Here is a 1,101,501-nt window from a genome sequence, read left to right as displayed (position 1 = left end):
TAATTAAAATCCAGCAAGTTTATTTTCCAATAACTACATTTCTATTGACTGTGATTTTTCTTTTTTTTTTTTTTTTTAAAGATTTTTAAGAAGTTGGAAAAGGAGATCCCTTCATAGTTGGGTCTTGAGAATAAGGTTACAAAAATGAATGGACAGAGGTCATTCGGGGAGTGATTGTACCTATGGGTTCCATCAGCATTGGTGGATGTGGGTAGCTGAATCACGTGTGCCTTCTTGAGAGCAGAGCCTTCAGCTTTCTTAGTAAGGTGCTGTACAGTAATGCTGGTCTGCTGCAAACTGATTTTCATTAGTTAATTCCAAATTTCTTTCTTAGGCTTTGCTTATAAAATACCCTAGAGATCTTCTTAGCTTTATTTTGAGAGAAAAACGAAACATCCTCTTCCTGCTCCCACTTCCTGTGGTACCAGAAAAACATAACCAGCAAGTTAAGGATAATTTGGGCCAGACACAAATGGATGTTCTTTACTCATATGACTAGAAGCCATAGCTATCAGAGCCAGTTTTGTGTTATTTTGTATAAACGGGTCTTGTTTAGAATGCAGATGTTAAATATTTTTTTCTTCAATAGCTGTTCGGTTTGGTCGTATTCCTAAGCGTGAGAAACAGAGGATGCTAATTGAGATGCAGAGTGCGATGAAGACCATGATGAACAGCCAGTTCAGTGGTCATCTGCAGAATGACCCATCAGTAGAGCATCAGGAGCAGACAGCTTTACCAGCCCAGGAACAGCTGCGACCCAGGCCCCAGCTGGAGCAAGAGAACATCAAAAGCTCTGCTCCCTCTTCGGATTTTGCCAAGGAAGAAGTGATTGGCATGGTAACCAGGGCGCACAAGGATACCTTTATGTATAATCAGGAGCAGCGAGAAAACTCGGCAGAGACCGCGCAGCCGCCGAGAGAACGGATTCCTAAGAGCGTGGAGCAGTATAACTTGAATGATGACCGTTGTGGCAGTGGGCTTAGCAGCCACTTTCCTTGTAGTGAGAGCCAGCAGCATCTCGGTGGACAGTACAGAGGGAGGAGCGTGATGCCTTACGCCAACGGGCGTGCCATTTGTGTTACAAACGGACATTGTGTGAACTTCTCCAATGCTTACGCTCAGAGAGTATGTGATAGAGTGTCCGTAGATGGATGTTCTCGGAATGAGAACAAGAATAGTTACCTGTGCAGCGCTGGAGGGAGAATGCATCTGGTATAGTGAAATCACTTTTTTTGCTCACTTTGTATCAAGGAAAGCTTTGAAGGCTTTCTTCTATTCAGAGGACAGGGGCGGGGGTGTCAGAAAACCTAAGAGATTTACAGAATCAATTTTGCGCAGTACTTTAGGTCAAATATTTTTAATAAACATCATTTGCTGAATGAGCTGATTTCATACAGAGCTAGGTACAGGCATGCTATTTGATTGGTACTATGATTGGGATTAGGATTTTATGTAAAATATGGATCATGAAGAATTGGTCCTTTAATTCTTAGAAATCCTTTTCAAACTTGAAGCGTTCAGGTTAATCATTGCCTCACTAGCTTTGGGATTTTCTCAGAGGGCTGATCTTTTAGCTTGCCATGGTCAGTAATTCCTTGATTTAGAAGGAAAGTGTTTTCTTTAACCATTATAATGCAAAAAGGTCTTTGGATATAGAACATGGATGTTTTGTTGTTTGAAAATTTAGGCATAGTTTAATATAATTCACTGGTTTCTAAGGATTTTCTCAGACTTCATCCTATGGAATGAGTTAATGTTACTCATATCATTTAAGTGTTTTCATCAAATACAATAGTCTACATGAAAGTACATTGTTTATATTCAGTCCAAATTTCATCCAAAACAGCAGTACCACGGCACTTCCAGTTTACACAATGAGATCCTTTGATAGTGCTTGGTATTTTCTATAGCCAGGTAATTAAAATCTTCTTTTTTCATTTTCAAGATAGTTGACTCTACCCCAATCCTAATGTTAGATTTTTTGGGGTCGCTTACAAGTATTTGATTCCATGGATCTGGAAGGTGGCCTCATTTTTTTTTAGGCTTAGTGGCTCTGTTAGGGAGGGAAAAAACGTGTAAGCATTTAGGTTCTGCTCTGTGATATTCTCCATGGCTATAGAATCATCCCATTCCTCGATCTCCTATGGATTTAATGAAAATTTAAAGGCCGATTTTACCAATAGAGTATACAGTGTATGTTTCATAATCTTTGTAGTGTCCTAATACTTTCTTTGGCTTCCTATTTTTTTCCTCCCCAATCCTCGTTTAGAAGGTCCATCTTGTATGTCCAGTCATTGTGTCCTAATTGAACAAGTGGAGGCCAGTGGTCACACCATTGTATATGAAATAAGTGGTCAGTGACCTTTTTTAAAAAAGTGAGGCATCTCACTGTCTTTTCCTGTTTGAAATTACAACAGTGTAATTGTGCCTATTTAGAAAAAAGTGAGTTTTGAAATACTAAGGGCGGGTTGCACTCTAGGCCTGTGACTTCTAGGTGTATTTGGATAAATCACTAAACCTCTTAAAGTCCCATTTCCTTATCTAAGAAATGGTAATTATAATGTCTGCCATGACTAAGTAGTAAGGTTGAGAATCAAGTGAATGAATATGTATGAATTTGTTTGAAAACCATAAAACCCAGTGCAAGATGGCAGCAATATTACAAAATGAACTCTCAAACCTGTGCAACAGGTTTTTGAACTAGCTTGTGATAGATGTACTTTTTCTTAGGCTCCCTCTTTTATGATAAGTTAACTGCTGTTTAAGTTAGGCTGCTCTGAGGCTCTCTGTCACAAGGCAAGTAGCAAATGGAGAAAGCGCTAATATTAGTAGATTTTACTCGTGTCGGAGGGTATGTTCATGGGGTTTCCACTGATTGATACGCTACCTTTGAAATGTCTTTACCACCTCTCACAATTCAGTAGCTCTTCTGTTTTGCGTGTATTAGGTTTGTCCAATGAATAAGTCTCCGTATGTGGATCCTCATAAATCGGGGCATGAAATCTGGGAAGAATTTTCGATGAGCTTCACCCCAGCAGTGAAGGAAGTGGTGGAGTTTGCAAAGCGTATTCCCGGGTTCAGAGATCTCTCTCAACATGACCAGGTCAACCTTTTAAAGGCTGGGACTTTCGAGGTAGGTTTGATTTATCCTGAATATTGATACAGGGCAAGGTAGTATTTTATTTTATTTTATTATTATTATTTTTAAATAAATTTATTTATTTATTTTGGCTGCATTGGGTCTTCGTTGCTGCACGCGGGCTTTCTCTAGTTGCGGCGCGCAGGCTTCTCATTGCAGTGGTTTCTCTTGTGGAGCACAGGCTCTAGGTGCGTGGGCTTCAGCAATTGTGGCACACGGGCTCAGTAGTTGTGGCTCGCGGGCTCTAGAGCGCAGGCTCAGTAGTTATGGCACACGGGCTTAGTTGCCCCGCGGCATGTGGGGTCTTCCCGGACCAGGGATCGAACCCGTGTCCCCTGCATTGGCAGGCGGATTCTTAACCACTGTGCCACCAGGGAAGTCGAAGGTAGTATTTTACTTTGATTCTTTTCTCAACAAGTATTTATAGTCCAGAGGCTGAAAATTTCAACAAAAGATTGACCATCTCAGGATCTTGGGAAAAGACAAGGTAAACGCCGAGTTACTTAGGACTTGAGATACAAACGGACTGTGTTTGCAGCACATGAACTCCGAGTTCTAGAATCGCTTTCAGGTGTGGACTTGGTGGGTTCCCCGAGTTAGACAGCTCCTGAAAGGCTAACCCAGCGTTTACTGTGTTCAGTACTGGACACGAAGGGTAAATAGATCGTGGTTTTTGTCTCCTAGGAGATGGTAGCATATTTGGGAGGTGTTGCAGACATCTCTTGTGTACCACTGTGGATCCTCATGGCCTCGCCTCACTCCAGGATCCTTGGCTACTTGTGCTACTCCACCTTCTCTTGCTCTGGTGCCTTCTGCCTCGGCCTGGGGCAGCCCCTGTTGCCAATTTGAGTAGGATGCAGACAGAGGCTCTCGCTGTGCTTGCTTTGGTACCTCTCCCCTGTCTGCCCCGGGGCTTCCCTGCTGCTGCTGAGGTGGGAGAAGTCTCAGCACTTGCTCAGCACTCACGTAGGCATTATCCTGAAATGCAGGGGGTGGGTGGGACGCTGATGCCGGGTGGGCCCAGTCTTTGATCAGCAGGGGAAGGGAGCTGGGGGAAGATCTTCACTTCCTCGGATGTTCCCACAGGATCCGGCTCTCAGTTGTTCTTGATGTCAGGTGGTGTCCAGCTTAGCAGTATGTCCTCTGATACTGACTCTCTTTCCTTTCCATCTCATTTCCTTTTTCTTAACTCCTGTTGTTTTCACATGTGCCAGTGCACATCCCACATAAACCCTTGCCTTCGGTTCTGTGCTCTGGGGCACCTGAGCTAGAACAGAGAAGATGTTTTTGTAAATAAAATAGCTGTGATAGAATTCCAAAGAAGCACCTGTAGGTTAGGGTTTTCAGTTCAAAGGAAAACATTAGACTTAAGGTTTAAAGTCAGAAGGGATGTCAGAGATCGAGTTCAATTCACCCAGTTTTGAGGTTAGATAACTACAGCCCAGAGAGGTGAAGAGACTTTTCTTTCCTGGGTTACCAGTAAATTCATAACACAGTCAGGGCTAGAACACGAATCTCATGCTCCAGGACTTGTGTTCTTTTCACCTTGTGATTTGTCTGAAGATTGCTGTGTTGCAGAGCTAGCACCATCTCCTTAGAAGGCTCACTCTCTTTCGGGTTGTCTTGGGTAAAACAAGTCTTTGCTTGGGAGCATTGCAAAGGGCAGGTGTTTGTTCAGTGTTCCTCTGGTTATGAGAGAAATATGTGACCTAGATGCTACCGTTTACTATAGTGGAGGGAGTGCTGCAGGTTAGCAGTTGTTGACTGGTTTGGTCTGGATTTCTATTATAACTTGATGTCTGGAGCACCTACTATCATAGTTTTCTTTGTGTATTGTCTCTTTGGGTTATGCTTTCTTAAAATAGACTAATTAGAGTTCGTCTGCTGCATTTGCCTTGGTTGCATTTGGTGTTTGGGTGATTCCAAGTGTTGTTGCATTGAAATACTGCTCTTTTTACTTAGGGCTTAGAGACCATATGATACACTTGGTAGCTTAAAGAGTTTGTTAAATGCCTTTGGCCAAGGCCCAGTTTCAAATTTCTTGGCATTATTGCCTGCTTTAATTTCGGTTTTTGGGCTTTTTTTTTTTGCCTGCTTTAATTTTGAATTTACATTTCAGAATCTTTATTAATAGTTTCAGAGGATCACAGGACTTGAGTATTTTGCCACCGGTGGCTGGAATTTTTTTAATGCTCTTCCTAGAGTATTTATCGCTTTGGTGGAGATTTTGTCTTAAGCAAATGGTTCTGGGTAAAAATAAACTCAGTTTTTCTTCTACAACTCTTTCTTTATGTGTAGGATGTCTCTTAACTGACTTGAATACTGAGTTATTTTTTAGTATTACTATTGAACTTCCCCAGATACATTGAAGTCTTTTTCTTTTTCCAGGTTTTAATGGTACGGTTTGCATCATTATTTGACGCAAAGGAACGTACTGTCACCTTTTTAAGTGGAAAGAAGTATAGTGTGGATGACTTACACTCAATGGGAGCAGGGGATCTGCTAAACTCTATGTTTGAATTTAGTGAGAAGCTGAATGCCCTCCGACTTAGTGGTGAAGAGATGAGCCTGTTTACAGCAGTTGTCCTGGTCTCTGCAGGTAAGGGAGCTGCTGGCCACCGTGCGGCACCTGGAGTGCGGTGGCCCAGTGGGGAGAGGGTGGCAGGCGGCCAGCTTCCGGCAAGCTGTGTAGAGGGGAGACGGCCTCCGGAAAGATGCTAAACTAGAAATCTGGTATTTTCGCATAATTAATTTTTTTTTTTTTATCATGACAGTAGAAGTCAAAAGTGCTGTATAGGGATAAAAGGATGTTTAGATCTGGGCCTCACATATACCACTCTTAGTCTTTAGCTTTTGTTCATGATTTTTTACGAGTCTAAAGCATTATTTCATGCATTTATTTTTTGGAACATTGTGTATTTCTAGGTAGGTGGTTATAATATGAATCTAAGTTTTAGTTAAAATATTATGTGGGTTACTTGAAAATGTTACAAGTATCAAGATGTATTACTGTGTTTTGTTAACAACAATCAGAGAATTATGAGTTGTAGGCTTTCACCAGCTTTGCTACTGAATTTTCTGTGTGACTTGGTAAGTAATTTTCTCTCTTTGGGTCTCGGTTTCCTTATCCTGTGAAAGGAAGGGATTGTACCATGGGAGCCTCCAAGATTGTTGAGTCCTATCATTTAATGTTTATTTATATGAGTCATTGATGGTGTTTCCCAGTTTCCCTGCCACCTTGCATTATACTGCAGTTATTTCTGACCAAAGTATTTCAACTCAGACAGTAGTTAGTAAGGCAGAGATTATTCCCAATAGCAAATTGGAAATTGAGACAGTGACTTTCTTGGGGACATGTAAGAAAGTGCCAGCCATTTTTAGGTATCGCTAACTTTATTTTAAACCATTTGTTGAGCATTAGACAGTATTTTGATATGACTTACTTTAAGTTTCCCATTTGCTTCCTACTGCGTAAAAGACCTTGTGCTGAGCACTGTGAGGGTTGTAAAGTATAAGTTGTGGCCCCTGGTTATGTGGCTGGACTGTAAGTCAGTAACTCTTACATCAGCGATCCTTAAGGAGAGGAAGCTCTTTGTATATCTTAAAGGGCCTGTTGCACGGCAGTGGTATAAAAAACTTATGCCATTTGCAAGCATTATTTGGCTACCTTTTCTGATCAGCTCTACCTGGGTAGCTAAAAATGCACACTTATGGGAATAGTTTGGATGGACTGTGTCAGTGAGGGATGCCTGTTTTCTCAGTAACCTTGTAATGCCTCTTGCACTTACCTACCATTTCGCAGTCTCTTCATGAGGAATTAGTAATGGTTTGAGTTGTCATCCGATTACTAAATCTGTAATTGTGCCATAAAGGTAATCCATACTTGTTAACTTCTTTATCTGATGAATATGCCTTAAGTGCTAGGTGCTCGGGGGAGACAGAACAAGCGTTAAGACACAAGCTTTGTGTTCCATTTGGAGAGACAGAACCAACACAGAAAGCTTTGTGTTACTAAACTGCTTGGTTCTGACTGAGGTAGGTAGGAGTTTAGGAAGGAAGATGAAGTCATCTGAGAAGGCTTTGTGGGGAGGATGGGGTATTAGGTTTTCCCAGCCAGAGGTGAGGGAGGGCACGGGGCGGGGCCAAAGCCTGGGGTGCACAGAAGGCTTGGGGTGAGGGGAGCAGGGGGTTACAGAGTGACAGCTGTGCGAGCTAAACAGAAGAGCTGTAACTGAAATAAGTCAGTGTAACGTCGTAAGTAGGGGAATGATCTGGCATGAACAAAGCGGTGCTTTAACCTTAGTTCTGCATTTTTGTCCTGGGTGGATTAGACAGGTGAGTCATCAGAGCTGGAGAGTCAGGTTGAGAGGCTGTTGAAATGACTCCAGGTATGAGGCAGTGGAGTGAACTCTCCTGAAATAGGTTGTGGCAGAGGAGGGGGGATGGAGGGACTATGTCCCCGAGGTAGTTCAGGGGAAGAAAAGAAGGCCAAGGGGTAAAGGGGAGCTCTCTGCCAGAATCGTGCTACTTCAGTTGTGTTTTCCACCAGGAACGTGATTTTTATGTTTCAAATTTTAATTTTGAAAAAGCCTTCTTTTGTTATCATAAGAATAATATGGGTTCTTTGAGAAATTAGAAAACATTAAAATGAAAATAAAGATGATAATATCACTGCCAAGAAAGACCACTGTTAGCATTAGGGGGTCTGCCTCTCTCCATTCACCCGTCCATCCGTTTGTCCATTTGCCTGCTTATTGATAGATGGTACCAAAGGGGAGAGACTGACTGTAAAAGATGGTAAGGCATTCTTGTTTGTGTTGTGTTTATATATGAAGATACACAGGCAACACAGCATGCATGCATTTTAAAATTTGTTGTTTCACTTAAATATATGATAGTGTTCATGTCGAATTTAAAGCTTTGTCACTTAAAAAGAACTATTGTTGTTTTTAAAGCAGGAAAATAAAATTCCATAACTATAGAAGAGTATAAAATGGAAAGCCTTCCTTCTTCTATTCCTAGCCTTTTCTTCAGAGAACTAGATTTCTAACCATCTTTCTTTTTAATTGTTCTGATGGTTGCTGACCCAACTCTAAATACTATGCTTGTACCTCTTTTTATTTAGTAGATGTAACTGATAAATAAAAGTTCCTTCTCAGGGCTTCCCTGGTGGCGCAGTGGTTAAGAATCCGCCTGCCAATGCAGGGGACACGGGTTCGAGCCCTGGGCCGGGAAGATCTCACATGCCGCAGAGCAGCTAAGCCCACGCGCCACAACTACGGAGCCTGTGCTCTAGAGCCCGCGAGCCACAACTACTCAGCCCACGTGCCACAGCTACTGAGCCTGCGCTCTAGAGCCCCTGTGCCGCAACTATTGAAGCCTGTGCGCCTAGAGCCTGTGCTCCACAACAAGAGAAGCCACCTCAGTGGGAAGCCCATGCACCACAACGCAGAGTAGCCCCCGCTCGCCGCAACTAGAGAAAGCCCGCGTGCAGCAACAAAGACCCAATGCAGCCAAAAATAAATTAAAAAAAAAAAAACAAGGTCCCTCTCACTTTTCCCCCTCAATTTTTATGTTTTATTTTTTCTGCTACTTTATTGGTTTTATTTATAAATTTAACATGCTCGCAGTCTTTGCTCACTCACTCTTTCATAACCTCTCAGATAGTTTAGATAGAATATTCTCACCATCCAGGGACACAGGGCCCTCCTTTCTCCACATCCCGGCTTCTTCTGCGCTAACATTTCTTCTACATTGTCAAGAATGAAAATATTTACGTTCTGTTCTATAATGTGACTATTTTCCATGCTTTATTTATCAGTTGATGTTAAAAGTTGAACAGTAAAACATCAGCATTTGTCGTAGCATGATCACGTGAATAGTGCTCATAGCGTTCACACGGTGGGGCTGAAAGGGTAACAAGGCAACAGAGACTCTCCCCTAAACCTGCCCTTCCTGAAGGGCGTGTTCCAGGGTCAGATAACGAATGGGTTATTTATTTATATTCTCTGTTAACTGTTTAGAATTAAGCAACATTATAGTTTGCTTTATATTCAAAATAGCTTTTGTTTTTCTTGGAATCTACACTTGCCTTCTGGTTCTTGTTCTGTTCTGGTGGTGGTTGTCCGAAGAAATGCTAGTTAATGATCTCATTATATAATTTCGTCTTCACAACAGACCTTGGATGTGAGCTAGGACATGTTATCCTCAGTTACGACAGGCAAGGAATTTGAGGAACAGGGGGCTTGAATAATTTGCCCAGGGTCACATTTTTCATAATGGGCTGATCAGGCATTTGAACTCCTGTTAGTCTAGCTTCAGAAGCCTTCCCACTCTACCGCTTGTTAACAGAATAGCTCTAGCTGCTAAGGGAGTCTCAAACATGGTATTTATTTGCCTGTGAGATTGGAAGACTCTTGATACCATGGAGAGAAGAGGAATTATACCTGGAAGGTAAATTCTTTTTCAGGTTGTGTGTAATGGCCGCAGTCACTCCAGTTGAAGATTAGAGACTGGCCTGTGGGTGTGAGACCAGGGCTCACCTGGATGTGGGTTTCAGCTGTCCTCATGGAGACTTCGTTGAAGGAATTTAGCTTCCATCGTGTAGGAAGTGACTATGCATCAGGAGCACAGTTGGTGAGGAGGACAAGCTTGGGAGATAATTAAGGAAGTAGAAAGCTGTATCATGAATTAACTTACGCAGGTAGTAGTATAGCACTTAGGGCATCATTTGGAAGGTGATTTTCCGTTTCAGTCTGTGCATTCTAGTGTTGCAGTTTCTAGAGGATCGTTGTTCTGTGATCCAGCTAGATTTGTAGTTAGGTCCTCTGGCCTTCAAATCATGAAAGCATGGTTTTAGAAAAATTTAATATGATTAACATTTTTAGGTACAGTATAGGCATCTGTTTCCCCGAAGGGGGTTGACTACATAAGCATAGGTCACCGAAACACAAGATATTCACTGGAGGACCAACCACGTGTAATACCAACTCAAATGTCCTTTCCCACTTCCTGTCTGTTTCTTTCTTTGCCATCTAGATTATTTTGTTTGTGGGGATCACCGTCATTCTTTCCCAGTTGTTATTGTAAATTACTGATGATACAGTGTAAACCTATTACTTTCTTCTGTCCAAATATGAGCTCTCTAAAGGAAGGAGAGGTTTGTTTGTTATGTTCACTGCTAATTCCCTAGCACCCATCACAGAATAAGTGTTTGGTGAATGAATTAGTAAATGCAAGGCTGTTAAAGAAAAGAATTACTTGAACATTAAAGGCAAGGAGAGTCTTGGAAGCATGATTGAAAGCTTTAAGTAGTTTTGCAGAGATGACCCTTAGGATTGTATGGCCAGAGTCAAGTGTCAAAAGAGATCTTTTGTCCATCTCACAATTTTGTGTGATAAATCATGACTCCCTCCGCCCCCCAGCCAGTAGTCAACATTCAGTTTGTTTCTTTTCCTATAAGAATTAGCACACAGTTGTAGTCATAATCCAAATTTTATTAAATGTAATATAAAACTATTTTCATCATCTTTTCCTGCATTTAAGTTAGTGAAACTTCCCCCCCTTTACTATTAAATTTTAGTCCTTGTTCTGAATGTTTGCATTGCAAGTAACGTTTTTCAGCTATCAGTTATAATGTAAGACCTCCTTGATTTCCTTGTAAAAAAAATGAAAAAAGGGTGTAAATGGCCAGAGAATTTTGCTTCCTTAGAGAAGTCCTTTTCTTGTTAATTACAACCCCCTATACTTGGAGCCATTGAATATTTCTTGTGCACTACGGTCTCCTATTGTAAACGGAAGAAATAGCCCATGCTGATGAAAAAAGTCCATGGCAAACAACATAAGTTTGGCTCATTTAAGGATACTTTCCTTTATTGCTGGTTTATGCTGAATCACTAATTTATTAACATTTTTGTATGATGAGTTTAATAAACACAGTTTGTTGCTAAGTGAAAGTGAATGCAAGTTAATATAACTAGGTAATAAAGTTGCATACTATGTTAGTTATCTACTACTGCATAACAAATCACCCGAAAACTCAGTGGCTTAAAAATGCACACATTTATTATCTCTGAGGGTTAGGATATGGGTGCCTCTGGCTCAGGGTTTCTTAGGAGGTTGCAGTTGAGCTGTGGGCAGGCTGTGGTCTCACATGAAGGCTCCACGAGGGCAGGATCCGCTTCCAGGCTTATTCACGTGGTGGTTGGCAGGAGTCATTCCCTGCAGTCGTTGGACTGAGCACCTCAGTTCCTGGCTGGCTGGCGGCTGGGGACCACCCTCAATTCCCTTGCACTCAGGCCACTTCATAGGGCATCTCACATGGCATCCGGCTTTCCTCAGGGCAAGCGAGTGAGAGCTTGCCTAAGGTGGAAGCCACCGCTTTTTCTACAATGTTTTATTCATTAGTAGTGAGTGAGTCTGGCCCGCCCAAGGGAAGAGGGATCCACTCGTGGGTCCCAGGTGCCTGCCACCTATGGTGACGTGCAGGTGTGGTATGTTCCACATGAGAGGAAAATACACTGCTAAACCACATGACTCATTTCGTTTCGCCAATCAGAAGCAGCTGAAATTAGATAGCATCTAATTTTAAAAATCAGAACCTCTAGATTTTTGTGAGCAGATACCTAATCACTATAAAGAATTTTGATTTATCAAATGAACTATGTGATATATATTTTGATAATAAATAGCTATAAAAATTTGCCATTGGGATTTAAAAAATTCTGTCAGTTATCTTTTGCCTCTGTTCCAGTGTGTAAAACCTTGTTTTGAATTCATTAATGAGACCGACGAGCACGGATTATATTTGTATTTAATGTTAATAACACGTCCTCTCCTCTATCTCGCCCTCTTCCTCACTCTCCCTCAGATCGATCCGGGATAGAAAACGTCAACTCTGTGGAGGCTTTGCAGGAAACGCTCATCCGCGCCCTAAGGACCTTAATAATGAAAAACCATCCAAACGAGGCCTCTATTTTTACAAAACTTCTTCTAAAGTTGCCAGATCTTCGATCTTTAAACAACATGCACTCCGAGGAGCTCTTGGCCTTTAAAGTTCACCCCTAAGGCCTTTGTTTATTTAAACATGGACTGATTCATGCTGACTGTATATTTTGTGCTGAAATGCTTATTTACGTGTGTACCGTACGTGGAGGTAGGAGAGACCTCTAAGACAACATGAGACTGCAGGCCGCCTCTGTGACCAGGCAGCAGCTGTTTGTTTGAGATTTCTTCAGCCATGCTTAGACATTGACCGCAATCCCCCCGTAGACCAGTCAGCGGTGTTGCACTTAAACTGGAGAAGTTACACTGAATTATAGTCACACTGAATGTTAGACTTTTTCATCTGCCAAAACCAAAAACCATTTTGATCTCCCTGTGGTACAAATATAATGCACAATCACAAGTATATGAGGACTTATAAATTAATCCTTTGTGGTGGAAGTTCTCTTGTAAGATGGAAACTTGATTTCACCCCAAGACTGTTTGATCTGGTGATTGGAGCCTTTGCAAGTTAGGGAACCTCTTTGTCTGTGCTCCACTCTGCCACCGTGAAAGTGCGTGGTCCTGGACAGGCTCGCTGGTTGTGGAAGATGAGACTTGATCGTGCTCCCAATGCCCCACCTCACAGAGATGCTGACGAATGTCTAGAAAGCATATTTACCTCCTGGGAGATAGGCACTATGTAAATACGGTAAAAGTTTTGTTATTATAATTATTCACAATAATACTCTTTTTATTTCTATGCATTTCTGAGAAATCATTTCACAGTCCACACCAATTCAGGGTTCCTGCGTATGTGTGGGTTATCCTTCTGGCACACACATATTCAAAGTTTATGGGTACATTAAACACATAGTATGTGTACATATTATCTATGTGAATATAGTTATATATAAATATATTTCTTCACAATATTTTAAACTGTGAAGAACTTTATCATACAATAAACTTAAAACAAGAGGTGTCAAAAGACCCAAATTAGGTGCATTTTACCTGTTGATGACATAACCATTGCTTTAAATCTTTAGATAGTAGAGTAATGAATTTATGCTCTATTTTTGTTTATCTAAGCAACACTTAATGTACAAGTGCAACAGGCAGTTGAGTCCAGATTTCAAAAAACATGTATTTCAGAGTTCATCTTTGGCAAAATCTTTGGTTCAGGTACTAGTTGTTTAAAAGTTCATTCAGATCCTTACTTTGTGCTAAGGAAGTTGCATTGCTGCCCCTTACGCACGTGCTGTAGCTTGATGATAAATATTTGGAGTCTTTCTGGAGAACCAACCAATGTGTAAGAAAACTGTTCAATATGTTGATGTTGTGCCTGTGTGTGTGAGTGTGGGTGTGCAAGTGTGTTCTGAATCCACTTGTTTTTTTCCCCCTAAATAACACTACAGGGATTTTGTCAAATTAGATTTAATCTGTGATTTGAAAAATCATTTAGTGTGTGACCTACAGGCTTAGAAATGGTATAGTCAGAGACGTTTCATCCATATTTCTGATACTGGGCTTTATTAAATAGATAAGATCAGCCTCTTTATGGCAGTTGGAGAAAATTGCCAAAAAGTTGAGGATTTTATGTATGTTTTTCTGTTGCCCTGGAAGATAGCAATTAATTGGATTTTTGGGTAAAGTTGCCTTCTATATAATTTTTGGATTGTATAAAATTACAAAAATGAAAAGATCCCATTTTACTATACTCAGCCTGTTACTTTAATGACATGTGAGCAGAATGCCTTATTTTGTAACCTTGTTTAACTTGTTGCTACTGGGACTTGAATTTCTGTGGCACTAGTTAAGTTAAAACAGAGTTAAACCCTCTCATTATTAAAGAGGAAAGGTGATGGTGATGTCTGTAATACAATATAAACCATAATCGTGATTTACCTTAAATAGGTATGACTTTTATGGGATATACAGTATAGTTTTTGTGAACTCTTTACATGATAGCATTATCTTTTTATAATTTTTTTTTTCTAAGATAAATGCACAGTTTTCTTCTATGGGGAATAGAAACAGCTTTTTTGAAGTAATACTGAAAACCTCAAAGATCATGTTGTTTCTTAATTTTTGCCTTTTGCATAAGCCTCTTTATAACATATATCTTTAAAACAGTTACTAAGTCTTTAGGAATGTGTAACCAGAACTATGTTAGTATTGCTTATAAAACTTTAGTTAGGTTCAATATATACATGTATACATCTATATATAGGTATAGAGATTTGCATTTTGTCTTGTAAAATTTTATTTGAACAAATTCTTCCTGTAGGTAATGGGAAACAAAATTAATAGTTCATATGCCACTCATAGCATTTCTGTATTTGAAAATAGCCCAAGATTGAAACTTCTAATTCTAGAATTAAACCAGCAGCCTATTACAAGCACATTCTTTGATGTGAGTCATTGGTCCTAAACCTACTAAATGCGGAGAAGACAACCAGTTTAGGGAACTTCTGAGTTGGTGGGACACTGTTGATTAATGAACAATGTACTGTATGAATTAAGTGATGCTTTAACTCTGATTTTACATTTTAAAGTTAAAATATGGGCATTATGTCAGCAAACTTAAGGGCATTATGTCAGCGAGCTAAAACATTTTTTTCCTGTGCTTTTAATGTATCTCTTTACATGATCTGAGAGAGGGTTCAAGCCTTTAGAGAGAAATAGCTGAGGAAAAGGGGGAACATCTTCTTGGGATGAAGCTTTTCCTTATGGCGATGGTTTAATTACAGATTCAGAAATTAGAAGGAAATTTCAGTGGATTAAGTGTATAGCTTTCGTAACTACATTTCAAGAAATTACCATTGTAACTTGATAAGATATGATTTATTTTATGTAAACATCATTGCAAAGCAAGGTGTAGAAGCTCAGCTAGATTTATTACTGTGCACGAGAGTAAGTACCTATCTCAGTTATTCTTTTCCAATATAAAGTTTGCTGAATGTACAAGAGGAGTTTATCACTTAGGATATAGAATTTTTTAGGGGCTGGGGGGAGGGGCTCTGTCAGGAAATTACCTAGAAACAAAGATTGTCTTGATTTGATCTGAAACATAAAACTTGAAGCTATTCTTGAACTAACATGGAAAAATAAAATGGCTATTGTTTTAAAAAAAATGATAGAACTATATTGTTGACAAGATAGGAATTACGTTTATTTTCTACAAACTGTTATTGATGAAGACATGGATAATATCTTCCTGTTTCTGAAAAGTAATCTGTACATGGGGGGAGGGAATAATAAATATTATTTCTAACCAGCTGTGGTTTTTGGTATCTTTCTCTCCTGACTTTTTGGTAAGACCATCTATAATTTAACTGACTACTTTTCCCTGGGGCAGAGCAGGGTCTCCTATGCATTGAACAGATCTCTGATTCAGTGTGGGGAGGGGGCATGTCTGTATGCAGGGCTGTTTTAAAAAGAAGACTGTTGTAGAGTTTGTTTAGAGATTCCAGCAAGGATCGTTACTGTTTTCTGTAATGCCAGCTGAATAGTGGTTTGCCGTATTTGGTAAGGTGGTCTTCTGGGAAGGAGATGGTGAGAGAGGAAGGGGTAGGGTACCTGGTGTAGCTGAGACTCAGCCTTGGCCGTGGATGGGGTAAGGAGCCTGAGCAGGACCACGACCTCCTTTTCCCTTTCCCAGTGGTTGCAGCCAGGCGGGCAGAGTTACGGTAGTTACTGAAATCAGCATTCCCTGCAGTTGTTTCCAAGACCAGTAATATCCACTACTTCTCTGTGAATATTGATCGATGTTAGGTGGGAGAAATGGGCTTCTTGATTAAACAAATGCGGCAATACTGGGTTAACCAGGGTTACTGAGATGTCTTTATGGCATTCCTGTTCTCTAATGAGCAGATGTGCATCGTGGATCCTAAGGAAGGGTTTAGTGGGATGTAGTTCTTCCCAAACTTTCTCCACCAAATAACCCCCCCCCCCCTTTTGTTTTTCTGTGCTGAGCTCTTCTGAGGGCTCCTTGGAAAGTGTGCTCTCTGGAGAAAAAATCCCTGTTAACCCACTTTGGGTTTTCCTCAGGATGTTGATCATATTCTGTTGATTACAAATTTGCATTGTATTTTGCTCCTTTTTTGCACAGTGTAAGAAACATTGAGCTCTAAATAAATGTGTGGTTGATGGAAAACAAAAGAGCTTAAAGTCCTTCCAAATTTTGGGAATGCTACAGCTGAGTAAATGAGTGAAGACAGCCAGTTCACGGATCTGGTTTTAGTTTTTACACGCATTTCCGGCCTGTTAAAATTTGTCACATTTGCTTTTCTTAACTCTTACTCTCTCTTACTCTTTTCTAGACTTAAGAAAGTGATGGAGAAAATGTTAATAATACAGGTTGAAAGTCTGTTGCCATTAACCATTGCAAAAGGCACAGAGAAGTGAAGAAATTGTCCAGTACTTGAAAACTATTATCTGATTTAGCAAAGAAGTTTCTCATATCACTGATAAACAAGTCAAGTTCTAACATAGTTCTTATTGTTTGTTTTGTTGTATTAATATACTTAAAATATCAATCAACATTCATGGCAGAACTATACTTGTCTGTCAGTTGCAACTCTGGCAAAAATAAAGGAATGCATTCTGTGAGAATTAATTGTTCATATGGAATTTACAGTAAAGAGTATTGTATGGTTTATATATTGTGTGCTGCATAGCCTTTCAGTAAGAATAGTACATACTTACACAGTCATACATATGTTTTTCCTTCCCAGGGGGCTGGTTGTTAAACATTAGCAGCAGACCACTATCGCTTAACCCCAAGAGGTGATTCTGAAACCAGGGTTCAGAGTTTCAGTAACTTATTGAAGGTCGCACAGCTACTGAGTGGAGAGTCGGATTGCAAAACCCAGATATTTGGGCCTTAGAATCCGTTCTCAGCTGTTATGTGTAACAGAGAGGCACTGGGCTTGGGGTCTCCTTGGCAGAGTGGTTTTTAGTAGGTCTACTTTGATCTCTGCAGTTGTGGGTTGTTTGGGAAGGGGTAAAGGGGAAGCTCTTAGGCAAGGATTCAATACATAATAGTCTAATGTTATCCCCCCAACCCCTAAGTAAAATTTTCTCTCATCTGTAGAAAGGGTGAACTCAAGTGGCTGCAAGACTAAATGAGGTGTATTGAAAACTTGCAGACGGTGAAGCCTATACAGACCCTAGGTCCCTGCCATTAAGTAGAAAGAGGAGAAAGCAGGCGTCATCCCCGGGGCAGTGAGGCGCCCTGGAGGGTCCTCTCCCCGCTCAGCCTGGGTGGTGGGTCTCTCACAAGCCCTCTGGCTGAAGTCACTGAGGGGGTGGTCCTTGATTTAGGCCTTCTCAGCTAGAAACTGCCCTGTCAGTAAAGACTGACTCAGTGATGACCTCAGCCTTCAGACACTGCTTCCTCAGGAGAATCTAAAACAAGGGACAGAAGATGACCGAGACCGTGTCTCATCACCAGTCCCCCAGGCGAGAACATACAGGGAGGATCCTTAGTGTTCTAGTTGGTGCCGGCATCGTCCAAGGTGAACTCCTACCTCAGAGGGCAGGAATCATTGGCTTAATGCTTCTTGACAGTAAAAATAACTTCCGTATCCTCAATGGCCTCTAGAGGTTCCCTTTCCCGTCCTGGGTTCAGCGCTCCTCTGCGAAGTGAGGGGATTGAACTACGCCCTCCAGCATCCCTTCCAGGGCCGACCTCTGTGATGTGATGGTACGCAAACAACACAGTTAAAAGAGAAAGAAGGGCCAGAGTGGAGAATGTGTTGGGGATTGGGGTGGGCAGAGACCCCGCAGCTAAAGGGTGACACCTCACCTGCCTTAACCCGGGCTGAACTTGCGCCCTGCCGGCCGGCCGTCTGTCCATGGTCCTCCCTCGCCCGCCATTAGCTCCGAGTCACCTCTCAAGGCTCAGGGACAGAAGTGTGCCGGGGAGGGGCTTGTGTCGAGGAGTTTCCCTTCCCCCAGGGTTCCTGCGAAGCTGGAGGGGGGCCCAGAGCAGGAGCAATGCCAGGAGCGCCCGGCAGGGGGCGCCGGGCTGACCTGACTGTTCCAGGCGGTCCTCAAGTGCTAGGGGAGCGCGGGCTGCTCAAGACCAGACCTCTCCTGCACAGCAGCGCTTTCCAGTTTTCGATCCTAACAGAAATGTAGGTTTTTGTAGTAAAAGTGTAAAAGAGTGTGAAGTTGTTTGTAGTTGATTCTCTTATCTATTCCCCTAAATCCTTTTTTATTTTCAAGGCAAAACCAGACCAAGATTTATTTCCTCATTTTGGAATACCATTCATTATGGCAATGACATCTGTGGTATTTGAATTACAATACAAGACACCTGTGTCAGTTCAATGATGTAGCTGCTAGGAGTCTACATATGGGTTTAAGCAAGTAAGCATTTCATTGTGTCATCTAGTATAGTCAATAACACATTAAAATTTATACTATATCATTGTAATTTATTTATATTATTTGTGGCAATCATAACTATGTAGTTAAAATTATTAGAAACTACTTTTTTTTAATGTGGCATTGCATTTTATTTTATTTATTTATTTATTATTTTTTATTTTATTTTTTAAACATCTTTATTGGAGTATAATTGCTTTACAATGGTGTGTTAGTTTGTGCTTTATAACAAAGTGAATCAGTTATACATATCCATATATCCCCATATCTCTTCCCTCTTGCATCTTCCTCCCTCCCATCCTCCCTATCCCACCCCTCTAGGGGGTCACAAAGCACCGAGCTGATCTCCCTGTGCTATGTGACTGCTTCCCACTAGCTATCTATTTTACATTTGGTAGTGTATATATGTCCATGCCACTCTCTCACTTTGTCCCAGCTTACCCTTCCCCCTCCCCGTGTCCTCAAGTCCATTCTCTAGTAGGTCTGTGTCTTTATTCCCGTCCTGCCCCTAGGTTCTTCATGACCATTTTTTTTTTTTTTTTTTTAGATTCCATATATATGTGTTAGCATACGGTATTTGTATTTCTCTTTCTGACTTACTTCACTCTGTATGACAGACTCTAGGTCCATCCACCTCACTACAAATAACTCAATTTCGTTTCTTTTTATGGCTGAGTAATATTCCATTCTATATATGTGCCACATCTTCTTTATCCATTCATCTGTCGATGGACACTTAGGTTGCTTCCATGTTCTGGCTATTGTAAATAGAGCTGCAATGAACATTGTGGTACATGACTCTTTTTGATTTATGGTTTTCTCAGGGTATATGCCCAGTAGTGGGATTGCTGGGTCATATGGTAGCTCTATTTTTAGCTTTTTAAGGAACCTCCATACTGTTCTCCATAGTGGCTGTATCCATTTACATTCCCACCAACAGTGTATGAGGGTTCCCCTAAATCCTTTTAATTTTACTCCAGACCTCAAGGAAATCAGGGAACTCTTTACCATGTGAAACCAAAATTTCACCTACTGTCACTTTCCAACACCCTTAACTGGTGAACTCAAAAGAATTTTACAGGGAACACCCAGACACCTACCACCTGTATTTTACCACTATTTTGTACTTGTTTATTGCATATCTATCCATCCTTCCATCCATCAGTCCATCTCAGGTTTTTAAAAAATACTTTAATAAAGTAAATTGCAGTCATCAGGAAACTGCCCCCTAAACTTTTCAGCTTGCATATAGTTTGCTAGAGTTGAATATTAATGTACAGTTTGTTCTTTTGATGTAAAATTTATAGACAATGAAATGCACACGTCTTTAGGTATATTCATCACTCTGTTTGACAAATGCAGTCTCCCTCTGCAACCCCAAACCCAACTGAGATATAGAACATTACTGTCACCCCATAAAGTCCCCTCATACCCCTTTCCAGGCAATCCTCACCTCTACGGAGACAGTAACTAAGCTCTGATTTCTTCTACTATAGATTACATTAACCTGTTCTAAAACTATATGTTCCTTTTTATTGCTGAGTAGTATTCCTTTGTATAGATGTACCACAGTTTATTTTTGCTATTGATGAATATCTGGGCTGTTTCCAGTTTTGGGTTATTGTGGATAAAGGTTTTATGAGCACTCCTTTGTATTTGTAGTAGCTCTATAGCACAACTTGACCCTGGGGTAGAAGTAGTGTTAGGTTCCAAGAGTGCAGAAAGCAGCACATAATGGAAAGCATGAGAAACAGAATTAAATCATGAATTAATCCCTTTTGTCTGAGGTCTCATAGAAAGAGCAGTGCATCAATTAGAAGATGCTTAAGACCTATCAAAAAGGGAGTAAAACAATAAGGATATTTATTACTTATTTCCTGCTAAAGACCTCTGGAGGCAGGGCAATTCCAGGCTGGTTCAGTGGCTCCAAGTGCCATCAAGAACTCCTCAAGAGTACCCCTCACACCCATTAGATTGGCTGTCATCAAACAAACGGGAAAACAAGAAAAGAAAAGAAGTGTTGGTGAGGATGTGGAAGCATTGGGACCATTGTGCACGGTTGGTGGGAATGTAAACTGGTGCAGTTGCTGTGGAAACAATATGGCAGTCCTAAAAACAGAATTGCCATATGATCCAACAATGCCACTTCTGGGATTATACCCCAAAGAATTGAAAGCAGCGTCTTAAAAAGGTATTTGTACATCCACATTATAGCAGCATTATTCATGGTAGCCAATATGGTGGAAGCAACCCAAGTGTTCACTAACGTCTGAATGGATACACAACATGTGGCACATGTACATGCAATGGGAATATTATTCAGTCTTAAAAAAGAAAAATTCTGACACATGCCACAACTAGGATGAACCTTACGCTGAGTGAAATAAGCCAGTCACAAAACGACAAATACTGTATAATTCCACTTATATGAAGTACTTTAGAGTGGCCACATTCATAGTGATAGAAAGTAGAATGGTGGTTGCCTGGAGATGAAGGAGGGGCAGGATGGAGAGGCATTTCAGAGTTTCAGTTTTGCAAGATGAAAAAAGTTCTGGAGACAAAACTATAATTCAAAAAGATACATGTACCCCTATGTTCATAGCAGCACTATTCACAATAGGCAAGACATGGAAGCAACCTAAATGTCCATTGACAGATGAATGGATAAAGAAGATTTGGCACATATATACAATGGAATATTACTCAGCCATAAAAAAGAATTCATGCCATTTGCAGCAACATGGATGTACCTAGAGATTATCATGATAAGTGAAGTAAGTCAGAAGGAGAAAGACAAATATCATATGATATCACTTATATGTGGCATCTAAAATATGACACAAATGAACCTATCTATGAAAAAGAAACAGAATCAAGGACATAGAGAACAGACTAGTGGTTGCCAAGGGGTGGGGGGTGGGAGAGGGATGGAGTGGGAGTTTGGGATTAGCAGATGCAAACTATTATATATAGAATGGATAAACAACAAGGCCCTACTCTATAGCACAGGGAGCTATATTCAATATCCTGTAATAAACCATAATGGAAAGGAATATTAAAAAATAATGTATATATATGTATAACTGAATTACTTTGCTGTACAGCAGTAATTAACACAACATTGTAAATCAACTATACTTCAAAACATATTGATAAGAAAAAAGTTCTGGAGATTGGTTGCACAACAATGTGATTGTACTTAACACTACTGAACTATACACTTAAAAATGGTTAATTTTATGATATGTGTATTTTATCACAATTAATAAAAACAAAACAAAACCCAGGAACTTCTGATCCTTCTTTGTCATCTTGTGCATGTTTGTAACATTGCGAGAGGGCACCACCATCAGGCATCACAGCAGAAGCACTGTGTCCAGAGAAGAAGAGACCTTCCTCTTGATTATTAGGGGGGAACCTTTCTCAGGAGGCCCCAGCAGACTTCACGTCTCAGCTGCCACTGGCCAGTTGGGTCTCATGTGGCAAAGGAGCCTGGAAAGCTGGTATGTAGTGTCTTTCACCCTCTGTAGAGAGCAGCAGTCTCTCCCAGAAAGAACAAGGGGTTGGAGAATGGCTGTCCGGCAGGCAACCAACAGTATTGTCTTCTGCGTGGAATCCTGTTAGGGAGGAAGGGTCCTCCTTTGTGAGCGCATCACTGATAGCTACAATCAGTCATGCCCAGAGCAGCATCCTTGATGCAGAAATGATGCTCTTGGCTTACCTCTAATATACGCAGGGCTGGGACAAAAATACAAACGAAGGCCACTAGCCTGTCCCTGTCCTTTTCCTACTCCTGCCTTTGCCCATAGCAAGGGGAGCTATTTTTTCAGGAATTTTGTGAGCCTGTTGACTTCACATTGGTATCTTGAAATTGTCCCCAGTGGGAGTGTTGATACTGTGGAAATCAGTAAATGCTACAGTTTAGGGCTCCTTACACCCCAGGTACCAATGCACTGCTCAGCCTCTCACACACCCTGGCTCCTAGGTCCAAGCTCTGTTAATCCCCCTTCACCATCCCTGGGGCCCAGAGCTTTGGATTCTGGCAGTGTAGTTTGGCTGTGACATCCAAGGAAAGAGGCTTGTGCAGGCCTGGGAAGCAGCCCAGGGCCATTCGGGCAGGGGGTTCAGATCTGGGGCTGATCTAGAAGCTAGGATGGGTTCTGGGCATACTTGGCCGAGGAGAGGGGCACAGCCAGAGGAGGGACAGGCTTGAGACTTTAAAGTGTGACTCGGGGGCAGGGGCCCAGTAAGTAGCTTGGGTTGTAGGGAGGGCAAGAGAGGAATTCTTTTGTCCCCTCCCTCCAGTCTTCAGCCTCTGGCTGGATAGGAGAGAACACCTCTGTCCCACATCTACTCTCCTGACGACCTTCTCAAGGCAGGTGTAATAGCGAAGAAGAAATCTGACTCCATATTAGATCTGTTTCTTTTACTTTAACTTTTGTATTCTATTGCTTCTACTTTGAGTTAAGAATGTTGCCTAGGGACTTCCCTGGCGGTGGTCCAGTGGTTAGGGCTCCACGCTTCCACTGCAGGGAGCACGGGTTTGATCCCTGGTCGGGGAACTAAAATCCCGCATGCCACGCAGCGCAGCCAAAAAAAAAAAAGAAAGAAAGAATAAAAGAATGTTGCCTAGAGCCTGAAATATAGAGCCCATTCTCAAGGCTCTGACCTTTAAGGGTATAATGCTTTTCCATTCATACAGAGATAAAAAGCAGACTAGAGAATAACATTTGTCTTGGAGGTTTACAGGAACATCGTGACCTGACCTACACGGACAGCTGCAAGAACAAAGGATTCTGACGCCAAGAAGTTTGCACCAACCAACCACGCCCCTTCCTCACCGGGCCTTTAAAAATGCTTTGCTGAAACCCTTCCGGGAGTTTGGGGTTTTTTGGGCACAAGCCACCCCTTCTCCTTCCTTGGCCCTACGATAAACCTTTCTCTGCTCCAGACTCTGACGTTTCAGTTTGTTTGGCCTCACTCTGTGTTGGGCACACGAACTTGGGTTTGGTAACACAGGGAGGATTGAACTGCATCCCCCATCTACCCTCCTGACGACCTTCTCAGTGCAGGGAGGATTGCCGGTCTTATTGATCAGAACCCGGGACTCATTCATGGCCGTGTTTTAGTAGTGGACAGGGTTACTGTGTCCTAAGGTTTGGGATTGCTACAAGGTACAGCTTTTTGACTGCGTCCTCCAGCGGGGTGAGCATACCTGGGCAGCTCACCTCCTGTTACTGCACCTTGGTGTGAAGCTCAGGTTTGAAACCTTCCCGTTTTAGTCTCAGCAGGGGAGGGAGCAAGAGGTCTCCCGTCTTGATTCTGCCAGATTAGATATAGCCTTTATCTTGAACTTGTACCCCTAAAACAGTGGTTCTTAGGGAGTAGTGCTCAAACCGGCAGCACCAGCATCACCTGAGAACATGTTAGAAATGCAGGTTCTAGGGAATTCCCTGGTGGTCCAGTGGTTAGGACTTCTCGCTCTCACTGCTGAAAGCCTGGGTTCGATCCCTGGTTGGGGAACTAAAATCCCACAAGCCGTGTGGTGTGGCAAAAAAAAAAAAAAATGCAGGTTCTAGAGTTCCCCCAGAACTCCTGGATCAGAAACTCTGTAGCTGGAGCCTAACAGTCTGTTTTAATAAATCCTCCAGGCGACTCTGATTCAGCAAAACAATTGCGCATCACTACTCTAGGACAGGGGTCCCTAACCCCCAGGCCGTGGACCGTTAGCGGTCCACAGCCTGTTAGGCACTGGGCCGCAGAGCAGGAGGTGAGTGGCGGGTGAGTGAGCGAAGCTGTGGCATGCGGGCTCAGTAGTTGTGGCTCGTGGGTTCTAGAGCACAGGCTCAGTAGTTGTGGTGCACGGGCTTCAGTAGTTGTGGCGTGCGGGCTCAGTAGCTGTGGCTCACGGGCTCTAGAGCACAGGCACAGTAGTTGTGGTGCACGGGCTTAGTTGCTCCGCAGCATGTGGGATCTTCCTGGACCAGGGATTGAACCCGTGTCCCCTGCATTGGCAGGCGGATTCTTAACCACTGCGCCACCAGGGAAGTCCCCTGGGGTTATAATCTTAAAATCTCATTTTGGTGTGCAAAGCACACATGTCGAAGCTTAGTAGGGTCTTAGGCCTTTTTTCAAGCAAGTCTGATGTAGCACACTTACTGGCTGAGGTCTTACCCCTTCCTGTTGACATAGATTTCTGAATTGCCTAATCTGGCTTGCTTCTTTTGTGCAGTGTGTGTGTACACTGGGAACATTCTTCTGGGGCCACAGCAGAGGCTTGACATCTAAACTCTCTCAGAAACTTTTTGTTTGTTTTCTTCTTTTCTGTCTGAGAGCTTTTGAAAGAAAAAAGAAAAAAAAATAGCCTGCTTCATTCACACATGGCAAAGGATTCTAGGTGTTTGTATTTTTCAGCACTCAAAGCCAGACTGTAATAAACAGATAATTGTCATTGAGAGGTAGCACACTTTGTTTGCTAGGGATTTTCTATTGTTGCTTTTCAATTTAGTTGACAGTAGAATTACAGGTTGCCACGGCAACCTATCTATTGCCCGGACTGCCTGGGCTTTAAAGACACAGACACCACATTTGGTTTTATTCCATAGAGCTGACATTGTTATAAAACAGAGCAGAGCAAATCGAATGCGGAATTAGGGCAGACATCCTGCTCCGGTCTCTCTTTCCTTCCCTTCCCTCTTGTGGTTTCTGTGTTTACCAGGCCCCTGAATAGCCCAGTGTTAGAAATTGTATAATTTGGTCTCTGGAGTTCTTTCAGGAAAACAACCAGGTTGCTGTCTCCCAGGCAGTTTTGTTACTTCTGTTGGTAACAGTCTGTGGGAGTTAAGAAGTTTTGGGGGTGGCTGGCATGGATGTATTAAACTCCCGCTCCAATCCAAGGCTGGACACATGAGAAACTTCTGTCACTTCTGTGACCACACTTCTTTCACTCAGGTAGGACATAAGAGAAGGCTCCAGAGAAATGGAATATTCTCGAGACATTTCCAACCTAAGGGGAGCCAGAAAGGCCTGGCGGATCTGGGGACCCATTCTTGATTATGCCAAGAAATTGAATTAGCCAACTAAGCTTGAGAAAACGCTGGAACTTCTGGCAACTGCTCTAGATGGATTTTCTCACTCTTCTGAGCTTTGCGCACAGCCACTTCTGCATTATGTTACAAAGCTAGTTATAAGAGATCCTGAGAGACCAGGGAAGGCTGATTCATCTGATAAGCTAATTCCAGAGCATAGCTTTCCAGGAGGCAAGGATGAGGAGCGAAAGAATAAAACAAAATCCATCCATAAAACCCACCCTTCAAGGCAGAAATTGTAATTGCCTGCAGTGTGCTGGCTATGAAAGGTTAGACTTTACTGGGATCTATTTATTTTCAATCCTGCTTAATTTCTTTTCAGGCTTTAGACCATTGTTCAGTGCTGACTTCTATGGCTGCTTTCAGGCAGGACCGGCTTTTTGGTGCAACAAGTGCCTTCTTTCATTGGGAAAGTGGGATCCGCTAAGGGAAACTTGGTTTCCCCCCACCCCGGGGAGGGACGCGAGGAAGCAGAAGCGACCAGGAAGAGCCGGAGAGGGACAGGAGGGGAGCCTGTACAGGCTGTGCTCGTGAGCTGGCCGCCACACCGTTGTGTTGGGGACCACCTGAAAGTGCCTGGGAACTGTCCCCCCAGAAGGACAGGAAGTTGGGTATTTACCCGCCGACTCTGTCTCTTCTTGGTTGGGGGTTACCTGAGGGCTGAGCTCCTTCCCGCACCCCAGAGAAAGCCCTCAGGCTGTGAGACAGAGCGGCCTGAGCCCCTGCAGTGGGTCACGGTCAGCAACCCCGGAACTGCCCTCTGTCTGCACTTGGAGGTGGACCCAGACTTGGACCAGGGCGACAGCAGTGTTGGCCTCAGGGGTAACTTTTGGTTACGTAACAGATTTCCGTGGGAGTATCCGTAGTTATTGGGGTGGTTTTAAAGTCTCATTTGCAAATTTTCGACACGCCTCCCATTGAGACGTGGGGATCTATGTATTCTTCCCCTAGAATCTAGGCAGGTTTGTGACTGCTTTCACCAATAGAATAGGAGAAAAGTGATCCTGTTGCCGGAACTTGGCCTCTGTTCACTGGTGCCGAATAGAAACACGGAGACAGAGTTTTGGGTGAAGTAGAAAGAGCTTGATTGCTTTGCCATCGGGCTCATGCCCTCAAGACGGTGTGCCCCGCCCTGGAGGGGGTAGTGAGGAGTCTTATGGTGTTCAAGGAGCAGGGCGTGGTCAGCCAGAGGACATTCTCCTGATTGGCTGGTGGTGAGGTAATGGGGAGTCGGCATCGTCAACCTTCTGCTTCCAACCGGTCTGCGGTCTACATGCCTGTGGGCAGCAGACAGTTAACTTCCTCCACCTGGTGGGGCTTTCAGTACCTGCAAAACAGCTCAAAGGACACGGCTCAGAATATTCTCTATATTCCTGGAGGAAGAACTAAAGGTCCTTGACTTTGTTCAATGGCTAAACTATTATTATTTTGTCTTGCTTGACTGTTTTTCCTTTCTGTCTGCATTTGCTCACTTCTCGGATTAAATTTATTCTTTGACTAAAGTTTTTCTACAGACAAAAGGCAGGCGGAGGACATGGGTGGGGAGGGTCTATTCTGGGAAGGCCTCCTAGGGTCCTGCTCTGTTATAATCTCTGTCACTTCCAAGGTTAGGTCATCGAAAGCCATGCAACTTCCACCTTGGCTGCTGGGATGCCTGCATTTGGAGCTTTGATCTGTATAAGGAGTCCAGCTACCCTGGGACTGCCACAGTGGAGGGGCCATGGGGAAGCTCTTTGGTCAATAGCCCCCCGCTGAGCTCCCATCCGACAGCTAGCGTCAGCTGCCGGCTGTGTGAGTGAACCATCTTGGACCTGTAGCCCAGTTGAACTTGCAGATACCTGCAGTTTCAGCCAGTATCTGACTGCAGCCTCTTGCATGACCCCCAGTGGGACCGTCTGTCCCAGTCAAGCGCTGCCTGAATTCCTGACCCACGGAATCTGGGAGCAAAATAAAATGATAGTTGTTTTACATGTTGACATTTGAAGTACATTGTCATGCAATAATAGTAACTGGAGTAATGCGCACATAGCACCTTTGGGGGCAAGGGCAGCCGTCATTTCTCAGAGAGGCCGTGGAAGCCAAGGGCGGTGGAGACACTCCCTTGAGTGCACACTGGCAGGTGTTTCCAGCCGTACCGTTAGCAGTTCCTCATCTGCCTTCCGGGGAGATAATATTTTGAAATGGGCTTTGTGAACAGTCTGGTAGCACCTTGCACTCATATGGTGCCTTTTCTTTCCTTACTATGGAATTCCCCAATGGCACCCTGTTTCATTCAGTTGCTGAGAGGGTTGCAAGATTGTACCAACCCCTGCTTCATAGAGAAACAATTTCATTTGCTTTATCCAGAGCAGCTAGAATCAAGGACAAAAGAGAGAGGGGGAAGGACTGGTTTCCCTAATCTGGAGATCTTTCCATCAGATGAATATTAAACTTGGACAAACCTTTTTAAGAATCGGATGTTCCTTGTGGTTGCCAAGGGGGAGGGGGGATGGGGGAGTGATGGCCTGGGAGTTTGGGATTAGTAGATGCAAACTATATATATATATACAATGGATAAACAAGGACCTACTGTATAGCACAGGGAACTATATTCAATATCCTGTAATAAACCATAATGGGAAAGAATATATAAAAAAAGAATGTATATATATATATATATATATATATATATATATATATATGTGTGTAATGGAATCACTTTGCTGTGCAGCAGTAATTAACACATTGTAAATCAACTATACTTCAATTAAAAAAAAAAAAAGAATCTGATGTTCCAGTGAGGAGTCAAGAGTATGGTCTACAAATTCTGGGACTCTTTGAGGGGCTGGGAGAAGACAGTTCTAAAATTTTAGCCTCAGAATCATTTGAGCCCTGAAATAACTCCTACAGAAGAGAATGTCAGTGTCATATAATGTAACGCCTATAATGAACGGGGTGTAAATACATTCAACAGTACATGGGTTCCATTTTCCTTGTTAAGACATGTGGGCTTAGAAATGAAGGAGAAAATCCTTAAGAAAATATGTTATGGGTTTAAAAAAAATGTATAATATTAGTTAAAAAAAATTTCAGAACTCCCAACCACTCCTGATACCAGATGGACCCACATTCTGGTCATACTTATCCATTTCTAGTTCAAACTCCTAAGGCTGATTTATTACCTGCATCTTGCAGAAGCTGACAATAGATCCTTCCTTGTGTCAATGAGAATAAAAATTTTGAGATGAAAAATGGCCAGTCTGATGGTTTTCCTTCACTCTGTGAGTCACAGACACTGTACAGCTGGGCTTCAGAAGCTGGGTGTTAAAATGGTCCTAAAAAAGATTTAACTGAGAAGTAGTCAATTCAGAGACTGTATATAGATGAACTTTTGTCACAGCTTCTAAAGTGGCTAGACTTCAACTTTCTTCAGGGTCCCTGAAATGCAACTGCACATCTTCGGTCTACAGAACCCTGTAAACAGTGCTGCCGGGACACTGGTATGATTTTTTTTTTTTTTTTCTTAAGACTAATTTAGGTTTTAGGCACAAGAAAGGAGAAGTGCTGGGAAAATGTCCCCCAAAAGTTCTCAGGGAGTTCTCTAACGTAAAACACTACAGCAAGAGTGTAAAGTGATGTGCATAGAGTATGCATATGTGTGTGTTTATTTATGTATACCTGCCTCATCCCCAAACAGAAGTTAGCTTGTTCCTTTATCCTGTATATTTCCTGTAAATTGGAAATTAGATCTCAAGACTTGATTAGATGTAAGTTAATTATTTATGTCTACAATACACTGTAGGTAACATTGCAGCTTCACATAGTATGGTAGCTAGTTATTTAGCCCATGATTCTGAATCAGTCTTCTGTTTGGGCTGAGTTCCGCTGGGAAGATCTGGTCTTGGCTGGGCTTGGTTAATCTTGGCTGGGTTCACTCATGTATCTCTGGTCAGCTGGTGGTTCGGATGGGTTGCCTGGCTTATTGATGGGTTCAGCTTGGGGGTGCGGTTAACTGTGATCCATGTGATGCTGGTTTGGGCTCACTCACCTGGCAGCCAAGGTTCCAAGAGCGAGAGTGAAAGCACACGAGGCCTCAGGTTCTGAACTAGTACAATATCACTCTGTCAAAGAAAGTCTCAAGACCAGTCCAGGGTGGAGAAAAAGAATCTACTTCCTGATTTAAGGAGCTACTGTGTCACCTTGCTAGGGTGTAGGTATAAGGAAGGAAAGAATGTGTGGCCACCTTTTCAGTCTACCACACTGGGTTTGTAATTTTGGTCAGTGCATATTTTTCCCAACTTGCATATGGGCACCAGCAGGAAAATGTCCAAGGCTACTGTTGAAAATGTAAGTTCCTGAGAAAGCAGGTATATCAATGTGTCAGAGTAACAGAGAAGCCCTGAAAATAAGGATTTTGAGTTCAGTTGAGATGGCAAGTCAGCAGTCGGTGAAGAGCTTTTTCAAAAACCATTATGGCAAAAACTTGCTGTGGCATGAGCCTTGGTGAGATTATAAATAAATAGAGCATTTGCCTTGAAGATACCATCTTCATTATCTCAGCTATAGAATAGGGACATCTAGTTAGCTCACTTGAAAAAGTCACTACCTTGATAAGTTCCATGCCTCCATTTGTCATCTGTTAAATAAGAGGATTAAATGAGATGAGCTTTAGTATTTACTCTTTATGATCTAAAACAGATTCTTAACCTGAGATCTACCAAATTTAGATGATCTATAAATGAGCTCCAGGAAATGCACGAAACATCGTATCCAACATTGCATGAATCAACTTATGCGCCTTTTTTTTCTTGGGAGACGATCTGTAGATTGTATCCAGTACTTCAACTCCGGTTCTCCAATAAATTTAAGAGCATCTAATAATACAAAACATGTAACTACCAGGAAATAAAACCCATAGGGTACAGAATATGCTATGGACGATTACAAGACATAATAGTGCTATGCAGAGTAGGATCACTGTATAACAAAATACCACAGACTGGCTTAAACAACAGACATTTATTTCTCGCCGTCCGGAGGCTGGGAGGTCTGCGATCAGGGTGCCTGCGTGGCTGGGTTCTGGTGAGGGCCCTCTTCCTGGCTTGCAGACACAGGTTTATATTTACTGGGGAGTGAGCAGTATTTTGAATGTCTAGGGGGATATGGTAGCACATTTCAAATATTTAAAGGGCTCACCTGTGGAAAAGTAAGTAAACCTTGTAGTATCTCAGAAGAGGAATGGGAAATTACAGATAAAAGCTATGAAAACTATATTAAGCTGAGTTCAATTTATTATAAGAAAGAACTTCGGAATCATCTGGGCTCCCTGTTATACGAGGTCACATGTCCCATATCATTAGCTGGTTCAGAGAAGGGCCTCACCCCCCTTGTTGGCCATTCTATTCTATGGGGGGCATTTTGCTGAGTATCTAGTAGATGGTGGTAAAAAAATATAGTTTTATCATACAGTAGTGTGATTTTATTGGAGAGCATATGGCTTCTGCAGGACAGTTAGAGGAGGGACCATATCAAGAATAGTACACCGGTCATTTCTGAAGAATTTGTACCCAGGATGAGAACATGGCCACTCAAGTTCAAGTATTTCACCCTCCGCTGGACCAGAGGCGGAAGACCTGCTAATTCTCATTTACCCAGCAGGGGGCGCTCTAGCACCAGGGATGGCATAGAAAATACCACTAGCAAAACAAGGACTTCTTGGTTAATGTTTGTTTTTCAGACAAAAAAGGAAAGCTGTTAGGAAAAATAAACAGTTTATCAGTCATTGCGACAAAGACACTTGAGGAGAAAGACAAGCTGTCACTTCATAGGAAGAAAACATAGGAAGAAAAATCCCCTTATTTATAGAGGCATCAGATGCTGTGTGAGTGCCTTGCAAGGAAAAAAAATCATGAAATGAGGAAGGAAAGAAAAACAGCAGAGATAAAAGAATAAGAAAATAGAAAACAACTGAAATCATCTGCAAGCAAGGATGTATGAGTACAGCCTTGGGAGGGGGTTGCGGAGGAAGATTCTACAATTGAAAAAATGAAAATTACTGAAATATAATCGAGAATCATTCTAAGTATTCAGATGTACCATTTACTTCAGATGCCAAATTTCCTGCGTAATTGGTTTCAGCTGCCCAGCCCACATCCAGGTTTTGTTTTGCAGCTTTCAATATTTTGAGGTCTTCAGCACATAAACTTTTGCACCTAATGACAAGTGCCTGATTTCTGGATCAAAACTGCTTCACTGGTTTCCAAATTTTCAAGTTAGGAAAACAAAACAGCTGAATTAGGAACTAAGTTTTAGTTAAGAGGATTGGGGCAGGAATAGCTAAATTAAAGGAAAAGCGTATTCACTGTGAAAATGGCTGGGGTTTTGAAGTGTCATGTGTGCTAACCTCTTCTGGGAGTTAGGGAAGATGCTCCCAATTTAGTCACTTCCTCCCCCGGGCCATTAAAATGACTTTTCTCAAGGACAACTTCTCTACGTTTATCTTTTTGTATCAAATCAATAGTTTTGCGAATCTCTTTTTATAAGGTTTTTCATGTAACATCATTTCACTTGGTTTACTCTTTCCTATACAGAGATTCAATCAGCAGAATACATTAAAATAATCTGAAAACAATCCATAAAAGACAAAAGGATGAACAACTGTTAGATGGGTTATTAGGTTCTAAACACAGTCTATGCAGTATTTTAATTAAACTAATGCAAAGGTAAAACTATTGTACACGTGGTTCTGAAAATGTAGCGTGCATCAGACTCACCCGAGGGCTCCTGAAAATGGATTGCTCGGCTCATTCCCAGAGTTTCTGATTCAGGAGCTGTGGGGGTGGGGTCAGAAAATGTGCATTTCTAGCACATTCCAGGTGACCTTGATGCTCCTGGTCCAGGGACCTCCCTCTGAGAACCACTGACATATATGTTTGCTGAAAAACCTTCTCTATGATTTAGCTGTGGCTTTGCTATTCACCCTCCTACCAATGATATAAGATCTACCAGAGGTGTAGGATATTTACTGAACAGATATTTATTGAACACCTACTGTGTGCCTGGCTCTATTCTGGGCTCTTCACATTCTTCATCTTCTCACTTAATCTTCCCTATGATCTACTCTTCCCACTGAACGTGTGTAGAACCCGAGTTTTCAAGAGCTGGGGAACTTTCCAAAGGCAAGGCTGGCAAGTGACTGAACAGGATTTGGACCCAGGTGTGCCTGACTGCAAAGGCTACCCACCACAAGAAGACTTCAAAACACTCGACACAGTTTATTGAATTTTCCCAGATTTCAGTTCAAACTGACCTTACATGTATGACCACAAGCAAACTCCTTAATTTCTGGATGTAAGTGTTTCCATTTCTAAGGAGATAAGTAGCTGTCTCTCAGGCTAGTAGAAGAATTAAGTGAAACAATGTATGTCAGAGTGCCTGTATAGTGCCTGGCACATAGTATGTGCTCCTTAAAGCTTAACTCCCTTTTCTTTCCTTAGAAATGCAAGTATTTAATCCAAGTTCATCTTACACATAAGTGAGAAGCTGTAACGAGAAGAGAGACACTCAGATTCTGGCTGAGTCCCAGGGAACTTGGTACCTTAGTGGGAAGGAAGGCAGTCATTCTGTCAGTCGACAAGACCTACACGAGCCTTCGACATTATTTTAATGGAGTTGCCCACTACATGTGCCTCATGTCACCCAGCCCCTCTGATGATAGTGGGTGTCTGCCCCGAACAGTTCTCACCAGAGCAACCAAAAGAAACTGGACACTCTCCAGGCGAGCTGTCCAGAAGCCCTGTGTATTCTAGCTACTCTCTTGGCTTGGTATTCCACCTCCTTCCTACACACCTTCACTTGGTAACTCCATCATCTCTGTTATTTCTGAGTCAGTTTTTTTTGGGTTTTTGGACTGATCTTTCTCCTAGATGTGCGTCACATCTTCCTGTTTCTTTGCATGTCCAGTGATTTTTTTAGATGTTGACCTTATAAATGATATTTTGTTGTGTGCTTGGATTTTGTTGTCTAAGCAGAATGTTGACATTTGTTTTGGTAGGCGGTAAACTTACTCTGCAGATCACCTTGATCCTTTCTAGGCTTGTTTTCAAGCTTTGTTAGGTCTGGTCTACTCTCCTACGAAGTCATGACAATTTCGGGGTCGCACTGAATGCCCTTGTATTCAATGAGTCCTCTCAACTCCGGCTGGGGGAACTCAAAATATCTCCCAGCCCTAAACTTGCTCTGGGAATTGTTCAACTTTTAGCTACCTGGCAGTTATCCTATCTCTGGCTTTGTGGAGCTTTACCTAAGTGTTTACAGATAAATATTCAGTCAAAGACTTGAGAAGACTCCTATGCAGATTTCTGGAAAACTTTCTCTGCATAGCTCCCTCCCCTCCAATGCCAGCTCTGCCCCATAAATTCCAGCTACCTCAGCCTCCCCAAGTGGATCTTTGTCTCCTCTCGCGAGTCTCCCAGGTTCTGTCTGGGCTCATTTCCCTGCGCCAAAGTCCAGAAATTGCCTCCAGGCAGAAAACCAGGGCAATTGTAGGGAGGCCTCACCTTGTTTACTTACTTTCTTTCAGAGATTACAGACCTGACCTATTTGCCCCACTTCGAAGGTTCAGCCTCAGCCAGCAATTCCCCTGGGAAACCTTTCGGGGTTCCACCAGTTTGAGTTCTGGGCTACACTGGCATCTGCTCCTTTACGCCCATTTATGCTCCTTTTACCCCACCCGCATCCCTACCCTGGACTGCGACGTTTTTAGGGCGAGGACCGCAATACCCCAGGGTCTTCCGCGTCTGGCACGGCCCTGGGGACACAGCAGGTGCTCAATAAATACTCACTGACGAAATGGGTACACTGCACAGAATTGTGTTTTCTGACTTTAAGGTTTGCCAAGAGCGCTCCGCGCTCATCCTCTATTTCTAAGTCTCCGGCTCCCTAGTCTCTCAAACCCAGGAACAACTTACTGCAAACCTCCCCTCTTCCCCCTGCACCGTATCCGCAGCAACACTAGGCGGAGGCGGTTGCGCAGCCGCAGTCCTGGGCTCTCCGCCCCTATGTAACTTGGTGACCTGCAGAGCGTGTTGCGTCACTTCCGGCGACGGCGTCCGGGGGTGTGTTCCGCACCCTCTCCTTCCGCTTCTGCCTGGACGGGAGGGCCCCGGATGCACATGGACCCGAGCTGCTCGCGGCCGCCGCCTTCGAGGCTCCACGAGGACCCAACCCACTTCGGGGAGGTAAGTCAGCACAGCCGAGGGGCGCGCTTGTGCGAGCAGCTAGTATTGCGCCGTCTCATGTCTGTTGGAAAAGTGAGGTGTATTTCCCCTCAGCTTCCGTACTGCCCACTTGATACCCACAGTGGGCATATCGGGATGCCCCAGACCCTACTTGTCCGAGCATGAGCTCGTGGTTTCCTCAGCGCGAACCTGGGCCTGTGCTCCTCATCTCTGCAAAGGGGAGACCCATCCATCCATCCATTCTTTTTTTTTTTTCCTTCAATTTTTATTTTGTATTGGACCATAGTTGATTTACATCCGTCCATTCTTGACACCTTCCTTTCTGTCACCCTCAGCATCCGGTCCACTATCAACTCATGTCCATCTTACCTTCCAAATACACCTTTTATCAGCCTCCTCTTTATTTTCATTGTGACCGCTCTAGACCAAGCTATTTACAGCTTTTGTGAGGACTACACTGCCACTGCCCACATTCTGTTTATCCGCTGACCCAAGACTGCTTTTTTTAAAATAATTAATTAATTAATTAATTTTTGGCTGCATTGGGTCTCTGTTGCTGCACACGGGCTTTCTTTAGTTGTGGTGAGCAGGGGCTACTCTTCGTTGCGGTGCGCGGGCTTCTCATTGCGGTGGCTTCTCTTATTGCGGAGCACAGGCTCTAGGCGCCTGGGCTTCAGTAGTTGTGGCTCGCAGGCTCTAGAGCGCAGGCTCAGTAGTTGTGGTGCACGGGCTTAGTTGCTCCACGGCATGTGGGATCTTCCCGGACCAGGGATCAAACCCGTGTCCCCTGCATTGGCAGGCGGATTCTTAACTACTGTGCCACCAGGGAAGTCCCCAAGACTGCTTTTTAACCAATCCATTTTTCTGCCTTGCAGCCACACTTGATCTATCCAAAGCCAACATTTCCTCCTAAACCAATGCCCACTCTGAGTTCTCGTAACAGAGAGTAGCACTGTTTAGTAGCTTTTGCCATAGTAGTAATTTTTATTTATCTGTGTGATTCTTTTTTAAAAAAATTTTTTATTGGGGTATAGTTGATTTACAATGTTGTGTTAGCTTCAGGTGTACAGCAAAGTGAATTCAGTTATACATATACATCTATCCACTCTTTTTTTAGATTCTTTTCCCATATAGGTCATTACAGAGTATTGAGTTCCCTGTGTTATACAGTAAGTCCTTATTAGTTATCTGTCTTATATATAGTAATGTGTATGTGTCAATCCCAGTCTCCCAGTTTATCCCTTCCCGCCTGGTAACCATAAGTTTGTTTTCTACATCTGTGACTCTATTTCTGTTTTGTAAGTAAGTTCATTTTTACCATTTTTTAGTAGTCCACGTATGTGATATCTTATGATTTTTGTCTTTCTGACTTCTATCTCTGTGATTCTTTGATTTAATTTCTGTTTTCTCACCTGTTAGCTCTATGAGAACAGGAAATGTCTTTTTTTTTTGATGCTTATCACTAGATCTCCAATAAGTATTTGTGTCCAACTTAGATGTTTCCTGAATGAGTACCCAGTTGTCCCTGAAATATTTCTTGAATAATCCTTTTCTCTATTGACTTTAAATACTTTTTTCCCTCATCCAGAGGATATTTATAATCAGTTTGTCAAATTTCATTAAAAAAATCATATTGGGACTTTGGGTGAATTTGCACTGAGAATTTTTGGGTGAATTTGGAAAGGAAATGACATCTTTACAAGAATGAGCGTTCACATCCAGGGACATGGAATGTATTTCTCTTTATTCAGGCTACTTTTTAAATTCTGGACTACATTTGTATAGTTTTATTCATATAAGTCTTGTATATTTCTTTTCAAGTAAACTCTTAGACATTTAGTAATTTCTGTTGCTACAGTGAATGGAATTTTTAAAAATTACAGTTTCTAATTGCTTATTGCTGTTATATAAGAACGTGTTGTTTAAATTTATTTTTTATTGAAGTATAATTGATTTACAATTTGTGTTAGTTTCTGGTGTACAGCAAAATGATTCAGTTATACATATATATATATATATTCTTTTTCATATTCTTTTCCATTATGGCTTATAACAGGATATTGAACATAGTTCCCTGTGCTATAGAGTAGGACCTTGTTGTTTATCCATTCTATATGTAATAGTTTGCATCTGCTAATACCGAACTCCCAGTCCATCCCTCCCCTACCCAGCCCTCCCCTGTGGCAACCACAGTCTGTTCTCTATGTCTTTGAGTCTGTTTCTGTTTCGTAGATAAGTTCATTTGTGTCATATTTTAGATTCCACATGTAAGTGCCATCATATGGTATTTGTTTTTCTCTTTCTGACTTACTTCACTTAGTCTGATAATCTCCAAGTCCAACCATGTTGCTGCAAATGGCATTATTTCATTCTTTTTTATGGCTGAGTAGTATTTCATTGTATATATGTACCACGTCTTCTTTATCCATTCATCTGTCATTGGTCATTTAGGTTGTTTCCATGTCTTGGCTATTGTAAATAGTGCTGCTGTGAACACGGGGGTGTGTGTATCTTTTAGAATTAAGTTTTGTCCAGATATATGCCCAGGAGTGGGATTGCTGGATCATACGGCAATTCTATTTTTAGTTTTTTGAAGAACCTTCTTACTGTTTTCCATAGCGGCTGCACCAATTTACATTCCCACCAACAGTGTAGGAGGGTTCCCTTTTCTCCAAGAACATGTTTGTTTTTTTTTATATGTTTTCTATTTAACTGGCTAAATTACTGAATTCTTTTTTCATAGTTTTTTAGTTGCTGTGTTTATGTTTTCTAGGTTGCTTTCTGGAATATTTTCTTCTAGATTTTCTGTCATTGCCTCTTTCTTTCCATTGTTTGTACATTTTGTGTTATTTCTTGTCTTGTTAAATTGGCTACCACCTCCATCCACAGAATGTTTAAAAATAGTGTGGGTAAGGGAAGCCAGCTACAGCATGGCAGATATTTCTTGATGTAGTGAAGCTTATAGTGTAGACAATGGAGAGATACTGTCCCCTTTTCACCTCTTTCTTTTTTTCAACTTCTCTGATATCTCTTCCTTTTTGTTGTCTTACTAGTGTGACTTTTTCCTGGTTTGCCAGGGATTTCCCCAGTTTTAGCACTAAAAGTTCCATGATCTGGGAAATCCCTCAGTCCCAGGCAAACGTTTGATCTTCCTAGCTCTTAGCTTGTGTCATTTCTAAACCTTAGCCTGAGACAGAGACTTGTGCAGGTAGTTTATTTGGGAGATACTGCCAAGAGGCAGAGGTGAAGGGCCGGGGTGAGCAAGGGAAGAAGGGAAGAGGTGCATTAATGAGGTCAGTGGTGAGAGCAGCTGGGATGTGGTCCTACCTGGAGCGTTCTGACTAGCGTTTCAAATGCCCCTCCGAAGGGTCTGCCTGAGGAGTGGCTGGAAGAGTGTTTCTCTGTCGGCTCCTGTCCCCATTAGTTGAGGCTTGCCTGGGGGTTGGTAACGGCCCCATGGGAGTGCTTGATGAAGCCTCTGGGGTTTGGAATGTTGGGGTCCCAGAGCTTGCTTGAGGCCAGGCACTCTCTGTGTGAGGTGGGGAGGAGCGCACAAAGGTCTGAAATGAAAGGGGGGCCGAGCGGCGTGAGCTGGGGTGCTGGAGGTTCCTGTACATGCACTGACCTCGGGGTGTGTCCTGTGTGTGAGAGATGGGCCCCAAGATGTCCTCTGAAAGTGGAGCACAGAAAAATAGTCGTCTGACTTGCCCACTCCAGCCTGTCGGCGTCCCGTTAATCAAAGTGTGATTTAGATAGACGAGGTCCTCACCTTGAGGCTTCTCGTAGGCTGATGCATTGCTTCCTTTCCTCTTCTTTGCAGGATGCAAGTAAATGTGTACAAGTATGTTGAGAGGCAAAGAGTAAATTTTTGTCCAGAGAGGGCAAACTAAATAATTGTGAAAGATGAGATGTGTGAAATTCAAGTGCAATAGACAGTGTCATTAATTAACTTGAGATTGAACCTGAAGGAATGACGTGAATGCAGGTGTGTGCCAGCGTAGCCACTGATCGGAGCCTGGGCTTGTTTTATAGGGAAGGTAATGATGTTCCAGCTGGCCCAGAAGAAGAGCAGTTCATAGTTGGGTTCCCTTGATGCTACCCTCCAGGCTCTGTTGCGTTGAAAAAAGGCAGTGGTACCTTTTTTTTTTTTTTTTTTAAATAAAGAACTCTTTCTTTATTCCATTCATTATTAAAAATTAACTTTATTTCATTACCAAAGTTAAGTCAAATAGGACACAAAGTCTTAAATAACGATTCCCTGTCTTATCCAACCCCCTGCTCCTGTTCCCGGGAGGGAGCCGCTTTCTGTGGTTGCTTCTGGGATTCCTAGATATTCATGTTCCTAAGTACTCTCTTGATTCATTTGTCTCTTGATTAGTCAGTTGTGGTCATTCACTTATTGATTTACTGATTCCCTCTTAGGGTAGATGAGCATTTAGCTTGGGGAGCTAATTACTCCCATCCCATCCTGTCGTCCATCTACTCTGCTTTCCTGTTCTCCAGACCCAGTCTAGGCAGCATTTCTGGTTATAGTAATATCAGTGTTTACATGCCTGTGCAAGTACTGTTTACATGTACATATTGTTTACCGCTACACCAAGTACTGCACTAAGATTACACTTCCTTTCGTTTTACTTTTTCCAGAGTTGTTAATTGCATCAGTTTATTTTGCTCAGTTTTCTCTATCTGTTGCTAATCTGTCCCACACCCTGCAGCAGATAACCCACTAATCCCAGCCCTCCCTCCTGGAGCCCTCCACCTTTCTGCTCGAGCCTGGACTCTGTCCTCCTGGGACTTCTTTTTGTTCTGGAAGTTTCCCCGTTCTCTTCTCTCTTGGGTCCTCTGTTTCCCAGATTCTGTTCCTTCCTCTGCCTGGACTGTTTTCTTCCATTTCTCTCTAGAAGCTTTTATAATCTCTTCATTATTCCTGGTGTTCTGAAATTCCACACTGATGTCTTGTGGGGTGTATCTTTTTTCATTTATTGGGCTGGGTTATAAATAGCAGTTTTCTATCGGAAGATTCACATGTTCCAGTTCTGGAAGTTTTCTTTTTCTTCTTTTTTAATTTCTTTCTCCCATTTTTTCCCTTGTCTTCATCTCTGGAACTCCGTATATTTGGGTGGTGAGCCTCACAGATTAAGCCTGTAATTATTTTACTCCTTTCTTTCCTTTTTGCTCATTTTATTTCCTTTCCTTTTGTTTATCATCTAGGCAATCTCCCTGGTGGACTTTTCTAACGCTCCTATCAAATTTTCAGTTTTGACTATTGTAGTTTCAGTTTCCAAGGGCCCTTTCTCTTTCCTTTTCTTTGTTGCTCTTTAAAAATCGCGGCCTGCCTTTGGTTTATGGAGGTGACAGTGTCTCTTCTGACTCGGCGTGTATCATTTTACGTTTTCTTTTTTACAAGTTGCTTTTCTAATGTCCTGCGTAGCTCAGTTTCTTCCACTTTCTTTCTCTATATCTTTGCTTTGCTCTCTGCATTGTATGTTCGGGGCTTCCTTTAAATGTTAGGCACTGTGGAGCCAGGGATCTGTTAGAAAGAAGAGCAAGGCACTGAAAACTGGGAGGGAGACCTGTGTGCCGGGGGAAGCTTGTTCCTTGGTGGCCTCCTTTGTAGGGTGATGGGGGTGAGCTGGCTTTCCCACGAGGAGATGCTGAGATTGTCCTATCTGTATGGCTTTTCTCTGGAGGTGTTTAGTTTCTCCTGAGAAGGCTCTTTCTACCCTGGCTTTGGACGCTCCCCTCCTTGGCTGTGAGAGTTCTGGGCGCTGGTCTGGGAAGGGGAGCTGGGGTGGGGGGAGCTCTCATCATTCAGGACACAGAATTTCACTGCATCCTCCAGTGCAAACCCAGCGCCTCACCCAGCTCACCCACTGTTTCTGGTCTTCCCGAGTCTGAGCCTCCCTGGGGCATTTCTCCAGAGGGTAGAACATTCTCCCCGCCCAGGTCATGGAAGGGTAGGACCCTGAGGTCTTAGCATCACCTGTGTAGCCTTTCAGTCAAGACCTTTCTTTCGGTCTGTATGGGCCTGGTGATGTACCACCCAGATCCCCTTCAGGGAGGGCTTGTTGCCCCAGCTGCTGGCAGCAGGCAGCCTTCCGCCTCCATCCCCCTTACGGCTTGCCTCAGCTCAAGGTCATGCCCTTCCCTGGTGGCCCACATCCAGTGGTGGATGGAGGATGGAGGTGAGACGTGAGGCTGGCTCCCCCTGGGGCGGCTCTCGTGGGCCGTCTTAGCTCCTCCTGGGGCAGCTCTTGTGGGCCATCCTGGCTCCAGAGCTCACTGGGGTGGGCAGGCCTGCACCTCGGACTTGACATCCCCCCCTGCCCATCCCTTCCACTGCTGTCGATCCCATAGGTGCTCCTAGTGTACATCCTGCCCTCTGACTCCACCTCGGACTCTGCTTCCTGTGGGCGCAAACCAGGCTCCTGCGTTTCCTGCTCGGTGACCCTCTGCTGCAGCTCCGGCTGTCCCTCAAGGGCTGCAGCTCGAGGCACCCCTGGCAGCCAGGCAGCAAGTCCTTCCTTGAGAGGCACCTGGAGGCACGTCCTCCCGTCCATGCAGCTGCATTCGGTTCTTCCTACCCAGATGACATCCATCGGCCTGGGGGCAGTTTAACCGGGATCTTTGTTCTCAGTGGTAGAGCAGGAAGTAGCCTATTACAGGGGGAGTGGAACAGGCTTTGGAAATCAAAGAGCCAAATCTGAATAATGCTGATGGGCCACTTAAAAACTGTGATTTTAACCAAGTTACTTCACCTTTCTGGGTTTCATCTTTCTCACGTGTGAAATGTAAAAAATAATGCCCATGTCTCAGTCCTGTTGTGCCCTTAGAGTCAATAACTTATGAAAAGTTCCTAGAACGGTGCCTGGCACATAATAAAAGGCTCTCTTTCCTCCTGGAGGGGCTTCTAGCAGTCAGTGATTCTAGAATCTTCCTGAGAAAGTAGGAGGACTAGAAGCATGGTGACATATCAGGCTCAAAGCAGGTCTCATCATTTGAAAAACATTTATGGACCAATTTGTAGGAAGGTTTCTGACAGTGTGTCATAGAGTCTATCCTTGTCCTTAGGACATTTTTTATTTGTTAGTTTTCCTTTTAAAAAGTTTTTTTTTCTTAATTACACAAGCTATAGAAGAATATATTCTCAATATAATGTATTCCATCAGATAAAGCTACAGTTACTCTTGACAGTCCCCTTGGAGGTGATGGCTGTTACTGGTTTCGAGTCTCATTTATCTATCTATCTATTATCTATCATCTATCTATCTATCTATTATCTATCTAGCTACCTATCTATCTACTGTCTGTTATCTATCTATGTATCTGTCTTTGTATCTATCTGTTATCTATCTATCATCATCTATTTTACCTAAAATTTCTTTAGTTAAGGACATGTTCCACTGGTGGTGTGGGACATAATTTTAGGTGGTACATCAACCCAACATAAAATAACTTTGAATCAGGGTGAGATAGTTATTCTCTTTTTTAAAAATCTTTTTTTTTTTTGGTGAGAACATTTGAGTTCTTAGTAAACTTCAATTATTCAATACAGTTAACAATTATAGCCACCGTATTCCACATTAGATTCTCAGCCCTTATTCATCTTATAGCTGAAAGTTTGTACCCTTTTACTAACCTCTCCCTATTTACTCCGTCCTCCAGCCCCTGGCAACCTTTTTTTAGATTCCACATACTGGCGATACCATGCAGTATTTGTCTTTCTCTGTCTGGCTTAATGCCCTCAAGGTCCATCCACGTTGTCAAAAATGGCAGGATTTCTTTCTTTCTCATGGCTGAATAATATTCCATTATATATGGTGTGTTTTTTACAGCTCTTTTAAAGATGCATTTACATAATAGATGGACATATAGAAATGTATAGTTTTTGCTTTTACAAACATGGTATCACACTTTATATGTTCTGAAAATTGTTTTTTGCTCTTAACTGGGCCTCATATTAAAAAAAAAAAATCTCCTCCCTCCGTCCCTCCCTCCTTCCCTTCCTTCCTTCCTTCCTTCCTTCCTTCCTTCACTACTGAACTGTTTCCCCAGCAGGGGGGGCAATGGAGTGGGTCACGCCCAGTGTTTCCTGCATCACCAAGAGTGCTGTGAGGATTCTCCTCATCCCTGTCGTCTTGGGGACACAGGCCAGTGCTCCTCTGGTGTAGATACTGAGTAATGGAATTGCTGCACCAGAAGATAAGCACATCTCAAACGTGAACACATTTTGCAAAGTGATCTCACCAAGATTCCGTAATTTCACGGGAGTGGGGAGTTTTGCCCCATCTTCTCCGACACTTGATGTTGTAAAACTTCAAATTTCACTTATCAAATAGGCCTCAAATGGTTTTCCATTGTTATTTAATTTGCATTTTACTGATTACTAGTGAAATTCAGTGCCTTTTCATGTGTTTATTGCTCATTTGTTTTTCTGCTTCTATGAATCATTGATGCGTTTTCATTTTCCATTTAGGTTGTCTGTGTTATTTATCTGTAGAAGTCCTTGGTATATTCTGGATATTGCTCTTTTGTTATAAACATTATAGTTTCGGTAGTCTGTCTCCTTTTAAACTCAATTATGGTGCCTTTGTGGTATAGAAATTTAAAATTTTTGTTGTCAGATTTATCAATATTTTACTTTCCAGATTATTATTATTATTGAGGTATAATTGACACATACCATTATAACATCAATAGTTTTATGTGTACAACATAATGAATTGATATTTGTATATATTGTGAAATGATCACCACGATAAGTCTAGTTAACATCTGTCACCATACATAGTTTCAAAATTTTTTTTCTCGTGATAAGGACTTTTAAGATCTACTCTTTTAGCAACATTCAGACACACGGTACGGTATTATTGACTGTACATTACATCCCTATGACTTCTTATTTTATAACTGGAAGTTTGTACCTTTTCACCCCCTTCACCCATTTCACCCACCCCCTCACCCTCTGCCTCTGCTCTGGAAACCACCAGTCTGTTCACTCTATCTGTGAGCTTGTTTTTTTTGTTTTTTGTTTTCCTCTTGTTTTGTTTGTTTTGTTTTTAAAATTCCACATGTAAGTGAGCTCGTATGGTATTTGACTTTCTCTGTCTGACTTATTTTACTTAGCATTCCGATTTAGTATTTATCTAAAAATCATGTTCCAAAGAGACTTTTTGAACTCAAGGTTATAAACACATTCTAGATTTTTTCTTTTTCATTTTTTTAAACTTTAAATCTTCAATTCACATGGAATTTATTTTTGTGGGTGGCAGGAAACCTAATTATTTTTTTCCAAATTGATAGTTGTTCTCAGAATTATTTATTGCATAATTCATCTTTTTGCCAATGATTTTATGTACAACATTTAAAAGAATCATATACTAAATTCCTGTCACACATGGAGGTATGTTTAGGGTTTCTCTTTTTTTCTATTTCTGCTCCAATGCCCCATTTAAAAAAATTTACCGAAATCTTTAAAGTATGTATTTGACAATTAGTATGGCAAATCCCCTTCCAATGCTGTTTTTCAAAATTACCTATTCTTGGACATTTTCTTATAAATTTTAAAAACAGCATGGCCTTCTCTGTGAAAATCTTTTGGGGATTTTAACTGAGATTTCTTTGAATTTGTAAATTATTTTGGGGAGATATATTGAGGACTGCTTTTATACAATAAATTCAGTAAATTTTTTAGATTTCTTTATGTAGGTATTATATATTTCTTGTTTATTTATAGTGGTAATAGTTTTTTTTTTTTTTTTTGGCTGTGTTGGGTCTTTGTTGCTGCGGGCTTTCTCTAGTTGTGGCGAGCAGGGGCTACTCTTCATTGTGGTGCATGGGCTTCTCATTGCAGTGGCTTCTCTCATTGCAGAGCACAGGCTCTAGGTGCATGGGCTTCAGTAGTTGTGGCATGCGGGTTCAGTACTTGTGGCTTGCGGGCTCTAGAGCGCAGGCTCAGTAGTTGTGGTGCACGGGCTTAGCTGCTCTGCGGCATGTGGGATCTTCCTGGACCAGGGCTCGAACCCGTGTCCCCTGCATTGGCAGGTGGATTCTTAACCACTGCGCCACCAGGGAAGCCCAATAGTAGTAATAGTTTTAATTGCTAGTGTAAATGGGATATTTCTTTTTTCCCCCCACAATTGGTAATTATTAGTTTATAGTAGAGCTATGGATTTTTGTATTTTGTAACTAGCTACCTTGTTGTGACTTTCTGTCAGTTAGTTCTCATGGTTTCTTCATGCTACACAATTATAGTACCTACAGAGCTTTTTTCTTTTACTTTATTTATTGAATTGGCTAGGTCTTCCAGTATGATTTTTAATAGTAGCAGTGTTAGAAGGCATCCTTGAGTTGGACCTGATCTGAGTGGGAAAGGTTCTAATTTTCACCATTAAGTACAATCTTTGTTTTGGTTTTTGATGTTTTTTTCGACTCAAATTGTTGAGTTTTGTTTTTGTTTTTTTTTTTAAGAAATAGGTATTAACTTTTATCTTGTACTTTCCTGTCATCTATTGAAATGTTTATACACGTTTTCTTCTCTGATTTGTTAATATAATTCAATGTATAATAGATTTTTAAAATGTGATCTAACATTGCATTCCTGGAATCAGTCATATTTTTTTCATTATTTAAATATTCTAGTATGTATACATTCTGCATGTAGGTTCATACATGAGATTGGCCTGTGGTTTTTTCCTTGTATATTCTTTATCTGGTTTTGATGTCACTGTTATGCTAACTTCATAATATCAATGAAAAATCTTTCACCCTTTTCTGTGATTTGGACTTGTTTGTGTAACATGGAAATGCTAAACTTCAAGGTTTGACAGAACCCACCTATCGTACGGACCTGATGCAGTTTCAGGGAGGAGACATTTGATTATCTTTTGTGGTTAGTGTTCTATTTAGATTTACAATTTCTATTTTACTTTTTCTTTCACCTAGGCATTTTTTAAGAGTTTGCATTTTTGTGGCTATCCCCATTCTTTGGCTGGAGGAGGGGGGGAGGCACTGTCCATCTTTTTGTTTTGTGAATTTTAAATTGTGTTATGATAATGATCTGCCTTTTTGCTTTTTGGAGTGTTTGAGGTTTTCTTTGTGGCTTGATACATAGTTTTTATAAATGTGCCATGTGTGTTTGCACACAAATTGTTGGCTACAAAATTCTTTTTTTGCATCTTTAGTTCAAGTCTGATGGCTATGTGGTTTAAATCTGCCATGTTATTATGTTTTGTTTACTTTATTTGTAGATTTCTGAGTGGAGTGTGTAAAAGGCTTCTGTTGGATTACGTTTTCCTTGTCTCCTTTTCTCCTAACGTCTTGGAACTTATATGTACTACTTCAGTTCTTCTGGAGGTTACCTTTACATTGAAAACAATTAATTTAATTTTAATTTTGTTTTAGAGATACAACCCAGACGGTCCAGAACTATCTTTAGAGCCAGGTTCCCTGATTCTGTGTGCTCTGGATGATTGCAACAGGGATAATTTAATTCTATAAACATTTAGCAAGCACCTGCTATATGCTGGACCCTGAGCCAACCCTTGTGGATACGGACGATGAGTGAGATAGGTCTTGCCCCCATGAGGTTTAGAGTCTAGGCGGGAGGCTGACAAGTAAACAGATGATAACATCGCATGGGAGGTGATAATAGAGGTACGCACGGAGTAACGGGGGAGTGTGGAAGGGTGGATGTCACAAGGATGCCCCCCGTGGGTCATCCCTCCCAGTCTTGTGTGGTCCCCTCCCCTTTACTCTGGGCTCAGTAACTAACCTGTGACTCATTTCTTACCAGTAGAATGCAGCATAAATAACACTGTAACTTTCATTTCATATTTTTGATCTCTTTGAAAATTTGGGCTGCATTCTGAGAGAATGTCTTGATTTATTAATCGCTCCTCAGCGGTATCCATTGTGCTGTTTATGTTTTTCCAAGATCTCTAGTTGGTTCTTTTTTTTTTTTTTTTTTTTTTTAAATTTATTTATTTAATTTATTTATTTTTGGCTGCATTGGGTCTTTGTTGCGGTGCGCGGGCTTCTCATTGCGGTGGCTTCTCTTGTTGCAGAACACAGGCTCTAGGCGCCCGGGCTTCAGGAGTTGTGCCTCGCGGGCTCTGGAGCACAGGCTCAGTAGTTGTGGCGCACGGGCTTAGTTGCTCCGAGGCATGTGGGATCTTCCCGGACCAGGGCTCGAACCCATGTCCCCTGCATCGGCAGGCAGATTCTTAACCACTGCGCCACGAGGGAAGCCCTCTAGTTGGTTCTTTTCCCAGTACTTCTTTCAGTGCTTCTGTTTGTTTCATTAACTCTGTTTCCTTAGGTATTACTTCTGTCTGTTGAATTTAGTACCTCTTTTTCCTGATGTTCACTTCCTTCAAATATTAGAAAATTATTGCTTCTGTACTCATCTAGATATTTGAGACTTCCTGTCTTATGTCATATTGTCTTTAAGGAGAGGTAAGATATGATGCTGGTGGGATGCTGGTACACAGTTATCTGGTGGTGAGAGTTTGTGTTACTTCTGGGTCTCTCCAGGTACCCCAGGCACTATGTGGTCTCTTTCATCCAAGCGTCCATCCCTGTTTCACTCTTTTGGCACAGGTGGTGTGTGATGAACCACCTGGCTGCCTTATCTGTTAACCTCACTAGGCATGTGGTCATTTGCCCCCTCCAAATCCCAACTTTGCTCACCTTTTTTTTGGTCACCTCCAAGCTTGGGCCTCTCCTGTGGCAGCTCCCACCTTGACAGAAGCCCTCTCCCATGCATGAATTGTGCTGGGGTTTCCATCTTTGATCTGACTGCATTTGCTTTCTGTCTTTGTTCCTGAGATGTTCATCATTAAGAAAAATGACTTGGGATAAAAATATAACGTGGAATCGAGAGCTGGCATGACAGATAGGAAACATTGATTGTTAATTTCAGCCCAGAATTCAGACCTGTTCAGATCATTTGGAAATTTGAGTGTAATAGAAATAAATGTAGGCCCTGGAATTCAGCTTCTTTTTTTTTCTATTCACAACCATTTTATTTTATTTTTTAAATTTATTTTTAGACGTCTTTATTGGAGTATAATTGCTTTACAATGTTGTGTTAGTTTCTGCTTTATAACAAAGTGAATCAGCTATGTGCATACAATATCTCCATATCCCTGTATCTCCTCCCTCTTGCGTCTCCCTCCCATCCTCCCTATCCCACCCCTCTAGGTGGTCACAAAGCACCGAGCTGATCTCCCTGTGCTATGTGGCTGCTTCCCACTAGCTATCTGTTTTACATTTGGTAGTGTATGTATGTCCATGCCACTCTCTCACTTCGTCCCAGCTTACCCTTCCCCCTCCCCATGTCCTCAAGTCCATTCTCTACGTCTGTGTCTTTATTCCTGTCCTGCTCCTAGGTTCTTCAGAAACTTTTTTTTTTTTTTTTTTTAGATTCCATATATATGTGTTAGCATATGGTATTTGTTTTTCTCTTTCTGACTTACTTCACTCTGTATGACAGACTCTAGGTCTATCTGCCTCACTACAAATAACTCAATTTTGTTTCTTTTTATGGCTGAGTAATATTCCATTATATATATGTGCCACATCTTCTTTATCCATTCATCTGTCGATGGACACTTAGATTGCTTCCTGGCTATTGTAAATAGAGCTGCAATGAACATTGTGGTACATGACTCTTTTTGAATTACTGTTTTCTCAGGGTATATATGCCCAGGAGTGGGATTGCTGGGTTGTATGGTAGTTCTATTTTTAGTTTTTAAGGACCCTCCATACTGTTCTCCATAGTGGCTGTATCAATTTACATTCCCACCAACAGTGCAAGCGGGTTCCCTTTTCTCCACACCCTCTCCAGCATGTGTTGTTTGTAGATTTTCTGATGATGCCCATTCTAACTGGTGTGAGGTGATACCTCATTGTAGTTTTGATTTGTATTTCTCTAATAATCAGTGATGTTGAGCAGCTTTTCATGTGCTTCTTGGCCATCTCTGTGTCTTCTTTGGAGAAATGTCTATTTAGGTCTTCTGCCCATTTTTGGATTGGGGTGTTTGTTTTTTTGATATTGAGCTTCATGAGCTGCTTGTATATTTTGGAGATTAATCCTTTGTCAGTTGCTTCGTTTGAAAATATTTTCTCCCATTCTGAGGGTTGTCTTTTGGTCTTGTTTATGGTTTCCTTTGCTGTGCAAGAGCTTTTAAGTTTCATTAGGTCCCATTTGTTTATTTTTGTTTTTATTTCCATTTCTCTAGGAGGTGTGTCAAAAGGATCTTGCTGTGATTTATGTCATAGAGTGTTCTGCCTATGTTTTCCTCTAAGAGTTTTAATAGTGTCTGGTCTTACATTTAGGTCTTTAATCCATTTTGAGTTTATTTTTGTGTATGGTGTGAGGGAGTGTTATAATTTCATTCTTTTACATGTAGCTGTCCAGTTTTCCCAGCACCACTTACTGAAGAGACTGTCTTTTCTCCAATGCATATTCATGCCTCCTTTGTCATAGGTTAGTTGACCATAGGTGTGTGGGTTTATCTCTGGGCTTTCTATCCTGTTCCACTGATCTATATTTCTGTTTTTGTGCCAGTACCATACTGTCTTGATTACTGTAGCTTTGCAGTATAGTCTGAAGTCAGGGAGCCTGATTCCTCCAGCTCCATTTTCCTTTCTCAAGATTGGCTCTTTGGGGTCTTTTGTGTTTCCATGCAAATTGTAAAATTTTTTGTTCTAGTTCTGTGAAAAATGCCATTGGTAGTTTGATAGGGATTTCATTGAATCTGTAGATTGCTTTGGATAGTATAGTCATTTTCACAATGTTGATTCTTCCAATCCAAGAACTTGGTGTATCCCTCCATCTGTTTGTAGCCTCTTTAATTTCTTTCATCAGGGTCTTATAGTTTTCTGCATACAGGTCTTTTGTCTCTTTAGGTAGGTTTATTCCTAGGTATTTTATTCTTTTTGTTGCAGTGGTAAATGGGAGTGTTTCCTTAATTTCTCTTTCAGATTTTTCATTGTTAATGTATAGGAATGCAAGAGATTTACACCAGCATAGAATGAAGAAAACCAAGATTGGTAGTAAATCATTAAAAAAAAAATTGTAGAGCATTTAGTTTATTGCAAGTGTTGCAAGTTGTGATTACTGAAAGAGGCAGTGCAGGGCATCATCAAGATGGTGAAGTGGGGACCCCAGGCTGTGTCCCACAGCAAAGGTTAGACAGCTACCCACCAACAGAGATAGCTCTAGGAGAGATCCGGAGTCCACTGAAGAAACTTAAGCAACGCGGTGGAGCAAAAACCGTGGGAAAAACTGCACCAAAAGGGAAAGGAGAGCAGCTCACTCTGCCTGCATCATCCCATTCCCCTCTGCTCAGTGCTGAGAGATAACGTCCCACCCAGAAAGAGTTGCCCTTGCCTGGAGAGGGAGGTGGGGTGAGCCACTAGCTTCCCAGCCTTTTGGGGCACCATGTGAAGGACCCACTTTAGTTTCATCCTGATCAGAGACTGGCAAAGCTGAGACATGTCGGGATGGCTGGGAACAAGGAAGAAGAGCAGGGGCCACCAGAATCAGCCACACCTTGGGAGCCACTGAGGTTCCCAGTGCCCTCCTCTACAGAGGACACCACAAGCTTTGACGCCGAGGAAACCAGTGGCCAGCACGGCCACCGTGGGCCCTGAAGATTTCACCAGTTTTCTGCCATCAGCTGCGTGATGTCTTCCACTGCCCCTTCTTCACCTCCCCACTGCCACTGGAGCCTGGCGTCTGCACTGACAGCCTGCCCAGGCCTCTGTGGTGGCACGAGTGCAAGGTGCCAGCCTAAACCCTGCAGCTGACCCTCACTGCTGCATGCACACGTGGGGCTAGCCCCTTTAGCTGTGCACCTGCACCTGCTAGCCTGACTCCCGTCACCAGCCTCCGTGCCATGTGTGTGTCCATAGTGTGAACCTGCAGCCACGGAAATGGCTGTTAGCATGGCTGTTGTCAGAAAGACAGAGATGAGGGACTTCCCTGGTGGTGCAGTGGTTAAGAATCCTCCTGCCAGTGCAGGGGACACGGGTTCAATCCCTGATCTGGGAGGATCCCACATGCCGCAGAGCAACTAAGCCTCTGTGCCACAACTACTGAGCCTGCGCTCTAGAGCCCACGAGCCACAACTACTGAGCCCACATGCCACAACTACTGAGCCCACATGCCACAACTACTGAAGCTTTTGTGCTTGGAGCCCGTGCTCTGCAACAAGAGAAGCCACCGCAATGAGAAGCCCGCACACCACAACAAGGAGTAGCCCCTGCTCGCTGCAGCTAGAGAAAGGCCATGCACAGCAATGAAGACCTGACACGGCCAAAAAAAAAAAGAAAGACAGAGATGAGAAATGGTGGGTAGGATGGGTAGAAAAGGGAACCCTAGTGCTCTGTTGGTGGGAATGTAAGTTGGTGCAGCCACTGTGGAAAACAGTATGGAGGTTCCTCAAAAAACTGAAAATAGAACTACCATATGATCCAGCAGTCCCACTTGTAAGTATATAACCAAAGGAAGTGAAATTGCTGCCTCAAAGAGATACATGCATCCCCATGTTGCAGCATTATTCACAACAGCCAAGCCATGGAAACAGCCTGAGTGTCTATCACTGGATGAATGGATAAATAAAATGTGATTGATATATACGTATATAATATAAAAAAGAAAAGGAATATTATTCAGCCATAAAAAAGAGTGAAATCCTATCTTGAGGACATTATGCTAAGTGAAATAAGTCAGAGAAAGACAAGTACTGTATGATCTCACGTATACGTGGAATCTAAAAACATTGAACTCACAGAAACAAAGAGGAGAGTGGTGGTTGCTAAGGGCTGAGGGTGGGGGAAGTGGGAGGATGTTGGTGAGAGGGATAAGCTTTTACTTATAGGGTAAGTTCCAGGAATCTAATGTACAGCATGGGGACTGTAGTTAGCAATACTATATTGCATACTTGAAAGGTGCTGTGAGAGTAGAGCTTTAATCTTCTCACCATAACAACAATAACCACAACGAATGGTCATTATGTGAAGTCAAGGATGTGCTAACTAACCTTATTGTGGTAAACATTTGCGATATATACATGTATCAAATCATCACATTGTAAACCTTAAACTTATACAGTGTTATATGTTAAGTATATCTCAATAAAGCTGGAAGGAAAGAGAATGAATAAAAATGCTGATGCAATTTTAGGTTCCATTTTTAAAGATGAAACATCTTTTTTTAGATTTAATAACATTGATTTGTGTGTTTTTTACTGAGAAACGTTTGTTCATATCCTTTGCCTTTATTTTATTGCGCCATTAATCTTTTTCATGTTGATTTGTGAGAATTTTGTACGCATTGCCCCTTTATTGTCACGTATGTTGTATATGTTTTCCTTTTTGTGATCTGAAATATTGTGTATGGTCACTTTTGCCCCTTGGATGCTTAAAATTTTGACCAGAAGTCAAATATATGAATATTTTGTGTCACATTTTAAAATATCTTCCCCCTCCAGGATTATAAAAAATATATTTTCTTCTAGTGTTTTTATAGTCTTATTTTTATATTGAAATCTTATATTCAATTTGAACTTTATTTTCACTGATGTGTGATGTAAGGTTCCATATGTATTATTTTCTGAATGGGTGACCAACTGCTCCAATGTCATTAGGGTTTTTGTGCCTGTATTCCTATTGAGGTTCTTTGGTACTTCCTGTTTGTATGCTCCTTTGTCAGATATACTAAGAGGATTGTGCCAGCCTTGAAAAAATGAATGGGGAGGATTTTTATGGAAAAAGCAAAAGAAAATATGCTCTGGAACAGAGTGATAAGATGTAAATGTCTCATGCCTCTCCTCTGCTTAAAATCCTTCAGTGAAATTCCCATGTTCTCAAGATAAGCCATACTTTCCTGGCTGTGCTTCAAGGCCCTTCCTCCCTGGCCCCCTTTTCTCGGAAGCTTCAGGTTCCTCTGCGCCCTGCCTTGCCTCCCTGCTTCCACCAACACAGTAAGCGTCGTGAGGGTCAGGGTTTTTGTGGTGTCTTGCTTTCTGCTGTCCCTCCAGACTTAGAACCATGCCTGGCACATCGTAGGTGCTGGTGAATATTTGTTGTAGGAAAAACTTGCAGTTCCTGGAAAAAACCGCTCTATCCTCCAGACTTCCACATGACCTTTTCTCTGTCTTTGGCACCTTCTCCTTACACTCTGTGCTTAGGTAAACCTGCGTGTCCTTTAGGAGTCAACTCAGATCTCATCTGCTCTGGGGAAACCCTCTTGTGCCTGGGTTAGGTCCCCACAGAACAGGCCTATTGTGGAGCTATTAGTGTTTCCCTGTGTAACAGGGGAACTCAGAGGGACTTCCTGTCTAGAGCTATCAACAGGGGCCAACCTGGGCTTTAAAGTGACGCTCATTCTTTCACAGCACTAGGAGAACTGCCAACAGCTGGGCCTAATAGCCACTGCAGGGCTTGCTGAGGGATTGGTGGCTGGAAATGCTACCACCAGCCAGGTGTTCGGGGCGCCGAATGGCCCGCAAGGGCAGCGGGCACTCACTTGTAGACTCACAGGTTGGGAGCCGGCCAGGAGTGCTGTGGCTCTGCCCATCTTCCCCCGTGGTCGCTCTCTTCCCGCCCCGCCCTCGTCGAGATGCCGCTCCCGGGAATCCCAGCCCAGAGAGTGGAGGCATCTGCAGGCACCGGAGCCTGGCACCCATTCCCCAGACGGAACGCCGCTAAGGCGGCGGGTTAGGATTGGGTCCAGGCCGGGCTCCCCGAGCAGGGGAAAGGAGACCTGGAGAGAGACGATTGTGTGGCTTGAAGCCGCTTGCTGGTGTCTCGGGCAGGAGGAGTGCCTGCTGGGCAGTGGGACTCCAGCAGGAAGCGGGGTACCTTCAGGGGGAGGGCCAAGAGGGGGTCTGAGAGAGGGCGAGATGGGGCCTGACCCCCGTCGGGAGCCCCGCAGAGCAGAGGCCCTCCCACCCAAGAGGGTGGGCTCCCTGAGACATGGGGCGTCAGTAATAGGAGACGCTTTTCTTCCTTCGTTCTCCCTGTCCTGGCACATAGGCAGGAGGGAGAGCAGGTGCTCCAGAGGCTCACCTTCCCACCCTCTACTCCGCCAGCCAAGGAGAGGAGAGACACCGTTCATGTTGGAGTTTTAAAATGGAATTTTAATCGCTGAAATGACCAGAAAGCTATACGATCTGCCTGAGACGTTGCGATGGAAAAGAGTAATGCAGCACAACGCAGTGGGGGAGAGAATTTGGAAAAAAGAAAACCATTTTATTCACCTCTGTACTCCACTTGGTCTCATACTTGTGTCTATCTTGCTTTGGTTTGTAAGCTCCTGGAGGGCAAGACCTTGTAGGCCCAGTACCTACTACATAGTAAGTGTTCAGTGAATATTTGTTGAATGAGTGGATAAATGAATGCATGAATGAATATAGCAGCATGACTAAGGGAAGTCAGTAATCCCATATAATGAATTATTTTACACAGTGATATACTAAAACTTACTGAGGGATGAATTGGTCTGCGTCCAATCAAGAGAGAGGAACCGTACAGCAATTTGAACAGGGAGACCGTAGTATAAAGACGTGCCAGTACAGCAGAGGCTTGTGGAATGAGGGATTGGGTAGTCAGAAGTAAAGAGATCTCTAAACAATACAGGATGAGCAGATACAAGGAGCGGCCACCGCCCCTTGGGCTGAGGTCCTAGGAAGAGCTCCACCCCTCCCCTCCCCCAGGTCTGAGCTCCAGACCTTCTGGGGAGGCTGTGGCTGAGTTTCACTGACCGGTTGAGAGGTTGCTGTGGGGCCTCCCTGGTGGAACCTGCTGGAAATCCGCCCTCCAGGTGGCAGGGGAAGTTGCGCAGGGGAGCTTCACAGAAGGCACACAGCTCCAGAAGCCCTTCGGGGGTGCCGGGGGTATCTGGCTGCTGGGTCCTGCAGGTTGTCATTCGCTGTAGGAGTTGGGTGCTGGGGGAGTCATTTGTACTGCAGGAGCTGGAGGTGGGAAAAGCTGCCCCTGCAGCAGGAGTCTCTCCAGAACCAGGAAGCAGAACCTCTTCCTCCTGCCATCTCTCCAGTGTCCTCCACAGACAAAACTTAATTTCCAGCCAGCAGCCAAAGGGAAATATTTAAAGGGCCCAGATTCATTCTCACAGAGCAGGAAGGAAAGAGTGAATTTTGCTCAGAGAGGCAACAAATTGATAAAAGGTACAAGGGGGAATATACGCACACACACACGCACGCGTACACACACACACACACACTTCTGCTGGCTTGCTCTCTGAAGCAGAAGCTTGTGAGCCTTACTTTTTTTTTTTTTTTCCTGTAGCTGAGATCATTGACAGTACTTTTTTGCAATGTCTGCACTTGCTAATTTCCTGAATTCTAAAGGCAACTTTCTCTTATGTTCATTTCCTCAGCCCCTCCAATGTTTTTGTAAGCTTGTAATCTCTAGTATTAAATCCCTTCCTGTTCAAAATACCTAGAGTGATTTCCGTTTTCCTGAATGAAGTCATTACTGACAAATGTGTAACTTTATTTTTGTTAGTTACGTAAGACCTGTGGCCAGGAATGTACACTTTGAGGCAGTAGTAAGTTCTGTAGTTACATTTAAAATTTTACATCTTTCCTTTAAGGTCAGGCTATCAGCCATCTCTTTTCCTGCCTTGAAAAGCACTTCCCAGCCTCTTCCTGTAGACTGAGAAAACTAAGACAGTTCATTGAGCTCTTTTGAAACACTATATAACTTCCCAGGCATGTTCACATGTTATCTCTGACCCTCAGAACAGCCCTACGACAGAGGCAGGAAGGCAGTAATTCGTGTGTTCATCCATCTTGTTAACTGAAAAAAAAAAGCACAACATGAGAGCTGTGAGTTAAGTTTTGTTTGGGGCAAATTGAGGACTGTAGCCCAGGAGACAGTGCTTCACATAGCTCTGGGGAACTGCTCCAAAGACGTAGCGGGTGAGGTCAGCATGTATGTGATAGTGGTGAAGGGGGTATGTGTGTAGTGGAACACACATGTTGGCAGAGGCTGGCTGCTAGTCATGAGGAGCAGAGATATGAGAAGATGTAAGAATTTGGGCTCATCAAATCTTCTCCTGAAAATATCTGACTATCTGAAGGCCTGTTCTGCCAGTTTCCCCAGAGCACGGAGGGCCTCCTTCCTGATCTCCACTCTGAACTCCTTTCAGCGGGTGTTGAAGGTCAGCGACTGTGGTGGCTCATGATTTAATCCTTGTAGGGGTAGATGGCAAGTGCCAGTGTTTAGTTGGCAATCTGTTTATCTGTTCAATAAATACTTATTGAACACTATGGATGTCCCAACTCCCAAGCTCCGTGTTGGGATTATGGAAGTAAAAGATAACATCTTTGCCCTCCAGAACGTACAGTCTAAGGGGCAACTAGACAGACAAATATGATACAGTAATGGTGAGAGGGATTCTGGAAGCCTGTAGAACAAAGAGACTACCTTTGTTTCCATCTTCAATTACAAACGAACCTTCATAATGCAGTGGAAGTTCTGTGTTTTGGTGCCATCTTAAGTTTTTTCTGGAGGTGTTCTTCGACGCCCTCAAGTACATTTTCAGTGGTGTTTACAGAACCTGACTTAGGCAAAGTTGAGCTTAGAGGAAATTGAGCTTATTTGTAAAGATTTGGGTTGGTTAAAAAAAAAAAAAGGCAGGAAATCTCATGTAACTCTCACAATCACCCTGTTATCTGGGCATTGTGACCCCCATAATATAGTTGGATAAACTGAGGCTCCAGAGAGATGAATTTGCTTAGTGGCACACAGCCAGGGCTAAGTGGCAAGGCCTGGTTAGAACCTGTCCTGTTTCTACAGGCTTTGAAGACATGTTCTATGATGATACCACAGTGTCTCTTAGATGGTGCAAAGCTTTGCTTTTTTTTGAGACAGCAGCTTTGAAACAGGCAAATAAGTGACAAGTGACTTTGGTTTTCTGGTCTTACTTTTTGGGCTCACATTGTCCCACCTTTTCTTATTTCTGGCATGGTTACCTGCGCTTGGCTTCTCATCTGTCTACACGGAGGTGGCAGAAAAGGGGTAATCCCATTCTTCAGGTTTGACTCAGTTGAGCTGAGATGCTTCTTTGTCAGCCTGTAGTGCCTGCCCTCGTGGCCTGCTAAATACCTTTCTGCTTAGGATCTTCTCTGTGGCAGAATTAAAAAAGCTCCGAGCTTGCCTTGAAATATACGCCTATAGAAATACAGAAATCCATGGAGATACTTGCTATGAGTGTGAAAAGGAATCAGGCATAAATTAGCCTTCACTGGTTTATGAGAACAGGAAAACACTTGAGAACAGAATAAACTGTTGTTAATCTAGTGAAACACACAGAGAGTGTTATGCTTTCTGAACTAGGCTTTCTCCTTGGTGTCAAGTAGCTACCAAATGCATTCCTTTTCGAAAAAGTTGCTAAGGAAAGACAAGAACCCTCCCCTTGCCCACTGATGTAAAGTCTGCAGGATGGAATTTTGCCTAATCAGCCTTGCTCTCTAAGCTTTCACACAATCAGTGATGTTGGCTTCTCCTGAGGCCTCATTTTAATCTTCATAGATTTCTGAAAACGGAAGCTTTGCCCAGGCTGAGACAAGCGATTCTCCCCTTTCAAACGTTAATTTATTTCTTATTTTGGGTGACTGTTTCCAAACATAGACCACTTTCTGTACTGCTTGTCCTCATACAAGGGTTTATAATTCTCTCATAGAGGGTTTTACATGAAAATGTCCATATGCTGTAGTTCTAGAAAAAAATATTTTGAGCAGTGAGATGAGAATGGGTTATAGCCAAGTCCTTGTGCAGTCTGAGAATCCCACTTTTAAAATATAACTGTTACAGGCAGTAATCAGAGTGGCTAAAAGTGTGGGCCCTGTTGTCAAGCAGACTTGGGTCTGAATCTTATTTTTGTAGATTATTTTTTTATTAATCTTTACTGAGTTACTTTTCCTCCCAGATACATAGTTCAACTGTCTGAAAAAAAGAATACAAGTGGTATCTCCTGTTGAGCTCCTTGATCCATGTTTTACCATGGGGTAAAAATTATTTTACAAATTAAATGGCTTTGAGCACCTTCTCCCCACCCCTGTGAAAAGTATCCTGTTTGCCTTTCTAGAATAACTCTAAATTCTTCTTCTCCCTGCTCTGCCCTGCAAGGCTGATCATTATGAACTTTAAGGAGTCCGGGCTTTGGTTGGGATCAGCTGATGGGAAGTGTCAGGGAGATTTGCAGGGTGGAGGGAAGTGAGCTCAGGATATTTTTTTCTGTCCTCTCCGGATTCCGATAGCTGCTTTTCCCTCGCCTCTCTAGGGGTGGCAAAGGTAAATATCCCTAGCTAATCTAGGCTACTTCATCTGTCTTGGTTTCCCTTAAGCCCACCTCCATCTTTGAAAACAGTGCCTCTATTAAACTCTGCTCAGGTATCGCATTTGAAGGGCTGTCAGTTTCCTGTTGGGAGCCTGAACTGGAGAAGGCTCTCTCCCTGCAGTTCCTTAAGGACGACAGGGCCTGCTTTCTCAATTCAGGGTGGGGGTCCTGCATGGTATTGCTCAGCGGGCCAGTTTGGGTTGTTGCGGCCATCAGGTGTTGCTGCTGAAATGGGCCTCGTGCCTGCCTTCTCTGTTCCTCCCTGATGATCTGGAGTGAACCCCATCAGTCCATTTCTGGTGCCTGATCCTGTGCTGTTATCTAGTATCATAAAAATCATAAATACCTTAGGTTCTCCATCTTATTCAAAGCAATAATCTGCTTCAAATGTCAGAAAATGGGGAAAAAGGTCCTTCTCTTTCTCCATTTTTCCCAACCTCCTTCCCCACCCCCACTGATTTACACTAGCTAGGGAGTTCCTCTGTTTCCGGGAGTGGGGTGATACTTTCCTCTCCTTTCCCCATCCCCAGCCTCCACTCCTGCCCCGCCTTCCCAGACTCGAGTGCACATCTGCCACAAACCAAATTAGTCAGACGCCTGCCGATAGTAATGGGTTTGCAAGTTAATTTTGCTGTCATTGGTTGGTGCCTGCTTTGTCCTAGGCCCTGTGCTTAATATGAGATGAAACACCTGATCTGGGTTTAATTATTGAACCATTTCATCCAACGGGGTTAAGCTGCCGTGGAATGCATTGTATTTCTGGCTTCTTTCTTCAAGCCAGAATGATATTCTAAAAGGTTGATGAAATATACTTGGAAGAGAATTAATTGCTGGTTTAGGGGAGATTATGACAAATTAATAAAAGGAGACAAAGGAGAGGAGAGGAAACTGATTTCAGTTTGAGTTAGACAAGGGATAGAAAAAACATTTTGAACCTTGAGTAAGTTTGCTTAGAATATTTAATGTTGTTTTTATAGTAATTATTTTCTTGAGTTTTATTTCCTAGAAGTTGAAGGGTGGATTGAATGATGTATTGTGAATCAAGAAATTGTAAACTGGGTATTGTTTGGACAGTTGATACTTAAGAAGCTGGTTTTTGTTGTTTTAAACTTTGTCCGAAGCACAATTTTACAACTGAATAAGATACCTGTGGGGATTGGTGGAAGAATATTTGCAAAGTGTTTTGTCCTTAGAGCAAAGCCTTTTACTGGTGGAGGGATTAGCATTAACGTTCCTTTGTGTAAGATTTTAGTTTGGACCTGTTATCTTAATATTGACCTCAGAATCCACCATGCTAGAATCTCCAGTAGCTTTTACATTAGGTATATTGAGCTTAATGAACTTGGAACAAGCCAGGCAGCATTCAGAGGTCAGGCTGTACCTCTTGGCTCTTTGGAATCTGGGCAGCCCTGAGCACACCCATTCAGAGAATTTCCAGCCTGCGATGACATCTTTCGTGCCATACTTTGAGCTCCAAAGTATAGTGGCACATGTGTGGACTTTGGAATTAACACACTTGGGTTCAGATGCTGGTTCTGCCACTTGCTAGCTGTGTGATCTTAGAGGTTTACTTAACCTCTCTGAGGCTTGGTTTACTCATTTGCAATAAAGGGATAATAATGGCAACCTTGAAGCCTTGTTTTAAGGATTAGAATTAGTGAAAATCAAGCTTTTCTTAATGATGCCAGGCACAGAGTCAGCGCTAAATATATGGTAGAAGTTGTTAGGATTATCTTTATCTCCTATTTCTCTACAATTTTTTTTAATGTTTAAATGTAGGGTCTCTAAAAGACACAAACACTGTAAGGACCAGACTCTTAGGTGCACGGCTGGCACAGAATGAATAATTGTTGAATTAATTGGATGAGCTCCTTCCATTTTCAGGTGATCGCTAACATCCCATCTAATATCAATTTCTTTTTAAAAATTTTTTATTGAAGTATAGTTGATTTACAGTGTTGTGTTAGTTTCAGGTGTACAGCAAAGTGAATCAGTTATATATATACATCTATCCACTCTTTTTCAGATTCGTTTCCCATATAGGTCATTACAGGGTACTGCATAGAGTTCCCTGTGTTACACAGTAGGTCCTTATTAGTTATCTATTTTATATACAGTCGTGTGTATGTGTCAATTTCAATCTCCCACTTTATCCCTCCCCCCCTTAGCCCCTGGTAACCGTAAGTTTGTTTCCTATGTCTGTGACTCTGTTTCTGTTTTGTAGGTAGGTTCATTTTAGTGTCAGTTTCTACGAGTCTGTGAACGACCCTTATGGACAAGTGGTGTCACTGCTGGGAGGGGGAGTGTTGTGTGTGCAGCGACGTTTCTGAGTAAAGATCCGCCTGCAAGTGTCTAGGGGAGAGGAGGTGGGCAGCGTGGACAGGGTGAGGTTGTCTTTCAGGAGAGTGGCTCACCCTGGGCACTCCTCTCTGTGCCTCTGACACTGTCCCTCTGAGCAGGACCTGAGGAGGCTGCTGGGAGAGGCCCTGGAAGGTATCTTGAAGGCACTTCTGCCTCTGAACAGAAAATGTGTTTCACAAAGGGGATAGATTTGTTCTTTCTTTTTTTTTTAATTGAAGTATAGTTGACTTACAATATTATATTAGTTTCAGCAGCGTGATTTGACATTTTTGTGTATTATGCCCCATACAAAGTTATTACACCATTATTGAGTATTTTCTCTGTGCTGTACATTATATCCTCGTGACTTATTTATTTTATAACTGGCAGTTTGTACCTCTTAATCTCCTCAACTATGTCACCCATCCCCCCAACCCCTTCCCCCGGCAACTAATAATTCACTGTGTCTATGAATATGTCTCTGTTTTGTTATATTTGTTTTGTTTTTTAGGTTCTACATATAAGTGAAAACATACAGTATTTGTCTTTCTCTGTCTGACTTATTTCACTTAGCATAATACCCTCTAGGTTCATCCATGTTGTCACAAATGGCAAGATTTCATATATATGTATATATCATATCTTCTTTATCCATTTTTCTATTGATGGACGCTTAGGTTACTTCCATATCTTGACTATTGTAAATAATGCTGCAATGAACATTAATGTGCATATATCTTTTCAAATTAGTGTTTTCATTTTCTTTATAAATACCCAAAAGTGGAAATGCTGGATTGTATGGTGGTTCTATTTTTAATTTTTTGAGGAATCTCCATACTGTTTTCCATAGTGGCTGCATTCAATTTACATTCCCACCAACAGTGTACGAGGGCTCCCTTTTCTCCATATCCTCACCAGCACTTGTTATTTGCAGTCTTTGTGTGTGTGTGTGTGTGTGTGTGTGTGTGTGTGTTTTATTTTTTTTAACATCTTTATTGGAGTATAATTGCTTTACAATGGTGTGTTAGTTTCTGCTTTATAACAAAGTGAATCAGCTATACGTATACATATATCCCCATATCTCCTCCCTCTTGTGTCTCCCTCCCATTCTCCCTATCCCACCCCTCTAGGTGGTCACAAAGCACTGAGCTAATCTCCCTGTGCTATATTTGCAATCTTTTTGATGATGGCCATTCTAACAGGTGTGAGGTGATATCTCATTATGGTTTTGATTTGCATCTCTCTGATGATTAGTGATGTTGAGCATCTTTCATGTGCCTGTTGGCCATTCGTATGCCTTCTTTGGAAAAATGGCTATTCAGATCCTCTGCCCATTTTTTAATCGAGTTTTTAAAAAAAATTTATTTATTTAATTTATTTTTGGCTGCACTGGGTCTTGTTGCTGTGTGCGGGCTTTCTCTAGCAGTGGGGAGTGCGGGCTACTCTTCATTGTGGAGAGCGGGCTCTAGGCACGTGGGCTTCAGTAGTTGTGGCATGTGGGCTCAGTAGTTGTGGCTCATGGGCTGTAGAGCTCAGGCTCAATAGTTGTGCTGCACGGGCTTAGTTGCTCCGTGGCATGTGGGATCTTCCTGCACCAGGGCTCGAACCTGCGTCCCCTGCATTGGCAGGTGGATTCTTAACCACTGCACCACCAGGGAAGCCCCCCCTTTCTAAAAATAAATTTATTTATTTATTTTTGGCTGCGTTGGGTCTTCGTTGCTGTGCGTGGGATTTCTCTAGTTGCAGAGAGCAGGGGCTACTCTTTGTCATGGTGCGTGGGCTTCTCATTGAGGTGGCTTCTCTTGTTGCGGAGCACAGGCTCTTGGCACGTGGGCGCAGTAGTTGTGGCTCACGGGCTCTAGAGCGCAGGCTCAGTAGTTGTGGCGCACAGGCTTAGTTGCTCTGTGGCATGTGGGATCTTCCTGGACCAGGGCTCTAACTCATGTCCCCTGCATTGACAGGCGTATTCTTAACCACTGCGCCACCAGGGAAGCCCCGAGTTGTTGTTTTTTTGTTGTTGAGTTGTCTGGGTTCTTGTGTATTTTGGATATTAACCCCTTATTGAATATATATTTTGCAAATATTTTCACCCATTCAGTAGGTTGCCTTTTCATTTTGTTGATAGTTTCCTGTGCTATACAAAAGCTTTTTAGTTTGATGTAGTCCCATTTGTTTATTTTTGCTTTTGTTTCCCTTGCCTGAGGAGACAGATCCAAAAAAATATTGCTTAAACTGAATAAAAGAGCATGCTGCCTATGTTTTCATCTAAAAGTTTTATTGTTTCAGCTCTTACATTTAAGTCTTTAATTGCTTTTGAGTTTATTTTTGTATGTGGTGTCGGCAGGTAGTCCAGTTTCATTCTTTTACATGTAGCTGTCCAGTTTTCCCAACACCATTTATTGAAGAGGCTGTCTTTCCCCCATTGTATATTCTTGTCTCCTTTGTCGTAGATTCATTGACCAAATAAACGTGGGTTTATTTCTGGGCTCTCTGTTCCATTCCATTGATCTATGTGTCTGTGTTTGTGCCAGTACTGTACTGTTTTGATTACTGTAGCTTTGTAGTATAGTCTGAAGTCAGGGGGCATGATACCTCCAGCTCTCTCCTTTCTCAAGATTGCCTTGGCTATTCAGAGTGTATTTTTCATTTCAGTTGTTGTATTTTTCAGCTCTGATTGGTTCTTTTTAATATTTTCTAACACTTCGTTGAAGTTTTCACTGTGTTGCTGTATTCTTCTGCTGGGTTTGGTGAGCATTTTTATTACTGTTGCTTTGAACTCTTTATCAGGTAAATTATTTACAACCATTTCATTAGGATTTTCTCCTGGGGTTTTATTTTGTTCTTTCATTTGGAACAAATTACTTTTTTTTAAAAAAATTTTTATTGTAGTATAGTTGATTTACAACGTTGTATTAGTTTCAGGTGTACAGCAAAGTGAATCAGTTATACATATGTCCACTTTTTTTAGATTCTTTTCCCATATAGGCCATTACAGAGTGTTGAGTAGAGTTCCCTGTGCTATACAGTAGGTCCTTATTAGTTATCTATTTTATATATAGTAGTGTGTATATGTCAATCCCAGTCTTGCAGTTTATCCCTCCCACCCCCCCCATCCCTTGGTAACCATGTTTGTTTTCTACATCTGTGACTCTACTTCTGGAACAAATTACTTTGTCATCTCGTTTTGCCTGGTTTTCTCTGTTTGTTTCTATAAGGTAGGTGAAACAGTTACCTCTCCTGGTCTTGAAGGCATGGCCTTGAGTAGGCACGTCCCTATGCAGACTGTGTGCGCCTGCAGCTTTGGTGGGAGGGCTGGATCTGGAGCTGGGTGTGTGCTGGGGTTTTTCCCAAGGCAGGCGGGGGGTGCTGCTGCCTTGTCAGGAGGGCTGGAGCTTGATCTGGGCATGGGTTGGGGGCTTCTGAGGCAGTCTTGGCAGGATGGCTAAAGCTCCAGGCTCTTTTTAATCTGCTGCTTTGTGCCGATGAGCTTGTGTGTGACCCTTTTAACCGCTTTAAGAGTGGAGTCTCGGTTTCCTACAGCCCTCAGGCTCTCCTGGATGTAAACCCTGCTGGTTTTCAAAGCCAGTTATGGGGGTTCGTCTTCCCTGTGCTGGACCCTGGGCCTGGGGTGCCCAGTGTGGAGCCCAAACCCCTCATCCTTAGGGGGGACCTCTGAGCTTGTGATATCCCCTCCTGTTTGTGGGTTGCTGCTCTGGGGGTGTGGGTCCTGACTAGATTATGTCTCTGCCCCTCCTTCCTGTCTCAATATGGTTTATGCTTAATATCCCTATAAGGGCTGTCCTGCTAATCTTCCGGTCGTTCTCGGGGAGACTTGTTCTACATGTAGCTGTGGTTTTGGTGTGTCCACGGGAGGAGGTGTGCTCAGGACCTTCATATGTATTATAAATAATTTTATGCCAATAAATTTGAAATTTGAAATGATTACATGACTAAAATAAAACTTACCAAAATTAATCCAACAAGAACTAAAACCCCTATAAACCTTTTTTTTTTTCTTTTAAAGAACTTCTTGTGAAGAAATATCAGGCCCCCCAAACTTTTTTGACAAATTCTTTTACATTTCAAGGAATAGATCCTTGAAATTTTACACAAAATCTTCCAGAAAGAAGAAAAAGAGGGAATTCTCCACACTCATTTTTAGAGACTGGCATAACCTTTGTTTTTAATTTTTTTGCAAGTTGTCTTATTTACAATGTCAACTTTCAAAAGTCACTAAAGTTAACTGGACAATAAACTAGGCAGAAATTGCTTTACAAAAAGAGGGAAAGCCCAAAATGCCACTTTCTATAGAGAATCAACAGTTCAGTTTTATTCAGAGCAAAGAAAAAATAAACTTTTGATCATACTAGAAGAAACTCAGCCATAGGTTTGGAATCTGTACTGAAACTACACATGCAATGAGGACAACATTCTGCTAATACAACTGCTTTGCTGCTGCATTTGTGGACTGTTTTTCTAATATTAACAATTATAAACAGAGCATTGCAACTAGTCTTTGGAACAATTCTTACAGTGTTACAGCGTCAGGCACAAAATTTCACTTCTCCTCACACCACTGGTTCTCTTTGGGTACCTGGGCTTCCTCTTCTTCCTTAAAATCATTTTTGATATTGAATGTCTTTCGAATCTCCTCAGGAGTTTTCCTCTTGATCATAATGGCAACCGTCTTGCAGATAACATCAAGCAAACCTTTAATGTCTAAGTAGTTTGCAGCCAGGATCAGCTCAAAAAGTGCTCCTTGGTCAACTTTCAGGGATTCTTGATCCCAAGCAGGGATGTCATCTGTTCGCTTTTCTTTGTCCTCACCATCGTCAGGAGGAGGAGGTTCATCTTGTGGTGGGTGCACCACTGAATGACCTGTTTAATATTGCTGCATTAACACTTGGCAAAGGGACTGGGCCATCATCTCCTTCATCATCCATTCCCAGATCTTCCAACATGGTCTTGATAGTCACAGACTGTTTGGCAATTTCCACATCAGCTTGCGAATATCTCTCCATTAGAACTCTGCAACTTAATTGAAGGCATGGTGTGAGGTCTCAAGGAGACTGTGGGCTGGAGGCTGATGAGAGCAGGGCGGCGTCTGCAAACAGAAAAACAGAAAGGTGGAGAACAAGGCCAACACCTGTTCTGTTTCATTCTTGACATGATTTATCTGTGGTGCTTTTTTATCAGTGCCTGCTTTTTTCTTGGCTAGGGTTGACAGACATTTGTCTATTTTAGTATCTTTCCAAAGGACTGATTTTTAGCTTTGTTGATTCTGTCTCTTTATATATCCTTATTTTATTTTATTATTATTTTTTAGAGCATAGTTGATTTGCAATGTTGTGTTAGTTTCAGGTGTACAGCAAAGTGAATCAGTTATACATATACATATATCCACTCTTTTTTAGATTCTTTTCCCATATAGGTCATTACAGAGTATTGAGTAGAGTTCCCTGTGCTGTACAGTAGGTCCTTATTATTATCTATCTATTTATCTACTTTATAGATAGTAGTGTGTATATGTCAATCCCAATCTCCCAGTTTATATAGAGAGATCTATATGGATATAGAACAAAGTGGAAAAATCATATATCATTACCTTTATATTATGTATACATATGTATAAGATATATGTTCCCTTTTATCTCATTCCATTTTTCTCCTCTGTTTAGAAGTTTTATGTTTTATGTATATTATTTTGGTGGTAACCGTTTATATTTTAACATGCCTATTTAACAAAGTCTAAAGTTTGTATATATTTTTGCCTTTTTCCTGACAATACATTGATCATAGAATATTATAATTCTCATCATCCTCTCTCAGTTTATGTGTTATTCTTTTTCAGCATTCTAGTTCTGTCCTGCCTTCTCTCTCATTATCCATTATTATTATTGTTTTAAACAGTTCATATTTGTTTAGATTTCCTCACATGTTTACTAACATCTTTTTCTTTTTTTTAAATCTGGGTATACTTTATTTATTTATTTATTTATTTATTTTTGGCTGTGTTGGGTCTTTGTTTCTGTGTGAGGGCTTTCTCTAGTTGCGGCAAGCGGGGGCCACTCTTCATCGCGGTGCGCGGGCCTCTCACTATCACGGCCTCTCTTGTTGCGGAGCACAGGCTCCAGACGCGCAGGCTCAGTAGTTGTGGCTTATGGGCCTAGTTGCTCCGCGGCATGTGGGATCTTCCCAGACGAGGGCTCGAACCCGTGTCCCCTGCATTAGCAGGCAGACTCTCAACCACTGCGCCACCAGGGAAGCCCCTACTAACATCTTTGACCACCGTCTTTCTTGAGTCTCAGATCTTTGATCAGGGATATGTTTCCTTAGGCCTGAAGTACATCCTTTAGAATTTTCTTTACCAAAGGACTATTGGTGGTAAACTCCTTCAGTTTTTGACCTAAATTCTTTCAAGAAACTGACTTTAATTCTTCCTTGTTCTTGAAAGAAGTTTCTTTGGGTATAAAAATCTAGGCTGACATTTATTTTCTTTATGTACATTAAATATTGTTTCACTGTCTTTCAGCTTTCATTTTTGCTTCTCTGAGTTCAACTATATTTGCCATTCCTAAGTGGATGATATTTTTTTCTCCCTTTTTATGATCTTCTCTTTTTCTTTGGTGTTCGGAAGCTTCACTGCTTTGTCTCAGTGAGAATTTCTAAAAAACCCCTTGATGTGACGATTGCTGTCTTTCACCAATTCTGTAAATTCCCTTCATGGTTTCCCTGAATAGTGCTTCCACTCAATGCCTCTATTATTTCCACCTGAAACTCCAAGTGGACATAAGTTGGACCCTTTTGTATTCTCTGTGCCTTCAGACCTCTATTTTATATTTCTCTCTCTTTGTCTCTGTGAGGTGCATCCTGGTGCCTATTTTCAAAGTCGTCATTTTCCTTAAACATGTAAAATATTGTTATTTTTCATTTTGTATTGTAGGGTTCCAGTATCTGAAGTCTTTGTGGGATTGACTGTATGGTTTGTTGTTTTTCTTGGCTCTCACTTGCGGTGTGTTGTTTCTCCGTGTTTAGTACTTTTATACCGTGAGCTGTTTGTTTTCCTTGGAACTTAATCTATGAGAATTTTTTGAGGCCTGGGATGATGGTGTTACTCCAGTGAGGGTTTGTGTTTGCTTCTGCCATTTACCTGGGCGTATTGCTACCCCAGGGCTGACTTTATTTTTTTATTTATTTACTTTTTAATTAATTAATTTTTATTTATTTATTTTGGCTGCATTGGGTCTTTGTTGCTGTGCGCGAGCTTTCTCTAGTTGCGGCGAGCGGGGGCTACTCTTTGTTGTGGTGCGCAGGCTTCTCATTGGGGTGGATTCTCTTGTTGTGGAGCAGGGGCTCTAGGCGTGCAGGCTTCAGTAGTTGCAGCACGTGGGCTCAGTAGTTGTGGCTCGCGGGCTCTAGAGCACAGGCTCAGTAGTTGTGGTGCACGGGATTAGTTGCTCCCCGGCATGTGGGATCTTCCTGGACCAGGGCTCGAACCCGTGTCCCCTGCATTGACAAGTGGACTCTTAACCACTGCGCCACCAGAGAAGTCCCACCAGGGCTAACTTTAAATGAAATTCTGTACTTGAGGTGTGTGTGTGAGTGTGTGTGTGTTTATCACATAATTAGTGTGTATTTGGACCACAAACCTATGTGAGAGCTGGTTTGTGGTAGTGAATTTTTTTAAAAAAACTAAAAAATTTTAGTCAGTGCTAAGGATGAAACAGGCAAGTTTATGTTATTCTCTTTGTGTGTTTCCACTGAAGGGTATAGTTAGACTCTTTACTTGGGTGGCCCTAGAATTTTCCTCTCTTGTCTGCATCCCTGTAGCTTTGAGCACCAAGGCTTTCTTTCCATTTAGGCCGTTGCTTCAATTCAAACATTTATTACCTTTTTCTGGCACTGCTGCAGTAGCTGCTTTGTTTCATGGTCCAAGGATTTCCCCCTCTCTCTCATTTTTAAACTGCTGTCAGAGCGATCTTTCTAAAAAATCAAATGGATAATCTGATTGTCATACAGACAGAGAAGAAACATCCGACGTGAAAAGAATTTCACAACTGTCCGTAGGCTGCAGTTGGACCCTCCCCTCAGCCACAGCAGACTCTCCATCCACTCCGCTACCCTGTGCGTTCTGTACTCAAGCCGCGCTAGATTCTTCATCATTTTCTGAATAATCTTCAGCATCTTCTTGCCTTTGCACATGCTGGGATCCCACCTGGGACACCTCTGAACCTCACGACTGGGACCAGGGCAAAGGCAAGTGAGTGTCTGGGCTGCAGAATTTAAGGAGACACTCGCTGTCAGGCTCGTACAGGTGCTGTCTTGCTTCTGCCGAATGAACTGCCTAATGCAGTTGTCAAAGTCAAACTCATGTGTTACCTGTTTACCTTCCTACAGAAGGAAAGTAGCCCGTGCTAAATACCATATCCCGGGAGGACGGGAACCATGTCTGTTAGGTATTGTTTCACCAGTGTCTGGAACAGTACCCAGCACAGAGCAGGTGCTCAGTAAATACTTGGTGAATGAATGAATGAATAAGTAGATTCTGAGTTTCTTGGTGGCAGAGAATAAGTCATGTTCCTCTGTTCCCTGCTGTCTTATAATTCATTCTTTCTAGATCCTTGAAAGATGTTTGTTTGTTAGTTGCACAGGTGGAAGGAGGAGGCTCTATTTGGTCCTGTCCAGGCCGGGGAGCTTTCTGGGTGAACCGCAGTCCTGTGACTCACTTGCTGTCTGCTTGCTTACAGCTCCTTCCTCTTGATGTTTTATGCAGGGTGTGGGTGCAGGTGGGTGAGGCTTTCGAAGCTGGCTGGCCATCGAATCACTGGGAAGATTTTAGGGTACACATGAATTCTCGAACCCCTTTCCCAGAGTCTCTTTTTCCATTTTTCTGAGGCAGAATCCAGGAGTCTGCACTTTTACAAAATCACTCTGTGGTTCTGGTAATCAGTCAAGTGTGGGCACCAGGACACCACAGCACCAACTGTCTAATTTTAACTTTCCAAATATTCGCGTGCATTTTAAAAGAATAGTGATTGCCACAACGATCTCAGAATCCTGCGTGTTTTAAAAAGACTTACACGTCTGCAAAATGTTTCTTAAACACGCCACGAGATATCCTGAGGGCATGGAGTAGGAGGAGAAGGCATGGCCACGGATATGATGTTCACACGGTTCAAATTTGACCTCTATTTATTATCCATCTTCAGGAAGATTCTAATGCCATCCCAGATGACACCGTGCTAAATGGATGGACTGGAAAGTGTTGGCAGTGAAGAAAGCAGAAAGGAGCAAAAAGGTGGAATGTAAAATAATTCCAGTTTCTACAGAAAATAACTTCCTCATCAGAGAAGGAATTCCATAAATAACTGAGAAAGCTGATGGAACATTTAAAATAGCTGAAGGAAAAACACGCACATTCAATGTGAGCCTCGACCCTGCAGTGATGGTTAGATCTGAGAAGTACGTTGCAGGCGTTTGGGAGTAATGGGTGTCGTGGAGGCGTCATATTCAAAGCCGTTAAAAATAACCCGCTCCCTGAGAAATAAACACCTAGCCTAAGCCCTTAGGAATTCTCAGTGAGAGACAGAAATAGCTCCTGTAGTTCCCATTGCTCTTTAATTTCTACTCCTACTATTTCATTATTCATCATTTCTGTGCAGTTTGCTTCGTCTATTTATTTAAAATGCGATTCCAGACCACAGGCAGCAGTCCCAGTGTTCTGTGTCTTGCATAGCCCTTTCCACCCTGGGAAACAGAAATTATATAACTTGTTTTCAGTTGTGCAGACGGGGGAGGATTCACATGTTTGGTTTGGTGAGCTTCCAGGAAATAATTTTAAGTGTTTATCTAAAGTTTATTCAGACTGTCTTGATCTAGAAGTTAGACAGGAAACCTAGCAGCGAACTGAAAGAAACCAGGCTCTGAAGAGGGGGAGCTCTAAGTGTAGCCAGAAGGGTTGAACTGTGACAGCCTGGGGTATTCACACCATGGAAAGCGGGAGGCTCGATTCTAGGGCTTATGTGATTTAGAAGCTGCGTCAGTACTAATATTTGCTGCCACTTCCTGTTGCTCGTTGTTCTGGGTGCTGTTGCTATATAATAACCTGCCCTAACACTTCATAAACTGGCATAAACTGGTATAAACTGCTTCACTTCGCTCATGGTCTTGTGGGTGAGGAATCTGGAAAGGGCTCAGCTGGGTGGCTCTTGCGGAGGTTGCAGTCAGGTGCTTGTGGTCTGCAGGATTGACTGGGCTAGGTGTCCACGCAGGCTCTGTTACGTGGCTGACTGCTGGCCGTCCGCTGGGAGCACTGAGAGCTTCGCCGGGTTGTTCCCTGGAACATCTACGTGTGGACTCTCCGTCCTGCGGAGCTGGGTTAGTCAGACTCCCTGCGTGGGAGCCGACCTCTCCCAGAGCAGGCCTCCCACGAGGGGAGGCAGAACCTGGATGGCCTTCCCTGAGCTAGCCACGGAGAGCACTTCCATGGCACTCCATTGGCCGAAGTGGCCACAAGTCCGCCCAGACTCAATGGGAGAAGACATGTCCTTCACCTCTTCACAGGAGGAGTGGGAAGGAGTTTGTGGCCATTAGAAAAATTCATAGTCACATAAAAACCAGACTTACATAAAATATTGGGTCGGCCAAAAAGTTCATTTGGGTTTTTCTGTAAAATCTTGAGAAAAACACGAACGAACTTCTTAGCCAGCCCAATATATAGCTTACTTAATCCTCACAAAACCCTATGAGGTAGGTGCTATTATTGTTCATGTTTTACAGATAGGAAATCGAGGTTCAGAGAGGTTAAGTCATTTGCCCTAGGTTGCACAGCTAGTAAGAGGTTGAGTGGTACATGAACCTACAACTGTCTGTCTCCAAACGTTTACTGTCTGTGTTGAGTTGCACAGTGTTTTAAAGGCTCAAACGTTGTTTCAGATCTCAATCATTGCAGCTATTCTAGGCAACTGGATAATTCCACCCAGTCTAGAATGCCAACACATGAAGTGCCAGTTTGGGTATCTTGTCAGTCCGTTTGAAGCAAGGAGCATTCATTTGAGGATGTGGTCCTTTGCCCTGAGGTAGAGAGCTGCTCAGTCCCTTATCCAGAGACGGAATCTGGCCTGTATCACTCAAGTAGCCCGAGACAAAAGTAGGATCTTGTGTGATACTGGGGGAGGGGAGGGGAGGTTACAGTGGCTTCCCTGAGGTGGGTGGGTGCATGTGAAGCAGATGTGGTAATTATAGGGGAGGACCCTGCAGCAGGGGTGTCAGCTGGTCATTGGCCTGTCCAAGGTGAACCATGCCAAGTGCCCGTGTGGACAGACGGACAGATAGAACCACAGAGCGTGTTCGGGGGCCTGCCTGGCTGAGAGCAGAGGCTGCCCTGAAGGGCCCAGAGACAGGCAGGCCCAGGCTGAGAGGGGACGAGAGCAGAGCTTGACAGTCAGAGGAGGGCAGTGAGAAGACCCCAGGGGAGGGCCCTACAGAGCGCCTGCGGCAGGAAGCACACAGGTACGATTATCCTCCCGTTTGTGGGTCGCCTGCCCCAGGGTGTGGGTCTTCGCTGGAGGGCAAAGACCTTGGGCGGTAATTCTCCTTTTCTTCCTCAATCTTTTCCTCGCTTCTAATATTTAATAAATATTTGTGGATAGCATCCTGGGCCCCTGGAAATAGAGTGACAAGCAAGTTAGACATCTTTGCCCTCATGGAGCTTACAATCTAGGTGGAGGAGCAGAGCCATTAGATTAATAATTACACACGTAATACCTGATGACCAAGTGATACGTTCTGACAGAGACTTCTAACTGTCCCCTCCCCATCCACTCTGCTCTTTTTAACAGTGGAGTCGCCTAGAATAGTAGCAGGGTATGTGGCTATAAACTATCGATAAATTTCCCAGCCTGCCATGCGGCTAGGAGTGGTCATGTGAGTTGGTTCAGGCTAATAAAAGTGATGGGTGTCACTTCCATGTCCTGTCCTTAAAATGAAGACTGGTTGCCCTGTATCTTTCCCCTGTTCCTTCCCACTAGCAGGTAAATAGTAGCAATTTGAGCAGATACCTTGGACCTAGAGATGGAAGTTTTCTGTGGAGGATGGTCTTGCCAGTTTTTTTCCCCTATTGTTATAATGACAGATTAGCTTTTACCCTAAACGAATACCATGAATAGTTGTATGAAAAAGTATAGTGTGAAACAACAATGAGATACCGCTACACGCCTATTAGAATGGCCAAAATCCAGAACGCTGACAACACCAAATGCTGGCAAGGATGTGAAGCAACGGGAACCTTCATCACTGCTGGTGGGAATGCAACATGGTGCAGCCACTTTGGGAGACAGTTTGGTGGTTTCTGACAAAATCAAGCATACTCTACCGTATGATCCGACAATCACACTCCTTGGCGTTTATACAAAGGAGTTGAAAACTTATGACACTCCTTGGTGTTTATACAAAGGAGTTGAAAACTTATGTCCACGCATAAACCTGCACATGAATGTTTATAGCAGCTTTATTTATAGTTGCCAAAACTTGGAAGCGACCAAGATACCCTTCCAGGGGTGAATGGATACATGAACTGTGGTTCATCCAGACAATGGAGTATTATTCGTTGCTGAAAAAGAAACAAGTTATGAGGCCAGGAAAAGACACGGAAGAAACTTAAATGCATGTTACTAAGGGAGAGAAGCCAATAGGAAAAGGCTACGTGCTACATGATTCCCACTATATGACACTCTGGAAAAGGCAGAACTATGGAGACAGTAAAAGGATCAGTGGTTGCCAGAGGTTGAAGGGGTGGGGAGAGTTGAACAGGTGGAGCGCAGGGGATTTTCAGGGCGGCAGAACTGTTCCGTATGACGCTATAATGATGGATACGTGTCATTATACATCTGCCCAAATCCATAGAACGTACAACACCAAGAGTGATCTGTAACGTAAACTTGGACCTTGGGTGATAATGGTGTGTTTGTGTACGTTCATCACTTGTAACAAATGTGTCACTTTGGTGAGGGTTGTTGATAACAGGGAGGTGATTTGGTGGGAAGGGGCAGAAGGTATTATATGGGAAATCTGTACCTTCTCGGTTTTGCTGTGAACCTAAAACTGCTCTAAAAAAAAAAGTGCCGTGTGCTATATGGCCAAATGGCTCATGAGGCTACCTGATTAAGGGTTAGTTAGGATAAGCAGTTTCTGTCTTCTGACTGAAACAAATAAAGAGTTGACAAAATAAGCAGAATGACAAAATAACAGTTTGTGGTTGTTCCTTTTACTGCTTGCTTTGAAGATGGTCTCTGGGCTAACGCCCTTTTCTTGCAGACCGAAGAAAAACCTGGATTAGGGTTGCTTTCCAAAAAAACCCAAAAAAACAAAAAACCCCACAGGGGGCCCAGTTAAATTTGAATTTCAGACAGACAGTGAATACTTTTAAGTATAAATGTTCCATGCAATATTTGGGACATACTTATACTAAATTTTTTTCTTTTGTTTACTTGAGTTCAAATTTAACTGAGCCTCGTGTTATTTTTATTGGCCGAGTCTGACAACTTCAGCCTGGACTCAAGTCCCTGTCGGACTCAAGGAGCTCAATCCTTTCTTCTTAAGGTTTGTTTGTCTTAAGGTTTGTTTGTCTTTATATCCACAATGCCTGGCACATAGTAGGAACCCAGTAAATGATCAGTTTAGCCTCCGAGATGAACAGTGATAAATCACTAAGAATCGTCTGAAATGTGAAACCCATAGGGGGTCAAAACTGTGCATTCTTTCAATGGTCTTAATTTGCCATGACCAAAAATGCTTAGAGTTTTGGTTTGTCCACACATTGTCTGAGATTATCTGTCCATTTAGATGATCTTTGAAAAATGGATTAAGAGGAGTGGGCAAGACAGCACAGCAGCTCACTTTCTCCTGTGGGCGCACAACTATTGACAAAGCAACTATTTTTTTTCTTTCTTTTTTTTTTTATAAAGTTATTTATTTATTTATCTACTTTTGGCTGTGTTGGGTCTTCGTTTCTGTGCGAGGGCTTTCTCCAGTTGCGGCAAGTGGGGGTCACTCCTCGTCGCGGTGCACGGGCCTCTCACCATCGCGGCCTCTCTTGTTGCGGAGCACAGGCTCCAGACGCGCAGGCTCAGTAGTTGTGGCTCACGGGCCTAGTTGTTCCGTGGCATGTGGGATCTTCCCAGACCAGGGCTCGAACCCGTGTCCCCTGCCTTGGCAGGCAGATTCTCAACCACTGCGCCACCACGGAAGCCCAACAAAGCAACTATTGATGAGAAAGACTGGAAGAGCAGCCGAAAAGATCCTCTCCGACTAAAGATACAAAGAAGGAACCACAGCGAGACAGGTAGGAGGGCTGGAGACATGGTAGAGTCAAGACCCACACCCTCGGGCTGGTGACCCACAAACGGGAGGATAATTATAATTGCGGAGGTTCTCCCCAAGGAGTGAAGGGTCTGAGCCCCACATTGGGCTCCACAGCCCGAGGGTCCTGCACCAGGAAGGTGAGCCCCCAGAACGTTTGGCTTTAAGGCCAGTGGGGTTTACTTCTGGGAGAGCCAGAGGACTGTGGGAAACAGAGACTCCACTCTTAAAGGGCACACACAAAATCTCACACACTCCGGGACCCAGGGCAGAAGCAGTAATTTGAAAGGAGCCTGGGTCAGACCCACATGCTGATCTTGGAGAGCCTCTTGGAGGGTCAGGAGGCATCTGGGACTCCCCCTGGGGACACAGACACAGGCGGCAGGCATCTGTGGAGCTCGTTCTACCACGTGGACACTGGTGCAGGCAGGTGCCCCTGTGGAATCCTCCCTCCAGCTCATTAACACCGGGGCCCGGCCCTGATCACCAACCTGCCGGCACTGGTACTGGGACACCTCCTGGGTGGGTAGGGACACAGACCCACCCACCAGCAGGCCTGCTGCCTTAAGATCCACTGAGCCCACAGCTGCCCCAGGACCTGGCCCTGTCCACCAGAGGGCCAAGGACCTGGCCTCGTCCACCAGTGCACCAGCACTAGCCCTGGGACCCCCTGAGCCTCGGCCCTGGCCACCAGTGGGCTCACACCAGCTCTGGGACCGCTGGGCCCTGCAGCCAGAGACCCCAGGACCAGGCTCTGCCCACCAATGGGCCAGCGCTAGCCCCAGGACCTGGCTTCACCCACCAGTGGGCAAGCATCAGTCCCAGGACCTCCCAGGACCACCACAGCCCTGTAGCCTTCTGTGTCAGGACCCAGCCCACCCGCCGTCCAGCGGGCACCAGCCCCAGCACCCCATGGGTCCTGGCCCTGCCCACCAGCAGGCCAGCACCAGCTGCAAGACGCCTTGGGCCCCTTAGCCACGGCCCCAGGATCTGCCCCCACCTATCAGTGTGCCAACCCCCCAAGGACCTGCAGCCAGAGACCCCAGCCCCCAGCCCCACCCGCCAGTGAGCCTGTACTAGCCCTGTGACCCACTGGGCCCTGGCCTTGCCCACCAGCAGGCCTACACTAGCTCTGAGACACCTTGGACCCCCCCGCCAGCCACCCCAGGATCCAGCTCCACTCACCAGCACGCCAGCACCAGCTTTGGGACCTCCCAGATGCTACAGCCACCCACCTGAGAACCCAGCTCTGCCCCCCAGTGGGTCAGCATTAGCCTCGGGACTGCCCGGGGTTCTGCAGCCAGCCGCCTCATGACCTGGCCCTGCCCACCAGCACCTGGCAGCCTCTGCACAAGGCAGGGCCTGGCAAACAACCCGACCGGGCACCAGCCACGCCTACTGGACTGCCCACAGAAGTCAGCCTGCCACAACAGAAGGACCCACGCGGTCCACACAGGGGCAGCCCTGGAGCTTATAGCTCTTGTGGCCAGAGGGGCATGCTGCTGCGGTGTCTCCTACAGAACGCCACTTCTCCAAGGCTGGGCAATGTAACCCACCTACTAAATACCTGGAAATAAACCCAGCAAATCAGGCAAAGCAAAGCAACAGAAAAATATGTTTCAAATGAAGGAAGAAGATAAAACCCCACAAGAGCTAAGTGACGTGGAGATAGGCAGTCTACCCAATAAAGAGTGCAAAGTAATGATCATAAAGATGTTCAAAGAACTCTGGTGACAACTGGATGAGCAGAGTGAAAAGTTAGAAGCTTTTAACAAAGAGTTAGGAAATAGAAGAACCAGACAGAGATGAAGAATACAATAACTGAAGGAAAAAATATGCTAGAAGAAATCAACAGTAGATTAGATGATACAGAGGAATAGATCAGTGAACCGGAAGACAGAGTAGCGGAGATCAATGAAGCAGGACAGAGAGAAGAAAAAGAAACGAGAGCAGTTTTAGAGACCACATCAAGTGCGCTAACATTCTCATTATGTTAACATTCCCAATATAACCTTCCCAGAAGGAGAAGAGTGAGAGAGGGACAGAGAACATATTTGGAGACATAATAGCTGTAAACCTGGGAAAGGAAACAGACATCCAGGTCCAAGAAGCACAGAGAGTCCCAAGCAGGATCTCACCAAGACTCGTTGTAGTTAAAATGGCAAAAATTAAAGAGAATATTAAAGGGGAGCAAGGGAAAAGCAACAAGTTATGTGCACGGGAACTCCCATAAGGCAATCAGCTGACTTTTCAGCAGAAACTCTGCAAGCCAGAAGGGCATGAGATGTTTAATGTGATAAAAGGGAAAAACCTGCAACCAAGAGTACTGCACCCAGCAAGGCTTTCATTCAGATTTGATGGAGAGATCAAAAGTTTTATAGACAAGCAAAAGTCAAAAGAGTTCAGCACCACCAAACCAGCTTTACAAGAAATGTTCAAGGGACTTCTCTAAGTGAAAAAGAAAAGGCCACAACTAGAAACATGAAAATTGTGAAAGGAAAAATCTCATTGGTAAAGGCAAATATACAGGAAAGGTAGTAAATCAGCTATGTTTAAAGCTAGTAAGGTTAAAAGATAAAAGTAAAATCATCTATAGCCGCAATAAGTAGTTAAGGGATACACAAAACAAAAAGATGTGAAATATGATGTCAAAATGGTAAATGCGGGGGAGAGGAGTAAAAATGCAAGGTTGTTAATATGCATTCATATATATATATAGGTTGCTATATATACTTTTAAGTTTCTGGTGGGGGAGTGCAGAGATCTACTCATCTTGTGGTGCCCAAGACAAGCCCCTTTGTAAGTTCCCTTGCTTATTACACCTGCCACCTGCCCATCTGGAGTGTCTGCCTCTTTCTTCGGTCTCCCCCTGCCCTCCATGTACAAGAGGCCAGTTTACAAACCAAACATGGTATTTCTCCTTGCCCCACCTCCTGACATAACATTGGCGATTTTGGCATTCGTTTTGGTGGCTCTTTTTCACCCACGAAGCTTCAGTTTTATATTCTGTGTCCCTATACCCTCCAGGCCAATCTCATCATCACTTGAAATGGATTTACCCCCAGGATTTAAAACTTAAGTTGCCTATTTTTCACTTCTCTCACACCCTCACTTCTGCTGGTTTTCCTTTGCATCCTCACTGTGACTCCTTCACCTTTAATTCTTTGATTCTTTCCTGCTTTACTAGCCCATGACCTTTCCTACCACTGTACCACGTCGGCTGTTTCACTGATGTCACAGTGCTTAGGCCTGGCTGCCTCCGTTACTGCTTTGCTGGAAAGAGACATGAGACCACATGGGTTGGTGGTCCCACAAATGACTATTCCCGTGCTCAGGGGAAACTGCTGGTCCCGCAGTCTTCCATCAACCTCTTCTTCTTTTTTTTTTCCTTAAAGTGACTTATTACAGCTGAACAAATGAAATATCTTAAGGGTCTTCTCCCACATCCCATCCTGATCCGCTCCCCAAGTTCCGACCATTTAGAGATGGTCTTGTCAGGCGTGTTTTGGGGTATCCTTCTCAAGAAGCCTAATGCAGTCGCAGAGGCTTGGGAGAATAGAGCAGCATCTCAGACCCCAGCGTGCTCAGCAGTCACCTGGTTAAAATGCAGAGCCAGGGCTGGAGGTCTGGGGTTGGGGGGCGGTGAGAGTCTGCATTTCCCACAGACTCCCGACGAGGCTGATGATACTGTCTGTGGAGCCCACTCGGAGCGGCAAGGGTGAACAGCACTTACTTTAGAGAAAGCTACACGCACTTGCCTAGATGGAGAAGCAGGGGTCGGGCAGAGAGTCCTCTGACTCGTCCCAAGCTGCCAACCACAGCCAGAGTGAGGGAAGCGTGGGCCGGAGCTCTCGGCTCCCGAGCTGGCGGCGTCCATGTCTCGTCTGTGCTGTTTTCCTCATTCCAAGTAGAAGCGGCCGCAGAAGGGGCAGCAGCTGGACTGTACCTTCCTCGTGGGACAGTTAAAGGCTTTCACCCAACGCTGCACATCCTCAGCTCGCGCTGCATCCCGCCTGCCGTCCGTGACCCTCCTTTAACACAGTCGAGTGCCAAGGAGGGAAGTGACTGCCCCCATACTAGGTCAGAAACAGGCCAGCCGTCCAGCCCCAGGCTGGCCCGAAGACCCCTGTCCACAGCTCAGCCCTGAATCACCGAGCCAGAGCTGTTCAGTGTCCTGACTTCCCGCTGCCTGGGCCACCAGCATCTTCTTGATGTCGTGGTGCATCACGCCCAGTGGCTTTCCCGGGCCTTTTCTGTTTTCTGTAATTATCAATCGAAATTTTGTCCCGACCCTCTTCTCTCTCTCTTCTCCCTCCAAGACCTATGACTCCTCAGCACCAACTTCCACTTCTGAGCAGATGACCCTGCTCATTGGTCTCAGTCTCTCTTCTAAGATGCAAACTCACTTCCAGAATCTTTTTTTTTTTTCCCCCACTCCTGAAGTCAGCCACTTATCTTTACTTCCCAATTTTTGTTAACCGATATGTTGAATGGGCTACACATGTAGCGTATAAACCCAAGACTTATTTTTTGTCACTTACTGTTTCTTTTAACCCTTTCTGAAGGGGTGTCCATGCCCTGCCACGGGGTAAGGGAGGTCCATGACTCTTCTACTCATTCTTAGGTAATAGAAAGCCCTAAGTCACAAAGCACAGTCTTGATACAGAAATGAGAACATCTAGTTATTAGCATGGAGGGCCGGCTCTAGGCGGGCCGTGTGCCATTCAGTCGGGGTTATGACCAGCTTCTCCTTTTCTCACTTCCCTCCTCCTGGACGTGCCAGCTGCTGTTCCTGACTTCACCAGGATGGAGGGGGGTGGAACGGAGAAGTAAAGGAACATGCGCTGGCGTGAGATGGCTTCACGCTTCCTGGGTGGACAGATGTTTACATTTGGCTCTTCTTCTTGTGGGCGCTCTGTGGGCTCTTGCAAAACCCATTCTGGGCCCCTCTGTTAGCCTGTGATGTGAATGGTGCTTCTCCATCGGGAGCTGCTGGTTCCATCTTGACTTCTGCCTCTGTGCTGCATTCTCCAGCCTCGGATTTCTGGGCCCCTTTGGCCTAGAAAGCCACCCTCTAGGGCAAGATCCCTTTAAAAAAAGAAAAAAAATTATTTTATTTATTTATTTACTTTTGGCTGCGTTGGGTCTTTGTTGCTGCGTTTTATAAATTTATTGGGGAGCTTAAGGGAGAATTAGTGATAGGTATATAGAGAATGTAAAAATGAGTCAGTTATTAACTGTTGGAAAACTATAAGTTGTACATGAAAGGAACTACTGAACAATAAATGGCTCAGTAGAAATCAGTATTCGTATAACCCTAATAAATTAAACCCTGAATGTTGATTTCACCATATATTCATTGTAACTGTGTTCTGTGAGAGGAGGGGAAGGAATGAGGTATATAAGGGAGATTTGCAAGGCAGGAAAGTGGAAAGAGAGCTAAAATCTTATCAACTGCGATAGGAAGTCAGTAGATAATAACTGAAACGTATGAATTCAGAGATAGCAACATGAGCTTGTCATTTGTGAAAGTGGAAGTAAATATTAGAGGAGTTGAAAGTGTGTGAAGTATTTCTTTGGAATGCAGGATTCAAGGGTGGATGGAGTGAAACAGATGTCTCTGATATAATACTCAGATGTATTTTTATTTTTATTTGAGAGTCCGTGTCTGATAACTCTGATATCTGGATCATCTGTTGGTCTGTTTGTATTGTCTATATTTTTCTCGTGGGCCTGTGTGTTGGCATACATGAAAATTTTCAATTAATTGCCAGACATTATATAGGAAAAGTAATAGCTGCTTGAGTGGTGTTATCTTTGTCAAAAGGTGTTCTGTTTTGTTCTTTGTTTTTTCTCCAGTTTTTGTCAGGCAGTTAATATAGTCATACATTGCTTTCAGTCATTAGTTGATTTGAGGTTGGATTACGGTGTTTGTAAAGGCCTTGTCTATTTAAGCTCTATTTTACTTTCAGGGTGTAATCCTTTAGTGGTACTAATTAAATCTGGGGACGTTTATGCAACAGCTGTGAATTCCAGGTTTTATCCCCCAGTTTTGTGAGATTGTAGGCAGCTTGTTTTCCCCACTGTCTTACAGGTTTCTCCTGGGAGAATTTTCTGAATAAATAACTTGCACCTAAATTCTTGGCTTGGATTCTACCTCTGGGATAATGCAAGCTAGGACAACATCTATTAATAAAGCACAATTAGATGGGCAGACAAAAGTAAGACTTAGGGATAAGTAAACCCATCTCTCCATTACACTCGGGCCAAAACCAGCCCATGTATTTCTGTGTTCCATCCTGAGGACCATGAAAAATGAACCTTTATTTTATTTTCCTTTTATGATTTATTTTAGAGCTGCTCATTTATTTCTGAATAAGGCAGAAATTGGGAAAGAAATAAAGGAAGACATGTAGACTTAGATCCACTGTCAGATACTTGGGTTTTTGTTTGGCTCAGCTTAACTCTGTTACGAGAAGCCACAGTTCAGGCCTTCCATCTAAGTGTTTTTCTAAAGATACTGACTCCAAGATATTTGAACTTCTTTTTTTTTTTTTAACATCTTTTTTGGAGTATAATTGCTTTACAATGGTGTGTTAGTTTCTGCTTTATAACAAAGTGAGTCAGCTGTACATATACATATATCCCCATGTCTCCTCCCTCTCACCCTCCCTATCTCACCCATCTAGGTGGTCACAAAGCACCAAGCTGATCTCCCTGTGCCATGTGGCTGCTTCCCACTAGCTATCTATTTGACATTTGGTAGTGTATATATGTCCATGCCACTCTCTCACTTCGTCCCAGCTTACCCTTCCCCCTCCCCGTGTCCTCAAGTCCATTCTCTACGTCTGCGTCTTTATTCCTGTCCTGCCCCTAGGTTCTGAAGAACCTTTTTTTTTCTTTTTTTTTTTTTTAGATTCCATATATATGTGTTAGCATACGGTATTTGTTTTTCTCTTTCTCACTTCACTCTGTATGACAGACTCTAGATCCATCCACCTCACTACAAATAACTCAATTTCGTTTCTTTTTATGGCTGAGTAATATTCCATTGTATATATGTGCCACATCTTCTTTATCCATTCATCTGTCGATGGACACTTAGATTGCTTCCATGTCCTGTCTATTGTAAATAGTGCTGCAGTGAACATTGTGGTACATGACTCTTTTTGAATTATGGTTTTCTCAGGGTATATGCCCAGTAGTGGGATTGCTGGGTCGTATGGTAGTTCTATTTTTAGTTTTTAAAGGAACCTCCATACTGTTCTCCATAGTGGCTGTATCAATTTACATTCCCACCAACAGTGCAAGAGGGTTCCCTTTTCTCCACACCCTCTCCAACATTTATTGTTTGTAGATTTTTTGATGATGGCCATTCTGACCGGTGTGAGGTGATATCTCATTGTAGTTTTGATTTGCATTTCTCTAATGATTAGTGATGTTGAGCATCCTTTCATGTGTTTGTTGGCAATCTGTATATCTTCTTTGGAGAAATGTCTATTTAGGTCTTCTGCCCATTTTTGGATTGGGTTGTTTGTTCTTTTGATATTGAGCTGCATGAACTGCTTGTAAATTTTGGAGATTAATCCTTTGTCAGTTGCTTCATTTGCAGATATTTTCTCCCATTCTGAGGGTTGTCTTTCCATCTGGTTTATGGTTTCCTTTGCTGTGCAAAAGCTTTTAAGTTTCATTAGGTCCCATTTGTTTATTTTTGTTTTTATTTCCATTTCTCTAGAAGGTGGGTCAAAAAGGACCTTGCTGTGATTTATGTCATAGAGTGTTCTGCCTATGTTTTCCTCTAAGAGTTTTATAGTGTCTGGCCTTACATTAGGTCTTTAATCCATTTTGAGTTTATTTTTGTGTATGGTGTTACGGTGTGTTATAATTTCATTCTTTTACATGTAGCTGTTCAGTTTTCCCAGCACCACTTATTGAAGCGGCTGTCTTTTCTCCATTGTGTATTCTTGCCTCCTTTATCAAAAATAAGGTGACCGTATGTGGTGGGTTTATCTCTGGGCTTTCTATCCTGTTCCATTGATCTATATTTCTGTTATTGTGCCAGTACCATACTGTCTTGATTACTGTAGCTTTGTAGTATAGTCTGAAGTCAGGGAGTCTGATTCCTCTAGCTCCGTTTTTCTTTCTCAAGATTGCTTTGGCTATTTGGTGTCTTTTGTGTTTCCATACAAATTGTGAAATTTTTTGTTCTAGCTCTGTGAAAAATGCAAGTGATAGTTTGATAGGTATTGCATTGAATCTGTAGATGGCTTTGGGTAGTATAGTCATTTTCACATTGTTGATTCTTCCAATCCAAGAACATGATATATCTCTCCATCTGTTTGTAGCCTCTTTAATTTCTTTCATCAGTGTCTTATAATTTTCTGCATACAGGTCTTTTGTCTCCTTAGGTAGGTTTATTCCTAGGTATTTTATTCTTTTTGTTGCAGTGGTAAATGTGAGTGCTTCCTTAATTTCTCTTTCAGATTTTTCATCAATGTATAGGAATGCAAGCGATTTCTGTGCATTAATTTTGTATCCTGCTACTTTACCAAATTCATTGATTAGCTCTAGTAGTTTTCTGGTAGCATCTTTATGATTCTCTATGTATAGTATCATGTCATCTGCAAACAGTGACAGCTTTACTTCTTTTCTGATTTGGATTCCTTTTATTTCTTTTTCTTCTCTGATTGCTGTGGCTAAAACTTCCAAAACAATGTTGAATAATAGTGGTGAGAGTGGACAACCTTGTCTTGTTCCTGATCTTAGTGGAAATGGTTTCAGTTTTTCACCATTGAGGATGACGTTGGCTGTGGGTTTGTCATATATGGCCTTTATTATGTTGAGAAAAGTTCCCTCTATGCCTACTTTCTGGAGGGTTTTTAACATAAATGGGTGTTGAATTTTGTCAAAAGCTTTTTCTGCATCTATTGAGATGATCATATGGTTTTTATTTTTCAATTTGTTAATATGGTGTATCACATTGATTGATTTGCGTATATTGAAGAATCCTTGCATTCCTGAGATAAACCCCACTTGATCATGGTGTATGATCCTTTTAATGTGTTGCTGGATTTTGTTTGCTAGTATTTTGTTGAGGATTTTTGCCACTATGTTCATCAGTGATACTGGCCTGTAGTTTTCTTTTTTTGTGACATCTTTGTCTGGTTTTGGTATCAGCAAGATGGTGGCCTCGTAGAATGAGTTTGGGAGTGTTCCTCTCTCTGCTATATTTTGGAAGAGTTTGACAAGGGTAGGTGTTAGCTCTTCTCTAAATGTTTGATAGAATTCTCCTGTGAAGAAGCCATCTGGTCCTGGGCTTTTGTTTTTTGGAAGATTTTTTTTTTTTTAAAGATTTATTTATTGATTGATTGATTGCTATGTTGGGTCTTCGTTTCTGTGCTAGGGCTTCCTGTAGTTGCGGCAAGCGGGGGCTACTCTTCATCGCGGTGCGCGGGCCTCTCACTATTGTGGCCTCTCTTGTTGCGGAGCACAGGCTCCAGACGCGCAGGCTCAGTAGTTGTGGCTCACGGGCCTAGTTGCTCCGCGGCATGTGGGATCCTCCCAGACCAGGGCGCGAACCCGTGTCCCCTGCATTAGCAGGCAGATTCTCAACCACTGCGCCACCAGGGAAGCCCCTTTTGGAAGATTTTTAATCACAGTTTCAATTTCAGTGCTTGTAATTAGTCTGTTTATATTTTCTATTTCTTCCTGGTTCAGTCTCCGTTGGTTGTGCTTTTCTAAGAATTTGTCCATTTCTTCCAGGTTGTCCATTTTATTGGCATATGGTTGCTTGTAGTAATCTCTCATGATCCTTTGTATTTCTGCAGTGTCAGGTGTTACTTCTTGTTTTTCATTTCTAATTCTATTGATTTGAGTCTTCTCCCTTTTTTTCTTGATGAGTCTGGCTAATGGTTTACCAATTTTGTTTATCTTCTCAAAGTACCAGCTTTTAGGTTTATTGATCTTTGCTATTGTTTCCTTCATTTCTTTTTCATTTATTTCTGATCTGATCTTTATGATTTCTTTCCTTCTGCTAACTTTGGGGTGTTTTTGTTCTTCTTTCTCTAATTGCTTTAGGTGTACGGTTAGGTTGTTTATTTGAGATGTTTCTTGTTTCTTAAGGTAGGATTGTATTGCTATAAACTTCCCTCTTAGAACTGCTTTTGCTGCATCCCATAGGTTTTGGGTCGTCGTGTTTTCATTGTCATTTGTTTCTAGGTATTTTTTGATTTCCTCTTTGATTTCTTCAGTGATCTCTTGGTTATTAAGTAGTGTATTGTTTAGCCTCCATGTGTTTGTTTTTTTTACAGATTTTTTCCTGTAATTGATATCTAGTCTCGTAGCGTTGTGATCAAAAAGATACTTGATATGATTTCAATTTTCTTAAATTTACCAAGGCTTGATTTGTGACCCAAGATATGATCTATCCTGGAGAATGTTCCATGAGCACTTGAGAAGAAAGTGTATTTTGTTGGTTTTGGATGGAATATCCTATAAATATCAATTAAGTCCATCTTGTTTAATGCATCATTTAAAGCTCGTGTTTCCTTATTTATTTTCATTTTGGATGATCTGTCCATTGGTGAAAGTGGGGTGTTAATGTCCCCTACTATGAGTGTGTTGCTGTCGATTTCTCCTTTTATGGCTGTTAGCATTTGCCTTATGTATTGAGGTGCTCCTATGTTGGGTGCAAAACTATTTACAATTGTTATATCTTCTTCTTGGATTGATCCCTTGATCATTATGTAGTGTCCTTCTTTGTCTCTTGTAATAGTCTTTATTTTAAAGTCTATTTTGTGTGATATGAGAATTGCTACTCCAGCTTTCTTTCGATTTCCATTTGCATGGAATATCTTCTTTCCTTCCCCTCACTTTCAGTCTGTATGTGTCCCTAGGTCTGAAGTGGGTCTCTTGTAGACAGCATATGTATGGGTCTTGTTTTGTATCCATTCAGCCAGTCTATGTCTTTTGGTTGGAGCATTTAATCCATTTACATTTAAGGTAATTATCAATATGTATGTTCCTATTACCATTTTCTTAATTGTTTGGGGTTTGTTATTGTAGGTCTTTTCCTTCTCTTGTGTTTCTTGCCTAGAGAAGTTCCTTTAGCATTTGTTGCAAAGCTGGTTTGGTGATGCTGTATTCTCTTAGCTTTTGCTTCTCTGTAAAGGTTTTCTTTCTCTGTCGAATCTGAATGAGATCCTTGCTGGGTAGAGTAATCTTGGTTGTAGGTTTTCCCTTTCTTCACTTTAAATATGTCTTGCCACTCCCTTCTGGCTTGCAGAGTTTCTGCTAAAAGATCAGCTGTTAACCTTATGGGAATTCCCTTGTATGTTATTTGTTGTTTTTCCTTTGCTGCTTTTAATATTCTTTCTTTGTATTTAATTTTTGATGGTTTGATTAATATGTGTCTTGGCATGTTTCTCCTTGGATTTATCCTGTACGGGACTCTCTGTGCTTCCTGCACTTGATTAACTATTTCCTTTCCCATATTAGGGAAGTTTTCAACTATAATCTCTTCAAATATTTTCTCACTCCCCTTCTTTTTCTCTTCTTCTTCTGGGACCCCTATAATTCAAATGTTGGTGTGTTTAATGTTGTCCCAGAGGTCTCTGAGACTGTCCTCAATTCTTTTCATCCTTTTTTCTTTATTCTGCTCTGCGGTAGTTATTTCCACTATTTTATCTTCCAGGTCACTTATCCGTTCTTCTGCCTCAGTTATTCTGCTATTGATTCCTTCTAGAGAATTTTTAATTTCATTTGTTGTGTTGTTCATCACTATTTGTTTGTTCTTTAGTTCTTCTAGGTCCTTGTTAAACATTTCTTGTATTTTCTCCATCTAATTCCAAGATTTTGGATCATCTTTACTATCATTACTCTGAATTCTTTTTCAGGTAGACTGCCTATTTCCTCTTCATTTGTTTGCTCTGGTGGGTTTTTACCTTTCTCCTTCATCTGCTGCATATTTCTGTGTCTTCTCATTTTGTTTAACTTACTGTGTTTGGGGTCTCCTTCTCACAGGCAGCAGGTTTGTAGTTCCCATTGTTTTTGGTGTCTGCCCCCACTGGGTAAGGTTGGTTCAGTGGGTTGTGTAGGCTTCCTGGTGGAGGGGACTAGTGCCTGTGTTCTGGTGGATGAGGCTGGATCTTGTCTTTCTGGTGGGCAGGTCCACGTCTGGTGGTGTGTTTTGGGGTGTCTGTGGCCTTATTATGATTTTAGGCAGCCTCTCTGCTAATGGATGGGACTGTGTTCCTGTCTTGCTAGTTGTTTGGCATAGGGTGTCCAGCACTGTAGCTTGCTGGTCTTTGAGTGGAGCTGGGTCTTGGCGTTGAGATGGAAATCTCTGGGAGATTTTTGCCGTTTGATATTACGTGGAGCTGGGAGGTCTCTGGTGGACCAATGTCCCGAACTCGGCTCTCCCACCTCAGAGGCACTGGCCTGACACCCAGTCGGAGCACCAAGATCCTGTCGTCTGCATGGCTCAGAATAAAGGGGAGAAATTGGAAATTGAATTTTGGTCTGAGAGTTATTGAGTTATTGCTAATTTTATTAGGTATGATAATTATATTTCAAAAATGTCCATTTTTATTCCACTTTTATTGAGATATATTTGACATAAGGCACTGTATAAGTTTAAGGTGTATAGAGTAATGATTCAACTTATATACATCGTGAAATGATGACCACAATACGTTTAGTGAACATCCATCATCCCATATAAATACAAAATGAATGAAGTAAAAAAAATGTTTTGCTTTTGTGTTGAGAACTCAGGATTTGCTCTCTTAACAACTTTCGTATATAACATGTAGCAGTGTTAGTTATATCTATCATATTATACATTACATCCTAGTACTTATTTATCTTATAACTGGCAGTTTGTACATTTTGACCACCTTCATCCAATTCCCCCTCCCCCAAACCCTGCCTTTGGTAACCACAAATCTGATATCTTTTTCTATGAGTTTGGTTGTATGTTTGTTTGTTTTCAAAGTATAATTGAACCACAACACTATGTTATTTCCTGTCATACAACGTAGTGATTTGATATTTCTATAGATTTCAAAATGATCACCATGATAATTGTAGTTACAATATGTCACCATACAAAGATATTACCTAGTTATTGGCTATATTCCCCGCTCTGTACATTTCATACCTGTGACTCATTTATTTTGTAACTGAAAGTTTGGACCTCTTAATCTCCCTCACCACCTATTTCTTTCTTCCTTCCACTCCCTCCCCTCTGTAAACCACTTGTTTGTTCTCTGTGTCTATAACTCTGTTTCTGTTTTGTTTTGGTTGTTCATTTGTTTTAGTCCAGTTTTGTTCTTTTGCATGTAGCTGTCCAGTTATTTTTTAGATTCCACATATAAGCAAAATCACACATTATTTGTCTTTCTGTGTGACTTATTTCACTTAGCATGATACCCTCTAGGTCCATCCATATAGTTGCAAATGGCAAGATTTCATCCTTTTTCATGGCTGAGTAATATTCCATTGTGTAGGGACTTCCCTGGTGGCACAGTGGTTAAGAATCTGCCTGCCAATGTAGGGGACACAGGTTTGAGCCCTGGTCCGGGAAGATCCCACATGCCACGGAGCAACTAAGCCCATGCGCAGCAACTACTGAGACTGTGCTCTAGAGCCTGTGAGCCACAATTACTGAAGGCCACGTGCCTTGAGCCCATGCTCCATAGCAAAGACAAGCCACCGCAATGAGAAGCCCGCACAGCACAACAAAGAGTAGCCCCTGCTCGCCGCAACTAGAGAAAGCCTGTGCATGGCAACGAAGACCCAACACAGCCAAAAATAAATAAATAAATAGATAAATATTCCATTGTATATGTGTATACCACGTTTTCTTCATATATTAATCTATTGATTGGCACTTGGATTGCTTCCATGTTATGGCTATGGTAAATAATGCTGCAATGAATCTAGGGGGTGCACATTTTTTTTTTCTAATTAGTGTTTTTGTTTTCTTTGGGTAAGTACCCAGAAGTGGAATTGCTGGGTCATACATTAGTTCTATTTTTAATTTCTTGAGGAATCTCCATACTGTTTTCCATAGTGGCTGCACCAGTTTACATTTCTACCAATAGTACATGAGGGATCCCTTCTCTCCACATCCTCGCCAACACTTGTTATTTGTTGTCTTTTTGATGACAGCCATTCTTTTTGATGACAAATGTGAGGTGATATCCCATTGTGGTTTTGGTTTGTATTTCCCTAATGATTAGTGATGTTGAGCATCTTTTCATGTGCTTGTTGGCCATTTGTATATCTTCTTTGGAAAAATGTCCATTCAGATCATCTGCCCATTTTTTAATTGGGTTGTTTGTTTTTTTGATATTGAATTGTATGAGTTCTTATATATTTTGGATATGAACCCCTTATTGGATATATTGTTTGCAAATATCTTCTCCCATTCATTAAGCGGCCTTTTTGTTTGTTGATAGTTTCCTTCACGGTGCAAGAGCTTTTAAGCTTGAAGTAGTCCCCTTTGTTTATTTTTGCTTTCGTTTTCTTTGGCTGAGGACACAGATCCAAAAAAATACTACTGAGACTGATGTCAAAGAGCTTTACTGCCTGCTTTCTTCTAGGAGTTTTATAGTTTCAGGCCTTACATTTAAGTCTTTAATCCATTTGAATTTATTCTTGTGTATGGTGTGAGAGAGTAGTCCAGTTTTGGTCTTTTGCATGTAGCTGTCCAGTTTTCCCAACACCATTTATTGAAGAGGCTATCTTTTCCCATTGTATATTCTTCCTCCTTTGTCATAGATTAATTGCCCATAAGTACATGAGTTTATTTCTGGACTCTCTATTCATTGATGTATGTGTCTCTTTTTGTGCCAGTACTGTACTGTTTTGATTACTTTAGCTTTGTAATATAGCCTGAAATCAGGGAGCATGATACCTCCAGCTTTGTTCTTTCTCAAAATTGTTTTGACTATTTAGGGTCTTTTAGTTTTCTGCACAAATTTTTAGAATTATTTGTTCTAATTCTGTGAAGAATGCCATTGGTATTTTGATAGGGGTTGCATTGAATCTGCAGATGGCCTTGGATAGTATGGTAATTTTAACAATATTAATTCCTCCAGTCCACGAAGACAGTATATCTTGCCGTATGTTTATGTCATCTTCAATTTTTTTTTATTGGAGTATAGCTACTTTACAATGTTGTTATTTTCTGCTGTACAAACTGAATCAGTTATATAAAGTGAATCAGTTATACATACATATATCCACTCTTTTTTAGATATCCATCCCATTTAGGTCACCAGAGAGCATTGAGCAGAGTTTTCTGTGCTATACAGTATGTTCTGGTTCGTTATCTATTTTATACATAGTAGTGTATATATGTCATTCTCAATCTCCCAATCCGTCCTACTCCCTCCTTCCCCCCTTGTTATCCATATGTTTATTCTCCATGTCTGTATCTCTATTTCTGCTTTGTGAATAAGTTCATCTGTACCATTTTTTTAGATTCCACATATATGCATTTATATACAATATTTTTCTCTTTCTGACTTAACTTCACTCTGTATGACAGTCTCTAGGTCCATCCACGTCTCTGCAAATGGCACAGTTTTGTTCCTTTTAATGGCTAATATTCCACTGTGTATATGTACCACATCTTCTTTATCCATTCCTCTGTTGGTGGACATTTAGGTTGCTTCCATGTCCTGGCAGTTGTAAATAGTGCTGCAATAAACATTGGGGTGCATGTCATCTTCAATTTCTTTCATCAGTGTCTTGTAGTTTTCCAGGAGCAAATCATTTAACTCCTTGGTTAGATTTATTCCTAGATATTTCGTTCTTTTTGATATGATTGTGAATAGGATTATTTTCTTTCTCTCTCTTTCTGATAGTTCATTGTCAGTGTGTAAAAACACAACAGATTTCTGTATATTAATTTTGTATCTTGCAGCCTTACCGAATTTATTGATGGGTCCTAATAGTTTTTTTTTGGTGACATATTTTGGATTTTCTCTATATACTATTATGTCATCTGCAAACAGTAACAGTTCTTTTCCGATTTGGATTCCTTTTACTTCCTTTTCTTGTCTGATTGCTGTGGCTCTGACTTCAATACTATGTTGAATAAAAGTGGTGACAGTGGGCTGCTGAATAAAGTGGTGAGAGTGGGCATCCTTGTCTTTTTCCTTATCTTGCTTTCAGCTTTTCACTGTTGATGATGTAAGCTGTGGGCTTTTCATATATGGCCTTTATTATGTTGAGGTATGTTCCTCTAGGCCAATTTCCAGAGAGTTTTTTTTTTATCATAAATGGATGTTGGATTTTGTAAAAAGCTTTTTCTGTGTCTATTAAGATGATCATATATGTATTTTTCAATTTCTTAATATGGGTGTTACCACCTTGATTGATTTGCAGATATTGAGCCATCCTTGAACCCCTGGGATAAATCCCACTTGATCATGGTGTATGAACCTTTTCATGTATTGTTGGATTCGGTTTGCTGGTGTTTGGTTGAGGACTTTTGCATCTGGGTTTATCAGTGATATTGGACTGTAATTTTCTTCTTTGTGTGGTATCTTTTTCTGGTTTTGGTATCTGGGTGATGCTGGCCTCATAGAATGAGTTAGGAAGCATTCCTTCCTCTGCATTTTTTGGGAATAGTTTGAGAAGGATAGGGATTAACTCTTCTCCCAGTGTTTGATAGAATTCACCTGGTAAGTCAGCATCAGTGTCCACGTGGTAGAACCAGCTCCCCAGAATGGTTGCCACCAGTGTCTGTGTCCCCACGGGGAGCTCCAGTTACCTCCTGACTCTCCAGGAGACTCTTCAGGATCAGCATGTGAGTCTGACCCAGGCTCCTTTCAAATGACTGCTTCTGCCCTGGGTCTTGGAGCGTGTGAGATTTTGTGTGTGCCCTTTAAGAGTGGAGTCTCTGTTTCCCACAGCCCTCTGGCTCTCTCAGACGTAAGCCCCAGTGGCCTTCAAAGGAAAGTGTTTTGGGAACTTGTCTTCCTAGAGCAGGACCCCCAGCTGGGGAGCCCAGTGTGGGGGCTGGACCCCTCATTCCTTGGGAGGAACCTCCGCAATTATTCTCCTGTTTGTGAATCACCCACTCGGGATATGGGTCTTGACTATACCACGACTCTGTCCCTCCTCCCATCTTGTTATGGTTCCTTCTTTATATCCTTAGTTAGAAGATCTTTTCTGCTAGTATTCTGTGCTTTCTCATCAATAGCTGCACTGTCAGTAGTTATAATTGTGGTGTGCCCATGGGAAGAGGTGAGCTCAGGGTCTTTCTACTCTGCCATCTTGGCCACACCCCTGAAATATTCATATTTTTAAAGATATGTGTATTGCATAGAATATGTAGCAGTGAACTGATAACGATGTATGCAATTTAGAATACTTAAGCCAAAAAAAAAAAAGCTGATTAAGCAAATGTGGCAAAATCTTGAAAATTACTGAATCTGAGTGATGGATTTATGGGGATTTTCTGTATCACTCTCCCTGCTTTTACAATGTTTGAAAATTTTCATAATAAAATAGGATCTCTCCAAAATTTGGTCACTTTCTCCCTCCTTGCACTGCTGTTATCCTGGTCCAAGCCACCATCCTCTTTCTCTTGCAATAGTCCCCTGACACGTTTCCCTGCTTCTACCCTTTCCTCCCTATCATCTAACCTTAGTACAGCAGCCAGAGCGAGCCTTTGAAACAGAAGTCAAACCATGACATTCCTCTGCACAAAACCTTCCAGTGGCTCTCATCCTTTTGAAGTCCTGCCCACTCTTCACTGTCTGGCCACCAGCGCTCTCCTGCAGTGCTTCTCTGCCTTCATCCCATCATCCCCTCTCCTGGCTCACTCCGCATCCACCTCACTGGCCTCCTTGTTATTCTTTGGACCAATCAGCATGCTCTCACTTCAGGGCCTCTCCACTTCCCATTTCCTTTTTCTGGATTGCTCTCCCCAGGTGTCCGTCTGCCTTCTTCTCTCACCTCCCCAGATCTTCACTCAAGGGTCACTTTTCTCAGTGAGGCCAACCCAGGTCATCATCTCTAAAACTGTACTCTGTCCTCTAATCCTGGGCACACCCCTTCTCCCTTTCCCAAGCTAACTTTCTTCATACTGCTCCCCTTCATTTGACATACTATGTATTTCACCCATTTAGTCTCTTATTGACTGTCTTCACCCTCAAGGATGAGAACAGAGATTTTTGTCTATTTTGCTCCTGTTTTTAGCCTCAATGTTTAGAACAGTGCCTGGCATCTATGAGGTGCTCAATATTTTAAAAATACTGTTGATTGAATCTCATTTATTTTTCATCATTAATGCAAGGTAGTATGCATTACCTTGGGGCATTACCATGGGGCAAGAGAAGGGTCTTGATTCAGAGTGGGTTGGTCTGAATTTCAGGTCTGCCATTTCTGAGCTAGAAATGTGACCTTGGAACAAGCATTTATCCCCTCTGCACCTCAATTTGCTGATCTTTGAAGTGAGGAGAACACTACTCACTTCTACTCTCTATTAGGATCAAAATGAAAATTGTTATTCAAGTGTTAGGAATCATTCCTAACAATTATATAGTAATACTTATCATTTATGGAACACATAATATGCTCCAGGCACTGTGATGATAGCTTAATATGTAGAGTATAAATATAAAATTTCACTTAATTACCACAATAACCATATGAACTGAGTTTTTTTATTTTTGAAGTTTACAGGTGGGGAAACTGAGACAGGGGAGTTAAAAGGGGTTTGTCCAAGGTCACGTGCAATTAAGTGGTAGATCAGATATTTTATATAGAAAGACACTGTGTTGCCTGGATCTTTCACAAGTGTGTGTCCACGTACTACATACATAATAAAAGCAAACAGAATAAAGCCCAGAGCTCCCCCAAGGGACCGATTGAGCTGGGATGGAATTTCTCTAGGTTCCTGACGGTCTCATTTAGAACCTTGTGCATCTCTTACGGATTGTATCTCATCTCACTCAGTTTAGGGCAGAGGTCCCTGATCAGGAGGTCTTATGAAACACCCATGCCCCGATCCCTTCTAAATATCTATTCCATTCATAGATACATGTCGCAGATGCCATATGAAAAATGTTTGTCAAGGGTCTTTGTTTTCAAAGAGTGTATAATTGGGAAGGCAAAATATATAATGCAAAGTAAATATTAATATACTCGGGTGAGGTCTTAGCTCAGGAACTTTACCAGCCTTTCTTTTTCACTGTGTAAAATGTAGAAGTTGGACTAGACAATCTCTAAGGGGCCTTTAGTTCAGGTATTTTGGAATTCTGTGATTTTGTTGTAGGCTGTTCAAGATTTTAAAAAAGTTATGAAGGGCCATGGCTGGTATTAGACTCCAAGCCATAGGAACCTAGGAGAGAATTCAATATACCTTTGGGTCACTTGGGAAATATTTCGGTAAATACAAAAGACACATGTGTTCTTCTTGAATATAAGATTAAGGAAGGCAACGGGATAATTACATTTTTGTATAATTCTCAGCTTAAAAGCAGGAAGTACCAATGGAAAAAGAAAAGGAACAAAAACCAAGCAGTGAACTCTGGAAAGCTTACACACAATCAAGGCAAATGGACTCTGCCCACAATGGACTCTCAATCCTTGACTGAATAGTCAGACGAACACTTAACGAGAACCTTATAGCCAGTTGCAAGGTAAGTGGTGGCGAAGGCTTTTTGCCTACTCAGTTGGGCTAAAAGCTTCTGGACAAGTGCTCAGGGCTTACAGATGAGAGAAAAGCAACAGAGGGAGCTGTGTTGGGGAATAGTTAAAAGCAGAGGCATGGAGTAAACAGGTTTTTCAACAAGACACTCTTCTTTTTGAAAAGTCACTCTAAGCAAACCCTGCTTTTTACTTCCAAATCACCGTAGCGGGAAGCTTTAGAAAATGAGCAGGGCCAGCAAAAGTAAACACTGAACCACAGTGCCCTTCACATGTCTCACCTCCCTGTTCCTTTCTTGCCATGATGTTAAAAAGGGCTATGTTAAAAAAATGAAAATAACATACTCCTTCCCCATTATAAAGGGGCACAAACTTGAACAAATATCTTTGGAAGAGGCAGGACAGCAAAGGAGTTCAGCTCTGATATCAGGCAGGCTTAGTGTGTACTCTTGGGCATGTAACTTCACCTCTCTGAGCCTGTTTTCTCATCTGTAAAGTGGAGATAATAATGGTAACTACCTTTTAGGACTGTCGTGAGGATTGAAGGTAATACATTTCAAGTGTTTAGTACGAGACCTGGAGCACTGTAGTAAGCTCTGAGTCAACAGTAGGTATAATTACCATTGTTATTTATTATTTTTATTTTGAAAATTGCGTTGGTGTAGAAATACAAGACAACTCTGCTTCAGCAGTTGTAGAGAGTAATTTTCGGTTACCTTCCTCTGTGGCTTTGGGGATCTTTAGATGTAGTCAGTAGATTACCCTAGGAAGGACCAACTTGTGGATGGCTTTTCCCTGCCCGCATGTCTCCTGGAAGTGCAGCCAGCCTCCAGGCCTCCGTTTAAGCACCATTTCCTCCAGAACCCCTCGATCCATGACAGGTCACCCCCATTTCCTTCAGAGCCCTTACCACAGTTGTAATTGGGTGGTGATTTGTGTCATTATTTGTTTAACGTATAAGCAGTATAATTTTTCAAAAGTTGAAAACATGACTTTCATCTAAATGTAGAGTGAGTATATGTCAACGATTTACCTAACCCAGGAGACCAGCAACATGATGGGGCTGATTCTCAGAGCATTTGTCAGTTGGGAAAGGCGTGCTGAAGCTAGTTGGCTACCTCACAGGCAAAACAGTTAGTGCCGTACACGGCAATAAAACTATAAGCTTTTGGGTTATCTTTAGTACTAGACAAAAATCATTTGCTTCTTCACTGGACAAAAGTCTAAGCATACAAGTTAACATACAGCTTCACAGGGGCTTGGCTTGTATCCGTGGTAAATAGTAAATAAAAGTACATTCTGCTAGAGAATGAAATAACCCCTGGGTGGGGGGGCAGCGGCTGTTAAATAAAGCTTCGGTATGACTTTGAAAAGACGTGCAGTCATCTTTATGCCTTATTGCCAATATTTGGCTTAGCAGTTGGTCTATCTCCTCATTTTCATTGTTTAAAGCAATATACTTATTACTTTTAATGGTAAAGCATTTATCATTAAAACCAAGAACAAGACCGGGACTTCCCTGGCAGTCCAGTGGTTAAGACTCTGTGCTTCCACTGCAGGGGGCATGGGTTCGATCCCTGGTTAGGGAACCAAGATCCCACATGCCATCCAGTGTGGCCCCAAAAACAACAACAAGAGCAACAAAAACCCTGAGAACAAGAAAGCCCATTTACATATCATTATTTAGGAGTTCTGACCAATGCAATAAAGTTAAAAATAAATGCAACTGGCAGGAAGGCAAAGAGTTTCCATAGTGGTACTAAATAAAAATTAAATAAAATTAAAAATATGCCATGTTACTGGTGAAAAGACAGTATAGGAAAAATGTGTTTTCAAAAAACCGTTTTATTACCATAATTGCTATTTTATTTATAATTTTATCTGAAAGAATAAGCAGGCAACATAGACAAGAAAATTCACAAAGGGTAATAACAAAATAGTATTCTTGACAGATATTCAATATATTTGTAGATAAAACAGAGTGATGTTGCCTTAAAAACATAGAGCTATCAATAGAAAGACAGAGAAAGCTCCTGAAAGGACTCGAGTCCAGCAGCAGGTGAGTCCCTGGTGCTTCCCTGGCGGCGCAGTGGTTAAGAATCCGCCTGCTAGCGCAGGGGACACGGGTTCGAGCCCTGGCTGGGAAGATCCCACATGCCACGGAGCAACTAAGTCCGTGCGCCACAACTACTGAGCCTGCGCTCTAGAGCCTGCGAGCCACAACTACTGAGCCCGCGTGCCGCAACTACTGAAGCCTGCGTGCCTAGAGCCCGTGCTCCGCAACAAGAGAAGCCACCGCAGTGAGACTATGTGGGACTCTGTGGTCCTGTATCCTCAGCCTGGCACAGTGCCTGGTGTCTACACCAAGCCTCTGGGTTTGGGGGAGGCCTGTGGTGTCTTTGCCGTAATGTCTTATTGGCTGTGCCCTCTGGGGTGTGCCCTAGCCCTCTGACTGGAGCCAATCCCCATGGTAGAGTTGGTTCCCTAAACTCACACCTGGTGTCCTAGATTTTATTTTGGATTTTTGTGTTTAAGTTCAGAAGATTAAGCTATCATTTAATTTTCTTCATGGTGCCTTTAGGTTTTATGATCAAAACCACATTTACTTTATAAAAACAAAATGAGTTATATGCTGTTCTCTATATTTTGGAATAGTTTTGGTAGCAAGAAAGGAGTCAATTGTTTTCTGAAATTTAAGACAATAATCTAGTGACTCCAGTAGTGCCATTTGTTTTTTGGGGCCATGAACTTTTTATAACTGTTTCTACTTCTGTAATTAGTCTGTTGACCTATTTACGTTCTTTCTTTTGTGATATCTAATTTATTATTTCATACTTAGCAGCTACCTACAGAGTATTAGTAATCATACTTATGAATGCATAGCTTAGAATATCATCCCTACTTTAAAATAGTCATTTCTATTCATTGCCAATATGTTTTTTTCACCCCACATTTAAAAATTTTTAATAAATTTGCTAATTAGGGATTAGCAATTTGGGGGAAGAATTGGGATTTGCTTTTATTTATTTTTTCTTCCTTATTAATCTTATTAAGAGAAAAATAAGTGCTCTTCTAAGCACTGCTTTGGGAGAAGTCCACACTTTTAATATGGAAATATTCTTTCAAAATATTCTGTTATATAAGGAATTTTCTTCTTGATGTAGGAAGTACTGAAGCACTTAAAATTTTTATATGGTGCCGAGCTTTTAAATTCTGCATGCATTTAAAAACTCTGGTTCATTGAGATGTGATTTATATACAATAAAATTTATGCCTTTTAACCAGAGAATTTAATGAGCTTTGACAAATGTATATAACTGTGCGACAACCAGCACAGTCATGGTCTAGAACATTTCTATCAATCACTCTAAAAAGTTTTCAATGCTCCTTTATAACCAAATTCCATATCCTACCCCCGGTTCCTGGCAACCACTGATCTGTTCCCTCTTCCGGTAGTTTTGCCTCTTAGAAAATGTCATGTAGATGCCATCATACAGTGTTAGTAATTTGTGTCTGGCTTCTTTTGCTCTGAATAATATTTTTTAGATTCGTCCATGTGTTGCACACATCAACAGAATGCTCATGTTCATTGCTGAATGGTATCTGTTATGTAGATGCACCACGGTTTGCTTGTCCACTCACCAATTAGTGCACACTTGGGCTGTTTTCAGTTTTTGGCTATTATGAATGAAGCTGATAGGAATTTTGCCTGCACTTTCAATTTCTACTTTTATCGTTTTTAATATTGTGGAATATTAGATGTTCTGGCTTCGTTTTATCTCCTTTCACATGTAATATGAATTTTTATGAGATCCTTATATTCTTAAAAACAAAGTGTATTCTTTTCTTCTGTCTTTTGCGTCTCTCCCTTGTCTGTCCAATTGATGCTGTTGATCAGCTCTGCAATTTCTTTTATTAATTTGTTATTTATCGATTACCCACATTCTGTTAGTTCATACTGAGAGGCAACATAATGTCGTGGTTAAGAGCATGGGCCCTGGAGCTCGACAGACTCAAGTCTGAGTCACGGGTTCACCTCTGATTAGCTGAGTCTTCATGGCAAAGACACTTAACCTCTTTGCATCCCAGGCTCCTCATTGGTAAAACAAGGAGAACAGTTTTAGCAGCTGCCTTATAGGGCTGTGGGGACTGAGATAATGTATGTAAGGTGCCCAGCACAGTTTCAGGCACTTAGAAAAGTCTCAATAAATGGTAGCTTTGGCTGCTTTTATAGTGGAACAGTTAGGTTTCTAATGTCGATTTATCTCTTACTTTTTCTTGAATTTCAGTTATTTTTATTGTATGTGTTATGTTCAGCTGTTGTTTGGGACATAGCAATTCAGTTTTGTTGGACTTTCGTTCTTTAACCTGTAGTTTCCAACTTTCACTGAATGACTGGCTCGTCTCTCAATGCTTTTACCACGCTACTGGTGTTAACAAGTACTTTTTATGGCTGTGATGATTGTTTTTATGATTGTTACCATTATGCTTTTGTAACTCTGCTCTTACAGTGTTCTCACGGGGTTGAGTGGCCTCCAAGTCAAATGCCTACGAAGGCCACACAGACGGCATAATCGTGAGAAGCAGGCCAAGACTACGGCAATCAGGGCTCAGCTACTACCTGACTGTTTTCATCACCTTTGAAGACAACATGCATTTGTCACAACCTGCCCGTCTCAGCACCTGCCTGGAATCTCACCTAAGTTCTGTCTGTCAGTTAAAAGAATTCTTTTAGTTGTATCTGCTTCAGGCAGCCAGTTATAGGATTTATGTTCTCCTAAAGCCCACATTCTGTGCAGGAATATTCTTGCTTATACTCACTGTGATATTGAACCCATTCGTAGTAGTCGTAGTATCTGCCACTAAGTTTAGCTGAACTGTTGTTAGAGTCTAGTTTTATTTCTACTGTATGTGTTTTCTTCAGTGTAAAAAAACCTCTTTGACATATTCTTTGACATTTTTTAAATGGCACGGATAATACACGAATATACTATCATTGTAAAAGGTTTTGTCCAGAAACTCTACAGAGGCGTAGAGCATGAAACGTAAGAATCCCTTTCAATTTTTCCCTCCCCCAGTCTCACTCCCTTCCCAAGGGAAAATCCCGGTAGCAGTCTAGAGTAACTTTCTGCTCCTCTTTTCTATACACTTAAAAAAAATTGCTGTACATCATTCTTCCTACATATATAAATATCTTTTAAAAGTAAATTATGTATTTTATACCGTTCCATGATATCCTTTTAAAAGTACTTAAGACTACGTCTTGTGTTGATACACAGCTCATTATTTTTATTTTTATTTATTTATTTTTTAACTTTTTGATTCTTTATTTACATTTCCATTAAACATCTGTATGTTTATATGAGTCATAAACACATAGCCATGGAATCTCCTCTGAGATCACTACTGTTACAGGGTAAACAGTCCAGAGGAAGTGGATGGCTTTCAGTAACACCTCCAACAATGACGCCTCTATTGAAATGTTTATTGACTACATAGCATGTGCTAGGTCTCTTGTCCCTTGACCTGCTCCACTCTATCCTTATAACTAAATAACCAAGACAGCCGAGCCAATCAGGCAGCTTTTAAATTACTTTCAGTGGGGAAAGAAATAGACTGATGGTCACACAGCCACAGGTATACAGCTGGCATCCTGGGCTCATGTATCGCCATTCAGCTCATTACTTTTAGAGATGTTCCAAAATTCATTTTCCTTGGATAGGAACTTGCATTGTTTCCAATTTTCTGGTTTTACAAATGATGATGCAGTAGACAGCCTTGTGCATGCCTCTTTATGCAGGAAGAACAGATATCTATATGAGTGGAAATGCTTGGTCACATGGTGTGCACACTGAAACACATGAATAGATAAACTTCCAGATTACTCTGCAAAAGGCTGAGCCCATTGGTGCAATCATCAATACATACATGGAAGTACCCATTTTTCACACCCTCCTAAAATATTTATATTTTTATCTTCATGATTTTTGCCACTCTGATGGATAAAACTGGTGTGTCACCAGTGCTTTAGTTTATATTCCCCTAAATAGTCGTAGATTAATCCTTTTACATGTTTATTGGGTATTTGGGGGCCTACATTATGTATTTTCTTATTTAAAAAATGTTCAAGTGTAATATATTGTAGGAAAGGGCATAGATCATAAGTACACAACTTGGTAAATTTTCAACAACTGAACATACCCCTATAACCATCACCCAGATTAAGAAACAAAATATTACCAGCATCTGACTTGTGTACTCTCCCGGTCTGCATTCCCTTCGAGCGTTGCTCCTTTTGTACTTTGTATAAATGACAGCATACAAGATGTGCCCTATCATGTCTGGCTTCTTTTGCTCAATGTGGTGTTGACAGATATTTCCATGTCACTGAGTGTGGGCACAGATCTTTCTCTCTTTATGGTCTGGTATTCCCCTGTATATCACCATTTGCTCATCCATTCTATTATTTTATTTATTTATTTATTTTTGACTAACCATTCCTCTTCTCCTAATCACAAGTTATTTTCTTTTTTTTTTTAAACTTTAGGTTTCATTTATTTATCTATTCATGGCTGTGTTGGGTCTTCGTTTCTGTGCGAGGGCTTTCTCTAGTTGTGGCAAGTGGGGACCACTCTTCATCGCGGTGCGCGGGCCTCTCACTATCGTGGCCTCTCTTGTTGCGGAGCACAGGCTCCAGACGCGCAGGCTCAGTAGTTGTGGCTCACGGGCCTAGTTGCTCCGCGGCATGTGGGATCCTCCCAGACCAGGGCTCGAACCCGTGTCCCCTGCATTGGCAGGCGGATTCTCAACCACTGCGCCACCAGGGAAGCCCCCATCCATTCTATTATTGATGGACGTTTGTGTTGTGTCCAGTTTTTGGCTGACTAGTGCTGCTGTAAACAATCATGTACAGGTTGTAGAGCAAACTAAGTTTTCATTTCTTATGGGGAAATATCTAGGTGTGAACTTGCTGGGTCATGTGTTAAGTGTATGTCTAACAGTGTAAGGAATCATCAATCTGTTTTCCCAAGTGGCTTTACCATTTGCATTTCCATCATCAGTGCATGAGAGTTCCAACTGCATTGCATCTGCTCAGCATTTGGTGTTGTATTTTTTATTTTATCCACTCTAATGCATGTGACATGGTGTCTTGTTGTGTTTAATGTGCATTTTCCTAATGCCCAGTGATGTAGAGTATCTGTACATGTGTCTATTTGCCTTCTGCATATCCTCTTTGGTCAAGTGACTATTCTGTAGTTTTCTCACCAAAAACCTGGGTTTTTTGGTTTCTTACTGTTGATTTCTGAGAGTTCTTGATATATTCTGGATGCAAATCCTTTGTTAGACATATGATTTGCAAATATTTTCTCCAGTATGAAGCTTGTCTGTTCCTTGCTATTTTAACACCGTTCACAGTTTCTCTGGCCCACGCGAGTTTTACGTTTTTATGTAGACAAATTTGCCAGTCTGTTTTTTTAGCTTCTTTTGTTAGTGTATTGCTTAAGAGGGATTATTAAAGTTATACACACCTTCCTTTCTACTGTTGAAAAACTAACATTAAAAACCATCAATAGACATATTAAAACTTACATTTTTTCCTGTCCAGTATCTTCTTCCTTCTCTCAAAAACAGGAGAAACTTCTCGTACCTCTTCTTCTTTTCCTTCTTTCCTTCCTCGCAGTCTCATATTGTGATATAATTCCAAACTGCTATTAGCCTGTATCATCATTTAGCTTAATTTTTTGTTCTTGCTTTTGTTTTCCTCTAAGCATGTTGTCTAGGCATTTCTTTCAGAGAGAGTTCACAGGTTACAAACTTTTAAATTCTTGAATATTAGAAAACATTTATTTTCTCCTCATTCTTAAAGGACTAGGTAATAATTACAAGTTGAAAATAGTTTCAAGGTACTGTTTCATTGTCTTCCTGCCCCCAGGTATGACAGTGAGAAATGCAGTACCATCCGATTGCCATGGATTTTTTTGTCTACTTATTTATTTTCTTTGGAAGTTTTAGGATTTTCTTTTTACCTTTGGTTTTCTGAAGTAGCACCACAATGTTCTAGGTGTTAGTCTTCTTAACATATTTTTAAAATTTATCCTTCTTGACACTTTGTGTGCCCTTTCAGTTTGAAAACCCATATATTCTTTCAAAAAAATTTGTGATAGCAAAACATATGTGATTCTTTATTTACACATTATAATGTGTAAAGTATATATTATATATGTTATATATAACAAGATCTAGCAGCAAGTCTAATAACTACCATAATTTCAAGGTTATGATGAGCTTACACAATATCCTAAGATATGAAAATATCTGTGATTTCTATTGGTGACAAAGTCACACTGTTAATGCATTGAAAACCCATACATTCTTTTTTTTTAAACTTTTTACTTTATTTTGGAGCATAGTTGATTAACAATGTTGTGTTAGTTTCAGGTGTACAACAAAGCGATTCAGTTATACATATACATGTATCTATTCTTTTTCAAATTCTTTTCCCAATTAGGTTGTTACAGAATACTGAGCAGAGTTCCCTGTGCTGTACAGTAGGTCCTTGTTGGTTATCCATTTTAAATATAGCTGTGTGTACACGGCTAGAATGAGATGAGAGGAGGGGAGAAAAGAGAATGGGGGGGGGGAGAAAGGAGGGGAGAATGAGAGAGGGGAGAATGAGAGGAGGGGAGAAAGGAGGGGAGAATGAGAGAGGGGAGAATGAGAGGAGGGGAGAAAGGAGGGGAGAATGAGAGAGGGGAGAATGAGAGGAGGGGAGAAAGGAGGGGAGAATGAGAGGAGGGGAGAAAGGAGGGGAGAATGAGAGGAGGGGAGAAAGGAGGGGAGAATGAGAGGAGGGGAGAAAGGAGGGGAGAATGAGAGGAGGGGAGAAAGGAGGAGAAAGAGAGAGAGGAAGAGGGAGAGGGAGGGAGGGAGGGAGTGGAGGGATGTGGGGAGAGCCAGACTTCATCCGTGCACACCCACCACATGCAGACCGGGTGCAGCAGCAGTGGTGGCAGGCTCATGGCTGGCAGTGATTGGTCACGTTCTTCCGGCCGAGGAATATTCTGGTTTTCTTTCTTGGTCTCTTCACCTGTGTCTGTTAAGTTTAGAAGCTGAGGCGCGGGGCATGGGCTCTTGGATTGGCCCCGGTCTGTCAGACTTGGATCCGTCCTCTCTGCGCAGGGGCTCTTATCTCTGTGCTCACCCCTTCCACCCGCCTTACTCCCCATTTTGTGCTGTTGAATGTACATTTGAACTGGAGACATGCAGGCATGTTAAAGTTTGAGAAGCACTGCTCTACAGAACTCCTGTTCACCCCCGATGCTCTCAGAATAATTTGTTTCTCACCTTCAATGGTAGAGTGCAAATTCCTTAAGGATAGGCTTCTTGACTAATTCATCCTCAAGGCTGGAGCACCTAGCACAGGGCTTTTTGTTTTTGTTTGTGTACAGAGCTGCTCATAAATATTTTTGAATAAATGACTTTTCCTGTGGGTGTGAATTTGATCCTTAGCTACAAGGTGCACACACACTCTCTTTCTTCCTACTCCTGCCAATGCTCTCATCTCTCAGATAAGGGACCTCACATGATATGATTGTCACATCACTTTAATTGCCCCCGAATCTCACACTGTTAAGAAAGTCTCACGGACAGGAGTCATTTCAGACGTTCCTGTTGTTTCAAGAAAAGGCAATTTGGATGCTTCAAACTCCACTCTTCTATAACACATTCCTTCCCAGAGGTCCTCTGTGTGGCCAAGGCTTTGGTTTCATCTGCTCTCACATACACATTCTTCTTGGAACTTCCGTCACCACGGTTACTGGCACCCGGCAGCTTCCCTTAAATCCCAGGAGGATTCCTTTGATCATTTTTTTTTCTGATAATGTGTAGAAATTGGAAGAAATTTAAAGACACCCTGTCACTCGGCCCTGTTCATTCTCCTCACTGTGGCAGAGACTTTCACCTTTAGAAAAATTGTAACCTTTCTGGGAAATGGTCAAGTTGAACAATTTTGAGAATTAGCAAATCTTAAGAGGCTTCTAGAAGTAGAGCGTGGTCAGAAGAATAATGTCCTTCCCCAAAGTCTTAACTAGTCTAGATCCCAATCCCCACCCCCCAGACAAGTGAGTACGTTCCTTTATGTGGCAGATGTGATTGAGGACCTTGAGGTGGGGAGATGGCCCTGGGTTATCCCAGTGGAGCCAAGGGGATCACATGAGTCCTTAAAAGCAGAGAACATTTCTGGCTGCAGAGAACCAGAGAGATGGCAGTGTGAGAACTTGACCTGCCAAGAATGAGGAAGAATTGTTTCTTCTTTAGTTGTGGAGAATTGTCTCTCCCAACACAAAATACATGCTAGTATTCCCATCTCACAAACAAGACATTTGGGGCAAAAGAAAGTCAAACAACTTGTCCAAGGGCACAAGAGGTAGTAAAGCCTCAAATTTATATATATGCTCAGAAACCCATGATCTTCCTACCGTATGCTGCTGTCTACTGGGAAGGCTGTTGGCAAAATAATTACACACATTGCTTTTTACTATGAATCAATAAGATAACAAATGCAAACTTGATATTAAAAAATTTACCAGGAGGTAGTGGGATTTCTGATGGACATGTAGAGATACTTATTCATCCGTTCATTTATAACTTTTAGTACAAACCTTCTCTGTATCTACTCTGTGGTAGGAATAGGTGCAGAGCATGAAGAGAAAGGGGGAGAAAAAGTTTAGAAAGGAACATGCTGGTAGGGGGATGCCTCCATGCCCCTTAGCACAATGGTGTTCTAAATCTCCAAAGTCAAGATTTGAGAGTCTGGACAACTTTGACATCCAGAAGGGTTGCTTTTCCTGAACCTCTAATCGCTTTAAATTGAAAGTCACTTCAGTCTCTTCCTTGTAATCTCTCTGGATCTTTGGTTTCATTGAAGTATAATCTGGGCAGCTTCTGTGGAAATTTATCATTGCATTAAGCAAGAAGATACATTTTGATTCAGAAAAAACCTTCATCTCTTATTTAAGGTCCAAAAGCGAAAAGACATTTGGAGTAAATTTTTTTTTTTTGAAAGTGCCTTTCCTTTATTTTTTATTTTTTTCACAAATTAAGTCCAAGACTAAAAATGCAAGACCCAGAGACCAGCTGTGTCACACCAAGACCACCACTGCAGTGGGTACTTCTCAGATATTTCATCTTCCAGCGCAGTCCTCCAGCGGATCCAATTTTGTTTGACAAGTGTAATCTTTTCAACAACAGGGCCATTCAGAGTCACTTCATTTATTCCCAAGCTCTTCAGAGAGCACCTCTGCTTGACTGCCTCAAGGATCTCTCTGCTGGTGACGGCTCTTCTGTGGACGTAGAGGGACAGTCTAACCGCCTCTAGGCTAACCCGTTCCAGCCACCAAATCCTCCAGAGCTCCCGGTGCATCCAAGATCCAGGAGCACCCACTGAAGTCCGGGTGGGTTTGCTTTAGGATTTTCCCCGTGCAACTAAAATATGCCTCCTTCTTCTTCTTCCTCCTCTTCTTCCCAAAGGCGGAGCTGGCCCGCTGCTCCTCCTCTCTCGCTGGGGTATAAGTTGTGGGCTTCTTCTTAGGGAATCGTAGGCCATGTAAGCAAATGAAGTGCACGTGGAAGACTTGTCTTTACTCTTCTAGCTCAGAGCGCTGGCCGTCTGGAGTAAATTTTAATGTGATTCGTCGGAAAGATTCTCTCAGTTTGAACTCTCTCCTGGTGTAAAAGGACGAACTCATTAAGTTCTCAAAGGTCTCCAGGAAGACGGTGACAATTGAGTGCCACATTGTGGCACTTCGTGTTTCTGATAAACGTTGAGAATGAAAACATGATTGACCCTTTTGACATCACTTACTTAAACACAACACTTAACCAAAACAATTATGTTTGTTGACCTTGGAGCAGAGAAACTCTCAGCTTCCGGAAAGCTTAGGGAAGCTATTGTTCAAGTGTAAGCCTCTCCACCTGCCCTCTGCCCGTCTCTTCTGTTGAGCTGATCTTTGGATTTTACAGTCCTTTGGGATTAACCCCTAGAGATCTTTGTCTGGAGTCAAGTCTACCCTGAAAGTTGAAAAGTGATTAATATGCTTGCGTATCTCTGCACATATGAACGTCTGGAAGGACGTTTATGCACCAGATGTGGACAGTGCTTGTCCCTGGGCCACAGGATCACAGGCCGTTCTTGCATCTTCACCCGAGGGGGTTACCTGGCGTGGAGAAGGAGGGCTTCTCTCCTTGCCCCTGGCTTTCCCTGTGCCTCTCCCTTGCCTTGTTGCCTCCTTTGCTCCTGCAGATAGCAACTACGTACCTCTTCTTAGTGCTGGTGGGTAAGGCATGGGGGTGAGAGGAGGGGAAGTTGGGCGTGCAGAGGGAACTGGTGGGGTGTATCCTGGGGTGGACAATTTCCCTCCTGCCTCTTTGGGCATTTGTGGCAGAAGGGTTCTTGGTCCCGTTGGTCTGCTGGGCCTTTCTGTTCATTCATTTGACAGTCATTGACTGAGTGATGTTACTTGTCAGGCGCTTCCTAGGCCCTGGGGATCTAGCAGTCAACAAAGCAGATTTCCTTCTTTCGTGGTGTTTACATTCTAGTAGACAATTCAAACAAGAAGAAGAAAAAAAACTAAAATATATATGTCGGGTCATGATAAGTGAAGAAAAAGACATTGGAATAGGGACTTTCCTGGAGGTCCAGTGGTTAAGACTTTCCGCTTCCATTGCAGGGGGGTGTGCTTCGATCCCTTGTCGGGGAACTAAGATCCCACGTGCTGCACACAGTGCAGCCAAAAAAAAAAAAAAAAAAAAGGACCAAAGTAGAAAGAGAGTGAAGGGAAATGAAGGGGAAGGGAGCTCCTTTTTATCGGTTAAGAAGAAGGCGTCCCTGAGAAGGTGATAATATTTGAGTAGAGACCTGGAGGAGGAGTGGGTGGGGCAGAGGGATGTGCACGCAGGTCCTGCGGTGTGGACGGCCTCCAGCTTTGCCAGGAACAGGAGATGGGTCAGTGTAGCTGGGCAGCGTGAGTGAGCTGGGGTGCAGAGAGGATGGGGGGGCGGGGGGCCCTGAGCCATGGAGAGCCTTGCAGGCCACCGTGGGGTGGCCTGAACTTGAGTGACACGGGAGCCACTGGGGAATTTTGACCAGGGAGGTAACTTGATACGATGTATTTTAAAAGAATCATTGCTGAGTGGGAAGACGTGGAGTTCGTGTCTCCCCACAACTAGGGCACCTGCTGGACGCTGGTGGGGGACCCCGGCATCCAAGGAGATGGGAAGAACCCCCGAGCAAACCGGTAGGATGTGGGGGGACTGAAGGGGGAGCAGAAATGGATGCCAGACAGGACCAGCGCCCTGAGGGGTGGCTGAGAGGGGGGAGGGGTTCCCACACCTGGAGGGACCCTGGGGGCTCGGATCTGGGGGGAGCACGCCCAGCATTTCCCCTGCCCAGTTGGCTGGGGAAGTCTGCCTGGCTCTCATGCCAGGTCCTACACCCTCAGAGGCCTACAAACTCCAGTGTCAGAAGCCTCAGGCCAAACAACCAGTAAGACAAGAACACAATCCCACTCATAAAAAAAAAAAGAAAATAAAAATGAGACAGCAAAAAAATATGTCACAGTTGAAGGAGCAAAATAAAAACCTACAAGACCAGATAAATGAAGAGGAAATAGGCAATCTACCTGAAAAAGAATTCAGAGTAATGATAATAAAGATGATCCAGAATCTCGGAAATAGAATGGAGGCACGGATTGAGAAAATACAAGAAATGTTTAACAAAGATCTAGAAGAACTAAAGAACAAACAAACAGAGTTGAACAACACAATAACTGAAATTAAAAATACACTAGAAGGAATCAGAAACAGAATAACAGGCAGAAGAACGAATAAGTGAGCTGGAAGACAAAATGGTGGAAATAACTGCTGAGGAACAGAAAAAAGAATGAAAAGAATTGAAGACAATCTCAGAGACCTCTGGGACAACACTAAATGCACCAACATTTGAATTATAGGGGTCCCAGAAGAAGAAGAGAAAAAGAAAGGGACTGAGAAAATATTTGAAGAGATTATAGTGGAAAACTTTCTTAACATGGGAAAGGAAATAGTCACCCAAGTCCAGGAAGCACAGAGTCCCATACAGGATAAACCCTAGGAGAAACACACCAAGACACATATTAATCAAACTAACAAAAATTAAATTCAAAGAAAAAATATTAAAAACAGCAAGGGAAAAACAAAAAATAACATACAAAGGAATCCCCATAAAGTTATCAGCTGATTTTTCAGTGGAAACTCTGTAGGCCAGAAGGGAGTGGCAGGATATACTTAAAGTGATGAGAGAGAAAAACCTACAACCAAGATTACTCTACCCAGCAAGGATCTCATTCAGATTTGACGGAGAAAGCAAAAGCTTTTCAGACAAGCAAAAGCTAAGAGAATTCAACACCACCAAACCAGCTTTACAACAAATACTAAAGAAACTTCTCTAGGTGAGAAACACAGGAGAAGAAAAAGACCCACAAAAACAAATCCAAAACAATTAAGAAAATGGTAATAGGAACATACATATCAATAATAACCTTGAATGTAAACGGACTAAATGCCCCAACCAAAGACACAGACTGGCTGAATGGATACAAAAGACCCATATATATGCTGTCTACAAGAGATCCACTTCAGACCTAGGGACACATACAGACTGAAAGGGAGGGGATGGAAAAAGATACTCCATGCAAATGGAAATCAAAAGACAGCTGGAGTAGCAATACTCGTATCAGATAAAATAGACTTTAAAATAAAGACTGTTACAAGAGATAAGGAAGGACACTACATAATGATCAAGGGATCAACCATAGAAGAAGATATAACAATTATAAATGTTTATGCGCCCAACATAGGAGCACCTCAATACATAAGGCAAGTGCTAACAACCATAGAAGGGGAAATCGACAGTAACACAATAATAGTAGTGGACTTTAACACCCCACTTACACCAATGGACAGATCATCCAGACAGAAAATAGATAAGGAAACACAGGCTTTAAATGACACAATAGACCAGATAGATTATTTTTAACATCTTTATTGGAGTATAATTGCTTTACAATGGTGTATTAGTTTCTGCTTTATAACAAAGTGAATCAGCTATACATATACATAGATTCCCATCTCTCCTCCTTCTTGCGTCTCCCTCCCACCCTCCCTATCCCGCCCTTCTAGGTGGACACAAAGCACTGAGCTGATCTCCCTGTGCCATGTGGCTTCTTCCCATTAGCTATCTATTTTATATTTGGTAGTGTATGTATGTCCATGCCACTCTCTCACTTCGTCCCAGCTTACCTTTCCCCCTCCCCGTGTCCTCAAGTCCATTCTCTACATCTGCGTCTTTATTCCTGTCCTGCCGCTAGGTTCTGAAGAACCTTTTTTTTTTTTTAGATTCCATATATATGTGTTAGCATATGGTATTTGTTTTTCTCTTTCTGACTTCACTCTGTAGGAGAGTCTCTAGGTCTATCCACCTCACTGCAAATAACTCAATTTCATTTCTTTTTATGGCTGAGTAATATTCCATTGCATATATGTATCACATCTTCTTTATCCATTCATCTGTATATGGACACTTAATGTTGCTTCCATGTCCTGGCTATTGTAAATAGTGCTGCAATGAACATTGTTAGACCAGATAGATTTAATTGATATTTATAGAACATTCCACCCAAAAGTGGCAGAATACACTTTCTTCTCAAGTGCACACAACATTCTCCAGGAGAGATCACATCTTGGGTCACAAATCAATCCTCGGAAAATTTAAGAAAATTGAAATTGTATCAAGCATCTTTTCTGACCACAACACTATGAGATTGGAAATCAGTTACAGGAAGAAAACTGTAAAAACCACAAATACATGGAGGCTAAACAGTGTGCTACTAAATAACCAAGAGATCACTGAAGAAATCAAAGAAGAAATAAAAAAATACATAGAAACAAATGGCAATGAAAACACAATGACCCAAAACCTATAGGATGCAGCAAAATCAGTTCTAAGAGGGAAATTTATAGCAATTCAATCTCACCTAAAGAAACAAAAATCTCAAATAAACAATCTAACCCTACACCTAAAGCAACTAGAGAAAGAAGAACAAAGAAAACCCAAGTCCGTAGAAGGAAAGAAATCATAAAGATCAGAGCAGAAATAAATAGAGACAAAGAAAACAATAACAAAGATCAGGAAAACTAAAAGCTTATTCTTTGAGAAGATAAAAAATATTGATAAACCCTTAGCCAGACTCATCACGAAAAAAAAGGGAGAGGACAGAAATCAATAAAATTAGAAATAAAAAAGGAGAAATCACAACTGATACTCTGATACTGCAGAAATTCAAAGGATTGTAAGAGACTGCTGCAAACAACCATATGCCAGTAAAATGGACAACCATGAAGAAATGGACAAATTCTTGGAAAGATCCAATTTTCCAAGACTGAACCAGGAAGAATTAGAAAATATAAACAGACCTATCACAAGTAATGAAATTGAAACTGTAATAAAAAATCTTTCAACAGAAGTCCAGGACCAGATGGCTTCACAGGTGAATTCTATCAAACGTTTAGAGAAGAGCTAACACTGATCCTTCTCAAACTCTTCCAAAAAATTGCAGAGGAAGGAACACTCCCAAACTCATTCTACAAAGCCACCACCACCCTGATACCAAAACCAGAAAAAGATACCACAAAAAAGAAAATTATAGACCAATATCACTGATGAACATAGATGCAAAAATCCTCAACAAAATACTAGCAAACAGAATCCAACAACATATTAAAAGGACCATACACCATGATCAAGGGGGATTTATCCCAGGGATGCAAGGATTCTTCAATATGCATAAATCAATTGATGTGATACACCATATTAACATATTAAGGAATAAAAACCATGTGATCATCTCAATAGATGCAGAAAAAGCTTTTGACAAAATTCAACACCCATTTATGATAAAAACTCTCCAGAAAATGGGCATAGAGGGAGCCTACCTCAACATAAAAAAGGCCATATATGACAGACCTACAGCAAACATCATACTCAATGGTGAAAAACTGAAAGCATTTCCACTAAGATCAGGAACAAGACAAGGATGTCCACTCTTGCCACTCTTATTCAACATAGTTTTGGAAGTCCTAGCCACGGCAATCAGAGAAGAAAAAGAAATAAAAGGAATACACATTGGAAAAGAAAAAGTAAAACTGTCACTGTTTGCAGATGACATGATACTATACATAGAAAATCCTAAAGATGCCACCAGAAAGCTATTAGAACTAATCAATGAATTTGGTAAGGTTGCAGGATACAAAATTAATGCACAGAAATCTTTGGCATTCCTATACACTAACAACGAAAAATCAGAAAGAGAAATTAAGGAAACCATCCCATTTACCATCACAACAAAAAGAATAAAATACCTAGGAATAAACCTACCTAAAGAGATGAAAGACTAAAGAGATGAAAAACTATAAAACACTGATGAAAGAAATCAAAGATGACATAAACAGATGGAGAAATGTACCATGTTCTTGGATTAGAAGAATCAATATTGTGAAAATGACTATACTACCCAAAGTAATCTACAGATTTAGTGCAATCCCTATCAAACTACCAATGGCATTCTTCACAGAATTAGAACAAAAAATTTTACAATTCGTATGGAAACACAAAAGACCCTGAATAGCCAAAGCAATCTTGAGAAAGAAAGATGGAGCTGGAGGAATCAGGCTCCCAGACTATACTACAAAGCTACAGTAATCAAGACAGTATGGTACTGCCACAAAAACAGAAATATAGATCAATGGTACAGGATAGAAAGCCCAGAGATAAATCCACCCACATATGGCCACCTAATTTATGACAAAGGAGGCAAGAACATACAATGGAGAAAAGACAGCCTCTTCGATAAGTGGTGCTGGGAAAACTGGACAGCTACCTGTAAAAGAATGAAATTAGAACACTCCCTAACACCATACACAAAAATAAACTCGAAATGGATTAAAGACCTAAATGTAAGACCAGACACTATAAAACTCTTAGAGGAAAACATAGGAAAAACACTCTTTGACATAAACCACAGCAAGTCTTTTTTGACTCCTAGAGTAATGGAAATAAAAACAAAAATAAGCAAACCGGACCTAATGAAACTTAAAAACTTTTGCACAGCAAAGGAAACCATAAACAAGACAAAAAGACAACCCTCTGAATGGGAGAAAATATTTGCAAGTGAAACAACGGACAGAGGATTAATCTCCAAAATATACAAACAGCTCATGGAACTCAATATCAAAAAAAACAAACAATCCAGTTAAAAAATGGGTGGAAGACCTAAATAGACATTTCACCAAAGAAGACATACAGATGGCTAAGAGGTACATGAAAAGATGCTCAACATCACTAATTATTAGAGAAATGCAAATCAAAACTACAATGAGCTATCACCTCACACCGGTCATAATGGCCATCATTAAAAATCTAGAACCAATAAATGCTGGAAAGGGTGTGGTGAAAAGGGAACCCTCCTGCACTGTTGGGGGTATGTAAACTGATACAACCACTATAGAGAACAGTATGGAGGTTCCTTAAGAAACTAAAAATAGAACTACCGTATGACCCAGCAATCCCACTACTGGGCATATACCCTCAGAAAACCGTAATTCAAAAAGAGACATGTACCACAATGTTCATTGCAGCACTATTTACAATAGCCAGGACATGGAAGCAACCTAAGTGTCCATTGACAGATGAATGCATAAAGAAGATGTGGCATATATCACATACATACAATAGAATATTACTCAGCCATAAAAAGGAATGAAATTGAGTTATTTGTAGTGAAGGGAATGGACCTAGAGTCTGTCACACAGAGTGAAGTAAGTCAGAAAGAGAAAAACAAATACCGTATGCTAACACATATATATGGAATCCTAAAAAAAAAAAAAATGGTACTGATGAACCTAGTGGCAGGGCAGGAATAAAGACATAGACATAGAGAATGGACTTGTGGACCCAGGGGGTGGAGGGGGAAGCTGGGGTGAAGTGAGAGTAGCATCGACATATATACACTACCAAATGTAAAATAGTTAGCTAGTGGGAAGAAGCAGAATAGCACAGGGAGATAAGCTCGATGTTTTACGATGACCTAGACGGGTGGGATAGGGAGGGTGGGAAGAGGCTCAAGAGGGAGGGGATATGGGGATATATGTATGCATACGGCTGATTCACTTTGTTGTACAACAGAAACTAACACAGTATTGTGAAGAAATTATACTCCAATAAAGATCTATTAAAAGATATAATCATTGCTATCCTGTCTATAATTTATTTAGAATACTTTAGACAGTGGGTTCCAACACCAATGACCTTGATTTCATTAAGTGTTGAAGAAATAAATCACTAACATATTACTGGGTATATTTAAGAATTCTATTCAGTGCTGCAATAGAATAGGAAGTGATGCTTTCCAGAGGAGAAAATAACCAAGTAGAGATTTAGGAAACTATTTGCCCGTATCTCTGTGATGGATACAAATCTTAGTTCCCATGTGCAGGTGTATGAGAAATGTCAGTATCTTCCTATACGTATACACATTGTATGAGCTCTGGGAGTTCCCACTTATATCTGGGTTTCACATAAGTTAGGGGGTTCGGGTGCATCCTAGCAGTGATTTTCCAAGTGTGGTCCCGAGGCCACATCAGTGTGACCTGAGAACGTGTTAGAAACGCGGATTCTCAGTCCCCATCCCAGACCTGCTGAATCAGGAACTCTGGGGGCGGGGCCCCTAAATGTGTGCATTAGCAGGCTCTCTGGGTAATCCCGACGCCCGGTAACACTGGAGAATAACTCCATTATGGTGTCAAGTCCCGGGTGGGGCAGCTGGTGTGTGTTGCCCTCGGTCCACAGTCAGCTGAGGTCTCCAGTGCTCCATTGCTGGTCCACGCAGGCCCAGCAGGGACCCTCATTCCAAGCTGTTTCCAGTCAATCTCTCTCCCTCACTCTCAGCTGGTTTCTGTGCCATTCTTAGGTACACTGTGCCAGTGATAATTCTACTGCTCCTATGTCACATCGGGCTACGGGAAATTTTGTGGCGGCATTATTTAAACTCAGGCTACTTTGGGGCCTCTCTCAACCTTACAAAATTGTCCAGACACTTCTTTGTTACTTTTAGGCTTGGGGAACTCGTCCACACACATCCATTTCTCCTGTGGGGTCTTGCTGACTTCATCGCCTTCGTTCAAGAATGGGAGGCCAAGTCCTCTCTGCTCTGATCGCCCCAAACTTAACTGCAGTTTCTGTTCCTACTTTGGGCTCCTAGATGGGACAGGTGCAGGATTTCTTCCCAGGATCCATCAGTGTCTGAACGCATTTCATTTCTGGTCTCCCTTCAACAATCAAGGAAATGTTTTTTAGCCTCAGGCAAGAAAATCTGCCTTGTTTTAGATTACCTCACCTATGGCACAAGCTATCCATCATCAAGGTGGAATAAAGACACCTCGGGGAAATGATTGCAAATATCTTCCATCCCTTCACTGACAAAGCAACCACTTTGCTTTTAATAATTAATGGAAAAATACAATTAAGACTGCGATGCATTTTCTTTTAAGAAATTTACCTGTATATGTGCCAAATACCTCTCTGATCCTTCTCATCTGCCCCAGATCTGGGAAGCCTGGACTTTATCCTCAATTGCAGTAACTGACATTGCCCACTACTTTTTTTTCCTTGACCACTGCCAAACCCTTCACAGGCCGGTAAGCCACGAAGCTATGGGTTTTGTTGTGACTGCATCATTTACGTAGTAAGTCTGCTCTTTTTTGGTTCTAATTATCTTGCAACAATTAAAGTATTATTATCTGACATCAAAGGTATTATAAACATGAATGCAAATGAATAATTGAAACCTCTTATTTGGTTTTGAGCTGACCTGGATGATCAAAACTATGCTTTATGAGAAGTTTTCTTTTTTTAGATTTATTTATTTATTTATTTCTGGCTGCATTGGGTCTTCATTGCTTTGCGCAGGCTTTCTCTAGTTGCGGCGAGCGGGGGCTACTCTTCGTTGCGGTGCGTGGGCTTTTCATTGCGGTGGCTTCTCTTGTTGCGGAGCACGGGCTCTAGGCACGTGGGCTCAGTAGTTGTGGTGCACGGGCTCAGTAGTTGTGGCTCGTGGGCTCTAGAGTGCAGGCTCAGTAGTTGTGGCTCATGGGCTCAGTAGTTGTGGCTCATGGGCTCTAGAGTGCAGGCCAGTAGTTGTGGCTTGTGGGCTTGGTAGTTGTGGTTCATGGGCTCTAGAGCGCAGGCTCAGTAGTTGTGGCTCACGGGCTTAGTTGCTCCGTGGCATGTGGGATCTTCCTGGACCAGGGCTCGAACCCGTGTCCCCTGCATTGGCAGGCGGGTTCTGGTTCTTAATCACTGCGCCACCAGGGAAACCCCTATGAGAAGTTTTAAAATTACTTTTGGGATGAAACCAGAAATGAAAACTTTTTAAAATAAAAATTTGTTTACTTCTGAAACTATGTCCTCAGCAACCCCAGGGATACTTGGGTTCAAGTTAAGAATAGACTTTCTTTTCTTCTTTTTTTTTTTTTTGGCTGCACCCTGCGGCATGCGGGATCTTCCCCGACCAGGGATCGAACCGCGCCCCCTGCAGTGGAAGCGTGGAGTCTTGACCACTGGACCGCCAGGGAAGTCTAGAATAGACATTCTTTGAATGTCTGGGGTCAGCAGTTTTATATTTATATGCCACAGACACCATACTTTTGGAATTGTGGTGCTGCTTGTTCGCTTTTCCTGCCCCAGTTTCCCCGTCTGTGTGAGATATATCTGTGCATGTTTTCAGGGAGAGAGTGTGGTCTCATTTCTGGAGACAAAGAAGCCAGCCCTTGGATGTGAAATGAAGGGATTCCTGGGAAAGATGAGGCTGATTGCAATTGAAATGTTTTTGTGACAAACTAGATGTCACCCATCCTTGTAAACATGCGACTCGTAATTGCTTTTTTGAAGGAAAAAGTTGCACCAGCACATTTTTAGTCTTGCTTGTAATCCACCGTGATTTGGAGTGGTCAGACTCTAATTATGACCGCTTTTGACAGACGTTTAAAATAAGCCATCTTCTTAGCTCTGAATCTCACAAGGCAGCACGCAGAAGGAACAGTGCCAACAGCAGACCTTCAACATAGTCCAGACCTCCTGCCCTGACTCTGTCTGTCGTGCACTCTTCACTCCCTGGAAACCTTTCCGCAGGGGACAACCATGGCTTTTGCTAACACTGCTTGGACTGAGTCATGGTGTTCTGAGATTCAGGAGAGGTGTCAACTCCTTGCAAAGTGATTTTTCAAAGTTCTGCTCTTCTCTAATCTATGAATTGCTGGAGAAGCCTCTCAAGCTGTCTACTGGCTATGGTTTTTGGCCACATTATCACTCAAGCCAAGCTGATTAAGACTAATTTTGGTCAAGATAAATTCGTGCCTGGGCAAACAACCAATGTGCAGAGTCTCAACCAGATGCAGTTAAATCAAGATTTATGTTTTGACGGAGATGCTTAATAATGACTGTTGTATTCAACATAATTATGATGAACCCCTGGCAACATAATGTTCCCAGTGTGTCAGGCGATCCTAGAATTTATTCGCTGTATTTTTTCTCACTTTAGAGTTGCTCTTTGATTCTGGCACATTATTCTCTCTGGTGATCGTTTCAAATCAGCCTGACTGATTCGTGGCTGCACAGAAAAGGTTTTCTCCGGAGCTAGTAGGATGATTGTTGAAAAAAAACGTGGAGAGACAGATGGTAGACTTTATTTTACTGGCTCATCTGCTTTTGCAGGGGATGATTATACATTCAAAGTAAGTGGCACCAGAAGTCACGTCTAACTGAGGTTCATCCCACGTGTTTCCTTGCGGAGAACCTAAAATATAGTTTTAAGGACAGCTTAAAAACTGAGCAGGTGTGAGGAGCAGGGCCTCTAGGACGCGGTCATGATGTGGCCTGGGGCTGGAGCAGAGGTCTGAGAGGTCACTGGCTTTGACCCCTCTAGTCTTCGTGCTGCCTCATTATCAGATGAGAGTGTAGTTTTGGCTTGAACCCCTTGAGTGATGGGGTCCTCTCCATTTCTACTTTAGACAGTTCAACTGTGACATCATTCTTTCTTCTTCTGGGCCAATATTAACTTCTGAGTAATTTCTATTCATTCATTCTGGCTGCGCTCTTTGGAAGCAACGCGGAACAAGTTGATTTCCTGTTCTACCTGGCAGGTGTCTTGCACGCGAGCTACAATGCTGTCTCAAGTCTTCTGCAGGCTAACTGTTCTCCGTTTGGATCATTTCCCCGTTTGAAATGGTTTGGTTCCCGGCTCATAAGCCCTCCGAATTAGAGGAACTCAAAAGAAACAGAAATAGTTTAGTTTAAATTTGCTTAACCTGCTTACGTGGCACAAACAAATAGAATATTCAGTTCCAGACTCATAAAAATTAAAGAGGTGTGTTAGTTTTGGTTTAAAAGGATAGAACAGAAGCAGTGGCCACAAGAGACCATCTCTCAGGTTTCCCATTCCTGTCCCAGGAGGCTTATCCTTAGGTCCAGGCCTGTCTTTCTGTAGCCTGTTGCTTCATGTTAAGGAGAATTAGTGGCTCTACCCTGGCCCTTTAAATAAAGTTGACCCTGCCATTCGTCACTCCAGACTTGGCTTATGAATGCAAGGGTTTCTAGATCAGAGGTTTCCGGAAATTTGATGCAGATTTAGGGAATCCTTAGAGACAGATTTGCTTTGGGGATTTGGGATGGCTGAACGGACAGAACTGTTTAACCAGAGCCTTGTCTCTTTCTCACGTTTTGGAGTTTCACATGAGAGTTCGCTGGAAAATAGGCTTGGCAGCTGGAAGACCATTTATTAAGCAGGACCTTTACCCCTTTCTCTCTTTTCTTCCCCTAGTCGTCTCCAGGCTAGCTCTGCTTTCATCCCCCGGGTTCCGAAGCCGTGGGTTGTGTGCCTCACCAGGATTCATCATTTAATGCCCATCAGCACCTAGGAAATACTGTAAGAGGGGTGACTCAGGGAAGAGATAGGGAAGAGATAAGTAAAGCCTGGCAGTTTCGGGGAGGGGGACCTCAGGTGCAGGACTTGAGATTAGCATCCTTCTCATTTCATGATGGTTGGAATCACCAGCCTGTTGCGACCCTTCTCCTGCTTTATTTCTTTTTCTCTCCTCATGTCTTCCACGTAGGCACCCAGTCTAATGTGCTTGATATATGTCCTTGGTTACATATGATTCCCCGTAAAAATACGGAGTTCCTTTGCATGTGTTTGTAGTTTACCCCAGTGGTATGGTGCTGTCTTGTTTCATACGGGTTTCTGTCTGCAGGCCTGGTTCAGTGTTGCTGATGCTATGGTGATTTCCACGGTAGGAAGGCCTCCACCCAGTATTCGTCTCCTCTTCCCGAGCCTGAACTCCCTGGTACTGCAAAGTCTGGGATGCTCGGCTGACAATGCCTGTAGATCCGTGTGAGAGTGTGGGGTGTGTTCCCAGGAGTGGAATTATGGGTAGAGTCACTGGCCACAGGAAAAATGGACACTTTCCGCAGGAGATGAGGTCCTCCTCTCCTCATATTCTTATTAACACTTGGTATTTTCTGTGGGTCAAGTGGTGTCGATTTTCCTATTTCCGATTACTAGTGAGGTAGGGGATCTCTTTGTATACTTGTTAGCCAGTTGGGCTTCTCCTTCTGTGACTATTCTATTTTTCCGTTGCATTTCATATCTTTTTCTTATTGATTTGGAAAACCTACCTGTATATTCCTGATACTAATCCCATGACATTTCAGACGTTGCCAATATATATATTTGTTTAATTAATTAATTAATTTATTTATTTTTGGCTGCGTTGGGTCTTCGTTGCTGCACGCGGGTTTTCTCAAGTTGCGGTGAGCGGGGGCCACTCTTCATTGCGGTGCGCGGACTTCTCATTGCGGTGGCTCGTCTTTGTTGCGGAGCACCGGCTCTAGGCGCCCAGGCTCAGTAGTTGTGGCTCGCGGGCTCAGTAGTTGTGGCATGCAGGCTCTAGAGTGCAGGCTCAGTAGTTGTGGCGCATAGGCTTAGTTGCTCTGCAGCATGTGGGATCTTCCTAGACCAGGGCTCGAACCCGTGTCCCCGGCATTGGCAGGCAGATTCTTAACCAGTGCACCACCAGGGAAGCCCCAGATGTTGCCAGTATTGTAAAAATTTTCTCCCTGATGTATCTGGGTTAGCTTGCTAATATTTGGTTTAAGACTTTTGCTGTCTTCCTTTAATTGCAGGTAAGAGTGAAAGTTGGATAAAAGAGGCTTTTATTGCTTTCCTGTGGAAAGTTCCACAAGGACCTTCAATTTAGTGACTTATCCTCCTGTGTATGTGCAGCCTTAAATAAATGTATCTTCCAGATGTCAGCTAGAGCCCTGTCTTCGGAGCTAGGTGAAATTGCATTGAAAAACTGTTCTTTCAATTTTTTTGAAACTAGATAAAGGATCCCCCATGAATTCTGGGATAATGTGTTATCAAGATCCCCTTTGATCTGGGGTTCCGTTGTTTCATATCAAGGTGGTAACTGAATGTCCGTTTTCATTTGTTTCTAAAAGAAATTCACCCGCACCATGCATTTGACAATTTTAAGTTGATTATCTAAAGCTGAGGGAGTTGTCGCATGATGTCCCATCTTGAATCTTAAGTGTTTCTCTGTGTCCTCTCTGTAGCCCCTCAACCTCCATTGCTGTAAATCCTCCTTTCATTATGCAGAGCACTTTGGCTCTCCCCAAACTTAACTGGTCACTCGGACCCCCAAATGCTTAGCCAAACAAAATGTCCTCCTGTTAGACTGACACCTCTAGAAGTCAGCTGGGTTATAAACAGGTCCTGCCGAGAGAAATTACTCTTCAGTGTTGCAACGCCAATGAGTGATTTTGCAATAGACAACACCTAATGCGAAGCCAGGTGGCCGTTCTTCAGGATGCGCGTGCTTTTTGCATTAGGGTAGGGGAGCTTCTTTGGAAGGGGAATGGTAAACATTTCCAGAGCAGAGTTGCCTTTGCTCTTTCTTCAGGAGCTAAGTCTATGCTGGTCTTAATAGTGCACGTTGTAAAAAGGATGCGGATCTTGGGACCCTATGTGCTCTGACGCTTGTCCACTGTGTGATGTTGGTTGAGTTGCTTATTCACACTGAGCCTCCATTTCCTCGTTGTCAAATAAGGATACTAACACCTACTTTGTGCGTTTACTCGGAGGATTAAAGGTATAATACAGAGGGTCTAGTATGATTCCTGACTTTGAGTAGGTGTTCATTACGTGGTGGGCTGTTATTATATACTCCATTGTGGCAGTGGAGAATTCCGGAAGGCAGCACCAACACCCAGCCCATCCTCTGGGAAGGCTGCTGGGATTCTGGAGTGGAGAGTAAATGATGAGTGCTATTTGTACCAAAGTACTGGAGAAAATGAAGGTGAACTTCCTGAAACGTGCAATTGGATTCTCACGAAGCAGCTCACGTACCGATGAATGATCCTTGGTTTTGGGTTCTTCATCTTTTGAAATAATTTATTGTTATAAAGACCCTATTAGGCTTTGATTCCAGATAATGGAAAGAAATCCTCAAAGCTCTCTTCGAGGCTAAAGATGCCCATACAGAAAGTTATAAAATCCTTAGAATTCAAATAAACCTGCATATCTACAACACAAAAAACTGCAGCATCTTTGTGGGATTCAGGGTAAAACTGAGGGGTGTTTTTCATGTCTCTATATCTGTTGGGATTTGTGGGCACAAGAATTTTCAAACTTGCTAACTTGAAGATGGTTTACTCTATATGCATCTGCCCTCCCTCGTTGCAATTAGTGCAAACAAGTCAAATGAAAATAAAGATGATGGTTTCAGTCTATCCTAAAAAAGAAGAGTTTTCATGCCACATCATCTGACTTCACTTTTCATATGTATTGATTCCAAACATGTGTGCACCAAAGTGAGGTTTTGTATGGAAAAAATAAAAATTTCTCTTGGCTTCTACAAAATTTTCAGCTAGATATTTATATGGAAAAAAAAATTTGGCCTTGTAAGAACAACTAATATCATTTAATTAAATCAATGGTCTATTGAGTTCTTTCAGCTACTCTTAGGAAATGTAGCCAAGTGGACAATTTACATGATCAGTTTATATCAAATTAAAAGCCTGTATGCATCCAAATTCATGGTACAGTGAAATATAGGTTTGGCTGTTTGTGGAGCTTCCTGATTCTCTTTGGAATTGGTGCCCCTTCTCCAGACAGCCATAGAACTTGTTGGCTGGAGGAGCCCCGTATCAGATCGTTGCAGATCCTCTAACCCCGGTTGTCTGCCCAGGGCCTGGGCCATGTGTTTCACCCCACTCGCCACCTGGTCGGTCACCCAGTCTAGATGGGCTGTGCCCAGCTGTGGGAGTGGAGAGAACTTTCTCCACTTGGGGCATTGCCTTTGCTCCCGAAGCAAGAGACACCCCCAGAGCTGCTCTGTGGCCAGGCGTGTACAACCTGGCAGAGGGGCGTCCATCCCATTTTGATAGTGGGAGGAGACAGCTGGTAGATGAATTATTTCTCCAGTCCCACGGGAACCATCCGGAGATGCAGTGGTTCATCTGGCCCCTCAGAAGATGGTCTGGCACGACCTGGCCAAATCGTGCTGAGCTTCCTCTCTGTTCAGGAGACCTGTTGCTGAATCAAAAATGGATGTGCTTTCAGACTGAACCGTTGCTGTGGGCATTTGTTCTTTGGCTTGCTTGCTGTTCCTCCCACTTCTTATAGTAGCAAGACTTAGAATATTCTTTGAGGAACCATTCCTGACTCAACCCTTGGTCCAGTTTAGATGGGGCTCGTTATCCCTCTGTCCTCCACCCAGTTCCAGGATTTCAGAGGATTAAGCTAATTAGCATATCCGTCCTCCCTGGCACCGTGACTGGCTCAGGAATGGGCACATGACTCAATTTGGGCCAGTGGGGAGTAGGCTCAGGATTTTCACTGGAACTGTTGGGGAAGAGAAACTCTCTTTCCACTGGTTTGGAGCTAGAAGGCTAATCTTGGAGCTACCAGGGGCCACCATAGGAGGAAAGGTTATGTGAGCATGAAGTCCACCTGAAGGAAATTTGTACAAAGGGAAATCTGCACAGAGGGGTGAAAAGAGGTGCATCCTGATGTACTAAGTGCCCAGATCCAGCCACGCCTGAAGCCATCTCACTCCTGGACTTTCCAGATATTATGGACAATATATTCCCATTAGGTGCTTTTTTATTGCCACTCATCACAGCAAGAGTCCTAACTCACATGTGTTCAGAGAATTGGGGATTGAGACATATATTGATAGCTGATGGTAGTATAATTCCATTAATAATATTCTAGAACATTTTGAGATAAAAAGATGAATGTAGTCCTTTAGCTGCAGAAACTTCACTCTTCCCTCCTCACCCCATTTCTGTGGCCCCTTCCAAAGAGGATATCTCCCACTAGCCTTTTACTTCCCTCCATCCCCCCATGCCCTCCTCCCAAGAAAATTTGCTAATTCTAGTGGATGTTTATGAAACAAATGCCCTTACATCCCTGTTTTCCTTCCTTTGGAAGCAGCGAGATGAGAAGAGTAGGCAACCCCGTGCTTATGTAGAAAATAATATTTAAAGAAAGAGACAGGAAATTATATCCGTTATAAGCTTTTTCTTTTTTTTCTTTTTTAGAATTGTAGCTTATGAGTTTATCTATGCCCGCTATAGTCATAATTACAATTTAATATCTGCATACAAAAGCTATGTAAAAATCCATTTTTCCCAAATATACAAATTTTCGTTTTGGATAGTTTAAAACATTTTGATCACAGATTTCAATAGAGTTTTAGGCTGAAAAAAATATTACCGATCTAGCAATATCACTTAACACCGTTTGCGAAACAAATCTTCCGATGACTGTAAATCTTCTCCTATTCTGTTGAATTTTTCTGATTCTCAGGACATGAAAACATGATGGGGGAAAAAAGGTGTTTTCTCTGAAGAAAGGCTTCATAACTAATTTGGCTCTATAATCAAATGAAAAATGCCAATTAGGAAGAACCAAAAGAAAGGAGTGGCATAATGTCAACTCATGCATGCCCCGATATCTTCTATGTCAGCAATACACATGTAATCAAAGTGTCTTGCATTGTGCTCCGTAACGTACATGGGTATTATCTGCGTCCTGAGGAGGACAGAGTTATGTCTGATTGTCTTGTGCATAAGGTGGGTCAGCTTTAACTGTGCAACAGAAAGCCACAAACAGCATTTTACCTGCACGATATTGCTCTTGAAGGCAGCATTAATGAATGTAGAAACACACTAGAAATGCACACTTTTTGCATTTGCAAACATTTGTACAGCACAGTAAAACTTCTGTGATAAGGCCAAACCTTTTTTCCCCTTAGTCTGTTTTTGTGTGTGTGTGTGTGTGTGTGTGTGTGTGTGTGTTTAAAGTTTTTATTTTTCTTTTAAAGATGAAAGTAAAATGTTTCAATTGTAAAAAATACACACCGGGCAAATCCTTACCTGGATAATAAATATCTACATCACAGTACAATAAAATTTCTTCTCTATAAAATTTAAATATGGATTATAGTCTGTCCCTATTAAAAGAAACACTATGCTAATATTTCCATATTATTAAAATAACAGGAAAAATTACGAGCTTATTTTAGAACCTTGATGCCGTAGCCATTGGAAAGGACAACGAGATTCAAATGTCTGTAAGCGTTCTCCTTTTGAAGAGGAACTGTGGCCTGGTTATTCACTTCAATTCAGTTTATGAAAAAGGTTTAGCCTTACAAATGCTGGCTACGTTTCAAAAACCATAAGACCAGTTTCATATTTTATGACTCATGCAGCAAAAAGGTCAACATGACACGAGTGGGTTAGAGGTCCATAGAATAAAAATGTTATCACGGACAGTGACATGCTTTGAGGGCATCCGCAGTTCGTGGAGGCTGGGTCTGAGGGGGGGTTAGGGTTGAGGAGAGCCAAGCCTGCACCCCTGTTCACTCAGAGGCGACGCGGGGGTGGAGCCGGGCTGGGCGGTCCACCCCGATGACCGCGCTGCAGGAGGAAGAGGCGTCTCTCGGGGCACAGGTGAGAGGCATCACAGGGCTGAGGCAGCAACACGGCAAGTGTGCCATTGAGGACCGAGGCTCATGTGGCTAGAAAAAGCTCGGAGGCGGCACGTGGTGTTTTGAGCAGAATCGTAAAGAAGAAAAGATCTTAACTTTTGTCACTATTTCTAGAAACGCTTCACGTCTAATTGAAGAGCAAAGTACACTTGAGGGTTACACACACACACACACACACACACACACATACACACACCGGACACCCCAAATTTAAGTGATTTATAAATAGGAATCCCAGTTTTACGGTGTGTTCTCCTCTACTGGGATGTCTCCCCACTGGGAAGGGTTTCAGTCAGTCCACATTTGATTTGAAAGTCTGGACAACATAAGAAAAAAATGTTTAAAATAATCCAGAGCAGATCCCTCCTAATCGAGTTTTATAGGATGGAGTCTTGAGGTGCACTAAGTACCTCAATCAGTTACAGAAGGAATGAGTCACCTTGACCACTGGGGTTGTGCTTTCAGTCCTTACGGCCTTTCCTTTCAACCTGAAGTACCTGAAGCCTTGTCCTACTCAGCATAAAGTAGTCAGCCTTCGACAAGATTTTTAGATCGGGGTTTGCCTGTTTAAGGCAATCATTAGGGAGCCAAGGGTCAAACATACTTACTTGGGGCTGGTTGGGTCGCTGTAGATCTACCAAACTGCTGGGCCAATGGCCAATCATGTTAATCCCTAAAGTATTCCATTGCAGCTTTAGATCCGGCTCTGTACCTACACTGAATCTGGGGGTGTCTGATGCACTGGGGAATCTCTGTCAAACAAACTGAGGGGACTTTCCTGGGGAGCTTTGCTGACCGAGGAGAACCTCCAGGATCCCCCTGCTTGCTTTTCTCTCCTTCCCTTCGGAGGGAAAAATTGCCCCACCCTGAAAAGCTTCTCAGAGTTGCCCCGGAGCAGAGAAGGTGATGAAGCGCTTATGTTTCAAAGAGTAGTTCTCCAAGGAGAGTCAACGGAGGGAGCTGAGATGTTAACATGAGGGGGTTTGAGGAGACTGGCTAGAGGCTGCCTAAGAAAACAGAACCAAAACACTGTAGATAAGTCAAAGCCAGTAGTCTGCCCGTGAACTTCATGTTCATAATTTCAACCTCTCCACCTGTTTCCTTCCTCTGGTTAGCAAGTTCCATAGTGCTGTTCTTGTTTTCTTTCCTCCCCAGAAGCCAGTATAATTGCTTTAGCACGTTAAGCAAATCATTTTCCTCCCAGATTATTTCTGGTCACACTTGGGATTTTTAATGCTGTTCTTCCTCCTTTCCCAAAGCCATCATGCCTTTCTCTAAATAACTGATGAGAAGTATGTCAAATTCCTATTTTGAATCAACACCAAATATACTTTCCTTAACTGTTAAGAGGGCCATAATTTCTGTCTAATAAAGTTAGAAGTTTGAATGTGAAAGAAACCATCAAAAGAACCTGATCCCCCCTTCTCCCGTCCCCCAAACTAGTACAATGTTAAGGATGGGAAGGATTTTAGAGTTCATGACCTATTCATCAGGTGAGAAAACCAAGACTCAAGGTCACAAATCTACCACTTGACAGCACACACTAGAACTCAGGCACCCTGACTTCTGGGCCAGTTAAAAAAAGAATTAATCCACGTGGTTTTTAGGCAAGTTTCACTGATATGGCTTATTTTCCCAAATACCTCCAGGATAAGGCAGTACAAGGCAGGCAGAGGAATAGTTTATGTCTATCTACCATGCCAGTGAAGAATGAGATACATTCGATTGCATGGGTATATCCTTTGCCCATCTTCTGACGTTGAAGCGACCAGGGGCACCATTTGCCGTCTGGGCACACCCTACTCCAGCGTTCGTCACTGGGGAGGCTGGTTGGGCAGGGAAGGCGAGTGAGGGTTCGTGTGCGTGGTCTACAGGTGTTTTCTGTTGAGTGTCTTTCAGGGCAAGGCTATCAGAGGGACAGAGAGGGTCAGTGGCCGCACCAGGCTTTGTTTGGTGAGAGCCAAGCCTCAGAGTCAGAGGGAAAAGGGGGCCTAGGACACACTTGTGAGTAAAGCAAAGAGCTTCAGGATCTAAGACCAGAAGGAAGCAACCTCAGAGCATCGGGATGAGAGGAGGCTCTAAGAGCGCTGCCTTTCCTTCAACTTAGCACGTAACCGCACTAATCTCTCCTCGGCATCCCTCCAGAACAAGACTTAGATTTCAGCTTGTTATCGCTCCTCGGTTAGAAGGGTTGATCCATAGGGACATCTGTTGTCGGCTCAGCAGAGATGCAGTCAGGCGGAATAACTTCAGGAGTTTGGGAGGTGAGGGGTCAGATGTCACTGAACGGCGACAACACTGTAAAATAGGTTGGATTTTTGTGGGAATTTTCTCTGAGCCTAAACTGTAAGAAGCCTTCTTACTATGAGGTAACACTAGGTGAATTTTTGGAAACTGTTGAGTCACTGACATTCGTGAAGACTTCGAATTTCTTTGGGCTTACTGAAAGAAATGATTTTCCTAGTTGGCCTCAATCAGTCAAACACCTGCACGTCTTTGAGTCATGCCCTTGTATAACTCGAATTAAATCATAGGACTGTAACAATTACAGTGAAAGGACAGCTAATTGTTGGGAAACAGATATTCCTATACATTCCAGGTTAGGCTGCTAAGAGAGAATAAAGAGTGCTGAAAACAGCATGCTCTTGAATAGATAAAAATTGGTTCAGACCTTTCCCTAGGAAGCTGAAAGCCACATCTAACCAAAGGCGGTCTGCAATGTGCTAATCTGAGCGCTGCAAAAATCAGGATCGGTTCAAGATGACGATATTGTCTTGGTTTTAAGTCTTCTTCAGTCTTCTGCCGCACCATTCTGCTTGCTCCAGTCTCTGACTGGGACAGATGGGAGCTGGTGATGGCTTGGTGCTGGTGAATTAATGATTGTCCCCTGCCACCTCCACAACTGTAAAACCTCCAAAGCATTCACATCAAAGGACTGGAGAACAAAATGCAGTAGTTACAAGTACCCGCATTCAAGGGGCAATTTCATCCATGTCTAGGCCAAGGACTACCTCCCCTTTCCCCCAAACAATCCCTCCCAACACAAAGAAATAAAGGAACAAACAAAAAAGAGCTAGGCAATGGAATGAAATGACACCCAGCAGTGCTGTTGGAATTATGAGAATGAGTCAGTCTAATCCTCAAACACTTCCAAGAACAATGGGGGAAAGAGTTCCGTGGGGCATTCCACTTTCATGTGCAGGAAGCGGCTGGCATGGCAGGCTCCAATCATCCGCAGATCTGTCACCTTCATCAGGAGTTTTGGCCAAAAGTGAGTCACGTGGTGTTTTCGGTAATTGATATAGTGTTCAAAGGCCAGCAGGAAACTATCTTGGTATTTTTCTATTCTCTCAACACAGGCAAGCCCTGGGCGGTCTGAGGGGAAGAAAGAAGATGGAGGTTAATTTGGAGGCAGAAATGAGAAGGCTTGCCTGGTCCAGTTCAAGCCCTTTAGTGTGAAGTGGGCCGATCTGGGGACTTTCAACTCCTAGGAATGGGCATGGAGGCTATAGGAACTCTGGGGCATCAGGGACCAAGATACCAGGGAGTGGTGTAACTTACATGAAGCGAGTCAATGCTTTGTTCAGATAAATGTCTCTAGTTTAGACAAATCACCTCCTTGGGTGTGAAGGGCGATACCTCCCTCCTAGCGTACAGAAAGAGAAGCCTTGCCTAGAGAGCTGAAATACTCCGCATAATGAGGAAGGGTTTTGACAAGCATGGACATGCAGAGAAGAGAGAGGTGTGAAAAGAGATTGCGAAGGTCTCAGGAGGCCTGGATGCCAGAGGAGGACTGTCCGATGGGAAGAAACGCTGGTGAAGACAAAGCAGCACAATATCAAATTTTAGTTGTTTACCTTCCCGTCCCTTATACCTTTGGTTGCTACCGTTGCAGCCCTGGGTTGGTGGTGTCTTGGGAAATTAAAATGAAGAGAAAAGGGGACGTGAGCCACGCTAGGGTCACCCTGTGCAGAGAAGAGTCACAGTGGGAAGCTGGAGCTAGAGGAGACCATGACCATGTACAGCCCAGGAAGCCTTCCCAAGTCTTGGGAGGACCACTGGTCTTCCCACAATATGTAGGAGAGGAATCAAGGCAGTTTCAAAAAAATGATAAAAGGATGTCAAAAGAAGGCTGGATGATGGGGGAATATCTAGGCTGCAAACAACTGGGTTGCAAAAGTGGGTACAGAGGGACTGTACCTCAACATAATAAAGGCCATATATGACAAGTCCACAGCTAACATCATACTAAATGGTGAAAAGCTGAAAACTTTTCTTCTAAGATAGAGGACAAGACAAGGATGCCCACTCTTGCCACTTTTATTCAGCATAGCATTACAAGTCCTATCCAGAGCAATTAGGCCAGAAAAAGAAATAAAAGGCATCCAAATCCAAAGGAAAAAGTAAAACTGTCACTATTTGCAGATAACATTCCCAACTGCATCAAAAAGAATAAAATACCTAGGAATAAATTCAACCAAGGAGGTGAAAGACCTATACACTGAAAACTACAAGACACTGATGAAAGAAATTGAAGAAGACACAAAAAGTGGAATAACATCCCACACTCATGGATTGGAAGAATTAATATTGTTAAAACGTCTATGCTACTCAAAGCAATCTGCAGATTCAATGCAATCCCTATCAAAATTCAATGGCATTTTTCACAGAAATAGATTAAACAATGCTAAAATTTGTATGGAGCCATAAAAGACCCCGAATAGCCAAAGCAATCTTGAGAAAGGAAAACGGAGCTGGAGGCGTCACACTCTCTGATTTACAATAATATTACAAAGCTATAGTAATCAAAACAGTATGGTATTAGCATAAAAATGGACACATAGATCAATGGAACAGAATAGAAGGCCTAGAAATAAACCCATGCATATGTGGTCAATTAGTTCACGACAAAGGAGCCAAGAATATACAACAGGGAAAGGACAGTCTCTTCAATAAATGGTGTTGGGAAAACTGGATAGCCACATGCAAAAGTATGAGACTGGACCCCTGTCTCATGTCATATACAAAAATTAGCTCAAAATGGATTAAAGACTTGAATGTAAGACCTGAAACCATAAAACTCCTAGAAAAACATAGGTGGTAAGCTACCTGGCCTAGGTCTTGGTAACGATTTTTTGGATTTGACTCCAAGAGCAAAAATAAGCAAGGGGAGCTATGTAAAACTAAAAATCTTCTGCATAGCAGAGGAAACCATCAACAAAATGAAAAGGCAACTTACTGAATGGGAGAAGATATTTTCAAATCATATATCCGATAAGGGGTTAATATCCAAAATATATAAAGAACTCATACAACTCAATAGCAAAAAGCCAACTTGAAACATGGGCAGAGGATCTGAATAGACATTTTTCCAAAGAAGACATACAAATGGCCTACAGGGACATGAAAAGATGCCCAGATGATCACTAATCATCAAGGAAATGCAAATCAAAACCACAATTAGATATCACCTCATAGCTGTCAGAATGGCTATTATCAAAAAGAAAAGAAATAACAAGGGAACACTTATGCACTATTTTTGGGAATGTAAGTTGGTACAGCCACGGTGGAAAGAAGTATGCAGGTTCCTCAAAAAATTAAAATAGAGCTACCATATGATCCAGCAATCCCACTTCTGGGTATTTATCTGAAGAAAACAAAATCACTAAGTCAAAGACATATCTGCACCCCCCCCCACCATGTTCTCTGAAGCATTATTACAATAGCGAAAGTATGGAAACAACCGAAGTGTCCATTGATGGATGGATGGATAAAGAAGACGTGATTCACACACACACACACACACACACACACACACACACACACACACAAACACACACACCCCACCCTGGAATACTATTTAGTCTTAAAGAATGGAATCTTGCTATTTGCAACAATATGGATGGATCTTGAGGTTATTACGCTAAGTGAAATAAATCAGAGAAAGACAAATACCGTATGATCGCACTTATTTGTGGAATCTAAAAAACAAACAAAACCCCAGCAAGCTCATAGACACAGCAGACTGGTGGTTGCCAGAGGGTGGGGGGTGGGTGGGTGAGATGGGTGAAGGGGGTCAAAAGGTACAAACTTCCAGTTATAAAATAAATAAGTCATAGGGATGTAATGTACAGGTGACTATAGCTAATAATACTGTAATTGTATATTTGAAAGTTGCTAAGAGCATAAAAGTCCTCATCACAAGAAAAAAATGTGCAACTATATATGGGGATGGATGTTAGCTAGACTTATTGTGGCAATCTTTTTGAAATATATACAAATATCCAATCATTATGTTGTATAACTGAAACTAATGCAATGTTATATGTCAATTATACCTCAACAAAAATTAAAAAAAAAAAGAAATGCATAAACCTGAATGAACTCCTCATACAGCTCCAGGGAGCCCTACCATCCCCCTGCCCAGTTCTCCTCAGGTTGTGGCTCTGATCAGATACATTCATGCTTCACGTGTCTAGTTATTGAAATATCTGTATTAGTAAAACTCTAAGTAGGGTTCTGCTTAATCTGAAAGGAAGAATCAGGGCTATTGTCTCAATGCACCCTTCTGAGTTTAAACAAAATATGCTGGCTTTTGGAATCTGCTATCCAGCTCAAATTGCAATTAGTGCAGTTTAATTTCGTGTTTTCCTTCATATTTAAGGCTGCTGCTCTGAGGCTCTGCTGAACCTCCCTTCTGTTCCCTGTCTCCTCTCTCTCTTTGCACGTGCCAGATAAATTCTCCACAGGATCCTGTAACTTTTGATCCAAACAGAAAATCAACATGATGTTGCTCTGCACTTACTTTGTTCAATTTCTTCATTTTAAAGGACACTGAAGGCCAGAGACCCTAGAAGCTTCACTCGAGGTCACACAGGGAGGCCTTAGATGAGTTACACATTTTATTTCTTTAAGGATAATTCTACTGATGGGCCGAGGGCCCCGGCTTCTTACTGGCTATCGATCGACTGGAGACTGCCCTTGGCTTCCAGGGGCCACAAGCAGCTCCCTGTCACCTGAGCAAGGAGAGTTGTCAGAGCACATCTCCTCCCAAGAGGGACTCGCGTATAATATAATGTAACGCAGTCACGTGGGTGACAATGAATTCCCCAGATTCTAAGTGGAGCAAGTCATGGGCTCTCACACACTCAACAGGAGGGGGTGAACATCAGAAGAGGAGGAAAAGGGAAGGCCGTGCTAGAGCCTGTCCACCACACAGGATAAGGGTATGAGTGACACCAGCATCCTGTGCGAAGTCCGGTACACACAAAACCAGAAGGGGGCGGGGTTGGCCAACTGCCCCAGGCAGGCCGGGCAGTGTCTACTGAAGGTGGACCATTTCATCGAGTCTTTAGCATGGCTCCTCTTTTCCCTCCCCACTACGTGGGGAGACTGCAGGAAGCATCAGAAGCCTGACACCCTCCTTCAGGTCCCAGGCCGTCGGCAAACCCCCCGCTCCCTCGCTCGCTTGCTGGAGGGGAGCGAGACGTGATTCTGAAGCTACGGCGGGGGACTGGAAACTCATCAAGTGATCTGAATGCACACCAGACAAGCGCGAGCTCTCTGGTTGCCCAGTCTGGGCACACTCACCTGAAGACATCAGCAGGACGGCCTGAAGGAGAGCGACTTCAGTGTCATCCAGGTTGAAAGAAGACAGCGACATGCCCAGGTCGAAGATGGCGTCTGACACCACCCCGAGACCCCCGTTTTTCAGCTGGCCCCGAGTCACCGCCATCTCCCCGTTCAAGGTTAAAGTCTCACTTTCTGGATCGTAGCGCACGGCAGCGCGAAGGGACATGATCTCCATGCAGCAGCCTTTGAGGAGGATTATCTGGTCTTCGCATGGCAGCTGAAAAGAACCAGGGCACGTCAGCAAGTTGCAGGCGGAGAAATGCCAGTGAGGAAGCGCACGCGGGACCTTCAGGGCCACGGGAGCAGTCCCCCGCAAGCAGCACCCGTCCTGCCCTCTGTGAGCCCGTGGCCTTCCCTTCCTGCTCGGCTGCAGACGTCCACAGCCATGTTTCATACTCCAAACTGCTCGTAATCTTCACCAACTTTAATCTTGGTCGTTTGCATTATATTCCAGTCACACGTGGAACTGTGCTAGTCATGGGGGTGTCTATTACAACACCAACTGAGACCTGCCTAAATGCACCCCCATTTTGGTCTGGTAGCTCTAACAGTCAACAGCTGACTCCACCGTTTAGCTGGCAACTGCCCTGCTCTGTTTTTTGAAGCAAGTTTGCTCCCCGAATCTCTTAAAAGACCAAGAACGAGGAGGTCGCTTACAGATGCATGTCACCCACAGGACCCAGAGATGTCCCAGCCTTGCTCAGTCACCGAGTGAGCCAGAGGTAGAGGTGGGACCAGAATCCAGACCTCCTGCCTCCTAGGTTGTTACGTTCTCCTCAGCGCCTCGGGCACCAGAATTACTCCACACGCTGGATCTTTCCGCCAGTGTGGTAATCTCATTTTAAGCTCATTTGGTTGCCCTGGTAATTAGGATTTGTGATAATGTGATGACAACATTAATAATAAACTTAAAAAAAAAACTTTGCGAAAAGAAATAATAAAAAATGAGAGTTTGATTTTCTGGAGGGGGAAAATGTTTAATTAAGTGCTATTATCAAAGTAGTTTGAAAGACTATTAGTTAATGGGTGTTTTTGATGAATTGGGCATCGTGCTAAGACTTAGACGCATCACCTTGTTTAATGTTCGCAGCAATGCAGTGAGGTAAATATTCTAATTCCAATTTTACTGACAGGTGTGGAAATTCAGGCACTGAGAGACTGAGCGACATGCTAGGGAGTCCCATGAGTGTTTGTGGGTGAGGCGAGGGGTGGAAGCCAGCTCTGTCAGAATCCAAGGCCAGGAGAAGAGGAGAGCTCGCTCTCTGAAGGGCGTTGGGTGTGCGTTTCCGTAAACAATGAACATGTAATGACACGTAATTTCTAACTCTTCATTAAAGCAGGTACCAGTTCTCTTTTGGGAAATACTCTTGGCAACACTTGACTAGTTCAATTTAGGATATTATGTCAGACTGAAAGTAATACTACTGAATTACCTTGAAAATACGGGATATTTCATATTTTTTACTAACTCAACCTACCCACCTTACTGTTTAATTTCGAATTGCTCTGCTTTCTCTACAGAATAAAAGGCATTTTGTATTTGGTTCTGGAATCCATTCATGTGAATTCTCTCCTTCTACTCATTAAAAAAAAAAATGACTGTGATTTGCTTTTAATTAGGCTCTAATTTGTACTCCTCAGTTACATCCTTGGATTCCTGGCCCTGGGGCCTGGTAGGAAACAGGAGACCAGAGCTTAGCTAGATCCTCCACAGGCAAGTGTACAGTTGGCGGAAGTGGGTGGACGCTGGCCTTCCTGCCGAGGGCAGCGGTCCTGTCTGCAGCCCTATCACTGTCCCCAAGGGCTCGTTAATCACACACTGCTGGCCCTGCCCTCTCGGTGTCTGCATTCTCCGAGTTCCTAGGTGATGCCCACGCACCTGGTTCAGGGACCCCACTCTTGAGAACCACGGACATAGAGTAGCAAAGAGAAATGACTACTCAGATAAAACCATTGTTTTGTTTTTTTTTTAAGCTGTCACAAAGTATGCAGACTCGGGCAGGCCCCATCTTGGTAGCCAAGTCTGATTATAGATGAAGTAGAAGTTTTCGTTTGAAAACTTAGTGTCTAAGAGTTAAAATTTCAATAAAAGCAGAATAAGGATTTGTCAAGGATCACCAACGGCTTAAAAACTAGGCCAGATGCCTTTTCCTTTAAGAGGGGTTTGCAGGATCCTGCTGAGGCCTGTTTCCGCATGTGGGCAAACAATCTCTTAGTCACCTGCCAAAATACTTCCATTGTGAGAACGCTCCAGAGAGGGCCTGCCAGGCAGGGAGGCAGGGGCCTCCCATAGCCTCTGCCTGGCTCCAGGGAGAGTGTCACTCGGGTTGATTGGCAGGGATGCCAGTACCCTGCACTCTTAACGAGTGATTCTTATGTGCGCTTTTGGCAGCTCTGCCCGCAGTGACGTTAGATCTTTCGAAGCCCTCGGTTGGCAGGCTGGCATGGATCTTAGCAGAAAACTATTGCGAGTGCGATTTGCACAGCAGACGCGTCAGATTGCCTCTGGCACGAAACTCCTGGTCTTTGAGGCCACCTGGGGTCTCCAGCCCACTCCACAGGTAGCTCAGGGCCTCCACAGTTCACTTCCCTCTTTGGCGTTGCAAAGAGGGTGTCAAAGGGTAAAGGCCCTCAGGAGGCCACAAACACCAGAAACGTACGCATCTCTGCTGTCAAAGTAGCCGCCCACCCACTTTTTTTTTCAGTTTGGAGGCTACAAAATATCAGGGTTGAAAGACAGATGAAATCATGACTTTGAAGCAGATGTAAATTCCTAAGGGAAACTTGAAGGGAGAAGCTCGCCACAACTCGTGCTTGAAAAGTTGCGTGCTGAGCCCTCAGCCTTGCCAAGGACATAAGTGCATGATGTGTTTGTGGCTGGTGGTGGCGAAGGCTTCTTTTCTTTCTTTAACTGACATATCTCTCAGAGGCTGGTTTCCATGAGCTTTGCATTTTCTGAAAAACATTTTCTGGTGGTTATTCAAAGGGGAACCCAGGACTGATAGGCTAGCTCAAGTTGTAGAGCTAGCAAACTCAACGGAGTTCTTTCCAGACACCAGGGACTGAGAAAAGAGGGCACAGCCTGGAGAGAGAGGACAAGAGAGTTCCAGGGAAACAAACTCAACCCAGGGCACAGAAACGAAAGATGGTACCTGGAGTCAGAGGAAGCCGGTGTCCTTGGCACAGCCATGAGAGGGTACACACTTTCTAGAGGGCAACTTGGCAACACGTATCGAGAGCCCTAAAAGGTGTAGCCAAGGTCCTTAAATTCCACTTCTAGGATTTGCCCTTAGGAAATAGGCAGCTTTGTGAACTGGGCATAGGTACCAGGATGCTCGCTGTAGGATATTTATATTAGTGAAAAACTGGATGTGAGCTAAACATCCTGTAACAGCAGGTAACCTAAATTATGGGAGACCTATTCCTTAGCATACTATGTGGTCATTAAATATTATTTTGTCCAGTGGTTACCAGTAGGGGGGAGGGGAGGGGGTAGTGCAACCTATTGAGTATAAGATGGCTCAAGGGTGTATTGTACAACACGGGGAATAGAGCCCTATTTTGTAATAACTGTAAATGGAAAGTAACCTTTAAAAATTGTATAAAAATTTAAAAATTAAGTAATTAACTGTAGAGTTAAGCAATATTATTTCATGAGAGAATACTTAGATGTTATGTTCTACAGTTGAGGGTAGAAAGTTAAGGCATTAGACACCAGGGTTCTGGCAGTGATCTGTTTCTTTATCTTGGTGCTGGTTACGTGGGTGTGTTCGGTCTGTGACAATTCATTGACCTGCACCCTTATGTGCCCCTTACTCTTTAGTAAAAAGTTTGAAAAGGTAGTTTCATAAGTAGAACGTTCATTATGGTACAAACTAGATTAATATATTCCATATATGTACGTGTGTGTATATACGTACGTGTGTATACACACATAGGTTTGAGAAAAGGAACTACGCTCCAAAATGTCAGCAGTTTATCTCCTGGTGGTGTTACCATGAATCGTTAACCTTTATCGTGCCGTGTCGGTCTCCAGTGAATACGTATGATTTCTGTAACAGCCTCCAAAACTTTAATAGATGTTAATTTAAAAAAATGGTCAGAGGCATGGAAAAGCACACCAGATACAGATACAAGTCCCAGTTCCTCGGGCTCACCGGCTCCTCTGGGGTGGGTACGAGTGGTCCCCACCATGGGGCCGCTGGCCGGCCCGCGTGGCACCTGGCCCCCAGCACCCTGCAGCAGGAAGCATACACTCTGTCTCAGCGAGGCCTACGACCAGATCCCCGCGTCCCGAAGCCCACTGCTCTGTCCTTGCGGGTATGACTTCTGTGGAGGCTCAGAGGTGGCCACGAGAAGGGTCCCTGTCAGGGTCTCAGGTCTCTCGGGATCCTAGCGGGCTCCCACGACTGCAAACTCAGACGCACGTGAAGTGGAGGCCACGGTGGGGTGGGATGGTTCCAGCTGAGGACACTAAGCCTCCTGCTGGGGGGGACTAGGTTCCCTGGCACTCAGGTAGCGTCACATAAGGGGCCCGGGGTAGGACGTGGCCCTCTCTGTTCGAGATCTTTCTGGGACCTCTTGGAGGTCCGAAGAGCAACAGATTGGCCCTCGGTGGGGTTCTTCGAAGGGGAAGATTCTCCGGAAAACATAATCAACCCCATTTGATTAAAAAAAAGGGAAGGTTAGAGACAGAATGGTAATGTAATAGATGAAAGAACAGCAGAATTAACAGCTGAAATTAACGGAACATTTATGACCCAGGCACTACCCATAAATTATCCCATTGAAACCTCCTAATAGTTCTAAGAGGTAGATCCTACTATGACTCCTATTTTAAAGATGAGATAACCAAGGTTTGAAGACATCTGATAACTCAGCTAGGACGCTTGCCCCTGCAGAGCCCGTGTCCTCAGCTCCCCCATGGTAGGACGGCTACAGTTGGGATGAAGCGTCCTGAGGAAAGTCTATGAGCTCTGGTGGGTGAGCTCTTCAGTGTGCCCTGAAGGTGGGGCAAGAAAGGGTGAGCTTCTAAGAGGGAAGACTTAAGGAGATTTTAAGATCCTTGCTCTGTGAGGGTCATTTCACCTATCCTTGAGGATGAAGAAACCAGCACACAGCCATCTTGCTGGGATACGTAGTGGAAATAATACAGCTGGAGACTCAAAGGAACCACGGCCTCACCTTGAGCGGGTGAAATTCATCTCTTTGATCTTAATTTTCCCCATCTGTGAAATGGGGTTAATTAGAGCTACCCTGCTGATCTGTTAGCAGGACTGGATTTAATGTGGCAAACCTGGGCGTGGCAACCGGGACATCACAGGTGCTGACGGATGGAGTGATGGCTGTCGTGTTTTCCTGCGCCTGGAGCCAGGCAGGTCGAGGGGCTCTTTGTCGACCTCATGTGGACAAGCTAATGGATGACGACCTAACACAGAAGGTGGGGAGGCCCACGAAACAGTGCATATTGCCATTCTGTACTGCCATGGCTTTCATATGACTAAGCCCCGGCTAATTAGTATTAAATTACACGTCATAGTCAGTATTCCTGGAGAGGGAGGAAACTACAATGAAAAAGAATGCAGAAGGAAAAGCAATCTCCTCACCTCACAAAACATAGGCAACTTTTTGGCAAAATCCACCACTCTGGTAATTGCTGGTGTGATGATTTTTGTAAAATGGCTGAAGGCTTCCAAGTCGACCTTTCCACCTTCTGGGGCGTTTACTATTGGTGCTTGTCCAATGTCTTCTGGCTGAGGAGGCGAGACAAGGAAAATTTAAATGAAGACATTGAAGGGATCCCGGATCACGGTTCTCACGTGGCAGAAAACCTCTTCTGAACTGACATACTGTACAGTTTCCGCATCTTTTATTAACAGAGCCTACAGTTTTCGCGTCCTTTAGTTCTCTGAGCAAAGATACCTGTCTTGGCCATTGCTTTCAAAGGCCCTCAGTGATCATGGTCACAGGATTGTTGCTGCAGAAAGAAAGAGAAAGTGAGAGAGAGAGAAAGAGGGAGAGAGGGAGGAACAGCAGGAACTTGGGTTCTGCTTCTGAGCGCACAAAGGTGACCTAGGTTCTGGGGGCTCTGGGTGCCGTTTTCAGAGCACGGCACACTCTGGAGGGTGCCTTTCTGCGGGAGGTGGGCACGGCGTGGGCAGGGATGGGGAGCCCTGGCCAACAGCACCCGGGGGGCTCCGTTCTCGCTTCTGATGCCTTTTGCTGGGCTCGAGCCCTCCGCACGCCAGCTGGAGGAGGCCTCCGCAGGCTGGGGGAAGCCCTCTGCTTTGGGTCGCCTCCAGGCACTAGGCTGTGTGCGCTGGGCAAACTTGAGGGCAGAGTGGAGAATGTACTAGTACGACTTCTCTGCCCTTGTTCGCAACCATCCATCGCCTTGCTGCTCACAGGGTGGGTGTCAGCAGCTTGGGCGTCATCTGGAGACTTACTTGTCGGAAATGCAGGATCCCAGCCCCCTCCCCAGACCTACTGGTGCAGAAGCATCACGCGCGCAAGCCCTCAGGCGCTGCGCACACGCCAGGCCCCCACGTCCACTGGGGCCTTCTAGCACCTCGGCCTGCTGTCCAGTGACCGCCATGCCGTGGCCTCTCCACTATCTGCTGTTGTCAGCAGTGCTCCCTGCCAGGAGCAGTCCTCCCGGTCACCCTTACTGGTCCTCGTGATGACAGTGACCGGCCCAGGGGGTTCTCACCCAATTCCCGACAGGCAGGTGGGCAGAGGAGCACCCAGGGAGGTTAAAGAGGGTCCCCTGAGGCCAGGACTGATTGCTGGCCTTCCAGGAAGTTGTGATGGGATCAGAGGATCCTACACTGCCCGACGGTGACCCTCTTTGCCTAGGGTCACGGTGGCCAGGCAGGAACCGGGCAGCCAGGGTGGGAGGCGCGGGAAGCGGGGCAGAGAGGGCAGGGGGTACTGGCTCTGGGAGCTTGCTGAGCCGCCACCGCTGAATGGCTGGCGAGTGCACCGCGGTGACAAGACCGTGGCCTGCCTCCAAGGTCCGCAGACTTTCCTGTGCATCAGTAAATGACCCCCAGACTTTCCAATTTAGTAGGTCTCTGTTAGAGAGAGAATCTGATCTCCTGACAGCTTCCCAGGGCATCGATGCTTCTGGTCTGAGCCCACACTTTGAGAACCACTGGGCTAGCACTGAGGAATCCACTTCCCATTTTTCTTCCTCCATCTCCCCTGTTACTGCTCACGTCTAAGTTTTAGCACGAAGAAAAGCAAGGATGATTCTTTCACTCTCTTGTTGCCAGGTCACCAGGGTCAACAGGAGCAGCCCAGGCCCTCCAAAGTGTGGTCAAAGTTGTGGGTACAGCCTGGGGAAGGATTTTTAAATCTATTACATAACAAACGCTGGCAGCATTGACCTTTTTGGAATTATCCAGGAGGTTCTTCTGTTTATTTTATTTTACTTTTTTTATTGTTTGTTTTGGGGGCAGTGAGTGGATGGGAAAGAAAGCTGGTTTCTGTCTTGTTTCAGAATCAATGACGATATTTTGGGGCAACTGCTGGCATGGCAAAGCCTAGGAAGGCTACTGGTTCTCCGGGTGCAGGCGGAATTGATGGAATAATCAATCACATGTACAGCTTCTCTCTCTCTCTCTCTCTCTTTCTGTCCTTCTCACATAGACTGAGCTAAGGGAAAAGGTACACAGAAAGTCTGGGCGTGATTCTGATGCACAGTGAAGTTTGGTCACTGCTACTTCCGGCATCCTTCAGACCTCCTTGCTGGTCTTTCTAATCCCTGCCACCCCAAAATGCGGCCTGTCTCACCTGCATGTCTACTTTACAGCTCTCTTATGAAGATCAACTGATAAAAGGAACATGGTCACACATTAAAAAGGTAGGGAGGTGTACACACACACACACATAGGGTGAACTTTTTAAGAAATAAAAATATTTTAATAACATAGCTTTGGCCTGGAATGGTCTTCAGTGGCTTACTATGGATGTTAATAATTTCCATTTAATCTGTGAGTCTGTGGGGCATTTGAGTCACCGTCTGTGATACCTCTAAAGGTTTGAAAAATAGGAGGGAAATTATACAAGGAAATATGACAATTTTACCTAAAATTAAATGCCCAAATGTAACAACCTCACAAGCTTTCCCGTTGATAAATATCAGAGTAGGAAAAAAATTTACTTTTAAGCCTTTGGGTATTTAATGGAAAATACAATTGCTAGAAGTAAAACCACATACAAAGTAAAAGCCTTCTATTACATTATTAAGCTTTATATCCATAATAGGTCTCGGATACTAGAAAAAAACATATGTATGAATTGACCCAAGTTAACACATCAGGAATACAATTAAAGTTGAGCTTGTTTGTGACTTCCCTGAAGATTTTTTACCCATAAGGACAACACATTATTTGCTAAAATATTTGGAAGATGTTAAAAATAAGAGTACAAATATTTGGCACAATTGAATCTACTGGATAGCTTCTTACAGCTAGTAGCCTACAGTCCACTCCCTGAACACGTGTGCTCACACACACGTGTGTGTTTGTGCACACGAGATCAAACTCGCAGACTGAGGATAGGTGAGGCTTGCAGGCTCACCACTGGGGACTGTGGGGAAGGCTGCTTTTTGCCTCTGTGGATCTAAGTGTTTGAGCTGCTCAAAGGGGCGGGCAGGGGGCCCTAATGGACTTCCGGAGCCTGCCCTGCCTACCTCTTCCCATCTCTGCCACAACTTGCTTCATGCTTTTCCATCTCGGGGCAGCCTTCCTTCTGGACTTTTGCTTTCTTCCAAGTCCTCACTTCTGTCTCATCTCTGCCAATTCCACATCCCACCCACTTCCAATTCTATCTTCTCCTCGAAGCCCTCTCAGATGGCCTCAGTGGGAAATGATTCTACCTCATTTGAATACACCTGGTGGTCCATGTAACCACTCATCTGGCATCTAGGCACTTATTACTATTACTTTTACTGTAGTTATGCAGGTATAGATCTAAGATATGAACTTCTCAAGGTGGGGGGATATGCCTTGAGTATCTTTGTCTACTGTGTAGACGGCACTGGGCCAAATGGTGGAGGATTGAGGGAGTGAATAAACCTGTGTTTATACATGCACTCAGCCAATGTTTATTGAGCAACTACTATGGGGTCAGGCCTTGTTCGAGATGCTGAGGTGACAGCAATGAACAATGTATCCTCAAGGAACCTTCATACAGTGAAGGAAGACAGACAATAAATGAAAAGAATACTCTCATGGAAGAATTTCAGTTTGTGTTAAGACTGGAGATGACCTAATAATACACGGGGCTCAGGAGGTAGGGTGGTCAGCCAGGACCCTTTGAGAAGTGATGTGTGAGCTTTAACTTGCAGAATGTCAAGAAGGCCTTCCACAGATGCAGAGGACATTTTAGGCAGAGGGCAAACCCAGTGCAAAGTCCCAAGGTCAGAAAGGAGGCCCGTGTGGTTAGGCCCAGAGGTGGCATGAGATAAAGGATGGAAGGCCGGCAAGGGTCCCATCACGATGGGCCTTCAGGGCCATGGAAGGAAGACGGGCAAATTTTAAATGCCATGGGGCACCGTTGAAGGGCTTTCAACAGGGGAGCAGCATGACGAAATTTATGGTTCTATGTGGAGAAGGGATGTGGGTGCCAAGGAAGAGGCGGGAGAACAGCAGCAGTGGTTTGGGCAGGAGAAGAAGTGGGCTGGACCACGGGGGCAGCAGGAGAGATGGAGAAAAGTGGGACTTGGAGACATATCTAGGGAGCCCAGGGCAGGGGTTTCTGATGGACTGGAGATGGGGTGGAGGTCAATAAGGAATCCAGTGCGTATCCTCTGGGGCAGTGGAGGGGGGGACCTATAGAAGGAGAGATTCAGGGGTGTGTGCAGGTGTGGGCTTCAACCCTAGCTCAGCACTACAGGTGGCTGGTATGACACAAATCGAGACGAACTGGGGCTTTGTGCTTTGGCTGTTGCATCAGAATTGTTCAAGGTGAGTAGGAAGTGCTACCGGTTGACCTCTTTGCAAGTGGCTGTCTCAGCTGGGGCTTCTTGGCTGGGGTCTCTGGCACATGCAGAGGGGATGGGGCCAGACGGGACTCTTCTCTTCCTCTGAGTGATCTCCGTGTGTCTCCCTGCACCTTTGTGATGGCGAACAAATGGTGATGAGAGGTCCCTGGGCCTCGGGCCTTTTCCTGGGATGAGCAGGGACGGGATGGTACGGGTGGTTGTGCAGGGATGATGCGTATTGTAACTCCGTAGGAGGTTGTTAACGACTTGCCAAGCACTTATTACTTTTACACCATTGATAAGGGCATCAAGGCAACCGAGACTTAGAGATGGGAAGTAACTTACCCAAAGTCACATAATTAAAAAGCAACAGAGGCAAGCAACAAACTCAGGCTGTCTGGTTCCAATTTCTATGCACATAACTACTAGACTACGCTGCCTTCTTCTGATGTAATTATAATCATTTTGGGTGACAGAAGCCTTCCTGGCTTGATTGCACTTGTTTTATGACCACACGTGGTCAAATCACCCATCCTGCATCACCCTTCTGCTTATGCCCCTTTTCTGAGGCTATTCCCATTGAGAATTTGTGTCATCAGACAGTAGCTCTGCCAGGGGAAAAGTAGGGCAGGCCCACCCTGGTTCTGATGGTCACATTTTATACCTGGTGGAAAATCCACCCAAAGCCATACCTTTGCATGTGAACTAAGGGAGCAAAGTAATAAGGAGACAGGCTGGGACCTGGGACCCTTTGCTGCAGGGCTTGCACCTGGACAAACGTCTCCTCCAGCAAGAAAATACAAAGAAACTATAAGGGACTAAAAATAACTGCGTGCATGCGCAGTTGGAGCAAATTATGGACAACAAGACACAAAAAGACCAAAAAAAAACCCAAAAAAACCCACCTGCCACTTCTGAGGAGTGCAGAGCAAAAGCACAATACTGGGCATGCCCCCTGCACTCAGTGCCACCAAGGGGTGGGCAGACCACCTAGGACATCCCTCTGGCCCGACCCCTGGCTCCGCCCCTACACTCACCCCATGTAAGGAAGCTGCTTGCCCCCCACGCCCCCCAGGGAGCTAGCAAGGGCACCTGCTACTTGTTCCTGCTCCCCCTCTGCTGCAGCAGGGGTCCCAATAAAGCCTTGCCTGAACTCCTCATCTGGCCTCTGGTCAATTTCTATTGGTTAGGGAGTCCAGGAACTCTAGTGGGTAAAAACAACACAGTGTTCAGCAGACAATACTGTCGCTGTACGGAGTTTACTCCAATCCAATGTCTTCCACATCTGGGAGTGCAGATGTGAGCTGCCTTGCTGGAGAGACTCCGTTTTCCCTTGTTTGCCACCACCGGCCTCTTGCCCCCTCTCAGTCCACATCGACTTTTCATCATCACTGTCACCACACAGGAATCGGCACTTCTGCACCATCAGAGATCTGAGTGGATTGGAGAATGACTTAAATGTTTTCGGAAGTAGTTTTAAAGAGTGGCTGTAGAATTACTGTGAAAATCTGCATGGCTTTTGCAAAAGTTCCTGACTTGCCAATGACTCATTTTCACAGGCGTATCGATTTGAAACCCAGGTTCAACCACCCATCTCTGTTTATGACTTGAGTCCTGGTCTCAGGGTAAGAAACGATGAAGAAGCTCCGTTTGGGAAGTAAGTTACTTTCCCATTCCAGATAAATGAATACATCTAGCTTTTATGACAACATATAATTTTTAATCCCTTATGACATTGCCACACTATTATTAACATAATAGGCCTCCTCAAATTCTTTTCCAGAACAAGATGCGCAATCATCACATAAAAATAAATGAAATAATATACGTAGCAGTGTTGTAAGCAAAAAAAGTATTGGCCACACAAGAAATGCAAATCTGAATGTGCAGAAGCCAGTTCAGGACATAGATACTATGTAGCAAAGCTGTCTTTAATGAAGGATTCTTTTTTTTTTTTTTTTAGAGATTTTTTTTTGGTGTGGACCATTTTTAAAGTCTTTATTGAATTGGTTACGATATTGTTTCTGTTTTATGTTTTGCTGTTTTGGCCGTGGGGCATGTGGGATCTTAGCTCCCCGACCAGGGATTGAACCCACACACCCTGCTTTGGAAGGTGCAGTCTTAACAACTGGACCACCAGGAAAGTCCCTAATGAAGGATTCTTAATGTCCTTGCAGGAATAATTCACCCCTCAAAAGCGTGAACTTTTTATCCTGAGCATAAATACTCAGAGTCACCCTGCTGCAGGGGGTGTGCGTAAATGTGTCAAGTGGCTAAGACACAGGGCTTAGCTGTGCTGTTTCTGAGGATGGGCCCGTGGAACTGGATGATTTGTTACACAGATATGTACTGGGCTCTGTTCTGGTTATCTACTGCTGTGTAACAAACTCCCCCAAAACTTAGTGGCTGAAAACAACAAATTTTCACTATCTCTCAGAGTTCTGTGGATTGATGGGCTCAGCTGGGTGGTTCTCACTTGGGGTCCCTCATGAAATGGCAGCAGAGTCTGGTGTCACCTGCAGGCTTTCTTACTCACATTTCTGGTGCCTGGGCTGGTTGGGAGTCTCTCCAAATGGCTGGCTTGAGCTTCCTCACAGCCTGGTGGTCTCAAGGTAGTTGGACTTTTTTTTTTAAACATGGCAGTTGGCTGCCCTCAGAGAGACCAGATGGCGTCCCTCTCCAAGATAACCAGTGCGGAACTGCAAGCCTTCTTATAACTCAGCCTTAGAAGTCACTCTGCCCAAATCCATTGCTTCAAGGAATCACAGCCCAGCCCAGCCTCAAGGGAAGAGAGGAATAGACTCCACCTCTCCATGGGAGAGAATGGGCAGTGAAGACAGGGAGGAAAGAATTTATTGGCAGTCAGCTTGGTGAAAAGATACCACACGTTTCGACCACGTTGCATAGTGTGGTGGTTAAGAGCGTGGATCCTGGAGCTGGGCTGTGTCCATCACCACTGCTTACTAGCTGGGGGATTGAGGGTAAATCTCCTCTTTGTCTCCGTTTGTAAAATGGAGATATGAACCACATCTACCTACATAGGTTGGTTGACATAGGGAGTTAATATCTGGAAAGCACTTACACTGGTACCTGTCACTTGGCCAGGGCCATCCAAGTGTCTCCTAAACTTAACTGTTAGTGGCTGCCATCAACAGAGTGTGTTAGAACCTGCTTGTTAGCAACAATGAAGGTAATTGTTGGAGGGCAGGTGGATTATGGGTAAGCTTTTTCTTTCCAAAAATTTCCTTTAAGGTTGTTGTTATACCGTCTTCATGAAACAAACCAAACCAAACCAAACAAAAAACTAGCCCATTATAATGGTGATGTTGAGGCGTGAAGAGGATGATAGCACTATATCTCCTCGTTCAGATGAGGAGTGCCCTCACCTACCCGGGAGATACAAACAGACCCACAGAATATCCGACGCTGGGACTGAGTGAGGTCCTCATAAAGCTTCATGTCATAAACTAAGAGCTGGGTCAGTCTCTGAGACGGCCAAACAGCAGCCGGTGGCGGGACCGGTAGTCCATCTGGGAACTTGGGACAACAGACCTGAGTTGGCCTCTGGGCCTGGCCCAGCCACTTTCCGGCATTGTGATCTTCGGGCGAGACACTGAAGGCTTGGTTTGTGTACCTATAAAACGGGGATAGTGATTCCAGCCTACCTACCCCAAAGCGTTGTGAAGTCCAAAGAAGAAACAGAAGGAAGGACTTTCACGATGGTTAGTTTTTATAAAAACATCAAACATTGATATTCCAAGGGTCTGGAAAGGCCTGTTTTTCTTTACACTCCCCTCCCCCATCCCTTCTCCCCATTCCCATTGTCCTCCCGGACACGAGATAATTTATTTTAAACTCAACATTCTGACTTCTATTGGCATAAAAATACGTTTGAGATATGAGTCACTTCATTCTAGGGGTGATTCTAAAGGGGATATTTTGGAGTGAGTTTAGGGGACTAGGTATGTATATAAATGGGCATCTGAATGAAGAAATAGGTATAAAAAGGGAAAGCTAGCAGGTAAAGAATTTTGCTAATTAGTTGATCCAGGGCTGCCCTTACAGCCAAAGCAAAGAGGTAAGTGCATTAGAATTCAGTGACTCACAGGCAGGAGACGGTCAGACAGACCTGGGTTTATAGCCCGGCTCTGCACTCTGCTCCAGCCAATAAGATGCAGCGAGGACACCAGCATCCCGGATTCTGAGGACCAAACGGAGCGCGCAGAGGTGGAAGCGGAAGGGGCGGGGCCTTACCAGGAACTTCCGCTTCTGCTTCCAGTGGCTGCCTTGGGCGTTGGTGGCCACGTGGGCCTCGGTGACGGTCTTGATGAGCTCCCACTCCTGGTCGGTGGGCTCGGGCTTGTGACCGATGGATCTCTGCAGCTCCTCCCGCCGCCTCTTCTCCCGGTTCTCCTCGATCAGCTTCCTCTTGGCCAGACGCTTGCTGTCGTCCAGGACCACTGGGGGCGGGGAGGGACACAGAACAGATACTCCCCAGACACCTGGCAGACCCGCGGGGGCTCGGGCCGGTGCATAGCCGGCTCAGGGGGCCTGCGGGGGTCACCCTGGGCCATTTCTCCCTTGGCAGCAAACTGCTATGGACGAGCCAATCTTCCACCACTAGCCCCAGCACCAAACTCCCGATGCCTAGCCAGCTTTCTAGAACAAAGATGGGGGCGGGGTGATGGGGGCTGGACCCTGGGCATCTCAGCCCCACAGAGGGGGAGCCCCTAGATAAGAATGAACCAGAGACAGGTAAAGCCCATCCTACCTATAGGTTCACAGGTGTGTCTGTCTAGCCAATCATCTGAATTCACTCTTAGGGTTTCTGTTCCTTCCCTCCACCCCCAAATGGCTCTTACTAAGAAGAACTTCAGGTTCAAAAAGTTCTTGAGCAGTAAACACAGGCTGGCGATCCCTTCCTCAAAGGAAAAAGGAGTCTAACTCTTCATTCGTTTCCTGAAGGCTGATTGGAGTGTGGCGGGGCCTAGCTCAGGCCTCACAGGCACTCACTTTGCGTTTCTCTCTACCTGGTCAACCCTCAAAGGTGATTAAAGAGCCCAGGCTTTGGAATCTAGAAAGACTCGGGTTTGAATCCCGATACTACCACATTCTAGCTGTGTGACCTTTGGCAGGATACTGAGGCTCTCTGAGCTTTCATTTCTTCCCATATAAAATCTGATCAAGGGACTTCCCTGGCGGTCTAGTGGTTAAGACTTCTCTTTCCAATGCAGGGGTTTCAGGTTCCATCCCTGGTTGGGGAGCTAACATCCCACATGCCTCGCGGCCAAAAATCCAAAACATAAAACAGAAGCAATATTGTAACAAATTCAATAAAGACTTTAAAAATGATCTACATCAAAAAAAATCTTTTAAAAAATTGGATCAGTAATACCTACTTTGCAGGGTATCAATGTGATAATGCACTACACGTGCTCAGGAAGTAGAGCCATGACTTTTTTCATTTATGCAAAAGGGAAATAAGAAAGGCAGGTAACAAGAAACCTATATTTCTGTGGTTAATTTCCAAAATGAAACCATTTCACCAGACTCTCAGTAGCTCTCAGTGGCACGGAAAGACTCAGGTTTCGTACTACAGAGTCGTAGGGTTTTACCACTGGAGGGTCCTCAGCTCTTATCTAGTGCAACTCCCTCTTTCACAGAGGAGGAAGGAGATCATGACTTCCTTAAAGTCACACAGTAAGTTCATGGCAGAGCCAAGGCAAGACCCAGGACCACTGACTGTGGTCCTACAATATCACTGTCCTAGGGCCATTTCTTGAGGAAGCTGCGACCTGGTAGGGAAAGAAAAAAAAAGCAAACGTAGCAGAGGAAGAGAACCAGAGGTGCCTGGCAAATCCAGAAACAGAAGAATGAAACCCCGATCGTGGAGATGTGATTGGCTCATCAGAGTCAGGGGAGCACCTAGACATGTGGGCAGGATGGGTGAGCCCCGTGAAGTCATCATGATTCACTCCTTAAGGGAGACGAGGAATGGGCCACACTCATAACCTCACTCCCCAAATGCTTCCCTGGTGCCAGGGATCGTGGCATTGGATGTGCATTATCTAATTTATTCCTGAAAACCACCTGTGAGGCTGGCGATAACTTCACACAAGGAAACCAGAAGTTAAGTCCAATGGGCACACAGCTAGTAAGTGGCAGGCCTGGGACTCCAACAGCTTTTCTGATTATAAAACCTGAGCTCTTGTAATGCTTCGCAAGCAAGCAAGGTGCACTCAAATTTCCACCCAGTGTAGATCAACACTGAGTTTTTAAACTTCATCAACATTCATATCTTTAACTTCTTAATAAATCAGTGCAATGGACGTTCAACAGGTCACTCATTTCCATAGAACCTTAGCAGGCATTTTGTTGGCAACTGCTAAAAGCCTTTCAAAGATCAAGACAAAGATCTCAGCCAGAGGTGAAGGATTAAACCAGGGTTTCCAGCCTCATGCCCAGACACAACCCTCCTCTTTTTTTTTTTTTTTTTTAAAAAAAAGATTCCTCTTTCTGTCTTCTTTAATGGGCAAACCAGGACGTCCCAGAGATTTTTTGTTGTCGTTCTAGCTGAGAGGACCCTGTATATCGCATAAATGTAGCTGTTACTATTTCCTCTTCACAAGGAAGAATCCTCATTGCGTTCTTTTTGCTTTCCTTTTTTCTTTTCTTTCTTTTACTTTAAACTGAAAGCTGGACTCCTTCATTGATGTGCAAAAAAATTTATGCCAGTGGAAACCAGAAACCCTGATGCCTGGCAAAAGGGAGGTCACATGTTGTGAATGACACGATTCTTATCTCATAATTAGATTAATTAAAGTGACTGGTGTAAATCCCTTGCACAGTGTGGGGAGAAGAGACCCCAACGGCTAATCTCACCACCATATGCTGTGGCACTTTGAAAACTGGGTAGGATGACTTCAGCTTGGAATGTTTTTGTGGCTAAAAATATAACAAAAAAACCAACTGCAGAATGAGTCATGCAATAGCACTCAAGTTCACATTCTTTAGAAATTTCTGAACACGATGTTTTCTACCAGCGCCCTGACTCCAAAAATGTCCACAAAATAAATTCCTGCCTCTGCTTTTGAAAAAATATTAGTCCTTGTGGTTCTCACCGCATGAATGTTGTGTGGAAAATTACACCTTATCGAGGTGGAAGGACAAGACCTCTCATCTGTAACCTCTGTGCAGACAGAGTACTGCTGACTGTCCTGCAAGCATGTTGGGGACAATTTAACCTCTGTCCCTCACCCATCACCTGGATGCCTTCGGAGTCAGGAGTTGATGGGGAGGGGAGGGTGGAAACCGCCCAGCCATGGCTGGGAGTGAGGGTCCCTGAGAACGCTGGGTGATCTCTCTCTGTCCACCTGCGTTCCTGCTTTCTTTCCTGCCTGGTTGATTTCCTTGAGCCAACCTCTTCCCCAGTCAACACTCCTTGAATATGAAGCAAAGGAAGAAGGTTACTTACAATCTGTTGCCATGCCAACGTAGATGCATTTTTTAAAGCGACATTCCTGGCACTGATTTCTTGTAACTTTGTCTATGACACATTTTCCTTCATATTTACAGGAGTAGGATGGATGGAGATTTTTCTGAATGGTTCTTCTAAAGAAACCCTACGTGAAAAAGAAAGACCCAAGACAACCATTTCATATTTTCTAGAAGTAAGTGACTCCAGCATTTTGTATCTTCCTGACTGCGATGGACGGTTTTAGACCTTACCTCTGTACGGGCCTATAAGCTCTACCTATTCAAATATAGGGCAGTTGGCCCAAAGTGAATCTAATTAATTCTAAATCTGAGGGAGATGTCAGAGGCTACGGAGTCTCTTCTTATCTTGTTTGGCATTTACTCAAGGCTAACGGGAAAATCTCATGTTCGCGTTTACGTTTTCTAAACGATGAGTCATATAAATAAATTATATTATTTCATGCCATAATTGTGTTGCTACATGAAGCTCTGAAGAGGTTTGCTACACTTTATACTGGAGAAATAAGAGCTGGATACTTGTGATGCTTTATTAATTAATTAATTTAATCATTTAGTATTTAAAGGGATGCATTAATTGCCTTTAGAGATTTAGTTTAATTCTGGTTTTCGGCTCTTGAGATGGCCATGACCAGCTCAGATAGCCCTTGAAACAACAGTCCTTGGGGAGGAGAAAATTCCAAGTTCTTTACCAAATTTTTCCCATAGCTCATGGCACTGGAGTTCTCCTTCCCTAGCACCCTTTTTCTCCAATATCTGTAGACATGCGCCCTAAAGTTCAATGTTTCTTCTTCTCTCAAGGTATGGGAGAGGGCCACCTGAGAATACAATGCAGTTCCAGGCTTCGGTGACTTACATAACATCCTCAAGGCTGTGTCATATGAGAACCTTTCTGGACATGATACTCAAGTCTGGCAGGAATTTAGAACGGCAGAAAGCACGTATCGTGAGGGGCGCATTGCAAAGTGCTGCAGACAAGTATCATGGCCTCTGTCTCTCCCACAACCTTCTGAGGTCAGTATTCTTAATGTCTCCACCGTGGGGATGAAAAAACTAAGCTTTAGACAGGTTAAATCACTTGCCCCAAATCACATGGCAAGTACATGCTGGAACTCGACCTGGAACCCAGGAGTTGGCTTACATGATATAGATTGAGTCCAATTTTACCGTATTATTTAAATGTTTTAGATGAACATATTATAAACAGTGCCCTCTCACCCGCCCCTCAAAATAACCACATCGTTTTATGGTTTAGTAGAAATAGCAAGGCACAACAAATTTTGAAGGATGTTGTCCACTAAACCTTAAAGGGACCTCCAACTTTGTTGCATAAATTGGACGGAAATGCCAGTTCATCTAGGCTAACCCAAATGGTAATTATCCCGTTTAACTTGCCCTGGCTTTATGTATTTATACCACTTGCATATTCCTCACTCAGACACAGGAGCTCTTCCTTGTAATGAAGAGGTCCAAGGTAGGATTTTCTACTGGGCATAGCAGAATAAAATGGAAAAATGACAGCAGTAACTGAAGCTCATGGACTTGGTTTCGGGGCATGTTTGCAAACCCCTGATATCACTATTGCTCAATTCCTAACGGAAGAACTGTCATGTTGTATTTGGCTTTGCATCCTTAAACACTGAGTCTATTAGTTTGAATGACATCGATGAACTGTCCTAAGATTCCCGAAAGCACACACGGGGCAGCTGCTGACATGTGTCTCCCGGGTGTTCAAGGTGGGCGGTCCTGCCAAAGCTTGGAAGTCAGGGCCTGCACAGAACGAAAAACAAGCTGCCCCCGCTCCTCCACCCCATCCCCCTCCCTCCAATCCCCCCTTCAAGGGTTACACTTGCTTGAAAGACAGAAGAAACTCAGAGATTCTGGCAAGGAGACATATGTCACAGACAGGGAGGAGGGAGGACTGGCTGGCATCCTCTTTCTGGAGGACGCAAAGCGACCTAAGTCCGGGGCCTCCAGTGAGCATGCCGGCTGCTGCTCTGAAGATGGGAAATCGTTACTGTGGAGTTGGGAGACCCTTTCTCCCCCATCTGCTCACGCTGGCTTGTGTTCTGGGTGGCGGAAGCCTACTGGGGAGTAAGCCAACAGGAAGGTGGGAACAGGTGATACACCAGATGCAGAGGTAACGTCCATTTCTCCAAAAAAGGCTACTCTGAGCTTTTACAAGGAATGAATGAAATAACTTATACTTGGCTTATTTGGAAAAAATGTTGAGGTCGCAGGCTTCGCTATTCATAGTGCCATCGTTTCTGTGGCTTATCTTGCTGACGCTTCTCGGACACTTCATGGACCAGATCCCTTTTAAGATGTTGGGCTTCCCTAAGCTATGCTAAAAGCATATTTTCCCACATGAAGGGACCACTTTATATGAGTAAATGTTAAAGATGGTAGGTCTCTTAATTTTAAAAAGGGACAAAAATTAAGTTTTGGATGTGAACTTGGATAGAAAATACTTAACAGAATCTACTTATAAAAAGCTCTTTTTAGCAGTGAGCTGACAAAAGAGATGTCCCAGGGACTGAATAAGAACATATCTTTCATTGATGATTTGTGGGTGAGTGGAGGTTTTCCTTTATAAATCGACATCAGACTCGTTTCTCTGCATTTTGAGAAGAACTGGATCCATTCCTTAGTGGTCCAAAATGATGCACTAATCAGTGCTACAAGGAACTGTCACCCTCCTAGTTCAATATTTGGGCAACTGTTAAAAAAGCTTAGAGTCTTTCTTTTTAAAAAGTGATTTACTAGGGGCAGTATCAACATCCTTTCTACAAAAGATGCATGAAAACTGGCCCATCACAACAGACGAAACATCTCCAAAAGATTTCCACTGTCTTCAGGGCAGAAACAGGCAAAAAGGATTCTCCCTCTATACACTACGAGTTTGGGGTAGAAATACTTGCAAATTACAGGCTTGAGTAAACAAGATGTGAAGCGCAACTTTTTTCATCTTTGGCCATTTTTCAAAACTGTGTTTCATTTGACCACCTCTTTTGTCTTTTTCCAAGACACTCTGTCCTTACATTAAATGATCTGTGTAACCGCCCTAGGAAGGCTTTCTGATTTTATGATTGGGGCTATCCTGGAAACAGGATTCTGATCCGAGACAAAGGCACCAGGGCTGAGAAATCTAGCTTTCTGCTACATGATTGATTCTTTTAAGTAAACCTCAGTTGAATCAGGCCCCAAACATCCTGTGATCTTGGGAGAAGAGGGTAGTGGTTTTCTTGATCATCATGAAGACATACGTGAGTCAGAGACATGTATTAATAGATTAATAGGCTTGGTTCTCCTTTGTTTAAGTCAATCGCTAACGATCATTAAGTCCTATGTAAGGCACATTTGGTCTTTAGAGTCACTTTGGGAGTTGAGTAATAAATGGAATTGTCATTACAGTCTCCCCCAGAATTCAAAATTTGTCATTAAAAACTGATTTGAGAGACTCTCAAAACGCTGCATAATCAGGTAGGTAAAAGCCTTATGAATTGGGGCTAATTTAGAAAAAAGACCCATTTGAATTAGTGAGCTTTTGGAATGAGAGAAAGTATCTAAACTCATGCAGCTTTATTACTTTCAAAGCAAGCCCATAGAATTGGGCTTTCAAGAGACAGTCTGCAAGTGTCCCAGTTAATAAACAGCTGCAACTTATTTGTAATTAACTCCATTAAACTCCTTAAGACATTACTTCCACAGATGTAATAACAACCTTTAGCTCAGTCTTTGTTAAAAGGTAACAAATTCTAGATCAAAGGGTCCTGGATGAATAAGAACATATTACATCACATTCCAAAATAACAGTCTTGCCTTGAGATCTTAAAAATGACCTCTTTTCAATGGATAGATCATCTCAACACATCAGTAGGCTACATGTTTCCTAATTTTGTGCACAAAAAGTAGGGAGTTTGCATGGAAAATCTTCCACCAGGGAAATGAGACAGGTTAGTATGAAACCGAGCTAACTGTTGATTTTGGTGGTTTAGGGTCAAAGGTTAGGAGAAAAGAGGGTAGTAGGAGGGAGGAAAGGAGAGGAGGGGGTGAGGTGGGTGACGGAGGGGGAAAGACGGACTTGTTTTATAAGCATTAATACGATTTTTTGCTCTAGGGTTCATATCTTCTGATAATTTAGTTTAAAATATAGAAGGTAAATAAAACATTCAACAAAAAATTAAAGCCTTTCTCTGACTTACTACCTCCTTTATAAAACATTAGCTGAAAGCACTGGGTTCAGCTTTGTTTACCTTTACAGTGGACTTTATTTTCTAGGCTAGGCTGTTGGACCAAAAGGTGTTTGCCAGAAACTCATCTTCACTTTGTTAACAAATATGTAAGTAGGCAAATTCAGGTTCACCTTCGGGAGGTAAACTGACTGTTGATCACTGGTGTCTTCTTGTCAAGTGTCTCCTGAAGATGGGTCTGGAGAGCGTGTAATTAGCTGATGGACGACCAGAATTTACTTATTGCAGGCTGTGCCCTAAGCCAGTTTGGATAATTTCAGAATATAATTGAACCTGAGTAGCCTCAAAGATATTCCCAGTGGAACCCTTAAAAGTGAGCAGATTCTCTCAGATTCACACTGGCAAATAGCTTGTGGTTGGAGTGAACTGTGTCTCCTTAAACAGTGGAGATAAAACAGGAGGAGAAATGCTTATTTCTTGGGGTGATAGCACGTTATGAAATATCTATGCATTTTTAAACTCAAAGGGAGGCTTTTATTAACTTCTTTTCATTTTATCAATTTTCTCCCCGTCTAAAACACCACACCTCACACTGTCACAAAACTTCATCTAGTTATTTTTGATTTGGGAAAAAAAAAAAATTCAGTTCTTGAATACGGCCCCCGAAATGAAGAGGATGAACACAGGCCATGAATGTCGGGATTTGGCTCTAACAGGAACTTAAACTTCAGGGTGCATTCTGGAGGACTTCTGGAAGGGGCAGGATCGGGGCTCACTGGCCCCAGGGCAGTTACCTTGCAGCCTTCACACGTGATGCAGCGGTAGTGGTAGCCGGTGGCTTTGTCACCACACACGACACATAGCTCGTCCTTGTCTAAGTAACTGGGGATGTAGCCTGTGAAGAAGGAAAGGAGAAGCGTGTGAGAAAACAAGAGCATGTGAAAGACACACACCATAGCCCGGAGAGGACCAGGAGAGGAGAGGAGGGAGGTGGATGAGGAGGCAAGGCTGACTTGTTTGGTACGTTTTAATACAATTTTTGCTTTACAGTTTACATCTTGTGATCGCTTAGTTTTAAATATACAAGGTAAGGGAAACATTGAACAAGAAAACATTTTAAAAAGTGACTTAGGGCTTCCCTGGTGGCGCAGTGGTTGAGAGTCTGCCTGCCGATGCAGGGGACACGGGTTCGAGCCCTGGTCCGGGAAGATCCCACATGCCGCGAAGCAACTAAGCCTGTGCGCCACAACTACTGAGCCTGCGCGACTGGAGCCTGTGCTCCGCAACAAGAGAGGCCGCGATAGTGAGAGGCCCGCGCACCGCGATGGAGTGGCTCCCACTTGCCACAACTAGAGAAAGCCCTCGCACAGAAACGAAGACCCAACACAGCCAAAAATAAATTAATAAATAAAATAATAAATTTATTAAAAAAAAAAAGTGACCTAATACACTTTCTCAGTATCTTATATTTCCCTAGGACCTCAGTTCACATTTACAGAGTTAACGTTAGGCCCGGGATTTCTGAATGCCTTAGAAACAGGTGTCCTCACTCTTGCTGTGGAGATGGGAACAGGCCCGGAGGCTCTTGCAGCCAATGGATGTGGCAGAGAGGCCGGGATTTTTAAAAAAATTTATTTATAAGTGGATTTATCATTTTTGTTATACATAACATTATGGGTAATTATTAAAAAGAAAATATAAGATCTTTCAACAGAAACCTGGTCTTTGCTCCTGAAAGGATTTGTACCCATTTTCACACCCCAATCACTAACTTAGATTACTGAACCGGGGAAACAGTTTCTTTTCTTCTTCCTAACACTGTGATACAATAGATTCCTGATTAGACCTTAGAATCACCCTGTTTAAAATGATTGAATCCTAGAATCAACTGTTTAAAAATACTGAATCTGAGAGACCAATCCCCAGAGAATCTTATTTCAATGGCTTTAGGGTGTGGAAACATCATAGGCATTGAATTTCCTAAAAGCTCTCTGGGTGATTCTAATGTACATCTAGAACTGAGAATCCCTGGGCCTGGGCTTATATGGAGAGATCCAGAGAGGCTGGGATTTGAGACACCTGGGGTGCTCTGGATAACACAGCCTCTTTCGAAAGGCTTATTTCTGAGCTTGTTCTTAGGGGACTTGATCCACTTTGGAACCAAGGCAGCATGCAATAAATTCAGAAAACTTTATAGCTGGAAAGGTCCTGGGAGAGCAGGTAGTTTTGAGGTGAACAGGCCTTAAGAGGTCTGGCCTTCCTCAGGCTCACACTAGAAATTAACAGCAGAGACTAAAATCCAGATCTCCTGACTTCCAGCCCTCCAGTATAAGTTATGTTGGTCTTTTTCTAAAAATAGACAGTTAACTTCAGGTAGAATGAATAAGGCCATCTAAAAAAAAATATTCTGCAAACTTGTGATATTACGATAGCACAACCAAACAACACTGGCAGTTCCTCAAAAGGTTAAACACAAAATGACATATGACCCAGCAATTCCACTCTGAGGTATATACCCAAGAGAACTGAAAACATGTATCCATACAAAAACTCATACATGAAGGTTCAAAGCAGCATTATTCATAAAATTCAAAATGTAGAAACAACTGAAATGTCCATCAGATCATGAATGGATAAACAAAATGTGGTATATTTGCACAATGGAGTATTATTCAGCCAGGAAAAGGAAAGAAGTACTGTTACATGGTACAACAAGGATGAACCTTGAAAACATGCAGTGAAAGAAGCTAGATACTTCCATTTGTGTGAAATATCTAGAAGAGGCACATTCCTAGAGACAGAAATTAGATTAGTGGTTGCCAAGGCCTGGAGGGAGGGGAGAATGGGGGATGACCACCAAAGGGTACAAAGTTTCTTTTCAAGGTAATGAAAATGTTCTGGAATTTCATAGTGTTGAAGGTTGTATACAACTCTGTGAATATATTGAAAACCACTGAGTGAAAAACCATTGCTTTGAATGAACATATTTTGTACACTTGAAATGTGTGAATTTTATAGTATGTGAAATATGTCTCCATAAAGCTCTTAATAAAAAACAAAGAAACGAGGAGATAAAAGAGGATGGTTCCGTTCGATCAACATATATATGGGGGTGCTATGTGCCAGGCAACAACATGCCAAGGATCTAAAGATGACTAAGTCTTAATTCTTGGGGCAGCTCTCAGTGTTTTGGGGGAAACAGACAATAACAGATCATCTGCATATAATGAGGTCAGTACTGGGACAGGGCAGTGTCCAAATCACAAGGGGGAAAGTCTTTGAGATGCCTTCCCGCCCACCCCCCAGCCCGAGTCCAGGTTGGGCGCTCCCATTCCTCCCCAGGGGCAGCCCTTTTCTTATCTGCATCTTAACAACCTGTGAACTTTTTCCTCCCTTTAGACCATGATCTCTGGTTCACTGCAGGCTTTACAGTTCCAGCTAGACGGCAGGGATCGTATCGTTCACGCTGAAACCCCAGTGTTTGGCACCTGCTTCCTCTGATGGATAGAATCACAGTTTCTCAAGATCGCTGCTGTCAGCCAGTGGTGAAGAGCGCAAGGGAAGAGGCTTATATCTGGACCATGCAGACGGGCAGGCTGAAGTCTGGAGGCGTGCCTGAGAAGGCTCAGGATCTCGGCAAGGGTTTCTGAGAGAGCTGGCAATGCAGACACAGGAGCCCAAACTTCCAGCCTCGTGAAAACTGCCTTAGAAAGTTTGAACTTCGGTAAAAAAAAAAAAAAAAAAAAAAAAAAAGCAACCAAAATTCCACTGAGATTAACACTAAGACATCCAGATTCAAGCTCATCTAAGACTTAGTGATCTGGGGACACGCATGCTCACCAATCAACTAGATTCGGTCCCGCTTTCTTTGATGGCTCTCATCACTGGGTTTACTAGAGTGACATGGGGCTAAGGACAGCTTAAGGGAGATGCCATGCTCCCACAACAGAGAAATGAAAATCACTACGTCCAGGCCAGTTTGGTTGAGGTGCCATCACCAAAAGGGGAGATTTGAAGTCTGAATTTTATACACCTTGCTCAGCTTGCTTGTCTACATTGGTCTATAAAAACCACTATTCATTACACTCAAAGAGAGTCTTTGCTTGCTGGTTAGGTCTCCTCTTTACGTGATCAAAAAACCCCAAATCCCAAGCTGGTATGCCACTATCTGCTAGGTAACAGATGGCGCTCAAATTTAAGGAGAAATACTAATAAAATCTACAGGAAAACTCACGAGGCATTGATTTATTCCAAATACAGTTCTGGGAATAAAGAAATCCATAAAAAGAAACAACATAAAAATTCCAACAGGGCTATGTGTCTAGAGAACCAACTAGTTATCAAGCGTGTAGAATTGGGGGGAGAATCATAGTGAAAATGGTCAGAAATACTCTGGACCTAACTAACATCTTCCAGTGGTCAGTCTTTAGGAATCAAAAACAATGTGTATATGAGTTCCTTATAAAGTCCAGAGTTTTTAAATAAAAAATTACACGAGTAATACAATTCATTGTAGAAAAACTGAGAGACATAAATTAGCAAAAAACAGACTAACCTATCAACTTTCTACCAGAGAGATAACCACTGTAGCATTTTGGTTTCTACATCGTAGATTAGTATGTTTGACTGTGTGTGCACATGTGCTCGTGTGTGCATTGAAACACATGCTCATAAAACACAAAGTAACTTTTATTTTTAATTTATTTTTTAATTAAAAACTTTTTTTATTTTTTGGCTGCGCCACGTGGCCTGTGGTATCTTAGTTCCCCCACCAGGGATTGAACCCATGCCCCCTGATTTGGCAGTGCGGAGTCTTAACCACTGGACCACCAGGGAAGTCCCACAGAGTAACTTAAATAACAAAGTAATCCAATGATTAAAGCATGCACCTCCTGTTAAAGGCAGATGGAATATACATATCCATGTTGTCAGGAAACTACATTTTTTTAAATTAAATTTTCTTATTGAAGTATAGTTTCTGTACAATATTATATAAATTACAGGGGTACAATATAGTGATTCACAATTTTTAAAGGTTATACTCCATTTATAGTTATAAAATATTGGCTATATTCCCCATGTTGTACATTATATCCCTGTAACTTATTTTATACCTAATAGTTTGTTCCTCTTACTCCCCGACCTCTATCATGCCCCTACCCCTTCCCTCTCCCCACTGGTAACCACTAGTTTGTTCTCTATATCTGTGAGTCTGCTTCTTTTTTGTTATATTCACTACTTTGTTGTATTTTTTGGATTCCACAGGTAAGTGATCTCATACAATTTTTGTCTTTCTCTGTCTGACTTATTTCACTTAGCATAATGCCCTTCAAGTCCATCCATGTTGTTACAAATGGCAAATTTTCGTTCTTTTTTACGGCTGAGTAGTAATCCATTGTATATATATACCACATCTTCTTTACCCATTCATCTGTTGATGGACACTTAGGTTGCTTCCATGTCTTGGCTATTGTAAATAGAGCTGCAATGAACATTGTGGTGCATGTATCTTTTCGAATTAGTGTTTTTGTTTTATTCTGGTATATACCCAGGAGTGGAATTGCTGGGTCATATGGTAGCTCTATTTTTAGTTTTTTAAAGGGATCTCCATACTGTTCTCCATAATGGTTGTACCAATTTACATTCCTACCAGCAGTGTAGAAAGGTTCCCTTTTCTCTACATCCTCACCAACATTTGTTATTTGTGTTCTTTTTCATGATGGCCATTCTGACAGGTGTGAGGTGATATCTCATTGTGGTTTTGATTTGCATTTCCCCGATGATTAGTGATGTTGAGCATCTTTTCACGTGCCTGTTCACCATCTGCACAGGAAAGCTGCATCTTGATCTCTTAACACCTAGAGGTTATGTACAGTTGAGCAGAGTAAAGACTTTTGAGTTCTTGGTATCAGGTGCAGATGGCAGAGAGAAGGGAGAGAGAACTGCAGGTCTTTTCCTTCTAACCTCATGTTTGGGAACAAACTGTACTGCAGTTGGACACTGTGTTGCTTGAGGGACATGCCTTGGGAGGGCCGGAGAATATCCACTAGAGTTAGGAAGAAGCAGGACCCTTGCCGTCTTTCTCCCTACCTCACCACTACCAGCCTGCTTTACTCTTTGGTGTTGGCAGTAGGACACTGAAGGTTTCTCTTCTCTGTAGCTTAACAATTTATGTAGATGGTTGAACTGTTTGGCCTTTAAAGTTCCTGTGAACCCTGGAATCCAGTGATAATTCAATGTACGAGTGGAATGGGCTCCTTCTGTTTTCTTTTTTTTAATATAAATTTATTTATTTATTTATTATTTGTTTTTGTCTGCGTTGGGTCTTCATTGCTGCATGCAGGCTTTCTCTAGTTGCGGCGGGTGGGGCTACTCTGTTGCGGTGCGTGGGCTTCTCACTGCGGTGGCTTCTCTTGTTGTGGAGCACGGGCTCTAGGTGTGCGGGCTTCAGTAGTTGTGGCACAGGGGCTCAGTAGCTGTGGCTCGTGGGTTCAGTAGTTGTGGCTCGTGGGCTCAGTAGTTGTGGCACACAGGCTTAGTTGCTCTGCGGCACGTGGGATCTTCCCGGACCAGGGCTCGAACCCGTGTCTCCTGCGTTGGCAGGCGGATTCTTAACCACTGCGCCACCAGGGAAGTCCCTCCTTCTGTTTTCTGACTGCTAGTCTGAAGGGTGGTTTGCTTTGTTCTCTTATTTCTCCTACATTATTTTCTTGGTGGGTGGATGAATAGGTGATTAACTATGTCTTTAGTTAAACCATCAAAACGTCTACAGAAACATCTACTTAAGTTGGTAGCAGTTGCTTACGTGATCTCACTAGTGCACCCCACCCATCTCTTTCTTTTCTCTAAAATATTAACTCGGAAGCATCTTATTTACCCAAAACAGTCACCACAAGCAATGATACATCAGTCATTACACCTAAGTCCATTATCCATCATTAAATAACTGTCACCAGCGAGTAAAATCCCACACATAGTGAATAGGTAGGTGGGGATTCTCTTAAGGTTACAGAATGTCCTTGACAACATCACATGGTAACCAGTTCTCCTAGAGAACTTAACCCCTGCTTGCTCTTCTGTCTCAGGGTCTCCATCCTTTTGCTTTTTCATGCTCCCCAAATGAGTCACATGCCGGCCAATACGCCCAGCCAAGGAAGATGCGTGCTGCCAGGAGAGCACACTCATTGAATGTCAGTATTGTGTTCTGCCTGGAAACAAATATGAGAAGCACATCCCGGAGGCCCGGCTGCTCACCTGAGAATTGCATCTGCGAGCTGCCCCAGGTGACTGTTAAAGAAGCGTGGTTGATCACGCCCGAAAACAGGTAAGGCCCATGACTATATGTGATAGTGCAAGGATGATGTATTTTGCCCAGCTTTTATATTCTCAGATGCATTATTTCTTAGACTAATAAACCATGCTGTCACTTTATCAAGCCTATTATTATGAAAGCAAACTCCATCTGTTTGTTCAACCAAGGGCTTGGAGATTTTTTAATGGACACTTGGAAATGTCTGATTAATTGCTAAGTATTACCCTGCGTGTAAAATGGGTTGACATGATAAAAAATTACTAACATTATTTTTTAACCTTTTTTGCTAGGAGCTTTATCAAGACCTAATTCACATACCATACAATTCAATGGCTTTTAATATAGTCACAGAGTTGTGAAATCATCACCACAATCAATTTTAGAACATTTTCATCATCTCCCTAAGAAACCTTGTACCTTTAGAAGTCACTGCCTATCCCTCCCATCTCCTCCATCTGCCCTGCCCTAAGCAACCACTAATCTATTTTCTGTTTCTACAGATTTGCCTATTCTCGACATTTCATACAAATGGAATGGTACAATGTGTATTCTTTTGTGACTGGCTTTTCACTTAGCACAATGTTTTCAAGGTTTATCCGTGTCATCGGCAACATTAATTTTTAAAAATTTGATCCTCAGAGGGACTTGGTATGTGGAAGGAAAGTTGTGAGCATTTGCGCTAGAAATCATGCAACAGGGAGCAAGCTTGGCTTCTTGGTTTGCACTGAATGCAATTCACTTGGTTTCCCATGAATGGGTAAAATCAGAAGACTGGCTAGTTTAACTCTTTTGAGTGAATTATAACAGCATCTCAGGTCCTAGGAGAAGAAACACTGGGCCCTCCCTTGTCACGTTGGCAGACACACAGTCCTTAGGAATAGAACATAAGGCAGATCTTGGTGGCAGGTGTAAAGGAGAAGGAGCTGCCTAGGCAGGTCAATCCAGCAGAAGTGGAGAGGAGCCGAGCTCAGAGACCATTTCCAACCTGGCTAATCTTTCCTTCTGTGTCAGACCACTTGCCTAGCACAACCAGTCCTGGCATCTAAAAGGAGCAGTGGTTATTATTGGTGGTGGGGAATCCTTTGGGCAGTTCAGAAAGGTACTGATTCATGGTGAAGTTAGTGCTAAGGACCCTGAGGGGTTTGGGTCAGGCTATCGGATGAGAATATATTTTCACACCCTGCAGGAAGCTAAACCATTAGCAAGTTTAGTCTTTTTTCCAATTTTAATGGAACTTCTTCAAATCATCCCACAGCTCAGGCCCTTCTGATTTAAGCTTTTTTCCCCACTGCCACCTTCTTCCTGATGTCATTTCTTTATGTAGTTAAAAAATCTTGAACAGTTCATTGCTTAGCTTTTTCCTAAGATACTAATCCTGACTCTTTTTACATCTAATTCTTGGTACTAGATAACGTTTTGCATCACATTAATATTTAACTCTCTGATAAACACTATATTCATCCATCCATCCATCCATCCATCCATCCATCCATCCATCTCCATCCATCCATTTGTCTGTCCATAGATGTGTCCATCTGTCCATCCATCCATCCATCCATCCATCCATCCATCCATCCATCCACCCATCCATCCATCCATCCATTTACTTAACAACCATGTACGGCCCAGTGTGTAAGAAATGGGGTTCAAACTTGAAGCACTGTTAACTTTAAAGGTGTTCTTTCATTACTGTCTGCAAATTCCCAGCAGAGCTACCCAGAGGCTCCCATTCATGAAATCTTTCTTCAGAAAAGCACCGTCTCTCCGCTCTCCCCCCATGGCATCACTGAGCATCTTTGCTCTATACCTTGCCCTCTGGCTGGCTGAGGGGGTGAAGATACCCGAGTTCCAAGTCTTCAAACTCTAGAGCTCTGCGGGGTGTGGGCAGAGGAGGGAAAGGGAAGCAGAAGGAGGGCTGGGTCAGAGTTGTTAATCCAGAAAAGGGGAGAGGACATGATGACAAAGGACTCTGGATTTCCTTCATCTTGGAAGTCTTAGGGCAGAAAAGGGGGGCAAAGCAAGTTTTAGATTATTTCTTCTGACTCAAGAATTCCTGAAACCAAAATATTTCATTTTTAGGGCTAACCTTGGGCATAATACAGTTTCACACACAAGAAGTCCCTAACTAACCTTCCTTCTCCCCGTCCCCATAGACTCCAACCCTCCGGAGCTGACAAAGCCTTTCAATCCACAATTAGAGCTAAAACCACTTGAAGATGCAAGTCACTAAGATGGGGAAAAGACTGGTATAACTAGCCAGTCAAAATTTTAATCAAAAGGATACACACACTGGCCGTCTGCAGTGTTTGGCTTTCAGAGTGTTTAAAAATCTCAGCCAATTTTTAAAACCAGGATTTCACATAAAATCCAGATTTCTTGCTTCGTGTGAAAAATGAGAAGATCTGGGAATATTGAGCCCAAATTCTCCCAGGGCAACAATCAATTGAACAGAGAAGGGCAGCCCACCTGCTAATAATGAGAGAGACTTCCTAGTTCTCTGCAGTCAGCACCCCTCCCTAAGGTGCCCCAACTCTGAGGCCAAATGTCAGTTGCCATTTATGTTTATTCTTGCATCGTCTTTTGATAAGTAAAGAAATATTTCACAGAATTTTTTATCTTTGTCAAAAGTGGGAAGACAAAAGTAATTCAAGAAAAATGAAATGATGTATGTCTTTATGGAAGTGAAAAATCTTATCCTGTGACATATAAACAATGTGTGTGATGGTTGAAAAATTTAAATTAAGTAGTCCTTATGGAACAACTGTGCCTCTCTGTTATTAACGTCAGCTCTCTGGTGCTTATAATCATTGGAGTTTTGGAACTCTGGTACTGATGAGATCATTTCCTGTTTTATTTATTTACTATTTATTATTTTTATTTTTGGCCGTGCTGCTTGGCTTGTGGGATCTTTTTTTTTTTTAATTATTTTATTTAATGTATTTTATTTTTTTTTGGCTGTGTTGGGTCTTTGTTGCTGTGTGCGGGCTTTTCTCCAGTTGCGGCGAGCAGGGGCCACTCGTCCTTGTGGTGTGCGGGCTTCTCATTGTGGTGGCCTCTCCCGCTGCGGAGCACAGGCTCTAGGCGTGTGGGCCTCAGTAGTTGCGGTACGCGGGCTCAGTAGTTGTGGCTCGCGGCTCTAGAGTGCAGGCTCAGTAGTTGTGGTGCACGGGCTTAGTTGCTCCGCGGCATGTGGGATCTTCCCGGACCAGGGCTTGAACCCGTGTCCCCTGCATTGGCAGGTGGATTCCCAACCACTGAGCCACCAGGGAAGCCCCAGCTTGTGGGATCTTAGTTCCCTGACCAAGGATTGAACCTGGGCCATGGCAGTGGAAGCACCGAGTCCTAACCACTGGACCGCCAGGGAATTCCCAATCAGTTCCTGTTTTTTAACCTGTTTAGGTTTAGAAAGCAGGAAGGTAAAGTGTATTAGAAGAACGAGGAGGGACTTCCCTGGTGGCGCAGTGGTTAAGAATTCGCCTGCCAATGCAGGGGACACGGGTTCGAGCCCTGGTCTGGGAAGATGCCACATGCCACGGAGCAACTAAGCCCATGCGCCACAACTACTGAGCCTGCGCTCTAGAGCCCACTAGCCATAACTACTGAAGCCTACGCGCCTAGAGCCCGTGCTCTGCAACAAGAGAAGCCACCGCAATGAGAAGCCCGCACACCGCAACTAGAGAAAGCCTGAGTACAGCAACAAAGACCCAATGCAGCCAAAAAAAAAAAAGAATGGGGAAAGGGGGAGAGCAGACAGGGTCATCAGAAACAGGCACCGTGGCTCCCTCTGATTTTGCTTTGAGAGTCAATTTACGGCATCAGGCTTACACAGAAGCATCCACAGTTATTTCATGCCCTGCATGTTTGAGAAAAATGGGTGCCTTTTTAAAATCTGAATATCCATTCAGAATGAGACTCAAGGCTCTAGATCTAAAAATGTGGGCTACCAGCTCTTCAGCATGATGTCATGAAGGGAAGGAGCAAGTGGGTTTGTCATCAGGATGACGTCACTGTTGGTCTAAGCGGCACTGGGCTCCTGAAGGCATCCCTGCAGCTTCACAGAGTGGGAAGTACAGGAGGTTACCGCCTTCGTGTGCTTACGATCTACACAGAGTTGACGTCAACGCGCCTATAAGATGAAAAGCACCCGATGCAGACCATGGGAACTATCTCTAACGCATATATGTAAGTAGCAACGTTTCAGGTGTATATGTATATGTATGTTCAAGTGAACTCCATTTTGAAACGATTCAATGTACAAAGATCTAAACTCTTGAATTTGAAAGCCAAGGAGGGATTTTTCACATGACAAAAAGAACCTTTACAAAAGATCCTTTATTTCAGATGTTCTCCAAATATTAAGTGCTTTTAATGCAGTGGTTCTCAACTGAGGGTGATTTCGCCCCAAGGGGACACTTGGCAGTATCTGGAGACACTGCTGGTTGTCACAGCTGGGTGAGGGGTGAGGCTTGGGTGCTACTGGCATGTAGTGTCCAGAGGCCGGGGCTGCTGCTGAACGTTCTACAAGGCGCAGTTCAGCCCCACGACAGAGAATATCTGGCCTCAAAAGTCATTCGTGCCAAGATGGAGAAACTCTGGTTTAATACACATTGTATATATTTCATCTTCCTCAAAAAGAGGTGATTTACACAAATGATTCAGCACTATTATATTACGCAAGGGATACTTATCTTTGAAGTCAGGGCTGGTCAGGAGCAGGGCTTTTGGAGAGAATAGGGTGCTGGTTAAATAGAAAAGGCTGATGAGCTGAGAGCTGAATCAGTGACCTGAAGGCTGAGAAGGGCAGGGCACACACTGGGGTGTGGCTGGGAAAAAAGTATCATTGGTTCAGGGATGGGGGGCAGTATGGCTGAGAGAGGAGACTGGCTGAGATTTCTGGAACAGAGTGTATGGGAGGAAGCACGAAACCAGAATCCAGACGGAACTCTCTGGGGCAGGGAAGAGGTGGTGGAGTTCGTGTTTGATCCAACAGGTCATGGAAAGGGTCTGAACGTCTGAGGGTGGGTGGAGAGGGCAGGGAGGAACTGCCACTGAGCAGCCGGAAGCAGAGGCTCTGGGGGAGAAGAGGGGGGACAGGCAGAGAAGAGGACATGATGGCATGGCGGGCAGTTTCTGCAGACAAAGAACGGGGGTGGGTGCAGTGACCGACCACTCTGGGCGTCTCCTGGAGAACGGAGGAGATTCTCTAAAGCAGCTGGTAGAGAGGGCGCTGAGATGAGCCTGGTACCAAGGACAGCGCACGGAGGCGCCTTGGTCATGAGGGTGTGGAAAAGGGAGAATGCAGAGCCTGAGCGAGCACTGGGTGGTATCAGGACAAGGAAGGGGGTCCTAAAAGCTGGCCCAGAACAGATGGTAGAGCGGGAAGCAACTGGACCTCAGGCTGAATGCACCTGAATGCTGGGAGCTGAGAAAAAAGCTTTGAGTTTGTGGAGGGATGTGAGGTGGTGGACGTGAACCCCATAGGCAGGAAATAAACAGCTCCAACATTCCTTCCCAAGCCTGCCGGCACCTGACTTCAGTTTCTCATAAGACCTTGGATTCTTGCTGTTAGCTTTCATCTCGAGGAGTGGCAACGGATGCCTGAGGATGGGCATACAATGAAATCTCTGAAGGACATGCCTTGACTAGACAGGTACCTGATTCTCAGGAAAGAGAAGAAAGAAGAGTCAGCTCATGCTTTGTCTGCACTTGGACTTGGTTTGGAAGCGACTATTGTTCCTTCCTCTGCTTGCATTTCTGGGTGCTGAGAGGCACTTTCATGCAACAAATGTGTTTTGTATTTTTAAAAAACGGTTCTGTTATTTTCTGGAGTGGTGTTGACTCTTCATAGTATATGGGTGGCAATGCCCAATTTGAAATCCTACATTTACATCAGCATCCTTACAATTACAAAAGCGTTGCAGAAAAGTCTGCAGTTGCATTAACCTCTTAAGTATTACATTGTAAAGACATGATGCCTACAACACTTGGTTCATTGGGCAGACTGATCATATATGTGTTTAAATTAAACAAATCCAACTAGGGAGGAAGAGTAGGGGTGGGAGAGACTGGGGAAGAAAGAGGAAGACTGAGAGAGAGAGAGAGGTAGAGGGGAAATAGTAGGGGAAAGAGACAAAAGGGAGGGAGAAGGCGAGAAGGAAGGGTTGAGAAAGAGAAGTTGAGATAGTGTGCCATCATTTCATATTCAAGTTCATGGCAATGGGACTCATGAATCTTCCCTTTTTTGGTCTCCTTTTCTGCCTGCCTCTCACTGGACTGAATGTGATTCTAGGGTTTAAGGGTACTTGTTTCTCCTGTAACATTTTTTTCAGGGCAGCCCATGGAAACGTCCTATCCCCAAATCTACTGTATAGCAATCCTTCTTTAACTTTAAAAGAGGCTAAGGAAATTCTAATTAGAGATCGTATTTCTTTGGGGCTTAACTCTTGTTTTTAATCCATTTCTCATGTCTACACAATTATTCACATACAGTCAACAGAGCTGCAGAACATGAAAAAAAGACTTCGATTCCTGACCTGAGACAGAGGGGCAATGAAAACAGATACAGAAAGGACAGCTCTATGTGGAGTTTCTGCTTCAGGTATGAATATTTCTTTCTGCACTAGTAAGAACGCAGCTGTAAAACAAGCACACGTGCAGTCAAAACCCCAAACGGAACAGGACAAACACACGCCATCTCCTTGATCCTGGCTCAAAACCAGGAAATTCTTACCCCCTTGGACATGATAACCAACTTGGATACAAACACACTAGCTACATTTTTGGACATGCCATTCCTGTAAAGATGGCACGGAGAATGTTGAGCGAAGAATCCTGTGGAGGAGGGTTGCACAGGACAGACACTCCAAGGAAGGATTCTGTTGAAGCAGACCCAGAGGCGAATTGGCCAAGCTGCCCGCAGAGCGGCCAGACTCAAGCTCTTTGGGGACTTTGGAATGTAACTGGAATTTCTGGTGGAAACAGCTAGCATCTCCCGCCAAAAAAAAAAAAAAAAAAAAAAAGATATCGACTTTTAGTTCTGCTGAAACCTCTGCCACGAAGGAGAAGTCGCGGCACCCTGGCTGCCAATTCCCTTTCCCTCCGTCTGATTTCTAAACTTAACTCTCCCTTCCTCCCTAGCTGGGGCCAGGAAGAAAGTGTGAAGCAGAACTGGCTGTGTTGGCTGATTTTAACATAACAAACCATGGCTAGGTTACTTGAAAGATTAAAAACTAAGGAGCTCGTATCTTCTTAGTGATTGCTCGAGTTCTTTTTATTTGTCCCTAACTTTTAAAAATTAAAAATGTCTTTTCTCGTATACTGTAGGAAAATTTGACAGACATCACAGTGTTCATTTCAGCCCCTCTCATTGTGAAAATTATACTGCCCCCCCTTCTTAAGGTTTTATTCTAAGTTTGATTCAATGAACTGCATTCTGACTCTTCCTTAATTCAGGTTCTCAGAGCTTCAGGAGCCTGATAACTTTTTCTCCTCTTGGTTATAAATGTAAAAACAGAGACAAACAACACAAAGAGAACTAAATCATTCTGAAGACTGTTATTGAGATAACCAGTCTTGTCACTGGGTTCTGTAGCCTTCCTTTACTTTATCTATGTGTACTTATACACACTTTTTTTTTTTAACAAGCTGATGATCATTCTCTACATACTGGAAAACTCCGACTAAAGGCTAGAGAATAAGCCATCCTTAAAAAAATAATGAAAAAGTTAAGACAGCTGCATTATTGAAGAGTGTCTAGAGTTGTGACAGCGACAAGCACAGATGAAGCAATTATGAATTTCATGAAAATAGATAAAAATCCAATTGGAATAATGAGGCCTGCCGCACTGAACACCTGTTTATTGTCTTAATTTTGCCTTAAGGAGATACTACTGATGTTCTCCAACAACAGCAAAAATCAATAATGGATCAATATGGATAAACGCGTTGGGTCCGACCTTTTGTCTTAAGAGACAGTTGACAGCTGGGTTTAGTTTTACTGGGATTTACTTAAAGACTTGTAACAGTAAATAATGGCGCATTTAAGAATATTTGCCTGCTCTGATTGAGTGAGTTTGGCAGGTGGCAGTGGCCTTTCAATGGCATATGGCTTTGAGAAATTACATCAATATATGCATACAATGTGTCTTAGCCTCTGGTTCATGAGTCAAGTTGATTAGTAAAGAATCGCTGGTTTAGCATTTTATAAGCAAATATTCTCCAGCACAGGTGGAAGAAAATACAGTGAAAAGACAAAAGAAGAAAGAGTAAAAGCCTGTAAAGTTTTGCAAGAACTTTTAAGAATAGTGGAATGCCCCAATACAGAGAGAGACCAATATTTTCTTGAGATCCTACAACATTAGGAAAGGCATATCCAGGCATGTCTAATGAGGCAGTGTTAAATGCTTTTCAAAGACAAATTACTTTTAAGTATAATATTAAATGAAACAGAAAGCACACAATCTACCTCAAACATTCGCATTAGGGTGTCCCTTATAGTAAATGAGAATTTCTGATGCCTTTCAAGAGGAGGTGAAGCTAAATGAAAATCAGATGAACGACTCTGAATATGTTTTATGCTGTAATTCCCTTCATATTTCATATCTAGAAGTTACGGAATAGCACAGAAAATACAAATACAGGATATGGTAAAAACTAAAAGGGGTTTTAGTTTTAGTTTGTTTTTTAAAATTTTGTTTAATAGTTTTCAAAACAGGCTACTTTTAATTGTGGAGTTGCATTAAGAAAAGCAAATGATAATTTTTATAGGAGTCACAATCAAATAAACCACATTATGTTTTAAGCTAATTTCATAGAGAAATTCATCTCTGAAGCTCAGAGGGCATTATATTCTTGCAAATTATGGAAACCTGTACATTTGGTCTCCTCTGCAATATCCAGTGGATTGTTCACAGGAAAAATGAGTTTCTGGGATATTTGCACTAGAATTTAAGCTATTTTCAAAAGCATTTCTATCTGGCAGTTGCTATTAAGTTCCTTGAGTATTACCAGTTTGCCTCTTTTATTTTAGTTTTTGGTAATACAAGACAGATTCTACCGATAGAAAATTAAACAGCATTGGAGAGCCACAGTGTCTATTAAAAGAAGTGGATATTGCACTTGTTTGAATATTGGATATTTTGAAGTCTATATCACTTTGTTTCGTACAGAGTTCATTTGACTTGATTGCAGACGTGTCCAACTTTAGGGGCACAATGGCAAGATAAAGTGTATCAGTTTCTTTATGAGTTTTATATTCTTACAGCTTGTTATGATTACAAGTAGATTCCTTACAGTTTACATGGATAAGTAAATATATTAAAAAGAACATTTACAAATGCCAACATATCAACATTATAGTACTGTCAAAAAAATCACGGAAATATTTTGCTAGTTACCTAAAATAAACTTGCACTATGAAGTGCCAAGAAAAAGTCAAATGAGTTTTTAAATCTGAACCTCAGCCGAGGAGAATGATCCCACTTCAAATGCCTCAGTGTCTGTCCACCAAGGGGAAGCCTTTACGTATTTTCTTTAGCAAAGAAGCTGACAGTATTCCCTACGGGTAGCATACATCCACACGCGCGCGCGCACCCACGCTTTAGAGGTAACATACACACAGCCTCGAGAAACCAACTCCATCCAGCTTTCATATAGGAAGAAAAAAGTGCTTGGAAATCTCTGTTGTTCAAGGACCCCTTTCGATCACTTAGCAACCTCTCTTTCCTGCTCTTTTTAATTTCAAACATTCAGCGTTCGAAGTCGAAGATTTGACGAAGCGGATGCAAAGTGTCCCTTTCAAACACCCCAGAGACAGACACGGAGACTTGGATCAAATGGAAGTAAGATGGTCCCTACCTTTTTTCTGAGAGTACGATGGCGACTGCAGTTGAGAAAAAGTAGGCTTTTCTTCGGTGAAATATTCAGGTTGGCTGTATTGATTCAGGGCCATGTCCAAGTGAGAGTCCTTGCTTTTCAGCATGTTTCCAGGGTAACTACAGGTATAAGGCTGATTCCCTGCCCAGGCCTGTTCCATATATATGTTGTTACTGGGCACAGCCTGAGCGTTGCAACCACTGTAACCTGGACTGTCTTTGAAATACGCGTAATAATCAGTGGCCTGCATGTAGCAGTTGCTGCCGGCAGCTGGGTGTACTTCATAGAGTTCTTGCACACAGAAGTTCATTTTGCTGCCCGGGTTCCGCTTCTACTTTACATATACACACACTCTATGCATGCGATCCCCAGCCCATACGCCCCGAGAGCTGGGCATATACGGCAAGCATCGTCCCTCCATACACATGAAAGGAGAAGAGAAGATGAATAAACACCACCCAGCACACGGCAACCCAGCCTGCCGTACTTTGCAATAGCACCTGATGTGCTGAAATCCTATTTAGGTGGAGGTGTCTTTGGAGCTGGCCTGCCATTCAAACATATTGGAAAGCAGATTTCTGACTATCAAAGGTCTTAAGCTGTGAATTCAGCTAATTCCTGGGGAAGATGGCAGGCAGGTAGGGATGACTTCCACCCAGCCAGAGGAGTGACGGCAACGATGTTTCTGTGGCTCCGAGGCCGGGAAGATCCACTTTATATGCTGTTTTTGAACCTCTTTCGACGTGATTAGAAAATGATTCCTCATTGTTATGTCATTTTGGTTGACAACTGAAGCATGAAACATTATAAAGACATCTTAGAGACTATCCTTGGATACACAGAAAATCCGAAAATCAATAATCTAGTTTATTAGCACGGACCAGAGAAAATCCAGTAGTAACGAGCCTGATGACTGACTCCAGAACATTAATCTAGTCACACAAACGTTAGAGGTTACATCTGTTGTCGAATGTGACCGACGGGCTTTTCAAGCAGGATCCAACCATCTTCCTAATGACACACAGGGCCCTCGAGTTTTGAAAACACGCCACGGAGGGCACGTCTGAAAATACCTCTGGTGCTTGTGAGTTCTCTTCTGCTGCTGGCTCCTGGTGATTTTCTACACCATTAGCCTAATCGACATGAAACCTCCAGTTAACTTCACTTTGCTCATTCTGTCTTGGTTGTGTTTGTAAGTGCATGAGGGGGGAGAGAGTACCGACACCCTAAATGCAGAGCACGCCTCTGTAAACGCAGTGTCCCTGTTCTGATTGTGGGTAACAGCATTCTTAACAGTCGTCTGTGGAAGCTGTGTGCAACTATCTTTTTTTTTTTTAATAGTATGCTACCTCTTTCTCTCTTTTTTTAATTTAATTTTTATTTTATATTAGAGTATAGTTGATACACAATGTTGTGTTAGTTAAGAATGTAACAGAATTCTTTTTTAAAAAAATATTTATTTATTTATTTATTTATTTATTTTTGGCTGTGTTGGGTCTTCGTTGCTGTGCAAGGGCTTTCTCTAGTTGAGGCACGCGGGGGCCACTGTTCATCGCGGTGCGTGGGCCTCTCACTATCGCGGCCTCTCTTGTTACGGAGCACAGGCTCCAGACGTGTACGCTCAGTAGTTGTGGCTCACGGGCTTAGTTGCTCCGCGGCATGTGGGATCTTCCCAGACCAGGGCTCGAACCCATGTCCCCTGCATTGGCAGGCAGATTCTCAACCACTGCACCACCAGGGAAGCCCTGTAACAGCGTTCTTAACAGTCGTCTGTGGAAACTGTGTGCAACTATCATTTTTTGTTTTATAGTATGCTACCTCTTTCTCTGTTTTTAAATTTTTTATTTTATATTGGAGTATAGTTGATTTACAATGTTGTGTTAGTTTCAGGCGTACAGCTAAGTGATTCAGTTGTACATATACATATATCCATCCTTTTTCAGATCGTACAACTATCAGTTTATTCCCATTCAATTCTGCTTTTGAGATGATCTTTGAGCTTAATTTAAGTGGTATTCACGCACTTGACATTTAAAGATAGTGATCCGAAAGGGAAAAGCATTTTCTAGGAGAATCACCATATAAGACGTGAACAAATACCAAGTTAGAGCTTAAAAGCTTGCTAAGATGATGACCAGTGGTGTTTTCTCCATGTGGATGGTGGTGAGTATGTGTGTTCTAGATCATGATTCAGGAAGGGTGGGCACTGCTTTCTTTTCTTTCTTTCTTTTTTTTTTATTAAGGAATTTAAAAAAAAAAAAAAAATATATATATATATATATATATATTTATTTATTTGACTGTGCCGGGACTTAGTTGTAGCACGCGGGATCTAGTTCCCTGTGCACGGATCGAACCTGGGCCCCCTGAATTGGGAGCGCGGGAGTCTTAACTGCTGGACCACCAGGGAAGTCCCGGAAGCTGATTTCTTTGAAGCTGGAGGTTCTTTCTCTTTCTTCTGGAGACTTAGTTGGCAGGGTTGGCCTAGGGAGGTAACACGTACATTCGGGTTCCTGTGAAATACCTCTTGGTATTTCCTTCCTAAGGGACCACAGACAATGTGATGTTGTAATATTCAAGAGTGATACCTCCGCTTTGGACACAAAGCTCCAGTCAATTGCAACGTACAATTTTGGGCAGGCACATGGGACTGGAGAAAGGAGGGTATTACAGCCATTCAACAAACATCTATAGGGCATCTGTTCGGTACAAAGCAGGGAGGTGGTGGGAGCAGAGGTGGCGATTCAGAAAGTCAATCACGGTCCCTGCCACCAAGCAGCTTAATAGCAGGTGTTTTCAACACACAGAGTCAAGTGGACCATTGTCGTGAGTCTGTAAGTGCTGATGATTTTATAAAGGAGCCATGGATTCAAGGGAAGAAGGCTAAGAATTAGAGAACAAACAACAGATGAGACAAGATGAGAGACTAAACCCAGGCAGACCCCTGGGTGGGTGTTTAGTCATAAGACTCCTCGAAAAACTGCAACTGAACTATAAGACAAGGAAAGGAATGGTCTCCAAATTGGTACATTTGAACCCTGAAAATGAACTGCAACATCTTAGAAGGCATAAAAGTTACCATAAGGAATGAAGAACACAGCTAACATTTTAACAGTGTTTTTACTCTCTGGTTACTCTTAAAACAAATAAAAGATTTATTCGCAAGTGTTTTTAAGAACACATACACATAACATTACAATTAACATTTTCTCCCTACTGTATATGTCAAAACATTTCACTGGAAGCAATGACTATTTTCTGAAAACCCCAGGAAAAAGGATCCAGGCCTTATGTTTTTTGTCTGATCTCATTTATTTATCTCAAATTTCCCAAAACTAATCTGAAAATTAACCTTTCAATAAAGCAGTTTTCTTTCCTGGCAAACACATATGTTCCAAGGCCTCTTTTTCTGGTTAGATGCTGCATGTCAAATCCATCCAATTTTGCAGTTTTGCCCAGTGAATTTCCTGGCTCCCTTTCTATTTCACTGAAGGCACAAATCCAAGCCATTTTTTGCTTTCCACCAGGAAGAGTACCAACTCAAGCCAGAATCTCAAATTTCATTACAAAGGAACACTTCAAAACAATTTTCCGAAATTGCTTGAAAAATCAGAGCTTTCTTCTGACCCAGAACTGTATCTACATACTGCAGCGAAGAAAGACAGAACAACTCCTGCAAAACTCTTTTTTTCTCTCTCAATTTTCACTAAACATTTGGAAGACCCCTGAGAGTCAAGAGCATTTTGATTGAATTAAAACAATCCTGAATTCTCCCAGAAATTTTTGAAGAGGAAAAAAGTTTCAAAACACGTTTAAGAGAACCCACTTCCTCACTCACTTTGATCTTCTGGAAAAAACAGAACCAAACTTTCTGAAATGCACTCTTCTTGTACCAAGTGGGGTTACTCTTAAGAGTAAACGTGTGAGACTCTGATGACTGTTAGCTGGAAATGAAGTTCAAGTTGAAATACGGCCCCTCACACCCTGACGGAGGCAATCTCAGTGCTGCCACTCATGAACGATCTGGCCTGCTTCTTTGTGAAACCAATAAAGCAATTTAAACGCATCACATGTCACAAACGAGGTGAGTTTCAGTAAGACTGTTTTCTTATATCTCTGGCTGATGACCCTAATTTAGTTACTGAGAGAGAAGCTTAGGAGTTATTTGACCCACAGAGCGTCAAAGGAACTGAAATAAACTCAGCAGGGCTTTCACAATTCTCATTAGAAGCGCTTCAGGGCTTCCCTGGTGGCGCAGTGGTTGAGAATCTGCCTGCCAATGCAGGGGACACGGGTTCGAGCCCTGGTCTGGGAAGATCCCACATGCCGCGGAGCAACTGGGCCCGTGAGCCACAACTACTGAGCCTGCGCGTCTGGAGCCTGTGCTCCGCAACAAGAGAGGCCGCGATGGTGAGAGGCCCGCACACCGCGATGAAGAGTGGCCCCCGCTCACCGCAACTAGAGAAAGCCCTCGCACAGAAACGAAGACCCAACACAGCCAAAAATAAAGAAATAAAAATTAAAAATGTGAAGAAAAAAAAAAAGAAGTGCTTCAGTCGGACTTCCCTGGTGGCGCAGTGGTTAAGAATCCCCCTGCCAATGCAGGGGACACGGGTTCGAGCCCTGCTCCGGGAAAATTCCACATGCCGCAGAGTAACTAAGCCCGTGTGCCACAACTACTGAAGCCCACGCACCTAGAGCCTGTGCTCCGCAACAAGAGAAGCCACCACAGTAAGAAGCCTGCACACCATAACGCAGAGTAGCCCCCGCTCGCCGCAACTAGAGAAAGCCCGCGTGCAGCAATGAAGACCCAACACAGCCAAAAATAAAAATAAATAAAATAAAATAAATTTTAAAAAAAGAAAAAAGTGCTTCAATCAATAATAGTTTATTATCTAAATACACCTTTGTCCTTGACAGGAAGGAAATAACCTAAAAAGATAAGACTAACGATCTTGCTGGGGAAACTGGTAGATAAACAACAAACCCTCAAGGTCTCTGAAGGAGGAGAATTGTTTCTCTCTTTTCTTCTATTTTCAACTGTGTTGATTCTCAAATAAGGCTGCACATTGGAATCACCCACAAACTTTAAAAACACCAGTGCCTAGGGGTCGCCCTCAGAAATTCTGATTTAATCGATACGGGGGTGGAACCTGAGTGTGAGGACTTTTTCTAGTTCCCCAGGTTATTTCACAGGCAGTGAACTTGGAGAACTACTGTTCTACTGGGCGTCCAGACCCAGCCCCTCACCAGACACCAGGGCGTCCTGAGACACTCCTTTTTCTTCCGTTGCAGCTTCACTGCCTATTTCCTTTTGTTTTTCAAAGTTTACCTTCCATATGTCAATCTGGCCTCACTGCCCTTGAGTCATCTGGTCAATTAGAGGAAATGGGTCAAGGAGACCCACCAGGACGAACTAAATCCAAGGAAGCGTGATGACCGTGACATGAGAACACAGGAAGATTCTGCCTTGGGAGCTGGGGACGGCTTTGCAGAAGGGGTGACCTGTGAGCTGGCATTTGGAGAGTACGTAGGACTTCAGCAGTGGAGGTAGGGAGACTTCTAGCGTCTACTCTAGTGATTGTTCTTCCTCTGCTTTAGTAATAGAACCTCTAAATGTTATTCAGGCACATGGCCCTTGTTTCTCCGTCTCCCTTGCACCTGGGGGTGTCTGTGTGACTAACTTCTGGCCAATGAGATGTAATAGAAGAAATATTGTAAGGCAGATTCCAGGGAACTTAAAAAGACAATTTAAACTGACATCTGGTGCATGCCTTTTGCTTCTTCTCCTTTGTTACTTCTTCCTGCTGCCTGCAATGTATATGGGGTGGCTGGAGCCCCAGCCACCATTTTGGTCCACGAGGATGAGAGTCATACTCTAGAGCTGGCAGAAGAATGAACTGGAAGGAGGTTAGGTTGCTGAGGTCCACAGGATTGTCACGCTAGCCTAAACTGCTAACCTCTGGGTTTTTGTTTTTGTTTTTGTTTTCCTCAAGAAGCAGAAATCAACTTTTTATTTAGCCCATAGTTTTTTCATTTGTAAGATAGAAATAACAGTGCCCACCTCATTGGTTATTGTAAAGATTAAGTGAGTTAAATATAAGTAAAGCACTTAGAACAGTGACTGGTGTAGTAAGTGATGTAATTATGTATACATAGTATATTTAGCTCTGTCTTGGAATATATTCTCTTCTCAGTCTACATTTTCACTAGGTCAGGAGTCAGCTTTGGTCTGCAGGCCAAGTATGGCCTCGTACCTGTTTTGTAAATAAAGTTTTATTGGAACCCAGCCATGCTCATTTGTTTACATCTCGTCTGGTTCTAAATCTACTATGTGCTACAATGGCAGAGTGGAGTCCTTGTGACTGAGACCATGTGGCCTGCTGAAAATGTTTAGTATGTGGCACTTTACACAGAAAGTTTGCCATCTCTGTTCTAAGTGATCTCATCCTGTCGCATAAGTTTATTTTTTAAAAATTTATTTATTTAAAAATTTTTATTGAAGTACAGTTGATTGACAATCCTGTGTTAGTTGCAGGTGTACAACAAAGTGATTCAGTTATACATGCACATGTATCCTTTTCCAGATTCTTTTCCTTTATAGGTTATTACAAAATGTTGAATATAGTTCCCTGTGCTATACTGTAGATTCCTGTTGATTATGTATTTTATATACAGGAGTGTGTTATATGTTAACCCCAAACTCCTAATTTATCCCTCCCCACCCTTTGGTAACCGTAGGTTTGTTTCCTATGTCTGTGGGTCTGTTTTCTCGTCGTTTTTGAATAATAGTTAAATGCGGAAGACAGTCCTAACGTGTATCTCTAGCCCAAATGTCTCCTCTAAAATCTCATGTCCTGAATCATGTCCTGCTGTCCACTGACACTCCTCTTTGCAACAAGTGGACATCTTCAACTCCATGCTTTCTAACGCCAGTTCCTCCTGCGGTTCTCCCGTCTCTGGACCACCACCACCTGGGGGCTTTAGCCAAAAACCTTGGAGCCCTCCTGGACCCTCACTTTCCCTTCCTACCTACACCCAATCCATTAGCAAGCTCATGGGTTCTTCCTCCAAAATATATTTTTAATCCAACCACTTCCCCGTCCCAACTGCCGTCGCCCTAGACCAAGCTGTCACCACCTCTTCACTGGACTCCCCAGACGGCCTCCTAACGGGACTTGCCCCATGGTAATTTTTTCCTGATACAGCAACCAGTTGTGTTTGAAAAACAGCGCACGTGATCATGTCGCTTCCCTGCTTAAAACCTTCAGTGACTTTTCACTGCATTTAGAATAAAATTCAAACTCTTCACCAGAAGGTGTCCCTTCTCCACCTGCCATCAACCCCCTCCTCCGCCCCAGCTTCCTCTCATACACTTGACTTCAGCCCAAACGTTCTGCCTGCCGCTCCTGGAACAGCCCTGCTCTTGCGTGACTCAGGGGCACTCACTGCACGTGTTCTTCTCTGTCTGAAATGCCTCCCCGTTCGGCTCTCTCCAGGGCAGGGCCCTTCTCGTCCTTCAGGATTTAGCTGCCATGTCACTTTCTCTGCGTTTCAGGGGCCTCTTGACCCCATCACAGGCAGAAGGCCCCTGCCACTCATCACCTATGTGACAGCAGTTGTTCAACCTCGCAGAAAAAAGGTGGAGGGCTCTCAGCGCGCCCAAAGCTCTGTGCATTTTAAAAGAACAAGATACAAGTTGACATGTTGCAATAAATGGACTCGCTTAGGCTTGGAAATTTCCAGTGAGATGTCTGTCTGTCTCACGTTGAGCCAGTTTGCTCTGTTATATTTTGCTGCTAGAGACAGACCTGTTTATGAAACCTACCTTCATGGAGGTTTGGAATTAGGAATGGGTGTCATCACTGCCAAACACCTCTGCTCCAAGAGAGGTTGTGAAATGGGTAGAAACATCGCCTGCCCTCGGAAGGAGCCACCCAGATTGAGGAAAGATCCCTTTGTAGATAGAAGGGGGTGGGCGTCTAGGTCTCACCATTTGAGTGCTGAAAGCGTAGCTAAATGTTAGGGGACCTATTGGCGGGGGGGAAACGAAAGGGGTGCAGAATGACTTTTTGAGCGTGCTCTGTTCGTCTTTTGGTGTCTGGAATCTTCTGACTTGTTCCTCTTTTTTTTTAAAAAAAAAAACAAATAAGATATTGTTTTTTTAAATTAATTTTAAAAAATTTTATACGTTTTTATTTATTTATTTTTCCTTTTATTTTGTTTTGGCCTCACCCCTCAGCTTCTGGGATCTTAGTTCCCCGACCAGGGATCGAACCCAGGCCCCAGCAGTGAAAGCACCGAGTGCTAACCACTGGACCACCAGGGAATTCCCTGACTTGTTCCTCTTTAAAAAAGATTCCAAATTAGTTCAACTCCAGAGATCAGAGCAGGGCAAGCTCTGGGCACTTTGGGACCACTCTATCTTCAAGTGCACCCCCCTCCCCAAGACAGCTGGGAAATGATGGAGGCTTATACAGAGGATCATACGGGATCCTAGGAAACTGCAACTAGAACTTCTGAGCTTTGTATTCCATGCGTATTTTATCTGACTTTTGAGGAAACGAAGTCCCAGAAGGAGAAAGTGACTTTTGTCACACAGTAGGCAGTAGTTATTGGGACCAGAACCCACTCCTGCTTTGCGTGTATCAGGCCTCCTATGCCAGCTGGGGCCTTTATTTTCCCAACTGACTCTAGTGCTTTAGGCTTAAAAGAACTGCCTTGGAGGGAGGGAAGGAATTAGGGGGATTTGACCCAGGCCTGGGCATTGACTCTCCCTCCTCAGAACTTCTACTAAATTATATAAAACCTTGAGTCGATAGGATCATGTCGAACTAACCATTTTGGAACTTTTTACTTCCTCATTTCTAGATATGTTCATTGGCGTGAATCACTTTCCCCTTGGTTACTGTACTTTTGTGATCCTTATTAAATGAACGCCGTGGCTGCTGGATTAACATTCAGATGGTGTTCCCAAAGTGGTCCAAAATATCAGTTCCAAGAGATGCTTTGAAGAAAAAGCAGTTCAAAGAGGTTCTGTGGTCAAGCGAGTTTGGGAAATTGTATATCCTTCTCTTAGAGATGCACCAAAGAAAATGGTTGAACTTTGTATGACTCTGTATAACTCACCATTTCCTGAACACACCCAATACTAGAACCCGGTTTATTGTGTAATGCTAGTTACAAGTGTTCCTCGAAATATACTTTGAGAAACACCGAAGTCTGTTCTGTTGAAGATAAGCAGGAGATAACGTTGTTAGTAAGGATGTGTCACCTGCAAGAATGGCGTTTTTTCTCAGATTACAGACCAAAGACAGAGAGGAGGAGCCTGGGAAACTACCAAGGGCGGGTGTCTTTTTCTTTCGTTTTTACCAAAGAAGAAAACTACTGGCCAGACAAAACTGGACGGACCCATGAAGTGCAAATCCTCAGGGGCCACAAGCCTTTGGGCTTTGGGATGCAGTCTGCTTTGGCATTTTGAGGAAGAGAACTCAAAGCCCTTCTCTTTTAAAACATCTTGTGCTCTGAATTCCTTTCTAATTTTTCTCCTTTAATAATTAATCAAAACTTTTCAGGCTTCCCTGGTGGCTCAGTGGTTAAGAATCTGCCTGTCAATGCAGGGGACACGGGTTCGAGCCCTGGTCCGGGAAGATCCCACATGCCGCGGAGCAACTGGGCCCGTGAGCCACAATTACTGAGCCTGCGCTCTAGAGCCCGCGAGCCACAGCTACTGAGCCCACGTGCCACAACTACTGAAGCCTGCGTTCCTAGAGCCCGTGCTCCGCAACAAGAGAAGCCACCGCAATGAGAAGCCCGCGCACTGCAACGAAGAGTAGCCCCCGCTCGCCGCAACTAAGGAAAGCCCGCGCGCAGCAACAAAGACCCAAGGCAGCCAAAAATAAAAATTAATTAATTAATTTAAAAAACCCCCAAAACCAAAAACTTTTCCAGAGTTCTAACCCGGGAGGGCTCTACTGAAGGATACTAAGGAGGGGGGGAGCTCTTGGGCACACTCCATCACCAAGCAGAATTTGCTTTTACAGAAGTGTGCTTGCAAAAGTGGCAACATGGTTTCGTAGCACAAAGGGAATGGGTTCTGATCTGGTGCAGTGGGAAAGAGACGGCTCCGATGAGAACATTGAAGGGGGAACCAGACACCCTTGGGGCCCAAGCTGACGGAAACAGCCCCAGTAATTGAACTGAGAGATTCTCAAGGAGATAGAGGCTCTCATTAAGGCAGTCCTGGTGGCTTTCTTGACTTGGACACTCTTTCCAGGTCTAAGGTTTGGTGGTTGTATGTTTTGTTTCACGCAGATGGAACGGTTGCCCAATACATTTGTGCCAAAGACACCACCAGCCCTGTTACAGCAGCGTTTTACTAGATGAAATAGGCCAATTTATAAGGATGAATGAGTTAAAGAAAACAGTCCTTTGAAGTTCCACAAAGAAGAAAAAATAGACTCCAAAATCCTTAGGTCAGTGGTTCTTAAAATACGGTTCCTGAACCAGCAGCATTACCGTCTCCTGGAACTTCTTAGAAATGCAAATTCTCCACCTCCACCCCAGGCCCACCGAACACAAACACCGGGGGTGAGGCCAGCAGTGCGTGTGTAGACAAGCCCTCCTGGGGATTCTGATCCACGCTGAAGTCTGAAAACCACTGCCCTCCAGGAAGGCTCCGGTGGCCCATAAGCTTGTTCTCTGCCAGCTTCCCCAGGCTCTCTGGCTGTCACCCGGAGCCCTGGATTCTCAGAGCTCCTTTCTTCTGCTTCTGTTTCCTGATGCCCTGGCAGGTGCACTGGCTTTGTCCTTGATCTGAAACCTTTTAGGCCTAATTAACCCAGGAGAAACCAGGTGCTCTGTATGGCCAGCCTAACTCCACTTTCCCGGCCTCTACTTTGGGTCTTGTTGACCAATCACTACGAGCATGACAGCACGTAGCACACTTTATCATTGCCACTCGGGACTCTTGTACGGAGCATGACTTCCAAGATCTCCGGGTCTCTGTGTAACCAAAAGTGAGGGTCCGGCTGCTCGCCGCTCAAAAGCCAATAAAGAGGCAAGGTTGGTGGAAGGGAAAGTTTGCTTTATTTTGGAGGCCGGCAACCTGGGAAGGTGCGCAGATTCCTGTCCAAAGGCCAACTCCCCCCCCCACCTCCCCACTGACAGTCAGTGGGCAAGAGCTTTTATAGACGGAAGGAGGGGGCTACATGCAGAAACAGCGCCCTCTGACGGTCATCTTGAAATTGGTCATCGGTGGTCTGATTAGCGTCATCTCGATTGTTTTAAGTACAGTTAGTCTTTAGTTCCAGGGTCGGTTGGTTCCCATTTCCTTGAGGCCAGCTCTCGGAATTATGGCAGCTTATGTCGTGGCTACAGTCTGGTCATCATGTCGTTAACGTCTTCCACCTGATGGAGGTTTTAGTATCTACAAGACAGCTCACAGGATACGGCTCAGAATATTATCTATAGCCCCTGAGGAGGGACTAAAGGTCCTTGACTTTGCTTAATGACTAAACTATTATTATTTGGTCTCCTCTGACTGTTTTCCTTTGTTTCTGCATTTTCTCACTTGTCTCAGTAAACTTATTCCTTGGCTAAATTGTTTCTACAGACAAAAGGCAGGCTGAGGACATGGAGGGGAAGGGCCATAGCGTCCTGCTCCGTTTCATCTGGACCCAATAGTATCGTACCTGCTTTCACTTATCCCCATGGCCACACCTGCTGATGGTGTTCCAGAAACTTCTACATCATACGCCTCCTCCATCTCTGGTCAATTCTTTCCAGTCTTCTTCAAGACATTGCTCCTCTGCCTGCCTTTAAAATCGGCTTTCCCTTTGGTTTATCCGGAACCTTCTAACCACGCGGTTCTCACCACGTGACCTCATCAAGGTCCACATCTCTGACTACTGCCCCGTGCACTGGTGGTGCTTCATTGTGGCCCCCAGGCCTGCGTGTCCAGCCACCTACCCTCTCCCCAGATGCCTCCACGGTACCCCACGCACCGGGACTGAACTTCTCTAAGAGTCTTATTTAATCCTTATGATGGTCCTTCAGGGCAGCCATGGCTATCCACGTTTTTCTTTTAATAGATTAAAAAACCCCATCTATTATTTGTCCAAAGTGGCACAGCTGGTTATTTGAAGAGGCGGGATTCAAACCCAGATCTGTTCTAGTAGAAACTGCCCGCTTATACGTTTCCTTGCAGCTTATTCATCTCTCTCTGGCTTCTCCCCGACATCTGATCACAAAGGTCGGGCGAGTCCAGGCTGCCACTGTCTTCAGGAAACTCCCCACCGCTTCTCTTTAAGAGAAAAGTCGGCGAACCCAACAGGTTTCTATGTCTTTAATGTTACTCTGACCTTCCAATTCAATCCCAGGGGGATTGGCTGTCCAGGAGAATCGAAAACGTGTCACCTCTTCCCTCTCCCACCCTCATCCCGGCTTGAAATCACATTCACTTTTCAGGAAAAAGCTTAAAGCCTTAGAGGTCCTTCGTAACATGCCCCTGGACTGTTTTTTATTCCTCTCTCTTGCCGTTCACTCAGACAACCTGAACTCTGGCATTTCTAGTTTTGCTGAATAGCACCTCTCCGGATGCCTTGGCCACACCCTGTGCCCTTCCCCTACCTTACCTCTATTCCATACAGCGAGCCAAGCCCTGTGAAATGCCTTGCATAGAGGTGCTATCATTTAAGCCTCACGACACTTTTGTAGGTACATATCATCGTTCCTATTTTAGAGATGCGGAAACCGAGACCTGGAGAGGTTAGGTACTTGCCCAAGGTCATAGGGCTGATCAGGGGTGATTTCAATGCAGGTTTCTTGGGCTGCAAACCCCGTGTTCATTTCCAAAATACTGTGCCTGCACTAAGAATATTTCCTTTCCATGCACTAAAGCCGAAATAATTATTTACATTAATGTTTCTACCTTTGTTCTTTTAAAGTCAATGCATAAATTACAGATAAAAGGATAGTGCTTATCTCCTGGATATTTAAGTTAATTTAGGGGTTCACAATAAGCATATAATAATTGCTTAACACATGAACGAATGGATGGGAGTGGACAATGGCTGAATGACCTAAAAATTATAATCCTGCAGATGGTGAGTTATGATGCATTTTCTCCATGTAAACAGGATGACGTGTTGGAATATGGTATGTGGATATAAAATATGCCTCCTGTTTCCTGCCTCTATGCCGTCAGTAGTTTACATTGGGGTCCATACTGTAGGACAATGATAACCCGACAGGCAGTGATTTTTCACAGCTTGTTAATTGTCCTCCTTCAGGGGCCTAGAAACTTAACCATGTCAGACAAGGGCATTTATATGCTCAAAATATTTCTTGATGGATGCTTAGTTCATGAAATTCTCTCTCGCATATTGGAAAATAATGTATCATCTGATTTTAGCCTGAAGTCAAGATTTGTTCCATTTAAGTTTTCGAGTCATGCGTTGTAGTGCTCAAAATTCCCAGACATTTGTGCAATGTCAAAGCCTCTCTTCCACAGCATTTCCAATGGATGGAAGAGTGATGATGAATGATGGACATTCCAGCACAATGTCTGGCATCTAAGAGTTCCCAGCATGAAGATCAAGGGTTTTATTCTGACTGCTGTTTCCTAAGACCACAGACAAATCATAAAGTCTCCTTGTGCTTTGAAGGAATGAGATAATATTCAAAAGGAGATCGGCATCCAGACCAAAGGACAAATGCATGTACACAAAAGTGAATACAGAATGGCACCCTTAAGGCTGGAGATGATTGAAGAAAAAAAGCAAGGCTTTTAAAATATATGTTAGGCCATGGTTATTAGCATTGAATTCTTCTCTTTTCTAAACCAACAGTGGAACCTCTGCTCTTTTTCGTGAATGAGCATTGGATTCAAAAGCAAATCTTCCCTGACTGTAGTCTGAGGAAGCTTGGGCATCATAATCTAGAAAACATACCATAAAATTTCCGTTTTGGTATAACTTCAATTAGAGCCCTGGCTAAATAATGCTGATAACATCTACTGTGTGTTGTCTTCATAACCAAACAACCAGACTGGTGGGGGAGGTATTTCCATTCATTTGACAGAGTGGAAAACTGAAGAGATGGTTTTCTCACTATGATGTAGTTACTAAGGGAAGATGTTAGTATTGAAATTTCAGCTCTTGAATTGCTATTCTAGAACTTGCTTGTCTCACTGTCCCACACTGCTTTTCTAAGTAGAGAATTATTTTACGTTTTGAAAGTTCTGGGCAACTAAGTATGTGTTTCAACACAAATTCTAAGATCACTGTGATGATTTAGCTGTTTTTCCAAAGATGTGCCTAATTTAATGCTACTTCATATATTTATATTAATATGTTTGTTTCCCTCTATCCTGAGAAGAAAAAAATGTCCTTTAACATTTTACGAATATCATTTATGCTTTGCATGAATATCACATAGCCGCTTATTTTATGTATGCTTTAATTTAATCACCCACAGTGCGTAGATTCATTTCCCCTTAATTGAATGTGTTAAGATGATTATTTCATTGTAATTCACACTGATAGACTTGGTTTGAGAAGTTGAGTGCTTGTTTGAGTGGAATGGTTTTGACATTTAACAGCTATAGTATACTTTCTTTATTCTAGAGTAACATATCAGAGATTAATTTTATAACAAATTTCCCTAACAATAGGAATAATGAATGAGTGATTGAGTCATTTGCATTTACTTTGCTTTTTCACCTTGAAGAACAACTCATGCAAAATCTAGATGCTGCCACAATTGATGTCGATTTCAAAAGGTGCATTCCTTGTTCATTAAAGGCTCCAGTTCTTCACTTGTGCTTGAAAGTATTATGAAGAATGATTAAAGGTAAAAAGTTCAGATAAAGTACTGATACATGCAATAACATGGATGAACCTCAAAAACAGTATGTTAACTGAAAGGTGTCAATCTTATTGTATGATTCCACTCTCGGGCAGTGTCCAGTAAAGGCAAATCAGTACGGACAGAAGGTAGCTGAGTTGTTGCCAGGGGCTGGGTCCAGGAATGAAGAGTAGCTATAAATCAGCTCAAAGTTTCTCTGAGGGTGATGGGAACATTCTAAAATAAGATTGTGGTCATGGTTGCACAACTCTGTAAATAGACTAACGATTATGGAACTGCACACTTAAAACAGAGGAATTTTATGATACACAAAATATATCTCAACAAAGCTTTGACAAAATAGATGTGAGATTATAAATAAGTAGCTTGAGGTAATTAAAATTTGTGTCAACGGATAGAAAATTAATAAGTTCACATCATCTATTTATCGATACTATTTATATAACATACTGTGTATGTTATTTTCCTAGACCTAATGAAGGATACACCATAGGAGGAAGACATGATTTTCCTCTGAAGTTTGCAACCCAACTAAAAGAACATATCAATAAGCAGAAGACAGTATCTGACACCCTAGTACCACCAGTGTTAGGTGAACAGGGGGGAAAATGGAATTATTATTTCCAAAACAATGTAGGTTAGATTCTTTTCTATTTTTCTCTAAGATAAATGCCAGCCAATAGAATTTTCATCATTGCTTGGTCATAAACAGGGTTGCTGCTCATTTCAGGTCTAAACTCAAAGCTCTTCCAACATTTCTATTTGGAAATCCCATGCAGGAAGCAGGGTGTCTCATCAAACTTCTTATTCTCAGCACACAGTACAGTACTAGGCACAGAGAACACATTAAAAACATTTCTGATGTAAATCAAGATAAAATCACAGTCACTGGAAGATCAAACAGGCATGTTTAAAGCCACAATATGATACGGCAGAGCACAGGAAGTACTTTAATTAAATTTCATGACAGCATGAGAAAGAAATGATTCATTGTGATGGGGAGTGGAGGATCCCAGAGGAAGTGATATTTGAACTGGGCCTTGAAGGATGAGGGGAATAAAAGAGGATTTGTAAACGTTTTCAAAAATAGGATCTACTTCATGCTGGCACCCTGAGACCCAGATCTAGAACTGGTGAATCGAAATTCTTCATTCTATTTCAAATGTCAAAGTAGTCTAGGAAGATACACTACAGGTATCAAGATTAACCTAAAATATACCCCGATCTTAGTTGTTTTCTAATTTACTATGGTTTGAATCGTGGAAAGGAAAGAAAGTCCAGTTAAACATGAGAAGAGACCGAGGAGGCAGCATCTATTTGCTATCCTCAGAACAGCCTTCAGACGGCAGAGAATCTGCTTTCTGTCCCAGTACCAAGAGAGGTGACCCCCAGGTAAGCATCACCCTGTCATTCCAACCTTAAAAAGGTCACTGGTAACAAGGAAACAAATAACTTTTATTCTTGAGACATTCACCCTTAGAACACTGAACGGATGCCTCACAAGAAGACTCAGGCATAGGGCACAGACTGGTGGTTGCCAAGGGGGAGGGGGTTGGGGGGAGGGTTGGATTGGGAGGTTGGGATTAGCAGATGCAAACTATTATATATAGGATGGATACACACCAAGGTCCTATCGTATAGCGCGGGGAACGATATTCAATATCCTGTAATAAACCATAATGGAAAAGAAAAAGGGGGGAAAAAAACCACAAAAGGAGTCACACAAAGATGTAGGTGGTTTGGAAGACTGGAAACTATTTCTGAATCACATACTTAAATTTAAATTTTTATAGGAGCAAACATCAGGTGATACAACAATTTTTATTTTCATTTTTTGTATTTTTGCCCAACATGCATAATCCGATTCTAATCATGAGGAAACACCAGTCAAACAGAGGGACATTCTAGAAAATAATCAGCCTGCATTCTTCACAGATGTCAAGTGCCATGAAAGACAAAGAAAGGTTTTGAACAGATTAAAGCAGACCAGGCAGACAAAAACTAAATGAAAGGCACACTCCTGGCCTGGTCCTGGCCCGGAAAACAAGCTGGTTTAAGGAACAGCAGTGGCAAGCCCTGTCGGGAATGAAGTCAGGATCCAGAGACACGTCCCCTCTCAGTCCTGCTCTCAGCCTCGACCTCTCCTCTGTGGGGAGAGAGGGGTGAGGAGTGACAGTTTGTGAAATTTAAATAAAGTCCGTAGGTTAGATAATAGTACGCATCAGTGTTCAATTTCCTGGTTTTGATCATTGTACCACGGTTTTCTAAGAGAATTTCTTTGCTTTCAGGAGACACACTGAAGTATTTAAAGGGGCATGATGTCTGCAACTTAGTCTCAAATGGTTCTGAAAAATAATAATATGTATATATGCAAACAAACACATAGTATTCACACACACAGAATGATAAAGCAGATGTGGCACCATGTTAAGAGTTGGTGAATCTGGGTGAAGGGTGTATGGGAGTTCTCTGCACCACTTCCACTTTTTGGTAAAGCTGAGATTAAAATCAAATAAAAAGGAATTTATAGGTTTGCCTTAGCAGATCTCCCAAGAAAGCACACAACTCACTCAAACTTGAAGACATGATGGTCTCCTGCCACCAATTTTCTTTTTCCAATTCACCGCTTAAAAACAGAAACCAGGCCTTGGAGTAACTAAGCCCGTGCGCCACAACTACTGAGCCTGCGCTCTAGAGCCCACGAGCCACAACTACTGAGCCCGTGTGCCACAACTACTGAAGCCTGTGCGCCTAGAACCCATGCTCCACAACAAGAGAAGCCACCACAATGAGAGGCCCGGGCACCGCAAGGAAGAGCAGCCCCCGCTCGGTGCAACTAGAGAGAGCCTGTGCAGAGCAACAAAGACCCAATGCAACCAAAAATGAATAATTAATTAATTAATTAATTAAAAAAAAAAAGAAAAACAAGACTTCCCTGGTGGTGCAGTTGTTGAGAATCTGCCTGCCAATGCAGGAGATATGGGCTCCATCCCTGGTCCGGGAAGATCCCACATGCCGCGGAGCAACTTAGCCCGTGAGCCACAACTACTGAGCCCACGTGCCTAGATCCCGAGCTCTGCAACAAGAAAAGCCCCCGCTTGCGGCAACTAAGGCCCGCGTCCAGCAACGAAGACCCAACGCAGCCAAAAATAAATAAAATAAAATAAAAAAATATATAAAAAAACAAAACAAAAAACAGAAACCAACCCCAAAACTAAGCAGACTTGGTGGTGATCATTTTGACATGTATAGAAATATTGAATCACTAAGCTGTACACCAGGAACTGACATAGTGTTGTAGGTCAATTATACTTCAAAAACAAACCAAAAACTCATAGAAAAAGAGATCGGATTTTCTGTTACCAGATGCGGGGTGTGGGGGGAAGGGGGAGGGGGAATTGAATGAAGGTGGTCAAAAGGTATAAACTTCCAGTTATAAGATAAATAAGCACTAGGGACGTAATGTACAACATGGTAAATATAATTAACACTGCTGTACGTTATGGAGAGCAAATCCTGAGTTCTCATCACAAAGAAAAATATTTTTTCTATTTCTTTAATTTTGTCTCTGTAAGGGATGATGGATATTCACTAAACTTATTGTGGTCATCCTTTCACAATGAATGTAAGTCAAAATGTTATGCCTTAAACTTATACAGTGCTGTATGTCAATTATATCTCAATAAAACTGGAAGAACAAAAATTGAAAAGTAAGCCAATTTGCCAATAAAACAAGAAGCCAAGCTCAATAGCCTTTGATTCGTCTGGGAAAAGTATGTCAGATTGATTAGTGTTACTTTCTTACTTTTTAGTGGTGATCACCACTATTCTTAATATTCTTCACTCTTAAAGGCTTATATTCTTAATATTGCAAAGTACTTTAAAACATCATAAGACTAAGCATTTATTTCCTTTATTTGTGGAAGAAATGAGACTCAAACATAGAATGATCACTTCCAAAGAAAGTTAAGAATGAGCATATCATGTGTAACCAGAAAGGGATAAGCAGAAAGGACTATCCCTATGTCCGGCCATAAATATTAAATGAGATGAACCCATTTCAGATACCTGTTTCCTTGGAAACGCAGTCAATTGAAACTCCTGCAAAAATTAACATGTATTTTTTTCTTCCCTTAAAGGGCAGGAGCTTCTTTTACTTACATAGTTTTGACCTTTAGTTTTATATCTTAGGCTTTTTATAAGACGTTTTTTCCAGAGCTGGGCAAACAGAGCCAAATAAGTATCTTTTCATTAGTTCTGAGGCTTGGCTTCTGATCGTATGGCCTTTGTAGCTGCAAATTATGCGGCAACTGCGAGTAGGGTAGTTGGGGTAAAACCTGCCACTCACTGAATACTGCCATCTGGACTAATAAACCATCAACCCACATGCAATATTCTAACTCATGCTGAGTGAGTTCACAGTATAGCTAATTGAGTTAAGTAGTCATATTGGCAGTACAGTTCTGTATTTTATTTATTTTTTTGATGTGGATCATTTTTAAAACCTTTATTGAATTGGTTACAATATCGCTTCTGTTTTATGTTTTGGTTTTTTGGTCTCGAGGCATGTGGGATCTTAGCTCACCCACCAGGGATCGAACCCCCGTCCCCTGCATTGGGAGGCAAAGTCTTAACCACTGGACCACCAGGGAAGTCCCCAGTTCTATATTTTAAGAGGCAATAAAGTTGAACGAAGTCAAGTCTCTTGTATAAGCCAATACTGACAAATGCCCTGAGGATAGTGGTGCACCAGAGGCAATGGTTCTGATGCCATGGAGGATGGCTCTGGACCATGAAGGATTCCCGACTCTCTTTCCCAAAGCCTGGCTGGTTCTGGATTTCTGGTATCTTTGCAGTGTGGGTAGAGAAACAATTCAAGTCAAAGAGGCTGGATTGGTCCAGAACCGAGACTCATCTCTAAAGACATTTCATCATGAGCATCACACAGGTGATAAGTGCAGGTGAAATGGTCCCCAGGAGACCTGTCTCGTCTGCGACGGTGCTACCAGAGGTTGCTCTTGGCATGGATTTTCTGCTTCTCTGGGGTTTTCAAAACCCAAAGCCTCTGCCCTGCAGAGGTAAGGATAGAGGGTAGAACTGGTCACCAACACCTTCGGGAAGAGAAGTTTATGATGGAGCATGGGTACGTTTTCAGAAACTGAAGGGGGAAGAAGCCTAGACTTTCTAAAGAACTGAGAATAACCTGAAGCCTCTTCTGTTCCTGGGGATAGCTGGCCCAGGGTTCAGTAAGAACGCTGAAAGAGGCAGTAGAAGACGACTGATTTTGCAATTTATCCTGGAGCTGGTGCTATGTTTTCATGATGATCATAGTTTAGGCTTTGGGGGCCAGTACTGATTTAATGTATTTTGCTCTATTTATTGTATTGGAGAAATAATTATTTTATTTTTGCCATTATTTTCTATTTATTTCTATTTACTTTTTTTTTTTTTTTTTTTTGTCTGTGCCCTTGGTTTGTGGGATCTTAGTTCCCCAACCAGGGATTGAACCCAGGCCACGGCAGTGAAAGCCTGGAATCCTAACCACTAGGCAAACAGGGAACTCCCTACTTTTTTTCATTTTAATTTTTAAAAATTTTATTGGATTATAGTTGATTTACAATGTTGAGTTAGTTTCAGGTGTACAGCAAAGTGATTCAGTTATACATATACATATATTCATTCTTTTTCAGATTCTTTTCCCATATACATGATTACAAAATATTGAGCAGAGTTTCCTGTGCTATACAGTAGGGCCTTGTTGGTTACCTATTTTATATATAGTAGTGTGTGTGTGTTAATGCCAAACTCCCAATTTAACCATCCCCGCACGTTTCCCCTTTGGTAACAAGTTTGTTTTTGAAATCTGTGAGTCTGTTTCTGTTTTGTAAACGTGTTCGTTTATATCATTAATTTGTGTTTGTCTGTCTGACTTACTTCACTTAGTATGATAATCTCTAGGTCCATCCATGTTGCTGCAAATGGCATTATTTCATTCTTTTTTACGACTGAGTAATATTCCATTGTATATATGTACCACATCTTCTTTATCTATTCTTCTGTGGATGGACATTTAGGATGGAATGTAGGTTGATGTCCTTGGTTTCTTTGCGGCCAACTAATCTCTGATTACAGTATTTGTTGGAGAGAATTAGGGATTTGTCCATAGTTAAATAACTGGAAAGTGTCAGAGCCAAGAGCCAAACCATGGTCTTCTGTTCTAAACAGTCCCTATGTGCCTACCACGTGCTGAGTGACATTCCCTAAGACTCAGTGCAGTAGGCCAGCTGTGTCACAGGAGGATTCTCAGAATGGGTTTTTTTTTTCAGCTTTACTGAGGTATAAGTGACAAATAAAATTGCAAGATATTTAAAACATACGTTGTGATGACTTGATACATTTATCCAATCATATGTATATTTGTGTGTATGTGTGAACATCAGTCTTGGAATATCTTGAGAGCCAATGATCAATATGCCATTCACACATCTGCCTAAATGCGACTGGAACGTCTTTGTATTTTCATCCTGTGTTCCGGGTCAGCTCCTGGCCAGCAGTGAGGTGGTGACGTTTGTTTTCAGGGCGCCATGTCTGTGGGGAATACCACTCCTACTGTGCAGTGCACAACCTGAGAACCTGTACAGTGCCGCATGGGAGTCCTGCTCCTTATTTTCTCTCTCTCACCCGTTTCCCTGTGACCCTCACCCCTCTCATGGCCTCCTCCCGTTCCTACTCCTTCTATTGCCTTTATTGGACCCTGTTGAGGAGGAAAGGAATCTGACCCAATTCTCCACTTGGAGCTACTAGTGACTTGATAAGATATCCGGCCAGGAGGTTTGCATTTTGAAAGACCGCAGACAAAGGGCCATGATGGAATTACAGGCATTCAGGGCAACCCGAGGGAGAAGGGAAGGGCTCTGAGTTCCAGTGGTCACCTCTGATAATTTTGTACGGCTGACTCTTCCAAGACTATCTTTTCAACTTCAATGCAAGGTCAGTAAGTTAACCTCCCATGTTGTCCCGGATTTCGTCTGAAAACTACCTGTTGGGATTACCACAGGATTCGGCTGTTGTGTCTGTTCCCCCTGCTTCCGTTATACTCCTGGCTTTCAAAACTTCAATCCCGTTAGCATCAACTTAGTGGTTATTCTCACCTGGGCCTTCTATATCCCTAATATCCTATCTGCTTCTCATAATGTTTCTAAACTTCATGATGAGAAAATAACTCTTATTTATTGAGCACTCACGGTGTTCTGTGAAATCACCTAAGCTTCTTTCTTTCCACCATTCGATGAGAGAGGCAAGACCTCATTTTACAGACGAGGAAACAGCCTCAGGTGGGCTAAGTGACTTGCTCAAGGTTAAACGGCTGGTAAGTGGCTGTGCGAGAATTTGACCTTAGACTGTAAAACTAAGTATGTGCTGAGTCGCACTGCTCCGTCCTGGCAGGTCTAACTGCCCCACGTGTTCGCCTCGTGTAGACCAGCATCTTCTCCAAGGTTTTAGATTTCTTCCTTAGGGTTCCTGGAATCCTCTCGCCCTTTTGTGCTATAAAAGTATGATGGTTAAGAGCTCTGATGTCTGAGCCAGGCTGCCTGGTGCAAATTTCATTTCAGCTCCTTCATACTTTTCTTGGTTTCTTGTTTAATTTTTTAAACTTTTTTAAAAGAGTCTGAAAAATACCTTTGTTGTTGCTATGGATTCTTTTCTCGGTTGTTTATGCCTCTACTCCAGCTGTGTACGTGATAGTTTGTTCTGCTTTTCTTCATTTACGTTTATCTAGTTCGCCAATGCATTTCAAGGTCCAAAAGGGTAACAAAAACTGGAGAAGGAGGGCTCCAGGCTTTCCTGTAACAGACGCTGCAAAATCGGCCTCGAAAAGCCGGTGGTCTCCCACCGCTCCACGCTGCATCTCAATGAAAACTGCAGTTGGGTGGAACAGAGCTTTGAATTTCTGAGGTTTGTCTTCCTTTGACATTGCTGTTCCCAGTTTCCCTCCCCTCCAGTCGAGCAGATGACTTCTCTTTCTTTCCTTTTCTTTGTTTTTCACATTATAATGTGTTTTTATGATCTCAAAGGGCGAGTGATATAGGTCCCACTGCAAAAAGTCTAGGCAATCAACAAGAAATCCTTATACAATCATGTGAGTTTTACTCTGCATTATATACCTTATTACACTTCAGAAAACACCAAGAGGTCACCGGAGTTGTTTTGTCACCCTCACAAAGTGAGTGAGCGGATTCTCCACAGATGAAGTGGTCTGGGCTTTCTTTTCTAGCCCTTCTCTTTCTGTCTGCCCTGGGCTACTGATGGGTGGCTTCCCTGCCTTTGAAGTATCACATCTCAGAGCTCTCTGGCACGTGCCAGAAGCTGGTGGAGAGCACCTATTCTCATGCTGATGACTGAGGCTCCCCGATGCCCTTGACGTGTGTGAATTACACTGGTGCTGTCAGCTGGAACCACGCTTCCCGATGGATGGGGAGAAGGGGCAGAGAGGAGAGTGGAAATGGACGGAGCAGATGGTCTACGGGTGGGAGGGCTAAAGCTTTTTAATCCCCGACCTTCTGAAACACTCAATTACCTGAAGATGTCCTTGTATTTTACTTAAGAACAAAGATAGCCATCACGTGTTTGAAAATGTGACTAACTTGAAGGGTTATAATGCACACCATAACTTGACTTCACGTCTCTCATTTTTGGAACACTTTGTTATTTGGGTAAATGAGGATTATACATCATTTAAAATGGCCATCATTGATTTGGTTCACTTCTTTCCTCCTTCTGAAGGGCTTGTGTTGATAGTCTGCCCCTTTGCGGACATAAGAAAGTGCTTTAAAAAGTGCTTTAACTTGTCTACATCTTGGGGACTGGTTTAACAAATTGTATCTATAAGCAAGAATAATCTATAGCCAATAAAAGTCAGGATTCAGGAGAATATTTAATGACAAGGGAACATGTTCATGATATATTGTTAAGCCTTAACAGCTGGTTAAAAATGGCATGCCTAGTATGATTCCAAGTTCGTAAAAAATAGATATGCACAGAAAAAAAGACTGAACTATAATAAAGATTCTAAGATCCTTGGAGGATGGAATTACAAACGATCTCTAAAAGTCATTTTTGTTGAACTTTTGGGAAATTTTTACTTTTCGTACATGGGAGGCTTTTACAGTGAGAGAAAGTAACTTCCTAGTAAAATTATTTTGACTATGCTTTCTTGCCTTTCTGGGTATCTGAGATTCAATTCTCTTGATACTAAACACAGAACGGACCTACAGAGAAAATTCAGTGAGATCACCAGATTGCTACCTTTTTTCTGATGCAACCCCGGAAATGGGTCATTCCCTGCCTTGTTTCTCCCACCAGGTTCCAGTGTTTCAGCAAAGTCCCTGATTGACATCAAGGGCAAACATCCAGGTTGGAGGTCTGACTGTCTGGGTTCAGCAGGGCTGGCAAGATCCAGCTACAGGGGTGCGTGCATCTGTCCAGGACCCATCCTTGTGGGGCTGGTGGGACCTGTGGTTCCCAGAGAGAAGCTCGGGAGGGTGTGAGAGGGCTGAGCGGAGAAGCCTTGTAAGAACTTGGAGGAGGAGCCGGGCTCCGGCCAAACAGAGCGGGACTCTCAGAAGGGTTCAAGTCCCAGACGGATGTTACTGGGCAGAGTGATTGAGCAGAACACCCAGTTGGCAATTAAGAGAAGCCAGGCCTAAAGGGAGGACCCAACAAGAATGGAGAGACTCAGGTGGCTCCCCAGGTGCGCTCAAGGAAAGGAATTAAAATGCACATTCCCCGAGTGTCCACTAGGTGGCAGACCCTTTCCTTTACTGGTTCTAAGAGCTTGTCCGTATTCTCAGGCACTTCCTGATGCTCAAGTCTTAAGAATGGCTCAGAGGGCTGGTTAAAATACAGATTCCTGGGCCCCTGTCCAGAGCTTCCAGTTCAGTAGTCTGGGGCCCGAGATTCTGCATTTCTAAGAGGTTCAGGTGCTGCTAGTGCCACTGGTTGGAGAGCTGGGAGTTTCATCTCAGACTCCGGGAAGGGAGGAGGTGGGCGGGAGTAGGGTGTGGTCCTCACCGTTGGGCAATTAGCTCACATGGTGACAAAAACTCTAAGGTGCGCAGCGTGGCTGGGGGAGGGGAACAGGGTCACTTGCTTCAGGCTGGAAATAGCCTCTGGCACTAGAGCAGATTTGAATTGTGGGATATGCAGCAGAATGTCAGGGCTCCAGGGCTCTCATTTCATTTAAATGTGTTACCAATTAATTTCCTTACAATGGTTGTAGCACCTAGGAGCACACGTACATGCAGATTAAAATAAAAGCAGTATTCAGATCAAAATGAAAAAGGCATTCAGTACCTACCAAAAATAAGCCTAGAGAAAAACATTAAGAATACTACAAAGGGACTTCCTTGGGGGCGCAGTGGTTAAGAATCCGGTTGCCAGTGCAGGGGACACGGGTTCGAGCCCTGGTCCGGAAAGATCCCACATGCCGCGGAGCAACTAGGCCCGTGTGCCACAACTACTGAGCCTGCGCTCTAGAGCCCGCGTGCCACAACTACTGAAGCCCGTGCGCCTAGAGCCCGTGCTCCGCAACAAGAGAAGCCCCCGCTCGCCGCAGCTAGAGAAAGCCTGCGCGCAGCAACAAAGACCCAACACAGCCAAAAATAGATTTAAAAAAAAAAAAGAAAAGAAAAAGAATACTGCAAAGCATAAATCAGTAAATCTCAAATAATTTACAAAATATCCAGTCCACGATGGCCCAACCCTTGGTTCTGCTGCACAAGATTTTTATACAGAGCTCTGGCCCTGCGTGACCCACCAAGCGAGTCTGACAATATCCAACCAGACTCTACCCTGTTCAGTGAGATGGATCCACTGATCATGCCTTTGAAGGCCAGTGGCGATGCTATTTGGCTATGACTGTTTCTAAAGCTTTTTCTCGGTTTCTGTACTTGCATCAATAGAACCAGGTAGGAAGTAATAGTTTGCAGAAGGGTACCCAACCACAAACCATTTTGCTGTACAGTAGAAGCTAACACAACATTGTAAAGCAACTATACTCCAACAAAAATTAATTAAAAAAAAAAATACCACACTCAGAGGCGCATTGGTCTAGACTGGCTAGATCACTGATTTGGGAGATGGGCTTTTGCAGAACTTCAAGCAGCCCATTTGTTCTTATGGCTCCTTCACTGCACACTCTTTCTGTATCTTTAAGGGTCACTTGGTTCTCATCAATTCCATCTGGAGTCCTTGAAATGGGGGTACCTGGATGGACTTTTGGCCCTGCTGCTATTTCTTCAAGGATATGAAGGACAATCTCCTGCACATAGTAGGTGCTTAATAAACAGAGATGGGACGCAGGCATGGAATGGTAGCCCAGGAAAGAGATACCAAGCACGCTTGCAGGCTAGACAGAGAGAGCCAGGAAATCAATGCCCAGCCTGGATGGCTGTCAAAATAGAGCTCTTCTCACAGATCCTGTGAGGAAGTGGCTGGCGAGCTGAGTAGATGGAGAGGACCCAACTGGGAGAAGAAAAGCAACCACTCCAGTTGTTTCCCCGGCCTCACCACCACCTCATCAAGTACAGGTGTCCATTGGGAACGAGTGAAATGCAGTTTACAGTTTTGGCCACGACAGTAGGCTTCCTCAGCATCTTCACGCTGAACCAAGGCATTGCTTCATGTCCATGCCAGTGTGAACCCTGGCTGTTGCTCTGGAAACGACGGGAGCGTTCACCTTAGTTGCGTTCCTTTTAAAACTAGAATCTGGAGGAAGGACTTTCATTTACTAATTTAATTATATTTTCCTAGTACACAATTCTCAGTCTTGCAGCAAAAGAGAGCTGAATGGATGCGAAATGGATGATCAAGTCTAACCCCCCCCTGCGACGTCACGCCGCACCCCACACCCACCTGTACTGGTGTCCTTCTTCATCCCTCACCAGGCACTCAGCGCAGCCCAAGGAGTTTATGTGATTTAATGATGCAGAGCTGATCATAATGATCCCAGCAAGAATGAATCCGCTACTTAGAGAGCGCTATGGGAGGTACTGTGCTAAAGCGCTTAAATGCATTATCTTCTTCAGTTCTATCAACAGTCACATAGGTTTGCTCAAGGACAGAAAGTGGAAAGGCTGAGATTCTAGCCCAAATATGGCAGACTCAAAAATCTGTGATCTTAATCACTGTATTTACAACACTGAGGGTCTTGGATCCAAATAGAAACTCTTTCCTTTTGCTTTCAAGGTTTACCAACAAACTGGAAACTGGACAGCGTCACAAACTCTGCATATTCAAGGCCAAGATTTCTCACAAATGATGGGGATGGACCCATGAATGAATGAATGAGTGAATGAATATGGGTACCAATTAGGAATAAGTCACATTTAGTTTGTGAGGTCCTTAGATCATGAGGACACTGCAGTTTCCTGTAAACCAAGGCATTTCACTATGAACCAAGGACTGATGTGGTCTTGACACCAGCTCCTAAAATCTGAAGATACAACCTGGTTACAAATTCTAAGACTAACTCTCAATTGCATTTCAAACAAGTGTGCACATACACACAGAGACATCTGTTTTATATCCTGACTTTTCTGGAAAAACTTATTTTGCTCTTTTTCTAAATATCCCTTTCAATTTCTCAAATCTCCTAAATAATAAAGATGAGAGACAGTTCAAACACAAATCTTCCCCAAGAGAACATGTATGGTTTTGACTGCATTCAAATCAGAGCTCATACCTCTATTTTATTATTTGTTTAGATAATCCTATTTTCATCTGAAACAATCCGCACACCCAACTTCACAGGTCAACTAGTGGTTCCAAGGAGCTTCTGAAGTGTTTTCAGAAAAGTTAAAGGACCAGCAGTTTTTTGAGAGGGGTGAATATAATCATGTTTTATGTTCAAGTTAGAACACTTTGCAAAAGTCCTTCATGGCTCATATATAGGAGTCTTTACAAACTTTCATTAATATATCTTGGTATGTGATTGGCAGATTTTCAAATACACCATTTAAAACTTTATCATGCTAACACAACACTGTAAATCAACTACACTTCCATAAAAAAATAACTTGATCATGAGTCAAAGTCCTTAAAGAAAATGGAAAAAGACCTTATTTTTAAAAATGCTAAATTGAAAAAGAGTGGGAGGTCACATGAACTTGGACATTTAAAGACACAAATTGATTTAAGAAGCAAAGATTTTGGGAAGCCCTAAGACCATAAAGCGATCAACACAAAGACATCTGTCAGGGTGGAGGCGACCTGAGGTAAAGACCAGTTAAATCTAATGCAATCAGAAACTTAGGCCAGTTTAACATTTTTTTATGAGGTGACAACCCCCTAACACCATAATCTCGCCTTTCAGGATGGTGACACAGGACTTAACGAGTAAAGGAAAACAACTTCAAACCTCTCTTTTGAACATGAATTGTCTATTTAGGTTAAAGGTAGACTTTGAGATCCCATTAGCTACTGGCACAATTGGGAAAAGTCATGTACACACACACACACACACACACACACACACACATGCTTCAAAGCAAGTAGTTATGTAACAATATCAATGTCTGTTTCTACTTAGCTTGGAAAACAGAAGTGAAGCCAAAACTAACAACCCTCCTGCTAATTAGAGAAAGAAAAATCCCCAAGTGCCCCAACATGAAACTGAAATTAACTGCTTTCCTTTGGAACCCACTTATTTTATGCTTCCCAGAAGATATAAGGATAAAGAAACTTCGGAAGAGAGCAGCTGGGGAAAACACATGGACACCATACGGGGACTCAGTGGAAACAGCACACACTTAACAGAAAATTCTTTTCCTTGTGGCAACTCGGGTCTAATAAAAATCTGGTTACCTTTACATTTCTTCTCTTCCGTTTGGAAGGTCTGGGCGTTAGGGGCGCTCTGATCATTCACATCGTCGTGGTCCAGATGGAATATGGAGCTGGTCCAGGTGGCCTGGATGAGGTGCCGGGGCGACTGCTCATTTTTCAGTGCGCTGCGCCTCTCTGGGGGGCTCTTCCTGTGCAGGCAGGCTTCAGACATTCCCACAAGCTTCCACTCCTGCTCGCCGTGTGGACAAGTCTTCGGCTTGTCCCAGGCTGGAAGGCCATTTTCTGGAGGGTTGAAAAACACGAGATGACGAGCTTTGGCATTGTCAGGATGGGGTTGAGATGGAGAGGTTTGGAAGGCAAGTGCTTTCTCGGTTCTTTGGGGCTGACAGCGTTCGCACACCCCTCCCCTGGACAGTCAGTGGTCATAAGATGCAGAGGGTGTCAGCCTCGGGCATGGAGCCACCGACGCTGGATTGCCTGTCGGAGTAATCAACACATTCCCCCGATTTTACTGCCTACAAAGATGTCATCTCCTCCGTGGGAAGGCTGCCCTTTCGCCAGCCCTGCTCCCAACAGCAATGGCCCTGGGAGCAAGTGGACACCAATTTATGTTACTGCTTAGATGACCATTTGAGGTCTCGAGGGTCAGGGCTGGCCGTGGACACTTTTCAGATCCTCAGGACATAAAACGTCCAGGATTTGGCCTTGTTTGACTTGGGTGTTATCACAGGCTGACCTGAGAGGCACCCTGTTGCTTAAGAGGGACGTGCCACGTGGCTACGTGAAAGTGACAATCCTGTTCTCCCTGTCACCTTCCACTCCCGACAGCCTGACACAAAGGGCTGGCTCTTCCAAGAGAAACTGTGTCGATGGTTTCAATGTCGTCCCAAACAGGCGAGAAGATCAGCTGAGCCGAGCAGATCGTGCTTTATTTGTGGGGTAAATTAAGAGCCCTAATGATAGAATGAAAAGCCACACGTCTCTTGCGCTGAGATACAGGCAGTTAATGGTTTATGTATACGATGCTGTTTTCTCTATTCAATTTACAGGGACTTGAAGGTCTGCCCTCTAGAGAATGGGAAACAATAGGACAATATAATGAAAACGTTCTCACACTAACCTTCCCTGGTGGCAAATTTTACCTCCTTGAATATTTTACTGAATACGGCTATAAAGTAGAGAGTAAAAAGGAGTATGCTAATATATATAATTTGTAGATGCAGTCACATTCAAAAACATAATCCATCTGGTCACCCATATTTCCAGAAATTCGTAGGCTACTGTCTGTCAAAATGAGAAAAAAATATAGAGTTCTACTTTTAAAGTGATTATAGACAGTGATGGAAAGACTAATTGATAAGTGAATTTCTTTTATGCTGAAAGGGCCAAAGGACCGTGAATACCCACATCAGAGAGACAAGTCCATCCTGGTCTGTGCATAGTACTGGGAATTTAAAGCTGCTGTTCAGACACTTAAAATGAATTTTAATTACTTAATGCAAGGGTTAAACACGCTTTCGCTTTTCACGAGCCCCCTCTGTAAAGCTACTAGATGCCTTCAGAGATGTTGGTTAGGGGTGGTTTCTCTAAAGGTGTCATAGGTTCTCAGCCCCTTTTGGAAGTTGCATTTACCTTTCCTGGTCTTGGGGTTACTGTGTGGAAATCCCAATACCCATCCACTTTACTTCTAGTACAGGAGAAGACTGTGAACAACTACAGCAAGATAGCAATAATCGACACGTGATTTCTCTGTCACAGTCAATGGAAATACTGCAGCATGAAATACCCTAACTTGGCTAGTAACAAATGATCCCCTTTCAACAAAATCGTACAACACTTTTGGATGTAATATTTGCTCTTATTCAGAGAAGAGCCCTGAAAATTCACTCTAGGCAAAGGGCTGTGCTAGGCATCGTGGGGCTGGGGTGAACTAGACCTGGGTTCCTTCTCCTCAGTTTCTAGGGCGTTATTCAATGCATGGTAAATCCAAAAGGTCTGGACTCCACTGTGCCAGCTCCTGTTGCAATTACAGGCACTTAGTCTCACTTTCCATGAAAAGAAAAAAATAGCTTAGGATCTTGGGAGATTGTATGGCATTTCAGATGAAACGTTATCTGTGTGGAATCCTTTCAAGGACCTAGTATCCATGAGGGTTTGAGGTTTTCATGAGCTAGGACTTCCCTGGCAGTCCAGGGGTTAAGACTACGTGCTTCCACTGCAGGGGGCAAGGGTTCGATCCCAGGTGCGGGAACTAAGATTCCACATGCCACGCCGTGTGGCCAAAAAAAAAAAGGTTTTCACGAGCTAAATATAAAGCCACTGAATGCAAGGGTTAACTTTGCAAAAAGAGTTTCATTTCGTTTCTACAGAATTGAAAAGCCTTCTCACCCATGCATGTTTCTATGATGTCTACTCAATTGTCACGGACTCTAATTCCTCGGGAAATTGCACCGTGTAATGCTCCATTTTATTTTTATTTTTTAAAATTTATTTTTGGCTGCGTTGGGTCTTTGTTGCTGCGTGCGGGCTTTCTCTAGTTGTGGCGGCGAGCGGGGGCTGCTCTTCGTTGTGGTGCGCGGGCTTCTCATTGCGGTGGCTTCTCTTGTTGCGGAGCACGGGCTCTAGGAACGCGGGCTTCAGTAGTTGTGGCACGCGGGCTCAGTAGTTGTGGCTCAGGGGCTCTAGAGCACAGGCTCAGTAGTTGGGGCGCACGGGCTTAGTTGCTCCGCGGCATGTGGGATCTTCCCAGACCAGGGCTCGAACCCATGTCCCCTGCATTGGCAGGCAGATTCTCAACCACTGCACCACCAGGGAAGTCCCTAATGCCCCATTTCAAGTAATGTTAAAGTTATCACAGTTTTTTGTAGCGCCTCCAACATTTGATTTCTCCGCAGAAATTCTTAAAATGTGGTATTAATTCCCCTACCTGCACAGAAATTAAGAAATATAGCCAAACTGGGTAGTCACAGCTCCCTAGTGAAGGGAGCTAGTCAACATGCGCGGATGAGACATGCTGTAAGGGACCCCACCCAAGGGGACATTCCTCCCTAAAGCACAGCCCATTAAAGTTTGCTCAGCACGTCCCCTGGGCCAGCAAGAGCGGGAATTTCTTCTAAGCAAGTGAGGTTATTTTTGCGGTGAGGCAGGGGATAGGCTTGCCTTCCATTTTCCTAAGAAAAGAGTCCGAGGTGGCTTGGGAAAAGGGCTCCATTCGTGGGAGGCGTTTACGAGCTCGTAATTACTGTCTGTAATTACATTCATGATAAGGATATTCTGTTGCTTAATTGGCAGGTTTATTGTTGGGGCAGTGCTGGCACATCTGGGACTAAGAAGTCCTGGTTGGCTCACGGGAAAACTCGAGGGATTTACTTAAGGAGGATTCTTGATTATCTTCCCAAGAAGAGAAGGGCATATATAATTCCTATTCCATTCCCAAGGAGGGATGAGACATGATTCCAGGCTCCTTCAATTCTGCCTGCCAAGGATGCTGTGAACTCTGTTATTTATTTATTTATTAATGGATTGGTTGAGATTTCAATGATCCAATTTTATAAACAAAAATTTAGGTTATTTGATATGAAAGCAGAGACAAAAAATTTTAACATTGCTTTAATCAAGTAACATAGCTGTTTGAAACAGGAAATTTTAAGACAGTTGAATAGAGCAAAGTGAAAGATTATGAGGATAGCTGCTCTGAATAAATTCCTTACTATATGCATTTGAATTCCACTGTAAGTTTGGCTCTAGACTGAACACTGGCCTAAGCCAAAATTTTCTCTTTAGTGTTTTGAAGCCCTGAATGTTTTCCTTCAGATTTAAAAAAAGAAAAAGAGAAAGAGAAAAAAAAAAAAAAGGAAGAAAGAAAAAGGGACAAAACCCTCTATAACAGAACCTCCTTAGCTTGATAATGGATAGGCTGAATGCAACTTCATACCCCCTAAAGAATTTCAGAAAATGGCAAAAAATTTAGAACCTAGGTGAGATGTGAATTTGCAAAACCTCTTCTCTTTGGTGTGACAAAGCTCATTCCCTCCTGGTAGGTATATGGCTCTCCTTCAATCTCATCAAAATCTATCAGAAAAGGCAGCTGGAGACCAATTTGTACCTCGCCAGTAAGATTGCTAGGGTTTAGTTTCTTATAATATCAAGCTAACAAGGTTTTATTATACCAAATGTTTGTATAGTTTCAATGTGAAAAAAACTTACATACATTTTGAACTGTGTTATTTCCATGTTTGCTTGGCAATGATGGTTTTCAGGGATTTCCTGCTATTTCTGTATCCTTTCGTTCCCCCAAACCTCAAACCAATGAGATATTTCTTTTTAGAGGGATTAAAATCTCAAAAGACTACATCAGTGAATCTCAAATTTTGGTAAATATCAGTCACGTGAGGCGCTATTAAAGAAGGCAGGAGACCAGGCTTATTGAAATAGGATGGGGTCTGGGCATTTGTATATTTACCAAGTTCTCCAGATGGTTCTGATACCCAATAGAGTTTGAGATCCATAGGGTTAAGAAAATCTAAGGTAAGAAAACAAATTACTGGCAGATATCAGATAAGGGTACAGTTCCCTTCTCAGACTGGAAGGTTTTACACGCCCTGGACTAAATTCGCATTATAATTTAAACATTCATCAATTGTTTTGGGATCTACTGCTTGAAGCATTAAAAGTCAGATGTTAACTGGAGTTATCTTGTAGATTGCAGGTATGGATGTGAGTAAATACTCACTCAAAAAGCCTGTCGTTCTGAGGATTATCTGGGACACAAATGTGCACAGTAGTAGAAATACTTTTTTCTTTAAAAGGGAGATTCTGGAAATGACCATATCTTATTATTCACATGAAGAATGAATTCTTCAGTGGATCCCAGCTAACAGCTGGCTTTTAATATTTCATAGTCCAGACATCAAGACAATTAATTTGTCAGTTATGATGCAAACTAATAAATAAGTAGAATCAAAGAAAAGAACTAGATAGGGGCATGTAAACTGCTACTAAAATAGCTAGACACACATTGACCTGTGTGTCTCGAGGGCGTCTAGATTTGAATGATTGCATCTGTGTTAGATGACCATAATTCTAGTGGCTCGAATGGCCCAGCGTTGACCTAAAGGGTTCTTTTGCAAAAAGAAACAAACATAAATCCTATGAACAGAACTGCCTACGTCCTATCTCTGGAAATTTCGTTAAAGATAATAGAAAATAAACCTGTCCGTCAAAAAAGGAGAATTGTATGAACATACGCAATGATTTCAGGACATGAAAGCAAGCTTACACCTTAGAAAAGTGCTCAGGCAAAGGAAATGGAATTATGACAAAGCGCTCAGAAAGGGTCTGCTGAGTAGGCTGGGGTTTCATGGCACCAATTACGAGCGTGGAGTTTGCATTAAAAGGCCATCAGTATGAGGCACTGAGACCCCCAAACCATATTCTGTGTTCAGCGGATGTATATATAATACGCTTTGCCAACCCAGCGAGTGTGTAGAATTATCATCATAGAGCATCAGGCAACTAAGTATGATGTCTCTGATTTCCGTTTAAATTTTTGACTCCAACACGTAAGTTCAGCCTTGTGGAATTCTCAGACACATCATCTGACTTTTATCTGTGGAGTCACATATAACAGGAGACTCATATTTGGATGAGCATTTACCATGGGGCAGGTATAGAGCTGGACACTTTGATTCATCTCCATGAACATCCCGGAAGTACACAGTGTTCTACTGCTTGATTGATAGGGAAACTAAAATTCAAAGAAGCACTTCATCTGCTCTTTCATATCTTTTGTACTGTTAACTGATATGTTTGCCTTAGTTTGCTAAGTCGCCAGTGACCTATTAATAGCTATCATTTGATGAATACTTTGAAAGTTCTTTATAAACTATGTTTATTGTCCAATTTTCCCAATTATTGATATTCACAACCGGTCTCCAAGCTTTCACTCTCAGCCACCTCCAAGCTATGGTCCACGCAGCAGCCAGAGTGAGCTTTTAGAAATATACATCAGAGTAGATTGCTCTGCTGTTTAGAATCTTCTGGTGACTTCCCATCAAGATTGGAAGGAAGTCCTCAGCTCTTACTGCAGCCCGCGGGGCTCTGTGGGATTTCTCAGCCTGTCCTGCTGAGCCCCCGCGCCCGTGGCTCTGCCCCCCGTTCTCTGTCCTCTGGACATGTGGGCTTCAAACCTGGGAAGCTCATTCCCACCACAGGGTCTTTGCAGAAGCTCTTCCCTATGCCTGGACTGCCCCTTTCCCAACCCTTATACAACCACCTCCTGTTATACCAAGAAAACCACCAGGATCCAACTGCCTCCCCCTTTTACAAGAAGGTTAGATCTCCCCTTATGCAGAACATGTCAGGGTTGCATTTCTCCAGGAAGGCAACTGAAAATGAAAAACTGAATGTGTTGCACCCGTGTACACCTTGCTGGAGGGAGGCAGGGAGGGGGCTGAAAGATCGGCGTCCCAACCCTTCTGTAGAGTGGCTGATGGGTCTAATCTTGGAAGATCACTTCCTGTCCCTAAGTCTCAGTTTTTCCATTTGCAAAAGGGCAATATAATATCGCTCTTGGGATTTTTCTAAGGCTCAAATGAAATGATGTATGTGGATGTATTCAGTAATTAAGTGCTCTTCAGGTGTACACAGTGCTGTAACCACCTAATCTATATTGTGTACATGACCCTATGTATCTCTTTCTATCCAAAGGGAAAAATACTATTACTAAAACAATGTGTTACTTTTCCTAAGAAAATATTCTGTGTTCAGTGGATACAGGTACCTTACCTGTACTCTCAACACCATGACCATCATCAACACCGCTACCATCACCACCTGGTCCTCAGCAGAACGTGTGTGTAGGTGAGGTTGTTTTTGATGACCTCCCACTTCCTTTCAACCCCCTTTTTGTCGTCTCTCTCCCTCCTCCCAAGTCCTTGCTATTCTCATGCAGTCCTCTGGATGCTCAGTCACCGCTGTGGGAGAATCCCCTACTCACAGATCTCTTAGTGACCTTGGGCAAGTCACTTCCCTTCTCTGTACTTTAGTTTCCTCACCTGCAACATGGGAACATTCTATTGCTGTGATGATTAAATAACTTCGTACATAAAAAGGTCTCGGAACAGTGCATGGCACATTGTAAACAGTAAATGTTGGCTCTTCACTCATACACTCAAATGATCTCTTTCCTTTGCCCCATCCTCCAAACTCAAGGCTTTTCTAAACGTGATTCTCAAAGAACATCTCCAGAAGAAAGAAGTTTGACAAATGACTTCAGACCACTAGCTTAATGGCTTGGAACCTGGGATGAGTCACCCCTCTCAGCAGAAGTTGTGATTTAAAGAGGATGCTTGAAGAGTGTAGGGCCCTAGCCCAGGAATGAATGCCTGAAGCTGGATTTCTGATGACCGTGCAAGGCAGGTGGGAGAGACGTTTTGGCGAAGTAGGCATTTCCATTCAGGCTCCTGACTATCATTGTACCCGCCTTGCTTAGCTTGGTGGGTCAAGCAACCTAATAGTGAGGACACAGGTTTGATCCCTATTCAACTTTCAAGACCTGGCTCATTGTCTATGCTTTTCTTGAACCAATCCATCCACCCTCAAACTTCCATAGTTCCAAAACGTATCTCCCTTCCTCTGCATGCTACTTTTTACCTCGTGATATAACCATTTATATACATGTATAATTTTCTCTTTTTTTTTTTTGTGGTTACACTTACATTGCCTAGCACAATGTCAATGAATGACAGTTAATATTTCTTGTTCCCTAATAATCTGATAATTGCAAAGAGAAAATTGCTACCTAAGCACAGATTCTGCCTATTTTCTTATCTAGAAGCCACTGGTTAGTCACAAGGTGGATTCATTACTATTAAAACCAATTCAGAGCGATTTTCTATCACCAACAGTATTATCGTCCCCAAACTGCAGGTGAAAATGAAAGCTGTTCTGCTTTTTTAGAGGCAGGATAGGATAGTGGATAAGACTGTGGGCTCAGCTAGTCAAGGTTCAGATTCTGGCTCTGCCACTTATTAGCTGTGTGACTTGGAGAAAACTGGACCTCTCTCTGGAATATCTGTCCTGTTTGTCCTGCCTCCTCTGCAAGGGCAAGAACTTACCACGGCCTCCTTGTGTGTCAGTGGCATCCCCACATTTTCCCTCCTTTACTGGACCCTAGTCAATTTATCCATCTCTCAAATCCCACAGCTCTAAGCACAGTGTCTTAACATGACAGGACCTCAATAAATGTTATTTGGAAATAACTGAATGTAATCTAGGCAGGTCAAAAAACCCCTGAAGCTGAACAGGGCACACACAGACTCTTATCTATCCAGGAATTTCTACCCACAGAACAGTAATGTGTTCTGTGCGAGACAAGTCAGCCAGACTGCTCAGCGTCAGCAGCAAAGGTGGCCCCGCCAGGGACAGATGCTGGGGCACAGGCTGCGGAGTGCTCTGTGCTCAGAGAAGACAGAAAGGGCAGCCGGGTGACTCTGTTCCTCCCAAGTGCCAGGCTGGGTGATCTCGCTGTTTTTACTTTGGCATTTGTACCCCATGAATGCTCTGCCCAGGTCACAGGTGTAGCCCACTGTTTGCTTCCTAGGCCACGTGTGTGGCCGAGCTCCACAGACGTGCCACTGTGTGGCTGGTGAGTGTCAGGGCCGTCCTCTCAGGCCCCCTGACCTGGCACAGCACCCCTGGTCTAGTAGCATCTGGGATGGGGTGGGCCGGCCACCAGAGGACGGGCTGCGGGCTTGTCTCCTGGTGCCTTTGGATCTGCCCAGGGTGGCGTTCTTTACCTGGCCTGGGAATCTTCAAGAGAGACCTGAAGCTGTAGGGCCTTGGGCACCCTTTACTTCCATTTATGAAGGCCTTGGCGGGTGGTGCTTCCCCAGTGGAAGCCACGAGACTTGTAAATTTGGAATATTTGGGCAAGAAATGGAGAGTTCTCTGCAATAGACAAAAATCAAATTGTTGACTATTTTTAAAGGCTATTCACTAGGTACTACTTTCAAGAATTGTCAGGGAAGGTGACACAACTTTGCTGAGTGACCTGGGGTGAAAATACCTCACAGGGTGGGTGTGAAGACGACATGAAGCAACATATGTACGAGGCCTAGCTTTGAGCAGAAATGCAAGTGCTGGCAGGGCTCTCTTCCTATTTTCCTACTAATGATTATGGAGATCAAAGCCACCATTCCCGGTGGGCGGGATTACACAGACACTAGGAACCTCCCAGGGCAGGGTGGATACTGCCCACACAGCCTCTCTTACTATGCCAGCCTGTGGTGAGTTCCTCTTCCTTTGAAACACATTCGTTGTTTGTTCTAAAAACATGCGATCGTGTACTGTTTCTGAGATCTCACTGATATATATTCGTATTCCCAATATAAAGACTTGGCTAGCCCTGGAGGTTGGGACCAGAGACTGCCTTGATACTCTCCACAATTTAAACCTGCAAAATGGAATGAAACGCTCTGATCATTGTAAGGCACACGAGGGAATGGGTCACAGCTGAGGATAGGGCCTTCCAGGCCCCTGGCTTCTAAAGGACTTGTGGCTAGGGAGAATAAGGAAGGAAGGAAACCATGTATATTATTGTGTACAAGGTATTTTACATGCATAATAATAGTAATAATGCTGGTGTAAGCAGCTTTTGGCAGGCAAGAGCCCTTTGCAGGAAGGAGCTCTCTGCAGGAGGTCCCTTCTGTCTTGTCACCTTGATATTGTCACCAACCTTAAACCAGGTGCCCCATGCTCTACTCATCTCTGGCCCAAGCACACTTTTCAAATCTTTGGATCACACAATACCTTGCTTAACCTGTTGGTTCTTTCTTTAGATCAAAGAAGTAGAAATGAAGAATAAGTAATTAACAGACCACCAGATCTCTTCCCCAGCTTTCCCTTCAGTAATCTCAAGAACAAACAGCATCTAAAGAAAGATCAGGAGGAGATGACAAGCCTGAACGCAGTGGGAGCCTATGCGTCTGACCTCCTACCTCAATGATTAACTGAGATTAATTCCCCTTTTCCCTTTAAAAACTTTCATGGCCAAGTAGTATCTTTGGAGTTGGTTTTGGGACACAAGTCCACCTTCTCCCCAGATTGCTGGCTTTGTGATTAAAGGCAACATTTTCCGTTTCGACCAACACTTGCCTCTTGAGTATTGATTTTCGAGCTGGGAGCAGCTAGACCTGAGTTTGGTAACACTGATAAAATGTACTGAGCACTTACTATATGCCAGGTTACTAGACTGGGCTCCATAAATACAAATTACTGTTCACTGAGCACCTACTGTGTGCCAGGTAGCCTCCTAAGTGTTTTTCATACATTGTCTCATTTATATACATAGCAATATCAAGAAATAGGTAGTGTGTCTGCCATTTAAACCAATGAGGAAATAAGGGTGGAGGCGAGTTAACTGACTCCTGTGTTTCTGTTTAGGATGGGTTACAACGCACAATAATTATTAGTTCCCCCTTACGTTTGTGAGTTCCTTAACAGCTGGGACCACGGCTTGTTTAGCTGCTTGCCCAGCACACAGCACTGGGGTCTGGTCCACGGAATGCTCACTGCCTGTACTGAAACTGAACTGAACGGGCAGCTCTCCCCATCTCCATCCCTCTCCTCCACAGCCCAGCGGGAGCACTCTTCTCCCCTTTGTGCTTGTTCTGTTTCCCTGTGGCTCAGCTAAGTGTCCTTTCCTATGGCCCCTCCACTCTTTCCCCCAAACTTCTCTTCATTTCCTCCCCTTTCCGAGTGCTACGTGTCTGTGGCTATTTCAAGATCTGGAGCAGAGGTCTCTAAAGAAACTGGGCGCTGGGGTTTGAGAAACAAATAATGACATTTTATTTGAAAATTCAGAGAGAAAAGCTTTTATTAACACTGCACTGATGTATGTACAGAATGAATGAATGAATGAATGAATGAATGAATGAAATACTGAGGTGGGGGTAATGTGCTCAAACATCCCAGTCAGGGCTTACTCATCAGCTGCTTCACTCCTGAAACTTTATAAACAAGATTGCTGAGGCCCTTGTTCAGCCTTTGTCTGTTTACCTGAAACGCGTCCTCAGAAATATCGTCTTGTAGGCAAAGTCTTGCAGAATTAGCCTCTTTGTTCAGATAGGCTGCTTTCCATCGCTGTGTGGTTTTGGTTTTCTTTTCCTGAGCACTTGCCTATTAATTTGCCCTTTTGTTGAGCCTGGCCTTCTCTGCCCTTGCATGCAGGCGAATTTAAGTTTGCTATCACAGCGGTTTTCTCTTGTTTCCCTGGCAGTGATCCTCAGTCCATTAAGTGAGTGAGATCTGGGAACTGCTAAGACAGAAACAAATCTCTTCCTTATCTGGCTGGTCTCACTTCTCCAGTTTTCCTGCCTATTCCACTAGGCAATCACTATCTCCATGAAAAACAATCAACATAGCCAGAGAAATCTCAAATAAGTATTCTGAAACTAGAAACTACAATGATCATCTCTTGGTAAGTTAAAACCATTAAAAATTTTTACAAGTGTGTGTTTAGAACCTTTAAATGGGAGGCACATTCATCTCTTTTAAAGTTGAGCTTGAAACAAAGTTAAAAACCAAGCAACAAAACAACGCGCGTTCAAAGACCACCGGTAGAAACTCCACTTGGAGTTTCACCCCGTGAAAACCGTGGCAGTGACCAGGGTCATGAGCAATATCTCACAAGTATTTACCCACACGGGAACAAGCTGAGTGCTGGAACACCGACCACAGGCCCCAAAGACTGGGAAAGGACTTTGCAGTGAACACAATGGAATCCTCCCTTGGGAATGGTCATTGGTTTTTCCATAATTCATACCTAATTTAATCAGAGAATCCTCAGGTCGGATGACTCAAACTTGGAGGTAATTACTCTAATGGCCACAAAGATTCCATTTAGGATATTAAAAAGGCTACAGCTGTTGCAGAAACATTCATATGAAAGAGCCACAAATGCACAGTAAAGGGAACAGATGTTTGTTGCCAGGATTAGATTTCTCCTGTGCGAAAGTTCAGATCTTAGTGTTTATTCTTGTTGCCAGTCTGAACCCACAGTTTTGAAAAAAAACATAGGTCGCCTGTAAGTTCGGCCCCATTTTATGTTCCCAAACTTGAAATACACCTTCCACAAGTAGGAAAGAATGTGAATCTTTTCTAACTTTGGAACCTAGGACTGGGACGTAATTTGTGGATCAAGAACAAATTTTGAGATTTACCATTTATCAAATAAAAAGACAAAATATGACTTGGGTAATCAGAACAATTTTGTACATCACACTTTAAAGGAGTCTTATCACTTGGCAGCAAAACACAAATTCTATCAATGAATTACACTCAGGGCTTAACAAACTGGACAAACATATATACCTGGTGTTAATAAAATAGAGTAACATATAGGCCTACAGAGGTCCCTTCCTCTGGGTTTTTATAGAATCTCACGACCATTTTTCCAGGTATTGCTTTGTGCAAAGAAGCAACTAGGATCAAGATCATGGCAGATATGCCCTTCATTTACAGAGGAAACATTTCAATCTGGAGAAGGACTGCCCGTCTCCAACCTGCCTGCCCCCCAGCGAGGGCCAGGCGTGCCCCGTGGCCCCTCCATCCTCAAGTGGCTTGTGAATGTCTAAGAGGCCTTATTACTCTCCCGTAGTCCAAGGACCCAGAGAATCAGTGTCACCGGGAACTTGTTACAAATGTGGGATGCTGGCCCCAGAACTGACGAATCAGAATCTGCTTTTTAACCAGACCCTCATGTGATTCACATGCACATTGATGTCTAAGACACTCTGTTCTAGGGCACAGTCTCCATACAAAGTAGACAGGATTTGTTAAACGTGTGGTTTAGCCAGTTTAAACTTTGGTGGGATTTTTTCATATTCACTGCAGAGAGAGATGATTTTCCTATCCAGGAATCAGAGGGGAAAGTAGTATTTGATGGGTTTCAGGTTAGGGAAAGTAAAGGGATGTGCCTTTTTAAAAAATTTAATTGTATTTATTTATTTTATACAGCAGGTTCTTATTAGTTATCTATTTTATACATATCAGTGTATACATGTCAATCCCAATCTCCCAATTCATCCCACCACCACTCCCCCGCCACTCTCCCGCCTTGGTGTCCATACGTTTGTTCTCTACACCTGTGTCTCTATTTCTGCCCTGCAAACCGGTTCCTCTGTACCATTTTTCTAGGTTCCACATATATGCGTTAATATACGATATTTGTTTTTCTCTTTCTGACTTGCTTCACTCTGTATGAGAGTCTCTAGATCCATCCACGTCTCTACAAATGACCCAATTTTGGGAACGTGCCTTTAATACCTTTATTTCCTAAATGGTTAGTTGGTAACTTTGTTTCATGAAATGGAAAAATCCAAACACAAAGATTTCCGATTATAATTTCATTTCCTTTCATTTCATTTCCTCTCTAGAGATAGCCAGCAAAATAATAAAAGTAATAGCAAACATTGAATGTAGGCTTACTAGATGTCAGGCACCCATTCTGAGATTAAATGTAAGATTTAATCTTCACAATACTCTGTGGGGCAGCAAGATTATCCTCAGGTTTTAGATGAGGGAACTGGAGCACAGAGAGGCTTAGCAACAAGCTCAAGATCACACAGTGAGTAAGGGACAGAGTCAGGATTCAAACCCGAGGAGGTCTAGCTGACCACGCCACACCTCTTCCTGTTACGGGAAACCGACACCAAATGACTTAGGTGACCATCTCAGGCAGAAGAACTAAATTCTGTGGCCTGAAACATGGAGTTAGAGGTTTGAAAATAAAGACACTAAAGCTCAGAGAGGTCACGTTCGTGCTGCAAGTCACCCAGATGAGGGAAGTGCTGGGGTGGGTCTTCTGATTCTTCATCCTATGATCTTTTAATTCAAAACATACTTTTTTTTTTTTTTTTGGTATACAACAAGGATTTATCGCTCAATCTCAACACTGTTTCAAATTCTGACATTTTCACTCTGTACCTCAAACATTAGGAGCTGTTTTTCTAATTAAGACTTTTGTCTTCCAGTAAATTTACCAAACACAAGACAGCTGTACAGGGCATGATTCTCATTCCCACACTGATTATTTCAAAAGGCTAATGTTTATGATAGTACCGGCTCTGTCTCCAAGTGGCCAAAAAACTTGGAAAGAAGACAAAAACGAACAACCAACTGAGGTAAGGAAGAACTGACTTGTGTCCTAGCTGCCCATCTCAAAGGTTAAAAGGCCACCTGATGGCTTAGAAGTGACAGCGGGTTAATTTCATTTGGAGTTTATGATATTGACAGGTAGCCCTTTTAGAAGGTCTCTTGGGTGCCAGGCACGGTGCACACACTGCTTTATTTACTCATTAGAACAACGCTGGTGAAGGAGATGGTGTCATGAGCCCCGTTTCATGGATGAGGAAACGCTGACCGAGAGAGCTAAAGATATTGTCCAAAGTTACAGACAGTAAACGGGGAGCTCTTCTCACACTCCCTAGGTTACATTCTGCAGGTGAGGCGATGGTAGCCCAGAGAAGAAAAACATTTGCCCACAGTCACGAAGCTACTTAAAGGGCAGTGCTGCGCTTGGAATCTTCCTCCAGAGGGGGCCAAGCTTGGCTTGATGGCAAATGGGAAATCCTAGGGCATGACAGTGGACCGTCTCAGCGTACATATTGCTTTGAGAGAGGTTCATCTAGCTCCTCAGGAAACATGGCTTCAGGAAGCCAAATCTCTCCTTAAAAAAGAATGGAATCCAAGAGCATGTTTCTTTAGAAATGTAGGATGCACATGATGTCCAAGTGAGCAAGCTTGTCTTATTTTGAGCATGGAACAAGAGATGCTTGAGACGCAAACATTTCCAACTTTCTGAAAGTCTGGCCTGAGATATTTTCTGACCAAATAGTAACCAAAAGAAGAACAAATATTGTGCTGTTAGCAATTATCCCGTGTGTCTGGTACACGTCCACAGATGGCAGCTTCTGCGGAAGGAGTCGAGCTACCAAAATGGTGGAACCAACGCGCTCTCCGACCAAAGAGCGTGTGTTCTCTTGCGTATTCTCGTGGTTGGATTTATTTGGGACAGTGTGGCAAGCAAAGTCGAAGGTATCAAAAATGTTCCACACTTGCTCCCCAAGATGGACGGGCAGCTCACTTCCTGGGGCTGCCTTGCCTACAGCTGCCTCAATTCTAGGGGTCCATTTGCCTGGAAGATGAGACAAGGCGGGGATGAGGAAGTGAATTTCCAAAGCGAGGAAGCTACTCGAAGAAAAATCCCATTCGGCATGTCACCTCCACACGAGGGTCACTCAGTGGACCCGCATACCGACTCACAAAGAGTCACAGCCTGAAGTTGCCACGAGCACCTCCAGGGCTGCCCCTGTGCTGGCAGTCCGCACCCAGGGTCTTGCCTTCCTGGAGACAGCTGACAGTGTCTGGAGACAGGCCAGGGATGCTGCGAAACAGTTCACGATGCACAGGCTAAACTTCCACGAGAATTATCCGGACCCTCAAATCAGTGGTGCTGAGGTTAAGAAACCTGCCTGCAAGACTGTGAGGTGAGCGAGATTCTCATGGCCTCTGGTTCAAGATGCTCTTACTCTGGACTTCCCTGAGCGGTCCAGCGGTTAAGACTCCACGCTTCCACTGCAAGGGGGCGCAGGTTCGATCCCTGGTCGGGGAGCTAAGCTCCCGCATGCCACGCACACAGCGCAGCAAAAATAAATAAATAAATAAATAAAATTTAAAAAATTCTCTTCCTCTGACCCGAGTGAGGCACTGGGGTTCCTCCTTTCTACCCTCCTCCCACGGTCAGTGTGATTGATTCCAGGGAGGGACAGATCGGTTGAATTAATACACACTAAGGTGTGAATGGCTGATAGATCCAACACTAGCAGGAACAGCTGCAGTTTAAGTGACTCATGAATTTAATCTAAATTCAGCTCCAATCTGGGAAATTTTAGCGAGAGTGCCCTAATAACGCAGGCACTTATTTTTAGTAGATGGGCGAGATGGTGAAATTTGCAAAGCATTGCTCACCTTTTAAAGTCCTAACATACGTAAACAAATCTGTGATGTGGTTCCATTAGGATAGAGTCATGAATACCTTTTTTTTTTTTTTAAACTTTTTTTTTTGGCTGTGCCATACGGCTTGTGGGATCTTAGTTCCCCGACTAGGGACTGAACCTGCGCCCCCGGCAGTGAAAGTGCGGAGTCCTAACAACCGGACCGCCAGGGAATTCCCGGAATACTTTTTTATTACAAGCAATTATTTGTACTTGGTATTGATCACAGTTGCTTTCCAGCAAGGGAAGAAACCCTATAAAAAATTCCTGTGCTCCAAACAGAGCTTATTTACCTTCTCTTCATTTCTAATATTGACTTGTGGGTTTGATACGATAGGAGCCATTTGTTGGGTATTTGAACGGCCCTCGTTACCATAAGTCCCAGGCTGTCTCCTCTCTGGACTGCTGTGGACCTATATTTGGAAGGCAGGCTGCGTAGGCTTTTATTTAAAGCAAGCGAAGCAGACACAGCCTGAGCAAAATAATTAGCCGTGGAGACGAGCGTCAGAGTCATTTCTTCTCATTTTAAGGCTCAGAAACAGAAGATTTGGCCCTTCCGTACGCAAAGGGTGTGACGACGTCAAGTGGAAGTGCTCCTCGCTCGCCAAACCTACATTGGGGCGACTTCACTTTACTTCGCTCTCCAGATTCTTTGTCCTGATGGGCACCAAGCTAGGAGACGTATATGGTAGACTGATGGGTAGCAATATTCCACGCTGAATTTCAGAGGCAAATTAGCTAGCTCAATTGGTCTTCATCTTATGGGCTCTGGAGAGTAAAATTCAGAGACGAGCTGGAGCCGAGAAGGGACCTGAGGGCTCACACCAGTTCAAACACCTCGTTTATGGAAAAGGAAACGGGAGCCCAAGAAGGGGGCCTGGTTTGATGGAGGCCATTTGGACAGAGTCACAAGCAAAACCAAGCCTGACCTCCCACAAGTGTACCGACTCCTAACACCAAGTTCCATCAGGAGCCTCCCCTGTGACACAGGGAGTGCTGAGACCGTCTGGGGTGAAGCTGGGCGAGGGCAGGTAGCCTTCATCCTGATGAAGCGACCTCCTTGTTTCCAGAACGAGCAGCCCCTGGTTCCGTGTCTCCAATCTGGCCTCAGGATGAAGGCAGCTGCTGATGGTTTAGGATGAACTAATACTGGGCTGAAGTGGTCCTTGTCCCAAGATAATCGGCAGACTTTCTCAACCAGCGCTCCCCTGGGCGCTGGCCCACGATGGTATTCTACGGGGGTGAGCAATGCAGCGTGCCATCGACGGTGGGAGTGGGGGACAGTGGTGAAAAGCTACAAGGGGCCCAAGCAGACCGGACCCTTAGACAGAAAGAGTTCCCGAGAGATAGAAAGAGGGTGAGATGGGGACGGACAAGACAGATTGGGAAGTGTGGACCCGACAGCATGTCCAGGAACCCCATACTCTAGACAATTCAATTCTTGTCCTCTTGGCCAGCGCATGTGGAGATCGAAGGCCTTTCTTCAACGAATTTGTGGCACATGGCAAATCCTTGACAGGGTCAGGAAAAACAGCAGATTCTGAATCTTGGAAATTTAGAATCTTAAGCCATGGACTCTGTAGTTTGAAAGGAGAGAAAATCCATCCCGGCTACAACTGCCCTTCCCCAAAGCAGAGATTAGGCGAATCACAGGCCTGGTCAATATTTCCTGAGTTCTTCCAAGGGAAGGGATTGGGTAAGAAATCCTTGTCTGGAAAGGAGAGAACAATAGAATTGGGTGTCTTATGGAGGCAGGCCAGTGGCCAAAAGATTCTAGAAGCTTTAGTAATAGATTTTCAGTGATGTCTCCTTTCACAGACATCCTAAAGGGATGTTTAAAATGAATGGGCACTTCTCAAGGATCAGGCCTGGAAAGTGGGACTGCAAGACCTATTTCTGAGTCACTCCCATGACTCTTTACTTCTTGGACTGTGGGATGGGTTGCTGGGGAAAGCTGGATGGCATTTGGTTATGGGATTTAGCAAATGTGCTTGAGCAAGACGACAAGATAGCTGCATTTGTCCCCTTAAGCTTTCCTGGCGGGGTGGTGCATTTGACCTGGAGATATCTAGGTGGTGGTGGTGGTGATGATGGCGTTTATTGTTTAGTACTTGAGCTCCCAGTGTTCCAGCCGTGGTGCTAAGCATGTTGTTTCTTTTGACCCTTACATTAGTATCGAGATCGGTAATGGTCATGCCCATTTCACAGATGAAGAAACTGAGTATTCAGAAAGGGAAGACCACTTGCCCAAGGTCACAGCTGAAGAGGTAGAGCCACACTGGATCCCAGGTGGATTTAACCAGAGGCCTGTGCCCTCGGCCCCACTGCTGCCTTTTAAGGGGTCAGCAGTGTGGATATGGTTTGGGGCGTTAGTAATGGCTGGTGCAGAGCTAACTGGAGTCGAGATGGATAGACTTTCCTGGTTTGGAGACACGTTGTCCTCATTGTTTGCCTGCTCCCTCTCCCCTCCAGCCTTTTCCGCATTTAAAAGAAAAAGATAAAAGCAAACAAAGAGAAATAAAACAGAGCTGCATGGAAAGAATGAAGCAAGTGAAAAACAGGAAGGTTTTCCAACAAACAAATAGAAAGCTCCTCTGTCCTTTTGAGAAATCATCAAAAGCAATAAAACAAGGGCTGGGAATCAAGAGACAGGGAATCAAGAAGGACCAAAGGGGAGGGCTCCTCTGGGGTCTCAGGAGAGAACCTCAGCCAGAAGACAAGGCCTCTGAGTCACTGGGGTGCGGACACTGAAACCTCCCCTCTCTTGGGGACCTTGCATGCTCTTCCTGACCTGTCAGCGAGCAGGAGGGGCTTGATGCTCTCAGGGGCCCACTCAGCACCTCTAAAGAGCCTCCTTCTCTGATTTGTAAAGGCTGCTCTGTGATGTCAAGGCCACCAGCCTTGGAGTGCGCTCTCTGCTTTCATGTTTCTGTTTACTCTTGCTGGAACTGAACACGGAGTTTTTGGTAGCTCAGATCCTTATGCTTTAAGCCCTTGTACCTGAAACATGCCTCATGGAATCATCACCCTGTCAGTTCAGTCCCAAACAACAGGAAAACATTCTCCACGGGACCTCTTCATCTCTCAGATGCATTGTTAGTCACTGATTTATGCTAGTTAGAATTTCTAGGGACAAACGTGTCTTCCTGGCTTAGATGCATAGGGCCAAAAAAGAAATAAAAAATCCTATCAAATTTTCAGTGTGTGCAGAGGAGGGTGGTGAGGGGAGGCCAGAGCAACTCAGGTGTATTGAGTGCCCGCCAGGGACAATGTCTGTATGCATATTACTCTGTGCCTTTTTTATTTTTTATTTTTTTTTGACCTCTGCTGTTTCCCTGGGGACCACAGAACTTGTCACACAGGAGCACCTCCATCAATGTTGACTGATTTACTTAGATTCTCACTGCAGGGCTAGGATGCTTTCTGCCCCCGTTTGACAACAAGGAAATTAAGACTCCAAGAGCTTAAGCGACTTGCTCAAATTCACAGGGTTAATAAGTGGCCAAGGGGGGTTTTGGCCCCAAGGACACATGACTCCAATGTTCTTTTCACTATACCACACCAACTCCAGAAGCAACTAGAACAGGTGGGCAAAACAGGGCATTGTAGCCCTGTCTAAAGAAGCTGACAGTACCAGGAGGGGGTGCAGAGGACTGTCACAACTTTTTGAACACAAAGATGACTTTATAAAGACCAAGTCCTTGCTGACCTCACTCACTTCCAGAATATTCTCATGCATTTGCACTGCCCTTTGTGACACAGACTCATATCAGAATCTGCGTCTCCCTGCTTCTTGGCCACACAGCTGGACTGCACTTCCCAGCCACCTTTGCAGTTGAGAATGAAAGCACTGGCCACCACCTCCAGGCCCCTCCTATAAAGCATCTCCATGCATCTTTTCATTTTCTTTCCTCCCTTCTCCTGTTGAATGGAGAGAATTCTGAAGTCCTAGAGGTGAGTGGGGATGGAAGAAGGAAGGAACCTGGGTTCCCACAGGACCACAGGAACATTACCCACCAAGCAAGAACACGTGGCGTTGGATTTAACATGAGTCAGATGTAAAATTCTGTTGTATGAACTCACTGAGATTTTAGGGTTCATCTTGCTAAAGCCGAGAGCACCGTTTTACTAATAGGCCTTTGAGGATTGCAAATAGCTTTCTTATCTGTGATATCATTCAATCCTTTACAAACACAGCAAGTCAACTGGAAGCTTGAAGGAGTGAGAGGAATCGTCTATGAGAACCATCAAACCATCTGTGTGGCCAGAAGCACATTCTTTTAAGTTCAGGGGCTTAGTTTCTCCACCTGTGATTTCAGGGTGTTGGGTCAGACGGTCTCTGAGAGTTCTCCTAATTCTAAACCTCTATAAGTCTTTTTCGATGTCGAAAAATGTGTATTGGCGTGTTCAGACACTGATCTCTTGATACCGCGAGCCCCTCCAAGGTAAGGACTACTTCTCAGTTACCTTTATATGCCTAGAATCCAATCTCTTAGATGCTCTAAGGTTAAATTTAATTAGAATTTTCCGTTGGAAAAAACTCAAAGAATTTACGAATGTTCTGATTTATGCCAATGATTTCTTGATCCAATTTGGAGCACAGGATTGAAATGCTCATGAATATTTTCATTAGGCATTACTGAGTATGGGTAGGCTATTTTATATTCATTTACGTAGACGTAATCTTTGAAGAATGATTTTATAATAATACTGAAAGGCTTTTTTGATTAAAGGGAGTGCCAGCAGTAATTGGTATTCTGATGGCTTCATTTACAGTTTTATTTAGCTGAGTAATATAGGAGCATAATTCCTATTTAGAGTTGAGAAAATTGGAGTACAGAATATTCAGAGTTTTCTCATTCAAATGGCCCTTAACTTGAGGTTCATAAAAGTAGTATTGGGCGAACTAGGAACAATTTAAAAAGTTTGAAAAGGCCCAAGGGAAATTATACAACCGTAGGAGGCAGCCTGTGCCACTTTCATGAAAAATCTTATGCCTTCTGGTTTTTGAAAAATAAACACATTTTTTCTATATATCTGTGGCGTATGGGAACATTGGTCATTTCATCCTGCGCATTGAAAATATCAGATTATATATTTTTGATGACTAAAAATAGGCAATGAATTCTATTACCCGAAAAATGCAATTTGGCAGGTAAAATGTTTAAAAGCACAGGGTTTAAGGGAGGTGGGAGGTTAAGGGTTAACAAGAGGGTCCTGGCAGAAAAATGGGAATCACAATTTGACACTGTACAGGTAGAATGGGATCGAAGGATGGGAAACCAGTGCTTTTTTTTTTTAAACTTCTTTTTATTGGCAGCTGCAGGGGGATGTGGGTCCCCCTCCCATTTTCTGCTATCACCTCCCCCTCCTGTGATTACATCCTGCTCCATCCTTCCTCCTGGGGACTGTGGGCATCCAAAAAGATGCTGTGTGCTATGGCCCGTTTGCCTCGGCTGGTATAGGAACTTAGGCCCATGGAAGATGAAGTATTAATAATGCCAGCCAGTGTTTTAAGATGCTTATTTTATTAGGGACTGCAGAAAGGAAGAGATTGTATTAAAAAATTATCTACTTCCTTTTGCATGAATTGTTTGCTTCAAATGTTATGTTTAGATGACTCCTTCATTAAAAATATCTTTCCATAAAATAATAAAGAATAGGACTTCCCTGGTGGTGCAGTGGTTAAGAATCCGCCTGCCAATGCGGGGGACACGGGTTCGAGCCCTGGTCCGGGAAGATCCCACATGCCACAGAGCAACTAAGTCCATGTGCCACAGCTAGTGAGCCTGTGCCCTACAGCCCGTGAGCCACAACTACTGAGCCCACGTGCCACAACTACTGAAGCCCGCGAGCCACAACTACTGAGCCCACATGCTGCAACTAGTGAAGCCCGCACACCTAGAGCCCGTGCTCCACAACAAGAGAAGCTACTGCAATGAGAAGCCCGCGCACCGCAACGAAGAGTAGCCCCCGCTCGCTGCAACTAGAGAAAGCCCGCGTGCAGCAATGAAGACCCAACACAGCCAAAAATAAATAATAAAAATAAATAAATTTAAAAAATACCTCCTTTAAAATAATAATAATAATAATAAAGAATAACAAAGGTATTTCTTGGCTCTCACTTTTTAGAAAAAGAAAAGGCCTTAGGTGGTACAGAAAGTTCTTTTAAGAAATCCTAAATAGGACGCGGAATTTGAATGGGACCCTAAAGAGAAGGCAGGAATTATGGGAGTGAGCGAAGCAAAGCAGGGAAAATGTAAGCTTACCTGCACAACAAACCTTTGAAAACCTACAAACATTCACTTACATCTGTTTTCTTCCATTGTAGCGCAGTAATTCTATGGGCCATTTCTCACCATTAAATTGACAGTCACTAATGTCAAGTGCCTACGTGTGCCAGGTACTGCCTGAGGATGGCTCTTCCAGGCTGAGTCTCAGTGGGCCCTACCCTGTGTTAGAGGATTTACATCCGTCCTCCATCCTCACCACATCCTTTGAGAAAAGTCCAGCATTTTCAGCAGCGGGAGTTTTAAAAGCTCCCTGAGTGAATCAAACGTGCAGTCCAGACTGAGAACCATAACACCGTGGGGCTGCTCCCCAGACAGCTACATTCTCTTGAGGCTTAAAATGGTAGTCATTTAATTTATATGTTAAAAAAACCCTCTGGGGGGTGGGGGGGGAACTCCTCCCATAACCAAAAGCTCCATACAGCTCAAACTACTCACTAAAGAAGCATGGGGTGGCCTTCTGAGCTCAGTGTCTAACTCGATCATTTGCAAGAATTTGCAGGACAGAGAAATAAGTTTCCTCGTGGCAGCTGCATTCCTGCAGTGAACAATGCTGCCGGTGGAGCGCATCCCTGAAGGACTTTATGATCATGTGATTTGGAGGGGCTCCTACCCTGATGGGCCTTTGAGGTAAATGAGATGCCGCGGTCCACCAGCCAGATGTGGATTGCAGGCGCAGTGGGCTTGTCATTCCTGGGTGAAAGTGGCAAGGCACGCCAGGTAATCCACCAGAGCAAAGCATCATGAATTACCTCTTAGTTTGTCCTGGTTCACCCTAGATTAACGGGTGATATTTTAGATGTCTTTTGTAGGTACTCAGAGGAAATGCCAGAATGTTATAAATGTTAGAACGAATGTTAGAAAACAAACATTTGCTTAAACACATCCAATATGAAACAAAACAAAACAAAACAAAACACTACTAGATCATTGGTTTTTAAGCTCCTGTGGGTATCAGAGTCACCTGGAGAGCTAGTAAGGAACCCAGAAGCCCAGGTCCTTGTCATTCGGTAATACTGTAGAATAGAGCTGGTTTTGCCTTGTTTTGTAACCAAAATTTTCAGTGATTCTGATACCCCACCACCCAGTTTGAGAACAGCTGCTCTTTTCTCAACACTCGGATGCACATTAGAATCACCTGAGGAGTTAAAAAAAAACAAAGACGCCAGAGGCTCCACTCTAGACCAGCTCAGCTGGAATCTCTCGGGTGGGGCGCAGGCACTGGTATTCTGAAATAGCTCCCGAGGGGACCTAGAAGGGCAGCCTGGGCTGAGAACCACTGTGTCCGGATGGTGGTTCTCAGACTGGCTTACGCTTCAGAAGCACCTGGACAGTTTTAAAAGAATACTGCATCTTGGGTCCACACCTAGAGATTCTGAGTTAGCTGGTCTGGGGTGCCATGGGCCCTGGGATTTTACAAAGCTCCCAGGGTGATTGGAATGTGCAGGCAAATCGGAGCAGAACAAGGGTAGGTCCTCCCCAGAAAAGGAAGCCTGCTGAATCCAGCTTCGTTGGAGACTGAGGGAAGCCTGCTGAATCCAGCTTCCTTGGAGATTCGTTATATACGCACTGCTTAGCAAAATAGACTAAGAGCTTCAGTAAAGAACATAAGTCCTCAGTAATGTAATGTAAACCCCATTGTTAGCTGATTTTTTGTTCCTCCCATGTCATCTTTAATACCAAAAAGAAAATGGTGGGCAATCAAAAGTTCTGTAAGATTGGACCTCTGGACGGTTGTATGGTGAGAAAAATGTCTTTTAAAGTGACTCTGTATAGCAGTATTTTAAAGATATACTTAGAAAGCAATGGTGGGACTTCCATGGTGGTCAAATGGTTAAGACTCTGTGCTTCCACTGCAGGGGGCTCGGCTTGGGTTCCATCCCTCTTCGGGGAACCAAGATCCCACATGCCACGTGGCACGGCCCCCCCCATAAAGAGAAAGCAATGGTGATGGGAATGTAATAGAAATAAAATGCAAAAGAAAAAAAAAGAAAAAGAAAATGAGACCTGATCACTATTTAAAGTCAGTTAACCCACAGTTTCCCATGCTTTGGGAACAGTGTCCGAACACTCAACTGTCCGCCTTGGTGACGGTGGGCAGGTCACTTCACCGTGCTCGCCTTTGCCTCCTGATGTGTGAAGTGTGAGGGTTGGAGAAAACGACTCTCAGCTCAGCAGCAGCACCATGACGGGATGCACCTGCATCCTACAGGCTGGGGAGCTGGACGTCCACACTAGTTTCCCTTCTACAGCACAGAAAATTCCAGAGCGAGAATGTCACGGTGGCCAAGATGTAAAAGAAAAGCCAAGGGAGGTAAAACACGAGCCCGGGGCTGTCAGTTGCGGGGTGGGGACCGGGGGAGGTGGCCCAGAGAAGTACCTCTTGGCTCACTGCAAATGAAATAACATCACGTGTTCATCGGGGACTAAATTCCTGTTGGGAAAAATGACTTTCAGTTCTTTTGAAGGACCTTGGGTGAACAGAGAGGAAGATCTGTCCTAACATAACAGAACCTGTCAGGTTAGGGTTGATATTTGTGACTGTCAGCAGAAGCTGAATAGAGAGGTGCGGGCAGTTCTTGGTTACAGGGGGCTCGAAAGAGTGGAGATGGTGGATACTGAGGGGTGATGGTGGTGGTGGTGACAGTAGTGATGATGGTGACAATGGGGGTGGGGCAGGACAGGGAGTGGGGCCCCCGGTAGGGGTCCAGGAGAGGCCAAATATTGTAAAGGGTGGCTTCTGGGGGGATACAGGGGTTGTTGATAGGGAAATACATTTCTTTTCTTTCTTTATTTTATCCAGCAGGTTCTTATTAGTTCTCTATTTTATACATGTTAGTGTATACATGTCAATCCCAATCTCCCCATTCATCCCCCCAGCCCCGCTTTCCCCCCTTGGTGTCCATACGTTTGTTCTCTACATCCGTGTCTCTATTTCTGCCCTGCAAACCGGTTCATCTGTACCATTTTTCCAGATTCCACATATATGCGTTAATATACGATATTTGTTTTTCTCTTTCGGATTTACTTCACTCTGTATGACAATTTTTTTTCTTCACTCTCGTGTTCCCACCTTTCACTCTATAAAGCCCTGTTTTTCTTTTCAAACTTTAAAAAAAATTAATTAGTTAATTAATTAATTTACGGCTGCATTGGGTCTTCGTTGCTGCGCACGGGCTTTCTCTAGTTGCGGCGAGCGGGGCTACTCCTCGTTGCGGTTTGCGGGCTTCTCATTGCGGTGGCTTCTCTTGTTGCGGAACACGGGCCCTAGGCACGCGGGCTTCAGTAGTTGTGGCACGCGGGCTCAGTGGCTGTGACTTGCGGGCTCTAGAGCGCAGGCTCAGTAGTTGTGGCGCACGAGCTTAGTTGCTCTGTGGCATGTGGGAACCTCCCGGACCAGGGCTCGAACCCGTGTCCCCTGCACTGGCAGGTGGACTCTTAACCACTGCGCCACCAGGGAAGTCCCAAAGGCCCTGTTTTTTTTTTTTTTTTTTTTGACATGTCACCTTCCTGACCCCCTGTCTGCAGCTCAAATTTGGAAAGTGAAGTTGGTCTGGAAGCAAATGTCTTCGCGTCCCCAGGAGTTTTGAGGGAAGATTTTCACGAATCTGGCTGAATTTGGTGAGATATCATGAATTTGGTCTTTTTCCGAAAGCCCCATGTTTTTCAGTAGGAAGTTTCTCTCCCAGGAGAAGTTCAGGAGGTTAACGAGGTGAGGGATGGGAGAGGGACAGAGACAGAGTCCAGAAGGCCAGCTCTTCCTTAGGTAGATGATGTTGCCAGGTCTGGCATCCTTTACCCATTCGTATTGTAGAAAGTATCACTGTTCCTTCCGTATTTGCTTTCGTGTTAAAGAAAAGGGTGATGTGTTAGCTGCACAGAAATTCCCTTTTTTTGGGTGTGTGTGGTTTTCTTGATTTTCCCCTGTATGGTGGACACTGGAGGAAATCTTGAACTGAGATGCTGGTCTCCTCTCTTCCCCAGACCGGACCCCGTTCAGGGACTTTCACTCTTCTAATTTGTGTGCGATGGGGGAAAATGTACAATGATAAGCAATTATGGTTCTCCCTTCCTTTGCTTTCTAAGGTGAGTTCCTTAGAAAGGAAGATCTGTTTATTTTGCTGAGCAGAGCCTTACAGGGGGATGCAGACGGGAGAGGTGGAGCGACGGGCCACCACCTCCAAGGAGAATGAGTAGGTGGAGACGGGGTGGGAGGAGGGAGCGGCAGAGGGCGGGGCTACTGACGGGAGTGGGCGGGGTCTACAGCCCCCAGAGCCAGGAGGGGACCTGGGGTTTCTGCAGGTACCTCAGGAGTGATGGGGAGGGACATCTAGGGAGGAATTTAAAGGTCCTCTGTGCGATTTGTCTGCAGCAGCCTTCCTCTTGCCCTCAAGGCATTTGGGGGAAGCCTGGCCTTTCCTTTCTAGCTGACTTGCAGTGAGATTTTGGTTACTTTGAGAAGTGGCACCATGCAGAGGAGGGAGCAAAGAGGCCCCCATTGCTTCAGCTGGTTAGATATCCAAGAAATATAAAAGCCAAGTTCCCTTCTGTGATTGGCTCCACCAACAGTAGAGCTAGCTCTTTGGGCAAGTCGGTATTTTTCTTTCTCCGAAACTATGTGTGGCCACACTGTAATGTGCATAGCTGGCTCTATGGCATCCAAGGCCACATTTTATTTTTGGCCACAACTGGGGAAACAGGAATTCGGAAAAAAGTGAAATAAGCCTCCAGATGCCTTTTCAGAGTTAATTCTGCCAGGAGTATATAAATCAATGATCCAAGCTCCTGGTTTCTGGAGCAACGTGGGGAAAGGGAGCAGAGCCACATCTGGCTTCTGTGTTCCGTCCCTTGCCGGGTGACCAGTGCACAGACCTGGGCGTGGCTGTCCTGACTTTGGCAGGAGGGAAGGAACCAGCCAGCACTGTCGTGTTTCCCCTCCCTGCCCCCCCAGGCTAGGGCAAGGGTACCATGGGGGTGTCTGTCGTTGGTGCAGAAAGGGTGTTTGTTGAAACAACCTTCCCTCTTAAGCAGTCGTCCCTGTGTCTAAGTGAAAAGAACTACGTGTTGGCACAGAAGTGTTAACTCATCCCAAGGACCCACTGAGCCCCGTTCTCAGCTGGAAAACAAAGACAGGAATCCTAAAATGACATCTCCAGAGAGCTCACTATATCTAAACTAAACATTTTCTGTATGTCAAGAATGCCATAGCATCATGTCCACAAGCTTATCTGTAAATGGTACCAAATAAAAATTATATACATAGAGATAGAAAGAGAGAGGGGAAAGAATTAAGCAAACGTGATAAAAGGTCAACATTTGAGGACTTTGGGTATTCTTTGAACTTATCTTGCAACCTTCCTGTTAGTATGGAATTACTTCAAGAGAAGAAAAATTTTTAAAAAGGTCAAATATTGCTATAAACAAAAAGGAGAGACGTATACTAAAATGGGAAAAAGTTTGTAACATTTAGGATAGACAGTGAATTAAATCCTTACTATATGAATCATAAGAAAAAGACTAATAGTACGTACGTAGAAAAGTTCATTGCACAGGTAAGCTACAAAGAAGACATTTAAGTTGCCAACTGTGTGTGTGTGTGTATGTAGTCAAATCTATTATCAATAAGAAAAATGTAAAGTTTTGAAAAACTTTGATAAAAACTGTGATAAAACTTTGCCTAACTAATTGCCTTTCTCAAAATTAAACTACCACAAAACTCCAAAGTTAGAGGATATGTGATTAAATGGACACTGCAGTGCTGATTGGTCCAGTAACCTGGTTACGATTTGGCAACAGAAAAGGTTTTGAAAGAGGTTCAGTCCCTTTGACCCAGCATTTTTTATTTTTTTTACTTCGTAGAATTTATCCTGAGGAAATAATCAGAGAGGTGTCACATCATGTACACTGTGGTTCATTATAACATTATTTATGATAATAGTATATTAAAAGCCTAACACGGGTTTGATGGGTCACTAAGTAGCTGTGAACAGAATCCCATGTTAGAAGAGCATTTATTGATGGGAAATGTGAACAGCACGCAAGCCGTTAACATTCATTATCTTTGAGTGGCGTCATTATCTGGCTGTGAGCAACCTCTGGCCTCGTGAAGAGATATTCTCCATAGGTTGTGGAACAAGAGCACAGCTGTGGTTCTATCTCTGAAGGAAGGAAGGAAGTGGTCATAAGGAGGGGTCGAAAAGCCTCAGGAACACTAGGAGGGCCACCTTTGGAAATGACATGGGCTCTACAATAAAACGCTGAGCTTCCCCAACTTAGATGATTTGTTTGACTCTGAAAAACCTATACATTAGGATAGTCCCAAAGCACACAAAAAACCGTTCTCCAGGGTGCCCTTTTTCTCTACACCCAACCTTCAATGTACCCATGCCCGACTTTATGAAAATGTGATTTACAAATGTTCAAATCTGAGGTGCGACCTAATCTTCAGAGTGGAGGGAGAATTTCTCACTTTCTCCTTTAACTGACAAGGAAGTCAACCTCTAGAGACATTAGGTGGTTTGCTTTGCTATTATCTTGAATAGGTAATAAATTGCTTCTACAAATAATGAGAAAAATATAAAACCCCCAACAGGCAACTGGACACTATATATGAACAAGCAAGTAAGTTACAGATGAAGAAAAGAAATACAAGTGGCCAATCAACATGCAAAACAATTTCAACCTCAGGCTAGCGAGAAATGTAAATTTCATCATGCTTAACAAATCAGGATAAGGGGCTTTGATACAAAGCATCTAAATCAGATTCTTCTATATTGTTCAGAGTGGGGCATGCGCCCTCATTTACTGCCTTTTCTGTGGCCTCCAACCTCCCACCTATACAAGATGTTGGGAAGGGTAAAGAACCCTCCCCGTCATGACCTCCTACCACCAACGACAAATCTGCTTTTGTTCCTTTTTGAAAAAAGGAATGAAAATGGGTCATTTGTAGAGACGTGGATGGACCTAGAGCCTGTCATACAGGGTGAAGTAAGTCAGAAAGAGAAAAACAAATACCGTATTAACGCATATATGTGGAATCTAGAAAAATGGTACAGATGAACCAATTTGCAGGGCAGGAATAGAGACGCAGATGTAGAAAATGGATGTGTGGACACAGGGAGCACCGGGGGTGGTGGGATGAATTGGGAGGTTAGGATTGACATACGTACACTACCATGTGTAAAACAGATAGCTAGTGGGAACCTGCTGTAGAGCACAGGGAGATCAGCGTGGTGACCTAGATGGGAGGGCCGGGGGGAGGGGAGGGGAGGAAAATCCAAGAGGGAGGGGATATATGTATACATACAGTTGATTCGCTTCGTTGTACAGCAGAAACTAACACAATATTGTAAAGCAACTATACCGCCATTCAAAAAAATGAAGAAACAAACACACACAACAAACACACACACACACAAAACAAGCACGCAAACAACCTGAGGATCACACAGTGAAAACACTGGGACACCTACGGAACGCTCCGGTCCTTCCCATCCTGTAGACACTCTTCCCCTGGCCCCTGGGACACACTGAATATAATGCCTTGAGCGAGAAAAAGGAGAAGGCAAAGGTCGCAGCCGGGAAGTTAGATGAACAAGCAGGTCACAAAGAAGAGGCGCAGGTCACACCGCTGAGTGAGGTCTACTGTTATTCACATGGCAGGTTCATCACGGGGTGACTTTATGTCACATGCTAACTCCCTAGAACCAGGTCAGGGCCATGTAATAGAGCCCTGTTTCTGCCTCTTCAGGCACCTTTAGAGGGGTCCGAGTTCTTAGTTCCCTTTTCAGTCAAGGCTAAAAGCCTCTCACCTGGGTATTTAAAATTGTAGGTATTCATATCTTAGAACAAACTCCCCTATGCGGCGAATCATGATTTTATGCAAAGTGGAGCTCATTATAATGACATAAATGTTAGCAGAGTCCCCCAAAGATTCCCTAGGAAGCCGTGCTTAATCCCAGACCAATAAAATATGGTATCAAGGCACTTCCTTCCCTTCCTCTAAGAATCAGTATTTTCGGTGAGTGATTTCATACAATCCTAATGTCAAATTAGGTTAAGGTAGAGCAACGAGAACATTTTAGCAGGACTTGACTCCACTGCAGTGGACATTAAATAACCCCAGAATATAAACCATTCTCCATTTGAGTTAATGCAAAATACAGAAATTTCATAAGTGGCGGAAGGCGTTTTTTTTAATCTGAAAATGCTTGTCTGCTCGGTTTTGGCAAAACACATTCAATGTTCTTACTCCTGTTCATTTAAAAATTGGTTTTCTTTTCAAAAAGGTTAATTGATTTCCTGTATTGCATAACAGTAATAGTACCCATTATGTGTTTCAAAAAGAAAATATGCATATTTGCATATTATGTGTTTCAAAAAGAAAATATGCATATTTGCCCTTTAGGTTATGCTTTTAAAGCAAGCACTTAGTTCTGATGACTTACAGCTTTATTATGGTCTCCTTTTAGGTTTCTTAAAATAAACATGCAGCTTGAGACCATAGGAAAAGACAGAGGGAAAAGGACACTTTTATTTCATCCACAAACAAGGGAGTCTAAAGCAATGATTTTCTCAGCTGAGCCCATTAACATAGACTGAGCATATGCGTGTGTGGAGTAGATTTCTTTTGAAAATAGAATTGCTGTTAGTTTCTTTGCTATAAAGCAAATGCTGGGAGGCTAAAGCGTCCTCCACGGGGGTGGGGGTGGGGGTGGGGGGGGTGGGGGTGGGGGGGGGTGGGGGTGGGGCAGCTGGTTCCAGCCCAGCCCGCAGGGAAAGCGTTCCGCATCCGCAGATGGGCTGAAAGCTGGCTTAATCCAGAACCATCTTAGCGCGAGCCTGGATTTCTAGCTCTGTCCTGGAGATGAGCTGATTCGGCCTGGGGATTCTGCTCAACAATAAGACTATCCTGACTCCTAGAATAAGAGTCAGCAAACTACAGTCCTCGGGCCAAAGCTGGCCTGCTGCCTGTTTTGTAAATAAAGTTTTATTGAGATGCAGCCACGCCTATTCGTTTACTTATCGTCCATGGCTTTCCAGGCTACAATGGGCAAGTTGGCAGTGACACAGAAATGGGGGAGGGTGTGTTTTTGGTGCCTGTTACTGAGAAATAAGATGGGAAGATGAGATGGGATTCCGAGGCTATCCTACAGGTGTGAATCATTCCAGTATGTTCCAGTATGTTCAGGTGCTCTGTCTTTTTGCTGCACCAGGAACTCGAGTATCGATGGGTAGAGAGACAGGGCAGTGATTCTGGGAGATGTAAGGTTATGGCCATTACGTAAGGCTTGTAAACTTGCAGAAGGCTGAGGTCTATGGGTACCTGCCCTGCTGCCATGGTAACCCAACAACAGTCCTAGGCTTGGGGTTGGGCTGGAAGGTGTGGTTATAAACTGAGAGCTCACGGTTGATTCTAGTCAGAAGATGTATTTTGACTAGCCCATGAATCCTTGACATTCTTATATGTTAATTGCTTGCATTTAGAAATGGGGATATTTTGGGGAATTCCCTGGCAGTCCAGTGGTTAGGACTCCGTGATTCCACTGCAGGGGGCACGGGGTCGATCCCTAGTCAGGGAACTAAGATCCCGCATGCCGTGCAGTGCGGCCAAAAAAAACCAAAAAAAAAAACCAAACAGAAATGGGGATATTTCATTCCAAATCTGGCTTCCAGCTTCTCTCGAAAATTTGAAATCTCTGGACACACTGGGTTCGCTCCCTGCCTGTTGCCTGGTTCTCCTGTTTGGTTTGTTTTTCCTGACAGCCAGCTGTTTTGGGCACGGGCGTTATCTATCTGGCCCCTGGGGCCCGTGAGTTTGTAACCCCAGCTCTGTGCGTTGAACAGAGAATCCGTGCTACTGCAACCTTCTGTTCCTCAGGGGTGCATTCTGTCTCCCCTCCGTCCCTTGCTTTCTAGCTCACTTCAGCTTGTGTGCTCTCATCATATTCCATTCTGACTCTGCTGCTGAATATTCCCTCAGGAAGACGCCTGAACTCAGTGGTCACTGAGTACACAGAGCCATTTCTTATACTGATCTGAATGAATGTGGCAGGTGAAAGTATTGGGTGTGAGAGGGTAACCTTGGGAAGGCTGAAAACTAGGATTTCACTGTGAATTATCATTTCCTCCCATCATGTTTCTGTTGATGGTGCATCTCAAGGCTTCCGAAAAAGCTGGAAGCACATTTGTTGGGATGTAGTCACAGGATATATTTGCAATTTTCCCCCCACTCTCCACAGAAATCTTTAGTAAAAGGCGAAAGATTTATACGAGCTGAAAAGAAACCAGAGTATGGATATATTTGCATTTAATAACACTCACTGGCTGGGAAATAACTGTTGCTAAGACTCTTAGGTTGGTCTTTTAGGAAGCCTATATTTCTCTGCGGGTGGAACAAAAATGGAAACACACAAAGTAAAGAAAATAAAACAGATACCTGTCATACTGTTGGGAGTCATGGGTTAGTAATCATTCTGGACCCTCTTTTTCACTGACATCTCCTATAGAGAAAAAGACAAGAAAAATACCATGGGTTATAACCTGCGTTTTCCATAAGGTTCTGTTCCAAACAACATCACATGCATTAATTAGCTGGAGGTGACTTGTTACTTTCAACTCAGGGAAAGTGAAGCAGAGGTGGGCTGCGTGATACACATAAGTTTACAAGACCTTTTAATGTTCATCTCGGGGTTCCTCCTATAAACATGTCTTTATAATAATACTTTATTCAAGGTCACATGTCTATTTGCCATCTCAGGTTTTTTAAGAAAGCACCAGCCGAGTGACTTGCTGTTTTTCCCAAGAGCGGCTGAGATGCGTCAGCGTCCTCAATCCAGATGCTTGCTTCTCCAAGTGTGGTCTGTGGACCAGCAGCCTCAGATCACTGGGAGCTTTGCCAGAAACAGAAAATTCGGGTCCTACGTCCAACCTGCTCCATCAGATCTGCACTTGGACGAGATGCAACTGCAGATGACTGATGGACACTTTGGAGTCTTAGACACACTGCTCCGGAGAATGGAATCCGAGGGAACATCCTGATGCTAATAACTGATCGGAGAAGAGGAAGCATGTGGACTGTGTTTACAATATGGGTTTATATATGCGCCCATGCCCTCTCTGTCTCCACATCGAATCCTGCAGCCCTGAATTCATACCTTGATGGTCACGCCTTGGTCATCACATGTGGTCACCACATGTTTCCAAGGCTGCCTTTCCCACTAGACTGTAACCTCTTTGTGGCAGGGACTATGTCTTGGTCATTTTTATATCTTCCACATGAGCAGAGTGTCCGATACAAAATAGGCACTCAAGAAATATATGCGGGGCTTCCCTGGTGGCGCAGTGGTTAAGAATCCGCGTGCCAATGCAGGGGACACGGGTTCGAGCCCTGGTCCCGGAAGATCCCACATGCTGCGGAGCAACTAAGCCCGTGCGCCACAACTACTGAGCCTGCGCTCTAGAGCCCGTGAGCCACAACTACTGAGCCCACATGCCGCAACGACTGAAGCCCGTGCACCTAGAGCCCATGCTCTGCAACAAGAGAAGCCACCACAATGAGAAGCCTGCACGCCGCAACAAAGACCCAACGCAGCCAAAAATAAATAAAAAAACATTAAAAAAGAAATATATGCTCTGAATAAGTGAATAAAATAAAATGAATGAAAGTTGATACGGCATGGTATGAGATTGCTGAACTGGCATCTGGTAGAAGAGATGACGATTAATTACTAGGAAAATGCGTTCTTGCTACTGATGAACATTTCAAGGGTCACCAGCCACAAGCCCTCTGTTCTGTCCCCTTCAACTGTGCAGCTGAGTTGTGAGCGAGAGAATCAGGTTCTGAGACCCCCAAAAGGGAGAGTGCGGATCACACCTGTAGTACCGACTGTCTAGACCTCTCGTTCTTAGAACCTGAGCTGCCATTAACTCCCCTCCCATCCTGTGGACACGGCCTCGTCCTCCTGGGATGGTGTTCCTGAATGTTCTGGAGCGGACAAGGAACTTGGCTCCGGCTGGGCCAACCACAGTGCCCCACCTTTGGCCGAAGTGGCCCAAGACCTGGGAGGGGCTAACATGATGCTTTTTTTTGGATGTTTGGAGAGAGGAGGAAAGAGAGGGAGGGAGAGGGGTAGGTTACGTATTCCAGCTCTGGTGGCAGAATTTATCAGAAACTAAAACTCTCAAACTGTCTGACGCCATGCCTTTTAGCCACACGGCCAAAGCCGGTCTGAAGGTGAGACAGAGGATGCACCTGACATTCACGGAGAACTTGGGGTGACAAGAGAATGCTGTGGCCTCAGAGCCCTGCTTTCACTTCTCCCTGAGGCCCAGCTGTGTCCCTGCGGCCTCCTCAACCCTTCCTGAGCAAGACGGTGCCCGCGTCCGCGGAAGCCGGGTCCAGGAAGGTTTCTGCCCCTTGCAACCAGAGGAATCCTGACTGACAATACCGACATTAAACCACAGCATGAATACAAATGTGGCAAAAGCGTTTCGTGTCCTTTTTATCTAGTTATGTTCTTGCTATACCAACACTTAAAAAATACCTTTGTTTTCAAATTTTCAATTGAACAGGCATCGGAACTGCAGAAAGTATTGTGTGTGAAGCAGAAAGTATCCAGAAAGAGGAAGAACATCTCATTAAGGCTTAAAAAATATTGTTACCACCACGAAATTTAGTACTGATTTTGTTATTTAGTACTGTTTTCCTTCTACTGTAGGAAAGTACTAAAGTACTATCTATAGTACTTTAGTATCACTACACTATACTAAACTGTTACCATTACTATAGCGTTAATAGAATATTCCTGTTCCTATTCCTATAGCACTTTAGTATTACTGCACTCTACTAAACTGTTACCATTACTATGGCGTTAATAGTATATTCCCATTCCTATTCCTATAGCACTTTAGTATTACTACACTACACTAAACTGTTACCATTACTATGGCGTTAATAGTATATTCCTGTTCCTATTCCTGTAGCCCTTTAGTATTACTACACTCTACTAAACTGTTACCATTACTATGGCGTTAATAGAATATTCCTGTTCCTATTCCTATAGCACTTTAATACCACTACACTCTACTAAACTGTTAACATTCCTATAGCATTAATAGTACATTTCTGTTCCTATTCCCACTCCTATAGCGTTAATCGTGCATTTCGGTTCCTATTCCTACAGGACTCTAGTATTTCCTATTATTTAGTGCTACTTTCCTGCAACGAGCTCTCGAGTGTTAAACTGCAGTTAAACGCTCTGAGTGGACAGGCATCCCGGGGCTGCTTTGGGGTTGCCCGGGACACAGGGCGGGTGTCAGCCGGTGCTCTGTGCGGAGGAGGGAAGCACAGGAGGTCCCCACTGGAGCCACCGAGGGGGTCACGGCGTCAAAGGAGGAAACAAAGTCCAAACGCCTTACAAAGAAAGAAAGCGGAGTGTGCCACCTGTGGGGAAAGGAAAGCGAGCACAGGCCTTCCCCTCTGGGTGGGTGAGCGGGCCGGCAGCGAGGAGGTGGGGGGTGATGTGAGCAGCACTGACTGCACCGCCGCCCCCGTCCTGGGGGCCACTCACAGCCTGCAGGTCATCGTTACAACAGGCCTGCTGCTCCCGGGCAGAGGAGAGCCTCCGGTGAGACCCAGTAAGGGTCTGCACCCCGGCCCCTCAGAGCCGAGCGTCCTTTCACAGCTGCAGCATTTCAGCACCAGCAGAGGGGAGCGTGGTCTTCAGCGTAGTCCCTAGGAAAGTGCTGCTACACCGAGAACACTCCTTTCACACGACATATTCGTTTACGTGGCTGGTTAGCCTAGAGGCCTTGATTGAGGGCCTACTCTGTTTAGGTGCTGCCCCAGGCTTTGTCCGAAGACAACAGTTGGACCCGTCCACGTGGGGCTTCTAATCTACCAGAGGGAGAGAATCATGCTAAAACAGTGCAACGTGTGGACAGGTTTCACCTGAAGTGTCTCTTCAGTGCAGACTGGGCCACGAGGGAAGGAGAGGTCATTTCTACTTGGGGCAATCTGGGAAGGCTTCTAGGTGGAGGTGACCCTGTATCCAAAGGCTCTTCTTTGCAATAGGCCTCTCCCCAGCGAAGGACTTAGTGCTTTATTCTCCTCCTTGTGCCCCTGAGGCCCACTGACTACTCTGCAAGAAATGAGCCTTGTGTAGAAAAACTAGAAAATGCCCTCAAATTATGCAGGGTCTTGGGAGGTTTGCTATGGAATTTGGACTTTGTCCCATGGAAAATGGGGAGCCACGGAAGGTCCTTCAGGGAGTGACCTGATTTGAGAAGATAACTCTGCCTTGGTGCAGAGGGGGACTCCTCAGGATGCTGACCTATCGGCCTGGGATCGTTGCTACTTTCCTGTCTTAGTGTCCAAGGTCACAAAGTTAGACTAGGGCCAGAGAGAACCCCACCCACCTTGTCAAAGGCCCTGGCCCTGACCACATGCCCTTTTGTCCCCTTGTGTTTTCTTTTTCTCTGTAGAAAACACAACACTGAAGGGACAACTGTGAAAATTCCCCCTTGGAAAATCTTTCCACGCAGACCTAGTGAGTCATTGCTTATATAGTCTGCACATAATTAAAATGAAACACGCATCACTATAATGGAAAAGAATATGAAAAAGAATGTAGATATATGTATAACCGAATCACGTTGCTGTACAGCAGAAGTTAACACAACATTGTAAATCAACTCTACTTCAATTAAAAAATGAAAGATGCATCCCCCTCACGGCTCTACATCTACCTTTTCCGAGGAGGGCGTTTGTGGTCCTCGTTTGCTTCTCCCTGGCTCTCAGGGCGTCTGAATGGTGAGCTATACTGGGGTCATCAGTTACATCTTCAGCAGGTGCTTCCCAGGCGGCCCCAGGAAGCCAAGAGGGGGCCGTGTGGGGTGGGCGGGGGTCACGTTCACAGGCAACTCTCTTGGTTCTGTTTACAAGGTCAGATGCTCCAGCCTCTGGCTATTACGGGCTCCACGCTGAGACCGCTAATACCGGGTAGACTCTCAGAGGCGGACAGAACACCGTCTCACTTGGCATCGACACACGTGGACACCACGGGCTTCCTACATAGACCTCATGTCAGAGGTCGTGGAGACATGAGTTGAGGGCCAAGCTACACCCTCCACTTGGGATGGGTCTTGAAGTTGTGTTTACGCGGCAAGCGCTGTTCTGACTAGGTCTGTGGGACGCTGGGCACTGCGGGGGGTTTGTGGGATGGGGCTGGAGTCCTCGACCCCCGCCCACACTTTGGCTTTGCCACCACTTTGCCTGGGTGCAGGCAAGTAGCTGTGCCCTCGGAGGGGCTGCCCTCACCTGGGAGGGCAGTGAGGTCATGAAGCTCTCTCTCTCCCTCTTGGAGTGTCTGCTTCTCTCCGTTTCCCCCATGACAGCTTTGTCCCTGATGTTTGGGAATTGTTGGTAAGAACAAGTTCAGCCCCAGGGTATGGAGGACTGACCCTGGGCTGAGAGTCATTCGGATGCTTTTGGGTCTCAGGTGAGCAGCTTGCACATCTTGGCCGGGTCTCTTCACGCTCTGAGAAGCCCTTGTGAAGTGAAATCACAATCTCCCACCCTTCAGGTTATGACGAGGACCAGGGAATTTGAGAATGCTCTGTAAATGTAAAAGTGGACACCAACCTACAGTATTGGAAGAGGTCTTCATTATTATAGTCACTATTATTACACCCGGTCATCTCCTGGCCAATCCCAGTCATCCCTAAGGTGTGGGCAACTGGAGCTGTTATCTGGCCACTAGGGGCTCCCTGAAGTGGTTTAAAAGACATAACAGCCCAGAAGCCCACCTCCGTAGACCCTAAGATAAGACGGAGGTGGAAATGCTCCTCTCTCCTCTGCCATTCTCCTCTTCCCAGTCTGAATTTTACCTTTTGTGAATTTTTTTCCCCTTCAAGTTCATTTAAATTTGTTACGGGGAGCAAGGAAGGTTGGGTACGCAGATGAATTTGTATCCAATTCTACAGCATTCCAAATGCAGCCCCAGTTGTCCTTCCCTGAGGTCTTTGCATTTTAAGAGTAAATCTAGGATCCAGTGAAGTGAATATATAATGGTTGAATTTCTGATGATGGTAATAACTTAGGCACTTCTCACATAGAAAAGAACAGAGGCCAGGGGTATTCAAATCATACACCATTGTGATCCACCTTTTTCCACTTGGTAAAACTAACCCTATTTGGGAGTGTAGTAGCAAAAATGCAGTACGAGAAAAAAATTTACAAAGCCAGCCCGGTTAGACTAGGGATTGGGCTGATTAAAATGGAACATAAGACTGTGAGTTACCTAATAAAGATGTGGGATAATAGTCATAGCTCTGCCCTGTGACATGGCCCAGGTGTTCGTCCCAGAGGATCACCTGTTAGAGCATGGGGCAGGGTGACAACCTCTCCGCTGGCCGTGGCGGGAGCCTAGAGCCCCACATCAGAGACATCAGTAAACTCTGGGTGGCAAAGCCATAATTTCCTTTTCAGATTTTCGGCCATCACTCTAAGTGTTTTGCCTTTAGTAGTGAGAGAACACAGCCAGGCTCTGTGGTTGAAACTGAGCTTAATTTGCTGTGGCTGACTTTTTTGTTCTCGGTAAAATGATTTTAATTCAAGTTCAACGATCCCACTCTGTGGCTCATTTCTACTCTTCCTTTTAACCTCTGTCCATGCCAAATCAGTGCCCCCTTCTCTCCCTCTTCCCTTCTCTTTCTCCTTCTCTTTCCTGGGCAAAGTCACCATGGCTTGGAAGGAGCACGGGCCCTGCCATTTGTCAACAGAATGACACGGGGGAGGTCAAGAGTCACGTCCTCAGGTGGGTAAGGTCCACCTCAAAGGGAATGGATGGATGAAATAGAACAGATGTGCTTGGCACTTGGTGGTATTCTTGCATCCTCACGTGCAAGGGGCTGGGGCCACAGACGGAGAAAAATCCTGTTTTTCCTTTGAAGACTAGGTCAGCAGTGCTAGGAGTGGGGTTCTTGGGGTCAGAGTGGGCTTTCAAACAAACACCCAAGCCCCCTGTGAATCTAAAACTCTCTGCTGCATCTAATTTAGTGTCACGATGAGCGAAACTTGGAACCATTTCTAGCCACATAACGCAGTGATAGAAAAGTCAAGAAGGAACCAGCCGGAAAAAGTTTTATGAGGCCACTTCTGAAAGCCTCGACTCGCCGCCTGCTAAGTTTATAACACACTTTCCTCCTAGCTACCTTTCTCTAGAGGTGGGCCATCACCTCTGAATGCTTCTGAGAAGTAAGACTCTTAAGAGGAAGCAGATGGGTAGTTTGAGGGAATCGCCCGACGCAGCAGGAGAAACAACCTCAACAGATGTCTTGTTGGCCAAAGCAAGCGGTTAGAACTGCCTCTGCTGACACCTGGTGGACAGGAGTGCAGCATCCCTGCGCCAAAGACAACAACGGGCACGTGTGTTGAGGGGCCTGGGATGCATCCGTCATAATGCCTGAGGAACAAGGGTACCACGCAGAACCACCAGATGCCGCAGTGTTTACTTGCGGTTAGGTGACTCACCAGGACACGGGTAGCGATAATGACAAACGTGTGGGAAAAGAAAACGGTAACAGCGAAGCGAATGATGTATTATTGATTTCTTAAAAGAGTTTGATGGCGAGTGAGGCAACACCAAACAAGAACCCACTCCATCCCCCTGCCCTCGACAGCCTCCTAAGAAACGATTCTACTGCTTGACCCCTGACCATCTCCATCCCAGGGCGACGGCAGTGCCCAGATGGAGCTTGGGTTCTGTTGCCTCTGGAATCTGCCCTGAGCTCCTTGCAGATGTTTAACCCTGGGATCGAAAGAATATTCTTCCAGAGGAGACATTATGAAGACTGCTTTGCTCCCCCAAATCCCTTGAAGATGCAAATAAAATTCTCCTAATAGATATAGTTATAATTGTTCACTACTTCTTAAATGCCAAATGTGGCGGAAGGAGAGCGTCTGCATTGCAGAGTATCTACAGAAATAGACTTCAGAAACGTTGTACGATCTCCATTTTCCCCTTCTGTGGGTTCTCGTTTAATGCTGCCTGGTGAAGGCTGAATATTTTGACAAAGTCAACGGTTTCCTGCGAGCACATTGCACACACAGCTTAGATTTTGTCTTTCAACAATGTGTTTTAAAGGTGATTTTCAGGAACGCATCAGAGCAATTATCAGTTCAAATTTGTAAGAATTAATCCATTATATTTAAGTCATGAAGAAAGGTGATTTTTTTTTTTTTTTTTTTTAATTACGGGAACCGTGGTTAAGGGTTGAGTCAGGTAATTGGGGTGAATAGATCTACCTAGGAAGGTAAGAAAGAAAAGAAGCCCTTAAGAGACTCATGGAGTTGCACTTTTCTTTCTTTTTTTTTAATTTATGAATTTAAAAAATTTTATATTGGAGTACAGTTGATTAACAATGTGGTGTTAGTTTCAGGTGTACAGCAAAGTGATTCAGTTATGCATATACAGGTATCTATTCTTTTTCAAAATTCTATTCCCATTTAGGTTAGAGTTTTTTTTTTTTTTTTCCTCCTGACTTTTAAGTTAAATTTGGAATATGAATTCCCTTAAATGTGCCACCAGAAAGTGTACGGTCAAAATATACCTCCTTCCAGGCTCAGTGATTCTAGAGCACAGAGGTTCTCAATTTTCCTGGCACCCCTACTGTTCCAGAAACTGCTTCACAGTGACCCCAGGCAAAAGGAACAAATGTTCTGTTTATTAAGTAAATAGTTGCAAACAGCCTAATAGTAGTATTTGCATGGCGTCTGACAGCTGTGCCTGTGTTTCTCTCAGAAATTAGACATCCCATTGTGTTCCTCTGGGTTTGCTGTGGCACTCCCAGGGTGCCTCGGTACAGAGTTTGGGGACCGTGGCTGTAACAGCTTTGGGAATCAGTGGAAAGTTCGAGGGTGTGGTTTACCTGATCTCTTTTCAGCCCTCACTCTCTGTGAACCCAGGGCTACATAATTTGACCTTTCAGTTTCATATTGACCTTTCAGTGGGTCAGCCTGGCGTAAGCTGTGGAGGAGAGAACAGAGAATGAAATCTTGGCTGGATTTAAGCTCATTGTGGGCATCAACAAGATACGACCATCATTCAGTAGAGTTTCCGGAGCCCCTATCACATGGTGAAGTTGCGATGAAGTCTCTAAAAAGTAAAGGAACACAGCCCTTGCCTTGTCTTAGGAGGGGGATGCGATAAGCTGCGTTATCACTGGGAATTGCAGGAACGCCGAAGGCAGCCGAGAAAGCGGCTGGACGCTAAGTTCTTAGGTGAGAATCTGACAAATGAGCATGTTTCGCACGCCGGAATTCTTGTAAGAGGATCTCGATAAATCTATACATGGCGGGTTGCCTGCTTTTCTATCCTGTTCTGTTTCTGACTTATGTGTAGCAAGGAAGCTACATATAAACTAAACTAGCGGTTCTCAAAGTTCGGCAAACACCTGGAGGGCTCCTCATAACAGGTGGCCGGGGCTCTGCCCCCAGAGTTTCTGATTTAGCCAGTCTAGGGGTGGTGGTGTCGGGTAGGGGTGTCTGGGAGTCTGCATGTCCAAGTTCCTGGGTGATTGGACTGTACTTTCCAGGAATCACATGTTGGGAACCAACAGCCTACACCATTTGGGAACAAGTCAGAGGCACTGGGGCACCATCTTGGTGGGCTACACTTGACTCTGGGCAGGTATCCCCACCTCTCCACTCAGGACCAGCCCAGTCAACCTGGTCTAGAAGAGGAGCTGATCAAGGCCCCCAGCTCTGTGACTGGACAGTTTCTTTCTCAGAAGACCCCCTTGCATTTCAAGTGTGCATCCTGGAATTTGAGACACTCGAGTCCTGTAGTAACAGAGTGATAGCGAGACCCAATGAGGTGAAGGAGTCTTGCACCTTCGAAGAGGCTGGCTTTGCACTCTGCTTTCTTGTAAGGGTGGGGCACGACCATGGAGGCTGCAGGAAAAGCAGTTCTTAATCTCAAGGGAGGGGTTCACAGCAGAATCAGCTGAGAAGCCTTGCTCACCATCTCCGGGGCTGGGCCCTGGAATGTGTACCTAGAAAAGGCTTCCCAGCTGATTCTGTTGAGAACTTCTGCTCATGAGAGAAGCACTGGAGTATAAGCCGAATGTGGAGATGGGTCACCCTACTGTCACTCTCTTACCCCTGAAGCTACACACACTCATTGGTTCAGAGTCACTGGACACACTACGTCCTGTTTGACTGCCGCAGGCCTGCAGAGAACTCTCTTTCCCTCCCTCTGGCCGTGCTTCCTTGGCGGCTGGCAAAATCATGGCCAGTGTAGTTGATCCAAAGCATATTGCTAATTAAAAGCCACTACCGGGCTTCCCCGGTGGTGCAATGGTTAGGAATCCGCCTGCCAATGCAGGGGACACGGGTTCGTGCCCCGGTCCGGGAAGATCCCACATGCCGTGGAGCAACTAGGCCCGTGAGCCACAACTACTGAGCCTGCGCGTCTGGAGCCTGTGCTCTGCAACAAGAGAGGCCGCGACAGTGAGAGGCCCGCGCACCGCGATGAAGAGTGGCCCCCGCTCGCCGCAACTGGAGAAAGCCCTTGGACAGAAACTAAGACCCAACACATCCAGAAATAAATAAATAAATAAATTTAAAAGCCACTACCTATGCACTGAGGGACCCGCTATAGCACCAACACATCAATGGCACAGAAGCACCTGGACTTCTGCCCTCAAGCCACGCTCACCCTCCGCTCCTGCCCCATGACTTATTTCCTCCAGCGCGGTCCCAGCTCAGCAGCCTCGGCATAAGCTGGGGACTAAGAGATGCAGATGCTCAGGCCCTACCCCGGACCTACTGAGTCAGAACCTCCGAGAGGGCGGTCCAGCAGGCTGTGCTTCCACAAGGCCTCCAGGTGACCATTCTGGTGCAGCTGGGGTTCAAACCCCCCTGCCCACTGCCACAGATCAGAAGGTGTTCACAAGGTAGGCACTGCCCTGTGCCCTCTCCCACCAGCTCGCCCGGTGATCAGCCCAGAACGTTCGTTAAGGTAACGAAGCCGGGGGAGCCCTACTTCCTGCTCGTCAGAGAGAATCAACACGCGCTTGGTGAGCCGCCCCTGAGAGGTTGCCAACGTTGCGTCTAAATCATCTCTCGTTTCTTCTGGGTTGTATTTTCCATATTCACACTTCAGCTCCCCCTGAATCCTCTCCAAGGTTTTTACATTCCTTTCAGCTCAGGAAGCCAAAATGAAGATGCCATGTTTCAACCAGGGTCTGTTTCCTGCCGGGGGGAGGGGCATTTCTGCAGGATTCTTAAATGCCCAACTCCCAGCATCAGGATTCTTTTCCGAACAATAGAAGGAGATTGCTGATTCATGTTTGGCTCACGGCTCACAGGCATCTTTTTTTTTTTCCTTGCTGTACTTGTGCCCATGCAACACAATAATGTTCTATTCATCCCTCTGAGTTAGAAATGCCAACAGCTCAGCTATGCAACCGAAGGGTCCCCCCTCCCCTTTGGCTTATTTAAAGCCTTCCCACAAATAACACGTTTTGAAATATTATATGGCGTGATCACTCTGAGCCATTTGGCTTTGGCACGGACCGTCAGACCTTATCTTTTTATTAGCTGCTCCTTGCACAATGCCTGGCACAATGGAACTAGGATTCTTAAAAAATGCCTGTTGGGTGAATCACATACCCACTTCCTGAGGTTCAAACCTGATCCTTCTATTCTGCCCTGATATAGTACAACCCGCCCTCTGTCAGGGGCAGGGCGGAACCCGGCTATCACATTCAGTCTCATGTTTGCATCCAGTCAAAGAATGGGCTTGACCTCCTCAAGGTCTGATGGTCCAGGGGGGCTCCATCCAGCCCCTGGCCCCGTTTGCACACTGTCTGCACGGCCACTTCTGGCCCTGCCACAGCAGTGAGGCTCTGATTGTCTCTCAGCACAGCTTTGCCAATAGCAGTTGGGGCCAGCTGTGGGTTCTTGCTTCCCAGCTGCAAAGTCAAACCGGTGGGACTGCTTAGCTCTTAAAACTCTATTGGTCACCCTGGGCCACACACCCAAATCACCTGGGTGGCTTTGCAAAGTCCCAGCACCCAGGCTGCATCCCAGCCCAATTAGTGTTTCGTAACTCAGGCCTGAGTTTTGTCAAGCTGCCTGGGACATTCGGATGTGCAGCCGAGGCTGAGAACCACGGCCCTAAAGTGGCTCTAACATCATGTCCGGGAGGTCTCCCTATTCTGCCCTTGTTGCCTTTTAATCTCTTCTCGACACGGCGGTCAGAGTGGCCCTTTTGGGAATATAACTCAGCTCATGGCGGCCTCTGCTCCAAACCCCGCTATGGCTCCCATGCTCTGCCCCAATCGCCTCTCTGTCATGGTTTCCTACTTCTTTCTGCACCAGGATTATTCCTCTGCTGGAAATGCTCATCCCCCAGACACCCGCTCAGTCCCTCCCTCACCCCCACTAAGTCCTGCAAACTTTAACTTCTCGGGGATGCCCACCTTGACCCCCCAGCCCCTGCTGTAACCTGCCCCTTCCCTGTGCTCTAAGCCTTCCAGACACCCCTTATCCTGCCCCACTCTTTCTTTTTTTCCCACAGGATATGCAGCATCCTTTAACATGCTGTACCTTTTACTTCTGGTTTTCTTGCTGTTTTTTGTTGCTTATTGTTTTGTCTCCCTCTGCTGGGAAGCAAACTCCTTAAAGTCCAGGCTCTTTGTTTTGTTCACCGATTCCCCCAAGTGCTCAGACAGCGTGTGGCACACAGTAGGCCCTTAATCCACACTTGTTAGATGAAGAACGATGGTACCCTCTGAGGGTGGTGGTGAAAGATGGGGGCTGCCTAGAGGAGGGAAGGCTTGGGGATGCATGACAAAAATGAATTTTCTCAAAAATGACAGATTTTGAGGGAACACTTATCATCTGATTCTAATTTTAAGTCAAGGGAAGGGACTGCCAGGCAATATCTAGGTTAAAAAAAAAATCACACTTATAGAGACAGAAAGTGGTTATCCAGGGTGGGGTAGTGGCGGGAGGCATTGGTGCAGGGATGGGAATTGACTGCTAAAGGGTACAAGGGTTTTTTTGGGGGGGGGGTGGGTAATGAAAATGTCCTCAAATGAGATTATAGTGATAGTTACACAACTCTGTAAATATACTAAAATCCACTGAATTGTACACTTTCAATGGGGGAACCTTGTTATGTAAATTATGACTCAATGAAACTGCTAAAAATGCATACGTAAATGAAGCATCACAGACCGTTCAATTTAAAGCTGAAAAAGAAACATAGGCCTTTATTATTTCCTATCAGGCAGGTGGATGTTTTCTGGCTTAGGTTTGGAATCGGAGGTGGGAGAGCCTTCTTTAGCCCTTATTTGCTTCCAGAGACATCTATTAGTCAATAATGCAACTTAAAATTCTTGATCAAGGCTTAACTCAAGAGTAATTTATTTGGATTAAGTGGCTTTCCCTTGATAACTTCAACACTTCCCCCCCAACTCTGGTCTTTTTTCAGGACTAGCAGTTTTGGGTAACAAGAAGCCACTTTCTGTGAAACTGGTCTTTGTATAGATTTGACGCTTTTGAACTTATAACGCCCAGAAAAACTGCGGAGCAACTAGGCCCGTGAGCCACAACTACTGAGCCTGCGCGTCTGGAGCCTGTGCTCTGCCACAAGAGAGGCCGCGACAGTGAGAGGCCCGTGCACCGCGATGAAGAGTGGCCCCCGCTTGCCGCAACTGGAGAAAGCCCTCGCACAGAAACGAAGACCCAACACAGCCAAAAATAAAAATAAATAAATAAATTTTAAAAGAATAGGAAAAAAAAAAAAAAGATTGGAGTATAGCTGACTTACAATGTTGTGTTCGTTTCAGGTGTACAGCAAAGTGATTCAGTTACACATATACACGTATCCACTCTTTTTTAGATTCTTTTCCCGTAGAGGTCATTAGAGAGTATTGAGCAGAGTTCCCCGTGCTCTACAGCAGGTCCTTGTTGTTTATCTATCTTATATACAGTGTGTCTGTCTGCTCATGATCTTGACATGTGCTCACCCAAGCACAGAGGGTCTGGTTGAACTGAGGTCAGGAGGTTACCCAGAGTCCTGGCTTCAACATTCTCACTAGGGAATCCCTAAGCTGTGAGCCACGGTGTGACATAGGAAGATCCTTGGGGACTGCTCCGTCTCCAGAGAATTCCCAAGGAGGGCACAGCCACTGTGTCATTAATTACCAGGCTGTTTGGAGGAACAGACACGTCCAGTTGTTTCTGCTAATTGACGAAACAGAGGGTTAGAGGGACAGAGAAGCTTTTCCCTCCGGCTGCTGAGAGGAGGAATCAGAATGTCAACCCAGATCTAGTGCTCTAAATCACCGAGCCATCCCATCTGCCAGACGCGTGTCCCTCAGCTGGGTTCCTCGATGGGCACAAAGATGATTAAGCCGTACTCCTCCCCCTCTGGGAAGCACCACCTGGTAGAGGTGATGGAGCGCTCACAAACAATTCTACTTGGAGGAGGTTGCATCTGGTACTCCATCAGAAGCGCAGAGGACCATACAAGTGTGTGGGAGGGAAAGAGTAACTAAGGAAACCTGACTCTACAAAACACACATGCTCTGCAAATCCTCACTCCATCCTGCACCCGGTTGTGTGATCTTCCAGGTCCAGATCCAGCCGTGTACGGAGGGTCTTTCAGAATGGGGTTGTCCAAAGTGTAGGTGTTTGGGCTGAAATCACCCTGACAATGCAATCTGGATGCCTGGGCAGGATATCTCCAACAGCTTGTTTTATTTACTTATGTTTTTTCTTTTTAGGCCAGGCTGAGCGGTTTGCGGGATCTTAGTTCCCCGACCATGGATCGAACCCGTGCCCCCTGCGTTGGGAGCGGATTCTTAACCACTGGACCGCCAGGGAAGTCCCATCCATCAGCTTAATATCATTTGAACATGTGTCCTAAAAGAAGAAGAGAGTATGACCCTTACAGAGATGTTATGAGGATTAAATGAGTTCATACAAGAAAAGTGCTTCTGTTGTGCAGGAGAGAAGAGCTGTCAGGTGAAGATGTGTTCTCCTTGCAGAGTAGCTGAGGTGGAGAGGCAGGTGGGGAAGAGGGTGGAGGGCTCCCCAAGTGTCCTCGCTGTCTGCTGAGAACTTGGCTTACTTCATGCAGGTTGTAACTTATAAAAAGGGCACAGTATTAGGCATACATTTGTCAGGGTATAATTCTTTTTTTATAAAATAATTGATAACATTAGGAAAGCCTGGGATTTATATCCTCTGTGTGATACTCTGTAAAAGAGATTTGTTAAGAGGATAACTCACTTCTCTGGGGACAGCAGCATTTATAAAATGAACCCTTGTAAGCAGTGTTGCAGCAATTGACGGCTACCAGTTGAATGGTCTCTGTTGGGAGTTCAACTAATGCTTTCTCAGCGAGAGAACATTTAAGTCAATATTTTTCACAACATCTACTCTCCCTCAAAAAACATATTTTTTGGTCCCCAAATGATTTTTACAGTTATGAGATGGAACACTTCAGTTGAACCATCTCTAGAGTCATTGTTTACTGTAAATAAGACGCACTATCCTGTTTTCTTATATGAAAAGGAAAGATAGTGCACTTTGGTCATCAACCTGTATTGTTGGTTTTACCTGAGAAAACGAATTGTGTGATTTTCAGGAAAAATAAATTCGTGTGATTTGAAAACAAAGATTTCCAGAGAAAGGGAAATCAGCCAGTTTCTAAAACATCCAAGAAATAATGCAGATCCTACATGAAATGCATGAATGTCTTCCTGGAGCTACGTCTTCTCAGTTCCAAGGCAGAAGCCAACTAGACCAAACATGGTGCTTGGCTTTATAGTAAAATCTACAACAAATCTAAAGAGTTTCTAGTTGTGTATTCAATGAAACTGAGTAGAGAAGGAAGACGATAATGGTACTTACGTTAACATGTTACTATGTTAGTCACTGTATATCTTGCACATGTGTATATGGTTCCATAAAAAGTAGGATAATAATAATGATAAAAATAAAGGCAATAACTGTAACAGCTTCTAACATGTATTGAGTGTTTGCCATTCTGCTAAGTGTCCTACATATACTACCTCCTTTATTACTCTCAACAACCTGTGATGTAGGGAATCTAAACTTAAGAGATGTGAGGCCTTTGGGGCTTCCCTGGTGGCGCAGTGGTTAAGAATCCGCCTGCCAATGCAGGGGACATGGGTTGGAGCCCTGGTCCAGGAAGACCCCACATGCTGTGGAGCAGCTAAGCCCGTGCGCCATGACTACTGAGCCTGTGCTCTAGAGTCTGTGAGCCACAACTACTGAGCCCGCGCACCACAACTACTGAAGCCCGCGTGCCTAGAGCCCGTGCTCCACAACAAGAGAAGCCACCGCAATGAGAAGCCCACGCACCACAACGAAGAGTAGCCCCCGCTCGTCGCAACTAGAGAATGCCCACGTGCAGCAATGAAGACCCAACGCAGCCAAAAACAAACAAACAAACAAACAAATAAATAAATTTAAAGAGATGTGATGCCCTTGCCCAAGGTTGTAAAGACTGTTAAGTGGGAGGGCCAGGAATTGAACCCAGGTCCTGTGGATCCAGACATTTTGCTCTAAACTACTATACTTGACTGCCCCTTGCAAGAATAAAGGTTACCTGCGTTTGCGATGCCTTTTTACATGGGTCGTTTCACTCAATGCCCACAACTTCATTTTATTATATCTTTTACAAATGGGGACACTGAAGCTCAGATGTTAAATGTCTAAAGATAAACCCTGCTGTATGGGAAAACTGAGACTCAAAGTTTTGCGTTCTGACCTCTAAGTCAAGTGTGTTCTTGAAGACTCTGAGCTTAAATCTTTTCTGAATGGAAGGTCCTGACGACTAATTGCCCACGTCACTATCTGTGAAGGCAAAAGCTGAGCAACAGTTGCACCTACGGGATATTTAAAAAAAAAACATGAAATTCCTAGCTCAGAATATCAGGTCGATGAAATTTTAACATACAGAACACACAGTTTGATCAGCCCAACCCACGTTATTTGAAAAGTTCACTCCCGATGAGTCTGAAGTTTCCTCACACGCCCAGCCCAGGAGGAGTGAGACACCTTTACCTAAATGACAGGCAAACATTTCTTGTTAGATATGAGACATTTTCTGAGTTCAATCAAGGTGACACGGCTGTTCATAAAATTAGTAGTTCTGTTAATAATCACTGCTCCATTTGATGGAGGGTATTATTCCCATGATTTCGTGGTTGAGTTGATGAGAATAAGCCTTATCAATGTACCAACTGGGTAGGAGTGTGTGAAAATGAACTGACCCTCACGTGCTACCAGGCTCAATCTCATATTAATGCTGCCAGAAAAGTTTATAAAGGGTTTACCAATGAATAGCCCCTTAATAAAGGAGAGGTGATTTTCTTGAAAAGCCAAGAGATATCTGGAATTTCGGGACATCAGTAGTTGTTTGAAGGAAAGGCGGAATCATATAATGGATAAAGCTGGCTGACTGCAACTTACAAAAACCACAGACTTTTCAACCTCCAAACTGAGTGCCAGTTTGTTACCTGCCACTCCCCGGCTCCAAATCCACCCTTCTATTCTCTGCTGTGTGATTCTGAGGCAAACTCTTTCCCACAGTGCCTGGCCAGAGGGTGTTCTATTTGATTCCACCAATAGGAGGCACTAGAGGAGACTGGCAGGTGAGAAGAGAGAGGGCCCTTCCCTCTCTTCTTCATGCCCCTGGGAGCCCCTGCCAGCAGTAGCTGTGGGCTGCAGCCACTGGTCTCTTTTAGCATTTCCAGGAGCAGTCTTTGCATCCTGCAGAGGTTCTAGCGGCAGCTAGTTGGAGCCCTTTCTTAGTACTTTGAGTGCCAACTCCACAGGACTGCTCCTCTGAGCATGTGTGAGAAGTTATAACCCCTGAGCTAAAGGGTAGTAGAATGGAAGACTGCAAAGGATTGAATTTTTTAAAAAACATTTTTTAGCATAAAAATAACACCAGTTCATGTGGAAATGTTTGCAAACACAGAGAGTATAAAGGAGAAAAAAAGTCAAAACCTGTCCTAGATTTAACCACTGATATTTTCACATACTCTTTCTGGTCTCCCCACCCCCCCACCCCCCGCCCCATCCCATACTTCTACATATTAAAAAAAAAGATTATTTTTAATCAACACTTGGTGTCTAGAATTTTCACATGACAACATGAGGAACTCAACTCTAAGAGGGGTGTGACCTTGCTTCATCACAAGGACAACTTGTCTCTTCCATTTTGGGACTGGATCTCTCTGGCAAGGGTTGCTCACCTCTGACCCAGAAACTAGACAATGGCCATGACTACAGGCTCCCATCTCTGCTATGTCTGTTATGCCTTCTCAGTTGTGATCATAAAGTAAATAAGAAATCTGAGTACATTTAGGAGGAATGCTTAGTATATTATGAGCTGGCTCCTGGGGTGAGTCTATGAAAAATGTTGAAGAAATATGGAACACAGTAGTCTGCTCTGTAAGGATTGGCAGGCTTGGCTAAGAGATGGCACAAATGTGGTACTAATTACCCTGGTCTGCCATACATATTTAGTATTTTGCTACTTCTACATTCATTCACTCATTCATTTATTCACTCATTCATTCACAACTATTACCAGAGTATCTACCAAGAGTAACGGCAAAGCACTGTGCTAGCTGCTGGATTCATGAATAAGATACAACTGCTGCCCTTTCTCACAAAATTCATAGCCAGAAGAACCAAACTGGGAAGGAGTTAAAATACCAAGCACTTTTCCTGATTAATAAAACATCTTATTATTACATGCATTTGTTCTTGGTTCTCTCACAGGTACACTTGTCACCCACTCCTTGTGCCCCTCGAGAAATTTTCAAATATGATATTTTCTCAGATAAATTTAGTGTAGAATAACTGCCTGTTGATCCAATGTTTCAGTCTCCATCTACCTTAAAATTATTTATCAAGTAGAAAATATGACCATTATGAATCTTTATGCTCCAAGGAACATAATATAGTAACATATGTAATTAAAATGAAGAAAGTTCAAGGCAAAATAAATGGAAACACAATAGTAGTTGAAGATTTTAACACACCTTGCATCCCTTGAAAGATTAAGTGCATATAAAATAATAAAGAATATCAGAATAATATTATTAATAATGTTAATCTAGAATTATATACCAAATTTCATACCTAAAAACCCATAATAATTATAGAATAACAGAGTAAAAACTGAATAATTATAAAATGTGACCAATGTTAGGTGATAAAGAAACTTCCCAAGAGTAGAAATAAGTAGAAATACTAGAGACAAAATAATAATCTTCCTATAATATAATCAACTTAGAAAATTAAAAAGGTAAAAGAAAGAAAAGCAGGCACATACAAAAAGAAAAAGTGCAATTACTTGGAAATCAAGAAAACTCTTTCCTAAACAACTCATCAAGAGGATATATATGCACCCAATTGCAATATATATGCACCCAACATTGGGCCACCTAAATATACAAAGCAAGTATTAACAGACCCGAAGGGAAAAATAGACAGCAATACAACAATAGTAGGGTCTTCAGTACTTCACTTTCATCAATGGATAAATCATCCAGGCTGAAAATCAATAAGAAAATAGTGGACTTGATTAATGCTATAGACCAAATGAACCTAACAGATATATATAGAGCATTTCAACCGATATAAGCAGAATACACACTATTCTCACTTGCCCAAAGAACATTCTCCAGGACAGATCACATGTTGGGCCACAAAACAAGTCAACAAATTTAAGAAGACTGAAATCATATCAGGTATATTTTCTGACAACAATGCTATGAAACTAGAAATCAATGACAGGAAGAAAAATGGAAAATTCACCAATGTGTGGAAATTAAACAAAACACTTCTGAACAACTAATGATCAAAGAAGAAATCAAAGGGAAATCAAAAAGCATCTTGAGACAAGTGAAAATGGAAATACAACATATCAAACCTTATGGGATGCAGCAAAAGTAGTTCTAAGAAGGAATTTTATAGTGATAAACATCTACATTAAGAAAAAAAATACATCTCAAACAACTTAACTTTATACCTCAAAAAACTAAGAAAAGAGGAACAAACTGAGGCCAAAGTTAGCAGAAAGAAAGGAATAATAAAGATTAGAACAGACATAAATGAAATAGAGACTGGAAAAGACAATAGAAAAAGATCAAAGAAAATAAGATTGTTTTTGAAAAGATAAACAAAATTGACAAACCTTCAACTAGACTAACAAAAAATAAAAAAGAAAGGACACAAAGAAAATTATAAATGCAAAAAGAGACATTATAACTGATATCACAGAAATACAAAGGATAAGAGACTACTGTGAACAATCATACACCAACAAATTGGATAAATTTCTGTATACTTACAACCTACCAAGTCTGACTCATGAAGAAATAGAAAATCTAAAGAGACCAATAACAACTAACGAGATTGAAGCAGTATTTAAAAAACTCCCAAGAAAGAAAAGCCCAGGATCTTCTGGCTTCACTGGTAAATTCTACTAAATATTTAAGGAAGAATTAACAATAATCCTTCTCAAAATCTTCCCAAAAATTGAAGGGAAGGGAACACTCCCAAACTCATTGTATGAGGCCAAAATTACCCTGATACCAAAGCCAAATTAGGACACTACAAGAAAAGAAAATTGCAGGCCAGTATCCCTGATGAGCATAGATGCAAAAGCCCTCAACAAAATACCAGCAAACTGAGTTCAACAGCACATTAAAGGACCACACAACACGATCACGTGGGATTTACTCCTGTGATGCAAGTATAGTTCAACATACACAAATCAATAAATGTGATACATCACATTAACAGAATGAAAATCACATGATCATCTCAATAGAGCCAGAAAAAAACATTTGACAAATTTCGACATTGTTTTATGACAAAAACTCTCAACAAATTAGGTAAGAAATGGATGCATCTCAGCATAATAATGGCCTATATGACAAGCTCACAGCTAACATCTGAAAGCTTTTCCTCTAAGATCAGGAACAAGACAAGAGTTCTCACTTTCACTAGTTCTATTCAACGTAATACTGGAAGTCCTAACCAGAGCAGTTAGGTAAGAGAAAGAAATAAAAGGTATCCCAATCAGAAAGGAAAAAGTTAAATTGTCTCTGTTTGCAGATGACATAATCTTATATAGAGAGAACCCTAAAGACTCCACCAAAAAACTGTTAGAACTAATCAATGAATTCAGTAAAGTTGCAGGATTCAAAATCAATATATAAAAATCAATTGCATTTCTGTACACTAACAGCAAACTATCAGAAAAAGAAATTATAATACTAATTCCATTTATGATAGTATCAAAAAATAAAATACTTAACAATAAATTTAATGAAGGAGGTAAAAGATCTCTACACAGAAAACCGTAAAACACTGATGAAAGAAATGGAAGAAGACACAAATAAATGGAAAGATATCCTGTGCTCACGGATCATAGAAGAATTAATATTGTTAAAATGTTCATTCTATCCAAAGCCACCTATATAGTCAATGCAATCCTTATCAAAATCTCTATAACATTTTTCACAGAAACAGAAGAAACAATCCTAAAATTTGTATGGAATCACAAAAGACCCTGAAGAGCCAAAGCAATCTTTAAAGGAAGAACAAAACTGGAGGCATCACACGTCCTGATTTTAAATTATATTACAAAGTTATAGTAATCAAAACAGTATGGTTCTGCATAAAAATAGACACATAGACCAATGGAACAGAATAGAGAGCCCAGAAATAAAGCCACACATATATGGTGAACTAATTTTTGACAAGGGGGCCAAGAATACATGGTGGGGAAAGGATAGTCTCTTCAATAAATGGTGCTGGAAAACAGAATATCCACATGCAAAAGAATGAAATTTGATGCTTATCTTACACCACTCACAAAAATTAACTTGTGATGAATTAAAGACTTAAATATAAGACTTAAAACTGTAAAACTCATAGAACAAAACATAGGGAAAATCTCCTTGACATTGGTCTTGGCAGTAATTTTTTTGGATATGACCCAACAAGCACAGACAACAAAAGCAAAAATCAACACGTGGGACTACATCAAACTAAAAAGTTTCTGCACAGCAAAGGAAACCATCAACAAAATGAAAAGCAATCTATTGAATGGGAGAACATATTTGCAAACCATATATCTGATAAGGGGTTAAGATACAAAAAATATAAGGAACTCATACAACTCAATGGTAAAAAACCCCAAGTAACCTAGTTAAAACAATGGGCACAGGTGCTGAATGGATGTTTTTCCAAAGAAGACACACAAATAGACATCAGGTATATAAAAAGTTGCTCAACATCACTAATCATCATGGGAATGCTCATCAAAACTACGATAAGATATCATCTCACACACGTTAGAATGGCTATTATCAAAAAGATAAGATAATAAGTGTCGGTAAGGATGTGGAGACAAGCAAACCCTGGTGCACTGTTGGTGAGAGTGTACATTGGTACAGGCATTATGGAAAACATTATGGAAGTTCCTCAAAAATTTGAAAATAGAAATACCATATGGTCCAGCAACTCCACTTCTGTGTATATATCCAAAGGTAACAAAATCAATACCTTGAAGAGATATCTGCATTCTAATGTTCATTGCACAATTATTCACAATTGCCAAGATATGAAAACAACCTAAGTATGCATCAATGAATGAATGAATGAAGAAAATATGACATGCATACAACGGAATACTATTCAGCCATAAAAAAGCAAATCCTGTCATTTGTGACAACATGAATAATACCTGGAAGATAGTATGCTAATGATGTAAACCAGACACAGAAAGCCAAATACTGTATGATCTCACTCATATGTGGACTCTAAAAAGGTCAAATTCATGGAATCAGAGAGTAGAATGGTGGTTGACTGGGGATGGGGGTGGGGAAAATGGGGAGATCTTGGTCAATGTGTACAAACTTCCAGTTATAAGATGAATCATTTCTGGAGATCTAATGTACAGCAGGGTGACTATAGTTAAGAATACTGTATTGCATGCTTGAAATTTGCTAAGAGAGTAGATTTTAAGTGTTCTCATCACACACAAACACAAAAAATGGTAACTATGTGAGTTAATGGATGTGTTAATTACCTTGATTGTGTAATCATTTCACAACATATACATATATTACATCATCAAACTGTACACTTAAAAAATCATACTGTAAATATAAGTATATATAATTATAAAGTAAGTATATATAATTTTATTTGTAAACCATACTAATAAAGCTGAAAAAATTCAAATGCATTATGCATTTAACATTAGGTATGTTAGAAAAAGGACACAAAGAAATGTTGAAAGAATTAATAATGTCAGAAGGTTTATAGAATTAGAAAATATTGGGACTTCCCTGGTGGCGCAGTGGTTAAGAATCCGCCTGCCAACACAGGGGACACGGGTTCGAGCCCTGGTCCGGAAGATCCCACGTGCCGCAGAGCAACTAAGCTGTGCGCCACAACTACTGAGCCTGCATTCTAGATCCCTCAAGCCACAACTACTGAGCCCATGCACCACAACTACTGAAGCCCGTGCACCTAGAGCCCTGCAACTGCAACGAGGGAAGACATTGCGGTGAGAAGCCCGCAAACCGCAACAAAGAGTAGCCCCTGCTCACCGCAACTAGAGAAAGCCTGTGTGCAGCAATGAAGACCCAACGCAGCCAAAAAAAAAAAAAAAAGAAAAAAGAAAATAATTTAAAAAAATATTAAAAAAAAGAAAGTATTATAACAGGACTGATAAGTAAAGATATTCAAAAGTTGATTCTTTGAAAAAACCAAAAACAAAACAATAGATAGATGAACTACCAGCTAACTTAATTAAAAAATAAGAAATAAAAAATTCAAAAAATTAGAAATAGAAAGGGAAATTAGTTACAGATGCTGAGAATTAGAACAATTATAATAGATGACTGAATAATTTTGTGCAAATAAATTAAAACCCTAATTAATTGATTTTCTCAAAAAATATAAAATAGCAAAATACATAAAAGATAATTGCATATAGACTAATAATAATGGAAAAAGTAAACACTGTCAAGGAATTCCCATATTCTTTCCCTGAAAGTATGAAATTCAGATGATTTCATGTATGGGTTATTTCATAGACAAAAAATTGCTATTTAAACTTTTTGATAGCACAAATAGGAAACATTCCTAGTGATTTTTGTGAAACCAGTGTAATTATGATATAAAAATATGAAAAAGTGATCTGCCCAGATCACTTGTATATATTGATGCAAAAGTCTTAAATAAAATATCAAAAAATTCTTGAGAAAGATTAAAAGAGCAATATTTCAGAAAAAATGGGATATTTTCAGGAAAGGAAAGATGGCTTGATATGAGCAACACTAAAACTGCTAATCATGGTAGTAAGTCCACTGAGTAAAAAGTATTTTATCTTGAAGGATGCTAAAATGGCACATAATAATATTCACTGCTTGTTCTTGATGGCTTAAAAGCCCACATGGAAGGAACATTGTATGAATATTATCTTGACATAATAGTAAATATATGGAAAATTTTGAAAAAGAAGAGTAATGAGATGGAATTAACCTGATTAGATGTTAAAACGTAGTATGACGCTTTAACAATTAAAACAATGCAGTATTAGTGCATGAATATATAGCAGATCAATGGAGCAGCATTGAAGTTCGGAAAGAGACCTCAATATATATGGAAATTGACAATATGATAAAAACCGGCTTCTTTAATTCATGGAGATGGAACAACGAGTAAACCATCTAGAAAAAAAGTCAAAGTTGAATCCATAACTTATACCTTATAGGACAACTTGGTTAATTAAGTGGATGAAAGATTTAAATGTAACAAATGAAAGTCCTAGAAGAAACAATGAGAGGATCCAAAGCTTTAAAACAGAGAAGACTTTCTAATTATGGCACAAAATATAGAAAGTACCCACAATCTCACTTCTTAAAAACCTGTAACACCCATATCTTGAACACCTGTAAAAGGAGATGTGTAAAATCTAAGAGTCCATCAATAGGGCCTAGGCAAATAAACCATCTGATAGTCACCCAGGGGAGTGCTATATGAATGTAAAAAAAGAATGACATGAAGACCTTCAAGATGGCAGAAGAGTAAGACGGGGAGATCACCTTCCTCCCCACAAATACATCAGAAATATATCTACATGTGGAACAACTCCTACAGAACATCTGCTGAATGCTGGCAGAAGACCTCAGACTTCCCAAAAGGCAAGAAACTCCCCAAGTACCTGACCGTGTGGTTGACAGGGTCTTGGTGCTCCGGCCGGGTATCAGGCCTGTGCCTCTGAGGTGAGAGAGCTGAGTTCAGGACATTGGTCCACCAGAGACCTCCTGGATCCACATAATATCAAACTGTGAAAGCTCTCCCAGAGATCTCCATATCAACACTAAGACCCAGCTCCACTCAACAACCAGCAAGCTACAGTGCTGGACACCCTACACCAAACAACTAGCAAGACAGGAACATAACCCCACCCATTAGCAGAGAGGCTGCCTAGCATCAAAATAAGGTTACAGACACCCCAAAACATACCACTGGATGCGGTCCTGCCCACCAGAAAGACAAGATCCAGCCTCATCCACCAGAACACAGGCATCAGTCCCCTCCACCAGGAAGCCTACACAACCCACTGAACCAACCTTAGCCACTGGGGACAGACACCAAAAATAATGGGAACTATGAGCCTGCAGCCTGCGGAAAGGAGACCCCAAACACAGTAAGTTAAGCAAAATGAGAAGAGAGTGAAACACACAGTAGATGAAGGAGCAAGGTAAAGTCCCACCAGACAAACAAATGAAGAGGAAATAGGCAATCTACCTGAAAAAGAATTCAGAGTGATGATAGTAAAGATGATCCAAAATCTTGGAAATAGAATGGAGAAAATACAAGAAACGTTTAACAAGGACCTAGAAGAACTAAAGAACAAACAAACAATGATGAACAACACAATAAATGAAATTAAAAATTCTCTAGAAGCAATCAATAGCAGAATAACTGAGGCAGAGGAACAGATAAGTGACCTGGAAGATAAAATAGTGGAAATAACTACAGCAGAGCAGAATAAAGAAAAAAGAATGAAAAGAATTGAGGACAGTCTTAGAGACCTCTGGGACAACATTAAACGTACCAACATTTGAATTATAGCGGTCCCAGAAGAAGAAGAGAAAAAGAAAGGGGCTGAGAAAATATTTGAAGAGATGATAGTTGAAAACTTCCCTAACATGGGAAAGGAAATAGTCAATCAAGTCCAGTAAGCGCAGAGTCCCATACAGGATAAATCCAAGGAGAAACACGCCAAGACACATATTAATCAAACTATGCAAAATTAAATACAAAGAAAAAATATTAAAAGCAGCAAGGGAAAAACAACATATAACATATAAGGGAATCCCCATAAGGTTAACAGCTGATCTTTCAGCAGAAACTCTGCAAGCCAGAAGGGAGTGGCAGGACATATTTAAGGTGATGAAAGGGAAAAACCTACAACCAAGATTACTCTACCCAGAAAGGATCTCATTCAGATTCGACGGAGAAATTAAAACCATCGAATCAAACAGACGGAGAGATATACCATGTTCTTGGATTGGAAGAATACAGTACAAGATACAAACAGATGGAGAGATATACCATGTTCTTGGAGTGGAAGAATCAACAGTGTTAAAATGACTATAGTTCCCAAAGCAAGCTACAGATTCAATGCAACCCCTATCAAACTACCAATGGCATTTTCCACAGAACTAGAACAAAAAACCTCACAATTTGTATGGAAACACAAAAGACCCTGAACAGCCAAAGCAATTTTGAGAAAGAAAAACGGAGCTGGAGGAATCAGGCTCCCAGACTTCAGACTATACTACAAAGCTACAGTAAGCAAGACAGTATGGTACTGGCACAAAAACAGAAATATAGATCAATGGAACAAGATAGAAAGCCCAGAGATAAACCCACGCACCTATGGTCAACTAATCTATGACAAAGGAGGCAAGAATATAAATGGAGAAAAGACAGCCTCTTCAATAAGTGGTGCTGGGAAAACTGGACAGCTACATGTAAAAGTATGAAATTAGAACACTCCCTAACACCATACACAAAAATAAACTCAAAATGGATTAAAGACCTAAATGTAAGGCCAGACACTATAAAACTCTTAGAGGAAAACATAGGCAGAACACTCTATGACATAAATCACAGCAAGATCCTTTTTGACCCACCTCCTAGAGAAATGGAAATAAAAACAAAAATAAACAAATGGGACCTAATGACACTTAAAAGCTTTTGCACAGCAGAGGAAACCATAAACAAGACGAAAAGACAACCCTCAGAATAGAAGAAAATATTTGCAAATGAAGCAACTGACAAAGGATTTATCTCCAAAATTTACAAGCAGTTCATGCAGCTCAATATCAAAAGAACAAACAACCCAATCCAAAAATGGGCAGAAGACCTAAATAGACATTTCTCCAAAGAAGATATACAGATTGCCAACAAACACATGAAAGGATGCTCAACATCTCTAATCATTAGAGAAATGCAAATCAAAACTACAATGAGGTATCACCTCACACCGGTCAGAATGGCCATCATCAAAAAACCTGCAAACAATAAATGTTGGAGAGGGTGTGGAGAAAAGGGAACACTCTTGCACTGTTGGTGGGAATGTAAATTGATACAGCCACTATGGAGAACAGTATGGAGGTTCCTTTAAAAACTAAAAATAGAACTACCATATGACCCAGCAATCCCACCACTGGGCATATACCCTGAGAAAAACATAATTCAAAAAGAGTCATGTACCACAATGTTCATTGCAGCTCTATTTACAATAGCCAGGACATGGAAGCAACGTAAGTGTCCGTTGACAGATGAATGGATAGAGAAGATGTGGCACATATATACAATGGAATATTACTCAGCCATAGAAAGAAACGAAATTGAGTTATTTGTAGTGAGGTGGGTGGACCTAGAGACTGTCATACAGAGTGAAGTAAGTCAGAAAGAGAAAAATAGATACCATATGCTAACACATATATATATGGAATCTAAAAAAAAAAAAGGTTCTGAAGAACCTAGGGGCAGTACAGGAATAAAGACGCAGATGTAGAGAATGGACTTGAGGACATGGGTAGGGGGAAGCATAAGCTGGGATGAAGTGAGAGAGTGGCATGGACATATATACACTACCAAATGTAAAATAGATAGCTAGTGGGAAGCAGCCACATAGCACAGGGAGATCAGCTCGGTGCTTTGTGACCACCTAAAGGGGTGGGATAGGGAGGGTGGGAGGGAGACGCAAGAGGGAGGGGATATGGGGATATATGTATATGTATAGCTGATTCACTTTGTTATAAAGCAGAAACTAACACAGCATTGTGAAGCAATTATACTCTAAAGATGTTTAAAAAAAGATGTAAAGATGTTAAAAAAAAAAGAAAGGAAAAAAAAGAATGACAAAATTCTGCATGAGTTGATATGGAATAATCTTTAAGAAATATTGTTAAGTGAGAAAGGCAAAGTGCATAACAGTGTGTATGGTATAAGCCATCTGTGAACATAAAGAGAAAGAAGAAAATATAAATGTGTATGCAAAGAACCTCTATGGATGGGCACACAAGAAACTAACAACACTGCCAGCCTATGAGAAGAGAACCTGATGATAAAGACGTTGGGGGCAGAGGGGAACGTCAGTGCAGACTTTTTTTTTTGCCTTTTATTTAATTAATTAATTAATTAATTAAATTATAAATAGGTGGACACAAAGCACCGAGCTGATCTCCCTGTGCTATGCGGCTGCTTCCCAATAGCTATCTATTTTACATTTGGTAGTGTATATATGTCCATGCCACTCTCTCACTTTGTCCCAGCTTACCCTTCCCCCTCCCCATGTCCTCAATACTGCAGACTTTTTTAATACATTTTGAATTCTAAACCAAGCACAGACTTTAGTATCTGTTCAAAAGAATAAAATGAATACAAGTGAATATCATATAAAGGTAGAAGAATTCGAGGGAAAATTCAGAGATAATGCACACTTTACAAAATTGTTGTGAAGACTGAGTGCGAGAATGCTGTGGCAGAAAATAAATCATATAAAAAAAGAAAATGAAAAGTAGACGTGCTCTAAAATGTTCTTGATCTATTGAAAGGTAGGCACCGGTCTTCTCTCCTACTAAGTATGATGCTGGAGAAAGGGTTGTAAACTCAGCCGCCCATAGGATCGACACATGCATTCGTGCATTCATTCATGCATTCAACAGCTATGCATCAGTGCCAGCTATGCCCCAGGCACCGGGGACAGAGCTGTGAACAAACACAGGAAAAAATCCCTGCCCTGGTGAACTTTCAAACTAGAGAGATGACACAGACAATTAAACAAGCGTCACATAGAGCAACAAACAGTCAAGGGGGTGGGAATTCAGTCACGAATAATGAAATCAGGCGGGTTATCATAGCAGGGAGGGGCCAGGCCTGGCTACTTCCTTAATAAAGGGGTCAGCAGGTACTTCCCTCCAGAAGGGGATGGTCATGTGGGGTCGTGGAAACAGCTTTGCCAGATCTTTCAGTTTTTTTTTTTTTTTTTTAATTTGGCCTCACTGCACGGCATGCGGGTTCTCAGTTCCCTGACTAGGGATCGAACCTGCGTCCCCTGAATTTGGAGTGCGGAGTCTTAACCACTGGACCATCAGGGAAGTACCCAGATCTTTCAGTTTTGCCAGATCTTCAGAGGACACCAGAAATCCAAAATTTGTACTTGAAATTTCCTGATTCTAAAATCTTGACTCAATTTTAAAATAAATCACCATGTTATCCAAATAAAACACATCTTGCTGGCCAAGCCTGGCCCCTGTGATAGCCGGTTCAAATCTCTAAAGAAATGAGATTGAGTTTTAAAACAAACACGTCAAACTTGTAAGCCCTGTCCTCTGATGAAGCTTTGCGTGTTTTCCATTTCTGGCAACATTTCTGGAACTCCCCACAGAAAACCAGTTGGCTCTTTAGAGCTTTTTTGTTTTTGCTCGCCACATAAGAAAACCTGTATCATTTTGGACTTAAACCTTGTCTGGACCAAATGTTATTACTCAGCTTGATGTCTGATTTTATTCACCAGATTTGATTCTTCATAACACTGGGTTTTCAAAAAGTCAAATTTACCCTCAAAAGACTAAGGATGTGTTTAAGCATAGACTCCTGGTCTTGAGGTCAGTCCCAAGGAAGAGATGCAGATATTTAGAGTAAGGGCAGTGCCACTGAAATAAAATTTTTTTTTCTATTTCTTCTAAGATAACTGTTGAAGAGCATGAACTTAAATGTGTAGGAGTCAACCTAAGCATCCTAGTTGCCTAGGCATTTAGTAAAAGGCTCAAAACTTTGGAGTCAGTTGATTGCTATAGGGTGCTGGTTTTTTCCAAGACCTTTTTTTTCTTTTAAAAAAATATTTATTTATTTATTTTTGGCTGCATTGGGTCTTCACTGCTGCGCGCGGGCTTTCTCTAGTTGTGCCGAGCGGGGGCTCTAGGCGCGCAGGTTTCAGTAGCTGTGGCATGCAGGCTCAGTAGGTGTGGCTCGCCAGCTCTAGAGCACAGGCTCAGTAGTTGTGGCGCACGGGCTTAGTTGCTCCGCGGCATGTGGGATCTTCCCGGACCAGGACTCCAACCCGTGTCCCCTGCATTGGCAGGCAGATTCTCAACCACTGCGCCACCAGGGAAGCCCCTAGGGTGCTGTTTTTTGTTTTTTTTTTTTAATAAGGGCTCGATTCCTTGGACATGAGGGGTCCTCAACATGCAAATGCATATCTGCCCCGACAAAGGCTTTGTGCCAAACACAACCAGCACAACACCATTTTTATTTTCCTGTGACCAACGGCTTAGTTTCTGTGGTCGTTTAATGACATTAGTCATGAAGAATCACAGCGGGGAAGAATGCAGGGCTTTACATAAGCCTGTGACAGCTTGGATTTTCCTCCCTAACAACATGGATGAATCAGAAGCCACAAGTGTGCATTTGAGGAATAGTTGTGGTAGTTAAGAAACACGCACTACACTTGTTATTACTACATTCCCATAAAAATAGAGTGTCCATGGGAAGAGTGAAAAAACAGCAAGGAGATGTCACAGGTATCGACTTCAACAATCCCATTGTCAAATGCTTATGTTTCCCTTGCTCTTAGTGAATAGAAAATTTGCACAGTGTTCATCCCATCAATCTAGTACCTATGCTAAAGCACACATCTTAGCGCAAACATGCCATGACTGTCCACCTGTCCATCCACCCTTTCTTCCCTCCCTCCCTCTATCCATTTCTGTCATGAAATATTTATTGAGCACCTAATATTGATCAACCACTGTGCTAGGCGCTAGGCAAATAAAAACAATACAGAATATCTGCCCTTATGGTGCTTACTGGCTTTGGGGAGAGAACAGATATTAATCAAGTCAGTTATGCAATTCAATGTAAAATTAGAGCTATGCTGTTATTAATGATTATTATACTATTATTTTATTATATTAATATATTAGTTAATTATTATATTATTATTATCATAAATAGCAGTATGTTTATCAATATATTTATTATATTGACTATATTATTTTGGTAATATATTACTTTATTATATTAACAAATTAATTAATTATATCTTATTTTATTATAATAATACTTATTATTATATAATAATTATTATATAATAATATTATTATTATATGATAATATTATTATAAATATTATAATTATAATTATTATAATTATAATAAAAAATATAATTTTTATTATTGATTATAACTAATGCAATATAAAACTACAGCTATGCTATATAATATGATATAATATAATATAATATAATAAAGACTAAAATGCAGGATTTGACTTAAGGAAGTCTTACAAGTGGTGAGTGGGATGAGATTCCTAAAAGCACCCACTGAGATGAGATCAAAAAATGAGTACGAGTGGCCCAGCTGGAATCGGGGGAGGGGGCCACCCCAAGACTAGGAATAGACTAGGCTCTCTGGGGAGGGGAGGGAGAGCCTGACCCATACTTGGGGGTGGTGGGGGGAGGCTGCTGCCGGCAGAAGAGGGAGGTGGGAGAGGAAAAGTGAAAAGAAGTCGGTATTGCTGAGACAGCTCTCCAAAATGGAGCCGGGAGGCCATCGAGGAAGATGGACTTAGACGTGTCTCAGCCTGGGAGGAATCTGACCTTTTGACTGTGGATGAAACACGTGTAGACATCTGCCAGAAAACCAAGATACTTATTGAAGTAAGTCAGATGAAGACAAATATCATAGGATATCACTTATGTGCAGAACCTAAAAAAGTGATACAAATGAACTTATCTACAAAACAGCAATAGACTCACAGACATAGAGAACAAACTTACGATCACCAAAAGGGAAAGCGGGGGAGGGATGAATGGGGAATTTGGGCTTAACATATACACACTACTATATATAAAATAGATAACCAACAAGGACCTACTGACTGTAGAGCACAGGGAACTCTACCCAATATACTGTAATGACCCATATGGGAAAAGAATCTGAAAAAGAATCTATATCTATATCCATAGGTATATATATGTATAACTGAGTCACTTTACTGTATACCCGAAACATTATAAATCAACTATACTTCAATAAAAAAATAATAAAATAAAATGAGTAAACCTTGCAGTACAAAAAATAAAAATCAAGATACTTATCAGACCCTCACTCTAAAACAACTCGTGACAGCCATCCTGTAAGGACAAATACTTTCTTTCTTGTGTCAGAGTAAGCCTCATGGCTTATACCTTTGTTAAGTCCCTGACTCTTTCTCTTCCTTGGAATACTTCGGTTTTATCCAAACTCGTGTCTTCTGAATTGCATTTCTTAAGACCCCCAAATAAACTTTTTTTTTTATAGCCTCCTGCAATTTTTTTTTTTTTTGGTTGACAGAGGGTAGGGAGCATGGGATGAGATGGGGTCGGCGGGCAGACAGAAGCCAGGCCAGGCAGAGTCTCTCAGGCCATAGATGGGATTTTACATTTATCCTAAGTTGGAATAGGTCAAAGCCTTTTAAGTAAAGGAAGTGGAAATGATTAGATTTACCTTTCAAGAATCACTGTGGGCATTTGTGTTGAATGAGTCAGAGGAGAACTGTATTTGGTTTTTTTTGTTTAATTTTTATTGAAGTATAGTTGATTTACAATGTTGTGTTAGTTTTGGGTGTGCAGTATAGCGATTTAGCTATATATATGTTTTTTTCAGATTCTTTTCCCTTATAGGTTATTACAAAATATTGAGTAGAGTTCCCCGTGCTATACAGTAGGTCCTTGTCAGTTATCTATTTTATATATAGTAGTGGGAGACTTTTTAAAAAAAAGTCTTAGACTTAAAAAAATTATTTTTCTGAAGTACAGTTGATTTATTATGTTGTGTTAATTTCTATTGTACAGCAAAGTGATTCAGTTATACATATATATATATACCTTCTTTTTCATATTCTTTCCCATTATGGTTTATCACAGGATATTGACTATAGTTCCCATGCTATACAGTAGAACCTTGTTGTTTATTTTTCAGTGACTTTTTAGCAGGCCAGAAAAAGCCGTGGGCAGGAAGGTGGGAGCCCTGGGTCATCGGTTGTGACAGTCATAACTTGTCATGGGACTTTGGGGACATCCATCTCGGGTTTCCAGTTTCTCCAACTTCTCGAATGATGAGACCAGATTAGATGATACTAAGGTCTCTTTCCAGCCCTAAACTTCCATGAATGGCCTCAACATTCAGAGAGAGACCGTCTTAGATTATCAAGATTTTCCTATTGATATCTTTAGTTTTAATGGCAGAATGAAATGGATCTTTATAAGATTTGTAGAAAGAAATATAGATAATTTATACGGCTATCCTCAATGTACCATCATATCAAGTGTCTCTACATCTGAATCAGGGCTTGGTAAACTTTATTGGAACAGGGCCACAGAGTAAATATTTCAGGCTTTTGGAGTCAAATAATCTCTTTTGCAACAAAGTGGCCATGCAGTGTGAAAGCAGCCGCGGACAATGCATGAGTGAATGAGTACAGCCCAGTGAAACTTTTGCAGAAACAGGCGGTGCTGGCTTTGGCCCTCAGGCCGGGGTCTGCTGACTCCTGATCTAAATAGCGGCATATTCCAGTTTCTCTTCTCGAGGAATGTTCAGTCCTCTTAATGGGTCCGAAGAACGAAGCACGTTCCATGATTTGCACGTGACGAATCATGGAATGAATTAAACACAGTGACAGAGCGAGTGGATGTGGCCTGGGAACACGCATGGGGCCATGTCCCGCAGTCACACGCTTAGGAGCCCAGCGCTCAGAGCCCTGCACTCAACTTCAGCTCCAAGCAGAAGTCAGCATCTCAGATCAGATCAACACCTCCAAACCGGCAAGAGTGCTGACAAGGAACAGACTGTGTGAAGAACCATGGTCTCCAGTCTTCTGAGATCCGATTGGTGCAATAAATCAAAACCCTCTGTTTGTATTGCTTTATTTACCAAAGGATTGGAGAGCTGTTCCTTTGAACGGATCAGAGAAGGAGGAAAGGAAGGGGAAGGCAGGAGGCTAGGAAACAGGACTCAGTCTAGAGATCAAGTGCGGGAAGGGGGGCGGTGCTTATAAAGGGCACCCAGCGAGGCGGGCGACGCCTCAGGACCAACTGGGTCCCCCCCCCCCCGGCCCCGGCCGAGGCTTGGAGACTTGGAGACAGGAAGAGGCTGAAGGGTCTGCTCTCGGTTAGCTCCCCCGGGAGGGCCTGGTTTCAAAACCAAAATAAACTTGGGAGAGCCAGCGGGACAGAAGGACAGAAACAAACAAGGAGAGCTTCACTTAACGTTTTCTCTCAACCAGCACTCCCGGTCCTGAACTCTGCTGCCTGAAACTCCATGGCATCGTCCAGCCCTTCCTGGACTGGTGTTTTGTAGTTAGTACCGCGTGGTTAATAATCTCACACATGCCAGCCCTGCTCCCCAGGGAGCCCGAAAGTGTGCGGGGCCACCTCTTTTGGTTTTGTGTTGAGTTGAGAACAGATGCATCATGACTGTGAATACCAATAGCCTTGACCCCACGTGAGACAGTAACTCACAGGCAGTACCTAGGCAGCAGGTCTGAGCCGGGAGGTGACAGGCTTAGAGAGACTGAAGAACCAGGATGCAGTTACCAGTAAGTAGCAAACCAGAATTGCAACCAGCTCACTCAGACTCTGGGGTCTCAGCTCTCTACCTCCCAGAAGTTCATGCCTTTTCTAGAAGTCGGCTTTGGAAAGAACCCCACAGGTCACTTGATTCAGCCCCTTATTTTTAGATGTGGAAGGGGAGAATGAAGTGGCTTGCCCAAGGTCACAGAGCCACTGGCTGAAAAGCTAACTTGGCCTCCTAATGCCTCCTTCTTGCTCCAGCTGCTGAGTCCCATGCTGCTCAGGGAGTGTCCAGTAACTTCTCCATAAACATCCACCAAAAACACATCTTGTCTTGGAAGACAAGACTGCATGGTCTTGGGACTCTGCTACTCAAAGACAAATTGGCCGACATGGATGACTGAGGAGACCCTTTTTTTTTTAAAAAATATTTTATTTTATTTTCATTGGAGTATAGTTGCTTTACAGTGTTGTGTTAGTTTCTGCTGTACAAAAAAGTGAATCAGCTATATGTATACCTATATCCCCTCCCTCTTGCGTCTCCCCGCCCCCCTCCATCCCACTTCTCTAGGTCATCACAGAGCACCGAGCTGAGCTCCCTGTGTCACTTTAAATCACCGGGAACAAGAGGTAAGTAAGTGCCAGCATGTTTTAAAACAGGGACAAGCTGCACATTTCAACAATAGCATGAAAAGGAGTGCAGTTCCCCGAGCTTAGAGCAAAAAAGTTAGTGCAAAAGTGAAATAAAGGACACTGTTAGAGCTCAGCTATGAAGCTGACGGAAGCAGAAATGAATTTGTTCTCAACAGCTTATGCCACTTTGACAAAAGAGGAATGTATCACCTTAAGACGCCTGGGAGCCTTTGTTTTGATCATTCAGAGAGGATCTAGCTTTGAAAAATGGACTTAACAGCACCTTTTAGTCCAAGTTTTTCACAACAAAGCACCACAGAGCAGGACTTGGCTTTCCTTCTTCCTTTCCTTTTTTTTTTTTCTTTTTTTTAAAGGAAATAAAAGCTTAACTACTGGAAGTTATTTTCCATATCAGAGACTATACGTTTTTAAAAAATATATATATTAGAAAGTCCTCAGCATTTGAAGGAAGCTCTTCTATTTGTTTAAAGATAGGTGCAAAAGAATTCAGTTATATGTTTAAATGATTTGATTTATTTTCAATAAGAAGTCCTTGAGTTTCACCTCTATAGATAAGTAATTAAATGTGTGTGTGTGCAAGTTTGTGATATCGTTCATATACCATACAGTTTACCCACATAAAGTGTACAATTCAATGGATTACAGTATATTCACAGATACATGCACCACAGTCACTTTTAGAACATTTTCATCACATCAAAAAGAGACTGTGACATCCCTTAGCTATCACCCCCCATCCACCCCCCATTCCACCTGCACTAACCAATCACTAATCTAGTTCTTGTGTAGAGATTTGCCTATTCTGGACATTCCTCATAAACAGAATCATACAATATGCGGTCTTTCATGACTGGCAAGCTTTGGTTTAAGTAATAATTTTGTCCAAATAGGAATATGGTGGGCAGGGGAGGAACTGAAGAAACAGTATTTTCTGGGTGCACTTGGGGTGCACGCCCCTGCTCTGCCTACTTTGCCATCTGACTATTGAGTCAGATGCACCACCTGGGACTCATAAACTGCAGCGGTAGCAAAATTGCAGACGTCGCTCTTCCACCAAGAAGCAAACGGGTCAGGCCTCCAGGCTGGACGTTGGACCTTAAGAATAAGAGGTAAATTGGTCTTCAGGAAATGTACAATTTCCAAGCTGGAAAGCAGTGTTTACTTATAAAGTTCATATTTATAAGAGATTAGTCATTTTCTTCATTTATGCCTCCTCTGGATTTCTCTTTTCTCTTGTCAACTCCAGCTGGACACGGCTGGAGAAAATGACACAGTCAAATTGACTGTCTCAGTGTAGACACAGGACAGTGACCCTCAGGTGGGCACTTGATGTTCCCAGGCACTTTCACTGTATTCCCTAGATCACTAACCGTCCCGTTCTGGATAGCCGCTGCAAACCTTTCCTGTCTCCTCAAATCTCCAACAACTTCTCCTTCATCCTCGCTGTCAGCTAATGTCCTTCCTATTTCCCTAAGAAAATAGAAGTAGCCAGAAGAGGATTTCCCACACTCCCAGGACCACATTAGCATCTGTACTATATGGGCCGCCACCTCAGAGTTTCTGAATCAGGAGATCTGGGGCAGGGCCTGAGAATTTGCACTTGTAATAATTCCCAAGTGATTCTGATGCTACTCGTCTGCACCTACACTTTGAGAACCGCTGCAGTAGGTGATGTGGCTATAGTCTTAGCTAAGGTCAACCTCTCTACTTGTGAACTCCATCCCTAGTCCTCCCACTCAGGGACGCTCCTCCACCATTTCTCCCCTTTCCTTCCAGCCTCACCACTTGCCCCTTATTTGTTGAATCAAACTATTGACCAACCAACATGTCATTTCTTGGATCTTATGTGGAATCTAGAAAAGTGGTACAGATGAACCTATTTGCAGGGCAGGAATAGAGATGCAGACATAGAGAACAGAGGTGTGGACACAGTGGGGTAAGGGGAGGGTGGTGGGATGAATTGGGAGATTAGGTTTGACATAAATACACTAACATCTGTGAAATAGATAGCTAGTGGGAACCTGCTGTAGAGCACAGGGAGCTCAGCTCGGTGCTCTGTGACGACCTAGATGGGTGGGATGGGGGGGTGGGTGGGAGGAGGTCCAAGAGGGAGGGGATGTGTGTATACGTATAGCTGATTCGCTTCATTGTACAGCAGGAACTAACACAACATTGTAAATCAACTGTACTCCAATTAAAAGAAAAAGTGAAAAAAAGTCTCTCTCTCTGGACCCCACTTTCCTCTTTAGCTTCCATTCCGTTTCTCTGTTCCCCTTTACAGCAGGAGGGCTGTAGACTATACACTAATCACTCCCTGATTCCAATTTCTCCCCCTCTTCCTCTCCAATCAGCCTTGACTCCTACAACTCACACAGTCTGTCCCAGTCAAGGCAACGCTACCCACTGTCCCCATATCGCTGAATCCTATGGTAAGCTCTTGGGCCTCATTCGGTTTGATTAACAGCAGCATTTGACACAGCTGATTGCTACCTTGCCTCGAAGCTCTTTCCTCTATTTTCCTCCAGGGTAAGACACTTCCCTGATTTTCCTCACAAATCACTGGCCACTTTTTTTTCAGTCTTTTCTGGCGCTTTTTCATCTAGCCCTTGAGATGCTCCAAGCCTCACTCTTTGGACATCCTCGGTTCTTCACCTGTACTCACTCCTTTGCTGATCTCATTCTGTCTCCTGGCTTTAGATACCACCCCCAAATATATACCTCTTCTCGTATATCCAGTTGTCTATATTAACGGGCACACTAAACGCGACATGTCTAAAACTAGATCGCAGAACTTCCACATTTCCCCCTCCCCTGCCCCAAAACTCAAATGAACTCGTTCCACCCACTGTCTCCCTCATCACTATAAATCATGTTTCTAAATGATTCAGAATCAAAACATTCTTCCCACCTTGATCGTGACTGTCATCATCTCTCACCTGGATTGTTATAATAGCCTGGTCTCCCTGCTTTCATCCCTGTCTTCAACATTTTATTCTCAACGTGCAGCCAGAGGTGATCCTTTGAAAACATGCACTGGTGGACGCCATTGGCTGAATTATATGTCAGTTCATTTCACCCCTCTGCATAAACCCTGCAATGGTTTCTTAACACACTCTGGATAAAAACCAAAGTCCCCCACGACCTCTGTTTCACCCCCTGCTGCTCTTCCTCACTCACTTCACTCCAGTCTAGCTGACCTCCTTGCTGGTCCTCGGACACCCCAGGACACTCCTGCCTTGGACCACGCGCTCTCTGGAAACATGATTTATTTCTTTAGATTATTTATTGCCTATTTCTCCCCACTAGATTGTAAACACCATGAGGACAGGATTTTCCCCCTCTATTTAGGTCCTTGCTCTATCTCTTGTGCCCCCAAACAGTGCTAGGCACATAGCAGTTACTTGGCATAGTTATTTGCAGAATTTATTTCTGGCAAATCTCCTTTCAGTCAATTTAGGTGGTGGGTTAAAACTGAACCTGTCTTCTACAGTATCTGGGCCCAGAACAGAAAGACAGCGGATATTAGTATGATATAGACGGGTAAAGCATTCCATTTTCAGTTTCAGACATAACAGAAGATGATATTACTCTTCAGCTTTTTTATGACTTCCAACCATGTAGGTATAATATTAAGAAACTTTGCCGTTTTCGGCATTCTGCCAATCCCGACTTGCCTGCTGGAGTGTTTCCAATTTTCTTTTCTCTCAAGACCACACAGCTAATAAGAAGTTGAAAAGAAATTTGTCAGACCCCAAAGCAGATGCTTTAAAACCTATATTATGAAGCCATCAACATGCATAATATAACTAATATATTTAATTTCCCAGCATTTAAATTTTGGCATTTTACCCCCAATTATTTTTGAAGATGATACTGGAAATGATGTCATGACACACTAGATAGTAGATTTCATGAAGACGGGTTACAGTTATCTCTTTTGTTGATATTTCCCTCATGCCAGCACCAGGGCAGAGTGGGTACTCAACACATGTTTACATGTGTTAGAATAGATTTTTGTTGAGTTAAACACAGGCATGTATAATTACATTAATAAATAGTTAATTACATTCAAAACATAGCTATCATTCATAAGTGAAGGATTACCTCTAGGGGCTTTAAAGAAGTAACTCTGTTATAAAATAAGAATTTTCAGGTGTTGACTGAAGGTTAACATGGCATGTAATAAACATACACCAGTGATGTCCTAGTCTTAAGGATTTAAGAGCCACCATTCCTGGGAAGGATGAAGAAATGATGTTTTGACCCCCTTGGCACTTGCTGAGCATAATTGCTGAAAGCACTTCACTACTAAGAAAATACTCATTGAATAGTAACTATTATTATTATTACACCAGGGTCGTTTCACATGTTAAGTCATTCCTGTTTCAGATAGATTAGAAATGTATTCATCTGCCACTTGTAAATCAGTAAGTCTCAGGTACTTGACACTTGGAGTCCAGCCCACTCTCACACCGGGTCCCCAAAAAACAAGCCTGTGGTTGCAAAAAATGAAACTACTTTGTGCCTTTAGTAGCAATATCCTAAAAGTCCACAAGAGGGCAGTAGCCCTCACTGCAGAAGGGCACCAGAGCTGCAGGTGGGTAGAAGAGAATTATGGGTGCTGAAGTAAGCTAATAAAAACCATCAATCAGAGCCATTATTTGATTATTACTATTTTTAGGGCCATTATTAAGATACTTTTAAGCGATGAGAAGTACTAAGAAGAAAATAAAGCAGAGTAATGGAATACAGAATGACTCCAGGGGAAAGTTAATAGGAACATTATCTGAGCAGGGAACTAACACTTGAATGGGAAAGAGTCAGCCATGAGTAGACTGGGGGAAGAGTGTTATGTCTCAAGGAATCAGGGGCCAAGATGGATATGATCTTGGTCGGCTTGAGGGACAGAAGAAAAGTCACTGTCATTGGACCATAATGAAAGAAGGGGGGGAGGAGGGAGGTGTGGTGGAGGCAGCAGATCCCACAAGAGACACAGTTGGGAATAGATCCCAGGTCCTTCTGACCCCAGAGTTTGTGCACTGAATCACTATGCTACTCTGAACTCTGCAGACAAAGCCAAAGGGCACTGATCAAGGCAGAGAAAGTGATACTTTCTGAAAACAATGAAAAAACAACTTAGGAAATGCTTCAGTGACTTTCATTCAATAATTCACCAGAATTCACATGATATTCGACCTTAAATTTATGAGGAACAAGCACTAAGAGACACAGAACTAAATTTATTCAAAATTTTATGTCCTGAGAATTAATCTTGTGCAGGATTTCTCTTTATCTCCCTTATAGCACTGTATAACAATCATGGTTTATAATAACTATTAATAACATATTTTAAAGGAAATACATCCAGATTTATACAGATCCCAGCATTAATGTTAATAAAAATAATAAGTAGCAAAAATGTCCAACAATAGGGGATTATTTAAATACATTAGCATGCTTCCAAATGATTAAAACCTTTTTTTTCCCCCAAAATAGTTAATGCTATGTTAAATGCTCATAGCATACTGTTATAGGCAAAACAAACAACAAAATAAAAAAACCACGTATGTCGTGTAAATCCAATTTTTAAAAACTATCCACAGATAAGCAAAATACTAAACGAAAACACACCAAATGATATGAGAATAAATGTGTCCTTTACAATACTTTTCTATATTAAATTTTTTTTCAAAGGTTACATTCTCTTATAATCATAAAATCAATAATGAAATTAAATATTTGGTATGGAAGTTTTAACCTTCATTTAAACTTTTCCAAATCTGTGCCATTTTTGTAGAGAAACTTATGTGATTTTTGAGGTGATATGGAGAAAAGATCATTGTGTGAAGTTGGATCATGGGGTCTCCCTCCTTTAACACTTAAGGAATGAAAAAAAATTTATTAAAATAAAACAAACCAAAATAAAATATTTCCAGCAGCCACAAAACAAACAGAGGAGTATAACTCCATAACCTCATCTTCAAAGGTGTTGGGCAGAGGACTAGAGCACTTTAACTCCATGCCTCCACCTGAGACAATACAGAGGAAAGAAGGTGAACATACTGAACCCAGAGACCATCTCAGGATATCTTTAGACTTGGAAAGTAGTGATCTGAGGGAGGGGCAGAGGTAGCCCTGGGAAAAGTCAAGCAAAACACCTTAGGAAAGAGTAGCTCTTACGTATGATCACGGGATGCTGGCAAAGGCAGGGCTCTGATCCAAGTCAGGGAAAGAGCTGAAGCCCACAGTCATGGGTCCACTCCAGATGGTGGAGGAGACCCTGGTTTGTGAGATCGAAGGGGATTGAGAAGAGGGAGCTGAGCCCGGGTCCCCAGCAAAGGCGACTTGCTGCACTGGGGCTTCCACGTTTGCATGTTCTTGCAAAGAAAAGACTTTGGAAGCCAATACTCAGCCCACAACTATATTCAGAGAGGAAGACAAAGGTAGATGATGTGGGAAAAAGGTCAAGAAAAATTCCCTATGCTCTACTAGAGTAAAAAGAAGGTCTGGACAGAGCTTCCTCATCAAGCATGAAGAAAACTAAAAGATAAGAGCATGAACCTATGGAGGGGGTGGAGGGGGGAAGGGAGAGAGAGAGCAACAGAGACGGTCCATCCCTCGGAAGGACATGGGATTATGACAATATTGACATGTTGCTTCATAATCAGCGACTGTCTTAGTCATTTCTCCACAAGTAGGAGATGCTGCCTTCTTGCTAATAAATGTTGTTGATTTGAATTAAAGTAACAGAAACATGTAATGCATGTGGGAGAGAAATTGAAGTCTTAATGATTTACTAATATTATCCCCAGGAAAGAGTCAAAATTGCAGGCGTATATCTGGAGAAAACCGTAATTAGAAAAGATACTTGCACCCCAACGTTCATTGCAGCACTATTCACAATAGCCAAGACATGGAAGCAACCTAAATGTCCATCAACAAATGAATGGATAAAGAAGATGTGGTACATATATGCAATGGAATATTACTCAGCCATAAAAAAGAATGAAATAATGCCACTTGCAGCCACATGGATGGACCGAGATTATCATAGTACGTGAAGTAAGTCAGACACAGAAAGACAAATATCATATGATATCACGCATATATGGAATCTAATTTTAAAAAATGATACAAATGAACTTATTTACAAAACAGAAACGGACTTACAGATATCGAAAAGAAAGTTATGGTTACCAAAGGGGAAATGTAGAGGGGGAGGGATAAATCAGGAGTTCGGGATTAACATCCACACACTACTATATATAAGATAGATAACCAACAAGGACCTATTGTATAGCACAGGGACCTCTACTCAATGTTCTGTGATAACCTATACGAGAAAAGAATCTGAAAAAGAATGAATATATGTATATGTGTAACTGAATCTCTTTGCTGTACACCTGAAACTAACAGAACATTGTAAATCTGCTATAATCCAATACAATTAAAAAAAAAAAAAAGTCAACATTGCCCCTTAGTCAACCGAGCAGACACAGCTTATTAAAATGAATATATACAACATTGCCCCTTAGTCAACCGGGCAGACACAGCTTATTAAAATGAATATATATACACATATACATATATATATACAGAAAAATACAAGAAATAAGGTAAAATGTATGTACGTAAATTATGTAAATGAAATTCTAAATAACACAATATATTATATAATATTAAAATATATATATTTAAATTATTTCTGATTAAGGGTAACAGCATCAGCTTCTGTGTTCCAGCTCTAGTTTATTCACCTTGACAAGTAATTTGAGCACAGATGCCAAATGAGTAAGAAATTAAGTGTAAAAATTTTAATTTTTGATATATACATTTATGATTTATATAATAATTTTGATCCTTCTTTGGTCGGCTTTTTCTGAATTATTTTCTTCCAAAACTACGCGTTCTTCTTTTTTGCAACATCTAATGTATTTGAGCATTGCAGAATGAATGTTATTTAACTTCTTGCAAATGGGTGGTATTTACTCACATTAGGAAATGAAAAGGAAATATTTAAAAAAATGTGATCATATAGACTAGAGTTTTATATCTTGGAAACATAGAAGGTAACAGACAGTTCTATTGAAAATGGCAAAACATTTAAAACTGCAACTCTAAGGCAGTATTGCATCTTCCTTTTCCACAACTTGTCTTGCTTCACATCTTTGAAAAGCACACAGGCCATTAAAAGCATGCATGATGTGCTAGACACTTTAACTAGGTTTATTACTGCATGGCGAGAAATTTTCTTAAATTTTAATGACCTACAGGTATAGTTTGTTCTGTAAAACTACAATGAATTGCTCACTCCCTGACTCACTTTAAAAATGAAATACAAGTGTCAGGTCAAAGATGCGCTGGAAATACCATCTAATTATCAAAATAACAAGAAAGTAAAGGGATCCACGTTGCCATTTAATCAAGTAAGCCTGCAGTCTTGGGTGCTAACATTATGAGCATCTATCTATAATGCCATTACTCAGGCTGCCTAGAAATTAGATACTTCCCAGCTCTTCCAGCCGGGGCTTAATAGAAGCATTGCTAACATCCGTGCAATTCTTGCAAGGGTCTGAAAAGGAACTGGAGTAGCAGCTAATGGTGGGTCAGTTCACAGGGACATGGAGGTTTAAGTCAGGTGGCGTCCTGGAAATTGCACCGGGCTGGAAATTGGCAGACATGAATTCTAGCCTCGCCTGTGTCCCAATCAGCCAGTAGCTCTTAGACAAGTCTCTGCACTCTTTGGAGCTCTTTGTAAAATGTAGAGTCATGATTAGTTTATTTCTAAGGTTCTTTTCTTCTTTAGCATCCTTTGATTATTTAAAGCATGAATTTTCATCTAACTTGCACGGAAATGTTTAGAATTCTACCATTTGAGACCCCCTGATAAAGTTTATTTGTTTGATTCAAGAGGGTCAGCAAGGTTCCTTTCTTCAAAATATCTTCTCTCCTGGATGTTCTTGTCTAAGAACTTTTTGTTTTAGAGACACACGTTCAAAACACAGCCCTCTCTAGGCATGCATGGATAATAACTTGTCACCGTTTCTTCTGAGTAAAACTTTTTATTGGATATTTTAGTTAATTAGTATAATTGAGTGGAGTAGGATCTGAGCCAAAAAAATGTTCTATATCCCAGGAAGATATTCGGGGCTGGAGCCCGAGTACAATTCTCTCTTTTACAAAATCAAACCATCACTGTTTTTTTTTTCAACCAGGGCATTTACACCAACCTGTAATGCATGTGGCTTATGAAACAACCAAAGAAGTCAGAACTTGTTCTTTTCCCCCTATTCCACTTCCCAAGATTTGCAGCTCTAGAAAAGGAGGGAAAAGACAGCGATGAAAACAAAATTTGGACCTTTCTAGAATGTCCACTCCTGAGTTTGGCTAAATTTGGAAAGCAGTCAGCTGTGGGAACCCGCACTGTGGTGTGAGGTTATTAAAGGGGTTTTACCAGGGCAAACAGAAAGCATCTCTGATATTCTTTAAGAAACAGCCCTCTGACTTTGACCCGGGAGGAACAGAATACTTTTATTTTTTACCAGATAGAAGACAATCTGAAAAAGAATATATATATATATATATATATATATATATATATATTTGTTGTTCTTGTTCTAGAACTGAACAGCAGTGAGAACCTCACCTGGAGCTTGCTACAAATACAGACTCTCAGGCAGCCCCAAGACCAGCTGAATCAGAATCTGCAGTTTTCACAAGATCCAGTGATTTGCATGCACCTTGAAGTCTGCTAAGCACTGGCCCGGAAGAGTGAAAGAGATTTCATAGAGAAAACAGGCGAGAGGAAGGTCTGTACCCGTGATTCTCAAAGTTAGCTGCGTCAGAATCGCCTGCATGGCTCGTCAGACCACAGACCACTGGATGTCCACCTCTGGAGCTCCTGATGCTGTATGTCAGGGATGGGAAATCTCCGCATTCTTCAGTTCTAACAAATTTCCAGGTGACGCTACTGCTGGTGGTACAGGCACCACACGTTGTGAACCATTTTATCTCTGCTTCCTTACTTCTTACCTTTTACCTCCCTCCCTGCCCATCAGCTTCACCCTCTCCTCCCTTCCCCTCCCCTCCCTCTTTCTCCTCTCCCCCTCTTTCTCATCACTTGGGAGAACAACGGAGTGAATATTTAGATTCAATTTGTGATAGCCACTCATCTCTCACGTCATTTAAGGCTCTGAGGGTTGTAAAAGTGTTGCTCATGAATCTTGCCCTCAGGTGCTGTCAGTTCTTTAGGGTAGACAAAACGAGTACACAAATATCTGTACTAAGGAGGGTCCATGGGGCCTGAGCTAAATCAGCGGGAGGCGGAAATAGGGGAAAGATGGACCCACAGGCGAGATGGGCTTGGGGGTTCTGACTCTTTACACAGCCCATGTCAACTCTGAAGGAGCCACAGAAGGCCCTAAGTCAAAAGAGAAAATGGGAATTATTTTGAAGCGGGTGTGCAGAGCTAGGGTTTGGAGGAAGGCATGACATAACAAAACCTGTTTGCATTTTATTAGCTAAAATTAGTATTGAGCAGACGTAAGTGTAAACGACAACTTTCTAAAATGTTAGGATAAGAAATGAGGGAAGTCCAAAACAGAGATAGAGCACCGTCCTGGGAACCTTTATTTTTCCAACTTTCATGGGAGGGAGCAATCAGAAGAGCAGGTCATACACCTCAGGAAGCCTCATGGTAAGGACTCTTGAGACAAAATCGTTAGTGATTTTCCTTAAAAAGATGTCCATTATTTTACTCTCTTTGGAATGGAGGCATTCTACAGGTAGAAAACTAGCAGGTTTAACTATTGTTTTAAACATACTCAAAGTCCCCCAAAGAAGCCCAGTGTCATTCTGGGGGCAGTGAACTCCCCGTTCGCTAGGAAGACCCGCTAAACGGCTAAATGTGGGTCCTGGGTCACCCTCACGGTTGGTCACCTGCACAGAATTTTGGAACTGGGAAACTCTTAAGGTTTATCTGGCTCAACTCTCACACTTTCTAGGAAAACCAGATTGAGGTCTTCAGGGGGTCCAGCTTAGAAGATTCACTGGTGGAGGACAGAGGGCCAGGACACTAGTGTCTCTGCTCCATTTCTTTAAAACCAACATTTCCAAATGTTATTCATTCAAGTACAAGTTGCATAATTTTGGCTACATTTGAGGAACAACTGTGCTGGATATTTCCCTCCAAATCAACTTACACTTTTTTTTTAAACTTAAATTTTTTGAAGAAGACAATTTAATTTTTTTTTAGAAATTTATTTATTTATTTATTTATTTATTTTTGGCTGTGTTGGGTCTTTGTTGCTGCACGTGGGCTTCTCTAGCTGCGGTGAGCAGGGGCTACTCTTTGTTGCGGTGCACGGGCTTCTCATTGTGGTGGCTTCTCTTGTTGGGGAGCACGGGCTCTAGGCATGCGGGCTCAGTAGTTGCAGCTCGCGGGCTCTAGAGCGCACGCTCGGTAGTTGTGGCGCACGGGCTTAGTTGCTCCGCGGCATGTGGGATCTTCCCGGACCAGGGCTCGAACCCGTGTCCCCTGCATTGGCAGGTGGATTCTTAACCACTGCGCCACCAGGGAAGTCCCTGAAGAAGACAATTTTAGAGCACAACTCTAAATGAAAGATCCTGTCTAGGTTATCAAAAATATAGAAAATGAAATAAGGCTATTAATTTGTAGGTAGATACAATTACGGAGGAACAGCCAGCGGCCTGAGGCCTGATCGCTGTTGTGAAGAGATGGGCAGGAATTAAGGGTTGGTGATGGTGGTGAGCACAGCCCTGAGGCTTTGGCCTGGGTCTCATCAGACTGGCAGTGAATGGAGAGGCGGGCTCAGGTCAAGGCCACGTCCTCTTCTGCCTACAGTCATCCTGGGCCCAGCTAGAACCATCTCCTAGCCCCCCAGGGGTGCAGAGTTCGAACCTTGGGAACAAACAATACAGCGACGTTCTAGGTTACACATATTTTGGGACTGAAGGGACAATCTCTAGCCTTTATGCTTTTATTTCAAACATCAGCCTTAACAGGATATTTTAGAGTCTCTTTTCATTTTAAGGACTCAGCATCGTTTTACTAAGTCAAATGTAATATACCCCCAGGCACCTCTATCAATTTCTAATATATACCAGGGTACTCAATGCATTTGTTCAAGGAATGAATTGATGATTTATAGTTTTAATTACACTTCACTTCTATGACAATATTTTCCGTCTTTGATCTGTTCATATGGAGAGTCTTTGCTTAAAATAAATTAGGTTGTATTATAGATTTTCTGTACTTCCTTTCTGGTAGTGCCTGGCAAAACTATAACTAAGTGTTTCATTATTTATGATATCACTCATATGTGGACTCTAATTTAAAAATGATATAAGTGAACTTATTTACAAAATGGAAACAGACTCATGGATTTCTTTTTGTTTTTAACTTTTAATTTTATATTGGAGTATAGTTGAGTAACAATGTTGTGATAGTTTTAGGTGTACAGTAAAGTGATTCAGTTATACATATACATGTATCTATTCTTTTTCTCACAGATTTCGAAAACAAACTTACAGTTACCAAAAGGGAAATGTGGTGGGGAGGGATAAATTAGGAGCTTGCGATTAACACACACCCTACTGTATATAAAATAGGTAACCAACAACCTGTGTGTATAGCACCGGGAACTCTACTCAGTATTCTGTAATAACGTATATAGGTAAAGAATCTGAAAAAAAAAATGAATACATGTATATGTATAACAGAATCACTATGCTGTACACCTGAAACTAACACAACATTGTAAATCAACTATACTCCAACAAAAATTTTTAAAAAAGAAAAAAATAAGATATCACATAGTACAAGAAAACAATTAATTGGACAACTGAAACCCCACAAATCTATTTCAGGAGGAACAATTTCAGTAACTCAGTAAGAAAAGAACGGTAAGTAGAAAAGACCATTATCTGAGATGCACTCTCTTGACTTTATGGGTACGTTTATTGTCATAAGCAGTGGCAAAAGATAAAAACGCAGAAACATGCATTATAATCATTGGAGTTGCTTGCTGTTGGGTGTCAGTTACCTCTACACCAGAGAGCCACGGATTTTCAAAGTGTTTCACGTGGCAAACGTTGCTGCAAGAAGGTGGTGTGGTACAGTGGACAGTATATGGAGGAGACGGATATGGACTGCAACGCCTGCTGGCCACTTACTGTGGTATAGACTCAGACAGTTATTTCACCTTTTGAATTCTGACTTCCTCAATTGCAAAATGGGAGTGGGGGCAGTGATACTAACCTCATAAGTTTGTAAGATGACTAATATTTATTATACAGGGCCTGGCAAATGCAATCAATCATTATGATTGTTTACGATTATGATTATTATGGCCAAGGGCTTGTTAGGGTTAGAAGGTAATGCTACTTATTAATAATTGAGCTCTATAATTTTTGGATAAGTAAAATTTCACTATGCAATGTGGTTGGTAAGCGCCTGCAGGATTTTCTTAGTTCTGAAAAAATCGCCAATGATTTACAATGTGCTAACGTGTTGCCTTCACTTCAAAGAGAGTGATACTGCCTTACTCTTAGTTGGGGATAATTTTTTCCCTGGCAAAGAATTTTTGTTCGTTTAATCATACTTTCATCAAAACCATACCCATAGGAGTCAAGGGAAGAGAACCAAACTAACTTTCTTTCTGGAACAATTAAGTCATGATTATACTAGGTTTTATCTTATTTTTATTTTTTTGCCATCACATTTCATCCAGCTGAAGTCACATTTTGTTGTGACCGTGAAAGTCAATTCAGATCCTTGGTTGCTAAGCAGTTTCTTTTAAAAATTTCACAGCATTATTTTATTATTTATGCTGAATGATTTTACTGTGTTCATGGTCTTCTTTCCTATTAAAAGTTCATTGAACTCTCACTTATTTTTAGACCACGTGGATCCAAAATAGCAAAGAAAATTAAATATTGTCTTTAAAAAATAACCATCAGTCCCAAATACTTATTCGTGTTGACCCAGTTTCAGATGATTCAATGTATGACATCATCATCTGGATTCCCTTAGCCAAATTCTGTTTACAACTGTAGAACCAGTGGGAAGCATTCACATATACATGTATTTTGTTCACAGAAAGAATGAAACAGATTGCTCTGAACTGAACACACACACACACACACACACACACACACACACACACACACACACCATAACTCAACTCTCTATATCCATGAGCAGCCAATGGTAATTTTAGTATTTGCATGGGTTGTTGACTTGCAAATCTTTCCTTTATTTAACAAATACTGAGCACCTGAAATGTGTCAGGCACACCTTCAAGTGCTTGGGATACATCAGTGAACAAAACAGACATTCCTTCCTCATAGAGCTTACATTTGATCATTTGGAAGTCTCTTCAATAATTATCACATAGAATATTACATGAATTAATATACCTCATGACCATAGGGCTATGGTTACAACTGGAGAATTAGAAGAAATTATGAGCAGAGGCCACACACATACTTCACGGGTCACCATTCTCAGACCTGCGCCTGTGAGAGGTGGAGTTCACCCTGCTTCACGACAAAATGAGAAGAAAAAGGGCACACACGAGCACAATTTCCTATTTGTAATTTCAAAATCCAAAACCGTCTGAAAACTGAAAGATTTTTCATAACTTATTTGGTGGTAAAAGCTGACCTGATTTCATATGGGTGTCCTATAAATCTTCATCAATTCAGTGTGAATATTCGTTTCACTACAGAAATATTAATGTGTTTGACACGGTATGGGATATCCCCTCAGATGCCACAATACTACCTTCATAACTTTCTAGAAACCCATCCCACCACCCCCCCCCCAAAAAAAAACAACTAAATTCTGAGACTTGTCTGGCGAGGACTTTGGACCCGTCTGTACGTATCCTTCTAAGATTCCCAACCATATTTTCTTGGAAAGGTCTATCCTTTTTTCGCTAATATTGCTTTCTTGCTTTTGGGGTTTTAAAAATATTCTTTCTTTTATGTGGTGAGAGCAGATAGTAAAAGTTGGTTTGCTCTGTTTTTCAAATACCTTTATTTGGCAAAATAGAAAGGTTGGCAGTCCCCTCTTTCTTTTTAAACATGGTACTCATCTGTGACATGTGATATTGACCTAGAACAGCAAGCCGGCTTCCTAGTCACTTGTGTTCCAACCGCAATCCATCTGCCCCACTGTTTAATTATTATAGTTCTTTAAATTGACCCACTTAAAAAAGCTGAAATAAACTTCTTTACAAAGAAAAAATTCGATCACCACTGTACGTGGAAAACCGGTATCATTTGCCGTAAACAGGAGGTCCCTGAAAAATGAACGTGATGGAAACAAAACGCCATCTCTTGATCCACCTAAAAGGATCTCGCACATGCTTCTATGGGTCAGATATAAAGCATTTCAGGTTTCTTTCTATCTGACTCTTAACCTTCCTCTCTCCCGAGACAATTTAATTTCCTTTTGTTCTGACTTGTAAGGGTGTCACCAAAGGTCTTCCAAGTATTTCATATGTCCCACAATGATCACCAAATCACATCTTGGATTTTTTTCTCCACCTTGGATCTCAACTGTTCCAGGGTAGCCCTGGATTTCTTTCCTCTTACAAGTCTATGGCCCAACGCTTCTCAAACTTTAACAGGCACTCAACTCCCCTGAGCACCTTGCTAAAATGTAGACTTCGACCCAACAGGTCTGCAGTGGAGTCAGATTCACATTTCTCCCAAGCTCCCAGGTGACGTTGCTGGTCTCAGGACCGCACTTTGAGGAGCAGTGGTGTCTCCGGCAATAAGATTGATGGGATGGGATGCAGTAGATTATCTTTGGAGCTTTTCACCATTCTTCTTTGCCCTGTAATTTCAAAGAGTGCTCTCCTAAGAGTAATTGGGAAACCATAGCCTTAAATTATTTTTATTTCTATTCAGTAATTGATACTGAGTGGCAAATGATTTTTCCTAATCTCTACTTCTGTGCATCTGATGGTACTTACAAGGGCCTAATGGTATATACTATATTGAAACACTGTTTATATGGACTGACATTATAAATTTTAGAGCAAAAAACAAAGGGATGAGCAATAAGGTTAACTGGGGAAGCAAATTAGTGTTAACTATTTTTAAGTTTCTATAGATTCACTTGTGTCCTCTTTCTTTGTGGGTTACATATATGCATAATATTATCTTACTTTTCCAATAAATTACCTCAAGAAACCAGAAATGAATGTATGCATACGTAATTTGTAAGGCCTTTGTAATGACCAGTTTTGATGACTCTCATTCCTTCTCTCTGTTTCCTTTTCCTCTCTTTCCTTCTTTCCAACCTGCCCATTTCTCTTTTTCTATTATCGTGATCAAATCACTCTTGAAAGTTCTTCGGTCACTAATAAAACACACTGTAGTTACTTTTGTGTAAATGTCTCTGTGATATGTCCAAATAAATGTATATTCCAAATATATAAAATGATGTATATGTGAACAATAATTTTATAGTACTACATTTAAATATTAAAGATGTTCAGCCTATGGAAGAAGCTTAAAATAATAACCATTGAGGAATAACATGACTTCTGTCGCATGAACACTCCTGGGTATGTATTCATTTAATAGGATTGCCTCCCTAATAAAGTGGCAATTTTCCTTTAAAAATAAATAAATAAATAAATAAATAAATAAATAAATAAATAAATAATATCCTAGGTGTGACATACAAAGAAGTTGAAATTCACAGGGTACCTATCTTGAGAAAGTGAAGCAAAGATTCATCGTACTGTTTAATTTTAATTTTTATTTTTTTTGCCATGCAGCATACGGGATCTTAGTTCCTCGACCAGGGATTGAACCCGCAGCCCCTGCCATGGAAGGGCAGAGTCTTACCCACTGGACCGCTAGGGAAGTCCCTCATCATATTTAAATCACTGCAAAAATACCACATTGTTGCTTTCCCAGTTAGTGGTTTTGCTTCACTAAATTTTTTTTTTTAAAGATTTATTGATTTATTGATTGATTGATTGCTATGTTGGGTCTTCGTTTCTGTGCTAGGGCTTTCTCTAGTTGTGGCAAGCGGGGGCCACTCTTCATTGCAGTGCGCGGGCCTCTCACTATCGCGGCCTCTCTTGTTGCGGAGCACAGGCTCCAGACGTGCAGGCTCAGTAGCTGTCGCTCACGGGCCTAGTTGCTCCGCGGCATGTGGGATCTTCCCAGACCAGGGCTCGAACCCGTGTCCCCTGCATTGGCAGGCAGATTCTCAACCACTGCGCCACCAGGGAAGCCCTGCTTCACTAAATTTTAAGAAACCCTGAGCCCTACAGAAAATTGCACTACCAGCAAAGTTTTCACTCAAATACCTTACATTGTTTGCTTTTCCATTGATTTTTCTCTGAGTCATTATACTCTCTGATCAGGTTTGTACTTTTAGAATATATAATATCTAAACTCTAAATATATGCAAACACATTAAAATTTGAGTATCAATCTATTTTTCTTTATCTGTTCATCTATTTATGGATTGAGGAGAAAGTGAGAAAGTGCCACCAAGCGAGTGAGCTCAGGCTCTGAATTCACACGGCAGCCTTTCCACTTAGTGGAGTGACTGCAGTCTCTTTGAACCTCTGTTTACTCAACTGTAAAGGGGGACCACCTGTCTTACTGTGGGAGATTGAAATGATGTAATTCATACACAGCACTTAACACAGAACCCGGTTCATTGAGCAGAATAAAGCTATTCTTCCAAGAGCCCATGGGAACAGATGCTATTGTTCCTCCAATAAGCTCCGGGGTTTTCTTCTAAGGAAAATTTGTGTCCTCATTTGTAGAATCAAGATTTGGGGAACAACTGAGTTTTTTAAAGGATAGAGTTGATTTTTTAAAGTTATATTAAATTGATTTTCTCAAGTTATATATATATATATATTTTTTTTCTTTCTTAATACATTTATTTATTTATTTATTTATTTATTTTTGGCTGTGTTGGGTCTTCATTTCTGTGCGAGGGCTTTCTCTAGTTGCGGCAAGTGGGGGCCACTCTTCATCGCGGTGCGTGGGCCTCTCACTGTCGCGGCCTCTCCCGTTGTGGAGCACAGGCTCTAGAGCGCAGGCTCAGTAGTTGTGGCGCATGGGCCTAGTTGCTCCGCGGCATGTGGGATCTTCCCGGACCGGGGCACGAACCCGTGTCCCCTGCATTGGGAAGCGGATTCCTAACCACTGCGCCACCAGGGAAGCCCCTGATTTTCTCAAGTTATATTAAATAATAGTGCAACTTTAAGTCACATAATGTCTGTGGTCTAATTTTTTTGTTCTGTCTATAAAGTGAAGGTATTGAACTAGATGGTCTGTAATAAGACATATATCTCGCATTGCCACACCTCCCAGCCACATACCTGAAAACAAAGCGTCATGAAAGAGTATTTAATCTTTCTGTGAGAGATGTATTATGGTAGCTTCTATTCTGATCTATTGTTTTGCATTATAAAAAGGCTGGATATGACCCACTTCACTCATTTCATGCTCACTACTTGTCACAGCTTGCAGTTTGAGAGCCCTGGACCAGAGGACTGCTAGGCTTCTGCCTTGGCCAGCAGGCACCATCTCCAAGTCCAGCGGTTTGTGAATAGAATTCTTTCGAGGACCAAAGCAGTCTTGATGTCTAATGTTCTCTAACCAGAACTTTAGTGCCAGCTTTATTTTCAGTTCCAAGCACTCTCTCTCTGCTCTCAGGTAATGCGCTGTTTATGGATTTGTAAACCAAGACTCAGGGGATCTGAGTGATATGCTCTTATCAGAGCACGTGAAATCTTCCCAGGTCTCGTCCTTTGCTTTTCCCAGCAAACCACTTGGTTCATGGCTGGTGTAATACCTTCCTCTTCCAAATATTTTCAAAAGAGGCAGTTTGTATCTTGGGTTTCAACACAAACATAAATGTTTGTTTGGAAAGAAGGCGACATGTAGCAGTCATTTGAAATTCACACAAGGATAAATAAAATGTTATAGTCTTGAATGAATAAAATTAATTTAAACGTTTTGTTTTAAAAAACTCTCTGGCAGTTTGCCCTATGCATTAATAATCGCTTCTGATTTTATGAAACTTTTACAGTTGAACAATACCAACTGGGCTCACCCTCTTAATCTATTAATGAGGGAGCTGAAATAGATTATCCCCAAGGACACTGCTGGTTCTTCTGAAGAGAGTTTTATTGTGAAAGGCCAGCCTACAATCAGGCACCCTTGCTGCTACTTTACCTGTTGCCGAGAACTTCATGGTCTGATAGTTTCTCTTATGAGGGGGAAGATGTCAGGGAAGAAGAAGCTGCCAGAGGTCCTGGGAGCCCTGTTGCGCGGACATCATCATGTCACACTGCTTTTGGCCATATTCCTATTTCTTTTTTAAAAAAATAAATAAATTTATTTATTTATGTTTGGCTGTGTTGTGTCTTCATTGCTTCCCGCAGTCTTTCTCTAGTTGGGGCGAGCAGGGGCTACTCTTCGTTGCGGTGCGCGGGCTTCTCGTTGCGGTGGCTTCTCTTGTTGCGGAGCACGGGCTCTAGGCGCCTGGGCTTCAGTAGTTGTGGCATGTGGGCTCAGTAGCTGTGGCTCACGGGCTCAGTAGTTGCAGCTCGCGGGCTCTAGAGCGCAGGCTCAGTAGCTGTGGCGCACGGGCTTAGGTGCTCCGCGGCATGTGGGATCTTCCTGGACCAGGGCTCGAACCCGTGTTCCCCACATTGGCAGGCGGATTCTTAACCACTGCGCCACCAGGGAAGTCCCCCATATTCCTATTTCTTCTTTGGCTCTGACCTGAGCAGGATGAAAGCGCGGCTTTTTGAGACCTGCCTGACTCTGTGACTGATTCTTGTGGGTTTCTTTTCTGCCAGCTTCTTTGGATGTTAGCAACCGCCCGGGAGAAGACGATGCAGCACAGTGGCTCTGAGGGCCACTGGGCAGCTGAGGGCCCTGGGGACTTGGAAACAAACTCCAAAGGCCAGGGCATGCCCTTTGAGATTCGGATTCGGTAGGTTCTGCCGCACCTCCACAACCCTCTACATTTTGAAAATGCTCTCCCGGGATCTCTGATGTACGGCAGAGGCTGGGGAACTAGTGGACGCGGACACATCAGTGGGCTTTGTCCTCACCCCTAAAGTGCCAATTCCCCAAGAGAAGCGCAGAGTCTGGGAAATCTCCCTCTATCCTTCTGTTTCTTTTACTAACCTCCTAGCTCTTGTAGACAGCCTTCTGACGGAAGCCACTGTCGCCCTTGGAGACTTAAGGTCAAACTCAACTGCCTTTACTGAATATGACTTCACTTAGTCGTACTGTTTTTGGCTGTTTCTAAACCATTCTTCCCAATGTTGCCAGTTAGTCTGTAATAATTGACACATGGCAGAACTGGATGATGAATGAACTTTTAGGCAATTCATCAGAAAGCTTCCATCGTTAGCTCTAAAGAACCAAGTCAATCATTCATTCATTTATTGGTTCATTCATCCTTTGTTAAGGAGTGAGTGCATTCACCAGACATGTAGGAAGCACTTACAGTAGTGCAGTGACTAACAGCCTGAGACCAAGGAGCTCCATCATTTCTCGGCTTTTTGACCTTGAACAAACTTGATAAATCTCACTTTCCTCGTCTGCAAACAGGAATAACTGAGGAACCGGCCTCATTGGTGGTGGTATGAGAAAAGGAACTTAAAGACACTTAGCACAGTGCCTGGGACACGACAACTGTGCAGTTAAGGTTAGTCATTATTACTATCACAGTGTGTAAGGTGCTGGGCTAGTCCTGAGGATACAAAGATGGATAACCTTGAACAATGCAGAGTACAGAAGTGAGAGGTCCAACACCAATTAAAACATGGAGGAAATGTGCAGGGCACACCCGGGTCGTTCTTGTGGGTGGTCAGGGAGGGAGAGTGCTGTGTGCTCAGAGAACCTGAGTGATAGGTGTTGGAGCGAAGTTCCGAAGAAAGATTAGCAATCAACCACACTTTATTAAAAACATGATTGTCTCATATAATTAATTATAAAAAGTATATGAATGCTTTCAAACAAAATGTATTTAAAATGTTTAAGTTTTCAGTAGTCATTTTTTTGACGGTAGGTGGGATGAGTTACCAATTCCATGGCTTCTAAAGGGAGAAGGGAAAGAAAATAGCTCACACCTGTAGCAGAAGTAACTGTCAATCAAGGTTGGAGGGTGGTCTAGAGCAGCGGTTCTCAACAGGGAACAATTTTGTCCCCTCAGGGGGCATTTGGCAACGTCTGGAGATATTTTTGACTGTCATGACTGGGAAGAGGGTGCTACTGGCATCTAGTAGGTAGAGGCCAGGGGTGTTGCTAAATATCCAACAATACACAGGACAGCCGCCCCACGACAAAGAACGATCTGGATCAACATGCCAATAGTGCCAATCTAAATCAGTGGTTCTCAAACTACAGTGTGCACCAAGACTACACGGAGAGCTTGTTAAATCCCACATTTCTGGGCCCTATCTTCAGAATTTCTGTTTCTGTAGGTCTGGGGAAGGACCCAAGAATGTGCATCTCTAACAAGTTCCTAGGTGATGTTGCTAATGCTGATTTGGGGACTCTGTATAACCTCTATATTCATTTTCAAGCTTAAAAATCTCTGAGTTATGTGAATTGTTTTCAGTTATATAAAATTTTGAGTGGAGAGTTATTGAGTTTATATTTATGTCATTTGCCAACAGTTAGGCCCAGTTAGAGAGATGTGTAGAATTAAGCCACTTACAAAATTTTAAAAGTAAGTCACCAAAGTGCTGTCCCAAATTTCAGCTACTGCCTCTGGATGTCCTTTTCCTTAATGGCCAAAAGTAATGTCACATTTAAGTTCTAGGTGCAGGGAATTACTGGCACTTTCTTTGAAATTCAAATTTGTCACAATAAGTCAGCCCTTTGTCACTTACCAAACAATCAATGTTCTCAATTAAGTGGTAATGACATTAATAATGCATTCACTTGACGATAATTGTGCTATGATATCTGTACCGTGCATGGATATATTTCTATTAAGCTTGATTTTCCTTCCAAATAGGCAGAAGTCTAGTTCTATTCTTTCCATCTTAAGAGGGGTTTGGGGACTTAAGGTGGGTTAAAGGAATCCTTGATGATGTTGGAACACGGAAGACAGGCAGAGAAATTATGAGGACCAGAATCACAGAGCACAAAATAGAAAAGATTCATAATGCCTTGCAAGTACACTTATTCACTCTCTTACTAATTCATTCTTTTTTTTATTCAAGAAGATATATGATATATATATATATATGATTATGGTGTCTGGCTAATCACCATTTTCAGAATTTATAGAAAAAGGCATAAAGTATGCTATAAAGAAATGGGAGAAGAGAAATAATTTGAGCATTGTTAAAAGGGATAAGATTTGCTAAGAGAGGTTGTATAATGTATTAAAAAAACCAAGCAGGGCTTCCGTGGTGGCGCAGTGGTTGAGAATCTGCCTGCCAATGCAGGAGACACGGGTTCGAGCCCTGGTCTGGGAAGATCCCACATGCCATGGAGAAACTAGGCCCGTGAGCCACAACTGCTGAGCCTGCGCGTCTGGAGCCTGTGCTCCGCAACAAGAGAGGCCGCGATAGTGAGAGGCCCGCGCACCGCGATGAAGAGTGGCCCCCGCTCGCAGCAACTAGAGAAAGCCCTCACACAGAAACGAAGACCCAACACAGCCAAAAAAAAAAAAAAAAACCAAGCAGATTTCATTGTATTCGTGAAGTCTGAGAACATCTTGCCCAGAGGCAGGGGGATGGATAAGCCGGCTGGCATCTCAGGAAAAGTCCATTTTTGCTTCTTGAACAGGCAGAATAATATTATACTTTGCACAAAAGGATGATATAGTTTTCATTTAAAAAGAACCCAGAATTGTGAAAAAGGAGGAGATATTATATCACAACCCTCTATTTAAGCTGCAACATTTGAGAAAACAAGCTTAAAAAAATCGGTAACAGCACGGTATTGAAATTGCCTTTTTACTTGTCTCTCACTGGGCGGGAACCTCATCTCAAATGGCCAGTGAGTCTAGCAACCAGCACACATCTGGCGTGGCAGGAGCTCAGAGCTGCTCACTACATGAAGATGCTCTATCTGTCCCTTATATTTACATACAGACTTTCAGCTTTCACAGGACACCATTTGACTGGTACCTTGATTCTATCAGTAAAGAACTGAAAAAATTTATACTAGGAAAAGGGAACATGTGGACTTGTCTAAGAGAAAAATAAAAACTTCTAATATTGAAAAACATCTGGAAAGTTCATAACAGAAGAATAATGAAATAGAAGAATCAATGAAAAACTATAGATTCTGCAGACCCAGTTTTGGCTGTTCTCAGGTGCTCTCTCCCTAAACATTGCGATGGGCTCTTATACTAATTTTAGATCAGTCAGAACTTTGTATTTCATCCTCACGTTGCCTGGTAAAATCGTCATTATTACGCACTGAAAATGTTGTTCTGTTCACCTTATCACCCTACTTTACCCATCTTCGGGGCTTCAAGTATGTAGGGCTTTGAATCTGTGGTCCATGGACCACAGACTTCAAAGGGTCCAGGGATGAAGCTCTATTTCAGTACAATTAGTTTCCTTTATAATCCTATGTATTTTATTTCACACATTTAAAAGCATTATTCTGAGAAGAAGTCTACAGGCTTCACCAAGATGGCCAAAGAGGTCCACGGCACAAAAGTGGTTACAAACACCAAAATGCCTTGCCTGAAAGAGGCTTTCTTATTACCTTTCTTCCTCATAAGCTACAGAGCCAATTTCTCATACCACGTGTATTTTATTTTCTTTCCAGAAGATTGATTATCTAACCCTAACTGGCTGATTATTTCCTAGGTCTCAAATGGAACTAAAACGCCCCCAGAAAACGGTACTTCTGCCATCATTTTAACAATTACTAAATTATCCACAATTTGTCTAGAGTAAAAGTAATTTTGCATTACATTGACCATTGAGGTTAGAAGATCTTTAGCGTTTAAAAATCTTCATTTTTAGAGTTATGTCTTGTCCGAAGGTTTGTGTTCCCCCCACCAAACTTATATGTTGAAACTCTAACCTTGGGACCCTCATGACGGGATTAGCATCCTCATAAGAAGAGGAAGACAGAGAAACCTCATGCTTTCTGAGGGCATGCACCAAGCAAAGGCCATAAAGAGAGAGCACAGTGAGAAGACAGACGTCTGCAAATCAGGAAGAGAGCCCTCACCAGACACTGAATCTATCAGCTCCTTGGTGTTGGACTTCCCAGCCTCCAGAATGGTGAGGAATAAATTTTTTGTTGTTTAAACCACCCAAATCCATGGTGTTCAGTTATAGCAGCCAGAGCTGACTAAGACAAGCTCCCTCTCATTTACAGGCCTTTATCAGCAACACAGGGTTCACCAGGACCAACATGCTCTTATAAAATAGTAACTCTCTAAAGAAAGCATTACTTTAAAAAATTTTATTTTATTGAAGTAGAGTTGATTTACAATGTTGTGTTAATTTCTTCTGTACAGCAAAGTGACTCAGTTATACATGTATATATAGATACATATATATATACATATACATATATGTATATATATATATATATACAAATTCTTTTTCATGTTCTTCTCCATTTGGTTTGTCACAGGATATTGAATATAGTTCCTGTGCTATACAATATGACCTTGTTGTTTATTCATCCTATAGATAATAGTTTGCCTCTACTAATCCCAAATTCCCAATCCTTCCCTTCCCTACCACCCCCTACCCTGGGCAACCACAAGTTTGTTCTCTGTATGTGTGAGTCTGTTTTGTTTCGTAGATTAATTTATTTGTGTCGCATTTTATTGATAGATTCAACATATAAGTGATATCATATGGTATTTGTCTTTCTCTTTCTGACTTTGCTTAGTATGATAATCTCTAGGTCCATCCACGTTGCTGCAAATGGCATTATTTCATTTAAAGAAAGCATTCCATTTTAAATACTATTTTTCATTGTGGTTCAAGAAGATACCAATGGATGCAAAGAAAGAAATCCCACGTGCTCCATTTCTTTACCACTCAACCCTGCTGCCATCATTAGCTAAGAGGCAAGGGAGGAATGACTTCATGCAGCTGACTTAATGCATATGGTTTAATACTCCAGCCTCGACTCTTAGGTTTCTCTCCTCTAAACATCTCAAAATTCTGCATCTGGACAAACAGCTAGATCATTTATAGATAGAGCTGCAGGATGTCGATCTACTCTGAGGCTGAGTTCACCATGTCAAGCTCAACGCCTTTCACTAGCAGCTTTGTTTATTCCTGTTGAAACCGCAACGGCTTCAAGGCTGAATACCATGGTATAACTAGAAGAAACAGAAGTTTTATATCGAGACAAAATTTCCTCATCACAACATCTCTCTCTTCCCATGAAAACACCATGATCAATACCTTTCTTTACCTTTCTTTCTTTGCTAAACAATCATGTTTGTATCAGGAAACACACATTCTCACCACTAGCCAGGAGAACAAGACTGGGGCTTAAATGGCCCTTCTTACTTTCAACTTCAGCGTAAATTAAGAAGCTGAAGATCAAGTTTGACAGAAGTTCAAGATGGGTAAATGCCAATGAATAATATTCAACATTCATGAGACGGAGGTAGTCAAGCAACTCTTTGAAGACCACGCAGCTTGTGGTGGAAATCCAGGCTCTTCTTGAGAGCTTCTGGAATATCCAGTGTAGCCTGCAGATGCAATGAGGGGGTGGGGGTGGGGGTCACACAGCCCCTTAGACAGGTTTCCTTTTCATATTCTTTCCTTTGCCACTGAATCCCTCTGCTTGGCTTCCCCCAACCTGGTGCCCCTAATTTAGCCCCCTTTCCTTTATTCAGATCCAAGTCCTGCACCTTCACCATAAAAATCAGACTCCTAGGGCTACGGGGACTTAAAAAGCCCCGCCTCCACCCCTACCTCCCATTAGGTCTGGACTGATTGAAAGAGAAGAGAACCGAGCACTTGCCCTCATGTTTGTCACAGTATTTTCGTGTGTACTGTTTTATTTGATGGTCACGTCCACTCTGTGTGCAATGCGGGCCAAGAGTGGTTCTCCCAGCTTAGAGCAAGCAGAAAAGCAGCTGTAGGGAAGCATCAGTTCCACTCATCTCCTGGTCTGTAGGTGGAATGACAGTCACCCTGCGTGGTCCTGATACCCTTTGGAACACTCTTCCTGACCCACTTGGGAGAGATAAGAACACTGCCTTTCAGTGGGAGAGATGTGGAGCTTTCTTTTGCAATCCTGTAGAATGCCCAAGAATCCTTTTTATTTCCTCTTCTGATGGCCTTCAAATACTTTCGGCATGGGGCACACGAAAGTATGAAGGAGAACACCTGCAGTGGCCTCTTTGAAGTTAAACTTGACACTGCCTCATAGGAAGCAATGAAAATTCAGGCTCATGGGCCGATTTGATCGGGTCCACTTTCTGTTGTCACTGGATACATTCCCATCCTACTTTGGCATGAGCTTAAAACGGAGACCTCAGTAGCCAAAGACCAAGAGGAGAAAGGAACATTAAGTCATAGAAAACTGCCAAGCACACAATTGACTAGGCACTGGTCTTGGATTTTCTGCACACTTAGAGCTTTCACAATAGCTGCGGCTCCAAAGCTGTACTGAATAGCATTCTGAGTTGGGACAGGAATACGTCATGGTATCAGAAGCACCGGATGCATGATGTCCTTCAGGTTTTAAGAACGTCTTTTAGTTTGTCCCAAATCTAGAAAACAAGTTTTCACCTAGGTGGCCAGAGGGAGCAAGTTGTGGCCCCAGGTAGTAAAAGGAAGGCTGGGTGAAGTTGGGAGTTGGATGAAGCAGCCGGTGGTTGGAAACCCACAGAAGACTCATTTCCTGGTCCCGACAGGAAACGAATCATGATGGGCAGAGCCAGGCTTTTTAAATCAACATTCATGAGTTTTCTCCTCTACCGCCTGTATCTGAATATCTGCATTCCTAACTGCCTGGAAAGCAGGCCACCCTCTTTTGTTGTCAGCTGTCCTGGGAAGCAAAGTTCTGGAGCTAAAGTCTGTGGGATCCCATCTACCTTCTGAGAGTGTGTGGCAGCAAGATTTTTAACCCCTTGCGATTATTTGGTTGAGGCACTCTTCCATGAATCAACTTAATACCTGTTTATTCCACGGCTATTAAAAGTCTCCTGAAAGCCACCGAAGGATGTTGTTTTTTTTTTTTTTTTTTAACCATGCTCCTAGCAGTGAATAGTCCTGCCTTTTTCTGCCGATATAAGCAAGCCTGTGGTTGACTGCCAAACTGAAAATTCCCAGGCTGAGGCAAGTACACTATAGCAGTGTTGTTCAAACTATGAGTCCCAACCCATCCGTGGGTTGTGAAATCAATTTAGTGGGGAGCAAGAAGCACCTTTTGACAAATGAAACAGAGTAGACTGGAAGGCAGCAGAGTTCACTGCGCTTACTAAGAGTAAGGGTTGTTTTGTGAAGCTCTCGTCTGAGTTTGCAGACACACGCCGCTTGCAGGCTCAGTCATTATGGAAAACGTATTTCTTACTGTGAACTGTGGTCATCGTTTTGAAGGCCACTGTGCCAAAGCCATGCCAGAAATGCTGAAAGGAGTGACTTGCTTAGGGAAATAAAGCCCTTCTGATTTCTGACTGTCGTCCAGAGTGCTGGCTAAGAAAAGGGAGGGGCCCAGGAGACTCACAAAAACTGGACACGAGCCCAGGATGGGGTTTCAAGCCAGAGGCTTGCTGGCCAACTGGGAGGGTTGGCAAGTGGACAAACAAGGGTTTATGACTGTTGCTTATTAGCTGCATGAAGACTAAGGAATTTTTAAAGAAATCGAGCACATAGGATTGAAAGCATCAGCTAGATCTCCAGGTATGCAACTTCAATTTGAGAGGGATCGTTCATCAACTGTGGGGTTGACGATTTGCACCAAGTTCCAAATGCTTAGTAAATGCAAGCAAAAGTGTAAGTGTGCTTGAGATGCATATTCTATTAGGTTGAACTGTAGAACATGGCCACGATCTGGTCATTTTCACCTACAGAAATTGCAATTTTATATGGTTCCGCCTTCAAAGAACCTGCTTTCCAATTTCTCTTCAGGTAAAATAGTCAGTGTGTGTACGTCTATCTATCTATCTATCCATCGTTTTTGTTGGTGGGGGTGACTAGGCGATAAGGATTAAAATACGAATTTGGGGGCTTCCCTGGTGGCGCAGTGGTTGAGAATCTGCCTGCCAATGCAGGGGACGCGGGTTCGAGCCCTGGTCTGGGAAGATCCCACATGCCGCGGAGCCACTAGGCCCGTGAGCCACAATTACTGAGCCTGTGCGTCTGGAGCCTGTGCTCCGCAACAAGAGAGGCCGCGATAGTGAGAGGCCCGCGCACCGCGATGAAGAGTAGCCCCTGCTCGTCACAACTAGAGAAAGCCCTCGCACAGAAACGAAGACCCAACACAGCCATAAATAAATAAATAAACAAATACTTTTAAAAAAAATACGAATTTGCCTTTCAGAAATGAAGCAAAATGTAAATATTATTTAAGCTACAGTAGAAGGAACAAAAACTCAGAGTTTGGGGGTTTTGGCTATCATGCTGAAAAATCTAAAATCTCTGCAACTTTACCTACAGATTCTCCCCCTCCCTCCCAGCAAAGACGTTCAATGTCTCTCATAAACAACTTCCTAATTTTCCAAGGCAATGCTTATCTTGTCTCCCCTGATTTTTAACTGTGGCAGACAGCATTTTTATTCTTTTGGAGATTATTTCCTAGTAGAAAAGAAATAAACCAAGCTGTACTTCCTTTTTATTTCCTCAGCTGCCCAGAAATGTGTCTGCAAGGCAATCAAGTTTTCCATAATGTCTGAGCTAGAAAATAAATGAGCCAAGAAAAATCCCAAAACACTGGCAGAAAGAAAAATATTTGGTGCTTAGTTGTGTTTCTTTTTAGATAGGAAGGAGGGGAAAGAAATCTTCCAGAAAGTTTGCTAAGTTACTTTAATGAAATGCAATGCATGCATCTCTCTTCATGGGCCATGCGGCTCTCAGGGTGCAGCTTGTCTGCTCTGGGCCCTTCTGAAATGTTGGAATCGACACAAAAGGCATCTTGTCGACAAAATGTTCTTTCAGGTCAGCATCACATCCTGGGCATGTTCCCTGTAAACCTCGAAAACTATATTCAAAAACATTCTGAAACAAAAAGGTTATGAATCAAAGTTCTTCCTTAGATATTCAAAGTATTTTCATCATTAAAGGTGCTATTTTTCTGGCAACTCAGTTCAATGCCTACTCTAAGAGACAGGGTGCACCATTAAGTGGTTAAAATACCCTAATTAATCAGAAATGGAAACAAACATTCTTTCTGACAAGCGGAGCCTGATTTTTCCAGCAATTGTTGATCCTGGGCTGGTGTTCAAACCAGTCACAGCAGCAGAATCGTACGGCAGTGACTAACCTTGGAACCTTCACTTGCAGATTCCAAAGCTGTCATCTGGCCCTAGAAGCTAAGATTTTTCTCTGCTCTCAGGCATGAAAGAAAGGCCCCTAAAATGGTTCTCTTGAAATTTTTCTGGCTAACTGACTGTAGGTAAGTGGCATAAGGGACCCGGGATGTCATAAAACTGAGCCTAACCTTTCACGCTGCATGAGGATGGGTTATCTGTCCTGCTCACTTGTGATTAATTGAGCAAAAGACATCAGTTGGTCACCTGTGTTTTCCTTTACACGTCACCACTCTCAGCTTCCCTCTGGGGACCTCGCTAACGCCTAGGGAGATCCACAAGATCGTTTTCCTCCTGCAACAGGAGGTCAGACGCCAAACGGTTCATGAACCCAAAGTTCAAGGAAACTCAACTGAATCCTCACCACACAGTGGTTCAAGGACTTTAGAAGAAAGGCATTTTAAATACTGGGCTCTGTCACCTCCTTTATTAGGGCTCTGCTTGGACCTGCCTTGAAAATAAGTTGCAAACTTGCTCTCAAAGCTCTATCCGTCCCCCTGTGAACACGTGGCTCTTTCCCTCGTACGCTGTCAGTAAGAGCATGAGTTAGTCCAGCATGTTGGCCACATCTGTCAGAATTCTAGGTGCATATGGCCTCTGACCCCGCAATCCCACCTCTTGGAATTTATCCCACGGACACATTCATTCATATATATATTCATGTGTATATAATATACACATTCACTGTGGCTTGTGTGACATGACAACAGTCTGGAAACAAATGTCCATTAACAGAAGACCCAGTGAGTAAGTTTTGGAACATCTAATCATTCTACTAGTATGTGGCTCTTAAAAAGATAGTAACATAGAGCAAAATAAAGTATAGAGAGGTATGGAAAAATGTCAAAGTGTTGTTAGTTAAGGAAAAAGTAAGTCACAGCACGATATATAGAGGATGATTCCATTTGTGTAAAAGATATATATAGGTATGATCTATCTATCTATCTATCTACCTCAATCTGTCTATATCTGTGTATCTATCTTTGCATCTATGTATCTATCTATCCACCTCTGTCTCTGTCTATCTCTATCTATCCATTTCTATCTCTATCATCTATGTATGTACGTATGTATATATCTATCCATATCTATCTATCTATACATCCATCCATCTCTATCTGTCTATATCTATCATCTATGTATGTATGTATTTATCTATCCATATCTATCTATACATCCATCCATCTCTATCTGTCTATATTTATCTATCATCTATGTATGTATGTATCTATCCATCTCTATCTCTGTATCTATCTATCCATTTCTATCTCTATCTCTATCTATCATCTGTGTACGTATGTGCGCACTTTCTCTCTCTCTCTCATTAAAGGACAGCTACTCCTGAAACATGTGTTTCATTGAGATGTAAAACTGTGCTTGCTGGTATCCAACTGTTTCCCCAGCAAGTCTGGAAAAAAGGATTTTGGCAGCACGCTTATGTAGATTGATTAAATTACTTCCTTTGCAGAATTTGATGGAGTGGGGAATGAGGAAGGATGACTCAAGAGCACAGGGTAAATGAACTAAAGAAAACAATTGCTGTCTGGGGCTGAAAACCAACAAAATGCTGTGGAAGAGGGATGTCTGGCTTGGGGGGGAGCAAACTCATCCCGAAGTCCTGAGCCTGTTAAGCCAGGCTGAGGCGCTCTCCTGGACTTTCTTTGACAGGTAATATCTTGTAGTGGCTTTGAAGTCAGGATGTCCTGGGTCCCAATGCAGCTCCATTTCCTACTAGCTGCGCAACCTCAGGCAATTTACTTAACCTCTCTCAATCTCAGTTTCCCTAGCAGTAAACTGGGGATCTTCACTGTCTCATCTCACAGAGGGCTTGTGAAGGCTGAATGAGACCATCTGTAAGGAGTTTCCCCTAGTGAACCATAATGGTAACAGGTGTCATGGTTTTGTCTTTGTAAATAATACTGTAAGTACACTCTGATAAAACAATACCAGAATACTACAAACATGGGATTTTAGCTTCAAATTTGGACCAGTTCCCCTGCTTTCTGGCCATTTCACTGATCTATGGTTCTCAGATCATGTAAAACTTCAGTGTCCCCGTAAACCACGTTGACCCGTTTCAATAGAAAAGCAGAAATTTGGCCAAAGTTAAATATTTTAATTTATTTAAAATTTAGCAAATTTTACCAATTTTCAAAAAAAGTATACCATTGGATAGAATTTCTCAGCTGTCAAGTTTTGTGTGTTTGTTTCTCGTAATTTTTTGTAATTACCACACTCACTGGCCTGTCCCAGAATCAAGTGTAAAATCTTAGTTAATTTCACCCCAAATCAGGTGCGTTACTTTTGAACGTTTCCTGCATCGTTATGTGTTGGTGCTCTAAGAGTTTGATGGCTTCCAGACATTCTGACAGCTGCACGGATTTGAGACTGTGTCAAGACAGGCTGTTAACTAAGCTGTTGAGCTTTCCCTAGACTCTGGAACCACCCTCACCGGCACTCTCCCATCATACGCAGGGCCCTCCCATCTGGGGCTGTGCCCTTGGGAAGACAGACCCTTCAGTCAGAGAGAGCAATGAAAAATCACCTAGAAATGTCCTTCTCCTTCTCACTAAGGACACCCGAGCTCACTACAGTACTCTATTATTTTTATTTAAAATTATATGTCATGTTCAACATACAGAAAAGTGTGCAAATCAATATAACAAAACCCAAGGACATGCCACTTCAATGGATCAAATCTTATCATTTTGCCACGTTGCTGAATTTATTGTTTATCAGTCCCAGGCACATTTTTATTCTGTTTAAATATATGGTAATCTATTCTTTTACTAATTCAACTTCAGAGAAAATGAGGCCGGATTAATTCAGTTCTCTCAAATGGAACTTAGGTGCATGGTATCATTTCCTGAGCCTGGCAATGCTGGCACTGTGTTCTCAAAGGTCATTTAAATAGGCTGTGTCCAGGCTATGACCAGGGCAGCAAAGTGGATGCCACAGTGAAGTCTGAATCATCAAGTTCAGTTTGTACTAACCGCTGATCCCGCACAATTCCTCCATCCTGCGTGTCTTGGGCGATCTGACTTTGCCACGCCTTTCATCAGGAGCCGGAGTGGATTTCCCCTCCCTCTGAGTTCGGGTGACCCTTGCTCTGATCACTGGAGTGCAGAACTGAAATTCTGCCCCTTCTGAGACTGCACTTTCCGAGGCTTTGCAGCTCCTACTCTCACATTATTTCAGAAGTCAGCCACCACGTAGGAAGTCAGTCCACCCTGAGGCAGCCACGATGTAAGGAAGCCCAAGCTGGCCGCGTGGAGAGGCCACGTGAAGAAAGAGAAAGGTCTGGCCGGCCCCTGTTAGTCTGGTCATCCCAGCCGAGATAAAAGACATGTGGGTGAAGAAGTTACCTAGGATGTTGCAGCTCCAGCAGACACCACCCAGAAATACCACCCAGGTGAGCCCGGCCAGACCCCAGATCACAGGAAGTAAGAACTTGTTGTTTAAAGCCACTAAGTTTTGGGTGGTTTGTTGTACATCACTGAGTAGCTGAAACACCCAGCCTCTCTGATAGTTAAGAATAAGCACATAACCCAATTCTGGCCAGTGAGATGTCAAAGGCAGTTTGCTAGAGATAGTGTGTGTGTGTGTGTGTGTGTGTGTGTGTGTGTGTGTGTGTGTGTGTGTGTGTGTGTGTGTGTGGCAGGGTAGGTTTCTGGAAGAGGTGTTTCTTCCTGTAATGAAGACACATGAGGAGAAACTGCTTCTCTTCCAGGCTTCAGACGCAGTTGTTGCAAACAGGATGCCCAGAGATGTGCTAATTTGTGACACTGAGGGGACAAGCCTGGGGATGAAAGGCATGTAGGGGAGGGGAGGGCAGAGCAACAAGATGGCATCGGGATGGTCGGGTCCCACCAGAGAATTAACAAACTCTAAAACCAGCGACCTCCGCAGTCCTTGCTTTGTGAGATAACGCTCCTTTAAGTCACTTTTGGTCTGGAATGCTGTAATTTTCTGTCCAGTAACTCAAACACTATTGATATGTGACCCGGGTGAATAGAGAGGAAACTTCCCCTTAACACCAGCTGGATATTACTTTCTAATCAACAGTCTAGCTCTCAGCACCATCACCCAAGGTGCTAAAAGAAACAGGATAGACATGTCTTCGCTCAAACGTACGAAGATGAATTGCCTGTGAGTTCAAAAAAATCCTGTTAGCTTTCCGAAATACCACGTCCAAAAAATGTCCCCGTAACTATGACACCAACACACATTCCCCACATAATGGTATTTTCAATGTTGCCCCAGGTCTGAAAACTCACCTCCTCGGTTTCTGGAAACCCAATTTAAATGTATAAAGAAATCTGATATTCTCTACAGGAGGTCAAGCGTGGGCACATCATTCTATTACTGAAACCAGCTCAAGATACCAGAGAAAAATTTGAACACATATAAGAAACATTTTGAAAAGCTAAATAATTCACATCAATGCATGATGTTTGACAGCCCTAACCACAAGTATGTATATGCAAAAGATGCAAATGTTCATTTTTTCTTTTTCGAATATTTAAAAACACAATAATACGTAATTACCGTACAGTAGCAGGCAGTTAAATGGCTACAAGTGTATGCACTGAGGTCCTGATTTGCATGCAAATTCCTCACCTGATATTAAGTTGAGTGATTAGATGGTGCTTTGATGGCCACCTAACTTAGCATTTTAAGTATAAACACAAGTTCTGTTCAGAAGTCAAGTTTTCCATTTAAGATAATTACTGTGCCATGAGCTTTCTACTTACAAATTTTCTTTCGGTAAGTTTGCTTAGTAGAACGGCACCGAATGGCTGGCTATTTTGTACTTTTGGGAAATCAACTGAAATCTGCTAGCCTCCCTCATTTTCTTTGACCCACACAAACAAGAACAGTGAAAGTGGGCACATGTCACAGCATGGAGTGTTATGAGGCCAGCCTGGGGTTCCTGAGGTTGAGGTCCCAGGTCAGGGCCTACTGTGTGTCCTTGGGCCCAATCACTGAACTTCTCCAGTTGTCAGGTTTCCCATCTGCAAGGGAAACACAGTATCCAGTGCTGTCCGGTAGAATTTACTCTGATAATGGCAATGCCCTATACCCGCACCGTCCAATATGGTAGCCATTAACCACACGTGGTTGTTGAGCACTTGAAATGTAGCTAGTGTACTCTGTATAAAATAGACAACTAATGAGAACCGACTGTACAGCACAGGGAACTCTACTCAATGCTCTGTGGTGACCTAAACGGGAAGGAAATCCAAAAAAGAGGGGTATATATATATATATAGGTATTGCTGATTCACTTTGCTGTACAGCAGAAACTAACACAACATTGTAAAGCAACTATACGCCAGTAAAAAAAAAATGTGGCTAGTGTGACTGAAGAACTGAATATTTAATTTTGTTTTATTTTATTACTTCACATTTAAATTCAATAGCCACCTGTGACTAGTGGCTGCAGTATTAGACAGCACAGACCCCTTCTTAGGTAAATGTTGTTTATTGCTTCCGCCTCAACCTTCCACTTAGTCTTCTCTTCCCTACATTCACTCTCCCCCCCCCCCCACAAGCTCTCCAATGTTTTTATATTTCGCTTAGAATTAAAGGTCAGGTACTCCTCCATTGCCATTCCCGCGTAGAGTCAAGAGCGCAGAATTAACCTGCAGCATTAACCCGCGTCTTGAAATGGAGAAGAGCTCCAGGTCTTAAGAGCTTCTTTGATCTTCCATTAGAGCCCCAGTTGGCGAGTCAGGAATTATTTGGATGGGATGAGAGCTGACATTTATCGAGTCAAAAGGCAGCACTGATGTGGCTTCCTATTTTAGGATAATGTCAGCTTCAGTTAGAAGCTCTACTGTCCAAAGGTTCTGCTAATAAACATGGCCACGTTGTCAGGAGGGGCCAGCTGTTTGCCGCACATCATCTCCTGTAATTACGTGGGGTGGTTCCTACCGTGTGCTAAGGTCCAGAACTGATCCGAGACTGGGAATGTGAGTAAGATTCTCTCCTCTTCTAGAAAGAGCCCAGGTCTAACAGACGAGCCTGGACGGTGTTCTGTAAGACTACGGGAGCAGAGATTAAGCAAGGAAAGGTTTCAGGAAGGAGGTACCACGTGGAGGGTGGTAAGGAGTTTATTAAAGCAGCAAGGACGGAGGGAGGCATTTCTGACCAAGGGGCATGGCTTCTTCAGGGCTGTCAGTTGATTAGGGCTAGCCATAAACTTAATATTTCAGTTTCAGGGAACAGAGCTAGACAGTAGTGGTGATTTTGCCATCTCTCACCAACTAGCTCTGTAACTACATGATTTCTCAAGTAGGTAAAACGATTCGAACTTTGGGTTCTGAATCTTTGCTTATTTCAAGGGGCAACTTCCCTTCCTTGATAAAGGACAAGAGGTCTACCCCTCCCCATCCCACTCAGCTGGACCTCCTGGTTATTGTCAAGGAAATTCTAAGGCCTGTCTGAAAAAAAGAAGTGTTCTGAAGGTACGAAGCGCAAGGTATAGAATTCATGGTTCAGAAAGGAGACAAAGAACTAGGAAGTTGGATAAACGGCAAGTACGGTCATTCGCAAGGCTGATTTCCCCATCAAAACAAAATCGTCTTTCATCACCAGAGTAACAATCCTGGCGTACAAACCTCACTTCTGAGAGTCTCGTGCTGACCTCTGGGAAACAGAGACATTTAGTCTCCGAGATGTTTGTTTTCCTACATTTCCTTTTCCTACAGTGAAGTCATTGGGGCAGATGAAATATACACGGGTGGTGTGGGCCTCCCTGGCGCGCTGCGGAAAGACATTTCTTCATTATTGCGATCATCCATTTAATTGCAGCACTTAGGTGCTTGTACAAGCAATTACCCTGCCCTCGCCCCTGCCATTTAGAAATTTACAGGCTAAAAGAAGGATGATGACTGAGACAGGATTATTAAGGCCCTATAAACAAATACATGCTCATTATAGAAACAGACAATAAATATTTGCCTTATGTGAAAGCCACCGGCTAACGTAAACGGTGGGTGGATGCTGGCAGATTTGGCTTGAGAAATGATGCCGTCCTCACCTGCTGCTGCTGAATCCCTACAGGAGGTTGTTTCCAAGCTCCTTCCCTCGTTTCAGACAGTTGTTCACAGACGTCGCTGTACATTTAGAATCATCTGGCAAGCTGTTAAAAATCTGGTCGCCCAGGTTACCCCCCCCAGACCAATTAAATTAGAAGCTCAGGGGTAACCCAGCCCTCAATATTTTTAAACTCCTCGGGTGATTCTAGCATGCAGCAAAGTTTAAGAACCTCTGCTGTAGACTTCAGAGCTGTCATTCCTAGTTTTGGAGATTTTAAAAAATACAGATTTCTGGGCCTCACCTCCACACCTACTGAATCACCATCTCCAGAGGTGAATTTTGACCTTTAATTTAAAAAAACTTCAAAGCCAGTCTGATGCCTGCCCTTAGTTGAAAACCTCTGTTTAAAGCACTGAATTTCAACTTCTCCTCTGGTGTGCATATGAACTGTGAGAAAGACGAAAATAAAAGAATATGGGCCATTAAAGACTAAGTAGAAGATATTACTTTCTGGGACATTTCTTTTTTTTTTTTTGGTTTCAACGTTTTATTAAAGTGCAACACGCTTAGAGACACATGCCCAGACTCTAAGTGTACAAACCATGTAATCAGCACCCAGCACCAAAGCTCCCCAGTCACCCAGGAGCCTCCCGTAGGGCGCCCCCAGGCCCCCTGGGAACCGCACACCTGATTTCTAACATTGCTTCTGCTTTTGAAAGTTTGATCTGTTTCCGTTATGAAACGGAGATATCAGGAGAGTTGGCCTATTTAGATGCAAATAATTATTGAGAGAGAGTTAAGAGGTCAGTAGTATTTTGAGGGCACATGGCCTAATACACCTCATACTGCCCTTTTTTTTCTTTTTTTACAAGTAATAAATTTTATTAGAAGTTGAGTATCTGTTAATTAGCAGGCAGCTATATAACTTAACTATAAAGCCACTACAATTCAAACATTGTAGCATTACTACATGAATGAGCACATATACAAATTAAACAGAAAAGAATATCCACAAATAGTTCTAAGTATGTCTGGGAAGTTTGATTGTGATAAAGTCAAGTTATAATCTTTAAAATTGATGCCTAGAAAACTACACACCCATTTAAAACTAAAGTCTGTACCTCACACTACATAACAAAATAAATTACACCAGTTGCACATGTAAGAAGCTTGCAAGTTGCCACTTTACCCTAACAAGATGCGTCTTTTACAAATGTTTTCTCCCACTCTGTGGCTTGTCTTTTAGTAAAAAAAAAAAAAAAAAAAAAAAAAAAAAATCTAGACACAGACTTTATATCCTTCATAAAAATTAACTCAAAATGAACCACAGACCTAAATGTAAAACACAAAACTGTAAAACTCCCAGCAGATGACATAGGAGAAAACCTAGATGACCTTGGGTACGGCAATGACTTCTAAAATATAACACCAAAGGCACAATCCATGAAAGAAAGAATTGATAAGCTAGACTTCATTAAAATAGAAAATTTCTGCTCTGTGAAAATCACTATCAAGACAATGCTCTTTTTTATGGTTATTCAAAACAAGAGGGAATTCCCTGGCGTTCCAGCGGATGGGACTTGGCGCTTTCACTGCTGAGGCTGGAGTTCAATCCCTGGTCGGGGAACTAAGATCCCACAAGCCGCACAGTGTGGCCAAAAAAAAAAAAAAAGATTGAGACTGACATATACACACTACTATATATAAAATAGATAACTGATAAGGACCTACTGTATAGCACAGCGAACTCCGTCTACTCAGTGCTCTGTAATGACCTCTATGGGAAAAGAATCTAAAAAAGAGTAGATATAGGTATATGTATAACTGATTCACTTTGCTGCACACCTGAAACTGACACAACATTGTACTAAACTAAATCAACTGTACCTCAATAAAAATTAAAAAATAAACAAATAAAATTTAAAAAAACAATAAAATAAGAAAGAAGAAAATGAGGGAAAAATACCTTCCCGGAGATTCACAGATTGTGAGTTATTGGGTACAATTTTCCAACACTTTATAACATGCACCCTAAGCCTTGTGACAGCTCTGTAGAGGTAAGAGCTGCTGTCACCTCCACTTAACTGATGAAAGCTTGGAGCCTTAGCTGGGAAGTGAGTAGCCAAGATTCGGCTGTCGGTCCCTCTTATGTGGAAGGCCCCTCCATGCCACACTCTCTCCCACATTTGTAACCAACTGAGAATTTAACCTCCTATAAGGATCAGCATGTAAAAGGTCTCCAGGCATTCACACTACGAATTTCGGATCATGGGCTGTTACTCATTTGGCTGCTTCTTTAAAAGTCTATTCCCTCAATACTTTATGGACTATCATTATTAAATCACATAGATGAGTTTTTAGTTAATGTGTGTTTTTTTTTTCTGATTAGAAAAGCAATTTATATTCATTGTAGACTAAGATAAAAATATAGAAGATATTAAGAATTGTGCATGATACCTAAGGGTTCTTTAAAAGTAAGATGTACCTTCAAGAGCCTAGCTGGGCAGTTTCCTGGAGGAAGGAGAGTCAGTTACTTACTTATGTTTGGGTTCTTTTCAAGAGATTTGATGTCAGTAATTTATTTCTCAGTATTTGTAAGTACTCTGGAGTTGGTACAGACCTGACACTCCATTCTATAGAGGATGCAAACAATTTGAAAGGATTGCTAACAATCTGATCTCAGGTTTCCATCGATTACCAGATGTACTGCATTTCCCCACAATTTTTTAAAAACAGTTCCTATGATCAAAGAAAGTTTCCTCTTTTTCCTACTTGTGAACAGTATATTGGCTGAAATTACAGTATTTAGAAATTTATCATAAGGACATCTGAATTCTTAACCGAGATTCCAGGAAGCCATGAGGTTTCTGGGCAAGGGAGACATTTTTTAAAAAGCAAACCTACCAGAAGTTTATACCTTTAAATGCATGTGGCTTTTTTCTGGAGGAGGAAGCTGTGTACCTTTTTCAGTGTGTTCCCACCGCTCAAAGTATTCTGGGGGAATTGCAGGAAGCAGGGGCAAGGCAGCTTTGAGCGGCCCAGCCCAACACTGACTCTCAGTTCCTGAACTAAATGGCGCAGGAATTTTCTCAGTCAGCAGTGACTCTGTCAAAAGCCACTGATTACATCTCTAAATCTGTCCAGTCAAATCACCAAACAGTATTCTCACGGTACCTCAGGGAGAGCAGAACCAAAACACTGTTACTCTGGGAGCTCAGCGTATACTTACAGGCTCGAGGAGCTTGAGAGAGGAGCCAGGGTGCCCTCCTACCTGAGCCCGAGCGATGGAGACCACGGCAGCTGGGTACACGTGGCTTCGCTCTGTGATACCAAGAACCAGGGAATCAAGACATCTCTACAGGATCCCAGGTACGGTGGCTCAAAAGAAAGTAATCTCTTCCACTTAAACATGAATTCTGGCATGATCTACTCATCACTCTGCCTGTAATAAAAGCTGATACTTTTCCTTCCACGTATTTCTCAAATCTCTTACATATACACATCCATAAAATAGGGGTACCGCAGTTTTTTTCAATCATTCCCCAATTGCCGGGCATTCATTTTGTTTCCAGATTCTTCTTTCCTTCACCGCAATGATGATGCAATAACATTCTTGCGTATAAAATCGTGCATACTGGTGCTTTTATTTTTATGGGCTAGTTTCCCAGAAGCTGAGTCATGTAATACATGATTATGTGTGTGTTTTTGCATTAATAGTTTGCTTTTCAAAAATTCACCAGACCACAGCAGGGTACAATACTCCCTCCCCCCACCCCAATCTCTCCATCTACCACGGTGGTGAATAACCAATTCGATGGGAGGGATAATATCTCATTGTAGTGGCTGAATGGTAGGCCCCCTAAAAGATATGTCCGTGTCCTAATCCCCAGAATCTATAAGTATGGTCTCATTTAACAAAAGGATCTTTGCACTGGTGGCTGCCAAGGGGGAGGGAGTTGGGGGAGGGACGGAGTGGGAGGGTGGGATTAGCAGATGTAGGTTAGTGTATAGAGAATGGATACACAACAAGGTCCTACCTAGAGCACAGGGAGCTATATTCAATATCATGTGATAAACCATCATGGAAAAGAATCTCAAAAAAGAACGTATATATACTGATACATGCATAACTGAATCACTTTGCTGTACAGCAGAAATAAACACATCGTTGTCATTCAACTATACTTCAACTAAGAAAAGAAAGAAAAAATAAAAATAAAAAAGGGTCTTTGCAGATATCGCTAAGGCTATCTAGATGAGATCTTCCTGGATTATTTGGTGCGCCCTAAACCCAATGACAGGTATCCCGTAAGAGACACAGAGGGGGAAGACGTGAGGACCATGTGAAGAAGGAGGTAGAACCTGGAATTATGCAGCCACAAGCCAAGGAACACCTGAAGCCACCAGGCAATGGAAGATAGAGGACAGAATCTGTCTTTGGAGGGGGCATGGCCCTGACCTTGATGTCGGACTTTTCACCTCCAGAACTGTGAGAAGAATATATTTCTGTTGTTTTAAGCCACCAAGTTTGTGGCAGTTTGTTATGGCATCCCTAGGGAACCAATATATTCATTGTTACCATAAACTTGTGTTTTTCTGAAAACTACTGATACTGAACATATTTTCCTGTGGTTTTACTGGCCATTGGAATTTGCTTTCCTGTAAATTGACTATTCAGAGCTTTCCCCCACTTTTCAAAGTTGTTTTTTTCTATCAATTCTGATGAACGCTGTGAAGATGCAAGACATTAACCCTTTGTCTGCCACATGTTGTAATACATCTAGCTTACGTCTGTTGAGTTTGTTTATGGCATGTTGGGTCACATGATTAAAACAAATTACATGGTACAGCATTAACGTCTTATGGATTGTAAACATTTCTCTGACATCTGGGTTATAAAAATAGTCTCCTTTAAAATGTTTGTGGTTGGCACAAAGACGGTCCCCAAAGATGCCCATCACCTCATCCCTGGAACCTGTGACGATGCTACCTTCCATGACAAAACGGACTTTGCAGGTGTCATTAAACGTACAGGCCTTGAGATGGGGACAGTAGCCTGGATTCTCCAGGTGGGACCAATGTAGTCATGAGAGTCATTAAGAGGGAGCTCCTTTTCCAGGTGTGGTAAGAGCGAGATGTGACTGTGGAAGAACTGTCAGAGAGATGCAATACTGCTGCCTTTGAAGAAGGAGGAAGGAGGCTACAAGCCAAGGAATGTGGACAAACCTTGGGAATGGGGAGGAAATGGACGGTCCCTCAGAGCCTCCAGAAAGAAATACAACCCAGCTGACACCTTAGCCCTGGAGACCCATGTCAGACTTTTCCCTACAGAACTGTTGGGCAGAAAATTTGTTTTCCTTAAGCCACTAGGGTAGTGATGATTTGTCATGGCAGCTGTAGAAAACGAATACATATTTATTGCTCAGTTTAAAAATGTGTGCCTTTATCCATCTCTAATTTACTCTTTGAATGTACATTTATCCATCTATAATAACTCATAGCTATTTATAATGTTGTGTTAGTTTCAGGTGAACTGCAAAGCGATTCAGTCCTATATATATATTACACATATATAGGTATATATATATTCTTTTTCATATTCTTTCCCATGATATCTTATTGCAAGATATTGAATATAGTTCCCTGTGCTATACAGTAGGACTTTGTTGATTATTCCATCGATAATTTACTTTTGAATATGTTAGCAAGTAGGAGTAGAGCTTTGGTTCTAGATAGACTCTCCAATCTGTTGTACGCATCGATTTGTTTATTCCTTTGCCAATATCATGTTGTCTTGATCACAATCAAGTATCTCGTAGGCAAGTTTGCCTCCTCTGTTTTTATTTGTTTTAAAAACAGTTTTCTTAGGTTTTTGCAGATACTGTTTTCTGTTCTTCAAATTAGTATTTCTCATTAAAGTTCATTCCTAAGTATTGTACAGTGTATTGTTAGGGCGACAATTACTTCTCCATTCGTAACGGATCGCTCTTATAAATAAAGCACACCAAGCACAGCCCTGTCTCAAGGCCCTGGTTGGTGCTGTTTCCTCTGAACAGAATGTGCTGGTCCCAGGTCTCTGCAAGGCAGGCGTCCTCCTGGACCTCAAGTCTCTGCCCAGATGCCAATTTATTTGTATCAGGGAGGCCTTCCCTCGTCACCCCATAGGAAAGAGCACACCACTGCCTGTCACCCACCCTGCCTGCTATGTATTTACTATACTTCTTCTCTGGCTTTTAATTTTTCTCCATAGTACTTGTCACCATCTGACTTATTATTTACTCATTTGTGGTTTATTTTCCATTTCCACCAACTAAAATGTCAGCCCCGTGAGGAAAAGTATTTTCTCTCTTTCCTTCGTTACTACATCTCCAGGGACTAGATGACTGTGTTGGGGCCCAGGGCAGGCCCTCCCCGAAATGTGCCTCATTGGCATATTGATTATTTTGAATTAAAGTTACTTACGAAATGGCCAACGTAAGAAGAACACTCTGACCCTCCTTTCTGACTTTCTGAAAGCAGGAAATAAATCACTCACATGAAAGGTGCCCTTCCTGAACCTGGAGGGAGGACACCCTACGGAGCAGAGATGGGGAATGTGGAGCTGAGAAGCCCGTGTAAATAAACCTTGCTACTTCTCGAATTTACTATCTCAAGCACAAACTCTGTTTACAGTCTTCAGTAATTAAGCACCCAAAGCCCAAGTTTCTTTGTCCTGTCAATTGTTCACAAAGGTATTGTTTCTGTGTCTAAAAAAATATAAAAGCTGCCCGCTTTCCCCACTTCTTAGGTCTCATTTCTATGAGACCTCCATGTGCATGAATTTAAAGTTGTTTCTTTTTTTCCTGTTCATCTCTCTTGTGTCGATTTTATGATTAGTCCAAGTCACCAGAACTCAAGCGGGCAGAGACGGGAGATTTCCCCTCCCCAGCAAATGCGTGGCATTCATTCAGTTCAATAAATATTTGCTGAATGAATGTTAATAAAGAAGACCTACTGACCTTTCTACATTTATTTATTTGTTACTGAAGTATAACTGATGTACAATATTGTGTTAATTTCTGCTGTACAACAAAGTGACTCAGTTATACATATATACACATTTGTTCCTTAATATTCTTTTCCTTTATGGTTTATCATAGGATATTGAATATAGGTCTCTGTGCTATGCATCTACATTTATTTTTAATCCAATCACTTGTCAAATATCATTCCTCATCGTAGCAGTTGTTTCCTGGAGTCCCTTGACTTTTGTAGGTATACAAACACATCATCAACAAAAAAGGATAATATTACTTTTCGGGTTGCGTGACCTACGCTAAATATTCCTTTTCCCGCTAAATTCACTGGAACCTCGGAAATGATGATGAATAATATTAGTGGAAACAGGGATCCCTGTCTGTAGACGACTGCAAAGACAGTGTCAGTTATCCCTGCATCCATGCCCTCTGCCATGAAACTTTGCAGGGCCCTCACACTCTGAGTCTAGGCTGAGCCACTTGAGTGTGTAGGTCCATGGGATGTTAGCAAATAGGATGCAAGCAGAGGCCTGAAAAGTGCTCTGACTTTGGGCTTGCGCTTGCTCCTGTGTCACTACCACGAGAGTGTGCCTGCCCTAGACGGCTGGAAGGGGAGAACACGTGCAGAGCAAAATTTCCCCAATTGTTCTAGCAGAGGCCATCCTACATCAGTTCCCAGCCAGCCAGCCCCCGATACGTGAGCAAGCCCAGTCGGGGGCCCAGAGCTGCCTAGATGACTGGTATCTGACCACAGATGTGCTCGCAAGCCCAGCTCAGATCCCCTGATCCCCACCACTGTGAGCTACTGACATGGTCATTATTATATGTCCATGAAGTTTGGTAGTTGTTTGTGTTACAGCATTATTGTGACAATAGATCACTGATACACTCTCTTAGGTCTGATTTTAATATGAAGAACCTCAGAATTTCACCATTTGGAATTTTGTTGTTAGTTTTTGGTGGAGAGTCTTTACCACATTTAAGTAAAACTGAAAAAGAAAGCAATTAAGGTTTTTTATTAAAAAGGGCTGAATTTTACAAATGCCTTTTTCACATGTATTGTTACTATCTTTTTTTTCCCTTCCTTTAATTTAATGATGAGACAAATTATTTTGATAAATTACCTTATTTTTAACCATGTTTATATTCTAGGAACAAGTCCTTCTTGGTCATAGTGTATTATTCTTTCGAGATGTCTTTGGATTTTACTTGGTAATATTTTATTAAGGAGTTTGCACCTACATGTATAAGTGAAAATTGGTCCATTTTTTTGGTCTGTATTTTGTTTATCAGGTTTTGAAAGAAAAGTTATGTTGGTTTTAGGAAATGATTTGGGAACTTTCAGAACTGATGTAGAAGCCCAAATATAAGAAAGGACATAAAGATTTGAAAAACGTAAGCCACACAATCTAATAGATTTGTGCACAGAACTTGCATCCTAATGGAACATTAATAAAATATAAATTACAAAGCTAAAAAGACAATTTTAAATTACTTTAAAAAGTAGGTATTTTAATAGACCATAATCTTAGATCATAAGCAAATAAAATTGATGTTAAGTAATAAAGCAATAACTAGTCAATCTTAACTACTTGAAAAAAAACTTTCAAAATAACTCTAGGATTAATGAGAAAAGCAAAATTTAAATTATAAACTATCTACAACTAATGCAAAGGAGACTATCTATTTCCTACCAAAACTTATGGAATACAGCTAAAGCTATATTCAGAGGAAAATGTATAGCTTATAACTATGATAGCTTCATTACTGAAAGACTTATAATAAATGAACATAGTACTCATACTAAGAAATTCCATGAAGAACAAAAGAATAAACCTAAATAAAGTATGAAGAAGAAATTAATAAAGATAAATACTGAAATACATGAAATGAAAACAAACATGGTAGAAAGAACAAATACATTCAAAAGCTGGTTCTTTCATAAAATGTATAACCATCTCATGAGTATGATTGAGGAAAGAAGAGAGGAAAATATTAGGATTGAGGGAAGAGAGAAACACACACAAAAAGATTAAGATAATTATAAGAAAGTACTATATTTAACCCTATTGCCATAGATGTGAAAACCTAGAGGGAATGCATTATTTCTTAAATAAAATAGGATAACTAAGCCAAGAAGTAAAAAAGAAATTAATAAAAAGAGATTGAAACAGTGATTAAAAGTCTATCATTTAAAAGGGGGAAAAATTACCAGGATTAAATAATTTCACAGTCGGGTTCCAAGTAACTTTTAAAAAACAGATAATACCAATGTTATTGAAACTATTCCAGACCAGTGAAAAAGATGAAAAGCTCCTAAATTCATTATATGAATTATATAGATCAGTGGTTCTTATAGCGTGTTTCTTAGGCCAGCAGCATCTGGAAACTTGTTAGAAATACAAATTATCTGGTCACACCCCAGACCTACTGAATCAGAAACTCAGGCTCCTCAATTGCTAAATTTGAGAACCACTGCCATAGATGTAGCTGGCATACACTTTACATACAACGGGCTACAAAAGTTGCTTCATCTTCAGGAATGTGCCTCCTGAATTTACCTGCTCTCCTTTCTTTTTCTCAACATCCATCTATCTTCCAAACATAATATAATAAACCTTCTCCACAATTTTCCCCTCCCACAAAATATACATTTTTTGCATAACAAATTTGTTCTTTGTATCGAGACATCCAGGTGTTCACTCTATGATTACCTGGAAAGTCATTTCTTTGGAGTACAAGGGGGCTGGAGGTCAGAATGAGTAGATGGAGTGTGGGCTGGATATGGTAGTACTGGTGGGAATGTGCATGCAGCATCTCCTCCCTGGTCCTGGGGTTCCTGCTGCACATGTCGGGTAAGGTCAAGGTCAAAGGTTCAAGTATCAGGATTAGTACCTGTTTATATATTGGTAGGAATTACAGGCGGCAATTGATCCCAAACTAAGGTAGACATGAGCATTTGCATGTTGCATTCTAATTACCAAATGAGAAGAAGTACATTTTCCCTGTAAGGGTGAACAAACTACAATGGGTTGGTAGCATTTAATACGCTTTAATGATGAGATGAAGAAGTATGTGAAACGCATACCACAGAAGCCTGGAGTTTCACATACATTATGTCATTTCCTCCTATACCTACCATGGAAAGTAGTTCTTATGAACTCCATTTTTTAAATTTAATTTTTATTTTATATTGGACTATAGTTGATTTACAATATTGTGTTAGTTTCAGCTATACAGCAAAGTGATCAGTTATACATATACATATATCCATTCTTTTTCAGATTCTTTTCCCATATAGGTTATTACATAGACTTCGAAAACAAACTTATGTTTACCAAAGGGAGAAGGTGAGAGGAGTGATAAATTCGGAGTTTGGGATTAACATATACACACTACTATATATAAAATAGATAACCAACAAGGACCTATTGTATAGCACAGGGAACTCTACTCCATTTTTTAAAATACATTTATTTATTTTATTTGTTTATTTTTGGCTGCGTTAGGTCTGTTGCTGCGTGTGGGCTTTCTCTAGTTGCGGTGAGCGGGGGCTACTCTTCGTTTTGTTGCGTTGCGCAGGCTTCTCATTGCGGTGGCTTCTCTCATTGGGGAGCACGGGCTCTAGGCACGTGGGCTTCAGTAGCTGTGGCATGTGGGCTCAGTAGTCGTGGCTCGTTGGCTCTAGAGCGCAGGCTCAGTAGTTGTGGCGCACGGGCTTAGTTGCTCTGCAGCATGTGGGATCTTCCCGGACCAGGGATCAAACCCGTGTCCCCTGCATTGGCAGGTGGATTTTTAACCACTGCACCACCAGGGAAGTCCCGTACTCCATTTTTTTTTAAATGAGGGAAGAAAGGGCCAGAAAATACAGGGAACTTGCCCAAGGATACCCGATTCTATACAGGATTCAAAATCAGGTTTGCCTTGCTTTAAGCCTGCTTTGTTTCCTTCTATTAAACCCCTCAGAATTTTTTTCTCAGACTGAGCTGGCTCCCAGGAAATCTGAGTCTATCTCCTTCTCCCATGAACTCCTTCTGAAAAGTCCTTTCCAATAGATAACGTACCTCTTCCTTTTGTTCATTTAGATGTGCTTCAAAATCAAAGCCCTTCAATGATGTTTGTATTGTATTGGCCCAGAGACTAACAAATCGTTACATATGCTACATAGAAAAAACCATTTTAATATTAAAACTCCTGTCATTTGGGGATTAAGAGTTTGGGGTTTACTTTGGCACACAGAAGGAATATTAGTTACCTGTAATTCTGATTTCCAGGAGGCTCGTCACTGTAATAGATAAGAGCTCCCTGGATCTAAATTTCCTGGCACATCACGGGCCTGTGCTGGACCACCCACAGGAGGAAGCAGGAACTTGCCAACAGTGCCCTTGACAAAGCAGCCTTCCACAGAAGGCTCTGGTTCCTCACACTGAGAAGCAGTGCACAGGCCAAGATGATTGGGTTGTCATAAATACAGTCTCCCTGAAAGCAGAAATTATAAACGGGGCTGAGGAACAAGGGGAAAATTCTCCAAAACAGAGGAGTGCATGTCTTCTTAGTATGTGCCTGCTCGTAGATGACTAATGTGGCCTCTAGGGATGGGGGAGGGTGTATCACCAAGTTTCCAAGGTGATCAGAAGAGCTGGTCTTGTTTTATCTAGGGCAAAGCAAATGGTCGGACAGTTGAGTGAAGAAACAAAGTGTTCGTTAAGCTTAAACCCTCTGTTTCCAGTCCATAGCTCAAAGTCCTTGAACTGGCACATTAATCTTGTAGCTCATAATATATAACCCTGTAACTTGTAACCATGCAAGGCTTGAAGAGCTGATAAAACTTCTAAAGAGAGCTAAAATCTATCTGAACTATACAAATAGTTCTTTTTACTTTCCTACAATTAATTGATAAATTTTAGTAATCAATTAGGGAGGCACATTATTTATTATGAGTGGGTTATTATCCTATTATATCTGGTTCTAAAAAAAGGTCACATTCTTAAAGCAAAGCATGATTACAGATCCTTCTCTTTTTCCTCACAATAAAGAATGAAAATCTCCTATGAGAGTTCTTGATTGTTTTACAAGTACAACCAACAATAAATTATAAAATATTCATGTTGCTTGACTACTTGACAATAATTTGTGATTAAACTAAACAAGTGTATACTCATGGATGTTGGCAAGCAAATTTTGATAGCCTGCCCAGTGCCATATATATGCTGAATACTGTCTGAAACCATGAATTATTTTTACATTTACTGGAGAAATAGCATGATAATGTTTGAACTAATGGTTATTTGTTTAGAACCCAAAAGGAATATATGCTATTCTAGAAAAATATTAAAAATACTGAAAAGTATAAGAAAAAATGACTAGTAGTATATCTAGATATCTCAACTCTTATTTCTTTTCTAGTTTTTCTATACATCTGTTATGCATTTTCTATGCATATATAATATAGGTGAAATTGTATCATAAATTCTGATTTTTATTCTTTTCCCTCTAACATTAACCATCTTGTTATGCTATCCTCTCTTCATAAATAGCACTTTTAATGACTTTAAATAGTCCACTAAAAAGATATAGCATTATATATTTAACATTCTCCTACTGAAGGCTACTTGATTGATTTTCAAACACAAATGGTGCCACAAATAACATTTCTGATCTGAAATCTATTTCTGAATTCTGAGTTATTTCCTTAGGAAAACTCTTCAAAAGTGTTCCAGAAGCTTCTCAAATACTTCTTCAAAGAATATGGACATTGAGTAGGTTCTTGATACGACTGCAAATGACTGTGTCTTAAACTATTTGCTTATAGGATCCTTCACAACTTTCCCTGTGACTTTGCTGTCTATACTCAAAGTTTTTCCTGGATTCTAGTTGTTTTGAGCTGAAGTATAAATATTGTCTCTGGAGTTTCCAGACCACTCACCAATGGCCTGTGGTTCTACAGTCCATTGTCGTCAAGGTAGGACCATGAGTCTATGCTGTCAATTACAGAAATAGCTTTTGTGGTCACTGCTGCAGCCTCTGTGAATTCTGCTCGTCTGGCAAAGAAAGTGAGAAGTTGAGCTTTGAAGACGTTGCAGGCTGACAGTCGGCAGGAAGGTAGGGTAAGTGATGCGTAATAGGACTGTCAAGGAGCTTGGGCAGTTGAACTGAGTGAGGGGGCAAGGAGACAGAGGGGATTAAAATAATGCTGATTGGGACTGCCCTGGTGGTGCAGTGGTTAAGAATCCGCCTGCCAATGCAGGGGACACGGGTTCAATCTCTGGTCCGGGAAGATCCCACATGCCGCGGAGCAACTGAGCCCCTGCGCCACTACTACTGAAGCCTGCGTGCCTAGAGCCCGTGCTCCACAAGAGAAGCCACTGCAATGAGAAGCCTGAGCACTGCGACGAAGAGTAGCCCCCGCTCACCGCAACTAGAGGAAGCCCACGCGCAGCAACGAAGACCCAACGCAGCCAAAAATAAATACATAAATAAATAAAGATGCTGATAATATGAAGCACAGCAATAGGAAGTTTGTTACAAACACAGGCATAATTCCTATCGAAGTGCTGGCTTTTGAATTTGGGGTTCTATGAAAGAATCGGAGAGCCTTGGAGTGCAGGATTAGGGTGTTACAGAGGTCCTAGGTTGCAATGCTTTGTTTGAGGTCCTAGAATAGAAAATCACCATTGGATACAGAACGCCCCTAGCTTTTGAAATATATATCAGAGCAGATCATCTAATTAGGCAGAAACCATTCTGTTATCGAATTAGGCAGAGACTATTCTGGAGTGAATGAAGTCTTTGTTATAAAGCTAATGAGAGGAAAGTAAATTTCAGGCATGTGGAATCGATATTCTTGAAAAGGAGATGGCTGACGGTTTTATTAATAGGTAAATTATAATCTTTGGCTTCTGTATTTAAACTCTTACACTCACATCTTAAAACTCTTGTTTATCTTCGAATTCACCTTAGTGTAATTATTTGCCCATGGTAAAAACTCAATAAATATTTGCTGAATTTTAACTGAATTATGTTTTCTTTCTATGAGTTATTTGAATTGGGGATTTTCCATGTCGTTGAAGTGAGACCTATCTGTGTTTATGGAATAGGTTCATGTCCCCCTTTTGTTTTTGTAACTCTATCAACCCAAAGTTTTAGAATATTCCTTCCTAAGGAGGAAGGAGGTGAACTGTCTGTTTTCTTTGCCACGTAGGTTGCCATACCCAGGGTACTGAGGCCCCAGAAGAAGCCTTGCACTTGGTCTTTCCTTTGTCTGGAAGGCTTGTCTCCTCTGTCCCGCAGTGCCCCTCTCCTCACTGGGTACAGGTGGAAGGGTCCTTCAACAGAGACACCATTTCTGACCACACAGCTGATGCTGGTACTACCTCTCTACACTTGGCATTTTTTGTGATTTTTCTATCTTCGCTCCTTAGCCTTTTCACAGCATGTATTACAATTGAAATCATTTCATTTATTTTAAAATTTTCAGTATTTTTCAAACTTTTAAAACTCATAACAAGAAATATTTGACTTTGGGACTTCCCTGGCGGTCCAGTGGTTAAGACTCTGTGCGCCCAGTGCAGGGGGCACAGGTTCGACACCTGGTCGGGGAACTGAGATCCCGCATGCGGCAGGATGTGGCCAAAAAACCCAAAACCTCCCCCCAAAAAACTAATAAATTAAAAAAAAGAGAAATGTTTGACTTTGATTTATGCCCTCACATGCACATACAACTGAAATGACAGTTTGATGAAGTAACACACTTAAGAACTATGGTAGAATGAGGTCCACTTTCTTCATTCCATTCTAGTTTGTTCCTTAAAGAAACAATCATGAAAGCTGTCTGTGAACAGCTAAACTGATCTCATAATCCACGAACAGGGTACAACCCCAAATTTGAACTATTGGATTATTTGCTTTCTGTCTGTTTCATTTGATTACAAAAAAAGTAAGTCCCATGAGGTCAGAGAATAAATGTTTGTCTTATTCACTGTTATCCAGTCGACAATAAATATTTTTTGAACTAATCAATACATGAAAAAAAAGAATGAATTAATGAACAAAGTCTTACTAAATTTATCTTCCTTATTTTGGCATACTTGCCTCTTTAAAAATTATTTAAGTGGAACGTCATTTCCTTTTCTGATAAAATGATTTTTAAAATCCAATTGAATGTTTTGCGTCCCAAAGGCATTTCTTAAAGATGTCAACATCACTGAATAGCTTAGCAACTTCAGAATTTGAAAATACACTGTGACAAGGGAAGGGAAGGAAGAAAACAGAGGGAGGGTTTCCCTGACACAGACACCTGCCTTGGCTCTCCAAATGCTGTAGGGTGCTGGGCAGACAGCGTGCCTGCTGCCCCAAATGGAAGTTCTGTATCACATTTCTTTCAGCTTGCAGAAAGTTTTTCCATGTGCTTATTTAAAATCTCTCTTTGTCAGTCTGATACCCAATCACGCTATTATTACTTGATCTTTGTGAACTAAGGAAAAAAGAATTCTGTTCAGAGTAACAAACTTTTCATGAGATTTAAAAATTATTTGCCTACCTATAAGAATTTTCCTTGATAGGGAACTATTTATCAATAATCTTTGCCTTGCAGAAATAAAATGATGTACTTTTACTTCTTTTCTTAAACGGGAAAGAAAAATGGAAGAGAGAAAATCTTCCCTTATCCAAACAAAATTTTTTTTTACATAAATAACTATTTCCGGTGTAACTTTAATGACCGTTCATTTGCTCTAAGGCAGTGCTTTTCAAATTTTAGTGTTGATCAGAATCAACCCGACAGCTTCTTAAACACAGATTGCTGGCCCCCATAGCTAATTTAGAATGTTGTGTTAGTTTCAGGTGTACAACAAAGTGATGCAGTTATACATATACATGTAATCATTCTTTTTCAGATTCTTTTCCCATATAGGTTATTACAGAATATTGAGTAGAGTTCCCTGTGTTATACAGTAGGTCCTTGTTGGTTATCTATTTCATATGTAATAGTGTATATATGTTAATACCAAGCTCCTAATTTATCCCTCCCACCCTTTGCCCTTTGGTAACCATAAGTTTGTTTTCTATGTCTGTGAGTCTCTTCCTGTTTTGTAAATAAGTTTATTTATATCATTTTAAAATTAGATTCCACATATGAGTGATATCATATGATATCTGTCTTTCTCTGTCTGACTCACTCAGTATGATAATCTCTAGGTCCATCCATGTTGCTGCAGATGGCATTATTTCATTCTTTTTTTATGGCTGAGTAATATTCCATCGTATATATGTACCACAACTTTTTTTTTTTAATATTTTATTTATTTATTTATTTATTTATTTATTTATTTATGGCTGTGTTGGGTCTTCGTTTCTGTGCGAGGGCTTTCTCCAGTTGCGGCAAGTGGGGGCCATTCTTCATCGCGGTGCGCGGGCCTCTCACTATCGCGGCCTCTCTTGTTGCAGAGCACAGGCTCCAGACGCGCAGGCTCAGTAACTGTGGCTCATGGGCCTAGTTGCTCTGCGGCATGTGGGATCCTCCCAGACCAGGGCGCGAACCCGTGTTACCTGCATTGGCAGGCAGACTCTCAACCACTGCGCCACCAGGGAAGCCCTGTACCACAACTTTTAATGAGTTTTCACATGATGCAGATGTTCTGGTCTGAGGACAGTGTTTTGAGAACCAGTGCTCTGAACAATGATTCTCAACTGGGGCCATTTGGTCCCCCCGTCTGTGGACATTTGGTGATGTATGTCTGGAGGCATGTTTAATTGTCATGCTTGGGCCTGGGGAGGTCTTTACTGGCATCTAGTGAGGCCAGGGATGCAGCTAAATATCCTACAATGCACAGGACAGCCCCTGCCACAAAAAATTATCCAGCCCCAAATGTCAGGAGTGAGCCCCAAATGTCAGGAGTGAGCCCCAGAGGTTGGGAAACCTTGCTGTAAAGGAACTTTCTTTCTCATGGAAGTCCATGGTTTAATAGGAGTTTAAATCACAGGTAAAACAAGAAAGACTCATTTTAGAAGGCTTCAACTAAAGTGGGATGATGTCACAGGAATTAACTTAATTGGGTAGAGTCTCAAGCAGATCTACTGCCATCTTTCTCTGTGTCTGTCTGTCTCTCCCACATTCACACGTCCACGAAGCTCATAAAACACTGCACAGTCCAGACATTTACTCACGCAAAATGTAAATGAGGACTTCTGTAGGGATGTGAAGCCAGATGGGATGAGGAAACACTTTTATTCCCCAAGGGGCTGCAATCACCTTTGTCCAGAGCAGAGAAGATTCTGGGCACACCTTCATCATGGGAAATGTAAACACAGGTATCCCAGTATAATGGACTTGGAAAGGACCTTGCTATTCCCTAGCAGACTCAATATTTCTCTTTCATATTGTATATTAATGACAGAAGAACCTGAAATTAAGGATTCAATGATCCTCTAAGGTACCTTCTCTCTCCACCTTTCATAGACTCTTCCAGCCATCGATTTTCCGAATTTACAGAGCCCACACCACAAAGAAAACCTGCTCTCAGATAAAAAAAAGAAAGGTATCTCACTCTCTGGAGTGACTTCTCCCCATCTCCTCCCAATGCTCCTTTTACACTTGTATCCCTGTCTTAGCCCCTGGGAGCCTGGGAGAGGTTGCCCATGGTTTCCACACAATGAATCATTCTTTTTACTCTTTTCTCATGCACCCTTGCATTAAGTTTACCCCCAAGTCTTTCAGAGGATCCTTTCTAAATCTCTCTTCCGGATTCTCTCCATTCTTTCTGCCTCTCTGTGGGTTCATACCAACATCATTTCTCTTCTGGATTAGAGAACAGCCCTTCAGTTGGCCTGCCAACCTCTGGATGCCTCCTTGTCAGAGAAGTGAGCTTTCTAAAACGCATACCAGATCATGCCATCCCACTGCATGAAACCTGTCATGTGCTACTGACCGGCCAGAAGACCTTCTGGTGGCTCGTAAGGCTTTCTGTTCACAGACCACTGCTTACTTCTAATATCTGGTTCCTCTTTTCTCCACCCCCTCATGCCCTACCTTCCCGTCATGTCCCAACCATGCTGAACTTTCCTGGTTTCCATGAAAGTGTCATGCCACCCTTAAATACCATCCTTTCGCATGTACCGTTTCCCCCGCCAAGGACACTGAAACACTTGCTTCTGCCTCCTGCCCCACACCCACTCCTTTAAGTCTCAGCTAGAATGATATTTCCCCTGGGAAGCTTCCCTTGATCTCCAAAGTCAGGGTTAGGCGTCCTACCCCTGTGTTCTCACGGCCTCTCGTCAAACTCTTCACCGTGATTATTTTTTGTTATGATGGTCTGTGTCTCATGGTGGCCTGAAAGCACTAAGAAGGTAGGTCTTTATGTCTTCCTTTTTTTTTTATTATTATTTTTTTTAATATCTTCTTTTCTTAGAGCTCCTGTACCTGGCACATAGTAAATATTGGTGGTCCTTCTTGGTGGGAATTTCATAAAATATATTATCCTGGGAAAGAATTAAATGAAGCTGGTGGGGGAGATACATTTTGAAATATAAAAGGAGCCTTCCCCAGGGGTCTGTGAAATCAAACCATGCTGCTGACATTTTCTACTTACACGCCCACATTTGTGTGGCAGAATCATTATAAAACCCAGCTTTCTTGCTAAGTTTGAGCTGATCTCTTTAGACGGCCTTCAGTAATTTTCACATTCTGTTCTCTCTGTGGTGCATCTAACGGGATCACAGCATCACAGGAAGGCAGTGTGGCCGGACCACGGTGAGCTGAGGGGAGAAGGACGGGGCTGAGATCTGTGTAGCTGGGCCATGTCCTACAGGGCCTAGTCAGCCATGGTGGGGAGCAAAGTCCGCATTTTTAGCCCAGCGGGAAACCTCTGAAGAGTTTACATTGCAGTGGTGACGTCATCACTCCGTCTGCTTTATGGACAATGGATTCGAGGCTGGGCCCAAAGTGGAAAGAGCGAGTCCAGTTAACAGACTATGGAAGCATTTCAGAGGGATGATGGCGGCTTGACCCAGGCTGACGGCAGCGGAGATGGTGAGAGTTTGCAGCATCAAGATGTATTTTGGAGGTAGAAGATGTAGGAGTGGCCGAGAGTTTGGATTTCGGGGTGAGGGAAAGAGGAAGCAAGTATGATTTCTAGGGTTTTGGACTGAACATCCAGATGCCTGGAGCTGCCATTTACTGCGATGGAAAGACAGAAACTCCTACTACTTTCCAGCTCAGTTCTCACCTCCTCCAGGAAGGCTGTCATCAACTTCAACACACTTTCCCTCCTTCCTCTCAACAACTTGGGAAATCATTGCCTGCACCACTCATTCTTCTAGGAGCATGTGCTCAGTTCCCCAACCTGGCTTATGGTCCTTGTAGGGGAGGGACATCCCTGTCCTCACCTCCACACCACCTTCCCATCCAGTAATGTCTGGAGCAGCTCTGGCTGTAGTAGGTGTGCCACACAAATTTGCTGCTTGGGGAATGAAGCATGATTCACATTGCAGCAAATACTCTGGAGCTGTTCCGTGGAGCTGCTAAGAATATCCCACCTCCCATGGGACTTAAATGTTCATATCCTCCAGTTCATACCCCATTGGACATTTTAAGAAGCCCATTACCAAAGGGCTTTGGAAACTATGTTCCTTTCTAGAATCGTAAACACAGGCATTTAACTTCTACTCTATACCCCGTGACTATTTAGCATTATCACTTTTCACCTGATGTATAGTTAACTTTTCTTTCCCATTATTAAGTGTTGCCTGAAAATGCAACTTCATTCCCTCTTCTATTAAATGGAAATGCAGGGTAAGTTTCTCCTCATTGAAAACACTTTGAATCATCTCAAGTCCCTTTCATTTTCTATAATGTTCATTCATACTTTGGTTAGAATACTTTTTAAAAAAAAACTTTAAGATACCATAATATCACCTTTTAATGCATTTAAAAAGTTTTTTTAAAAAAATATAAATCTGGTACATATTTGGAGTTAGGCATTTATTGTAACTTCCCACACAAAGCTAGAATGCTGCCTCAAATATTCTTAAGTCAAAAAAAGAACATAATTATGAAGAACTTATCCACAGGCAGGAATTAGGCTTTTTCTTGCCCATCGTCTTTGAGAATTACTCAGAGAAGTTAATTTTTGCTCTTCCACCTCTCTAGTAGTGGGATAGGCATTTTACACACCCTTTGTCATTGAGTGATTCCAACCACTCTGATAGATTTGACTTCCACTTCCCCACTGGAGCGGAGGGATACTTAGCAGGGTAACTAATTTGTCTGGAGATGCACAGCTAGAACAGCATCATGTATCCACATCCCGATCTCGGTGAGTCCAAAGCTCACATGCCCATTCTTGCAGGCTCCAGTGATGGGGGAATAAATCCCATTTTGAAAAACCCAGTTCCACTGGAGCACTTGCCAGACTCTTTGAGAATTCTCCCTGAGCTCAAACCAAATCCTGAAATTTCCATTCACTGTCAGTCCTACTGTCTGAAATGGGAATTCTTTACATGGACTTTATAAGGTTCCATGGAATCCCTGATATCATGGGTCAATTTTGCTTTGATATAAGTGCGCTTTCTGGGGAGAAAGCCTATGTGGTTTTTTTAAAAATCAGGTTGTCAGAGAGGTCTGTCATGCCTTTCCCCAAAGGACGAAACCCTTTTCCTAGGGAAATCCAGGACAAGCAGTCTCCTTACTCTGTACCTCATTCTTCTACTTGAAAACAGCTGCAATCACGTCAGCAGGCTTGTCTCCAGATTGAACACCCCCAGGTCTCCCCACCTTTCCTGCAGAACGTGGAGCATCTCCAAAGCTGCAACCTCCATGGAACACCCCCTGGCTGTCCCCTCAGGTGTGGCCCTTGAGGACACTCAGTGTCCCTCAAAGTATGGCACTCGGAACTGATTACAATGGCCTATTCACATATGCATTCAGTATTCTATTTAAGAATAAGAAGATAGTTTTTCTTTAACAAATCTCTTTAAAAATTTTAAAGTTTAGAAAACACAGCATTATAATCTATATCCCTTTATTACCTTCTTTCCCCCCATCCTCCACCAAAAACAAGCCTGGAATCCAGGAGTGATATTTTCTTTGCCTTGTCTTTGTGTTCCAATTCAAGATAGGTGAAAAATACCGGTAAGTACATTTGTGTAATCTCACCCTTAGCAATGATACGTGAGAGCTTTAAGAAGAGTTGGCCATTGGAAGCCTGTGCCCTGAAGATGGACAGGCCTTGACCCTATCCCTGAATTGTAACAAAATCCCCGTAGCGCCCACACCGAGAGCATCCGTCACGGGCTGCTGGACACTTACCCTACAGTCCTAGGGGCTCTCAGGATCTGCTGACATCTCCGCAGCCTCAGCATGATCTGCCCCTCCTCTACCTCCAAGCCACGTGGAACGAAGGCTTGCTAAGCAAAGAAACTGCCTGGAACCCACAGCCATGTCCCGCCCTTCTGAGGCCGAGAGATCCCAATTAGATGCTCTTGACGTGCATCTTAGACGCCAGTGTGGACTGACGCTGGGCTGGCGTCACGACCCTCCCAGACAAACAGTTCACGACTTGGGGCTGTTCTCTGGCTCTGGGATTGCTCCCAGAAGCCAGTCCTGCAGCAGGAAGATGAGCAGAGCTGGTGGTAACCTAAACCCCCAGTGAAAGGAGACTCCTCTAACACCAGGAGGCCGCCCGGACAGCTAACACCTGACATGCTACCTTATCCATGTCTACAGGTCCTGAGACGATGAGAACTGTTACTTCTCTCCCATTGCCGCCCAGCCCGATCAGCTAATTGCAGCATAATCCTTCCCTCCACTAATTCCGCTGCTTACCACTGGCAAAGAGGACAAGAATAATTTCGCTTGAAATAAGGCTTGTGATTCCCGTCTGTTGGAAGTTTCTTTGGGTTGGGAAATTCAGGCTGGTGAGGCTGAACTTCAAATGGCTTTCTCTCTCTCTCTCTCTTTTTTTAAAGAAAAGCATTATTCTGAAAATGTCCCATAGGGCAGTGCTCGCTTGCTGCTGGGGTGCTGAGCAATGAATTTAATTTGCTTTCTTGCACTCTTCAGATAACATGTTTCTGTTGGTGCGTAAAGTCTGGAAGCTGTCTGCATGCCAAGGCAAGGCCCCTAAATAAGCCTTACATAAGCCTGACGAACTATCTGCAGATATTAGTCATCTCAATGGGTGGTTATAGAGGCATGACAGTAACGGTCGAGGAGCCACCAAAACAAACGCTGGCTGAGAAAATACTTCCCAAAGCCTCAATCGTATGTAGACTTTGCCAGTAACGTTACCATGAGATATTTTTAAGGTACTGACATATTTCCTTTCTCTCCCACCTTTCATGCTTTCCCTCCTCTCTTCCCCCATCCTGCCTTTCAGCAAACATCATTTTCTCTCTCTCTCCCTTTCTTCTTCCTCCCCTTTTGCTCTTCCCTGTCTGTCCCCTTTGCTTGCATGTCTCCGCTCTGCATGTTATAGTTTAGACTCCACATTTTATTGCCAACCCACCTGATACTCCTAGATTCCAAATGCCCGCACGATGAGATTTCATCCTCTCCTGGGTTACAACAGTGAAGGTGGTCCATCACCTCTGCCCTCTATGTAACACCCTCAGTGGCTTCCCACTGGCTACCGGATGAGCCCTGGTCTCCAGCCTGCAAAGGAGACCCTCCGATCCAGCCCCCCGAGCTGCTCCTCCCCCTGTCCCGTCTCCCATACTCACCTTCACCTGTACACCTTACACCTCTCACCCCCAGCACACGTGACCCTTCCAAACCCCTTTCCCTCTCCGGCCTCTGACAGCCGCCCCTTCTGTTCACGCCTTCCCACAAGGGCTGAGCCTCTCTTTGAAGCCCAAGCCATTCTCTTCTGTCCCCAGGCTTAGTTAGTTCCTTGCCTCTTTCCCTCCTTGAGTTCACACTGCATTGCAAACATTTTTTTTCCCTGTCTTGTCAAATAGGCGAAGAGTTCCCGGGGCAAAGGTGTTGCTGACTCACCCACCAGGCAGTTGCTCAATAAATGTTTGCTGAGTGAACTTTTTTTCTCTGAGTTTCTCCTGGAGATTTCACCAGGAAGCGGCAGCAGCATGGTACAGTGTTGACAAGAATGAATGTGTGGGTTCACATCCTGTCTGTGACTTGAGCAAGTTCCCACCCCCCTTGCTGCCTCAGTTCCCCATCTGTCCATGGAGATGATCCTGTCCAGCTCTCGGGTGGGGGTGAGGAGTAAGTGAATTGCTATGTGTCACGTGGTTTGAATACCGCCTGGAAAATGGGAAGGGACACGTTACACGAGAGTTTGTTTAATACAGCAGAAGGAAGTCATTCTGATACCCCACGGCCTCCTTGGCTGTGCTGGAGGGAGAAGGTTTTGCACATGATCAGGACTGACTTGGTTTAGAAGAGAAGATGCTTGATTAGGAATGTAAATGTCTGCCTGTCTCCTCCAATCAGAAGGAAAGATATTAACACTGAGAAGAAAACTCCATTCTGCAAGAAAACTGAAAGTGGGCGTATGCCACATTCAGGGCTATTGCATGGGCGAGGGATGTGGGCCTGGATGGCACATAAGGAAAAAAAAAAACCTAGTGGGGAAAATACAATTCTCAGGCTACCGTCTATGAGAAAGTACACGTTGTTTGCAAACTGTTTAATAGAAAATGTGTTCGGGTCCAGATAAGAAGGTAGAAAGCCGTTGACCATCAGGCAATTTAACTTCAAAAGGTGAATAGAAGTCCAAACTCAGAGACAACAGCCAAGGGAAGTCTTGATTCTTTTTGCTTGGGGTAAACCAAGAAGGAGATTCTCTAGGCTGAGACTCTGTAACATATACCTTTGCCTAAGTGCACCCTGCATGATCTGGCCCTGCAGACGTCCTGGCTGCGTCACCTGCACAAGCCTTATGCTCCAGCTGCCCTGGCAGTGGTGGTAACCCGTCCAGGGGCTCACCTCCACGCCTCTGCATTGCAGCCGCCTTGCCTGGGGTGCCCTCCCTCTGCTTTCTGAAACCCTCGCTTCGGTTATCACTCTTCCTGGGAAGACTTTCCTTGATCTCTCCAAGCACCTTTACTCTGGGCTTCAAAGCCCCCTAACGTACACATTTCTCAAAGCACTCAGACTGCATGACACTTGTCTGCTCACTTTGTCTCCCTCTCTAGACTGTGAGCCTGTCAAGAGAGGGACTGTGCCTTGGTCCCCGTTGCTTCCTCAATGCCCAGCACAGTGCTTGCAACAAAGTAAGTGCTCCACAAATGTGCGTTGGGTGCTTACGTAACAGGCAAACTCATTGCCAGGTGCCTATGGTGGCGGTGCTGGGTGTACACCGTGTATCAGGGCTGTACCCTGGGGATATTGCACTAGGGGTGTGGCTGAGGAATTTTCACCTTTGAGAAAGTTGGAATGATTGCACAATCAGGTACCACGTCTCTCAGGAAGGAGAAATAATTCGGATTCCTGAAAAGGGTTAATAACTACTGCATGTGTAGTTGACTGAGCCAAGACTTTAAAAGCTTCTTCAGGAACTTTAATAATTTTTATGACTCACTTATTGTAGGTGACAATGCACATCAAGGCCACAATGAGCTATCACTACACACCCATCAGAATTACTAAAATGAAAAAGACCGACATTATCAAGTGTTGGAGAGGATTGGAGCAGCTAGAAATCTCATGCGCTGCTGGTGGCTCTGAAAGTTTATACAACCACTTTGGGAAGCTGTTTGAAAGTTCCTAATACAGTTAAGCATACATCTACCCTACGGCCTAGCATTTCTACTCCTTGGTATATATCCAAGAGAAATGCATATGCTCTCCAAAAGACAGCTCCAAACCAGAAACGACCCAAATGTCTACCAACAGGAGAATGAATAAACAAATGGTAGTACATACATAATCAATGCTACTCAGCGATCAAAAGAATAAAATACTGAGACCCGCACCAATATGCGTGAATGTCTCAATTCAGCAAAAAGTGTCGAATACAAAAGAGTATTTATGTAATTTCATATATAGGAAGTTGAAGGACAGGTAAAAAAATGAACCAATGGTGATGGAAATCAGAATAGTGGTAAATACCCCCCATCAGAACCACAGGTAAATCCTGTGGTTCTGATAGGGGGGCAGAAGAGGCATAAGAGAGCCCCCTGGGGTGTGGAAAAGTTCTGTGTCCTCTTCTGAGTGGTGGTGACATGGGTGATATCTATTTAAAAAACTCATCAAATCTTACATACTTTAGCATATGCATGTGATACTGACTAAAAAGTTATAAATAGATAGATAGATAGATAGATAGATAGATAGATAGATAGATAGATAGATGAGAGACCACCAGAAGCCTAGATGAGGCTCCATCATTCATACGAATCTCAGACAATGGATCGTAGAGACCCTCTTTGGTTCAGGGAAGGAGATCATCACTGAACAAAACCCAACAAACACTTCAGCTGAACTGGAGTGCGTGTGGGACAGAATTAGTGGAACTCAATTTGTTCAACCAAGGAATAGTGAGGATGTACCCCTCTCAGGAGGCCATACCTGTAGCATAACTCCTTCTGGGGGAACGAGTGAATAAAGAGTTCAGCTGAACTATAATGGGATTTTTGCAACCCAGACCTTTTCTTAGTTGTAAACCTTGAATCAAGTTATTTCCTCGGGGTCCCCACTGTTTGAAAGTCATTTTAAACAAAAAAGTGAAAACTCTGAAGAGTGGAAGCATACAAAAGCCAGAAAAGGGGAAAGAAAATCTGTCTCTAAAGTCTTTTTTGCAAAGCTTTGCAGAAACGTGAGAGAAGCCAAAGGTGGTCAGAACCTCCAATCCTTGAAACCTACTGTGTCCGTCACACCTGTGCAACCCAAAGGAAATAGATGCTCCTGGAAAATACATTTTTTCCTCGCTACCAAAGAGGGCCTTGGCCCCAAACCCAAGTTGAACTTGGATACCCTATGGGGAACTAGAGAAGTCCCACTACTCTTTCAGTGTTTCTCAGCTGGGGCATTACAGCATTTGGGGCAGGACAGATCTTTGGGTGCAGAACTGCCCCTTGTACTGAGGTCTCCAAGGCTAGCGGCATCCCAGCACCCAGCCCACTGTGAGATCAACAAAATGCACGGAGGCAGTTCCTGACGGAGAACCACCAGTGATGTTTTGGCTGAAGACTCAGGTGGCATCTTGCTGGCCTAGTCCGCCCTGCATCAGTGTTCTGATTAGTAGATACAGTGTTAAATAAAATTACAACAACAACAACAACAATAATAAAGGAGTCAGCATTTGAAAGAACAGGGCATTTCACTCCAAAGTTCAAATTTCCATGGGCTTCCCTGGTGGCGCAGTGGTCAAGAATCCGCCTGCCAATGCAGGGGACACGGGTTCGAGCCCTGGTCCAGGAAGATCCCACAGGCCGTGGAGCAACTAAGCCCGTGCACCACAACTACTGAGTCTGCATTCTAGAGCCCACGAGCCACAACTACTGAAGCCCGTGTGCCACAACTACTGAAGCCCACATGCCTAGAGCCTGTGCTCCACAACAAGAGAAGCCACCACAATGAGAAGCCCACACACCACAATGAAGAGTAGCCCCCGCTCGCCGCAACTAGAGAAGAGCCCACGCACAGCAACAAAGACCCAACGCAGCCAAAAATAAAATTAATAAAATAAAATAAATAAATTTATTTTTAAAAAAAGGTCAAATATCCAGTTCCTTAAGAAGTGACTCGTTTAAGTTACTTGCCCAGCTTTTTTTTTTTTAATTAATTAATTAATTTATTTATTTTTGGCTGTGTTGGGTCTTCCTTTCTGTGAGGGCTTTCTCTAGTTGTGGCAAGCGGGGCCCACTCTTCATCGCGGTGTGCAGGCCTCTCACTATCGCGGCCTCTCTTGTTGCGGAGCACAGGCTCCAGACGCGCAGGCTCAGTAGTTGTGGCTCACGGGCCTAGTTGCTCCGCGGCATGTGGGATCTTCCCAGACCAGGGCTCGAACCCGTGTCCCCTGCATTGGCAGGCAGATTCTCAACCACTGCGCCACCAGGGAAGCCCCCACCTGCCCTACTTTTGCTGGCATTTGAATTTGCAGCCTGGAGTTGAGGTCAATGCTGCAGAAAGGTCAACTGACCACTTATCGGCTGCCTTTCCCCTCCGTCCACGGGGCCTCACCCAGTGGACTGGGGCTGGAGGAAGCCAGCAAAGATGGCGAGAGCAAAGGCCCATGTCTTTAAGCCTAGAGCAGACCTCATTTGAGTCAACTCCCCAGCTCTCCTGCCCTCACCTCCCCAGCCCCATTTCTCCCAAGAGGGCAGAGCTTAAGATCTATCTCCTGGCAAATAGAGTCAGGGAAGCAAATTCATCAGTAGAAGGAAAAAAATCCCCACCATTCTACTGTCCATGAACCACGCCACAGTGAATGAGCCTGAGCAGCTCTATGCCTCCGATCCCCATCCCGCTGTACAGACCTGAGAGCTCAACCAGTTCTGTTGCTATAGTGACCTAGCACTGGGTCTCCAGAGACTCTGTTCCACTCCTGCGCCGTATCAGACAAGGTTTAGAGCAAGTTCTTCATCTGTTCCCCCAGCCTTAAGTGGCGTGCGTGATAGGAGAGATGAATTTAGGAGGTAGGTCCGTGGATGAACCATGAAAACAAATTAATAGTTAAATAATTTTCAATGATACAAATGAACTTATTTACAGAACAGAAGTAGACTCACAGACATAGAAAACAAACTTCTGGTTACCAAAGGGGAAACGTTGGGGGAGGGATAAATTAGGAGTTTGGGGTTAACAGACACACACAACTATATATAAAATAGGTAACCAACGAGGGCCTGCTGTATAGCACAGGGAAGTATATTCAATATCTTGTAATAACCTATAATGGAAAAGAATCCGAAAAAGAATATATATATACACACACACACACACACACATACATACATACATACATATATATGAAACAGAATCACTTTGCTGTACACCTGAAACATTGTAAATCAACTGTACTTCAATTGCAAAAATAATAAAAATAGTTAAATATTTTTGTTACAGTTATCTTTTGGCAAATGACACATTTTTCATCTACAGAAATGATTTAAAATGTTCTCTTTAAATAATTTGTACAACCCCCCCAATGGTCAACATTAAGAAAAATTGTGAGATTAGTGATGGAATTATGGCAGTTTGGGATTATTTTATGACAGGAAGTCCAAGGTAGTTTCAAGAAGTTCATGAATCCCTTGAAAGTTTATGGGGAATGTGTACTGGTGAGAATTTTTCTGGGAGGAAGTCCTTAGTTTTCTTCAGGTTCTCCTAAGCCACTAGCCATGCGTAGCTACTGAGCACTTGACATGTGGCTAGTTTGAAGTGAAATGTACTGTAAGTGTGCAATGCACAAGCATTTCAAAGACTTAGCATGGAAAAGAGAATGTAAAATATCTCAATGATTTTTATATTGGTTATTTGTGAGAATGATATTTTGGATATTGAGTTATGTGAAACATAATATTAGAATAAATTTCACTTGTTTTTCCTTTTTTTTTTTTCTTGTTGAAAGATGTTTATTCAGTGTCATAATTCAGGAATAAGATGCAATCAAATAGAGGTATCAAACTATGACTTGGCTCATGGTTGCCATTTACTTTTTTTTTTTTTTTTTTGGTTGAAAATTTTTAAGTTTACATTAAAAATTTATTTCAAAATATTATAAACATTTTGGTTTTGGTTAGAAGAGTCCTTTTTTTTTTTTTAAAACATTTTTATTGGAGTATAATTGCTTTACAATGGTGTGTTAGTTTCTGCTTTATAACAAAGTGAATCAGTTATACATATACATATGTTCCCATATTGTTTTTCTTTTTTAATGTGGTTACTAGAAAACTTCAAGTTACACATGTGCTTGCATTTGTGGCTCACTTTCTATTTTTAGTGGACAGCGCTGGGTTACAGCGTAAGGGCGGGAAAAACAAAATAGATCTCAGAAGTTCACGAGAAATTACAACTATGAATATATTTTAAAGCATTTATGCAGTAAAAAACTAGAGGTGAATTTGGAGAAAAAAATGAGCCTTTGTAAAATACTGATTTATATAGAAACAATGGTATAAGTATGTATTTCACTTGGTCCCCTTAATCAGTTAGCCAGGATAATAAACCAGTATTAGAAGCTTAAACCCTTTTATCTTTTCAAATGAAAACCATCGTTTCCATAGGTTCAAACAAAGGATTTGAAAAAGTTCATGGGAAAAGTAGGTAAATGGGTTAAGTATCATTTTTTGTTAATCTAATCTACATGCACCAAATAACAAAGAGCTTATTGTATTTGCTTTGGGCCAGGTCCAGCTCCCACCTCTGTCTTGTGACCCTTCCTAGGGGTAATTAAATGTGTAAAGTCTTTTAGAGCAACTCTTGAAGCTCCTTTTTTTTGCCTGGAGCTTCCAGAAGGCAGCTTTCCTCTTTGGGTCTTCAGATCTTGGGGACATCAGAATCTCTCCTCAGATTTTCCTTTTGAACTGAAAGCTAATTGCTTTAGAGTATTGGGCTGGCCAAAAAATTCATTCGGGTTTTCTATAACATCTTCAGGAAAAACCTGAACGAACTTTTGGGCCAAACCCATGTTGTCCAGGAGCAAAGGAATATTATTGTTAATTTTTTCTTTTCCATCATTGTTATCAAGGATTTGATTCATCTAGAACATTCTACTGAAAGACACTTCTTATTATAGGAGCTTGACCCTTCTTGGGCTGAACAAAATGTGGGTATATTCTCATGTTCATTTTATCACAGAGTCCTGCAAAGAACCTGTTGCAGAAAAGATCAAAGCCATTAGCTCCATTTCCTCTTCCTAATATTCTGCCGCCTTTTGCAATGCAAGCACTGTCTGTGTGCTATTTAATGCATCACTCTCAAGTATGGATGTGGAACTCATGAGTGAATTTAGCTGTTAGTGTATTTTCCTCGTGAGCACTACATTCATGCCCACTCATGCCACTTCTTACTCCCCCCAAATCTTTTAAAAGCAGTGCTATTGGTGTCCAAAATTTCCATAAAATGAAATCCATTGATTTTGATGAGTGTTGGGTGGCCCACAGATGAAGTGACCACCAGGTTTTCCTTAACAAGCTGACTTGTTCTAACAAACTCGGGCCCCAGGCAACTGAAATTCCTAAACATATATTTTTGGATCCTGTTCTTTCTTTGTGTCCTGGGAATAGCATTTCTGACCTTTAAAACGGCAACTGCTCCCCTAGCCAAGACAGGAGCTGTTAATGACTCTGTTTTGTTTCCGAATGTTCTTAGGGCGGGGAAAACAACAAGAATCGTTCAACGCAGCTAGCCGTGTGGGGTGCGAGGGCATTGAGGATGGACTCAGCCTTCTCCCATTTCACTGTGTATAAGAATCTCCTGGGGAGTTTGTCAAAGTGCAGGTTCTGATTTACTAGGTCTAGAGAGAGCCCTGCAATTCTGCATTTCCAACAAGCTCGTGGGTGGTGTCAGTGGGACTGACCATAACCACACTTAGAGAAGCCAAAGAGTCCATCTCTAAGAAATCTTCCATCTCCAGGAAATCTTCCATCTCCAGTATTCTATAATCTGGGTGACCAGAAACCAACAGCTGAACATAAGTAAGGTTGGATTCTCTTGAGAACCTCTGCTAGAATACTCCAGAAGTCATAGTACCAGTTGTAGAAATTACCTAAGTAGGAGGATTTAGAAATTAAGTCTGAGAGCCTATCACCAAACCACTTTAGAATCTTGTAGTGGATCAAGTTACTATCTAGCAGTTCTGTCAAATATATATTTAGCTTCTTTGTTCCTAGAATATCTCTACGAATGAGCACCTTTGACACCCCAGCTGGATGGCTGATAATGTTGGGTGCGAAACACATCTAAGTTTATTCAGTGACTAGTCACATAAAACAGCTATCTTGAATCCTTATGCAAAGAAGAATTTTGCTAAATAAATATTTGCTCTTCAATTTATCTATTCTGTAAATACAAACGCTCCCGTGTAAGGTTTGCTTAAAGTGGAAGATATCTCTCTCATTCCATATCTGATAAGTATGAAAAAAATAGTTGATATTCACAGCAAACACAAACATTTATGGATCCTTCCATTGATAAACATACATTGTTTATCAATCCAAGTAAGTATGTGTACCGCCATGTATTTGATGCTGATAATAAATTCCTTGGTGTAGGTAAATTCTAAAAAAATGATGAAGTAGACTAAGTGAAAGTCAAAATGAAATGAATATATGATTTTTTTTAAAGTATGATTTTTCTGCCTCTCTTGACTACAGGCAGATGATTTTTCGCCATATTAATTTAGTGTCCACACACGCCATGTGCCAAACTCCATGCCAGGTGCTGGCGGGGTAGGGGGTGGAGGGGTGAGAAGATTATTTCCAGCCTCTGCCCCAGCCAGGCTCAACTGAATGGGGAGGGGGAATGGGCACCTAACCAGGTATTTACAACATAATACATCGATAATAGAGATATCTATAAAATGCAATGCCGAAGAGAGGCATTCCCTGGATGGTAATGTTGGCCTCCAAGTCCCAACGAAATGCACTCTTACGTAGTCTCAAGTTTTAGGGAAAAAAATTAGCATGCATGCCTAGGTAACTTTTCAGCAAGTTTTGGAATTTAAACTAATTCACTGCAAGGGCAGAAGGGAGTGAATGATCCAGGTCATGGAGGTGGGATTTGAACCCACCTTTGTCTCATATTAAAGTCCAAGCTTGTGCTGCTGCAACAGACTGAGTCTTAAGAAATTCTCAGCTCGTTGTAGGATAGGTTTCACTTCCAAGTAAGTAAGTAATAACAGTAATAATAACAATAACAACAACAATAATTGCAGCTGAAGCTAACCCTAATAAAGCTCCTTTATCCCTCAGGTACTCACTGTTCTAGGCATTTTACATACATTAACTCATTTAATCTTCATAGCAACCCTACGAGGTATTGTCTCCATGTCATGGTTGAGAAAACGGGCAAAAGCAAGTGAAATAATTTCCTCTCAGTCACACAGTAAATACGTGGCAAAACTAGATTTGAACCTGGGAAATCTGGTCCTGGAGCCACTTTGCTACTCCAAGTGTGGTCTGTTGACCAGCATCATGGGCTTCCCCCAGGAGCTTTGTTAGGAATACAGAATCCCAGACCCTACCCCAGATGTCTTGATTCAGAGTCACTGTTTTTAACAAGATTCCCAGTTGACAGTATGATCATTAAAACTTGAGATGCACTACTCTAAACCACCATAATATGCAACATCTGTAGATAAAAGACCTACCTCCGCCACCTTCCACCTTGGTCTGAACCCCCGTTCTGCAAGATTTCTACAATCCCCCCAGCCACGTCCGACCTCTGTGGGCACCTGAACTGCCTCAGCTTCACCCCATGACCTGAGTCAAAAGTAGGTTCTTTCTGTAACAGATCTATCGCCACCAAACATTTCAGTTTCTTTACGGAGGATCTGAGGGGTCACAGAGAAGGAGTCACTTCACTACCTTGCAGCTTCTGTCATCTCTCTGGCCCTTTGTCCACTATTGGTCATTCATTCATTCACCCCACCACCTCTACCTCCACCTTTACCTCCATCTCCACCTCCATCTCCATATCCATCTCCATCTCTGTCTCCATCTCCATCTCCCTTCTCTCTCTGGAGCAATGGACCAAACCTCCTCTTGCCTCTAGCAAAACAGTTCCACTCTCATCCAGATCCCTTGGAGATTTATTTTTCTATCTCCAAGCACATTGGTCAAGGTATTTCCCCAAGTAAATACAGTTCCTTCCTTAGAGGAATTCTGTTGCTAGTTGTTACTAGATATCATTTTCCCATCTTCTTACAGTTAATTCTTCCATTCTAACTCCTTTTTATTATGAAACATGATATGCATATGGAAGACTGCATATGGGCTAATTTTTTACCCTCAACTCCTACTCTCTTTGAATTTTAATGAAGAAAGCAGTTGCTTTTCATTAACAACATATTAAATAAAAATATGAACCATACCATTTAGTAAAATGGCCATGATTAGTAGCCCACAGATCCAAGATACAAATGAACTGAGGCCAAGCTTAAACTAGAAAACTAAAGGTCTCTTTTGGTTGGTAAATGGGATATACCAGACTCTCTGTCTCTTAACCTCAGAAATTAACAGAAAATGAGGCTGAACCCCCGGAGCTGTGCTAACAAAGAAGAGAAAGGGAAATTTCTCCCAGCAGCCTCAGGAGCAGCAGATTAAATCTCCACAATCAACTTGATGTACCCTGCATCTCTAGAATATGTGAATAGACAATGAATCAACGCAAAATTGAGGCGGTGGACTATGGGAGCAACTGTAGACTTGGGGTTTGCTTTCTGCATCTAATTTGTTTCTGGTTTTGTGTTTATCTTAGTTTAGTATTCAGAGTTTATTATCATTGGTAGATTTGTTTATTGATTTGGTTGCTCTCTTTCTTTTTTTTAAAAAAAATATATATTTTTCCTTTTTCTCTTTTTGTGAGTGTGTATGTGTATGCTTCTTTGTATGATTTTGTCTGCATAGCTTTGCTTTTACCATTTGTCCTAGGGTTCTGCCTGTCTGGTTTTTTTTTTTTTGGTATAATTTTTAGTGCTTGTTATCATTGGTGGATTTGTTTTTTGATTTGGTTGCTCTCTTCTTTCTTTCTTTTTTTTTGTTTTTTTGTTACTTTTTAATTTTTTTATTTTTAATAATTATTTTTTATTTTAATTATTTTATTTTATTCCTTCTTTCTTTCTTTTTTGTCTCCATTTTCTTCTGAGCTGTGTGGATGACAGGGTCTTGGTGCTCCAGCCGGGTGTCAGGCCTGAGCCTCTGAGGTGGGAGAGCCGAGTTCAGGACATTGGTCCACCAGAGGCCTCCTGACTCCACGTAATATCAAACGGCAAAAGCTCTCCCAGAGATCTCCATCTCAACACCAAGACCCAGCTCCACTCAACGACCAGCAAGCTCCAGTGCTGGACGCCCCATGACAAACAACGAGCAAGAGAGGAATACAACCCCACCCATTAACAGAGAGGCTGCCTAAAATCATAATAAGGTCACAGACACCCCAAAACACACCACCGGATGTGGTCCTACCCACCAGAAATACAAGATCCAGCCTCATCTACCAGAACACAGGCACCAGTCCCCTCCATCAGGAAGCCTACACAACCTACTGAACCAACCTCAGTCACTGGGGGCAGACACCAAAAACAATGGGAATTACAAACATGGAGCCTGTGAAAAGGAGACCCCAAACACAGTAAGTTAAGCAAAATGAAAAGACAGAGAAACACACAGAAGATGAAGGAGCAAGGTAAAAACCCACCAGATCAAACAAATGAAGAGGAAATACGTAATCTACTTGAAAAAGAATTCAGCGTAATGATAGTAAAGATGATCCAAAATCTTGGAAATAGAATGGAGAAAATACAAGAATCGTTTAACAAGGACCTAGAAGAACTAAAGAACGAACAAACAATGATGAACAACACAATAAATGAAATTAAAAATTCTCTAGAAGGAATCAATAGCAGAATAACTGAGGCAAAAAATGGATAAGTGACCTGGAAGATAAAATAGTGGAAATAACTACCACAGAGCAGAATAAAGAAAAAAGAATGAAAAGAGTTGAGGACAGTCTCAGAGACCTCTGGGACAACATTAAACACACCAACATTCGAATTATTGGGGTCCCAGAAGAAGAAGAGAAAAAGAAAGGGAGTGAGAAAATATTTGAAGAGATTATAGTTGAGAACTTCCCTAATATGGAAAAGGGAATAGTCAATCAAGTCCAGGAAGAGCAGAGAGTCCCATACAGGATAAATCCAAGGAGAAACACGCCAAGACACATATTAATCAAACTATGAAAAATTAAATACAAAGAAAAACTATTAAAAGCAGCAAGGGAAAAACAACAAGTAACACATAAGGGAATCCCCATAGGGTTAACAGCTGATCTTTCAGCAGAAACTCTGCAAGCCAGAAGGAAGTGGCAGGACATATTTAAAGTGATGAAAAGGAAAAACGTACAACCAAGACTACTCTACCCAGCAAGGATCTCATTCAGAATTGACAGAGAAATTAAAAACTTTACAGACAAGCAAAAGCTAAGAGAATTCAGCACCACCAAACCAGCTTTACAACAAATGCTAATGAACTTCTCTATGCAGGAAACACAAGAGAAGGAAAAGACCTACAATAACAAACCCAAAACAGTTAAGAAAATGGTAATAGGAACATACATATAGATAATTACCTTAAATGTAAATGGATTAAATGCTCCAGCCAGAAGGCATAGACTGGCTGAATGGATACAAAAACAAGACCCGTATATATGCTGTCTACAAGAGACCCACGTCAGACCTAGGGACACATACAGATTGAAAGTCAGGGAATGGAAAAAGATATTCCATGCAAATGGAAATCAAAAGAAAGTTGGAGTAGCAATTCTCATATCAGACAAAATAGACTTTAAAATGAAGACTATTACAAGAGACAAAGAAGGACACTACATAATGATCAAGGGATCAATCCAAGAAGAAGATATAACAATTGTAAATAGTTATGCACCCAACATAGAAGCACCTCAATACATAAGGCAAATGCTAACAGCCATAAAAGGGGAAATCGACAGTAACACAAGCATAGTAGGGGACTTTCACACCCCACTTTCACCAATGGACAGATCATCCAAAATGAAAATAAATAAGGAAACACAAGCTTTAAATGATACATTAAACAAGATGGACTTAATTGATATTTATAGGACATTCCACCCAAAAACAACAGAATACACTTTCTTCTCAAGTGCTCATGGAACATTCTCCAGGATAGATCATATCTTGGGTCACAAACCAAGCCTTGGTAAATTTTAAAAAATTGAAATTGTATCAAGTATCTTTTCCGACCACAATGCTATCAGACTAGATATCAATTACAGCAAAAAATCTGTAAAAATCACAAACACATGGAGGCTAAGCAATACACTACTAAATAACCAAGAGATCACTGCAGAAATCAAAGAGGAAAGCAAAAAATACCTAAGAACAAATGACAATGAAAACACAACGACCCAAACCTATGGGATGCAGCAAAAGCAGTTCTAAGAGGGAAGTCTATAGCAATACAATTTTACCTCAAGAAACAAGAAACATCACAAATAAACAATCTAACCTTACACCTAAAGCAATTAGTGAAAGAAGAACAAAAAAACCCCAAAGTTAGCAGAAGGAAAGACATCATAAAGATCAGATCAGAAATAAATGGAAAGGAAATGAAGGAAACGATAGCAAAGATCAATAAAACTAAAAGCTGCTTCTTTGAGAAGATAAACAAAATTGGTAAATCACTAGCCAGACTCATCAAGAAAAAACAGGGTGAATACTCGAATCAACAGAATTAGAAATGAAAAAGGAGAAGTAACAACTGACACTGCAGAAATACAAAGGATCATGAGAGCTTACTACAAGCAACTATATGCCAATAAAATGGACAACCTGGAAGAAATGGACAAATTCTTAGAAAAGCACAACCTTCCAAGACTGAACCAGGAAGAAATAGAAAATATAAACAGACCAATCACAAGCACTGAAATTGAGACTGTGATTAAAAATCTTCCAACACACAAAAGCCCAGGACCAGATGGCTTCACAGGCGAATTCTATCAAACATTTAGAGAAGAGCAAACACCTATCCTTCTCAAACTCTTCCAAAATATAGCAGAGGGAGGAACACTCCCAAACTCATTCTACGAGGCCACCATCACCCTGATACCAAAACCAGACAAAGATGTCACAAAGAAAGAAGACAACAGGCCCATATCACTGATGAACATAGATGCAAAAATCCTCAACAAAATACTAGCAAACAGACTCCAACGGCACATTAAAAGGATCATACACCATGATCAAGTGGGGTTTATCCCAGGAATGTAAGGATTCTTCAATATATGCAAATCTATCAATTTGATACACCATATTAACAAATTGAAGGAGAAAAACCATATATCATCTCAATCGACGCAGAGAAAGCTTTCGACAAAAGTCAACACCCATTTATGATAAAAACCTTGCAGAAAGCAGAAAGTAGGCATAGAGGGAACTTTCCTCAACATAATAAAGGCCATATATGACAAACCCAGAGCAAACATCGTCCTCAATGGTGAAAAACTGAAACCATTTCCACTAAGATTAGGAACAAGACAAGGCTGCCCACTCTCACCACTATTATTCAACATAGTTTTGGAAGTTTTAGCCACAGCAATCAGAGAAGAAAAAGAAATAAAAGGCATCCAAATTGGAAAAGAAGAAAGCTGTCACTGTTTGCAGATGACATGATACTATACACAGAGAATCCTAAAGATGCTACCAGAAAACTAGTAGAGCTAATCAATGAATTTGGTAAAGTAGCAGGATACAAAATTAATGCACAGAAATCTCTAGCATTCCTATACACTAATGATGAAAAATCTGAAAGTGAAATTAAGAAAACACTCCCATTTACCACTGCAACAAAAAGAATAAAATATCTAGGAATAAACCTACCTAAGGAGACAAAAGACCTGTATGTAGAAAATTATAAGACACTGATGAAAGAAATTAAAGATAATACAAACAGATGGAGAGATATACCACGTTCTTGGATTGGAAGAATCAATATTGTGAAAATGACTCTACTACCCAAAGCAATCTACAGATTCAATGCAATCCCTATCAAACTACCACTGGCATTTTTCACAGAACTAGAACAAAAAATTTCACAATTTGTATGGAAACGCAAAAGATCCCGAACAGCCAAAGCTAATCGTGATAAAGAAAAACGGAGCTGGAGGAATCAGACTCCCTGACTTCAGACTATACTACAGAGCTACAGTAATCAAGACAGTATGGTATTGGCACAAAAACAGAAATATAGATCAATGGAACAGGATAGAAAGCCCAGAGATAAACCCACGCACCTTATCTTTGATAAAGGAGGCAAGAATATACAGTGGAGAAAAGACAGCCTCTTCAATAAGTGGTGCTGTGAAAACTGGACAGGTACATGTAAAAGTATGAAATTAGAACACTCCCTAACACCATACACAAAAATAAACTCAAAATGGATTAAAGACCTAAGTGTAAGGCCAGACACTATCAAACTCTTAGAGGAAAACATAGGCAGAACACTCTATGACATAAATCACAGCAAGATCCTTTTTGACCCACCTCCTAGAGAAATGGAAATAAAAACACAAATAAACAAATGGGACCTAATGAAACTTAAAAGCTTTTGCACAGCAAAGGAAACCATAAACAAGACCAAAAGACACCCCTCAGAATGGGAGAAAATCTTTGCAAATGAAGCAACTGACAAAGGATTAATCTCCAAGATTTACAAGCAGCTCATGCAGCTCAATATCAGAAAAACAAACAACCCAATCCAAAAATGGGCAGAAGACCTAAATAGACATTTCTCCAAAGAAGATATACAGATTGCCAACAAACACATGAAAGAATGCTCAACATCATTAATCGTTAGAGAAATGCAAATCAAAACTACAATGAGATATCATCTCACACCGGTCAGAATGGCCATCATCAAAAAATCTACAAACAATAAATGCTGGAGAGGGTGTGGAGAAAAGGGAACCCGCTTGCACTGTTGGTGGGAATGTAAATTGATACAGCCACTATGGAGAAGAGTATGGAGGTTCCTTAAAAAACTAAAAATAGAACTACCATACGACCCAGCAATCCCACTACTGGGCATATACCCTGAGAAAACCATAATTCAAAAAGAGTCATGTACCACAATGTTCATTGCAGCTCTATTTACAATAGCCAGGACATGGAAGCAACCTAAGTGTCCACTGACAGATGAATGGATAAAGAAGATGTGGCAAATATATACAATGGAATATTACTGAGTCATAAAAAGAAATGAAATTGAGTTATTTGCAGTGAGGTGGATGGATCTAGAGTCTGTCATACAGAGTGAAGTAAGTCAGAAAGAGAAAAACAAACACCGTATGCTAACACATATATATGGAATCTAAAAAAATTAAAACAGGTTCTGAAGAACCTAGGGGCAGGACAGGAATAAAGACGCAGATGTAGAGAATGGACTTGAAGACATGGGGAAGGGGAAGGGGAAGCTGGGACGAAGTGAGAGAGTGTCATGGACATATATACACTACCAAATGTAAAATAGATAGGTAGTGGGAAGCAGCCGCATATCACAGGGAGATCAGCTCAGTGCTTTGTGACCACCTAGAGGGGTGGGATAGGGAGGGTGGGAGGGAGACTCAAGAAGGAGGAGATATGGGGATATATGTATATGTATAGCTGATTCACTTTGTTATAAAGCAGAAACTAACATACCATTGTAAAGCAATTATACTCCAATAAAGATGTTAAAAATAAATAAATAAAATGTTAATGTCTATAGCCTAAAAAAAAAAAGAAAGAAAAGAAATAGTTTTTAAAATTATGAAATAGTGCACACGTTCGCACATATGTACAATGGAATATTACACACACATATATATATAATGGAATATTACTCAGCCATTAAGAAGAATGAAATAACGCCATTTGCAGCAACATGGATGGACCTAGAGATGATCATACTGAGTGAAGTAAGTCAGACAGAGAAAGACAAATATCATATGACAGCACTTTTATGTGAAATCTAAAGAATGATACAAATGAACTTATCTACGAAACAGACACAGACTCACAGACATAGAAAACAAACTTATGGTTACCAAAGGGGAAAGGTGGGAAGGAGGGATAAATTAGGAGTATAGGATTGGCGTATACACAGTACCATATTTAAAATAGATAGCCAGCAAGGACCTACTGTATGGCACAGGAACCTGTAACCAATATTCTGTAATAACCTAAAGGGGAAAAGAGTTTGAAAAAGAATAGATACATGTATATGTATAACTGAATCACTTTGCTGTACACCTGAAACTAACATAACATTGTTAATCAACTATACTCCAATATAAAATAAAATTTTTTTTAAAAGGGCGTATAAAACAATATTACGGATACACATGGCCCACCATTCTGATTTGCTCTATTGGTTTCATCTGTCTCTTTATAAGAAATAAAACCTAAGAAAACACCATGACCTTTGTCCGTCTCTCTCTCTTCTCCCTCCCCTCTCTCTGCCAAGTTAGCCACTATTTTACAGTTGGCGTGTTTTTCCCATGCATGTTTTTGTTCTTTTACTACGTTAAGTGTATAGGCATTTACTTTTTAATGTGAGACTCTGTCCAGGACGTTACAGCAGAAATTACAACGCTTGCCTCGACAGGCTTCCTGAGAAGACACAGGGAAGAGCAGACAGCCGGGGCCCCGCCGACCCACCCCTCTCCAATGTGCGGTGGGAAAAACAGGACTCAGGCTAGCTTTGCACAATGCCATCAGGGAGGGTTAAATCAGAAAATCAAGTTCTGCTTATTCAGCTGATTTAAAGAGCTAAAATGAAAACTCATTTTGCCTTGCAGCCAAAGATGTCAAACACACAGTACCAAGAAAGTTGTACTGACAAACTCGGTCATTTTTTCCCAGCCCTGTGGGTTACATACGCAAGATGTGGTTGTATATGTGGCGGTACCGTGTACCACGGATGTGAGGAGTTCCAGAACAGCCACGCCGGGGGCCTGGCTGCATCCTGCCAGCACCACAGACAGGCTTTGATTTTGTCATCCACAAAATGGCAAGATGTTACCTGCTGCTCATTGGCTGAACATAAGCGATGCGGTGATGGCTTGGAGCTGAACTTCTTTCACATTTGGGAGCTCATCATGAAAAGTCTATGAATGTATGGTTACCAAATGCATGATTCGACCCCTCCTGAAGTTAAAGAAGAAGAAAAGAGAGAGCAAGAGAGAGTGAGAGAAGGAAAGAAAGAAAGAGAATGAGAGAGAGAGAGAGGGAAGGAAGGAAGGAGGGAAGGAAGGAAGGAAGGGAGGAAAGGAAGGAAAGAAGAAAGAAAAGGAAGGAAAGGAAGGAAGGAAGAAGGAAGGAAGGAAGGAAAGGAAGGAAGGGAGGCAGGAAGGAAGGAAGGAAGGAAAGGAAGGAAAGGAAGGGGAGGAAGGAAGGACAGAAAAGAGGAAGGAAAGAAGGAAGGGAGGAAAGGAAGGAAGGGAGGAAAGGAAGGAAGGGAGAAAGGAAGAAAGAAAAGAAGGAAGGAGAGGAAGGAAGGAAGAAAGGAGAGAGAGAGAGGGAGGGAGGGAGGAAGGAAGGGAGGGAGGGAGGAAGGAAGGGAGGAAGGGAGGGAGGAAGAAAGAAAGGAAGGGAGAAGGAGAGGGAGAAGAGGGAAAGAAAAACTGTTTTGTTTTTTTTTTCCACCCTGACTTTCCTACTTCCTCTAGCTTGGCTTCTTAGGATAACTTCTTAGTTATGTTTACAATGCCTTCACCTCTTATTCCTTTAAAAGTTTATAATTTAGCTCCTTTTAATTTTTCCCTTTTCTTTGTTCAGGGATGCCAAAATTTAAAAATTATTGCAGTTGGTGGTATGGAGGCCTAGAAAACTTTTATGTTGTTTGTGTTGTGTGTACGCCTGCATATATTTGTTTATGCATTATTTATCTATTGCCAATAGACTGCATCATTAAATTTCCAGCCAATTTTCTGCATATAAAAACAACACGAGACTGTTTTGTTTATCTGGATCCTGTTTCCTAGAAGTTCAGCCTAAATGTCTTTCCCTGGTTTCCATTCATATATATATGTGTATGTATATATATTTATTCACATATATACATACACATTCATACACATATACATACGTGTATATGAACATGTATATACTATGTATTTTTATACACAAACACACACCTCACAAACATATGTGTGTGTGTGTGTTTGTTGAAACCTAGTTTTGAATTGCATGGCTAATTAATGAATACATTCTCCTTGGTCAATGCATTCTTCACAGATTGGATCACATTGATCTCTCTTGTCCCCAGTGCCACCTCAGTAATACAAAACTCATCACTACAAATTGGAGTCCTTCATTTTTCCCCCTTTTATCCATCAACCAGTTGGCTACAAGATCAGTTCCTCTAAAGCACCGTCCTGATCATGCCTCTCCAAAATTGAAAAGCCTTTAATAGCTGTCTGATTGTGACCAATCTGCTAGGTGCCTCCATTCTATTCCTTTACAACCAAATCTCACTTCACCTCTGGATGCAAAGTACCCAGCTACATTTTCTAGACTCTTTTGCAACCAGGAGTCGGTACGTGAGATTGTAGGCAGAAGCCATGAGGTGGGAATTCAGGGAAGCCCTCCTAGAGAGGAAAACCACCTGAAAATGGGTCCCTTTGCCCCCTTCTTCCCATCTTTCCTGCTGCCTAGAATTTATGTGTGAGGGCTGGAGCTCCAGCAGTCATATTGACTTAGGAAGGAACCTTGAAGATAACGTCATATGCTTAAGAATAGAAATACAGAAAGATAGAATGTACCTGAGTCCCTGATGATAAGAGAACCACCCCCAATTGCCCTGGAGAGAAAAATAAAATTTTGTGTGTTTGTCATTGTTATTAAGATTTTCTGCTATGGGCAGGCCCAAAATAGTAGTTTATTCTCTCCACAAATTTAGGTATTTTTCTGCTCCAGCCAGTGTAATATGATGATTAGTTTCAATCCATTGCTTCTCTTCTTAAGACAGTGGCTCACAGATAGAAAGATCTGAGTTCAAGCCCAGCCCTGCCTCTATGACAGAAAAATCTTCAGGCATTGCTCCTCATCCTTTACCCTCAGTTTCCTTGTCCAGAAATTGAGAATAATAATAATATGCACATTAAGGCGTCTGCTATTTTTCTTTCATCCAGTTTTTTAGTTATTAGCCCAATAGCACCAATAGAAAAAATAGTTGAGGGAGAAAGAAGGAGATAAAACTCAAATCAGGATATACTCCCCCTTGTTCACAGACCTCATAAGCAGTTCAGGGGTTAAAAACGTCCAGGTTGCTAATTTTTAAAAGTCAACAGGAAAAAATATCCATTGATTGGACTTCAGTTATTGATGTTTTACTCTCATTCTCACAAATAACTGAAATCTGACAACACACACATTGCATTTTCCAAATGTTCCTTAACCTGTAGATGAATGCACACACACATACATACACACGTACGTTTCAAGAACATTGGCCCCGGGAGAATCACTTGCTCCAAGTTCCTGGAATGGAGAAGTCATACAATTCTTCTTGGTACTTGCCATTTGGATAAGTTGACTCAATGAATGACTTGAAGAAACAGCTCCTTTCAAATGGGCATTGAATTGCAAAAAAGCAAATTCTGTTCAAACTCTTCCATTGTGCAATTTCACTTCTGCTCTTATGCACATTAAGCTAAATTGGTTGGATATAAACCTTGCTGAATTAAATTTGATTTGATGAGGACATTTGTGTGTCCGTGCAGGCAGAGTGCAGTATGTGTGGGTTTAAAAAAAATGTTCCTTTTACAAATGATCCCGTTTTGCCATTGCTTCATTAGTGAACTAAATTTTTAGTCATGTGGATCCACTTTGTGAATGAAATAGATCTTGGCCCTTTGTTGGGAAATCACTAAAGTAGCAGTTTGTTCTTCTTGAAGAAAAGTCACACAGCCTCAGAGGCTGGAACATTCGGGTACAATCTGAATCCGGGGTTGGTTGAATCCGTGGACGCAGAACCCACGGATAAGAAGGGCCGACTGTACTACACCATTTTATGGACTTGAGGGCCTTGAGCATTTGGTCTATGTGGGGTCCTGGAACTACTCCCCCCCAGATCGGAGGGACAACGGTATCTTTAAATCCTTTCTGCCCTTGCTTCACGTGACCCTCACTTGTCCTCTCTTACTATCCCCCAACACTATCATCACTTCCTTTTCAAAAAATATTCTCCTTGTTCTTCTCAGCCCACTCTCCTCATGAGGCTCTAAAGGGCAAGTTGGCCACTGGGTCCTATCTGCCCGGGCTGAGGGCCTTAGCAGCATTTCAACCCAAATAATGACCTTCCATGTTACTGCCGGACTTCTAAAACACACAAATAGAAGAATTCAAGTAGGCTTGGTTCCAAGTATTTCCGGGGGAGAAAAGTCATTTTTAAAGGGTCCAGATGATTTATTGCAAGAAAAGAGGTGTCACTAAAGGCCTGAATTCCAACCTGTCACCAGAAGTTCAACTCTGATAAGATATAGAAGAAGCCATCTTGTATTTCACAGGTCCCGAAAAAGCATTCAGATGAAGGAGCAAAGGTTAAAAAATTATGAACAGTTTCCCGAGCATTACCAACAGTACATGTCAAAGTAATGCATGAATCAAGTACTGTACTCGGGATTTCCACCGCCAGGAATCGCATACATCATCCTTTAGCTGCATTACTGGCTAGAAGACCCCAGAAGGTATTCAGGGGTTCTGTTGTCTGAAATCCTCTGAGATTTTTTTTTTCTGGTTTTGGTAATTACTGAACAAAGAAAGTTCAATAATTGGAAAAGCAGCGTGGTCTCTTGTCTTCTGAAACTTTGCATAATGATGGTAGATTCCACTCAATAAAGAGTGCACATAGCTTTAAGAAAGACCCTCAGTATTTTCAGTATTTCAGGAAGCTCTCAGTATTTTCATTCACAAAACAGCTAAATATTTTTTGCTTTATTTTCCTTCTTTTTATTTTTTTAACAGAGGTATAATTTATGTATAGCAAAAAGGAGACGAGTTTTGACAAATGCCATGTAACCCATACTTCTATGAAGATATACATTTCCATCACCCCAGAAAAATTCCCTGTGTCCCTGCCCAGTCAATCTGGTCTCTCCCCAAAGTAACCACTATTTTGATTGCTATTATGGTAGACTAGCTGTGCCTTTTTTAGAACTAAATAAAAATGGATGAATGCAGTGTACTTTTTTAGTGCCTAATGTCTCATGTTTTAAGCATCTATGAAATCACGTCTTAGTTTCCTTCTCTGTAAATTGAGGGGCTCGCCCTGTGAAAACTGTGCAAGTATTCTGAGGAGTCGTAGGTTTCTTGGTTGGGGCAGGGGACCTGAGAAGCCACCTTGATTGGGGGTGGGTGAAGTGGAAGCTGAAGATTGGGGCTCTCTCCTTCAAACAGAACAGCTGTACTTTTCCAGGTCTTACAAATTGCGTTTCACTGGAAGATTGCATTTGGGTAAAGGGTTCTTTGTAAAAAAAAATATAAAAAAGTTAGAGAACTGCAGGTCTAGCCGATCCTTACCGATCCTTTTCCCTGGAACCTTCTATAAATTACAAATAGCGTTTCTGATATGAGAGCTGGGATTGGTCCCCTGGAGAGAGAGCTGGGAGACAGAGGCCGCCAGACTGGGGGCCCCCGGGGAGGGTCTGGGCACCGAACACTGTAATATTAGTACCGGTTACAATCAGATAGTGCCACCTCAACTGAGGCGGCTGGACAATAGGCCAGAGGCCCTGGCGATGGAAGCACAAAGGCTGCATTCAAAAGGCCCGACTCCACAGTCAGCCAGTGTATCTATAGACGCCACAGACCCTGGCCCAGCCGGAATGTCACCTCGCCGCCAGAAAGCCATTTTTCCTGGTTAGCTTTTAAACTGCTAAAAATAATAAACACAGAAAGGAAAGTGCTGACACAACCCTAACTGCAGAGACAAACTGCAACTGTTGTTATAATAATGTAAACAAACTGGGTTCCAGATGACATCCTAGTGTTCCAAACTGAACAGGCTGCCTGATATTTCCAAACATCTGGGGACTGGAGGGAAGTTGTATGGGTTCGTCAGTAATGGAAGGGGGTTTTCACTGCACAGGTGCACATGCCCTTCCTGACTTGCTCTGACCAAGGGTGAGCTGATCCTTTTGCTTTCTTTAGCACTCAAGGAAAAGAGAGATTGGAAAGGACTGTGGTCCTCCATCAAGCATTTTTCCACATAACAAATGAAAAATGGGTTCCTTTCTCTCTCTGTCTAATTATTACTCCTTTTTCCCCCAAGTGAATTTGAAGCGTCCTTCTCTCCATTACGTTTATTTTTAACCCATAGAACGCTGTATATTCCTCCTGAATACCTACAGAGTTCAAAACCATCTTAAATAACAACAGCAGCAATGCCATAAACTAGAAGATCATTCCCATAATGCTGAAAAGTGGCAATCATAAAATCACGAATCTGATTACCCCCAGAGTTCAAAACCATCTTAAATAACAACAGCAGCAATGCCATAAACTAGAAGATCATTCCCATAATGCTGAAAAGTGGCAATCATAGAATCACGAATCTGCAAACAGCCAAGTCAAGCCCAACATCTGACCTGACAATCCATGAAATCCCGTGTGGAACTTGGTACCCACGCAGGACGGCCAATGGGAGGGAAAATGCAGATCTGGAAAAAAGGAAACACAAGAAGATAAATAGATGTGTGTGTGGTTTTTTTTTTAAAACTCCCCCAACATTTGCTTAATTCACCACTGCTCTTCTTTCTATGTTTAAATGGGGTCTGGTTTCAGAGCTGTCTCTGATTTTGAATACATGCAAACAGACTTCGATAAAATCTCATTCCAAAGGGGAGCTGGTTTCAGAGAAAGGGACTGTAACACAAGGATTGTAATAACACATTATAGGCATGAGACAATGTTTGTGGATCCCAAGAACCTACTTTTCTGCACAGGACTCTGGGGTTTTGGATTCCCAGCCTCGGAAGAGGACTAAAAGGCAAATGTGAATCAAACAATTTAGAACTTTTGTGCTAAAAAGGGTCCAGGTGGGTGTCAGAGGATGGTTCCCAGGATAGGTCCCAGCAAATCTCAGCCGGGGCTGTGCCCCTGTGAGACGTCAGGATGGGGGAGCCGAGAGAAAGCTATGGAGCTGTCTAGACGGTGTCAAGTGCGGTGATGTTGGGGACTCTTCGCCCAGGTGTAAACAGATGAAGGAGAAACCAGGGCATCTGTTCCCGCAGGAGACGACGTCTCCAAGTGTCTGTCTGCCCAGCAAGCGAGGGGCTGCTTTTTCCATGGCTGTGGTCCCACAGTTGTAGTTGTTCTTGTGGGAAACTTAGCGATCATAGGAAAGCACAGGTTGGCAGGACAAATGTCTGGGTCCCCTCTGCCCAGAATGGACCATTGACAACATTTTGTCCCATCTGCTCTTTTTTTTTTAAAATAAAATAGAGCATAGGTATAATCTCCTTGACAACCCACTCTGAGGCCAGACCATGAATTTGTATCTTGCCAGTACATTTTTAAAAGACATTTACATACAAGATGAGTATCCAGGACAATGAACAGTGCTTGTGTGTTTTTCATTCACCTATACGATATGAACCTATGTATGTGTATCTGTCGTTCTACACTTGGACTCTCAACATCGTATGTGTGAGCTGACCATGCTGACTGCACGAAGTCTCAGCTCAGTCACTGCCTTTCCACCTAACACCAACCAGGAAAGCACCTGTCATGCCATTAAACTGCGCGCTGGTTACGTGTGTGTGCGCGCATATGTATGTGCAAATTTTCTCTGCAACTCCACTCTGAGTTTCTCAAGATGCTGCTCTGTCTTCTCTACTATGGTTCCATGCAGAGTGGACAGTCAGTGTATTGAAAGGTAAAACATATTTGTTAAAAATTGATCTGCTTATTATTAATTATCCTCCCTTTTCAAACAACATTAAGGAAGACTTTGAGGTTGTATTTGTTTTCTTCAAAGTCTCTCTCCACTTGCTTTTGTCGTAAATATTCAAATCCCAAGTTGTCAGTATCACTGTACTGTTTGCGAGAACATCGGAAGCTCTAATATTTTAAGGCTGAAGACCAAGATATTTAAGGAGCATATTTACAAAACAGACTCACAGACATAGAAAACAAACTTAACGTTACCAAAGGGGAAAGGGTGGGGAGGGAGAGGGAGAGGGAGAGGGATAAATTAAGAGTTTGGGATTAACAGATACACACTACTATATATAAATAAACAACAAGGTCCTAATGTATAGCGCAGGAAACTATATTCAATGTCTTGTAATAACCTATAATAAAAAAATATGAAAAAATATAAATGAATCACTTTGCTGTACACCAGAAACTAACACAACATAGTAAATCAACTATACTTCAATAAAAAAAAGAAAAAAGAAAAAAAAAGAAGCATATTCTAAAAGCGCTCTCAAAGACTAAATTGACAAGCCAGAAAAGCTTGTGTTTGTAACTGTTGTGGTTTTAAATGTGAATAGCACTACCCTTGACACTAATACACCACTACCCTTGACACCACTACCCTTGACACTAATATACCCTTGACACTAATACATACACCACTACCCTTGACACTGATACCTAAAAACAAACAGTGCCTTGTATGTAAACAATATTGAACCTCAACTTATTTTTTGAAGGTATAATTCTGATTTATACTTTGAAGAATATACATGAACCTGACTCAGTGAAAACAACCTAAACATTCTCACATAATAATTAGTAATAATAAGCAGTTTAATATATACCACTTCTTAAGCACATTTTGTGGGTTGGGTTATGCTAATTCTCTCACCTAATTTCACTTAATTTAATCCTCACAATGATCAGACGAGGTAGGTATAAGCCCATTGTTCAGATGAGGAAAAGCGAGTCAGAGAAAGATTTAAAATTATGCCCAAAGCCAGTGAAAAAGAGGCTAGCTGGGACTCTGTCTCAGGCAGTCGGATGTCATGGGCTTCATTCTGAATTACTGAGAACAGGCTCAGGCTTAAAGATTAAAACAGCAGAGAAGACAACCGAAAAACAGTGTCACTGAGGTGGCTTCCAAGTTTTGCTATAATACAAACCGACAGCATCTCTTTCATGGTGTGGCTCTCAAACCAAGAACAAACCAAATTACAGTTCTCCAAGAAGACAAATTCAAAGTGATTTCCTAGTAATGAAGGAAATGAAATTTAAAGCAGCAAGGTCAAGCCCCAGACCTTTCCAACTTAAACATTCCCATTTCTAATTCTTCTTCTCTTTAGAAAACAGGGAGCCGTGGATTTGCTCATGGCTCAAAGGAGGCTGCCCGGTTTGTTTACAGAAGATTCAAAGCAAAAATGAGAATCGCTCCCTGGGACAACTTTAGCCCAGAATGTGTGTTCCTTACACATTTTTAATTGGGACACAAATATATTAACAGTGTGGTTATTTTGTGCTTTCAAAATATTCTGTTTTGTAACTGATTCATATTTATATTTGGAAGGCATTTATTTCTGGGCATGAAACAGTTCATTTTGTTAAGCCATGTGACCTGAGGTAAGGTTGGCCCCATTTCCCATGACTGCTCCCAATTAATGCAAATTGAAGGTTAAAGGATAAATAAAGTCCCTTTAGCTTGGTTTATTAATATGTTAGTTATAAATGGCTCTTTACTTGGTCTATGCTCTTCAGTCTGTAACTATGTACAAATGAACTCTACAGAACAAACTAGCGAATACACAATGTGTATTTTATTGCAAAGTTTTCATTTAAAAGGGGTTACTATTATGGCGATACATTAATGTCATCTATCTCTCTACTTCTTTGGTCTCGGCTCTCTCATCAAACCTGTGGAGCCTGATATAGACTGACTGCATTGCATTCACGGTCACATCTTCAGCCCTCCCTGTCCCTACTCTTTGTCACGTAACTTTGCAGTTCCTCTTCCTAAAGAGGTTCAGCCGATATTCCTGCCCCCTTTGATTTTGGCTTTGGTCAGGTGACTTGCTTTGGCCAATGGAATGTTAGCTAGTATGTTCCATCTAGAGGTTTGAAAAAGTTCTTGTTATGTTTATGTGTTTGCTTTGCTCCTCTGTAACTGCCATGAGAACACACCTGGGCTAGCCTGTCATGGCTGAGAAACACAGAGTGGTGTTGTTGACTCACGTCTCAGCCAAGGCCATCCTAGATCAGCCTAGAGCAGCCAAGCCCCACACATAGGACAGCACCCAGGCAAGATACACAGAACCACCCAGCTGACCACAGAAGTACAAGTGGGCCCAGACGGAACTCAAAGAACCAACCAGTAGCCAACCCTCAGACTCGTGAACTTACGAATGCCAAGTGTTTCAAACCATTGAGTTTTGAGGTAATGTGTTACTTTCCCAGGTAACTGTACAAAATGTTGTTGTGTACTAGATATAACCGATATAGGACCTACCCCTGGCTCTCTCAAAAAACGGATGTCCCCATAGAAGACAGTTTAAAATTTAGGCAATCAGACTCATCAACTATCCACCAAATGCCAGCTGTTTCAGTCAAGGTTCAACTAGGAAAATATCAAGTAGTCTAGGGATTTCAACATAAGGACTCTAATGCAGGGAACTGATCACACAGAAGGAAAGACGTGAAGGCAAACGGGGAAGCAGGAGCCATCCAGGGACTCAGTCATTGCAGAAAGTCCCTGAACAACAGGAACAAAGCATAGAAGTGTCGGTGCTGGAGCCCAGGGGACAGGGCCACCCCGCAGAAGCTGACAGCTCAGAAGCCCTCCCTAGTAGGAGCTGAAGCCCCAGAGGAGACGATCTGCCATCAGAAAGCTGGTCTGAGTGTGAGAAAGGCACACCTGGCTTCCCTCTTCCTTCAGGACCTTCCAAGGCTGACCCCAGACTCAGGAACCTGGACAGCCCTGTTTTTTGGGTTTTTTTTGTTTTTTTTTGACTTGTAACTTCAAACTCCAGTAATTTGCATCTCATATGCCTTCCATCTTTCATTTGCCTTTGCTAGCCAGCCTTCTCAGTTACTTTCTTGTAGGTTATTATATAATATAAAGAGAGTAAACGCGTAACGTCTAGCAAAAAAAAAAACCCAGTTCCCTAGGCTTGTTACCCTTCTTATCCTCTCCGTCAGGTCAGTCACACCAGGGAAGGGCAAGCCAGGGATCTGAGGGCAAACAGATACACACCTCACCATGACGGGCGAGACACCACAAGGCATTCATCGGCGCTGAGAGCTCTGTCCGCAGAAATAACGGAGAGTGAGAACAGACACTGGGCTTGAAGGTTAGAAAGGGCCTGAACAGGTGGAAAAGGATATTCAGGTAGCAGGACCCGTGGGAGCCAAGTGCAGGAACCATGGAGGGAAAGACCAAGTGTTCTGGTTAGGTTTAGAGGGTGTGTATTTGGGAGGAAGGTGCAGGGGAGAAGAGGGGGGCAAGGAGGCTACAAAGGTGAGAGCTTGAAAGAGTTAGGACCCCTGAAAAGAAAAGATAACTATGTGATGTAACAGAGGTGCTAACTGTCCCTACGATGGCAATTATCTTACTATATATAAATGTGCCAGTGTAACATGTTATATACATTCCACAATGGAATATGCCAAATATATTTTGGTAAAAAAAAAGAGTTTGGAGACCCATCTAAGCAGATTGGACTTCTTTCTGTCCTGAAGGCAACGGGAAATGAATCGGTTCTGAGAAGACAGTAATATGATCCAAAGTGTGTGTTAGAAATATTACTCTGATAAAAACGTGAGGGGTAGATGGGAGGGAGAGAGCCAGACTACGGATCTGTAATTAAGCGTAGACCTCACAGAGCTCACAACCCTCCTGAACACATTGGCAGGAGTCTGTGCAAGTGTTGAGTTTTCTGAGAGATGGGACAGAGCTTTCACATGGTTTTCAGTGGAGCCTGTGACACTTGACCCCATCCAACACTGTGAACGCTAGAAGCAGGACAGCCATCTAGAGAGCTCCTCTACTAATCATTTTAATGAGGATCAAAAATGTAACCGTGGCAATGGGAATGGAAAGGGGTAAACAGACACGAACATTTGTAATGACACTATCTAAAATAATCTAGATAAATATGAACAGAAATGAAACAAGATCAAGAGATACTAAAAGCTTTAATTCTGTAAATGAAGTACAATGTATACAAATATTGAATCACTGTGTTGTACACCTGAAACTGATATAATATTGCAAATCAAGTATACCTGGATTTTTTAAAAAGGGTACAGAAAAAAATAAATAAAAGATTTAATTCTGGGCCACCTCCATCTGCTCTTCCTTTCTTTCCCCTATGAAACGGAGGAAGCAACTTATGTTTCCAAGATACCGTAAAGAGTCACTCAATTGAAAAGTTCCAAGATAAACACATGGCACGTATATCACCACTGTCCCCTTTCCATGTCGTCACAGATATTACTAAGCAAACGCAATCTTTCCTTACTGCTGAGTCCAAACCCAATCTCCAAACCCCTCTGAAATAGCTCCTCAGGCAGCCACTAGAGTGATTGCTTTCTAGAGTGACTGTTTTTATTTATTGTATTGACCGTTCTTTGGTTTCGTAAGGATGAAGTACCAATGAATGGATCACTTAGCATAAGGTATTATATACTCGTATGATCTGTATACACATACTTATATGTGTATTTCCCACACATGGGAAACTTACATACAATTGGGCCACCTGCTAGATCTTACCCAAGTTTGTGAATCCACTTAATGTTAACTCAAAACAATTAAATACAGATTTGAATGAAGCTGAATTAGGGGGAAAATTTTTGCATAAATGAAAATTTATTCTATTATCGAATGATCATAGTAAATGTTTAAAATCAGCACATGTCATCATAATCAGCTACTAGTGACTTCATTGTTTGGTAAAGTCTTAACTCCAATCACCGGCAAGTAGGTATATTGTGTTACCATGAGCCATCCTTTTCTCAGAGTATTAATATGTTGACCCTTGGGTTGGTATTTGAATGCCACCATGACAGTTTTCTAACCTTGGGTGTTTTCCATGTGACATTAGAAAAGAGGTGTCATTATCAGAGTTGCCTTCTAAATAGGACCATAATAAAGACAGATTCAGATAAGCCAAGTTTTTTCTACTTGTACTTTGGATCAACAAGAAGGTAACTGTTGTCTATATTAACATAAAGATGTTTCCTGCTCCCCTCAACCCCAAACCCCAAAATTTGATCTGTTCAATTCCAAAGAAACAACTTTTGGAAAATTGTGTATATATAAAAATATTCCCAGAAAAAGAGAAGAAAAAAAAAAATCTCTAATGAAAAAATTCCCAGCAGTCATTATTTGACCATACCCCATAATGAGAAGTTTGTTTTAATCTATAACACATGTCCATATATTTAGATGTGTGTATGTATAGCTAACTAAAATATAAGTCCCATAAGATAGTATTCTTGCTTATGTGATGAACTTGGATATTTTCTATTCCATTCAACACTATCCTATTCTGTTCTTTTTTATATACTATTTCCTTAAAGAAAAGTTAGTAATAACCTGTGAAATTGATTTCATTACCCACGAATAGGACCCAGCCCACAGTTTGAAAAGCACAACCGTAGGAAAATAAAGTGCTGTGACTTTATTCACCAATGTAAACATATCCACAAAACATCAATCCTGGGCAACTTAGCAGAGAAAAAAATCTCTTGGCTCTCTGTCTAGTATCCTGGCTGAAACTAAGTTCTGCTGAGCCAATTTTTGTACTTCGTGGTTGACAATTACTGAAAACTGAAAGGCAGAGATCAAACCCTCACTCTCCTTCTCATCACATCTCTTCCGCTGGGCCATTTATACCGTGCAAGTATCACGTTATTCAATTTTGCTGTCATTTACTGTTCTTTTTCCAACAGCAATGGAAACGCAGGATCGGTTTACTGTCTCCTGCCTTTGGTAGAATTAGATGATTCTCTCTCCTGGCCCCTTTGAACAAAGATGCCATTCATCCCTCTGGAGAACCACCTCCGGGGGATCTGCAAACAAAGCCCGGCAGGGAAACCACTACTCACGAAGGAGCAGCAATTGGAATTGGAGCAACACAGATAACTGTAAAAACAAACAGTAAAAGGCTAGATAGCTCCAAATTCAGTGGGACCTACCGAAAGAAAGCTATTTCTTAAAGAATTAAAAAACTATTTCCTCTTTCTAAAAGAAGAAAAAAATGAACAGGTACTATAGAATCATCATAGCAGAGAATCTTTGGAGGTTTTCTTGCCCGTCCTCTGGTGCTAGTATATTCTTTCTTACCTGTGACTTCTTTGACATTCATCTGCTTTCTGTGTGCCCTTCCCCACACCCCTACTCATCCAACTAGTAAAACATTAGTGAGTGTATCAAAGCCTGAGGTTTCCCACATTCTTTATTCAGCATTTCTTCTTCCCAGAATTTATCTTAAATAAATGATTATGGATATATCTATATATACAAAGCCTCAGTGAAAAAGATGTTCACATAGTGTTATCTATAACGGCAAAGGGCTCAATTAATTGCTAAAAGTGGTCATCTCTGGGTGGTTGGGTTATTGTGATTTAAATTTTATTCTGTATACTTACCTATATTTTCCAAAATAAAAATAAGACAAAGGAACTGAAAAGGACATGTGTGTGCTTGTACTTGTTACTGAAACACTGGTGAATCTCCAGGTAGATTTTCACCAGGCCCAAGGACACACATGTATGATCATGCCCTGAGACACTATAATATCTCTTCATGCTGAAAAAAATATATATATACACCAGCAATTTCATCCTCAAACTCAACAGAAACGTGTACACATGTTCACCAAAAGACCTGTACAAAAATGTCCATAGCTGCACTTCTCATCATAGCCAAAGCTGAAAACAAACTATTCTCCAACGGATATATGCCCACAATGAAATATATAAATCACAACGGATGGAATGTCTCACAAACGTTATATTGAGCAAAGTAAGTCAGACACAGGAATACATTCTACATGAGCCCTTTACAAAGTTCAAAACAAAGCAAAATTAATCTGTTGTTTTAGAACTCAGGAAAGTTCAGTCTTTTGGGAGAAAGACTGAAGGGGGAAGGAGGAGAGTTTCTCCTTCCTGTCAATTGTTCCATTTCATGATCTAAATGGTGGTTACATGGGTGTTTACATTTTGTGAAAATGTATCAAGCTGTATGCTAATGACTTGTATACTTAGTGGCAACACATTAATGGTCCCTGGAATCACCTTAGTAAGTAACCATCATTTTTACTACAACAGATGTATGCATTTTACTGTATGTTTTAATGGAATGTATCTACATTTTGCTTCCAAAAATAACTTTGTTTACAAAACTTTAAGAAATATCACCCGTTTCCTACTTAGCATTCTTAAGAACATTGACATGTATGGTAAGGAGTGTGATAGGACCTAAAGTACACATCAGGGTAAATTTCAGACATCTTGTAGAGTGTAGAGTGATGCTGTTATTTATATGGAGGGGGCAGAGGAAGGGGGGAGGCTGAAAGAAATAGCCTTAAATTACCAGGGTTTTCTGTAAAGAGGTTATTTAGTATGTTATTCATTTTTTCTCTTTGTGAAGGATAGCAAAAAAATTTTTTTTCCTTCTGCATAGTTGTAGGAAATGAGCAGCAAAAATGGTATAACGCTTCCCTATTCCCATTGGCTTCTAGAAAACTCAGCCCTAAATTTGTGCATACCCACAGGTCAGTGGTTTTCAAATTTTCTTTTTACTATGGCTACAGTAAGAAATACACTTTGTATCATGACACAATATACAGTTATATTTTTGTAAATAATATCCTTACTTTGTGCAATGACCTCTGATATTTTCTATTGTATTCTAGTCTAGTCGTTCACATCCTGTTCCATTAAAAATGGTGGTCACTCACTTAAATGATTTCATAGACCATTAACGTGTTGCAACTAAGTTTGAAAAATGTGTTCCAGAGTTCCTGGCAAATATTAGACACTCAGTAAAAAGTTATTAAATGTACAATGGTACAAATTTGCATATTAACCCAATCTCCAGCTCATTATTAGTGTCTATCCCTGTTTTCCTTTGCTTCTTGGTTTTTCTTATCCTTTATAACTTATGTTTACTTATTATGGTATTTGTATCTTTATAAGCTGTCATCATCTTTTCCAGAACAAGCCCGCATAAAACGTTTTCAAAGTCACACAGTAAATCAGTCAGGGCAGAGCCACAAGAGGAAGCGTCCTCCCAAGTTGCCAGGTCCTGCTTCTCTGGGAACAGGAACTTCAATACCTGTAAGAGAAACACTTGTGGTCCCACCACTGCAAAAATGTCTGCGGCGAGAGCAGATGGTGACGGTGACCATGTGACGGGAGCTCACCTCTAACCTTTTCGGGAACAATATACACTCTTGCTTTCCATGAAGTTCTCTTGCATTTCCGACAGCTGGGAGAGAGACAGCCAGCTCATTCCAAGAAACACAAAGACGCTTTTGAAAGAGGAACAAAGGGTTCTACAGTTGACAATGAAGAATGGTGTGAGCATCTCTGTGCATCTCTGTGATAAAGGAGTTCATGTTCTTGAGTTTCCTTTATCTTTCTTTTCAGGGTGTAAAGTCTTTCTCAGGTCACTGAAGTTGTGTGTCTACAGGAGAACTAGCAAACATGTTGGAAGGAGCTAGTCCAGGCATGTGAGAAGAAACCTTATCTTTCTAACCCAGGAACACATTTCGCCTTAATAAAACTTTTATTTTAAAACATCCTCTCAGGTCCTATCGAACAAAACTTTCCCTACAAAAGGTTCTTGGATCACTTTTGGGCAAGTTGCCATCTTGGCTTATCTTCCACACCCAAAGAAAGAAAAATATGTTTTGGGCCAAGCACCATGGTCCACTTTGGTAATGTTGTTTTTGTGAGGACAGGTTGTGGGTAAAGAGGGACGTGAACATGACTGGGCTTTCCTTTAGCAGAAAAGGATCCTGAGGAATTTAACAGGGCTGAAATGGATCAATTCTTTCCTAGGACGTGGAGCCTAGGCTTTGTTTCTGCTTTAGCCCCAAGAGAGCTTGGATGCTCCCAAGGAAATAACCAAAAATGCAAACTAAGATTTACGTGCACAGATGTCTACAGAAGTATATTTGCCTTAGTAGCATGAAGTCAGAGCAGTCTCTAAGTTCCAAACTGCGGGGAAGACTTTTAAAAAGTAATTGTGCAGCCATTAAAACTAATACTCACAAATCACAGTGTGAGAAATAACCACAACAAAAGGTTAAATGCAAAAAGCAGGTTGAAAAACTACGCGTACAAAATATGAATTTGACCATTTTAAAGCATATATGTATTATATTTGCACAGAAAAAGATTTGGAAGAAACACTCCAAAATGTTGAGGAGCTATAGCACTAGCTAGTGAAATCAAGAGTGAATATTAAATATCTTTTTTTAACTCTTATTTATTATTTATCTCTTTTTATTTATCTCTTATTTATTATCTTTTTTTTCAAAATTTCCACTGTACGCATGGATTGCTTTTACAGCTAAAAAAGCTGTAAAAGCTGTAAAAGCTGTAAAAGATGAAAGCTATTGTAAAAAATGTAATGATGCATTTCTTTATAAATTCTAGTTTGTTCATTTGCTGACTCATAAATATCTGGAAACTTCGTCCATTTCCTCTTTAATGACAACTTAAGGAGTTAAATTTCTAACTTAACACGGAGAACAGGAAGACTGGATGCCTCAGTGAATCTTATGCAAAGAAATCTTATGCAAAGAAAAAGAAAAATCTTATGCAAAGAAAAAGAAGAGTGAAACATGGGTTCTTACCCTCTGAACATATTTGCATGAAGGAAGACCAACTTAAAAAAAACCTCTTTTTCTGATGTATATATTTTTCATGTGGGTTGTGTGGACGAATTTAACACTGTAGCTTATAAATAACATTAAAGGTTTAGATGACCGATCTGAAAGCCCACCCAGTTAATGTAAATGCCACACACATGAATGAGTTCCCTTTGGCATAGTTCCCCAGGCCTACAGCAACTACTGGCATCCAGCTGGCTACAGTGAGCAATAGAGTAATCTCTACAGCTATTTGAAAAGGAATGAAGGCGGTACAAAGAAGTGAGGTTACTGTCCTCAAGCTGGGACCACAGGATAGTCACAATTAGTTTAGCTGGCATACCAGGTCAGTATGGGATACCACCAAAGGCTTACTGTTGCACTGGCAGATTCAGAGAGGAAAAAGATAGGTTAATCTGTTTTATCATTTGTTTCTCTGACTTTGTATATCTGATGGATAATTCCATACGGTCAGAAAGAAAACTCCTATGGTAGCTCTAATTTTACTTTTTTAAGGAACCTCTATACTGTTCTCCACAGTGGCTGCACCAGTTTACATTCCCACCTACCATATGATCCAGCAATCCCACTGCTGGGCATATATCCAGAGAAAAACATGGTCTGAAAGGATACATGCACCCCAATGTTCATTGCAGCACTGTTTACAATAACCAAGACATGGAAGCAACCTAAATGTCCATTGACAGAGGAATGGGTAAAGAAGATGTGGTACATATATACAATGGAATATTACTCAGCCATAAAAAAGAATGAAATAATACCATTTGCAGCAACATGGATGGACCTAGAGATTGTCATACTGAGTGAAGTAAGTCAGACAGAGAAAGACAAATATCATATGATATCGCTTATATGCAGAATCTAAAAAAAATTGATCCAAATGCACTTATTTACAAAACAGAAACAGACTTACAGACTGAGAGAACGAACTTATGGTTACCAGGGGGGAAGGGTGAGGGGGTTTCGGATTGACATGTACTCATCCTATATTTAAAATGGATAACCAAGAAGGACCTACTCTGTGACACAGGGAACTCTGCTCAATATTCTGTAACAACCTAAATGGGAAAGGAATTTGAAAAAAAACAGATACACGTATATGTATAACTGAATCACTCTGTTGTACACCTGAAACTAACAACATTGTTAATCAACTATACTCCAATACAAAATAAAAAGTTAAAAAAAATCTTGTTACTAGCAAGCCACTTAACCAATTAAGAAATCTGCTTTTTTATTCCTTAATTTAACTAAAACAAAATCGAATAAAGCAAGTCCATGAAGCAAATTGTAAATACTGAGACTCTGGCAACAAAGCTATCCCAATCCCTCATTAAACTCTGCTGAAATTTTAAAAACAGTTTCTTAGTAATGTGGATGGGGCACCACCTATGGTTGGCAGCCTTGTGCCCATGCCCTCAATTAAAGTTCCTAAAGAGTGTTAAAGGAATTTCAGATGCTATCACAAAATGGATAGAAACTCATTTACTTTGCAGAAACACGAGGCATAAAGAGTCACTAGGACCTACCCATTGTGTTTTCTGGTCTATAATGGGAAGGTAAACTTTTCGACACCTTGGGACCTTTTCCAGTCCTTAGGCTGAGACATTTACTACTGCTTTGGAACAGACACACTGGAGGGGAGAGAAGGGAGCCTGAATGGAAGAGGAGAGGAGAGAATGGCTGTGTTCTGTCTGGGTTTCTGCTCTCAAAGAAGGGGTTTCAGCGTCAACCTGTGAGGAAAAGTGAAGAAAGCCAAACTTCCAGGTTAAATAAAGACCTTGGTTTGGAACCAAGATTACGAATCCCCTGGGGCTGTGAAGACTTCCTGTGCATCCACCTCCCATGGCACCACCCCAGGCAGCTCCCAGCTTTGGATGCTCTGGCTGGTTTTCAGAGATTCTGGATGGAGGAGACCACAGAAGGCTCAAGATCAAAGGGGGAAGGGTTTCTCCATAAGTCCACACTGATATACATAAATCCGTGAATGCATAAATAGGAGAGAAGTAAAAGTTCTTCCTCAGAGCAGAACGCCAACTAATAAATACAGAAGGAACGATGGAGTTAGAAAACCATCAATGGATGTTAAAACTAGTGGGGAAAAATTTAAGGAGGAAATGGTATTTGTATAGTCTCAAGATACTTCCTCCCAAATCACATGCTAATTCCAAAGAGGAAAGTAGTAACCTTACGGGGGGTGGGGGCGGGAAACCTGGCAGACAGCACTTTAACTAAGCGATCAAAACTAACATCACCACTAGTGGAATAAACTGACCTCATGTGTTCTGAGAAGGACACAAGGTCACTATTGTGGTTTTCCTTCCAAAAAGGCATCACCTGAATCTGACATTGAGGAAACATCCGAAATCCAATTCTACGAAAGAATTGGCCTGTATCCTCCAAACATCAAGAAACACAAAGAAAGGCTGAGGACCTGTTTCAGTGTAAGGAGACATGACAACTAAATACAACAGGATATTGTGGAGCAGACCCCAAATGGGAAAAAACTGCTACCGAGAACATTATTGGACAATTGATAAAATTTGAATACGGAATGTTGATTAGATAATAGTATTATATCAATGTTGAATTTCCTGGGTTTGATAACTGGGTCATGTAAGACACTATCCCTTGTTCTTAGGAAGTACACATTGAAGCATTTAGGAGTGAGGCCGAAAAAGACAGCAAGGTGGGGAACAGAGATTTCATGAGACAAAACCAGCATTTTCTCCACCCTGGAATTCTTCCCCAGCCCTATCAGAGAGTAGGGCCTACTTGGCGGGGGCGGGTTCATCTGGGAAGTGAGGCTCAGAACATTCCACCAAAGAGAGAAAGGATGTGCAAAACTGTACACACACACCACATGCACCATACACCCCGCATACACACACCATACACACACATACACACACCCTGCATACACACACCACACACACACATACACACACGCTGCACACACACACCACACGTGCACACCACATACACACACACCCTGCATACACACACACCACACGTGCACACCGCATGCACACACACCCTGCATACACACACCACACACATATACACACCACACATCCTGCATATACACACCACACACACACATACACACACCCTGCATACACACACATACACACACCACACACCACACATACACACACACAGCCTGCATACACACACCATACACACACATATACACACACCACACACACACACCACATGCACCACACACAGCCTGCATACACACACCATACACACACCACACACACAACACACACGCACACCGCATACACACACACACCCTGCATACATGCACCATACACACACATACACACACACCACATGCACCACACACCCCGCATACACACCATACACACACATACACCACACACACCCCACGCACCCCGCATACACACACACACACCCTGCATACACACACCACACACACACTGCATACACACACACCCTGCATACACACACCATACACAGACATACACACACCACACACACACCCTGCACACACACCACACACCCTGCATACATACACATCATACACATGCATCCCCACACACCCTACACACACCACACACCCTGCATATACACACACATTGTAGACACAAACACACATATACACACACACACACCACATACACATACACAGACCCCAGGGACAGCTTGGGGATTTGGGGGAGTTTCTATAATCTCAGTCATTTTAATGCCTACAGGAGTCTGGTTTATCCTGGAAACTCCTAAACTTTTGCTTTGTGACTGGTATTGCTGCTTTCTGGGATGAGGGGAATACTTCTCATAATTTCCTTTCCTTTTATCTCTTTGATTGTTTGTATTTGACACTTGGCTTGAAGGTGTAGCTCTGGTGACCTCTGTCCCAGGAGTCTGTGATCATGAAGGGCTTCACGAGGTCTGCTCCTCAGCCCGTCACACCGTCTGCCCGCTCTAGTTCTCTCCAACCTACGGCAAGGTGAAGATACTCTGCCTCCTAGGTCGGCTCGCTTGGGGTTGGTTTAGACTAGGCTGCAGCTGCTAGCACATTCTGCAACTTGTATGCGGATCCTTCTCTAAGCGATGCTTTATGGAAATACAGTCGCCTCCAGGTGAAGCAGCCAGAGGAGTGCGATGTGAGAGATGAAACCCAGGACTTGAAACTTCGTCCATGTTGAATTCCAGACACATCACCGCAAACCTTATTTTAGTCTCATTTAAATACCAGTTAATCTAGACTCCGTAGGGACCTTGCTAAAATGCAGATTCTGACTCAGTAAGTCTAAGTGGAGCCTGAGATTCTGCATTTCTAACAGGGACGTGCCATCGCTGCCCACTTGCTTCTCAGAGGCCAGGGTCTCTGTAGCCCAGGATGTTAGCACCTTACACCAGAGCAGCGAGGGATGCTTGGGCCCATTTTTAAGATGAGAAAACTGAAGCTCAGCGTCTCCAAATCACTTTGCCAAGGTAACAGGCAAGTAGGTGAGAGGCAGAATTTAAGCTCCAGCCTCTTCCTTTAGATCACCCTGCCGGAGTCTGTTTCCCCATCCTTGCCCAGGTGCCCTAGGCAACCACCTGCACTGGGGGAAGGTGCCTGAGCTGAGAGCCATCTTCAGCCACGTGGACAGCAAATGGGTCCCTGATCTTTTTTTTTTAAAGAGAGTAAAATAGTTTATCCAGTATTTTTTTTTGGCTGTGCCACGCGGCTTACAGGATCTTAGTTCCCCAACCAGGGATCGAACCCGGGTCCTCAACAGTGAAAGCACAGAGTATTAAGCACTGACCACCAGGGAACTCCCCTATTCAGTGTTTAAAACAGTCTGTCAGCAAGTTAGAATTACATAATTCTCAGAAAATGAGTATATAATTTAGAGCTAAACATACTGATAATGATCGATTATCTGACTGTGTTATAGTATTATTTTGTGTTTCTTTTTTAATTGTCAGTTTCTTTATTTGATAATTAGTGTTGTACACAGTCTACCTTGCATGGGCACATTTAAATTCAATACAATTTTGGAGAACTAGAGATTTATAGTATCACAGAATGTGCCTCCAAATATCCCTCTCAGTCTTCCTATATCCTAAAGAAACGCCTACTGATTACATTGCGTATATTTTCTGGGTCATGCGTCCCTTGGGGGATCTAATGTGGGCAATTTTGCAGCTGTTGTTGCTTTGCTTTGTTTCCAGAAGGTGCCCTTGCATACTTGCACGGTTCTACAGACAGTCCTAGGAGGCTTATGGACCCCTTGAAGCCCACCGTGGGCTCCTGTGATAAGAACAGATAGTGTCCAGGCTGCAGGAGGGCGTCTAAGATCCCACAGAACTTCAGTCCTCCAGAAATGGTGGCCATGGGTCCACCAATGGCCCCTCCAGAGGGATGTAAAAAGGAACGGTCCTTTCTTGCTTGCTTTTCAAGCACCCTGAGCTCCTACTACTGCTGAGTGAAATAAATTCTTAAAAGAAGGTTTTGAGACTCAGGCAACACTTTGAATCCTTAGGCAATAAATAGCTCTGACCCTACTGCTTTAAGATGATGTTATGCAGGGCTTCCCTGGTGGCGCAGTGGTTAAGAATCCGCCTGCCAATGCAGGGGACACGGGTTCGAGCCCTGGTCCGGGAACATCCCACATGCCGCGGAGCAACTAAGCCCGTGCGCCACAACTACTGAGCCTGCACTCTAGAGCCCGCGAGCCACAACTACTGAGCCCACATGCCATAACTACTGAAGCCCACGTGCCTAGAGCCCGTGCTCCGCAACAAGAGAAGCCACCACAATGAGAAGCCTGCATACCACAACGAAGAGTAGCCCCCACTTGCCGCAACTAGAGAAAGTCCGCGCGCAGCAACGAAGACCCAACGCAGCCAAAAAATAAAATAAATAAATTTATTTAAAAAAAACAAGATGATGTTATTCATACAAATTCAACCCATTGTGAAGTCATGGTCAAAGTCATTAGAAGGGCTGAGTCAGCTATGACGGTATCAACTGAATATGCAAACGGAAGAAAACAAACCCGAGAGTGCGTGAGGCCTTCCTGATCCTGCACTCAGGTCGAACGCCTCAGAGCAAAGACGGGCTCTGATGGCCACAGTCCTAAAGCCTTTCTTGTCGGCAGACGGAGCAGAGGAAGGTAAAGAATAAATTACCCTTTGGCAAATATACAGCAGTTCATGTTTTAGAAAATTTCAGCACTAGCTACTATTCTCAGTGACCTATGGTCAATAATGTAACCAAAACATAAGGCTCTTACTTGGTTTGGGGAACCTGGCCTGGAGTTTGAAGTAAAGCAAGTGGGCTGGTAGCCCCGAATCAATGCTGTAGTCTGTTTTTCTCCCAGTTGCTTTTCTGTTCTCTTTCTATCTTAGTAGAAAATAATATATCAAAAACACCAATATTTCAGGCTCTAAATCTCCGAGCTTAAAAGAATGTTTAGAGATCGTTTCGCTCAAATGCCTCCTTTTACAGTTGGGGAAAGGGAAGAACAGAAAGGTGAGGTGACTTCCTCAGTCTTAACATTGTTCTAGTGCTGTCACCCCTGTCTCATTTATTGTGAGAATAGGTGTAAAACCTATGTGGAGCTAAAATAAATACCACGAAAAGGGAGTCTTCCTAGAGCTGCCACCATCGGTAGAGCCTCACTTATCCTCCCAGAAGTGTTCCTTGCACACCCATGCATAGGTATCTGTGCATCTGTTTTTTTGTTTTTTTTTTCATAGAAGAAGGATCATATGATGAACCTCTCCAGCTCACTTTGTTCAGCTCTTGGTTTGAATTCTCCGGTATTGATATATTCAAATGTACTTCCTCCTTCTAAATGGGTTACGTAGCATTCCCTTGGACTTCTTCTATTTATACTTTATTAAGCACTTCTCTAATGACGTACTTTTAGGTTGTTGGCTGTTCTTTTGCACTACAAGCCGCGCTGTGCCGACTGAATATGTTTTAACTGCATGCATCATTTCATACACTTCTCTCTCTCGTTTCTGCCACTTGTCTTTCTGAAAAAACATCCTACACTAGCAACCACTTCCCATCATTCTTACCTCCTCGCCTTGCTTTAGTTAACTCTGCAGCATTTATCACCACCTGAAACAGAATGTATTTGCCTGTTCACTTTTTGTCATTTGTATCTGTTATAGAAGGGCAGCTCCATGGGGTCAGGAACTTAGTTTTATTTGCTGCTGTATCCTTATCACAGAGAACGGTGACTGGCTTTTGGTAGGTGCTCAATAAATAAGGAATCAATGAATGAATGCTTTGCACATTTTACTATTGGTTTATGGGTTTTTTCTTACTGACTCATAAGAGTTCTTTATATAGTAATTAAATAAGTCTTTGTCTTTTGTCCTGCTCATATAATTTCCAGCGTGGTGCTTGTTATTTAACTTTGTTGATGGCACTTTAATTACTATGTACTCAAGGCATAACATATTTGTCTTTTATAGCTTTTATGTTTTGTGTCTTGCTTCGAAAGGCTTTATGCACTCCAGAGTTATTTTTAAAAACTTGCCTGGTAGTTTCATGGTTTGTTTTCATGTTGGAATCTTTGATTCATTTGGAATTTATTTTGGCACAGGTAGTGGCTATGTAGTCAGCTTTGTTATTTTTTTCCCAAATAGTTAGCCAGTTGATCCAACATGAATTAAAGAACACTTCATCCTTCTCATTGCTCTGAATGTCATCTTTATAATATACCCAATTCCTAGAAATATTTACATTATATCTGATCTCTAGTCTGCTCTGCTAATTTGTCTGTCTATTCCTGTGTCGGTACTAATATAGTGATTTTAACATCTGGGTAAGACTGGGCCCCTCTCTTTGTCCATTCTCACGTGCTTATTTTTTCACAAGAATATCAGAAGCCACAGAGCCAGTCAACCCTCCCTCTAAAAAATTATCTCACTATTTTATTGTGACCAGATTATTTAACAGATTAATTTAGAAAGAAACAACAGACAATTCATGGCCCACTCTTTTGTTATTTTAACAGTTTTGGGCCTTTCTTGGGAAATAATAAATGCAACAAGTAAAATCTAGAAGTGGAGCTGTATTTGGTGCAGTTGGAACTACGGCAATTACTGGAAGCTGGTGAGAAAAGGAAAAACTATTTGTGTTCCCTCTGGTTAGGGTAATTCTTAATTCTTAGAGCAGTTGATGCCATTTCTTGAATGATCATGTGTTGAGAAGGTGGACCTTCTGGAGTATTACAGCGATGGGAAATAAATCAAGGTTTTTAGCAAGTCCTATTTCCTTGGGGTAAGTAAGTCAAGGGCCACTTTGAACCTTAAATTGCTTAAGAATTTCATCCAGTATGAGCCAGCTGCAGGAATTTGAGTCCAAAGACACCGTAGGAAATGACCACATGTAATGCAAACCTGTCACCGGGAACCTTAAAGGATTCTGCAGAGAGCCCGTTAACTCAGACTTAAAGACCACTCCAGCGCTCCCCCATTGGAGAATAAATCAGATAGAATTCAACTCATGCCAAACACAGGATGCCTGAGGAGGCTGAATGTGCCTGAAGCCTTGGGAGCACTTGGTAAATATTATGCAATCTACTTGAGGCTGAGCTTTCAGTGAGTCAAAGTGCTTAGTCCGTGAGCCATTCATTTATACGGTGTTTGGCCAAACCAAAAAGTGAAGTTCAAGGAAGAGAAGACTGAAACATTTTCTCTGGGAAAAAAAAAAGAAGTTTTCAAACACCTTTTGAAAATTGTCTGAGGAAAGATATACAAGCAGAAAACATCTTTTGGCAAATAAGTGATGAATTAGATGGATGAGGTGTGTCTTAAGTTTCTAATACAATTTAAAGACAAGAAATAAACTGGTGGCTTGACATTTTAAGCTCACTAACTTCAAATAATGAATTTTAAAATTTCCAGAAAGATCATCACGTATGTGTATTTTGCTAGTGGAAGAGTCTGAACTTCGATGCCAAGAACAAAGAAATTAGGAAAATGCGGCATCATTCTGCCTTCTAATATACATAAATACCCTTAAACAATTTGAGATCATTTTTCATTCCTTATATAAATCCCTGTCTACTTTGTTACTAGGACAGATAGAGCCAGGGAAGTAACCAGTATCCAGAATGACTGCTTAAATTGCAAACATGAAAATTCCACCTAAGCCTTATTGAAACAAACTAGATACTGGTTTCAGTTATAAAGGCCTTGCACTCTCAACGCAAATGTTTATTTATTTAGGGATACTTGGCAAATCAATATTTGAAAACAATATGGTGGTAGCAAAAATAAACCAGGGAGAGAGAGGGAAGTTTTAGAAATGTAACAAAGAAGCATGAGTAAAATGTGAACAGACACATAGCAAAGATCAGCTGCAATAAAGAGTTCCCTCCCATCAGGGGCTTCCCTGGTGGCGCAGTGGTTGAGAATCTGCCTGCCAATGCAGGGGACACGGGTTCGAGCCCTGGTCTGGGAAGATCCCACATGCCGCGGAGCAACTAGGCCCGTGAGCCACAACTACTGAGCCTGCGCGTCTGGAGCCTGTGCTCCGCAACGGGAGAGGCCGCGATAGTGAGAGGCCCGCGCACCGCGATGAAGAGTGGCCCCCAGTTGCCGCAACTAGAGAAAGCCCTCGCACAGAAACGAAGACCCAACACAGCCATAAATTAAAAAAAAAAAAAAAAAAGTCAGTAAGAAAGTATAAGCTACTTTAAAAAAAAAAAAAAAGAGTTCCCATCTGTATCCTCAATCATCTGATACGTCATTGGACTGATGATTTGCCAACCTAAGTGATAGTGCAGTGCTTCAGGATGGAAGGAAATCACCTTTTCTAAATGCCTACTATGTGTCGGGCATTGCCTATTTTAATAATAATAGCTGACATCCAGTAAGAGCCTTCAAGATGGAACTTCCCACAAGTTATTTCTAATCCTTACAGTCAGTCTATGAAGTAGATGTTATCTCCATTTTACAGATCAGAAAACTGAGATTTGGAAAGGTTCAATAACTTGTTTCACATTCCCTAGTTAGTAAGCAAATGAGAATCCAAACACGGTTCTGATTCTAGAGCCCCAAATCTTTCTGCTTTGTCACCTGCCTGAAACAAGACATACTAATAATGTGAAGTGACTTACACTGCTCCCTAGGGAAAGGGCTACTGAGAGTGTTCACGTGAAAAATTACAAAGACAGAAACAAGCAAATAAGAGAGATCAGCCACTGCAGGTTATACCTTTTATGACAAACATAAAAAAAAGTAGGCCTTGGAAAACCTGATGGAGATAATTTAACTATTTAAAGAATTTTTGGTGTTGCATCAGAGAAATAAAAAATAAGCAACTTACATCACTTTTCAGTGAGATAAGAGCTCACAGACGTGTATACGTCTATGTCTGTATTTTCCATACCAGAAAGGGCATTTTTTTCTAATTGCATTCACCCTAATATCTTTTTTTTTTAACTTTTTAAAATTTTTTAAAAATTAAAAATTTTTTTTTACTTTTTTGGCTGTGTTGGGTCTTCGTTGCTGTGTGTGGGCTTTCTCTAGTTGCGGTGAGCAGGGGCTACTCTTTGTTGTGGTGCGTGGGCTTCTCATTGCGGTGGCTTCTCTTGTTGCGGAGCACGAGCTCTAGGTGCGCGGGCTTCAGTAGTTGTGGCACGCGGGCTCAATAGTTGTGGCTCGCGGGCTTTAGGGTGCAGTATCAGTATTTGTGCCATGTGGGCTCAGTAGTTGTGGCACGAGGGCTCAGTAGTTGTGGCTTGCTGGCTCAGTAGTTGTGGCACATGGGCTTAGCTGCTCCGTGGCATGTGGGATCCTCCCAGACCAGGGCTCGAACCCGTGTCCCCTGCACTGGCAGGCAGACTCCCAACCACTGCGCCACCAGGGAAGCCCCTCACCCTAGTATCTTATTACCAGACATAGAATATGCCAGAAGCGAAGGATTCTCCATGTCTAGCACAGTAGAGGTAAACGGCCTAATTCAAAAACATATTTCCAAGCCCTGTATTTATAAGAAAAATCATGTAACCCTCACATTATTAGTCTGATCTTTTTTTTTTTTTATTTTTATTTTATCCAGGAGCATTATTTCCTGCCTTCTTCACCAAGAGTTATTTGAAAGAGGGCACCATTCCACATAGAGCCATGGGGTCAAGGTCATGCCTGTGAACTTGAGGTGCTCAGGAGTATGCAGGAACAGGCCCGGGGGAGAAAGGACGTTCTCTCTGCCCCCATTTGGAATCTGACAGCCTGCAGAGGCGGAGCGATGAACACCACGGTCTCCAGCCAACTTTGTGTCACTGGACTTTACAAAAACAAATAAACCAAAGCTTTTCAACTGACTAGAACTACTTAAACTACTTTAATAATGTGGCTGCTTTATAAGGTGTCTGGGCAGTTTATCTTTGGGCTATAGATAAGACACCTTTTTTGTAAAGAGCAAATCCATTAATAGTCACTATTATAAACTTGGGAATCACAAAGAAATAGGACAATTGTAAACAAGATGATCAATTATCATATGGCTCGCCTTTACCAGCTAGAAAAATTAATCTGATTTTCTTAAAAACATTAATTTTATTTTTAAGAGTTTGAACTTTAAAAGCTTAAATATTGCCTGGTACAATTACTTTACAGGCGTAAAGTAATAGCACATCTCATCTAATAGCACACATTATTTTCTTATGCCTTATATTTCCTTCCTTAGTGACTAAATATTTTTATACGGCTTCTGGAAGTTCATGAGATATACAGATTCCTTTGGAGTACATTTTTCTCCTCATCAATAATCTCTATGTATTGGCAAAGCAATATAAAGAAAGTTAAAGTACTTTTGTCACACTGGGTACACCTAGAAAGAAGAGAAGGAAATAAGAAGTTCTAATGAGGGGTATTTTGACCTCAACTACGTTTATTGGCTAGAAACCTATATAATGCATTTGGAAGGTCAGAATTATTTGTTTAATTGGCTACTTCCAATATTAAGCAGTTGGGCTGGGTAGATATTATTTGCATATTGAAACATATGATTGCCTTTTCCAAACTCAAAATCAAAATGTGACTGACAAGTATAGGTACACTTAAATAAAATGGGAGGAGACATTTGAAATTGGAACGGTTCTCGGAAAACCAGATCATGTAATTCTATCGACAGAGTTTCACTCTAATCCAGAGGTGTCAGTCAATGTAGAGATTAGCCCTTAAAGACAAATCTATCCAGTTCTACTTTTTGGAAGCAGAGGTACACGCAACGGGATGAACTGCTCTCAACCATGACTGAGTCACAGCTGACTCAATCCATGTAGAACTACCATCCTCCACGCGTCCTAACTGTGCCCATTTTCTCACCTCCTGGTGACTCAGACACAAGTGCCCATCTAGACCACACCTGGGTGAGCTGGGCAAGCCAGAGTTCCTCTTCCACGTCACCTTTCCCCCCCAGACTTGGGGAAGGTCACGGCCAGGGAGCAACCATGGAGTAGGAAGCTGAGGCAACCTCTGCTGCTGGCGTCCATCACCCACGTCTTTGCCCACCAACCTGTCAGGCTCCCTACTTCCTGGAAGCATGGGTACGCTGACCGTTTTAAGGACATGGAGTTACGTTGTCTGCACTGACATTCATCAGGGCTTGAGGTTCATAGCCATTTTTTTTTTTCTGTGACTTTTCCACAGCTGCCCTTCTTAACGCTCACCAGCATTTACAGAACCAATGACACATTCACAATTCCTTCCACCAACGTGTACTGAGTCCCAGTTGCTCGCCAGGAAGTGAGCTGGAGGCCGAGCGTAGAAAGCTGACCCTGACGGAAGGGTCTTCACCACCAAAGAACTTTCAGCTGATTGGGAGGAACGTGCACTGTTCAAGACCACTCGGAGGGGTGCAGGCAGAGCCCGGTGAGGACCCGGAGGAGGGAGGGAGCGTTCACTCATGGGAAGAGGTCAGGGTTGCGGTTAAGGACCTGGTCAATTCAGAAGAAGGGATGGGGAAAAACACCTTCATATATTAAACAGAGATTCATTGCACTTTAGCTGGAAACTGCAGCCAGGGGTGGAGACCCTGTGGTCTTTATCAACCACGTTGGGATGAACAGGCACATGAGATAACCATCCCTGGGGTTCCCCACCGTCAGGCTTGCTAGATTAGGTTGCTCTGTGGTACAGAAGGCCATCTTTTGGATTGGGCTCAGATAGGCTGGGTTCAAGCCCCGCTATGCCATTTAGAGCCGAGAGACTGTGCAATAGTTGCTTGAGTTTCCTGTTTTCTCATCTGCAGTAGGCATGCTAGGGCATGTAACATGCTTTGAAGATTTCCGCTTGTGTCAGATATTCTGAAGGACTTCCCGTAGCAATACCACCAGAGTGCAATGAGCAAAGTGTTTGTAGTTCTGCTGGGCTTGCAGAAAATCTAGAAGGGGTAAGATGATGAGTAAACTGCAGATGCCATGGGGTCAAATACTGAACTAGCGCCGGGATCTGAAGCATAAACCTGGAGCAATACAAAGGGGAGTTAAACATGAGACCTACTTGAAGCCAGCATCCTTAAAGGGAGTAGAACACGTTAGCACAAAAACAGGTAAAGAGTTAGATTTGGTCTGTGGGTCATAGTTTACCGAACCCCTACATAAGATGATAATAATAATGTTTAACAATGTAACTGCTTTATGACTTATAAAATCTTTTCTGTGTGTTATCTAATTTGACCTGTATACAGCTCCTGTAAGCTAAGTCAAAGGCAGAATAGCCTTTATCCAGTTGGACACAGTGTACCACCAAGAAGACATGCGGTATCAGAAAAATTAATGTTAGGTATAAACCAAAGAAGATTAGATACACAATAGCTTCACAGAAGGAGAGGACAGAAAGGTTGAGAAAAAGCTGAAAATGTCTTTGCAAGTGTCAACTGAACTATCCACAAAAATGAAATAATCTGTTTTGAACAAGTCGTGTCTCTTTTCCTTTCTTCATTCATGGATGCCCTTTACTGCAGAAGCCAGTAAAAGCTGTGATTCGACACACTGCCGGTGGCTACCTTAACTATGCTGTTCCCCCAGCAATGGTCAAAAAGGACAGAAAGTTCATGTACACCTGAATTCACAATGTCCGGGCGTGTCCCCTTCCCACTTCGTATGTGCAAGAAAGACTTCCCTTATTTGGCGGGATTTACACAGCGTTTTAGACCTGAACTGGAACTCAGAAATTCACTCATTTAACTGTTGCATTTTCAAGTGGAGTCAAGAGAGGTTCTGAGGGACAGACGGGATGGTAAACAGTGGTCATGTATTAGTTGTTGAATACATAAGGTGTTGTAAATATCATGTAGATATCACTTTGAACCAATGGTAATCCTAAGAACACTGGCAGACACAGATAAATGCCGGTGCAGGCCCTAAAGGAGAAAGAAGGAGAGGGACGAGATGCCCTCGTATCTGCCATGTGAGGCACCAGTGGACACATTCCATGCGACATCTGCTTTAATTACCGTGACTCTGCCTCGAGGCTGTATTTGCATTTTGCAAAAGAGCAAGCGGAGATCCGGCAATGCATTCCAGGCCTGCTAGCTGCTGAGCGGCTGAGCTGAGGTTTGAATTCAGGTCTCTACTTGCTTCAAAGTACCTTGTTTGCGCACCCTGCTTCCACCACAGGGAGCTCTGTGTTTGGGAACAAGTGCAGAAAGGAAGGATGAAGAGAAAATAGTAAAACCAACTTCCCTTGTAAGACATCGGATGATAGACGTCTATCCATTTGTCTGAACTTAACAACGGGGCAGTATTTTACCCCAGGCTGGGTCATTTGTAACACTCTCTCTCCTCCTCTAAACAACAGCATTTTTTTCAACAACAACCATAACGTGAAACACATATATTTCACGTTTCACTTTCACTTAAAAATTGCACTTACCAAGCAAAAATATTGCAACTCACAGTGTACAACTCTGTTTCACCGTTTTACATTTAAACCACAAATCAAAATTCCAGGTGGTCACATAGTATGGTAGAACTGAAGTAACTCAGGTTCTGTTTCTTTGACTGTAGTCCTTGGGCTGTCATTGTTTATTTTGGACCTGTTTAAATGCTAACTACATACTGCCCTAGAGTTAGAGATATAAACAGTGCTCAGGTACTGAACATCCTTCAAACCTCTAAGAACTAACTCTGTGAACTAAGGCGTGCAACCGAGTCCTGTATGCTGGGACCCACTGGATACCTGGGAGTTCTCCAAGTTAACTTTCCTGAGAATTTATGTTTGTTAAAAGATAAATCATAAAATGTGCTATTTTGAAACTGAAATACATATTACTAAAACTCAACAGTAATTTAGAACTTAGATCAACAAAATATATTTTTCAGGGGGAGTATTTTCTTTCTGAGATTCTTTAGAACAGGGCATGATGATAATCGGAACCAGCTGACATTTCATCGGCTTTATTATTGTTTTTAGATCCTCTATAGACAATGTGCCCCCTCGTTGCCCGCAGCGCCCAGGGCAGACCATTTCCACCATCTCGCCCTTGGTGCGCCTCTGCGCTGGGATCTTTATTTTGGAAAAAACATGAATGGGTGACTCTTCTTTCTGGCAGGCTCCGTTATTTCACGTGTCCTGGGTGCCACTGGCTTTACTGTGGTGCAGTGGCAGGATGATCACGGCGGTTACGTGTGATGTGTGCACGCGTGTGGGCCCAAAGGAACAGAAGGAGGTTATGCAGTGAGGAATGCCCATTCAGCATAGCTAGTTGTCTGCAGAGTGATGAACGGAGGGACAGTGCTCCACTGTTAGAGAAGAGTCTTCCGGGACCCCACTGGTCTGGGGAAAGCCCCGTAAAACAGAATGGATAATCAAAGGGCATCTCACCAGGCATAACGCCTCGCTTAAGGTCCCACATCACCATATCTTCTCAAGGCCAGCTGACAAATTCAGACTGACTTCTGGGGCTCCCCTAGCCGGGAGGCGGCTTCATTTTAGCTTTGGCCCCTCTGGCTCCAGTTTCTCTGCAGGGAACCCCTGATCAAGATCCTAACTGAAGTCACCACTTGAATTTAGGCCATGTGACCATTTGACTCATTCTTTGAAGAGGTTAATGTCTTTACATTAATTGAGCTCTGTTTGTGTGTAATTTTCAAAAGAGCCTCAGGGAAGGAAAGACTATTCTTAGCCCCATTTGATGGATGAAGAAACAGAGGCTTCGGGAGGATAAGAAACTTACACAAGGTCAGGGAAACAGCAGGTATAGAGATGGAGCCCTAAGATAGTTCGAATGCTTAAGCCCATTCGCTTAACCTTTACAGTACGTTTATGAGCAATAAAGAGATTAAAAATTCTACCTAAGACAAACACAGTTTCAAAGTGATAAATTTAGCTTACGATTAAAGTACAAAATAAAAGGTACAGGTTTGTCTGTCTACACCACTCATGAAAATATTTTGACCCAAGAGCCCTAGAGGCCCAGGGTAACATCATCCAGGGTCTTGGTTCACGAAAAAGAGAAAGGTTTTAACTAAGTGTGCTCTGGGACAGGAGATAAGGCTCAATCAAAAGGTGAAGAAGATCACATTCTTTGAAGTCTACTTGGTGGAGATTTTATGTCATCATCTTATTAATAATAATCATTTGTCTGTAAGCTGCTTTATTGGGGGGTAGGGGGTTTCTTTTAGGTTTAATTGGAAAGCCCCTGGAGCAATTTCCAGCAGTGATAAGATCATCCATGGCCACCCTTTCATCCAGATCCTCGCTTGGCTGGATGAGGGTTACCCACAAAGTCAGAGACTGTCTAGCTTCTCCCACCTTCCTTAAGGAGGAAATCATTTCCAGCCCCTCACCTGTGCTGTGTCACGGCAATCGCAGCAGGCAGCCCCATGCTCTGGGCTGGAACCAGGGCACCTTGGAGGCTGTGCCCAACAGAACCCCTTCAGGACCCAGTGGTTCTAGCCCTGGGAAGTGCTGAAGGTGTTTGTTCGTTACCAGTCTACAGTTCCGTTTTAAAGAATGGCTTTAAATGCATTTCAAGGTAGTTCAACCTATGCCTGATATGTATGATTCTTTAAAAGCAGATATAATTTTGCGCTTTTAAGATCTGCTATGATGACACTTGTTCTGTTTAACGAAGAAAAATAGGTTCAGTTCACACGCATCATGTTCTTTCTCTGTCTTTCCAGTAATCACTGGAAATGACGGCGCGGCCACTTCTCCTGGAACCGTTTTCATTTTCAAGGTTCTTTCGCATACACTTGGACTTCCACAACAGATCTGTGAGACAGAGCAGGTATTGTCTTCCAAGGTTAAGAGTGGGGAAAATTGAGGCAGAAAGTGTTGAGGAGGAGCCCCGGGTCTGTAATTCAAATCCTTCTACTCATGGTGTGCTGGTAAAACAGCTCTCAGAAAAAAAAACAAAGCCCCAATTTATAGCACTGGCTGATTTTCAGGTGTACTAAGTACCTCACAGCCATTTCAAGCTACCAACACGATGCTACACCGCGTCCGCGGAGCTGGGGAGACAAGTGGGAATTTGTCATCACAAGCTCCAGCACACGGATTCTCTCGTTCCTAACCGTGCCATCACGGTGTTAATTTACTGACATGTACACACGGCTATGTTTAAAACAGATATCCAACAAGGACCTGCTGTATAGCTCAGGGAGCTCTGCTCAGGATTCTGTAATAACCTACATGGGAAAAGAATTTGAAAAAGAAGAGATATACGTATATGTAGAACTGAATCACTTTCCTGTACGCCTGAAACTAACACAACATTGTGAAGCAACTATGCTCCAATGTAAAATAAAAACTTAAAAAGAATAATAAAAGAATTTCAAACCCCTCTCTAGCCCAAGGTACTGGAGACGAAGTTTCCTGATGGGGAACTCAGCCTTAGACATTTCTCCTGCAGACACTGGTGTGCTCCAGTTGTTATGACCCTGCCCAGCTACAACCGAATGGACCCGAGAAGCTGTCGCTGAAGTGATCCAGGGACACGTGTATACTGGGATGCATGAGACAGCAACAGCCCCTTTCAGTCCCATCCCGCTGAGAGTGTATCTTTCAGCCAAAGATCTCCAGCATCTTCCATGCCTGCCTGACCATCCTCGTTTTACAGATGGGGGGGCCAGAGTCCTGGAAATCAGACCACATGCTCCAAGTCCCTCAGTAATGGGGACTTCACTGCGGCACCAAGATGCCTCCCCCATCACTGTGAAAAACAAAGACTTCTGAAAACGTGGCAGCAAGTTCAGGACTCCCATCAAAAGCAATGTGAGAAGTGGGCATGTTTTGGGCCAGCAGACATCCTACAGGTCTGCTCGGGCCATGGTTTTCAGAGTATGCTTCATGGAGCCTCAAGGGGCCTAGGGGTCTTCTCAGGGCCAGGGAAGGGGATAAGGCATAAGGGGGAAAACCCTGTATCCTCTCATCCAGATGTGAATTAAAGCATTCATCGGTTTTACATATTGGGTGTCAGATGAAGATTTCTTTTGAAAAAAGTTCTGTGACTTTAAAAAAGAGTTGGAATACCTCAGCAAAGACCAAAGTCCAGACTGTTAGTTTTCAAACAAGGCTCCTTGGTGTGAGATACTGGCTCTCCTAAACCAAATGGAGCCTCCAGGCTTGCTCTTTCCCATGATCTGGGGTGCTAATCTATGTACAAACACACTGCAAAGAAGTCAGCACGGGTCCTTTTGCCTCCTTCTGACCTGTTCTGAAAGCAAGGGGATGCCGTGTATCCACTGGTGATGCCCCTATCATATGACCTCCCAAATGGTCCAGGCACTCAGGGTCTTCAGCGGATGCCCTGGAGGCCAGCCACGCCTCCCGGCTGCGCGAACAAGCACACAAAGGTAGCTGCCTTCCCACGCTTGCTGGGGTGACACGCGCACAGGCCACACAGACCTGTGACAAGCCCTCAGTGGAAACGGACAAGGCAGCTGGGCATCGCAAGAAACAAACACCAGGTCATCAGACCTACAGTCTTGCAGTCACCTTCTGACGCACTGCTGATGGAAAACCAAAGAAGCAAAGAAGATCGTTTTCGTCATTAGCCAAAGTCATTCAACTATTTTAAGTAGAAAAAAAGACACCGGGGATGTGCCCAATCAAATGGTATAGATTTAATCTGCACAACACTGTATTAATTTTGGGTCTGCTCATAACGAATCTTAAACACTAAACATTTCCTGAGACAACATCATAAGCTTACAGGTAAAGATAGACTTAATACCAAAGCACACGGTTTTTAAAACAAATATTCATCCTGAAGCTACAATGGAAAAGTATGTAGAAACAGAATATATATATAATTGTTTGTTCCTATTATGCCTTATAATATTTAAGAATGTGTATGTATGTATGTGTAAAGTGTTTCAGTATATGTTTGCTTATGTGTGTATGCATTTATAATGTCCTTTTTAAGATTAATAAAATGTTGTATAACTTCTTGCGGGAATAAAAGGTCTTTAAGATTGATACTATGATTTAAAAAGAAATTGAGTAATGATAAAATTTTCAAATCATATAAAATGACTGTGAATTAAAGCATTTGTGGAATCCAGGTCAGACTATGTGTATTAGGATTCTTAAATATTTTATTTTTCTCTGTATTTCAATGAGAATATAAAATGAATACAAACAGATATAAAAAGTAACATGAGGATAAAATGAAGTTTTGGTTTCTCAAGGCCTACTTATTTCACTTTCCTCTAAGAGTATGTGTGCTAAGATACAATGTTTAAATCACGCTGGTTGCAGATGAACTTAACACACTCAATGAGGATGGGTGTTAGTGTCTTACTAAAAATCCAGAACACAGGCAGTGATGGAAAATATTCCTCTCTATTACCCTCAAAGCTTAAATTTGACCATATTTGCCAGGCATGTACAAAGTTAATCTTTAGCAAAGCTAGTGTACTTGAAATAGTTAGTCTGTTGTTCTCAACAAGTTATAAACCTGGATTATGAAACTGTTAAACACTAGAGATCCAAAACTCAAATACACAAATTCTTTTGCACACATTTTTTCCCTCTGCTTTACTTTTCTTTTACAAAGACTCAGATTTTATGACTCAGGGATTAATAGCAAAGAAATGCAAACTTCTCTAAGGCAAAGCCAAGTGCTAACAGACATATTTTAAAGTGGCATACACTGTCTTCCTTTTAAATAATAATTTTTTTGGTTGCTCTGAAATGCTTTATGTTCAAACATTCTATTAATATTACATTTAGCTATACAGAAAAAAAAAAGAAAAAAAGCTACTTCAAGAACATGTTTCCATGTCACCTTATTCTAAATTTGTCTAGTCTCCTATACTACAATTAACAGAAAATAACAAGAGTCTGGAAAGTACTCTCAACATTATCATTACAAGTCTAAAAAGTTGGTATTTTCACCCCCATTTTACAGACAACCTCAAGCCCAAGGATGTTGAGGTCCACTGGGATTTGAAGCCAGATATTCTGACTCTAAGTCCATTTCTCTTTCTCTTATTCCAAAGCTGTTTCAACAGATGATCGTATCCCCACTTAAAAGAAAATAAAGAGGTAAATAAATATTAGAATTTACAGAAATGTACATAAATTAGGAAAGAATTATTAGCTTTTCACAAAGGATTGACCCCAGATTAAGTTACCAGCTCCCATAACTCATTTACAGGGGCTTAAACTTGTCCTCAGCGTTTTGGGGAAATTTTCTGTGAATATTAAGTAGCCTTGCGTATAGAGCCGAGCTTGGTGATGGAGCAAATCTATTTGTGCTTCAGTTGTAGCATCACGCCTGCTCTAAGGGATGAATGGACGTTAGCAACGATAAACCTGGACCAACCAAAGAAGATATACAGATTGCCAACAAACACATGAAAGGATGCTCAACGTCACTAATCATCAGATAAATGCAAATCAAAACCACAGTGAGGTATCACCTCACACCAGTCAGAATGGCCATCATCAAAAAATCTACAAACAATAAATGCTGGAGAGGGTGTGGAGAAAAGGGAACCCTCTTGCACTGTTGGTGGGAATGTAAATTGATACAGCCACTATGGAGAACAGTATGGAGGTTCCTTAAAAATCTAAAAATAGAATTACCATACGACCCAGCAATCCCACTACTGGGCATATACCCTGAGAAAACCATAATTCAAAAAGAGTCATGTACCACAATGTTCACTGCAGCACTATTTACAATAGCCAGGACATGGAAGCAACCTATGTGTCCATCAACAGACGAATGGATAAAGAAGATGTGGCACATATATACAATGGAATATTACTCAGCCATAAAAAGAAACGAAACTGAGTTATTTGTAGTGAGGTGGATGGACCTAGAGTCTGTCATACGAGTGAAGTAAGTCAGAAAGAGAAAAACAAATACCGTATGCTAACACATACATATGGAATCTAAAAAAAAAAAAGGTTTTGAAGAGCTTAGGGGCAGGACAGGAATAAAGACGCAGACGTAGAGAATGGACTTAAGGACACGGGGAGGGGGAAGGGTAAGCTGGGACGAAGTGAGAGAGTGGCATGGACATATATACACTACCAAATGCAAAATAGATAGCTAGTGGGAAGCACCCGCGTAGCACGGGGAGATCAGCTCGGTGCTTTGTGTACACCTAGAGGGGTGGGATAGGGAGGGTGGGAGGGAGACACAAAGGGAGGGTGGGAGGGAGACACAAGAGGGAGGGGATATGGGGATATATGTATATGTATAGCTGATTCACTTTGTTATACAGCAGCAACTAACACAACAATGTAAAGCAATTATATTCCAATAAAGATGTTAAAAAAAAACAGAAAACAAAAAACAAAAAAAAACCTAGACCAAGTCTTGAAGCCACAGTTTCAGGCACTGGACAACAGATAGTGCATTCGGGAGATGAGCTCTCTTGGCTTTCTGCCTGGGGGCACTTTTCATGCTGCAGCTCAGGGAAGGGAGGTCCAAGCAGAGAGCAGCTGCGTGGAGGAAACTGAGATCTGGGTGGCAGATACAGCAGGAACTTGTGGGGCAGGGTATTGAAGAAGCTGCAGAATGAAAGAACTCCTGAAATATGCAGACAGGTTCCCTTGAGCTTTTAGCCGAATATTCAGCAGAGCATACCCAAGGTCTGGCCAAAACAGCTGTTCTGTAAGGAGAGTTTCTGAAGGTTGCACACTGTCAGGAGATGGGGTTCCAGCCAGCCAGAGGAAAGAGACCTTGCTCAACTCTCCCAAGATTCAGCTAAGACCCCCAAAATGCAATACCTTAGAAGGACGGCTCTAGTCCTAGAGTAATGACCACTCTAGATTGTCCCCAACAAAGCCTAAAGCCAAGGCTAGCTCCAGCTCATCTGCCAGAAGACTAAATGCCTGCCAGGTAAAAATTCAACCCTCTCTAAAGAACGACAAAAGCCAACGTTTTCACGTTGTCACATCCACGACTGCCTCCATCAAATAAAAGCTTTAGTGCACCTGCTGTGTGGTCGATACCTGAAGTGGACAGTTGTGTCCGCCTGCCTGGCATGTCTTTCTCCTACTTCCAGGAACACAAATGTATAGCAAGAGGACTTTTTCCTATAAAGGAACACATTCTGTTTGGTTTAGCCAGGGCCCTCCATGCTCACCAGTGGCCAAGTGACCAGGAGACATAGAATGTCCTACTTTTTGGACACTGGGATGTATGCATGACCCAAGTTGGGCCAATGAGAGTCCTCTTAGGTACTTATCCCCTGAAAATGTGGGCATTCAACTAGTGTGATGTGAAAGTTAGGGGTGCTGATGGCATCCCACCTGCTATGTGAAGTGACCTTGGTCAAGAGATGAGGAAGCAGAAATGCAGCCATGATGATGTCATTTGTGCCCTAGGATTTAGTTGCATCCACAGGATGTTGCGAACTCGGTAGGGTGGGATTCAGAAGTGTTCTCGTTCTAGATTATTAAGCAATAACAGTTCAGACAGGGCCTTAGAGGCTCAGGGTAGCACGTATGCTAGACCGTGCAGACTGTGACTCAGAATGTAACTTACTGGTGACGGTGTCAACATCTGATAGCTGGAAATGGATAGCCCTGGCTCCTTGCTAAAGAGCTGTATTATCTTGGGCAAATCTCTTACCTCCCCCACTCCCGCCCTCCCGGCCCCGTAAACTGAGAAGGGAGGCCTTCGAGGGCTCTTTCTAGCTACAAAATTTCATGAGTCTATGAAATAAGGGACTTTCCAAAGTCAGCTAGATAACAGGTTAATGCTGATTTATAAAAGTGTCTTGTTCAAGCTAACAAAGAAAGGGTGTAAGATGAGAGATACAGGAATCCAGTGACCAAGTGAAGAAAAAGCTCATATAGTCTCCCAATGCCCCCATTTGCTAATTCTTAGACCAAGTTTTCCCCTTTTGTTTACAAGGTTGAATTAAACCAATTCCATCATACAGTAGCATAGGCTCAAGAGGAACTCAGTGTGAAGGAGGCACAGACTGAATCAGGTAAGGGGGTTACTGTTTTCCTTCAATCCTGCTATCTCTTGAAGATTTTCATCTAATCCCTTAACATCTCCACTTACTAATACATAAAATTACACACGATGATTTAGGACTGATGTTATGAAAAAAAAGGAGAAAAGACTGTGCAAATATTTGGATAAATGTAGTGAAATTATATTTGTTGGCCATCTATGCATTTGCTAGGATCTGGAAGTCCCATAGTGAATAAGCACTTGCTTTAGATCCAAAGGTAGCTTCTGATTTGTTTTAATGAAAACATATGTTTAGTGGGAGATTCCTATCGTATTTGAAAAGAGACAATGCCACTCATCTTTCAGCCTTGTGATCCGGGAAAGGTTAGTTCTTAAGAAGTGAGAAAACAGAAAGATAAATGAAGACAAAGCCAAGCAATCTATAAAAATACTGGGTTTCTGTCTGCCGACCTGATGGCCTGTCACTTCTTCAAGGCTGGGTGACAATGGTCCTAGTACAATGGGCCACCAAGCCTTTCTTCTTTCAAAGGGGAACCGTTGAGAAAGGCCTTCAAAGAGACATGAGGAAGTTGCCAGGGATAGGAAATACACGAACTGAGAATTTTGAACTCAAAACCTCATTAATTAACATGTCTGAACTTTTTCCCTATTGGTAACTGCTATTCTAGAAAACTCGTTAATAAAAACTTTTTTAAATCAGTTTTATCTTCATTTGTCTTTTTATGATGGATAACAGAGAAAATCTTTTTTCTAGGTAAGAGATAAGCATATAAAGAAGAAACCAGGGACTTCCCTGGTGGTCCAGTGGTTAACACTCCTTGCTTCCACTGCCGGGGGGCACGGGTTTGATCTCTGATCAGGGAACTAAGATCCTGCGTGCCACGCGGTGTGGCCAAAAAAGAAAACAAATCAAAATTCTGCAAGTCAAATGTAACTGTTTTTTAACAATTGAGTATATCTTTTCCAGTCTTTTTTGTCTGCTTTTAATGCCAGAATCTTTTGAAAGCATTTTATAATCATCATCTCATTGAACCTTATAACAGCTCTTCGAGGCAGGTATTATTCCCACTTTATAGATGAGGGGTGCACAGCCGTGCCTAATCCCAAAGCCTGTGCATTTAAGCACAATCCTGCCTTGGATGCATATGTGTGTATGTGTGTATACACATGTACATGTATATGTGTATATATGTACATGTATTTACACATATACCTTTACACATATGATTATGTGTTCATTTCTACATTCATATATGTGCAAATTTTCATAATTGTACCCTAAATGTTACAACTAACTATAGGCAGTATTTTGTAATTTATTTTTCTTAACAACTTATCAAGAAAGGTGGCCAATTAGGTCACAGAAAGCCACAAACTGAGAGATAAGGAAGGTCAACTGCTATTTGTTAGGTGTCGAGCCCCCGAGGGGACAAAAGTCTTGAGAATGTTCTCTGACATGAAAAGAGACCCGTGTCTAAAGCCAGGAGGAACACCTTGAAGTGGGAAGGGTTCTGAGCTAGAAGAGAACGTGTTGGGGTGTTTGCTTATTTGCTCTGTCTAGGAGTGGAAAGCGTGATGAGGTGATTCCTATTCGGCACGAGGGTTCTGGGACGCAGCTCCATATGTCGCGTCACGTCCACGTGGCCTCGCAGTGCTGGGCACAGTCTGTGAATGTCTGATAAACATGACGCACAACTCCTCCACGCCATCATACAAGTCTAGGAGTGGTAAATCAGTCTGCAGCCTCACTGACACCTCCAGCTCAACAGTCCACAGCAAACTAATTTCTGTTCTCCTCGTCCATATTATTTCCAGTTTCCCCCATATCTCTTTTTTGAAATCACTGTCACCACTATGATCCCAGTTTCTCTAGCAGAAAATCTGGACCCATCTCTCACACTCTCCTTTTTATTCCCCCCTCCTACTTGAATGCATCAATTTCTACCAATACTTTTGTTTGTTTTTTTTTTCATATCCTGCCACTGGCCCCTTCGTTTACCTGCCCATTTCCTTAACCTTGGTCAAGGTCCTGACAACTCTTACCATCATTTCTTTACAAGCAGCATTGGAGGGAAGGGGGCCCCGATGGGTAACTACTCTGGTACAGGAAGTTTACACCTGACAGTCTGAGTGCAAACACCAGATGCACATTCACCTTCGTAGGGAACACCTTCATTCAGTTTCTCCTCATCTTCACTGTTTCCTGCATGCCACGGCCAGAGAATCACCCCTAAACACAGAGTGTAAGCTTCCTCCTAAGGTTTTCAAAGTCAAATCCAGACTTTATCCCACATTCATAATAACTTCCTGGTTCCTGGGTCAGGTCTATATAATCTGACCCCTCCCTAACTCTCGACGTTTGTCTCCTCCTACTCTTTTCCAGTTTCCTGCGATTTCAATGAAATTGTGAGACTCAGTGGTCTCTAAACATACCGGGTGCCCTCGTCCACTACTTCTTTGTTTGTACCCTCCCTACTCCTGTCTGTCTCAGAATTCCTATTCCTTTTGGGTCCATTTCACTTTACCTACCAGCCCTAAATGCTTAACTGTATGAACACACATTCTATCATTTTGGTGCTCAGAATATACCATCCTAGTCTTTACTTTTGTCTCTGTGTGTCCCATCTAGGCAAATAATGGTAAGAATAATTTACATCTTTAAAGAACTTTACAGCTCACAAAACATCTTTTTTCTTTTTTGCTACATTTTTCCAGTTTTATTGAGATATAATTGACATATTGTGTGAGTCTGAGTGTACAAAGTGATTATATATATATATATATATATATATATATATAGCGAAATGATTACCACAATAAGATTAGTTAACACATCCATCACTCCACAGTTACTTTAAAGATCTACTATCTTAGCAACTTTCAAGTATACAAAAGAGTATTCTTAACTGTACTCACCATACATTAAATCCCAGAACTTACTTCTCTTATAACTGGAAGGTTGTACCCTTTGACCACCTTCACCCCTTTCCTCCAACCCCTGCCCCTGGCAGCCACCAATCTATTCTTTGTTTCTATGCGTTAGTTTGGTTTTTTTTTAGATTCCACATATAAGTGAGATCATACAGTATTTATCATTCTCTGTCGGACTTAATTTCACTTAGCATAATACCCTCAAGTTTCATCCGTGCTGTCACAAATGGAAGGATTTTCTCCTTTCTTATTGGTTGAATAACATTTCACTGTGTGTGTGTGTGTGTGTGTGTGTGTGTGTGTGTGTGTGTGTGAAATTGCAGGAAACTGGAAAAGAGTAGGAGGAGACAAACAGAGAGTTAGGGAGGGGTCAGATTATATATAACATTTCTTTATCCATTCATCCATCAACAGACACTTAGGTTGTTTCCATGTTTGGCTATTATAAATCATGCTGCAATGAACATTGGGGTGCAGATATCTCTTTGAGACAGTGATTTTATTTCCTTTAGCTATATACCCAGAAATGGAATTGCTGGATCATATGGTAGCTCTATTTTTAGTTTTTTGAGGAACATCCAGACTCTTTTCCATAGTGGCTGCAACAATTAACATGCCCACCAACAGTGCATGAGAGTTCTCTTTTCCACCACATCCTCATCAGCACTTGCTATCTCTTGTCTTTTTGATAATAGCCATAATAACAGATGTGAAATGATATATCACTGTGGTTTTGATTTGCATTTCCCTGATGATTAGTGTAATTAAGCACCTTTTCATAAACCTGTTGGCCATTTGTATACTCCCTTTGGAAAAATATCTACAGACATACCTTGGAGATATTGTGGGTTCAGTTCCAGACAACCACAATAAAGCAAGTATCACAATAAAGCAAGTCACACAAATGTTTTGGTTTCCCAGTGCATGTAAAAGTTATGTTTCCACTATACCATAGTCTGTTAAGTGTGCAATAGTATTATGTCTGAAAAACAATGTACACACCATAATTAAAAATTAATGCTGTTGGAAAAATGGTGCCAATAGACTTAATTGATGTAGGTTTGCTTCAAACATTCAATTTTCAAAAAAAAAATGCAATGTCTGTGAAGCTCAATACAGCAAAGCACGATAAAAGGAGGTATTCTTGTATTCAGGTCCTTTGCCCATTTTTAAATCAAATTTTTTTCCTTTTTCTTTTCTTTGCTTTTTTTTTTTTTTTTTTGCCTTTGAGTCATATGAGTTTCTTGTATATTTTGGCTATTAACCCTGTAGCTGATATATAATTTGCAAATATTTTCTCCCATTCTGTAGATTGCCTTTTAATTTTGCAGATCATTCCTTCTTCTGGGCAGAACCTTTTTAGCTTTATGTAGTCCCACTTATTTATTTTTGCTTTTGTTGTTTGTGCTTTTGGTATCATATCCAAAAAATCATACCCAAGACCAATGTCAAGGAGTCTTTTCCCAATGTTTTCTTCTAGGATTTGTATGGTTTCTGGTCTTACATTTAAGCCTTTAATCCATTTTAAGTTAATTTTGTGTATGGTGTAAGGTAGGGTCTGGTTTCATTCTTTTGCATGTAGATATCCAGTTTTTCCAGCACCATTTATTGAAGTCAAGTATTAGTTGACCATATATGTGTGGGTTTATTTCTGGGCTCTCAATTCTGTTCCAGTGATCTTGACGTTTGCTTTTTGCCAGTACCACACTGCTCTGATTACTATAGCTTTGTAGAACAGTTTGAAATCAGGAAGTGTGATGCTTCCAGCTTTGTTCTTCTTTCTCAAGACTGCTTTCACTATTTGGAGTCTTTTGTGGTTTCATGCAAATTTTAGGATTGTTTCTTCTATTTCTGTGAAAAATGTTATAGAGATTTTTATAGACATTGCATTGAATCTATAGATGGCTTTTGGTAGTATGCATATTTTAACAATATTAATTCTTCTGATCCATGAACACTGAATACCTTTCCATTTATTTATCTTTTATTTATTTATTTTAGATTTCTTTCCTCAATGTCTTACAGTTTTCAGTGTATGGATCTTTCATCACCTTGGTTAAATTTATTCCTAAGTATTTATTATTCTTGATGCTATCTTGAATGGGATTGTTTTCTTTATTTCTTTTTCACATCATTTGTTGTTAGCGTATGGAAGAGTAACTGATTTTGTATGTTGATTTTGTATCCTGCCACTTTACTGAGCTTGTTTATTAATTCTAACAGTTTTTTAATGAAGTCTTTAGGGTTTCTATATATGAGATCATATTTTACTTCTTCCTTTCCTATTTGGATGGCTTTTATTTCTTTTTATTGCCTGATTACTCTGGCTAGCACTTCCAGTACTATGTTGAATAGGAGTGGTAAGAGTGGGCACCCTTGTCTTGTTCCTGATCTTAGAGGAAAAGCTCTCAGTTTTCACCATTGAGTATGATGTTAGCTGTGGGCTTGTCATATATGGCCTTTATTATGCTGTGGTGCAATCCTTCTGTACCTAATTTGTTGACAGTTTGTATCACGAAAGGATGTTAAATTCTGTCAAATGCTTTTCTGCATCTATTGAGATGACTGTATATTTATCTTTCATTCTATTAACGTGATGTAGCATTTTTATGGGTTTGCCTATGTTGAGCCATTCTTGCATTCCAAGATGAATCCCACTTATTTTGGTGTATGATCATTTTAATGTGCTGTTGGACTCAATTTCCTAATATTTTGTCAAGAATTTTTGCAACTATATTAATCAGGGATATTGGTCTGAAGTTTTCTTTTCTTGTAGTGTTCTTATCTGGCGTTGGTATTCGGATAATGCTGGCCTTGTAAAATGAGTTTGGGAGTGTTCCTTCCCTTCAGTTTTTTTTGGACAAGTTTAAAAAGGATTGGCATTAATTCTTCTTTAAGTGTTAGGTAGAACTCGGCAGTGAAACCATCTGGTCCTGGGCTTTTCTTTGCTGGGAGGTTTTCGATTACTGATTCAATCTCCTTACTCATAATTAGTCTGTTCAGATTTTCTATTTCTTCATAATTTAGTCTTGGTAGGTTATATATTTCTAAGAATGCATCCATTTGTTCTAGGTGTCCAATTTGTTGATTTATAATTGTTCATGGTAGTCTCTTATGATCCTTTATATTTCTGTGGTATCTGTTGTAATGTCTCCACTTTCATTTATAATTTTTACTTATTTGAGTCCTTTCTCTTTTTTTTCTTGGTAGTCTAGCTAATGGTTTGTCAGTTTTTTTAAAAAATCTCTTCAAAGAACCACCTCTTAGTTTTTAAAAAAATATTTTCTACTGCTTTCCTACTCTCTATCTCGTTTAGTTTTGCTCTAATCTTAATTATTTCTTTCTTTTTGCTAACTTTGGGCTTAATTTGTTTCCTTTTTAGTTCCTTGTGGTGTAATGTTAGGTTGCTTATCACAAAGTACTTTCTAATACATTATCTAATTTGACCCTCCAAAGCAGATAGGGTAGCAATTCCTTGTTCCCATTTTGCAGATAAAACTTTTGAACCCCAAAGGCTAAAAGATGTAGCCATTGTCACACAACCAAAATTCCCTTCTTCCAAATTTAGTAAAAGGAATAAAAATTTCAAACGTTAAACAACAACAACATTCAAATAAAGGAAGAAATACAATCTAGCAAAACAATATTTTAAAGAGGGTGATCAGGGAAAGAGGGATACAACAGTGTAGAGACCCAAAAGTAATTACTCTCTAACTCCAAAGCAATTCTAAGAGAAGAAAGCAGTTCTGGGAGACTTGAACAAATTTGGGGGAAATCTCACAAATGCCCCGGGATTCAGAGGGCAGCACTCTGAGGGGTCAATAGGCAGTGTAGGCACAATATTTTTTACAGAATAAGCTTTAAGAGTAGGAGTCTTGACTCACCACCATGATAGTGACTCACCTAAAGTGAGAATGACTCTTTGGAAGGGGGAGCTGGAGCTGGGGAAGCAAGTACATGTCTCTGTCAAAACCAAAAGCTCCAAAACTCTCTCCAAATTACAGCATAGTCTGCACCTAAGGGTTCCCACTGTTAGGACTAGACTATGTCCCTTCTTAAAAAATATACCAGTATGAAATGCTAAATAAAGCTGCGGAACAAAGAGTAGAGCCCAAATTCATCAAATGTTACAGTCCATGTCTCCCAGCTGAATCCTCTTCTCTGCCTTCAAGCAAAAGTAAAATCCTAGTAATACCCAGGCTTCAAATTTAAGTTCTAAGGGAATATAAACAGGTCTCAGAGCAGATGGGATGATAAGTGTGGTTCATGGATACAACATTTGGGGAAAGAGATGGTCTAGCTAGCATGTCCCACATGAATATGAGAAACATGAAAATCAATGGCACAGCAACTATGCAAAAACCAAAAAACATAGACGAAATAAAAGAGAGAAGGAAAGAGAGGGAGAGAGAGAGGTATCAAATAGAGACTGATGAAAAATACATTCTAGAAAAAAAGCCTTGAGAAACAGAAGAAAAATTCTATAACGAATACTTTGTATCATAGAAGACATTAAAAATGATGAAATTGATGAAAGAATGAATCAAAGATGAGACACAAAGATAGAAGAATGAACAGAAAAGAGAAGACAGTAGAGCTCAGAATACAAAATAAAGACCAGAACACCACTTCTGGAGAGCTATTAAATAAATCAGGGGGAAAATAGTTGATAAATTTTGTTAAATGCCTTTTTGGTATCTGTGGCATCTACGGTGATGATTATATATTTGATTTATTTTTATCTATTTGTTAGACAAGGAACTTATGTTCTCAATAAAAAATTTTTTTAAATAAAGAAAAATATCATTAGACAAATGGATGAATATTATGAACAAGCTGGTCACACTAAAAATAAGTACTAGTGGCCAACACACACACACATGCACACATACACATACACTCAAACTTATTTTAAAGGAAGACAAATCACAAAGAGATTTAGTACTGATCAGACTGGCAAAACTTAAAAACTTTGTTAAAGTTGTTGATGGTATGTGGAACCACACAGTCTCACAAATTATTGGTGATGGTATAAAATGCTGTAAACTTGTTTTAGAGTAATTTGAAAATATCTATTAAATATTAAGTGTACCATTTTTTAACCCAACAATTACCCTGGTTGGAATTTAGCACATCGTATTTGCCTAAGTCTGCAAACACAAATGTACAGTATAAGTATGTTATTTTAAATTGTACTATTGTTTGAAATACCTCCCCCCAAATTAAAACAAAAAACAAAAGCAATCTCTGTTTAGCAATGAGGTACTCGTGAAAATCATTATGACACATTTGCATCATGAAATATAGTGAGCCTATTAAAAAGATGTTACTGAAACTGGGGGTGGGGGGAGAGGGGTGGTAGAGGACTCTCCAAAACATATTATTAAGAGAAAAAATGCAGAGTCAGAACAATGACTGTAGGATAATTCCACATATATAAACCAACAGACAAAGAGTATCTGTTTCTTGCTTCCTTCCTTACCATCTACATCCAATCCATCGCTAATCATGTGGAATTTAGTTTCCAAAATACCATGAAATGCCTCCATTTTTCTTCAATGATGTGCTAGTCCAAGTTGCCTTCGTTCCTTCCCTTATGCTGTGCAATAGCCTCCTAACTGGAGTCCAACTAGGTACTTCTCCCCACGCTTCTCAGTCTAACTTTAGCCACTCTGAACAGGCTCTGGTGCTCCTGGCACACAGACTTGAACACACCTTTGTCTGGAACATTTCCCTCTAATCTAACTCAGTTTTCCATTCTTCCCTCAGATTTCAGCACCATTGTCACTTCCTCAAAGAAACTCACATGTTCCTTTTTGGTTGCATTTAATTTATAAGTATACATTTACCTATGTGTGATTAATACCTATTTTCCTCTGCTAGACTATAATCTCTAGGAAAGTTGATAGTGTATCTATTTTTGCTCATCATTGAAGCCTCAACAAGGTAGGTGACTTAGAAATGAAATAAATAAGTATGTATTTCAGTCTATATAGCCATCCATCCATCCACCCATCCATCCACCCATCCGTCCATCCATCCTTCCATCCTTCCATTCTGTACTTGCATTAAAAATATCTGGAAGAAACTATTAGCTATGGCTATTAGATAATAGCCATAGCTAATAGGGATTGGGGCTGATGGAATAGATGGGAGTGAAAAATAAAAAGATTCACTTTTTCTTTTAAGTATTTGCATTTGTTTACATTTTTACTAGGTACATGAAATAAAAAAATTACCATAACTATTACTTTCTTGTTGATGACATGAGATCAAGTGTATCTTAAAAATTTTTCCTTCAGTCAATGTGGGTAATTAAACAGTTTCTTAATATGTTGTCACTAGGACTATAATTGTAACTTTGACAAAGCTTCTTATTAACACAATTCTCTTTTCTTGCCAACTCAATTCAGGTCTATTTTAAGTGTAGAGTAAACAGTTCTCACAAGCATTCTTATGTGTGTTTGTATACTCATGCAAACACACATTTTTTTCTCATTAAAGAAAGGTGGGGAATTCAGTCACATTGCCATTGTCTTTTCACAGAAAGGAACAATGTGGAGGAAACAAGATTCTCTTGACTTTGATTAATGAATAAAGAAATCTCTTTAACCCAATTCACCTTAGAGCATCTTCTCTTGATGGAACTACCAGCTCCTAAAACAATTCAAAAAAGCATACTCTCAACAACCAGGGAAAAAATTTTTGAAATTAATAACCAAAGAGATCTTTCTTGGTCTCTATTTCTACTTAACTACCACTAGTCTCTCTCTGATGTTGGTTTAGTCTGGAGAATTGTCTCAGCAGCACCAGCAGTCTGGGCCACACCAAGTCTTGCCACCTTAATATGTGACCACCAATCATCCCTTCATTCATCAGAGTTTGTTGAAGAAATGAGCCTCAAACTTTTCATTTTGGTTTCTAAACGGGGGCAAGTTTGGACTTACAGCACAATCATAGAACAACCCTATGGAAGGAGCCCTAGGGAGTAGAAAGAAAACAAGACCATTCTGTATTGTTTTCAGGCTTTCTGAATCGTTCAATAAGAGGGATGATTTTGCCTGGTCATTTATCGAATTCTGTATTCTTATGTGTTGGAAACTGTAAGAACTCTGAGAGCTTCTGGAGTGGGACATAAGAATGATTAGGAGAAGATGAAGTATTATAAAGTATTACTCATATAATAGAAATTGATTAATATAATTATAAAGAAATTTCATTCAGATAACACTCACTAGAGAATATAAGTTGGTGCAGCCACTGCGGAAAACAGTATGGAGGTTCCTCAGAAAACTAAAATTAGAGTGACCACGTGATCCTGGAATCCCACTCCTGGGCATATATCTGGACAAAACTCTAATTCAAAAAGATACATGCACCCTTATGTTCACAGCAGCACTATTCACAATAGCCAAGACATGGAAACAACCTAAATGTCCATTGACAGATGAACAGATAAAGAAGATGTGGTACAAATATACAATGGAATACTACTCAGCCATAAAAAGAACAAAACAATGCCATTTGCAGCAACCTGGATGCAATTAGAGATTATCATACTAAGTGAAATAAGTCAGAAAGAGAAAGACAAATACCATATGATATCACTTACATGTGGAATCTAAAATATGACACAAATGAACCTATCTATAAAACAGAAACAGAATCATGGACATAGAGAACAGACTGGTGGTTGCCAAGGGGGAGGGGGTTGGGGGAGGGCTGGAGTGGGAGGTTGGGATTAGCAGATGCAAACTATTGTATATAGAATGGATAAACAACAAGGTCCCACTGTTGTTATAGCACAGAGAACTATATTCAGTATCCTATGATAAACCATAATGGAAAAAAATATTTAAAAAAAGAAGGTATATATATGTATACCTGAATGACTTTGCTGTACAGCAGTGATTAACACAGCCTTGTAAATCAACTAGACTTCCATAAAATTGAAAAAAAGAAAAGAAAAAAAGATAACACCAACTAGAACCCTTGGGTGTGCGAGATGGTGAGAGGAGGGGAAAATTTAGGAGAGATTCGATTCTGTGAAAATGGTGAGAACTTAGGACCTCCCTTAGAGGGCAGAAATCCATAAAATCATTCACCCTGAGTATAATTTCCACCCTTGGTATAAATAGAGTGTGCCACTTCTGATTGCAAAAGCCTCAGGATTAGTCACTCAAATAGTAAGAGTTCCTCTTGTACAAGTGACCTCTGGAAAGAAGTCAAGAGTATTTCCTAGAACATGCAAATAAACACATTTCAGAATTCATTGATATGTAAGCATTGCACTTAAAACCCATGTGTCCCTGGCCAATGGCACAGTGGTCAGAATAGAGGTCACCTTTAAGGAGTGCATGACGGAGGGAGCCTTCCAGGTGCTGATGTTCTATCACTTGATCTGCCTGGTGGTTCCACAGGTTCCACCTGTCTATATAGACAGGTAAAAATTCATCAGCCATACATCTGTGATTTGTGCACTGTGTGAATGTAATACCTCGATCAAAATAGAATTTAAGTAAAGGTACAACTGTTTTCTGGAAGGCTAGGGGAGAGTAATCTTTAGCAAGAAACATGACACAACCTGATTGCCATCTCTAAGGTCTAATAAGAATTTTATGGTATGACAAGAATTCTATCATAAATGGTTTTCTGCACATGTCCTAAAGATGGGGCCCCATCTGCTGGAGAATGAGAACGTAATTTGAAATGCTGAATTTTTATTAATAATCAGAAAAAGACAACTGACGACCAGCCTGCTACTTGGGAGAATCAACTAAGGTGAAAATTTCTGCAACAGAAATTTCTTTTCAGTCTTGGCTTTGACATTCCCACTTGTATCTAGGGGAACACCCAAATTATTAAAGAATTCCCAGAAAACGATAAAATACACTACAGTTTGCACGCGCATGCACACACACACACACACACACACAATTTGTATGCATTGGAAGGGCTGGAGGTATTGCCACCCTCTTTAAATACTGGGGAATACCTTCCTCCTTTTACATCCAGCATAATCTGCCTTAAATCCTTGGGGTTTTAAACTGTACCTTTTGTATAGTAAAAATGAACCTGCAATTATAATGTCATTAGACTAAAAGTAATAATCCGCACTTTAAACAAGTCAGAACTAAATCGCAGACTATGATGGCTTAACAGAAAGATGTATGTACCGAGTAGCCAACAAACGACAGAGACGATTGGCTCCCCGAGTTCATCACAGGCCGTGGGAAGTCACACGGTGCTCCCATGTGGACATGACCTACTGGGCTTGCGGAAGACTCTGAGATAAATCATCATGTGTCAATCTTGCCCTTCTGAAACGTTTTCCCCAATCTTAAACATTAATTCTTACCCTAAAACTGAAAGTTCACACACTTCTTTCACAGCCTGTGGCCTCAGCAGCAACTCATTCGATGCGTAACACGACTTTTTAAAAAATCACCTTCTTTACCCTCTCTTTCAATGTCTACTTTCAGACTTCTCAGCCTAGAGGCCTTTTCTTCAATAACCTCAAACCCACGCCATCCAAACCCCAGTGTCCATCGAACCCTCTAAGTGGAGGTTCCCGAGACTTCTAGATAGAGCCTCTCCCAAGGCCCAAACCTCCCTTCTCACAACCTGAAACTGCACACGTGTTCTCTCTGCATCCAGCTTTATCTGCATCCCATGGTCCCAATATCACAAACTCAAAACCTGAGTCGATGCAATGACTAAATCCTTTCCTTCCCTCCTCCAGTAGGCCTCTCCCTTCCATTTTCTTCTACTGGCCCTGTCCTCGTCCTGCTGACAAAGAGCCTCGCCAACATTCAGGGGCTTCCTTCTCCTCCTTCTGTGTATTCACCCACCTCCAGTGTCTCCATTTATCGACACCCCCTTCCCAAACAGTTATTATGGTTCACAGTGTAGCTCTTACCACGTCCTTGCTCACATCCCTCTTTGGTCCCCCACTTCACGTAGAATAAAACCCGAACTCCTAAGCTCAGCCTTTAAAGCCATCTAGGAAGAGACAGTCATCTAATTTCGCAAACTTAACCTTCAAACCGTGCTCCCACTTCTGTACCTCACATTTGGTCACACCTCCTGCACTTCCCCCCAGACGCAAAATAGCATCCTATCTTTGAAAGACAGTAACTTCAGTTTGACTGCTCCCCTCTCCCATGTTTATTTCCAGATCAGTTTCAAGCAGGAGATAGGATGGATTTGTGATAAGACACCAGACTTTGGCTTCAGGCAACCTGGCTTCAACTCCCAGGGCCACCACTTTCTTGTCATCCACTCTTGGGCAAACTGCTTAATGTTTCTGAGATCCCCAGTTTCCTCTTCTCTATACAGGGAGGATGCGGATACAGCATCTATATTGCAGGATTGTGGAGAGGACGAATTGAGTTAAAACGAGACAGACATGAGAAAGTACTTAACACAACTCTCATACTGAACAAGCATCCAGAGAAGCTATTATTTCCACTGATTTCATTATCCTAATCATTATTATCGACTTCAAGAAGAGTTTCCTATTTCATCAATTGAAATTAAAGCCTTCCTCTCCTTTGTCCTTCCACAGGACACTGGCCATGCCTCTAATTACATTTATCAAAAAATGACCATATATGAGAGTTATTAATGACTGCCTGCCTTATTTGACAGGGAGGAACACATTCCATAAACAATTATTAAGTATTAAATAATTTAACAATTATAATTATAATAATTATTATTAAGTATTAAAAGCGTATGTTCAGGTCTTCATTTTCTCCTCAGTTATCCCATCGTTCATTCACATCTTCCCAATCTACGACCACGTAGGTCTGCAACCTGGACAGCATGTTAGGGTCCTGACTTCCCCACTCTTCACATGTGCTAGTATTCCTTGGGTCTTGCAGACTCTTACCTCCTTGACACATTTTATAACCTGACCCTCTCTGGCCCAATCGGCATTGCCTCAGTGAATTGTTTTTCACCGAGGTTATGATGGTCTCTAATCCAAGTGGCCTTCCAAGGTAACACTCATGATCAGCCCTACGAGGGCCTCCACCACTGTATTTGTCTGCTTATGTGCCTGCACTGCCAAATAAAACCCAAGTCTCTTGCATACAGGGATCACGTCGCGTTCAAGGTGAATAGCTCGACGCGTGGCACATAGTAGGCCATCAAAAGGCAAGTGTTGAAAAAATGAGTGAGTCAATCTATTCCGCCTCCGTATACTTAGACTGAACCTCTATGCTTACAAATGTCCCCAATACATACTATAGGCCTCTGGGGTTGGATCAAGGGGCTAGGAATTCCTCAGGGGATTTAGGAATTCTGTTCCAATAGCCTCTATGGGAAGCAGGCAGGCCAGCAAGAAGTAGGGAGGGAAACAGGTTCAGAGAAAGGATGGGACTGAAAGGAAAAGCAGTGAACGTGAGAGCGTCTCTTCTCTAGGGCATGATATCAGACCAGGTCAAAGATGATGGAGACCTTGTTTTCAGAAGCAACAGTAGACATGCAGGAAAGTCTATCTACCACTGTGATGGATGCTATGATGTACCACCCAGACCCCCCTGCAGGGAGGAAGGCCTGGTTCCCCAGCTTCTGGGAGAGCTACTGGCCGTGATGGATATCATGGATATTCCTTTAGCTGAAGAGAACCTCATGCCTCAAAGTCATGCCCCTTCCCAAAGCAACCCACATCCAATGACTGGTCTATGCAGTGTATAAAGGCCTGGCCCCATCGTCCAACTTGGAGCAGCTCTGCAAGGCCATCCCGGGTTCTGTCGTCCTTGAAGGAGACCTCCACTGAGACTGCATTGCAGCTCAACCTCTCTCTATCCAAAGCTTTTTCCGTCTCTTTCCTACTAGAGGTCTTAATCTCGAGAACACCACCCACCCTACCCCACCCCAATTAACTGCCTCCTGGATAAACTCTGTCTCAGAATCTGCTTCCCAGAACCTAACCTGTGACAGCCAAAGACAATGAAGATGGGAGAGAATTTCATGACAGCACATACCATAACTCAGAGAAGAAGAACTACTGGCCAGTGAGCCAAGTTTGGTCTCTAGAAAGTTTGGTGTTGACTTTTCAGGGGTTAAAAATTGTGAACTTATCAACATTAAAAAAATTCTTTTGAAAAGGGCCGAAAGCTTGGCAGTATGGGCCAGCATTGGCACGTGGCACTGAGAGCTGGAGCCGAGGGCTGGTGTTCCACTGGATGGTGCCTGTGTAGCCCACCCCCATGTCCTTCCAGTGCCCTTCGTTCATTTCTTTTAGCTGCCCAGCCCTGAGGACACTGGAGTTTTGCTGGCTGGGTCTGTAGTCATCTCAGTAGCTCTCCTCCAGCAGATGTGCTAGGTGGGTGAATAGGTCAGTTGTTCCAAGCATGCTTGGTGAGCGAACAAAATTAAATAGAAGACCCTCTTCACCACTTGTGCTAACCGTGAGCAGAGCCCACTCTTCTAGTATATTCTGAGGGAGACCCTGTGTGACTTTCGGATGCAGGAAGATGTTTTCTGGACACACAGAAAGAGGTTGGGTTCTCCTTTTCAGAAGGCATGGCCATTAGTGTGGTTCCAAGGCTCAGAGATGAATCCAGGTAATTGGAGTGGTTTAAAAGGCAGAGGCAGTAGGTAGCCCATATCATAGGACTCATTTGCTTGGCCGAAGTCACCAAGAGCAAAACCCTGGAGGACGCAGCGGTGCCGAACAGGTCCTGGCTGTGCTGCCCAAGTGCAGGTAAAGGGCTTAAGTAATTGCTGTCCTTGGGCAGCCAGTCAAAATACAGAGTTGAAACTGTCCAAGGGCAAGCGCTCCCACGGAGGAAAAATTATCAACTATTGTTAGAATAGTACGTGACTGTTGACATTTCATCTTTTATGTTATAGCAATGCTTTAAGAAAGAAGTGTAGTTAAGGTTGTCAGAATTTCATTTTACCCCCCTCTTTGAAGCTGTTGAAAATTCACTCTTGCTGAAACTTGCCTTTCAGGTTCTCAGCCAGATTTGTGCTTTGTTTCTACCCCGTGGTTCTCTAATGGAATGCAAGATGTAACACAGGGGCCAGGGTTTTTCTAAGGAACTTTCTACACACTGTTTCCTACCTCAATTCCCTTTTCCTGGCTCAGCTCCACTCTCTGCCAAAAGGTGGGTTTTAACAACCAAAACAACCCCAAAGATACGTTCAACGGAGAGAGGATTAAAGGCTTTTGGCGGTGTTTCTAAACATCGCTGCCGCCGTAAGCAATACTCCACAAGTAGGACTCTGTTCAGCGGCGCTCACTAAAGGGAATCACCGTCTTAGAGTGTCCGTAAGAGACGCAGTTGGGTCTACTGGTACTTTTGTAGCTCTCACTGAATAAAAGGTAACCAATGACAGTTCAAAAATGTCTTCGTAGGTGTGCCACAGAGGTGATAATCTGGTGGGAAGGAGGAACTAGAGATACCATCCCCAGGCTGCATCTGTCTACCAAACCCACTGATTTTGTTTATTTATTTATTTAATGTAATACATGGGTTTTTAAAAAGTCTTTATTGAATTTGTTACAATATTGCTTCTGTTTTACGTTTTGGTTTTTTGGCCTCGTGGCATGTGGGATCTTAGATCCCTGACCAGGGATCGATCCCGCACCCCTTGCATTGGAAGGCGAAGTCTTAACCACTGGACCGCCGGGGAAGTCCCCCTGATTTTGTTTAGACTGTGTACTCTTGGCACTCAATTCTCCCCATGGCCCGTCTGCCAAGCCATCTCCCGCTGATGACAAAATGCTAGGGGGCAGGGACAGAACTGATGATTTCTCGGTCAGTTACTATGTGCCAGGCAGAATGCTAGGAATTTTATTAATCATAAGACACCAGGAAGATACCAAGAGGCATGAGATGCCCCCTCTACTCTCTGGCTGAAACCTACTTGAGGTATATATACCTATGCGTAAAGGGCTTTAAAATACTCCCAGGCTTGCTTTGCTTATCTTAAACTGAAGCTGCTGTCCAGCAAGACTGATTACGCAGATGAAATATCACCATATATAACAGAATATGTACTCTGGTAGATATGCCGCCAGCTCTCTGATGGATGTGCTGGGTCTTGAGTGTGCTATCTTCCCCCATTACAGTATAGTCCCAGAACCTGGGGAAGTGTTATAATTAGCCTTTTATTATTATAAGCATTTCTGCAATAACGTCCATTTGCAAACTTCTTAACAATCAACTCTATTCTGTATGTCTCATAAGAAATCAGATAGTGCAGCACTTGTTAGCTCTGTTTTATGGCCCCGAATCCTCGGGCCTAGAGTTCAAAGAAATCAAGGCTTACGCAGCCAGCTAGGGCTTAAGACCAACGCAGCTGCTCTGTTTTCATCCAGCCTCTCAGCCTGGCTGCCCAGCTGCTTCCCAATCCTCTCCCTGAATAAATAAATAAATAAATAAATAAATAAATAAATAAATAAATAAATAAATAAATAAATAAATAAATATCCAATGTGTATATACATATGTAATGTGTATATATATGTATATATATATGTAATGTGTGTATATATATGTATATATATATGTAATGTGTGTGTATATATATATATGTGTATATATATATAATTTTTAAACTCTTGGAATTAAGACCATCCTAGTAAGAATATTGGCCCCGATTCTCCAGTTTTAGCATGAAGAACTAACAGCCTGGGCTCTTGCCAAGCATTGCTGGAATAATTCTGGCAGATCTGAGATAGCCCTGCAGGCCATTTCCCTCAGCTGGTGGAGAAGCAGAGCTGAATCTGCTCAGGGGCCGTTTCGCCCAGCCTGTGAAACGGCCCCCATGGCAGCAAGGAGGGGTGGGGCGTCCCAGCCAGAATCCAGGTGCGTTGCCCAGCCAGGCAGAGGCAGCAGTGGAGCAAGGGGAGGGGCAGGTGAGAAGGCAGAGCTGCTTGGCCTTGGGAAGCTTCTTTGGAGAGTGATGCAGCCGCTCTCCATGTTATATGTCTGCTATGACATGCGTCATAGACACGGGAAGGTAAAGCCCAGGTGGCTCTGGCTTTCCCGTAGGGAATATTTAGCCACTGCCTTAGAAAATGGGGGGCAAAATATGGTCGAAGGCATACAGAATAACTAGAGTTCAGCTTTGGAAAAGGTCTTGTGGAGAGATGCCCCTCTCTCCTTGGGGTCAGGCTGTGTTGCCTACCATTCTTGAATAAGGCTGTCCGCCCATATTTGCGGCAATAAAAGGGTTTATTATCCCAAGTCATCATCTCATAATTCCTTACTATGTTTTTTTTTTTCCTTTTTTTTTTTTTTTTTTGGCCGCATGGCTTGCGGGATCTTAGTTCCCCAACCAGGGATTGAACCCGTGCCCCCTGCAGTGGAAGCACGGAGTCTTAACCACTGGACCGCCAAGGAAGTCCCCCTTCCTGTGTTTTGAAACTGTAACTTCATGGCTCCATAATAAATGTGCAATGATTGCTCAAAATAGTTCATGTTTTAACTATTTTAAATGCTGCTAATGATATTTCTACCAGTACCAAGAAAGACAATTATCTCAACTTGGAATATATTTATGAACTGGGTATCCCTTTCTGTTCTAATTCCAAACCTAATTTGCTTCTAGTATCCTGTTTACTCCTTCTTAAACAGATGGGGTCAGCTGGTCAGTCTCCCATTTTCAGAAACAGATAATTCTTCTCCTTGTCCTCTCATTTCCCCCCCAATACATTTGCATCATCTTCATTATCACTATCATCAGCATTACCAACATTAGTTGAGCACTTTCTATATGCCAGGCTTTATCCTGAGAATTTTACATGTGCTGATGGGAATTACTGTGATCCCTATGTTACAGATGTGGAGACTGGGACACATAGAGACTAAGTCATTCACACATGAGCAGTCACGCTGGAATTGAGACACATGGTTCCAAAGCCAGACTCCTTACCACAAGGCTCTCGGAACCCTCCTGGTACCCTGCTTGAGTATGTTGCCATTTCCAAAGCACTTTTATGTACATCTTTTCATTTGATTCTTACAACCACGCATAAGGTTTTATTTAAACTGGGAATCCCCATTTTATTTCTTCCAAGTCTTGGAAAAATATGTAGTATTTTATTTTGTTGAATTATTAAGGGTTTGGCTAATTTGTTTTCCAGATGAAAATTCTAAAATTAATCTAAAGTAACATGATGGATTTCTCCACCTAAAAATGTTAAAGTTATATTCGACTGTAAATCATCCTCAAATAACTCTCTGTGGCTTCTTTTCTCCTGTTATAAAGCAAAGTAGTCCTACATTTTTCAGGGGGATGCACTGAACTCCAGTAGAAACAGGGAGTGTATTTAAATGTCTTAAGTTATAACTGACTGCACTGCAAAATCAAATAGTTTGGGCTTGACACATTTATAGTTATATGAGTAACGTTTGTACTCACACGTCTAGATTTATATATACCAGGCCAAATTCCAGAAAGGATTTTCAGAGGTTTGGAACATGTACTTCTGGAAATTTATATATACCTCTGCTTTCTCTTGATTTGAAAAATAAGTAGTTTATTCTACTTTTTAAAAATAGCTCTACTTATATCCACAGAGTTTTAAGAAAGGACATATATGCTAATGCAGCCTAATGAAGATAAATGCCAAATTCCTTATTGAATTACTGTTTCTTTGGATGCTTACTCATTCCTAGTTCTTAAATTCATTGTTCTCAATTTTTGACACATTGTCATTAGAGAAACGTCTGAGTTTTTTCCAGAGACCAACCGGACTGAATTCTGGTTCAGGAATACAAATAAGAGAGACACCACTACTTGAATGTGTACCTTGTTCTTGGAGTGAAATCCTTCAGGCCTGGTATCTTACAGATGACCTTTAGGACATTACAGGGAGGCCCATGGAAGAAAAGATCAGGACCTCCATATCACGCAGAGGCAATGGAAATGTTTGAGAGGATTAAACACCCAAGGTTACTTGAAGAACCAAGCCAGATCCCATGCCTCCTTAGAGTAATTTCTTCTGTACAGAGTCTCAAACACTTGCCATGATAAATGCTCCTTCTTACTGACAGTCAAACAAATATTCCTGCTGAACAATGAGCCCCCCAAAAAAGCATCTTAGGGAAACTCAGGCTTAGTTTCAGCTTCGTGGCCAACAAACATCTGCATAAACAATCTCTGGGGTCACTGGGTGAAGGTTAGTACACAGACAAGGTCATAATACATCCCAGCACTTAACCTAACCAAATGACACAGACCAAGAAAGCTTTTCTGAAAACGGCAGTTGCATTTCATCTTCGCATATTCAGACCAAAGAAAATAAATACCTGCTGTTTTAAACCACTGGGTAGTTCTCTGGGATGCAGATGGATCACCAAAGTCATGGACAGTAGTAGTATTTTTCTTAGGGTGGCAGGAAGACCCCATGAAGTGAGGTCCTATAGCCTGCCAAGGGCTTTAAGACCACTGAAGGAACAGAATGATAAAGGAGAGGGATCTGACGTGTCCAAGCATAAATCCAACTTCCATTTTCACTAAAGGTCCTTGTAATTCTTTGGATTGAAGGCCCAAAATGTGAGTTTTGAAACTGAGGGCCCACCCTCTCTTTGGTACTGAAAGGGAGAAAGGAATAAAATATATTTAACTCCCAACTTGGGCCAGGGATTTTACATTTGTCATCTCAGTTTATCCAAAGATGACCATGAATAAATATTTTTTATATTCCTATAATTTGAAGAGGAGAATGAGGCTGAAAGAATTTAAATAGCTCACTGAAAATTACACAGGATTGTGTAATTTGGACCCAGATCTATGTGAATCCTTGCTGCCTTCTTGGGATAAAATGGGATTTCCCTGGGGAATTTATGGGAAGCGATGGAAGTTTTAACACAGTCCCCCAAAGCACACATTAATGTGTCCACCTAAAGCTTAGCAGTAAGTACGAAGTAAGACCCTTGTCACGTATGTTCCCTTCCTAAACAAGCACAGAGAGGCTGTTTGTGGAAGGTGAACCTCTGTGCACAAGAATCAATACTTGTGGAGCTGAAGAGACAGAAGGAACTTGACTTGTTCCTAAACTTGGGCTCACAGTCTGGTGGCTTGACTGTCAGTGGTTTCCCTATTTGTTGGTGGAATTGTTCTTATTCCTACCTCTCACCCACCTAGCAGCACGGAACTTTGGGGGTGGGTGATACTCCCCTCTACTTTGGACAATATTTCATTCAAGGGCCTTCTGGAGGGATGGTTTATCTACTCTTTTCTTTTTTTTTTTTGGCCATGCTACGCAGCTTGCAGGATCTTAGCTCCCTGACCAGGGATTGAACCCAGGCTACCGCAGTGAAAGCACTGAGTCCTAACCACTGGACCACCAGCGAATTCCCTATCTACTCTTTTCTTAAGCATTTTCAGGTAAGACATTTTCATAACCCTCCCGGAAATCATTTCTGACTCACTATTATCAGGAAGGGCCCTTCTTTCATTCAAACAGGAAAGAGCATAAGGCAATGAAGCATCCTCAAATAGTACATAGTATCCAGCCAGGCACTTTCTGACCTAGAGGTCACACACTGTAGTTTAAGTGGGTTTGTGTGGATCAGTGCAGAAGAGTTCACTCAACTCCTTCAGAGGCCTTTCATGATTGATATTACTCTTCCCTTAATTCCTAAGTGCCCCCCCAGGAGGGAGCCCTCAGTCCAGAGACTGAGTACAAGTGTTCTCTGGTAGTTCCAGGTGTGCATTTAGGCTTTCACCTGGTGTATGGGCTCACTGGGGTAGAGCAGAAAGAAGCTGGAACTCTCTGGTGATTCATTTCTCGTAAAGATGTCCCATGTGCCGTGAAGTTCATCACACAGCTGATTTTCAGCAAGATGTTCACTGACCATCAGTGAGGAGGCTATTTCAAAAACTCATTCCAGGATAGCCACATCCAAAGAATGAAGTTGGACCCCTTCCTCACACCATATAGAAAAATGAACTCAAAGTGAATTACAGACCTAAATGGAAAAGCTAAAACTGTAAAACTCTTAGAAGAAGGTATAGGAGAAAATTTTATATTACCTGGGGGGTATGCAAAACCTTTTTGGATAGAACACCAAAAGCTCAAGCAACAGAGCAAAAATAAATTGACTTCAACAAAATGAAAAACTTTTGTGCTTCAGTGGTGACCTTCAAGAAAGTGAAAAGATAAGCCAAATATTTGCAGATCATAGTTCTTATAAGGAACTTGTATCTAGACTATATAAAGAACTTCTACAACTCAATAATGAGAAAACAAGTAACTCAATTAGAAAATGGGCAAAGGACCTAAACAGACATTTCTTCAAAGATATACAAATGGACAATAAGCCCATGAAAAGATGCTCAACATCATTAGCCATGAGGGAAACACAAACCAAAATTACAAAGAGATACCATTTCACACTCATTTCCTAATGATGTGTGTTTGAACTGTGTATGCAGAAACTGGCCATTCTTGGCTATCATCAAAAGTGTCAGAGAGGGTGTGGAGAAGCTGGAACCCTCATGCACTGCTGATGGGAACGGAAAATGGTGCAGCTGCTTTGGAAAACAGTCTAACAGTTCCTTAAAAGTTAAACATAAAGTTACCATAAAACCCAGTACTTTCTACTCCTAAATATATACCCAAGAGAAATGAAAACATATGTGCATGTAAAAACGTGTACAGAAAGGTTTGTAGCAGCATTATTCATAATAGCCAAAATATAGAACAACCCAAATATCCACAAAATGGTGAACAGATAAAAAAGATGTGGTATGTCCGTGCAATGGAATATTATTCGGCAATAAAAAGGAGTGAGATAATGATACATGGTATAATTTTTTTTGACTTTTTTTTTTAACATCTTTATTGGAGCATAATTGCTTTACAATGGTGTGTTAGTTTCTGCTTTATAACAAAAGTGAATCAGCTATACGTATACATATATCCCCATATCTCCTCCCTCTTGCGTCTCCCTCCCACCCTCCCTATCCCACACCTCTAGGTGGTCACAGAGCACCGAGCTGATCTCCCTGTGCTATGCAGCTGCTTCCCACTAACTATCCACTTTACATTTGGTAGTGTATATATGTCCATGCCACTCTCTCACTTTGTCCCAGCTTACCCTTCCCCCTCCCTGTGTCCTCAAGTCCATTCTCTACGTCTGTGTCTTTATTCCTGTCCTGCCCCTAGGTTCTTCAGAACCAATTTTTTTGTTTGTTTTAGATTCCATATATATGTGTTAGCATACGGTATTTGTTTTTCTCTTTCTGACTTACTTCATTCTGTATGACAGACTCTAGGTCCATCCACCTCACTACAAATGACTCAGTTTCATTCCTTTTTATGGCTGAGTAATATTCCATTGTATATATGTGCCACATCTTCTTTATCCATTCATCTGTTGTACATGGTATAATTTGTATGAATCTTGTAAGCATTATGCTAAATGAAAGAAGTCAGTCACAAAGGCCACATATTATATGATTCCGTTTATGTGAAATGTCCAGAATAGGCAAATCTACAGAGACAGAAAGCAGGTTAGTGGTTGCCTAACCTATGGTTGGGGTGGAGGTGAGGAAGAAATGAGGAGTGAATGCTAATGGATTTTTCTGGGGTGGGGAATGATGGAAATGTAAAACTGATCGACGTGATGGTGGTACAACTCTGTGAATATATTAAAAGCCATTGAATTGTACACTTTAAATGGGTGAATAGTATAGTATGTGATTATATCTCAATAAGGCTGTTCATTATATATATTATATTATTTCATATATATTTAATTATATACTTAATATATTTAATTATATATTTAAAAAACTCCTCATTCTAGACCTTGGTTCTCAGCTCCTTAAAGTCACCGGAGGGGGAACTTCTCAAATCCCAACGCCCGGACTACACTCTGGGCCAATTACATCAGAATCTCTGTGGGCAGGACCCAGACACCTTTAAGATCACTGCACAGAAGAGACCAACACGTATGAGAAGAAGCTGAGTGGGTGACCTCCCCTCCTGGAGGTCACAGAGGAGAAACATTACGCTCCCACTGGGTGGATACCTGAACTTCTGATTTCTTCTCACTTCACAAGTAACCGTATGTTTTGGCTTCCATGGCTCTTACTTTGGAATCTTTGTAAAGTAGTAGCTCAAAAGGTTTATTCATTCTGAAATAAAATGCATGGAACCACACCATTTACCTGATTACTTGAGGAGTTTTACTTTAGTTCTTTTCATCTAAAATCCCACACTTTCAAAACTATTGATTTACTGTGGGAACGATTCAATGCATAGGATACAAGGGACCCAAAAACGGAAGCTGGGACTATTGCTTTGCTGGTTATCAATACCAGATAGAAAAGGTTGTTGAGTGACCACTGCATTCCCTTTAAAGATTGACCAATTCTTTCTTTCCTGTTTTTAAGCATGGTTGTGAATCAAAACACCAGTTTATGTGATTTAAAGAAACAAAAAGATGACACGCCTTCCAATCTCTAAGTCAAAAGTCAGGGCAGCAATTAGAACATAGAGACGGTCACTTAAATTCAGTTTTATGAAGGGAAAAGACTAAATACTTAAAAACGTTCAGATATTGTTAATATAATTAGAAGTCAGCTACTATCAAGTTTTAAGTAAATAGAATAAAACTTTGTGGACTGAGGGCAAAAAGACAGCCTTTTGGAAGTTTATGAACACGGCATTTGTAAAAGAAAAAAGAAGTGTTTGAGGATTGGTTTGGCATTTTCAGTGCTTCGAACTAACACACTCTGGAGTGGCCCATCAAAGCCATTCATTATTGGGGATATAATATGTCAATTGGCTGTTTAGTTGCTTACAGACCTCCTCCAGGCTTCTGAAAGCAGACACCTAATGTCAAACCACATCCAGCACATCCACATCCATCCACCTAGAAGCACTTCCCTCTGTCTCTTTTGCTCTTTCATCTCTGGCATGCGATAATGAATAACCAAGAAAGCATATTTCCTTGCAATCACAGAGTCAATGTTATCAGTGTTAACGTGTACAGTCAAGCCGGCCCCACGTGAACGTGCATTTTAGTGCATACAGCAAGCCCCTTTCACACAGAATTGACCTCTTCCCATCCAAGGTGGCTGTTCTAGCCTCAAAGGGGAGAGGAGCTCACTTGGTCAGAGCAAAGCTGCTGCTGGTGGAAAAGAAGCCTCCTCTCCAGTCTGTCAAGGATCCCCTACATTGTACTACAGCTGATTACATGGCCCCAGTGAGAATGATGTTGTGGGGAGAGACTGAAAACACTTAGTGGTAAATATCAGTAATTAACTCTTTTTTTTTTTTTTTTTTTTTTAAATGGGATTGAGCTAGGACAAGGAGGAATGGAAGAAGGAAAATGTAGACAATCAAAAAACTCAGATCAGGACCCCGTGAACACAAAGGGTTAAATGTATTTCATTAACTATGAAGCCAAAGCCACATAATAACAACGCAGTATAAACTTCAGGGTACAAAAAATCAGAAATTGTATTAAAATCAGTTATCACAATTTTATCATTAAAGTTCTACGAGTCAGAGTTCTAAATTTTAACATGACCATGCAAGAACAATTATTTTTCAGCGTACTAAGCAGCTAGATTGTTCCTGTGAGCAGAGTAATGTGCATTATGAAATTAAACATGTACCCACTTTCAGCCGAGGTCACTGAAGAAACAAGACAGTTTTTGGCTCATTCTGTTACTATATATGTTACTGATGTTGATGAAGTCACCCCAAGTTATTCAGCATTGCGTCCTCTCCATAGAAAATAAGTTCTTATCTTTCAAAAAAAAACTCAGATCATAACATTACTACATGTAAAATAAATAAACAACAAGGACCTACTGTATAGCACAGGGAACTATACTCAATATCTTATTATAACCTATAATGGAAAAGAATCCTAAAAAGAATATATATATATCTGAATTACTTTGCTGTACACCTGAAACATTGTAAATCGACTCTACTTCCATAAAAATATTTTTTAATTTTTAAAAAATTTAGAAAAACAAACACCCCCCACAAAAACTCAGATCACTGAAAAGAACCAAAAAAATCCACATGTATATTTTTGCCAATATTTTACTCTCCCAGTCTACCCAAACGATACAATGGTGGCAAAGGTGGCAAATTTGAGGTCATGACACCTTTTTTCGGCTGGTAGACACACTGGCCAGAAATGTATTACTGAAAGGCAGGACCAGAGACATGATTTGTCTGGTCCAGAGCAAAATGAAAATGCAGGGCCCTTGTTCAGAAATTAGTAAGGCTTTCAAGACAGTGACAGTAAAGCTCTGGACCAGGCATGGAGCCCTGCAGAGTGCGGGCCCAGCATCACTGCCCGGGTTGCAGCCCATGAAGCCAGTCCTGCCAGAAGGTAAGAAAGGAGGGAGGCGGGGGTCTGCCTAACCATCCCTGGATCTGTTGTCTGCACGCCGGTTTAGCTTCTCTTGGCTAAACGCACAGCTTTGCAGTGGCCTGTGTCACTTTCTCATTTATGGAAACCAACACCCAAACTCAATGACTTGTCTAAGGTCATGAGCTGAATGAGCCAGAACTAAATGCCAGGTACCCTAACTCCCACAGGGTCACTCTCTTCCCTACATCATGCTACTGGTCTCCAGTTTAAATGTGCATCATCAGGAAATAGTAACTACAAAAAAAGGGGTGGGGAGGGAAGGACATTACCTCATCAGAACTTCCTTTTCAACTCTTCTGTGCAAAGAATAAAGTCAGTTTTCAAAATCGGTTTCAAATTCCTTTTCTGAATCAATGCTTTCAAGTCCTAGAGTCAAGACATCATAGGACAGCTCCGAACACTGAAGCAATTAGCTTTGCCGAGAGCTCACTGGGGCCCTTGCGGTTAGCAATTGGAGACCGAGGTGGTTATTAGTGGGTGGTTATGAGGCAACACGTTAGGAAACTAATCAGTGTTCCTGTACAAATATTTAAAATAATTCTGAGATACTTTGAACTTTAACACAGAGCTAGCCAGATGCATTTGTAATCTGAACCCAAGGTTCTAATAAGTTACTGCCTTTTGGATGTCCTTCAATGTCAGGGACATTTTTAGAAAGATCAGCACTTGAGTGGAAACAAAGATTGACATTTTCAACATAAACATGAGACCTGGACTTTTTTTTTTTACACAAAACAGAATGCCTGTGTCTTCCTCACTCAGGTGTATGTGTAAATTTAGTATATCAAAATATCTGGTGCAAGGACATGATCATTGAAAGATACTGCACAAATCAACTATAAACGGAGCTTTAGAGCTTATGAAAAAAAGAGTTCAAGGTAGGGTGCAATCAAAAAAGAAAACATCCTTCAGAGAGGCAAAAAATAGCTGCTAACCCCCTTCGACAAGGCACAAGTTTTAGGGTCAGATAGACCTCCGGTTCAAATTCCCAGCTTCACTTATATTTTATTTTTTTGGAGACTTGGCTAATTCATCTGCAAAATGGAGTTGATACATTCAGCCAAACAGCTGAATCAGATGCTTTCTGTATGTCTCAGTATCTCTGAGATCTATGATTCACACACCTTTAACTATATCTTATTGAGCTGTCCCTCAGAATTTTCACTGGGGGTTAAAATTAGCTTTGCATGTCTGCTTTCCATAACTTTATGGTCTGTAGGTAGCAAAAAGGAAAAACAAAATATCTTCTGGCTTGGATAAATCTTGGCATAATTATAGGTCTGGTGTTTGGAAAATGAGGGCCAGAGGAAAATGGTACAGAGACGTAAGTAACCCAAAGTGTCTGAGGCTACAGCACTTACATCTCATTAACTATCAATTACCGTATTCATAATTTAACACAAAAAGGAAAAACACAAATGGGGTTTAAAAGAAAATCCCTTTTATCTAGACTTCAGTTTATACTTGGCTTCCAAAGGCAGGATTAATGCAATAGGTTAAGAAAGGGGGTAGTTAGATTGAGCAATAAAAACACTTTTTTTTGATAACATGTGAGGCTATAAAAATGGCTTGGCTGAATCTATTAGCCAAAGATAAATAATACCCTGCAGGAGGAAAAGAAATAGCTTTTTCTGGATCATAAGGTCTGTTATGTTTTTCAAGACCTTGCTTTCACTGAAAATGTAACATCTACCTAAAGAGACATTTTTGAAATTCGTGATTTCATAACATCTTTTGCATTGGAAATCTTGTCTCTGTTCAGGCAAGACCACGTTGGAGACTTTTGTCAAAACATGAGAAGAAAAATGGTTCTTAGTTATTTTTATTTCTTTATTAATCTTACTATTATCACGATGGCTATTTTTCTTCTAGTTATTACCACCACCACTAGTAATGCTGTTACTACTGCATCCACGTCTGCATTTCTTTTTTTTTTAATTTTTAAAAAATGTTTATTGGAGTATAGCTGCTTTACAATATTGTGTTAGTTTCTACTGTACAGCAAAGTGAATCAGCTCTACAAATACATACATCCCCTCTCTTCTGGATTTCCTTCCCATTTAGGTCACCACAGAGCATTGAGTAGAGCTCCCTGTGCCATACAGTAGGTTCTCATGAGTTATCTATTTTATACATAGTATCAATAGCGTCTATGTGTCAATCTCAATCCACATCTGCATTTCTAAATGGCATCTGATAGGAATTCTAGTGACTAACATTCTATTGTTCAGCCCGAGTCCCTGACTGGCTTGACCTCGGTGCACCCCAGGGCCAGCAGCTTCAATATCACTTGGAAGCTTATTAAAAATTCATATTCCTGGGCCCCGCCCCAGGCCTATGGAATCTGAAGCTCTGGGGTTGGGGGCCAGGAATATGTATCTTGACAAGATTCTGGTGCTCGAAGTTGGGAAGCTCTGGTCAACACAGAAAGCGACCCAGGTGCCAGAGAACAAAGGAAGGAGGGATGGGAGAGAACTGAGGATGGACACCTGGGGCCGCCACCTGCAGGCTTGACCTTGTCTGCCTCAGGGCAGGCTGCCAGAGCCAAGGAGAAAGCAAAGGCTGGGGCAGGCTTTCAGGATGTGGTTACCAAGGCTCCGGCCTTCAGCTCCAGGCCTCTGGGAAGAGAGGCACCCCCAGAACTGTCCCCAGACGCTGTTCATCTCTTTTGCCTGCTGAATATTGAAAATGACAAGACTCCTTATTTTTCATGACTGCAGGTTCGTCTGATCAAATCAGTTACAGTGTCTGAATTAGTATTTCTTAAGGTGTGAGGTCTATGTATTTCAGTCTCCTTGATCCTCAGTCCCACCGAATCAAAATCCCTGAGGGTGGCAACAAGCTCTCAAATGTCAACAATACAGTGTCAAGTTTGGGAAATGTTCTACATTTTTGGCCTGACCTGACACTTAGTTTGGGGTGAGGTTTCAAGATCTATTCTCTAATCTATGTTCTGCCAGCCCTTCCATCCATCCTTCCTCCCTTCCTTCCTTCCTTCCTTCCTCCATCCCTCCCTCCCTCCCTTCCTTCCTTCCTTCCTCCCTCCCTCCCTTCCTTCCTTCATCCCTCCCTCCCTCCCCTCCTTCCTTCCTTCATCCCTCCCTCCCTTCCTTCCTTCCTTCATCCCTCCCTCCCTTCCTTCCTTCCTTCATCCCTCCCTCCCTCCTTTCCTTCCTTGCTTCTTTCATCCCTCACTCCCTCCCTTCCTTCCTTCCTTCCTTCATCCCTCACTCCCTCCCTTCCTTCCTTCCTCCATCCCTCCCTCCCTTCCTTCCTTCCTTCCTCCATCCCTCCCTCCCTTCCTTCTTTCCTTCCTTCCTTTCTGTAATAACATGTTTCCTCAAAAACACAAATATACACACAAAAAAAAAAGAAAAGAAAAATTAACTGTACTCCTATCACCCACTTTGATAAATATAATTATATAAAATAACATTAAACAAAATTGGGATATAAAATAATAGTCCATGAAAAGATATTATAATATATGTAACTAATCACCTATTATTAAACATCTAAAAGCTGTTGTCCAGATTTTCCCCTCTACAAATAATACAATAAGCAACTCTGTGAAAAAAAAAACAAAACACCTTTGTTTCTAATGGCCAATTCTTAGAACTGAAATTTCTGGTTCAAAAATTATGTCTTCTCTTGAAGTGTTTGACAAGCATTGCCAAATTGCTCCTGGATAGAGAGGACCAGTTAAGAACTACATTAGGCTGTAAATTGGTAAAGCCATGTTGAAGAAAATTTAGCAATATGGAAATGGAAAACTGACTATGTGCACGCTTTTACATCTGGAAATTCCACGTCATGGCGTACAACCTAAAGTGACTCTTGTTTAAGGAAATATTCATAATAGTAAAAGCTGGGAATACTCTTAAGTATCCATCAGTACAGGAACAAAGAGATAAAAATAACAGAGCAGGTAAAACATATGAACTAGATTACATCAACAGAGATCTCTCTCAAAAACAAAATGGCATAATACTGAATGAACAAATCTTGATAAAAGCATACATACAGAATGAAGTTATTTATGTAAAATAAAAAAGAATCACAAAAATACACTGCTGTGTTTAAACACATAGGGGAAGTACAAAACCCCGTGCAGAAAGGGTACACCAACCTCAACACAGTGGTTGATCTCTGGAAAAGAACACTGGGGAAGAGGTGTAGGGATTTTACCTGGATCTATAATAGTTTATTTTATTAATAAACAGGTTTGAAGCAAACAAGGTAAAATGTTAACATTTGTCAAATCTGGGGCACAGTTCTCAAAGGGGGTCTGAGGACCTCTGGCGGCCCCAAGTCTACTGCAGGATGTCCCTGAGGTCAAAATAATTTTCATAATGATACTAAGACGTGATTTGTCTCTTCCGCTGTGTGGACATTTGCACTGATGGTGCACAGTCAATGCTGGGTAGAACTGTGGTGACAGCACAAACCAGGTGAGTAGGAGTGTGCATTCTTCACAACATGCACTTGCAGAAACACCAGACAAAACGAGACAAGATAGGCTCACTCAAACATATCCTTGTTGAAGCAGTGACGTTTATTTTAATGAAATCCCAACACTTGAACGCTTTTAAAATAATACCGAGTGACAAAATAGCAAGTATGCCTATAGCATTTCTGTTCCATGTATGATAGCTGTCTCTGGGAAAAGCACTTGTGTGATGGTCTGAATGCTGAACTGAACTACCCGCTTTCTCCATAGAACATCATTTTTCTTGAAAGGATGAGCGAGAGACCAATCGTGTTTATTCAGACTTGGGTGAAGAGCCTGTCACTTCAAAGAAAACAACTGGCAGTGGTTGTCGCCCATGACCAAATTAGAGCTGGCAAATGAAAATTAGAATTTTTGAAAACTCATATCTACCACTGTGGGCTTGGCAGATGCCTAATCGTTAAAGACTTTTCTGAGAGCAGTGGAGGTGTAATAACAGAATCTTAAATATTGTATAATGACATGTGTCCAGGGACTTCCCCGGTGGCCCAGTGGATAAGAATCCACCTGTCAATGCAGGGGATACGAGTTTGAGCCCTGGTCCGGGCAGATCCCACATGCCACGGAGCAACTAAACCTGTGCGCCACAACTACTGAGCCTGCACGCTAGAGCCCACGAGCCACAACTACTGAGCCCATGTGCCACACTGCTGAAGCCTGCGTGCCACAACTACTGAGCCCCCGTGCTACAACTACTGAAGCCCGCATGCCTAGAGCCCGTGCTCCGCAACAAGAGAAGCCACCACAATGAGAAGCCCAGGCACCGCAACAAAGAGTAGCCCCTGTTCACTGCAACTAGAGAAAGCCCGCGCACAGCAACGAAAACCCAACACAGCCAAAAATAAATAAATTTAAATCTTTAAAAAATAAAAATAAAAAAATAAAGCAACTATACCCCAAGAAAAAAAATTAAAAAGAAAAAGAAACTTGTCCGCATCAGGAAGATCTACACTATTCGGTGAACCAATATTTTACAAATGGTCAATGCATGATGTTACAAAATCATGCATGAGTGAAAGATCCACTCAAAGTGCACGATTAATGAATGGATTTAATGTCACAGAGTCTGAAAAGTTCAGTGACATGGTTTCAGATTCCACACTGCAACTACGCTTTCAGAAACTATCAATACCATTTGTTGAATTCTGGTGTAATATCAAAGTAGAATTTTCAGTTATCAGAAAAGGCTATTAAAATACACATCCCTTTTCCAACTACATAATTGTTTGAGGATGGATTTTCTTCACACACTTCAACAACAACAACAAAATACCACAACAGAATGAATTCAAAAGCAGATATGAAGATCTAGTTGACTTCTTTTAAGCCAGTTATTAAAGAGATTTACAAAAGTGTAAAACAATGCCACTCTTCTCAATACTGTTTTCTTTCATTCTTTTAATTTTTTTGGCTTTGAAAACTGCAGTTATTGTCATAAAAATGTTATTTACGTTTACACATAAAGAGTTTATTATTGCTATTTTAAATGAATTAAATACTTAAAATATTTCTCTTTTAATTTCTAAATGTGGTAAACATTATAAACATTAATAAACAAAAGTTCTTTGTGGTTCTCAATAATTTTTAAAAATGAGATCAAATAATTTGAGAACTGGTGATCTAGGGAGTGAGTGAATATTCAGATACCCTTCTATTATTTTCTGCACTTTTCCCTGTGTATGTAACTAAAGATAAAAGAGTGAAAAAGCCTACCAGCAGCACATGAGGATATGCAGAGGCTATATTCTTACCAAACTTAAGAATGATCACTAAAGAAACAAACCAACCTTGTGAACCTGAGCATAAGAAAATATTATGCTGTAATTTTAATTTGCCTTTCTTTCATTATGTGAGTTTGGACAATTTTATATATTTTACTGTTGATTTTAATTTCTTCTTGGCGGGTTGTCCTCTTTCTATTCATTCACCATGTGTTTGTTGAGTATCTTGCATATACCATACTCACTTCTAGATGTATCTAGAATACAGCAGTAAACAAGTTACGGAAGGTCTACTGAAGTAGTTGACACACTACTGTCTGTGGGCCAACTTTATCCCACTTCCTATTATTGTAAATAAAGTTTTATTAGAACACAGTCATGCCTACTTTTTTATGCATTGCCTATGGCTCCTTTTGTGCTACAAGGGCAATGTTGAGTAGCTGCAAAACAGACTATGGTTCCTGCAAAGCCAAAAATATTTACTACCTGTCCTTTACAGTATAGGCTTGCAGGCCCTTGATCTTGTGGATTCTATAGGAATGCCTGTCTCTTTCCTTCATATTTGTAAGACTGCTTTGTATATTAAAGAAATCTTGTCTTGCAGATGTTTTCCCATCACACTTATAATCTTCTAATTTTGTTTGTGATTTTTTTCATTGTATAGATTTTTATATTTTATGTAGAAACTTGATCAGATCTTCTCTTTTAATACAACTGTCTTTAACCTTTGGGAACACTCATTTTTAAATGGCTTATTGGCTGTTTTTGCTTTTTAGTTTATTCAACATAAATTTAAAAATCATTTTGTCATATTACTGAACAAATCCCTCAGTGATTCTGACTTCAGTTGCATTAAACTGTTGGATTACTTTGGGGAGAATTTAATTCCTAAAATATTGATTCTTTTTGTCAAGGAGTATAGAACATTTCTGTGTTGAATCCCATCTTCTAAATTATTTTATAATTTTTTCAAGATAGTCTAATAAATTTCTTTCTATATTTATTTCTAGCTACTTTCTGTTTTAGAGTTGCTACTGTGATATATGGTTTCTTCCTTAGTTTTTAAATTGATTATGGCAAATAAGTACACTGTATTTTTCTGTATTTATTTTCTAAATAGTTACCATACTGAACTTTTGATAGTTCTAATAGCTTTTAAAATTTCAGTTGATTCTCTTAGATTTTTAATACAGACAAATAGGGATTTGTTTAACATCCCCTTTCTGATCACTTTACCTAATTTTATTCCATATTATTATACTTGCTAGACTTTTGAAGAAATAATAAATTTAAAATTTTCTTGCTTCTCATTTTAATAAAAATATGTACAGAATTTTAAAACTAATTACAAAGATTAAATGAAATATTAATTAAACATTAAATACAAATATTTAACCTTTGTTTCAAATAAATAATCTTTATAATTTTATATAATTAGCCTTCTGTATCTGTTTCATTAAGAGTTTTCATCAGTAACATATATTAAATAAAATAGTTTGGGGGGCATCTATAGAGATAATAAAATTTTTTCCTCATTTAACCTATTGATAAGATGAATTATAGTAACAGATTTATCTAATAGTAAAATTTCTTGTATTCTTAAGAACAAACACTTTTGGTTATGGTTTGTTATTATTTTTAAGGTTTGCTAGATCGAATTTGCTGGTATTTCACTTGGGATTCTTCAACTTATGAGGGTGATTTATAGGGTTTTGGTGTCATCTTTAATAGGATTTTCCTGCATTGTAAAAGAAAAAGAAATTGGAATGGTCACATCTTCTATCCCTAGAACAGTTTATAGCTGTTAAGATTATAAATTTATAGAAATCATAAGTGACAAAAGGGGGTACATAAAATGAAGATCATGAGAATGAGATATGGCATAAATTTGCCCCACTAAATAATATAGAGGGATATCATAGTTGTACAGCGAAAAACAGCAACAACAACAATAACAATTATAGTCAGATTTAGATTTCAATTTTTTGGTAGATGGGAACAATGGTGAAGTGTCCCCTCCCCTGCAAGTAACAACTTGTAGATAAAGGAATAAGTTACTCCTACAAACATTGAACTAATTAACACTTCCCTAGGTTTATGGGAATAGCCATTGGATTGAGACCAACTACAGAGCTTAATCCATGATATTAACACATCCAAAGAAAGAAAAGGTCAACTCCTGGAGCATGGCCACTTTGGATAACTGAGTTCAGAGAAAACAAACTTTGGCAGTGGGTGTTGGGCTCTCTCCCTAGCAAGGAGACAGAATCTGAGAGCTCTCTAAGCATCCAGTTACGAAAAATGGATAGTGGTGGTGTAGTCTTTTCCTCAGGCCTCACCATGCCCTGGAGAAATGTCTTTCAAGATTATGGCCCTTTGCTGATTCCATGCACACCAGCAACTTTTTGCTTATGAATTCAGCAATCTCTACTGATCATAGAAAAGTCTGCAGGAGGTGCCTAGATCTGTTGATTGCACACATTTTTTTCTGCTAGGAAACATCACCCCTATGTTTTCACCCAAGATTCACTCCCAGGAGTATCTCCAAGGGATATGTACGTAACACTAGACCCACCATCTGAAACAGTATACTTCTTTCCAATTTGAAATGCTATTGAGTTAGTGCAGCATTTTGAGAAGGATAATTTCAAATATATTCTAATTTATAAAAGAATAAAATAATTTGCTAACCTTAGTACTTTGAGCATTAGACAAAAATTGCATACAATATACCTCACTGCTTATGGCAACCTACCCATGTGGATCTGGACCCTCTCACTGGATAGCAGAGAACTGTTGGGCTCAATAATTCTAATGGCATTTCCATTCCATGAACCTACAGGACATTTCATCTACCTGTAATTTTCTAACATGGTATAGGAGAATTTCTTCAAGGAGTTATCTTTTGGCTCCTGTTTACTCTTCCCTGGGATTACATTTTGCCCATTAGCCAAAGGTCTCAAAGGATTCTGAAAGAATTCTAATTCTCATTTTTGGTGAAACTTGCTAGTGATGAACAACTATTCTAACCTTGGCTCTTATATGGGAATTCATGGATAAAAATATATTGAAAAAATTATCAGTAGAGGCAGAAAAAGCTTTTGACAAAACTCAACATCCATTTATGACAAAAACTATTAATGAAGTGGGTAGAGGGAGTTCCCTGATGGTCTAGTGGTTAGGATTTGGTGCTTTCATTGTCATGGTCTGGGTTCAATCCCTGGTCAGGGAACTGAGATCCCGCAAGCCATGTTGTGTGGCCAAAATAAAAATAAATAAATAAATAAATGAAAGCACTCAAAAATTTTTTTTAAAATTAAAAAATAAAGTGAGTAGAGAGGGAACATACCTCAACATAATAAAGACCATATACGACAAACCTATAGCCAACATCATACTCAACAGTGAAGAGCTGAAAGCCTTTCCTCTAAATTCAGGAACAAGACAAGGATGCCCATTCTTGCCACTTTTATTCAACATGATATTGGAAGTCCTAGCCACAGCAATCAGACAAGAAAAAAATAAAGAAATCCAAATTGGAAAGGAAGAAGCAATACTGTCACTGTTTGCAGATGATGTGATACCATATACAGAAAATCCTAAAGACCACCAAAAAACTATTAGAACTAATAAATGAATTCTGTAAAGTTGCAGGATACAAAATTAATACAGAAATCTGTTGCATGTCTATACACTAACAATGAACTATCAGAAAGAGAAATTAAGAAAGCAATCCCATTTACGATTGCATCAAAAAGAAAAAACTACTTGAGAATAAATCTAACCAAGGAGGTAAAAGACTTACACTTGGAAAACTATAAGACACCAATGAATTGTCGTGACACAAAATTTTTAAAAGAAAAAAAAAAAAGATACCAATGAAAGTAATTAAAGACAAAACAAACAGATGAAAAGATATTCCATGCTCACAGATTGGAAGAATTAATACTGTTATAATGACCATACTATACAAGGCAATCCACAGATTCAATGCAATCCCTATCAAAATACCAATGGCATTTTTCACAGAACTAGAGCAAATAGTTCTAAAATTTGTATGGAAACACAAAAGAACCCATAGAGCCAAAATAACCCATGAGAAAGAAGAACAAAGCTGGATTTAAAACTATACTACAAAGCTGCAGTAATCAACATAGCATGGTACTGGCACAAAAATAGACACATAGATCAATGAAACAGAACAGGCAGCTGAGAAATAAACCCACACTTATATGGTCAATTAATCTATGACAAAGGAGGCAAAAATACACAATGGGGAAAAGACAGCTTCTTCAATAAATGGTGTTGGGGAAACTGGACAGCTACATGCAAAAGAATCAAACTGGACTACTTTCTCACACCATATACAAGAATAGACTCAAAGTGGATTAAAGACTTAAATGTAAGACCTGAAACCATAAAACTCCTAGAAGAAAACATAGGCAGTATGCTCTTTGACATCGGTCCTAGCAGTATTCTTTTGGATCTGTCTCCTCAGGAAAAGAAAACAAAAGCAAAAATAAACAAATGGGACTATATTAAACTAAAAAGCTTTTTCATGGCCAAGGAAACTATCAACAAAACAAAAAGGCCGGGCTTCCCTGGTGGCGCAGTGGTTGAGAATCTGCCTGCTAATGCAGGGGACACAGGTTCAAGCCCTGGTCTGGGAAGATCCCACATGCCGCAGAGCAACTGGGCCCATGAGCCACAGTTACTGAGCCTGCGCGTCTGGAGCCTGTGCTCCGCAACAAGAGAGGCCGCGATAGTGAGAGGCCCGCGCACCGCGATGAAGAGTGGCCCCCGCTTGCCACAACTAGAGAAAGCCCTCGCACAGAAACGAAGACCCAACACAGCCATAAATAAATAAATAAATAAATAAAAATTTAAAAAAACAAAACAAAACCAAAAAAACCCAAAAAGGCCACTTACTGAATGGGAGAAAATATTTACAAACAATAGGTCTGATAAGGGGTTAATATCCAAAAATATACAAAGAACTCATACAACTCAACATCAAAAAAACAAACAACCTGATTAAAAACAGGCAGTGGACCTGAACAGACATTTTTTCCAAAGAAGACATACAGATAGACAATAGGCATATGAAAAGATGCTCAACATCAATAATCATCAGGGAAACGCAAATCAAAACCACAATGAGACATCACCTCACACCTGTCAGAATAACTATCATCAAAAAGAACACAAATAACAAATGTTGGCGAGGATGTAGAAAAAGGGGACCCTCCTGCACTGTTGGTGGGCATTTAAATTGGTGCAGCCACTATGGGAAATGATATGAAGGTTCCTCAGAAAACTAAAAATAGAACAACCATATATATGATCCAGAAATTCCACTTCTGGGTATTTGTTCAAAGAAAACAAAAATACTAATTTGAAAAGATATATGCACCCCTATGTTCATTGCAGCGTTATTCATAATAGCCAAGATATGGAAGCAATCTAAGTGCCCACTGATAGATGAATAGATGGAAAAGATGTGGGATCTGCAGACAATGGAATATTACTCAGTCATAAAAAAAGCAATCCTGCCATTTGAGACAACATGGGTGAACCTAGAGGGTATCATGCTAAGTGGAATATGTCAGACAGAGGAAGACAAATACCCTGATTTCACTTATATGTGGAATCTGTAAAGCACATGAACAAAAACAGAACAAATGAACAAACATAACAAAACTGAGAACAAACAGGTGGTTGCCAGAGGGTAGGGGGCTCGGGGGATGAATGAAATAGGTGAGGGGGGTTAAGAGGTACAAACTTCCAGTTACGAAACAGATGAGTCACAGGCACGAAATGTACAGGGTTGGGGAGGGTCACTGATAATGTAACATCTTTGTATGGTGAAGAAGATGGTCACAAGGCACACACTGCCAGTTATAAGATACATAAGCACTAGGGATGTAATGTACAACACGGTAAATGTAATTAGCACTGCTGTACATTATATATGAGCACTGTTAAGAGAGTAAATCCTAAGAGTTTTCGTCACAAGAAAAAAAAGTTTTTTTTCTTTTTCCTTTAGTTTGTATCTATATGAGCTGACATATGTTCATTAATCTCAATGTGGTAATCATTTCATGATGTATGCAAGTCAACTCATTATTCTGTGTACACCTTAAACTTTTACAGTGCTGTATGTTAATTATATCTCAATAAAACTAGAAAAAAGTTTGACTCCCACACAAGATACGTGTATCAGTAAGGTTTAAAGTTACTTAAACCTTTAAGTTATGCCACATAAGATGTCACATCTTTAAAGTTATGCCCTTTTTACATGATTAAAATTGCCATCTTTTTAAAAAACACAGAACGAAATCTTGAGGAAAAAAGGAACATAATAAATATTATTCTGTCATATTGAACTATATGAATTTGCAGATACTATTTTCTTTTTGGTGTGTGATAGATATATTTTGTCCTATAGGAGAGAAACACCAGATATAAGCTATTTTATCTCACATATCTCAACCATGAAAGGTCTGTCAGCCTATTTTCTCTTACAGAGCAGAAGTGTATCTATCAATTTGCCAATGACAAGAAAGTCACACTGAAACAAATTGATCTATTTTTTTCTCCATTATTCAAACATCATGCTCCGAGAAAAGAATGACATTTGTTTTATGATTTGCTGTCATTTGGCTTCTCTTCCAGCATCAGATTGAATGAAAAAATATTGTAGCATTCTGCTGTTGTGATCACACCGAATTTCCACATATGCTAAGTATCTGGCTCTAAGTGTCCGCGTGTCACCAGGTTCCCAGTTGGATCCAAACGTGACTGCATGTGTGAGCACGTGTGTGATCTTGTCTGCAATCACATTTGGACATTTGTTTCCTGCTAACAGAAACCCAAGCATATGTTTGAGACCAAGTTTCCATTTCCATTTGACACATTTTCTGTGACTAGATTCATTAAGAAATACAGCAACAGCATTAAAAATTAGAAGGGGTGTGTATCTGTAAACATCAACTGTGGTTATGGCAAAGACCTTTCTATCAACTAAAATGTGTCTTCTGGAGCCATAATCCGACCCACAAGACACATTTTCATTTCATAGTTCAAATCATTACAGAAGAAAAAAAACCTTTTCCATAAAGAAAATAAAGATGGTGAAATAACACGGCTTATTTGAACATTAAAACATCCTCTATAAAAATGTCAACCTAACTGGATTACTTCCATCAATGCTGCAAAAATAGAATCAGCAAATGAAACTTTGATGCTGGCAGTTGAAAAAAAATTTTTTTTTGGTATTTCATTCTTGTGGTTTATGAGGTTACTAAAACCCTCGATGTAATTATGGTTTGACACTTTCTGCCATTTTTTAATTTATAGTCTTCCAAAGGAAGTGGTGTAAATTGCATTCTTTAAAACATCATTGAACATGTTCTAAGTACCCACAATGTCATAGGGAGTGAAGTACAATTACTCAAAACATGAACACGTCTCTAGCTACAAATTTAAGACTCATTTAAGAAAAACAGAGGAATGAAGGCCCCACTGCAAGTTAAATTAGCACAGACAAGACTTCTGTAGGAATTCAGGTTTGGGTGACACGAAAGGTATTTGAGTATCATGTTTACTTATTTGTTTTGAATCAAGTGTAATAACAGAAAGAAGATCATATTATTATTCTTGGAAATAAAAAAATAATACACATTTCTGTGATAATGACTTCTGGGAGGCAGTGTAATGTAGTAGTTAAGTGTATGGGCTCTGGATTCATACTAATCAAATTCAAGTTCTGGCTTTGCCATGTGTTGGTGTTAGCTATCTGTCTGATCCTGGACCATGGGCTATTATTTACCCCTCAGTTCCTCAGCTCTACAATGAGGATAAAAGTAATATCTAGTGTATGCCACAAGGCCATGGCAAAAAATTGAATGAAATAATTTATTAAAGCACTTTGCGCAGTGCCTGACACCCAGGAATGTTAGATAAATATTAAAATTCTTAGAAAGAGGAGAACACCATGTATTTTGAAACAAGACATTCTGAATACAGCTCTAATGGTAACAGAGAACGTGGTATCCATGCCACTGCATTACATAAATCAATTCAAAAAAAGCATATGCTCCTAAGACTCACAGAATTTGAAAATAAACTTATGGTTACCAAAGGGGAAGGGGGATAAATTAGGAGTTTGGGATTAACAGATACGCACTACTATATATAAAAGAGATAAACAACAAGGACCTACTGTGTAGTACAGGGAACTATATTCAATATCTTATAATAACCTATAATAGAAAAGAATCTGAAAAAGAATATATATATATAATATATATGTATATATAACTGAATCACTTTGCTGTACACCTGAAACTAACATAACATTGTAAATCAACTACACTTCAATTAAAAAAAAAAGCATATGCTCCTGAATTCAGTGCTTAAAAAGCAATCCACGGAAACATCTGTAGATATTCTTGCAGTCAAGGCTCAATCTGTTTGGTTTGTCCACTATTATTCATTTGAGAGTTGGTATGTTTAGCAGACCTTTGATAAGGTGAGGTTAATATCGATATCTAAAAGCTATGTTCCCATCGTCTATCAAAGTTGATTGCATTTTGATGAATGCATTTTGAATGGAAGAGCTTGAAATTAAATATCTGTTCATCACCAGAATATCGACCCACATTGTTGAAAATACCTATGGATCTCTTGACAATCCAGAAGAAAAATTCAGGCAGCAATGAGAAAGGACCATTATATAAATGGTTTTAAGCTCCAGAAGCTCCCTACAGGAAAAATGTGGCCTGGATTGGAGAGTATGATCAGAATTCAAAGACCAGAGGAAAAGGAAAAAAAGCAGATGTACCTTAATGCTGGAACTGAGAGTTATAAACCAAACTGGCCAAGCTTTACTTGCATCCGTTACTATGTGGGCAGTTTACTAGGAACAATGCAAATATTCCAAAAGCAGAACTGAGTCCAATCATTAGAATGCAGGGCAGATGCAGAGGGCCGTGTCTCCATGGAGGATACGTTTTACATAAAAAAAACTAACATTAGGGAAACTGGTGCTAGGGATCCTTGTTTCTATCCCTTTGCCAATACAAAGTCATATTAAATGCAAGTGAAATTCAATCTCCATTTCAATACTTATAAAAGTCTTCCCATTCCAAAGAAAAATGGCCAGTGTTAACCGTTAAGAGTTGCATAGCAGCAGGCAAATTTCTGTGTATGATCACCCATCCCTCTAGAAGATAATTTCATGAGTGGATAAAACGTACTTCAGACAGATGGCCAAAGTTATAAATCTGAAAACAAAAATAAGAGGTGTTCACCTTTCAAAACTGTGGCTGTCCTATTTGTTAATTCCCAAAAATTTAGAATAAAGAAGTCTTTGCCCCGATGGTCTACACTGGCTGTCAAGGCAGCTCGGATTTACAGGGTGCTGTTCCTCTTCTGTTTCTGCAGTGAACTGGTGGAGGGGTGCAACACGGACGGCCCGTCACCACCAACGAGTAGTGACCTTGGCTTGTCCAGGCTAAACGGTCCTGGGAGTGCTGAGTCGGCAGCAACCTCTGTTCTCATCTTCCTTTCGGCTGTTGGCTGAGAGTGGTGGCCGGGTTAGCAGTTCAGTCTGCTTCTGTGAAGCTGGGTTTTTCTTCTGTGAGGCTAATTGAAACTGCAGCATTGGCCTAATTACCATCTTGTAAAACCCCTCTGAACTAACCAGCTCAGACAGCCATGGTTACAGGCTAAAATCAAAGGCAAGATGAGTCAAAGAATTATGGACAGAGAGTTCAGGCTGTTTTCTAAATATCAAAATGTATGATTAAAACTCAGGGCATCATTCATTTACATATACCAATACGGTTATCCAATTGACAACGTTTCAAATTTACCATCAACATAGGCTCGGCGGGGAGGGGTGAGCCGAAAGAGATCTCTGAGATGTTTTATTTTGAGCAATCATAATGTCATTCTTCTTACCAGGGTCATGTTTAAGTCACATGGACAAGCAGAATGCCCTCGGGTTGATTTTTTTAAGCCCAATGACAGTGAATCATTGTGCGGTGAATTAGATTGCTCTAGGTTCAACCTGATTGTATTCCTAAGATTACCAAAAAATGATAATAAGTGAATAAAAGTTAAATACGTTTATTATGCTGCATGCCGCCTGACTACTTTGACCTAAATGAATAATTCTCAATGCAGGCAATTTTGTCCCAGAGGAGACATTTGGCAATATCTGGAGATATTTTTGATTGTCACAAATGGAGCAGGGAGGGCATGGTGTTACTGGCAACTGATGGGGGATGCTGGTAAATATTCTACTGTGTATAGGACACAACAGAGATTTTTTTTTTACCCCCAAACGTCCATAGTGCCAAGGTTGAGAAACCCTGATTTAAATAACCAAATCAGAATGCGGGGATCTGATTAGTTGAGCAGCTGCTGGTCATTTCTGTGGCTGAGGGGGAGAAAATCAGCATGCTGAAAGTGTATTTGTCAAATAGCTTAAAAGTTCCAAGGACACTTCTAAATACGCTAACTCATCTGGCCATGAGTTTGGGGATAGGATAGGAGCAGGAGAGGGAAGGATGTAAACATTATATACAGAGAGTATTCCATCATGAGTCAAAAATACATGTGCTAATTTATAGAAGTAAAGGCTGACATAAGTTATTGGCAAGATAATTTATGTGCTAGCCTGTTTGCTTTTATAACATGCAATGACAGCATTGTATTTAAGCAGAAGTCTTCTCTGATTAAGACAAATATAAGTTCATACCTGATTTGCCTAGATATTAAAATATATCTTAAAATTTTAATATAAATCTCCTGTACTGGCCAAAAATTGTTGAATGGAATAGAATAAATGTCCTCCAAACAGACTCTAGTTGATATGAGAACCTTAAAAAATGATAAAGAAGACAAATCAACAATAAAGAGATGGATTATTCAATAAAAGTGATTTTGAGATAATTATTTAGGAGTTGAGAAAAACTTAGTTATAATCTCAACTTCTCTTCATATATCAAAATAAAAGTACAGATGGATTTAAAAAACTGGGAGAAAATTAGATGATCTAATCTGCTCTCTGAATGTGGACAATTTTCTCAGATTCTCAAATGTTCTCAAAATGTCACAGTAGGAGAAATACAAAGGAAAATGTCCCTATGTAAGATAATTTTACCCTTCTGTTTGTTAAAACCCCTCAAAATCAAAACTTGTCAAAATTCAAAAGCAAACCACAGACTCAGAAAGACATTCGTAACACAAGTTTTAAAGTGTCACTATTTTTAACTATATAGAGTTCATATAAGATCATTTTAAAAAAAAGCATTATCAAATTGACAAAGGAGCAGAAGACAGATAATTTTAGAAAGTTAAAAAAATACAGGAAAACATCTCATTTCATTAGAAATATAAATTAAAATAAGATACCATTTTCTACTTATCAGTTTGCAAAAATTTTTTTTTTACTTTAAATAGGAAGGAGCAGTGAAAGAGGCTTTCTTATATTCTAGATAGAATATAATTTGGTACTACCCTTCTAGAAGATATACAAATAAGTTCATATTCATAGTTTTTGGCCCACAGAACTCATTTATGAAGAGTAAGAGGGGGGAAAATCTCAAAATATAGAGAAAAACAGCTTTACACATAAAGATGTTTGCTGCAGTATTATTTTAAATAAAGAATTTCTTCTGAATCTCCTTAATGTTCAATAGTTGAAGTGATGGTTCACTGTGATGCATCCATCCACTGACGTGGAAAATATTTTGTGAAAATTTGAAAAGATATTTACAAAGAATTTTAATAAAATGAGAACCCACTTGTGTTATGAGGTTAAAAATTTGCTTATGGTAGGTGTAGTGGGCTGAATGTTAGTCCTCCAAAAGATATGTGCATGTCCTAATCTCCAGAACCTGTAGATATTATCACATATGGCAAAAGATATGCTTAAATTAAGGATCCTGAGAGGGAGAGAATATCCTGGATTATGTAGGTGGGCCTTAAATATCATCACGTTTCCCTATAAGAGGAGACAGAGGGAGTTTGGATACAGACACCGAGAAGAGGGCAAGGTGGTGTGACGATGGAACCAGAAACTGGTATGATGCAGCCTCAAGCCAAGGAATGCTGGCAACCACCAGGAACCAGTAGAGGCAAACAACAGAATCTCCCTAGAGCCTCTGAAGGGAACACAGCCCTGCTGACACCTTGGTTTTGGATTTCTGACCTCCAGAACTTAGAATAAATTTCTGCTATTTTAATCCATCAAATTTATAGTAATTTGTTACAGCAGCCATAGGAAACTTATATAGTAAAAGTTTACACTTAACCTTTTAAGAAACTACCAAACAGTTTTCTAAAGGGGTTGTACCATTTTACATTTCCACCAGCAGAGTATGGGAGACACCAAGACTGGGAATGGTCAGTCTTCTTCACTTTAGCCATTCTGATCAGAGTATAGTGGTATCTCACTATGATTTTAACTCGCATTTCTTGAATGACTAATAACGTTGAGCATCTTTTCATGTGTTTATTTGCCATCTGTATATCTTCTTTGGTGAAGTGTACATTTACAACTTTTGCCTACTTTTATTTTGGGTTACTTGTTTTCTTATTATTGGGTTTTCAGTGTTCTTTCTGTATTCTGAATATACCTACCCTATGACCTAGCCATTCCATTTTTAGGTATTTACCCAAGAAAAATGAAGACATATACCCATACAAAGATTTGTATACTAATGCTCATAGATGTTTTATTTGTAAAGGTCAAAAACTGGAAACAGTCAAATATTCATCAGCAGGTGAATGGATAAACAAATTGTGGTATCCATACAATGGAATACCACTCAGCCATAAAAATCAATGAACTATTGGTACATATAACAACAGGGATTAATCTCAAATAATTATGCTGAGTGAAAGAAGCCACACAATAAACATGATACATACTGTATAAGTCCACAATTCTAGAAAAGTCAAACTAACCTATAGTGACAGAAAGCAGATCTATGGCTGCCTAGGGATGAGGGCAGTGGGGAGAAGGGATAATTAAGGGAGAAGAGAAAACTTTGGGGTGACATTTAAGTTCATCATCTTGACTATGGTGAAGATTTCCAGGTATATACCTATGTCAGATATTATCAAATTGTAGACTTTAAATACGTGCAGCTCATGGTATGTCAATTACACCTCAGTAAAGCTGTTTAAAAAGTGGCTTAATCTGTCTAAGCCTCAGTTTCTTCATCTATAAAAGGGGACAATAATAGATCCCACCTCATAAGGTTACTTTGAGGATTAAATTGTGGTAGTATTGGAAAAGCACTCTGTTCAGAATCTTGCATACAATGAGCACTCAAAACTGCTAACAATATTTTTGTAAAAATGGTATATATTTTTATCTTGGTGTGATATTATATATATATATATAACATATATATATATAATATATATTACATATATTAAAAATGAACTTAGGAAAGAAAGACTGGAAAAGAAATATTCCCAAAGTATAAAAAGCTACTTGACTTTAATTGTGGAATTTGGGGTGATTTTGTTCTTCTACGTTTCCTTTATTTTCCAGATTTTCTACAATAAGTATGTATTGTTTTTACCCAGTAAAAAAATTTATTTTAAAAAATAATGTTAATAATCCCCTAATGAAACAAAGCTCTGCTAAGTAAATCACATGGCACAAAGCATACCCGATTCCTGCCTGTTCTTACCCGCTGGCACCCTGTGAACCTCCTTCCACCCACATCCCTCTCCACTCTGCAGTCAGTGCTCAGACATGCTGATCGCATGCGTGGTCTATTACCTGTTTAACACCCTTCAGTGACTCTCTCTAACCCTTTAGATAGAGTCCCTGTTCTCAACACGGCTCCTGCCTACCCCTCTGATCTCACCTTGCCCTACTTTTCCCCTCTCTCTCTTTTCCTGCCCCACTGGCTTTTCAGGACCTCCAGGTTCTTTGGTTACTCCCATTACATCTCCCTTGCTTCATACTATTAAATCTTCCCTCCCTTCCTGCTTCTTATTGACCAATTACCTTTTCATTTAAGGCTCAGCTCAACAGGGAAGTCTTCCTTGACATTCTTTTGTGATACTCTCCCATAATCCTTTTGGCTAAAATTCAGTGAATTGTTCAGTGGGTCTTCCTAGCTGGTGAGCAATCTGAGAGCTTAACCATGTCTGTGCTGTTCAAAGCAGTGGCCCCTAAACATAGCACAGTTGTAGGCACTTATTACTGGTGATTAAGAAAGGGCTGGTCCCCAATCCCACTCCTGGGCATATATCCAGACAAAACTCTAATTCGAAAAGATACACGCACCCCTATGTTCACAGCAGCACTATTCACAATAGCCAGGACATGGAAACAACCTAAATGTCCATTGACAGATGAATGGACAAAGAAGATGTGGTACATATATACAATGGAAAACTACTCAGCCATAAAAAAGAACGAAATAATGCCATTTGCAGCAACATGGATGCAACTAGAGATTATCATACTAAGTGGAGTAAGTCAGAAAGAAAAAGACAAATACCATATGATATCACTTATATGTGGAATCTAAAATATGGCACAAATGAGCTTAGCTACAAAACGGAAACAGACTCACAGACATAAAGAACAGACTTGTGGCTGCCAAGGGGGAGGGGGTGGGGAAGGAAATGACTGGGAGTTTGGGATTAGCAGGTAGAAACTATGATATATAGGATGGATAAACAACAAGATGTGTAGCACAGGGAACTCTATTCAATATCCTATGATAAACCATAATGGAAAAGAATATTTAAAGAAAAGACTGTTTATATGTGCATAACTGAGTCACTTCGCTGCACAGCAGGGATTGGCACAATGCTATAAATCAACTATACTTCAATTCAAAAAAAAAGAAAGAAAGGGCTGGTCCAGAATCCCTGGCCAAAGTATTTTGGCAGAGGAGAAGGAACATTGATCGAATCACGAAGACACCACCTGCCTTGGGCGAGTCACTTCTTCCTGGTTGAACAATAAATATTTATAAAATAGGCCTAAATTATCTCCTAGGGCTCCTCTAGGGTCTAAAATGTAATTGGGTGAAATTGAGGTCATGTCCCATTGAGTTAGAATAATTTCTTGAGTGAATTAGTGTCATCCTCAGATGTTCTGATTGCAACCAGCAAAAAATAACTTGCTAGTATAGAAAACTAGAGCAATATCACCAATGATCTGTCATTTATTTCTTAGAAACTAAAAAGTCAAAATGATGGGCTTCAGTTATTAGCTCCTCTTGAAGTTCTCTTCTACCTACAAATATTCTAACTCTTGGCTCACCATCCTTCTACGGCTAGAAACTCTAAAAGCACGGGTGGCCTTGGTTTTGGTCACTCTTGAATTAAATATGCAATATTTAATATGAATTAAAAATAGCAATATTGATTAGCTACATTTCAAAAGAGAGAGTCTTTTTAGCTTTGGCCCCTCTCCCATGGGTGCCACTGAGTGCCCATCTCATGCCAACATCTCCTGCTGTTTTCCTTGCTAACTCTCCCCAGCACTTGTGTCACTGATTATGTTGGTTCTTTCATCATCCAGTTTCACAGATGAAGAAATGGGGATCTAGAGGGATTAAGTAATTTACGCATAACCACAGGACTGGGTAAGTGACTGAGGCAGATTCACACTTGGGTTGCCTGGTCCAAAGCCAATACTGTCCAGCTGTCGTGTGACTGTCTGAGGGGGAGTTCGTGTTCTCAAGGTCATTAAACGTTTGTCCTATTCTTTCCCTTTTCTTCCCTGTTCGAGCCCGTGCCAACTTGTCTAATTATCTCCCAGAAGTTGGCTGTTCTTAGGGTAGATGCTACCCTTCAATCTTTGTTGTAGTCTCCTGCAACCCTGTTCCCTTTTCATGGTTTGCACATTTATGTGTACACACACACACACACACACACACACACACACACACACACAGACACCAAAGATATGCAGATGAAAAAAAGGATTTTTCTGTGACCATATCTAGCGTTACTTGGTTAAGATACGACTATGAAACTTTTTTTAAAAGGCTTTATTTGCCCTTAAGTTTTATGTATTTAGATCCCGCCCGCACTGAACACTGAAGAATTTCCTTAAACCACGTATTTATAACCCTCTTTGTAGCACCTTTTGCAAAGTGGCTTCTTAGGTGAGATCATGATGTGCTAAATGAAAATACTGCAAGTCTTAAAAAATTACCCAATGTTATATGGCAATGATTCTCCAAATTCAACACACACACACACACACACACACAATCACAGAGGACACTTGTGAAAATGCAGATTCCTGGGTCTTATCCTCCAAAGAATTTGATTTAGAAAGTCTTGGATGGGGCCCAGTAATCTGTACGTTAAACATGCTCAGTAGGCAAATCTGATGCAAAAATTTTGTGACTCACACCCTGAGAAATCAAGAGAAACCCCGTAGCTTTGGGGGGGCTTGGAAAATTTTATAAGGCTTGAAATTCTGTCTATCTGTAATTGTTCACGAAGCCTGTATGCTATGCTAGCATCATTTCCATAAAAAGTGGACATTCAGGAAATTTGGTGGCATGGATGGATAACTGCCCAGAGTCAAAGACCCACGAGTGAGGAATTAGGGTATTCTGAATTAAGGATATGGATTTGATCTGTGCAGTAGTTACGGAAGAGTTGCCATTTTTCCAATTTCGTTTTGAGGGTGGAGTAGTGGGTTTAAAGAAACGATGCCAGCACTTCAGGGCCTGCCTCTGAACTTCACAGGAGAAACAAATAAACTTCTGTTTACCTCACTGTTATTTGGGGTTTCGGGTACAGCTGAAACTAACGTTGATATGGCCACTTTCCTCCATTTCCTTCCCAGATGCAAACTGAGATTCCTGACTTTTTAATGATAAAACAGGAGCTAAAAGAGGGATAGGCATGAATTCACCGTTCTTTTAGCTGCTGCTGAGGAATTATTGCATCTCTGGATGCCCCTGAGCTTTGGGGACATGACCACATCGGTGGGTCTTACTTTGAAGAGTTAGGACCTCACATCCCAACCTCCTCCAGAATCCAACAGGGAAGGGATGGTACAGAAGACCGTCTCCAAAGATGGCCACCAATGTTTTCCTTCCCTATAAGCACACGCCACTCCTCCATTGAAGGTAGGATGCACTTCTCCTCCCTTTTACATTTGGGGCAGCCTTGTAACTTGCTTTGACCAATAGAACGTGGAAGAAGTGATATGCTGGGTCCCGGGATTTCTTAGTCCAAGACTTAAGAGGACTGGAAACTTCTGCTTCTTCTTCTTGGAAGCCAGCTTCCATGTGAGAGTTCTGAGCCCCCTCACACCTCCGCACTGTAAGAACATCCAAACTAGCTGTGTGGCAAGGCCCCAGGAGAAACACCAGGTCACCCACAGTTGAGTAAAAGCTTCTTGGAGATTCTAGCCCAGCCCGGCCACAGTTGAATAGGCTGAATGAGTGATCCCCAGCCAATGCCAAATGGAGCAAGAAAACTGCCCAGACAACCCTACCTGAAGTCCTGACCCACAGAATTGTGAGAAATAGCAAACCGTTTTTATTTGAAGCCACTGAGTTGTGGGGTGGTTTGTTATAAAGCAATAAATGACTGACACAGCTGGGGAGGGGTCATCTGCAGTAGAAGAGAGAACGCTTAGGAGGTAAAGAAAGGGAGGGTGATGAGAAAAACCTACTCTGCTACCAGTTTGCCTGGTTCCTGTCGCCCCGGCTTTGAGTTTTGAAAAAGGGGACTTAACAACCATTATTTCCACAGGCAAGTAAATTCTGTGTTCTCAAGAATTAACCTATAAGACACATTTGGAGCACAATGTATTCAGAGGTTGGAACCGATTCAATGCACTTCAGTACCCATTGCTGACTTCCAAGTATCAGTGTTCATCCATGGGTCAGACTCTTGCTTTGTATGTAAAGCTGACATGTAATACTGGGTTAGCCCTACCGTTTCCAAGGAGGTACGTCCTAGTGCTATATAACTGTGTACTGTACCCAGTGTAGCGTATCAAGCATGATTCTGGGTAATTTTATGTTCATCAGTGCTTTTCAGGACAATCTGTTGATTGAATCTGATTTCATTGTAAAAGAAAAGAATCACAGACATGAAAACACAAACTTAAGGGACTTCCCTGGCGGTCCAGTGGTTAAGACTCTGCATTTCCACTGCAGGGGGCACGGGTTCCATCCCTGGTCAGGGAACTAAGATCCTGCATTGCATGCTGCGTGGTATGGCAAATAAATAAATAAATAAACACTTATATTAAAAAAAAAAACAAACTAAAAAACCCCCCAAAACCAAATGTATGGTTACCCAAGGGGAAAGGTGGGGGGGAGGGATAAATTAGGAGTTTGAGATTAACAGATACACACTACTATATATAGAATAGATAATCAACAAGGACCTACTATACAGCACAGGGAACTCTACTCAATATTCTCTATGGGAAAAGAATTTGAAAAAGAATGGATACATGTACATGTATAACTGAATCACTCTGCTGTACACCTGAAACTAACACATTGTAAATCAGCTATACTCCAATATAAGATAAAACATTTTAAAAAAGAAGAAAAAAAAGAACAGAATGAACACCGAGGTATATATGGCCTACTCCAAGAAAACCTTTATTTACTTCACAACAAAAGTTCTCAGAGGAAAATTCTCTACTCCAATCCAGCAGAAGACAAGATATTTAAATAGAGAAATTTTGTAAACGTGCTTTCCAGGGATATATTAAGAATGTTGATGGAGAATCACTCCACTAAAACTACCTGCTTGGTGACTAAGGATCTTCAAAGTCTTTATAGTTCAGTTCATTGCAGACAGAGGGCTTCAGCTTTTCAATTTCTGAAGTTAATACAGGATGAAAATGGTGGCTTGGAAGCGCGGTGGCAGCAGTGGTTCTCAGCCCTGGCCAACTGCTAGAAGCACCTGGAGTCCTTCTAGCCCAAGACCCAGAGGTTTGACCTAATTGTTCTGGGTTTTTTAATGCTCTTTAAGGGATTCTGACATCCAGCTGTGATTGAGATCATGGTTGAAACAGTTCGGGCCCTGGTGTACTTCTCGGACATGAACATTTCTGGCCCTCATCCACACCTCCTGAATCAGAAAGTGGACCTCATGAGAACCGCTGTGCTATGTGATACAAATTAAAAGGGCTAATTGACTCCATGTCCCTTCATTATGCCTCGATACCTCATTAAATGTCCATAAGTCTAGAGCCCTTCTTACATTCATTAACATCGCATTTTTTACAGGATTATAAAAATCTAGTAGAAAAATTTTTTTAAAGTTAAAAGGTATTATTTTATTTCTGATTTTTAATTCACTTTTTGTTGTAACAGAAAGGAAAAGCATAAAGAATAAAAATAACTCCACTGCTACTTTGAAAGAACATTATTAACATTTTGATATCAATTTGCTTTTCATAAAAAAATGATTGTATTGTACACATTGTTTTATAACCTTCTTAACCTGCTTTTTCACTTACATCTTTTACATCCTACTGTATTATTAAATATTTTTAGATATCATATTTTTAAAGTTGCCTTTATTCCATCACAGGAATGTGCTAAATATATTTTATCAAAACTTTAGCAGTTGTTTCATATTTTTGCTTTTATAAATAATGTTTTCTTTGATTATTAAAAAAGTTGTTTTTCTTTTTTTTTTGGCTGTGCTGTGTCTTTGTTGCTGCGCGGGCTTTCTCTAGCTGTGGGGAGCGGGGGCTTCTCTTGTTGCAGAGCACGGGCTCTAGGTGTGTGGGCTTCAGTAGTTGCAGCATGTGGGCCCCAGAGCGCGTGGGCTTCAGAAGTTGTGGCATGTGGGCTCAGTAGTTGTGGTGCACGGGCTTAGTTGCCCCGCAGCATGTGGGATCTTCCCGGACCAGGGATCAAACCCGTGCCCCCTGCATTGGCAGGCGGATTCTTTTTTTTTAATTAAATTATTTATTTATTTATTTGTGGCTGTGCTGGGTCTTCATTGCTGTGTGCGGGCTTTATCTAGTTGTAGCGAGCGGGGGCTACTCTTCATTGCGGTGCATGGGCTTCTCACTGCGGCGGTTTCTCTTGTTGCGGAGCACGGGCTCTAGGCGCACGGGCTTCAGTAGTTGTGGCAACCAGGCTCAGTAGTTGTGGCTCGTGGGCTCTAGAGCGTAGGCTCAGTAGTTGTGGCGCATGGGCTTACTTGCTCTGCGGCATGTGGGATCTTCCCGGACCAGGGCTCAAACCTGTGTCCCCTGCATTGGCAGGCGGATTCTTAACCACTGCGCCACCAGGGAAGTCCTAACAAAAGTCTTTGTTCACATTCATGATGCCATTCTTGGCATCAGTCCCTAGAAGCAGTATTCATAGATCAAAGTGTGTATACCCTTTAAGGCTATTGACACACATTGAAAATTTGTCCTTTAAACAAAAGCATCCTTAGCCAATTCCCTTGCACCATAGGGTGATGCTATATATCACCACTTTATTTAATCTGGGCCACTTTAGTACCAGGAGGAGTTCCTACTACTCTTTAATGAGGTTAAATCTTTTTGTCATTTAAAAAAATTTATAGCCCACTTGTATTTATTTTCATTCTTTGTCCATTCTTTAAAAAATGTGACTATTCAGTTTTCTTCCTATTGAATTGAAAAAGCTTTTCACGTACTAAGGATTACGTTCACCAACATTTGGAGGCAAGAAAAATAGAGGAAACACTCAACTGAGTAGCATCAGAATGAGTTAATTTCAATTCCATGTTCATCAAAAATAAACTATAATCATTCGGTTGAATTACATTATTGTAAATCTGTAAAGAATCAGTATATTTCCTTTTCCTAGGACTGTACTACCCTGAACAGATACAGTACTTCTCTAATGACTGAGTTCCTTGTGGTGCCTCATAGTGACTGTTCTGAATTTTCCATTGTATAAAGAGAATGGGATTCAGAAAGGCTGAGTCCTGGCTCCACAGCTACGAGTTATACGTCCTAGACTAAGGACGTGCTTTAGTTTCCTCATCTTTGAAACAGAAATAACAAGAATGACCTCTACCTCCGATGGTGACTGTGAGAGACAGTTTGCAGGATATGCACACAGATTTTGGAGACTGGCTATCTGGATTTGAATCCCTATGCTGCCATTTAAAAGCTAGGGAGTTTGGGCAAGTTCTTAATCTCTTCGGGCTTCGGTTTCCTCATCTGTAAAATGAGGGTAATAATAGAATTTACCTATTGGAGTGGTTGCAAGGATTAAATGAATGAAAGTCTATATAGCATCGTAGAACAGTACCTGGCAGGTAATAAGCACTATGTATCAACACAACAATCATTACAATAAATAAAAGAATTTGCCTGATACGTGTTCTCTCTTTTTTCTTTTTTGCATATTATGAACTGTTTATTTACTTTTTAAGGTAAAATTTACATATAGTGAAATGCACAATCTTTTTTTTTCAAGCTTATGAATTTTTTTTTAAATTGGAGTATAGTTGCTTTACAATGTTATGTTCGTTTCTGCTGTACCGCAAAGTGAATCAGTTATATGTATACATATGTCCACTCTCCACACTCATGTCAATGGTGCGCTTATAACTGCTGTAAAGGCCACCACAGTCTTGGCAGGTGTAAAGAGTTGGGCTGAATCTCTACCAACCCCAGGATGTACCCTGGAAATGAGTTTCTGAATAAGGCTCTGACATCAACTTGCTTTTTGGTGATTCACCTCTTCCTTCTCAATGTGGAATGCAGGAAAACCAACCTGTTCTTTACTAGCTAGAGTATGACTGTCAAAGCTAACCATGTGGGTTGGTTACTTTGCTTCCATCTCGGAAGTCATCTTCACAGACAGACAGCCAGCCACTAGAGCGTGGACCCAAGGTGCTCTAAGACAGCTCTGCACCAAGTTTCCTATCTCAAAGGAATTGAGATAGGAAATGCATGGATTTTTAGATGTATTGTCTATAGTTAGGTTAATTAAATTCTGTGTTCTCTGATTTATGCTCTTAGCTAACAAGGAAAATTTCGGTAACTCTTAATATGAATCATAATCAATACAGAAGATGATTAAAAGAACTCTCAGCATTTTGGTCATTTTATCTGATAAAACTCCCACTTTTGTCCCCACGAGTTACACTGTGTAAAAGAAAATATGTCCATATGGAATACGCTTGTGAGTCAAAAACAAAGCCAATGCCCAAAATACAAATCAAAAACACTGCCTAGAACAACAGGCCTCAACTAATGAATTAAAATGATTGCTGGTTTCTTTAAAATATTAAGCCCATCAACGCTTGCCAAGAACCCCTTGGCTAGCTGAGGGATTCGAGCTGCATTGTTCAGCTCGAGATTGAAATCCTTCCATTCATCGTTGACATGTGAGAGACAAGACGAGGCTTTGACAGACAAGGGATGAGGCACCAGATGGTTTCCATCTGTATCTCCACTGATCGCACAATGAAAAACCCACCTTCCCTGATCAGAAGGCCACGCGATACGCGGATAATGAATACCCAGTGTTTTTAAAGGAGCGTAATCGCCCTTCCCAACCAGAGACGTATAAATATTAATGAACACAATCTGGTTCTAAGTAAATTTAGCATGAACTTTTAGCTACCCTCCCCTGACAACTTCCTCCCTCTTTAACTGAATTAAGTTTCAAAGTTCTGTGATTAAAAATAGCAAACCCTGAACTGAAGTTGGATCTGTGGCTGAGGAAAACCTCTCCCATCCAGCTAGTCACCAGTTAAGACAGTTCACATCATTGCGTACTTTTTTTTTTAACCAAAAAAGGGTCTCGATTTGAATGAATGTTTAAGCAAGTGTGAATAGTGAGATATAGAATCAATACAAATACACAGGGAATTGATTAGCAATCTATCATTTCCGCCATGCCTATTTCCAAAAGGACTTGAGCAAACTTAGAGATTACTACACGCAGTACCAGGAGTTGTTAAACAAGCTCATTTCTGCAAAGCCCTGGACTACACTGTATATTAAACTATTGAACCCTAGGAAAAGAAAAATGATTCTTTCTTTCTTTCTCTCTCTTCACCTATACACGCACTCACATATACACATTTTTCTGCAAACTTAACCGAGAATAACTGAGAGTATTAAAACAGTTTTAATTACTAATATTCAAGAGAAAATATTAGTTGTTTTTTGGCGGATGTTTTGACCTTGCATCATTAGTATTAGAATATCTCTAGCCAAGAAGACTTTGTTAGTCTTCTTCCTTCTTGACTCACTCCCAGCGGCTTGTATCAAAGATATCAGAAAGAGACTAAGATTTGAAAATTTCCACTAATTCCTTCCATTGCTTCCTTTCCCTTCCATTCAAACAAGGAAGATTTGCATACTTTCTCTAGCTTATGTGTCTTTAATCTGTCTAAGCAATGCATTTTCCAAGAAGCAGATTCTATATTTTCACCACTAATGTTTCCCTGTGGATCAAAGTGGCCAGAATCTTAAAGTGAAAAATGTCAAATCAGTCCAAAGACAGTATAAACAATTAAATCCATATTCTCAACTTTAGTCCCTCATGTGACTTGAAGGAAATAATCCTTTTTCCTCTCCTCCAATATTTATTGTTCTCATTTTGTCAATAAACAAATTTCTATTGAGTACTACTATGTGTCTGGCATTGGCTACTGAAAATCAACACAATGGACAGTATTGCTATTCTTAGGCACAGATGTTATTTCAGAGACATCCTTCAGATACTGTAAAGAATGTCCTTCGCCATATGGTAGCAGCATTAGGCGTAGAGTTGATAGGTGTCTCTATCTCATGTGATCAAACCCATCTCTTAGCCTCCAATCCTCTTTTGGGAATATGCTCTCAGCAGGATTAATTACCAGTGTAACCAGCAAGATTGGTGTTTGTTTAAGGTTCAGCTTCACTAAGTCTTGACAAGCTTTCTTTCACCTTCCCTAGCACAATTTGGATGTCAGCAGCATGGTGACATGTCAGAATAAAATCAATAAAGCTGGAGTCAAGGATGAGCTGAAGCTTGCAAAGAAAACGCTGAGTAAGTAAAAATGCCCTTTGGTTATGTTCAGGGCAAGAAGAACAGGAAGGGCTAGACCCCTGGCTTGAGCCAGATGGTGCAATGTTAGCATATGACAAAGAGGAAGGAAAACGGTCCTTCTCCCTGTGGCTTCTGTCATTTTTATCAGGAAGAATGACCCTCAAACTGTAAAGAAGAGACCTGAAATGGTTAATTTTAGTAGTAGACTGAAAAAATGAGAAGATGGAAAGTGAGTACCTAATTGTGTTTAAGTCTCTAGGCTCAGATGCATTAGATCTTCAGAAGTAATAGAGAGAAACAAGCAACCAACAAAAAGTTTTTCTCGTTGTTGTAGATGAGAAAAGTAAATTTTGTCTTGATTATCAAAAGCGGGACCTGAGGGCAGTGAGGGGAGAAAAGTGGGTGTGGGAAACAATATCATACCCGTAACACCTGTAATTCTAGAAGTTATACTTCAATACATGGTTTATGAATATTATTGAAAGAAAGTGAAATGAGGTCATCAATAAAGAGTAGCAATGGGTTGGGGAGGAGACATAAACAAATATATGATATATGATATGTGCTATTTGACAATATGATAAAACAAATATGTTAAATTATATTTTATGTGCATTTACATCAAGGTATACCAATGGCATCACATACCTATTTCAGCAAGATGCTTGACAAAGTCTTGTAAGGTATCCTGGGGTAAGATAGTAGGATGTGACCTGAATGACAAAGAATGAATAGATGAGTTGAACAGTTGAGAATTAATTAATCAACGTCAATTGAGCTATTGAGCTTTCTCCTGTCAAAAACTGTATTGATGTGGATGCAGATAGGATTATCATCACTGAATGGTTGTGAATAGTTGAAATAATATAATCATGTATATAAAATGATCTGATAAAATGAATTAGATAAAATTTAGAGAGGAAAATATAAAGTATTGCATTTATTATAAAACATAATTAGGAAGTACAGGGTGCAGAGTTGGGGGAGACCTGGATGACAGCTGTTTAGAAGAAAAAAACTGAGTCAACAGAGTGATACGGTGGCACATATGAAAAAGAAATTGTAGTGAAATCTTAGAGAAAAAGTGACAGAACATATTCTTTGCCCCCTTCACTCCTGTTTGCCATGGTCACCCTGGTGGCGATGGGGACTTTATAACATACTGGCATGTGCTATGAGAGTATATCACCATGAGCAAGAGATAGCCCTGTTTGTTCTGTTATTGATACACTATGGAATCTATCAGGATGCGCCTAATAAATTGGCTGACCTTGGATATAAGTGAATTATGGAATGAAAGACCCAGGATCCTTAGAGGAGGGCAGAAGAATGGAAAACAAAAGAGGAAAAGGAAAGCAAACCTGAGGTGTTCACACAGAAACAGATGGTCCAACGAAATAGAATAGAAAGCCCAAAAGCAGTCTCACATAATCGAAATTTTAATTTATGAAAGCCTTGGCATTGAAGACCAAGGCGGGAAATTATGCTAGTATAACTGTTTTTCATATGAGAAAAATGAAATTGGATCCCTATCTCATGCAATAGAACACAAAAATCCACTCCAGATGCATTGTAGACTTAAATATAAAGGTAAAATTTTTAAACATTTAGAAAAAATATAAAATAGGAATGGAAGGATTTCTTAAGCAAAATTCAAAAATTACTAGGCATAAAAGAAGAGATTGATAAATCTGACCACAGTACACACACACACACACACACACACACCTATGAACTAAGAAATAGGTGGTTGATATGAACAGCATTTCACAAAAATGGAAACATCGATGGTAAATAAGTATGAAAAGACATTCAACCTCATTAGAAATCAAGGCAATGCTTTTTCCGACCACAATAAAATACATTTTAGATGGGTTAAATTTAAGAGCCTGACATTACCAAATGTTATCAAGGATGTGCAGCAACAAGAACTCTACCACAGTGCTGGAGGGAGTGTCAATGGGTTCAACTTCTTTAAAAAATAATTTTGAATTAGTAAAGAATGCATTTACCTTCTGACCCAGCAATTCTATTCCTAGAGAAACCCTTACTCACGTGCACCAAGAGGCCTGTTCATGAAAATTCACAGCAGCATTGTTTGTAATAGCAAATCACTGGAAATAAACTCCTTAAACAGGAAATAACCCAAGAGTCCATCCATAGAAAAACAAATAAAGTGATATGCTCACACAACAGAATATTATACAGCAAGGGTAAATGAGCAAATTCTAGCCTTACATAATAGATAGAGCTTAGAAATACAACTGTGAATGAAAAAGCAAGTTACGGGAAATTATATGTGGCATGCTACTATTTTTATAAAGCCCACAGACAAGCAAAATTTTAAAATATTTATTATTTACGGAGATATACACACATAATAAAACTTTAAAAAATTCCTTATGATAAACATAAAATTTATAACAGTATACCTCAGTGGAGGGAGATAGGAGATAGGATGAACAAGGAACATTGTATATATTCAATATCAACTATATTGCAATGTCCTACTTCCTAAATTGGGCAATCATTTCATGGGAGATGTATTTCATTATTAACTTTCATAGCCTATGTGTGTGTGTGTGTGTGTGTGTGTGTGTGTGTAATAAGATGTAAATATTTATAACTAAAATAAATTAAGGAAAGGACACACACACACACACCCCCCCCAAGGAAAGCAGGCCTTCTTAACCCCATCAAAGCTGACCACGTAGCACTTACAAGTGATCAAGGTGTAAAAGGAAGGTTTTGCTTCTTTCTCTGGATATCAAGTGGGTTATCAGTCAAGCTGCAGCTTAAAATGGTTTCTTTCTGTCTTTCTGGAAATGGGCTGGTCTGTCCAACTTTCCATTTATTCTATGTCAATAAGGCAATATTACAGAAGTACACTTTCCAATTAAGGGAAAAGAACATCTCAACTGTACTCAGTATGATTAAACTACGGCTGCATATCATCTTCAATCCTAGGAACCATATTTTGTGAGAAGTATTTGACAAACTGGGGAGTTTCTAGGGGAAGCTAATGTAGACAGGAGGATGTCGAAAATCCATTTCAGATGAATGGCTAGCTAGATTTGAACTTGAGCCACCCAACTGTGAGAAAAGAGAGATTCGGAAAAATGAGGCAGATGACCTCAAAACTGAAAAAGAAATGCTGTCAAGTTTAAACATTTTTAGCTTTATTCTGCATACAGAGTGGCCACTACTAATGGGTAGAAATATATTGAAGCTGACTGAAGCTTTGAAAATTAAAATACCAGCTCACAGCAGCTAGCAGGATGAGTAACTGGAGGATGGCCTATTATAGTTCAAGAATTACCTAGAGCTGTTACAGAATGTTATCCTTTAAAAGGAAAACAAAGCTTAGAACCTTTTTCCTTATAATGGATTATATTTTATAATGCAGACCACAGGCTTAGTATATTTTTGGTCTAAAAATCTAATAATACTAGATCATATGTACCTTGAGCTTAGTTATATCATTTATTTTTTCCTCCTTGTAATTCAGTTCCAGAGATAGCGGTAAAGAATGAATGACTGTGGTCCTTAGTAACCATCTAACTCTATGGAAGTTACTTAATCTCTTTGAGCCTCGGTTTCCTCAGCTGTAGAATAGTACCTCTCTGCACAATGCCCCCCCCCCCCCGAATATATCCACATTCTAGTCCCTGGGACCTGTGATTACGGTACCATATTTTTTGTAAATGGGATTAGGTGAAGGATTTCATGATGAGGAGATCATCCTGGATTAGTTGATAGGCCCAGTATAATCACAAAGGCCCCGTATAATCACAAAGGTTCTTAGAAGAGGGATTCAGGAGGAAGCAGAGGCAGAGGAGAAGATGAGGTGATGATGGAAGCAGAGACTGGAATAATGTCCTTTGAAGATGGCGGAAGGGGCCGTAAGCCAAGGAAAAGAGGTGGCCACTAGAAGCTATAACAGCCAAGGAAATGGATGCTCTCCGCAGAGCCTACAGACGGAACCAGGTGTGCAGACCCCTTGACTTCAGTCCCGTGGAACTCATTTCAGAATTCTGACCTCCAAACTCTAAGATCATACTGATACATCTGTGTCGCTGAAAGTCACTAACTTGCGGTAACTTGCTACCGCAACAATAGGAAATGAATACATCCTCTCACAGGGTTTTGGTGAGGACCCAGTGAGATAACCCAGTAAAAAGTTCTTGGCTTCTCAAAGGGGGAAGGGGGTGGTGGGAGGAATTGGGAGATTGGGATTGACATATACACACTCCTATGTATAAAACAGATAACTAATGAGAACCTACTGTATCCCACAGGGAACTCTACTCAGTGCTCTGTGGTGACCTAAATGGGAAGGAAATCTAAAAAAGATGTATGTATACGTATGGCTAATTCACTTTGCTGTACAGCAGACACTAACACAACATTGTAAAGCAATTATAGTCCAATAAAAATTAATTTAAAAAGAAGTTCTTGGCTTCTATTACTGTTATCATCCCCCTAATTTACCCCCCAATGAAGGTTCAGTCTCACAATCAACTGCATTAGTGTGCCCTTAGTTATCTGCCCTCACAAGGCATCTTTATACCCTTGTGTCTATTGATGAGGCTGGGAAAGGGTTCTGGATGGGAGTCAGGTGTTCACAGCCATTAATGGTGCGGGTCCTGACAGGTGCTTGTCTTCTCCAGGTCATTCCTCAGCCATAAGTAGAGACTAGATCCTTTCAAGCTCTAAAGTTCAATGATTATATGCTCTTTTAGGTAGCTCAATAAATGCTTTCTGAGTCCACCCTCTCTCACTCTCTTCTGGTTGAACCTCTAGCCAGTGGCTGAATTATCTAGTGCCAACTGCCCCTAGATTACCTTTGCTCTGGGCACTGATTAACCAGGCAGACCTAATTCCATGATTAAAACAAACAAACAAACAAAAAAGATGAAAAGAGGTGGAGCAGTTCCTAGCTTAAATTTATCCTTAAAAAGGTATTCAGTGTTTTACAAAGAAGGTTCTTAGTAAAAAAGCCTGGCCCTAAGAGTCCATATAGATTTCCCCTGGGTCCTTCTGTCTTTAATTCAAGGCTATCACTTTCAAGAACAGAGTTGGCTGGCCATTCTCACCAAGTGCTCTGCCCAGGCTCTTATCCTCCAAAGTGGCAGGACGTTTGACACACTTTCCTTGTTGCTAAAGGTGTAGATAACAGGACATGTGCATCAAAAATGACCAAAATAGAACAGGCACCAAAGTGCCGTGGAACACAGCCTCTCTTTCCTATCTCTGCTTTTTCCAACTCACCATGGAGAGAAAGTCTGTGAGAACGCTTTGCCATCTATAAATTATTCTGCAAATGCAAAGAATTCTTTTTTTTTTTTTTTTAAACTCAGTGTTGGGTTAGATGTCTTGATAGAGACATGGACCATATTCAGCTGCCCCACAGAAGAACAATTACTTCAACCTGAGGAAATCCAGAAAACTTCATAAAATCATTGTGAAAGAAGAATAGATCTTAGCTAGAGAAAATGAGGAGGACATTTTGGGGAGAAAAAAAACAATGATAGTGCAAAGGCAGAAAAGCCTCCTCTAAAAATAGTAAGAAGTTCGTGTGTCTGGCATATAGAGGGGAGGGACAGACAGTAACAGGAGAGGGGGCTTAGGTCCCTCCTGGGTTTCTGAATTTTATCGTGTAGAGTTCACTTATCATACGGGACAGGGCGTGTTCAGGTTGCCTTTTTGGAAAATAAAAAATAAAAATCGGGTAGAGGGATCCAGGATGCTGGGGTAGCCTAGGCCTGGGATAGGGGCTCTGGCCTGGGGATGCAGGGAAAGCGCTGGATGGGAGCAACCTTCACTGGAAACACCTGGATGTTGGGGAGAAGTCCGTAATGGCCTGGAGGTTTCCAGCTTGGCTCATAGGTGCAGGGCGACATCACTGGCCAGTCATCGGAAACCAGGGGGAGGTGGGGAGGGGAGAGTGAGAGAGCAAAGTTTAAACCACAGGCGCTAAACTTAGGACACTGGATGGATGGGACGTGAAGAAAAACTCAGAACACTAGAGAGTAGAGCCACTTAGGCCAAGCGAGGCAAAGGAGACAGGAAATGTGTGGGCAGAGGGCCACAGAGGGTCACAGAGAGAGCAAATGTAGAGCAGTGAGCAGGGCAGGGCGCTGGTCTGTGCGGCAAGGGCACGAGGAGTCCACAAACGCCAAGGACAGACTGGGTCGCCCAGCGCCCCACCGAAAGCCAGCGAGGCCTCCGCGCCTGCGCAGGAGGGGAGGCCGCGTCTCGCCCTAACTCGGTAACTCGCTACGCTTAGCAGGAGCCTTGCGCAAGTTCTGAGCTCACCACGTTCGCTCGAGGAGCCGCGGGGACGGAGGTTTCCCGTAGTCTCAGGATGCCAGGAGCAGAGCCCGCCTCCAGCCACAACCACTCAACCACGGAAGATCGAATACGTCCCCAGCGTACTTAACAAGCAAGATGGGAAACAGCGAGCACGTGGGCCCAGCAATGAAACCAAAGCGGGCAGCCGTGCGCACGCGCGCAGCTGCTCCGCGGGCCGCCGCCTCAGCCTGCCCAAGCTGCTTAGCAAGAATAGTCCGCTAGGCCTCCGTCTAATTAACTGTCTTTCATAAGAATAGGAAAAAAACTTTTAATTGAAGTACAGTGGGTTCACCATGTTGTGTTAGTTTCAGGTGTACAGCACAGTGATTCAGTTTTATATACATATAAGTTAACTATATAAATATATATATATATATATTCTGTTTCAGATCCCTTTCCCTTATAGGTTATTACAAGATATTGCATATAATTCCCTATGCTATACAGTAGGTCTTTGTTGTTTGTTCTATACATAGTAGTGTGTATATGTTAATGCCAAAGTCCTAATTTATTCCTCCGCCCCTTCCCTTTCGGTAACCGTAGGTTTTTTCTATGTCTGTGAGTCTATTTCTGTTTTGTAAATAAGTTCATTTAATTACAGCTTAAGTGACTAGAGAAATCAAAGAACCACATAACTGCTTATACACACGATAATCATTAAAATATGCCCTTAAGAGCAAGGGCTGGGGAGAGAATAAAAATGACCCTGATGTACTGAGAAGGGGACTGGATTGATCCCAACGTGAGTCAGGAAACAACCGAATCCCTGCCTGATGAAAAGGAAGAGAAAGGAATGATATTGGAATGGCGATGTTAGTATCTGGGAGTTTTAGTACGGAGGACTGTGCTTTTCTCATCATAAGGAAGATGCAAAGGACATCAAAAGAGCTGCTGCTTTTCTAAGGGAAGAAAGAGCAGCAGAAGAAGAATGGCAGGAGACTGGGTGACAGAGAGGAAGGGCCAGCGCAGTGGGCCTGGGGGTGTGGGGTGGTGAGGAGGCCAGGCACCCCTGGAGGTGCTTCACTCAGGCCTTCAGGTCAGGAGGGCGACCTTTCTGAACACGTGGCATCAATAACACGGGTTGGACCCATCGCTGGACTAAGAAAGGCAGAGTCAGAACTCGCGGGTCAGGTTCCTTAAAAATATATATCTTCATCTCTATTTTGCTGAGTTTTTAAAAATATATCTGCTTGTGTAAGTTAGAAGATTACTGAGAGCAATTAGTATTTTTTTAGTTTCACCCTGAGCCTGGCTGTCAGAAATAAGAAGAATACAAGTTATCGGGAAAGCATTCCACAGCCCAGGCACCTGACACCACCCTGGAGCACTGATTCTCTGAGGTTGCCATTCCAAGCTTGGAGTAGCCGTTATTCGCAGGATGGGCAGCCTGGAAGATCAAGTGCAGTCTCTATCCAGCTTCTTTGAGCTGCTCTGGGCACTGTAAGTATAATTATAATAACACGGACCTGCTCACATTATGATCAAACAATCAGTTAATCAATACTAAAAACAGATCCATATCGAAAATTTCCAATTCTCACATCTGGCTGGTGTAGTAAAATCCACTGGAAAATGAACACCCTTAAATCTAACTGCAAAGGGTTAATTCTAAAGAAATGATTCAGTCCCTACATCAGTCATATGTATATATGGACCAGGCCCTTTTTCTCCATTAAGCATAAAAAGGGGTAAAAGATCTATGTTCTTTCTCTGGATTTATGCAAGGCCCGGCTGTCTACATGGCCAAAGCCGGAAAGGAAATACAGGGAAGAAGATGAACATACTTTTGGACCCAAAGAACAAATGTTCAACAGGAAATGGGTTCACCCTCCTCTGAACTCCTAAAGAACTCTCTCCCTCCCGGGGGACAGATCATCTCCACCTTAAATCATTTTTATTTACGTTCATACCTCAGCTCTCCTACTATTTTGCAAGCTCTTCATGAGCAGGACTGCATTTTAATACAGCATCTGAATAACTCCTCATGTCTGTCGTGGGCTCTACACTTTCCTAAGACGCCCTCAGATGCACGACCTCCCTTGGTCTTCTGTCAGGCAGGTGCGTGAGCACGTTTTCCTCACTTCATATACAACGACACTGGGACGAGAAAATCTAACTGACTGGAAGGTCACGTGGCTTGTCCGCTTAAGTCCAGAGTCAGGAATCACACACGTCAGTCTAGACTCCCACACCAGGCCTCTTTCCTCACACCAAGCTTTTCCTCCTCACCCACACGCCACGCCAGACGCCGGTGATCTGCGCATCACGGGAAGGATGTCTGGAGAGAAGAACAAAGGGGCAGAAACACACGGCGGCTGATAACCCCTGGAACACCGTTGCCAGATGCGTGAAGCCTCTGATCTGTTCACCGGCCTTAGGGAGTCAGGTCGCACTGCCATTCAGAGAGGGAACAAAACCAGGTGTGTGTGTGTGTATGTGTGTGTGCACGCTCACGCATGTGGAGCACTTCAGTGGACAAAGTGATACGATGAGATGTTGCAGTGGGGCGGGCCCGCGGAGGGCATCTCTTCCAGTGTTGCCGGAGGGACCTCAGGCTGGAAAGCCTGAGCCTGCTGGGGATGCTTTTGGCAAAATGACCTTCTCTTCACCCATGCCCAGAATAGGAACTTTGGGGAAGTGATGTCTTGGGCGAATTATTAGCACCGGGTAAGAGGGCAGATGAAAAGGCAGAAGCTCCTGTGTGCACAGGGGCGAGAGGTTACAAATGATCCAAAGAAAGGCAAAGGCGGTGTCTTGGATAAGCAGCCCTAGAAGCAGAGCCTCAGATAACAATTCCCGTGCAAGTCAGGGCTCTTAGGAGAACATCTGAGGGAGTGAGGGAGGTGTGATGGGGCAGAGGGAAAAGCAGTGAAGATGTGGGTCAGGGCAAGTCGGCCTGACCCACCAGAGGCTCTGCAGCCTGAATCGCTCCTCAGAGGTCGTCCTGCACACAGACCAGGGGACTGCGCGGGCCCAGCTCTGTGTCAGCCAGGCGTCGGCCAAGGGCTGCCCCCGGGAATGGGGGCCACCACCTCCCAGGCTTCTTTGAGTGAGGCAGGTGTCATCAGCCAGGGGCAGTGCTACAGGGGAGGGTGCAGATGTGAGGAGCTGGCAGCCCCTGGAGGATGGGCACAGCGGCCCAGTGAAGGGGATCTGGGGGGCGCACTAACAGCACCTGCTACAGGCAGCTTCTCACACCTAGAAGAATCTGCATTCCACATCGGTGGCCTGATTCACAGGCAGATGCGATGCCCTCGCATGGGGAATTTGGGCAGCCTGGAGGAGCCAACCTTCTGCCTAGAAACGTGCTGTGTCACCTCCGACTGTATAAAACCATATACCTAAGTTTCTGTACTCTACCTTTAATGAAGCTTTCTAGCCTTTAACTATGTATGTTGGTGTCTTTTGGTGACAGTGTCCATCACTGTCACACGGTGACAATGCACGCAAAAGGCTCCACGGATCTGCTTTCCTCCACCCCAGCGTCTATTTGTACGTCTCAGGTAAGGTGGGTTCAGTAACTTCCAAAGGAAGCCCAGTCTATTTTGGTATTAAGTACAGTAAGTCCCCTACATACGAACGAGTTTCCGTTCTGAGAGCGCGTTCGTAAGTCCAATTTGTTCGTAAGTCCACCAAAGTTAGCCTAGGTACCCTACTAACGCAATCAGCTATATACCGCTGCTTTTACGCTTGCTTCCAGACATCCTGGGCTTAAAATAAAGATACTGTACTATTGTATTCGCTACAGCACTGTACAATACAGCATACAAAAGCACAACCACTTGTAGAGGATGCACGCACGTGACAGTGTACACCAGACACGTGAACTAACTTACGTGATGGGACGTGCGAATGCACGTTCGCATCTTTGAAAGTTCACAACTTGAAGGTTTGTTATGTAGGGGCTTACTGTACATGTTAGTGATTACTTCCTAAATTTAAGCAAAAATCTATTTCCTTGTAACTTCCATTCACCAAAGTCATGGAAAGGAAGTTCTACTACTTAGATAACTTCTCTTCCACAGGCAAAATATCCACGCGAAGATTATTCCACAATATTGTACGTGATGTGAAATCTGCTCACCCATCTGGTTCCTGCCCATTGGAGAAATTCCAGTTTGTCTCTGACCCCATAAAGAGGTGTCCAGAACTACCCAACCCTGCAGCAGTGGTGTGACCCACATATGCAACGGAGGACTGTTCTTCTTGTTCTGTACTCAGCAGTTCAATTAATAGAGTTTTTAAAATTAACTTCATGATTCAAACAGGCCCCATTACATGCCCCAATGTACCACTGATTTATGCCAACTTGTAAACAACTCATCTAAATATTTTTGCATATGCTGTCTGTCTCACCCCATCCCTAGTTTCTAGATAGATTTTTAAAATTTAACTATAGGCTTTTACACCTACTCAACTACAGTTCATCTTCTTAGACTTGGCCCATCATCATTTCAACCTGAAATGATCTCTTTGGATCCTAATTCTGTTACTCAGAGTATGTGCTGTGTTTCTAGGCTTCATGTCAACCCCAACTTTGATAAATATGTAATCTATATCCTCACTAAAATTATTGATATAAAACAACACCTTGATAGGGCCAAGGGGGGGATTCTCATAGCCCACCGTTAGTGACTACCCTCCCAGGAGCCACTGTAGTTCTCCCACAGCTTAATTCACGCTTGTTCCCAGACCCAGTCTAAATTTGACAATGAGTTTACTCTTTCAGCTATGTATTCTGATATGCTGAGTTTCGAAGAATGTAAAATAATTTTCAATAAGATATTTGCACTTACATTCATTTAATAGAATATAAAAGCAGAATATGAAGCTGGTAATAGTTTTATGAATAAAAATAAGCCAAGGAGACAAAGGCCAAATATAGCATATGATTTCAGAATTTAAAAATTGTTTTCTCCCATTGAGAAGAGGATGACAAGTCTAGAGGCGCCCAACGGGAGCCCTGGATGGGGACACATGGAATGCCCCTGTCCTAAGGAAAACAGGTGACAAGGCTAACTGCATTACTTCTCTATTGCTGCACAGCAAATTACCACCAATTGAGCAGCTTAAAGCAACACGATTTATTATCCATGGGTCAGCCCATGGGTCAGGTTAGCTCAGGCCCCTGCTCAGATCTCATCAGGCTGAAATCAAGGTGTTGCCTGGGGCTGCAAACAACTGAGGTTTGGGGTCCCCTTCCAAGTGCACTGGCTATTGGTGCAATTCAGTTCCTTGCGTTGCAAAACCGAGGTTTGCATTTTCCTACCCGCCTGCCAGCTGGGGGCCGCTCTCACCTCCTATAGGCCCGCTGCCCTCCCCTGCCGTGCGGCCACAATACAGCAGTTCGCTTCTTCAAGGCCAGCAGCAGAATCTCTCTCCGCATTCTGCTAAAATGGAGTCTTGTGTAAAGTAGTTAAGCGAGTGACAATCCCATCATGTTCCCAGGTCCTGTTCACGGCGAAGAAAGGGAATTGCAGGGGACGGGGCGTGCACAGAGGGCGGGGCGTGCACGGGGGCGGGGCGTGGGAATCGTCTCCGACTCCCACCTCTCGCAGTGATTAACACGGGGAGGCACAGGGAAGGTCAGGAGCGGGAGAGGGGGCTGGAGGGGCCCTCTGTGCCCTGCCCCGGAGTTTGAACTTTATCCCCAAAGCAGTGGAGGCAGACTGAGGGGTGCCTCTCCCTTTGGGGAGGTGCAGGAACATGTTGCAAGTCGCAGAGGTTAGGAAAGCTTTCTAGGAAGTACAGCACTCCAGGACAGTATCATGGAATGAACCAAGGCAAGACACGTAAAGCACAGTATCGTCTACATACACACCTGAATCACGTGTTGATAATTTACCCCCTCACTTGCCTACATGACACCTTGAGAAAGGTATGCTACGCTTTGCTCTGCTGCCGCTGGTATGAAGATGTATATACCCTTCACACACCAGACAGAAAAAAACAAAAATATTTTGCATCACTAGAGAGCCTTCTCCAAACAGAAACATCCTACCCAACACTAATCCCTAAAATTTAAAAAAAAAAAAAAATTTTTTTAAACACTTGAGCCTATTCCTTTAAGCTGCTGGCCCCTGGTCTGTTTTCTTTTCTTTAAATACCTGCTGTATCCTTTATTCAGAGTGTCTGGTTCTTCTAAAGGCTGGACACCCCTCCAAACATCACAAATAAAAACACATTATGTTCCAATTGTCTTTGAGTTTCCCATTCACAACTCTGTCTATACTCTGTAACCTTGAGGACAATCACAGTGTTTATTCTAAAATATAATAATGACAAGAGCTAACTGAAAGCTACATACTACATGCCAGGGACTGTTCTCAGAGCTTCATATCCTCACACTCAGATGAGGAAACCGTGGCACAGAAAGTTTAAGTAACTTGGAGGTTACATAGGTGATTAGTGGTGGAGGTTGGCGGTGAACCCAGGCAGAATGGTCTGCCTTAGTTCCCAGCCTTGCAGTGAAAACAGATTCCAACTACTCTACGAAGGGGTTCCTTGGAGGTACTCAGTAAGTGATCACTGACCACCAATGACTACTTTTGAGGTGGCAGAGTCAAAAGTATATAAAAATTAAAGTCGAATCACTGTAAGATTATGTTACAGATGTAAGGGGCACAAAAAACAGTAGGGTCAATAAATCCAAGAGGTAGTTCTTTAAAATAAGTCAAATAAACCTCAGAATTATACAATAAACCAAGAAAAAGAGAGAGAAACACAGATATTAAAAGTTTAGAAATTATGAGTGAATACTGTGCTCAACTCCATGCTTATTATTTTAAAAATACTAAGAAAAGATAATCTTTAGATATAATTTGAATCACTGAAATGCACAAGCATAAACAGACACATTGAATGGGCCAAGTGATTAGAGAAAACAAACAACTACAAATTTAAAAATAATATAAAAACTTGTAAAAGCATTATCTCGTTCAAAAAATAATCCAGGCATAGAAGCTTCCACAGGGAACTTCTTTCACATTCTCAAGGAAAATATAATTCCCATAGGTCCCAATCACAGAAAAAGATAAAAAACTCCTAATCATTATATGAAATTATTTTGATGTCAAAACTAACAAGATAGCATAAAAATTCAACTAAAGACAAAATTATTATAAAAATTGATGCAATAATCTGAAACAAACATTGAATACAGCAGTCAGTTAAGAAAACATTTCATCATGGCCAAGTAGGTCCAAGAATAAAAAGATAAGTAAATACTAGGAAGTTTTATATTATAATACACTATTTTAATAGATCAAAGGCAAAAATTACACAATAATTTTCAAAAAACATGATACTCTGTATCAAGTCTGGTGAATTGCAAGCAATTCTCATTGGATACTCACAATAACCTTATAAGATACTTATATTATTATCCTCATATAACAATGTAAGAAACTGAAATTGGAAGACAACAAATAACTCAACTCAGTGACATACAATTTAAGAGGAAGAGGTGTAATTTGAGCCCGGGTCTGCCTGGCCATAAATCCTACGATCTGACTTCCACATTATGTTCTCCTTATAGAGGATAATTTACCAAAATAATCAAAAGGCGTTTTATAACATTTCAAAACACCTTTTTGATTAAAAATACTCTCAGCATATTAGGAATGCAATGAAATTTCTTTAACATGGTTGGAAAAACCTACCCTAGCTGTTAAAATCAAAAACAAGATAGGACTATCATTAAATATATTTTAAATTACTGTGGAAATTTGGGCTAATGCTATAAGACATAATTCTGGAATAAGAAGTACCCTCTTTAGGGATGGTGGGAGGGCGGCTCAAGAGGGAGGGGACATATAGCTGATTCACTTTGTTGTACAGCAGAAACTAACACAACATTGTAAAGCAATGATACACCAATAAACATGTTAAAAAAAAAGAAGTATCCTCTTTAGAAAGGCATTAGAATCATTATTTGGTGTAATATGACTGTACTAAGGAAACTCAGGAGAACTAGGTGAAAAAATGGTTATCATTAATAAACAGAATCAAAACCAATATAGAAAAACCAATAACTTTTACCAAACTCACTGATGAGCTCTAGCAGTTTTCTGGTTGTGTCTTTACAATTTTCTATGTATAATATCATGTCATCTGCAAATAGCGACAGTTTCACTTCTTCCTTTTCAATTTGGATTCCTTTTATTTCTTTTTCTTAGGCACAGCAAAGGAAACCATAAACAAAACAAAAAGACAACCTACAGAATGGGAAAAAATATTTGCAAATGATGCAACTGACAAGGGATTAATTTCCAAAATATACAAACAGCTTATACAGCTCACTATCAAAAAAACAGACAACTCAATTGAAAAATGGGCAGAAGACCTAAATAGACATTTCTCCAAAGAAGACATACAGATGGCCAAAAAGCACATGAAGAGACACTCAACATCACTAATTATTAGAGAGATGTAAATGAAAACTACAATGAGGTATCACCTCACACTGGTCAGAACGGCCATCATCAAAAAATCTACAAACAATAAATGCTGGAGAGGGTGTGGAGAAAAGGGAACCCTCCTACACTGTTGGTGGGAATGTAAATTGGTGCAGCCACTATGGAGAACAGTTATGGAGGTTCCTTAAAAAACTAAAAATAGAGTTACCCAAAATAGTGCAATCCCACTCCTGGGCATATATCTGGAGAAAACTCTAATTCGAAAAGATACATGCACCCCAATGTTCACTGCAGCACTATTTACAATAGCCAAGACATGGAAGCAACATAAATGTTCATCGACAGATGAATGGATAAAGAAGATGCCATATATATATATATATATATATATACATACACACACACACATACACACACACACACACACACACACACACACTGGAATATTACTCAGCCGTAAAAAAGAATGAAATAATGCCATTTGCAGCAACATGGATGGCCTTACAGATTATCATACTAAGTGAAGTAAGTCAGAGAAAGACAAATATCATATGATATCACTTATATGTGGAATCTAAAAAAATGATACAAAGGAATTTATTTATAAAACAGAAATAGACTCACAAACATAGAAAACAAACTTACAGTTACCAATGGGGAAAGGGCATGGAGGGATAAATTAGGAGTTTGGGATTAACACTACTGTATATAAAATAGGTAACCAACAAGGACCTACTGTATAGCACAGGGAACTATATTCAATATCTCGTACTAACTTATAATGGAAAAGAATCTGAAAAAGAATATATATTTATATCTGAATCACTTTGCTGTACACCTGAAACATTGTAAATAACTATACTTCAATAAAAAGAAATCAACAGCTTTTATATAACAGTAACCACCAATTAGAAATCAATAGAAAAAAATCCCAAATATAATTAAATAAAAAGTATATAATACCTAGGAATAACCTTAAAAATATGCAGAACTTGTGTGAAGAAACAATTTTTCTGTCACATCAAATAAGACTTGAAAAAACAGGTGGATTATGAAATGATTAAAAATTGTAAAGATGCAAATTCTTCCAAAATAATTCATAGTTTGTACGTAATTCCATGCAGATATGTCAGAATTTTTTATTTGAAAATTAATTCCCACATTCACCTTGAAGAACACTCAGATGATAGTTACTAAGGTACATTTAAAATATGGAACAGTGAAGGGATTATGCCTTACCATATCAAAAATAGAAATGTGCTACACAAAATATAATATGGGGCTTCCCTGGTGGCGCGGTGGTTGAGAATCTGCCTGCCAATGCGGGGGACACGGGTTCGAGCCCTGATCTGGGAAGATCCCACATGCCGCGGAGCAACTGGACCCGTGTGCCACAACTACTGAGCCTGCGCGTCTGGAGCCTGTGCTCCGCAACGAGAGGCCGCGATAGTGAGAGGCCCGCGCACCGCGATGAAGAGTGGCCCCCACTTGCCGCAACTGGAGAAAGCCCTCGCACAGAAACGAAGACCCAACACAGCCATAAATAAATAAATGAAAATAAATAGATAATTAAAAATATATATATATATATAATATGGTTCTGCTACAATAACTAACAGATGGTTAAAGAAATAGAATAAAGAGCCCAGATATAAAAACATATATACTAATTTAATTAAAGATAGATTTAATCACAACTCAATAAAGAATAAGGGATTATTCAATAAATGGTGTTGAAGTAACTATTTGAATAGTTAAAAAATTATATCTCTACCTCATAGAATATGTCAAACTGAATTACAGGTGGATTACACACTAAATTAAAAAATAAAATTATAAAATATTATGAAAAATATAGGTGGTTATTTACTGGCTATTGGCCACACAAAGAATTTCCAAACATAGAAGTAGTGGAGTACATCAGAAAGTAATATTAGATTTGACTGTAGTAATAAACATGAAAAAATTCATATATCACACAGCACAATACTCAAAATTAAAGGGCAAACAGCAATGTAGGAAAATAATTTTCAGAGCTGTGACATACAAAGGATCTTTTTTTCCTTGTATTTTTTTTAACATCTTTATTGGAATATAATTGCTTTACAATGGTGTGTTAGTTTCTGCTTTATAACAAAGTGAATCAGGTATACATATACATATATCCCCATATCTCCTCCCTCTCACCCTCCCTATCCCATCCCTCTAGGTGGTCACAAAGCACCGAGCTGATCTCCCTGTGCCATGTAGCTGCTTCCCACTAGCTATCTATATTACATTTGGTAGTGTATATAAGTCCATGCCACTCTCTCACTTCATCCCAGCTTACCCTCCCCACTCCCCGTGTCTTCAAGTCCATTCTCTATGTCTGCATCTTTATTCCTGTCCTGCCTCTAGGTTCTTCAGAACCATTTTTTTTTTTGATTCCATATATATGTGTTAGCATACGGTATTTGTTTTTCTCTTTCTGACTTACTTCACTCTGTAGGGCAGTCTCTAGGTCCATCCACCTCACTACAAATAACTCAGTTTCTTTTCTTTGTATGGCTGAGTAATATTCCATTGTGTATATGTGCCACATCTTCTTTATCCATTCATCTGTCTATGGACACTTAGGTTGCTTCCATGTCCTGGCTATTGTAAATAGAGCTGCAGTGAACATTGTGGTACATGACTCAAGGGATCTTTAATAGGAAGTTCTAAGGAAAATATTAACATCTCGATGGATAAATGGGCAAAGAACACGGATCAAAAGGTCACAGAAGAATTGCTATAAATGTCCAAGAAACATTCAAAAAATTTAAAAATGATTAATACTTATTGCTGCTGAATGTGAGGAGCTGAAAACACTCTCATACAGTGCCAGAGTGTAAATGAATACCTTTGACCATGTCTAAGAAGAAGCATAAAAATGTTCATGTCCTTTGACTTCATATACTATCATGTAGAAGCAACTAAGAAGATGGCAAAAGATGAATGCAAAGCATGAATGTTCAACTACAGTTATACATCCCAAAGTGCAATATATACAGTCATTAATTAATCATGTTTTGAAGACGATTTAATGCCACGAGGAGATGCTCCCAGTCAAGTGAACATAAGTAAGACACAAAACTATATCTAAACCACGGTCCTGATTCTAAAATGTAACAATATATACAGAAAAAAAATTGAAAGAAAATATACCAAAATGTTACAGTGGCTATCTCTGAGCATTAGACTAGGCAATTTTTATTTTCTACAATAAACATCAGAATAAAATTTATTTCTGAAAGAATAAAAATAAAAACAATGATTGACAAGAAAAACACGAAGGCAGACACATTGGACATAGCCTTCTATGGAGATGAAGAAGACTGCCTTTTCTGTCCCTCTAATGTTACTGTACTATCTTAGGGACATCGTGGAGTGTCTCATAAGACACCTCCTCTTCTCAAAGGCATCTCAGAAACCATCTCTCCATCAGACCTGGCTAATTCCTTCTCTGCTCCTTCCACTCTGGCCTTCTCCCACTCGACTCTGCCAACCTCCTTCTTCCTCCCACTCAAAGTCTGGCTACAGCAAAACAATTCCAACACAGGAAGCAGGTCTGGAGGGAGGTCAGCATGCTGAGCGATTATTGAGGGAACGATGTGTGTTTCTGCAGCAATGCATTCTGCCTCTGTGAAATCATCATTTCATAACACTAACCACATTGGGAAGACCTTTCTCAAAAAAACCTACACTCTTAAAAATTCTTGCAAAACCCACTTGCCATGATGATGCCAGAAGTCCATGCCTCCTTTACCAGCATAATTCAGGGAGCTTTCCTAAAATCATTCAATTCAGTCTCTTAACGGTATTCACCAAATGTTTACTGGGTACCACCTAGTGTTCTGGGAAATAGAATGTGGGTATAGGAGGTTGAATAATGGTCTCCAGAGTTATCCACATCCTAATCCTGGAACATGTGAAAATGTTACATTACATGGCAAAGGGATTTTACAGATATGATTAAGGTAAGGATCTTGAGATGGAGAGGTCCAATACAATCACCGGGGTCCTTATAAGGGGAAGAGGCAGGAGAATCAAGAGAAGGAGAAGTGATGAAAGATGCAGAGGTCGGGGTGATGCAGGGCCACGAGTCAAGGAACATGGGCAGCCTCTAAGAGCTGGAAAAGGCAGGGGAAACAGATTCTTCCCTATATTCTCCAGAAGGAACAAAACCTGGCTGACCTATTTTGAACTTTTATTTCCAGAACTATAAGATAATAAATTTGTGTTGTTTTAAGCTACTGAATTGGTGGTAATTTGTTACAACAGAAACAGCAAATGAATACAGTGGGATTCAAGGAACTCTAGAGCCTTCCTTTATGCCGCCATACTGAACACTTACTGCCATTAAAGCAGTTCTCGTTTTTGCCAGAATTTCCCAAAGTGTTACAGTGAATGCAAGTCCTACAAGCTATTCCACAATTCTAAAGAGTTCTCTAGTTAGACAAATATCCTGTATCACCCTTTTGGAAATTCACAGTGTACTTTGGCATCTTAAAGACTGAGTAGTCTTTTTCACTTTGATTAATCCAGAATTTTCCAAACTTACTTGGCCATAGAAGCTTTTCAACATCTAATTACATCAACATCATTAATGGCAACAAATTGCTTTGCAACCCTGAGCCTTAGGCCATAGGGATGAATCCACTGTTTAACCTACTTCCTATAATTTAAACAAGTTTAACAAACTGGTAAACTCTATGAATCTCTATGACACTTGAAACATACTGTATTTTTAGCTATCCTCGTAGGTGGCATTTTTGTCTCACCGAACGGGAAGTTAAGTTCCCAGAGGGCAGGTGTACATCTTTACAAACCCATCTTCTGTAGCATCTTCCCTCAGGGAGCTAATATTCCAGTTGATGGGACAGGCACACATGCATATGAAAAAAGACATTTTGGGAAGGCAAATAGAGGATTTTTGTTACCTAACTTGACGTAAGCCAGAGTATACAGCTACAGTCTCCGCCCTCACTGCCATGGCCTCTTTCTCCCCTCCATCGTTTCCCTCTCCTGCTCTTAATCAAAGTCTGAAGTCTTGATGGTGATATTTCTTTGATTTATAAATTATCGTAGTGGTACAGCTGGATCTCTGGGGTCATCACTCCACCATGCAATAATATTCTTAGAGTATTAGTTACTCCCCTATTTTCCAAAAGGGAGTAAGTAATAGTTCAACATACACTACATTCTTTTCTAGTCCAGCTGCAAATGACTGATACTGTTGTTATCCTTGCAAAGTATTTTTTTGCAGCTTTCCAGTCTCCCATCATTATAGGGAACACAGCTATGCAAACATTGCTTCAGTGTTTACAAGAAATCAAGTAATTTTAAAACAAAAGTATAGGAAAACATCAGCAACATGTATTTTAATGATAAAATTAGCCAGCATGGCACCCCCTTTCCAATTGATTTTCAACTCAAATCAATGGAATGTCAAAGAACTACATATTTATTTTTTAAATTCAAGTAGGAAAGCAATCTGAGGCATTTAATAAATGTTATAAATTATAATACATTACCATGAGAAAATCCATCAACTCTTTTTATGTATTACTGAATACTCTATACAATCCACCATCCTGTAACAATTAACTAGGTTTAGCCAGAAGAGCAAAGCTAACTCCTGAACTTGAAACGATTTCAACAACACAGACAGGTCTAAGTACAGCTGCAGTAAACCTAGGGAGAGAGCTTTCTCATGCCATGCCCTTCTTTGCAGTAATGGGGAAGGTTCGATGCCAGAGGGAGTAAGTTTTGTTTTATCTTGTCCTGTGAATATATTAATTCCAAGTTCAATTATCAGCTGTTATGACACAGGGATATCTTTACTTCTTCTGATTTACTTCTACTTATCCTGTGTATAATCGGTGATGCCAGGACCCTCCTCTTAGGGTGAACCATGGCCGTCACCCCTAATGTAAGCTTTAAGTCCTAGACACCACACATCTAAGGACCAAGCCCTGGAGGGGAAGGGATGGGTGGGGACTGGATAATGAATCACCAATGAAAGCCAAGAGTCTGATCACTTTTGTGCTTAGAATTTGTCAGTGGTCAGTGCTCTGCAAACAGGAGATGTGGAAAGATGGATTCATATTCAGTGGTCACCTAATGGTGTCACAGGATTTTGAACTGTGAAGACACAAGTAGTTGCTTCTTGGTGCCCAAGAAGATTGCTACAGGTTTCAAGGAAAGAGCGTATTTGTCATCAAAATTACTTCATTCAAAGACAAATACCATATGATATCACTTATAGGTGGAACCTAAAAAAAAGGATACAAATAAACTTGTTTACAAAACAGAAACAGACTCACAGACTTAGAAAACAAACTAACGGTTACCAAAGGGGAAGGAGGTGTATAAATTAGGAGTTTTAGTAGATACACACTCCTATCTATAAAATAGATAAACAAGGTCCTACTGTATAGCACAGGGAAGTATATTCAATACTCTATAATAACCTATAATGAAAAAGAATCTGAAAAAGAATGGATATATGTATACATATAGCTGAATCACGTTGCTGTACACCAGAAACTAACACAACATTGTAAATCAACTATACTTCAATTAAAAAAATTTTTTAATTAAAAAAGAAAACATGACAATGCAGTTGATGACCCTGCAAATACCACTTTATGATTCCCTGAGTCTTCTTCAACTGGAAGTAACTAGTATCCAGATATTGGCATTTAAAAATTCCATATTCTAGTATTTAATTTTATATTTAAACTTTATAAAAACTGTATGTTTGCCATAACCTTCTGCAACTTACTTTCTCATTGAAATTAGTTTTTTAAAGATTCACTTATATTATATAATTCTCCATATCAACTGTACTTCAATTAAAAAAATAAATTAAAAAGAGACTACTTCATTCAGTAAGCAGTTCTTAAGTACCTCTTAGACCCCAGCCACAGAGCCACAGGGAAACTACACCTGCCTGCTGGTTGGGTGAGTTTCACTGAAGAATAGGAGTATCACCTTGAAGCATAGAAACCTAGTAAATCATTCAGACAACCCAAACAGGGCAGAGATAGGTCAGAGGCAAGATGGGTTAGTCAAGTCTCTTTCAGTGAAAAGAAACAGAACCCCAATTTTCAAACACTAATCAGAAAAGGAACTTTAATGCAAGGGTACTGAGGCGTCCTCAGAGTCTGAGGAAGCACTGCCCAGACGCCCACAGGGTCTCCATCGTTCATCTCTGCTTGTCCTTGTCTCCTTCTCTCTTTCCAGAGGCAGATATGTTCTCCATAAATATGGCCAATCACAGCATGGCACCTACCAGCTCTAGCAAAGTTCCACCCCGTCATCCCTCATCATGCAAACAGCAGAACCTTAGTGTCCAAACACGCACATTAACTGTGCTTCTGTCACGGCGCTTTTGAGTTCAATCAAAAAAGTGTTCATACTCTTTGTAAAGGTGCCTTGATTTCTGTTGGGAAGCTTTTCTTTCTTAGAGATATAAAGGCATTTATAACATACCATGATTAAAACCATGCAAATAAAAATATGTGCAAGCCAAAAAGACTGGAGGGAAAGACACTAAAATTCTAAATTATATTTAAGAGATGGATTTTTCTAGTGTCTTTTCTCCAAGTGTTTTGTAATATGATTATTTTAATAGTGAAAAATTTTTATTTGTATATTTAAAAATTATTTTATATTTTTGTAAATGCTTAAAATGTGTCTAATTCCAAGACATGACTAATGTAATCTATATTTTGGTGACTAAAAATAGCAATTTTTTAAACAAAATATTTTCTTTCTAAAAAAATGGAAAAGATGTATCTTTTCCTATGTAGAATAAAATAGAAAATCACTATTAATTGTGAATGTCTTAGGACCTTGAGAATTTAAGGAAAATCAAGTTAATACTTTCATAATCTAATTTCAGTGATCACCAACAAAGGAGTATAACCTAATAACTACAAAAAAAAAAACAGACTTGAATACGTGAAATAATCAGCATAACCGCATACGAACACAAGTCAGGGGTTAAAATGCTGTTGCAAAATTCTTTAAGAACTGTTCATTAGTCAAATATTATTCAGCCTTAAAAAGGAAGGAAATTCTGACTTACACTACAACATGGAGGCACCTTGAGGACATTATGCTAAGTGAAATAAGTCAGTCACAAAAAGCAAATACCATATGATTCCACTTACATGAGATACTGGAGTAGTCAAATTCATAGAGACAGAAAGTAGAATGATGGTGGCCAGGGGCTGGCAGGAGGGGAAATGGGGAGTTACTGTTTAATGGGGACAGAGTTTCAGTTTTGCAAGATGGAGAATTCTGGAGATGGATGGTGGTGACTGTTGCACCATGTAAACGTACTTAATACCCCACTGAACTGTATACTTAAAAATGGTTAAGATAGGGGGAAAAAAGTTTCCCTTAGAAAAACTGTTATTGATTAACTCTGAGAAAGGCAATAAATACTCCCCAAAGAGATTAAAGAACGAAATTTACAATGTTAATAATATTAATGATCACCTTGGATAATCCATATAAACAATTTTCCAGAGACAACTGTTACCAATTAGGAAAGCTAAAATACACAGGTAAGCAGGCCTTTCCCTGGCTTGTTCCATCAGATACAGAAGCAGCCTTAAGAGATGTATCTTTATGAAAATAGACTTGGTTACCTCCCATCTTGCAAGGGCCACCACCTGGAATTTCATTTCCTGAACTGAGACATACCCCATTAAGTATCTGCCATGACATTACAAAACATACAAGAAACAAAAATCTTAGTCTTTGAACGTTTACGACAAATTCAGGTTGTTTGACTACATGTGTATTCAGATGGTCAAAAGTTAGCAAGTCCTATAGAGAACAGCCTGGTGGTTGCCAAGGGGGAGTGGGTGGGGGAAGGATGGATTGGGCGTTTGGGATTAGCAGATGCAAACTATTATATATAGGATGGATAAACAACAAGGTCCTACTGTATAGCACAGGGAACTATATTCAATATCCTATGATAAACCATAATGGAAAAGAATATGAAAAAGAACATATATATGTATAGCTGAGTCACTCTGCTGTGCAGCAGAAATTAACACAACATTGTAAATCACAAAATTGTAAAATACTTTAATTTTTTAAAAAGTTCTAAAAAAAAAAAAGAGTTAGCAAGTCCTGGGGACAGAATGTAGATTCAAATAGAGGAAGGTCCTTCCAGAGAAGACAAGACCTGGGCTGGCTCTGGAGGAGGGAGAACGCAGCCTGGCAGGTGACAAGGAAGGGCCACGTGCCACCAGTTAAAAATAAATGACAGAGGAGCCCACACAAAGGCTAGGGAGGGACGAATGTGGAGAATGGCAAACCGACCAGCCAAATTAAGGTCAAGGACAAACATAAGGCAGGAGGGAGTGAGAGCAGGAATGGCCTGAGTGTGAAGGCACAGGCCCAACTCTGAATTCGATAGAAGCCAGTGGGGGCAATGCACCTGGCTAGTTAGAGGGGAACAAAGCAGTGGCTGCAAAGCTGGTCAATGAAAAGCAAAGGTAGGTCAAGGAGAAACCAAAAGGTCTTTAGAAATGAGGGTTTCCCATTCTTGAATGCAAGCTACTTACAGACATGTTTCAGTAGAAGCATGGTGAACACCATATATACCAGTTATAAGGAATTTTCCATTCTGAAACTGCTCCCAACTATTTTCATGGGTTCACATATGCAGGACCCATTTCTGAAACCAGGGCAGGCCACTGTCACATTAAAATTCAGCATGCCGTACCACTGCCATTTACCATTCCCTGGAACAGGTGATGGCTGATGGACAGAAATGGGCTTTTCCACAGGAAATTCCCAGGACCAAGTAAACCCACACTGGAGAACACCACGGGAGAAAACATGACAGCACTATATTTTGGCTCAGCAGGGAAAGTAGCTAAATTATTCTGCCTGCTTATTAATAGATCAATGTTAGTCCAACAGCTCCAATTTGCAGTGGAATTTTTGACATTCTCTCCTGAAAACTGAATGTCAGGTTCATGGTTTTCTGCACAATACCTGTCCACAAATTCTGTGACGATTCACATTTGGTTTAGAGACGTAAGTGAAGATTTTTCAAAATAGAGTAGGCAGTTTAAAGAATATTAGCCTTACCTTTTAGCTAAATGCTATACATATGACAATGCCTAAACTCAATGGAGGCAATATACATATTGGTGAGACTTTCCTCCTAAATGCTAGTTTTAGTAACCACTGTAATTATGGGGCAAAAGAGAAGATGAAGTTAAATGAAAAGTAGGAGGTTAAAAAAAGATACTAACTTGGCTTTCAGGTTCTTAGTGGGACTCATTGCTTTGACTTAAAACTAATAATTATAGAGGTAGAAATAACATAATCTAAGCACTTAACTGGACATGAGAAGAATAAATGAGCAAAGAAAAGAAGGGAGGAGGAGGGAGGGAGACAGGCAGGGAGAGAAGGGGGGGGAGGGAGGGAGGGAAGGATGAAATTAGAACCCCTTGAACAAAGTATCACAACTTAATTATTTAATATTCTTACTTAGACAATTGAAAATCTTGTTTAACTCTTTAAGAAATAAAACTTCCATGGGTATACTGTGCAACCGTAGCTCAGGGACCATGCAATATTTACTCCTAGTCTGAAAAGTCTTTGTATTAATTCTTGATTAATAAAGACATAATACTAAAAAAACAGAGGGGCAGGTAACTGGATAGTGAGAGAGCTACACAGGTGCCTCATTGACAAATTGGCAACCCTCACAAAAGTTTAACAGTCCCAACATTTATTCTGCTTTTGAACTTTTAGTTATAAGTTTCAAAGTCTGAAAGGTACTTTATTACCAAAAAGGGGCATTTTCTTCCCCCTTGTGCATCTGTGTACCTATTCTACAACTGTTCTGAAGCATTCTTGCACTCTTAGAAGTGGACCCCGTGATTTATCTATGAAGTTTTTCAGTCTCAATCCATGGCAACCCTTGCACTTATTTTTCCTAAAGACTCAAAGATGCGTTTCTGAGTTATGTAATAATGAACTTCATCCTTTTGTACAAATTAAACCAGGAGTCATAAAGCAGTAGGTAAATGAAAAACTGAGTTAAGAAAACACACACACACACACACACACACACACACACACACACACACACACAAAAACAACTGACCAAATCTATAGCAGGCTCAGCTTTTTTTGAGAGAGAGATTAAGGTGCGCGCAGTCGACTGGTATGAAGGTCACCCAACAAAATGTTGCAATCTTAAAGTGCCATTGACATGCAGACCATGTCCAGCAGCAGCCTGGAGCAACTCACGTGACTCTTCTCCTTTGCTCATTACTATCTCACCCCCAAATCATTCATACATGTACATGACGAGGGTATGTTACAGTTGCCGTAATTTAAAAATTAGGAGAATTCTTCTCTTTACGTTGAAATAAAAATCCTTCATATAACTTTTTAAAAAGTTGCCCTCCCCATCTCCAGCTTTTGTTAGAGGAAAAGTGACCTGAAAGCTCAAAATCCCACCATTGGTTTCTGCACGATAGATATGGGCTTTGACAAATCCGTCTTTTCATGACTCATTACCTGCCTGCTGACAGTATTGAAATCACCAAATTGTTCCAGTTGGAAGTTTTCTGATTTTCACAGGAAAGAGCTGAAAGCCACAAGCCACCAATGCCCGTGTACCTTGAGCTTTCTAAGTCAATGTCGGGAGGAAGTGTTCATCACAGGGCACCTCCATTCATCTCCCACCTGCTGCTGACCTGCAGTTTCCCTGTTGGCGGAGACAGCTCCTTGCAAAGCAAATAGCTCCCCTCTCTGCATGGAAAGGCTCATCTGCTCAGTCCATATTGCAAGCACGAAACTCCCTGAGAGCCATTTAGGGAGTGAATCAGACTCTGCCGATAAGCACAGAGCTGACCTTTAAACCCCAGGCTCTAATAGAGCATGAGCATATTTCACTCCGTGTTTGCTCAACAGTTCCAGGGTCACGAGGGTCTGCGTTGACCGAGGTGGGGCGAACCCAGGAGCCTGGATCCGGCTCCCACATTGCACCTGATAGAACCCGATAGAACGGGGTAGGGGGCTGGGCTAGTGGAAGGCCCACACCCCAGTATCACGGCTTGAACACTCTCTAGCATCTAGGGATATCATGGGAGTACACAAGTCTGCTGACTGGCTCTTAGCTACCAACGTTGGAAGAAATGAGAAACAGCTTTTTCTTCTTTGCTTTCACCTTGTCATAGTGCCATACTGAGTGCTGGAGCTTGAAGCAAAAGGAGAAATTGGGAATACTTCCCCTGGCTTTATTAAAAATAGATTTTATTCATCATGGATTTTTGGCATGTGTTTTGATTTTACAAAATATTGCATTAAAATAATATTTATCTTACTTCATTTTTTGGTGCCCAAAGCAAATGCCTCACTTATCTCACCCTATTCCTGGCGCTGCTCTGTCACCTCACTGCTCCCACCTTCCATCTTAACCTGAAAATGGAAGCAGATCCAGGCAGGGTGGTTGCGATGCTCGCAGTCGAGATAAGAAAGGAAGAAGAGCCCAAAGCATCTCCCATGTGCCAGGTACTATGCTAGGTATCTTAGGTCCATTATTTTGGTCCTTACCTACGAGGAAGGCATACTAATCTCCAGCTGAGGAAGCAGAGGCTTCGAGAAACATTCTTCCCACTTTCCTCCATCTCAGGAACTGGCCTTGCAAGCTATCTGGCACTCAAGACAGAAACCTGGGAGTTGTCCATAATCCCCCCTCTCCATCCCATTGAATCCATCACCAATACTTGTAACTGTTCATCTACATAGTAAGTGGGGGATCAAAAGATGGTCTGTTTGATGACAATTACCACACTCTTTTTGCTGTATCTGCCCCCTCTCCAAGGAAAGTCAGGATCACTGCGTTGTTTTAATAGCCAAGTCCTGCACTGGCCAGTCGAGGAAGAGGTTAAGTTATTTCCAAGTGCTGACTGTTTTACAAATTTACTCAGTACAAGTGAGTGTGATCTTGAATGTAAGCTCTATCTCTGGCCCAGGACATTGCTCTGAGCACCAGATTCCAGCTGCCTGGTGTCCCCACTTGTATATCTCATGCACATCTCAAACGAACACGTCCAAAACAAGATTCTTGATCTTCCTTCTCCTCAAACCCTGCTTCTCTCCGGTTTCCTCCACCTCAGGACCTGGCACCATTCACCACTGGGTACTCAGGCCAGAAACCTGGCAGTTGTCTTTGACACCTCTCCCCACTTCCCCATCTAAACCATGGCCAACACCTGTCCATTTAAATAGGAAAACAGTACCAATAACAACACTGACTAAAGCATTCACTACCTGCCAGGTACTCTTATGATGCATAGAGAACATTATTAACTCACTCAGTTTTCATAACAACTCTATGAAATGATTCCTGTTACAGAGAAGCTCATTTGCCAACGGTCATACAGCTACTTAGAGGGGGAATCAGTATTCTAACCTAGTTCGTCTGGCTTTAGAACACACACTCTTAACCATGATGCCCTGTCTACAAAATAATCCCAAATCCGTTCACCTTCTCGGTTTTCCATTGCCCCATCTTAGTCCAAGCCACCGTCACTACTCATTCAGGCAACTGCAAAAGCCTCCTAAATGGTCACCTTGATTCTACTTCTACTTCATTTCTACACATCAAATCTTCATGAAGCAGCCAATATGGTCTTTTTAAAGTTTATGTCAGATCATGTCATTTCCTATGCCAAAGCCCTTAGAACCTTTCCACTACTTACTGAATGAAATTCAAACTCCTCAATGTGGGCTACAACCCCCTATGTGGACAGGCTCTTCCTAGATTTTGTCACTTCCTATCTTTCTATCCCACTAGCCTCCTTGCACTCCCTTGGACCTAGCACATTCTTTCCTGCAATGCTTTCTTCCTCCCCTGGCTGGTCTATCTGATCCTCTGAATGTCCCAGGCTACTTTCCTGACCCCTCAGCCTAAAATAGGTCTCCACATTACTCTCTCTTAGCACCCTCTTCTTTTCCTTCATAGCAACCTTAAAATTTGTAACTCTACATTCGTGTTTTTACTTGTTTATTGCTTGTAAGCCCCAAGAGGCACAATCAAGGTCTGTTTTATCCACCACCTTACTCCCTGCCCCTACCCCAGAACCTGGAATATAAACAGTGCAATTATTTGTTCAGTGAATAAATTAATCCTGGGGTATCTCTTTTAAAGACTTCTACAAGTTAACTGAAGAGGGCACTTAAATAATTAACATCATTGATTCTTAAAAAGAAAATACATATGTATGTATGTATGTATTATATATTTTTATTTCCAACATGTGAAAAGAATATTAAACCAAATATTCAATCTTTGGAGAAGACATAGAAGGAAACAATAAAAGGAAATCTCTAAAGAATTATTTTTTTAAAGTCTTACAGTATATCTAGGTTTTTAAAAAGTTCTTGTGTTGGGATGACTATCAGTCCCAGTAAGATGAGGATCAAACTCTCAGCTGTTCTTATTTAATCCTGATACACACTGGTGTTCCATAAATATCTATTAATGATAAGCGATGGGCGATTTCGATGACATATCTTTTGAGTACGTATTTCTCTTCGTAACTTAGTTAGAGACTGATTTTCCCACAGGTGCCAAATCTCTTATCAGGAAACAGCGAACCATCCATTGCACATGATTTTCTACGGTTCTGCTGTGTCACAGATGTTTTAGGAATAAAGACAGATTCTTCATGTCTCCGTACAATAGGTAATTATTTGGCTTGAGATTAAGGTACCTGTTCTTTAGGATTCCAATACTTCTAAAAAAAGAAAATGAATGCATTCAAAAAATGGAATATGAAGTGTGAGAAAAACTACAAATCATGTATCTGATAAGGGAGTTGTATCTAGAATATGCAAAGAATTCAATAATAAGAAGACAACACGATTTAAAAATACACAAAGAATATGAGGACATTTCTCCAAAATAGATAGGAAAATAGCCAATAAACACATGAAAAGATGCTCAACATCCTTGGCCACAAGGGAAATGCAAACCTAAAACCACAACAAGAAATCACTTCATATCCATTAGAATAGTAATAACCCAGAAAAAAAGAGGAAAATATTCATTGTTGGAGAGGATGTAGAGAAACTGGAATCCTTATACACTGCTGAGGGGAATGTAAAATAGTGTAGTATGTTAAAAAACAGTCTGGCAGTTCCTCAAAATGTTAAATATGAAGTTACCATATGACAAAGCAATTTTACTCCTAGGTATATACCTAAGAGAAATGAAAACATATGTCCACACAAAAACTTGCACACAAATATTCACAGCAGCACTATGAATCACAGCCAAAGCTGGAGCAACCCAAACATTCATCAACTGATGAATGGAAAATAAAGTGTGGTATACCCATGTAATGGAATATTATTCAGTAGTAAAAAGAAATGAAGTACTGACACATGCTATAACATGAATAAACCTTGAAAATGTTAAGTGACAAAAAGCCAGCCACAAAAGACCACACGTTGTATGATTCCATAGATATGAAATGCCCACAATAGGCAAACTCATAGAGACTGAAAGAAGATCCGTGGTTGCCTAAGGCTGGGGAGAGAATGAGGCACCAGTGGTAATCAGTACCAGGTTTCTTTTGGAGGTGATACGAATGATCTAAAATTAGATGGTGATGGTTACATAACTCTATGAAGAATTTCAGTTCACTTGAAATGAGTGAATTGCATTGGTATGTGAATTATATCTCAATATAGCTGTTATAAAACGGATGGAATACAGTTTTTACAACACTTTAAAACTGGACCTATGCTTGGCATTTACAAGGGTGGGTGTGGCTTAACTAAAGAGTATCTATAAATTACTTTCAAGCACGGTAATGAATTTTAGATGAAACTTCCCCATATAGAATTCATGGTCTCCCTCGCTTCTCATAATTCCTAGTCTCGTATCTTTGTCCTTGTTGAGAGACAGACTTGAAATCACAGGGCCAGGTTTCTAGAATGCTAAAGTGGGACAAGATGAAGAGATGATGACTTTAGAGGAAGGAAGCTAAGATCCAGAGAGAGTAAATACCTTTCCCAAGATCATAAAGATAAGGAGAAGGAGAATCAGAGCTTTCCAGACCAAAACTGTATTTTTATTTTTCAGCGGCACCATACAGAATGGAGAGTCGTGAGCGGCATTTTCCGAAGTGGCCCCAGCCCAAAGGTTTACACAACCGAGTCTCCTGCATGGAAAGGAAATTCCATTCAAAGTATGAGAAGGGCAAGGATGAGGCTTACACAGTGCTCTTGGCCTCTTGAGTTCATTCCCTCAATACGCACTGAGTGCTTGACCATGCACCGTGGCACTAAAGACGTACATATGTTTTGAAGACGGCAGAAACTAAGAAGCTTAGATTTGGGTCTCTAACATCAAGAGTTAGGCCTTGGGCTTCCCTGGTGGCGCAGTGGTTGAGAATCTGCCTGCTAATGCAGGGGACACGGGTTCGAGCCCTGGTCTGGGAGGATCCCACATGCCACGGAGCAACTAGGCCCGTGAGCCACAACTACTGAGCCTGCGCTCTAGAGCCCGCAAGCCACAAGTACTGAACCCGCATGCCACAACTACTGAGCCTGCGCGTCTGGAGCCTGTGCTCCGCAACAAGAGAGGCCGCGATAGTGAGAGGCCCGCGCACCGTGATGAAGAGTGGCCCCCGCTTGCCACAACTAGAGAAAGCCCTCGCACAGAAACAAAGACCCAACACAGCCATAAATAAATAAATAAATAATTAAAAAAAAAAAAAAAAAAAGGTTCCCCAACACCAACTCCAATTAACCGAAATGTCACAGACATTTACTCATCATTCCTGGGGTTTAAAAAAAAAAAAAAAGAGTTAGGCCTTCATCGACATTGGGCTCCTGGGCTGGTCACCTCCATTACTCAGGTCCCAAGTAGAGATGGAGGTAAATGGGGTGTTCAACCTGACTTTGAACCCTCTCTTCAACCTACTCAGCAAAACCCTTCTGTTCCCATGTTCTCTTCTTCCTCACACCCTTGCTTCTGAGACCCCGAGAGATCTCACCCAGCTGGGGGCTTCCGTGACACCACATGCTCTTCTGCGCGTGAGGAACGTGAACTCAAAAATGATTTGGTTTCTCAGTGTTGTTGAGAGTTGATGACGCAGCGTAACTTCAGTTAAATCATTACTCATGATTCAATTTAAACACTGGTATGAACACAATACTTCAAAAAAATAATCAGACCAGTCAGTCCGTTTAGATAAGAATTTTGACCCCAAAAGTTAATTTTTTACTTCTATATTCCTCTGCTACCTACCCCTTGCAATTTTCCTCTATTTCAGAGAGTCTGAACTGCCTAACAGAAGTCTGGCTCCCTTCCAAGGGTATATTTTATTAACAGGCCATGAAGAGAACTGTATTCTGAGAGTCAATGAAATACAGGATTGATTTTTACTCTTCCATTTTGTCTGGCTGATGGGGAGAAATGGCCGTGCTAGGCCTGGGCTGGTTTAAGTGGGCTGGAGAACTCGAGGATACTGTTTTGACATCACTATTACCGCTCCACTCTCTGAAATATATTTTTAAAGCATTTTATCAGCAGCTTCACTGAATTTCTCTGCAAACTATTATCTTCTCACATAAGTCAGTAAGAAAGAAAGCACGCGGTCCTTTTAGACTCTCAGAGCAAGTCATTTAAAAATAAGTTGAAAGAATTTTTGAAGCTTATAGGAATATGTTCATTCCATCTGTTTTGGTTGTCACTGGATAGAAACCGTCTTCAAAGCAAACCAGGTTCCTCTCCACTTTGTGGGACTAGGAAACAGAGTTCTGTGCATGGTAGTGATACACGTGTTCAACTGTGTTCCTCTCATTCGGTAACCAGTTTGTATACTATCCAGGTTTATTTCATAAGTCTCTTTCAGAGTTTTTATCCATTTGGCCACTAGGCAGAGAGTAAAGGGGCGAAGGTGGTGAATCGTGAATCCATCTAACTTCTGATTTGTTTGTCATTCTAGAAGCAGTTTTGGGGAAAAGAGGATGAAATTAATACAAATTGTGGAGTTTGGTGTTTTGGTGTTACAAATTGGTAAATCTCTCCTAATTGTGGGATTAGTTAGGCTTTATTGGACTACACACCGTTTGGATGAAAGGGAGGGAGGGAGAGAAGGAAGTCTTGGGGGAAAGGAGCTTTCTGGTCTCACACTCCTCTAAGCCAGTGGGTTGGGTTTCCCGGTGAGGACACTGCCTTTAGAGAAAAGTTGGGTCCATTTGGGAGCTACACGAACTCTTCGGAGTCATAATGGTGGCAACTCTTCAGTCATTGCTTCACTGTTTTACAGCAGAGCTTGGCAGACGTTAATGAATCCCTGGGGCATCTCGTCGAATGCAGATTCTGGTCCAGCAGGTCTAGGTTGGGGGCCTCAGATGCTGCATTTCTAACAAGCTCCCAGGGCTGACTGCAGGGCTGGACCAGGGCCCACATCTGAAGAGTGAGGTGCTAAAGAAATGGAGTAAGATATAAGAAAAGAAAACACTTTGAGGCTAAATGACAGTAGTCATTCTGGGCTGATGATACCTGCTGGACAATTTATTTCGGGGTCAATTTTTTGTTCCTAAAAGAGGAAGCAGCTGTGTCTGGCTGATTGCTTTGGAACTCTGGTCAGCTGGCTTCACAGGCTCCAGACCCTGCAAGTTTGACAGAAGACTGAAGTTATGGTCTGTAGTGTACATTTAATTGTCTTTGGGCATTAAAAAAAGGACCTTCCTTCTCCCCAACTGCAATCTCATTGCCTCTCGGTGAGTTAAATATTTTCAACCCTTTCAGGCCCCTCAGTAGGGTACTAGTTCATGCATCGGCAGCTAATAACGTAGCTCTTACTTTAAATTTCCTCCGTCAAACCTATTATAAATGGTAAAATCGACTGAGTCAAGAGTCCCCTCCTTCCCTCACAGTGCAGTAAACCTCGTTATCGGTAGCCTGAAAGAATGAATGAACACCCAACTGATGCCTGAGGAGTGACTTAAGCCCTGGGAGAATCAGACTCACAGGGTTCAAAAACAAAGACCCAACTCCAAACCCACAGTAACATCACAAGAAAGATGTTGTTTAGGTAGAGCCTCAAATGCCCATGCCGCATGGCCTTTAATCCTCAAATATGTTACGTATTATACATATTCTAAAGAGAAAAGAATTCCTGTACCTAGTTTTTATATAAGTACTTATCATGTAAATATTAATTGAGAATGCATTTATTTGTATTCTTGGAGGCTCAATACCACATTTTACTTTCCAAATACACTTCAGTCAATAGAGCAGAAGAATTAAATTTCAGCCATTCAATTCTAAGAGATCATTTCAAACCACACACATCAGAGTGCCTGCCTAACACCTTACCCTCTGTCCCCACAACTTTGCTCCCGCTTCCCCTAAATTTAAAGAGATTTCATTTAGCACATCTCCTTAGTGACATCTTAGAATGTATTACACGGTGCATTCTGTCACTTGCACAGCAAAACAAAAAAGTCAAAACGACAGGCTTATCCACCTGTGATTTACCTACCTAAAATTAAGCTGAAGTTACTATTTCTTTTCTTGTTTTCTATCACACTAAGAAAATGAATCCACTGGTTTAAATTCTAAAGCTAACATCGTTAGGAGCATCAGAGAGTTCAGAGATGATCAGAAAAATTGCACTGAAAAACAATCTACTCTCAATTATATGCATTAATGATGGGAGTAGTGACACAAAAAATGTTTAAACCACTGTGTTGGTTTTATAACGTTCAGGATTTTTTTGGGGGGGCACTAGATTCCTTTTTATCTTCCTAACATGTTGTACAGACTAATATTTAAATAATTTGCCTTTGTTCCTTTAACCTACGCTAATTGAATGAGCAGGGCAAACATGAAGGTTTTACTTCATATTTCACTAAATAATTGTTGGATATCTTCAGAGTTAATTATCTGGCTGTGAAATAATATCTCAGGAACTATGCTGTAGTAATGATTCAGTGTCATTACTAAAATGTTTAGGGGTCTCATCTTGAACTGCCTGGTTCCAGAAAAAATAAGGAACAGGTACAGCATGTAATAAGTGCTTCCTGCCATCTTTGTTTCCATTTACATAGTCAGTCTCAGCAAAAATGCCATGATTTTAGTTGATAAGCACTCCAGGTATTCCTCTTACAGGGTTATTTGTATTTTAGCAAAAGATTCCAGAAGATTGAAAAATTGTAATGACTCAAAGGATACCACTCAAATGTGGGAGTCTTCAAGCTAGAAACTATATCTCTTGAAATTTGACTTTTAATTTTGCATATTCTTTCAAATAGACCATTTTCCAGGCAATAGTACAGATTCTCAAATGGTTCTACAGTTCCCCAAAGGTTAAGAACCACTGCTAACAAAGGCATTTAAATCATCAAGAAAAAACAATAATTCCTCTGAATTGCCTTGGAGAGAGGTTGACCCCAATCTTGGATTTTGGAGTGAGGCAGGCCTGGGTTCAAGTCTGCTTTCCACCATTCATTCACTGTGCCACCTCAGGCAAGTTACTTAACCTCTCTGAGCTACAGCTCCTTTCTCTATAAAGTGGGGATAAAACAAGTGCCTACTTCATTGGGCCTTGTGAAGACTGAGTGTAATGTTTGTAAAGAGCTCGGCACATAGCTACCACACTGTGTACTCTCAAGAAGTAGGAGCTGTTCCTATGATTACTATTACTATTGTTTGTTTTATTAGCTTTAAAAAATACACTGTGAAGACAGAGGCTTTATCTACCACGTAATAAGGCATATTATCCTAATCCTTCTTGCAGTTGGCTAATAAAACAGACATGTGGCTAATTAACAATGATGAAGTCATCTTAGACCAAGTCAGAGCTGAATAGATTTGTTCTCTAAAGTGATCTGATTTTATTTACTTTAACTAAAGGATATCTAATGTAGTGACATGAAATAACTTTGGGTTTTAATGATTCACCGGCCTTCCAGGAATTTCCTAAATTATAGAACGACTATGATTTCTATGCTCATGCGTTTCCAGACAGCACGCGAAATAAGCAAAGATTTATATTCAGCTGTGTTGAAGACAAACTCTTTGTGTTGAAGAACTAGTACCTTCTCAAATGGCCATGAATGGGACTTAGATGTTATGGTACATCTATAGCACAGATTGCCATGCAACTATTAAAAATAATTTTAAGGAATAATGTTCAATGACATGGAATAAATTCATCATATATTAAGCCAAAAAAAAAAAAAGTGCACAAAATCATGGGAAGCCTGATCCCATTTTTGTACAAAGATGGCACACAAAAATGCCTGGAAGAAAATACACCAGCATTTCAATGGTGTGTCGCGAGAGGATAGGTGAGCTTCTACAAAGAGCATTTATTACTTTTGTGATCACATAATAAAAGATACTAAAAATGAAAGGTTACACATTAAAAACTTGTCAGCAGTGTGATATCCCAGAAAGGGTCCTAGATGCCAAGTACTTGGGTTCAAAGGCCAAGACACAGGCATATTAAAATGATAACTGGGGCTCCCCTGGTGGTGCAGTGGTTAAGAATCCGCCTGCCAATGCAGGGGACACGGGTTCAAGCCCTGGTCTGGGAAGATCCCACATGCCGCGGAGCAACTAAGCCCGGGCGCCACAACTACTGAGCCTGCGCTCTAGAGCCCATGAGCCACAACTACTGAACCTACCCGCCTAGAGCCTGTGCTCCACAACAAGAGAAGCCACCGCAGTGAGAAGCCTGCGCACCGCAACGAAGAGTAGCCCCCTCTCGCCGCAACTAGAGAAAGTCCGCGCACAGCAACGAAGACCCAACGCAGCCAAAAATAAAAATAAATAAAATAAATAAATTTAAAATAAATAAAAATAAAATGATAACCTCAGACAAATTACCTCCCCATTTGGGGGCCAAATATTGCTCCTTGAAATTGAGAAGGTTTGAATAAATAATCTCTCTGTCTCTTTCCAGTCTAACATTCTAGCATTCTGGATACGTGGCCACGTGTTGCAGAAAAACTTTTTTGTTTCTCAGGCTAGCCCACAAATGCTAAGGGGTGTCACACAGTGACACTGGGACGGTGTCCTCTTATTTTTAACATTTCCTGTATTATTGATTTTTTAAATAAAAAGCATGTTATTCCTTTGATAATTTAAAAAGATAAAAGGAAAAAAATTATTTGAAATGGGTCAGGGGCTCAGCATAAATATAGACTCACAAACCAGCTGAACAATTTGGTACATATTGTACCTTTAAAATGGGTTAATATTTTATTTGACCTAAACAAGTCAATCCCCCCAAAAAAAAAAAAAATCACACAATTGAGAGCCATAGACTCGGAATAAATGACTCAAGTCAAATAGAATAGACTCTTGTTATGAGAAGTAGATGGTTTTCTGGAGAAAGTTCTCAGATGTGAAGTCCTTTGAAACAAATAGAACTATCCCCTGCAGCATTTTGAGAGCAAGGTATCGGTAAGATCACACCCTGATCCATACTATTAAATGTCAGGAAAATACCTATGTGATTAAAATTGTTTTACAGTAATAAGTAGCAAGGAAATCAGATTACCTGAAGCCTCAAAACCCAAACAGAACAAAGCACGTTTTAAACTGCTACTTTTGGCCCCGTGTCTAAAACAAATGCACTGAAGCCCACTTTCCAGGAGCCCTGCAAAATAGAGAGGGGGAGAACATTCTTCTTTCCTCCTGCTCAGATTCTTCCCCTGGAGCAGTGGGCTCCTCGGCTGCCAATGAGAAGTTTCCTCGAGGTGCTTTTTAAAGGGCATTGAAAGGCAGCGGCGGTGACCCAGAAGCCTGGGAAAAACACCCAGTTTCTCAGGCTACCAGCCCCACCCCCTTCTGGGCAAGGCACCCAGCTGAGTGGAGCTTGTCCCCAGAGCTGATCTGCTTCTGTGCATGAGCAAGAACCATTTTCCACCCACGCCGTGTAACCCCGCTCCTGTCCCGGCGGTAGGGTTACACAACCTGACTTCTCTCCTGGACAGAGGGGGAGACTCATCTCCAGGATCCACTGGAGCTCAGCTCTTGACAAAGAGATTGCTTTGGCCTGATTTGTAAGAACGTGGGCTGTTTTCTGTAGCAAGGGCTGGTGAGAGGGGTGGAAGAAGTATCTGAAACCTTAACAGAATGTTAAACGGATTAAGATTTCTGCATAACTTTGTTAGTAGAAAAAGTGTTTGAAGGAGGTAGGAGAGGGCTCCCTTCACACCATCTCATTTTAAAATTTGATAATAATCTTTACAGACCTGCTGATACTCTCTTTTAAAAGACACAGGTAACTATGTTACTGCTACATGAAGTGAGTTTAAAAATAAACTATGCTACACACTACTATATATAAAATAGGTAACCAACAGGGACCTACTGTATAGCACAGGGAACTCTGCTCAGTGCTCTGTAATGGCCTACATGGGAAAAGAATCTCAAAAAGAGTGGACAGATGTATATGTATAACTGAGCCACTTTGCTGTACACCTGAAACTCACACAACATTGTAAATCAACTATACTCCAATAAAAGTTATTTTAAAAAATAAAAATAAAATATGCTGCTTGGATAATTTTCAGTGTGATTAGAAGTAGCTCCAAAAATATACTTGATTTGGGCCTAGAGTCTCATTGTAGACAAACTAGTTCCCAAGAAGTAGACAGACAGACTCGGAAGCTGGCACTCAGCAAGCATTGCCAACAATTTGCCAAGTACTGATGAACATCCACAGGTGCAGAACTACTCAGGTAGGTTACGTTCGTAGGTCACATTGCCACCACATTAGGACACTGATAAAGTAATCTGTGAAATAGTATCTTTTATGGAAGAGTTGTTGACACTTTAAAAATGTCTAAGAACACCCTTAAGATACGGTTGCATAAACTTGGTAAACATGGTGCCTTTGACACAAATGCACACACAAAGATAAATCCAGGTCATTAAATTTTGGCCAAATATATCCAGAGAAAAACATAGTTCGAAAAGAAACATGCACCCCTATGTTCACAGGAGCACTATTCACAATAGTCAGGGCATGGAAACCCCTAAATGTCTATCCACAGAGGAATGGATAAAGAAGATGTGGTACATATATACAATGGAATATTACACAGCCATAAAAAAGAACGAAATAATGCCATTTGCAGCAACATGAATGGACCTGGAGATTATCATACTAAGTGAAGTAAGTCAGACGGAGAAAGACAAATATCATATAATATCACTTACATGCGGAATCTAAAAAAAATGATACAAATGCAGCAAAGGAAAACATAAACAAGACGAAAAGACAACCCTCAGAATGGGAGAAAATATTTGCAAATGAAGCAACTGACAAAGGATTAATCTCCAAAATTTACAAGCAGCTCAGGCAACTCAATATCAAAAAAAACAAAGAACCCAATCCAAAAATGGGCAGAAGACCTAAATAGACATTTCTCCAAAGAAGACATACAGACTGCCAACAAACACATGAAAGGATGCTCATCACCACTAATCATTAGAGAAATGCAAATCAAAACTACAATGAGGTATCGCCTCACACTGGTCAGAATCGCCATCATCAAAAAATCTAGAAACAATAAATGCTGGAGAGGGTGTGGAGAAAAGGGAACCCTCTTGCACTGTTGGTGGGAATGTAAATTGATACAGCCACTATGGAGAACAGTAAGGAGGTTCCTTAAAAAACTAAAAATAGAACTACCATATGACCCAGCAATCCCACTACTGGGCATATACCCTGAGAAAACCATAATTCAAAAAGAGTCATGAAAAAAAAAAAAAAAAGAGTCATGTACCACAATGTTCATTGCAGCTCTATTTACAATAGCCAGGACATGGAAGCAACCTAAGTGTCCATCAACACTTATGAATGGATAAAGAAGATGTGGCACATATATACAATGGAATATTACTCAGCCATAAAAAGAAACGAAACTGAGTTATTTGTAGTGAGGTGGGTGGACCTAGAGTCTGTCATACAGAGTGAAGTAAGTCAGAAAGAGAAAAACAAATACCGTATGCTAACACATATATATGGAATCTTAAAAAAAAAAAGGTTCTGAGGAACCTAGGGGCAGAACACGAATAAAGATGAAGACATAGAGAATGGACTTGAGGACATGCGGAGGGGGAAGGGTAAGCTGGGATGAAGTGAGAGAGTGGCATGGACATATATACACTACCAAATGTAAAATAGATAGCTAGTGGGAAGCAGCCGCATAGCACAGGGAGATCAGCTCGGTGCTTTGTGACCACCTAGAGGGGTGAAATAGGGAGGGTGGGAGGGAGATGCAAGAGGGAGGGGATATGGGGATATATGTATACGTATAGCTGATTAACTTTGTTACACAGCAGCAACTAACACACCACTGTAAAGCAATTATACTCCAATAAAGATGTTAAAAAAAAATGATACAAACGAACTTATTTACAAAACAGAAACAGACTCACAGACTTAGAGAATGAATTTATGGTTACCAGTGGGGAGGGTAGGGGGAAGAGGTAGATTAGGAGTTTGGGATTCACATGTACACACTCTTATATTTAAAATAAAATGCCTTTCCATGAAAAAAAAAAATTGAACAATTGGCAGAGATGGAAAAAATAAAAAAATTAAAAATAAAAATAAATAAATTTTGGCAGAAATGATCAATGGTGATGACATACTCTTTTATTAAGTCTCACCTTAATATTTTAATTTACTTACTATAATATTGTTACTTTAACTTTAATTCGTATGTACCTGATATATCTATTTCCATCTCATTACACTCAAATTTTTTGAGCCACTCTGCTTCAGGTAGTATGTCTGTAAACAGTGTATAGTTGGAGCTCATATTTTTATGCAATCTTTCAATCTTTGTCTTCAGACTGGAGAGTTCAGTTCATTTACCTTTATTGTGGTTAAATATATATTTGGGCCTATTTCAATTGTTTTATTTTTTGTTGTTGCTTTCTGTTGGCCATACTTCTTCCTTGGTACTTTTTTTCCTTCTCTCCTGCTATCTATTGAATTGATTGAATTTTCTTTATTCCCCTCCACTGGTTTGGATGTTATTCTATTTCTACAGAGGTCATCCCCAAATTTGTATACCAACCAAAATCTAAAGAAAATCATTATCTCTATCTTTCTCTAAAGTCATACAAGGACTGTGGAAGATATTATTTCCACTTCCTCTTCACCCATGCCATTATGGTGCAATAGCTAAGTTCTATATTATTTTTTACAGACACTCATCAAAAATTGTTTCTATTACTGTTGTTGCTGTTGTTTTAACAACAGTGCTTATTTAGATTTCCCATTATGTTTACCAGTTTCTTTGCTCACTGTTTTTCCTTGCAACCTACACTTTTTTCTTGGTTCAATTCTCTTCCTGTTCAAGTATATCTTTTAGTAGTTCTTTCTGCAAGGTTAATTAGCCCAGTCTTGTTTATCTGTTGTATCTTGTTTATCTTCTTAATTTACCCTCAGTTTTGAGTTCTCCCTTAGCAAGTACAGAATTTGGGGTTGAGGATTTTGCTCAGCATTTTGAAAATCACATTCTGCTGGTACACAGCATCTACTATTGCTGAGAGGAGGTTAGCTGGCTGTGAGACAGTGGTTATGTTGCAAGTAATGTTATCCCCACCCCCTTAACATTTGATTGGCTGCATTCTCATCAGGGTGAGTCTCAGTGTGGATCTGTTTTTAGTTACCCTGTCCAGGACTTAAGAGTTTTCCTTTAGTCTGAACTGCCATCTCCTGTATGCTGGGCGACTTCATCACTGCTATCTTCAAGCTCAGTCATTTTTTTCTTCATCTCTGTTTAGTTCATTCTTACACCAGACATTAAAAAAAGTTTTTTGTTTTTGTTTTTCTCAGATTTATACTTGCACATAGTTTTAAGTATCAAATAGTTTTTTAAAATAAATTTATTTATTTATTTTCATTTTTAAAATTTTTTGCTGCATTGGGTCTTTGTTGCTGCACATGGGCTTTCTCTAGTTGTGGTGAGCGGGGGCTACTCTTCGTTGCAGTGCACAGGCTTCTCATTGTGGTGGCTTCTCTTGTTGCGGAGAATGGGCTCTAGGCACGTGGGCTCAGTAGTTGTGGCACACGGGCTCAGCAGTTGTGGCTCATGGGCTTAGTTGCTCCATGGCATGTGGGATCTTCCCGGACCGGGGCTTGAACCCATGTCCCCTGCACTGGCAGGCGGATTCCTAACCACTGCACCACCAGGGAAGCCCCTATCAAATAGTTTCATAAGATTTGTTATGCAAAACTTCCTTCCGAACTCCTCCTCCCATTTCCTCCTCCCTAGAGATAACCACTCTAAGCTCTTTCATTTATTTAAGGAAAAGAAGGCTTTACCTCCACCTTCACAATAACATGACTGTATCACATGACATTTCAGTTCCAGGCAGTACCTATTTATTCCCCATGAGGGAGGATGAGAGTCAGCTCATCTGTCTCTGTGCCCTTGTGCATCCTTCTGAATAGTTTGTTAGTGGGTTCCTTCTGTTCATTTTTCCTGTTTTCTCTTCCCGATATTTCTCTTGTTAAGATGTTGGACTGACTAAACTGATCCTTTATTTATCTTGTTTCTTCTTCTTCTTCTATTTACCATCACCACTTTTTTCTTCTGCTTTCCAGGAGATTTTCTCAACTTTACCTTTTACTTTGAAGACTGATATGATTGGACATAATTCAGGGCACCCCTGATTCAATATCTTAAGTCCTTCTTCTTGGGCTGCTCAGATTTCCCAGAAAAATGCTTTTTTTCAAACTACTGCCTGCAGCGTGAAGGCCTGGCTGCTAGGATTCTGGAAACCCAGTGAGGTAGGAGGTCTGGGAGTCATGTGTCCAGTGTGCATACATTTATCTAATTCACACACACACACACACACACACACACACACAAACACACACACACACCCAAGACTTTGGCGGTCTGACTACTACTAATTCTTCAAAACAGATCCAGCAGCACCTCCTCTGGGAAATTCTCCATGATCTCCCCAGTAGACACTCAGACTGAGCTAGCTCCCGGAAACCAGACTTTCCCTCTATCTTTGCAGGTATCCCCCTGCCTCTGTAATTGCCTAATTAGACATCTGTCCTCCTCCAGAACCAGCTCTATCCATTTACTTGGCACAGTTACTAGCATGTAATAAACTCGAGAGACTCATGAGTTATTAATTAATTCCAGAGTCAGCCCAGTTAAGGGAGCTGCTCATACATGCAGGAGCCAGATGGGAGCTGGGAAAGCACTTCAAGTACGCGCCACTGTCACAGGTCTTTGGCATCAACATTAGTCCTACCCTTAGCTGTGCGACTCCCCAACAAAATAGGGCATCCCAGATAAGCTTTTCCCCTTGGCTGTCTGGTATTCCTTATCATATTTGTACATGTATATCAAGGAAAGCATTCAACCTACTTCTTAGGAGTATAATGAAATATCTCTGAAAATAATCACTATTGCTTTAAAATATGAAGGTTTCAGATACACGCAAAAATCAAACTATATTGTTACTAAGGAAAACTGAGGTATAAGGAAACCAAGCAAGAAATAGCTGCTGGATATAAGAGTGCATGTTGTTGGCTTATTTAGAAGTGTTGAAGAGCAACAAGCTATGAGCAGGTGTCACAGATAACCGCCTTATCTGTGACAGGCAGAATCTTTGAGAATCTGCATAAATCTTCCAGTGAGCAAAGGGGAAATAACCAAACCATCTGACGAAGACTGACACTTCAAATGAATGAAGTCAATGTTTTACACAGTTGTAGAATTTTAAAGTCAGAATATCAGTTAGTCCAGTCTCCTCGTCAAGGTGTGGTTTCTATCTGTGACTGTCCCTACGGAGGGCCATTTGGGTTCAGAGAAATCCCCCAAAGCTGATGCCCTGGCACCGTTCCTGGACCCCGTAACTGACAGGTAGGTTTCAGTACTTCTCAGTCACACTGTGACCCACCCTAACTTTATCCACTGTGCCTACTTTTGAGTATCACAGAAGTCTACACAACAGACACAAGCTAGATGCTCTACAAATACTTTTGACTCTTCAGAACAACCCTATGAGAAAAGGATGGTGTCTATTTCAAAGATGGAGGAACTGAGTCACGAGAAGTTGCGGGTATCACTAAGGACTCACAGCCATTAAGCACAGAGGAGACAATAGTGGAGAGGCAGTGTCATGTGCTATTTATGAACTTGGACGCCACGTGACTCTGCATCTAAATCCCAGTTCTACCACTCCCTAGCTATGTGACCTTAGGAAAGTTGCTCAACCTCTCTGAACCCACTTCATAACGTGTTTTGCTATGAGGATTAAACGAGCTAATACGCGTAAAGCATTTGGAGCAGTGCCCAGTACTTGGCACCATAGACGTGTCTGTTAAATATGTAAAAGGGTGGCAGAATTATGAATCAAATCCAGGTTTATCTGGTTCCAATGTATACACTCTTAACCAAGACGCTTCAGCATGTTAACCTCTCAAGTGTTGGAAGGCAGCTACTACATCCCTGAAGTTTTTCTCTTCTCCATGTGCTCTTCTTTCCTCAATGGCCCTTAATATTACCTGGTTGCCAGAATTCTTTCCATCCTTCTGGCTTTTGACCTAGCTGAAAGAGTCGGACCCAAAACTGCTTCCATTCTTCAGGAGATAACAGTAATCTCCCTAGATTTGAGCAAAGTTGTTCTTCTCAAAATCACCTGGGATCTTGCTCAAGAGGTAACCTCTCCAGCTCCAATCCAGACCAGCTAAATCAGAAATTCTTGGGATGGGCCCAGCAATCTGGATGTCAACAAGCCCTCCAGGTGACAATGATGCAGCTCAAGTTTGAGAGGCATTGTTTTCATGGAACTTATGGCCACAGTGGAAGTTGAGACATCACACTGCTTATCGGCTCATACTAAATTGACGATTAATGGGCTCCTAGAATCTGGGCCTCAAACATGTATCTAATGTAGTGTTGTGGTTTTAAGTTCTCCTTTAGGCCTTCTTGATTTGGACCCACTGTTCCAGCCCCTCAAGGTTTCTAAATCCATGTTCTGTGGTGGGGCATATTGGTTCCCCCCTCCAACTCTGTGACCCCTGAACATTGGATAAGCACATCATTCGTGTCTCTGTGGTGTCACCCTCAGCATCCACCCAGAGCTGGGGCAGAAACCAGAGGTCCCTGGCAGACTTCCTCCTCTGGCCTGACATTAATCCATGAGAACATCCCGTGCCTATGGCTGTTCAACTTGTGAAATTTCCTAACTATTATCAGCCTGCGTATCTCCACTTTGTCCAAGAGGAAACCATGAGAGACTAGCTTTGCTTTAAAACCGTGAACAAAAGCTAAAAAAAAAATTCCTAATGAGCAGAGCAGCTTTGGATATTCTTCTTAAGTTTACATTTTGTCTCTTCCTCTTTCTCCCCCAACCAGGAGAAAGTGGCCTGGAAGCAGGCATACCTCAAAACTTTCATGTTAAACTCGGAGCTCTGCTTTCAGTTTCTTTTAATTTTACACTAATAACTTGTTTTCCAGGTATCCCCTCTCTTTACCGTAGTCCTACATGGCAGACTTTTCTTTTTTTAACATTTCTATATACTTGGAAATTGAAACTCAGAGAAGTTAAGCAACTTTTCCTAATGTCATATCAGCTAGTTTAGTGGGGACACCCATATTTATATTCAGGTCTGTCCAAGGTTCATACCTCACCTGCTGTGTTATGTTAACACTATTGTGTCTGAAAATGGCAGGAAAATTAAAGAAGATGTGCATATGATTTTCAAGACCCTCTTAACCCACACTTTATTCCAGAGAATACGAAATTCAATTAATGATGGCCAAAACAACACACATCACAGCCACCGGAAAGGTAACATCTTAAAACATCTACAGGGATCTAGCACTTGGTTCCTTTCTACAAGAATCCTCTAAGGTATGAAGACATATCTGGCCACCATTCATTTCTTCCTGAAGAATACCAGCCCCTACAAAGGAAAGACAACTGTGCAAGGGGATAGAACACAAAGCCACTTGTCTCCTACTGCTTTCTCTGCCAGCCCTCACAAAGTCAAGTCCTGGACTTGTTGAAGAAAGTGATTCATCTCTCCATGGAAAGAATGCCAACACCAACTGTACAATAGACTTCTTTCTTCATATCCTTAATTCCTGAGGATCTTATAGTCACTTCATGTAATGTAAGCAATTATGAGTTTCCAGGTTTGGTAGATAGTTTAGTAATAATGGAAGGAAATGCTACTCAGGTCTTCTCGCAGGCAGATTTCAAGGGAGTCCACAAAGACAAAGACTCAGTTTTACTTGATGAAATAAGAAACACAGGCGCTGTTGACCTTCCAACTTCAATTTTGCACTGTCGTGCCCTCTTTCCCAAATTTTCTATCCTCCTAGCTTGGCAGACCCAACAGAAGCTCGGCTGTGATCCCCCATCTGCCTTATCTTCTCATATACAATCTATTTCCTTCCTGTTCTCCATGTCAAGGGGCAGGCCAAAGCTTCCTGAGAGGATGGGTATTGTAATTGAGAAATAAAGTAGACCGTGAAGTCCAAATGATAAATTACACAAATAAACACAATTTTGCCATTTTAAAATATGACAGAGGGACTTCCCTGGTGGTCCAGTGGTAAAGAATCTGCCTTCCAATGCAGGGGACATGGGTTCCATCCCTGGTCAGGGAACTAAGATCCCACATGCCGTGGGGCAACTAAGCCCACGTGACACAATTACTAAGCCCACGCGCCTCAACTAGAGAACCCGCGTGCTGCAAACTACAGAGCCCACACACTCTGAAGCCCACGTGCCACAACTAGAGAGAGAAAACCTGCTCGCCACAACTAGAGAGAAGCCCGCATGCCGCAAAGAAGAGCCCTGCGCCACAACGAAAGATCTTGTGTGCCGCAACTAAGGCCCGATGCAGCCAAAAATAATAAATAAATATTTAAAAATTTAAAAATATATAATAGAAAATATTGTCTTCAATTTTATTTTGAGAACCGAGCATGTTCTTGAAAGAGTTCCAACAATTTTGATATTTCAATTTTTAAAGTATCAGTAATGCAGTATTTATACATCTGAGTCTCAGGACTCAGAAAACCAAAAAGACAATAAAAAAGTTCACTGTGTGCTTTGTTTTGTGATATTACACTAAACTTGCCAATCTGGAAACACTCTTACATAGTCCTTGACTCACAAATGAATTTTCTGATTTACTATTGAGTAGAAAGTAAACAAGTCTTCAGAACAAGCATAGTTTCCCTTCAAAGGCACAAAACTAAAGCCAAAGGCAACATAATGGGACCACGTCTTGAGGATTTAATCCTCCTTAAGTATGGACACAGGATAAGAAAATACCTGACACCCAAGCCACCACTGCTAATTGTTATTTCATAGCAAACATTACTAATCAATCACAGCACTACTGCCGAGCTCAAACACAACAGCCAACAAAACCTACTTGAGTTGGCACAAAACTATTTGACCGCCTAAGCTCTATGATAGACCTACTAGAATTTGTAGGATTAATGGTTACTCTTATGATTCAGGTTTCTTATGTGGAAAAGGAAAAGCTACAGTAATTCAAATACACAATGCTTCCAGCAAAGATTCTGTCTTTGATACTTCATAAAAAAAAAAATCTCGGATTTTTTGGATGGAACCAAGGACTGTGCAGACCATACTATGTACAGCTGACTGTGGAACTGTAGGTATAGGGAGGGGTTCAAGCCTCAGACATTTACAGATGGGCACAGTTGATTCAATGGTGTGGAGACATATCAGATCGGTGCACGTTGAAACATGTACTTTTCTTACTAATTTGAAAAGTGTATATATGAAATCTGTCCAAAATGCTATAGATAGAAGAATGACTTAATACAATGAACTGTACTTTTCAACTGAATGAACATAACATCTATGATAAATCACAAAGGAAAACCACTACACTAATATGTGGTTTTCTACAGCTAACGTTCCAAAAACAAAATGTTCTTTTGGCATGGACCTCAAAATTTGTCATGTTCTCATTAGTCTTGAGGGCAACAGTGCTACTTTATACAATTGTAACCATCATGCAACAAGAAGTGAGAGCCTGAAATACTGGATTTTTTTTTCAAACAAGCCAAAAAATTGCTAAAAATACTTTATGACAAATATGAATAACTACAAGTTGATATTATTCAAATTAATGTTTTATTTAAGTAAAAACACAATTTACGGAAAAAAAATCAAACCACAATATTGAGGAACTGCAATTTATTCCATTTAGAAATAAATAAACATAAGAAGTTGTTATAACATGCTACCATTTATAATATCTCCAATATCCTTTCTCATATTGGTTTCAAATGATATATTTAATATTCAACATATGTTCAAAATACATATGTTCATATATACTCAAATTATATAATTTGAACACATATACATAAATATATATTCTCAAAGAGCTGTGCACTAGCAAAAAGTTTTGAAACGAACAAACAGTATGGTTTTAAAAAATGAGCCAAACCACCTACTTTAACACTTACAACTAGTTAGAGAGGGAACACTAGTTTTCTCACCTTTTACAACATGTAAAAGTATTCTTTAAATGTCCCCCCAAACACAGAATTCTTAAAGAATACGGACACCATCATGTTTTTTTCAATTTTAATAAAGCAAAGCGTCTATAGCGTTGACAGACATATTACAGAAGAAAACAAAGAAAACATTTTCAACTGTTCCTTCAAAGCATATTTGAAATCCTGTTTCATGGAATACTGCTTTAGTTAGCTCTCTGGCATCCTTCTAAGGCACCACTTGGGTACACAATCATTCCAGCAAAGTCGGAGGCCCCGTGGATGAGGAAGAAGGTGGGAAGGGGCCTGAAAGGATGGAGGGGAAGCTCGGGACCAGCTCTGCAGGGCAAAGGCACTCTCATGGACACAGATCCTGGCACGAATCCTGTCTGAGAGATTGAAAGCCCTGCCCTGTAACCGTGTCTCATCCTGGCATTAGCACCCTCCTTCACAGTGCCCGGCTGAGGCCCCGGGACTAGTTCTCTCCCACACGTGGTGAAATCCGACCCTCAAGGTCTCTGGGCCTCAGCTTCACACAGGCGTGTGCTCAAAGAGTGACATGGTTACCTTCCAGCTCCCAGGTGTTTACTATCTTCAGAAGGATTAATGCTACAAATTCAGACAAAGAATGCTCCGGAAAGCTTCATTACCCCATCTCTTGTACACTCATGGAGCTTTGTGGCTTTTGCAAAGTAATTTTTTCCCCCCAAATCCACTGTATTTTTATATGATAGCAATCAACAATCTGAAAATGAAATTAAGGAAACAATTCCACGGACAATGAGATTTTTAATTTTAATTTTTTTTCAGTCTCTCTGATGGAAGCTGTCAACCCCTGAAACGATAAGTTAAAAGTAACAACTGACTTTTCAAAATCTGCAAAGCTAAATGAGTACTGAAGAAATGGAAATGATTAAACTTCCAGATCACTTTTTGTAAGTGTGTAGCATTCACACTTCTGAAGACATTAAACTTTAAAACAGCAGTACCACTTTTGGGATACCCTGTATTTCTCATCACCTGGGGAATTTCTTTTGGGTTCAAAATTATCATTTCCTTACAGTTAATGGACGGACGTCCTTCCATCAGCCTACAGCTGTATTTTCTTGATTTAAAATGAGCTTTTCTTTAAAGGTGTCTTTTTCAAGATTTTGAGGTATTCTCTGATAGAGAGTAGTTTTTTTTTGAAATTGACGGTGAAATGTAAATGCTTATCGTCATTAACGTGCAACTGAGATCATTTTAACATTCATATATGCTATTTAGACATTTTACTAGTTCAGGAATCTGGTTTAGGGAATAGAGTCTCATCATCTCTGGGGAGAGTTAAGGGGCCACATTTCACCAAATGCATATGTTTGGGGTTTTATTTTTTTTAATCTGCATATATATAAAGAGATACATTCATTTTGGGGGGTTTTGTTTGTTTGCCTGTTTGTTTTTTACCATAACCTCAGCCAGAATTCTATTTTGCTATTATGACCCAGGACACACATATAAAGGTGGGGTGTCTGTGTTCGTGTGCATGTACCTGCATTTTTTTAATGAAAGAAAATGCTTCAAAAACATGTGATTTACTCTAATACCTTCTATTCTAGTCTTTCTTACCTAAAACTTTTGTTGATGTGACTCATTACATCGACTCATGGCCCACTAACGTGCTGATTACCAAGCCTGAAAAACAATAACCTGGGTATAATGGGTTAGTCAATACCCACCAGGGTTACCCCGTTAACTCTTTTGTATGCTTGGACTGCGTATTTTTTACTTGAGGAGATGCAAGTAGAACAAAAGCTCAGCTCCCGCTGCGGTGAACCCCTTGGGGATCTTGGTGAAATGCAGAGTCTGGCTGGGCAGATTCTGCCTTTACCACAAGACGGGGTATGGATGGGCCTGTCTGGGGGCAGCAGGCTGAGAAGTGCTGGTGCAGAGGAGCAGGGCCACGCGGGACACACTCCCACCGCACAGACGTGCAGCCGTGCAGCCGTGCAGCCGTGACCGGGGCACGACCCCAGCATCCCCACAGGCTGTACTTACTGCAAAGGAGGCATCCTCGTGCCTTCAACATCCTCTCCTCTGTGATCTGCACCGTCTCCTTTCTCCATAACCAACCCTCAGCCAAAACAAGCAGTGGCAAGGCCACCCTCTCTGGGATTGCCTGAAGCCCCTTTGGATGGGATTACCCCAAAATGTGGACAATTACTTTGTTTGTCTCAACAAAGCAGGACCAGCAAAGCTGATGCCGGCAAACAGGAGTGTGAAAGATCTATTAACACTTTGTTTCAGGCACCGGTTAAACTGTGAAACCTGCTTGTCGAGGTGGACCTCACTCAAAACATACTTCTGAACGTGACAGAGGTAAATCCTGTAGTTCAAAGCAGGATTTCATAATTCGAAGCCATAGTGTTAGAATTCCCACACGCGGAAACACTGACAGTAATTGTAACTGTTCCTGGTACGATACTGGCTTTCTGTACTTCAGGCCACCGGAGTCCGGGATACACGTGTATGGATAAAATGAAAACAGTCTTGATTTTGGTGAGGCTGTCCTTTGTGTAATCATTTTGTGGACCCGTCTGGAGGGACAAGGGAGTGGGCTCACCACTGCACCCGAGCGTGGACCTCGCACATAGTTGGTACCGGATACGGGTTTGATAAAAGAATGAATGAACAAAACTTTTTGAATGTGACATCTCACGTTATTAGCTGATTTCCCATTACAGTGTTTGCTTCACTGAACTGAGCAGGAAGCTTTAAAAGGGAGCAAGAAATGAGAAGTGGCATCTTCCAAATTGCAGCTGTTCACCATGCGGATGGGGAGAAGCGAGGGGAAGGGAAGAAAAAGAGACAGACAGACAGACAGACCCACAGACCAGGGCACTGACTCCTGACTCCTGACTCCTGGTGGGAATAGGGCAGGTGGCAGAGGAGGCAGATTTGGGGATGCCTCTCCCCACCGGCCGTGAATAATGACGGGTAAGTGTAATTGGCGAGGAGCTTGCGGGAGGGAAGCACGGGGACTTGGAACTGAGGTCTAAGGCAGTGGTTTTCAATGGGGACAATTATGCCTCCCAGGGGACAACTGGCAATCACCGTCTGGAGACATTTTTTTCACTGTCATAACTCCGGGGTGGAACACTAATGGCCTCTAGTGGGTAGAGGGTAGGGAGTCTGCTAAACATTCTGCAATGCCCATGGCGTCCCCCACAGCCGAGAATTATGTGCCCCCAAATACCAACGGCATCCAGGTTGAGAAACCATGTTCCAGGGGTACACAAAAAAAAAAACAAGCCTGGTAGAGGCAAGAGCAGAAGCTATTAGGAAAGAGAACGTGCTCACCAGGACCACTAGGCTATCTTGGGCAACAAGCGAGGTCTTAGAGAGAAGGGAGACAGTGTGGGAGAGAGACGAGGCTAAGGAAAGGGGGGGGGGGTTGGGGATCTGGCTGTGCCTCCTGTTTCACTGGATCCCTCTCTAGTCAACCCGGAACCAGTTGCTTGTGGGGTCAGCTCCACTGCTCCAGCTAAAGGCAGTCTGTGCCTCGTGAGTACCAAGCAGAAGTCCAAAAGAGGCCAGAGATCCTTGGGTGGAAATGAGCACTACAGGCTGCCCTCCAGGGTTATATGCCACTGACAAGGAAGGCTTACGTGCAGCAGATGATGCTGGTGCCCTGACCCCCCTCCCCATGGGCTCCACTTCAATGCCCATCAGCTTGTCTTCCAGCTGCCAAAAACTGCATTCCTTTGCCTCAAGGTATGCTGTTGGCTGCCCAAGTGGCAGTCCTGAAATGCCAGGAAATCAATCGCCTCTGTAGGCAGTCCTCAACGGATGCCTGACAGGTTTTGGTGAAGAAGTAGGTGCTCCCTTGCCTCTTGGGTGGGTAACTGTGAGACACGATCCACGCTGTCTCCCGGGGCTCCCCAGTGTGCCCACAGTGGTAACTGGTTTGACAATGCCCCCTTATTGGCTGCCATCCCCATTCTGGCCCCCTTCCCCACTCTCCCATGGGTGTTTTCTTTACCTTCCCCCTAAAATGACTTGCACTTCAATTCTCATCTCAGGGTCTGCTTCTGGGGAACCCAAACTCTAATGGCAAGTCTTCTGAAGAGAGACTAGGCTGGCGGCCACTTGAGCTCCAGGTTTCTCGGATGTGAGAACTCTCTGGGTCCACAGTAGCCCTCTAGCAGAGGGGTCGGTCTTCCCATCCCCAAGTCCTAAGCACAGAATCACTGGGACCCTCTGAGCCACAGGCTCTAGACCTACTTCTTTCAGACCATCAGAAACCCAATTCCAGGCACATTCCTCTCTCTCCCATTGAGGGCACAGGCAAAGCCACATCTTTTGCTCAAGGCTGACAAGGAATGCAAGCACAATCTCTATGAGTCTCAAATGCCCCTGAAGTCAAAATTCTGCAAGAACTCAAACAAGTAACACTTGACTCCAAGAAAGGGGTCTTACTCTAGTGCCAGGAAGAGCCAAAGATGAAAACAACGGCGGCCGTGGTTCAAATGAACTTTAATGAATTACCAGTGGGGACTGAAAACCACAGAATAGCAAAATGAAACAGCTATTTCAAAACCTTGCTAGACAAAGAGAACTATAAACCCCCTCAGGGCGATGCTAAATCACTCATCTTCCCCGTAGTGGGAATTCTGAGATGTTAAAAATCTCAAGAAAATGCTCGGAGCTTGAGGGATGCCACGGCGGCAATGTGTGCAAGAGGCTCCCCACACCAGCAACAGGTCTGTAAACAGCGATGCAGCTGACACTTTCCAAAGGCCTCAGAACACGGCCCTGCAGAAACCTGAAGCCATCGCCTGAGGAAGTCCCGCTGTCACCCAGGATGGGAATCAGGCGCCGCCGAGCCTAGGGTCTGTTCACCGTAAGCCATTCTTAAGGACGCTTCTTTACAAACCCTCAGAAGCCTCTCTTCTTAACTTGTGGATGTTCGCTGGGTTTCATCTTTGCCAAGAACATCCACTTTGGGGCCCCGATTTCTTCCCAACTTAGGTGAGGGGACGGGAAGATCTTCTATCTCAGCTCTGATGGGTGGAGAGTTTTTTTGTTTTTGTTTTTTTTTAAGGGAAAAGAACAGCAGAGCTTTTCTGCCGGACAACCTATTCCCTTATTTATAATGCAGGGCAGCAGCGCCTTGTAAGTGTATATTCTGGTTCATCCGAGGACACACGGTTGTTCATTTTAAAATTAGATTCATCCTAATTATACGAAAACAGCCTGCGTGTGGTTAGTCAAAACAGCAGGAAAGCATTACTCAGCACCTAACGTACCGGGCCTGCCTTCTAGACTCCACTAAACCTGTTCAACACACAGCCCCTGCCCTCTTGGAACTTCAAATCCAGCAGAGAAATATCCATCTCACTGACCGATATGAGGTTTGGACACTGAGCTGTGAAGAAATGCGTATAGTAAGTGACTAAACATGTAGTATTACCTTCGGACAAAAGGGTGAGGGAAACTGTCATTAAAGGGGCATGCTGCAGCAGGGCAGAAGCAGAGAGATACTTTGGATCTCAATCCTAATGAATCATGGCAGGACTGGGGGAGCTCCCTGAATGAAGGATATTAGGATGCTGCGTTGAAACAGAAGCAGGAAAAAATCGGTATTAAACCGGAAGGGACAGAAGTTTGATTGTGGACAGTAGAACAGCATGAGAGCAAGAGACAGCAGTAGATGTTATGAAAAAAGGCAGGAAGGTGGTCAGCTTCAAGCATCACATTCAATCCGAGGCGGAGAGCCAACTCTGTGTTCGAGAGGCTGCAGTCCTGGGCAGGTATCCAAACATTTATTCTTCTTTATTTTTTAAAAATTTTAATTGGAGTAGAGTTGATTTACAATGTTGTGTTAGTTTCAGGTGTACAGCAAATTGAATCAGTTGTACATATACACATATCCACTCTTTTTTAGATTCTCTTCCCATGTAGGTCATTACAGAGTATTAAGTAGAGTTCCCCGTGCTATACAGCAGGTTCTTGCTGATTATCTATTTTATATATAGTAGTGTGTGTATGTTAATTCCAAGCTCCTAATTTATCCCCCCCCCACCATGTTTCTTCTTTGGTAACCATAACTTTCTTTTCTACATCTGAGACTCTATTTCTGTTTTGTAAATAGGTTCATATGATATCGCTTATATGTGGAATCTCTAAAAATGGTACAGATAAACCTATTTACATCTATTATTCTTACTTTCCACAGACCCTGAGGGTTCCCTAAGTTCAACGATTGACCATGGAACATATCTCTTGAGGCTGAAAAATGCCAGGACATCTATAAAAAGGAGATTGTTACCAGTAAACACATCTTAACAATTTAAAACCAAAAAAAGAATAACTAATGATACAAAACGATCAAGGAAATTTGCAGGTTGACTTTCGGGTCTCTCTCTTTGATTTCCTGCCTTTTGGACAATCGAGCTCCGTACTTCCAGGGTGAAGGCTGACTGAACACAATCAATTTTACAACTTTTGTAGTCATAAGATGATGATAAAATTGTTTCCCATGTACTGGGCACTCCCCAGGCACTATGCATGGGCTCAGCAGTCCATAACCTTGATTCCACTCAATCTCCTCTATGATGCCGTCAAGTAAGTACCAATATTATTTCGCTGCACAGATGAGGTGACTGAAGTTCAAGGCGGTTAAGTCACTTGCCAGAGAGACCACGAGCTAGAAGGGGAGAAAGCCAGGCATGCAACTCAGCACCTGTAGGGACGTCCACCACCCACCCGTAACTCCTGATCTCTCTCCAATGCCCCAGCTCTCAACCAGTCCAGGACCCAGGACCCTCAGTTTCCACCCTCCCCACAACACACTTGGCCTCTAAGGGAAGGGGGGAGGGTGTCTCTCCTCCCTGCTCTGTGACAGGACTTTAAAACAGGACATGACTGGTGCCCACACTGCAGGTTACTCTGAGCCCCAGGGATCCCAGTGATGAACCAGGAACAAGTTGGGGATTACTGAGAAAATGATGTCTTCTTTATTATGGAATATCAGGAATTAGCTGGATTCAAAAAGACACATGCACCCCAATGTTCACAGCAGCGCTATGCACAGTAGCCAGGACATGCAAGCAACCTAAGTGTCCATCGACAGATGGATGGATAAAGAAGATGTGGCACATGTATACAATGCAGTATTCCTCAGCCATAAGAAAGAACAAAATAACGCCATCTGCAGCAACATGGATGCACCTAGAGATGATCATACTAAGTGTAGTAAGTCAGAAAGAGAAAGACAAATATCCTATGGTATCGCTTACATGTGGAATCTAAAATATGACACAAATGAACCTATCTACAAAACAGAAACAGACTCACAGACATAGAGAACAGACTGGTGGTTGCCAAGGGGGAGGGGGTTGGGGGAGGGGTGAAGTGGGAGGGTGGGATTAGCAGATGCCAACTATTATATAGAGGATGGATAAACAACAAGGTCCTACTGTAGAGCACAGGGAACTAGATTCAGTATCCTGTGATAAATCATAATGGAAAAGAATATGAAAAAGAATGTAGATATATATATATGTATAACTGAATCACTTTGCTGTACAGCAGTAATTAAAACAACATTGCAAATCAACTATAATAAAAAAAAAAGAATTAGCTGGATTCTGTACCTGAGAGGGACTTTATCAGGATTAACTTCTTCATGCTGCAAATTTTGGTTTTCAAAAATATTGCAAAATATTTTACAAAAATAGACTTGAAGTCAAAGACAGCCCTACCTAGGGTAATATAAAGGCAAACAATTCTTTCTTTTCCTTTTACAGGTCTTTAACATGATACTTCTGATCACTTGGTCTTATTTCTTAATAATCTAAAACACATGTGCACTTGGCAACTGTTTCCTTACTCTCAGATTAAGACATTTTAATAATAATTAAATAAGTTTTCACAAAGGTAAAATATGCGAAGTTCGAAGGAAAGAGCTTCTTTGTTCTTTTCATTTACCTCACTTTTATTATTCATGCCCCTCTTACGTTTCCTTCGCCAGAGGCACTTCTATAGAACTGGCTGAATATTTGATCAAGCACATTTACAATTTGGGAAGAAAACAAGCAAATATCCTTTTTGACTAAAAAAGAGCGTTCCCCATTGTAAGGAATGATAAGTAGAATAAATACTAGGAAAACTGCTATTTTTAGTCAAGACATTATGTAATGAGCCATTTATTTAAACTGTCTAAAGCTCTGCAAAATGATTCCAGGAAAATGGCTTCAATTCCTCTGTCAACACACCAAGAATCGGCTCTGCCCTCTGCTTCCTGATAGCTCTACTTTAAATTTTAGTTTCCTTTAAAAAAATCAGCACATTAATAATGTGCCAATTATACCAGGATTGATCAGTAAACTCCCAACACTACGTACATGTTATGACCCACATAGATCTATCAAGAAAATCAAAATGATGATCAAAGACTAAAAGGGAAAGCCGGGTATAGCCAGATTAACGATGACCCCGTAAAAGTGAGCAGGAAGTGAGGAAACCGAAGTGGGTCAGCTAGGAGGGTGGTACTGCACCGAAACCCAGAACTGGGTTATGTCATTGCTATCGGGATGTTTCCATCACTTGCCAGTGCCTCCAAAAGTACCAAGACAGTGCTGTGAGGAGAGCCTCAGAAGAACTGAAAAACAGAGTGACACAGGGTGGCAAAGACAGTTCACTGGCCACCAAACATTCCGGCTCCCCTTCCCCTTCTACAGCACAGAGCCATCGCAGGAAAGCAGCTGTGAGACAGGGGCTGTATCTCCCATCCTGCTTCCTTCGGCGGGAGGTGGGCACGGGATTGTTCTCACCAGTGGAATCAGAGCAAAATGATTCTGGGTCACTTCCAAGCGGAGGCAGTTAGGAGGCTGGTGTGTTTCTGCACTCTGTTGCCTTCTCAGGGGTCTGATGCAGTGAAGACATGGCCTTGGAAGCCTTGAGCTGGAGATGGAAGAGCCCAAGACCAAAGGAATCAGGACTCCTCAGAATCGCCATAGAGCAGAGTCACCAAGCTAATCAGGAACAGCAATTTTCAACTTCACGTGGGTGAAAGAAAAACTTCTACTTTCTTTAGCCCCCATGCATTTTTAATTTTATTTCAAAGTGTAGATAGTGTTTTCCTAACCAATATACGTGGCAAGAAAAACTAAGTGTCTCAATCACTTGAAATGATGCATACAATTTATTTTTTGCATGGAATTTGATAGAACCATAGATTTTTAAGGCTAAAGTTGCCCTGCCCAGTTCTACCAGCTACCAGCCACTAATGGCCATTGAGCACTTGAAATGTGGCTAGGTCAAGACTGAGATGTGCTACAAATGTAAAATACACACCAGATATTAAAGGTTTAATACAAAAAGCAAAATATCTCATTGGTATTTCGTATTGATTATATGTTAATAATTTTTGGATGAAATAAAATATACTATTGAGATCAAACGCACTGGTTGCTTTTTACTCATTTGTAACATGGCTACTAGAAAATTTTAAACTACCTATGTGGCTCACATTATATTTCTATTGGACTCCTGCTCGGCTAGTAGGTGTTAGCAAATTACAACCCACCTTCTGTTTTTGTAAATAAAGTTTTATTGGTACAGAGCCATGACTACTTACATGTTATCTATGGCTGGTTTTGCATTACAGGGCAGAGCTGAGTAGTCCTGAAAAGCTGAAAATATTTATTATATGGGCTATTATAGAAAATATTTGTAGAAAATCTGTTTGGGATTACTAAGAAATAAGACCAAACAATGATAAAAGTTATCATGCTAAGGGCATGTAAAAGGAAAAGAAATCATTGTTTGACTTTATATTATCCCAGGTAGGGCTGTCTTTGACTCCAAGTCTACTTTTGTAAAATATTTTGCAATATTTTTAAAAACTAAAATTTGCAATATGAAGAAGTTAATCCTGATAATGCCCGGACTAAGGATAACTTTGAAATTACCTAATTTATCTACTCTTACCATTTTCATGACTAAGGAAATGAAAGCTCAGATAAGTGAAGAGACTTGTCCAAAGTATTTTTATTCTAAATTAGGTGGTATTTCCATAAGGTCACTATCATTCATTCATTCATGAATTCATACTCTCCACCCATCTCTAATTTCGATCAGTAAAGAAATAAAATCCCTATCAGTTAGAAAAATCAGCACTTAAGAGCAGAGAAATCCTTGAGTAATAACAGCGACAAATAGGCTGTGAGATAGTTTTTAAATTAAGCTTCATTTGAAAACACTTTAAAGAGAACCTATCATGTAATCTGCTTTCAAATTAAACTTGAAATTCCCCCAAATGTAGAGCCAGCTTGCTAAAAATATGCCTTATTGGAATTAAATGTTAAAAATTTGCCACATCTTGGAGAAAAGGAAATCTGTTCCCAAAGACTTCACAGCAACATATAACTGCCTCTGTTCTAGCAGCCATCCTCTCTCAGTGTATTATTCTAGAACTTCTAACTGGGCTCACCATTTCCAGTCTCTGTCCCACTCAGGACCTATCCCAAAGAGCCCTTCTAAAATAAAAATCTGATGTGCTGACCATTCCTTAGTCTCTCCATGCTGTCAAGATAAAGTCCATCTTCCTTATTTGGTCTGGAAAGTCTTCATCATGTGGCTTCTACCTGCTCCTACAGCTTCATTTATTGCCCTGTGCACGTCAGACTAAGCTCCTTGCAATTTCCCAAATGCTTCATACTTTTATCCCATTTCATGCACTTGTATATGGTGTTCTTACTGCCTAGAACTCTCCCCACTCCGGACTACGTGTCCCCACTGTACACTGTACTTACTCCATCACAGAACTTATCAATACTGTAGTTGATTGTAACTGTTGAAGCCTTAATTCTACCACCACTAGGAATAGCTAATATTTAGGAACACTGAATTGCAGGTCAAGTGCTACACTATTTCATTTAATCTTCACATGTTACAGATGAGGAAACCGAGCAGGTGTAATGAAGCCAGGGGAAGCCAAGACATGAATCCACACATCCCCACTCTGCAGCTCTGGTTCTTAACTCGACACCAGCGGTTGTCAGTGGGGGTGATTTTCCTGCCCATGAGACATCTGGCAATATCTGGAGACATTTTTCCTTGCTGCAACTGGTGTGTCGGGGGAGCTACTGGGATCTAGTGGGTAGAGGTCAGTGATACTGCTAAACATCCTATAGTAATTAGGGCAGCTCCTCAAAGGAAAGAATTATTCGGCCCCAAATGTCAATAGTTCAGAGGCTGAAAAACACTGGTCTACACTAAATTAACTCCTGTAGATTGACCCAGGAGACTCTGAGTATCTATACAGCAAGGATTTTTAAATGTTCACCATGGTGTCTTGGAACCTATGATAGAGCCTGGTACCCAATAGATGCCCAATGCATATATGATGGATGGATGGGTGGAGGGATGGATGAATGGATGGATGGATGAATGGGTGGAGGGATGGATGGTTGAATGGGTGGAGGGATGGACAGATTCCAGGAGAAAAGAAACAAGTTTCCTTATTTTACGCCTTGGTTCTTGTGACAACTTCAATAAAGATAAACCTGAACACACATTCTTAATTAACAGTAAATGAATGCATGCAGAGTACATTCCAGAGGATGCCTTCACCTTAGCAATGCCTTACATTTACGAATATATAGTGTGAGATCAAATTAATACGCCAAATGCCTAGCATTACATTTCTTCGAGTCCCTTACAACTACTACACTGCAGGATAAATTGATATGTTCATCATCCACATAGGCCATAACTAAATTGTTTTAAAAAAGGTTTCCTGTATAAGGTTCCCCTGGTTTCTTTTTTTTATATAAAAGACAAATAATACAAGAATATACAACCTTACGCTTCCCCCTGTTGTAACTACAATTCCGATATAAATACATTATTCTAGATTTCCAGATGCTTGGGGTAGAAATTACAATGAAGCTTAGGTGAAATTCAAAAAAGTAAACAAAAACATATATGGCAGAAATAAACCATTCTCTGTCTTACGTAAATTAATATATCTAAATACCAGAAATGAAGTCAAGGAAAGATATATTTTATGATTATAATATTTTTAAAGTAACAGCAATTTAGCCTGATTTTTACATAATCACAAACACTTCAACAATGGCGGCATTAATCAGTGTTGAGTACAAACTGATAGATTTTCTACAGAAGAGCACAAAGGTTCAGCTGTGGGGCTGGCTCCTTTGAGTGATCAATCATTATAAAATGTAGCAGAAGTTAAAACAAATTGTACTCATTTTTTTAAGTGCAGTACTATGAACTATTCCTCACAACCTTCTGCACTGAACTTTAGCCGTCTGTGGTTTTACGCACACACGCACACACACACACACACACACACACACACAAAGAATATGCTGACCCAATAAGTTTTGGTACCTGCTCTCCCTCTTGGAGATTCACATGCACACAAGCATAAAAGTAGGCTCTGAGAATGCTTGCGTTAAGTTGTTAAACTCAGGATTTCCCATAGAGTAACAAATAAAAAGTTAAATCTGATGAGGATCTGCCGAAACATTCAGGAGTAGGGAGAAGGCCTAAAAGCGATGACAGCATGTGTAGCTGAGGACATCAGCATGACTGTGGCATTTCTTGCCATGGGAACCACAGCTGACGCCAGAGACGAACAGTGCCTTTTTCACTGTATGTGAGAACATGACACGCATTTGTCACAGAGGCAGACTCTGCGTGTATGGACATGCAAGTGGTGAGACATTGCTGCATATGGAAGAGCAACACGAAAAAGCTGACCCGAACCCAGGCATGTCATGATTGCTAGTATCAATTATGATTTTTTGAGCACCTGTTCTGTACAACCATGGCTGAAATCTGGGAAAACAGAGCCTTAAGAGAAACAAAAGAGGGGAAAGTATATCTGAACCATCTTGAGAACCATGGAACAACACAAGTCACAAGAGTCAGAATACTCAATGGGCCCTGGATGCCACACTCATACAGTCTGCCACCAAAACCAGGACTGTCTTCTCCCCTCTCCTCATCCTGAACACTCCTGGGTCTCCAGAGGAATCACACAAGTGTACTTCCCAGATGAAGAAGACATACCTGCTGTCAATTAACATTCCTTTGTCCAAGCTTTTGCTTTCATCAGCTTATCACTCATGACTTTTTGAATAAACCCCTACGTTCTTGATCCCAGAAGAGAAGCCATGACCCTTAAAATCTCTTTTTTTAGAACGAGCAAGTTGAATGAGTAATTAGTTCAGATCAGTCCTTTCCTAATTGTTATATGTGCCCCATCCACATCCACTCTCAGCACGCACACACACACACACGCACACGCACAGGCACACACATGTATGCATATGTTATTATATGTATTACTATACTGTTATATACACATTGCATATCATAATATACACATTATTGTATGTGTTGTATACACGTATACATATGTATATGTATATGTAAGTGTATATGTTAGAGTGTCTATCATGATGAAAAGGCTACAGTATGCTTCCTGGGACAGAGTCAAGGTTCCTGGGTCCAAATTCCAGGCTCTCCTGACTTGCCATTTGGAAAAAGATACTTAAGTTCACAGCAGAGCTCAGTTTCTTACTCAGTAAAAATAGTACTGCACAGGAAGAACTGCCAGTACATAAAGATCCAAAGTCCCTGGAAATTAGGACAGTACGGGCAGGCAACATTAGCATTAAATGTAGATCACGATTCTCACTGTCAGTTGGCCAGAGTCCCGAGAGGAGGATATAGAAATATGTTATCTGTGACTCAGTGATCGGGATAGTCTCCCCTCCCCCACTTGCTTAAATGCTGTAATTGACTAACACTTTGGGAACTTAAGGTGGAGAGTGAACATCCTTAATCAGAAGACTCACCAGCCTACACGTATTCAACCCCACACCGCGTGAATCCCAAGACAGTCCCGGGTGAATCGCACTGCAATTTACGCTAATACACATGGGCGACAAAACCCACAAAACCATCACATCCTCAGAGTAAAAGAACTTTATTTCACCTAGGGGGCCATATGAGGGACCCCGATAGGCATATCCATTCCATCACAGTGGAGACCACTTCAGAATCCCTTTGCATTAACATATGCATATTGTCTCATAGCTCACTAGGCTACACACTGAGCTGCGAAAACAGGCCCAGACACATACGAGGTACACAAATTTTTGTAGACTGAATGAGGGATCAAATCAAGTAATGAAAATGACTTTAAATAAAGCAAGGAGTTCACCTGCCATCTATTGCTCAACCAGCTCAGACACTAGAACAAGCCCTTCTAGCAAACTACTCTGCTGTGATATGGACATACAATGTAATCCAGGCAGCAAACATTCACATTGGGCAAAACTAATTCAGAAGATGACACTTGATACACTATCAGAATAGAGAGAGAAGCGTCTCCCCTTCTCCCCCTCTCATTCATTCTTCCAACGAGCTTCTCCCTGTGCCCATGTGTCAAAGCCTTTGCTAGGTCCTACAAGTCAAGGATGAGGAAACCCATAGCCCATCACCACAGTTCAGAGGGGAAGACAGAAATGAAACAAAAGCAAACACACTGCCCTGCAGGGTGAAAACTGTACAGACTAAAGCACAAAGCATGGAGGCCACCTGCTGAGAGAGGTTTATGGCCATAGGGTCATTTTCAAGTACCTGGCTGTTCCGTCCCCCAGACTGCTCCAGTTTAAAAGCTTGGCAGAGATACTGGATACTTGAGGAAGTCAGCCTAAAGAACATGCTAACCATTCATTCCTCTAGGTTTTCTGAGCTCTATTTCTGCACAGGGGACAGTGTCCCGAATCTCCTCTGCGGGGCCATGGGACCTCAGACCCCCAAAGGTAAAGTCCCACTGGGTGACTTTCCATTATTACGCCTTCTACATTTTTTTCCCTCGAGGGTTGGTAAAAGACTTGACCATATAAAGAATTTTACTTCATTTTCTGTAGAAATGAAGTTCAAGTATTGGCCATTATACAATATGACATGTCACAGGAGTATATACTAGTTGCCATGTACCATGGTAAGCACTCTACATATGTTATCTGATTTATCCTTACAGCTTCAGTGCATACCTGCCACATCAATGCTCCCACTCCCCGTTTTCTTCTGTTAACTTGGCTACTGAGAAGCTCAGAGCTAAATTAAATACTGAAAAGCAGTAAGCACTTACGATTTCAGTTTGATTATCTGTACTCCTCTACAAGATTTTGATCTCTCTTCCTTTACCATTTTTACTGGTCTCATCACTTTGCGGGATTTTTACTATGCATTTACAGAGACACATTTCTGGAAGTCAATACTCTACAAACAAAAACAAATGACCAGAACCATCAATTGTAATTTCCTTTTAGTTTCAGTTGTCACAAGAGTTTCCATGAATAGCTAATTTGAAGATGACCCCTTGTGTGTCATACCTCGGTCACCTGGAAACTCAGATAGTGTAATATTTCCCACAATCATCAGGTTCAGAATCTGTTCATGAAGTGCAGAAAAGGGAAAAGGGGAGAGGTTGACTGACGTAACTTACCCATAGGGTAACCACTAGGTTGCTTCCTAATCTACTACCAAGGGATATTTCTATCTTGTGCTGGCTCCTGACAGCCTCGTTCACCCCTTCCCCAACATCTACTTTTGTAGACCAGCTATACCACCACATGCCCTTGGTCCCCTTAGGGCTGCCAAGGCCAAAGGCACCGCCAGAACCTGCTGAGTGAGAAGGCATCGCTATCACCCAGTGATGTCTGTTCCCTGGAATTTCACTCTCTGCACTGACAATGCCTCTGGAACTCATAAAGATTCTGCTGAAACCCAGGGAGCTGAAGGTCAGTGTCTTCAGGGAATCAAGGTACCATGTAAGACAAACTGCTGCTGAGGATTTCCATGTACTCAAGGCAAACGCTCCCAGGAAGAACTCACAGAAATAACTCTCTGCGTTGTCACTACATAGAGCAGGGCTAGCTTTCGTATCCAAAAAAAAAAAAAAGAGAGAGAGACAGATAAAAATCGAACCATGTATACATGGCACACACACACACACATACACAGGCACAGATCTTGGCGTATCCAATTGGTACCCACTTAGATGCTTAGTCAGGTATTTTTTGGAACACAGTGTTTGGGCACAACCATTTATTTATTCAACAAAGATTTATTCAGCACCTACTGTGTGCCAAGCACTGTTCAAGATGCCAGAGAATCACAAGTGAACGAGACAGTCAAGATTCTTTTTCTCAAGGACTCTAGAGTCTAGACAGGTACTCAACAAGTAGCAACTGAAATGAACAATTCAGATGGAAAATAAGACCAAGGAAGGAAAAAAGTAAATAAATAAAGGAAGGAAAAAAACAATGTCATGGCTTTGAGAAGGAATGGGAGACTGCTTCTTCTCCAATGGTCAGGGGAGGGCTTTTTAAAGAAGTAACACATCATCTTACAATAAAATGACCAAAAGGAGCTGAAGAAACCAATCACCTTTACTCTGATTTCCATCAAAAAGATGCGCTTACTAAAACAAGAAATGTGCAATCCCATTTGTGGCTTCACACACCCTGTGCTTCAAACAACTGCAAAAAGCCCAGGAAAGGAAAAGGGTCCACAACTTTCTCTGCTCTTCAGGAAATTTTAACAAATCTCCTTTCCCCAAAGATGCTAAATGAAAAGGGAGTTGCCTTAATTCATCTCTGTGGTAGGATTTCCTACAAAGAATCTAAAAGGGGGAAAATGGAATGTTTATTCCTCTTTTTAAGGTCAGTTACTTTATAAAATAATGTTCCAATGTCAATAAAATTATGCCTTTGCATTGTAATGCCAACAGGAATTCCTTCATTTAAAAAAAAAAAGTCTAGGGCTAAATTCAGTATCATTTATTTCACTTGTTGGAAAAGAGAAGCAAGTCATATTTACTAGCAGACGATACCACTTCCAATACATAATAAAACTGAAATTCATTAAAGATAAGATTCTGATAGTATCTTTTCAACGTGCACAAATAATAAGTGGTTGTTCACCAGTACCTTCCCATATCCCATATCCCAGCCCAAATAAGTCGCTTAGTATTGAATTTCTGTTGGAGTCAATTAAAATGCTTAGCCAACTGGCATGAAAACTCCTGAAAACGTCCACTGCTCAAAATAACTTTCATCAAAACACCTTTTTCTTTCATGTTTCCTAGTCCCTGACTTGTTTCATAATAAAAGAGGTAAGCAGAAATAAATTAGGGAGCAGATCCCTTACCGTGAATATTCAGAATGAATCATGGAATATTTTGACTAAAACGCAATTTGTATTACCTTGCAATGCAGGGCATGCTATATATTACTGAAATGTAAATATGCATACGAAACTAAAAGAAGGCCGAATAATGTAAAGCTATTGTCCAGCAGGTCTGCATCACCCAATACACGTATCCCTATCAGAAGCTGCTCTGGTATTAATACGCTGTCCAAGGAACGCTTAATTTTTGGAACTTCAAAACGGGTCTTTAAAACTGACTCTCACTGGCACCTAAGACCAATAACATGCTAAGGGGAAGACTCTGTTTCATTTATTTACTGATGAGGCTTAGTGTTTGAATCTTCACAAATTCTCAACGTGTGCTGAGCGGGGCCGATGTCTAGTCTGCGCTTTTCTGCCCAGGTAAACTCTTGTCTCTTTCTTTCACTCACTTCACGAACTGTTATGCTTCTAGACCCTTCCTTTAAAATTTCCCATTTGGGGAAAAATTATACACTGAGCCTTCCGTAAACAAAACACTCACCCCGCCCCCATTAAAACAAATCAGAAGGCTTAAGAATTAGCACTAATAATGAGCCTACAATGGTCGCCGGCAAATACAAATGACAACTGCAGCCGAGAAGGACCAAATCCACCTGGAGTAAAAACTCCCCCAATGAGTCCTTCTCCGAGGGGTGCCCGGGGTGGGGTGACGACCGTGCAGCTGGCACAACTCGGGGACCGGAACCGACTCGAGGGGGCCCAGGGGAAGATGCTGCGTCAAGAGAAGCGAAGCAAGAAGCGCGAACCGGGAGGCGAGCGACGTCGCCCCCCATTCCCCGGGGAGGTGGGGAGAAGCCAAGTCGCCAGGCACGGGCACCAGCGCACACCACCCGCAGGATCGGTCCCCTCTCAAAGCCCGGAGTTCCGGGGCAGGAGAAATGGGGGACCCACAGTCCCTTTAAACCGCCTCCACACACACACCCCCGCCCCGCCACCAGCCCCGGTGTCTGCCAACCTTTTCCGAACCCTCGTGTCACAGAACTTCCTCATCATGGAAACTTCCACTCGGCTCGGCGCTGAGGATGCCAAACTCCATGTCACAAGGAGGCTGTCAACAGCCGGGCTCGGGGTTTGAGGAACACCGCCGCCCCAGCCGCCCCGCTCCGCCGCTGCCCACGCCGCGGCTCCCTGAGCGGTGCCCGGGCGGAGAGGGCACCTCCTCCCCCCAGGCGGGGCGCGAACCCCCGGAGGCGGGTACCAGGGCGGCTGACACCCCACCCACGCCCGCGCGCGCGCGCGCGCGCGCGCCCGGCGTAGCCGCTCGCACCCCGTGGGTTCCCGCGACACCCGGCGTCGCCCTCCCGCCCACCCCCCGGACGGCGGGGACCGTCGCCCCCTCCCCCGCACCCCCGCCTCCGCGCCGTCCTCCGGCCAAATTACCGGTGTCCTCCAGCCGGCCGGGTCGGGCGCCCCTGCCCGGGGAAGGCCGCCTGCGGGCGCTGCCCGAGCCCGGGAGCAGAAGGTCTCCTTCCCCGGCGCACTCACATTATTCATGCAAAGTTAATCCCCGCCGCGTCACGGCCGCCCGCCTGAGGATGTGCGCCTTCCTTGGCCAAGCCCCGCAGTCTCCACCCTCCTCCGCCCCCTCCTCCCGGCGGCGGGGTCCCGGGGAGCGCCGGCGACGGGACGTCGCGCGAGTCCTGCAGAATGTCAACTCCCCGGGCGCAGAGGGGCGGCCGCAGCCGGGGCCGCGCCGCCAGCCCGGGCCGCTCCACTTTTATAGGCGCAGGAAGCGAGCGCGGCCCGGCCGCCGAGTCCCCGCCTCTCGGGCCCGCGCGCCCGGCCGGCGCCCGGCCGGCTCCCGGCCGCTGCCCTCCTCCGGCCCCGGCGCCCCTCCGCGCCGCGTCTGCCAACCGGTGACCTGGTTTCGCATCCGGCCCGCCCGGCGGTCCGACTCGCGCGGCGGCGGTGGCGGCCGGGAGCAGGCCATTCGGGCTCCCCCAGGGGCGCCGCGAGGAAATGGCCTCCCGGCCGCGCGCCCCGCCGCCGTCGCCGCCGTCGCCCCCGCCGCCCCGGCCGCCCGCCGGCCCCAGACACCCCCGCCCGGCCCCGGCCCGGCGCTCGGACGCGTCCGCAGCTCCCCGGCCCGCGCCCCCTGCCCAGCGCGCCCCTCACGCGCCGCCCGGCTCGCCGCCTCCGCACCTGCCGCCCCAGGTGCGGGCTCCCCCTCGTCCCCGTCCCGGCCGTGCCCTCCACCCTGGGAGTCCTCCCCGGGTGGCGATGTCGCGGCGGTGTTGGTGGCGCGCGTCCACCCACCAGGTTGCGTGCGCACGGCGGTTCGGGCTTGGGCGTCATTCCTCTCGTCGGCAAAGAGGAAGGGACGGGGGGACGAGGGACACGGGGCCGGGGAGGGGTGACTTCCAGAAGCACGGGCTCCTCTTGGCCCGGGCCGCCGCGCTCCTCCCTCCTTCTGCGAACCACTTGTGGCGCGTGTCGGGCCGACACGGCGATCTGGCTCCTCCCGGGGCCTCGCTCCCGCCGGGCGTCTGGCGTTCCCCATCATCGCTACCCCCGGGAATAAAGTTTGCAAAAAAATACCCGGCTTGCGCCTGAAGGAAACACCCCCTCCACACCACCCGGCACATCCTGGGAGACGGGCGCAGGGTGGGGACCCTCCGCAGGTTCCAGAAGGGCCGCCCTGTTCATTTGTCTTTGCCCTGGACATGGACAAATAAAACCCGGAAGACAAAAATAATTTATACTCTTGGAAAGTCCTGCCCCGGTCAAATATGAGCTTCTAAAATCCCCCCCACCCCCAGCCCTGAACGCCAAGGGTTCAGGCTAGGAGAAAAGCAAGCAGGCTGCCGCGTCCTGGGCTAGAAGCATGCTTGTGAAAATCCTGAGCACCCAAGAAGAGTAAAACGTCATCGGTCCGAGGCTAGGGTTACAATAAACCTATTTTGACGGCAGAGCACAATGATTTTCTTATAGATAATATCAAAATAATTCCGACTTCATTATTCAATATACACAAGTATTAGTATAACGAACCGCTTTGACAGAGGCTCTTTTAGCCTCAACTGTCTGAACGATGATTTATTGGGAGAGTTTTCTAGATTTCCAGCCGGTGACGTGTGTTTTATTCCCAATTCTTGTGAGCGTCCCAGGGAAACGGATGAGAAGCCTACTGACAGCGTGAACTACCACAACGGTCAAGAATTCAGAAACTGCTGCTGCTCCTGGGTGCAGAGTTTCAGCGCGCGGGTCGAGAGAGAGGGAGTCGCAGACCCCAAGGCTCCCTGGCGAAAGGGAGGGACCTCTCCCTTCAGACTCCACGGACGCTATTTCCGCTGGGTCCTTGGCAAGAAATCCGTGCTGTATTCTTCACTCTTTTAACAAGGCTGCAGCCTAGGACTCGCAGGTTTTGTAGCTGGAGAGAAGTTGTTCTCCTTTTGCAGCTAAGTTCCTGGGCTTTGCTCCAAAGCTGCCCGGGATGTTTTGGTTGGTTTGGAGGAAAGCTGTGGAGTCTGCACCATTTGATCCAAACAGGCGGCCCCCTGGTGGCTAACTGTGGGTGAAAAGCTGGCCACTGGCGGAGAAGCCTGCCCTGACAGGCCACCACGGTTGACAGCCGGTCTTCGCAGGGGCCATGGAGCCGCTGGAACAACTTTGCAAGGAGGGGAGGGGGGCGGCGTGATGTCACTCCTCCTTCACAAAGGTGAATGATAGGCCCTAATCCGCTGGGGCTTTTTTTTTTTTTTTAATTTTATTACAGTTGACTTACAATGTTGTGTTTAATTTCTGCCGTACAGCAAAGTGACTCAGTTTTATGCATATCCACACTCTTTTTTATATTCTTTTCCATTATGGTTTATCGCAGGATATTGAATATAGTTCCCTTTGCTGTACAGTAGGACCTTGTTTATCCATCCCATATATAATAGTTTGCATTCTCTTCCTGAGTATAACTTGGAGCTAAATTCCTTATTAAGTAGGAAACATTACACAGAGAATGAAAAATAACAAAACCTGTAGCTTCCCTTTGTTCAAATGGCTTTGTTTTTCTGATCTCATTTGGCCTGGAAACTTCTGAAATAAAGAGCAAATGAAAGTGAAATAAACGTGGCATTATTCAAGCAATTCATGAAGCAATGTTATATAACAATAAGGGAGAACAATTTTAAGGCAACGTTATTGAAACAGCACGATTCCATTTGAATCGGCCCACTGAGGGCAGTCTTTCAGGCTGCATCATGGTGAGGAAGGGTTACTCACAGAACATGGCATTTATTTTTCTAATTTTACACAAAGGGGTACATTGGAGGAGAATTTTTATGGGGACCTGATTGAAGGCAGAAAATAATATTCAAATTTTAGAGCACGTGGTCCCGTGTTCCCATCTGAGAGGGCACACCAAAGGTGTTTTCATGACCCATGCTCACCTTTCACCATAGCCATCCTCATTACCAGGGTCTACAAATTTCAAGCTGGTGACTTGGTTCAAGGAAGCGATTCATTCATATATTCATGTATTCATCAACTGCTGGGGTAAGAAGATAAATAAAACATAGGATCCAACAAGGCTGGGATTACACTGAAGCCAATGAGACCGGTGGTGCAAACACAGGGTCCAAGCCTCTCTTGATTGAAAATTTTGATACATTGTTCATCATGGATAATGGTTGCATTCATTTTGATGTTTAAAATATGGCACTAAAATATCATTTCTCGATTACTGGGTTTTTTGATGTTCTCTTACATTTTGCACTCAAGGCAAAGGCCTCAGTGGTTTCACCCTAGTCTCCCTCTGCTGTGCCCTCAGTGCTAGCGGAGTCCAATCAGAGAACTACGATTCAATTAAAATTTTGTTAGTGTTGAAGATAATTAATATATGGTAAGGAACTTGAGGTCAGGGAATTTAGAGATGTGGTGTGAGGGGAGGAGAAAATTTGGGAGATTTCACTCAACAAGGTTGCCCTTAAAGTCCATTAAGGATGGACCAGATTTTACCAGGGAGTATTGGAACCGGAACCGGAAGACGTGCCATTCTAGGGACCAGAGCCATTGGTATTCTCTCATTCACTCAACTACTTCTCAGGCTAGCTGTGCGACCAAATGACCCAGCCCTGGAGCTCCTGATTCTCTCTGTTCATCGTTAATTCCTGGAATTTATTTTGGCCATGAGGGCCCCAGTGATTCTGGTCCATGGCCAGGCAAATAAGAATGCGCAGTTCGTCCCTGCCCTTCAGAGGAAAGACAGGCTATTAGGGGAGATGACATGTTCAATATTAACTCTAAGATTGAAGATGCAATGGAAAATACATAAAAGTAAATCGCTAGATCGTTGCTGGTGAGGAAGAATGGGGGGATTGCATCAGATTTTCTGCAGAAGGTCCTGGGTGGAACTTTGGGGAGAAGCTGGAGAGAGGGAAAGATGCCGCTGGCTATATTATTAGCAGGACCCAGTGACAAATGAAAATACAGTGCCCTTTATTCAAAAAGCAAGAAAAAAAAAGTGCCACGAAAGACACAAAATATAACGCTATCTCCTTTCTTCCATGTGTTCTCTTTGGAAAGGTTATGGTATTTTTTATTTGCAATTTAATATCATTCTAAGTTAAGGAAAATAAGCATTAGCATTTTAAATGATTAGCGTCAATTTTGCTGTTCATTTTTAGATCGTGCAATGCTAGTTTTTAGGAAAAATATAAGAGCATTTAACTCATTGCGAAATCACCACAATCTGTGCTTTGTAGCGAGTATGTGCACATGTACATTGTGGTTCACACATGCAGATGTGTTTCGTACTTACCAGAACAGCTGAAACACAGCACAAAACTGACTCAAATGCTTTTTTAAAAGATTGAAGTAGAGTTGATTTACAACGTTGTGTTAGTTTCAGGTGTACAGAAAGGTAACTCAGTTATGCATATATATATTCTTTTTCATATTCTTTTCCATTATAGTTTATTACAGGATATCGAATATAGTTCCCTGTGTTATACAGTAGGACCTTGTTGATTATCGATTTTATTTTATTTTTTTTTACTTTATTTATTTATTTATTTATTTATGGCTGTGTTGGGTCTTCGTTTCTGTGCGAGGGCTTTCTCTAGTTGCGGCAAGCGGGGGCCACTCTTCATCGCGGTGCGCCGGCCTCTCACTATCGCGGCCTCTCTTGTTGCGGAGCACAGGCTCCAGACGCACAGGCTCAGTAATTGTGGCTCACGGGCCTAGTTGCTCCGCGGCATGTGGGATCTTCCCAGACCAGGGCTCGAACCCATGTGCCCTGCATTGGCAGGCAGATTCTCAACCACTGCGCCACCAGGGAAGACCCGATTATCGATTTTATATATAGTAGTGTGTATCTGCTAATCCCAAACCCCTAATTTATCCCTCCCCCCCCTTTCCCCTTTGCTAACCATAAATTTGTTTTCTATGTCTGTGCGTCTATTTCTGTTCTGTAAATAAGTTCATTTGTATTATTTTTTAGATTCCACAGATAAGTGATATCATATGGTATTTGTATTTCTCTTTCTGACTTACTTCACTTAGTATGATAATCTCTAGTTGCATCCATGTTGCTGCAAATGGCATTATTTCATTCTTTTTTATGGCTGAGTAGTATTCCATTGTATATATGTACATCTTGTGTATCCATTCATCTGTTGATGGACACTTAGGTTGCTTCCACGTCTTGGCTTCTTGATACGTACCCATTCTACCCACACTCTATCTTTGACTCACTGATGAATAAGGAAGAACCGAAAGGAAGAGGAACTATGGGTTGCCCTTTCCTTCTGTGTCTTCATTTCAGAGTAAATGGTTAGCTAATACAGGGAAGGAAAACAAGTAAGAAAGGACATGATAGGGTTCCTTGGTTGTTGTCTTTCTTTTGCATTCAAAGCACGTTCTGGTTGGAATGGAAAGCATGGCCTCTTGGGGTTGTCCCACTTAGTTGTTGATGTAACATGCTTACCCTGTCCCTGATTTGAGTTTTGCTCACCTCCCAGACATCGTGGAGTCATCAGAATTCTGTGTTCAAGGGGCATCAAGCATGCCAGATGTGAGTCGGGCAGGGAAGAACACAATGGACACGTATATTGTGTGGATTTCCTCTGCTCCAGACTTCGCTTACAAAACGCAAGTTCAAAGATAAAATTACTAGCAATTTCAAGATGGTGAAAACAGAGTGTTAAGCTAAGTGCCAGGCCCCAAGCATGGGGCCCCATGTGACTGCACAAATCCATGCCCATGAAGCTGGCTGGGGGAAAGAAGTGGACTCTTTGTCATGGTAGAAGCCTAGGACATGTGGAAGGGTAAGTAGACATTCTGGCATGGCTAGTTATAGCAAGGAGTATACAGTACAGCTGACACTTATTAAACTTGTACTATGTTCCCGATATTGTCCGAAATACCTCACATCTTTTTGAAAGTTTGCCCAGGAGCTCTGTGAAGCAGTATTGTTATGCACTCCATTTTTCAGATGTGGAAACTAAGACACAAGAAGATCAAATAATTTGCTCAAGCTCAGGCCCAGGCTCTAGTGGCCAAGGCTGCTCTGAACCATTCCCTCGTGCTTCGTGTATGCAGGAGAGGAAGTGGTGGATCCAGAAAATGTGAGCTGGTCCTGGGAGTCACGAGATGTCCCTCTAGCTCCTCACTTATGGGGCTGTTGTGCCCTGGGACAATCAAAAGAGGCCTAAATAAAACATGCATGTCACCAGGTAGTAACCTAGAAAATGCCCTAATTACATTCGCTCCCCTGTTTTCCAATGGGAGGTAGAAGATTCTGAGGCTCCTGGGCAGGAAGTCGTAAGCCACAAGCTGGAAGGAGCCTGGGTCCCTTTATCACCATATGGAAAAGTCCGAGAACATCCACACTGGCCTGGACAGTGTTTGAAGCATCGACTTCTGTTGTGTGAAGCCGCTGAAATGTGAAGGTTTTTTTGTTGCAGTAGCTAGTGTTATCCCAACACACCCATCCGCCAAACCAAATTCCACCAGAGCATAAACCGTCTTTGCTTTAAACAGATATAGTTCAAATAATGAAACAGGCCGAGGCATATCAACATGCATAAAGCTCTAAAACAAAATGCTGTGTTATAAAAAAGTTCAGTGGTGATTTTTTTAATTGAAATGAAATTTACATAATAGTAAAATAGACAGACCCTCAGTGTTCAGTTTGATGAATTTTTATATTTTTATACCCTTGTGTAGTCACCACCCAGACAAGATTGAAAACATTTCCAGCAAGCCAGAAAGTTTCTCAGTATCTTTTCTTTCTTTTTTTAAAATTTTTATTTATTTATTTATTTGGCTGCATTTGGGTCTTTGTTGCTGCACGCGGGCTTTCTCTAGTTGCGGTGAGCAGGCTTCTCGTTGCGGTGGCTTCTCTTGTTGCAGAGCACGGGCTCTAGGCACGCGAGATTCAGTAGTTGTGGCTCGTGGGCTCTAGGGCGCAGGCCCAGTAGCTGTGGCACACAGGCTTAGTTGCTCCATGGCATGTGGGATCTTCCCAGACCAGGGCTCGAACCCGTGTCCCCTGTGTTGGCAGGTGGATTCTTAACCACTGCACCACCAGGGAAATTCCTGTATCTTTACTCTCTTGACAACCACTACCTTCTGGAGGACACGCTATTTTGACTGCTATCATTGGTTATAAACTTCACTGGTTCTTGGACCCCATACAAAGAGAATCACACTCTTATATCTGGTTTCTTTTACTCAGTGTAATGTTTTTGAGATCAATCCATGTTATTGAGTGGATTAGAAAGGTTTTCTATTTTTCATTTCTATTTGATATTTAATCATATAAATACACCACAACTTGTTTATTCATTCTATGACTGATGGACACTCGGGTTGTTTCCAGTTTGGGACTATTACAAATAAAGCAGCTATGTTTGAACAATTCTTTTTATGGATACACGCACTCATATCCCTTGGGAATATTCCACTTAGGAGTGGAATATTCCACTTAGGAGTGGAATTGCTGGTCATATATCATTTCTTAATCATTCTATTAAGGCTCTCTGAGGTACTAGCACAGTTATAAGCAACTAGGAGATGGGCAATTAGCATTTGCTGACTTCTGTTCATTCCTATAGTTATCACAAATAAAATATTCAAATAAAGTCATGTGAGGTCTACATTGAGTGAATAAATATTATCCTTAACACAACTATGAAAGTGTTCAAAATAATGAATATTCAAAACTAGTATTGCCTTATGTAGCGAATACAAGCTCTGTTCGCAGCCACCAATCATTTCTTATGAACTAGGCCACAGACTAAAAGCCTATGTAGAAATGAAGATGCTGATTAATTAAAGTGCATTTGGAAAAAAGTGAATGGGGAAAGGAAGGTAAGAATACCAAAACACTTCTAAATTAAATCTTGATTTTCAGCGGTCTGAAAGATCAGTTTAAGATGAGCTGAGTAATTGCTAAGTGGACTATAGTAATCTATGTACATTGTGAGCACACAAAAATATAGTACGTTGTTAAATTCTGTGTCAGTTACAGAAGAAATCTACTGGTTCAAGACACATCTTCTCAAAACATGTCAATTAAGTGTACTTCTGTTTTGGAGTTATGTTTATACGCATTGAAAGTGGAAATGTAATTTTTGAAAATTCGGTGAAAATATTCTTTCTATTTAGGAAGGGAATAAAGTGAATCTTACTCATTTTCATGGAATAAACGAATTCATCTATAAACAATAACACATATAATGCTTAGGATTATGGGCTATTTCCAGATTCTTAAAATCCCTGAGTGACCATCATAACTTCGAATTTACTTGTCTTCATCAGTTTAAATGAGATTCTCAAATTGAGGACAATACAGGTCTTAAAGACACTTCCTATTTCCATGTATCATAGCAATTTGCAATAAACCTGCCTCATCTGAAATTTACAAAGCATTGTGTAAAATATTAGCCACACAGCTGCTACAGATGCACTGCAGAACAGATTTTGAGCATCTAGAGATGATCCACTTGGAGCAAACAATTGAATCCAGAATTGGCAGAGAAAATAAGAAAGACCTGAATTACCATTTATGCAGATTTAGAACAAAACCTTCTACTGTGGTCATGCCAGATAATGGCTGGCTAAGGATTTGAGCTCCAGGTCTGTGTCTTTTCTGACCACTTTGGGCAGGTAACTTAGCTTCTCTGCGTCTCAGCTTCCTTATCTATAAGAATGGGGAAGGTAACCATGCCTGCTTCTAGGGATGGTGTGAGGAATAACTACGACAGTAGATGGATATGCTGTACACAGAGTTTGGCACAAAGCAGGTGGTCAGTGAGAATGATCTGTTATTTTGGAAAAAAAATAAATTGATGATCTTGGAAAACTTAGAAAAATGCCAAAGGCTAAAAGCTTTTCTTGAAGATACTTCTTTATAAATTAATTAACACAACAGAAATTTGTAACAGTGTTTCCAAGCTGCCTACCCCTGGGCTGGCACTATTATAGGCTCTAGAGAGAGAAGAGTGAGCAGGGTAGACAAATCCCTCCCCTTGTGGGGCTTCACGTCATTGAACAGGATGTAAATTCTCTGAAAGAGGAGGGATGCTCTTATCTTGGCAAAAACTGAGCACAAACCAGATACATGGCTGAATTCAGACTTGCAGAAATAATATCTTCTGGTGACAGACTCCTTTGCTGATCTACAAGTTCTAGCCTTTAATGATGGTATTTTGAGAGAAATGACTCAGTTCTTTGAAAAAATATTTTTGTGAATATTTTTTTCCATAGCATTTCCTAACTGCAACCAACGTATCCAGTTTCTAGAATGCCTGGAAATTTTTTTCCAATGGGTGAAAATACAGTCATCCAGAAATCTCCAAATGCTGGATTTGGCACTGAACTGATCTGATCTGAGCCATAGTCACAATTACTTGTATTATCTTGACCTATTCATTTCTTTTCTGGTCATTCCATTCACATAAATAAATGCAAGGGATTGGACTAAGTAATTCCTAAAATCCCTCCCAGCTCTTAATTTCTTAAAATGAATGCAATTTCATTCCCATTTAAGGACCAGAGAAATAACTTTATTTTATGGAAAGCTCCTTACTCTTTCTTAACAGTATTTTTGCACTCATTAACTAAACTAAGAACCTGGGAAATTTAATTTTTTAAAGCAGATTCTGATATTATTCTCCACTTTATGGGAGCAGTGTCTATTGGGAAGAAAGGAAAGCAGTTTCTTTGTTATCCCGGTCATTTTAACAGCATTTTCCATTAGATATGTAAGTTGAATGACAGGAAGCTTTATTTGTTTGTTTGGATAAACTACAGGTTGAATTTGGCATCACTTTTGGATTTAATTAATTAATGGCAAGAGAATCTAAAAATTCAGATCATCAAATGTTCTTTTCTGGCAATTCCTTCAGTGATTCTTACTCATTCTTGCACTTGTTCATGACATTAAAAAACAATGATGATGAACAAAATCAGATAACTAAATAAATGGAGAGATGGTCCATGATGATGGATGGGAAGACTCAATGTTGCCAAGATGTCAGTTCTTCCCAATTTGATCTGTAGATTCGATGCAACTCCAATCACAATTCCAGCTGTCATTTTGCAGATAATGACAAACTAATTCTAAAATTTATATGGAGAGGCAAAAGACCCAGAATAGCCAACAAAATATTGAAGGAATAGAAGAAAGGCGGAGAACTGACATTACCCAATATCAAGACTCTAGTGAGCTACAGTAGTCAGGGCAGTGGTATTGGCAAAAATATAGACAAATAGATCAACTGAACAGAATAGAGAGCCCAGAAATAAATCCCCATAAATATAATCAACTGACCTTTGACAAAGTAGCAAGAGCAGTAGAACGGAGCAAAGATAGTCTCTTCAACAAAAGGTGCTAGAACAACTGGACATCCACATTCAAAAGAATGAAGATAGACACAAACCTTACACCCTTCACAAAAATTAACTTGAAGTGGATCATAAATCTAAATGTAGAATGCAAAATTATAAAACTCCAAAATATAACAGGAGAAAGCCTAAATAACCATGGGTATGCCCATAACTTTTTATAACACCAAAGGCACAATTCACAAAAGAAAGACTTGATAAGCTGAACTTCATTAAAAGTAAAAACTGTTGGTCTGCCAAAGACAATGTCAAGAGAATGAGAAGACAAGCCACAGACTGGAAGAAAATGTTTGCAAAAGACATATCTGATAAAGGACTGTTATTCAAAATATACAAAGAGGTCTTAAAAGTCAACAAGAAGAAAACGAACAACCCAATTAGAAAATGGGCCAAAGACCTTAACAGACACCTCACCAAAGAAGAAAAACAGATGGAAAATAAGCATATGAAAAGATGCTCCACATCTCACGTCAGGGAAATGCAAATTAAAACAAAGATGACACACCTATTAGAATGGCCAAAATCCAGAACACTGACAACATCAAATGCTGACAATGATGTGGAGCAAACAGAACCCTCATTCGTTGCTGATGGAAATGCAAAATGGTACAGGCGCTTTGGAAGATAGTTTGGCGGTTTCTTACAAAACTAAACATACTCTTAAGATATGATCCAGCAATCGTGCTCCTTGGTATTTACCCAAAGAAGCTGAAAGCTTATGTTCACACAAGAACCTGCACACAACTGTTTATAGCAGCTTTATTCATAACTGCCAAAATTTGGAAGTAACCAAGATGGCCTTCAGTAGGGAAAAAGATAAACTGTGGTACATCCAGACAATGGAAGAGTATTCAGCACTGAAAAGAAGTGAGCTACCAAGCCAGAAAAAGACTTGGAGAAACATTAAGTGCATATTCGTAAATGAAAGAAGCCAATCTGAAAAGGCTACTTACTGTAAAATTCCAACTGTATGACATTCTGGAAAAGGCAAAACTATGGAGGCAGTAAAAAGATCAGTGGTTGCCAGGGGTTGGCAGTTGGGAGAGGGATGAATAGATGGGGCACAGCGGCCTTGTAGGGCAGTGAAACTCCTCTGTATGATACTATAATGATGGATACATGTCATTATACATTTGTCCAAACCCATAGAACATACAACACCAAGAGTGAACCATCATGTAAACTGTGGACTTTGGGTAATTATGTTGTGTCGGTGAAGGTTCATTGATTATAACACATGTACCACTCTGATGGGGGATGTTGACAATGGAGGAGGCCATGCCTGTGTAAGAGGCTGTTGGTATATGGGAAATGTCTGTACCTTCCCTTCAGTTGTTTTTTTTTTTAATTTTACTTTTTTAATATTTTTTTTATTTTTGGCTGTGTTGGGTCTTCATTTCTGTGTGAGGGCTTTCTCTAGTTGTGGCAAGTGGGGGCCGCTCTTCATTGCAGTGCGCAGGCCTCTCACTGTCGTGGCCTCTCTTGTTGTGGAGCACAGGCTCCAGACGTGCAGGCTCAGTAGTTGTGGCTCACGGGCCTAGTTGCTCCGCGGCATGTGGGATCTCCCCAGACCAGGGCTCGGACCCGTGTCCCCTGCGTTGGCAGGCAGATTCTCAACCACTGCGCCACCAGGGAAGCCCTCCCCCTCAGTTTTGTTGTGAACCTAAAACTACTCTAAAAAATAAAGTCTTAATAAATAAATAAATAATAATGACAAAGATAATGATGAAGTATAGTTCTTCATATGAGGACATCTGAGTTTTTTAAAGGAGGTGGTGGTCATTCCCTCTAGGTTAATTTTTTAATCCCTTTTCCTTCTGAGCATAAAAAGAGTGACTTGTTGGGTTGACTGCCACGAAACTGTTCTACCAGGAGGTGTCTCATTCCTACCAAGAAGTGTGTACCCACTTCTTGGTTCTTCCTTCAGGCTTCAGTGGAGTGTTTGAAAGAAGCCTTTGTGGCTATTGAGGTTAGAGGAAAGACCAGTCGTGAGAAGTGATGCAGAGCCACTCACATTGTTGCCCTCAGACCCATTAGTTAACTTCCTTGAGCCTCAGTTATTTTCACCTACAAGATGGAAAAAATCCTCTTTGCCAAGGGGATTAACTAAAATCTCACTTTCAACATGTTGAATCAAGGTGCCTGGATCTTGGGTGTTCAGTGAAGCTTAGTCCTCCTTTTTATTTACTTTTTTTATTAAAACAATTTTTTTTTAAATTAACATTTATTTTTGGCTGCATTGGGTCTTCGCTGCTGTGCACGGGCTTTCTCTGGTTGCAACGAGCGGGGGCTACTCTTCGTTGCGGTGTGCGGGCTTCTCACTGCGGTGGCTTCTCTTGTTGCAGAGCACAGGCTCTAGGTGAGTGGGCTCAGTAGTTGTGGCTCACGGGCTCAGTAGTTGTGGCACACGGGCTTAGTTGCTCCGCGGCATGCGGGATCTTCCTGGACCAGGGCTCGAACCCATGTCCCCTGCATTGGCAGGCAGACTCTCAACCACTGCGCCACCAGGGACGTCCCTAGTCCTCCTTTTTATCATGGACGATGATGATGAAAAACTGCACACGAGTGGTAGGCAGAGACCTGAGACCAAATGTCCTCAAGAAAGGCAGTGGCGGGAAGGCCATGGGCTTGGCCCCCGTCCCCCCACCCTGCCCTACTCCACTACTTACCTTGTACGTGTCACAGCTTGCACAATCAGTTTGCCATTGAGAAAGAAGACGATAGGAAGAGTAAAGAAAGAAATGGTCCTGAGTCTTGGCTTCTCCAAGCCTCAGTTTTCTCATCTGTAGCATGGGAATGATAGTTTCTGCATGAAATTGAATTGTGAGGCTCTAATGAGATAAAGAGTGTGAAAAACTTCTCCCAAATGTAGAGCATTCTAAATAACGGAATGCACCGTCGTCTGCACTGTTGTCTGGGGAAACCCACAAATACAGAGGGAGCCATGTTGAGATAAGTCTTGTCCTGAAAAATCACAGACCTTTTCGGCAAGCCAGAGGCAAGGACGTGGGGACTTTGAGAATTTAAGTGATACCCAGTTCTGGTGTCCAAACTGAAACCAGTGGACCTATACAAGTGAAACATGACACGTGAGCAGTTTCCTCTTCTTGTTTTGGCATATTATATAACCTAAACTCCTCAAGTCCTAAAGCTCCTTTTTTTCCTATTAAGTATTTCTAAATGTGAGTTTTATCAATAATTCAGCTGAAAGCTCAATTGCATTGGGCCTAGCAGGCCTGTGAAGGACCTGTGGACATTAGGAAAATTAGTCCTTGCTATTCCTCCAGCATAACAAGCTCAGTTCTGCCTCAGGGCCTATGCACGTGTTATGCTATGCCCTCCACCTAAAATTCTCTTCTCAAACCTCTCCGTGGTTTCCTCTCTCACTTCAGGGAAGCCTCTGACGGGCGTTTCCTGACCTTTCCTTTCTTGCAACATCAGCATCACCTGGGAATTTGTTAGAAATGAAAATTCTCAGACCCTGTTTGAGAACTACTGAATCAGAAACCCGGGGGATGTGGCCAAGAAGTCTGGATCTTAAGAAATCCTCAGGTGATTCTGATGCAAGCTGAAGTTTAAGAACAATGCTCTAGCCCTTTCTTGGTTTTGCTTCGCAAAGTCCTTATTCCCATCTGACGTTATATTAGCTCTTTCTTTCCAGATTTCATGTCCACTTCCTCTTCTAGAATCAAGCTCTCATAGAGAGAATTGGTCACTAATGTATCCCCAGCACTCAGAATAGTATCTGACACACAGCAGGACCTCAAAAAAGACTTTGAAATGAGTGATTTGTCACTTCAGGGTTGGCATCAGAACAGAATACGGTATGAGGACTTCCCTGGTGGTCCAGTGGTTAAGACTCCACACTTCCAACGCAGACGGCGCGGGTTTGATCCCTGGTTGGGGAACTAAGATCCCACATGCCATGCGGCATGGACAAAAAATTAAAAGAAAAGAAAAGAATATGGTACAGAGTGCAAAGTGTCAGTGCATCATCTAAATTTCCATCCCAAGTGACATGAACAGGTGGATAAGGACTTAGAAGGGACACAGGGCAGGAATTATATCTTTCATTTTACCTAATTCTACCAAGTTAGATTCACTAAAGACACTCTACGGTTTGTAAATACTATGTCTTGAACCATAACGCAGATCTCACACTTCTCGTCCAGTCCCCTGACTATTCTGTTCAGAGTAGGGTGTCAGCAACGATAATGCTAAGAGGTCATAAAAGTTTGGAAAGTGAGGAGACTTTAAACCTTCTTTTAGCAGCTTTTTTTTTTTTTTAACTGCATGATTCCTCAGAATATTTAATGTACTAATTTATTTTGCAAATCTCTAAGTGGAAAATGCTTTAGAATGCAGTGATTCCCAAACTTTGCATCAGTAAGTCCCTTTTTTATTCTTTGGACAATCTCAAGGCACTAGTGAGTTCAACAAACTCTACCAACCTCTCAGTTCTGGCCACCAGACATGCCTCCTTGGTCAGTCACACAGTAATATGTCACTGGTGAGTTGACTGTGTCAATCAGCTCCTGCTGTGTAACAAGCCACCCCACTGCTAATGACTTTAAAAGAAATCATTTATTATTTTTCATGATTCGGTGAGTTATCTGGGCAGTTCCTTAATTTGGGGTTGGATGATCTATGGTCCTCTCACTTACATGTCTGGTGGTAGACAGCCTGGTTAGCCTGGGTGGCCCTTGGGTATAATGCATCAGCCTTGTTCCTAGTTGTCCTTCATCTCCTGCACATGGTGGTCTCGGAGCCCAAAGACCAGCAAGAGAGCAAACCCCAAAGCACAGCACTTTTTTGAGTCTCTGCTTATGTCACATTTGCTAAAGTTCTATCAGCCAAAGTGAGTCCTTTGTTCAATTTGGATTGGAGGGAAGGAAAAACAGACTCTGCCCGTCGAGGGGAGGATTAACAATGTCACTTTGCTAGGATGTAACTGAGGCAAATGGCTGATATTCAGAGGCACAGAGCCAGACATCTGGCTTGAGAAGTTTTGAATGAGAATAATCACAGGTCCCTTTCCTTCTCCTCTTGTAATTGAGCAGCAACTTCAAAGGGCCCTCCTAACCTATCCCTGGTTCTTTGCTTGGCTTAGGGCATCATGCCAGGAGTTTTTCTGTATCAAGACTAGACAAAGTTTTCCCACATGGCTTCAGAGATTGATACCAAAAGCCAAGAGCAAAGGTCACGGTGTGGAGTGGCACAGTCTTGGCGTAACTGTGCCACATACTGTAGGTTGGAATTCACCTTCCTTTTATGCCACATGCATACACAGGAAAAAATGACCAAGGCCAAATAATGCAATGTATTTGCACACAGCACAAGGTGGTAGGGTGTGTTCACCTTATCACAGCAAATGGTAGGAAGCATGCTTTGACAATCTCAGCGCTCTTGGCAGTGATGAAAGAATGTCCACATATTGAGTTATGGGAAAGTCATTCTGGCTTACGCACAAGTTAACTTGAGTTTTATGCTACCTAAAACACCCTGTTTGTGGCCTATCAAACATAATTAGACATCTGCTTTAATTATAAAAGAAAAGGGTGCATGGGCCAGAAGTGAAGAATGCCCATGAAATGCCTCCCTTCCTGAGATACCAGTGCTGGTAACCCCTTCAGTGATAAGCTTCCCTTCCCAGGTGCTAAGGCCATACTGATTTGCTGGGTACATGCTGGTCTGTTTTTTTGAAACCTTGAAGGAATGTCTCCCTGACTTCTTTGATGTTCTTTGTTCTGACAAGATATAACACTGTGCTGAAAATGATGTTTCTCTGGAGTGGTTCCTCAGAGTAATCTGAGAGGCTGTCTTCTGGGCTATAGTTCGGCTCAAATAAAACTCTTTTCTATTTTTATTATAGAGTGTTTATTGATTATTTTCACCGACAGCAGTCAATACACCTTGAGTGTGTAGCTTTTATCTCCTCCATAAACATTCATTGAGGGCAAAGTTGGGATCAGTTGCTGGGCTCTTGAAAGATCACAGTGGACAAAGTAAGATAATCCTTCCGTTTGTGGAACTTTGAGTCAACTGGACTAGAAAGACGTTTAAAAATATATCCAGATAGAGAAATAGATAGATACAAAGATAGATACATAGATAGACATATAGATAGATAGGCAAAGAAAAACAGAAGGTGGCATAAAGAAAGACGATGGGTGAAGGCACTTAGTTTAGCCAGGGCGGCCAGGGAAGGCTTCTTTGAGAGGGACATTTCAGCTAAGTGCTGAGGGATAGGTAGGAGACCGCAAGGTGAAGGGACGTGGGGAAAGCACTGAGGCAGAAGAAAAGAGTTTCTACCATGAGTCGTGGAAGGCTCATGGAGCCTTGGATGAGATTTTATACCCTTTTCTGTGTGTTTTAGAAACTGTGTTGCACTGTCATTCACTTGGTCTGTCTGCAGTCTATGAATTGTTTATTTTCACCTTCAAAAGCAATAAGTAAATCTTCTGTGGATACATTTCTTCTTCAATCATTCTTGGAGCAATTGAAACAGTATCTAAATAGTCGATTCCCTCCTTCCCCATTGGTTTTGTACCGATTGCCATTTTGTGTGATTTTCTTCTCAAGACAGGCCAACTTCATATATTTTTTAAATACACGTTTATTTTGTTTAAAACCTGAAAGAAACGGTATTCGAAAGGAAAGCGTTTCTTTCGAATTCTGTGATTGCTCTTCGCCGTGCGATTTTGGCCAATTGGAGGAAGAATGTTTACTCTCAATTAAGTTCTGAAATAAGTAAGGGAAGAGTCACAGAATGTTTATATTATCGTGGTGCGCGCATGTTTTCTTACATGTACATATATGTTTGCTTTTGCGTGTATATGTGTGTAAGTTCCATGACAGCAGGGTTTTCAAGTTTTGTGTTTTGTTTTCTGAATTATCCCAAGCACCTAACATAGGACCAAACCCATAGAAAATGCTTAGTAAACATTTAATGAATATACGGTTTCAAATCCTGCTCCGATTTTTTTTTCAAAAAGGAATAATGGCTATTATTTAATGAGCCTCTATTATGTGCCCGACACCTTCTAAGCTTCACTTATTATACACAACAACCCTCTTAGAGAGATAGTAGTACTATTCCCATTTTACAGATGAGGAAACTGAGACTTGTAAGAAATTACCTAAAATAATTTGCTTAACCTCTAAGCTATAAGAAAGGGTTTTATAATATATGGTAGTGGCCAGTGGGAAGAAATGTTAAGGAAAGACTATCATAGGCATAGTAGAATATATATATAACATATGCTATGAGAAACCTAGAGTGAATCAGGGTAACGCAACAGGTAAGGTAGAAGGAAATGGCAAGAGAATCCACCAGAATGTGTCCTGAAAAAGAAGAGAACACTCAAATCATTGTGCAATATATAAAATCCTTTATCCTGAAGCCCCATCAAGGTTTCCCAGTTTTTTCTCTTTTATCATATTGCTGGATTTGAACAAAAAATAATTTAGAAAAACATCTGCTTTAAATTATCGCCCTGTTTTAAATGCTGTGCTCTATAAGCAGGATAAAAAGCAGAAGAAGGAGAGGATATACTTTCACAAGTTCAAGACCATCTTTAACCATCAGCTTATGCACTATTAGAAAAGGGAAGAACAAATTTCCTGGTGTACAGTGATGCCACATCCTGATTTTACAGCATCTTAAAATTAGGAATAACAAATAAGATGATTTGTAGGAACTAATGAACAAGTTTTCATGATTCAGTGTCATGGAAAGGTTCACGCACTTGTGTTTCTTAATGAGATACGGAACCCAAAGGAACAAATGTTTCCTTTCTTCTGATATCCTAGATTGAGTTCCTCTTTCAGGGTTGCTACATTCTCACCTTTGAAAAGGATTGTGATCCAGTATGTAAAGTTCAGACTCTCTCAATAGTTTTCCTTTGCCTTTATATTTTAAAAAGATTCCAGGCCAGGTTTCTTCAATCTCAGCACTCTCGATGTTCTGGGCTGGGTAAGCCTTCATTGTGGTTTGCACTCGTTTACATAAGTACCCATCAGACAGGCAGCTGGGTACCATCCTTGGCCTCTACCCACTAGATGCCAGCAGTGCATCCATCCACCTCATCCTGCCCTCCCCTGCCCCCTCCCCAGGATGTGACAATCCAAACTGTCTCCAGACTTTGCCAAAGGTCCCCTAGGGAGCAAACTCATCCCCAGTTGAGAACCATTCTTCTACCGTATTGTCAAAAATTTGAACTTTGCTGCCGAAATGATTTTCTAGATTAAGAGACTGCTTACTGCCATGTTTCAGCACCTGATAGAGAACAGAGAAAATGTGCAGTTTGTTAATAACATATCATTGAATCCATTTCTATCCTAAAACCGTTTAGTTGACTCAAAAACTTAATGTTTTCCTCAAAATAGAGGAAAAGAAAAAAAAAATCAGCAAACATTTAAAAAAATCTGTTTAAATAACAGACTTCTCACAAACTGCCCAATAGACAGAAATGAATGTACCAAGAAGTGAGATGATTTTACAAGCGATGCTGCAAAGTTAAAAAAAGCACATTCACTAATTATGAATTACCTGCAGTTCTTTTGTTTGACAGTAAGTCCCTAAAAATGTAGCAAAAGAAATTAATAACCTGGGAAATAGACAGCACCCCAGAATGGATCTAAATATCTTGTAGTCTCACCTTGTTCCCTTTTATAGATGTCTCAATACAGAAACTGTGTATTTAAATTCATCATTCTATACTTTCTCTTGCCTTGCTCACATGCTACCTCATTACTCAGTGGAAACATTACAACATGAAACAATTCATCTTTTCAGAATACATCAGCAGATAAATAACCTACTCAAGTTGAAAGGACTCTACAACGAAGGTTCTTTTTCTCAGGTTGTGGATTAGAGAAAGTGATGCATGCTACTGCCAACATCATGAAATCATGAGAGCCAAAAGGACGTGGTTTACCCAGTGAAGGTCGGCTGCCCAATGAGGATAAATGAGCAGGGAGTTGTTAATATGCCTACATGACCCATGGCTAGTCAGCAAAATGCTTACCTCAGAAATAAAATCCCAAGTCAGTGAAATACTTACAGGTCATTAGGAATGATAAATGAAAAACCTGTCAGACCGTAACCTAGACTTGACTGAAGATATTCACTGATTAAGGGACATAAGTGCCCATCAGACAGTCTATCAAGTAAAGCTGATGTATGGTTAAGAAGGCCCTCACTTCTAGGGTGCCACCCAGGGAAAGCAGATGTGGAACAAAGTAGTGAAGTAAAATGAGAATGATTTATTTAAGTTTCCTCTGAACTCTTTTCTTTCTTTTTTTAAAAAAAATTTTTATTGGCGTATAGTTGATTTACAATATTGCGTTAGTTTCAGGTGTACAGCAGAGTGAATCAGTTATACATATACATATATATCCATTCTTTTTCAGTTCCCATATAGGTTATTACGGTGTATTGAGTAGAGTTCCCTGTGCTATACAGTAGGTCCTTGTTAGTTACCTATTTTCTGAACTCTTTTCCAATTAAAACATTTTCCCATCTGCCATTAGGAGTTATCTCCTTGGCAATAGCAAATGAGAGATTGGGGATTGCATGCAGGGTATGTATACATATACAGATACAGGACAGTTGGCTTAACACTGAGCTTGTAACCGAATTTAATTGAACAACAAATATTTTCAAGCAGAATATAGAGCATTATGCTATTTCACATTCTGTTCATTTGCAGCAGCCTTTTCAGAAGTCACCTTTGAATAAAATGAACACAATTTGCTCTGAAATGTGAATGATCACTGAAAACATGGTTGAGTCTTCTTATGGTGACATAGGACAGCTCTGGAGGCCAAAGTTTGGATAATTTCATTCCTCTAGAACATACACTTAACAGAAAACACCCTCTGAGACCCTAAAGCCAAACCCCACAAATGGTCACTTATGTTCTTCATTGATCGGCTTACTCTCCTTGCATTTACATTTCTTATCAAGTCTCATTACTGGTTTCACATACCTCTGTAGAGTGGAAGGAACAATCTAAGAACAGGTTGAAGAGAGAAAACATACGTGAAGGGGTAAAAACTGGGTGGGCAGCAAGGAGTGTGTTACTGGGAATTAGAGTTCATTTGCTGTCATCCTGTCAACAAAGACCAAAAACTCTAAGGCAGTCACCTACCTATGTTGGATATTATGCCAGTTACCATAAGAAGTGATCCTTACTATCAGAGAACCACAGACTTCTGGATTGGGGGGTGGGGGGACTCATAGTCTACCCTCCTCTCCCCTGCCAGACTTTCAAACCCTTTATTTTTCCTGTCAAATGGTTTTCTCACTTATGTTTTAACCCCCATGGGAATGGTAATATGTTATATTCTGACTCAGAATTTTTCAATCGAATTGAGAAAGAGTAAGACAAGGCTAAGGATAGAATTGGCTGGTACTCTTCAAGAAACATCTACTCAGGACGACACCTTCTATCTCAAAATACATTGATATTGGCTGGTATTCCTGGCTAGTCCAATTTCTATACTTGCATCCCTTCTCCAATGTGCCAATCTAGAAATCATAACAAGAAAATAAGGTTAGCCTGAGACACTTACTCTTAGGGAACTCATGCTGACTGGTAAGTATCACCACTATCTCTTTTAGGGATCTAGAACTGTTCCTTCAGGTTCATTTTACATTCATAAGTCAAAGGCCACAGTTTCTCATCCTTTCTGAAATCCAGATGAACTACCTGATGATTTTAATTGTATATAAGGGCCTTGCTCACAGAGATAAGAATTAAAATGATACTTAAAAAACTTTCATCAAAAATGGATAGAAATAAGAAAGTATCTCGTGTGAGGTCAGCTTCATTTATGTGGAAAATTCACTTGCCAGGGATTCTTCATTTCCTAATCATGCCAGTTATAGGAAGTAATTCTGTAGATAAAGTGTGGTTTTCAGACCTGTTAGAAATGTAGAATCTTGGGTCCCACCCAAGACCTTGTTACTAAATCAGAGTCTCTGGGGGTGCAGCCCAGCAATCTGTGTTTAACAAGCCCTCCAGTTGATTCTGGTGTGCACTGAAGTTTGAGAACCACTGCTGTAGAAAGGAAAATATATAGAATTGGGATAATAATACTCAGCCTTTCAGTGCTCCTAACTTAATGATAATCGTGATGATCATGATGCTAATGAGAGTTTTAATGGATAATTTTTTGTGAACACTTTCTGTGCACTGAAGCCTTGTGCTATGTATTTTATGCACTATCTCATTAAATCCTCCCCAAAGCCCAATGAAGTACTGTTATCCCATTTTATAGACGAGAGAATGAAGTCAAGAAAAAACTAAGCAATTTGCTCCAGGGCAACCATTAAGTTGCAGAGCTGGTCTAACAGCCCATGCCTGGTTGATCTCACACACACACACACACACACACACACACACACACAAACACACACACACTAAACAAAAATTCTCACTCTTCATTACCATGCCATGATGCCTTCCAGAATTAAGCAAAAAGAAATCTCCCACCTTCAGTTCCCTCAAGCCTCTCTGCCTCTTTACTTCCACTTCTTAAATTGCCTCTGTCCTGAGGACCACATCAGGAAAATCCCCCTTGGCCAACCTTTTTCAGCAGCCCACTCCCTCCCAACCCTTCAGCTTTGTCTCAGCCTTCCTTACCAAGATCCAATGGAAGTCTAGAGACATAATACCCTGGTTGTCCTGGTTTTCCTCTCAAGTGAACCTGTGTCCTTGATCCCTTCTTTATGTGCAAAACGGGCCACGATCATAATTATAAACTACAGTTGCAAAGCTGGAAGAGAGTCCTGCCGGATGCCACCTACACCTTTGCTACCAGGTGTGATACACAGGCCGGCAGCAGGTCGTTCTGGAAACTTGTTGGAAGTGCAGGATCTTAGCTCCCATCCCCACCCCTTCAGAGCTGCTGAACCAAAATCTACATTTTAAACAATATCCTCAGGTGATTCTATGCACAGTGAAATTTGAGAAGCACTAGTTTATCTAGACCTACCCCCTTATTTTACCTGAGGAAACTGAGACCCAAGGAAATTGTATGACCTAGGCAAGGTAACAAATCTAGTTAAACTGGAACTGATCCAGTTAAATTGGAATATGCTTTTCTCCATATCCCTGCAGCCTTCAACTCTATGCCATGAAAACGTTGCTGCCGCTGCCACTGTAATTATTGAGAGCTTCCTAGGTTCTTAACTTGGGCTCATCCCTTTACAGGGATTATCTCATTTACCACATCCTGTGAATTCAGTACTATTATTACCTCCACTTTTTTCTGATTGGGAACCAGAAACCTAGAGAGGTTTAAGTACTTGCCCCAAATCATGCAAATTCCAAGTAGCAAATCAGAGATTAGAATTTACATAGTCTGACTTTGAAATCAGGATTGTCGCTACCAGATGTATACTGCACGTATCCCTTTATCTTTTCCTATGAGTCTAAAAGCTTCTTCCTAGCTATCATCCATCCATCATCATCTATCTAGTTGTTTGGAGACTGGAGAGTGCATAAGATGAAGTCATTCTACTTGGTGTCTCTTTTCCTTTCATTGATCTCAGTGACAGTGTTACCAAGGCTGTTGCTCCAGAATCATACCCCTGTCCCTCCCTCACATAGAAACCAATTACTCTTATCTAAGTTTCAGGAGGAAGCTGCAAAGAGAAAAAACACAACAACTGGTTAGAACCTACTAGGCCCAAGAAGGTAGAGCATTTGACTTCCAGTGGACCTTGAGCGCTTATTACACCAGCGCCATGGCAGTTGCCAGTTGCCATGACAACAACCGGAAAGTCCCTACAAGGACTGAAAAGGAGAGTTGCATCAGTTCCGAGTCCAAACCACACCCCTGCTTTCGGATAACTCATGAATATTCCTCTCACTCTTTCCAATTCCCTCCCTTTTACCCCGACTCTCCTACAGATTTGGTGCCTCCGCCAGAATTGAGTTGAGAAGTTGATTTGTGAACTAGCTTCTCGCTTCTCCATCCTTTGGCCATTGAATAAAGCTTGTGCCGTTCCAGTCTCAGCACGGGTCGCCTTACTGGCTGTGCGAATCCCATCAGAAGAACCTCTCTGGCTGAGGCAAGGGGTCTCCGGCTGGGCTAGGACCCTGGCGCAGTCCAGTCGACCAATTCGGTAACACTAGCAGTACAGCTGGTTAGAAAAGAAAGCGAAAGGTCCTGTACCACTGATGCACCTTCCGGGCTGTGCAGCTCAGTTGTCCTACCCCTCAGGTCTTCGTCCCCCTCACCTCTCCATCATCCCAGGAGCCCCGGCTTAGCAGTCACTGCGCTTCGAGATTGTGACACCCCTGACGACTGCAGTGGAGGAATAAGAAGGCTGTTGATCCACCTCCCTCCTCTGGAGCACTCAAATGTTGAAGAAAACAAAGTTTAAGAACAGTTATTACTGAGCCATACCTTAGATAAACGAATTGCTTTTGTGTGGTTTTCTTGAAAACCCAGCATGTTAAGAGGTTGTTTCCCGTAGAAACCTCTGCATCCCAATCATCTTAACATGTGAAATGTAACCCAGGAGTAAACTGGAAACAGCCTTTATTATGTTCCAATATAATTATTAACAGTTTCACTTCTCCATAGCACCTTTTAAAAAGTGTTTGAATGTTTCAGAATAAAATTTTTCTGGCAGTAAGCCAACGCATTCTCCTCATCCCATGTACACGTATATTTGGTAAGCAAAAATAATATGAGGAAGCCCGGATTTACAGAAATATCTAAATTAGAATGAGTTTTTAAAATTTAAATTTGAGTTAACCATTAAATGTAATTAAAATATCATGTCATTTACACAAAAGCACATTTTTACACAACTTTTCAGAATCTGGCTATTTTATACAGTGAGATGAACTAGGGTCACTGTGAATCTAGACAGTAAACAGATACTTTAGAAATCGTGGCTATATGAATCATAAGTAATACAATTGCACAGATCTGTAATATCCCCAAAGGAAAATAGTCCAGAATTTTATTTATATCTGGAAACAAACTGAGTCTGTTTATTGGTGCTCTCCATAAAGAATGTTACCTATGCATTCGTGCATAATGCACATGTGTGTGCACACACACACTCACACACACACACACAGTATTTGATTCCAAATATCGTCTATTAGGCTTCAAGATCCTCAAGGTAACAGGCCTGCCTAATTCATGTTTTAATTTCTGTTATGAAAGTAACATGGGTTTTTTGCCTTAATAAATGTTTGCTGAGCTGACTACCACACCTTAACTACATATATCTGGAATTTCTGTTGTGAACTTTATTTAATAGGGAATGGAAAAGATTTGTGGTTTTTTTGTGGGACTATAATTTTCAATCTCCTGATTTTTGTGATTTTTTTTTTAAAGCTGGTCATAATGCTATATAGTTCTCTGATTTTATTTCTTTGGTACAAAAAAAGCAAAATGAATGCATTGTGATTGAGCCATGGAGGCTGGTTGCTTGCATATGTAATAGGGGCTCTAAATTACCGCATAAACACAGCTGCAGTTTCTCAGTCTGGAGCTTTGAGAAGCATGCCGACTGGTGAGTGAGGGTATTTGGAGCTCTAAATTTAAGAGCATTATTATGAGCTGCAATAGACAATCATCCCGCCTTATTTAAATCTCTGGGTAACTGTAAAACTGGAGTAGGTCTTACTTAAATATTCAGGTTTCTTATCTATGCCCAAATCTGAACCAGCAAATTTAGCCCATATCTTAAAAGCTGACAAATTGTACTTTATGGTATATCATTGTCTACTGCATTTATGAACTTATCAAAAGGGTAACAGTTTCAAAACAGTCTATATTTAAATTAATTGTATATATTTAATTAATTTATATCAGAAAAACTGATATAAACCATGCTTTCTTACAGGGAAAATAACACCATGCAGGAAAATCGATGAAAATATTTAGATCTCTATTTATCGCGTTACATATACATACACATAAACACACACACATTTGTATTAAAAGCCTTCTGCCTGAATTTTAGGTTGAAAAGTAATGAGGAAATGTAAATTTAAAAATATATTTTCCGTTAATTTTCAAATCACCCTTATTTGAGGAGAAAAGATACTTCTGAAGAATAGGTACCTTGTTTGCTAAATGGGGTATTTAAATAAATTTAACAGGAAATATGTCTCATAATTTAAACAGTGCTTTCATAAAATTTATACGTTCAATGCCTTCTTTTTAATATTCCTCAAGAGGTTTTTAACAGAATTAACCACCAATTTAATCGCAGGAAATCAAATCAGGAAAGTTTTGCATACTAAATGAAATGGGAAATATCATTGTGCTCTAATACTAACTCAATTCAATAGAAAATTGGAATTAGAGTCAAAGTTGTCGTTTGGTCATTCTTCTATGGCTAGCTAGATTTATGAAGAGTCTAGAGACCAAGGTCAGGGCTGGATTAATTGCATTATAAATTATCTACTTTGTGGTGTAATCTTGGCCAATTATAAATCCAAATACTTTTTCCTGTGGGCAACCAATACTTTAATGGATTATCTCCTTCTACGATCACTTCAGGAAATTCAGCCTAAACACTATAGTTAACCAGTGTTACACTGAACAATAAACACTAGTAGAACAAACAGACCAAAAAAACCAGAATAGGCCACCTGTCCCTTCACCCACTCTCTAAGGTCAGATGACCTTGGCGGTGATCGTAATGTTGAATATTTCCTGATTTTCTACTCACCATTAAAAATGTTTGTAATTAAAAATTATTTGTAATTGAAGAAGTGTTTGTTTTGCATGTTTTTTTAGAAGAAGTGATATTTATTCCTAACATTTTTCAGACCACATGGTTAATTCAAACAACCATAAAACATTTACATTTTTCCACTGTTCTAATATTTTTTAAAAATTTATTTTATTGAAGTTTAGTTGATTTACAATGTTATGTTAATTTCTGCTGTACACTAAAGTGATTCAGTTATACATATATATACAATCTTTTTTTCATATTCTTTTCCATTATGGTTTATCATAGGATAGTGAATATAGCAGCGCCCTGTGCTATATGGTAGACCTTGTTGTCTCTCCATTCTATATGTAACAGTTTGCATCTGCTAATACCAATCTCCCACTCCATCCCTCCCCTCCCCTCCCTCCCCCTTGGCAACCACAAGTCTGTTCTCTATGTCTGAGTCTGTTTCTGCTAAGTTCGTTTGTGTCATATTTTAGATTCCACATATAAGTGATATCATATGGTATTTGTCTTTCTCTGTCTGACTTACTTCACCTAGTATGATAATCTCTAATTGCATCCATGTTGCTGCAAATGGCATTATTTCATTCTTTTGCATGGCTGAGTAATATTCCATTGTATATATGTGTCACATCTTCTTTACCCATTCATCTGTCGATGGACATTTAGGTTGTTTCCATGCCTTGGTTATTGTGAATAGTGCTGCTATGAACATAGGGGTGCATGTATCTTTTTGAATTACAGTTTTGTCTGTATACATTCCCTGGAGTGAAACTGCTGGATCATATGGTAACTCTATTTTTAGTTTTCTGAGGAACCTCCATACTGTTTTCCATAGCGGCTGCACCAACTTACATTCCCACCAGCGGTGTTCCTCCTCTTCTCTTGAAAGCACTTCCTACAAAAATTGCTTCAACAGGAATCTTGGTCATAGACTCTGTTTCTAGGGAACCAGACTTGAGACACTGGATTTCAAAGTCAGACAATCCTGGGTTTGTATCTGGATTCCTCTAAATGACTATAGGTGAGTTAGGTAAATGCCTCCGTTTCCTTATGTGTTAAATGGATCTAATGCTGCCCACTTGACAGGTTTGTTGCGGGAATTAAAGGGCACCGTGTAAAAGCTCTCAGCTCAGTGACTGGAGGGTGGGGGGAAATGCCCAGAGCTGCCTTTGATCTTTCCCTGACTTGCCCTTTGGCCTTGGTCATGTTAATGTTTTCGTGCTGTCTGTTTCCTTTGTGGGAACTCCACGTGTGTCTAACACCAGGCTGCCTAATCCATGACTGGAAGTCAGAAATATTTTTTCAAGTGGTAAAGTACTTGGCAAAATGTGGAGTGCAGGCATAAAGCATAATGAGCATTAATTATCCAGCCGAGGGTGGAACTGACCTGGGAGAGAAGTGGCTGGGAGTTTAGAGGCCAGGAGAGACGGGTGGTCCAGCCAGGGCCTTTCCTGGGCCTTTCCTGCCCAACCAGCAGTGCTGTGAATGTGAGGACCTTGGAAACTGCAACCTGGTCCCCCCAAGTCCAGGGAGCCCAGTCACCTGGAAGCAGAAAAAGGAGGGAGAGAGTTGGGGCACCTTTGTGCCTGTGGCCTGTCTCCATGCAGAGTTGCTTCTTGGCTTTGAGGTCTGGACTCAGTGGTCACCTCCTCACAGAGGCCTCTCTGACCAGCCCATTTGAAGTGCCCTCCCCTACGGCATGGCCCAGTTTTACTGTTTTCTCAACACTTAACCACCATCCGGCATTAGCTCGTCTAGGTATTTGTCATTGTGCATACTGTCTCTCTGCTGGAATTCCTCCAGCATAGGGCCTCAGTGTATTCTGCTCACTGCACACAGTAGGTCCTCCATAAATCCTTGGTCTTGGAGCCCCCAGGAATTCTCACGCATTGCTGGTGAGAGGTCCAGCACTTTGGAAATCTCTTTGGCTATGTTTCACGACACCAAACATAAAAGCCTTCTTATGCCCCAGCAATTCCATTCCTAGGTATGTATCCACAGAAGTGCAAACATGTCACCAAAAGACACGTACTAGAATGTTCACACCAGCACTTTCTGTAATAACCTCTGAACCGGAAGCTACTCAAATTTCCCGGAAAATAGAATAGATGAACGAATTGTGGTATATCCATACAAGGAAATACTCTAGAGAAATGAGAACTCTCAGCCAGAGGCAAAAACAGGCATGAATCTCACTAACATGATGATACGTTGTTGAGCGAGAAGAAACCACACACGGAAGAGCACACAGTCTATGATCATGTGTATGTAAAACATGAAAACTGGCAAAACTCTCGGTGTTAGAAATAAGGATAGAGGTGGCCGCAGGTGGGTGGCCGGGGAGCTGCTACAAGGAGCTGAGGGGGCCTCGAGGCTGCTGGTCCTGTTCTGTGTTTTGGTCTGGCTGCTGTTTACACAGGTATGTGCAGTTCGGGAACATTCGTCCAGCTGGGCACGGTGCGCCTTTTATACACACTTCAGACTATAATAAAATTGACGCTGAAACGACTGCATGGTGGTCTGCTCGGGAGAGTGTGGGAGCTCTCAATAACATTTACCTTAAAAAAGAAAAAAAAGTGCTGGGGGCTTGGAGCCCTGGCGTCTGGCGCCCGCTCAGGGGAGATGGGTCCACCGGCCTGGTTGGCCTCGGCGGCGCCCGGCGGCGCTGCGCCCAGGGCGGCCGACGCGCGTGGAGGAGGGTGACACCGAGCCTCTAGGGGCCGCAGGACCGGGGCGGGGGCTCCGGGAGCTTCAGGGCAGGACCCGCACGGGGTGCGCACCGCGCACGAGCCGCGCGATTCCCGGCCCTGGAGGCCCCCGACGCCCCTCCGCCCGCGCCCGCGCCCGCGCCCGCTCCGCCCCCGGCGCCCTGGGCGCGTCCCCGGCGTCCCCGCGGCCCAGGGCACGGCGCGCTCCCCCCCGCGGAATCGCGGCCGCCGGGGTCCGCTCTCGGCGGGGACGGCCCGGGGCTCCGGGGTCGCGCGGCGTTCTGGCTGTGCTCGGCCGCGGGAGGGCCGGCGGCGCCTGTCCCCGAGTGACCCCGCGGCAGAGGAAGGGCGGGCGCCAGCGGGCTGCGGGGACGGCCCGGGGGGAGGGGAGGGGCGGGGGGAGGGAGGAGAGATGGGCGAGGGGGTGGGGGCCACACGGGCCGGCGCCTGGGGCCGAGAGGGTGGGAGATGCGCCGAGCCCGGAGCCCGAACCTGGGACAGGGGTGGAGAGAGCGTTCCTCCTCCCCATCCCGGGACCAGGGGAGGCACGGGGCTGGGGGACCCCGGGGGCTCAGGACCCAGGGGCGGGGGAGGGAAGGGTGGCCCCGGAAACTCAGGAACCCCGAGCCGGGGTGGGATGGGCAGGGGAGGGGCAAAAGGGGCCGGAGAGTCGGGCAGTGGGGGACGGGTGTTAGCAAAGACTGGCGACAGTCACGCGGAGGCTTTCTGAGTCGCCAAGTTTCGCTTTAATGCCCCTGGGCTTTCAAAAGCAGCGGCCGCTAGCGGGAGGTATTTTCCGCGGGCCTGACTTCACCCGTGCGCGGCCAGCCGGGCTGGCTGGCGATCTCCAAGATCCCCCTGTACCTACCTACCATTTACCTGATCACTAGGCCTTTGCCGGGACCGGCGCAGCAGGGGGGGAGGGCTCCCACCTGGGCTTCGGGCTGCGGATTGCGGTCCCGGGTCGGGGGCGGGGAGCTGGGGGCGGGGGAAGGGAGTTGCTGGAGCTTGTGGTCGGAACAGCGGCACATCTCGAGTTTATTTCTAAAAACAGAAGTTTCTCTTCCCCTGGCCCAACTCCACCTCCCCTCACCCCGCGCCCCCCAACTAAATTCCCCTCTCTCCTGGGGTCGGTGGCTGGGGAGAGTACAAAGGCTGGATTATCCACGAGGGTAGCTGATTCCGCTCCCCCCTTTAACTTTGAAAGCATCATCGGATGGCCACTTAATTTTCCAGTCGTCACAAAGGAAGGGATCCTATTTTGAGTTTTTCCGAAGTGATTATAATTTTCATTTGGGCAGCCAGGGATAAATCCTGAAGACACCAAGGATTAAAAACAAAGGAGACTGCACGAGCTGGAGGGCCGCAGACAAAACAGCTCACAGCCTTTTCCTAGAGGCCTGACTCAGCTAGTTTGCAAAGACCAGTAACCCCTATAAGCATTGTTTGCTCTGGGGAAAAAAAAAAAAAAGATTTTACCAATACATCTCTCCCCTCTTTTTACCCATTTCCTTTACTTGGTCCTATTTTTACTTGGCCAAAGATAGTAATCATCTGCTTGTATTATATACTCAGATTTTCCCCTTAATTACAGGTTTCAAAAAACAGGAAAAAAAAGACAAAATGTAAAGTGTTGGAGCACTGTCTAGAAACTATTATAATGAAACCAGAAAAGGAGGGTCTTGGAATGACTTTTGGGAGACCTGGGACCTTTTCTCTGCCACTCATTTGCTTGTCAGGTGACCCCGTTTTTCTGCATCTGTTTCTTCAGTAAAATGTGGGTGTTACCACAGGTGACCCCAGATCTCTAAGTCTGCTATCCTAAGTTTCTTTTGAGAGAGATTAAACAATTTGATTCATGAGGAGTTGTTGTCTGAACATACATTTCCTCATCCCAGATCCCTTTTATCCTCTCCTAATGCTCACGGTGCGGTGTTGATGTCTGGCAGGCTTTGTGTACCATTTGCAAACACAGTGAGAATTACCATGGAACGGAGCGAAGAACGGCTATAGATTTCTTGGATCTGCGTCGCTCACACTTCTCTTTCCATTTTCACTCTAATTAGCACACAACTTTTAAAAGTTGGCCTGAGCACAGCAACGCTTTCACACATCCGTACTAAAATCCATGCTAATCTTTCCCATGGGATGTAATTCAATTGAATTGACATTCTAATAAAATACTGGCAAAGACACAATCACAGTTTGCCTGTGATGCATAATTAAAATAGCACGACGCAGTTGCTTAAACCTCAGATAATGGCTTCCTCCATATTGTTGGTTATGAGATTTCAGGGTTTTTATTCCTGGATGTTAATAGGACATTATGAAGCTACTCTTTTTAGCAAAGTGGGTTGTGATCTTAGCTTGTCGTTGCTAGGAATGCACTAAAGCCTAAGTGGCTTTCAGACTGGTCTTGGGCAGTTACTTAATGCATCCAAACTTGCCTGCAAATTTGCATTGTCTGTTGATAGCTGACTGAGTCTCCTCCGCTATCTTCAAATCATTGACACAGCTATACATTGGCTTGGAGGTCATTTGAATCTACCATATCTGGCGTTTGGGAAATCTTAACTTTTCTAAAAGTCTGAGGACAGGAGGACTTGACTTGGGTGATGAAATTCAGATTTTGCCATTTTGTTCCAAAGTATTTTACACTGAAAAAGCAACTTTGATTTAGCATTGTCATTGATGACATGCTACAGAAATGCTACACAGTTTGGGTTCCTACATTTCACTTAAAGCCTGTGATTGCTAAATAGTTGATACTTTTTAGGTTATTAGTTAATCTGTAGTCAAACCAAACAATTCCATCATGGACAGTTTTTGTTTTATGGCCAAGCAGATCTGAAATTTTGACCAAGGAGCTAGAGAGAAAGAGCGAGCCCCTTTGTGGATTCCTACAAGCTATAAGGTGAAGCTTGGGCAGTTTTATCCCACCTATATTGTGAGGATACTTCTGGCAGTGCCCTTAGCTAGACGGAGTCACTCATGAGGCACAACTTTATTAACATTGCACATTGTGATAATAATAATCTCTGGCTTCACGGATGGAACACATTAGAAAATGGGTGATGGTTGCTACTGGAGCTGGGAATGGCCATGTCATTTATTGGGCCATTTAATCCCCTCTGACTCACACGTGAGTCCATCCTCCAAAGTGGAGACAGGTCCTGAGTGCCCAGACCAGAGCAGTGGGGAGGGTTGAACGAGGAATTATATTCCCCCGGAAGCAGGAAACTAGAGTGTGTCTTTGAAGAAGCTGCATGTTTGGGTGAGACTGCTCTCAGGCAGATGAAACAAGATGGCACTCACCACTCAAGACCAGGAACCAAATGGGAGAGAATCCAAACTCAGTATCTGCAGGGCTTTCATGCTTAATAAAATGCATGCATACTTTTATGGGGATTCTTAGCATCAGAAATCTGATGGCATACATACACTCAGCCCCCTGTTTTGTCTGTGTTAAGGAAAATTAGGTCCGGGACACAGGAGGGGAGCACATATCCCTGGGAGCTGTGCAGAATGAACAATATTGGAGGAAACTTCAGCTCAAGAGAGACACTATATGGAGATGTGAAGCTGGACGGCTAAGCTGGACCTTTCATTAATTGAAAATTTCTTATTTGTTTTATTGTGAGAACTCCTAATCCACCAGACCAAGAGTATTCTAAATGTGAATCCTGGCTGTGAATCCAGTTGTTTTGGTTAGTCAAGGTAAGTTGTAGTAACAAACAGATCCCAAAATAATGGCACAAAGAACAGTGCAGGGAAGTTGTTCTTGGCTGCGGTGTAATAGTGGCTATGTTCCTTCATGCAGCTATTCTGGGACTCTGCCTTCACCCCTCTTGTGGCTTCTTTATCCCCTAAGGACTTACAATTTTTTGCATCTAGGTGAAAGGGGAAAAACAGAGTGGCGGGGGCAGTAACTTTTGTCGACTGAAAAAAATGCACAACCCCAAAACTGAGAATTATGCTTTATTTGGCAGACTTTCTGAGGACTTAAGCCCAGAAGACAGCCTCAGATATCTCTGAGGGACTGCTCTGAAGAGGTAAGGGACGAGCCAGGGTATAGAGGAGCTTTTGCAACAAAAATCGGGTAGTCAGGACATCTAAAGATTACTGTTAATTAAAGAAAACTAGACATCTCAAGTTAATGAATTTAGTGCTTTTCTGTGTATGGGAAGATGCAAAGTCTGAGTTCATTGAAATCATTCCTCTGATAGGCAACTTAACTACCTAGGGCCAGCATCCTGTTTCTCTCCACCCTGAATCCCCTCAGGGTGCACAGTCTGGGGTTTGCTGCAGCGGCTGCTGGCTTAACTGCCTCTGCAGCCTTTGTTTACTGATATGGCAGGCAGCATTTTTAGTCCACAGTGCTTCCTTTTGGTCATAAATTTGACCAATGATTGAGAGGCATTTCATGACCAGTTTTGTCCCACTGCACTAGGAAGGCTCATTCCTAGATCAAAAGAAGTTTCTATTGATAGGCCACTCAAGGTGTTATTTTTTGGATCAGGTCCTATAGATCAGGGGTCCCCAACCGGGCCTCGGACTGTTACTGGTGCGCAGCCTGTTACAAACCAGGCTGCACGGCAGGAGGTGGGGGCAATCGAAGGAGCGAAGCTTCATCGGCCGCTCACCATTGCTCCCCATCGCTCGCATTACCGCCTGAACCATCCCCGTCCCTGCCCGCCCCCCCCCCCAACCCGGGGAAAAATTGTCTTCCACGAAACAGGTCCCTGGTGCCAAAAAGTTTGGGGACCACTGCTGTACATAATCTAAAATTCTCTGGATCACCTGTCTTACTAGCCTATTATGATGCAGAAAATGTTTTCCCTTGTTTCTTCTTCCCATATCTAGAGTTGCACTATTACAATTATTCTATATAGAGTTATTTGTATGGTCAACTGCCTCAAGACTTTTAGCCATCATTAATTTTGTCAAAGGCCTGGTTACACATTGGATAATGTAAGAAACAATCTTATAGAATAGACAGGATATAAGTATTACAGCTAGTAACATTAATAAAGTCATAGCACAGAAGAGAGATACACAAAACATAAATAATTTGAAATAAATAAACTTGAAAATAATAAGAGAGAGAAAATTAGAACAATGATTAATATAACTTAGTTGTAATCTGGTCACAGTAAGACTTCAAGTCCACAGGGGAGCCAGCTGGGGAAACCACATTCTGGAAGGATCAGCTAGAGAGAAAAAGATAAATGTTTTATCTTTGTTCACAAAGGTATACTCTATCAACTTGTTGTAGGTCATAGCATAAGAGGAAAGGTTTTTCTGGAGAACAAAGATAAAGCCAGTAAATTTCAGAAAAAGTCATAAAATTATAAATCATTTTTATCAGTTCATTCAGTCCCATGAAATTAACTTCTGTTCATCTGGATGAAGTCATCAGGTTTTCCATTAGAGTTTTGTAATTTCTGACCCAGTTCAGTGGTATTTTGAAAAAGTTATCAGAAACTTGTATTTGTCAAAAAGTCCTTTTTATGAATCTTGAATTTCTTCATTTTATAAAAGCATCAGGGTAAAACAATGGTTGTCTATAAACGACAGAAGACTTAAAATGGCATGGTTAAAGATCTGATTACAACGCAGTCGACAAGAAACTTGGATATTTCTGTGACATACAGTATTTTAAGATAATAACTTAGTCATAGAATTATGACTGATAAATTGTCAGGACATATCATGTTTTTATGAATTCCACATAAATTTTGGAATATCTATATTAACGACACTTACCCATACTACATAACCTAAGGTTTATCCCCAGTCACTTGACAATGATTCTCAAGTAATTTAACATACCAAATAAGCCTAATTAGTTTGACATTCCTATCTGAGCTGTCTCAGAGTTCCTTTGAAGCATCCCAGAGTTAGTTGGGGGTCAAAAGGACTTTGATAATTTTGATGTCTGGGAACTTTGTCAAAAATATCAAAAAAGTTTCAGAACACTTGGTCAAATAGGATCATAGGTCACTGTGAAATAATACTTATTCACTTAACCAAAGTGACAATAAAAGATTTTTCAGGCAAGTGCAGATCAGCAAAGAAACTCACACAGTCTGTTATCAAAAGTAGTATTCCAAGAAAACTTTGTTCTCTTAACAGAGAGAGGAACCAAATCCAGTCTTGCATCAGTATACTTTTAATAACGAAATCCATTTACCTAATTGAATTTAACCTAATCCCAGCCTGACCGTGTACAAAAGTCTTTTTCAGGGCTCCCTTTTTATAAATCTCCCACAACTTTGTGTATTCATATTAGTTTGTCACTTATTTTTCCATCCAGAAACAAACACCTCTGGGACAAAATCATTCTTTCCCGTTAACAAAATTTGTTTCCATTTCTCATACCTTCTTTTGCTGAAAACACACATCCTACTTTCCTTGCATAGTGAAATGTTTCCCTTATTATCTTTAGTAGCTTTAATTACATATTACAGTTTTAACGCTTAAAAACCTTGATCTCTAGCAAAAACCAATAAGCAGCAGGTAATTGTGAACTGTTTGTCATATCAGCATTTCTTGACTGGAATATCCCATAACCTCTAGAAGCATACATCTTCTCATAGTATAATTTCTTTTTTATTTCTTTATTCTATTTATTTATTTATTTATTTATTTGGCTGTGTTGGGTCTTTGCTGCTGCGCGCGGGCTTTCTCTAGTTGCGCCGAGCGGGGCTACTCTTCGTTGCGGTGCGTGGGCTTCTCATTGCAGTGGCTTCTCTTGTTGTGGAGCACAGGCTCTAGGTGCGTGGGCTTCAGTAGCTGCAGCATGCAGGCTCAGTAGTTGTGGCGCGTGGGCTTAGTTGCTCTATGGCATGTGGGATCTTCCCGGACCAGGGCTCGAACCCGAGTCCTCTGTATTGGCAGGTGGATTCTTAACCACTGAGCCACCAGGGAAGCCCTAATTTCTTTTTTAAATGTGGTACAAGATGTGTGTCTGATCAACCCCAAATATCTTTAGTTTTCCTCTTGTGAGATGACAAAAGTGGTTACATTTAGACCTCTTTAGCAATTAATGTTTCAGTATTTTATCGTATTTGCAAGGATCTGGGTAGTCAATGAATTCACATCATTTAACTTAGCAAAACTCAAGCCACCAGAAATCTGGAGAAGCTATTTAAACAAATTTTTTTTTATTTTAAGGATTTATTTTAAGTGAAGTAAAACACACGTCACATACCCTTTACCATCATCACCATTTTAAGTGCACGTTTCTGAGGCATCAGATATATTCACCTTCTCGTGGAGCCATCACCACCATCCCTAGAACTTTTCATCTTGCAAAACCAAAATTCCACAACCATGAAAGTCTCACTCCCCATTCCCTCCCACTGCCCCTGGCACCGATATCCACTTCAGTCCCTGAGTTGTCGACTCCAGGGCACCCACTGGAGTGGAATCCTGCAGTGTTTGCTGACGGGTCATTTTGGAAGAGCTGACTTTCAGTCTGAAGCTCTGCCTGTTTGCATCTGAAGAATCTGCATTTAAGGAGAGGGTGTATGAGGAAGGGGGTGTATGCGGGACAAAGGTGTCCGGGGTGCAGGTGAGCCAGGACCTGACCAGCTGCCTTTTGGGTCCTCTGGTCCCATCTCTTGGTCTGTGCCTCATCTGCATCATCACTGTCCCCGCTGGCACCGCTGGGGTGTTGTTGTCTGAGTGAGAGTCCCCTGGTGCCCCTGCTCTCCTCCCCTCCTCCTGCTGGTTGGGGAGGGAACTGCTTGCTGTGTAGTCTCTACTCCTGAGGCACGAAGGACCCTGTAGCATGGACCTGCAGAGTGTGGGGTGTGGTCCCAAGGCATGGGGTCCACATAGGACACAGCACTGGGGCATGACAAGTGCTAGGGCTGCCTCATCAATGACAGGGAATGTTGCCCAGATCCTGCTCAGGAGGGCATGGTGGGTGGCCTGGGACCCCAGAGGCCCCATGCCTGTCCTTGAGTTTGGAGATGGAGAAGCTATTTTAGATAGACATAGCCAAAACATAATTATTCCTAAAGCATTCACCTGAAAACCCTCATCTCATCTACCTTTATTTTATAATTTATGAAAATATCACTACACCAAGTTAATTTTTTTTCTTGCTGACAAACTCTGTAACAGAAGTAACATGAACTTATTGACCTTCAGTAAACCTAGGTATAATAAAAGTAAGACATGTTTATATTGATTAAACCAGCAAGCTTAAGCTAACTTTAATACCAGCTATTAGTTTAATATTGAATATTTCCTAGATCACGTGAACCTGAAATTCATTCTGGCCAGTTTCTTTAACATTTAGAAATATTTAGTTTGTAAGCACTTACTTTTAAGTCAATTAAATCAAGCTCTTATAGAAATTTAATTCTGATAATATTTTCCAGAGGTAGAGACATCTCATATATTGTACACACAGACATATAAACAGACAAACTAAAGATCTCATAGCTTCGCTTTAAAAACTTACAATTATTACAATATAAACTTACTAGTTATTTATAACAGTTGGAATAAGTTAAATTTATTTGCTCAGATGACTAAGGCTCTACTAGTTGTGGAAAAGAGTTTTAAAATTTGTATTTTTCCCTGATAAACCCTTTAGGAGGCTATGAATTAGATTTTGGGTGAAGGAGCCTTTCCAGCAGTTTGAGTTTTAAAAGGCCTTTTCTCTCTCTCTCTCTTTTTTTTCACCCCCTCTGGTTTCAGGTTTTACCTGATTGAACTAATCAGGCTCAGTCTCAGGTTATTGTGGTTTGTATTTACATTTCTGATTTGTAGAGATTAGCGAGACAGACAGTTGCTTTTAATTCTCTATAGAACGGGTTTGTCGCGTAAATGATATTAAAAGATTGATTTGCCCAATCATATTTTCTTTAATTTGCTTTTTTATATCAGTGAGATGTCCAGCTAAACTGAAAATTAAGAGTTCTATGCTCTAGAACTTTAGGATTTAATTTATCATGCCTTCGAAAGCTGGCATAAGGTATTCAACAAAGGCCCTCTTTCTGAGTGCACAGGTTAGACCCAGAGCAAAATCTCTATTATTATTTTTTTAGCCCCTGAATATTAGTTCCCGGTTTTACTTTATATTGTATGGGCTCAGGTTACCCTATTGGTTTCCTTTACTATGTTTAATTAATATTTCCTGAGGGGCAGATTTATATGCCCTCCCTGTCTTATAATACCAGGCAGGGGAAGCATTCCTCAGTGAAACATGTCTATCCCACAATATAATTAAGCAAAACAGATGTAACCGTCTTATATGAAGCCCATTTTAATACACCAATATTTATAAACGTTCATCTCAACTCTATTAATTTTTATACCTTTGACTGTAGTTTCCATTGGGACCCAATCAACAAGTCTTGAACTTACAAGGAGTCCTAGAAGCTTTCCTTTCTTTTATCCCCTGACCATTTTATCTATTTTGTATAAAAGGCCCTGTATAAAACATATATATATATATATATCTATATAGATATATATCTATATATATATATATAGATATATATCTTTTTCCATCTTATTTTGGGTTTTTATCCTCCATAGGCACCAATAAAACAGCTGTTTACAATGAGCACTCTGAAAAATTTACCAATTTAGAAGTTTCTCCAATTTAAAGCATCCATCCTCTGGCTATTGATGAGATATCTCTTAATAGTGACTCAAACCAATAAGACGCAAGAGGCTTCCCTACAAGAGAGTGCAAAGGATGTAGCTTTCATAGGATGGAGAAAGTTTACTCCCAAAAATAGTCTAAGAAAGTAAAGGCCTTTGTTGTACAAGCTAACACAATGAAGGTTAAGATGCTTAAAAAACCCCTGAGAGTTGTTACAATCAGACAAAAGACTGCTCAGAATCCCAGCTTATTTGATTGGCTGCCAAATGAATGCCATACATGTGCCTTCCGATGGCAGAGACGAAGGGCTCAGAGCACGTACACACACACACACACACACACACGCACACACACAATGCAGAAGAAGATCAGGTAGAACACTTACATCTCAAAGACACATGAAGAGAAATGCAAGTTCCCTAGAAGGGCTTTTGATTCTTTAAGGTCAGGATTCTGAAAAGATGTTTTATCAAGCTGGCTTTCTCCAACTTCACTGCGTATGCCATAAAAGACTCCCATCTTAGTCATTTTCAGGGCGAGATTCCCTTTAATTTCCAATTAAGTGGGTACATGAATCTGGCTGGGGTGTTAGTTGGAGGTTGGCTTTCTGATGCCCCTCGTTTCTCTGCTGAGTTTGTCGGGGATAACATTTACTAGTGAAGTTGTGGAGAGGGGGCAGTGTGCTGCTTGTGAGCTCGGCTCCTCTAGGCTTTTACCCTGGAGTTGTTTCAGCTCCTCTTATGTGTCTTAGGCACCCCCTACAGTAGCGTAAGACCACTGTGCGTGCTCAGATCATGGGCTGGCCAATTCTTACTCTTGCCCCCAGCAGAGCAAGTTTTTTTTTTTAATTAAAATTAGTGGGTTTCCCTACAGGGATGGCTGCAAGGTATGAGGACTTGCCTTCACCACTCTTGCAAATTTCTCAGTTGCCTGGGAAAGCCACTGCTGGCCGGGAGGTGACGTCCCTTCTTTGGAGCTGAAAGATCTCATGGAATATTTTCACTTTTATCCTGACAAATTCTTGTTCAGGTAGCCAATTTGAGGAAAGACATCAGGTCAGCCTTCTCCCTAACCACTCAGCCCAGACCACTCAGTACCTTTCAGCTGAGCAAATCTCAGTGTCTTTCAACTGGGCTCCCCCAGTATCTTTCAGCTGGCAAGCCAGGTACCTAAAGCTTTGAGCTGAAAGTGGCACACATGCCTTTTGTTCACATCTTTGCTGGAACTCAGCCATGCTGGACCACCCCTCCCTGAGAGAAGCCTCGGATACACAGACTAGCTGTGTGGCAGAGAAGAGGAAATGGATTTTCAGTGGACTGTAGAGCCTGGGATATAACATCCTGTTCTTCCAAATGTTGTAGTCATAATAGCTAATATGAATTCATGCTTCTTATGTGCTAAGGGTTTCATATACATTTTTTCACTTAATCCTCACAACAACCCTAGGAAACAGGGAACAGTATTCCCATTTTACAGATGATGGAACTGTGGTTTAGAGAGGTTAAAGAACTTGTATAAAGCTCCACAGCCAATGGAAAGCCAGGGTTCACACTTAAAATGGTGCTTGTCTGGAGGGTCAGGATTCTTCTGCAAGCTCAAGATTTGGCATGGACAGGGAAGCAAAAGCAACAGCTCACAAATGCCTTCCCCACTTTTGCAAAGAATTGTTCCTTCTCCCTTCTTCACCGAGCCTCCCCCTGGAGAGGAGAGAGAGGCTGGTGGAAGAACTGGAGAAGGGAGGTGATTAAATCACCTTAAATCTGTTTTACGATCTCTGTTTTCAATAGCTTTCTGTTTCCAACAATGCTTGACTCTGTGAGAGACACTAGCCCCTTTTCGGAGCCAGCAGAGAAACAGAATGCAACTTCTAACAGACTGGCTGGCATGCTAAGGTAGCAATTGTATTTAAATTTCAGTATCAGTAACGCTAGCTGGAACCACCTAAAGCAAAAGGAAGGAAGGGGTATCAGGGCACATTTTTACTCCTTCACCTGCCTTAGGGTCTAGAAATGGAAAGTTTCATGCGACAAGAGTTTATTTTGCAACTTGAAATTTTCCTCTCTTTGGAAAATTAAGGCAGCCTAACAGAGCATTATATTTGGGCCAATACAGCAGTAAATTTATGAAATGAAAAAGTGGAGGTTTTCACGGTGTTATAAGCTCACCCACACTGAACATAAATGTATTACTTAGAATACTACAGATTTAAGTTTCATTATAGAGCAAGTGTGCTATGAACACGTTAACTTTAGATTTTAGACTTTTTGAAATTAAATAGCAGCTCGTAGCATCCATGTAATTTGTTTCTCTTTTATAACAATGCTTTGTTCTGAAAATAATGACAAAAAATCATGGACTGAAAATCAGCTTCAGGTTTCTACACGCCGGGATGCAGAAAGTTAGAAAACATCGACTTTTAATTAAGCCAACATTTTGAAATTTAAAATTTAGAAATCCTTTTCAACAAAGTCGATGTTTTGGATTATTATTTTTAATATATAATGGTGCATATGTATTCATAAACTATGAAATTCGATTGGTAAAAATGTAGAAATGGGACCCAAAACGCTCTTTAAGGTGATTTTCTGAACTTCCCCTTGGAGGTCTATTTATCCTGAACTGGCAAGGTTGCTGCATTTCAATTCAGGGCTTCTTTTTCATGCAGAGGTACAGACTTGCTGAGCTGAGCCGAATTTGTCTATCCAATTACTGGGTAAGAGAGCAGACTGGAGCTTTAGGAAAAACCTGTAATCTGTAAAACACTGTAGTAACAGTGACAGCCTAATGAAAGGGACAGGCCAATAGAGTGTATATGTTACTTGAGCGATACACAGAGGCACAGTTCTTGCTGCAAAGAACCAGCTTCAAATCTAACACCAAAGAGCAATGAAGTCTACAAAGCCTTGAAAAAACATCATGTGATGTGTCTGCAATAATTTTTAGGTAGAATGGTTTACAATGGAAACAAAGTCTCAGTGATATGCTGCCGGTCACTTAGCTAAGCACTAGTTTGAATGCTTTTATTATAATCTGATTTAACTACTCTTGTTCTCAATATCTGGATCGACATCAGAAAGAAGAGATTAATAAAAATGAGTATGGGTGAGGCATTTTTGAGCCAAATATTAGCTTTGTAGTCACAAAATACAGAGTCAGCCAAGCAAAGATTTTTTTTTTTAAAGAAATTGAGATTACTTCCCATTTTGGTTTTTAAAAACAGTTGCATTTTCTATGGAAAGAAAGTGGTTTAATATATATTGGATTGCAGTGGGAAAGTGAATTCTTTCTTCTCATGCATGAAAGTCCAGGCAAGAATAAAATCAGGGCAGGGTATACTTAAGAAGATATTTTAATTCATGTTATCAGTATATCTTATAAGAAACCTAAAACCTCTGTAAGCAAGGTTTTGCTGGGCCCAGCACTTTCAGTGGTAATGAAGTTTCACGGTCATTATCATGACCATCTGGTAATCAATACCTGGGATATCTACTCCAGTAGAAATAAAAACCTTGGTAAAATGTTTCCATTTATAGTTTTTTTTTTTTCCTTTTGTAGAGGTGGCAGCAACCATACAATTTTTAATAGATAATGGCTTTACTCAATTTTTTATTTGTTTTAATTTCTTAAAAAAAAACAGCAAGAAATTCCATGTGCATTTAGCCTCATTCCATAGCAGCAAGGCAGATGACTTAGTTCTTAATTCTTATATTCATTGTGAAATGGGGCAGGACCCTATGGCCCTTGTCCCCCATGTCCTCAGCCTGCCTTTTGTCTGTAGAAAAACTTTAACCAAAGAATAAGTTTAACCAGAGAAGTGAGAAAATGCAGAAACAAAGGAAAACAGACAAAGGAGATCAAATAATAATAGTTTAGTCACTAAGCAAAGTCAAGGACCTTTACTTTCACCTCAAGGGCTAGAGATAATATTCTGAGCCGTATCCTGTGAGCTGTCTTATAGATACTAAAACCCTCACCAGGTGGAAGAAGTTAACTACATGATGACCACACTGTAGCCATGACATAAGCTGCCACAATTCCGAGAGCTGGCCTCAAAGAAATGGGAACAAACCGACGCTGGAACTATAAAGACTAACTGTACTTAAAACAGTCAAGAGTTGGGACTTCCCTGGTGGTCAGTGGTTAAGACTCCACACTTCCATTATAAGGGGCACGGGTTCGATCCCTGGTTGGGGAACTAAGATCCCGCATGCTGTACGTAAAACAATCAAGGTCTGACCCTGATCAGACCACCGCATGACCAACTGCAAGACGACTGTCAGAGCTGCCTGTGCTGTTCCTGCAAATAGCCCGCTCCCTCCACCTATAAAAGCTCTTGCCCCCTGATTGTCAGTGGGGGGGAGTTGGCCTTTGGACAGGAGTCTGCCCTCCTCCCCTGGTTACTGGCCTCCAAAATAAAGCAAACTTTCCTTTCCACCAACCTTGCCTCTTTATTGGCTTTTGAGCGGCGAGCAGCCAGACCCTCCCTTTCCGTTATAATTCCACCAATGTTTATTGAGGGCTTCCTATTTGCCAGGCCATGGCGAAACAGTGATGCAGAAACATGGGCTTTGTCTTCAAGCTTACAGTCCAAGAGGAGTACTTAATTATCCACTCAATAAACATTTTTTAAGTAGCTACTATGTGCCATACCCCGTCTTCGTGAGGTTTACATACTACTGGGGGAAGACAAACAATGAACGTAATATTTGAAGACGTTCTTTATATTTAAAGTGTGTTTCTAGTACACAAGGTAGAGTAGGATCTTGGTTTTTTATCTCATCTGACAATCTCCAACTTTTGGAGTGTTTAGTCCAATTACACTTTCCATTAGTGCACATTTCCTGCAAATCAGGACATCCTCCTACACGTTTACAATACCACCATCAAGATCAGGAACTTAACACTGATTTATTACTGCCTCCAAATCTTCAAATCTCAGTCAAGTTTTGCTAGTGGTACTAATAATATCCTTTATATAGAGCAAAAGGTCCACTTCCGTATCACCTGTTGTACTTAGTCCTTATGTCTTTCCTTGATTTCCATAACCTTGACACTTTTGAAGATGAAAGGTCATTAGTTTTATTTTGTAGAATTGCCCTTTGATTTTTTTCCCTTATGTTTTCTCATGTGGTTCAGAGAATGCATCTTTGGCAAGAATACCACAGAGGTGATGCTGTGTTCTTATTGTATTATATCAGATGGCACACAATTTCAGTTTGTCCCTTACTGATGATATTCACATTGGTTACCTGATTACAAGGGTGTCTGCCAGACTACTGTGAAGTTACTTTCTCTCCTTCATGATTCATAAGCACGTTATGAGGATGTATTTTGCACTAAGCAGATGTCCAGCTCCTCATAAATTTTGAATTCATTCATTCTTCTCTTTATATCAGTATGGACTCGTGGCTTCGCATTTTAATTAATGGGTTATAATGAATGATTGTCATGATTCATTTTGCTGCTCAGAATTATTTTGTTGGTTTTCTAGTTGGCTTCTGTGTCCTTTTGACGTCACCATCTTTCTTTGACCATGTCCTTATTTTTGGTACAACAGAAGTTCCAAGTTCATCTATTATTTCTTCTACCCAGTGCTGGAGGTAGTCCTTTGTCTCTTTTCTTGTACTGGATGCTGTCTTTCACTCAGCCTCCAAATTCACATCACAGACTCTGCTTCTCTGGGGCTTCCTCTCTCCCCCTTTCGTAGTTACTCAGTCTCCACTCCTCTTCATTCCTTCCTGTAGATCTGAGTTTCTGCACGCTATCACTTTCTTACAGCCTGAAAATCTTCTTCTTAACATTTCTTGTAGAACAAATCTGATGGTGGTAAATTCTCTCAGCATCTGTTCATCTTGAAGTATTTTTAGTCTGCTTTCATTTTGGAGGGATATTTTTACTAGATAGATAATTCACGGGTGACAGCATCTTCCTTTCAGCACTTTATCGATATTATAGCATTGTCTTCTGCCTTCCATTGTTTCTGGTGAGAAGTCACTGGTAATTCTTACCATCATTCCCGGTGTGAAATGTGTCTTTTTTCCTCACTTTGGGCTTCTTTTAGATTTTTCTTTTTGCATTGGTTTGTACATTGGAGTAGAATGTGCCTAGATATAGTCTTTCTTCTTCTTTGTTTCTTCTTATTTTTAAAAAATGTTGCTTAGGATTAATTGAGATGTTTGGATTGGTGGTTTTGTATTCTTTTTTCTCAGCCATTAGTTTTTCCAAAAAAAATTTTTTTGTTCCCATTCCTCCCCTCCTTGTGCAAACCTATTTGCAGGTATACTAGCCTGACTGATATTTTCCTGGGAATCACTGGCTGGTCAGAATTCCCATGACTCTCAGCCCTGGGCCACTCGAGAATCTGTGTTCAGCTCATTGTTCTGGCATTTGTTTCTTAAGCTTGTCCTCATGTGCACAGCCTGGTATTCCATTAATGACTAATGGGAATGCCTGAAAATTTCTGGAACTCCTCTGCACAGTTCCCTCTTCTCCAGTACCCTGTCCTGCAAACCCAAGTCCCCTCAGCAGCCCTGAAGTCTCATCTCCCTCCTCAGGTCAGCGAGACCCCCAGGCTCTAATGGGGCTGCCCCCCACTGCACTGCAGTCTGGATAGTGATGCCAGGCAGAAAGCCAGGGCTGTTGTGGAGCTCGCTTTGGAATTCTCCTTCTCTCAGAGACTATAGCCCTGTGCTGCCTATTGTTCAATATATGAATATATTTGTTCCATGTACTTGTTTCCAGTTTTATAGGTCTTTATGTCAGTAGTGTTAATTCAATATCAGTTACTCTATCATGGCCAGGAGTGGACACTAAGTAAAATTCGATGGTATGTTAGAAGGTAATAAAAGTTATGAAAAAAACAATAGAACAAAGTAAGGAGGATGGATAATGCTGGGTGAAGGAGGTACAGTCTTGAATTACAGACCAGGAAACAGGCATTACAGTTCAGCATGATGAGTATAAGCAGAGAGTACCTGGGGCATCTGAAGAAGAAAGGGCACCTAAATGATCTAGGGGTGTCTGGGAAGATTGCACAGAGGGAGTCATACCTAGTTGAAGACCTGGGGGATTAGTGGGAGCTAACTGGTCGATGGGATAGAATGTGAGAGTGCTGATGTGTGTTCCAAATATTGGAAACAGAGTATTTTAAAGACTCAGGGAGAAGCTCAGAGCACACACTGAGTTTGGCAGAATATAAGTCGTTTTTTATGGCTGGAGTTATACTGTGTGATAAAGCAGAGACCAAGTCATAGAGGGCCTTGCAAGCCATATTGAGAAGTCTGCGCTTTGTCCTATGGCTTTGGAAAGCTATTAAAGGATTTTAGGCAATCGTGAAAGTTGATCGTAACCTCTGAATCTCCACATCCCTGCCTATAGAATGAGCATGTTGGAAATAATGGCAACGATTGTCTCTTTCCTAAATGAGTCTACTTTTTAATGTGAGGATTCAAGTCTGTATCTATATCAAAAGCCAAGGTCAAATGCCTAATATAAGAGGTCTTTGAAAAGATAATGCTTTTCAAACAACTTTGTGGACCGCATATTTTCTGAGAGGTAAAGTGATCTCAACACAATAAAAGAAATTGATGGTGAAACTCTAAAAACAGAACAAAAACCTTTGATTTCTCAATTATCACCATTAAAAGATGTAAAAGATTGACTCATAAAGAAGGTAGTCAATTGCATTATGATATTTGTCAGTACATAAAAAAATCTAGACAGTGAATAAAATGTTTATAGTAAAGGGTTAGTAGACTCATAAAACAGAGGAGAAGAACAAAATGAAAAGAAGGGCAGCAAACAAGAAATCAGTCTCTTTATCTCCATGTCAGATGGGCCACAGAGAAAAAGAAGGTTGCTTTTTATTTTTTTGATATTATTCTGGATTCAACTCAATTCAACATTTCTTTGGTTTCGTACTAGGTACTAATGAAAAAGGATGGCTTTGGCTGTTTTCACACCAAAGGCATTTATAAACTTTGGAGGAAGCAGATGTTTCTAATTATTTGTTACGAACAGCAGAAGAAAATGAGAGCAGATAAAATGAATGAATTCCACCTCGATTTGGGAGAAAAGAATGGCGAACATTGAACTATATTAAAAAGCATGCAAAGTAAATGCTACAGGAGAGGTACAAAGAAACTCCCATGGGGAACATAGGGTTAATGAATTGAGGAGCCAGGGGATTTTCACAGATGAGAAAGTGTTTGGAATATAATAACAAGTTGAGCAGGTGTTCTATAGTTGGACAAGGTAGGAAGGCTGTTCCAGGAAAGGTATGGAAGGATGGATGTGCCGGGAATGTTTAGGAAACGTCAGCATTCTTGAGTGGTTGGCGCTCAGGGCAACAAGGTGAGACAGGTTTAGGGATGGCCAGAGATACTGTTGCTGCTGTGCCCAGATCCCCGCTAGCAGGTCATCCCTGTCCCAGCTCTAATGAGGTCACGGCTCTGCCCTTTTTCAGAGGACCACCCTCAGGGGAATGGAAACCACCTCAACAGAGAGCTTACTTACTCCCTGCCCCATCTTCAGCCCATGTGACTGACTGGCATGGGGGTACAAAAGAGCAACCCTCTTGGCCGCAAGGTGGGACTAACTGTGAATTTTCCACTCTGGAGCAGTCTAGGCTGACTCTAGACTCCAGCTGAGACCACATCCTTCCTTGGTTCCTTTCCTTCCCCATCCTACTTTCCTTGATTCCTTTTTCCTGAGAGCACCAGCTCCCCCAATAACACACATACACCTGAATCCCTGTCTCAGCCTCTGCTTATAGGCAGTCGGAGCGAAGATGGGTTGAGTTGGAAAGCAGATGGAACCAGCCTAGAGAAGGTCTCGAATGCCATGCTGAATTTAGGTTTTGTTGGCTAGGCAGTAGGGAACTGACCACTGAAGGTTTTTGAGTAGGAGCAGGACTTGTTCTCTGGCAAAGTAACTTTGATAGCAGTTTAATGAGGTGAAAACACTGCAGAAGTAGAACTTTTAAGACGTAATATATGATTGGATGTGAGAGAGGGGGTAGAAAGAGAAAAGAAGGAGGATGTTGAGATGTCTAGTGACAGTTGTTGAACGTGAGGTGCCAGAGGAAAACCAGTATGAAGAGGTCCAGCAAGCAGTTGGAAATTCAATCTGCAGCTTATGGACAGATTGGAATATATATTCAGGAAACACTACTCATTAAACCAATAAATATTTATTTAGCACCTCTGTGTTTTACCGACACAAAGGCAAATCAGACATTATCTGTGGAGGACACAGAGATATTACAAATAGTTCAATAGACATGGTTAATTGTTGTAGTATACTGAATACAAGACGGAGGTAGGATGATTTATTTAAAACTAATAGACAATTCACTAAGGAGGCATAAGCTAAATATCCAAAATCATTGGCTTCCTTCTATACTTGGGATAAATATTCAGAAAATGAAATGACAGCTCATTCCCATCGACCACAAAAAGTACCAAATATCTAAGAATAAATTTAAGGTACAAGACCTTTCTGGGGGAAAAAAAAAACTTTAAAACATTACAGGGGACTTCCCTGTTAGCGCAGTGGTTAAGAATCCGCCTGCCAATGCAGGAGACATGGGTTTGAGCCCTGGTCCGGGAAGATCCCACATGCCACGGAGCAACTAACCCCGTGTGCCACAACTATGGATCCAGCGCTCTAGAGCCCGTGAGCCACAATTACTGAGCCTGTTTGCCACAACTGCTGAAGCCCATGTGCCTAGAGCCCATGCTCTGCAACAAGAGAAGCCACTACAATGAGAAACCTGCTCACCGCAACGAAGAGTGTCCCCCGCTCGCCGCAACTGGAGAAAGCTCGTGTTCAGCAACGAGGACCCAGTGCAGCCACAAATAAATTAATTAATAAATTAATTAAAAAAAAAAAAATTACAGGGAGATGTGAAAGAAGATCTGAATAAATGTATAGGCAAACCATGCTCCTCGTTAGGAAGACCATATTGGAACAATGTCAGTCTTCTCAATCAATCTCTTAAATCCAACGACATTCTAATGGAGCACCAGTGGAATTTTGGGAGAACTTGTCAAACTGATTCAAATATTTATCTGCAAAGAACGAACAAACAACAGCAACAAAAACTGATAACAAACCTATGTGAAAATAGACAAAGAATATTTTGAAAAATAAGAATGAGTGTGGCACTTATCCTCTGGGACATTATAGAAAACAAGAAGTTACTATAATTTAATGTTTATAATGCTGGCATGAAAACAGACAAATAATTTCATGCAACAGAATAAAGAGTTCTACACAGATCTAAGAATATATAGCAATTGAATATATCAAAATTTTGCCTGAAGTGAAGAAAGGACAGGTCATTCAGTAAATTGTGTTAGAATATATGGCTTTTTGCAAAGAAAATAAACCTAGACCCCTCACATCACAAGACACATAAATATATTGCATGTGTAGTACATATCTGCTGTAATATTATATTATTAACTTGGATAGGAAAAGATACCTTTTTAAACAAGTATGAAATCTAGAATCCATGAGGAAAGAGATTACAGATTTGATAGAATTTACAATTCTGTACTCTTATAAGCTGGTACAGAAATACAAGCAAAGAAATCTAGCAGACCAATAGTATTGTTAATAATCAGAGAGCTCCCACACAGCAATAAAAATGTACACTATAAAGTGGGCAAATTATAAGAACAGGTCAAAAATCTAAACGGCCAATAACACATGGAAAGAAGCTCAACTTCACTCATAATTAAAGAACCGAAAGTTAAAACAAAGATACCACGCTTTTTTCTATTAAAATGACACTTTGTCAAATATATCTTTAGAATTAGCACTTTGTTGAATGTATTATAAACACACATATTTGACTCATTTGTCATTTGACTTTGTTTATTGTATTTTTGCCTGAAAAAATGATAGTGTATTTTTTTACCAAATAGAACAAACTGCCTATGTGGCTTCTTGGTGTTCACCTGTTTTCTTCTAGGTATTTTAAAGTCTTATTTTTTAAAAAAATACTGAAATTTTTTTATTGTTCTAGAATTAATTTTGTTGTAAAGAATTGAGCAGTGATCCAGTTAAGTTTTCCAACTATTAGTCTATTTTCAAATACCCTTTATTAAATAATTCATCTTTGCTCCATTAGCTAAAAATTCTGTCTTTATCGTAGACAAAATCACCTTATGCATTTGGATCTATTTCCGGATTCTGTTTCATTGCTGTGTCTCTTCACTCCTCCACCCGTATAATGTTATTTTAAATATTATGATTTTAAAGATTTTAAAATACTGACAGTGCTTGTCTTTTCTCATTACTCCTTTTTTATTTTTTAATTACAATGTTGTGTTCATTTCTGGTGTAAAGTGATTAAGTTATATGTATGTGTGTGTGTGTGTGTGTGTGTGTGTATGTGTGTATATACATGTATATGTATATATATTCTTTCATCATTCCTCCTATCTTTTCAGGTTTCTCTTAGCTTTTCTCACATATTCATTTTTTCCAGATGAACTTCAGAGTAATCCAGGATTTTTATTTTTAAATTAAAAAAAATTCTTTTTTCCAGCTTTTTAAAGGTATATTGATAAATAAAATTGCATATATTTAAAGTGTACAATATGATGATATTATGCAAATATACATTGTGAAATATTTCCCACAATCATGTTAAGTAATACATCTATCAACTCACATAATTACCTTTTTATTTATTTTTGTGTGTGGTGAGAATACTTAAAGTCTACTCTCTTAGCAAGTTTCAAGTTTGCCATTACTATGATTATAGTATCATTAACTCTAGTCCCCGTGTTGTATGTTAGATCCTCAGAACATATTCCTTTTACAGCTGAAAGTTTGTACTCTGACCAATATCTCCCCATTTCCCTCTCTCCTATCTCCTAGTAACCACCATTCTACTCTCCATCTCTATGAGTTAGGCTTTTTTCCCCCTATGTATAAGTGGGGTCACAGAGTATTTGTCTTTCTCCTTCTGCCTTATTTCACGTAGCATGTTGCCCTCCAGGTTCATCCATGTTGTCGCAAATGCAAGATCTTCTTTTTTTTAAGGCAGACTAATATGCCATTGTATGTGTATTTCACATTTTCTTTATCCATTCATCCAACAACAGATGCTTAAGTTGTTTCATTATCTTGGCTATTGTGAATAATGCTGCAATGAACAGGAGAGTGCAGCTATCTCTTCAAAGTACTGATTTTGTTTCCTTCAGATATATACCTGGACGTGGGATTGCTGGATCATATGGTAGTTCTTTCTTTTTAAATTGTTTGAGGAATCTCTATACTGTTTTCCATAGTGTCTGTGCCAATTTTCATTTCCATCAGCAGTGTACAAGTGTTCCCTTCTTTCTGCATCCTTACCAACATTTGTTATCTCTAGATTTTTTGATAATAGCTATCCTAACAAGAGTGAGGTGATATCTCATTGTGGTTTTGCTTTGTATTTCCCTGATGATTAGTGATGTTGAGCACCTTTTCATATACCTGTTGACCATTTGCATGTCTTTGGAAAAACATCTATTCACGTCCTTCGCCCATTTTAAAATCAAATGACAGTTGACCCTTGAAACAATGAAAGGGTTAGGGACGTAGACCCACACACAGTTGAAAGTTCGTGTCTAACTTTACAGTCAGCCGTCCATATCTGCAGCTCTGTATCCTCGGATTCAACCAACCATAGATCATGTAATACTGTAGTAGTGTTTAACGAAAAAAAATCTGAATATAAGTGGACCCGTGCGGTTCAAACCCATGTTGTTCAAGGGTCAACTGTATTTTTTTTTTGCTATTTAATTGCATGATATATATGTATTTTAGATATTAACCACCTATCAAATTACTAGTTTGCACACCCAATATTTTTAAAGCCCTGCTCCTTCCAATTCTAAACTTTTTAGTAGTTTTCATTGGGATCCCATCAAATTTAGAAATTCAACTATTAATATTCCTTTACATTTTTGACATTTTCTATCCAATATCAAGATATACTTTTCTATTTATTCATCACCTTTATAAATCTCAGCAGAATATTAAAGTTTTCTTCTCTTTATTCGGGTGTGTATACATTCTGCCTTAGTCATTTGAAGTTTATCCCTAGACTTTTGCTTGCTATTATAGACAGTACTGTTAAATCCATTATATTGTCTTTTGTATAATTGTTTTGTAACTACTTTACTAGCTTCCTACCAAGCTTTTATCAGACATAGGTTTTTGCTTTTTATATTTTTTAACATGTGAATTGTTCAACCTTCCAAGATCAGATAAATTCAGTCTATTTAAATGGCTCCAAAATAAAAAGAAGAAACACTTTCAAATTCTATTTGCAAAGCCAACAAGCACTATTTCATAGATAGCTCCTCCAAAGGAAACCACAGATAGTCTTGTTTGTGAAAATTATGCAAAAATACTGAATAAAATCTTATGTTTCTATTATTTTCCTTCAGTTGATAACCTTAAATTTTTCATGTATACTGACAAATCATCTGCAAATAGCTCTAAGTTTACTTTATTTCTTGTATTTATACCTTATATTTCTCTTCTCTAAATGCATTGTTATTTTGCAAACGAGAGTAAACTGAAATTTCTTTTCTTGTTTCCGTTATCAAGGGAAATTTTCCTCATTTTTAACTATAAAGCATGATGCTGAAATGAAATTAGTATCATGTCAAGAAAATATCATTTGCTCCTATTTTTCTCAAAGTTCTTTTAAGGTAGGACTGCAATTTGGATTTTATCAAAGGTCTAATTTGGCATTATTTGAAACAGTGATTAAAATTTATCCTTGTCCTATTAACATGTCATTTTAATTCAATAAAATTCTTACTATTAAATCATTCTTCAGTCTTTTATTTACCATTTTAATTTTTCTACTATATTTGCTCATATTTTATTTATTATTTTTGCATAATTTCCACAAGTGAGATTGATTTTTTTCTTTTTTTGGGGGGGGGTGAGATATCTATATGAAGTTTCTTATCAGTATTTTGCTGGCTTCAAGAAAAGTATTTCAAAGTGTCGACTTAAAAAATGCACAACGTGAGAGCTGCGGGTTAAGTTTTATTTGGGGCAAAATGAGGACTGCACCCCGGGAGATAGCATTTCAGATAGCTCTGAGAAACTGCTCCAAAGAGGCAGGGGAAGGTCAGTATATATGTGATTTTGGGGAAGGGGGAGTACATGCAATGAAGCACATATTTTTTTACGGAAGGTTTCTGCTAGTCTTGTGCAGGTTACTGCTCGTCACGGGGAGCAGACATCATCATGAAGGATTTTAGTGCTTTTCTAGATATGAGGAGATACAAGAATTGGGCTCATAAAATAGGCTCCTGAAAATATCTAACTATCTGAAGACCTGTTCTGCCAGTTTTTCCTAGAGCACAGAGGGCCTCATTTCTGCTCTCCACCCTGAACTCCTTTCAGGTGGTGTTGAAAATCAGCAGCAGCGCTTGATTTAATCCTTGTAGAGGTAGATGGCAAGTGCCAATTTGTAGTTGACAAAAGGTTCCTTCTTCATGTTTTGGAGCAATTCAAATAGACAATATTTATCTAATTTTTGAAGGGTGAAAAAATTTCCCCCTCCCCAACTCCTTTTTTAAAAAATGTATACCTGAAAAAATTCTGGCAGAAAGCACACTAAAGGCTTATCATCGATTTTTCTCCTCTTTCTAGTTATCTAAATTTGGGGAAATTTTGAAACACATTTTATATTAAATATAAGAGAAATAAAGGAAGGAGAGAAAGGCGGGAGAAAGATACTCTCTATAGGATGAATGGTAGTTAATAAAATTGTCATCAGGAACGGATAACCAACAAGGACCTACTGTATCCCCCAGGAAACTCTGCTCAATATTATGTAACAATCTAAATGGGAAAAGAATTTGAAAAAGAATAGATACATGTATATGTATAACTGAATCACTCTGCTGTACACCTGAAACTAACACAACATTGTTAATCAACTATACTCCAGTATAAAATAAAAAGTTAAAAAATGTATATAGAAAAAATGTCGCAGGAAGATTGTTTAGGCAGCTTTGTGAAAGTCCAGGAAAGAACAAAATAAGGCTATATATTAAAGCAGTGACCAAAAAGGAGAGGATAAAGAGAGTGGATAATTAAAGCCTTGAGGCTGGATGAAATAGCAGAGGTAATAACTGCAGAGATGAGGGGGAAAGTCGAGCTGAAGTCAGAACCTTAAGACGTTGCCAAGCACGTAAAAGGCACTTGACAGTTATGTGTGGCAGGTATGAGGAAATAAACCGAAGAAACGTGTGCCTAGAAACCCAGGTCTCAGCAGAGCACACAGAGGAAATCCTCAGAGAAACCTGAAGAAAAGGGAGAGGACACCCTGGCCTGAGCCAAGAGAGAAGGGAGCTTCCAGAAGGAGGGGACAATCATTAGGGTCACGTGGCGCATGGCGGTCTTTCAGAATCCGAGGATCCTGGCACCTTTGGAGAGAGCAGTTTGAAGAGAATGGTGGGAAACCAAAGAAATGGGAAAGGGGAAAGGTTTTCAAAATAAATTAAGTGAAGGGAACCAGAGACTTACATGCTAACTTAAGTGGTGTCAGGGTGGAGAAACAGTTTTGCACAAAAGGACCGGGGAAGGTAGGACCTCACGTTCCTGACCAAGTAGACAAGCTTCTTGTTGCTTTGGATTTTTTTGGCCACCGTAATTGCTAATCAGAAAGTAAAATTTATTTCACTATTACACTGGATCCAGCTGAATTAGTAAGCTGACCAGAATAACTCAAGAGTACATTTTTTTTTCATGGTCTGAGAAAAGGGCTCCATATTGGTCTGAAATATCAGGGAAACAGTTACTTCTGAGCTTTATAGAATTCTGATTGTAAGCCATCTATTTACTGGTGAACTCTTGATTTTTGTTTTACTGTTTCTTCTGAGCAATGCAACCGTGGAAAGTTTAACTCCTCCAAAACAACTAGAGCACTGCATACCTTGAAGTTGAGCATTTACTTTTCTTATTGAGAAGGGAAAATAAAGAGACTGGCTGCTTCGTTTTTGGAGAGCCCGATTCCCCAGCAACTGTGCAAAGCTTCATTTTGCCGATTCCCTGCAGAGTGGCAGGTCTTATCTTGGCCTCTCATTCTGAAAGTGCCGTCTTTGGAAGTGCCATGGGTGGCACTTGGGGAAGTGCAGCCATGGTCGCTGACCTTGCATTTTAAAATATGTCTTCCAGTGAAAGTGATTGCATTATTTTGAAACAGAAAATATTACAAGTATATATGTTTTACATGTGGGTCTGCCTGGAAATAAGATAGGTAGTACAAGCATATGCACAGTGCTTATGAGGGCTACAGGGTAACTTTATTTCTTTGGAAAAACGACAACTTAAAGACACAGGATGTAATCATCTACAAAATATCGTCAGCATTATCCAGAAAACAGCTGCTGGTATTTGTGAAGTCCTGAAAGTACTCCCGTGCAGGCTTGTTCCTTCCCAGTGTTGTCAAAGCAAGCTGAGGGCTTCCTGGAAGACAGTTTGGCAGAGTCTTATAATTCTCGAACATTCTATTGCCAGAGCATCTGGCAATCACACTCCTCGGTATTTACCCAAAGCAACTGAGAACTTATATCCACAAAAAAACCTGCACACAGGTTATGATAGCAGCTTTATTCAGCATTGCCAAAAGTTGGAAGCGACCAAATATGCTTCAGGTGAATAGGTAAATATACCGTGGCACATCCAGACGATGGAATGTTACTCAGTGCTGAAAAGAAACGGGCTATCAAGATGTGAAAAGACACAGAGGAAACTTAAAAATGCATATTCCTAAGTGAAAGAAGCCAATTTGAAAAGGTGGCATACTCTTTGATTCCAACTCTGGAAAAGACAAAACTAAGGGGACAGTAAAAATATCAGTGGTTGCCAGGGATTGAAGGGCGGAGAAAGGGATGAATAGGCAGAGCACAGAGGATTTTTTGGGCAGCAAATAGGTTGTATGATACCGTAATGATGGATTCATGACATTATACATTTGTCCAAGCGTAGGACGTACAGTAACAAAAGCGAACCATAGTGTAAACTATGAACTTCGGGTGATTATGATGTGTCTATGTAGGTTCATCTGTTATAACAAATGTCCCAACTGATGGGGGATGTTGGTACTGGGGGAGGCTATGCATGGATGGAGACAAGAGGGTATATAGGAAATCTCTGCATCTGACCCTCAGATTTGCTGGGATATTAAACTGCTTTGTAAAGTCTTAGCTTAAAAGCCCAACGAATTGTAATATTTTACCAGTGACCTGATCTTCTTCAGAGTAACTGTGGTGTCACTCTTCCTTTCCCCTCACACACTGTCCTGTGCTATTTCAAGACCCTTGAAAACATGTTCTGACGTGGTGATAGGAGATGAATTGGGGAGAAAGGAATGAGGGTTTCAGTGTCTACTCCTCTTTAAAGATGGTTGACGGAAATGCATATGACTGATCCCCTCTCTCATGGGACACTTGCAAAGCTAAGGCCCTTGGGCACTTTGCCTTTTCAGAGTCTCCACATTGAAGAGTCTGCTGCCTCTTGTTACATTGTGTGTGTTCCCTTTTCTGACAAGAGTGCATGGGGGTTTCTTAAAGATCAATCAATACTGTTGAATGCTGAATAGAGGTGAAGGGTGAAATACAAATGTTGGGTTTTTTTTTTTCTTGTTTATAAGCTTCTCTTCTCTTTGGGGATGTGGGATCCCCTCTATAGACTTTGAGGACTAGAAAGCTATTTATTTTATAATAAATCCCCGTCAAAGATAGGAATCTGTGGGAAAATTTGTTGTCTCTGGAAAGAAAGAGCCTTGATTAGAGGACATGAAACTAAATTCATGATCGTCGTAAGACATTTTTTATTCCCTCAAATATATAGTGTTGAATTTTTATGCCTGTGGGATAATCAGGATTTAAAAAATAATATAAAAAGCAGAATTCTTTTTCTCACAGAAAGTACAGGTTGGAGAGATAGGACAACACACACACACATATATATAATTTTTTTTGAAATCATGTATTTTGAAAGTGTGAGAGCATTTTATTTTCCTGTCCCTTGGAAATGGAGAATGTTACACATCTATAAATAATGGTTTAGGGTACATGCACTGGGATGGAAAATGTCCCCCCAAAAATTTCATGTCCTTCCAGGAACTTCCGAGTGTGACATTATTTGGAAATAGGGCTGTTGCAGATATAATTAGTTAAGTCGGAGATTGTATTGGAATAGGGTGAACCCTTAGTTCATATGATTGGTGTCCTGATAAAAAGAAGAGAAGAGACACAGAAGGATGGTGGCCCTGTGAAGACCAAGGTGGGGATCGGAGTTAAGCTGCCACAAGCCGAAGAACGCCTGGGGATGCCGGAAGCTGGAAGAGGCAAGGAAAGATCCTTCCTCTAGGGTTCAGAGAGAGTGTGGCCCTGCTAACAACTTGATTTCAGACTTCTAGTCTCCGGAACTGTGAGAGAATAAACCTCTGTTGTCTTAAGACAACCCAGTTTGTGGTACTGTTACAGCAGCCCTAGGAAACTACCACATGACATAATCATAGTGCATATATTTTAAAAGTCATGACAGAGGTCCAAATATTGGGAAGTGAGTTAGTTAACTGTGGTATGTCAATAAAATATTTGATTGCTTATGAATCTGACAAATATGTGGACTTTAGAGATACACTGAAAACTCTTTGTTAAATAATAAACAGCAATCACATGGTATGGACACAATGATTACAAGCATATATATATATATATATATATATATATATATATATATATAACAATGGAGGTTTAGAAAAAAACTTTATTCTGATATAATTGGTGCAAGATGGCAAAAGGTTTCTTGTTTACTGTTTCTTTTAATAAAAGGAATAAATATTTGATATAAAAATTTAAAAACAATGAGTCACAAAAATAGTTTGACATAAAAGTCACCTTTAAGTGTCAAATTGAGATTGGAACTAAATTTGGTCTATGCATATGGAGTAATTAACTTTCCCCTTTGTGGTGCTTTTAACCCTGAACGAGTAGCATAAATTGTAAAATGATACAGGTGGTCCTTAAGGAATTCGGTTTGTGGAAAACTCCAAGATCTAGAGATTATACTGATTCTCTAAAATGCTGAACATCCTGCTAACTGAGACTAACAGAGTAGAAAAAATAGTGATGGCCAAGCAATTTAGGAGCCAATAGACATAGAAGCTTATGACTCTTCTACTTGTTTTTTGTAGAATCTAAGCTATAATTAATACTTCAAGCCCACGAAATGAGCAGGATTGGAGGGTTTGGCTTCTGGAGAAATATCTGCAGTGAAAGTTAAGAAGCTGGTGAAACAGCTCATTAAACTAGCCCATCCCATATAAGTGCCACAGCCCGTGTAATGATGAAATCTTGCTGGAAACCTCCAAGCGCGCCTTCGGAGCCGGGGTCAGCTTTCATTATACAACGGGAGTTGGCTGTTTTTCAGGCCAGCTGACCTCTTACTTTATGTGGGAGTATGTCCTCTGGCTTCTCGTAAAAAAAAAAAAAATTTGCTCCGCTATCTGCAAGGCTGTTTTTGGAAATTAGTTTGTCATTTTGGTGAGTCCCAGAGGGATCAGTGCATGGCAAGTGTGGAAGAGTTACAAACCAATCGAATGCCATAAGGAATCCTTGCACTGTTGGCCAAACCCATGTGAAACACAGTTGCTATTTATCTGAAGAGCAAAACAGGAAGTCATTCTCTAAGGGAACCGCCCATTAAGAATCATTTTCCATGATGATTTACAGCCCCTGTACAAAACCACCACTATTTAAAGCAACGAACACCTTCCAAGTTTTCTAATAAGAATTTTCTTCTTGTCAGACAACTGGAAGTATGACAATGTTTGATATATCCACAGTACAAAGAGTCAAATCATCTACTTAAGAATTTTCCAAGAAAAATACTATCAATGAGAGAAGTCATGCAAGCAAAAGGTATTGCCCCAGATTTTTCCCACTGGGTGGGAATCTTCCAAATGGCAGCGCAACTACTCATCTTGGTGAAATCTCTCCTTAGAGATCGTCTGAGGAAATGAAAGCTCAGAAAGAATAAGTAAAGCACCCTAGACGTAGAAGGGAAAAAATAGTTGCACATTTTCTAAACTTTGGGCGAAAACAGTGGCTCTAGAACTTTCCAGTGTTTTGGGTGATTTAGACTCTGGATAGTTCTTGGTGGGCGTATCCCTCTGGGAGCCCTTGTAGGAACTGTTTGGCCCCCACAGGCATTGGAAGGAGATCCACGAATGGAAAGGATTGGATCTAAAAGTTAACAAGTTTCCCTCCAGAAAAAGGGGATTCTGAGTCACCAAAGACATACTTTCTAAGCAGAAATGCAATCTCAAAATTAAGGTTCTTGATGTGAGAATGTACAATTGTATTTTTCATTTGAGTAGCTCTAAAAATATTGTTTCAGGCCTTTCACCTAACCTTAAGATGATTGTTATATTCCTGATGTTATATTTTACTTTTTCTAAACAGGCCAGAAACTCTCAAGAATACAAAGATAAAGAAAAGAAGAAAATTGCCTGCACTTGCCCAGATACCCGTTGTGTAATGACCTCACTCCACTGATCATTTTTCCCTTTTAGGTGCTAAAGTGATGTCACCTCCTGCAAGAGACACTAACCAAGCCTTTAAGAATACGTCTTTTTATGAGCAATGATTTTATTTGATTGCCAGAAGAGATTATTTGGAACAGACAATTTCTAGACTTTCCACATTCTCCCAGGTCACAGTTGGAGCATGAAACGTGGGCCATTTCCTGTTAGTATTTTGTAACCTGAGGAATTTTATGATTTTCCTTTATTGGCAATTTCTGGGAAAGACAATTCTGAAACACATTCTGTTGATTATCCAAGCACTATTAATTTCAGGTCTGAAAATTCCCAGTGAAGTTTATTGACAGCCAAGGCTCTTTCTGAGGTTTATGGAGCTTTACTGATATCTGCTTTGTCTAATAGCCCATGAGGAGTTCAGAGGCAGCATATAGATTCCTGACAAATAAGTCAGTTTAAGTGAGATGACAACATTGCTGACACTTGTGCTACCTCAGAAGATTGAACCCTCCTTACCTCCAATGTTCCAATAGATAAAAACTACCAGGGAAAAGCATCTTGCCGTTTAAGTCCAACATAAGAAAGTTTCTCTTCTCTTAGTCTAAGTAACTCTTGAACAAGCTATTTTCACATTTTTGGCTGGCTCTACAAGGCAAAGTGTTGTAAGTAATGAATGGGGACTGACCAGATGATTCTGGCTGCAAACTCTGCATGTCTGCAATTGTAACTGAGCAGGACCCTACGGGGCCTCCCCGGGACAAACCCCTCTCCCATATCCTCTGCTTTAGCTCCTCTCTGAAGTACCTGGATAATAGTATCTGATGCATGTTTCCTGAGTTTTTCAGATGCTAAAACCACCACCAAATGGAAGAAATGAACTACTTGATGATCATGAGCATGTAACCCCCAGACGTTTTGGCTCCTAAGGATTGATCACCATGAACCCATCAGAGAATTGTGCCCGAGCTGATCACATACCCTGGGATGCTTCTCCCTCACCTGGCCTTTAAAAGTGATTTGCTGAAACCCTTCAGGGAGTTCCAGGTTTTCTGAGCACAAGCCACCTATTCTCCTCGCTTGGGCCTGCAATAAACCTTTCTCTGCTCCAGACTCTGATGTTTTGGGTTGTTTAGCCTCACTGTGTGTCAGGCACATGAACTTGAGTTCTGTAACACAGTGAACACTGCAGAGTGGCCACAAACAGGATATATCTGAAAATAAACCACTGTCAAGTCCTAAGTAACTATTCTAAGTGAACTTTTTGAGGTGAGGAGATACAGAGCTGTTCCCAGCTAACATTCTCACATTGCATGTAAGGGATTTCAAGTTCATCATTAGCTAGTCCTACCCTGAATGATAATGGTGACATATGATGACAATGGTGACAATGGTGATGTCAATGAACATTTTTTGAGGGTATGTACCAAAAGATGTATTATTATTTAATCCTCCCTGTAGCCTTGAGACGTCTGAATAATCTGCAGCAGAGGTAGAGAATTGTAGGTTGAATGGTGGTTTATTTTACTTTAAAATGTAAATGTTTCTACATTAGAGAATCCTGAAAATGAAAACCAGATTAAAGCTTAAGAAAATCACCCATAGAGACACCCTTCTAGTTTGTTCTATGATTTTCTGCACAGATGCTGTTAACTGCCCAGGGTTCTGTGAACATTTGAACCTGTACCAAATACTGAGGAAATGTGAGCAAGCAACTTCCGAGCTAATTTTTATAAAAGAAGACGCATTTTAGAAATGAATAATCACTACATTAAGCTGATTTAAATTTACATCCTTTCCCCTGGTTCCACCCTTCTGCACTGACTAATGCATTGTTTGCTCTTTAGATCTGGATAGTAATTTCACTACTTAGATAGCTTATTTAATTGAATGCTGCCAGTGGCATTTTTCCCATTTGACTCAACATAACAAGTAGCAGTAAAAGGAGTTTCAGCTAGAATAACTGCTACGTACTACTGGTTAATACATGTGGCAGGCACTCTCCTAACTACTTTCCAAGTATTATTTACTAGTCACAGCAACCCATGAGGTAGATGCTATTATTATTGAACTGAAGTAAATAGCTCAAGGTCCCAAAGCCAGTAAAATGTGGAGATCCAGTATTTGAAATCAGTTTTTTAAAAATTATATTTATTTATTTATTATTGTTTTATGGTCTCAATATCTTCTCTGACGTCTTTGATAATATCAGTACTGGTTTCATTCGAGTTGTCACTTCCTTTCACAGTCTCCATTCTTTCCAGTTTGCTCTTTTCTGGTTGTTTTTGTCTCTAGCTTTTATGTTATAGCCAAGGTTCTCTACTCTGAGTATAACCAAAGTCACCTAGGGGCTTTAAAAAAATACTGATGCTTAGGACCACCACAGACCAATCAAATCCAAACCTCTGTTATTGAGACATGTTTCTTCAAAGCTTACTAGTTGATTCTCTGTTCAGATCAGGAGGACTCCTTGGATGTCTGGATGTCTGTGTTTAAGCACAGAAGATAGAAAGCTGATTGGAAAACTCGGGCCCAGATGATTCAATTGGTGAATTGTATTGAGCACTTAAGGAAGAAATAATCCAACATTACACAAAACCTTTCAGGAAATAGAGGATGATGGCTCTATTAAGCTCAGTTCTGAGGTCAATATAACCCTGATACTGAGACCAAACAAGAACACTAAAAATACATCCATACATACATACCAGTAAGTCTCGTGAACAGAGACAGAAAGATTTTTAACAAAATTTTAACAAATAAGTCCAGGAAGGCAAAGTTGATTTAATGTTTGAAAATCAATCAATATAATTCACTTAATAAAGGAGAAAAAGCACATTATCATTTCAATAGATGTAGAAAAATGTTTGAAAAAATTTAATATTCATTCATGATAAAACATTTCATCAGATTAGAAAATGGGACTTCCTCAATCTGATAAAAGGTATATATGAAAAACCTATTGCTAATATTGTATTTAATGTTGAAAAATTAAATGCTTTCTCCCTAAGATCAGGAACAAGGCAAGAATGCTAACTCTCACCCCTTATATTCGACATTGTACTGGAAAGCCTAGCCTTCACAATTAGGCAAGAAAGGGAATAAAATGCAAAAAGATCTGAAAAGTAAGTAAAACTATCTCTATTCAAAGATGTCATGATTGACTGTGTAGAATATCCTAAGGAATCTACAAGCAACTATTATCTACAACTATTAAACTAATCTAGAGAGGGTAAAAGGTGAATATACAAAAAGTTGCATTTTTATATACTAAAAGCTGACTATAAGCTTTTAGCGTGAGAGCGGAGCTGGCTGACAATTAGTCTCAGTACAGGGTGGTCTACTTGTTTGTTTATTGGGACATCCCAATATAAATACTTTATATCTTTACTCTTGGCCTGGTTGATTGCTCAGAGAAGAGTTTTCCAATCTTCTGTCTAGAGGATTCTGGTCTGGCTGCCAGTGTCTGAAGGTTGGGAATTTCAGCATATTCAGGGGGCATATTTTCACTTAATCCCCACTTTTTTGGTTCAAAGATTATACCCTCAACTATGCCTGGCGTCCCCGGTACAAAGGCCTTCCAGTCACCCTCTCTTGAGGGTAATAGACTGATAGTCTTCTGAGAATAGATTGATAGTCTTCTGGGTTTCCCTCCGTGGCAGGGAGTGTTGGGATCTCTGGAAGGGTGACTGCTTCTTTCAATCCCTTTACCCAGGCCCCTCTCTCCTCCACCCTCCTCCAGAAGGGCCTGTTGCTCTCGAAGTGTCTGAGTCCTTTGAGAATTCTGTGGTGGGGATGAAGTAGGTTCTCAGTGCTCCCTGCTGCCGGCTCAGGCTCCAGTCCTGCAACATTAATCATTAATCGCTGCTCATCCAGCTGCTTCCCAGCTTACAATATTTTCATTGTTCTCTCTTCTCCTGTTCTCCCATCCATATATGTCTTTTTAAGAAATTTCTTCACCGGGCTTCCCTGGTGGCACAGTGGTTGAGAATCTGCCTGCCAATGCAGGGGACACGGCTTCGAGCCCTGGTCTGGGAAGATCCCACATGCCGCAGAGCAACTGGGCCCATGAGCCACAATTACTGAGCCTGCGCGTCTGGAGCCTGTGCTCCGCAACAAGAGAGGCTGCGATAGTGAGAGGCCCGCGCACCGCGATGAAGAGTGGCCCCCGCTTGCCACAACTAGAGAAAGCCCTCGCACAGAAATGAAGACCCAACACAGCCAAAAATAAAAAAATAAATAAATAAACAAAGTAAACAATACGTTTAAAAAAAATACATTTAAGAAATTTCTTCACCATCTTTTCCATGAAGTCCAACCTGGATACTTCATGTGAAATTGAAATATCAAGATCACTGCCTGATTTAAAGGATAAAGGAATGACTTACTTTATAAAAGATTAAGTTGTATGTTACTTAATAGTAATACTTTATCCTTATGTCAGGAAAGAATAATCAAGCATCTCATTTGTAGACTTTAACAAGTTTTTTTTTTTTATAAATTTATTTATTTTATTTTTGGCTGCGTTGGGTCTTCACTGCTGTGTGTGGGCTTTCTCTAGTTGCGGTGAGCAGGGGTTACTCTTCATTGTGGTGCGCAGGCTTCTCTTTGCGGTGGCTTCTCTTGTTGCGGAGCACAGGCTCTAGGCGCGCAGGCTTCAGTAGCTGTGGCACGCGGGCTCAGTAGTTGTGGCTCGCGGGTTCTAGAGCACAGGCTCAGTAGTTGTGACGCATGGGCTTTGTTGCTCCGTGGCATGTGGGATCTTCCCGGACCAGGGCTCAAACCCGTGTCTCTTGCGTTGGCAGGCGGATTCTTAACCACTGCGCCACCAGGGAAGCCCATTAACAAGTGTTTTACATGGAAAATTCCATATGGAACCATACTGTTTTATTATCTACAGTAAAAACCAAACAAACAACAAAGAAAACTAAAACAATATCTGTTTCACCCAGTATCAATGAGGGACTTTGCTCTTCATTCTCCCTCTCACATAAACCATGCATTTATAACTTAGTTTTTACGGTAGTTTGAAAGAAGTTTGGTGTAATTGTAGCCATGGCTCTGAGGAAGTGAAAGACTACATTTTAGAGGCAGTACTAATTAATTTAACAAGTCTTAATTAAGTACTAACCGTGAGGCAGGCACTGTACTGAGACAGAACGGGCCCAAATCCCTGGTCTTCTGAGGAGTTCAGTCCAGGCAGTAGACTTCTGGTATTAAAATAAGCATAAAGGGCACCAAAAAAGCTCCTTCAGCAGATTCTGTGAAATAGGGTGCCTGTGCTTATATCTGTGGGTATTTCTTATTGTATCATTATCTGTGTTTTTGATTCTGTAGTGGAGAGATTAACAAATTGGATTATGATTTAATTAAATTATTTTGTTGTTGTTGTTCGTTCATTATAACATCCACTTCTAAAGATGACTTGAAATAGACTTCCCAGGTATACACAAGGTGATAAAACAAGTTAAAGTAAGTCAGAGAACTGAAGCAAAGGGAGAGTACAAATAGGAAAAGTAGAATAAAGCTGAGTGACAACAATGTACAAAATGCATGGAGAGAAGCCCCATTCTCTGTTAGGCACAGGCCATGCATTTTCCTCTATGTTTTTTTTTTTTTTGGTAGACATTTTAAAGACAAAAATATCATCAATTTCCAGAAGTCAAAGAATCTGTCAGGGCCTCCCTGGTGGCGCAGTGGTTAAGAATCTGCCTGCCAATGCAAGGGACACGGGTTCGAGCCCTGGTCTGGGAAGATCCCACATGTCGCAGAGCAACTAAACCCGTGAGCCACAACTACTGAGCCTGCGCTCTATGGCCCGCGAGCCACAACTGCCGAGCCCGTGTGCCACAACTACTGAAGCCCACGCACCTAGAGCCTGTGTTCCACAACAAGAGAAGCCACCGCAAAGAGAAGCCTGCGCACCACAATGAAGAGTAACCCCTGCTCACCGCAACTAGAGAAAGCCCACACACAGCAACGAAGACCCAACGCAGCCAAAAATAAATTAATTAATAAAAAAAAGAATCAATCAGTTATCAGGTGATATAAAAATATGGAAATTTCTCCTATGGATCTTCATGAAAGGACCTTCATTAGGAAATGGAGCAAAAAACTCCCTTACCAAAAAATACAACAATGAGTTCCACTGGACTATTTCTTTTATGTCTTCACTATAGTCCAATCGTATTAGTACAAAGCATAATTTAGTAAATGTTGTTATACTAGGAGTCTAAATTAAGAAAATTCTAGAAAACTCCTCTATGTGTTTATTTGAAAATATGTGAATTTTGCATTCTCCATGAAGCTATAATAAATCTACTAATATTTGCAGTTCATAAAATACTTTCTTATGCATTCTCTACCAAGGCAACTTTTAGGCAGGTGTTGTCATCTTCATTTTAACACTGAGAGAATTATACATATTAAGTAACTTATACAAGATCTCCTAGTCAGGGAATGGGAAACCAATATTGGAATAAAGGATTTTTAACTCTAGATCTTGTCTTCTTAACAGCACACCAATCTACCATTTCACTACATCTAGCTGACCAAGAAAGTCCTAACACACAGTAGTTGTTTATTTCTTTTAACGTTTTATAAACTGTAAAGAGTATAATGTGTACTAATACTGAAGAGAGATTGATGAAATATATATGGCTATGACTATGTAACAACCATCCAAATCAAGATATAAAACATTTCCAGCAGCCCAGAAGGTTCTCTTGTGCCTTTTCTTGGCCAACATTTATTCTCCCAGATCAGTTCTTGAACTTCACATACGTGGATTCATACTGTGCATACTCTTTTGTGTCTGGCTTCTTTTGCTCACAAAAATGTCTGTAAGATTCATTTCTAATGTGTATATCATAACTGGGTCTCGTTTTTTTTTTTAAAAAAAACAGCTTTATTGACATTTATTCCACAAAGGATACAATTCACCCATTTAAAGTACAGAGTTCAGTGTTTTCTGGTATATTCAAAGAGTTATGCAACTGTCACCAAAATCTAATTTTAAACATTTTTAACATCCCCAAAGAAATCCCATACACATTAGCAGTCATTCCCCACTCTCCTCCCAAACCTGCCCAATCAACCGCTAATCTACTTTCCATCTCTATAGATTTGCCCGATCTGGATATTTCATGTAAATGGATTTATATAATATGTGGTCTTTGTGACTGGCTTTTATTCACTAAGCATCATGCTATCAAGATTCATCCTTGTTATAGCATAATATCAGTATTTTTAATTGCTGAATACTATTCCAATTTATGAATGTACCACATTGTGTTTATTCATTTACCAGTTGATGGACATTTGGGTTGTTTCCACTTTTTTGGCTATTATGAATAATGCTGCCGTGAACATTCTTATACAAGTTTTTGTGTGGACATTTCTTAGGGCCTATCGATAGGAGGGCAACTGCTATGTTGTTGTCTATGGTTAGCATTTTGAGCAACTGCCACGCTGTTTCCCACAGGGGCTGCACCATAATCCACTCCCACCAGCAATGTGTCAGTGTTCCAACCCCTCCGTGTCCTCACCAACAGTAGCTATTGTACATCTTTTTGGTTATAGCAGGCCTAGTAGGTGTGAGGTGGAGTCTCGCTGTGGTTTTAATTGACATCTTCCTAATGACTAATGATGAGCATTTTCCATGTGCTTATTGGCTATTTGTATACCTTCCTTGGAGAAATATCTATTCAGATCATTTACCTACTTTAAAACTTATTTTTTTAACATTTTTTTAACATCTTTATCGGAGTATAATTGCTTTACAATGGTGTGTTAGTTTCTGCTGTATAACAAAGTGAATCAGCTATACATATACATATATCCCCATATCCCCTCCCTCTTGCGTCTCCCTCCCACCCTCCCTGTCTCACCCCTCTAGGTGGTCACAAAGCACCGAGCTGATCTCCCTGTGCTATGCGGCTGCTTCCCACTAGCTATCTATTTTACATTTGGTAGTATTTATAAGTCCATGCCACCCTTTCACTTCTGTGTGTTTTATTGTTGAGTTTTAAGTTTCTCTTTGTATTCCAGATACAAGTCCCTTTGGGTCTTGATAATATTTTGCAAATATTATCTCCCATTCTGTGTATTGTCTTTTCACCTTTTTTTCCAGAGTCTGATAATATTTATTTATTTATTTATTTATTTATTTATTTATTTATTATCGTTGAAAATATACTGCAGTAAAAAAGATACATTTGGGGCTTCCCTGGTGGCGGAGTGGTTGAGAATCTGCCTGCTAATGCAGGGGACATGGGTTCAAGCCCTGGTCTGGGAAGATCCCACATGCCGCGGAGCAACTAGGCCTGTGAGCCACAACTACTGAGCCTGCGCGTCTGGAGCCTGTGCTCCGTGACAAGAGAGGCTGCGACAGTGAGAGGCCCGCGCACCGCAATGAAGAGTGGCCCCCGCTTGCCGCAACTAGAGAAAGCCCTAGCACAGAAACGAAGACCCAGCATAGCAATCAATCAATCAATCAATCTAAAAAATATATATATATACATTTGGATTCTTTTCAGTTTTTGAATATTCTGTATAACACTACTATGAACATTTTTGAACATGCTTTTTGGTGAACATACATACTTATTTATCTCAGATATATATCTCTAAGTGGAATTTCTGGATCTTACTGTAGTCAACATACCTTCAGTAAAACCGTAAGTCAGTTTGGATGATTTGCTTTTGTTTCCATACTTTGGTTGTAGCGATGGCCAGTTTGAATTATTTATTAGTGATTATGACCTCTATTTATTAGTGATTAATTGGTATTTATCAAAATTGAAGAAATGGAAAGCACTACAAAAGACTGGTTTTAATGTGATGAGTGTTAAGGAGGGTAACAGGGAAGAAGCAGAATAAGGGTAGGAGAATATTTAGCTTAAAAAGCACATTCAATAGACTTTGTTTTTCTCACAAACTATAGAAAGTAAAAATTGAAAACATTTCTTAAGAGTGAGAGTCTGATTTAGTAGTCATTTATAGACACAGTTTAAACAGAAGTATCATATTAGCTTCCTTCCTACTTGCCTAGTTTAGAGGTCAGTTCTTTACAGCTAAGTCTCATCTGAAATCTAGTCTTCAGTGTTGCATTAACAGTAGTTAAAAGTCAAAGTAGTTTATTTGAATGTAAAAGAATAAGTTTAAAGAAGTAACTTAAAGACTATTTTCCCCACATTGCTCCACTTCTCTGATGAAGAGGATCAGAAAAATGAAACAAAAATTTTAACTGGAAAAGTTAACTAAAGAATGGTAGTGAGGTTAAAATTTTCTTGCTTGAACAAAATCCTAGCCTATTTGAGGGAACCTTGAACAGGTTATCCAAAATCTTTTTGCATGGGAGGCAATGAAAAAAAAAATGTCTTTTAAACTTTAACTAAAAATAGGTAAAACTATACATTTCAACTTTGGCAGGATTTCAGCTCTTAATGAGAAATGAAAAGGAAGCCAAATTTGAAGGAAAATTGTTAACTGTATTTAAAGTTTGAGTAATTTATTTTGTGGGAACTTTATAGAACATTTTGACTTAGTATTTTTGGATACAGGTGATGGATTAAAGTTCTTTTTAAAGTCAACATAGTTGATTGTTTGAAAGTTTAAAATGTTCTTGAGTTTAAGGGCATTGTTTCTATTATCATCATTTATATTTATTTTTCTACCCTTCTTTTCCTAACCTTTTTTTTTTTTTTTTTTGGTTATTTTAGTGTCAGTGTTTATGACTTTTCCAATATGTTGACTCCTTCTCATTTTGTAACAGCTTCTCTGGCTCTTTGTTTCACCTGGAACTGGTGAAGATTCCTAGCTCTGATATGCAGCTTTTGGACCATGATGTCCATTTCTCTCTCTCATTGATACTCTTACAGAACCTGCCCTTCTCCCTCACTGGGAAACCTCCCCTCCCTTATTTCCCACCCCTCTATTACTTACCTGAGCCTTCCTGCTTCTCTGGTGTAGCACTGAAATTAATGTTTGTGATAGCTACACAGAAATACTGTCTCCTTTGACTTTCTGGCTTGTGAGCTTTGCTAATTTCCAATTTCTGGTGAATAACAAAATCGGTTCCTTTAGCTGTACTCCTCAAAGCTGAGTTTTCCAGGAGAAGGTGATAGGACAATTATGATTGGCTGAATATTCCAAGAGGGTCAGCCGATTTCTTCTGATTGACTCCTGTCCGTAGAACCTCAGTGTTGTCATGGAGTCATGACCCATTCGACAACTAGTTCTCCTCCTACTTATTTTCCAGGAGGGGCTACTCCTATCTCAATTCTTGATTCCCACCTGGGCCCCCTCTGTCTGCTTTTCTCAAATAAGAAGTTTCTTCAGCTTGTCACCTCTCTTATCTAAAACCTCTTCACTTATCCCCCCATCCTTTCCCTCTACCGTTGTTCCTCTATTATTCTGTCATTTTTCCCCTCCAATATGAGTTCTTACGTAAGTAATTTTGATCTCATCTATATGTCTTGAACGCTGCTCCACCACTTACCTTTCTTTCATGGTCACTTCCTTGAACTCATCTATTCCTTTATCTAAGGAAATATTCCTTTCTCTAAGCCACTGTTTCCCAACTGGGAGTGATCTGTCCTTCCAGGAGATATTTGGCAATGCCTGGAGATGTGTTTGTCACAGTCTGTGGCATGGGGTGCTACTGTTACCTATTGATAGAGACCAGGGATGCTGCCCCACATTCTACAATGCACAGGGCGGATCCTCAAGGCAAAGAATGATCCAGTCCAAAATGTCATTAGGGCCATAGTGGAAGAACCTTGCTGTAAGCCTAATTCAAATAGAAATTTCGCTTCTCCAGGAAACTTAAATAATATGTTTTTTTTTTTTTGAACTCCTTTATTTATTTATTTATTTATGGCTGTGTTGGGTCTTCGTTTCTGTGCTAGGGCTTTCTGTAGTTGTGGCAAGTGGGGGCCACTCTTCATCGCGGTGCGTGGGCCTCTCACTATCATGGCCTCTCTTGTTGCGGGGCACAGGCTCCAGACGCGCAGGCTCAGTAATTGTGGCTCACGGGCCCAGTTGCTCCGCGGCATGTGGGATCTTCCCAGACCAGGGCTCGAACCCACGTCCCCTGCATTGGCAGGCAGATTCTCAACCACTGCGCCACCAGGGAAGCCCAAATAATATGTTTTTATGACTATGTTTACTTCTTTGTGTTCTACCTTCCTCTGCCTCCCACTTTTTCACTAACAATCTTCTAGAATGGAAGTCAATACTTGCTGGTTTCGTTTCCTTAAATTCCACTCATATCGCTGAATAACACATGATGGTGATGAAAATTATGCCCCACCCCAAATTATTAAGATCTTTAACAGACTCAACTTTTCCCTGAGCTCCTCACAATGACCTTGGGAGTGAACGCAGCAGATGGGAACGCTTCTCTCATCCCAACTTGTGACTTGATTATTAGCCACAGAAGCCTATGACCTTGAACTTAGATACGTATTTAAACATTTGCTAAAGTACGGTAGATAAAAAATTATCCTTGCTGATAATTTGTGTTTGTGTTGAGAAACACCAGGTGATAGCTTTTTGAAGTGAATATTATATATTAAAGATATACTTAAAGTCCAATTGTGTAAAGTAATTTTCTACAATATATGAGTATTTGCCGGAAAAAACAGAATCAAGTAAAAAAAAATAGTCAGGTTTCTTATACAGATACGACCAGGTCTGTAAGATTTTACTGTGGGTGTGATTCCTGGCTGTGAGGCCATAGTGCCCTTGAAAACATCAACGGATGCGGCACCCTTCAAAGAGACACCTTGTCTGAAACATTAGCTTCTCTGTTTTCTCAGAGCGTTTAATAGGATATTTTTAACACACACACAAAAACAGCACATTTCTAGAAAATGGAAAATAACCTTAAATTCTTCCTATACTCTGTAAATAGCATAGACAGTTGAAGGAGTTACTTGGAATCTCTCAAGTCAGAATTGAATTATTGTCCTTCTTGGAGGAAAAGTAATGAAACATCCTAAGGAAAAATCTTGGGTGAGGTTCTTCTTCGTAATGATAGAGAGTAACCTGCAAGGTTGAATTATTCTTTCACAGGTTTTAAAAAAAATTTTCAGCTCTATCCAGTAGCTACTCTTACATGTACAAATCAAACTCTATGATGAACATACAGCTTGTGATGAAGAAAGTGACTCTGAATTTAGACATTTTACAACATAGAATGAAGATACTGCATTAGTTTTTTAAAAAAATTAATCATCAACTTTTTTTTTTCACTGAAAAAGGCCTTTGAGAGTATTCCCTTAAGGAGATAAAGAGACTCACAAGGGATCCAGAGACTTTTTTGGTCCATTTTATGACCTAAGTGGCTTGAACTTTCACCAAGGAGGTATATAGTAAAATTTCTACCAGAAGTAGCCTAAACATATACCACCAAACTCTATAAAATCAATTTAATTTTATCTAAATTGACAATCAAGATACCAGTCAATGATACAGGTAGAAAAAACAATTTAGACAAGGGACCTGTTTGGGTTGGTAGCAGGGTCTTGAGAGTACAGATGGAAGTATTTCAAGAATAGGAGTAGAACTCTAATACTAAAAGTGACACATAGCATGAATATTGGTAGGTTTGGATTTTTCCCTGCATACAGAAATAATTTAATTCACAATATCTTCTATGAAATTGACACATAACTCTTTTCACTCTTTTCGAGGAATTTGTTCAGAAATTGAGAATATCTGTAATGAATGAAAATATCTATTATGAATGCACTTATGCCACGTAGTATAGCTATCTAAAGAAGGAACAATAAAATTTACTGATGACAGCTTCAGCCTTCTCTAAATTATTCATTTTAAAAAATTCAAAGTCAAGAAGATTAAAAAAGAGAAAAACAGTGAAAGAAATTAAACAGAATTTTTGTTTGACAGTCATTGGACACCAGTGATCGAGAGCACTTGGTGCAGTGTGTCCTACAGAGGACTTTTACAATTTTATTTATTTTTTGGTTGTTTTTTAAAGCTCTTCACCCTTTCAATGCTGCTTAAGGAAGCACAAATGTCAAACTGCTGTTGAAGTACTTTCCTAACTGGAGGAAGAAGTTTTGAAAAGAAAGTTGCATTTTTTTATTTTGAGGTTAATTTGTGCTTTTATTAGCCAGTATAACTTAACTACAGTGGCCTGCAAACTTTTTTGATCTAAAAAATACATTTTACACCACAGTCCAACAAACACACACATATATAATATGTATACATATATAAAAGTGAAAGTTTTGCCAAAAACTTCTACCCTGAGTGTTAATTCTTTTTGAGATTTTTTTTTTAAAGCAATTTTAGGTTTACAACAAAATTGACAGGAAGGTACAGAAATTCCCTATATACCCCCTCCCCTCGCATGCATAGCCATTATCAACAGAGTGGTACCTTTTTTTTTTTTTTTGAACCGAGGATGAACTGCTTTGACACATAATCACCAAAGTTCTCAGTTCACCTCAGGGTTCACTTTAGTGAAGTGAATCCTGTTGCACATTCTATGGGTTTGGACGAAAGTAGAATGACATACATCCATCACTATAATGTCATTAAAAGTATTTTCACTGCTCATAAAAACTTCTGTCCTCTGTGTATTCATCTCCCCTCTCCCCCCAAACTCTTGGCAGCCACTGATCTTTTTGTTGTCTTCGTAATTTTGCCTTTTCCAGATTGGCACATACAATCTATTTTTCTTTTTCTTTTTCTTTTCCTTGAAAAGAGAGGTTGGAAACCTTTATGTCTATAAGACCACCCATGGCCCACCCTCGCATGGACCGGACAGGCTCTGGGTGGCAAACTCCCCCACTAAATACTGTAGTTTTCCTTCCAGTATCGAGCCCTGTCCCACTGGTCCGGCCCAGCAGCCACGTGGAGGTTCAGGGGACACGTGTTGGGTATTTGTTCATAGGAAGGCCACAAGTTTTGTGCCCCTTACCACAATGAACCCAGATTCCTGTCGGGTGTGTTGTAAACAGAACAGCCATATTTCTTCAGGCCCCCTGCTCTGAGCACACCCCAGAGAGTTGCATTTTTAATGGACTAAATTAAATCTTATTTCAAATTTTAGGAAAAGAATCCTCTCATTGTTCATCTAGGGTCTGAATTTTTTTTTTTTTTCCTGACAGCGGAAGGTGATTCTGGAGGAAAATACAGTTTAGGAGCAGAGTGTGAGGAATCTCTGATTTATTAGTGTACTATGTGTTAGTGAACATTTCCTACTTAACATTTCTAATTCAGGACACAAATGGCCCCTCAGAGGACTGAAAAGTTTAGCGAAGAGACTATTTACAGTTTTGCGGGCAGGGTTAAGGAAAACAAAAAAGAGATGGGAAAGATCAAGATCCTAGCAAGAGCTGGAAGCCTGTACTTCCAGGTGATGCAGGAAGCTGTCAGTGAACACAGAGGCAAGAGCTGTGAAGTGGTTCCACCAGAAAGGAGCTGCAGTGCCAGGAGATGAGACCTGCTTTCCCCACTCTGAGACTGCTGGCTCCTACTCGGATGCATGAGGGGACCGGAAGCAGGGCTGGGAGATTGTGGGGCAAGAGGGAGAGAGAAGCCACCGTGATTCCTTCTGCCTCTTTCAGGCCGCAGTTCCCCTTGACCCCCCTCGTCCCAGCTGCTGCCTGGTGATACGCCCCTTCCCCACTCAGCGGTGGGAGTGGGTTCTTTCTGACTCTGGTGTCTGAGTTGCCCACTGTACCATCTTGCTCTTCAACTCTTCCGTCACTTTTGAAACCAATGCACCACTTTCATTTTCTCCATTTGAAAAGCTAAAAATCGTTTATCTTCCTGTTTGATCCTGATACATACTTTACATTTTTAATTGCTATTTTGAGCCATGTCTTATTTTCCCTTACATTGTCTGTAGTCTATATCTTCTTAACTATAGTCTATATCTTATCATCTATTTGGTTATTGCTGGTGTAGAGGAATGAGTTTTTAATTTAATTTTTAAATGTTTAATACAATTTTTAAACGTTACTTTCCCTTTGCAGTTATTACAAAACGTTGGCTATGTTCCCCGTGTTGTACAATACATCCTTATAGCCTATCTTACACCCAATAGTTTGTACCTCCCCCTCCACCCCCCTTTGTTGCCCCTCCCCCCTGGTAACACTAGTTTGTTCTCTATATCTGTGAATCTGCTTCTTTTTTGTTATATTCACTAGTTTGTGGAATTTTTTTAGATTCTACATACAAGTGATATCATACAGTATTTGTCTTTCTCTGTCTCTTATTTCACTTAGCATAATGCCCTCTAAGTCCATCCATGTTGCTGCACATGACATTATTTTGTTCTTTTTTATGGCTGAGTAGTATTCCACTGTAGACATGTACCACATCTTCTTTATCCATTCCTCTGTTGATGGACGGTTAGGTTGTTTCCATGTCTTGGCTGCTGTAAATAGTGCTGCTGTGAACACTGGGGGTGCATGTATCTTTTTCAGTTAGTGTTTTTGTTTCTTTCAGATGTATACCCAGGAGTGGAATTGCTGGGTCCTATGGGAGTTCTATTTTTAGTTTTCTGAGACACCTCCATACTGTTGTCCACAGTGGCTGCACCAGTTTACATTCCCACCAACAGTGCACAAGGGGTAGAGGAATAACTGTATATCTACCAATCTGGCTGTACTCTGTTATTAATTTAAAGGTTTATTGATTCTTCTGTGTGTTCAATGGAAATAATCATGTCTGGGAAATAATGCTTACACCTTTTATTTCTTTTGCTTTGCATATACCATTGGACAAGACTTTAAGTCTTATGTTTGATGGTTGTGGTGACAGCATTCTTTTCCTGATTACAGTCTTTATTGGAATGTGTCTATGGTTTTTCCATTTTGGTATATTGTTTGTTACTGTTTTTCAGATATACAGATATTTACAAATTTAGGAAGCTTCACTCTATTTCTAGTTTTCTGGGTGTTTTAATAAAAAAAAATGATAAACATTTACCATTACTTTTTCAGCATCTATTGAAGTAATCATACCATTTTCCTTCTTTAATTCCTTACTATGGTATGTTGCACTGATAGATTTCCTGATATCAAAACTTTCTTGCATTACTGGGATAAACCCTACTTATTCATGACTTTTTAAAAAAACAATATTGTTGATTACATTAGCTAGAAGGTTTTGTTCTGTCATGTATTTAACTAACTTCGAATCCATGTTCATAAGTGAATGGGACATTTAATTATCTTGTCAGCATTCTACCTTATTAAGGTTTTCAAAATAACAGCTTTTGATTTTATTAATCTTCATGATTATTTCCGTGTGTTTTTTACTTCTTTAATTATTTTACTTGTTTTTATTATTGCCTTCCTTCTATTTTCATTGGATTTTCTTTATTGCTCTTTTCCCAACTTCCTTCATTGTTAATTTAAAAAAAAATATTTTCTGTTTTCTGCTGTATTCATTTACCAGCTATAAATTTCCTTATTCGCTAAATTTTCATAATTCTTTGCATACCAGGGATCACTTAGGGCACTGAGCTGGAGTCTGTTCTTGCCATCACTGCCTAATTCTTTGCAGGGCTAAAGTGATAAACACACGACGAGATGACTCCCTCTATATAGTGCGCCTTAGTCAGCTTGAGCTGCCAAAACAAAATGCCATGCACTGTGTGGCTTAAACAACAAAAACTTATTTTCTTACAGTTTTGGGGAGGCTACAAGTCCAAGAAGGAGGGGCCAGCTGATTCGATTTCTGGTTAAAGCTCTCTTCCTGGCTTGCACACAGCTGCCTTCTCACTGTGTCCTCACATGGTGGGGAGGGAGAGAAGGGGAGGGAGTGAGGGATGGAGGGGGAAGGGAAGAGAGAGAAAGCTCTCCAGTGTCTCTTCTCATAAGGACACTAATCCTTTGGGATCACAGCTCCACTCTTATGACCTCATTTCAACTGAATTACCTCCATAAAAGCCCTGTCTTCAGAATTAATCACAGTGGAGGCTGGGGCTTCAACATATGAATTGGGGGGAACACAATTCAGTCCACAGCGTACCAGGCTCTCCCTCCTGTACTCTTTGTTTCTTAGGACTAGAGGTAAAAGGCACCGCTGCCAGCCCAGCAACAACTCTCCCCCAGCTGACCTTCCTAGTCCCCATCCTACCATGTTCTGGCAGCTAAAGTTTCAGTACGGTTGTAAAAAATCAAAAGTTATTCCTTTGGAAACCCTGAAAGGCAGAATCATGTGGGACGGTGTTGCTCATTTTTCTTATTGCACCAGGTCCAGCTGGGGAAAGTGGGAAAGGGATGAAGTATTTACTCCATTCCTTCCACTCTTTTAAGCAGGAAGGGATGCTCTACCCCATGGGGCAAAGCATCAGTTGATCACACTCTGGTTTTTCTCCATCCAGTTCCATAGCTTTATAGTTAGGAACTCCTTCCAGATGCTGGCCTTCAATCAGTTGTATCCATTTTCATCATTGTTGTAAGCTTTTCTAACTTCAAAGATATTTAGTTGGAAGGCAAAGAGGCTAGCTCAACACCCTTTTCAGTGGAAATGCCCAACTTTACCAGTTTTCACATGAAGGAAATTTATGTTTTTTGGCCACCAAAAAATAAAAACAAAACACCCAGGATACTGGGTGTTGAAATAGGAATTTTTATGAGTGTTTAAATAAGATCCATATTTTCAGTCATAGCTATTTTTCCTTTTTCTGTGGGCATGTCATCAACACTACAGGCCAAATAAATGAAGAGAATCCTGCCAGAATCACGTATGATATTGAAATGGGTTTGGATGTTCTTCAAGATTTTACTGTTTTTTTCCATTTATCCCAAGAGTATAATATCAATAGTTTGGTTAAATGCTTTCCTGAGGGTGAACTCTTTTGTGGTTTTGATCAATAGAAATTCTTTTTCGACTATATATGATATTATGTGATGGTAATCTAATACAAAATTAATATTTCCATGGTTTCCAGTGTTCATAATAAATAATTCATACAAATGTGTTTTATCTGTCATATTTTGAGGACTGAGATAGGGTTTTTCTAAACTGAAAAAAATCCGTCTTTTTAGGGACCAAAGTTTATCTTGATAAACTCTTGCAGCGAGGGAGGACTTGCCTTATTGTAATCATGCATAGTACAGCATTTTAAGAACAAAGACTTAGCAATCAGGCACTTCTATTTAACTCTGAGTGAATAATTAAAGCTTTCTAAATGTTAGCGTTCTAGGACATAAACTGTAAATTATAATAATACCTACCTTATGGCGCTCATATGACACGTACAAGACTTATTTAGCATAGTGCTTGCCATAAACGGACATCCCTTAAAAGTTGGCTACTGTTAAGTATTACTGCCTTGTGAATTATACCAAAGATTCAATGAAGTTTTCTACTTATATGTCTTCTAAAACAGTATTTTCCAAACCAAATGATACTACACACTAAGAAGCTTTCTACACACTGGATCCATAAGTGAGAGAAAAAAAAAAATCTAAACTTAACTGGTTTTGATGAAGGATGTCTTGGAGGGGACTTAGAAAATCAGAAAATCATAAAATCTCCTTGCTCCTTGAAATCTTAGAAGATGATGGCAAATCACATTGCGATCGTGTTATTTTTCCTGTATTGAGAATGAAAGTACATACAGCTTTTGGGAACAAGGCAATCAATAGCTATTTCTTAGTATTTCCATCCTAAACCAATTAGGAATACACAGTATAAGCTCTTGTTAGAGATCAGTCGGAATTTTGTCCTTCTGGGAATTTCAAAGATCTAGTTCTCATCTCAAACATCTGGTTTTGACCTCAAATGACAAAATGGAAGAATTATTCCATTAAAGATATCTGCTCTCTTGTGCTAATCCAAAGAGCAACACACATCAGCTTATTAGTATGTAGTATCATTTGGTTTGGAAAATACTGTTTTAGAAGACATCAGTCTGATTTTTTTCTTCTGCATGGGTCTCCTGACTGGAAAAGCAATGGTAGATGCACCAGGTTAGACCCACACATGAGGGCACTTTGTGCTGTGAAAGAAAGATGGATAAAGGCTTCTGGTAGCAATGTCTCCTCTCTTCTACTGCCCTGCCTGTAGGTACCTGCACCCAACCCTTTTCATCAGAAGTTGGTTTAATGATCCTCAGTGACCATTTGATTATGCCTCATAGGGATATTCCCTCTACTCAAGGGGTTTATTAAATTATTCTTATCACTGACCACACACACTATTTTTCTGGTTAGCTGTTGCTGTATAACAAACTACCTCAAAACTTAAACCAATGACCATTTTATTTTTTCATGATTTTTGTGAGTCAGGAATTTAGGCAGGATTGGGTGGGCTGATTCTTTTTTTGTTTTTTTAATATTTACTTATTTATTTGGCTGTGTCGGGTCTTAGTTGCAGCACGCGGGATTTTCGTTGAGGCATGTGGGATTTTTCATTGCGACACACAACTAGGGCTTCTCTCTAGTTGTGGTGTGCGGGCTCAGTAGTTGTGGCACGAGGGCTTAGTTGCCCTGCAGCATGTGGGATCCTAGTTCCCCAACCAGGGATCGAACCCTTGTCCCCTGCATTGGGAGGTGGATTCTTTACCACTGGACCACCAAGGAAGTCCCTGGGTGGGCTGATTCTTAACTGGAGTCCCTCGGTGGCATTCAGCTAGTAGCTCGTCTGTTCTAGAGGGTCCAAGACATGCCAGCTGCCTTAACAGAGTGGTGTAAAGCTCCTCCATGGGGTCTCTACAGTTGGGTAGATGGACTTTTTACATAGTTGATGACTTCCCCAGAATGAGTGTTCCGAGAGAAGAAGATAGAAAGAGGAAAACTTCTTCTGACCACGTCCCTGAAGGCACCCAGGATTATTTCCACCTCTTTCTATTAGTAAAAAGTGAGTGAGTCACAGTCCCAGCCCAGATCTAAAGAGAGGGCGGATGGATACACAAGATCATGAACCCTGGGGACATGGTTCATTGGGTGTCTATCGTTAAAGACTAGTCTCTCTGAAAGGAGTATGGATAAAAACAATTCTTTCAATACTGATATAATTCCAGTGATGCTTTTGTAAGCCTTTATCATTGGCACCTTGGAAACCACCTGGCTGTCCTTCTCCTTATTCAGGCTCTGTTCATGCCAGTAACCTGTACTAGTTGCTGCAGGGTATGCTGACAGTCTTCTAGGTGGGAATTTGGTTAACCTGAGTTCAAGAGCCTGATTTCCATGTGTGACTGATCAAAGACTCTAAGCTTGCAATACTGAAGCTCAGATCATCTGCTGTACTCCCAGTCCCATGAAAATCTATCTGGAATTCTCAGCTAGCCCAGTTCATTACCATAGAGCTCTGACGCCATGTTTAATATATAACATTGCTCCAGTCTTATACATCATTGTAATTCATATCTTAAATAATTGTTGCACAGCATCTGGTGATAATTCTGTCGTTGCTATTTATTATTGAAATACTCTTCTTCCTGTTCTCCCTGCTCCTGTCCTTCCTCCTACAGTTTAATCTGCTAGAAATCAATATAGTTGCTTATAGTAATCTCTCATGATCCTTTGTATTTCTGCAGTGTCAGTTGTTACTTCTCCTTTTTCATTTCTAATTCTATTGATTTGAGTCTCCTCCCTTTTTTTCTTGATGAGTCTGGCTAATGGTTTATCAATTTTGTTTATCTTCTCAAAGAACCAGCTTTTAGTTTTATTGATCTTTGCTATTGTTTCCTTCATTTCTTTTTCATTTATTTCTGATCTGATCTTTATGATTTCTTTCCTTCTGCTAACTTTGGGGTTCTTTTTGTTCTTATTTCTCTAATTGCTTTAGGTGTAAGGTTAGATTGTTTATTTGAGGTGTTTCTTTTTTCTCGAGGTAGGATTGTATTGCTATTAACTTCCCTCTTAGAACTGCTTTTGCTGCATCCCATAGGTTTTGGGTCGTTGTGTTTTCATTGTCATTTGTTTCAAGGTATTTTTTGATTTCCTCTTTGAGAAATCAAGTGATCTTTTAAAAATCCTGCAGATCATGACAATTCTCTGCTTGGAGCCCTTCAGTGGCTGCTCTTCTTATTTAAGTAAAATCCAAAGTTCTTACAGTGATTTATGAGGCAATATGTCATCTACACCCCTTTTTTCTCCTTGTTCTTATACATTTGTTCATCCATCCATTCATTCAGCAAATATTCACTTAGTACCTCCTATATGTTAGACACTGTCTCATGTGCAGAGAGTATAGCAGTGACCAAAGTGGAGAAAAATACCTGTCCTTGTGGAGTTCCCCCCTTACTCACTCTTCTCCATACACATGGGTCTCCTTGCTGTTCTGGAACATTCCAAGCACTGTCCCATCTCTGAGTCTTTGTGTTTGTTATTCTCTCTGCTTGGGAATGCTCTTCTCCTAAACATCCACATAGCTTGCTCCTTCACTTCATTTATGTTCTAATATCACCTCCACAGAGTCTATTATTTATTTATTTATTTATTTATTTATTATTTATGGCTGTGTTGGGTCTTCTTTTCTGCGCAAGGGCTTTCTCTAGTTGTGGCAAGCGGGGGCCACTCTTCATCACGGTGCGCGGGCCTCTCACTATCGCGGCCTCTCTTGTTGCGGAGCACAGGCTCCAGACGCGCAGGCTCAGCTATTGTGGCTCACGGGCCCAGCCGCTCCGCGGCATATGGGATCCTCCCAGACCAGGACTCGAACCCATGTCCCCCGCACTGGCAGGCAGACTCTCAACCACTGTGCTACCAGGGAAGCCCCAGAGTCTATTTCTTGACTACTCTATAGAAAATAGTGGCTATCCCCATCCCATATTATTTTCCCCCCTGTTATTAATATTTATCACCATATGACAAACTATCTGTTTGATTGCTTGCTTTTTATGTGGCTCTTTCCACTAAAATGCAAGGTCTATAAGGACAGAGCTCAACTGTGTTGTAACTCTGTCTGAATCATAGTAAGCAATCAATAAGTGCTTGTTGAATAAATTTTGGGATTCAGTAATGTGAATCCTGTTAACAAAAAACCAAATAGCTCCTCAATAATTACACGTCTCCTACTTGTCTGTATTTTTAATTTACCTAGACCGTTTAGCTGCAGATTAGATTGCATTTGGTGATTTGAATTCCTTCTCTCAAGGTTAAATATTTAACTACAGTAGCATAAAGAAAGAGGCAGCAGAAGCCCTACTCTGTGGTTTTACAGAACAATTTAAAGCCTCATTTGTATTTCATTAAGAGAAAATATATGGAAGAAGGATCTTGATTCATCATCCTTAGATTATCCATATTTTCATATTCATGCATCATGCTGACTTCCAATTTATTCTGTTAGGCAATGAAGCAGCAAATGTTGGTTTACTTTAATTAAAAAGCTACTCAAGTTATACCAACACCAGTTAAAGTTCCATTACATGAAATGGACCATTATACATCATGTAGTAACTACAATGATACAGATACAATGGAGAACTGAACAGAATTTTAAAAAAAAATTTGTCCCTGGAGATTCTCAAATTGATTGACTCAGCCACAAAATACCACTTATTTTTCATTCAGAGAATTTAGATAATGCCTTGGTAGGCCATGCTGCCTACGTAGACAGATTTATTTCAATCTTTTCTACCCTTAACTTTTAAGTTACATAAGATTTTGAGCTATTTTAACAATATTAACTCAAAAAAGGAAAAAAGTTATAATGGATGCTGAGTTCTGGTAGATCTGAAGCAATATTAAGTAAATTATAATTATTACTCATGAAGGAAATATTAATATCATTGATAATTTCACACAGGGTTCAGCAAATCAAGGCTGCAGGACAAATCTGCCTACCACTTATTTTTGTTCAGCCTGAGAGCTAAGAATGGTTTTTATATTTTTAAATGGCTGGAAAAAAATCAAATAGAGAACATTTCATGACATGTGAACATTATATGAAATTCAAATTTCAGTGTCCATATATAAAGTTTCACTGGGACACAGTCCCAACTGTTTGTTTCCATATTGTCTGCTTTCACGTAAAGTTGAGTAGTTTCAAGAGGGATCATTTGGCCCCCAAAGCCTAAACTATGAACTATCCAGACTTTTTCAGAAAAACTTTGCAGACTCTGATTTAGTACACTGATTGCCCCAGATTTTCTCAGTAGACCACGTGCATCAGAATTCAGTAAAGAAAAACAAAGTGCAGATTTGCCCTCTCTCCCTTGGACGGTCTTGCTCAGTGGCCGTAGAGCAGTTTCAGGTTCTTTCGGGGAGTCCATAGCATCGGGCTGGGGACTCCCTGACTCACTTCACGTGTCCTTCTAGTAAGGGCAGTGTGGGATTATTTCCTTGTTCATTCTGTGCATTATTGCACATAACATTTTCAGAAGGCAGACTCTCTCGTTAGTCTTGACAGCACACATTTTTCTCAGGGTTTATTTGGTTTACATCTTTAGAGCATTTTTAGTTACATGCTTGTGTTAATATGGTAATTTAAATAGGGTAATATAATTTAAAGAGACAAAAATCCATAAAGTGATATCGTAGATTAAACTACTCACCATGGAAAACAGATTAAGTACCAATATTCATAAGCAAAACTAGTTTCCCATTAATTTAGATTTGAAGTGAAGATGGTTCTCTATTATGAATTATGCCTGGAGAAAAAAGGGGATTCAGTTCATATATTGAATAAAACATGGATATCTGTATTTCAGTGCATTACACAGAAGCAAAGATATTAATCTATCACTCTATATCAAGTCTAGGTAAGGGGTTTTGATATGAGTCCTTTAAAACAAAATTAGTGATGAGTTAGGAACCTGAGAAACCCTCACAGACTGGGTTTTCTTTCAGCCTCCCATTTTGGCTCTATTTAATATCGCTGTAACGCATCTATCCCACAAAGATTGTTATACTTTATAATGTTATTGTTATTTTATTCGGAGATTCTTTATCAAAAGGCTTACTTTTAAGGTAAAAATGTTTTCTTGATGATGGTGCATATAAACAATAAATAAATGTTAACTCAATATGATTTGTATGACTTTTTAAGTAAAGGGGGAGAAAGTGAACACTAACTCTGCTCTTGCCATCTTGTTCTAAAACAGAGCTAGAAGAATATTCACTTCAGTTCTGTAGATTTGTTTTTTTTTTTTTAAGGTTGAATTACCTTTGGCCATTCTTTATTTATTTAATTATTTATTTATTCTTATTTTTGGCTGTGTCTGGTCTTAGTTATGGCACGTGGGATCTTCATTGTGGCATGCAGGATCTTTTTGTTGCGGCACACGGGTTCTTCGTTGCAACGTGTGGTCTTCTCTCTAGTTGTGGCACACGGGCTTCTCTCTAGCTGTGGTGTGCGGGTTTTCTCTCTCTTGTTGTGATGCAGGGACTCCAGAGCATGTGGGCTCTGTAGTTTGCGGCATGCGAGCTCTCTAGTTGAGGCATGTGGGCTCAGTAGTTGTGGCGCATGGGATTAGTTGCCCCGCAGCATGTGGGATCTTAGTTCCCCAACCAGGGATGGAACCCATGTCTTCTGCACTGGTAGGTGGATTCTTTACCATTGGACCCCAAGGGAAGTCCCTATTTTGTTTTTAGATAAACTTTTTTTCTAATTAAAAATTTCATTGAGATAATTGTAGGTTCACATGCAGCAGTAGGAAATTATACAACAAGCCCATGCAACATTTAATAGTTTCCTTTACTGGAGATATTTTGCAAAACTCAGTTAAATATCACAATATGGATATTGATATGGCTATGGCCCACCTGCCTGATTCATATTCCCCTAGTTGTACTTGGATCCTACATGCGTGTGTTTATAGTTCTATACAATTTTATCATATACATAAAGTCACTCCTGCTCTTTTATTATTGTTTATTTTTTTTTTAACATTAACTGTTTTTTTTTTTTTTTTTTGGCTGTGCCATGCAGCTTGGGAGATCTCAGTGCCCCAACCAGGGATCGAACCTATGCCCCCTGTACTGGAAGTGTGGAATCTTAACCACTGGACCGCCAAGGAATTCCCTCTTTTATTATTGTTTAAATTGATGTTTGCCTGATATCTTTTTCCATTTTTAAAATTTCAACCTACCGATGTTGAACTTGAAGTGAGTTTCTTGTAAATAGCATGTAACTGCGTCATTTAAAAAATCCACTCTTTAATCTGTTTTTTGATTGATGTATTTAAATTGTTTACATCCCAGTAATTATTGATCTGATAGAATTGCCTGCCATTTTATTTATATACTTTTTTTGGTTTGTTTCCTCTGGTTCCCATTCCTATGTTTCTCTTTTCTTGCCTTCCTATGAGTTACTTGAACATTTTTAGAGTTCCATTTTGATTTATTTACAGTGTGTTTGAGTGTCTCTCTTTGTGTAGCTTTCAGACTGATTGCTCTGGGTACAATATGATACATACATGAGACTGATCACAGACTACTGGTATCAATATTTTACCACTGTGAGTGAAGTATGGAAAGCTCACTTGCATTTAGGTTCCTTTACCTAACTTACTTTTAAATATCATTATATTGATTACCAGATGGTTTATGTATTTTGTTTTAATCATCAAATATAGTTCATAAAACTCATGAGAAAAATGATAGTTTATTGTATGAACCTATATTTCTGGTCTCTCTGTGGTTCTTGCTTCCTGATGAAGAAGAAAACTTTGTTTCTTTATTTCCTCATTTTATTTTTGTTTGAAGAATATCCTTTAATCTTTAAGGATAAGTCTGCTAGTAACAAAATCTTTTAATTTTTCTTCATCTGAGAATGTCTTTATTTCCCCTTTATTCCTGAAAGATAGTTTTGCCAATGTAGTGGGTTGAATAGTGGTCCTTAAAAGGTGTATCTATGTCTTAATCCCCAGGACCTGTGAATGTGACCTAATTTGGGAAAAAGGTTTTATAGATGTAATTAAGGTAAGCATCATGAGATGAAATTATTCAAGTGGAACCTAACTTCATTGAAAATTATCCTTATAAGAGACAGAATAGGGAGAAAGAGAGACAGTTGTGAAGATAGAGAAAGAGGTTGGAGTCATGCAGCCCTAAGCTAAGGAATGCCTGGAGCCACCAGAAATCAGGAGAAGCAAAGAATGAATTATCCTCTAAAGCTCAGAGGGTGTACAGACATTTCGATTTTGGCCTTCTGTCCTCCAGAAACATGAGGAATAAATTTCTGTTATAAGCCTCTCAGTTTGTTACAGCTGCCCTAGCAAACTAATACAACCAAATATAAATTTTGAGGTTGACAGTTTTTTTTTTCAATATTTGAAAATTGTTGTGCCACTTCTTTCTGGTTTCCATAGGTTCAGATGAGAAATCTGTTGTCATTCAAATAGGCATTTCTCTGTCAGTAATATGTTATTTCTCTCTGGCTGCTTTTAAGATTTTTTTCTTTGTTTTTAGTTTTCAGAAGTTTAATAATGATGTATCTTGGCATGGATTTGGGTTAATCTTGTTTGGGATTCACTCAGCTTCTGGAATCTATAGGTTTGTATCTTTCACCAAATTAAGAAATATTTCAATCTTTATTTAATTTTTTAGCCTCACTCTCTCTCTTTTCCTTCTTGAATTCAGATGATACAAATGTTGATTTTTGTTATTTCCCCAAAGATTCCTAAGTTCTCTTCATTTTTTTTCAGTTTTCTTTGTGTTCTCAGATTGCAAAAATTCCATTTTTATGTCCTCAAATTCACTGATTCTATTTTATGTCATCACTCTACTATTAAGGCCATGCAGTGATTTTCTTAATTTCTGTTATTCAATTTTTCAGTTCTGTAATTTACAGTTGGCACTTTTAAAATAACTTCTCTTTCTTTGCTGATATTTGCTATTTTTAAATCCATTCCAAGGAAATTTATACCTGATTGTGGAAGCATTTTTATGACAGGTGCTTTAAAACCCTTGTCTGATAATCCCAACGACACATTTATCTCAGTATTGGCATCAGTTGACTGTCTTTTCTTATTCAAGTTGTAGTTTTCTTGGTTCATGGTATGACAGGTAATTTTTTTATTGTATCCTGGACATTTTGTCTATTATGCCAAGAAACTCTGGGCCCTATTCAAATATTTTAATTTAGCATGCAGTCACTCTGTTTAGGTTTATCTGCACACCCTGCCTACATTTGTGGGCTGCGGTCCCAGTGACAGTTTAATTTTTAAAGTGTCTATGGTGTTATTTTGGTCTGTTTGGTTTAGCTGGTGCCACTGGGACCCCATGGGTCCCTACTGATGCTGCCTAAGGAGTGGGAAGGGTTTCTCCATACTGGGCCACCAGGTTTTTCTTAGTAGGGGAGGGAAGTCTCAGGTTCATGTGGTCAAAAAGTCTTCCCTGGCCAGGCTAGGTAGTAATAGTATTAAAATTCCTGCCTGTGGGAGATGAAGAACATTTCTCAGTCCAGGAGCTTGTTGTGGCAGGATCTCCCCTAATGGTACCTACTGGCCATCGCTGTGTCTCTGGGTGGAGCAGTCTCAGGCCTGGGGAGGCAGTGAGACTTCTGGCCAGGCTTGTTGGGATGAGAGTCATCTTCATGCTGCTGGGCCCCCTCAGTATCTTTTGGTGGGGGAGGGGAGTCTCAGGCCCAGCCAGAAAAGGAGAGCATTCCTCCTGGCCATTTAGTGTTAGTGGAGCTTTCAACCAATTCTCCATTCTAGGAGTGCTGGAGGTACACGTGGTGTTGTCAGAGGGTCTATTTGATCTGCAGGAAGAATAAGCCTACCTACACTGTCTTCCTTTGCTAGTTTGGGGTCAGACAATGTTGAGTCTGCATCATCTTTTTCTGTTGGGTGGAAGAATGTAAGACATCCTGCTGCTGTGTTTTTCCTCCAGTTCTGGGATCCCAAACCAGTTTGCCTTCTTTTTATCACCTTTTAGAGTTCTACCCTGGTTGCCTCTTTTGTTATTTTCAGAGTTTATAGTTTTATGAGATAGGAAGTAGCAAAGAGAAATGGGTTCATAGCATCTTGTTTGGACTCAAAGTCTTAGGTAAACTTTTAATTCAGATACACTATGTGTACAAAGAAGGAACACCTTATGTTACGATTGAACTTTATCCTCCAAAAAGATATGTTAAAAGCCTAACCCCCAGTGCCTCAGAATGTGACCTTATTTGGAAATAGGGTATTGTAGCTGTAGTTACTTAAGGTGAGGTCCTACTGGAGCAGGGTGAGCCCTTAATCCAATATGACTGGGGTCATTGAGAAGAGGAAGAGACACAGAGATACAGACACATGAGGGGAGAATATTTTCTAGTGATAGAGGCAGAGATTGAAGTGCTGTAGCTGCAAGTCAAAGGATGCCAAGGATGCCGGCAAACCACGAGAGACAGGAAGATGTAAGGAAGGATCCTCCCCTGCAGGTTTCAGAGGGAACACAGCCCTGCCAGCACCTTGATCTGAGAATTCCAGCCTCCAGAACTGTGAGACAATAAATTTCTGTTGTTTTAAGTCACCCAGTTTGTGGTACTTTGTTACAGCAGCTCCAGGAACCTAATACACCCTATATTTTGAAAATCCCTTCCAGCCAGAGGAAATATGGTCTGATTATGAGACTGAACTACTGGTGGATCACAGAAGTATCACGTATTTTTCTAGCCTATAACTAAATTAAGTGCTACCAGCCTGAACAATTATTTCTAGAGGTGGGAACACAGGACAGTAAGCCTCCCATATGCTTCTTTTGATAACATTTTCTATTTGGACACCTACTAACTGTGATGCATGGTTAGAGACAAAGCCTTCACTGCTGCCTGGAAACCTTGTTTATCTCTTGTTGACTCCCTTTCCATTTTCCCACATTTTTTTCCCCTACATATCTTTTGCACTCTGCAAATTATTAGTTTATACTCTTCTAAGCAAACTCTCCCCAGATGACCTGCCTTCCTACTCATTTTATGAAACAGAAGATTCATAAAATGAATCCCCTCAAGTCTTTTCAACTTTGAAGAAGTGTTCAAATCAGCATCGCATCTCCTTCCACATCTTTGTACAAACCAATGCCTTTGAAGATAAAACTCTGCTTTAGGTCAACTAGCTTCTCTGGAGGGAAAGTGTTGGGTAGTAGAAAAAACATAATTTAGGTGTACTTACTCACATTTCTGGACCTCTGGATTTTTTATGCATAAATGAAGGGTGTAGGGTTAGATTATCTTGAGGTTTCCTTCCAATCCTATCATCTGGAACCAGTTTCAAGAGATCACTTATGGCAATGGACAAACCAGAGAACTGGCCATGCAGGAAGAGGAGAGAAGATCTGTCCAAGAGAATCATGCAATCATAGACCAGCTCTTTCTTACTTATAGTACTTTCTGGTGGTAAGCAATGATCAAAGAGGGGAATCAAGGTGGAACCAGGAGTGTCTGGAGAGCCAGTCCACGTGACACAAGGCAAATGTGTGCAAATGAGGTGCAAGAACCAACACTCAGTATCAGGCAGTTTCATAGTCATATTCTACCCCAGTGCTGTTGAGTGGAAATAAAATGCAAGCCACAAATGTGAGCCACATACACAAGAAGCTACAGGTGAAATCAATGTCAACAATATGTTACATTCTTTTTTAATATTAAGTCTTTGGATTTCTGTATATATTTTTTACTCACATCACATCTCAATTTGATGAGTGGTACACCATGTGCTCCAGCCACATGTGGCTAGTTGCCACCATACTAAACAGTGTAGGTCAATACTACATACTATGAGTGACTTATGGTTGTGTACACATTACCTCTTTCAATCAGCACTAACACAATCATTTACTGTTCCCCATCTTCTAGGTTTCTTACTTCTTGCCTTTATCACTGCTTTTTCAATTTCATGTCCTCTGTTAGGCTCCAAATTTGTGTTCTACAAGGACAATAATTATGCCTGTCACTCATTTCTTACCTTGCCAAAATCAGAATAAAGAAGAAAACACAGTGGAAAAAAAAAACTACAAGTTATTTAAAACAACTATTTAACATATTTATATAGTGTTTTATGACTTTCCATATCTTTTGGCTACAATACCTTATTTAATTTTCACAGTGACACTATGAGTTCTCCAAGGACTGTTTCCATTTTCTTCCCAGCACACCAAGGTGTCAACATGTCCAAAGCTAAAATGACAATCCTTCCTTTCTGTTCTTTCATTTGCTTCTGTATTCTAGTGCTTAGAGACGGTTGTGCCACCATCTGCCCCATCAGCCTGCCTGGGGGACGACCTACACACCTACCCCCCTCACCTTCTCCCTTCTCTCATCTCCAGACCCCTTATCTGATGAACCAGAATTTCTGCTGATTCTACCCTTAAATATGTCTTAATTGTAGATGTTGTTTTCATCTTACCTTGATGGTCAGGCCCACATCCTTTCATGCCTAAACTATTGTAATATTCTTGTAACTGGTCTCTGCCCCCGTACTTGTCCCCTAATCCACCCTGTACAGTCCCCTTTCTAAAACACACACGTGTTTATGATTAATGACTCCACATTTCTTAGAACAGTGCTGCTCTAAGTTTAATGTGAGTTCAAATAATCTGAGCATCTTGTTAAAGTGCAGATTCTGATTCAGTAGGTCTGGACCCCCAGATTCTGTATTTTGAAAGATGGTGGTGAAGGTGCTTGCCCCATACCATATTTTGAGTAGGAGCAGTGTAGGGGATAATGTACACACCTCCTAGGGTGGCATTCACTAAGACCTGGCCTCTGTCTAGCTCCCGGCCTTAAAACATATTTTCCTTCATCTCTAATCTGCCGAAGCTGCTTATCCTCTCTCTAGACCCTCCAATCTAAGTCAATCAATTTTGGCACGTGTGTGAAAAAAATTCACTTAAGCTGAAACCCCACAGTTAAAATTTCAATCGCTTTTTTGTCAACCCTCCCAATCCCATCACTAAGAGGCCACCGGGGACGTGACAGGCAGCTGATTCCAACCTCAGCATCCATTCTGCCCTCTTGTGGCTTTTGCTTTCAAATGAATCCAAGGGGTTTTGTTTGCAAGGTCTTTGCACTTCTTTTGACTCCCTGGTCCAATTCACCTCCCTGGTCCAATTCACCGTGCAGTGGGGTGGCGTCGGGAGCTGAGGGAAGAGCTCCTCCAGCTCCTGAGTGAGACTTTCTGTGGAGGCCTGGATCCGGGGGCTTATGGGGTAGGCGACAGCTCTGTGGGCAATGCTCTCATCTCTCCTTTCAAGACCACAGTCCTTGGGTCTCAGGCAGCTGATATTGTCATGTTGTCGGAGCTTTTCCTCAGTTTGATCAGCGCACAGGCCCACCTCCTTCCCCTTTCCAATCAAGGTACCTGGGTCAAGTCTAATCTCCAGTTCCCACCTCCTCCGGATCCACAGACCGGACCCCTCACACTTTTGTTTGCTCGTGTGTTCACTAGTTTTCACTTTAGAAATATTTACTGAGCAACTGCTGTGTGTCAACGTAGTGTGAGGTCCTGGGGGTACAGTGATGGAGGCAACAGCTATAACCCTGACACTTAACATTGCTTAAAGGCTCTGCGTGAGACAGACGCTTAACAAACAATGAGGGTAATTCGTGTTTTAAAAAAGGAAGACAGAGTAATCAGGGAGCCTGTAGCTTACCCTACTAACCTTGAGTTCTGACACTCTACCCCAAGGCATTAATATATGGAGTTACCGTGTCACAGCTCTCACGGCATGGCCATTAAAAGGAAATCACTCTTTTTATTAATTATTAGGTTAGTTATTATGATTACTTCTTTTCAGAGGTCAAATATATCAACTACATTGCAGTTAAATAAGTTCCCTCTATATGTTAATCAGGACTCCTTTGGTTGTAAGAAACAGGACCCAGCCTGAACTGCTTAAGCAAAGAGGAGGAGACCGTGATAATAGCCAAGAACAAGGTTGGACAAACAACCCAAGGGAAAGACAGAGGTGGAGGTGGATTCACCGACAACAGGAACTCAGTCCTCGAACATCTTCATCTTCCCCTTTCTCTCCATGCTTCTCATCAAGGTTTCTCTGTACTGTTTATATCGTTTATAGCTTCTGCCATCAGGCAGCAATAGACTACTTTTCCCAGTTGCAATCTGAAAAAGCTCAGAGAAGAACTCAGCCATCATTTCTGGACCAATCACGTGTGGCCATGTGAAAGACGGGGCAGCTTCCACTATGACCATGTGATGGAGGAGGGGAGAAGGGCGTCGTTCCCAGGAGAAGGCAGAGGTGATGGGCACATGATACTATAAATGTCTATTTCCAATACCTAGAAAGCAAACCACTAAGGTTTCCAAGTTCCAGACATATATTAATATTTGGGATTCAGGAATAAGAAATTAGAATTCTTGGGAATTTTCAAAATTATGTCATTCTTAAAATACCTCCAATGTTCTTCATACCCTTAAAACTCATTATTATAGATATCTAAAAATACTTGATTAATAAGAAATATTAAGTTCGGAAGCTATTTACCAAGAATCATAGCCTACAGTGGATATTTAAACACTGGCAATGCTAGCAAACATTATTAGGTCGTATTCAAATAATGTAACATTTAGATCTTCTAGCGAGGCTAACAACACTATACCAAATCACACGTCTGAATTGCCAAGTTAAGGCCTTATTTTGCTTCTTGTACTTACTGTTCATTGGAACGCCTTCCATGGGATTCGTATGAAGTACCCTGTGCATATAGGCTGTGAACACACAATATGGCAAGAGCTACAAGCCAGAATGACTGATTAGACTGATTTTTTTTTTTTTTTTTTTTAGTGTGGTCCTGTCCTGGCTCCTGGAAAAGCGAACCTTGACCTTCAACTTTAAGTGTCAGCTTTCACTTCTCTTGCTTTCAACTTGATATCTGTGAATTTCTTAGAACTAGTAAGGTTTCTGTGTTGATTATTAAGGTTGAATTCTTGCAGAGAGTTTAAATTATTTCTCCTGATTTCTCAACGGTTTTTTTCTTGAACTCTGGAACTTGTAAAACCATTTCTCCTGAAGTTCTGGGAAGGAATTCCTACCTGAAAACACTGCTATTTGTACTTACTTTCTATAGGAAAATGTGTTTCAAGTTCCACATGACTGACTTATCATTGTGAAAACTCTTGAAAACATCCTTTACAGGCAAAGGGGTTTTATAACATGGCCCATGTGATTATTCTTCCTTTCCCTGGAGCAGAGGTGGAATTATTATATTATTACCCATTGCTAAGAGGCTCTGAATGCTTCTTCTCAAAAGAATTTCATACATAATTCAGCAAAGTAAGGGAGCCTGCTATGCTTTGTGAGTTTCCCAGGTCAACTTTGCCCAGATAGGATACTTGTTTATATTATAGTTTTAACATTGGTATTAGAGACTAAGGAATAAAAGAAATATTTTCCTCAGTTTTTTGAATAAGTTAAAAAAGTTTGACTCAATACTGGTTACCCCATTTGTGCACCAGGGGACGTTATAAAAGGGGTCAGATCATCTCCTTCCTTTGAAGTATACATACCCATGTGCTTCCACGGATTGGCTGGGCAGTGCAGACAGATTCTTTTGGGCCTGGCTGTTAATCATTGGCACCCAAAAGTACCATAATATTTGAAAGATGAAAATACTAACCCCTCGAGCACAGAGCTGAAGAGATGTCTGAGCAATGTTTGGACTTGGGGAGATTTTCATGAGAAGTGAAAGTAAAAGAAAGTGACAAATCACTGACACCACAGGATGGTTCTAATACTTTGCGTGTGTGCCTGCCAAACACGTGTATTAAACCCCTAGGGAATGAATGTTGAAAAGCAGACAGGAAGGCAGAGAAGGGGTGAAGGCAGGTGCCCAGCACACAGACATCCAGTAGACATTGGCAGCGTTGAGTTAAAGTCGGGGCCTTGCCTTTGAGGTGCCTGACTATATAACCTGATCAATGAACCAATGCACAATTCAAAAACTCTTTGAATCACATCTAAGGTAGTTCATAAGCAAGGACAAATCAACGTAGGGCAACGTTACCACAGCAAAACCCCAATTCCTCACAACCTTATTAATCACAATCCTGAATCACCTAGAGTTTGAAAGAAAGAACAACACATCAGAAACTGACTTTGGTGTTTATTCAGAATAACATGCCACTGATTTATCTCATTGCATCAAAAATACTAGAGGGTGAAAAATATGTTCAGAGTGATCCGTTTTAAGCACTGAAATGACTGACTCATGAATAAATTGTGTCTGCTCTTGAGATTTTTATTGAGAAGCAAATGAAAAAAATTGGAAGCGTTTAAACAAAACGAAAATTTTGTATCCAGGAAAATGTAATGATGTGGAATGACCAAATCTCAGTACACTTGGCTCACTGAGGCTGCTTTATAGCTGGGTACCCAGAGAAAACTTGGAGTCATTATAATCATTTCAGCTTTTAAACCTTCTGGATTTTGCAAGGAGTTATGGGGATTACTAAGATCTGGCTTTTGGGACCGTCCCTCTAAAATCTGACCCTCCAATTGATACGGCCTCCACCAAGCCTTTCGGTGTCTTGGGGAATTTCCATGGGAACCGAGCAGTTAGTGGTAAATGAAGTCCTTTAGGAAATGTCCATTTAGGGGGATCTGACGTGTGATTTCTTCCCTCCAGTGCATCCTCTGGGGTCCTCTCATTGTGGCTTAGGGTTACGTGAGTCGTCTCCTTGGGCTTCTCTCCCCACTACCCATCTCAGCCACAGAGCTGCCTTGGCAGACAGTCTGGTAACAGAGGTGTAGGGCTGCAGTGGGAAGAGCCTCTTCCAGAGTCTACATAAAACTCCGGGCGGTCCCCAGAGTGTCTGTCCTAGGTGCCATCAGCGCCCTACATACACCTGTTGGAAATGAGTTGATGACAGCAGTCCGGCAACTCATCGACGGTCAGGAAGAGGCCAGTGGGAAGGGCTGAAAGCCTGGAATGGCATCTCCATTCCAAACCCAAATTGAAACCGGAAACCCAGAGAAACTCAAAGATGATTTCTAATTCCCCAACTCCTTCAACCTAAAAGCAAATCAAAACAAATAAATAAAGGAAGAAAGGAAGAAGGAAGAAGCTGAAATAATTTATTGCCTAGGCTAAAATTACAAAGCTAATATGGAAGAAACAAAATCTGAAAATGATAACTAGACAGCCCTTCCGGAGGAAGCAATGTCTTTCCACCAGGAAACTACCTGGAGGATGTCCTTAGCTAGTTTTTAAAACTTGTTATTAAATAACAACTTAATTTGTTATTAAATATTACTATCATCAACAAAATTTTTTAAATGATGGTGGTAGTGAAGGAGCTATGTCTATCAAACAACCAAATAATGTGGCTTTCATTTTCTACCATGGCAGCAGTTAATGAAATATTACATTATGTTTGTATTATATTATAATATTTTATGCCATATTAAAATTATACAGCTGGCTACAGAATTTCTCCAAGGGGAAAACCATGGGGGAAGATTGACCACTGAAAGTATTTTCTTTTTCTAAAATAGAAAAAAATAGTGGGAAAAAATGAATTTAAGTTGAATACCTACTTTCAACAGAAGACATTATTGATCTTTTCTGGGCAAGTGGAATACCCTCTCTGGCTAGTCCAATCTTTGACTCACTTACAATCCACCCTGTATCTTCCACGGTAACAGGTACCCTTGGTGTCCCTGCCTCGTGGCCTCAGCTCCCACATTTCTGGGCACTCCAACCACGATTCTCCCCGAGACTCTTTCCTTGGGGATTTTCTCCGGTGTAAGAGTCCACCTAATCCTTGATCGAGGCCGACCAGAAATGCCTAGGGGGTAACACTTTCTGGATCCACCCTCATCCAAGTGACTGAGGAAAGCTGATGGGAAAATAGCCCCACTGCCCGACTCCTTGGTTAGGACAGTGCTGGTGGGATTCTGCATAGTTAGATTTCCCCAAAGGACTGCTTCCTCGTTCTGTGGTGGTAATCTGGGGCCACCTGCTGAATCAACTCTTGTGCCACATCCTTGTCTCAGGGCATGTTTTGGCGGAACCCAACCTAAGATACCCATGAAAGGCCCAATTTCCCCCATTCCATCACCCATCTCCCTGCAGCTCCCCCCTCCAACCATCTAGGGAGCCTAAGGTGGAAACAGAGCCCTTAACTGCCTTCTCTCTTCTGGCTTGCACAGCCCCACCTGTAACCTCACTCCCGCCTCCCTTCCTCCCTCCTCACTGACCCAACTCCTGACCTCCCACCTGTAAGCCGAAACTCCTCCTGGAAGGATAAGCATTGCTAATTCTCCTTCTAAACAAATGATGCTGCACTGATAAAATAGCAGCTGGAAAAGACAGGATGGATGCAGGAAGTTGCCATGCACCTTTCTCAATTCACTAGGCCCAGCATTTCTGAGGAACATCCGGAAATCCAGACATTTCCTTGGATTGTTGCAGCTCTGATAAAAGTAAGCAGACCGAGTATCTGCTCCTACACCCACCGCCCACTCTTCCCCCACTCCAAGATAATAAACTGTTTAAAAATACTTTGCTTTAACCCTTCTGATATATTGCTTCTGTTATTGCTTTCTATTTATACCTCTAGCCCACCAGTTCCTGGAACTGTTGATGCCTAACGCTTAAACCAACTGCTGTAATTCTGAATAAAACTGACAGCTCTTTCTGGGTTCTCTAATTAGGAAAATCTTGAAGGCAAAGAACTGGGTAAAAAGAGTATATAATTCATTTCCAAGCAGGTACTTTTGGATGTAAATCAGGAAGAGCTATCTTCCTTCTGATTTGTCCTACATATTGTTTGTATTCCAAGCGGATCATTCTTTAAAGATTTTGTTCAAAGGGAACCATAGCTTTGCTATGAGCTGCATTTACTCTGCCCCAGTCAATTGTGTCCCCAACGCATGAAATTTTGGGCAGACCAATGACTTTGCAGAATTTTCCAAAACAAGGTCCTGAACTACCTGCATTAGCACCGTATGGCACCGTGGCTGAAAAAGAAATTCATCAGACCACCATTGACTGACTCAGTGCAGCTGTGGGGAGAGGTCCACTGATTCTAAAGTACAGAAGTTTGAGAACAACAGGTTTGGGGGTTCAAACTTGACAGGAGGTTTAGGTTACGAAGATTGAACCGAAGTTTTCCTTGTCTCTCCCAGGACTGAATCCATGGTGTTGACCTCATCCTCTGGCTGCCACTAAGTAAGCTAAGAAGCGTTTACACTAGCACTTCTTCTGTGGAGTGACAAAGACTTGTGCTAAGCCCTTCTGCTGGAAAGTAAAAAAGAAAACAATGAAAAAGATTGTTTCCAAAGAGGAAAATGCACCCAGGTTTTCTAATGGGAAAAATATGACGTGGGTAAGCATAACACCTTAGGCAGCAGGAACAAGGCTCCTATTTTCTCAATTTTGATAAACTGTTCCTTTGGGAGCAGATCCTTGAGGAGAGATGTTCTAGTTTCCTGACTTGGATGATGGAGAAAAATCAAGGAGAGTTGTTTGCATTTGTACTGGGAAAGAAATGTTACCTTCAATTTTTTTCTAAAATCAGTGTTTTTGATGATATCTGCAGTTCAAAATCTCATGTGGTCTTATGTAAATGCTCTTGGATTTTCCATCTGTCAAGACGCGATTAAGTAAATTCAGTCTCTTTAGAAATAATCATTGTTTCCTGGCCCTGGATTTGGAAGGATTTCCAAAGTAGATGACAGAAGTTTGGAGCAGAATCCCACTTGGCATCATCGTGACGGGATTCATTATGGGCATCTAGAGTATAGCTCAGATCAAGGACGAAGGGATTTTACTTTAGAATCCAATGGTGAATGTGTTTGTGGATGTCAACAGACCATTGCGAGAAAATATACATGACTCTGGTGAGTAAACAAATACCTTCTTCCTGGAGCAGAGACCTGTTGTGGGCTTGGGAGATCTGAAAAAGAACAGAACAATAGTTATGTCTTTTAAAGACTCTCAACTTTCAGAGCGGTGTTCAAAGTACACATCTTCTGACGAAGAAGTTCATATCTGCTACTGATGGGAGATAGCAGCCTGTGGCATTTTCCCATAAAGAGTTTGTATCGTTCTTTGGGTATTTCAGGGTATTCTTACATCCTTGTCAGGACATTCCAAATGATGTCCTTTGTGGTTCGGTGTTACTGACCAAAGTCTTCACGTCAGCACTGGTTCCATATGAGAGATGTTTGCTATAGGAGTTTGTTAATAGAAATGTGGTTGATGAAAGTCGTATAAACTCTTGTACTCTGAATGGTTTTATTAACGCCACTGTCTTTCCAGTCTGGTAAGTTATACACTCCCTAGCCTCCAACTCTCAATCTTTTTATACCTAGCCAAGAATTTTCCAAGACAGAAGATCTGAAAATGCTTCTTTATCACTTGAAGACCTGGCAACATGAATGAATAATACTTTGCACAGCTTTTCTGTGTATGAGTCATCGACCCCAGGAGCATAAACCAGTTTTTCAGTTTTAAATTATTTAACCCTTTTGTTACTCTCCTCCTAATTAGTGTCCATTGTGTTTCAAAACCCATTTTTATGTGTTTATTAATAGCCAAAGTATTTAATGAAACCATAGAAACCCCTGGAGGAGAGGCAGTTCTATTTCTTTTGAAAAACAAGCAATTCACTTAACTTCTTTTCTAGTCAAGTGAAAAGATTTAACAGTTGGAAATTATCATTTAGTTACTTATTTTTTTCCAGCTTTTAGTCTCTTTGAACTTTCACCTCCACACATAGTCTCCCAACTCCTGGAAAAGAATTATTTCAGTCAACCAGTCAAAAGTTTACAGATCATATACATGTTTTAAATTTTCTGTCTTCCTCAATATTTGGATTTCTGAAATGTTGCATTAAAATACCTTTTTTTGGAAAGAAGTTCTCATTTCTCTATCATGGCTATTATCATTGAACTGATTTTTTTTTGGCTTGGAATTTTTAAATGACTTTCAGTTTTTCTGCTTTAATTTTATCCTAAACCCAACCCTACATACCTGCAGCACCAGCATCACCTGAAGCTTGTTAGAAATGCAGCATCTCAGGCCCCACCCCAGACCCTCTGACTCAGAATCTGCCTTTTAACAGGATTTCTTGCACACATTAAAGTTGAGAAGCTCGATTCTCACCTAATCCTTCCACCTTATGGTAGCATTTCCAAAGCAAAGGAGCTCAGAGCTTGGTTTTATAAATTATGGTATCTAAGGAAGATACCATAATAACTGGAAGATAGTGAGTCCTCAAGGTAGAAACACCGCAATGGTTGCATTTACTGTGGGGCATCCTGCTGGCAGCGTAGCCTGTGCTCGAGGTTTTAAGGGCTGTGGTGCTGATGTGGTGACCCCCCGGCACTGTCCTGGGAGTGGAGAAAAGGTTCGCGCATGGTGAGGAAGCTCACGGGCAGAGGAGAGACACACGGGTACATGTATGCAGGATGATTCATTCTGTGGGTGGAAGGTGGGGCAGAGGACAGAACAGGGAGGCTTCTCCGAGGAGATGACTCGATTTTGAACATTTCACCCCATGGGCAAGTTAGAAGATGTTCCAGGCAGGCAGACATGAAAACAGTGAGACATAGAAACCCTTCTAAGGAAATTCACATGGTTTGGTTTTGGTGAACGTGAGGTATGTGTAAGTGGGGGGTGAACAGTAGGTGGGAAGGAACCCATGGAACAATGGGAAATGAGGTCAAATAACAGATTCGGATGGCCCTGAGTGCTTGGGAGCTTGGCTTGTGTCCAAGGGGCCTGAAGAATTTTAGACAGAGGAAAAACACAACCAGCTTGGTGTCTTTAAGAGGTTGACCCTGATGTAGTGTGGAGGATGGACCAGAGGCAGATGGGGCAAGAGTAGAGCCAGGGAGACCACAGTGCAGGTGGCTGCAGTGGCCCGGGGGAGAGGCCATGATGCAATGACATGCCATGAGGTGGTAGCTGTGGGGATGGACGGCTCAGGATAGAGTCCAGAATAAAAGGAGGAAATCCTTTTCTCTCTGTCACCGGCCTCTCCGCCAAACCTTTTGAAGACAACTGTCCTTGGCTGAGTCTTATTTAGAGCAAACACCTCCAGGTCTTTGAACTGCTGTTCACATGCCATGGTTTTGTGTCCCTCTCTACAAGTACTCCGGTTGATTTCTATCCCACGGGCACTGTAGTGCCAAGAGTTAAAGACAAGGTGAGGTTGAGTGGCGAAAGAGACCTAAAAGTTGCTGGGTCCCTAAACATGCCAGGTGCACCACAAACATTGGGTCCTTTAGTTCCCACAATCCTGCAAACTAAGTATTATTACCTCTGTTTTAGAGATGGAAAGAATAAGGCCCTGGAGACTAAGGATCTCCTTTGTGATTATCATTTACAATGAGTAGAATCTGAATTTTTCCCCAAAGATCTGTGATTCACTTATTCAACTACCTGCACCGCAAGGATGCCTAAAGGAGTTTAAACTACCACTTCCCCTGTAGTTTGCTGAAGGTACAGGTGGCAATCAATTGCCTTCTCCGGCTACCTGCTTTGCCTATTGAATGAGGTCACTAGAACCAGTGGACAGGCAGAGAAGACCCCTGAGTGAGCACATAGATGACACAAATTCTCTATTTGTAAAAAAGGACCTCACAAGCAGTTCTGCTTGATTTGTTTGTACACGATTCCCTCAAGCTGGGCCACATGTTTCTGTGGCCTGCCAACGATTAAAAACAAGTCAAGAATGAGTGGGAAGCAAGTGAGATCTAATAGCTGACAAGTTGACATCAAGGGAGGAGATGGGAAAATGTAAAGAGCCAGAGATATAAGAAGTCAAGGAGTGTCAGTAATAGTTTTGGCCACTAACATAGGGACAGACAGTCCCACAGACTTTACTAGTTCCTGAAGGCATGACTGTATTATAGCACAATGTATAGACCCTAAGAGTCAATGTAAACTCAATCACCCACCCAAAGGAGAAATTATCAACATAACATCCCGGACCAGAGGGTCATTCCTGCCTCTACATGAGCTATTTCAGGAGTATGATGATGTGCATCTCTTTTCTGGTTAGAAATTGTTAACATTTATAGAAGATTCTTATAGTCTGCTAAGCAAAATCTCTCTCTGAGTGATGTCTGCCAGTTGGCCAATGTTCAGTGCTTTTTTTACGTGATAATCATCCAAATATCAGGAGACCCGTGTTACCAGTGCAGAATGGTAACAAGAAACTCCCAGACTCTGAGTCTCCCAAGAACTTTTTCCTTTCAAGCTTGCTCTAGAGATGATCCTCTGTCCTGCCAGGGTGGTCCCATGACATTTCCGGTCAATCTCAGGAAATAAAATTTTCTATAGTCATGTTAAGCTGTAAACATAGGCACAGTCTTATGATTTAAAGTATCCAATCAAATCTGTTAATTGATCCTCAATTTCTTTTCTTTTTTTTAACTTTTTATTTTATATTGGAATGTAGTTGATTAACAATGTTGTGATAGTTTCAGGTGTAGAGCAAAGTGATTCAGTTATATATATATATATATATATATGTATCTGTTCTTTTTCAAATTCTCTTCACATGTAGGTTGTTACATAATATTGAGCAGAGCTCCCTGTGCTATACAGTAGGTCCTTGTTGGTTATCCATTTTAAATACAGCAGCGTGTACATGTCAATCCCAAACTCCCTAACTGTCCTTCAGTTTCCATTGGAAGGAGGTCTTCCTATCCACCCTCCTGCCTCCTGTTTTTGAGTGCCAGGCTTTTCCTATCTCTACCGTTCATCTCCCCCACTCTGTACCTGCTGTTTCCAGACAGGGACCTCTAAACAGTGAGAGGAAGAAAAGTTAAGGGGAACAGGAAAGTTCTTACTTGACTGGTGCCACCCTATACTGGCTCCTAAGTCTCAAAGTTTTGGGGTATTTTTTGTTTTTTGTTTTAATTGAAGTATAGTTAATTTACAGTGTTGTGTTAATTTCTGCTGCACAGCAAAGTGATTCAGTTATACATATATATACACATTCCTTTTCATATTCTTTTCCATTATGGTTTATCACAGGATATTAAATATCCTGTGCTGTACAGTAGGACCTTGTGGTTTACTAAGTCTCAAAGTTTAATGTGTGCATGAATCACATGGGGGAGCTCATTAAAATGAAGATTCTGGGTCAGTAGGCCTAGGGTGCATTTCTAATAGTGTCCCAGGTGACACAGATGGTGCTAAGCCATGGACCATACTTTGAGTAACAAGGATTTAGAGATTCCCCATTTAATGCAGCTAATTAATGCATTTCCTTTAATTCAGGTAACCCTCTTTCAACTATAGCCCCTGATGGGACACATCATTGCCTTTTACCACTGGGGACCCTTCCCTGGCAGGCCACCCCCTTGGTCAGAATACCTTTCAGTATATCGTCAGGTTCAGTTTCCACAGGTAATTCGTCTGGTCCGTGGGTCTCGAATACCTTTGACCTTCATTTTGACCTGAACACAGTTACTTCCTATGCATTTGCTGGGCAGCCACTGTAACTTTCCAAATGACAAATCAGGCGCCACCCCTCTGTCCTCCAGATGTAGGGAATGCATGTGGAGTTCTCCCCACAGAGCTGTCAAAAATGATACACTAGGCCTGGGATTGGAACGAGTGATGAAAACGGACAGTATAACTCTCTTTTGCTTCACAATTCCTCTATCCTTAGTCAATAATTTAGCTCGTTTAAATTCTCAGTGTGGCTGAAGGCCATGTATCCTGTAACCAGTTCTAGATATTTCTTTTGAAAACTTGCATCTTGGTGCCTGTGCTCACAGCTAAATTTGGCATCTCATGAACTACAATACATCCCCATGTTTCTCTTCTCTGTGGCCAACATAACTGCTTCCACGTAATGCGGTTTCTGAATATTTACAATTTTCTAGATGCTTTTCCATTTGTCAATATTCTACCTAAAATAAGGTACCTAGAATCAGACATAGAGCTCCAAATAGAGTCTGGCCAGCCCAGAGTTCTTTAAAGTTGTGTGTTTCTACCCCATACACGTGTGACTTCATTAATGCTCTTGGCAGTTGAATGTATGTGGAAGAGAAAAGAAAGAAGGGAAGAGGGAGGAATCAATGATAAGTGTATAATCTTTTTGTTCTTAGTTGAAGTTTAGCTGATTTACAATGTTGTGGAAGTTTCTGGTGTGCAGCAAAGTGATTCAGTTTTATATATATACATATATATTCTTTTTCATGTTCTTTTCCATTATGGTTTATTACAGGATATTAAATATATTATAGTTCCCTGTGTTATACAGTAGGACCTTGTTGTTTACCTATTTTACATATAGTAGTATTTATCTGTTAATCCCAAACTCCTAATTTATCCCTTCCCACCACGTTTCCCCTTTGGTAACCATAAGTTTGTTTTCTATGTCTGTGAGTCTGTTTCTGTTTTGTAAATAAGTTCACTTGTATCATATTTTAGATTCCACATGTAAGTGATATCATATGGTATTTGTCTTTCTCTGTCTGACTTACTTCACTTAGTATGATAATCTCTAGGTCCCTCCATGTTTCTGCAAATGACATTATTTCATTCTTTTTTATGGCTGAGTAGTATTCCATTTTATATATATATATATATATATATATATATATATATATATATATATATATATATATATATACACACACACACACACACACACACACACATACACACACCATATCTTCTTTATCTATTCATCTGTTGATAGACATTTAGGTTGCTTCCATATCCTGGCTATTGTAAACAGTGCTGCTATTAACATTGGGGTGCATGTATCTTTTTGAATTAGAGTTTTCTCTGGATATATGCCCAGGAATGGGATTGCTGGATCATATGGTAGCTCTAGTTTTAGTTTTTTAAGGAACCTTCATACTGTTTTCCATAGTGGCTGCACCAAGTGTATAACCTCAGCTGTCTGGAAAATTGAGATAACATTAATATAAAATAACAAAGTTAAAATAAGGAAATGGAGGGTTGTTCCATTTTAGACATACTGTGTTTGAAGTGCCAGCAGGGCACCTATGTGGGAATGCTCAGCAGGTGGTAAGAAATTGGAGACAGGAACATACTGGAAGTTAAACTTAGGGATAGGGATTTGGGGAACATGCTTATGAAGATAATACCTGCAGTCTAGGGAATAGAGGATGCATGCAGGTTGAACTTAGGGGAGAAGGTTCAGGCCTAAAGATGATGAAGGCTCATACAGATTCCAAGAGAAGGCAACATATTCTCCAGTACTGGACTGTTACCTATGTGACCCCAAATGTTTCTTTCCCTGGCCTGCCATATTGTCTGAAAGTTACATCAGCTTCACTTCTTAGAATTCTCCCAAAGACAAGTGTGCATGTTGCCACCTGGGAGGGGTCACATGTTAGCTGGCTGATACATCATAAGGAACACATTTACCCGATTAGTAACCATGGCCACCACTGCCTCCCAGGCCAGAGTCTGGTGAGAATGGAACATGGGATTTTTTTCTTTTTAATTCAAGTATAGTTGATTTATAATGTTGTGCTAATGTCTGCTGTGCAGCTAAGTGACTCAGTTATACACATACATACATTCTTTTTTAATATTCTTTTCCATTATGATTTATCACAGGATATTGAATATACTTCCCTGTGCTATAGAGTAGGACCTTGTTATTTATCCATTCTAAATGTAATAGTTTGCATTTACTAACCCCAAACTCCCACTCCATCTCTCTCCCTCCCCTGCTCCCCCTTGGCAACCACAAGTCTGTTCTCTATGTCCATGATTCTGTTTCTGTTTTGTAGATAAGTTCATCTGTGCCATATTTTAGATTCCACACACAAGTGGTATCATATGGTATCTGTCTTTCCCTTTCTGACTTACTTCACTCAGTATGATAATCTCTAGTTGCATCCATGTTGCTGCGAATGACATTATTTTGTTCTTTTTTATGGCTGAATGGAACATGGGATTTTTGATGCCTATGAAGAATTAGAGGCGAGGTCTAGATCACTTGGGAAAAAAATAGGCTTGGGCAGTCAGGGTTGGGTGGACCAGGGTGTAGAAGGATGTTTACAAACATGGCAGGGAGACTCCAGAATTTATTGCTTCATGGAAATAGCTTATATTCAAAATGAATTTATTATTTTGCTGAATAATCCTCACCTAGTCAATGATCTTATGAAAATGTATGTATTTCAGTTAAAAAATCACTTTACGTTTACTTTTCCCCCCTCTCTTAAAATAGGATTACATTATATTATTCTTTGTTATATTATATATTTGTTATCTATAATCAAAGGAGTGAAAATGGCCATTTTACAGTAAAGCATGAAGAAATAATATGATAGAAACTGGTTTTAAAGGATATCCACAAATCTTGGTGTATTTGTCGATTTCAAAAAAAACCCCAAATAATGTATTTATTTACTTGAATCTGACATCAAACATTAAACTTCAAAATATAAATACCAATATAAATTTTGATTACTGTTTTAATTTCTACAAATAAAATACATGAAATAATTATAATTTAAAATTTAGTAATTGCATGAGATAGTTTAATAATTTCATACCTAAAATGTATATTATTAAGTATATATATATATATATATATAAAATACATATAAATGGCATAAAGTATATATATTTGGTTTAAACTCTCATAAGCTGTCACCTTGACTATATAAACAGACTAGTGATATATAAATTATATATACATACATGGTCTTTATTAGATACAGTTGCATGTTCTGAAAATTTTTCATTCAGACCTATTATATCTTTTAAGAAGAACCCATTCAGTAGCATAATTTCTGGTGGAAACATACTTAGCACTACAGAAGCTCCATAAATTGTAATGTTTGGTAGTTTTTGACATTGACTGAAAGTGTGAAGATGATGAAAATCAAAATTCTAAGGATTCTCAGGAAAATGTGGGGATGTACCAGAGATCACAGTAAGATACGACAAACTTGGCTTTAAACAACCAGATTTCTAATTTCCCAAATTTAGTTATTCCCAAATACCAGAGTCAGGGTTGAAAACACACATGTGGTAAAGGCTGAGTGATCTAACATTTAGTCAGCTGGAGCTCTTAGCCAGCCTGGAAAATTATAATGTAATAATTAATATTCATAGTGGTGACTCTCAGGATAAAAGTCTTAGCTACCATTTCTTTTATACCCACTGTATTCCAGGAGCCTTAATATCATTTCCAATGTAATATACTATCTTATTTAAGTAACAGAAGGATTGTATGAAATAGGTTGTATTATCTCCATGTTACAGATGAAACAAATGGTGTTCAGAGAAGTTAAAAGTAATTTTGCAGGGTCCCATGGTGAGAAATAGGTATCTTTGTGTTGTCCTACATCCTAGGAGCATTTACATTCCAAACTTTGTTAAGTGCTCATTTTTGGAAAGCTGGTAATCCTTAGCTGATATGTCTTTGATAAAAGAGAGTACTTCATAAGCTTCAGTTGCAAAATAAATGAGTCATGGGTATGAAATGTACAGTGTGGGGAATATAGTGAATACTATGTAATATCTTTGTATGGTGACATGTGACTAGACTTATCATGGTCATCATTTTGAAATGTGTAGAAATATCAAATCACTATGTTGTGTAACAGGAACTAACATACTGTTGTAGGTCAATTACATGTCAAATGCAAACACACTCATAGAAAAAGAGACCAGATTTGTGGTTATCAGACGCCAGTGGTGGGGGGAGGGGGAATTGGATGAAGGTGGTCAAAAGGTACAAACTTCCAGGCTTCCCTGGTGGCGCAGTGGTTAAGAATCCACCTGCCAATGCAGGGGACATGGGTTTGATCCCTGGTCCGGGAAGATCCCACATGCCGTGGAGCAACTAAGCCTGTGTGCCACAACTACAAAGCCTGCACTCTAAAGCCTGCGAGTCACAACTACTGAGCCCGCGAGCCACAACTACTGAAGCCCGCACACCTAGAGCCCGTGCTCAGCAACAAGAGAAGCCACTGCAATGAGAAGCCTGTGCACCGCAACGAAGAGTAGCCCCCTCTCACCACAACTAGAAAAAGCCCACGCACAGCAACGAAGACCCAATGCAGCCAAAAATAAATAAATTAATTAATTTTTTTTTAAAAAAGTACAAACTTCCAGTTATAAGATAAATAAGGACTAGGATGTAATGTACAACATGATAAATATAATAAACACTGCTGTATGTTATATACAAAAGTTGTTGAGAGTAAATCTTAAGAGTTCTCACCACAAGGGAAAAAGTTGTTTTTCTATTTCTTTAGTTTTGTATCTACATGAGATGATGGAAATTCACTAAACTTACTGTGATAACCATTTCATGATGTACGTAAGTCAAAATCATGATGCTGTACACCTTAAACTTACAGAGGGCTGTATGTCAATTATATCTCAATGAAACTGGAGGAAAAGAAAAAAAGAGTACTTCATGTTCAATCCTGTTAGATAAGAATATTTATTTGTACTTATGTATGCTGCTTGCTTCTTCTATGCACGTGTAATGCCACCATGGTCCCTAGAGCACAAGCTGCACATGATTTTTCCAGTGTTAATGGTGGGGTTGGGTGGAGTTATTCATCCAGTGTCTGGCCATCTCCCCCCTCAGAGTCCTCTAGTGACCAACAGTCTTCTGGACGTGGAAGTCTAGGGCAGATACTGTGGCTGGTGACCACGGCTCACAGCCAAGTTAAATACAGACTTCACTGATTCCATGCTGGTCCCCCACCCCCTCTCGATCTCTCTGTCTCTATCTCTGTCTCTGTCTCTCTCTCTCTGTCACACACACACACACACACACATATAAACACACTAATGAGAAAATTTAGTCTTTACATTTAATATAGATTTGGGATATGTTTGGGAAGTAGTATCAATAGAATCAAACATTTGTGTGGGGAGGGATAAATCAGGAGATTGGGATTAAGATACACACACTACTGTGTATAAAATAAATAACCAACAAGGACCTCCTGTATAGCACAGGGAATTCTGCTCAATACTATGTAATAACCTATACAGGGAAAGAATCTGGAAAAGAATGGATATATGTATATGTATAACTGATTCATTTTGCTGTACACCTGGAACTAACAAAACATTGTAAATCAACTATACTCCAGTATAAAATGAAAACTAAATTTAATAAAATAAAACAAAACAAAAAAATTATAAAATGTGGGCAAAGATCTCTGTTAAAAAAAAAAAATCAAACATTTGCCATTTGCTTCTACTGATTTCATTTCCTAAATATCTCCTGAATCCTCTATTTCTCTGTTTCCACAGTTCCCACCTAGTCCAATTCACCATCCCCTCCTTCCCGGATTTCAACAGCATCCTGACTGCTCTCCTTGTTTCTACCCTGGGCCCGCCCCCCCCCCAATCCATTCTCTGCAGCACAACCGCTGTGTTCCTAAAATGCAGATCTTATCTCATTTGTCTGCCTGAAATCTTGCACTGGCTGCTCACTGGGGGCTGTCAGATTTGACCCCTGCCTCTCTCCACAGTTCAGCCATCTGAAGCTTTCTTTATTCAAGGTGCTCTGGCTTTCTTGTGACCTCTCTTACTCCCCAGCCTCAGGACCTGGGAGCTTGCTATTCCTTCTTTTGGAACCATCCTTTTCTCCTTTTTTACTTGGTAATCATCCTTCAGGGCTCAGTCTAAATGTCAATTTCTTAGAGCAACTTTCCATGATACCAGAGGAAGCTCGACCCTCAGGTTATACACTCTCATAGCGCTCTGTCGTTTTCCCAGCATTACCCATAACTTCACCACGTAATTAAAGAACAATATGTTATTGCTTATTAAAGTCTGTCTCCTACACTTGGCTGTTAACATCATGAGAGAAAGGTCTGGGTCTTTCTTATTCACCACTGATTCCCACCTCCTAGTACAGTGCCTGGCCTCTGTAAGCACACAATAATGTTTTCTTAGACATTTTTGCCTATGCTACAGATATTAAGCTTTTTCCCCTTTAATCAAACAAGATGACTGTTGTTGGCCAATGTCTTAGAAATGGCTGCAAACTATTGAGGCTGAGTATTTTAATACCAAGAATTTGCGCAGATGAACTCAGGAATTCATCACGAAGGCTGATACACCATTGTCAACTGGACCGCCTTGAGTTTGTGTTTGATCATCTGTTAATGATGTCACTTATTGATAGTAAATAATGGAGCTGACAGGACTTGGTAATGGAAGGTGCTGAATAACAACCAGGAAAAAAGGCAGCAAAAAGCCATGAATGTAAGATGGAGATGGTATAAAACGCTGAGAGATATTATCAGGCGGGGAATAAAAACAAAGAAGTTACATGGATGAAGATGTAAGGAAGAAAGACGTTTTCTGAAAATAAGTCTATTGAAGAGATTGCTGGGTTAGAGATAGTTAGCAAGTTTAGATTGGAAGACGTAACTGAGAAAATTTAGCAATAATTTTTCTCTTTCTTTCTTTCTTTCTTTCTTTCTTTCTTTCTCTCTCTCTCTCTCTCTCTCTCTTTCTTTCTCTCTCTCTCTCTCTTCTTTCTTTCTTTCTTTCTTTCTTTCTTTCTTTCTTTCTTTCTTTCTTTCTTTCTTTCTTTCTTTCTTTCTTTCTTTCTTTCTCTTTTCTCTCTTTCTCTTTCCCTCCCTCTCTTTCTCTTTCCCACTGTCTCTTTCTCTCTTTTCTTCCTCCCCTCCCTCCCTCCCTTCTTTCCTTCCTTCCTCCCTCCCTTCCTTCCTCCTTTCCTTTAGCAATTAATATACTGCTCATGAGAGTGGAGTCATTTTACAAGCACTGGGATAAAGGTCAAGGCACAGGCAATGTTTATAGAGGAACAGGAGTTTCGATTAGGCAATTTGCTAGTAACACCTTCAGTAAATAAATGTGAGGATAATATGGAGTGTTTATCACAACAGTGAGTTTTTAATCAGATCCATTCACCAAGAAAGCTGTAAAATAATTTGCAAAGTGCTTTGAGATAATAAACGACTATATAAACACAGTCTTATCCTAGCAACTGAAATTATAAAGCTATTTGGTTTAGAAAATTCAAACTCTGGTATTTTATTTCCCTTGAGTGGTGACAATAGATTGATTTATGAAACGGAATATTTCTTCCCTTGAATTAAATTATTCTATAAGCATACTGATTAGCTGTTAGTAGGGGATGGATACTGCTAGCAATAATTTCATTTCTGTTTTTGAATTTTATTTAAAGATTTTCAAGATGCAAAAAATAGCACTTTGTGAATCACACGCGATGTTCATGACCTGGGTGAGTTTCAAGCTTGTGCTTTGCTTTTGGAATCATTCCTGTGCCAAAGCACATGCAGAAAATCAATATTCCTGAAGACAGTGACTATGCTTTTTTTTTTTTAAAAGGGTATTAAAAAGGAAGAGCTACCGGCTTGGTAAAGATGAGAGAGAGAGAGAAGACAAAAGCCTTAGAAACACCTAAAACTTGATATTCTCAATGTATGGTATATTACTAGAGATAAGCAGAGATTTCTAACAGGCTGGGTTTGATTTTAATTTCTTTCTAGAATCAGAGGAAGATCAAGAGCTTCTTCACCAAGAATCACAGTTCAGTTCCCTTTGGTGTAATCCAGTAACTAGGGACACCTTGCTGAACTGGAGGTCCCCTAGGTTCAGAGAAATCATAAACCCAGATGACTTTGGGTTTGCATTCATACAATTCTGGCTATGAGTTACTACGCTTAAAGCCCATGGATAATCCATCTCAGGTCCATGGTGAGTTTATCTGTTGATTTATAGGAGACTATGTGGGAAAGCTGAAGAGGGAAGACAGCATCACACTTTTTGATGTCTAATCTCGGGGATCTACTACTGGAGTTCACAGAATCAGAAATCCGCGTATGCTTGAGCTGCATGAGGTTTTAAACTGGTGTTAAGAGGATCCCACATTAGTAAAGAAATATAACCCATGACCTCAAGTGCTACCAAATCAGGTGCAGCTGCTCGCCGCTCAATAACCAATACCCGAGAGAGAGAAATGTCGGTAGAAAGGAAAGTTGGTTTTAATTAGAATGTCGGCCATCTGGGGAGATGGTGGACTCAGTGTCCCCCAAAAACCATCTCCAAAGATTCTGCTCGGCTAAGTTTTTAAAGGGAAAAAGAGAAGTAATCTCAGTGAATCATTGAGATAGGGGGTCGTCACCATCCCTCACTGTGTGCAGGGGACACATTATAGAGAAGAGGAAAGTGAGACAAAGAGATTAAGTAATTGCCCAAGGTTTCACAGTTAATAAGTGAGGGGCTGGGATTTGAACTCAGGTAATCGGTTTCTAAAGCTCATGCTCTCAGATACACGCGAAAATAAATAGCTTGGATTTGATTATAGAGAAATCAGATTCCGTCAATATAAGTGTAGCATAGCTTAAGCATTCCCAGCTTCCTGCCACCCCCTCAAGAGAAATGGCTGTCCCCAGTCTACTCTGCACTCTACTCACTGTGTCCACTGCTTGTGATTTTTCTTTAGATGCTATCTTGTTTACCCAGTTTGTTCTCGAGATTACTGAAGGGGAAGCTAAGGAAGAGATCTGGTCATCTGTTAATTACTTATTCTTCATTTCTACTTCTTGAAATTTCTACGTCCATTCTTCTACGTCCGTTGGTTCTACGGAAAGAACCAACATGTTAAGCAAGGTATTGTGTGATGGAAAGAATGGAAAGGTGTGCTAGGGCCAGAGAGGAGTACAGCATGGTGTCTGGTTTAAGGTTAGTGACACAACAAAGGGGTGCCTCCTGCAGAGAGCTGCTAACAAATGGAAATGAAGTATCCATAGGAGGTTAATCCCAGCTATTGTGCTTTAGTCAGGAATGTGTCATAATATTCTAGTTTCCCCGATATAATTTTAAGGGAGTTAAACTGGAACAACTAGAAATTACATCATTAATTATATTCAGTGTCAACTGAAATTACCACTTGATGCAATCTTGCTAACAAAGCATGTGGATGGGATAAGCTACTCCCAGCTTCATCGACTAGTAGCCTTAATAGCCTACTCCCTCGCTAGGGGTTAGCTAGTCAGGAAACACTACACACACACACACACATTTTTTTTTCCTTCTAAAAAAATCTCAATTTAAAAGTAGTTTAAAAACTGGGCCCTTGTTCTTGCTCTGTGCTGGATGCCTAAAGATTCTAAAACCTGAAGTGTTTTAGAAAATATTGATTCCAGTTCCCGTCTCACAGGGTCTGAGTCATTTGGGCTAGAACAGGGCCTGAACATTCCCATATTTTAAAGGTGATTGTAATGAGAGCCTAAGGTTGGGGACCACAGATAAATGCTATTTCATTCCATCCTTCTGATCTCCATAGTAAGTAGGCTTTGCCATTACAATTTTGCATATCAAAAATTGACATTCAGTTTAAGGCCAACAGTTGAACCCATGTGTCTAGGATTTTTAAGTCTTTGCTTTTCTCATCAGTTCACGTTTCCTAAGACTTCTAATGAGATCAAAGAACTTTCATAGAAAGTTGCTGATAACTATGGCAAGAGAAAGGGAAAAGAAAATTCAATTCTAGAGGTTAGGCTAAAAATAGAAGATTTATTTAAGGCTCAGCAAATTCTCTGAAGTGCTACACATTTGCCCTGATGGAAAGCTTAATGTATCATACTTGGTTATATAATGTCACATTGAAAAAGCTGGCACTGAAGTATCAAAGCTTCTCTTGTCCTCCCCACCTGCCCAATATGTGAACTTTGTAAACAGGGCACAAAAAGATGACACTGCAGTTTTCTCCACGTGCATTTTAACTTTATAGACAACAAAATTTCAAATCAGTTTTCTCTGACATTCAATCTCTTCCATAAAAAAATGGACAGTATAAACTATTATATATCTAGCATTACCGTGGCTGGGTATTCCCCTTGAATCTCTCTGCTCCTCATTTATGTTAGGGGATAAGAGGAGGATTTTGAACAGACAAAATATTATCAAGGGCGTCTTAGCTCTTCTGCATCCTCAGAACACAAATAATAACCTGAATGTAAAAGTCTAAACCTGAGCCTTCGGTAGGTCAGTTTCAGCCAGGATCAAGCACGTTCCGTCTTTCTTTCCTCCCATTCTCATCTGCTCTCTGGCGGAGCCTCTGGTAGCAGATGTAGTAAGAATGTGTAGAGCTGCCAAGATGCTTAATCAAGTCCTTGTGATTGTTGTGGCTGTCACCTCAAATTTCAGATTCAAAAGCATAACTTTATGAACTCATCCACGGAGGATCAGGTTCTTGAGGGGAAGAATAACTCGTATTGACAGAACGCATAGGCAATTAATTTATAAATCATAATGCCAGTCTGTTTGATTACAGTGACCTGGGAAGAGTTTGCTCATTGGATCTTGTTCTTTTTTGCTGTTTATTCTTTCAATAACGAACTAATTGAATGACTCTTTCTTATAAGATACTCTTCCCATGGTGCTGGTTTTCACAGGGTAACAGGTTTTAAACCAGACATGTTTTGCGGGTGTTTATTGGTTACAAAGAGCAGAAACCCACTCAGCCTTGTTGGACTTAGAAGGGGATTGTTGGAAAACCAATGGATACATTCAGAAATAAAGTGCAGGGAGTGAGGAGCGTGGAAAGTCATTAGGCATCTCTCACCTAATCAAACTTAGAAGCTTTTGCACAGCAAAGGAAACCAGAGAGTCCTTTCAGGGGCTCTAGCTCCCCTGCTGCAGGGAGCAAGCTTCATAGAGCCTCTGCCATGTGTTTGGAGGACAGACAAGACAGCACCAGAAGAGAAAGAGGCTGAAACCCACATAAGGGAAGGCACTGAGACTTTCTAGAAAGGATCCTAGTCACTAGGTATAGTGGGTTGAATAGCGGCTCCAAAAAGACATGTCCACATCCTAAACTCTGGTACCTGTGAATATCATCTTTGCAGATGTGAGTAAGGTAAGGATCTCAAGACGAGACCGCCTTGGATTAGGGCGGGTCCTAGGTCCACCCTAAGGTTCCTTTAAGAGATGGAAAAGGAGAAGGCAGAGAGACACAGGGAAGAAGGCCATGTGAAGATGGAGGCGGAGACTGCTATTTTGCTGCCACAGGACAAGGAGCACCAGAAGCTGGGAGAGGCAAGGCAGGGTCTTCCTGGAGCAGCTTTAGAGAGAGCATAGCTCTTGCTTCTGGACTTTTGGCCTCCGGAACAGTGAGAGAATACATTTCTGCTGTTTTAAGACAAGAAGTTTGTGGTAATTTGTTATGGAAGCCCTGAGAAACTAATACGTTGGGTTTATGGTAGGCACGGCTCTTCTGGGAAGAGATAAGAATCAGGCACCTAGAGAACCCTCCTGCACTGTTGGTGGAAATGAAATGTAAGTTGGTGCAGCCACTATGGAGAACAGTATGGAGGTTCCTCAAAAAACTAAAAATAGAGCTACCATACGATCCAGCAATCCCGCTGCTGGCCATATACCCTGAGGAAACCATAATTCAAAAAGAGTCATGTACCACAATGTTCATTGCAGCTCTATTTACAATAGCCAGGACATGGAAGCAACCTAAGTGTCCATTGACAGATGAATGGATAAAGAAGATGTGGCACACATATACAATGGAATAGTACTCAGCCATTGAAAAGAATGAAATAATGCCATTTGCAGCAACATGGATGGACCAAGAGATTATCATACTGAGTGAAGTAAGTCAGAAAGAGAAAGACAAATATCGTATAATATTGCTTACATGTGGAATCTAAAAAAAGGGTACAAATGAACTTATCCACAAAATGGAAATAGAGTTACAGATGTAGAAAATAAACTTATGGTTCCCAGGGGCAAGTGGGGGAGGGATAAATTGGGAGAGTGGGACTGACATATACACATTACTCTGTATAAAATAGATAACTAATAAGAACCTACTGTATAGCAGAGGGAACTCTACTCTGTAGTGACCTATACAGGAAAAGAATCTGAAAAAGAGTGGATATATGGCTATGTATGACTGAGTCACTTTGCTGTACAGCAGAAACTAACACAACATTGCAAATCAACTATACTCCAATAAAAATAAAAGAAAGAAAAAAAGAGTCAGGCACCTAGAGCCTGCTGCCTTCTTTAATAGCAATTCCCAGACTAGGAACAAAAGGGTGTGAGGCACTGACAGTGGGGATCAGGGGGGCCCAGTCTCAGTGTGGATATAGACTCTGAGCCAGACTGGATGGAGGGCGGTCTTTGCTCTGTGTTAAGGTGGACATGCTGAATTGTGAGACTGTGAATAAAGTGACCCAGGTTCACCCCTTGCTGACTCCCTGCATGTATTTGTATAAGTTCCTCACCCTCTAAGCACCTCAGCAACAGCAACCATGTATAGAAAGTTTGCACAGGATAAAGGTCCTCATGGTTGCAGCCTTTTGGTCCCTAGGCCTGTGTGATTACGATAAGGGGAGAGCCAGGTCTGAGCCTGCAAGACTTTGTCTTGTGGACTGGCCCCCTCAGCTGGACACACCAGTTGGATGGAGGTATTTCCTCTCACCACCACCCTCCTGGGAGAGATCTTCAGACTTGATCCTCCCCATATCTCAACTGCTACCTGGGACCAACAGTTGCCTTGGGAGGATTTGGCCCTTGAGTACCCACACATAGTCAATGTCCCTGCCTATCTCAGGCTTTGGGGGACAGTTTGAGCAGTCCAGCCATAGAACCCCATAGGGACTTTGCTGGATGTCCCATGAGGTGTACCCTCTTCCAGGCTCAGACCAATGCTGGAATGCTCCAGGTGACTTTGGAGGCTTATGGGAATGAACTACAAGTGCTCCCCCAGGATCCCTTTCTGAGGGTATGGTTTAGAGCTGTACTCTACAATATGGTAGCCGCAAGCTGCATGTGTCTTTATAAACTTAAATTAATTTAAATCACAGTTAAAAATTCAGTCTCTGAGGGACTCCCCTGGTGGTGCAGTGGTTAAGACTCCACGCTTCCAATGCAGGGGGCACAGGTTCAATCCCTGGTTGGGGAACTAAAATCCCACGTGCTGCGTGGCCAAAACAACCCCCCAAAACAATGACAACAACAACAACAAAAAACAAACCAATTGTGTAACACAACATTGTAAATCAACTATACTCTAATAAAAAAGATTTTTTTTAATTAAAAAGATAATTGAGTGTCTAACTTGCACTAGCCACAAGTCAGTTGCCCAGCAGTCATATGGGGCTAGTGGCTGCCATGTTGGACGTTGCAGAGAGGGAATATTTCCATCATTGCAGAAGGTCCTATTGGCTAGCACTGCTCTAGATCAGCGTTTCAAGTCGTCTGAGGATTTTGCTAAAATACAGATTCGGATTCAGTTGGTCTGGGTTGGGGCTTGAGATTCTGTAATTCTAGCAAATGTCCAGATAATAATGCTTCTGGTTCATGGACCACACTGAGAGGATTCACATCACTGCGAATTAATTATGGCCACTTTGCTGGCTGTATGCTGGGGCTGAGGAGCGGGGAGGGGAGAACATTTCATCTGCAAGGAGTAGAAAAGTGACTGGGCTGGCCTGGTTGGAACAGAGTCTTCACAGAAGAGAAAAAAAAAGGAAGTCACTGGCTGAGTTAGTCAGGCCCTAAATGTCAGCCCCAGAGACACAGTCTTTCCTTTGTAGAGCAGGCCTACCAACTAAGGTGAGAGATACATTAATCCAGCATTGGCAAACTTTCTCTGTAAAGGGCAGACAGTAAATATTTTAGGCTTTTGGGGGCCATCACATCTCCATCTCAATTACTCAAGTTTGCTGATGTAACATGAACACAGCTATCGACAACCTGACAACATGTCAAGAAATGAGTGTAGCCATGTTCCAACAAAGCTTTGTCCACAGAAAGTGGTGGCACATGAGGTGGGGCCCGTGGGGCATGGTTTCCTGACCCTTGCACTAGTGGGTCACAATGGGTAAGAGAGTGTCAAGTGAAGTCACAACTTATCAATGAGCCTTTCTGTATACCTTAGGGTCTGCTTCAGGTACCCCTGTTATTAGTCATTACTAATAAGAGCATAATTGCTTTGATTTCAGTTTCAAAGCAACAATTCCCTAACACATACAATACAAAATCACATGTCATGGATATTGAAGTCAAACCAGGATATGCAGAAATTGCAAATTGCCTAGAAACACAAAGTGCAACACCTAGACAATCAATTCAAAAGCTAAAATCTATGTATGAGTTAGCACCTTATATTATCATGTGACAGCAGAGACTAATGATCTGAATGCCAGGTTGTAGAATTGTCTTATTTACCATGAGGGTAAACAAAGACCTAGGGAGAGTCACTGGTTCAATGTCCAATTTAGGAGAAAACCAGAGCTCCTATTTCCTAAGCAGCACATAACCCTCCCCTGACATTACATCCCCACCAGAGGGGACAGAGCATTATTCAAATACTGTAAGTACAGGTGTCCCTTGTCCAGGAAATGCCCACTGAGCCCAGGGAAATGCTATTATAGACATTCATTGAACATTTCATAAACCATCTCCTCACTTTCCCAGACGTTTGGGAGAAGGATCTGGATGATAGATCTCTCTCTAAAGGGCTATCCAAAATATTTAAATGAAGTCTTTAGTCATTCTGCAAGAATTTTTCTGTGAGGAGCACAAAAACCAAAATTATTTCATTTATGTTTTTTCTTTTTTAAGAATAAATCTTTCCATACAACAGTTTGATTGGAGGAATCACTGAGATATTAAGAGATCTTAGGTCCGAGGAAGGTCTGTTGAGGCATTTGACGATTTAACTTTCTGAGACCTGAATTCCAGATCGCCCTTAGCCCCTCTCCCCCCCGCCACCGCCAGGTCCTTCAACTGTCCCCGATCCTCTGAGATTTAATTGTAAACACATTATCCTCTCAAAGACATGGCTTTCTTCCTGCAGTCCAGTTGGCAGTCATTCAACCAAGTTCTAGATCACCCTGAGCTTCAGAGCAGGGCATTTTAAGAGGATCACGAAGGCTCTGGGGTTTGAATTAAAGAGCCATGATCCTGTGACACCTCTGTGAGCCACCCAGGACAAATCAATCCTATTTGATAGATGAGGAACCCAAGGCTCAGAGAACTGCATCCATATGCTCAAGGTCATCTGGAGGGTGGAAGACGGGTCTCCACCCACATCTTCTGTCTCCAAGTCCCTGCCATTTTCCAGGTGTCTGGTGAGACCTTGCATGGGGTCAGGGCCCAACCATGATGGATATAGAGTGTCCCAATCACCTCATGTGATGAAGAACTCAGGGTCAAAATTACTTTGTTTTGAAAGAAATAAAGTAACATTTATTGAATCTTAGTATGTAAACTGACATTTACCTTTGGGATAAATAAACAGGTATTTATTGTGTGAAAATATTCATTTATTGTCACTGGAAACGTCTTTATCTCAATGAATGGTACAACTAGAGGCTCAGTTGGCCAGACCAGAGTCTGGAGGGTTTCTTGACTCTTTATTTGCCCTAATTCATCACAACAGTTAATTTTAAGACAGTGCTTCATTGTTGGATTTTTTTTTTAAATCACAAAATTAATAAATCCTCATTAAGATAAGTAAAACACTACAAATATATATGAAGAGAAAAATTAAATCTCTCATCTTTTGGCTCAGTATCTCCCCTGGACCCTGAGATAATTAATTTTACATTTTGGTATGTATCCTTCAAAACATATTTATGCCTATAGATAGGGCCTTTCTTCCTTCCTTTCTTGAAAAACATATTATACTGTACATATAGTAAAAAATCTATAACTTGCTTTTTTCCCTTGTAAGAAGTTGCATCTTATTGTTGTTTTAGTTTCCCAAACTAGAGTGATACTGAGCAATTTTTCATAGGTTTAGGCACTATTTGTATTGCATATCCTCTGCTCATTTTTGTATTTTACTTTTCAATATGTTGTAGCTTTTAATGTATCAGCGATATTGATCATATGGGTGGCAAATAACTTTTCCCAATCTAGCATTTAAAAATTTTTGTTTATATTATCTTTGCTATATAATTTTTCATTTTGATGTGCACTAGTCAACTTCTTTGGTGATGTCTTGTTTTTTGTGTTACTTTTGTGTCACCCACATTATCTCCTCTACTTTCTTTTTATATTTTTATATTAAAATATTAGATCTTTAATCTATCTACTATTTTTGTTTACATATGGTGTGAGGAAGGGGTCTACTTTTATTTCTTCTAGATGGATAGGCATGTAAACACATATCTTTTCCCAGTGAAATGGAATAGTGGATATATCATATATTAAATTCCCATATATCACAGGATATAATTTGAACCCTTCACATACCACTCATCAATTTATTGGTTCATTTGGTAGCTGCCTCCTCTTAAAAGTCTCCAGAGTAGAAGCTTCTACCGGCTCCCAACTCCTATTTCACAGATGACCTTGTTAGGTAACACATTTTCTCATTTTTGTCTGGAGCCCAAAGGACTCAATATATTTCTTAGGAACATACACAAATGTTTTAAACAAAGCCCTCTACTTCCCTGTGACTTCCAGTGAACACTGACTTTCCATCTCAATGTTCTGAAAAGGGGACACAGGGAGACTCTCTCTTAGGAAAATGAGTAGCAGGGCACCATCTCTTCTCACAAAATGCTCATTCCATCAAACTTCTTCCCTACTGCATCCAGGCCTTCCCTAATCTCATCGGTTCCAGGTGCCATGGCCTGCATCTGAAGTCTTGTCCACCCCACAAGTACTCTCAACCACCCATTCAATGCACCCTGACCCTACTATCCCTATAAATCAGACACTACACAATGTAAGGAGCCCACAAAACTCAAAGTTTTTGCCTTGAGTGCTTTGAAAGTTAAAATAGGACATAAAGAAAAATGCCCCATGTTATCTGAAGCCCTACTGTGAAAATATTTTTATAACTTGGATTAATGATAACCTCTGAACTCCAGTTTCTAAGGTAAAAAATGTAATATTAATAATAATGATAATAATACACCAAAAAATAGATAAAATTGCTTTAAACTGTTTTCCAGTAAGAAAAAAAACTCTCCACAGCTTTCCCTCCCTTCCCCCTGCCACTTGCCCCCCACTCCTCCCCCACATAAGATACCTTATGTTCCTATGTAAAAATAGGTTTTAAATGTGCAGAGGTGGTGTCCTCTGAAGCTGAAGGTCCCAGGGTAGAAAGCAAATGTCGCAAATTGCTAACTAGAGTAGGAAAAAAATATAGCCTGACTTTCACATCTTAAATCCTCCTCCAAGCTGTTGATAGCTTCAAAACACAACAGCTTGTGACAGAGAAGCATGGCTGTAGCCATAAAGCTGGCATCCAATCCAGCCTGCGACCTTCTCCACCAGCCCTCACCTCGAAACTCCAGGATTTCAGAATCACCAAAAAGTGGGTTTTCACTAAGGCAAGGCTCTTCCACACCAACCACTTCCTTCAAAATGGTTGAATGGGACATTTCTGGTGACTAAGCCCCTTCTAAGTGATGTGGCAAATGGTTATAAAATATGCATACGGACTCAGAAAAAGACCCCACCTCTGTCTCCTCTGAATCATGGGGACTCTGTGAAATATATTGCCCACCAGGGACAAAAGAGCAAAACAGATGGTGCAATTTCATGCTTTTTCTGGAGGGTTAAAAATATCAACAATCATGTATTTAGAAATTGGCAGTAACTGAAGTTCTGTGATTCCATAAGTTATACCAGACAGAAAGTTTTTCTAGCAAAAGAGCACGGATGTCTACCATGAAGTAGACATCGTCATGATTTCTGCCTGCACAGTGCATCAGCGGAACCCAGAAAATTCTTCCTTAGCTTCCCATGTAGCTGGTACATGTACCCTAAGTGCTGCCAGTCAGAGGCGTTGAATATGAGACGTCTGTTTGGGAGTGAGCATCTTGAGAAGACAGTGCCATCTGGACTCCACCATGGTGACAGCCAAGGCCTCCAGCTTTGAGGTGGCCGTAATTGTGAGCCTGAGTTTCCATCCGAGGAGGGGCATTGTTAGGTGGCAGTGGCAGGGGTCCTGGACTCCTCACCAGGCCAGCTATGCTGCAGGTTTGGGGCACTGATCCTGGAAGCTTAGCTTGGATAGGGCTCTCCATTCCTCGCAAGGATGCTGTGAGATACCCAGTATTGTTTTCATAGACTCCTTTTCTGTTTTATAAACGAGAGGCAGCCTCTGTGTCTTGCAGTTAAGATTCCCAAGTAAGAAAACACCTATGGCTTTTATGTATGTATATTGGAAGTGGAAAATATTTTGGATTATCCTATCTGGTCTAAGTTATGGATAAATTTAACCTGACAGAAGATGTCTAAGATGCCAAAATTGCCCCTGGCGGAGGGAGGTCTTTGAACTCCCAGAGGTCTTCCCTGGGCCCCTAAAGGAACCCGCAGAAGTTGTACAATGGAGTGACTGATTGACCTGCCTCCAGAGCCCTAAAAACCTTTTCACTGAGAGGCAGTAATCTTGCTCAAAATATCCTGTGTCCTCCAAATCTGGAGAATTTATGGGCCGAGGAGATACTTGCTTTAGAGATGTGAGCCCTCTTCCCATTGCCTTTCTTTAAACCATGCATGCACTACCCACAGAGTTATGCATTAATTATTTTGGGTGTTGTTTCTTTTTCTATATTAGATTGAAAGTCTGACTCCAAGTGTGAAGGAGAAGGTGGAGGAAACAGATGCCTCACATCTGATGAGACGTTCGGAGAAGATTGTGGTGGACTGGGTACTTTGATTTTCTCAGTAAAAATTGTAAAACATAATACACATACCGGAGAGCAGATAAAATGTATATGACCTTTAAAGAATAATAATGAAGTGAACACGCATCTTGCCATTGCTGAAAATGAGCATAAAGAATATGAGCAGTAACCTACGAGCCCCATGTCTGTCTTAGAGTGCATTCCCCTTGCTCCCCTTTAAGAATAGCCAGTATCCTACTTTTAAGAATAATCATTCTTTTGTTTTTCTTCATAGTTTATCACCTATATATGTACCTCTAAAAATACGATTTCATTTTTCCTGTTTTAAACTTTATGTAAACATACCATATTATTCCTCTGTGTCTTGTCTTTTGCACAACGTTATGGCTGTGAAATTTGTTCATGTTGTTGTGTGTGGTTGTAGTTTGTTCATTTTCATTACTGGGTAGTATGCTGTTGTATGAATGTACTACTGTTTACCTGTGTATTCTAGTGTTGATGAACACATGGCTGGTTTTCAGGATTTGGCTATTGCACATAAGGCTGTTGTGGACATTTGGAGTGCATCTCCTGATGTGCACATGCACTTGTGTTTGTAAGTATATGCCTGACAGTGGGATTGCAGGCTTATGGGATATGGACATTTTTCCCCTTTCTGAGTCACGCTAAACTGTTTTGTCAAGTGGTTGTAACGCTTCACAGTGTTAAAGGTAACATGAGGGAGAATTCCTACCTTCCTACTCATACTTGTTGGTGTTTGTAATGATCTCCCCAGTTGGTTTTAGGTTGCATTTCCCTGATAATACTAGTGAAGCATAGCAAATATTTTTGTTTATTGAGTTATTGGTGACTGGTTTATCGGTAATTTGAAGTTTCTCTACCGTGAAGTGCCCTTTCAAGTCCTTTACTCTTTTCCCTGTTGGCACTTTAAAAAAAAAAAAAAATTATTGAAGTATAGTTGAGTTGCAATGTGTGTTAGTTTCTGGTATACAGCAAAAATATGAAAAAGAATATATATATTATAATATTCATATTCAAACCATTATGGTTTATTGAAGGATATTGAATATAGTTCCCATGCTATACAGTAGGTCCTTGTTGTTTATCTATTTTATATACAGTAGTTTGTATCTGCTAATCCCAAACTTCTAATTTATCCCTTCCCTACCCCCTTTTCTCTTTGGTAACCATGAATTTTCTATGTCTATGAGTCTGTTTCTGTTTTGTAAATAAGTTCATTCATATCATATTTTAGATTCCACATATAAGTGATATCATATGGTATTTGTCTTTCTCTGTCTGACTTACTTCACTTAGCATGATAACTCTAGGTCCATCCATGTTGCTGCAGATGGTAATATTTCATTCTTTTTTATGGCTGAGTAATATTCCATTGTATCTATGTACCATCTTCTTTATCCATTCATCTGTTGATAGACACTTAGGTTGGGAAGCAGTAGACATAGTAATTGGTTAACATACTTGAAAAACAGGGCAACCACAAATCAAAAACATACAGTAGATTCACAAAAACCAAAAAGAAGAGAACACAAGCATAATACAAAAGAAAACCATCAAACCACAAAAGGAAAAACAGAAAAAGAAAGGAGCAAAGAAGAAATACAAAACCAACTGGAAAACAAGGTTTAAAATGGCAATAAATACATATCTATCAATAATGACCTGTTGGTTTTTTTAATTGTCTTAGTCCAGGTTCCTGGAAAGCAGAGCTTGCAGCGAGCAAATGTGTGCTTTATGGTGCTTTGTTGTGGAGAGCGCTCAGAGATGCAGCAGCAGGTGGGGGGAGATGGAGGCCTGGGAGCACAGAGGGCATGTCTGACATGTTAGGAGGGCATTTTGCCACTACAGTTTCCTTTTTCTGCTTAAACAATAGATGTGTTATATAATTATGATGATTTTTAATAGCTATTTATAATATCTACATAAAAGCATTGGTTAAGAAAACACAATACTGTACAGATGTCAAATTCCCATTAAATTGACCAAAATTTGAACTTTTAAGAGAAATCAGTGGAGGTTTTTGTTTGTTTGTTTTGCTCTGTTTTTGTTTTGCATAAAGGATACTTGGGGCAAACTAAATGAATGAAATAATGAAAAGGCAGAAAGATGAAGATAGACTTGCCTACTATATAACATGTTAGCTGGCACAGTACTTAGACACATCAATGGTACAGAAAGGGTCATTTAGAATCAATGAAAAAACACAAAGTATTCCACAATTGATACAGAGACAAGTGGCAATCATAAAAACGAAGAAAGAAAACACAAGACAAAGCCAAGACAAACAGAAATAGAAACTTAAAGCCTTACTTTAACCCTATAAGGCACCCCTTTTCCCCCAAATCCACAGGTAGAAATGGTGGGAGGGTAGGAACACTCTAATCAGTACACAGAAGCTAGAAACTATAAAAGAAAAAATTGGTAGATCTGGCTACAAAATTTTAACCTCTATACAGAAAAAAAAACATATAATAAAGTTAAAAAAAAACATCAAGAATATACTTGTGGTGTGTATCTACAGAAAAGACAAATTAAAAAATGAAATAGCAGCTCAGAAAAAAAATTTAAAACTTCCCAAAAAATACAAATGATAATAAATATTGAAACTGTGCATATTCACAACAGCAATCAAACAACTCTTTCCATCTAATAGATTTGTGAAGATTTAAAAGATTGATGAAACTCAGAGTAGGGAAGGACACGGGGAAGGAGGAACTTTTGCACAAGTGTGATGGGTCTGTATATGGTTACAACTAGACTTAAAAATGGGTATAACTTTGAATCAATAATTCCACTCTAGAAATTTATCAAAGAGAAATAATCAGATAGTACATCAAGGTATATGGGCAAAGATGTTTGTCAAAATATTGTTTATAAGAGCAAAATAACAGAATGTCCAGTATATTTACTGAGAAAATTTTTACATTTTAATCCATCCATATAATGAAATTCTATTTTACCACTAACACTGATGAGAAATATCATGAAATAAAAACAGACCAACGGCCTGTCAGAAATAAGTACTTAGATGAGAAAACAGTCTTGCGTTAAAAAAAAAAAAAAAAAGAGTTAGGTCTATGGAACTCTATTAGCTATAAGAAATAATGACAAGAAAACTTGTAGTTCTTTGTAAACTTTGGGTCCCAGAGCGTAATATGGTTGACACGTGTTTAGAAGAAAATCACTTGATAATTAGGGTTATCACTGAGGAAGGACAGCATAGGGACTAAGGAAGGCAGGCCAGAACAGCAGACCTTCTTGTTATGCCACAGTCGGACAAGAAGGTGGGCCTTTACCCCTCACTGGAGCTCAGGAATCGATGCAGTGAGTGGGTGGTACAGAAAATAGAGACCACGTAGACTCCTGAGTGGAGTCAAAAGGGGGAACAATAGCAGAGGGTTTCTAGTGCCTCTGATATTTTCAGTGCAAGCATCTGTGTTGAGGACATCTCAGAGTTGCACACCTGTTGGTCCTCCCAGGAATCCAGGTATTTGTCAGGGTAAGCAAACATGTGCTATAGAAGATTCTGGAAGCTTTGTTGCCTCCACCCATCAAGATCCCTGCAAAGTTTGCTCTTGGGTTGGGAGAAAGGAAGACTTTTGGCAGGAATTGCAAGATCGATTGGAATCCCAGAGATCCTGACCATTGGCTTCTGAAGCTGAAATGATTCTCTGATTCCTTATACCTGCAAAGAAGGAGACCTTAGGGAACAGGGCAGGGTTTTTCAACCTCCGCACTATCGACATTTTTGAGGGGGTCATTCTTTTCTGTTGTAAGGGGTTGGGGGCTGCCCTGTGCATTGTGGGATATTCCAAAACATCCTTGGCCTCTATCCCGAAGAAGCCAGTAGTAACCTTGCCCCAGGGTGACAACAGACAACGTCTCCAATATTGCCAAATGTCCCCCAAACAAAATCGCGTCTGGTTGAGAGCCACTGGAGTAGAGATGGATGACATTTTATAAAGTGAGGTGATATCTGAAAGCTGGAAATCCTATTTTTATTTGAGAAAACCTGTATCTACACATGGGTACACATTAAGTGTTGGAATGACGAGTGTTGTCTGTTTTATACTATATGTGTTTTGGTATTTTTCTAATTTTTGGACAATGGACATGTAATAGTTACATGAAAGAAAAACACAGATATTTTAAATTTTAATATTTGCACATATGAATACAAAATCTTGAAAGGATATAAAACAAAATGGTAATGATAGTTACTTCTTAGCATTAAGATTTTTCTTTTTTCTTGTTTTTGTTTACATTTTCTTAATTTCTTAGAGAGAACACATACTAATTTTGTAATCAGAAACGAAGTAAACAGAAATTATTTCAAACGTAAATCCAGGATTTCAACTAACAGGTGCCTATAGTTAATTAAACACATTAAAATGCATGCTTCTAAATTTGGCTGTTCTAACGCTCGGACAAAGGTTTAATGACCTTCCTAGTGGAAAACAGATAGTAAGTCTTACAAATATTCCTCACTCACCTCATCACACCTCCATCCCAGCTGACGAATCACTTCTTCGTTTAATGTGAGAATGGAAACCCACCAGTGTCAGCAGTCTCAGTATTTCTCCCCTCAAAATCTGTGTTAATTTTTTTTCCTTATCCTTTGTATCCTGTAAAGAATGATCTATGTGGGGTTTTTTTCCGAAATTCACAAAGAAGTTTTCCTCTTTTGCTTTTTCCTACCACAATTAAGGAGAGAATCCATGAAGGAAATAAGGATGATGACTCTTCTCCCTTTAAGACAGTGGTTCACCACTGAGGTTCAAGATTGGGGATCCAGGATTGCCTGGGAGGGTCTGCGTGCTGGTGTCTTGTCTCGCGTTTTGTCAAGTAAAGAATCTGAGGATGGAAAGTGGGCGTGTGAAGCTTGATAAAACTTCTCCATCACACCCCGGTTTGAGTAACGGCACCCCCATCCCCATCCCGCCTCCCTGTAAGTCATGTGTCCTCCGCCCCCTCCCCACAGCAGTGGTCACGTGGGTCCGGCCGCACCACCCACATCCCCTCTCTGCCTGGAATTTGAATCCTGAGTGGAGACACACAAAGACAGAAGGTAGTCAGGGTTGGGTTACCTGGCATGGGAGACCTCAGAAGCTGCCATGGTTCTTGAGGAATCATGGGCTGTACATACCTGACTAGTACCCTTCCCGACCCAGGCCAGCCCGAAAAGAAACTTCTCAAGTTCTGGTTTACCTTCTCCAGGTAGTGAGGGAAACCTCACTGGAAGCGTAGGCATAGTTGCCCAGTAACAGAGTAAACTGTAGTTGTTTCTAGCCTTAGTAAATGCTTACCAGGTGAAAACATGGGTGGCTGCACCTTTTAAATGGAAACTTTAACGTGAAAACGGAGACAGCAATCAAGTCATGGAAGGCTGAACACATGTCAGGCGTGCCAACAAGGAAGAAACAGACCCAACGAGATTTTCACTGAGTGAAATCCCCACCCCCATATACCATGACCACTATTAAATTAGAGGTGCAGACTTTGATGAAATAACACGGGCCAAGCTACAGGTACCGCCTTGAGGAAGAATGAATCAGAAAAAAATGAGAACAGAGTGAATGGGCACCAGCAATGATATTTTTTCTCTCTACCTAGAAGAGATGCCCAAACAGGAATATTCTGTCCAAGTTGACCCTGTAACTTCATTACGTAGGAGCAATTTTGAAGTAGAGCCAATTAACTAGATTTTGGAAAATCCATCAAATAGTAACAGATTATTTTGCCTTACTTCTAAAGATTAGGACTTCTATACTTCTAAAAGGAACACCGTAATCCTAAATTTCATTGTTTTGAATCATTCTAAGGTTTGATAATTTCCTAACATTTATACTGTTCCTATTGTGTATACTGCTTCCAATTCATACTGTAATATCTGAGCATAAGAGCAAAGATTGATTTCACCATTTTATGATAATAGGCTGAAACCCAGAGAGATGAAATGCCTTACCAATGCAAACTGGCTAAATGACCTGAAAAATCAGAATAAAAACTCAAATCTTCTGAGTTAGGTGTTCTTTCCACCATGGCAGTTATCAGTTATCATGCCAAGTTTAAATCAGATGACTCATCAAATTAGCATAGTTGAAGCAGCACTTCACTCAAAATACTCAGCCCTGGGTACAGTGCTCTGAGGAAATGCAGTTTGTGAAGAAATTACCACTACCCGGATCTCCTCCAGCTATTCACAGAACCATGTACTAATTCCACCATTGATTTAAAAGGGTTTCTTATGAGAGTTGAAAACAGTCTGTGAAGATTATGAATAATTGTAAAGTTATTTATATGGTCAGAGTATATGGGAAAGAAAGACACACTCATTTTAGAAACTAACAAAAGTAGGAATAAACGGACGCCATCTGCCAAGATGAAACCTGTGACTGGACACGGGACCATCATCATATGGTCACCCCCACCCATGGGCACTAGGAATTTTACCACTGAGGTCAGTGTTTTGAGCATCTGGCTATCAGTGTCTCCGTTAAGCGATAAAAACTTCAAGCAGGCCACCCAAGATGGGCCAGTGCCAGCTACCATCTCCACTTCCGAGAGCTGTGGTCCCCGCCCCCTCCTGACAGATGAGGCCAAGCTGCTGGGACATTCTGCAGGCAGGCCGGGGGTTGACATCGGTCTCTCTTCCTGTCTCTCTGGGTGTCACTTTTTATTTTATTTTATTTGCCATATTAAAAAAATTTATTGAAATAAAGTGGATTTCCAATGTTGTGTTAGTTTCAGGTGTACATATATATATAAATGACTATATTCTTTTTTTACATTCTCTTCCATTATACGTTATTACAGGATATTGAGTAGAGTTCCCTGTGCTATACAGTAGGTCTTTGTTGATTATCTATTTTATATACAATAGTGTGTATATTTTAATCCCAAACTCTTAGTTTATCCATCCCCGCTTCCCCTTTGGTAACCATAGTTTGTTTTTTATGTCTGTGGGTCTGTTTCTATTTTGTAAATAAGTTCATCTGTATCATTTTTTTTTTCGATTTCACATAATAACAATAGCATATGATATTCTTCTTTCTCTGTCTTGCTTATTTCACTAGGGTGATAATCTCTAGGTCCATCCATGTTGATGCAAATGGTATTATTTCATTCTTTTTTTATGGCTGAGTAATATTCCATTGGATATACGTACCACATCTTCTTATCCATTTATCTGTCATTGGACATTTAGGTTGCTTCCATGTCTTGACTACTGTAAATAGTGCTGCTATGAAGACTGGGGTGCATGTATCTTTTCAAATTATCATTTTCTCTGGATATATGCCCAGGAGTGGGATTGCAGGATCATGTGGTAGCTCTATTCTTTGTTTTTTGAGGAACCCCCATACTGTTCTCCATAGTGGCTGCACCTATTTACAATCCCACCAACAGTGTAGGATTTTCTGACTGGAGTCAAAGAAGGGGAAGAGTTCCAACATCACACTTCTGAGTTGCAGTGTTTCACATTTTGGTTCCACCCTGCCTAGTTTAAAGACTACTCAACCCAGGGGAAAATGAACCTAATTAGCCAATTGGACTTTTTAAAAAAAAGAAGAGAAGTTTTAGCTCTAAAACTTAAGATCATCTTCCTCAGCAGTCAAACATACTGGTGGGGTCGCCAAGTATCCTGAGACTCAGGACTTTCAGTACCAAAACGGGGAGCGTCAGGGCCAACCAGGAGGCTGGTCACCCGAATATCTGGGTGTATTGATAGAATAGGGCTTAATCTCCCAAATGGCTGGGGAAGGTAGTCAGAATAAAGTCACATCGCTGTTACCAAACCTAAATATGATTTTGTTATATTTAGGTTTATATATTGAGCCTTAAAGGGCCAGTGCTGGAGTGGCCTTCATTTTAATTCAATCTATAGCCTTAAAAAAAAGAACAACAAAAATCTCCCTTTAAAATTAAAGTTCCTTAGAAACATTTATATGAATTTGGAATAAACTCAGAATCAAATCAGATCAAAGGAATACTTAAATGCAAGAGGAAAATCTCTTTAAAGAGTGAACATTTGTGGCAAAGGTCACACAGTGGTTGAACATTCCTTTCACAGGTGAAGAAACAGAGGCCTTCAGAGAACTGTGTAGAGTCATTCCACACTGTGGACTCAGGGTCACACTTAGCCTGTGCAGAGCACCTGACCTTCAGCCCAGATGATCCTCTTCAATACCTTATCTCCCTCTCTTCCTAGGCTGAAAATGATTAAATCATTGTGTGCTAGAAAGGGTGTCTTTCCCAAATTTAATGCTAAAGATTTGGAAAGCATGGGAGAGTTGTGAATCATCCTTTGTTGTCAACACCTCTCTTTTTTTTTTTTAAATGGTAGTATAGTTGATTTACAATGTTGTGTTACTTTCAGGTGTACAGCAAAGTGACTCAGTTACACATATACCTATATTCTTTTTCAGATTCTTTTCCCATATAGGTTATCACAAGATATTGACTATAGTTGTCTGTGCTATACAGTAGGTCTTTATTCGTTATCTATTTTATTTATAGTAGTGTGTATCTATACACTAGTTAATCCAAACTCCTAATTTATCCCTCCCCCTCCCTTTCCCCTTTGGTAACCATAAGTTTGTTGTCACTGTCTGTAAGTCTATTTCTGTTTTGTAAATAAGTTCATTTATATCATCTCTTTATTTTTGAGAAAAAACACAGAAGTTTATTAACATGTATATGTCACATATACATGGGAGATGACCCAGGGGAAATGAGGGAGTCCACTGCACCTTTGAGAGGGCATGGGAGCGGCCTGTGGAGCTCATATGTTAGTGAACTGCTGACCCCCAATCATCCGCGATGAGTCACAGACGTGGTAACAAGCAGTTGACAATAGCGAGTGACGCTAGACCTCAGGGATTCTCAAGCTTCAGTGCATTGGAATCACTTCACTTGTTAAAAGGCAGACTGCTGGGCTCTCCCACCAAAGTTTCTGAGTGGTGGGTTTGGGGCAAGCCTGAGGATTTGCATTTTAAACAAACTCCTCGTTGCTGCTGCTGCTGGTGGTCTAGGGCCATCCTTTGAAAACTACTGCTGTCTCCGGGGTGCCACACACACACACACACACACACACACACATGTGCACACACGGCAGAATTTTCATGTTAGTGGAGAGGTCAGGAGGTCAGGTATTCATTTAAAAAATATGACAATACTTAATATGAAAAACTGGTAAGGTTTATAAATTCGAAAAGAAATTTTTTCACATGTCCCCCCACCTGCCCAGTGTCAAGTCTCAGTTTTGTGGATAAAAAGATTTTAGAAATTGCCTTACTAAAAAAAATTCTGCTGTAGCAGGAAGAGAAGTATAGGAGAGCTCTTTTACTGACCTATTTGCAAATTGTGTTTTTATAGCCTTTGAGTGTAATACACCTTTAGAAAGAGCTCAGTAAGCTTACCTGTGAATCATTTACAACAACAGATACAGCTTTTAACCCATCATTAATATTCACAAGAGCTGTGGTTTTATGACTCAAGTAATTAACTAAACAATGTTTTACAAGCATTTTAAACAACTAGTTACACCGAGGGCTTTAATGTGTGTGGTGAGATCGTAAATTAACAGGTTTATTGGCACTGGGAAAATTATTACCTTGTCCTCGGGAGTCAGGAGCTTAAGATGAGCAAGTTTAGTCAAATCAGACCTGTAGTTGCTTTGAGTCTCTCAGCGTTCAAAATCTAGCTCCCAAGCTACTTATTGTTCTGAAACTGATTTCCATTCTTAGAGAGACATATTTCTGATCCTATCTTTTTCTAAAGAGGAGCATATAAGGTTTCCTTCTACATTCTCTCAATTTTGAAGCTTATTTCAACACAATCTTTCCTCAAAACTAAATCCCCCATATTGCTTTTAAAGCTCCTTCCCAGCTACTCCTATTCATCCCACAGGGATTAGTTGAGAAGACACTTCCTCAGTGAAGCCTTCAGTGATTTCCCTGCTATACTTGCCTATAGCACCATAAGCTCATTCTTTCAGACAAGTTTTTGTCAACTACAGTTGGCACTCACCACTGGTGCTTGCCATCTACCTCTACAAGGATTAAATCATGGGCTCTGCAGCTGCTGACCTTCAATACCCCCTGAAAGGAGTTCAGGGTGGAGAGCTGAAATGAGGCCCTCTGCACTCTAGGAGAAACTGGCAGAACAGGTCTTCAGATAGTTAGATATTTTCAGGAGCCGATTTTATGAACCCAATTCTTGTATCTCCTCATAGCTAGAAAAACACTAAAATCCTTCATGGTGACGTCTGCTCCTCATGACTAGCAGAAACCTTCTCCAAAAAAATATGTGCTCGATTTCAGGTACTCTCCCTTCCCCAAAATCACATATATACTGACCTTCTCCCCTGCCTCTTTGGAGCAGTTTCTCAGAGCTATCTGAAATGCTGTCTCCCGGGCTGCAGTCCTCATTTTGCCCCAAATAAAACTTAACTCGCAGATCTCACGTTGTGCATTTTTTTTAAGTCGACAGTTAACAAGAGTAGAAACATAATTATTTGTTCAGATCTGTTCCGCTTTCAAAATGGAAGCTCCATGAAAGAAGGATTTATCAGGGAGCAAGAAACTTCCCTCTCCCCTTCCAGGGTCTTCTGGCTGGTCTAATAATTAAATTGACATGAGACAGATTAACAGGAGAAAATCAAACAAAAGTTTAATAGCATGCATATGTGGAAAAGACCCAGGAAAAGTGAGTAACTCGCCAAAATGGCTGAAATTCTCACTTTAAATACCGTCTTTAGCTAAAGACAAAAGAGGATGTTGGGGGTAGGGGTTTGGGACTTCAAAGGGAGAGGAAGGCAATTCACATGGAAATGGAGAAGCAAAGGTTTGGTAAACAAATGTTTTCTGGGCCATGCCTCCAGAACACCCAGCCCATATTCTGTTGCAGCCATCTCTGGTGGTAGCACTATTCTGGGAACAGGCCCTCTATCTAAATTCGTTTAGGCAGTTAAGGGGGGGGCGGTAACAAGAAAAACTTCTTGAGTTTTCTGTTTCTTGAATATAATCAGCCTAGATTAATCCTCATGCCAAAGAGACACATTCTGAGGGAGGGGCAGGCTTTGCTCCCCCGCAGATTCATGTCCATGTTCCCCAGTACCTCATGCATTGCTCAGCCAGTATAAGGGGATGTGGGATCCGTTCTCCAAGATGGCCCCATGGGTACCTGCCTGCCGGCATCCGCATCCTTGTCAGTCCTTGCTCACACGTAGCAGAGTTGATTTGTGTGACCGGTAGAATACTGCAGAGGTCATGGTATGTCACTTCTGAAATCAGGTAGTATGGCACTGCGATTGCTACCTTGGGCTCTCACTTGTTCTTTCTTCTCTGTGGAAAGCCAGCTGCCATGTTGTGAGAAGCCCTGTGAAGGGACCCATGTGGCAAGAAGCTGAGGCCTGTCCACGCTGGAGAGAGCTTAGAGGAGAAGTCTCTAGCCTAAGTTGAACTTTGAGAAGACTGCAGGCCCACAGCTAACTGCGCCCTCTGGAGACACCCTGAGTCAGGACCACACATCTAAGGTGTCTTTATCCTGGCCCCCAGAAGCTGTGTGGTAATAAATGCTTGTTGACTTAAGCTACTACATTTGGGGTAATTTAGTAGGCAGCAATAGATACCTAATGCAGTGCTAAATAAATACGTGGTGACTAAATGAATGAAAGGTCTAGAAGTACTGTGACTCATATGATAACAACCCATTACAATTAATTTGTCTCAACTTCTGTGACATTATTGTGTTTGTAGCAGAACAAAATAATATCTGTGACATTATTGTGTTTGTAGCAGAACAAAGTCTGATACAGATAACTGAAGGCTTGGAGTTGTATAATTTGTGGGAATTGATTTTTATTATCTTTTAAAGATTTAACCAATTTAAATAGTTCATTCAGTATAGAATTTCTGATTAGCCCCTTAAAAATCTCAAATACGCAGTAATTAGCGAGGCCGCTACTAGTCCCAAAATACCCAAAAATGTTGGTGCGTTGTCAATAATAACCAAACAATATTATTATATATGAATTACACAGATCAAAGTATTAAACACAAGCTCATCCTAAAATGCAAAATTTTAGTCACAATAATTAGGCATTCAAAGTCTTAGGATTTAACAATTCATTACAAAATATTGACACGTCTTGCTTTCATGGAAATAAAATTCCTTATGATAGTTTCAGAATTGACAGTAAGTCCCCTACATACTAACCTTCCAGTTTCGAACTTTCAAAGATGCAAACGTGCGTTCCATCCACATCAGGCATGAGCGACATTGCAGCTTGCCCTCCGTCTCCTATTGCTGACGATCCTTCAGCTCTACCATCTCCCACCTCCTCTCCTTCCTCCAGTCAGTAACTCTTCCTGCCTGTTCCCTCGATGCCAGCCCCTGTGTGCCAGCTGTTGTACTGCACTACTGTACTTTGCAAGGTAGTATGCTATAAGATTAAAAATGTTTTCTTTATTTTTTGTGTTTGTTTTTTATGTATTATTTGTGTGAAAAGTATTATAAACCTATTACAGTACAGTACGATATAGCTGACTGTGTTAGTAGGGTACCTAGGCTAACGTTGTTGGACTTACGAACACATTGGACTTCGGAATGCGCTCTCGGAACGGAACTCGTTCGTGTGTAGGGGACTTCCTGTAGTTACTCTGACACCTAAAGTGACTAGATGTAACAGTCTTTCTTGTAAAGTTATAGTAGAACTTTACATAATTTCTAATATATTCCAATTTTGAGAAGCTATAGACATCCTCCACTGATGGAGTTAAATATATCCTGAGAGCTATAAAGTATTCACAAATATGTCAGGTAACTTCTTGCTCTAAATATACTGTAGTACTTTAACAGGCATCATATTAGATTTTTAAAAAACAACTTAAAAGTTGTTTATTTCTTACACATTCAATATCTCATAAATATGCATTCCTCAGTATGTTAGTCAATTAAATTGTACATTTTTACATAGTTGCAATACTAGCTCACCTTCCCTCGAATTCTTCAAATTTCACATGTCATCTGAAACATGGAAAAGGTCATGACATTCTTTTAGTTTCTTAAACTTTTCTTTTAAAGGTGAGGTCATATCATATGTAGGCTGATAATCAGACTTGCAGCAGAACTGAGTTTTCTTTCTCCTTTTTCCCCTAGTATTTTCTACATAGGAGAAGTTGTTGTCAGTGTCGGGGGTGACAATTTGTTTAGCATATATTGTCAATTGGGCAGACTCTGAGAGACAGATTAGCAGGCAAAAAGTTTATCGTTGAGCGCTCTTCAGATGAACACCTTTAGAAGGGAAAGAAGGGTGGAAAAGGCAGGACAGGAAAGGAAGGGAAGAGAAGAGAAAGGAAGAGAAGGAAAGATCCTGATGTAGTTTGAACGAGGCCTTAGCTGACCACACAGCAGGGTCCGGAGCTGGAGTGGTCCTTCATAGTTGTTTGGAGTTGGAGCCAGAGAGGCTGGCCATCATACCCCTCTGTTGATCAGAGCTGGAGCGTTGGCTGCCCCAGGAAGGAGGTCTGTCCTTGGAGGAGGTGGGTCTCTTCAGCAAAGGCAGCTCAGGAAGAGGGCTGATAGCTGAGAGCACTTGTCTGAGAGCCCCCAGCCTCAACAGCAGATGGAAGAACCTTGCCAGCACAACTGGGAGCCCACTGCATCATCAATGATATACTCTCGTAAAGTTAGCTTTATCCTTCTTTGCATACTTTCTTAACGCTTTGATGTATTCAAGGTGATTAGGTATACTGAATTCTTATTCTTGCATCATTTTGTGTATGATGCTTGGTCATTACGCCAAATGAGTCCTAAGCAATTAAATTTCAAAAGGAATCTGGTCATGCTTTCTAAAGTATACATTCTACAGTCTACACCTTTTAAATAACATCAATAACTTGTAAAGAAAAAGCACAGTTCACTGTCTCTAGTTGAAGTTTCAGTGATAGGACAGCATCATTTCCACTACCCCATTGTGTATTTGGTAATAGTTCAAATTTATGTTTGGTAAATGCATTTTAAATCAGTATTTTTACTCACTATACTCCAATAATTCACTGAAGCTCAAACTTCATTGTGTAGTCATTGGAAGCTATAAAAAAAAAATGAGTGGTGTTGAGACTTTTGATCTATTGTTCACTAATCAGGTTTTAAAATGTGCAGAAAATCAAGAAAGAATTTCCTATAAGATTTTTTCTTCATTTGTTTAGTTTTTTTTAGGATCTTTTGTTATAAGCTCTTATGTTTTCCACATACATTTTTGGCATGTTGTATGCCTGGACCTGCAGACTATTTCTGTCTAGATTTGGTTACGGAAGTTATTTACTATTGTGTGTGTATGATCATGTTATTCTACTGGAAAAAAAAAACCCCAGATGTTCCCAAAATGAAATATTTATATTTTGAGGAAACCATAACTCTACCAATAATTTTTATCTGTTTTACATTATTTATGACAGATGTTGAGAATGATATACAGAAATATTTATAATATTTACCTTATTCTAAGAGATTTCACTCATTGCATATGCTACAATTTTATTTACTTGGTTTTTCATTTTATACACTCAACTATTACAATATTTTGGTTTCATTGTTGATATTCTGAATTAATATTCTGACCTAAAATAATCAAATTTTTTACAGTTTCTGCCAACTGAAGAAAATTACCATTATTATGCTCCTGTAATTTTATTGGCATTTCTTTACTAGAAATTTAGCATGCAAAAACTGAGTTGGTCCATCCTAAAATTCATGTGGAATCTCAAGGGACTTCAAGTAGTCAAAAACAATCTTGAAAAACAACAAAGTTGGAGGTCTCACACTTTCTGATTTTTGAAACTTACTACAAAGCTACAGTAATCAAAATATGCAGTACTGGCATAAAGACAGACATAGAGACCAATGGAATAGAAATAAACCCTTGCATATATAGTCAAGTGATTTTTGACAAGAGTTTCAAGGCGGTTCAGTGGAGAAAGAACAGTCTTTTTAAGAAGTGGTGTTGGGAAAATTGAATATCTTCATGCAAAAAATAAATAAATAAAGTTGTACCCTTACCTTACACCATATACAAAAATTAACTCAAATTGGATCAAAGACATAAATGAAAGAGCTGAACCTGTAATATAAACCTGTTAGAAGAAAACATAGGGTAAAAGCTTCATGTCAATGATTCATGTCAATGATTTCTTACCTATGACACTAAAAGCGCAAGCAACAAACGAAAAAATTGATAAATTGGATTACATCAAAATTAAAAACACCTGTGCCTCAAAGGACATAGTCAACAAAGTGAAAAGGCAACCCATGAAATGGGAGAAAATATTCACAAATCATATATCTGATAAGGGGTTAATATCCAGAACACATAAAGTACTCCTACAACTCAACTATAACAACAAAAAACAAGAAACCAGTTAAAACATAGACAAAGGACATAGACATTTCCCCAAAGAAATGGCCAATAAACACATGAAAAGATGCTCAACATCACTAATTATTAGAGAAATGCAAATCAAAATCACAACGACATACCACTTCACACCCATTCGGTTGGCTACTACAAAGAAAAACAAACAAAAAAACAGAAAATGACAAATATTGGCAAGGATATAGAGAAACTGGAACCCTGGTGTACTGTTGGTGAGAATGTAAAATGGTGCAGCAGCTGTGAAAACAGAATGAAGTTCCCTCCAAAAATTAAACATAGAGTGACCATGTGAATCAGCAATTCCACTTTTCCATATAGACCTAAAAGAATTGAAAGAAGGGTGTTAGAGAGATAAATGTACACCCATGTTCATAGCAGCATTATTCCCAATAGCCAAAAGGTAGAAGCAACCCAAGTGTCCATCGATGGGTAAATAGACAAATTAAATATGGTATTTACGTACTATGGAGTATTATTTAGCCTTAAAAAGGAAGGAAATCGTGACACATACTACAACATGGATGGACCTTGAGGAATTATGCTAAGTGAAATTATCTGATCACAAAAAGACAAATACTGTCTGATCCCTCTATATGAGTACCTAGAGCAGTCAAATTCATAGAGACAGAAAGTAGAATGATGGTTGTCAAGGCTGTAGGGGAGTAGGGAGTTACAACTGAACGAGTCCAGAGTTTCGTTGTGCAAGATGAAAAGACTACTGGAGATGGAGCGAGGTGATGGTTGCATAACGATAGGAATATACTTAATCCTGTGAACTGTCCACTTAAAAACGGTTAAGATGGTAAATTTTATGTTATGTGTATAACAGCAACAACAAAATGAATCAGGCTTAACAGTAACACAGTATGCTTTTTACCTTTCTTGCTCTGTAGAATTAATAGACAGCTATTTTAAAATTCAGCGTTGAATATTAACATAATTTTTGATGGACACTTGGATTTCTCTATTTTACTAAGAGGTTGTGATAAATGGTGTTGCCAATATTTGAGTTGTTTTTAATCCCCAGAGAGTTTAGTATACAGAATTCTTAGAGGTAGATTTGTGTTTAATATGTTTCTGAATTTTTTTAACCTGTTCTGTCTTCTGGAAAATTAAAACTTCATGCTTGAAGTGGATAACAGTCAATGAGAGGGTTGTTTTTAACATCTGAACTACACTGTCATGTAGTTCTATAAGCAGACAGAATACTGATTTTAATGAGTTTTTTTTTTCGTGATCAGTTTTCCTTGAAATTCATCTATTGTGGTTGAGATCGAGTTAGAAAATAAATTCATATCTACTCCATTAGAGATAAACTATAAGTTATTAGCTCTAAAGATAGAAATTCTGGAAATAACCTAATAGAAATCAGCTGTAAATTTTTATTTTTTTTTGCTTTCCAGCTATTGCCCCCGAATGTATTTAATAATACAAGTGTTATTTATCATTCTCCTCTTCAATACCTTACCGTTTCCTGTTTTCTGATTCTATATTCTGATTCTATTCAAAATTTTCTGTTTTACCTCAGGAAAAATAGTTTATCTTAGAATTTATAACACTTTAACCCGCTTAATTTTAACAGTGATTAATTTTTATACCAGTGGAATTTCCATGAAAAATTACTACAATATAATTAACATAATTTTGTTTATATAGTGTTTACTTATAGCTTATTAAAGGTAAACGTATTAAGTTGTTACATGATGTTTCATGACACAGTTAAGGTCCCTGTAAACTTTATTTTGGTACTACTCAACAATTCCCTTCAGGTATATATATAAACTGCAGAGTGTATAAATAGCAATCTGAGATGTTGAATTTAGCCAAGGCACTAATAGCAACACTGAAGAACAGCAAGCAGCTCCTTATTTAGTGGCACAGGTTCCTTGAGATTTTTAGAGCAATGAGGGTTTTTTTATTTTCCATTTTTTATTGTGATAAGATACACATAAAATTTACCATCTTAACCACTTTTAAGTGTACAGGTCAGTGGTATTATATACATTCATAAAGTTGTGCAACCGTCACCACCATCCGTCTCCAGAGCTCCTTTCATCCCTGTAAAACTGAAATGCTATGGCCGTTAAACATTACCTCCCCATTCCCTTTTCCTCCGGTCCCTGGTAACCACCGTTCCACTTTCTGTCTCTATGATTTCAACAACGTGTTTTAATTGTTAAGCTTGTTCCTACTTTGTGCATTTTCATATGTTCAGTATGAAGGTTTCCAAAAATTGTAACCCTTGTAGAGTTAAGCACTCTATTTCCATCAACCAGAAAACTGGCAAAATATACCTACTTGGCTAGAAGAAGTTAACTGCCATCTGTCAGAAGTTTTCAAAAAGATGATATAAAATTGCTTGATTATAATGAACACTTTTCAAAATCATAAAGATATTAATGACATCAAAGGTGCCCAGTTAGATGTGGCACTATGTTCAGTCAGAACCTGAGCAAACGACGGTGTCACCCTTGCAAAGAAGCTGAGAGAGTAAGTAGTGCAAATGCATTCTTGAAAAGATGTCCATGCAGAGGTAAAACCTATGTTTGTATTATAAAATTGGAAATCTTTTCTTTCTGTAGCTAAGTTGAAAATACCTGAGGTTCAGAACTCACAATGATGTCAAGCTTTATAATAAACACTTAAAAATGTTCACAACAGGAATAAAGATGCAGACATAGAGAATGGACTTGAGGACACGGGAAAGGGGAAAGGTAAGCTGGGACGAAGTGAGACAGTAGCATTGACATATACACACTACCAAATGTAAAATAGATAGCTAGTGCGAAGCAGCCTCATAGCAGAGGGAGATCAGCTCGGTGCTTTGTGACCACCTAGAGGGGTGGGATACGGAGGGAGACACAAGAGGGAGGGGAGATGGAGATATATGTATAAGTATAGCTGATTCACTTTGTTATACAGCAGAAACTAACACAACATTGTAAAGTGATTATACTCCAATAAAAATGTTAAAAAAAATTTTTTTAAATAAAAATGCTAAAAAAAGTTCATAAAAGTTTCCTATGCTTTTGAGTGAAACAATTTATCTTTAAAGCTTTTCAAAGTATGGTATTTTATACAAGTGTATGTACATGCATATGTTTTTATACCTATATAATAATAATGTTTAAATATTAATGTTAAAGTTGTTATTGATAATTTAAATATCCAGCTTAAGAAATACCTCAAGACCCTTATAAAGTTCTTATTTACCATATAGAGGTTATGTGCAAATACATGCAAATGTACAGAGAAACCAGTGTGTTGATCTTAAAGGAAAAAAAAGCAAAAGGAAAGAGTGAAACAATAAATTAAAAAATATTTTAAAATTTGGAGCTAAAACGATGATCTTGATGGCAGAGAATCCTAAGAATCCCTTTATTTTTTTCTTGTATCATAAAACCTCATAAACACCAATCTGACAGTCAGCATATAATTATATCCCTAGTACTTGGCACATAGGAGCTGTTTCTTAATATTTATCATATGCGCTCTAAATGGAAGGTACTGTAATACATCTGTATTTCCTCCCTTCACAATTCCCACTCTTGTAATTTTAAGAAAAAAATCTACAATTTACTCCCCTTCATATCCTCTGGTCTTTTCTGCCATTAGTGACTCCAGAACTTCTGAAAATTTTTGGAATTTTAAAATTCTGTAATAGGTGTCCACATTTTTTCATCCGTTCTTTGATGATTGCCTTCAGCTTCTTGCCACCAAAAACCAGCACAGAGATAACCATCCTTTTAGGTTTCCTTGATTATAAATTTCCTATCTTTTGCTTATTTTTTAAGCTGAATTCCCTGTCTTTTTCTTATTGATTTAAAGGAGTTCTTTGTATATTCCGGATATTGATGGCTTCATGATTTTTGTCAGTCTGTCAATTGGCTGTTGCCTTTGTCCATAGTCATTGAACAGAGGTTGTAAATTTTGATATAATCAAATTAATCTCTTTTTGCCCTTATGAGTCATAATTTTAGGGTTTTAATTATTGAGTTATTTTCCTTAATTCTACTTCAAGTCACAAAACCCATGCCCCAGGTTATTTTCTGTAAATTTAAAAGTTTTAACTTTCATGGTTAGGTTTTCAATATATTGAGAGTCTGTCTTGATAAGATTAGCTAACTACACATTTTTATTTTTCTCCATGAAAAGACAGTGTTTTCTGCACTATACTGGGTTTTTTTTTTTTAATATTTGTTTTTTATTTCATTTTAATAATAAAGTTTTCTTATACACATAAATTTTTTTTTTCTGAAGCTCCTATTTTGTTCTATTGGTCAATTTCTCTGTTCTTGAACCAATACTATACTGTTCTTATAATCTTGGCCTTATAATCTTAATATGCAGTAGGACAAGTTTACTTTCTCCTTCAAAGTTAACTTAACTATTCATGTGCCTTATTCTTTTGTTTACATTTTAGTTTATCGAGTTCTTCAAAGAAAAATCCAAGAAATTTTTATGTGGATTGCAGTTGATTCATATTATTTTATTATTTATTTGTTTATTTATTTATTCAATCTCATTTTTAAATGCATTTCAAAGTTTTTACAGACATCAGAACATTTTCACCAATAAGCACTTCAACATACATATTGTTAATCAGAATTCAAGATTTATTTAAGGTTATTTATATTTTTTAAGGTAAAATGTACATAGTACAGTGAAATGCAAGTCAACTTTTCTATGAGCATTGCAAATGCATAAACCTAACCTGTGCAGCCCTGGACCCCCATCAAAATGATCTTGAAAATTCTGAACACACACAAAAAATTGTAATTGTGTAGGTAATGGATATTACCTAGACTTATTGTGGTGACCATTTCACAATATATATAAATATTGAATGGTTACGTTGTATACCTGAAACTAATACAATGTTATATGTCAAATATATCTCAATTAAAAAAGATGGTGGCTACCTGAGCTGCTTTTGGTTTTGGCTATTATGAATAAGACTACCATGGATTCAAATTATTTTAAATTGACATTATTATAATATGAAATTATTCAATCCAGTAGCACGGAATATATTCCCATTTAAGATAATTTTCTGTCTTTTATTAGTTTTTAAATTTTTTCTCCTTAGACTATTTGTATATTCTTTGTTATTTCTGGATATTTTATAATTTTTGTTCCTCTCAGGACTGGTTTTTTATTTTTATTTGTAACTTCCATTTGGTTATCTATAGGATAGACAGATTTTTCTAAGATGATCTTGTATCCACCAATTTTACTAAACTTTATCATTATGTATGGTAGTTTAAAAATTCGATTTGGGTTTCTAGCTGCATCGTCACTATCATCTCTAAATAATGACAGTATTATCTCTAACTCTCCAATTCTTAGACTGCTTAGTTTTAATTCACAGCATGGGTGGGGACTTAAGCAGCAGTGATGAGAATGGCCATCCTTGTCCTGTTGTCCATCGTAGGAGAATGTATTTGAGATTTGTCCATGAACTTATATTTCCTCTATTTTTTTTCCCTTGTTTTATAAACATTACTGAGTAGATGAGAGTTTTGGGTTTACTACTCATAAACAGATGTTGAACTTTATCAAATACCTTTTTCTAAATACTCTGAGACAGTTTCTAAATCTTCAAAGTTTTCTCTCTTAATCTGTTAATGTGGAGAATCACACTGATACTCTGAGGGTGAACCATTCTCTTATTCCCAGGATAAATCCTACTTGATCATGATTAATTACTTTTAATCATGATTAATTACACTCTTTGATTTATTTAGTTTACATTTTATTTAGAATTTTTTGATTCTCACATTTATTGAATGAATGAAATGGCTTTGTAATTTTTCTGTTCCAATTTTGACTTTTTATGCTTTTAAAAGAATTGATTTATCTGTCTAGCTTTTCATTAGCATTTAATATTTTATTTATTAGCACATAATTTTTTACAAATTCCCTCTTGCCATCTAAAACATTTTTATCTGTGGTTATTTCTATTTCATTTATTTTCATATGCTCCAGTTTTATTGACCACTTTTGCCATGTCTTATTAATCTTTTAAAAGAACCACATTTTAATTTTAATATTTTCTATTGATTAAAAAAATATTATTCTGTTGTTTTCTTATCTTTATTATTTCTTTCAATCATGTTTCTTTGGATTTCCATTGTTGTTATTTTTCTAACTTCTTGAGTTGAAGTTTTAGCTTGTGGCTTTTAACTTCTTTTATTTCCTGGTCAATGTATTTAAAGCTATAAATATCTCTCTGTGTTGCTTTAGCTGTGTCAAATAAATTTGGACATGGGATTTTTATTGCCATTTGATGTGAAGCATTTTGTTATTCCCCTTTTAGTCCAAGGGTTATTTTGCAATATATAATTTAGTTTCTACACATACAAGAATTTTTAAAATCTTGCCTTTTATTATTAACTTCTAATTTTACTGCATTATGAGAATATAGTCAATATGATGGTAAGTCTGTGGAATTTATTGAAATTACCCTTGTGGCCTAATGTGCAGTCAATTTTTGCAAGCATTTCTCATGTGCTCCAAAAGAATGTGTTTTCCTTGCTTTTTGTTTTTTAAATTCAGGGTTCTATAGACATTTAATACCTTGAATATTAATTGAATTGCTCTGATTTTTCATGTATCTTTTGTCTGTTTGAGTTCCAAGTTTTTGACATTAATGTATAAATATCCTCATCTACAGTTATTGAAAAACATATTTTCTCTCTAAATTTCTGCAGATATTCTGAAGCTGTTTTGTTTTGCAAGTATAGGTTTGTGGTTGCTAAAATTCTTGTTCTGTTATGGCTTTTACTAATACATAATATTTCCTTTTTATCTCTCATTCTATATTTTGCCTTAATTAAATTTTGCCAAATGTGAAGATTTCTATTCTAGCCTTCCCTTGGTTAATATTTCTTATGCCTTTTTTCATCCTTTTATTTTTAGTCTTTCTGATCTTTTATTTTCAGTGTGACTTTTGTAAACAACATGCTGTAAGATCTTATGTTTTAACAAATCCCTGGCTGACTTGTCTTGTTTCCAATGTCTTTTGTCTTGTTTTATTTGCACGTTACACACGTTTTTACAGATGCTTTCGACAAAAGTGTTGGTCTGGTGTTAGCTACTCTGTCATATCTGGAAACAAAAGAAATGCATTTTTTAATTTGAACAAATCTCATTTGTTTCAACTAAATGAGATTAAGGCCATTTTTGAAGGAAACAGTACACTTTTCAAATAAGAGTCTTGGTAGCCTTTTGGCACAGGAAGGATAATGCAGTAGTTAATTCAGAACTCTTTAAATGTAAATGAATACAATTCACCAGTCAATCTTATCTTCCACGTGGTTTTTAAACTCAGAATCTTCTGTACTTAATACAAATATCAGATACTGTTTTTGAAAATTTACATTATAAAGACAACTTTAAAATCTATCACATTCCCCAAACTGATTCACTCTGCACAAAGGCATTGCATACATGTCATAAATGACCTTCCTGGACACAATTATAAACGATCATCTTGCCCATAATTCAAAGACAGGTCCAAGAATTTCAAGACTCATTTTTACAAATTGTCCATGTCTCTACCATTATGACCAAAGCTGATAAATCAATTTCCATGAAAACATTTAAGCAGAACTCTGGTGAATATGGCTTTCTAAATTTTGTCTCCTATAAACTAATGTTGATAGGCCCAGGGCAGTCAGTGTATGCCAGTTGTGTAAAGTGACTTTAAAAATCTTCTCATAAAAGCTTTTGTCTTTAAAAATGCATTTAATCCTTTTAAAAATACCTTCTTGAACACACAGAATTGCTAAAAAAGCATACTGAGAAAACATGGTAAATATAGATAGTTTATCCTCAGGTCTGTGCCCACACTGTCTTGGGCTCAACTCCCCAGGAATATGGTGAGGGCGTAGGGAGAGGCTGGTAAAGGACAGTAAAAGAAACTGCTATAATCCCAGCCAATTTTTGCAGAAACCCACGAATAAACGTCTTGCAGTGATAACATGAGATAGAATAGGTGGGACAAACACATATTTGAGACTGCATGATTTATTCCCCCCGGGCTGCAACCAAGATGTGGGAGAAGCAAAAAGTACAGCTGGCATCCAGAGCTTCTCTGCACACAGGCCCAGTTTAACCACTTTTATGCAAACCTCCAAACCCACCCCTTATAAGCACGCCCTTTGTCTGCTGCATAAACCTCTCCCAGTCTCTTCTCTAATCTTTGCCCCAAGATGGAGCTGACGAGACTAATTGTCCGTGCTTGGTTCACATTTCATGTTATTTATATAAAGCTTTTCTCATTTTAGTATCATGACAGGCGGAAGGTGCCCTTTTCCTGAATTGGGCTTGAGGTGATTTACTGAGGTGACTGGTGTGTGCAAGTTCAGTTTTCCTGGGACCTTGGCTCTACTTGGTTGAATTCCAACTGTGATCTTGACTCATCTTGCACTTAAAGTCATGAGTGTTGAAAATTACAAAATCAATCTCTTTCTTATGTAACTCATTGACTAGAAAGGCATTCTTCAACATTCTACCTAGCATATTCTATTTTTTCATGAATTAAGAATACTCACAGTCATAATGATCTTTTTAAATATCTTACCTTAAATCCTACAGATATGTTTATTTATACACACACATAAAAGTCTAATACTAACAATGTACAAGACTTAACATATTTTCCAAAATAATATTATTCTTTTCCTAGAACAATAAAATCTGATATAATTAAATTCTCTTCTTTCTGCCATCTCCCATCATAGATAGGTAATTCCTTTATTCTTTTTGATTAAAATGGATAAAGTACAGAATAAACATCAGTTGCTGAGGTTAAAGAATGAGTTTATATATATATATTGATATTTCACTCAGGCATTACTATGAATAAAGTCATCCCATCAGGTGGTTTGCACATTAAAGTAAGTGTTTTTTCTTTATACCTCTGGTAGAAATGAACCCTAGTCCTAAGCATTTTTCATAAAACTATGAAGATTGTCATTTAGCAGAACGCTAATTTGACCAACTTACTGACACTATTTGAACAGAAATGTGCAGCTACAGCGGGATTACTATGTTCAAAGTTAAAGGCAAAGAAAAAAATAGTTAAAGGCAATATGGAGTGTTTTATTCCTCAAATTCAGAAAATATGCATCACTAAAATTATCAGTATCTAACAAATGATTATTACAATTTACTAAGTTCATTCACAAATATTATACCATTTATACAAAGATCAGAAGACAGGTTAAAGGAATTAAAGCTCTTGATAAGCCCAGAAGAGAGGGTGCAGTTGCAGCCTAACAGAAGCTTCCAAATTGAGGGGAATATCCAAAGGGGATTATCACCATAAAATGACAAACAGATATGCAAATTCATGTAATTTATGTTTTCTTTAAGGAATTATTTTTCAAGAATATGGCCTACTAAAATGTGTGGCTGAGATGAGCTAAAAATCCGTGATTAAAACCCTCTTTTCTCAGTTCTGTTTTAATGAAGGATTAGATTAAGGACACGTAACCCAAAGTCCCTGTTCTGAGGGCTTTACGTGAGGGCATTGGGGTCCCTGACCCCCCTGAAATTATGTGCACAGTCCATGCAAAGAGGAAATGTTTCTGTGGAGAGGACTCCTAGCTAGCGTCACATTCTCAAAAGGGTCCACACATGATCCCTCCTCTCCCTGCAAAGTTACAAACTAGTGGATAAAAATGCTTTCACAGAGCTCTTGTTAACAGCACTAAGATGAAGACGTGTATATATTTCTTCTTTTAATGCTGAATACAATGACAGAAAATCATTCTGTAAATTGATATGAAGGGCAAAAAGAATAAGTTGTAAACGAAGAAGGTCCTCCATCTAAAAATCATTTATACCTAAATAAATTGCCACTTTTGTATAATTGTGACCTGGCAAGTTTCCCAGATAAAATTGTGATAATACATAACCCAGAAGATCATCAAACTTTTACTCAGACAGAGGTCAGACACTCTCATCTTCTTGAAGATTATTTCAGTTTTAAATCATCAGGCAAGAGAAAATCCCAATTTTGATAATGTGAACCTAAAGATTTGGACTTGCAAACACAGTTGAACTTAATAACATTTAAAACTAAACTTTCTTTATCTTGCCAAAGCATTCTCAAGAACATTTAGTCTACAAATAATAAATGCTGGAGAGGGTGTGGAGAAAAGGGAACCCTCCTACACTGTTGGTGGGAATGTAAATTGTTGTAGCCACTATGGAGAACAGTATGGAGGTTCCTTAAAAAAACTAAAAATAGAGCTACCATATGATCCAGCAATCCCACTTCTGGGCATATACTCGGACAAAACTATAATTCCAAAAGATACATGCACCCCTATGTTCATTGCAGCACCATTTACAATAGCCCAGACATCAAAGCAACCTAAATGTCCATCGACAGATGAATGGATAAAGAAGATGTGACATTATATATATATATAATGAAATTTTACTCAGCCATAAAAAGAATGAAATAATGCCATTTGTAGCAACACGGATGGACCTAGAGTTTATCATCCTAAGTGAAGTAAACCAGACAAGGAAAGACAAATATCATATGATATCACTTATATGTGAATCTAAAAAAAAAAAGATACAAATGAACTTATTTATAAAACAGAAATAGACCCACAGACATAGAAAACAAACTTATGGTTACCCAAGAGAAAGGGGGAAGGGATAAATTAGGAGTTTGGGATTAACATATACACACTGCTATATATAAAATAGATAACTAACGAGGACCTACTGTATAGCACAGGGAACTCTACTCAATATTTTGTAATAACCTATAAGGGAAAAATACCTGAAAAAGATAGATATATATGTATGTATAACTGAATCACCTGGCTATACACCTGAAACTAACACAACATTGTAAATCAACTATACTTCAATTAAAAAAAAAAGAACACTTCTGATGTTGTTGTACCAGTAATGTTGAAAGTTAAGACTCATAGTTAGATTTAATTATTAGAAAAACTAAAGCTATTGCTGTTACTGCTTAGTTTTTACGTTATGTATTTTCCTTACAGATAAGTGGGCCATAAACTAAATAGGTGAGTCACTTACCCAAGTCTGTTTATGACCTCTTTCAAATCCAGAAAACACTGCTGTCAATTTATTTTCTGCAGGAATCCTAAGTCAACAAGTCTTTTGCCTATTGAGTAATCCTTGGCAGGTGTGGAGCAGTAAATCATGTTTATTTTATTATTGCAAGTTACCAGAAGCTATAAGGTTATCTAAAACTTTTTATAACCTCTCTCAGTAATTTTCCATTCACAGGTCTCTCATCCAATAATTCTGATAAAATTTTAGAGTTGGGCCTTTGCTGGTAATAATCAGTAAAATATATGGTCCTCCCCTTCACCATACCCTCACCACCCCCCATGCCCACATTTCCCCCACCCACTCTACTTTTCATGTCCAAAACTCTTCTATATTTGCTCTTAAAAGACAATTTGGCTGGTTGTAAAAACGCTGGGCTTGCACATGCTTTTCATGGGTACCGTATTTTGTAGTTGTTAGGCCACCGTGCTCAGGTATTAAACATTGCTGTGAAAAGGAAAGATCTGATGCTTAGTTTTCTTCCTGTTTGAAAGGAATTGATCATATCTTGCTGCCCAAAGGATTCTTTCTTTATTTTGTAACTTTAATAATTTTAATAGTATATATCTTAACATTACTTGTCCTGGGTTAATTTTATCTGTATTATAGTGTTCCTTTTTAACATATACAAGTTTTTTTTTTTTAAATCAGGAAAGTTTAATTGAATTATACTTTTTCATATTCTTCTTCAGAAATTCCACTTAATGAGTATGTTTTGCTTCCTTTGCTGTCTTCTCCAGCTATCTTTTTCTTTCTTTTTTCTAATTCTTCTGTTTCTTTTATTACTTTCATGTCATTTTATTGGCTTGTCCCTCTTCCATCCTCTATGTTCTCTGTTTTCCATAGTGCCTTTTTCTGTCGTACTGCTTGTCTTGATTCAGAATGATTTCACCTCTCTTTTCCTGTATCTTCCCTGAGTTTCACCAGCTACTGTTCCACCATATCCTGTTGTCCGGGCCCAGTTTCCCTGACCCCTCTGACTGCTTTCTGGTCCTCATTCGTGGGCTCGCCTCATTAACAATTCTTTAGTGTCATGTTGGAATATTGGTACCATTTTCATATGTAGGGAATTTTGCTGCTTCTTGTCTTCATTTTCTAACAGCTCATTGGTATGGATGGTGTGCTTATGTTTTCTTTTCTTTTTTTTTTTTTTTACTGTTCTGATACGTTGCCTCTTTTAAAAATAAACTTTACTTTTTAAAACAGCTTTAGATTTGCAGAAAACTTGTGAAGACAGTAGAGAGAGTTCCTATATAACCACAGACTCAGTTTCCCATATTATTATTATTATTATTATTATTATTTTTAATTTATTTATTTATGGCTGTGTTGTGCTTTCGTTTCTGTGTGAGGGCTTTTTCTAGTTGCGGCAAGTGGGGACCACTCTTCATTGCGGCGCGCGGGCCTCTCACCATCACGGCCTCTCTTGTTGCGGAGCACAGGCTCCAGACGCGCAGGCTCAACAATTGTGGCTCACGGGCCTAGTCGCTCCGCGGCATGTGGGATCTTCCCAGACCAGGGCTCGAACCCATGTCCCCTGCATTGGCAGGCAGACTCCCAACCACTGCGCCATCAGGGAAGCCCAGTTTCCCATATTATTAACATATTACATTAGTGTGGTACATTTGTCACGATTAATGAACCAATATTGAAACACTATTATTAACTAAGGTCCGTATATTATTCAGATTTCTTTATGTTTTTTTTTTTTCTTTATGTTTTATCTAGTGTCCTTTTTCTGTAACCAGGACAGCATATTACATTTAGTTGCCATTCTCCTTAGTCTCCCCTTGGCTGTGACAGTTTCTCAGACTTTTCTTATGTTTGTTGACCTTGACGGCTTTGAGTACTGGTCAGATATTTTGTAGACAAATTGGAATTTGTCTGATATTTCTCTCATGATTAGACTTGGGCTATGGGTGTGGTAGAGGAAGACCAAAGAGGTAAAATTTCGCTTCCATCACATCACATCAAGGGTATGTACTATCAACATGACTTATCAGTGTTGGTGTTGGCCTTGATCACCTGGCTACGGTACTGTTTTCAAGTTTCCCCACTGTCAAGTTACTCTTTACCCCCCTTTTCCATGCTGTACTCTTTGGAAGGAAGTCATTATGTGCAGCTCACCTTAAGGAGTGGGGACTTATGCTCCACCTCCTTGACAGCAGAGTAGCTACACAAATTATTTGGAATTTTTCTGCGTGGGAGATTTGTCTCCTCACCCCCATTTATTTATTTCTTCAACCATCTACTTATATCAGTGTTGACTCGTGGTTATTTATTTTATAGTTTAAGTTTTACTTCAATAGTACTTTATTTTACTGCTCAAACTGTTCTACTTTTGGCCATTGACAGCTCTTTCATTTGACTGCTGTGCCCCTTTGGCATATCCCTATCATTGCAGGTTATTTATTTACTTATCTGCGCGTTCTTACTTTCTGGCATTATAAGATACTCCAGGTTCATCTTGGGTGTTTTCTGCCCCACCTCTGAGAATCTGCCATTTCTCCAAGGAGCTATGGGTCCTTTTATTGGAAAAAGCTATTAGAAATCAAGACCTAAAAAAATGAAAAACAAAACAAAACAAAACAAAATAAAATAAAATAAAACAAAAGAAAGAAATCAAGACCTCGGCACTAAGTGTGCTTGTTCCTGCTGGAGCATTGATGCTTCTAGCCCTTCTCGAATGACAGAACAAGGAAATATACGTGTGTGTACTAAGCTGGGCATACACATATCTATAACTATTTCTATGGGTGACCATTGTATCTATGTTGAGTTAACACGAAATTTTACTGATGTCTCCAATTCCAACCCATTACCTCATAGGTCATTCTAGCCTCTTCCTCTTGCTGATCCATAGCTGCCCACTCCAGCAGTGAGAAGTCTGGCTCCCATGATCTGCCATCCATTGACTTAATTGTTTAATTCCAGTGTGCATGTGTAGCAGTACCAGAATTGTTCATCTGCACCCCCACTGTTGATAAACAACTCTATCAGCTAGATTACAGACAATTTTTTTAAGTTACTCAGGCCAGTAACTTTTCCCCCACTCCCTTCCTTAAATGATTCTTTCATATATTTTTAATACAGTTAGATTATTGTCACATTCTGCATTCCATCCTAAGAGAGTTTTTAAAAATTTGTGTACACTAAAGTTCACTCTTGATGATGTAAAGTTCTATGGATTTTGACAAATACATAGTGTCACGTATCTACCATAACAGTATCACACAGAATAGTTTCACTGCCCTAAAAAATTCCCTATGCTTGACTTATTTAACCCTTCCCCCTTTTTCTTGAACTGCTGGCAATGGCTGATATTTTTACTATTGCTATAGTTTTGTCTTTTGCAAAATGTCATATAATTGGAAGCATGGAATATGTAGCCTTGTCAGACTGACTTTTTTACTTAGCAATATGTTTTTAAGATTCATCCATGTCTTTCTTTGACTTGATGACACATTTTCTTTTTATTGTTGAATAATATTTCATTGTGTGACTGTGCCATGATTTTTTATCCATTGTAGTTATGGTTGCTTCTACTTTTGGTGATTGTGAAAATAGCTGACACATTCATGTGCAGATTTTGTGGGAACATATGTTTCCAAATCAACAAGATTGTTAGATTATATGGTAAGAGTATGTTTAACTTGTAAGAAACTGCCAAACTGTTTTCCAAAGTAGCTGTACAGTTCTCCTTTCCCGGTAGCAATGAATGAGAATTCCTGTTGCTCCATATTCTCAACAGCAATTGCTCTTGTCAAGTTTTTAAATTTTTTTATTTTAATTTTAGCATTCATAACTATTCTGATAGTTATGTAGTAGTACCTTGTTGCTTAAGTTTGCAATTCCCTGATTATAAAGGATTTGAGCATCTTTTCATTGATACATACTTAATTCCTGTCTGTATATCTTCTTTGATGAGGTGTCCATTCAGATCTTTTGACCTTTTTAAAAGTGGGTAATTTGTTTCCTTATTATTGAGTTTTTAGAAATCTTAGGTATTTTGGATACAAGTCCTTTATCAGATACATATTTTGCAAATATTTTCTCCAAGTTTGTGGGAGTGTCTTTCACAGAGCAGAATAAAGTCCAATTTCTGGATTATGCTTTTGGTGTTTTATATAAAAAATCATTAGCAAACTCAAGGTTGTCCGAATTTTCTCCCATGTTTTCTCTGTTTTGTAGTTTTGCATTTTACCTTTAGGCTTATGATTCATTTTGAAGTAATTTTTGTGAAAGATATAAGATCTAAGTTCTTTTTTTGCATAAAGACATTATTGTTTGTTGAAAAGTCTATCCTTTCTCTGTTTAATAGCCTTTGTTCCTTTACCAAATATCAATTGACTATATTTGTGTGGGTCTATACCTGGACTCTCACTTCTGTTCCTTTGATGTATGGTGTCTACCCTTTCACTGATATATCACTGGCTTGATTGCTACAGCTCTGTAATAAGTCTTGAAATCAGGTAGTGAGAATCTTCCAATTTTGTTCTTCTTTTTCAGTATTATCCTGGCTTCTCTAGGCCGTTTTCATTTCCATATAAACTTTATATTCAGTTTGTCAATATCTACAAAATATCTTGCTGGGATTTTGATTGAGTTTACATTGAATCTATAGATCAAGTTAGGAATAATTGACATGTTAACAATATTGAGTTTTCCGTCCATGATCATGGACTATCTATCCATTTGTTTAGATCTTCTTTTACTTCTTCCATCAATTATTTTACTTCTTTCATCAATTTTATCATTTTTAGCATATAGATCCTACACATATTTTGTTAGATTTATACCTTATTATTTCCTATTTTGGGACAGTTTGAGTGGTATTTTCTTAATTTCAAAATCCAATTGCTGATTGCCGGCATATGGAAAGCAATTGATTTCTCTATATAAGCCTTGTATCCTGTGACCTTACTATACTCACCCGTTAGTTGCAGGAGTTTTTTGTTTGGTTTGTTCAGCTTTTTCTTGTTGTAAAAACAGTGATCATTTCTGAGCTCTTTACGTGTCATAGCTGCAACTGGAAGTCTGTTTATTCTTTTGTTGTTAGCAAATTTGAGGGACTTGCATTGTCTTGGACTAGCTATTTTGCAGGAGGTTCCTGTACATGTCAGGTGTGGGGGTCGGTAGTAGGGATAGGTGAGTTCTCAAGGTTTTTCTGCTTCTCTTCCTCCTTTGCTGTTACCATGATGGACTGTTTCTTGACAATAGGGCTCTCTGTGTAGCCTCGTTTCCTCTGGCCCTCAGAGCCTAACTGGATCCCAGAGTCCTTCTATCACCAACCCTGAACACCACCCTAGGGTCTTCCACTGGCTGCTACCACCAGGAGACACAGCCTTTCTCTTCCAAGACATGCCTCTTCTCTTTTCAAAAGGGGGTACTTTTTGAGATTTGCCTTTTCTGGGTTCCACTCATTAATTTTCATGCCCTTCTCCACCTTCTCCAGCAATTATGCTCGTATATTTAATTTCTGTCCAAATAGGTTTTACTCAGGATGGGTTATTTGTTGATTTCCAACATTTGATACCAAAAGGCCTCCTCTATACTCTCTGTTCTTCCCCACTACATCTGGCAGCTTCCCGCTCAGGACTTGCTGGTCTTAGTTTCTTTTGGCCACGCTTACACATAATTTGGAGTTTGTGGATTTTTCTGTCTCCTGTTTCACTGAAGATGTATTTCATGGCTTTATTTTTGTTCTCCTTGTTGCTCTATTTGGTTTCCAGGAGAAGCAGGAAGATTCAAAACTAAGCAGTCGCCATGTTCCTAACCTCTGTTCCAAATTTAGAAATAAAAAGAAACGTGAAGAACCAACAGGAAAGGGAACGCCAGAGTCGCCCTGCTGCCCGGCGCAGAGTGCAATGTCAAAGGCGCCCCCTGCAGTGGAGTGTAAATACACCACTGTCAGTCATCGTTACTCCTGTAATCTGAAAGCTGCGCGTTCTTTTCCTTCTTGATGTTATATGCTCCCAATTGGGATTTTAATAAATAAACAGGTAGCGATGTAAATGCAAAGTAATTTGGTCTTATTTGGAAGAATCAGGCTTTGTGGATTTCACTTTGATGAGATCATACAGGAGAGAAAGGCAGTTAAGCTGGATTTTACTTCACCAGGGATTTTCCCCTTCATCTATGAACCGTGACTACATAAACAAATGATTGTAAATGATTCTAAAGGTCCGTCCATCCACCTAAATACACATACATTCACACAGAGGAATTTTTCTTTTTAATCCTCATAGGCACTCTGATAAAGATTTTAGGAGAGAAGTGCTTCTTCAGTAGATTGTGTCAGTTTCCTTCCTCAAGGCAGGAAACGTTAAAATAAAAATATCTTCATTCTATGCAATTACATATGGTTTTCACATTGCCTCTGAGTAATTACTTAGACAGTAATAACAAAATATTTTAAATGCATTTGCATCTAAGCATTTAAGTGTATAATTAACGGTGTCCACGTTATTTACGTGTGAAAGAAATCTGGCAACTTACTGAGGAAGCTAAAAGAAATATCAAAACCTGTTCTTCTCAATAAAAACTACTTTATTGAGTTTTTATAGGAATGTGTGTTGGAGATATATATATATATTATATATATATATATAATATATATATATATATATATATATATATATATATATATATATAAAACGGAATCACTTTGCTGTACACCTGAAACTAACACAACGTTGTAAATCAATTCAATTAAAACAATTTTTTAAATAATAAAATAAAAAGAATGCATGAAGGAAGATAAATGGAATTTATGTTGTGTCAGTCGTTTCAATACTCCAAGATCCAATTTCTTCACTTGTGAAACATGAATAATCAAGAACAGCTATTTCATGGGTTAATTGTAAGGATTCAGTGGACACATATTTGCGGAACATTTAACACAATGTCTGCTTCTAGTAAGCATTTAATAAAGTTACCTATCTTCATAAAAAAAAAAAAAAACCAGCTTATTCTGACCTACACAGATCTATTTAACCATAATGTAGCAGCCCTGGAGAGCAAAATTCCTTAAAGAGGCTTCTTCTCACATCAGAAAACTTACGGTGCTAAGAAGTGCAGCCTGGCTTGTGACTTTGCAACTGGAAACAAAATGTTAAGGACCACAGACCCCAGAAAAAAAGAAAGCTAAGTTAGGCTCAGTGACTTTACTAATCCCATCTAGGGAGCAAGTAAGAGCAGACATGCCCAGAGAGGGAGTGAGGATCCAGAAAACACATTGAAGATCCCAGGAGGCTGGACGGTGGCCACCCTGGGAATGAGTCAGGAATAGGGGCAGAGACAAAGCCATACAAAGCCTTTGCGTCCCTCAGGGCTGTGCAAATGGCCTAAGTCCTTAGGGGATGGAGAGGATTCTGGGCATAGACACAAGGTTTAGAAATAATAGATAGGAAAGATTCCCTTCCATCCCCCCAAATAGGTAAAGATTCCTTTGGACTTGGGAAAGAGGTGAGGGGGAGAAATGAAGTAGAGGGTCCTTGAGCCCAACATCCTGGGCAGAAACATTAGGGAAGAGGTGAGAATCCAGAGCAGAAGTAACTCTCAGAAAAGCCAAGGGCTTGTTTTTTTCTTTTTTAAAATAAATAAATTTATTTATTTATTTATTTATTTATTTTGGGCTGCATTGGGTCTTCGTCTCTGCGTGCGGGCTTTCTCTAGCTGCGGCGAGCGGGGGCTGCTCTTCGTTGCCGTGCGCGGGCTTCTCATTGCGGTGGCTTCTCTTGTTGCGGAGCACGGGCTCTAGGCACAGGCCCAGTCATTGTGGCTCGCAGGCTCTAGAGCGCAGGCTCCGTAGTTGTGGCGCACGGGCTTAGTTGCTCCGCGGCATGTGGGATCTTCCCAGATCAGGGATCAAACCCATGTCCCCTGCTTTGGCAGGAGGATTCTTAACCACTGTGTCACCAGGGAAGTCCCAGCCATGGGCTTGGTTTAATGCTCTGGTGCTATCTTCTTTCAAGAAGAACTTTAATGATTTTATCTTTGAACTTGTGTTTTGTAAGTGACATCTGGGGGGAAAACAGAGCATATGCATGAGTAGAGGACCATTTGGCAGTGTTGACAGAGCTCAAAATTCCAGGGGACTCGAAGCGAGTGAGTGTGTTAAGTCTGTGAAGGAATGATTGGGGGCATGGACAGCCCAGGGAGACCATGCTCCCCATCAGACCCAGAACGTGTTTCAAATGCAGAAGGTAGGCAATGGTACTGTAAGAAATGGGAATGACCGCAACCGAGCAACCCGACACATCCTCTCTTACCTGCGTATGTCCCTACGGTAGTCAACCCCTTGTGCTGAAAATGATGACGTGGAAGGACAGGAAATAACAGGACAACCCACAGTGCCTTTTCCTTTCAGTCTTCCTGACACATCAGCAACCTGAAGGTAGAGTCTGTTGGTAGGATGTGCACGTATCTAGAAGTGAAATAAAAGCAGTTGAGCTAGTTTTCTGCAGGGTTTCCATTGTTCCAGTAAAAACAGAATACATGTGTATGTACTAGCTGCAAATGACAAATTGTGTAACTTAGGGATTGTGCATAGGCATTAAATGCTCCTACACTTGCTCTTAAAACTGGCATTGCACAGTATAAAGAAGATAGTGATATTCATGGTAATTATTTCACATTTTAATTTTTCTATTTTAGACTTGCATTAAATAGCAAATAAAATACATAATGACAAGGTGAAAGCCAGTGGAAAGAAGAAAACAGTTTTATATTTAGGACATCTAATGACATTTTTTCCTGCTTTTCCTACAAATTACGTTGCTGCCTCTGGAAGTAGGAGGTCAGTTATCCATGTAGCTTCTTCCAGATTCTGTGCTCGAAGGCAGTAGAGGAATCCATGGGGCTGAAGGGGCCACACAGGGAGAAATGGCACTTTGTCAGCAGCCGCATGTGGATGGATGCCTGAAGACCAGATGGGTCTCTCTTCCAGCATCTTAGCACCACGACAGAACCCCAGGATCCTGACGGGTGCCTCTGGAAGGGGAGGATCCTCAGTAAGACTGAATTTAAAGCACTGTATGTTTCCTGTTACTGCTGTAACATATTACCATATACTTAGTAGCATAGAACAATGCAAATGCATTACCTTACAGTTCTAGAGGTCGAAAGTCTAAAAGGGGTCCCCAGATGTAGAGACTGGACTTGAGGACACGGGGAGGGGGAAGGGTAAGCTGGGACGAAGTGAGAGAGTGGCATGGACATATATACACTACCAAATGTAAAATAGATAGCTAGTGGGAAGCAGCCGCATAGCACAGGGAGGTCAGCTCGGTGCTTTGTGACCACCTAGAGGGGTGGGATAGGGAGGCTGGGAGGGAGATGCAAGAGGGAGGAGATATGGGGATATATGTATATGTAGAGCTGATTCACTTTGTTATACAGCAGAAACTAACACACCATTGTAAAGCAATTATACTCCAATAAAGATGTTAAAAAAAAAGAAAGAAAAAGAACTGCCCCCCAAAATAAATTTAAAAAAATAAATAAATAAAAATAATAATCCTTTAAAAAAAAAAAAGGGGGTCCGCAGAGCTGTGTTTCTTCAGAGGCTCTAGAGGAGACCCTATTTCCTGGTTTTTCCAGCTTCTACATTTCTGCCTACACTTCTTGGCTCAAAGCTCTTTTCTCTGTCATCAACGCTGTGCAGCATCTTCTCTCTCTGCTTCCATAATCCCATTGCCTTCTGGCTTATAAGGACACGTGATTGTATTGAGCCTGTCTGGATAACCTAGGATTATCTCCTCATCACAAAGTCCATAATTTAATCACACCCGCAAAGTCCCTTTATTTGCCATAAAGTAACATATACCCAGATTCTAAGGATTAGGACATGGATATATTTGAGGGGCCATTATTTAGCCTACCACACTTACCGTCTAGTGGGTTGAGTGCTCAATGCAGAAATTAAGCTTAGTTATAACAAAATAAGGCTATTTTGTAAACTTGTGAGCTGAGACTCATACCCCCTACATTTAAGTTCAAACTAGGCAGAGGAAGAAAATAACACAATCACCATTAAAACCTCCATCAATGTTAGTGACAAAAAGAAAGTTTGCATTTCACAGCAGAGGATTTCTCTCCCAGGTTTTATTGTTAAAAGTACTGGACAGAAGGTGCAAAGCGTGTTTTTAAAAATGCATTTCTTAAAAATACAATAATCCTTCAGTTCATTTATTATGCTATCAAATATGCCTTGACCCTCAGTAACCACCATATAGGATTAAAAAGCACCAATATTAAGGAAAAATCAGTAGTACCCTTGGTCCTAAAAGGTTGGAGGGTTTATTAAGTCCATGTACCTTTAGAAACTTGTCTTAGTCCATTTGGGCTGCTATAATGAAGTTTCCCATAGACCGGGTGGTGTATAAACAACAGAAATTTATTTCTCATAGTTGGAGCTTTCCAGAGATCAGGGTGCCATCATGATCAGGTTCTTGGCTGAGGTCCCTCTTCCTGGTTTACAGATGGCCGTCTTCTCACTATGTCCTCACATGGCAGAAAAAGGGCAAGAGAGCTCTCTGGGGTCCCTTTTATAAGAGCACTAATTCTATTCATGAGGTCTCCACCCTCATATCCTAGTTATCTCCCAGAGACCCCACCTCCTAATACTATCACGATAAGAGTTAGGATTTCAGCATATGAATTTGGGGGGAACACAAACATTCTGTTCATTGCAAAATGCATACTCAAAAGCACTGTTTCTGTAAATGAATGGTAGAGCAGACACAGTGCAGGCCTGACCAGCTACATCTTCTACCACCAAACCCATTCCCATTTTGTTCAGTTATCTGCTTTCCAGTCCTCTAGGGCAGTACTTCTCAAAGTTCAATGCGCGTATGAATTATCTGAGGATATAGCTAGAATGCAGAGTCTGATTCAGCAAGGATGGGGACAGGCCTGAGAATCTGCATTTCTAATGAGCTCCCAGGTGATGTCAGTTTTGCTCCTCTGTGGACGAAGGCTTCTGGAGATGAGGAACGGGGGATACAGCCAATAATATTGTAATAACTTTGTATGGTGACTGATGGAACTAGATTATCGCAGTGATCATTTTGTAACAGATAGAAATATTGAATCACTATGCTGTGCTCCTGGAATTAACATAGAGCCGGAGATCAGTTGTACTTCAATGAAAAAGAAAAGAAAGTCAGTCCTGTTCTGACCCCCTTTGCCACTGGAAGCGCTCTGCCCAGCGGGAAGTCCACCAAGGATGGATCAAGTACAGTATGCAATGGGATTTACATGTGCGTTCTCAGCAAGTCCTTCCAACAACACTACAAGGAAGGCATTACAATCCTGTCTCACGGAGCAGGACACTGAGGAGTTAGGTGCCCAGGTTTGCACAGCTGAGGCTTGAGGAAGTCTAGGTATGAACCAGGCAGCAGAGCCTGAGTTCTTCGCCATGGGCTACAGCTGATGCTGGTCCACTGCAACTCGGTCAGTTATCACTCTACGATCAGAGAAAGATTACCAAGAAGGCTTTGCTGAAGAGGTGAGAAGAGGTGTTCTAGGTGGTCAGAACCACCTCTGCAAAGATTCAAATGCAGTCAGCTCACTCCGAAGTGCACGGGCTGGGGTGCAAGGAAGCACGAGGTTTCTGTGTTGGGCCATGATGATTGTTATTGTATCCTATAAGTATGAAAACCATACATTAATTGCCTGATTCGAAAGTGGGCAAAGGGTTTGAGTAGGCATTTCTCTAAAGATCTGCAAATGGCCAGTAAGCACATGAAAGATGCTCAGCATCATTGGACATCAGGAAATGCAAATCAAAACCACAATGACGTACCCCTTCACACCTGCTGTTCCAAAGGACAGACTGTAACCTCTGCTGGCAAAGGCGTGAAGGAATAGGAAACTTGGTGCATTGCTGGGGGCAGCCACTTTGCAAAATAGTTTGGCAGTTCCTCAGAAAGTTAAACCTGGGGTTGCCAAATGGTCCAGTGATTGCTCTTCTAGGTATAAACCTAAGAGCACTGAAAATACATGTCCACACAAAAACATTATACACGAATGTTCATAGCAGCACTATTCATAGGAAGCAAAACGTGCAAACAATCCAAATGTCTGTCAGATGCCGAATGGATAAACAAGATATGGTGTAGCCGTATGATGGAATATTATTCAACCTTAAAAAGGGGGGTGAAGTTCTGACACATGCTCCGATATGGATGGTCCTTGAAGACATTATATTATACTAAGTGAAGAGCAGACGTGAAAGGCCACACATATGATTCGATTCATGTGAAATATCCAGAATAGGAAAATTTATAGGAACAGAAAGTAGACTAGTGATTTCTAGGGGCTGGCGGCCGGGGAGGGTGGGAAGTGACTGCTAATGCAATTTCTTTGGCTGGTGATGTTCTGGAATTAGATGGTGGTGGTAGATGATGTATGACTTTATGAGTACACTAAACACTACTGAACTGTACACTTTTTTAGAAGGGTGAACTTTATGGTATGTGAAATATACATCAACAAAGCTGTAATTAAAAATATGTACTGCATATGTAAATATATATAGTTTGAAAATGCCCAGACTAGAGAAAAAATTTGTAAAAGTGACCCATACCATCAAAGCTTTAAAATTTGATTGCAGTAAGATATGGTGAGAAAAGTATGGTTGAATCTTTTTTTTTTTTAATTGGAGTACAGTTGATTTACAATGTTGTGTTAGTATCAGGTGTAACTTTTTTCTTTTCTTGTTCTTTTTCTTTCTTTTTTTTTTGGCCACACCTCAAGGCTTGCAGGATCTCAGTTCCCCAAGCAGGGATTGAACCTGGGTCATGGCAGTGAAAACCTGGAATCCTAACCACTAGGCCACCAGGGAACTCCCTGATTCTTATTTAAGAGAGTGAAATCCTGTGGGTGAAAGGTGAATGGAGCTGATAAGGAGTTGTAGCATGTCTGTGGAGAACACTGCTTGCTTTAAGTCTATTGCTAAAAGCACATGTACAATGCTTGTGTGACAATGGGGTATAAGTGACAAAATGTATGGCCTATAAAGTGTTTCCCCATTAATGTACTTCTGAGCCTGTTTGCAATATCTGATCAGTTTTCCCCCAACATAAATATCTAGGCAAATAGAAAGGAGGCCTAGCACCAAAGAACATGATCTAGACCCAGGGCAAGCAGCTAAATCACCCTGGCATCAAGGGGCATGTTTTGGTCTGTTGAAGGATTTGCAATTAAAAAGGGAGATGATGGAAAAATCTGCACATATTTTGAGGTATGGGGAAGTCATTCAGGCCGATACACGATTTACCTTAAACTTTACTGACCAGAGCAGCCCGTTTTGTGGCCTTTCGGACATGCATTGTACATCTGCCTTGGCCATTGAGGAGGAGAATACATTTGAAAGTCAAAAATGGAATAGCTGTGGTTCAGACATCCAAGATAAAAAACTAGGTGGCCATTGTGGATGTGATTTCAGACGCATCCCTGTATTGCTGAGAACCTGAATTTTCTGAGCTGTGTCATACTCGGGATGCCACCAGCCATTCTCAAAGCAGTGTCTGCTGGCAGATGGCAGCTGCAACCTTATAACCTCAGGGTCTCCACTGGTAACTATTAGCAGAAAAAGGAGACGTGTAGTGGCCAACAGCTCCCGTTATGTACGTATCATACCACATTAGAGGTTAAAACCTACTTAGATACAAGTGTTATTTATACAAGACTCGGATCCAGGACTTGGAACTTGGGGAATACTTCCAATTCAGTGTCCGTTCCCCAAACTGAGGCAGGACTACGCCCCATTTCAGCATGAAGTAGCCAGAGCCATTGTCACCCCATTCCCCGAAAGCCTTGGAGAAGGATGAAACCGGATTGGAGGTTGAAACCGAGTCCCCCTAAAACCGAGCTCCTCTGCCGGGTTTATGATTAACCTCTCTACCCAAGACATTATACCCACTGCTCTCCTCAAGATTGAGGAGTATCAGAGACAAGGGTGGTATTGTTATAGGGGCTGGCTGGGCGCAAAGCCGTTATCGCGAGACCCTGAGCGCGGTTAGGGGCCCCGCTCCGCCCACAGTCAGGCTCCCAGGGCGCCTCGCGGCAGAGAACGTGGGGAGAGGCGTGTGCAGGATTCTCCTCGGGTTTCCCGGGCCCTCTGGTGAGCTGGGGGCCCGAGGGCAGGCTGGGGGCTGTGTCCCGCGGAGCCCCAGAACCCTCGCCGCGGCTGCATGCTGGCCGGACCCAGGCCTGGAAGCAGCGCGAACCTCTCCCGCTCCGTGACCTGATGGCGGCGGTCTCCGCGGCTCCCTCGGTCCATGGAGGCCTCAGCACCTGGCGTATGCGGACACTGCCATTCAGGTACCAGCGTCCACCGGCTTCAGTCTTTCCGTTCGTTTCAAAACTGGGTCCAGCTTAGGTCAGTTGTCTCCCCCTAGGAGGTGGCCGGAGGTCAGGGTTAAGTTGCCAGGACACTGCACCTCGTTACCTCAGGTCCACCTCTGTGATGGGGCTGGCCTCAAAGGAGGGCAGTTGTCGTGAGCTGGGAATTCACCTGATGGGTGTTTGCTCAGCAGGTACTCCTGTTGATCCGATACAAATGATTCTCTCCAGTTTAAAGGAAACGCCTGAGGGCCGGCGGGGTCCTGGGCGCCTGGCTCCCTCAGTGACGACGGCTGGGCGGGCCCTGGGGACCTGGCCCTCAGGGCGCCGCCACCTGAGACAGGGCTCCCCAAACTGCAATACTGGAAGTCAGCCATGCTTTGGGCTTAAGCCGGGTCTGGTGCAGCACCACTCCTGCTCTGTCTTGTTGATTGAAGTGAGTTACAGGGTCAGCCCCATTCATTGTAGAAGGGATGACACTAGGGTCTGGATACCAGGAGGCATGGTTCCTATGGGGACAAGCTTTGGAGGCTACTTACCACTTTATTCAGGGGCCATTGATGATGTCCCAGCCAGATTCCATGAAAACGAGTGTTAACTGGCAATAAGAGCAAATGCTCTTCACCGTCACCCTGGTAGGTAGCCAGACCTCAGCAGGGCATGGTCATGTGGTCTGTCTAGGGCTTCCACATCCTAACCCTGGATTCTCAGGTCTGCAAATATTTCTGTGTCCCAAAGGCACTGCAGAATAGGAGGTGTTGTGTGAACCAGGACAGTTTGCATCTGGAAGGAAAACTATGCAGACTGGTTTGATGATGATGCGGGAACTTTTCCAAAGCCTGGGTGCCTTCCAACACACCTCCAAACACTGGCTCAGCCTCTGGAGCTGGGCAGGGGAGCTGGTGGGAGCCTTAGAGTGGCTGAGGTCGAATAGCCTTACCAGAATGGAAAATTGATTTAAGGAACATAGGATTAAGGTATGTTTTTGCATACTTGATTTTGTGGCTTGAGACTGGCTACATTTTTTCTTTGTTTTCATAAAAGAGAAACAAACAAAAATCTTAGATTCCTCGAAGCTGTCATGGAAGCATTGCCACCTTTCACATCCAGCAAGTTTTCTTGCTCGTCTTGTTACTACCTACTCTAGTCCTACCTAACAGGTTGAATTTTAAGAGGCCTGTGAAGAAAAGTAAAGATGAAGTATAATTAAACGTGATCTGATACTTTGTAGATACATACCAAAGAAAATAACACTGGTATTGACCTTAACCGTTTCTAGACAATTAAACATTTTAAACTGACCCAGTCGACTAAGTTTACATATGGCATTTATGTCTTGACATCATCTCTTCTTCCTCTATCAATAAACATTCATTGACAAAAGCATCCACACTTTAACTCAAATTTTAAGGTTTTACTTATCTTTATAAGCAATGCCTAGGTTATACTCTTACTATTTAAGTTTAGCATCTATTAAGCTACACTGACATTCGGGATTTTTTTTCCAACCTTAAACTTTTCATAAAGTTCCCAAATACTATTTAAATGCCATCCATTTTTTTCAACCAGGGTGCTTTGTAGAATTACATCATAAAAACTTTAAAAGGTCACATCTTTCCATTTGAGAATTCCGACTGCTGGTCATCTGTCTGCAGGGGAGTTCTGTGCTACAGGGAAGGGAAGAAGCAGCAGAAGAGAGCCTGGCCCTCTGCATCCTTCTGATACCCATTCCCAGTCATTGCCAGTCCAAGTTGATGCCATATCTAAGCAACCTGGTGCTATTGCTTTTGTTGGTAAATTGCTCTCCAGCAGTAACATCTTCTGGCTTCTCTGGCTGCTGAAGTATGATGGACTTTATTGCATGAGGCATCTCTATGGATAATAAGTGGGGCTCTTTTCTTTCCCCTGGGAAACTAAATTGTGCTGGTCTGTTCTCAGTAATAAACAGTGTTATGAATCTTATTACATGGGGAATACATAAAACCTACTTTGGATGATGGATTTTATGTCTCCAAAGAGGGTTCAACATTGTATGTAAAGTGCTTACCAGGCTGCTAGAATTCTATGTTGCATTTGAGAGTCTAAAATATGACAATACAAAAATAGAAAATGATTTCACAGTTCCCCAGGGTCAAGGCAGGAATATACAAATCAGAGAGTGAAAGAAAATTGCATTTAAATATAGAATGTATTGAGAATTTTTACCTTTATTTCAAGCTTCTTGTGAGTCATTGAATTATAATTTTGCTGGGCAGATATACATGATATAATTTGTTATGTAAGAGATAACTAACTTGAAAGATTTGTGCAAAACAAAATTCATAAAGTAGGGAATATAGTTTAGGACTTTGAAAATTATAATTAGTTTTCAATGGAAGTAAAATATGTGGTTTCCTTTAGAAAGTAAAAACTTAATATAATTTGCAAATTACTCCTGTAACGAGTACATTTACAATGAATATAAGTTGCTACTCTATTTTCATAATGAACAAATGAGGTTTTAATGAATCACGCTTTAACATTCTACAGAAATATGGGAGAATAGAGAATTGAACTGAAATATTTATTCCCTTTGATAGAATTAAACTGGAATATCCTTTATGAAAACTTTTAGGTTTTAGCATGCAGATTTCAAAAAAAGTCTATTTTTTAATTACCTTTTAAAATATATCCTTCATTAAATTTGTTTGAAGGTTGGTTAACTGTTATGGAAAAGTAAGCTACATCCAGTGAAAAAAGCTAATACATTTGGTGGTGTTGCAAATTAAAAGAAAAAGTATATATCTTTAATCACAGAGCAGGGTCAACGATATTTCTATAGACAATAGTAATAGTTTGGTATCACATTGGTCTTACATTTTATGTCGTATGATTCATCCATCCATTCAACAACTGTTTATTGAGTGTTTGCTATATGCCACCTGTATGCTAGGTACTGTGCTTTAAGAATCTTATCTGAGGAATTAGAGGTCAGTATGTAAAGTGATCCTCAGGGCATTCCCATAGCTTAGGGAGGTTAGGTGTATACCACGATGCCCTAGTGAAGATCAAACTTGTGCTTATTTTAATCAACTCTATAGAGAGGTGCCAGGAAGTTTTCTCCATCAAAAGAGAGTAAAATTCCCTTTTGATGAACTGAAGATAATTTCTGATCTCACTTCTAGCCCATCTGTACTCCCTCAGAAGCATAGGACATATGGAAAAGGGCGAAATGGTAGCTGTATTGACTGGAAATGTACTGTTGTGGTATTTTTTTTGGTGTATGATTCTAAAAAAATAAGTTTCTAGACAGCAGAGAGATAGGGGATAGGGAGGATGGTATGGTCTTTGAGTCCTTACACTTACAGTAGCCTACGTTCTCATCTCATGGGGGTGGTGTGTGCACTCAAGGGAAGACGGCTGTACACAGCCCTGAAGCCACTGCCCATGACAGGCCACAGCATCCTGGTGGCCCAGTGGTTCTCAACTGGGAGTGATTTTGCAATATTGGCAGTATCTGGAGACATTTTTGATTGTCATGACTGGAAGGAGTGGTGTTACTGGCGAGAAGTGGGTAGAGACCAGGGTTGCTGCTAAACATCCTACAGTTCACAGGGCCGCCCTCAGAACAAAGAATTGTCCAATTCAATATGTCAGTAGTGTGAAGGTTGAAAAACCGTGTTGTAACCTTGGGGCTTAGCGTAGTGCCTTGTACACAAGGTACACTCAATGAATGCTTATCGCCTGCATCAGTGAATGTGTGAGTGAGCGAGTGACTAAACTACCTAACTTAAGAAACTGATTACTCTGTCAAGTCAGTATTGTAGTCAACTCCATGTGCAGTTTCTACCGGTGTAGGGAAGCCACAAAAAAAGTGATTGTATACAGAGTACTACTACTATCTGCTATTTGCTGGAGTTTATGGTTTATTTAATCAGCCTAATTTTAGGCTTTATGTTCATTTAACACATGTTTCCTGAGCACCTACTATGTGTCAAATTCAACTCTAGATACTGTGTATAGAACTGAAAAACGTAACAGTGGTACCTGTCTTCATAGAGTTTGTATCCTACTTAAGAGAGAGAAAGACCAGCGTATGTCCCTATGTATATACGAATCTGGAGCATGTACATGAATTTTGTAACAAGGTTTAGTTCTAGAGAGTGGTCCAGGGTTTGGGGTGTTGATCAAGGAAGATGTTACCGGTAATGTTTCAATATCTTTTATAAGAATGTACTTGCACATATTGTATAATTAAAAGTTAAACATTAATTTCAGAAAAGTAGTAATATATGCTTTAAAAATATGGATTTTTTTTGGTTAACATTTTGTCCTTCACATCTTCCCAACATTTTATTTTAAAAATTTTCAAACATAAAGAAAAGTTTAAAAAAATTATACAGTGAACACAGACATTTACCACCTGGATTCCACAATTAATATTTTAATATACTTGCCTTATCATATATCCATCCATCTATCCAAGCTTCTGTCCATCCATCAGTGCATCATATTTGCTGATGTATTTCGAAGTAAGTTGTGATGCCTCAGTGCACTTCTCACTAAATACTTCAGCATGCATTTCATTAACTAGAACTCAGGATTTGTTTACAATCCAAACATACTTTTTGTTAACACTCTCTTGTTATTCCACACAAAATGACTGAAATGTGAACATGAGTTCCGCTTTATGTTTCTACAGGTTTCCTTATGTAACTTGTTCAAGTATGATCCAGGTAGAAGTCTGAAACAGGGATTGTTGTAAGACTTTTCCTTAGGGGACACCCCTTTTAGTTACTTTACATTTAATTCTTATTAATCAAAGGATCAGTTGGCAGAGCCATTATTCATTCTTCCTAATGATGAGTTTTCACTCCAAACTGAAAAAACAGAATCTGTAGCATCATCAGTTGGCCAGTTAGGGGTTTGCTGAGAGAGTGGTGGTTTATGCATCCAGAAAGCACTGCAGGGAATGTCCTCTGTGGCTTTGGAAATCCTGCCACACTTGGATTTGGTAGCTTTTCTAGCTACGTAAGACCTAGGGCGAGGGCAGAAACCTGGTCTCTGTGTCCACAATTTTATCCCCAGACTGGAACATTAATAAATATTTGTGAAATGAATGAATGATTGAATTAGGACCTTGTACATAGATGTAGTGGGTTATTTGTGAAATCGCTTAGTAAATTTCTGTAGAGAAGGCAGGACAGTGATAACCTGCTGGCATTAGTACTTAGAGTCTTTTATCCATCCTCACCTCCTTCCAAGATATCAGTGTACAGAATATTATGAGTGAATTTTGGAAAACATTTAATTAAATAACTTTATAATAAAGACAAAACTACAAAGACTCATCATAATTACTTGGGGAAAAATATCCGTGAGCTGTCAACAAATACCAGAATGCATTTTTATCTCCTGGCTGATACATCATCATGTTCTTTAAACATGGTGTTCATTTAGCGTGGAAAGCATTATGGTGAAATGATCTTGGCGTTTTGGAAAAAAACATATTAAAATGTCAAAAGGATATTCTGGGTGAATATGAGTACATAAATGAGAACTGTCCATTCTTACATAGATTACTGAGAAAAAATAAACAGTGTGAAGAGTGTGGGCCTCGAAGTCAGAAAGACTTAAGTTCCAGTAGGATTCCCACACTGCAGTCACATTTCCTAATCTACACAGGAGGATAATGCTTCTACTACGTTGTTGTTTTGAGAAGTAAATGAAACAAATTGCTTAGCAGAGATTCTGGGGGTAGGCACTCCACATTTGATAGTTTTCTTCTTTTGTTAAAAAGAAAATTTTATGACAACCGTAATGATAAATTTTTAGCAAATTTTTAGAGTGATAATTTGTTTGATTTGTTCTTAATTTTTATCACAATTACACATGTACATTGGTTAAAAATACGTATTACAAAGTTTAGACCTATTACAAATATCTTTTTAAAATTCGGTTTTGTGTTTGATGCCATATGAATATAGTTGGTTTTTATATATTGACATGGTATCAGCAGCTTGCTAAACTCACTTATTAATGTTAATAACTTGTCTGTAGATCCTTTTGGATATTCTATGTACCCATCATATTATCAACAGACAATGCCAGTTTTATTTCTTCTTTCCCAATTCTTTAATCTTCCTTTTTGATTTTTATTGCCGCCTGACTTTGGTTAGGTCCCTTCCAGGGCAATGTTGAAGAGAAGGGGTCAGTCTTGCCATGCTTCCTATTTCAGAGAAAAACCTTTCAATGTTTTAACTTTATGATGTTAGCTATAGGGTTTTTTATAATTTAATTTTTATTTTATATTGGAGTATAGTTGATTTACTATGCTGTGTTAGTTTCGGGTGTACAGCAAAGTGATTCAGTTATACATATACATATATACATTCTTTTTCAGATAACTTTCCTATATAGGTTGTTACAGAATATTGAGTAGAGTTCCCTGTGCTGTACAGTAGGTCATTGTTGGTTATTTATTTTATATATAGTAGTGTGTATATGTCAATCCCAGCCTCCTAATTTATCCCTCCCCCCTCACCTCTCCCCTTTGGTAACCATAAGTTTGTTTTCTATGTCTGTGAGTCTGCTTCTATTTTGTAAGTAAGTTCACTTGTATCATTTTTTTAGATTCCACATATAAGTGATATCATATATTTGTCTTTCTCTGTCTGACTTACCTCACTTAGTATGATTATCTTTAGGTCCATCCATGTCGCTGCAGATGGCATTATTTCATTCTTTTTTTTTTTTTTTTTTGGAGTTTCCCTTTGGGTTTTGAGCACCCATTAGTTTATTTTATTCTTTTCTTATGGCTGAGTAGTATTCCATTGCATATATGTACCAAATCTTCTTTATCCATAGCTAAAGTTCTTTTTTTTCAGGGTAGGAATAGATACCTTTTATCATATTACAGAAATTTTATTATATTCTTAGGTTGCTAAACACATTCACCATGAATGGCAAATACTTTTTTGGTATCTGTTGAAATAATCATATATTTCTTTAAAAAAAAATCTGTTAATGTATAACATTGCCATGAATGGCAAATACTTTTTTGTATTTTGCCATGAATGGCAAATACTTTTTTGCTATCTGTTGAAATAATCATATATTTCTTTTTAAAAAAATCTGTTAATGTATAACGTTGCACATTGATATTCTGATGTTAAAATAATTTTGTGTATCTGTAATAAACTCAACTTAATCATGATAGTTTACATTTTTCATATATTGCTGGATTCTGTTGACTAATATTGAGTCTAGAGTTTTTGCATTTATGGTCGTGGGTGAGATTGGTCTGTGATTTTCTTTTCTCATTCTGTATTGCTTTTTGGTATCAAGATTTTTCTACATCATAGAATAAATTGGTGAATGTCATTTCCTCTCTTTCTATTCTCTGGGATGGATATTATTTCTTCCTTTAATGTTTGATAACATTTTCTGGTATAGATATTACGAGGTTAGAGTTGTTTCTGTTTGTTCTGTGTTGTGTGTGTGTGTGGGGGGGGTTCATTTATTTATAGATTCATTTTAATGGTTGTAAAATTAGTCAAGTTTTGAATTTCATCTTTTGAATTTTTGATAAAATATAATTTTCTAGGAACTTAAAAATTTCATATATTTAAATTTATCAGCATAAAAGTTAATAATGTCTTATATTGTTGATGTTTGAAAGATCTGTAATTATTTGTCATTACTGCTCTTGGTTCTTTGTGTTTTTGTCCTGTTCTTGATTGGTCTTGCCCTGGTGTAGAAATTTTGTCAGTCTTTTCAAGAAGAAAAGTTTGGCTTTGTTGATTCCCTTTACTCTTTTTTTATATTGTGTTACTTTCTGCTCTTACAGTTATTATTTTCTTTTCCTTCCATGCTTACGTTTTAATATACTATTCTTCCTCAGACTTCTTAAACTAGATGAATAGATGTATGCTGAGTTCCTGATGTTCAGCCTTTATTATTATTTTTTTTTCTCTTTTCCTCTCAGCACCTTTTATAACAATGGTTTTCAACCTGGGGCAGTTGCGCCCTACCCCTGGGGACACTTGGTGATATCTGTAGACATTTTGTGGGGAAAGTGCTACTGGCCTTTAGTGGGTAAAAGCAAGGAATGCTGCTAACCGTCCCACGAAGCGCAGCGCTATCCCCACCGCAAGGAATTATCCACCCACAGACGTCAGTTGTGTGAGGGTGAGGAAACGTGCTTTAGAGCTTTCGGTAAGGTTTGAAACATAGCATTTTGCTGTAATTCAGTGAAAAACACTTTCTAATTTCCATTTTGATTACTTCTTTAACCATGTGTAATTTATAACTTTAAGCTTTAATTTATAACCATATGGGAATTTTCTCCTCTTTTCAAACTGACTGAAGCTTTTAATTTCTGGCTTCAATGAATTGTGATCAGAAAACATTCTCTGTGTGTTTTCAGCCCTTCGAAATTTCTTGAGACATGTTTTGTGGCCCAGTAAATGATTACTTGTGTAAATGTTCATTTCATCTTTGAAAGTAAATATTTCTGTGGCTGCTAGATGAAATGCTCTGTACCTATTAGATTAATTTGGTTTATGATTAAATTATTGATATTTTTGGTGCATGTTTGAAAAATTATGCAACAAATGTTTAAAATATTCCACTATGATTGTGCAGTTATTTATCATCTTATTTCTCTCAAATTTCGCTTTATATATTTTGAAATTGAGTTTAGGTATATAAAAATACAGGATTGTTAACCTTTTCTGGTGAATAATCCTTACGAAGAGACCATGAATAATGATCTCTTGATCCTGAATAATGTTCTTTTTTTACCTTCGAATTTATTTCATCTCATATTAACAAAGCTATACAACCGTGCTTTTGTTAAGTGTTTATGTATCTTTTTCCATCATTTTACTTTTAACCCTTGTGAATCTTTATATTTTAGGTGTCTCATAAAAAATGTGTATGTATACATGTATGTTTAAATCTAGTGTGACAGGCTTTGTCTGTATTCCATATACAGTAATTAGTGAAGTATTTGGGTTTATATCTACTGTTTTACTATCTGCTTTCTATTGTCACACCTGTTCTATGATTTTTAATTTTGCCTTTCCCCCTTCTTTTGGATTCGTAATTTTAAATTTTTAAAAAATTTTTTCTCTTATTAGTTTGGAAGTTAAACATTTTCTTACTTTTTCTTTCAGTAATTACTCAAAAAAATACAACCTGCATCCTTTATTAATCAATACATTGTTTATTTGTTCTTAAACTTTGCTCCAGACAATAAAAAGGCCTTGGAATTCTTTAATTTCATTTTCCTTTCTCCTGACTTATATGCTGTTATTTTCATGTATCTTAATTCCTTCTATATTTTACTTTACACAAGTACCATTTTTATTACTGTTTATATGGTCACATTTTATATAGTTTAATGCCATTTTATATAGTTTTCTGGTATGTTTGATACCAGTATTCTAAAGTATGTTGACCTCTTCTATATGGCTTAGTTCATGGTCAATTTTTGTAAATGTTTTATGTTTGCTTTAAAAGAATTTGTATTGCCCAATTGGTGAGTGCACACAAAAGTGTTTTCATGCACATGGAAGCTTTTCTCCTTACATTATAATATATTTTGCAATTGGATATTTCAAATCTATATCCTCAATGACTGGTTTTCTTTTTGATCTATTAATTACAGAAAGAGTTATGCTGAACAATCCCATACAATGGCATTTTCCAGTTTCTTCTAATTTTGTCAATTAGAAAAGTATTTTGAGGCAAACAGATTAAATAAATACTTTAGAACATTTTTCAGTCTTTCAAAAGAACTGAATTTATATGATTTGTCCTGAATGTTTTATTGGTATTTGTCATTATTTGCCTTATAACTTTTCCATCCTTGTACTTTGAATTTTTCTGTGGCTTTATATATTGCATATGTCTCCAACAACAAATAGCTAGATTTGGTGTTTTAATCCAGTCTAACGATCTTTATCATTTAACTGAGTGTCTAGTCAATTTACATTGAGTGTGAATATTCATGTTGGCATCTATTTCTACTATCTTATTTGTTCTTTCTATTTGTTTGGCTTATCCTGGTGTTTCCCCCTTTTTGAATATTTTTCTTTTTTTATTCCATTTCCCCCCTCTTATTATTTTGGAAATTTTATGTTCTGTGTCCATTTTTCAGTGTTTACCCTATATAATATGTACACCTAACTAAGTCAATTACTAATATTTTTGCTTCGTGATGAAAATGGAAGGAGGGACCTTAGAACATTTTAAACACAATCCACCAACTTAAGTGCTATGGTGTTCTACTATTTCAATTTTATCATGCTTTTTTTTCACCTCACAAATAATTAGTCATTATCATTATTATCATTATTATTTCATACATCAATATTTGTTTCAATTTACCCACATATTTTCTGATACATTTTTCTACTATTCCTTCTTACATTTTGTAATAATTGCAATAATAAATTTTCTTTATGCCTGAACGACATACTTATTTTTTTTCCTTGGCTGCCCCGTGTAGCATGCCAGATGCGGGATCTTAGTTCCCCGACCAGGGATCGAACCCGTGGCCCCTGCAGTGGAAGCGCAGAGTCCTAACCACTGGACCAGGGAAGTCTCTGAGCTACATACTTTAGATATTTTACTTTAGTGGGGCTCTACCACTATAAGTGGTAAAATCACAGTTTTTGTTTGTTTAAAAAGTGTTTTTATTTCATCATCATTTTTGAAAGGTAATTTTCCTGAGTATTTAAATATGGGCTGATAGTTATTTTTCTCAAGATTCTGAAGATATAATTCTACTTTTTTTCCCCCTGGTTTTTATTTTTGTTATTGAGAACTTAGCCAGCAGTGTACTTACTGTTCTTTTTTTTAGGTAACCTGTCTTCTTTCTCTGACTTTAAATTTATTTTCATTGCTGTTCTGCAGCTTGACTGTGCTATGTCTGTGTACACATTTCTTTTCATTTATCCTGTCTAGGATTTATTGGACTTTCTAAGTATGAGGATTTTTGCCTGCCAACATATCTGGAGAGTTCTCAGCTGATGAGATGATGATGATGAGAGATGATGATTTCTTCAATAGTGCTTCTTCTCTATAATCTCCTTTTGGAATATTTATTCCACGGATGTTATCTCTTCTCTATACAGCCTCTGTGCCTCACAACCTCTTCTATTTTCCTTCTCTTAGTCTCTCTGTGCTGCACTTTTGAAATTTCTTTAAACCTCTTTTCCAGTTGCTTGGGGGCATGACCGCTAGGGGACAACTTTAAATTAAATTCGCACTTGAGCTTTTGTACTTCACATGTAGCAGGAAGCCCAGCTTTCAACTGATGTGAGGGTGGCTTGAAAAGTGGATTTCCCAGGAAAATAGTAAAGTTTAGCTACAGGCCCCTGTGGTGCTCCTCACTTGCCCGGGACTATTCCAAGGCCTGGAGGAGACCTAGCAATGTGCTCGTGGGCGTATGTTCTGTCATTGTCGCCAAAGTGTCACGTTCAAACCGAAGTCGCTGTGAACCACTGTCACTTTGCCTTTCCACATCTTCTCTGTCACACTTCCCTTTGTACTGGGTGGTGATGGTGTAGCCTCAAGCTTTTTGGGGATCTGAGTAGGAACTGAGTTGGGAATGAAACATTTTCACTGCAATTTGGGAAGACATTTTGGAATGCTTTAGTAAAATAGGTCATTAATTATAGGCTTCTACATATATATATTTTGTCATCTTTAAACTTATTTCCTGAAGAACTGAGAGAGAATTCAGATTAGAAAGTTAAATTTGAAACAGAAGTAAGAAAGATAATCAATGAAATCAAGTGAAATTATCCTGACCTCAAGAAGTAAATTGTTGGCAGTGATTGGTTCAAGATGGCAGAGTAGAAGGACATGTGCTCACTCCCTCTTGCAAGAGCACTGGAATCACAACTAACTGCTGAACAATCATCGCAGGAAGACGCTGGAACTCACCAAAAAAGATACCCCACATCCAAAGACAAAAGAGAAGCTGCAATGAGATGGTAGGAGGGGTGCAATCACAATAAAATCAAATCCCATAACCACAAACTGGAGAACAATTATACCACAGAAGTCCACTCACTGGAATGAAGGTTCTGAGCCGCATGTAAGGCTTCCCAAACTGGGGGTCCGGCAGCGGGAGGAGGAATTCCGAGAATCAGACTTTGAAGGCTAGCGGGATTTGATTGCAGGACTTCGACAGGACTGGGGGAAACAGAGACTCCACTCTTGGAGGGCACACACAAAGTAGTGTGCTCATCGTGACCCAGGGGAAGGAGCAGTGACCCCATAGGAGACTGAACCAGACCTCCCTGCTAGTGTTGGAGGGTCTCCTGCAGAGGCGGGGGGTGGCTGTGGCTCACCCTGGGGATAAGGACACTGGCAGCAGAAGTTCTGGGAAGTGCTCTTTGGCATGAGCCCTCCCACAGTCCGCCATTAGCCCCACCAAAGAGCCTATAGCCTCCAGTGCTGGGTCGCCTCAGGCCAAACAACCAACAGGGAGGGAACCCAGCCCCACTCATCAGCAGACAAATGGATTAAAGTTTTACTGAGCTCTGCCCACCAGAGGAGCACCCAGCCCTACCCACCACCAATCCCTCCATTAGGAAGCATGCACAAGCCTCCTAGAGAGCCTCATCCACCAAAGGGCAGACAGCAGAAGCAAGAACTACAACCCTGCAGCCTGCAGAACGAAAACCACAATCACAGAAAGATAGATGAAATGAAAAGGCAGAGGGCTATGTACCAGATGAAGGAACAAGATAAAACCCCAGAAAAACAATTAAATGAAGTGGAGATAGGCAACCTTCCAGAAAAAGAATTCAGAATAATGATAGTGAAGGTGACCCAGGACCTTGGAAAAAGAATGGAGGCAAAGATCGAGAACATGCAAGAAATGTTAAACAAAGACCTAGAAGAATTAAAGAAGACATAAACAGAGATGAACAATACAATAACTGAAATGAAAAATACACTAGAAGGAATCAATAGCAGAATAACTGAGGCAGAAGAACAGATAAGTGCCATGGAAGACAGAATGGAGGAATTCACTGACGCAGAACAGAATAAAGAAAAAAGAATGAAAACAAATGAAGACAGCCTAAGCAACCTCTGGGACAACATTAAACGCACCAACATTCACATTATAGTGGTCCCAGAAGGAGAAGAGAGAGAGAAAGGACCTGAGAAAATATTTGAAGAGATTATAGTTGAAAACTTCTGTAACATGGGAAAGGAAATAGCCACCCAAGTCTAGGAAGCGCAGACAGTCCCAGGCAGGATAAACCCAAGGAGAAACACGCCAAGACACATAGTAATCAAATTGACAAAAATTAAAGACAAAGAAAAATTATTAAAAACAACAAGGGAAAAATGACAAATAACATACAAGGGAACTTCCAAAATGTTAACACCTGATTTCTCAGCAGAAACTCTACAAGCCAGAAGGGAGTGGCATGATATATTGAAAGTGATGAAAGGGGAGAACTTACAACCAAGATTACTCTACACAGCAAGGATCTCATTCAGATTCAACAGAGAAATCAAAAGTTTTACAGACAAGCAAAAGCTAAGAGAATTCAGCATCACCAAACCAGCTCTACAACAAATGCTAAAGGAACTTCTCTAAGTGGGAAATACAAGAGAAGAAAAGGACCTACAAAAACAAAGCCAAAACAATTAGAAAATGGTAATAGAAACATACATATCGATAATTACCTTAAGTGTAAATGGATTAAATGCTCCAGCCAAAAGACACAGGCTCGCTGAATGGATACAAATACAAGGCACATATATATGCTGTCTACAAGAAACCGACTTCAGACCTAGGGACACATACAGACTGAAAGTGAGTGGAAAAAGATATTCTATGCAAATGGAAATCAGAAGAAAGCTGGAGTAGCAATACTCATATCAGATAAAATAAACTTTAAGATAAAGAATATTACAAGAGACAAGGAAGGACACTACATGATGATCAAGGGATCAATCCAAGAAAAAGATATAACAATTATAAATATATATGCACCCAACATAAGAGCACATCAATACATAAGGCAACTGCTAACAGCGATAAAAGAGGAAATCGACAGTAACACAATAGCAGTGGGGGACTTTAACACCTCACTTACACCAAGGACAGATCATCCAGGCAGAAAATTAATAAGGAAACACAAGCTTTAAGTGACACAATAGACCAGATAGATTTAATTGATATTTATAGGACATTCATCCAAAAACAGTAGATTACACTTTCTTCTCAAGTGCACATGGAACATTCTCCAGGATAGATCACATCTTGGGTCACAAATCAAGCCTCAGTAACTTTAAGAAAATTGAAATCATATTAAGCATCTTTTCTGACCATAACACTATGAGATTAGAAATCAATTACAGGGAAAAAAATGTGAACAACACAAACACATGGAGGCTAAACAGTATGTTACTAAATAACCAAGAGGTCAATGAAGAAATCAAGGAGGAAATCAAAGAATACCTAGAGACAGATGACAATGAAAACACGACGATCCAAAACCTATGGGATGCAGCAAAAGCAGTTCTAAGAGGGAAGTTTATAGCTATACAAGCCTACCTCAAGAAACAAGAAAAATCTCAAATAAACAATCTAACGTTACACCTAAAGGAACTAGAGAAAGAAGAACAAACAAAACCCAAAGTTAGCAGAAGGAAAGAAATCATAAAGATCAGAGCAGAAATAAATGAAATAGAAACAAAGAAAACAATAGCAAAGATCAATAAAACTAAAAGCTGGTTCTTTGAGAAGATAAACCAAATTGATAAACCATTAGCCAAACTCATCAAGAAAAAGAGGGAGAGGACTCAAATCAATAAAATTAGAAATGAAAAAGGAGAAGTTACAACAGACACCGCAGAAATAGAAAGGATCCTAAGAGACTACTACAAGCAACTCTATACCAATAAAATGGACAACCTGGATAGGGACAAATTCTTAGAGAGGTATAACCTTCCAGGATTGAACCAGGAAGAAATAGAAAATATGAACAGACCAATCACAAGTAATGAAATTGAAACTCTGATTAAAAATCTTCCAACAAACAAAAGTCCAGGACCAGATGGCTTCACTGGTGAATTCTATCAAACATTTTGAGAAGAGCTAACACTCATACTTCTCAAACTCTTCCAAAAAAACTGCAGAGAAAGAAACACTCCCAAACTCATTCTATGAGGCCACCATCACCCTGAGAGCAAAACCAGACAATGATACTACAAAAAAATAAATTACAGACCAATATCACTGATGAATATAGATGAAAAAATCCCCAACAAAATGGTAGCAAACAGAATCCAACAACACATTAAAAGGATCATACACCATGATCAAGTGGGATTTATCCCAGGGATGCAAGGATTCTTCAGTATACTCAAATCAATCAATGTGATACACCATGTTAGCAGATTAAAGAATAAAAACCATATGATCATCTCAATAGATGCAGAAAAAGCTTTTGACAAAATTCAACACCCATTTATGATGAAAACTCTCCAGAAAGTTGGCACAGAGGGAACATACCTCAACATAATAAAGGCCGTATACAACAAACCCACAGGAAACATCATTCTCAATGGTGAAAAATTGAAAGCATTTCCTCTAAGATCAGGAACAAGACAAGGATGTCCACTCTCACCACTATTATTCAACATAGTTTTGGAAGTCCTAGCCACAGCAGAGAAGAAAAAGAAATAAAAGGAATACAAATTGGAAAAGAAGAAGTAAAACTGTCACTGTTTGCAGATGACATGATGCTGTACATAGAGAATCCTAAAGATGTCACCAGAAAACTACTAGAGCTAATCAATGAATTTGGTAAGGTTGCAGGGTACAAAATTAATGCACAGCAATCTCTTGCATTCCTATACAGTAATGATGAAAAATCTGAAAGAGAAATTAAGGAAACACTCCCATTTATCATTGCAACAAAAAGAATAAAATACCTAGGAATAAACCTACCTAAGAAGGTAAAAGACCTGTACTCAGAAAACTATAAGACACTGAAGAAAGAAATCAAAGATGACGCAGATGGAGAGATATACCATGTTCTTGGATTGGAAGAATCAATATTGTGAAAATGACTATACTATCCAAAGCAATCTACAGATTCAATGCAATCCCTATCAAATTACCAATGGCATTTTTTTTTTACAGAAGTGGAACAAAAATCTTAAAGTTTGTATGGAGACAGAAAAGACCCCGAATAGCCAAAGCAATCTTGAGGGAAAAAACGGAGCTGGAGGAATCAGACTCCCTGACTTCAGACTATACTACAAAACTACAGTAATCAAGACAATATGATACTGGCACAGAAACAGAAATATAGATCAATGGAACAGGATACAAAGTCCAGAGATAAACCCACACCCCTATGGTCAACTAATCTATGACAAAGGAGGCAAGGATATACAATGGAGAAAAGACATTCTCTTCAATAAATAGTGCTGGGAAAACTGGACAGCTACATGTAAAAGAATGAGATTAGAACACTCCCTAACACCATACACAAAATAAACTCAAAATGGATTAAAGACCTAAATGCAAGACTAGACACTATAAAACTCTCAGAGGAAAACATAGGAAGAACACTCTTTGACATAAATCACAGCAAGATCTTTTTTGACCCAACTCCTAGAGTAATGGAAATAAAAACCAAAATAAACAAATGGTACCTAATGAAACTTAAAAGCTTTTGCACAGCAAAGGAAACTATAAACAAGATGAAAAGACAGCCCTCAGAATGGGAGAAAATATTTGCAAACAAATCAATGGACGAAGGATTAATCTCCAAAATATATAAACAGCTCATGCAGCTCAATATTAAAAAAACAAACAACCCAATCGAAAAATAGGCAGAAGACCTAAATAGACATTTCTCCAAAGAAGATATACAGATGGCCAAGAGGCACATGAAAAGATGCTCAACATCACTAATTATTAGAGAAATGTAAATCAAAACTACAATGAGGTATCACCTCACACCGGTTAGAATGGGCATCATCAGAAAATCTACAAACAACAAATGCTGGAGAGGGTGTGGAGAAAAGGGAACCCTCTTGCACTGTTGGTGGGAATGTAAATTGATACAGCCATTATGAAGAACAGTGTGGAGGTTCCTTAGAAAACTAAAAATAGAATTACCATATGACCCAGCAATCCCACTACTGGGCATTTACCCAGAGAAAACCATAATTCAAAAAGACACATGCACCCCAATGTTCATTGCAGCACTATTTACAATAGCCAGGTCATGGAAGCAACCTAAATGCCCATCAACAGATGAATGGATAAAGAAGATGTGGTACACATATACAATGGAATATTACTCAGCCATAAAAAGAAATGAAATTGGGTCATTTGTAGAGACGTGGATGGACCTAGAGGCTGTCATACAGAGTGAAGTAAGTCAGAAAGAGAAAAACAAATACCGTATGCTAACACATATATGTAGAATCTAAAAAAATAGTACAGATGAGCCGGTTTGCAAGGCAGAAATAGAGACACAGATTTAGAGAACGTATGGACACCAAGGGGGGAAAGCGGGGTGGTGGTGGTGGTGTGATGAATTGGGAGATTGGGATTGACATATATACACTAATATGTGTTAAATAGATAACTAATAAGAACCTGCTGTATAAAAATAAAATAAAATTCCAAAAAGAAGAAGTAAATTGTAACAGTTTTTAAAATTCTATCATACCCAAAGTAGTATTTCATTAAGAGGCAGAGGTAAATTCAAATAGAAGTTGTGAACAGAATCTTGAATTGTTTTATAATCCAGCTGGTGAAAGGAGGTAGAGGTGAGACATATAAACAGATTGGAAAAAGATTTAAGCTCCTTGCTCTTTGGACAGGAGACATTAACATTGAAAATGAAAACGTAAAAGTCACAATATGTCAGTATAATTACAGAGTTGACAAACTACTTAGTGATTCTCATCAATTCAAAGAATGTTTAAGTTTGGTCACTGCATAAGAAAATGGAAAATGTCTTGAAAACTTCCACCTCACAAACGAAGAAACAAGAAGTTTTGCCATGCTTTACAATTATCTTAAAAATTTCCATGTTAGCAATAACAAATTATGAAACAGAAGGACAATTTCTAAAGCATTAATTTAAAAACTTTGTTTTTGGTCAAACATGCTGGAAAAGACTAAATTATCTTTTTATCCTCTGAATAGAATTGGTATGACAAAACTTTTGTCATATAGAGGTACTCAAGAAATTTGCAGCCAAAAGTTGTCAGAAAATCCCATTTAAAGTGGTGTGTTAAGCAATTATTTCATAGAACATGTTATGTTTTTCTGGATTTTCTGCTCTTTGTGATATTTGCCAGCTTTTAAAAGTTTATATTTTTAAATATTTAACCTTATATTCATAATCTTGTATTCTTTTTGTTAAGGAAGACTCCTTCTATAACTTGCTAAAGCTTGGGACCCCCCAGAGTTCTGGGTCTGCCCCTCGCTGGCTTGTTATGAATCCTCAGGGAAGAATTTTCCCTGAGCGCACAGGACCAAGAAGAGGCAGGCAAGCATCCTTGCTCTCTCCCTCTGCTGCAGATTTGCTTCTCCCTGAGATGAGACCTTTGAGATCCCTGCTTATGCCTCCGTCTCCTGTGTCATCATGAAATGCCTGATCCCCAAGGTCACCAGCAGACCTGGTGCTTACTTATACCCCGAGATTTCCCCAATTTTTGTTTTTGCATTGTGGATTCCTTTCTTGCTTGCTAGTTCCACAATACATTTAGAAAGCTTTTTAACTCATTTCCCCCCCTCCCCAGCATTTTAGATGCCTTTAGTAAAAGAACCTTTTAGATATGTAATCCAGTATCCTTCCAGAAATGAAAATGCCTGCAAATCTAATGTTCAATATTTTGTAAAATATTTACCTGATTTTCACCTGTATTGGCAGGCATTTCTTTTTCTTGATACATCACTATCTCTTCCTCTATAAGGTTATTATAATGACAATGTGCACCATACAATTTCCTTCATTCTAAGACAATATTTAACATCATTTATCATTTACGTCATGACTTTTACCTAATAGTGATCATCACCCCTTTGTAATAAGCCAAAGTTATGACTTTTCTATCAGTTCTCAGCTGCCAGCAACCCATCAGAGGTAAATGGGTCTAATTTTAGATATGAGTCACTAAAAATATTAAAGAAGACAAATTATAGCACTCATGTTCACATTGAGGGACCCTTGGCAAGCTGATTAGTTCTCACCAGCTTTGCTGAAAAGAGACCAAGGCAGGCAGGCTGCTGTCTCTTTAGCCCCCAACCTTCACCCAGGGCTGTGGCAGAAGTTACTGCAGTGATTATGGCATTTAAGATTACACACACACATACAAACACAAACAGAATATGAAGGTGGATGAAATGAATGACCCAGATCCAAGGAGGGATTCCGGTTCTCTTTCCTTCCCTGTCAAAGGTGGGCTGCAGAAGGAATTCAATCTCCTTACTCTTTTATAGGTTGGGACAGGTATTTATATTGTGTTTAGCATCCAAATCAAAGAATAAAACATTTTCCCTCGAGGGGTTGCTTCAGTGGTCAGAGAAATCACAACTTCGACTTCATTTTATTTTAATAGCATTTACATCATTCAAAGCATCACCTCTGCTTTTCTTCATGCCCCAAAGGACCATAGACACCTGACTGTCCGTTTGCATCCACTCTTTTGACTTACTTGCCTTTTTGTTCATAAAGCGTGAAGAATAAGTGTACCAGAACATTTCTGGAATTTGTGTAGAGTATAGAATTTTCTATCCTCAGAGGAGGTACTTCTGTTTATTTAACTCCAGGCAAAAATTCACCGCAGGATCTGACAGTGAACTGAATTCTGGGAGCAGGTGGAATTGAACGTTGCTCCCAGAGCCGACATTGCCACCACACCAGCTGCCTTCATGATAAATGGGTTTTTCATGAAGTCTCCTTCCACATGTCAGAGTCCAGAGGTGCCCAAGAGCCGTGCTTCAAAGCCTGCTGAAAGGGAATTCTGTCTGTCATGGCCACTGCCAGCCAGTCACAGCACCATTGCCCTTTCAAAATGGTTGATGGATCAATGGTTCTACTAACTGTGAACATTTGCTTTATATTCTAGAGTCTGTGGATACAGAGATGACAGGGCATATTTCCTGCCCTACAAGAGTTTATAGTCTATTTCTAGTAGAAAGAAAAGGCAACCAGCATTTACTGAGGGCCTGTCATGTTTGACAGCTCACAAGATATTACTTAAATCTCATGGTAACTATAAGTATCACGACTTAGGAGTCAAACCCAGTTTTGTCTGATTGCAAAGCTGATACTCTTACCCCTACATCCTTGTGCATTGGTCAGTTGCATACTTTGATTGCCAGTTCCTAAATTTTGGCTGAAAAGACCTTTTTTTCTTTTATCTTCCCTTGAGCCATTCAGAAGCTTGAAAATACATATGTATAATATACATTTGTATATGAAGATCACATACATACATGTATGTGTGTGAATACATAGTAATCATGGAGTCAAGTGACATTATTTGTGTCTTCAGTTATTTGCAATTGTTATAGCAGAAGACATAGGTAGCAAACTTCTTTTATTTTTCAACTTATAAATTAATGATGTTATGGAAAGCTTTTTCTGTTATGTGGTTGTTATATTTTGAGGAATTTTTGGATCTATGTGATTATAGAATCAATGAATTGTCAGCTGTAGTGGGCTTTATTTTACTTATTTTACCTGCGAGATCATAAAGGAAACGAGGTTTATGCTTAAGTTAACTGCTAACTGATTAAAATGAAGCTAAATAATCAGGTTTGTATTAACTGTTAAACCACTAGGTGAAGACTGTACATGAGTTTTATATTATGTGTCAAGTTTAATTGGTTGGTGGCAGCTGTCTGGAGTAGGAAGATTAAAATTTTATTTTATTATGTTTTTCAGAAAAAATTTGAGGCCATGTCTTGCTCACAGAGAGAAAGTATACTGAGGGATTAGTCAGATGCCTGCCCTCAGGGCCTTGGTAAAACTACTAGTTAAAAAGTTTATAAATGTTTCTTTTGGAGCTCATGAATTATTTAGAAAGGACAGGTTGATCTTTTTATCTCTATTTCAAATACCATTATAGAAGAAAAAATATCTAAGGCAGCCACAGTATTCCTGCCTCTGAAGGACGTTGGGATAAGAACCTTGTTAATAAAATGTACCCATATGGTTGAAAAGCCAAATTTTAGATTCATTAATGACATTCCTGAAAAAAAAAAAGGACAGTTAAATAAACGTCTTTGTGTCAGACTTTGATTTAAAAAATCAATATTATCAACTGTTTTATACTGATATAATTCTTTAAAATGAAAATGCTGAGATAGTAAATTAATTAATTACTGGGTTATTTTCTTATCACCATGTCTCCTCCATAAGCCCTCTCTGCATATCAATTATGAATGTGTTCAGTTGCTAAGAACAGAAAATCTGATTTTGGGGCAGCTTTAATAAACAAAAGTTTTATTTTACTCATACAGTGAGAATCGGGTAGCTAAGGGTTGCTGAGGTTGGCTCAGCCATTCCACAGGGCTCTGAAGAACTCAGCTCTTCCTAGCACTCTGCTCCATCATTTTGAATTCTTGTCCCCATATGGCTGTGACAAACCAAGGCACCAAGTCCACATTCCAGAGAATGATCAAAAGGGCAAAAGGCCTTCTCGTGAGAAGCCTTGGTCTTTTTACTTGGTTTGGAATAGGATGCCTCTACCCAGCTAACTTTTCCTTACATCTCTTTTGCCAGAAGTGGGTCACTTGTCTATCCTGGGTCCATCATTGGCAAATAGGACTCATCATAACTGGCTTAATCCCCAGGGGTTGGGAGAGGCTTCCCTTCCCAGCGATCGAGTGATCTCCACCCACTCCCTCAACATGAAAGTGGCACAGTGGCTGTGAGCAATAAACACCATCATCCACAAAGGGCAAACCTATTTTAGGGGATTTAGAATATCATTTGAATCAGAGCATAATTTCCTTGTTGAAATAGCTTGAGATAAATACTTGCCAAATTCTTGGGGTTTGAAACATAGACTTTTGTTCTTGCAAACAAAAAGAAATAGGTAAAGAGACACCATCTTATCAAGTGATTGTTAGAAAAGATAAATCATATCATTAGTCTGTATCAGCCAAGAAATCCTGAACTACGTCTAAATAAAGCAAAGCTAAAGCTAAATTGATCAGTTTCCAAATAAAAAAATCTTAAATAAACTCTTGGTTGTGTTTGATGTTGTATTTTTCTCATAGTATAAGACACTATTAAAATTAAGAGTATATTTCACTGCAGTCCATATCACAGAGCTGTGTTTGTGGGAGAATGTGCCAGAATGATCCCTAATAACTTTCTTAGAATTTTAAAAACTGGGTGGTAAGTCAAATACAGTGAAACATTTGAGATGTTACCCCAGTTGCAAACTAAGTTAGCTCGCCACGGTTCTGTATATTTATACTGCAGAAGACACCACACCATTGGTCAGTTAGAGACACTCAACAGAAACAGCAGCCAAGCAGCATACCTGTGTCCTGATTCCTGCAAGACAGTGTGATACTTGTCAGGTGTTTATCTCCACAGGAGAAGGGCCTGAAATTAGGAGACTTGAAGATTTTTATGGGGCTGCTAGCACATCTGCCTGTCTTACCCTTTGGAGAGAAATATTACTCAATACCTGGGAATGTAAGCAAATCTCTCCAGAGAGGAAAGAGGAGCAGTGAATCTTTTCTGTGTAGGGATATCTCCAGATTTCTCCAGAGGAATACATTATCTCTAGCTTCCAAGGCTGTTTGCTGTACAGACAGGCCACAGAGGAATATAACATTGTATTGACGTTCTGAAATCTTATTTTTGATGGAAGTTAGTAACTTCCACAGACTAATGGGGCTTAGTATTGAAACCCAGTGATAAGAAAGTAAACAACTTTAATCACTGTATATGATGAGACATCAAATTTTTTATCAAAGATTTTTCTTAAGTCAATGGGGAATTCCCTTCCACCTCTCTGCCAGTCCATTTTACAGTCAACACCACCAAGGCAAACCTCAAGAGGGGAAGGAGAAGGGAAAGTAAACTGTGTGTCTTCCTCTGTCTGACTTCACTTAGTGTGATAATATCTAGGTCCATCCATGTCACTGCAAATGGCATTATTTCGTTCTTTTTTATGGCCGAGTAGTATTCCATTGTATATATGTACCACATCTGCTTTATCCATTCATCTGTCAATGGACATTTAGGTTTTTTCCATGTTTTGGCTATTGTAAATACTGCTGCAGTGAACACTGAGGTGCATGTATCTTTTCAAATTATGGTTTTCTCCAGATATATGCCCAGGAGTGGGATTGCTGGATCATATGGTAGTTCTATTTTTAGTTTTTTAAGGAACCTCCGTACTGTTCTCCATAGTGGTTGTATCAATTTACATTCCCACCAACAGTATAGGAGGGTTCCCTTTTCTCCACACCCTCTCCAGCATTTATTATTTGTAGACTTTTTGGTGATGGCCGTTCTGACCAGTGTGAGGTGATACCTCATTGTAGTTCTGATTTTCATTTCTCTAATAATTAGTGATGTTGAACATCTTTTCATGTGCTTTTTGGCCATCTGTATGTCTTCTTTGGAGAAATGTCTATTTAGATCTTCTGCCTATTTTTTTGGTTGGGTTGTTTGTTTTTTTGATATTGAGCTTCCTGAGCTGTTTGTATATTTTGGAGATTAATCCCTTGTTGATCACTTCACTTGCAAATATTTTCTCCTACTCTGTGGATTGTCTTTTTGCTTTGTTTATGGTTTTCTTTGCTGTGCAAAAACTTTTAAGTTTAGTTAGGGCCCATTTGTTTATTTTTGTTTCTATCTTCATTACTGTAGGAGGTGGATGAAAAAAGATCTTACTGCAATTTATGTCAGAGAGTGTTCTGCCTGTTTTCCTCTAAGAGCATCTGATCTTACATTTAAGTCTTTAATCCATTTTGAGTTTATTTTTGTGTGTGGTGTTAGAGAACGTTCTAATTTCGTTTTTTTACATATAGCTGTCTGGTTTCCCCAGCACTGCTTATTGAAGAGACTGTCTTTTCTCCACTGTATATTCTTGCCACCTTTGTCAAAGATTAGGTGACCATAGGTGCGTGGGTTTATCTCTGGACTTACTATCCTGTTCCATTGATCTATATTTCTGTTTTTGTGCCAGTACCATACTGTCTTGATTACTATAGCTTTGTAGTATAGTTTGAAGTCAGAATGCTTCAATGCTAAAAAAAAAAGAAAGTAAACTCTGTGGTTCAGATTCATCTTACACAATGGAGACTCAGTTGATGACTTTTTACTGTAATAGCACTTGAAAAGTTATACGACTTAGTCTGTTCAGGCTGCTGTAACAAAATACCATAGACTGGGAAGCTTATAAACAGCAGACATTTATTTCTCATAGTTCTGGAGACTGGGAAGTCCAAGGTCGAGGTGGCAGCAGATTTGGCATCAGGTGTAAACCCTCTTCTTGGTTTGCAGACAGCCACTTTCTTGCTGTATCCTCACATGGTGGAGAGAGAGAAAGAGAAGTTCTGGAATCTCTTCCTCTTCTTAGGCACTGATCCCATCGTGGGGGCCCCTCCCTCATGACCCCACCTCAACCTACTCACCCCCCAAAGGGCCAACCTCCAAATACCATTATATTGGGGATCAGTGCTGCAACTAATTTGGGAGCTATACAAACATTCAGTCCATAGCACTACTCTTTGAACAGAGTGTTTTTTGGTTTTTTTTCTTTTTTTTTTTTTTTAATTTATTTTTTTTGTAATTTAAACAAGCTGCCAGATTTTTTTATGAAAGACATCTTCATATTCCAGATTGATTTTTTTTAATTAATTAATTTATTTATTTATGGCTGTGTTGGGTCTTCGTTTCTATGTGAGGGCTTTCTCCAGTTGCGGCAAGCGGGGGCCACTCTTCATTGCGGCGCGCGGGCCCCTCACCATCGCGGCCTCTCCCGTTGCGGAGCACAGGCTCCAGACGCGCAGGCTCAGCAATTGTGGCTCACGGGCCCAGTCGCTCCGCGGCACGTGGGATCCTCCCAGACCAGGGCTCGAACGCGTGTCCCCTGCATTGGCAGGCAGACTCCCAACCACTGCGCCACCCGGGAAGCCCTGTTTTTTTTTTTGGTAAATTGTTTTCACCCAAAAACCACACTAAATAAGTATGATATAAGAAATAATATTTCAACATTAGATTTTCTAGTGAAGAAATCTCACTGATTTTCTTGATTGAACTATTTCAAGTCGGAAACTATCAAATGAAGCAATTTGATATATGTCCTATCTTTGGATGTCCCCCAGTATCTTGATTTGTATTTACATGCCAAGCAGAAGGATGAAGGGTTAGCATTTCTGTGCCACTTTATGGCTGTTTCACCATGTTTTGAGGCTCTCTTGTGTTTAGCTTACACGTCTGTAAAGGTGATTACCTGTGATAGAACATTACTTTTAAGTTCAAGATAATTTTGAGCAAGCAAAAAGTTAAAAAATTAATGAAGAAAGTGTTGTCAAAAAAGGAACGATTACAATAAACTTCCATCATGTCACACTTTTTACTCAAAATATATTAATTTTTTTTTACCTACATTCACTTGTTTTTATTGATTAATTTTTATATTTTACTATCTGTAAAATTACTAGGGTATCTTGGGTTGTGATGGAACATATTATGCTTTTCTCCTATTAAAATTTAACAGCTTTTCACTTAATGGCAAGGTTGTCAGGAATGAATTAAAGTAATTGAGCGGGAAATGGGTTTGTTTATCCGTTTGTGGAACTGTACTCCTATGAAATCTCCACCATCTCCTTCCTTCTCTCTCAGCCAGTTCTGAGAGTGAATGGGAGATGGTTCCCAGCTTTAGAATTATTATTGGATTATCTCTTTAACATTTCCTCCCTGCTAAAAATTCTTTGAGGATACTGCCATTGTCCTGTCATCATTGAGCATTGTTTCGATGGTGACGCCAAAAATAGAAAAGAGGATTGAGGACCTGAATTACAATGAGGACTAGAGTTTGTTACAGAAAAGGCTTTTCTGTTTCATTTTAGGGAAGAAATATACTTGTTGATTCAGGTCTAAGAGGAGATGTGTGGGATCCCTGGACAGGCTAATAATTTTGATGCTTCATTATCAAACGAATGCTCCCTATTTGTGCAACTCTTATTAAAGGCTGTGAGGAAAAAAGGCGGGGAGGAAGGCCCCCTAGCGGCTGCCTCTTCATATCTTCTACTGGCCCCAGCCTTTCAGTTCTGGCTGCAAACTTGCACTGTCAACCCAGCAAGAGAAAACACCTGCCCTTCACAGGACCCACTGTCCCAAGAAAGCCATTTGGGCTCACCCTTTGCTAATGAAGTCTGACACTTAAATATCTCAGCACTCAACAAAACCATTTATCCAATTATTTCTTCCAATCAAACACAATGTTCTCCCTGAGAGGATCCTGGTAAATGAGATTTTTCTCCATCTTGCTAGGTTCTGAGCATCTTGTATAGATTGGCTCTCCATGCAGATGCCAAGTTGGCCTGCCTTTTAATCTGTCACTGCAGCCACTCACTCAACAAATTCTCCCCAAGCACCAGCTTGGTGCCATGCACTGTGAAGGTATTGCAGTGTAGCCGTGGCCCACTCGCACATAGAGCTTACAGTCTAGCCTGGGAGGCTGACAGTGGAGCAGGTTCAGGCACAAGGTGTGTTCAGCGCTCTGAGGTCGAGGGAGCACTTGACCTGGTCTGAAGAGGGCAGGGACAGGCTGGGGAGGGTAAGACTGATTGAGGCAGAGGGAACAGCTGAGGAAGGACCGGAGGTGGGAGAGCCAGAGAGAGAGCGAGCACTCTAGGAACTGGAAAAGTCCACTGGGACTAAGGTGTGGGAAGAAATGGGAGTGAAGGGCTACGCAGGGCAGGGTCTGAAAGGAACTCAAGCCCCACGCCAAGATGCCACGATGTCCCTGAGAACAGGGGAGCATTCCTGAAAGGTTTGGAGCGGAGCAGTGTTGTGAACAAACTGCATTTTTGAAGGGCTGCTCTTGTCACAGGGTGAACAAGAGAACGTGAAGGCAATGCTAGAGACCCAGAGACCTCTGGTGACTGTCTTTGTTACCAAACTCAGGTCCGGCTGCTCACCGCTTGAAAATCAATATCCAAGAGGCAAGTGTTGGTAGAAATAGAAACCGTTGCTTTTAATCCAAAAGCCAGCAATCTGGGGAGAAGGCAGAATTGTGTCCCCAAAGACCAATTCCAAAGATTCTGCTCGGCCATGAAAGTTTTAAAAGGGAAAAAGGGAAGGCATCTCAGTTAATCATTGAGGTAGGGGGGTCAGAGTCACAGCCATCTCCCACTGTGTGCAGGTTTGTCAACTCCTTGTGATCTTTCCTTAGATGGTATCTTGTTTGCACATTTTGTTCACATGATTACTGAAGGGGAAGCCAGGGAAGAGATCTGGTCATCTGTTAATTACTTATTCTTCATTTCTACTTCTTTGATGTATGGAAAGAACCAACAGGTTAGGCAAGGTATTGTGTGATCCAAAGATTTTAAAGGTGTGCTAGGGCCAGAGATGAGTAGGGCATGGGGGCGCCTGGTTAAAAGTTAGTTACAATGTAACCTTGCTAGAGTGACAAGACAAAAGGGGGTTTCCTGCTGAGGGCAATTTCCTGCAAAGAGCTTCTTAAGTCTTAGGTCTGGACCCCAGAAGCTGGCTCAAAGGTGAGGACTTTGTATCCATGATTTGTGAAGGCAGTGCTGCCTGAGGAGACCTGTAAGGAAGTTGGGGAAGCAAGACAGGAGGGAAAAGAAGCCTCAAGAGGGTACATTCTCAGGCAGAGTCCCAGGTGCATCCTGACCCCAATGGGAGCCTTGAGAGCAAACTGTACTTCAGTGTTTGACTTCAAAGCAAGATGGCTGGGCCCTCATGCTGCTGCCAGCCAGCCATCCACCTGCTGTGGGTCCTCCCCAGAGAGATGTAAACCCCCTGGCACTGCCAGCTCTCCTCATCTGTGGGTGACACAGTCCAGCAGACCAGGGCAGTCCTCTGAAGACAGCTAACTAGCACAGCTGCAAGAAAGCATGCAGATGCTGAAAGAGGCACACCAAATGGGGGGAAAGGACTCCAGGGCATCTGGGTGGAGCAGCAACGGTGTCCCTACAGAGGCAGTTTTAGTAATTCAGAAGGCAGGAGACACAGCCAGAGAGAATGGTGGTTATGGCCATAGGGAAAGACACATTTGAAAGATATGGAAATATATGTGGCGACAGAATATAGGGATTGTATTAGTAATTAGCTTATCTATTTAAAAATTTTATTCCTAAGTATTGCATGCTCTTTTCTAAATGACAATGAGAATATAAAATAAACATATAACAATTTTATTTAAGTAATTCAGAATAATATTTATGAAGAGAGTGCTGCAGTGAGCAGAAAGTCCAAGGCTCTTTTTCTATAAAATTTAGAAGAACATGTGGCACTAGCCATTTTGCTAAGGGTGATATACAGACAGCATATAAATACTTACCAATTCAAAAAAAGGGAGAAAATCAAGAGTGTAAAAGTTAACTGAGAGCAAATCAGTACTAAAGAGATAAACATATAATATGCCATTTCCCCAACGATTTCACATGCATCTTAATAATGCTGCTGCTTTTTGATGAGTCCTGACCAGTGGATTCAGTCAGGTTACCCAATAGGATTCAGAAGGTAGAGCTGGACTTCTCTTCCATAATGCTTTTGGCTAATTGCTCAGAGTTGATTTAATAAAAGGAAGACAACATATTAAATTTTTTTGAAAGCCTGTTTGGTTGAATTTCCTTGGAAAAAGCAAAGAGATGAATTGAGAAATTCATTTCATTAGCTGATATTAAAATTCTCCTATCTCACTGAAATATTTCATTGGCTTTCAAGTTGATTTCCCTAATGGAGAGCCCAGCTAGAAGACCATGTAGGAAAACTGATACACTGTTATAATATAAAACTGAATTACTGAAATAATTCAATAATTTCCCCTAGAGCTCCTTGGAGAAATGCATATCTGGAAAAGGGAGTTTTTATTTAACATTCTCAAAATAGCACTCAAATAACTCAGAAAACGGGTTTATCAATGAACTGCTTGCCTAATGTGCATTTTACAAAAAATGGGCAGCATTGGCATTCTGAAAAACATTCCTACATCTCTGAGAACCAGTAACATTTCTTTAGAAAAAGGAAATCAAGTTCTAGGAGGAGCTAGCACAGTTCTTAGGTCCATTGGAGGAAGTCCGTGTTGCCTAGAAAAAGACACGCAATGTGGAAGGAGACTAGGTCTTTTACTTAACCATCCATCACGCTCAGACGGGTCAGTATTTTCTCTTAGCCTTGACTTCGTTAACCTTCTTGGAGAATGGGAAGACGCCCCCTTGTGGTGTGTGATATAATCGGACTGTTGCTTACAAGGTAACTGGATTCAACCCTCGTGGTTATTCATTGTCCTGAGCTGCCAGGTGTGGTAGTGGGTGGGGCTTGAGGGGCTGGAAGCCCCCTGGAGTCCCTTCTATGGCAGAGTGGGGAGTGAGACGAGAGACAAAAGAGGGTAAATAGTTGTGGGCAATCTAAGCTCATACAGAGGCTTTTCTGGGGGTTCTTTCCCAGCCTCCATCTGGCTCTCTATGACTTATTTAGAGGATCTATGAAATAGCATTGTTTTATTCAGTGGGGGGGAAAAAAACGAGGAGTATCTGCACCATCAAAACAACTGCCTCCAAAGTAAGATTTTGGCTATCCAAAATGTCATCTACAACAGCGGTCCCCAGCCTTTTTGGCACCAGGGACCGGTTTCATGGAAAACAATTTTTTCCGGGAGGCAGGGGATGGTTCAGGTGGTAATGCGAGCGATGGGGAGCCGTGGGGAGCGGCAGATGAAGCTTCGCTCACCTCCTGCTGTGCGGCCTGGTTCCTAACAGGCTGTGGACCGGGGGTTGGGGACCCGTGTCCTACAACACACCAAATTCTCAGTTTCTTAAAAAAAAAGGAAATAGCTGATTACTTGGGTGTCAATTACTATGAGTTCAAGATACTACTAAAGTTATAAAGGCAATTTTATCTTAAATTTGTGTAAAGCAACCCTATTTAAAAATCTGTGGCCACTTACCTGAATGGAAGCTTCACTGGCACCTGTCTGTCTCTCTTATTTATTCTGTGCCAAGCATTTGTCCAATTTCCCTTAATTATCAAATGACAACATCTCCTCATTCCTCTTAAGCCCCTAATTCAACCAACACCCATCGTGTGTATCAGACTTTGCTAGCAACTGCGGGTTATCGTGTGTGAGCTCCCTCTCCTTCCTGCCCCCCTTGCTACACATTTTTTTTGTTTTTTCTGGGCATGCTGTACAGCATGTGGGATCTTAGTTCCCTGACCAGGGATTGAACCCACGCCCCCTGCATTGGGAGCATGGAGTCTTAACCACTGGACCACCAGGGAAGTTGCTACACATTTTTCTGTACACAGTTACCCTTTCCTTCTTTCCTCCAGGCTCAAAGGAAGAGTCTGCCTCTCCTTCTCGTCAAGCCCATCTTTGCATCGTCACCCTTCTGCCAGTAGTATCACAGAAAATGTGGTTAGAAAGCCTTACCCATCATTTCTATTAAATATTGTAAACTGCTCCACATTAGGAAAAATGTTCTCTAAATTGCTTGAAAAGCTGACTGATCTCTCCTTGGATAGTACCGGAGGCATCCGGAATTATTTTAGCAGTCATTTTTCTCCGTGCCACATTTCTACATTGGTCCTTAGATTTGTGTCATATTTTCCATGGTGTAGTCTATTTTCCATGTTTGCAAGTGAGGTTGCATCAGCTGTATTTAATGTAGATGTTTCCCGGGGACATGGAAGATAGCAGAGGTCTATTTATCTCATTAACTGTTGCATTTCCTCCAAGTTTAGGACCAGACTCTCTCCTTTTCTCGCCTGTATTCTCTCCCTAACCCATCTCATTCACACTGGGCAGCTCGGTCACTAACTGTGTGCTGACTGCCCGCAGACAGTTACCTGTACCCTGAAACCCTCTCAGAGCTCCTCCTTACATATACAGGGGTTTATTTGATGCTTGGTTTGTCATTCATAAGTGCTGAATGAATAAATGAACAAACCAGGTACATGTTCTTAAATCCCACTTGGGGGAAACATGAAGAGAAACAGCAAATTATTTTAAACACATTCCATGTACTCAAAACCCTAGGACCTAGCTCACCTTCTGTCTGAACTTATACAACTTTTATTTTTATTTTTAGATTTGTGACTTGCACAGATTCAAGAACGTTTTGCTCAAATGTTGCCTCTGGTCTTTCACTGTAGGTTTTGTGTGCTGTAGTAACTACTGCTGAGCCCTCTGTGTCATGGAGTGAAACAGTCTTGGGGTGGATGTAGATTTGCCTTTCTACCTGCCATAACTCCAGCACCACTATCCATGGACTGCCTGAGTGCCATATACCCTCATGATATTGTGTGATGTTCCAGATGAGGAACAGACTTACAGCAAGAGAAGAAAAGCAATGGGCTGTTGCATGTGGGATTCACTAGTCTGATCATGCACTCTGTTTCCCATGTAGAGAATGTGCCCTTAATGGAATGACAGCATGGTTTGCTGAGAACCGTTATGGCACCAGCTGGGAGACCACACATTATGGGATTGCATGCTGTCTTATAAGACAAGTATGTGTGAGTGACCTATATAGGATGCAGGGTTTTTTCATAGCCTACATATGGGCTCCAGAACCAAGTGATGAAAGGGGGAAGTGTGCTTATCACTATTTTTCCTAATGAATCAATTGGAAAAGATGTGCTCTCTTTTCCTGTTTCTCTAGGATCTGCTGGTATAAAGGTTTTAACACTGTAGAAATGAAAGCTTCTACACCAAATGCTTCCCTTGAGTTGTAAGCTGAGACTGCCACCTGGCTATTTGGGGCTTCTGTGGCCTTTGAGTGAATGGGTCAAAGTTGGTTGCAGCGTTGGCTTTGATAATGGGTACTGGCCATCAAGGAGACACAGGGCTACTACTGTACAATGGGGTCTGGAGGAGTGAGCGTGGTACTTGGGCTATCCCTGTGATGGTCAGAACCCTCAGAGATGGAGGTCAGCCATCTCTCCACTTACAGATCTGCTGAGGTCGTAATAAATGGGAGTGAGGCCCGGAGAAAGAAGTCACAAATGTCAACTATTGCCAAGGGACTAGTTGTAAAAACGAGGACTGTAGCCCTGTAGTTTCCACCCATACTTCCTTCCTTGCAATGGCTTGTTTGTATGTATGCCGGTTTTATAATTTATACTGTGCGTTACCTTAGTTATCTTTCTTCTCCCGTGTGCCATCGTGGTATACAGCGTGTGTTAGGCATGGTTCACTCTCTGGTTGAGATGAAAGGAGAATATGGAGATGGAATCATGGCAGAACAGGAAGCACTGCCATCACCCAGGGGTCCTCAACTAGATCTGGGTGCTGTGAACAATGAAGATTTTAAGTTTTCTCTCTTTGGGAAGAGTACTTTAGAAAGGAGGGGTAAATGCATTACACCAACCAGGGGCAATTTCAGAGTTTGGTTTGGGAAGTAGGGTATTGAGCAGTTGAAGGAGAGGACCAGGCAGGTCATCTGTGTTTTCTGTTTGCTACTTGGCATCCTAACCCTGCTTCTATGCTTGGCAAGTCCCCTTTGATGAGTGCTGATAGGAGGCAGATTCTATTTCTACTTAGATTTTGAAAAGGTTTGGTGCTCTGTTGTACAGCATTCTTGGCCCCAAGAGGCAAGCACCCGGCTTAGGTGTGGCCCATCACACTTGCTTGGTCTGGATTTGAGTCAGTGAAGAAGAAATTTTGCAACTGAGCAGCAACCCAGAGGCTTCCATCTGAGTGGAAGGGGAAGTGTGATCCCTTCCAGACTGGATCTGTGCAAAGGTGTGGCATGGCTGGGGCCCACCTGCCCACGTTACCTGCTGCTTTCTGAGCTCTGTTCCCTGGCCTTCGTGGTAATTCTGGAAGCTACCTGATATCTTTTCAGTGGATTATTTTTCTGTTTACATCATCCAGAATCACTTTCTGTTTCTTCCAACCAAGAAGCTTGCGTTCAGGACCCCACAGGAGCACTTTTTTTGTTTTTTAATTGGAGTATAGTTGATTTTCAATGTTGTGTTAGTTTCAGGTGTACAGCAAAGTGCTTCGGTTATACATATACACGCATCTATTCTTTTTCAGATTCTCTCCCCATTTAGGTTGTTACATAATATCGAGCAGAGTCCCCTGTGCTGCACACGAGGTCCTTGTTGGTTATCTCTTGTATGATATATAGCGGTGCGTGTCCGTTAACCCCAAGCTCCCAGGAGCTCCCTAAGGCCCGTCTCTGAGGCTCGGGCATTCTGAACCCACGCTCGTGTGGGAGGCAGTCTGCGTCTCCAGAGGAACCCAGGACCCAGCTCACTGCAAAGCCTCCAGAAAGGCCTGCTGGGTTGCGTAAAAGAGGCATCTGTGAGCAGCTGCTTCTCCTCAGTGCTGGAGGAGTGAGGTCGGTCCTGCGGTTGCCTGAGGACATGATTCACAGAGACTGTGTCAATGTTCTGAGTCACAGGAAACCTCAGGTGGGCTGTGGAGGCCCAGGAAATGTTTGTGGTATTTCCATCCTGATGTTGCAATAGGAATACGACCTATAAATCCTGCCTGCTGGCCTCAAAATGCCGAAGAGGCATTAACATAAACGTTTCAAAAAACGAGTGAGTGAACCAAAGAGGGGTTAAGTAGAAGGAAGAGAGATCCAAAAACATGTGGCTGTTCTCTCATTCACTAAGGTGAAAAGGATCGAAGGGTGGGTAGGGGTTTTGTTGGTTCCTTAGAGTGAAAATCAACAAGAGCTTATTACACAAAAAGGAAGAAACGTTTCCAAGTTAGCAAAAAATGGATGAATCCTTTTCTGAGCACCTTGTGAGGTCACTAGCTAATCACAGGGCTTGGCTAAAATGGGCAATGTGAATTATCTAGTTGTTTATTGGGAAAAAGTTAAGTAGAGCTTGCTTATCTGTTTTTTAATGTGAAGAATAGGTGGTTATTCAGAATTCTCATGAATAGGGAAGAACTATTGAAAATGTAACCACGGAAGGCAAATCAGATAGTAGAGGTGAGAATGGGGAGTGTTTATGGTCTTAGGAAGACAAATGAAAACAATTTTAGATTGCATTGAACCTGAAAGGTGCAGAAGTTCAAGCTTTGAAAGGGAAATTCTGTGACACTGTCAGAGAGAAAAAGGCAGCAGTGAAAATGTATATATCTAAAGATATATTGTGAAGTACATACTTCATAAAGGTAATTCTACCAAAGCCTAAGACTCATTTTGGCTCTTGAGGTGCAGAAAGAAATTATATGAAAATAAAAATAAGGACACAAGACTATATGCTCATCCATAGTACTAGCTAATATAAAATAGTTTATAGTCCCAAGGATTAAGCTTGTGGTGTGGCTGAGTTAGCAAAAGCTTGAAATTGGTCAGGCCTGGGTCTGAATCCTGGTTCTGTCACCTTGGGTTTGCTAGGGCTGCTGTAACAAAGTACTACTGACTTGGTGCCTTAAATAGCAGAGATGTATTTCTCCCAGTTCTGGAGGCTAGAAGTCAGAGATAAGGTGTCAGCAGGGTTGGTTCCTTCTAGGGGTCACATGGGAATGGTCTGTCCAGGCCTCTCTCCATGGTCTGTAGACGGCCGTCTTCTGCCTGTGTCTTCACACAATCTTCCCCCTGGACATGTCTGTGTTCAAATTCCCTCTTTTTATAAGGGCACCAGTCAGGTGGATCAGGTCTACTCCAATGACCTCATTTTACTTTAATTACCTCATTAAAGACCCTATCTCAATATACCATTATATTCTGAGATACTGGGGATTAGGACTTCAACATGTGAATTTTTAGGAGACACAATTCAGCCTATTACAGTCACTCTGTTTTCTTGGACAAGTCACTTAATTCTTCTGAGACATTTTGCTTATCTTTAAAATAGGGATAAAAGATTGTTGTAAGATGAGAGGTAAACCACCCAGAACCATGGCTGGCACATAGTAAGAAGTAAAAAAAGTCAGCAAATATTACTGCTATTATTGTTGTCATAAAGTATATTCTAAGTGTTAAGAGCACAGAAAAGGAAACTCTCAAATCTATCATCTATCATCTATCTATCTATCTATCTTTATCTACCTATCATCTTTCTGTCTATATCCATGTATATACGTGTATGTATGTATCTGTGTATGTATGTGTCTATTTATCTATCTATATTGTAAGCAGTACTGTTTTTCTTAGCTGTAGATTTATTTTTTATTGAGGTAACATTGATTTATAACATTATATGTTATATGTACAATATTATATTTCTATTTCTATATACCCTACAACATACTCATCACCAGAAATTTAGTTTCCATCCGTCACCACACAGTTGATCCCCTTTACCTATTTTACCCTCTCCCCCACCGCCCCTTCGCCTTTGCACCAGAACTATATAAAACAATTATTCACAGACATAAAGGGAGAAATATTTTTAAGTTCTATTACTACAGCACTGTCAGTGAGTTCAGAAAATCTCTGTACTCCGCAGTACATTTCTCTGACCCTCACAATCGGGGTGTCTTTGAACAGATATATATTTGGCCATGCCATGTGGCTTGCGGGATCTTAGTTCCCCGACCAGGGATTGAACCTGGGCCCTCGGCAGTGAAGGCACAGAGTCCTAACCACCGGACCACCAGGGAATTCCGCAGATGTCACTCTTTTTCTCCTCCTTCCTGACCCACCCAGGTCATCCTTATCTCTTTCTCAGCCAAGAGAATAGGCATCTGGCTAGAGGAGAAAAAGTCAGATTTCCTGCCTAGATACTGTTTCAGGTGAAAAACAAAAACAAAAAACGAAGTAAAAAGGGAGCGTTAGAGTATACCACATTTCCTGGGTACCTGCCGCCGACTTTTCTAACCACTGTTAAACCAGAGGATTCTGTTGCCGGTGAAGCGGAGAGACGCCAGCAGAGGGCAGCAAAGAGCCAGGCAGTGGGAACTGCAGGCGGGCTGGTTTCCAGGTGTAGGAGACACCTTGGCAGGTGTGTTTCCCTCTAGGCCAGTGGTTCTCAAATTTTGCTGCACATTAGAAGCACCTGGGAAACTTTAAAAAACTCCTGATATCCTGGTCAAAGTCCAGACAGGCTGATTAAACCAGAATTTCTAGAACTGGGCGTCAAGCGTCAGTGTTCTCTTAAAGAGCCCCTGTCGTCCTCATGTGTAGCCAAGTGCGGGGGTGTCTGCTGTGGGTGGAGCTAACAGAGGAAAAGAGGTGACACTGGAGCGGATGTTGGGGCACGTGTACCAGTCCACCAGGAGCCCAGAGTGTCCCAGGCCACCCTCCCCACCAATGGGGCCCGGGAACACTTTTGAGTGTACATCACTCAGTGGAAGGAGAGAGGTGGGTGGAAGAAGGCTCCGAGAAGTATCAATACTTAGGAACCCTGAAGTCTAAGGAAGGAACAGAGAGAGGTTTTTTAGAGTTTTGCAGAAGGAGAATTTACAGATCATAGAATTAAAAGGTTAGGGAGGGAGGAGAAATTCATGTGGAATTTGAATGGGAGAGCTTAACATATCTGTGAGTAAAGACAGTTGTGACAGTCGTTTCTGTATGTTCAGAGTGACTGCTACCTGAGTAGGTAGGTTTTTTAAAAATTTTCAATTGGAGTATAGTTGATTTACAGTGCTGTGTCAGTTTCAGGTGTCCAGCAAAGTAATTCAGTTATACTTACACATATATACGTTCTTTTTTAGATTCTTTTCTCATATAGGTTATCACAGAATATTGAGTAGAGTTCCCTGCGCTCTCCGGTAGGTCCTTGTCTTTTATCTATTTTATATATAGTAGTGTGAATATGTTAATCCCAAATTCCTACTTTATCTCTTCCCCCCTCCCCCTGCTATCCCCTTTGGTAATCATAAATTTGTTTTCTATGTCTGTGAGTCTATTTCTGTTATTTCTGTTTTGTAAATAAGTTCATTTGTATCATTTTTTTAGATTCCACAGATAAATAATATCATATGGTATTTGTCTTTCTCTGTCTGACTTACTTCACTTAGTATGATAATCCCTAGGTGCATCCATGTTGCTGCAAGTGGCATTATTTCATTCTTTTTTGTGGTTGAGTAACATTCCGTTATATATATATGTGTGTGTGTGTGTGTGTGTGTATATATATATATATATATATATATATATATATATATATATATATATATCTTTATCCATTCATCTGTGGACGGACATTTAGGTTGCTTCTATGTCTTGGCTATTGTGAATAGTGCTGCTCTGAACATAGGGGTGTGTGTATCTTTTTAAATTAGAGTTTTCATCTTTTCTGGATATACGCCCAGGAGTGGGATTGCTGGATTATATGGCAACTCTATTTTTAGTTTTTTAAGGAACCTCCCTACTGTTTTCCATAGTGGCTGCACCAACTTACATTCCCACCAACAGTGTAGGAGAATTCCTTTTTCTCCACACCCTCTCCAGCATTTATTTATAGACCCTTTGATGATGGCCATCCTGACAGGTGGGAGGTGATACCACATTGTAATTTTATTTGCATTTCTCTAATAATTAGCGACATTGAGCATCTTTTTATGTGCCTCTTGGCCATCTGTATGTCTTCTTTGGAGAACTGAGTAGGTAGTTTGAAGTGGAGGCATTAAGAACCTATTTGTCAACCATTTGAAGAAAACAATCTTTTTTTCTCTGGTGTGACTCTAAATAATATTGCCATTTTCAAGCCCTGTTGTTCTAGAATTTTAATAAATAATCCATTACGGAGTTCTGAGAGTTGACAGAATATGGACATGTTCCTCTGAAACAGCGACTCTCAAAATTTAGTGTATGTCGGGTTTGCTGGAACACAGATAGCTGGGCCCCCAGAGACTCTAATTCAGAGGGACTTGTGAATTTGCTTTTGTCAGAAGTTCCCAAGTGATGCCAGCACTGTTGGTCTGGGGACTACCCTTTGAGAACCACTGCTTTAAAGGAGAACATTGTTATTCTGAAGAGGATGATTCTTGATGGCAGAGGCACATGAAGAATGCTTACCTCTGTTTAGCTCAGTGATGTCGGCTTTGTGCACTGGGGTCAACTGGGGAGTGGTAAACATACTGATGACTAGATCCTCCCCAGCCCCCCGGACAGTCTGTCATAAGGTAAGTGGCCTGGGCCTCAGGATGTTTAAATCTGTGGATGACTCAAATAGGCAGCCAGGGTAGAGAGCCGTTAGCTAGCCAGCCAACATCCCAGCTCTAGTTGTTCTTTGCTTGTGTGTCTGAATAGTTATACAGTCAAGATGATGAACAGTCCCAGGTGACGTTTGTCAGATGCTTTTTATGGGTCTGCACGGTTTGAAGCATTTCATGTGGATTATCTCATTTAAACTTCACTGTAAGAGATGTATTTTCGGTTACCCCTACAGCAGTAAAGTCTAGGGCTCATGGCTCTGCAACAAATTATAAAAAGAGTTGAGATTTGGCAAAAATATATTGGCTCCAAACACAAAAGAAAAACTGAACTGAAATTAATATTAATCATTTTGACAATAAAATGATAAACTCTCTTAAATATTTTTTTAAATTAATTAATTTATTTATTTTTGGCTGTGTTGGGTCCTCGTTGCTGCGCGCGGGCCTCCTCCAGTTGCGGCGAGCGGGGGCCGCTCTCCATTGCGGTGCGCGGGCTTCTCATTGCAGGGGCCCCTCCCGCTGTGGAGCACGGGCTCGAGGCATGTGGGCCTCTGCAGCTGTGGCACACGGGTTCAGTAGTTGTGGCTCGCGGGCTCCAGAGCGCAGGCTCAGCAGTTGTGGTGCACAGGCCCAGCCGCTCCGCGGCACGTGGGATCTTCCCAGACCAGGGCCCGAACCCGTGTCCCCTGCATTGGCAGGAGGACTCTCAACCACTGCGCCACCAGGGAAGCCCTCTCTTAAATATTTTTAAAATGATTTCTTATAGTTAATAAGGAGTATAAGTGCTTTTAAAAATGGGCTTTACCATTTCATTAGGTAAGACTGCCAAAGGGTTGGTGCCTAGGATTGTCTTTGAGTGGCCCTGCTCACCGTAACTTTCATGATAGAAATGATGATTAACTGCACTTGGTAGAGGACACAGTTGAGGCACAGAGGATTTCAGTAATTTGCTTTAAGTCACACAGCTAAGTAAGGGATAAAGAAAGAACTCAGAGACTCTGACTTCATAAGTCAGTGTCATGCAGTGTATCTCCTGTACACACGCACAGACACAACCATGCTTTTTGAAAAACTTGCCCAGGCAAGTTGTAAAGGAATTGCAATTTGGGGCTGTTTTAAAGCCTTTCGGAGAATCTGTGGCTCATTAAATTACCTGGCCTGAGTTCAGCAGGGCAGGGGCAGCTGAGATCAGTTCCTGGGGAAGCTCGGTGCAGGCTGTGTGACAAAGGCACCCCTGGAGGTGGCTGGCATGGCAACCTTGCATCAGGACCACTGATTCACGCATCTTGGTTGGTAGCACAGGCCTTGGGAAGTATGACGTAAAAAGAGGAAAAAGTTAGCAAGATATTCAGAAGACTCCCTTGGTTCACTTTAAAATGATAAGCTCTTAAGCATTATGTAGGATTTGATCCCCTTGCTTTAAAAAAAGAGGAAATGGGGCACCTGCAGCCCCGAGCACCTAGGCCATCCTCCTGTAGGTGCCGGGGACCAGGATGGGCTGGCAGCCCCGAGGAGCCCGGGACTATGAGACTGATACCTCCTGGTGTTTGTTTTCCACAACACACATCAGTGAAGAGATGTGTCCTGTGTCCACTGAGGAGGATTTTGCAGGATGCCCTGAACCTTGACTTTATGTTGGAGACCGCATACGCCCGCACAACAGGGAGAGGGGAGGGGGTATTATGCGGAGGGCTTAGCAGACAAATATTTATCTTAAAAATTGTCACCCTCTGGCATGGAAGCTGATCATCGCCCCAGCGTTTGGGATTCTTTCTCCTCTTCTGCCATCTGGTGGTGCTTCTGACACACATCTCCATTCCGGGGTCCTGGACCCCAGCAGTCATTTCTATGGCATTTGTTCCCTTTTCCAGGTCATTACCACTCAAGTCACATTCTCAAGGAATTTGGAAATTTTGATTTGGTGTTCAGGTCAGAGTGATAGCTTATGATTATTTTTATACACTGGAGAGTTTCATTTCTGTTAAATATTTTGCTCCTAAAATTTGAGCTCATTCTGTGACATTGTTAAATGATATGAATGTGAATATGTACAAATCGGCGCTCTAAATAGAAGAGAAAATCAAGACATGCGATTCTATTCAACTGGATATTTATTTAAACCTAGGAGTCACTAGTTGCTGTGGTATCAGGTATTGAAAGAAAAAATACTGTTTAAAAAACTGCCTTTTGAAATGAGTACTTGACTGCAGCTTGTGGCTGATTTTCTAGTATCATTAGGTCGTTGCCACTATTACACCTGGAATTAATGAAAAGGAATTCAGGTTTACTCATATTGTTAAAAATTAAATTAAATCCATATCTCAAATAATCTGAGATTTTTAAAAAATTGCCCTTCCACCAGCTTTGGAGATTTTTTGTAAAATTCCAGATCTCCACCTTCTCTGAGAAATAAGAAAATCTGGCAGCTATTGGCCTAGTCCTGAAGCTGCCAACTTCTCCGTAAAGGACTCTATCTCTAGAGTTTCTCTCCTCCTCCTGAAACTCCAGTCTGGCAATTATGCTTACCCCCCCGAATCCAGGGCAAGTCACAAAGCAGTGGAGGAAAACTTCATCGCAGAAAAATCAAACACAAAATTATAAATAACGAATAAAAGGCCAAAAGAGACTCCCTATCATTGTATCCATATCTTCAAGTGAAATCAGCAATTTGAAAAATGAAGAATAGCAAAGTAAAATGCACACTTTGGAAGAGTTAAATGAATATTTTGATTTACTGAATGTCAGCATGTAATTAACTCATGTTTTTTCTCAACGCACAATGGCAGCCAGTGCACACAAGAAGCATGATTTGTTGATTAAAGGCTACAATGACTATTAAAGGCTTGAAAATTAGTTTGAAAATTCTTAGTTGAAAAAACATTTTAAAATATTGATATTGTTAGTCAAAAGTTTGTGGAAATACTTGAAAATTATGCCTGCTAAAATAAAACTGAACAAAATTTGTTCATTAAAGAAGACAGTGAATACAGAATGCTTGAAAATTGTTAGTTTTACCTTATATGTGTCATTTTTACCTACTCTGAATTTCCAGCTCACTTTCTCAGTCCTATTTGTATAGATAGAATGGAAAAAATGTAACATCCTGAAGTCTTTCATGGCATTGGAATAATTGCTACCACTGTTCTTTCTGGGCTAACGTACAGTATATTTTTGTAATGCCTTATTCCAAAGCTCCTAGCTTCTTAAGCAAAAGATGTTTCTTCAAGCTGACAGCCAGGCTACTGTTTTCTCCTTCTTACTGTCATATAATTTTAGAACTAGAAAACACCAAAAAAAGAAAAAAAATCATCTACCCTGTGACAAGAAACAAGGACAGAGAAGGGTCTTGATTTGCCCAAGATCAGAGCTAAGAAAAGAGATGAAGTCCCAGGTTTGTGGTCTCTAATTCCCAGTCCACTGCCTTTTACAGTTTTAGAGGAATTTCAGGTGTAATCAACAATGTAAATTTCATCATTTACATGAATATTAAGTCAACTTCTAAAATTGGCCCATTTTCTCATGAAGCTGCTTGGGTGGGCACATTTTGCCGTGATTTATAAACTGGCTCACTAAGGTACCAGCATTGGCAGCCCAGAAAGATGGCAGAAACTCTCCTCTAAGGATTACACACCTTAGACGTCTTTGTGAACTCACTGCTAGATCCAGAGATCCCAGGCACCTACCTGGTGAATTCCCCAGGTGCTGCAGCCTCTTCCTGGATCACGTGGAGGACAGGATGCTCGGGGAGACCCGCAGCCAGGAGCTGGGACAGGGCACATGCCTGACTCCGAGATCCCCAGAGTGGTCTGCCTCTGTGGATAAAGGGCGACATTGTATAGGGGTTATTTTTATATGTTTCTAACTCTTTATTTTACAATTGCCTTTTTCACCTGGTGTCCCAAAACAATGTCAAGTGAGGATTTTCCAAGTCTCTGGGCTGTGGATTGAGATGAGGGACAGTTTGAAGCTGTGAGTTACTCTCTCACCAAAGCTTACAAAGCCCCCGGTTTGCATGTATATTTTTGACACCGTGGACAGATATAATGTTTTTAAAAATAAAACATTAAATGACTTGTCCTCTTTCTCACCAGCATATTGTTTTTCAGCAGATAACTTTGGCTTTTAGATGTGAATTTAATGTAGTTTAAAGTAGAAAGCAATCCTTTAGAAGATACACACAACTCAGTCAAATACATTTGCTCATAAAAACTTCTGACCCTTCAATAAGCACTGAACCAGAGATAGGTATATTCTCAGTGCTTGTCACTAAAAACGCTCATATAAACCTCCCTCTAGTGATTCAAGTTTAGACCTATGTACAATGTAGCTCTTATTCAGCAGTTTTATTTTCATCTAAATGTGCAAAGACTTTCAGCAACTGTTCTTTATGGGCCTACGTGCCACATAATGTTGACAAACCAGCGTTTTATTGACACGTAAAAGCCTTTCCAGTCAAACAGCTAGGCATAGCTATCTATTTTTCCTCTTAATATGAATATGAACCTTGCGCTTCCTGGTTCAGGTATTTTGAAACCTTAGAGAGGGTGGATTGCCCTGTGCTTTCTATAAAATGCAGCCAGTTTGATGCTGCAGCCTGTCCCCTGCATTTGACGCAGAAGTGCATTCATCCTCCATCCCATCCCACTCCCCTCCCCCTTTTTAAAAAATCAGAGCTGTTTCCCAGTTATGGGCAATTGGGTTTTATTGCCCTAGATCTGGAAACTCAGAAGGACTCTTGTGAGGGCCAGCTGCCACGTAAGACGGGTTAGTGACCATGTTGAGGCCGCCGCACTGGAGAGGACGCCCAGGCCCCCTGGCGGACAGCCCAGCTCCGCCCCGGTCGGTTGCCAGCGTAACTGCCAGCCACGTGGGTGGACCTTCTTGGGCGTCCGGCTCAGTGGAGCCCTAAGAAGACCACAGCTCCAGAAGTGATCCACTGCTGCCACATGAGAAATCCCAGGCGAGAATTGCCCAGCCCAGCATTTTGCCCAGAGAGAATTTTATAGGGCGATTGGACAGGATACTAGTTAAAGGTCGGTGAAGGATCCAGGGAGAACCGATGTTAGTGGTAGAAACACATCTTATAAACCCATAATAATCTCAAACATAACTCTTACATTTCTACCTTATAAAGCAAAATCAGTGGGACTCTCTCTTCCCCCAATCTTTTCCCTCTGTCTCGTCCCCCTTGGTACATAACCCTATCAAAGTGTCTGTTGTCATTGTGTGATTTTGGCTTTCCTGTGAGGCATCACTCTAACTGAGGTATCCCATGAATGTTTCTGATACTGCCAATGCCCCTCTGTTCCTGCACATCCCTGGAGCCGACACCATCGTTATCTCTGTATTTCTCTTTCACTCGCCTCACTTCTCGGGCCTGAATCCACCCCCGTTCTCTTTGCTGTTCAATGATGTTTTCCCTCCCATTTTTTTGGCCACATTTATTTCTCTTTTCTCAAAACACTACCAATCCCACCAGCTCCCTTTTAAATTGCATCCGTTATGGACATTTTATTTAGAAGAAATTTGGAGAATGGTAATTGTGGAGAGCATCTGGAAGAAGAGAGCGAACTTAAAATGATTGAGTTTGGAGAAAGTATTGTTTAGTAAATTTCACATCTGTGAACTAGAAAAGCAGTTGACTTCAGTTACATAATAAGATGGATGCAGCTAAGAGAGGGGTAGGTGGGTGGCTAAGCTCGTCCAGCAAGGCTCATCCGGGTCTCTACAGTTGCCTGGCAGTCTTCCCTTCGTTCTTCACGTGGCTCGTTTATATTCATCTTTGAAATCTCCGTTTAAAGTCATTCTGTCTAAAGTAGGACTCTTTCCGTTTTTAAAAAAATCTCAGCAATCTGTTTCCCTCACAGCACTAATTTCAATTTTGTAAGTGCGGTAATTTAAAATTTTCTGTGATTTCATAATTACTGCTTTGTAATTACTGTTGTTTATTTGGTTACTAGCCCCTACTAGGATGTAAGCTCTTTGGTGCAGGGGGAACAGCTCTGCTATCTTGGCTACTGATTCACAGACGTCAAGCATAGCTCTAGGCATACAAAGTAGTTGCTCAATAAAAACTTATCAGTGAACTGCTGGTAATGCAGTGTTAAGACCATTATAGCCTCATTCTCATAGCTGAAGTAACAGTACACACTATTGCTGCAGAAATTGAAGGTATAATATGGGAGGTGACCCACCAGAATTATTTCACTGGTGTTACTTAGATAAACACGGGAAGATGGCCATGGGTAAGTTTATCAAGAACAAAGCTTGGCTGTGGTAATTCCCCTGTCATATATTTCTTCTTTCTCATTTCTAGGCGCAGCAGAAATATTTGAATTTTAATAAGGACAACTCTTAAAGTACCCCCTCATACACACACACACACACACACACACACACACACACACACACACACACACACCCTTTAAGATCCCAAGGAGTTAATTGATTTTGCAAGTTGTGTTTAGGATGTCATGACAGGCAAGTAGTGGCCAGGGATTGGGATGAGTTTTTTAGATGGTGATATTTTCTGGCATCCCTCAAATCACACCACGTGGGATACTAACTTCTCTGCTAATTCATATTATCCTCTCAAACAAGTGCTTTTGGTTTCAAAAGGAGAGTGATTGGTTTATGTGAATGTGTCTGACCCCATTTTCTGGACATCTGGTAGCACCCCCTCTTTACAGGAAGGGGAATCAGTGGCATATGAGTGGATTCCAGCAAAGTAGAACTGTGGAGTGTGGCGTGAAGAGAACAGAATGACGTGGAGAGGGCCAGTCTGAGGCTAAATTTCCATCCTGCTACCTACCAAATCAGTGACCTCATTCAACCATTGTAGGGCTTCTTATTTTTATTATTTATTTATTTTTTTTACTGTAAATTGAAGATGATAACTGTGACGTTTCAAATAAGTTGCATACAAAATGCTACCATATAGTGGGAAGTCAACCAATGCCAGTCACCTGATGAATAATCTAGGGAATCATCATTCCGTGATTCTAAGACTCTGATTGTTATAAACGCAGTGTAAGCATTTACCCTAAATTTTACATAGAGCTTGTTATTTCCTTTAAATTTGTAAACTATACATGATACACAAGAACAGATTAAACCTTTTATTCACTTTTTACTTCCTTTCAAGGTATAGCTTATATGCAATAAAAGTGCACAATTCTTAAGTCCATAGCTTGACGTATACACCCATGTGACCACTTGTATCGAAGCCGAGGACATTTCCTGCACCACAGATGGCTTCCTCCTGCTCCCTGCCCCGTCAGCACTTTCCTTCAAACGTAACTGCTAATCTAACCTCTATCTCCATGAAATAATTTTATCGAATTTTAAATTTCATAGAAATGGAGTAATACGGTATGTCCTATTTTGTGTTTAGCTCAACGTGCAGATGAAATTTATCTATGTTTTTATGAGAGCAAAAAACATTATTTTAAAGCATAGTCCCGAACTTGGCAAGGATTGAGTTATTTTCAGAAATAAAAATATCACCACATCCCCCCTCAAAACTATCCATTTTCGCCCCAAACATACTCTGCACACATGCTCTACACTGTTCTTCGTGTCCCTTCTGAATAATTTTATTCTGTTTGTTACATCCACGGTGCATTTGGATGGCCTGCTCATCATGTCTAATTACACAGTCAGATTCTGACTCCACTTTGGAGTGCTAATGGATAAATAGTGATGCTTTAGATTTTAGCAGCCCAGCATAAAAGAGCCCAGGGAACTGAAATTCTCACAAGTCCAGGGCAAGGTCTTCCTGGTATCCTAAGGGTGAAAGGGATTCATTTATTTCTGCTTCGCTGGTTTCATCATTCTGTTTGATATCTTCAGGGGAACAGAGTGTTGACTGTCTCTCAGAGTCAGGTTATGGAATATTTTTAGTTTAATTACTACAGACAAGAAGGAGGAAGTGAGAAAGCCTGAAATATAGGAGAAAGAAGTTTAACTGCTCCATAATGTGGCAGACATGACTCTTTTATTACAGTAAAGACCCGGCCCAGATCTGACTCTAGTCTGCTCTGTGGATATTGGCCATACGACATCCAAATTACATGACTGATTGTGCTTCTTCTGTTCCCAAGCTATGCAAGAAGTTTCTGGTTATAGATCGGCAACCCACCGCTTTTCCTTGACGGATATGTAGCCCACTGCAAATGAGTTAATTGGTATGGAAACTGTATACGTCAGCCTTTGTGAGCCTTGTGAAGTTGAGTCCGTATCCTTGGTCAGAACAACTTTGTTGCACTGGAGTTTTTAAGTCTGCTAGGCTGAGGGTCGATCACCAAGAGAAGGGTGTGCAGTTAGTTTTTCCCAGGTAATATTCTGCTAAGGATGCTGTGACGCATTGCCTCCATCAGAACTAAAAGATGTATTCACCAGCCATTGGGAAGGCTGTCATATGTCACCTCTCTTTGGAATTGTCTCTGCAAAAGAGAGTCACCTTGCCTAAGGTTAGCCCACGATCAGTGACTGGTCAATGTCGGAGAATATAGGCCCTTCATTATATTGTATTGGATATGGATTATCTCTTGTCCTAACTGGGGACAATTCTGAAGGGCCATCCGGTTCCAGACCTCCCCATGGGGTCAGTAGTAGCCTTTGTTGAGACTGTGTCACAGTCCAACTTCTACACAACCCCGCTTATTCTCCTTTCCACAGTTGTTGACCCCAAGAGCACTCCCTAAGAAAAGTCTTGCTTACTATATTGGAATCTATTTCCTGAGAAGTTTAACCTTCAACATATCCCCTCTACAATGGACTGAGTTGTGTCCACTTCAAAGTTCATATTCTGAAGCCCTAACCCCCAGTGTGACTGCATTTGGAGCTAGAGCTTTTAGCAAGTATTAGGTTGAATGAGGTCATAAGGGTGGGGTCCTAATCATATAGGATTGGTGACCTTATAAGAAGAGAAAGAAAGAGATCTCTCTCTCTCTCTCTCTCTCCCTCCCCCCAAGAGCACACACCCAGGAAAGCACAAGTGAGCACACAGCAAAAAGGCATCTGTCTGCAAACCAGGAAAACAATTTTCACCAGCACCCAACTATGCTGCTAACCTGATCTCAGACTTCCAGCCTCCAGAACTGTGAGAAAACAAATTTCTGTTGTTTAAGCCACCCAGTCTATGGTATTTTGTTATGGCAGCCCTAGCTCTTCATGATTTCTTGTCTTCAAACTTTGAGAGCAATTAAAAGTCCTTTCATCAGACATCATGTCCTCAGAGCTCTTTTACTTTTTAATAAGCAAACTGCTTTCATTCCTGGTATTTGTAATTGTGTTCTCTTTATTTCTAGGCAGGGGTTTATTAATTTTTTTCATCTTTTCCAAGAACCAAGTTTTTTTTTTTAACATCTTTATTGGAGTATAATTGCTTTACAATGATGTGTTAGTTTCTGCTTTATAACAAAGTGAATCAGGTATACATATACATATATCCCCATATCTCGTCCCTCTTGCATCCCCCTCCCACCCTCCCTACCCCACCCCTCTAGGTGGTCACAAAGCACTGAGCTGATCTCCCTGTGCTATGTGGCTGCTTCCCACTAGCTATCTATTTCACATTTGGTAGTGTATATATATGTCCATGCCACTCTCTCACTTCGTCCCAGCTTACCCTTCCCCCTCCCCGTGTCCTCAAGTCCATTCTCTACATCTGCGTCTTTATTCCTGTCCTGGAGAAAAAAAAATACCATATGCTAACACATATATATGGAATCTAAAAAAAAAAAAACGGTTCTGATGAACCTAGGGGCAGGACAGGAACAAAGAACCATCTTTTGACTTTGCTAATTCCCCCATTACTTGTTTGTTTTCTATTTCATTAATTCTGTTATTATTTTTTTTTAGCATTTTCTTCCTCCTACCTTAGGTTCACTCTGCTCCTTCTTTCTCTAGCTTCTTTTTTTAAAATTTATTTATTTTATCTATTTAAAAAAATTTTTGGCAGCATTGGGTCTTCGTTGCTGCGTGTGGGCGCTACTCTTTATTACGGTGCACAGGCTTCTCATTATGGTGGCTTCTCTTGTTGTGGAGCAAGGGCTCTAGGTGTGCGGGCTTCAGTAGCTGTGGCACGTGGGCTCAGGAGTTGTAGTTCATGGGCTCTAGAGTGCAGGCTCAGTAGTTATTGCGCACGGGCTTAGTTGCTCCGCGGCATGTGGGACCTTCCCAGACCAGGGCTCGAACCCATGTCCCCTGCATTGGCAGGAGGATTCTTAACCACTGTGCTACCAGGGAAGCCCCTTTCTAGCTTCTTACGGTGGAATTTCACATCCTTGAATTTAGATGTCTTCATTTCTAATATAAACCTTTACTACTCTAAATTTCCCTCAAGCACTGAAAATGCATTCCTCATATTTGATATGTTGTATTTTAATCATACTTAACTTGAAATATTTCTAATTTCCCTCATAATTTTTTTCCTTGACCCAAGGATTATTTAGAAACGTGGTTTACTTTTCAGATATTTGGATTTTTTCTTGCTATCTTGTTATCATTCATTTCTTTTTTTTTTTTGAATTTTTGGATTTTATTTTATTTATTTTTTTTATACAGCAGATTCTTATTAGTTATCCATTTTATACATATTAGTGTATATATATCAAGCCCAATCTCTCAATTCATCTCACCACCCCCGCCCCCTTCTGCTGCTTTCCGCGCTTGGTGTCCATACGTTTGTTCTCTACATCTGTGTCTCGATTTCTGCCATGCAAACTGGTTCATCTGTACCATTTTTCTAGGTTCCACATATATGCTTTACTATACGATATTTGTTTTTCTCTTTCTGACTTACTCAACTCTGTGTGACAGTCTCTAGATTCATCCATGTCTCTACAAATGACCCAATTTTGTTCCTTTTAATGGCTGAGTAATATTCCATTGTGTATATGTACCATATCTTCTTTATCCATTCGTCTGTCGATGGGCATTTAGGTTGCTTCCATGACCTGGCTATTGTAAATAGTGCTGCAATGAACATTGGGGTGCATGTGTCTTTTTGAATTATGGTTTTCTCAAGGTATATGCCCCGTAGTGGGATTGCTGGTACATATGGTAATTCTATTTTTAGATTTTTAAGGAACCTCCACATTTTTCTCCATAGTGGCTGTATCAATTTACATTCCCACCAACAGTGCAAGAGGGTTCCCTTTTCTCCACACCCTCTCCAGCATTTGTTGTTTGTAGATTTTCTGATGATGCCCATTCTAACCGGTGTGAGGTGATACCTCATTGTAGTTCTGATTTTCATTTCTCTAATAATTAGTGATGTTGAGCAGCTTTTCATGTGCCTCTTGGCCATCTGTATGTCTTCTTTGGAGAAATGTCTATTTAGGTCTTCTGACCATTTTTGGATTGGGTTGTTTGTTTTTTTAATATTGAGCTTCATGAGTTTATATATTTTGGAGATTAATCCTTTGTCTGTTGATTCGTCTGCAAATATTTTCTCCCATTCTGAGGGTTGTCTTTTCGTCTTGTTTGTAGTTTCCTTTGCTTTGCAAAAGCTTTTAAGTTTCATTAGGTCCCATTTGTTTATTTTTGTTTTTATTTTCATTACTCAAGAGGTGGATCAAAAAAGATCTTGCTGTGATTTATGTCATGGAGTGTTCTTCCTATGTTTTCCTCTAACAGTTGTATAGTGTCCAGTCTTACACTTAGGTCCATTTTGAGTTTATTTTTGTGTATGGTGTTAGGGAGTGTTCTAATTTCATTCTTTTACATGTAGCTGTCCAGTTTTCCCAGCACCACTTATTGAAGAAGCTGTCTTTTCTCCATTTTATATCCTTGCCTCCTTTGTCATAGATTAGTTGACCATAGGTGTGTCGGTTTATCTCTGGGCTTTCTATCCTGTTCCACTGATCTATATTTCTGTTTTTGTGCCAGTACCATATTGTCTTGATTACTGTAGCTTTGTAGTATAGTCTGAAGTCAGGGAGTCTGATTCCTCCAGCTCCGTTTCTTTCCCTCAAGACTGCTTTTGCTATTTGGGGTCTTTTGTGTCTCCAAATTTTCAGATTTTTTTGTTCTAGTTTTGTAAAAAAAGCCATTGGTAATTTGATAGGGATTGCATTGAAACTGTAGATTGCTTTGGGTAGTATACTCATTTTCACAATGTTGATTCTTCCAATCCAAGAACATGGTATACCTCTCCGTCTGTTTGTATCATCTTTAATTTCTTTCATCAGTGTCTTATCGTTTTCTGCATACAGGTCTTTTGTCTCCCTAGGTAGGTTTATTCCTAGGTATTTTATTCTTTTTGTTGCAATGATAAATGGGAGTGTTTCCTTAATTTCTCTTTCAGATTTTTCATCATTAATGTATAGGAATGCAAGAGATTTCTGTGCATTAATTTTGTATCCTGCAACTTTACCAAATTCATTGATTAGCTCTAGTAGTTTTCTGGTGGCAACTTTAGGATTCTCTATGTATAGTATCATGTCATCTGCAAACAGTGACAGTTTTACTTCTTCTTTTCCAATTTGTATTCCTTTTATTTCTTTTTCTCTTCTGATTGCCATTGCTAGGACTTCCAAAACTATGTTGAATAATAGTGGTGAGAGTGGACATCCTTGTCTTGTTCCCGATCTTAGAGGAAGTGCTTTCAATTTTTCACTATTGAGAATGATGTTTGCTGTGGGTTTGTTGTATATGGCCTTTATTATGTTGAGGTAGGTTCCCTCTATGCCCACTTTCTGGAGAGTTTTTATCATAAATGGGTGTTGAATTTTGTCAAAAGCTTTTTCTGTATCTATTGAGATGATCATATGGTTTTTATTCTTCAGTTTGTTAATATGGTGTATCACATTGATTGATTTGTGTATATTGAAGAATCCTTGCATCCCTGGGATAAATCTGACTTGATCATGGTGTATGATCCTTTTAATGCGCTGTTGGATTCCGTTTGCTAGTATTTTGTTGAGGATTTTTGCATCTATATTCATCAGTGATAATGGTCTGTAATTTTCTTTTTTTGTAGTATCTGTGTCTGGTTTTGGTATCAGGGTGATGGTGGCCTCATAGAATGAGTTTGGGAGTGTTCCTTCCTCTGCAATTTTTTGGAAGAGTTTGAGAAGGACGGGTGTTAACTCTTCTGTAAATGTTTGATAGAATTCACCTGTGAATTCACTTTTGTTTGTCGGAAAATTTTTAATCACAGTTTCAATTTCATTACTTGTGATTGGTCTGTTCATATTTTCTATTTCTTCCTGGTTCAGTCTTGGAAGGTTATACCTTTCTAAGAATTTGTCCATTTCTTCCAGGTTGTCCATTTTATTGGCATAGAGTTGCTTGCAGTAGTCTCTTAGGATGCTTTGTATTTCTGCGGTGTCTGTTGTAACTTCTCCTTTTTCATTTCTAATTTCATTGATGATTTGAATCCTCTCCCTCTTTTTCTTGATGAGTCTGGCTAATGGTTTATCAATTTTGTTTATCTTCTCAAAGAACCAGCTTTTAGTTTTATTGATCTTTGCTATTGTTTTCTTTGTTTCTGTTTCATTTATTTCTGCTCTGATCTTTATGATTTCTTTCCTTCTGCTAACTTTGGGTTTTGTTTGTTCTTTCTATAGTTCCTCTAGGTGTAAGGTTAGATTGTTTATTTGAGATTTTTCTTGTTTCTTGAGGTAGGCTTGTATTGCTATAAACTTCCTTCTTAGAACTGCTTTTCCTGCATCCCATAGGTTTTAGGTCATTGTGTTTTCATTGTCATTTGTCTCTAGGTATTTTTTGATTTCCTCATTGATTTCTTCAGTGATCTCTTGGTTATTTAGTAACGTATTCTTTAGCCTCCATGTGTTTGTGTTTTTTTACGTTTTTTTCCCTGTAATTGATTTCTAGTTTCATAGCATTGTGGTCAGAAAAGATGCTTGATATGATTTCAATTTTCTTAAATTTACTGAGGCTTGATTTGTGATCCAAGATGTGATCTATCCTGGAGAATGTTCCGTGCGAACTTGAGAAGAAAGTGTAATCTTCTGTTTTTGGATGGAATATCCTATAAATATCAATTAAATCTATCTGGTCTATTGTGTCATTTAAAGCTTGTGTTTCCTTATTAATTTTCTGTTTGGATGATCTGTCTATTGGTGTAAGTGAGGTGTTGAAGTCCCCCACTATTATTGTGTTACTGTCAATTTCCCTTTTATAGCTGTTAGCAGTTGCTTTATGTATTGTGGTGTTCCTATGTTGGGTGCATATATATTTATAATTGTTATATCTTCTTCTTGGATTGATCCCTTGATCATTATGTAGTGTCCTTCCTTGTCTCTTGTAACATTCTTTATTTTAAAGTCTATTTTATCTGATATGAGTATTGCTACTCCAGCTTTCTTTTGATTTCCATTTGTATGGAATATCTTCTTCCATCCCCTCACTTTCAATCTGTATGTGTCCCTAGGTCTGAAGTGGGTCTCTTGTAGACAGCATATATATGGGTCTTCTTTTTTTATCCATTCAGCAAGCCTGTGTCTTTTGGTTGGAGCCTTTAATCCATTCACGTTTAAGATAATTATCGATACGTATGTTACTTTTACCATTTTCTTAATTGTTTTGGGTTTGTTTTTGTAGGTCCTTTTCTTCTCTTGTGTTTCCCACTTAGAGAAGTTCCTTTAGCATTTGTTGTAAAGCTGGTTTGGTGGTACTGAATTCTCTTAGCTTTTGCTTGTCTGTAAAGTTTTTAATTTCTCCATCGAATCTGAATGAGATCCTTGCCGGGTAGAGTAATCTTGGTAGTATGTTCTTCTCTTTCATCATCTTAAATATGTCATACACTCCCTTCTGGCTTGTAGAGTTTCTGCTGAGAAATCAGCTGTTAACCTTATGGGAGTTCCCTTGTATGTTATCTGTCGTTTTCCCCTTCCTGATTTCAGTAATTTTTCTTTGTCTTTAATTTTTGCCAATTTGATTACTATGTGTCTCAGTGTGTTTCTCCTTGGATTTATCCTGTATGGGACTCTCTGTGCTTCCTGGACTTGGGTGGCTATTTCCTTTCCCATGTTAGGGAAGTTTTTGATTATAATCTCTTCGAGTATAATATTTTCTCTGGTCCTTTCTCTTTCTCTTCTCCTTTTGGGACCCCTATAATGCGAATGTTGTTGTGTTTAATGTTGTCCCAGAGGTCTCCTAGGCTGTCTTTATTTCTTTTCATTCTTTTTTTTTTTTTATTCTGTTCTGCAGTAGTGAATTCCACCATTCTGTCTTCCAAGTCACTTATCCGTTCCTCTGCCTCAGTTATTCTGCTATTGATTCCTTCTAGTCTATTTTTCATTTCAGTTATTGTATTGTTCATTTCTGTTTGTTTGTTCTTTGATTCTTCTGGGTCTTTGGTAAACATTTCTTGAATCTTCTTGAACTTTGCCTCCATTCTTTTTCCAAGGTCCTGGATCATCTTTACTATCATTATTCTGAATACTTTTTCTGTAAGGTTGCCTATCTCCACTTCATTTAGTTGTTATTCTAGGGTGTTATCTTGTACCTTCATCTGGTACATAGCCCTCTGCCTTTTCATCTTGTCTGTCTTTCTGTGAATGTGGTTTTTGTTCCACAGGCTGCATGATTGTAGTTCTTCTTGCTTCTGCTGTCTGCCCTCTGGTGCATGATGCTATCTAAGAGGCTTGAGCAAGTTTCCTGATGGGAGGGATTGGTGGTGGGTAGAGCTGGGTGTTGCTCTGGTGGGCAGAGCTCAGTAAAACTTTAATCTGCTTGTCTGCTGATGGGTGGGGCTGGGTTCCCTCCCTGTTGGTGGTTTGGCCTGAGGCGATCCAACACTGGAGCCTACCCGGGGTTTTTGGTGGGGCTAATGGCGGACTCTGGGAGGGCTCAGTCCAAGGAGTACTTCCCAGAGCTTCTGCTGCCAGTGTCCTTGTCCTCACAGTGAGACACAGCCACTCCCCACCTCTGCAGGAGACCCTCCAACACTAGCAGGGAGGTCTGGTTCAGTCTCCTATGGGGTCACTGCTCCTTCCCCTGGGTCCCGATGTGCACACTACTTTGTGTATGCCCTCCAAGAGTGGAATCTCTGTTTCCCCCAGTCCTTTCAAAGTCCTGCAATCAAATCCCACTAGCCTTCAAAGTCTTATTCTCTAGGAATTCCTCCTCCCGTTGCTGGACCCCCAGGTTCGGAAGCCTGACGTGGGGCTCACAACCTTCACTCCAGTGGGTGGACTTCTGTGGTATAAGTGTTCTCCAGCTTGTGAGTCACCCACCCAGTAGTTATGTGATTTGATTTTATTGTGATTGTGCCCCTCCTACCATCTCATTGTGGCTTCTCCTTTGTCTTTGGATGTGGGGTATCATTTTTGGTGAGTTCCAGTATCTTCCTGTCGATGACTGTTCAGCAGTTAGTTGTGATTCTGGTGCTATTGCAAGAGGGAGTGAGAGCACATCCTTCTACTCCGCTGTCTTGAACCAATCTCCCATTCATTTCTAGTTTAATGTTATTGTCAGAGAACATAAGCATTATGATTTTAGTCCTTTGAATTTTACTGATTTTTTTTAGTGGTCTATCTTGGTAAATACAGCATGTACATTTGTAAAGAATGTATGAGAGGTGGGGGAAGATGGCGGAAGAGTAAGACGCGGAGATCACCTTCCTTCCCACAGATACAGTAGAAATACATCTACACGTGGAACTGCTCCTACAGAACACCCACTGAACGCTGGCAGAAAACGTCCGACCTCCAAAAAGGCAAGAAACTCCCCCCGTACTTGGGTAGGGCAAAAGAAAAAAGAAATAACAGAGACAAAAGAATAGGGACGGCACCTGCACTAGTGGGAGGGAGCCGTGAAGGAGGTAAGATTTCCACGCACTAGGAAGCCCCTTCGCGGGCGGAGACTGCGGGTGGCGGAGGGGGGAAGCTTCGGAGCCACGGAGGAGAGCGCAGCCACAGGGGTGCGGAGGGCAAAGCGGAGAGGTTCCCGCACGGAGGCTCGGCGCCGAGCAGCACTCTCCAGCCCGAGAGGCTTGTCTGCTCACCCGCCGGGGCGGGCGGGGCTGGGAGCTGAGGCTCGGGCTTCGGTCGGATCGCAGGGAGAGGACTGAGGCTGGCGGCGTGAACACAGCCTGAAGGGATTAGCGCACAACAGCGGGCTGGGAGGGAGACCGGGAAAAAGTCTGCAGCTGCCGAAGAGGCAAGAGACTTTTTCTTGCCTCTTTGTTTCGCGGCGCGCAAGGAGAGGGGATTCAGAGCGCCGCCTAAACGAACTCCAGAGAAGGGCGCGAGCCGCGGCGATCACCGCAGACCCCACAGCAACAGGGGCACAGAGGAAAAAAACGGAGAGACTCCCGCACAGAGGCTCGGCGCGGAGCAGCACTCACCAGCCCGAGAGGCTTGTCTGCTCCCCCGCCGGGGCGGGCGGGGCTGGGAGCTGAGGCTCGGGTTTCGGTTTCGGTTGGATCGCAGGGAGAGGACTGGGGCTGGCGGCGTGAACACAGCCTGAAGGGGTTAGCGCACCACAGCTGGCTGGTAGGGAGTCCGGGAAAAAGTCTGCAGCTGCCGAAGAGGCAAGAGACTTTTTCTTGCCTCTTTGTTTCGCGGCGCGCAAGGAGAGGGGATTCAGAGTGCCGCCTAAACGAACTCCAGAGAAAGGCGTGAGCCGCGGCGATCAGCACGGACCCCAGAGACGGGCGTGAGACGCTGGGGCTGCTGCTGCCGCCTCCAAAAAGCCTGTGTGTGAGCACAAGTCACTCTCTACATCGCCCCTCCCGGGAGCCTGTGCAGCCCGCCACTGCCAGGGTCCCGTGATCCGGGGACAAGTTCCCCGGGAGAACGCACTGCCCGCCTCAGGCTGGTGCAACGTCACGCCGGCCTCGGCCGCCGCAGGCTCACCCCGCCTCCTCTGTACACCTCCCTCCCCGCGGCCTGAGGGAGCCAGAGCCCCCGAAGCAGCTGCTCCTTTAACCCCGTCCTGTCTGTGCGGGGAATAGACGCCCTCAGGCGACCTACACGCAGAGGCGGGTCCAAATCCAAAGCTGAACCCCAGGAACTGTGCGAACAGGGAAGATAAGGGGAAATCTCTCCCAGCAACCTTAGAAGCAGCGGATTAAAACTCCACAAACAACTTGATGGGCCTGCAGCTGGTGAATACCTGAATAGACAACGAATCATCCCAAATTCAGGAGGTGGACTTTGGGAGCAGGATATATTAATTTTTCCCCTTTTCCTTTATTTGTGAGTGTATATGTATATGCTTCTGGGTGCGATTTTGTCTGTATAGCTTTGCTTTACAATAGCTTTATTTTACTTCACTATATTATAGCCTCTTTCTTTCTTTCTGTCTTTCTTTCTATTTTTTCTCCCTTTTACTCTGAGCCGTGTGGACGAAAGGCTCTTGGTGCTCCAGCCAGGCATCAGGGCCGTGCCTCTGAGGTGGGAGAGCCAACTTCAGGACACTGGTCCACAAGAGACCTCCCAGCTTCACGTAATACCAAACGGCAAAAATCTCTCAGAGATCTCTATCTCAACATCAAGACCCAGCTTCACTCAACGACCAACAAGCTACAGTGCTGGACACCATATGCCAAACAACTAGCAAGACAGGAACACAGCCCCATCCATTAGCAGAGAGGCTGCCTAAAATCATAATAAGGCCACAGACACCCCAAAATACACCACCAGACGTAGACGTGCCCACCAGAAAGACAAGAGCCAACCTCATCCACCAGAGCTCAGGCACTAGTTCCCTCCACCAGGAAGCCTACACAACCCACTGAACCAACCTTAGCCACTGGGGACAGATACCAAAAACAACAGGAACTACGAACCTGCAGCCTGTGAAAAGGAGACCCCAAACACAGTAAGATAAGCAAAATGAGACGACAGAAAAACACACAGCAGATGAAGGAGCAGGGTCAAAACACACCAGACCTAACAAATGAAGAGGAAATAGGTAGTCTACCTGAAAAAGAATTCAGAATAACGATAGTAAGGATGATCCAAAATCTTGGAAATAGAATAGACAAAATGCAAGAAACATTTAACAAGGACGTAGAAGAACTAAAGAGGAACCAAGCAATGATGAAAACCACAATAAATGAAATTAAAAATACTCTAGATGGGATCAATAGCAGAATAACTGAGGCAGAAGAAAGGATAAGTGACCTGGAAGATAAAATGGTGGAAATAACTACTGCAGAGCAGGATAAAGAAAAAAGAATGAAAAGAACTGAGGACAGTCTCAGAGACCTCTGGGACAATATTAAACGTGCCAACATTCGAATTATAGGGGTCCCAGAAGAAGAAGAGAAAAAGAAAGGGACTGAGAAGATATTTGAAGAGATTATAGTTGAAAACTTCCCTAATATGGGAAAGGAAATAGTTAATCAAGTCCTGGAAGCACAGAGAGTCCCATACAGGATAAACCCAAGGAGAAACACACCAAGACACATATTAATCAAACTGTCAAAAATTAAATATAAGGAAAACATATTAAAGGCAGCAAGGGAAAAAAAACAAATAACACACAAGGGAATCCCCATAAGGTTAACATCTGATCTTTCAGCAGAAACTCTGCAAGCCAGAAGGGAGTGGCAGGATATACTTAAAGTGATGAAGGAGAAAAACCTGCAACCAAGATTACACTACCCAGCAAGGATCTCATTCAGATTCGATGGAGAAATTAAAACCTTTACAGACAAGCAAAAGCTGAGAGAGTTCAGCACCACCAAACCAGCTTTACAACAAATGCTAAAGGAACTTCTCTAGGCAAGAAACACAAGAGAAGGAAAACACCTACAATAACAAACCCAAAACATTTAAGAAAATGGGAATAGGAACATACATATCGATAATTACCTTGAATGTAAATGGATTAAATGCTCCCACCAAAAGACACAGGCTGGCTGAATGGATACAAAAACAAGACCCATATATATGCTGTCTACAAGAGACCCACTTCAGACCTAGAGACACATATAGACTGAAAGTGAGGGGATGGAAAAAGATATTCCATGCAAATGGAAATCAAAAGAAAGCTGGAGTAGCAATTCTCATATCAGACAAAATAGACTTTAAAATAAAGACTATTACAAGAGACAAAGAAGGACACTATATAATGATCAAGGGATCGATACAAGAGGAAGGTATAACAATTGTAAATATTTATGCACCCAACATAGGAGCACCTCAATACATAAGGCAAATACTAACAGCCATAAAAGGGGAAATCGACAGCAACACAATCATAGTAGGGGACTTTAACACCCCACTCTCACCAATGGACAGATCATCCAAAATGAAAATAAATAAGGAAACACAAGCTTTAAATGATACATTAAACAAGATTGACTTAATTGATATTTATAGGACATTCCATCCAAAAACAACAGAATACACATTTTTCTCAAGTGCTCATGGAACATTCTCCAGGATAGATCATATCTTGGGTCACAAATCAAGCCTTGGTAAATTTAAGAAAATTGAAATCGTATCAAGTATCTTTTCCGACCACAACGCTATGAGACTAGATATCAATTACAGGAAAAGACCTGTAAAAAATACAAACACATGGAGGCTACACAATACATTACTTAATAACGAAGTGATCACTGAAGAAATCAAAGGGGAAATCAAAAAATACCTAGAAACAAATGACAATGGAGATACGACGACCCAAAACCTATGGGACGCAGCAAAAGCAGTGCTAAGAGGGAAGTTTATAGCAATACAAGCCTACCTCAAGAAACAGGAAACATCTCGAATAAACAACCTAACCTTGCACCTAAAGCAATTAGAGAAAGAAGAACAAAAAAACCCCAAAGCCAGCAGAAGGAAAGAAATTATAAAGATCAGGTCAGAAATAAATGAAAAAGAAATGAAGGAAACAATAGCAAAAATCAATGAAACTAAAAGCTGGTTCTTTGAGAAGATAAACAAAATTGATAAACCATTAGCCAGACTCATCAAGAGAAAAAGGGAGAAGACTCAGATCAATAGAATTAGAAATGAAAAAGGAGAAGTAACCACTGACACTGCAGAAATACAAAAGATCATGAGAGATTACTACAAGCAACTCTATGCCAATAAAATGGACAACCTGGAAGAAATGGACAGATTCTTAGAAAGGCACAAACTGCCGAGACTGAACCAGGAAGAAATAGAAAATATGAACAGACCAATCACAAGCACTGAAATTGAAACTGTGATTAAAAACCTTCCAACAAACAAAAGCCCAGGACCAGATGGCTTCACAGGTGAATTCTATCAAACATTTAGAGAAGAGCTAACACCTATCCTTCTCAAACTCTTCCAAAATATTGCAGAGGGAGGAACACTCCCAAACTCATTCTACGAGGCCACCATCACCCTGATACCAAAACCAGACAAAGATGTCACAAAGAAAGAAAACTACAGGCCAATATCACTGATGAACATAGATGCAAAAATCCTCAACAAAATACTAGCAAACAGAATCCAACAGCACATTAAAAGGATCATACACCATGATCAAGTGGGGTTTATCCCAGGAATGCAAGGATTCTTCAATATACGCAAATCAATCAATGTGATACATCATATTAACAAACTGAAGGAGAAAAACCATATGATCATCTCAATAGATGCAGAGAAAGCTTTCGACAAAATTCAACACCCATTTATGATAAAAGCCCTGCAGAAAGTAGGCATAGAGGGAACCTTCCTCAACATAATAAAGGCCATATATGACAAACCCACAGCCAACATTGTCCTCAATGGTGAAAAACTGAAACCATTTCCACTAAGATCAGGAACAAGACAAGGTTGCCCACTCTCACCACTATTATTCAACATAGTTTTGGAAGTGTTAGCCACAGCAATCAGAGAAGACAAAGAAATAAAAGGAATCCAAATCGGAAAAGAAGAAGTAAAGCTGTCACTATTTGCAGATGACATGATACTATACATAGAGAATCCTAAAGATGCTACCAGAAAACTCCTAGAGCTAATCAATGAATTTGGTAAAGTAGCAGGATACAAAATTAATGCACAGAAATCTCTTGCATTTCTATACACTAATGATGAAAAATCTGAAAGTGAAATTAAGAAAACACTCCCATTTACCATTGCAACAAAAAGAATAAAATATCTAGGAATAAACCTACCTAAGGAGACAAAAGACCTGTATGCAGAAAATTATAAGACACTGATGAAAGAAATTAAAGATGATACAAATAGATGGAGAGATATACCATGTTCCTGGATTGGAAGAATCAACATTGTGAAAATGACTCTACTACCCAAAGCAATCTACAGATTCAATGCAATCCCTATCAAACTACCACTGGCATTTTTCACAGAACTAGAACAAAAAATTTCACAATTTGTATGGAAACACAAAAGACCCCGAATAGCCAAAGCAATCTTGAGAACGAAAAATGGAGCTGGGGGAATCAGGCTCCCTGACTTCAGACTATATTACAAAGCTTCAGTAATCAAGACAGTTTGGTACTGGCACAAAAACAGAAATATAGATCAATGGAACAGGATAGAAAGCCCAGAGATAAACCCACACACATATGGGCACCTTATTTTTGATAAAGGAGGCAAGCATATACAGTGGAGAAAAGACAGCCTCTTCAATAAGTGGTGCTGGGAAAATTGGACAGGTACATGTAAAAGTATGAAAATAGAACACTCCCTGACACCATGCACAAAAATAAACTCAAAATGGATTAAAGACCTAAGTGTAAGGGCAGACACTATCAAACTCTTAGAGGAAAACATAGGCAGAACACTCTATGACATACATCACAGCAAGATTCTTTTTGACCCAGCTCCCAGAGAAATGGAAATAAGAACACAAATAAACAAATGGGACCTAATGAAACTTAAAAGCTTTTGCACAGCAAAGGAAACCATAAACAAGACCAAAAGACAACCATCAGAATGGGAGAAAATATTTGCAAATGAAGCAACTGACAAAGGATTAATCTCCAAGATTTACAAGCAGCTCATGCAGCTCAATAACAAAAAAACGAACAACCCAATCCAAAAATGGGCCGAAGACCTAAATAGACATTTCTCCAAAGAAGATATACAGATGGCCTACAGACACATGAAAGAATGCTCAACATCATTAATCATTAGAGAAATGCAAATCAAAACTACAATGAGATATCATCTCACACCGGTCAGAATGGCCATCATCAAAAAATCTAGAAACAATAAATGCTGGAGAGGGTGTGGAGGAAAGGGAACACTCTTGCACTGTTGGTGGGAATGTAAATTGATACAGCCACTATGGAGAACAGTATGGAGGTTCCTTAAAAAACTACAAATAGAACTACCATACGACCCAGCAATCCCACTACTGGGCATATACCCTGAGAAAACCATAGGTCAAAAAGAGTCATGTACCAAAATGTTCATTGCAGCTCTATTTACAATAGCCAGGACATGGAAGCAATCTAAATGTCCATCGACAGATGAATGGATAAAGAAGATGTGGCACATATATACAATGGAATATTACTCAGCCATAAAAAGAAATGAAATGGAGGTATTTGTAATGAGGTGGATGGAGTTAGAGTCTGTCATACAGAGTGAAGTAAGTCAGAAAGAGAAAAACAAATACAGTATGCTAACACATATATACGGAATCTAAGGGGAAAAAAAAAAAAAAAAAGAAAAAAAAAAAAAGGCCATGAAGAACCTAGTGGCAAGACGGGAATAAAGACACAGACCTACTAGAGAATGGACTTGAGGATATGGGGAGGGGGTGGGGTGAGATGTGACAGGGTAAGAGAGTGTCATGGACATATATACACTACCAAATGTAAAATAGATAACTAGTGGGAAGCAGCCGCATAGCACAGGGAGATCAGCTCGGTGCTTTGTGACCATCTAGAGGGATGGGATGGGGAGGGTGGGAGGGAGGGAGATGCAAGAGGGAAGAGAAATGGGAACATATTGTATATGTATAACTGATTCACTTTGTTATAAAGCAGAAGCTAACACACCATTGTAAGGCAATTATACTTCAATAAAGATGTTAAAAAAAAAAAAAAAAAAAAAAAAAAAAAGAATGTATGACTTCTACAATTTTTGGATGTAGTGTTCTATCAATACCAACAGGGACAAAGTGGTTAGTAATGTTGTTCAGATCTTCCATTTATTTTCTGATATTTTTATCTAGTTGTTCTATTAGTTTCTGAGAAGAGGTGTTATAATCTCCAATTATGATGATGGAATTGTTTATTTCTCATTTTATTTGTGTCATTTTTTTCTTCATGGATTTTGATGCTATGCTTTTGGGGACATACATATTTATGATTGTTTTGTCTTTCTGATAAACTGACCCATTTATCATTATTTCTTTTCTTTGTCAAAAGTTTATCTGATATTAACATAGTCACTTCAGCCCTCTTAAACTTACTGTTTTCAAGGTATATATTTTTCCATCTGTTTACTTCCCACGTATCTTGCAGGAGGCACAGAGTGGTCACACTTTTTACATTCATTTGAAATATTTTTTTAAAGTGTTTATTTCATTGATATTTAAAGCTAATTATTGACATGACTAAATTTGTCTACTATTTTATAATTTAATTTTATCTCTTCTGTATTGTTTCTGTTTCTCCTGGTGCTTTCATTGGGATTAATTGAACATTTTTATAATTCCATTTTAATTTAGTCACTGATTTTTTTAAACTATATCTGAATTTTATTTTGTTGGTTGTTCTAGGGATCAGAATAAACAACTTTAACTTGACACAGTCAATTTAAGGTTGATGTTGCATCCGTTTATGTAAAATGCTAAAAAACTTGTAACCATTCATGTCCATTTACCCCTTCCCCAATCATTTATTGTATATTTTTCATATGTACCACATCACATTATATTAAAAGCCCACTATATAGATAATTGTGGCTTTAAACTGTTGTATGTATTTAAAGTTATTAAGGGGGAATTGTTTTTTATAATTACTCATTACATTTACTATTTCCAGTGTTCTTCATTCTTTTTTGAAAAATAACATTTCTATTTGATATCATTTGCATTCAGCTTGAAGAAATTGCTTTAGCATTTATTGTAGTACATTCAGGCCTGCTGGTGATAAAACCTCTTTGTTTTCTTTTGTCTGGAAATATCCTTATTTGACATTCATTTCTGAGGGATATTTTTGCTGCATATAGGATTATGCATTGACAGTTTACCTTTTATTTTAGCTCTCAAAGATTTATTTCACTCTCTTCTGACTTTAATTGTTTCTAATGAAAAGGCAGCAGTATTTTGAACTGTTTGTTATATGTAACGTCATTTTTCTATGACTGGTTTTAAGATTTTTCTCTTTGTTTTTAGAATTTAACAGTTTGACCAAGATGTACCTTGGTGTGGTTTTCTTTGTATTTCTCTTGTTTGGCCTTGCTGAACTCCTTGAATCCATATATTTATGTATTTCATCTGATTTGGAAACATTTTTGCCATTAATTCTTCAATTATATATATTTTTTGCTCCATTCTCTCTCTCCTTTCCTCTGAGCTTCAACTATAAGAAACTAAATATTTGGTTCATAGCCCTGAAATTTAATTTTAAAACTATGTTCTTTTATTATAAAATTATTTAAAATGTTAAAGTTTGAGTTGGTATGGAATTCAGTTTCTTAATTTCCTTTCCAAGTGTTAATGTTCCCAAGCATTGTAGACTGAGTGACTATAATGTCTATTTTTAATGCATATTTTTTAATTCTCTTAAAGGCATTTCCCATGTTCTTCACGCACAATTATCTTACCTTTGGACATTTTCCATGTGATTATAAGATTTTGTGTTCTCTTGGGAATCTTCATGCGTAGGTGGATATGTTATCAATAGTCATAAGTGGGAGATTAAACAGGTGTGATCTGAGACCTGTAGCGGATTTAGACAGTACTTTTGTTATGTAACTCATAACTCATTCATATAACCAGGTGAAAGCATCTCAGACCAGAGGAAATTCTACTGTCTCTTTGTTTAGGGAGTTAGAGATTTGATATTTTATCTCCTCCTCAGAAGACAGTGTTATCTCATTTCAATGTAACACTTCCATTTCTGGTCAGGGATAAGTAAGTCAACAGCATGTGCTGACTGTAGCACCAGTAGGTTTATGGTGGTATTATTGTACAAAGCAACCACAGAGAGATTCATAGAATTATGGAACTGTAGGGCATTTTTTGTAACATCCTATGGCTTCAGTTTTAAACCATGCAGAAAAATATGGACCTAACTCAGTTTACTGAATTTTTGTAAAGGAAATTTCCTTCATCAGTAGTTTGTAGGATGTTTTTCTCAGGATTTAACAGCTTATCCTCAGCTGATTTTTTTTTTTTAACATAAAAACTAAATTTATTTTGCCCCAAAGGCAACAACAAATAATCAACTTTTGATGACATGGGAAGATGTATATGTTTGCAGTTTAACATAAGTTTTATCTTTAAACAGGCAAGTACACTGGGAAAAATTAATATCATTACAAACCAGCAAGAGATAAAAATTCTATATTGCAAAATACCAATTGCTTCAGAGTAATCATTGCCATAAGGTATGCACTATAATTTGGGAATATGCCTTTGTCTCCACAGCCAGGCAGAGTACCACTTCCTTTTTTGATCAAAGCACCTCCTGAGACCAAAGCTGAGGCTGGCCACACAGAGAATGAAAGGAGGAGAAATGTAGCTAAGTATACATTCCTGTAGCACCAGAGCTATGGCTACATCAGGCAATGGAGGGATTAGGTGAGGAAGGAAAGGAACAAATACTTGGGATTGCATCTCTGACCTCTTTCTGCTTCCTTTTTAATGTCTGGGTGTGGGATGGGGTTGATATGGCCACCTAAGTAGTAGGTGAGAACGTGTTATTTTAATATTCAGTAACTTTGGGGGAATTTTTATCAAGTGATTTATATTTAGTGTTTCTGAATTATTAAGGCTATTGAGTACCTTTATTATATGGGCATATTAGAATGGCAAGTATATTTGAAATTACTGGATATAACTTTACCTACATTAACATAAATCTATCTGAGCACACTTTGACTCGTACTTTTCAACCATGAGTTTGGATCTTCTACTTCTTTCAACCCTTAATGTGCTGAGCATTTGAGAGTTAACTGTGCTCTTATTGTTCTGTTCTCCCTCAAGCCCAGAGAACAGCTCACTAACCATCGCCTCTGACAAAGAAATGGTAAGGACAGTCCCTGCCTCAAAGGGTTTGCAATCCAGCTGGGTAGACAAATGCAGAGTAAGAGACTGATTCGATGCATCCCATACAAGCACCACACCTTGGGAGGACTGTCTTATGCAAGTTGATCCTAAGCAACTCCAAGACAAGAGTAGGCTCTTGTACCTTTGGGATCTGACATGCTCTGCAGCAGGGTTTCTTAACCTCAGCACTGTTAGGTTTAGGCCAGATAATTCTCTGTTGTGAGGATATGTCCTGGGAAGGATGTTAGGAAGCATCCCTAGCTTCTACCCAGTAGATGCCAATAGAACCCACGCCCAGCTGTGACATCCAGAAATGTTTCCAGATGTCCTCTTGGGGCTAAACTGACCCCAACTGAGAGCCCCTGCTCTAGGGGCTCAGCAAATATCACACAGAAAACGCTTTGAATTTTAACCATATGTTAAGATAAAGCAAGTATTTTAAAATTAAAAAACCGGCAATGGTACCATTCTTTTGAGCAAGAGGACATTCGACAATTTTGAAATTTCTGAAGTCAAATAATAACACTTCTAAGAAGCCATTTTATTAGGTTCCCAGGGAAATAAATAATGTGCCATTAAAAGTGAGTGGGGTAAAAGGATCTTTCACCTGCCTGTACCCACAGGTATCTGTTTCAGTTTGGCCAACACTTTTGCTATTCCTACAGAAGTTTTGGATCATTCACTCAGAAAGTTTAGCCTTTTAATTCAATCCAATCCTATCCTAGTAAGGCCAAGATCGATTGACAGATGAACAGTACCAGGTAGATAACATTCCGAAAGCCCTTTCTAGTTCTAATGAAATTGTACAGCATTTTAGGAAAATAGCAAGTTGCATGTGGCTGTCACAAGAGAAGAATTTTATAGTATGGAATGAAAAACATAAAAGAGACATTTACAACTTAAAAAGTCATCAGCAAAGGGGAGTGAAAATGATGGGTAGGGAGAATTATGCTATATATCACCAGTATTTCTTAGTGCTTGAAGAGGCTTAAATTCCATCATCATTATCTAGCTGCATCAATATCATTTAAATAAAATTGCTCATACATAATCAGGATTGTGTCTTTGGAAGTTCTAGCTTTCTATTTTGGGTTGTTTATTTTCTACTTTATAGAATTTTCAGTGATATCCCACGGTCTTAAGCAATCTCCTAAGACCAATGAGTCAAAAGACCTTTTTAGATTCTATTTAACCTATTATTTGCATCAAAGAGGCAACGCCTGATAAGTGGTATAAGGCATTACCTGCCACTAAGGTATTTGTATGAAGGCAAATTACCAAAGTAAAAGGTTCTGTACCCAGTTCCAGTGGGAGGTGGGGTGAGTTTCCGACACCAACAAGCACTTCTTGGACACTGACTTGGTGTCCTACAGTTCAGCTTAGGCCTGACGCTGTCTAGCTGGAGACCACATTATATCCCACAGGTTAAGGGCTCAGTCCTACAAGGCTGCCCCGCACCCCACTTCAGATGCCAGGTCACCTGTGCTTCTGACAGACCGGCTCTGCCCCCTCTTTGGGTTCCAGTAATTTGCTAGAGTGGCTCACAGAACTCAGAGAAATATTCTGCTCATGAGATTAGCAGTTTATTGTAAGAGTGTAACCCAGGAACATCCAGATGGGAGAGATGCATATGGCAAAGTGTGGGGAAAGGGCTCGGAGTTCCCCTGCTCTCTCCAAGCGCATCACCCTCTCTCCCAGAGTCCCCACATGTTCGCTAACCTGGAAGCCCTATGATCCCCTTCCCTTTGGGTTTCTATGGAGGCTTCATTACACAGGCCTGATTGGTTTACCAATGGCCATTGGCAATTAAGTCACCCTCCACCCATCTTCGCTTTCAGGGGGTGGGACTGAAAGTTCCAACCCTCTAATCACATGGTTGGTTCTCCTGGCAACCAGCCCCCATCCTTAAGTGTGGACCAAAAGTCACCTCTTTAGCATAACAAAAGACAACTTCATCCCTCTCAAGACGGGATGACGCCCAAATATATATCTCTTATTATAAATCACAATGTCGCACAAAGGATGGAGCAGGAATTGGGGACAGAAGGGTCTTCCTGAAAATCAGACCATCTTAGGTACAAGGGAATAATAACATAAAGACCCACAAGTATTAGCATGAAAGATGCCCAGGAGAACATAGGTAAGGTTTAAAATTAGGGCAGAATGGAGGAAAGCAGACAGATAATATCTCACTAGCAATCGTGTGCATCTGTGGTCAGTTCCACAAGTAAACACACTTGTATTAAAACAGCCACTGCAATTAGTGTGTGCTTTATCAGTAAAGAAAGGGAAAAGTAAACACAGAAGGAATTATTGAGGGATCTTGGAGATTGGTTGTAACAAAAGGAAACGTCTCTAGCAAACAATGTAAAAATACAGAGTGTTACTAAAAGGGAAGGCATTTAGGGAAGACATTTCAGGGAACAGTGGTCTCTTGGGTACCAATAACTCAGACACTCCTTTTGTTGCCTGTCAGTCAAAATGCATGTGCAGTAGACACACACACTAATAATGATGGCTAATCCGTATTGAGTCCTTACTTTGTGCCAGAAAATTATTTAATCCTTGCAACAATACTCTGAGGCGGTGCTTTTATTATCTTCATTTTACACATCAGGAAATTGAGGCTTAGAGACGTGAAGTTACTTGCCCAAGGTCACACAGCAAGGATTTGCACCTAAGCCTGACAGACACCAGTGCTTAAGTATTTATCTACTCTACACCATGGTGCTTCGGTGGAAGTGAATTAGATGCTTTGTGTCCAAGTGAAGGGCCAAACCAGCTGTGCCCCTCTTGTGTCGACCTGCTTTCCCCTGTCTCCCTGGGTCTCCAAGTCCCCCAAATAGATTTCTTGGGAGATTTGTCTTTACGGTTTGGAAACCAATGAACTTGATGGCCACTAAGTTTATGCCAGCTGTCTTGTCAAAGCCAGAGTGTGTTAGGAGTTGCATTGGGAGGACTAGGATATAAGGCGGAGAGACTTGTAACTAAGTGTGCCTGGTATGGTTCTGGCCCTCAATGAATGGTAGAAATTCCTTAGCAATTCTCAGTCAGTGTGGGCAGAACCAGCCCATCCAATAGGGATTCTGAACCATAGTGGAAACAGGCCCATGTTGCTGGGCAGGAAGGGTGGAGGATTCCAGACCTGGCCCCTTTTTTCCCCATGTTGTGACCTGCAACAACCAATTTATTTTCCTTTTCCAGGGCCCCTCAGGGCATATGAAATGACTGGATAAGAATATAATCTCTAAAAGCCTTCCAGAAATGCTTGATTCTGTGAAATCTCAAGAAGGATGAAAAGTTACTGAGAAGGGAGGTGTGTTATGCTAAGTAAATAATCATGGTTCACTGTCAGTGAATGTCTGTAATATGTCCCTTTTGCGAGTAAGGAAACATACCAGACCTCCTTCCCCATCACCATCCCACTACATCTTGCATATGGAACCATGCAAATCCAGAGACTGAGTTCTCTTAATAAGCTGTGTGTTATTGTCATGGATTCATTTGCCCTTTCTGTTTTATTTTCCCCCCATGTGGGTGGCAGTGTGTGTAGTGGTTAGAACCTGGCATTTGTAGCCATGATGAACCATGTTCTAGTTCTTGATTCTGTCACTTACTAATTGTGTGACCTTGGGGTGTGACCTTGGGAGAGTTCACATAGTGGGAGACAGCCCCTATGTACCAATTGCTAAACCTCTAAATCAGAAAGTTAATAACTGCTACCTGAAGATGTTAATTAAATGTGATACTGCACATGGCATTCGTTAGGACTTTTCTGTTGAAAATAGCAGAAACTGAACTCAAACTGGCTTAAGGAGCAAAAGAGATTTGAGCAAGTCTAAGACCAGTCTCACTTCATACATAGTTAGAGCCTGGTGTTCAAAGGGTTTCATCAGAATCATTCTCCTCCCAGTTTCCAGTCTGCTTTTTCATTCTAATTCTCAGGCAAGCTCTTCTCAAGGGGAGGCAGAGGTGGCCAGAGGCAGCTCCAGGCTTAGTCAACTCAGTGAGAAAGGGGATCTTCTTTGCCAAGAGTCCTAGCTAAGGCCTCAGCTTGGGTCTCATTTCCATTCCCAAACCAGTCGTTGTGGTCAGAAGGATGGGGCTTGACAATTGGCCAGGTGTACCAGCAGACTCTTAGAAAATTTGGCTTATAAACACCACAAAGAGGATTTTTGGACTCATGCTATGTGACAATTCTCCTTGGGCAGAAATTTAAAGGAATTTTCTTGAAAACCCACTTTGAAATATTTCTGATTGCTCACTTCACTACTTTATGAGAGAACCATTTCATTAATTAGAGCTGGGCAGAAAATTTACTCTGAATCTTGGTCAAAGATGCTTAAAATATGCTGCTCCTAGGAGCCTAGAGTGGGATCTGCCCTATCCAAAGCACACTAATCAAGGACGTGGGAGAAGTGATTTCACCAAAGGAATACCAGGGTGAATTTACCAGAAAGGGGAAATGGACGTTTAGGCAAAAACAAGCTGTACCTGATGCTTATCATACCACCTGACACACAGAGCATGATAAATTTTATGTCTACACAGTGTTCCATAAATATTTTTGAACACCTGCAGCAGATAAAGGACTGTCTAAGGTACCGGGGATATAGTAACAGTGTCCTCGGAAAGCTTAGGGTTTAGCAGAGAGAGGAGAAAGTTCAGAAAGTAGACAGGAGATTTTATTTCTGTTAAGCAGGTCATAATAGAAGCAGAAGAAGTTGCTATGGGAACTACAGCAGGGCAGTAATAACAGTCTTGAAGCAGGAAGAAACTTCCCAGGGGAGGCAGCATGTACACTGAGACTCCAGGGGAACGGCAGGAGTTAGTAAGATAAAGGAGGGGGACTCCTCCAGGTCTGTGTCCATTGGCTATCTGAGCTTAAATTTTATCATCTTGTAAAAGACCAGTAAAGATTAGATATCTTTAGCCCAGCTTGAGGGATGTTGAATTCAAAAGAGAGAAGGAGAGCAGCTGGTTGAAACATTCTGGTGAAATTTTGGAAACCTACCAGCAGAGCAGAATATTCTTGGTATGAGTATTCATTTTGGAGACACCATGTAAGAAACATTTTTTTTTTAAACAAGAGGAAATCAAACAAAAGTTTAATAACCTGTATATGTGGGAGAGACCCAGGAAAACTGATAACTCCCCCAAGATACTAATTTTAAGAAGACTACCATTGGGGCTTCCCTGGTGGCGCAGTGGTTGAGAATCTGCCTGCTAATGCAGGGGACACGGGTTCGAGCCCTGGTCTGGGAAGATCCCACGTGCCGCGGAGCAGCTAGGCCCGTGAGCCACAATTACTGAGCCTGCGCGTCTGGAGCCTGTGCTCCGCAACAAGGGAGGCCGCGATAGTGAGAGGCCCGCGCACCGCGATGAAGAGTGGTCCCCACTTGCCGCAACTAGAGGAAGCCCTCGCACAGAAACGAAGACCCAACACAGCCAAAAATAAATATAAAAATAAATAAATAAAAAAAATAAAGCCCCACTTTCTCCCAACCCGGAAACCTAGAGCCTTTCTGAATTTCTATGTAATATGGATTGGAGTTGAATAGCATAGGACCCCAGTAATATTAAAAAAAAGAAAAAAAAAAAGAAGACTACCATTATAACTTAACATCCAAAGTAAGATTTATTTTGTAAAACAAAGATTTAAATAAATAAGCAAGTAAGATTTATTTCCAAAGAAAACATGAGATTTCCTGGAAAATGGGTTTAGCCAAGACTCTTACCCACCTGGACAGGACCAGTTGGGTAATCATGAACCCAGGAGCTGGCCCAAGGAGCAGGTGCTTGGGGTAGAGGAAATTCAGGCTGAGCTAGGGTGGGAGCCTGAGGACCATGCCTACCCAAGCTTGAGCCAGGCAGGTGGGAAGGCAGGAAGGGAGGAGGGAATGGCATGTTTATCCACACTTCTGTGGATCTTGGAAGTACAAACATTAGATTGGTCAAGAGAACTCAAACCACTGTGCCCCAGCATCCCATGCTTCAGAAAATCCAAATCCATGCTTCCAAAATTCTATTACATGTCATAGAATCCAACTTAAAGTGGCTTATAGTAATTTGAACAAGAAAGTTGGATTTGTTAGAAGGATGCTGGATTGTTTCAGATTGGGGAACATCTTGGAAACCAAGCTTTCTGACTCCTAGTTTAGATACTCCATTTCTTATATATTAAAGCAACTAATAGACCACTGGCCATGGGGATATTCTGGAGACATGGGCCCAAGGCTTGCTTTACTTTGACCTGTCCTTCTGCCTTTTGTAGTTTCTTTTTCTATTTCCATTGTGCCTAGAGTTAGAACTTTCTATACTTTGAGTTACTGGAAGGAAAATTTTGTGAGGATAGAACCAAAAAAATAATCAAATGAAACTATTTAGGAAAATCCTACAATCCTGCCATAGAAAGAAATACCCCATGGTATTTGGGGAAGGGATGGAAGTGATCTACTTTAGAAATGCATAATGTTTTCTGCAATAACAAATGCTCTGTCTTGCATTACATCTGGAAATCCAACCCTGAACGCCTCTGTAGATTTTGAGAGATGGGAAGCATTTACAAGTTTGGGGGTTCTGTGTGGAAGCAGTGGCATTGCTTTCGATCTTGACAAAAGGATCAACCCAGCTGTGGACCCTAGAATCTTTTTTTTTTTTTTTAATTTATTTTTATTTATTTTATTTTTGGCTGTGTTGGGTCTTCGTTTCTGTGCGAGGGCTTTCTCTAGTTGCGGCAAGCGGGGGCCACTCTTCATCGCGGTGCGCGGGCCTCTAACTATCGCGGCCTCTCTTGTTGCGGAGCACAGGCTCCAGACGCGCAGGCTCAGTAGTTGTGGCTCACGGGCGTAGTTGCTCCGCGGCATGTGGGATCTTCCCAGACCAGGGCTCGAACCCGTGTCCCCTGCATTGGCGGGCAGATTCTCAACCACTGCGCCACCAGGGAAGCCCCGACCCTAGAATCTTATATCTTTAGCTCTTCCACCTTCCACTCTTGAGTTCTTCATCCTGATCTTAGAGGAAAAACTTTCAATTTTTCATCATTGAGCGTAATGTTAGCTGTGGGCTTGTCCTCTATGGCCTTTATTATGTTGACATATGTTTCTTCTATATCCAATCTGTTGAGGGTTTTTATCGTGTAAGGGTGTTGTATTTTGTCAAATGCTTTTTCTGCAACTATGGAGATGATCATGTGATTTTTATCTTTCATTCTATTAGTGAGGTGCAACACATTTATTGAGTTGTGTATGTTGAACCACCTTTGCATTCAAGGGATAAATCCCACTTGGTCATGGTGTATAATCCTCCTGATATGTTCTTGAATTCAGTTTGCTGTTATTTTGTTGAGGACTTTTACATCTATGTTGATCAGGGATATTGATCTATAGTTTCCTTTTTCTTGTAGTGTCCTCATCTGCCTTTGGTATCAGGGTAATGCTAACCAGGTTATTCTTAACACAAATGTCATCTACTTGAAGAGGCTTCTTTGACTACTGTCCTTAAAGTGGCCATAAACTCACTAGAATAGTTTGATTTCAAAATGGTAACAATTTTTCATCCCGGTCTGTATCCATACCTCTTAGCTTTTTAGCTCCTCCCATTGAGAGGTGGAATCTTGTAGATTTGATCTGCCCAATAGGATGAAACCAAAGTGACATGAGAATAAGCATGGCCTTCTGGACGATGACAGTCCATGTGGAGGAGAACCCAGGTGCCTCAGCATAGTTCAGCTGATCCCCGTACGTGTAAGAGACTCAAGCCAAGATTAGGAGAGCCATTGACCCAACATGAAGCTGTCCACTGATAAGGAAGTGAGGTTGACTGAGTCCAGGAGAATCATCTAGCTGATCTGTAGCAACAATAAATGCTTATTGTCTTTTTTTTTTTTTTTTGCAGATAACGTTTTTAATTTAGAGAGGGGTTTGGCTACTTTCACTTTTCTTTTTTTTTAACATCTTTATTGGAGTATAATTGCTTTACAATGGTGTGTTAGTTTCTGCTTTATAACAAAGTGAATCAGCTATACACATACATATATCCCCATATCTCCTCCCTCTTGTGTCCCCCTTCCACCCTCCCCATCCCACCCATCTAGGTGGTCACAAAGCACCGAGCTGATCTCCCTGTGCTATGCGACTGCTTCCCACTAGCTATCTATTTTACATTTGGTAGTGTATATATGTCCATGCTACTCTCTCATTTTGTCCCAGCTTACCCTTCCCCCTCCCCATGTCCTCAAGTCCATTCTCTACGTCTTCATCTTTATTCCTGTCCTGCCCCTAGGTTCTTCAGAACCATTTTTTTTTTGATTCCATATATATGTGTTAGCATACGGTATTTGTTTTTCTCTTTCTGACTTACTTCACTCTGTATGACAGACTCTAGGTCCATCCACCTCACTACAAATAACTCAATTTCGTTTCTTTTAATGGCTGAGTAATATTCCATTGTATATATGTGCCACATCTTCTTTATCCATTCATCTGTCGATGGACACTTAGGTTGCTTCCACGTCCTGGCTATTGTAAATAGAGCTGCAATGAACATTGTGGTACATGGCTCTTTTTGAATTATGGTTTTCTCAGGGTATATGCCCAGTAGTGGGATTGCTGGGTCATATGGTAGTTCTATTTTAGATTTTTAAGGAACCTCCATACTGTTCTCCATAGTGGCTGTATCAATTTACATTCCCACCAACAGTGCAAGAGGGTTCCCTTTTCTCCACACCCTCTCCAGCATTTATTATCTGTAGATTTTTTTTAAACATCTTTATTGAAGTATAATTGCTTTACAATGGTGTGTTAGTTTCTGCTTTATAACAAAGTGAATCAGTTATACATATACATATGTTCCCATATCTCTTCCCTCTTGCATCTCCCTCCCTCCCACCCTCCCCATCCCACCCCTCTAGGTGGTCACAAAGCACCGAGCTGATCTCCCTGTGCTATGTGGCTGCTTCTCACTAGGTATCTATTTTACATTTGGTAGTGTATATATGTCCATGACACTCTCTCACCCTGTCACATCTCACCCCTCCCCATCCCCATATCCTCAAGTCCATTCTCTAGTAGGTCTGTGTCTTTATTCCCGTCTTGCCACTAGGTTCTTCATGGCCTTTTTTTTTTTTTTTTAGATTCCATATATATGTGTTAGCATACTGTATTTGTTTTTCTCTTTCTGACTTACTTCACTCTGTATGACAGACTCTAACTCCATCCACCTCATTACAAATACCTACATTTCATTTCTTTTTATGGCTGAGTAATATTCCATTGTATATATGTGCCACATCTTCTTTATCCATTCATCTGTCTATGGACACTTAGGTTGCTTCCATGTCCTGGCTATTGTAAATAGAGCTGCAATGAACATTTTGGTACATGACTCTTTTTGAACTATGGTTTTCTCAGGGTATATGCCCAGTAGTGGGATTGCTGGGTCGTATGGTAGTTCTATTTGTAGTTTTTTAAGGAACCTCCATACTGTTCTCCATAGTGGCTGTATCAATTTACATTCCCCCCAACAGTGCAAGAGTGTTCCCTTTCCTCCACACCCTCTCCAGCATTTATTGTTTCTAGATTTTTTGATGATGGCCATTCTGACTGGTGTGAGGTGATACCTCACTGTGGTTTTGATTTGCATTTCTCTAATGATTAATGATGTTGAGCATTCTTTCATGTGTCTGTTGGCAATCTGTATATCTTCTTTGGAGAAATATCTATTTAGGTCTTCTGCCCATTTTTGGATTGGGTTGTTCGTTTTTTGTTATTGAGCTGCATGAGCTGCTTGTAAATCTTGGAGATTAATCCTTTGTCAGTTTCTTCATTTGCAAAGATTTTCTCCCATTCTGAGGGTTGTCTTTTGGTCTTGTTTATGGTTTCCTTTGCTGGCAAAAGCTTTTAAGTTTCATTAGGTCCCATTTGTTTATTTGTGTTTTTATTTCCATTTTTCTAGGAGCTGAGTCAAAAAGAATCTTGCTGCGATTTATGTCATAGAGTGTTCTGCCTATGTTTTCCTCTAAGAGTTTGATAGTGTCTGGCCTTACACTTAGGTCTTTAATCCATTTCGAGTTTATTTTTGTGTATGGTGTCAGGGAGTGTTCTAATTTCATACTTTTACATGTATCTGTCCAATTTTCCCAGCACCACTTATTGAAGAGGCTGTCTTTTCTCCACTGTATATGCTTGCCTCCTTTATCAAAGATAAGGTGACCATATGTTCATGGGTTTATCTCTGGGCTTTCTATCCTGTTCCATTATCTGTAGATTTTTTGATGATGGCTATTCTGACTGGTGTGAGGTGGTACTTCATTGTAGTTTTGATTTGCATTGCTCTAATAATTAGTGATGTTGAGCATCCTTTCATGTGTTTTTTGGCAATCTGTATATCTTCTCTGGAGAAATGTCTATTTAGGTCTTCTGCCCATTTTTGGATTCGGTTGTTTGTTTTTTTGATATTGAGCTGCATGAGCTGCTTGTATATTTTGGAGATTAATCCTTTGTCAGTTGCTTCATTTGCAAATATTTTCTCCCATTCTGAGGGTTGTCTTTTGGTCTTGTTTATGGTTTCCTTTGCTGTGCAAAAGCTTTTAAGTTTCATTAGGTCCCATTTGTTTATTTTTGTTTTTATTTCCATTTCTCTAGGAGGTGGATCAAAAAGGATCTTGCTGTGATTTATGTCATGGAGTGTTCTGCCTATGTTTTCCTCTAAGAGTTTTATAGTGTCTGGCCTTACATTTAGGTCTTTAATCCATTTTGAGTTTATTTTTGTGTATGGTGTTAGGGAGTGTTCTAATTTCATTCTCTTACATGTAGCTGTCCAGTTTTCCCAGCACCACTTATTGAAGAGGCTGTCTTTTCTCCATTGTATATCCTTGCCTCCTTTGTCATAGATTAGTTGACCATAGGTGTGTGGGTTTATTTCTGGGCTTTCTATCCTGTTCCATTGATCTATATTTCTGTTTTTGTGCCAGTACCATATTTTCTTGATTACTGTAGCTTTGTAATATAGTCTGAAGTCCGGGAGCCTGATTCCTCCAGCTCTGTTTTTCTTTCTCAAGATTGCTTTGGCTATTTGGGATCTTTTGTGTTTCCATACAAATTGTGAAATTTTTTTGTTCTAGTTCTGTGAAAAATGCCATTGGTAGGTTGATAGGGATTGCATTGAATCTGTAGATTGCTTTGGGTAGTATAGTCATTTTGCTTATTGTCTTAAGTCACTGAATTTTGGGATAATTTATTACATAATAATAGCTGGTATATTCACTACTTTATAGTTGTTATCACTATCTGAAAATATCTTGTATATTTATTCATTTGTTAAGACTCTACCACTATAAAGTAAGCTCTCTCTAGGCCCTAGTAAGCCAACACCTAAACTAATATATGATAGTTACTCAATAAATATTTGTTAACTGGGAATAAACGGGAAGTAATACTCAAGTACCATTATGTATAGGTCCTTTATTTCCCTCTTTCTTATTTTAGTCTTCCCAAGAGCCCTGTAAAGAAGATATTATTATTATTAGTTTTCAAATGAAAGGCAAAAAAGTTAACATGCAGAAGTCCAATAATTATAAGAAATCAGAGTTTACTATTGTATATATAACATCTGTGGGCTAATCAAACTATTGGCACAGGAAGGCACGCATTGCTTGGGGCCAGTATGTAATATTTTCTGTTGCTATTACTTTTGGTGGTATATTAGTATAACAGCCTGTTTCTAAAGATACTTAAGATCTAAATAATGCAAACTAAAAAGTCATAACTGCAAGTTATTTATATGAGTCAATGATTTCCATTTACTGACTCAGTTCACAGGTAGGTATTTGACAAGTTCTTAACTGCGCCCATTGACAAGCAGTACAACCCATGGGTAAGTCTCAGAGCTGCTGTGTTTTCCTGTGGGACCTCACACAGAAGACACTGTCACAGGGTGAATCTCTGAGAGCCTCTGTGTCCCAGTTGGGCTGGAACCTCAGGTCCCTCGGTTTCAGGCTAAATAGAGCTCATTTCCCATCTTCTTCAGAGATGGGAACCAGAAGAATCAAGGTCCTCAACAGGGTCAAACCTGAGGATTAAGAGTGGTGAGAAAAAGAAATAATCTCAATCACACTCAAGGGAAAATTTGCTATGGCCCCAAGGGCATTGGGGCTGTGCGTGGGTATTTTGGGGACAGAAGTGAAGCAGGTTATGGAAACTTTTTTATATTGGTATGTAATTTACACACTAAAGGGAAAGCCCTTGCAATGTAGTTGCTGACAACGAGAACAACAAGCAAGGAACTGAGCTACCATGGGCCAGACAGAGGACTGGGTTTGTCGCCTGGGGAGTCTCATTCAGTCTTCTCAAGAGCACTGCCAGGCATGCCGATGGAGCTACACTTCCACGCTGCAATAAATGGGGTCTCAGAAAGGTTGTTTGGCCCAAGGTTAGCCATCCTTGCCAAGGTCAGATTGATAATTATTTCCTCCTTGTATCAAATGGGTCCTGTAGAATTTGCCACATGGTTTTAACAGTTTTCTATAAATACTCAAACTCTTTTGACCTCATCCTTCATTTCATGTGTAGTTTTGACCAAAATACCCATCTGCAATAATAAAGGCATTTTGACTTTTCTGATGGCTGATTACCATATGAATAATAGTATCTATACTAATTTCGGGTTAGATTTTTTTGTCTAGCAATATATAATATGAAATATTATACTAATAGGAGCAATACTCATCAGAAATAGCAACTTCAGAGGTGTTGGCACCTATCTTCCCTTGGAGCAAAAATGATGCCCACATTGGCTCTCATGAGAGTCTCACATTGAAATAAATCTGACTTTGCCATATAGTTTCCATTTAAAGTCACTTTATTCTGTTTAAAAACATAGCCATTCATTTCTTAGTTTCCCCAGGAGGAAAGAGAAAGCAAGGACAAATATCAAATCAACAAGAAAAGGGGTTTTGGCCATATGGTTATTTTAAATAAATATTTGGTTTGAAGAATGGGTAGCATTTGAATCCATTGCTATTTTTCCTCTAACTGCTTTTCCTTGCCAAGAGAGGAGAATTAAACTTGACTGGCTCATATTTATCCTCCAGCCCTGGTGATTTCCTAGATTATTTGCTGTTTGTGGCTTTGATGGCATAGTCTGTAGCCCTAGGAGACCTTATTCCAGAGGAGAGAGCTATAATTTAAGTTGGTTTGTTGTGAGGTTCGTATTTCCCTTACTTAATATCATTAGCGAAGACTTTTTCTCCAAGTAATTAGCTATTCTTTTAGTTCCTTCTCTCTTGGTGATCATTGACTGTTTTCTAGTGGACAAACCCAGGCCAGAGAATTATTTTCTCTAAAAACAAATAGGAAAAAAATGAGTGTGTCCACATGTATTAGCTTCAAGAATGCCTCTTTCATGTCAGTGAAATGTGGTTGGAATAGCTAAAAGATTGGATCTAACTTTTGCTTTAATCCTGATAAAATAGGGCAAACTCTAAATATTTTTAAACTCAAGAAGTAGGGCAAGATGGGGAGAAATGCACTGTGTGTTTTTGTGAAATCAGGTCAAAAATGCTGCATTGTTGTAAACAAGGGGAACCAATATGGACACGTTTGCCTCCCAAGCCTCAGTGAGATTGAAAACATTGGTTATGGGGTGGCAAACAGAGCAATTGGAACTATGGAAACCTGACTGCTCCCAAACAAACTCTGTGCAGTTACAAGCCCAGAGAACACCCACGGAGCTCTCAAACTGGGTACCAAAGAAGGCGGAGGCTGCTAATTTCCAAGCAAGCGACAGTAGGAAAGGAACAACCCAGCCGGGATGAGCTTGCCCTTCTCAGGTGGGCCCAGAATTGCTCGAAGAAAGCAACATGAAGCCTGGCAGTCAGGGAGCCACAAGTAAAAGCTGTATTCTAGCAAACGCAGGGGAAAAGACAGAGTCTTTATGTCTTAAATAAACTATGTGTTTACGGTGTTATTAATGGGATGCATTATGTCAGAACCATCTCTTGCCAGCCAATGCAGAAGTAGATGCTGTAGCCACACATATGGCAAGGTGTTTTAAAGCACTGGCATTTCTCGGTAGGCTGAGGATTTATGTGCCGGCTTAGCTGTGTGAGGTCATTTTAAGATGTTACTGATTTTCCGAATCCTAGAGCAAAGCTTCTCAAACTTTAATGTGCACAACACAGTCACCCAGGGTCTTGCTGAAATGCAGGTTCTGATTCAGCAAATCTAGGTGAGGCCTGAGACTCTGCATTTCTACCCATTCCCAGCTGATGACAATGGTGCTGGCCCATAAATCACATTTGGAGTTGCCATGTTGTAGACCACATTATGTCAACATAATGAGAAAAGGGGAGGGCAGTTTGGAACAAATTAGATTACATACACAGGATGTCGTAGAATAAAATGACGGACTTTAATTAGCATTTGAATGTGCCAATTGCAGTATGAGATAAAAAAAGACACTTGCATTTAGAAGACTCATTTCTTTTTTCCCACTGAGCATAGCAGTTACAACAGAAGCAGAATTTGGTAGTATGCTGTTATCTTTGCGTCAATAGAGACCTCAGAGGTGAACAAGCAGGTAAGCATCTTGACTCCACACCCAGTGCTGCATCCACAGTGTCCAAAGGGTCCCCTCCTCATGTTCAGCATCAGGGCAGCTGCCGCAAACCCCCTCCCATCCTGCTGTATTAGTTTCCTGTGGCCGCTATAACAAATTATCGCAAATGTGGTAGTTTAAAACAACAAAAATGTATCCTCTTCCAGTTCTTCTGGCCAGAATTCCAAAATCCTTATTACCGGGCAGAAGTCAAGGTGTCCACATGACTATGCTCTCTCCAGAGGCTCTAGGGGAGAATCTGTTCCTTGCCTCGTCCAGCCTCTGGTGGCTGCCAGCCTTCCGGCACTTGCAGTCACATCACTCCAGTCTTCAAAGCCAGCTCTGTCTTCCCATTGCCTTCTTCTCTGAGTGTGTCTCTGGGGAATCTCTGTCGGTCTCTCTCTTATAAGGATACTTGTGAGTGCACTTAGGGCCCACACGGAATATCCAGGATGATCTCCCCCTGGAAGATCCTTACATCTGCAAAGACCCTTCTTCTGCACTAGGTAATATTGACAGTTCCTGAGGATTAGGACCTGATATTTTGGGGGGCTTTTATTCAGCCCGTCACACACAGCTAACTACTTTTGCACAATTCCTGAGGTATGCTCAGAAAGATTTACTAGTGTGGCAGGTCAGAGGTAAGACATGCGGTCCTGGGACAATTGTCAGCTGAAGTACTGAGACAGCCATTCGTGTAACACAGGGTATCAGGGCAGATCAGTTTCTCAGAGGTGCATGAAGCCTTACTCCATTTATAGGGCATTTATAGATGACATCGTCTGCCATGGAATTTAGGTTGTTGGGCAATGTATCTGCACAACCTGCTTCTTAGATCGCAGGTAATAAGCACCGCCCTTTTTTTGTTGTTATTTTTCAAACGTTTAACATGCTTTGTTGACATAGTTATAGATACACAGGTCATTGCAAAGATAAGTACACGGAGGCCTCTTACACCTGTCACCCAGTCTCTCCCAAAAGTAACATCTTGCATCCCGATAGTATAGTATCAAAACCAGGAAATTGACATCCATATAATCGCAGAGCTTTTTTGGAAGACTCATATTTGTAACTGATTAAATAATAACACAGGACTTTTAAATTTTTTAATATTTATGTTACAAATAAATGTCCTTTATTTAGGCCAAATGTCATTCTTACAGCCTGTTCCAGCACACAATCAAAGGTAAAAGGCATCCGTGGTTTAGAGGTATAGGGGCACTCTCGCCAGGAGATGGCACCTGACATGTACGTTATGAACCTCAGGAACCAGCAAACTGGTGCAGTGCCTTCTCCCTGCGGCTTCCTGGCATTTCATTTGCTACCATAGAGCGAGTAATGAAAGAAATGTAAAGGCATGAATCTGACATCATACTCCACTTAGAGCCTGTAGTTGTTTGTTTACATGTATCGTTAGAGCTTTGGCGTGACGGGGTTTTGATTTTCATAGCGGACCTTCATGAATTGTAATGAATTGTGCAATATTTTTAGGGAAAGTTATTATTTTCTGTGAAAAGGATCTTATACTTTGAATGTTAAGGTCTACGCACTCTTCTTTGCTTCACATTTTCTACTTCTGATGTTGTCAACCTGGGGATAGGAGAAAGCGTTCAGGAAATAGGTGAAAATGGGACAACCGCGTGGGTGCACTTCTGGGAGAGGACCATTTGGAAACCAGATGGAGCTGAGAAAACAAGACAGTGGTAGGCCAGGGAGGAGTTTAATTTCTGTGAGGCAAAAGGAAACCCCAAGTCAAACCTTCTCCCTCAAAGAGGGGGGGAACATCTCGAGGGGAGCGCGGACGCACGTTACATCTCAGAGTAGTGCTGGGTGGAACCACATCGGAAGTTGAGGCATTTATTTGTAAAAATACTGCATTGAAATACTATTTATTTTGAATACCAAGTGTTTTGGCGCCCCTTAACTTGTATTCCGCCCTCACCTTACCCTTGCTCTTGTCCTGACCATGGCTCCTGAATAGAGGCTGGGAGCTGGGGCTGTCACTGCCGGGACTGCCCCGGGAGGTGAATGTTTCCAGGTTTCCAGACTTCCAGCTCTCTGCCAATGCTGGGGAAGCAGCTCCAGCAGCACCCCAGATTTTCTGAGGATGAACCGTAGGTGCTGGCTGTTGGATGGGAGAGCATAGCAAAGGGTTGGGGAGAGGTACCCAAAATAGTAGAGAAGAATTGATGGAGATCTGGGGACAGCACCCACATAATTTGCTGTTATTTCCAATAATAATCTCTCAGAAACGGCTCAGCTCAATCCCTGCACCAATCTCTATGTCCTCATTCGCAATTGTTCTCTTGACGCAGTGACCTGTTATCCCAGTCGTAGTGACATACATGTACTGTCAGCGGACTCCCTCACAGGGGCCCTTGACCCAGAAGGAATGGCTGTTTGGGATGGCTGCCCAGGGCGGGGTGGGGCTGACAGAGAGAGCAGCCCTTGTCTTTTCTCTCCCAGACTTCGTTAGAACCACTGACCTTAATGAGTTATGGATTCTTCTGTCTGTTGTCTCTTCATACAGGGGATCTGGCAGGGTCAGGAGGATGAATCAGCACAAATATAGAGCCATCACTGGAGAACACATTCAAAGTAAGTAATAGACTGGAAGTAGATAAAAGGCATAATCTTTGCATTTGAACATTGTCACGCATTTCCTATACGGAATCTCTGTAGCTCTTCTCTGTAGTATGGGAGACTGTGTATCAGTGAAGATAACCAGCAAAAATCCCCCTGCCCTATGAACAACCACAGAATTGGAGGAGAAACATAATCATATTTTTTTTGTGGAAGTAAATGACACATTGGTATATGGCATACATTTAGAAATGTGCAAAAATTATAAGTGTACAACTCAATATATTTTCACAGAATTACCTGTATGGCCAGCATCTAGATCAGGAATGCCCACCAGAAGCCCCCTTTCACCTCCTCGCAGTGAGCAGGCAATCACTCTGCCTACATCTAATCCCATAGATTAGTTAGCCTGGGTTTGTACTTCATAGAAATGAAATTGTGCAATATGTCCTCTCTTCTGTCAGCCTTCTTTTGCACAGATATTATGTTTGTGAGATTCATTCATATGTTGTTGTTTGTAGCGACAATAATTTGTTTATTTTCATTGCTGTGAAATATTCCCCTGTGTGAATATACTCCAGTTTATTCCACTATTTACGGTGGATGGACACTGGTTTGTTTTTGGTTTGGGGCTGTTAGGAATATGGCTGCTATGAATATTCTTGTGTGTGCACATTCTTGCATTCTAGGACATGTCTGGGGACATACAAAGACCTGCTGGGTTATACATAGGAATTAAATTGCTGTGGTTTACAGAGCTTTATTGACGTTTGTATGTTTATGAGTAGAATTGTTTATGTACAACTCAGGACAGGATTGCTTAAAACAGGCAAGATGCCTCCTCTCATACCATGGGTATCATTTAATTCAAATTCCATTTTCAGGAGAGCATTTTCTAATACGGTCACCCCTTATGCTAGTGGAATTACAGTCTGTCTATTATACCTAGCATTTATCTTGTTAAGCAATTTAAATGATTTCTTCTCCTATACATGGACACGTTATGAACCCATTTTCAAAACCAAGGGTGGCAGTGTAACAAAGTAGCACCTGATCCATTTCTCAAAGGCGTGTAGGTAATCCCTAAGTCTTATCTGTTATGCCCGCATTAAATAAGCTAATAGAAACTGTGCTCACCTATTCAGAACTCTCTATTCTTCATATTTTTAATCTGTTGCAAGGTCTGACATGTCGCACCTCTTTTAAGAGTAGCTTTCAAATTTTTTGCCTGATTATAAGACTTACCCGCAAAACGTGTTAAAAAAATAGATTTCTAGTCCAACTAGATCAGACGCTATGAGGAGGAATCTGGGAATGACTCTTTCAAAACTGATTTTATGATCAGGCAAGATGTGGAAACAGTGCGAAAGAGTATTACAAATTGTTGCATATTTGGTACATTCAAACAGTGATATGTGTAGGGTCATGATTTCTGAGGCTCCCTTTAAAAAAAGACTTGGGCATCCAATAAATGGCATGTTGGGTGTGTGTGTATAGAGGTAATTACTAACACTTATATTTTATTCAGTTCTTTGATATTACTGGTCATTCGTGTAGTGCTTTCATTCATTTAACAGATCTGTCGAGTGCCCACAAAGAACTGTATTTTTTAAAAGTTTTACATAATATGACTCCTGCCTGAAAGAATTCTAGGTATGACACTCACAAAAGTAGCTAAATCATAAAGCGTGATGATAATGTATAAACAAAATTCCATAGGAGGGTTCAGAAGAGGGAAATAATTCCGAACAACTTTTTGCCATTTCTGTTTCAGTTCCACCTCTCCTCCATGCACACCAGAGGAAAAAAATCACTCGAATTCATGGGGACCCACATTCACCATTACCATTTATCAAAAATGTACATCCACATGGTGAAGTTAACACATATACAGATCGAGCTAGGAAACAGAAATATGAATAACAGCATACAATGCTGGTTTGTCAGCTTTCCACTTAATTTTAAGCTTTTTCAAGACAAGAAAGTGCACTATTTGCCCACTGCTCTTTCTCCAAATTCCAGAACAGTGCCTAGAACATGTCAGGGGATCAATAAATATTTTCTGAATGAAGGATAAAAAGATATAGTAGAACTTAACTGCATTATTGGTAACAGTAGATTTATATGACCCTAAAAATGGATCTAATCTTTGACCCTGTAATTCTACCTTTGAGGAAAGAATCTAAGAGAAGAAAATCACTATGTAACATGTAGATAACGTGTGGCTATGCAGGTATCATCGATGGTCAGTAGAATTAAGTATGACATAAAGTTTAATATTTGGGTGGACTTAGGCTTTGGAATCAGAAAGAGCTTAAATCCACTCTCACCCTGCCACTTGCTACCTGAGTGAACCAAGGTTTCAGTTTCTATGAAACGTGGTTGACAATAATAGTTTCTATACTCATAGAATTGTTGAGAGGATTGCATGAGGTAATTCGGGAAACACTTGTTGAACAGAGCCTGGCACATGGTACAGATTTCATAAATAAGAGCAGCTTGCCATTAGTCTCACCCGGTGCGTTAGAGAAACTGAGTCCTTATCCCAATAGTTCCCTGCACTCTGTTGGAATATTGGCATAAGAAAAGGTTAAATCTATGGTGATTAGAAGTGTCTGTGGTGGCGTTTAGAGCAGTTCCACATCTGACCCACACAAGCATATGTGGCAGCTCTGTCTGTGAAGCACTGTTACCATTCTCGTTATTATTATTAATGTTGGTCTATTTCTCAAAATGGTATCCTTAGAAGAAGAAAGTATCCTAAGTATTCCAAAAAGCTGGTTAATCTACTTGCTGCCTAAGATATGGCCAATAAAATTAGTAAATGTTATTGGGAGAAATTTTACGTGGAAATATATATAATATAGTGTTACATATGCAAATAGAACCCCAAGTTGTAATTAAGCTAGATTATCACTATTCATATATAAATACATGGTTTGTAAAATAATCGTTGGAGTGACAGCATGGAATTGTAGACAGTTGTTACTAATTCAACAACTGTACATTGATTCTTGTTATAACATTTATGTAATAAACACACACATTTAAATATTCATATCCATCAGCTATGAAGGAACTTTCAGGGAATGAACTCAGTTTCTGAATTAGGAAACTCGTGTTAATCTAGATAACAGAAGGCCAGCGTGGTCTGCTTTAAGAGTAGAGCCTTTAATTATACTCCAATAAAGATGTTAAAAAAAAAAAAAAAAGAGTAGAGCCTTTGGTTCTGGCTCAGAAGTACTGTGGCCATAAGAACCAAGTGACTCTGATCCTCAGCTCTTGGCTTGAGCTGTTTGTAAAATTTGTCATCTGAATTGAATTATTCAAACGGAAGAAATATTAGTAATACAAAAATCGTTGGCCCCGTTCACATTAATGATGAAATAAACAAGGTTACCTCATCTGTGGCCTATGGAGTCCCCACGGGGCTTCTGCACGTATTATATCCATGAGGACACCACCCCCCAGTGTGGGGAGGTTGGCAGGGGATCCCCATTTTAATGGTGAGAAAAATGAAACTCAGAGGGGTCAAATGTCCTTTCCAGGGTCATGGCGCCATTAAGGGGCAGAAGCGGGACATGACCCAGACTTCCTCATTTTAAACCTATCGTGCCAAGGTCAGAGGCTAAGCAGTTGGGAGTTAACGGACATAAATAAACTATATTTGGGTCCATTTGGTTGGGGTATCAAACCATGACCTAAATTTGCCTCCTTTTCCAATGAGGAGTTTCTTGAGAATGTCAATGAATCTCTGCTAATTTTGTTGAATCAGCAGCCAGACTAAAATAATCTCACTGGGAGGAAAGTCGTTTCTTCATTTATCTTAATGGGGAGTTAATTTTGAGACTTAATTATCAGAAACGCTGTCCCTTTGCACTTGGAGTAACCTACGCGGAGCTGCAGCACACAATTAGCTGGTGTAATTTCAGTCCATGCTCACGTGGCTGTAGGATTTGATGCCTGCGGTGGGGAGCTCAGGAAAGGAGGTTTAGGTGTTCACTGTTGCTGTCTGAATACAGGGAACTTTTCTTCTGATGTTTCTCTGCATCGGGGGTTGATCCCCAACTCCTTATCTTCCTGAGTCTAAGAATGTAGTTCTTCCAGACATGTGCACGTATTAAGTGGTTTGCTTGTGTGTCCTTCAAAGCCTATCACAGAAAGTGATGGGGGGGTGATAGGGAAGTGGTTTCACATTCCTGAAAGATCTTAAATTTAAACTTTGACATATTCTCCAGAAGAGGATATACAGATAGATAATTTTATGGCATAGTAGCTGAAAGCATGGGTTTTGGAGTCAGGCTGCCTGCTTTCCAGTTCTGGCTCTACCTCTTAGGGCCATGTGACTTTAGGCCATACTCAGTCTTTCTGTGACTCGGCATCCTCATATGTATAATAGGGAGAATAATAACAAGCACCTTACGGAATTGTTGGGGGTGCAATGAAAATACACCTTTTAAGCACTAGAAACAATAAGCCATTACTATTCGTATGTTATAGTAAAAGTGGTAATTTATAAAGTGTAAGTATTTAAAATACACTGCAATTTTTTTTAACCTGATAGGGCACTTCTCCAAATTTTTTTAATGTATTTGATGTATTGAAAGCCTCAAGAAATGGAAATATTCCTCTTGCTGGAGAATTCCCTTTTTGAAATTTCCTCGTGGATTCATAGTGTTTGTGATGAGCGTATATATCTTCCAATTTAAAATCAAATCACATTCACAAAACCGATTTAACAGAAATAATTCTAGTCAAAGAATTTATTCTAACAAGCACTTTAAGCCCTCTCCCCATTCTACCAGTGCATTTTGGTGGAGCCTTTGATTTCCAAAGTAAGAAATTCATCCTAAAGCCAGTTCAGGTACTTCATCATGATGCTTTTCCCCACCATTCAGCTCACAGGGACCCTCTCCCTCCTTTGAATACCACTGAATGCCTGTAATTTCACTATCATGCTTTTGGCACTTATATATTTCATTATATCTTAGGTTTATGAGTATATACCTTTCCCCTTCACTAGATTTTAAGCTCTTTTTAGGCAAGAACTCATTTGCAATCCACAGGTCAACTTCTATCTCTGACCCCTAAGTCTATAAGTATTGTCTCAATTTCACCCCCGTATCATTCCAGGTTCATAGCTCAGATGCCCTGATGATTTCCTTAAGAGATCCATTTACAACTGGCATTTCATGAGTTTCACAAAAATGTGCACATCATTTTGGGTAAGGCTGATTATGAGTGGTGACACTGCAGAGAATGCGTATGACTTCACCTCCTTTTCTATCTTGTTGCCCTCCACTCTGCCCTTATTAGAGAGCCCATCCAGAGTTCCAGATTCTTCTCTCTCTGGTATTTTGGGTCTTTTCCACTCTCCTTAGATGTCTGCAGGGGACTTCCCTGGCGGTCCAACGGTTAGAACTCATTGCTCTCACTCCCAGGGCCTGGGTTTGATCCGTGGTCTGGGAACAAAGATCCTACAAGCCGCAAGGCGCAGCGATAAAAAAAAAAAGAAATCTGCAGAAACAAATAATTTGGGTGCAAACATTCTCCAACCTCTGTCTGCTTTGGTTTTCCCAGACTAGCAACTGGCATTGCCATAATGTGTATACAATAGGCACTTAATAAATGTTGCCTGGCGATGCAAAATACTTGTTGATGGTAGAAGCAATTTTGGTAGATGGTGAGGGTTTCTTGCTATAGATTGAATACTTGTGTCCCCCCAAATTTCATATGTTGAAATCCTAGCCCTCAAGGTGATGGTATTTGGAGGTGGGACCTTTGGGAGGTGATTAGGTCCTGAAGACAGAGCGCTTTCAAATACGATTAGTGCCCTTATGAAAGAGACCCCAGAGAGATCCCTAACCCCTTCCACAGTGTGAGGTTAGAGAGAGAAGATGGCCACCTGTGAGCAAACGGGCTCTCACCAGACGCTGAATCTGCCAATGCCTCCATCCTGGACCTCCCAGCCTCCAGAACTGTGAAAAATCAATGTCTGTTGTTTATAGTGTTCTGCTACAGCAGCCCAAGTGGACTAAGATACCGCCCCAGCAGGACTACACAATACAGGGATGTAGTCTTACTAACAGTGGAAGCATTTTAAAGAGATGTCTCTTCTTAAGTTGGCCGCTACCACTTCTTTAACCAATAACCTCAGTTACAACTGATAATCGCTGGGAAGTTCATTACTGTAATCTCAAGCCTGGAAAATACTTGGAAGATTTTGCTTCTCTTAACTCTCATGCCTTGACTGTGTGGAAAAGTCATGGGTATTAAAGGAATGCTGAACTTTCACTCACATCCAAGCAGTGTGAATATGCAGCCTCAGGGGTAAACAGAAAAGCTAGGGAGTAGTCCCTTCGTGTGGCAATTCAAGTCATGTCGCTCCATCTTTTCCCTTGTGACAGGGTGAGGAGCTGAAGGTTCCCATCCCAGAGGACAAAGAGAGCCCATGTTCTTCATAAGAACAGCTGGATTCTGGAGGAGAGAGCCTTAAAAAGGAGGCTAGAACTTTTCAAAACGGGCCTGGAGAGGAGATGTCTATTTATGCCTCAAGAGATTTGGGAGGTAAGATGCTGTGTAGACAAGTGCTGTTGAGCTGGAGAGAGGCCCCGCATCAGGACCAGGATGTCAGCCTCAGGTCTGGACATGAACTCAGCCTTAGTGTGCTGGAAGCAGAATTAAGACTACATATATGGGCCCTCGGGTTAACACGTTAGCAAAACTGTGGTTTACATCCTGAATGTCTGAGGATAGAATAGACCATTGTTACCCAGAGTGTGGACTACAAGATATTTTAGGGGGTACACAGCTCATCTTTTAACTTTTTATGCATTTGTGTTTACTAAAATACATAGAAAATAAAGAGTCAGTCAAACCCATGATTTCATATGCAGGTGGCCATCTAAATAGCAGGAACTATACATGATGTGTTCAAGCCTGTCCAGAGTTGTTTCAAGACTTGGATAACTGAAATTTTCACCAAAACCATCTGTAATATACATAGTTCAGATGACGTGGACTGCTAGTGTGGATCTGTGTAAATAGAATGTCCACATTCATCTTCACATGTCTTTCAGGCGTACAAGAAAGGAGGGGGATTCGATTATTTAAATATCATGATGGTGGTATGTGAACAGCCAACTTGAGGACAGGGGAGTTAGACAACCACTTGGTGGAGATGTCGTTGCTGAAGAGATTCAGGCACTAAATGGGGTAAAGTGGACTTCGAGGTCCCTTTCCTGTTGGAGACCTTAGGCCTGGGGTAAGGGACTTCATAAGGAAGGGATGTAGCAGTTGTCAAAGGATACAGGACCTCCTTAAGGTTCTTGGAATGATGAGTACTGGCACGTGGTGGGCAGGGGCCAGTTTCCTTTAGATGTCTTACACTGCGCGGGAGGCCCCACAGTGAGCAACTGTGTTACATCCACACAACTTTTGAAGGTCTTGCTGGTCACTTGTTTCGGTGGACAAATCTCTTGATAATTATCAGAACCTAAAACTGAACTCTGTTTGATGTATAAGCAGCTTTTTTTTTTTTAGTTCTGTTATACTCTCATTTTTCCAACTCTACAACTACTGTGTCATTCACAGGACCACTGTTTAAGGATGGCAGTCCATTTTGGTTTGTTATCAATTACTTTTTATTGAAATTAGGGCATTTTATTAATTTGTAAGGAATTGTGTGTTTATTTGGGTTATAGTGTCTATGAATTTTATATCCGGGTCTGTTTAAGAATTTCTGAAGTGGTAGCTCCCTGCACACTCTCTCTTGTCACTAGTAGAGCTTCGATTTGTCTTCTCCACGGATCAGGATCTGTGAGCTAGTAAGAGAATTTTATTCAGCACTTCTGTCAAAGAAATTCTAAATACTGGAATTTCCAGAAATTTTTCATTGGAATTTCTGCAACAAACCCTGCAGATCTTTGGATTTCTACACTAATTCTGGAACTGATCGATTGACTGATGATTATACAATTTTTAAAGGTTACTTTCCATTTACAGTTATTACAGAATACGGGCTATGTTCCCCATGTTGTACAATACATCCTTATGGCCTATCTTACACCCAACAGTTTGTACCTCCTCCCCACCCTTATATTGCCCCTCCCCCCTCTCCCCACTGGTTTGTTCTGTATATCTGTGAGTCTGCTTCTTTTTTGCTGTATTCATTAGTTTGTTGTATTTTTTGGATTCCATGTATAAGTGAGATCATACAGTATTTGTCTTTTTCTGTCGGACTTACTTCACTCAGCATAATGCCCTTCAAGTCCATCCATGTTGCTGCAAAGGGCCAAGTTTTGTTCTTTTATGGCTGAGTAGTATTCCACTGTATGTATGTACCCCATCTTCTTTATCCATTCTTCATTTTATGTTGCTCCCATGTCTTGGCTATTGTAAATAACGCTGTTATGGATGTTGGGGTGCGTGTGTCTTTTCAAATTAGTGTGTTTGTTTTTTTTCAGATATATACCCAGGAGTGGAATTGCTGGGTCATAGGGTAGTTTTATTTTTAGTTTTTTGAGGAAGCTTCGTATTGTTTTCCACAGTGGCTGCACTAATTTACATTCCCACCATCAGTATACGAGGCAGGGTTCCCTTTTCTCCATATCCTCGCCAACATTTGTTTGTGTTCTTTTTGACAGTAGCCATTATGACAGGTGTAAGGTGATCTCTCATTGTGGTTTTGATTTGCAGTTCCCTGATGATTATCAATGTTGAGCACCTCTGCATGTGCCTGTTGGCCATCTGCATTTCCTCTCCCCTGAGATGTCACCACAATGAGACATTTTTCCAAAGAGGATTTCTGCACTATTTCAATCCCAAGAGATCTTACCTAGTTTTCTGGATAGTAGATTAAAGAAATATCTCTATTCTACAAAAATAATTAGCCCCAATATTCTTCTTTTTAGCTTAGATGTCTTCAGACTTCAGTGTACCTTGAATCACTCGGGCCACTTGTAGAAAATGCAGATTCATGGGTCCCATCATGACTAACTTGCACTGAAAAAGCATCTTCATATTTCTGATCTAGGTAGTTCATGAGCCACAAGTTTGAGAACACTGCTTGAGATTATATAATTCACACTAGAGTTGAAGAGAAAAACAAACCAGACCTTGATATCTCACCTGTCAAAATACTCTTACCGGTCCCACTCTGCTGTTCTGATGGGTAGAATCAGACATTAGAGTGATCCCATGTGCAAATTTCTTCTTTGAGGAAAACCTTAGGAAACACTAATGTTCAGCTTTCCGTTGATCCAGCCCCAGCATATTTGGGTGTCCTGGGATATCCCCCTTTGAGTTGTCAGCTCACCACCACCCATTTAGCTCTGGTCTTTGAGTAGCTGCCCAGAAAGGCAGGAGGAGGGCTTCCTTCCGGTCAAGGCTGAAGCTCCTCTCATTTCTCCGTTGCTCTCTTCTTGTAAGAAATGCCAATCACACTTGAGTTGGGTTCCTTGAGGCTAAAGACCAGCATTTCCCGCTTTGTTCTGGAGGGACTCTCTTCCCCCCAAGGCTCTGCGACATGAGCTCCTGCCTCGTTGTCTCTGGCCCCTCCCCAGTGCCCCAGGAAGGCCTGCTGTTTGTTTTCTCACCTCTACTTGCCGGTCAGCAGGATGAAGAGGTGATGTCTGCTCAGGTCCCTGCTGTTCTGCTGCCAGTCACAAACAAACACATTCCTTCTTAAGAAAACAACCTGCAGCTTTGCTTTCACACCCACAGTTTGCAGAAAGACATCCAGGGCTAATAGCATTAGATTTGTGTCAAAGGCATTATTTACTTTCATTATGCATGGTGTGAAAACACAGTGGCTGGTACACACGCTGGGGCATTTTGTCATCTTACGTGCCAGTTCATTGCTGTCTTGTTAAGTGTTAATATAACACTTACACAGTAATTGATTATTAAAATATATGATTATGTCTAATGTTCTAACTCATGGAAAAATATACACTTTGGTTTTGCATGTGTAGGAGAGTTTGTATGATTTTTTCCCCAAAAATGGGGTGGTTGGTAATGAGCCTATTAAAACAAATTTGTTCAACCAAATTAAAACTCACTATATTTCACTAAGAAATGGCATCCATGTTTTTGGCATTTAAGATTAATTTTCTAAGAAAGCTAGAAGAAAGATTCACAAAGGCGCAAGAATGCAGAACAAGATTGATTTCTCTTCATTCAATGGCAATCACTAAATTATATTGTTTTTTATTCCAGATATATTTATTGAGGGCCAACAAATTGCCAGGCACTGTGGTAGGCTTTATAAATGGTGGGAAACAGGCATGCAAACCCTAATTATCACAAAACTTCAATTACTATGTGGGGGGCAGGTAGGGGTGAGAAATACTGAACAAATAATGATATAGAAGAATATAAAGGATTGGTGCAGCCAGTTAGCCAGAGCTAAATGGGTGGTGGTGAGCTGACAACTCAAAGGGGGATATCCCTTCTTGGAGGAGGTAACATATCACCTTGAAAGAACTTAATCATTTAATTAATGACCAGCGTGCACAGAGCACTTTTCCTGGGGTATAAATGACTTCCCAGTGCTGTCTGTGAAAGGAAATGAAGAGCACATGGGTCCCAGAGGAGTAGAAAGAACTGGAGGAGAGAATGAAAAGGTGTCTGAATATAGACGTGAAGACTTTTTGTTTCCTTTCTTGTCCTAGAGTTTGTGTAGTTAAACATTTCTTTAACTTTACAGAAGAAAAGGTGATTACGTTAGAAAGGGCCATTTACCTAAGATGTAAGCCAAGGGGGAAAAAAATCCCTTTCCCTCCAGCCACGAGGGCTTTTGGATGTACACACTGCAGCTGGCTCTGTCTTTGCACATCCTGTTGGTTCTTTTTTTTTTTTTTTTAAAGTCTGTTTTTATTATCTTCATGCGTAGACAATTCTTTTTTTTTTTTTGGCCTCGCAGTGTGAGGCATGTGCGATCTTAGTTTCCCAACCAGGGATCAAGCCCGTGCCCCCTGCAGTGGAAGCGCAGATTGTTAACCACTGGACCGCCAGGGAAGTCCCCATCCTGTTGGTTCTTGCTGAAGGGCCTGCTGACTTTTCTCTACTTCACTTTGATAACCTCTACCTGACCTTTGGGAATGTCCTTAAACATCCCTCCCTCAGAGCAGTCCTTCCTGATTCTTCAAGATTGCATTAGCTTCTCCCTCAAGCAAGGGCTCCTACCATTTCCTGTCTGTAATTCCCCATCATAATAGAATTTTTGCCACACTGTGTTGTGATTGTCTGTTTATGTATTTGTCTCCACAGGCTCACTAGATGAGATCTCTTAAGGGAATGTATTTCACTGACTCCTATTCTCCTATTATCTGTTGGAGAGTCTAGGATACAGCAGACGCTTTATAAATATTTGGTGAATTAAAGGATGAATGGGTGGATAAATGAATGAATAATTGGTAGATTCATGGCCTCCCGAAAACATTCACAATATCTAAGTCCAACTAGTCTCTCAAAGATGACAGTAGGTAAAAGGTAGATTTTTCAATAGAATAGCACAAAGATTACCCCAAGCCAGTCTACTGTAGGTGTATTAGTTACCTAATCGTGTGTAACAAATAACCCCATAATTTAGTGGCTTAGAACAGGAAGAGCAATTCATTATTTTGCACTTTGTGTGAGCCAGGCCTTTAGGAGTCACTTTGTTGGGTGTGTCTAGCTCAGGTTTCTCATGAGGCTGCAGTCAGATGTAGCCTGGGGCTGTGTCATCTGAAGGTTTGACTATGGCTGGAGGATACCCTTCCTGGGAGGTTCGCTCATGTTGATGGCAAGTTGGAGTTGGTAAGTCGGCTCCTCTCCACTTGGGCCTCTTCCTGGGGCTTCTTGAATATCCTAATCACGTGGTAGCTGACTTCCCCTAGAGTGAGCGGTCCAGGAGACCAAAGGGAAACTGCAGTGCCTTCTGTAACCTCGCCTTGGAAGTCACACGCTTTGCCGCGTTCTTTAAATAAGGTGGCTGTGATTCAGTGTGGGACGAAACATGACAAGGAGAGAATACAAGGAGGCGAGGGTCATGGGGCCATCTTGGAGGTCTGTTATCTCAACAGGCTGTGTGAAGTCTCCCCTTCGAGAGAGGAATCAGAGTCTTTTCACTTGGCCATACCCCAGAGGGGTGTTCGGGAAGGTCGTGAAGAGAAGGTTAAACCCATGGGAACTACACATGAGCTACACATGAGTTGTTGACAGGCAAAGAGTCTTTGACTTATCTTCCACCTTTCACCTATGTTCTCCCCTGCCCTTTGTAATACAAATAAATTTCCACAACACCCCTCTTTGGTGGGTGTTATTTTCCTTATTACAGATGATAAGTTAGGGTCAGAACGCAGTCAGGGGAATTGCCCAAGGGTGCACCATATGTCACTGTCAGAAGAGGGACTGCACCTCACGGTATCTGAATTCCATGCTTATGTTTAGACTGGATGACCTTGGGTGCATAATGAGTGGTAGCAAGTGCTGACTTCTCTGAATTTCCTTTTAGCTCTGCCTAATCCTTGCTGAGTTCATCCCCTCACCCCACACTACACACACCACCACCCCAATCACGTACAGTTCAAACACAGCACACACAAGCACATTCAGACATACTTACCACACACAAGCTCACACACACACACACACACACACCTATCACCCTTTCCCCAGGTCTTCTGAAAACCCAAATGGCCCCTTCATGATAGCCTCGCTCTTGTGCCAATAGGGGGCCCCTAGGCAGGACTTTGAGAGTAAGAGCCAAGGCTCCCACATTCAAAATGAGGAAGCTGTAATTTTCATATTGTATCTCCTCACCAATTGTAAATCAGTCATTTTAAGGATGCCTCTCATTCTTGTTTCCCTTCAGGCAGCTCTTATTCCTCTCCAGAAAAAGCAGAGATTTGCTTTATAGCTAACTGCAGAACTGAAATGACATATAAAATAGCAACAGCAGGGAACAAATGTGTCCCTAAAGTGGCAATATGGTGCCTTTTTGTGTGTTTTAAAGCTTTGGAGTGAGAAGCAATTTTTCTTTTCCAGCTTCTATTTGAATAGGTGTTGAAAATTTAGAAAACAATATTAGGTATATTCAGTAATGGGTCCTGACCCGAGTTGTTCTGTACTATCAGTGGTAGGGATATATATTTTTAAAATATATTCCAGTAATAGTCTGGCCAGCTGCTCTAACAATATTTGCAGGGCAAAGCTATCAAGCTAATAACAAAGATTGTTCCATTATTAGGTGTGGGGTTTTTCTTTTACTATAAGATACTTTTCCCACCAAAATCACTGGTGTTCTATATCATTAATTGAAAAACCATAGAATAAAACCCATTTTATTCCCTCCTTCATCTTTCCTTTCCTTTCTTTCAGTGTAAGAAATAGCTATTCTGACCAGCAAACCTATTTTCAATTTTTTTCCTTTTATTTTTGTCAAATACAACAATTCAAACATTTCTTTTGAAACAAAGAGCCCCAAAGCCAAAGTAATGTCTATATTTCTCCAAACTCCCTGTAGTATCAATAAATCCAAAGGGCTGACAGCATGGGGGAAAGTTCTATGCTGAGAAAAAGAGCAAATTGGATCAACGGTGCTGTTCATTATCCTCCGTATTAGAAAGGTGCTGCTGAGGGTTATTTCCTGGAGGGAAGACCCCTGTGTGACCTGCCTTCCTCACCACACTGCCTGTGCGTGGTCTCCCTCACCATCGAGACTTGAAAGCGTCGTTTCAAAAAGGGAAGGACTGCCTGTCCTTTTTTCTTCTGTCCATGCCCCTTCTCCCCTCCTTGTTTTACATTGCTAAATTAAGGTCTTCTTCTGTCCCTCTCAACATTCAACACATGTAAGACTGTGGAAAAACTTAGTCGCCGAAGGCCATCATCCCGCAGCAATTGTTGGAAGAAGTGGGATGCCACACACTGAGGCATGCTCCATCCCCTCCCATGAGGTGGGAGAATTTCCCACAATGCCCAGAGGCATGGCTTGGTGGAGATGGACCATGGCCTCGATTGGACCATGGAGGATGGACCATTCTTCATTGGCCACTGACAACCTGGGCAACCTTGGACTTCTCTGCCCAGTCTTGCCTTCTGGAAGATGATCTGCTGGTTTCCTTCTGTTTCTAAAGCTTCTCTGACTCTAGGATGCCAGGCTCATGGGAGGCGTTTCTAGATTGTGGGCTGGAGGAGGGGAGCGTCTCAGGATTGGTGATAACCCATGTGCACAGGGGACTGGGACTGGATAAGAGGAAAAATGAAGTTTTGCAAGTGGCCTGTGTTGTGGCATAAGGGCACTATTAGTCATGCACTGTCCTCTTACAGATTCTAAACCATATGAGAATTGGATGCAGAGCCCGGGGATCCAAAAGTCAGCATAATTGTTGGCAACATTGGATGGAAAACCTGGTGTGGACCTAGGCTCAGATGGGCTTCCCCCTCCTTCCTTCCCTGGTTGTCCCTCTCCCAGGTAATAATATCATACACTTAGCATTTGGTATGTGTTCCAAGCCCTCGATATAGATAAGAAACTCACTTGATTCTGACAGCAAGCCTTTGCAGTAGATAACTGTTCTGATGCTCATGTTGTGGGTGGGGACACTGAGGCACAGGTCAGCTGTGTAGCTGCCCAGGGCCGTACAGCTCTTGCGGCAGAATCGGCGTTGGCGGCCAGCGCTCGCATCCACTGGTCTGGAGCAGGCAGGGCGGCCAGAGAGAGCAGAGTTGGCTTCCATACCCGAGCAAGTCAGGGATGAGAGCAGAGAGGCGAGTATGTGAGGGCCTGGACGGGTATGCCGAGTGCCCTGAAGGCCCTTCTCTAGCCTCGCCCATGGCACCCTCACTCTCAGAGCCTGAGTAGCACCTGGAACCCTCACATGTGTGCTTCACTGCCTTCTAGTCCTGACCCAGGGTTCACGTGCTTCCCACGTTCAGGACTTTTACATTGGCATTGTCAAAATAAACTAGGTTGCAGAGCTAACGTGAGTGAAGGCGCAGGCTTTCCTAGTATTTTAGTTACTTGTCTGGGTATGGGTAATAGTAAACTTGAAGGGCAACTGAGTTTTTCCAAACGTCTTGCATGTCAGCTGGCATCTGAGCCTCTTCCCAGCTCTGTGAGGTTGGAGTGCAGTGGGTGTCACTGTTCCAACTTCCCAGTTGGGGACCTGAGGCTCCCTGGGGCTCTCCACTGAGGGTCCCGGTGCTGACAACAGTGGGGTGGGTTCCTGGAGTCCAGATTAAGGCTGTGAGAATTATTCTGAATCCCGGGTTGTGATGGAGGAGGAATCTGAACGCACCCCATGTCTGGCTTGGCTTGTGGATTCCTGGGAGCAGTCATCCAAGCAAGGTGACTTTTGGGGACGCAGAGTGGGTGGCACGTGCCAGGGGTGGTTTGTGTTTGAGGAAGGGGCTTGCCTGGTGAGGGCTCTTCCCTCCCCCCCTCCCTGGGGCTCTTTGATTCTCAGAAACGACTGTGAGGACAAGGGAAACATGAAAGCCAGGAGAGCTGGTCTGAGGCAGGTCTTGTGGGGTGAAGTGGCTGTTAGGGAAGCCTAGGCTGTTTAGTTCATGGCTAATACAAAAGGAATTTATGAAAGAGGAATATTAAAACAAACAAATAATTAAAAAATAACAAACTTTTACTGACTTACCCTTGACTGTCCTGGTCTGGTTAGCCGTGGGGCTTCTTTGAATTATTTTTATTAGCTTAGAAGCAGTCAAATATTGACCTACAAAAATAGCAATTTCATAGTTTCTTCTTAATATTTTTGGCATACTGTGAATTTCATTATAGAGAACTTAAGTTGCTTTTTTCTCTTTTGATCCGCTTTCGGAAAAAGTAGTAAAGGGATTTATGTGTCTTCAAGGGTCAGTAATGGCTTGAGAAGAGGAACCACGAAGCAGTGGCTGGGGAGGGGGGTCGGGGGTTGTGGAAAGGAAGCCTTTTTCAATATTAATTTAAAACTTCTTTATGCTGCACTCCCCTACCTGAGTAAATAAGTACACTGACTGCTGGGGGCCTCGACAGTATTCACGGTAACAGTAACTGCAGTGTGTGTGGAGCAGCGCCAGACCCTCTACTAAGGACGTGACATACGTGATCTCGTTTGCTCCTTACAAAAGCCCGTTTTACAGACAAGCCAGGCTCAGAGGGGTTTAGTAACTTGCCCAAGGTCACACTGCTCATAAGAAGGTGGTGTCTGTCTGAATCTAGAAGCTTCTCTTCACCATTGTACTATGCAGACATCCAAAGGCAGCATTAGGGAATTCCCTGGCGGTCCAGTGGTTGGGACTCCCTGCTTTCACTGCCAGGCCCGAAACAAAGGCAGTGTGCACTCAGCATTCACTCACTGAGTCCCTAGTGGACCAAACACTGCATTCGGTGCTGGCAGGAGGCTGTTATATTGATTTCCACCTGTGGGTCAGTTAGCACGTTCCTAGGGGGATGTGTATCTGCTACTATCTATCTGCTTTTCCCAATGGCATTACACAGCAGGTGTACTTCAGCTTTCTAACCCAAGCTTGGGAGACAGTGGTTAGGAAGCAAGATGTGTAGAGAAATGGAGAATAGGAGAGAAGAAGGTCAGAGGCTTGCATTTTCCTGGAGTCACCTTGAGACTGAAGCTTCTCCTGGGAGGAGAGCTTTGAAGAGTCCCCCGGCCACCCTCCCCATCAGAGGATGTTGAAGGGGTCAGATGGATAGGGTACATGTGAAGACCGTTAAGACCAGAGGCACAAGCCCTGAGGCCTTTACCAGACTTGGATGTAGATGGGGAAATTAGTAAGGCTTCTTACTAATTGAGCCATTTAATCCCCAGTGAAGTTCAATGTCACTCTCATTTTTGGACTTATGAGTGTCATGAGGCTGGTTGCCTTGTGTTGATAATGGTAATGAGTAAACATTACAGCCACATTCATTGCTGAAGCTCTGGTGATCATGATATGAGCAGCATTTATGGGGTGTCCGCTATTTTTTAAGTCCTCTAGGTATATGTTTCCATGCCCCTGCCTCAAAAGAGATATCATGATCTCTTTTTTAGCTTGAAAAAATGCGATCACGATCACAGAGGTTTAGAAAAAGTGAATTGTTCGCTCATGGGTACCCAGGGGCAAGGTCATCCTTTGAACCCATGTCTGCCCAACTCTGAGGCCTGTGCTGTTTGTCCTGCCAGGCCTCTGTTAAGGACCAGAGCAGGTAGAAACAACCAAGGATAACATAACAGCTGCCCTCAAGATGTTAACAAAAGTATCAGGAAAGGAGATGGATGGCTGAGTGCCAGTGCTGGCTCTGAGCGTGATGAATTTGGCCAAGTTCCTTAGCTTTCCTAAGTCTCAGTTTCCTTTTCTGTAAAATAGACACAATAAAATTTCCTCCTTGCTAGGGGAGTAGTGAGTATTGAATGAGAAATCCCTTCAGGGACTCTACTGCATAAGCATAAACACAAAGAAAACTCACTAGGGCTCACTCCAGCTCCTGCCCACCCCTCTCCACACAGGCCAACTGTGCCAGCCCTTCCTTGGGTTCTGGGAATGAGCCCTGCTCCCTCCTGCCTCGGGGCCTTTGCATGCGTGATTCATCTGCCTGCAACACTCTTGGCCTTTCCCCTCAAATGCTGCTTTTCCAGGAAATCTTCCTTTCCTGACATCCAGATGAAATAAATCCCCTTTCTAAGCTCTACTAACTGCCTACAATTTGTCTTCCTAGCTCTTATCATAGTCTTTATACATTTGTAAGATGATTTAATGCACATTTTTCCCAACCAGACTGGGACTTTTCCCACCTAAACTAAACTTGTAATGGCTCGCCTCTGCTTTTTCATGACTGTATCCCTAACATGTAACACAGTGCTTAGTACATAGCAGTGTCAGATACATGCTTGTTGAATGAATGAATGAATAAAAAACACCCACTGTGTCTGGCACATAGAAAGCATTCAAGACATATAAGGTATTGTGATGACTATTGTATAAAATACTAAGAATCAATTCAAGAGTTATATAAAAACCCTCGTTGACAATACAATGATAGCTCTAGGCGGTGTGTCAGTTATCTATGGCCACAGTAATGGTGAGTAACAAACTACAAAACTCAGTGGCTCCAACCATATGCACTGATGGAGAATCTGTGGGCCAGCTGGGTGGTTCCTCTGGCCCCACCGCAGGCACTAGTGGCTGGTGGTTTTGCTGATCTTGGCTGAGTCAGCTATCAGAGATGGCACAGGCCGAGGCAACTGGGGCCATCACTTCTGCTCCATGCGTCCATCCTCCAGCGTGCTGGCCTGGGAGTGTTCTCCCGGTGAAACCAGACTGTCTCTGCTCCAGCTCTGGAACACATTGCATCGACCGTAGGGAAGAGCTGGTGCACAGGAAGAAGGGGAAATCTGGTTGGGAACAGTGGCTTTCTTCCTGTTGTGTTTTAGCCCTGTTTTCCAGCTGCTGCTGATTGTGAGCTACTAATGAAAAATGACAGAATAAATTCTGATCTCCTAAGGAAATGAAGGCTTATTCTCTGCTTTTCCTGGTAGCGCTTCCCTCTGGGCAGCAACCCCCCTTTGAATTCACGGGGGCCATGGAGCTGGAGAGCAGAAACAGCTCTTTTTGAGCTTGAGACACAGTCTGAGACATGATGGATACTTGGTTGTTAATGAAAACCCTGAGGGTCAAATTGTCATGCCTGTGTCAATGGGCAATGACCTCTCGGAGCCCACATTCAAGTTCAGTGATTGCGTTGCCGTTGACAGATGGCAAGTTCTTGGATGGCTTGTCCATTCACTTTGAGGTCTCCTCCTCCTGTCTCTCTCTGCCTGTCTTTCCTTCCTTTCCCTTCCTTCCTCCCTCCCTGTTTTTCTTTCTCTTTTTCCTCCTTCAAATAAGCATTTCTCAGTGGTTAAATGTTTCTGTTCTATCTATTGCACAGAATGTGGGTATGATTTTCCCCCCTTTTCTCTGCACACATAGTTTTCTCCCCACAGCATTGCGTGATGAATTCTCACGTTCTGGGAACGTTTACTCCATAGCTCTGGACTTACTTCAGTCAGGCAAGGTGGGAAATCATCCACCCTTGTAAATCAGTTAATGACCCAAAGCTGGCTAAGGTGGGAATAAGTGTTCAATAAAACAGTCTGTTGTATTTCTCTTCACAGCTCTAATCCCATGTTTAAATGAGAGATTCTTACTAGGAAAAATTATTAACAATATTTATAAAGTATCAAGCTTCAAAGAATTATGCTTTTACGAATGAGGATATGAAGTTCTAAAAGATAGTAGGTGGTTAAAAATGAATAAGAGATGTATGTAATTAACAAGTATGTTTCAATTTTGTACCGGGGAGCTAGGCTCAGCCAATACTTTCATGTTTTTGACACTTCTGACTGGGGTCAGTCAATTTCAGGGACAGGACCGATGAAGGTAATTGCTCCTGATTCAGTGTGGATAATGGCAGGTCCTGGCTGGGGTAGGTGACTTCTTAGCTCAACCATCTGGTCACTTCTTTTTCCCAAATCAAACTCTGGCCACTTCACTGAGAACATACGCAAACATTGACATTTTTAATCCTTGGAGGAGCAAATAGACGGAGAAATCTACATTATATTAGAGGAATATCTGGATTGACAGACCCCATTGGAAGAACATATGCTAGACTCAGTGATGAAAAATCTAGTTGATACAGAAAACATTAATTTAAATGTATCTTTTTTTCACAATAATAATAAGTATTTATTGGGTACTTAACGATGTGCCAGGCACTGTGATAGGTAGTTGTTGTTTTTTTTTAAAGATTTATTTATTTATTGGTTGATTGATTGCTATGTTGGGTCTTCATTTCTGTGCTAGAGCTTTCTCTAGTTGCGGCAAGCGGGGCCCACTCTTCATCGCAGTGCGCGGGCCTCTCACTATCGTGGCCTCTCTTGTTGCGGAGCACAGGCTCCAGACACGCAGGCTCAGTAGTTGTGGCTCATGGGCCTAGCTGCTCCGCGGCATGTGGGATCTTCCCAGACCAGGGCTGGAACCCGTGTCCCCTGCATTAGCAGGCAGATTCTCAACCACTGCACCACCAGGGAAGCCTGATAGGTAGTTTTTTAATTGAAGTATGGTTGATTTACAATGTTGTGTTAGTTTCTGGTGTACAGCAAAGTGATTCAGCGATACATGTATATATATTATATATATATTCTTATATATATTATATATTATAATATATATTTTATATATATAGTCTTTTCCATTATGATTTATTACAGGATATTAAATATAGTTCCCTGTGCTATACAGTAGGACCTTGTGTTTTTGTTATTTATATATTTTATATATAGTAGTTTATATCTGCTAATCCCAAACTCTTAATTTATCCCTCCCCCACCCCCTTTCCCCTTTGGTAACCATGAGTTTGTTTTCTATGTCTGTGACTCTGTTTCTGTTTTGTAAATAAGTTCATTTGTATCATGTTTTAGATTCCATATATAAGTGATATCATATGGTATTTGTCTTTTTCTGCCTGACTTACTTCACTTAGTATGATAATCTCTAGGTTCATTTATGTTGCTGCAAATGGCATTATTTTGTTCTTTTTTATAGCTGTAATATTCCATTGTATATATGTACCACATCCTCTTTATCCATTCATCTGTCCATGGACTAAATGTATCTGTTTAAGCTTGCAACAAACTTCTTTTTTCTTTTTAATTAATTAATTAATTTATTTTTGGCTGCATTGAGTCTTCCTTGCTGTGCACAGTCTTCCTTTAGTTGCGGCAAGCGGGGGCTACTCTTTGTTGCAGTGCGCGGGCTTCTCGTTGTGGTGGCTTCTCTTGTTGCGGAGCACCGGCCTGGGCACGCGGGCTTCAGTAGTCGTGGCATGTGGGCTCAGTAGTTGTGGCTTGCAGGTTCTAGAGCGCAGTCTCAGTAGTTGTGGCGCACGGGCTTAGTTGCTCTGCGGCATGTGGGGTCTTCCCGGACCAGGGCTCACACCCGTGTCTCCTGCATTGGCAGGCGGATTTTTAACCACTGCACCACCAGGGAAGTCCCAACAAACCTCTTTTGAACTACCTATTTTTAAATTTTTACTGATTATATAAATAAAGTTTTATTAGAACATAGTCACACATGCATTTTCATATTGTCTGTGGCTGTTTTCCTGCCAAAACAGCCGAATAGTTGCAACACAGACTTTCTGGCTTACAAAGTCTAACATCTTTACTCTCTGACCCTTTCCAGGAAAAGTTTCCTGACACCAGCCCTAGAGCTGTGTGAACTACTTATTTTAAATTGTGAGTATCATTCCTGGATTAGACTTTGCTAAACTCTCTAAGAGTGTAGAATGATATCACCCAGAAAGTAGTTAAATTATACTTCTTAATTGAAGCTTTAGGGACTGTAAATCCATTAACTAAAGATTTATTTTCTAGTATCCAAAGGAGTGCTCCCTACAAAGTAAAGTTTGCGTTTATTTTGAACTTGTAAAATATGCAGCTACCAAAATAGCGTCATTTAACCAAGAGATAACTTGTTGAGTTCTGGGGTTAAGCCAGTCATTTCTAATTTATAAATAATGAGGAGACACCTCACCACACACAAAGCGCAGAATAAGGTCCCAGTTCATCCGCTCTCAAAGACCCATAATACTCAAATATCGTGAACGTGTTGCATCTTTATTGTACTATTACTGTTTTTGTGTTAATTTAATTAATTGTAATTGGCATAATGGTGAGATGGGCAAAGATTTATTAAAGCACTACATGGCGGGGGGGCAGTTAGGGTGTTAAAAACAACTGAAATAAGTTTCCTGATTCGTTACACATGTTCAGCTGACCGATTCCATTCAGCCAAATAGTCCACTCCAGGAGCATCTAGATCAGACCCTGGAGAAAAGGGAACTTTCGCTGATACAGACTCCTGATTTTGAGCTGTGGCCATGATCCAGTCCTTGAGCTTCAGTCTATGTAGTTCTTACCTGGTAAAGCCCAACCTTACTCTTTCGTCTGCGTTCCTCCATTTCTTTTCTCTATAGAACAGAAATGGCTTCCTTGGCTTCTTTCCACTGTCTTCTTCCCCAGCCCAGCTTCCTCAGGTCTACCACCTGCAGTGATGCACGTCATTGTCCAAACCCCATCCTAGGACCATCACAGGGACGGTTTATCTCTGCCTGTGGTTCCTCCATCCCTTTACCTGTAGCACTGGTTGAGGCCTTAGTACCCAGAGCAGTCTGTAGCAGTGGCGACGGGTCAGGAGTCTGGAACTGCAACTGCGTCCCTCAGATCCTCCAGCACTTCCCAGTTGTTCGGACAGCTTGTTATTTCTCTCTGAACTCTCCCAAGACACTCTTTCCAATTACCATCAAATGGACGATACTGAATTTCCTACTCTTCGTGACTGATCTTTCTGAATATTTTCTTCCCTCTTTCAGCTGGACCTTTATCCAGTATCTATCCTGTCCTAATTACAGATCAGGGCGCCTCTCACTTTTCCCATTTGGCTGTTGCTAACAGGCTCTTCCCAGGACACTTTGTGGCTCATGCTAAAGGCAGTGGATTAGAGAATTGCAAATATCCTTTAAGTGCTGTGATTAAGTGGTAGACACGTGTGTGTTGTAAATTACACCAAACTAAGTTTTATCTTTCTGAAGTAGTGTTGGTTTACAATATTATATTAGTTTCAAGTGTACAGCATAGATTCGACATTTTTATAGGTTATACTCCTTTTAAAGTTATTATAAAATATTGGCTATATTTCCTGTGCTGTATAATATATCCTTGTATCTTATTTAGTTTATATGTAGTATTTTGTACTTCTTAATCCCTTACCCCTATCTTGCCCATCCCCACTTCCCTAGTTTGTTCTCTGTATCTGTGACTCTGTTTCTCCAAACTAACTTTTAACCTTTGAAAGCCAGTGAAGTCCCCATGACATAGCTGTTATGTCAACAGACAATCCAATAGCATTGAACCTGTGGTTGAATTTAATCTGGATGGTTGCTCAATTTCTTAAATTAATGGTGCATTGATCTGGTAAATTACTGAAATCACAATGTTATGATGTTTTAAGTTAGTTCATGAGTAGGTGGATGTAAAGGGAGAATTGAGAAAATAGGCTATCGTAAGAATCATCCTAGTCTATTTCTTTTCTTTTGTTTTTTTGATCTACACAACTTGATTATAAAAGAACTATAAAACCCAAAGAAGATCACAGGTTACTGCATATCAAAGCTCAAAATGCTATTTTGAGAAGTTAAATTTCTAGGATCATATACTTTGTATCAGTTGCAGAGCTGGGATCAGACTATAACAGCTCTTTGACAATGGTGTGCAAATAAATTTCAGATTTGATCAATTTGTTAATAATCTTTGCTATTTTAGAGATTGTGTGGCCTAATGAAGATATGCTTTGCAGTACATACTAGATGAGAGTAAAAGTCAGTGGTACTTGTGCTAAAATCAGAAACTCAGGTGAACGCCAAGGTGTAGGGCAAACTCATTTGCCAGTGTTATCACAGAATGCTTCCATTCAGGACAGTGACAACATTTTAGATCTCTTGTCCTCTAGTGCAACCCTTTGAGATAAATAAATACATTTTTAAGGGAGGTGCTTAAAGCTTTGCTTTGATTTATTTTTTAAAATATAAATTAATAACCCATATCCCCACCCAACAACACTCAGTGATTTGATGTGCATATACCTCAATCCTATTTGTTCACATAAAGGATCATCCACACATTAAGGTAAACCTGGCATGGGCCCATTAGTGAATCATCACTGCATTAAGAGGCTTTCAGTACCGAATCTTTCTAATGTTGTTAGACAACCTTGACCTTCAGTTTCTTGCAATGTGAATAATATTGCATCGTATCTACAGAGAACAGTATGATCATCTTTTCTATTCATGGCACTAAGACAGTCAACAGTATTTGATACAATCAGCATGTGTCTTGATACGGAAGGCACATGGTGACAAGCCTAACTGAATGTAGTTATTCGGCTGTCATGAAATGCACCTTATGGTGATAAACTTCCGCCATAAAATTGGAAGACTATCACATAAACATGTTCCACGAAGAAATACACTCGCAGAATTCATGGCCGGGTTATTGTTGGAAAACAGCGTTCTATTTATTGTGCTGTGGTTTTTACAGTATGTGTCAGTGTTTGGATGTTCATTACGTTTTACAATGAAGTAATTACGGGCTGGTGATTTCTCAGTTCTGAACAGCAATTCTATCTAATTAGTGAACAATAAATTGAAGTAGTTAGATTAGGGAAATTTTTTTTTTAACATCTTTATTTGAGTATAATTGCTTACAATGGTGTGTTAGTTTCTGCTGTATAACAAAGTGAATCAGCTCTACATATACATATATCCCCTATCTCCTCCCTCTTGCGTCTCCCTCCCACCCTCCCTATCCCACCCCTCTAGGTGGTCACAAAGCACAGAGCTGATCTCCCTGTGCTATGTGGCTGCTTCCCACTAGCTATCTATTTTACGTTTGGTAGTGTATATATGTCCATGCCACTCTCTCACTTCGTCCCAGCTCACCCTTCTCCCTCCCCGTGTCCTCAAGTCCATTCTCTAGTAGGTCTGCGTCTTTATTCCTGTAGGGCCCCTAGGTTCTTCAGAACCATTTTTTTTTTTTTAGATTCCATATATATGTGTTAGCATATGTTGAACGGACTTAACAGGGCCAGCTAATTTTCAGTGTATAGAAGTATTGTTTAAACTTAAGGTCTCAAACTACACGCATTTTTCAATTTTATGGTAATTGTTTTTTCTACCAGCTTTTTTCTTTTACCTTAGTCTCTGCTTTCTCTCTGTCTCTTTCTCTAATATCACTGCATTATTAACTAATAAAATGACACATTAATGGTGCTGATGAACTGAGATATACCACTGAAGCTAAGCATATAACCCTCCAGTGTGCTTACATGGCCCCTAAACTGATAATGTACAACGTATTTCAAGACATTTGTCCTTGAGTTTTATTAGGCCCCTGGGATTGATCCTTGCATTCCGATGCCTGCTCTCCAACGATGGATGGACGATGGTAGGAGGGGCTGTTCCTGGAATCTGCGTGCCGGGAACCCAGCCTCACTGGTTTTGCTGAGGAAGGGTCTGAGATATCACTTTCCTCTCACAGAGCTAGGAACTATCTGTATTCCTTTGTTACAATTTTTATCACATATCCCGGATGTTCAGTCTACGTTTTGTAGATTCATGCCTTGAAAAATAGCCACAACTACCTTCAACTTCCATGCATAGTAATGATAGATAAATATTTTCTAAAGAGAAAATTTAAAAACAGAGAAGACCATAGCCAGATACGAATCAAGACAAATAATTTGAAAAGCTGGGACTCAGACCCAGCCTTTCCCATGGGGCCTTGCCAGGCTGCCTGCAAGCCGTGTTAACCGGCTCTTCAGAACTCCCGGTAACCTCTAAGACGGCAGCCCCAGAGGCTGGTGTAAGGTCTGGTTTTTTGGGTCTGAGGGGGGCAGGTGAAGAGATTTTTCAAAACTGTTAGTCAGGGAGGAGCCAAGGCTGGAATGGAGGAGAGGGGTAAGGAAAATGAGAGAATAGAAAAGAATCTAGCAGGCAAGTAATAATGGAAGGAATAGCAGTGTAGCAATACTAAGCCAAAAATAGATTTTAAAGCAGAACAATTTCTAGGAACAGAAAGGGACACTAAATCATAATAAAAAGAGCAATTCACCTAGAATGTATTACAGCCAGGTATATGAACCTAAAAACACAGCCTTAAATATATATGAAACAAACACTGACATGGTTTTATGGAGAAAAATTTTTAAATTACAATCATTGTGGGATATTTTTAACACTTGCCTACTGAAAACTGGATAGAAAAAAAAATTGTAAGGATATAGAAAACTAGAGACCTTTTTAAGAGCTAATTTAAAGGTGGCAACCACTCCTCAGTTTTAGAGTTTGGTTATTAGGAGAAAATACAGGCCCAGTGCTGCTGGAACATCAGATCGCCCAAGAGAAGTTTAGAATCAAAATTTTCAGGTAAGATATTATTGATAGTGTGACAGTTGGCCTGAGGCTTAAATAAATCAGAATACAGAGCACCTGGCATGTAGTAGACACACAATAATTTATAGCTCCGCTCTTCCCTTTAGGGAACAAGTCTATTTCTCATAGTAGCGGGCTGGGATGGCGGGGGGACTGAGTTGTTAGGATTGGTTCTAGATCAGTTCTAGATGTACGGGGACAAGGAATGCAAGCCTGCCCCAAAGTGCCTTTCTCACCAGCCTGTTTGGATTCACTTTTCCATCCTTGTAATGTCCCTCTTCAAAGTTTAAGTCAGGCTAGGGAGTTGCTTCCAGAACACTGTTGAAATGCACACATCTTTTCTGAGGATGGACCTCTGTCATCGACTCATAAATAGGAATGGACTTTCATAGTGGCACATTAAGAGCATGAGTGCAGCCTTTTGAAGACATCACCTTGTGTCTTGTGAAATCCTGGAATATTGCATTTAAAGCCTCTGCAAGGGATCATCTCTTATCAATGACTCCTTAACCTGTTAGGATGAAAAACACTTGAGATAATGTGTCAGGATCAACACATCACCCCTGGAATGTGCTCCTGTCCACCAGCACATGAAACGTCATGTACAGTTCTGGGTGTCCATGGCCCTTCTCATGTCCCTGTGTGGGCCTCGTATCCAAAGCCTACAACTTCCAGGGTTTGTTTGTTTGTTGGATTGATTGATTGATTCATTTTTTTTTTTTTCCTTATCTGGACGGGACCTGAGTCCTGGATTCACAGACTCAGGTTGGATGTGTAATTGCAAATTGGATTTCCCAGGAAAGAGATTTGAGGTGGAGACCAGTGAGCAGGATGTTTATTAGGGAGTATTCTTGGGTCAACACCTACGTGAGGGAGAGGCAGAAAGCAGAATTGGGCAAAGGGAGAAGTTGAGCCAAGATACATTCTTTTTTAAAATTTTTTATTTAATTTCATTTTCATTTTTAAATTTTTTATTTTTATACAATTTTTAAAGGTTACTTTCCATTTACAGTTATTACAAAATATTGGCTATGTTCCCCACGCTGTACAATACATCCTTGGAGCCTATTTTACCCCCAATATTTTGTACCTCCCCTCCCCACCACCCCTATATTATCTGCCCCCCACTGGTAACCACTAGTTTGTTCTTTGTATCTGTGACTCTGCTTTTTTTTTGTTATATTCACTAGTTTTTCATATTTTAGATTCCACATATAAGCAATATCATATGATACTTGTCTTTCTCTGTCTGACTTACTTCACTTAGTGTGATAATTTCTAGGTCCACCCATGTTGCTGCAAATGGCATTATTTCATTCATTTGTACGGCTGAGTAATATTCCATTGTCTATATGTACCACATCTTCTTTATCCATTCATCATCTGTCGATGAACATTTAGTTTCCTTCCATGTCTTGGCTATTGTAAATTGCGCTGCTTTGAACACTGGGGTGCATGTATCTTTTCTAATTAGTGTTTTTGTTTCGGCAATGCATTAACAAAGGCCTCAGCTGACCTCGCGGGGACCTCTGGAGGTAAAATGACCTTTCTAAGTCTTTCCAAGTCGGGGCAGGAGGGCCAGCCTGGCTTCCTGATTGACCAGTCATTGCATGTGGACTTCCCCAGCTGAAGCTGTGCTCTTCCACGGAGGCAGTCCCTAACAGGGTCAACACTGAGCTGCTCTCCTGGGATTACTCCCAGCAGCAGGGGAGATGAGTCCTTCAGTCCTGAAGGGAGAATCTGGGGAGCACATCACAGCATCCGCCGTAGGCAGTGATTTGCCGGAGCGGCTGGGCCTTGGACCCAGTCTGCAGGCCCCTAGTTCAGTGCTCTTTCCCTTCCCCCTTTGCCTCTTGGTCTGTTGCTCCTGGTCCATTTCATCCCACTGTCAACATTCCAGAGCTCTTCAGCGTTCTCCTGTGAACAACTCTACCTCAGCCTGCTAAGAAGAAACATTTCCTTGAATATTGTCTAAACCTCTTTGTGTAGCTTGTTAAATGTCCTGCTGCTCTTGTGCAAGGCCAAATAACACCTGCAATGGGAAAAAAAGAACCTAAAATTAAATTCCATTACTCATCTCAGGAGCACAACAGACACAGAAAAAGTTCAAAAAGGGGCAATGAAAAAGAATTGAGTCATAACGGAAGTATATGGAGTAATGAGTTTAATTTCCCAAATTCTCAGTTTCCACCCTCAGTTCCAAGCATGTTTCTTTTCAAGCAATTTAGCCATAATTTCAGGGTAGCTTTATTGTATTGACTAAGAATTAATTAGTGTGTTTAAGCGTTGCACGTGTCTGATTTGTGAATTGCAACTTTTGGAGTTTTTCTCTGCAGTTTGACCAAAGCTAAACCATCTTTCAAAATGCTACCCTTGGAGTTAAAGTGCTTTGCTGCCGAGGGGGGCCCCTGCGATGGGGCCCTGATGACAGCCAGGAAGCTACAAGAAAGCAAGCACCTCCCTCCCTGGTGTTTTTGGTCTCAAGTGTCAGTTCTCAAGAAGAGCCCTGCTGTCCTGTGGGAGTGAAGATTAGTCTAGGCTATATGCATGCCTCCCTTTCCAGTACCTGGTCTCCTTTTTTTTTTTTTGAAGTTTTTTTTTTTTTGATGTGGACTATTTTTAAAGTCTTTATTGAATTTGTTACAATATTTCTTCTGTTTTATGTTTTGGTTTTTTGGCCCCGAGGCATGTGGGTTCTTAGCTCCTTGACTAGGGGTCGAACCTGCACCCCCTGCATTGGAAGGCAAAGTCTTAACCACTGGACCGCCAGGGACGTCCTGACCTCATCTGCTTTCTACCTGGTTTCTGTTGACACTCTGAAGAAGGGCTCCTCCACATCAGAATCCGAGATATCACAAATAATCATCTCTGCACGACAAAAGGCTGTGTTATCACAGGCTGCCAGTATGCGTTTGCTGAAGAGCACTGTAGTAGACCTTACTAGCATTCCCCAGCACAGGGCTCTCTTCTTCTCATCGCCCTTATAGGGGCATGGGACTATGTAACTATTTCTGGGCAATAAAATATTAGGAGTGATGCATCTCATTTCCAGGCCAGCTCAGTAAAACTCCCCTGTATTGTTCTCATCTCACTTGTCGTCTGCTCTGGCGCGATGGAGAAGGAGGCCTTGTGTTGGGATGACGAACCCCTCACTTTCCCCCGAAAGAGGGTGCTGCCCTGATCCTTGAGTCATCGTTTGGAGAATGGCTTTCCTACAGAGTCATCCAGACCCACAGTGGGCTTTGAATTAGTGAAAAATACATCTTCGTCTCGTAAAGCCACTGAGATTTGTTGTTACTGCAGCAAAGCCTGGCTTATGCTAATTAGTACACCTGCTTCCTTGTCTGCCCCATCTCCCCACCCTCCCCGCTCCACTGGCACCAAATACTGACCTAAGGGGTCTGTATGTATCTAAACTCTTTCTCTCTGGTCTGTAACAGCCCAACCAACTTTGGATTGTGTTCTCACTACACACTTGGGAAAATCTTTTCTGCACTGCTAGTTGATGAAGTAGGGGAATACTACTTCACCTTCGAAACCCCAGAACTTAGTAGAAGCCCCGGTTAGAGGAAGCATTCAATAAAAGTTCGTGGAACAACAAATTGATCACTGAATATCTCTTTGGGGGACAACGTGCATGTATTCTGCACTCAGGGCTTTTCTAGTTCCTTTTTTTAATCCACTGCCAGTTCCAATTCATGCTTCTTTGAGTCTCTGGCAGAGAGGGCAAGAGAGGATGTGAACGTATCTCAGAGGAAATGAGACAGAGGATGCAGAATCTTCACTCTCTCTCATTGTTGACTTTCTCTGTGGCCTTGGGCAGATTACTGAGCCTCCTGAAACCTCATTTTTTCTCATTTGGAGAAATGGGGACCTCCTTCACAAGGTTGATGTAAAAATTACTGAGACAATGCATGTAAACAGCTTAGCATGATGCCTTGCATGAAATAAGTGGCATGGAACAAATGCAATCTATTGAACCGATTTCATACCCTTCTTTCCTTTTGATTCCTTTCTCTACTGTCCCTCTGACCCTGACTCCCAACTACTACCTGGGGTCCCTTCACTACCCAGAGACTGTCTTGCAGTCTTACTATCTGGTGATGTCTCATCTAAGCCTGTCTTCCTCAGACAGTGGCAGCAAATCCACTTTGCTGCCTTAAAACTATAGGTAGTTGGGGAAAATGGGGCTAATAATCTAATTCCTACTACTATGACTCATTGACTCAGTGTGTCAATAACTAATCTGATACTGCTTTAGGAGTGCGTGCACTTTAAGAAGGTTACCAGCGTATCCAGGGCACCTGAAGCACAAAGATGGTTCTTTAATGACAGAATCCGAGGCAAGAGTGGCTGGCTTTGTGTCGGGAACCATGGCACTGGAGATTCTCACTTCTTGCTGGAGTCACACCACGTAGGTGGCCATTGATTCTGTTTGTGCTGGAACTGGTCCTGAGATCCCCACCATGACCATGTCTAGATGTTTATGAGTCAGAGAAGCCATTGTTGTTTTGCGTAGATTTAAAAATGATATTTGCATAATTGGCATATAGATTGGTACTGTCCATTCCTAGATAGTTGTCAAGTTAAGCATTTATTATTGTGACCTTTCAGCATGTCACTTGTAAAAAATTTATTCGCAGCATCTACCTACTGTCGTTGGTCCAGATTCTCAAAACCTTAACAGAACCTAAATCAGAGAAAGTATCAATCACTGAATTCCCTATGGTCAGAAAATCTTTATTACCGAGAAAGAGGATGGTCCTTCCTTCAGCAGGAGCAAAGCAAATTCCAGTGTTCTGTGCTCACTTCACTCCTCCGTGTAACCCTCTGTGTGTCCCAGGAAGACAATCTCTTCCTCCTGCGTTGTGGCCCGCGAGGCTGACCCACATGGAGAGTACCATGGATTCCCTTGCCTTCTGGCTGCAAGTTCAGTTGACGGGAAACACGGGCAGGATTTTGGAGGACAGGGAGAGAGTGAGGCCAGAGCATTTATTCTCCGAACTGCCTCCTTGCTGAGTGGCTACGGAATGATTATGTCCCTCAGGGGAAGGCCATAGCTCCTGTTGGGGGGTCAGCTCCATTTAACCACCTCCCTGGGTTTCTGGAGCCACTCCCTTTCCTTACCACTTCAGGTGCCAGGTGCTAATGGCTCCTTCACTGTAGGTAGGCACAGGGTACCATCACAACTTGGTTTCCCTAAATCCGATTTTACCTTTGTAAATTATAAATCTTAACTAAATTCATATCAGATATCCTAGTGTTTCCTGCCAGGACGCTGACATTGATCCACTTACTCATTTGTTATTTGCAGCCTGATACTGCGTTGCCCAGAGAAACTTCTCAGATGGACATAATCCTTTCCCTCTGATGTCATGGAAATACCTCCACATTTAAAATTCCTGGGCCAAATGGAGTGATTTTTCCTTACTTTATCTGCTGTCTTTTTTTCCGCCCTTAAAAAAGTGTTATCAGTAGAAGAGCTTTCAGCTTATCCCAAGTCCAGGATTGGAGGCGGGCTTCCAGAAAGTGTGACAAATGCACAAGCATGTCAGGCTGTGACAGTCTCAATGGGCTGAGATTTCAAAAATCTCATGAAAGGGAGACTTTGAAGTGCCTTATTCAAAGGCAGCCAAGGCTTTTACGATCAGAGGAGGAGATTCTAACGTGGCCTGTTAACTGACGTAGAGCGGGGGCCTCCACCCTCTCCAAGGGGTGAGACGCCCTGGCTGGTATGTTCCCTGAACCCAAGTGTGGTTGCACAAAGAGCCAAGGTCTCATTGCTGAAATTTATAACCATATCAACCTTCGCTTTATGAGATGCCACATCGTTTTTTAAAAAGCTTTAAACTTATAGAGCTATTCAAATAACCATTGAGCCATTTGAACTGAAATAGGAGTTAGTTCACAGTGGCAGTTCATAAATTCAAAGTGCTATGGTTTCATGGAGAAGGCATAAATGCCAAGCAAAGAGTCTGATGCACTAGTTTATTAACTTATTGTTATGCTTATGATTGTATAGGACTGGGGGACCAAGCTGGCAGAATTTGACTTTTAATTTGACTTTCGAGCATAATTAGACGCCATCAGCCATGAGGCACATGCAGAACATGCTTCATGATATTTGTTTACTCATTCAGTCACTCAGAATATTTTTCTTAGCCTCAAACTGTATGCAAGGGAAAAATGAGTAAATAACAAGGCAGATCTTTAAGGAATTTTTAGTTTAATAGGGAAGTCCTGAAAACACAGAATCATGATGTAGTGTAAGTGCTTCGTGTCAAGAATGAGCAGGAATCGTGAAACAGAGAGGAAAAGGTCCTGACTGTGGGCCTAGGGAGTGTGTCTTGGGCAAAGCCAGGGAAGACTTTGTCAGAGGAAGGGGTGTATGAGCTATTTCTTACAGTGTCTCAGAAGGGGGAGGTTAGGGAGGAACTTCCCAGCAGAGAGTGTAGAGAACTTTGCAGGATAATCCTGAAAACCTCGGGGCATTCCATAGGGCTGGAAGGTGATGTTTGTGGGGTGTCACGGCAGAAAGTAGTGCCTGGGTCTGGGAGTATTGCACTGAAGGGCTTTCATCTATAGGCTTATGGTCTCCTGCTTTGGCAGGCATTCATATCACCTGGAGAGCGGGTGAAAATGCAGGTGACTGCGTCCTACTCTTTGACATTCTGATTCAGCAGGTCTGGGATGGGATTAAAGAAGCTGCATTTTAAAGAGCAACTTATGAACCATGTTTGAGAAATACTGCCACTGGAAATGGAAAGCCTTGGAGCGGAGTCATGGCAGTGCCCAAAGAACATATCTATGTGGGTAGTCATTTGCCCTCCTTTGTATCCTTCTCTACTCTTCTGATTTGCCGCTCCTTTTGTGAGACTCAGGGAAAGTTGAAGGATGCTCCTGAAATAACCTGCTGTTGAGTGTTGCAGTGCGTGTGTGACCCCCGCCCCCATCCAGTTGGTCACCAGACAGCTACTTCATGTTGCCATCTTGACAACTGAGGTAGATCCCAGCAACTTCAAAGTGTAATTGACTAGATGAGCAGTACCAAATACAGTGTGCAGTGGGGCAATAAAACGGTTTACATAGAGAATAAAAGCAGCTGAAAGGGTGTAGCTACTACTTGGAGACTTAGATGCCTAGTTAGGAGAGACAAGTGTTGAACAACTTTCGATTTCCTGGTAACACAGGGAAAAATAGAAACTATGTTGAATTAGACATTTTGCATTGTTTGAGAAAAAGGGCGTTCATTGGTTAGAGAGAAATACTTCCCTATCTTAAGTTCAAGGAGGGATTTGTGCGTAATGGTCAAGGTGGATTACAGTTTTGTAAAAAGTAGAAAACGTGTCCCTGTTATAAGAAGCGACACGTTTTTTTAAACCTCAGTTGCTTGAGTGGGTTAAGGATCAGGAAGCTTGTAATTGCACACAAGTAACCAGGAGAAAGACAGTGTTTTGGTTTCTACTTAGGATTGCACATACACAGGGATTTTCTTTTGTTCTTACAAACAATATTATGTCTTTGTTGTAGTTATAAATGAAGTTATCTACTCAAAACCTTGCTTTTAAAAACAGCTGAGGCAGTTGATAGTAGTAAAAATCAATGTTTGGATACGTTTGGCCTTATAAAATTTAATGTCTAATACATAATACAAGTGACCCATAAGAGCAGGGGACATGGGCATATAATAAAAAGCACACATTTTCGAATGAAAAAGGAACAAAAAAGTAAAAGAAAAATGCAATGAAGATAGTATAGACAGACAGAGCGAAAAAGGTGTAGAAAACTTTTTAATAAGAATAAGACTCACATTATAATGAGCAACAGACAGAATATTGACCTGGGAATGTAGGGAACTGTGTTGGTATTTGTGTTGCCTTTACTGTGTGTGACCACAGTTTGAACTCTGTATGTATTAGTTTCATCACTCACAAGATAAAGGAATTAGTTACAATAGGTTAAGATTGGCAACTACAGCTCAGGAGCCAAACCCTGCCTGCCACTTACTTTTATGAATAAAATTTTATTGGAATACAGCCTTGTGGCCCATTTATGTATAGCAGCCTATGGCAGCTTTCATGCTATAATGACAAAGTGGCAACAGAAAATGTATGGCTCCTAAAACCTCAAATATTTATCCTCTGGTCCTATACAGATAATGTTTGACAGTGCTTGCAATGAGTGATTATGTGAATTAGTGAAAATGTCAGTTTGGTTACTGTAAAGTGGAACCAAAATTAACAATGGGTAAAAACAAAAAAAACCAAAACTCCCTACTCAAGTAGAAGAATGATATTATCAACTTGCCTCCAGGGCTTTCCATCTCCCATGGCCATATTTCTCAATATATGGTCCCTGGGTTGCTTTATTAAATGCAGATTTCTTAATTATTATTAGTCCTCACCCAAGCAGAGGTCTGAGCTGGTAGGGTAGCTCCCCTGTACAAAGGAGCTCATTGCTCTGCCATCTTCCATGATGACTTACTGCCCATGGTCCAGCATGGCTACTCCAGTTCTCTAGGTCACTTCTGTGTTCCAGCCATCAGGCAGGGGAGAGTAGACACAGAAGGCACGCCCTTCCCCTAAAGGGTACAAATTGGTGGTCGAATGGATACCCCCATTCAAGTCATGCAAGCTCAAATTTATGTCATGGTCATATCTGCAAGGGATGCTGGGAAATACACTTTTTATCTGGGTGGCCATGGCCCAACTCAGAATTCTGATACTGCATAGGAAGAGAATGGATATGGTGGGACTGATCACCTATAAATTTCTTTCCACTTAAAATCTATGAACATAGATAATTTGTCTGTGTGGGCAGCCACAACAAATCCCACAGACTGGGCGACTTAAACAGAAATTTATTTTCTCAGAGTTCTGGAGGCTGGAACGTCCAAGATCAAGGTGCTGGCCTGTTAGGTTCCCGGTGAGAGCTCTCTCCTGGCTACTTCTCACAGTGTACTCCCGTGGCCTTTCCTTGGGGTGCACATATGGACAGAGAGCGTGCTGTCCGGTGTCTCGTCTTATAAGGATGCCCATCCTACTGGGTCAGACTCCACCCTTATGACCTCATTTAACCTTAATCACCTCCTTAAAGGCCATTATCTCCAAAGACATTTCCACCGGGGCTTAGGGCTTTAATGAAGAAATTTTTTGTTGGTGGGGGCATAATTCAGTCCATAGCACAGTTTCTTTATGAAATTGACAAAAGCAGACAAGTCATGAATGCACCAATAATAGGCAATGGAAATGAGGCTATGGCCTTCTCATCATTAGCACCTCCTTAGAAAGGAGAGGGTAGTTCTTAAATTCACACCGACAATTCTATAGAATACCTAAAATTAGTTTGTGTCATTGTTTAGTTAAATGGTTTCTTTTTTACCTATAGTAAAAAGTATTCTGAAATTATTGCTTTATTTCAGAAGCTTCCATTAAAAGCTCTTTAAAGCACACATCAAAAACTGTAGTGTCTTGGGGCTTCCCTGGTGGTCCAGAGGTAAAGAATCCACCTTCCAATGCAGGGGACGTGGGTTTGATCCCTGGTCAGGGAACTAAGATCCCACGTGACGTGGGGCAACTAAGCCCACACGCCACAACTACTGAGCCCGTGTGCCTTGGAGCCCGCGCACCACAACTAGAGAGAAGCCCATGCGCCGCAATGAAAGATACCGCATGCCACAACGAAGATCCTGCACGCTGCAACCTAAGACCCGATGCAGCCAAAAACTAAAAATAAATAAATAAAATAAACACTAAAAAAAATTGTAGTGTCTTATTGAGGGACGTTCTACTAAACAACTTGGCTGAAATCGAATATGTCAAGGTCATGAAAATTGAGGAAAAGATGAGGAACTGTTCCAGACTGAAGGATACTAAAGACATGTGACAACTAAATGCAAGATAATGATTCTGAACTGTATCCTTTTGCTAGAAAGGACACTGGACAAATGGCAAAACTTAAGTCCAACGGTACATTAGATGATAACGTATCCACATCAACTTCCTGAATTTGATGGTTGATTGTGGTTATGTGAGAGAATAGCTTTGTTTGTAGGAAATAGATAGTAAAATATTTGGGGGTGACGAGGCAACAAGTTAGTTGCTGACTCTGAAGTAATCAGGAAAAAAATTGGGGGTATTGAAATTTCTTTAAGTTTGAGATTGTTTCAAAAATGTTAAATAAAATAAAGTAGAATGACGCACACAACAGCAAATACAAAAAAAAAAAAAAAGTGTAGTGTCTTAACCTAAGCAACAATGTCCAGGCAGGCACTGCTGGCCTGGGTGCCTTGACAACAAATTGTTTTGTTGACACATGTTTGGGGTTCTAGAAAGGACTATCACTGAAAGAGTCTACCAATAACAATTCCCTCTGGGTAAACAGATAAAGGGTGCTCAAAAATCTCATCTTTAGAAATTTTTTTTTTTTTTAACTTTGGGTTTATTTATTTTATTTCTTTATTTAATTTATGGCTCTGTTGGGTCTTCGTTTCTGTGCGAGGGCTTTCTCTAGTTGCGGCAAGTGGGGGCCACTCTTCATCGCGGTGCGCGGGCCTCTCATTATCGCGGCCTCTCTTGTTGCGGAGCACAGGCTCCAGACACGCAGGCTCGGTAGTTGTGGCTCACGGGCCTAGTTGCTCCGCGGCATGCGGGATCTTCCCGGACCAGGGCTCGAACCCGTGTCCCCTGCATTGGCAGGCAGATTCTCAACCACTGCGCCACCAGGGAAGCCCCTCATCTTTCGAAATTTAAGCTGCATGATATGACATCAGGAGAATTTGTCCAGTTCTCTTTGTGAGAGTCGTCATTCATTTTTTTAGTCATTCCACTTTGTATTGGGGGTACTGTTTTGATTGTCTATTGCCCAAAACTCAGGGGTCTAAAACAACATTAACCATTTATTTTCTCAGGATTTTGCTATTTGAGTGGGGCTCAACACAGACAGGTTATCCCTACATAACATGGTGTGAGCTTGGGCAGATCAGCTGGGTCAGAAGACCCACTTCCAAGGCAGCTTCACTCCCGTGGTTGGTGCGTTGGTAGTGGTTGTCAGTGGAGGGCTCAGCTGAGGCGGTTAGTTAGCGGCCTTGATTCTTTCTCCATGTGGGCTTCTTTATGTAGCTGCTCAAGCTTCTTTTCAAGAGGAAGAAAGCAGAAGCTGCCAGTCCTCTCAAAGTCTAAGCCCAGAACTGACATAGTATCACTTCCACTTTGCGTAGACAGTCCAAAGAGTGACAGGGCCCAGCCCACAATCAAGAGGGTGAAAAAATGGACTCCACCTCTTGGCAGGTATAGGAACAAAGAACGCGTGGCTACCTTCAGTTCACAAAGGTGACAAGAATTATCAGCCATCCTAAATTTGTTGTAAGCATATATGCTTTGATAATTCTTTCTGGGTCCCTCCCTAAAGATCCCTTCTAGACACTTTTTTCTAACTGCTCCCCCCATGAAATTTTAATACCCCCGATACACTATGTATATGGTTATATGCTGTATGTGTTTCTGTGTTTTGTACCTTAGAAGAGTAAGATTTTTTTCATCCCCATAGAAACTAATTTTCACCTCCATGGGGGCAATATTGCCTCCAATGATAGTACATGGCCTAGACTCTGCAACCTAAGAAACCCCCTAACATTCATTTTGTCAAATAACCACCAACTTTATTCACTGTCCTTATAGAAAAATGTCTCAAACAGTGTGGGTAGGAGGAACATGTGTAAGGTTAATCTCCCAGGCAATGCCCATCATTGTCTTTCCTACAAATAAAATTAATTAACTAGTTCATTGTATAATTATCATCTAATATCTTTTTATTTCTTTAGCCACGCCATGCGGCATGCAAAACCTTAGTTCCCCAACCAGGGTTTGAACCTGTGCCCCCTGCCTTGGGAGCGTGAGGTCTTTACCACTGGACCGCCAGGGAAGTCCTAATATCTTTCTTAATTGCAGTGTCTGTAGGGGCAGGAGCATGTCTGTCTCAGTCATTTTTGAACAGATTCTGACACAAAATAGGCGATCGATATTTCTGGAATATATTAATAAAGCATTTAATGTCTGAAAGAGAAATGAGGGCAAGACAGGTGAAAACGAGAGTATTCCTGAGCTTGTTCAGAGTTGTGTAAGAGGGGTTGCAAGAGGCAAGAGGAAGTGAGACAGCCAAGGTCATTTTTCTACTCAGTAGAGATTTAGTCCTTCACTTGAGGAGCTTTGTAGACCAAAGCTTGAGGATGGAACCTTGTCCTGTTCATTGTTAAATGCTGTAGGGGTTTTAACACAATGCCTTGGAAAGATGGTTGAATATTGTTTGAATTATGAACTCATAGTTAAGATAGAAAGCAAGTCTTTTGAATAAAGAGAGCCATAAATCCTCTTACTTTTCTCTTTTTCATTTATTTAAATATATATTTAGAATGATCTACCTTTATATCTATTAGAAGAAGCTTTTTCAAAAGAAACTTTTTATATTTAAAGAAAAATAATTTTTGACATTCATATTTTCTTCCGTTTAATATGTTAGGTTTGTATCTTTCTTTTCTCCCTTCAGGTCATCTACAACATGACAGTCCTTTTCCCTTTTTAAAATAGAATAGATTCTAAAAGCCCAATTATAACCCCCTCAAAAAATAAAAGGACTATAGGGAGATGTTTTAAAAAAACTAAAATGAGTTGCATATATCAGTTCTCTTTTCTGCCACATCTTTGTGGCTGCCATGGGAAGATTACAAAAGCTTCAAGTCTGATTTTGGTGGATAAATTCCCAATGAACACCCCCTCCAAGGAGTGATCGATATTCTGGACAAAAGGGGGGTATTTCTTCAATATGTCCATTTGATTTTATTTTGTGAGGCAACCACCTTTGTAACCCACACTAACATGTCAGAAATATGACACTGCTTTTAGTTCCCGGCCCTGTAAAAGATGCCTGGTGAAAAAATAAATACAACTAGGAATGCCCGAGTAAGTCATTTTATTTTTTATGATTCAAGCCCCAAAAGGTCTTGAACTGTCAGATTGATTGTCTCTCCAGTTTTACGACTTCTGGTTGTATTTATTCTTTGATGTTTACCATCAACTGTGTCTACGTGCGCCGTGGTCTGAGGGATTTCATATTGCTAAATCATTTTTTAAGCTTTAGTTGTAGTTTCTGTTTAGCATCCATCCCCCGAGACATGCCATTAACGTGAATCATTTTTGAAAGTGTTTGGTGCAATGGGAACTCCCTGTTGAGTCGATCACTCATCGCGATGGAAAGCAACAATGACCTTCTCAGAAATACCCATCACGGTGAAATAATCAAGGATGCACTCAGCAGTCAGGGACTTCTGATCGGGGTGTTCCCATCGACTTCATCATCATCCCCAAAGCGGGAGATGGGTGGTCAGTGCAACTTCAGGAGGGAAAAAGGAAAAGAGGGGCAGGGGGAGAAAAACTGCTAACCCAAAGCATAGCTATTTTATCAGAGGGTGGGTTTTTCCCCACTTCCATGAAGGTGATTTTCATAGAAGGTGAACTTCAGAGGCAATCGCAACACTATTTGAATGCATTCTTCTCTAACACTCTATTTTCAACTTCCATGTTTTCTTCTTCAAGAAAGGTTACGAGGTTAGCTTCTCTGATTTCTCTTCTTTGCGATGCCCACCTCTGACCTGGGCATTTTTTCTCAGTTCAAACTCTATATTCAACTGCTCAACTGATAGAGATTTGAGGGTCTCATTCCTGACTAAAAAGTTTCTGAAAGAAATGAGTATAATTACCACTGGAAATAAGTTCTTTCCCTTGGTTTATACCAAGTGTTTAGATACTTTTCAGTTGTAAACCAGGACATTAACTTGTAGATTATTCTGGTAGACTGCTATCCTTTCTCTGTTTATGTTTGGTTAAGTCTGGCCTCCAAATTCTCCCTTATCTCCAGGTTTCCTAGCTCCTTCCTCAGACTAATAAATACAAATATACTATATGTTAAGATTAGAGGACAACAGATACATATATTCCAAAGCAGGGGTCAGAAAACTGCAGCCCACAGGCCAAATGTAGCCTGCTGGCTGTTTTGTAAATAAAGTTTTATTGGAACACACACACCATTCACTTATCTGTTGCCTATGTTGCTTTCACTCTACAGCAGCATTTGAGAAGTTGTAATAGAATGGCACTCAAAGACTAAAACATTTACTATCTGGTCCTTACAGAAAAAGTCTGCTGTTCTAAGTTGTAGCTATTCAAACATAATCGTATTTACTAAGTAAACAATAATAGCAATTTTATTAACTGGACTTTTCTCAAACTAGAAGGCCAATTTTGAGAAAAATATCAGCATATTTTAGGAAAATACAGAAGGAGATAATTTCTAACTTCACGTTGGTTTCTTGGCTCTCTGCTTTCAGGCATTCTTTCAGCTGTTATTTTTTCCCCCCTATTTAAATAGAGTATCTCCAAATTGCAAAATGTGAAATTTTGTCATATGTATATTTTAACTTTCAGGGAAATCCCAATTTCTCAGTTTCTGCCTAATTGTTCCTGAATAAACTGATCATTTAATATTATTGAATTAAAATAGGCCCTTTGTCAGGGAAAATGTAGTCTGTTTTTGTTTTAATCTGCATTTTTTGCATAAACTGTGAGATTGAACACTGTTTTCCTATGTTCATTGGTTACTAGTAATTATACTTTGTGAATTCTTTTCACATCATTTATTTTTCAAAATAAGCTTTTGCTGAAATTCTTGACTAAATTGGCTATACTCTTTATTTGTGTTAGTCTAGTATGAATCTTCCAATTAGAATTTATACTCCCACCAGTACAGCCTCTCATGTAAGAGGACATGCAGAAAGCCCTGGGCATACAGCATAGTATCTTTAATGTGTTTTATGATTTAAAATATAATGAAGTACCAATGGCAGTGGAAATCACAAAACAAAGAGTAAGTAGGGGGACTTCCCTGGTGGTTGAATCATAAAGAATCGGCTTTCCAAGGCAGGGGACGCGGGTTCGATCCCTGGTCAGGAAGCTAAGATCCCACATGCTGCGGGGCAACTAAGCCCGCTTGCCACAACTACTGAGCCCCCGTGCCTCAACTAGAGAGTCTGCATGCCAAAAACTACAGAGCCCACGCACCCTGGAGCCCACGCGCCACAACTAGAGAGAGAAAACCTGCAGGCCACAACTAGAGAGAAGTCTGAGCACCACAAGGAAGAGCCCACATGCTGCAACTAAGACCGGACACAGCCAAAAAGTAATAATAATAAATAAAGAGTAAGTTAAACACTTTCAGGAAAGTAAAACATATATCAAGAATTAGAATTTTATATCAAAGGCAAATGTTTCTACTTCACTGAAATTATAACAAATTGTATCAACTCTCAACCAAACAAGGAATTTAAAGTTACTTTATAGTATTTCCCATGGTTTGAGCTTTTTTTTCTTTCTTCTTAAGCTCACCATACTTTAGGGTCATGGGATTTTTATTTGGCATGATGCAGTATAACTGAATGAGACACTTACTTCCAGATGATAGATGCCTATGATTGAGAAGAAACTGCTTTCTTTAAATTGTAACTGACTTACTTATGGAGATGAATGGCTTGTTAGCATAAGTAGCTTTATAGCTAAGCAATTCTAAGAAAAAAGACTGAGATTAAAATATCTAACAATTCTAGAATATTTGCATAGTGAGAGAAAGAGAGAGAGAAAGGGAAAGAAAGAGAGAGAGCGTGTGGTGTGTGTGTGTGTGCACGCGATGGGAGAAGGGAGGGACTATGTGTGTAAACATATGAGCGCACACACACACACACACACACACACACACACACACACACACAATGTAGAATGCACTGCTCCAAGATAAAATGCATACAGATACCCTACTGACATAATGGTGATTTTTATTTTTAATAACCCAATATAAAACTGATGGGTGAAGGCAAAAAACAGTAGTCAGTAGTTTTCATTTATGGAGGTCACAGAGAGAATTATTCCATGTTGGCATATGTCAGAGAACAGGGATGCAATTCCAAAGGAAAATGTACGTGGAAGTTAGTCTCCCACAATGGTCGCCACCAATTCCTTCCTTCCCTGTCTGTGCAGGCTGCTCTTCCCCTTGAAACTCAGCTGGACTTAGAGATTTGCTTGGCCAGTCGAATGCAGTGGGAGTGACATTCTGAGACTTCCCATGCTACATCATAATAAGCCTGTTAGCTTCTTCCTGGGTCCCTTGGAAAGTTGATCCTTGAAATACTTTCTCTCAGAACCTGGTCGTCATTCTCTGAGAAATCCAAACCACATAGAGAAGTCACGTGTCAGCTCCTGGTTGATAACCTCAGCCAGCAGCCAACAGCAACTGCCAGTCATGTGAGGGAACCATACGGATGTCCAGTCTAATACAGCCCTGTACTCCTGACCAGCCTGCAGCTGATAGCAAATTCATGAGAGCTTCCTAGCTGAGACAAGTCAACACACAGAATTGTAATAGTTAATGAAAAATTGTTGTTTTAAACCACTCTGTGTTGTGGTGGTTTGTAAAGCAGCAAAAGAGAGTTGATATAGGATAAAACATTTATGAAACGCATCAAGGTAATGATTTCATAGAAAATATGTCAGTAGGATGAGTAGGTTTAACATATCCCACACAGAAAGTTTTCTGCCTTCCCAAACTCCACGAAAAAGTTCCTCCCAGACCCAAGAGACATTCTCCTAACTCTCAACTAAGGAGGTCAGGACCAGACCCTTTAAGTTGGAGCTCAAACCCTTGACTTCTTTCCCCCCACAGGGACTTGCATTTCTAGCCAAGTTAGTAAACACTAAATGGAATCTACACCCACAGAGGCGATTGAGACATTTGAGGAACACAGCACTATAAAAGAATAATAAATGGGACAAACCAGTAAAGATAAAACAAGGAACAGACAAAACAAGAAGTTAAAGCAAATATAATAATTAACCTTGAAAAATATGAGAGGATATTGGAAACATGAAACAAAAATTAGCCGGTAGAGAAGAACCAAAGGAAGACATGAAATAGTTGACCCCAGTGGATGAGGTAAATATAAAAGAGTAGTCAAAGAAAGCATTACTGAACTGAAAGATCAGGTCCAAAATGCATTCATAGCAAAGTGAAAAAAGAGAACAATAAAATGCCAAATTGGCTATAACAAAGATCCCAAAATAGAGAAAAAATAAAGGGGGAGAAATATATGAAAAAAAATACTGAAAATTTCCAAAAAGTGAAGAAAAATGCTGGGCAGAAATTAACAGAACTCACCGGAACAATTGAAAAACAAGCGAAACACAACATTGTAAATCAACTATACTTCAATTAAAAAAAAAAGCAAACCAAATGATGAGACCCATTAAAATGTTACTAAAGAATAACACAGAGAGAGAGAGAGTTCATGCACAATATCTACAATGAACAAATGTCAGACTAGTACTGAGTTCTCCGTGGCAACTACTGGATGAAAAAAAAAGCAATAGAATTAAACTACCAGAATGACAAGGGAGGAATATTTTATCTTAGGGTTTATGGCCAGATGATTTATCGTTTAAATGCAAAGTCAAAATAGAGATATGCTCATTTGTAAAATGCCTCATAGGATTCTCCACACAAAGACTCTGTTGAAAGAAGTTTTTCCAGATAGCTGCTATAAAATATATGCAAAGTAAGAATAAGAAAATAATTCAGTAAGGTTTACTGTTTTTTAAAGAGTAAGCAACCAAGCAAAAATATATTCAAAACAATGTAGAATAAAAGTCTAGAAAAGCACAGTCTAATAGAAGTCTCTGAGTTAATGGAGGTCTTCTCTGTCTCTGCCATACGCAGCTATTGAACACTTACAAAGTGATTGGTGTGACAAGGGAACTGAATCTTTTACTTATTCAATTGTAATTAGCTTAAATTTAAAGATAAATAGCCACGTGTGGCTTGTGGCTACTCTAGTAGACAGTGCAGTTCTAGATGACACCTACATGGTGGGTTTGGGATGAACAGTGTCATGGGTATGAGAGACCAGAGGGAGCTGGGAGCACATGATGTACATTTCTGGTTTAAAAAAATATTAGAATCTGATACGATTAAGAAATTTACAGGGAAGGATAAAATGTAAGTGTATATCTTAATAGTCAAGGATAGCTAGATGAAGACCCCAAACAGAATGTATAACTTTTAAACCAGCAGATGGAAGTTCAGTCAACATACAGAGAAGATAAAAAAAGAAGATGAAGAAACAAGAAAGCATGGTAAATAGAAAAAATTAAATAGAATGTCAAAAATGTCCCACCATATCAAATGATGACTATAATTATTATGAATGTAAAGTTTCAACCCACCATTTAAAGAGAGAACTTTTCAGACTGCATTAAAGAAATTCACCAATATGTTGCCTACAAGAGGCATATTTAAACAATAATATTCAGAAGGTTTGAAAATAAAGTGGTAGAGAATGCAGATGGATAAATACAAATCTGAAGTAACCTGGCATAGCAATTTTAATATCAGACAACATAGAATTTAAGAGTAAAATCATATAAGTAAAAGAGGGATATTAAGAGAAAAAAAATGCAGTAGATCAAGAAGTTACAACTGGTATCAACAATGACAATGGGGAAAGGATAGTCTCTTTAACAAATAATGCTCAGAAAACTGAATATCCACAGGCAAAAGAATGAAATTAGAGACTTAACCTTAAACCATACACAAAATCAACTCAAAACGGTCTAAGACTTAAACATGAGACTTGAACTAAAACTCCTAGAAGAAAACAGAGAAAAGCTTCATGATATTGATTGTGGCAGTACATTAATGGCTACAACATCAAAAGTACAGGCAACAAAAGCAAAAATAGACAAGTGGGACTACAATAAACTCAAAAACTTCTGCTCAGCAAAGACAACATTCATCAGAGTGAAAGGGCAACCTACAGAATGGGAGAAAATATTTGCAAACTTTATATCAGAAAGGGAGTCAATTTGCAAAATATATACGTGCTCCCACAACTCAAAGGAAAAACACTAACAACCTAATTTTTTTAATGTGCAAAGGACTTGAATATACATTTCTCCAAAGAAAACATACAAATGGCCAATAATAGGTTTATGAAAAAATATTCAATATCACTGATCATGAGGAAAATGCAAATCACAACCACAATGAAATATCACCTCATTCCTGTTAGGATGGCTATTATTAAAAAAACAAAAGGAAAGTATTCATGAGGGTGTAGAGAAAAGGGAAGACTTGTACCCTCTTGGTGGAAATGTAAAATGGAACAGCTGATATGGATAACAATATAGAAGTTGCTCAAAAAAATTAAAAATAGAACTGCCACATGATTCAGCAATTCCACTCCTGGGTATTTATCCAAAAGAATTGAAATTAGGATCTTGAAGAGATATCTGCACCCCTGTGTTCATTGCAGCACTGTTCGTAATAACCAAGACATGGAAACAACCTAAATGTCCAACGACAGATGAATGGATAAAGAAAATGTGAATACATACAACGGAATATTATTTAGCCTTAAAAAAGAAAGTTCTTCAATATATGACAACATAGATGAACAATTAATTTATGTAGAAATTCTGCATTAAAGGAGGTGGAGCCTAACTCCCCACTCCTTAAATGTGAGCCGTACACAGTGACTTTGTCCAAAGAATGCTGTATGGAAAGAGAGGGCAAAGCATAACTCTATGGTGGAGAAACCCGACAAACACAGCTTCAGCCAGGTGATCAAAGTCGCTATCAGTAGTCATGAATCATGTTGATATGAAGTGATGAAAATGTCACTTTACTCCACAACACGCATAACCCCTGACTAAGGAAATTCCAGTAGAGGGACACCCTGCAGTACACCTGTCCAGTTATTCCTCAAAACTGCCAAGGTCATCGAAAACAAGGAAAAAGTCTGAGAAACTGTCATAGTCCAGAGGAGCCTAAAGAGACATGAGAATAAATGTAATGTGGTGTCCTGGATGGGATCCTGGAACAGAAAAAAAGACATTAGGTTAAAAACTAAGGCGAGGGCTTCCCTGGTGGCACAGCGGTTGAGAGTCTGCCTGCCAATGCAGGGGACGCAGGTTCGAGCCCTGGTCTGGGAAGATCCCACATGCCGCGGAGCAACTGGGCCCGTGAGCCACAACTACTGAGCCTGCACGTCTGGAGCTTGTGCTCCACAACAAGAGAGGCCACGACAGTGAGAGGCCCGCGCACCGCGATGAGGAGTGGCCCCCGCTTGCCGCAACTGGAGAGAGCCCCTACACAGAAACGAAGACCCAACACAGCCAAAAATAAATATAAAATAAAAATTAAATATCTAGGAGCTTTAAAAAAAAAAAAAACTAAGGAGAGCCAAATATACTATTTGGTTAATGATAATGTAGCAATATTGGTTTATTAATTGTAACAAATATACCATACTTGTGTAAGGTGTTAATTACACGGGAAGCCATGTGCTGGAGTGTATGGGCACTCTCTGTACTATCTTATCAATTTTTCTGTAAATCTAAAGCTGTTTCTGAAAGGTAAAGTCTATTAGAGAAAACAGCAAATGAGAGAATTACTGAGAGGAGCAAAGAAGTCAAAAATTTACTCTGGAAATTTTAACACATTCAAGGAACTGAGAGATAAAGAATTAACAAAAACATGAACAATAAAAAGAGAATGTGCATTCTTTGATGAGCACACATGGCATATTCATAAAAGGGGTCATTCTCTAAATTCTGGCACAGCTGAGGGTCCCCTCCATCCCACCTCCTCCTGTGTGTTCTCCTCTCCTGAGCGACTTCACCCGGTTCTGCTTGTCTTTAAATACCAGCCATTTGTTGATGCTGTTCAGGTTGGGAGGATCTCTCCTAAACTCCAGATCTTGTACACCTGTTGCCAATTTAATATCTAAAAGAAATTCTTGAACTCGGCATGTCCCCAAGTCAAACATCTCCTTTTCCCCACTGCCCCTAATTGACAACCCCATCCTTCCAATTCTTCAGGCAAAAAGCAAAACAAAATAAAACATAAAACAAGCAAACGGAAACCTCTTTACCTTATGTGCCCTACTAAATGCTGTTGGCCCTCACTTCAAATTATCAATGGCATACTGGGGTTTGACAACCAAAGTGGATTGTTTTTCTTTTTAACATCCCTATTGATCTTGTATCCTGCATCTGTGCCAAACTTAATTACTAGTTCTAGTTGTGTAAATTTGTTGGAATTTTCTATGTGGCCAATCATGTTGCCTGTAAACAGAGACATTTTTTGTTATTTCTTTTCCTGTTATTATGACTTCTTTCCCCCTTTTTCTTGTCTTATTGCACTGGCTACTTCTTCCAGTAAGATGTTAAATAAAGTGGTAGAGGGACTATCCATTTCTTCTTAACTGTCGTAGGGATAAAGCATTCATGTTTTTACTAAATGATGTTAGCTACAGGTTTTATGTAGATGCCTTATACCAGATTAAGAAAGATCCCTTCTATTCCTAGTTTGCTGAAAGTTTTTATCCTGAATTAATGTTGAAACTTATCCAATGCTGTTTCTGCATCAGTTGAGATAAGCATTTGTATTTCCTTCTTTAGTCTGTTAATATAGTAAATTACTTTGATTTTTTGAGTATGGAAACAGCCTCGCATTCTTGGGATAAACTCACTTGTTAGATATATATTATCCTTTCTATATTTTTCTGGGTTTGATTAGCTAACATTTTATAGGAGATATTTGTATCTTTTACATGAAGAATACTGTTCCTCTTCTTAGTTTTCTCTTCTTATAATGACTTTGTCTCATTTTAATATTAGGGTAATGCTGACCTCATAAGATGAGTTTGGAAGTGTAGTCTTCCCTACCGTTTTCTAGAAGAGATTTTGTAGAATTGGTATCATTTTTCTTAAAGTTCTGGTAGAACTCATCTGCAACAAAGGTTTTCTTTGTTGGAAGGTTTAACTGTGAATTTAATATTTTTTATAGATATGTGCTATTCCAGTTATCTACTTATTTCTTGAGCAAGTATTGGCATTTTGTGTCTTTCAAGGAATTGGCTCGTTCCATCCAGGTTCTTGAATTTATGAGCATAGGGTTGTTTACAGTAGTCCCACATCATTCTTTTAATAACCCTGTGGGATCTCTATAATAGTCTTTTCACCTTTCATTTCTGATATTAGTAATTTGTTTCTTCTCTCAGTTTCTTGGTTAGTCTGGCTAGAGTTTTATTAATTTTTTGATTTTTTTAAAGAAAAGGAACAGCTTTTAGTTTCACTGATTTTTCTCTATTGCTTTTCTATCTCCAGTTTCACTGATTTCTGCTTTTTATTATTTCCTTCTGTTTGCTTGCTAAGGTTTAATTTAATCATTTCCTAGTCTCTTGAAGAGGAAGATTACTTATTTGTGACATTTATTCTTCTTTAAAATAAAAATTTATGCTATAAATTTCTCTCCAAGCACTGCTTAAGTTTTATACAATAAGCTTTGATAGGTTTAATATTTATTTTCTATGAGTTAAAAATATTTTCAATTTTCTAAAATACCATCTTTGACTTATGGGTTATGAAGAACTGTCTTTGTTAAATTTTTACATATATTTAAGGACTTTCCAGATAGCTTTCTGTTACTGATTCATAGTATAATTGAATTATTTTCCAAGAACTTAATTTTGTATGATTTCTATTCTTTCAAATTTGTTAAGATGTAGAATATGGTCTATCTTGATGAATGTTTCATGTATACTTGAAAATAATGTACCGTCTGCTATTGTTGGCTTGACTGTTCTATAAATATCAATTAGATCAAACTGGTTTCTAGACTTAATCAGCTCCTCTATATCTTAGTGATTTTCTGTCTACTTGTTCCATCAGTTACTAAAAGTGTTACAGTATCTAATTATTATTGAGAGTTTGTGTACTTCTACTTTCAAATCCAGTAGTTTTTGCTTCATACACTTTGAAACTCTGTTGTTAGTTGAAACTCTGTTGCATGCACTAGTATGGAATTATGTTTCACAGAAGATTGATCTCTTTATAATTCTTAATGTTTGTACTGAATAACCCTCCTGGTTCTGAAGTACACTTTGTGTGATACTAATATAGCCACTTCAGCTTTCATTTGATTTATGTTTGCATGGTTTATCTTTCCCCATAATTTTACTTTTAACCTATTTATATTTTTATATTTAAAGTGGATTGCTTGTAGATGGTATATAGTTGGAACTTTCCTTTTTACCCAATCTGACAATCTCTTACTTAATTTATATGTTTAAACCTGTCATATTTAATGTAATTATTGATATAATTGGTTTAAAATATGTCTTCTTGGTAGCTGTTATCAATTTGTTACATCTGCTTTTTCCCCCTATTTTTCTGCCTTCTCATGGGTTAAACATTTATCCCAAATCTTAACTTATTATTTATACCTCTTGTTAAATTTTTTAGTGGTTGCTGTAAGGTTTACAAGATATAACTTTAACCAGAGTCTACTTTCAAATACTACTATACTACTTAATGTTTAGTTAAGGACTTTAGGAAACTTAAACAGTAGATTCCCAATTCCTCCTTCTCAAACTTTGAGCTATTGATGTCACACATGTTAGATTTATCTTTGCTGTAAACACACAATACATTACAACCATTTTTGCTCTGAACAATGACTTATCTTTTAGAGCTATCAAAAAATAAGAAAAAAGAATTTTATTTTACTTTCATTTATTCCATTTCTAGTCCTATTCATTTCCTTATGTAGATTCAAGTTTCTATTTGATTTCATATTCCTTCTAACTAAAGAACTTCCTTTACCGTTCCTTTTAGAGTAAGTTTGCTAGTAATGAATTCTTTCAGTATTTGTTTGTCTGAGAAAGTATTTCTCTTTCATTAAAAGTATTTTTTAACTGATACAGATACTGGGTAAACTTATTCTTAGTAAGTAAACCATTTTTCTTTCAGTACCCTAAAAATATCCCTTTATTATATTATAGTTTGCATGGTTTCTGGCAGGAAATGACTCTAATTCTCATCTGTGTTTTGTATGTGTAATTCCCCCCCCAACCATGTCTGTATCAAGATCTTCTCTTTATCTTTTGTCTTCAGAAGTTGACTAATATTCTTATATGTGATTTTTACATATTTATATTGCTTGATATTCTCTGATACTCTTTGATCTGTGGCTTAGCATCAGTTATTCTAGAATATTCTAAGCCATTATTTAAAAAAATTTTTGTTTTGCCCCGTTATCTCTGTCTTATCCTTGTTAGACTAGTGGGCTATTTGATATCATTCCACAGTTCTTGAATGCTCTGTCCTGTTTATTTATTTTTTAATTGAAGTATAGTTGATTTACAATGTTGCATTAATTTCTGCTGTACAGCAAAGTGAATCAGTATTTTATATATATATATAATTTTTCAAGATAAAGAAGAATACTATATAATGATAAAAGGATCAGTCATGTTTTTATTTTCACACTATTTTTTTAGCTTCAGTTTGGATAATTTCTAATGACTTGTCTTCCACTTTACTGATTCTATCTTAGTGTATGTCAACCCTACTCACGAACCCACTGATGTCATTCATCTCTGTTAGTGCGTTTTTCATTTCTGGTATTTCCATTTAATGATTTCTTATAGTTTTTGAGTCTATACTGAAATTTCCCATCTGATCATGCAGATTTTACTCCTCTTATATTAGATCCTTTAGCTTACTAATCAAAATTAATCAGAATTAATATTAATCATTTTATTTGACATATTAATCATAACATTTAAATTACCACTAATTTCCAGCATCAGTGTCATATCTGTCTGATTGCTTTGTCTCTCAGCAGTGTGTTGTTTTGTCTTGCCTTTTTTTACATCTCATGATTTTTTGTCAAAAATGAGACATCATGTGTTGGATAATAGCAACTGAGTTTTTACGCTTACAAAAGGACATGATGCCTTTCCTTCTGCTAGGTCTTTTTACCCCCTGCTAATTCTTTAATGTGCATGTTTAAATTAATCCAGCCAGGAGTTGGAAAGTTTTCCAGGTTTGCTGTTACTATCTTTACCCTCGATGCCCCACAGGCTTTAAATTCCTTTGATGATACTTTATCTTTCAGGTGGGGGCTGGTTTGCCAGGAGGTTTTACTTAATATCTGCTTCATCCTCCAGCTTTAGGTCTTTCCTTTGCACTGTACCTCAGATAATGCCTGTTTCCATACTCTTTCAGTTATTCTAGAAGTACTCTATTGTTACTTTTTCAATTTATGCTTGTTAGCCTGGTATTCTGACTCTGTCTCAGTCATAGTCAGGTGCTGTGTCTGTTGGTCTCAGGTACAACCTTCCCAGTGCTTCGCTCCATCCCTCAACTGTGCTTCTAGATCCAGCACACATTCCTTATCTTTCCCCAAAGCTAGAGGGTTTTTTTTTTTTCTTCCCAGGCTGCAATAGGTTTACACCACTGCCCTCAGGGTGAGAGTGTTGGATGTCTTTCACTAGAGAGATTATAGATTTTTTTTTTTTCCCCACAGGAGAGACAGGGGAGAAGATTTGGGTTGGATCTGAGTTTCTCCCACAGTGGCTGCTCTTTGACTCTCCTCAGCCTGCACCATGAGGGATGCTTTCTTGGGACTCTCACTGGTCATTTTTTTCTGAGAGCATGATGGAGTCTGTGGAGGAGAGTTTGAAAAGGAAGCTTGGAACTTTCTATATCTTCATCTTCTATGGCTGCACAGTCTCTCACCAGCCCCTATTCAGCCTCCACCGGCTTATTAACTATCCTAGCTGAATTATTCTTGCCAGTGTCAGGCTTCATCTGCTCCAGGTGAACAAGTATTCAAGTCCCATCTCTTCCTACATGCATCTGTCTCCTTAGATTTTAGCTGGTTGGTTTCTAGCAACATCTGCTTTCTGATGTGTTCAAGAAAACTTATCAACTTGCAGTTTGTGTGGCTTTTTTTATTATAATTATTGTGGTTGTAAGCTTGGGAGTACCGCTCTCCCCAGGTGTCTACATCCCAAGTGGAAACTAGAAGTTTCTTGACTCTTTCAAGATAATTTCTAAAATTAGATTCCAACTGGGAAAATAAAATTTTCAGCTGTTGAAGAATTAGGTTCTACAGAGCTAGAAGGTTAGTGCTACTAGTATTTTTTTTTAAATAAGGTTTTTCTACAGGCAAATGTTCTTCTTTTGTCCTTCAAATATAAAGGGCTATAAGACATATTCCATTGCACCATGACAAGACAAAGTAAGACTAATCAACACTTTTTCTTGGCACAAGAAAGCAGAGAAAAAGTCCTTGAAGAAGTGAATACCTTTCCTTATCTAAAAAGATGTCAAATGTTGAAATTCTTCTGATTTTGCCTTGCACCCATTATTCTTTACATTCTCTTGAATGAGCCAATCACATCAAAATTATTATTGAGTCATGTAAAATTTTATGTTGATTTTATAGGGGAGAAAGAGAGGGTTTTCATTACACGTTGCAATTATAGTTACATTATATTGCTCACAGTCTTCATAAATCCATTAGACAACTGTCTTCATGGTCCCTCTTGTTTCCTGCATTTTCTTTAAACAATGTTAGGATATTCCCTATTAGGTGGAACAATTCTGCTCTGCTCTCATATTTGTGAGCCCCACTGACCACTGTGCTCAAGGATCAAAATGCCCTTTAGTTGTATTTTCCTCTCCCTACTTCTTTGAAGATACTTAAGATATTTTGTTGATGTATGTTGCCTCTAGTATGCCTTTTGGGTCTTTCCTCCACCTTAGGTAACTTAGTAAAAGATTTTTTCCAAATACACACAGTATTTTTCCCAGGAATAATTCTGGGAAATAATTTTATCCATATTATTACAGATACATGCCAAGAAATAGGAATTTTAGAAGAAAAAAAAATGACCTCTTTTATTATCCCATGGGATCTGGCTTACAGAAATGAAGTGGAGGAAATATCCCCTCTCACATGGTGTGCACATACTGACAGCTGGCTCAGTAGCAGTGTCTCCTGTTGGGAGTATAAGGACCTGATCTGTGCGTGAGGGTTTGGTAAGTGTCACAGATTTATCCATGAATTATGGCACCTGACAGATGGGGCAGTCTGGTTTAAAATTTATTCTCATTGTCATCATGATAGGGGATAATTAACTGAAGAAAAATTTATATTGATGCACAGCTGCCCCCCACCCATATTGCACCTTCTCTCAACAGTTTTGGAATATTGGGGGTCCTTGGTACTCTTTTGTACAAAGCCCTTTGTGCTCTTTAGATGAAAAATGTTACAAATACACAAGGTAAAAATAGCTTGGTAAAATGTAACAATTGACATTCAAGGTTTAACAGCCTTTTCTTCCTCTGATGTCTTGCAAAAGATATAACACTGCATCATTGGCCTGATGACATACCCCAAAGCATTTGAATTTTTTAAAGAAGGTCCTGGGATAAAAGAAAGTCATTCTGCATCATCACTTGGGATTGTGATATTTAAAGGTCATCAGAAAAGCATCTTCCTGACACATAACATCAATGGCAACCTCTTGGTATATGAGCTGATGGTATGTTGTTAAAAGCGTTGTGTGACAAATGGAAATAAGAATGTTTGTGTCAAATATTTTCTGCTACTTGTACAAATAGAAAAGATAAGGTTCATGGTATTTATTCTTCTGTCTCCCGGTATATGTGAACATTCCTATCAGAGTTCTATCTTTATAGTGGTATCTCCAAGAGAGGTATAATAACCTTGAATGGAGTTTTTAACCACTGGAAAGGTAAATTTTACTGTTTGTGGCCAATGTCAGAAATAATAATGAAATATACATCTGGCACTAGAGTGACAAAAAGTTTTAAAATAAAAAAAAAAGTAGCTGCATGGGATCATATGAAATTATGTCTCCCCATGGGCCTCTGGATGATATGGCATTGCCTTTATTAAAATCATCTGTAAGTAGTTTTATTTTTATGAAATGATAAATGATAAGAAATTTTAGGTGATTTTTAAATCTAAGAATGTCAGAAATATATCAAAGGAAAGGGGAAATTGCTATAGAAATTAGGATAAGTTGAAAGGTAAACAGTTTCAATGTATCTTCCCTGAGCAAAATTTTACATTTTGTAGGTTCTACTTTACATATAATATAGGCTATTTCTCCAGATAAAATTGGGTTTGAATGGAAGGTTGTGAGAGCTCAGATTCCACAAGGACCATCAGACAGGGACAAATTAAAATAGAGTTTGTCTCCCTGATGCAAAATTTCCCAATAAATAAGTCATATAACCTCTCTGTATTGAAAATAATTTGGAATATGAATTTGCATTTTGATTAGGTTTTGATTGTTAAGGACAGTTCTGGTTTTGAAAACTTTGCAGTTCAATTAGAATCCAAAATATTGTTAAATATCTCATGATTTTATACTAGGTATCAAACTATTTGATACTTTCCTTAATATATTATTTTTTGTATTATTCATTATTCTGTCAATATAGATTGTGAAACTGACTGAAGTTGTCTAGGGTCCTGTGTAGTACACTCAAAAAGTTTAATTGATGAAAGTTAAGTGAAGGAACTATTTTGAGGGGTGTGAGCAGTGTTAGGGAAAGAATTGATTGAGAACCTTGTGCAAAGCTACTGCCACTTCTAGGCTGGAAGGCACAGCCATGAGGGAGAGAGCTTGGAGCTGTGGAAGAGGGACATCCCTCCATCAGGAGCTGTAAGCCTGGTGCTCAGCCACTGCCAGAACCACAGTCAGGAAGAGATGGGGAAGGGGGATAATTTCTCCAACTTTCATTTCCCCTCCGCTTTCCCTTGGTCCAGACCAACTGAAAGCCACAGAACTAGGGGGCCTGAGTAATGTAATCCGTAGAGATCAACCACCACAAGGCAGAGATGGTGGGAAGCGGATATGAAGGAGGATGGAAATGGATGTTTAAGTATATTAGCCACATATGAACGATATCTCGTATGTGCATGCTCTCGTGAGTGTGTGATCATTCTTTTTGTGGTCAACTTGATCTCTCTGGACTTTGACCTCCACATTTCCAATCCTTTGCTCTGCCGCACTTATCCCCCACTCCCAGCGTCATACCCAAGGACTTGTCGTATTCTAATTGCCTGCATTCCAGTGCTTACGCACCCTCTCCTATATTTCCAATTTGTTTATTGTAATATGCACACTGCAAGAGTTCTCTGACCTCATGAAGACCTAAGATCTCATATGACCACCCCCCCACCATGTTCTCTTTCCTCTTCATTTTGCTTAGATTTTATGATCCTCATTATAATCATTTTTTTAAACACCAGAACTCCCTTGTTTACTTTTTCCTTTATTATGATCACCTGGTAAAACCCCAGCCTTTGTTGAACCCAAGCTTCTCCATTACTTACATCTAAACTGACTCATCTGAACACTGCTGAAAAAAATATCACAACCCATGTGACTGGTTTCAATTTATGGAAATGATTATAAAATTCAAATAGACACTCAAATAAAAAGAAATAACAGCAAAATAAAACCATCAGTTATGCATAGAAAGAGTCACACTTTTCTCATATACTGAGACATCCAGCGGCCGGCAGTGAGACATCCAGCGGCCAGCAGTTGTAGGCTAATTCCAGAATCAAAAATGTCAAGGTGCTAGGTTAAGGTCTCTTGGTCTTTCCAACAAAGTTTTAAGGTGGCGGCAGCAACTTCAAGCACCACAGTACAGTTGACACAGATTCACAGGCCAGCCACAGGAGGTTCTGTTGCAAAGAGCACTTCTCCTCACGTAACCCTTCTCTTATTAGAAAATTCTTTCGCAGAAGATACCCCCTTATAACACATGAGCTCATGCCCATCCCTAGATCAGGGGCTGGGTCCACCTTCCCAGAAATCAAGTCTTCTCTGCCTGACTCCCAAACATAAAGGCGTGTTCTGTTAGTGAGGATGAAGCATGTGGGAATGACTTGTGTGGGGAAACACGTAGTCAGGCAAACAGCTTCTGGTGTAAATATATCATAGTCCTTTCCTTGTGGGACTGACACACATATGCACCCTCATATTCAGACCCACAGTGGCTAAGTTTTGGTCGTGTGTAATAGCTGTAGCAAGGAGTGAGACTAAAGAATTCTGAGAAATCGTGACAGTCATTATTTAATCAGCACCCACTTTTTGTTCTAGGTGCCGTAGGAGAGAAGGAGAAAGTCTTTCATAGTTAGGATTTGACTCCAGAATCGTCTTTCGGTGTGGGTCTTACAGTTTATAAATCTAAATATTGCTTGAGCATATATGAAATTCATTTGCTGATAAATACTATTGATTTTTAATGAGGTTTGGCTAGTTCATTTAAAGTACAATTAGTAGATGTATATACAAAAGTTCCAAATTGAACCTCCATGAATGCGTTTACTAATTGTTAGTGCCTGCTATAGAGAGTAGCTAGCATCTAATTACTTGCTACAATGTACATGTTATTTTATCTATCTAGTATAATAAGACTGTGAGTTACTTTGTTAAAATTGATGATATTTGAAGAGGACCCAGAATCTCTTTAAATTTCAATGGTGAGAATTACTCATCCATGTTTAGTGGCAACTGAATTTTACTGGCATAAGTCTTTGCTAAATATCTCCAATGCCACCACCTGTTATGGATTTAAAGCTAAGTCCAAAGCAAATGCTAATTTCCTCAAAGGAGCCTCAGTCAAGGGGAACAGATCAGGTACACATAGAGTACCAAAGTGGTATCAAAATTCAAATTTGTTTTGAATTCTCACAGTAAGTGAATATCAGATAAATGTTACTTCCTCTCTTGGCAAAGATTTGTAACCCATAATTACATTGATACATGTGCTGTGTCAGTGGCAGCAGTGAAATTCATAGTATTTATTTGTGAAATGCACTGTTACATTGCATTAATTCATATTTAATGTGTACACAGTAATAACCATAAAGTATGATAACCAAAGTTATATATTTTCTTCAAATCATTCATTTAGAGAGCTTTCAAAAGAGTCTGAGTAAATTAAAATATCAGTCAGTTTACCTGCAGGATATAGAACAAAAGCAGAAAGCAGTATCATATCTTTTAAAAGCCACCCGTTCCTCCCCATATAATGTTCTTACTTCTGGCTGATAAAATACAATAGTCATAACTCTGTACCTATTTTTTTAACTAGGGTACACAAAACAAAGGTTTCTGGAGAGAAGGAAAATATACCTCCATCAGTAAAATTGCATTACTCCCATGATTACAAGTGGAGGATTCGAGGTAAGAGAAAGCAGTGAAGGTCCCGAAGCCCTTTCTTGGTAATGAGCTGCAGAAAGATGGCACCCATAAAGGCAGGGAGTCTTGTAGGAGAAGTGGAGGCCCAGGGGATGTTGCGAAATTACAAATGAGCAGGTACCCAGAAAACAGAACAAGAATGAAGAATCTTGGTCATATCGAGGACCAAAACAATAAGACACAGCAGGATATAATGTTTCAAAATCCGTGAAAGAGGAAACAAAGAAATGGCCAATTTAAACTTGGTGAACACAAAAGGGTTCTAGCGGTACAGGAGGCTGCTCGTACCTTTTTCTTCTTCTTAATCTTCTCAGACTTGAACATTCTTGCTGTTCACTACTCTGCTCTAGTATACATATAAAAGTTGTTACAAATTAAGGCATACTTCAAGACCCAATATAGTGTATCCTTCAAGAAGGCACTCATGACAACTACAACACCTACTGTTTCTTAGTTGAATTCTTACTGCCTCCATATCATTTACACAATTTTTTTCATTAATTCATACTTCATTCATTCAACATTTAAGAAGCACTTTCCATGGGTTGAACGTGGCTATAGTTTATCACTGTATCATGTTCTAATTAAGACATGTGTAATAGTAACATATCTACAATTGGATATTTTTGTCATTGCTTAAAGTCATTTTTAAAAATACAAATCATACACACATCATTAAAAAAAAATTTAACCAAAAAGAAAGGTTCAACACAAAGAGTAAAGCCTCTTTCCTTGCTACAACTTGAATCACCCTCACCAAAATATTCGCTTACTTTCTTGAGAGTTCATTAAGAAAAACAAAATACACATATTGGCATATGCTTTTCTAAAAGTATATTTAAAAATCTAAAGAGATGGAATCTATACACATACATAGGCACACACATAATGTATATACATACACATACACACACATGCAGAGGCTGCTCTGTACATTGCATTTTCCTCTTAACTCTGTCTTGAAAGGTGACTGCATTAAAGCATCATGGTCCTGAGTTGGTCTCCATCACCAGTCCAAGTCCCCTCCTTCCTAGGTTCATAGCTGGACTACATTTCCAACACTTGCTAACAGTTAGGTGTGACCTAACCAGAGTGAGTTCTAACCAGTGTATGGGAGTCGTAGGGATGTGTGCCCCTTCCATATTTAGTCCATAAAAATATCCATGCCTGATTCTTTCCCCATTTTCTATCTGCCACCTGGATGTTAATGACCAAGGTGACCAGGAAAGCCAGGTGTTGAGAGCAACAGAGCCTCTGTCAGGCTGGATGTCTGAAAGAATGCAAGGAACAATCTCCCCCCAGCCTCCTTCCTTGGCCCTGACCAGTGCACTCACATTGGGCTATAACATGAGCAAGAGATAAATTTCATTATGTTAAGACACTGAAATTCTGAGATCATAGTCAGCAGTTAGTGTTGCCACAAACCTATACACACAGGCAGAAATAACTAGTTGTTGTTGTTTTTTAGTAAATGTATTTATTTTTGGCTGCATTGGGTCTTTGTCGCCGTGTGCGGGCTTTCTCTAGTTGCGGTGAGCGCGGGCTACTCTTTGTTGCGGTGCGTGGGCTTCTCATTGTGGTGGCTTCTCTTGTTGCAGAGCACTGTCTCTAGGTGCGTGGGCTTCAGTAATTGTGGCACATGGGCACAGCAGTTGTGGCTCGCGGGCTCCAGAGCGCAGGCTCAGTAGTTGAGGCGCACGGGCTTAGTTGCTCTGCGGCATGTGGGATCTTCCCGGACCAGGGCTTGAACCCGTGTCCCCTGCATTGCAGGCGGATTCTTAACCACTGTGCCACCAGGGAAGCCCTAACTAGCTTTTTTTTTTTTTACTGTCTAAGGAGCATAGTTCATTTTTGCAGGGACCGTTGTTCATTTAAGCTACCCCTTGTTGATAGGCATTTAAATTGCTAGTGGTGTTTGTTATTAATGATATCATGAATAATCTTGTACGTATATCCTTGTTTCTGAGTATCTCCATAGGGTAGTAGATCAAAGGCACTTTTAAAAACTTTGGTACTGTGGCACCTATACTAACTTTTCCTTCAAATTGTTTCCTTTAATAGTATTTGAGCATGCTTCCTTCTTCACATCTTCATGGACACTTAGGTTTTTCAAAAGTGTTAATTCTTTTTCAATCTAGTTGGTGAAAAATAAATTTCATTACTTGAAACATTGTAAATCAGCTATACATCAATTTTATTTATTTATTTTAAAATTTTTATTGGAGTAGAGTTGACTTACAATGTTGTGTTAGTTTCAGGTGTACAGCAAAGTGACTCAGTTATACATATACATATATTTATTCTTTTTCACATTCTTTTCTCATATAGGTTATCATATACTTCAGTTTTAAGAAATAAATTAAAAAAGGAAAAAAATTTCACTGTTTGGATTCTAAAATTTTAAATACATTGTGTGTCTTTTGGTATGATTTCGGCCAATTCATTTCTTTTTCTACAACTTGAATGCTCATGCCCTTTGCAGATTTATCTAAAGGGCTCTTTGTCTTTCTTGTATTGATGTATAACAGAACTATAAGCTGCTTGAGTGATCTCATCAGATATTTCTTGGCTTAACTCTCAGTACAGGAGCTAAACACATTTGAGCAGTTTTTGCGTAATTAGAAATATTTACAGTCGTGCACTTCTTGCCATAGCTGTATCAACCTCTGCATTCAATGGAAGAAGAAATAGAGGCTAAAGGGAGTTAAATGGCTTGCCAATGTCAAGTAACCACTAGGTGGTGGAGCTGGATAAGGACCCAGAATCTCCAGCATGAGATCCTGTGCTTTTTCTAGAACATCATTGACTTTTTTTTTTCCTTCTTCTTTTTTAAACTTTTTATTTTATATTGGAGTATAGTCGATTAACAACGTTGTGATAGTTTCAGGTGCAAGGCAAAGGGACTCAGCCATACATATACATGTATCCATTCTCCCCCAAACTCCCCTCCCATCCAGGCTGCCATATATCACTGACTTTTATAGAGTGTTTTTTCTGTATGCACGTACTAGATTTCTAAACCAAAAGTGCCCCATATAATCATCATCATCCTCATCATTATCCATCATCTATCACTCATCATCAATTATCAACAAATATCCATAGGTGAGTGGTACTAGCAACCAAGTAAAATGGCTGACAAAGGGCATTCTTTACAGGTACCTATGGAAGACACTTTTTTTTTAAACATCTTTATTGCAGTATAATTGCTTTACAATGTTGTGTTAGTTTCTGCTCTATAACAAAGTGAATCAACTATATGTATACATATATCCCCATATCCCCTCCCTCCCACCCTCCCAATCCCACCCCTCTAGGTGGTCACCAAGCACCGAGCTGATCTCCCTGTGCTATGCGGCTGCTTCCCACTAGCTATCTATTTTACATTTGGTAGTGTATATATGTCCATGCCACTCTCTCACTTTGTCCCAGCTTACCCTTCCCCCTCCCCATGTCCTCAAGTCCATTATCTACATCTCCGTCTTTATTCCTGTCCTGCCCCTAGGTTCAACAGAACCATTTTGTTTTTTTAGATTCCATGTATATGTGTTAGCATACGGTATTTGTTTTTCTCTTTCTGACTTACTTCACTCTGTATGACAGACTCTAGGTCCATCCACCTCACAACAAATAACTCAATTTCGTATCTTTTTAAGGCTGAGTAACATTCCTTTGCATATATGTGCCACATCTTCTTTATCCATTCATCCGATGATGGACGCTTAGGTTGCTTCCATGTCCTGGCTATTGTAAATAGTGCTGCAGTGAATATTGTGGTACATGACTCTTTTTGAATTATGGTTTTCTCAGGGTATATGCCCAGTAGTGGGATAGCTGGGTCGTATGGTAGTTCTATTTTTAGTTTTTTAAGGAACCTCCATAATGTTCTCCATAGTGGCTGTATCAATTTACATTCCCACCAACAGTGCAAGAGGGTTCCCTTTTCTCCACACCCACACCAGCATTTATTGTTTGTAGATTTTTTGATGATGGCCATTCTGACTGGTGTGAGGTGATACCTCACTGTAGTTTTGATTTGCATTTCTCTAATGATGAGTGATGGTGAGCATTCTTTCATGTGTTTGTTGGCAATCTGTATATCTTTTCTGGAGAAATGTCTATTCAGGTCTTCTGCCCATTTTTGGATTGGGTTGTTTCTTTTTTTGATATTGAGCTGCATGAGCTGCTTGTATATTTTGGAGGTTACTCCTTTGTCAGTTGTTTAGTTTGCAAATATTTTCTCCCTTTCTGAGGGTTGTCTTTTCGTCTTGTTTATGGTTTCCTTTGCTGTGCAAGAGCTTTTAAGTTTCATTAGGTCCCATTTGTTTATTTTTCTTTTTTTTCCATTTCTCTAGGAGGTGGGTCAAAAAGGATCTTGTTATAATTTCTGTCATAGACTGTACTGCCTATGTTTTCCTCTAAGCATTTTATAGTGTCTGGCCTTACATTAAGGTCTTGAATCCAATTTGAGTTTATTTTTGTGTATGGTGTTAGGGAGTGCTCTAATTTCATTCTTTTACATGTAGCTGTCCAGTTTTCCCAGCACCACTTATTGAAGGCTGTCTTTTCTCCATTGTATATTCTTGCCTCCTTTATCAAAGATAAGGTGACCATATATGTGTGGATTTATCTCTGGGCTTTCTGTCCTGTTCCATTGATCTATGTTTCTGTTTTTGTGCCAGTACCATACTGTCTTGATTACTGTAGCTTGTAGTATAGTCTGAAGTCAGGGAGCCTGATTCCTCCAGCTCCGTTTTTCTTTCTCAAGATTGCTTTGGCTATTCGGGGTCTTTTGTGTTTCCATACAAATTGTGAAATTTTTGGTTCTAGTTCTGTGAAAAATGTCATTGGTAGTTTGATAAGGATTGCATTGAATCTGTAGATTCCTTTAGGTTGTATAGTCATTTACACAGTGTTGATTCTTCCAGTCCAAGAACATGGTATATCTCTCCATCTGTTTGTATAATCTTTAATTTTTTTTTATCAGTGTCTTATAGTTTTCTGCATACAGGTCTTTTGTCTCCCTTGGTAGGTTTATTCCTAGGTATTTTATTCTTCTTGTTGCAATGGTAAATGAGAGTGTTACCTTAATTTCTCTTTCAGATTTTTCGTCATTAGTGTATAGGAATGTAAGAGATTTCTGTGCAGTAATTTTCTATCCTTTAGTTTTCTGGTAGCATCTTTAGGATTCTCTATGTATAGTATCATGTCATCTGCAAACAGTAACAGTTTTACTTCTTTTCCGATTAGGATTCCTTTTATTTCTTTTTCTTCTCTGATTGCTGTGACTAAAACTTCTGAAACTATGTTGAATAATAGTGGTGAGAGTGGGCAACCTTGTCTTGTTTCTGATCTTAGAGGAAATGGTTTCAATTTTTCACCACTGAGAACGATGTTGGCTGTGGTTTTGTCATATATGGCCTTTATTATGTTGAGATAAGTTCCCTCTATGCCTACTTTCTGGAAAGTTTTTTTATCATAAATGGGTGTTGAATTTTGTCAAAAGTTTTTCTGCATCTATTGAGAATATCACATGGTTTTTATCCTTCAATTTGTTAAAATGGTGTATCACATTGATTGTTTTGCATATATTGAAGAATCCTTGCATTCCTGGGGTAAACCCCACTTGATCATGGTGTATGATCCTTCTAATGTGCTGTTGAATTCCATTTGCTAGTATTTTGTGGAGGGTTTTTGCATGTCTGTTCATCAGTGATGTTGGCCTGTAGTTTTCTTTTTTTGTGACATCTTTGTCTGGTTTTGGTATCAGGGCGATGTTGGCCTCGTAGAATGAATTTGGGAGTGTTCCTCCCTCTGCTATATTTTGGAAGAGTTTGAGAAGGACATGTGTTAGCTCTTCTCTAAATGTTTGATAGAATTTGCCTGTGAAGCCATCTGGTCCTGGGCTTTTGTTTGTTGGAAGATTTTTAACCACAGTTTCAATTTCAGTGCTTGTGATTGGTCTGTTTATATTTTCTATTTCTTCCTGGTTCAGTCTCAGAAGGTTGTGCTTTTCTAAGAATATGTCCATTTCTTCCAGGTTGTCCATTTTATTGGCATATAGTTGCTTGTAGTAATCTCTCATGATCCTTTGCATTGCTGCAGTGTTAGTTGTTGCTTCTCCTTTTTCATTTCTAATTCTATTGATTTGAGTCTTCTCCCTTTTTTTCTTGATGAGTCCGGCTAATGGTTTATCAATTTTGTTCATCTTTTCAAAGAACCAGCTTTTAGTTTTATTGATCTTTGCAATTGTTTCCTTCATTTCTTTTTCATTTGTTTCTGATCTGATCTTTATGATTTCTTTCCTTCTGCTAACTTTGGGTGTTTTTTTTTTGTTCTTCTTTCTCTAATTGCTTTAGATGTAAGTTTAGGTTGTTTATTTGAGATTTTTTCTTATTTCTTGAAGTAGGATTGTATTGCTATAAACTTCCCTCTTAGAACTGCTTTTGCTGCATCCCGTAGGTTTTGGGCCGTCGTGTTTTCATTGTCATTTGTTTCTAGTTATTTTTGATTTCCTCTTTGATTTCTTCAGTGATCTCTTGGTTATTTAGTAGTGTATTGTTTAACCTCCTTGTGTTTGTATTTTTACAGTATTTTTTCCTGTAATTGATATCTAGTCTCATAGAGTTGTGGTCAGAAAATATACTTGATACGATTTCAATTTTCTTAAATTTACCAAGGCTTGATTTGTGACCCAAGATATGATCTATCCTGGAGAATGTTCCATGAGCACTTGAGAAGAAAGTATATTTTGTTGTTGTTGAATGGCATGTCCTATAAATATCAGTTAATTCCATCTTGTTTAATGTATCATTTAAAGCTTTTATTTCCTTTTTTATTTTCAGTTTTGATGATCTGTCCATTGGTGAAAGTGGGGTGTTAAAGTCCCCTACTATGATTGTGTTGCTGTCAATTTCCCCTTTTATCGCTGTTAGTATTTGCCTTATGTATTGAGGTGCTCCTATGTTGGGTACATAAATACTTACAATTGTTATATCTTCTTCTTGGATTGATCCCTTGATCATTATGTAGTGTCCTTCTTTGTCTCTTGTAATAGTCTTTATTTTAAAGTCTATTTTGTCTGATATGAGAATTGCTACTCCAGCTTTCTTTTGATTTCCATTTGCATGGAATATCTTTTTCCATCCCCTCACTTTCAGTCTGTATGTGTCCCTAGTTCTGAATTGGTGCTCTTGTACACAGCATATACACAGGTCTTGTTTTTGTATCCATTCAGCCAGTGTATGTCTTGGTTGGAGCATTTAATCCATTTACATTTAAGGTAATTATCCATATGTATGTTCCTGTTACCATTTTTGTAATTGCTTTGGGTTTGTTATTGTAGGTCTTTTCCTTCTCTTGTGTTCCTGCCTAGAGAAGTTCCTTTAGCATTTGTTGTAAAGCTGGTTTGCTGGTGCTGAATTCTCTTAGCTTTTGCTTGTCTGTAAAGGTTTTAATTTCTCTGTCAAATCTGAATGAGATCCTTGCTGGGTACAGTAATCTTGGTTGTATGTTTTTCCCTTTCATTATTTTAAATATGCCCTGCCACACCCTTCTGGCTTGCAGAGTTTCTGCTGAAAGATCAGCTGTTAACCTTATGGGGATTCCCTTGTATGTTATTTGTTGCTTTTCCCTTGTTGCTTTTAATATTTTTTCTTTGTATTTAATTTTTGATAGTTTGATTAATATGTGTCTTGGTGTGTTTCTCCTTGGATTTATCCTGTATGGGACTCTCTGCACTTCCTGGAGTTGATTGACTATTTCCTTTCCCATGTTAGGGAAGTTTTCAACTCTAATCTCATCAATATTTTCTCAGCTCCTTTCTTTTTCTCTTCTTCATCTGGAACCCCTATAATTTGAATGTTGGTGTGTTTAATGTTGTCCCAGAGGTCTCTGAGGCTCTCCTCAATTCTTTTCATTCTGTTTTCTTTATTTTTCTCTGTGGTAGTTATTTCCACTATTTTATCTTCCAGGTCACTTATCATTCTTCTGCCTCAGTTATTCTTCTATTGATTCCTTCTAGAGAATTTTTCATTTCATTTATTGCGTTGTTCATCATTGTTTGCTCTTTAGTTCTTCTAGGTCCTTGTTAAACGTTTCTTGTATTTTCTCCATTCTATTTCTGAGATTGGGATCATCTTTACTATCATTACTTTGAATTCTTTTTCAGGTAGACTGCCTATTTCCTCTTCATTTGTTTGGTCTGGTGGGTTTTTACCTTGCTCCTTCATCTGCTGCATATTTCTCTGTCTTGTCACTTTGCTTAACTTACTGTGTTTGGGGTCTCCTTTTTGCAGGCTGCAGGTTCATAGTTCCCGTTGTTTTTGGTGTCTGCCCCCAGTGGGTGAGGTTGGTTCAGTTGGTTTTGTAGGCTTCCTGGTGGAGGGGACTGGTGCCTGTGTTCTGGTGGGTGGGGCTGGATTTTGTCTGTTTGGTGGGCAGTGGTGCGTTGGGGTGTCTGTGAACTTAGTATGATTTTAGGCAGCCTCTATGCTAATGGGTGGGGTTTTGTTCCTGTCTTGCTAGTTGTTTGGCATGGGGCTTCCAGCCGTGGGGTTTGCTGGCCATTGGGTGGAGCTGGGTCTTAACGTTGAGCTGGGAGCGATCTGATGGTCCAGTGTCCTGATTTTGGCTTTCCCACCTCAGACGCTCAGGCCTGACATCTGGCTGGAGCACCAAGACCCTGTCAGCCACACAGCTCAGGAGAAAAGGGAGAAAAAAGGAAAGAAAAAATAAATTTAAAAAATTACAAATTAAAAAAATTATTAAAATTTTAAAAATTTAATAATAAAAAGAAGAGAGCAACCAAACCAATAAACAAATCCACCAATGATAACAAGCACTAAAGAATAAACTAAGTTAAACATAAAAATCAGAAACAAATCAGTCACAGACAGCAAACCCCAAGTCTACATTTGCTCCCAAGGTCCACCACCTCAATTTTGGGATACTTTCTTTTCTATTCAGGTATTCCACAGATGCAGGGTACATCAAGTTGATTGTGGGGATTTAATCCACTGCTCCTGAGGCTGCACAGAGAACTTCACCTTTTTCTTCTCTGTTCACACAGCTCCTGGGGTTCAGCTTTGGTTTTGGTCCCACCCCTGCGTGTCGCCCTCAGGCCTCTGTTCCCGCCCAGACAGGACGGGGTTAGAGCAGTGGCTGATTCGGGGGCTCTGGCTCACTCAGGCCAGGGGGAGGGAGGGGTACGGTAGTCACAATTGGAAAGTGGGGCGAGCCTGCGGCGGCAGAAGCTGCCGTGATGTTGCACCAGCCTGAGGTGCGCCGTGTGTTCTCCCGGGGAAGTTGTCCCTGGATCACGGGACCCTGGCAGTGGCGGGCTGCACAGACTCCCAGGAGGGGAGGTGTGGCTCATGATCTGTACTTGCTCACAGGCTTCTTGGTGGCTGCAGCAGCAGCGTTAGCGATTCATGCCCGTCTCTGGGATCCGAGCAATAGCTGGCTCACGCCCGTCTCTGGAGCCCGTTTAGGTGGTGCTCTGAATCCCCTCTCCTCACGCACCCTGAAAAAATGGTCTCTTGCCTCTTAGGCAGTTCCAGACTTTTTCCTGGACTCCCTCCCGGCTAGCTGTAGCGCACTAGCCCCCTTCAGGCTGTGTTCACGCAGCCAACCCCAGTCCTCTCCCTGGGATCTGCCCTCTGAAGCCCAAGCCTCAGCTCCCAGCCCGCACCCGCCCCGGCGGGTGAGCAGACAAGCCTCTCGGGCTGGTGAGTGCTGGTTGGCACCAATCCTCTGTGCGGGATTCTCTCTGCTTTGCCCTCTGCACCCCTGTGGCTGTGTTCTCCTCTGTGGCTCTGAATCTTCCCCCCAACCCACCCCCTGTCTCCACAAGTGAAGGGGCTTCTTGGTGTGTGGAAACGTTTCCTCATTCACAGCTCCCTCCCAGAGGTGCAGGTTCCATCCCTATTCTTTTGTCTCTGTTTTTTCTTTTTTCTTTTGCCCTAGCCAGGTACGTGGGGAGTTTCTTGCCTTTTGGGAAGTCTGAGGTGTTCTGCCAGCATTCAGTAGGTGTTCTATAGGAGTTGTTCCACACGTAGATGTATTTCTGGTGTATTTGTGGGGAGAAAGATGATCTCCACGTCTTACTCCTCTGCCATCTTGAAGGTCCCCCTCAAGACATTTAAATATGCAACACTTTCTAAGAAAATGTCCAGCACAGAGATCTAGGTGAATTTCTAACAGTGCTCACTGGTTGATTCCAGATGTTATGAATGTACTTTGTATAAAATGTACTTTGTATACATTTTATGGTAGGTGTTTGTCCTGGAGAAGCTTACATTTTTTTCTGAAGAAAATATGAAGCAAAATTGTGACTGAAATACAATCCAGAACTCCTTTTCTATAGTTCTTTACAGGGTAACATGAAAACACTCAGAAAGGAGTCAATAATTGCATTTGGAATTTCTGAGCAGGTATACCCAAGAGATGACATTTGATCTGGGTGTTGGCAGTTGAGTAGATTTCCTGCATAGGAAACTTTAGGTTCTTTGCTGAAAACTGAGGTACCATTTAGATCTTAGTAATCACCTATATCAGACAAAATGTACTGAGATACGTGAAGATAAATATGGTATGGCCACAGTGTCAGATACCACTTGGCCATATTATTTCCCAGCATTTAGAATTTAGGAGATGACAGAGTGTTCTTTTTATGATTTCCAGGGTGTGCAGCATAGAATAGACTCAATAAAATTTTGTTGAATTGAATTATACTGAATTGAATGGCTTTCTGAGATTCATATGCACCATTCTTGGGGCTAACTAGAACTTAGCATGATAAGGAGTGCCGTGTCATTAGGTACATCTTCTGATGGAACAGAATCAATTTAGAAGGAGAAAACTAAAAGCAAGGGTGACATCACAAACCTCCCAGTGGCACTTGTTCTTCTTAGTGGCTCTCAGGTAGTAAGAGTCTCTAACCCTAACCCTAACTCCTGTGCCAGGAAACAGATGATCACCAGTGATTTACATTCTCCCTACTTCCCCTTTGCCTGTAATGGAAAGTTGTCATGAAGAGGCTCCCCAGCCAGGGACTGCATATCCCAGGCCCCTTTGCATCCAGGTGGAGCCATATGGTGAGTTCTCAGCAGTGGAACATGAGTGGGATTGGTGTGTGTCACTGGCCCTCCTCACACTCACATACACGTTGGGCCAACTGCCAGCACCTGCATTTCTTTTCCTGAAGACTTTGTCCTCCAGGGCTTGCTTTGCCCACTCACACAAGCAGGTTGGAAATGCCTGGGAATTACCATCCCCTGGAAAACAGCTTTAAACAAATGATTGACAACATGGATATAAACCCATCTTCCTCATCCTTCAGGTGAGAAAACTCTGAGACATGCGATTTACACTGGGTCCCAGAATTTCCCCAACAGGATCAACCTCTGGTTGCCCACAGTGGCACCTTGCTTGATAATATACTCTTTATTTGTTTTCTTCCCTTTTTCACTTCCTCCATTGCCCTACCAGCATTCAAATCCATGTCTCAGAGTCAGATTCTGCACAATGCAAACTAAGATTATACATTTTCTCCTAGACCCCACGTTTCTTTCTCTTGTTTTACTCTTTTGATTTATTGGAGTACAACCTCTACTAGCTTTCTAGAAAAGATCAGTAGAAGGAACAATTTTTGATTTTGATCTCGTGTGTCAAAATACAACCTTCACAATGGATTTTAAATTCAGCTATATGCATTAAGAGATAAATATTATATATAATAATTAGATAAAATTATAGTAATTTTCAAAATGATTTCTCTTCAACTTTGGAATGTATTAGTCCACTGTTTCTCAGTTTCTAGTGTTGTTCTTGAGAAGGCCAATATCATTATAGTCTCTCCTCTTTTGTATGTGATCTATTCTCTTTCTGAAAGATTTCAGAATCTTCTCTCTATCCAGATTTCCTGCAGTTTAATGATTAAGTGCCTTAGTGTTGTTTATATGATTGTTTTTCCATTCATTGATCTGGGCTCTCAAGGAATTCTTACAGACTGGAAACTCCTGTCCTTCAGATCTGCAAATGTGTCTTATTATTTCTGTATAATTTCCTCCCCTTTGTTTTCTTGTTCTCTTTCCCTGAAACTCATTATTTGGATGTTTGAACTCCTGAATAGTTCTCAAATTTCCTTTATTTTAAAAAAAAATTTCATCATTCTTTTATTAAATTTTATGGAACAACTCCTCAACTCTATTTGCTTATCTTTCTATTATTTTCTTTTAGATATGATATCATATGTTTGATTCCAAAAATCTGCCATTATAAGCAGAAGGCCTGGAATTATATCTAAATATGTACGGTTTTTAGAGGAGGGTTATTAAGGGGGAAAGAACAAAAATACGGTTTCAGGTGCCTACCTCCTATGGACACATCCGGTAGTCACTGCTACTCTCCTTGCTCACCTGGCTCCCAGCCTGAAGAAATTGTTACTGTCAGTAATAATGATAATGGTATTGATACTTGTCAGTCTAGTTAGAACGGTGGAAATGACTCTAGTTATTTCAAATGGAATTTAACCAAGGGAATTGTTTAGAAAAGTGTTGGAAGGACCAGGGAATCAAGAAGGAAAAGGACGAGATGTTACTCAGAGATGAGTACCTGAGAGGTGCTAGTACACCCCTAGAGCTGCAGGGACAAAAGGGACGGTGGTGTTTTGTGGAATCCACATGGGTTGAGGGTATAGGGTGTCATTAGCAACACAGCTGTTATCAATCCCCCACCACTGCTGCTCTGCAGGAAGTCAAGAGCCTGCCCTCCTGCTGACTCTGCAGGGGCCCTGGAGCCCAGTCTTGCTGAAGCTGTTGGAATTGCTGCTGAGACTTCAGAACCCATAGTTGTTTGTGTCTGCTGCTACAGCTGCCATGACCATGCTTCTAGGGCAGCACCTGGCAGTCACCTACATTTGCTTGCCACTGTCACTGCTGCTGCAGTCAGAGGCCAGGAGCTCACGTTTCTGAAGTTTTGGGCATTCTGCCTCTGTCACCTCTAGAGACAGAAGCAAAGGAAGGAAAATGGCTTATCTTTTCTACTGCCTTTTACTCCACCAGTATCTCCCAGTGGTTAGCAGAGGATAATCAGAAACTGGCAAGGGAGTCTGGGTCATACTGCTTTGAGGTAGGAAGGTTGGAAATGGAGCTGAGAGTCAAAAGGCAAATAACCAACATCTACACTTCTTATGCACTAAATAGGTACCAGGACTATATCTACATCATCTCATTTAATCCTCACAACAAACCACTGAAAGTAGCTACGGTTGCTACCCACATTGTAGAGATGAGGAGACTGACTCAGATGGTTATGTAGCTGGGAAGATGGCAGATTCAGGAGTCTAACTCAGGTCAGTCTCCAATAAGTCATGGGCTCTTCATCATTTTGCTTCCTACAGATCTTCAGTGAAGTACCCTTCATGCCTCATGGCTGCCCTGGGCACTGCTGTCATCCTCTGTATTAGTGATTGCTGTTGGTCTTCTCCCCTTCAGGCCAAGAAAAGCCCCTTCTGCTTTTTTATGAGCGGCTTTTCACATAGTAAAAGCTTGATCCTAAGTGACCCAGCAGCCTTCTTGACCCTTGCCACTCCAAGTGGATCCTGTGTGCCAGCAAAACTGGCATCACCTGGGAGAAGTTAAAGTGCTGAATTTCAGTCCCCATCTACCCACCCTGTACTATTGAATCAAAATCTGCATTTTTACAAGAGTGTCAGTTGATTTTTATGTTCCCTAGAGTTTGAGAAAAGGTGCTGTCTACCTCATCTCTCTCCTGCCCAGAGCATGTCCATATATTCTGGGAGGCAGGGAGAGATGGTGGGGTGCATGTCACAGTATCACACTGTACTTGAAATCATTGCTCCCTTGTAAATTCTGCCTTGACCTTTAGATTGATCCACTTTGCCAAAGTTTTTCTTCATTATGCTGATTCTTTTTCAGTTACCACAATGTCTCTGTTGTTGATCTGGCATGTTTGGGGAATCCCATTCCATCAGATGGTCTGACTCCAGTGTTCCCTAGTCCAAGGTCTCTTTTATATATACATCTCTGAACCTCATATAGACCCGCCCAGGTGTCTGCAGATATGATTCAATGCTTCTAGACATGCCATGATAGAAAAGAATCCCACCCTCCAGCACTCTAAGATAGCAGGAAGCTTATTTTACCATGATCATATTAGAACACGCCCTAATTCCCACTCTAATTGCACTATTCATTCCCTATAGACGGGAAACAGGTGGTTGTGTAGCAGCAAGCAGAGAGAAATGAGAGAACATATCCTCAACAGCTCGTGTTCACTCCTGTTTCTTGTTCTTTTGTCTGCTCTACGTGTAATGCCAGTCCCCCAGCCCTGCCTGCCCCTCCACCACGGGTGACAGAATTTATATATTCTACTTGTGTGATTAACTTCCCTCCGTTTCCGGGAGCTGCTACCAAAATCCAGACATCTAGAGAGCATGATATGAATAGACTTTTCAGGGAAACCATAGTCATAATTTCAAGCAATACATCAATGTTTATTCTGCTTCTTGAACAGCTTCTTAATTCTCATTGGAGTTTATTAGTCACCCTTGTTCTCAGTTGATTAAATTTGTTTGTAGTTGCCTCCAAGATTATATTGACAGATAGTCCTCCTTACAATTTAATAGCAACATTTTTGCAGCTGACAGAATTAAGACAAATGGAAAAAGTGAATGCACCACACTGTATAGATCTGATTTGTCTTTCTTCCCGTCTCCTTATTTGTTTTTGCCATGATTGGGAGCCAAATGAACAGAGTGACACTGGGTTTTAGTAAGATAACTCTATTACTTTTGATTTATGGTTTCATATTTTTGAAAGCCAATACAATAAAAGTAAAGATAAAAGTTAGCTGGTGTAATTTGTACAGTCACTATATTTTATGAGTTAGTTGTTTTAGAGTACATTATGACCGGCACAAATTAAAACAATATGGAGGAAAAAAATATAAGGTATTTAAAAAGTCTATTCTGGTTACATTGAACTGGTTCTCTTTAAATACGGACACTTCCAAGGAGTAGGAAGTGCATATGACATGCAGCATGAGAGCGGCTGGTCTGTTGAGCAATTTTTATTTAATTTACACAGTATAGTATATGTGTCTACTATGTGCCCATTACTGGATTGGGGATAATTTTTGTAAGGTTGCAAGGAAGAGACAAAATCAAATAACCTTTTGTGGAATAATAGGAAAAAAAAAAAGACTGTTCTTTGTGGTCTTATAGTCACTTGGAATCACAGTTCTCCAAGATTAGTTGCAGCTTGAGCCACGTGGAGAACCAGGTCATCAGCTCAGCTACACTGTCTGCCACGACTTTCCCTTTGTTCTAGCAGGTGGATGCCCACAGTACGTATGTGAATGAGTTGATTTGCTAATAAACACCACGAGTACCCCTAAAGGATGGAGCTTGTAGATACAGTTGGCCTCTTGGGCATTTTGCCTTTCTCTGGGGTTCTGGTCTGGTGCCCACATAAGCAGAGTCGCTGCCTCTGCTTGGCCCAAGTTACCAGCCATGGCAGCTTTGCTCGGAGAGTCCCAAATTTGTGATCATGAGCAAGAGGCACTTATGCCTTTACGGATTCTTCTCCATCCAGGGATCAAGGAATCCATTTCCCTCCAAAGTCGAAGAATTTAGATAATTTTTTAATAAGCTGCCATTTGGGTGTTGCGTGAGTCACACAGCGTAAGTTCCAGAAGGGCATTGTTTTATTCACTGCTGTATCCTCAGTGCCTAGAGCGCCATTGGGTCATAATGGGCCCTCCATAAACATCTGTGGAAGAAGTGTATACAGGTGGCGCAATGGTTATGTTTAACATTGTTGGCTACAAGGTAGGGTCAGGATGTATGAGGTAACCTCAGTAAACTGGAGCGTCTATGTTCTGCCTTTTTCAGTATCTAGGATGAGGAGCATTTATACCTGCCTGCCTCCTGGTTGTGCTGAGAGGATTATTTAGGTGGTGCTGTTAAGTACTACAGGGATAGAAAATGCTCCACTCAACTGAGTTCTGCTTAATTAGTGCTTGTTGTGTGTGCTAAGTTCTTAGGGGTGTGAAGAAATGCAGGCCCTTCTCAATGCCCTTTATAATCCCATTTTTATTCTGATAGATGTAGCCCGATGCTCACTCCTTCCCCACTGCTTCACTCTTCCCTCTGTTCTCTCTTGTGGGGCCAGAGCAAGATGGTGAGAGTGCCATCCTGACTGGCTTGTGTGTGGTGGGGGACTGCAGGGGAAGGCGGAGGTGGTGAGTCCCAGGCTGTGTCAAACAGGCTTACCTATTGCAGTAGTGGACAGCACAGAACCTGGAAATATGATGTGATGGTCTGTATGCTGAGCAAAAATAAAATAGGAGAATAAGCTTAAGATCAATATCTGGGATGTCCCAAGAAGGGCAGACGTAATTACTGGAAATGGTCCGAACACAGTGGTCAGAAGTCAAGTTTTTAATAGAGGGCGTTGGCTGATATTTAGGGACAAGGGTGAACACTTCAAGTTGCCATTCATGGTGGACACTGTTAAGTGCTCACACACTTACAGTTTGGGTTCTTTTCCCATCAATGCACACTCTTCTCCCACGGGCTTCCAGTAACATTCCCGATGCAATGACATGTGCTCTCTCTCTCTTTTTTTTTTATATTGGGGTATAGTTGATTAGCAATGTTGTGTTAGTTTCAGGGGTACAGCAAAGTGATTCAGTTATACATATACATGTTCCTATTTTTTTTCAAATTCTTCTCCCATTTAGGTTATTACAGAATATTGAGCAGAATTCCCTGTGCTCTACAGCAGGTCCTTGTTGGTTATCTATTTTAAATATAGTAGTGTGCACATGACATGTTCTCTTCTACTCCAGTCCGTTATTTCAAAAAACCTTTAAAATATTTTCTCCTCAGTTCCTCCCACCAATACATAAAGATCCTATCTCAGATGACACCCAACTTTTCTTTCCTTAAAAATTAGTTCTTGGGCTTCTGGGTAAAGATGATTCATTAGAAAGTGCATTTACATCCCTTCATATTAAGTTTACAGTTAAGGTGTAAACCTGAGACACACTCACAAGAGCAATGAGGGTGAGAGGAATGCCATAGCAGATAATACACCTGTATATTTCTGTAATTCAAAACTGCAAGGGTGACAACAAATGAAACTGAGCAGAGGAAGCCTCAGCCTAGAATACACACCATGGCGCTCCGAAGTGGTGTAGAATCCCAGAGAAGATTCACCGTATGGAGCAGAAATGCGATATGTGGCTAAAATGAGGGGAAATAATTAAAAGTCTGAACAGGCAGTCCCCACCTCCCTCTCCAACCTGCAGAGGTGAGGCACAGGTATCCTAGCAACTGGCCCCAGATCAAAGGATCGGGGGAATGTTTTCCTTAAAGGAAATCAGAATGAACCCTAAAATGAGTGGAAGTACCATAGATGAAAGCCCTTCCCACTCTGGCACATGGGATGGGCTCCGGTCATAACAGGTGCCTCCCCACCTGATGGTTCTGAGAAGACTGCCTTTGACAAGCCCCTCAGGCCCACACAGCTGTCAGCCAGGCTTCCACCCATGACTGGATGCCCAGGGCCACCGAATATTTGAGGAAAGCCTGTATCATGGAAGAGAAAAGACCAGAATAAAGAGACCGGCAACCTGACCCCAGAAAACATATTTATGATTTCATTAATATTCTCCAAGTGGATTTAAGAAGGTAGTGCATCTGTAAAACAGGAGTGGACTTATCTTTAAAAGTCAAGAGAGAGCTTCCAGAAATTAAAACAAGGATTCAAGAAATTTTTTAAAAATTAAAATTCAGTTGAGGTTTTGAATGAGAAAATTTATAATATCCCTGAGTATAGTTATCCATAAAAAACTGAATTCCTACTTGCTACCATATATGATAATAAATTACATATGGGTTAAAGACTGAAAAGTAAAATAAAAAAATAGTTCAATTGTCTGAAGGCAATTTAGGAGAAAATCTTTGTGACTTGGAGAAGAGGTGGATTTCTTAAACTAGAAACCCCTATTCTCAGTATCTCTATGCCAAAGTAAACACAATGAACAGTTTACCTGTATATGTGTGTGTATTTCTAGATTTTCATATTCATGCAATGTATTTGTATGTAGATACACACATTTGAACCCACATACCCCTCATATATGTGTGTGTGTGTGTGTGTATATATATTTTATATATATATATCATTCACTTTATTCAAACTGTAGCACACTAGATGCATGTTGGGAACCTTGTTTTTGTGTTTTGTTTTTTGTTTTTTACTAAATATCATGATTTAGTAATTTTTTTCATGTTAATATGTATTGATGAACCTCATTATTTTCAATGAATAAATAGTGTTCCATCACTTAATGTGTCATGTTTATGTAACTAGCTTCATATTGACTCACATTTATGTTGTTTCCAGTTCTCAGTGTTACAAACCACTCTTCAATGAACATCTTCATAAATGTTTAACAGTACATTTTTAAAAATATATTCCCGCTGTAGAATCGCTTTCATTTTATCATTCAAAAATACCATATTCATCATACTATATTCCTGCTCAAGAATTTCAGAGGCCCTGTAAGATCTAGAATGAAATATATAAACTCTAAAAGCTGACCAACCACAAACCGCCTCAGTTTACTTTTCTACGTGTACTTCCCTTTACGAACCCCCCATGAACGCTCAGTTTGATCAGGTACCTCAGGAACTCTCATCTGGTCACATCATGCCCATTTCTGTCCCTGGGTCCCATCTAGGACTTCTCGGTTATTTTTCAGCCAGTCCAAATCTTCTAAGCAGCAGAATGCTGGGAACTTGGCGTCAGATAGACCAGGCCTGGTCCTGACTATCACCCCAGCCACTGGACCCTGGGCAAGTTACTTAACTTGGCTGGACCTTAAATCTATAAGATGGAGATAATAATGATTAATAATGCTGAATGAGATCATGCTTATAAAGGCTGGCATACAGTGCTTAATGAATCCTAATTTGCCTTCTCTGTGTACTCCTTTGGATTGAGAATAAATTCCACCTTAGCTGTAAAAATCACTCCCTACCTCCCATCCTCATTTTAGACCATGTTAATTTCTCCACCTGTGTGACCTTGGGCACTTCTTGTCAGGTACATTCAGTTCTTTTAAGTTAAAAAAAAATATCAAGCTCTATGAGATGGCAAAGCTCATGTAAAGTGCTTCACACAAGACTCAACACATAGTAAGTGCTCTATAAATATTTCTGCAGCTGCTGCTATTGCAAAGGCAACGGTCACTCATGCCCCAGCGGTAACAGCACTTCCACTGATGACTTGTTTGTTCACGGAGAGAAAGACAGGCAGTGAAAATCACGGTGAAGGGCATACCCTCTGGACCCACTGCCTGGATTAGAATCCTAGCTAGACTATTGCCAGCTGTGTGACCTCTGGTTTCCTTCACCTCACTTCTTTAGGATGCCCATAATAGTTATCCACCTGTAGAGTTGTTTTCAGGATCAAATGAATCAAACAATAAAAAGAATGTAAATACCTGACACATAAAAATACTTTGTATGCTTTCACTGGTGCTGATTTATTTTTAGTCTTTTCAGTCCTGACCGCCCCACCCCCTACCCCACCCCACTGCCGAGTATTTTCAAAGCTCCTGAGGACAGCGATGTATATTTATACCGATCTTATCACTTCATGAGGGAAAAATAAAACAACAGATGGCATAGGGTAGGCCTAGTACCATGCCTGGAACACTGTAAAAGCTCTGTAATAGCTGGTTTCCTTCCCCTTATCTTATCTACCACACCTAGTAAGTAGTTCTAGGAATTGCTCTTTAAGCATTTTTGGAAGGGAATGAATGAAAATCGATTTTTCCTATATGCCAAGGAACACCATTAAATATAGAGCATTATAATTCAAAAGACTGCCTGTTATTCCATGAAATTCTGGTTTGGTAAAGTTATGCCCTTTTTTTAACTTACATCATTTGCTATATCCTGACTGCCCCAAAGCTTCTTGACATATTTTGTTCAGAGCCCTGAGTTGCAATGTAGTGTTTAAATCAGACATTGTCTTAATTTTCTTTTAGCTTCACCTTCATTTCCTTCCCTGTTTTCTGTGTTCCTTTCCTTCTCTCTCCGGCTTACTTGCATTCATATTTAAATCACTGAACTGTCACTAAATGGCAAAATAACTTGTCTTTACAAAAGGCTAGCTAGAATTGTTCTCGATTGCTTCTATCTGCAACATTTTCAACATTTCAACATTTCACAGGTGAAGCTATGGAATCAACACGGGGCGGGGGAAGCAACCATCAAAATGCCTTTGATCTTGAAGTCATCTTGAGTTTGACAAGTATAATGTAAAGTTAACCCCTGAATAAATCTGAAAGGTAATAACATATAGGATGACCAAGACACATATTGTTAGGTTGACTCCGTAATCTTTTTGCCCCTAGCATTATTGAGATATAATTGGCATATAGCATATGTAAGTTTAAGGTGTACAGCATGATGATTTGATGCAACTATATATTACAAAATGTTTAACACAGTAAGGTTAGTTAATACGTTCATCACCTTACATAATTGCCAATTGTGTGTGTGTGTGTGTGTGTGGTGATAACCTTTAAGATCTATACTCTTAGCTGGTTTCGGGTATATAATAAGGTATTGTTCACTGTAGTCATCATGCTATACATTAGATTCCCAGAACTTACTCATCTTATAACTAGAACTTTGTACTCTTTGACCAACACCTCCCTGTTTCCCCCTACTCCTAGGCCCTGGAAGCTATATTTTTCTTCTCTATTTCTGTGAATCTGGCTTTTGTAGATTCCACATCTAAATAAAAACATTCAGCATCTCTCTTTCTCTACCTGACTTTTTTTCAGTTAGCATGACACCTTCAAGTTCCATCCATGTTGTCACAAATGTCTAGGTTTTTTTTTTCTTTTTTCTTTTTTATGGCTGAAAAATATTCCATTGTATATATGGAATTAGGGTTAGGGTTAGGATATATATATATATATATATATATATATATATATATATATATAATCACTTCTTTTTTATCTATTCATCCTTTGGTAGACACTTGGGTTGTTTCCATGTCTTGGCTATTGCTAATAGTGCTGAAATGAATATGGAGGTGCAGATATTTCTTCAAGATAATGATTTTATTTCCTTTGGGTATATACCCAAGTGTGGGATTGCTGGATCATATGGTAGTTCTATTTTTAATTTTTTGAGGAACCTCCAAACTGGCTTCTGTAGTGGCTAAACCAATTTACATTCCCACCAATAGTGCTTGAGGATTGCCTTTTCTCCACATCCTCACCAACAGTTGTTATTTCTTATTGTCTGAATAATAGCCATTCTAACACGTATGAGGTGGTATCTCATGTGGTTTTGATTTGTATTTCCCTGATGATTAGAATAGCTTTTCACGTACCTGTTGGTCATTTTTATATCTTCATTGGAAAAAATGTCTATTCAAGTCTTCCACCCATTTTTTACTCAGATTGTTTTTTTTTTTGTTGTTGTTAATCATTTGCCTGAGTTCCTTATCTATTTTGGATATCAATTCCTTATCAGATAGATGGTTTGCAAGTATTTTCTCTCATTCCACAGGTTGCCTTTTCATTTTATTGATTGCTACTTTTCCTGTGCAGAAGCTTTTTAGTTTGACGTAGTCCTACTTGTTATTTTTGCTTTCATCGCTTACATTTTTGGTGTCATATCCAGAAAATCATTGTCAAGACCAATGTCAATATCAAAAAGCTTTTACCATATGTTTTCTAGGAGTCTATGGTTTTGGGTCTTTAATCCATTTTGTCCTTTAATCCATTTTGAGTTAATCTTTGTGAGTCATATATAGTAGGGTTCCAATGAAATTGGAACCTGTGTTTCTCCAATTTTGCCAACACTATTTATTGAAGAAACTATTCTTGGCTCCCTTGTGAAATATTAGTTGACCGTGTATGCATGAGTTTATTTCTGAGCCCTCTATTCTGCTCCACTGATCTATATGTCTGTTTTTCTGCCAGTACCATACTAGTATATAGTTTTGATTACTATAGCTTTGTAATAAAGATTGAAATCAGGAAGTGTGATACCTCCAGCTTTGTTCTTCTTTCTCAGACTTGCTTTGGCTATTCAAGGTATTTTGTGGTTCCATATGCATTTTATGATTGTTTTTCTTCTTCTGTGAACAATGCATTTGGAATTTTGATAGAGATTGCATTGAATCTATAGATGACTTTGGATAGTCTGGACATGTTAACAATATCAATTCTTCCAATTTATGAACATGGGATATTTTTCCATTTATTTGTGTCTTCTTCAATTTCATTCATCAATGGCTTGCAATTTTCAATGTACAGATCTTTCACCTCCTTGGTTAAATTTCCTCAATATTTTATTATCTTTGATGCTATTTTAAATGGAATTATTTTACTTCTTTTTCAGATAGCTCATTGTTAGTGTATAGAAAGAACTGATTTTTCTATGTTGATTGTTGTATTCTACAACTTTACTAAATTTATTAGTTCTGACAATTTTTTAGTGGAGTCTTTAGGATTTTCTATATATAAGATCATATCATCTGGAAACAAAGATAATTTTACTTCTTCCTTTCTAATTTGATGCCTTTTATTTCTTTTTCTTGCCTAATTGGTCTGGCTAGGACTTCCATACTATGTTGAATAGGAGCAGTGAAAGTGGGCACCCTGATATAGAGGAAAAGCTTTCAACCTTTCAATTTTGAGTATGATGTTACCTGCGGGTTTGTCGTATATGGCCTTTTATTATGTTGAGATATGTTCCTCCTGTAACTAATTTGTTGAGGATGTTTATAATCAAAGGATGTTGAATTTTGTCAAATGCTTTTTCTGCATCTATTTAAATGATCATATAATTTTTTGTTTAATTTTATTAATGTGGTGAGTCACATTTATTGATTTGTGTATTTACACCATCCTTGCATTCCACTTGATCATGGTGTATAATCCTTTTAATATGCTGTTGAATTCAGTTTTCTAGTATTTTATTGAAATTTTTTGTATCTACATTCATCAGATATTGGCCTATAATCTTCTTCCCTTGTAATGTCCTTTTCTGGTTTTGGGGTGAGGGTGATGCTGGCTTTGTAAGATGAATTTGGAAACGTCCCCTCCTCTTCAGTTTTTTTGAAGGGATTGAGAAGAATTGGTATCAATTTTTCTTTAAATGTTTGGTAGAATTTACCAGTGGAACCATCTGGTCCTGGGCTTTTCTTTGTTAGGTGATTTTTTTATTACTGCTTCAGTCTCCTTACTTGTTATTTGTCTGTTCAGATTTTCTATTTCTTCATGATTCTGTCTTAGTAGACTGTTTCTAGGAATTCATCCATTTCTTTGAGGTTATCCAATTTGTTGGCATAAAATTGTTTATAATAGTATCTAATGGTCCTTTGTATTTCCATGGTGTCAGTTGTAATGTCTCCTCTTTCATTTCTGATATTATTTAGTTGAGTCTTTTTCTTTTTTTCTTAGTCTGGCTAAAGGTTTGTTAATTTTATTTATCTTTTCAAAAAACCAGATCTTTGTTTTGTTGATAATTTATACCATTTTTCTGGTCTTTATTTCATTTATTTCTTCCCTGATCTTTGTTATTTCCTTCCTTCTGCTAACTTTGGGCTTACTTTGTTCTTTTTTATAATTCCTTGATGTGTAAAGTTGGGTTGTTTATTTGTGATCTTACTTTCCTTAATGTAGGCATTTGTTGCATAAACTTCCATCTTAGGACTACGTTTGCTACATCCCCCAAATTTTAGTATGTTGTGTTTTCACTTTTATTTGTTTCAAGATATTTTTAATTTCCTTTTTGATTTCTTCCTTGACACATTGGTTATTCAGGAGTGTGTTGTTTAATTTCCATTCATTTGTGAATTCCCTCGTTTCCCTCTTGTTACTGATTTCTAGTTTCATACCACTGTTTATGGTCAGAAAAGATACTTGGTATTATTTCAGTGTTCTTAATTTGCTAAGGCTTGTTTTGTGACCTAACATATGATCTATCATGGAGAATGTTCCACATGCTCTGGGAAGAATGTGTGTTGTGCTGCTGTTGGATGCAATGTTTTGTGTATGTTGGTTAGCTCCATTGTTTCTAAGGTATAGTTTAAGTCCAGTGTTTCCTTATTGAATGTATGAATGATCTATCCATTGTTGAAAGTGGGGTACTGAAGTTCCCTACTATTGTTGCATTGTTGTCTATTTCAGATCTGTTAGAATTTGCTTAATATAGTTAGGTGCTCTGATGTTGAGTGCATATATATTTACAATGTTACATTCTCTTGATGAATTGACCCCCTTATCATTATATAATAACCTATTTGTACCTTGTTACAATTTTTGACTTAAAGTTTATTTTGCCTGATATAAATATAAATACCGCTGCTCTCTTGGTTTCCATTTGCATGGAATATCTTTTCCAGCCCTTCACTTTAAGCCACGTGTATCCTTAAAGCTGAAGTAAGCCTCTTATAGGCAGGGTTTTGTTTTTTAATCCTTTCAGCCACTTGATGCCTTTTGATTGGAGAATTTAATCCATTTACATTTAAAGTAATTATTGGCAGGTAAGGACTTACTAATGACGTCTTATTGTTTTCAGGCCTGTTAATAGGTTCTTTTTCCCTTTCTTCCTTTTTTGCTCTTACTTTGTGAATTGATAATTGGAATGCTTTGAGTCTCTTCTCTTTATATTTTGTGTATCTACTGTAAGTTTTTGCTTTGTGATTACCATGAGTCTTATATAAAACATCTGGTACATATAACACTATTTTAAGATGATAACAACTTAACTTTGATTACATACAAAATCTCTACCCTTTACTCCCCCCATCATATTTTATGTTTTTGATGTCACAATTTACATCTCTTTATAGTTTGTATCTATTAACAAACTATTGTAGCTATAATCAGTTTTTATACTTCTGTTGTTTAACCTTTGTACTAGAGTTAGATGATTAACAAATCACTATACTACAGTATTAGAGTATTCTGATTTTGACTATATACTCACCTTCACCACTATGTTTTATATTTTCATGTTACTAATTAGCATTCTTTCATTTCAGCTTGAAGAACTCTTTTCAGCATTTCTTATAAGGAAGGTCTAGTGGTGATGAATTCTTCCAGCTTCTGTTTATTGGGAATTCTTTTCTCTTCTTCACTTCTGAAAGACAACTTTGCCAAGTAAAGTATTCTTGGTTGGAAATTTTATTTTTCTTTCAACTCTTTGAATATATTATCCCACTTTCTCCTGACCTGCAAGGGTTCTTTTGTGAAATCCACCAATTGTCTTATGGGTGTTCTTTTGTATGTATGGGACGTTTTTTTATCTTGCCACTTTTAAAATTCTCTCCATCTTTGATTTTATTATAATGTGTGCCTTAGAGATATCATTTTGGGTTGAAATTTTGTGGTTACCTATTAGCTTCATAAACTTAGACATCAAATCCCTTCCCAGATTTGAGAAGTTCTCAGCCATTATCTCTTTGAATAAGCTTTCTTCTTCTTTCTCCCTCTCTTTTCCTTCTTGGATCCCCATAATGCTAGATTTTTTTTTTCTTTTAATGGTATGCCATAATTCACATAGGCTTTTTTTCACTCTTTTTTCTTTTTGCTCCTCTAACCCAGTGATTTCAAATTACCTGTCTTCTAGTTCACTAATTCTTTCTTCTGCTTCATAGACTCTACTGTTGAAGCTTTCTGTGTAACTCTTCTGAGCATTCATTTTACTCTTCAATTGTAGAATTTCCTTTTTTTAAATGATCTCTATTTCTTTGTTGAACTTCTCACTTTGTTCATGCATTGTTTTCTCCATTTATTTAGTTGTCTGTGTTTTCTTGCAGTTCACTGAATTTTTAAAAGAAGATTATTCTGAATTCTTTGTCGAACAGTTCATAGATCTCCATTCCTTTTGGTCCAGTCATTGGAGCTTTATTAATTTTTTTTGGTGTTGTCATGTTTTCTTGATTATTCATGATCCTTGTGGCCTGTGTTGGTGCCTGCACATTTGAAGAATAGGCACCTCCTCCAGGCTTTACTGACTGGCTTCAGCAGGCAAAGACTTTCACCGGTCAGCCTATCCAGAGATTTTGAGTGAACTGCCTTGTGCTGTCCATGGGTGGGCTTGCTGCTGGAATCCTTGAGTGGGCAGATCTGGTTTCTGGGTCAACAGGTCATCATGTCTTGTGTTTGGTTCTGTGGGGACCATTCTTGTGCCTGAGTCTGCAGTGATAGGCCTGGTACTTGGGACCTAGGAGACTAGGTCCATAGGACCTCACCTGAAGCCTGGGTCCTCAGGGGCTAGATTGACAGGTATAATTTAAACTCCTGAATGAATCTGAATGGTGATAATGTATAGGATGACTAAGATACAAGTTATTAGGTTGAATCCATAATCTTTTATGTTAGCAGGAATAAAAAAGGCAGCATTCAAATTATGTTCAAACCCTTGGTTTGCCACTTGCAAACTGTATATTTAAGGTCAAATAACTCAACCTCTTAGATTCCATTGATACATCTGTGAAATGAAGACAATAATATTTCTTACTGCACACAGTCATTGTGGGAATTAACTAACACTATATGCATTTATAATGTACATAAAATACTTAATACATTGGTTGTGACATTGAAGGAGCTATACAAAAGAACTCATTCTAGTGCAGTGGATTTTCAGTTAGGTTAGTTTTCCTGAAACACAGAGTCTAAGATGGAGGTTTGCCTGCTAAAATTTTATTATGGAATCATTTGGAGAGAACACCTATGAGGGAGTGAAGGAAATAAGTTTGGATAAAGTTGGGCTGCAATTAAGTCTCAATAAAGACTTCAGCTGATTGCATAGGGATCTCCAGAACTGGGATGACCCTTCAACGAGGTCCCCATTGAGGAAAGAGGGCTGGTTCTTTATACCCCAAATAGACCAGATCTGAATGTGAGCTATCCCCAAAAGGGGTCTGTTCTTGGGTGAGATAATTCTCTGCTGCTGAGGGGAAGCACTAGAGACAGATTGAGCTGACTGCTTTCAGCCACCAAAACTCCAAGCCATTGGGGAAATGAGTGTCACAGTCTTGAAGGGGGATTGGGTTGTGCACCACAGCATCCAGGATGGGTTCCTAATGATAAATGTGTAATAATTGTATATGACACATCACTTTATTTTACTACTCTTTCTAGACAATATGTTCCTATTGGGTAAGAGCTATGCCTCTCTTATCTGCCTGGTACATAGGAGGAACTCAAGAAATATGTCTTAAATGGAATTATTTATAAAAACTTTAAAAAAAAATACTCTATCCTACATTTAAGGAATTAGAAAATCTATCCTCAGACATGCAGAAATTACTGATATTTTTATACTGTGGTGTCGATTTTCTTTATAATTTAACAAGGACACAAAATTCCATGAACAAAACAGCACTCTAATTCCCCTTATTTTGGATATGTAAAGGCAAAAGGTAAACTGAATCTTCCCAAACAATTTATTACCATGTTTGTTAATTTGATCCAATTTATAATATTGTTTACTAAGATCCCTATCTTCTGAATTAATAGTTAGGTAGAGAGATGGGATGAATACTAATGTGATGTAGTGAAATATTGTTTGTAGAATCTAGGAAGTGCCCTTGTAGGTGGTCAATATATTATTTTTTTCATCTTTTGCACATTTGAAAATTTTCAAAATAGAATTTTGCAGAAAAATAACTCTTTTTTCATTAAGCTGGCTATATGTTTGTGAAAGTATTGAACTGGGTTAGTCCTTAAGTGAAATAAGAGACAGAGCACTAGTGTAAGCCAAGCATTTTGGTATGTAGAGGGTTGCAACAAGTTAAGGGCATCTCTGTTTGAACAGTGTCCACTATGTGTTCCTAACAACAAATGCATAATAACTTTATTATGACACATCGCTTTACTTCATTAATTTTTCTAGATAATATGTTCATGATGGGTAAGAGCTATGTCTGTCTTCACTGCCTAGCACATAGGAGAAATTCAATAAATATGTCTTAAACAAATGAAATTGTTTATTAAAAAAAAACTCTCCTTAAAAAAACATTCCTGAGTTTTTATTAGTTGTTCCTTTTAGAGGTAGTAGATGAAGGACATCTTGTAACAGTGACAGGTATATTATGGAAGGAGAGAGCAAAAGATTTAATTATTGAATTCTTTTGTTGGTTTATCCACACATGTGGTTATTTCAGATTTACGATTTTGGATATCCTGAACTTTAGCACGTTACCCTCAAGAGTCTGTGATATTTTTTTCTTTGTCACCTATTTGTACAAATTGATGAAAAATTCAAGGAAAAAAAAGAAATATGCATAAATAAAAATGCATGCCCATTATTTTAAATAAAATAATTTTGTTTAGTATTTTTAAAAAGCAGTATGAGCTGTGCTTTTACCAAACTCAGTAAAATTTTGACCATTATTCTTTAAATATTTTTTGCTGCCATTATACTTTCTCCTCCTCTTCCTCTCCTTTTCTAACTTCTCTCCTCTTCTTCTAAAACTCCATTATGTTTGTGTTATAACTTTTGATATTGTTCCATGGGTCCTAAGCTGTTCATTTTTTTCTATCTTATTTTCTTTCTGTTCTTCAAAGTGCATAATTGCATATTGGTATTTCATTGAATTCAGTGATTTTTTTAGGGTGCCAATCTGTGATTAAGGCTATCAAGTGACTTTTTTTCAAATATTATACTTTTCATTCAGTTTGGTGCATTTTTATAGTTGCCATTCCTATTCTGAGATACCCTATCTGTTCATTCATCATGACTGTGTTGTCCCTTAGAATATTTATAAAAGCTTCTTTAAAGTCCCTGTGTGCTAATTTCAACCTCTGGACCTTTGGTATTGATTTATACAGACTGCTTTTTCCCTCAAATATGAGTCACACGTTTTTGTTTTCTTACTTCTAGTAACTTTTGGTTATATGCTGAACATTATGAATCATAAATTAAAGGGAATCTGGATTATGTTGCCTCCCTTAAACAATGTTGACTTTTTATGGCTGACAGATAAATCACTTGTGGATACTTCTGTTTTTGTCAGGCTTGGATTTACTCTTTATTAAAGCTTTATTTATATTTAATTTTAAACTTCATTCTAGGGCATGTCCTTACACTAGAGCAGGGTGCTTACACTTAAGAGATCATTTCCATGAAGTCTCAACTGAATGACAAGTTAGGTAGGTCACTTCACTTTGGCTAAGCTGGGACTCCAATAAATTCCAGTACTGTATGCCCTCTAGTATTACTGTCTAGCTCTCAGCCCTGAAAACACAATCTTTGCTAGGCCTTGTGGGGTCTCACTCTGCACGCATGCTGCCCAGCCATTGGCTAAGCACCCACGGTCCACCCCCACAGACACTGCTGGGTCCCTCATTAGCATGGCTCCTTTTCTCAGGTAACATGCCTCATAAGTTCCAGATGTCTCAGCAGCCTGGATCACCAATCTCTTCTTCTTCAGATCAGTGAGACCACCCTCCTGTTAGCTCTACTTTCCTGCCACTGGGAAAGTTGAGGTGATTGTGGGGTGATCACGATCATGCTCATGACTTCGCTTTCTCTTCTTTCAAGGATCACAGTCTTAGCCAGACTATTGCTTAATTTCTGAAACAATGACGTCACATATTTTCCAATACTATAGCTCTTTTTGGAAAGAAGGTATGTCTGTTATGAGTTATTTTGTCAGGGTTAAAAATTGAATTTACTTTCAGGGACTTCCCTGGCAGTCCAGTGGTTAATACTCCGAGCTTCCACTACAGGGGGCACGGATTCGATCCCTGGTTGGGGAAACTAAGATCCCACATGCTGCACAGCGAGGCCAAAAAAAAAGAAAAAAAAAAAGTTGAGTTGCTTTCAATAGATATTTTATTTTTTATTTTTAATTAATTTTTATTGGAGTATAGTTGATTTATAATGATTTATAATGTTAGTTTCTGCTGTACAGCAAAGGGAATCAGTTATACATATACATGTATCCACTCTTTTTTAGATTCTTTTCTCATATGGGACATTACAGAGTATTGAGTAGAGTTCCCTGGGCTATACAGTAGGTCCTTGTTGGTTATCTATTCTATATACAGTAGTGAGTACATGTCAATCCAATCTCCCAATTTATCCCTCCCCCCAAATAGATATTTTAAACCAGTTTCCTCTAACATTTCTGAACTTAACAGTAAAATCAGATAGCATGTTAGGATGTCTTAAATAACCCTCCAAAGAAACAAACAAAATATAATAACCCCTGGTACATATACACATGCCCTATACCTTATCAAAATAGAGAATTCCTTCAGAATTTTTGTATAACATGGATTAAATGTATTTTTGTTTTTTGGTTAAGGAAATTTTATTTATGTGTGCAAATCCATTAAACTAAGAATTTGGATCTCTTTGGTTAATTTTATTTTTCTAATAATTCATTATATCACCTAACTGCTGACAATTTTTTTTTTTAACATCTTTATTGGAGTATAATTGCTTTAGTGTGTTGGGTTACTTACTGCTGTATAACAAAGTGAATCAGCTATATGTATACATATATCCCCATATCTACTCCCTCTTGCGTCTCCCTCCCACCTGTCTAGGAGGACACAAAGCACCGAGCTCATCTCCCTGTGCTATGCAGCTGCTTCCCACTAGCTATCTACTTTACATTTGGTAGTTTATATACATCCATGCCACTATCTCACTTCGTCCCAGCTTACCCTTCCCCCTCCCCACATCCTCAAGTCCACTCTCCACGTCTGCATCTTTTCTCCTGTCCTACCCCTAGGTTCTTCAGAACCTTTTTTTGGATTCCATATATATGTGTTAGCATATGGTATTTGTTTTTCTCTTTCTGAATTACTTCACTCTGTATGACAATCTCTAGGTCCATCCACCTCACTACAAATAACTCAATTTCGTTTCTTTCTATGGCTGAGTAATATTCCATTGTATATATGTTCCACATCTTCTTTATCCATTCGTCTGTTGATGGACACTTAGGTTGCTTCCATGTCCTGGCCATTGTAAATAGAGCTGCAATGAACAGTGTGGTACATGACTCTTTTTGAATTATGCTTTTCTCAGGGTATATGCCCAGTAGTGGGATTGCTGGGTCATATAGTAGTTCTATTTTTAGTTTTTTAAGGAACCTCCATACTGTTCTCCATAGTGGCTATATCAATTTACATTCCCACCAACAGTGCAAGAGGGTTCCCTTTTCTACACCCTCTCCAGCATTTATTGTTTGTAGATTTTTTGATGATGGCCATTCTGACTGGTGTGAGGTGATAACCTCATTGAAGTTTTAATTAGAATTTCTCTAATGATTAGTGACGGTGAGCATCCTTTCATGTGTTTCTTGGCAATCTGTATATCTTCTGTGGAGAAATGTCTATTTAGGTCTTCTGCCGATTTTTGGATTGGGTTCTTTGTTTTTTTTGATATTGAGCTGCATGTGCTGCTTGTATATTTTGGAGATTAATCCTTTGTCAGTTACTTCATTTGCAAATATTTTCTCCCATTCGGATGGTTGTCTTTTCGTCTTGTTTATGGTTTCCTTGGCTGTGCAAAAGCTTTTAAATTTCATTAGGTCCCATTTGTTTATTTTGGTTTTTATTTCCATTTCTCTAGGAGGTGGGTCAAAAAGGATCTTGCTGTAATTTCTGTCATAGCGTGTTCTGCCTATGTTTTCTTCTAAGCGTTTTATAGTGTCTGGCCTTACATTTAGGTCTTTAATCCATTTTGTTTGTGCATGGTGTTAGGAAGTGTTCTAATTTCACTCTTTTACATGTAGCTGTCCAGTTTTCACAGCACCACTTACTGAAGAGGCTGTCTTTTCTCCATTGTATATTCTTGCCTCCTTTATCAAAGATAAGGTGACCATATGTGCATGGGATTATCTCTGGGTTTTGTATCCTGTTTCATTGATCTATATTGATGTTTTTGTGCCAGTACCATACTGTCTTGATTACTGTAGCTTTGTAGTATAGTCTGAAGTCAGGGAGCCTGATTCCTCCATCTCTATTTTTCTTTCTCAAGATTACTTTGGCTGTTCGGGGTCTTTTGTGATTGCATACAGATTGTGAAATTTTTTGTTGTACTTCTGTGAAAAAGGCCATTGGTAGTTTGATAGGAATTGAATTGAATCTGTAGATTGCTTTGGGTTGTATAGTCATTTTCACAATGTTGATTCTTCCAATCCAAGAACATGGTATATCTCTCCATCTATTTGTATCATCTTTAATTTCTTTCATCAGTGTCTTATAGTTTTCTGCATACAGGTCTTTTGTCTCTTTAGGTAGGTTTATTCCTAGGTATTTTATTCTTCTTGTTGCAGTCGTGAATGGGAGTGTTTCCTTAATTTCTCTTTCAGATTTTTCATCGTTAGTGTATAGGAATGCAAGAGATTTCTGTGCATTAATTTTGTATCCTCCTACTTTACCAAATTCATGGATTAGCTCTAGTAGTTTTCTGGTAGCATCTTTAGGATTCTCTATGCATAATATCATGTCATCTGCAAACAGTGACAGTTTTACTTCTTCTTTTCCAGTTTGGATTCCTTTTATTTCTTCTTCTCTGATTGCCGTGGCTAGGACTTCCAAAACTATGTTGAATAATAGTGGCGAGAGTGGACATCCTTGTCTTGTTCCTGATCTTAGTGGATTTGGTTTCAGTTTTTCACCATTGAGAACGATGTTGGCTGTGAGTTTGTCATATATGGCCTTTATTATGTTGAGGTAAGTTCCCTCTATTCCTACTTTCTGAAGAATTTTTATCATAAATGGATGTTGAATTTTGTTGAAAGCTTTTTCTGTATCTATTGAGATGAGCATATGGTTTTCATCCTTCAATTTGTTAATATGGTTTATCACATTGATTGATTTTCATTTATGGAAGAATCCTTGCATTCCTGGGATAAACCCCACTTGATCATGGTGTATGATCCTTTTAATGTACTGTTGGATTCTGTTTGCTAGTATTCTGTTGAGGATTTTTGAATCTATGTTCATCAGTGATACTGGCCTGTAGTTTTCTTTTTTTGTGACATCTTTGTCTGGTTTTGGTATCAGGGTGATGTTGACCTTGTAGAATGAGTTTGGGAGTGTCCCTCCCTCTGCTATATTTTGGAAGAGTTTGAGAAGGATAGGTGTTAGCTCTTCTCTAAATGTTTGATAGAATTCACCTGTGAAGCCATCTGGTCCTGGACTTTTGTTTCTTGGAAGATTTTTAACCACAGTTTCAATTTCAGTGCTTGTGATATGTCTGTTTATATTTTCTATTTCTTCCTGGTTCAGTCTCGGAAGGTGTGCTTTTCTAAGAATATGTCCATTTCTTCCAGGTTGTCCATTTTATTGGCATAGAGTTGCTTCTAGTAATCTCTCATGATCCTTTGCATTTCTGCAGTGTCAGTTGTTACTTCTCCTTTTTCATTTCTAATTCTGTTGATTTGAGTCTTCTCCCTTTTTTTCTTGATAAGTCTGGCTAATGGTTTATCAATTTTGTTTATCTTTTCAAAGAACCAGCTTTTAGTTTTATTGATCTTTGCTATTGTTTCCTTCATTTCTTTTTCATTTGTTTCTGATCTGACCTTTATGATTTCTTTCCTTCTGCTAACTGTGGGGTGTTTTTTTTTTTTTTTTTGTTCTTTCTCTAATTGCTTTAGGTGTAAGGTTAGGTTGTTTATTTGAGATGTTTCTTGTTTCTTGAGGTTGGATTGTATTGCTTTTAACTTCCCTCTTAGAACTGCTTTTGCTGCATTCCATAGGTTTTGGGTCGTCGTGTTTTCATTGTCATTTGTTTCTAGGTATTTTTTTATTTCCTCTTTGATTTCTGTAGTGATCACTTGGTTATTTAGTAGGGTATTTTTTAGCCTCCAGGTATTTTTATTTTTTAGATTTTTTCCTGTAATCATATCTAGTCTCCTAGCGTTGTGGTTGGAAAAGATACTTGATATGATTTCAATTTTCTTAAATTTACCAAGGCTTGATTTGTGACCCAAGATACGATCTATCCTGGAGAATGTTCCATGAGCACTTAAGAAAGTGTATTCTGTTGTTTTTGGATGAAATGTCCTATAAATATCAATTAAGTCCCTCTTGTTTAATATATCATTTAAAGCTTGTGTTTCTTTATTTATTTTCATTTTGGATGTTTTGTCCATTGGTGAAAGTGGGGTGTTAAAGTCCCCTACTATTATTATGTTACTGACGATTTCCTCTTTTATGGCTGTTAGCATTTGCCTTATGTATTGAGGTGCTCCTATGTTGGGTGCATAAATATTTAAAATTGTTATATCTTCTTCTTGGATTGATCCCTTGATTATTATGTAGTGTCCTTCTTTGTCTCTTGTAATAGTCTTTATTTTAAAGTCTATTTTGTCTGATATGAGAATTGCTACTCCAGCTTTCTTTTGATTTCCATTTGCATGGAATATCTTTTTCATCCCCTCACTTTCAGTCTGTAGGTGTCCCTAGGTCTGAAGTGGGTCTCTTGTAGACAGCATATATACAGGTCTTGTTTTTGTATCCATTCATCTAGTCTGTGTCTTTTGATTGAAAAATTTAATCCATTTACATTTAAGGTAGTCATCGATATGTATGTTCCTATTACCATTTTCTTTTTTCTTTTTTTTTTTTTTAGAATCATCTCTTCATGTTGTTAAATCAGTTCAAGTTAAAGTAGGTACAAACTGAACAATGGCTAGGGATGTCAAATGTTTTAAAAGTCCACACCAAGATATTCATGATCTTTATTAATTCAATGGACAAACTCTAAAATACTCCCTTATATAACGGAAAGTCTCTTCAGCAAGGACTGGAGAGAGGGCATCAGATCCATGTTGCTGCCAGTTTGGGGACTGAGTCCAGTCTTGATTTTCATATAGAAAGAGAGAGTCCACTCTTAGCTTTTACTGGGGTTCTTCTAGCAGGCTCACCAGCTCGACTTCAGGGAGATCTTCATTGGAGCACACATCAGGGCTCACACGGTACAGGAAGTCAGATGTAGATAAGGAACAGCACCCAAGGCAGATTTTGATAATGCGATAGGAGACCAGTGATGCTCTCTGCGTCTCTGTGATTGATATTCATGAGGTTTTCTTCACCCATCGGTGATGTAGAAGTGGCATTCTGGGATTGACTCATGCAAGATCCTTTCTTGTTTTGGTTGAGCAGGCAGCTTTGGTTTGAATCAAAGTAAAGGAAATCCATCAAGCTATTCAATAAAGAAAGGTTCGGACTTCCCTGGTGGCGCAGTGGTTGAGAGTCTGCGTGCCGATGCAGGGGACACGGGTTCGAGCCCTGGTCTGGGAGGATCCCACATGCTGCGGAGCGATTGGGCCTGTGAGCCACAACTACTGAGCCTGCGCGTCTGGAGCCTGTGCTCCACAACAACAGAGGCCGTGATAGTGAGAGGCCCACGCACCGCGATGAAGAGTGGCCCCCGCTCGCCACAACTAGAGAAAGCCCTCGCACAGAAACAAAGACCCAACGCAGCCAAAAATAAATAAATTAATTAATTAATTTAAAAAAAAAGGAAGAAAGAAAGGTTCTGCTCAAATGGATATTTTCTTTTAAACAGTTTTTTTTTTTTGGTGGTCAAATGACATCTGGAGCAATGAGTGCTGTCATGTGATTATCACCCCTTGGATGGTCATGACAGAGTATGCCAAGATGTAGGCATAAGGATGCCCATACAGTATTTTCTTTTTTTTAAAGCACACGTACAGAAAGGAATGGTCCAGCGTCCTCCGTCCTTCACATGCGCTTGCTCAGGGAGAAGCCTCTAAAGCAGCAACAGCCTGAGAGGAGCAGCAGAAGTGGCCGCCACTGCCAGTAACCGCCCAGGTGTGGCAGGGACGGACGGGCGATTTCACAACATCATCATTTGGCGACTTCGGTTTTGCAGCTACTCCAGGTCAATGACAGCCCCACACATTTGGGGAAGAGAGAAGGAAACCCATTCTCCCAGTAGCCTGCACGGCACCAGCCCCATTTTCTTAATTGTTTTGGGTTTGTTATTGTAGGTCTTTGCCTTCTCTTGTGTTTCCTGCCTAGAAAAGTTCCTTTAGCTTTTGTTGTAAAGCTGGTTTAGTGGTGCTGAATTCTCTTAGCTTTTGCTTGTCTGTGAAGGTTTTAACTTCTCCGTCAAATATGAATGAGATCCTTGCTGGGTAGAGTAATCTTGGTTGTAGGTTTTTCCATTTCATCACTTTAAATATGTCCAGCAACTCCCTTCTGGCTTGCAGAGTTTCTGCTGAAAGACCAGCTGTTAACCTTATGGGGATTCCCTTGTATGTTATTTTTTGCTTTTCCCTTGCTGCTTTTAATATTTTTTCTTTGTATTTAATTTTTGATAGTTTGATTAATATCTGTCTTGGCATGTTTCTCTTTGAATTTATCCTGTATGGGACTCTCTGCACTTCCTGGACTTGATTGACTATTTCCTTTCCCATATTAGGGAAGTTTTCAACTATAATCTCTTCACATATATTCTCAGTCTCTTTTTGTTTCTCTTTTTCTTCTGAGACTACTATAATTCAAATGTTAGTGTGTTTAATGTTGTCCCAGAGATCTCTGAGACTGTCCTCAATTCTTTTCATTCTTTTTTCTTTATTCTGCTCTGTGGTAGTTATTTCCTCTATTTTATCTTCCAGGTCACTTATCCATTCTTCTGCCTCAGTTATTTTGCTATTGATTTCTTCTAGAGAATTTTTTATTTCATTTATTGTGTTGTTCATCATTGTTTATTTGCTCTTTAGTTCTTCTAAGTCCTTGTTAAACGTTTCTTGTATTTTCTCCATTCTATTTCCAAGATTTTGGATCATCTTTACTATCATTACTCTGAATTCTTTTTCAGGTAGACTGCCTATTTCCTCTTCATTTGTTTGGTCTGGTGGGTTTTTACCTTGCTCCTTCATCTGCTGTGTGTTTCTCTGTCTTGTCATTTTGCTTAACTTACTGTGTTTGGGGTCTCCTTTTTGCAGGCTGCAGGTTCATAGTTCCTGTTGTTTTTGGTGTCTGTCCCCAGTGACTAAGGTTGGTTCAGTGGGTTGTGGAGGCTTGCTGGTGGAGGGGAGTAGTGTCTGTGTTCTGGTGGATGGGGCTGCATCTTGTTTTTCTGGTGGGCAGGACTGCATCCGGTGGTGTGTTTTGGGGTGTCTGTGACATTATTATGATTTTAAGCAGCCCTTCTGCTAATGGGTGGGGTTGTGTTCCTGTCTTGTTAGTTGCTTGGCATAGCGTGTGAAGCACTGGAGCTTGCTGGTTGTTGAGTGGAGCTCGTCTCAGCGTTGAGATGGACATCTCTGGGCGAGCTCTTGCCATTTGATATTATCTGGAGCTGGGAGGTCTCTGGTGGACCAATGTTCTGAATGTGGCTCTTCCACCTCAGAAGCTCAGGCCTGACACCCGGCTGGATCACCAACACCCTGTCAGCCACACGGATTGGAAGAAAAGGGAGAAAGAAAAGAAAAAAGAAAAGAAAAGGGAAAGGGAAAGGAAAGAAAAGAAAGAAGGAAGGAAGAAATTAAATTAAATTTATTAAAATAAAAAATAAAAAAAATTAGTAAAATAGAAAAATAAAAAGCTAATAAGAAAAAAGAAAGAAGAGAGCAAGCAAGCCAAAAAACAAATCTACCAATGAAAACAAGTGCTACCAATTATACAAAAAACAAACAAACAAACAAAAAAACGACAGACAGAACCCTAGGACAAATGATAAAAGCAAAGCTATACAGACAAAATCACACGAAGAAGCATACACATGCACACTCACAGAACGAGAAAAAAGAAATATATATATATATATATATATATATATATATATATATATATATAAAAAGGAAGAGAGCAACCAAATCAATAAACAAATCTACCAGTGATAGTAAGCTCTAAACACTAAACTAAGATAAACATAAAACCAGAAACAAATTAGATGCAGAAAGCAAACCCCAAGTCTACAGTTGCTCCCAATGTCCACCTCCTCAATTTGGGATGATTCGTTGTCTATTCAGGTATTCCACAGATGCAGGGCACATCAAGTTGATTGTGGAGATTTAATCCACTGCTCCTGAGGCTGCTGGGAGAGATTTCCCTTTCTCTTCTTTGCTTGCACAGCTCCTGGGGTTCAGCTTTGGGTTTGGACCCGCCTCTGCGTGTAGGTCACCTGAGGACATCTCTTCCCACTCAGACAGGACGGGGTTAAAGGAGCAGCTGAATCGGGGCTCTGGCTCACTCAGGCCAGGGGGAGGGAGGGGTACGGAATGCGGGGTAGGCCTGCAGTGGCAGAGGCCGGCGTGACGTTGCAACAGCCTGAGGTGCGCCGTGTGTTCTCCTGGGGAAGCTGTCCCTGGATCACTGAACCCTGGCAGTGGCGGGCTGCACAGGCTCCTGGGAGGGGCGGTGTGGAGAGTGACCTGTGCTTGCACTCAGGCTCCTTGGTGGCTGCAGCAGCAGCCTTAGCGTTTCATGCCTGTCTCTGGGGTCCGCGCTGATTGCCGCGGCTTGCACCTGTCTCTGGAGCTCATTTAGGCAGCGCTCTGAGTCTCCTCTCCTCGCGCACCCTGAAACAATGGTCTCTTGCCTCTTAGGCAGTTCCAGACTTTTTCCCGGACTCCCTCCCAGCTAGCTGTGGTCCACTAGCCCCCTTCAGGCTGTGTTCATGCAACCCACCCCAGTCCTCTCCCTGGGATCTGACCTCCGAGGCCTGAGCCTTAGCTCCCAGCCCCCGCCCACCCCGGCGGGTGAGCAGACAAGCCTCTTGGGCTGGTGAGTGCTGGTCGGCACCCACCCTCTGTGTGGGAATCTCTCCACTTTGCCCTCTGCACCCTGTTGCTGCGCTCTCCTCCATGGCTCCGAAGCTTCCCCCCCATCCACCCCCACCCCCATCTCCGCCAGTGAAGTGGCTTCCTAGTGTGTGGAAACTTTTCCTCCTTCACAGCTCCCTCCTAGAGGGGCAGGTCCCGTCCCTCATGTTTTGTCTCTGTTTTTTCTTTTTTGTTTTGCCCTACCCAGGTACATGGGGAATTTCTTCCCTTTTGGGAAGTCTGAGGTCTTCTGCCAGCATTCAGTAGGTGTTCTGTAGGAGTTGTTCCACATGTATATATATTTTTGATGTATTTGTGGGGAGGAAGGTGATCTCCATGTCTTACTCCTCTGCCATCTTGAAGGTCTAAATATATCTTAATAAAAATAGGTTAACCTATAAATTGCTTCACAATTGGTTAGTGTCAAGGGCATGGGGACTTTATATATTTATATTTATGTCCCAAATTAAGCATTATATTTTAAAATATTAAATCTTTTTTTAGGGAAGAAGACCTCAATTATTTTGATATTTCAGCAAATCACCTCTACTTAGAGTCTACAAAATTATGCTTAATTTAGGTAGAGTCCTTTGTCTCTTAAAGACAGGGTTCAACTTACCAAATGAATTTCCAACAGGACCTGTACTCTCAGTGGAGAAAAACCCAATAAATGATTCCATCATTAAGCTTTTTTATTTCTGTAATATGGTAACAGTCTACTAAAATTTTAAACAGATACCAAAAAGACAGAATGTGGTACCTTAGATATTTAAACTAAAATTTTAGTCAGAACACCCCTTGAAGAGGTTTTGAAAGTATTTACAATATGTTTTATAGATTGTTGCTAAGAGCTTTGCACAATTCATCTTCCAGATGTAGACACATTAATGAATTTAAGTGTATTAATTTTCCTCTAGCATTCACAATTTATTATTGGCTTGCCTTGTCAGTGAGATGTTAAAAGGGGTTCAAGGTCCAAGTGAAATGATTTTTAAGTGCATTTGGAATGATGAGTTATATTCATTTTAACATCACCAAGTCCTTTTAAAGGCTTTACATTGTCAATGTTAAGGTTTTTAAATCAGAATTTCCTTTGATAAATGCCTCACTGAAACACAGAAAAGACTAAGATAGGCATTTAACAAACAAGGAAATACTTTAGACCAATAAACTGATGAAAATTCAGTGTTTTAAACATCCCCATAAATAACCAGGGAGATGCAAAGTGAAACTACAATGAAGTATCATTGTCTGCCTGACAGATTGGCAAAAATTTTTTAAAGTTTGATAATACCAAATGTTGGCAAAGATGTGAAGCAACAGAAAACTCTCATACGTTTCATCAGAGAGTATAAATTGGTATAATCACTGTGGAAAGTGTTTGGGCATTTTTCTAGTAAAATTAACTGTATACAGTTTACCGAACCACCTTTCAAGTCCACTTAAAGTACATACATACCCTTGGAAGGGTGGTGGGTTATTAACCTCAGGATAGATATACAAGAACAGTCATAGCAGCATTGCTTGCAAGGCAAAACCTAGGAGCAATTCATTATCCATCGACAGCATAATGGATAAGGAAATTGTGTTATTTCTATACATTGGAATACCGTACTGAAAAGCAATGAAAGAATTAGCTGCAACTATGGGCAAATCTCACAAACATAATATGGAGTGAAAAAAGCAGTCAAAATAATACATACATTTTTATAATCAGATAAAATTCAAAAGAGTTAAATCAAACTACATTGTTGAAGGATGGATGTGTAAGTGGAAAAATTATAGAGAAAATCAAAAAAGTGATTGTTGTGGAAATCAGGAGAGTGGTTATTGCCAAGGGGAAGGACAAGAGTTGTAGTTGATGAGTGGGAAGTGGAGGAGACTGGGTAGCTGGCCATGTTTTCTTTCTTTTTTTAATTGAAGTATAGTTGATGTGCACTATTATGTTAGTTTCAGATGTACACCATAGTGATTAGATCTTTAAATACATTATGAAATGATCACCACGGTAAGTCTAGTAACCATCTGTCACCATACAAGTTACTACAGTGTTATTGACTATATTCCTTATGCTGTATGTTATATCCCTATGACTTATTTGTTTTATAACTGGAAGTCTGAACCTCTTACTCTTTCACCTGTTTAGCCCAGTCTTCTACCACCCTCCCCTCTGGCAACTACCCATCTGTTCTCTGTATCTATGTGTCTGTTTCTGCTTTGTTTCGGTTGTTCATTTGTTTTGTTGTTTCGATTCCAAATGTAAGTGAAATCATATGGCATTTGTCTTTTTCTGTCTGGTATTTCACTTAGCCTGCCTTCTAGATCCATCCATGTTGTTGCAAATGGCAAGATTTCATTATTTTTATGGCTGAGTAATATCCCATTGTGTGTGTGTGTGTGTGCGTGTGTATGTATGTGTGTGTGTGTATATATATACCCCACATCTTCTTTATCCATTCATCTATCAGTGGGCACTTAGGTGGCTTCCATATCTTAGCTACTGTGAATAATGCTGCAATGAATATAAGGGTGATCAACTTTTTGAGTTAGTATTTTTGTTTTCCTTGGGCAAATACCCAGAAGTGGAAGTGCTGGATCATACAGTAGTTCGATTTTTAATTTTTTGCAGAAACTCCATACTGTTTTCCATAGTTGCTGCACCAATTTACACCCCACCAACAGGGTACTAGTGTTCCCTTTTCTCCACATCCTCACTAACACTTGTTATTTCTTGCCTTTTGATAAAAGCCATTATGACAGGTGTGAGGTAATATGTGATTCTGGTTTTAATTTGCCTTTCCCTGATGTTTAGTGATGTTGAGCATCTTTTCATATGCCTGTTGGCATTCTGTACTTTTCCTTTAAAAAATGTCTATTCATGTCCTCTGCCCGTTTTCCAATCGGATTGTTTGTGGGTTTGTTTTTTTTTTGATATTGAACCATATAAGTTCCTGTTTTCTTTCCTGACCGAAGTGGTGTTCATAGTAATGTTTGCTTTATAACAATTCATTGTACTCTACATTTCACATTTTTTATCAATTTCTGAAAACATGTTTTCTTTCATAATAAAAAAATTTAAACATATCCGGAAGAGTCTATATAAATGATTAGAAACAGAGGGAAAAAAGAGGTTAGATAAAATAGCACTAAAAATGTGTTATAATGCTTTTGTCTGTAAGTAGAGTAAAGCAACTCAAAATAATTGAAATAACTTGAATCATCTTATAAAACAAGAAGTCTTAAAATAAGATGGCTCTAAGTTAGATAATATAGAGGCCAACAATGTCATCAAGGTTTCTTTCATCTTTCCACCCTGCATTTTCCATCATATTATACGATCTGATTGTTATAGGATGGTTGTCCCCCAAACAGAACAAACTGCGTATCCCTCTTTTTATTAGTAGAGAACTTTTTCCACGTGCCTACACACACACATACACATACATAGACTTTTCCTCTTGATTCATTGATTGAATTGCATCCTATACTCCTGCCCCCAAAGCAGGGAAAGGGCCCCCATGATTGACTTAGACCAATTATGTTTTACCCTCTTACTTTCCTTAAACACAGTTGTGGGAAGGAGTACAGATAACTGAGTAAAATCAAGGTTCTATTAGATAGGAGGAAGAAGTGTGAATGTTGTCTGTTAACACATTAAAAAATATAGAAAATTTCCCTGAAAATTTTGAGCCTTGGATGGAAGCACTCTTAGAGTACTAATCAACACATTACTGAAAATGGCCCATTATCAAGCATTTCCTAATGTACCTTTTTAATTTCAAGAATTAAATTACACCAGTAGGTAGACACCCTATTACCCAAAGAGGAAACACAGTCAGGTTATATCAAAATCCAAATGCTACAAAAGGGGAACATCTACAGACACTTAGGGGAAATACTCTTTGTTTCTGATCATATTTATTCCTGGTTAGGCTACTGTTCATGGTAAAGGACAACAAAAATATACTGTCAGACAGGTAATAAATGTTACCACCCCAAGAAACTTGCTGGAAAAAAAAATGCCTGAAAAGGATTTTCCTGATTTTCTAATCATGAAGAAATAATTTTAGATTTACAGAAAAGCTACAATAGTACAAAATTTCCTATATATACTCAGATTCTCCAAGAATTAATATTTCACTATTTTTGCTTTATCATTTTACACACACACACATACATTCACACATACCTATATAAACATTTGAGAGTAAGGTACACGCATAATCCTCCTCTGTCCCCAAATACACAGCATGTGTTTCCTAAAAACAAGGACAATCTCTTTCACAACTACAGTACGATGATAAAAACCAAGAAAGCAACAATGATACTACTATTTAATCAGTAGGTCTAATTATTTCATTGCTTGTTTTAAGAAAGCAAGTAAAAGGAAAATATTTGTATCTCTTAAAAAAGTTTATACTTCATTCAGTGTATGGGGAGGTTTCCCACTAGGCCCTGTCAAAAGCTCAAAACTAACTTTGTGGCTTAATAACCACAACAGTATTAGCTTTCTATGCATTCTGTTGTGAGCCTATCTCCAATGCAAATAGAAACAAATATAACAAATAATAATATATAAAAAAATTAATAATATGACAAATGATAAAATCTCCAAGACTCTATATATACTTATTGTTCTTTAAGTTAGAAAAATACTAAATTCCAAGGATATTTTTGCATTGTAAAGATCTTTCTTAAAATTTATCAGGATTTGAAGTTAGTATAGAAGTCACTTAAAAAATAAACATCTACAAAAGTGGTCAAACTTAATTTAATGAACGGACTACACTATTTATCAACTGCTGCATAGCAAATTACTCCAAAACTTATTAGCTGAAAATAAAAAATATTTATTGTCTCACATCATTTCTGAGGGTTAGGAATCCAGGGAAGATGGGTAGTTCTGGCTTAGGTTGCAGCCGAAGCCACAGTGATCTCGAGAAGCCCAGGACCAGAGCGTTCATTCCCAAGTTTACTCAGGTGGTGTAGACTGCTCAGCTCCTCTCCACAGGGTCTCTCCAGAGGGCAGCTACTTCTAGCACAGAGAGAGAGAGAAAGAGCCCAAGACAGAAACCTCATCATGGAAGTGTCATATTGTATGCCAACTCTCATCACTACTTAACTTTAGAACATTTTCATCACCCAGAAAAGAAACCCTGAAAAACTTTTGCTCTGTAAAACACACTGTCCAGAGAATAAACAGACAAGCCACAGGCTGAAAGAAACATTTTCAAGAGACACATCTGGTATTCAAAACATATAAAGAACACTTAAAACTCACTAACAAGAAAATGAATTAAAAAATGAGCAAAAGATCTGAACAGATAACCTCACCAAAGAATATATATGTATGCAAATGAGCATATGAAAAGATGCTCCACATCATATGTCCTCAGGGAAATGCAAATTAAAACAATGAGATACCACTATACATTTTTTTTTAAATTTGTTTATTTTATTTATTTATTTTTGGCTGTGTTGGGTCTTCGTTGCTGCGTTCAGGCTTTCTCTAGTTGCAGTGAACAGGGGCTATTCTTCGTTGCGGTGCGCGGGCTTCTCATTGCAGTGGCTTCTCTTGTTGCGGAGCACGGGCTCTAGGCATGCGGGCTTCAGTAGCTGTGGCACGTGGGCTCAGTAGTTGTAGCTCGCAGGCTCTAGAGTACAGGCTCAGTAGTTGTGGTGCATGGGCTTAGTTGCTCCACGGCATGTGGTATCTTCCCAGACCAGGACTCGAACCTGTGTCCCCTGCATTGGCAGGCGGATTCTTAACCACTGTGCCACCAGGGAAGTCCCCACCACTACACATCTATTAGAATTCCCCAAATCTGAAACACTGGCAACACCAAATCCTGGCAAGGACGTGGAGCAAATGGAATTCTCATTCATTGCTGGTGGGAATGCAAGATGGTGCAGCCACTTTAGAAGACAGTTTGGCCCTTTCTTACGAAACTAAACATACTCTTAAGATACCATCCAGCAATCTTGCTCCGTGGTATTTACCCAAAGAAGTTGACATTTTAGTCCACACAAAAACCTGCACATGGACATTTATAGCAGTTTTTTTCATAATTGCCCAAATTTGGAGGCAACCAAGATGTCTTTCAGTAGGTGAATGGATAAATAACCCATGGTTCATTCAGACAATGAAATAGTATTCAGGGCTAAAAAAAATGAGCTATCAAGTCATAAAAAGGCATGGAGGAAACTTAAGTGTATATTACTAAATGAAAGAAGCAAATCTGAAAAGGCTATATATATATCCTAACTATATGACGTTCTGGAAAAGGCAAAACTATGGAGACAGTGAAAGGATCAGTGGTTGCCAGGGGTTACAGGGGCAGAGGGAGCACAAAGACGTTTAGGGCAGTGAACCTACTCTAATGGTGGATATGTGTTAATATACATTTGTCCAATCCCATAGAACGTACAACAGCCAGAGTAAACGCTGATGTAAAGTATGCACTTGGGTAATTATGATGTGTCAGTACAGGCTCATCAGTTGTAACAAATGTACCACACTGGTGGGGGATTTTGATAGCGGGGTAGGCCATGCCTATGTGGGGCAAGAGGTATATGGGAAATCTCCATGCCTTTTCCTTAATTTTGCTGTGAACCTAAAAGTGCTTTAAAGATAGTGTATTTAAAAACAAACAAGAAAGAGAAAGGAAGAAAGAAAGAAAGAAAAGAAGAAAGGAAGGGAGGAAGGAAGAGAGAGAGAGAGAGAAAGAAAGAAAGAGGGAGGGAGGGAGGGAGGAAGGGAGGAAGGGAAGGGAAGGGAAAAAGAATGAGAAATCCCTGAATCTATTAGCAATCACTCACCCTTCATAACCTGCTAGCACCAGCCCCTGGTAACCACTAATTTACTTTCTGTCTCCAGGGATTTGCCTATACTGAGCCATTCATACGTGCTGAACCATACACTATGAGCCCTCTCTGTCTTCTTTCTTTAACTTAACATAACGTTTTGAAAGTTAATCCATGTTACAGCATGTAGCAGTACTTTATTTCTTTTTATGGCTGAATATTGTTCTGTTGTATGGAAAGACCACATTTTGTTTTCCACTCCTCAGTTTATGGACGTTTATAATGTTTCCACTTTTTGGCTAGGATGAGTAATGCATCCCCAAACACTTACGTACACATTTTTGTGTGAGTATGTTTTCTATCCTCTTGGGTATATATCTAGGAATAAAATTGCTGAGTCATTTGGTAACTCAATGTTCAAGTTTTGAGGACCTTCCAAACTGTCTTTGGAAGTTGGCTGCACCATTTTATATCCCCATCAGCAACGTATAAAGGATTCCAATTTCTCCACATCCTCACCAGCACTTGCTATTGTCTGTCTTTTTAAAATTTATTATTATACCTATTTTAGTGGATGTAAACTGGAATCTCATTGTGGTTTTGATTTGAATTTCCCTGATAACTAATGATGTTGAGCATCTTTTCATGTGCTAATTGCATATTTGCATATCTTCTTTGGAAAAACATCTACTCAGAAATTTTGCCAATTTTTAAATTTGGTTATCTTTTTTTTTTCTGTTGAGTTGTAAGAGTTATTTATATCTTCTTGATAGAAGACCTTATCAGATATACTGTTTGCAAATATCTTCCCCATTCTATGGCTTGCCTTTTAAATTTTTGATAGTGTTCCTTGATGCTTGAAAGTATTCCATTTTGATGAAGTCCAATTTATCTATTTATTCTTTTGTCACTTGTGCTTTTAGTGTCATATTTAGGAAACCAATGCCTAATCCAAACTCAAAAATATTTACTCTTGTGTTTTCTACTAACAGTTCTATAGCTTTATCACTTGTATTTAGGTCTTTGATCCATTTTGAGTTAATTTTTGTATATGGTATGTAGTAGGGGTCCAACTTCATTCTTTTGCAAATGATTACCTAGTTGTCAGATTATCATTTGCTTAAAAAATTATTCTTTCCCCATTGAATGGTCTTGGCACTCATGTCAAAAATCATTGAACATGAATATATGAATTTATTACTGGACTCTTTTTTGTAAACCATTAATCTGTATATCTATCCTTATGCTAGTACTACATAGTCTTAATTATTGTAGATTTGTGGCAAGTTTTAGTGGAAGTCCCCTAGCGTTTTCTTCTTGCTCAAGATTGTGTTAACTATTCTGGATCCTTTCCATTTCTGTATTAATTTTAGGATCAGCTTGTCAATTTTGACAAAAAAAAAAAGAAAAGAAAAAGCCAGTTGGAAGAGTCTACACTCTGAACCACTGAACCATTATTGAAGATTATTTAGTACCACAGAAAAATGCCTACCGTGGCTCCTGAATTTAAGATTGTATTATACTCCGGTAAGCATAGATACGAATTAAAAGTTAAAGTAAAGTGATTGTTATTAGGAAGATGAGATCATGCATTGTCTTCTTTTTCCTTTCATAATTTTTTGTTTTAATGCTATTTTATAATAAGGAAAATATGTGTTACGTTCTTGAGGGAAGGATTTATTTCTAAACTCCTTAAGGTACCTGGCATATTGTATTGTACATAGTAGGCACTCGGTAAATATTTCTTGGAATGAGTTTTGCATTGCTCATTTGCAGATCGAAAAAATGTGACTTCTTTTGTATTGCATGCAGCTCAAAGTTGCTCTTACAAAACAACTATTCAATCCAGCTAAATTCAACAAGAAAAGAAACTTTATGCCTACAAATGTCCTTGAGTCAATTGTATTAGAGATATAGTAGACCCTTCATAAATACTGATTTTTCTCAATAGATTCACAATCCGCCCCCCATCAATATTATCAGTTCCCTTAAAACTGAGCCTTTAAGAAATAATTTTTGAAGTATCAGGAAAGAATTTTTTTTTCAAGTGGGCAGTGTGAGCTAGATCTTATGATATTTTCCAAAAAAAATCTAATCTTTGGGAGATTAGTAGCTGAACTCCCTTCTGAAGCGTCAGAGTCTAAGGCTGTGGTTAGTGAATGAACTTTGGCAACCTATTAATTTATTCTTGGAAAGCTTTACTGATAACAAGATGACACTAATTGACGTCCTAAAAAGTTATATCAATAGGGGTAAACGGATAATTGTAAGTTACTCACAGGTAGCAAATTGCTCTTAGCATCATTAAGGAGAGCAGGTGAGGGTTAGTGGGGGAGCAAGAGGGAGTGGAGAAAACCTATCTCCATGGCATCCCAGTAATACCACAAACCACTCCGCTCTTGCTTCCATGATTGATGATGCCACTAAAAACCTCCATGGGACCTCTGCACTTCCTTGAATCTCAAACTGTAGACCATTCATTATGCTCTATATTTTCTACCCTGACCTGATATTGATGTACGCTGTGTTTAATGAATCATATTTATCACGCACTGTTACAGCATGGAAAGTACTGTGTATCTTATCTTAGAGGCATGATCTAAGTGGGAAATGGAGCAAGTGAGGAGTGGGAATAGAATCAGGTGAGAAGACAGGTCAGGGAGCTCAGGACAGGAAGTGGGAAGAGAGGGAACACCTGAGCTGGACTCTCCAGCTGCGACAACACAGAGCATTCGAAACACGGGTGAAAACCCACAGTGGCCTCCTGCCATCTGTGTGGTGGCAAAGTGGCAACAGCAGCAAAACCAGACCTTCCCAGCTTCGGATTCTCATCCGAATCGTTCTCCAGCTGATGCTCGAAACAGTTTCCCCAAGTACTGAACCCACGTGCGTGTAACCAGAGCCAAATATTCTAACCAAAATAAACCAACGTAATATTCATGTAAATATTTTAAAGAAAAATGAAAAGGAGAGGAAACCAGCCTATGCATATTTCTAACTAGTGCTTTTCCTTAAAAGAAAGAAAATGAAGTAGACTTATACATGGTGCTGAGCCACGTGTACTTTTATTGTAGCTTTTCCTTTGTGCCTTGCCTTGCTAATGTCCCCGACATTTCAGAGCACATGGTAATTGGGCAGGACGTGTCCCCAGGCAGTGCACCAGCCTTGCCAGGCCACAGCCATTGCAGTAAACACTGGTGTGGAGGCTCCCCTAAGGCCGGGGGAGTTACCTGAGGACGCATCACAGGAGGCAGCCAGGAGAAGTAAACAATTCCCAATACAGCCAGTTGATTGTACAAACGTACACGTAAACGTGAAATTACGTTTTTCTCAAACCACTGGCCCCAAATGCATGTGCCAACTCTCTCTCCTGACCAGGTAGAAGACCCCTTAATAAGACCCTGGGCATATTCTATAACTTCTGGGTCACTTCAGTTATTCACTTTCACTTCTTAGAAACCCGTCAAGTTTCAGTTTCCAGTTTCTTCTCCAATTCAGAGCTCTCTCCCTGATCACAGGCCTGTCTTTTTTTTTTTTTTTTTTTTTTTAATTTATTTTTTTGGCCGTGTTGGGTCTTGGTTTCTGTGCGAGGGCTCTCTCTAGTTGTGGCAAGGGGGGGCCACTCCTCATCGCGGTGCGCGGGCCTCTCACTATGGCGGCCTCTCTTGTTGCGGAGCACAGGCTCCAGACGCGCAGGCTCAGTAGTTGTGGCTCACGGGCCCAGCTGCTCCGCGGCATGTGGGATCCTCCCAGACCAGGGCTCGAACCCGTGTCCCCTGCATTGGCAGGTAGATTCTCAACCACTGCGCCACCAGGGAAGCCCCACAGGCCTGTCTTGCGTCTAAGGAGCCTCAACTGGGAGGGGCCGTAGCCTGTGCTTACTTCTCTTCTCAAAACAGCATCCAGGGACTTCCCTGGTGGCACAGTGGTTGAGAATCTGCCTGCTAGTGCAGGGTACATGGGTTCAAGCCCTGGTCTGGGAAGATCCCACATGCCGCGGAGCAGCTAAGCCCGTGCACCACAACTGCTGAAGCCCACGCGCCTAGAGCCCGTGCTCCGCAACAAGAGAAGCCACCATGATGAGAAGCCCGCGCACCGCAGCGAAGAGTAGCCCCCGCTCGCCGCAACTAGAGAAAGCCCGCGGTGCAGCAACAAAGACCCAACGCAGCCAAAAATAAATAATTTAATTAATTAAAAACAAAGAAGAAAAAAACAACATCCAGAATTCCGGGGGAATCAACGTTTGGTTTCAGGGTTTCTCTTTTCCTTCCGTTTTCAAGGCAAAACTCCCTTCTCCTCTGCTCTTAGGGGCTGGGAGGGGAGGGGAGGAGGATGGGCAGATTCTCTCTACCACGCTGCCTTTGTGTGGGCTGTCACCACTTCTCTGGCTAAGATGAGCTGGCCATCCACGCATTGTCATCCCAGGCTTCCAAACGCTGGGCTCTTACCGGTGACAGCATTATGAGGACACTGCCAAGCCAGCCTAGAGCTCTGGTCCTGCTGTGACTCAATGCCCTCCATGCCCCTGCTACCCGACCCCATAGGACGTCCCATAGAGGCTCGCTGGTGAGCTTCCTATTCTCAGTGTGGACGTCTCTGCGGGCGTCAGGGGCGGGGGTTCAGCCACTCAGCTCATGTCTGGTGTTTGAGCTGGGAAAACTCACATATTGAAACAAAGTCAGTGCTCAGTTCAGATACTCTCAAATCTTTTCTACTGTTTTTGTGGGATATGCCACCTCTTCCAAATTTCTGAGTGCCACTGGTTTCAAGAGCTAGCACCCTTGACTTTTCTTTGAAGGACGGCCCTCAAGCTACTGGAGCCGACGCAAGGGCCAAGGAGTTTATTCCCCTTGGGAGGTTGTTAACCAATAAACTGTCCAGCAGAGGAATATGAACGTCCAGCCTTCTTAACTCAGTTTGGGACAATTTAGAGTCTTAACTGAAACTCCAGAGCTTCCCTGCAGAATGAGGCCAAGGCCAGCTCGCTGGGGGACTTCTGGACCCGTGATTGGCTTTCTTCTCTCCCCTGTTCTGCTCTAGAACCCTAGTTCCCTTAGTGGTTTCCCCTGGAGCCACTTTCTTAATAAATCTCTGGCCCAGAACTCCTCACTCAGAGCCTGCTCTTTGGGAACCTGACATGGCCTTGGGTAAGAATGGAGCTCGGCCACCCTGTTGCCCTTGTGATAATTTTATGAGTCAACTGGACCGGCTCACTGGATGCCCAGATTTCTGATTAGACATGACTTGTGTGTGTGTCTGTGAAGGTGTTTCTGGAAGAGAGTAGCGTTTGAATTGGAGCACTGAGTAAAGCAGAAGGCTGTCCCCAGAGTGAGTGGGAATCCTCCAGTCCCCTGAGAGCCTGAATAGAACAAACAGGTGGGAGAATAGAGAGTTTGCCCTCTCTCCTCCTGAGTGCTTGAGCTGGGACTTCCATCTTCTCCTGCCCCCAGGCTCCTAGTTCTCAGGCCTCCAGACACTGGGTAGAATCCACGCCATCCGTTTTCCGGCTCCCAGGCCTTTGAACTACAGCACTGGCTCCTCTGGACCTCCGGCTTGCAGACAGGAGATGGTGGGACTTCTCAGCGTCCACAGTGAGGTGAGCCAGTACCTGATAATACATCTCATTCTGTACATCTGTATCTACAGTATATCTGTGTCTGCACCTTATATATCTCCTATTGGTTCTGTTTCTCTGGAGACCCCGACTTAAAGCTCCTCCCCTCTTTACCATGCCATCTTTTTCCAGTTTTCTTTTTGATTCGTTTCTAAGGCCTGAGTAGCAGTTAAAGTTCCTTCCCTCCCTCCCTCTCCTCTTCCCTTCCTTTCTCCCTTCATTCTTTCTTTGTCTTTCTTTTCCCTTCATCTTCTATCTCTCATCTAGAATAAGCCCTGTGATACCAGATTTCTAGTCCTTTCTCTCACATCACTCTTGGAATCTGGGGGGAAGCTAAACTGTTTTGGATTCTTTAATGGACTAATTCTCTTAATAATAATTCTCCCCCTTTCATTACTGTACTTAAAATGGTAATGCTATTAGTGCTGAGCGCAGGTTGTCGTTTTTTATGAAAAAGGAACAGGAACAGGGCAGAGAAGAGGGCTCTTGAAGGCCCCCTTGCTCTGGGTACCACTGTCGAGTCTTCCTTGAGGACCAGACTTCCAGCTTCCAAATCTACCCAAAATAAGGGTGCAAAGCCAGAATAAGTCCCTGGAGAAGCCCCATATGTTCTCCCCTGGCAAACAATCATCAGTTCCTCTGGTGCTTAGTAATAGCTGAAGCTCTGGAAAATACAGAAAAGGATTAGGGCTCACTACCAATAAAACTGTGAGGTGACTTCCATTTGGTGCTTAGAGTTTGAGTCAAGTGATGCCTTGCGAAGTTGAAACCAGAAGCCTGGACAACAGCTGTGTAATTAAAATGGCTACCTGGGCAGGTGTGGTCCCCCGTCTCTGATATACAGCACTCACGAATGGAAGTGCTCAGCATCCCAGTGGCTCTCCTTCCGAACTGACTCATCCATTACTGGGGTAATGATTTTCCGTCTGAGCAACAGCAAAGCCAAAGGCCTATTACACAGGCAACATAAAGTTAAAAAGACATTATGAATAAAACGTTGGCTCTGGCAGGCTTTTGCCAACTCTTCTCCAGAGAAGATTGCCTGATGCCGACACGTGTTTATTACACTTAATAATGTTTACATAAGTCTTCCTTGAGCTCATTAGAGCTGTCAGATCAGAAGTAAATGTGCTCCCCCCTCGGTTTATCTTTAAAGACTTCTCAGTCAATAAAGCAAGATGAATGGCATCCAGGGCACAGACAACAACGTACTCTCCCCGGCTTTGCAAACACTGCTAAGTTAAACCCCTCGGTCCGGTTGGGCTCCTGGGTCTTAGACCTGCATCTGATCAGTCCCTTCGTTCTTGAGCAAGAGAGCTGTGCTTCTCCAACGTTAAGGGGCTTGGAATCACCACAAGATCTTGTTAAAATACTGCTACCTTCATTCCTGGTGATTCTGCATCAGTGGATCCGGGGTGGGGCTGAGAAACATGAATTTCTAGCAGGCTCTCAGGTGCTCTTCAAGTGCATTGGCCCTTCCTCACCCTGTTCTAGGGGTCATTTGCCATCATCTCGTTTGTTGGGGTCAGGCGTGCCCTTTCACAATTCGGGGCATCCTGGTCTATGGCATGCAACAGCAGCAGCAGCAGCGGCGGCCACGCAGCGACGGCCGCAGCGACTGGGCAGCAGCGGGAGGAGCAGCAGCCGCGGGGGTTGCCGCGGCTCGCGGGCAAACCCTCCTGGGCTCGCGTGGGTCCGCGCGGGGGCTCGGCCAGCGTGGAGGGGCGGGGCCTGGGCCTGGGGGCGGGGCCTGGCGCACGGGGGCGGGGCGCGGCGCGCGGGGCTCGCACTGTCTGCTCTCCGCGGCGGCGGCAGGGGTAGAGGGCACGGCCAGCGGGCGGCGCGCCGCGGAGTCCCAGGCAGTCCGCCGAAAGGTAAAGCCAGGAGAGCGCGCTGGCGGGTCTTGCCCGGCAGCCGCATAAGCCCCGGAGCGTCCGGCCCCCAAACTAGGTTTGGGCGCCCAGGGCATTTGTCTGGCATCCAGGGACCGGCTGCTGAGCTGGGGGTTTGCATGTACGGCGCCGCCGGGGCCCGGGCGGGAGGTTTGGGGACTGCAGCTGGAGCCTGCGGCCATCCCGGGACATCCGGACTCGGAGACAACTTTGCGCAGCGGTCCTACTCTAAGTTCCCTTTATTGCTATTGTCTTAGCGCCTCCCGTTCGACAGTCTTCCCGGACTCCAGCTTTGTTCTCACCAGGCCAAACCCGCGGTCCCCTAGGGCTTGAACCCGGGAATCGCTGGCAAGTTGCACCTGCCTGCCGGGTCCTCCCCGGCTCCCTTCTCGGCCCTGCGAGGTCCAGCACGGTCCTATGCGCACCAAAGCTGGGCACCTCGAGACCCGGCGCCCACGGGGCCAGCGGTTTTCGCCAGTTTCCCTGTGGTCCGGGATCAAGGGCAGAGGCGTCAGACCTCCGGGATGCGCGTGATTTGAGGCTGGAGAGAGGGCAAGAAAAAGTTTGGAAGCTCGGCTAGTGCTGGGGAGCCGGCAGCGCCCGGCTGCCCATGGCACGAGTTGGGGAGAGTGCTACGGGCTTGTCGCCGGGCAGAGGGACTCTGGGTACCTAGACGCCAGGTGCAGAGAGGGAACCTCCAGGGCAGAGGCTCCAAGCGTGGACTGTCAGCAGAGATGGGATGCTTGTTGTGTGCGCTCATTGGCCAGAAAAGGCTGTGCGTTGTTGCAGAGAAGGTGGGCGAGAGAGCGAGAGGGAGAGGGAGGGACTAGGGATACATACACACACACACACACACACACACACACACATATAATTGCGCTGTACCCAGCGTACACTTTTTCTTCCTCCAGATATTTTGGGAAACCTATGCACGGGATGCCTTCTTGTACCCGAACTCCCAGAGGTGGGGGTGGAGGTGGGGGAAGGGATAAGTTTTCCCCAGTGCTGGAGCTCGTTTTGAAAGCGAACAGGTGACAGGAGCCTTCTTGCGGGGTGTGTGTGTGTGTGTGTGTGTCTGTGTCTGTGTGTGTCTGTGTGTGTGTGTGCGCGCGCGCGCGCAGCGGCGAGGGATGCTGGGCCGCCCGCGGAACCTCCTCCCCTCCGGTCCCCCGTCCCTCTTCCCGCTTCCAGCTCGCGACAGCGGTGTGAGTTTTCCTGCCACTCCTCGCCTGAGGCTGGCAGGCGAGAGGCGAAGTGGTGGTCGTGGAGTGGAGCAGACAAAGGGTGCACTTGGACGACCCTCCGAGGGCGAGGCGGCTGGGGTGTGTGTGTGTGTGTGTGTCTGGAGGGGCTCCCTTTCCTGCCAGCTAGGGAGAAAGCATTGGTAGCAGAGGGATGAGGTAGGACTGGGAGAAAGGTGAGGTGGGGCGGAGGGGAAGAAACCCTGTGGGAGGAAGAAGAGAGCAGAGATTTAAAACCACCTTGCATGATTGGCTGTAAAATTGTAAGTTAATTTTAAAAAGAGTTGGGGACGGGTGCTGAACTAAAATTTTAGAGGATAGGGACCCAGTTAGTTTGATTAGTAAAGGTATTTTAGCGAGTGATGTTAAAGTCTGAAACCTTCGCCCAAGTTTATTGCTTGTTTTAGATAATCTCCTTTGACATATCTTTCCAGCACCTACTCCGGAAGTATCTTTTCACTGTCTTAAAGAAGTAAAAGACATATATACACAAATAAAATGCAGCTACAATGAAGTTTAACTGAAGCTTTGAGCAGGATTAAATGGCTTGTGTAGCTGCTGAATGTTGCTAAAGTACTGTCAGGACTGTAAAACAGCCAGACAAAAATAAAGGAAAAAAATAATTGTAACAAGAAAATGAAGGCTTTACAAGAACTTCAGTAATGAACACATAACAATTGGTGCTATGATGCAGTAATTATTTTCGTATTTACGCCATTAACGATTGTCTTTTAACGTTAATGTCCTGATATTTTATTCCTTCTCATTTGCAGGCAAAAGCGCATCTGAGACTCCATCAGGGAGTAATTTGGTTATATAAAGTCATGAATAGAAAACACTAAACCATGCTCAGAACTCTGACAACACAGAGCCTGAAACATAACAACCTCATTTGCTGTTTATTATCTGTCTTTATAATTCTGTTTACCATCATTTGCATAAATGAATAGCTAAATTGTATAGTATATCCCTTTTAGGAAAATAAATACTTGATGCTTATAGAGAGACTGGGAGGGAGAGGAGGGCTAGCAGGTAATTCTTACATCAAGCACGAAAAAGATTTTTTAAAAACTTTGTGGGATTAGAAGCCTTCTGGAAATAATCAGAATGCAAATTCAGCCTACTTTAGGCATCCTTAATTTATTTAACTTGGTTCAAGTACTTTTTAACTATATATGTAATTTGTCAATGGGCAGATTCTAAGCTTCTTTCCTAGCTTATCTTAACAAACCAAACCAAACCAAAGTACTCTATCCTACATCATAAAGGAATTTTTGTTAACATGAAAAACTCTTTTTTTTTCTATTCAGACTTTCAAAGGGTAAATTTTCTGAAATGAAGGAAGAGGTTTTTTTCTGAAGGAAGCTCAAAACAAAATTCTTTCAGCAGAAATTTAAATTAATAACATTTCAAGACAAACATCAGAGGTCACACATTTTAGAACTATTGTTAATTATTTTAGCCGTCGGATCTTTGCTAAAATTGTCTTACTCATATGATAAAGGGAACAGCTAATAACTGTATTAAGAGGGCTCTGAAGTAACTTGCCAGCCAAACAGCTGAGCAAAACATGTAGTGGTTGGGGGAATCAGTCAATCCCATGAATGTTTAAAAAAATCTATTTATTCTTGCCAGGCACACAAAATATCATGATGATTGAATGCACCATTTCCTGCCCATACAAATATGCTGGTCTCATGTGGAACAGCACAATGAAATCAGTATTACCTGAGAATGGATTCCATGTGGGAATAAGAACCTTGTATGTATTTTAAGTGCAGGGGGAAAAAAAGAATAAGTGACAAGCAAGCTGTTCATTATAGTGGAGGCTGGTGTAAGATTGTGTAAGATCAGGGCAAGTTCTTACAGTTTTGCTGGTTACAAACTTGGGAAATGTAATCGTGTGAGTAAAGTTCATTTTGAATACAGGTTTATTTATTATGTTCATTATTAAAGTCACTACTCCTGTTATCGCTTCTATATTCCAAACGTTTCAAAGGCTTCCCAATATCTCTATATTTCTGTTGTTCTTTATATCATTGCTCTGTAGGAAAGTGGTCTATTTTTCTTTTTTTTTAAAGGCTAAAATCTGACTTCTGGTTAAATGATTTATTTCTGTGACATACATTTACTAAGTACCCATTATTAACTGCCAGATACTGCACTAGGTGCTAGGGATTCAAGGATGAGTTAGACTCAGTCCTTGTTCTTAGAAAGTGAGGGAGACAGTTATGTGGATAAACAAGTGCAATAGAACGTAATCCGTGGCAGTCTGTCCTAAGGCTCTGGAATGACACAGATTGGGTTCAACTTTCAGCTCTGCCTCTTACTAGCTGTGAGACCTTGATCCAATTTGTTAACCTTTCCGAGCGTCAGTTTTCTTTTCTGGTCAGTGGGGGAAATAATACCATTCAGGTCACAGAGTTGTAAAGATGACATGTCAACATATTTTAATGTCTTACATCTTAAAAACAAACCCTGGATCCCGTACTTCTGAGCACCTTTCACGTCATTTCTCTGCTCCATGCCGCCGTCAGATTTCTGAGGATGCTGTATCTTCACGTCCTCTCTCCTTCACTGTTCAGCCTACACTTGTGTGGCTTCTGCCCCTACCACTTATGGAAACAACGTCTGTTGAGATCAGCAGTGACCTCTGTGTGGTCAGACCCAGGGACCTACATGCTTCCTCAACTTCTTGCAGCATTTGAAAGGGTTGATTGGTCCCTTTTAATTCATAAGCTATTCTCTCTTGGCATCAATGACTTGGGTGGCTTCTGTGACACTAGACATCTCCAGTTTTCCTCATTAGGCTTTTACTATTTCTCAGCTGGCTCCTCGTTCATTATTTGTCTCTAAATGAATGTTGGATCTTTTTTCCAACCTTGTGACTCCATCCTAGCCCTCTTATAGCTCCATCCCACACCCAGATGAAGGTCCACCACTACAGAAAGTAAGTTTAAGTAATCACCATTTGGAATGGTCTGCTTTTTCTCTTGGTCAACAGAGTACATTTAATCAAAGGCTAATCTAGACATATAATTAAGAGACTGAGTATCAAGCATGCTAAATGTGGGCATACAGAAGTTTTGACAAATAGTGGAAACTGAAAGCACAGTAATCAGAGTGAGGTGTACCATCGGGGCCGGCCCCAGGACCACCGGCTTTCCCGTCGCCCCCCTTTGGTCAGCGAGGCTGCGTTCTTAGCACTGTGCGCACCCTTGAGTCCACTTCACTTTGCAGTTGCCACATTGGCGAGTTACAAGGATTTACTTCAAGAAGGTAGCGGAGACGTCCATGTAACTGTGTCAGCAAGACTCGGTGACGTGATAGGAACTCAAAGATCAAGCATAGTCTAAGCTTCAGTTTTCTAAAGATGGAGGCATTTTCTTTCACAAAAGAGGCACCAAAATGCAAGAATTGGTTCCATTGTAAGCATTCTCTGTATTCTCTGGAAGTCTGCTGGTGCCAATCCTGGCTTTTCCCTTGGATGACAGCGGGCTGTAGACTCAGCCTCTTAGTGGTCCCCCTTTCTCCCTGTCTTGTTCTCTCTTCCTCTTCCTTCCTTCCACTATTTAGTTCCTTCCTTCCCCTTCTTCAGGGCTTCCTTTTTGCTTCTTCAGTTTCTCTTATTCCTTTCCTTTCTTTCTCCCCTTCTCCTGTCCCTCATCCTTTTTATTGTCTTCCTTCATCGTTCTTATGTAAGCAGAAACAAAACAGAAAGATCTACATGAGCTTTTGCCCACCTGTTACCACCATCAGAGGATTGAGTCTACCACATGGCCTCTGCCTTTTCTACTTGGTGGTCTTTGCATCCATCACTTGAAACTTGAAGAACCTTAAAATTCTTACCTCCGTTTTCCCTGTGTCAACAAATAAACATAGAAGAGGTGGAAGCAAGGGATTAGAAAAATTGGTTTGTGGACCCATGCTCTAGAATGACATTTTCCAAGAAGGAGTCTTTACCACCAGGTGATATATATAAAGGTGGCCTCCCTGCTTCCTGAGCTTGGGTACTGTTTATGTCCGTCTTCGCAGTGATGATGACAACTAGAATAATGGTTTAAATGATGAAAACTAATATTTATGGAGTGCTTGCTACGTGCCAGATTCTGTGCTACACATACATGTGATACATGTGAGACATGTATTTGTTCATCATCTATTTGTTCATTGATACATGTTTTATCTATTCCTCACGCCCAGTGGGCCCATATTAGAGGTGAGGAAACAGACCAAACAAGGTTAAATTGCTTGAGCAAAGGTTGCAGGACTCAAAGTATGGGAGTAGCAACTCAGCTCTTCTTAGCTGCCGTGCTCTATCCTGCAGCGACACGGGGGTTCTTTGACTACGTTCATATTGACGGTGAGCCGCAGGAATGCCCTGAAGCCATAGTATCTGATCTAATAACACTGCAAAGTAATGATGGGTGGGGAGACTGGCATTCATGGGCCTGTGGGCTCAACTTGTAGAGGAGGTCAGCTGGGCACATCTTAGGATGAGAGCCTTTATAGGAAAGCATGGTAAGGGCTGTTCATCATTGTCTCTCTCTCTCTCTCTCCAGTGTGGCTACTGGGGAAGCCTGAAAACTAGGGGTTTTTCAGGTGGGGTGACCTAAGCACCACAGCTTTGGAAGAGCGTTAAGAGACTTCAGTGGCTTCTTGCTCTTCTTTCTAAGGAAATGCACTGTTTAATTTTTGAAAAAAAAAACATGCTGTAGTTTGTCTTCAGTGCGAATGAAGGGTACAAAACACTGGGTTGGAGCAGAGGAGAAGCAGGATGGCCTTGTGTGGGTGAAATGAGGCTTGGCCAAGGCATAAGCACAGAGGGACCTCCTCTTCTGCAAGCGGGGGTGGTATGTCTGATTCTTTGCAGAGGCAACGCCCAGGAGGCCGTGGATGCTGTACGTGGGGAACTGCATGTGAAGGAGACGGCAGCTGGCAGTCAGTGCTGACTGTCTTAGAAGGGCTTCCAAGATGTATCTTGTGCTCTGACAAAGTTCCTTCCAGAACCTGGTTGGAGCTGTATGAGAACATGGGCAGTCAAAAACAGGAGTCTTCCAACAGCTCCCTGACTGGTGACCTTGTTTCTACCTTTGCCTCACAAGATGGGCCTCATTCAGATGTTAATCAGAGTAAGAAACTTCCTGAGTGATGGGCCACCCACGGCTTCCCACCTCTCTCTCTTCCTAAAAACCCAAGACCTTGCAGGGGCCTAGGAGGCTGCGTGCTCTGCCCCTGGTTATCCTTCTGACCTCCTCCACTGGCCTCCTTTGTTGAATAAATGAATGACTCTTGAGCGAACCAGGGATCATCCAAGGTGCTCAATAGTGTCTTTTGAACAAATAAAGGAGAGAATTCCTGTTTCAATGGCGACACTAGAGAAATTAAGGTTAGAAACGAAAGGCATAGGGACGGTTTAGTGAGTGGAAGAATGAGGGTAAATGCAGTCTCTCAGAACTGCTGGATGCTAACCTAGAATTTTCATCATCTATTTGTTCATTCATTTAACAAGAATTTATTGAGAATCTACCATGTACCAGGCACCAGTCTAAAGACTGGCTGTCCATCAATGAACGAGCAGGCAAAGTCACTGGCCTCTTGTGGGTGACATTCTATTAGGAGAAATATATTACAACAAAGTAGACAAAATGATAATTTCAGGTAACAGTACATCCTATGAAGAAAACTTCAGCACAGAGTTGCAGGAGGATAGGTTTAATTGCAGATCCCACACCTTCCTGGTTTTAAACCCTGTCCCCCTTTCTCCTGTGCTGAAAATGGTACTGATCTCAAAGATGAGTACGGTTTAAACAGTCTCGCATAGTGTGAATATATTGTCTTGTCTTCCTTAAGGTTTTTCCACTAGGCAAATAAGGCTTACTTTACAGATATTATTTGAAAAACAAACAGTTTGGCAAAAGAAGGCCCGAGAGTGGTGGCTTCTGTGAATCTGTTCTGTATTTAATCTTAAAACTCTAGTAAATGTTTCACGGATACAAATGGCAATTTTAGGATTATTTTGATAAACAATTTAATAAAGAAGTCAAACGTGGAGTAGAGAGCTTTTTCTTGCCCTCACACATTAATACGTTCAACATTATAGTTAAAAGAGATCATTCTGAAAAATTTAAATTGAAGAGGTTCAATTTCCATGTGATTTATCATTACTTACTTAATTTTCTCAGTACCAATTTTGGCCCCTTTATTTTCCGGTTAGTGTTAATTTGTTATGGCAGTGATAGAAAATAAATACAGGCTCCAAATCAATAGGATTAGCTTAGAAACATAAATGATTAACAGCAAAGTTAATGGTTAACAACAAAGAAATAATGATTGCTATGGATGAAGCATTCAGAGCCTTTCTGATACTACCCACTGGGGTTACTAGTGACCAGGGGGCCTGGATTCGTTTTGTATCACTGCCTTAATAAATTGACACAAACTAGGTGGCTTAAAACATTACACATTTATTATCTCATAGCCTCCGTAGGTGAGAAGTCCAGGCAGGTCTGGCTGGATACTCTGCTTAGGGTCTCACAAAGCCCAAAATCAAGGGATGGCCAGCCTGAGCTTTCATTGGAAGTTCTGGGAAAGAATTTGCTTCCATGCTCATTCATGTTGTTGGGAGAATTCATTTCCAGGTGGTTGTGGGACTGAGGCCCTCACTTCCTTGTTGGCTGTCAACTGGGGATCATTCTCCACTTCCGGAGGTGTTTCTCGGCTCGTGGACCCTCCCATCTTCCAAACCAGCACCAGTGGGCTCAGTCCTCCTCATGCATCAGATCTCTCTGACCTCGTTTTCCCACATCGTTCCTCCCTCCAGCCAGAGAAAGTGCTCTGCTTCAGAAGGGCCCCTGTGCTTAGACTGGGCTCGCCCAGATAATCCAAGATAACTCCCTATTTTAAGGTTAACTGATGAGTAATCTTTTTTTTTTCAATTTTTAAAAATTGAAGTATAGTTAATTTACAATGTTGTGTTAGCTTCAAGTGCACAGCAAAGTGGTTTAGTTATACATGCATATATATATATATACACATATATGTATATATATATTATTTTCGGTCTTTTCCATTATAGGTTATTATAAGATATTGTGTATACCTGTAGTTCCCTGTGCTCTACAGTAACCTTGATTACATCTGCAAAATCCCTTTTCCCAAGTAAGGTAACATATTCAGAGGAAAGACATCAGAGAGTGGGAGATACAAGGGCACACATTTTGTCTACCTGGGAAATAGCCTTGTCAACTGAGACAGACCAGATGACCTGACATGGAGATGGATTTGAAACCTATACACTTTCGGTGAAGGAGGAAGTGGTGTTCTTTAAGTATATCTTCTATCCGAGCCATTGCAGATTAAAGACACCCTCAGTGTTAAAACAACAAAACAGAACTCGCTTATTTAGTAATGTGAGAGGTGGCCGTTGAAGAGCAAGCTTAAGTAAAGGAGGAAACGCTCTTGTCCTGGGATAGAACGCGTCTGGATCAGAAGGCAGCAGCAGGATGTGTGAGAACTCGAGAGAAGGCAGCCCAGCTCCAGGTACTTGCTTTGCTCTGGAGCAATTTCAGCCTCTTAACGACAAATGTCTGACTTGAAATGATGGTTTAGAAATCTGGATTTTTCTGTGAGCCTGGAACTCTGGGTAACATCTCCAGGGTTTTTTTTTTTTTTTTCCAATGCCAACTAAATCAAAATTAAAAATAATGGGAGCACCAAAACTTAATATATTTGGTGCCTAAATTTGACTCGTGGGCTGCCAGTTTATGTTTGAGTATTTAATATGATAGAAAATACTTGAATTTTCTATCGAACGTTGAGGAATACTCGAGGAATTGGCTTGGACAAAGATGTCAAAGTACTCCAATACAGTAAGACTAGGAAATGTTTGGCTTTGGCTTCCAGATGTGAGCGTGTGCCTTAACGATGTACTTTTGTTTTGTTTGCCAAGCAAACAAACAAAAAACCAAGGAAGATAGTTAAAGCTCTAATGCTATCTCCTGAGGGTTTAACCTTACACAAGTGTTTAGAATGCCACTTTTTCTTGGGTGATACTCCTCATGTTTGCACAAGCAAAAGGGACCAGGGAAAAGTGTGATGAATTACCCACGGAATTTGAAAGAGTGTGAAGGAACAGTTTGGATAGTCCAAGCGTAGCTCCCAATCTGCAGTAAATGACATTTGTCTTCAGAGATTGGGACAATGTCCTTTAAAAACACTGATTTAAAAGAAGAATTTATTTTACAATGTATCAAAGTGCACAAGGAGGCCCAGAAAGCTTGTTCTACAGATTGAGTTTGAGGTTCATAAGGTTTTTATAATTGTCTCCCACTGCATGGAAGCAGGTGTAAAAAGATGGTGTGGTTGTTGAGAGAATAGCTCTGAGTCAGACGAATTGAACTTTGAATTAGGGCTCTGACACTCACCAGATGTGTGACCCTTGGCAAGGTTATTTCACTTCTCTGAGACTCAGTTTCCTCACCTGCAAAATGGGATCATTAACACCTAACTCAGTGGTGGTTGTGAAGATTAAATGGACTGATGGGCTTAAAGCACTTGGGTTCTTATTACATGATTCTAGATTGGGACACCCAGCATTTTATCAACCACCATCACTTCTCATGCTGTGGATTTAAAAATGACAGAGCGTGGAACTGCCCATATCAGACCAGTGTTTATCTGTTCCTTATTAAGTGAAGCAGTGAGGACATAAAGGAATGGTATAGGTAGAATTCGAATCCTGGGTTGAAGCTTCATCTCTTCTTGGCCTGTTGCTGCCTTAGTTGAGGTGGATGGAATTCCAGAAATCCCCAGCATGGAATGTTGCTTTTGGAATTTCGTGCCTAAGGACCTGGATCCAAGCATCGCTTTTACAACATTCCAGCCCAGCTGTAGGAATATGGGAAAGACACACTATATGAGCTCTAGATTCCCTTTGTATGAAATACAAAACCAAGGTTTCTTACTCACAATGGGCTTGAAAGGATTGCTTGAGACAACATATAGAAATACTATTTATGGATTTGGAATCTAAATGGTTAGCATGTGCTCCTCTACCTACTGGGCCGTTTTCTTTGGTCTGGCATGAGTAAGAGAAAAGCAAAATATGAAAATGACTTGAAGCACAAATGTGAAGATGACACCCAGCACAGCCACTAGTGAATCACTTAATAAATATTTATTGAGCATCTATCCTGTTTCAGCTATACGAGGTGTCCAGGATAAAAACAAAACACACACAAACCAATGACACAGTGCCTAACCTCTGGGAAGTCAGGTTCTAGCTGGGAAGATAAACATCATAATGCACTGTGATACACATGCTGATTCAGGTTCTTCAAAGTATTGGGTTGGCCAAAAAGTTTGCTCGGAAAGCCTGAACGAACTTTTTGGCCAACCCAATAGTTTGGAGAGCAATGGGGCAGTAGATTCCAGGAAGACATTTTAAACGAAAACCATTACAGTATTTTCCCTTGAGGTCAGCATCCAGGAGATGCTCTAAAAGACGGAAAACAGTCAACCAAACAAAACCAGATGTTTGCCTATTGCTTTCTTGAACTTTACTTATTGTATATTCAAGTAAGCAATTCCATGGGTATTTCCCCAGTTTTTCCATTTAAGGTCATCTTTCTAAAAATATTACATAAGATTTCAAAATACAATTAGAAAAAAGGAAATTTACCTGCCATAGCCCTAGAGATGACACCAACATTGATGGTATACAAAAAGACATACACGAACCCAGCTCTTCGGCCACAGCACATGGCCACGTGCTTGTAATTGGTCAGAACTGCTGCCTAGGTGAGGGTTACCATAACCTTCTCAAACTGCTGTCGTGAGTCAGAAAGTCCTTACTTAATTTAAGATATTCCAGGGCTTCCCTGGTGGCGCAGTGGTTAAGAATCCGCCTGCCAATGCAGGCGACACAGGTTCGATCCCTGGTCAGGGAAGACCCCACATACCGCAGAGCAACTAAGTCCATGCTCCACAACTACTGAGCCTGTGCTCTAGAGCCCGCGAGCCACAACTGCTGAGCCCACGAGCCACAACTACTGAAGCCCGCCCACCTAGAGCCTGTGCTCTGCAACAAGAGAAGCCACAACAATGAGAAGCCCATGCACTGCAACAAAGCCCACTCACCACAACTAGAGAAAGCCCGCGCACAGCAACGAAGACCCAATACAGCCAAAAGTAAAAACAAATAAATAAATATTTTTTTTAAAAAAAGATATTCCAGAAGGTGTGTTGCAGTTTTGATGACTTACGAAATACCATAAAGTATTTTAGTAAGGTCAAGCTTAGAACTAGATTTCAAAGAAAAAAAATTAAATTTATAGTAACCCCTTAAATCAAAATTAAATGCTATTGTGTCTTCACCTTTTAGATGAGTAGAAAAATTAGACCAACAGCAGGCAAGTTAATTACATAATTCTAATACTAATAGCCCTTTATAATATAACAAAGAACAACTAATAAAATAATTTACTATCAATGAGATCATTAGCAAACATTTTATAGTTTTATAACTATTAATGATAATGGATTGCAATAGGTTTAGAAATAATTGAAATATAGACATTTTAGAAATTATTTAATATTTATTTATTAATGCATATTTTGGGGGGCTTTCTATCTATTGCCTTTTATATTATTACATGGAGCTACTACATATAATTATACGTGAAAGAGCTGACTGAAAAATGGTTTCTTTTGAGTTTTAATAATCTGAAGACAGAAAATATACTCCTGGACCCTTGTCTTTAATTGATGTCTCCCATTTTCATGCTCCAAAGGCCTAATGACGCATTAAGAGTTCTCCATTTTTGTTGGTTCGATTTTCTATTGAGCAACATTCCTGAGAGTAATAGAATGAAGTGGGGAGGGGAAAGATTGAGAACTACCCAAGACTGGCTGCAGTTATGGAAATAAGCAAATCATGGGAAATAATTCAGGTCATTTTCATTTTTAGTTCTTATCAGAGATTCACTGTATTTAGATATAAAACACGGAAACTATCCCATTATAAATTCAAAGCTATAGTTAGATCAGCATATTAAGAACTACCTCAAAATGGAATTATTTTATCATTTTGACTTATTTCCCTTATAGAAGAAGAAATGCCAATTGGGCTGCAAATTATAGAGGATTATCTTCTCTCCTTAGAAGAGTTAATAATATTAATATTATTTTGTGAGGAATTTGATTTGGGGGTTGAGAGTGATCTTATTAACACCAGACTCCCTTGGCTAATAATCTCCTGACTATGGGATCTATATTAAATCCTTTTCTATTTATATTCTTTGGCAGGCTGTTATTCATTGCTATTGTGGAGATTTTGTTAAGTAATAGTTCTCTTGAGAAATCATGGGTGCTTTTTGAGGTCACGATCTCCCGTGAGCTTAAAGAGAGGGCTATACATTCTCTCTGCAGTTAAGAATCCACTCCGTACCCATTTTCTTTAACACATACTTGATTTGTAAGGTTTCTGGCACTCCTTTCTTCCAAGAACTGAAGAGTGATCTATCACTCTTTATTTCGTGAAGTAAAATTGATTAGAGGAAACAATAAACATAATTCTTTAAGCATGAAACCCAATATATTTTGAATACTTGGCTGAGCTGCCACAGCAATCCTCGTGTGTTCGTTCTCTGGAGACTTGCTGGGCTGTGCCATAGGCCTCCCGGTAAACAGTCCTCACAGTATTTCTTTTAACGCTGGAAGGAATTTCACCCTTGGCCTTTGTTGTTATTGTTTTGCTCCGACATGACAAAAATCCATCACCTTCCAGATATTGATACCTGTACATTGCTGTCAGGTCATTGCCAGAAGGGGAAAACCTACCAATTCGGTGTTGTTGCTGTTCTTTAACATCCATAGAGAGGCTTTAATGATAGCGATGGTTTTAAAAAATTGGATTAATTGAGCAGTGCTGGCGAGCGGAGAGCCACATTTTAGATTTTACTGGGCTTCGAGGGCCACCTGAAAGGCAACTCCCATTTCGAAATCTGTGGACTTCAAGCCATCTATTTCGAGACAGAAGTCAGCCTAAATGGATGAGGGGACAGTATAGGGGGGTCAGTAAAACGTGGATTTTTAAAGATATCTAGACTTCATTTCAAATCTTACCTTTACTACTAACTAGCTGTGGGGCTGGAGACAGGTTACTCCGTTACTCTGAATTTACGCTTTCTCACCTGGGAAAGGGATGTAACGGCACCTACCCGTGAGAATTTGTTGAATTTACATCAGCAAGGTACCTGGCGTGTTATAGACGCGTCATACAAAGTGAGTTCCCTACACTCGTTTCCTTATGGGGACACGTAGATTTGAATCAAATATATCCCTCCTACCTGCCCGCACAACAGCCAACTCCAGTATCAGAGCAGCATGAAGACCAGGTAAGCCTCGCGCTCCTCGAGGTCGGGTCCTCAGATGAGCGGCATCGGCGTCACCTGGGAGCTGGTGAGAAAGGCAGAGTCTTGGGCCGGGCCCCAGACCTGCGGAGTCAGAAGTTGCATTTGAACCAGGTGACTGTGTGCACGTCGAAGTTTGAGGAGCGCTGGCATTTCTCTCCTGACCAAGTCCATCCCCTGTGCTCTGCGTTGGTGGTGTGTTTTCGGTGTTTCTTTGCCACTCGTCTGTTGTTGGGTGATGCTGGGGGTATGGACACCTGTGCGTGGTGCCCAGGAGCGCAGCTCACGTCCCTACACATCCAGAGAAGAGCCCTCAGCTTCCGGCCTGGCACGAGGAGAACCTCAATAAATGTTTATGGAGTGAAATGGAGCTGCCAACAGGCAGACAAGCAGACTCTCCCATCTGTTCTGCAGACGCACGGCAGACCTCGATGGGCCTGGGGAGAGATGGATGTGCCCGAGGTCTTTGCCAGGAGGCATTACCCATGCCCGGAGGGGAGGAGGGCCTTGCCCACTGCCGCTCCTGCAGGGAGATCTGCGGAGCTTCGGGGAGCCTGGCAGATGCGTGCAGCCGGAGCAAAAGCCAGGGGGCACCCTCTCTTCCTTCCACGCCCTGCCTGGCAAAGGCGGGTGCCACCGTGCTTCGGGGAGCAGTTTTCTTATGGTGATTGTCTTTCTTGCTCGTAAGGGACAGAGGGATATGCTCAATGGCAGTGCACCAGTGTCATATTTTTCCACATCTGTGACTAACTGGCCTGCGTCTCAACTCTATTCTCTGTTGGTGTCAAATTTCCAAGTTGCTGGTTCACAGGCTGGCACAGGGTATGGGTGTGGGGACAGCGCGGCGGGAATGGGAAGCTGATATGGCCCCGAGGGCGATGAAGTGGTGGGCAGAGCTTGCTGCCTGGGGCTCAGGGAGAAACAGGAAACTAGGATCCTAAAGGTTTGGGGAATGAATTGTATTGCATGATCTCGGGCAAATCAAATGTGTCACTTTCCTAATCTGTAAAATCGTGATAAATGTACTTAAGCCAAGCTCCATCAACCTATACCCAGAGTATATTTCAGTGAAGTTCACTCCAAGGTCGCTGGACCCTAGAGATCCAGAACCTGCCTCCCCAGTGGGTCAGTGCGCTAAAGCTCCTCTTCCCCTTGCTCTCGAGGCCAGTCTCGGCAACACTGTCAAGTCAGGAGACATCCTACCTCACTCTCTGACTCTGCTCTCGCCTAAAGAATCTGCTGAACTCAGAATGGCCAAGTTCTTCTCTTCAGCAAACTCCTCCTCCATCCTTGCTGTACCATCTCTTCCTGGTCTGCTATCCCTCAGTCAAAACTCTCATTTACCGACCTGGCCGACCTCAGCTGGGAGTCAAGAGGAAAACAGTCAGATGAGCACACATACAAAGTAGAATCTCCCCTAATTCTTGGAAGGACATTTTTTCTTTCTAGATAGAATCTTTATTTACGGAAACATGCAACAATCTGAGTGACATTTAAAGGGGCATGCAGAATGAAGCAACTGACAAAGGATTAATCTCCAAAATTTACAAGCAGCTCATGCAGCTCAATATCAAAAAAAACAAACAACCCAATCCAAAAATGGGCAGAAGACCTAAATAGACATTTCTCCAAAGAAGACATACAGATTGCCAACAAACACATGAAAGAATGCTCAACATCACTGATCATTAGAGAAATGCAAATCAAAACTACAATGAGATATCACCTCACACCAGTCAGAATGGCCATCATCAAAATATCTACAAACAATGATATAGCCACTATGGAGAACAGTATGGAGGTTCCTTAAAAAACTAGAAATAGAACTACCATATGACCCAGCAATCCCACCGCTGGGCATATACCCTGAGAAAACCATAATTCAAAAAGAGTCATGTACCACAATGTTCATTGCAGCTCTATTTACAATAGCCAGGACATGGAAGCAACCTAAGTGTCCATAGACAGATGAATGGATAAAGAAGATGTGGCACATATATACAATGGAATATTACTCAGCCATAAAAAGAAACGAAATGGAGTTATTTGTAGTGAGGTGGATGGACCTCGAGTCTGTCATACGGAGTGAAGTAAGTCAGAAAGAGAAAAACAAATACCGTATGCTAACACATATATATGGAATCTAAAAAACAAACAAGAAAATGGCCATGTAGAACCTAGGGGCAAGACAGGAATAAAGACGCAGACCTACTAGAGAGTGGACTTGAGGATATGGGGAGGGGTAAGGGTAAGATGGGACAAAGTGAGAGAGTGTCATGGACATATATACACTACCAAATGTAAAATAGATAGCTAGTGGGAAGCAGCCGCATAGCACAGGGAGATCAGCTCGGTGCTCTGTGACCACCTAGATGGGTGGGATAGGGAGGGTGGGAGGGAGACGCAAGAGGGAAGAGATATGGGGATATATGTATATGTGTAGCTGATTCACTTTGTTATAAAGCAGAAACCAACACACTATTGTAAAGCAGTTATCCTCCAATAAAGATGTTTAAAAAATAAAATAAATCCTAAAAATAAATAAATAGATAAAGTGGCATGCAGCAGATTTTGGGGTAAAGGAGATATTGATCAGTGTAACAGTTTGGCTGAAAGCAGCTGCCAACGTAGCAGACCACCTCCCACATTTCAGTGACTTAATAAATGAAACTTGATGTAGCATGTAGGTAACGGGGGAATGACGACATGAGTGGGAGGAGCAGTCGTGAGAAGGGTGGCTCCAGGCGGTCATTCAGGAACCCAGGCTGCCAGAGGTCTGCTGTCTTCCACGCCTGCTTTCCTGGGGTGCTGTGGGTATTGGCATCCAACTGGCAGATGGGGCAAGAGAGAGAGGATCGTGGCTGGCAGGTATTTACGGGGTGAAGCTGGAGGAGGTATGCATGCCTTCTGTTCACCTTCCCTGTGAAAAGCAAATCCCGTGGCCAAGTTTAACTGCAGAGGAGCTGGGGACTACAGCCTAGCTGGGTGCCAGGTTTGCTGATTCATCATTGCTCCTGTGCACATAGGAACTGCCCTGTTCCTTTTTCCTCTTTTCTCCTGCAACCCCTCAGAGAGGTTCGGCATTCCCTCCCCGTCTTGAGCGGCAGCTCTCTGCAGTGAAAAGCCCCCCTCCACCCACCTGAAGAACAAGAATAGAACCTTGGCATGCCTGATTTTGATGGTTGCCAACAATTAAGCCAGTCTCAATTTCCTGTATCTCACAAGGACGTCTTGAGAATTAATAAATTATTTTAGGTGATTACCATCCCTCTGATCGTCGTCTTCGTCCTGTGCTTTTACAGTTTACACAGTGTAGGCACAGACTTAACACAAAACCTCCTCGGGGAGAGGCAGAGTGCTTTTTACTATCCTACCCACCACAGGAAGAAGCTGAGATGCACACAGGTTAAAAGGCACATTCTGTAGAGTGCAACAGGCTTCCGCCTGCAATATACTTTCCGATAGTACAATTTTGTAAAACCTAGTGTGCAAAGATATGACAAAAATGATGGTTTAACTTTTTTTATTAGTGCACCGACTCTGGAATCTGCCTGCTGGATGACTTTGGGCCAGTTACTCAGCCACTCTGTGTCCCAAATTCCCTAATCTGTAAAATGGGACTAATCATAGTAGTTACCTCCTGGGTCGTTGTCTGGAGTAAATAAGATAATGGATGTTAAGTGTTTAGTATAATATCTGGAACATAACATGGGCCTCGTAATTATTAGCTATTACTTTCTTTTTCATTTCCAGGAGAATTGGTATCTAGTTCAGGGAATCCAAAGAAGAAGTTACAGGGTGTGTAGCCTTCTGTTACTGAAAAAGTGAAGTGAAGGTAGAAAATGTGACAGCAATATTATCTATTTGCAGAAGGGAATATGCTGCTTTTCGGTAGGTTGAATGGGTTGGAATCAAATTTTCCCAGGAGCCACAGCGAATAAATGCTGCCCCTCACTCGGAAGGTGCAGGAACTCTTGCAAAGGGCAGGGATTCCGAGGTCTGGCCGCGGGCACTGGTTCTGTCCAGATGTCCTTAGTGGGCTGGGGGAGCTTCTGCTGGGTGGCTGCTTCCCTGGAGGGGCCAGAAGACCTTATGTCCCCCGAGCCAGTGCAAATGCTCCTTCACCGGCAGCGACAGAGCTTTCTGTTCTTGGTGTTGCAGGTAAGGTGTTTTATCCATGCTGACGGATGAATCTGTGTAGCTGTGAGAAAACAAACTTTCTTCTTCTGTGGTTAAAATAAAAATAAACAAATGAATAAAGGAAGAGAAGAGAATACTGGTTCCGAGGAGGTAAAGCAGTGGTAGTTATATGCAGGAGGCAGATTTACCAACCTCTGAACAGTCCCTGTATCAGTGCATAAAGGAAGAGAAGAGAAGACTGGTTCCGAGGAGGTAAAGCAGTGGTAGTTATATGCAGGAGGCAGATTTACCGACCTCTGAACAGTCCCTGTATCAGTGCATAAAGGAAGAGAAGAGAAGACTGGCTCCGAGGAGGTAAAGCAGTGGTAGTTATATGCAGGAGGCAGATTTACCGACCTCTGAACCGCCCCTGTATCAGTGCATAAAGGAAGAGAAGAGAAGACTGGTTCCAAGGAGGTAAAGCAGTGGTAGTTATATGCAGGAGGCAGATTTACCAACCTCTGAACCGTCCCTGTATCAGTGCTCCTCAGACCTTACTGTGCAAGTCAGTCGCCAGGGGATCTTGGCAAAATACAGATCCCGACAAAGCAGGTCTGGGTGGGGCCTGAGAACCTGCATTGCTAACAAGCTCCCATGTGATTTGGACGCTGCTGGTCTGGGACCACACGTTGAGTAGCAAAATACTACATTGCTTCATTGTTGTGCTTTTGTTTTGTTTTGTGTTTTGGAGAAAAGGACATGGCATAAAGGCAGCCGTTTCTCCCAGAACGAGAAGCTGGGACCCTTGAGAACAGCAGTTCATGAAGTGTGAGCCCAGCAAGTCAGCCTCTGCATGACCTGGGATCGGAGCGTGTTAAGAATGCAAAATACTGTGCCCCCATCCACCGCCGCCCAGACCTCCTCAATCAGAGAGTGGGAGGGTGGGAGCCAGCAGTCTGTGTTTACAGGCCCTGCAGGTGATTCTGATGGAGCTAAAGTTTGAGAACCGTTGCATTAGAGCTGCAGACTCTGGCTTCGAAAGTTCTGGTGAGGACGTAACCAATGCTGCAGAATGGCTCTGAGCTCCCGGAGCAGGTCTCCTGGTCTCTTTCTACTCAAACTGGATTCCTTGGGCTGTGATGTCCTGGAGTGAAAGGATTGGGTGTAGAGGAAGATGGTTCTTCAAAGGCTTAGCTGCTCCTCTCCCACCCTTGTTCTGCTTTCCTTATGTGGGGACCACGCAATACCAAATGTGTCTCCAAAATGAAACCTGGGAAATTGTTTCAGGGTGCAGTGATTCCTCAGTGGCTGTGAGTCTCAGATCTCCCTGTCGAGAACTTCCTTTGGTTGTGGTATTGGGATAAATAGGGTGACCAGCTGTCCAGATTTCCTGAATGGTTTTCCACAGCACGGGACTTGCAATGCTTACACCAGGCCCTGGACTGTTGGTCACCCTAGTTGCAGGCTACTGACGGTCCAGCTGTAAAGTGTGAATCACCAAGAGATCTTGTTAAAATGCAAGCTCTGATCTAGTACTCTAGGTTGGAACTGGAGAGTCTGCATTTCCAACAAGCCCCCAGGTGACGTCCTGCTGTTGATCTGTGGACCACACTTGGGTAGCAAGGCAGTATGTCACCCTCGGGATTCAGAGCTGGCCTATTTGCAGATAAATCGGGATGCCCCATAGCCACTTACACTGCAGGTGGGCTGCTTGGCCTTACCAAATTCAGAGAGAATTTCAGGGCCATCTCCAAGGCTTTAGGATTGTGGGTTTTGCCTACAAATATAAAGTATTAACAAATCCTACACTTCTGGGCTATAGATTTTTTACCCGTCAAATCCAAATACTCTTTTAAAAAAATTGTTCTTCACAAGGACAGGTGACTGCTGTTGACCCATGAATAGAACATTCGCAAGCCTATTGATCTCGGTTCGTGTTTGAGTACAACTTAATACTTTTCCTTGTTTGGGCTGAGCATCTGCAAATGACCCCGGATGGTGTGTCTGTCATTTTTGGTCTTGTCTCTGCCTCGCAAATGGTACATTTGTCCTTGGGTTTACAGCTGTGGTCGACTGCAGGATCTTTTGCTTTTTGCAGTGTTTCTGCTTTTCAGCATAATGAGTTTTGCTTTATCTATAGTCTGCTTTACTAATTGCAACACAGCAGCACATTCTATAGCCCATCTGCTTCCATGATTGATTGTCTTTTACTTCAGGGTGTCCTAGAGAGTTAGTTTAAAAAAAAAGTCAGGCTTCAGTGTAACCTTTTTTTTTTTTTTTTTTTTTTTTTATTTTTTTTTTCACACACACACACTGTATTTTATTTTTACAAGAGATAAATAGACTGACACCAAGCATTGTACATGGATGACCACAACAAAAACAACAATGAGTGTAACCTTTAAGATCATCATAAACTGTGTTTACACGTTGTGACCACCCAAAACACAAGAAGAAACTTATTTGATGTTGAGGATGTGATTTCTCCTTATTCCCCACTCTGGACAGGCATGTACTGAGCTCTATTGCCTTGTGACGTCTCCCTCATTCTGTTTGCAGCCCCCATGGTCAGTCTTCCTGGCTACGTGCCTTTTCTGCTCATGGACAAAGAGGAAGTGGTTACATCTGTGGCAGAGCTTTGAACTCACTCTCAAGAAGCTGCTGGTCATAGGAGTTTCTGATAATGTATAAAGTTGTCTGCATGAATAGTGAGAATTAACTCACTGAATAGTTAATTCTCACTGTTCACGGTAGTTATTGTCTATAAAGGCACCTCAAACTCTGAGCCAGCAAAAGCTGAACAATTGCCCCGAGGGAACGTACAGGGTTGGGTTCCTGGTCTTCTGGTCACAACATTTTTGTCAACTGATTAATGCATCACCTTGTGTTATGTGTGTTTCTGTTTGAAGACACCTCACTTAATATATATTGTTGACTCGTTCACACTGGCCTCACGGCCAGCAGCATTGCAACCCATGCCTGAAGGCAGCTTATATAACACATGTGTTTGCTCCGTAATGCTCAGCACAGCCTTTCTGCATTTTGGACCGCTAGACAGCACTACAGCACTATGCTTGGGAGCCACTTTAAACAGCGACATCAACAAAAAGCACACCAAAAATGTGAAAATTGTGGCACTTAAAAAAAAAACCACAAAGAGGACATTTGTTTACCATATGAGAGCTGAAATAAGAAGGCAGAATGTTGCCTTGTTCAGCCCCCAGTGATGTGTGCATAGGGTGACTCACATTTTTCATGGCTTTGGGCATTTTCACCAATGACTGTGAAAGTGCCGTAAGTATTGATTTGGGGGTTACAAATACATTTTAGTTTATTTTTAAATTTCAGAAATATGGACTCTACAAATAATGAAGATTGTCTATACATTGTTTTATGACCATACTCTTTCTTTTCTTTTTTAAAATTTTATTGAAGTATAGTTGATTTACAATGTTGTGTTAATTTCTGCTATACAGCAAAGTAGCTCAGTTATACATATATATATATTCTTTTTCATATTCTTTTCCATTATGCTTTATCACAGGATATTGAATATAGTTCCCTGTGCTAAACAGTAGGACCTTGTTCTTTATCATTCTATATGTAATAGTTTGCATCTGCTAATCCCAAACTCCCAATCCATCCTTCCCCTACCCCCCTTTCCCCCTTGGCAACCACAAGTCTGTTTTCTATGTCTGTGAGCCTGTTTCTGTTTCATAGATAAGTTCATTTGTGTCGTATTTTAGATTCCACATGTAAGTGATATCATATGGTATTTGTATATGACCATACTCTTGATCGCTGGCTCTGCTTAGTCTATGAAAGGACAAGGATTCATTGATTCTACTCACGTAGAGGGGTAAAGGCATTTGCTTCAGCCATTGCACAACGGCTGGGAGCATGATGGTAGAGGTCTGCGTTTCATATGAATGGAGACATATCATCACCTTGGCAACACCTTCTCGTACACCACTATCCAGAGCCCTCATTTATGAACAAACATGGCAGCAGGCTTTTGTCGGATACCGTGTACAAGGCATTAAGCTCAATGCATGAATCCCTGTGTTTCAAGGATCTTGCAGTCTCCATGAGAAAGGAGGCTCAGATACATCATGGTAAACATTAAGTGCTTAATGGGTAGTACAGACAATAGGTGCTAGAGAATTTCAAACTCACCAAGGATTGGCTAGTTTTTCTTTCCCATTAGACTGCAAATTCCATGTCTGTCTTTTTACCATTATGTCCCAGTGCCTAGCGTACAATGGGGACTCAAAATGCATTTTTGGAATAAACATGGAAGTATTTGAGCTGGTGCCTCAAGGCCTTACTTAGATCAGTTTTTCAAGCTCTGTTCGATAAATTGCCATGGGATATTTATCAAGCAGAATTACACTTCACAGATCAATTGTTTATATCCAAGACTTAGAAACTTTAGCTTTGGTATACACCCCCCTCAACATTCTATTATGAAAAATTTTCAAATATACAGAAAGGTTAAAAGATTTTTACACCATGCATATCCTACAATTAACATTTTACTATCCTTGATTTTTCACAAATCTGTGTATCTATCCGTCTATCCCTTTACCCATTCATCAATCCATCTTATTGTTTTATGTGTTTCAAAGTAAATTGAAGACATCAGTACATTTCTCCCTTAATACTTCAGCATGCGTAACATTAACTAGAGTGCTGTTTTTGACATGACTTTTTAATTTGTTTTGGTAACAATTTCTGTATCTATAAGATTATAGGGTTAAGCTGAAAGATATCTGTTACTCTTTCAGGTGAAGTTTCTGTGGTTTTATGAGTACTTAATGCCTGGCTTAGTTTAGAGGGGTTAAAGTGTGAAATAAGAATAACCCCTAAGTTTTGAACCTTGAACCAGGAAAGTTTTATTGGAACACAGCTGCACCCATTCACTTATGTAGTTTTTAAGGGTGCATTCATACTATCACCATAGAGTTGAATAATTCTGAGAGAGACTATATGGCCTACAAAGCCCAGAATGTTTACATGGACATGTATAGAATAAATCTGCTGATCCCTGTTGTAAAAAAAATAAAAATTATTATGCAGACTGGGAGGAATCTGGAAATTAGAAGAATGATAATTCTAAAAAAATTTTGTCAGAGTTGGAGAACAGGACGACTTAAGTGCTAGAGAATTCAGATTTAAGTGTACCCTTCAATAATATTCATCTCTCTAGATATGCTCTTTCCTATTTTTTCTTTAAATGAAAAAGGGAAAAACAATAGTGATTTGATGTGTATCAGTCAACTTATGCTAAAGCATGCTGTAACAAATGGACCCCAAATCTCTGTGGTTTTCAACAGCAAATCTGTCTGCCCTCTGTAGGTCACCTTTGGTTCAGGTCCATGTTGTCTTCTCTGGACTCTAGTTGACAGAGCCTCCTCCATCTGGGCCATTGCCAGTCTTGTGATAGTGGAGAGAGAGAGGACAAAGCATCAACTGACTTGAGAGCTTCTGCCTAGAAATGACACATATCACCTTTGCTTACATTTCCTTGGCCAGAGATCATATAGGCAAACCCAGGTTCCACAGGATGGGGCTGTTTAATACTCCTACAGAGAGAGGAAGCAGATCAATGTGAACAATAGTGCACTCTTCCTCACAGGGGTCACAGGGTCAAGAGATATGTGTTGTTGTTGAAAAGAGAGCGACTTTAGTATGTTTGGAGGCAGAGGGAAGAAACCTATGCAGAGAGAAGGAAATGCTTCCGCTGTTACTCTTGCTAGGGGTAGATTTTCAGCTGGGTCATGTGAGGTTCTGGGTCTGTGGGTTAGACCTGGAAGTCCATACTAGCTAAAGTTAATGATCTAGCACATAGGAATCACCTGGGGAGATTGTTAAAAGGCAGATTCTGATTGGTAGGTTAGGGATGAGCCTTGAAATTCTGCATTTCTAACAAGTCCCCAGGGGATGCTGATGGCCCATAGTTTGAATAGCAACAATCTACATCACCAGATATTCTAAAACAGAAGAGGGAAACAGGCATTCATTTGCAAACCATGTGAGTCAAACAGGCCAAATAATGAATCCAAAGGGAATAAAGGTGTTCTGAAGTGCTGGGCGTTTCTAGTTCAGAGCATCCCCAGGCAGAGAAGAACTAGGCTTTGAGACAGCAGAATGGCCTTTTGAATGGCAGTGACCAGATCAGAGGGATTCATGATTGGTGATACTAGAGTGGGTAGATCAAGAGAGTGGGTAGCCAGAGAAGAGTGAGTGAAGGTTTTGAGCTGGAGCAGTTCCCTCCAGCGGCTTTGGCTGTCACCTTCTGCCAGCAGCCTATGTGGGATGGAGTGGGAGCCAGATGAGACATCAGTACTCTTCAATCACAGACAGACTTCAGAAACTGCAATAAATGTTTTCTGAGCTCTCAAACATGAACAGCAGTTGTCAGAATTCCCATCTTTAGATAGTAGCAAATGATTCAGTACAGTCAATAAAAACCATTCAGCAATTTCATTGCCATGAAGTGTTTCATTTGAGTTTTGATTGTCCTAAGTATCTTGCTAGTTAAATCCTGAATCAAAACTACAACTATGGGATTTGACATTTGAAGAGAGAATTTTGAGGTGAAATTATTCTCTAGAATTTCAGTATAATTTCTTTTTTAAAAAAATAAATTTATTTATTTAATTATTTATTTTTTGCTGTGTTGGGCCTTCGTTGCTGCGCGTGGGCTTCCTCTAGTTGTGGCGAGTGGGGGCTACTCTTTGTTGAGGTGCGCAGGCTTCTCACTGCGGTGGCTTCTCTTGTTGTGGAGCACGGGCTCTCGGCACGCAGGCTCAGTAGTTGTGGCATGCGGGTTCAGTAGTAATGGCTCACGAGCTCTAGAGCACAGGCCCAGTAGTTGTGGCGCACGGGCTTAGTTGCTCCGCGGCATGTGGGATCTTCCCGGACCAGGGCTCAAACCTGTGTCCCCTGCATTGGCAGGCAGATTCTTAACCACTGCGCCACCAGGGAAGTCCCCTCAGTATAATTTCTTCAAAAGAAAATCTGTAGTTATTATATATGTATATGTATAACTGAATCACTTTGCTGTACACCTGAAACTAACACAACAATGTAAATCAACTATACTCCAATAAACATATTTTTTTAAAAAGGAAAATTCATAGTTATTAGAAACAGTTGAATTTATTGTTTGTTGAGCCCTCTCTTTAATGACATTAAGTGTCTTGGCCATATTATATTTCAAATATATCTTGACTTTTGCATGAATAACTCTTGTAGTCAATTTTTTTTTTTAAACATCTTTACTGAAGTATAATTGCTTCACAATGGTGTGTTGGTTTCTGCTTTATAACAAAGTGAATCAGCTACACCTATACACACGTTCCCATATTTCCTCCCTCCCGCATCTCCCTTCCTCCCACCCTCCCCATCCCACCCCCCCAGGCGGTCACAAAGCACCAAGCTGATCTCCCTGTGCTATGTGGCTGCTTTCCACTAGCTAGCTATTTTACATTTGGTAGTGTATATATGTCCATGACACTCTCTCACCCTGTCACATCTCGCCCCTCCCCATCCCCCTATCCTCAAGTCCATTCTTTAGTAGGTCTGTGTCTTTATTCCCATCTTGCCACTAGGTTCTTCATGACCTTTTTTTTTTTTTTTCTTAGATTCCATATATATGTGTTAGCATACTGTATTTGTTTTTCTCTTTCTGACTTACTTCACTCTGTATGACAGACTCTAACTCCATCCACCTCATTACAAATACCTTCATTTCATTTCTTTTTATGGCTGAGTAATATTCCATTGTACATATGTGCCACATCTTCTTTATCCATTCATCCGATGATGGACACTTAGGTTGCTTCCATGCCCTGGCTATTGTAAATAGAACTGCAATGAACATTTTGGTACATGACTCTTTTTGAATTATGGTTTTCTCAGGGTATATGCCCAGTAGTGGGATTGCTGGGTCGTATGGTAGTTCTACTTTTAGATTTTTAAGGAACCTCCATACTGTTCTCCATAGTGGCTGCATCAATTTACATTCCCACCAACAGTGCAAGAGTGTTCCCTTTTCTCCACACCCTCTCCAGCATTTATTGTTTGTAGATTTTTTGATGATGGCCATTCTGACCGGTGTGAGATGATACCTCATTGTAGTTTTGATTTGCATTTCTCTAATGATTAAGGATGTTGAGCATTTTTTCATGTGTCTGTTGGCCATCTGTATATCTTCTTTGGAGAAATGTCTATTTAGGTCTTCTGCCCATTTTTGGATTGGGTTGTTTGTTTTTTTGTTATTGAGCTTCATGAGCTGCTTATAAATTTTGGAGATTAATCTTTTGTCAGTTGCTTCATTTGCAAAGATTTTCTCCCATTCTGAGGGTTGTCTTTTGGTCTTGTTTATGGTTTCCTTTGCTGTGCAAAAGCTTTTAAGTTTCATTAGGTCCCATTTGTTTATTTGTGTTTTTATTTCCATTTCTCTAGGAGCTGGGTCAAAAAGGATCTTGCTGTGATTTATGTCATAGAGTGTTCTGCCTAAGTTTTCCTCTAAGAGTTTGATAGTGTCTGGCTTTACACTTAGGTCTTTAATCCATTTTGAGTTTATTTTTGTGTATGGTGTCAGGGAGTGTTCTAATTTCATACTTTTACATGTACCTGTCCAATTTTCCCAGCACCACTTATTGAAGAGGCTGTCTTTTCTCCACTGTATATGCTTGCCTCCTTTATCAAAGATAAGGTGACCATATGTGCGTGGGTTTATCTCTGGGCTTTCTATCCTGTTCCATTGATCTATATTTCTGTTTTTGTGCCAGTACCAAACTGTCTTGATTACTGTAGCTTTGTAATATAGTCTGAAGTCAGTGAGCCTGATTCCCCCAGCTCCATTTTTCGTTCTCAAGATTGCTTTGGCTATTCGGGGTCTTTTGTGTCTCCATACAAATTGTGAAATTTTTGTTCTAGTTCTGTGAAAAATGCCAGTGGTAGTTCGATAGGGATTGCATTGAATCTGTAGATTGCTTTGGGTAGTAGAGTCATTTTCACAATGTTGATTCTTCCAATCCAAGAACATGGTATATCTCTCCATCTATTTGTATCATCTTTAATTTCTTTCATCAGTGTCCTATAATTTTCTGCATACAGGTCTTTTGTCTCCTTAGGTAGGTTTATTCCTAGATATTTTATTCTTTTTGTTGCAATGGTAAACGGGAGTGTTTTCTTAATTTCACTTTCAGATTTTTCATCATTAGTATATAGGAATGCAAGAGATTTCTGTGCATTAATTTTGTATCCTGCTACTTTACCAAATTCATTGATTAGCTCTAGTAGTTTTCTGGTGGCAGTTTTAGGATTCTCTATGTATAGTATCATGTCATCTGCAAAGAGTGACAGCTTTACTTCTTCTTTTACGATTTGGATTCCTTTTATTTCTTTTTCTTCTCTGACTGCTGTGGCTAACACTTCCAAAACTATGTTGAATAATAGTGGTGAGAGTGGGCAACCTTGTCTTGTTCCTGATCTTAGTGGAAATGGTTTCAGTTTTTCACCATTGAGGACAATGTTGGCTGTGGGTTTGTCATATATGGCCTTTATTATGTTGAGGAAAGTTCCCTCTATGCCTACTTTCTGCAGGGCTTTTATCATAAATGGGTGTTGAAATTTGTCAAAAGCTTTCTCTGCATCTATTGAGATGATCATATGGTTTTTCTCCTTCAACTTGTTAATATGATGTATCACGTTGATTGATTTGCGTATATTGAAGAATCCTTGCATTCCTGGAATAAACCCCACTTGAACATGGTGTATAATCCTTTTAATGTGCTGTTGGATTCTGTTTGCTTGTCTTTTGTTGAGGATTTTTGCATCTATGTTCATCAGTGATATTGGCCTGTAGTTTTCTTTCTTTGTGACATCTTTGTCTGGTTTTGGTATCAGGGTGATGGTGGCCTCGTAGAATGAGTTTGGGAGTGTTCCTCCCTCTGCAATATTTTGGAAGAGTTTGAGAAGGATAGGTGTTAGCTCTTCTCTAAATGTTTGATAGAATTCGCCTGTGAAGCCATCTGGTCCTGGGCTTTTGTTTGTTGGAAGATTTTTAATCACAGTTTCAATTTCAGTGCTTGTGATTGGTCTGTTCATATTTTCTATTTCTTCCTCGTTCAGTCTCGGTAGGTTGTGCATTTCTAAGAATCTGTCCATTTCTTCCAGGTTGTCCATTTTATTGGCATAGAGTTGCTTGTAGTAATCTCTCATGATCGTTTGTATTTCTGCAGTGTCAGTTGTTACTTCTCCTTTTTCATTTCTAATTCTATTGATTTGAGTCTTCTCCCTTTTTTTCTTGATGAGTCTGGCTAATGGTTTATCAATTTTGTTTATCTTCTAGAAGAAACAGCTTTTAGTTTCATTGATTTTTACTATTGTTTCCTTCATTTCTTTTTCATTTATTTCTGATCTGATCTTTATGATTTCTTTCCTTCTTGTAGTCAATTTTTGTGCCACACACATCTGGCATTGAATTCAGATCCTGCCACCTGCTTCCTGGGATTCCATGGGTAACTGTTTAACTTTTCTGAGCCTCGTTTCTTTATCTGTAAACTATTGATAATAACTTGCTGACTTAAAAAAAAAGTGCAACTTGAGAGTTGTGAGTTAAGTTTTATTTGGGGCAAAATGAGGACTGCAGCCCGGGAGACAGCATTTCAGATAACTCCGAGAAGCTGCTCCAAAGAGGTAGGGGGAAGGTCAGTGTATAGTGATTTTGTTGAAGGGGGAGTACATGCAATCAAGCCCATATTTTTGCAGAAGGTTTCTGCTGGTCACGAGGAGCAGACATCACCATGAAGGAATTTAGTGCTTTTCTAGATATGAGGAGATGCAAGAATTGGGCTCATAAAATCAGCTCCTGAAAATATCTATCTGAAGACCTGTTCTGCCAGTTTTTCCAGAACACAGAGTGCCTCATTTCTGCTCTTGAGCCCTGAAGTCCCTTCAGGGTGTGTTGAAGGTCAGCAGCTGCAACAGCACCTGATTTAATCCTTGTAGAGGTAGACGGCAAGTGCCCATGGCAAGTGCCAATTTGTAGTTGACAATCTCATTGTGTTAATGATGGGTTAACAGTAATATATTTAAAGAACATTACATAGAGTAGTCCCTCAATAAATGTTAGGTGTATTTTTATATTTGTGGTACAAATTTGAAATCACTCTTATTTCAGCATTTAGAGTGAACCAAAGATGGGCAAATAACAAGTGTTGGAGAGGATGTGGAGAGACTGGAACCCTCATACATCGCTGGTGGGGTTTCAATATGACGCAGCCATTTTGGAAAACAGTTTGGCATTTTCTTAAAATGTTAAAGATAGATTTACCATATGACCCAGAAAGTCTACTTTTAGGAATCTACCCAAGGGAAATGAAAATATGTTCCCATAAAGGCTTGTACACAAATGTTCATAACAGCATTATTCCTAGTAGCCAAAACAAAACAAAATTCCATCAACTGGTAAATGAATAAACAAATTATAATATATCTAGAAACTGTTTGGCAATAAAAAGGAATGAAGTACTGATATATGCTACAGCATGGATGAATCTCAAAAACAATATTCTAGGTGAAAGGAGCTGGGCACAAAAGACCACATATTATATGATTCCATTTATATGGAATTCCCATAAACGGCAAATCTGAGAGACAACAAGTGGATTAGGAATAGAGTGGGGCTGGTGGTGGGTAACTGCAGATGGGCTTGAGGTGTCTCTTTGGGATGATGGCAGTGGTCTACAATTAGATAGTGATAGCTGCACAGCTTTGTAAACTTACCCAAAATCATTGCACTGTACACTTTAACAGGTGAATTTGAAACCGCATCCCGGTAAAGCTGAGTTTCTCTGCCCAGTTTATGATTAACCTCTTTATCCAAAACTTTATTCCCTTTCTTGACCCACATTTGTTCCCCCTCAAGATTGAGGAGCATCAAAGAAAAGGCGAGATTGAAATAGAGCTGGACCCTGCAGGGCCCTCCCAGGTGCAAAAGTGTTTCCCTGCCCCTGTATTTTGTTTGTAGGCCTTCCCTAAGTTCCAAAGGGGAGATTCAGACATCTGAATTAGGGAAGTGAGGGAATGCAGAAACAAAGGAAAAGCAGTCAAGAAACTGTAGTACAGTGACAGTCAGAGTCCTAGTTCCTCCTCAAGGGATACATGTAACAATCTGATACACATCTCTGAGTTCTTCTGTAGGAACTAAGGTCCCCATCCAGGTGGAGGATGGTCACTACATGCTGAGCCCAAGCACTAGACCCCAGACTGGTTGGAACCAGAAGGCTGATGATTGAGATTCCTGGAGCCCTGTTACCTCCCACCAACCAATCAGATAAAGGTCACACACCCTGCAGCCTTCCCCCCCAAATTTGCTTTTGAAAACCCTTCCCTGAAAGCCATTGGGGAGTTCTGGTCTTTTGAGCATGAGCCACCCGTACTCCTTGCTCAGCCCAGCAATAAACCTTTCTCTGCTCCAGACTCAGAAGTTTCGGTTTGTTTGGTCTCACAGTGCATCAGGCACACGAACATGGGTTTGACAACAAATTCCATAGCATGTAAATGACAACTCAGTAATGCTGTTTTTCAAAATAGTGAACTGTGTTCATTTTCTAAGACTTTGATTATTTCTGTGTAGATTCTCATTGTTGTACGACGAAGACAATCAATGAAATACTTTTTCACTTTCTGAAATGTGTTGGATTCTCCAAGCCATCATGAATGCCTTGGCTTTCTCAATTCAGTGGGCAGGCTTCACCCTGAAACTAATAGCCTGTGGGCACTGGCTGAGGATCCTAACATCTGAAAACAATAGAAAGTTCAGTCCTTAAATGCAAATCAATAGTGCTGGCTGATGATTCCACATGAGTGAAAAGAGATTTGTAAGATGGACTGTCTTCGCTTTAGCCATTAAACTTCTCATTCACCAGTTCTTCATTAAATGCCTGTCTTAAGCAGGGCAATTGAATCTAAGATATCAGACAATTTTGAATTATGGGGATCAACGGCTCCTCCACTGCTGGCCTTGGGCACAGGTTAAAAGGAACTGAATTTAATATTCCCCAGAAAATGATGTAAGGAGAGGTAGTAGGCAGCACCTGGAAGATACCATCCTCGAGAGAACTGTTGCCATAGATGAGGTTATAGAAGCACAGGTATATTCAAGAAGATGCCCTAAGTCCCATGTGTTAAAATGCTGCGGACCTCACTCAAGCATCAGATTTGAGAACTAAGTGTATGGGTGTTTATGCATGTGTGTGTGTGTGTGTGTGTGAATGCTCTGGCCTTACTTTTTGTTTGTTTGTATTTTTTGGCCGCACCGCGAAGCTTGTGGGATCTGGAACTCAGGCCCCTGGCAGTGAGAGCCCCAAGTCCTAACCACTGGACCACCAGGGAATTCCCCCTGGCCTTACTTTTTGAAAATAGGAATTGATTGACAAGTGGTTATAGGACCATGTCGTACCATCATAAAGAAATAAATAGCAAATGCAGGGACTTGCATTTAGCTGATTTTTTGGAGGCTCTCTCTGTGGAGATGTACCCTGCACACCCTCTGGGCAGACAGTTAAGGGTGGCTGGGCTCACACGTGCACTCCAGTCAGACTTCTTTGAAGACCTGAGGAGTCAATGGGAAGAGAAGGGGTCTCAGAGTTGCTTCCAAAACAACAACAGTCAAAAAGAACTCTTGTTTCTCAGTGTCTCTGACAAGGATCATTGGTATAAAAATCAGTGTATGGTCGAGGTGGGGCTAGGATAGGGGTCTTTTACTAAAAAATTAGAAACTTGAGTGACTCTGCAGCACTCTGTTGCTGGGGAAACAACAGTGAGTAAAAGAGACCAAGATCCCTGCTTCATGGAGTTTTCCTGCTACTAAACTCTTCTCCAAGAGCGGGCGCTGGACCAATAGCATCTCCGTTACTTGAGTAGTTAGCAGAAATGTACATTTTTAGCCCTCCACAGACCAACTTAAAAATCAGAAACTTTGGGGATGCAGTCTGACAATACAAATTTTAACAATCCTTCTAGGTGTTGATGCATTGATAGTGTTTGAGAAGCACTCTTCACCAGCAGGGTTTCTTAGCCTTGGCACTACTGACATTTGGGGCTGGATAATTCTTTGACATTTGGAGGCTGTCCTGTGCAAGGTAGGCTCTTTAGCACACAGGATACCAAGTAGCTCCCTTACCCCAGTTCTGACAAAAAAAAAATGTCTTCAGATAGTGGGAACAGTTCCCCGGAGGGCAGGAGAATCCCGGATGAGAAGCAGTGCCTCAGGGCAAGGCTGTTCAAATGGCAGGCTGGGCGGCACCCTGAGCGTCCCTTCCATCAAATCTCTGGGGCAGGAATGAGGAATCTGTGTTCTAGAAAGGCCTTCTGGTGATTCTGACGCTGCTAAGTTTTGAGAACCACCTGGAGACATAGGCCATAAACAATTACGTGTATACACACATGTAAATCACTCAGAGTGCTTGGCGTCCTGCACCTGGCATTTGTAAGATGGAGTGTCTTCACTTTATCCATTCCATGCCGTGCATTGGAAGGATAGGAAAGACAAGGAAGGAGGCCAGGGTGTTCTGGGGGAGGGGAAAGGTATCATTTTTAAAAATATGGTTGTGAAAGGTCTCATTGAGTAGGTGATACTTGATCAAAGGCTGAAGGAAGTGAAGGAGTACATCCAGCGATGATGGGGAAGAACCCTTCAGGCATAGAGAAGAGAAACAGCAAAGGTCCTGGGGCAGGTGGTATACGTCTAGTAGGTTCAGAGGACAGTAAGTAGCCTGGAGTGACGGTAGAGGGGACAAGGACTAAAGCCATTAGGAAAAAGGTGAGAGCAATGATGAATGAGTGAATGATGAACTTTCCTGTTTCTGGACTTGACTTCTGCACATACTACCGAGTGTTTTTGAGTATATTCTGTGGTCTTTTTTTAAAAAAAATAAATTTATGTATTTATTTGGCTGCGTTGGGTCTTTGTTGCGGTGCGTGGGCTTCTCATTGCGGTGTCTTCTCTTGTTGCAGAGCACCAGCTCTAGGCATGCGGGCTTCAGTAACTGTGGCATGTGAGCTTAGTAGTTGTGGCTCTCGGACTCTAGAGCACAGGCTCAGTAGTTGTGGAGCACGGGCTTAGTTGTTCCACAGCACATGGGATCTTCCCCGAGCAGGGCTCGAACCCGTGTCCCCTGCATTGGCAGGCGGATTCTTAACCACTGCGCCACCAGGGAAGTCCCCTGTATGTCTTTGGAGAAATGTGTCTTTAGATCTTCTGCCCATCAAATAATTCTTGAATATGTACAATATATTGAGAATCTTCATTCTTATATATTTATTTGTATCCCAGTCCCCACTTAATTACTTGAAATGCCCTATCAGCAGAATTTTCCAGGTGTGAAAATGAACACATGAGGTTCCAAAGGCCTTCCCAAGGGGGTGACCAGGTGGTAGACCTACTATGGGATGCTCAGGGAATTATACTGAGGGACTTTTAACTTCATGGTGGGGCTTCTTGGGTTGAACATTCAGGAGACTACTCAGAGGGAACTAATTCCTTTTCCTTTTTGGTTTGTTCAAGCCAATCAGTAATGTTAAGGCATAGAAACACTTTTTGATCCATTCTGTGATGAAAGTAACTCTGAGGTAAATAAGGTCTTATGTCCACCATGGTGTCCTTGAAGTTGGTTAAAGTCATCCAAGGCAAAATATTCCTTGATTCCTTGTACCCAGTTATTTAAGGGTTTTTTTGTTTGTAAGTTTGTTTTTGCACTGAACTCACCTCTCTCTGAAGATGACCTATGTCATTGTCCTTTGGTAACTTAATATGAGAACCTTGAACTTCTGTAGCTTCTTCCCTCCTAAATGCTCAGTGTTTAGGGCCATTTTCAGTCCTTAAAAATAGATCATTCTTCAACATGTTATTTGGTTAACATGTTGGTTATTTGGTTATTTATAATAACATCTGGTTATTTTGCTCAAGCTTATTTGCCTTAGGGAACCTCAGAGATTAAATCTTACCAAGTCTTGACGGGGCAGTGGTTTAAGCGGCTAGGTTTTTCTGCCTTAATTTCCCCTCTGTGAGTTCAAGAGGTCAGACATGGTCTGCGGCAACACTTAAGGAGTCTGTATCTTGAGAAAGCAATAGGATTAGTTGGTTTGAATCCCCTTCCTTTTTTTTCCTGCATTGAAATGATGTGGCGGGCGAGTGTCAAGATGAGTTTTAAATTGATTTATTTGGTTGAGAAAAACGCACCAAGGCTGAAGAAGAAAACGCCTTCTCGTTATTTAGTTGCTGAGCTAGACCGAATAGTTCATGATGACGGCCAAGAGTGGAAATGAAAGCACCCAGTTTTGTCCACTCAGTTCACTTCTATATTATAAGTATTATCAATTAATTACACTAATCAGTAGGATATGCACACAAGCAATTTAAGGAAGTCAAAAAATCAAGGATGTTTATCTTATAACGGGGTTGTCATTACTTTCAATTACTTCTCAGAGCCATGAAACATTTACATACCCCTCCCCACATTTCACAGATCAGAGGAATGAGGATTACAGGTATTTGGGTCTAGGGCTTCCCTGGTGGCGCAGTGGTTGAGAATCTGCCTGCCGATGCAGGGGACACGGGTTCGAGCCCTGGTCTGGGAGGATCCCACATGCCGCGGAACAACTGGGCCCGTGAGCCACAACTGCTGAGCCTGCGCGTCTGGAGCCTGTGCTCTGCAACAAGAGAGGCCGCAACAGTGAGAGGCCTGCGCACCGCGATGAAGAGTGGCCCCCGCTCGCCGCAACTAGAGAAAGCCCTTGCACAGAAACGAAGATCCGACACAGCCAAAAATAAATAAATAAATTTATTTTTTAAAAAAAAAGAATTATTAAAGGTATTTGGGTCTGGTTCGAACGAAACCTGGTCGCCATCCAGGAGTAGGCTCAACAAAGGCGCCAAATTTTCCCCACTACTTGTCCCCCAAGAAGCATCTTGAATTAAAGTTGTCCTAGGATTGGCAGAAAAATTACAGAATGCCCAGTTAAATTTGAATTTCAGATACTCAACAGATACATATTTAGTGTACATATATTCCATGCACCATTTGGGATATACTTATGTTTGGGGACATATTTATGCTAAAAATATATTTGTTCCTTATCAGAAATTCAAATTTAACCAGGCGTCCTATGTTTATTTGTTAAATCTGGCAGCCCTAGTTGCTTCTGTCTGGACTAATGCCATTGGATTTTAGGAATGTCCAGTTGTGATCATTAAACCTCAAACCAAGAGTATCTCGGGGAAAGTTGTTTGGCTTTTCTACCAGAAGAACATTAAGAAAACTGAATTATATTCTTTAAATGAAAGATAATATGGGACCTAGGACTTTTTTTTTTTGGAAAAGCTATGATTGGAAGCCACTGTCATGTTTCCCTAAGATGACGAGGCAGTAATTACGGGTATTTCTCAGTAGACCCTAGGGCTTTTCTATTGTGTAAAAAATGAAGAAACCCAAAAGATCACCACATGTCTCCTTTTCTTCTTTAAATCTTCATGGGTCTGAATTATAGCAGAACTTCTATCCGGTCTCCTTTCACTTTGCTCTTGGGTCAAAGGTCCATCCTAGTGATGAACCTTTTGCCTGCCTGAGAACCTTAGCTCACACCAGTTTGTAGAAAGCTCAGTGCAAGAGACCTGCACCCCATCACTCCGTTTCCTCCCTCTTGATGGTCACACCTTCAGTGGAGGTGTTTCAGGTTTGTTTAAGATTTAGCAAAGGAGCTTGTTGGTTCCTCTTCATTGTGAGAAGGGTAAACATCATGGAAAGAGGAGGTATTGGGAAGAAGCAGGCAGAAACTCTGAATAATCAAATTTGATTTCTTTTTCTGCACTGTGCTGCTTAAGACTGCTAGATGAAGCTATTTGCTATTGCAGGATCCAAAATAGCATCATAAATATGAACTGAATTTCTCTTACAACTGCCACGCAGTCGGAATAAACAGTTAAACATTGGAATGACTTCAGGCGTCCTCTTACCGTCCTCACCTGGGTGGTAAACAGAACGTCCTAGAGCAGGTCTCTCACATTAGAGGATTTTGGTCTCCAACCACTGTACTCTGGCCATTCTAAGTGGGATTTAGAACTCTAAATCTTTCTGGTTTACAAAATCCTAAATTCAACTAATATCAGTATGCTTTGCTATATCATTAAACTTTCCCAGGGTGAAATAGGCACAGATATTAGAATTATAAACATGAACTTTATACACTTCGTGCTGGGGATAGGGGACTCAGGAGTTTAGATCAGATGTTTGTAAACTTTTTCTGTAAGGGACTAGATAGTAAATATTTTAGGTTTTGAGGGTCATATGGTCTCTGTCATACTAAGCTCTGCCGCTGTGGAAGCAAATCAGCCCAAGACAATATGTAAATGAATGAGTGTGTCATGTTCCAATAACACTTTATTTATGGACATATTGAAATCTGAAGTCTATATTTTCAGGTGTCATGAAACATCTCCTCCCTCCCTCCCTCCCTCCCTTCTCTCTCTCTCTCTCTCTTTCTTTTCCCAGCTCAAAGCCTGGGAATACAGACAAAAACAAACATGTAAAGCTCTGAATTTGGCCTGCAGGTTGCAGTTTGGATCAAAAAGCAAGGCAAGTTCTCCTGCGAATCTCTACTGAGTTTGTGCTCACTAACACTGCAGAGACCTTATATTCTGCTCCTGTCATAGTAATGGTTTCCCAAAGAGAACTGGGCTCACATCAGGGGAGTGAGGGCCTCAGAGGGTCAGACAACACATCCTCACCCTGCCTGCGGGAGAAGGAAGGGGTGCCAGATATGGCAGACGCCCAGTGTGTGCATCCTGGGTGCTGGTTCTGTGTGATCCAGGACAAACCTGGAGCACCTGAGCCATCTCCTTCCCACCAGTGGCCTTTCACCCGCCTCCCCCCTCTTGCAGCCTTTTCTGAGCTCGTTAACTAGTTAGCAGGACTCGAGGGAGTTTTAAGACTGGTGGCTGCTCTTCAGCAGGTCGTGCGGCAGAGGGTTCTTTACATTCTGTGTCTACTGCTTTTCTGTGATTAAAGCATTTCGTTTCAAACACTTGGCAAGGAGTGTTTGAACATGGATGTGCCCCAGTGTAGGCAAACCCCAGTGTAAGAAACTAACAAACCCATGCGCCCCCGTCCCTTGATTCTCTACACACACCTACATAAATACACAAATAAGCTGGGGCATGATCAATTGAAAAAATAATTCTTTTTTTAAAAAATTTTTTTAATATATTTTTTTTGGTTGCGTTGGGTCTCCATTGCTGCGCACAGGCTTTCTCTAGTTGCGGCGAGTGGGGGCTACTCGTCGTTGCGGTGCGCGGCCTTCTCATTGCAGTGGCTTCTCTTGTTGCGGAGCACGGGCTCTAGGCACACAGGCTTCAGTAGTTGTGGCTCGCGGGCTCTAGAGCGCAGGCTCAGTGGTTGTGGCGCACGGGCTTAGCTGCTCCGTGGCATGTGGGATCTTCCCGGACCAGGGCTCGAACCCGTGTCCCCTGTATTGGCAGGCAGATTCTTTTAATGTCAGTGTTTTATTAATTTATTTATTTTTGGCTGTGTTTGGGTCTTCGTTTCTGTGCGAGGGCTTTCTCTAGTTGCGGCAAGCGGGGTCCACTCTTCATCGCGGTGCGCGGGCCTCTCACTATCGCGGCCTCTCTTGTTGAGGAGCACAGGCTCCAGATGCGCAGGCTCAGTAGTTGTGGCTCACGGGCCTAGTCGCTCCGCGGCCTGTGGGATCTTCCCAGACCAGGGCTCGAACCCGTGTCCCCTGCATTGGCAGGCGGATTCTCAACCACTGCACCACCAGGGAAGCCCGGCAGGTAGATTCTTAACCACTGCGCCACCAAGGAAGTCCCAAAAAAATAATTCTTTACAAAAGAAATAATTGCAAGTGATCCTTAAATAATGTTTCCTTAAAATTGTTCCAGGCTTTCTCTATTATATTGTTATGACAGCCTTAGAAACTCAAATGCATGGGATTATAAGGGATGTGTGTAGAGGACTCCATCCCTGAACTGGCTTCCTGGAGCAGAGGTCACAGTGTGAGCATGGTCCCCTCCTTCCTCCCTGCTGCCCCTACCTCAGGGTCAGGAGCATTTGGTGGGAGTGGATCTGAGAGCAGGGCTTGGGTTGTCTGGACGCTAACTGCCATCCTTCGGAAAACGCTCGGTGTTCCAGACCTTAATAAAAGACAGAGTCATCTTCTGCTGTGGGTGTATTTTTCACGTCTTGTCCAGAATTCATAGTCAAATTTATTTCTTACATTTGACAGATATTTATCTCATACCCTTATTGATACAGAGAAGTAGTTCCCAAATGTTTTATTCTTCTATGCTCTTAAAAGTTATTGAGGACCTCCAAGTTCTTTTGGATGAGGGTTATAGCTATTGATATTTGCCATATTAGAAACAAAAAACCAAAAAAACACATATTAGAGACGTGTGCTTCTTGCTTTATTTAAAATATAAGCCTATTACATGGTAACACAAATAACACTTTTTTTATGAAAAATGATAGGCAAAAAGACTAGTAGAAGTATAGCATTTTCCTACATTTGTCCAAGTCTCTTTAATGTCTGGCTTAATAGAAGATAGCTAGATTTGCACATCTACTTCTGCATTCAAGCTGTTGTGATATCACGTCATGACAGGCTCTGGAAACTGCAGTGTACACACATGTGAGCACAAGAGTGAGAAGTCCAGTGGGGTCTTAATATTACTGTGAGATTAGTCTTGACTTCATGGATGTCCTGCAGGGGTCCCCACCAGGACTTGCTGGATTACAGTTTGAGAACTTCTGATACAGCAGGACACCCAAAAAAAAAAGGTGTTTATCATTCCTTCAGTGAAACTTAATCACTGTCGTGTTGAGCAGGCATAAACTTCTCATTGTGATTGTGTTTTTGAAGTTGTGGCCTAAAGATGGTTGTCACCTGAACACTTTTAAAAATGTAAGTGAACGTGTCAAAATTAGCACCACTACCTATGTATGACCTACATTGCTCTTCATAACTTAAAAAGGGTTGGCCAAAAGTAAGAGAAATGAAGGAGAAGAATTGTTGCTGGTGACCCACATTGCCCGTTAGGTTTGGGGTTTGTGTGTTTTGGGTTTTGTTTTTTTGCACTCTGGTTATAGGTTTGTCTTTATTCAGTCATTAAGTGTTTCTTGAGTGCTACTGAAGACCGATGTGATTGAACAGTCTAAGGCAGAAAATTACAGTCTTGTGGCTTTTCATCTTTCAAATGAGAAAATGAAGGTGCAGAAAGGTTACAGGTTACCCAAGGTTACCTAGCAAGGAGTACTGCCCTTGAAATAGAAAAAAGATCTCCTTTTAATATGATATTGTGTTTTACCTGTGTTACCTGCCCTTGGGCAGCTTAGAGTCTCAAACCGAATATAATTGTGAACTAAACCGTGGAATAGAGATTCCAAGGGTGTTCTTTCATCTCCAGGGAGACTCATGAAGGCTGGAATCAGCTGAGAAAAATACTGGGTGGGACTGGAGTAAAATTGAGGCACTCTTTGAAAAGCAGAGAGGGATTGGACTGGAGCAGGATAATCACAGTGGTAGGATGAACTGGGGAAAAGGAACAGAGGCCGGGAAGGAGAAGAGCCTCGTGAATAGGAAGGGACCTCTCTGAAAAAGGAGAGAGGAGGCTGCTGGATGGGGGGGTGGTGGCCGCCACGCCCTCTCCGAATCCGAGCCTCCTTTGTGGGACGTCTCATCTCACGGGGGCTTCAGATAAATGGCTTACCGACAGAGCCACACTAACAGAGCTTTCCAAGGCTTCCACCTAAGACTCTGGTCATTTCACTTCACGGATGAACCAACCCAGCTAACCAGCCACAGATGTTTTGTTTATAACCGGAGGAACTCATGTGAGCTCGGTGATGACATTTCCTTGTCATAAAATGCTGAGAGTTAAACAGCGATACTGTGTGAAACACGTGGAGTCTTTATCTGGAGAGGCATTTCTTAAGTGGAATGGTTTAATGGTCATTTAGCATGATGGGCCTTCAGAGTGTAATATCATTTGCCTGCCAGTTAAAATGTACACTTCTCGGTGGGACGTCAAAGATCATGTCAGCGTAACTTGGGTTAGGTGAAAGAAAGCATCAAGAAGTGAAAGCCGGAATAGAGGTGGGGGAATAGAATCTCCCGTGCACTTCGCCTGTTCATAAATACAGTGTCATGAGAGAACACCACTAATTCTGACTAATCGGGGGAAATACACTCTGAACTGGTGAAAAGTTTGATTCATTTTTAAAGAACTGCGGCTTTGTTATCTTCCCCACTTTCCTCATAATATCTTTCTTTTTTTTTCTGTTTTCTTTTTTTTTAATTGAAGTATAATGGATTTACAGTGTTGTGTTCATTTCAGGTGTACAGCAAAGTGATTCAGTTTTCTGAATATATATATATTTATATATATATATATTTATATATATTTATATATATATATATATCCTTTTTCGTAATCTTTTCCCTTACAGTTTATTACGAAATATTGAATATAGTTCCCTGTGCTATATGGTAGGTCCTTGTTGTTTATCTATTTGATATATAGTAGTGTATATCTGTTAATCCCAAATTTCCATTTTATCCCCCCCTCCCCCTTTCCCCTTTGGTAGCAGAGATAGACCTGCAGACATAGAATACCTTTCTAATCTTGCTTGATAGCTTTACTTCCTACTTTGCTGATAAAATTGAAATTATCAAAAATAAGAAAGCTGAACTTGTTGCCCATCCTGAGACCTCTGTCTCCGTTCTTCGTGCAGGTGCGCGGGGAAGGGGTGCGCTTCTTCCTGTTTTGGGCAGTCCCTCCGCCTAGGCTCTTGGTGCCCCCCTTTCCCATTCCTTAAGGACCTCCATCCTTCCAGTGCTCCCCTGTCTCCGATTCTCTTCCCTCTGTCTCGGCTCGGGATTTCTTGTCTTCTCTTAGAAAGGGAGCAACGTTTCATCAGTTTTTGCTCCCCTCTCCTCCTGTTACTGCTGCCACTTTGAAGGTATTCACTGCCCCCTGCCCTCCCCCCTCCCCCCGCGCCCCCGCGCTTACCTGTGAGTTGCGCACGTGCTGCCCGCAGGCGTGATGGCCTCTCCGCAATGCTTACACCGCGGCGAGAGCTGGGACCCATCATCGCCACCTTCTCTCCTCCTCTGAGGTCAGGCCCCTATCCTTACTGGTGTCTTCTCTTCCTGTGCTGTCTGGTGACGGAGGTCCTCTGGTTGCCGTCGTGGCGTCTTCCCTGCTCGTGCCTCACGTGCTTCGTGGGCAGTGTCGTTTGCACCCACCTTTTACATAAGCCTCCTACCCTGACTTTTAAATCTGTATCTTAAAGCTGTTTCCTTCAAGCTCCAGAACCAGCTTGCAAATTGCTCATTACTGCCCCAAGCTCACCATCTCAAACCCAGACTTAGTTTACCCTTCAGCCTTGTTCCTTCTTATTGAGTGCCTCAGCCACTGGCATCAGTATCCCCGAGCAAGGGTCCACAAACTATGGCCAGTTGGCCAAATCCAGCCTGCGTGTGGTTTTGTAAATGATGATTTATTGGAATACGGCCATGCCCTTTCGAGATGTGTTTTGAAAGGGACCCTGTGGCCTGCAAAACCTAAAATATTTACTATCTGACCCTTTACAGGAGTTTATCAACTCCTGTGCCAGAGCCGCAACATCATTTGAAGGGCTTGTGAAAGCGGGTTGCTGGGTTCTACCTCCAGAGTGTTTGATTCAGGGACCTGAGAATTTGCATTTCTAACAAGTTCCCAAGGAATGCTGGTCCATGAACCACGCTTTGAACAGACTCATAGAACAGTTCTTAATCACTGTCATTCACTTCTATCTCCTAAATAGGTATTAAATCTCTCCTTTCCTCTCCATCACATCTATTCGATGAAAAGATTTTTCAGAAATACACATCCATCTGTAACATGACAAGTTCTTAGAGCCGTCTGCCTACTTACAGATATGTTTCATCAACTTGAGTAAGTTATGGGTCCCAAGAAAATGACAACGATGACGACCACATAACATCAATATGAGCTGTTTCTATTTTGTGCCAAGCACTTCAGCATGAACTCACTGAATTCTCACAATGACCCAGTGTGGTAGGAACTTTGATGGTCCCCATTTTCCAGATGAGCAAACTGAGTTTTGATGACAATGTCATACAGCAGGAAGATAGTAGAATGAGAATTTGAACTCAAGCAGTCTGTCTGCAGAGCCCATGCTACAGTGAGGCTCTCAAAGCCCTACTCTCTCCACCACCCCCTCCCTGGTTGATTTTATTTTTATCATACATTACGTTAATACATACAATTGTAAACCTAGATATATTCTCCTGTGCAACTATAAAACCAAACCAGAGTGAATACAAAGATACAGTTCTGATAAAATCTAAGTTCACATAAAATTGGTATGACACATGATTATACTGAGTATTAAATTGTCTCTTGCAACATGAATTGGTATTGGTTTGCCTTCTTGTGAGGTTCTTGTGAGTTTGGCCTGACTTGTGTAGCCTGAGGCAGTTTCTATCTATTACGCTTCTCTTTTTGAAACTCCTGTGAAACCTTCCTTTTTATACCTGAATGGGCCATACAAATATTAAGATGACCTCTTTTCCCCTCCTTAAACTATTTCTAGATAGTATAACTTGCCACTAACACACTCAAAAGAAAAACAATGGTCCTGAGTTCCACAGGGACTCTGGGTTTTCAGGTGGTTAGCAGACCCCAACTGGAAGAACAGTGTCCCCCAGGATGAAGTCTTATTCCTGTGCTGATGTTCAAGGCCCTTCATGCCAGATCCCCGCCTACCTCTCCTCTTTTCATCCCCTGCTATTTTCTCATACTTCACATTTCATCAATACTCAACTGCCTGTAAGTCCAGGTACTCAATGAACTGTTTCGTTCCTTAGGCCTTTGTATGAAATTTTCCTCTGAATGACTCACTCTTCCAATTCTCAAGTCCACCCCTCAAATCCACTCTACCCCAACTCCTATTCATCCTTTAAAACCCACTCCAGCATAGCCACCTCATAAACCATCAAACTGATGTGTGTATAGGGAAACCAGCTCATGACTCATTGTGATGGCAGTCAAGGCCCTTGTGAGCTGCCTCTTCTCCTGCATCGTGTTTCAAGATGAATTCCACAATGTCCCCCAGTGTGGCTTCAGAAATAGACATTGTGGGGAAAGGTAGAACTTACAGAGTCGCAAGAGGGGTGGCCATGTGGGATCCCGACCTCCCTCACCCACCCAGATGTGCTGTGGGTCACAGTTCTGTTCCAAATGCAGAGTGTTCTTCCCTGTTGTGCTTCCTTTTCCAGAGGAAGCTGACAGACAACCTTCTCAGTGAGGAATAATCAGAAAGGCTGAGCACCAGGCAGTCTGGATTTGGGGGCAGCAGCTATTCAGAGTGGTCTTGGAAAGCCAGCTGTGCACAGCCTGGAAACCCTAAAGCCCCAGGGAAGCTGCTTATGCCTCCTATGTACAGGGAAGGGAGCATGACAAGGTCAGGCCACTGGTCTCATTGGAAGCTGATTTGGGGTGCACTCCCCTTCCTGGCACCAGGGGAGCTGGCTCAGTATCCAGGCAACTCAGAACAGGGCCTCAGGGTCCTTTTCAGATGTGTTTGCTCACAGTGTTCGGGTCCTGCTATGTCTTTAGGGGTTCATTAAGTTGAAAAATCAACTTTGGGAATTCTCCCAAGAAAAATCTACAAAAAGACCAAGTGAATGAGTATAGATTTGGGACACTTCCATTGACTGCCATTACAATCAACTCTACCACTGGGCAAATTTCCAAGTCAAGTGTCAAATAAGGATTCCCATTGGGATCAAAGTGCTCACTGTGAGAGTACATACAGGTGCCTATTAAAGTGATCAGTGTTTGAGACAATTCATCCCTACTGAGGAAAATGCAATTCCCTATCTCTGGATGGGTTGCAGAGAAAATGGGGCTAGGTATCTGTGTTGTAAGCACTACCAAATTACAGTAATTTTGGTGGGCTGAGTTAGCACTCAAAATTCAATCTCTTCAATGATGATTCACTGAAACAGTAAAAAATGCATGTGTTACATGTGGGTGTTAGCCTTTTTTAAGATATAGCCTGATGATATTGTCTAGATGTGGAAAATCTAGGTTTTTGAGATCAAAAGAATTCATTTAATACACAACAAGAACAGAAGACACTTCAGAAACACATCTATAACAAATGATGCTAAACTTAGTTTAATCCATTTATAAGGCTGATAAGGCTTTTAACAAGTGAATCATTGTCAAAATACTTCCTATGTTAACTCCATTTGTGGCTACTTTCCATTTCTATGAAGCAAGAAATCAACACTTCATGTTATATTTCCCTTTTGTCCAAGAAACGGAATGATTCTTAATAAGGTATAGCCCTTTATTCACTCATGTAAATGTTGTTTTAAATGTCTTACATTAAATATACAATTAAAAGTGCAAATTTTTGCAATTATTTGCATATGTGAGTTTTTTTATAATATTGTTTCCTGGGTTGTTTTAGAAATCTGATGAACTTTGTCATCTGTGTGAAGTATTGGAAAAGTGAAAATGTTGGAAAAATATGTTGATCTTAACAGTAGGTGCAAAGTACATGTTTAGAGTTTAGAATACATGGCTTTTGCACAAATAAGAAATTTACTTAAACCAACTAAAATCATGCTTCACAATCCTTAGAAATTTGAGTTTAACCCTTATTTTCTTTTGAATAAGTAATTATAATGTGTCCAAATGTTAAACATTTAGAGGATAGAGAAAAATAATATAAAGGAGAAAACAAATCACTCACAAAACATTCCAGCTTTCTAAAATATATACACAGTTGTTAATGTATTCCTTCCTCTAAATTAGAATCATACTGCAAGTCAACAGTTCTCTAAGCAAGAACATTTCTTGTCATTGAATATTCTTTGAAATTGTGATTTTTAAAAAAAATGTCTGCATAATATTCTATCATATAGAAGTACAGTAACACAGAGGCTTTCCAGGCAGGGTGGGTGGGAACTACTCTCAGCCTCGGGTCTGAATTAATTCCCCCCACCTGGACGGTAGCACAGGAACCCTCCACATGGTTCTGGCTTTTCTCAGGAGGCTGTCAGCCCTGCCCACCCACCTCTCAGCTCCTGCACTGTTGGCCACGCAGCTTCCAGGTGTCAGCTCCTCTGGTGAGACGGGGCTGGGAGATGCTGTCCTCAGCTCCTTGCCTGGGTGGGCAAGTCAGGCTCTAGGGCTGGCAGAAATCCACGTTTGAGGGTCCCACCGAGCTCCCCGGTCAGAGTGCTGCAGCTGAGTGCAGCGGCTGCTTGGGACTACTGCTCAGGTGCTGCAGAAAGCCTTCTTGGAATCTGACATGTTACCACTTTGGGACCGTTGGCCACCTGCTCCTGATTGGCCACATGAAGGCTCAGGCTGTCCCAGTCTCTGAACTGAAGAGAACCAACACTATTAGCATATCTCTCACCACCATGAATGCAAGGTATTTCAATGAAGAGTATCAGGAGGACATCTACAAATCTCAGACTGGCATGTGCAAGTTCTGAGGAATGGTGGAATAACCCAATGTATCTGGGTGACCTTTGGAGACAGCTGAGACAGAGCTACAACAGGGCAGTGGCTGACACCCAACCCATAGCCCGTCTTCTCCAGCCATGTGGCTGACAGGGTCTTGGTGCTCTAGCCGGCTCTCAGGCCTGAGCCTCTGAGGTGGGAGAGCTGAATTCAGGACACTGGTCCACCAGAGACTTCCTGGACCCACATAATATCAATCAGTGAGAGCTCTCCGAGAGATCTCTATCTCAACACTGAGACCCAGCTCCACTCAATGACAAGCAAGTTCCACTACTGGACACCCCATGCCAAACAACTAGCAAAACAGGAACACAACCCCACCCATTAGCAGAGAGGCTGCCTAAAATCATACTAAGTCACAGACACCCCAAAACACACCACCGGACGTGGTCCTGCCCACCAGAAAGACAAGATCCAGCCTCATCCACCAGAACACAGGCACCAGTCTCCTCCACCAGGAAGCGTACACAACCCACTGAGCCAACCTTACCCATGGGGGCAGACACCAAAAACAATGGGAACTATGAACCTGCAGCCTGCAAAAAGGAGACCCCAAACACAGTAAGGTAAGCAAAAGGAGAAGACAGAGAAATACATAGCAGATGAAGGAGCAAGATAAAAACCCACCAGACCAAACAAATGAAGAGGAAATAGGCAGTCTACCTGAAAAAGAATTCAGAGTAATGATAGTAAAGATGATCCAAAATCTTGGAAATAGAATGGAGAAAGTACAAGAAACGTTTAACAAGGACCTAGAAGAACTAAAGAGCAAACAAACAATGATGAACAACACAATAAATGAAATTAAAAATTCTCTAGAAGGAATCAATAGCAGTATAACTGAGGCAGAAGAACGGATAAGTGACCTGGAAGATAAAATAGTGGAAATAACTACCACAGAGCGAATAAAGAAAAAAGAATGAAAAGAATTGAGGACAGTCTCAGAGACCTCTGGGACAACATTAAACGCACCAACATTCGAATTATAGGGGTCCAGGAGAAGAAGAGAAAAAGAAAGGGACTGAGAAAATATCTGAAGAGATTATAGTTGAAAACTTCCCTAATATGGGAAAGGAAATAGTCAATCAAGTCCAGGAAGAGTAGAGAGTCCCATACAGGATAAATTCAAGGAGAAACATGCCAAGACACATATTAATCAAACTATCAAAAATTATATACAAAGAAAAAATATTAAAAGCAGCAAGGGAAAAGCAACAAATAACATACAAGGGAATCCCCATAAGATTAACAGCTGATCTTTCAGCAGAAACTCTGCAAGCCAGAAGGGTGTGGCAGGACATATTTAAAGTGATGAAAGGGAAAAAACTACAACCAAGATTACTGTACCCAGCAGGATCTCATTTAGATTTGACAGAGAAATTAAAACCTTTACAGACAAGCAAAAGCTCAGAGAATTCAGCACCACCAAACCAGCTTTACAACAAATGCTAAAGGAACTTCTCTAGGCAGGAAACACAAGAGAAGGAAAAGACCTACATTAACAAACCCAAAACAATTAAGAAAATGGTAATAGTAACATACATATCAATAATCACCTTAAATGTAAATGGATTAAATACTCCAACCAAAAGGCATAGACTGGCTTACTGGATACAAAAACAAAACCCGTTTATATGCTGTCTACAAGAGACCCACTTCAGACCTAGGGACACATACAGACTGAAAGTGAGGGGATGGAAGAAGACATGCCATGCAAATGGAAATCAAAAGAAAGTTGGAGTAGCAATTCTCATATTAGACAAAACCGACTTTAAAATAAAAACTATTACAAGAGACAAAGAAGGACACTATATAATGATCAAGGGATCAATCCAAGAAGAAGATCTAACAACTGTAAATATTTATGCACCCAACACAGGAGCACCTCAATACATAAGGCAAATGCTAACAGCCATAAATGGGGAAATTGACAGTAACACAATAATAGTAGGGGACTTTAACACCCCACTTTCACCAATGGACAAAACATCCAAAATGAAAATAAATAAGGAAACACAAGCTTTAAAAGACACATTAAACAAGATGGACTTAATTGATATTTATCGGACATTCCATCCAAAAACAACAGAATAAAGTTTCTTCTCAAGTGCTCATGGAACATTCTCCAGGATAGATCATATCTTGGGTCACAAATCAAGCCTTGGTAAATTTAAGAAAATTAAAATTGTACCAAGTATCTCTTCTGACCACAATGCTATAAGACTAGATATGAATTACAGGAAAAAAAGTGCAAAAAATACAGACACGTGGAGGTTAAACAATACACTACTAAAAAACCAAGAGATCACTGAAGAAACCAAAGAGGAAATCAAAAATACCTAGAAACAAATGACAATGAAAACACAATGACCCAAAATCTATGGGATGCAGCAAAAACCGTTCTAAGAGGGGAGTTTATAGCAGTACAATCCTACCTCAATAAACAAGAAAAGTCTCAAATAAACAACCTAACCTTACACCTAAAACAGTTAGAGAAAGAAGAACAAAAAAAACCCCAAAGTTAGCAGAAGGAATGAAATCATAAAGATCAGATCAGAAATAAATGAAAAAGAAATTAAAGAAACAATAGCAAAGATCAATAAAACTAAAAGCTGGTTCTTTGAGAAGATAAACAAAATTGACAAACCATTAGCCAGACTCATGAAGAAAAAAATGGAGAAGACTCAAGTCAACAGAATTAGAAATGAAAAAGGAGAAGCAACAACTGACACTGCAGAAATGCAAAGGATCATGAGAGATTACTACAAGCAACTCTATGCCAAAAAAATGGACAACCTGGAAGAAATGGACACATTCTTAGAAATGCACAATGTGCCGAGACTGAACCAGGAATAAATAGAAAATATGAACAGACCAATCACAAGCACTGAAATTGAAACTGAGATTAAAAATCTTCCAAGAAACAAAAGCCCAGGACCAGATGGCTACACAGGTGAATTCTATCAAACATTTAGAGAAGACCAGACACCCATCCTTCTCAACTCTTCCAAAAGATAGCAGAGGGAGGAACAACCCAACCTCATTCTACGAGGCCACCATCACCCTGATATCAAAACCAGACAGAGATGTCACAAAAAAAGAAAACTGCAGACCAGTATCACTGATGAACATAGATGCAAAAATCCTCAGCAAAATACTAGCAAACAGACTCCAACAGCACATTAAAAGGATCATACACCATGTTCAAGTGGGGTTTATCTCATGAATGCAATGATTCTTCAATATACGCAAATCAATCAATGTGATACACCATATTAACAAATTGAAGGATAAAAACCATATGATATTCTCAATAGATGCAGAATAAGCTTTCGACAAAATTCAACACCCATTGATGACAAAAAAAACCTCCAGAAAGCAGGTACAGAGAGAACATAACCTCAACATAATAAAGGCCATATGTGACAAACCCACAGCAAAAATCTTTCTCAATGGTGAAAAACTGAAAGCGTTTCCTCTAAGATCAGGAACAAGACAAGGATGTCCACTCTCACCACTATTATTCAACATAGTTTTGGAAGTTTTAGCCACAGCAGAGAATAAAAAGCAATAAAAGGAATCCAAACCAAAAAAGAGTAAGTAAAACTGTCACTGTTTGCAGATGACATGATACTATACATAGAGAATCCTAAAGACGCTACCAGAAAACTACTAGAACTAATCCATGAATTTGGTAAAGTAGCAGGATACAAAATTAATGCACAGAAATCTCTTGCATTCTTATACACTAACGATGAAATATCTGAAAGAGAAATTAAGGAAACACTCCCATTCACCATTGCAACAAAAATAATAAAATACCTAGGAATAAACCTAACTAAGGAAACAAACGACCTGTATGCAGAAAACTATAAGACACTGATGAAAGAAATTAAAGATGATACAGACAGATGGAGAGATATACCATGTTCTTGGACTGGAAGAATCAACATTGTGAAAATGACTATACTACCCAAAGCAATCTACAGATTCAATGCAATCCCTATCAAACTACCAATGGCATTTTTCACAGAACTAGAACAAAAAATTTCACAATTTGCATGGAATCACAAAAGACCCCGAATAGCCAAAGCAATCTTGAGAAAGAAAAACGAAGCTGGAGGAATCAGGCTCCCGGACTGTAGACTATACTCCAAAGCTACAGTAATCAAGACAGGATGGTACTGGCACAAAAACAGAACTATACATCAATGGAACTGAATAGAAAGCCCAGAGATAAACCCATGCACATATGGTCACCTTATTTTTGATAAAGCAGGCAAGAATATACAATAGAGAAAAGACAGCTTCTTCAATAAGTGATGCTGGGAAAACTGGACAGCTACATGTAAAAGAATGAAATTAGAACATTCCCTTACACTATACACAAAAATAAACTCAAAATGGATTAAAGACCTAAATGTAAGTCCAGACACTATAAAACGCTTAGAAGAAAACATAGGCAGAACACTCCATGACTTAAATTACAGCAATATCCTTTTTGACCCAGCTCCTAGAGAAATGGAAATAAAAACAAAAATAAACAAATGGGACCTAATGAAACTTAAAAGCTTTTGCACAGCAAAGGAAACCATAAACAAGAGAAAAAAACAACCATCTGAATGGGAGAAAATATTTGCAAATGAAGCAACTGACAAAGGATTAATGTCCAAACTATACAAGCAGCACATGCAGCTCAATATCCAAAAAACAAACAACCCAATCCAAAAATCGGCAGAAGACCTAAATAGACATTTCTCCAAAGAATATATACAGATTGCCAACAAACACATGAAAGGATGCTCACCATCACTAATCATTAGAGAAATGCAAATCCAAACTACAATGAGGTATCACCTCACACCGGTCAGAATGACCATCATCAAAAAGTCTACAAACAATGAGTGCTGGAGAGGGTGTGGAGAAAAGGGAACCCTCTTGCACTGTTAGTGGGAATGTAAGTTGATACAGGCACTATGGAGAACAGTATGGAGGTTCCTCAAAAAACGAAAAATAGAACTACCATATGACCCAGCAATCCCATACTGGGCATATATCCTGAGAAAACCATAATTCAAAAAGAGTCATGTACCACAATGTTCACTGCAGCAGTATTTACAATAGCCAGGACATGGAAGCAACCTAAGTGTCCATCGACAGATGAATGGATAAAGAAGGTGTGGCACATATATACAATGGAATATTACTCAGCCATAGAAAGAAACGAAATTGAGTTATTTGTAGTGAGGTGGATGGACCTAGAGTTTGTCATACAGAGTGAAGTAATTCAGAAAGAGAAAAACAAGTACCATATGCTAACACATATATATGGAATGTAAAAAAAAAAAAAAAAAGGTTCTGGAGAACCTAGGAGCAGGACAGGAATAAAGACGCAGACGTGGAGAGTGGACTTGAGGACACAGGGAGGAGGAGGGGTGAGCTGGGATGAGGTGAGAGAGTGGCATGGACATATATACACTACCAAATGTAAAATAGATAGCTAGTGGGAAGCAGCTGCATAGCACAGGGAGATCAGCTCGGTGCTTTGTGTCCACCTGGAGGGGTGGGATAGGCAGGGTGGGAGGGAGACACAAGAGGGAGGGGATATGGGGATATATGTATATGTGTAGCTGATTCACCTTGTTATATAGCAGAAGCTAACGCACCATTGTAGAGCAATTATATGCCAATAAAAATGTTGGGGAGAAAAAGATGTACAGTAGCACATATTAACCATTCCTTTTTGTGGGCATAAAACTATTTCTAATTTTCATATGTGATAAATAAAAAACAAGCATAGTTGTGTTTATAGTGATTATTCCTTTAGGATGTCTTCTTAAAAATGGAACCACTGGATCACTAAGTCAAAAAAGGAGCTTCCTTCATACTGACAGAATATTTTCCAGATAAGGTCGACAAATTTACATTGCTATCAGTGGTGTATGGAAGTACTTATTTTACTTCTTCTTTGCCAGTATAAAATCTTATTTTTAAAACTCTCATTTGGCAAACCATCTTTTGCCAACTGTTGTGAGATACTGTAATCCAGCAGTCCCCAACCTTTTTTGGCACCAAGAACCGGTTCTTTGGAAGACAATTTTTCCACAAACAGTGGGGGCAAGGGGCAGGGGGAATGGTTCAGGTGGTAATGCGAGCGATGGGGAGCGGCAGATGAAGCTTCGCTTGCTCGCCTCCCGCTCAGCTCCTGCTGTGTGGCCCGGTTCCTAACAGCCCACGGACAGGTACCGGTCCATGGCCCGGAGGTTGGGGACCCCTGCTCTAATCTGTGTCTATTTCTGGTTTCTCTATTTGGTTCCATAGGTGTGTCTGTTGATTCATTAATTACTATAACTTTATAATAATACTTCAATAATTGAGAGTGTCAATTCCTCTTATTACTTTTTGTTGGTTTCAGCATTTTCCTGGCTATTCACACCTGCCTATTTTTTTCCTTATTTGAAGATCTGAATCAAATTTGAGTTACAATTATAGTTCAGGAAGAATTGTCATCATTGCAGTAATTAAATTTCCAATATATTTGTCCTTATATTCATCCCTGTGATGGCCTATCAATTTTTTGTTTTGCCTTTGAAACCTCGTGACTTTACCAAGATAGCCATAGTGTTGATTATTTATTCCATATCACTCCCCCCCGCCTGCACTCACTATACCCTTTTCATTTCTTGGCTTAGACCTTCCCTTATTTCAGAAAAAAATTCCTTTGACTATTCCTCACTTTATTAAGGATATAATGTATGCATTTCTTGTATAAACTTGATCTGACTTAGACATTAGTAATCTTTTTCTCCATTTTAATACCTTAATTTCATTTTGCTCAGTTTCTCTCAGCCTGTTTTTCAAGTTGCTGACTATTTTTTACTCTGCCTGTCTGGTTGACTTAGTATGATTTCATTTCTGTAACAGTTTTGTCTTTCACTTCCATTCTTTTCAGAGCTAGGCTAGCTAAATTTTCATCTCTTTCTGTTGCCTTATGGGTTTTTTTTGAAATCTTGCATTCCATCTTTGTATTCTTGTTTCAGAGAGTTCATTTGTTCTCTAACTGCTCTGAGATAATGAAGAGTTTTAGCTGAGATTTTCATTCTGCTTTGTGGGTTAAATTTCCATTGTTTACTTTTTCGGGGCAATTTATAGTCATGAAGCTTAATATATGGAAGACTGTATATAAAAGATAATGAAATAGTGAATAAAATATTTGAAAATAGACCAAATAACAAATACAAATAAATATTTCTTTACTATAGAAATATAAAAAATATACTCAATGACAAAATAATGAAACAAACAATATAATGAAGTAATCAGCAATAAAATAAAATTAAAATAATAAAATAATAAAAACTAGAGTAATCAATAATAAAATAATCCAAGAGCAAAATATATAATAATACATACAACAAAACATCCATTATCCACACTCAGTTTAAGAAACAGAATGTTGTCATCACCTTTGAAGCCCTAGTGTACCTTTTTACTATCTCTGCCACTTTTTGTAACACAGCCTTAGCATTCCCTGAGATTTGTGTTAATTATTCCCTTGTTTTTGTGTATGTCAAAATAGTATATTGTGTATATGAGTATTTCAGTTGTTTTATATATTCATCAACACTTTGTATTGCTAAACTTTATTTTACCACACTTGCTTGGTGTGGAAAAATATCTCATGGCTTTAGTTGTCATTTACCTAATTTACTAATGAGGTTGTGTATCTTTTCATGTTCAATGAACATTTGTGCTTTACCTTTTATGAAACACCTGTGATATTTTCTGTTGCTTTCTAAAAGTTCTTCTATATCCCATAGACTAATTCCTTATTAATGATATGTTTTGTAAACATACTCCCAGTTTTAAGCATATCTTACTATCTTTGTGGTGTCTTTTGGTGAACACAGCTTATTAATTTTAATACATTCTAATTTTATTTTATTTTATGACCTATCTCAAAGAAATGAATGTATTTTATTTTCTTATAAACATCTTAGTTTTGCCTTTCACATCATTCATTTGGAACTGATTTCTGTAACCAGTGTGAGGTAGGGATCTATTTTATTTCCTAATATGGAAACCACTTGCTCCAACACTGTTTATTTCATAGTCTATCCTTATCTCAGTGATTAATATCTTTTCTGTCATAAATAGAATTTCCATGTGTGTGTGTCTTTCTGGGTCCTTACTTCTGTCTCTTTGTTTATAAGTTTACTCTATATCAATACTGCTTTGTTTAATTACTATTCTTTTACACTGTCTTGATTTCTTATAGGTTAAGCCTCCTACCTTGTACTTCTTTTTTTTTTTTTCTTTTCTTTTTCTACTTTGTACTTCTTAGGAACAATTTTGATTTCTCTTTCTCTGCTTTTCCTAATAATTTTCTGAAGTAGCTCATCAAGTTCTATGAAAAACTCCATAGGGATTTTGGTTGGAATAGTTTTGTCTATATGGATCAATCTTGGAAGACATAATTCATGAATATTGGTATTACTCATTTATTTGACTTCTTAATATATTTCAAAAACTTTTATATTCTTCCTCATGGAAGTGACATAAATTCTGCTTGGCTTATTGTAGATACATTATTTTTATTAATATTTTAACAACAGCTTTTTAAAAATCACATTTTCTGCTTGTTCAGAGCATATAAATATGATTGATTTTTTATATTCAGAGAAGTTTAGAAACTCATATTAATTTTAATAATTTGCAGATTCTTGGGATAATATTATATGTGATTCTTGTTCTTCTTCCATCATTTTGCCCTGTATGAATATGTTGGAAGAGGTGAAGAAGGGTGGATGAGTGCATCTTACTGCGCTAAGACCTCTAGTAACATTTTCAACAGAACTCTGTTTTGTTCCTAACTTTTAAGGGAACATTTTAAATCAGTGAGTCAGAAGTTTTTGTATAACAAACCCCTTATTAGGTTAAGGAAATTTGCTTATATTCTTCACTTTCTAAGAATTCTTATTATGGTAGCTGATTTTTATTCAATGTTTCTTTTCTTTTTTTTAACATCTATTAGGACAATAATGTAGTTTTCTTTTTAAATCTTTTGGTGTTGAACCGAATGGTCAGTGTTCACCCTTTGCGTTATTTTATCTATCAGCCTCTAAGTCGTTCAGGCCCTCTTTCTTCATACACTTCTCGTGTTTGGCTTTTTAAGCCCCCCTCACCACCACCTCTCTCCTGGGTTTCCTCCTTACTCCATTTCAGGTAGCTTTCTAGTTCTTCTTCTCTTTTATCTTTATCTCTATCTTTGTTCTTCTCAAAATTTATTTTCTTGGTGATCTCTGGGTTTTTATGCCTACATCTCCAAGTTTATATTTTCTGCCCTGACCCCTCTCCAAAAGGCCAGACTTGGATATCCAACTGAAACTTAGCCCCTCTACCTGGATGCCTAGCAGATATCTCAAATCTAACAGGTCTAAAACTGAGTTCTGATCTCTCTCCCCCACTCAACAGAGCTACTCCACACATGCATGGCTTCTTCACTTCTGCTGTTGGTGACTTTGTTCCTTGAAACAATCAGACAAAACCCTGGGAATTTTCTGTTTACAGGAAGGTTGCAAAGATATTTCAGGAGTTCCTATATAGCTTTACAACAACTTGCCCTAATATTAATACTTTACATAACTGTAGCACAATTACCAAAACCAGGAAAATAACATTAAGGAGTACTATTAAGTAAATTTCAGACCTTGTTCAGATTCTATCAGTTGTCCTTTTGCTGTCCCAGAGCACAACCCAGGATCCCACACTGCAATTCTGTTGGCATGTGGCCTTAGTCTCCTCCCATCTGTGACAGTTCTTCAATCTTCCCTTAACACTTTTGAAGAGTACTAGTCAGTTATTTTCTAGAACATCTTTCAATTTGGAGCTATCTGACAACTTGAGATTGGATTGAGGTTACATATTTTGACTAGAATCCCATAGAAGTGATGTGCCCATTTTAGTGCATCATATCAGGGGTACATGATGCCAATATGTCTTATTACTGATGATGATGATGTTAACTTGGAGCACTTGCTTAGGTGGTGTCTGATGTGTTTCTCCACTCTAAAGTTACACTCTTCCCTTTGTGATTAATGAGTAGCTTGGACTATGCAAATATCCTGTTTCTCCTCAGACTTGCAACTACTAATTTTAGCATCCATTTATTGATGGATCTTGCCTGAAAACCCCCATTATTAGAGTGTTTGCTTAATGGTGATTTTTCTATGTTTAGTAATTCAGAATTTTTCCTATAAGGAAGACCTGTCTTTCCCATTTATTTAATTCAATTATTATGGGTTATATTCCAATAAAAATAAATTACAGTAACAATGTGACTGTTGTGAAGGAGAGAACCACCAACAGCTCAGAATCATGAAGTATATATAACATTAATCAAATCTGAAATGTTTGAATCTGTGAACATATTACTTAGAAAGCATTTAACATTTAATTTTTTAACCCATAATACACTGGAGCTGTAGATCTTCTGAACTGTACAAGCCTTATTTCTCAAACATCTCATGTAGTATAAACCAAAGTCTTAATTCTATAGCAATTTTTAAAATGTGTATCTTTAAGAATCCACTGCTGGAATTTTTTAGCTTTGGGAAACATAAAACTAGCCAAGTTATATTTTACCAAAACACATTACACATGAGAAAATAACATTTTCTCATGAATAGAAACAGTGCCAATTAGAAAAATGAAATTTAGACAGTAGTATTTTATTTATCAAGTATTTATTGCTATGGGTTGATGTAAGAATTACAATGTATAATCTCATTCCCAGGCATAAGCATATTCAGAAGCAACATTTACATAAATTTATCATAAAATAGTAAGTAGCAAGGGAAATATAATTTTATTAACCCTGAGGCTATCTTGGAATATTAATAAGAATATTTAGGACTGAGAGCTAATAGTACAAATTGGAATGACAATATATGTCTCCACTAAATGCAAATGCATTTGTTCTATCATATGCCTTTCCTCTAATTTTATTAGCAGTGCCCTGAGTTGGAAGAATGTTTAATTTAATAGTTAGATGTGCTATGTAAAAGTAACACCTATACAATTTTTTGAAAGCTGTTTGTTTCAGTTTAAAAGGAAATATTCCTTAGCTGCACAGTGATTCTTAGCACCCTCCTTTTAACCATTTATCTCAAAAAGGATAAATACATTAAACTGGAAAGTTTTGATACATTTCCTTGCAACATCTGAAATTAGTCATAATAAATTTTATCCGATTTAGTCATTTTTTTCAAAGAAAGTAACTTTACTTTTTAAATATATAAATTCACATAATCTTTCTAAAATTCTAGAAAGACTTAGGAAATTCCCAGGAACATTCACATAATCTTTCTAAAATTCTAGAAAGACACAGAAAGTCCCAGGAACCTTTAAAAAGTAGAGTGCAGATGTGGCTGAAATAAGATTTATTGAAAGTCTGTAAAAGGAACAATTACAATGACTTCACCCTCCCCTGAAAAATCCTAAAGGTCCACTGGTAAAGATGTTGATCCAACGAGACCACAAGACTGCAGCCAAAATGCCAAGTACAGCTAGGGTTGAAAGAAGACTTATAGGTAGTGATGATTGAGGGCCTGTTAATGGGAAATCTACCTTTCTACAGGCCTCCAAGATGCATGTGGACTCTCTAATCAGCTTTTAAAGATATCATCAGATTTTTCTTTTTATTTAATTTTCAAAATATATCATATACTAGGTATTTTTACAACACAGACACACAGTCAGAATGAGAGGGAAAATGGCCCAATTTACTGCCCAGACAGCCCCCTGCTGACATAAAAGGAAAATAAAAGTAGTATATGTGCAAGGTTTCAGAATGAGAACAGTAAAGAAAGGCACAAAATGAGTGCTTTGAGGCTATGTTGTGAGCTGCATACATGTTTAGAATTGTTATTTTGTCCTGGTGAATGAAGTCTTTTATCATTTCGTAATAACTGCTCAAGTCAAACTTTTGTCCTTATGTCTCCCTTTGTCTATATTAATATAGCTAGACCAATTTTCTTTTTTGGGGGTAGTTTCCTGGTATGTCTTTTCCCACCATTTTTTAAATGTTTCTGTGCTTTATGTGTGTCCCTCATAAATAGCACATAGTTGGATTTTGTTTTCAAAATTTTCTTCTTCCTGCCTGACATATTTCCTTCACGTTGCCCTTTTTGTTCTCTCTCTTTGCCTTCTTCTCTATTTTCCATTTTCAGTGCTTTCCTTGCATACGTGGTAAAAGCCTTAGTTGACTGTTTTATGAGTTATAGTGGGAAACAGGCAGACAGGAAGCTCTGAAAGGGTAGTTGGGCGTATCAATGGTGAGGATTGCTTTAAGTCAGAAATTCTCAATGCCAGCACGATTACATTTGGGGCCACATAATTCTTTGTTGTCAGGCACTCTCCTGTGTTTTGTAGGATGTTGAGCAGCATCCTTGGCCTCTACCCATCAAATGCCATTAGTATTCTCCAGTTGTGATAACCAGAAATACCTCCAGACATTGCCAAGTGTTCCCTGGAATGCAGGGTAGCGTGCAAAATCCACCTGGTTGAGAACCACTGCTGTAAGATGATCTGCATGAACTGTTTATTGGGGAGCTCCTGGTGTCAGAATACTTGTGGTTCCTCTTGAACTGATAAGATTTCCAGGGGGCAAAAATCCTTACTATCTGCTGCCTATAAGATAAGGACCTGGTTGAAAATATTTCGTGTCTCATTCTCCACATCCTCTCTTTGGCCGAATGCCCATTTGTTCAGAAACTCCACCCTCCTCCTCATGGACATATGTTTACCCAACACTGGCATTCCCATTCTCCTGACCAATGCTGAGTTGACGAATGCACATATGACAGAATTCTGACCAATTAGACCTGAGGGAGAGACTTCACTGCCGAAGATGTCTGGAAAAGGTTGCCTTACTGTGAAAACACAAGGACAGATAGTGTTCTCATCTAATGGATGGTGTTGACGTGGGTTGTGTTCCCTGGAACTGCAGGCAGCACCGAGGGGAGCTGAAGTTGAAGATGCAGAGCAGAAAGAGAGTGAGACCATGAGTCCTTACGCCATTGCGGGACCATGAAATTAACCAACCCTGGGAACTAAACCCTGTTTTTGTTTTTGTTTTTAAACTTAGATTTTATAAATCTTAATTAAGTCAGTCAGTTGAATATGAATTTTTAAAACTTGCAACTGAAGTCATTTTAATTGATATTTTTCCAAAAGTAAGTTTCATTTTATAGTTACATTGACCTCTAATAATTATATCATTTTATGTGCGTTATTCCTTTGATACCGGGGTGAAAGATACATATTTACTTGGACATGATTGAAGCCAGACTTTCCACAGTCATAATGTGGTATTTTTTTAGGCTACTAACGGAACACTTTTAAACTCAAAGGAATGGTGGTCTATGAAGCAAACAGACTTTTAAATATTATAAAGTGAAGTAATCAAGAAAGAGGGCAGAGCAGGAACACTATTGTTTTGACATTCTAATTATAAATATGTTAGACGGTGCAGAAAATGATCAAACCATCAGTCTTGGCGATGGTTAAGTTAATTCACTTTTTGAATTTCAGTATTTCACCTGCGAAGTGTCAGCCCACTGAGTCTTGTTCATTGTAAGCCTCTCATTCCTGTTAAATCAATTGTAAATAATAGAACCCCTCAGAGAAAAATGATGAAATAAGCATTGATTTCCAAACTGGATGTCAGATATAGAGCATTAATAAAACACATCGCAAGCAAACAAGTACCTAATATACTCAAATCACTGAAATTGTAATCAGAGGGGAAAAAAAAAAATCAATGATCTTTGTGTAAGTTGCTAGTATTTTTACATTTCATTTATATCTGTGTATCATCATATCAAATTTCTCATTTCAGGCCCTATGTGGCTATTTAATTTTTATTATCCTTACCAGAAAAACCAGGTAGTTTTGTGTCCTGTTAGATTTGTTTCTCCCGTCTAAATAGGTGACAAGTGTCTGGTCACATAGTTTTTTAGTTGCCTGACAACAATGATTTTGTTGTGTTTAATGCAATACAATAATCATTTACAGCAAGTCACATAAAACACTGCAGAAAAATGTAACAGCTTTAATAAAACTTTTAAGGAAAATAAAGCTCTCTAGCAGGTGTCCATAAAAGTGCTTTATGCCTGCAAACTCTATTAAATGTTAATGCCAGTGTCCTGTGAATACCACATATGGGGTCGGCTGAAAAGAAAATGTGTCCGTCAGACAGTGTTGATTCTCCAGGAAAGGGGGGGAGGGGTGGAAGGGCAGTGCTGTGCTCTCCATCAGACTGAAATACGAACATGATCAGGGGCTCTACTCAGTGTACATTTTGTGAAGGACTAGTTTGAAGGAAAGTATGTAGATTTATTTTTTAAAGCCATACATGGACAAGGATGGAAATACCAAGGGCACAAATTTCAAAAGAGCATTCCCAAACTCTCCTAATATAGTAGGAGAGTATGTTATATAGTACAGTTCCCCTCCCCACCGCCCCCCCCCCCCGGATGGTCTCTAGAGATAAAATAGCAGCGACATAGTGATAGTAGATTTGGGCTTGATTTTTCTGGTGTAATGCTGGTTCCTCACATTTCATGACAAATTGCATTCTGACTCTCAGTCTCTATTGTGCTGTCATTTTTATTTCTATATTTCTTTATGAAGCCCCCTTGTGAAGTTACTCAAATAGTTTGAACTGTTGTCAATGGTTATATACCATTGAGCGGGGTCTAATGTTGCCTTTGACCTCAATGACAGGCTGACTCTTTGTGGGAGTCCCATTCTGAAGAGTAGATAGACCCAAATGGTCACTGCAAAAATAGAAACGGAAGCTATTACTCACGAGAAAGAAAATATTACAAGCTGAATGCAAGATGTGAAGTGTCTGTCAGTGTAAAACGACACGTTTACAGAGTACAGGAAACTTTGAGATCTGTCATCTTTTCCCCAAACCCGCGCAGAGACCAGCTGCTTGTATTCAAAAGAGGAAAACAGGAAGGTTATAGAACTTATGCCAGGTGGACTATTTGAAGGATCTGGAAAAGTTTAGCTGGGAGGAAAGGAGACTCAGGTAGTCTCCCAACTGGTCAAGACCTGTTATATTAGGATGACCATATAATTGATCTTCCAGGAGGGCACCTTTGTGAGTGAGAGGAAGGAAGTATTAATGATTGAGTGGGGACAGCCATCGTATACAAGGACTGAACTGAGCAAACAGACCATGCACTCATCCGAATTTTAAAAAAGAAGACTTCGACTGCTGGCCTCAAAGGGTTCAAGTAGGATCCATGAGAGAGGGACAGACAGACCTTGGCTTGCTAGACAAGGAAGAAATTTGCAAGGAACTCTGTGTGCCTGAAAGGGGATACCTGCCTTTGGGAACTGTCAGTTGGTCAATGGAGTTGCTCAAATAAGATGGTCAGGCCTTTGATCAGGGTCATTTTAGTGGGGATTTGAGGGTCAGAATTATGGTTGGACTGTATGAGCTTACTGTTGTCTCAAACCTTGAGTGGCTGTGGTTCTATTAAATGAAGAAGTTCCATGGAGAGCTGTGGATTCTAACACAAGTTGTCTTAAAGATCTGGTCCTAGAATCGTACTCTAGAATGAATGCAATCTCACATAGCTTAGTGTAGTCTAAGCTCAGAATGAGCTGGGCAGAAACCTCAGGATCCTAAATTTGGGTGACAGGACCTAGTGTTAGGACCACTAAACTAAAATTGGGCAAGATACCAAATTAAGGTATAGGGAATTCCCTGGCAGTCCAGTGGTTAGGACTGCACGCTTTTGCTGCCATGGCCCAGGTTCAATCCCTGGTCAGGGAACCAAGATCCCACAAGCCAAGCAGCCAAAATAAATAAATAAATAAATAAATAAATAAGATTAAGGTATAGATTTGGAGACCTTGGGACATGGAGAAAAATTCTCTTTGAAGCCAAGTCGGCAATGCCTAGAATGCTCTTCTACTTGGACTTTTGAGAAGCCAGAATGATGTTGCAAATAACCAGTCTGAAATTCCTTACAGTGAAGTTATATCATGTGTGCATTTAATGTAAGCAATTTGAGCTATATAGGTATACATTAAGTAGTGCTATAAAACTGTCCTCTATATTTGTACTTTATCGAGTGGTTTAGGGGCTTTTCAAGCGTGATCTTAACTTCATGATTTTAGCCTCCTTTGCTGACATAGATTCGAGCTCCTGTGCTAGAGTACTGCTGACTTTTATCTGGCCAACAACTCCTTTTCTTCACAGTCAACTCAAGTCCCATGTTCTCTGTGAACCTTCCCTGTTAGCCACGGCTAAGGCTGGGCCGCCCTATCTTAGCCTCTGGTGGGATTTCTTGTCTGCAAGGCAAATTTTAGCATCGAAATATCCCTGGCTTTATTGTCTTCTATTTGTAGCTTGGGTCCATCTGGCCTCTCTAATTAACACTGCTCATCCCTTGCCCAAGGGACTGAGTCACTCATCTCACTGGAGTCCTCCGAGCGTGGTACATCCCACGGATGGTTGTTTAGTTGAGATGGGCTCACCTGATCCTTAATTGAGAAGAGGGGCTTGCAGGAGCCTCATGTGACCTCCCAGGTGAAAGTGTCTGTAGATGAGTGTCCAGTCCTACATTTAGGTCTGGAATTCATTTTGAGTTTATTTTTGTGTATGGTGTTGGGGAGTGTTCTAATTTCATTCTTTGACATGTAGCTGTCCAGTTTTCCCAGCACCACTTATTGAAGAGACTGTCTTTTCTCCATTGTATATCTTTGCCTCCTTTGTCATAGATTAGTTGACCATAGGTGCGTGGGTTTACCTCTGGGCTTTCTGCCTTGTTCCATTGATTTATATTTCTGTTTTTGTGCCAGTACCATATTGTCTTGATTACTGTAGCTTTGTAGTATAGTCTGAAGTCAGGGAGTCTGATTCCTCCAGCTCCATTTCTTTCCTTCAAGACTGCTTTGGCTATTCGGGGTCTTTTGTGTCTCCATACAAATTTTAAGATTTTTTGTCCTAGTTCTGTAAAAAATGCCATTGGTAGTTTGATAGGAATTGCATTGAATCTGTAGATTGCTTTGGGTAGTATAGTCATTTCCACAATATTGATTCTTCCAGTCCAAGAACATGGTATATCTCTCCATCTGTTGGTATCATCTTTAATTTCTTTCAGCAGTGTTTTATAGTTTTCTGCATACAGGTCTTTTGTCTTCCTAGGTAGGTTTATTCCTAAGTATTTTATTCTTTTTGTTGCAATGGTAAATGGGAGTGTTTCCTTAATTTCTCTTTCAGATTTTTCATCATTAGTGTATAGGAATGCAAGAGATTTCTGTGCATTAATTTTGTATCCTGCTACTTTACCAAATTCTTGATTAGCTCTGGTAGTTTTCTGGTGGTAACTTTAGGATTCTGTATGTATAGTATCATGTCATCTGCAAACAGTGACAGTTTTACTTCTTCTTTTCCAATTTGTATTCCTTTTATTTCTTTTTCTTCTCTGATTGCCGTGGCTAGGACTTACAAAACTATGTTAAATAATAGTTGCGAGAGTGGACACCCTTGTCTTGTTCCTGATCTTAGAGGGAATGCTTTCAGTTTTTCACCATTGAGAATGATGTTTTCTGTGGGCTTGTCGTATATGGCCTTTATTATGTTAAGGTAGGTTCCCTCTATGCCCACTTTCTGGAGAGTTTTTATCATAAATGGGTGTTGAATTTTGTCAAAAGCTTTTTCTGTATCTATTGAGATGATCATATGGTTTTTATCCTTCAGTTTGTTAATATGGTGTATCACATTGATTGATTTGCGTATATTGAAGAATCATTGCATCCCTGGGATAAATCCCACTTGATCCTGGTGTATGATCCTTTTAATGTGCTGTTGGATTCTGTTTGCTAGTATTTTGTTGAGGATTTTTGCATCTATATTCATCAGTGATATTTGTCTGTAATTTTCTTTTTTTGTAGTATCTTTGTCTGGTTTTGGTATCAGGGTGATGGTGGCCTCGTAGAATGAGTTTGGGAGTGTTCCTTCCTCTGCAATTTTTGGGACGAGTTTGAGAAGGATGGGTGTCAGCTCTTCTCTAAATGTTTGATAGAATTCACCTGTGAAGCCCTCTGGTCCTGGACTTTTGTTTGTTGGAAGATTTTTAATCACAGTTTCAATTTCATTACTTGTGATTGGTCTGTTCATATTTTCTATTTCTTCCTGGTTCAGTCTTGGAAGATTATATGCGATGTTTTCCTTTGAGTCTTTGCCCTATTACAGACCCCTGCTGCTTCCTGGGAGGAGGATGTCACTGACTTGTGCAACTGGGCAGGGTTTGGTCCTGCCAGCAGTGGACTGACCATGGTGTTAGCCCTCTTGGCCTGCAAGAGAAAGCTGACCGCCTCGGGGGAGAGGGCAGCGCAGTGGGGAGTGAGGCAGGGTAACTCAGTGGGCTTTATCTGGATCTTGACCCCTTGGTACTGTGTCACTGACTGGCCCATCTTCATTGCTTGAGTGCCCATGGCATACAGGCATGTGCTGGATATTGTTATAATTACATGACACTCAGCGTCTAACCTGCCGTGAGTCTTCATTTTTGTGGATAAGAAATGTTTCCACCCTTGTTGCATAGAAATACTAGAATAGTCAGGTATGACCCTTTCCACACATCCTGAAACCTGAAAGATAGGCTGTTCTACATAAAATAAGAATTTCTTTTTTAAAGTATAGTAACAATAACAAGGATAAGTACTCGGTAGTTTTCAGTATGTGCTAAGCAAATGATTCATATATATTAATTTGATAAACACTCACCACAACCCTGTGAGAATTGAGGACAGAAAAGTAAAGTAACTTAAACAGGTACTAGTGGTGGAGCTGGAATCTGAACCCAGGTAATCCCAACCTTTTTTTTTTTTTTAACAACCATGCCTAGTGGCTAAAAGCTAAGGCCCTGTGATCAAAGTTGGATTTAAGTGCTGGCAATCTAATACTTAACATGCATGCTTTTTAAAAAATATTAATCTGTAAAATAAGGATAGTAAGTAATAGGATCTAACCAGAACATTGTTTGGGAATTGTGGTATCTCTGGCATATACTAAGTGCTCAGTAGATGTTAGCTTCGTGTTCTTTCTAACAATGGGAATAGCAGAGCTATCAATTGATGGGTATAAAACAGTCTGGTATTTTGTATATTATGGGCACAGATGAGAGGGGGTTGTAGAATAAGAGAGGTGGAAGGTGCCCATATTCTTGTTTCAGCTTTTGTAGTTGAATCTGCTGTGTAGGGTTACTGTAGCAGGCCTGAAGTTCAACTTTCATTCCTAGCAAGTTCACCTCACTTTTCAGCTGACAGTCCTGGATCTTATTTAACTGGAAAACAGCAACTGTCAGACTAATTTCCTCTTGATAATATTGTGTATTTCCTTCTCTAATTGGATAATAGAATTATTGAGAATTTTGCAAATAGAAGCGGGGGATGATCTGCTGAGGGCAGGCTGCGACAGCCATGTGCCGGATTCCGTGAGAGCTCACTGCACACGATCCAACCCACAAAATGTGGATTCATCACAATCCTCCGGCTGACATCCCTTTTTCTTTGTTTTTACTTCCTTTCCTTTCGCTGCTGATGTATGTGCTATCACCACAAACTATCATCACCTCTTTTAGGAGCCTTGCTTCCTTCGAGTAATTCTTCCTGGGCAGTTGAATCTCACTCATAAGAGAGTCAACTGCATGCATTCAAATCTAGGTTTTTCATTGGTGAAACGAAGCAGGAGAGACAGTCAAGATTTTTGGAAAAGCCATGTTTTTTCAACCTCCAATTACTGCAGTGTTTACATTTTTTATTACCTTATGTTTGTTAAAGGGGTGAAAATCAGTTCAAGAAATAACAGGAGCAAATCGTAATTTTTACTATTTCCGAAGAAATTTTTATGTTGATGAAATTATATGGTACTAGTTTGCAATTTTGGTGCTCCTGAAATCTTCATAGGAAAAATTTGCTAAGAATATTTCTAAATTTTCAATATCTACTACTAGTGTTTGGGTTGTGTGTCTCTCTCTCTCTCCCCTCTCCAAATGCATTTAGTTACCTCCTATTATGTGTATGTATATGTGTGTGTGTGTGTGTGTGTGTGTGTGTGTGTATCTGCAATAAGGATACAAATTCTGATTTTTTGAGGTTTTTTTTTTTTTAAACATGTGGCCCAAGATATAAACGGATTCTGGAAATAGGAAAAGTTTCATATTATTAAAAGGGTTGTTGAGAATTTGGGGATACCATTCAAAGACATTACCTTCAGACTAAGAGTAAGAATGTAAGAAAAGAATATCTGAACTCAAAAGTGTATCTTGGATTGTTGTGAAAAAACCCTTAATAGTAAATGTTTGTGTAGCCAATTCAATATTATTGTGTGGTCAGTAGTACACACAGTAATTACGTTTATAACAATTCTGCATTACTAGATGACAATAGTGAAGAATTAGGGTAACCTAGGTGTGATTATGGTTTACCTCTGTCTTAACGTGGATGCACTCTTTTCATTCCCGAGAGGTTATTATTCTTTTTTTGATGGGTGGCACTTATCTTTCAAAACAAGTTTTTATTGAAGTATATTTGATTTACAGTGTTGTGGTAGATTCAGGTGTAGAGCAAAGTGATTCAGTTACATATATATGTGTGTGTGTATATATATATATATTATTTTTCAGATTATTTTCCATCATAGGTTATTACAAAATAATGAGTATAGTTCCCTGTGCTATACAATAGGTCCTTGTTGATTATCTATTTTATATATAGTGGTGTGTGTATGTATGTTAATCTCAAATTCCTAATTTATCCCTCCTTCCCACCTTTCCCCTTTGGTAACCATAAGTTTGTTTTTTATGTCTGTGAGTCTGTTTCTGTTACATAGATAAGTTCATTTGTGTCCTATTTTAGATTCCACATATAAGTGATATCATAGGATATTTGTCTTTCTCTGTCTGACTTACTTCACTTAGTATGACAATCTCTAGGTCCCTCCATGTTGCTGCAAATGGCATTATTTCATTCTTTTTTTATGGCTGGGTACTATTCCATTGTATATATGTACCACATCTTCTTTATCCATTCCTCTGTGGATGGACTGTTAGGTCGTCATCACTCTTCTGTGGTCTACAGCACTGGCCTTGGCAGTTGCCTTGCGGGCGCTGACCACAGCGGTTCAAGGACAGGGTTGGTGACGCTTCCCTCTTCCCAGTTGGTGCTGAGCCCCCGCCTGCTCCCGTTTCTCCCTTGTCAAGTCCCTGACCGTGGCTGATGTTGAAGTTCCTTAGCTTAGTCTCTGACAGTTACTGAAGGGGAATTCCAGGAAACTCAAGACCCACTTTCGTTTCTTCCAAAAGCAAGGGAAAGCTTTATCCTTTGATCAGAGCATGGAGAGGTGGGAGCCGCGCTCTGGAGCACAGGTTCTCCCTGACAGGCCGTGGGCGGGGCTGCTTTCCAGGGATCTCGTCAGTGGGGAGGGGGGGACGGAGTTCTCGTGGGGCCTCGCGAGGCTGGAGCAGCGTCTCTGCGCACGGCCCGCCGCCGCCATCTTGAATTGAGTGTGCTGCGCGGCTTCTGCACACGGTCCCGAGCTGAGGTGTCGGCACAGCTGTTTCGCGCTGGGAACGCTGGTCTGAAGGGCCGGGGGTGAGGCCTCTGCACGCGACCTCCTGTGAGCAAGTGAAAGTAAACTAAGCACCAAGGGAAAAAGAAGGTAAGACTTTACTGTATTACCCACATGCCCCTGGAATCGCTAGTGGGCTTTGCCGGTGAAAAGTCCCTCCTGTGACTTTCTCCGGCCCCTCATTCTTGAGGGTCGAAGGTCCGTCTTCCGAACTGCTTCGCGCTGATTTCGGTGTTCTTACCGCGGGGACAGGAGCGGAACTTCCCTCCAGCTGCCTTTAGATGTGCTTGACGGTCACCAGGCCTCAGCATTGACTGCTCGTGTCCCTGAGTGCCCACCATTTGTCTGAACTTTGAGAGACAAAGGACGCCAGATAATTTAGGATGCATGGACCCAGTGTTAGCAAGAGTCATGGCCACATGTCAGATTTCTCCTAAAACTGAACGTATCTTTTGCCCGCGGGGAAGGGTGCCCTGACGCCGAGGCTCACTGCCGCGGCCTGCATGTTGCCAGTCACGTTTTGGTGGTTTTTCGGAAGAGAAGCTTCAGGTCAGAGAGGGGTTCACACGAATGCTCCAGGGGGCCATTGCCCCAAGGTTGCGTCTCTGGAAGTTGGGGCTCTGGGGCCTCTTCCCTCGAGTGTGCTGTCCCCACGGAGTGACCCCTGCAGCTTCAGGGAAGATGGACGGTTAGGGTCACCAGGTGGCGTCGGTCACACTCAGCAGTGAGCTGACCTTGCGGCTGCCATTTTCCAGGTTTTTAGGTTCACCTGGTCTCCTGGCCCAAAGAGGGGGGAGGGCCAGGTGGGTGGATGCGGGTGGCAGCTGGTCACCGTATTCCGTGAGGGCTCTCGTGGTTTCTCCCAGCTGGAGGGCACTCTTGAGTTGTTCCATTTCAAGGGGGCTAAGGTGTCCCTTGTCTCGGGCTTGGGGAATGGGTTTGCCATCCACGAGTTCAAACGCACGGGACTTTCACTTACCCCTTGGGGCTACTGCATGGGGAGCAGGGCAATCCGAAGCACCATAACTTAGAGACCCATTGATGGGCCAGCTTTCCCCATCTCCCAGGGCCAGGCTGTGTTACACAGGACGATTACATGTTTGGGGGTCAGGGAGCAATACCCTAAAAACTTCCAGTTCTGCCGAATGCACCCTAATGAGCTGTCCTTCAGTATGGTGGACGTTTGGTTCCCAGTACCTTAGACGTTCTGCTTTCAGGGTGTAGGGATTTGTTTCCAGCTACTGAGGGGGTAGTTGGAATGATCTGTTGGCACGCAGATGCCAAAAGATTTGAGCCAAATAAGATTTCTCGTTCTGGAAATTTGGAACCAGCACCAAACTGTTAATGAATTCCTCAAAAGACTCAAAAAGGAGGCGTCCAATGGGCTTAGACTCATATAACTGGGGGCCCCCCTTGAATTTGTAGTGACCCATGCTTTAGATAGTCCCTCCTCCATCAGAATATTCCACAGGAGATTGGAGGGGATGCTTCCGGGCCAGAGCAGCTTAGCCACGTTAGTTCTTGACTTATCTGGTCCTTTAGGGAGTGGCAGCATCTTCTCTAACCTCCTTTCAACCAAAAAGGAGGAGTGTTCGGACTTCCCACCAGGTGAGGGCTAGAAGTACGAGAGATCCCCATGGGGTACTCTCCAGATCACCACGGTGGCTGGTGTTCTGTGCTGATACCAGGAGGAGAGCCCCTGGGACCTTGGTCGAGGTCGATAGAGAAGCACCCAGGATTCGCCTCACCAGCGGAGGGGGACGGAGCAATAACGGGGTTCCTAGTCTCGCGAGCGGCTTGCAGGACCCCTCAGCCCACTTCAGAGAAGCCAGTGCTGACCACAAGAGGTCAAGTCACCAGTCAAGTACCTCCTCTGGGACTCTTTCACACTTGGGCATCCCCGGTGCCTGTTCCTGAACTCGGATCGATTTGTCAGTGGTCCTCGTTATCCAGGGCTTTTCGCAGTCTTGCCTCTTGGCTCACGGGGTTGGCCACTTTCCTTGACCAAATGGAAAGTGACGATGGAGAGTGCTGCTGTTGACCCCTGGAGGTTGGTGAGGAGGGGAGAAAGCCCTGGTGCGGCCGTTCTTGCTTTGTACTAGGGTCAAGCGGTCAGCACTACTGGTGAGACAGTGGGCGAGACTGCGTGGCTCCCTCTCGTCCACAGACCTGTCCCCAGGTGTCCAGTTCTGCAAGAAGGCCAGCCAGAGGCAGACACAGGCGAGTTTCAGTCTCTGATCCCCAGCGATGCCGCCATGTGATCCGCTCGTGGAGGCATGGTCCAGATTACCCTGGAAGCTGTGTTGTGTATGCACCGCACCTGGGTGTCAGTTGCTGGGCAGAGTTGCTCTTGTTATGGAACAAAAGTTCGGTTGTGTAGGTGTTTCCAGACGCCTCCACATTATTGCATGACAGATGCTGGGGGCTCTGGAGTCTGACAGATGTAGCTTGAGTGTGGGTTCACTTACAAGCTGTGTGACCTTGGACGCATTACTGAACCCTGCTGAGCCTTCATTTCTTCATCTGTAAAATGGGGATAACAAGGGGGGTTTTGGGATGGAGGCCTATCAGCAGCCTTGGTGAACTATGGCTTAACCCTCGTGAGTAAAGTAGCACCGAGGTTAAAATGAACATGGAAAAACCCAGTGCATTTGAATCTGTTGGCAAAGTTGTGACCAGTATAGCCCATAAAATTTGGTTTTAAGCAAATGAAGTACTGAACGGAAAAAAGTAACCCTACCAAGGACTGTACATTTTAATTTTCGATGATATTGCGTGACATTTTACCTTTGAAGTCTCTATCTGCACATGTTTCTGTCTTGTCCTCAAAGCAAGGCTATGTTTCAGTCATGCTAGAGGTGGTCTGTGGTATGTATCTGTTCACACCGTGGGCTCTGGAGCTTAGACGGCCTGCACTTGAATCTTGTCTGTCCACTTGCTGGCCGAGTGGTCTTGGGCGAGGTACTTAGCCTGGTTATGCTTCAGTTTTCCCATCTCCCCGGTGAGAATAATAATATCACCTCCCTTATGGGTTAGTTGTGGGTATTATGAGATACTATTTTAAATGCTTTATATGCATTTCTCAGCATATGGTAAACATCCAGTAAATATTACCCACTCCTTACCCATCCCCATTCCCGTAAGCATATAGTTAATGCTAATGATCATTTGCCTTTATCAGAATTTCTCTTTATGGCTAATTAAACATTGGCTTTAATAGTGAAAAAAAAGTCAGGCAACAGGAACAGATACAGGGGTATTAAAGAAAAGTCTAACCATTTTCTGGCCTATGAGAAATGCGGAAAAAACAGTCAAACATTCTAGAATAGGTGAGTAGAGAAGAAGTAAAGACAGAGCCAGAGCTTCCACCTGTTGACCTACAGAGGATGGAGGGGAGCACCACCTCCCAGGCTGCTCACAGCTGGGTGCACACCTCTAGGGCTCAGGTTTCCTGAGTCACCCTTGATTCTGGAGATGAACCCATAGAAGTGGGTGAGATGGTGGCTGAGAGCTTGTCAGAGGGCATCACTAGCAGGAGGGGGTGGAGACCTTCTGAGAAGACTGGTCCAGGCCCAGTGGCTGCCCAGCTAGACCTCTGAGGGAGTAAGAACTTGTGGGGAGACAGGTGGTGGGTTAAGCCATCCCCTGCACATCAGCAGGGGATGTTCCAGGGCTAGAAGTAGCCAGGTGGACTAGGACATGGTCCCCAAGGAGCCTGACTCATCCACACTGAGACAGGCAGAAAGTGACATACCTTCTCTAATTCACTCGAATGTCATCTTAGGAAAAAAGAGGAATGTGGATGGCCTTCCCTAATCTTGCACCTGATGCTCTCCTAGGGAGAAAATAGGCTGGAGGTGGAAGACTGAGGGCGCTCTGAGAGATGGTATATTGTTATAAAGTGGCGCTGCATACGATCCCTAGGGACTGGTTAAAGCTTACTCCAGTTGGTGGTATAAACTGGTCAGCTGTTTCCCTCTACCAACCAAATGGAGGGGACTGACAGAGGAGGCTAGGTTAATTGAGGTTTAAGATATGTTCTCTGCATTGTTTTCAAGTTATACTTTGAATTAAACTTTGCAACGTAAGTCAATAGGCAAAATGTGTGTTTTTCGTGAGTTTTTCAGTAAGCATTTTCCAGGGAGAATAACCAAAACACATTCATTGCCTTCTCAAAGGAATCGGTGAACCCCCCAAATCAAGGGATTATGACTTTGCCAAAGATTTAGAGAGAAAATTGCTGAAAGTGCTTTCGTATCTGTAAAAGGCAAGGAGCAGTAGTTACCTCTGTATTTTTTTTTCCAGCATGGATTCATGTGTAATATATGCCATTAAAGAAATATAAAAGATGCACATCCAAAGCATGATGTTAAATTCAGTCGATGATCTCACATGACATGTAGTCAGATGTTAGAGATCGGCAACTTTCTCCAGATACCATGTTGTCAGTGATCTTGTGACGATTGCTTTTCATTCAGGATGCTGTTCTCTGAGTCTGCAGAGGGGCCACATTCAGAGTAGCTTGATTCAACAGAGTTTTGTCTGTTTCCTGTACCACACATGTAAAGCACCAGGGTGACATTTAGTTATCAAGCCAGATTCCCTTCCATATCTGCCTAAGGGGAGAGCCTTTGAGCTCCAATAGTGGGACACCTGCTTAATGACAACTTTACAAAGGTTTCTCACCAATCACATGGGATTAATGTGCACCTGAATCATGTTAATTCATTTGCTGTCTTAACCTTGACAAACATTGGGGTGGTCCCTGGGAGAGTTTTGTTCCAGGAAGGACAACATTTACGTATGGTTGCCCAGATTTGTTAAGTAAACACAATCTCAAAATAGAGGAATAAAAGGAATGTTAAGAATGGATTGCCTAGTATTCACCTAAACGTTCAAGAAGTTATTCATAGCTTTAATTTTTTGACCACCCACTCTGTGCAAGGTATTATAAGACAGAGATGAATACAATAGGCCTTTTTACCCCAAATGTCTTCCCCTAATGTAATAAAAATACCTGCATACAAAAAATTGCTTTTATGCATGTAGTCATGTGCATTTTCTAGGAAGAATGTTTGTAACACTTTCATTTGCTTTTCAAATAAACCAGTGACTTCAAAAGGGCAAGAACAAAGGTAGTTTTAGTCTACTAAATGTAAGCCTGTGCTTTTTGGTGGTAATTATTCAGAAAGTTCTGTGACTTAGCTAGTCAGTCTGCTTTTGGTTAGCAATGATAAAATGATATCAATAAGAAAGAGAATTCAATTATTTAGCATATTTGTAGATTAACCACAATATATTAAGAGTGTGTTAGATGCTAGAGAAACAAAAATAAGGAAGATGTAGTACCTGCCATTATGGAGACCAGTAGCCAATGAGAACAAAACAAAATGGTACAAATTACAGGAGAGGTTTGAGCTAAGTGTGTGGGATAAAGAGGAGAGTTGGTGAAGCTTCTCAAAGGACTGTCATTTAAACTGAGCTGAAGAACATATATAGAGAGGCTTTTCCTTCTGCCAGTGAGATGTACAGGTATACCTTGCTTAATTGCACTTTGCAAATATTGTATTTTTCACAAATTGAAGGTTTGTGGAAACCCTGAGTCTATCAGCACAGTTTTTCCAACAACATTTGCTCACTTCGTGTCTCTCTGTCACATTTTGATAATTCTTGTGATATTTCAAACATTTCCATTATTATTGTATTTGTTATAGTGATCTGTGATCAGTGATCTTTGATGTTACTATTGTAATTGTTTTGAGGTGCTACAAACTGTACCCATGTAAGACAGCTAACTTAGTCGTATGTTCTGTGTGTTCTGATTGCTCCACCAATGGACCATTCTCCCATCTCTCTTCCTCCCCTCGGGCCTCCCTGTTCCCTGAGACACAACCATACTGAAATTAGGCCAATTAATAACCTTACAGTGGCCTCTAAGTGTCCAAGGGAAAGGAAGAGTTGTGTAATCCTCACTTTAAATCAGAAGCTAGAAATGATTACGCTTAGTGTGAGGAAGGCATGTCAAAAGCTGAGACAGGCTGAAAGCTAGGCCTCTTGCACCAAACAGTTAGCCATGTTGTGAATGCAAATAATTATTTGATTTACTCAACCATTTATTTTTTTAATTAAAAAATTATTTTATTGAAGTATAGTTGATTTACAATGTTGTGTTAATTTCTGTACAGCAAAGTGATTCAATTATCCATATATTGATATATACCTTTTTTTTTGTATTCCTTTCCATTGTGGTTTATCACAGGATAGTGAATATAGTTCCCTGTGCTATACAGTAGGACCTTGTTGTTATCCATTCTATATGTAATAGTTTGCATCTGCTAATCCCAAACTCCAAATCCATCCCTCCCCAACCCCTGTCCCCCTTGGCAACCACAAGTCTGGTCTCTATGTCTGTGAGGCTGTTTCTCTTTCATAGATAAGTTTATTTGTGTCATGTTTTAGATTGCACATATAAATGGTATCATATGGTATTTGTATTTTTCTTTCTGACTTCACTTAGTATGATAATCTCTAGTTGCATCCATGTTACTGCAAATGGCATTATTTCATTCTTTTTTATGGCTGAGTAATATTCCATTGTATATATGTACCACATCTTCTTTATCTGTTCATCTGGCCATGGACATTTAGGTTGTTTCCATGTCTTGGCTATTGTGAATAGTACTGCTGTGAACATAGGGGTGCATGTATCTTTTCGAATTATAGTTTTTTCTGGATATATGCCCAGGAGTAGGATTGCTGGATCGTATACTCAGTGATTTATGATAAAGGAACTGAGGCTCAGAATCTTGTGGACTAATATTACACAGCTAATTCATTAAATAGGTAGAGTACAAATTGATTTTATCAGTTTATTTAGATTATAGGCAGCTCCCAGTTAGACTTGGATTGCATTTTTTACAAGCCGCTTCTTAGTAATCCTGAGCTCTAAATTGGTGGTTCTTAAGCTTTTGCACATCAGAATCACCCGGATGGCTCATATAAACAGACTGCTGGGTTCTACCCGCAAAGTTTCTGATTTACTAGGTCTGGGGTGGAGTCCTAGAACATGCATCCACAGACCATACTTTGAGAACCAGTGCTACAGATTAAAAACAGGCTTATTTATCTAAGTGTTAATGTTTAAAATGCGCTCATGGATTAATGGAAATTTACATCTTTTTCTTTTTCCATATACCAATTATCTCTTTCCCATTTGCTCCCTACAATTGGGTCTTTTAAAGGAAACAGTGAAGCCTTTAGGATGACTATTGTAAAATACAGGTGTTGGTGAGAATGCAGAGAAATTGGTATCCTTGTTCGTTGCTGATGGGAATATAAAATTGTGCGTCTGCAGTGGAAGCCAGTCTGGTAGTTCAGCAGAAAATTTAAATGTAGAATGAACATGTGATCCAGCATTTCAACTCCTAGGTATATGCCCTAAATAAGTGAAATCAGGGATTCAAACAGATATTTGTTCATAAGAGCAATATTCACAATGGCCAAAAGGTGGAAACGATTAAAATATCCATGGATGGATGAATGGCTGAACAAAATGTGTCATATAGATACAATGGAATATTATTCAGCCTTAAATGGGAATGAAATTCTGTAACATGCTACAGTGTGGATGTACCTTGAGAACATTATGCTAAGTGAAATAAGCCAGACTCAAGAGGAAAAATATTGTATGATTCTACTTATATGAGGTACCCAGGACAGTCAGATTCACAGAGACAGAGAGTAGAATAGTGGTTGCCAGGGCTGAGGGGAAGGACAAGTGGGGAGTTACAATTTAATGGGTAGAATTTCAGTTTAGGATGATAAAGTTCTGCAGGTGGGTGGTAGCGATGGTTGTACAGCATGGTGAATGTGTCACTGAAGTGTACACTTAAAATCGTTAAAGTTATAAATTTCGTTATGCACATTTTATTATAATAAAAAAGGACTTTAAAGAGTATAGTCCATACCCTCCCTCTTGCTTATCTCAGTATTTCTCCAAAGCTTGCTAGAATAACCTAGACTTCTTTGAATGACTGATGAATGTAAAATGGGGCAATATTTACTCCTAGAGTGGAAAGATAAACCTCTATTTTAGATATGTCTCATGCCAGAATTTGAGCGGTTATAGAAACTGACCCAGAAAAATAACGCACACGTTGAACTCACCCAGAAGTTAACCCTTCACATCCAATCACTGGCCAGACTTCGAGGAAAATAACACGTCTCAATTTGTCTGAATGGGAAGCCGTTGTCTGTAAGTTGAGCTCGTGGAAAATGGCTGGGAGTCAGAGGCTGTCTGATTTGGCATCCCTGATGTCTGTCTCTGACACTTATGTCTAAATTAGACTGCTGCTAATTAAATAAACGTGTAAAGCCAGCATCATGCCCTATCTCTCCTCCTTCATAAAGCAAGGCATTGCCATTTGGGGTAGTTGTTCGTATCCATCATTTCATAATTTCTAACCTTAGGCATAACTGTTTAACTCAATTAAATGGGACCAAAGTGAACTTTGTTGAAAAACCTAATAGTAAAATAAATATATAGTAAAATAAATAAATATAGTAAAGTAAATAAATAAATAAATATATGGAGTAAAATGCTCAGGGTGATTTCTGCAACTCAAGTTAAGGCTATTAATTTTGGGTAACGTGTAGTTCTTGATCATGGCATTTTTCAAAAGAAATTTCTTTTGTCTGGAATTATGCTTTTGTAAAGGGGAAGAGTGCTCCTGGATTTAATATCCCACTTTTATTTTCATAAAAATGTCATGACATTGAGTGACCAAGTTTCTTAATCCTTACAAAGGCCATAATTATACACTATAAAAGTATATTAAAAATATAAAACTATATTTAAAAACTATAAATTATATTTATTTTGATAAAACGTTTTGGGTACAAAATTAATACTTGATAACTTGATGTGGTCATTCCTTTTCTGGGTCTTCCATTTCTTTTACTCAGTAAAATCTTAAAACCAGAAGGGGCTTCTATCCAGAAAATACCACAACAGGTTCCATAGAACACCATGTGCTGAGAAATTTTGATGAGTTTTTTCCTTGAAGAAGGTCTTCTGTGGTCAAATAACTTTGACGAATTTTGGTTTAAACAAAACTTAAAAAGAAAATAACTACAGGGCTTTTAAGAACCTTTACTTTATAATTTGCATTGTGAATTGCCAAGAAGAAATTTGTAGAATTCAGACTCCCAGCACATACTCATTATGGAACCTCTTTATTTTTCCAGAGGCATCTCTTAGAATTAGGGGAAAATGAAAAGTTAGTACAACTTCCTTCATTGGACAAATAGAGGAAGTAAAGACTTTAGACCGCATGGCTTATTTGGTGTTGTATGACCTTGAAAAGAGATTATTTTTCCCTTTGGAGTGGACAGGTATGGGGTTAGGAGTCAAGCCCAGAGTTTGGGTGCCTGCTCTGTTAGCTGGTGGGCTGGGCACCTTTGGACGTTTCTGTAGCTCTGATGCTTCGTCAGTGCGCTGGGGCCTTGCTCCCTCTCATGCCCAACTCATAGGATTGTGGTCAGCAAGTGAGAAAGTGCTTGTGAAATAACCTTGCAAACGGTGAAGCACAAACAATTTCAGAGCATTTTTATCATAAGAATGATAAGTATAATTAGACAACAGCCTTGGTAATTACTATTTCTATGATTACATTAAGATACAAAATCTAATATACAGTAGGATTATACCGTATGATCACAGCAATGTCCAAAACTAACCCTTTGTATAGAACGAAAATATCAGAAGGCACAATGCACAATTGTTGACAGTGTTTTGTTTTGGTAAGGTTTGGGATGAGTACTTTTTTACACGTTTGCGTTTTACATAGTAATTGTAGTACACAGTTTTCTTTTTCTGGTCAGTTCTATTTCCTAGGAATTCCTCCTTTCCCTAGGGTAGAAGTCTGCTCCAACATGTTCAGCTTTAACTCTTGTTGCAAGATGGCTGCTGTGCTACCAGGCCCTACCACTGCATTCCAGGCAAGAAGGACAGGGGGAACAGTGGAGAATCTGTTTTTTGGAAGGGTTATGTGGGCGCAGGAAGGGAGGCCCTCCTTAGTAGAATTCTATTCACAATTCATTGGCCAGAATTATGTTTCATGACCATCTCTTTCTTGAGATGGCTTGGAAAATCAAATATTTAGCCATCTGACTTCTAGCAGTGGTTCTCAAAGTATAGTCCCCAGACCAGCAGCATCAGCATTGCCTGGATCTTGTTAGAAATGTCAGTTCTGCTGTACCTGTGAACTTCTGTCAGGACCAGGACTTAATTTGTAGGACTCATTGAAAAATGAAAATGTGGAGCCCTTAGTTCAAAAATTATTTAAAATTTCAAGACAAAAACAGAAGAGCCTTAAACCAACCAGGAGGCCCTGTGCTGAAAGTTCCCATGACCATGAAGCTGGCCTTACCTTCTGGAATGGAAAGAGTAACAAGCTTTCCAGATGCTTAGATTTGAGAACCACTGAAGAAGATTTTGCAGCCTAGAATAGGTACTTTATTTCCCAGACCTTCCAGCCTCTTGAGAAACCTGCTGGGGTGTTTGTCGAAAGATCCAGTCACTGGTCAGTCACGTGAGAGGCAGAACATTGCCTGATTTTCTTTGCCATTGGTGAAAAGCATCTCTTGACATCTTCCTTTCTCCTTAATTGGGGACAGAAGCCCCGTGGGATCTGAGTAGGACCCAGAGGAGCTTCTGCCAGCCAACAGCTGTGGCCGAGGATAAATTCCAGACTAATAGCCTGGGTAGTGTTGCTCCCTGATGAATGGTTGTTTCAAGGGGTAAAAAAAAAATTGCAGATGAGCCTTAAATGAAAGTGAAATTAAAGTCATTTATCGCAGATCATTTGGAAATATCAACTCTCTTCTTAAAGAAGGAAAATATAATAAAGCTCCCTCATAAAGATATAAAATATTTAACATGTGACTTCTGCTTTGTACCAACATTACCTCTTAATGGTTCCATTATTTTGTTATGTTTAACCTCAATGAAAAATTTAGGAGGAAGGATGGGCAAATGTTTAACCCAAATCAGGATTTTTTTTTGCCTGAAACCTGTGATTACATCGTTAGCACATTTATATTGCAAGACATTTTTACGATATAAGCATTTTTTCATTTGGACAGCAACCATAATAAATTGAGATAAAATTCAGTCTTGATTGATGTTGTAAGTGTCATGTACAGGGCAAGTACCATCTGTTAAGTGTGGCTTGCCAGGGCAGCAATAATAGTAGCATTTGAATGTTTTTCTTATTAAGGAGAAAAATGGTCATGAACATTGGTTTGGTGGACTCCAAGGACGGCGCTGAATGGAAAATGCCTGCAGCATGTGTGACTCCTTCCCTGGCTTTAGGATGAAGGTGGTCCAAAGGCTGCAAGAATTGTTTTTCCTTTTTTAAAAATTAGGATTAACTATGACAGTTTGTGGAATGAAAGAGAGGGGCTGATTACAACATAATGGAGTGTACCATATTCATCTCTTTGAAATATGACCTCACCCGGCCTTTTCCATTTTACAATCGATTCTCTCATTCCCTTAATGAACCTTTGCATTCATGAGTCTTCCTTGGAAGTATGCACATGAAGTATTGCTGGAGTAAAGAATAATTGTCTGCCAAGTAAGTAAGAACAAAGTGCCTCTCTTGTCGTTCAGTTCAATAACATTAGAAACTGTTAATGCATCATGTTGAGCCCCATATTGTTTTGCTTAATAATTATCTAATTTGCCAAAGCTTGCTTTAAAAAATATTTTTTGAAAACTGGTACAATAGAGTTGTTTGCCTGTTTTTCTAAAGATGAGATGAGAGGGCTGATGTAAATGCATTTCAGCACAATTTTAGTTCTTAAAAATGTTGCTAAGTGGGTCTAATTTGAGCGAAGTAGCACATGCAGTTTGAACAGCCATACTGTGAAAGTGATGGTGTAATAAAATTATAGGGAAAAGTTGAATGCTGATAACAGAAAGAATGCAAAACAATAAATAATATAACTCTCGAGTTTTAAAATAATAACCCATTTACATAATTTGGAATACATACGTACAAGGTTCATTGATCCAATATTGGAAGACTAAAATATGATAGGTTTCTCCATAATCCAAGACTTAAAATATTCATCTTATCTTTTGCTTTCCTCCCTGTACCAGTGGAAATATATGTTCTGTTAAATATCTTAGGGATAAGACTCAGTGTAAATTGGTAAAAGTCTTGGTGTGAATTGATGGCATATGGCATGAAAAAGGAAAGAACAGGATCGCACCATGATTGTACATTGTCATCCACAGAACAATCTCACAGACCGTGCCCTTTCCTGGTATGCTGGGGACTAGGATTGCCTGTGTGTGATGGGATATTCAGTTGAGCCCAGGAGCATGATGGGTAGACACAAACCAGTGAAATTAAGAATATCTTCAGGGGACTTCCGTCATGGTCCAGTGGTTAAGACTTTGCCCTTCCAGTGCAAGGGGCACGGGTTGGATCCCTGGTTGAGGAACTAAGATCTCACATGCCATGCAGTGCAGCCAAAAAAAAAAAAAAGTATCTTGAAAGGAAAAAAAAAGGATTGGGAAGTAGTGGGCATTATCATGGGGCCCTTATCTGAAAGAAAGAGAACAGAATGAGAAGAGAACAAAATCCAAAGTTATGGGGATTAAAAAAATAATAATAAAAGTAAGCACAATGTCACCAAAGCCTGTGGTAACCAATTCTTAAGACCATACATAAGAGATTTCAAATACTTGCCTAGCATGTCTGTCAGCTCCTCTCTCTTGTCCTAAGTCTTCTGATGATGCCCGGGTCACCTTCCTTTGGGGAACCTCTTCTGACTGGCAGCGCGAGGGAGCAATTCCTTTCCAAGTTTTCACTTCTTTGGAAGCACTTTTAGACTGTATAGTCATTAGGTGTTTATATGTGCCTTGCTGATATTTTGTTGAGCATTTACTATACCAGGTGCTAAGTGTTTATACATATATCTTCATGTAACCCCTTAACTGTCCATATGAGATTGATGCTGTTCCTGAGATTCCAGAAGGTTACACACCTCGTCCAAGTTCCTACAGCTGGGAAGTAGCAGATCTAGAATTTGATCAGATTTAGCGGTCAGTCCCCAGAGACGATGAACACTGCTTCCAAAACACATCTCCTTCTTCTTGTTAGGCTTTTTAAAAAAATTTAGGCTGTGCTGGGTCTCAGTTGTGGCACTTGGGATCTTTGTTGTGGCATGCAGGCTTCTTAGTTGTGGCGTGCATGTGGGATCTAGTTCCCTCCCCGACCAGGGATTGAACCCGGACCCCCTACATTGGGAGGGCAGAGTCTTTACCCACTGGACCACCAGGGAAGTCCCTTTGTTAGGTTTTATGTGTGGGGTGTGCCTCTCTACCTAACCTGTAAACCCTCTGGAGAAAGTAAATGAATGGGGCAAAAGTGTGAGTTTCCACGGAATTGTTTTCTAACCTCACATCCATCCTTAGTTGAAACCAGTTCTTCCCCAACTTTTTCCACTTTACAAAAGAAAGGAACACATCACACCCTCCAGAATCCTGCCCAGGCTCATTGGTAGAGCGTTGAGATTCAGCCATATTCTGTTGAGGACAACCTGAGATGATAGAAATGGGTAAATGGGTTTGTGTCGAGAACTTCTGAATTTAAATATGTTGTAGAGTCAAATGAGAATGAAGAGACTGTTCTGCAACCTCCCCTTTTCATCTCCTGACTTGTCCGAGATGGCTTAACTCCCTGCCCATCCGCCTCTCTCTCAGAAATAGAGAGGGTTTTGGTCACGTGAGGGATGTTTCTTGCCATGTTTATTTGAAACGAAAAATGATAAAGTAAGTCAGTCTCATCTGGCTGATTGGTTTGACAATGACTTTGCCATTCTAGTTATATGGTAGCCGTTTTACATAAATTACAAGCACTAAATCTGTAGTTTAAAGGTTGGTTAGCACAAATACAAAGCACTTGATAAGATCAAAGTATTTTATCATCTTTATATTGGGAAGGGTGTTTTTAAGTTAATACTTGATTTTTCCAAATCTTTCAAAGTATGTTGAGAAAAATGAGGTATCCCTGAGCAAAAGAGTAAGAGGCATAATTCATAGTCATTTGATAAGTTTTAGAAAAACCATCTGAGGTGCTTCCAAAGTTGACTAAAAAGCTTAAAGCTCCATCTCACTAAAATAAATTTTTAATACAGTTTCTCCTTATGTATAATAGCTATAAGAATTTTTTTTTTTTTTGCCTCACGGCTTTCAGGATCTTAGTTCCCTGACCAGGGGTTGAACCCCGGCCCCCTGCAGTGGAAGCACAGAGTCCTAACCACTGGACTGCCAGGGAATTTCCAAGAGTTTTTAATATTTAATTTCAAAAATACGGTAATAACTGTAATGATAATTCAACCCAAAAGAATTTTTGTTTTTCACAGTAGGATAGCCTATGGACCATAGGAAATAAAATTAAAATGCACTGTGGTGGAGAAGTAGCATGAGACCACAAACATAAAAATATATTAAGACAAAATTCTATGTGAACCAGGTTGCAGGAATTCAGTAGTCCAGGTCCGATGACCAAGAGCTTCTCTAAAATACTCAGTGTTTTGTGTAAATGATACATATGTCTAAAAGCATTCGGATGATTTGACATATAGTATAACTGTAAAGTTATAGGCAGATTTTCAACTGCGGGGTGGGGTGGCGGGTTGGCTCCTTAATCCCCGCATTGTTCCAGGGTCAGCTGTGTATGCTTCATCTTTGTTCAGAATCCTTCCGACATCCTGGACAGGTGATGTGATCAGGCTTGTCAGAAGGGGCCACCAAGGCCCAGGAACGCCCTGATTGACCGGAGGGATTTGCCCTGTGACTGAGCCCCAGACTGGAGGCAAAGGCTCAGATTCTCCTGGTCCTTCTCCAAGCCAAGATACCTTTGCTTATAAAACAGAAAAATAAAGGGGAAACTGGACCCAGAGTGACTTTTTAAAATGGCATAGATTAAGTAACCATGAAAATTACCAATAATGACAAACACTTGAAAAAAAAAAGTCAATATACTAATAAAATGTTAACAATGCAACTCTTAAGATGAGAGAATTCTCCAGTAAATCTCTGTTCAGGGCCTTGATCTTCAAGTGGAATACATCATGTTTTCTGGTGAATTTTCAGGTCAGGGCCAGTAAAGGGAGCATATTTTGAGAAACATTTATATTTTGTGTCTGGTAACACGGAGGAACTGTGCATTTTAAAAGGCGATTTCAACTTAATTGGAAAAAACAGACATTTAACTGCTACAATGTAAAATAGTTTTCGGGAGATGTCACATTTTATAGTCTTTCTTGTACCAAAGTTACAGGTCCTGGAAGTGAGAAGAGTGTTTCTGAAGGATTGCTACCACTCTGTCATTTGTTCCCCAGGTCACAGTTGCAGTCTGATTGTGAAGCTGGCTTCGGTTTCCACGTGTGTTTCGTGGAATCTGTCTTTTTCCTTAAGGTGGAGAAAAATCAAATGTTAATTCAAAAAAATACAGCAAGTCTACTACCTAGGAATGAGTTTGTAAGTCCAATTTGTTCGTAAATCCAACAAAGTTAGCCTAGGTACCCAACTAACACAATTGGCTATATAGTACTGTACTGTAATAGGTTTATAATACTTTTCACACAAATAATACATAAAAAACAAACAAATGCAAAAAATAAAGGAAACATTTTTAATCTTATAGTACAGTACCTTGAAAAGTACAGTAGTGCAGTACAGCAGTTGGCACTTCTTAGCAGTACCAGCTACATCACTGCTGCTTTTACACTTGCTTCCAGACATCCTGGGCTTAAAATAAAGATACTGTACTACTGTACTCTGTACAGTACTGTACAGTAAAGTACACAAAAGCACAACCACTTATAGAGGATGCACACACATGACAGTGTATGCCAGACACAGGAACTAACTTACATGATTGGACATGCGAACCCATGTTCACATCTTTGAAAGTACACAACTTGAAGGTTCGTATGTAGGGACTTACTGTCATAAAAATAGTTGGACGCTTTACTCTGGCCCTAACTAACTAAACGGGGGCCTATGGTTGAGCAAGTTCTTTAACTTTTCCTCGTCCCTGCAGTGCGAAAGGTGGCATTGACCTCCTAGGGCTGTCTGAGGATTAAATGATGTAACGTGTGTTCTTCTGAGCCCTCTGAGAAGCAGATGCCAAGATGAGATTAAACGTGCAAGAATGTCACTGGGGAAAAAGCTTGTGAGAGACGGTGGGGAGAGAGCCTGGGAAAACGAAGAGGGCCAGAGACCAGGGAAGGACAGAGGGAACAAGGCTGGGAAAGCGGTACCTCCAGGCAGTTTAAGAAAATCTCCACACAGCTGCGGGGTCCTGGCACCGGAACTGTCCCTGTTGGAGGTTGTAAGGTGAATCTGTGGCTGCCACAGTATGTGAAGATGTCTGGCACACAGCAGGTACCCTGCTGCAATTTGTTTTTTGTACTTTTAGAGTCATGGCTCATTCTTTCTTGGCTACAGTTAGTTTATTTTCTTAAGCCATATTTCCCTTTACTTCTCTCTCTCTCTCTCTCTTTTTTTAAAATTCAACCAAAGTTTCTACCACAGTGCTAACTTAGAGAACAGTGACTCTGTGATTTACTCATTTCACAGATGATAGCGTGAAAAGCTATCTCTTCCTACCCCGGGCCCTTGGAAGTTCCCGATTTGATAGTTTCGAATGTGATTAGAATTGTAGTGAAAATGAACTTTCTAAAACACAAATCCAATTGTATCTCTTTTTGTTTTTCTCATTGTCTAAGGCTGGGTTTAGCACAGTCTGAAAAACTCTGCTTACTTTATGCCTCTGAGCACATCTGTTCTCACTCTGCTCATCTTTCTGCTCTGGTGATTGCGGTGATGGTACCCAGCAGTGACAGGCCGACTCACCTCTGACCACAGCCCCCTGCTCTTTGGGGATGCCCAGGTGACATGGTTCTGGCCAGTGCAACACTGGGGGAGATTACTAGAGGGGGGCTTTTGGACATGCCTTCTTTTCTCCATTTAAAAAGAAAAAAAGAGTTTGGGCTGGCAAACATTTTGTCCTTTGCCCTTGTTTCCTTCCTCCCACTTGAAAGCTGGAGAAGCAGCAGTCATCTTGAGTGAGACAACAAGAACAAGGAACAGTCCTGCACCACAAGGATGGTAAATCGTAGACCTTGTTAGAGCCTGGATCCTTGAAAGCATCACTGAGCAGTGGCATCAGCCAAATGATTAACATCTATTGATCAACATCTATTCATACCACTGAGTCAGGTTTTTTGTTACAAATGCAATCAGGACTATTTTACCATAGTTGTATTTCACTTATCAAAACACTTAAGGCCCGGTGTTTTAATTGTTGGTTTCCTTGTCTGCACTGGACAAGACAGTGAATGCTCTGGTGACTTTTTGTCTTCACTTAACTAGGCTTAAGTCATTGAGCTGAGCCCTGGGATATAGAAGGAAGCCCCCAGCCCCTCTCAGAGAGTACACACATCTCAACAAAAATTAGAAGGAATGAGTGTGGAGACAGCCTATCGAATGAGGATCTGATCTAGGCAGGGAGGAGGTCATGGGTACCTGAGTATAAGAATAGCCAGGTAGAGGGAGGGAGAGATGGTAGTAAAGAATAAGTGCAAAGTTCTGGAAACCACTGTATTCAAAGAATTGAAAGAAGGTCACTGTAGCCAATGAGTAGAGTTGGAAGAAAGCAGTGGTAATTGATGAAGAGGAACAGAAAAAGGGGGCCTTGAAGCTCATGAGATGGAGCTTGGACCCAATTTTATGTGCAGTGATAAGTGTTGATGAGTGTTCTGCAGAGATGAGATAAAGGAGGGGGTATTGTAGCCCTGTTTGTGTGTTACAAATCTTGCCATGGCTAGTAGCTGGGCAGTGGTGCCAGGGGTGGGTATCCAGCTGAGAGGATTTTGTCAGATTCCAGGGAGAGATACTGGAGTTTGGGGGTACAATTATGAAAGTGGGTTTGGAGAATGGATGAGTACTAGTGTTTGGATTGACTGGATGTAAAAGATGCAGGCAGAAGGAAAATCTAGAATGTGTTACAGATTTTTGGTGAAAATGGTATAACAAATAACCAGATTAGGGCATGCCATTGAAGACATTACAGTTCAGATTGTTGGATCAAAGATACCTGAGTGTGTATGGGAGGGAGTTCCAGCCTTTATAACCTTGTGATCTTGGCGAGGTTAACTCTCTGATCAAGACTCCTTACCTGTAATGCTGCACTAACCTATACACCTCACAGGTAGTGTTGAGAGGACTAAGTGAGACAATTCACAAGAAGCTTGGAGCATAGAAATAACATTTAGTGTTAATTATTATTATTGGGTCGGGTTAAGGGAAGGAAGAAAAAGAGGGCAGTTTTGTATATGGTGAATCTGAGAGGCCAAAAGACCATCAAATGTAGATATCTGGTCAGAGTGTTCAGGGCTGGCTAGAGATGTAGACTGGGATTATGTGTTCATTTAATCACCCAATATTTATGGAGCACCCACCACGCAACAAGTGTCACACTAGGCACTGGTGTGTTGATGGCATTTGAGTCCAGGAGAAAAGGACCATTGGCAAGCCCCACAAGAACCAGAATGAGGGGTAGAGTAAAAGTTCTCAAACTGGTCTCAGAGTCACCTGGAGGGCTTGTTAACAGGTTTCCAAGGCTCCAGCCTAGAGATCTGATGCAGTAGGGTCTGAAGTAAGGGCTGAGATTCTGCATTTCTGAAAATCCCCTAGGTTGTGATACTGATGCTGCTGGTCTAGGGCCCACTCTTGGTGGTACCAGACTAGAAAAGAGACTTGGCTATAAGAAGACTGAGAGGGAAGAGATAAAGGGATATAAGGAGAGGCCAAGAAAACGAAAGTTTTGAAAAAGAAGCAATAGGTATATCTGCTGCATGTTGCTGAGTGTGCTAAAAAGTCAAACTGAGTCAGAAACATTCCCTGGATTTAGTACACCGGGCAAGAAGAGCTGAGCAGAGGCATGATAGCTGTGACTAGAGGACTAGAGGAATGTGAGTAGTAAGGATACAGGATGATATATAGAATCAGCTTAAGAAATTTGCTTCTTTCCTAAATAAAAAGAGGCTTTGAACACATTTTTCCCAAAGTGCTTTCCTGGTGTAGAGAAACTGTATCTGAAAAGAAAGTTTCTCTGGGTAAATACCTGGTTAAACACTGTCTGAAATAAAGCTAAGCATATTTGTTTTCAACAACACTTCTTCATGCCTTTTGTATGCAAATGAACTTTGCACATTGCCAGTAGAGGAATTCAGTAAGCAATGTTTCCCAAAATGATTTTACAGTGAAATAATCTTCTCTATGACTGTCCTGGGGACAGGTAGTCCAAGAACACCCCCTGGAAGTCATCCCTCTATAATTCTAAACCTTAGGGATGAGTGATCCAAGGAACTCCCTTTGGAATTGGTCTCTGTGCAGTTCTAAACCTGACTGTGGTTTATGGGGGTCACTGGGGAAAGAAGGTCTTGTGTCTTTATCAGCCTCCCAGAAAAGCTTGGGAATTGAATGGGATTTTTTTCTGAACCTAGGACTGTGCATAAGTCCTGTGCAGTATTACAGCATATTCCAAGTCTGCCTGATGGTCAGCTTGGAGATGAAGTGCTGATACTTGCCCAGGTATTTGGTCAAGTATACTTGGAGGTATACTTGGATTTTTATCATCAGAGTGATTGATATTTATGGTGTTTGCGCCCTTAAATTCTTCCTTTAAAAAATTGTCTAAAGTTAAAGATAACTTCTATGTAACATACAGAAGCTATATATATTAGTGTTACTTTTTTTTTTGCAAACACCTCTTTTCTTTAAAATATGTAGCAGTAAAATCTATACTAGAAGAGACTGCAGTCACGATATGCTCTGCACATTGAAAGCCAATACATGAACGGCTTCAGTCAAGGAAAATCAATGAAGCAAGAACCCTAACAATTTGGATCTTCTCTTTGATAAGACCAATACATGTGTGCAGCTTAGTTCAACATAATGAACAGAATTTAGCTGCTTTGGTTTGGAAATGCTTTCTTGAGGAGCAGAAATAAGGTCAAATCAAAGACCTTAGTGGGAGGAGGATAAATTGACTATATAAACATGAAGCCTTTTGTAGCTCTCAAATTCCATAATTCTTGAGAAATAGCGAGTTCTGTGTTTTTTGGCTAACATGAAAGTTAATTCACATTGTAGAGAAGATACAGGGAAAAAAATAAAAAAGGAAATGCATTGATATGTACTGCCTCTTAGTAGACTAACTCCATCTTACGCTTCTAGTCCTAGGAGCTGTCAGCAGTAACCTATCAGCAGTAACCTACCAGCAGTAACCTATCAGCGTTAACCTACCAGCAGTAACCTATCAGTAGTAACCTGTCAGCAAAAACCTATCAGCAGTAACCTATCAATCTAGTTGACTCACTATTGTTTGGGTAAAATGTGAATTTATTTTATTTCCATCTTCTGTAACCTCGACACACACTCTGCTCTCTCAGATCCCTCGACTGTCCACGTGCAACTCCCCATCATGATCTAGCCAAATCCTCAGTTTTCCGTGAAGTGTTCATTTGCTGAGCACTTCAACAGAGAAGCACGCTATTGATAATAGTGGTAACTAATCATTTGTATAGTCCATTAAACACATCAAAGCATGTTTACTCTTCAAGATATCCTTCTTACTCTTCAAGATAACCCTGGGAACTAAGTTATTATCATGATGGACTGTTTAAGGAGGAAGAAAACAAGTCTCCAAGAGGTTAAATGCCAATAAATTGTCGACTTGGACCCAAGTCAGGATTTATGCTACAAATTTTATACTCCATTCTTTATTACTTGTCTGTCTTTCCCCCATAGAACTGTTAGGCACTTACTTATCCACTTATTCATTCAACAAGTATTCGTTGATCCCCTACTCTATTCTGCTGTAATACATGTTTCTGTAATACACATTGACACATACACAATTGGTAAACAGGAGAGTGATGTCAAAACATGGTGATCATGGTGGGGGGGAGATAAATTAGGAGTTTGGGATTAACATATACACACTACTATATATAAAATAAGTAAACAACAAGGATGTACTGTATAGTACAGTGAACTATACTAAACACCTTATAATAACCTATAGTGGAAAATAATCTGAAAAAGAATGTATATATATATATATATACACATATATATCTGAATCACTTTGCTGTATACTGAAACTAACACAACATTATAAATTAATGATACTTCAATAAAAGAATAGTAAAAAAGAAAAAACATGGCGGTCACATTGGTTTTTCCTGGCACATTAATGTTTAACCTACTAAAGTTTACTAACACAGCTGAATGCAGTAAGCTATGAGGGAATGTGGTTGTGTGCATTGGCCCATTTCTACATGTGTCTTCCTGACTTGGTGTACCTACATGTTCTGTCTGGGAAGCATTTATTATGCTAGTCTTCATCTTTTGGCATTTTTACCTTGTCTCCAAGACTCAATTTTTAAAAGATTTTATTGAAGTATGTTTGATTTACAACGTTGTGTTAATTTCTTCTGTACAGCAAAGTGACTCGGTTATACATATATATATATTCTTTTTCATATTCTTTTCCATTAAAGTTTGTCACAGGATATTGAATATGGTTCCCTTGCTATAGTATAGGACCTTGTTGTTTATCCATCCTATATATAATAGTTTGCATCAGCTAATCCCAAATTCCCAATCCTTCCCTCCCCCACCCTCCTCCCCCTTGGCAACCACCAGTCTGTTCTCTATGTTTGTGATTCTGTTTCTGTTTCATAGATATGTTCATTTGTGTCACTTTCCCTTTCTGACTTACTTTGCTTAGTGTGATAATCTCTGGGTCCATCCATGTTGCTGCAAAATGCAGGAAGAAGACTCAGTTTTAACCTTCTCTTAACCTACTTCCATCAAGCTACCCCACCCTTTTTGTTTGTTTGTAAATTAAAATCCTTTTATATACTGTAGTTTTATTTACTAAGGATTCATCATGTCTTTCGACTGTGCCAGAATTTTTATTAGGCTTGTTATTTTGTTTGTACTCTGATCACAAGGTGCATACATTTAGAATGGTCTGCCCTGACCTATTTTTGTTCTATCACCTCTGACTTTTAATGTGTAATTTTCCAGGGCATAAGGACTTTAATAATGTATATATTGCATGTTTGCATAGATGCCTATACTTGCTGAGTAACTATTAATATTCATGTGTGTATATGTGTCTGTGTATGTATTCTCTACCAAGTGTCTCACTTCAACATACTTGCCCTGAAATATTTATGTCTAAAAAGTAAAGAAGAATGTCAGCTTTCAATTATCCTAGGCAGTGATTATGGAAAAGCTACTATGTGCTAGGTGCTTGAATGTTTTATTTAATTCTCACAGCAAATGTAAATCTTGGTCTTCCTAGCTGCATTTTTAGCAAAGGATAGGAACCTAAGGCGGTCTTACTCTATAATGCTTCCTGTTTTACTTTTTCATGTTGTTTTCATTTTTTGGAAAGCTAAATATTGAATTTCTTATTTTAAATATTGTTCTACCTAAGCCTAGAAACTGGGGAGGAGGAGGATGCTGGCAAAAAAGTTGTATTGTTGGCCTTTCTATCTTACCTTCAAAGGCTTTCAAGTAAGTTTTATAGTTTTCTTCCTCTGGCCTAGTCCTTCTAACATTAATGTTTCACTCTTTTTACCCTGTCTAATAATGAAACTCCTTAGCAAAAACTCATTCAAAGATGAATAAACACTAGCATAACCAGATGACATGTAATGGTAAATATGAAATATAGAGTAATGGTTTATCAATTTTGTTTATCTTCTCAAAACACCAGGTTTTAGTTTTATTGATCTTTGCTATTGTGTCTTCATTTCTTTTTCATTTATTTCTGATCTGATTTACATGATTTCTTTCCTTCTGCTAACTTTGGGGGTTTTTTTTGTTCTTCTTTTTCTCTAATTGCTTTAGGTGTAAGGTTAGGTTGTTTATTTGAGATTTTTCTTGTTTCTTGAGGTAAGATTGTATTGCTATAAACTTCCCTCTTAGAACTGCTTTTGCTGCATCCCATAGGTTTTGGGTCGTCGTGTTTTCATTGTCATTTGTTTCTAGGTATTTTTTGATTTCCTCTTTGATTTCTTCAGTGATCTCTTGGTTATTCATCAAGAAAAAAAGGGAAAAGACTCAAACAGAATTAGAAATGAAAATGGAGAAGTAACAACTGACATGGCAGAAATACAAAGGATCATGAGAGATTACTACAAACAACTATATGCCAATGAAATGGACAACCTGGAAGAAATGGACAAATTCTTAGAAAAGCACAACCTTCCGAGACTGAACCAGGAAGAAATAGAAAATATGAACAGACCAATCACAAGCACTGAAATTGAAACTGTGATTAAAAATCTTCCAACAAACAAAAGCCCAGGACCACATGGCTTCACAGGTGAATTCTACCAAACATTTAGAGAAGAGCTAAGACCTATCCTTCTCAAACTCTTCCAAAATATAGCAGAGGGAGGAACACTCCCAAATTTATTCTCCGAGGCCACCATCACCTTGATACCAAAACCAGACAATGATGTCACAAAGAAAGAAAACTACAGGCCAGTATCACTGATGAACATAGATACAGAAATCCTCAACAAAATACTAGCAAAGAGAATCCAACAGCACATTAAAAGCATCATACACCATGATCAAGTGGGGTTTATCCCAGGAATGCAAGGATTCTTCAATATATGCAAATCAATCAATGTGATACACCATATTAACAAACTGAAGGAGAAAAGCCACATGATCATCTCAATAGATGCAGAGAAAGCTTTTGACAAAATTCAACACCCATTTATGATAAAAACCCTCCAGAAAGTAGGCATAGAGGGAACTTACCTCAATATAATAATATAGTCTTTTTTTAAAAAAATTAATTAATTTATTTATTTATTGGCTGTATTGGGTCTTCGTTTCTGTGCGAGGGCTTTCTCTAGTTGCGGCAAGTGGGGGCCACTCTTCATCACGGTGTGCGGGCCTCTCACTATCGCGGCCTCTCGTTGCGGAGCACAGGCTCCAGACGCGCAAGCTCAGTAGTTGTGGCTGACGGGCCTAGTTGCTCCGCGGCATGTGAGATCTTCTCAGACCAGGGCTCGAACCCGTGTCCCCTGCATTGGCAGGCAGATTCCCAACCACTGCGCCACTAGGGAAGCCCACCTCAACATAATAAAGGCCATATATGACAAACCCACAGCCAACATCATTCTCAATGGTGAAAAATTGAAACCATTTCCACTAAGATCAGGAACAAGACAAGGTTGCCCACTCTCACCACTATTATTCACAGTTTTGGAAGTTTTAGCCACAGCAATAAGAGAAGAAAAATAAATGGAATCCAAATCGGAAAAGAAGAAATAAAGCTGTCACTGTTTGCAGATGCCAAATACTATATATAGAGAATCCTAAAGATGCTACCAGAAAACTACCATACCTAATCAATGAATTTGGTAAAGTAGCAGGGTACAAAATTAATGCACTGAAATCTCTGGCATTCCTATACCCTAATTATGAAAAATCTGAAAGTGAAATTAAGAAAACATTCCCATTTAGCATTGCAACAAAAAGAATAATATATCTAGGAATAAACCTACCTAAGGAGACAGAAGACCTGTATGCAGAAAATTATAAGACACTGATGAAAGAAATTAAAGATGATACAAATAGATGGAGAGATATACCATGTTCTTGGATTGGAAGAATCAACATTGTGAAAATGACTATACTACCCAAAGCAACCTACAGATTCAATGCAATCCCTATCAAACTACCAATGACATTTTTCACAGAACTAGAACAAAATATTTCACAATCAGTAGGGAAACACAAAAGATCCCGAATAACCAAAACAATCTTGAGAATGAAAAACGGAGCTGGAGGAATCAGGCTCCCTGACTTCAGACTATACTACAAAGCTACAGTAATCAAGACACTATGGTACTGGCACAAAAACAGAAACATAGATCAATGGAACAGGATGGAAAGCCCAGAGATAACCCACGCACATATGGTCACCTTATCTTTGATGAAGGAGGCAAGAATATACAGTGGAGAAAAGACTACCTCTTCAGTAAGTGGTGCTGGGAAAACTGGACAGCTACATGTAAAAGAATGAAACCTAACACCATCCACAAAAACAAACTCAAATGGATTAAAGACCTAAATGTAACACCAGACAGTATAAAACTCTTAGAGGAAAACATAGGCAGAACACTCTATGACATAAATCACAGCAAGATCCTTTTTGACCCACGTCCTAGAGAAATGGAAATAAAAACAAAAATAAACAAATGGGACCTAATGAAACTTAAAAGCTTTTGCACAGCAAAGGAAACCATAAACAATACATAAAGACAACCCTCACAATGGGAGAAAATATTTGCAAACGAAGCAACTGACAAAGGATTAATGTCCAAAATATACAAGTAACTCATGCAGCTCAATATCAAAAAAATGAACAACCCAATTGAAATATGGGCAGAAGACCTAAATAGACATTTCTCCAAGGAAGATACGCAGATTGCCAACAAACACATGAAAGGATGCTCAACATTACCAATCATTAGGGAAATGCAAATCAAAACTACAATGAGGTATCACCTCACACCAGTCAGAATGGCCATCATCAAAAAATCTACAGACAATAAATGCTGGAGAGGGTGTGGAGAAAAGGGAACCCTCTTGCACTGTTGGTGGGAATGTAAATTGATACAGCCACTATGGAGAACAGTATGGAAGTTCCTTAAAAAACTAAAAATAGAACTACCGTACAACCCAGCAATCCCACTACTGGGCATATACCCTGAGAAAACCATAATTCAAAAAGTTTTATGTACCACAATTTTCACTGCAGCACTATTTACAATAGTCAGGACATGGGAACAACTGAAGTGTCCATCAACAGATGAATGGATAAAGAAGATATGGCACATATATACAATGCAGTATTACTCAGCCACAAAAAGAAATGAAATTGTGTTATTTGTAGTGAGGTGGATGGACCTAGAGTCTGTCATACAGAGTGAAGTAAGTCAGAAGGAAAAAAACAAATACCATATGCTAACACATATATATGGAACCTAAAAAAAAAAAAAAAGGTTCTGAAGAACCTAGGGGCGGGACAGGAATAAAGACGCAGATGTGGTGAGTGGACTTGAGGACACGGGGTGGGGGAGGGGTGGGCTGGGATGAGGTGAGAGAGTGGCATGGACATATATACACTACCAAGTGTAAAATAGATAGCTAGTGGGAAGCAGCCGCATAGCACGGGGAGATCAGCTTGGTGCTTTGTGACCACCTAGAGGGGTGGGATAGGGAGGGTGGGAGGGAGACGCAAGAGGGAGGAGGTATGAGGATATATGTATATGTATAGCTGATTCACTTTGTTATAAAGCAGAAACTAACACACCATTGTAAGGCAATTATACTCCAATAAAGATGTTAATTAATTAATAAATAAATAAAATATAGAGTAAATATATTAAGCTTTGTGATTTCTCAGGACCCATGGATATCTATGCTTATTAAGGGGAGCTGTGTTAGTTCAAATAATGCTAGCTGCTATGACAGATACAACTTGGACCCCTCAAGTCTCATGTAAGAGAGCTTTATTTGTCACTCACCTAAGAGTCTACCTTGAAGTCCTCCTGATCTGGCAGCTCTTCTCCAGGTTTGAATTTAAAGCCTCCATTTCCTTCCGTTTTGTAGCCTTACGATTTTCGATGTATGGGTCTCAGACTGGCCTGGGGGTCATCTCCATCACAACTAACCAGAAGCAGAAAAGACTGGACAGTTACAAGGAAGGATTTTACATGCAGACCCCCAAATGGCTGCTCCATTCCATTGGCCAGAACTCACTCATCTGGCTACTTTTAACCACAAGGAATGTAAGGAATGTAGTCTAACTGTGTCCCAAAGGAAAGGAACTGCATTTTGTGAACAGCTAGCCAGTTTCTATCTACCACAGGGTGGACATAAGTTCTTTAACAGCTCAAGTTTTACATCTAAAATTATTGCTTCCATCAGAATAAATTTCTCTCCTTCAAGCTGTGATAAATGTTATGACTTTATCTTTTATTTTATAGCACCTCTGCTTCATTCCTTCTAAATTGCCTTATTGCCTTTCATTATGGGCCCTAATGATGAATTAAGTTGGACTGCCTAATAATTAAAAGTATCTCTAGGATAAAACCATATTTTCTCTTGGAGGAAATTTATTTGGCTTTGTTCACAGCTGCAATATACTGTGTAAGTGAATTAGAATTCTTAAGAAATAAATGAGCAGACCTCTCAGTAAGTGACATGGTTGGGATTGTGCAGCTTATTCGATTGTAAAAGAAAAGAACTTGTACAAAATATAGAGAGGAACTTTTTACCGAGGTAACGTAAAAAGGAGTGGTGCACACTTCTGAGAATTACTTTCAGAACGCCAACCCTTGAATGAGCTGATATGTCTGGAAGAAAACACTAGAAACAACCAATTTCTGATGCATATTTGGAGAAAGAGGCTAGGAAGAATAGTTCCACGGAGTGGGATCAAGCATAAGTGTTACCTAATGTCAAACAAAGAGTTACTCAATTTTTATTTTTTGTTTTTTCTGTAAAGTAGTATCATCTTAACACTGCAAAAATTTGAATAAACCTAGATCCTATGCTTCCTCCATGGATGGCAGTAGAGGATCTATACATGTACCAATTCAGGTTAAAATGTGTGTCTTTGGGTGTCCAGAGTGCGGGTGTTGGCATCAGGCACCAGGGTTCAAAGCCCTCTCTTCCACTATCTAGGTTGTCTCCGATGGGATAGGGAACCTCGCCATTGCTCCATTTGTTCCCCTATAGAAGGAGGATTCATGCACCTATTTCTTTGTATTGCTATGAAGAGTAAATTCATAATACATGTAATTACTTCATATGGTGCCCAGTACACAGTAAAAATCTCAGCAAGTGGCAGTTAATATTTGGTGTCTTTAAACATGATATTTGTCAGGTGATAAGATGAATGAGGCTTACTATGGGTGGCCCTGTAGGGAGGATGGAAACGGAGTTATAGGAAGACACAGTTCATCTTAACAGAGAGTATCTTTTAATAATTATAGAAACAGATAAAAATAGAACCAGGGCACAGGGCAACGAGGTCTATCACTGGGAGTATTTAAATAGAGGAAGCCACCACTTCTCTCAGGAAGTGATTGATTAAACTATATGACTAAACTAAGTTGCATCTGACACCCTTTCTAAAATTAGTATTCCATGAGTATTTTCAATACCTACCCAATAGATCTGGTTGTTAGAAAGAACTTGAATCTAATGATGATTTTGGTGGTGTTTTTCTACCTCTCGCCCCCAGGAGAACCATGTTTTCAAAGAGTAGTTCGTTAAATTTCTCAACTCCAGCAAGAGATTAGAAGATAGAAAAATGATCCCATACAAGTAGGTCTTTCTTCTTTCAAGAAAGCTTGACCCATGAGTATCTGAAGTGACAGTACACATATAAGGTAGTTATTCTTTGCTTAACAGAGGGTGTTTTCCTCTGGCATTTACTTCAATTTACAGACAACTCTGTAGGGACACAGCAAATGTAAGAAATCTTTTTTTCTTAAGTCAGAGATCACCTGTACTACTGAATACAGAAATATAGTTAACACCTGTCTCTTAACGCGTGGGAAGAGTGAAAAATATACTTGTAGAAAGAATTTATGCATTAATTTCTTTCTAGAACAGCAAGGTTGAAATTAAATGAGGTGGGTAGACCTAGAGTCTATATACAGAGTGAAGTAAGTCAGAAAGAGAAAAACAAATACCGCATGCTAACACATATATATGGAATCAAAAAAAAAAAAAAAGGTTCTGAAGAACCTAGGGGCAGGACAGGAATAAAGACACAGACGTAGAGAATGGACTTGAAGACACGGGGAGGGGGAAGGGTAAGCTGGGACGAAATGAGAGAGTGGCGTGGACATTTATACACTACCAAATGTGAAATAGCTAGTGGGAAGCAGCCGCATAGCACAGGGAGATCAGCTCTGTGCTTGGTGACCATCTAGAGGGGTGGGATAGGGAGGGTGGGAGGGAGATGCAAGAGGGAGGAGATATGGGGATATATGTATACGTATAGCTGATTCACTTTGTTATACAGCAGAAACTAACACAACATTGTAAAGCAATTATACGCCAATAAAGATATATAAAAAAAAAAAAAAGGCAAACAGGCAGTGCTCTGAAAAACTAACCCAACCCTAAACACAGGTTATCACTACAGAAATTTAAAGAGTATGGTACCCTGAGAATAAACATGACAGCAATAAATCTCAAACCCAGCTAATCTCCCCAACCAGTAAGACAATGATTGCCAGACTGAATGAAAATCCAAGAGCCAAAACAATAGCAAATTAAATGAAATAATATATTAGGAAGTATTATTTACAGAAAGTATTGTAGCTTTCTACCTATGTCCCTATGTCTGTCACAACTAGTGGACAACAGTATGCCAGGAATTCCTTCCATCAGAATACAATCACATGCTTTAAAGTAGGATGATTCACAATCTGGGTTTGTTCATGAGCTCATCATGGACATTGGTCTTTATGGTCCAGTATTTTCAGCTTTTTTTTGAGAAGTATCAAGATTAATTTTAATGGTCGGGTCAGTAGTTATAAATTTATAATTAAGCCTAGAAGTAACATAAGAGAACATTGGATGTCCTGTCTAGCAGTACTTCATCACTACCCACTAACAGTCTGGGTTTACTCAACTGTGTCTTAACAATGGAATAATTTGTTTTGGAAATCAAACCAGCTCTGTAAAGCTCCTTGTAAAGCCAGCTTGTCTATTTCTATGCAGTGGAAATATGTACAAGTCATTCAGATGTGGAAGGTAGCTACAGCCACAGGGAGAAGATGGGTGTGGCCGAGACAGTGCCAACCACACATGGAATTGTGTAGTGCAGGACACTAGTTACGCAGCGTTAGAAAGAGAGGGATCAGAGATGGTATCCTTCCAAGTCCTGCACGACCCCTCCCTCTGTATGCCCCAGCATGTTACCACTCAGGGATCAGAGGCAGGGAATGTGTAAATGAAGCAACATCCCTTAGTAGCACAGGAAGGATCCAGACACGTGCACATCTCCTGAGCAATAACCCTTTCCAGGGCTTTCCTGTGGCATCTCAGCGATGGGGCAGGGGAGAGGTCTTGGATTCCTGGAGTATTGCCACTCTGAAGTTTCGAAGCTTTTCAAGGTGGGAGGGGATGCTCCAGGATTATGGAGGCAAGACATGCATTACGCCTTCTCAGATGGGCCTCACCCTGCTCATAAAAGGAGGCCTCTGGATATGGCACATGTGACATCTTAGGCTGATTATGTTTAGAATACAATGGTCAGAAGGATGTGGTCATCTCAGTACTAACAGAGCTGCTATTAGCGGGTCCTAACCACATGCATGTTACAAATATGCTTCTCTGTGATCTGTTTCTGTGACACTTGTCCTGCCTTTGAAAGTGGATATAGCCCCTTGGCTTTGCACGGGAAACCCAGCTACCGTGTGTAGCACATGGAGATCCATACTGTTTGGCTTTAAAAATCAGACTTGAAAAATAGAAGTGATTGTTTAAAACTGTGTACTTAGTGGAGGAAAAAAAAAACCTTTCTATAAGAAACATTTCTGAAGCACTCATTCTGTTGACTTTAGATGAGAAATGTTCAAGGTGAAGTGAATAAGAACAAACTGTTGGGAAAGGAAGACCTTCCTTTAAAATGTCCTGGGTCCATGCTGTCTGATGGAAATGTGATTCATGTCAAATGTGGGATTTTAAGTTTTCTGATAGTCACATTGAGAAAGGTAAAGATGGAGAAATTTTAACAATTTTATTTAATTTTAGTATATCCAAAAATATTTCAATGTGCAAAAAATGTTTTAAAATAATCAGCATATTTTAGCATTGCTGTACTCTCTGTAACATGAGTGTGACTTTTACACTTAGAGCACACCTTCGTAGCACATGTGACTGGTGACTGCCATATTGGGCAGGGCAGCTCTAGACCAAAGGCCACATTCCTCAATTGCTGGGAAATCATGCCTGATCCATTGGAGAAAGTTTCTGACTGGAGAATAAATGCCCCAATTTTTTTTTTCATGAAAGAGCTATTTTTTTCCAATATTTTTTGTTTATTGAAGTATAGTTGATTTACAATGCTGTGTTAATTTCTGCTGCACTGCAAAGTGACTCAGTTTTATATACATATATATATATATATATATATATATATATATATATATATATATACACACACACACGATATATACTTGTTTTAATATTCTTTTCCATTGTGGTTTATCACAGGATATTGAATATAATTCCCTGTGCTATACAGTAGGACCTTGTTGTGTCTCCATTCTATATATACTAGTTTGCATCTACCAACCCCAAACTCCCACTCTAACCCTGCCCCAACCCCCTTCCCCTCGGCAACCACCAGTCTGTTCTCTATGTCCATGAGTCTGTTTCTGTTTTATAGATAGGTTCATTTGTGTCATATTTTAGATTTCACATATAAGTGATATCATATGGTATTTGTCTTTTTCTTTCTGACTTACTTCACTTAGTATGATAATCTCTAGTTGCATCCATGTTGCTGAAAATGGCATTATTTCATTCTTTTTTATGGCTGAGTAGTATTCCATTGTATGTATGTACCACATCTTCTTTATCTATTCATCTGTCAACAGACATTTAGGTTGTTTCCATGTCTTGGCTATTGTGAATAGTGCTGCTATGAACATGGGGGTGCATGTATTTTTTGAATTATAGTTTTGTCGGATATATGCCCAGGAGTAGGATTGCTGGATCATATGGTAACTCTATTTTCATTTTTCTCAGGAACCTCCATACTGTTTTCCACAGTGGTTGCACCAACTTTCATTCCCACCAACAGTGTAAGAGGATTCCCTTTTCTCCACACCCTCTCTAGCATTTGTTATTTGTAGACTTTTTGATGATGGCCATTGTGACTGGTGTGAGGTGGTACCTCATTGTAGTTTTAATTTGCATTTCTCTAATAATTAGCAATGTTGAGCATCTTTTCATGTGCCTATTGACCATCTGTAATGAAAGAGCTTCTTAAACTTCTCAGAAAAGGAAAAACATCTTCAGGCATTACATACGTATTTGCCATGCAGCACTGTCTGTGTGATGTGTGACTTTGGATCTGCTCCAGCTGACATGTGAGATGAGGTGACTTTCTAAGCCTTGGTGACTCACCAAACAGTATTCTTCTGGAAATATCATCAGTTGCCTCTGAGTCTGTACAAATGCAGGTGAAGAGGTAAAGCATTAAATTGAATGATCAATCTGTAGAGATATCCTCCAGGAGAAGGAATGGGATTTCTGAAGTCAAGAAATGAAGCGCTTGATCACCAAGCTGGAAAAGGAAGCCCTAGTGCCTCCAGGTTGAGGCTGAAGGAAGCAGGCTTGGAGGAAGGGCAAGGGGAGGCCAGCTTTGTGCAGAGGAAGCAGAGTGTTAACCACTGCAGGAGTAGAGAGCATTCAGAGCTTGAAGGAGGTTTGTTGGCTAGTGGACATGGAGAATTGATGAAAAAATACCCAGCCTGTCCCTATCCGTTTATTTCCTTGTAAAGAGAGCACAAGTGTTTATGTCTGAGGAAGGAAGGAAGGGAGGGAGGGAGGGAGGAAGGGAGGAAGGGAGAGAGAGAGAAAAAAGAAAAAGGTGCTTTCACAGAAAGCAGTAGGACACAAGAGAAGAGCAAGAGCTGCCTTCATGATTTGCAGGGAAGTGTGACATTCTCCTCCACTCGGTCACAGGGCCAAAGAAGACAAAAGGGAAAGCTGGAAAGACTCATAGGGACCACCAGTCTTGTTTCTCTTCTAACCTTGATTTTCCTAAGGCCCCACGGAAAAGCAGTAGGAGATGAAGACCAACATAGTCTTGCATCTCTTGAACAGTGATGTTTTACTCCAGGGCTTTTTCTGCTGAATCTTAGTGTCCCTTAGACACCTGCGGCAGTCCTGGTCTCTTGTTTGCAAAATGGAAGCCTGGACTGGCTAAATTGCTCACTCCCTCTAGAAATATTGTAGAACTATTCTTTCATCCTCTGTGACACCCATGATGTCTGATGTTCTAGGGAGTAGTATTCACTCCTGGAGAGTGGTGTTTCCCAGAAAGTATGTTGGTGGCAATGTGGAACAATTAATGGGAAATCTCCCATGTTGCTGGTGGGAGTGTAAAATGGTACAAAACCGCTTTGGAAAAAAGTCTTGCACTTTCTCATAAAATTAAATACACATTTATTTTATGACCCATCAGTCTCATTCCTAAGTGTTTGCTGTGCAAAAAAAAAAAAAAAACTTGTACAAGAAGACACATAGCAAGTTTGTTGTACTGCTGCAAAATGGAAACAGCCCCGGTGTCCATCCACAGGAGACTGCATAAACAACCTTCAGTACATCCATTCAGTGGAACACTTAGCAGCAACATACGTGAATCTCTGAAATACTTTGCCGAGTAAAAGAAGCATTACACAAGAGTACCTACTATCTAATTCCATTTGTATGAAGTTTTTATGAAGTGGAAGGAGAGACAGAACTAATTTATGATAAAGGAAATCAAAACAATGGCTGTTGGAGTTGGGGGCAATTGACTGGGAAGGGACATGAGAAAAATTGGGGGATGATAAATATATTTTGATAGTATTTGGGCTAAAACAGTATGCGAATTTTTCAAAAAGTGAGAAACAGTATGTAAATTTTTCAAATGGTATACCTAAAGTTTGTGCATTTCACTATATGTATACTTGCCTCAAAAATAAAATAAAGAATTGAAAACAATTTTAAACTTTAATATAGATTTCAATTTATTTTGAAATGCATCAAAAAGTAAGATGATGGATGGATGAATAGATATGTGATAAAGTGAACACATCAAATGTTAACAATTATAGAATCTAACTGATCTATGGGTATTCACTGTGCAATCTTTCCAACTTCTCTGTATTTTGAAAATTTTCATAATAAAGTCTTGGGGGGAGAGGCACATGAAATTACAGGTTTCCCCTGCTCTCTGAAAGTTTGCAGTACACCACTTCACTTTTACAAAAGGCCTACATTAGTAAATGTTTTTCCTAACTGAAAGAAACCTGAAGAGGATTTTAGTGTTTACCAAAAAAAGCCATCTCATACTAATGTAGGTCTTACTTAAAAGCGAAATGGCATGTTGCAAACTTTCAGAAAGTGGGGGTTACCTGTATCTGTAAACTCTGGTCCTTTAGTGGGCACAAATTACTTTAGACTCTTAACCCATACCTTTCACAAAAATTAATTCAAATGGATCACAACCCTAAATATAAAAATAACACTATAAAATCTATTGAAAAATAAAGAAAAACTTTATGACCTTGGGTTAAGCAGTTTTTTTAGATATAACACCAAAAGTATTCACGGAAAAACAATTGACAAATTGATAAATTGTTGAATTGATAAATTCAACATTTTTAAAACTTTTAAACTTCATAAAACTTTAAGAAAGTGAAGACAAATCTCAGAGTAGTAGCAAATATTTCCAAATCATGTATTTAATAAAGAACTGTTTCCAGGATATATAAAGCACCTCACAACTCAATATTAAGACAACCCAATTAAATATGGGCAAAAGATTTGAATAGTCACTTCACCTCGTGAAGCATACACAAGTATATTCAATGTTATTAGTTATTAGTCTTTAGGGAAGACCACAGATCACTTCACACGCACTATGATGGTTATCATCAAAAAGACAAAGCAAGTATTGGCGAGGATGTGGAGAACCCAGAATCCTCATACGTTGCGGGTAGTAATGTAAAGGGTTGCAGGTACTTTGGAAAACAATTCGGCAGTTTTCTAAAAGGCTAAACATAAATTTACCATGGAATTCAGCAAGTCCACACATGGGACGTTATACAAGACAAATGAAGCCATAGGTTCATGTACAGGCAGACCTCGGAGATACTACAGGCTAGGTCCAGACCACCGCAACAAAGCAAATGTCGCAGTAAAGCAAGTCACATGAATTTTTTTATTTCCCAGTGCATATAAAAGTCATGTTACACTATATTGTCATCCATTAAGTGTGTAATAGCATTATGTCTAAAAAAGGTACATACCTTAATTTAAAAAATACTTTATTGCTAAAAAATGCTAACCATCACCCGAGCCTTCAATGAGTCCTAACCTGTTTGCTGGTGGAGGGTCTCGCCTCCGTGTTATGGCTGCTGACTGACCAGGGTCGTGGTTGCTGAAGGTTGGGGGTGGGCGTGGCAAGTTCTTAAAATAAGACAGCAGTGAAGTTTGCTGCATTGATTGACTCTTCCTTTCAAGAACGATTGTCTCTGCAGCCCGCAATGATGTTTGATAGCATTTTACTTACCCACGGTAGAATTCTTTTAAAATTGAAGTCAGTTCTCTCAAACCCTGCTGTTGCTTTATCAACTAAGTTTATGTAATAGTCTAAATCCTTTGTTGTCATTTCAACAATCTTCACAGCATCTTCGCCAGGAGTAGATTCCATCTCAAGAAATCTCTTTCTCTGCTCATCCGTAAGAAGCAACTCCTCATCTGTTAACATTTTTCTCATGAGATTGCCGCAATTCAGTCATGACCTCGGGCTCCACTTCTAATTCTAGTTCTCTTGCTGTTTCCACCACATCTGCAGTTACTTCCTCCACTGAGGTCTTGAACCCCTCAAAGTCATCCATGAGAGTTGGAATCAACTCCTTCCAAACTCCTACTAATGTTGATATTTTGACCTCTTCCCATGAATCACAAATGTTCTTAATGGCATCTAGAGTAGTAAATCCTTTCCAGAAGTTTTTCAATTTACTTTTCCAGATCCATCAGAGGAATCACTAATCCTTGGTACCTATAGCCCTATGAAATGTATTTTTTAAAATAATAAGACTTGGAAGTTGAAATTATTTCTTGAACCATGGGCTACAGAATGGATGTTGTGTCAGCAGGCATGAGAACAACATGACTCTCCTTGTAGAACTCCCTCAGAGCTCTTGGGTGACTCAATGAGTAGTCATATTTTGAAATGATTCTTTTTTCTGAGCAGTAGTTCTTAACAGTGGGCTGGAAATATAAACCATGAAAATAAACCATGTTGTAAACAGGTGTGCTGTCATCCAGGCTTTGTTGTTCCATTTCTAGAGCACAGGCAGAGGAGATTTAGCATCATTCTTAAGGGCCCTAGGATTTCAGATGGTAAATGAGCATTGGCTTCAACTTAGTCACCAGCTGCATTAGCCCCTAACAAGAGAGTCAGCCTGTCCTCTGAAGCTTTGAAGCCAGGCACTGACTTCTCCTCTTTAGCTATGAAAGTCCTAGATGACATCTGCTTCTAATATAAGGCTGTTTCCTCTACATTGAAAATCTGTTGTTTAGTGTAGCCACCTTCATGAATGATCTTAGGTCTTCTGGATAACTTGCTGCAGCTTCTACACCAGCACTTGCTGCTTTACCTTGCACCTTTATGTTACAGAGATGGTTTCTTTAAAAGTTATGAACCAAGCTCTGCTTAAACCTTTTCTTCTGCAGCTTCCTCATCTCTCTCAGCCCAGCAATAAGGCTGTTTCACTTTCTTATCATTCATGTTCACTGAAGTAGCACTTTTAATTTCCTTGGAGAAGTTTTCCTTTGCATTCACAGCTTGGCTAACTGGTGCAAGAGGCCTAGCTTTCAGCCTATCTCAGCTTTTGACATGCCTTAGTCCTTTCTATCTTTTGATTGAAAGTGAGAGATGTGTAACTCTTCGTTTCACTTGAACACTTAGAGGCCATTGTAAGATTAGGCCTAATTTCAATATTATTGTATCTCAGGGAATAGGGATGCCCCAGGAGAGGGAGAGAGATGGGGGACTAGCCTGTCAGTGGAGCAGTCAGAACACACGCATTTATCAATTAAGTTTGCCATTTTATATGGGTGCGTTTCATGGCGCCCCAAAACAAATACAGTAGTAACTTCAAAGGTCACTGATCATAGATCACTATAACAAATGTAATAATAATGAAAAGGTTTGAAATATTGCGAGAGTTACAAAATATGACACAGAGACACGAAATGAGCAAATGCTGTTGGAAAAAATGGCGCCAATAGACTTGTTGGTCACAGGGTTGCCACAAACCCTCAATGTGTGAAGAACACAGTATCTGTAAAGTGCAGTAAAGTGAAGCACAATAAAATGAGGTATGATTGTAAAGACTTAAAAGGGGATGCTCAGAGTTCCATTTTTCATAGTCGCAAAAACTGGAAATAATCCAAACGTCCAGCTGGTGAAGGGCTAAACAAAATGCGGTTTATTCATACAATGGAATGTAACTCAGCAGTAAAAAGGAACAAACTACGAACACGTGCCGTGACCTGCTTGAATCTCCTAAGCATTTTGCTAAATGAGTGAGTCCAGTTACCAAAAGATCTCATACTCTACGTTTCCATTTGTATGAAATGTCCAGAAAAGGCCAATCTATAGAGACAGAAAATAAGTAAATGACTGCCTAGGAAGAAACAGGTATGGACTGCCAATGACAAGAAAGCTGTTTTTGGGGTGATGAAAATGTTTTAAAGCTGGATTATGGCTGCGGTTGCACATGTCTGTAAATTCACTGAAAATCACTGAATTGTACACTTAAAACAGAGGAATGATGTGTTAGTATCTCACATTTATTACAAATAGCTGTGAAACATAAAGACTGGTGGAACTCAAAAAACGGGTTCTCTACAGTGATATGATGGTAGAGTTTTGTGGTTATGAGAATGGAATCTGGTATATGATTCCCTTCATCCTTACTGTGTGACTTCTAGAAGTTAACCTCTCTATGATTTATTTTACTCCTCTGTAATACAGGAATAATAGTAGTATCTACTTCTTACTAATGTTACGAAAATCAAATGAGATAAACAGTACTTTAGCACAGCATTTAGCACACTGAGAGCTTAAATGTCAACCCTTATTACCATGATGATGATGATGTAGGGGAATTGGCTAGATTTTCACTTTCTTTTTGGCTCAGAGATCTTAATCTTGGATGAAAGTATTTGCTCCCAAGATACGGTACTGGGTTTTGTCGATATCCTTCCTGAAAGAGCCTGAATGGTATATGCTTTTCTAGTTCCTTATCTGACTTCTAATTTTACTCTATCTCCCTCTTGGCTGTGGTGCCTTTAATTTCTTCTCATCAGACTTTCCAGAGCGCTAACGAGCAACTTCCTGTTCCTCCTCGTTTGTGGCTTCCTGTGGTGCTGATGAACTCCGATCTGCTTTTTTTTTTTTTAAACCATCTTTATTGAAGTATAATTGCTTTCCAATGGTGTGTTAGTTTCTGCTTTATAACAAAGTGAATCAGTTATACATATACATATGTTCCCATATCTCTTCCCTCTTGCATCTCCCTCCCTCCCACCCTCCCTGTCCCACCCCTCTAGGTGGTCACAAAGCACCAAGCTCATCTCCCTGTGCTATGCAGTTGCTTCCCACTAGCTATCTATTTTACATTTGGTAGTGTATATATGTCTATGCCACTCTCTCACCCTGTCACATCTTACCCCTCCCCCTCCCCGTGTCCTCAAGTCCATTCTCTAGTAGATCTGTGTCTTTATTCCTGTCTTGCCACTGGGTTCTTCATGACCTTTATTTTCCCTTAGATTCCATATATATGTGTTAGCATACTGTATTTGTTTTTCTCTTTCTGACTTACTTCACTCTGTATGACAGACTCTAACTCCGTCCACCTCACTACAAATACCTCCAATTCATTTCTTTTTATGGCTGAGTAATATTCCATTGTATATATGTGCCACATCTTCTTTATCCATTCATCCGATGATGGACACTTAGGTTGCTTCCATGTCCTGGCTATTGTAAATAGAGCTGCAGTGAACATTTTGGTACATGACTCTTTTTGAATTATGGTTTTCTCAGGGTATATGCCCAGTAGTGGGATTGCTGGGTCGTATGGTAGTTCTATTTTTAGTTTTTTAAGGAACCTCCATACAGTTCTCCATAGTGGCTGTATCAATTTACATTCCCACCAACAGTGCAAGAGTGTTCCCTTTTCTCCACACCCTCTCCAGCATTTATTGTTTCTAGATTTTTTGATGCTGGCCATTCTGACTGGTGTGAGATGATATCTCATTGTAGTTTTGATTTGCATTTCTCTAATGGTTAATGATGTTGAGCATTCTTTCATGTGTCTGTTGGCAATCTGTATATCTTCTTTGGAGAAATGTCTATTTAGGTCTTCTGCCCATTTTTGGATTGGGTTGTTTGTTTTTTTGTTATTGAGCTGCATGAGCTGCTTGTAAATCTTGGAGATTAATCCTTTGTCAATTGCTTCATTTGCAAAGATTTTCTCCCATTCTGAGGGTTGTCTTTTGGTCTTGTTTATGGTTTCCTTTGCTGTGCAAAAGCTTTTAAGTTTCATTAGGTCCCATTTGTTTATTTGTGTTTTTATTTCCATTTCTCTAGGAGCTGGGTCAAAAAGGATCTTGCTGTGATTTATGTCATAGAGTGTTCTGCCTGTGTTTTCCTCTAAGAGTTTGATAGTGTCTGGCCTTACACTTAGGTCTTTAATCCATTTTGAGTTTATTTTTGTGTATGGTGTCAGGGAGTGTTCTAATTTCATACTTTTACATGTATCTGTCCAATTTTCCCAGCACCACTTATTGAAGAGGCTGTCTTTTCTCCACTGTATATGCTTGCCTCCTTTATCAAAGATAAGGTGACCATATGTGCGTGGGTTTATCTCTGGGCTTTCTATCCTGTTCCATTGATCTATGTTTCTGTTTTTGTGCCAGTACCAAACTGTCTTGATTACTGTAGCTTTGTAATATAGTCTGAAGTCAGGGAGCCTGATTCCTCCAGCTCCATTTATCGTTCTCAATATTGCTTTGGCTATTCGGGGTCTTTTGTGTTTCCATACAAATTGTGAAATTTTTTGTTCTAGTTCTGTGAAAAATGCCAGTGGTAGTTTGATAGGGATTGCATTGAATCTGTAGATTGCTTTGGGTAGTAGAGTCATTTTCACAATGTTGATTCTTCCAATCCAAGAACATGGTATATTTCTCCATCTATTTGTATCATCTTTAATTTCTTTCATCAGTGTCTTATAATTTTCTGCATACAGGTCTTTTGTCTCCTTAGGTAGGTTTATTCCTAGATATTTTATTCTTTTTGTTGCAGTGGTAAACGGGAGTGTTTTCTTAATTTCACTTTCAGATTTTTCGTCATTAGTGTATAGGAATGCAAGAGATTTCTGTGCATTAATTTTGTATCCTGCTACTTTACCAAATTCATTGATTAGCTCTAGTAGTTTTCTGGTAGCATCTTTAGGATTCTCTATGTATAGTATCATGTCATCTGCAAAGAGTGACAGCTTTACTTCTTCTTTTCCGATTTGGATTCCTTTTATTTCTTTTTCTTCTCTGATTGCTGTGGCTAACACTTCCAAAACTATGTTGAATAATAGTGGTGAGAGTGGGCAACCTTGTCTTGTTCCTGATCTTAGTGCAAATTGAAGGAGAAAAACCATATGATCATCTCAATAGATGCAGAGAAAGCTTTCGACAAAATTCAACACCCATTTATGATAAAAGCCCTGCAGAAAGTAGGCATAGAGGGAACTTTCCTCAACATAATAAAGGCCATATATGACAAACCCACAGCCAACATTGTCCTCAATGGTGAAAAACTCTGATCCGCTTTGATGCGAGAAATCTAGCATAGCTCAAGGAGGGTCTGCGGTCTTTGCCTACGAAGTAAAATGGGTGGGTTTTCATACGTGCATTTTGTGATGACTTTGTTAGACACATATAGGCTTATTTTTGTAATGTAATTTTTGGTTGACATCATTTGAGGGCTAATCCTCAGCTGAGAAAAATAGGGTATTATTCAAGTTTGCTGGGGGTCGGTGGGTGTTGAAGAGAAGATAAGAATTAAATTTCTGTTTACAGAAGTTGCGTGAATGCCAGTCATACACAGTGAAGAGACTGAATTTAAGATTATTGGAAAATAAAGAACAATTTTATTACTTTTCAAGAACACTAACAATGTGAAGTAGCTGTTAACCAAGTGTTTCCATGAAGAGGTCCTGCTGGGGCTTCTTTCAATTTGGCAATTAGCAGCACCATTTACATACAAATCAAGAATGTGCTGAGATCCTTAAACAGTCCCTCCCACCCCAGATTAAGGTCACAGTCCAAAAGAAATCTTATTAATCCTATTAATATGTGGGGCAAAAATTTCCTGCATATATAGTAGAGAGCCTTACAACCAGCTCAGGAAGGATAATCAGAGATTTAAAATTGGAAAACTTGGAATCAACACGGGGAGGGGGAAGGGTAAGCTGGGACAAAGTGAGAGAGTGGTAGTGTATATATGGATATATATACACTACCAAACGTAAAATAGATAGCTAGTGGGAAGCAGCCGCATAGCACAGGGAGATCAGCTTGGTGCTTTGTGACCACGTAGAGGGGTGGGATAGGGAGGGTGGGAGGGAGACGCAAGAGGAAGGAGATATGGGGATGTATGTATATGTATAACTGATTCACTTTGTTATAAAGCAGAAACTAACACACCATTGTAAAGCAATTATACTCCAATAAAGATGTTAAAAAAAATGGCAATATTCCCCATACCCGTTGTCACTCTGATTTTCCAGGTCTCTCAAATATTTCAGCTTCAGCTGTTAGTTTCCATGTCCTTATGAAATTAAGCCAAGAACTAAGGAGAGGACGATGCAGCTGTGGGCAAGGTCACAACCCATGTTGGCAGATGCACTGGAAGGGAACTCTTCTTTCCTGACTCCTAATTCCATTTTCTGTCTGATCCATTGTGTTGAATTCTATTTCTGTTTATGCCACAACCTGTGTCCATTCTGTCTTCAACTCCATGGGTCATAAACTCCCCCAGACAGCCTGCTCTCTGCCTGTGGCTCAGCGTTTATCAATCCCCATCAGTCTTGCTCACCTTTGTCAATCATCTCTTAACTGGGGGCTGCATTTATAGCACATCCCCGACAGGAGCAGAGTGAGACAGTTACTCCTGCTTAGGTGATATGGTTTTAGTGGCAAATCAAAGTTTCTTTCACTCCCAAGTAGCTCTCTTAAATTAAGCCTTCTATGGCATCACTTTCCCTCCTGCGGTCTATAATTCCCACTATTATAGCCATGCCTTTAGGTCAGGGTTTGCTAGGACAGATGCCTCCAAACCCAAGCAGGTGGAAACAGGTCAAAGGGCACCTGCCTGTTTTCTAAGGGAGCAGTTACTACTCAGCTCCAGCTAAGTGCTGCCAGTGTTGCCAGATTGCTCTATTTTTGAAAAGAGATGGTAAATCCAGGTTTCTGTGTAAAGTCTCTCAACAAATAAATGCTGGAAGATAATTCCCAATTTTTAAAACACTGAGCAGTCCTGGCAATTTGTAGCCCATGAACCTATCAGTTCTTTGGGTTCATTATTTCATCCCAAATACAGATACTGAGATTCTGTTGCATATACAGCTTTGTGCTACATACTTTTATTCTACAGCCAGTGAAAAGCCAATGGGAAAAATGTCGGTTCCCCCAATGTAATGAACTTGTCTGCATCCATCTGCTCCCTGAAGTCCATACCACCCTTTCCTCTATTTTTCCAACCTCACATGAGTTCAGCCCAGCTCCATACTCTGGAGCAATTACTGTCTTTGTTTAGATGAACATGAGGCATTCCTGAGACCAGCATTTAGGTGACCTTATGTCAACACAGCATTTATAGTCCTGACGACCACGTGCCTGTGTTTACCAGTGAGTTTCCTACTTTGGTCTTCAGCTCAACCTTTTTCCTCCCAGCACCCAATCATTGAGGAGGTCCGTGCAGATCTTGTTCAAATCCCTGGCGCTAGTCATCCCCTCTTCACCACCCTTCCATATAATCTAGCGCAGACTGTATCACCTTTCTCCAAAGAACTGTCCTGTCTTCAGCGGTGCCCGCCACTGCCCCCATCCCCAGTTCGTCCTCACGCTTTCCCACCCTGATCTCAGTAAGAACACTACCGCAGATATTTTCGAAAGGAATTTAAGCATGGGCTGTTATGGTTTATGGGTTTGGTGTTAACTAGCCCTTGACTTTTTCTGATGCTGAGACTTATTGAAATATTTCTGAACCTAGACCAAGAAGTAAAAATAGCAGGAACGGTATTAATTTGTGTAGGATAACTCTGCAATTAGTGACCCAGTGTAGCAATTCTTAGACAACAGTTGTAAGAAATGATGCATTTCAGATGCCCTGAGTCTGGTATCGATTGATGCATTTGCTGAGTTGGAGATTTCAGATTGGATGCAGTCCTCTGTTACCTGCCTGGCATTGCTGCTTTCCTCATAGGTCTGTTATCATATGGTATGTATCCCTAGGGTCAGGAGATGCAGTTGAATCCCTAGTTCTGCATGACATGGTCCCATGAGCTAAGGCAAGGTAATTTTGCTAAGGTGCCATTTCCTCATAGAAAGTGAAGATACCGCCTTCTTCATTAATGTTTTATAAATAAACTTGTAAGCACTAGAGTTCAACCACCTTGGTTCAAATCCTGGTTCTGCCATTGCTGTCTGGTTAAGCCTAGGAAATGAAGATCTACATGGTTAAGTGAATAGTTTGCTAAGTGCTTAACGTAATACTTGGTATTAGGGGAGGTGACTGCTGATGGTGCTGGCAATACTGGGTTTTTGCTGCTGGCTGTGTCCTTCCTCTGCAGGGAACAGATAACAATGAAAGCTAACTTGTATCATCAAACACGTATACTTTTCTAGGTACTGTGCCAGGCATTATTAAACCCTTCAATTTTCACAACAGTCCTGTGCTGTAGGTATTTATAGGAGGTATTTATTATTCCCATTTCATAGATGAGGAAACTGAGTCTGATAGAAGTATTTTGTCCAAAGTTACACATGGCTTGGGAGAGCCCAGACATACAGGCAAGGTGCCTACCTTCGATCTATTCGCTTTACCGCTGCACTAGGCTACCTCATGGATGTTGGGAAAGGTTGTAAAGAAGGTGGGTCACATTTGAAATACAGAGCCTTTCCTTCAGAAGAGAAAGATTAAATGCTCAATGCTGCAGCCAGCTGCTTCCAGCTGCGCTGAGAATCTCCTCGTGAGAGGGGGTGGGGGGCTGCTGTCTCAGGGTGTAAACCCTCAGGGTCTCCCTGGTCAGCTTGACTAGGGACACCCAAATCCTGGGACAACTGGACAAGGCTAAATGTATCAGAAGAATAACTGAGTAATTATAAATTAAAAATTCAACTGACAAAGAGACTATATTTCTTTGTTCTTGGGTTCTTTGTGGCAGGTTGCAAGAAAAGACACACAAACAATAGAAATGTTCAGACAAGGGTAAAAGGTCAAGACACTGAGTATTTGAGCTATTCATTTAGCACGTTATTTTCCCAGCTGGGAAATCGACTGCAAAACTGAACTAAGATCAGAAAGGTGCTTCATAAATGTATAGGTTCATCTAGCGATATATTTGAAGTGCTTAGATAGCAGACCTCTCTCTACTTCACTTTAATGGCCCAGCTTAATTTGTCATCTTTTTCCCTCCTTTTAAAGCATTGCTGAGACTCTAAGATACTCATTGTGAATTAATTTGGGATTTGGCATAATAACATTAATCATGCTAAAAGAATTCATTTGACAGTAATGCAGTATAATTAGTGATGTACTAAATCCATTGAGATCTACCAATAATTATAGAATCGCTATTTTAAAACCTTATATAGGCATTCATTTTTTCTTCCTTCTTCCTTTTCTATTTTGAATCTGCAGCATGTAGAGGCAAAGTCTCAGCTCTGACAATTTGCTTTCTCAAACATTGGGCAAAGGTATCAAGAATAAACCCTAGTAGACTTAGCAGTAACCTTAAAGACCCTTCGCTTAGGGTAAGGTGTAAGAATCACCTTAAAGGAGACTGTTTAATCCTGAAGACAGCTGGTTGAATCATATGGAATTATTGAGAAGGCTTGAGGAAACAAAGGGGACTGAACAGACCTAGAGTTTAGTAGCTGACAAAGCTTAAAAATCTGGCAGCGTGTGAGGAAATACCTAGATATTCCTGTTCGTAGGTTGTGGTGAATGTTTAATTTTTCTTAAGAGCACTTACGGTCCATTTGGAGTAGGAAGAGGTGAGGAGGGTGGTTTCTGTGTTGGTAGACTTTTTTAAAATTTCAACAGAATGAGATCTTAGAAATCAACATGCCGAATTGTATCGTTTTACATAATAACAGCTGAAGCCCACTGAGGCTGTATGGCTTGTTCGGGGGTAAGATCTGGTGACTCAGCCGGGTCTGGATTCCGACTGTCAGCATCCAGTGGTCACGCTCTTCTGGTCACAAGCTCTGCGTTTTTGTAGGAGTTCAGAGTCAGCCCTTTTCAGCAGGAGTCCCGGAAAGAACGAAGCCCCAGTGTCCTACGACACGCCCTGCGTCTAGAATGGTAGTGACCTTGTAGTGTCTTGGAGAACATTGTGAAAACAGTTATTCAGATGGATTTCTGCATCCTCTGGCTCCGCTGAAGAAACATGGTTGAGAAAGCCTTAGGCTCTAGAACAGGAGAGTCCAATAGAACTTTCCGTGGTAACAGAAATGACCTCCGTCTGCACTGTCCAGTACGCTGGCCATATATGGCAACTGAACGCGGGAAATGGGACCAGTATCACTGAGGAAGTGAATTTTTAATTTCATTTAATTTTCATTTGAGACAATGTGGCTGGTGGATTCTGTACTGGGCAGCACACGTCTGAATATTTTTGCTCCGTCAACATATAAAGCCACGTAACAACCCTGTGTTGTCAAAGATCTCATACTAGTGCATTTGAATATGTCCATGTTTTGGGAGGAACATAGCAGCGTTGTGCTTTATAGGACATGATCTACAGGGCCTGGGTTAAGAACCTTGCACTAGCAGCTGGGTGTGATTCAGGCCAGGGTCTTAACTTCTTGCAGAGTTAAGTTCCTTACCCCAGGAATGAGGTAAAGAATAAAGGAGTTAATAGTGTGCAAAGTGCTGGTGGAAGTGAATACTCCCTGTGCCAGATCCATGGTGGTGGACGCTACTCCTTGATTCAGGTGCCTCAGATACGGCTTTCTGAGTATTTAGAAAAGAACTGTGGCCTTGAATTGCACAGACTAGCAATGTACTGAGGAGAAGAGACAGTGGCAAGGATTATTTTATCATTGAAATTGTTTAGAATCGCTGAAGCTCGGAAATAATAAAATGCAGGCAAGCATTTTTTTGGTATTTTAAAAATATTTTAAAATTCTCTCCAGACAATGCAATCCCTTCTCACCTGTTCCTGGGCTGAACACTAGCACCCTCCCCTGCACCCCTGCCCCAGTATCCTTTTTGCACAGACAAGTACCTAGTAACAAGGGTCTAAATCTTGTTATTCTCACCTTTCTTCCCCCAGCCCTCTGAGATGCATTAATTAATGAAACAAAAATTCTATCCCTACAGCCTTACACTCTCCCTTGCGTACCCTAGGCATTCAAATACTTGGTAAATGCAAGAATATATTAGTCTCACTTATTCATTTTCAATCTATTTTTTATCATAAAATGCTAATAGTCATATAAAAGCACAGAAAACATGGCAGACTCCACTTACTCATAACTAGGTTTACAAATTGTTAATTTTCTGCCATATTTGTTTTTGATATCTCCTTTTAGAGAAAATCTCATGATGGTATATAGTTTTGAAAGCCCCCTCTACTCTTTTGGGAATGCAGCGGGTTGTTAATGGGAAGACACGTCCTGGCATTTCATGTACTATAGGATCCCAATAATGTTGAGTCTTTGAACAAAGAGAATGAAGCAAAAGCAGTAGGACATTAGGATATTAGGAATTAGGAGAAGAGGAGGATAATAGTATTGTTGAGCCAGATTGCAGTGAAGGACATATGAAATTGAAGCCCATTTGGGGGTATAGTTTACCCTAAGTGACGGGAGCCAAAGCATTGTTTCCCAGCAGCTCATTGCTCAGTTCTGTGGTGCTTCAAATATAAATGCCACAGTCCTTGCCTTCAAATACAGGTTCAACTGGAGAGATAATACTGACCCACAAATATATCTGAATTGAGAAAAGGAACAGTTATCCGTGGACGTGCTAACATATCACTGGAAAGCTAAGCAAGTCACCAGGACAAGAAGGATGAGTTAATGATGGCTTTAAAGTGTTTGAGCCTCATGGAGAAATGGGGTTGCTCAGGAAAGAGAGATTAAGAGCAATTTTTGTGGTAAAAATAAGGACTTTGTGTTTGGATCTATCAGGATGGAGAAGACAACAGGGCAAGCGTAAGTAAGTATATAGCATGCTTTTGAAAACCAAAGCCCCTGGATGCTATGTTCTAGGCTGCTGTAAGAACAAATTATCCTGTTCAAATAGTTTATTGTTAGATCAGGATAAATTACCCAAATGAGGCTTAATATGATACTCCCATCACTACCCTATTCTCAAGCCAAATGTGCTTGGCTTAAGAAATGAAGTGAAAGGGCCAGTCTTAATGTTTTCTTGCCATAATTCAGCTGAACTTCCAAACAGGAACCATTGAAGGTTGATTCCATTAATTTACAGAGTCACACAAGACCCCTAAAGATGAGAAGAATGCACTTCTGTCATCCTCCTGTTACTATACCAGCAGGATAGATTGATCCAGTGATGTTGTTATCCTAACCGCCCTCATCCTCAAATTAAGTTTTTCTTGTAGAGCCGTTTTTGTCCTTATATTATCAAATCAAATACTTCATTCAGTGACTCTGATATTTAACTAGACTCTTGGATCTGTATAGAAAAAAAAAAATGAAACCTGGAAATTTTCATGAAGGAGCTTAGCTATCATTACATTTATTTATTGTTATATAGGAATCACTTAACTTGCTCTGAGTTCCCCAGTTCTGAATCCCCAAGTAAGCTATGTACTACTCCATTGTTCCTAAAAGGATAGTAAAAGAATTGCATGTAGTGCACCTGTGTTTACATGAGGCAGCCCACGTGGCTTCTGCACAGCAATGGGATACAGTGGCCATGATCTTTGTCTTTGGTTGGGGATGTATTGAGTTGAAAACTGTGTAACATCTGCTTATTTATCATGTCTTAAATACTTGAGTGTCTGTGGTAGTTCTGATATGAGCTGAAGATATGGTCAAAACTCAGAAACATGCAAAGGAACCTGTGGCTTGGAAAGCATTGCTTATACAGTGTTATAAATGAAGGGGTTGATTAACCCCTTACAAAAGTATCCCCGGTCTTAGTGGACAGGGTTCAAAAGAGCAAATGCTTTTTGTACCAAAAGTATAGTCCATCTATTACATATCAAGAGTGTAATACGTGGGTTAAACTTTGGTACAAACATGTATTTAGTAAGTACACTTTAACAACTTTCATTATATCATTGAATATAAAGATGGAAAGACCTGAGGGCAACAGACAGTCCTTAACTCTTGAAATTTTTTTATACTTAAAAGAATTTCTTCAATTTTAAAGGAATTTTCTTTCAGCCAAGTGATCCTTCTCTTCCCATAGTCTTAATCGTTTTCTAATTTAGACTCAGTCACTGAAAGTTCTTGTTTTGGGGTTCTGGTTTTTCAGTGTTAACATTTTTTGCTGAGAAAGAAACTTATCTCACTGTCTGCTGATGCTTTCTGTGGTCTTTTTTAAAATAATTAATTAATTAATTAATATTTGGCTGCTTTGGGTCTTCGTTGCTGTGCACAGGCTTTCTCTAGTTGCGGTGAGCGGGGGCTACTCTTCGTTGTGGTGCATGGGCTTCTCATTGCGGTGGCTTCTCTTGTTGCCGGAGCACAGGCTCTAGGCACGCGGGCTTCAGTAGTTGTGGCACAGGGGCTCAGTAGTTGTGGCTTGCGGGTTCTGGAGTGCAGGCTCAGTAGTTGTGGCGCATGGGCTTAGTTGCTCCGTGGCATGTGGGATCTTCCTGGACCAGGGCTCGAACCCGTGTCCCCTGCATTGGAAGGCAGATTCTTAACCACTGCACCACCAGGGAAGTCCCTTTCTCATGGTTTCTAGAGCCAAGTAAGATCTAACTGTTCCTCCCCAGATAGATACTTGGGGTTAATTCACATTCTCAGCCACCAAATTCTCACTCAAACTCCCCCCAATTATAAGAGCACTCTTCTTCCATTTAGAGGTTCTCTCTTCTTATTTCACAGAACACATGTAGTGCTTCTAAATAATCTGGTATAACAAATCATCTTTATTTTGCATTAGTAATTCCTAGAAACTGGGTTGTTTTTTAATACAGCAAACCTTGAAACAGAAAAAAGAATCTTACTACCCAGAAATGATCACACTGTTAGTATATTGATCATGTTTTCTCCTAGTCTTTATTGTAAACAGTGAAATGCCTATTTTGTTTAGAAAAAGGGCTTTAGAATAGACATGGTGTAAAAGCAATGATATGAATATTTTCCCACCTACTATTGTGTCAAATTTACAATATTCTTTGAAAATAAGATACTGAATTTAATTAACAAACACATTTATAAATAGAAAGTATTTTCAAATATTCCAAGAGAAGACAGAGTGAGAACAACAGGTTACTAATGGAATCTCTTAACAGATGAACCTGAGTACTAGCATTACTTAATATTTTAATAAATGATTTGGAAGTTAGAGTGCACAGTGAAATCTCTGCGTTTGCACATTGCACTAGCTATTCTTATGGATAAATTATAGGAAGATCTCACCATGCTCTTGAGAGTAAGCAGAAAAGTGACTGATGATATTCAATAAAAATGCATTTTAAGGGGAAAAATGTCCTGAGCTGTAGTTTATAATATGATGGTTTGGAACTATCACTTACAAAAGAGCAAAGAAGAGCAGTTTTTTTCTGCTGTTTGAAAACATGATTTTAGACCAAAAAGCTAAAAAAAACTGGTCATTATTCATTCACTACACAAATAATTGTTGAATCCCCTTACATAATTGTAAACACCATGCTAGATTCTGAAGATGTAGGGTTAAAAAAACACAGTAATTTATGGCTCATTTCTAGCAGCTAGATTGCTAAATTCTCCCTCCTTTCTCTCTTTTTATTCCATCTCTCAGCTCCGCTCCTTAGCACTTCTAGACGAACCAAAACTTCCAAACTCTACCTGATACCAATATTAACGTAATCAGTATAGCCTACCTGTAATGCCTGGGCAGCGCTGCTACAGGTGTCAATGCTTCTTCTTTGGATTGACTCCTTAAGAAACATTTTCTTAATAAGTATGAAGGAGTAACTATGAAGAATGTTTCTTAATAATTATGAAGAATAACGTATATCTCACGCTACCTATTTTACTGTGGTTTTCTCACCTTTTTTCATTTCTCACTGTGAATAATAATCTAGCACAGTATGATAGCTCAATAAGTTACAAGTCTAGGTATATTTTAAAAGGGATATTGACAGCATTCTACTTTGATATAGAATATTTTAATTTGAATGAAAAAAAAACAGCAACAATTTTTTTTTCTTTTTTATAGGTCATACTGCCAAAGAACAGTGTGTTAGAACACACTGAAAACAGAAACGGGTCTATTAAAACACAATTAATATTGAGCTGCATGAACTGCTTGTATATTTTGGAGATTAATCCTTTCATTCTGAGGGTCGTCTTTTCGTCTTGTTTATGGTTTCCTTTGCTGTGCAAAAGCTTTTAAATTTCATTAGGTCCCATTTGTTTATTTTTGTTTTTATTTCCATTTCTCTAGGAGGTGGGTCAAAAGGATCTTTACAAACAATAAATGCTGGAGAGGGTGTGGAGAAAAGGGAACACTCTTGCACTGTTGGTGGGAATGTAAATTGATACAGCCACTATGGAGAACAGTATGGAGGTTCCTTAAAAAACTAAAAATAGAACTACCATACGACCCAGCAATCCCACTACTGGGCATATACCCTGAGAAAACCATAATTCAAAAAGAGTCATGTACCAAAATGTTCATTGCAGCTCTATTTACAACAGTCAGGACATGGAAGCAACCTGTGTCCAACAACAGATGAATGGGTAAAGAAGATGTGGCACATATATACAATGGAATATTACTCAGCCATAAAAAGAAATGAAATTGAGTTATTTGTAGTGAGGTGGATGGACCTAGAGTCTGTTATACAGAGTGAAGTAAGTCAGAAAGACTTACTGTATGCTAACACATATACATGGAATCTTAAAAAAAAAAAAAAAAAAAAAGGTTCTGAAGAACCTAGGGGCAGGACAGGAATAAAGACGCAGACATAGAGAATGGACTTGAGGATACGGGGCGGGGGAAGGGTAAGCTGGGACAAAGTGAGAGAGTGGTATGGACATATATACACTACCAAATGTAAAATAGATAGCTAGTGGAAAGTAGCTGCATAGCACAGGGAGATCAGCTCAGTGCTTTGTGACCACCTAGAGGGGTGGGATAGGGAGGGTGGGAGGGAGATGCAAGAGGGAGGGGATATGGGGATATTTGTATACACATAGCTGATTCACTTTGTTATACAGCAGAAACTAACACAACATTGTAAAGCAATACTCCAATAAAGATGTTTAAAAAAACCCCACAATTAATGACATGAGCAAGTATAAAGTACAGTTATAACACAACAGTTGTCTGCATTTAGACAGAGTGCACAGAGTTTTCCTGTGAGGGTCCTGTCCTTGGGGGTCTTACCCTTTGATGGTTCTGAATGAAAGGGGGGTGGGATGCATTGAGGGGCAGAAGCTTTACCACCATTAACTTTGTGTCTATGAGTCCTGCTCATAGAATTGCAAAATATGGTTGTACTTACGGCCTTAAAATTCTCAACAAAATACCCCAAACGGAAGTAATTTTAATTCACAACCATTAAAGGAAACCAGTGAAAGCCATTCGATGGGGCATTGAATGTTGCTTTGCTGTAAATTCCATCAGAGCAGGTGGTTCTTTGTCTTTTTCATCCTTACATCCTCAATGTCTGGTATCCAAAGTATGGTATGTGATAAGAGTTCAGTTAATACTTATTTATCCATTACATGCTTATACACTGCCTACTCTATGCCAGACATTATTCTAAATGCTCTGCACATATTAACTACTTAATCCTTAAATCAATCCTGTGAGATATGCATCCCCATAAAGGTGAAGAAATAGCAACAAGTTAAGTAATTTGCTCAAGATCACACAACTTGTAGGTTAGAGGAGTTGGGAGTCTAACTCAGACAGTCCAGCTCCACAGTCCATGCTTTTAACCACTCAACTGTGCTTTATTGAACTGAAAATAATTTGGGGAGAACCACTGATTCTTAGGATATATTTTTGAGCATAGACCCAATTATTCCTCTTCTTTCCTGCATGAAAATTCCCCCACCTTCTAACCACATAAGGAAAAACCTTACACTTCTTGGCATGTCATTTAGGACTTCTCTTAATTTGACCTTGTTTATTTTCTACCTTATTTATCTGCACTTCCCTTATGGCTAGAATACAAGAAGCGTAAAATATCCCAATGGCCTGACTAGGCTGTTTGGTTTTATACTTCAGTGATCTTGACTTCCCTTTGCCCAACCCCAGTTCTACAGATCTATCAAGACCAGATTAAATGTCATCTGTTCTATGAAGTTTGCAGGGAGTTGTCTAATTTATATACATAATCCAGAGTCTAGCACCACATCTAGTACAAAGGACTGATTGGTATGGTCACAGAAGCGTGCACTGAACAGCTCCTGTAGGCTTCTCATGTGCCTTTGTAGGCATTTTCACACACATCTGTCTATGGTATTCCCATAGTCTACAGTGTAAATGGTGACCCCAGGATTTGGGCAGTGCACACTGGCACAACAGTACAGGGCAGCCCTCTGGTAAATAGCAGGAGCTCATTAAGGATTTGTTGACTGAGTTAGGCACTTTTTGCTATCATGAGGCCAGAGAATGTCCAGTCTGGCTCTTTCTATTAGTTGTTTGGAGAGCAATTACCATTCTGTTGGTCCCTGGACTTATGTTTCTAAATTTATATCTCCTTCCACAAAACTATTGGGTAGAAAAATTGAGGCGATTCCAACTAAATGCCAAGCTATATCCTTGGATACCTTTGATTTCCACAATAAACAAAAATTCCCAAGTTTTGGAGGCTGCTTGAAAGAAAAAGTTACTGTTTTTATTTTTTTTTCCTATTCCATGTTCCATATGCTCTGATGAGAAAGAAGTGATGCATCTTAGAGTGTGGCCCTCAGCCAGGGGGTTAAGTGCACTTCTTGATCCACAAGACAAGCAGAGGAAAAGGGAAGGAAGGCAGTGACTCCCAGCAGGTCTCAAAGTCACAATTCTAAAATTGGACCAGCCTCTCTCCCACTCCCAATGCCCCAGCACCAGAATGAGGGCAGAGAAGCCCCAGCACTGACCCATGCATTTGTCTCATTGTGTAGTGACTCCTACCTGCTAGAATTGTTGAAGGTGCTTATATATGTTTTCTTTTATCATTTTAATTGCCATTAAGTTCATATTCACTAGCACCTCTAAAGAGCTCATTAAACGTGCATTTTAATGTGTTCTAAGTATATACATATGCACACATTTTTTATACATATTCATAGATATATCTGTATGTTGAATATCTCTGTTGTAATTTTCCAGCAACCTCAAAGCCTTCTATATGTTTATCATGGGCTGAGTTTATCAGATTGATCTACTTTGTTAATTTTAGTAATTAAAAAAAATTATGTGGGGACAAATAGTATTGTCTTCAGCAAGTTATTCAGAGAGACTGTTGGAGGTTTTGATATGTGACCAGAAAAATATTATTCACTAATGAAACAAGAAACATCTAGCAGGATCAAATCATAATTAATTGCTACTGCAGTTGGGAAAACTACCACTGGCTGACAGGACTCATAGAGGTGCTGATCTTTCTTCCACTTTTGTTTCTATCCCTGCTCAGAGAAAGTAATTAATCATTATGGAAGAGGGGAAGCCTATATAATTTGTTTACTGGTAAAACATCCTTAAATGAGAGAACTAGAGGTGAAGAAATCTATCTTCTTTCAGAAAATTTAAATGAAGTATGATTCAGATTTGTTACTTTTCAATGTGAAGCCATAATGTCATAAATAAGGGAAAAATAATTTTTAGGAAGAAAGAAAGTGCATAATTAAAGAGATAAACAATTTAAGGTTATTTCCCTGTATATGAATCTATTTTTTACAAAGCAAGGGTAAAATATGTACATCTTTTCAGTCTCTTAAAGTAGAATTTTTGACTTTCGATTGAGGCAGAAGACCAATAACAATAGTATTTCACTTCAGATTTTCTTTACAGATCTTCATGAAAGTAATGAATGATTAAAATATGAATGTATTAGGAAAGAATATTTTACATGTTTTACATGGTTTTTCTAAGCTTTCAAAAAAAAATTCCCTAAATGTTGTTTTGAACACTGATAAGGAATTTTTCAGAAGCCAGTTTAAATAAAATTGAGTATTCAATCTTGGTAGTCTTGTTAGTTTCTTAGTGACACTGTCCTTTCACAGTCTTGTCCTTGAGTACAGTTTTTACCTCTTCCAGCCAGGAGCAGCAGTGTGGACTGGCGGTTAGAGCGAATTGGGACCACACCTAGCGTGTGTGTCCGTAGCCGCGCTTGTCAAGAGCCAGGATGGTTCTAGAACACTCAGAGACACGGAAGTTCTAGAAGACGAGAAGCCTTCCTTATACAATGGCCAGTTTAACACATTTTAAAACAATTTATTTGAAAAAATAAAACAAAATATCCATAAGTAGGTTTATGACCACTTTTTTCACAATCCCTTTATTTTTGTGTTGTAGCATATAAAGACGTAATCTAGTAAGAAAGCATCAGATAAAACATTAAAAAACAAAATGTTGCTGTTCTAAATTGAAGTACACATAAACATGTATATATCCATTTATATTTCTTTGTATTTTCCAATAAGGTAATAAACTACATACATTCTAAAGAAGAGACTAGAAAACTTTTTCAGTATCCTTGGAACCTTCAGAGAACGACGTTTTTGTCTTGTTAAGAGACTTCCCGGCTTCTCAGTGAAGTTCCCTTTGAAGGACATAATGATAAATAATGGAGCGATTTCAATTGTTATTTTGCCAAAAGGTATTGTCTGCTTTTTTGTGTTCATCATGACTTGTGAAATTCAGCTGTGTCCTTGGTCTTAGCTAGCCAGAGCAGGGAAAAGGCAAAGCCATTCCATTGTGGCTCTCTCCGGTGTGAAAAATCAGATGCCATGCATTAATGGTTGTCAGTCTGATGACTGCTCGCCTACCATTCTGGCGGAGGGGTGGAAAAGTTACCCGCACATCTCAGCCTGAATCAACATAACTCAGAGATAATCTGGAAGACCTTTCTGGTAAGAATAGCTCTTTTTAACGTATTGTTTAGATGACTTTGAAGATTTAAACTGCTTTTTTCTTTCTTACTTGCATGTCTGCTGAGGGAATATACCGTACACTCTGAATTTCTTACTTTTATTAAGTTGGATTTGGTCTTGGTCTATAAACTGTGGTTGAATAAACCGGACGTCTCTGTTAATAGAAACTTCTGTCCTTTTGTAGTCTAATGCATGAAACTAATAATTTCATACCTCTTAGGCTATAGCTATACTGAGTTTTAGTAAGTTCTTTGGTTGCTTCCATAATCAAAATATAAATAATTTTCCTACCATAAATAATTATATCCATTTTAATGTCAAAGAAGAAAATGCCTGGCTGTATTCCTGTATTGTTAGGACCAAATATCATTGAGGAATTTGCTGCACTGGAAAAAGTTTTTAAGTGAGCTATCATAAGGTATAAAATGAATTTAGAGTCTGTGAATGACAAATAAGATTTATCAAGCAGCATAAAGCAAATTGGTACATTTAAAAGTTAATGGTATTTTGGAGTACCAAATTACAGTGGGGAGATGACAAATATTTCGCAGTTCCGAAAAGCACCCTAAAGACTTGAAGTGTTTAACGAACCAGATCATGTGGTGTTATAATATTGGTTTCCATTCCTTTTGGACTGTGACTGCATTAGCTTATGTTTTCCAGAGGTAGGTGTTTTTGAAAGGCGGAAGTTTATTAATGTTTGTCATTTTCTTCACAAAGCTCAGTAATGGGCTGTAGCTGGCTAATTTAATCCATAAGGCACTTTCCTACCCTGTTGCAGGTTTTAAGCAGAAGTCAAATTGCTTTGTTACATTTAGGTATAGAACAAAGGCATTATGTCATTCTATATGTATACATCCCACTGAGCTCCAGTAGTTACCAAGAGAAAACCACACTTCATTCCTTTCCCTCTCTGGAAAGCCATAGGTGTATGACCTCCAACGCAAACAAACAAAATTACCATGCCTTAAAGAAAAACAAAAACCCAAAACAAAACCTAAGGCAGTATGAAAGCCTGGAACTGACCCTGTCCAAGCTCTGTGCCTTTTTAATTTAATCGCCGCAACCTGCAACTCCAGTCTCCTCTGATTTCACAGAAGTGAGTTGACTATTAAAGATCTGTTGTCAATGTGTGGAAATATCTGCACCTCTAACTCTATAGGCAGATATTGGAAAACGACCAGGTTTGTGCTGATTTTTCATAATCCTCAGGAATTGGACTGGGCTGCCATTTGCTAGGGTCAGATGACTGACGATGGGAGATGGGTGGGTGTCCTCAGGCAGGCCTGGCAGGATGAGCGGAACTTGTCTAGATACAGAAACTGGATTGTTTTTACGTTCTTATATGACGACGCTGATATGGCATAATATTGACTGAGCTGCGATGCGAGGCCGTCTGCTGGCTGATTTTTATTGCAGGCCCATTGACAGAGTCTCACTGTTTCTGCTTGGTGTTAATCTTCTTGATTTCATCACTGATGAATTGGCACAGAGTAGGTGAATTTTGTTCATATTTTAGGGGAATACACCAATTGAATAATTATTTGAGAGGATCTGGACGTCTTCTGGAGCTTAACTGTTTGGAAACAGTGTGGTTTCTAAAGAGCCAAAATGTACCATTTAAAAAAAAATCCTCTTAGGGTCTCAAAATTATATTCTAGAATCACTCTTCTGAATTTTTCATTTCTGAATTGTATCACCCTGTCCATGCTTGTACCGGATGTGGCATAGGTGTAAATGCTTCTTATTTAGCATCATAATTTTGAGATGTGTGATGGTGATTGGGGTACAGAATTATTCTTGAGATTCTGTTTGTTTTATAAATTAATATACTGAGTGAAGACGTTTTCTTAATTTTATGTGTTGGGACCTCAGGTCACACAATAAAATAAAAATATCTTAAGACTATAGTCTACAACATAATATTTAATCTTCTCAGGATGCTCAACTTCAGATAATCTTAGTTAAAAAGTCAGGAAGTACTATCAAGAACAAGTCCAGAAAGGCATTTTTTTCACATCAGCTTAACCAAGACTCTTATCTGAGGCAGCTAACAATCAGCCCAAATGACTAATTTGATTTTCTACTTCTCTTCCTTTCCTTAATCAGAATTCTGATAGAGGGATTAATTAGCAATAAAGCAACATGAGGAAGATGGAAAGAAAATGAGGGCATAGATAATCCACAAACTATATATAATCATCCCTGCGTAATCAGAAGTTAACTATCATTAACATGACATTTGCTTTTAAAGCCAGGAAGAAAATTATGATTTTTGGCACTAACCTAGTCTTTAATTATAGCACAGTACCATTCTTTCCTTGTGTTTGTTCAGATAGCTATAAATTATATTAGTCTAGGGCTTTTGTGTCATTTCCTTTCCTTTTCCATGATTTATATAGTCAGAATACTGACCTATAATTAAGTGTACTTGAGAATGGTCTCCAGTTAATTAAATGCTCTGGAGTGTGTAGGGTGTTCTTTGCCAAAATTCCAAGGGAAGAGGCCATCCCTGGGTTAAATATCTACAAGGAGTCTGGGTAAATCTTCAGTGCTAGTCTTCTATGACTGTTGAAGCTGTCATGAGAAGTAAAAATAAATCTTTCTTGACTATTGTCTATAAAAGAATGTAAGATTCATCTTTTCGTATAATTTAAGGATATCATTTTGAAAAGTAATTGTCTCATTTGAGGCATGCCTGGTTTTTAGTAACTAGTAAAACAGATATATCATATGGAAATGAAAAATAAACTCTTCCTTCCTCTCTTTATTTTTGTCCTTTTATCTTTCTCCATAACAATTCTCCATTCTCTGCCAGAAACAACTAGTGGCCACTCAATTTGATTCAGTATATGGATGTGAATTTGCTTCTGTGTGCAGTGCAGTAAGCTGAAGAGGGCCTATTAACACAAGTAACTCTTACCCAAAGAGCCTGCCCAGGTGCCAGAACTTGCCCTCACTCCAAGGGTGAGTGGAGACCCTGTACCTCTTTATCCCTCTTTATTTTTATTTCCATCCTTACCTCACGTTGCCAGCAACACCTCGCCACCCAAATGCACATATGCCCTGAATGATATGGAACTTGTTTCCATTCCAAGATCCCAAGGCAAATCCTAGGACCCATATCAACTAAAGGGAATGAAGAAGGGAAGGTGGGGGGAGGGAGGGCAGGGGTAATGTGGAGGATGGGAAAGACTCTCATTCCTCTGTGGTTTCACGTAGAAAGGAAACTCTAAATCTGCTCGGGGGCTGCATCAAAACATTTATTCAGGCAATTGCTCACTGTAGTTGGGTCATCTGTATACAGCAGAGGGATATATACTGGCAGCTGGGTGGAGGGAGTTGGGTCTACAGATGTTTTATTTGGCATGCACAGTGTTTTAAAAAATTGAGCCAACATTTAAAAAATTAACAGATTTCAATCCCGGTCCAGATTTCTGGCTTCTTTTGGGAAAATCAGAAGAGTGGCAACACTGCATCTGTAATCTCCAAACTAAACCTTGAGGTGACCGGAGGTGACAAGGGTGAGCATACTTACTGGTGATCAACGGGGTCTGTTACATTACTGCCTGGCCCCTGTGTAGACGGAGCTAACCTCCTCCCTCCCACCTTTCCCCTCACACCCACACATGCACACCTTTCATGATGTGCAGGTAGAGGTGCTTTTTTGGAGGGAGAGGTAGATGACTTGAGAGGTGATCAGATCAACCTTGGCTGGGCCAATATTAAGGTGAGGGTAGGAAGAGAGGCAAGGCAGCTTCCCAGGTTTAATTGGGACCATATGAAATTTACCTTTTTATAGTTCAGAAGCATCACATTGGCACTTTTATATCTACAATCCACTTTCCCTCTCCTTTTCAAAATTTCTGCTATAGCCCTAGAGTCTTCATTGCTCTATGGAATTTGTTAAAGAATGGTATATTGTCCTTTTAGATCCCTAGGACTTCAGTGTTCCATGATTGGATTTTAGGGAACAACTCGCCTTTTCATTCCTCCATAGATTTATGTTTTATTTTCAGCCCAGTAGATACTCTGTTTCTCTCCAATTAAAAAAAAGTAATAATTTACAGACAGAATCACTCACTGTCTTGTGATCCTAAGCTTTAATAGCTCTGAACCCAGAAAGACTAATATATATATTTATTGTGATAAAATACACATAACATAAAATTTACCATTTTAACCATTTTTAGATGTACAGCTGATAATACAAAGTGTATTCACAATATTGTGCAACCATCACCCCTGTCCATTTCCAGAACTTTTCTGTCATCCCAAACAAATTCTGTGCCAATTATATAATAATTCCCCATTCATCTTTCCCCAGCCCCAGGTAACCTACATTCTACTTTTCTTTCTCTTTGAGTTTGCCTGTTCTAGGTACTGCATACAAGTGGAATCACACAATATTTTTCCTTCTGTGTCTGCTTGTTACACTAAGCATAATGTTTTCAAGGCTCACTCGTGTTGTACTATGTATCAGAATTACATTCCTTTTTAAGGCTGCATAATATTGCATTGTGTGTATCTGTCACACTTTGTTTATCCATTTATCTGTTGATGGACATTTGGCTACTGTAAGTAATGCTGCAGTGACCACCAGTGTACAAGGGTCTGAGTCCCTGCTTTCAATCCTTTTGGGTGTATACCTCGAAATGGAATTGCTGGATCATATGTTAATTGTATGTTTAACTTTTTGAAAAATGGCCAAACCGTTCTATAGTGTTACAGGAGTGACAAATGCAAACTGCCTTAAATCGTCCTTTTAAATTACGATAAAGCCAGGCTTTTTTTTCTTCTACCATAGGAAATATTTATCAGGTTAGAGAAAAGGTAAATTCTTCCTAAATATTCTAATCAAAAAGAGTTTCATTAGGGTCCAATTTTGATGAACACTGTTTCTGGTTTTCAAGCCTATATGCAGCACTTTTTGGTTTCAGATTAACTGTTCTGATAATGATTTATAGAATTTAAATTCTTCCATGGAAACCATCATCGCTGATGAGCCTATTTGCACAACCAACAAAGTTAACTCTGGGTTCCCATTGTTCTAATCCTGGAAGTTAATTTGTTAGCACATTATCACACAAATGCCTTTATGTAATCATACATGAGCACATGTGGTTTGAGTATGATACTAACATACATGCACACATGTGCAGAGGAATGTTAAACACAGTGCAATCTATACCCACCAGTAACAGTTTGTGCCATGCTTTTCCTTATAAGCAAATGGCACTCGTTTTAGATAAATTTTATGATTCTCATCAAAACAATTTTTCTCACTCATTTAAGCACACTTTAACTTTATTATGTAAATGAACTTTGGGGATGGCAGTGTAAGAGTTAAAGTGAGCTCTGAAACACTCTCTGGCTGACTTCGGGAGAAAAGAAAAGTCATCATTGGCAGTAATGTAGACAAACACGTCTCCTCTTAAATGGTGGCAGTGGTCTGTGTCTGCAGTCAAAGCTGTAGCGTGTGGGTTCATGTTTTCATAGTACAAAGGAGTTTCATTTGACAATTTCATACCAAATAGTCCCTTATGTTCAGCCATGGAAATAATGGGAGCAGATCTGTGGGTGGGAATGGCTACATTGGCTCAAAAAACTCTCAGGACTAAGATCCAGGTCTGTGATGTTGACAGTGTGGAGAGGAGATGCAGTGTGGAAAAGGAGGGGCTATGTCTTTTGTTTAAAGATCTCAATTAATCCCATTTTCTGTTATATTTTACAATGGGATAAGAGGATCAGAAGGGTTTTATATCATTTTAGTTTTCAAAATAATCATTCAAGTGGACTGCCTGGCTAAGTAACAACTCAGATTTCTTTTCCATCTAATTCCTTTCCTGTCTTTTTTTTCCTTGTCTTGCTTCTCTATGGCAGTACCCTGCAGGGCACCCTCCTCCAGCTGGACCCAACTGAGTTCCTGCCTATGTGCGTTCCCAGTATAAGCAGCCAGTCTAACTTACCACATACTGGGGGAAAGGCACGGACCCAGGATTTCATTCTGCCACTCGACAGTGATGGGACCCAGGGACAGCATGGGCTCTGCAGTTACGAGGCTCTGGCTTTGGGTCTGATTCTGTCCCTTACTGACTTTTGTCAACTCTAGCAAGTTAGTCAACCTCTTGGAGCATTTAAGTTTCCTCATCTGATATGTTCTTTGTGAGAAATGTAGGAATTTAGAGAGAAAATGAGGACTGAGAACCAGGTAGAGAAGAAGGACAGTGAAGAATTATCTGAGATGGAGTTGCCCAAAGGACTTTTAAGAACAAAGCCAGGCAACATTAAATTTTAAGTTGCTTATCATCCCATGCTGTAATGGAATTCCCTTCTTTTACTAACACCTTGTTTAAAAAAAAAAAAAAAAAATATATATATATATATAAATATATAAATATATATATATATAATTATTGCTGATACTTTAGAATGGAGATGAATTTAAAGGGGTTTCACTTCTGAGCTAATAGACCCTGGAAGAGAGAAAAGAATAGTCACAGGTGAAGCATACAGTATCCCATATGGTACCCTATATGGGGAAGTCATCATAAACAAAACAAGAATAAGTGATTATTAGGGGAAGTGGAGCCTTCCTGGGCATTCCTGGAGATATTGGGCTAACTTTGGATTGCCAAATTGTTTATTATGTCAAAGGATATTTTCAAAAAACCTCATTATTTCCTCAATGGTTTTAATGCAAAAATGAAGAATCATAGAACAAAAAAAGTTCCTTTACACTGAATAAATATGGCCTGATGGAAATTTTATTATATTGTTTTTATCTTTGCCTCATTTTCCCATGGACCGTCAAATACTTCATTCCTAGACCAGCATGTGAAAATCTTGAATCTAGCTTCCAACTCCTTTCAAAGCTAAGACTGACATTTACCTAAAGTAACTGCCCAGTTTACAGGGTTGGGAGACCCAAACCTGTGGGGTAATTCCAGGTTTTGCATTTGTGGTTCTTTGTGTATCATCAAACATTCCCATGGGAAGAAAGTGTGGCTAATCAGGATCCCAGGCTGAAGGTTATAAATTTTTTTCCCAAAGGGAAGACAGAGATTCTGTACTACAGGAATGATTTGGTCGTATTGATGTGGAAGCTTTCTTAGATTTTTTTGGTCCTATAGCCTCATTTTACAGATGTTTTCATTTAAGTTTGGAAGCGTTAAGTGATTTATTCAAGCTCACACAGCTGTTTTGTGGTAAAAATGAGATTGAACCCAGGTTTCATAATTCCTGGTTCATCTAGATATTCATCCATTTTAACACCTCCTGGGGGCCACTATTGCATGAGGTGCTGAGAAATAATAATAAACCACACAGTTCTGTAGCTCTCTTTATCAAGTGTTGGGAAGATACCATCTAGAAAGCAACAAATAGATGCATCAGACCTTAAATTTGAAATGGATCTTAGTGTTTATTTACTCTAATTTGTATTTAAGATAATGAGGCCCTAATCTAATGAGGTAACTTGGGATGAACAGACAGATCTGAGTAATTCTGGTGTTAAGAGCCAACAAGACTTGATGGCTAGTTAACCATGGAGGCTGAAAGATAGAGAATTCAAAGGTATACAAGGAATTAAGAACTTGGTAGCAGAATAGCATAGTCATTAAAAACACAAGCTGTGTATTTCTCTGCCATTACGATTTGAGGGACCTGAGATCAGGCGACCTCAGCTTACCCATCTGTGAAATCAAGATCATTTCAACCTGAGGGGTTTTGTGAGGATCAAGTGGTATTACATTTGTTGCACTATATTGCCTGGCATGGGTAGGTGAGTATTATTATCAAGAGCATAGTGGTATTGATTTATGAGAAAAAATGAGGTGTGTTGGTTTAGGGAAATTCTTTCTCCATTAACTTATGGATTCAATTTTTGATTTATGAAGCCTCTAGAGCCTGGCTACATCAATTAGCCATACTTTTTCTTGTATCCGCCATCATCTCAGAGCTTTTTAACTACTAAAAAAATTAAAGGAATAGAGTAGACTTGGGCTACCAAGTTTTGGAACGAGAATTCAATGAAACGTGAATAGCAAGACCATTGAGTGCAATCCAGGGAAAGAGTGATTGCTGTAGGTCATACAGTGTTGGCTATGAACTCTTAGTGAATGATGCCAAGAGGATGTCTTGATTCAGATACTGTAAGCCGACTCTGCGCGGGAGAATTCTGTTGAGGTGATCTGAGTTGGTAGCACTGGTTTGTAAAATACTTCTGAGTTTAGGGGGAGCAGTAGTAACCAAAAGCATCCCATAAAACAAACTTCTATTTCCTTTTATTGCATTTGGTGAAGGTTATTAAGAATGTAATTCTTTCTGCTTGCTATGTGATTAGCAGCCGAACCTTTTGGGGGTACATTTCCATTGCTACGCTCTTGTTATTGCAAATGGAATTTGCATGCCTAATTCCCTTCCCTCCATATTGAATCCATACCCCTTCAGGTCTAACAGCATGCTAAAAATGATTCCAAACCTCCGATGTTGATTGTGGGCCATATGTTAGCACTAATTATATAAATGAGGCTTGGTGGAAATGTGACATGCTAAGCATTCTGAGCTTAAGGAATTACCTAAATGAATTCTAGCTTGAGTTAATGCTAGGAGAGACAAGGAAATGCGGGTACAGGTTTTGAGCAGATGTCAACAGGTCTGCATGGCTCTTCATGGTCTTTATTTGTCTAATGATAAGGACTGCTGATGGAACGTTGTGTCAGAATATATTGAGGTGCCATTTTCCTGAAAGCTGCATTTTGCACCTACAGATGGATCCATTTTCTGAATAAGCAGAGTAGAATGATCCGCAGTGATAAAACTGAAACTAGATCAGGGTAATGTGTGTGTGTGTGTGCGCGCGCACGCATGCTTATATCCGTGAAACATAAGTGGTGGTAGTGGAAGTTTGGGGGGATGGTTGACTAGCATCTCCTGGGGCCCAACTGTTTAGTCTTGACATAAGCAACAGTTCCTGAAGAAGATTTCCTACCCCATTTGATTTTCTATGGGTGTCTTATGTACTCAATTCCTATTGCACCGAAGAAATGTGGCTTCTTTGAACCTGTATATTTCCAGAATCTTATTCTTGGTGACCCTCTTTTGCCAAGAAGTGAAAAGACATTCCCTTGGCACATTTGGCCACTGCAATATCTTTACATGCTGATCTCCAGCCACCGGACTGCAAACCTACTCCATGTAGAATGACGAGTACCCCCTTGTAGATGCATTTCCCATAGTCCAAATCAGACCCTGTGCCTCTTTTAGATCATGACTCAGTGCTCACGTGTAGGGCCAGCTGGCCTGAGGAATTGTGCTCAGATTATTAGAGATGATTGAAAAGGTCTTTGAGAAGGAAGCATTGGCATCCCCAGGACTTAAATCTCCATGTACCCATTGGAGTAGCACCAGTTATAGAAGCAGACACCTCTGTCTACAGTGATGGAAAGTCCAGGCAGAAGGGGAATCAGAGGGAGATGGAGAAATAAATGCAGATAACACCAGAATTCTGGGTTCAAATCCTAGCTCCTCTGTCTTTAGGTGGGACCATTGCATTCTTCATCAGCAGGATGTGGAAAGTCAACCACAGGGAGTGTAGATGAGAAGCAGCTGAAAAGATGTTTGTTTATTCCCATCCTTTCCATTGGGTCCCTTTATCTTAGGCTAGGAAACCTCTAGGGATTCTTTTCTAGTTGCTTAATGAAGGCTGAAAGAAATTTAAGAGGAAAAGTACTCTCGTGCTGTGACTCAGTGCTGTTTCACGTTCCATCCATATAACCCCTATGATCACCTCCTTTACCTGTTCCCAGTTGGAAAACACTCTTAGTTGTCCTCAGTTTGTAGAACAAGGTCAAGAGATACACCCTGGTCCTGCAAAAGGATTGGGACCTTCCCAGCCTTGGGTACCACTTGGCCCATGTCATCAGCCACCTACAAACTTTGGGAAGCTTCACTGCATTTTCTCCATCTGGTCTCAGATCCACAGCTCTCAATGCCAAAGCAACAGAGGAACTCCCGCTGGAGCTGCTGTTGACCTCATTCTCCCAAAGTCAGGCTGCAGAAGGCACCGCTGAAGGGAGGTGTCACAGAACACACCCAAAGAACTCCCTCTAGGATATGGGGAAAATATAATTCCCTTTCCCCCCCAGAACAGATTGTGCAAATAGGTGGATTTCCAGCTCACCTGCTCGGAAGAAGGTGCACAGTACAACTGAGGATCAAATTGGATGAAAGGCAAATTGTCAAAATAACTAATATAATAGCAATTTAAAGTTTGTAAGACAATTTCACCTACGTTTATGCTTATGTAAGGAGACATGTTACATGAAAAAATTAAAAACAAAGTATTACTATTAAATTTTAAAATGAGAATATATGCTTTTTGAGTCTTTCCATTTGATCTAAAATTTATTTAGATCTTTGTAAGCATTGTTGGAAATAATCTTTGTGTAGGACATTACACTAGAGTCTCTGGGATGGAATAAAGTACTCTGCAATTCCAAAAGCTGGATTATAAATTGCGTGCTTTCTGAATGGAATGGATACAAGATGAATTTGATTTGTACCTTTAATTTTCCCACCAATATCCAGCAACTGGTTAGAAAATAGCAGGCTTGGTTGGCACAGGTGTGGGGACAAGATTGAGCAGCCAGCCACAGCCTCCGCCCTTTGGGAGCCTCCGGAGATGAGAGAGCAGAGGGACGGGACAGGTTACTGCAGTCGCAACAGTGCGTAACGGAAGTACTGTGCCCTTGAGATGCTAATATGGGTGAGCATCACATTGTAGAATTCACAGGGTTAGGAGGCAGCCTAGCCACTTGCATCACATAGACTGATCTTTCTGGGAGACCTCTTATTTTATTCTTTACATATTTCATTTTCATCCTGTGTTTTCTTTGGAATTAATAGAGCCTCTTAAAAACTGCTGTCTATAAATTTTCTCTCCTGCATATGTCTCGAAACAGTTTCATTTCTTCATTTAAAACATTACAGCCATTTCAAAATGCTCTATTTTGTATTTAGTTTCACCATCTCATATAAAATACATGTTCTTCACATAATTATGTAAAAATGGGTTTGCAAATGCTCTAGAGATCCATATGATGGGCACATTATAGGATTCTAAGTAATAATAATCTCCTGTTTACATGAGACCTGATTTTCATGCCAGTTTTTATACTTTAATAGAGCCAGAACACGGCTTTGCTCAAATATGCCAGTTTATTCTGGTCCATGAAATACACTTGAAATATCACAGATTAGTTTGCCTGGGAGAATGTGCAACTACATCTGATACTTTAGAGGTGAACATAATGGAGCCAGAGATGGGAACCATTGTTGTCCTGTTTGCTGTGAGCAGAGCTAAACCAAGCCCAGCAGGGTTACTGGAAGACCCAAGGCGTAGGCAGGAGAGGAGGAAACAGAAAAAGGAAATTATAAATTGAAAAAAGTAGGCAATTAGGCAAAAGGAAAAAAAAGAAAAGGTATTGTGTTATATAAAGGAGAGCTCGAGCACACCAAGCTCAGTTGATACAAAGAAAGCACAGTGGTTTTCAAGTGTGGTCCTGGGAACGGCAGCATCAGCATCACCTGGAAACCTGTTAGAAACGCAAATGCTCATGCCCTACCCTGTTCCCATCCTGAATCAATCCATGGGGAAGAGACCCAGGAAGCCGAACAGATCTTCCAGGTGATTTTGATGTGCACTCAAGTTTGAGAACTCTCAGTCTCCTGGAAGGTTCCAGCAGCCTCAGCACAGTGTGCTGAGTGTTTGAGAGGCTGTGCACCTGTGTGGAGTGACGCCAAGCCCAGCTGCAGGAGAGGGAGAGTCAGGGACCCAAAGGACATGGGGATGGAGAGCAGAGCCTAGCTAGTAGAGATATACCAGGTAGTTATTCTCTCCAGAACAAATGTTTTGAAAGCAGCACCTTTGCAGTGACTTCTGAGGTGACAATGTCATGACAGAGTTAAGACAGTTGGAGGAACCATGTGAAAGGCATGGAGAGAATCTTGTCCAAAGGTGGGGTTATGTGGGGTTTGCTCTACCACTCAGTGGTGGCCAGTCCGGTCTCCTGATGTGTCGCTGCCCAGGCTCAAGTGTATGGTGTTGGCCAAATCTTTAGGAGGGGCAGCAGAAAGCAGGATCCAGGCAGAGGGGGGAAAACATTGTGCCCTGGGGGACTGGTCAGGAGTTAGGGCATCCAGAGCACAAAAGGCTGAGGGGGCGATGGCCAGAGACGTGGCCATCAGTGCAAGGCTTAGGAGTCATTGGACACCCAAGATAGAAAATGAACCCCACACTAAATGGGATCAATACTTTCTTTTTTTTTTCTTTATAAATTTATTTTTTTATTTTTGGCTGCATTGGGTCTTCGTTGCTGTGTGCGGCGAGTGGAGGCTACTCTTTGTTGTGGTACGTGGGCTTCTCCTTGTGGTGGCTTCTCTTGTTGTGGAGCATGGACTCTAGGTGCGTGGGCTCAGTAGTTGTGGCACATGGGCTCAGTAGTTGTGGCTCGCAGGCTCTAGGCGTGCAGGCTCAGTAGTTGTGGCACATGGGCTTAGCTGCTCCGCGGCATGTGGGATCTTCCCGGACCAGGGCTCGAACCCGTGTCCCCTGCATTGGCAGGCGGATTCTTAACCACTGTGCCACCAGGGAAGCCCGGGATCAATACTTTCTCACAATCCCCTACTAGAGGCCCATCTCTGGTACACTCACTCTGGGACATCTGACTTCAACCTGGCCCAAAGCACTTGTCTGTGGATATTTGAGAGAACGAAAATCATCTAGTCAATAGGAAACAAATGCCAGTGACCCCCCCAAAGAAGCAGAAGATGCAAGAGGAGAGATGCTCTTCCTTAGGGCATTCCCTCCTCTCATTCACATTCATGAAAATATTCAGGGCAAACAATTTCTCATTTAACCTTAGAGATAAAGCCAAGTGGGATTTGACTCATGTTCGGTTTCCTATAGAGAATAAATTTGAAATATGGGAAACATGGTGATACACTTTTGCTGTAGGCAATGCATTGCAGTTGACCTTGTATTTAGGGGTGATTATCAAAATATTTTATCATCTGTTTACCTAGACGGAAACAGCTAATTCAGCCTTGTCCATAACCTTCCTTTTTAAAAAGTAGCATTTGCTTCTTTCAGTGGTTTAAACAGTGATTAGGGAAATGTACTGTAAATAATATTTTCATTATATATTAATTGGATGAGTTTTCCCCCAATTTACAGAATTAAATGCACTCACATTTCCTGAGATTTTTAAACTTGTCTTTGAACCTCTTTCGAATGCTTTTCTAGGCTTTCTTTTTCCAAAATGCATCTCTCCTCCACTACCACCCAGTCCTAACTTCACTCTTTGAGTTCACATGGCTTCCTCTCTAAGTCCCGTAAGGGCAAGATGGTGCGGGCTTGGCTCTCCCTTGGCCTCTAGCCCAGTGCCTGGCACAGTAGGTGCTCAATAAACATTAATTAAACCAATGAATGGCTACAGAAGACTGCTCTGTGTACCTGCTTTTGAGGCCGGTCTCTCTCCCATTGTCTCCTTTTGCCCTCTTTCTTCCCCCTCTTCCTGATGCGTTCATTACAAAGACATTAGACCCAGTCCTCAATTTCTCTAAATTGTTTATGCAACTCATTACGTTACGTTAAAAGGTAACAAAGGCGCATAGTAAAACTATTTTTTTTGCATCAGAAGCTGTGTAGTTTTAGACATAACATAGCTCACAATGCACATTAATTATGAAAGAATATATAATATTGAAACCATGAATTGTGGCCAGAAAAAAAATCTTGTTGATTGTTTAGTGTCCAGTGGACTCCGTTTTAGGTGTAGTCCCTTCCAGGGAGAGGCTCATAGAAAGGGTGAGCTGGGGTTTGAGAGCATGTAGATGCATGTAGATAAAATAGGTCATGGGCAGGGTTTCATGAAATTTGAATGTGAAGTGGTATTATGCATCTCTTTCATTTAAATAACTTAAAATGAGTAATTCACTCCCCAGAATATTTGATAAAAATCCTTGGAAGTTTGCCAGCAGGCACAGTGGAGGAAGGAATGCGTATTCAAAAGAGAAAAGAGAGAGAGAGAGAAAATGAGGAAGCCAAACCTGCAGAAGCAATCTATACCTGATTTATTTTCTAAAATAAATGGAAACATCTTAGTAACAATTGCTTTGAAGAGCCAGGGCCTCACTTTACAATGCTAAGCAATACATTCTTCGGAAACGCTACCTTGGAAATGCCAGTGCATTTAAGAAAGGACCCCAGAACACTTCCTTTGCAATGTGTTCACCTCAGGTGACAGATCCCTGCTCTGGAAGCTAGGTTCTGGGGTGTCAAAACACCTCCGTGCAGTGGTGATCGTTGCCATAGAGATAACTAGATGATGGATAGCTAGATGATAGATAAGCACTGAAGAGATAGTAGATAAATGATCTCATATGTCAGAAGAGGCCTTTGTGCCTAGGAAATTACAGATTTTTTTTTCAAAAACAGTTCTTCTGTCAAAATCAAACATAGAACTCACTTTGCTTTACTCCCACTCTGCATTCCACTCCTCTTCCAAAGCTTTCTTCTTATTATCACATCTGTGATGTGTTCCGCCCATTTGATTCTTGCTTGACTTCTTGTCGAGGAGATTAACTTTCTTCAGAGGTTAAAGGCACTACCAGTGCTGGGGGAAGGACGTAGACAGCTGACCACTCAGGTTTCTTTATTTTACACTAAATTAGGGCTTCATCGGTTGTTTTGTCCTTTTTTGTACTCAGACCAGTTTTTTCCCCTTTTTCTTCTTCCTTTTTTTTTTTTTTTGGTGCCGTGTGGCATGCAGCATCTTAGTTCCCGGACTAGGGATCAAACCCACGTCACCTGCATTGGGAGCGAAGTCTTAACCACCGAAGCACAGGGACATCCGTCGTCTTCCTTACTTTCTACTTCTTTATTTCTCCCTTTCCTTCTTTCTTCTTATCAACCCCTCCTCCATCTCTTGTTCCCATCTCCATGTACCCCTGACTTTCCTGCCTCACTGCTTTCTGTCCCTACTTTTTTTATGGGCACCTCTGTGTATTTTTCTAATTCCAGATATTCTAACACATTGAGTCCACTTGATTCTTAAAATGACAATGGGCAATTTCAGCAGATACATCTGCACACTTTATAAAATGATAATGAGATGGGACCTTGAAAACTCATCTTAAAATATGGCACGTGCCCACTGGTCTGGATTCCAGAAAGGACTCTGAAGAATAAATAGGTTCAAACGTGGGCTCAGAGCTATTATTTCCTCTGCAGTGTAACCTCTGACAGCCTGAAAAATCAGACCCCATTTTATGGGCCGTTAAACAGCAACGGAGTCCTAAATTGTGCTAGAAGCCACAGGAAATCACGAAGAAATCAGAAGTCAAGATGTGCTCCTTGGGGCAGCTTTAGAAAATCATGGAACAAATTCAATTCCTTCATTTCACAGTGTGCAGAGAGGTTGTGATTCGCTCAAAGTTTTACAACTGAGACAACTCCAAGAATCTAGAACCTGGGGATGCTGACATGTTGTCAAGTGACTTTTCTAGTCCACTCCATTACAGAATGGCCATGTGACAAAGAAAGGAGAGAGAGCTGTACTGCTAATGGAGCAGAATTTGGGGCCCTTCTCCAAGTCTGGGGGAAGTGGCAAAAGGAAGTATTTTTAGGATAGAAGAGAGAGACATGTTTCTTCTGAAGAGAATGAGGCAAGAGGGAGGACGATGAAGATAATAATTTGAAACATCTTTGGATCTCAACTTTCTCATTTGTCAAATGGAGATAACAATAATTTTATTGTAAGTCTGTTTTCCTGATTACATGGAAAAAAAGTGTAAAGGGCTTGATATACAGAAGGCACTCAAATAGTAACTGCTGGTGTTGTGGATTTGTGACTGAACCTTCTTTTTAACCACCTTCCTATGAAGAAGAGTTAGCACTCATGTCTTAATGGTCTGGAGTTCCTGAGGCTGGTTTTCAATAAGGTGAAAAACAACTGCAAACTAATCCACCTAGCTCTGAAACTAATTCCACCTAGCAAACTAAGTTGAAGTGCAAACTAATTGAAGCGCAAACTAATTCCACCTAGCTCTGAAACCAGAATCTGAAAACCTGGCCCCAAGCTGTTTGCTTCCCATTTTGTAATCCCAGCTACAATTCTTGGATTGCAACTGTACCCAGGGAAGAACACACAGACAGGACAACTGTTTGTCAAAAATTATTAACTGATGCCACATGCGTGAAAATATCTGTAACTTGGTCTCAATTCTGATGAAGGCTGATCTGCTGGCTCTTTTTAACATTACAATGACTGATCATGGTTACAGGTCATACAACAATTTAGGAAGTGGACTTAGTCTTCTTCCCCAGGAAACAGATTATCAGGTGGATATTTACACACCGGAAGCTTATTGCAAAGTGCCCTTGGGATCTATACCTGTGACAGAATGAGGAAAGCTGGATCAGATAGGAGAAGGAATTCAGTACAGTTGCAACAGCGGATGTGGTTCTCAGCCAAACCCTCGATGAGCTCTGCCATTGGGGTGGTTCTCTTGGCTTACCCAGAATTGAGGCCAAGGGGCTGGGTCTTCATCCTCCACACCAATAGGCCGTTAGATGCTGGCTGCCCCCGTGGAGGAGGACTGACACGTGAACAGGTGTCTCTCTATTCTGCTGAGAGAGATCGCCAGAGAGGCCTCAGCCAAGCCGACAGCAGACAACACTGCAGGCAGCAGGGGTGGTGAGTGCCCCTCCTAAAGTGGGGTCTAGACAGAGCACTACAGAAACCAGCATGGAAGCCCACGCTATCTCCTACGTAGAGCACAGCACCTTTGGGAAGTGTTGGCTTGTGTTCTAGCGGACCCTGAATCATAGTGTTACTGAACACAAGTTTGTGTGTCCGACACACAGTGAGACCAGACAAACTGAAATGTTGGAGTTTGGAGCAGAAAAAGGTTAATTGCAGGACAAAGCAAGGAAACAGGTGGCTCATGCCCCCCAGAATCCAGAACTCTCCGAAGGGTTTCGGTAAAGCATTTTAAAGGCCAGGTGAGGGAGGGGTGTGGTTGGTTGTTACCAACTTCTTGGTGCAGGAATCCTTTGTTCTTCAGCTGTCCACGTAGGTCAGGTCACAATGTTCCTGTAAACCTCCAACAAGACAGAAGTTATTCTCTGTTCTGCAACTTTTAATCTCTATATGAATGGAAAAGTGTTATCCCCTTAAAGGTCAGAGCCTTGCGAAGGGGCTCTCCTGTATATTTCAGGTTCTAGGCAACATTCTTAACGGGAAGCAAAAGCAGTGGAATACAAATGTTGAGGTAAAAGAAACAGATCCAATATGGAGTCAGATTTAGTCTTCCCTATGACAATAGGAAAGGGACTCAACGCCCTGGAAACCCAAAGAAACATGTTATTTGCTCCTCCTTAAGAGGTCTAAAACCAGAGCTTCTACCAGTTTTAACAAAACTGATTGTTTTATTAACATTACTGAGGAATCTTTGGCTGAAAACAGGCCCATCAAAATTGTCAGCCTGTGGAACCAGAGAGAACACCTCAAATGTTCTCCCAGTTTGCACCAGCATCCTACTGGGGAGTCAGCAAATGGCCAGGAGGAAGGTCCAGTGTACACACGATAACTGTGAAGAAGAAGAGAAAAGGTTGGTTCTGAGGAAAGCTATGATCACTCACAGGATAAGAGAAAACAGAATTGTTATCCAGATATTATGAGGCTAGAGGCACACCTCACACCTTGATTATTTGGAGCTTTCAAGTAAAACTGTTTGCTAAGTGTTAGAATTTTCCAGATAATTTATTCAAATTTGGCCTCATTTCTTACATAGAGATGTAAGACCATTGCTCTAGTTTTCTGGCTCTAAACTAAGCTATATTCTTCTCTCATGCTCACCAAAAGTTTATATCCCCTTAGGAGTTCTTTGTGTTTAGTCTCCATTGCTTTGCGTTAGCAATTTGCCCATCAGTTTTATTGGACTTAGCCCAGCTCATTCACCCATCACATGAGCAAAGTGAAATCAAGGTAAAGCCTTTGGTATGGACAAGTTAAAGCATGTATAAACTAATGTGCTGATCTCCAAAGACAATTTGGATAATTCAACCTTAACCCTGCTCTTGAGACTCAGTGTGTTTTTTACCAGAAATGTTATTAATAATCAGCATTTCTTTGCAATGTGACTGGTTTGCCCAAAACCACTCTCTTAGGAAGCGAAACTGAACAGGGCTAAACCAGAGCTAAGCTCTTCCTTCCTCTCCTCCCTGTCTGCTCATCTGCTCCTGTGGGTGCTTGTGTCTGGCAGAAAGAAGATAGTACCATCTTTCACTCAGTTGCCAAAGCCAGAAATGTGGGAATCATATTAAATGTAATCTTCTCTTGCACCTTGTATATTTAATGTCACCAAATACTGCCTGTTCTATCTTCTAAATGCCTCATCTGTGTCTTCTTCATAATTTCTGCTTCCACTCCCTCACTCTGGGTTCAGTTATCTCTTACCTGGTTACAATTATAGGGAAATCCCTAAACCTGGCTTGGCTCCTTCCAACCACCTTCCATACCACCGGCATAAGAATGATCTCAAACAAATCCTTCATTCTTTCCGTTTTCACACCCCAGGATAAATTTGAGATCCCTGTAAATGTCAGAGAAGACTCTTCATCTTCATTAGATTTTTCCCACTCTCGTGGAATCCTGCTCCAGCTACCCCAAACTATTTCCCCTATTTTCCTGTGACACTTTCCATGGCTGGACATGCCCTTCATTCCCAGACCAACAATATTTATCACCTCCTCCACGAAGTGTTCCTCTAAGGACCCCCAGCCCATGCCCCTTCTGTGCCAGGTGGCTTGCCCCCTCTGTGCTTCCATACATCTGTCAAGACATTCAAATTTTTTCAGAAATATGATCGTCTGTATACATGTCTTTATCTCACATTAAAAGGGAAATAACTGGAAGGGCAGAATTATCCTTCCCTGTCTGCTTACAGTGTCTAGGACAGGGTTTGGCACTTAATACGGGTCCAGAAAGTGTTGTACGTTTAGCCTTTCAGAGGATGAGAATGTTATACATGATGCTTTTAGCTCTTAACAACAGAGAAATTTGGCTTTTAATTATAAAGTAATTCTTGAGTCAAATGAAACATAAGATAAAAATTATTTTTTGATCAGGTTAATTAAGTGCTTGGAGTTCTCAGAGTTATAGTTAGTTTTTCCTTCTATGCCCTGCAGAAAGAATAATCCATCAAAATAATGCCATATTTGGTTCATTCTAGAATTTAATATAATTTAAAATTTTACTCCCTGGATGATTCTGTTAGGTCTGTTTTCCCCCAAAATCTTTTTTTAAATTAAATTTTATTTTTTAAAATTTTGTTATAGTTGATTTACAATGTCATGTTAGTTTCAGGTGTACAACAAAGTGATTCTGTTTTCTTTTTGAGATTCTTTTCCCATATAAGTTATTACAGAATATTGAGTAGAGTTCCCTGTGCTCTACAGTAGGTCCTTCTTGGTTATCTATTTTATATACAGTAATATGTGTATGTTAATCCCAACTCCTAATTTATCCCTCTTCCCCCCCCACCACCACCACATTTCCCCTTTGGTAACCGTAAATTTGATGTAAATAAGTTCATTTATATCATTTTTAAAAAAAATTAGATTCCACATATGAGTGATATCATATGATATTTTTCTTTCTCTGACTTCAATTAGTATGGTAATCTCTAGGTCCATCCTTGTTACTGCAAATGGCATTATTTCATTCTTTTTAATGGCTAATATTCCATTGTATATATGTACCACATCTTCTTTGTCCAGTCATCTGTCGATGGACATTTAGGTTGCCTCCCTGTCTTGGCTATTGTAAACAATGCTGCAGTGAACATCAGGGTGCATGTATCCTATGAAACCATGGTTTTCTCCAGATATATGCCCAGGACTGGGATGCTGGATCATATGGTAGCTCTATTTTTAATTTTGTAAGGAACCTCCATGCTGTTCTCCATAGTGGCCGTACCGATTTACATTCCCACCAACAGTGAAGGAGGGTTCCCTTTTCTCCACACCCTCTCCAGCATTTATTGTTTGTAGACCTTTTGATGATGGCCATTCTGACTGGTGTGAGGTGATACCTCATTGTAGTTTTGATTTGCATTTCTCTGATAATTAATGATTTTGAGCATCTTTTCATGTGCTTTTTGGCTATCTGTATATCTTCTTTGGAGAAATGTCTATTTAGATCTTCTGCCCATTTTTTGATGGGTCGTTTGTTTTTTTGATATAGAGCTGCATGAGCTGTTTGTATATTTTGGAGACTAATCCCTTGTCAGTTGCTTCATTTGCAAATATTTTCTCACATTCTGTGGGTTGTCTTTCTGTTTTGTTTATGGTTTCCTTTGCTGTGCAAAAACTTTTAAGTTAATTAGGTCCCATTTGTTTATTTTTGTTTTTATTTTCATTACTTTAGGAGGTGGATCCAAAAAAGATATTGGTTTGATTTATGTCATAGAGTGTTCTGCCTATGTTTTCTTTTAAGAGTTTGATAGTGTCTGGCCTTACATTTAGGTCTTTGATCCATTTTGAGTTTATTTTTGTGTATGATGTTAGAGAATGTTCTAATTCCGTTCTTTTACATGTAGCTGTCCAGTTTTCCTAACACCATTTATTGAAGAGACTATCTTTTCTTCATTGTATATTCTTGCCTTCTTTCTCATAGATTAATTGACCATAGGTTCATGGGTTTATTTCTGGGCTTTCTATCCTGTTCCATTGATCTATATTTCTGTTTTTGTGCCAGTACCATACTGCTTTGATTACTGAAGCTTTGTAGTATAGTCTGGAGACAGGGGGCCCAATTCCTCCAGCTCCGCTTATCTTTCTCAGGATTGCTTTGGCTATTCATCCTCCGAAATCTTTAGTCACTGCTTCAATTTGTATCTGGTTGTATGAAAAGGAAAGCCACTCAAGGTATCTCAGATAAAGGGTAGTTAATCGCAGGCATATGTGTGGGGGAGTTAGGGAGACAGGGACTCCAGAATAAGAGCCACTGTGCATTGCAGACTCAGGGAGTATGAAGCAGAGGACAGTTCTTGACCCAAGGCAGCGCCAGGAAGCTGTCATGCTCTTCCACTAGCATAGCTCAGGGCCGTGGCCCTCAATGGGTTGGCACTCTTGCGTCAGGTGCCCATCTGAAGTTCAGTCAGCCATCTGGGGGAGGGTCCAGTTACAAGTAGACAAAACTGTGCTGCTTAGGCCACCCCTGATGTGGGCAGAGCAGACACCCTTAGAAAAGAGTGGGCAGGTGGGCAAGAAGTGACTCATGTCTCCAGCATAATGATAGGAGTCTTTATGCCTTCATATACATTCACACCATACGGATAAAATATATGTAAATAAACCCAAGATATAGTAAAGTATAACCAAAAGATTAGCAAATGATGAATTTTGAGAACTTACTACCTTTGTCTTAATATAATTCTATTGTAAGTTTATATAATTTTTGTTGGTGCTTGTGTTTAATAGTTGCGTCACCAAAATTCCTGAAAATGTAGCATTCTGCTCTCGTCAGCCAGGGCCATCCAGCTTCAGCACGCCACCAACAGGACTACAGTAGCTCTGACTCTAAAGCTTTTGATAGTCAGATTTTTGACCTCTGGTGTTCACAGTAAAGTGTATCAGGTGTTGGACTCATTAAAAACACACAGAATGGGAGGAGGACTTGTGCCTCCCCCAGACAGTTAGAAGGTTTCCTCAGCCATCAGGAAGCACTCAGTCAACTTGAGAATTAATAATTTACTCACAACTCATTCTCCTTATATACCCTCTAGTAAAGGCAAAGAGAAAACTGCTCTTTCTGTTCTTAATTAGTTATTTGGTTCCCAGATGTCTACCAAAGTGACCATAAAGGCAATTTAATTAAACAAAAAACAAAGAGTCATTAAAATTCTCTCACACCCTGATTTTTAAAAATGCATGCTGCTCCCTTTAGGTTTTCTTTTTTTATTTTTTCCGTTGGTTGGAAGTTTTCCTGGTGTTTCTTCTAGAATGTCCATACTCAGGGTTATTTGCATGACACAATGAGGGGTAAACCTCATGGAGACTGCCAGTCTGCAAAGACACCAAGCATGTGTTTAACTTAAGAGAATTTACAGAGTCCTGAGTTCATAAAATTGAGATTTGTTAGTAACATGTTTCTTAATGCCCGGTAGGATAAGGTCTTTGGGCCATGAACCCCATATAGTCACTTCCTTGGACTTACACTGCAGTTTGCAATAAAGATTTTTCATGTCTTTTCTAGGAGTATTTTAAGTCAAAAAGGTGGCTGGGATTAAAAAGAAAAACAGAGAATAATTTGACGGTGAGCTGTTTGGTTTATGCTTATCAGAAAAAGGGAGGTGTGAAGCAAGGAACAAGGGGACCAAGGCAGAGAGGATAATGCACCATTATGTTCCAAGCCCTTTATTTGTATTTGTCTATTTCATCCCCACAAAACCCTGTAAAATCAACATTATTATCTTTACTTTTACAGTTAAAAAATGGATGTTCAGAGAAGTTAGGACACTTATCCAAGATCAGGCAGTTGATAATTGGATTTGGGGTTTGGGTCATAGTCTGCCCGTAGGTCCCAAGATAGTGGCAGAACCTCAAAAGCAGTGGTTCCCACACTGAGTGATCCATGGGTCACAGCAAGAGAAAGGCGGTACTGAGCACATAGAGACTGTTTTCTCTAATTCATTATCTACCGTTTTTCCCTTTAAGGTTGTTCTGCACCTGAATACCTCCTGGTAGTTATAATGGCATGAGGGCTCCCTATTTTGAGGGGAAAAACTCATCTAATACTTAAACTGAAATTTTTAGCACACCAATCTTTGAGCACCTGAAGGTTGCCTTCGAAATGTTATTGAGACGCCTCTTATGAAATTGATCTGTTCTAGGAATCTATCAGTGTTAGCACAGTCTGCTCGGGTAAGTTATGCGTCACAGTGGCTTTCGTAAATGTTGAGAGGTGTTCCTGAGAAAAACAGTTTGACTTCCACACACAAAATGTTCCACTGAAAAGGTTTTCTCCCAATCTGTGAAGAGCTCCATTCTTTCTTTTCAATTGACTAGACGACCCGTCAGAGAGTGTGTGTGTGTGTGTGTGTGTGTGTGTGTGTGTGTGTGTGCGCACGTGATGTGACCCCACACACTTTTTATACGCATACTGGGCTCAGGTGCAGAGCAAATCAGAGAGGGTGAGACAGAAAATTGTGGCTGCCTTTTGGGGACGCTAAATTTGAATATGCAACCTCTTGTTCCTTATTGAAACAGACCCAAAATAAAATGCTGTGGATGAAATGATTTTTGACACTGTAGCTATAACTATAGACTGTAGAAAAGAATAGAAAATTGCAACTTCCTGTTGAGCATTAGAGCTTTGAATTTTTTTTTCACTTTGGTGTGTCATATAACACCTCTTGTTTCTACATATTTGGAGGCTAATGGTATAAAATTCTTATCAATCTGACTCTTTTTTATTTTTTATTAAAACGTGGAATAAAATATGATTATAGGAGGAGTCTTCTTGACATCAACATAAAATATGTTGGTGGGATTGGAACGCTGAGCAGAAAAGGCAAAATGGGAAAGAAAGTGGGTTCTGGAATCTTGACAGTAGCAAGCGGTGGACCCTGGAGGGGGCAGGAAAGGGGGTAGGACTTAGCTTCTCTCATGTTGTCAATGCAATATGTCCTGTTAAAACTATTAAATGGGGCTTCCGTGGTGGCGCAGTGGTTGAGAATCTGCCTGCTAATGCAGGGAACATGGGTTCGAGCCCTGGTCTGGGAAGATCCCACATGCCGCGGAGCAACTAGGCCCGTGAGCCACAATTACTGAGCCTGCGCGTCTGGAGCCTGTGCTCTGCTACAGGAGAGGCCGCGATGGTGAGAGGCCCGCGCATCGCGATGAAGAGTGGCCCCCACTTGCCGCAACTGGAGAAAGCCCTCGCACAGAAACGAAGACCCAACACACCAACACAGCCATAAATAAATAAATAAATTAAAAAAAAAAAAAAAAAACTATTAAATGGGGAGGGAACTGAGAAAGCATTTTTGAAGACTGTGAAGCAGTATTCCATGTTTAAAAGCTGCTTTGCTGTTATAAATTTTAATGATAAGTAGGAGCCGAGGGTTGCTGTTAAATAAATAAATATTAATTGAGCATCTACTGTGCAAGCCACCCTGCTAAGATAGTTATACAACAGCTCTTTTTCAACAGCTCTCAATTTTCCCCTCTTTTTCTGGACCAAAAACAAACATTGTGCAAATATTGTGCCATGAATAACTTGGAAGTAACATATTCACGTTCTCACTGAAATCATCCTAACAGGACTCACGGCTTCATAGCTCAGCTTTGTGGGTATTAACTGATGATGAAACTGATAAATCACATTACAATTGGACATTTTCTGTATCTGAGAGAGTTTGTAAAAGTGGAATTAATTTTTTTAGGTCAAGCAGCCGTCTACTAATAAAGGTAATAACTCATCATTTCTGTGGGACAGATCATCTGAGATTTTCAGGTCATTTGGAGAGAAGGATTCCGTGCAGCTTGCCACACTATGAGAAGGGGGGTGGGGGCACAGAGTCCCGATGATGCTCCAGGTGTCTCAGAGAGTGGGAAGGGAGGGACCGCCGCAGAGCACGGATGACGGGGGTGGTCAGGAAACGGGCGCTCCCAGAGGCCGTTTGACCACCAGCAAAACACACAACCGGCTCTATCAAGTTAGAGTTACCTGATCTAGGCTTCAGAACACCATGCACTTAACAGTGTCTACAAAAGCAAAGTGTTTGGTTTTCTAAAAGTTAAGTGTATGTGTTTGTGAGAGAGAGACCTATAATGGGTTTGTGTTCCATGTAGAGTCTTTTTTAAAAATTTTTAGTTTTTTATTGATGTATAATTGATTTACAGCATTTCAGGTATACAGCAAAGTGATTCAGTTATACATATATGTATATATCTATTCTTTTTCAGATTCTTTTCCATTATAGGTTATTACAAGATATTGAATATAGTTCCCTAGGCTGTACAGTAGGTCCTTGTTCATCTGTTTTATATATAGTAGTGTGTACATGTTAATCCCCAATTCCAACTTTATCCCTCCCGCTCCCTTCCCCTTTGGTAACCATAGTTTGTTTTCTATATCTGTGAGTGTATTTCTGTTTTGTTAATAAGTTCATTTACATTATTTTTTAGAGTCCACATATAAGTGACATCATACGGTTATCTGTCTTTCTCTGCCTGACTTACTTCACTTAGTATGATAATCTCTAGGTCCATCCATGTTGCTGCAAATGGCATTATTTCATCTGTAGTCTTTTAAAATGTATCGTTAGGTCAGGGTTTCCTGACCTTGGCACCATTGACATTTGGGGCCAGATAACTGTTTATTGTCGGGGGGCTGTCCTGTGCACTGTAGGATATTTAACAACATTCCTGGCCTCTGCCCTCTAGACTCCAGTAGCACCCCCAGTCATGACAATCAAAAATGCCTCTAGATGTTGCCCAGTATCTGCTGGGGACAAAATCACCCCTGGTTCAAAACCACCGCCTTTGATGGTGCTACCTGATATAAATGATTACTATTGTGTATCAATAGCTCTTCTGAGCCCTTTACTTGTGTTAACTCATTAATTCTCACAGCTGCTTTGTAAAGTGCATTCTGTTGTCATCCCCATTTCCAGATGAGAAACTGATTCACAGAAGGTTAAATAACGTGCATTTATAATTTCACCCCCTCAGCCTGGCTGCCGAGCTCTACAGCCTTCACCATCTATTCTTTTCTGTTCTGCATAAGTAATTTGTGCCTACTAATGAACCATGCATTTTAACACCCTGTGAATTTCTCTTCTAGGTACCTTAAATTTTGTTTTTTCCATTGTTCTTGTTTTTTTTTTCTTTAATAGAGGGAAGTTGTGTATTGTTCCACAGGGCCTAGTGGCTCTCTCCGTGACCCCTTGGCTGTTTGAAATGGAGTAAGCTTTAGGCAAGTTCCTTTGCAACATCAAGCAAAGAAGCACGTTAATATAAACGCCAGTGAATTAATTAAGGAGGCTCTCACAGGGGCAAAGCACTGGGAACTCATCTATTTTTGTCCTTGGTCAGCTGAGCTGTATCCAAAGCATTAGGGCCTAATGGCTCCCCCTCCGTGTTGTCACGCTCATGGCTTCTTGATCTCATTTGCCTTCTCATGCCTGCTTTAGCCTGACTTTAGCGTCCTCTCAGAATGAGATTATTTTCCATTACACTATGACTATTTGCTTAATGAACCAAATTCAGGAAGCAGAATAACTTTTAGAACGAAACCCTCCAGATCCTGGAAAACGTAGTTGCCTTGGAGAATCAAGAAACCTGGCCAAAGCTACGAGTCCCGAGGATGAGAAAGACGCCTAACGCCAAAGGAGAGGAGCTAGTCCGTGTGCGGGTGTGCTCCCCACCAGAGTGCGGTTCGCAGTCTCAGTCACGGAAGTGCCCCTGGCAACACAGGAGCCTGCCATAGCGGCACTCTTCTTTTCGCAGAACAACTGATTGAGGCTCAGGCAATTCTTAATTAGCCTTTAAAAGAGATTTCAGAGACGAGTCCAGCTGCAGTTTTGGAGGGAAAAAAAAAAAATCTTTACTTTCTCTTTAAAAAGTCTTTTCCAGAGTTCTGGTAAAAGGCCTTGTATACAATCTTGACCAGCAGAGGGCTTCCATACCTGACAGATGATGCCTGAACAGAACAAAAGGGACCAGGAAAATTTCTTTAATAACATCTTCCTTTTTCCTTTTTGCTTTTTGTCCCACTTTTATCACCAAAGTCCTTTCAAATTCAGTTTCTACTCAACTACAAAACGTTGATTTTTTTTTTTCCCCCATGCATATATTGTATAGGGTACAATCAGGCTTCCTTCGTTTGTAAAAAAAAGTAAGGTTAGAATTGTGGGAATGTTTTCTGCTTATTTGGTTAGATAAAGGCTGTGCCTAGAGTGATTGATAGTTTAAAGAAATTTACAAATCAAATAGAATCAAGAGACTGTTCATTGCTAAACGTCATTAAGAGAAATAGCCTCTTTTTTCTGCATACGTCACATGAAACATTAGCTTTGGAATAACGTTATTATTTATCTCTTGCAACTATTCTTGAATCTTCCTTTCGGTACCTGGCTGCCACAGAAACTCTTTTATCAGACCACTGCTCTCGATCCCCATTTTACATTCTAGTCCTTTTTAACGTTTAGAAAACTTTAGATTCTGAAAGCACACCCAAGACTGGTAAGGGCTGGCTCAGGGTATTCTGAACACACGTGAAAGAGAGGAGCTGTAGATGGTGTGTGGATACGTCGGTGCATGTGGGTATGTTGGTGCTTGTGTATGCCTTCCCCACGAGATGGTGCCCACAGGCTGTTGAAGTTGGGAGTGATCACTGGCTAATCTGGTGAATTCCTCAGTGCAAATGTGGGGATGTGTGGAGGGGCACCCTAGCAATCTTCTCTCTGCCAGGTAGCCTGCACATCGTCACTGAAGTCCTCAAAGGTAATGCCCTCCCTTGGTATTCAGGAGAGTTCTGTAACAGCAGTACTTCGGGCACCCTTGGTGCAGTGGGGAAGTGGTGAGCAGTTTCCTTGCTAACAGCACATAGGTAGGTGCTCATTTGTACTGGTCTCACTTCTGAGCTGCTTGTAGTGATAGGAAATATTACCAAGGAAGGGTATTTGTGAAGGGGCAGCCCTTTGATTCTAAGGACAGAACTGGAATTAAGTTCTGATTTATGGAAACTGTGTCTCATGTAATGAATTATTCTCCTTTCCACGTTGGCTGCTCGACCTCTCATGGCCATAATGACTAGACTCACCTCCAGTGAGGGTTCAGTCTCATAACACCAGTAAGTGTGCTCCCCTCATTTTTCCACTTTCTTTTATTGAATGTATTTTTATCAGGTATTTGCATTCTTTGGGGTGCCCAGGAGAATATAAAAATAAATATAGAAATCCCAAATCCTGGAGTAGAGTGGTCATGCCAAAGCGTAACACAATTTCATAATGTTTGGGGCCAGAAATATTTTCACTGGAGTCATTTTGAGGAAGGCTAGTGACCTATGCTCTCTTAATCTATGGAAAAAGTAGTAGGTTTTTGTCTTTTAGGTTTGTGAGTGAAACAATTGGGGCAGAATTAAAAGGGTAGTAGATCTGCAATCAGGAAACTAGAGTTTGCCTTGTGGAGAGGCAATATTTTATGGCTATGGGGTGGGTGGGCTTTGGGCCAAATGGTTCACTTGAATTCCACCACCACCCCAAAGGTCACTGGATGACCTTGATTAGTTACTTTACTTCTCTGTACCTCAGTTGTGTCAACTGTGAAAAAGAGGACCATTTAGTCCCTGCCTCACTGGGTCATAAGGATTAACTGAAATAATACATGTCAAATGCTGAGAAGGTGCCTGCTACATAGTAAAACCTCAGTAAATCCTTTTGTTACTGTGACAGTTAGGTGGTTCTGTCACTTTTATTGGAGTTGTCACGCCAGCTGAGTCGAGGCTTCCTCACTCTCCCCCCACCAATAATAATATCACCTTATAATCCTCTTGTGAAGATTAAGGAAGATAACTGTGAACAATCTTAAGTTGCAGAGCCCTGAGGAAAAGTAACGTGGTATTACTGTTGCCTTCTTAGTGCATGTTTTAGTTTTGTGTTACAAAAAAATGCGCCGCTTAGCATTGAGAGACACTTAGGGCTTCTTGGCTTTATTACGGTGGGTGAGTTGGGAAACTTATTCAGAGAGGTGAAAAATACAGCTAAAGTGATTCCTCTACCTTTCAATGCTTTCTTTGTTATTTTGTAATGTCATTCAAGTATTGTTCTTTGGCATTGACCTATATGACATTTTTAATACTTCATTGCAGAGAACGGACATACGTCTTTGATCAAATTGGGGGACATCAGAAGGAGGAGGAGAGACTGTGTTAGGTCACCCAGGAGTGAGATTGAAGGTGACTGAGGTGGCAAGACAGAGGGGGGGGCACCTAACACTTACGAGAAACAGTTTTGGAAAATGACAAAAAAGGAGGTGGGCGTTAGTTTAAGACTCAGGGATTTCTGTTCATATGTGTCTCTTACTATCGCGGGTACAGTATCAGCAGGTGGCTTGCATTTCTAAACCCTGCTCTCTCGTTTCCCTGGTGATATGTTATGGTTTCCACACCTCAGTGTGTGTTTTTCTTAGCACACTCCTTGGTCTGATTAAGAACAGGAATGTCAGGGGTCACTTTACCATCCTCTGCGTCTGACCTTGGTTTACGTTCGTCGCCTCTCCTCTCTCTGAAGTCTAACAAAAAGCAGAGCAGGAAAGATATTGGGCAGATGCTTAACAGACCAGGGATGCTTAAAGTCAGAGCTACACTTTAAAGAACAATAACAATAACATTCAAACTCAGCTTTTACTGTTTTGGTTATCAATGTTGAAAATATTTCTCAGATGACCTTAATGTGTTAATATAGCTCAGATGCTTGTTCCATTAATTAATCACACCCTGCACCCTTCAACTGTTTGGACCCACACTCTTCCCTGAACTCACTGTACTTTTTCATTCTTCCATACTTTGCTCATGAATGCTTTCTGTCATGAAAGTGACAAACCAACTGCCTATCTTCAAGGGTAAATCCAGTGATGTGGTTTATTTGCTTTGTGTAGTTTAAAAAAATTGAGTTAGTTGCAAATACTTCAGAAGCAAATGATTTCGCATGTAGTTATGGATTCCCACATTATCTTGAAAAGTCAGAAGATCTGGTGATTCAGCTCGTGATCCTCCGTAGCAGTGGACAGAACTACGTGGTGGCTGCCACCACTGACAGGGTATAAACCCTGTACTTGGTCACGGTCGCCACCATGCCCACCTGCTTTTATTTCCCTTGGCTGTATTCCTTCCCTTAAAGTATCTCTCTCTCTCCTGTAAGGTCTGATCCTAAGACCTTGGATTAGAGGTTGGATCATCCCTCAGTGCTTCCTGGGTCGGCTCAAGCCCCTGTGTTTCCTATAGTGAGTTGTTAGAACAGTATTTGATTTCCTTCTTGCTTTGAATTGTAAGGAGTTGCTTTGTAAATTTGTCTCCTCAATTCACACCATCATCCTTTAAGGGCAAAATCTGGTCCCTTCCCATTTATCTCTGATCGCACCAAGTATACGGTTTCCTCCACTTACACGTGTCTTCCAGCATATTTTCCTGGGTACAGAATGAACCGGCTGAGTGACAGTAGGAGCCTCGGAATGAGTTATTGCCCTATCACTGGCCTTTATGTTCTCCTCTGCAGTCATGTAATTAAGAAGGCATTCACAGTATGCTTTATAGCGCTATCAAAGTTTCCAAAATGAATAAAATAGCATCATCATTAATAATTTGAGTTCATCATCTTTGACCCAAAGGCATCCCACACTAGAGACTGCAAATATTATTTTAAGCAGTTTAATGGATTACCGGGAGAGTAACTAATGGATTAACAGGTCAAATAAATTAATGGGTAAATTGATGTGAACATGAGGTTGAACGACTTTCCAGTTGTAATTGTAACTGTAAAAGGCAGACACCCTGAGGGGGAATTAAGCAGTAGCAACAAACACTATTATCATTAGACTTTCCGGAAGCAAGCATAACAGACAGGATGTTTTGTAATGAAACTGTAAAACAATTAGAATAGCTCTTTGGAGCTTTGGTGGCTTTTTTTGTTTGGTTTGGTTTTTTTTCCTAGTGCATCCAAAGGAAGAAGCTGGGTTTAGAGTGTCAGCCAGTTAAAGTATCACAATTATTATAAGTAATCATCTATTTGAGAGGCAAAAAGATGGACAGCAAAGTAGACAGTTAAACATGTGCTCCATAACTATGCATAAATCCAATACCATCTGCCACATTATCCAATTTGACTAGTTGTCTTTATATACTAACCACATAAATCAGATTAAAAGGGTTCCCTGAAGCAATGTTCCTGGTAATGACTGGGTAAAAGATCTTAATTCTTTCTCTAAGACTTTAGTTCTCATGTTTCTCATGACAAAAATAACATGCGTTCCTTTTGGGGGTAAAGAATCCATTAATTTCGCCATAAAATAAACCACCTTAGAACGTAGTAACTTCAACTGACAGCTGTTCATTTAGCTCATGATTCTGCTGGACAAGTTCTTCTGGACTGGGTTGAATTTGGCTGATTTTAGATGGGCTGCCTCCTCCTATGGTTAACTGACAGGTGGGGTGTGGTGGACAGGGCTGGCTAGGGCCTCACTCATGTATCCGGAGATTGGCTGGCTGTTGGCTTGGGCATGGGTGACGTATTTTCCATCGTTCCACAGGCTCAGCCTGGGCTCATTCACATGGGCTTCTAAGAACAGCAAGAGAGGGCAGGCGCCAGCGTGCAAGCACATTTTAAGTTCTGCCTCACAATTACTATTGAACAACTGGCCAAAGCAGGTTTGTGGTTACTTTAAATATATTTGGCCACTTTTTAAAAAAAAATAAGACTTCCTATAATCAATAAATTACCTGTTGAGGCACAAGGAGAGAAAAAGTGGTTTGTAATTTCAATACAATATTCATTTTGAATAATATAGAAAATAATGAATGATAAATAAGTCTTTTGAAGTGTCAATCTATGTATTTTCTTTTTAATTAATTAATTTATTGATTTTTGGCTGTGTTGGGTCTTCGTTGCTGCACGCGGGCTTTCTCTAGTTGCGGCGAGCGGGGGCTACTCTTCGTTATGGCGCGCGGGCTTCTCATTGCGGTGGCTTCTGTTATTTCGGAGCACAGGCTCTAGGTGTGCGGGCTTCAGTAGTTGCGGCATGCGGACTCAGTAGTTGTGGCTCGCGGGCTCTAGAGTGAAGGCTCAGTAGTTGTGGTGCACGGTCTTAGTTGCTCCGCGGCATGTGGGATCTTCCGGACCAGGGATGGAACCCGTGTCCCCTGCATTGGCAGGCGGATTCTTAACCACTGCTCCACCAGGGAAGTCCTGTATTTTTATACATACAAATATTATACAGATATAAAAATGGGTGTCACATTTTTGCATGTTTATTTCCCTTGCATCATCAATTTCTCGTCTATAAAAAGAGCATGCTGAAAAGTACCTACCCCATAGAGCTGTTTCTCTGGATGTTGTCTGTGAGGGGTGATATGGAACAGCCAAGGTGCTTCTGCTGCTCTCATTTTGGTTACACAGTAGTGATAACATCGATCACAGTATCTCCCTGAGAAGTCAGATTTTCATCGTACAAAACTGGACTTTTGAATTTCACAGACCAGTAAATTTAAATAAAAGCATTGAGGCAACACAGTTTCTGATTAAAATAAATTCTAGTGAAGTCTTTTAAACACACATGCACAGCTTCTTTGTCACCATCTCCTTTAACACCTGTAAGAAAGGCATTTCATTTTAGTACTAGAGTAGAGAGGACTTAAAGGATAGTCCTTTGAGGTAGAAAAACAGACTGCTGTGTGAAGCGTAGTCTATATTTTCCTCATTGCTTATAAATACTTTGTCATGGAGCAGTTCTGGTTCACAAGCCTGTATTTCACATGGTTCCATCAAGACTGCCATTTCACCTGCTCTATTTCCAAGTCAGTATAGGAACACTTTTCAGGAGCTTTGTGAGTTTAATGTAAGCTGAATTACTTTCCACTGGATGCCCAAACCATTTTCTCTAATGAGCACCTCCCTTTTCATAGACATGTACGAGAACTGCCCTTCTTTCACCTAACTGCTGGCTGCTTTCTTAAAGATGGTGATCGAATCTTATTAAAAATCCTGTTAGCTGAGCACTCATTAAACTAAGTGATACAGGAGGAAACTGAGGCTCAGAGCATCTGAGGAATTTGCTTGAGTGTTTTGCTCTATGTAACTCATCAGTCTAAGCTGGGATTTGAACCCACGCCTCTGACACCAAGTGTGTTTCTTTGGCTCCTGATGCTCTTGTTCTGGCAGCCCACAGCTGTGATGTCCCCATCAATGTGAGATTCAGTTCAGCAGGATACCTTCTGTTGTTCACCAGTTCTCCACCTGGGCGCTCTCCGTACCCTTGGCTCTAGTGCCCCCTGGACTCTAGTATCTGGTGGTACCCAGTGCAGAGGGGGTCATTTCCAAGATGACAGATGAGATCGTATAAAGGACACCACTTCTGACATCTGCTGAGAACTTGTGACGTGCTAGGTACCACGCCAGTCATCTTCATGCATGATGTCATTTATTTTTCACAACAAATCTGTGAGGGGGATACAATTATTACTCTAATTCAACAGATGAGGAAACTGAAGTTAGGAGTTTAGTCATTTAACCTTTTTGCAGGGGACGGGCTTATTGTTTGGACTCTAGCCTGCCTTTATTTGAAAACAAAAAGGTGAGAAGCTAAATCTTGTTTGGGATGATAGTGATCCTTAGCTTTAACACATATATAACTCTAGTAATAGATTTAGAATAACATTTGTGTTTTAAATCAGAAATATACTGATTTAATAATTCTTATGCATCTGATACAGTGGAGTTTTTCTTGTAAGTGATATTCATACATAATTAAAGCTTACTCTTTAAGTGCCAAAACCTAAATTAAAAAAAAAAAATTTTTTTAAGTGCTGTTTTAGAAAGCTATCTTTGTAAAATTGGTAACACATACCTATCTAGGGAGGTTGCATTGTACATCAGATCTGGGCAGTGGCTTCCACAAGTGGGGAAGTAAGGATATTAATCTTCTGACTTTTAATGAACTTTTAAAAACAGCATAAATTGGGCTTGGTACAGTTTGATTTTTGGGGTACAGAATACATTACTTTATCCCATAAATTCTATATGCAGAGGATCAAAAAATTTCGTGATTTCATGTCAAGCATTGATGTATTTTTCAATACCGTGAAAAAATAGGAACTTTGAGAAGTCCTGCCTTTGAAGAGAAACCCACATGTGGAGTAGGAGTTTAGCACAGTGGCTGTTCCATGCATTTGTTTTTCACATCCCATCCTGTGCCCAGTTCTGTGACCTGACCTGACTCAGCACAGGCTCTGAAGGAAAGATGAAGAAATCTCCTTATTTTAGTTACCGTCACTTTCATCATCCCATTAAATAATGATGTTCCCTCCCAATATGACTGTCTATGGCGTCATTAGGCTCCTGATTTCTGCAAGTTCATATACGCATAAACAACTATACAATATCCCTGAGTCTTCCTATAGAGAGAAACACATAAGAAATTGCAAATAAGTATCTATCAGCCAATGTAACACTTAAAGCTTTTCTCAGGCACTGAAAGATGTAAGAGGAACATTTTTTCTCAACCATCCATATTCTGAAGAGGAGGAAGCTTTGGAGGGGTCCTTAGAGGCGGCTAGAAGTGACTACACTCTAGTCAGCACTGTCTCATAGAGCTTTTTGTGGTGATGGAAATGGTCTATAATATTTGTCTATCTTCTGGAGCTCACTGCCCACCATGGGAGCCACCAGTCACATATGGCATTGGATGGCCACTTCACATGGGGGCTAGTGTGACTGAGGAAGTAAATCTTAAATTTTATTTAATTTTAATTAATCATTTGAATTGAAATAAACTTCTGAAATGAATTAAGGATGCATTTGTACTTCATTCACAGTGAATAGCTTAAGGATTTGGGGTTAGAATCTGATGAATATCAGTTGAACTACTGAGGTTAAAATGTGGCTTTCATGGTGAGAGGTGGCATGAGTTGATTATTCCAATTCTATACCCTTCATGTTAATTGCTTAATAAATATGCATTGCTATTATTGTAATTATTAGTATTGTTATTATTAAAATTAATATTTATTCAATAATTTTTGGAGCACCTTCTACATGCCAGGCTTTGTTCTTGGTGTTGGGGACCCAACAGAGAAAATATCAGGTAAAATCCGTGTCTTCATGGAGCTTACCTTCTAGTGATTAATTATTGAATTAAATTCTTTTTTTTAACAACTTTATTTATTTATTTATTTATTAAAATTTTTGGCTGCATTAGGTCTTTGTTGCTGCGCGCGGGCTTCCTCTAGTTGCGGCGAGCAGGGGCTACTCTTCGTTGCAGTGCGGGGGCTTCTCATCGCGGTGGTTCTCTCGTGGAGCACGGGCTCTAAGCGCACGGGTTCAGTAGTTGTAGCACGTGGGCTCAGTAGTTGTGGCGCACGGGCTCTAGAGCACAGACTCAGTAGTTGTGGCGCACGGGCTTAGTTGCTCCGCGGCATGTGGGATCTTCCCGGACCAGGGCTCGAACCCATGTCCCCAGCATTGGCAGGCGGATTCTTAACCACTGCCCACAGGGGAAGCCCTGAATTAAATTCTAACTAGATGATTTAATGAGATGGAAGTTTGCTCATGTTCCACTGAGAGGTACAAAGAGAATGTGTATGTTTAATTTTTCTATCATTTGATCTTATGTCCCCCCGTCCTACAGGATTTAATACTTAGTTAAATCCTGGGGGATTTAAATACTTAGTTTGGTTCTGGTCAGCAATTTTGTCTTAGTCCAGTGCAATAATTTAAATTTTGAGGGGTTTTGTGAAGGAGGGGGTAACAAACTGAAGCTCTTTAGGTACGAATGTTCAGAGATCTTGTATTTTTTTCCTTTTGCTCCTGAATTCTCTGAGATGGTATCCGATTGTCTGGAGAGCAGTTTGGCTAATGTGACCTTAAGACACTGGGGAGCAGTGGGGAATCTTGGCTGTACCTTCATGATCCCCATGCTGTTCTCTGGCCCGAGCCGGCCTCTCTTGCAGGGGTGTCTCATGTCTGCCTACTCACTGCATGCCCTGCTGGCATGTGTGGCCAGATGACATCTATAGCTGGTGGGCCTGGTGGCCCGGGTGCTCTCAGCTTGGTCAGAGCCCAGCTGCTCTTTCTGCTGACTTGGTTCAACCTCTGCTTTCCCCAGTTCTATAACCTCCCTGAGATGAGCCGGGACTCCCACTCAGGTACACAGGGCCACTTTGTCCTCCTGATGATCCCTTCTTCCAGCCTAATTCTTCTCTTGGCCAATCTGTACATCCCCTCTCAGGCTCTCTTCCAAGCTACAGAGGAACCCAGGCTGCTTAGGAAAGCTCAACTCAGGTTGTCTTTCTGCCCACCCACCTGAGCTGCTCATTAGCTTCGGGGCTGTCTTTGTCCAGGTGGGATTGGGATGGGGTGGTGTGGGAGCACACCTCCTTTCATGGTCCTGGGTCCACTGGGTCGGGTCCCTCTGTCTTTGCTTTCCTTTCTATTTATGGAATACTTTCTCCTGTGGGCAAAAAAGAATAGAAGAGAGCTCAGAACACAAAATGTCTTAACCCTTTTCTCCTCTTCCCGTAATTCCCTGGAGTTGTAGTAGTAGTTGTTCCTTTTAAAACTCCCTTCCTCTATCCAGCCCCAGCTTCTCCTCTGTCAGTGGCTCTTAATAGTAGTTATACCATCCCAGGGGTGGGAGTGGTTAGAAATGTGTTGGGGTATTTTGTGGTTTGGGCATCATAATGTTTGGGGGACTCTAGAGCATTTAGTCCAGGGATGCTGAACATCCTTCAAAGCATGAGAGCCTCATCTAGCCACATGTACATCCTGTGTCTGCATGGCCTTCAAATGTTCTTCCAGAGATTGTCATAAGAAGCCTGTTTAAAATTATCTGAGCCTACATTATAACTCTTTCTTACACTTACACACACACGTATGTTAAGTATCGCTACTGAATTGTCCAAGAATGTAACAAGCAAACAAATTGAAAGAATTTTTCTTTGTTTGTAAATTTGCACACATCGCCAATAGTAATGCCCCTGCTGGCATTTCAGTTGCCAATAAACACACAGGTGCTCATCAGAATTTGTAGCTGTCACCTTCCAGATGACATTGCATGTCGATGTACACATCTGCCAACCTTGTTGTGCCTTCTAGTGGAATTGTATCTGACACTTCCGTATGAAAATGCATATTACATCTTTATCATTTGCTTTCCTTTTGTTTATCCTTTGTCTTACTGTTAGAGAACTATTATTGATTTTTAAACTGATGTTTGTAGATAGGTTATATTTTCTACAAATCTCACTTCAGGATATTTTATAAATGTTTAAAAGAAAGTGTACCTTCAGTCTGTCCTGCTTCTCCTCCATGACCTCAGCCTCATGGCTAAAGCCTAATGTGTGGAAGAATGTGATTATCTTAGAAAATATGGGGAGGGGGGTGGTCTTCACCTAAGTCTTCACATAAGATACTAAGGAACATGAAATATAACTCAAAACAGGATAAATGCAATTACAGAAAAAAAAGACATGTAGAAATAGCCAATGCAATAAAATAAACCAAATGAAAAGCATAAGTAATTTCCAATTAATTTTTACTTGGTTTTCATTTTTCATGATTCTCACTAATTCCAATTTAGGTTGTGATGGAACCATTCCGCCACTACTCTGTTAGTATCGTTACAGATTAATAAAATTATTTGGGAAAGTAATTTGGCTGTATAATCCAGAGTCATTATAATGTGCATTCCTATTGATCTGGTAATTCCTTCCTGAAAATTTAAGCTAAGCCAAGCAAAAGGGAAGAAATAAACCAGACAAATGAAGGTGTTCGTTACAGTGTAAAAGTAACCGAAGTAGCAAAGAACAGGTGGAAATGTTAGTAAATATGAAGCAATAACCACCTGGAAACAAGCATAAAACAATTATATATAGTATAGAAGTATATTTATGATCATTCACTCATTTGTTCATTTATTCATTCAGCCAATATTTATTTAGTACATACTAGTGAGACGCATTGTATTAGGTCCCGGGAATATTACAAGGAAAATATAGGAGAAGGGAAAGAAAATAATATATGTGTCGGGGGGAGTGGGTTTTAAAAAATCCACCTTACATCTTCAGCTCAGTCAAATGTGAGTTCACAAAGAATAACCTATAACCTGTTCTAATCTGAACTTTTCTGCCAACCACCTGGGCAAGTGTTCTCATATGCGAAGTGGAGAGTTTGACTTTCTGAATTCACGGGGTCATCTCATTCACTGATTCTGTAAATGCCTTAAATACATACTCGATTCTTTCTTCTCCATTACATTGTAGATGGTCCTATCCAGTTAATCACCAACACTGCTAGTGTGGAAATGGTGAGGATTTTTCTTGTTTGTTTTCTGTTTTTGTTTTTTTCCCCCAAAATATTAGCAGTTAATATGTCTTCCACTTGCTCACATTCTAACTTAGTAGTTGATATTGATTATTACAGATTATTGCATGTTGTAACAGATCCTAAGAATTGGCCTTCCTCACCATGGGATTTAATGGGGCATTGAGATTGAAAAAAAACACAACTGGGCTGCATTGTTTCCATCACTGCCATCGCATTTTGCTCATGGTTATTTTTTTTTTTAAATATTTTATTGATTGATTGATTGATTGATTGATTGATTGCTGTGTTGGGTCTTCGTTTCTGTGTGAGGGCTTTCTCCAGTTGCGGCAAGTGGGGGCCATTCTTCATCGCGGTGCGCGGGCCTCTCACTATCGCGGCCTCTCTTGTTACGGAGCACAGGCTCCAGACGCGCAGGCTCAGTAGTTGTGGCTCACGGGCCCAGTCGCTCCGCGGCATGTGGGATCCTCCCAGACGAGGGCGCGAACCCGTGTCCCCTGCATTGGCAGGCCGACTCCCAACCACTGCGCCACCAGGGAAGCCCAGCTCATGGTTATTTTTGATGAGAATATTTCCCAACTGAACAATATTGTGTTTGTGTTATGCTAAGGAGACAGTTGATGTGACTTCTCTATTAAATCTAAAGGGATAAACAAACAGCAGACAAACCTTTGCTTAGTTTGGGTAATTTTACACAGAGCAATTTTACCTTACACGTTTCCCGCATGGGAAAAAAACTAAACAAGGATCATGATTCAAAAAATACACAATACATGGCAAGGACCCTTTGGTTTGAACCTCTAGATTGGCAAAATATAAAGAGTTAATGTTTGCCTTTGGGAGAAGGGGGAGGTGTGGGACTTTTGTTTCCAGAAATTTTGTTCATTTTTCTTCCATTTTACAAGCCATGCCTTTTCCAGGGCAGTTCTACCCTTTTGTACTTCACACAGTAGCTACAGCAGCTGTGTTCGTTAAATAGCTACGTCACAGCGCTGAGGCCGGTGCCTGCCACCACACTGGCAGCCGGGAGCCTCCACACATGGCAGTTGCTGCAGACGCAGCCACACGCTAGCGGAAGGGACAGGGCAGATGCAAAGAGGAAAATGACAGGCTAACAACAGAGACTTAGCGCTCATCTGTGTCCATGTTAAATATATCATACAATATTTATGGGATTAAATACGAGCACACTTTTCTCCCCAGCCTTGGAATATTTGAATATAATTCTAAGAACCCTGGGTAAGATCACCTGTAGTGGTGACAAGCTGATTTTAAGTGCTAGCCTACAAATTGTTTGATTCTGAACACTGTGCAGAGTTCATTGATGCAGGAAATATTTATTGAATGTCTGGGTGTTCCTGCCCCGTGTTGGGTAGAACTTTAAAATTATACAGAGCATGTTCAATTCTAATAAATATTTCCAGTGTAGTAAAAATGCCAAATATATTGTGTGTATGTGAAATTATTCAATATAACTAACCATATGTGCAACTTCTACCTCCTCAACTTCAAGAGAAAATATTTACCATGCAGATAAAATCAAAGATCTAGAATATAAAAATTATTTTTGAAATATTGAAAAAATTCCAGTTCTGCAATTCATTCTTGTCAGAGTTTTACTTTTTTCCGAAATGAGTCTTGGCTGTTCGTTGATTACTTTGGGATTAATGTGCAAATGGTTTTTGTGGTTTTAGTTAAAGAAATATTAATAGTAGTTCATGTTGTGTCGCTGAAATTTAATTTGTCTTCCCTGGATTCTGCTTGCATAATGCTATTTTTTGTTCTAATTGATTCATAAAGATCATTAAATGAGAGAATAAAAACAATGTGTAGTTAACTTCTGGAAGATTGCAGTGTGTGTGTTTTATGGTTCAAATAACAGATGTTATTTCAGAGGAGCTAAGCAGTACTGAAACTTCACTGGAAATCAGCATGGCGAGTCACATAGCAGCCCTCTCCTGGTACCTCCTGATAGCTGTGCTGTGAACTTCTGCCCCTTTGCCAAAAGAGTGGAAATGCACACCTCAACAGTTTCACCTCTCTGTGGGGCTTTATGCTTTAGTCTGGCTGAAGAAACCAAAAGTAGCCTATCAAAATCTCATGACTCTAGAACGTTCAGAATTCAGCGGGGGTCATCTTTCCATTTTCAGAAATCTGATACTCATTCAGAAAAATGCAGGTTTGAAAACAAAATGTCTCTCTCCTAAGAAAATTCTAATATAACCCCCCAACTTCTAGTGCTATAATTCTTATTAGCCTTCAGGGAGTTACTTGACTAAATCTTGGGCAATGAGTGGAATATATATTCATAGCACAAAATTCAGAAGTACTTACTCAAAAAATAACCCTTAGCAATCTGCTCTTTCTGTTGTGCTGCCACCTGTATCTCAAAATCAATCTCTGTTCCTTTAGTCTCCCTCCCTCGTTTTTTATTAAAACATTTCAAGGTAAAGACTCACCCCAACTAAAGCATTTCGGAAGGTGAACAGGATGGAAGTGTAACAGAAAAGTGATTTAGTGGCTGTGAAAAGGAGACCAGCAAGGAAGACAGGGTTTCAGAAGGAGAAATAATGCAGTGTGAAAAATGATGATCCTGGAGGGGCACATGGAATCCTTATCTTAAATACACACTTGCAGGGGGGTCAGAGAGAGGAGGAAAGGGTTTCTCTGATGCAAAACCATCATAGTAGTCACTTGCCTTGGGGCCACATAAGAAATATATTCCATTTTTAAGACAGGAGACTTATAGCCCTCCTGAGGAAATGTTCTGCAGAGCTAAAGACCAGGTTTTGAGAGAAAAATATAGAGAGAGATTATTTAGGTCCGGTGGAAGATGAGAAAGAATTTTCAAATTTGACTTCACATACTTTTAAATGGGTAAGTTGAAAGTAAGGTAATAGATTTGAATTTTAGCCACATGGCTCTCTTCCGGCCCCCAATCTGGGCTCTCCTGCCCCGCAAACACATCCAGACCCAAAGGTCACACACACACACACGTGGGCACACATAAACATACACACAAAACCGAAACAAAATACAAATAACACCAACAAAAAATAGAGCCCTGACTTCTCTCCTTTTAAGAACTTTTGCTCCATTCCCCCCTAATTATCACTCTTAATTATAATTGGAACATTTTACAGTAAATATTAGAGAAGTTGTCTCTGTTTTGGGATGAACTTGGTTGAGATGCTGGTTGTAATTGTTCCGTAGAAAACCTTTAACCAAGACACTTCAAATGTGATACTGATTTCTGGATCACTCGTGTCGTGGTATTGTCCATGGTTACCATGTAAATATTATCTGTTGCTATATTTTAAGACTGTGATTAATATGATTCTACTGGTTTACCATTTGGGATGATTGAATTTAAAATCAGTCATCCTTTTTAGCAGATGCAAATATTATATACAGAATGGATAAACAACAAGGTCCCACCGTGTAGCACAGGGAACTATATTCAATATCCTGTGATAAACCATCATGGGAAAGAATCTAAAAAAAAATGTGTGTGTATATGTATATATGTATATTGAATATATATATAACTGAATCACTTTGCTGTACAGCAGAAATTAACACAACATTGTAAAACAACTCGACTTGAGTAAGATAAATTTAAAAAATAAAATAAAATCAGCCATCCTTTGAGCTCAGGAGGTGTGACTAGTTATACACATTGAGGCCCTGAAGTAATCTCTCTCTTTCAGTCAAGGTAAAAAAATGCAAGGTTGCTCAGTCCTCATCTTTTTTTTTTATAGTTACCATATTTTTTTAATTATAAAATCTTTCAAATATACTAGAAAATATGAAGAAAAATTTAATACCATGTTCCTTTCTATAAGTCTTAATAAATGTTCATTGAAAACGTTAAACATTCCATGTGCACTTGAAGATTTGTTCGATCCCATCTCCTTCCTTTGCTCCACAAGCAGGTAGTCACATTCCTGAAGTGGGCGAGTGTACTTCTAGCTCATCTGTTAATGCATTTGTACTGTGGTCATATATGGCTTGTTTCCTTAAACAGTATGTAGTTTTGGTCTTTCTCTTTGGACGTTTTACCTTAATACTATCACAATGTACTTGCCTTTTACAACTTGATTTTTTAAAGTTTTGTTATATATTTAATAATATCAAATTATTGTTAGATGTAGATCTTGTCAATCAGTTTAACTGCTATATAATAGTGATAGTCAAAATATTTAACAATCTGTGCAGCATAAGTGCCAGCCCATCAGAATGGGATACTGAACAACAAGAGTAGATGCTGTGTCAGATGTGCCAGCTAAACAATAGCCCTGGGTCTAGAGTTCCTCCCAGGTAAATACTTATAAGCATGAATAGTTGTGTCATAGGGAAACACTCAGCTACTCAATTAGAATTTGCTCTCCAACATTGTAGTATCAGTGTTCTCCTACCACTATTAGAGTTTCCACTTCCCTGCATCCTCACCAATTCTTGATACTGCAAGATATTTTAACGGTTACCTGATGATGGGTTTGAAATATCATCTCTCCTTGATGTTTAATAGATATTTTGCTGATTATCAGTGTGGTTGAACATCATTTCATATATTTATTAACCATTCGGGTTATCCAATCTGTGACTTATTTTTATTATTTGTTCTTTTTCTATTTAAGCATTATTTTACTATTGTGTTCAACATTAACTCTTTATGAATTATATGCAAAGCAAATATAGCTGCCCAGTCCACAGTTCATTTCCAACTTTTATTATGTTGCTTATTGTCACATACAAGTTTTGTATTTCAATATAGTTGAATTTTTAATATCTTGTTTTTAAAAATCTTACTTAATCCAACATAGTAAATGTACTTAGTTATACTTCTAAAATTTTGAACTTTTGCTTTTATAGTTATTTTTAGTCTATTGGAAATTTCAAGTATGATATCAGAGAGGAATCTGATTTGCTCTCTTTATGCAAACATAAGCCAAGTTTAAATACATACAATAGGACTTTTTTCTGCTCCCTATATTTTGCTCCATTTCATCTATTTGTCTAGCTTTATACTAGTACCACTTTGTCTTAAGTATTATTGATCTTAACATTGCATCTTAGTCTTTGTTCAGTTTAGTGCCACTTCACTATTAACTCTTCTTTTTTAAATGAAATATAGTTGATTTACAATATTGTGTTAGCCATATCACTGTTAACTCTAATTCAAAGTTTTCTTACGTTTTCTTGATGCTTAACTCTTCTGTATGAGTTTCAAATTAATTTGACAAGCATCCAAGAAATCGCTGATAGGATTTTGGTTTGGAACCACATTGAATTCTAGACCAAAACTTGTATATAACCCCAGAGCCCTAACTATTCCAGGAGGAATGGAATCTGTCAGACAAACACAAGTGTGCCATGCACTTTCCTACCTGACAAGTTTCTTTATATCCTCTTTTTCTGTTGTATTGATAAACAGCCTCTAATTTGATTTAGAATGGTATACTATATTAGAGATATAAGTCCTCTTATGTATTTGGTGAATGTCCATCACATGATGTGCAATTAAAGATATCTTGCATGATTGTATAACCTCTGGTATACAGCCAGCCATGCTATACAAATTTACCATATGTAGCATGCATAAATGTCTTCCAAAGCCTGTTCTGCCCTATACTTTTGTATAAGTCATCTGTTCCCAGGAGCCATCATATTCTGCTGGTGTGCGTTGTCAAGTTGGAGAATTCTTCAAGTCACTTTTAGGACTGCAATGAAGGAAGCTTCTAATTGCCTGTAACCCCCATCCCATGAGCATTGTGCTGTGAGGCAGGTCCAGCTAAGGCATCAAAACCTACAGGTGTGTACTTTTGTACATGTCTGCTTAAACTTGTTTCAAGTCAGTAGTTGATGACATCAAATGGTCACATACAGGCAGAGGAGAAAGAAACACGGGTATTTCTTGGATTGCAGTATGCAAATTAAGGACCAACAAGAAAATAGCAAGACATAGTTGCTAGTACTCAAGACTCTTTTGGTTGTATGAACTCATGATACAGTTTAGACTTACTGAAGCACAGAGGACTTTCTTAGCTCCTAGTTAAGCTCTAGAAGAGGTACATTGGGCTTCAGTCATGGCAGTATGCCTCTCTGTCACTCCATCTCTTGGGTCTGTTGTGTGAATTTTAATTTCAGGGAGATTCTCCTCACAAGTAGCAAAGGTGGCCCCAGAGAGCACCAGCATTACTTCTTCTTTAGAGCCTTGGAAGCAAGAAAAAGAGAGGGAGACGGACCCTTTTTCCCCAACAGGCGCATTAATCCAAGAAGATATTTTGACTAGCTCTGCTCGGCTTGAATCTTGAACTCACTCCTGAGGTCTGTGGCTCGGGGAAACGGCCTCATGGCTAGTCAGGGTCATGCACCCAGTTCAGTGGCAGTGGAGATCGGGCTTCAAACACTGGAGTGACAGATGGGCAATTTATACAAGGAAAAGGGTCTTATATTTCCAGAAGAGAGACAGGATGCTGAGAAGTCAAAACAACAGATGTCAACTACAAAATTTCTGCTTTCACATGGGTGCAATGACTTAGGGAGTCTGATGGTTTCATGAATTTAAGGTACTGGTACTTTACTTATTTCTGGGATGTAAATTTTAGACCAGCCCCATGTAACCTAAATAAAAGTAACACAATTATTTTATAGACTTTGCAAATTCAGGGGAAAATAAGAAAAAGTCAGGTCCAACGATACCATGGGAACTACCCAGATATGTTTATGTATTCACTTAATTATGGGCCATGATGATTTTGGCTCATTTCTTACTTACTTAAAGAGAGAAATCCTCCTTTTTTGCAGTTTCTTTTACCTGGCTTAGGGTTTTTTCTCTTACAGAAACCTTAAGTTCTCTCTTGACCTGCAAGACTGATTTTAAAATCAAATTTCCCCTGGCCTTTTAAAAAATCTTTTTGTTTTTCAACTGGCGTATATAATTTATTTTGTACCCCTGGATTTTATTAAAAATTTACGCTCTGGGTGAAATAAACAAACGAAAAGCCACAGACTGGGTAAAAGTATTTTCAAAAGAGACATCTGATAAAGGATTGTTACTCAAAATATAAAAAGAACACTTAAAACTCAACAACAAGAAAACAAACAACTCAGTTAAAAATTGGCTAAAGACCTTAACAGACAATTCGCCAAAGAATATACACAGATGGCAAATAAGCGTATGAAAAAATGCTGCACATTCCATGTCATCAGGAAATGCAAATTATAACAATGATGCGATACTACTGCACACCTATTAGAATGCTGAAAATTCAAAACACTAATAATACTAGTTGCTGGTGAGGATGAGGGATAACAGGAACTCTTTCATTGCTGGTGGGAATGCAAAATTCTGTTCTCATAAATGCTAGAGTTTGCACCACTATATAAAAGTACACCAAGGCTATAGATTTTATATACATTTGACCCCTGAACAACATGGGTTTGAACTGCACAGGTCCACTTAATGCAGATTTTTTTTAATAGTAAATGCTACTGTGCTGCATCGTTCCTGGTTGTTTAAACTCATGGATTCCTAACCACGGATACCTCAGATATGGGGGAACCTCAGATATGGGGGAAACGTGGATACAGAGCGCTGACTATAAAGTATACACAGGTTTTCCACTGAGGGGAGGGTCAGCAGCCCTATCCCCTGCATTGTTCAAAGGTCAGCTGTATATGTATTTGTTTATTGAAAGTGTTTAGAAAAATTAAATTTGTTTTAAAGAGAAGAGCAGTTTCAATTATATTAGTTTTCACATAGAAGCTGAGAGACTTGATTTTGAAATGAGCTCCCCCAAACAAAGTGTGTTTGCAAACAGTTTCTAAATTTCAGTAACAATGCTTTAAAACTTTGTGAGAATGGGGAGAGAAGGAGGTGAATAAGGGTCACATTCATCATCGTAAGTAGATGACAGTTTGTCTACTAACACTGCTGAAAATAAAGGCAAGTTGTAAAATGTTTCTAATCAAAGCACATAATACAAAACCAACTGTGGTTTTTATTTCTAAAGAAAAGCAGTTGCCAACCACTAGAAGTCTTTAGCAGTGGCCATGTTTCATGGATGTGAAGACATTCCACCTAGCTTCTCATTTGTTCAAAGGAACCGATGTCTTTCATAAGAAATTTTGATACACCCTCAAACCACTCAGCAGAAGAGTGATGTGGATATTTTGGCCTTTATTCTCAACTGTCCCCTCTCCTTCAGGTGGAAAAGAAATAAGAGTGGTGGGATAGGGCTTCTTCACACACTGATGATGGCAAACACCTCCGTGATGGACAGCAGACCTGAATCCCCAGAATTAAGTAGAAAGATCAGCTCTTAGGCTCATGTCTCCACTTACGTAGATCCCAACTCGCTTGTGCAACTGGTAAGAAGAGAAATCAATTTAGAATGTGTGGCCTGAGAGACATTGATAGGTATTGGTCTGTCTCATTTGTGGTAGACGCAACTAATCTGAACAATCTCTTTCCTATCTCAAATCCCCTTCTTACTCGTAGCTCTTTTGATCACGAAAGTGTGTTCCCTGGATCCTGTGACTACCATCCATACATGAGATTCGTGGGCAGTGAATTTAGGGAGGGAATTTTGGTTTAACTTCTGGCTTGTAAACGTAGAAGTGCTTACAAGTCTATGGCTTCTGGCAGTAAGCCGTAGACTTACTGGCTTCTCAAGTTGAAATGTAGAATCTGCTTCATGCATCTTAGCCTTCAACCCAAAATTTATCAGATGCCTTCTCCTGACAGTAATTGTGGCCAGGCGGGATAATTTGCATCACACTGTGAAACTGAACCTTCCCATCATGAAATGTTTACAAATGTCCCTGTGTGCTTAGAACGGTACCTGATACAAAGGAGGTGCTCGTGGAGGAAGGACGGAAGGAATCAACTAACGAGCATCATGCAGCCACACACTGGGCGTTGTTCAGACCGGGCTGCTGTGTAGAGTGTAATTCACTAGGTCTAGTGTGCACCCATCTTTTTATTGTTAGGTTAAAATTTAGCATTATTTATTTATTTATTTTTAACTTTATTTTTTAGATTATAAAGCTTACTACAGAAAGTAGAATATTTTTGTTTTTTTAAAAAACATGGAACAGGAGAAATATTCTTCTCTCTTTATTTTAAACCAGTGTCACTCTGTTTTTTTAATGTACAAAAACTCTTTTAAAATAATTAATTAATTAATTTAATTTTGGCTGCGTTGGGTCTTAGTTGCTGCACGTGGGCTTCCTCTAGCTGTGTCGAGCGGGGGCTTCTCTTCATTGTGGTACGCGGGCTTCTCATTGTGGTGGCTTCTCTTGTTGCGGAGCACAGGCTCTAGGTGTGTGGGCTTCAGTAGTTGTGGCATGCGGGCTCAGCAGTTGTGGCTTGCGGGCTGTAGAGCACAGGCTCTGTAGTTGTGGCGCACCGGCTTAGTTGCTCCATGGCATGTGGGATCTTCCCGGACCAGGGCTCGAACCCGTCCCCTGCATTGGCACACGGATTCTTAACCACTGCACCACCAGGGAAGTCCCAAATATTTTTTAAAATATAAAAAAGCTGAAAGTTTAATATTTTGGCATGTTTCCCATCAGCTTTTTCTGTGCTACATATATATTTGCAAATATATGTAAATGTAAATACGTACGTATGTGCATACATAAAATATCTGTACATATACATATGTATGCATGTATTATATATACACATTAGAGACAAAATTAGACTATGTGTGTATAATACATAGAGAGATTGAGAGTGTGTATTCTGCATTTTTGTTTTGCACACTGGTTCCACAGTGTATCACCTCACCGTTGGACAAGTAACTAACCTCTTAATGCCTCAGTTTCATCTATAATATGGGGATAATGAGAATATCTATCCCACAGCTGTCGGGAAAATCAGTTGAACATATATACAGATATATGTGTTTGTGTGTATATATATATATATACACACACACACACACAAATACATATATATTGCATATATATATATATATAAAATGCTTAGGAAAGTATCTGGTAACTGTTAATGTTATATAAGTATTCCTTATGATTATACTGTGATCACTTTAAAGCAGTAAGAGATCCTTGTCCATAGACTTACTGGCTTTGCAGTATTCTCTGAATTGGCGTAAAGTTGACTTCTCAGCTGTTGGATATTCAGCCATTCTGACCTCTCTGTAATGGTCTGACGGCCATCCTCCATCTCACCCCTCACAGCCTTTGCTTAGCATTGTTCCTTATTGTTTTCTAGCTCTGCTTGAATTGTTCTTCTAATACATGAGCAAGAAAAACATGCTATTGAAATGAAGTTCATTAGGAATAATTACAGGAAGGAAAAGCAGAACAGACATGAGATATAGTCAGACCAGCTTGGTAGGGAAGGCTCAGCTTATCAGGGCATACCTGAGACCAAAGGCAGGTTATTGTTGTGGCACTAAAGTTACAAAATGAAGTCTATTGTGAAATCAAAAATAACACTGGTAATGATGAGATGGTCTTCCCTCTTGTCTCTACTTTTGTCAGGTATACATTAGCACTGGTATACGTTTTTGTCAGTTCCGTAGATATTTCATATATTATGACAGAAATAGTACAGCTAAATGGTTTAATGGGTAGAAATACAAATACTCATTAAAATGTCCACCAATTTATTTGGTGCTCTCTGTGTATTAGGCACTCACAGAAGCAGAAAATGAAGACAAAATCCTACCTTCAAAGGACTCATAATTATACGACAATATGATCTTTGCTAGAATAAGGGTATTTTTTAAACAAAGTTTATGGGTTGAAGGAGTAAGGCTCCACTCCTTGTCTGGGGAGAGATAAGGAAGGGTAGATGGATAAAAGCCAGAGAAAAGGCTCATGAAAGCTACCTTCCATTTGCACTCATGGGATCTGTACTCCTGTAACCGTACAGTTTATAGAGCATATGGCAGCAGCTTCAGGCTACCTTTTGGCCACAGAATTAATCTGAGAAATCAGATGGGCCTCATCAGAGCCTGACAGTCACGCCTGGTAGCACCGGACATGTTCTGCTGTGATGACAGATGAACCCCAACTCTCACTAGCTGAGCCTATAAAAAGTCCTCTCTCTCACACAAGGTCTGATGCACATTCCTCCACATGGAGCTTCAGGGATCCCAGCTTCCTCTGTCTTAAGATGCTACCGTTTCAACACATCACAGCAGTAAGGGAAGAGAGAGCATGAAGCTGGCACATGATGGTTCTATAAGTTCAGGGCCATGTATGACTACATCCTTCACAGCCATATCTTACTGACCAGAATGCAGTCACATACCCCAACCTAATACCTTGAGACCCTGGAAATACATTCTTTCTGTATGCCCCAAAACAGAAAAGTGTAATGGAATTTAGTGAAAACATAGCATTGTCATTAGATCCCCATGCCATGGTCCAGCCTCCACTCACTCCCAGTAGTGAGCCTTTCTCAAACTTGATGTGTAAGGACTGAGACAGCTGAAAAGTTGAAGTAGTTTAAGTTGCAGTTTATGATATTTATTAGATGTGAAAATCAGCTATTCAAGTCATATTTTTTAGAGTTTTATAAAATATAACTCTATCACTATGACTCTTCGAACAGTGATGGAGCAATTCTGTATGCTTGATTATTTTGAATTCTCATTCTCCACTCCTGTTCTTTTTGGCAGTTTTCCCTATTCAGCCAATGGAAATTCCACTCTGCTAATCATTCAGGTAAAAATCTTGGAGTCATCCATGATTCCTTTCTTTTTTTCTCATACCCAATATCAAATCTCTAAGCAAATTCTGTTGGCCCTACTTTCCTAACATGTTCAGCATCAAACCACTTCTCCCCACCTCTACTGCTACCAGTTCGTTCAGAACACTGGGTCACCTGCATCACTGAAATAGTCTACGATCTCCCTGCTTGCATCCTTGCCCTCCCTGTTTCCACCATTGCCTGTATCGGTTATCTGTTACTGTATAACAAATAACCCCCAGACTTAGTGCTTTGAAACAAACATTTGTCATCTCACTCTCTCTGCGGGTCAGGAATTCGGGAGCAGCTAAGCTGGTGGCTCTGCCCCAGGGGCTGTCATGAGGTCACAGCCAAGCTGTGGACCAGGACCGTAAGGCTTATCTGGAGCTGGAGGATTGGCTTCCAAGGCGACTCACTCAAGTTAGTGCTGGCTGAGAAAGTTCCTGGCTACAGGAGCCTCTCTGAAGGGCTGAGTATCCTTGCAAGATGGTAGCTGGTTTTCCCAGAGCAAGTGATCCAAGAGAGAAGAAGATGGAAAACCACCGTGTCTTTTATGACCTAGCCTTGGAAGTCACACGCCATCATCTCTGCAATATCCTATTGTTTACGTGGGTCAGCCCACTTCGTCGTGGGAGGGGACTATTCAGTCGTCCCTGAGTATCCACCGGCGGAATGGGTTCCAGCACCCCCTCCCCATACCAAACTCCACAGATGTTCAAGTGTCGCATAAAAAATGGCATAGTACCCTTGGCGTTCCATCTCCCCGGACCAATTTGATCCATGGTTGGTTGAATCCACAGATGTGGAACCCGTGGATATGGAGGGGCTGGCTGTGTGTACTTGAGGAGAGGAACACTGGGGCCACTTTGAGGGCTGGCCACTATGCTCCCTGTGGTCTATTCTCTACCTAGCAGTCAGAGCAGCCTTCTGAAATATGTAAATCTGATTGTGTCATTTCTCTGTTGAAAACTTTTCAATGGTTCCCCATTTCTTTCAGCATAAAAGTCAAGGTTTGGAAGGCCCATTACCACCACCCTGACTTCACCTCCCACTCTTTTCCCCTTTCTCACATACTGTAGCCACACTGGCTTCCTTGTTCCTAGAACAGGAAAGTGGCAGTCCCTCTGAAACCACACTCCTTCTGACCCACCCACACCTGAGATTTGGGACTTGAACCCACGATCCTGACTAGGAGGGGACTCAAACCCACTGTCTTTTTTTTTTTTTTTTTTTTTTTTATTTTTGACTGTCTTGGGTCTTTGTTGCTGCGCCTGGGCTTTCTCTAGTTGCAGAGAGCGGGGGCTACTCTTCATTGCGGTGCGTGGGCTTCTCATTGCGGTGGCTTCTATTGTTGTACAGCACGGGCTCTAGGTGTGCGGGCTTCAGTAGCTGCAGCACGCAGCCTCAGTAGTTGTGGGTCATGGGCTCTAGAGCACAGGCTCAGTAGTTGTGGCGCACGGGCTTAGTTGCTCCGCGGCATGTGGGGTCTTCCCGAACCAGGGCTCGAACCTGTGTCACCTGCATTAGCAGGCGCATTCTTAACCACTGCATCACCAGGGAAATCCCTTCTTCAGTTTCTTGCCCATGGCCACTTAGCAAGTACGAGTCAGAGGTAGAATTAGAGCCCATTTCTGTTATGAAAAGTGTTCTAGGCAAGTGCAAGGTAAATTTAATAAGTAGCTTCAAAAGAAAACAATTACTAGAAAACTTTAAACCATGCTTTTTTAGTAACATCACTGCACACATCCCTGATTGAGTTAAACCTTTCTCTTAAATGATAGCATTGTTAGTTTGATGTTTCATCCCTTGTCGGCAGTGAATTATTCTTTTCCCAACATTTTTATTATGAAAAATTTCAAACACAGAAAAAGTCAAGAGAATTGCACAGCAAACCCTCATCTGTCTGGTTTTTCACTTCCTTGGAGAATCCTTTATACTCTGCCTTCCATCCCCCAAATTTGCACACCACCCAGAGCCACCCCAGATGTGAGTAATTCACTGCTGGGCCTTTTGACATATAAAAATGCCCTGTCATCTCATTTTAGTTGAATCTTGAAACATCATACATAGAAACTTTTATCTGTAGCTCTTGTAAGAGGTCATCTAAACACAGATACCTTGGCCTACAGGCCGAAATATGGCTCATAAAATTTTGTTCGGTTAGTACAGAATTTTTAGGAAGTGTAAATTTGAATGCCTTTGGGCGGACTGTACAAATCTCAGGGCTTGCAATGAGCCGTATCATGACCTATAACTTTGTTACTTTGTGGTAGAAGGCCACCTTAAGCCTCCCTGACCCTCCCCAGTTCCTCCTCCACAGATCACCACCACCCTGAGATGTATCACCACAGGTTCCTTTTGCCTGCCTTGCTGCAGGAGCTTGGTCTCTCAGGTCCTAGCTGTCTTGGCAGCTCTGAACCCTGGTTCAGTCTTGTGAGACAGGGAAAGCACTCCTTAGGTTGTATCTGTGGGTAGCTGCCTTCTTCTCATCTTTTCAGCTCCTCAAGGGTACTGCTTAAGAGTCTTCAGATACCTTGAGGGGGAATTTGGTGCAGAATATTGGGCTTGCCTCGGTGCGGGTCCTTCTTCATTCCTCAGGTCCTGGCTGCTGTGGTACTTCTCTAATGCCTTGTAAGTCTACCACTTCCAAAAGCAATCCTCTCTATCTCTTTAACCCTGTCTGATTCACACAGGCACCAGCAGCCTGACCCTCAAGGCATTTGATACAGACACTCCCAGTTGAGTGTAGCCAGTGGTAAATAGTTTGGTCATGTGAGCAATGACGTTCCTGCTTTACATGCTTTTCAAATTTTATTTATCAAGTTCAGGTTTTCATTATATTGAACTTTTACTAGTAAAAGATAATATTACTGTTGAATCCTAATTGTAACAAGTAGTATCCTCTTAATTGTGTCTTTTAATTTCTGAAGATCCAATATTTCTAGTAATCTTGAATTTGTTTCAGAGTTAAAAGCAATGAAATGAAGTCTACTTGCCCAAAGAAGCAATGTGACTGTTAAGTCCCGGATGCAAGGATCAGGAGACGAAATGTAGGCTTTGCCACAATCGGGTAGTGACCTTGAGCAGATCACTTAAGTCTGGGTGTATTTGTCTAACTACAGAATTATAGCTCTAAAATTCTGTGACTCTAAGAAAAAGACCATGGCTATGGGGGTACGGAGTGGAAAGACTGACAGAAGATACTTATCTATAAGTATAGATACCTGGGTCTATGCTTTTGTGACTGAGTTCATGGAGCACTTTTCTGTTTTAAAATAATCATATATTTCATATTTTCACATTGAAAATATTCCATTCATCCAACATCCACAATCCTACTCAAAACCATTGTGACCTTAAGTCTCTCTTCTCTTAAACTGCAATCCTCCTCATAAACAAAAGTAAGTAATTATCAGTGTAAAAATTCAAACACTGTGGCTCTAGTAAGCAGCTCTAACTTCAGAGAGTTATTTTCAGATCCCTAGCTTCAAGCCATCCCCTTAGGAACAGGAGTCTCCTGATTGGCAGGAGAAGTGTCTCCACTCACACTTTTCATGGGTTCATTAGAACTGTTAGGCACTCCACTGCTCGAGTCCCCAAGGGGTCCCAGCTCCGGCCCCACTGCAGCCCACCTTTCCTCACTCTCTCTTGCCAGCTCTGGCACTGTGAGTTGGGATAAGCCTCGTTCCAGAAGTCTTAGAAGGGTGGTGATAAATATGCTCATTGGCCGTGTTCTGTCTGGGAAGGTCAGAGTGGCGTGACCATGCTGTCAGGGTTAGGGGAAGCAGTGGAAGGGGGACAAGCAGGAAGGAAGGGATAATTTAACTGAACCCAATCTGAACCTTTAAGCAGTTCAGTTCAGGGACAGCGCTGACGTCAAAGCTGTTTCTTATTTTAAAAAAGCCAGGCTGTCTGATTCAAGTAGCCCCTCTTACCTTCTGCCAGTCCAAAGGGCCAGGCCATGACCCCCTGGCAGATTGTGCTTTATAACCTCAGCTCAGGTAGAGGTTTTCCTAGGTTACTCACCCCTTTCTTCCTCTTATAAGATAGGGTTCCAATGCTGAGGGCCAAAGGACAGAGGAACTAAAGAAAACCTTAAGACTCACATCTGATGAGTTTTACAATCTTACTCCATCAGATTCCGGATCTTAAATCACAGCCTCTCCCACAGTGATTCCAAGCCTTCCACAAACTTAAACTTTCCTTCTTCTGCCCTGTTTAAACTAACACAAATAATAAGAATTTTAAAAATTACTTAAATCTGATGTTAAAGAATTACCGTGACAGTCAGTTTTATAGATGTGTTTGCACAAGATTTTTTTTAAAAAAACCTCTATCTGTATAATTATAATATCCAGTGAACCTGATATATAAGTATCTCAGCTTTGGGAAGTGTGATCTTTTACTTTGCATGCATACTTTTTATCGTGTAACATAATATTTCCACTGTTTTAAATCTTTGTCCACCACTTTGTTTGGCACCTTTGTTTTCAGAGCAACAGATTATTATAGGGATTCAGGTTCAGCTCACACTGGAGCATCTTCCGTCTGGTTGCCCTGAGGTGGGCATGTTCATTGAACCCTCACAGTATCCCTGTGAGAAAGTTTGCCATGTTTTGTTCTTCTGGAAGAGCAAAAGGATGCTCAGGAGGTTTCGTGATTTGCCCAGAGTCACAGTTCTTCACGAACGTTCCCTGATCCGTCTCTGGTCAGGATTAAATCACTCCTTCCTTTAGACTCACACAAATTACTGCATGTGGTTCTGCTTGATACACTTGCAATCCTGCCTCATGTTATTTATGGTCTTCCTAACCATCTCACTCTGCAGACTTCTCTTTTTCTTAGCGTGTGACATCAAGAGCAAGGCTTTGTACTGTTTCCACATCCCCCTCAATGCCCAGTGTACATGACACCTGTTTAGAATTGTGACTCTTTTTCTTTCTTGCATTGAATCAAGTTAATTTATGTCTATTCTCTTACTTTTTGTTGAGTCTTTCATTCAACAAGTATCTATTGAACGCCTGTAATGCGCCTGCCTAGGTGCTAGGGGTACAGAAGTAAGTCAGACAGAAATCCCTGCCGGTATGTACATACATCCTAGTGAAGGGAAAGAAGCAATAAGGACAAGAAACAAGTTACAAAGAATCAGATGGGATAGTGCTGTGGAGAAAATGAGGAAGGAAAGGGGGAATTTGGTGAGAGGCTACAGTTCTAAATGTGGTAGTCAGAGAAGATCCCACTGAGAAGGTGATGCTTGAACAAAAGCTGAAGGAGGTTAGGGAGTGGTCTGTGTATATGTACCACTGACATTTAAAAAAACTGACATGAACTTAAAACATATTTTTAACTGTGAAGCGAAACATTGGGGTATTTCTCCTTCTGGTTTTAGATCCATTTTGTCAATATTAGACTAGAAGGGGCCTTAGAAATTATCTTGTCCTTCATCGTTTTTTTCCATTTTGTGGTGAGGAAACTGAGTCTCAAAGAGGTCAAGTGTACAACTTTCTTGACTTGGCCTTAGACTGACCAATGAAATTGTAGCAGCTCACTGAAAATCCAGTTGTGTTTTACGATCCAGGTCATTCTTTCATCCATCCATCCACTACCTATTCTGCGGTAGTGCTTCAAGCCTGAAAACAACGTCAAAGAAACAGGTGTGGGGACTTTGCTCGTGGTCCAGTGGTTAGGACTCTGCACTCCCAATTCAGGGGACCCTGGTTCAATCCCTGGTCGGGGAACTAGATCCTGCATGCCGCAACTAAAGATCCCACACGCAGCAACAAAGATCCCACATGCCGTAACTAAGACCTGGCGCAGCCAAATAAAAAATAAATAAATATTTTTTAAATTAAAAAAGAGAAGAAATGGGTGTGTCCTTTGTGGACTTTATAATCCACCTTGAAGACCAGCCCCACAGCTAGGAATCAAATTCTATCTAAGGCAAAATATAAGTAAGTGTATGAATTCAAATTAATAACATAATCACTAAGGCATGGAGTTGGTCAGAGAGTTGAGTCTTGATCCAGTACCTAGAGAATGGTGAGCCTCCTCTTCATTTTGGGGCGAGAGAAAGTCATTCGTTCCGAGCAAAGGACACAGGAAGCTACAACGCTAATAGAGCAGGGAGCACAGACCTCACCCAAGCTGCCTTGGAATTCTCGCACTGAGAAATAGTGACAAACAATTCCAATATACCATATGAAATTAATATCAGTGGAGAAAGTAGTAATTAAGCTTCATTTAGTTTCTAGCTCGGGCAGAGTAAACGTCTGCATGTCTCATGGCTCTGGATTATATCAGCCCAGCTAAACACTGACAGGAAATCGAAGGCACTTCAAAAATGTCCTGACACATATGTTAAATATTCCAAGCTGATATTAGCATCCTAAAAGATTATTAATATGTAGGAAATCTACTTTGATTTTTAAAGCAGTTTCTTATGGATAAGAAAGCAGTTCACAAATCTAGCTGACAAGCTGAGTCACCTGGGAAGTGTTTAAAAAGCTATTCCTTGGTCCCACACCCAGATGTTTTGATTCAGAAGGTCTGGAAAAGGGCAGCAGAATGAATATTTTTAACAAGCTCCACATGAATTTAGATAGTCAGCCAGCTTCAGACATGCCCTGTATGGAGGGCTCAGCATTGCATAGGACTGTTAGCTGCTCTCATCCACATGTTAGAAACTTGCATGATAAACGGATTTCAATTTTAACTGTCTTATCACACATAAAAGGCCTGAAGAGGAAAACGTCCTGTATCATTGCTTCCACAGGTTGGCATATTTTGACTTTCTAATGAATGAACTTCTAAATGTTGTTTGAGGTGATTTAGGTTTCTTTTCCCTTAGGTTTAGGAAAAATGAGATGCTTTATCTTATTTCTAGGGGAGAAGTAATCTATACAAATAAAGAGATGTATGAAGACCATGCTTTTGAAATGGAATAATTGATTAATTTCTTCTTTGATTTCATTGTTGACCCATTGGTTTTTTAGTAGCATATTGTTTAGTCTCCATGTAATTGTTTTTTTCTTGTTTCTTTTTCTGTGGTTGATTTCTAGTTTCATGCCATTGTGGTCAGAAAAGATGCTTGAAATAATTTCTGTCGTCTTAAATTTGTTGAGGCTTGTTTTGTGCCCTAGTATATGGTCAATCCTAGAGAATGTTCCATGGGCACTTGAAAAGAATGTGTTTTCTGCTTTTTTTTGGATGTAATATCCTAAAGATATCAATTAAGTCTAACTGTTCTATTGTATCATTTAGGATCTCTGTTGCCTTATTGGTTTTCTGTCTTGAAGATCTGTCCCTTGATGTCAGTGGGGTGTTAAAATCTTCATTATTGTATTCCTGTCAACTTCTCCGTTTATGTCTGTTAGTATTTGTTTTATGTATTTGGGTGCATATATGTTGACAAGTGTAAAATCGTCTTCTTGTATTGATCCTTCTATCATTATATAGTGTCCTTCTTTGTCTTTCTTTATAGCTTTTGTTTTGAAGTCTATTTTGTCTGATACGAGTATTGCGGCCCTTGCTTTCTTGTCAAAATAATTTGATTATTCCAATTTTGGAATGAACAAAAATGTACGTCAACAATATGATGGGCACTCCTGAAAAATGGTGATAACGAGAAGGTCAGTTCCATAGATAAACTGGTATAGCTTCTGGTACGTAGTTAGTATTCCAAAGTAGTAATAATAGCTACTATTATTATTTGTTTTATGAATCTCCTTTATGTCTTCCTTAGCTCAAACCCTAAGTGGACTAAATACATAAAATAATTGGTGTGTATGGAGGAAGCACAAGTGGGTGTGTAAGGGGTCTCAGTAAACTGTATCATCTGCTCAGACCCTTCTGTTATTGCAGACCAGATTAGTTCTGCTCAGGTCCTAGTCCACTTGAGTCAGCATAGACTCAGGCAGCATGTTGCAAACAGAGTTCCCTTGAGGAGATGACCAAGTGGTTACATTAGATCAGGAATCAAGTCAGGGTTTAAGAAAAACTTTGACTTGAAGAGCAGAGTTTAATTCTGCTTAAGAATCTCAGAACTATCGCAGATCCTTAGGTCAATGTGAGAACCACTTTTGTCTCCCTGAAATGGCCCAGATGAAATAGTCATCCGGTCCTATGCAGTTCCTTTCACCTAGCTGGCACACCCCTGGGCTATGTCTGCTGCCACCACATAGGTCTCTAGAAGCTGCTTTGGTTTCACTGAATTCATTCTGAGCCATTGTCCTAATGTGTTCTCTTTTCCTCGCTATCCCTGACCATCTCATCTTTTGACTTTTGTGATTAGTTTTCCTGTGTCTGTCCTGGCCCTGCCACGAAGACCATCGTGCTTGGGGCTGCTTCGTGAGCCCTGATCTCTGACTTGGGCCCTTAATCACATTCACCCTCATCTCATGACAAGATCAGAGTCAGCCACTGGGTCAACAAACACTCATCCAGTTCTAGTAGGAGAATCAAGCACTGTACAACCTAGAGCCTGAAGATGGCCTTGCTGAGCGGTGCTGATGGAGAAGTAAGGGCTGCAAAAAAGAGGGACCAAGTGCTGGTCATACAGCTTTCTCTCTTACCCAGAGCCCCAAGGTTCAGGTGGGGGAGCTGAGCTGGTTCCTCCTCTCTGCACAGACAGCCATCTGTGTCATTCAGGATTGTTTCCACTTGTAGTGCGACAACACAACTAAAACTGACAGAAAAGAATTTTTTGACTCTAAAAATTAGAAGGTCCAGGACAGTGTTACATTCAGGAATGGTCTTGTTCATGTACATAAATAATACTGTCAGGACTTTGTCGAACTTTCTGCCTCTCTCAGCCATGGGTTCTCTCTATTCTCAGGCAGGTCCCTACTCATGTGATAGATGGAATAGACATATATTTTATGCCATTATCACTTCGAGCAGAAACAGAACACTTTTTTCCTGGTTGCTGTGTAGCTTAGGTCTTCATAGGCCATATTCCGCATACCCCCAAAGATGTCTTCCGATTCTAATGCTCTTTGGCAATGTAACATTCTATAACAATATGACAAAATGTCTCTTCCCTCATCAAGAGATGGGGTCTCTTTCCTCACTCCTGGAGACAGGGCAGGTTGTTTTATTTTTTGGACCAACAGAATGTGCCAGTTTTGCTGTGCCAGTTTTGGGCCCAGTTCTCAAGGGTCGTGGAAGCTTCTGCTTTTATTCATTTTTTTTTTTTTTAAACATCTTTATTAGAGTATAATTGCTTTACAATGGTGTGTTAGTTTCTGCTTTGTAACAAAGTGAATCAGTTATACATATACATATGACCCCATATCTCTTCCCTCTTGAACCTCCCTCCCTCCCACCCTCCCTATCCCACCCCTCTAGGTGGTCACAAAGCACAGAGCTGATCTCCCTGTGCTATGTCATTTTCTTCTTTGGATCTTCATGTCAGGAAATTAAGGCTATCCTTGTGGAAAGAGAGGCCACCTAGAAGGAGAGGCCCTGGAGGAAGAGGGAATGCTAACCGAACAGTTTCAGGGAAGAGAACTGAGTTCCTCCAGCTGACACCTGGTACCAGGGGCCCAGTTATGAGAGTGTCCAGTTAAGCCCAGATGCTAGCATGCAGCTGAATGAGTAAGTCTAGCCAATGCCACGTGTAGTGGAGATGGTCCAACCCCAGTGAGCCCTGCCCACATTCCTCATCCACAGACTTGCAAGTAATAAAATAGTTATCATTTTAAGCCACTAAGTTGCGGGGTAGTTTGTTATTCAGTAATAGAAATTGGAAGAGTCTTTTTACTTTTTATTAAAAAAATTTTATTGAGGTATAATTGACATAACATGTTAGTTTCAGGTGTACAGTATAATGATTCCGTGTTTGTGTACACTGTGAAACGATCTCCACAGTAAGTCTAGTTACCATCATCACCAAACACAGTTGCAATCTTTATTTTTGTTTTTGTGTAGGGAGAACTTTCAAGATTGACACTCTTAGCAACTTTCAAATATTCAGTGCAATGTTATTAACTATGGTCGCCATGGTGTATGTCTCATCTGCATGACTGATTTATGTTATAACTGGAAGTTTGTACCTGTAGGCTCCCACACCCCCCACCTCTGGCAACCACCAACCTGTTCTCTGTATCTATGAGCTTGGCATTTTTGTTTGTTTCTGTTTTTTGTTTTTTAAGATTCCATGTATAGGTGAAATACGTCACTTATGTTGCTTTCATATCTTGACTATTGTAAATAATGTTGCAATGAACATAGGGGTGCATGCATCTTTTCGAAGTAATGTTTTCATTTTCTTCAGATAAATACCCAGAAATGGGTTGCTGGGTCATATGGTAGTTCTATTTTTAATTTTTTGAGGACCCTCCATACTGTTCTCCATAGTGGCTGCAGCAATTTACATTCCCTCCAACACTGCACAAGGATCCCTTTTCTCCACATCCTTGCCAACACTTATTTCTTATCTTTTGATAATAGCCATTATAACAGGTATGAGGTAATATCTCACTGTGGTTTTGATTTGCATTTCCCTGATGATTAGTGATACTGAGCATCTTTTCATGTGTCTGTTGGCCATCTCTATGTCTTCTTTGGAAAAACTGCCTGTTCAAGTCCTCTGCCCATTTTTAAATTTGATCATTTCCTTGCTGTTGTGTTGTATGAGTTCTTTATGTAGTTTTATATCAACCCCTTATCGGATGTTTGATTTGCATATATTTTCTCCCATTCAGTAGGTTGCCTTTTCACTTTGTTGATGAATTCTGTTGTTACGCAGAAACTTTTTAGTTTAATATAGTCTCGTTTGTTTATTTTTGCTTTTGCTGCCTTTGCTTTTGGAGTGAGATCCAAAAATTCATTGCCAAGACCAATATCAAGAAATTGAGGGCTTCCCTGGTGGCGCAGTGGTTGAGAATCTGCCTGCCAATGCAGGGGACACGGGTTCAAGCCCTGGTCTGGGAATATCCCACATGCCGCGGAGCAACTAGGCCCGTGAGCCACAATTACTGAGCCTGCGCATCTGGAGCCTGTGCTCCGCAACAAGAGAGGCCGCGATAGTGAGAGGCCCGCGCACCGCGATGAAGAGTGGCCCCCGCTCGCCGCAACTGGAGAAAGCCCTCGCACAGAAACGAAGACCCAACACAGTAAAAATAAATAAATAAAAATAAAAAAAAAAAAAAGAAATTGACTGCCTATATCTTCTTTTTTTTTTAATTAATTAATTTATTTATTTATGGCTGCATTGGGTCTTCGTTGCTGCACGTGGGCTTCCTCTAGTTGCGGTGAGCAGGGGCTACTCTTCGTTGCGGTACGTGGGCTTCTCATTGCAGTGTCTCCTCTTGTGGAGCATGGGCTCTAGGCGTGTGGGCTTCAGTAGTCATGGCTCATGGACTCTAGAGCGCAGGCTCAGTAGTTGTGGCACATGGGCCACAGTAGTTCTTGCTCCACAGCATGTGGGATCTTCCCGGACCAGGGCTTGAACCCATGTCCCCTGCATTGGCAGGCGGATTCTTAATCCCTGCACCACCAGGGAAGCCCTGCCTATATTTTCTTATAGGACTTCTATGGTTTCAAATCTTACATTCAGATCTTTAATCCATTTTGAGTTAATTTTTGTATATGGTGTAAGATTCATTCTAGTTTCAGTCTTTTGCATGTGGCTGTCCAGTTTTCCCAGCAGCGTTTATTGAAGAGACTGTCCTTTCCCCATCATCTATTCTTGCCCCCTTTGTTGTAGATTAATTGACTATAAATGTGTAGGTCCGTTCTGTTCCATTGATCTGTGTGTCTGTTTTATGCCAATACCGTAATGTTTTGATTACTATAGCTTTGTAATATAGTTTGAAATCAGAGAGTGTGATGCCTCCAGCTCTGTTCTTTCTCAAGATTGCTTTGGCTCTTCAGGGTGTTCTGTGATTCCATGCAAATTTTAATATTGTTACTTCTATTTATGTGAAAACTGCCATTGTAATTTTGATAGGGATTGCACTGAATCTGCAGATTGCTTTGGGCAGCATAGACATTTTAACAATTCTTCTAATCTATAAACATAGAATATCTTTCCATTTATTTGTGTTTTCAGTTTCTTTCATCAGTATTTTATAGTTTTCAGTGTAGTGGTCTTTCACCTCTTTGGAAAAACTTATTCCTAGGCATTTTATTCTTTTTGATGCAATTATAAATGAGGGTGTTTTCTTAATTTCTCTTTCTTATAGTTGTTTATTGAATGCAACAGATTTTTGTGTATTGGTTTTTGTATCCTGCAACCTTACTGAATTTGTTTATTAGCTCTATTATTTTTGGGTGGAGTCTTTAGGGTTTTCTATATATAAAATCATGTCATCCTCAAACAAGGATAGTTTTACTTTTTCCTTTCTGATTTGGATTGCGTCTATTTCTTTTTCTTACCTTGCTGCTGTGACTAGGACTTCCAATGCTGTACTGAACAAAAGTGGCAAGAGGGACATCCTTGTCTTCTTCCAATCTTAATGGTGAAAAGCTGAAAGCTTTTCCTCTGAGTATGATGTTAGCTGTGGGCTTGTCATATATGACCTTTATTATATTGAGGTATGTTCCCTCTATATTTACTTTGCTGAGAGCTTTTGTCATAAATGGATGCTGAATTTTATCAAATACTTTTTTTACATCTGTTGAGATCCTACAATTTTTATTCTGAATTTTGTTAATGTGGTGTACTGTGTTGATTGATTTGCAGATGTTAAATCATCCTTGCATCCCTGGAATAAATTCCACTTGGTCATGGTATATGATCATTTTAATGCATCGCTGAATTCCATTTGCTAACATTTTGTTGAGCAGTTTTGCAGGTTCAGCAGGGATATGATGTAATAATTGGCTTGTAATTTTCTTGTAGCTCCCTTGTCTGCTTTTGGCATGTGGTAATGCTGGCCTTATAAAATGAGTTTGGAAGCATTCTCTTCACTTCATTTTTTGGGAGGAGTTTGAAAAGGATTGTCAGTAATTCTTCTTTGAATGTTTGGTAGAATTCATCGGTGAAATCATTTGTTCCTGGATTTTCCTTTTGTTAGGAGGTTTTTGATTACTGATTGAATCTTCTTACTAGTAATTGGTCTATTCAGGTTTTCTTTTCTTCATGATTCAGTCTTTGAAGTTTGTATGTTTCTAGGAATTTATCCGTTTCTTCTAGGTTGTCTAATTTGTCAGTGTATAATTGTTCATAGTAGTCTCTTACGATCCTTTGTCTTTCTGTGGTAGCAGTTGTGACTGCTCCTTTTTCATTTGTGGTTTTATTTATTTGAGCCCTCTTGTTTTCTTGATGACTCTAGTTAAAGTTTTGTCAATTTCATTTATCTTGTCAAAGAATCAGATCTTAGTTCCCTTTATCTCCTCTAGTCTTTTTTGTCTCTATTTCATTTATTTCTGTTTTGATCTCTCTTATTTCCTTTCTTCTACTAACTTTGGGTTTCGTTTGGTCTTCTCTTTCTAGTTCCTTTAGGTGTAAAGTTAGATTGTTTACTTGAGATTTTTCTTGTTTCTTGAGATAGGTCTGTGTTGCTCTTAACTTCCCTCTTAGAACTGCTTTTGCTGCATCCCATACATTTTAGTATGTTGTGTTTCTATTTTTGTTTGTCTCAAGATATTTTTTGATTTCTTCATTGACCCATTGGTTGTTTTTAGCATGTTGTTTAATCTCCACATGTTTGTGTTTTTCCCAGTTTTCTTCTTGTAATTATTTCTAGTTTCAGGCCATTTCTGTAGGAAAAGATTGATATGATTTCAATCTTCTTAAGTTTATTAAGACTTGAATTATGGCCTAACATATGATCTATCCTGGAGAATGCTGCATGTGTACTTAAGAAGAATGTGTCTTCTGATCCTTTTGGATAGAATGTTTTATATATATATATATGTGGGTATATATATATATATTTATTTAAAACCAGTTTATATATATATAAAACCAGTTCATCTGGTATATGTCCTTTATGGCAGGGGCTTCCTGTTCCTGTTAATTTTCTTCTGAATGATTTATCCATTGAGGTAAGTGAGGTATTAAATTCCCTACTATTATTGTATTGCTGTCTATCTCTCCCTTTAGGTCTGTTAGTATTTGCTTTATATATTTAGGTGCTCCTATGTTGGGTTGGATTGATCCCTTTATCATTATGTAATACCCTTCTTTGTCTTTTAGTGCAGTCTTTGTTTTAAGGTCTATTTTGTCTGATATGAGTATTGCTAACTCAGCTTTCTTTCAGTTTTCATTTGCATAGAACATCTTTTTTCATCCCTTCACTTTCAGTCTGTGTGTGTCCTTATGTCTGAAGAGAGTCTCGTGTAGTCAGCATATAGATGGGTCTTGCTTTTTAATCCATTCAGTCATTGAGTCTTTCCATGGGAGAAATTAGCTTGTTTGCATGTAAAGTAATTACTGATAGCTATACTTATTGCTATTTTAATTGTTTTCAGGTTGTTTTGTACTTCCTCTCTGTTCCTTTTTTCTCTTTGTGTCTTCCTTTGTGGTTTGATGACTTTATTATGTTTAGATTACATTTCTCTTTTTCTTTTGTGTATCTACTATAGGTTTTTGCTTTGTGGTTGCCATGAAACTTACACATAACAATGTATATTTATAACAGTGTATTTTATGTTGATAACATTTTAAGTTTGAACACATTCTAAAACTCTGTATTTAACACCCCCCACGACCACCACCACATTTTATGTTTTTGACTAGGCTAGAATATTCTTCTACACATTCATAGAGTAGGGGGATGAGATTAACCCTACTAGAAACATACTGAATGGGAGTAGAGTCTTTGTGGGAAATCAGGATATTATTATAGGAATAATTATGCAGACAAAACCCTTATATGTTCACCCCCCCCCCATCTACTTTGGTTATATTTGCCTAACTTTGTCTATACAACTGTTTCGACATGTATTTATGTAGTACCTAAAGAATAAGACCATTTCTACTTCCTTTTTACATTTCCCTATGAGTGTGACACATTCAGGGAAAGAGTTTTGTTTATATACAAACAGATTTGAAGTGCTTTTAATCAGGACCTTTCCACATTTTGTGTTCTGTTGTCTCGAAAAATCTGGCTTTGCGTGTGTGTATATAAGCAGATGGCTTCCTATACATAGCATGCTGAAGAATTGCAGTTCTGCAAAAAAGAAAAAGAAAAGGAAAAAAAAACATACATATGAAGATGGGACTTTACCTCAAAAATACCCATTAATACTGATCAAAATAACTTACATTAAATCAAAAAGCACAGGAGGGAATGAAAAATGCTTATAGGTTGGAATCTGTTAAACACAAGGAATTTAATATTCATATATTTTTAAGTTCATTCTGAATTTCTTATCATTACAGTGTGTTTCAGGGAGAGGTGTGAGAAATACTTTGTACTTTCCAAAAACTGAATCTTTCATGGGGAGAGAATATTTTCTTTACAACTTGTTAGAGCAACTGTGAAATAAACTGAATCTTTTTGTCTTCAGAGCGGAAGGGCTGGTTGACACCATCCCTCATTTGTCTAAGAGGGTTTTTTTTTTCTCCCTGAACCAGGCATATGGAAAATTTCTTAATAAGATCTGTCGATAATTCCACTGATATGAAGAATTCATTTACTCTAATCTTTAGACATTGCCAAGAAGATGAGCCTGGTTCCCATAGCCTTCCTCTTGATGTAGTCTAAAATTTTTAAAAGCCATTTATTCCTCTGTACACTGTTGGTTATTCCAAGGAGGGAGATGTTTTCTCTTTCTGGTCATATATGAAATAGACTTCATGCTTGTAGACTAAATGCACATGAATATGAACTGCAAGACATTTCAGGAAGTCAGTGGACCAGCACGTAGAGAGAGTGATAACAAATAGCAGATTGTAAATATTGTAAATGTTGACAAGCCTAAGGCTCTCTGACTCCCCATAAGTAAACCCAGCCATACCATGTTGGCTCTCCCACCACAGCCCAAGTGGCCCCAATGGATTATTCTTTCAGATTTTGCCTTAACTCTGTTTATAGAAAGGCATTCTACCAAAATTCAGAATGTATTCAGTTCTTCAATGATCTCCTCATAAAATCCTCAGATCTTTGCTAGAAAAATAGAAGTTTGCTATGTGTTGGTTGAACGAGTAAGTGGAGAAGTGTTTGGAGCTGAACAAGGGCAAATTCAGTCTAGATGAGATGGGAGTCACCTACTTGTAGTGTGTAACAATTTTTGGCAATGCTAGTATTGTTGAGAAATATGTAGAGCACACTGTGCTTACAAATTTGAATATGAAAGAAATGAAGCAGGAGTCTGGGATGAAGCTATTGCTTGGCTGTTTTCACTTGTGCACTTAAGTCTCTCTTGCATTTTGATGTCCAAGGGATGCTATTGGGGCATTAGGGTTAGTGCAGGGTTTCTCAGCCTCAGTTGTATTGACATTTTAGGCTGGATAATTCTTTGTTGTAGGAGGCTGCCCTGAGGATTGTAGCAGGTTTAGCAGCGTCTCTGACCCTTGACCCCCTAGGTGCCGGGAGCACCCCCCCCCCCATTATAACAGCCAATAATATCTTTGGACGTTAACCACTTTCTGCTGGGCAAGGAGGGAGAGAGGAATCACCACAGGTCAAGGACCATTGGTTTAGAACACTCACAGATAGCAGGCTTGAAGTTTTCAGTCACCTGTCATGAAATACTCTAATTAGAACATCAGTAAAAGCCACCATTTATTCGACAAGGTTGGGCTCAGAAGAAGTTAGTGTACTGAGCACAGTCATTTGACCGTAGACTTAGGTGTGCTGAAAATACAAGTTTATCTGGGGGGACTTTTACTTAATTTCTATTGTGATGCTCCCTCCAATCCCATTCTACTGGAGTGGCAGAAATTTAATTATGGTCTGTATAGCACTTCTTTTCTTCAGAGCATGCCAAGCCTCAGGGACAAAGTGCCCAGGAATCAAGGATGGGTTCCAGCATCGTTTGCCTACACTTGCATCCTCTGAGATGTTCATCATTCATTCCATCTGGACCTCAGCCATTGATGCACATGCTCGGTGCTATATCATTCCTCTCCCCATCCTCAAGTGTGCTCAAGATCCGGTAGCTCTCTCTGCTACCTCTGTGCTATTCTTGGTTACAAGGAAGTCTTTCTGCTGCTCCTACACCATCCTGAGAGATGGGAAATTCCACAGGCTGTCTAAACAATTGGGAAGGTTGGAATAAAGGTGAATGTTATCTTAGATCATGATCAGGGGCCATGATCAGGGGCCGTTTTTGTCCTAGTACAACCCTTTGGTTCAAATAGATTAACATCATACTCTGAATGATTTTCTTTTTCCACACTGGGTTGTGTATTGTTTTCACTTTGTGATCAGTTTCCATAGCAAGTGTCTTTAGTAAGTTACTCTCTCTACTCTCTCTTGAGTGGAGCCTAGTTTAGTAATCCTTAAGTCTCATCTATAGTATTAATATTTGTGCCCCAGTCTTTTCCTCCCCCTTTTCCTTTCCTCTCCCGTCTCTTCCCTCTCCCTCCTCCTCCTCCTCCGCCGCCTCCCTTTCTTGAACTCTCTCTCCCTTTTGACATCTTGTCTATATCCTAAATTTCCTCGTTAGAACTATTCTTGCCACCTCCACTCTCCTTGGTGGCATTTACGTGTAATAAATACTGATAATGGCTAGCCAGACACTGGTGTTTTACTATATTATCTCATTATATCCTCTAACATCTCTGGGTTCTGAGAAAGGGTTTCCATTTCAAAAGACCAAGGCAGAGGTTGCAAGGCTTTCCTGACCTAGCCTTAGGAGCCGCATGGCGTCACTTTCACTGCATTATTTTGGTTACAGGTGCGTCACTAGTGCTAGCCAGGTTCAGGGAGAGGAGAGTTAGACTCCGTGGCTTGCTGGGGAGTGGCAGGGTCACATTGCAGAAGAGCACAGAGGATGATGGTTATTGTTGCCACCTTCACTGGAAGATACAGTTTACTATGTCCGTGTTTAGATGCTGGCCCTGTTGTTTACCAGGTGACTGGGTTTTCTTTTTTCCCCTTTCAGGGTCTAAGCTCCCAAATCTCTAAGATGAGAGTTAACTTCAGTTATGATTAATTTCTCTTCTGACTGTTAATAAAATGATCTTCTTTCCACACAGACCCCACATAACCCAGGCTATGTCTTCCCAAAGTTTAAACAAGTCATTCACTAGGGAAAAAAAAAAGGAAAGAAAAATTCTGCCATTTTGATAAATCTACCATCAATATTAATTCAAATATAAAATTTAAAAGGGATCTGAAGGTCAGGGTTCCCCTAGAGCATTGGCTTATCTGGAGCACTTTTCATATAATATTCTAAGAAAGCAGTGTACCTAATAAGTAGCTTGAGTTCAGCTCTTTGATTGATCAAATACCTTTCTGTTGAAAGATGACTATCTATGTGACAGGAGGTTAGATAGAAACAGGAAGACAGCTTGTTAATACTGTGTGAACTGTAATTCTTTTTCTGTTAAGGTAGAATAAGAGGCACTTTTGATAAATACTACTAAACTTACTGCCTCCGAATCAGGGCCAATCATTTCCTTTTTAAATGAAAGATCACACAGAATAGTCTCAACCCTTAGTATGTAGGTAGATTTGAAGGTTTAGAAGGTCTCTTCTCCAGTGCCTAACCGGATGGATGACTTAATTACTGCAAGCACAGATGTATTTTAGTAGAACAAATACATTGTGCACAGAGCAAAGCAAGCACAGTTAAATTATATTTCCTGAACCTGCAGGCCACCAGAGGTAGGTAAGTGCATTGTTATACAAAATTAAGTATAGTAATTCTTCCCATTCTGGTTTCTGCCATCCTGGAATTCCAGTTGTTGAACTGGTTATCGTAGGCTGGAATCAAATATGGAGTTGCTGGGAAGAAAGACAAGTCAGTTTAGAAAGATTATTTTAAAAAATTGTCAAGAATTTTAATATCCTGACAATATGCCTCAAAGTCTTAATAATTGATGGGTACCCCCCTTTATCACACTGGTTCTGTCTTTGAAGCCCATCACTAATGATAGGCAATTGTGAAGACATTCACTCTTTTACCTTAAAAGCTAGGACATATGAGCAAATCATATTCATTTAAAAAGTTAAGCTGATGTTATTCCATGTAGTTAGAAAAGCCATTGTAAGTGAAGTCAGAAATTTTGGAAAGTCTGGCTTTGAGTCATGACTCATTCACCTTGGGTAAGCACCTGTCCTGCCCAGGCAGAAGTTTGCTAATAAGTAAAACCCTTCGATTCCTTCCAGCTCTTGAGTTCTACCCCCATTAAATTGTCCAAATACAGCAAGTTTTCTTGGTGATTGATGTTGTAAGAGACTTTCACCAGTGCTAGAAGTGGGAGCACATATTTTTAAACTCTTGCATTTCAGCCATTTTTCCCTTACCATCCTAGCTCAGGGGCTGATGCACAAACCCAGTAAAAAACCTAAAGACTTCAAATTAAACATGTTCGCATTGATGACTGGCATAAAAGTACAGCCTGTTGAAACCATGAAAAGAAGGAAAAACAGAACTTGTTCAAATACCAAGCTACTCTGAAAATTAAATGCCTTCAACTAAGAGATGACTCTTGGGAAATCACCTTTTCATTACAGCCGTGGAGTTCCCGTGTCACACCTCATTTGAACATTTCACCGTAGCATCCACTGGGCTGTACCCAGCAGAGAGAATTTTGTGCCTAGTATTGTTGAGTAATTGTTATTTTTAAAATGCCCTGAAAATGTTGAATCAGATTTAGAACTGTATTTGAGGTGTAATAGAAATTCAAGAAATAAAAATAAGGCAAAAAAGTCAGCATGATTGTTAGAGAAGCCGAAAAGAAAGAAGGAAAACAGAATGTGCTGTAGCACACGAAGGCTAGTGCAGAGGGAAGGAAGCCATGCAGCTGTGGACGTGCTGGCTAGTGACTGGCACACGAAATCCAGTTTGGATACAGGAGGCTGCCAGCGATGCCAGATCCCCATCACTTTTTTCTTCATAGGTTTATAAGCTTCTAAAAATAATTCTTTGCAGCTCAAGGTTCAGAAAGCTTAATTTGCATTAATACTTAATGTGCGGTGAATGTGAATATCAAAGCTTTTTATCTGTGCCTCTGAGAGGGAAGCAGAGACAATAACCAAGCCTTGTAACTAGCTCAAAAGATAGACAGGTAAGGTGTTCATTGCCATTCCCTTTTGCTGCAGGGGAGGGGGCGGGGTGGAGGAGGCTGAGACACAGCATGATTATTCCCTTGCTTCTTAGGAAGATACCCAGCAAGGTACTCAAGGAGAATGACAGGAGAGTTTGGAGGGCAGCCCTATCCAGCCCAGGCCGGCCCATGCCGGCCCATGCTGAATGGTTTGGGCTGCAGTTTGGCTCTGACTTGTGAAGTCTTCCGTGCTTCACAGGCAGCAGGGCAGAACTCAGAATTAGGACTTGGAGATTAAAGAGACTCCAGGTCACTGTAGATTCTGAGCAAGCTGCCCCAAAGGAGCTGTCTACCCATCTCTCAGCCTAACTCTCACCCCCTAAACCCTGGGGAACGGACCACCTTTTCCAACCTCCACAGGGCATGGAAACTTTCATACATGACTGGATAGAAGATGGAAATTTTACTCAAAGCAAGCCCTCAGAATAAAAGGTAGGAATTATACTCGAGTCTCTGTAAAGCATCTCATGTAGGGGACAGTGTCACAGTCCCTTTACTTTGAACAACCAAGAATCCTCCTTGGAGAAATGTATCCTCCATCACTGCTGGTTTTGAATACCTATAGGGGTCACATGAAAAGAATCGTTCTTTTAAAAAGAGACAGATTTAACATGGGGTTGGATTTCATTAGCTGAAAGGCTTTTGAAGATCCCTTTCAAAAGCAACAGAGCAAGTTCCTATGTTGTGGAGATCACAAATACTTATAGGATGAATAAATAAGTAATGAATCCCAAGGTTGTACAAATGAGTGCTTAAGGCTTGACCTGAATTTTCCAGTGGCATCATTTTACATGGACTCAAAAAGTCAGCATCTCAAATGGAAATAAAATGATACTCTGGAAAATTCTTAGAAGATGAAACTATGGTTCTCTTGACGGTGAAGACAGATTTAAAAGATGCATGTGGAGTTTTAGTAACATTGTTTGAAACAGTGAGGAGTAGTATTTCTGAAAGTAATATATTACTAGTGTAATATAATTTTACATCCTAAAGTAAGAAATTAAATATCCTCAATCTATATTTAATCACTTAATCCCCTTCCCTAAAAGTTTCTATGTTCAAGTCAGTCAAGAATTTTTCTAGACTGGAAAAGTAGCAAATCAACTTATTTATAATCTTGTCATTTGGAAGCCGTAGTTTATTACCAATTCCTCCAAAAGTGCCCTAAGATGTCTTCCTTTTCTCTTTTTAAAAAAAAAAAAATTCTTTATTTATTTGGTTGCACTGGGTCTTAGTTGAGGCAGGCAGCCTCCTTAGTTGTGACATGCGAACTCTTAGTTGCAGCATGCATGCAGGATCTAGTTACCTGACCAGGGATCGAACCTGGGCCCCCTGCATTGGGAGCGCAGAGTCTTAACCACTGAGTCACCAGGGAAGTCCCTAAGATGGCTTCCTGTAAGTGAGCTAAGAACTTAACCTTATAAGCTGTAAACTCACCAGAACAACCAGATGCTATGGTATCTGGGCCCAAGAGGCAAGGAGAAGTGGGAAGTGGAGTCTGGCAGGGCTGTGATCTTAACAGTTTAGAAATGAGCATATACACTTAGGTTATTGCAACCAGGATGAGAGAAGTAAAACAGATTGATTCATCTTGTTGTTTTTTTGTCCACTTGAGGGTATTGTACACTGGAAAGATACTAAATCCAATTTAACGTGCATTCAATCTTCCATTCGCTCAACAAAAACAAGCACAAAAGACTGAGAACCTGTCATGTTCCAAATACTGTGCTAAGTTCCAGAGGAACAGTGGTCAACCAGACAGAGACCAGTCACTCCCTGCCTCAACCCAATAGATGCCGGTCTTAAAAACTGAGTGCTGGCGCCCAGGTCCATGCTTCAGATTACTGAAGCAGGACTGTGTAATCAAATAATCAGAGATTGACACTGGTTTGTGAAAATGGGCATTTCTGCATTTGTCCTTTTTAATTTATCAAATATTTGATAAATAATGAGTGAGGCGCTGGAGAGTAATGATTATTAAAAACTCTGGAACTTCAGTCAAGACTTGAGAGGACAACAGAGGCATTGATCAAGTAATGACACAAATCAAGGGTAAAATTTTGAGAGACAGGTGCTACAAAGAATAAGTATTTATTTCCAGAACCTAAATGGAGACTTTTTGATATTTTTTATCAATGTGTATTATACATGCAGAAAAATGAACAAAATCATACATGTTCAGCTCAATGAATTTTCACAAAGAAACAGAATATAACCAGCATCTCAAAAGCCTCCCTTGCCCCTGTTTGTCACCACTCACCCCAAGGGCGACCGATATCCTGACCTGTGAAGCATGACATATTTCTTCTATTTCTGAACTTTATATAAAAGGAATCACATTGCTTGTTCTTTTTGTGGGTTTCTTGTATCAACTTACTTTACTTAACATTACATTTGTGAGATTCATCTATATAGTTGTGTATAAGTCGTATAGTATCCCATTCTATGTGTACCCTTCAATTTATCCCTTCTGCTATTAGTGAGCAAAGGGAGCCATTTCTAAGTTTTGTCTGTCAAGAATAGTGCTACTATGGACTTTCTAGTCTATGTCTTCTAATGAAAATATGTACACATTTTTGGTGGGCACATGAGATTGGGAGGAATGGAATTATGGGATCAAAGGGTGTATATGTTCATCACTAGTAGAGGTGCCAAACTATTTTCCAAAGTGGCTGTACAATTTTGCATTTCTTTTTTTTAAATTTTAAAATGTTTTTAAAAAATTCATTTGTATTGGAGTATAGTTGCTTTACAACGTTGTGTTAGTTTCTGCTGTACAGCAAAGTGAATCAGTTATACATGTACATGTATCCCCTCTCTTTTAGATTCTTCCCCTCTCTTTTAGATTCTATTCCATAGAGGTCATTACAGAGTATTGAGTAGAGTTCCCTGTGCTGTAGTAGGTCCTTATTAGTTATCTGTTTTATATATAGTAGTGTGTATGTATCAATCCCAATCTCCCAATTTATCCCTCCCCTCCCTTTCCCCCTTGGTAATCCTAAGCTTGTTTTCTATATCTGTGACTCTATTTCTGTTTTGTAAATAAGTTCATTTGTACCATTTTTTAGATTCCACATATAAGTGATATCATATATCTGTCTTTGTCCGACTTCCTTCACTCAGTATGACCATCTCAGGGTCCATCCATGTTGCATTTCTGACCACAATGTACAAGAGTTCCAGTTCTTCCATATCCTTACTAGCTCTTAGTACTGTCAGTGGTATCACGTTGTCGTTTTGATGGTATTTCTAAAAAGGGAGGGCAGGAACAGCTCCCCTGAAGAACTGACAATTGAGCTGAGGCTTGAAATGAGGCACTGTGGTTAACCAGGGGAGGAGGGGAACAGGTAGCATTCCATGGAAATGCCGTGGAATTTCCATGGAAAGGGCACGGCACTGTGCAGAGATCCGGTGGCAGGAGGTGGCGTGGTCAGGAAGAGCTGGGGAAGGGAGCCGGTGTGGCTGGAGCAGAAGGAACAGGCAGTCAGGTGAGGTGAGGATGGCTGTGTCAGGGGTACCTGGTGGAGCAGAACCTTGGAGGTTTATCTGTATACTCGACGCAACAGGAAGTCCTCATAAGACTCTAAACAGAGGAGATGATCACATGTGCTCAGATCAGTCTAGCTGCTTCATGGAAAACAAATTAGAGGGGCTGGATGGGTGGAGGGAGGGAGTTGGACATGCAGAGGGGGCTACTTTGTAGCCCAAGAGGAGAGCTCCAGGTCTCCAGGAAAGAGGCTTCTTTCTGTGGCTTTGTGCTTTGTCTAGGTGTAGGAGCCCAGTGTGTGTTTATGGGCGATCACAGAATATACCCATTGCAGCCAAGGTTTCCTCCCGCATAAAGGAAATGTAGGTGACATGGCTTTGTGACAAAGGGAGCTTATCCTTCTTGGTTCCAATCAAACTAGAATCTGGGTTTGCAGGCTCTGGATCACTATTACTAGGGACTTGGGATGAATTTTTGCCACCATGATTAGTCCTGAGAGTATGAAATATAAAAATGTGGTACATTGATGTTTATATGCAATACAACTGTGAAAGAATAGAGCAGAAGTTCATGTGAGTTTCTCTAGTGAAGCCTCTGTAGGTTAGACTAGCTATCTAAACTGTCATTAACATGGCAACATAATCATCTAGAAAAATTAATTTAGTGTAAATTAAAAAGTAATGTGCAGAAATCTCTGTGGATGTGGATGGGGGATGGAGGAGACATGAGTGTGACTGTGTGTGTGCTCGTACGTGAGTGTGGCGTTATCATGGACTGAAGTTTACCATGAACTCATGTGAACAATTAACTACCTCTCTCTAGACATTGGCTTCTATGTCTGTGAAGTGAAGGAGCTGGCCTTAGATAATCCTTAAGGACTATTAAGCTCTAATGTCTGAATCTTTCATAATTAATCAACCATAATAACATGCTCTCCAGTGAGTCCTCCTAACAGTCAAAACCCGTACTCTCAAATTAGAAAATTGAGATGATTAAAACAAATAGAAATTTGTAAGATTTTTGTAGATTTTTCATTGTAACCCTGAGCAAACTAGATAGTTCTTTTTTTTATTAGTTATTGAAATGTTTGTGTGATTTAGTGGATACAGCCAAAATGCAACAATTTAGTTGATAATATTTACTGACTATTAGTCAAAAAAACTAGTAGAGAATACTTTGGAAATAGTTCTGAGTGTGAATTATCCTAACTTTGAGACTCTGGGGATACATTGTATTGTACTTTTTGATCCATATAAACAGACATGATTAAAAGTAATACCATTTGAGAGTAATTATAGAGACTATCATAAACATTAATTAAGCAACAGAGTGTGCTTTGTGATCAATTTTTATTTATCTTCTTTGCAGATAAGAAAATTCTCTTAGGCCTCTTTTCTTATCAATAAAGCAACCTAAAAGGCCTTAAATATCAGAAGTAACCTAACAGGCTAAAAAGCCATTAGACAGTGATTTCAGCTGCAGCAAGATAAGAAATTAAATGGAATCTTGAAATTAAAGAAACTAAAAATTGGTTAGAGAAAACCATATCTGCCAATAAAAGTTTTAAACATCGTATGAATAAGGACTTGCTATCCCTCCTTTGAGGTTGTCCTTCTGAAATAAAGTAATTTCGACATTTTCATTTATATGGCATTTCCAAGATGAACTTTAAGTGCCATTTAATTGTATTCAGATGATAGCAAATACTCATGCGGGTTGTCAGCACATTACTTCATTAATAACTTTGGTACCAATTGGTTTAGGGTGTCAGAGCCCTTCTCCTTTTGATCGTGCACAAATATGAAGGCATGTTTGTATCATGTCAAACTTAGCCCTAGAGGGCTGTGCTGAGACCAGGCAGCCTGCCTTTCTGGGCTTCACTCTTGACCCTAGATGATCCATTATCTCACTTTGTATGTATTCGACTGGTTGATGAGATGTGAGCCGGCCAAGGAAGTAGAAAGTTAGAGCAGGAACTGTATGTTTCATAGTTACCCACACAGATGTGCCTGAGACCAGGCAGATGTCACAAATAGCAACATGCTTGTGCAAGGTTCTGGAACAATCTAGAGAATATGCTCCACTTTGAGGGACTAGTTGCCAGGAGGGACACAGGTGTAGTTCTGCCTGACCATCCATACAACCAGGAGCCCAGAATCTCAAAGTTCTTAGGGCATTTGCTCAGTTTTTAAATGTTGGGAGTTAATTCAAATTGCAAATAAACACTCGGTGGAACAAACAATATCTGTCTGTGAGTCGTACAAATCCTGGTTTACAAATAAAAAATCTGAAGGCGGTTCCCAAGCTACATAGTCAAATTCTATGAAATTGAACCGTAGGACATTGCTATGTTTATAGCTTAAGAAATGGTCAAACATCAGCAGTTTCCTGTAGTTCAACCTAATAGTTTGCAATTTCAAACTATTGAGAATGATAGTGTGTGTTGTCAGAGCCGATGTGCAAGTTACATGAAATAGAAGAACAGCACAAAGTGAGTTTTCTGGGTAACCATCCCCACTCCCCCCTCCATGATAAATTTCTTTAAATCTTTGGACCTTCTGAGATACCTGAACTTTTGCATCAAGTTGTGAGATATGAGGGAAAGGGAATTATAAAACCTAGAAATCAAGGCTTCAGGTTAAGGCCCTGTGTGTGAGCAGGTCTAAATACAGTGCTGTATTAGTTTGCTCAGGCGACTATAACAAATGCCAGACTATGTGGCTTAAATAGAAAATTTCTCACAGTCTGAGAGGCTAGAAGTGCAAGATCAAGGTGTTGGTAAATTTGGTTCCTTCTGAGGCTCCTTACCTTGGCTTGCAGACGGCCGCCTTCTTGCTGTGTCCTCACATAGTTTTTTTCTTGTGTGTGTGCATGCCCCTGGTGTCCTTTTATACATCCAAATTTCCTCTTATAAGAGCACCAGTCAAATTGATTAGGACCCACAAATACGACTTTTTAAAAAATCTGAGTCACCTCTTTAAAGGCCTATTTCCAAATACAGTCACCTTCTGAGGTTCTGGGAATTAGGGCTTCAGTTTGGGGCATGAAGGGAGCACAATTCAGCACACAACAAGTGGTGCACTCAAAAATTTTTAACAAACATCTCTCTAGGGAGGAAAATCCTTACTTGCAGCATTTGCCAATTTCTGTGGTGTAAGTATTCCCATCATGGCTGATTTCAGGTTACCAACATGATGTCACTGAACACAGACTTGGGCCAATATGGATAAAAGTGCATCATTCCATAGCAGTGCCACCATCTGCATCCAGTAGGCGTGAATAACCTCCAGACCATAAATAATAGTCAATGTAATAAAATAGTACGAGATGAGGGTTTAGTCTTTTGTTATCTTTGCTGTTGATATCATTTGCTTTTTGTAAGTTTATGTAATTTCATTCTTACTAACGGCTGTGCATGTTTAACAATTCGCCAGCCAAATTGCTGAAAATTTAACATTGGGTCTCAAGAGCCAATACCAACCAGCTCCAGCACACCACTGAGTTATGTAGCTCTTAAGTAGAATTCTATAATCAGGAATGGGAAAGTAGGACAGCTTTGTCTGAAATTATAAAGGGAGACTCTACTGGACATGATGACTGACAGGATATGGGTGAAAATAAGCAGGAAAAATCCAAAATGAATGAATGAGTTTGGAAAGAGTTTGAAGGGAGAGCTAGGTTAGGTGGGCAATGAATTAGTGAGGATGATGGAAGAGCCAGCTGGGGGTCCAGTGACCTGAATTCCTACCCTAATCCCACCCGAACAAGCCTGTTGATGGGGGGGGTGGCTCTCTGAGCCTCAGTTTCCCCTCTCTAAAATACACCCCCGTCTGGACGACTTCTCAGGAGCCTCTCAACTCTAAAATTGTGGAATCCTATCACTTACTGTATAAATCGCCAAATCCTTTCTATGTCTATGTCTCTACAAGCCAAAAAAAAAAAAAAAAATCCAAAGGTCATGTGTGTGTCTGTCCCTTAACGTATGATACGATCACCCCAGAAGATACATTTAATGGAAAGAAAGAACATAATTCTGTTGTCTCTAATAATTAGCAAGATTGTTATCAAAAAGATGTTTTTCAAAGACTTCTTTTATTTCCTTACAACCCTCAGAGGCAATTACAAGTAACCCATTAAAAGTGCATCTGGCTTAGAAGAGCAGGTATGTGAACTGTATCAGAAACGCAGGCAACCTCAGAAGGGGTTTACTTTCAGTTCAGTAGTTAAGCCTCAGTATACACTTTATGTTTTGACTATATCACAGCAGGGCGCCTCGTTGCTGTACTCTTGAAAAAGTCGTTTTAAAGAAAAACGGGGGCGGGGGGGTTGTGCATTTAAGACGCTCTCGGAAAAAAATAGACATCTTCATTGGCTCATGAATTTTTCAAACTCTCCTGCAAATGTGCCTTCATAACCATTTCAGAGCTGTCTTATAAATAACTATATGTTGACTTGAAATGAAAATAATCACCTTACAGTATGTCGATCAACCTCACTTACTTCATTTTGAGATGGGTTCCTCACCCCAGTGGTTCTCCAAGTGTGGTCCCCGGGCCAGCAGCGTCAGCATCACCTGGAAACTGGTTAGAAATGCGAATTCCCAGGCCTTCCCTCAGACCTGATGAACGAGGGTCTCTGAGGACGGCATCTGGCCTTTCCAAGTGCCTCTGACGCAGGCTCATTGATGGGATGCTATGCTATAGCACGCTCCGGGGAGTCAGGCTTTCTCCCCTTTGTTCATCACCAGCTTCATCTCTTTAGGCCAGTGATTCTTCAGGTGAGGTCCCTGAACTAGCAGCATCAGCCTCACTTGGGAACTTGCTAGAAATGCAGATTCCTGAGCCTCACTCAGACCTGTTCCATTAAGAACGTGGGATATGGGGCTCAGCAAGAGGGAGCGTTATTGCCAAAGCGTAATTTAAAATAATGGACTAGGGTGGCTCCCCCGAGACTGGGGAGAGGAAGGCATTAGCCTGGTGGAACATCAGTTTGGGAGACACAGTGGATTCAGAAGAGGAAGGAGGAGCAGTGAGAAAGAATGCTTCTGTGGTCGGGTGTGTTAGAATAGCAGGTCGCTGGGAGAGAGGGAAGCTGGTTTAAGAGGAGAGCTGTTCACCCGGGAGAGCCGACCCCTCCCCCGCTCTGCCTACCCGACTCTGTGCCTCTCGCAGCTCTAGCCCCTGCCTGTCGCTGGCACAGAGGTGCCCAGACCTGTTCTCACCACCATCCCAGGGACGCGGGTATTTCTCATTCCCTAAAGGATAGAAAGGCACATCCTTGGACAGGTTTCCTGGCAAAATCCTAGCCGCCGTGTAGGGTCATCTACTTTAGGACTTCACTTCACTTTAGGACCTTTTTAATCAGACGGAGCTGGTTTGGGCGCTGACCGAGTCTATTCTTATAAAGAGGGCATTTTACAGAAGAGCAAGGCGTCTTGGCGAAGACCTGCTCGCAGTCTGAAAGCTGAGTCTGTCCTCCATGACTTTTCCCCCTAATATCCCTCCCACCCTCATAAAGCCTTAGGTCGGTGCTGAGGAACCCAAAAGTCAAAGGACTGTGTGTTTCCTTTTCTTAGAAAGCAAGAGCCTCTGGCAAAAAGAAAAAAAAAAAAAAAAAAAGTAAACTCCAAGGGTAAGAAATAAATTAAATGAATTGGTCCTGAGTTTGGCCCAACTCTGATTTGCATAACTGCTTCAAAACTAGTGACCTGGGGATAAATTCCAAGTGGAAAGTATTTCCAGCTTCCGTTTATGGATAAATGGCCCAGGAGAGCCTTTTCCTTGGTCTTCACTGGTGAGCCTTCTTAGCTTTTAAAAATGTGTGGCCAGTGGGGAGTTTCCTTTTCTCTATGTGATTCTGACCCATTTCTCAACCACTTCCTCGGCACCCCAAAGCACCATTTAGCACCCCAGGACACCTTGTGTGTTAAAGATAACCCTTAGAGCGCTCTGGGTCCATAAACCAGTGTTAAGTCCCTTGTGGCTCAGCAGTGCTGCTCTTCCTCTCAGGGGTGGGCAGTAAGGGTCCTGCTACTATTTCAGCCAAATGGGACAAGGAAATTCACAGGGGACAGAGTAGGAGGCAGAAGTCCTTTAGTTGCATTTTGCTGCTGTAGAACGCCAGGTCCCAGAAACCATACCAGAGCGAAAATATCTGCTTGATGATGTATGAGACAGGGCTTCTGAATTTGGGGATGCATAGAATATGGTGTCAGGCAAGACAGATCACATCCTTCAGTTATGGTGCAGCTAGAAAGCCGTTTATTCCTCTGAGAGACAGCTATCTCATGCCATCAAATTGAGCTTTCAGCACTAAGAATGGAGTCATATGGGGTGATCAAGTAGATTGTATTGCTGGTCAATACCTTTTCTATTATTATGTTACTGGAAAATAATTATTATCTTCTGCTCGAGCCTGTGTGAGATTGAGAAAGATCAGGGAGAGGAAAAATATTGCATTGTTCAACTTGTACTTTATATTCAGCCCCTACACACATTAAAGCCAGCAATGCTAGCTGAAGATTACTTTGTATTATTTTCTAAATCATCACCCTAGAGTAATTTCTTCTGCCTTTTTCTATGACCATTAAGCTAGGTTGGGAACGTGATTCTGAAATTCATAATCAATAAAAAAGTGTTGGACAATACTTAATTCCATATTCTTCCACAGATTTGGCTTTGGTTAAAAACTTGATAGCTGTGGCCTTTTAATCACAATAAAGTCAAATACGTTTAATAACTTTTTGAGGGAGGAAAACAGTATTGAGGTTTAATTTAGTAAACGTTTATAATTTGTATTATCTTATACCTCCTCCTGAGCACTATTAAAATAAATAAAGTGGGGCCTGGAAAAGTTCAACTTTCTGCACTTGGAATGTCTAAGAGAACATTTGGTATTTCATCCCATGACTTTGAGGAAGCCCCACAGCTTCCTGGAAAAGCTGTGGAGGAGTCATTCCCATCCAAAGAGCTGCTTTTCACTGTGTCATATTCTAGAGCTCCCTTGAATTTATCAAATGTGTCTGTCTGGTCCCTGTAACCCTAAAGGTAAGTTCTTCAAGAGCAAAGGCCCTGGGGTATTTTTTTCTAGTTTGTCCTCAGTGCATTTTAGGTACTCAAATATATGTTGGTTAACTTAAAACAGCAAACAAACAAAAATACCCTCTTCCCCCTTCAACAGGGACATAACAGCAAAAAATCAGTCTCTGAGTATTCTCATCCCGAGATTTTATATTCTGGAGGTTTTTCCCAGTCTACTTCCATTATAGGAGTATGAAACCTTTGTTCTGATGCGCTACTTAGGGTTTCTTGATTCAGCACTATTGAACTGGACATGATAATTTCTGTTGTGGGTGGCAGTCCTGTGTGCTATAGGATGTTTACCAGCGTTCCTGACCTCTACTCACCAGGTGCCAGTCACACCCCCTCCCACCAAGCTGGGACAACCAAAATGTGTCCAGGTGTTGGCAGATGTGCCCTGGGGGCTAGAATTGCTTTCCCCTCCCCCCCCCCCACCACCACATGGGGAGCTGCTGGGTACACTGCAGGTCTGTCCTCGAACTGAAACTCTCACGAAACCGAGACACATGGGGCAGGTCCTAAGCTAGTTCTCTTGTCCCCTTCCCAGCCCGTAGGCTTTTCCTACAGATTCCCAAGGGAAGAGAGATGGTTGTTTTAATGAAAAGGGATGTTACGATCCTCCCTGTCCTTCCTCCCCGCATAGTAGAGACATTTTGCTGATATCTGGAGGAGGAACCTTGGGGTGGGGAGCAGAAGGTAGGGAGAAGGTATGAGGGCAAAGAGGACACAGTGGAAGCTGAACAGGCTCATGGGCACCCCTGCTCTGTTGACCCCCAGCTTTCTCTTAGCTAAGGGGTTCTCTCCCACCTGGCTTCGCTATGTGGCAAACACCTGGGATCGAGCCCTGGAAGGAAACCGCCCCTGGACAGATTTGTTTCCATCAGCCATACCTGAGAACGTCCAACTTTTTATCTTCTCTCTGTGTGAAGTAAGAGCAACTGAAAAGGGCAGTTGTAAATAATTCCATCATGTCTTTATATACTTGTTCCAAGGTCTCATTCCAGTTTTAGGGAATTAATGTCAGTGCTCAGACACGAAAAATAAACCAAGAAACCTAAGGCTGGAATGAGTAGTATCCCTATCAGGAAAAATACAGTAAGAGGATTAATAAATTTTACTTTTCTTAACATTCCATTGTTATAGTTAACATTTTATTATTCCTGGGAGATTTTCTCCTGATTAAAGCCATTAGAAGGATTTTTTTTCCCCCTAAACATCCACACCCATTTACTAACCCTGTAATCAAGGCAGAGTATCGATTAAGCCAAAATTATTTTCTTTCCCAAGAAAACTATTAATAGGGCCATAATTCACAAATTCACTAATTGTTTTTCTCTGCTGCCAGCACTAGCCAATGTTGGCAACAGTAGCCACCATTGAAACTGCATTGTAAAGACATCCACAGTCAGTGAGCTGCCTTATTTATCTTCAGTAACCCGAAGTCTACATGATAGAGCCTGCCTGTCCACACCTTCCACTTACCTGATGCAAGAATGGTAAAACAAAGACAGTAAAAGCTGGTGTCCCTGTGGGCTAGGATAATTAGCTGCAACACTTTTTCTTTCCCCCTTGAAGCCAGTTCCAGTCGTTAGCGGAAGTGCTATATAAATGCTGAGGATCCCTTATTGCCTTATGAAGTTAATCCCTCCCAGGGAGAGACTGGTTTATTGATGGATTATGCGGAGCTGAAAGGAAGCAGAGGTGAGAACTCCAGGCACTACTCAAATTCAAGAGCAATATTCACTTTAAACAGCACTGAGATGCCATTGTTCCCCGATCAGATCGGCAGAGGTAGGACAGCTTGATGGTATATCGCAGTGGTCGGGATGTGTGGGAAACAGGCACGTTTATACACTGTTGGTGGAAGTATCAATTGGTAGAACAGAGATGGTAGGTGGAGGGCGCTTCAGCAAGGCCAGGCAGGCGGGGTGCCAGGGGCAGGAACTACAACCGAACCCACCCTTTGTTCTAACAACTTCTCACAGCTTCTGCGCATTTATCCTACAAACCTTCCCACAGATAAAAGGGCAAGGTTGTGTTGTGGTCACATTGTTTACAATCATACAAAAGAAAACAACTCAATGATCAATCATAGGCGACTGTATTACCTCGTGCAATGAATACAGCACTTTGCAACCCATAGGCACTCAGTGAAACCTGTTAAGTTGAATTGAAAAGTCACTCAGCTTAAGTCATCTTTCTCTTCATACTCAAATAATTATTAAACGTCTTCTGGTTGCCAGGCATTCACCTAGGCTTTTTGCTAATAAAACTTGTGCTTCTGTTTTTCAAGTAGAGAGATAGTTTGATGGTGTCGATCCTATGAATGTTCCTTTCTTAAAGGCTCTGGAGCTTTAAGAAAGGAGTTTCGGTGTCCTGGTCCCCCACGGACCTATAGGCAGTGGGGTAGAGACAAAATAGCAATCACACGTCTGTAGTAAACGATATCTGTATCAGTCAGGGTTCCATCAGGGAAGCAGAGTTCACCATGAGTCCTGGGATAAGGAATTTATCGTAGGAGTCAGAACTTACTCAGCTGTGGGAGGAGCTGGGAAGTCAAAGTCTGAAAGGGAGAATCAGAGAAGTCACCAGTCAGTAGATCTGAGACACAGGCACCTCCAGCGCCCAAAATGGGGCTGCAGAGGGGATGGGGGTTGGGGAGTGTTGTGAGGGAGGCTGCATCTACACAGCCGCCACCTGTGGGGGCACTGCCTGGCACCAGCCACGAGCCTGAGGGTCACTGGACAGCCAGGTCAGCCGTCAAGGAGAGCTGGACATGGACCGGAGTGAGAACAAGTCAGAACTGCCCCTGGACGCAAGGACACGAGACAGTAGTGACACTGCTTCCGGACCGCAGGCAGATCACTCTTGACCCATTCAGAGAAGGGGCTTCTGGGAAACAAATTGCAGCTTAGCCAGGTTGGCTCAATGCAAAGCACCACAAGCACTGTTTGTTAGCTTAAGCCTTCTGTCTGCCATCACTGAAAAACGTATGTTCCGGAAAAGTACATGGGGGTCTCTCCCAGCCCTCATCTCGTTAAGATAGTGAAGAGTAGACAATTTAAATATTGGTAAAATCTATGTCTCCAGATTAAGGATTGTTAAAATCTTCAAGTTGTTCTGAGGCTGTGAGATGCAGTCACCCCAACAGAATGAGTATTGGACTGAGGGTGTTTCTCAGCCTCTGCTCACTTGTTCACCATGGGGGCCAAAAGTGGATGCTGGGATGTATCTCAGATCTCTTAGGTGTGTGTCCGGAGGACCAGAACATTGTGGTTTGTAGGATGTTCTGCAACTTAGCTTAAAAACGCAGTGTCTTTCACATACTAGGTGTAAAATAAATGCTTGAATGGGTGTGGGTAGGAAGTGTATGGACTGTGGTTTCTCTAGGTAGAGGAAGACGGATGCAAATAAAAGTAGATGTGCTAAGAGCAAACCTTCAACCAGAATAGTTTTTAATGGCAGAACAAAGGTATTCCAGGTCAACTCCAACACGAACATAGGCCATCTTCTATGCCAGGCACAAAGGTCCTTCCCCTTTGCTCCTCCTCCTCTCTCTTTTACGGAGACAAACATCAAAAACAAAAACAAGACTACTGGCGTTGTTTCAGGTTTACAAAATGATTTCAAACATTTTTAATTAGTTAACAGCATTTAAAAATGGGAGATTTTGCATAAGTATCTCAGTCCAGTGTCTCTTAGAAATTCTGAAAACCAGGACTTCCCTGGTAGTGCAGTGGTTAAGAATCCGCCTGCCAATGCAGGGGACACAGGTTCGATCCCTGGTCCGGGAAGATCCCACATGCCATGGAGCAACTAACCCCGTGCGCCACAGCTACTGAGCCTGCACTCTAGAGCCTGCGAGCCACAACTACTGAAGCCCGTGTGCCACAACTACTGAAGCCCGTGTGCCTAGAGCCTGTGCTCTGCAACAGGAGAAGCCACCGCAGTGAGAAGCCCACGCACGAAAACGAAGAGTAGCCCCCGCTCACTGCAACTAGAGAAAGCCCATGTGCAGCAATGAAGACGCAACACAGCCAAAAATTTAAAAAAAAAAAAAAATTTCTTTTTAAAGTTCCATTCCTTTAAAAAAAAAAAAATTCCGAAAACCTGGAAAACCTGGTCTGACACTCCTAGGTGACATCTGTTGCTGGATCTCAGGGGCCACTGCCTCTTTTAGACAAGGGGCTTTCCTATGGCCATGGCCCCCACCCCTCTGAATTGTTCCCACACCAAGGCTGCTTTCCTTTTCCTTTACCATATACTATCCCACATGTGACATGATATGCCTTGTAAGTCAAGAAATATTGATAGGTGATAATGATGAAGCTGCTACAGCTAATTTAACTCTTAGGTGCCAGGCACTGTGCTAAATGCTTCAACACCTAATCATTATCTAATTCTTTCAGCCATATAAGGTAGCTATTATTTCCATCTTATGGATGAAGAACTGAGATTAAGGTTGTTAAGGGCCTTCCCTGAGTTGAATCAAAGGAAGTGATGTGCCATCATCTGGGTACTGGAAAACGGAATTCAGCTTCAGAGCCCAGGTTCATAGAGTCAGCAGAAAAGAGCCAGATAGTAAACAGTTTAATTTCAGCTTTGTAGGTCCTACAGTCTCTGTTGCGACAACTCAGCTCTGCTCTGTAGTGTGAAAGTAGCCAGACAATAGGTAAAGGAATGGGTGTGGCATGCTGTAATAGGACATATTTACAGAGACAGGCAGTGGCTGGATCTCACCCAGAGCCGCAGTGCCTGCATCCGCCAAGGGTGGTTATCCTTCAGGAACTGCCCAGAGGGCAGCGAATGCTGTAACGTGGTGCTTCCCACGGCCCTTCATAGGAGGTGGAACCGTGGGAAAGCTCATGTAGTTCTACCCAGGTGCTATGCCAATCTGGATGAGAATTGACTAGGGTTCACTTTTGGATTCTCCATTATTTCTGGTTCCAAATTTGAGTTGTTTCTGTCTCCTTTTGTTTTTCAAACACTGTAAATGCCAGCCATGGGGAAAAAAGGAATGAGCTCCAGAGGAGGCCTGGCGTAGAAGGAGAACAGCATCCTTGCAGGACTGCAGGAGATCAACTTCCTGACCACCCCACTCCGTGGAGGGAACTGAGGTCCAGAGACCTTAGGAAACATGTACAGAGTCACACCACTCCTCGGTCCACAGGGTAGAATTTGAAGCCCCAAGTCTATGGCCCCAAAGCCCAAGCTGTCTCCATCTACTGTGTAAATATCAGGAGTTTCTATTCTGAATTCACCAATATTAAGTATATCCCTGAAAAGAAATTACAAGACTCATAGATTTTCTTTTCCTTTAAGTATGCACTCCTTTAGCATTATTTATTGGGGGCCTACTGTGCGCCAGACACTGAGGTTTTGAGGCTGAATAAGGCAGAAAGCCTGGAATCACCTTTCATATGGAGAGAGACAGCAAACATTTCTATGTCACAAATCCCCCAGCCGGCCACCTGGACATCAGGTGCTGTGCTCACACCTGTACCTGCATGTGGTACCAACAACATGAACTGTCTTTGTGTGGAGGCTGCTTTGGAGAACATCAGGATCACGAGGATGTCAAAAAGGCATCACTACAGGCCACACAGCCAGCCGACTTACAAGTGTGCTTGTCTGTGTTCAGAGTGGGTTGAGGGTATCTGGCCAGATTCTTTGGGGTCTTTGGTGTCTTGTCCAAGAGCTACGTTTCTCTGTCTTATAAAACTGAGTATTGTCTTCAAACCTGTGGGACTTTCAAGGTCATATATGAGAGGTGTCGTGTATGCTCCGAGAGTTGGGGATTTACAAAAGTCTGTGTGTGTCATGGTTTTATTTCCCCCCCCCTTTCAAAATTACTGCTGGCTCTAAGAGTCAAGAACTCAAACTTGCATGAACTCTTCAACACCTCTCCAAATTCAACAAAACTGACATTTATAGCTTTGTTGAAGCGGAGACATGGCATTTGGCTTCAGATTGTTTGGACTGTAGAGTGTCAGTATAAATAGCTTTGATTGACTTTTGTATCGTGCACATCTGGAAGCAATTTATGGCATTCCAGCTAGATTAACGCGCGTTTTAAAGGAATTTCACCAGCTCTTTTTTTTTTTTTTTTTTTTTTTTCCTGTTGGCCATGGTGAATAAAGTTTCAAAGAAGGTTTAGCTGTTGTTCTTAATGTAGACTGTGGTGAAGTCAAATTCAGGGCAAATGCTGGGTGGGGGGAGAAGGGAAGAGGGACGTTTGTTTTGCCAAAAGAGCTAAACACAGAACTGACTTTTCCTCAATTGTTTTGTTCACACGAAACGAGAGATAAAACGTCAGACATCAGGAAGCTGCTATCAATACACAGAAACCATGGACTAAGCCGTTTTTAAAGAGAGGAATGGACTGACCTGGGAGAGGTGCAAAGAGCTACGTATGTGTCTCTTGGCTCAGCCACCAGAAGGACTGAGAAGAAACATGAACATTGACTTTCATTTATGGAATATGTGTTTTGATTTTTGTTTGGCAAATACTTTACTAGTACATAATAAGAACAGCTACTATGAGGTAGGCGACAGAGTATGTGAGAGCGCCCAGATGGAGGCTGACTCGCTGCCTTCATGGAGCTGATAATCTAGTGGAGCAGCAAATTCCCCACATGTCATTTAATTACCACTGTGACTAAACTAGAATGGAGAACTGAGTACAGGGTGTCCTGAGTGCCTGTGGACCTGAGGTAGTCGGAAGGATCAGCAAGGGCTTCCTGGGGAGATGTGACACAAGGCAGTAAGGGGAAAGCAAGTCCAAGGAGAGAAGAGGAATAACATTCCAGGAAGGGGCTGCGGGGGATTTTCATTGCAGACCCCTGGAGATGGGAAGGAACAGCCCAGCCAGGTAGGTATTTTCCCATTTAGACATGGGAAAAATGAGGCTCAGATTGGTTATAAACCTCTCCAATTTCACTAAGCTCTCATCTGTATAATCCACCTTAAGAGCTGTTGAATCCTGTAGCCCTGATGGCCTGCATGGGTGAAGGCAAGTCACATCCTATCTCTGGGCCCCAGTTTCCCCATTTTTACGATGAGGGAATTTGATACATGCTCTGTATCAAATGGAGCTGTGTATAACGTATACATCATCATATATAATACAATGAATGCGATGGATACACTGTGTATAACACATAGGTCATCATATACAGTGAAGCAGTGGAAACATTGCTGTTCACAACACTGAAAGATGAAGATTCTCTGATGGACAAACTGGGAGGAACAGTAAAATCCTTGGGGTAACGAGAACGTACCCTCCAGTTTCTCCAGCTTAGATAAGAAAATGAAATCTCCATTATTAAATGAGACTCATGCGCTGGGAGAGACCGGGCCCGTGCATTGTTAGAGCTATAATATATAGGTCATTGTGGCCCTCCTTTTTCTTTTTGTTGCTGAAGGAAAGTGATGAAATGGTGCCAAGAAAGTGGCAAATTGCCCTAAAAATCACATAAAAGTGCAATTTAGTGCACACAGTTCTGCTGAAGAAAACCACCTTTGTTTCATTATTAGCTTCCCAGGGATTTCTTTCCTTGCTTGGCATTTAAGTGTGGAAACTTGTCCTTTTATTCTTAACATAATGAGACAGTTCTTATGTTTTAAGAACAATAGAAAAAACCATGAAGAGTTATCGATACATTATTTGAGATTTATTAGCTACCGACTGGAGCCATATTGCTAACCTCCGGGTATGATTTGGAAAGGCAGGGAGGCATAGACCTCTGTTGTTTTACGTAAAAATAGAAAGAAATCTAATCTCTGAGACCATAGGATGAAAAATGTTCTATTAGGGATTTGCTTTGCCTTTTTTCTCTGATTTCAGGCTTGGGATTTGACCTGCAGACAAAGAGTGGCTACTTTGCCTGCAAGGTTTAGAACTAATAGGAAGGTAAACTCGGAAGTTATCTGCTGACATCATTTCGGGCAGTGTTTCCCAACTTCTGTTTCAGTTCTCTCTCCACTTGTCTGTACAGGCTTGACAAAAATACATCAAAATAAAGCTCATGTGCTGGCCTATCAGATTTCATGCACTCTGCACTTGATTAAAGGGATGCATGTAAGACCAATCTGGGGAGGCAGGGCAGAAGTGAGACACTGAGAGTGCTGAGTCCTGCTGTAGTCGCAGGAATGGTTGGAGTTGAGACCAAACCTCAATGGAAAACGGGCTGTGAATTCAGTAAGACGATGGGGAGACCAGCAAGGCCTTTTTATTCTGTTGATGAAAAATATGTTGTTCTGCGTAAGCCTGGTCAGAGAGATTTTGCAGTTCACATGATGTTCCGTGTAGTTCAGTGCTTGGCATAGAGAATGATCTCAATATGTATCTGTTGAATTTGTGTAATAAAAGAAGTTAAAGGATGAAGGTGTTGGGCAATACAGATTATTGGTCTGTATTGCTATTAGATGTTTTAAAATTAAAAAATCCGGGGATATTTAAATCTGAGATTGCGATCTGGCTGTTACTAATTGTCTCTAATTTGTTAATTCTTTTAATTCATGCCTCCAGTGTGGAAAGAATTATATCAGATGTTGGGGAACATGGCCATGAGGAGACAAATATGAATCTGGACATGTTCTAGGTGGAAATGGACATTAATTAACTAAGCCCACAGTGGATTATGCTGTTATAATTGTTTTGTGTACTACTGGATGCTGTGGAAAGCTAGGAGACAGTTCGGGGGTGAAAGCTGAGATCTAAAGGATAAGAAGCTGAATTCTTGGCTTCTGTCCTTATGGTTAATTTGGAGGCAGAACTTTGGGCTGTAGGTGATTTTAGCTTCTTGAGTCTTGTCCCTGTTAGAAGTTCCCCAGTCTGAAGAAGTGTCAAGAACGGACACAGGGCTGTCTTTGGAGAAAAGTGGAAGTGGAGAATCATTGCAGAGTTTTTGCAGAAAATTAGATGTGGCCGCTGGACTACTTAATTATATAGCATTTTTAGTTGGATGGTAGACAAACAGTCTGTAGACTCTGGAGTAGAAAGCCGAGGAGAGACAGCTCCTCACGGAAGGGTTTTACCTGGCTCAGAAAAGAGAAGGATGTTAACTAGAGAAAGTCCACTTAATGGTACTTCCCCTGATGTCCTGAAGGTGAGCCCTGCTGGCCAGGCCAGGGGCACTTATGGAAATGTGGGCTGCATGTACATTTTTATTTTCTGGTCTGAAATGCTGTGGAAGCAGTGAAAAATATTCTGTCAACAGAAACAAAATGAAGTGGAAAAAAGTGAAGCTCTTCGGGAAAGCAAATAATTCAGTTTGTGTGTTCTGTAGGATGCAATTGAGACATGATATTCAGTTCTCTGCATGGCCTTTTTTATAGAGTCAGTGGACTCACCATTCTTTCAACAGATTTGCACCAGGTTTGGGTTAAGGTGAAGGCAGTAGGCGATATTGTGTGGTTTATAGGAGGATGGAATCAATTACTATGGTTTCTCTTACATCATGATTGGCCAAATGAGCTGAATCCGTCACTGAAGTGTTAGAATTTGCAACAAAAGTTTATAGAACCCTTTGATGTTACACAGCATTTTTGTGGTCGTTGTATCACTGGATAATTCCAGTAGTCCTAGGACCTAAATGGGCTGTGGGTCTAAGGTCTGCCTAGTGTGCTATACGCCTGGATTGGGTTCAAAGACAACTCAAGATTGGAATGTGAGCTCCAGGAGGGCTGGAACCTTTGGCTGTTTGGTTCGGGCTGTATCACCAGCACCCAGAACAGTGCTTGGCATAGAGAATGGACTCAATACCTGTCTGTTGCAGTTATCTAATAAAAGAAGTCAAAGGATGAGGGTGGTGAGCAGTGAGCTAATTGGATGGTCTGTATTACTATTAGATAATTAAAAGCAAAAAATATCTGGGGATATTTAAATCTGAGATTGAGATCTGCCTGTTACTAATTGTCTCCAAGGCCTGAGGTATGTCACTTACCCAGTTCTAAGTTCCCCACCTATAAAATACAGTATCTCTTCCAGCTCTAACATCCTATGCTGGATTAATTTCTCTACTGATACATCTTCTCCACAAGTTTTTTTCAAGATCACCATTTAGCGTTTACATATTTAAATTCTTTGACACCATCCTTAAGAGCTTGCATTTGAAAAGTGTGCAGGGAAAGGCCCATGGGTCTGGCTCTCAAATACATATTCTTTTCTTTGCCCCCCTAGCTCAAATACCTTGCCCCATATCCTTAAAGAGAGGGAAAATACAGAGAACATAGTTGAGAGGGAAAACATAGGACAAATAAAAAGGTCTTGCCCTAGTCCTCCTACAAAATATAGAAGACCAAAATTTATGGTTTTCCACATGACTCTCCAGCTAAGATTTTTTTTTAATATTATTGAAGTATAGTTGATTTACATTGTTATGTTAATTTCTTCTGTACAGCCAAGTGACTCAGGTATACATATATATATATATATATATATATATATATATATATATATACATTCTTTTTCATATTCTTTTCCATATGGCTTGTCACAGGTTATAGAATATAGTTCCCTGGGCTGTACAGTAGGACCTTGTTGTTTATCCATCCTATATATAATCGTTTACATCTGCTAATCCCAAACTTCCAATCCTTTCCCTACCCTCCCCCCCTTGGCAACCACAAGTCTATTCTCTGTGTCTGTAAGACTGTTTTTGTTTCATAGATATGTTGATTTGTATCATATTTTAGATTCCACATATAAGTGATATCATATGGTATTTGTCTTTCTCTTTGCGATTTACTTCGCTTAGTATGCTAATCTCTAGGTCCAGTCATGTTGCTGCAAATGGCATGATTTCATTCTTTTTTATGGCTGAGAAGTATTCCATTGTGTGTGTGTATGTGTGTGTGTGTGTGTGTGTGTATATATATATATATATATATATATATATATACACACACACACACACCACATCTTCTTTATGTCGATGGACATTTAGGTGGTTTCTATGTCTTGGCTTTTGTGACTAATGCTGCTGTGAACATAGGGATGAATGTATCTTTTCGAATTATAGTTTTTTCTGGGTATATGCCCAAGAGTGGGATTGCTGGATCATATGGTAGCTCTATCTTCAGTTTTTTGAGGACCCTCCGTACTGTTCTCCGTAGTGGCTGCACCAGTTTACATTCTCACCAACAGTGTACAGCTAATAGTTGTTTAAATCCCTGCTACTCTCCACTCTGAACTCCTCTTTTAGATTATGGATTGTGCATTTTAGAACAGCGATTGTGCCTTATACATCTATTTGCTCACCCACAATCCCCAATCAGTATAAAATAATAGGTAAGTATTTATAGAAATAATAAATGTATAAATAGTTGAGGGGGGAGTTGGAACTGCCACAGAAATGCAGAAATTAATGAATAAAGGAGCTGAGTAAAGTAGAGGTAATAATATAGCATCCATGGAACAGAGGAGGGCAAAATGCTGAAAAGCGTGAATTGTCTAAATTAGTGATGCAGTTAAAGCTTGAAATTTATAAAGCAGCTGCCTCCAAAGGCAAGGTGTCTAAAGTCAGTGAGGTCTGCCTCCCCCATCCCCTAAGGTGTGAAGACATCAGGAATGAAAGAGACTGTGGTAAAGTGGATGGCACATTCCCATTCTAGAGAGGAGCTGAAAGCTGCTGTGTTCCTGCTGAGTGAGGCTAAGATGGGAATATTGCCAGACCTTCCCACTCAAAAAAAAAAAAAAGCTGTATATGTAGTTGTTTATGGAAAATCTGGTTTTTTTAAAGCTTTGGCAGTGATTTCTAATATTTTTAAAACATTGCATGGCCAAAGAAACCCTCCCAAGCCCTACATGTTTGCCAAAAGATCTACTAATTAAAAGAGATCTGATACTATAATATTTAGTGAAGGCGTTAGGGATTTAGATTAAGTTCTGAAACTGTTTTCAGACCAAGACTAAATAACTACTGTTTCACTCAAATATTCTAGATTGGTATCAGCATTCCAACACCCAAGAATTTTTGGCTGCATCATGCTTTGCTTTGCAGGATGCCTTAGTGTCTGCTCTGGACTCTCCCCTCTGCCAGTTGATCTGAGCCCATCCTTGTTATCCGAAGCTGCTGCTCAATAGTCAGGCTAGAGAAATGACATTAAATTAACGTCCAGATTTCTGACTGGTTGAGACAACTTGACATGGAAATGTCACTTTAAAAAACTCTGGTTTCAAACACTACCCACCATGATTATAACACTACAATGCACTGTATTGACTGTCCTATCCCCCTCTGAATGTGAGCCCCAAGACTGTGTCTGTCTCCTTCTCTGTCATGTCCCTGTTACCTGATGCCATTTTCTCAACTCCAATGTCAAGTTTTGCTGCTCTCTATAGACACAGCTTCAGGAGCCCTCATCCAGTACCCATCCTCACAGACAGAACTGTTGAAAGCGTAAGAGCAGTTTTGTGAATTGGATGTGTCTTCATACTATAATGATGTGAAGGTACGGGAGTGGCCATCAAAGGTCGTCATGGTAAGCTTAAGCTTCCACAGTCTCTTCCTAAAACCCAGACATTTTCTTTGTCCTCTTTTTATGACCTTAACTCACTAAAACCATGTTTTGATTAATATTCATTCTAACATTATTCAAATCCATTTTTTTCTTTAATGTTGAATTCACAAGCTGTATTTCTATGGCATAATTATTTAGCAGTCACATAAAACGTGTATCTGGTCATTCTTAACAGGCTCATTTATACGTGGGCCACATAAAATTTGCATTCTTATGCCAGCGACTCATTTATTAATGGTAATAAATACACCCAGCAACAGGCCAAGCACACTTCAGAGGCTTGTAACTTGAGAATGGTCAGAATAGATGTAAAATGTAATGTGTTTTTTTTCAAATAAGAAAAGAAAACCACTTTCAACAGAACTTGGAAGTGAAAAGAAAGAAATAGAGGAAGGAAGGAAGGGAGGGAGGGAAAGAGAGAGAAAGAAAGAGAGAGGGGAAGAGAGAGAGAAAGAGAGGGAGAAAGGAAGGGAGAAAAGAAGGAAGGAAGGAAGGGAAAGAGAAAGAAAGAGGGAAGGAGGTACAAAGAAGAGAAAAAAAGGAAAATTTCTAGTGATGTATTAACAGATTCAAAAGGAATGCCTTTCTACAGAAAGAAAGCTTATTGCTACCATGAAGTTCAGCAAGAGGGAAGGAAAAGCAGGCTAGCAGATCTTTCCTTTTCTAAAAAAAAAAAAAAAAGACTACTTATAATTACATCAGTACGATTTCTCTCTGCATAGCATATTAGACTTTATAACTGAGGCAGCCTTGAACGTTTTTATGACCCCCCCCCCAGCATGCTCCCTAAGATGCAGAGAGGTTTGCCCATGGGTCACAAAAGTATAGGAAACCTCGAGACCGTGGCAGGAGGTTAGACATATGCAATAAAAGGCAATCATTTTGTGAATATTGGTGAGAATTAATAGCACTTTATTTTGTGGCTCGCTGAGGAAACGTGTGCTTGATGCTGTACAGAAGTACTTCTCGGTGGTTTTAATAGAAACCATGTGTGTGTGTGTGTCAGGACTTGGAGCGCAAGCCATCCCAACTGGGGGCTGAGGCTCTGCAGACCTCTCAGGCTTTCCCATGTCTTTTAAAAAAAATTAAGAGTTTCCATCCAATGAAGTCCTCTAAAGTAAATGAGAATGAATCAACAAAAGGCAAATGAGTTGAGGGAAGAATTTTAAGCAACAAAGTTCTTTTAGTTAATTCTTACTGGACTCTTCCCTCTCCTTTGACCAAGCTTCTTCTGTTTAATGTCCCTTCAAGTACTCTCGACAGTTATGATCTCACTTACATGTGGAATCCAGAAAAGTTGAACTTACAGAACCAGAGCATAGAACAGTGGTTGCCTGGGAGTGGGGGTGGGGGAAATGGGGAGATGCTGGTCAAAGGGTCCAAACCTTCCATTATGAGTAATTTCTGGGATCTAACGTACAGCATGGTGACTAGAGTTAATTCTGTACCGTACACTTGAAGTTTGCTAAGAGGGTAGATCTTAAATGCTCTCTCCATACACACACAAAAGGATAGCTGTGTAACATGATGGAGTACCTTGATTGTAGTCATCATTGTATAGTGTGTGTGGCCAGCACATTCCTGGCTTCTAATGAATATTCTAAATATATTTGGGGAAGTGAATGAACTGTGTCTCTCTAGTTCCCTGTAAATAGTGTCTGGAAAATAGTAGGTACTCAACTTTTTGTAGACTGCATGAATAGTAAATTGAAGGAAATGTCTTTCTAATGTTACTGAAATATTCTACAACTTTGTAAAACTTCTTCCTTGTAATAATGCGATCTGCAAGAAGCAATAGTCAACCGACTATATGAGGCCAGTCCTGGAATCTTTGAACCATTCCTTTCCCCAGACAGCAGCCCTATCTTTCTTTTTTTTTAATGTATTTCTTTTTTATTTTTATTTTTAAATTTTTATTGGAGTATAGTTGATTCACAAAGTTGTGTTAGTTTCAGGTGTTCAGCAAAGTGAATCAATTATATTATACATATACATATATCCACTCTTTCTTAGATTCTTTTCCCATATAGGTCATTACAGAGTATTGAGTAGAGTTCCCTGTGCTATACAGTAGATCCTTATTAGTTATCTATTCTATATATAGTAGTGTGTATATGTCAATCCCCAAACTCCCAATTTATCCCTCCCCCACTTCCCCCCAGTAACCATAAGTTTGTTTTCTACATCTGTGAGTCTACTTCTGTTTTGTAAATAAGTTCATTTGAACCACTTTTTTAGATTCCACATATAAGCAGTATCATACGATATTTGTCTTTCTCTGACTGACTTCACTCAGTATGACAATCTCTAGGTCCATCGATGTTGCTGCAAATGGCATTATTTTGTTCCTTTTTATGGATGAGTAATATTCCATTGTATATTTGTACCACATCTTCTTTATCCATTCCTCTGTCGATGGACATTTAGGTTGCCCTACCTTTCTTTATTCATCTCCATTATTCTCAGTCAATGCCCTGTTTGTAACTGACAGTTCACAGCTTGAAGGGGAGTCATCAACTTGATAATCAAAGTCTCTCAAGCATTTTTATTCTAGTTGTAGAATGGACTATACCAAATGACAAGGTTCAAAACTCTTTAAGGGGGCTTCCCTGGTGGTGCAGTGGTTGAGAATCTGCCTGCCAATGCAGGGGACACGGGTTCAAGCCCCGGTCTGGGAAGATCCCACATGCCACGGAGCAGCTAGGCCCGTGAGCCACAACTACTGAGCCTGCGCATCTGGAGCCTGTGCTCTGCAACAAGAGAGGCCGCGATAATGAGAGGCCTGCGCACTGCGATGAAGAGTGGCCCCCACTTGCCACAACCAGAGAAAGCCCTCGCACAGAAACGAAGACACAACACAGCCATAAATAAATAAAAAAATAAACCCAAAAAGTTAAAAAAATTAAAAACAAAACAAAGAAACACTCCAGGTTATAAATCCTTTAAAAAATAAAAAATAAAAAAAATAAAAAAAAAAACTCTTTAAGTCTAGTTTGGTGGTACCAAGAGGTCTGAGAAGAGAGGAAGAAAGATGTCAGGTCTGTTTCTAGGAAATCACTGGTCTAAAAACTGGGATAAGCACAGGTATAGCGCCTCCTTGCAAAAGCAATTTTCCCAGATGATGGCTGAAAAAAGGACAGTCTTAAACCTGCAATCTGGGAAGAGAGAGTGAGATGTACATTTATAGATATGTCAGGAAGCTTCCTTTTCTTCTCTCCCGTAGTTAACAGAGTTGAGGAAGATTGGGGTCCAGGATGGGGCAGGGGATGTTGATGAGGAGGCCTTTCCCAAAGAGAAGGTGAGGTGTGTTATCTGAGAGGTTTACGTTAATGCACAGCCTGCTGGCCCCTTCTCGACATTCAAAGCCAGAGCTGCCTCCCCCAGGGAAGTGTACTGTTTCTGTGTGTGCATTGTTTGGGGCCTCTGTTTGTGTTCAGCTGTCAAAACGACTTCATTGTAGCTACTTCTACTACACTGTGTGATTTGCTTTATCTACGAGAAGAATCAGACTTGACTGAACAGTTTTTTAAATTTATTTTTTTCTAACGCCTATGAAACTTTTAAGAAATGGGAACTGTGAATCTCTGGAATATAAAATTCATTGTCATGGACTTGAATCAATAATTACTTCAGTAAATTACAAGCTTATGACTAGGTTCAGCTGTATTTGTGAAGCTTCAGAAGTTCTTTAGGTTCAATATTTCTATGAGTCCTAAAATAACATTTTTGTAGCCTTTTTCTTAAAATGTTTTAATGAATATGAACTATAGAGGACAGTTTTAGATACAGTTGAATTATGAACATGGCTTAGTATTTTATGATACATTGGAAAATGGCTTGATCAGGGTTAATACTGATTAGACCTAGCTGTTCAATAGCTTGGATAAATATGTGTTTCTTTTTATTGAAAATCTATCTTACCCAAGGCATAGGCCAGCATGTTAGCTTTCTAAATCATGTAGTCTGTGCAACCGTTTAAACTCTAGACCAGAAAGAGGCTGTCATAAATCCACCACTCCTGGGGTTGGGTGGGAAATTAGGGGAAGAAGAAGGTCAGGAACCACATAGAGAGAAGATTCTTGTGCCTGTTGCTTTCTGAGCATCTCCTAGGAAATATCCTGGGATAGGCTGATGTGCTCACAGGCTTGCATGAGTTTTTTTCACGTTCCTTTTTAAAAAGGAGAAAAATTAATATAGGCCGTCTACTAATCTATTCCCTAAGTGAATAGAGACTGACTAGAGGCCAATCATAAACCAATTCTAGAACATATTGGAGACTTTGGTATTCTAGAAGGCAGCATTTTCCAAAACAGGGTACACTAACATTCCGTTGGGATATGGAAAAATATCATAATTTCTATTATTATTTAGGCTGTATCAAAATATTAAGTTTCGCTGATAGTTAATATATGGATCAACCATAGCAGTTGCATATAGTTTGTTAATAAGTACACGCGTATCGGGAATGCTTGCTAAATTCTTTTTTAACTGCTCTCAGTCACTGCTGTGCTGTCTCAGAAACACTTATTTCCTAAAACCCAGCAGGGAGAATCTGCCTCATTAACTTATCCCATGCCCAGAGTCTGAACAATTGTTTCTTCCAGAATTATTTGTGGTGCACCATCGGACCACCCTGGTCCCCGAGAACTCCAGTGTCTCATGCGGTGAATGATAGTCTTATTCTAAGTTCTCCTCCATTTTCAAAGACTTGTGGAGGAATTTCAGCCTTGAGTTTTACAGATTACTTACTGAAAAGAGCCCTGGAGTTACTGCTATCCATTGGGTAATTAGGTAGTTCCAAGGAAAATAATAAAACTATTTTGTGCCTGGGAGATTAGAATGGCACACGGTGACTCATATTAGTCAGCTGAGTAATTATGTAATTACAGAAGAAGGGGAAGAAAACCCTTCAGATTGTTTTTCCTAAGAGGCCCTTTTGGAAGCGTTCCAGCCCATCAGGTACTTATGTAATTAGGTCGGGGGCACAATCCATAAGGAAAGGCTAGGGGCGGGGAGTTCATTAAAAAAAAATGTTTATGTAAAAGATCCTGGTGGAGGAAGAAAAGGGAGTGTTTAAAATAGTCACCCAGACTCCACACCTACTAGATAGGACGCCATAAACATTAAGGAAAATGGTGTTTCATGGTAACTTGAGACCGTGTGTCCTTGGGTAGAATAGGATGAAGGGCCATGCATATTTTGAATAATCATGACCATTTATTAAGCCTACGCTGGGGCCTTCCTTCCAGTCACTCAGTACAGTGGCCCTTGTGTTTTCCCTCTTTCTGCAGAGAAATAAACTGAGAGGCTCAAAGAATTTGAACCTAGGTCCTTTGGGCTCCAACACCTGCTCTTCCCACTGCACCATGCTGCTGCCTACCAGCATTTCTGTACTGAATTACGCAGGTTGTCCTGCTAGCATAGATGAGTAGGATTATCGCTCATTTCATCTCTTCACTTTGTATAAATCTTAATCTACACAGTGAAAAACACTGGATTGAAAAATTGTTTACTCGGTGATTTGGGCCATTTAAATTACCAATCTGTATTTCCTACATGGTTCAACTGAATGGCTCCGCCTTGCAGAATACTTTGTACAAAGCAGCTCTACCCCTCAACATATGATATCCCAAATAAATGCATCCAACTTTCCCATGTTAATGCATGTCAGTAAAAGCAGAATGTTGATATTTTGAAGGAATGTATTATGATGTTCAAGGGCTTATTTCATTGTCCAAGTTTTGCTTCTATATATTCACTAAGGTTAAAAAAATGTTTATAACTGTATCTCAATTTCTGAGACATTCTGCAAGTGTTAATTAATCTTTATGGTAGCAGAAAACTAGTGGATTCTCTGGCGAAAGACACTTGCTCTCAGATTTCTTTACTCTTCATCTGATTGTTTTGCTTTATATAGCGATGCTTTTATAGTTTTAGGGGATGAAAAAGATTTATCTACAGAGAAAGAAATTAAGGTCACGTCTCTCTTTAGTTCAGCAGTGATATAACTGTCCCTGGTACAGAAATGAAACCAGGCATAGTTTTCAGCTGATTTGGAGAAGTCTTGTGGATCAGGCCAGGTTGAAGTAGCTCAGAATAAGCAGTGGGACTCTTCAGAGGTGCCTGTGGAAGGACTGACGTCCCAGGAACTGAGAGAAAGGAGCCAGGTTCAGAAGGGCAGGCTGAGGCTCATCAGAAACAGTTTTCTCTACCAGTTCTAGACAAATTTTGTCCTCTTCCACTACTGACTTTAGCATTCATGTGATTTGACTGAGAATTGTCAGAGGTCCACCAAATATTGATTTAGAATTTCAAGAATTTCAGCATTGACTTTGGAATATGTATGATCTAGACTAGCAATTTTTCCTTGCTAATTTCCGTCATTCTGGCCATTCTTTTTCCGATTGAGATGCTTGTCATGAAAAAGTTGGCAGACTTTCTGGGACAGGCTTTGAGGTTCATAAAGGTTAGAGGGCATACTTTGAACATGTAGTTCTGTGACATCTGTCTGTGCAAAATGCCTCTTATGTAGTGTTGAGAATTAAAGCATGGGATTTTAGCTCAGCTTCTTCACATTGGTTGGACTTTTAGATATAAGCGGATGGTGAGGCTCTCAGTGATTTCCTGTAGAATTAATGAACATTTCAGGTATTTGATAGGAGCTGCCTAAGTTCCTGAATCTGTTCATTTGATAAATATTTTTGGCACTGTGAATAAATAAGATACAGCTCCCTCTCCCAAAGACCTCAAAGTCTAGTAAAGGGAAGACATGTAGAGAGGTAACTGGTTGTGAGTGACACGTTAAGTAATAGAATCAAGCAAACAGGAAGAGGATCCTTAACTATTTGGGGAACGAAAGCTTCATGGAAGAAAGAATATTTACTCTGGGTTTTTAAGGATAATTAAGAGTTTTCTAAGCAGATGAGGAAGGGAATTTCAGAAAGATGGAAAAGCATATGCCAGGCTTATATAAGTGTGTCAAGTTTCTCGACTCATGGAGTTTCATGTGACAACACGCAGATGCTATGATGAGATGGCTGTGCAAGAATCAAACCTGGAAAGCTCTGCCCCAACCCACTCCAGACTGGCTGGGGAAAGGGTCCAGCAGGAGGCATGTTCACCACCACAGGGTTATTAGCCTTATTTGAGCACACGAGACACATTTCATTACCATACGACCAAAGTTATCTGAAATGGTCAATATTTTACAAAAGGATCAATCCTAAAGATGAGACGCTTGAGCTAATATTTTTTTAAAATTTTATTGAAGTATATAGCTGATTTAAATGTTGTGTTAGTTTCTGGTGTACAGCAAAGTGATTCAGTTATATATATAATGTGTTCTTTTTCATATTCTTTTCCATTATGGTTTATCACGGGATATTGAATATAGTTCCCTGTGCTGTACAGTAGGGCCTTGTTGTTTATCCCTCCTATATATACTAGTTTGCATCTGCTAATCCCAAACTCCCAATCCTTCCCTCTGCCACCCCCCTCCCCCTTGGCAACCACAAGTCTGTTCCCTACATCTGTGAGCCTGTTTCTGTTTCATAGATAAGTTCATTTTTGTTGTATTTTAGATTTCACATGTAAGTGATATCACAGGGTATTTGTCTTTCTCTTTGTGACTTACTTTGCTTAGTATGATAATCTATAGGTCTATCCATGTTGCTGCAAATGGCATTATTTCATTCTTTTTCATGGCTGAGTAGTATTCCATTGTATACATGTACCACATCTTCTTTATCCATTCATCTGTCAATGGACATTTAGGTTGCTTCCAGGTCTTGGCTATTGTGAACAGTGCTGCAGTGAACACAGGGGTGCGTGTAACTTTTTGTATTACAGTTTTTCAGGGTATATGCCCAAGACTGGGATTGCTGGATCATATGGTAATTCTATTTTTAGTTTTCTGAGGAACCTCTATATCGTTTTCCATAGTGGCTGCACCAATTTACATTCCCAGCAACAGTGTTCTCCCTTTCTCCACACCCTCTCCAGCACTTGTTATTTGTCCTTTGAGCTGATACTTTTTAAATGAAGCTTTACTTCTCAAAAGGCTCATGATTTCAGAATTATTAAAATTATATCCTGTTAAACTTGAGTGAAGAGGTCTCTTTTTAGAGGAAAAGTATTACCTGTATTCGGTTCGAGAAGTCAAATAGTTCTACGTGGCTTATGACACAGCAGCAATGCCCTGCTCCACCACTTTCCAGCAATGATTCCTGCTCCCTTGGGGCAACTGTTTTCAACTTTTCAGCAATTTTCTTTTATTCTCTTCTAATATTTCTAATCTACTTTTTCACACTGTTTGTGATTATTCAATCATAGAAATGATTTACTGACATCCAATTATAGAAGATCAAAATTTAACTCTTTCATATTATACTCATGTACTCAGTTCCCATCCCCATTTTCCAACATAGCTCTAGCACAATTTTAATTCAATCAATATTCAATATTATGCATACGATTGTATAAACATTGCTGTTAGACAAAAATGCCATATTCTATGATGACCTTTCCTTTTGTCATATAAACTGGCTTGGTTCTTGGTGACCATCCACTCCTCTTTGACTCAAGCTACAATTTACAGTTTTAATTCTCTCTGGTCTGCGAAGTTTTCCGTATGCTTTCCAGATACTAAAATTTTGTTGATGTCTTTCATCTGCTGTCATCTCCTCTCCCATTCTCTTTAACTTTGTGGATTTATGCCTTTAGGGAGGAAGTAGAGATAAATGTGTATCTTTGATATGCTGTGTTTAACATAGGTAGAATAGGCCTTTCTAGGTGGGACCATAGAAAAGGCAGAAGTGGAATTTTAAGTGAAAATGTTTAATCATCACAGAGGAAAAGCAGGTGTTGAGATAGAGCAGAGTTTCAACTACTTGTCAGGGATATTAAGAAACACAGATAAAGTACGTGTACAGAGGAGGAGAATGCTCACAATTGTCATTGTGAGCATTCTATGTGTAAATGTAGGAGAGGGAGATTTTGCAGCAAGAAGACAGGTCTTGGCCTGAGGTTTATAAAGAAACGAAAAAAGGAAGCTTGCAAATACTTTTGAAGAACTGTCTAAAGATGCTTTGTACCTAAAAATCAAAGTAGAGTCTACCCTCTTTGAATCTTAAGTGCTTAAAAATATGAGAAACATGAGAGGAGGATAAGGGTATTTGCAAATATCAGGTCATAAATCTTTGAATTTGTACAGGAAGAAAATTTATTGCTAATAGAGCTTTGTTCTGTCACTTACCTATTTAAAAATAAGACCCCATATTCAATTCAATTGATTTTTGAGGATACGACTATTAATTCATTTGGAACTCTGTGTTATCAGACCACAGATACTTCAAAGAAATTACAGTTAAGAAAAGTCAATGAGACAAAAGTACAACTAAAATAAGTCAAGGTGAACTAACTCATGGAAGAGAACATGAGTGAGCTGAGAGTTCATGCAGATGAGAAACTACTTTTATCTTGGAGGAGGTGACATCTTAAAAGGGCCCTGAAACAGGATTTTTCAGGCAAAAAAAAATGGTGAGAAATGTGTTCTCTGAAGGGGCAGAATGCACAACGACATAAGGGCATGGGAGGGCTAGGTGCACTTGGAGGACCACCCATAGTGAACTTGGGCAGGAACCTTCAGGCCAACATTTTGAACGTTGGTTAAGAGACTGGAGATAAAGTGATGCCAAGTTATAGAGGACTTTTATTGAGGTTTTTGAGGCATTAGCCATATTCCTCCACCTATGGGTTCTGAACATTTTGACAGAAAGAAACAGGAGTCAGACACAAATTAAATTACCAGCAGAATTGACAGTAAAGTTAGCACGGGGGATGTAGTTTGGAACAGGAGCTTAGTCAGACTTTCTAAATTTTGCATGTATTTGTCTACAGAGCATGTCGACAACCACAAGCCTCTAGACCCAAGGGTGGAGTCAGTGGAAGAGAGGGGACTGGGTACGTCTCATAACAGAAATCAGCCAAAGCTCGACTACATCATGGGTACACAACGATCTTTACCTCAGTCTTACCAGATTGGGCAGAAATGAATGTTCTCTCTAACACTGCTCTCTCTCGAAGGAGGGACCAGAAGTGAAATTCCTTCTATGAAAATGTATTGTGGAGAATGAGTGTTAGGTGTCTCCACCAACCACCAACAACCTTAACTGCCAGGTAGAAGAAGTCGTGTGGGCTTCAGTAGAGCAGGAGAGCTACTACAAACCTTGGAGTAAAGTGCTAGGATAGAGCTGCTCTTCAGGAAGAAAAATCAGGCAGCTGTAGGCAAAATATCTTAGAACAGGATGGATATAAAGGTAGAGCAAGAAGGTGAGATGCTGTGATTTCAGGGGTAAGAGGAAGGAAAAAGCTAAAGCTGCTTACGGACAGTGGGTGTGGAAGGATGGAACCACTGTGAGGAAAGGAATGAAAAACACACTCTAGGACAGTTGGAAGAGGAGAGCAAAAGGGGCAAAAGGTCAGTGATTCAAATCTGGATAACTAGATTAATGATAATTCCATTCACAGAACTGGAGAAGTGATTAGAAGCAGAAACTGGAGAGGAATGAGTCGTTTGTGGACATAATGAGTTTGAGTTATCAAACCATAGGAAAGTGTCCAAGAGAATACTGGAAATGTGGATAAGAAAAGAGCATCAGGGCCAAAAGAGAGGATCTGCAATGGAAATTAGGAAATCACTAAGTCCCCTGTTTAACTCAACTGACCCCTCCCCCCCAGTTGAAAACTTTATCAACAAGGGAAGCCATGTGTTGGTTTACGCTGTGACGATGCCCCCTGTCTCAACATCAGCTGTCCCTTTTAATGTCCTGACACTGTACCAGGCTTTTATAAGGGAGACTGTCAATTAATTCAGGTAAGTCGCTTCATTTCCTGGTGTTTTTCTCCTCATGGATAAAGTGGGGTGGTAATAGCACCCATCGCAGAGGGTTGTGGGAACTCGATGAGTTAATATTCGTAAAGTGCTTAGAATAGTGTCTGGCATGTAGCAAGTCCAATAAAAGTGGTGTGGCTCTTACTGTGTTTTTATTTTGCTCTTGTTCATGAAACACCCTGCCTGGAATCTTTTGAAATATAAATTTTGGAAAGGAAACCTAATGGAGCCACAGGGCACCATGACCCCGTTCATCCCACACATATGGTTGAGCTCCTACTTTGGGCGTGGACGCCACTGTCCTTGCCCTTGAGGGGTCCTCAGTATAATAGGGGCTAGATGGGGGTCCACAGGGACACAGAACCAGTACAACCCGATCAAGGCTAGGATCTGTGGATAAACAAAGGCTCTGAGGTGAGTTAGCGAAACTTGTGCTGGAGAAACTAGTTTCATGGGGCTAAAACACAGAAAGCCTCTCTTAACCCACTGCTCATTAATTCATCCATTGGTTTATTTATTCATTTAGACTTTTTTTTTATACAAGTTAAAACTTTATTTTTTCCGCAATTTTAATTTTTTAAATTGAAGTAGAGTTGATTTACAATGTTGTATTAATTTCTGCTGTACAGCAAAGTGATTCAGTTATACATACATATACATTCTTTTTTAAAATTTTTATTTTATATCGACATATAGTTGATTAACAATGTTGTGTTAGTTTGTGTACAGCAAAGTGATTCAGTTCTACATACACATGTATCTATTCTTTTTCATATTCTGTTCCCATTTAGGTTATTACAGAATATTGAGCAGAGTTCCCTGTGTTATACAGTAGGTCCTTGTTGGTTATCTATATTATATATAGTGGTGTGTGTATGTTAATCCCAAATTCCCAGTCTATCCCTCCCCCCCCCAACCCTTCCCCTCTGGTAACCATAAATTCATTTTCGAGGTCTGTGAGTCTGTTTCTGTTTTGTAAATAAGTTCATTTGTATCATTTTTTTAATCCCACATATAAGCGATATCATGTGATATTTGTCTTTCTCTGATTTCAGACTTTTTTGGAACAAGGAGCATAGCTAAGCGTTACATGAAATATGTAGATAAATGGTTTGTGCTTTGTGACCTTGAGAAGCCAGTTGTCTAGTGGAGGAGAGAGGCGTGTGAAAACCTGTAAGCCAGTGGAGGAGCTGAAGGAGGGTGGGAGGGGTGCAGAGGAGCCCGAGGGGCCACATGTTCCCTCCTACCCCAGGCAGAGCTGCAGGGGCCCTGCGGAGATGGCGGTCTTTGATTTGACCCACCAGCTTACTTCTTGGTGCATTTGGATGTATAGGCAGAGGCCTCCTCAGGCAGAGGCACAGGATGAGTAGAGGCAAGGGGCTCGAGATCCCAGGTGTGTGAATCACTTTCTCCTACCACTTGCCCTTGGCGGGAGAGAGGGGGCAGGGGTGACCACAGTATGAGAAGCTGAGAAGCATGGGGGACTGTGGATGCTGAACAGGCCATAAAGCAAGGGGCTGGGGCGTGGACAGCAAACCGTGTCTCCTTAGCTCTTTTGCCAAAAGCCAGCTCTGCTTAGGAATCTAAGAAGAAAACTGAGATTATTTATGTGCTACCACCAGCAATATATCGGAGGCCAAGAGGAGTGAGAGTTATTGAGCTGGTTCAAAGCAATCTCGATTATTGAAAATGAATGAAATTGAATTCCACTTCCTACAGAGTCATTTATTGAGAGACAAAAGCAATTAATATTGAAAATAAAATAATTGTGAACTTCTGAACTAAATTACCATGCAGATATAATGTACTGTTTCATCAGCCTTTAAATACGTCATGTATTAGAAAATCATAACACCCGTTTCTGAACCCAAGTCTACATCGTTAACACTTATTCGTTCTGCTTTTGCCAAAAAGCAATTCTCAAGAGTAACAAAAGTCAGCGTTTCAGAAATATGATTCCAAAGTTAAAATTCACAACCATATTGAGGTTTGAGATTTCAGTTTGTAAATTAATCCTGTCATTTGGTAAATTAAAAAAAAAGAGAGACGAACTGGTAAGGTGTCCCATAGTTCCTTGACAGCATCAGGAATTTTTGCACATTATTGCAAACTTAGCATGTCATGGAAGTACCTGTTGCCAAGTACCAGGCATGCATTTGATAGATGATTCTGCTGTCAGCCTCAAGCATCCTTGTGGTAACTGATTTAGGTACTGAGGGCCCTTGAGAATTCAAAGTGCATTGCATGTGCAGAGATAGTACAGAGATTGTAACTCACAGAAGTTCCAACTTGAGTCACTTTGTTTTATGGGAACACTACGGGGTCTCTAGAAGAGTCCATTCCCATTTAGGAAATGAACTATCTTAAGTAGCTTTCCCAGAAGCAGAGCTTATGGTGAGGATTGGGGGGAAGTAAGAGGAAGAGCTGGGGAGGGGTAGGACAAGAAAGAGAAGGAGACTAACAAAGGGGTCGTATCAAGAAAAGTGTGCTGGAGAGTAACTTAGGTCCTGTCCTGCTGCAGAGTTCTGGAACTAATGTAGGACATACCCCGGAGTCACAGCACCATATTTATTACTCCTGTATCTGATGATCAGCCCACAAAGAGTCACAGGTGCTGGCTGTTTGGAATGAACACACCTGGGGAGCTGGTGTGTGCAAAGCTCCGAAAGGGATCTAGGAGGGTGTGGGCAGTGCTATGTCCAGTATTCCATGATTATCATTAAATGCTATGGGAAGAAAGTTTAATTTTACCAGTCCATGGTGACAGTAAATAATCACTATCAGCATCCTGGGAATCATGCCCACCTCTTGGCAGTTTTCTTGATTCAGAGCCCAGTGTGCAGGAAGAGGTTTCAAAGGGGCCAAGAGATTAATTTCCTGCTGGCAACAGGCTGGTGGCAGAGGACTGACACATGCTAGGCACTCTCCTAAGACAGGAAAACAAACCATGAGAGGCGGGGTAGGCACTGTCAGTGTGAGAAAGCTTCCAAATAGCTGGTATAGGCAGTGGGGGAGAGGGGAGCCTCTGAGAAGCCAAAGAGATAGACCCATCTAAAAGCACTGAAATTCAACCTTAAAGAGTACTGGCTCAAAAACATATCTGTGTGCACAGTTTGACCTGTAGTTCACCAGTTTGCAACACCAAATGTCTAAAATAAAGGACCTTAATATGTGCAAAAATATGGTATGGACATTGATAGAAAACTTTCCAGAATATAGAAAGCAGGTATAAAGGGAGAAGAAGGTTGAACCTACTAGATTCTTGCCACCTGTTTAAAAGTTGGGACTCTGTCTCAGAGCAATAGATGCTCTTAGTAGCAGGGTGTTTTTAAAAAAATTTTATTGGAGTATAGTTGATTTACAATGTTGTATTAGTTTCAGGTGTACAGCAAAGTGAATCAGTTATACATACACCTGTATCCACTCTTTTTTAGATTCTTTTCCCATATGGGTCGTTACAGAGTACTGAGAAGAGTTCCCTGTGCTATACAGTAGGTCCTTATTAGTTATCTATTTTATATATAGTAGTGTGTATTAGTTATCTATTTTATATATAGTAGTGTGTATTAGTTATCTATTTTATATATAGTAGTGTGTATATGTCAATCCCAATCTCCCAATTTATCCCCCACTTCTCCCCGGCACCAATAAGATTGTTTACTATCAATACATCTATGACTATTTCTGTTTTGTAGATAAGTTCATTTGTACCATTTTTTTAGATTCCACATATAAGTGATACACGATATTTGTCCTTCTCTGTCTGACTGTAACTTCACTCAGTATGACAATCTGTAGGTCCATCCATGTTGCTTACTCAGCCATAAAAAAGAACGAAATAATGCCATTTGTAGTATTGGGTTATATTGTGATGGAATTTTCAGTATATGTCTAATACCTGTTGATTTGTTTAATACTTGTGTGCATCTCAGGGAAGATAATTAAACCCTTCTTTTGGCTGAGGGTTTTGCCATCAGCATTTTAGGAGGATAGAATTGTTTCAATTATTCAACAAAATATAGTGTTATTTGTCTTTACATACAAAATAAAATACTGTCTCAGTGCAGTTCTTCCTTTGACCCTCCTCAGAATCCTGAGGGAAAAATCTCCTTAATGACCAATAACCAGCTAAAGTCCATGTAAATTGATTGAATGTAGAACAAATTACTAAACCTTGAAGTAACCATATCATTAGTATATGAGCCTTCATTGTTAGCTCTCCATGAAGCAGTATTTCATGGTGGCACTCCCCACCATTTAGCCCAAATACCAGGACGTTGTTGAAGTTTCCGCAGTGATTCACCACCGGTGATCAGGTAGATCATTGAAACGTTAGCTTCTAACCTTGAAGCTTATGGGCTGAGTCAGAATGGTCCCACTGCTACATTTAAGCTTTATAAGACTTTCTGCCGGAAACTTCCATGCTTGTTGCCTTCAACATGCAAACCAGTCCCACTGGCAGTTATAAACCAGTAGGGAAGAGACATTTTAGGGATCTTTTGCAATAAGCACTCTTGTGTACTGATTATGACTTAAAGTAAGATATTCCATTGTTAAGTGACTTGTGGTTGTCTCCATAATTTTTCAAATTACATTTGAGAATGGGAGTTGGGTTTTGATCTCCTAGTTATTTTATAACTTATAATTTAAAACAAAAATGCTTACTCTAGAGACTGAATTTTAAATCCCTAATCTCTTAGAAACATCATAAGCAAAAATCGGTACTTAAAATCGAGCCTCAATCTAGGTTGGCTTTCCTCACTGACTGAATTTACCAGATAATTGAGTAACTTTCCCCTTCGATTTTTGTTTTGAACACTTGGTGTAGGAAAGGCTTCCTCATTCGTGGATCCTGTGGTATTGAGAGCAGCTTCAAAGGAAAAATGAGAAGAACTTCTCTTGTTTCAGTTTCTTGGCCTTTAAATTGTATTTGTGCTTGCTTTTATATTTTAAGGAGATGATGAACTTTTATTCATTCCGACCTACTGGAGGAAGACTAGCCCAAACAATGGAGAAAGCTCAGCTATCAATTAGTTTTAAAGAAATAGAATATTTTTACCAAAGACAGTGTATTCAGAGCTTGACAAATAAAGTCCTTTAGAAAAGCTCTCCATGAAATTGAATTATTGTTTAGAAAAAAAATGATTCACACAGAGTTGTTTGAAAAACGTGTTGCTTACACTATTAATTTGCTTTGGAAGCCTGTCTTTATAGGTGATGTAAAGACAGAGTTCTGCACAATCAGCATTTTATACACACACACACACACACACACACACACACACACACACACACACACACACACGCGTAATATTTCCTGAATTAGACTATCCTCTCTAGACATGGCTGACCAATGTCTAATCATGCACTTCCATTCCACTCAGACTGCAACATTCTCAGTGTGAACTTCCTGCACTTTGACTTTCACCTAAATGGTACTGGGGTGCCTCTGGTTAATTATATTTGGAGTTCAAAGTTTTGATTATGGCTGATTTATCAGATGTAATCTTTTAAAGGCATAAGATTAAATAATGGGCAGTGCAGGTAAAGAAGATTAACTTCCCCTAGATCATCAAGATTGATGGTCTTGGTGTCCATAAATACACTGGAGGTTGATATAGTACACTCTGCTTTCAAGTGGTTGGGTTCTGTAAGTTCCAAGAGGTTAATTGCGGGGAACATTTTGCCAAACTTGGGCCATTAGAGATTACAGGAACCGACCAACCAATCTAATGACTTTTGATTTTAAGATGTTACAAAGCTTTAGTTGTTTTGTTCTTTTACCCAGTCTCGCTGAAGTATTTAATGAGATATGTGCTAAATGAAGCAAAAAGATATGACTCCTGCCGTCATGGAGCTTACAGTTGAATCGGCAGGTGCATCAAAACCAAGTAAAAATCAAATAAGTACAATATTACAAGTTATTTTAAAAAGAGCTCAGAAATGAATGACCTACAGCCCTAAGAAAGAGAATGAGAGGGAAGTGAAGGGGTAGATGATCTGATGATCTTATTCTCCTCTTTCTTGCTCATTATCCTAATTTTAATTTTCTTCAATACAAATTTTAAAAATCAGTGATTGTGATTAGATAAAAACTGTTTACTTAGATTCAGTTAAAATGATATGCTTCCTGAATCATTGAAATGATTGAATCCATAAAGTTCTGCTCATATGGGTAGGCATAATCTAGAGACTTTAAAGTTATGTTTATAACTATAATTTGCTGCCCCTAAATAATTCTTATGGTAATATAATATGTGGTCAATGCAGAAAGATTGCAAATTTACCGAAAGATCCAAAAATTTACTATAATTCTTTCAGCAAGTGGTAGCCAGTATTGACATTTTGGCTGGAATCCTCCCAGTTGCTTTCTGACATACATAAAGATCTTTGCACATATACATTTTCACAAGAAATGGAATCCTATTATATGCATTATTTTACAGCCATTTTCTACTTTTTAGAACCAACATTTCCCCATGATCTTTTATACATTGTTTTTACATTATAATTTTAATGGCTGCATAGTACTTAATAACATTCTTGCATCTCAGTTGCCTTAAGCAAGCCACTGTTTACATACATTTGTTTTCTAGTTCTTCATTTTTATAAATAGTGGGATGCCTACCTTTTCCTTATTTTTAATCATTTGCTTAGGGCACAATCATAAAGGTGAAATTTCTTGGCTAAACTCCTGAGGCTTTGGATATATGACTGAAAATATCCCCCCAGAAAACCATACTGATGTACACCTCCACTAGCTGGGACTGTGTCCATCCTCTCCATAGGTCACTTTTACTGGGTACTTGTTTTGATTTTAACTTTCGTAATTTCATCTCAAAATGACTACAAAAATGTGTTCTGTACTTTATATTTGATGTAAAATTGGAATATATATTTAATGATGTTTCGAGATTTGTAATGTTGCTTTTAAAATAAAACTAAAAATCAAATTTAGAGGAAATGGGAACTTCTAGGATATGAGCATTCTGAAGACAAAGTTCAGTGTCATGTTCTTTACAAAAGCAAGTCAACAAATTACAAATGCAAACATAAGTCATAGAATGAGAGCCAAAAAAGATCATGTTTAGAGAAAACAAACTTGAAATCGGGGTAGAGAACCTTTGTCCCCACGAATCACAGTTGGCTATGCTCTCTGATGAGAAATTAATCTTAGACTGAGTTATAAATATGGTGGTATCTTAGAATTCCTGTGACTATTCTCGTGAAAGAGATTCTAGTGAAACGGTCTGAGAAGAGTGAGTTGTCTGTGAAGGTTACTTTTAATAAAAATGACAAATGGAAAATTTTAAATTATAGGCTTCCCCTGCAAACATCTTTCCCTATGATTGGTAGTTATCAAAATTAAATGATCCTAGGAAATTGGGCAGCTGCATTAAATACAGCGGTGGGGGGTTAGAATTATAAGGAATTTGAAAGATTGCCTAACCCAGCTCCTCATTTTACAGATAAAATAGAGCCCTGCAGAGATGAAGGGAACTGCCTGAGGACCCACACCTGGTGAGTAAAGAAAGAAGAAATAAAGAAATTCAAATAAGCAGATATTGAAGTAATTTAAATATTTAAAATATCATGAAAGTTTCCCTATATAATCTGATGCCTCAGATATAACCACAGTTTGGCATATGAACTTCACAAGTATTTATATGTATACATAGAAGCAAATGTTAACTTTTTTTCCAAAAACAGAGTCATACTATATATATATAAATCTTTCTGCAAATTGTTCTTTTACATACATCTTGTACAGATAGTCTTATTTTCTCTCAGCTAACATGTAGATGGAATAGGGCAGAGGCTGGCAAACCTTTTATGGAAAGGGCCAAATAATAAACATTTTAGCCTCTGTGGACCCACAGTCTCTGTCCCAGCTACTTAGCTTTGCTGTTGTGTCAAAAAAGCAGCCACAGACGATATGTAGACACGTAGGTGTGTATTCCAATAAAACTTTGTAAAGACAAGCAGCAGGGAACATTTGTGCTACAGGTTATAGTTTTCTAACTCCTGAAATACAGAAAGAAGGAAAGTGGTTTTGGAAAACCATGATGTCTGAGGAGGAAGCATGACGAATGCCCTGGGTATAGAGAGAAAGGGGACTGAGCTTGAGTTTCCATTATTAGATGTGGCCTTGGGTGAGGCATGTAGGCTCACTGGTCTCTTGAGTAAAGTGTGGGTACTAATACCCAGACTGCAGGGTTATTCTGAAAACTAAATGAAATAATCTATGTAATTCAGTGGTTAGTTCATGAGAGAATTCTCTTCCCCCCGGGATGGGGATTAATGCAGAATTTTGGTACTCATGTAGGTGAAGCACTCGGGCAAGGAAGAATTGCCCAAATTTACTGATACCTCTGCAAGTCCAAGACTTGTGTGGATCCTCTTAAAAATCATGTTCTCAAACTGTTAGCAAAGCTTGGGTAAACACAACTATACCAGAATGATCCTGAGATTTCCTGAGAAAGGATTAGCATGCTTTGCATGGAATTTTGCAATAAAGGAAACACTATAGTTTAATTCACAGTGATTTAAGAAGATGGAAGATTTCTGAGAGGGGAAATCTAATTATAGTGAAAATAAAATTTCATTTACCCATCACTTCCTTCATTATTCATTATTTTTTATTGGGAAGATAAGTATGTACAAAGAATAGGAAAGAAAAACATACTAAAGTGTACTAGGAAAGAATAAGGAATTAATGTAATGCTACTTAACTGTAAATTTCTCATATTATAATCACATTTTAATTTATCTTCAAGTGAACTTGTTGGGTAAGTTCAATTGGTTACTTTAAAACAGAACTCCTGTAGCTGTTCCAAATAACTGTATTTCTTTTTCTAATTCATTTAGAATTTAACGTATTTTTTATGACATGATAAATTTGTTTTTTTTCTCTGCTGGGGTAGTTTCATTCAACTGAATATTTTAAAATTGAACACAACATTCTTCTGTTTTGTGTTTTGTTGTTGCTTTTTCTTAACTCAGAGCTAGCTCTTTTTGTCCAAATTTAAATGTAAACTGGAATAATTGTATTAATTTATTGTTGCAGTTTATATTCTGGAGAACAAAGTATTTTATACTAATTAAGTATTACTAATAATGACTATGGCATACAACTTAGGGGAAAAAAAGTTAAGTGATTCAAGTTGATATAGTGTTCATTTTTGAGAATAAGTATGTGAATATAGTCAAGATATTTTGACAACTGAAGAATTTGCCCAACATGATCTGGCAGTTGAGTCTGAAATGTAACACAGCCTTTTAATAGTCACAGAAGTTATCCCAGCAATGGGATCTACATCAGTGGTGGTACCAGTGATGATTTAAGTCATATTAAATCCTATAGTGAGGAAAGTATTTTATTCTCCTTTCACGTCTCCTCCAAAACTTTTGATTCTCTTGGCAAGAATGGCTATGTGGTGATATTCCGTCTTCTGTAGCTGTTTTTAACAAAGAGATCAGTCCTGAGACTTACAGCTATCCTTAGGCCACAGCATCTAACCAGGGCTCAATTACAGTGGGTTTTTTTCCCAATCCTTTTTATTTTTACAGTTTACCTTATATTTGTGGTAAGTGAAGCTGATTTATCACTTATAGGAGTGTTATAACTTGTCCATCTTAAACATATTTATTCAGGTAAAAAACAAACAAAAAAGTGTGCTGACCTAAATAAAACTAATACATGAAGAATGAAAGTTGCTTGCCAACAAGGCACAATTCATGCCAGTGGAATCTGAATAACAGAAGTTTAAGAAACAACTGTAAGACTATAACAACTATAAGACTATAGCAGTCATAAAATATTGGCGCTCAAAGGGATCTATAGGCTGTGTACTGGTTGAAGACACTTGTTGTGCAAATAAAGAAGCATAGACCCTTCGAGGTTGGGGCCTTGCACAGGGTCACATTCAGGCTCAGTTTCAAGATAAGAAAAGCACTGGTAAATAAATCTTTTTAATTCACGTGACTGAGAGGTCTCAGAGGGTGTGGTCTGGGTGAGCTGAACCAGAATTAACAACTCCTTTGTGACTTAGTAAGACTCAATTATCGAAAACTGTGATTACCAAATGTCCGGTTGCAGTTGGGTGTTCTTGAACTTTTGTTGTCAAGGGCATCATCGAGCTAGAGGGAGGGGATTATGAAAAGGCAGGAGGGAAGAGTAGACCCATCTTGCCTTTTTGTAAATGCCAAAGCTAATTTCAATGATTGCTTTAGCGATATAACGATAACCAAGATTAAAGCAAGCAGGCATCCACTTTAGGATATGAGAGCTGGAATTTTAGATTTCATTATAAGATTGCCATTTCAACACAATAGTAATATAATGGCAATGGATTTCCATTTTTTCTCCATTTCTGTTGAAATATTATCTCATAAATATACTTTGATACAAAAGAGATCTCTCAGTTTCACGAGAGCTCCGGAGCTCTGCTTTATTCTTTTGCTGACTTATCCCCAAAATATCTTTTTGATGTACAGCTTCAATATTCTTGCCAATGCCCATGACATCAGCAATCAAAAATGGCATTATTTTTAGTTTTTTTTTTTTCCACATAAAGTTGTAGGCTATCCAAAAAAGGGGTCCTGCTTTTAGTACTCACTGAAATGTTCTTATAGTATCATCAAGGGATGTTTGTGATTCATGTAGCTAATTGTTCCAATAGAGGAAACATACAGCATCTATAAAAGGAGATAACTTTACCCAGTGCTAACCTAAAATGTATGTGAAGCACTTAGGAAGGGAACTAACACCTTTATATATTAGGATTTCTTGTACTAGAAGAAAACGTTGTTTTCCCAAATTATATTTTAGGAAACTGAGTTTCTGAGACCACATAGCTGGAAGGTGTCAGAGCTCTGCATCTCTCTACTCCACTGCACTTGCAGGTCCACGAATTGAACTGCAGACCACTTACATGTGGATCAGTCTTCCCAGAACTCAGAAGTGAAATGTTTCACCCACTGAAGCTCTGAGTTAAAGGTAGTGATCAAATGTCATAATCAGTGAGGTTCATTTAGTTGAAGAACATAAG

The 1,101,501-nt window shown here is 40.9% G+C and overlaps 2 protein-coding genes, 5 long non-coding RNA genes and 1 pseudogene across 22 annotated transcripts in view; 5 read left to right on the top strand and 3 right to left on the bottom strand.

Annotated features, from left to right (window-relative positions):
• NR1D2 (nuclear receptor subfamily 1 group D member 2) overlaps positions 1 to 15,401 on the top strand; it is a 24,380-nt gene extending 8,979 nt beyond the window's left edge. The window contains exons 3-6 of the mRNA XM_082460819.1: positions 590 to 1,212; positions 2,948 to 3,133; positions 5,528 to 5,738; positions 12,009 to 15,401. Of these exons, the coding sequence (XP_082316945.1) occupies positions 590 to 1,212; positions 2,948 to 3,133; positions 5,528 to 5,738; positions 12,009 to 12,205 (1,217 nt within the window). The 3' untranslated portion in view covers positions 12,206 to 15,401. The remainder of the gene's footprint in view (positions 1 to 589; positions 1,213 to 2,947; positions 3,134 to 5,527; positions 5,739 to 12,008) is intronic.
• Positions 15,402 to 62,980: 47,579 nt separating this feature from the next.
• LOC309660300 (S-phase kinase-associated protein 1 pseudogene) lies at positions 62,981 to 73,648 on the bottom strand (annotated as a pseudogene). The gene has a single exon. The product of its transcript is annotated as an S-phase kinase-associated protein 1 pseudogene (transcript).
• Positions 73,649 to 115,894: 42,246 nt separating this feature from the next.
• Positions 115,895 to 123,672, top strand: LOC309660327. The gene is made up of 2 exons (XR_014263346.1): positions 115,895 to 118,640; positions 121,204 to 123,672. It is a non-coding gene; the product is annotated as an uncharacterized lncRNA (long non-coding RNA).
• Positions 123,673 to 127,722: 4,050 nt separating this feature from the next.
• Positions 127,723 to 513,772, bottom strand: THRB (thyroid hormone receptor beta). Of its 15 annotated transcripts, none has more exons than XM_082460761.1 (13): positions 510,163 to 513,772; positions 508,862 to 508,922; positions 442,895 to 442,959; positions 351,054 to 351,125; positions 232,756 to 232,819; positions 204,435 to 204,494; positions 199,994 to 200,254; positions 154,872 to 154,972; positions 149,865 to 150,012; positions 146,645 to 146,850; positions 138,009 to 138,155; positions 132,361 to 132,619; positions 127,723 to 128,145 (listed from the first exon to the last, which is right to left on the bottom strand). In XM_082460761.1, the coding sequence occupies exons 5-13, from the start codon at positions 232,775 to 232,777 to the stop codon at positions 127,904 to 127,906; spliced, it is 1,446 nt and encodes a 481-aa protein (XP_082316887.1). In that variant the 5' UTR covers positions 232,778 to 232,819; positions 351,054 to 351,125; positions 442,895 to 442,959; positions 508,862 to 508,922; positions 510,163 to 513,772; the 3' UTR covers positions 127,723 to 127,903. The 15 variants fall into 15 exon arrangements, with proteins under 15 accessions (XP_082316887.1, XP_082316893.1, XP_082316888.1 ...); XM_082460767.1 differs by lacking the exon at positions 508,862 to 508,922 and adding an exon at positions 409,617 to 409,722; XM_082460762.1 differs by lacking the exon at positions 510,163 to 513,772 and adding an exon at positions 510,049 to 510,067.
• LOC309660322 lies at positions 307,998 to 313,934 on the top strand. Its single transcript, XR_014263341.1, has 2 exons — positions 307,998 to 308,126; positions 309,059 to 313,934. It is a non-coding gene; the product is annotated as an uncharacterized lncRNA (long non-coding RNA).
• LOC309660320 lies at positions 367,205 to 377,134 on the top strand. The gene is made up of 2 exons (XR_014263339.1): positions 367,205 to 368,425; positions 373,339 to 377,134. It is a non-coding gene; the product is annotated as an uncharacterized lncRNA (long non-coding RNA).
• A 417-nt stretch (positions 513,773 to 514,189) lies between the features above and the next one.
• Positions 514,190 to 792,034, top strand: LOC309660329. The gene is made up of 2 exons (XR_014263348.1): positions 514,190 to 521,179; positions 789,961 to 792,034. It is a non-coding gene; the product is annotated as an uncharacterized lncRNA (long non-coding RNA).
• Positions 590,126 to 628,266, bottom strand: LOC309660313. The gene is made up of 3 exons (XR_014263331.1): positions 607,536 to 628,266; positions 600,937 to 607,016; positions 590,126 to 598,188 (listed from the first exon to the last, which is right to left on the bottom strand). It is a non-coding gene; the product is annotated as an uncharacterized lncRNA (long non-coding RNA).
• Positions 792,035 to 1,101,501: the final 309,467 nt, after the last annotated feature.

Source organism: Balaenoptera physalus, assembly GCF_965194825.1.
Source record: "Balaenoptera physalus genome assembly, chromosome: 4".
In the NCBI taxonomy this organism is placed as follows: domain Eukaryota; kingdom Metazoa; phylum Chordata; class Mammalia; order Artiodactyla; family Balaenopteridae; genus Balaenoptera; species Balaenoptera physalus.
The sequence above is the reverse complement of the archived record's forward strand: the minus strand, read 5'-3'. Positions and strand labels throughout refer to the sequence as shown.

Bases quoted from the DNA above. Each gene is read 5' to 3' on its own strand.
- THRB (XM_082460761.1), bottom strand. From the start codon at position 232,777: ATGACTCCCAACAGTATGACAG. The intron at 150,013-154,871 runs GTAACTGCCCTG...TTTTTCACGTAG, and splicing joins TCACGTGTGAAGGCTGCAAG to GGTTTCTTTAGAAGAACCAT. The intron at 138,156-146,644 runs GTAAGGCCCCGC...TCGCCTCCTCAG, and splicing joins AGCAGAAGCGGAAGTTCCTG to CCAGAAGACATTGGACAAGC.